This window comes from Hermetia illucens, chromosome 3, assembly GCF_905115235.1.
Source record: "Hermetia illucens chromosome 3, iHerIll2.2.curated.20191125, whole genome shotgun sequence".
Classification (NCBI taxonomy): Eukaryota; Metazoa; Arthropoda; class Insecta; order Diptera; family Stratiomyidae; genus Hermetia; species Hermetia illucens.
The window spans coordinates 150,652,349-151,796,803 of NC_051851.1; the positions used below are offsets into that span (position 1 = coordinate 150,652,349).

The window sequence follows — 1,144,455 nt, forward strand, 5'->3', positions numbered from 1 at the left end:
ATATAGAGAGAGCAGAAATATGATGGTTGTAATCTGAAATATCTTTTTTTTGGCATTCTAAAGATACATTCCTGGGAAATACCTTGGAAATAATCGGAGACGTGTTGGGGCTTTCCGCATTGCTAAGAATTTTGCTTATCTAAATAATTATAGAAGTAAAGTCGGGAAAATCGTTGAAATTATAGTTCCAAATAAGATAATAAATAGATAATTAAAAATATAGTCACAGATAAATTTAATTTTCGCGAATTTTCCCAATAAGAAAGCTCCAACCCAGATACTTCCCAACACCCTGTTTTCCAAGTCAAAATCACATGCGCATTCTCTAAATATCCGAATAAAAACTTATGTTTCCGGCGAAGAAAATTCGATTTTGGAAAAACTCATGTAGAAAGTAAGAAAGAAGCTTTCCCGACACGGTTTCGCTATTCCAGTTCGACTTATCGTGCGCAACGGTCGCCCATACCCAGTCCTGCTTTTCCTACAATTTTTCCCATAAAATATTTCTTTGTTTATAGAAATGATGATTTTGATGGATACCTGCTGAATCAGAATCTGATCAGTTGGAAAGTACCCACGATCTTTCCATGAGACATTTTCCTTTTGATGTTGGTGTTTTTGTAATGGGCCGAGATACAAGTGGTCCGGACGAATTATAAACAACCAAGTTGGTGTGTCGCGTGCCTTTCTAAATATAAATATGGTGAATTTTTGAGATTTTCATCGGTCGAGAAAAGAATTAATTACGTCATTGTGAAAATGTTGTGGAATTTGTGTAAATTGACGTCATCGTTGGGAGCGAGAGATGCATGCATAGTGAATTTGTCCCAAGTGATTGTAGCGAGTTTATCTTGTTTTTGGATTTTTTTGGTTGGATCTTATTTGCTGGTGAAGCATCGGAAGAGGTGAGTAAAAGCTAATAAAATAGATAAAATTAATAATACCTCTAGACATTTTCCCCATTCTCGTAAACTCAGTATCAACAGAAACAAGCCCAAATGACCCATAAATCATCCACAGAATAAATAGATATTGAAACATCGTCCGCCAAGCTTCCCACTGTTTTTCACTGGAAACCGTGATTAAGCTTGGCGAAAAGATATTACCATTTGTTTATGTCTATATATCCTTGTATATAATGAGCTTTGCTGAAATTCTAGTCCGCCATTAAGTCCGGTGAGTCAATTATGTCTGCTCTTCCAAATTTTCGATTTTTTTTTCCCAGGAAAACGATGAAAATATTTTTCTTTCTTTACTCGGGAAAAGTATCTTAGTCAAGCACAACTTCCAGGAAAGGATTGGAACATCGTCCATCTAAATTCTTTTGCATTGTTACTTCCGAGTTTGACTTAAATAATCTCAGCACCAAAAATCAGGAACTTCACAAAAACTTTCCAGATTCACCAATCCAAGTCCCTCCTCACTATTTAAATTTCAGGGATTTCGCCCACTATTTCACTTTTGATTGATGGAATGTATTGCTCCTGACTTTCATCACTATCCATTAGTTTTACTCCGCATCAAATCAAATCAGGAATAAATTCGTTTTGTTCAGTCAAGCTGATGCTAATGAAATTGTGCCTAAAATTGTCTGAACTGAAGTTTTTGAATTTCCCGCCGATTTCGTGCGAAATTTACAACTGTTAACCTGTCATGATTGATAAATGTCAAGTTTCAGTGGTTTTATTTTGAAAGTTGATTCATACAGGCGTGAAGCGTGTGGTGTTGAAATTCATTACAAAAATGGTAAAATTTTCTTTCAGGCGATTTAGAAATGGTGGCGAGATTTGAGGGAATTTGTAATGATTTTGTTAGCAAGTTTGTTGTCAATTTAAATGGAAAGTGTAAATGTCACGATTTGGGTGATGAATATCCTCTGTTTCCAAGGGCAAGGGTATTCGAATTCCACCTACCACGGCTGAATGAACAAAGATTGGTTTTTTCCTCCAATGTAAAGTATCTGGGTGTAATCTTGCGAATGAACAAAGAAAAGCGGGTTAAAAAGCCCTGCATAGCCTTCTATCCCTGCAATAGAGCCTTTGCAAAGAAATGGGATCTCCAACCGAAGATGGTTCTCTGGATGTACACAACTGTAGTGCATCCCATCCTGAAGTACGGCTCCATTGTATGGTAGTAGGCTTTGAGTGAAAAGCGCAACGATGCTTGATAGGATTTAAAAAACCGCATGTGCAGGTGCTACCGGGGCTCTACAGTCCTGCTTGGCAGATGTTCGTAATATGCTTCTGCTACTCCTCCCCCTAGATCATCACATTAAATTGGCTGCAGCGTGCAGTGCCGTCATACTACATGAGGCCGGATGCGGGACAGCGAAACCATCCGGCCATAGTAACATCCTAGACAAAGTACCTCGGGAAATTTGGGCATGCCTTCCGGACTACGCCACAAGTAAACTGAACTTTCCGAAAAACTTTCCTGGGAGCTTTTCAATCAGGGCAGAGTGGAAGACCGGCAGTGTGTTGCAAGGCTATGGCACAGTATTTTTCACACTTCAATGAGATGGCCTGTGCAGTCGGTGCGGGAGCTTTCTCTCGTCGTACGGTCTTCCAGGTTTCGCAAGTACGTTCCAAGTGAAATTATTGGCGATAGTGGATCCCTGTCGATGGCTGGTGCATGATCCCTAAGCATAAAACAGACTTTCTGACCAACAGCCAAGTGGCCATTAAGACCTTATACTCAACGACGACTTCCTCCAGGCTGGTGGGGTACTGCAGAAACGCGTTGAACAATCTGAGCGGCATGTGCAAGGTCATCCTCTAGGTCCCCGGTCATATGAACATAGAGAGGAATGACAGCTGACGGAGTCGCCAGACGGGGTTCTGCTCTTAGCAGTGCTTCGGCGGGTACCGTCTGTGTTTCGTTGACGACTGTTGAGGATGGAATCCGCTCGCACTACTTAGGAGCCGCGAACCTCAGATGACGAAGGCTCACCACCTGTTCCAAGCTAAGGAGGATTTGGCCCGCTTATTACTTCTTTCCTTTGTGAATGCTACGGGCTGGCTCTGGCTCCTTGCTCTCATAACAGCAGTTATGGTGTTAGGAGAGGAGACTGAAGATTCGGAGAAGGATACTTCCACGAAGCCTATCCCAGGTATGATATCAAAATCATACTTGGGGATTTTAACAGCCAAGTAGCGATGGAGCCCGTATTCAGGCGATTCGTTGGTTCCCATAGCTTACATCAAAATACAAATGCTAACGGTCTGCAGATTATTCAATTAGCAGTGTCACACGAAATGGTTGTTGGAAGTACCTGGTACAAACATGGGCCTCTTCAGACAGGACCACTTTCAACCAAATTGATCACGTGCTGATCGAACGCTGCCACCTCTCAGCCATGATGAATGTCAGAACATATAGGGGGCCAATATAGACTCGGATCACTATCTCGTTGGCATGGTGCTCCGAGTCTGAATAACAACACCACCCAAAATCCCCTCTGACAATCAGATGATGATCACTGAAGCCATCCACAATACAGCCCTCCGCAACACTTATAAGAGGGAAATGGATGCCGCAATAACCGCAGTCAGAGACTTATCACGAACTCCTTTGGGCAGAGAAGCGACTTGAAAGACGGAAGCCTGGGAGAACCAAGATAAAGGGATGCTCCATCATGCGTCCTCTTTAACTTGGCCCTGGAAAAAGTGATCCGTGATGCTGAGGTAATTGCGGGGGGTACGATTTTCATTAAGTTGACCCAACTACTGGCCTATGCTGACGACATCGACATCATGGGAAGAACAACCCGAGACGTACAAACTGCCTTCATACAGATCCAGCAGGTGGCCCGAGATCTTGGGCTGCACATCAATGAAGGCAAGACAAAATATCAAACATCAAACCGTACTGGTTAAACGGGAAGAATGATAGGAGACCGTTGATAATTTTTCCCGGCTAGAGTCGAAAATTACAACCGATAACAGCTACGACGATGAAATCTGTGCACGATTGTTAGTAGCTAACAGAGCCTATATCAGCTTACAAAAACTGGTCCGCTCGAAATGTCTCACCATAGCACCAAAGCTTCTACTGTACAAGACAAAAATCTTGTCAGTCCTCATGTATTCCTCGGAGACCTGGTTTCTCAACAAGAAAAATTTCTAACCCTTGGTCTCGTTCTAGAGGAGAATCCTCTAAAGAATTTTTGGTCTCTTACATGGGGATGAACGATTCCGTATTCTACATAAAGACGAAATCTATGAGCCATACCATGATCGTCAGGTTTTGGATAAAATCCGGGCCAATGGATTACGGTGGACGCTTACTTAATCCATATGGATGAGGATGATCCAGCTTGAAAAATTTATAAGGGTAATATCTATGGTAGAAAAAGAAAACAAGACAGCTTTTAGGTATATCGAATAGGTGCATCTTAGCGCCAACCCGGGATGTCTGGAGTTCCTTATTAAGGCAGAGCTAGAGCAGATACCGGTTGTTGCGCTATTGCTGATGACGATATGCAACAGTTTTATTATTGCAGAACTTAACCCTGTGATAAGCCTATATAATTAGGACAATCACAAGGCGAAATAAGAACGTTCTTGACCGTAACTAAGATTAGAAACTCAGGCGCAAAATTAAGAGACTGATTTTCAACCATCACGAGTATCATACCGTCATGATTTGGTAGAAAAATAGGAGTGAATATGTTTCCCACCTTGTTTTCCGTGATAATGGAAATTATTTCTCTCCCCTCGGACACCATCTTGTCCTTACTATAAAAGGAATGTCCAAAACATAGAATGGAAGTAAATGAATTTGAACTTTCCAGGTGGTAAGCAGTCACAGACTCCCAAGCCACAACAAATCTTTCACATTAGGTTCATGGTCCCTCACGAAAAAATCTGTGGAAGAAATGTTCACCATTTCAGTGGAAAACATGTACTTGGTGTCTACGACGCGGTCAGCCAGAAGGGATAATACAATAACTCCCATAGTAAGTTGAACTGGAAACCTGGCTATGGTTGGTGTGTCAGAAAACGGAAGAGGGAGGTTTGCTAGAAGCAAATTTTAGTTGCAAAGGAGAGGTGACAACAGGTTTGTCCACCAGAACCTAATTTTCCGCCGGTGCCAGGAAAAACGAAAGAAAGGGAAGATGGTGATGTGAATACAACGGGTCAAATGCTGGTATGTGGAAGCGGATATATATAGTTTAGACAAGTGGACCTGAGAAGGCTTCTAGTCGACGATAGCGGAATATACTGCGAAAGAAAGTGAAGCTTCTAATGAATGAGGAATTGGGTGTCTAGAAAAAGCGAAGTTTTCGGCGAATGGTGGGGCGGGCTAATAACCCTGGTGAGACCCCCCTTGGACGCAATAGACTCCTTAGTAGTTTTTACATTAGACTACACTTATGTCTGTCAACACAAAGGTTAGTGGATTTAACCTGCAACATGCTAAGGCTTCTATTGGCAGGAAACCTGGCAAAGCTGCAGTTCTGCCTTTATATTATTTCTGGTACAAGAACCCATCTGTGGTATTGGATCAGTAAAGGAAGCTAAGAGAGGTTGCGTCGTGATGTCAAAATTGCAACCAGTCAATTCTATTCCCAGGATATAATTACGGGTACCTTACAGTGTTAGGTAAACGGTAAGCGGAGAAATGTCGTAGTTACCTCTTCTTACTTGCCCTGTGATTCTTTGTGCTCTCTGATGACGAGCGCAGAACTAAGAGATCTACTCTTGTATCCAGTTTGTGATGTGAACATGTCTATTGGGGTAGTACCAAATGCAAACCTAGAGGAGAAAAGCTGTTTGATTTTATCACTTCAGCTTGTTTGATAACCGCGAATGTAGTGTCTGTAGTGTATGTCTGTGGGGCCAAAGGCTACCCTGAAAATTGCAGAAAGTCTGAAAGCCAATCAGGCGACATTTAAATCGTGCTTACAGAAGCAATAAGACTGAAGACTGGTTAAATTTCAAGAGCTCACAGCGTTAATATAAGAGGCTCGTAAAAATTTCGAAGTGAGACTCCTTCAGAGCATACTATGAAGAACTGAAAAACGAAAGCGAGACTTCAATGCAATGCCAAGTCCTTAAAAGGCAAGACGAGCAAGTTGAACTCTCTTAGAAAACCGGATGGAACTTTCACAAACTCTAGATTTGAGTCTGTTCATACTCCTACGTCCTTTACCATCCGGCTGAACGGGGGTGGAATTGGGAGGGAGAACAAACCGAACAAACCATGAAAGTTTTACGAAACCTTCCGCCAGAGAGCATGGTATCGATAGACCAAAAAGTACTCTGGAAGACGCATGCTGGAAACACTTGTTAGAAAGCAATCAGGGTTTGGACGACTCGAAGATCGATGGTAGGAAAAAATGGGGCTTCTCCCGAAGATACTACTTTGGATATACACTGCAATAGAGTTACGAGGCAGCAATCTGGGCATAAAGAATTGAACTCAACACAACAGCCAGAGAGTTACATAAACTCCAAAGACTGGCTTGCATGATTATCGGGGGGGGGGGGGGGGCGATGAGGACACTCCTAATGGCATCCCTGGAGGTCCGTCTGGGATTAACTCCTCTCCATCTGTACATTCTGATGCAGGCAAGGAGTGTCATGTCGCTGCTCCCAGTGCGAAAGTCAGATAATGTCTGATGATTTACCTATGGACCTTTATTGCAGCCTAATCATGAGTTTTTCGTTCAATATGCCCTTTTCCACTGCAGCGTTACAGATTCTATTGCATCATTTTGTTGCATACTTGTGTCTTCCTTCTTTTGGGTATGGTAGGTGAATATGGTTACGTACAGATTGTTAGACTCCCGCAACGGTACGTAGTCGAAGTATCAAGCCAGAAACCGTTCGACACATTATTGCGAGGTATCCCTCCCGCTGTACCAGCTTAGTGAGCCTTTAAGTCAGAAAATTTCTTGCACCAATGGGAGGGGAGAGGAGGAAAGGAGTTGTTGATTCAAAGAACCTCTTGTCATCCGGTTCCTCTACCGATGGAGCCAAATCTTGTTCGCAGCGTTTCTCGGCATCTCCCTGACTACGTTGTCTGGAGAGAACTCCGCTGTCTTTGTTTGCAGTTGCTGACGAAACCCATTTCACCTTCGATAAGAGGGGTGGTTCTAGTTCTGTTTAAGATGATTACTTTGGTTGTTTCTGTCCAAGGTTAATATCATGAGCAGCCATCCATCTGCTTACTCGTCGTAAAAATATGCCAAGTCTGCTTTGCGCCTGTTCAACAGTGTGTCCGGCAATAAGTCCCGCGACATTAGTTGCACAACCAATTAGACGAGTCTTAGCAGACTATTGCTCCACCAGTATATAGAGCGCTTGTGAGTCGACCAATTCGAACACAACGTATTGGCCTTCAAGAACCCGCGATCCGTCCGCCGACGGCGCTATGGATTCCTACGCAAAGATTACTCGAGGATGCTTCCTTCCCAGTCTGTTGACGTGGATTCTGTGTTTAGAACTACCAGCTCTTGTCGTTGTTTCCAGGATCCGTTTCCCTTTGGAGGCTGAATGAGGCATGTATGAAGTCGCTCTTTATAAGGATTCGCCCCTCCGTACCCAAAACGGTGTCTTCCAGATCCTGTGTGGAAAGTCCAACATGGTCTCATTTAGTATCAGATAAACGCTAAAAAATGTTATCACTAAACGCCAATCCAGAAAAACTCGGTCTTGAGCATGAATTCGAATTCGGGTGCCGTCCCTAACAAAGATGGCAGTGGTAGCTGATAAGTCGAGATGCCATGAAGCTGGGTTGTTGTTTCGGTAGTGCTCGCTGATTAGCACTAGATCATCTGTAACATCCGCAGCGAACTGCGTTAGCAATTCTTGCTTGCGCTGCCTCCTATCCATTTCAATTTCAGTCTTGCCCTGAACCGCTAGTACGTGCAACGCTCTCAACAGACCCGCCATGGTCCCTGAAAAGAACGTTGTAAGCTTCGTTTGGTGACCTACCTAACCGCATCTACCTCTGCTGTCTGCTGTCTTCCTGTTGAATCTCTGGGAAGTTGTAGACGTATGTCCATAGTCCAAGCACTTGTAACACTTGGTGGAGCTTTTCTGCATTCGTACCCTGCATACTACCCATCCAATTTTGATTTTCCCGCTTTTATGGAGTTTCGTCTTGCTCAGCGAAATCCATCACAGCAAGTTTTTGGCCTCGAGAAATTAGAGAAGTGATAAATATCCGGCATTGGTTGCCTCTGTGAATTGACTTTTGATGGCTTTCTCGACTTCGACTTTCTACAAGAAGTCAATATCTCAAATTTTAAGGAAGTACATAGGTTCTAGAGTAGAATTCGGAGCCTTCTCTCTCAGTAGCTCCTTGACTGCCTCAGAGAACGTACTCTTGTTTTTCGTCCTCGTGCCTATTCCCACGAGAACTCCGCTACCCTTTGTTTTTCATAAGGAAGACATTTCTACTCCACTCTCTTCGGGTTTGATCTTGCAGCGGATCTCGCTGAAAGCTTCCGCAAAAGTGTTGCTTGCGTCCCTTCAATGAGGAAAGTCGACGGTTTAGTCCTCCTTCGTTTCCTTGTCTTTTTTGTTGGTGATTTACCATTCGTGTCTGGCTTGATTTTGGGCAGATAGCGTGTTGTTTCCTTCTGTTTTGCCTTCTTCCCTTTGGCCCCGGAGACTACTTCAATGGAGTCTCCTACTAATGGCCCTTACAGTGTTCTTAAAGGGAAGTGCGGCTCTTTTTGCTGTTCGCACGTCTTTGACTGCCGCCCAGGAGTTCTTCCAGTTCGACTTTAGCAAGGAGAGTCGTCTGCGATCCCATTGGGCTTGTTTCTGAATTTCTTCCTTGTTATGGTTCTATCGGTATCCATAGAATGACCATAAGTCCAGATTGAATATTTTCTGTTGGCTTTACCTGGTGAAAGCAGGCAGATAGGAGAAGAGTGCAAGAAGGATTTGGGGGGGGGGGGGGGGGGAGAGCGAGGTAGAGAGAGAGAGAGAGGATGGAGTCAGAGGCGTTCTAGATAGATAGAAGTTTTTGTAGAATGGCATTCTCAGAGTGTCTTCAACAATATCCAAAATTGATTGAAATATTTAACTTTTTTGAGTATACAAAGCTAAACTATTTCAAATTTGTTTCAACAAAGATGTAGGTTGATCCAATGAACTTAAGCCAGCGAATCAATCAGAGATTAAGCAGGAACTGTGCTTGCGTACCCTTTTTCCTAAACTAATTTCTGCTAGTAAATCCTGGTCATAAGTAGCCAAACCTTTTATTGCTTGCTCTAGATCTGACAGCTTCCCTTTTGAAGGGGTCATATTCACTTGTATATACGTCAATGGGATCTAAGTTTGAACCTTAAAAATAACCTGTTTTGTAAGTCCTTCTGAAATTATTAGTAGTATCATCTGCCTCCAGTAAACCTTAGTTATCTTCGAAATAGCGTATATTATTTTCAGTGTCACTCTTTAACCTAGACAGGGGGATTTTTATTGATTGCCTCTTCCTTCATATCCTTATATTCATCCTTCTAAAAGAATCTCAGCACCTCTTCTACTCAAACGCCTTCGTAGTGATTATTTAACATCTTGTTTCCAGGTGTTCTACTAGTGTATTCCCATTTACATTCGTCATATAAGGACCAACATACCCTGGAGGCAATATAGAGCTCAAAAGCTTCCCCCCAGAAACAATTCCCAAAATTCCTCCGTATATTAAAAAACAACTACTCGCATTCAAAAACAATTTCCAATGAGCTCTACTTGTTTCCATACTTCATCCTGAATATTTAAATACTTTTCTAACAGCTCCTAACATTGCTATGCATTCATCATCAACCTCATCCTGTTCTGTATTTCTAGATCTTCCAGTGGGTTACATCGCTTCCACAACATTCGTTCGGCACTGGAATTGTTGCTATTCATTGTTGGTACCTTGGAGTTAGCCGCAGCACTTCTGCCTGTAGACATACAGGGTCGACAGGCCGATGCCAGACAAGGTAGAGCTGTTGGGGATGGGGGATCCGGACCACCCCCAAACAAGTATCATCAGCATGTGAAAATTCCATTTAGGACTGCAAGTGCTATTCTCTCCCTGATTGTTTCAGTTTCTATGGGAATTTATCACCATGTGGTGGAGTTGAAAAATTGTTCAGGTAAGTGAGCGGTTAGGATCGTAAGAGGATGAGGTGAAGTGTTTGGGAATTTTGAATATTTGTTTTTATTAGTGTTCGGTACTTTGCCGGAGACAATTGAAAAGGCCAATAAATGTAGAAGTGCTCATTGAGTTCGTTATGATTATTTAGATTTTGTTTTCAAAAAGTACTCGTTTAGGAAATATTCTCGATTGCCGTTTGTGCTTAGATAAGTGGAAAACAGCCATTTTTACAAAATATTAAGGGTGGATTAATTTTTTTAAAGAATAATTTGGTTATATACCCAATTTTGAAATTTTAGGAGTTTTCTCAGATATGCAAGTATGACACTTAGGAGTCTTCCCGTGAGCGCTTAGCGTAGGCTCGCCTTATTATTTGGGGGATAAAAACGTAGGCTGAATTGGTTTAAATACGGAAATTGGAGTTCCATGTTGCGAGCAATTCCTAACAGAGCTCTTAAACTGCCTGCCAAATGCAGGCCTAAATGCTTCGTCAGTACCTTGGATTCATACATGGTAGAAAGGGTGCTTCCCGCTAGGTAGAAAAAGCAGGAGTTGGCTTTGTTGCTAAAAACTCTGGAACAAACCCGAGGATGTCTTCGGTCCATCTATCTTTCAAACCCAATCAGACGATATATGATAGTAGTTGGTATAGTGGTTGAGGAGGATGTTTGATATCCCTAAGTAAGCAGTCAATCTATTATATCGGCAACTTGAGGTTTACTGGGGTCAATTTACGTCTGACGCAAAACCATGGTTGAAAAACTGGTGCTGTGTTGAGACGTTAGAGGGGAGAAGGGGACGAGGAGGTCTCTAATTTGGTGATGAAGCCAACTGTAAGCGATGATGGATCATCATCATCATGCATGGTATCGCTCATAGATTTCGTCATTGTGTAGGCTACGGAATTGTCCATCCTCATGTAGCGGGCCAAAAATTCTTCGGAGGATTCTTCTCTCGAACGCGGCCAAGAGTTCACAATTTTTCTTGCTAAGAACCCAAGTTTCCGATAAATACATGAGGACTGGTAAGATCATTGTCTTGTATAGTAAGAGCTTTGATCCTATGGTGAGGCGTTTCGAGCGGAACAGTTTTTGTAAGCTGAAATAGGCTCTGTTGGCTGCTAACTACCGTGCGCGGATTTCATCATCGTAGCTGTTATCGGTTGTGATTTTCGACCCTAGATAGGAGAAAATGTCAACGGTCTCAAAGTTGTATTCTTCCCGTTTGACCAGTGCGGTTTGATGTTGCTGGTTGGTTGGTTTTCGGTGCTGACGTTACCACCATATATTTTGTCTTGCCTTCATTGATGTGCAGCCCAAGATCTCGCGCCGCCTGCTCGATCTGGATGAAGGCAGTTTGTACGTCTCGGGTCGTTCGTCCCATGATGTCGATATCGTCAGTATAGGCCAATAGTTGGGTGAACTTAAAGAGGATCGTGCCCCTTGCATTTACCTCAGCATCACGGATCACTTTCTCGAGGGCCAGTTTAAAAAGGACGCATGATAGGGCATCCCCTTGTCGTAGACCGTTGTTGATGTTTAAATGGTCTTGAGAGTGATCCTGCTGCTTTTATCTGGCCTCGCACATTGGTCAGGGTCAGCCTAGTCAGTCTTATCAATTTCGTCGGGAAACCGAATTCTCTCATGGCCCTGTACAGTTTTACCCTGGCTATGCTATCATAGGGGGCTTTAAAGTCGATGGATAGATGGTGCAACTGTTGTCCATATTCCAACAGTTTTTTCATCGCTTGCCGCAGAGCGAAAATCTGATCTGTTGCTGATTTGCCTGGAGCGAAGCCTCTTTGGTATGGGCCAATGATGTTCTGGGCATATGGGGCTATCCATATAGCGGAGAATATCTTACAGATGGTAGTCAGCAACGTGGTAAGTTCAATGTTAATGTGTGAAACAGAGGAGAGTGATTTCAAAATTTAGTTTCGCTGAGAAAACACAAGTGACAGGTGAAGTCTTTCTTGGTGGATTTGATCCATGTTATTCGTTTAGAGAATGAAGCGGGCTATATACATAACAGGAAAGGATGATGAGGGCGCTAGTTGTTAGAGCGGGTTCCACGAAGACCATTATGAAGATGTTGAATACGAGATGCCAACAAGGATATAGGAGGGTTGTACTTTGGGTATTACGAAATGTATGTTCATGGAAAATCTGATTACGGAAAAAATCAAACACGATTCAGATATACGTATCTGGGCGTGTTTTTGCAGTGTTCTTGCTGTGGGGGTGCAATATTTCATGCAATTTTTAATCACCATTTTTCTGATTGGGAAAGCGGGTTTCTGATCATTTATATCCAACCGGTTTAGAGCATCAATAGTGGAATATTTGGCTGTTGTGATGTTCAGTTTGATAAGACTGTCTGATCTGCTTTGTAGATCTAACCGCGTCTAGCCTTTGTCTTGATCACAAGCGGGGTCACCTCGTCGTGATCGCTTGCGCCATTCTCTTTTACAAAAAGCCTGATCTGGATGCAATCTCCATCCAGTGTATCAAGCCACCGTTGTTTCGGCCGGCCTCTTGGTCGTTTACCATCGACTTCCATGTTCAGACTAATCTTGATGAGACAATTTTTATTAGTGCGAATTACGTGACAATACCATCGAAGACTCCTCTTTCGGAAAAGGAAAAAGGATTCCTCCTCCATGAAAATATAATAGGAGAAAGAATGGCTAACGCGACGAAGACCACATGGTGTTTGTCCATGGATGTCAACGGTCAAAGAAAAAGTAAGGAGACCAAGAAACCGGTAAAAAGAGCCCCCTCCTTCGGGTGATATGATGATAGAAATGGGGGGGGGGAGAGGGGAAGTATGCCAATTTGCCATGAGGCCACAAATATCAGATTAATTAATTGATGTCATAAAAATGGCCTTATATTAGAACTCATACAATCGCTGAAAAGCTGCTATGGAGAAGAAATTAGTTAGGTCATGAGTTAGCTGTGGTGCTGGTTTAACGTCAGTACCCGTCGAGTTGACTTAACCCGACGGTTTTCTTGAGACGCAGAGTGATTTTGTGACCACAATTAGAGCTCCGCTACAGCAAGTGAGGCAAACACAACGGTACCAGTCAATACTGATTGCATCGCTCAGCATTCATTTATACAGAACTAAGGAGTACGGCCCACGTGTTGAAACGTAACACTACCTTTAAGGCCCGAAAGTCTCTTTGTCTGCTTCGACCTAATCACATCCCCTATGGTACTCCCACTAGGGGGGCAATCGCTATAACCGAGCTGAATATATGTGAACCAGGACTGAAACATGTGAATTCAGCGGCTATCCCAGTTCCCATGGTGCCAGTATACCTCTGGTAAGATTCCATGACCTAAAGCCACTTCAGATGAGTTCCCGTGCAGAGTTTGATAGCCCTTATTAAGTCTTGGAGCATTCGCCTACTGCATCACGGCAAACGATAGTGTATACAGCCCACCAGGGGTCTGTCAGCGGTGTGGCCAAAACCAGAACTCTCCTGAAGCTCCTTCAAAGGGGTCAACCGCAAAAAATGTCGAAAACTCATGTTCCAGGGATTCTCCTGAGAATAAGAACTTGGAGGGCTACCGCGGTTCTAGCAGTACTATAATAGATAGTCTTTGGTAAGGCTTTGTGACTGAAGCCACTGTAGATAGGTCCCGTGCACACTCAGGTCTGATCGTCAAAGGTCTTGAAGCATTATCCTACTGCATCATGACCAGGAAATCAATGTGAATACAGCATTTCCCGATGTCATCACGTGGAGGATCTCCTTGGCCACTTGGTGTTAACTTGGTCGATAGGGTTACTGTTACGGTTTGTTATTAACACAGCTTCCGTTTCCTCATCCGCCAGGGTCAATCCGGCCAAGTCTTTAATATTCTCAGCGTCTTCGTCGGGTAGACTTCCACATCCCTTGGTAGCTTTGCTGTAATATTATAACTATAGGTCACCGACAAAGCCGGCAATTGTAGCCTGCTCTGGGACGGGAAGCATAAGCACTCCATTATACATGAAATTTCACAGCAGTTCGGTTTGAGAAAAAACATCTGCTTTTCCTACTGGGAAGGGAATGCTCCCTCTTTTAGCAACGCCTTGGAGGTTTTGGCGAAAATGTCAGGCCTAGTCTACATTGTCAGCTTCAAAACTTTGTGGGGGATGCCTTCCATATCTGGGGCCTGATTGTCACCGATCCTACTCGTATTTCATGCAGCCCCTCCACGGTAACCACCGTTTTGGCTTCTGTCTCTTTTTGGTGGTGAAAAAACAGACCCCGCAGTCGTCGGTGTTTCTTCTGTTGACCGCCGCTACCGGGTTTTCCCTTAAACCTTTGCCTTTCATGGCTGGGGATATATTTCCCTTGCCGCTGCCAACCCGGCACTCTGCGAGAGCTCTTTTTTAAGGTCGACTCGCATTTGATCTCTATGCAGATTGCCTGGTGGTCAGTGCGAGGGTAGTCTTCGCTAACTTGCTAAGTTAGCGTGTGTTGTTGACATTTTTCTAGTAAAATAGTTGAAAAGCTATTGAAACTACAATAGTCATTAATATCAACACATTTGTTCGAGCTGTCTCTAGGTCAAGAGAGGAGGGTATTGTTTCTCGATGACTTACCAAATGGTCATTGCATTGATAATGCTACAGCTTTTGACAAATCTGGTTTGGAACACCCACCGAATCGAATGGTAGCCGTGTTGTCTTGTCAATTAGAAAGGGCTCTCTCCTCCTCATTTATACGTCATTTATCACTAGGTGTTAAGGTAAACACAACGATGTTGTCGTATATTAAGGATGTTCTGAGTTCTCATTCCCTTGATGACAAACCGGATCAACTTTAATTCACGAAGTCTTTGTGTTGGGCAAATCTCCAATTTTTTAAAAGTATAGGTGACGATTTCGCCCAGAGCAGAGACAGCTCAACATTTGTGCTGAGAGCAGGTGGTTGGTGCTCCCTTTTGTGTATGCCTTTCGGTTACGTTATTCACTGGGCAAACTACGTTGTCGGAAAGATGCGGAGGAGGGTTCGCAGATGAGGTGGCGTTGCGCATTACGTTCGGGTTCTCCTTGTTACAAAGGAGATTGAGCTCGCCCGATATAGTGACCGTATGAGAAGAGGTTCCTTAACTAACTAACAACTCCCTTCCTCCTCTCCTCTCCCGCTGGTGATAGAAGACCTCTGACTTGTAGGCTCTCTATGCCGGAACAGCGGGAAGGCTAGCCCGCAGTAATATGTTAAATGGTTCCAGGCTAGTTTTCTGATGCTCCCTTTTTGCTTCTATACTAACATCTGTTCCAAATGGAGAAAGGGGGGATAGAGACGTACTTCAGCAATAAAGTGTAGTTTGAACTGGAAAGGAATAAAAACTAGGCAAAGCAATGTCACTCCCAATCGATTAAGAGCTCTGTATTGACTATTTCAATTACCATAAATTGGGAAAACCGGAACAATTTTCAATTAACCCCGAATGTCCCATCTGTAGGTGACAGACTTTGCTGTGGTTTTCCAGCTCCTCTTTGTGCTAAGTAAATTTTCGGTAGGCGAGTTTCTTTTCATTATAATATCCTTGTGACAAGTTAAGCTGGTTTGCGGTTTTATTTTTAAGGCTAAGTTTTTCCAAAGGGGAGTGAGATCTTCTAGAAAAGGGTGAATATGAGATTGATTGATTGATGTCAATTACATGGTAGCTATGTAGGACATATCTGTATGGTATTCAAAAGCAGTGCTTAGCTTCCTACCGTCTATCGATTATATAGCCCTAAGTTTAATCACGTAATATATTTGCACAATTTTCTGGTATCTAATTTTAATAGCGTTTTTCTATTTTCAGTATTTCTTTATCATAGTGCTGTCGCACTCTCAGCAGTATTGATTGCTCGTATATACCGAGTAGTAGATATCACACAGTATTACGACAGTTCACATTTAGAGGTTTTCATACATTCGAAAACTCTTTGCTTGTTATTGGGATTGGTATCAATCGACGCATATATTCTCTATAAAGAGGTAAGTGACCTATTTGTATTCAAATTTGTTGACTAAGTGCTACATAGCAATAGCATTATAATTTGGAAGAACTAGCATGACGTCCCATACTAGCATGAAGCTTTTTCGAATGGTGCCCTTTACTGTCAAAGGGTTTCGACGGAACGACTTATACAATTTCAGCAATAGTTCGAGATGATCCTGGTGGGAAAACATACTCTAAGGATTACTTTTTGCGAACCACACTCATTTTAAAGGTTTTGTGTAAAGCTTGTCTGTCCGCCTCTTCGTTTATTTGCCATGCACTATATGCGCTTTTCTCAGAAGCCGTTACTCCTATTGGCAGGAACTGTGAATCGTTCCAGGCTGAGCTTAAAGGAAGGTCCCCATATAGGCGAAAGAATCTTTTTTCCACGAAGCTGCCAGTAGACAGTGTCTACCCCTCAAAATGCCTTCCATATCGATATCTGCTCGAATAAGTTCAATAATAGTATACTACTTTATTTTTTTTAGAAATTGACTAGAAACCATCTCCCTTCCCCCCTCCTACTCATAAGTACATCCCAGAATCATAAAATTTCAGTAGCATAGATTATAATATCGAGTATAATACTGGTAAATTTGGTGGAAATTGCACTATTACTAATTAAGTTATAAGCTGCAGTCTAAGATTTTGAATGTCAGTATCACACTATAGTGAATGGTCTGACATACTAAATGCGGAAACATTATAGGCTAATTGCAAATGGGTTAAATGTCCAGTCAAATACATAAGCAATACATAAAATCTTTCATATCTAAAACGCCGTAACTTCCGGCACTAACAGTTACCTTCTGGGCTGTTTGAGTTCTCCAATGTTGGACATCATATTAGGTAATGCTGCTATAATTTTTCCGGCTCTCTCGCTCACGTAATTGAGGTATTCCTTGAAGTTCAATCGTTGATTTAGGTTTACGTTGAGGTATTTAGCATAGCGCATGTTGTGACACAAGAAAATTTAAGAGAGGCTAAAGTTGCAGATAGATATCTGCAACTCTGGGTTGTTGTTGTGGCTGTGGTATTTAACTGGGTAGGTATTATTTTTGGGCCTTGCCATCGGGCATCACTGACTATGATCCCGCTGTTGATAATTTGTCTAAATTTTTTTTTTTCGCCATACCTATTCGCCTTAGTGAATATTTCTTTAATGCGTTGCAAAGAGCCAAAACGGAACTGCATGGCTTACACAAATACTCACATAGCAGATACTCAGAGTACAAGAGAACCAGTTACGCATATCGCGGATAAGGTCTCCTTCTCCGAGAGCATCCAAAGGGGTGGGAGACCTCTATAGCAAGATTAAGACTGAAGCGTATCCAACTATGATCTGAAAAGGTACAACAGGTTGGCTTTCTTCTGCATGCGATGGTGGTCGTCAAATGTTGTAATTCTTCTTGCGGAGCTTATCCCTCCTAAGCCATTAAACCGAGGAGATATAAACGTTTTCCACTTTTGCCTGTTCCAGTTTGACCATGGTCAGGTCGCTGGAATTCACCTCCAGGCACAGAGAAGCTTGCACGGTCTTCCCGGCAAGGGTATATGCTCTAGTTCTGTCCCGATTAATGTTTCTTGTGCTGTGGAATAGATTGTAATACTTATTTTGGAGACTAAGAAAACCGTCATCGGTTCGGCCTCCTCCGATCCAGTATCAGTGCGATGTCGATGCCTTCCTCCCGGAAGAAGACAAGTAGATTAGCTGAGGCGCACTTTGAGTACCGCAGATTTATTGGCGCTGCCGTCGGCATGATTCGTCTTCGTCCCCGTCTCGATGAACACCTCTTACAACCCGGATTGTACACTGGGCCATTGCTGTTGCACTGCTGGTCGCTTGGTGTCCGAACTCTTGCACACTCTGCTCCTCTTGATTGGTTTCTTGGCCTAATCTCGGGATTGATTTCGCGTTTATTGTTGTGTTCTTCTAGAATCGTCTGATATTTAGGGGGTACTTTTCATCATCGGCGTTCTAATTCTTCGCAATACTACTCAAAATATTTATGGTCTTCTGGTATTGGCTTGAGTACGACTCCAGCGGACCTCCGTTTCTTCACTGGCTTCCGGTTGTCGGTATTCTTTTCGGATTTTATACCTCGAGGTATCAGTAATTCTTTCCCGGATGTTGCGCCTGGCGTCATCACCTCGTCTTCTTCTATAGTCGTCCGTTTTTTAATGCGGGGAAAATGCCAATCCAATGGTGTCAACCACAAAGGTGAGGATCTTGCTTGATATTGAAGGTGACCGACGCATGCAGAGGCTACATACTAGAAACTAAGTTGTCATTGGCCATGCAATCTTCCGTGCACCTTAGCTTGGAATCCTACACCTTTCCCAGTGCAGGGAGCGCGGTTTCCAGGCAGTAGTTTTGGTTGATTGACCAGCCAGATCCGCTTGCCCCAAAGAGAAACATGACTTCAATGACGCAGCCTGGCTTTACACACTCTTTACCCATTCGAAGGCTATTTCCAGTGGCTATCGGGGGAAGGCGGTGTGAGAACTGGCCGAATTAGCCAACCTGAAGCATAATCAAGCCAGTCCGCCAGGAAGGGCTGTCTACATGGAGAAAGTTCTTTTTGAAAAGCAGGAGTGAGAGTGCAACAGTCGTAGTTGCCGAAGAGAGACTAAATTATGGAGCATTTTGCTCTGGATGTTTCTAACAGGGGGGTTGAAAAGTGTTAAGGAGGGCTGGACCGAGGTAAATTCGGATGAGAAACATAGGATAGAACCAGAAATTTGTGGAAGCATGATTAATGATATCGATGAAGTGAGAATTGAAATGAAGTTTGTTGCCGAAGATTACATCCAGGTTTTGAAAGGAGCTCAGTAGGGATAAGGGTTTTCCACCAAGGGAGTAAGGAACGGGTGTTGGCGAGCATTTAATTTGGGTGATGCATATACTGGCAGTTTAGGATAGAGTGAAGGTTATTAATAAAAAGGGGGAATAGTTTGGGGCAATTATGGAGCTTTGGGGAACACCGCAGAAAAGAAAAGAAGGAACAAAATGAATAACCAGGAAAAGAAACTCTGAAGGAACGGTTTGATAGGTAGGAGAAGAAATATAAGATGATTGAGGAGGGGGAGTTTAGCAGAGGGAGTTCGGAGAGGAGAATATTGTGGCTAGCTTGTGGTTAATTAGAACTCTTAGATCATAACATTCCTTGGGATTCTACGAAAGCTCTGTATTTCCTATGCATTAGTGGTAGTCTAGATATTGGACCACTGCCTCGATGTAGCGGCGGACGCTGTGTCTCTGGCCTGTCAAACTCGGAAACTGAGGTCTGCTATCCATCTGTGAGGTGATTTGATTTCATTCTGGTTCGCTCTTTTCTCCTTATCATATATATAGTTATTAAGTGTGATGAACAGGTAATGTACCAATTCATCATGTCCTCAATGAATTTGTATTTTTGATACAGGCTTTTATCTGGATAATTGTCACAAATTTAGGCTTAAACTTGCGTTTGCAAATCGCCAGCAGTTTTTCGCTTCCGCTACAGAGGTGCTATTTATTTCAGCACTGGTCTGTGAGTTGGGGTTTTTGAATGCACTTAAATTCTTCCTTACTGGAGGCGACTAAAAGGGTTAGAAATTTGTGCACTAGCCACCTGCCAATTTTGAAACTTTACTGCTATCGAAACGTCCACAAAAATTGACTCCATGGTTATGGCCTTCGGCTATTGAAAACGAATTATGATTGGTTTGTGGAAGAGGCACACGCTCTTCGGCAACGGCAGCAAGGGTCCTCAGAATACTCGCTTAATCTAAATCGAGCGGGAATTCTAAGGAAATAAGCTGGACATTCTGGGTCTCAACGAGGTAAGATTGTGGGACTCTGGGGAGTTTTTCTCTACCTATGCGCTAATGAATTCTGAAAAACCGAGTGGTAGCAGACGCGAATCCGGTGTCGAGTTGTTTCTGATGGCTACCGCTAGGCGCCAGCTTGAACTGGGAGCCGGTTTTTGACAAGATTCTGACTGCGACATTCCAATCCAGGTTAAGGAATACGCAATTGTACAGTGTTATGAACCAACGAACAATTAGACGCAATTGGGGGGAAGCTCCCTAAAGGTGACATGGTGATCATGATGGGTGACTGTAACGATAATGTTGGAAAGTTTTTTTTTTTTGTTCAACCACAGAGCCTGGCATAAGGTCAGCTGGGTTTGGTGGTCGCTTACATTCGCTTGCGCGTTGTGTCCGCCACTTTTCCCAGGGTTACACTGCTCGGAAGTGGGAGAGCCATTTTGCTGACCGGGCAGCACACAGATTAACCCGACTGATAATATTGATGAGCATTGGGCCACAACAAAATATGTTTTCTTCTTGGGTGCTACGCAGGACGTCGACCGCGCCCAGAAAAGGGGTCATCATATCTGGCTGGCTGAGGAACCGTGACAGTGGATTGGTGAACGGAAGGGGTTGAAGATTCTACCGCTGCGGGTGATAGTAGAAGACGCCCTCGAATTACGATTCCGAGCGATATCCCTGGAAACTGGCCTTAGTGTACGTTGTGGTAAAGGAGAATTCGTTATTTGGCTGGTCGGGGAAGTGGATGCCGCAGGTCGCAGTGATATCAGAAGTATATATCGCATTACCAAAAAACTTGCATGTGGTGGTTTCGATGGTTCTGTGAAGGACGTTGACGGTCGACTCCTAATCTACGATGGCGAACAACTGATGAACAACTGTACCCAAACGGGGTAAAGCCGTTGAGCTTGACGGTCTCCTCGAGGAGTTATTGCCTGCTGCAACTGGCGAAACTACAGATCTGCTACTTCCAATCGTATGGAAATCTTGGGAATCCGAGATCTTTCCCAGAGAGTGGAAGAAAGGGAGAATCGTCAAGGTTCCAAAGAAGGGTAGAGCACCTGTTTTGGGTGTGACAATTGAAGGGTTATTTGCATGCTCCCTGCTCTGGATTTGGAAAGAGAAGCAAGTTGAGTTGGACTGAACGTAAATATCATTAATCCAAAGTTCTCAGTCTGACGGGTCATCGCACTCTCCCTATCTGTGTTAATGGGCAGAACATAGAAGGCGTTCATCAATTTGTATATCTAGAAAGCGTAGTTACTGCCGACGGCGACCCCGTACTGGATGTTAAACAACGCCATAACAGCGCTAGAAATTTGGAAATGCAGTTATTTTAACTCGAAGACCAAGCTGACTGTTATATGGTAGTGTTCCTTCTGTGTTGCTATGTGGGAGTAGCACATGGCAAAGGACCTCCACTATTACTCAATAGTTCCAATGCTTTGTCAATACTTGCCTGTGACATATTATCCGAGTATTTCGGTGCACAGGGCTGGCAACCGTGGGCAATGTGAACGGAGGGCAGAAGTGGTAGTGGATGGTAGTGCTAAGTTTGGTACCTAGGGGTAAATGGCAATCATTTATTACCAAGGTGCGCCGTTGTCTACTAAATAGCTGAAAATCATCCAAGGTTCCGTAGCCTCCAACAGGTAGTTCCTTCATTTTTAGTTAGCCGGTCTTATCCCCAGCTACACACCTGGGTTTACTCTTCCCGGGATTTCAGCCACGTGGTGTGTTGGATCCCTAAACTTACAGGGAACGTTCATCCCAGATGAGCAGCTACAGTATAATCCGGCTATGCATGTAGGGTATCAAATGCAAAGTCTTGATTGTTGCTTTTCTATGTAGCCAATTCTGACGTTGGTTGTAGAAGGCGAGATGAGTTAGTGTATCTTTCAATGTGTGACCAATTCTCAGATAAAACAGGATCAAAAAATCTAAAAAATTCAGGATGAGGTTCCTATGATACGTCATGCTGTCAGAATCTTGACATGGGTAGTAAGTTTTTTTGAAATCCACTGGGTTTCTCAAGGACTGTGTCATAACTTTCTTAACTTTGGAAGCCTCTACTCCTGTAAAAGTGGATACTTTATGCATACTTCTCTTATTGAGAAGGACTCGTGAATTCGAAATATCCATTTGGCTTGGAATAATATATTATTCAGGCTGTAATTGGATCATTAAGATAATTATTACAGAATTAATAATAGGTATCTTCCGAGAAGATCAGATATCTAGTCAACCATTCGTAGTTGTACATATGTTGAAGAGAACTCTTGTACAGTAAGCTTAAGAAAATCAGAGCCTTACAGCAAAATTATCGTCTTAAAATTGATCTGCTCCTTTGGAAATATGCTCGTGATAGTTACTGAGGTTTTACTTAATTTACATCCTTGTATCTGAATCTTAGAATTGTTTCCTTGAGCTGCTTAGGAATTGTGAAGCTTTCATCTGAGAATCTGGAAACTATTGAACATATCCCTCTCACCGTGGGCCAAGATTCATCCCCCTACATAGAAACATAATTCGAATTTCCTCTGAAATGCCATTCAATTTCCGCAAGGAAACATCTCTATCAACCCATCACTTCCATTTTGCATCTTTGCATGGGAAATTTATGGTTCCACTTTAAAGACGACACATTGCTATTCTGTGGGACGGTGTGTGGAAATATGAAAAATTAAACCGTTCATGTCATAGTCATCCTCTCAATTTCCACAAGCCCGTTTGGGAAAAAATTGAATTTACCAGTTTGTGTATGAAAGAGTGCGGTCGCCGACGGATAGACATCCATACCCTGAGGGTAAGTTGTGCATATGCTCGAAATATCACACATTTGACCTCCTCACACCATTTCCGACATTCTTGCTTCCAAAGGGATGGGAATGGATGGATACGGAAAGAAGGGAAAAAGTATTATATTATCTTTTAAGGATCCTAATAGGGAAATTTCCGATAGAATTTTGTTGTATTGTTGCGAAAGGATGAAGTGAGGAACTTACCTCGAGTGTTTAGGGGCAAATGCTTTTTTGTGTCTACGGAGGGGACTGAATTTGGGATAAATGAAGCTCTACAAAAATCTTATTTCCATGTTGGAATCCTTGCCGAGTAACAGTATTTGAGGTAAGAGAGACTTTCAATCTGCTTTATGGGTTTTCCTATTTAATGAGTCCTTGTGGTATGGTTTCGTAACACATTGTATGATTAGAGAACTCTTATAACTTCCGGGCACATGGGATGAAATCTGGTTGTCCGATGGTTTTGAAGAGCACGCAAAGGAAAGCACAACAGGCTTCCGGAGAACATGTTGTGTGTCCTTTGAAAATCGAAAGCGCCTGAACACTGAATTTATTTATGATATTCTAGTATTCTAAGGAAATCATCCATTTACAGGCATGCAGATAGCTAACCCACTTTCTAGGAAAAGGATGCTCCTTTGCAGAAATTCTCTTATTATATTCTGCATTGTCAGGTTTTGATTCGACAATTGTTCAATTCAAGGATCCCTTCCTCTTTTATTAGCATGAGTGGCTCAAAAAAGTAATCCTTCCAGTGAAGTGATGTCCATTCCCTTTGAATTGATCTGAGTAAGGGTGTTTTCCTGTTTTTCCTTTCTAGCTAAGGACATCTTGAAACCTTTTCCTTTTCCCTATCCCTAATCTGCCCTTAAAACGTCCCTTTAAGTTGTGACATCCTGAAGAGTTCTCCCTTAACTACTTATCCAATTTAGTCAACAGGATGAAAAAAAGGATTTACTATATTATTCACTTCAACCAGTTTAAGTATGTCTCAGCATAAACAGCTCTTCAGTTCGCTCCACGTCAGTTACAAACATACGCATAACAAACAGACATCATGCTAAATGGTATTCAGGACTAAAGTGCACTATTCGCTTTGAAGTTATTCCACTGCACAATTTTATATATATATATATATATTTTTTGCTCAGCTACTTGATGCTGGGCGCTGCGATTGGACCAATGTTGTGCTAAGAGTTAGTTTATAGCCGGAGATTTGTCATGACTTCCTCCATGTACTTCTTGTCCTGTGTTTATTTTTAAGTACAATTGAGAAAAGCGACGAAGCACAACAGAATCACATATAACAACACCTACAAACAACAATGCATTTTTGAAGGATGCAAGGACATGATTCTCCACCAGAAAAAGAATCAGCGGAACGTTCACATTTAAGAATCGTTTTGCCGTTTTAAGTAGCTCCTGTACATGGTACTCGTCGGAATGTTATAGTTTTTCGGTATGAAGGACTCCTTTGTTTCAGCAGACGACTTGATGGTTTCTGTGCAATTTGTCCAAGTGTTTTTGTTCAGGGTAAAACTGGGTTTATGTCAGGAGATTTAGATGAAAAATAGTAATGGTTTCTAGTGTGAAATTAATTGTGTTTGGAATAGTGTCTTTGTGGTCCTTAAAATTCAGCCACTTTAAGTTTATGAGGATGACTCATGAGGTAAATGGTACATCAAAGCCGATCGAAAGAAATGTCGTCTTATAAATAGGATTGTATGAAAAGGTCGACTTTGAAGGTTCGTTAAAGTTTTATGTTCTATTTTAAAGATAAGAATCCGAGCCTTTCTTGTATCCCATTTTCTATACGATCTTAAATAAATGGTAAGAGAGCTATTTTTAGTTTAGGAAGAGAGTCTCCATCAAGTCTTTATAACATTGGAATTCTCAATGTTGAGCACTAAGTAGTCACATGGAAAAAACTTTCTTTCTTTGTTTATGTGGAGCACAGCGGGTCAATCATCCCATCACTATCGGTTCCTGGCAATGTTCTTCAACTGTCTGCACGATTTTCCGAAAAGTTTGCATTTCTTCTCCATTGTTACATGCCAAGAATTTCTACGACGAGCCATCCCTCCGTCATCCTGAGGTAGTGGAACGAGACACGAAGTTTACGCATTTCCATAATGTATGACCCATCCACTGCTTCTTTCCATATATATAAGCACATAAGGAACACTGACGCGGAGCAACCTCACCTTGATGCTAGCTTTGAGATAGTTGAAATTCCAAATTTTATACAAAACCACGAAGCCAAACTTAGTGTTGTTAATGTGTCGATCGACCTCAAGTTCGATTCCGGAAGCAATAACGTTTCCTAGATACATAAATTGGTCACCGCCCTCAATGTTTTGCCCATTGACGCAAATAGGAAGGGTGCGATGACTCCCCAGTCTAGTTATCGCACCCTTCCTCCTTCCTCCTTGATTTAGTTGTTGTTTGTTATCAGTCCGAATTTGCTTAGCTCCTTTTCAAAATTCAGAACCATTTGGCCAAAATATATATCACTGTATGAAAGCACAGAGATGTCATTACGTTAGTCGAGGCTTTTGAAAAAAATTGACATCTCCATTCAACCTTTCCACCACCTCTAGCCAAGGCAGTATGGATAACGTCACCGTTATTGAGAAGAAAAAGAATCGATCGCAAGATGCAATCCGCGATGATGCAGCACTTAACGTTCTGTTCCCTCTTCAGGAGTCGCTGTATCATGAGCGATCAATATGGGGAGTGACGTCCCCGAAGCTCCCCAGTAAGTAGTATACCTGCGTCCTAAGTAATAGACCTTTGAAAGCTTCTCAGTGAAGAGTGAACTGTGAATGGCCGGTGTACGCCGCATACAGCTACGTAGATGGGGTTATACGAGCCTAGCTTCTATAAGGAGCTAGCCCTTTCGGGATTCTGGTCGGGTAATCTGCATTGAATTGGTATTAGAAAACCGCGTTTACCCGATTAAGCGCAGATCCGTCCGTGAGTTTCGGGATTAGTTAAGCATAGATCAGGCCTCAGGGAACTGGGGTGAAGTCTATATAAGACTATTCACAGATGAACAACTCTAGCGGCAAAGGAGTACCTTTCGGGTAGGGACGAAGTACGTAAGTGATATTGTTGTGTCGATGTCTTTTAGATGGTTTTCTTGTGTCTGTTTCTTCTTTTTATCCAGGTAGGAAACGAAAAATTGATCATGGATGCATCTGCTTATTTCCTCCTCTCTTCCTAAGAGAGCAATAACCGATCCATTGCCGAGAATGTTGCACGTGTTTGCTTCCATCAAGCTTCCCATAGAGGAATTTTGAAGCATTATTCGCGCAGTGACTCCATTAAGTTCCACTACCATTAATATCAAATGAATCTTTAAGGAAGCACTGCCTTTGGTTGTCATTGGGATGACAGATGCAGATGCCACGCGTTCGCAGCAACTCGCAGTCATGTGCTAGCAACCACGTGGGCGCACATCAACGCGCTGCGCCACATACACCGTACTAACACTAGCCCGTATCCGTATCCCGTGCCCGCGCAACTCCTGTCGCATTGGAATGTGCGCAAGACTTTTGCGTGTCCATAAAATTTCATAGAATATTGGGAGTTGAATCTTATCTAGTCTGGTCTAGTATAGTCTTTTTGGACTTTGTTTCCGATGGTACACCTGTTCCTAACCATTACGGCCCGCTCCCTTGCACACGATGTGCTGGTAAAAAACACCAAGGAGAAGAAAAATAAAACAAATCAAAAAGTTGATGTAATAAGAGGGAAGGAGGGAGAGTTGACTTCGTTTGTGTGTAGCACGAAAATACCCCGGTCACCGCAGGGTCCAGGAAAAGATGCAGCGAGGGTTGAAACATCCGATGTGATACGGGGACGCCCAAATGAAGAGCAAGCCTTATACAGTGACGCAGCTGCGGTCCGGAGGTCGCAACTTCAGTACCCTGCAGTGTCCCTGTTCCAGAAAAAACCTGAATTGGTAGTGGATTCGCGGAAGTCGGATGGAAGTGTACGTGACTGTCCTTTATGTGGTCGGCAATGTTCCTGCAGAAGAGCGTCAGCAGGCCTGGTAGAAATACAGGACTGGATTTCATTTTACAAGTGCGCGAAAAGCAGCAACAGACACTTCCCGCTGAAAACATTGTAAGCGCCAAAAAGATATCCGATAGCACACTGTAAAACAAACTGGGAAAAAAACGGTAAGAGGAAGACGCATCTCAAGGAGACTTTATTCAAGTAGTCTCCAGTGCCCAAAAAGGAAGGCGAAGGAGGACAAAGGACAAGAAAACAACACACTACATGACCAGAAGTTTGACTGTCCAAAGGGATAGTAAATTACTTAAAAGAAAGGAAGTTCTCTGTGAAAAAAGATGAAGGTTGTCTTCAAGGCGGAACTAAGAAGGGCTGGGATGTGGCTTCCATGATCCGCATCCTACAAATTAACATGCACCCTAGAGCAATCGCTCACTAGTTGCTAGAGCAATTGGCTGCGGAGGTTAAAGCTGATCTAGTGTTTGCAGTTTCATAGTATGTCGACTTATCGGGGACTGTTGCCATCTGGGTTCGGGACGGCATTGTACTTCGGATTTTATCCAAGGCCAATGGAATCACTTTGTGTGGATTCGTTGTTTAGGGATAAAGTTTTTTAGCTTTTATCTGAATCAGTAGATTTCGGATTTTCGACATAGGCTTGGGATGGACAGTCCCTGGAAATAGCGGCGAGAATCGAGCTCGTATTTCTAAAAACCGGATCCGCCCAGATTGCGAAAGAAGTATCCCTGACGTAATTTTTGCATCCGAATCACTGGCTTTGTCTTTGGATGAGTGGTTCTGAAGGACTTCTCGGCAAGTGTTGACACTATTTATTCACCAGCCTGACCCTCTCCGTGCGCGTGGAACCTTGCGAGGATGCACAGAGCGAGATTCGTCGAAGCTTTTACACTGGCCAAAGTAGCGCAAGAGGGCATTTCGGGGGTGGTGCAGTTGACACTGTCGTAAATTCAGTGATGAATCTAACAGTGAAGGAGGTGCTTCAGCCGTGGCTGTACCTTTGGATGGACGAAATTACGGACCTACGAAAAGGGTGTCATAAACTCTGCCATTTGGGACCAAATTTACTAGGTCTTGAGGAGGTATGCGTCACAAAAGGAGAATATAAATAAGCTAAAAGGAGACGCAGCACGATAAATAAAACTAGATCTCAAGATAAATGGGAACTATTGTTATAATGTGTCATCCAGAAAATCGTCCCTCTGCTCCTCAGGCGTTCAACGCTTGCCTGAAGGAGGGCATTTTTCCTTGTCGAGTGGACTCGTTGAAGCGAAATGCCTTTAATTCCGTAAGATGGAAAGATATGCTAAGCACCTTAGAAAACTCATTGCATGTGCTGTACTCTTGCCGATATTGTAGAATTATCCGAGAGAGGATGGAGATCACGTCAACAGTAGCACAGGGATCTATCGCACATCTTTGAAACATTTCTTACGATAGTCTGCCAAGACCCAACATACCAGAATAGTCGCGTTCCGTCGGGTATGCAGACGACGTTGCGGTGCTTATTGCCGGACATACTGTTGAGCAGAGGGAGAGCAGATAGCAGGATGACTACTCATGAGTTCCGCTTTGTGGTAAAAAGAACTATTGTAGTCATCTTGTCCAGTAAAAAAATGTGTGTCGATCGGCGAGTTGACAATAGAGTCGAAACCGGTGGTTAGATTCCTTGGTTTATGCTAGACTTGAAGATGATATTCTTAGAGCAAATTAAGGCAGAGACAGACAGCTTTGGGAGGGAAGTCTGCTTACTGCACTATCCAAGAACGATAAGTCGTGGTGATGATCTCGGTAGTGGTTACGTTGCTCTCCTTGCTAAGGAACGTAAAGTGATCTACAACCACGAGGGCGAAGAAGGGTGGTGATGTATGTGAACGCACACCTACCGAATAGCAACTCTCTTGGCAAAATGAGCCAAGATGCAGATGGATCGCGCGGTTCATCGAAAACTTAAATCCGTGGCTGAAGCGGAAGCATGCAAGAATGCCATCCTTGGCTAGACCCGCCACCAGGGCAAGAGTCTTATTTGAAACTGAAAGTGCCCAATGTATTCATAGTTCGCATATTAAAGACCAGGCTCCCCATTGGCCACGCAGCTCTCGACTTATGTTGTTCCACCTTGGGTTGGGGTCCTGTTTGCGCGTAGTCTCTTGGCAAAATAAGCCAAGACGTAAATGGACTTCGCGGTGCGTGGGCAATGTAGATCCATGGCTGAAAATATTCGGAGCTTCAAGATTTCCGGAACACCAGCTTATAATCCGTCGACTAGCTCCTTTTTGTAAGGAGCTTTGCTTTTATTTATCGCGTCACGGTGTTTCCTTTTAACTGATTTACACTCTGTCATTTTAGTGGATGGCTTCTCCTGGCTATTTGAACTTTGTGCCAGATGGCAGAACTTATGAAACTCTTTTCGCAGCTCGGAAATTTTGTCCATAATACATAGAAGGTCCGTCACGGCTATGTAGTTTCCAGGGCATATAAGGCTTACACTTTGTTATTATCCGGTTCATAACTAAATTTACGACAGTGTCAGCTGCCGTGCCACCAGCCGGTTCTATCTATTCCGAAAGCTTTAAAGAGTTTTCCGTGATGTTCCATGCACAGGGAGAGCCTGGGCGCACTAAGAGGCAGGCTTGAAAGATGATGTATTGATGATCGCTTGACGAAAAGTCTTCCAGAACTCGCTTGTCGACCAACGATGCCAGTGTTTTGTGCAAGGATATATCACTTGGGTGCCAAAACATTGATGTGGATCCGATGTTTTAATTTAAGAACACTGCTTCCGCCGCTACTTCCAGAATCGGTTCCGTTAAGAGTCTCTCGCTAAACTTAACCTTAACTAGGATCCATCCCAAGGATCCTAGTAGCGGCAGTGTGTCAGGACTGCGTCGGAAACCCGGCGTGGTCTCATCCAGGGGAACCCGTCCTTATGAGTTGCGCCCCGATGTATGTTGATTGTGGGGTGCATTTTGTTCGCGTTCCAGCTCTTTCAAAATTCGCCTTGAAGACTGGATACCGCTCCTAGCCTGCAGTATGTGCAATGCCCTCACCAGAGAACACAATTTTTTTTCACTGCTGGTCTTCGCTTTGTGATCAACCTAGTTGCATTACTGTATGTTGCTTTCCTGTTAAATCGTGATAGGTTTTAGAAGTATGTGCATAATATAAGCATCTTTAGTACTTGGTGATCAGATGATCAGAAACTGTATAAATGCTGATTTTCCCGTTATTAAAAAGTTTATTTGCGTGTTGCTCAGCATCTTAAACTACAGCGAATTTCCCATCTTCAGAATTGGCAGAAGTGATATCTATCCTCTTGGCATTCATGTTTGTTAAGTCTAATTTGACTTCGGTCCTTTTTGTAAGTCAGTGAAGATTTCGGATTTCTGGAGAGCACATAGGTTCTAGGCCCTTCTCTCTCAATAGTCCGTTGACCCTCCTCAAAGAGAGTGTTCCTGCTTGTTATCTTCGGATCTAATTCAACAAGGGCTTTGCCACTCTTCGTTTTTCGTATGGAAGATACTTCTGCTAAACTGTCTTAAGGATTCACCTTTTAGCGGATGTTGTTGAGGACAAATATCTTGCCTTCAGTTGGTTCAATGAATGGAGCTGGCTGGCTAGTTCTCTTTCGTTTTCTCAACTTTTCTTTTGGTGCTTCATCATTTGTATCCGCCTTGACTGTAGGCCAACGGTTTTTTAAAGGCGCGGGGTGCTGTTTTGTCTTTTTCGTCGTCATCTTCTTCTCTTAAAATTTGGATATTATCTGAGTGAAGTCCTCTTTAGAGGGCCCTTCTTCTTTTCGCTTTTTCCATAGTTTGCTCTGTAATAGACGATCTGTGTAGAAGGAAATGACATCAGGTTGCAGACCGCAGGCGCTTCACAACTGCCACAACTGGTGAGCTTTTTTTCATCGCCATTATCGAAGTATTAAAATTGATCTCCCCATTTTCAGCGATTTTCTCTGTGTCTCTTTTCGGAACAGAACGCATCAGCGTCGTTATTCTCCATGGAAACGATATCAGCGCGTTGTAAACAAGGGAGTGGGCCTTAATCAATAGGGAGTGTACCCTCGGGAATAAAGCCCTTATTTCAGTTTTTTGAGGTTCGATCGACGATTACTTGGTCCCGGGGCGACGTCGTCTACTAATACCGGTTCAATGTACACTATCCGTCCAAGGTCCTGGCTGTAATCGATCGGACGAAACACCTTCTATATTTATGCTTTAAAAGCATCAGTCGGATTTCCTGTTGGTAGTGAACTTGAGGGCTTTGTTTGGAATGTCACCTAACCCGGAGCTTAATTTTCGTCCATTTCAATCGTGGAATGGTGAAGATATCCAGAATTGTTTTATATTTTTTCCGGACTAGTTCATACGATGGAAAATACCACTTTGTTTTGAATGAAATGGGGATATATTGGCTGTGCTGTTTGTTTCCGCAGAGAGAGAGATTCAAATCTGCCTCTACTCAAGGTTCTCTGAAGTATTCCTTCCTGTTTTCTGGTGCATTCGGCTTGATCCAAAGATTTTGCATGTTTTCTGTTTCCTTCTGAGCTCTGGTCTCGGTCTAGCTTGGTGGCAAAGTCTTTTTGTTTGACAGCATTCAGTTCACAACTCTGTAATTTCATAGTTCTGTGAATAATTGATTGTCAATCTGTGGATACATATCTCCGTTATACTGCAGCGATGGTTTCGGAGTCAACTAGCTGCACCTCTGAGAACATATGTTTAATTGCCTGTACAAACCAGTCTTGGATTTCGGCACTTCTGGCCCTCTATCGCATGGCTTATTTTTAATTTGGAGGGCCATTGTCTGGTGCTTGTTATGGTTGAATTGCTAGTTAACACTCCAGACAACGCCCTTCGGGTCTCAGTTTACTACCCACATTTCAGCATAAATTGCAACTTTATTGGGCCACATCGTTGTCCTTCAGACGTTTTGAATTAAATTCCGTTGAAATAAGCATTCGCTGTGTGAAAATCTAGGATTTTATGGTGAATCCGTTTGCCGACACCCTTCGTAAATCATATTCAAAGCCCAAAACCAGTTTTATAACCACACAAGCCATTAATACTCTGGAAATTGTCCCTTCATTGAATTTCTTCACTAACGAAAATCCACAGGCTGCAATAAACATAAACAAATACATTGAGAAAGGACGAATATAATGTCCAAAGCTTTACCATAAAACCACAGTAATCATAAATATAATCGCATACTGCTTAGTCTCCACAAGAAAATCTGGGAAGCACTTTTTTATAAGGAATAATTATTGTTTCCATACCATAAACTTCATAAGCAATAATACAAATATGAAATAAACTCAGTACATGAGTGCATAGTCTACCAGGACAGGACATAGCAGGAGCAACCCAATTTCTTCTTGTTTTCTTGGGTGTTGTTTTTCCATTCATTCTCCAACTCGTTAGTTCGTTCATTCGCCTCAAAACGATTTTGAAATTTTCAACAAATCCTTGCGATACGTTTCATATCCTGCTGGAGTATTCAGTGCTGCAGGATCCTTAGTAAACGCCTCAATTTCGACTATAAAAATTTTATGATCATACATTTATTTCTAGGAGGACTATGGATTAGGAGGATAAGGGAGCAAAGAAAATGAAAGGAGGGGATGAAAATGAAAAAATAAACAAAAGTAAATATAAAGAATGGGAAAACCATGAAAATATGAGTCCTTTTTCTGACACAATATATTCGCAATGTCAAGCAGTTCGGCGCTTTTTACAATTCCAGCTCTATTTGATGAAATTTTACTACGTTACATCTATAGTAAAACTAAGAAGTTTTATTTCTGTATCCATTCGTATCATGCTGGCGTATGTATATCCTTGTGCAAATACATTTATTCAAAAATGTTTTATACGCATATCCTTGTTTTCTGTGGATTTCGTAGGGTGCAGTAATAAGAATGCTGGCGTGAGTCCAGTTTTCTGCATTTGGTATTCTATTGTTGCAATGGTTTCACCAACCGTCTTTCTGCTCGTCAGTTCCATTGCTCTTTCATAGAAAGGATATGCTTATTTGTTTACAGGATAATGGACAGATATGTGAGTAGCGGGTTGTAGATATTTGTGGAATGTGTAACAAAATATAACTTGTTTGCTTGCTTGTTTTCACATGGTTTTGGTAAAAATATTACAAGTTGTAAAAATAGATTTCGGTCAGATTGTAATGGTTGTCTGGCTCCTTTTAGTCCTTTACATATCAAAGAGATGTGGTTATGAGATACGGTTAAATCTCAGTTTCCAACTTGATCTTTCGTCGAAGGAAGGGCGTTAGATTAGTTTTGTTGATTTAGGTTATTTTGCTTGGTTGCTGTCGGTTAAGTTACAATATTGACTGGTATCCTGGGTTGCAAGGATACACGCTCCCGATCCTTCTCGTCTAGCATATGTTCAACATTCCCCTATGGCTAAAACTTCCCAATGCTCCATTTAATAGATATAAGGTAGGCATCAGTGGCCGCCCCGGCGAGACCAATTAGTGATGTGGTGGAGGAGGGACTCAGATTTTCAAAGCCAGCCTTTAGCATTCACGAAGGATTGTAGCTCTTCTACCCTATAACTAGAGATTTCCTTGAGGTCCTCAAAGTTTAGGTAGCGTACGTAGTATCCTTAATCTGGTTCTAGCTAGAACTTGGTAATCGCAAACGAAGTCCCTGAGAGTTTCTTCCTCCCCTTCGCAACTTGGGTAATGGGAATTGAAGGGTATGCTGAGTTTGGCGGCATAGTCACTTATGGGCTAGTGTGACGTGCAGGCCGCCGTATTCTTGTGTGCATTTGCACAGGTCAGGCCAAAAGGTTCTTCCGGGCCAAATTCTATTTGACTTGGCGGCCCAAATCCTATTTGACCTGGTCAGCGGCAGCTAAGTAGTGCGGGTAGATTCCACTCCTGACAGCCACCAGAGGGTCGAAGACTTTACCCATCGAGGGATTACCAGAAGCGGAACCCCGACTAGCCACTCCGTCAGCCGGCCTGTTACTCTTTATGTTTTTATGACCAGAAACACAAAGGATTTATGTCCAGTCCGCATCTCGCAGCCCACACATCTTTCCCAACTCTCTTTCTCCAAGATTTCACCCATAACTGTGAGAAATCCCTCTGAAGGTAATATCACTACGTTGAAAAGGGGTTCACTCTGCGTCGTACCTCTGCTTACAGCTTTGGTCAGATGACTAGTTCTATTTCTTAGTCTGGATATTATTTAATACGTAAGATACGCCTCCCTCCTGTGTTGACAATTTCTCGGCGGTGCTCATGTAAGCATTAGGAGATGTGCCCGAATCGGGATGTGTAAGGCCGAGTAAGTAAGTAAGCGCTCACCCCTGGATCAAAATAGGCTATGGCAACGATACCCAGAAATTAAACCAAATATGGAGGGCAAGAAAGGAGGTTTTACCGTGCAGGGCCTCGGAAGCTTAGTACCGGCGGTTTTTGAGAGTGGGTAAGCGGGCTCCCGGCCGTCGATATCCAGCAGCCGCAGTGCCTTAGCCGTAGAAAACTTGGCTACTTTGACATCTAATCTTACAAGGGATAGTAGTGGAGCGGAAGTGAGATTCACCCTGGACTATTTTCGCAAGAGCCCAGAGCTTTGAAAGTTATTACCAGGGGCAACGTTACCCGAGGCAGTCGAAACTCGTCGCGGGACTCGAAAAGGAGCACGGATAGTCTCCAGATCGACATTAATGCTGTTATTGTGAAAGATAAGCGTGGCAAACACTAAACTGTAACAGCGTTTTTATCGACTAGGAGAACGCGTAAATGAACTCTGTGGATTCATGAAGGAGAGGGGGATTGTGTAACAGAATATCAAGGGTCTGATACGGGGCAATCTTCTTCTTTTTCTTCAGCCTTTGTCCCGTTCACAAGCGGGGTCGGCTCGTCGTGATCGGCTTCGCCATTTGGCTCTATCGAATGCCTGATCTGGGTGCAATCTCGAGGCTTTCAAATCCCCATCCAGCGTATCAAGCCACCGTTGCTTAGGTCTGCCTTTTGGTCGTTTACCATCGACTTCGATGTTCAGACCAATCTTTGCAAGTGAATTCTCGTTTGCACGAATTGCGTGACCATACCATCGAAGACGCCTCTCTCGCAACTTTTCCACGATCGGTGCAACCCCATAACGATCGCGGATATCCTCATTTCGGATGTGATCTAAACGTGTGACGCCACTAGTCCAACGTAGCATCTTCGTCTCCATTACCGCGAGACGCCGTTCATTGTCTTTTATGGTCGGCCAACACTCAGAACCATAGAGAGCGACTGGACGGACAACATTGCGATAAATTTTAGATTTGAGACGTTCGTTGATACGTCGATCACAAAGGACACCAGTTGTGGAACGCCACTTCATCCAGGTTGCGTTAATGCGTGAAGCAATTTCATAACGCAGTTCTCCATTGGCTGATAGCGTTGACCCGAGGTATTTAAATCGCTCAGATCTGGGCAGATCACTGCCGCTGACAGTGATTGTGCCTGTTTCATGGGGATCGGTCGTCAAAAATTCAGTTTTGTTTAAATTCAATCTGAGACCGTGTTGCATGAGGCGATCATTCCATTTTTGAACAAGTTGCTCGAGATCATTTTTGCTATCAGATGCTAGAAAAACATCATCTGCATAAAGCAGTGTGTAGGGCGCTGGACGTTGGATATCCCGTGTGACGGTGTCCATAACAAGGACAAAAAGGAGTGGTGAGAGGGCACTTCCTTGATGAACTCCAACAGAGACACGAAGCGGTTTTGATACACCCGCCATACTTCGAACTTTACTTTTCGGATCGTGGTAGAGCAATTGAACCCAGCGCACGAGTTCTTCTGGCACGAAGTGTTGTCGTAAAGCATACCAGATGAGTTCGTGTGGTACACGGTCAAACGCTTTCTCTAGATCCAGAAAGGCAATGTAAAGAGGGCGATGCTTCTCACGGTGTTTCTCCATGAGTAACCGCGCAGCGTGTATTGCGTCAGTAGTTCCGCAGTTCTTGACAAATCCGGCTTGATTCACGGTTATTTCAACGATTTCGCGAATACGGTTGTCAAGAATGCGTTCAAAAATCTTCATGGTATGGGAAAGTAACCGGATCGGACGGTAATTTGAACATTCTGCTGGACTACCCTTCTTTTTCCATATTGGAACAGTGGTACTTTCTTGCCAGTCAGATGGTGTTCTTCCTTCCTGAATAACCCGGTTAAAGAATTCACTCAGCCACGGTGTTGGGTCCCAGCTCTTTGCTTTCCAGAGCTCAGATGCGATGTCGTCAGGTCCTGTTGCTTTCCCCGATTTCATTTGTTTTATTGCCTCCTCGACTTCAGTTGCGCTGACTGGTGGAACTGCTCCAAATGTCGGCAATGATTGTGGAAGTGGAGGATGAGCAAATTCTTCAGTTGAAATCTGCTCGAAGTATTCTCGCCATCTATCCGTCGCGGCTCGACGATCAGTAAGCAAAGTACCGTTCTTGTCATTAACACAACAGAAGTGTTCGATATCCTGTGTGCGTTCATCACGGCTTTTAGCAAGTCGGTACAGATCTCTCTCGCCATCCCGAGTGTCCAGTTTATCGTAAAGATTTTTGAAATGGTTCGCTCGGGTGACAGCGACCGCTTTCTTTGCTTCCCGGTTGGCATTCTTATAAATTTGCCAATTAGCAGGCGTTTTATCGTCGAGAAATTTGTGGTAGAGGCGTTTCTTTTCACGGACCTTCATTTCAACATCATCATTCCAAAGCCAAGTATCTCGGTTGATGTACCGCTTACCCGGCTTGGTGACCCCGAGGGTTGCAGAGGCCGCTTTGTGGACCGTGTCTTTCATTTGGTTCCATGATTCTTCCACATTCGTAATGGTTGGCAATCGCATGAGTGAGACCGCTTCTTCGTTCTTCTCACCAAATCGCCACCATTTAATGCGCGGCGGGCCAGTGCGTTCCTCACGCCGTTTTATCGGTGGCTTAATTCGCAGGACAGCAATCAACGGCCGATGTTGAGGTGCAATGGTCTCATAGGGAACGACTTTGCAATCAGTGACAGTGGTAAAATGTTGACGTCTTATGAGAATATAGTCGATTTGCGTTTTATTGTTCCCACTATAAAATGTGGGAAGATGAGACAATCGTTTGATGAACCATGTATTCATAAGTACAAGGTCATGGGTGTCCGCAAAATCAATTATACGCTCGCCACCTTCGTTGCGCGCTCCGAACCCCTTTCCCCCATGGCACCTGTTACCGTCTGCCTTTTCACCGACATGACCGTTAAGGTCGCCGGCAATGATTATGTAATCGTCAGCAGGCACGTGACAAGTCTTTTCATCGAGAAGTTGCCAGAAGGCATCTTTCTCGGCATCAGGTCGGCCTGTCTGTGGTGCATACGCGGTGAAGAAGTGAATAGTGCGATCAGCTGATATAATGGTGAGCTTCATCAGCCGATCATCAAATCGTTCGACTTCTTTAATGGCATCACGGAAACCCTCTGAGATGGCAATGCCAACACCATATTGAGTGTGTGGGTTACCAAAATAGAGAAGTTTGTAGCCATTTTTACCGCGTTCGCGTTCAATGTCGCAGCTTTTGGAACCAGACCATCGGGTTTCTTGCAGAGCGCAGATGTCAATGCACCTTTTCCGAAGGGCTCTTGCGAGTTCCTCGGTCTTTCCAGTTAGGGTTCCAACATTTATCGTGCAGACACGTATTTGTTTTGTTCGTTGTGTGCGGACTAACTTGCTTACGTCCTGACGCCGTCCATGCGTCAAGAACCCTTGCCCATTTCTCGACAGGACCGGGGCCCGTCCTGCCGCGTCGACTGAGGTGGACGCCCTAGCATTTCTCCGAGGCCAATGACTTAATCCGATCATCATGTTTGTAACGACGTTCTATGCATTTTCTTGGTCGACCTGTCGCGGGGCCTGTCACCAAGAGAGATCAGGTAGGATTTAGCATAGTGGAATAACTCCAACTATACTCTATTTATCTCTTTCCCTGATCTCAGCATTTTATTTTTGTTTTACTGAAGATAGTACAGAGTACGTTGCCTCAAACCCTCCTCCTTTACCTGGGCTTGGGACCAGCATACTATGTTAATAGCATGGCGGAGTTTGATACGGGGCAATCAGTTGTTGCATATTATATTATATAGTGAAGGAGAAAAGCGTGTCATGTGTCAAAGTCATATGAGAAATGCAGCTGACATCTCTCCAGCATAAAATAGGTGAGAACGTGGGGAAACGTAGTACGGACGGAATTGGTGAACTCCTTGCTACCCAGTAAGCTGCCAAGATGAAAAAAAGCTCTCCTTCGGAGAAAGCTAAGTCGGCGAAAGTTCCGGAAAAGATGGTAATTTATTGGTAACGGTCTCAACTTTCACAAACCGGGAACAATCTGCACTTCGTAAACCCGAGCAATGAGGTAAAGGTGGGCAGCAAAAATCTGCAAACGGGGAAAAGAAGATTCCCGAGAAATAATCACAATTTCCAAGAAAGGAGATATATCTTACGCCGATGTCCTTCGCAAAGTCAAGGCGTTTGATGGTATACAGACCGCTATTATTAGCTTGCCGGTAGAATCAACGGCTAAACTGACTACCTCGGGCAAGATAGGAGTAGGTTAGGTCCGGTGCGGCCTTGAGGAGCAAGTATCCCCCTATAGATTCTTCAGATGCTTCGATTTTGGTCAGTTTGTAGAATCATGTACTAGTGAGCAAGACAGGTCGAAAAAGGAGCTCATAGACTGCTCTCGCTAACGATTCGCTTGCTAAACTTGCCAAAATTACGGTAGTGCTACTTCGGTGAAAGACTCATCTGGAAACGCGGTGGCAGAAGGCAAGCCATAAGAGAAACAATGGCACTCCCGGGAGCCGCATTTGTAAGGGCAAAAGTCCACGGCGTCAATATATACATCTGTTATGTTCCTCCTAGTGTAATATCAGCACAATATAAGATGCTAGACAGTTTGGTTTTGAACGCTAGAGACCACTGCCCTAAAATTATTGCCGGTGATTTCAACGCATGGAGTGGTGAATACCAGTTGCGAACACCGGGGGCCAAATTATGCTTAAAACCTTCCCGGAGCTGACATCGTACTAACCAATGATCCAAGATTGGCGCCCACCTTCCGAGGCAGAAGGCTAGGCTCATTCGTCGATCTAATTTACTTCAGTACCTCGTTGGCGAGAGAGATGGTCTGGCGGGTGAGTGAATACTCTACCCATAGTGACTACCAGGCTATCTTTTTCGATATTAGAAACGGAAGATGCGACAGTCGAATGTGCAACAGAAGTGCAAAACTCAGAGTAGCTGGCGACTTTAGAAGGAGGTCAGGACCCGGAGGAAGCGGCGCTGGAAAAGGTGATCCAGCTAAGGCGACTCTACAATGCTGCGACGGCATTTCTACCACAGTAGGAAACCAAACTGCTGGTGAAACTAGAAAATCCTGCTGAGATCATGGTGTCTGTGATCGAGGAGACTTTGCCAAGAGACAAAAGGGCGGTCATAACATCGTCCGATTGACAAGATACGATACGCATACGATTTTCTAAGTAGTCTTATGGAGGCTATACGGGGAAGTAAGCGAAATTACTACAGCAGCTACGTCTTGGGACAAATCGAACCTGTGTGGCGCTGCAACAATGTTGTAATGAACAAGATTCGTTGGCAAAAATTACCCCAAGTGATGGGCCCGGGATTCTTCTTCAAACTGATCACAATTCTTTTTCCACAACAGGAAGAAAATGGATCTCAGCCAATTTTTCAATGGGAAGGTTAAACGACGCCCTCAGCGTAGTTATGGGACCCCATATTCTTATGGAGGAGGTGCTAAGGTTGAAAGCAGATTGGAGCGCGATTACGCAACAATAACTACGATACCTGAAAAATTGCATAAACTGGATCGAAACCGAAAAGTGCGACAGATGCATGACTCCATCGTGCTGATGTAGGCCGGATCCTTTTCCGCGAAGCAATAGTTCGCGGTGGTTTCGTGGGAAGTGGGGTGGTTCTATTGGGTGAGAATTTCACAATTTGCTGCGTCTACTCTCTTTCCCTTTCTATCCATAAAAGAAAGTACCCTCCAATTCCACTGTGGTTAGAGCTTCCTTGATGACTTTGGTACTACCGTTGTTGAGTGTTCGCTTTATATCCAGGAAGGTAGAGCATATTGCTTGTAGTGTAGGGACCCCTCAACTATGCTAATTACTTCGTGAAGAGTGGTTTCCACCTTTACGGTAGCCGTACTGAGACTTGGAGAAGGGTCTTCTCTTTATAACCGTCTTAAGTGGATGTCTAGAATGTGCTCTAGGGTCTGTAGCACGAAAGAGGCGAGTGTTTTTGAGGTTGGACGGATCTTCATTCCACCATGGTGACAATGTCTTCCTGCATTACTGATAGGGTATACTACTTTGAAGTTGGTTTCCAATACCTTTACCAGAGCCCCGATTTTTGACTCCAGCTCGTCTCTCGTGCCAATGTTGCCAATTTGTGCAAAGAAGAGCTTGTTCTAGATATATAATTTAAACAAACTTCCTCGCGTTGGTCCTTCTGGGGTCTCTGACAGGGTTGAAAACCTCTATAGTGAGATTTAGACTGAAAACCAACCGTTTCAAGGAGCAGAACACCTTCATCTCTGCATTGCTAACTCTGCTGCAAAATCCACCTTTTTTATTGCTTGCTGGCATTCTCCATTTATATGGAGCAGAAAAGGTTGGCTCTTCACCTATAACCGTCCAGTTGTTCAAGGGGAACCTTGAACTTTATGAGGAATCAAGGCAGGGGATTCACCTGTTCCACTTTGTATTACTGCTCGACTTCATCTTGAGATCGATTTTGCTTGAAGGCGGTTGTATTTGCCTTCTGCTGATTTCCTAGATTTTTGGTAGTGTATTCTTCGACAACTGGGTGGTCCTTTTCATCTCGCTCGTCGATAGTATGGGGCTTCTTATTCCTAGCGGTCTTGCTCGGAATTTACATGGACTTCTGATACCGGCTCTTGAGCGGGATTTTAGCGGATCTACACTTTGTTGTTGGCTTCTTGTGGCTGCCACTTTTATCAACCCTTACTTTTTGGGGAGACATCGCAAGGCGATGGTTTCTGGTTAGGAGTACCATGGCTGCACCCGCTATATTCAGTGTGATGACAACGGTTTGCTTGACGGCTGCTGCGTCCTGGATGCGAGTTGCTCCATCTCCGACGATGCGGCTGGTATCACTGCGTTTTCTGAGATTATGTCTTAGTATGATTTACGTTACGTTTCCTCTGTTGCTTCCCAATTTATTTGTTGAGCGCCTTATTCATCTAATTAATTAATGGAAGAGAGTTTATTGCGTCTTATGAAGACCTTAATGCATTAGAGGTTACTTTGGCACTCCGTTATGAACTCACACATTTTATCAATCCACTTGTTATTAAGAGAAATTCTGTCCCTCTTGAGTCCCTCCTTTTTATCGGTCTCAGTGGAGTCAACCCTCAGGAATTTCGTTTGCTTTAGATATAAATAATCTCGCCCTTTTTTCGTTCTTTTTTATGGTAACCTGATGAGTGAAATAATTTCTACGTGATTTTTACCTATAACTAAATAAGTTTAAATTCATTAATTTGATTTGATTACATATTTTTTCTCTTTATTTCAGCGACATAAAACCAGAGTGAAACCAATTAAGGATGACGGTCTTAAGGAAAAGATTGGGTACAAGCATTCCGTTGCGCCATTTATGTCGAAAGTATTGTTTTGTTGGCTTACTCCTCTTTTTTGGAGTGGCTATAGGAATCCTCTAGAACAAGAGGACATTGGAGTTTTACGTGAAGAGGATAGCGCTCGATCACACTACGACCAATTTCTTTTTATCTATAAGACGGAAAAGGTGAGTAGAAAATCACAATTATATTTTAGTGTTAAGTAGATTTTTTTACTATTTTAAAAAAGATGGTGGATAGTGCAAAGATTCATTGCTTTTGTAGTTAGTTGGAGGTCGGTTGAGGTCTTCTGACAAAACTGCCTCGTCAATTCCACAGATGTTCACCAATCCAACAGCTAATCAATATCTGAACCGTCCATCTGGTTGCCCATTATGCAGCAATAGCACGGGAATGATGTTAACTGAAGATATGTGAATACATATTTTTTTATAATAAATTGAGGATTAATGGCCCCAGGCCGACTATAACTGTAATGACTTCAGGGCGATCGTAATTAACTTAGAAAGAAGATTTGTAAATGTTAATTTCGCTAAGTAACAATTTGGGTGTGGATTTGGAGTAAATAATAATCGGGACTAAAAGGAATCAATAAAATGTCATGCTGTAAGAAAAAAAAGGAAAGAGAATAGCTAGATGTATTTTCTAGGTGACACAGATGCAGATGCAGTCCGATAGAATGACGGAGATCCTCAATGAATGCTTAGACTAGCAGGTAATACATACGAGAAAGACATTCTAAACTTGAGATATGTTTTTGGTGTTAGACACGTACATGGAAATCTGTTAATGTGTAAATGCAGGGTTCTTGCTTTAAGATAAATAATCGGCTAAAGAGCCCTTTGTGCTTTCTCGACTTTATCGTATAGGGTATAGAGGCAAATCATCAGATGCACATTTCCGGATTATATTGAGCCAAACTCCGGCAGTAGTTTAGGTTTAAGCTAGCTGAAGCAGAACTAATTTTTGTCTTTCGAGTCGATGGCAAATTGGAAAGAAATTCCAGGACCCTGGACGACTGCTTTAATTTGCCAAAAAGAGACAACTTATCACCCGTAAAACCAGGCAAATTCATTTACAACCTTCTCAAGATGCAGATAACAGTATAATCCACCTGTCGCTCGATAGTAGGAGAGCTATTTTGCTGATCGGACTACAGATATTTTGAGTAACTCGGCTGAGAATATCGAAAATCGCTTTTCGGGTGCTACTCAGGTCATCGGCTACGTCCCGCATGGGCGTTATAAAATCTAAGTTACTACGGAATCGTGGAAACGGATCGATGGGTGTGATGCGCTTGAACTCCGATAGCGAAATCTCGGTCAGTATAACGTAGTATGCGAAATGACAAAAGGGTCGGGGGTCAGGGAGATGGAAGACGCCTCAGAATACAATGATTTCAAAAGTGTAAACCGCATCACGAAAGAGCTTGCATGTGGTTGCAAATCTTTCGATGGTCCTGTGAAGGACGTAAACGATCGATTCTTCCGCAGATAAATGGTCAAAAAAAACACTTTATTACAGTTCGTAACCGTATGACATCCGGTGAAGTTCCTTCTCTTGTGGGTGCAATGGCTAGTCACCGTAGCATGCGAGTAGGGACTGCCCTTCTCAACTGAAGAGAAGTCCTCTTCAGGAATCGGATATCTTCCCCAGAGAGTGGAAGAAAGAAGGGTACCCGTTTTGAGTGTGACAATTGCAGGGGTATCTGCGTTCTCCCTTCTATGGGAAAGAGAATTAGGTAAAATATTTCTGGAACGCATCACCTCCAAACTTTGATCGACAGAGGACAGGCTGGTTTTTGCGATCGTGGTATGTTGCTCGATGCATTAACATATAGGTTTGCCTGCACTGCCCTGCTTAAAATCTAGAAATGCAATTATTTCAATACCAAGATTAAATTGAGGCTGTTCTGTTCTAATGTTCTTGCTGTGTTGCTATTTGAGAGTATGACGAACAGCGACCCTCACTGTCATAGTCGCTGATCAGACCGAACAAAGGACCTAGTCGCTGCACATGCCTGTGCCTCGCAGGCGATGTGATCCGAGGGGGTACATAAGGGAGGGGCGATAATTGGATTGCTGACTACACCATGTAGTGGAATCCACTATTGTAAGATGGCCGACGAATGGGTCGCCCCAACAGCACTTGGTGCAGAACAGAAGGGAAAGAGTTCGGGTGTTGTCACCTGATTTCTTTTTAGGGGCGGGTATCCAATTTCAAACGTGCTCTGGTCTGCTCAGCTCAGAGTGCGTGGTTGGGAACTTGCGCCGTCCACCAGATCTAATAGATAGGATTGAATGTTGGAGGCCCTTTAAGGTAACCTCATCCATGCAGTAAAAATGGAGGATCCCTCCGCATGGTGAGTTGCCTCTCTGACATTTTGCATTTTTCAGAAATGAGGCTGTTTCTTGCGTTTATTTTGGTATTTCTACGGTAGCTCCATTGAGCTCTCCTTCGCTGATTTGATCAGTTGACGCAGAAATAGTGCGTCTCCGTCCTAGTGCGAAGCATATCACCGCGTTACCCATCACAGATGTTTTAGTCTTACGCTTTTTGCGGGCATTACCGCTGAGCAAAGAATCTGCTGCATCCAGTGTGGGTATCACACTACTAGCTTGTCCCTACCTTTCGGTGGAGATTTCGCTTCCTTGCGTCCGTTCTCTCTGGACATAACCTTATGGTGCTGCAGCGCCTATGTTTGGCTTCGTATTCTTTCGCAGTGCTTTCTTCTGGCGTCGGCTGGGGCCTTCTTAGGTTTATTGTAGCCGGTCCGCTCGCATTCACTTTGACATAGCAGTATTAGGGGTTGAAGTATTCTTCTGCTGCGCCTTTCTATTCAGCTTTCTGGTCGCAGTAACAATAATGCCACGGATGGACCGGCCGTAGGCTATTTTTCAGTTTTTCTCATCATGAGAGTTTTTTTTACTGGAGATAGTTGACTCAAACCATTCCGCCTTACCGTGTACGCAAGATGGTCGAGTTACACCCTTCGCTAGCCATTAGAACTAAATTTCGTCTGTACGTGACGTACTTCTTTATTTCCACCTGTAACGGGGAAGATGGTATCAACCCGATGACGTCCGCTAGTCTACTGAGAAATCCTCCATCTGAGGGACAAGTTCCCTACGCAACATCCGATGCGCTACGAAGTTTTGGCGTTTATCCTACAGTCGCTGCATCAGCACCACCGCACGCTTCCTCCTGTGTATCATCGACACCCGCCACCGCTGAACCGCAGGCCTTTCCGACCTCATTTCGTCCAAGCGGCCCCAAATTGAACGTCGCCTCGCCACCGAAACAGCTGTTCGTGTCAAGGCTAGCGTACTCCACCACGCCCGAAGAAATTCTGGCCTATATCAGAAGCAAAACCAACTCAACTTTGTCACCTCTTTCCTGTGTGAAGCTGATGAAGGATGGCTCTCCTTCAAAGTGATGTATCCCCATGACTTCGATGCTATCGTCCAATCTTCCTTTTAGCCACAGGGGGTCTTCGTTGAGCCTTATCAGAGGTCTAAGCTTCGTGAAAATTTCCGGCCCGCTCGCCTGCCCCCCCCCCCCCCCCCGAACTTGAATGATTCCAATAACTATATGCTATTTTATCAAAATGTAAGGGGTCTAAGCACCAAGCTGTCGGAATTCAAACTGTTTGCCTTAGCATTCCAGCATCATGTCATTTGCATTTCTGAAACCTGGCTGGATGACGGGATTTTAGATTCTGAGCTCTTCGAAGGTTACTCTGCGTTGTGACTGAGACTGCGTTGCGCTTGGCAAGACAACTGGCGGAGGTGCCCTAATAGCTGTTAAGTCCCCTCTCCGTGCCGAAATCATCTTTTCCTCCTCCTCCTCCTCCTATGATTCTGTTACCATACGTGTCTTTCCGCCAAACGTATGTCCCTTTATCACATCGTGTGTATATTTTCCCTGCCTAAGTCCGCCTTCTCTGTACAAGGATTTCTTCGACAGATTATCAGAGGTCCTAATCGTTTTGTTTCCCTCACTTCCGTTCATCCTCTGTGGTGACTTCAATCTTCCTATGCTCTCCTGGCCCATTACTTCTGGCCTTCCCTCCCTCCCTAATAACTCGACCCACCCTTCCCTTTCTCTATCCACTTTCATGTACACCTGTGACGCCCTCCAATTTAACCTTTCTTGAAACCACTTAGATCGCACTCTTGACCTTGCCCTCTTTAACCTTGCTGTACGTTATCTATCCCAATCCCTTCATGCTTCGTCTTACGTTGCCCCTGACGCCATCCTGCTCTCGAGTTCGATGTTCAGATATCCCGACTCTACACTCCTATCGCTCGCAAGCCTACCAAGTTCAACTTTCGTAAGGCGAACTTCGAAGGTCTGAACTCAGCCCTGGCGTCAATCAACTGGGTCCCCCTGCTCTCTCCATCTACGTGTGACCAAGCACTCAACACTTTCTTTACCATTTTATCTGATCTTCTTCCTTGTTACGTTCCCTCCTCTCCTAAGTGTTCAGTTCACCACTGAAATTCACAAAAACTACGTCAAAAACAGACTGCAAGAAAGAAGTTCCTGTCTTCTAGAAACGTTGCTGACTTAGTTTTTTTCAAATCCCTTCGTTCCTCGGTCAAATCCTTAATACGTAAGTCCAGAAACGAATATTTGTCCAGCGTGGAAGACTCACTAAAGCGGCTAAATCTGAAACCTTTCTGGTCCCACATTCGCAACTCCCGTTGCCCTGCCCAGTTATCCCCTCCGTCCATTAAATTCTCTGGCTTCTCAGCTAACTCCCCCCAACCATCTTGTGATTTACTCTGCCGCTACTTTTCGTCAGTCTATGTTCCTTCCTCCGAATTCCTCCCGATAGTAGACATAGCCTGCCCCGCATCGCCTACCATTCCCCTTCTTACCGCTATCCTTGTCGAATACCTTATTGGCAAACTTGATGCCAATGTCGGACCTGGCTGCGATGGTCTTCCAAACCTCTTTTTGCTCAAAACTGGTAAGTCCATCTCCCTTCCCCTATCTCTTATTTTCAACAAACGCCTTGAAGAGAATCATTTTCCCAGCTTGTGGAAAGAGGCTCTCATTATCTCCATTCACAAAAGTGGCGATCGTTTGCTTGCCGAGAATAACCGTCCCATTTCTCTCCTCTCCTCCTGTTCCAAAATCCTGGAAAGAGATGTCAGTGACTGGTTGTCCGCCCACTTTGGACAACAAATAGTGAAAGAGCAACGCGGCTTCGTTAAATGTAGTCCACCCGCTTGACTTTGCCAACTTTGTCGCCAAATGTCTAAATTCACGGCATGAAGTGCATACCATTTACACTGACTTCGGGAAAGCCTTCGACACTGTAAATCACAAGATACTTCTATCCAAACTCTCGTCCCTAAACGTTCCCATACCACTTGTTTTATGGCTTGCCTCTTACCTTTCCAATCGATCCTGCCGCGTCTCTTTTGACGGCTGTACTTCTCGCTCCTTCTCCCCCTCTTCTGGCGTCCCACAGGGGTCTATTCTGGGTCCTTTGCTATTTTTATTTTTTATTAACGACCTTCCTCCCCTCCTTACTTGTCCCTGTTTGCGCTATGCAGACGACCTTAAGCTGTTTTCCGCTATGTCGTCGCCTATGGATTGTGTTTCTCTTCAGAATAACCTGGACATTCTGGTTCGTTGGTGCTCGACCAATGGTTTAGCGCTAAACGTCAGAAAGTGCCACTCTATGTGCTACTCCCTAAAATCCTCACCCACTTCTTTCTCCTACTCGCTTGGCGGACATTCCTTATCCTGCTTAAATTCCACTCAAGACCTCGGAGTCACTTTCGACAATAAACTCCGCTTTGACACCCATTGTCTCGATGTCATCAATCGAGCAGCAAAATTGTCAGGCTTTATTCTTCGCTTCTTCTCTGACTTTGACTCCATCCAACCCTCCTTAGTTTTCTTCAATTCCCTCGTGAGGAATACCCTCGAGTATTGCTCCGTGATCTGGTCACCCTCCCGTAACTGTGATTGTTTTGCCCTTGAAAATGTGCAACATAAATTCACCCGTTCCCTTTTCTTTAAGAAAAGCTTCCTTCGTGTGGATTACCCCTCCCGCCGCATCGCCTTGAAACCGTTTCCGATTCCATAGAAGGCGTCTGACTAGTTCGTCCGCTGCCTCGTTGCCTTCCAACCCAGCATGGCCTGGAACCTAAAGAATCCAGACCTTGTTGGACCCTTCTGTCGAATCGGAAACGGTTTCATGGCGATGACTCTAAGAAAAGAAGAGGAGCGGTTGACGGAACTATACTAGGCGGGCCTACCAGGGATGGAGCAGTCCAGGGTGCTTATTGGGGGATACGTTTATTACGGAGATGAAGACAAATTTAGCGTTATACTCAAAGTTTTTTGGGGACCATAGTATGTAGAATTTGAAACTTTTCTATGTTAATAGGTAAATGATTTCTGACCATATTTAGAGCTATATGCTCTCACTGTCGCCACTGGCATCACATCTCTTAGCTTTTGGCTTTGTCAAAGCATCATCTTATTGATGAACTAAGGATGCTATTCAAGCATAACTACAAATTAGGGGGTGTAAATTGCTTTGACTTGAAGACTGTCAATATTCCTGCCAATTAGTAGCTTTGGTCTTTACGTTCGAAACCTCGAAGGGAGAATTAACATTACCACATTTCACCACATGATTACCATTTCCAAAAGATAATCATAATAAACCCTGGGCATACCTTCAAGCCTACATAATGCAAATTTGCGTAACTCTCTTCTCCAGTGATAATTACACCCGCAGGCAACGAGTACAAACGTATGTGAACCATGAACAAATGTTTAATTGTAAACTTTGCAACCCTTAAACATTTTTAATGGAATTACTCTATCATTATATTGTATGTTTTTGGAAAATTCAATTATCAATATTAATTATTTTATCCGCGAGATGTACACGTGAGGGCATTGTAGTAACAATTGAAATAATAAAATTTTCAAGTGGCGTTTATGGTAATCAAATATTCATGAATTCATTGAATCCCTGTCATAACTACGCACTCATATCCATATTATCCTGCTCCCCAACCCCTGTCTGTTGGCTGACTGTCATTTATCATTAGTAGGGGTAATTATTGAATTAATAATTATGTGTAAATTGTTGGGCTTGGCTGATGAGCTCTTAATTTCCTTTGATAAATTTCTGATTCCAGTCGAGTGTCGGCTTGGCAAGGAGTCGACTTGCTTCATTTATGCGCAACCCTTTTCAAGATTTAATCATACTTGCTTAGCTGTTACCCGAGCGGGGAGTTTTATTTGTCTCTACTCTCGCAAGCATAACAAATGCTCATCCTTGCTTTCGTCGCGGCCATACCCCCATCGTCATCCCCAGCATTTCAGCCGTTTTGCTGACTAAACAAATTACGGAAGCATTACCTTCCGCACGAGTTTGCTGCTTCTTTTTTGGATACTTTATTAAAAGTTTCCCAGTGGCGAACTGAAAAGCTTGCCTTTCGTCCTGTCCTCATGCCCACTTGATTGTCCTGCGTCCTACACCCGCTTGCTGCGGCCAGGATTCAGGATTCAGACTGCATATAATTTTGAGGCTTTGCAACGGTACTAAGTAATTAGATGCAATTTAAATGGAATACGCGCGGAAGCTTTAAAACGTTCCGCGTATTCTGAAGTGCTCCGAAAGGACCAAGAAAACGAAGATAAAAGAGGGAGGGGAGGGAGAATGTAAATTTACTTTGTGGTATGGTAATTGCATAAAAAGTTTAAAGTGGAAATAATTATTGTGATGGTCCCAGCTCGGGGCTGGATTTATAACCTTGAGTGGATTTTGATTCCGTTTCTGCTTTGATGTTGCCGCAAAGAAATAAAGTTAATTTAATGCTTTTGCAACCGAATGGGGGTCAAGTGAGAAATATTTGATCAGCTTTACGAGTTTATTGTTTTTCCTTTGGGGTAGTAGGTCGTTGATTTAAATGTCAAGCCGCAATAGAGTGTCCTTCTTGATCTCATTGGGTTTTGAGACTTAATTGGGACAATTTGAGCTTTTGTTTCCTGGCCAATTCACATTTCTTAATAAAAGTTTGCGTTGACAATGATCCCAGAAATCTAGTCCAATATGCAATTGGTCGACCTTTTGTTTTAGGGAGTAGGGTAGGTGAATGCGTTTACGCACAGAGTGTTGGACTCCCGCAACAGCACGCTGGCGGACTACCAACTAAACACCTCCCTGTCATCAGAGAATTAGCCTGGAACCGTTTGACACATTACTTCGGACTAGCCCTCCCCCTCTCCCGGCTTTGGGAGCCTTCGAGTCAGGGAATTCCTTTCACCAACGGGAGGGGAGGGGAGGAAGGGAGTTGTTGCTAGTTCAGGGAACCCCTTGCCGTCTGATCTCTCTGCCGGTCGAGTTCAATCTTCTTCGTAGTAAGAAGAGCCCGAACATAATGCGCAATATGATTCCAGCTGCCAGCGCACTTCAGCATCTCTCTGACAATGTTGTCTGGAGAGAGCTCCCCTGTGTCTGCATAAAGCTGCTGGCGGAGGCCGTCCCACCTCTCGCAAGAGAAAAAGGTGTGTTCAGCGTCATCCGCCACTCTATTGCAGAACACACAACCAGGAGATCGCGCCTTCCCAATCCTGTGCAGGTAAGACTGAAAACCTCCATGCCCACTTAGAAGTTGGGTAAGGAAGTAATCAATCTCACCGTGCTTTCTGTTCAACCATGGGTCTAATTTGTCGATGAGCCGCCCAGTCCACTTCCCCTTGGCTCATTTTGCCAAGAAAGTTGCCACTCGCGGGGTGCTTTGACGTTCTTCACGGGCAACCACTTCTCTTAAGTTTTCGCCCTTACGGCGACAGATAGCTTTGCGCTCCTTGGCAGGGAGGGCAATGGAGATCACTCCCGCAATCACCATCACAGCCGGTTCGGAGACGGTGCGATAAGCAGACGCCACTCGCAAAGCTCCCCGCCTCTGCACTTGAGCGAGTCGTTTACGATGCACCTACTTGTCAAGGGCATCAGCCATACCTCCGCACCATAGAGAAGGACGGACTGCGTTGCTCCCATGAGGAGACGTCTCCTAGTTGATATAGGCCGCCGACATTCGCCATTAGCTGACTCAAGGCCGCGACTCCTGCTGCAGCCCTGCCCGCGGCTGCTTTGATTTGCTCGAAGAAGCTCATCTTCGAGTCGAGCATTAAACCAAGGTATTTAATCGCTGGTTTTTACTCTATAGTCAACTCGCCGATCGATATGGGACGCAAGGTCGGGATTCTCCTTCTGGTCAGGATGACTACTTCGGTTTTTTCCAGCGCAAGGTTGAAACCGTGAGCAGTCTTCCATCCGCTTACCCGTCGCATCAATATGCCAAGTCTGCTTTGCGCCTCTTCAACAGTGCGTCCGATAACAAGTGCCGCAACGGCGTCTGCATAACCGACCAGGCGCGACTCTTCGGGCATATCGAGTCTCAGCAGACTATCATAAGAAGCGTTCCAGAGGTCCGGCCCTAGGATGGATCCCTGCGCTACTCCCGACATGATTTCCATTCTCTTCTGGCCCTCTAGCGTCTCATAGAGCATAGAGCGGTCTTTCAGATAATCCCTCAATATCCGCAAGAGATAGCTTGGCACGTGAAAGGAGTTCTCTAGTGTGCCTAGCATATCTGTTCATCTTACGGAATTGAAGGCATTTCTGACATCAAGCGTTATGAGGAGCACTATCCGTCGAGATCGGCGGCTGTGTGTCCCGGCTCGATTAAACGCATCTACGACCTCCATAACAGCATCCACTGTAGATTTCCCTGTTCTAAACCCGAATTGCCTTGCGGATAAGTCCCCGGCAGCACGAATCGCTTCAGCGAATCTACCCCTGATGAGCTTCTCGAGCACTTTTCCGGCCGTGTCAAGCATACACAGCGGTCGGTATGCAGATGGGAGCTCCGGGTCTCCTTTACCCTTACCGATCAACGCGAGTCTGGCCACTTTCCAGCGATAAGGAAAAATGCCCTCCTTCAAGCACGCGTTGAACACTTCAATTAGCAATTCTGGCCGTTGGCGGAACACCAGTTTATAAACTTCCGCCGGGATGCCATCAGGACCTGGCGCCTTCCTGTTTTTCATAGTGAGGACCGCTTCTTCGAGTTCTCCCATTGTGAAAGGGGGGCAATCCACGACGCTTTCCGCGCTATTTACATCAACCCGTACAGGGTGTCTGGGGAACAATGCCCGCACAATGCGGTCCATCTGGTCGATGCTCAATATGCAAGGCTTCCGCAGAGCCCCGATTTTCCGAGTGACAAGCTTATAGCCAAGTCCCCACGAGTCATCATTCATCTCATTAACAAGATTTTGCCAGCCGCGAGCTTTGCTTTTATTTATAGCGCTGCGGAGTCTCCTTTTTGCTGATCTATATTGGGCCGATGTTCACCCTCGCGACATTTCACACGCAGGGGGAACGTCGTGTTGGTGCTCGCCGGCAAGTAGCGTCAAACACCTCGAACGCAATGTACTGATGATCACTTGCCGAGAAGTCTTCTAGGACTCGCCACCCGTCCACCGATGATGCCAGAGATTCCGTCGCAAAAGTGATGTCAGGAATGCTTTCTTCACAACCTTGACGCCGAAACGTTGGCGTGGATCCGGTGTTTAAAACTGCGAGCCCGGTTCTCGCCACCATTTCCAAAACCCGTTTCCCTCTGGAGTCTGGCTGAGGCATGCCTCATTCAAGAGCCCTGGCAATAAAATCACCGCCAACCAGGATTCGTCCCTCCGTGCTCGAAACTACGTCCCCCAGAGCATCAAGCCGGCGCCGAAAGTCCGGCATCGTCTCATTCGGCGTCAGGTAAACGCTAAAAAACGTTATCCCTAAACACCGGATCCGGACAAACTCGTTCCCCCGGCCTTCGGCAAGAACACGAAGTCGAACGTTGCCCCGAACCCAGATGGCAGCGGTGCCCGATAAGTCGAAATACCATGAGGACGTGTCCTTGTTTCGGTATTGCTCGCTAATTAGCACTAGATCAGCAGTGTTAGCAACTGGTGAGCGGTTGCACTCCGGTGCATTTTAATTTGCAAAATGCGGATCATGGCGTTCGCACCCTAGCCCTCTCCAATTCCGCCCTTAAGATCGGACACCGTCCCGAGCCCCCAGTGTGTGCGACGCTTTCACCAGACGCGCCACGATCCCTGCAAAGAACACAACTCTCGCTTTCCTTGCAAGTCTTCGTTTGATGACCCACTCGGCCGCATCTCCGGCATGCTGTCCTCCTGTCCGGACCCTTGCAAGCTGCTGACGTATGTCAATAGTCGAGACACCTGTAGCACTTGGTACATACCACCCATCCGATTTTGATTCTCCCGCTGTTAAGGAGTTTCCTCGTATATTGCTCGGGGACATCCACCACGGCAAGTTTTTGCCCTCGAGCATTTACAGAGGTAATACCTACCCGGGCATTGGTTACCTCTGTACATTCACGCTTTAGCGTCTCCTCTACTTCGAACTTTTCTGTGAGGCAGTCAAGATCCCGTATTTCTAGAGAGCACATGGGTTCTAGGCTGGGAACAAGAACCTTCTCCCCCAATAGCCCCTTGACCGCTTCGCAGAACGTGCTCTTGTTGGTCGTCTTTGGGCCCAGTTCGACGAGAACTCCATCACTCCTCGTTTTTCGTATCGAAGACACCTCTGCTCCGTTCTCCTCGGGTTTCATCTTGTAGCGGATTTCACTAAGGACTTCCGCAAATGTTTTGCCTTCCGTCGGCTTAATGAACAGAGCCGACGGTCTAGTCCTTCTTCGTTTCCTCGTTTTTTCCGCTACTGGCTTTTGGTTGGCAGCCTCCTTGTTTTTGGACAGACGTGTCTCTGTCGACGGAGTCCGTTGTTTCTTTTTCCCCTTTTTTGCCTTTTTTGGGGTCTTGGAGACTACTTCGATAAAGAGTCCTTCAGGCAAGTCGTCCTCTTTCCGCTTTTTCCCCAGTTCACTTTGTAGAGGGCTATCTGCGGTCCGTTTGACGCAAGCACCATTCTCAGCGGGGTGTGCGACTGTTTCTGCTCTACAATCGTCTTCCGCTGCTCTCCACTTTTGTCTATAAGAGGAAATGCGGTCCAATAGTTCCTCCAGTTCCATCAGCCCGTTTTTGGCGCCTTTGCTAACGTTCCTCTGAAGGAACGTTGCCAACCGCATACGTTTCACCACTGCTGCGCACTTTCTGATGAGCCTTTCCTCTTCGGCTCTAGCGAGGACGGTCGAATGCACTTCCACTCGATTTGTGTCCAAATCCATCTGCTCAGGACTAGCGTTTCTCACTGAGCTTACTTCCAGAGCAGGGGCACTGCACGGTCAGTCGCGCCACTTGATGAGGCTTCCTCTTTATTTGGGCGCCCCGGTGTCTCATCGGGTATGTCAGCCCTCGTTGCCTCTTTCACTGATCGCTGCGGTGAACGACGCATTTTGTGCTCCGCCCAAACGCACTCAGCTCTTCCTCCTTGTCTGTTGTTTCGTCGTTTTTAAAGGTTTTGTGTGAAACAAAACCTTATTAGAATCGTCTGTCTGTCCGTCTGTCTGTCTGTCTGTCTGTCTGTCACAGCCGATTTATTCGGAAACGGCTGGACCGATTGTTACGAAAATTGGTAGGAGTATGTGATCTGCTGTTCCCTTTACATGCAGCAACTGACACCACTTTATGTTAAGTTTAAGGGGGGGCTCCCCATACATGTGAATGGAGGGTGCAAATTTTTTTTTCACAGAATGTAGCCATGTGGGGTATCAAATGAAAGGTCTCAATTAGTACTTTTTGAAACTGGTTCCATATTTGATACTGGGTGAAACATAGGGGAATGAGGGCTCAAAATATGACCCCCGAAAAGTGTAACAGGTCTGGTTCTCAGAACCTATCCAACCGGAAAATCTGAAAAAAATCACAGTGATGCATCTCTACGAAATCTAGGCCTCAAAATATATCCGGTTCCGATATCTGCACAAATAAAGTTAATAATAGTATATTTCCACATTTCAATACGACAACCAAATGAGTTCTTATGAATTGGGTCGCAAAGAAATATTTTGTTTTAGTTTTTTTGGTTAATTGTCAACCAGACATGTGTGTATGAAGGTATATAATATATGCGTGCTAATGAATTTTGCGGGTAGTGCCTAATTCAAATAGATATAAGAAGTAAATGGGAAATATGGGTACGATCAGTTTATACACGTGCATATATGTGTACGGTATTCGGAAATAGGCAGTTTGTTTGTTTAGAGTGAGCGTAATATTTATGGCTCTAATATGTACGTATGTCTCGTAGTTTGGAAAAATATGAAGGATTATGTTGGATTTGTAGCTATATAGGGGTAGAAAAATGTGCGTTGAAATTTCTTACATAAGATGAACATAAAACCTTTATACCCGAAGCGCGAGCTTCCGGTATTCCGACTTGTTTAATATTTCGCTGGGCACTGAAAACTTTTCGAGCAGTCATAAAGTTTTCTTTTAAGTTTGAAAAAATATTTGCACAATTTCCAAATGTGTGGTCACATGAACTTTCTTATAATGAAATGGTGATCTGCACCGGTGTCAGCTGACAGGAAATGTCATATTTGGAATTTCAAATATGGCGGCTATTAATATATTTCACTTCTTGTAAACCTTTTAGAACATGTTTGGTATTTGGCAAATGGCCCAGCATTTTCCAGTCTCTTCACCCACTTTTTGCCGAAGACAAGAATCCTAACTAACTACTTCCCAATTTGCTTCCAATTTTTATCAGCATTTAATACCCCTCTTGGCCATTTTCTGAATTACCTTAGAAAATTCATTAGAATTTTCCACCATTCAGCATCACTTTATCTTCGGCGTACCCTAGCCAAAAAAAAGCATCCCTTAAAAAACTGCTCTCAGAATATTAATCTTTATGGGAAAATTCATTTATTCGCTTTATGCTTTTGTTAGCGAACTCATGATGGTGAATTATTACAACTGATAGGACGACGACATAGTAAAATTTGGCATTTATTACACTACATGACATTTATTTATTACTTTCACCGGTACTGGGTTGGGGCGAGACACTATGGCTATTGCTGGGTAGTGTAGAGTCAAGCGGAATATTTATGGTATATGCATACGCTTTTAATCCTTGTCCAAGTTGACTAAGTAAATTATGTTAAATTAAGCAGATTCTGTGCGATAGTCTAGGGGATATCGCTACTTTTTTATGGGGGGTAAATTGATCGAAATTATGTTGATGTTTGAATGTATTAGTGCAAGTGGGAAAATTGTTTACGATGCAAAATGATATAAAATTTGGTTCCTTTTTATATTTTCTCCCTCCATATAGTTGAGTCTGCCACCCCCTGGATGGTGAACCGGATCAATTGGGGCGCGGAAAACGCGGACAAAGAACCGAAGTCGAATGTCAAAATCACGCTTCTTCACTAGTTTCCCAGAGGATTTTCTTTACTGGACTTCCTTGTCACCGCGCAAGGTATATAAGCTCTTAAGTTCCCGGTGTAAAATCGCCCGTAGAAGTTCTCGTAAAGCTTCCTTCCTAGTTTTAGTTAGTGGAGTTAGTGGAGAAAGCCCCAGCTCCAAATACTCAGGCCTTTTGTTAGGCCCATTATACTATATCCGGGGATCGCTTATCCAATGGTCTCCCGCCTACAGCGTTTGCAGGCTTTTACGAATCTGAGAACATTCTCCTCTATCTGTGGAGTATAGTGCGTGGATTCCTCATTGAAGAAAACTTTACCGAGGTATCTTCGTCTGAGCTCTAGCGGCCTCCAAAGTAGAATTGGCAGTGGATGGCCGGACGCTGGACGCTGGCTCTGGTCTACCATTGTGCATTCTTACCCTTGGCAAGCCAATCTGATGGCTTCCTTATTACCAGCGATCTTTGGGAGACCTGGCACTCACATCAGGCATTTTTCATTCTATTGGCCAACTTCCACCAGCAGCTGGTGGCAACTCCACATCGACTGGCTTCATATAGCGTTGCTGTTTACTGCTGATAACGCTGTCTCACAGTCAGAACAGATTGGAATGGTGCGACCCCGCCATTTTTGTAGCAAACATTTTTCTGTCGCCAATGAAACGGGATATATCTCCGCCTGGAATACGGCGCGATTTTTACGAGAGGTCGGGCCAGTTCATTAATCGAGTTTCCGGAAAACACCCCTGCGCTCGATCCGTCTTCTATGACTAAAATGGATTTCATTGTGGATGTATACATCCAATCTGCCATAGGTCTTACCTATGGAAGTTCTACAGCCCTAGAACAATCTGCAGGATATATTGTCCCTGGATATTTAGGAGAAGTTTAATTAGGAGAAGTTTCTTGATAAATTGTTTGGATTGGCGTCATCATACAAGACCTATTCATCGGTCTCGATAGTCTTGGCTGCAAACGCAGACTTACGCGTTGCTGGCCGAGCCCTTTTTGCAGCCTTTTTGGTCCAAGAGTTATGATCGTCTGAATACCGCTGCCGCCTTGATTTCCCCTCAGCTGTAAGTGTCCCGAACGATCATCGGAGGTTGTTTTCTGCACGATTACAGGTACTTAACCTGTGAGCTATACTTTAGTCTCAGCAGGGAGAATACACTGGAGCTTCTGACAGCAATGGCTTCGGGTCGTTTGTTAAGGACTGGGTATCAATTGGATTGGTTCTAGACTCAGATTCTCCATCGATGAGCTCAAGGTTGAGTCGTCATGATCGAAATGTAATTTTGGCTTTGGTTTTGTTTTAGGTTCTAGGTTTTGAAGTTTGTCATAGCTGGCTGCCATGGCCTCTGTTTCATCGGGGAAAGTAAGGTGATCTCGGCAGAAACCCTTTTGCTGAGACAATACTAGTTGAAACACCACTTGTCACTGGGTACTTAGAGTTCACCGTTCACCGTTCACCTGTGATCATGCAACTCTCGCTACGGTAGTCACACCTTGTAATAATTGTAATATTGTCACGGGATGTTGTACTGGGTCCTAAACAGTATATTATAATTATAGTATACCTATACCTATAAAGTATAGTATGTTGTTTGAGCCTATAACCAACAGGAACTTTATTATGTTCTCTACCTCCAAGTGTTTCAACCTAGTATCTGCTAGTAAGTATTCTCTCAGGTGCGTCAACCTACTTTCGAAGTGCTGCTCATTGTCCTAGATTATGTGTGGAGATTTCATCACTCTCCTCACGGAGCTTCCCCATGTGGTAGTTGAGCTTTTCAGCGATCAGTGAGTATTTTTACTGTGATCCGCAGGCTGTTTTTGGTGAGGTTTTAACCATCTTTCGAGGACTTCGGTTTCGTATCTCCTCGTGGACACGCTGGACTGTTCCATTTCCGGTTTGCCCAGTACAGTTCCCTCAACGGTTTCTCTTCCTTTTTCAATGTCCTAGCCATGAATTGAATTCCGATTCCTGGTCGCTGCTCACATCTTGGCCAGCTCGTCCAGTGTCTCATTTCTTTTTAGCCCAATGTGGCGTGGAACTCAGGATATTCTATTTCGACACCGCTTACCTGTGGATGGGCCGTATTCTCATTCAGGTTGTCAGCTCCAGTCTGTTCTAGTGAGATTCCTTATTTTTCTAACTATGTTTCTGTTTGAAATTGAGGGTGCCTGAGTCCCCTATCCACTTGATGGTGGACCGGACCCCTGAATATAGTTCGCACCTATGATGTGTTTCCGAATTAATAAATGGGAGCGAACTGCATTCGCTAATCGCTTCGGTCACGCTGTTCCCAGAGCAGACGCAGAAAAAGCGTCTTATGAGTTGTCTCTTCCCGAAATCGCAGTCGTCTGCACAAATTTGTCTATGTACTTGCCAATCACTATCTATGTCGAATCTGATTATTCTGTGATCCGACATAGAAGGCCAATCCGATACCTTCCAATTCTTGACTAATCCGATTAACAGAGTGCTTCCTAAAATTATGTTTTATGTCCCTTTTTTGGTACTATGCCCTACATTACAGGATGAAGAATAAATTCTAGAAGGTATTCAACTTCTTCAAGACCTCGTGTCCCAGCTTCTCCAGACCTCGTGGTGGACTTTGGAATCGCAGCCGAGAAGAAGTGATAGCGCCTTCAATTCGGAGAACTTATTTCCTTATTTCCGGTAATTTCGGGAAAATATCGTGATGCCACGCCTGCCTGTCGAGTTCTTTCCCCGGCTTCCCGTGAGACTTGGACAGTCAGCAGCAGTTAGAGACTTTCAAAGACATATATAGTATAAGTTCCTTTTGAGAATGATGCAAGTTCTTGGTTTTTTTTGTTTGTTAGAGTTGATTACACACTGGCGAGTGCTAGACGAGGTCTCACTGTCAGATCACCGATATCTAGAATTCAATCTGACTATTGCGGGCGAACAGTCTGCAGTACAAAGACGGAACCCTAGGAAAACGGATTGGGCAAAGTTCAATGAACTTCTTGGCAATAAAGTACAGTTCCCTAGGCGACTAAGGACTCCTTTGGTGCTGGAAGATGAATTGAAAACTCTGAACTACACACTTTTAGAGTGTTATGAAGAGGCTTGTCCTATTTCCCGAGGCCAAAGCGGTAAAACAGTTCCTTGGTGGAACCGAGAACTGCAAAAACTCAGGGAATCAACCAGGCGACTTCTAAATCGTGCTTGCAAAAGTAACAAGAACGAAGACTGGTTAAATTTCAGGAACTCACAACGTGAATATAAGAGGCTCGTGAGGTGCTCGAAACGAGACTCCTTTAGAGCGTACTGTGAGGAACTGGAAGGCGAAAGGGAGACTTCAAGGCTGTGCAGAGTCCTCAAAAGGGATGAGTCGGCCAAGTTGGATTCTCTTAGAAAACCCGACGGTACTTTCACGAACTCCAGACTGGACTCAGTACAGACCCTCCTGGAAGTACACCACCCGGGGAAACGGGTGAGAGAAGTGGTAGGGGGAGAGTTGACGGTTCTTGCAACCCCTTCAACACGCAAGTGTTGCAAGAGGAACTGGAACACTGCGAAAGCGGTTGTTACCCTTGAAAAGGTGAGAGCTGCGATACTGTCCTTTGAACATTTCAAAGCACCTGGCATGGATGGCATCTATCCGGCAATGCTAAAGGAAGGTATGGAGCATTTAGAGCGACCTCTAACAAATATTTTTCGAGGATGTCTTGCTCTGGGCTACGTGCCTTCTTCTTGGCAACAGGTTAAAGTAGTTTTCATACCGAAACCTGGGAAAGATGACTATTCTAATCCAAAGAACTTCAGACAGATCAGCTTGACTTCATTCTTGCTGAAAGGTTTGGAGAGACTGGTGGAGCGTCACATTCGTGGAAAGGCACTTAGGTCACACCCACTTAGTGAAAACCAACATGCTTACCAACGTGGAAAGTCCTGTGAGTCTGCTCTTCATTCTTTGGTCACAAAGATAGAGGATGCAACTTTGAATGGTGAGTACGCGATGGGGGTGTTTGTGGACATTGAAGGGGCTTTTGACTGTGCGCCTTTTCAAAAACTTTGTGATGCCGCCAGAGCGCATGGTGTTGATGATGCTTTAATTAAGTGGATCCATGCTATGCTAACGCAAAGATTGCTGTGCGCTGAGGTAGGGGTCGATCGCTACCTGACTACGGAGGCAACGAAGGGCTGCCCCCAAGGAGGTGTGCTTTCGCCGCTTCTGTGGAGTATGCTGATCGACTCACTGCTATGTGAACTGCAAAATTTGCCAATACACGCTCAAGCTTATGCTGATGACGTGGCTGTACTTGCTGTTGATCGGGATCTTGGAACGGTGTGTAGGAATATACAGCGTGCCGTTGATTTGATAGACAGCTGGTGCCTTAGACATGGTTTGTCAGTTAATCCTAATAAAACCACAATGGTTTTATTCACAAAAAGGAGAAAACTGGATGGACTTTGCCTCCCTGAGATGAGGGGTACTACCCTTCAACTCTCCGAAGAAGTGAAATACCTGGGGGTTACTCTAGATAAAAAACTTCTTTGGAACAAACATGTAGAGGTAAAGATGAAACGAGCTCTCACAGCTTATGGGCTGTGCAGACGGACCTTTGCCTCGACATGGGGACTCAGACCTCATGTGGTAATGTGGATATACGTTGCCATCATTAGGCCGATGTTCGTATATGCATCCGTAGTGTGGTGGGTTAAAGTGAGACAAAAAGGTTTTTACCGTAAACTAGCTGCACTGCAAAGAACTGTTTGTCTGGGTATCACTGGTGCCATGAGCACGACATCCGGCGCAGCTCTGAATGCACTACTCAATTTGCAGCCCCTGGATATATTTATTCAAAGCACTGCAATGAGAGCAGCTCATAGGCTAATTCGATTAGATCTATGGGAAAACAACGGATGTGGGGGGCACAGAGCATTGGAAGAGTTACTGGGAGGACTGAATCCAGTTTTTACAATGCCTTCCGATTCTCGTGTCCCCATACATCTGTTTGGTAGAAGATATGTAGTTACCCTGAAGCGTAGAGAGGACTGGGAAGACCCAGAGGAATGCGTGGAGGGATATACGGAAGTCTTCTACATTGATGGCTCAAAAACAGAAGAGGGTTCTGGAGCCGGAGTCTACCTCTCGAATAAAAACGAGAAGTGGGCTTTTCCTTTGGGACAATTTGCAACGGTTTTTCAAGCCGAAGTTTATGCGATCCTAAGGGTGGCAAACTGGGTGATTGACGAGCGGTTGAAGGGCAGGCGCATCGCAATCTGCAGTGACAGTCAAGCTGCACTGAGGGCATTGAGCAGTCCTTTGATCACCTCGAAAATCGTTCAGGAATGCAGAAACCGTTTGAATTCTATGTCTAGATTCAATACGGTGGAACTACTCTGGGTACCTGGTCACTGTGGCATAGAAGGAAATGAAATCTCGGACGCTTTAGCGAAAGAGGGGTCAATCTCCCCTATGCCGGGACCGGAGCCAGCAATTGGGGTATCAGTAGCATTGGCTAAATCTGTTTTCAAAAACTGAGAACAAGTTTCCCATAATGACAGGTGGCAGAGCCTTAATGCTGCTCGACACACCAAACTTTTCCTGCCAGAACCCAACATACGTACCGCAAAGTTTATCCTGTCGAAAAGCAGGAGGACTTGCAGGTGTATTGTGGGCATTCTGACAGGCCATAATTCACTAGCTGGGCATATGTTCAGAATAGGAATTACCGAAGATGATACGTGTCCCTCCTGTAATGAGGAAGCGGAATCCACGGAGCATTTCCTATGTGAATGCCCCGCCTATGGACGCATCAGGCATCAAATCTTTGGTGCCGATGTTCTCCAATTACGACGGGTAGCATCACATCCACTAACGGAAATCCTACGATACGTTAACGAATCCGGAATATTCCGTTAGACGGGGGACGCGAGTACAATGGGCCAACACGGCCTGAGTGCTCAGAAGCTGTAGCTTCTCCCCACCACACACACACACTCTTGGTTTTTCAGGAATCCCAGATTATCTGCATACTTCCTTACAGACCGTGAACTTATCCCTGGTACATCCAGGGTCGTTGATCCAACACTATTTCAATGTTATTATTGAAACTTGCTCTTGCAATTTGTGAAAATGCAGCTTTTGCGTGGTGGAAGTTTACCTGGACTATTTAAGTGCTAGCCATCAGCTCCGTTAGTTCTTGGAGCTCTCTCCAATGTCAGAGTATTAGCCTCTCCCGGCATGACATTTTCTTTCGTTTCGCTGTCTGACTTGAACCCGAGAATGTATAATTCTAGGTTATCCAGCTTCTCTTATTGTCCAGCTCTACCTTTTCAATCTTTCCCGTTTTCCCTCGAGATTCCATCCGCTGTGTCTTCCGAAGTATCCTTTCTTTGTTTTTCCCTATCGACGTGTACAGGTATACCAAATCTGTAGTTAATGAGGTTGTTATGACATCTAATTGCCTCCAGGGATCGGTCGTCTACCTCGATCCTGAGGAGTTTGTCTTTGTCCTCCTCCCTACTTCCAAAAGCTCACCATAGCCTTGCATGGAGATGCATGTTTTGAGTGATGAGAAGGCGTAGAAATTTCCCCGTCTTAATTGCTGCGGCTTTGGGAAAGTAGACCGTCACCACGTGTGTCCCTGGTATATCATTTCCACCACTTGTCGACAGTTTCGTTGCCTTTCATCCTGGCAGTTTAGGGACTATAGTCCTAAGCCAGTTCGCCGTGACCCCCGTCGCGCAGTCTACTAGTATAAGAGCTGGTGGAAAACGTAAGCTCCTTGCTCCCTCCCTCTTCATAAGGAATAGGTCCTCAATTATTTCCTGCTACTCACGAGTGAGTATTTGCTCTGGAAATACTTTCGGCAGTATTTTTAGATTTCCCCTTTCTTGCGTTCGGATTTAGATTTCTTGGGAGAATTACCTACTTACAACCTGATTTCAGCTGCTTCTCGATTTCTAGGTTCTGATACAGAAGGCTTAGGTCTGTCCTGGGCTTTCTTAAGGGCCTTTTCTGATGGTAACTCCTTCATTAACATTCACCAAGAGCCGCAAGATTCCGCTGTTTGGTATTCTTTCTCGTGTCAATTTGCGTAAAGCCACGGATTCCTATCAAGGATCCTGAAGAACCATAAGACGTATACGGACCGATTCGGAGGAAATCCAGGCTTATCTTGGGAAAGTTAAGCGGACATCTCCTGGTCCAAATGTAGTTTCCACTAAAATTTTGCGTTCAATTCTGATGACAATGCTACTCGTCTTCTTTAATGGAATGCTTCTCATGAAATGAGTTCCTCCGGTACTGGGTCGTTGTTCGAGATGAGGCGTGCCTTAAGCTGTGTTTCTGATGTCTTGAACGTGTCTATATAGCGGGGATATGCAAAGGCGGCAATATGGGCCTGTGGAAATCAAGTCATTCAGTAAGTGATGGAATTTTCGGAAGCTGGATTCCTCATGGCGAAAATGCCATCTACTTATATAGTTGCTATGCCCGCTATGCTATGGCGCAATTCGAAGAAATGCTAGCTATGCTAGTCCCGGTTCCCAATGGCGAAACTCCAAAATCAATGCAGCTAATTTTAACGCGTTGGCTTTGGAATAGGGTAGGGGCCGTATTTTGCTTGTAGTTTTCGCGGAGTTAGTCTTGTTGCTTGTGAATACCGAAAATGTATCTAATGTTTTTGGAACAGGCTTAGGCTCAATACTCGATCTGACATATGTGAGTACCACACAGGCACTATATTCATAGCGACCACCAGCCAATTTTTCTCTTGATCGAAAATAGGCCAGGCGGTAAGTTGGGAATCAGGGCTGGTCCGTGAAAAAGTTAGAAGAAGATGCAGTCATAGATATGCTATTGAGAGGCCGCAATCTTGGTGGTGCGGCTTCAAAAAACATAGCACAGATGACGATATTGCTATGCTGCCATGCCGAGACGATGAATCTTCGCTAAAAGACGGTAAAGATATTAGTAGAACGAAGAAATCGCGGGGCTACATGCTTCCGAATAAGAAGATTTGGAGAAAAACGAGAAGTATATTCAAACTTTCGAGGCATACCTAACCAGGCTATATGCACCAAGCGTGGGGAAAACCTTGGAACTTTGGACGGAGACAGACTAAAATCCCTGAAATACAGCGTAAACGATTGTTATGAAGAATATGAGGGGAGAACACTACAACTGTCCTGACAGTATCTTTTGTTCGATGTGCGCTCTTCCCCCGTATAATGAGGAGCATAAAACAAAATAACAAAACAATGGGCGCCTCCACCATATCTGCGGAACCTGCGGAGAAATGCAGATTTGACGGATCATTGGTGACAACAAAGCTTTCGTTTTGGATTGGTTCCCAATAGGTTCCTTACACTCGCTTTTGAGACCAGACTCAAGTGGTTTGTCAGTGCATGTAAGGCTTGTATGGTAGATGGAGTTTCCGCTTGGTGGAAGAGCCAAACACTAGTTTTATTACCCAAGTCCAACGATCGACGCGGTAGATGGGGTTTTGGAGTTGGCTTGGGGCACGGTGTTGTCTTAAAATGCTGTGCTACTTTTGCACGTCAAGAATTCAGTGAAGGTGGATAAAAGGTTCGCTGGCTTAAACGGGTGTTCTTAGTTAGTCTCGAAATTTACTTGACACTTGGGTACGATTCGAATGCGAGACCTGTCACGGTAGGAGTACCTTGTTATTCCCGTTCCAAACGAGTCCTTGATAATTGGTTTCATAGCTGATTTTTCCGTGGTTGTCATCGCAAAGCAACCTGAAGATGTTGAAATGTTCGCTAATGGAACCATTAGCGCCATAAAAGCATGGCTGGAGATGGTTCAGCTTGACTTTGCGGATCAAAAGAAGGAAGCGGTCCTGATTACCAACGGTAGAAAAAGGAGTGCGATTAGTATTCGTGTTGGTGGCCAAACCCTGGGGGTGGTGATTGACGCGAAGATCAATTTCAAGGGACACGTGTACTATGCCTGTGAAAAAGTGCCAAATGTCAGCTTATCGTGAGCAGCTTGTGGCCGGAGTGGTTTGCTCTACATTATTGCACCCGGCATCGGTCTGGGAAAGAGTACTGGTGCGTGAGAGCAATGAGAGTAGGGTAAACAACACATACCCCTTGGTAGCGTTGAGGGTTTGCAGCACCTTCTGTACAATCTCAGGCGGAGGCACGTACGAGAAAAGGAGAGTGAATCTACTCGAAAAGAATACAGCATGCCGAAGGGCGACAAGGTGGGAGTTGCTGGGAGTAGCAGTGAGATGACAAGCAGAGGGGTTGTTGGACTTATACTCTGATTCCCCTTATTGAGGAATGGATTCAGGAACGGCACGACTGTGCATGGTGGTGATAGGAAATATTTGCACCAATTCAGGTTGGATGGTTTTCCCTTCTGTTCTGAATTTGGTTGCATATTAATAATTGTTGGCTCCCTACATGAGGATGGACGATTCCGTAGCCTATATAACGACGAAATCTATGAGCGGTACCATGACCGTCAGGTTGTGGATAAAATCCGGCTCAATAGGTTACGGTGGGCGGGTCATTTAATCCGTATGGATGAGGATGATCCAGTCCGGAAAGTCTATAAGGCCAATATCTAAGGTAGAAAAAGAAGACGAGGCAGACCCTGCCTAAGATGGAGCGATAGCATAGGCCAGGACGCCAGACAGTTTTTAGGGATATCGAACTGGTGGACCTCGGCGTAAAACCGAGATGTCTGGAGTTCCTTATTACGGCAGGCCTAGACCGGATATCAGTTGTTGCGCCGATGATGATGATTATGTTCTACTGTTACGATTTTACTCAGGGAAGAGGAGCCTGGAAAAAATAAGCATAAACCCGCAGACTATCATCGGAGAAGTGATTTAGGCGGAGCTAGGAAAAGCGGAGCGCGCAAGCAGGACGCGAAGAGTTGAATGCTTGGTCGCTTCAAGCGCAGTCCTCTCCCCGAAGTGATGATTTGCGTCGATTTCGTAGGGAAGGAAGATGTAGAAGTGGGGGTGGTGTTAGTTGGGGGAAACCGACACTGCTGCAACCTGGCGAGGCAGTGTCTTTCTAAGATTTCCACCTCCAGCAACAAAAAGACATTGAAACGAGACTAATCGGACGTCCAGTGGATTCGTCCAGGGCCTAGGGAAAGGTGGGACACATCTGATTAGTTGCCTGCAAATACCTCTACGGAATTTTCGTGCACCTTTCTTCTCAGGCTGAAAACTATAGATGTCGTAACCTCCGGCTAATGTTCATGGTATGATTCTCATACTTACGGTGCCACTAACAAATAAGTCGGCACATCCCTGTTGTTGAAAGAAATACGTTCTTCTGAAAGTTTCATAAACCATCTGTTACCAACTTTATAAGCTGTGACTGGAATCAATTTAAAACTCAACATTGCTACGAATTTACGATCAACATTGCAATTTTTCATCGTCCACCATTGCCATTTCCATAACCATTTAATAAGATTTATTCTAACACATATCCTTCTCAAGGATTGCATTCGCCGCACGCATTATTACACCAATTTACATACACAAATTCTTTTCCCAGCAGTCAAAGTACGCTCAACTCTGGTTCTGCTACTTAAAAAGCAGTTGGAAGCTGTTCATCCTTGGAGGATTATTGAAACTGCTCGGTGATTTATCAGCCCTGGTTGGACCATTATCGATTTACCACATTGTCGAGTACATTCAGTCACAACAACAGTATCGGAATCAGGAACGGTATGCGGAGCATAAATTGCATAAGGATATACACAAGGCGAATGGCAGCCACGTTAGTAATGGCAGCGTGTCAATAGGACACTGGGGATATGGAACTGGGGCGACTCATACAACAACGAGCATGCCGTCATCGTCGAATGATGTTGCCACTATTGCTACTACAATACAAGACGCCATTATTTACTATCCTGGATGGGGTGAATTGCTGTCAAACGGTTGGGTAATTGCCTGGCTTGTCCTTTTATCGTCGCTCGTACAAGGGGCCCTATCGCAGGCCGCCACACACATTGTAAATATGATTGGGATACGAATTAAGACGTCGCTGCAAGGACTCGTCTATCGAAAAACATTATTGCTGAGCTCGAGTTGCTTGTATAAACCGGCGGACGGGCCAGCAGCGTCAATACCGGAAGCGCCAGGACCAGGAGCACGGAAGGGCCGAAATGGTGGAGAATCGACCGAAACGGACTCATTAACACTTGCCATGAGTGCCAAGGATGTGGGAGCTATTACCAATTTAATGTCGGAGGATGCTCTAAATGTCATGACATTTTTCTGGATAGCACACTATGTTTGGAGTATTCCGTTGAAGGTAAGTCCCTCCGAGACTAGTCGTTAATCCTAAAATATACTTCGGTCGTATCCATGCCATTTGCTGTTGACTATATAAATCATTTCATTGTTTTTATACAAAAACCATTGACAACAAATGTCGGCTATTATGTGTCTTATCGCTGGAACCAATCGATAAATTGGTTAGAAAAAGGTATCATTCCAGCGGTGGAGGTGAGGATGAGATCCAGTCAAAGTGGGTACTTATTTTCGGTCCTTTCGTTTATTAAAATCCCGGACAAATCGGTGCCGTCGTATAAAGGATATGGGGTACGAAACGAACGCCATTAAAATCTGATGGCTCTTTTGATGGGCCAGTAGCTCCGGTTGAGGTCTCTAATTGCCTGGATTTTTTCCAGCATCAATTCAATGTTTTTCGGTCTTCGGCTGGTTAATTTCATTTCATTTTCTTTGTATTTTCCGAATATTTGATTAGCTGGAATTCTACCTCGTGTGCCGATCCATTAATTTTAATACCTTTCTCCTACGTTCGCCGTGAAAATTTCTCTCCGAACATTTGTTTTCGTATCGCACCCCCGACAATTTAGGACTTTAATTGCTCGCATAAACATTATTTCGGTCGTACGTAGAAATTTTTCTTGTCTCTTTTAGGTCGGCATCCTAATGTACTTGCTGTACCTTAAATTGGGGATGAGCGCCATTATTGGATCGCTCGTATGTATCCTGACAATGATTCCATTGCAATTTCTTATCGGCAAGGCCATGTCGAACAATGCAGAGCGAACGGCGGTAAGTAGCACTCGTCCTGGCAATTTATGCTTCTATGTAATATTTAGGTGGTGCTAGAGGGCACTTGCTGTAATAATTTAATGGGTTTTTGCTTTGCCTTTACAGGAATGTACGGATCAGCGCCTTAAGAAAACAAACGATATCTTTTTGGGTATAAAATTGATTAAATTGAACGCGTGGGAGAAAGTGTTCCAGGAGAAAATCACACAAACTCGTAATGAGGAGTTAAGACATTTGAATCGGGATTCCGTTTACTGGTTTTTAATGAGTGAGTATGGAATATATTTTCGATCCTTAATTTAGCCTTTCTAGAATACATGCCCTTTAGTTAGAGCCTTGAGATGGGATTGCCTGTTTAAGATTTTGTGTGAACCAAAACCTTATTAAAATCAATAAAATGTCTGTTTGTCCGTCTGTTCTTACTTTTTTTAAGGGGGTGGAAATCTTAAAAAAGACTCTGGTCCAGGCACGACAGAGTATGGGATTTTTATCGACTAAAACTTTCGCTCGAGTACAACACAGCATGTTCGAGATGGTTTGCGATCACAACCAGCGCTGTGTTGTTGGCGTCCGTCGGGTCCGAGTGCGGACTCCTGTGGGACACCCGCGGAGAGAACGTACTCCTTCATCGGAATCATACCAGAGCGTCCACTGTTGTAAGTAGCTATCGACAATAGTACCGATGTAGGTGGAAACAGAAAACGTCGTTATTGACTTCCGTATTCCAATTGGCCGAATTAAATGCATTCCTTACGTCCTGAGGCAACACTATGCAGTATTTGCTGGCAGAACACCTTCCTTCCAACGCAGGAACCATTTTGATGGCTTCAATGGTTGATTTGAAAGCTCTCGATAACCGGGGGTAGTTTATTGTAAATTACTCGTTTCAAAATGTTTCCTATAATGTCTGGAAGACATATGCGTCTATAGCAGAACTGTTCCCCTGGATGCTTACCAGCCCTAGACAGCAACACCTACTTCTGCCGCTTTCATCAGACATTTACGCTTCGAACATCTCCGCGCAAACCTCTTCAAGTCTTATTTGGTATGCCGTCCAGACCCGGGGCTTTTGCTGGGGAAATAACCCTTGGCACGTGATCTGGATTTTATAGGCGCTAGGCCACGGGTTTCTGCTCGTCTGCGAAGAGAGCTCCTTAAAACATGCCTTCTTGCTCCGTTGGATAGCGAGCTTGAGGTTTTTGCTGATTTTTTACGTTTTTTTTTACGTTTTTAAAATCATTTTTATTTTTAAGAAATAGGTAACAATAGTATATGGATTGGAAAAATGAACAATAAAAAACAATCTTTTAAAATAACAAAAATAACTTAAATCTAATGGCCACTGTGGGCTCTCAAAATTTTTGAATAACGATTTACAGACAGAGAAGAGAAACAGTAAGAAATGAAAATCTAATTTTACAATAAGTTGTCGGGAAATGGTCAAAAACCCGACAGAATTCACTTGGCCTTAGTGGCAAATAAAGAAATATAAAAAGGTAATAATAATTATTTAATCGCTTCAAAAGACACTTTTAACTTAAATTATTGTTCTTAAAACTATCATAATTATAGATTTTATATTACACATTTTTTCTTTTTTTTTAAAATAACATCCATACAAAAAAAACAAAGAATAATAACGTATGTATTTATAAGTTACAACTGGAGACAAAATCAGCACCCGTTCAATGTATACATATTTACAAAGCCCCACCAAGAAACAAATGGCAGGACTGAGCACGGCCACCGCTAACCGGCATCCCGCAGCCACCAGTACCAAGATTTCTCTTTTTCATCCCGCTTAATGTCAATTGCTTTCGCTCTGGAGTATCTCCAGTCGAATCCCGGAGCCCCAGCCAAATTCGGGGGGTATTCTATCCTTTTGTCCGTGGCCCGCCTATGTATATGATACATAACCGGATCACCGGCAGAATCAAGAATTAGACCATTCCTGTCAAGATACACGAACGCTTCGGGAGGAATGAAGCCTGTCGTGAGAGTTTTCTCGAAATACCCATCATTTGGGTAGAACGGCTGCGAAACCCAAGGGTTTTCACCATGCGAAGCAGATCGCACTATATGATTCCGAATCAATCTGACGATAACTGTATCGATTCTTGGCACAGCAGCAGCTGCATACATCACTTCATTAGTTACATAGTGCTCATAGTTTGACGAAGCAGTCCTATTAAGCCCCGTGCAAGCACGCAGACATTTCCTTTCAAAGATCCTTATTTTCTCCATTTGGCTAGCACTCAAATTAAACCAGATAGCACACCCGTAGGTAAGCACCGGTCTAACCAGAGTAAGATAGCAAATAATCTTAACCTTCCGGCTAAGATGTGGAGCATAAAAGAGTCTTCGAAGAGACATGAATGCCTTGCGCGCGACTTTAACGTGCCCCCCCCCCAGCTGCTCTTCTAGTTCGATTTCAGGTTGATCGAAGGCTGGCCAGCTTACCATTGCAACAGTAATTGGGTCTTGTTGTGAGAAATCAGCATCACGTAGGTATTGATGTTTCACATGCTTTAGCGAGGCATTGGGTGGCATGGAGAGCTCTATTCGTGGAGGTGCCTGCCTTGCCAGGCTGGTCTAGCCATGCCTCCATGAATGTTTGTTTATCCATCGTTTTTGCCAACCATTCTGGTGCTCTTTTGAATTCAGGATTTCAGCGTGTTGGTCTCCAGCCCTGTGGCTCCGTCCAAAGTTCAAAAGTGATTGTGTGGTGGTCCTGTACGTGAAGTCCCTGCTTACTTGCCAGGACATATTGCGTGCCAGCGCAGGAATGAAAAAAGTCAGATCTACAATTGAACCTGAATCCCCTCCTTTCCGACAGGCTCATGCTTCTAATAAGGACCCCCCGTGCGTTAGTCTTTTTGTTGCCCAACTCGATGAACCATGCATTAAAATCACCTGCTATTACTTTTGGACTTCGTATTCTTGCATTGAGAACAAGTTTGTCTAATAGGTCATAAAATTCAGACAATGTGTCTGACCCATGGCATATTCTACAGTTGGCGACAGCACGCCAACATTGTCGCTCCACCAGTCGAATCTTTTATGGGTCATCAGCGTTAGCGTTTCTGTAGGTTTCACTTATGATGGTAATTTCCAACGCTGATTCGTAAGTTGTCTGCGCAAGCAAATTCTGTGTGGCCCTGCAATGATTAGGGTTTATTTGTATTAACCTCATTTTTCCATTAAACTTATCGCCGTCCTTAATTACGGGCATTTACCACTTTCGGCAACATGCCAGTTATCCGATCCCTCTTTTCCTTCTCACAAAATTTGGGGTCCCAGTTGCACTTCTTGGCAGTAGAAGAAGACGAGGCAGACCCTGCCTGAGGTGGAGCGATGGCGTAGGTCAAGACTCATTAGGGATATCGAATTGGTCGACCTTTGCCAAAACCGGGATGTCTGACGTTCCTTACTAAGGCAGGCCATGACCAGATACCGGCCGTTGCTCCGTTGATGATGATGATTTACCACGTGGGTCAAACGTATCGAGTTCACCGAAACCGACACTATCGGATTCTCAATGAGTGAGTGTATATCCTTTCCTCCTGTGTAGAGTTGCCAAAACTTCCAGCAGGCGCATTCCTTCGTGTGGATAAGGGAATGCCCGCAGATGCGTGCATTCTCATGCTTCTTTTTCTTGTAAATGACCGAACCCATACTGGCTTTACATGTTCGCCTTACCGTTATTTGCAATTCCTGATTCCAAAGGCGCAAATATTTCCAGTAGCCTATAATCTCTGACGTTGGCAGGCTTGCTACCCTACGCGTGGGCGCATTGAGGTCACCATCGATAGTTAATCTAGTATTTGCGTCTGTCGTCAACTACGTCTTGAAAAGCAGCTGTAAAAGTTGTGCTGTTTATTTTAGCGCGGACGAAACACTCTAATCGCTCTTCAATTTCTAGGAACGCTTAATCCTCCCATTTCCACATAGCGGCCGGTTCGCTCTTGTCATGAATCTGGTATTTTGTATGGTTCGCTGATTAGAACCATATCCGCTCTCTCGTTTACTACAGTTTGTGCCATGAGATCCTGAGCCGCCTCGCAGTGATTGAGGTTTATCTGCATTTCCGTAGTATATTCCTGAACACCGAACATTTGTCTGGTCTTTTCTACAGAGCATACATCATGTATGATGTAGTAATTTCATCGATGGCTTTACATTCGATGGTAATACAATTGGTCAGGGTTCTAACTTCTGCTTGTACGTTCAGGGCTTCTCCGATGGTCCTTCTGAATTCAGCTGATTTGCCTCCCGTTTAAGCAATAGATCCCCGTTTCGAATCCTTCTAATTTTAATAATAATAATCATCCTTGGCGCAACAATCTATATTGGATCAAACCTTGAAGTTGTTAGAGTATTCATTCAAGACCGTAACGTAGTGTACAGCACACTGTAAGAGGCAATGCGGGCAGTATTGACCTCGCCCGAGATTATTACCCTGGTACAGGTACTTATTGACAGCTGAGTCGAGTAGTATCCGACATCCAGTCATGATAATACGCCCTCGGCCGCCAGTGAGATTTGAACCGTAACCTTCCGCTACGACATCTCAGTCCTCCAACCACGTGAGCCATCCGTACACCCTACTAATTTTAGACATCATTTTGCCTATGCCTTCCGATTTGGGGTCGGTTAACATATCAAGCCAGTTGGTGTGGAGTTGTCATCAGGTGCTGCTGAAACTTGGCCGACTGAACGAAACATTCCTGATGTGGGTGCCGGGGCACTCTAACATCGCCGGTAATGAGGAGGCTTATAGACTGGCTCGCCGAGGGTCTGGATCCACAATGGTGGGGCCAGAACCAGCTCTTGGAATCCGACCATTTACTGTCAAGTCTACTCTGAAAGGTGAAATTGCAAGGATTCACGCAACCGAGTGGAGAAATTTGGGCTCTTGCCGGCAAGCGAAAATCCTTGTGAAGGAGCCTAGGGCCACTAGAGCGGCTTTTTTGTTGTCCCTTAAGAAGTGGGACATGAAAACCCTAGTAGGGCTTTTGACGGGACACTGCCCCTTAAACTACCATATGGAAAAGATTGGAGTAGTGGTTTCGGCTGTGTGCAGCCAATGTGAGGAGGAGGAGGAGACAGCCCTGCACTTTTTATGCAGCTGCCCGGCATCCTCAGATCTCAGATGAAGACACCTTGGCAAGGTTTTCTTCAATGAAGAATCTGCACATTCTCTGCCTCTTGAGAATGTTCTCAGATTCGTTAAAGCCTGCGAACACCGTAGGCGGGAAGCCATTGAATAGGCAACTTACGGGGATAGTACAATGGGCCTAATAACGGCTGCCACTCCCCCAGTTAACTAAACTAACTAACTAACTGGGGTCGGTTTTGACGCTGTACAGTATTTTCGCATACGTCATTTCCCCCGTTTTCTTAATCAACATAGCGTCGGACTTCAGGGTTTTTGAGTTCTTTGTTTTTCTTTGCCACCCGTTTCTTGGTAACTTTTGTCGAAACTTATTCTCTATCATCCATCCGTTTCTGGTTTGTAACATTTTCATTCTCTATTCGTAGCTTCGGTTTAGTTTCCTGCTTCTGTCTCGGGTTCGGGATGTTCTTTGTCTTTACCACAGAGGCCGGGAGTTGTCTCACGTCATTCAATCTCCGTTAAATTATAGAGAGCTCTAATACTCTCAATTGCATCCCTCATTGGTTGATATTTGGAACGCTTTTTTCCGTCCTCCAGCATCCTGACCAATTTCCTAATTTTTTCACCAATGAATGAAAATTGCTTCACTTCACTTCCATATCCGCTTTCAGTGGCGTTTATGGATCGCATTCGCCGACGCTTCGTTGTGCGCTTGCGCTAAGTGATCTTGACATTTTAACATGGAGGAGCAGAATAGGAGGTTTTCCGAAATCCAGCACCGGCGGTTTTTGGGAGTGGGAAAACGGGCTACCGGCCCTTGACATCCAATGACCGCCGTGCCTCAGTAGTAGGAACCTTGACTACTTTGGTATCTAATGTTACTAGTGTTCAGGAGGAGCCAGAACTAACTGCATCAAGAATGCTTCAGAAGAAGCTCGATTCTTCGCAGATCTTCGCTCATACGGGTACAAGCTCCCGCCATCGAAAGCGTTATCCTCAGTTGGGGTTGCGTAGCGGGGGACACGAAAGGGAAGAAACCTTCACGCTAAATTACCTGAGCTATGTAAGATGCAGCAGCCAATCGGGAGCTGCTTTTATGGCACTGGGTAAGAAGAATTTATTAATAAGCGCTGGAATAATCAAAAGGTCATGATAAGAGGTATCTGGTGGGGCATCGAGCGAAAAATGATCCAGGCGACACAAATGCGGCCCTTTCAAAACATGAGAGAGGAGGAAGCGAGCAAGCAGCTGCGAGACAAAAGAGCTCAACTCGCAAAAAAGTGGAGCTCCTGAAGAGGAGGAAGTTTTTGATAAAACTTCCGTAGCCGCTATTCCGGGAAAAGGAAATTAATCTCTCACGGAGGATGTGGAAGCCTTGAGAAAGGTTGTACCCTCGCAAAAGGAATGATCGGAGAAAGACAAGGCCTGGGGTTCTCATTTTTACCATATGCGATGAAGGGCCATGCGTTGACATTCTTAGTAGACTGAAGGTACACCCCGAGCTCATCAGTTTGGGAGACAAGATTAGCTGTATTAGACTGTTTCAGAAAGGAGACCTTATGGTTGAGTTCAAGAAATCTAAGGATGTTACCGCGGAAAAATTCATCTTGAAAAGTCGTTAGGACAGGAAGCCAACACAAAGGTCAGCTGAGATTACCACGAAGGAGGAGGTTTGCGGACAACAAACCAGCATTATTAGCCTACAAGTGGAACCAGTATTCAAACTGACATTGATTTCATGTTGTGTAGGCATGCACGGATTCAATTGGTAGGTCGAAGCAGTGCAAGAGCGGACCAGAATGGGTTATCAGCAGGGAATATGGAGCTGGCCTGAATTGCTAACTGCGCAAGGAGAAAAAGGCTGGGAGCCATCGGCTCATTGTAGCCAACAAAATCGCCAATGAGGTTGATACAATTCAACCTTAGCCACTGCCAAGTGGCGCAGGACCTATTATTGTAAACCATCGGATGTGCTTATAATTAGTAAGTCATATTGAAATCACAGTAGTGAGATTTGGGTGAAAGACCAAACTGGCCAAGCAGCGCCATTGGCTTGCGGGGAGGAAGTTTTCCTGGAAATAATGGAAAATCCGGAGGATGAATCCGCGCTGTGCTTGTGATGCTGAGTGCTCTAATTCTGGGATCAAGTTGATGTTGGCCGAAAATTATAGTGTTGTTGTTCGATTTCATCTTGAGATCAATTGCCTGTGGAGGCAGTGAGCTTCGCCCTCTGCACGTTTCCCAGGCGTTTGCTGTTATATTCTTTGACAATTGCCCGGTATTTAGCGGGCTCCTTTTCATCCCGTGTGTTGACAATACGAGGCTCCTTATTATTTGCAATTTCGCATAAAATGTGTATGGCCTTCTGGTACTGGTTCCTGAGCTAGGCTTCGCTTCTTTGCTGGTTTTTGGAGACTGACATTCTTTTTAGCAGTTGCTTTTGATAGGATCCCTGACGTCAACGGTTTCGGGTAAGGAGTACTATGGCTATGCTACTGAATAAACTCTGCTAGTTGACAGCTGATTCAAACCTGTAGACCACCAGTCCGTCTTCTGTATTGCTCCCGGGAGTCCCTGTTGTTGGTTTCAGCACAACGGTGCTATGGCTGGCAATGACTATACTGTTCTCGCCAGCTACTGTCTCCTGGTAGAATGCCAGTAGCTTGTCTTCCAATGATGCGTCCGGCATCACTCACTCTTCTTTTATCGTCTGTCCGTCTCTATCGGTTCAATATCTATCTATTCCTCCGTCTGTCTGTCACTCTGTCACTTTTCTTAGAAACGGCTATACCGATTGACACGAAATTTGGTGAGAAAGTAGGCACTGTCAACGCCCAAATATGCGGTGAGTAACATCTTTCTACGTTGATATTAGGGGCAGTGGACCCATACATCCAAAAGGGGGTGTTAAATTTTTTTTCACCAAATATAGCTATGTGGAGTATCAAATGAAAGTAGCTTAACTAGCTCAAAGTTGTTTTTACCGTGTGAATTTACTGCAAATACTTACTTAATATAAATGTCACACTAAAGTGAGCAGTCTGACATGAAGGTTCCCAAGGCATTCATATACTGGGGACCAAGCTCCCCATTGGCGACGCAGCCGTCGGCGTATGCTGCCCCACCTTGGCTTGGGGTCCTGTTAGCATCCTTCCGTACAGGAAAGATGATCCCCGAGTTGTTGTTTCAGTTCATTCTCTTTTCTGCTTGCCCCTATCATATGACGACAGGTAAACAGATCCTCGTTAGTTAGATGAGCTTATTCCCAGCCTGATCATGGGGAGGGCGTGTGAAGACTTGCCGAATTATGCAAGCTTAACCTAATCAGACCAGTCCGCAGTATCAGGCAAATTATTCTGAAAAATTTAGAAGGAAAATGATTCTTTTTACCCGTTTTCCGAATGCAGACCATTTTGGTCTCCTATATGCTTGGGATATGAGTCACAAGGCCGTACTGCCCTTTTCTGTCTTCAAAATGGATCCTACAATTATTTCAAGACTCCTCTGAAGTAGTGATTTGACGTTACTATCCCCTTAGGATGACTTCAGTGGTTTACTGTCAATCTTATTCTAGTTCCTGATCACACATGTTTTGTTATTCTCCAATTTTCTTTTTCTTTTCTCCCTCTACCGGTTACTGGGGTGCCACAATTTTACATTCTTTCGGCGTGGGATAGGACCCAGAGGACTAAGTTTTGAGGAGCAGTTGTACTAATCCTCCTTGTTCAGGCTGAGAGACGAATTTTCGTTGTTTTTGGCTCCAACCTTGTATTGTATTGTATTGTATTGTTCTGTTCAGCCCCTTTATAGAATTTCCTGAAGCTATTTCGGTCTGCTTTTCATGTACCTCACTTTAGGCAGTCCTTAGTTTCTTCCGCGGAATTGAAGAGTTTTCGAATCTCCGTCCTCAGCCTGGCTAGATTTTTGGTCCACCAGGGTATGCCTTTAGACAATGTGACTCCTTTACCTGGGGAATTAATCCCATGCGGCTCAATTTTAACTCTGTTAAGGTCTTCTATCAGTGCTTTCAGTTCTAGTTCGTTTCTGGTATCACCTCTGGATGAATCATATTATTGCTCAGATGCCTTATAGAGGAATTTTAATCTGTTTTCCTGGGATTCCTTAATATTCTAGTTCAGAGTTTCCCTCAATGTCAAATTCCCTGCCTAGCTAGATCGAAAGTTATGGATATGTCTATTTTAGTGTTGCGAATTGGTTAAATTAATGCTTGAAGCTTTTACCCAGGGCGTAGTACCGTCGAGTTCCACCGAAATGGAACTTTCCTATGACTCACTGTCCATGTTAAGGCTCAGGGGAGTTAGGCATAGTTCGTCCAAGCTCTCCTTCTCGATAGGCGACAGGTCCTTTTCGCTACACCATCCGCACTTTTGGTCTAAATATTCCTCCGGAGATTTTAATAGACTTTCCACCTGATGTATCCTCCTTCGAAGTATCCTTCTTTGTTTTCTCCTCGTGAACATGTATCGGAATATAGCCGGCTCTATAGTTAATATGACCTTTGATTGTTTCCAGAGATCGAAGATTCGCTCCGATCGGGAAGATTTTGTCCTTGCTGTTCGTTTTGCTTCCGAATATCCTGTAGGACCGTGGGTGAGGATTCCCAGGCTTTGAGAAGGTAGACTCTCACCATGTGTGCTAATGGCATACCATCCTCAGTATATGTACTCAGTTCTGTTCAGTGTTCCAGTGTGACAATTTAGGGAATATGGTCCGGAGCCATTCTGCCATGTCTCCTGTCAGCTAGTCTATCTCTTGTGGGCTGATCTCTGCTGGTTCCCTAAATAGTTTCCCTGGAACTTCAGGTTGGTAGCGAAGAAATGGTCTCTAGTGACTGAGTTTTCTTAAGAGATTAACGTGGACACATTTTGTGTTGAGACCGCTTTTCGTCTAACATTTTTTCTGCCACTATAAGGAGGGCACTCTTTGGAGTGGCAGGCCAATAGGTCGGAGCCCCTGATCAATTCAATAAACCCATCCAAAAACGAAAATGTCAAGGAGTGGCCCTCTATGAATAAATATAATCAAAAATGCATTTTCCGGCCAATGGGTCTAAAAATGTAATAAAGTAATTATCAATCCCTCCTGAAATCTGATCCTGTATGAACCCACTATGGTGTTCTTTCTACTCTGATTACATTTCCATTTCAGGCTGACGGAAACTCATTTACGCTCCATTTTTCACATCAAAACTACAGTGAAATGTATACATGGGAAATGGCTTCCATCCAATGTTGACGTTATCCTTTGATTGTCCAAAATCCTTTGCAGTGTCAACGCTTCAAAATATATTGCCAACAGAATGATGAAAATCAGATGAATTTGTTGAGAGGAAATTCTCCTATTTTTTCCCGTATACATTTCAACAACGGATGGATGGATGCTGTCTATTACAAAATCAATTTAGGATATTCCATGTTTTTTCGATCCATCTAATTTGCTTGTCAGAGTACTACGGTATGGGGGCGGGTATCTGTCTATATGCAAACATTGCCAGGACGCATATCGTACGCAGTTCATTGAGTTTACGTTGAAGCACATTTTTTTTCTGCTGATGGAACTCTGGTTTCGCTGATATTTTGACGAATGAAAATAGTTACATTGTTTGACAGGCTCAATTGCTACTGTTTGGTGCCTTTGTGTGGGTGTTTGGAGCTCGGGAACGCACCCCCAGGACTACGAAATTCTAAAATTCATGTGGGTTAGGCTGATCAATGAACTTGTTCGGTGTTTCTGCAAATAGAAGTATCACGGAACGCGATTAGGATTGAATGCGGTCGCTGTAATGGAGCGCATTGGGTTTGGCTTCCATTGTGGTTGTCGGTCCTTTTGAGCTCGAGGCAGTACGCGCCGATTTTATGTTATTATTTCGATTTTATGTTAGTTGTTTCCTTTTGATTCACGTCAATTGTTAGTGAATTCAATTGGAAGCTGGAAATGATTTCCGGATCGTTTAATTAATACAAGTTGCAGCCATGGCTCCAGGGCAATAAGCAAGTTTGCAATAAAGCAGCGAAGGGGATTCGCAATAAACCACAGAAGTTTGAGGCTAACATTGTAGCCTTTGTCAATGACATGGTCTTATAATTGCGACCAGTTTATGGTTGTCTGTCTGTCACTTGATATCAAAATGAGGTCATCCTGCTAACGTCCGCTCCTCGCGAAAACTTCCCAGATATGCATGTTTTGCACTATAAAAACAATGGTATGCCAACATATTCACCACGTATTCCGTTCGTCCTTTTGGTCATAACTCATGTTCGAATCAAAAGGAAATACAGAGGCGATTCTCGTCCGCACCACAGCGCAACTCTCGAGTACGTTTAATATTCCACACATGAGTTGGACCGTTACCACTTTAAAGGACAAAGTTTAAATCTACACAACACTTTTCATTTTTGACCACACCCTTAATTACAGAAACATGGACCGACAAGCATTCTGAGAAAAAAATTTGCTCCGATTTCAATTTAATTTTCTCTATGAAAATGAAATAAATTTTCCACTGCATACATACAGACACAGACAGGATCATATAGTAGCCATTACGTTTAAAGTTTTTGGGATACAGCAGTTGAGTAAGTTTTATGGTTGTTGGTTTGCTGAGAGCAGGAGGATATATGCTGGCAAACAGTTCATAAGGGAGGATTTTATTTCGGATATTTTGGGAAGGAAGAAGGTTCTCAATTTGTTGGAACTTTGTAGATGTTCAGGGAATATTGGCTAATAATTGTTCTGGTCCTTTGTAGGCCTTAATGCATTTTGCAGTTGAACTTTTGAGAAAATTAAATCTTCGACTGCTTCCTTTTTGGGTATTGCGTGCCAATTGATTGTTTCCTTAATTGGTTTTGGGGTACTTGGCCTAATTGGTTGTTTGAGTTAACTGAGTCAGCATTTTGAAAGAATCCAAAGGTTTATGGGAAAATATTGCATAGGAAGCTGCAATATAGTCTGGAACGATACTTACTTTTCTCTTCTTAGTTTTATTGGTTTCAGGTTTTATTGCCTGCCGAGGAAAAGGCTTAAGCTCTATGTTGGCTAACATATCTGACTGCCGCATTAGTAGGAAAAATGATTTGGCACACCCACAGGAATCATTTGCTCTTTGCACTCACAAGGAACTTAAAAGAAGCCATAGATAGGAATAGCCCAGGACCATAATGAGAAGGTGGCAATATCAAAGATCATCACCGGTATCCTTTCTACTGGCTCCAAAAGGATAACAGCATCACTTCCTCCTCTTTGGAAGGAATTATATGGTAATGACGACGACGGTAAAATTTTAGGCTAGAATGGGTATTGCTTATAAACTGTTAAAATTAGGTGGGTGGAGTAGGTATCTGTGCCACAAACTCCTAAAACCATGACTGCTGTGGTAAGAGCAAGGAGTAAAGTTCAGCCGGCAAAATTTTCATTGCCAGTCCGTAGGATTCACGAAGGAAGGCAATTGTCCCACCTTGCAGCTAGAGACCTCTCTGAGGCTCCAGCTAGAGCTGGGCAATTATAAACGAAGTGTCAAAGGGTTTCTCCCTGTTCTCCGTAACTACAGCAACGGGAATTATGGAGAAATCTGAGCCTGGCGGCATGGTCCCCTATAGACCGGTGCCCCGTGCAAGCCGGTGTAATGTTGTTTGCATTTGCATATTCACGACCGGGTTTTGTTATAGACCTGCTAAATTCTCGTTGACTCGACGCTGGTGGTGCGCTTTCACCATCTGAACTCCGCTGCTGTTAAATAGTGCAAATATATTCCATCCTTAACAGTCGCTAGCGGGACACAGACTCTGCCCATCGAAGGACTGGCAGGGTTTCGCCTGGCCAGTCCATCGAACCGCCCATTCTCTTCTAAGTTCCTATTACCGGCAACCCAGAGAAGGTTGACTTTGAGCGTGCCGCCTAGATTGTTCAGTGCGTTTGGCTTAGTGCACTTACTTGACTCGTCCCATATGCTTTATGTACGACTCTAACCATGTCACCTTCCTACGTTGTATGTGTTACTCCATGTATCTTGCATGACACAGTAGACTCGTTTCTTTAGCCAGAATGTCGACTGGCATCATGCCCGCCACTACAGTTACTGCCTCATCTGATGTGATTGTGTGCTACAATCCCCGGAAACATCAGCCCTGCAAATTGAATTCATCTGCTTCCTTCTCTCAAAGTATGAAAGTGCCTTCGCACTTCTCCGACTGGAAGCAACTTTGGGCAGTGTTTTGGCTCTCTAATATTGTTCAGCATTTTTGGAAGTACCGTGGTGACACTAGCTGCTTTTTGATATGCATACTCTAGGTGTCCCCTAAAGCACAGTTTGGTAAGAATCACCACCCCTAGGTACTTGATAGTCAGCTTTGCGACAACCTTATGCTTCCACGTCCACAGTGCTCTCCTTTATTCAAACCACTTTATGGCATACATCTCCATATGAGGACGATAGTTAGATCATCCGCAGAACCGATAATCGTAGCCTACCTTACGGTGGGACCAGCGAAAATCCCAAGATACATGACATTCCACAGCAGGGGACCAAGGACCTGGCGCTGTGATACCCCCGCTGCTACGATATATTCTTTGGGACCCTTATCCGTCTCATATCGAGGAGTCTTTTCTGAGGCTCGCTAACTATCCGGGAACACCTATGTCGACTAACGCCTTTAATTTAGTTCAGGTTCGCAGAGTTTAATGCAAATTTGACACACAATGCCAGCACGTCACCACAGCTGCCAGAACATGTACATCATTTGGCAGACTTATCACCATGTTCATTGTATCTAACTTAGAGTGGCGCACCGAAGCCCATACTGGCGCTTATGGCTTCTCGGAGATGGCTAACAGTCCGTTGTAGATAGGTAAATGTGGAGATAAGATGCCGGATGCAGGCGGTTTATTGAGTTTGGGAAGCAACATCAACTTTTACTTTGAGTTGAGATGAACTGCGCAGCCTTTTCATTACTACTCTGTAGGTTCCACCCTGAGGATTTATATCATTAGCTTTTCATAATTCTCGAAGAGCAACTTTCAAAAAGGATGGTAGCTTTCCTAGTCGTCAACATGGTTGCCAAAAAATGTTTAGTTAATGTACACTGCTTTGTTCTAGCTAGAGCTATACAATCGCAAAATCCCCGAGGATGTCATTTGTAGGGTATGCCCATTCTGGTGGTATGGTCTTCTGAAGGTGATTGTACTGTGTAACTTGTAGTAATTTTGCGCGTGCTTTTGTTCCGTCCCGTTATTGGGCTTGCTTGTAAGAGGACCAGGTCCTCCTTCACTTATTGGAGGTGATAAGCCGTAGTCATCTTTTAAATAGTGTGAGTAGATTCCACCCCTTCCATCCCGGAGTTGGCTCATTGTGAGACTGACAAGAGCGAAACCCTCCCTGGCCAGTCCATAGGCCCACTTACTTTCGTCTACGTTCTCATAATCTGTAACTTAGGAGGGGGTGAATTTCGTCATGTTGCCCCGGTTGTTCAGTGAATCTCTGTACTGTCGAAACCTCTTCCGCTAAGAATCCGACCCCACTTTAATTCAGAGGTAAAGATGCCGTGTTGGTTGGAAAGCCGATAGAAAAATTCCTATTGAAGTTTTCTGCATTGCATACAAGTTTGTAATGGTCATTCAGTTGTCGGTCAAAACGAGTATGTTGTTTTGCGGCCGTGATAACTATATCATCGATAGGTAACCAGCGCCGCCAATAATTCAGATTGGAAGGTCGCACCACTCGGTTGCACTGTTCGTACGGGGATACTACTTCCTAGACGATCGCAAGAAGTGGATAGCCAAATTCCGTTTGAAGTTTGGCTTGCGTGCCGCGTAGTTCGTTGGCAATATCCAGAGTTCATGTGGTACATAATCTGAAATGTTCCTAAGGTTTAGGGTTTCACATTATGTTGATCATCATCAACGGTTTAACAACGAGTGTTCGGTCTAACTCTATCTAACCAAGGAAATCCAGGTATCTCGGTTTTGTGGCGGGGTTCACCAATTCGATATATCGGAAGCGACCCTTGACAATAGTCCATTTGTCTTGCAGATGTTACCATAGAGAGCACCGATAAGTTTTGTCTTGACCAAACTGACCGGCTGGACCTCCTGAGATCCTTGAAAGAGCAGGAAACCTCTAAACCAAGGTTAAAAGATTGTTGAAAAGTATCCAACTGCGATCGGAGAAGGATCTCTGATCAAATATTCTCCAGTTCTCCACCTTGACCAGGGTCAACGTCTCTTGTGCTATAGGATCAATTGCAATATTTGATTTGGAGCACATTTATGATTTGGCTCTCGTCGATATCTCCCTTTCGGATGAAGACTAGGTTGGCTGAAAAGGTCCGTACTGTGGTATCGTCACCTCCTCCGGACTGCCAACCCCAGTAAGACCGTCGAATTTCTCTCTTCTAACGATCTAACAATCTAATTCATAGAGAAGGCTAGTGTTCCTCCTACTTGATCACCATCCAATTGGCTACACGGAGTTGTTTTGGAAGAAAAACGATTGGACGAGCTTGTTTTATCTATGTGGGAACCTCGTCGGGACAATATTCCAGGTTTCCTGTGATTCTTGTTGCATGGGACAATTTTAGGTTTGACGCCCTCCTAGGTGTCGCTTATCTTTGCAATGCACAAAAGTTCCGGGAGAACTGGTAATTGCATGCTACGAAACATCTATGACGAATCAAAGTAGGGGGTATGCCCCTTCTGTTCCTCTTTCCGTCCGCTAGATGCTCGATTACTAATGCTCACTCGTGCCTCCGGTGTCAATTTACTTTTCTCGGAACTGCTATCTGTCATCTGTTGTTAGTGGCTCCTGGCTCCAACGCTGAAGGGATTCGCAGCGCTTCGTCCGTTTACCAGCTGTTGATGTTTGGCCCTTGTAAATTTTGCTCCTTTTGTTGTCCAATTGCCCCTCGTCGGGAGACCGGCTTCGTTTGAAGACGGTAGGTTTCCTTTTTGCTGATTTTCCTTATTCTTCGCAACTTTGTTTAGAATGCGGATGGCCTTTTATATTTCAGTGGAATTCCGGTTATTCGTTGGCTTCTACGAGCAGCTTGTCGTCGATGTCAATGGTACTAAAGGATGGCTGGTGCGCGTCACGTGAGGGTCGATTCCAGGCTAGAAATCGCTATTTCTTCCGTCGCTTTGCTACCGCGAGCCTCCGTTGTTAATTCCATCGTAGGTTTGATGCAAGGAGCGCGTCCTTCGATAGGCACTGGTGGGATTAGGCAACCTAGATGAGGGACTTTTATTTTTTGCAGATTCATTAATGAACGGTGCTGAAATTACAAATATCATTCAGAACTATAAAAGAAAATGAAAAATGGATTCTTCTTCAATCACCCAAGTTAAGCGTTGTTTTCAATAATTTCTATTGAGATGGGATACCATTTGTTGTTGTTGTCAGTAGGTTCGTTTGTCCTAGAACAAATAAAAATGGGACGTTTAGAACACTGTTCCGCCTATGTTATTTCCATTTGATGTAGGAAGGCTGCCTATAGATTTTATGTTTTCCTGTTCAAGTTTTCCAAGATGTTTTTGGGATCTTCTGTGCTACACAGAGATGATTAAAGAGTAAATATGTAACATTGAAATCAAATCAATCAGGCGGAATATTACGCGAAAGTCTGCAAAATTGAAGTCTCAAGAAGCACTCACCCTTCACCTTCCAGGATATCGAACATGAGTGGATTTTAAAAGCATATCCTAGTGAATGAGTTCAGATATTTCAAAGGAAGTTTCGGATTGCGAGAAAATTTCAAGCAAACAAAGATAGAACCTACAGAAGAAATAGGTTGTCGAAGTCCGCATCATACTGACACGAGCTTCAAATACTCCTGATGGAATTGAATCCTTTTACTTCCCTCAAGCCGTGCAAATATCGAAGGAATATTTTAAAATGATAGCAAGTCGGGATGAATTTGTTATCAAGAGATGGAAATAGAAACTTTTCAAAGGATATCCAGAAGACTATCGCAAATTCCTACATTGGGAATACATACTCCGGTTTCGATTCCTTTTTATATCTAGTCACCGAATGTCTACAGTTCGTCCTTAATCTTGTAATCTCTCAAGACGGAGGCTGTCACAGTGAAAATTGCAATAGCAAACAAGAAAATGACAAATATTTCTCTTTCAGAATTACTGTAAATTTCCGCACTCTTTCTAGGTTATTGCCCGACCATGATTTTCTATTTTTTCCCCCCAATACTCATCCCTCTGATTTCTAAGTTTCTATTTCATTTCTTGCGTCTTTCCAGCAACACTCGCTCACATCTCATCTGTCTTGATAACATTTGTCACGTTGGCAGTTTTTATCAAGCTAGAAACTGACGTCCCTTATGTAAATGCCGTGAGGAATGGCACAAGGATGAGTCCTTCACCGTCAGGAGGCCATTTGAATTTTCCAGATGACGCCAACATAGCAATGGACTCGGAGCGAGGAACCTTAGAATTCACTGCAAGTCGTCTGTTCTCGGCATTGGCACTTTTTAATCAGCTAACCGTCCCGCTGTTCATATTCCCCATAACGGTCCCCATTATAATATCGGCCATAGTGAGCACGCGGCGCCTGGAACGGTTCCTTCGTGAGCCTGAGGTCGAACGAGAGTTCGAAGGAATCCGGAATATGGCACGAATTTTAAGTAAAAGTGACGCCTCGTTAGATATGTATGAATCCTCGAACGAGCCATCGACCGTTGAAACTTTATCGACAATTTCGGCAGATCAACACATAGTAGTTACGCCCGCGGACCCAGAGACACCACCTCCGTCAACTCCGTCACCTATGCCTCAGTTCCAGACATTATCCAAGGAGCCTATTGCACGCCTCCTGCAGCGGGATTTCAACTCCTTGCCACGGAAGAAGACTGAACTTGTCCGTAATTCCCGTGTGGAGAGCGTTCGTCTCAGACAAAAGCCGGCAGCAAGCAGGGAGAGCATACGTTTCAGTGCATCCGAAAATACAGCCGTCTCAATTTCGAAAGCCTTGTTCTCGTGGGACCGTGGGAATTCACGTCTAACAGTGGATCATCTGGAAATACCAAAAGGTGAGTGTTGAGAATTCAGCTTCCTAGCATGCTCCTGTTTGTTGGGAATTCAGCCATTTATTCGGATCCTTTTGGCAGACAGCTAGTCGAGCGTTTATTCATCTCATTCATATGTACAATACAAATGTGAATGCGGTCCTGGTCCTGGATGCATGATTTTGTGTCATGAAAAATATTTTTCTTCTCGGTTTCAGGGAAGCTTACGGTTGTTGTCGGACGGAGTGGAAGCGGAAAAACATCTCTGATATCGGCTCTTCTGAAGGAAATGCATCAACTTTCCGGGGATGTTGTGTGGAATAAGTAAGTAGTCAAACATGATAGGATTTCGTGATTATCATATTTCTCAGATCCTTTTATTGATAGGATTTCCATAACGATTTGTATGAATTCTATTCAGGGATAGCCATGAGCTCGGGGCAACTGTAAGGACATGCAGTAATGCATTTGGTGAAAGTGTACATTTCCATGGGGTTTGTCCTTCTGGGAAATGTTTTTTTAGTGTGGATTCCATCCACGATGATTTATGTTTAGTAAAGGCCGGGATCCTTACACCGAAAATATCGGAATATGAAGAGAAAAGTTAGCTTTTGAATGTCCTGGAATGGCAAGGATAATATGATTCTACAACATTATATGAAGAAGACCCTTTGATGCCATGAATCCTTTGTAAGAGTCTGTGTGCTGAGCATATTGGAAGACTTAATGCAGATGTTACTGGCTTCTGCAGCTCTTTGTAATATCAGAGGATTTATGAACGTATTTGAAATGCTCAAAGGATGGGAAGTTGCAGCATCCTTAACTCTTTGAAGCTTGTATCGAAGCCTAGTATTGAACGTCTACTTTAACATTATTAAATGTAGTATCTTGGCAACATTGCATCCTTGTCAAACTGTCCTTTGGAAAATATTCATATATTGATTAACGGGAAACTAGGATGGTTCGCTGAAACTGTCCCTTGAATATCCTTCCAAATATAATAGTAGCCTCAGATATTCTCAAAGGAAGAAGCTGTACAATTCAGGACATGAGTGAAGCAGAAGCAAATTCTTAAGTTCCTGACTTTCTATTGACTTTGTGATCAGACCATATGGAAGGGAAAATGCAGTTGTGGTTGTCAAGTTTGCTTGTATTTGAATCGACCAGCTTCAAAGTGAAGGAACTCTGAATTGATATCAACTACTGCGGTACTTGTGACGAAATCCCATCCATGATATTTTGAAAATGCCAAATATCTTTGATCTATTAACACCTCCTTTTTAAAGGCTTTGTGTAAAACAAAACCTTATTAAAATCGGTTTATTATCTGTCCGGACATCTGGGAGTTGCATCAACAATTCTGAAACCAAACCCTATCTCCACTACTGTGGGGTGGTAGCTAGGAGTTCCCTCGTGCCTAAAGTCAAGTAGAACTGTGTCAACTCTTTTTTTTTAAATTTCAAAAGACACTGGCTTGGACACGCCAGGGTGTGTAGGGGTTTTACCCACTAAAACTCTCCCAAATCTTTGAGATGTTTTGGGACTACAACCGGCGCAATAGCGTAACCCAACTTCGTAGTTTCCTCTGGAACGGGAAAAGTAAAAACATCATTGTACATGATATTTCACAGTATGGAGCCCTGTGGGACACCCACAGAGACAACGTCCTTCTCGGATCAGTCATGGGTATCATACGAGATAGTCGAGAGTGCCAATCTTCAGTCAGAGATTCCTATATTAGGTTTCAGTTAGTTGAATTGAGTGCATTTCCCTCGACAAGGGTCACCACCATGCAATATTTGCTGATACTACCCGTTCCGTAAATTGCAGATGATATCAATGGTTGATCTGGCTTTAAAAAGGGCATACTGCTGGGTTGAAAGGCCCCTTTGGCTCTTCTCAAAAACTGGGGCTAATCTGTATTTAGATTACTCGTTTTCGTATCTGCTCTATTATGTTCAACAGACATGTAGGCTTGTATGAGTATGGCTCCCCTGGACGTTTACTAGCCTTAGGCAGTAGTACCAGCTTCTGCAGCTTCTACGCCGCAGGAAACGTCTTCTTCGGTCGTGCACGCTTTAAACAACTTAGCGAAGGTGTCCGGTATGGATGTCATGGCGAGCTATTAGATATGCCACTCAGGCTCGGAGCTTTGCTATCTCCTATTTTATTTCAGATCTCGAGCAGTTCGTCTCTGGTGTTTGATGGCTCGTCGTCACATTCAGAGGTCGCTGGTAGCTTTGAGTGCTTTTGCTGGGGGGAACAACCCCTAGATGATTTTGAACAATTGGGTAGGGCACGCGATTTGCGGAAATGAACGGCTTATGAATCGTCCCACCATAATTCTACAAGCGCTGCATCAAGGGCTTAAGTGCGTTTTTGGACAGAGCTCCTTAAAGCACTTCTTCTTGCTTCGTTGAAGGACGAGCGTAAGGGGTTTGCAGGCTTTCTTATAGGCGCACACTTTTTGGCTCTGATTGATCTTACCTGCCGCCTTCTGAGCCGTTCTTCTAGCTCGATGGTAGGTTTTCGGAGCCGTTGTTCTAGCTCGATGTTAGGCTTATGGAAGGCTGGCAGCTCACAATTTCACCACTAGTTTGGTCTTGTACCCGGGAATGAGCACCTCCTAGGCATGGACGCGTCATATGCTTTGCGATGCATTGCGCTACATGGACAATTCCTTCCGTAGAAGAACCTGCTTTGTTAGGTTTGTTTAACCACACCTCTATGAAGGTTTGCCCATAGAAAGTCCTTACGAACCAGTCTGAAGTATATTCAGGTTTTGATTACCTTGGTGCTGTTCTCGGTGAGTCCACCTATAGTTTGTGAAGAAGATTGATTGGTGATCGCTGTGTTTTTAGTCCTCGCTGATGCCCCAGGACATACTACTATCCAGTACAGGGTTGAACAAGGTTAGGGGTACGATTATGGCTGACCCCCCCGTACGCGTACGAGTGGTAGGTTTATTCGCCGAGCACTCCGATGACACCACGCAGACAGATATTGACGAAAGCTTGAAGCTTATGGGTAACAGTGGAGTTCGCTTTCCGTGTGCTACTCTCATATAGTAACAAAGAAAGAACACTAGCATAGAACAGTCTCAACTTGATCTTGGTGTTGAGATCACTGTATTTCCAGATTTTAGACAGGTCAGCGAAAGTGGATTTAGCGCTTTTAGTGCGTCGAGCAGTTCAGTACTACCGTCCGCAGAAACCACGCTTCCTAGATATACCAATTGATCGACACCTTCGATGCTCTTCTCATTAATGCAAATAAGGAGAGCACGATATTAAGGGGTTGAGAACCTTAGTTTTGTTGGTGTATATTTTCAGTTCAGTTGGTGGTCAAAGGGTAGTATAGGTCCCGGGGCGAAACGTGGATTGGTACCCACGATGGAGCATAAAACCTGGGAAATGCCTGCTGAACCAACACCAACAGCTCTACTACCAAACCCTATCTCCACCTCCACGTGGTGACCGCTGGGAGCTCTTTCTTGACGAAAAGCTGCAGACGGAGAAGGATGAAGGCGAGTCTCCCGCGCCTAAAAACGGGACAAATTGTACCAACTGGTCCTCCAGGTTGGGGGTTGGGTAGGGCTGACAACCCTACACGGAAAACAACCGTTACGAAGCCACAACAGGAGCCTCGGATAGGATGGATATCAAAACGACGGACCCGGCAACGACAAAGGAACAACGATTTGCGCATTTTCTCATGGAACGTGCGCTCCCTGTACAGAGATGAAGCTGATAAGCAGCTAGCCGATACCCTGTCCCAATATAGGGCTGATGTAACAGCGTTGCAAGAGATGCGATGGACAGGGACCGGTTTCCTGGAGAAGAGCCACTACACCATATATTATAGCGGCCATCCAGTAAACCATGTGCTCGGAGTAGGTTTCTTAGTCAGCCAAAAAATGAAACCTGCTGTTATCGGCTTTGAAAGTATAAGCGAACGGCTATGCACTCTGCGCTTGCGAGGCAAGTTTAGAAATATAAGCCTCATAAACGTTCACGCCCCTACAGAGGAGACTGCAGAGTCGGAGAAGGATACCTTCTACGAGGCAGTAGAAAGAACCCTCGAAGCCTGTCCCAGATATGATATCAAAATCATACTTGGGGATTTTAACAGCCAAGTAGGGAAGGAGCCCGTATTCAGGCGATACGTTGGCTCCCATAGCTTACACGAAAAAACAAATGATAACGGACTGCGGACTATTCAATTAGCAGGGTCACACGAAATGGTTGTTGGAAGTACCTGGTTTGCGCGGAAAGCGGTCCACAAACATACGTGGGCCTCTCCAGACGGGACCACTTTCAACCAAATTGACCACGTGTTGATCGAACGCCGCCACCTCTCAGCCTTGATGAATGTCAGAACATATAGGGGGGCCAATATAGACTCGGATCACTATCTCGTTGGCATGGTGCTCCGAGCTCGAATAACAATACCACCTAGAATCCCCTCTGACAATCAGGTGAGAGTGAACACTGAAGCCATCCACAATACAACCCTCCGCGACACCTATAAGAGGGAAATGGATGCCGCAATAACCGCAGTCAATAGAGGACCTGGAGATGAAGCATCAACTAATGATCTTCACAACCACCTGAAGAACGTTATCATGGATACGGCCACAAATATACTTGGCCCCAGCCGCAAAAGGAGTCGGAACGGCTGGTTTGACGATGAATGTAAGCTAGCAACGGAACGTAAGAATGCCGCATACCGAGTAATGTTGCATTCTCAAAGAACGCGGGCACGCGCAGAGACTTATCACGAACTCCGTCGAGCGGAGAAGCGACTTCACAGAGGGAAAAAGGAAGCCTGGGAGAACCAACAAGTCCGTGAACTAGAAAAGTACAGGGAGCAACCGCACCAGGCGCGGAAGTTTTACCAACAAGTCAGCAGGATGAAGCCTTATACACCTCGATGCTCATCCTGCCGAGACAAAGAGGGAAATCTGATTTCCGACAGAATGGGCATATTAGAGCGATGGGTTGAGTACTTTGATGAGCTACTGAACAACCAGAACATCGGCGAGTTGGAGGTCCCGCCAACTGAAGACGACGGACAAATACTGCCACCACCAAGTTTAGGAGAAACAGTCCGTGCAATTCATCGGCTAAAAAATCATAAGTCGCCAGGAGCCGATGGAATTACAGCCGAATTGGTTAAATATGGAGGCGACCAGTTACACCAAGTGGTTCATCAACTTGTGCTCAAGGTATGGGACAGCGAATCAATGCCTGACGATTGGCAGCGAGGCATAATCTGTCTCATACATAAAAAGGGAGATATCACACAGTGCAGCAATTATAGAGGTATCACGTTGCTGAGTACCATCTATAAGATATTCTCCACTATCTTGCTAGGCCGGATAGCCCCATACGCCCAGAACATCATTGGCCCATACCAAAGAGGCTTCACTCCAGGCAAATCAGCAACAGATCAGATTTTCTCTCTGCGGCAAGCGATGGAAAAACTGTTGGAATATGGACAACAGTTGCACCATCTGTTCATCGACTTTAAAGCCGCCTATGATAGCATAGCCAGGGTAAAACTGTACACGGCCATGAGGGAATTCGGTATCCCGACGAAATTAATAAGACTGACTAGGCTGACCCTGACCAATGTGCGAGGCCAGATAAAAGCAGCAGGATCACTCTCAAGACCATTCGACATCAACAACGGTCTACGACAAGGGGATGCGCTATCATGCGTCCTCTTTAACCTGGCCCTCGAGAAGGTGATCCGTGATGCTGAGGTGAATGCAAGAGGTACGATCCTCTTCAAGTCCACCCAACTACTGGCCTATGCTGACGATATCGACATCATGGGAAGAACCACCCGAGACGTTCAAACTGCCTTCATCCAGATCGAGCAGGCGGCGCGAGATCTTGGGCTGCACATCAATGAAGGCAAGACAAAATACATGGTGGCAACGTCAGCACCGAAGACGAATCAACCAACAACATCAAACCGCACTGGTCAAACACAAGCACGAACAAGAATAAGGATAGGGGAATACAACTTTGAGACCGTTGACAATTTCTCCTATCTAGGGTCGAAAATCACAACCGATAACAACTACGATGATGAAATCCGCGCACGGTTGCTGTCAGCCAACAGAGCCTACTTCAGCTTACAAAGACTGTTCCGCTCGAAACGTCTCACCATAGGGTCAAAGCTCTTACTGTACAAGACTATGATCTTGCCAGTCCTCATGTATTCCTCGGAAACTTGGGTTCTTAGCAAGAAAAATTGCGAACTCTTGGCCGCGTTCGAGAGAAGAATCCTCCGAAGAATTTTTGGCCCCCTACATGAGGATGGACGATTCCGTAGCCTACACAATGACGAAATCTATGAGCGATACCATGACCGTCCGGTTGTGGATAAAATCCGGCTCAATAGGTTACGGTGGGCGGGTCACTTAATCCGTATGGATGAAGATGATCCCACCCGGAAAGTCTATAAGGGCAATATCTATGGTAGGAAAAGAAGACGAGGCAGACCCTGCCTAAGATGGAGCGATGGCGTGGGCCAGGACGCCAGACAGCTTTTAGGGATATCGAATTGGTGGACCTCGGCGCAAAACCGGGATGTCTGGAGTTCCTTATTAAGGCAGGCCTAGACCGGATACCGGTTGTTGCGCCGTTGATGATGATGATGATGATGATATTTTCAGTTCAACTCTGCTCGCCTCTCTTTTCAAATCCAGAGTCATTTGGCTAAGATTAGGTAGATCCCCAGGTTATCAGCATAGTCGAGGTGTTTGAGCAAAGGTGTCATTATCCATTGAACTCATCCACGTCCTCCGGACAAGGCAGCGTGAAGAACGGCACCGATAACAAGAAGAATTAATATCGGTTTTTTTCCCTGACTTTCCTGACGGTTCAATGTCTGTCTGTCGGTCTTTTTTTGTTTAGGAGGTGAAAATCTTCAAAAGACACTGGTCTGGGCACACCAGTGTGTGGGATTTTTACCCACTCAAACCGCCCCCGACTCCTTCCTTGCCCCGCGGAACCACCCTAAGATGTTACATCACGGGGCGGAGTCATCTAATTCTAGCTTAATCCCGTTTCTTTTATACGCGGCGTACGTGACCGCGCTTTTCACCTCTCCTCTGCCTTTCGCAATGTATCTTGAATAGATGCGATCTTGCAGTTGGCCGCATCCCCCCCCACAAATCTCGGACAGTGGAAGAATATATGCTCTGGGTCCTCTGGGACTCCATCGCAATTTGGACAATCGGGTGAGGTCTCCAATTTAAACATGCCCTCCATGGAGACCTCACCATCCATCCATCCATCCTCCATGCCCCGTGAGAAACTCGGTGAGATTATAATTAATCTCATCGTGTCGTCCCTCCTCTCGTCAGCGTAACCCACCATTGTGGCTTCCTTCGGAACGGGAAGATTAAGTACATCGTTAATAATATTCTACAGTAGTGGGTCCAATATGGAGCCCTGCGGGACACCCGCGGAAACAACGTACTCCTGGGGTCCGCCATCGGTGTCATACCAGAGTTTCCTTTCAGTTAAGTAACTATCGATGATAGCAGAGAGATAGGCGGGAATACCAACCTTCGCCAGGGATTTGCGTATCAGATTCCAATTCACGTCCAGAGTTACTACCACGCAATATTTGCTAGTATTATCCTTTCCACGGATTGCATTTTCGACCAAGCCAGTAACCAATTTGATGGCATCAATGGTTGATCCGGCTTTACGGAACCCATACTGCCGATATGAAAGGCCGGCTTGGCTCTCAACAACTGGGAGTAATCTATTATAGATTACCCGCTCTAGCATTTTCCCCACCGTGTCCAAAAGACATATGGGTCTGTATAACGTTGGCTCACCTGGAGGTTTACCTGGCTTAGGCAGAAGTATCAACTTCTGTCACTTCCATGCCGGTGGAAATATTCCTTTGGACATGCACGCTTCGAACAACTCAGCGAACATGTCCGGCCTGGATTTCACGGCAAGCTTAAGGGCCTTATTCGGCCTTATTCCGTCCAGGCCCGGCGCTCTATTGTTTCCTATTCTACAGTAGATTTGCAGCAGCTCGTCTCTAGTGATTGGCGAGATTGCCGTTACATTCAGAGGTGGTTGGAATGTGTCGATGCTCTCCTCTTGGTGGGAGAATAACTCCTGGATGATTTTCAGCAAGAGGGTGGGACACGTGATCTGCGGAGATGAACGGCCTCTGAATCGTCCCATCACGATTCCATAAGCTCTCCCCACGGGTTTACGTCCGCTTATTAGCAGAGCTCCTTAAAGCATTTCCTCTTGCTTCGCTGGATGGCGAGCTTGAGGGTTTTGCGGGCTGCCTTATAGGCGCACTCTTTTTGCCCCTGATCGACTCTACCTACCGCCCTCTGAGCCGCTCTTCTGGCTCGGAGGCAGGCTGATCGAAGGCCGGTCAGTTCATCATTCCACCAGTAGTTTGGTCTTCTACTGGCGAATGAGCACCTCCTAGGCATGGACGCGTCACATGCTTTGGCGATGCATTGAGCCAAATGGACGGCTCTTTCCGTAGAGGAACCTGCTCTATCAGATTGATCTAACCAGACCTCTATGAAGGTCTGCTCATCCAAAGATTTTGCAGATCAGCCTGAAATCTTTTCCGGTTTCGGGCATGATAGCTCTTTATCCTGTGGCTCGACACATGTCTCAAAGAAGATTGCTTGGTGATCGCTGTGGGTGTAGCGTTCGCGGATGCACCAGGACATACCACGTGTCAGCGCAGAGCTGACAAATGTCAGGTCTACAACCGAGCCTGACCCTCCTTTCTGGAAGGTGTTTACAGCACCTTCGTTAGCCAAAACCATGTCTATCTGCGCAAAAGCTTCTAATAAACTGCGCCCCCTCGCATTTGATTCTCTGCTACCCCACTCTAGGTCCCAAGCATTGAAATCACCAGCAATCCCCTTTGCGTCAAGAACAAGATTATCAACCATTTGCTCGAATTCAGACAGTGTCAAACTCGGTCGGGAGTAGCAGCTGTATACATATACACCACTTATTTTTGCCCACACAAAGCCACTGGCTGCCTGACTTGCAGTACATTGTATGGCCTGTCGAATGCAAGCCCATATCGCCGCTCCACCAGTCGAATGTGTGACCCATATGCCACCGTGACGGTTTCTATACGTTTTGCCTATGCTGGATCTTTTCAGCTCGAACATGAGATCCCCTTTCCGGATTCTTCGGATTCGGTTTACATTTCCGCTCAGATCATTTAGGTTGGGATCAGGTTTGACCTTTTTAAGTATCTCCGCATAGGATAGATTGCCCTTACTGAAAATAACAATTCCATCTGGACGAGTTCGCAGTTTTGCTTTTCGTTCCGCTTTTCTGTTCCGCTTTTTTGTTGGTAACTTTATTCCATCCATCGTTTTCGTTCGTCTTGGGCTTCGCAACGCTGGTTGAGTTTCCTAGATTCGTTGTACGCTTTCCTCCTTCTGAGCTGTTGGTGTTGGTTTTCAGAATGTCCTGTCCGCCTTTTTTTCTTTTAGGCGCCTGCTGATTATTTAAAGGATCCCCCTCTTTTTCACGTACTCCTTTATTTCGCCGGGATTCGATGGTAGTTAGGCGTCACTTGAGTCGCTTGTGACACAGCGGGGTTCCGCGTATCCTTATTATTCTTTTCTTCCATCTGGGATCTATTATAGAGGACTTTAATAGCCCTCACCATATTCTTTATGGCTTGGTGCACGTTGTGCTTGTCCTTTATAAACTCGGACAGCTCAACTACTTTTGCCCCAAGCTGAGTGAAGGGTAATTCATCCGGATCGGGACTCTGCTCCCTATAAGTCCCGGCAGGGTTACTCCTTTTACGTGGTCCATCACTTTTGGCGTTTATTGATTTTGCCCGTACTTTATTCTTCATCGTCTTTGGCATTGGTGGAGATCTCAAAGTTGATGAGCTTCTTTTGAATGGATTCCTTCCTTGTTCCTGGAGCACCTCCTGCTGTCGAGCATCTTGAACATGTGCAGTGGGTCACGGTTTTTGTTGTCCAAAAATCTGGCTTCAGTTCATCTTTGTTGGGTCTTGTTATTGGTGTTCTCGGTAAGGTCGTACTTCGCTTGAACACTTCCTTCTCCAGACCTAAATCACTTTTTTCACAAACGGCTATACCGATTGACACGAAATTTGGTGAGAAAGTGGGAACTGTGGACCCCCAGACATGCAGTGACTGATATCCTTCTGGGACGCAATTATTTAAATTTTAAATAATGAATTCCTCTGAACAAACTATGGGCGCAACACATAAATGGAAACCCATTCAGGGAAACCCTTATTTCTCACTTTGAAAATGCCAAGCTTCAAAAAGTGTAAACAAAGTTAATTGCGTCTACTTACCATGGGGTCGAAAGATCCTTACCACACTGCGGTCTTTTTAATTTATTTAATAAAACCAGTCCCTACCATGAAATTTATTACACAACAATAAATACCGCATTTCCACACATTTAACGTTATCAAAGTAGACCGGGTGGCATAAAACAACAAATCATACAAGCACTATACACTACGGCAATTACCACGATAAAGGACAAACTAAATTTAAAGAAGGTTCCACTAAATTTCCCACTGAGTATGAAAGGAGAGTAAATTTGCCATATATAATTTAATATCCTTGGCAGGGAAGAAAACACACTCGGGTCTAATAAATCAACAGAGCCCCCGACTAGCTACGCAACCCACTCTATTTAGATAAATCAAATGTGATGCTGAGGTCCTGGGGTCTGCCAGCATCAAACATTTACTCCACATTATGAATAACGGCCGCCTCTCAATGAAGACAAACAGGCAGCCCTCGAACCTAACCCTTCCCTACTCCAGCCAGGTTGGCTTCAATAACAAAACCATTTTCTACGTACTCAAAGGAGGAAAATTTATGGAGAAGATCGAGTCAGTCAGCCCAGCCGGGGTTGTATTGATGTCCCCATATCTATCTAATTGACAACAATAGTGAACCATAACTATCTTATCGAGACATTCAAAAATGTTCCCAGACATAAATTCACATGTTGGGAGTTTCGCTAGGGCTTCTTTGCATCCCTGATGCTTCCCGCCCATCACATATGGAAGTCTAATGCGTGCACACCACAGCCCTGGAGGCACAACGGCATCTATCCATTTCCATTCAGTAGTTTAAGCAACACATTAACGTAAATCCTTTCCCGGGAAAACTGAAGAGGTTTTATGCTCGGTGGCTTGCCTGTTTTTTCCTACCCCCAAGTTCCTGGGTTAGTGGAGCTCCATGAACTCGGATATTTTGACCCGAAAACCTATCGACTCGACGAACAAACTGAACGAATAGTGAATAAAATTATCATAAAGATCAAATAAATATTCAAGATTCAATTTCGCTTATCCTACCGCATTCCGAACGTTCAAGGATAAATAGATATTCCCAGGCATATGTGGCGAGATAATAGATATGAAGAATAACAGGGAATACGGGGTCGGTGGTTGGCTTGTCTTGCTTCCACCTCGATTGCAGTTGAATCGGTTGATTTTGTCGTAAAACATTGGATACGAGTACCTTTGGGGTATGTTTCTGGATGTTTGTCGACGCAGGATGAGGATATTTGTTCGAATGTTTGAGTACGAGGCGACAGTTATTTGTTAAGGGGGAACGGAGCTAGTAAGATATCAATTAGATGTTTATCGAAGTAGTTGGATTTGTAACTTGGCTTGATGGTAAGAGCGTTTGCGGAGAGGTTTGTGGATACCCCGAGGTGGGGTGGTTTTCCCTCTGCAAGTAGGGACTGTGAATAATTTGAAGACCCAAATTGATTATAATCGGATTCACCTATGCATTGATAGTTGCGAGTAGTCCTCGTGAAGACAGACAAAATGTGAATAACCTTTGGGGATGCTTTTCAGATGGAAAGGAGTCATCCCCTATTGATTTAGTTTGGGCATATGTTCGCTAACTTACTCACCTGGGAAATCGTAATTTACCCTGGCCCTAAAATAGTATCAAATTCGTGCCCATCATAATTCAATTTTTCCGGAGCGGGGACGGAAAACTATGAAAAATGTGAATTTCAATCTTTAGGAGGGAAAATCTGGTTTTCTTCCTGGAATTTAATAAAGTAGCTGAATTTTAAAGCATGGAAAGGACCAGAAAGAATATTTTTTCACTTAAAAGAGAGAACGGGTACGTAGGATTCAGTGGCATAAACGAAGGAACCATTTAAGGCCCATAAAGGACCGGTCGACTGACTATTAATCATTCCAGTAGAAAGCTTCTTCACTACGGGCGACAGAATTTTTGTAAGCAGAAAGATCCTAGCAGTTGAGTCGTCTACTCGTGAAGGGTGGTGGATGGGCTTGATAAATTCATCTAAAAAATGCGAAAGTAAAATTTGCAGTCCTTCATAAGTGGCTCCCAGATGACTCTTCAGGCGATTGTTGTTAGACAATAGGAGCTTGAAAGAATTTTTTAGTAGCTTAAAGTTAAGTGGAGGGAGCGGGACTGGAAGCATATGTTTTTTTTCGGCACTGGTAAGTGCATTGTTCTTCGTGTTTGTAAAGGACTTGGAGACATGTGGAACTCAGAATCAGTACCAGAATTAATTGCAAGTAGAAACTTCACTCAGTTCTGTAGGTAGCGAAACGGGGTTAATACCCGAAAGTCGATGTTTCTTTAATGCATCGTACTATATCTGCGCATGGCAGTTGAATATTCAGGGTATGCGAATTTATCAAGTGTAAAACACGCACAAAATCCTTGAATTATAATTTTTAAGGTATTGTACAAAAAAAAATTTATTAAAATCGGTTCAATGTCTGTCCGTCTGCCTTTTTTTGACGAGTTGTAAATTTTTCAAAGACACTGGCTTAGACATGTCAGCGTATGTAATTACCTACTAAAACCACCGCCGACTCCTCCTATACTCTGTGGAGCCATTATAAAATATTACATCTCGGGGCGGAATCAGCATATTCCGGGGTTGTCACCATTCCTGTTTAACATCTCCTCTGCCTTTCGCAATTTACTCTGGATAGATGCGATCATGGAGTTGATCGCAACCCAATTCCCCGCACCAGATTTTTCTGTGCCTCTCCCAAAATCACTTCAAGGTTCTTCCTTTCTTCTACAAATCTTGGATAGTAGAAGAATCCTGCTCTGAGCCCTGTGAGATTTCATCGTAGTTCGGATAATGTAGAATACAGTTCAAACATGTACAGGTGCTTACAATATCTCCTATGCTTCGTGAGAAATTGGCTAAAGTTATAACTAATCTCACCGTGTCACCTTTTCACTACAAAGGGACAAAGGGAGCCTGTGTGTCCACCGACCCTTTGTCAAGCGTTCCCAACCCACTCGTCATCTATTTACGGACCTCTCCCTTTCGGCGTTCTTCATTTTGCGGTAAGGGAGAGGTAGACTTGATACTGTATACTCGTATGTTCGTCAACTCATCTGCCAGGATATCGATCGGCACCATTCCATCCATCCATTCATCATGACGAACGCAGTATCATTTGAGGCAGCCCTAAGGAAAGAGCACACTCTTACGACTGTCCTTCGGTAGACTGCATTTAGTTTCCCAAAACTGGAGCTGCATAAATCAAGATTGAGCACACCACCATAGCTACAAGCAACCTAGAAGTATGCGGTGACTTTCTTGCGTTGAGCATCATCCTTAATAGGGCCAGTGGATTCTTTGCCGCAAATATACTGCACGTGCTGTTTGTAACTGAGATTCACGTCAATCATTACTCTCAAGTATTTGATAGCAAGCTTGGAAGGGATTATATAATCCCCAATTCGAATGCCGACATAATTTCTCTTACGGCGATTGGTGATAAGCACCGCTCCCGTTTTTCCTCTGTTAGCGTTACACCAGAACTCAGCATCTTCAAGATGCTTTACGACCATAACCAGTGACTGCTAACCAGTCGGCGTAATCCACCACCGTGACTTCCTCCAGGACCATAAGATAAAGTATATCGTTGGGTCAAGCACGGAGCCCTGTGAGAGACTCGCGGAGACAACATATTCCTGGGGTTCGTCGTCTGTGTCATGTTCTAGTAAATATCTGCTGACAATAGCAGCAAAATATACAGGGATACCAATTTTTGCCACGCATTTCCATATTAGGTTCCAGTTGGCAGAATTGAATACATTTCATACTTCCAGGGTCACCTTCACGCAATATTTTTTGGTGCTGTGTTTTCATGAATTGCATCTTCGGCTAAGCCAGTGACCAATTCAATAGCATCAATGATTGATCTAGAGGTTTACCAGCTTTAGGCAGCGGTACCACTGCTCCATGTGGCAGGAAATATCCACTGGGAGATGCACGCCCCGAACAACTGAGTGAATATGTTCGGTCTGGAAGCTGCAGGCAAGTATAATCCAGGAGAATCTTTACCGTCATTTATTCTACCGGAGATCTCCAGTGGCTTCTTTCCAGTGACTGATGAAATCGATGTCACACTCAGAGGTAGCTGGAAGCTATCAGTGCCTCTCCCATGCTGGGGGAATAATCCCTGGATGATTTTCAACAAGAGGGTAGACCACGTGATAGGTAGTGAGGAATAACCTCTAAAACGTCCGCCTCGAATTGAATTTCTCCGCTGGAGAGCCTGCTTTAGGGTGTGATAAAACGCTTTAACTTTACTTTTGTTTAGGTATAATTGGCATTTAGTACTTAATTGAATGTATTCAAAATTAACAATTAATTGAGAAGAATCCTTCTCGCCTCGGACTCGCCTTGTCTCGAACTGAGACCGAAAAACAGTTTTCGCTGTCAAAAACTGTTTTTCGATGTCATGGCCGCCACGATGCATATTCGTGCCCGTCCGACAGGCAAGTTGCTCGTTCTGCCACAAGGGTTTAGTGGAGTTCTTGATAGGGGGGCTCTTTTCGCTTCCTATCGATCCTTCTTACCGCTCTCTGAACCATTCCTCTGACTGGGTAACAGGCTGTTCGTGGGTTGGTCCATCAGTTGTTGTTCTACTTTGGAATGAGCACTTCCTGGACAAGGACGCGTCACCTGCTTTGGCGATACATAGGGCTTCATGAACAGCTATTTCTGTAGTGGCACGTGCTTCATTCATTGTTCTAACAACACTTCTGTGGAGACCTGCCCATTCAAAGCTTTTGCAGCCTTGATTTCAATCATGACGATTTTTTTTGCCCTGAGGCACCCCTCATAGTCCAAAGAAGATTGCTGGTGATCGCTGTGTATCTAGTCCTCGCTGACGCACCAGGATATCCTACGTGCCAGTGATGGGCTGCCAAAAGTTTGAGGTTTCGCTCCTTTCGTAAGTTCTTCTAACCAGAATTATTCTTTCATTATTATTATTCCTGGAGATAATAGTGGCCATTTTTATTTTTCTTTTCGCCTTTTTGTTGGTAACTTTGATCCATTCACCGTTTTTGTTCCCTTTGGGTTTACCTGCAATGGTCAACATTTGTACTTTGACCATATGCTTTCTCCCATCTGAACTTTTAGTTCTGCTTTTCGGAACTGTCTTCACGTCGTTTTTTCTATTAGGGGAGTTTTTATTCTCCAGAGGATTTCTCTTCTTTTCCCGTAGTCTTTTATTCGACCGAAATTCGATGGCAATATGGTTAAACGTCACTTGACCTGTGACACAGCTGAGACAGTAGGTTTCGGCTTCTTCTTGAAATTTCTTTCGCTCCCTTGCAATTTATTATAAAGGACTCTGATAGCCGTTACCATATCCTTTATGGCTTGGTGCACGTTATGTTTGTCCTTGATAAACTTGAACAGCTCAACTATTTTTGCCCCAAGAGTTATTTCTCCGGATCAGGACTCTGCTCTGTATGGGTCTCCAAGGGCTTACTCGTTACCCTTTGATTTGTAAAGAGTTTTTCTGTATTCTTTTTTTACAATATTTAGACATGCGGAGATCTCTGAGTTGACGAACTCCTCCTGAATGGGTCCTCTGTTGTCGTCGATTCCGTAGCCTACATAACGACGAAATCTATAAAGGATACCATGACCGTCTGGTTCTGGATAAAATCCGGCTGAATAGGTTACGGTGGGCGGGTCACTTAATCCGTATGGATGAGGATGATCCCACCCGGAAAGTCTATAAGGGTAAATGGCTTCTACAGAGTCTCGCCCTTGACTTCTGTTCGTTTATCGCGCTTGCGTATCGGGGAGTTTGTTCTTTTTCCAGTTGACCCACCTGGCGTCTCCAAAAAGATTTGGAGGCCTCTGCAGCGAGATTTAGATTGAAAAGTATCCAATTGTGATCTGAGAAGGATCCACCCTATGGATCTAATTGTTGGTCTGTAGAATAAATTGTAGTATTTGCTTTGGAACCCTTTGATGGTACGCTCTTCTCCGATTCCGGGCTCCTGTGTTGGTATGACATCGATGTCTTCCTCTAGGAGGAAGACCAGCCAATTAATTGGGACGCATTTCGAGTGCTGCCAATTTATCTGTGCTACTCTCAGCATAATATTCTTGCCTAGGGGGTTCGTCAGTCCTCGTTGGATCGTTAATTTTCATCTTCTACAACAGCTCGTTCGGGGGCGCCGACTGGATGTAGGTAGTCCTCCTGTTGCTTTGCTTCCATGATCTCAAGACTTTCCATGACTGCCCCTGGTTGAAGTTCACTCATGGTACCATGGTCTATTTCCTGATGAGCCATATTTTTATTCAGTTGGCTTAGATAGAAATCTCAATCAAATCTCATGGAGTTCTTTAGAAGGCTTTTAAATTACCAGAAACACTCAACCCTATTTAATAATTATTCAGTTAGCATTACCCTTTTCTTTATGTTCCTTACAAATTGCCAGGGTGTGGAATTTTCCCTAGACATTAGCAGAAACCGCTGATTTGTACGAGCCGTGGACGTAAATCCGCGCCTACATAATAAACTACACCCGTGCAACCTTCTACCGTTCACCCCGCGACATTCTCTTTAGATATAACTTCATGGTGCTGTCGTGCCCGTATGGCTGTTGCTCGCCTTCGCCTTTCCACTATACGGAGTCCTTTTTGCACATTAGTTACCTGTGTACTAATTCCTGTCATTTGTCTTCCGACTGAAACATGCGCTCCATCAGAAGATGTCCGCTCGGATTGTTGGCCCTCCACGCGGCAAAGCGACTGTAATAGTATTCTATGCGTCTTCTTTCTCGCCTGGGCAGAGTGGCCATCCTGGCGAGTCTTCACGACCGAACTTGTCTTTATAGATATTTGAAGTAACTGACCATCAAAGTCCTGGGGGATTAACGTGAGTACCTGGCGTGTAGGCATCATGCTACGGTCCTCTTCGGATACGCATTGATTTTGGGACCACAATCAGAGCCCCACCATGACTGGCACAGCGGTACTGATTTATACTGAGTGCAGGCTCAGCATTCATACCAGTGGATGCAAGGTTTATCTAACACCTCTGCCGCAACTAAGGTGTATGGCACCCGAGTTGTACAGCGCAACTCCACCCTTGAGCTCCGAGGATCTCTGCCCGCGATGTAGGCATAACCACAACCACCATGAAACTCTACTCCACTAGGAGGCCAACCGCAAATAACCGGGTCGAGAACACATTTCCCAGGAATTCTCCTGGAGCATATGCTCTCAGAGGGCCATCCCGGTTCCCATGGTACCAGATAATTTCCGGTGAGGCTTCGTGGCAAGAGCCACTTCAAATGAGTCCCTTGCAGACTCGAGTCTGATCGCCCTCCTCGAGTACGTGGGGACGGCACTCCCCAATGGGTTAACTGGAATCAGCTCGAAGCGGATGGTAACTGACCAGATAGAAACTGCGTTAGCTGGTAACGGATGATCGGAATCAGCTTATCCGCCCGCCGGATTTCCATTGAGCTATCCCATCGGGTCTGCCATCTGGCCATTGGTGATGCCCTTTCCGCGCTATTGATCAATTGTTGGGTTGTTGTTTTCCTGATGTAGATTCATGGCATCTCTTCAGCCAAGATGTCTGCCGGTAACAGGCCGGCTATGGCTATAACTAATACTGCGTCATTTGATATCATTCGAAAGCCACAAATTATTCTCAGGGCAAATAATCTGTACGAGCGTTATAGGCTTCTCCTGATTTCGTTAGTCTTTAATGCTGCAGTTCTTAGCGGAGCGACATAGAGCAGGACTGGCCTAATGACTCGAGATAATAACACTCTACTGACTTATTTGGATCCACTAATATTTGGCAGCATTTGCGGGAGTGCTACCTTTTTTTTCGACCTACTCTGCCTGCACTTTGAATGGAGCTATTGTCGAGCATTGCACCTAAGTATTTAATCGTCTCCTTGCTTCGTATGGTCGGTAGGGTTTTTGACAGTTTCCAGTCAACTCTTGATCTTCCAGATCGCGTCATTGGCTGTTGCCTCAATCTCATGGATGTGCTTTGCAACTTCAACCAAAGCAATATGGTCGGCGAAACCTACTATCTTTACCCCTTCTGGTAAATGCAGGTGGAAGACTCCATCATACCCAATGTTCCACAACCTAGTACTGATTCCTGAGAAATTCCCGTTGAGACACGGTAGTAATTTCTGCCTTTGTCGCTTTCGTATTTAAGCGCCTTGTCTGTAAAATATGTTTCTCAGCAAGCGTGGAGTGTTCATTCGGATGAAGGATTTTTTAATGGTCGACCAGTTTACTGAGTTAAGTGCATTCTTCAGGTCCAACGTGACCACTGCGCAGTAATCTTTTGACCCCCATCGCCATCTCTCACCTTCGCTTGCTATAGCAATAGTTAAATTTAGACACCGCTACCACCACCTTTATTGCATCGACGGTGGAGCGACCTTTCCTGAATCCAAACTGCAGATTGGAAAGAGCCCTTTTAAATTCAGCTGTCTCGCACAATCTGTTGGCAATTATTCCCTCCAGTGTCTTCCCCAGCGTACCTTGAAGGCTTATTGGGCAATGTGATCACACACATCCCTTGCTCCAGGCGTTTTTGCGTTGCTGTATCAATATGTCTTGTTTCGCTTGGGTGGGTAGCTTTCACTGCTTTATTGGGAATACCATCAGGTCCCGGTGCTTTCTTCCCTTATATTTTTTTTTCATACCTGGAGCAATTCATCTTCGATATGCGGTATAGTCTCTAAGCTAGCTACACCGATTATTTCGATGGCTGTGTTCGCTCTTTGCGGGAACATATAGTACATGTGCCTATGTCGACTTGCTACCGGATGCGTCTTTGCCTAGCAGATTGGTTCAGGCAATTGCGAAACATTCATTTCAGAGTTGCTCTCAATGTATTTGGAATATCTAAATCAGAATTAAATTGGAAGGTTCAATATTTCGTTTAGCGAATGGATTGGGAAGGGGACGTCAGTTCGATGTTAAGGTGCGCATGGTATCATCTTTGTTATGTAAAAGGAGTCATCAAACAATGACCCCAATTTGTATTATATTCGGCTCTCATATAACGCATATCTTAGATTGGAATCGATTGATTTGCTTGTCCACAAGAAAAGATATCCAATATCCAATGATGTTGTCCTTGCTGAGTTGACATCTTTTGGCTATGAGTTTCGGTGTTTATAATTAGATATATTTAGCCTCGTGTAACTTGCTCATATTTTTCATCTTTCAGATATGCCACAATTGCCTACGTTCCGCAGATTCCCTGGCTCTTGAATTCCACCATACGTGAAAATATCCTTTTTGGAGAATCCTACCGACCGAAACGCTACGATAAAGTCCTGGATGCGTGTGCTCTGAAACCGGATCTGGAGCTGATGCCGGCAGGTGATATGACTGTGATAGATGAGCGTGGGATAAACTTATCTGGTGGACAGAAACAGCGAGTGGTCATCGCCCGGGCTCTGTACTCATCGGCTAATGTTATAATTATGGTAAATGCAGGCTTTGACAAATATGCAACCATCCATTTAGGAGTAGTTAAGGTTGAGTCCGTGACTTGGTATCGCATCCATGGACAGCAGGTGTACTGAAGTGACACTTATTATGTTAATTTGGTTTGTGGCGAAATTAATGACTATTTTGGCTGGATATGATTATTTGGTTTGCTTGTATTTGGACAGGAATATTTCCATATGTTGACAGGGGGAGAATCATTAGTGTCCCAATTAATCAATTATTAGTTTGAGATTATGACTAAATTATCGAAAATTAAGGAGTTAAAGCACTTCCACTCAAAAGTCCTTGCTAACAAAATTAAAACATTTTCAGTGTAGACCCAAGACAATAAGCTTTTTCGACCCCTAAATACCGGAATATTCTTTCCGCCGCCTTTTCCACTTGGATCTTTTATCTTTTCCACTTAAATCTTTTATCATAATTTCACCTTTTTTGTGCTTCCCATCAGGACGATCCACTTTCATCTTTAGATAATGAAGTTGCAAAGCACGTTTACGACAATAGCATTAAAAAGATGCTTCCAAGAGCGGGCAGGACGGCTATCATGGCGACTCAACGGTTGCAGTCAGTCTACGGTGCAGACTATGTAAGTATTCATATTCATAAAACAATTATCTGAAAGAGGGTACTTTGCGGCAGTTTACAAGTTTAGGGAATGCAATGAGGTACCATCCCCTGGTCCAGCGCCTACGTTAAGTAGGAATCTCAGCTCTGAAAACAGTGATAACCACTGCACTTAATAACGAGTAGTAGCAACAATTTTGCTGGGATTTCATGAAAATTATTATGTTAATTTGATATTATCGATTAACTGCAGATTATAGCCATGAAGGACTCGACTGTGGAGGCGGCAGGTACGTTCAGTGAGATAGAGCGGAAGCATCCGAAAGTTATGACGGAATGGAATGCAATAATGTCGAAAGGTAGTGCCGTGGAACAAATCAGGTAACTTGCCATGCACTAGGGTAGGTGTGGAGTTTTGTTGTTGTTGGTGAAAGTGAAAGAAAGTTGAAAAGAGGTAGGAGACAAGTTGGTTTCTAAAGGGTTTTTTTTTTTCGTTTTATATGGAATTCTGATAAGCATAGTAGCGGAAGAACGGCTAGGGAACGATGGAGACTGTTCAAGAATATTTCGAAATTGGGTTTGCAGAGATTGCAAAGCAACGAAGCGGAAAATATGTCATCGGTAAGTGGAGTGTTCTTTCATTTTTAAGATTTTACAGAAAATTCCATAGTTCATTGAAATCACTTTAATACTTTAAAAGGCATGAAGTCTGGTAACTTCTTATTTTGATGCAGTCCATCTATTTTTGTATCCCGATAAAGGCTTTTATTTACCGCCTAAACAACCTAGTTCAGTACTAGGATATGAAGCCTTTAGATACTACTGGTACAGTACCAGGATATACACCTAAGTTGTTTTTAATTCAGTCCCTTTGGCAGCCTCACCAGAAGAAAAAAAACGCAGGCTTGGTTCTGCAGAATGGCTCTGGCTTTGTAGAATTTCCATATAAGGAATACTAAACAGACCACGGCTATTTTTTTTGTAGTAGGTTAGGTGAATGCGTTTATGCACAGTGTTGGACTCCCGTAACAGTACGCTGTCCGAATACCAACTGAACACCTGCCTGTCATCAGAGAATTAGCCAGACTTTGGGAGCCTTCAAGTCAGGGTATCCCTTTCACCAACGGGAAGGGAGGGGAGGAAGGAAGTTGCCAGTTCAGGGAACCTCTTACCATCCGGTACCTCCGCCGGTCGAGTTCAATATTCTTCGCCATAAGAAGAGCCCGAAAATAATGCGCAACACGAAAGTGTGATAAGCAGACACCACTCGCAAAGCTCCCCGTCTCCGCACCTGAGGAAGGGCGCTTACGATGTACCTCCTTGTCAAGGGCATCAGCCCATACCTCCGCACATAGAGCAGAACCGTCGCTCCCATAAGGAGACGTCTCCTAGTAGGTACAAGGCCCCCCAACATTCGCCATTAGCCGACTCAAAGCCGCCACTCCTGCTGCAGCCCTGTCCGCTGCTGCTTTGATTTGCTCGAAGAAGCTCATCTTCGAGTTGATCATTAAACCAGTGATTTAACTGCCGGTTATGACTCTATAGTCAACTCGCGGATCGATATGGGACGCAGGGTCGGGATTCTCCTTCTGGTCAAGATAACTACTCCGGTTTTTTTCCAACGCAAGGCTGAAACCGTGAGCAGTCATCCATCCGCTTACCCGTCGCATCAATATGCCAACTCTGATTTGCGCCTGTTCAACAGTGCGTCCGGTAACAAGCGCGGACACCTCGTCTGCATAACCGACTAGGCGCGACTCTTCGGGCATATCGAGTCTCAGCAGATTATCGTAGGAAGTGTTGCAGTAGTCCGGCCCTAGGATGGATCCTTGTGCTACTTCCGACGTGATTTCTAACGTCCTCTGGCCCTCTAGCGTCTCATAGAGCAGGGAGCGGTCTTTCAGATAATCCCTCAATATCCGCAAGATATAGCTTGGTACGTGGAATGCGTTTTCTAATGTGCGTGGCATATCTCTCCATTTTATGAGTTGCAGGCCTTCTGACATCATGCATTATGAGGAGCAATATCCGTCGAGATCGGGGGTTGTGTGCCTCGGCTCGATGAATCGCGAGTATGGCCACTTTCCAGCGAGAAGGAAAAATACCATGCTTCAAGCAAGCGTTGAACGCCTCAAGCAGCAAATCTGGCCGTTGGTCGAACACCAGGTTATAAACTTCCGTCGGGATGCCATCAGGATCTGGTGCCTTCTTGTTTTTCATACTGAGAACTGCTTCTTCGAGTTCTGTCATTGTGAAAAGGGTTCAATCCTCGACGTTTTCTGCGCTATTGACATCAACCCATACAGGATGTCTGGGGAACAATGTCCACCGATGATGCCAGAGATTCCGACGCAAAACTGATATCAGGGATGCTTGCTTCATAGCCTGGGCGCTGAAACGTTAGCGTGGATCCGGTGTTTAAAACTACGAGTCCAGTTCTCACCGCCATTTTCAGAATCCGCTTTCCTGTGGAGTCTGACTGAGGCATGCCCCTGGCATTAAAATCACCGCTTACCAGAATTCGTCCCTCCGTGCTCAAAACGGTGTGCTCCAGAGCGTAAAGCTGGCGCCGAAAGTCCGGTATTGTGCCATTCGGTATCAGGTAAACGCTAAAAACGTTGTCACTAAACATTGGATCTCTCGGCTTGGGTAAGAACTCAGATGGCAGCGGTTCCCGACAAGTCGAGATGCCATGAAGTCGGGTCCCTGTTTTGGTATTTCTCACTAATTACCCCTAGATTACCATTTACTTACGCTGCGAAATGTGCTAGCAACTGGTGAGCGGTTGCACCCTGGTGCATGTTAATCTGTAAATTGTGGATCATTCCATTCGGACCCTAGCCCTTTCCAATTCCGCCCTGAAGATTGGACACCGTCCCCCGCAGTGTGTGCGACGCTTTCACCAGACGCGCCACGATCCTTGCAGAGAACGCAAATTTCATGATAGATTTTTGCTTGGTGACCTACTTGACCGCATCTCCGGCATGCTGTCCCCTTTTTCTGTATGGAAAATACCTCTGCTTCCATGTCTTCGGGTTTTCTCCTGTAACGGATTTCACTAAGGACTTCCGCAAATGTCTTGCCATCCGTCCTTAATGAGTAGAGCCGACGGTCTAGTCCTTCTTCGTTCTCTCGTCTTTTCTGCTCCTGTCTTTCGGTTTGCAGCCTCCTTGTCTTTCGCGTTCTTTTTTTGGGCCCTGGAAACTATTTTGAAGTCTCCTTCAGGCATGTCATCCTCTTTTCACTGTTTCCTCAGTTTGCTTTACAGTGGGCTATCTGCCTTTCGTTTGGCGCAAGCAGCATTCTCAGCGGGGAGTGCGGCTGTTTCTGCTCTTCAATCATCCTCCGCTGTTCTCCACGATCGCCTATAGAAGGAGATGCAGTCTAATAGTTTCTCCAGTTAATTCAGCCCGTTTTTAACGCTGTTGCTGACGTTCCTTCGGAGAAACGTTGCCGACCGCATACGGTCCACCATTGCTGCGCATTTCCTGATAAGCCTTTCTTCTTCGGCTCTAGTTAGGACGGTCGACTGCAATTGCTCTCGATTTGTGCCCGAATCTATCTGCTTAGGACTAGCAGATGGTCAATCGCGCAATTTTATAAGGCTAGCTTCAGGGATACATCCCCTATCCCAGTTCCCTGAGGTCTGACCTACGCTTAGCTGATCCCGGAATTCACGGAAGAATCAGCGCTCGCTCGGGGTAACGCGGTCTATTAACACCGATTCAATATGCACTATCCGATCAATACCTCGAAGGGGCTGGGTGATGATACACGCTACAACTACCACCTTTACAGAGCTAGGCTCACATCTCCCCATCGGCTCCGGAGACTCCCAGTGTGTCCCGACGTGCATCGGTTATTCGTGGTTTGCTATTCACCGAGGAGCTTTCACGAGGCTACTACCTAGGACGTAGGTATACTGCCAGCTAGGGGGTCAGAACTACTTTTTCGGGCACCGCGGGAACGTCACACTCCGTATCGTAAGCGACTCGTTAAAGGTCGCTAACGACGTCACTATTGACAAACCCATAATTCGATGGTGAAACGATGGACGAGATGGGACGTACTTGTCGGGAGTCCTCCTTCGGAAGCTCGCAGCTTGCAGATACTAGACTGAAGTCCTTTAATGTCGTCTTCGAGATTATCCTGGTGGGCAGTTGATTCGCGGACGATGTTTAAGGTATCAGTGAATTCCAGGAGGTCGGAGTGATTTCGAGAAGGAATGATCCTTGATACTGCATCCGCTAGCACTTGAGTGGAAATCGTAGCTTCACATATAATGTTTACGATGCTGACTTGCTTCACAACGTAAATCCGGTGATTTGGATTCAAGAGGTTAAATGGCTTTGCTTATCCACTATGGTATTGTTTTCAAGCGAGTCTAATTCTCGCAAAAAGTTCCGACGCTGAGCTTTCTTTATAAGTAGGGTCGTGGCTGATTCCATTTCTTCAACAGTTGGGAACGATGGGCGTTTGAACTCTTCACTGGTTCGAGTGTTGTTCGTGAATCGAAGAACATAAGCGGGGATCTGTCGTATGTGTTAAAATGAATTCCGGTGGTCGATTGTGAAAAGTATACCTCCTTCATTTGGAACTGAGAGGGCCACATTTGCTTGCTTAGTTTCTAAATTCGTTTCGAACTTTGGGTTGGTTGGCCACAAGCTTTCGCCGACATGTAGAAACCTCGGCCCTGATATTGTTTTTAAGGTTTTGCGTGGCGTTAATTGCAGTGGCTTCCCTTCTATGTCTCCGCTGCGGTTCTGCAAGTTGGCAAGTTTCAATATTGTCTGGTCATTCTCTGCCAGTTCGCCGATGTATTTTTGAAGCAGGTTGATTTTCAGTTCGTAGTATTCATTGGAATGTTCGCTAGCTTTCTTCTCAATGTCCTGAATAAAGCGCGTCAGGGTCCTCATTAGCCCTTTCTGCTTTCTAATCATCTTCTGAAACCCCTCCCTTGATTGAGATACTTCTCCATAACCACCCGTGAGTTCAAATTCTGCGTGACGTTCAAAGCCCTTCGGCCCGGCTGTAGTTTTAAACTTGATGATGTCGCCATGGTGTCAGCATCAGAAGTCGTTCCTTCCAATTTGCCCTTTCCGTCCTTCAATACGAGAATCAGCTTCTGGTAAACCTTCTGGACGTCTAGCAGTTTGCGTAGTAAGGATGTTCAGGTGCAGTTTCTTCGAGTGGACTTATCAATTAAGTGGGTTCAGACCAGTATACTTCCATCAATCCCAACCTCTTGTCAAAGTACTTCCTCGTCTTGCTGGCTCTGGATCCTCCTTAAAGTAACATCAGCAACTGTTCGAACTTGCACCCCAAGTCCGATTTTACAGCTGTCAGATTTTCCATTGTGGAAATTTGGCGAATACTACAAGTGTTGTAGCCTTCCAAATATCGGCTTACGTTAACCAATGATTGCCCTGAATCACATCGGGGTCAGCAATGATTGATCACAACCTAGTTCAGTAGTCTCCTCATTAAACGATGTTATGACCATCCTGTGAATCACTAAGTTGTATCCCGCCCAACGCCAAACTCCAAAGAAAGAAGATGGAAAGGATGACCATAGCACAAGGCATTAAGTCACTTTATACGAGGCTAGAATATAACATACTCCATGCTTACTTCGCACACTTGAAAATCAGCAAGAACGCCCATGAAAAAAAGGGCGACATGACCGATATATGGGAAAAAATCAATAGGGCCTACACTTGCGAAAAGACCAGAAAGAGGAGCATGCCGGGAAAGGCAGGAATTAAAGGCGTTCACCACAACACAAGCGGGCTAGGGTGCAATAGGGAAACCGAAGGAAGAATTCAGACCCAACTATGTGATCAACAGATCCAACGAACACTTTACCCAGGAATAGCTTTCACTTCTCAATACATTCTTGAACTTCGCCATAGGAGATGCCACTTTTCCCAAAGAGGACATTGTAATTGACATCGAGGCCGGAATCAAATGCTTCCCTAAAATACATAAAGAAGCCAACCGGGTCAGATAATAGCAGCAACGAATTCACCGACCCAAAATATTGCAAAGTAGCTCTTGGAAGAAATCAAACGGCTAGGCCTTAAAATCGGAAAACGGGCATTGGAAAACGGCAGGGAAGGGGCCGGATAATACAAAGTGATGAAATACTAGTATCCTACGACGTAAAAGCGCTGTACCGATGAAGGAAGCCCTTTACTTGTTTGAAGAATGGATCACGACACACGAAAATTCATCCGAGTGGAGGAAGAAAGCTAAACTGTATAAGAAACTGGCCTTCATGTGCATAAATGAATCTTATTTCACATTCAGGAATACGTTTTATAAAAGAACCCCCGGGGCAGCAATAGGCAACCCTCCATCACCGCTGCTATACGAGGTATTTATGGAGGACCTGAAGACTGAACCCGAGGAGGCTGGGCACTCCCGAGATTCTGGATCAGATGCGTAGACGATGTATTAGCATTCATCAAAAGGGAAGAAGGAACAATCTTAGAGAAACTCAACCGGGCACACAGAAACACCGAGTTCACCATGGAGGTCGAAAAGGATGAGGAGATACCGTTGCAAGACTTACAAATAATCCGAGGGAGAGGGGATTTTGAATTCAACATCTACAGGAAACGGCCCAGATACAACGAAAATACACCTCAAACCACGATTTCCACCATAAGATGGCGGCATACAACTTTATGATTCACAGGATGGTCTCAACACCGCCCATTGAGATGAGAAGAAATAATGAAATGAATTACATCCTGGAAAAAGCCAAGAAAAACGGATACAACAAGAACCTCATCGAAATCGGATCAAAAAGAAACTACTCCAGGCCTCAAGACAGCAACTTTCAACACTCCTCCAGGAAGTGAACACAGAACCTAGGCAATGGCCAACATTAAACTACTCGGGTTGGACGCAGAACATCAAAAGGCGGCTACATAAACGTGGATTCCGGGTCACCTCGACCAGCAGACGATACCTATTTAGGACCCGGTTACAATTATTCAAGGACAAAAGTAGTAGAGTGTACTGAAAAAGCGGGATTTTTAAGATCTCCTGCCCAGCCTGCGACAAGATTTACGTAGGGCAAACAAAACGGCTAGTCCACACCAGGGTGTTAGAACACATAAAAGAGGCCGAATCCGCTAAAAATAATAATAATCTGCACATAAGGTCCACGGTTGCCAGACATATAATAGAGCAGGGACACCATTTGTCGTTGGACAACGCCAAGACTTTGAAGGAAGTGAACGACAAAATCTTGACTGACGGTTTCGTCTAGGGCAGAGGGAACTCATCAGACGCTGCCGCACCTCTGCCCTGGGAGCAGCGTGACCGAAAGTGGCGACAGATGGTAATCGGTCCATTTATATATAATCGCAAACACGACATGAGTGAAATCCGTCCTAAGTTCGAAAATATCTTCAAAGGCAATCTTTGATTTTCCAATTCCAACCATTTTGATATACTCATGCATTAAAGCGTCAAGCCTACAACTTAACTTTTACTGTCTATACCCACCCGTTCCCATCTCACAATTCATTACCAATCGAATTATTCTATTCTCGTCAATCCGTCCTAAATCACATAAATAGCATCTCATCAAATAAACTCCAGATTTCACTTGAACTTTACCGTTCAACAAATCAATTCCTTTCGTACTTTTCAAATTCAATTTATTATCGCCATTTCTCAAATTTTCTTCTCAATTCAAGACGCCATCCCTCCTCCGCACTACCTCGATATCATCGAAACGACGACAAAGTATCTACGGTTCTCGTCATTTAACATATGAAATCCCATTGCCAATTGATGAGTGTCAAAACGATGATTTAATAATCCTGCGACGAGGAAGTAAACGAAATCGAAAATGTCATTCGTTAGAATTGGCAGCGGGAGCTAGTGGCGGCCGAAAAAGTGTCCTTAGAGTGAATTCACTTCAAACGCAACCCTTGCAAGGGGACCGACGATCCGTGTCAAGGATAGTTTCCTCGCCGACATCGTTGTACGATACAAGGATTAAGTAAGTTTGATTGATTTGGAATCGTGGATCTACTTGAATGTCAACACGTTTTTTTTTGCATTTTGAAGGATACCAGATAGTGAGCTAAAAACGAAATCTGGATTTAGACAGTTTTTGAATAGGATGTCCTCGAGGCGGTCAAATAATGACATGAGGAGTCACAAGCCGTTGAGGGTGTCAAACTCAATCCAGTAAGTTTATCGTAGGATTTAAAGATACAAGTTAAGTTGATTGAACTATTTAGGAGCATATCCGAAGAAGTTCATCTTCCTGTAACGAGACTGGTCTCCGATTCTTCAAACAGCAGTGGTCTAATTGATGACGAATCAGTAGCAGGTAAGTTGGTCAATGATATTTTTAAAATTCCAATTTTTCAAATTGAGCGCTTCCCACTTCCTGCACAACACCTATGCGCCATCGTTCGCGGTTACCTAAAGTGCCCTTCAGCATCCCCCACGACTTCCCGAGATGCTCGCACTCCTCCTCTACTGTTTTGCCCAATCGACCATCAAATGGTGATCCCTTTCGAGGTCGTTGTCAGCGCCTCTTTTGTTACGCACATCCAGGAGGCATTTCTTAAATCTGCTGCTGATCTGTTTGCTCGTACGACGTCCGCCAGTTGAAACCTAACTGACCTTATGGCTCTGTGCTCGAACAGTGTACCACCAATGACGAGGAGGTCGCGAAGACCGTGTTTTCCCATCACATGTCCCAGCAAGGTATTACCAGATCTCACCTTAGCATTCAGATCATCCATTACGATCACAACTTCACCTTTAGGAAACGTCTTCTCGTTGAAAGCATCTTTCTCCACTATATCGGAAGTCTCCTTTGGTGCATAGCATTGCCCAATTGTGATGCTCTTTAACCTGGATCGGAATCTTGTAGTTAGAAGTTTTTCGGTTCACAGGTCAAGAGAGCACACTTTGCGGTAGCTGTTAGAGGCAACCCGCCACCGAATTCGCGTCTTCCACCGCTTGGTTTTTCATAGCACAAAACCACATTGCCATAAGTGTAACAAGAGGGAGAGGAGTACTCTCCAGAGTCCCACGATCTTATTTTAGTTAGGCCCAGAATGTTCAACTTATATCGCTAGAATTCCTGCTAAAGTTGGAGAAAGCTGGCCTCCTGAGGACCCACCAATCGGTTTGCGAATGCCAAAGGTGTACCTCTCTTTACGGTGCATTACCTTACAAAGAGTGATTGGGAGGGCGCCTTCCAAGTATCGACAGCAAAAAGGTCGCTAAGCATCCAGAAGAAATCTAGTCCGAATACGAGGACACCTGAACAACGAACTTGATCATGACTACGCCTGTAGATGTTAAAAATGAAATAGTCTCCTCTAGGAAACAGAACGGGGGCCTACTGGACAAGTTAGATGAGGTCCTGTAGGGTAATCTGCAGTTTGCATTCGACGATTGCTTAGCTAGGGGTGGTGGACTTAACCCCAAGTAGACCTGTAGATCTGTTGGGGATGATGATCAATTCAGGCGGTAATCTTCTTTTCTTTGCCATTTTGTCTCTTTTTCGTTGAGGTAGCAATCTTCAAAAAACACTGGCCTGGACACGATAGTATGTGGGATCCTTCCCACTAATACCACCCCGACTTCCCCGTGGAACCACCTTTAGGTATTTACATAACAGGCCGGAGGGCGGTTTCCGAGATAATCCAGAAAGTCGAATTAGGTGGAGCGCTACTCGCTCGATGGACTGAATTCACGATGGCAGGATCACTCTGGCTATGCCGTACAGGACGGCAGGATGCTGCTCTGTTTTAGCATTAGGTGATCAGGACTTTCGTATTTGTTGAAGGCAGACCAGTATTTTCGCAAATTTGTTTACTTTCTTGGGCTTTCTTTTTTCTACAAGGTTCCAGAAAAATTGTTCGTTCTGCCGCTACTCCTCTTTTTGAATTTACCGCCTGTTGGTTTACTTCCGCTCCTTATTAACAATTAATAAGTCACATTAGTGTCTTCTGGTCTACCAGGAAAACTCGGGGATTCGAATTAATCGAGGGCTACTGCGGGATTGGGCTGACTTTGTTTAGTCTCCAAAAAGATTTTTGGAGCGCATTAGGACTCTCCTGTCCTAGGGACAATTGTGTCTGCCAAGGGTTATCTCTGTCTGGGTGAGGATAAGGTCGGCACAGATCTGTTGAAGTTCCGCTGGTTGCTCCTGGAAAGCACTCGCGCTATTTTGGTCTGCACGATCTCGGAGTCATAGGGGGTGTTGTCCGCCACGGGTGATAAAGCCCACGTAGTGTACGTACGTTCGGTTCGGTACGGCGAAGGCTGCTTCCCGAAATGGGCGTTCGGATAGTCGTACGCTTGGAAACTTATCGGTCTCGACGATTTGCTGGTAACACCATAAATATGGACCTCAAGCGACTAAATGTACCACTGAATCCATTTTCAAAGCAAGAAAAAAACTTTGGCTCGCTGGTTGCCTCAGCGACGGCTACCCGAATGGCGGTACCACGTGGCCTTACAAAGCCTTGATAAACCGCGCAACCTCTTTAAATTCGTAAGGAAACATTTCCATCTGCGCAAATGGCACTCTTTCCATTGTTCGAGGACATTGGCGACCATTGCATTCGCGCATTCCTCCGAAAATATCGCAACATCACTACTGAAGGTAGTTTCTCCCAGCTAGTTAAGCACGATGCGCAGCATCACATCAACACTACCGGCTCCCCGATCTTCTCAAATGTGTGTCCTGTATTACCACAGAGCTAGCTGTTGCAAGGAAAGAGTTTGACGATTTTATGAAAGAGGGTATTTGCAGACATTTCAATAGCTGTTGGTTATCTCCATTCCATTTGGTCCCTAAGTCAAACGGCGAATGGAGGTCCTGTGGAGATTATAGGCGTCTAAGTGCCCAGACACTTTCCGATCCTATTCCACTCATCCATGATTTTGCGCATTCACTGACAAACTACCATGTTTTCACGACCTTCTATCTACCAAGCCGTATCATCAAATCCCTCTTGCTCCCGAAGACATACCGAAAACGGCTATCTGGACATCTTTCGGACTCTTTGAGTTCACTAGGATGACTTTTGGCTTGTGTAACGCTTCGCAGACATTTCATAGATTTATCCACCCTCCTGTTCCTCCTGCGAAAATTATACTTCTGTTTCGTTTTCATGGATGATGTTTTGGTCGTCTCTTCTTCTGAATCTGAGCCTTTGAACCATCTTGCGTGCACTTTCCAACGTCGCCTTAAGACCAGGATCGTTTTAAACGTTGGAAAATGCAAATTCCTACAGAAGCAGGTGAAATTTCTCGGCCACATGATTACCCATGACGGAATTCAACCATACGCAGACAAGCTTGAAGTGTAAAAAACTTTGTCTTGCCAACCACAGTGAAGCTAAGGTTCGTGGACAAGTTAAATTTGTATCGTCGTTGCCTGCCCAAGGCCACTTATTACCAAGCGATCGTCAATGCTTACTTATCTGGGCTCAAAACCGAAGACTCCCGCGATGTTGCATGGTCTACTGAGGCCATTCAGGCATTTGAAAGGGTCAAACAGCAGCTTGTTAATGCCGTGTTCGTCGATGCCTCGTACACAGCGGTAGGCGCTGCTCCTTATCAGGAGGTGAATCAAATGAAACAACTCAGTAACTACAGCGCCCACGATTGTGAGCTACTTGCCGCGTACTTCTGCATTAAATACTTCCGCTTTTCCCTTGAGGGCAGGCCATTGACAGTGTTTACGGACCACAAGCCCCTTACTTTCGCCCGACAAAGCATCTCCTTGCCAACTTCGGCAACTGAGCTCCATCAGCCAGTTTATTTGCAACATCCAACACTAGTCTGGAAAAGACAGCGACATCGCAGACGCTTTATCTCGAATCTCGTAGGTCAGAGTCCTCGCCGCGATCGATTATAGGGCAATCACCGTGGCGCAGAAGGACGACGCGGAACTTCAAAGCTTGAAGGTAAACTCCAAATACAAGTTGAAGGAGTTTCTCATCTTCGGCTCAAACTCCTACTTATTCTGCTAGACCTCAGATAAGAGACCTAGGTCATTCATTTTGGCCGGTTTTCGCAAGGAAGTATTCCACGCAGTTCACAATCTTGCGCACCCAAGTATCAGGACGACGAACCAGTTAGTCACTGGAAAATACTTCTAGCCGCCCATGAACGAGGACGTAAATGTTTGGGCCAAACAGTGCATTGCATGCCAGAAGTTCAAAATCAACAAGCACGTAAAAAAGGAAGTAGGTGTATTCCCTAGGTCGACCAAGCGTTTGCACACCATCCACCTCGACATCATTGGCCGAGACTCGCACGGATATAGGTATTGCCTCAATATCATCGGCCGGTTTACGCGGTGGCCTGATGCAATACCTCTGGTTGATTTTACGGCACAATCATGTGTCGAGGCCCTCTGCCGAGAATGGGTCCGCGCTTTGGGACGGACCAGGGAATGCAGTTTGAGTCTACTCTTTTCTCGGAATCGGGACAGCTCTTTGGTTTCAAATGTCACAGGACTTCTGCATACCATCCGCAGTCCAATGGATCGCTGGAATGTATGCATCGGATACTTATGGGCGTCTTAATGGCTCGACTATCCGTCGTGGTTACAGTCCTTGCCGAGAGGAGTTTACGGCCAGCTCCGCGGATATAGTGTATGGGGAAAGTCTGCGACTCCCCGCAGACCCTGTGTTGTAAATCAGAGGGGGGCTAAGTGACTCTAGCATGCTGCGGATGCTCAGAGACACGGTGTCGCCCAATCAACTCCATTGGTGGGATCGCGCAGACGGTCTGCTTCGCTGAATCCGCGGGGTTACAGCACATCGGAGACATGAACCACGACTGCATTGCCGTGGTATCGCCGGCGCACTGCACTGCCAGCGCCGCTGCTGGCGGTTTTGCACGAGGCCCGCGTGCAAACTTCCGTTCTTCTGATTCAGACCGCCGGCGCGAACAGACGTAATTTTAAAGAAGGAAGGTGGCGATTTGATTGGCTCCAGGGACCCGCATATCCCAGCTATATACAAATGGAAGCATCCTTCACCCAAATTGCTACGAGCTTCCTGTTTCCAACTTGTTTTTTTCTTCCTTTCCTCCGCGTCTTCTCATTTCGCCCACATCTCCTTTTCCTTTCATTTTCCTCTCTCTCTTTATCCTGAAAATATGTGAAATAAATTAATATAAAATTTCATGATGCGCACATATGCCCTCCTGCACAGCATCTTTCATGAAATCATCTATCTTAGGCCAAGTTCGATCAGCAAAGTTGCTAGCAAGCAAGAGCAAAGGGCAAAGGTTTAAGAAATTGAAAATAATTCCAGGAAATACGTTATTAAGGCGCATCTAAAGATTAAGACTTATTTTAATAGATTTTTTCTTGAGCGGTAAAGATTGACGTCTTTTTCGTAATCTAAAAAATCGAATCATTTTAGAATGAGATTCTTCTAGATCCGTTCAAGCATCCATTCCTAATTTACTCATTTTTCACCGACGGAGCTTTGTCTGTTCACTTGACCTTTGCTTTCTAGATACGCGTATCGAATCTTGATTGGTGTATGAGGGGGCGAATTTTCTAGTGATTTGCTTTCATCCAAGCAAGGTGCTCTTATAGTCCAATTGACTCGGTCATCAACAACCACGCAAACGTGCAATTTCCCTGCTCCTTTCTTATCTATCACTTCATTAGACACAAGGTTCTTTCCTTCCATGCGGATTTATCTATCTATCCGTGCCTTTCTCAATAAAGATATTTTTAGTTTACATAATATCTGAGCATTTTCTTTCCAGATTTAGACGACGATGACTCAACCAAGTTCATTTACGACGAAGAGCGGAAATACGGCGAAATTCCTCTGAAAATTTATCTCTACTATCTCAGATCCTGTGGTATCCTTATAGCTTTATTTTATTTGCTTTCCACGCTCATTTGGCAGTGCATCAAAGTTTACACAGATATTTGGCTACGCTATTGGACCGACAAGGATCAAAATGCCGGCAACAACAATTCAATGTATTATTTCCAAATCTACGCTTTGATTTCGAATCTCTGCATAGTCATCGCCTTGCTATCAACGTCGGCAGGACAAGTTGCAGGATGTAAAGCAAGGAGAAGGTTACACAATCGCATGCTCGAGGCGGTTTTCTCGAAATCATTTTATTTTTTCCAAACCACACCGTTGGGAAGGATATTGAACCGTTTTAGTAATGATATGGCGATTGTTGATAAGGTGAGTGTTTCCTGGCCCGATTCCGGAGTTCTCTTACCCTTTCCCATTGCCGTGAAACTGAAGGGCAGGTTTTGATGTTCGTTCAAAGTTTGATTATCTTGAAATCTCATTCAAATTTTAAACGAGTCCAAAGTCCGGTCAATTTAACAAGCTTCAAGTGCTTGTCCGCTCCTGTGCAATCTGCGTTTGAGAGCTTCTTCATTAATTGAGTTTGTGCCTTGGGGTTGTGTTAAATTTACGTTACATTCCAGAAAATCGCCGCCACAATCCAGCGACTACTACAATTCCTGCTGCTCTGCTTGTTTGCTGTTTTAATAAACACCACCATCACGCCGTGGTTCATGATACTGACAATACCCATCTGTGCGGCATACTACTTCATACAGAAGTTCTACAGGTGCTCATCCAGGTACGTAACCACAATGAAGTCTTTGCCATAAGTTTCGTTCAGGGCTTGAAGTAGAATGTTTCCTTTCCTCATACATATTCGTACATGCTTCCCCATATGCCTGGTGCTATTCACTTAAAACTGCCATACCGAACGACTACTTGCTTGACAACGTCATTCTACGGTTATCCGTTTAAACATGACCGCAAACTTGCTTCCTGACAATTTCGGGGGGTGCCCTTTGGGACTGAATTTATCGGTGGATGTTTGGATGCATGGATTCCTGCAGGGAGCTGCAACGTATTGAGAGTATTACTAGCTCTCCGGTCCTTTCGCATTTCACGGAGACTGTTGAGGGGGTGACAACTATTCGAGCCTACAATCAGGAGTCCAGATTCACTGAGATGCTGTTCAAGAAATTGGAAGCCCATAATGCTGCTTTTATTGTCCTGAACACGAGCAACAGATGGCTTGGAATCGCATTGGTAAGTAGGAAGGACTTTTTACTCATGTTAGGATATGCTTGAGTGTGACCGAATTGTAGGAAAATGTGGTCTTGAAATTATCCTTTTGCTTGGACTATTGATGCAAAGTAAGTAGTTAAAAAAAAATTTTAAAGGGGAGATAAGAGGTTGTGTGATATAATAGTTTCTTCAGCTTCTGTTGTGATGAAAACCGAAAGGAGTCCTTCTATAATAATTCTAATAACCTACATAAATTTTTTGAAAATTTGGCGTCCATTGTGGGTGTATGTTCATTCAAATAGCCTACTAATAGGCCATTATCTTGGAAATAAAGTTGTTGACCCTAAAATTTAGTTAAGTAGCTCCCTTTATGCCCATCAAATTGAGCTTTAAATTTGCCTCCCTTTGTTTTGATATTTCCAATGACTCTGTCAGTGGAATATGCCAGAGGATGGCATTTGCAATGTCGGTTTTCTTCGATAAATCATGCCGGAGTTGATTCGTGGACTGTCAATAGCAGCTGCATGCTGTAACGTTTTTTGGCATCCAATTAATAAACTCTCTCTCTAAAACTTCTTCTAATATATGATTGGCTTTCACGTCAACCACTCGCGCTCCAACTCCCTCAAGAACTTCCGAGATGTCTGCACTCCTTCTCTACTGCTCTGTGCCAAGTGATCTCGAGGCTACCTACTCGTCGGCCATCTTGGGAGGGTAGGTTCCCTTGCATGGAGTAGGCAGTAATGGAATTTTCGTCTCCCCTTAAAGTGACTCATCCGTTGCGACTTATGCCTTCTGATCACATTGTTCACGGAAACAGACCTGTGCATTTGCTTGAAATAGTATCAGGACAGAATACCCCGATGATATAGACATCTATTAGTTAAGGCTTGGAGCTTCTGAGTAACAGTGGGGTTCCCTTTGTATGACCGCTGTCATATACCAACACAGAAAGAACATTAGCCCAAAATAATCTTGGGAAGTTGACGTAGCTTGCGCGTGACAGAAGGACACCGAAAAACAATTTTCACTGTCAAAAATTGTTTTTCTATGCCATGGCCACCACGACCGACACGCACGTTACTCGTTGCGCTACAACACTCTACCCCCACCTGAAACCAAAGCGGGGTGTCAGCGAGGAACCAGATGCGCGGCTCCCTTAACTCGATTTCCATAAGTCAAAACGGACGCATCTTGCGCCTCTCGTCTAGGTTGCGTTTTCTTGCTGCACAAAGGGCTTTAGTCGAGCCGAGGAGACACGTTTGACCCTGATCCAGCTTTGAGGTTATTATGATGTCCGCCTCGCTCGAGGACTTCGAAGGGGTCCTCATAAAGTGGCTACAGTGGCTTCCGAGATGCGTCTGTTCTAATTATGTCGATGTCGAGAACAGGATAGCTGGGGATTCCCTAAGCTCTTCCTGTATACCTGCTCCACGAATCTAGCAAATCCTTCTGGATTGGCTGTCCAGAATCCAAGTAGAACGAGTGGAAGGATCTGTGACCAAGAAGGGTTATCTTAGGCCATTATAGCGACCATTGTAGCGGTCAGCGTAATGGCCCACCTTTCGAGTATCCCACTGGACTGCCGGTGCCGTTTAAAGCTGAGGACTTTGTCCAACTTTGAGGAAAGAGAGGACTCAGACTGCATTCCGTGGTTGGTGAGTGTAATTACCGATACACCAAAGCGTGAAATCCATTCCCGATAGAGAGCCTCAACACAAAATTATGCCTTAATTCAGAGGTATCGACTCAGCCAACCGCGTGAACCTATCGGTGATTCTGAGGCAATACCTGAAACCGTGCGAGTATCGCAAACGGCCAATAATGTCGAGGTGGATTGGGTGGAAACGCTTGGTAGACCGAGGGAACACTCCTAGCTCTTTGCTCACATGCTTTGTAGTCTTGCGCTTCTGCTCTTCGATGGACTGTCTGGCCCAAGAATTTATGTCTTTGTTCATGTACGGCCAGCAATACTTCGTAGTGACTAGCCGATTCGTTGACCGAATATCTGGGTGTGCCTGATCGTGAATGGCGGAAATTGGTCGGAATATGTGGCCTTGGACCACAGACAAGGAGTCTGTGGTCTCGTAGTACATACTAGATCTTGAGCCAAAGATAGGAAACTCCCTAATTGCGTATGTGGAATTGGTCCTGGAGCTCTCTGCGTCGTCCTTCTGCGCCTTGGCAATTTCTGGAAAATCGATGATGGCGGGGATATTGACTTCTGCAACACCTGGCAAAGCCCCAGTAACCACGTTATTTTTTCCAGATACATGGTGAATGTGTGGTGAAGTCCAGATACATGGTGAAGGCTGATAAAGCTCAAGCGCCGAAATTGGCAAGGGGACGCTTTGTCGCGTTTTTGGTCTGAAGCAAGAGTGAGTGGCTTATGATCTGTGAACAATGTGAGCGGCCTGCCTTCGAAGGAAAACTAGAAGAATTTAATTGCGAGGTACGCGACTAAAACTCACGATCATAGGTGCTGTAGTCTCTTTGAGCAGGATTCAGTTGTTTGGAGAAGAAGCTCAACGGCTGCCAGATTTTATTCACTCTTTGGTGATGAGCACCAGCTACGGCAGGCAATGTCTGAGGCATCCACGAATACGGCTTGGGGTGCATCTTGCTGAGGGAGTGCCTGAAGTGTAACTTCTCCTAGCTGTTGCTTGGTAGTCTCAAACGTCTGGACAACCTCTGGGAAATACGCTATCAAACGGGAGTCTTTGGTCTTCGGCCAAGACGAGTAAGAGTTATGGATCAACTGATGGTGAGCGGCTTTGAACAGGAAACGTTGGTTGAAGTTTAGCATGCCCAAGAACTTTCTCAGATTCTTAATTATTTTTGGAAGTGGTAAGCTTGAAATCGCTCGCAGCAAGGGTCCGGTTGAATGGCTTTAGGGATTATGAGGTGGCCGAGGAATCTCACCTGCCGTTGCAAAAATTTGCATTTTTCCCCTTACGTGCTAGACCGCCCTGAAGGGGGTGTTGAAAAATGCACTTGAGGTGCTCTAAATGGTTTGACTCAGAAAAATGCGTGACCTGATCATCAACCAAATAAACGAAATAAAGCTGGAGATTGGAGAGTGGATGAATTTTTGAAAGATCTGCGTCGCATTGCACAGTCCAGAAGTCATCCAAGTCAACTCGAAGAGTCCAAAAGGTGCGAATATTGCCGTTTTTGGCGCCTTTCGGGAGCAACAGGGGCTAGGTTATATGTACTGATTAAATCCAAAGTCTAGAAGATACGGCAGTTTGCGATAGAATCCGCAAAATGATGATTGGAATCGTCTGGACATTAAAACGTCATTAATCGCCACAAGGTCTCCATTCGCCATTGGGTTTATGGACCATGTGAAGGGACAAGGTCAAGAGCTGTCTGAAAGTCTGGATAGCTGCCGTATCAGTGCAATGCAACCACTTCAAAATCGTAATTTCTTGAGGGGTCGGCAACTTTGCATGGTTTCCCCACTTCGTCTCAAGTTCTTGTGTCATTGGTTCATCCCAGTTTGTTTGGTGTAATCACAATTGCTAAATCATAATTTCCTCCGTGATGATATACGGTTGCAACTTTGCTGTTTCAGAAAACAGTTGTCACCTGTGGGAACGATACCTTACTTCCTCTGAAGTGATCTTAAAGAAGAAGCAATCCTTTGCTGGATGCTACCGTAATCCGAGCATCTTGATGTTCGACGATGGGTTCACCTCTCTGGCGGAACCAGGAATGAATTCCAGCAGACTATCGTGCTTTACTACCCGTTTCCCTCTTGAATTATTTGGATAAGGTCTTGCTGCGCTTCCTTGACCGTATCTTGGCCGGCTAGGACGTTATCTACATAGAAGTTGTCTTTAATACCTCGACACGCTTTTGGGTAGTACATTGTATTTGGCAGTTGATACAAAGTGCTGACCGTGCCATATGTCAGTTTCGTTAACTTAAAACGCCTAATCGGTTGTTAGGCTTGATAATGAGGATGCATCCTTACCTTTCTATATCAGGTGCCAGTATGTATCGATGCATTCTACATTTTATCAATACTCGAGTGATGCTATTCTGGACGCTGAGACGGACTAGCAGGTACGACCAGAGCAGGTAAATAAAATGTCTTCTTCTTAAATTTATCTGGGTCTGATATTTCCACCATGTGGCCTAGCTTAATGTACTCCTCGATAAACTCTACATATTGGTTTTCCCTGGTTCCATAACATGTTTAAACGGAAGTCGAACAGTCTAACTACCTGACTTGTCCGCCTGGTGGTCCGCTGATACCATTCCGTAGCTGCCTGGTCGTCCTTTGTTACTGGCTGCTTGGTTGGTACTTTGTTGATCTCCCGAAAAGGTTGTCTTCAATAGCGATTAATGATAACAGGTTTTCTTAATCGATTCGAGCTGAGGTCGGACTGCGTAAAATCCAACCGAATTTGGTATTCACTGCGTGCAGAGACCCTTTTTGTGAATGTTGCTAATACAACTTTATTGTAGGTGTTTGCTCCGCCTTCGTTGTTGTAGCAGTCAAAAACTCCGACTTCCGACGAATGTTCGACGTTCCAGTATCATGAACCGATTCGTCAGGAACTCCAAAAACGTGGCCTAAAGGGGTAATTCTGCATTAGCCCCAAGGATGTTTCTACAATCGTCGCGGCTGCTGGTCTAATTTTTGACTTTCTGGGTAGATGATCAACAAGTCCCAGTGCTGTGTTGACGCCGATATTTTTAATATTTGCAATGAATTATGCAGTGACGTCCATTATTCGTTTGATGGATGAATGGGAGTCCTTCTTTGTTACTGGCAAATTGTGCAGATAGTTCCACGCCAGGGCTCCTTTGTTATCGCACCATAATACTCTGCTGTCCGTGGGATGTGCAATGAGCTGGTATTCCACCAAGCTCGATTTGAAGTAAGTGAACAAATCTAAATACGTTCCTGGGATCCGATGAAAAGTCATCCAGGACCTCTCCATGTCGTTCTGGCACGCCTGTCACAATTCTTTTAGTCGCATTGATCTGACTTGGAAGTAGCCTTGTCCCTGCTATCCTTTCGGGTCAGCCTGTTCAGACTATCGAAATTATCATCCCTTCGGTCATATTCTGGCGGATATACAGAGATACTGCTACGTGGGTACTTTGAATTCTTTGGTATGTGATGTTGCGGTATTTTTGAAGAAGTGCGCGAATAGGTGGGTTGGTGACATTTTCAAAAATGGTGGAGGGAGAGTTGGGTAGGCTACAGTTTTAGCTTCTTCCCTATGACTTAAGAGAGATTGTGGGATCAATGGGGGATCTTTTGTGTAGATCAGCAAGAAATCCATAGCGTTATAGGAAATCTGCCCTTAAAATGGAGGTGCTGATATCCGCTCAAATGAAACGCCAAGAAAACGCGCGCCGAAGTCCTCATGTCTCTCTGTCTGTAGCTATGATTGCGCCTCGACGAGAAATTTGGTGACGCGAGTTTTGACAATTGCGATGATTCTGATTCGGGGATGCAGGCACCGTAAATTGTCAAGCGACTTGACCTGCGCACCATAGAACTTTTAAAACGTATTTTGCCCACTAGGGGATGCGATGGATCACGAGTATGGGGAGAGTCTGTAATGATAACAAACTTCTCCTCACCCATCCTCAAAGCCCTTGATGGTCTGAAGCACGGCAAAAAGTTCAGCTGCCAAGGAAAACCGGGAAACTTGCGTCCCATTCAGACGAACCACCGCATAGGCAGACCCACCACGCATAAACGCAGATTCAGACGCCAAGACCAGAAAACTCCTTGATTTGAGGCCCTTCACCGACCTGCGACACGCAGCCGCAACATGGGCTCTGCCACAGGTTGCGAGTTAAGCGACGTGGTGTTGCATTTCAGGTAGCTCCTGAAAAGTCTGTTTTTTTACGAGAAAGTGCAGTGGCTGCTACATTTAGTGGTCTTTTCGGCGAATCTACGGTGAGACTATCATGCCCCGGTACTTTTCGCGGGTCCTCATGACATACTACTCGATCGGTCTTTTCGGAAACTTGGTGCCGAATTTATCACCATCCAACTGCTTCATTTCGTGCGGTAGTTGGCTTGGCGTACGGTTACCAAGCGTCAGTAAGTGATTAAGTTTGGCCATTCCACTCACTGAGGGGCGTGAGGATAAATTTCATTAAAAGGTTAAGGCATGTTATGCATTAGCACCGCCTTAACGTATGCCAATGTCACATCTATTCGAGGCCTGCCTTTCCAGTACGCATTCACATTATTTTCTTTGGCTAGTGAGGTATTCAATTGCGCAACACTCAACAATGAGCCACGCTTTTTTGGGTTATTGTGAGTCTTCAGCAACATTCTCGAGATCTGCCAAAACGAGCGTTAGAGAACTGACTTGTCCAATTTTGTTTGTCCTGATTCATGCTGGATTTTTTTGATATACTGCTCGGTATAATTTGGATGAACATATTGAGGTGAAAGGAAGGAGGGCAAGGCGAAAAATAACGGATTGTGGTCTATAGGAATGCTGAAATTGGTTGCTTTAATCATATGTCAAACGTGTCTTATTGTTAGCTATTGGAGATTCTATGTTCCTCCTGGGCCTCCTTGTTTGAAAAACAACGCAATGGCCTGAATATATACTTAGTTAAAAGGCAAAATACTTAGCTGATTTATTTTACGGGGCAGCTCCCGAATCCCGAAGTCAGATGGATTCCTGAAGATGGGCAAGGCAGGGGCTAGTTTTGTATGCGCAAGCAGTGTAGCCTGTTCCAACAGCTGCGCGGTCGATTTACAGGTTCAGTGATTAGTGAATTTTATCTGTCGTATAGTGTGCGGTAGCTGACCTCGGGATACTCTAAGTATGGGTTTGACATATCCGAGAACCCTTTTGAACTGCTCTATGTCCATTGGTTGGGGCTATGAGTTGATCATTTTAACTTTGGCTGTCAAAGTACGTATTCCCTCCTTTGAGGACCGGTATCCTAAGAAGCTGAAGACGGGGGCATATTCATCGATCAAAAGATACAGATTGACCTCGATTAAATTTTCAATTTCAGATAAATTATGAATGGTAAAGGGAAGAATTGGCTCCCGAAATACTGTATTTGCTTAACCAGAAGTGCATTACCCGGAAAGGTACTTTTTAGCATTCAATCTTCAAAGAAATGGATCACTGGCCAATCTACTTATCGACTGAGATTAGTGTTGTCCAATATTAGATTTCAGTCAGAATTTACTATGCCTCATTTGACTAACACTCCTGACTTTTATAGAAATTTCGTCTCTTCTCTAAAAGACGGGGAGGAACGGCTTCTTGTTTTCCTTTGCTGATAATCTCTTGTGCCATTGTTCGTTCAAATATTATTTGAGAATTAATACTTGGCACAGTATCCTATTCCATTTGTCATCTGATTATGCTATTTTCCTCCCAAGTATTTCCAGAGAAATGTCTACAAAGTTCAATATTACCCAATCTACTGCGTAGTCCTAAAAACTTTCTGCCGCAAGGACATCCATCTCGAAGTGTAATATCTTCTTCTGCTCTCGGTTTTGAAAATCTCGACTATAACCACCCCATCATCCTTAAAGTTGTTACTAAGTATTTGCTCATCGATTTTGTTTAATTTGCTGTACGAATCCTTTCTACTTTTGCACGTCAAGAACTTACTCAATTTGGTTTCCAAGTTCACAGTAAGAAGTCCACCCAGTCTGTGTTATTCCATACGTACACGTACAAATAAATCCACCCTTAAAATAGATCGATCCCATAACCTTAGATTCGGTCGCACTGTCTTAACCGAACCCCAACAATAATTTCTCATCTATTTTTCACAGGATTGCTTGGGCGGCGTGATAGTATTCGTAGCCATTGTAACAGCGTTGATTGTTGCCTCTATTGGTAGCGGCCAGTCGAGCGAGGAAGACACTCCATTACCATTGTCTGCCTCCATGGTCGGGATGGCCATCAACTATACACTCTTTATCCCGATTTACCTGAATTGGGTCGTAAAATTGTTGGCCGATATGGAAATGTATATTGGAGCGGTGGAGCGGATAGCTTACTATAGCGAGCCCGATGATAACAGCAAGAACGAGGATACTGGAAAAGTGTGTAAGTAGTAGATTTTCAGAGGGACGAAAGCTCAGATATCATGTACCCGTATGTGTTGCTCCACCCCCGCGATCTCCACCAATTTAATTATGAACTGGAAGCAATGCGAAGTGTTCTGTCTATAGGTTTATGGCTCTGGACCTGTTCGGCCTGGTCGTCCTTTTTGCATTGGGCGATAAATTAATTAAGATTGTTGAGGGGCTCAGAGGAGCCTTACTTACAGACATTTATGGCAATGTTGGGATAAGGGTTCTCATATCACACATCAGCGGTGGAATGGAATCTCGGCAATATTTTCCTGGGGTCTTTTTTTCTGTATGATTTTTGGTTCTGCATGAGAAAATTGTGTGAAAGTTTGCCTTCGTCGGGTACTTTATCAAAAATATGATTTTCAGTAAGTCAGGACTTTGTGCCATTGTTGATAATGGTTTGGGTTGAGGGAAGGAGAGCGGGGAGATAGGAGGAATATCGATTTAAACTTACTCGTGACTAAGGGAAAAGAAGTTCGGAGGAGGTGAATAGATTTTAAATTAGTTTCGAGTCGTTCAGCAACATTGGTTAGGACGCTTAGTGCGGAGTTGAGTAACACTTGTCAGGTAAGTTGAGTGAAAAACTAAAAGCTTGATGATGTGAAGTGGTTAAAAGGTGGTGGTTTAAGTGGTTCTTAGTGGATCGTGTAAGATTTTAATGGTTGTCATGTGGAGTCTTAATTTTTGAAAGTGGAATGTTTTGTAGTTGGTATGGAATTATCTAAGTAAGTTGTCTATCTATTTACGTGCCAATATGTCTCTTTCTACGCTGAATAGAAATGGAACGTGTCAATGTTAAGATTGATGATGATTTCCATGAGGATTACAGGTTCACATACGTCAGAAAATGTTCCACCTCCATCTCTATATCAGTGGTCCTTCTAGAATATAATTAAGAATGTATCCATATTTCATTCCCATTCTTGTTACTATATTTGGCCGATGCGTGCCTATCATGACAAACAGTTTGCTTTTCTTAGCAGAATCATCAGGTCCACGAAGAACAACAAAATTGAGGTAGATTGGGGAATTCTTAGGAAGTTGTAGCGAAGACTAAAGGACGTTGTCAGGAGTATCATCAAGTATCATCTACACCATATTGTCTGGTGGCATCACAAAGCTTTTTTGACGACGCACATTTAAATGCCTTTTCAAAATTCATGAAAACACGGTCGCGTACTTACCTTAGAACCCTCAACCTTTGAAACAAAAAAGTCAAGAGCAAACTCACAGAATTTCACACGCTGATAAGCGTATTGGTTTTCATCTAGTGGGTGCAACTTAACCACCTTCTGGCGAATGTGACGCTCAACCTGTCTCTTCAGACATTTAAGCAAAAAATGTTGTTTAGCTGATTTGCCAGAAGTTCTTTGGATTTGAATTGCCATCTTTCCTAGGCTTAGGTATAAATACTACCTTAACTTTCTGCCAAGAGATATGCACGTAGCCCAGAGCAAGATATCCAGGAAAAATAGTTTTTAGAATCTACTCTAAGTTTTGTATGCCCTCCTTTAGCATCGCTGGATAGATGCCATCCATGTCAGGTGCTTTGAAGTGTTTATTGGTAACAACCACTTTCGCACTGTTCCAATTTACCTTACAACATTTACGTGTTGAACGGGTTGCAGCAATCGACAACCCTCCCTCTCCCACTTCCATCACCTGTTCTCCCGGATGGTGTACTGCCAAGAGAGTCTAAAAAGACTCCACTCTGGAGTTCGTTAAAGTTCCATCCATTTTTCTAAGAGCGTCCAACTTGGCCGACTCATCCCTTTTGACGACTCTGCACAGTCTAGAAGTCCCTCTTTCCCCTTACAGTTCCAGTAACACCTCTGCTTTGTGAAGCAGGACAAGCCTCTTAGCACTTTTAAAGTGTGCGATTCAGAGTTTGCAATTCAGGTCCTTAGTCATCTAGGGGGTGCACTTTATTGCCAAGAAGTTCATTGAACTTTGCCCAATTCGTTTTCCAGGGATTGCGTCTTTATTTTACGGACTATTCGTCTACACTAAGCAGATTAAATTTTAGGTATCCGTGATCTGACAGTGGGACTCAACCTAGCATCTGCCAGTCTGCAATCAACTGTAACACCTTTGAAGTGCAGATTGTTAGGTCAATTACTTCACTTCTTCCTGGGATACATCCTTCGTTGGCAGCCATGAGACCAGCTGAAGTGGTGAAATCAACTAGCTTCTCTTCTCTGGGATTGTATTTGGTACTCCTCCAACAAATATGGTGACCGATCCCATCACAACCTATTAAGAGTTCGATTGTATTTAACTTTGCACACATTTTCTTGGTTTTTGCGTCGGTGGAAGATACAACAAATTAGGGGCTAAGTAAACAGAGCCAACTATGACATTTTTCCGCTCTCAATTAAACTATTATTGTAAGCGGAAGTAATTAAGCCCTTAGAACAAAACTGTATCTGCAAATTGCCTCTCACATCTCTCTCTCTCCTTCTTATCTAAGTCCCCTTAATTGATGCAATGCCACAGATTTTATTAAATCGAACCTACGGCTCTTATGCCAGGAAAATATAAAGACAGTCTTGTAGCTTTATCAGTTTCGCTGCCAGCTTGGACATGGTGCAGGTTAATTTGACCATATTTTATACTTCTGGACATAAGCTACGCTATGATCGGTGCGTAACCAGGTTTCCCTCAAACTGTACCGTCAAAGACTCGATCCTTTCATGATTGACCTCTTTGCGAGTTGCCGCATTTGGAGGTGCTACAGTAGTAATGCCCGCATCTATAAAAGGTCTCATCTTTTCATCCAGAGAATGTCTCTGCTTTTACTTACTTACTTTGTGTAAACACAAAACTTTATTAAAATCGGTTTACTGTCTGTCTGTCTGTCTATCACACGCATTTTTCTCGGAGACGGTTGTAGTGATTGGCACCAAATTTGATAGAAAGATGGGAACTGTGAATGCACACGCATATAGTGAGTTACATCTTTTTACGTTGAATTTAAGGAGGGTCCCCATACATACAAAAGGGGGGGTGTAATTTTTTTTTCATCAAATATAGTCATGTATCAAATTAGAGGTCTCGGTTGGTACTTTTCGAAGCCAGTTAGTTTTGACATTTGTTGAAAAGGTGGGTAGTGTTTTAACGAACCCATTCTCAGAAACTACTCAGCCGAAAAATCTGAAAAAAATCAGGGGGCTGCCAATATATGGTGCCTAGGCTCCGAAATACTCTCCGTACCGATACCGAAAACCCACCTTAAGTTCACCCTAGAATCACATCAGAGATGTAGGCTACAGTATAGAGCATGATCCTACCAAATTTGGTGAAAAACTCACTATTAATAACAAAGTTATGCTAGGTCAAAACTGTCGCTTCTCTGTCAACATGATATCACTTGAAAGTGGAAATTTTCACATAATATATGCATATTTTACGTGCTACAAGCTAATGGGACAAATGCGCATTCAAATCTCTTTATAAAAGAAATACACAAAACCTTTCATACCTGAAGCGTCTAGCTTCCGGTTTCCCGACTTGTTTCCATTTGATGCGTTGAAGTTGTAGGGGAAGTTACTAACAGGTAGGATTTACCTTGTAGTAGTGTAGTTGTTATAGTTCCGTAGTGCGAATCGGCATGCCTTGCTTCCGTCACTGTTTTCAGTATCTTCCGCCGGTAGTTTCATTGTGGAGAAATGCACAGAAGTATGAGTACCGTGTTCTCTACAGGCTCCTGATCAATGGTCCCTTAGCACCTTCAGGCTCTTTTGGTGCAGCTCAAGCACCAAGCTGAAAAATACGATGTTTGTAGATGTCCTTCCTTCCTTGCCCTTCCGGAAATTTAATCTTCAGTGTCTGAAATCAATGACTGCGTTCTGTTCAGTTAGCATGCGCATAATGCCCCCTGCCTTCCTTCGAGGGTTAGGTATCCAATTTCCGACATGTACTGTCCTGCACAGCTCGGAATTCACCGTGGTATACCTGTTGTAGGAATTCAAAGTTGGAATTAACTGCTGGAGTAAGTTTAAAGCAGCCTCATCAATGCGCTCAAAATGGAAGAGTCATCACGAAAACCTTAACTGTTAAATCTTGATTTCGTTCTAGGCTTCAAAATTTTTGTCACAGACACTCGTGGTGGTGAGTTATCCTTCTGCCATTTTGCCTTCCTTGGAGGAAACAGAAAAGACGCTGCAATTCGCGCATATGTCCTCCTTTTCCCCGCCTTTGTGTTCGGATTCCTATGTGAAGGAAGAGCTATATTGATGTCTCTTTCGCTGATTTTATTACCTCCTGGTAAACCTTCTGGGAACAGGGGAAGTAGACTCTAGTGAGGAGCACAACAAAGTCCGACACAGATGTATTGATATCATGCTTTTTGCGCGCATTACCGCTGACCGAAGAGTCTACTCCGTCCACATTGGGATTACCAGTTTGCTTCCACCTTTCGCAGAAGATTCTGTTTTCTTGCGGCTGGACATTGCCATGTCCGTGTACTCATCACCAAGGAGCTTCACCTTCTCCCTAGTGTATTTCCCTGTCGTTGCCTGGGAGGCACTTCAAGTTCACTATGTCCGGGCCGCTTGGCTGGATTTTTTCACACCGGGGGTAAACCAGTACCGTCCACTTCATCAGCTTCGCTGCTTTTCGTTCCTCCTGATAAGGGTAAAGAAGAATATTATGACAGCTCTGTAACTTCTAACCACTTGAATAGCCATTCACATTAATGACAACCTTAGTGTAGTAGTAAAATACAAGAGGCTCTCCACCACGTCGAGGTGGTATCCGTAGAGGGATGCTGCTTGATGAAACTGGAGTACATCAGTATCAAAAATCTTATGACTAGTGCGTCTCCTGCATAATAAATGTTTCACGGATTCCGCTTTCACATTGTAGAAAAAGCGCGTATCATTTTGTTGAATTCCTTTACTTAACATATGTGTTCAGCTGGCGAATTATGACCATTTGGAATACACGCAATACTTCTACAAGTCCTTCTTGCTTTTCGACATGATAAATTTTCCAGTATATTTCCTTATTTCTGATAGAAGTAGTTTGTCCAGCGGAGTTAGGGCTCTGTCATTAGCTTTTGTGGCGATCTTAGCGTCTTATCCTGAATGTGACACTTAACCAGTCTCCCCAGACATTTGAAAGAGAATCATGTGATGCTGATTAATCTGAAGTTCTTTTGGTGTGAGTAATTTTTCCCCGGCTTCGATAATTCATGGAGATTAACCTCCTATCAAAATACGGGCGCAGAACAACACATGCTGCTCTAGGGGCTTTTTAGCATCGGTGGATAGATGGTATTCATACCCGGTGCAGATACGTTCCGATTCATCCTGTAACACTCTCACATCTGCGAGCCGCTTCGGTGACGCTGCTTCCAAGGTTTTTGACAGACTTCTGACTGAAAGATTCCCGTCCAAGTTAAGGAGCATTACAATTGGACAGTGCTATGCATCTACGGAAACTTCCGATATACTATAGGGGGGAATGATGCTTTCTACTATCACACTACCCGCAATTTAAAAGAGGTTTTCTGAAGGTGACATTGTGATCGCGATGGATGATCTGCATGTCAAGGTGGGCTTTGCCAACACCTTGCTCAGACATGTGATGGAGAGATACGATTTTGGCTTCACATGGTTCGTTGTGTACGGACCCTGCCATAGGGCCAGTTGGGATTCAGCTGACCTGGCTAATTTGCGTTCAGCAATAGATTTAGCATTTGTCTTCTGGATGTGCTTAAAAAAATAGCGCCTATATCTGCTTTGAAAGGAATCATCATCTGATGGCCATTTACGTCCGCTTGCGTGTTGCGTCCGTCACCTTCTCAGTGTTGGAAATCAGTAACCGATGCAGGTGTCGCTCGACATCGGAGATGATTGGACGGTAGTTTTATTGAGTAATCCGCTCAGAATATCGATGGGCATTGGCCTGCCATCAAAAATGCTGTTTTCTCGAGGCCACGCCCCGAAGCCGGTCAATGAACGGAAAGAGTTGAATGATGGCGAGCGTGGCGCGCTCGAACTCCGACATCGAGCGAAATCCTTAGAAGTTCAGCGTACTGCGCCCGTGATAAATTTTTCCTGTTGTGCTGGTCAGGGAAACGAAAGATGCCACAGACCGCAGACCGAAGTGTATACCACATCACGAAAGAACTTGCAAGTTGGTGGACATTTTTTGGTGGTTTTGTGAAGGACGTTAAGGGTCGACTTTCATCCACGATGACGAGCAACTGAAGAGCTGGAAAGAACACTCCGCCGCCGCTCTGAATCATATTAAATCCGGTGAGGCTCTTCCTCCTGTGGATGAAATGGTTAGTCATTGTAACAACCGGATTAGGGCCATTAATGCACTGAAACGGAGTAAAGTTGGTAGGCTTGACGGTCTACCCGCAAAGTTATTTATCACCCCACCTGCCGTTACTGCAGATCTGCCAATTTCCCACCGACATTTTGGAAATCCGATACCTTGCCTAGAGAAGGAATGGTCATTAAGATTCCAAAGAAGCGCACCCGTGTTGAATGTTACAATTGGAGGCGTTCTCGCCTCCTTCGCAAGGATGATAACTGAAATAAGCCTGGAATGCGTCAAGGAACATCTCCGGATACCCCTGCATTGACCACATCAACATCGTATGCATCATTGTTGAACAGTGCGTCGAGTTTAGATCTACGCTTCATTTGATCTTTATCGATTTCGAGCATATCGAAATATCTGAAAAAATCATGGTATATGGTGTACTTGGTATCTAGGCCTCAAAATATTATGATATTTTCACAAATAAAGCTAATAATAGTTTACTATTATATTTTGAAAATTTACTGAGAACGCCTCCTTAAGTTCATTCTAAACGGGAAAAAGTTTGCAGTGAGGTAAACTTTAGCAGGGAGCATCATATTGGAAAGGGGGAGGGAGGGGAGGGAGCATCATATTGGAAAGTTCAAATCATTCTATAATTAACAAAGTTATAGTAGGTCAAAGTTGTCCTTTTCACATCAAATTACTGCTCCTCACGAAATAAAGTGTGAGCTCCACATTGAATTGAATATCGGGTAATTGAGACAATCGTGTACCCAGATATTTTTACACGAAATATCTGCAAAACCTTTCATTCCTCAAAGCTCATTCAAGCTCCTCAAAGCAAGGAGTCATTGGCAAGGGGTTTGGACAGACGCTCGTTCCGGATACTATTTCATTGACCACATCAACATCCTATGGATCATTGTGGAACAGTGCGTGGAGTTCAGATCTTCGTTTCATCTGATCTCTGTCGATTTCGAGGAAGCGGTCGACAGCGTGAACTGGGAGTGTGTCTGGAGTTCTCTACGCATGGAGAGTTATTTCGGAGAAACTAATAGCTGTCATGTTTTGTTCCGTGGTAAAATCAGACGAGAGCGGAGTCCACGAGGGTTTATCCCCCATATTATCTCTCCCTATTATTGGTACCGTTCTTCATGCTGCCTTCTACGAAGGAAGTGGAGGAGTTCAATGGATGATGACATCTTTCATCAAATATCTATCATCAGACCATAGACTTTGGCCTAATGACTTTGGATTTGGAAAGAAAGGCAAGTTGAGTTGGACTTAAGATAAACACCAGCAAAACCAAGGTCCTAAGTCTGACGGGTCATCGTACTCTCCCTATTTATATTAGGGGTAGAAAATCGAGGGCGTTCATCAATTTGTACATCTAGGAAGCATGGTTTTCGTCGATGTTGGCATGCGCAGGCGAGCAGTGCATTGAATGACCCCCTTTTCTAGTCAACAGTTCCAAGCCTTCGTCAACATCTGTCTGCATCGTATCATTGGGCGACGTCTTCGAAAGGCGTTCGAGGGAGACAACGGCATGACAGAGAAATGGATCGCATCTAGGGTAGTAAAGAAGGAGTGCTGGCCTCTTCAGGTAATCGCAAACGATGGTGTATAAGTGTGGTTACCGCGCTATACCCCAGCAATGGCAACCATATATATCCCCTTTCAATGTTATGGCCTCCGGAAAGGTGCATGGGGATATAGTCAGCATAAAGTCTCATTTGCCAACCCCTTGGGCTGAGGGACTAGGAATGGCATACGGGAGAGGAAAGAAAGCTTTTTTTCGGCCTTCTTAAAGAATTGCAGCGGCCACCCGTTTTTGAAGGTAGTGACGCCCCAAAGAAAGAATTATTTTCATGCCATTACAGGGAATCAGGAACCAAACTTTCCTTTTCCACTTTTCCGCTTCCACTAGGAGCCGTAGTTTATAAGGGACGCCACTTTTAGAATTGTTAGCGAACCTGGAAAGACGGACCTTTCTCTTTCCATAGTTTGTCTATAGTTTGGCATAGTTTGGCAAAGCAAAGTTTAGCATAATGATATCTTAATACCCTCTTTGAAGTTCTATCTATGATGGAGTGACCGTCGCAACTTTTCAACGGGTTTGGAAAGATATGACTTCTCGCTTCTCTTCCCATACCCTTCCTATTTCCTTTGGGGGTAGGGTTCAAAATTGAAACATTTCGTTTTTACCTCAAAGTACTCCTTGCTTTCAACCGTCATGACTTTTGAAGCTATGGAGATCACGATAATTTTCCAATGTAGCTATAAAGAGGGGTTCATCTTTTTCTTCCTACGTATCCTTTCTTCCTTTTCGCTGCTTAGCCAGGGGTAAGGTTGAAAAGTCAAGTTTCATCATGGGGATATAAGAAGCTAGCACAACGTCATAAGGGGGTTGTCCTTCACGAATTTTCGTCCGGGTTGAAGAAGCGGGACGTGCGCTGTCCCCTCCATAATTGCCCTAACACGGTCGGAAATGCCGTTGAAAATTAAATCTTTAACTAAAGATTGATTAATGATATGGATCTATTGTGCTTAAGAGCAGAAAGAAATTTAATTTATTGTTAAAAAATTATGGGAGTTGGAATTCGAAGTGATGCGTGAGAAGGAGATTATATCCCAGAAGAAATTAAAATCATTCCTAACTGGAATCTTGTAATTTAAGCAAATTCCGCTTGAAAGATTACAAATGCGTGTATTTAAGTTAAATAATTTCTGTTGAAGTGGTGAAAAATTAATACATTTTCAGCTTAAAATATCGACAGAGACTTTGCAAAACTGGGACACATGAAAAAACAATGCACGAAAAATGAATTTTTAATTTGCTCCCCAGCGTCAATGGTTTCGGTCCATTGTTTATCCTCCCCTCCTTTTCTCAGAATTTTCCAAATATTCCATCCTTGATTTGTTGTAAATTAAATGTGTTCTATTAAATTTTCCTTCCAGACATGTCTGTGCCAATTTCTTGGCCTACACAAAGTGATATTACATTTCAAAATGTGAGCTTACGCTACGAAGGGAATCATCAAGATGTTATTCGAAATTTGACACTGAAAATTCCCACTGGACAGAGGGTGAGTAATAAGAATTTTCATTAGTTTTCTGCCTTTCCTTCTGAGTGGAAATTTGGGGAGAAAGTAAGTTGATTGGAGGGAATTGTTTTTAGTTTAAGTGGATGGCATTTTTCTTGAAATTCTTTTGCAAAATTTTAAAATTTTCGAGTTGTTTTCAAGCTTTTTGATTATTATGACTTTTTTCTTGCAGTGGTGGTTGTTTTGTTTCTACTTGATCCTTTTCAGTTTTCCTTGGGTCGAAACTAGCTTAGGAAGTCCAATTTAAGTTTGAAGGTATTGTTATTATTCTTTGAATTTATTTCGTGGTTAATCGAGGAAATTAGGAATATTATTTGAGTATCTAAGTTCAAAGGGAAAACCTATCTTATTATTTATTTAGCTCTTCCGAAACAATTTCTGATTGCACCGATTTCTTGTCTTTATCAATTAAGGTTGGGTTAGGAAATGAGTCAAAGCTAGATTTTTGAATCCCCTTGAACTATATATGGTTGCTATTCACTGCTTGCTGGGGTATACCGAGTCAACCACACTTATACGCCATTGTACACCACGCACGACATTGTCTACTGAAACGCGTTTCAATTCCAGGACTTCCTATGACACCCACACTCCTCCTTTACTGTCCTGCGCCAAGTGCTATTGGGGCGATCTAGTCGTTGGTTATCTTGGGATAGTGGCTTCCACTGCGTAGCGTAATCGGCAATCCAATTGTTGCTTCCGCTCAATGTCTGACCTATACCCTGTTACTTCTGCTTTTCGATCACATCCCGCACGAATAACTGGCCTCGACCAAGATTAGGTCGGCGTACTCTGATGAAACATTACATTATATTGACATCACTGCATTTCCAGATTGTAGACAGGCAGTGAAAGCGAATTTACCACCACCAGTTCGGTACCACTGACGGCGGAAACCACGCTTCCTAGATACATAAACTGATCGACATCTTCGGTGCTCCGCCCATTAATGCAGGTATGGGGAGTGGGAAAATCCATCAGAATGTAAATCTTGGTTTTGTTGGTATTCATCTTTAGTCTCTCTTTCCCACCCCCTCAAACCCAGAGTCATTTAGCCAAGGACCATGACCCGATGAGAGAGCAAACAGATATCATCATCGGAAAGATGTCATAGTCCATTGATTTTCCTCCAAGTTATCCACGCAAGGCAGAATGAAGAACATCACCGATAGGAAGAAAAAATAATATGGGTGACAAGATGCAACCCTGGTGGACTCCGTTATAAACTTCAAAATCCTCCGAGATTTTACCTCGGTGCAGCACATGGCATTTTGCACCACATATGCCTCTCTGATTATAGATATTACATTCTCCGGAATGCCCTTAATGCGTAGAGCACTCTATATGCACCCCTATACATCCCCCACCCTGAAGAGCAGGTGCGGCGGCGATCTAAACTCAGTGCGTTGTTCTGAAATGATCCGTAGCATGTGTGTGTGGTCAATGCAGGAGGCTTCGGAGTGGAAACCAGCCTGCTCTCTGTCGAGATTTCGAGATGTTCTTCGATGCGTTGCAGGATACTTCTAGTTATTGTCGGCAAGGAGTCCGCGTATACCCTTCCAATTGGATTTGGATTCTTGGAATTTGACGATCATCCCCTTTTTCACTCTCTGAGAAAGATTTTGGATACCCTGAGTGAAAGTAAGGGTCTGAAGAAACAAAAAGTGTAGCAATAAAAAGCTTTGTGGGGGGGAGACCGGCGATCTTGGCCGCAAGGCCCAATCTCAAGGTGCGTCCTCCACCATCCCAGGAGTTCGCTTTTGCGCGGAAAGAGTTTGAACAACTACTTAAATAGGGTATGTTGGTCCTCTTCTGAATGCTCAGACGATTCCTGACCGGCACCGTATTCCACTCATCCAGAACTTGTGCATTATTTGGCAAACTACTATGGACTTTTGTTTCGTCTACTTGGGTGATATTCTGATCGTTTCTTCCATCGATTCTGATTTGGCACATCTCAAGTGCATTTTTCAATGCCTCCTTGACAATCGCCTAATTCTGAAATGTTATGATTTCTACTGCAGTAGCGGAAATTTCTAGTCCACTCTAATATCCCTGACAGCATAGAACCTGACTCAGACAAGGTGCGGGCGATTGTGAGCTTTCTGCTGCCAAACACAGTCAAAGAACTAAGAAGATCCTTGGCTATCGTAAACTTCTATGAACCCTCGTTTCTTGCCAAAGCCGCGTACCATCAGTATTTACTAAACGTCTTTCTAACTGGTTCTAAGGGCGAAGAATCTCGGTAGGTTGTGTGGTCTCCAGAAGTCGTCCAAGCGATTGAAATCAAGTAAGAGCTACATTTTGGCATTCCCTAAGCAGGATGCACGCCTAACCGTGCTCGTCGATGTCTCAGACAGATGGTGGACCAAAATTGGCAACCGCTGGGTTTCTCCCAAAACAATTGAATCCCGCTCAACGTAATTACAGCGACTATGATCGTGAATTACTAACCGCATATCAGATCATCAACTACTTCCGTTTTTCTTTTTGAGGCAGGCCGTTCACTGTGTTTACGGATCATAAGTCTAAGTAATTTCGGCCTTAAGGTAGAAGCTCGCCGAAGTACCCCCTCACTAATTTCAGCACTTGATCTACATCAGCTAGTTTACAACGGACATTCGACGTGTGTCCGCTAAAGACAACTTAATCGCTGACGCTTTCTTTCAGATCTGCGAGATTCATATCCAGCCGTAGTCGATTTTTCGGCAATTTCTGTGGTTAAGAGGGATGACGCAGTTCTTCAGAGCTTGTAGTGGGACTCCAAATACAAAGCTAAGCAGTTTCCCATTTTCAGCTTATCTTCCTATATCTGTTGCAAGATCTCCGAAGAGGGACATTGGCCATATATTCTAGGCACTTTTCCTGCTTGGATCTGTGCATGATCTTGCGCACTTTGGTATTCGGGCAATCGACTAACTAGTCTCCAGAAAATACATATTTTTGGTCAGCCATGAACAAGGACGTGAATTCTTGGGTCATCGCATACCAGAAGTGTAAGTGTAATACATGTTAAGAAGGAAGTGGGAGTAGCATGGTCTAAGTTGAAAAAGTGCTTCCACACTATACACCTCGACATTGTAGGCTCTTTACGAGATTCACGAGTGGATTCCGCGCTTTGATTTTCCCGCTGTAATCATCGCAGATCAGGGAATGCAACTCGCATTAACTCTATTTTCGGAGCTCGTAAAGCTCGTTGGATTTAAATTCCAGCGGACATTGTACGTCGAATTCAGCCATTATAGCGTTTGGCGAGCTGTCCTGGTCGCGGGTCTTACCTTCCTTTCTGTTTGGCAGTCCGCGAGGAGATTGCTGTCAGCCCTGGTGATCTGGTGTACGGAGAGAACCCAAGATGTTCCGGTGGTCTGGTCTCTGGTAAGAGAGCCGGTGTTGGAGAGACCACTTGCTACGAGAGGCCGTTTTCAAATTAATGCTGTCTCTGCGATCTCGTGATGCGCAGCCAGTAGCCCCCCCCTAGTAGCTCCCTAGGGGTGCTTGGGAGCTGCACCCACGTTCTGGCGAGGACTGATGCCATCCGGAAGCTGCTGCAGCCACCATTCTAGGGTGTCTATAAAGTCCTCGTGTGTGGGGAGCGCTTGTTCAGCCTGGACGTCGATGGCAACCAAAAACGATCCTTGGGTAGGATGAAGCAAACACGGTTTCATGGGGCGCTGCCTAGTTGTAAAAGTTGTAAAAAATCTGTTAGTGGACAAAAATCACCCCAAGTGACGCGTCGGTGGCTCCTACTCAAAATAATTACCACTCTTTTTTCGCAGTAGGAGTAAAGTCGTCCTCAGCCGACTATTCGACAGGATGTCTTCTCGATCCCTTGTATTTGGAATAAAAAGGAATGGATGAAATTTAAAATTTGGTTATTAATATCAATCTAAACTGGTTTGTAAGAACATTTTAATCGTGCATGGTGGGTGTTTCGCGCTCAGTAGAAGAGACGGAAATTGGTTCTGCTACTGGAGTCCCAAAAACCATCTTTCTTGGCTCCCTCCCTGTACTGCCTTTTAGACAGTATGGTGCAAATGCTGGAGGAGGTAATATATAACGGGCTACTGCTGTCAATCGTGCTAACGGGTCTGTTCTAAGCCCTTTACGAGAACAATGGTCTTGGGTTTCGCTTAGGAGATGTTGGCGGTTGATAACTGCTGCCCATTGGTTTTGGCAGATTTCAGGAACGGTAGGGAGTAATGGCACCTTGGCTAAACTGTGTCTCCCTAGTTTCCTTACACTGTCAATTGAGAGTTACCTCCTGGAGAAGCTTCTCTGGTGCGAGCAGGTTGATGTGTCAAAAGAACACTTGTAATAGCAGGTGTCTCCCAAGATTCCGTATTGGGACGGCTGCTGTGGAACATAACGTATGCGTGCTTGGTCTGGGTTGTTGAATACATGGGAGTAATGGTGAATGCCAAGATCCGATTCCGCAAGGGAGATGAGCCAAGGTAGGTGGTTGCTCGCGAAGAACGGCAACACACTCTAGACGAGTGGCAGCTCTCTTGGCAAAATGAAACTAGAGGCAGATGGACTGCGCGGCTCATCGGCAACTTAGGTGCCTGGCTGAATCGGAAGCATGGTGAGACTGACTATTTCCTTACCCAATTTTTAAGCGGGCATGGAGGTTTTCAGTCTTACCTGCACCACATTGGAAAGGCGCGTTCTCCGGATTGTGTGTTTTGCAATGGAGTTGTGGACGATGCCCACCACACTTTTTTTTCTTGTGGAAGGTGGGATGGGGTTCGTCAGCAGCTCTATTTAAACACAGGGGACCTCTCTCCAGACAACATTGTGGAAGAGATGCTGAGGACTGCTGACAGGTGGAACCGTGTTGCCCATTACGTTCGGGCCCTTCTCGTTGCTAAGAAGATAGAACTCGACCGGTGGAGGGGCCGGATGGCAGAGGGTTCCTTGAACTGACAGTTCCCTTCCTCCTCTCCCCTCCCGTTGGTGAAAGGAATTCCCTGATTTGAAGGCTTCGCAAGGCGGGAGAGTTCGGGGACTAGCCCGAAGTAATGTGACAAACGGTTTCAGGCTAGCTCTCTGACGATGGGGAGGTGTTTAGTTGTAGGCCCAATATAGTAGCTGACTGCTAATCGCAGGAGGGGGACGGGTCAAGTCCATCCTACTATATATCAGTTCCTGTTTGGAAAGAGGAAGTGGGTGTGGTTTACCAGTTCGATCAATCGCACTGAAGGTGCGCACCGCGTAGGACAGCTTCCGGTAAGGGAACTTGTGTCATAATGGAATTGATTCCCTTTGATTTTCTAGTGAAAGATGCGAACTGTCGCTATTAGAGGAGGGGGTGAGTCCAACCGGGCTGATTGAGAGTTTCCGAAAACCTACTAGGAACGAGTTGTATAAGAGATAGCAGTAACGATGGAATAATTGCGGAAGGGTCTGCTGGATCACTACCCTGATCTTTTGTATTAAGAGATGAGTCAAACGAAGATACGGAGAACTGAGTTGTCAGCTGATGCAGTTCCTTACGGGAAACAATCGTTTTAGGAATTATTTGCAACGCTTCCGGCTGGACGAATCTACGGACATTTCGCCGCAACTAATGACCAAGGCCATGTTATGTTCCGTCATCTAGGATCCCTGGATGAAAGAAGGACGTTGAGTGGCGTCATCAACCTAGTTATCGAGCAACGTTGTCCCGGACGATCTTGTGGAGGTGATGTGGGGCAAACACAAAAATAATCGCAATACGTGGTATGCAGAATTTTAAAGTTAATATTTCCCTCTAGTTTCCCAGGAAACTTTCTCTACTGAGTGGCGTGAGCCACGGTAGCTTCTTAATTGAGAAGAATTCCATCATTTCACTTCCTTTTAATAATAAGTAAAACGCAATTTTTGACATATTTGATAACAAAAATGAGGCTTAAAATCCTGCAATAAGTTGAGGATCCTACGAAAGAATAATAGGGTCCATTTTATCGTCCTTGCTGCATTGCTGCTGCCATCTTTGTTTGCTACTGAAACCATTAGTGGTAACCGTGAATATCAACTGTCGTGTCGCGCCTGCCTTCTCTCCACGTGCTTCCAACGATTCCTTTAAACTTTTCGAACATTCAAGCTCTTTCGATTTTTTCCTGTTTTTGAAAGAAGTCCTTGGTGCAGAGAAGGTCTCTGAACGGTAACATTATATCCTTTGTTCTACGAAAAATAGGACGAATACATGCTGAATACACGTTGGGGCTTTCACCAGCAACTGTTCTACAACTTTCCAACTTGAAGGTATCGACATTGCAATTCGTCTATCCAATTCGACAAGTTACCTCGTGCCGACATTGTTGTAACTTTCCAACTACTGAATAGGAAAGTTTTGCAAGGAAACTTTCGTCATCGCACCCTGTATTCCAGTCTATCATTGTACATTCTCTTCCTGATTGTTAGGTGTACCGTCCCAGTTTTCCTTCTCGGATTCTTCCAATGTGACCGGCTACATCACGTTTATTCCCCTTCGGCAGATGTTGGTCCACGTCTAGTTTCGATCCTTGCCCTCCCCCTGATCAAACTTTTCTAATTAGTCCAAAAATAGGCAACTCAGAAAAAGTAATAACAATTGTCTCCCCCCTTTTCTTGTGTCTTAACAAACTTCTAGATTGGAATATGCGGTCGGACCGGGAGTGGAAAATCATCTCTGGTCCTATCACTTTTTGGTGTCCTGCGAGTGGTAGAAGGTCAAATCCTAATTGACAACGTTGATATCTCCACCGTGAGTCCAGATGAAATTCGCTCGAGATTATCAATAATTCCCCAAGATGTCCATTTGTTCAATGCAACCATCCGTGAGAATTTAGATCCACGTGGATATTACACGGACCTGCAGCTGTGGAATTGCTTGGAGCTGGCTCAACTTAAGGATGTCGTGAATAAACTGCCACTCGGACTAGGTGAGTAAAAGGAGACAAGGACGTGTCCATGATGCGAAATATATTTGTGTGTGATTCGATAGAGTTTAGTTGACTTGTTGAAAGTTTTACTTTGGTTTTTTGTTTTCGGTAGAATTGCGGAAACTTTATCGTCTTCCCTTTGTATCCTTGCTGTGCTCCGTTGATAATTTCTCGGTTTGTTTGGCTTTTTGCAGAGACCGAGATTGTGGACGGTGGCTCGAACTTGAGCGCTGGCCAGCGGCAGCTATTCTGTCTGGCTCGGGCGATATTACGGGGGTCGGTTTGTTTAATTCTGGATGAGGCTACCAGTTCGCTGGATAGCGAGACAGAAACGGCCCTCCTACAGGCGGCAGATAACGCGTTCAAAGGACGAACTATTATTACGATTGCGGTACTTGAAACTAACTCAGTCCTTATCATTTTGCTTTGTTTGAAATAATGTTTCGTTTTGTTTTTGCTTTGCTTTTCTTTTTGGTGCGGTTTTTCTTTACTGATGGATATCTTTCCAACTTTTCCTTTGCTTTCTACAGCATCGTCTTACAACGATATTAAACTATGACAGGATAATTGTGCTAGAAAATGGGGCTGTCGTTGAGGATGGATCGCCTAGTGATTTGCAGGAGATTCCGGATGGAAAGTTTGCAACTATGCTCAAGAGTGAAACTACTTAAGTTGTTTATAGAAATTTGTATCTTATTGTATATTTGATGTTGAATGTTTTTGTACGTAAGATTTATGTAAATAAGTGCATAATATAAACTGAATTTAATTGTAAATGGGACTCATTTTGTCAGACTAAATCCTCTTCAACATTTTACTAACGAATTGAATTTTCGGATTCCAACTTTAAATTTAACCGTTTACAGCTCCTTTCGTACTTTTAGGAATGACAGGAATCAGGAGTGGATGAAGTCCTGCTTTCAGTACATTTACAAAAAAAAAGAAAATTAATAGGTTCAGGTAGAAATCTGTTGAGCTAGGTTCAGTAGTTGAGCTAGGTTCAGTAGGGCACTGATTTCAGTATCTCATTAAACAAATTGCAGGTTCATAAGTCCAGATTTATGACGCTCTTCTACTTCCTCATCTCCCCTATGAACCTTGGATAATCATCATCATCATCAACGGGACAACAGCAGGAATTCGGTTCAAGGCTGCCTTAGTAGGAAACTCCAGACATTCAAGATTCTATTTGAGGCAGCGTCTACCATAGATATTGCTCTTGTAGGCTCTCTGGGCTTCATCCTCACCCATACGGTTTAAACGACCCGCCTTTGTTAACCTATTGAGCCAGATACCATCATGCATTTCGTGTTGGCTTCAAGATTACGCAGCCGAAGATCTCGTGCCAATCACTGCCTGCTGGATCTGGATGAAAGCAGCTTGTGCATCTCGGGTTGCTTTTCCGATTATGTGGATATCGTCAACATAGGCCAGCAGTTGAAGAGAATTATGCCCCTCGCATTTACGTGAGCATCATTGATCACTTTTTTCAGGGTCAAGTTACAAAGGATGCATGTTTAGGGTAGGTCTAAGGCCGCTGTTGATAATGAACGATCTCGAAAGTGACTTGGTCGATTTTATTTAGCGTTGCAAATAGCTCAGGGTCAGTCTAATTAGTCTCGTTAATCAAGTCGGGATACCAAATTCTCCGACGGCAGTGTCACAGTTTCGTCATGGCTATGCTATCATAGGCGGCTTTGAAGTCGATGAAGATATAGTGATGCTTGGTGGTGTCAGCATTTGTCCGTCGGCGTCAATTGGCGGGACCTTCAAATCACGTATATTCTGGTAGTTGGGTAGTTCTTCTCATCCACCCATCGTTTCAATGTACTCTTATGATCAGAAATCAGATTTTCCTCTTTGTCTCGGCACGATGAGCATGGAGGTGTCTATGGTTTTATCCTGCTGACTGGTTGGTAAAACTTGTGCGCCTGGTGCGTTTGCTTTCTGTACTTCTCCGCTTCTGCGGCCCATTTGGGTTATCATGCACATTCATTTCTCAAATTTGCTTCTCGATTCAAGACACAATCTCATCTCCGCATATACCTCGATATCATCGAACTGATGGCAAAGTATCTACGGTCCTCTTCATTTAGCACATGGTATGAAATCCCATTGCCAATTGATCAGTGTCAAAACTTCTTTCTCTTTAGCCTTTGTTTCGTTCACAAGCGGGATCGGCTTGTCGCGAACGGTTTCGCCATTTTAGTTTATCAAAGACCTAATCTGGGAGTAGTCGTAAAGCGGATGAGATCAAAACGTGTCACGCCACTATTCCAACGCAACATTTTCGTCGCCATTACCACAAGACGCCGTTCATTGTCTTTTATAGTTGGCCAACACTTAAAACTATAAAGGACGACAGGACGGACGACATTGCGATAAATTTTAGATTTGAGACTTTCGTTGATATGTTAATCAAAAAGAAAGGCCAGTTGTGAAATGTCACTTCATCTAGGTTGCACTAATGCCTTGGAGCACAATCCAATTCTCCATCATCTGATAGCGTTGACCCAAGATATCTAAATCGCTCAGTGCTGAGCAGGTTACTGTCATTGACAGTGATAGTGCTTGTTTCAAGGGATTCAGATTCATTCTGAGACCATGATGCATGAGGCGATCATTCCATTTTTGGTGCTCGAGATCATTTTTGCTATGAGACGCCAGGAAAACATCATCTGCATAAAGCAGTGTATAGGGCGCTGGACGTTGCATGTCCACAATAAGAACAAAGACGGGTGATGAGAGGGCGTTTCCTTGATGAACCCCAACAGGATAGTGGTAGAGCAATTGAACCTAGCGCACGAGTTTTTCTGGAACTAGATGTTGTCATTGAGCATACCAGATCAGATCATCTTTAAGATCACGAAATGTAATCTAAAGAGGACGATGTTTCGCACGGTTTTTCTTCATGAGTGACCGCGCAGCGTGTACTGCGTCAATAGTTCGGCCGTTCTTGACAAATGCGGCTTGATTCACGGTTTCCTGAACGATTTCTCGAATTCGGTTGTGAATAATGCTTTCAAAAATCTTTTTCATTTTTCTCTTCACTTGATTAGCTTTCCTTTTCCATATTGGGCCTGTAGTACCTTCCTGTTAGTTAGATAGTGCCCTACTTTCCTCAATAACCCGATTTAAGAATTCTCTAAGCCGCAGTGTTGGGTTCCAGCTCTTCGCTTTTCAGAACTCAGATGCAATGTCGTCAGGTCCTATTCCTTTCCCCAATTTTATTCCTTTTATTGATGAGTGTCAAAACCGTCAGTCGTTAGAATTGGCAAGAGGGCGAGTGCCGTTCGAAAAAGTGTCCTTACAGTGAATTCACCTCAAATGCAAACTTTGCAAGAGGACGGAGGACATGGCGAAGTCCGATGGACTATGACATTTCTCCTCGAACACTTCGGCTACGTTGATGACATCCGATTTGCTTTTTCATTAAGTCATGGACCTTGGTGAAATGGCTCTGGATTTGGAAAGAGAGGCAAGTAGAGTTGGACTCAAGATAAACACCATCAAACCCAAAGTTCTCAGTCTGACAGCTCATTGCACTATCCCGATCTGCATTGATGGACATCGAATGCGTCAGCCGACTTTTATATTTAGGAAGTGTGGTTGGCACTGGATATCGCTGGTCATTAGTAGCACTAAATCCGCTTTACTTGCCTTGTCTAAATTCTAGAAATTCAGTTATCTCAAGACCAAGATCGAGTTGAAACTTTTCTGTACTAGTGTGCTCCACCTCCTTGGCATGGACGCATCAGAAGCTTTGGCGATGCGTTGGGCCACTTGGACAACTCCTTCCATAGAGGCGTTTGTTTTATTAGGGTCACCTAACCACTCCTCTATGAAGGTCTGTTCATCCAAAGCTTTTGCAGACCAGCCTGACATCTTTGTTGATTTCGGGAGCAAAGGTCCTCTGCCTTGTGGCTCCACCCATAACTCAAATAAGATTGCCTGGGGATTTAACTATTTTTGCACCAAGCTGTATGAAAGGTAATTCCTCCGGATTAGGGCTCTGCTCTCCATGAGTCCTAACTGGATTGCTCTTTTTAAATAGTTCTTCATCTTTGATATTCTTCCCTCCGCTCTTCTCCTTTTTTTTGGTCCTAGAGAACCTCCTAACATCTTCCATAGTGATTTTATGTTCTGGATATCTTTCCCATGGCCATTTTGGACCGTGCACCAAAGATGAGCAAACACTAGTCCATGTATAGTCAGAAAAGAAAAGTGCATGAACACATATTTACACATCAATGGGTATGTCCCAATCCGTCAATTGGGGTTGCATTTCTCTATCTGTCCGTCTGTCTGTCTTTTTTTATGGGTGGAGGTGAAAATCTAAGAAAAACCTTGCTGCGCCTGTAACTACCATGACCTGATACGAGTTCCGTTAGATGGTAGTTAATTTCGCTGTGTCGTCGCTGGATTCACTCCTAAATACGGAGAATCAAAGTGTGGGTCCAGCGATCCCTCTGCGAGTCATCCCATCGTTGCTGCTACTTGTCCACTGACTTTCGCCTTGCCCTTTTTTCGTATTCTGTTTTCTTTTCAGGTGAATTCATTCTCCTTTTCTTGTACAGACAGCGTGCCTCATTTGCCAGAATGTCGACCGGGATCATTCCCGCAATAACACCCGCTGCCTCGCATGGTATTGTTCTGAAAACGTTGCACACCACTAAGCGGTAAGTCACCTTTATCCTCCTCCGATTACTCTCACATGCTAGTGCTTCCTCCCAAACTCATCATCATCATCAACAGCGCAACAACTGGTATCCGGTCTAGGCCTACCTTAATAAGGAACTCCAGACATCCCGGTTTTGCGCCGAGGTCCACCAATTCGATATCCCTAAAAGCTGTCTGGCGTCCTGACCTACACCATCGCTCCATCGTAGGCAGGGTCTGCCTCGTCTTCTTTTTCTACCATAGATATTGCCTTTATAGACTTTCCGGGTGGGATCATCCTTATCCATAAGGATTAAGTGACCCGCCCACCGTAACCTATTGAGCCGGATTTTATCCACAACCGGACGGTCATGGTATCGCTCATCGATTTCGTCATTGTGTAGGCTACGGAATCGTCCATCCTAATGTAGGGGGCCAAAAATTCTTCGGAGGATTCTTCTCTCGAACGCGGTCAAGAGTTCGCAATTTTTCGTGCTAAGAACCCAAGTTTCCGAGGAATACATGAGGACTGGCAAGATCATAGTCTTGTGCAGTAAGAGCTTTGACCCTATGGTGAGACGTTTCGAACGGAACAGTCTTTGTAAGCTGAAATAGGCTCTGTTGGCAGACAACAACCGTGCGCGGATTTCATCAGCGCAGCTGTTATCGGTTGTGATTTTCCACCCTAGATAGAAGAAATTGTCAACGGTCTCAAAGTTGTATTCTCCTATCCTTATTCTTCTTCGTGTTTGACCAGTGCGGTTTGATGTTGTTGGTTGATTCGTCTTCGGTGCTGACATTGCCACGATATATTTTGTCTTGCCTTCATTGATGTGCAGCCCAAGATCTCGCGCCAACTGCCGCCTGCTCGATCTGGATGAAGGCAGTTTGTACGTCTCGGGTGGTTCTTCCCATTATGTCGATATCGTCAGCATAGGCCTCCCAAACTGGTGCCGCATAAAATAGTTTGGAGCGAATCACTTCGGCCACAAGTAATTTGTGACTGCATCTTGGACCTCCAATGTTAGGTGTCATCGCGCTAATGATATGTATTTGCTACATTCTTACAGGCATAGTGCAGGTGTCCCTTGAAATTGATTGATGATCACCCCCAGGTATTTTATAACCAGGTTCAAAGTGACGATGTGCTCACCAGCGCGAATATCAACCACATTGTTGTTGTTTAGGATCTGCGGGATCCTAAGTCCCCATCCACTTGATGGTGGACCGGACTAAATGAGGAGCAACTTACTCCCTCGTTTTTTAGTCCATGGATCCCTAGTTTGAAGCGTAGCACCCCAAGCATTAAAAATCGAAAAAATCAAAAAATTTGACAGACGGTTTCATTCAGGGCAGAGGCAACTCATCAGACGCTGCCTCACCTCTGCCCGGGGAGCAGCGTGACCGAAAGTGCCAACAGGTGGAAAGGCTCCAAACTAGGGATCCATGGACTAAAAAACGAGGGAGTAAGTTGCTCCTCATTTAGTCCGGTCCACCATCAAGTGGATGGGGACTTAGGATCCCGCAGATCCTAAACAACAACCTAGCTTTAGTCTAGCTTAGACTACAACGAAAAGTAAAGTTCGAAGTATGGCGGGTGTATCAAAACCGCTTCGTGTCTCTGTTGGTGTTCATCAAGGAAGTGCCCTCTCACCACTCCTCTTATTCCTTGTTATGGACACCGTCACACGGGATATCCAACGTCCAGCGCCCTACACACTGCTTTATGCAGATGATGTTTTCCTAGCATCTGATAGCAAAAATGATCTCGAGTAACTTGTTCAAAAATGGAATGATCGCCTCATGCAACACGGTCTCAGATTGAATTTAAACAAAACTGAATTTTTGACGACCGATCCCCATGAAACAGGCATAATCACTCTCAGCGGCAGTGATCTGCTAAGAACTGAGAGATTTAAATACCTCAAGTCAGCGCTGTCAGCCAAAGAAGAACTGCGTTATGAAATTGCTTCACGCATTAACGCAACGTGGATGAAGTGGCGTTCCACAACTGGTGTCCTTTGTGATCGACGTATCAACGAACATCTCAAATCCAAAATTTACCGCAATGTCGTCCGTCCAGTCGCTCTCTATGGTTCTGAGTATTGGGCGACCATAAAAGACAATGAACGGCGTCTTGCGGTAATGGAGACGAAGATGCTACGTTGGACTAGTGGCGTCACACGTTTAGATCACGTCCGAAATGAGGATATCCGCGATCGTTATGGGGTTGGACCGATCGTGGAAAAGTTGCGAGAGAGGCGTCTTCGATGGTATGGTCACGCAATTCGTGCAAACGAGAATTTACTTGCCAAGATTGGTCTGAACATCGAAATCGATGGTAAACGACCAAAAGGCAGACCTAAGCAACGGTGGCTTGATGCGCTAGATGGGGATTTGAAAGCCTCGAGATTGCACCCAGATCAGGCATTCGATAGAGCCAAATGTCGAAGCTGATCACGACGAGCCGACCCCGCTTGTGAACGGGACAAAGGCTGAAGAAAAAAGAAGAAGAAATCCATTAGAAAGACCAGGCGATCTACATAATCGTCTTCAGTCACTTTAGGAGTTTTCACTTTTCCACTTATCTGAAAAAAAGTCCTTCAATCTGACAGCTTGGTCCTTAGACGCCTTATATTTTGATAAAACAGTGTAAAGTTGTCAGAATCATTTATGTTCGGCGAGACAGGCAAGCGGGTCGGAAATTTTCATTAAGCTTTATCCTCTGATAAGGCTTGACGATAGTATCGAAGTCGTGGGGATACGTCACTTTGAAGGAAGCTATCACTCGGTCAGGAGAACCATCCTTCGTCACCTTCACACATAAGAGAGGTGAAAAAATTGAGTTGGCTTGGCTGATATAGGCCAGAATTTCGTCGGACGTGTCAAGGCTAGCTGACACAAACTGTTGTTTCGGCGGCGAGGCGACGTTCAGTTGGGGAATGCTGGCACGGCATGAGGTTAGAAAGGCCTGCGCTTCAACGGCGGGTGTCGATAATGTACAGGAGGAAGTATGTGGTGGCGCTAGTGCAGCGACAGTAGGATAATCGCCAGATGTGCGTAGCGCAGCCGATCTTGAGTCAAGAACATATCCCTCGGGTGAAGGGCTATTTTTAAGTTGGCTAGCGAACGTCGTCGGGCTGATATTATCTTTTATAGACGCAGTGGAACAGTGCGTGACAGATAGAGGCAGACAATTAGTCGACCGGGGCGACTTAGGTATGGCGCAGTCGCCGGCAAGGTATAAGCAGAGTCTGGTGCTCGATGAAGTGACAGCTTGAGGGAGCAGAATTGGATCCTATCAATCAATAGATGAGTAACCGGCCTGTGCGTCGACCAAGTTCCTTGTTTGAAATAGTATCAAAGAAAGAAGTTGGTCAGTGCGCAGAGCTGTCACCTGTTGGTGATGTGACTAGAAGGTTACATATTAAGAAGGGGCGACGATTGCATTGTTGGCTATGCCATGCTGTGGACTCCACTTCCACAAGATGGTCTAAGAGAAGTTCAGTTTCGTTACTTTGACTTTACAAGGTAGCTTGTTCAGTGGCTTAGTCCTTAGATTTTAGTGCTCGATATAAACGCTCCATACTCTGGGCATTATATCAGCGCTATTTCTACATCAGATATGGCAGGTAGGGTAGACAGTAAGTGTGATTAGCCCTCAGAAGCGATATGAAATTTCCAGGAATCCATTAGAAAGACCAGTTGACCTACATAATCGTCTTCAGTCACTTCAGAAGTTTTCACTTTTCCACTTATCAAACTGAAGTCCTCCACCGTAACTTACTTCCCTTTCGAACTTTTAACAACAAACTCCAACTGCAGAAAATACGCTATCCAAACTGATTATAAGCAATCGAATACGTGTGTATGCGTGTATAACTCCAGCAAACAAATCGTAACCCACTTCCTTCCTCAATTTTCCTCAATTTCTCGCATCCAACCTGCCTCTCGTGTGCTTAAGGAAGAAAAAAATCCTTCGTTTCAGGAATAAAAAATTTCTTTTTTTCTGCAAACTCATGTAAGACGGCGAGGTGAGCAATTTCCTTTATTGCAGGGAAAAGACGAAAAAAAAACTTTTCCTGGTCACGTGGGTTTCGGTCAATGGGTCGGCTTTTCAGTGTTTTTCTTTTCTTTGCGGAATCTTTTACAAACAAAAAGAAAATTATAATATTCCCCCAGAATGATGATGATGTCTCAGGCATGAAGATGGAATGGAAAAGGCAGAGATGGGAGCCCATTCCTTTTGAAATGAAATTATTTCAATTCTTGGATGGAGAATCCGCACAATGCGTAAACTTCTCACCTGCTATGCTTTCACTTTTGTTGACCCGGATGTTTCGTTTCGTTGTAACCGCAGAAAGCATGCTGGAATTCGGAAGGCGAATGTCTGCTTTTTTTTGCATATACGGTAACGTTTCTGCTTCCCTTCCTTGCAGGGAAGTTTCGACAAGTTTTTGCTGTTTCCGATGTTTTTTTTCTCTTCGCTTCCTTTAATTTGAATTTCTTTGGCCCCGTGGCCTTTGGAGCTGATTCCCTGCTTCCAGCTAGCCGAATTTCCATTTATATGCCTTTATTAAATGTTTCAGGTTTTCGTCCTTGTATTTGTTTTCCTGTGAATTGGTTTCCACTTATTTTAGTTGCGTCTTGTTGGAGGCTTTGTCAATTCCATGCGTGTCTTGTTCACCGCAAAGTTTATGGAATGGCTGAAGGTAACGAGGCTTCCATTCCTACGGTGATGGACTTATGATGTTTTCCAGGTTTTCTCTGTTTGTTTTTATTTTTCCAGCTTACGTTTAAACTGTTCGTAAATTCTGAAAAGATAGCGTAAGCTGTACACAAGAGGATTTGAAAGTTGGGCGGATATTGATCGTTTTTTCGGGGAATAGACGATGAATTGCCCTTGTCGATTGATGTCTGAGAAGAGCAACTATTTTCAGGAGCTAAGAAGCTTATGTCATGAATTCGGAACTCGTATAGAGTCCTTTATTACTTAAGCTTATGTTATGTTGAAAAGTCTGCCAGGGATCTTAAACATGGCAGTAATTTTACTGGAAAAGTAACATAAGTACGAAACCGAGAACCTGTAATTCTACAAACGGTTCTAGCAACCCCTTAAATGAAACAAAGCCTTGTAATGACAAATGGGATTAGGCGATTTTCTAACGTTTACGTGGCCGCAGACGACCCCGAGGGGAGAGCTTTCCTGAAAACCTGAAAAGATGGAGAAGGTCAGCCCGCAAATATTGAAGTTCCATCGAAGTGCTCCGTTAATACGTGCTTGCATGCCTCTGCGCTTGCTAGGCTCGGGAAGATGTGAGAGGGGTCCTTTGAGAGCTTCGATCCTTCACGTGTCAATATATCAAAATTCACGCATCCTTTCAATTGATGTCAAGGTCTGCACTTTTTTCTTTTCCTTCAGTCTTTGACCCCTCCACAAGCGGGGTCGGCTTGTCGTGATTGGTTTCGCCTTTTGGCCCTATTAAATGTCTGATCTGGATGCAATCTCGAGGCTTTTGAATCCTCGTCTGGCGTATCAAGCCACTGTTGTTTTGGCCTGCCTTTTGGTCGTTTACCATCGACTTCGATGTTCATACCAATATTGGCAAATGAATTCTCGTTAGCACAAATTACGTGACCATACCATTGAAGACGCCTCTCTCGCAATTTTTCCACGATTGATGCAACTCACAATCGATCGTGGATATCCTAATTTCGGATGCGATCAAAACGTATCACGCCCCTAGCCCAACGCAACACCTTCGTCTCCATCACCGCAAGACGTCGTTCATTGTCTTTTATAGTCGGCCGACACCCAGAACCATAGAGAGCGACGGGACGGATGACATTGCGGTAAATTTTAGACTTGAAACGTTCGTTGATACGTCGATCACAAAGAACCCCAGTTGTGGAACGCCATTTATCCGGGTTGCGTTAATGCGTAAAGCAATTTGCTAGCTTGACCCGAGGTATTTAAATCGCTCAGTTCTGGGCAGGTCACTGCCGCTGACAGTGATTGTGCCTATTTCATGGGGATCGGTCGTCAAAAATTTCAATCTGCACCGGATCCTGAAAATTCAATAAACAGGGGGATTCGCGCGGGTCTACCGAAAGACCAACACTACTGTACGATCCCACGCGTGCAACCGTAAAATTTAGGACCCGAGTGCTGCTATCGAAAGGGACGACCCACTACGGATCGTGGAGTTGTAGCCTCTCCTTAATATATAACGTATCCATTGCCACTTTCGTCTTCACAGTAATCAACAATAATTTCACAGTAGCCTGTGCTCGAGTCATTTGTACTTAATTGTATCAAACCAGCTGACCGGATGATACATCTTAGACCAATTTTTGAGTAAAAGTGGTGGTCACTTTCTATGCGCTGCTTCCATATAGCAACACAGGAAAAGCAACACAACAAAACAGGAATGTTGGTGTTGAGATAGTTTTATTTCCAGATTGCTGAAAAAGGAGCCTACGCGAATCTAGCGCTATTGAAGTGTCGACTAACATCAAGTTCGGTGTCAGAAGATATATATGGTTGCCCTTCACCCTTTGGTGAGGTATAGCGCGCCACCACACTTACGTGCCACCATTCGCGAAATGCTCTTCAGTTCCGCTACGACCTCCTGAGATGCTCGCACTCGCCCTTTACTGTTCCCCGTCAAGTACCCTTGGGGCAACCCACCCGCCGGCGACCTTGGGAGAGTGGATTCTACTACAAGCCGTAGCCCGTAATGCAATCGTCGTTCCTCTTCAATGTGTGACCTACCCACTGCGCGGACCAAGTTTTTCGTTTGGGATAGGGTCAGGCCAGCGTACTCCAATGATACCATGCAGACAGGTATGGACAAAAACTTGGGGCTTTTTGGTAACATATAACACTATGTGTTACTCCCATATAGGAACACACAAAGAACAGTCTCAACTTGATCTTGGGTGTTTCGATAACTACATTCCCATATTTCAGGTAGAGCAGTGAGAAAGGAAAGATGTCATTATCCATTGAATTTATCCTCCAGACAAGGCAGCGTGAAGAACGTCACCGATAACAGGAAGGCAACATATCGGTGATTAGATGCAACCCTTGCGGACTTGGATTTTACCTCGGTACTGCAGGTGATATTTTGCGCTGTTATAAGTCGCTGTTTCCAGATAGCCGAGTGGTTAGAGTACAAGGCTGTCGTACGGAAGGTCGGCTTTCAAATCTCACTGCGGGGGGATGTACGATTAAACACCTTGGTGAAGTGTTCCAGTGTTCCATCTCTTCAGTTGTTCATCATCGTGGATGAGAAGTCGCCCATTGACGTTCCTTGCAGGACCATTGGGAAAGTACCTTCGTGATGAAATCATTGCGATTTGAGGTATCTTCCGTTTCACTGACGAGCGCAATAGAAAATTCTTTCTTGTCACGGCGTACATTACGTTGAACTGCTGGGAATTTTGCTGGGTATGGGAGTTCGGTAGTGCACTTCCACCATCACACTCAGCGGTCAGTAGAGCCGTCAATCCTTTCCTTTCACCCATCCGCTTCCACGATTCTGCAGTCAGCCAGATCTTATGAAACCCGCTCGGTCCGAGGACTAAGAATCGCCGGGAGAGAGCAAACATATGTCATCGTCCGTTCGAATAGTGCAACTGGAGGAACTTCATTGACAAGAAGAACTAATATGGGAGGTTCAACCCTTAAGAAATCAGTTTTCGACCGTTATCACAGCCTACTCTCTGTTCGTCAAGCTGTAATTAGACGTATGGCTCCCAAATGGAAGTGCTGTGTGCCCCACTTCCAGGACCAAAGTCCACTTGAGTATAGTTCTGACGTCGAGGATATCAAAGGATCCCCTCCAAGGTGGCTACAGCGGTCTCTGTGGGCCGTCCATCCTAATTCAGATGTGTGTGTAGGACTCGTTTTTCGGGTGGTGCTGGCTCCAGCTTCCCCACTACGTCTTTGAGCAGACGCAACAATTCAGCGTTGTTAAGGCCCCGAGCTAATGTCGAGTACGCGGTTGTTGGGGATTGTCAGGCTCACATCGTATTCTAACCCTGTGCGACCTGCAGCAAATTCTTCGTGATCTGCTGTCTGAGTTGCGACTAAGAAGGGTTGTCTTGCGCCATTATCGCGGTTTTTTACGTCGAGTATATTATTGTACTGCGGGTGGAAGACGGTTGTTTCTTTGTGGTTTGAAGCCGAGGGGTTTTCCGAATTGCGACCAAGAAGGATCGTCTTGCGCCATTATAGTGGTGCTTAACGTTCAGTTTACCATTGCACTACGTGTGGAACGCGGTTGTTTCTTTGGGATTTGAAACCCAGGAATTGCTTAACTCCAAGAAAAGACAAACCGTCCATTTTCGACCGTAGGTCTCTGCACAAGATTGTGCGGAAATGTTTTCCATAGGTATCGCCTCAGGTCACCGTATGAATCTATCGATGATCTTGATGTATGTTAATACGCGAAAATATGCGAGTCTCCCAAAAGTCCCATATGTTGAGACGGATTGTTGGGAAACGCTTGGTGGATGGAGAGGAGGTTTTTTTCTCACATGTTTTGTAGTTGTGTAGCTCTGTTTTGTCCAGCAACTTATACTTTTGTTTATGCAGGGTCAGAAATATTTTTTGATGACTAACCAATTCATTGTCCAGATGCCTGGGTGCGCTAGATCGTGAACGGCGTGAAAGACTACTTTGAGGAAATTTGGCTTGGTCCTTTGGGGGGGATCTTGACCCTTGCAACACATGACAAAATGTCCACAAATATGTTATTCCTTTCAGCCATGACACGGAACTGTTATGGCTGGTAAAACTTAGGTGCCGAAGTTGGAGAAGGGATACTTTGTTAGGCTTCCATTCAAAAGCAAAACTGAGTGGTTATAGTCCTTAAAGACTGTGGACGGCCTGCCTTTAAGAGAATATTTTATTGCAATGCACGCGGATAATAACTCACGTTACTTGGTGCTGTTGTTCCATTGGGCAGGGAGTTCAGCTGCTTGGAGAAGAAGCTCAATAGCTGCTAGATTTGGTTCACCTTTTTCATGAAGGGCAGTAACTAATACCAATAGGGGTGTATATTGCAGAAGAAATGCCAGCAGTGTAACTTCCAGCAGCTGGGTGGGTTCACACGCTTGGACCTTCCGAGGACCACCTAGTCTGGCGGGAGTCTTAGGTCTTCTGACCATTTGATAATAGGCGACCATGTAGATGTTAGAAGTTCAGTCAGTCCAATAACTCTCTAAGGCCTTAACGGCTTTTGGAAGCGGGAAGCTCAAAATCGCTTGCACTTTAGCTAGCCCCGGTGATCTAGAAATCTAACCTGCGACTGGAAGATTTTGCATTACTCAACGTTAAGTGTTAGAACGCCCTTAGCAAGACGTTGAAATATGAATTGGAGGCATTTTGATTGTCCAGTGCCAGAGGAATCCGCGGCCAGAATATCAGCCATAAAGGTTTAATAGTACGGAGTTGGTAAATCTCTAAAAGGTTTGCTCCGCATTGCAAAGTTAAAAAATCATCCTTGTGAATTCGGAATGTCTTTGGTGGTTCAAGGTCGAGAAAATAAGAGAGCCTGCGCATTCCGTATAGTAATGATTCTCGAATCGTCTGGGCATTCAGACATCCGTAATCACCAAAAGGTCTCCATTTGCCATTGAGTTTAGGGCCTATGTGAAGTGGTGAAGATAGAATGCTGTTTGAAAGCTGCAATACCCACCTTAAGAAGTTTTTCGAATTCTTTCCGCGTAATTTTGCGCTTCTACCGTGATAATGAATGCACCCTATGAAAAAAAGGGGAGGCGGCAGTGTTGACATGGTACTGAACATCATGCTTAACGGGCCTCGGTAGTGATATTGTGAAATTTTTGAAGAAAAATGCGAATACGTGAGTCGGCAACATCTTCGAGCAAGATCTAAAATATGGTCTTGTTGATTGAGATCCTTGCTGACGACGTAAGGGAGGTTGTGAGGTCAAAGAGGGATCTGTTGTGTAGTTCAATTAGCGAGGACACAGGAAGTCTGCATCTAAGATGGGAGTACTGATATCCGTTATAATGAAGTTAATACGTGCTAGGAATTCGCAGCCCCAAGTCTTAAGGTTTGCGGTGTTACTCGATGATTCTGGGATACGGGATTGTTGGGCTGGCACAAGGGATCATTAGTTGTTAGGGGACGCGGTGCTGCATTTCCGATGATGAAGCACCACTCTGTGTACCTTTGCCGAGATACAATCGGGTACTGGCGCCGTCATATAGGGAAGTCGTTCTTCCATTCCTTCGTAGGCAAGAATTCAGGTAGATTTGTTCAGCATTTTGGAAGGGATTTGATTTTTTTTGGGTGACAGGTATAAAACAAGCCTTAATGGATTCAACTTGTCGACTACTTCTTGCCAGGAGCGACCTCTGTTTTTCCACCAATACACAGAAGGTATTTGCTGCCAATGTCAGGTTTATTACTGTATTCATGACGGTATCAGCTGCAGCCCCTCCTACTTGCCGGAGAATCTTTCAGCATGGTTCTTCTTGTTCTGCGACGTTCTTAAGTGGAAGTACCGGCTGGTGTACGCGAGAGATAGCATCGACCATTTTCAAACCGATGTATTGCTGGTTGATTGCTGAAGAGTCTTCAAAAACTCGTCGCCCCTCCACTGAATCTGTTTGTTCTTGAGAATTCGCGGTGACGGTGACGTCTATCCGAGCTGGTGATGTAGTCTTTAATTTTTTTGATTTCTCTTTTGTTGCTTCGCCATTCATATTGCAAGCCGGCAGCTTTCTTTTGCCGTGATTGTTCCCTTTTGCTCACCTTCGTTTTCTTTTCTGCCCTGGTGATATGACCTCCTCCTTTCTCTTTCTTCCCAGTTCGTCCTGTGCTCTGTTTGGTACCCACCAGCTTCTGTTTTTTGTGTCCTCTGCCGCTGCTCATGTCTGCAAGTAGGCAGAAATCTAGTCTTGTGGCTTTTTTGAAAAAGCACATTCTCTTCAGGGGAAATTGGCTGTGATCAGTGTTTATAATAACTCACTCTGCAGTCTCCTCCTCCCTGGCTGTCGCATCACCTTGCGAGATTTCTTTTCTATTTGACGGTGCGCAACCTGAAATTTCACGGGGAATTTCAGCCTTTGATATCTCTTTGGAAACTCCTTGTCCCTACTATTTCCCCGGTCTATAATTTTCTGCTTTTCACGGACTTTACACCAGCGCATGGTGCGTAAGGGAGTAGGGCGCAATAGTCGGAAACACGTGAGACAAGCCCCACCCCAATTCCTCGTAGGTTTAGCTGATTCTGGAACCTACGGACAGTCTGGCGCTCATTGAGGAGGATGTGATCTATTAATATCCCTTCGATGTTCATTGCCCGACTAGGTTCCCGAAGGGGTTGACGCTTGACGCACATCACAATTACTACCGAGGGGAGGCAGGCTTATATCACGTCGTTATTTGCGGTGCATTCTTCGCGGATGGAGCTTCTGTAGGGCTCTACCTAGGATGCAGGTATAATGCTACCACCCTATACCATAAGCGGGCTATTAAGAAGCGCAAACTACCTAGTAAGGTGGTTAGTGGCACATAGGTTCTTTTAGCAGGACGAAAAGGCTGGTGCAAACAGTACATCAACACTGTTCTCGCCTATTCGTGGATTAAATGACTAATCAACATAAAAAATGCGTAAAATGCGAATATCGACTTCTCCAGCAAACCAAAGTTAAACTATCTCTGCTATCAATGCCGTCAAGTGGATTAGATTGGACCAGCCCGACCGTGTCCTCAAGCCAAATTATCCCTAACAATCGCTTTCATTGCGAGCGCAATGCTGACCACATCGCCTCCTACAGTGTACTGTAGTGTACCCTTACGGTCTTGAATGAGGTGCTCTAACACACTTCAAGGCGCTGATCCAGTATGGATTGTTGCGCCAAAGATTATTAATAATCACATTCGTTAGCCAAACTTCGAAGGTGTGATTTCAGCCCAGTTGACAATCACTTGGGTTCCACTCCTATTCTTTCCTGCTGCGTCCCGTCTTCTCCTAAGGCCTTGTGCTATTACCATGTCTGGTTCACCACCGAAGTCTACAAAAAGCTTCATCAAAAACTCAATGACAGGAAGAGGTCCCTGTCCTTTGGAACCTATGCTGACTTGGCTTTTTTTTCAAAAATCTTTGCTCCTCCGTCAAATACCGAATACTGGAAACTCCGGAAAGGAATATCTGGCCAATGCTGAAGACTCGCTTGAGCACGGGAGCCTCAAACCATTCTGGTCCCACATTCACAACTCCCGCAATCCCCTCCAACTATTCCCTCCTATCATTTAATTCTTTGCCTTCTCTGCTAACTCCCCTGCTGTTGTTTACTCTGTCGCTACTTTTCCTGAGCCTATATTCCTCCTCTTTCCCCTCTTGTCTCCCGCTAGTGGATGCAGCCTGCCCTGTATCGCCCACCATGCCTCTCCTTAAAACTCTTCTTGTTAAGTGTCTCATTGGCAAGTGTGACGTCAATATCGGCCTTCCTGGTAACGACGGTCTTCGAAATCTCTTTTTGCTTAAAACTGGTCGGACCATCTGCCTCCGGTTTCCGTTATCTTGTTGAAAAACCCCCAAAGACCCGCAAAAAGAACTATTTTTCTGGCTTGTGGAAATATGTTCTTATTATCCCCATTCACAAAAGTAGCAATAGCACTCTTGCTGAGAATTACCGCCCCATTTCGCTCCTCCTGTTCCAAAATCTTGGAAAGGCTATCCGCCTACTTTCGCTGCCTAATAGTGAAAGCTGTGGGCAAATGTCTAAATTCAGGAATACTGACTTTACTAAAGCCTTTGATGCTGAAACTACTGTCCAAACTCTTCGCTCTCAGCGTTCCCATATCACTTATTTCATGGTTTGCTTCCCCTCCCTCGTGTGGACTACCCTTTCCGCCTTTGCTTTCTGGACCTTCCCTTCCTACAACAGCGTGGAACCTATCTGAATCTATGCACTTTTTAAAACTTTCCTAGAGTCAGATGAATTCCGCCGCCTCTAACGAAATACCCCTGCGCTCCTGCGTCTTATACACGCAACTCAGACATTTTAACGTGTCCTTGACGGAGCTTGAAATCTATTTCCATGCCCCGATTCATAGACTTTGTTTGTCGTGCGTTAATAAGAAATAAAATGTGGGTGGCTTTACCACAGAAGTTAACAGTTTCCCCGCAGTCCTTGCAGTTTCTCGGGTATAGATATTTAGAGAACGCCAGCTATTGGCAGGGATCCAATCTTCCTGTATCGCCCGAAAACTTGAATTAAGCTGATTTTACTCCAACGTGAGATACGTACCTGCGAAAAAGCTCAATAGAAAGTCCTTATAGGGACGTGCCCTACGAGGACTAACGACTCTACGCTTACAATATTTCCATAAGGACCTAAAGGCACACTCCTATTAGTCAAAAATATGCCTTCTTGTAAAAACGTTCGAACATTTGTTATTCAAATTCATTAATTCGTCCTTCCAAGTTCTCAAATTCTGGGAGTCTGACTCGACGATTTACAATACAAATATTATGATATGGATAGGGTCCTGGAAGGAAAGCCTGCAAAATAGATTCGAGTATTTATGGCTTGCGGCAAATTTATGTACAATATTTAAGTATTTCGATACGTTTTAACCTACTTGTTTACGAGGGTGGAACGACGACATAATTCCCAGGAGTAGAACAAACATTCGAGAGGAGCACACAACGTTTAAGCCTTGAAAGCTATCAACAAGTCCTGCGATGTATTCTGTGTAAACACATAAAACGCCAGATATCAATTCAACAGCTAATATCATCCCTTTGAGGAGTAATAAATTGGGATAAAATTAAAGCTCGATTCGGCACGCAAAAACCGCCTGTAAGGTGGGATCGACGCGAATGAAAAAGGACGACAACCAATCATCTATTTATATATTCCCATAAAAATTTTCCAGCGCTATCGGAGGCAATGAAATACATGCCAGAATGCTCAGTGAAAGGGTGGAATTTTCTAAAGAATTTTTGCAGTCAATGAACTAGCGAACATCCTGCCACAACGTCCACCCTGTTTCAATTATATATACGAGCATATGTGGGGACGTGACACGTATCCAGAGCACATATAAGTTACGGAGGAAAGTGTCGAGAAGTTCACTCGATATTGGAAATGAAGCTCCACATGAAGAGCACTGAGGAGCGGCAAGGACGAAAAGAATTAAGCTTCAGACGCGCTTGGATTTAATTTTCCTTTCACCTTATCCTTGCTCGCCGAAAGCCATGGAATTGGTGTCTTCATTCATTGCGGATATTAAGTGTGCTCATATTTCGGTTCTGTTCTTTGGACTTTTTCTGTGCATGGAAGCTGCTTGGTGTATGCAATTAATAACTTTTACAATTTCCTCCTGTCTAAGTTATATGGAAGACAGTAGAGGGAATAATAAGCAAATGTGCTACTTTCTCCGAATGGGATAAGATGTAGCCAAAGTTTTTGACATGAATAAAGTGGTAAATGCTTTTACGTTTAGCCATTTGTATGTGGTGGGGGTTGATGAATTGGGGCAAATAATTAACTAATCGAAGTAATCAGCCTATTTCCATTCAGCATGAATGGTACAGACGCGGGTATTGTGTGGAGAAGGAAAATTCATCATTTTCCAAAGTCAGCAGAACAGTTAGTTTCAGTACCTTCGGATGCCTACGAATTTCTAATGAGAGGCGCCTTTCCTATGATATGGTCCGGGCACAACATTCGCATCTTTAATGAAAACTATGGAATTAGGTCAGCGATTCTTTCCCGCCCATGTCTGTGCGGACCACCATGAAATATTACTTTACGGTTCTCCGGGCCCGTCTCAGCTCTTGGAGCTTATTTTGGATCGCGATTATTGCGGTCTCAGCATTTTCTCAACGTGACTGTGGGATCTGACATCTACGTTGACGGTGTGGCTCAACTTCCTCCTCTCTACCATAAGCTTCATGCCATGCCCATTACTGGCTTTAGCTTCAACTACAGCATGCCGTTCAAGACTATATCAGACAGGAATTTTAATATATACCCTACTTCTAAGTGTTTGTAATGAACCTAGGGGAAATAGCCTCAGACGATCATCGTAAGTGGCCGAAGACGACCTAGAGGGAAGAGCTATCTTAGAAACCTAAAAAGTTGGCGAAATTGACCGTGTAGGTCAGCCCACAAAGACTGAAGTTCCATCAAAGTGCTCAGTTCTCACGTACTTGCACGCCTCTGTGGTAGCCAGGTTCGGGAATGTGGAGGGGGGGGGGGGTCTTTTGAGCGCTTTGATCCCTTACGTGTCATTAGTACAAAATTAACGTGTCTATACCGATGTCTGGGGTCGCACCGGATCCAAAAATAGACAACAAACAAAGAAATTCGCGACGGCCTAACGAAAAAGACCAGATGCATTCTGGTTCTGGGCTAAACCTGGAAAATAAAGAAAAACAGCTCGACCGCGCGTGTGGAGCCGTAAGTCTCTGGGCCCGAGTGCCGCGATCGAGAGGGAAGATCCACGACGCATCACAGTCCCGATCATTGTTCATTCTGTCTCAGATAGTTATTCAGACGCGGCCTCTGAGGTTCCCTTCCCTCCTTGACATCCTCAGGCCATTATTTATAGGATGTCCTTAATAAGGTTTTGGTGGTGGTCTCCTGCAGCTCAAAACTGAAACTTCAGCACAAAATCACTACATGATTGTTCCTGTGAGAAACTGAGGGAATTCACATTAGCGGCAGCGAAGCAAGCTTTTCTTTGACAACCGTTTTGTCGTTTGTTATTTACAGCCATGTTTTCTGTCGCTTTTCATCCTGCTGCCTCAGGCCCATTCAGAAATTTATCAAAACTTAACGTCGTTATAACATCCAAAACTTTGAACCGCTATCTCAGCAAAGCAATTCCCTGACCTTTCGACTAAGCCTCCACGACAATCGTTCCTTTTATCGTTATTCAATTCTCGTCTTATATAAATTACCTATTACGAGGATGGAATCATTCCTCATGGCAGGATATTGTTTATTCGAATTTTGGAAAAGGAAACTTATCTTCCTTAATGCCCAAAGCTGAAATTCGGGAGACCGCTAAATTACCTCCAGCTCCTCTCTATATGGCTCCGGCACAAACAATGAAATTTTGAAATCTCACCGGCTGTTGATTAGCTGTCCACCCACGAACCGGTCCCTATGCTGCTACACTCGCCTAAAACTCAACTAAACTCCGAGAGTTCATGTTGCAGCAACATGCGCGTGTGCCTACGTATGTCAAGATCAATTCGCCCGAATGCATTCAATAATGTGCAATCTGCGGCGAATATTAGAGTAATTGCATAATATGAAATGAATCATTGGAGCAAAATTATTCAGAAAAAGGCGAATGAGATTCCGCTCCCGTCGCGAAGCTGTGGTCACTACATTTTTCAGCCCGTGGCTTAATTATTTTCTCCACAGAACCTTTATTCGTACACGAAGGTGGAAAATCTTAGAAAACTACGTTCGCACCAGCCCTACTGCACAAACACCATAGGTAGAGCAGGCGTCTATAGGATTCACACTAAAAACCACTCCTTCTATCTGCACCCTCATTAAAGACTCGTCCTTTTGGTCCGTTTGGCTTTCCTCCTTCTTTACTCTTTCAGAAACTTCTGCTGTATTTTTAAAATTGCGGAGGAGACCGTAAGCCAGTTCCTCTCCGACATCAACTCTGCTGAAGTCACTCTCTAATGTTGCGGATTTTTTTTGGGGGGTAGGGTAGGTGAATAAATTTAAGCAGAAAGTGTTGGACTCCCGGTTCGGTACGTCGTCGGATTAACAACTAAACACCTCCCCTCAGAGAGCTAGCCTTGAACCGTTTGTCACATTACTTCGGGCTAGTCCCCGAACTCTCCCGCCTTGCGGAGCCTTCAAATCAGGAAATTCCTTTCACCAACGGGAGGGGAAGGGAGGAAGGGAACTGTCAGTTCAAGGAACCCCCTGTCATCCGGCTTCTCCGTCGGTCGAGCTCTATCTTCTTAGCAACGAGAAGGACCCGAACGTAATGGACAACACGGTTCCACTTGTCAGCACTGCTCAGCATCTCCTCGACAATGTTGTCTGGAGAGAGATCCCCTGTGTTTAAATAGAGCTGCTGACGAACCCCATCCCACCTTCCACAAGAGAAAAAAGTGAGATGGGCATCGTCAACAACTCCATTGCAAAACACACCATCCGGAGATCGCGCCTTTCCTATCTTGTGCAGGTAAGACTGAAATCCTCCCTGTCCACCTAAAAATTGGGTAAGGAAATAGTCAGTCTCACCATGCTTCCGATTCAGCCACGCACCTAAGTTTCCGATTAGTCGCGCAGTCCATCTGCCTCTAGTTTCAATTTGCCAAGAGAGCTGCCATTCGTCTAGAGTGCGTTGCCGTTCTTCACGAGCAACAGCCATCTCATCTCATCTCATCTCCTTTGCGCTTGTATATGGCTTCACGCTCCTTAGCAAGAAGAGCAACGGGGATCAATCCTGCGATCACCATCACGGCCGGTTCAAAAATAGTGCTTTACGCAGACGCCACCCGCAAAGCTTCCCGTCTCTGTACTTGCGCGAGACGGTTACGATATACCTTCTTGCCAAGAACGTCAGCCTATACCTCTGCGCCGTACAGCAGGATAGACTGCGTTGAACTCATCAGGAGACGTCGCCTGCTAGACGTAGGTCCCCCAATGTTTGCCATTAGCCTACGTAACGCCGAAACTCCAGCTGGAGTCTTGTTCGCTGCTGCTTTGATTTGCTCAAAAAAGCTAATTTTTGAGTCAAGAATCACTTACTTTACGTACTTTATCGCTGGTTTTGACTCGATTATCAACTCGCCGATCGGTGTGGATGCAGGGTCGGACTTCTCTTTTTAGTCTGGATGACTACTTCGGCTTTTTCGAGTACAAGGTTGAAACCATGAGTAGTCATCCCTTCGCTTACTCGTCGCATCAATATGGCGAGTCTGCTTTGTGCCAGTTCGATAGTGCGTCCACCAACATGTACCGCGACATCATCTGCATAGCCGTTCACGCTGGGCTGCTCCGGCATGTGGAGTTTAAGTAGACTATCATAGGTAGCCAACCCTCTAGCGTTTCATATAGCTGGGAGCGGTTTCTCAGATTGCCTCTCAATATCCGTAAGACGGCACGTGGAGAGTCTTGTTTAATGTGTTACGAAGAGTACTACTCGACGAGTTCGGGGGCTATGTGTCTCCGTTCGTCGAACGGCATCCACGACTTGCATAACAACTGTGGATCTCCCTGCTCTAAAACCAAACTGCCGGGGAGATAAATCTCCGCCAGCGCGTTTCGCTTCAGCAAGTCTACTTCTGATGAGCTCTTCGAGCACTTTTCCAGCAGTGCCAAGCATATGTCGTGGGCAGTATGAAGACGGCAACTCGGAGTCGCCTTTCCCTTTGTGGATCAGCGCAAGCCCCGCCACCTTCCAACGAGCAGGGAAAACGCCCTCTTTCAAGCAAGCGTTGAATGCGCTGAGCAGTAGGTCTGGCCGGTGTTGAAATACCAGTTTATATACCTCTGCTGGAATACCACCGGATCCTGGCGCCTTCTTGCTTTTCATAGAGAGCGCTGTCTGTTCCAATTCTTCTATAGAGAAAAGTGGAGAGACCTCCACGCCTCCGCGCCGATGTCATCATCCTGTACCGTCACTATGGTACATGCCTCCTTCCAGTCGCTTAGACGTTGTGTTAAGCGGTAGAGCTTGTGACACACCTTCCGGAGCACTGCAATTTCCATGGTCCACCAATACATAGAAGGTTTGTCAAGTCTCGATGCCCTACTGGGCATGGAGGCCTCGCAGGCAGTGGTTATCAGGTTCATAGCTGAATTCACATCAGTGTCGGCTGCAGCGACCACTCCCAGGAGTACCCTCTAGGGCGGCCCCACCTTTTCTAAGAGTTTCGACAAACTTCCCGGTGCTCACTTTTGCAACGTTCCATGCAGAGAAAGATCGCTGGGGTGGCGCATACCGAGAGTTTTTGTCCACCACTTCGAAAGCAATGTATTGGTGGTCACTTGCCGAGAAGTCTTCCAGAACTCGCCACCCGTCCACCAGCGACACCAGTGATTCCGACACGAAGGTTACGTCTGGAATGCATCGCTCGCAGTCCGGGCGCCGGAACGTTGGGGTGGATCCGGTGTTTTGAACTAGCAGTCCTGTTCTCGCCGCCATTTCCAGAATTCGTTTCCCTCTGGAATCTGTGTGAGGCATGCCCCATTCAAGTGCCTTAGCGTTGAAGTCACCCCCGACCAGGATCCGCCCATCCGTGCCTAAGATAGCGTCCTCCAAAGCATCAAGCCTCCGACGAAAGTCCGGCATCGTCACATTCGGCGTAAGATAGACACTAAAAAACGTTATCCCTGAACCCCGAATCCAGACAAAGCCGTCCCATCCGCCTTGGATAAGAACTCTAAGGAGGGTGCCGTCCCGAACCGAGATGGCAGCGATACCTGATATGTTAAGGTGCCATGAAACTGAGTCCTTGTTTTGTGACTGCTCACTAATGATTACTAAATCCACTTTGGTCCCCGCACCGAACTGCGCTAACAACTCGCGAGCGGTTGCATTCCGGTGCATATTGGTTTGTAGGATGCGAATCATGTTGGCCGCATCTCTGGCTTCTCTTCAGCTTTGAATAAATCTTTCGCCTTTTACTAATGTTGAGGATTAGCCTGTGCGTCCGCCGACCCTTCGTGGACTCGTCCAATCTGCATTGTCAGCGATCATTCGACTCTGATCATGCTGGATTCCTGCGTTCCCTTCCATACATCTTGCATTATACAGCACATTTATTTCTTCGGATCATGTCCACCACGATCAGTGCTCCGTCATCTGATGTCGTTCTGCACACATAGGTGACGATTAAAGCAGAATGAATCGAACCAATCCGGCGTTAAACAACCTCTGATAGCTTTTCGCCCTGCCAATATTTGACAACTCTTTTGCCAATGCGGCCGTTTGGCATGCATACTTCAGGTGCTCCTTAAAACTCAGTTTGGCGTTAATTATCATCCCCATTTATTTGATAGTCGTCTTTGATACGACCGTATATCCGCCGACTTTTACTTTCACAGTGTTCTCCTTTCTAAGATTTGTTATTAACATCGATTCTGTCTACTCGTTCGTCAAGATTAGTCCCGATCTTTCAAGCTAGTTGGTTTCAGTATTTCCGCCACGTAGACCTCCGCATCATGTGGTTACTTTGGTGAAACAACTACAGTTGGATCATAAGAAAAACCGGCACACGTAGTCCCTTCTTGGAAGAGGAAGCATCTTATTGTACATGACATCCCCCAACAGAGAACCCAGTACCGATTCTGATGGCGCTCCCGCTGTCCTTGACGAGGACTGTATGGGACGGGACGGATAAGTTCCCATGCCGCAGAGTCCTTTCTGAGAGGTAATTTTTCACTAGTCCCACTGAATACCCGGAAACAACTAGGTTAGCCAACGCACCTTTATTTCACTTTTAGTTGGCCAAATTGAATCTCTTTTTGACATCCAATGCGGGCGATATGATGCTGGGTCTCCAGGTGGCTTGTTGGTTTTGGGAAGCAACACCAACTTTTGTTTTTTCCAATGAGCAGGGAATATTCCTTCCTTTATGCGCCCCTCGATGTGTTAGCCAACACGTTGGCAAAGGCTTCACTATCAGCTTCAAAGCTCTTTTAGAGTTCCCTTGCTGTCGCCGATCCTACTATATATTTCCCGCAATTTACTTACGCAGTTACTGAAGGTATTATGCTCTCGTTATGCTGGACAACCGTTTGTCTTCCGTTATTTTCGTGGTGAGGAAACAAATTGGTAATAATCTCTTTTAGGTGGTGCCAAAAGGTCACCTGGAATAATTTTCTTAGCCTTTTGATGACCACCATGTACGCCTCACTTCAACAGTTTATATCGGCCTGGTCGCACAATTGTCTGAAGCAGTTCTTTTTACTCCTCCGATTGGATTCTTTCTCTTCAAAAGCTTCCGTCCTCCAGCCGCGGAAACCATCTGTCATTCTGCGAGAGCTTTTTTTCGAGCTCAATTCGTTCTTGATTCTTATTCAGATTGCTTGGTGGTTACTGTGAGTATAGGCCTCACTGACTTGCCAAGCGACTCTACTGGCTAAAGCGGTTCTTACGTATGTCAGGTCCACAGTAAACCCCCGGCCCCTTCCCTGAAACCGTATGAGGTTCCAGGTCTAGCTCTGCGAATGCTACGAGCAGAACACCTCCTCTCCTGCTTGTTGCCTGGCTACCCCATTCAAGATCCCACGCATTAAAATCACTGGCTATGCTAATCGGCCAACATCCTGTTGCATCAAAACCCAGAGCCGTTAGCATCGGCTCACACTCGTCAAGTGTAGTACTGGGTGGAGTATAGCAACTGTAAATGTCAACTCTTTTCACCTTCGCTGTGACGAAGCCTTCCTCCATCTGCTTCATTATTTCCTAAAGGGATTGTTCTCTGCAAGCCCATAGCGCTGCTTGGCTATCATCCATCCGCGGCCGAGGACCCTATTCTCTCAGGAAAATCTTCTTGGAGGAGTAGAAGACTATACAAGCCTTCTTAACCGTTAGTTATATATTTAGTCTCCAATTGAATAAAGCTCAACGCTCAACGCGTATATGACAATAAAGTATTTCTGATATTCCCTAGAAGGCAGGCCGTTTAGAGTGTTCACGACCACAAGCCCCGTACTTTCGCCCTTAAGCACAAACCCGACAAAGTGCCCATTGGCAACTCTGGCACCTGAGCTTCATAAGCCAGTTTACTTCGGTCATCCAGTACGTGTCCGGCAGAAGATAATATAGTTTCAGACGCTTTTTGATGTGTTTCAGAAGTTGAAATCCCTGCTATGGTCAATTTTCTGGCAATTGCACAGGGACAGAAGGATAGCGGAGTGCTTGAAAGCTTTAGGGACTACTCCAAATATAAATGTCGGGAGTTTCCTCCTTCATTTCAATCTCCGAAATACTCTGCGAAACCTCTGAAAAAGTCCTAGGCCATATATTTCCATCACTTTTCGGACAGAAATATTCTATGCGGTTCACGATCTTGCATACCTGGGTATTTGGACAACGAATCGGCTTGTCACTAACAAATGTTTCGGGCTCTGGATGAATAAGGACATTAACTTTTAGGCCAGGCAGTGTATCGCATGGCAGAAGTGTAAAGACATCAAATACGTACAGAGAGAAGTAGGTTCATTCTATCGGTCTGCAAAGCGTTTTCACACCGCCATCTCATGATTCTTCGGTGAAGGCAAGGACCTGTCTTGGTTCGTGCGGATGCTACAGGGAGGTCCTTGCAATCACCACATAAGGGGTCATATGAAGTGCTGAACAGAGGGGAGCACTTCTTTCGGCTTGACGACGGCAGGCCCAAGAACATCTTCGTGTCCAGGCTAAAGCCTCGGGGCTGAGGTCTCGAGGAAGAGATTTGATCTGTGCCCCTGAAATTGACGGGCCAGGAGTCGGGTTATGTTGCTGTAACTGGGGGTGGGGTAGTGTGGAGGTGCTGCAGGGTGGAGTCGATTAGTGGAGATTCGTCCGAATTCCACACCAAAGTAGCGCAACTCACAAAATCACCCGTTTGAGTACTCGCCTACCTGCTGGTAGTAGGATGACAGCCACAAGGCCGGAAGAGCAGCCAGGCAAAGAGTAGTCTGCCGTGAGGAGTAAAGAAATAAGAAAGACGGATTTCATTCTTTTCAGTTTTAATGTTTTGTTAATTAAACTAATTAAGAAGTAAAATAAAATATAAACGAATAAATGATTTTTTATTAAATACTTATTGATTTGATCCTAAACTAATAAGTTTTTGGCGGAAAGGCATCTTCCAGGTGGATTCGTCGAGTCGCCTTTTGTTTTGCATGGCAGTGAACCACTGGACATGGTTTTCCAATCAAGCACGCCTAGGCCTAGGCCTACGTGCTAACTGCGAGCAAGTTGAATGCTGGTACGGACGACCTCCATAGAAGTCTGTTGCGAATAGTAGACATGTACAGCCGTGATATTCAGATGGAGTTTGGATTAGACAAGTGTGGAATCCCAGCCATCAGCAAAGGTTATCACGAGCCGCATGCCGGGCATAGTATTGGTGATTTCTACATTGAAGTGATGACCGAGTACTGGACAGCTCTTTGCTGAGACGGAGGGATTCATGTGTGTCGTTCAGGGCAGCGTGCACCCCACCCGAGCTTATAAAAAGCTCATCATCAGCCGGTGGGGAACGACCAGTGCAGAATGTGTGGTTCGGCGTTAGAGACATTGGACCATCTCCTTCCTGGCTGCATTGTAATGGCACCGGTGCCCAATGGAATGGAAATGCCCAATGGAATGGAAATATATGGAGAAAAAGGTGAACTATGAGCCACTGGCGCGGGAAATTAAAGAAATTTGGCGTCTCTAGCGGATTGTTGTAGTTCCCATAATATTGTCAGCTACAAGTCAGCTAAATTCCTCACGGCTCCTCTTGATGTCCTGAGAGTTTAAACCATGCTGAAGTACACCATTTTGCATACGTGCTCGATGTTGCGGGGAGTTCTCGGCGGATTCTCCCGCTGACCTACCACCGGCTACCACCAGCAGCACCCGTTTATTTTCTAAGTAGGTAGGATCCGCCGAACCTAAATACTTGGGACTTAATGCTAACTTTCGTCGGTGTGATGAAGGACTTGGATGGACTGATCAATTGTGAACGATGTAAGCTGAGGATATTTACATGCTTTCCGCTCCTGTCTGCTTCAGTTTGTTGTTGCCTGATATTCATCCAGGCTCTTTCTGGCAAGAATATCTGCTCTGGATCTGCCCCGATCTTATGTGGTAGAATAAAACGAAAACATTTTGTTAGCTCCTATACAAAAGCGATGTTTCTTTTAAAAGGAAGACAAAGAGATTAGGAGAGTGGAATAATTCTAAAATGCATCGAATTTTTGGCTGATTAATTACTTTATATGCATTTGAAACGATACTTCACTTCACTCTGCTTCCTGAGTGAAAAAAAAAATCTAATTTGATAGGATAATTCTCGGAAGGATCACTTCAAATTACCATCATCCCTTGTTTAGCTCATGATTTCTAGCTTAAATTCCCACACAGAACTATTTACCACTGGAAAATTTTGAATAACAACGCCAACCATTAGCACTCTCGTGTAACCAACTAGACGTAATTTACCCGGAGCTGAAATTTAGATCCTTCACTCAGCACCCAACAAGAGCTGTGAAAATAATTGAATTTCCGCCACTAAAGCCATCACAATTACCCTAAATAAATGCAATATGTAAATACAAATGAAATGTCACTACTTGGAAACTTCTCAGTACTAACGTGATACGCCCTCGTATCCCTAAATTCCAGAATCTTTCAAAATATCATGCATAAGCCACTGAGCTTCTAGCCCGGGAACATCCTGGGGATTCAGGAACTTTAGACAATTTTATTTCTCACGGCTAATCCTCGACCCTTTTCTTTGTAGTCGCATAGCTGAGACCGCAGTTTATGTGTGTACATTGTGGTTGAGACTCCAATTTGCATACCTCGCTTCCTGTTATATCCTTGAATATAATTTTATAACGTTCCGTTGTAAAGTTCTTACGACGTTTGCTCGCTGTGATGACGGCGAAGGATGCAAGCAACTGCAAACGCAACTCTGCAGTACAGTAGCATACAAATATCTGGAAATGAGGGTGGAATGTTACGGGACGTGAGTGAAAAGTCGACTAGACAAAAGCTAACTTGCAGGATACTTTCCGTTTTGCGTGAAACTTCACTGTCTGGGAGAAAATGATATGTTTGTTTGCATTAAGCAGATCTAGACGGTTGGAAAGAAGTGAAAAAGTTGCTGCGCTTTGTCATAAATTTTTCATGTGCATAAATTTGTATAAAGTCCTGTAGATTGCCACAAGCAGTGAGAACTGCTCCTCCATATAATTAACATTCCTTCCTTTCTTCCTTGGGTAAGGATAAAAAACCTCTTGAGCCAACTATAAAATGGGAACAACGACAGAACATCAGAAGCCAAGGGTATCATACTTCCGGCAAATCGGTTAAATTCTCAGTGTCCTGTCTCCTCGACTCCTTGCTAATTTTCAGTGTTCCCCAGTTTAATGAACTCGCAATCTTTAAGTTTGAGCATCTCCAGAAGAACTTTAAATTTGCATGTAATCTTTACGTGAACTCAATTTATAAGGATCGTGGCGACACAATACCCCCAACCCCTATGATACCCTCATTATTTGTTCCTGTCATAACAATAAATTTCTCCTTAGGATTGGAATATTGTTGTATTGTGTTACTATATATTTCCGCCACCCCTCGCCCCATTGTATCTTGCTTTGTTCTTGTTGCTCCTCGACTTCTTGATTTCCTTCCATCCCCCTTACAACTTCGTAGATAAACGACTTTTGACATTTTTCGGGCCATTTAAAATTTGTCCTTTTTATCAAGAAAGTTTGCATACGTTTCGCTATACGTGATGGTAGAATAGAGCGAGGATGTGTATGCTTTCACCCATAAATGTTTTGATTTGATATTTTATAATCTTTCGGATAGTTTTTTTGAGAAAATATGTCTTTGTCCGTAATAGAAAAGAGTAAACTATGTGGGTTAGGAAGGATGTAGTGAAGATGGGATGCGGATCTGAGAAATTTGTTACTTAGTCGTTTGCAAATTATTCAAGGATTTTCTTTGTGCAATTTCTCCGCATAAATTAAGTGTTTCGGTTAGACTTTGTTGTTTATGGTGGACCTCAGGCTGAGTGTTTAAGACCACCCGTGGACTACTATTTTGATAAACGGCACTGGGGGTTAGTCTGATTGCAATTAGCGCAACTCTATAAATCACAAAAGCCCGGTTGCAAACAAAAATGAAACACCTTCTAATGAACGTAGAAATTAGGGTGGCCAAAGTGGGCTGGAAAGCGCTTCCTTCGTTCATACTCTACTCATCGTATCTTATTGTCCACCGGTTACAACCACCAGTCATTGCTTTTCCTTCTTAACCAGCTGCGTCCTATTTTTCCCTTTGATTTTGTTATTGGGCCAGTACTCACACATAATGCTCTTTCCGCTAGTTTTGCTGCGTCCTTTTACCCTTGAGGCGGGACGAGCAAACTTGCTTGTCGCAAGTGTGGATCATGGCGGCCATGACATTGCTGTCAAAAATTGTTTTTCGGGGTCAGTTGGAGTTTGAGAAGTCAAGGAGGAGGAGAGAGGTCACTCTTCTCATTTTAATCAAATAATGAAATAATATAATTTCAAATAAAAATAATTAAAGAACAAAAGTAATAAACTATTATTGGTGACCCCTGTGAAGGATTTCATCATCATCAACGGCGCAACAACCGGTATCCGGTCTAGGCCTGCCTTAATAAAGAACTCCAGACATCCCGGTTTGGCGCCGAGGCCCACCAATTCGATATCCTTAAAAGCTGTCTGGCGTCCTGACCTACGCCATCGCTGCAATTCAGGCAAGCTCTTCCTTGTCTTTTTTTCCTACCATAGATATTGCCCTTATAGACTTTCCGGGCTGGATCATCCTCATCCTTACGGATTAAGTGATCCGCCCACCGTAACCTATTGAGCCGGATTTTATTCACAACTTGACGATCGTGGTATCGCTCATAGATTTCGTTGATATGTAGGCTACGGAAACGTCCATCCTCATTTAGGGGAAAAACAATTCTTCGGAGGATTCTTCCCTCGAACGCGACCAAGAGTTCGCAATTTTTCTTGCTAAGAACCCAAGTCTCCGAGGAATACATGAGGACTGGCAAGATCATTGTTTTGTACACCTCATCATCATGGATCACTTTCTCGTGGACCAGGTTAAAGAGATGCATGATAGGGCATCCCCTTCTCGTCGACCGTTTTGATGTCGAATGGTCTTGAGAGTGATCCTGCTGCTTTTATCTGGCCTCGCACATTGGTCAGGGTCAGCCTAGTCAGTTTTGTCAATTTCGTCGGGATACCGAATTCTCTCATGGCCCTGTACAGTTTTACCCTGGCAATGTTATCATAGGCGGCTTTAAAGTCGATGAAGAGATGGTGCAGCTGATCTCCATATTCCAACAGTTTTTCCATCGCTTGCCGCAGATAGAAAATCTGATCTGTTGCTGATTTGTCTGGAGTGAAGCCTCTCTGGTATGTGCCAATGATGTTCTGGGCGTATGGGACTCCCCGGTCTAGCAAGATAGCGGAGAATATTTTATAGATGGTAGTCAGCAACGTGAAACCTCTATAATTGCTGCACTGTGTGATATCTCCCTTTTTATGTACGAGACATATAATGCCCCCTTGCCAATCGTCAGGTATTGATTCGCTGTCCCACACCTTGAACACAAGTTGATGGACCACTTGGTGTAATTGGTCGCCTCCATATTTAACCAATTCGGCTGTCATACCATCGGATCCTGGCGACTTATGATTTTTAAGCCGATGAATTGCACGGACTGTTTCTTCTATACTTGGTATACCTGGTGATTGGTTGGTAAAACTGCCTGGTGCGGTTGCTTCCTGAACTTTTCGAGTTCACAGACCTGTTGGTTCTCCCAGGCTTCCTTTTTCCGTCTGTGAAATCACTTCTCCGGTCGCTGGGGTTCCGACTCTTTCTGCGGCTGGGGCCAGGTATGTTTGTGCCCGTATTTATGATAACGTTTTTCAGGTGATTGTGAAGATCATCTGTTGATACTTCGTCTCCAGGATCTCTATTGACTGCGGTTATTGCGGCATCCATTTCCCTCTTATATGTGTTGCCGAGGGCTGTGTTGTCGATGGCTTCAGTGTTAACTCTCACCTGATTGTCACAGGAGATTTTGGGTGGTGTTGTTATACGAGCTCGGAGCACCGTGTCAACGAGATAGTGATCCAAGTTTATATTGGCCCCACTATATATTCTGATATTCATCAAAGCTGAGAGGTGCGGCGTTCGATCAACACGTGGTCAATTTGCTTGAAAGTGGTCCCGTCTGGAGAGGCCCACGTATGTTTGTGGACCGCTTTCCGCGCATACCAGGTACTTCCAAAAACCATTTCGTGTGACACTGCTAATTGAATAATCCGCAGTCCGTTATCATTTGTATTTTGCTATGGGAGCGAGCGTATTGCCTGAATAAGGGCTCCGTCCCTACTTGGCTGTTAAAATCCCCAAGTATGATTTTGATATCATATCTGGGACAGGCTTCGTGGGTTCGTTCTACTGCCTCGTAGAAGGTATCCTTCTCCGACTCTGGAGTCTCCTCTGTAGGGGCGTGAACGTTAATGAGGCTGATATTTCTAAACTTGGCTCGCAAGCGCAGAGTGTATAGCCGTTCGCTTATGTTTTCAAAGCTGATAACAGCAGGTTTAATTTTTTGGCCGACTAAGAAACCTACTCCGAGCACATGGTTTATTGGATGGCTACTATAATATATGGTGTAGCGATTCTTCTGCAGGATACCGGTCCAACGTATCTCTAAGGCCCCTGTTGTGCCTTCGCAACTTCGGTTTTCCGTGTAGGGTTGTCAGCCCTACTCAACCCCCAGGCGTGAAGGATCTCGCTTCGGTACAAAGTTAGCTCGTTAGCAGAAAGTGGAAGGAAAACAAAATTCTCAGATTCTATTACTTATGTGACCGAAAACAGTTCGTTTCCAGTGACCGAGGTCGCACAATAGGTAGTGCAAGCGAAAATTGAAAGTGTCGGCTATTCACACTGTCAGAACATTCCGCCACCGTTGTAGCAATTGTTGATCGCGGCAGTGCAAGTATTCGGGTGCACTTGGAGAACTGGTGCCCCCAGGAAATCGTACGAGCGCGACCACCTATCAACATTCTCAGCAGAATATGCCACAGGACAATGAACAGTAGTGGCGGTGCTACGCAGAACCTGGACGCTTCGGGTATAAAGGTTTTGTGCTCATCTTATGTGGGAAATTTCCTATTCACGTTTTCCCATTCGTACCATACCTAAAAGTTCAAAATATTGGAGAGATATCATCCAATTTCCAACTCCCCCGTTCATATGAGGTCGTTTATATACATGATGATGACGTCATACTCGTCTTAGAGTGCGATAAACTCATGTGAAATGTACAATTTTGACCTTCTACAACTTTATTAATAATGGTTTGATTTCAAAATTTAGGTTGGGATTTTTAGGTTGAGTAGGTTCTGAGAACGAGATCTATTAGACTTTTTAGGGCACAAATTTGGAGCCCTCATTTCCCTATGTTTCACCCGTTATACAAAATATATCAAAAAGTAGTATCAAAAAGTACTAATCGAGCCCTTTCATCTGGTACCCCACTCGGCTTTATTCTGTGAAAAAATATTTCACACATAGCCCTCCCCTCCAATTAGTTCAGCTGATTCCGAATAAATCGGGTGTGACAGACAGACGTGGAAGAAGAGAGAAGGAGGAAACTTAAGGTGCAGGGGTTCGGAATCCTACTAGCTGCGGTTTTTCCGCAGCTAGTAGGATTCCTCCGCTCCGCTGTAGTGCCTCGGTGGTGGACAACTTGGTCTCTGTGGCACCGGTTACGAGTGATTTAGAGTTGGAGAACGAGGTGCGAAGCAAGACCATGCCAACAACACCAATTACGAAGGTAAAAAATGATGGGTTGAAAGGAGATCGCTTCTCGACTAAGGCGGTTTCGACACCTACCGCATTTGACCAAGAGGGACGGCCACAGGGCTTACTCTGAGACCAAGAGATTGATCCATTCAGGAGAAACACCTCAATTCTTTGATTCGTATTAATGTCAAAGACGGACGAATTACCTTTCAAGTAGCTTGGTTCAAAAATAATTGAGCTGTCCTTGATGAACAGCCACAACGTGGACCAAGCTATTAAAAACATGGTGGGAGCTATTTGGGCCCTCTATAATAGGTCGGAGGAGGAGGAAGAAGATCCCAAGGGAGAGTCAAAACCTGGCATTCCAACAATGTCACAGGCAACCTAAGTGAAACCGTTGCGCAGTGTTAATGACCTGCCAGCAAAAAAGAGTTTAGAAGAAAGACGGACTAAGAGGAAAAAAGTATGTTCTGGAAAACGGAACTAAAAGCACGGAAGGTAAAAAACTTGCGCCCCAAGTACAAGCGTCAACAATCGAAGGGGAGCGAAAATAGTGGATGGACGTGGTCGATGGTCGTTAATGAAAAGGCGAAGAACAAAGGAAAAGTGCGACTCGCCCAGAGGCAATCGTTATCTCTAGTAAGGGCAATTTGTTTTACGTAGGGATTCAAAAAAAGGTGAAATCTGCCTCGACCTAAACGAACTGGGTGGAAATGTCAGAAGATCCGAAGGACCCAGAAAATCTATCTCATGTTTGAGCTAAAAAAAATCCAGCCTAAGCAAAACCGACGACTTTCGCACCCAAGTGAAGAACTCGATTGTGAAGAACGCCTCAAATCGGACCCAAAAGCATGACGTCTGCATACAGTGCAAGGATCTTGACGAAGTGACATCCAGAGAAGAAATATGCACTGTGTTAAAAGACCAATTTAAGTTGAAGAAACTGGAAGAAGAATCCATCGTCAACCCATGGTAATACTCCAACGACCACAATGCGGCGACCAGTGGACACAGTACAGAAATTATTGTCGGACGGAAAGGTGTGAATTGGGTGGGTTGTCTGCCGAAGGAAACGAAGTAAGGGATGACATCGGCCGTTGATTGCCGTCCTGCAAATCAAGCTATCGATAAAATAGCGCGCCGCGCATTAGATAGTGGTGATTTTGTGAGAAGAAAGAAGAAATGATCTCGCTTACGCGATTACCAATCATTACGAATGTGGTAGGATCGTGCAACCAAATGAACGACACGATCCACAAAGCGGTGTCTGCAACCCTCGTGGTCACCAAGCCAAGTAAGCGGTACATCAACCGAGATACTTGGCTTTGGAATGACGATGTTGAAATGAAGGTGTGTGATACGAAACGCCTCTACCACAAGTTTCTCGACGATAAAAACCTGGCCAATTGACATATTTATAAGAATACCAACCGGGAAGCAAAGAAAGCGATTGCTGTCACCAGAGCGGCCTATTACAAAAATCTTTACGATGAACTTGACAGTCGGGATGGCGAGAGAGATCTGTATCAACTTGTCACAAGCGGATACGAACGCATACAGGATATCGAACACTTCTGTTGCGTTAACGACAAGACTGGTACTTTGCTCACCAACCACTTTCACAATCATTGCCGACATTTGAATCAATTCCATTTGTCAGCGCAACTGGTGCTCAGAAGTGGCGGTGAAGAAGACGGGGCGGCAAATCTTATCGGCTGAACCAAAACCCAAGTGGCCTATGAGAACCTCTATTGGGGGGGGGGGGGGGGCACCGCGAGACACCGTATCACATTGGCTTCCTGGTCGTGATGCAGTAGGCGAATGCTCCAAAGGCCTAATTAGGGCAATCAGAACCGACTCTGCACGGGGACTTATCTGAAGTGGCAATAGGTCACGAAACCTTGCCAGGGGTATACTGGTACCATGGGAACCGAGATAGCCCCTGGACTCACATACTTCAAGAGAATTTCTGTTGTATGTGCATTCAACTCGGTTGTTTGCGGTTGATCCCCTAGTGGGAGCTTTATGGCTGTTGTTGGTTACGTTCAAGGGAACAAAAACCTTCGGGCCTCGACGTGGTCTTGCGTTTCAACACGGGAGCCGTACTTTTTAGTTCGGTAGAGATTTAGGTAGGTTTTACTTCCAACAGTATGAATTTTGAGCCATGCATTTGGTATAAACTGGTATCGTTGTTGCTTGCCACAACGGGGCTCCGATTGTGGTCACAAAACCAATCAGAGTCTCAAGACTACCGTGGGATTAAGTCCCTAAGACACGTACCCACGTAAATCTAGAGACACATAACTGTCAGCGCAACTGAAGTCGAGGAGGCAATAAAACGAATGAATTCGGGGAAAGCCACAGGACCTAACGACATCGTATCTGAGCTTCGGAAAGAGAAGAGGTTGGACCCACCACTGTAGCTCAGTGAATTCTTTAATCGGGATATTGAGGAAGGTAGAACACCATCCGACTGACAAGAAAGTACTACAGTTCCAATATGGCAAAAAAAGGTAATCCGGCAGAATGTTCAAATTACCGTCTGATCTGGTTACTGCCGAAGATTTTTGAACGCATTTCTGGCAAGTGTATCCGCGAAATCGTTGAAATAACCCTGAATCAAGCAGGATTTGTCTAGAACTGCGGAACTATTGACGCAATACACGCTGCACAGTTAATCATGGAGATTACATGATATGGAGGTAAAACAAGAAACAGAGGTCAAATTTTTGGGAATTCCGCTAGACCAAAAATTACTCTGGAAGACACATGTTGGTAACACTTGTTGGAAAGCCACGAGGGCTGTGATGACTTGTAGGTCCATAGCTGGAAAAAATGGGGTTGCAGCCCGAAGATACTACTTTGGATATATACCGCAATAGTTAGGCCAATGATTACCTATGGAGCGGTAATCTGATTGATATTCTTTCTAGGCGGTATCCGGAATTACTGATACCAAGAGATAACATGGCAAGGAGGTTTCACTTCGATAAGATATTTGAAATACGTTGGAGTAACAAAGCAAACTGGGAGAGCGTGGCTGTGAAATAGGGCTTAAAGCAGTAACTGATTGCAGACGGAGCGGGTGCCGGTGTCATTCGAGCCACTAGCATATTCCAGGCGGAAATATACGCCATAGGCCTCCTTTAATCTGCAAAGGAACTACGGGGGGGCAGAACATAGCTATTCTCACCGATAGGCAAGCAGCGATCAAGGCACTTAGGTCTAACCAGGTCAACTCTAAACTGGTATGAGAATGCTTTGAGAGACTGAATACACTCGGCTCGTCCAACAATATCTGGATACTCAGGGTTCCAGGCCATGCTGGGTTTGGAGGCAGCGGACGAACTGGCGAAGAAGGGAGCAGGGACACTTTTACACGGGCCAGAACCCTTCTGTGGAATCGGAAACGGTTTCATGGCTATGAATCTAAGAAATGAGGAGTAACGGTTGAGGAAGCTATACTACTGCCTACCAGGGATGGAGCAGTCCAGAGTGCTTATTGAGGGATACGAACCCATACGCACAAACTATTGCTTTAACCCCACCAAAAAAAAACCTCCGAATCATAGTGGGAATTCTCACTGGTCACTGTCGGCTAAACTATCACCCAGGGAAACTAGAGATATCTATGGACACTGCCTGCAGGTTTTGTGCGAAGTGTGATTAAACCTCTATATACGTCCTCGGGCCAGTGTCCGGCACTTGTGCAAAGTAGGTCGAGGTATCTGGGAGATCACTTAATGCCATATACAAAGTTGAAAGATCTGGAAGTAGAGAACATACTTAAGTTCCTGATGGTTATTGGGTTGCTTGAGATACTATGATCAATAGGTAGGGTTCTTTAAGGACGCGGTGCAACTTTCCCTTAACAGACGTTTGACCTTGTGCTACACGAACTCATCTGGTATGCTCTACGACAATATTTTGCGCGAGAAGAACTTGCGCGCTGGGTTCCATTGCTCTACCGCGATCCGAAAAGGAAGTTCGAAGTCTGGCGGGTATATCAAAACCGCTTCGTGTCTCTGTTGGTGTTCATCAAGGAAGCGTCCTCTCACCATTCCTTTTTGTTCTTGTTATGGACATCGCCACACGCGACATCCAGCGCTCAGCGCTCTACACACAACTTTATGCAGATGATGTTTTCCTAGGATTTAATAACAAAAATAATCTCGAGTAACTTGTCCAAAAATGGACTGATCACCTCATGTAACACGGCCGCAGATTGAAGTTGAATAAAACTGAATTTCTGATGACCGAGCCTCATGAAACATGCACAATCACTGTCAGCGACAGTGTCCTCCTCAGAATTGAGCGATTTAAATATCTCGGGTCAATGTTATCAGTCAATGGTGAACTGTGTTATGAAATTGCTTCACGCATTAACGCAACCTGGATGAAGTGGCGTTCCACAACTGGTATTCTTTGCGATCGACGTATCAATGAACGTCTCGAATCTAAAATTTACCGCAATGTCGTCCGTCCAGTAGCTGTCTATGGTTCTGAGTGTTGGCCGACTATAAAAGACAATGAACGATGGCTCGACATAATGGACACGATGAATCGTGACATGTTTTGATCACATCCGAAATGAGGATATCCGCGATTGATATGGGGTTGAACCGATGGTGGAAAAACTTCGAGCGAGACGTCTTCGATGGTATGGTCACGTATTTCGCGCTGGCCAAGATTGGTCTGAACATCGAAGTCGATGGTAAACGAGCAAAAGGCAGGCCGAAACAACGGTGGCTTGATACGCTGGATGGGGAATTAAAAGCCTCGATATTGCATCCTGATCAGGCATTTGATAGATCCAAATGGCGAAACCGGTCACGACGAGGCGACCCCGCTTGTGAACGGGACAAAGGTTGTAGAAAAAGAAGAGCCAAGCTGAGGCTCCTGAACCACGGGGTTGTATACCCACATTGGATCTGGTCTGAGGGTAATGTGTGTCTCAGATATAAGGGGGTGTTTAGCCGGTAGTTGTTTCTGATAGGAGTTCGGTACTTTGCGAGGTATTGCATTTCACCTTCTTATCCAGAAAACAAAGCCTTACGGGCGACGATGTTATTGGAGTTTTTGATGCATAAAGGCAATAGTGATAACTAAGAAGAAGGACTAATTTCTTTCGCACTTATTCTCTGAGACGCTGGCTTAAAGTTAGCCCTTTTATTCTTCTTTTGAAAAGTGCATCTAAATACATTCAAAACTGGTGCCAATTTGTCTAAAGGATGAAGTTGAAGACATACTAAAACAGCATTTATACCGGAAGATAGGTTATAGAACTTTTCTTCCGGGACAAGTTTCGAAAAGATCATTTGCAGATTGTAGGTTGAAGGACTTCTCTGCATTTTTCAATTTTGCTGACGCTTATTTATCCTAGACAAGTTTGTGTTTCAATCTTTTATCTTTTTTTACTTTCCGCAATTCTCCCTTTGTTGTTGTGTCCTAGTTTTCATTGTTTCCATAGTTCAAACTTACATTGAATTTCGACTTTATCGGAAAATATTTCACTTAAAGTGAGGTTTTAAGATACTTTTGATTATCTGATTTTCAGCCATTGCTATCTATTATCCAATATGTTTGAAAAGTGAACATTCTGAAGTTGTTTTGAAAATGCAACTATCGGTTTGACCGTGGCTATTGTGGGTGTCAAGATGTAAGTCCTGACTTACAAGTTGGGAATATTTATAGACGGGATGTGTCCTTGTTGGGAATCGTTTTGCAATTCCTTGGCATCTTGAGTTTTAAAACTTTGTTAGTTGGTTACGATCAGATATTTTCTTATTATACCTATGCCATAAGTTCTATAAAGTGAGTTCCCATTGTGTTTCCTTATCGAAATTGCAGTCGAGCTTTGTGAACATTCCAAGGATTTTTTGTTAATCTCTGAGAATCATTTCTTGGAAGCGTCGATTGACGGGAAGTCAATATCTGCTGACTTTCTGTCGTAGCAAGAGAGAGACATCCTTGCGTTTGTAGTGCATACCATTGGCTTTCGATGTGCTTATGAACGGAGTCCTTTGTTGGATACAAACGCGCTTCTCAATAGCGAGTATCTTTGCATCTTCCAAATCAATCTATGATGCTCACATCAAATCGATTTAACACTATATCTACAAAGCACCCATTTAAATAGTTTGCTTCCATGTCAACCCACATTTTCGAAGTAAGTTTAAGGAGGGTTCCGAGCTAGCCCACTCACATTTTAAGTATGCGGAAGGGACCCGTGTGTATTCTATGACTTACTGAGTAATAAATCATTTTGACATGGTCATGTAAGGAATAAATTTACTTTTATCTAAACTACATTTGCAAGTGATTTATTATCTCCCCATGACGAAGCAATTTTTAACGTCAACCATATGCATGTATTTATAGAGTAAATTTCATAATAAATGGTGTCTTCATTTTGGCAAAAAGGCAGGTATGGGACGCCAGTTATGATATGCGGGATGTGCCGGAAATTTGCGGAAGAGCTATGATTATTTTCATAGGACTTTATACGTTTTCATTCCTCTATATTTCAACCAGAGTCAGCTGAGCTACTGCAGGACATGTACCTAAGCCCACACCAGCGCGAATAGATTCCAAATCTACTACAGCCCCGAAATCCTGAACAGCCAGGTTCAAAGCGTTTAAAGATGAAAAATGACTCGTTGAAATCCTTTCACTTAGGGAAGCCGCAAATACCTCCCATATAGCATCGCTCCAGTATGTATAAAATATTTATCAACTTTCATAGCGTCCATGCAGTCGAAGTGCACTTGGGCAACTACACAGCCATAATAGTTTATCACAGGCACATAGCTACATACAATGGCGCTCGAAATGAAAATATATTACTCGAGTATAATATTGTGATTTCTATGCAAATTTTAATTCCAAACAGTCGGGCACGTGAGTAATGTCCTCCACATATCCTTCTTGCTTCCAAATACAAATTGTAATAATACGAGAGTGCGGAGGTTCAAAGAAAGCGATTCATACGATGCATTGCCTGCAATAAGGACTTTCTATGATTTGAACTCCACTGAAAAACTGAAATGGCTCCGTGAATTTCTCCCGCATTCAAGACTCTACATATATCCCTGCACACATATAGAACATCGAGGCGAGGATTCTACGTGAATGAAATCTTAAGAGCCCCTTCCATCCTCGTAATAGCATTTATAGCGGTCCCAGACTAAAATGGATCCATCGTGAGTGCAGATTTCTTCAAAGGATCTCAAGATACAGGCCAAGGCTACCATATACTGAAGAGATTGTGCGAAAACGCCAAGGCTTGTAAAGGGTCTATCTTCATCGGGCCGTACGTAGCCGTACGTAAAACTGCAATTGAAGTCAGTCAATGATAAATTTCAAAAGTCCCAAGTCCTTAAGAGGGAATTTATGTTGAAATGCACGTTTAAGAAATTCGTAGGTATAACTCATGAAACGTACGTGCAAATATGGGGAAATCAGAATCTACATAAAGTGTATTGATGTTCGACGTGCAATCTGAAATGAGACTCCATCAGGAAGGGCCGGGATGAAGATGGGATTAGGTATTCAGATCGCGGGGCACAAATTGCATCTTATGTGAAAACGGATTGAAAATATATGTGCCTATTATTACAGGATTGTTTTGAGGTAGATGACCATCTTTTGGAATGTTGGGCGAGGTAAAATATCCTGCGTCCATCAAACTTCCTGCTTTTTTAAGGTTTTGTGCAAAACAAAATCTTATTAAAATCGGTTTACTGTCTGTTTGTCTGTCCGTCTGTCTTTTTTTATGGATGGAGGTGCAAATTTTACAGAGACAATGCCGCGCCAGGTTGCAGCAGTGTGTGGGTTTTTCACCCACTAAAACCATCCCTATTTTTTCCTTCTTCCTTCCTCGCGGAACCGCCGCAAAGCAGTACTTCGCGGGTGGAGTACGTTTTACGCGACGGAATTGCGTCAGATGGTAGTTCAGCTCGCCGTGTCGTCGGTGGATCCACTCCTCAAAACGGGGAATCAGCGACCTCTCTGCGAGTCATCCCACCGCTTGGCCCTCATTCCTCCAGGGACTCTCGCCCTGCCACCTTTCGGTATTTTGCATCCTTTCCATTTGGATTCCTTTTCCTTTTCTCATACAGGCAGCGTGTCTCACTTGCAAAATGTCTATCGCGATCATTCCCGCAATGAAGCGGACGATTCCGGCTATAAGTGCGACTATATCTTCGGTCTCCAATGATGTTTGCCGCTTTCTCATAGGCATACTCCAGGTGTCCCTTGGAATCTGGTATTTGATAACCGATTTCCAAGTGATGATGTGACCACCAACACGAATATTAACTGTATTCCTCTTCCTAAAGACCGCCTCCGTCTTTTGTTCCGCAAGGTCAAGCTGAACCATCTCCAGCCACGCTTTTATGGCGCTAATGGTTTCGTTACCGTATACTTCGATGTCTTCAGGTTGTTTCGCGACGACAATTACGGTTAGATTATCTGCGAAACGGAACATCGTGGTCTCCTTTGGCACATAAAAGACAAGGACCCCATTGTACATCACGTTTCATAGGAGAGGACCTAACACTGAGGCCAGTGGTTCTCCTGCGGTGACGCTGTACTGCTTAAATCTTTCATCCCCGAAAGGTACCTTTCGAAGAGCTTAGTCAAATAACTACCCATTGTAGCCAGTGAGCTTTTTATCCACTCCCAGCTTGCGGAATTGAAGGCATTTTTCACGTCCAACGTGACCACGGCATAGCGTCTTGAACCAGCTTCAAAACAACGTCTACGGCGTCGATCGTTGAGTGGGCTTGTCGAAATGCAAATTGTCGCTCCGATAGTCCATCTTTATATTCAATGATAGGAACCAGTCTATTGTAGATGGCCCTTTGGGGCATCTTTCCTACCGTGTCGACGGGGCAAATCGGCTGGTGTAATGATAGATGTCCTGGGTGCATTTTCGGCTTCAAGAGTACAACTAGTTTTTTGCCTCTTCCACCGGTCGGGAAAAAATCCTTCTACCGGGATACGACCAGGATACGGATTTGATGTTAACAGCGACTTTAAGAGCTATATTGGGAACAGCATCTGGGCCGGGTGCTCTGTTATCTCCAATTCTCCGGCAAATTTGCAGAAGTTCCTCTTCCGTTATCGTGGGTATGGTGTAGACGTGCAATGCTTGCCTGTGTTGTTTACACCCCCCGTTTATCTAGGGAAAGGGCGCCATAACGATATCTAGCAGAAGATGCGGGCAGGTCAGTGGTGGTGTCCGCCCTCTCATCTTCTTCGTAACCACCCTGTACGCTGTTCCCCAGGGACTTTGGTCTGCCTCTGCGCAAAGTTCCTTAAAGAATTCTCGCTTGCTTGTCCGTATAGCCTGCTTAAGTCTACCTTGAAGGTTCACATATACTTGATGTTTCCTGTCGAAAGTCGGTCTTCTTCTAGATCGTTGGCAGATCCTTCTAGCTCGAAAACATGCATCCCGTAACTCCGCGATCTCTTCATTCCACCAATAGTTTGAGCGCCTTATTGCGAGGATTCGCTGCCTCGACATAGCCGCGTTGCATGCTCTCGTTATGCGTCCCACCATTTGCTCTATCTTTACTTTTACTTTTACCGGGTTTGTGCCCTTCCGATAGCACTTCTATGAAGGTATCCCTTTTCACGGACCAACCCGGGTTTTCTGCTTCGCGAGAGCGCACATCGCCGAATGGTCCACATTCGATCCGGAGGAAAATTGCCTAGTGATCGCTACGAGTATAATGCTCATTGACAAACCATGCCATTCTCCTTGCCAACGTGGTATTCACATATGTCAGATCGACTATTGAGCCACCCTGTCCCACGAAAAGTGGAAACATTTCCCGTATTGGCAAGCACCAAGTCTAGCTCCGCGAAAGCCTCGAGGAGGATACGGCCCCTGGTGTCCGTAGTGCGACTGCCTCAATTCACAGCCCACGCGTTGAAATCAGCCGCTATGATCTTGGGGTTTCGACTTCTTGCATTCTAGCATACCTAGGATTCCTTCGAATTCTGTTATCCTGGCGCTTGGTGGAGCATAGCAACTATATATGTTGATACCAGGTATTTTTGCCCTGACGAATCCAACTTCTGGAAATTCCATTACTTTTTGGATGATTTGATTTCCACACGCCTATATTGCCGCCTTGCCAGTTACATCTGCAATCCAGGTACCACTCTTATTATTACGATAAGGCTCGCTAATTATGGCAGCTTCGATTCCATTCTCATAGATGGTCTGCGAGAGGTCTTGCGCTGCCTCGCAGTGGTTGAGATTGGTTTTTATCAACCTAATTTCTAAACTTCTTCAGCTCCACCGTCAAATCTCCTTTTTGGGAGGGTCTGATTCAGCTGACGTTTTCTTCAAGGTCCATCAGTTCAGGATCGGATTTCACCACATCGGCATAAATCATATCATCCTTTTTGGAAATGATAATCAATTCGGGCCGTGATCTTCTTTTATGTGTCACATTTTTCTTTCCGCCAACCTTGGCCCATGCTTCCTTGGTTCCTATTTGGGGCATTACCTCCTTTGGGTCGATTGAAGCCGGCCTTCCCTTTAGCCAGGATCCGAAAGAATGGTTTGCGCGATGGGGTGTCACTTGTGTTGCCTGGGTGACGATTGATTTCTTCGAGGCATTTTTTCGTCCTTGGCACTTCCGTCTGTCAGTCCGTCACTCGCATTTTTCTCGGAGACAGTTATAGAGATTGACATCAAATTTGGTGGAAGGTGGCAACTGGAAAAGCTTATGTATACAGTGAGGTACTTTTTTTTATGTCAATTTTAAAGGGGGGGGTACCAAATGAAAGGTTTCGATTAAACAAAAAATCTGAAGAAAATCAGGAAGCTACCACTATATGGTGCCTATACACAAAACCTTTCATACCTGAAGCTAACTAGCTTCCGGTTTTCCGACTTGTTTGGGTCTACAAAATTCGATCTGCAGCTGTGGAACAAACTTTCTGTTGATTGGTAAAAAGGGTCGATTTCCACTAGTCGCATTTAATGAGTTTCAGAAATTTGTTATGCCTAAAAGGAGTTCCTTTATCATCAATTTGAGGGCTCTAGCATCATACTCCTCCCCATTCAACTTCAAGTTTGTGAGAAAAGGTAGGCGAAATTGTGATGAGGAGGTGAAATACGGGCTCCCATAGGCGGCTAGTATGGTGTTAGGAATGAATTCGAAGTGTTTGACTGCTTAGAGGTCTCATGTATTCTAGTTCCACTGCAGACGGGGGAATCAGTAAACAAAACACTATCCGAAATAAAGCTTTCAACAATTCGAATGCAACCGTATGCGACCGAAGAAAGAAACCTGGAGAATACAGCAGATTTTCCGTTTCCCCGCAAAGCAACTAAACTACGGTGTATGCAGTTAAGGAGTTGCTTCCCCTTTCAGCTTTTCAGAATCAAATGATACGACATTCAAGTACGAATAACCCCCTACAGCTGCATTTCAGCGGTATTCTTTTCATTTAAGCAGAATGCACTTAATTATCCGCCAGCATGGGCATACACATAGCACTGAGATGAAAATAGTAAGAAAAAAAGGTCAATGATCAGTTGTATTTCAATTCTGGAAGATATTTTAAGGTTGTTGGATAGAGGCGTGGTTGCGAAGCTAAAATGATCATTTAAAATAATTTTTTTCCATTTTCAATCACAAAATATTGCAAAGGAAATGACGAAACCTAACGCATTGATTGCTTTAGCATCATTAAATTTAATTAGAGCTGGAAGGGAGGAGACCCAGATAAAATACTTTGGTGGCTCTAATTTTATCCTCCCTGGTATATTCGATAGGGAAAAGAGGAAAGCGTCATAGTGACGTGAGGATAGCTTTCTTTTTTCTTTATTTTGATGTTTTTCTGAGCATCGTGGTATCAGTCAACATTTCATATCAGTGTATAAACATGTCAACACATGTAACTTTTATTACCACTTTTATGCGCCTCCACCGAACACTTCCCCATTAATACTGGCGGAAGGGATTCACAGTCAACGAATACATACACTCGAAGGTATCTTCTGAAATCACTCGGAAATCCTTCCCTCTAATTACACCATGGCAAATGTATTGTAAAATTCAATTAGCCAACAATAAAAATGCTAAAAGGCTTCATTCCACTTCCTGCGTTTACAGAATCAAACCCTTTCAGAGGCAACCACGCTTACAGAGAGTCCTTTAAAATGCACTCAAAATCAACGATTAGATAAAACTCATCTCATAATCGTAATCCCCCAGAGTGCGGATACCATCAGATGAAATGTGCTGGATGCCAACCATTAAAAGGAACATTTTTAGAGATATCATCTTAATTATATAGTCAAACGAGTTGATGATGATTCCTTATAAGCCTCTTTGCCCAGGCACCGTTTTCTTGCCTAACTCAATTTTTTTTCTTCAGCTGCTAAGCATCCGGAAGGAGCAGGTCCTTTTGTCTTTGAGCTCTTTAGACATTTCGTGTGTAACCATTAAAAAGTTTCATTTCATTTTTATGATGAAGTGATGACGGTGGAATGTAAGAGAAAGTTTTTTAATGGCGAATTTCTGAATTTACTTTTTTACATTTTTAGAACTAGTAAATGAAAAGATGAAAAGACTATTAACCATATCAGGGCTTTGGGGGTGGATTTTGTTCTCATCGTTTTTTTCTTTTGGCTGCGTTTAAATACTTTGAAGACAAAGTACTCCCATATTTTTTAGCTTTATGAAGGCATTTCTCCAATACCACTATATTGGTTAGCTAAAGGGTTTAGTGTAGGGTATAAAGCCACCAACGTCAAGACGGCCTGCTTTCAGAGTCTATCAGTGTTAATAATTGCAAAACGTGGGCGACAGTAGATAGGTAACACATTAAGAAAGGCTGTACGTGTCTTGATGGGGTATATCCTGGCCATACCCTGCCAATACCGAAACAAGGACCCGTCCTCATGGCATCTCGACTTATCGGGCACCGTTGCCATCCGGGTTCGGGACAACGTTCGACTTTGTGTTCTTGCCACAGGCTGGGGGAACGGGCATGTGATCATCAGTACATTGCATTCGAAGTGGTTGATGCTACCTGCCGGCGAGCATCGGGAAGTTCGTCGAAGCTCTTGGAGCAGGTAGTGCCGCGCTGGGGGGCACTCAGGGGGGTGGTAGTGTCGCAGCTGACACCGTCGTAAATTCAGTGATGGAGAGGCCCCAGGCGCGACAAGCCTTCCATGTACTGGTGGACGGCAGAAATTGCCGACCTACGGAAGGAGTGTCATAAGCTTCGCCGTTTGGCACAACGTTTGCACGGAAAGCATTTCACAATGAGAGAGCTCGAAGAAGCGGTTCTCACTATGAAAAACAGGAAGGCGCCAGATCCTGATGGCATCCCGGCGGAAGTTTACAAACTGGTATTCCGCCAACAGCCAGAATCTCTGCTTGAAGTGTTCAACGCCTGCTTGAAGGAGGACATTTTTCCTTGTCGCTCGAAAGTGGCCAGACTCAGCGTTGATCAGTAAGGGTAAAAGAGACCCGGAGCTCCCGTCTCCATACCGACCGCTGTGTATGCTTGACACGGCCAGAAAAGTGCTCGAGAAGCTCATCAGGGGTAGACTCGCTGAAACGATCCGTGCTGCCGGGGACTTATCCGCAAGGCAGTTCGGGTTAAGAACAGGGAAATTTACAGTGGACGCTGTTATGGAGGTCGTAGATGCGGTTAATCGTGCCGAGGCACACAGCCGTCGATCTCGACGGATAGTGCTCCTCATAACGCTTGATGTCAGAAACGCCTTCAATTCCGTAAGATGGACAGATATGCTAGGCACACTAGAGAACTCCGTTCACGTGCCAAGTTATCTCTGGCGGATATTCCGGGATTATCTGAAAGACCGCTCCATGCTCTATGAGATGCTAGAGGGCCAAAGGAGGATGAAAATCACGTCGGAAGTAGCACAGGGATCCATCCTAGTGGCGGATCTCTGGAACGCTTCCTACGATAATCTGCTGAGACTCGATATGCCCGGAGAGTCGCGCCTGGTCGGTTACGCGGATGACGTTGCGGCACTTGTTGCCGGGCGCACTTTTGCAAAGGCGCAAAGCAGACCTGGCATATTGATTCTCTTGCGAGAGGTGGGACGGCCTTCGCCAGCAGCTTTATGCAGACTCAGGGGAGCTCTCTCCAGACAAAGTTGTCAGAGAGATGCTGCAGAGCGCTGGCAGCTGGAATTGTATTGCGCATTATGTTCGGGCTCTTCTTATTGCGAAGAAGATTGAACTCGACCGGGAGAGGAATCGGACGGTAAGGTAAGGTTCCCTGAACTAACAACAACTCTCTTCCTCTCCTCCCCTCCCGTTGGTGAATTCCTTGACTTGAAGGCTCCCAAAGCCGGGAGAGCGGAAGGGCTAGCCCGAAGTAATGTGTCAAACGGTTCCAGGCTAGTTCTCTGATGACAGGGAGGTGTTTAGTTGGTAGACCGCTAACGTGCTGTTGCGGGAGTCCAACACTCTGTGCGGGGGGAAACGGCTTTCTGAGCATAGTAACACCGTATGTTTGCGTAACTCATTAATTAATTTGGGTGGCCTTTTATACAACTTACTATTCAAAGATACAATAAGCTCGATCGCTATCGAAAGCGGATCTTGCCGCATCCAGCCGAGTAGTCCACTTCAAATTCTCTGAGAGCTGCTTTTGGTGCTCGATTCCTATTTTATCTGCAGACAGATGGTGGTTACAATGAGTACAGTGTTCAGTAATATTCTAAGTGAATCCCCTGCCTAATGTGACGCTTACGTATGTTAGGTCCACTATACATCACCAGTCTCTTTCTCAAAAAGTGTATCACTTCTCGTCGCGACTATCATACCAAACTTTGAGAATACTTTAAACAGAATAACGCCTGGCCACCTTCTCCCTCTTTCACTACCAAAACGCTTAGCGTTTGTTCATATTCAGAAACTGTAGTGCCATTAGGAGCATAACAGCTATGCCATCTATATGAACTCCTTCCTTATTCACTTTCAAGAATCCTGCCCGTGGGTGTTCTCTATTTTCTCAAAAGGCCCGTTTTTTCACAAACCAGGAGGGCTGATCGGCTGACTCTCAAATGATTACACCGATCACATGTTCGGCAAAAGTAAGCCTGTTACTGTTCTACGCCAAGTGTTCTTGTTTCGATCCATTCGTCGGGCATCTTGGGAGAGTGGTTTTCACTACAAGGTGTAGCTAGCAATGCAATTGTCGCCTCTGCTTAATGTGTCACCCTATCCACTGCAACTTTCGTTTTCCAAACACATCGCATACTGGTGTCAAGCCTGTGCGGCGACTAAGTTCTTCGTTTGAAATAGTGTCAGTTCAGCTTCCATCTAAGGAAAATGGGTTCCACTTCATGGCGTACCTGGAAATGAAACTGGCTCCCCTCCTTAATGTGTCACCTATTCATTGTTAATTCCGCTTGCTGGTCATATCGCATACGGTTGACAGGCCTGTGCGGCGATCAAGTTCTTCGTTTCAAATAGTGTCAGACCAACGGACATCCATGCAATGGAATCTACTATCCTAGGACTTCCGGTGCATATTTATGCCTTAAAACATCGGAAAATTGCTGTAGGTAGATTTTTGAAAGCTTCTTAACAGGTATAAAAGAGTCACATCAATCAGATGCTGATAGAGGAGTCATGACTGAGTTATTAGGCGTTATCCACAATAGCTTCAACGTTTGAATGACCAAAAGGGCACCCAACCGCGACAAGTCGATTCTGTATGCCAACTAAGACCGTCAACTTATCAAGGAGTCCATACCAGGAACTACTTAGTAGCATTAACATGGGTCCTCAACGCCCAAAATCAAAACGTAAACAGTTAAAATAGTGGAAGTTGTACCCTCCTAATCAACGTTATCAAAGAGTAAGGACTGATGGTTACTTTTTACTGTAAACGAGCTAAAAGAGGTGGTCGAGTCTATGAAGGGCAGTGAAGCGGAAGACAAAGAGATCAGTGAGCTGCTGTCAGACACGCAAGAGTATTATACATTCGTTTAGGAAGTCCTCCAAATGGTTAGACGAGGTAAGTCACATAGCCATTACTGCCTAATAGTGATGCTCTTCATAACTTCAGATTTAGGGAGGGCCTTTTCTACTGCCAAGTGGACTGACATCCTTCGAACATTTCAAAATCGTTTCGACGCTCTACTTCACCACTGGTGAATATTGTGACTTTCATTTGACAATACCCGGAAAGGACAACGAAAAATAAAGATCACTTGGAACCGGGCGATTCAGAAATCTATCTTAATCCGATTCAAACATCCTCTCATATGATGATCGACCCGAAATTTCTCATGAACTGGAGCTGGTTGACTAGAAGGTGATGTTGCGGCATTATTCGCCGCACTTCCAGCTGAGGAAGCAAATCCATCCACTGGGAATTATGATGTGGGTAGTCGGTAGATGCATGACTGAGCCTGGATTCTCTTCTCGTGGAAAACGAACTAGTCATTATGATTAAGGAGAGGATTCCCATAGTTTCTTCAGATCATAGTCCCAGACGGACTAGCAATGGTAAAGTCGAAAATACACTTTTTCTTACAAATTCGAAGCACTGCAAACAAGCTCCAGCTGGAAGACGCTTAACCGACTGTCAGCCAATGTCTGAGATCCTGCATCCGTTGACGTCTTCCTCCTCCATGATTTCGAAGTGTGGGCTGGTACCTTTAGTAAGGACAGCGCTTGCCTAATATTGGTTAAACGATCAGAACTTTCGCGATTAGCGTCCGCCTACCGCACTGTCTCGAAGGTGCTGATATATTTGGTTTTACCTGAACAAAGTGGGAAATGCATCGTTGCTCGACTGTATTTACTTTCTTCTTCTGAAAACGCTAGGACTGTCATCGGCTCTCTGCTGGAGGGGGAGAAATGTTCGCCGACACTCTAACTTAGGTAAAAAGTAAGGACATACAGGGCCAGGCGGTACATTTCATTCAAAGCATTCCTAAGATTAAAAAAGTGCAAATGGATAGAAGAGAGGACAGGCTCCCTAAACGATATGTTACGTGTTCCTATCCTCAATAGGCTTTGCTAACGTAATGTATCAAATGTCACCAGGTTGATGCCTCTAAAGCCACAATTGTCAGTTTCTAAAGTGCGAAGCACGCTCTGTTTATATCGGTTCATTTCCCATGAGAAAGATGATCTACAATTACCTACCCCCATTTATAGGAGAAACTGGTCGTCTATCAGAGCAACAATGTCAGGTTTGACTGTCACTTTCTGTAACCCATGCGATAGCAGTATGGAAAGTAAAAAAAAAGCTCAACAATTGTCTACGTCGTTTTATCAGGATAGCTGGCCTGATACAGTTTCGGACGAAGAACTCCAATGGTGTATAGGCTAATCACTCGTGGACGTGTTGAAAGGGAAGCGAAATTGGCAGTCAATAGTGGAAATTCCATTCCTATCTATTCCGTCAGGTATATAGAATCCACTATCCCAATGTGGTCGATGAGTGGCCTGTCCCAAGGACTCATGGCACACAGAATTGGAGAAGGAGTGCAAGAACCTCGAGAAATCTTGGGAAATTGGGGTGTATTTTAGCAAACCTTGAAAGATAGCCAGTTGGCCCCATTAAGGTGCGAATGGCAACCATATATTGGACTAAGTCCTTGCTGAAATTTTAACAGAATTGGCACCATGGAGGCTCTGGTGAGATGGCGATTGCGTATCTATTGAGACATTGAGGTGCTCATTTATGCAAATATTATTTGGTTGTTATTGGCCCATGTGTCGGCTCTCCATCCCCAAACGTTATCATCCACACCCACACTTTTAACCGTTTTGGGTCATTTTGTTCATTAATTAAGTCCTTCCTTCACTTGACACAAGAGGAGGGTGCTTCGTTCGCTTCATTCAAAGCTAACTTCACATTGAAGTAGTTAGCTGAAAGGTGGATTTAGCTTACCTTTTACTTGACAAATTTCTCCATCAAGGGAAAGTGGGAAGATGGGGTCTTGTTTATCAAAGACGAAAAATGCTAGTATCAGCTTCAGTGGGTACGAATCACCCTAGTTTGCTACTGCACTCAGTTCCACTTGGAAAATGAGAAACGCCTTTTGATTCAGAATTGCAAGTGGAACTCCTTGTTTGCCAAGTAATGCTGTGTGCAATACATTGGAAAGTGATGGAAGAACTGGCAAGCACATGTGGCTTCGGACTACTTCTTGGTAGATAGGAACCTACCGGATTTAGTCATTAAACAGGTGAAGTTCAGCTGCATTGCCAATGTTCATCAGGAGGTCCGGAGAAGCAACGAGACCAATCGGAGAGGTGAGTACCTTCTTGGATTTGTCCTTAACAATAAGCTAGAAATATATATGGTTTAGAAAATACGTCAATATCCGTGACTAAAGTCCCGCAAGAGCTGCTAGAAATAACTCTAGGACGTACTGGTTAAGAATTGCAGGGTGTCAGATGAGCTTTCTATGTGAGATCATAGAATAATCAGACTCGACATTGATGGCTAACCTGAAGTAGAAAGAATAGTCAGAAATCCCAGGAGATCGAGGAAGCAGAAGGAAACAACTTCAGCGAATTATGTGAGGGGAGTGAACAAATCACAGAGGTATCCAGGCTATACAAAGCTATAGCCAAAGGTAGGGCAATATCTTCTGTCTGTCTGAATAAGGAAGATAAGACATTTATTAACAATGAGGGCGGCACAGAATATAGCAGCAGTCTGTCTGACACCCCAATAGAAGACAGAAGGGACAAAAGGAAGATTGGAAACTAGAAAAAAAGTGTGCTCGGAAGCTTATGGCTTTATGGCCCTTATGGACTTTTCGGGTTGGATCATCCTCTCCCATACGAATTAACCACAACCTATTGAGCCAGATTTTATCCACAACTAGACGGCCATGGTATCGATAATAGATTTCGTCGTTATGTAGGCTACGGAAACCATCCCATTGTAAGGACGGAGAATTCTTCTTCTGAATGCGGCTAAGAACCCAAGTCTTCGAGAAATACATGAGGACTGGCAAGATCATTGTCTCGTCTAGTAAGACCTTTGATCCTATGGCAAAAGTTTTCGAGTGGAACAGTTGCGTGCGCGACTTTGTTTTTTTTTTTTTTGGGTGCTGGCGTTGCCACCGTGTACCTCGTTTTGCCTTCATTAATGTGCAGCCCCAAATCTCGTGTCAGCTGCTAGATCTGGATGAAGGCAGTATATACACCTCTGATTGTTCTTCCCACGATTTTAAAATTGTTAGCATAGGCAAGCAGTTACATACACACAATTTATTTCAGCACTCCAGGAGCCCTAAAAGTTTCTCTGAAGTCCTCAAAAATGGTTTACTTAGTGTCCGTAGCTTGGCTTTAGTTAGATTTTCCGAAGCTCCGCCCTTTTTGGAAAGTCCACAGGAATGTTTCTCGTGAAATTCGGGTTGGGTGTGGCGTAGTCCGTGGGGGAATTTCCAGATTTCCTGAAGTACTTCTTCTAGGATGTTACTATGGTCGTAGGGCTTCGCTGTCCAGCATCCGGGCGTAGGAGTACATTGAGAGGTTATGCCGGTCAGAACTGCAGAGCCCCGGTAGTACCTGCACACGCGGTTCTTTGAATGCAATTAAGTTTCGTTCTACTGTACTTTCTGCACAGCGTTTGTCATAACACAATAGAACCATACGCTAGGATGGGATGTACAACGGCTGTGTACATCCGGAGAACCATTCTCGGCCAGCGACTCCATTTCCTTGCAAAGGTGTTCTTTCACGCATAGAAGTCTATAGAGGCCTTCTTAACCCAAAGTTCTATATTCAATCATCGCCAATTTAGCTTCGGATTCAGGGTTACATTCAGATAGTTTACATTGGAGGACAGAGGCATTCTTCGTAGATTTAGCCCCGATAGGATGAGTTCGGGTACCCTTGCCTTGGTGATGAATAGCATCAATTCCGTTTTGGTTGAATTTATACCTAGTCTGCATCTTGGGGCCAACTGGCACACTTTTCCAAACGCTTCTTCCAGTGTGCCATTCATAATGGAGGAAATCATCCAGGACACTAGTATCACCAGGTCGTCGGCATGCGCCACCACCAATCCAATCCTGGTCAAAGCTCCCTTGATGGCGTTGGTACTAACATTGCTCCCTCTATATCCAGGACGGCAGCTAAAGAATATTGCGTGTACTGTTATGGCCGCTCAACCGTGCCAACTACCTCGTTGAGAACGTTTTCCGTGGTTTGGCCTTTGGGGAAGATCTGCTGGGACTTTGAGAATGGTGTTTTTTCATAGTCGTTCTTAAGTGGATATCCAAAACGTGCTCTAGTGTCTTAAACTTGAAAGAGGTGAGATTGATTGGTTGAAAGTCCACCGCGGAGTACGGCAGTCAGGGAAGCTGGCCGTGCCTGCTCGCTTTTGGTTTGCTCGTCCTGAAGAAATATAGCTCCGGTGATTCTCGAGAACCAACTTGGCCTGGAAATTTATGTGTGGAGAAGCTGTTTATTGCTTAGCCGATTTTATCTTCAGTAATTACCAATTTGATAGTCTCGCACTATTGGGGTTGCATACTCTCTGGCAGTCATCTTTGCTGGTAGGGAAGATCGTCTAAACGAGTAATTGCAGAGTTTCTGTAGACGATTCCTTTTGAGGAGCCTTCCGATTTTTCAAATACCAATGGGCTTGACAGAATCTTACTGAGCCTTACAAATCCGCTGGCGCTTTCTATGTTTTGACAATGGACCAACTAGGACCGTCTCTTGGTAGTCCTGATGGCCGATTTGTATTTCTTCAGACTGCCCTTGTATGGGTGCGGATAGTTCTGCCTGTAGCATAAAATTTCAATGGTCAGCTTCCTGGACAGAACTTTCTTCCACCACGGTACCAATGTCTTTCAATTGTGATTTGTGAACCATCTCTGATCAGACCCTCTCCAGTTCTTCGCCCTAGGAATCCTATTCTCGCATAGTAAGGTGAGATCAAGGACCTCTTTATAACTGCCACAGTTCTCTGAGCTTAGATTTCTGTTAATACTAAAATCAAATAAAGACACAACTATTTCATTGATTTCCAAACTGTTCGAAAGCGTAACCCTGGCATTAACGACTTGGCCTATCAACAGGTTCACGTTCTTTGCTGCAATGGTGGGCATCAAATGTTACAGTTCCTCTGGTCGTTTATGATCCATGTAATCCGAGGAAATATACAAGTTCTTCTCTCCCGTCTGCTCCAGTTTGACCCGGACAAGATTGCTGCACTTAGGTTTGCACACAGAAAAGCGTGCAGACTCTTTCTGGCGAGGATACAAGCTCTGGGTATCTTCGGATCAGTGTTTTTTGTGTTGTGAAATAAATTACAATATTGGCTCTGGGGTTTCGAATGGTTCGGTTGTCCCCAATCCAGGGATCCAATATTAGTGCGACGTCGATGTTTTCCTCTGGAAGGAAGACCAGTAGATTAGCCACTATCCTTGGCATGATCTGTTTGCGTAAAGTGTTCATTAGTTCTAGCCCGACCTCCTCTCGTGCAATAGCCCTTTGGCGTTGCCGATTGGATCCAGGTCGTCGTTTGGTTTCGCGGAGCGGAACGCTTTCATTTTTGTGCTCCTGACTCCGCTTGAAACGTCTCACCATAGGGTCAAAGTTCTTACTGTACAAGACAATGATCTTGCCAGTCCTCATGTATTCATCGGAGACTTGGGTTCTTAGCAAGAAAAATTGCGAACTTTTGACCGCGTTCGAGAGAAGAATCCTCCGAAGAATTTTTGGCCCCCTACATGAGGATGGACGATTCCGTAGCCTACACAATGACGAAATCTATGAGCGTTACCATGACCGTCAGGTTGTGGATAAAATCCGGCTTAATAGGTTACGGTGGGCGGGTCACTTAATCCGTATGGATGAGGATGATCCCACCCGGAAAGTCTATAAGGGCAATATCTATGGTAGAAAAAGAAGACGAGGCAGACCCTGCCTGAGATGGAGCGATGGCGTAGGTCAGGATGCCAGACGGCTTTTAGGGATATCGATTTGGTGGACCTCGGCGCAAAACCGGGATGTCTGGAGTTCCTTATTAAGGCAGGCATAGACCGGATACCGGTTGTTGCGCTGTTGATGATGATGACTCCGAACCTCACTTTATAGTTTTCCTTTTCAGTGCCTACAAACACTCGTTACTTACGCCGAGCAGCAAAAGTTGGCTATTCACCAGGAGTTGCGCCTCCTTGATAACGATACAGTCATTCATGAGAAACCTGGGGTTTTGTCCTTATTCATGCGGCTCTTGGGCAACCAGATTCAAGCGGCCGGTCTTCTGGTGATCTCGTCATATAGCATCGTTGCTGATATTGGTGACAAAAGAACCGAGAAAGTCCCTGGAAAATTAATCCTTGTATGCTATAACGCGGAACCCACCGACAACCTGAAAGGAATTGAAGCAGGGGATGAATCCCGTGTGTTCGCCTTTGTCGCTCAGAAGATGCTCGAGAACCGTCTCCGACTGCCTGACATCAACAGTGGCTAGTGAAATTGCAACCCGTTAGGACCACACGTTTGTGACTCCTGGCCATGTCGCTGAAGGGTTTTGTAGTTCGTGGCTCGTCGTCCGGTTGTTGTTGCTTCTTTCTTTGCAGAGATTACTTGACGTCCGAGGCCTTGCAGACTTTAAACCGATTGTTGTGGTTCGACCTCGTTTTGAAATTGATTGCGTTTGAAGGCAGTGGTCTTCACTTGCCGCTCGCATCTCTGGTGTTTCCTGTTATATTCTTCAACAATCGCCTGGTTTCTAACAAGGTTGTGCGACAGTACCAGCCTTCTCATTTTTCGCAATCTTCCTGAAAATATATATGGCCTTCTGTTACTGGTTCTTGAGCAGAACTCCAGTACACGTTTCTTAGCCGGTTTAAGGTGACTAATATTTTTGTGAACTCTTGCTTGCGGTCGCCGACGTCGGTTGTTTCGTCGTCGGCTGGTACTCGCTGTACCTAGCTCGATGGCAGTGGATTTCAAACTGCAAACCACTAGTCCATCTGTCGCCTCGCTCCTGGAGTTCCTTGCGATTTTTTGCTGGAGCTGACTACATTGTCCTCGATAGCTACTGCTTCCTGGCTGGATGCCAGCAGCTCGTCCTCTGATGGTGCGCCAGTTATCACCACCTCTTCTTTTATCGCCTGTTTCATGTATTTTTTTGTTGAGTCATTGACTTGGCCCCAGAGTAGTTTGGCAAAAATGTTCACCCCGACTAGCTCCGCCAGTAGGGTAAGTTGGTTATTTGAAACTAAAGGTGGCCAAGGTATTCAGAGTTCGCATAGTAAAGACCAAGCTCCCATTGGCCATGCAGCCCTCGGCCTGTGTTGTTCCACCTTGGTTTGGAGTCCTGTTAGTACCTTCTCAAGTGCAGAGAGGACGATTCCCGGTCCGATGCGTCGGCTCATCCCCCCGTCAGACTCGCTTTTCACTAGCACATGACCAGCAGGTAACAAATTCTTGTCAGGTGGATGAGCCTACTCCCAGTCCGACCCTACACACTTTTCATCCGTCCCAAGACAGTTTCCAGGGGCCACCGCGAGAAGGTCGTGTGAGGTCTTGCCGAGTCATGCAACCTTAACCTGAAGCATAATCAGACCAGGTCGTTGAAGCACAACTATATCTACTGATATTGTACGTAGATTAATTACCTAGTGAAGTGCTCACTTTCCCAAACATGGAGATTGGGTGGTGTTCCAAATTGTCTATAAATATGCGTTTGTATTTGGCGAATTTAAGCAGAATTTGAGGTATTTTGCTAGTTCGCAAATTCGGAAAGTCCAAAATTTGAAATTAGATTTACATTAAATGGTATTTGAATGAGTCAATCCAGAAGTTTGTACTTTGCATTCTGGAAAACTAACTAACTAATGAGCATTCATTCAACCTTAACAGTTGCAAACGGCTTATACTATTGCTGACCGCTCCAAGCACTTGAGGACACTAAAAATGTTAAAATACCAACGCTGTACTAAAATTTAAACTTCCATCAAACATATTGAACCGCGGAAAACTCCACGGAGTGGATGGAAATGCAACCCAACGATCCCGCATTATTAATTTTTACGATCCCACAATCCTCCAAGTGCCTGGTACTCACAGTCTAAATTCCTCATATGCAGCCTCAAATCCACATGTCCATGAGCACTTCCGACCGAGAGATAAAATTGAATAAAACAATATTGATCTGGTATTACACGTTCATGAACTCATGCAAACTTCCGGAACTAGGCCATCAAGGACTCACCATTAGCTCGGAAGCAAACGCAAGCAGAAAACACCCAAAACTATCTGAATCAGAATACAGGACACAGGACACTAAATCAAACATTAAGTGCACCCCAGTCAGTAATAGGCCAACAACATTTGCACCCATCTCTCCAGTGAAATTAATTGCTAGCACACACAAAGGACGAGCGGAGGAATGAAGTCATAAAAGAGTCAGGAATGTGGAAACTGCAAATATCAGATCCTGTTGACTAGTTAAAAGCCAGAAAGTTTTCAAAGTTAACTGTGCCATAGTGTATCAAGCGAGGCTGGCAAGTCCCAGCTGGAGTTCCTGTGTGGCTTGAACGGGCAAACTTGACCCATATCCTTGCAATTGCGCTGTCGGATTCCGTTCTACATTCTCCTTCGTCCTCTTAAAGCGGGATCTGACTGACGTCGTGAGTCTACCATTTCTTCCCGGATGATTAGATACTGGTTGGTAGTCTTGGGTGCCAGACGGAGTTGTTCAGAAATCAGCATAGACAATCGGGATTCCATGCCAGCTGGTAGAGAGGTTTTGAGATCGAGCTGAAATCCGGCCCCGTTTTTTGATAGTCCTTAAACTTCGCTCGATGCTGGCGGACTGGCTCCTTTGTGGTCTTAGCTTTTCCTGCCAAGAAGTTTCCTGTAAGAATGGTCCTTGGCAAATTATCGTGTAGAGATTTCGGTCCTATTGTGCCGCGTGACATACAAAGGTGAAATCAGAGTTGGAGGTAAGCATGTTTGAATTGTAGTTCGGACAAATATGTAGTACCAAGGTCCGGGCATTGGAAGGGTTATTGTTTTCCTCCATTGTAAAAGTTTGTATTGTATTCGATCCTGTCGGGGTAGTTTCGCCATCTGAAAGATACACATTTGAAAGAGGCACTAATTTTCAGGTATTTAGCTTTAAGTTGCTGCTGATTCGAACCATTGCCTACGCTTCATGGGATTACAAATAAAAAGCCGAAGAACAATTAACTCAACTGCTAAGCGGATATTTATAAAAGATTAGCTTCCGGCTTCCTAAACTCTCAAGTCCGAAAAATATTATGCTGATGGAAAAGTTTGGAAAACTTCACTTCGCATTGTTACTAATCCGACTGATGAATGACTTTGCCTCTTGAAAGATGGGCTCCCAGGGGGGTGGGGCATGTAAAGTGGATAAAATTGTTGGTAGAGTTGATTTTCTCCTTACATACTATGACAAGATATGATGTCGATTCAACGTTAATACAGCCTCTGCTATCCAGGGTAAGGCATTAAGTGGTGGAATCACCATCGAAGTCTATCAAAGAAAAAGATAACATTGGAAAGTGTGTCGACGAATTCGAAAAAATGGGAAGGGATATCACAGCATTAGTGTCATATGGTGGATTTTGTCAGCTGGAATGGTGGCATTATCCTCAATAGAAAACGAAGCTAAATTGAATCTGTTTGAAACAGTCATGGGTGACGTTTCCTTTGATGATGGTGTAGCGTTGGAAACTACCAACAACCGGTTGGTTGCTCCTGATATATATATGACATTTATTGAGGAGATATAATAATAGAGGGTATTTCGGAGCCTGAATACCATTTGCATTGATCACTACATTGGATGGAATGGAATGGATCCTTGAAGTAACTGAGCCCTTTCGAACGTCAATACTCCCCGCCTTTGCAACTAATTTCCAAACTATATCTGCTTCGAAAAGTACTAATCGAGACCTTTAATTTGATACCCCACATTACTATATTTAGTAAAAAAAAGGTTTATGCCTCTTTTAGTAGTACGGGTACCCGCCCCCTTAAGGTCATCGTAGAACAATGTAGTTCACTCAATACGTCAGGGTTCTCAGTTCCTTCTACCAAATTTTGTGTCAATAAGTTTAACCGTTACTGAGAAAAGTGCGTGTGACAGACAGAAAGACAGATAGAAGCCCATAAAACCTCAACTTCGCCAGCCAATGAAGCAAGAGGGAATGCTTTAAGGACCTCTGCTCGGAGGCGGACGCAAACCCGTGTGGGAGTGCCTATAAAATCATGATGGGATGATTCAAAAGCCGTTTGTCTGTTTAGATCACGTGCCCTACCCTCTTGTTGAAAATTATCCAGGGGTTATTCCCCTGACAAGAGGGACTGCCAGCTTTCAGAGAGCTCTGAGTGTGACGGCAATTCGGGCAGTCACCAGAGACAAGAGATCATCGGTAGAATTGGCTGGATTATACCGAATAAGGTCCTGCAGCTCAAGGACGTGAAATCCAGACTGGATATGTTCCCTAAGTTATTCAAAACGTGCATGACCCAGGAGATATTTCCTGCAGTATGGAAGCGGTAGACGTTGATACTGCTGCCTAAGGCTGGTCAACCGCCGGTAAATCATTCTCATACTGAGCCATATGTCTTCTGGATACGGTAGGGAAACTGTTAGAGCGGGTAATCTATAGCAGATTATTCTCTGTTGTTGAAAGGCTGGTCCCTGGTCGGTCAATTGGAATCAAATACCGAAATCTCTGGAGAATATTCGTATTCTACCCCGTTGCTATTGCCGATAATTATTTACCCGAAAGAAAGTTCTGGTATGATACCGATGACAGACCCCAGTAATGCATTATCTACGTATTGGGCCCACTGCTGCTGAAAATGTGCAACGGTAGTATCACATAGGGTTGCGTATTGAGTCCACTGTTGTGAAACATGTACAGCGATGTGCTTACTGTTTCTCTGTCAGAGGAAACCACGGTGGTGGGTTACGCCAACGACACAGCACTGGTTTTGGTCGTAAGGCATCTCGAAAATGTTGTTAATGGTTCGCTAGAGGGTTTGGGCTTGACACTTAATAATAATAAAAATCTTTGATGCAGCAATCCATATTGGATCAAGACTTTGAAGTGTGTTAGAGCACTTCATTCAGTACCATAGCGGTACACAACAGAACACTGTAGGAGGCAATGTGGTCAGCATTGCGTTCGACCGAAATTATTACCCTGATTTGACCGAGGTATTAATTCACAGCTGAGTATTCAAATTGGAAAACATATTATCACTTCCAAGCCTGCCTTGGGAGTGATTTCATAGTTCAGTTATAGTCAGCACGTGCAGTTTTTTGGCCTCCTTTGCCTTTTTAGAGCGGTTCCTGGCAGTACCGATGCAGTGGTTGGTTTCTCGATCTGCTGAATTCGCGATCATCTTTATTGCATTTCAAATTTGCCTTGAGTGAAGCTTCTTTTGGTCCTCCAGGTTGGGTGGGGGTTGGGTAGGACTGACAATCTTACAAGGGAAACACAAGTTACGAAGCCACGGAAGGAGCCTGGGACTGGATGGAAAGTCGGACCACGTCCATAAAGAATTATTGTGCCCCATTTGCTGGTTATAGTGTACTACTAATCATAGTATCTCAAGCAAGCCTTAGTATATTCCCTATTTTCAGATTTTTCAACTTTACATTTGGTATTAAGTGTTCTCCCACATTTCTCGATCTACTTTGCGCAAGCGCCGGACACTGTGTCAGGATGTGTGTATAGGTTTGCAGGTAGTGCCCGTAGATATCCCTAACTTCCCTAGGTGATAGTTTAGCCGACAGTGACCAGTGAGAATTCCCACTATGATTCGGCGGTTCTTTTTGGTGAGGTTTAAGCAATCCTTTGTGCGCATGGCTTCGTATCCCCCAATAAATACCCTGGACTACTTCATTCTTGTTAGGCCCGCCCCGTATAGTTTCCCTCAAACGTTCCTCTTCATTTCTTAATGTCACAGTCATACAGTCATGAAACCGTTTCTGATTTCACTGAAGGGTCGTGTAAAGGCGTCCCTGCTCCCTTCTTGGCTACTTCGTCCCCTGCCTTATTGCCTTCTAGCCCAGCATGGCCTGGAACCCAGAGTATCCAGACCTTGTTGGACTAGCCGAGTGTTTTCAGTCTCTGAAGGAATTCCCCCATCCCATACCAGTTTAGAGTTCACTTGGTTGGACCTAAGTGCCTTAATCGCTGCTTGGCTGTTGGTGAGAACAGCAATGTTCTGTCCCCTGCAGTTCTTCTGGAGATTAAAGGAGGCACATCTGTCTACGCCATATATTTCCGCCTGGAATATGCTAGTCTACCTACCTATTGGCTTCAAGTACATTTTCCTTAGATTAATGACACCGGCACCCGCTCCCTCTCCGTCAAGCAATCAGTTGCTGGTTTAAGCCGTACGTCCCAGCCACGCTCTCCCAGTTTGCCTTGTTACTCCAACGTGTTTCAAACTTCTTATCAAAGTGAACCCTCGTTGCTATGTTATCTCTTGGTATCAGTAATTCGGGATACCGCCTAGAAAGAATATGAATCTCGCTGATACACCCGGTTATCCTCGATATTGCCCTCCTTGCCTGCATCTGTATGTGCAGATGGAGAGGGGTTAATCTCAGGAGGATCTCCAGGGATACTGTTGGGCATGTCCTCATTGCCCCACTGATACACACGCAAGCTAGTCTTTGGAGTTTGTGCAATCCCCTAGCTTGTGTGTTGAGTTCGGTTCTTTCCGCCCACATTACCGCCACGTAGGTTATCATTGGCCTTACTATTGCAGTATATATCTAAAGTAGTATCTTCGGGTTGCAACCCCATTTTTTTCCTGCTATGGACCTACAAGTCATCATTGCCTTCGTGGCTTTCCGACATGTGTCTTCCAGAGTAATTTTTGGTCTAACGTAATTCCCAAATATTTGACCTCTGCTTCTCGTTTCACCTCCATTTCATGTAACCTTATGACTCTCAGGTGATCAACCTTACGTATCCTAGTGAATGGTATTATGGTGGCCTTAGCTGGATTGAATTTCTGCGTGCGATGCGTTGTCGAATGCTCTGGATTAGTGGTGGGAAATTGCCATCTACTCGGATGATTTCAGTGGTTTAAAAGTTCCCGCTGCCCACCTTAGCCTAGCTTCTGAGCATACCTCTTTTGCTAGCATCCAGTTCTCCTTTCTTCCCGTTTTATTCGTTGTTGTGGTGTCAGGCAGAATATTGTCGCCTGCCACCGTGGGGTTGGACCCCGGGAAATGAGTTCTGAGTAGCACGTGTACCCTGTCCTGTTCGTTCTCGGTAAATGTCCCATCTTCCTTCTTCAAACAGACAGAGGATATTGCCCCATTTTTGGTTACAGCCTTCTAAAGACTGGTTGCTTCTGTGGTCTGTTCGATGCCTTCACAGAATTCCCTGAAGCTGTTCCGTTTTGCTTCCCTGATAGCGTTCCTATACGTAGCCACGGCATTTTTGAACGTCTACCAGTCCTCGGTTTTTTTTGCCCAGTTGAAGAGTTTTCGTACCTCTGTTCTCATTCTGGCCAGGTTCCTGTTTCACCATGGTCATCCTTTGATGACTAAACTGTCTTAGTTGAAGCTGGCCTCATAAGCGTCAATGATGACTGTGTTGATCAGACATAGAGGGCTCACCCGACATCCTCCAATTCCTGACCATCTCGTTCATTAGAGTATTTCCTAGAGTTATATCTAGTGCCTCCTGTTTAGTGCTAATCACAAATGTTGGAGTGTTCCCTAAGTTATATATTTCTAACTTATTGCTAAGAATAAATTCAAGAAGGTACTTGCTTCTTCGATTGGTGTCGCTGCATCCCCAGACATCGTGAAGGGGGTTGGCATCGCAGACGAGGAGAAGTGGTAACGCCCTCTTCTCACAGCACTTCATCATTTTTGCGACTTGTTCCGGTGGAGTCCAGATGTCGTACACCGATGCCACTCTCTCGAGTGCTTCTCCCGTCTTCCAATGAGACTTGGATAGCCCAGGTCAGGAACTCTGAAAGACATATATATTTTAAATTACGTTTAAGTATTATGCAAGCCCTTGGTTTTTCATAAGAGAAGTCATTCAAATTACCTGCATGTTTTCTCCTTGCAGATCGCGAATTTGCCGCCGGTATACTCAGGGCTCCTGAGCCAGCACAATCCCTATGTTCTCCTTGGAGCTTGCCCTTGCAATTACCGCAGATGCAGCTTTCGCATGGTGGAGGTTTATCTGGGCTATTTTAGTGCTGCCCATTGGCTCCGTTATTGCTTGGAACTTTTCTCCACTGTAGGAGTATCGCCCTCATCCTCCGACATGGCGCTTTCTTGCGCGTCGCTGTCCACACTGAGCCCTAGAAGTCCTAGGTCTAGGTCGTCCAGCTTCTCCTCTTCACTGGGCAGCAGGTCTACTTTCCTGGTTGAACCAGTCCTTTCCGCCTCTATGGTTTTCGGGACTTGAGGGACCTCGGACCCGGTGTCTCCTCCGAGGTGTCTTTCCTCCGCTTTCCCCTGCGCACATGCACAAGTATGTTGCCAAATCGGTAGTTGATATGGCAACTTCGACGTTTGATTGCCTCCAGGGATTGGTCATCTACCTCGATCGTAGGGGGTTTCCCTCCACCTTGCTTCTGAAGACTTTCCATAATCGCGTATGGAGATCCTCATTCTGAGCGATTAGGAGGCATATGAGATCTTCCGTCTCTATTGTCGCGGCTTTTGGGAGAGAAACTGTCACCATGTGTGCTCCTGGTATATCATCCTCAGCGCATGTTGACAGTTCTGCTCCTTCCCAACCTGGTAATTTAGGAACTATCGTCGTAAGTAAGCGTAGTCCACCAGTATATGACCTGGTCGAAAACGTATCCCGATGAACACAAGTTTCGCAGTCCATCCCTTGCACATCTTCCTGACGACCAGGTCTTCGATACTTTCCTGTTCCTTACGAGGGAGCCAGTCGAATGCCCTTGACCGCACTAGCATAGCTAATGGCGGCCTTCCTGAGTTCTGCCTTCACCCTTGATCTTCCCGGGTTTTCTCTCTTTGGGTTCAGGTTTGGATTTTTTGGGAGCAATCTCTTCATGCGAGCTAATCCCTGCTGCTCCCCGCTTTCTCGGCTCCGGTAGAGACGGCTTAGATGTATCCTGAGCCTTCTTAAGGGCATCTTCTGGTTTCAGGCCTTCTTTCAGGTAGCGCATTTTCCATTTAGAACCTGTGCCACTGAGACCTATCTCCTACCTGATGTCTGATATATTTATCTCAGACGTGCTTTTGCTATTCCTTGTCCTTGGTTCCACTGCTTGACCTTGGATCCACTGCTTGTCGTCCCAAATTCTCCCTTTTTGGTTGTAATCATCTGGCTTTCACTATTTCGGAGATGTGGCTCCGCCTGTTTATCCAGTTTGTGTGCGGTGCGGAGTCCCGCTTTATTGGTACTCATTTGATTCTCACGAATATGTGGGTTAGGAAGTCCGCCGTGCCATAGCCCCCGTAGCATGGTAAGGTCTAACTTACTCACTAAGGCGACCAGGTATCAGTGAGGCTCCGTTCGAATACAGTCAGTTACTCCCGACTGAAAACAATCTAATGGGCACGATTTGTATTACACCCTGGATTGGGGGAGGTGTTTTTCGACTCCCCCGTCTAAATTTGTAGCGTTTTGTTAATAGTCGGGTCACCTTGAACAGGGTGTGGCTATCACCACTCACTAACGGTGGTAGACGAGAGGCTTGGCCCCTGAAAAGCCACACATTGCTCTAGAGGAGAGACAGCTCACCCTTAGAGAGATATAGGGTGGCCGCAGGGAGCTATATTCCACGTCAGCCTATCCCGCTGTGCACTGCTTGACCCCGCCAGACAGCTTTTAGGGATATGGAATAGGTGGACCTCGGCATAAAACCGGGGTGTCTGTAGTTCCTTATTAAGGCAAGCCTAGACCGGATACCGGCTGTTGCGCCGTTACTTTATTGCAAAAGTATGCCCTCTAGCATCATTCAGCAGTCATGAAAGGGGGTTTAGTGCCATACAAAATCAAAGAGGATTCTAAGAACCCTCCTGGAAAACGCCCCTTCGTATACAGATGGATTTTGAAGTATTAACGCCCTCAGATGTACGCACTGATAAGGTGGTATGCCACCCTTCCATGACTGTCGCGAAAAACTTTAATAGTTTCAGATAAATGCGATACAGATGTAAGATATTGATTAGCCAGGTATGCGGGACGCTATCAAAAGCCTCGGCATAATCGATATAGCAACTAAAGAGGTTTCTTTGGCCTCTAGTTGCTTGTCCTTCACCTACCAAGTCGATCATGTATCCCTTGACCCAACTTGGCAGCCCTTCTGCTCCTCGGACGGAATGTTGCTGGTCTCGAGGTGCGCATTGACCCTTTCACTAATAATGAACGTACTGAATTTGTAGAGGCTTAGCGTATCCTTCTTAGAGATAAGGTAGGTAATCCCCACAGTGAGGAAGGGTGGAAATTCCTCTCGCCGACTCATGACCGGATTTGTACTGTGTGCCAACCGATAATGGTAAATTTATTATACCAGAAATTCTGTACCTGATCCAGACCAGGGCCCCTCCAGTTCTTCAAGCTGTTTATGGATCGGCGAACTACCTCTTCGGTAACATCCGCAAAGTTCATGCCAGACGTTGTGGCATAGCGGGTGCCTTCGGCGGTGATCCACTCAGCATACTGGGCAGGTAATCCCCAAAGTCCACCCCAGTATTCTTTCGCCGTTATCGAAAATTGCATTGTCTGGATGCTCTGTAGGGATTCTTTGAAAGATCTGAAAAAGCTCCGCTGGTTCCTCGCGTATATAGCATTCTGGACACGCCTGGAATGACTTTCACCATACCATTGCAACTGACTGTAAATGATGAATGATGAAAGTTTCTGCTTTAGCGTGTCCAGAATTTCAAGAGCAGGTGCCTCCCTGGGGATGGCATCGTTCCTGTAAACCCTCTGCACTTTATTTCTCACCCGTCTGCTGGGATTGCCAGTGCTGATCTGAATCAGCCTAGCAATGTCCTACCTTAGTGAATCCCGCCGACGTTCCAGACGAATTTTCCATGGTGGATCTCTTTGGTCACTTAAACCAGTTACAAGAAAGCGAATTTTCTGACTGTTAAATCTGACACCTGTAACTGCACGACAATACATAAGTGATAATAGTTGCAGCGGCGACATATCAGCCTATAGTCGAGAGGCAATCTAATCATTGATTTGAGATAGAATTATTGGAGTTGCTGCAGATGCATAGAAACGTGGGAATACCTGGTCTATGCAAAGGATCCATTTCCGAGAATTCTATACACGCTCTTTGGAATTCGTCCAAAACCTCAGCGGGAACCTCAGTTGGACGGTGTAAAAGAGTGCTTCGGCCGCCGCCGCCTCTGCCACACCGACTCTCGGTCCCCAGTTTCCTCGATGACCTCAAGGGGAACACTCTACCTGATGATGGCCGGGATTGTGTCGCTGCAAGTAATAAAGTGATACTGGTCTGCAACTCGCCGCACAGTCACGTGCGCGAATTGCGGGAAACGCTCGACGAATCTCTTTTGCAAGAAAGGGCGGTAAAATGTTTTACCCAACTCCGCAATTATTTCGTAGTAGGAGCGGATGATGAAGAGGTTCGCTTTCTCAGTCCCCTTCATCCGCTGCCTACGCGAACCTGTTGAAATGGTCGCCACAGATTGTGGCGAATCAGCTCGGTTGTCGTGATGCCTACACCTCGATACGCCCCACGATTAGCGGTTTCGACGCCGTGTTGTCCATTACCGAAGCCCGATCCAGTCACAAACTCAAACGACTCCCTCCAGACGGCTCATTAGATGGATTTGCATTTTATACCTAACTACAAGTGTGGTGGTATCTGCCTCAGTGAGGAATCTGCAAGACTTCAAAGTTCCTGCATTTTCCTCACCTAGCCCCTGAGACGCTGCAGCGGCGTACAGCCGCTATGAAGCTATCCATCCCTCCTCCTTTCACAACCGGGCTTGAGACATAAAAAATCACAAAACCTTTCATACTTAAAGCAACGAAATCCCAATTCTCGATTTGTTTTACTCTTTAAAGAAGTTATATATCAGGGCATCCTGTGCAAAGGAGTAGACCGCAATAGATAGCAACGGGTGTAGCATCGGAAACAGGGTTCCAATCCCAATTCGTTAAGGTCTGATTTACGCTTCGATGATACGCAGGGATCAGTACTCGTTTGGGGAGACATAGCCTACTAAGACCGGTTTACTGCACACTATGCGGTCAGGGTCCTGAAGGGGCTGTATTTTATCATAATATATGCCACAACTGCCACCTTGTCAGAGCCAGGCTCACATCAGTCACTCCGCGTCACCAGCAAACTGCTGACGAATGCCAGGAAGTAACCCCGGGCAACGCCAGAGGCAAACTCAGTGTTAAGTTATGTTATTCATTACAAGTGCGGGGGTTTCATAGTTCCAACAATACCATGTTTCCTATCAATCGGGGTGCAATGGATACCGTGAAAGTGCAAACAGTTTTGAAATGTAGGCTTGAATTCAAGTTGTCCTTTCTTTGTTTCCTGACTATCTTCATTACTACATTTTCTTTCGAATCAGCATTTAGGATAACAAAATACCTTTTTTATTAATCACAGAATCCTGGAAAATCTACATTCTTTTAACTAACCCAAGGAGGAGATCCATCCTAGTATTTGGCTACAGTTCAACAACATTTTACGAAAAGTTCCCAGGAATCCACTGCAGAAGGTACAATTGTAACGAAACCATCTCCTATCCGAGCATTCTGAAAGCTAAAATCAAAGATACTTTGCAGACATCACTGGGGATACCGAACAGCATCCAACACCCCAATATTTCCATCATCAGCACCAGCCGTTGATCCACAGTGGTGGATCCCAACCATCCTCCTCGTCAGCGTGAAATTTCGAGCCTCCGCACTCCAGCGAGGCTTTACACATTCAGTTCACATCTATCGGTCGCTAAAACCGGTAGTCGTTAGCTGGGAATCAGCCAGTTCTAGTCGTTCGCCTAGTCCAACGGATGTTGCGGCAGATATAGCTTCAGACACAAAACGAATTTAGAGGTCCTTGGATGTCCTTGCTTCCTGCTTTTGAGTAACTCATAGTACGGCTGTCGTGCAGACAGGTTGGTACAGTGCGGTATCGTGTATTAATCCCGGGGCGATTGTGAGAAAGGACACGTTGTCGACGCAACGTTCGAGTCTGTCGTCCGTTTTTGTGGTGGTTGCAGACCTGCCTGCTTCCTTGCCTGATTAATTCCGGCGTGTGTACTTCCGCGGAAACAGTGAAAGATTTCGGATTCGAGTTTAGATAGATAAATCGCGCGGTGACGACGACGCGACGGTGACGACATCATGATTTTGTGGTAGCGGAATTGTGTCTGAATGTCGAGCGCGGAGCAGAGATAAGGAATAGGATAAGGATACAACGGGCGTCCTTAACTCCATCTGGTCCGGTCCTGTCCTTAACGGCTTGATGCTAGCCGGTTTTAGGCGGCTTATCATAAAAACGGATGTTTGGTTGAAATATTTATGCGATTTCGAGCCCTTATCTAACCTCCGAATCAAAGTGGAAGCTGGCATCGAGACGGGGCTTCTGCAATGCTTGGATTTGTGAAGGACGCGTAACTCGGCCGACTACCTTGACAGTGTACATGTGAACATCCTAAAGCGGCAAGTATCCTTGCTGTGCCGTTCATCCTCCGGATAGTAATTTATTGCCTATTTGGAGAGGTTAGTGCCCGCAGGGATTTGGTTTTCGGGAAGGTACGCGCAAGGGGGGCTTACGTATCTTAAGGACGTGAAGTGCATCGTAGAGTGTGTGTATTTGTCCTGCTGCGGGGCACGGTGGACCGGAACCACCCTTCTTGCTTCAGTGGCTAATTCACGACAAATTGAAAAGTGATTGGTGGCAATATTTCTTTCATATATTTATTGTATGATATATCCTGTTCCTCGTGTCGGGGGTGCGTGTGTGGTGATACCATTAGGAGTTTGTTTGCGAACTATCAGCAGCAGTACGAGTTCTTTTGGGATCTAGTCCTGGTAAGTAAGCTGTGAATTTATGTTGCCAATAACTCGGATAGTTGGATTGTTATCTAGCCCGGGGGGTGTGGAGCGATCCAGGTCGAGATGGGACTGGGTGCCATGTCGCCGCCGGTGTTTCTCGAGAAGCATCTTGGCTGTATGAAATTGATATCTAATGTTTCTGTCTCAACATTCGTTTGCTATTGTTCCTATCAGTTTCGGGTGAATCGAAGGAATTGAATCCCGTCTAGCTACTCCGTCCCTTGTTATGTTTAGCCCCAGTTTCTATAAACATTGTCTGCCAAGACCCTGGACGGGATAGACTCGCCAACAATACACTATGTGAGCATAAAAATCGATTTTCGATTTTTTTCTCGTTGAATAAATTCCACGACCATACAAAGTAATTTGATACTGGGGCGCATATTTTTATATGTATGTGTGATAAATTTTTCAAGATATTGAACAAGAAGATAATGATAATGATTTTTTGTCTGAGGAAAGTATCTGGCATGGAAGGAATGTGACGTGAAGCCGGTGCGATATTGGATCGTTCTATGGAGGCTGTGGAGCAGACATAATGCTGACAAAATGGGATATAAAAAAATTACGAATGGTGTCATTTAGGGCAAAGTTATCTATAGGTTGATTTTCTTAATAAAATGTTCAGATATTGAGAGGGATTTTTTGATGGGTCCTTGCGTAAGGAACGCTGCACGTTTATGTGTGTTTATAGCAGCATCTGGAACATTTAGGCTCGTTTTCGGAAAGCTAAATTTGTTTCCATCTTATCTTCTGAAGCCGTTCACTACGGAATTTAAATTGAAATGTTGTTTCGTAAAGTTAGCACAGCTCGCCGACTTTCTAAAGGCACTGGTGTACATCCCTACGAATGTTTAAACAGGTGCGTTAATACGAATAGGTTCTACGTTGATGCCTTTATCTATATGCATTCATTGGAAACTGACCATTTTCGCAGTAGAGAACTCTGATCCGATCTGTTTCTGAAAGCCTATCGGCAGGAATTTCCGTATCCTTTTCATCTTCCTCTCTATGGATGAGCCAAATTCAAACCTTTCTATGCTTTGAGGATATATGTAACACTAAACGCATGGATGCAATTTCGGGTATAAATTCAAACGTAAATTTACAAAATCTGTATTCTGGGCTGAAATTTCCAAGAAAGACCGCAGGACATGCTTAGAGAATTTTGGATTTATGAGAAATACTCTCCATTGGTCCTGAAAAGCAAATGGTAACGGTTTCAAGATTTTCCCTGCTTAATGAGCATTGGATAGAATATCTAATGGATGGTGAGTTCATTCCAAGATTTGATGAAAGACCTGTATTCTAAACGGATTTGCCCCGAAGGTATACTCTAGTGTGGATGCTTCAGAGCTCATTCATTATCATTATCATCATCAACTGCGAAACAACCGGTATCTGGTCTCGACCTGCTTCAAAAAGGAACTCCAGACACCCGGGTTTTGCGCGGAGGTCCACCAATTTGATATCCCTAAAAGCTGTCTGGTGTCCTGACCTACGCCATTGCTCCATCTCAGGCAGGGTCTGCCTCGTCTTCTTTTTCTACCATAGATATTGCCCTTATAGACTTTCGGGGCTTGATCATCCTCATCCATACGGATTAAGTGACACGCCCACCGGAACCTATTGAGCGGGATCATGGTATTGCTCATAGATTTCGTCGTTATGTAGGCTACGAAATCGTCCATCCTCATGTAGGGGGCCAAACATTTTTCGGAGGATTCTTTTCTCGAACGCGGCCAAGAGTTCGCAATTTTTCTTGCTAAAAATCGAAGTCTCCGAGGAATATATGAGGACTGGCAAGATCATTGTCTTGTACAGTAGGAGCTTTGGCCCATTTGACATTTCGAGCGGAACAGTTTTTGTAAGCTGAAATAGGCTCTGTTGCCTGACAACAACCGTGCGCGGATTTCATCATCGTAGCTGCTATCGGTTGTGGTTTTCGACCCTAGATAGGAGAAATTATCAACGGTTTCAAAGTTGTCGTCTCATATCTTTATTCTTCCCGTTTGACCAATGCGGTTTGATGTTGTTGGTTGGTTGGTTTTTGGTGCTGACGTTGCCACCTTATACTTTATCTTGCCTTCATCGATGTGCATCCCAAGATCTCGCGACAACCGCCGCCTGCTCGATCTGGATGATGCCGATATCGCCAGCATAGGCCAGAAGTTGGATCGTACCCCTCGCATTTACCTCAGCATCACGGATTACTTTCTCCAGGGCCAGGTTGAAGTGGACGCATGATATGGCATCCCCTTGTCATAGAACGTTGTTGATGTCGAATGGTATTGAGAGTGATCCTGTTGTTTTTATCTGGCCTCCCACATTGGTGAGGGTCAGCTTAGTCAGTCTTATTAATTTTGTCAGGATACTGTCTCACGGTTGTGGACAGTTTTACCCAGGGTATGCCATCATAGGCGGCTCTAAAGTCGATGAATAGTTGGTGCAACTGATGTTCATATTCTAACAGTTTTCCCATCGCTTGCCGTCGAGAGAAAATATGATCTATTGCTGGTTTGCCTGGAGTGAAGCCTCTTTGGCATGGGCTAATGATGATGTATGGGGCTATCCGGCCTAGCAAGATAGAGGAGAATATCCTATAGATGGTACTCAGCAACATGATACCTCTATAATTGCTGCACTGTGTGATATCTTCCATTTCATGTATGCGACCGATAATGCCAGTCGTGTTGATGAACCACTTGGTGTAATTGGTCGCCTCCATATTCGGCTGTAATTCCATCGGCTCCTGGCTACTTACGATTTTTAAGCCGATGAATTGCACGGATTGGTGGTGGCAGTATTTGTCCGTCGTCTTCAGTTGGCGGGACCTCCAACTCGCCGATGTTCTGGTTGTTCAGTAGTTCATCAAAGTATATCGCTCCAATATGCCCATTCTGGCGGAAATCAGAATTCCCTCTTTGTCTCAGCAGGATGAACATCGAGGTGTATAAGGCTTCATCCTGCTGACTTGTTGGTAAAACTTGCGTGCCTGGTGCGGTTGCTCCCTGTAGTTTTCGAGTTCACAGACCTGTTGGTTCTCTCAGGCTTCCTTTTTCCGTCTGTGAAGTTGCTTCTCCGCTCGACGGAGTTGGTGATAAGTCTCTGCGTGTGCTCGCGTCCTTTGAGAATGCAACATTACTTAGTATGCGGCATTCTTCCGTTCCGTTGCTACATTGCTACATTCATCGTCAAACCAGACGTTCCGACTCTTTTTGCAGCTGAGGGCAAGGATGTTTGTGGTCGTATTTATGATAACGTTCTTCAGGTGATTGTGAAGATCATTTGTTGATGCTTCATCTCCAGGATCTCTGTTGATTGCGGTTATTGCGGCATGCATTTCCCTCTTATAGGTTGCGGAGGGCTGTGTTGGGGACGGATTCAGTTTTAAATCTCACCTGATTCCCAGAGGGGATTTTGTTGTTATTCGAGCTCGGAGCACCACGCCAACGAGATAGTGATCCGAGTCTATATTGGCCCCCCTATATGTTCTGACATTCATCAAGGCTGAGAAGTGGCGGCGTTCGATCAACACGTGGTCAATGTGGTTGAAAGTGGTCCCGTTTGGAGAGGCCCACGTATGTTTGTGGACCGCTTTCCTCGCAAACCAGCCTGTGACACTGCTAATTGAATAATCCGCAGTCCGTTATCATTTGCATTGTGATGTAAGCTATGGAAGCCAACGTATCGTCCCTAGTTGGCTGTTAAAATCCCTAAATATGGTTTTGATATCATATCTGGGACAGGTTTTGAGGGTTCGTTCTACTGCCTGGTAGAAGGTATGCTTCTCCGACTCTGCAGTCTCCTTTGTAGTGGCGTGAACGTTAATGAGGCTTATCTCCCTAAATTTGCCTCGCAAGCGCAGAGTGCATAGTCGTGCGCTTATGTTTTTAAAGTCGGTAAGAGCAGGCTCCTGTTGTGACTTCTTAACTTCGGTTTTCCGTGTAGGGTTGTTAACCTTACCCAACCTCCAACCTGGAGGACCAGTTGATACAATTTGTCCCGTTTTGATCGCGGGAGACTCGTCTTCATCCTTCTCTGTCTGCACCTTTTCTTTAAGAAAGGGCTCCCAGCGGCCACTACGTGGAGGTGGAGACAGGGTTTGGTAGTAGAGCTGTTGGTGTTGGTTCAGCAGGCGTTTCCCCAGGTTTTATGCTCCATCATGGGTACCAGTCCACCTTTCGCGCTGGAGACCTATATTACCCTTTGACCGCTGATTCACAATATGCAATGAGTCTGGCATTTCAAAAAAATTGCGGTGTTTGCATTCCGGATCGAATTCTCCAGTCTGTTCCTTCTCGAACTAAATTTTGTACATGACGGAATATTCGACTTCGAGGAGGGTTGAATAGTTTCAAAAGTAGGGGAAGAGCGAAGTATAAAGCCTGACAATTTTAATGCTTGATTGGTGACTTTGAGGCAATGGGAATCGAGGCGGTGCGTTTTCTCGAAAGTGACTCCGATGTATTGAGTGGAGTTCTGGTATGATAAGGAATGTCAGTTAACAGAGTAGAGGTAGGAAGTCTATAGGCGATAATATAGTGGAAAACAGCTTAAGGTCGTGGGCATACAGCAAAAAGGGTCAAGTAAGGAGGAGGGGCAGATCGTTGATGATAAATAAAAATAATAAAGTCCCCAGAATACATCATGTGGAACGCCAAAGGAAGGGGAGAAGGAACGGAATGTGCAGCCATCAAAAGAGACGCGGCAGGATCGGTTAGAAAGTTAAGAGGCAAGCCATAAAACAAGTGGTATGGGAACGCTTAGAGACGAGAGTTTGGACAGAAGTATCTTGTGATTTGTAGTGTATGCACTTCCTGACAAAGTTGGTAAAGCTGAGCAGGTTGGAGGTAGTCGAACTACGCTTAACAAAGCCGTGTTGCTCTTTCTCTATGTGGTGACCAAAGTTAGCGGACAACTAGTCGCTTACATATCTTTTCGAGATTTTGGAATAGAAGGAGCAGAGCGAAATGGGACGGTAAATCTCGGCAAGAGTAAGGTCGCCACTTCTGTGAATGGAGGTGGCCTCTTTTCACAGGCCAGAAAAATGATCCTCTTCGAGGCTTTTGCTGAAAATAGGGGAAGCACTGGCTAGATATTCCTGTCTGAACCTACGTATTATAGATTTAATAGAGGAGCGCAGAGTTTTGAAGAAAAACTGAGCGAGCATATATTTTTGAGGACAGGAATTTCTTTTTTGTTGTGTGTTTTTGACCAATTTTTTCATAGGCTTCAGTGGTGACAGACAAAGTAAGTGCGCAAGCACTTATAAGAAGCGGTATAGAAAGTATTGAGTGCTTGGTCACACGTCAATGGAGAGGGAGGGATCCTGTTGATTATCGGCAGGGCTGAGTTCAAAGCTTCGAAGTTCGTTAAGTGGTTTCTAGAAAGGTTAAATTGGAGAGCTACGCATGTGTTCATGAAAGTGATTACAGGAAATGAAGGGTTGGGTGGAGTTATTAAGGAGGGAGGAATGGCCGGGAGAGCATAGTAAGATTAAAGTCGCCACAGAAGATGAAACAAGTCGGGAACCGGAAGCTAGACGCTTCAGGTATGAAAGGTTTTGTGTATTTCTCTTACAAAGAGATTTGGGTGTGCATTTATCCCATTAGCATGTAGCACGTAAAATATGCATATATTATGTGAAAATAGCCACTTTCAAGTGATGTTGACATTCATAGTCTCGAATTTGCAGAGAAGCGACAGTTTTGACCTAGTGTTACTTTGTTAGTAATAGTGCGATTTTCACCAAATTTGGCAGGATCATGCCCTATGCTGTAGCCTATATTGTTGCAAAATTTTGTGATTCTAGGGTGAAGTTAAGGGGGGTTTTCCTGTTAATTACTAAAAATTATAGTAATGTACTATTATTAACTTTATTTGAACAGTTATCGGTATGGAGGGTATTTCGGAGCCTAGGCACCATATAGTGACAGCCCCCTGATTTTTTTCAGATTTTTCGGTTAAATAGTTTCTGAGAATGGGTTCGTTAAAAAATGACCACTTTCAACCCCCCGCACCCCCCACCTGTTCAACAAATGTCAAAACTAAGACTGGCTTCGAAAAGTACTAATCGAGACCTTTAATTTGATACCCCACATGACTATATTTGATGAAAAAAAAATTTACACCCTCCCTTTGCATGTATACCCCCCCTTAAATTCATCGTAAAAGGATGTAACTCACTATATGCGGGAGCGTTCACAGTTCCCACCTTTCTACCAAATTTGGTGCCAATCGCTACAACCGTCTCCGAGAAAAATGCGTGTGACGGACAGACAGACAGACAGACAGACAGACAGACAGACGGACAGACAGACAGACAGTAAACCGATTTTAATAAGGTTTTGTTTTACAAACAAAACCTTAAAAAAAGAGGGGGGAACAAAACGATTAGGCCTTCTGCTAACCTGTCGAAGTAATCTTCGTGCAGAGGGGTTTGGGCGTTTGGGTAATAACTCGTTCGGTAATAGATTCGGGGGTGGAGGAGAAGAAGTACGGAGAGAGGATTTAAAAGGTATTAGCGCACCTTCGCCGGTTGTCTTGCCAAGCGCAACGCCGCCTCTATCACAACGAAAGACAGAGTAACGTTCCAGGAGCTCGGAATCTAAAATCCTTTTATTCACATAACGTGCTGTTGGAATGATAAGGTAGATAGCTTGATCTTTAGACGCCACCCATTTTTGTAAAACAGTAAAATCATTTAAATTCGGCGAGGCAGGCGGCCAGCCGGAAATTTTCTCAAAGCTTAGTCCTCTGCTAAAGTTTAAGGAAGTTTGAACGATGGCATTGGCGTCGTGGGGATATCTCACTTTGAAGGAAGCTATCACTCGGTCAGAAGAGCCATGCTTCGTCAATTTATTACATGAGAGAGGTGACAGAGTTAAGTTGGCCTTGCTCTGATGTAAGCCATAATTTCGTCGGAAATGATAGAGTACGCTAGCCCCGACACGAACAATTATTTCGGTGGTGTGTGTTGTGTCCGTCACTTTTCGAAAAATTGGAGAACTGTAACCTCCCCAGTTGTAAGATTGACATGTCGCTCGACAAAGGGGGAGCCATGCTGCTGATTGAATGCAGATGCGCTAACAATCCTCAACTTGTGGTGTTGGGTGTAGATTCATGTATTGAGAATGATAACCTTTGGCTTCCTGCAAATGTTCAGCATTTCTTTTTCCTTCCCCAGAGTGAACTACACATTCCGATGTAGTCTACCGCGGGAACGATGGTATTTTGAGCCTCTTCTTTCTATCTTTCCTTCTCCAAAATGTTGGCGTTAGATCTACCGAAGCTACGTTTGCTTCCAGGGAGATGCTCAGTGAAGCTCCTTTCGGATGCTTATAATCATCATTATCAACGGCGCAACAATCAATATCCGAGCTACGTCTGCCTTACGAAAGAGCTCCACACATCCTTGTTCAGCGTCAAGTGGATATCCTTTAAATCTGTGCGTTGTCCTGGCCTACGCTATTGCTCCGTCTTAGGTACTATACGGAAAGTCCTTTTTTACCATATATATTGTCCTTATAATGTGGATTAAGTGGCCTACCTCAACTTAGTCGCATTTCATCCACAACTAGACCGTCGCGGTATGCTCATAATTTTTGTCGTTATATAGGAACCGTCCACCCTCAAGTGGAGTGTATCCTTATGTAGGCAGCTCCTCAATAGCTTCTTGCATTCTCTAATTTGATCTTTCCATTGTGCACCATTTGGTTCCTGGTGCGATCTTCTATTAAGATGGCCACTTCTTTGATTGGAATGCTTCGAAAAGAAGTTTTAATATCAATGGCTTCGTCTCCCTTGGGTTAGCTTTTTAACTGGAGGACCTGGTCGGAGCGGAGGGGGCGAAGGGACGGGATAAAAAGAAGACAAAAAAGAAAATAAAGTCTGATGCAAGCATCAAGCAAGAATGGATTCAATTGGGATTTTCACTCTTTTGATTGCGGAATTCGGATTAAAGATTTTATTGGTTCCTTGTATGTAATCGAGCTGTTATTTTTTCCCTTTTACTGTCAGCCTCTCTGCTTGTATGGATGGAGGTGGAATTCTTAGAAAGACGCTGCCACGCCAGGTTACAGAAATGCATGGGATTATCACTCACCAAAATTAGTAGTATTCCTTCGCGCAGAATCTCCACCGAGCATTACTTCGCGGAGGGGACTGTGCTTTAGGCGACCAAGCCTTCCATTCTTCGCCCCCTTTTTATGACTTCCGCTTCGTTTACCTGCAACTTCGGCGCTTCTCCGACGATACTCTGCGGCTTATGTTAATTTTCAGAGAGTCTCTGAGAAAAGTCGAAAGGGAGAATTATCAAGCCTAAATTGATGCAGATACTATCTGTAACCACCTTGCTCTGACGCGAGTAATCTGTGGCTGTATCTTGGGCCTCCAATATTATACATCATCCGTCCCTTGAAAGTGATCGAGTTAATCATCACCCCCAGGTATTTGATAACCGGCGTTAAGGTGATGATGTGGCTACCACCTTAATCTCAATCTTAATCTTAATCATTTTCCTTTTCCGAAGATTGGTAATGAAGACAGAGAGATCAAGCTAAACATCTCCAGTTACGGCGCTAATGGTCTCATTGGCGTACACTTTAACATCATCAGGTTCTTTTGCGAGGACAGCAATGGTTAGATCATCTGCGGAACCGATCATCACGGCCTCCACAGGCAAGTGCAGCATAACGACACTATTCTACATCACGTTCCACGGAGAGGACCGAACATTAAGCCCTGTGGCACTTCTGCTTTGACTGTGTACTGCTTTCCTTCTGTCATTTCCGATAGGTAACTTCAGTCATCCACTCCCAGCTGCCCGAATTGAGGGCAGTTGTGACGTCCCATGTAACCACGACGAAGCGTTTATTAGATCGTGTCCGGAGTTTGTGGGTGGGATTGCCGAAAACCAAACGGTTCCTCTGACAGGGCATCCTACATTCTGTGGTAGAGTGAAGTGTCTTGTAGATAACTCTCTCGAGAATCTTCCCTTTTTTTTTCTTAACACATTCAATTTATTTTGTTTGATTTTGTTACAGGTAGTTTATGACTAAAATTAATACTAGACTTATCTCTAACAGCTTAACTTTACCTAGAAATTAACATTTTGCTTAATACTAGACTTAATTTACGGTGGTATTAATTTATCCTATGGCTAATGCTATAGAGGGGAAAGTCAGGAAAAACCCCTCTTATGTTGTTGTTTGTTCGTTGGATAATTGTGTTGCATGAATGGATGGAGGAAGGATACATATAGGGGAAGGTGGTGTTATTGGGCGGTGGAGTAGACGAGGCCAGGGCGATGTCGATCGTATGGGCGGTTGAATATGATCATCTTCCCGCCGCGATAACTGCTGCTTTGGGAGGAAAGGGTTAGGAGGTCTGAAGGGAGGGGATGGTGGCGGTATGTGGGGTTAGTGTTATGGTTGCGTATGTGGGAGTAAAACTGGATGAGGTTGTTTTCATGGGCTTGACATTTGATGAGGGGGGAGCACTTTACCTCGTCGTAGACAGCATGGTTGGAGTGGATATTGGACTGGGAAAGGGAGAGGCGGAAGAACCTCCTTTCGCGTACCCGAAGGCGCTCCATTTGAGCTGAGGATACGTCACACCACGCGACGAATCCATATGTAATTAAGGGACGGATTAGCTGCTTATAGCAGTAGAGTTTCACTTTGGGGAGGATGGCGGAGTCTTTCTTAAGGATGGGCCGTAGGGTTTTTAGTCCTGTTAGGGTCTTTGAAATGATGGAATTTACCTGGGGTATGGGTGATAGACGGGTATTGAGGGTTATTCCCAGGTATTTAGTGGATTTGACGGAGGGAATGGTAGAAGGTCCGATCTTGATAGTGAGGTTGCGGGTGTCGGCCAGCATCTTGCGGGTAAAGGTGGCTCTACCGCGGAAGACGATGGCTTCGCATTTGCAAGGGTTGAGTAGGAGTTTCCAGGATTGGAGGAATTTGTTGAGGGTTTGGATTGAGGTATTGATGCGGTTTTGGGCGGATTTTATTTTCCGGGAAGAGGTGTAGAGGATCAAGTCGTCAGCGTATTGGATGGTTTTGACTGCTTGGGGGGAGTTGGTAGGGTACTGGAGTGGGATATCGGCGGTGTATAGGGAGAAGAGGGTTGCTGACAGAACTGAGCCTTGGGGGATGCCTGCGGGAGGACTGTAAGGGTCGGACAGGGTATCGTGGATACGGACTAAGGATTGGCGATCAGACAGGTAGTTAAGGATGAGTTTGCATAATTGTGGGTGGAATTTCAAAGTGTGGGAGAGTTTGTAGGTGAGGCCGTCGTGCCAGACCGCGTCGAAGGCTTTCTGGATATCGAGGAGGCAAGCTGTGGTGGGGATGTTGTTGTTTAGTTGGGATAGGATGTCGGTTTTGAGGACTAGGAGGGCATGTGAGGTGCCGTGGCCGCGCCTGTTGGCAAACTGGAAGGGGGGGATAATGGCGTGGTCGATGATGTGTTGGAGCATGATATCGTGGATGACGTGTTCGAAAATTTTCGATGTCACGTTGAGGAGGGAGATGGGGCGGTAGCTGCCCGGGGAAGCTGAAGGCTGGTCCTTTTTTAGGATTGGGACGATGTGGGCTCGTTTCCATGGGGTGGGAAAGTGTGCAGAGAGGAGGCATTGATTGAAGAGTTGGGCGAGAAAGGGGCTTAGGGTTTTGGCGCATTTTTTGAGGATGATGATGGGGATGTGGTCGGGTCCGGTAGATTTTTTATTATTTCGGGAGAGTATAATGGATTCAACTGTTTGGGGTGTGACGGCTTGTATTGGTAAGCAGTAGGGTGTTGTAGGTTCGGATGGTGGGATCGGGAATTCGGTGTGGATGGCTGGCGTGGTAGTGATGTTGTGTATGTGTTGGCGCACCGCTGTTTCTGTGGGTGGGTCGGACAAATGTTGGGTGGTGTGGTGGGCGGCTAGAAAGCTGTTAACAATCAGGTCGGCGTGGGCTTTGGGTGAGGTGTTGTGTGGGAGGACGCTGGCTGAGCGGGGTTTGGCTAGTCGGGGGCAGGTACCCCGGAGTTTATTGCATGCTTGCTGATTAAGCGAGATGTTCGCATGCTTTACCACGTAGTGATCAGCGTATAACGTCTGGATCTGGGATTGGATGCGTTGTGTGAGGGAGTGGATTTGTGACTTGAGGAAGTTAAATTGAGGAGCGTACCTGTGCCTGTGGAGTTGGCGTCGTAGGGTTGATTTTTGTTTGATGAGGTCTAGGATGTATGGTGGCAGGGTGATTAGGCCCTGGTAATTTAGTGGTCTGAGAGGGATGGTTTCGTCGCCTTTTGTGTGGATTCCGTGAGCTTTTCCACGGCTGAATCGATTTCGGTAGGAGACGGATTGGATGGGAGGCGGATGGTCGAGAGTTTGTCCGCTAGGTTGTAGTTGAGGCGTTGCCAGTTAGTGGCAGCGTAGTTGGGAAGGAATTTAGGCTGGGATTTGGGGAGGCGGTCGGTGATATTGAAGTGGAGAACCACTCCGTCATGGTCGCTCAAGCCGGGGATGGTGGGGAGGTCTTGGGGGGAGGTAAGCGTGCTGGGGTGTGCGAGAAGGTGGTTGCTTACCAGGAAGAGGTCGATGAAGGAGTGGGTATTTTGCCTGTGGTAGGTGGGTTGGTTGGTGGGGAGAAGGGTGAGCTGTAGAGGGTGGGAGTGTTGTGAGTACCAGTTGGCTAACCTATTGCCATTGGCATTTATAGTGGTGTTATACCAGGTGTTATGTTTGGCATTTAGGTCGCCCCCTAGTACAAGGGAGAAACGCTTGTTTCGGCTGACTGGGAGGGCTTTGAGGTGTTGTGTAAGGTTGGAGAGAATCTTCCCTACCATAGGCCAAATTGGCGGTATGATCGGTCCTAAGTGCTTATTGCGCTTTAGTGGCCAAACTGGTGTCTGCCTCTTCCACCGAGCAGGGGAAACTTCTACCATACATGTATCAAATGGGGACGGCTTTCGTAAAGCTTGATGTCTCCATGTTTTTATGGCAACTAGTTTCCTAATAACTTGGAACCGGAGAAACATATGGATCCTCGTTGCCTGCTTTCTTTTTCAAGTTTGAAGTTGCCTCTATTTGTGTTACGAGCGACCGGTGCATTCTCCAAAGCCTGCATGATGTCTGAAAACGAAAACCTCATATATCCTCCATGAAATTTTCAAGTAATCAAATGTTTAAAGAAGTGACTTCAACGTCTCCCCAAATACTAAATATTGAGTCATCCAATTAATCCTCAACTGAAACAGTCAAATCATGGGAGCTCAGTACAAATGTGTAAATATGCAAAAGCGGGTCGATAATTGATACGATAAGAAGGGACGAATAAATTGTCTTCGTTTGCGAAGTAATCGATAATACCAAAAGAACTTTAAATCTTAATCTAGGTCTCCCCCAGCTCCGTTTGAATTGTCAATTCAATCGATTTGCAGGAAGTACTTCGAATAATGAAATAAAACTTCACTTGATGGATTCAAACACACGCAAACAACGGCTGGAAGGACTTGCTTTCATAGTCGGTATTTGAAGTCGTCCTGAATAGAAGAGGCAAAGAAAATTAGTATGCGCGTGAAAATGTCCTTAACGACATAAGATTCCTGGTCGAATTGGAGCAAGATATATTTGCAGAAGTCATGATGACTTCGACATGGCATCACTTTATTCTGATGAAGAAAAGGATTTCCCATCCTTCAATACATCAGTATGCACGTAACGATGTGAATTTTATCCGATTTATTGTTCTGCAAAATTGATGAGATGATAATAAGGGATGTTAAAGAATTTCCATTTATGCGGGTAGTGTCCCCGTGAATGGCTGAGCGATCAAAAACGACTTTCAACTGAACTCGTAAAATTGTTTAATGTTTTAGATCTACGGTTATGCCTGCCTCAACTCATAAAACTGGCGGATTCATTGGAATGTCAATTTTTATATGAAAGGAAAGGGGTGGGGGGAGGGCGGAATAAAATGAACCTTATTATGACATTGTTGTCTCTAATGGGAGTCCGCAAGACGATATTGCCACGAAGTTAATTCATAATACGTTTTCATTAAATTTGAAGCTTTTCGAGTGCATAAGGGCTACTTGTTGTTGGTAGAGGTTTACTCCTAAGGAGTAATCAGTTAATGAGTTCGGGGTGAATTCAACTGTACGTGAAAGATGAAGAAAAACTTACACTAAGAAAATTTTATGTCCTTGTTTGAATACCTTTATAAAAATTTAAGTCTTCTTGCTAGAATGCTCTCAAGCACATAATGTTCTGTTGTTATGTTCAGTCTGACTGGCAGCTGACGTCTCGCTTTAAGGAAGTTTCGTCCTTCCTCCTTTACTCCTTTCGTTCCAAAAGTTACTGGGGTGTGGTATTGCTCAGTAGGTCTAATTTTCATTCTTCAATTGGAGGTTTACGCGGAAGGCGGAATATACATGGACCTCTCCAGACGGGACCACTTTTAACGCCAACTTATAGCCTCTATGAATGTCAGAGCAAATCGGGAGGCCAATATAGATTTGTGTTAAAATCTCATTGGTATGATGATCCGAGCTCGAATAACAATAACACCTCGAATCCACTGTAACAATCAGGTGAAAGTGAACACAGAATCCATCCCTAGGAGAGTCCGCCGTAACACCTATTAGAGGGAAATAGATGCCGCAATAACCACAGGTAACAGAGGTCCTGGAAAAGAGGCATTGACAAATGATTTTCAAAATCGCCTGAAGAATGTTATCGTTGATATGACCACAGACATACCTGGCCACAGTCGCAGGAAACGGGCGCCTGTGAGAACCGACAGGTCTGCGAACTAAAAGTACAGGAAGCAACAGCACCAAGTGCAAGTTTTACCAATAAGTTAGGAGGATGAAGCCTTATGTACTTCGAGGCTCAACCTGCTGATATAAAGAGGAAAACCTAATTTTCGACTGGGCATGTTTGAACGAAGGGATGAATACTTTAATGAACTGATCAACAGCCAAAACATCGGCGAGTTGGAGATCCCGCCAACTGAAGACGACAGACAAATGCTGTCAATGCTGCTACCAAGAATGGAAAAAACAGTCTGATGGATTCATCAGCCTAAAAATCATAAGTCGCAGGGAGCTGATGGATTTACATGCAATGGTTAAATATGGAGACGAACAAGTGCATGCTCAGCATTCATACTGGTGGATGGGTGGGTTGTCTAACACCTCCGCCGCAACTTGGTGTTACAGCGCGCAAATTTTATAGCGCAATTCTACGTTTGAGCCCAGAAGGACCTCTGATCACAATGTGAGTACAACCACCATGAAACTCTCACAAGGGGGCCGATCGCAAATAAACGGGCCGAGAACATATTCCCCAGGATTTCTCGCGGTTACAATGATATCAGATAACCTTTGGTGAGGTCGAGTAGGTGGGATGGATTTTGTGCTGTAATACAAAAACTGTTTGTTGTAGTATAGCCGTGCTGTCCAATTACGCAGGAAGGCCTACAGCATCCCGCTGTGGTCTGTAAGTGCGGCGTCTGACCAATACTCTATTTGACATTTTTAGGGACCGCTTCTGCTGTCGATTTCTCCGAATGATGTACTTCGCTTCAACAATCGAGACTAAGCAGCGCTGGCCGACACCATGTCTACTTTTGTAAAAGGATTGAGAAAGATTTTCCTCTTGGTTTGCCGTCAACAGAGTGTCTTACCCTGTGTTTGCGCTCTACAATCGATAACTTCTGCAAATATGGGGGCTGTGCAAAATTATTCAATATCGCTTCATACTAGGTTAGGCTGGGGGACTTCCAGGGTCTTTTCGGAAATTGGTCGGAATATACATATATATGCCCGTGGTCCCTTGTCTAAGGTCTCGCAGTGTATACTGCATGTTAAGCTGATGATAGGAAACTCCCTAAATGTGTATTTGGAGTTGGTCCTCAAGTTTTGACGAACTACGCCGCCCTTCTGCACCTCGGCGGTGGCGGGGATCTTGACTTCTGCAAAGCGTGACAAAGCGTCAGCAACCACTTCATCTTTTCCAGACACGTGTTGAATGTCGGAAGCGAAGTGGCTGATAAAGCTCAAGTGGCGAAGTTGGTGAGGGGACGCTTTGTCGGGCTTTTGTTTCAAAGCAGAAGTGAAGGGCTTATGGTCCGTTAACACTGTGAACGGCTTGCCTTTAAGGGAATACCGGAAATATTTAACTGCGAGCTACGCGGCTAATAACTCACGATCATAGGTGCGCTCGTTCCGTTGTGCGGGATTAAGCTGTTTAGATAAGAAGCTCAACGGCTGCCAGATTTAATTCACTTTTTGGTGAAGAGCAGCACCTATGGCCATATCTAAGGCATCGGCGAATACCGCTAGGGGTGGGTCTTGTTGAGGGAATGCCCAGAAGTATAACATTCACCAGCTGCTGCTTGTTAGCCTCAAATACCTGGACAACATCTGGGAACCACGCAATCAGATGGGAGTTTTTGGTTTTAGGCCCAGATAGGAAGGCGTTAAGGATCGATTGATGGTGGACAGCCTTGGGCAAGAAACGACTACTACGAGTTTAACATGCCCAAGAACCTTCTCGGATCCTTAACTGTTTTTGGTTTCTCACCTGCGACTATAGGAATTAGCACATTTCAAGGTTAAGTGCAAGACTAGCCTCAAGGGGACGTTGATAAATGCACTCGGGGTGTTCTAAATGCTCCGACTCAGAGGAGACGCGACCAGAACGTCATCCAAATATACGAAACAGAAGTGCAGGTTTCGCAGCACAGAATGAAAGCTTTGTGCCACGTTGCACATTCCAAAAGTCATTCTAGTGAATTTGAAGAGCCCGAAAGGTGTGTACTTGCCGAAGGTCCTGACGACCTACTACCCGATCGTCCATTTCGGGAGGCGGATCTAGACCTTGATCTAGCGCGTTAATCGCCGACGGCCTCCCCCAACTCAGAGACGGTGGCTGTTAATGAGCCATCTGGCTTCAGTGGTCGCGAAATACCTCACCATCTATGGATCGCGCGTAGACCTCACGAATTTTATCAGCGATGACGGCTAACGTGTCTACGGACCCCGAATCCATGTGTGCTTTCCGGGAGACCCTGCAGCCACAAAGATTATAGCAGCTCAGTACCGATTTCATCACCACTGTGTTTGCGCTCGTTTACTTCTACATATATACGGGCTGCGCAAAACTATTCAATGTTGCCTCTTATTAGCTTAGGCTGGGCGGCTTGCAATTCCAGGAATTCGCCCATTGTATGATACTATCCTCTAAGAACACATATTCAAAGGCCTGGGTATTAGGGTACAATTTTTTCAGGAGAAATGTAGCAGCCGTGGTTGTGAATGCTGTGGACTTTTGGCATTTACAAAACTGACTACTTTGCGTGACGTAGCTTGTCAAAAGCTTTTCTTTCGATAAGAACGTATTGCGGCGTTAGCTGGGGTATCCTGTGATTTCGGTGTTAACCGCGTCAGTTTTCGACCCTCGAATTGTCTAAGAAAACAGGTCTGGAGTATAGTTGGATGGGGACATTCCAGAAAGAGCTGCTTTCCTGTTTTATTTTATCAGGCTCCTTTGTCGTTTCTCATAGTTATGATCTATTAAGCGAGAGCTAGCTCCTTCGTTCTCCCGGTTTAGGGAAATTTCTTCCATCAATTGGTAGGAAAGAGGAGGAAGGGGGTCCTTATTACACGGAATCCTTTAGTCCCTCCACCCATCGGGCTAAAACTTTTGCGTGGAACATCCATCTGTCAGCGTTCTTCTGCGTCTCTCTGACTATGTTGTCAACTGTGTATGCATAAAGTTTCTGGCGAAATCCATTCCATCTTGCACAAGAAAAAAGTGCGGGATTGGCGTTGTTCGCCATTCCATTGTATTGTATTATGCTTTCCCAATCTTGTGTAGGGACGGTTGAAAACCCTGTCCCCACCTAGAAGTTGAGTAAAGAAATAGTCAATCTCACGGTTCCTACGATGAGCCACGTATTTCATTTGCCTTTTGCTTCATTTTGCCAAAGGAGTTGCCACTCGATAAGTGTGCGTTGCCGTTCTTCATGGGCACATCTTAGTTAGTTCCTTTGTCAGGAAGGCAACGGGGATCACTTCCGCGATCACCGTCATGGCTGGTTGTGAGATAGTGCGATAAGCAGATGCCACTTATGAAACTCCTTGCCTTTGCACTTGGGCAATGCGTTCACGATTCTCCTCCTTGCCAAGGACATTAGGTCACACCTTCGCGTCGTAGAACAGAACGGACTACGTTGCTGATATAAGAAGACATGTCATTGTAAATATATGGCTTCCAACATTCTCCACTGGCCGACGCAAAGCCGAAGCCTGAGCTGCAGCCTTACCCTCTGCTGCCGTAATAAAGGTATTCAACCGCTGCTTTTGACTCTATAGTTAATTCGTCTTTCGGTATGGGATGCAGGGTCAGAATTCTCTTTCTAGGCAAGATGACTACTTCAGTTTTTTCCATCGTAAGGCATTATTCATCCGCATAGGGTTCGCATTATTGTGCTTTGCGCCTGTTCAATAGTGCGTCCGGCAATAAATGCCACAACGTCGTCTGCATAATCGACTAAGTGCAACTTTTCTGGCCTTTTGAGTCTTAGCAGACTATCGTATCGATCTACGATGTGATCTACATCTCCTTCTAGTCCTCTAGCATCTCATAGAGCAGGAGGGGTATCTCAGATAATCCCTCAATATCCGCAAGAGATAGCTCGGCCTGTGGAATAAGTTTTGCAATGTGCCCAGCCTTCTATCCATCTTACGGAATTGACGGAACTTTTGATATAAAGTATTATGAGTAGCACTATCGAGGTCGGTCGAGGTCGAGGTCGGTCGGGTGTGCCTTGTTTCGATGAATTGCGTCTACGGCCACCATAACATCATCCACCGTGAATCCCTCTGCATTAAACCCAACCTGCTTTGGTGATAAGCCCCTGGTCGCTCGGATAGCTTGAGTGAGTCTACTCCTGATGAGTTTTGGGTGCACCTTTTCGGCCGTGTGAACGCGGTCGGAATGCAGACGGCCGCCAGCGACAAGGAAAAATGCTCTGTTGTTGGAACAGGAGTTTATATACTTCGACCAGGATGCCATCAGGACCTGGGGCCTCCTTATTTTTCATAGCGAGAACTGCCGACAAATAGTTTCAATCACTTCGAACGAGATGTGCTGGTGGTCTAGAACTTACTACCTGTCTACCGACGGTGCCAGTGGCTCCAATGCAAAGGTTACTTCAAGGATGTTCCCTCGCAGCTTGGGCGCCAGAAAGTTGTTATGGATCCGATGTTTAAAACTACCAGCCTGGTTCTCGAAATCATTTCCAGGATCCGATTCCCTTAAATGTCTGGGTGAAACAAAGTACTCAAAACGGCGTCGGATAAATGCAAAAAAACTACCCTAGAATCGAATCCAACCAATGCTATTTCCAAACCCAGATGACAGCGGAATCTGATAAGCCGAGATGCTCGCTGATTGGTACTAGATCGGCTTTTACTTCCGCTGTATGTTAGTTTGTAGGATACAGATCAAGCTAGCCGCGTCCGAATCGTTTCCAATCCCGTTCCGAAGACAGGACACCACCCCGAACCTGCAGTATGTGAAACGCTTTCACTGGATGCGCCACGATCGTTGCAGAGAACATAATTCACTTTTTCGTTGCACGTTGTTTACGCCATGCTGTTTTCCTGTTGAGTACCTGGCAAGTTGTAGACGTGTGTCCGTAGTCTGGGTACTTGCAACGCTTGGTGGGGATTATTGGCATCCGTACATTGATTGGATTATAACAATATAAGTATGCTGTGGACACCTTAAAGGGTACTGTAAACATAACATTGTGTTACGGAATCAAATGGATATTCTTGTTTGAGCCCTCCAAATGTCTATGGACAAATATCTTTCCCTCTGCCTTTGATTCTCTGGATCTCTGTTTGAGATCTTTGGAATATCTAACAAGAAATAGGGTCCCTCATTCTCCCAATCTATTATCACAAGTGACTTAGCAGGTATCAGAGGGACAGAGGATATTTCGTAATAGATATTTTGAGGCCTTCAAATAGAGATATCCATTCAACTTTGTCTATAATATTTTTGCGGTTAGCAGTCCTTTGGTAATTCGAAAACTGTTTCATCTGGTCTTTAGTAGTGCTCTGTCTACTGAGCTCTTCCAATGTCCGGAAATTCTTTCCAGCCCTACCTTCCAGCTTTTGCTTTGTACTATTCATTGATTATAAACTTTTTGTTTGTCCCTTGTCCGTTCACCTCAATCCCCACCACTGGTGAACCCATATCAACACGCTCGCTCCCTTTGAAATTCCTGGAATTCTAACATTTGCACTAACCCTTACTATTATTCCCGACTGCAAACTGCCGGTTCATGATTGTTTGGCAACAAATTGAAAAATCAACGAAATCCATTCCTTTCTCTCCACTTTCCGGCACGCATTCTTCCACCTGTGGGTGACAACCTTGCCAATATGTCCCATAAAATGTGCAGCTAGCGAACCCCCTCCCCCGCCTTGCAGACTGCAACGAGTTTTTTCCATAGGGAAAATGCCAGTGCAAACTCCCGGAATACCAGTACAACCCCTTTGGGAACTTATGCGGGTTGTGGTATCACCATACACTCACCTCGATTACGGAGCCCCCCTGATGCATCATTGTTGTCGACGATGGAGCACTCTCAAATATTTCATTAACTCTAAACCCTAAATAGGCCGTCCTAAAGTTTTCATTTTACACACTTGGTAGAGAGTCCCACTTGAAAATTACGTCCGCTCTCAACCCGGTAATTTAAAGTAGTTCGAACGAGAGCTTAAATAAAGATTTAAAATAATACAAGCGAGGAGAGGAAAGTCATGAATAACAAATCCTGCCCCGAGGCAGCACACCGTGTGTCCCTAATGAATAATTAAATAAAGTTGAAACTGATTAGCGTCGCTGCTGGCAATCAAAGCTAGTATTTATTCATATACACTTAGTCGGGAGCGCATTTCCACGGAAAGACCCTGGTCTGGGGAAGGGGCGGCAACAAGCACTCAGGAACTAACTGCTTAAGCCTTTATCCACAAACTGAAATGAGTTCAACATCACATTGTTTGCTCCACACTCGTACCTACACATGCAGCTCGCTCTTCATGCATAATTTCAAGATTCCTTCTTGCTGCCGGCTCATGCTATCAATCATAAATGAAAAACGAGGATGAAGTTCAGGAAAGAAGGCACATGAGGAATAAGTACACATGCACATGTCGGTACCTCGGCATGGGAGATATCCTGAGCTTCTTTTTCTTTGGTCCCAGGCCGTCAAATTCACGTAAGCAAATTCGTTGACTTCAACGTTGATTTTCCGGGAAAAATCAAGGACATACGTGGGAGTTAATATATTGTTATAGTATTATTGCCGTTTTGCAAATCACCACATTTTTGGCTAGAGCTGGCTTAAGTCTTCATATTACTAGTCCTTGTGCTTAGGTTGATATTTCATCTTAAGTCGTTCAAAATGGGTCGTTTCAGGATTTCCGGGAAATGTACGCAGAACAAGGTACTCCACAGCAGAACATCCTTGGAAATTTATGCTGTAGATTTGGAAAGGAAAATTCCAAGACACTTTGGAGTCTTCTCAGTGTATACGACAGTAAGCAGTTGGTAAACATTCAGACCGTATCCTGGTTATGACAGACTGGCCTTTTCACTACATCAATGAGCAGAGAAAATTTCTTGCAAAAGTTAAAGAAACTGAAAACTTTTGGAGTGAAATTCAGGATGTCAGCCACTTTAACAAATATTTCATAAAGCGTTTAACTAGGCAGACAAAGTAGCACTTGAATACAAAGTGAATTTTGAAGAACACGGTAATACTGTCTAATTTTCTTAGCTTGCAACTTGCAAAGGTAGTCTATAGCTGCCTCTATATACTATAAAGAGCTTTGCATCAAGTGATTCGTTTCCTTACGGCTCCGCTCAAACCGTTTCCTAATATTCGAAATGTATTAATATGGCCTTCGTCCTTTCGAAAATTTACCTTACGTGCCTTACCACCACCAGCCTCGGAATGTCAAACATTACTTTGGGCTAAATGTCTCGCTCCCCGTGTAAGGCGGTCTTTAAGTCAAGAAGCTTCTTTCGCAAACGGGAGGGGAGAGAATGAAAGGAAGCTGTTAGTTCAATGAACCCAGTACCATCCGGTCTCTAAGTCGAGTTCTATCTTCTTCGCGAGAAGAAGAACTGTTAATTAATGAGCAACCCTACTCCATTTGTCAGCGCTCCTGAGCATCTCTCTGCCAATGTCGTCCAGAGAGAGCTTCCTTGTGTCCTGATCGCGCAATTCATCTGCTTCTTGATTCGTATTCCATTCATTCAGTTTATACCGCTGCTCCTCGCTAGAGACCACCTTTTTTCAATTTTTCTCTCCTGCTTTTCTGGATAGTTTTGAATCTTTTCCCTTCCCCGTTTCTGCATCTGCTCAAGGCGTTTACGACCTTCTAAGAGCATAAGATCATACTTCCCCGTCGCAGAGAAGAACGAATTGTATTGCACCCATGATAAGGGATCTTCTGCAGGAGGTAGGGCCCCGTAGATTTGTCATTAACCGACTTAAGAAATTGTTGTTGGAGCCTTGCCCGCTGCTGTTTTGATTTGTTCGAAAAGCTCCTCTTTGTATCGAGCACCAGGGGTGCATGGACGAAAAACAGTGGGAGAAAATGTCTCTCCAATTGATCCGCCCTAACATCAGGTAAATGGCAGACTGAGAACTCCCTTCAAACCGAAAAAAGTGTAAGACCACTTCTGTTTCCTCCAACATAAAACTGAACCCTTGAATATGGTAAGTCCGTCAACAAGTGCCTGTGTAAGTGATTAATCGCGACTTTTCCAGCCTATCAGGTCTTAGCAGAAGTTTCGGTCCTAGGATGGACCCTTGTGATACCTCTGACATGAATGTTATCCTTCTTGGCCCTCTAGCATTCCAGCAGGAGCGGCAAGCTGTTTCTCAGGTAATCTTTCAATATCCGGAATCGGTAGCCCGGAGCCTAATTTGCCTAGCACATCTGCTCATTTTACGGAATTCAAAACATTTCGACTCTACGATATTTATGCTATCAATTTCAGCATCCACTCCCTTTTAAAAAATTGAGTTGCCTTGAGGATAACTTCTTGGCAGAAAGCATCACTTCGGGGTATCCACTCCTGATGAGCACCTTCGAGACTGTCTGAAGCATTCAGAGTTGCCACTATGCAGGTGGAAGCTCAGAGCTTCCCTTGCATTCGCTGATCAGCAGGAGGCTTCCCACATTTCAAAGACAAAGAAACATATCTTGCCGTAGGTAAATATTGAGTTCATCAAGCAGTATGGTGGGTGGTACCTGCCGGCTTTTAAATTTTGTTGCCTTTTATAGCTCTTTCATGGTAGCTACCCTAGTCACCTTTTACACTGTTAACATTAATTTAAACTAAATTCCCATGCAATGATGTGATTCGATCTGGTGAAGCTATTCAGCATTGAGTAAACTGTATTTCCCCAGGGCCTCAATTTTTCGAGTGACCAGTTTTCACGGATCCCTATCTACCCGATCAACTAACTGCTATAAGCAGCGAGATTTACTTTTGCTGCGGAGTTTCCTCTAAGCTAATCCATTCTCTGTACGTGGGTGCATGCATGGAGGGTTAATAACGTTCCTTCCGCTGTCCAGTAATTTCCACCATCGCCGAATACATAGGAAGGTAGGCACGGCCGAGTGTTCTCCAGGACTTGAGAGTCCTAAAACCTCTCCTTATCAAGTTCATATCTGGCTGCGTATCCAAAGGGCGTCGATGAACTTCCCGAGAGATAACATGGACAGCCTCGACCACGATGTATTGACGGTTGCTTGCTATCGGATTATGACGCGAAGGTTATGCCAGGAATGCTTTCTTTTTGATGACAAGATGGCATGAAGCTCAGGCCTTATTCTGGTAGTATTCGCCGACGAACATCGCTAGCAACTCGTGAGCGGTTGCCAACCGTGCATGTTGATATATAATATGCGGATTATGATAGCGACGCCCCTCCTAGTTTCACCCTTTCACCGACCTTTCACCCTATCATATATTATGTGCAACCTTCTCACAAGGCACTCCAAGATCCATGCGCAAAAGATGCCTTTTTTGTAAGAATTCGCTTAGCAACCTATCGTCCCGCATCTACGACATGCCCTCTTCCTGTCAGGTCTTTCGCAGGTTGTAGATGTGTATCCATAGTTCAAACATCTGTAACGGTACTAGTATCCAATACTTTCGTCAAGCAAATCTGTTTTCGGTTGTTAAGAAGCTTCCTTGCGTATTGTTCTGCAACTACGACCATAGCGAGTTTTTTATTCTCTAGAATTCGCGAAGATGATATTGATTGCCTTTGGGCATTCCAACTTGATGGTATCTTTCGCGCAAATAGGTGAGCTTAGGAAATATGATTATCGAAATGATTAAGTGCATGGTTGTGGGTAGGTATGACGGACGAGTTTTCAAGTCAAGGTGCTTCTGTTGTGTTTGTGTAAATCCGTCCTATTTTCTTTAGATCAGCGTCCGGATGCATTTTAACACCTGCAGCCACTTATATACATAACGGAAGAACCTACGATGAACCAGAGTACACCTTCGTCGAGGAAGTGGTACTGAAGAAAAAGATAGCTGGGAGATAGATATGAGTACATTCGGCTCGTCAGCTATCCCCTACGACAAAAACATAGGTGGAATCTTATCAACTCCGCTTGCGAACGGTCATGCACTAGGCTGTTGGTAAGCAGATGGGGTGGAAGTTAGTTTGCCAGGAATGAAATATCAACCGATGGCAAAGTGCATTCCGCGGTTTCAAGGCATGGAGAGGTTGGGATATGATGTCCTTTCGGGGGATCTCCCCAATAGACACTCAAAAGTAGATAGAGTTTGACAGGAAGGACAAAAAACAGTTATTATAAAAAAAATTATCGTGTGGTCAATTGGGGTAATAGTGGGCTACTTCCAACTTCACAACTTCTCCTATTCACTTCTTTATGGAGGATTGGGCATTTGGACAGTCTCTAATTTTTTATTGCCACTTTTAATTTCTCATTTCAAGGATACGATACCCCCAGTTTTATAGAAACTCGATTTGAGATAACTTAGCATTGGGAAATCGGTGAATAAGCCACCATCTGACGCTATTCAAATTGGGAGAGGTCAGTGGACGCATGGTTCAATCATCAAGCTGAACATCTAGAACTATTGCATTGTAGTCATCGATGTTAGCAACCGCTTTGGAGCATGGAGGTGGAATGATGACGGCCGAGCCAAAATGGGGTATATTTCGTGCACCCCATGATGACGTCTAAAATGAGGACATTCGTTGCCGGAAGACTTTGGATTCACGATATTGCTATCCGCACACATAGTAACTTACTCGATAAAATTGATTTAAACATTTGGGTTGATGGAAAACCGGACGAAGCAACAATAACATAATTTGCTAACGAATGGTGGAAGTGACGATCACGATCCAGATGAGCCGACTTAGGCGATATAATCGGAAGGTGGAAGCGGCAGTGTATAGGTAACACATTAGGAGGGGCAAATAGTAATCATTTGTATATCGGCGCTCCGTCCAGACACGAAGCTTTATTGCCTCCTACTTGGCGTTAGATTTCCAACAGCTTGTCAATGGTTTATGCAGGAATTTCTTTCACATTCAGAGTTTTCGAAAGGTATAAGCGCTCCTCTCTTGGTGGGTAAATAATCCCTGGATGATTTTCAATAAGAGGGTCGGGTACGCAATCTGGGGGGATGGTCTTCCTTTGAGTCGTGTGAAAGGCGCTCCTCTACAAGTTTACATCCGGCTCTAAGCAAAGGTCATTAAACACTTTCACTTCCACACTTCCCACCTGTTTCGCTAGAAGACCAGCTTGGGGTTTTTGCGGGCTCTCTTATGCGCATGCAATTTTTACCTTTGATCGCGCCAACTGCCATTTGAGCCATTCGCCTGAAGCGGTAGCAGGCTAATCCCAAGCTGAGGAGTTCATTTTTCCACAAATAGTTGATTCTTCAACTAGGGAATGTGCAACTCCTAGGCATAGACATGTCACATGCTTGAGCGAAGGATTATATCACATGGGCGTTCCTTCCCGTGAAGCTGGTTGCACTAGTAGGTTGGTGCAGCCATACCTCGATGAAATGCTTCTGTAGAGGGGATCTGGATATACTATTTTTTCCTGCCAGTTAGCTCTCTAGTTCGAGGATAGCTTAGTTATAGTCTCCGCTAACGTGTCAGGACATACCACCCATCAGTGCAGGGCAGGTTTTCAATGGAGGCAAGACATCTTTCCTAAAAGTGGTTATACTACTTTCATTGGCCAGAATCATATCCAACTGTACAAAAGCCTCTGATAGATATCGGGCCCTTGGGTTATTCCCTCTGCTTCCCTATTTGAGAGCTCAAGTGTTGAAGTCACTCGTACCACCTTTGGATTTCGTTTCCTTATGGCGAGGAAGAGGTTATCTATCATGTCTGGTAATATCAGACTGTGTAGCAGCTCTACGCGTAAGCAACCCAAGCACGCATCCACTCATGGCAATCTGTAAAGCCTGGCAATCGCGTGTCCATATCGTCGCTCTACGGATTAAGTCTGTGATCTGTACACCACCATTACTGCAGGGTTGGTTCACTTATTATGTCAATTTCCATCTTAGATTCATAAATGTTCTGCTCGAGTAAATTTTGAGTGACCCAGCGATGATTGAGGTATATTTGAATAAACCAAATGTTTTCATTGCAATCAACGCATTCCTATATGTCCGGTATTTACTACTTCCGGCAATATACCGCTTATCCTGTCTTTCCTTTCCTTCGCACAATATGCATTTCGGGTCCCTGCTGTATTCCGTGGCAATATGACCATTTCCCAACACCTTCTGAATCGATCGAAACTGTTAATTCTGTTGGTGAATACCACCGGAAAGTGACTAATCTTCTTTAATGGGACCTGCTTTCTCAGACGCCGGACAAGCTATCCGATTTGAGCTTTTCGTAGTCGGATTGTGGCCGCGTGAGTACTACTAGATACTTTTCTAAAACTCACAATTAGTTTTTCTCCAAGTTCCTACAACTTTGTTGTTCTTTCAACTGAGGCAGATTTATATTCTGGATGTCACTTCGTCGAGGTCTTTGGATTTTTAGGAGCGCGTTGTGACATTCTCCCGAAGTGAGTTCTTTTTCTTGGTTACGAAAGTCATCAGTTTTGCCGAAGTTGGCTTTTTAGCCTAAACATGAGATCACCTTTTTGGATCCCTTGGATTTTGCTGATATTTTTGTCTAGACCTTTTAGCTCGGGGTCAATTTTGAACTTTTTTAATATGGCCGCGTATAGCAGACAACCTGTAACAATTACTTCTGGGCAAATTCGCACTTTTGCTTCCTCCACCACTTTCACTCCTATTTTAGTTCACTTTGTTTGGCGATGTTGGCACTGAGTGTGAGTCTCTTTCCCGTAATTCTAGCTCGGTTTCTCCCAACTGCTAGTAGGCCTTTTCCCTCTTAGGCGCCTGGTGATTCTCTAGAGGATCTTGGTTTGGCGACAATATATTTCGGTAATCTGCGGTACTACTGGGATTGTAGGTTTCGATCGCTTTCTTTCGCGTCTATGCCCTCTTTCTACGGCCTATTACAGAGGACCCTAATGGCTCTTACCGGTGCACGCTGTGTTTGTCCTTGTTAGACAGTTATAGTATATATTTTTGTTCCAGCTGGATCACTTTTTATAGAAGCGTTTTCTCCTAAACATTTATTGTGCTTTGCTGGGTTTTCTGCTATTTTTGGCATTGATGGAGATTCAACGACTGAGGCGCTTCTCCTGCATAAGTCAATTTCTTCACTTTTAACGGCCACCAATCTCTTTTCAATTCATCATTCCTCGACTTCGTTATTGGTGTAAACTTCTTTCTTCAAATCTTAATCACTTCCAGCATTAGATGCCATATGGCCAAGGTATTCACTACCGAGACACTGGGCTGGAAAGATATCGACGGCCGGGAGTCCGCTTCCCCAATCTCAAAACCCGCCGATACTGGGGCTCAGAGTCCCTGTACCATAACTTTACTCCCCCCCCTTCTTTCATTGTCTACCTAGAACTAAATCTCGTCCTTCTTTCCAGTAACTATTAACCTGAACATCATTAGCCAATATGATGTCTAGCAACATGAAGGCCTTCAGGAAACCACGCACTCTTGTATTCTCAGTGGTATTTCCCATCAAAATCACCGATGATAACTTTTCCAGAACAGCCAGCCGAGAATGTTAGCGAATTAAGCCATTAGGAATTATGGAGGAACGGCATGTAACATCTATTTCTGACTATACGAAGCCATTCGCCTCGGTTATCCATAGATTATCCAAAGAGTTTCTGGGGGATTCGTTCATTACATCCAATTGCACCTTAGATTCATAGGTGATCCGACTAGTGATAAAAGTTCAGCTGGGTCAACCTTATCTTCTTATCGTAGCTAACGCCCTTTTAAACTCAAGGCATTTACCGCTTCTGGCAATATGCCCTCTATCCAAGCATAAGGCACTGCTTTAGGTGGTAGTCGGATGATTGTTATTTGGCTGTTTGAGGTTGACAATAGATGCCTTCTGTAAATCCTACAGCTTTAATTGTTTAGGTCCTTGCCCTGGGTGGAGTTTTCTCGGTTTTAGGACACACTCTAACACACTTCCTGAGGAAATTTTTAACTTGGCTGCAGAAGTCGTTGGCTTTTCGCTCGCCTGACTGTTTCAGTTCTAGGATAGGATCCCTTTTTGGTTCATCCAGATTATATTGACGCCCCCCGCAAGTCTACCAAATGGGAGTCAGTTTCGCCTTTCTTAATATATTTCCGTGGGAAATTGTGCCGTGGTGGGTGTTTCTCCTTCTTTTCCTGTACCCATATTTTTCTCCACGGAGCTGCGGAGATACCGTTGGGAGTACCTATGAAGCTTTCTATCGATTCTGCCATTTCTTTCTGCCTGGTTCGCATATTGCTTGTCTACAATAAATCCGAAGTCCTTGTCAATTTTAGCTGGAAGGAAAATCAAGGATATCTTCTAGGTCTTTTCTGTGCGAGTGCAACATCCATTCCTGCTCCTTACGAGCCTCCTGTGGTGCCATCCACTCTGGTGTTGTTGGTATTATTGCGACTATTAACACTGATCATTCCCCACTGGGCACATCGTCCTGTGTTTCTGTTATAGTTCTATTATGGTCTTTCCTGCCAGTCATATTAGATGTTCCAGTGACCAAGCTATCCAGGGACGAGGCACCACAGCCGAGGGATAGTGACAATCTGCTTGCTCAGTCCCGAAAGCCGCCGAATCCCTGCACTGTAAATTTCAATTTCGACCTTCTCTCTTCGTCCATGGTAGTGCTTACTGTGTTGAGTTACCTTCCCATAGTCATAGGCGAGTCTATGCACGCATATACGCATATTCATTCGCATCCCTAATCCGTAGGATGAGGCACGCCTGATGGCCTGATCTACCGCTACCTCCTTGTCTGTGTGCATGTTTGTCTGTCTAACACATGCGATTTATTCGGAAAGGGTTACAGCAATTGACACGAAATTTAGTGGTAAAGTTGGGACTGTAACCCTTCATGTTACGATGAGTTTAAGGGGATGTCCTTTTATATGCCTGGGGAGGAGGTGTAAAATTTGTATTCCCAAATATAGTCAAGTGGGGTATCAAACGAAAGGTTTCAATGAGTTCTTTACAACTCAAGTTTCGGAGCTGGTAGGAAAGAAAGGTGTAGTGTTACAATGCTGACAGTTTTGCGACTGTCACTAGATATCCTTTTCAGTGACTTTATTTGGATTATAAAAAGTTCTGTGTATCGAAAAGGCTCAGTACACGATAGCATTTTTCTGTAAACTTCTGAAGTAATTACAAACATCCTTGTCATTTTAGGACAGTGTGCCTGCTAACGGAAATATCATGACAACCTCCGGAGGGACGCTGAATTTTCTATCTGTCCAATTTCATCTGACCGAAATGGAAAAGTTTTCCTCTACAGGGGGTTTCACTTGCTCCTTTAAAGAAAAGTTTATAAATTGGTTTGTAAAATCTTAAAGAATGTTTTCTTTAAAGCAATTAATTCACCACCAAGCATTATTTAGTCGCCATAATATCAACAAAGTCTGCAATAGACTTGACAAGATACTTTCCCGTCCCCAATTGCGTCTTCATTCATTATCCTGGTTCTATGTGAATGTTTAACTTTAAGTTTAGAATTTTCGGAAATTTTCATCTTTTCCTTGATGTCCTTTTTGAAATTCGGTAATTGAATATTTTACAATCATTGTCACGTTTTGTACGGTATCTGGTAATTGTTTCATGAAATTTTGAGTCAGTTGAAATGTTTCGCTTTTTGTCAAATCAAATTGTTCACTTCAGACAATTCGCCTTGGGAGGATGGAAACCCAAGCAAGACATTACCGAGTCCTTTTAACGAAGTTTCCGCTTCCGAGAATATTTTCTTTGCTAAATTATGAAATAGACGAACATGGACGTAAAATTAGTTTGATCGATCACTGGACGATGTTTTAGGTTGTTAATAAAGGACTTTTCGTCATATTACCGTATTTTCTCGGAAGGAAAATATATTTGGGACTTTTTGTAGCTTTATGTTTTGTGTGGCTTTGTCCTTGTTAGAATGTGGTGGAGTTTGATATAGAACACGTGTTCTATCTATGAGGTCAACGGGCTGGAACTGGTGCCAGTTCAAGGGGTGAGTAATTAGATTCCTTATTGCTATTTATGAATACCCCTTTGAAAATTATGGTTTCTAATAATGCCGTTGTAAAAAGCATATTCTCTTTAAGACGTTCTTGAAGCTTCCGAATGACTTTCCTAATAGAAACTAATTGAAACTCAGCAAGGGTCGGTCATCAACTTAAGGCTAGTTGTATCCATGATATCCAGGTAGACTCGAAAGTTGGCTACAGAAGTTATTGGTTCCAAATACAATATATAAATGCGTATCCTTTACAACGATCTCCATCTACATGGCTTGGGTAAGAAGTGGGATGGCATGGGATTGGCACTTGGTGAGGAAGTTCAGGGCATCACGGACTAGGAGGACGTCACTGCGGGGATTTTGACAGGAGTCGTACAGGATCTTGTTGGAGATGTATTAGGACCGGTCTTCGTTTTTGAAGATGTCGCAAAGGACTTTACCGTCTTGACTCTGGAGTCGTTCCATTTGGAAATAGGAAGTGTCGGACCAAAAAATGATCCCGAAAATGAAGAGTGGGCAGATAAACTGCTTGCGGCAAAACAGCTTAACCTTCTAGGGAACTGGGTTGCAAAATTTGATGATAGGGCGTAATGATCTGAAGGCACCGGTTATACAGCCCAGTTTCTAGGTGATATGGAGTACGTGAGAAAGACGGGAGTTCATAATCATTCCATGATAGGTGACTTTTTGGTGGTTAGCATTGGAGTGTTGTGAATTTTGAGGGATACGGTAGAGATGTCTCTCCACATTTTCGGCGTCAAATGGGTGTTTCTGCCTAACAGGAAGCTTTCGCGTTTCTGGGTTTTCCACGATATTTTTGTGGAGGCATAGAAGATCAGGTCGTCAGCGTATTGAAGGACACGAATGGGGTTTAGATGTGGTGGTGGCTTAGGGAGTTTGGCGATGAAGAAGGAGAAGAGGGATTAGAAAGGATCGATCCTTCTTAAATGCAATAGAATTTGAGTAAATTTCCGAGAAGCGTGACTGCGTGCAGGCTTCGGATTTCCGTCAATCTATGAAGCTTTCAATGGTGCGAATGGAAGTTTTAAATCCCGTAAAGCTTAAGGGCGGGGCGGAAGTCTCTACTGTTGGAGTTGAAAGCCTTCCTTAGCTCAAGAAGGCAGGCGATTGGAGTTTTCCGACCTGTACCCAGACAAACGTCAAATTTCATGATGAGAAGGGCGTGCTCAATCGAGTGTTAAGGTCGGCTGGCGAATTATCGTTGATTGGGTGTTGATACCATAGTGCTTGTCTATTTGAGATTTTAAGGCAGGCCTGTAACTATCGGGATTGAGAAGGTTTTGATTTTCAGTGGGTATTGGGACAATGCGAGCACTACCAATCGGCGGAGAAGTGGGCGTTGTAGAGGCAGTGGTTGTTGATTGAGGATAGGATGACAGAAATGCTTGAGAGGCATTTCGTGAAGACGATTGGAGGCATTTATTCGAGTCCCACAGATTTTTTTTTCATTCCTTGTTTGTGGCAAGGCGGATGCGGAGCTGGGTGGTGTAGAAGGACAGAGCCCTCCTGAGGAACTGTCTTGGGATCAAATTCCATTTAGGAAGTGTGAAGATTGAGGAGAATATCTGTTTCTAAATAATCTTCCTTATATTTGATACCCTCCGGGATATCACTCCGAAGGGAGACTAAGTTGCAGTGATTGAGGGAACGTCGAATCTGCTAGGGCAATTATATCATTGGAGACTTGGCTGTTGGAGATGAATAAGAGATGCTGACATTTAGATTGGGGGACTGCATTTATACTTTTCCAAATAGCTTTCTGGAAGTCAGGGAATGCTGGCGATATGGAGTGTATGGCTCTGTCTGGGAGTTGGATGTCAAGGATTATGACAACGAGGTTATTGAAGCATGGGACGGTTTAAACAGAAGGGAAAGTGCTCGGGTTACGGATGACAGCGGTATTACCGCTCTTGAGGAAATAATTGACATAGGAGCGGGCGAATCTTTCGTTAAAGGCTGGGAGGTTTGGGTTCAATTAAGGGGCGGTTGGCGTTGGGGTGTGAATTGCTGCGAAATTGGTCGAAGCGGGACCCATTTCGACTCGCTGGTGCATTGAACCTGGAGGGGTGTCTAACGTTCAGGTCTCGCCAATTATCAGGGTTCAGGGTTTACCGAGAGCGCTGGGCTGGAACGCGCAGAAGAATTGAATTTTTGGCAGGTCGCTAGCTTCGAGGGGCTGATCATGACAATAAATTGATGCTATGAAGATCGTAAAGGACGGTGCTCGGAAGGAAATGAAGATGATTTCAATAGATTCGGGATTGTTGGGAAGTGGCGGAAGGTGAAAGGACAGAAATTTCTTAGAAAAGAGAATGACCGTTCCATTATCGGGGCTATCCGGTTGCCATTGTGGTGGTCGTTCCGCCGCAGCACTCCACGCTGAGTTGAAACCAAGGGGGTTTCAGCGAGGAACCAGACGCGTACACGTACGCCAAGGGGGTTTCAGCGAGGAACCAGACGCGTACACTTACGCATGCGTACAGTATTCCCTGAGCTCGTGAATCATGGTCACGTTGTTGGTGGGTGGTGGCGACTTCAGTTTTGGAATTGCGTTCGTGAGCAGACGCAACAGACCGGTCGCGTTGAGTCCCGACTTGATGTCGAGAGCAGGGTTGCTGGGGAGTCTCCCCGTATACTAACTCCGAGGGACTTACAGCAAATTCTTCGCGATTCGAAGGCCAAGAAGAACGAGTGGCAGGACCAGTGATCAAGAATGATTATCTTAGGCCATTATAGTGGCCTTCACCGTCCTTTAAAAATTATTTGTCGGTGTTGTGGCCAACTTGATTCGCACTTGCGACACGAAAGTAGTTCATTCCGCCACACCATCACAGAGGTTGCGGTCATGGGGGTTATGTTGGGGTCAGTCGGTTAAGAAAAGGTTAAAATTGGGAAAATAGTAGTTGTTTCTATAGTGTAGCCTGGTTTCACACAGGAGAACTGCTTTGGAAGTATGAACGCCCAGGAATAGTCCGAATTGGGGTTTGCGAGCACGATCGATAATGGAGTTGATGTTTAAATTGATTATCCTCAGGCTTTTTGTTGGAAGTCAGGATACAGATCAACGTGTTAAGCATCTGGAGAAATTCCTGGGATTTCCTGGCGAACACGAGGAAGTCAGAAGTGGAGATGGCGGTAGGGGATGCCGGACGGGTGTGAAGTGCGAGCTGCGAAGAACACAGATGATTGTTTGAATGAAGGGCTGGTATCGGGCGGCTTGTGGGTGGCCCACTTTTCTCCGGACTACAACACGGACGAAGCTCGGACAGCTGCTTATATAGTTACGTGTCTGTTCTGGGGTCTTCGGGCATTCGCCTGGCGCATGAATACTTACAGTGTTTGTTTATTTAGCAGTTTGTTGCTGCGTGGCGCACTTGCTGGTACTTTCTGCAGACAGAGGACAATTGTCTTCTGAAAAGATTTTATGAAACTGACCTGACCCTCGTAACAATCGAGGCCCCTTTAGTTTTCATCATCGACGATCTCCTGAGGAGATATCTGTTACAAGACGTCGAAGTATGAAGCTTACAGTTTTTTTTTGTGTGATTGCAGATGAAGAACTTGTTTGGGTTCTCCACTAGGACTTTTTGGCCGCCAAGTAGTCCTCCGCGGATTTATTCGGTATTTGGGGTATACTTCCTGAGTTTTTAATCAAATGACTGTTGGGAGTGCGTGAGTGATTTTGGACTTGACAAACTTTCTACTACAACGAGTGGAGGTATTTTAGGACTTACCTCCTTTTACTTTGTTGAATCAGGTTAATGCGGTTTTGCGTTTTGTTTAGATGGGCATGGAGCTGCGCCTTCAGATATCGTTGGGGAGTCGGGTGTGGTAGCGTTCGTGGCTGTAGCTGGTTTTGAGTCTTTTTCTTGTTAGACCTCCATATCCTCGTTCGGAACTGCGAATGCCGCAGTTGGCTGTTGATCGATTGCGTCAAACGCCCGTTTGATGGCTATGTCCAGCGATATGATAGTTGTTTTGAGTCCTCTGATACGGTCCCTTCCGATTTATTTTTAAAGAGCGTATTTCCGAGTTTTTTTCAGTTGGCGACTATTTTCTTTTTTGAGTGTAACTGCTTCCTACAGAAATCGGTACGCCTTCCACAGTCTCATCGAAACCGCAAGTCGTGTCGGAGTCACTCTCCGAAGACCTTTGGGACTCGGACGTGGTAGAATCGGTATCATCGAAAGGAGAATTGTCGGCGATCTTGCTGCGATTCTTGGGTGCTACGACCATGGAAGTGCCCTCCTTGGTTTTTTGTAGTCTTTTTAATTCCACCAAACTAAATTCGCGCGGGACAGTACTGCACTTTTATCATTGTGTTTTGTGGCGTTCATTCGCTGAAGCATACACCGTTTGAGTTGGAGTTCTTCGCGCGAACAATAAGGTACTTTTCGTTAACAACAAGGTACTGTCCGTTATGTATTTACGCGACTGTTCTCTTGAAGAGACCGGCTATATTGAGGGAACGAGAGGTGACATAGACCAGTGGTTCATTGCCGGCGCGCATATTCCTCGCTTTTTTACAGATTCTTTTAGAAACAACCTACTTTATTGGTTTGAAAGACAGCTTCTAATTTGGGCGTCTAGTTTAGGCCGGACTTTTATACTCTCTTGTCTACTGTAGTTCGCCCCTGCCCAGGACGCATTTGTCCGGGTTGGTGCACGCTTACGCAAGAAACAAGATGAAAATGAGCTGTGGTAGTCGCTTTAGGTGATAATCGTGGTTGTGCGATGCCACTAATATGTTGCCTAGATTCACAACGCGAATGAATAGTCTACCACAAGATGGTCTATATGTGAAGGACCATTGATGACCGGGTGTACTTGAAAAGATCAAATAGCGTTGTGATCACCATCTTTGGATTGTTCTTCTCTACGATCAGGGTTTGGTTCAACGCTTTGCGCTGATTGGGCAGAAGGTGTCGCGTAATTCTTATGATACGTTGGTAGGCCGGATGCTAATTTGCTGTGTTGTGGGGAGAGGAGACACCCTTAATTTCTTCTAGCAGAACTACTTAAGTTCTCCTGAAATTGTGGCAACTTCAAAAATGATAAAGGTGCTACGGGTGGAAATGGTTTCCACGTGGCTTTATGAGGCAAGCCGAGTTAATTAATCCCGAAACTTCTTGCTTCGGATGTCGAAGATTTCAACTGGCAAAAGCGCGCGTGCGTTCTCGTGCGCGCACCAAATATGGCGATCGGCAATGGCTGCGTGGAGAGCAAGAGACTGAGCTTGGATTTGCTTCCTCTTGACGACAGTCAGCAGAGGTGACAGAACCTGAGCCGATTAGGAAAGTCATTGGGGTGTTGCCGTCAAATACATGCGGGCGATTTTCTGGAGGAATAATAACGCTGACCTTTGCTGGCATGGCTGAAACCGGCTTTACCAGTTTCCCTGGTTTTTGTCTTCGAAGCAATAACCCGGCTGCATTTCTGAGCCTTACGACTGATCCAGCACCAGTGTGGTTCGAGTGTCAGAGACTTGCGGTGGATCAAGGGGAGACGGAGAGGGAGGGGGCGAGATGGACTCTGAATCAAGTGTCCAGAGTTGCAAATCAGAAAGAAGACAAAATGGACAGAATTGTGAGGTATCACCCGGTAGTTCGATCCTTTTAGACCAATGATACCCGCAACAGTAGTGGAGTAGTTGATACTCTAAAAGCTACAGAAGCCTGGCTAGAATTGTTAGGATATCTTAACGATCAATAACAATTACATGAAATCAAGGTATCAATTCTGAGGCAGGGTATCCAAAAATGTACCATTACGTGTACGTGTACCTGCGAGTAACTTACTTAGAGGGAAAGCTGGGCATGTGGCTTTTTTGGACAAAATCGAGAGTCGCTCCATTAAAGATTATTACTCTATCGTGATTGAAGTTTTGTAGGGTCAAACTTGCCGTGACCTTATCCAGCTATTGAAGCACGGTCTACCAGCACCAGACGAAGCATGCTTCTACTTGACATATTTAGAAATCGTCCTGAACTGATTCAACAGAAATCGTTCTGAACTGGTTGCATGCGGGGACATCATTGTTTTACACATTTATGGTAAATCCAGTTCGATCCATGCAGCAAATGCCCAACCCGTCTCAATTATGACATGTTGACTCCAAGCTTAATCCGGCAGAGCTGATATCTAGAGGAATCAGACCGAAAGTACTTAAAAACTGCAGTCACTAGTTTTATGAGCCAATAATTCATAATGTTATTCCAGATATGACAGCGGTGACACCGATTTACAGAAAAATGAAAGGGGTTGGTATTTCGCGTGGAGTCCAACCCAACCTTGTTCAATTTTCAGGTTTATGGCCTCTGCACTGCATTTCATCTAAAGTACTCATGTGTCTAAAATGGAATGCTGGGTAATCAGTTATTTAAGAAGAAGAATTAGAAGAAGGTTCATGCCGAAGCGATGATGTCACCACGGTTTTCCGCAGTTAAGCGGGTTTTACCCATGATGCAGTTTTTAGTCGTTTTTAGATGGGACTAGTCTTATAAAGAGCTAGGGAGGGAAACATGATAACTCTCAGCCGGTTTTTAATAGATGAATCTATCACCAGTATCATAGTAGATCTAAAAGAAAATTGACGTGAAAGGTGGAAGGAGAATGTCCGAGGAAACGACTCAACGGTAACTTAGTCCTCTTAATTTTGGCCATATCCCATCGATCTCGAAGCTTAGACCAATCTTAGTAAGTTAGCTCTTATCAGTGCGAATTATGTACCATTGAAGATGTCTCGCTCTCTATTTTTCGACCGCGGATGTCCTCATTTCGGATATGATCATGAGGGGTTACCACACAAATATTTGTTGAGGCGTTGTTCATTACCTTTAATTGTTGCTAACGTCCTTGGAGATTGATAGAACAGACGATGCTGTGGTAGAATTCTGGCGGTCATGGGTGTGTCGATCACAAAAAATGTCAGTTGTGGAGTACGACTTCATAAAGTTGCCCTTCATGGTAAGCTGATAGAATTGATCCGAGGTACTCAAATAGCTCAGTTCTCTTCAAGACGCTCTTCTTAACTGTGTCTGTAAACATTTGCACACTCTCTACCGAATTGGGTCACCGACCAGTCACTGTTAAAAAGGTTTCGTCGACGAAAACAAAATGGAAGTTCCTTAGTGTAGAACACCTACCAAAATAGATCCAACTTATGAAATGCACTGGGTATATTTCACGGAACTTGTAAGTGATATTAACATTGGATGTCACCTTACCATGAATCAGGTTCAGCTAGAAGGAAGTAGAATCGTCCTGTTATACGACAATGTACTATACGAAAGGCTTCCGTTATCATTCAAGCACATCGAATGTTTCCAAATGTCCTTAACGTCTCGTTCATATAATTCAGGAGGATTTCCAATTTTCTTCTCGGTGACCGTCCAACCGAATTAACTGGCGACTTGACCTCGAAGGATTTCCTCCTAAACTTAACATGGCGAAGTAAACGCTTCACTACACTAGTCCAGGAAAACTGGGGGTACCAGGGGTAGTTCTTCCCAGCTTAAATTGAATACCATTAACACTATGCACAATTTAAAATAATTAAAACAGGAAGAATCGCTTGCTTTTCACTGAAACGGATTCCGTTCATTCATATTTATTGTAATCCGGATTAAATGACGAAAGCTGAAAGTGCTCGAAACTCATTATCGGACCTGAACACGTTGTAAGCTTAAACCATTTTCCTGTTGCACGTGCATTGTTTTTCGAACTGTTTCCCTGGTGAGTCCTTTAATGAAGCTAATTAAAATTCACTGAGAATGGATCCGGAAATTCAAGTGTAGAACGGAGACCAATAGTGAACATTTTGGGCTTTAGGATTAATTTTGGGAAGGATTATTCTGTCAGATGTTCCAGAAATGAGATGTTAGAATATTACAGGACCTTCCTCGTTTAACTATGATAAATTAGTCTATTCCAGGTAGATAATTTGCCTTTTATAAAAGTTTATTTCATTTTTTTTTTCTAAAGTACAAATATACTCGTCCACTAAGTTCCCCCACCTTTTTTTGGGGTTTGGAGTCGTTTATCTGGCAGTGTATCCACTCGGGAATTGTTCTGTCGTCCATATGCTGCACATGGCTTGTCCATTAGAGGTTTCGAATTCCAATATGGATGAGGTTTTCTGGTTCCTCATGTAATGGGTACAACGCACTGTTGTATCACATTAGCAACCATGCGTCAACCCTAACTGGGCTTAAAATTCGACTGAGGACAGTTTATTACCCATATCTCGCTGCAGTAACACATGATTGGTCGAAAGTTTTATAAATTGTAAATTTTGTTTTCCTGTGCAGATTTATGTTTTTTAGAATTGACAGTACGAGATAGAAGGTGTTGTAGGCAAACATAATCCGTTCGTTGATTTTGTCTATTTCATTGTTGTCCTAAGTACACAAAACTGTCCGCTTGTTCAAAGTTATAATTGTTTAGTGTCGCGTTTTATCTGATTGGCGTCCGAAATTCCTTTGGTAATTCGCTATCTGCCTTTCCTCAACTCAGAAACCCAACTGCCCTATTGTATCCATGGTTTGGCAGCATACAGACCATTCCGTTTCGCCTGTGTAGTCTACCTAACTAGCTTGAAGATCCTACGATATCCTAGAGAGTGGTGAGTACAAGGAAGAACGAATGCCTATACAGTGTACTAATAAATGCATTTTGCATAGCGGATTATTTCAAGCTATCGTTATATATTCCTACGAAAAAGTTGAACACATGTGGCCTGGAGTTATTGTGGGAATAGGTTTCCTGTTTTTTTGTCTGTGTCTGTGGCGAGTAAGGAGTGAAAGTTAAAATCCGGACTCAGATTTTCGTTGCTTTTGGACTTTTATGAGTGCGATGCAAGCCAGTTTTTGGAATGTGTGGATATCAGCCGATTTTTTCGTTTTGGAGAAAAGGAAAGATTTAAAGACATCCTGGAAAGAGTTTTTCCGAAACATCGGTGAACATGCGTGGAGGGACGTGTCGACGCTTAGTAAAGTCGGTATTTTTTTTTTGTCTTTTAAGTTTTAAACTTAGTGTCCGCTGTTTTTCAACTTCGCGCGATATAACTTTCTGTATTTCAGGTTCGGATACGGTTTTTCATACAAATGGCTGAAGAACGCGCAAAAGTTTTGATTTTCCACTGAAGCGTTCTGAAAGACAGTCCCCCTTATACGTTCCGGAACTGGGCTAGCACAGAGGTATGAGGCACCTCAGTAGAGCTTGTCAATCCTAGGAATCTGAATTCCTTCTTCGAAACTTCAAATTTGACAGTTTGGGGGGAATTTTTGAGCTCCCTAAAATGAGCTTTTGAGCTTCCTAAAATCGTAAATATTGCTTAAATAATATTGAAATGCTCCGAGGAACAGCTTGAATGCCCCATTAACAAAAAACGCTTTACAACACCGACCGCATTAACACCTTGTCAATCATTGTGGAGCAGTGTTCGGATTCCAGATTTACGCTTCACTTGCTTCTAACGAACAAATCCAAATTCCAACAAAACTTATACAGGGTGCGGCAGCATAACTTCCTTTTTTAAAATGCGCGCCACTCAGTTAGTTGGTGTCATAGCGGAGCGCTAGTGGTCTCGTTCAAGAGGGGATACTGTAAAGTTTTGTCCCGGCACGGTTCAGTCGCCATCATGCGTTGGAATAGTGAGGAGCGTGTCTTTGCCGTTGAGGTTTACTTTTCAAGCGGATGTTCGGTTATTACAACACAGCATGCATTTCGGAATCGCTTTAATTTAACCCCGTTGGCTCTCGTCCCAGACCGCAAATCAATTGTTACATGGGTCACTACATTCAGACAAACTGTAAGTGCGACAAAAGGAAGAACTGGAGTCCCTCGGCCCGTTAAATCATCTGAGAACATTGAAGGAGTGAGAGCGTCAATGTTGCGATTGCCACGGCGTTCTAAGCGCAAACACGCATCTGCCCTTGGACTATCCGATCGTTCTGTGAGAAGAATTCTTTGTGATGATCTTCATGTTCATCCCTATAAGATGGCGATAGTGCAGGAACTTTCAGAACGTGACTTCAATTCTCGGATGAACGCGTGTGAGCTTCTTCTTGATGTCGTTCCCGAGGGTGCTATTGTTTTTTTTAGCGATGAAGCCCATTTTCATTTGTGTGGATCGGTTAACAAACAAAACATGCGCTACTGGGCTGACACCAACCCTCGAGAATTGCATCAAAAGCCTTTGCATTCACCCAAAGTCATAGTGTGGTGTGCAATTTCCTCGGCTGGAATTATTGTGTTAGCCTTAGAAACAAGTGCTGCAGAATACTTTGGAGGATCATGACATGAATCTGGTTGAAGACTGCTTATCGTAGGTGCAGTGAAATATATCTTGCTGTACGTGACTCTTGTCTTCGCGGCAATGGTATGTGAATCGAAGAAGTGCTAGTTCGGCTTGATTGACCCGATCGCGACTAGAGCTTGAAGTGCTTGTATGACAGTATCGGGAAATCTTTTAGCGAATGAGGCATACTACCTTCACCAGAAAAGAGCGTCCTTCCGAAATGACAGCAGACTTTCCAAACGCGAGAAGAAAGCTGATGGGCCCATGCATTGATCCCGTGTGTGTTACTTGGGGCAGTTCGCACTTCGGCTATATCAAGTACCTTCGGCATTTCGGATTGCGTTGCTACACCTGAGGATTCAGAGTTCGTTATATGTATACTATTACAAAAGGTGCAATGTATATAGTTATCAGGCGACATAACCCATAGGATGCTAAGGTCGGATGCAAGTGGGTCAGAGCAAACGCAACGATGTAAAAAATACGAAAGAACTGCAAACTACCCTACTATTAAGCCATTCTAGCATCATAGCAGTCCCACGGCATAATCTGCATACCTACATGCATATTGGTTTGAACCTAATTGGATACCACTCACTTGGATAGTGGAACCTTCGCTCGTTGGGAGTGCCGCCCCCGTGTTCTCGAGGGTGACTACAGTAGGACTCTTCTTAAATGGCCCTCGAAACTTCAGCAGAGGTCATTTGGCACCAAGGAAACCGCGATGGCCTTCTGAAAGCAGATGTTTCATGATAAATGTGCTAATATTGCGGGTAGAGCTCCTTGTAAGCTCAAGTGTGGAGTTGTGCTGTACAACTCGAGCGCCGCACCCCTTAGTTGCAGCAGAGGTGATAAATAGCTCTAGCAGTGACAGTCATGGCGGGTGATCTGACTGTGTTCCCTAAATTAATTCGTGTCTGAAGGAGACCGTAGAATTATACCAATACGCATCGTGCTCACCTTAAAACCGCCATGGCCTTCAGTACATTTGTGCTTCGGTCCTCTGTCGATTATAGTATTTGTTATAGAGTTGTTCGGGATATAAGGCCAGCTGTTTGCCGCGATCAACTACTTCCACTTTGTTTGTTGCTCACGCAGATGACATCTTGGGTTATTCGGACAGATCCACCATTGATGTCATCAAAATGGTTGCTGGCTTGGCGAAAATGGAATTCATGGAAGGGGAGGCATCATCAAGAACGCATCTAATTCGGCCAATTGGAATCTTTTATGAAAGTGCCTGGCCACGATTTGTGTTTAGACTTATCTCGTAGCTATTGTCGATAGTTACCTGCGAGAAAGGACGCTCTGGTATAATATCGATTATATACTCAAGGATTACGTTGTTTCCGGAGCTTTCCCAGGGGCCCGCTGCTGAGGAATATTATGCACAACTTTGCGGTTCCGGAAGAGGCCACAGAGGTCAGTTACGCCAATGATATAACATTGGTTGCAGTCGCAAAGCATCTTGAAGATGCTGAGTTTATACTCTTGCGATGCAATCAATGGTTTTAAGTCTTGGTTAGAGAGCCCTGGACTGTCACTTGCGGGGGGAAAAGACGGGAGCGATTCCATCACAAAAGGCCGGAAGGGAAATTACGCCTGACTTAGAATCGGCAATCACATCATCACTTCCAAGTCGGCCATCAAACACTTGGGAGTTTGAAAGTTTTAAGTTTTAAACAATACGTGCAATATGCTTGTGTCAAGGGATCCACGGTAAGTATGCCTCTGGCAAGGATAATGCCTACTTATTGCGAGGTTGATGATCTCGCTCTTGAGGTGGCATAAGCCCCTATTTGAGGAAACACATTTCGTATATCAAGGTAATGCTTATAAACTGAGTGTAGTCTATAGAAGGACAACCCTAAGGGTATGTTCTGCCTTCAGAACCGTCTCAGATGAGACTTCAATCGACATCTCCAGAATAATGCCAAGCCGAAAGGGAGAAATCTGTAGATGGATGGCAGGAGCGTTGGGTCCACTCGGGAAAGAGCCGATAGAGACACAGGCTGATCTCCACCATCAAGGAGTGGTTTTAGTGAGTAAAAAGCCCACACTTAGGCGTGTCCAGGCCAGAGTTTTTTGAACATTTCCACTTAATTACAAAAAAAAAAAGAGACTGGCAGACTGACATTGAACCCATGTTAATAAGATTTTGTTTTACACAAAAACTTTAAAAATAGCTTCTGGTATACGGAGTTGTTTGTATTGTGTTATGCTTTGTTACAAAAGTTAACAATCAGCTCCCTAGGTAGGCAGGTATTTTTAGTACAAGCCAATATACAATGACCGCGCAATTGGAGGAAAGAAATTAGGGTTCCATAAGAATATCCTTGGTTGATCAAATAATGTCCTTTTTATCAGGAATCTGTCTGTCTGAGCTTGTAGTGTCATTGGCATCTTGGCATTCACATCATTTAACTTTGGAGGGTTATTCCCCTCACCGCTGGAAGTTTCATTCAGATTCCTCCTTTTTGTAAATAACACCATTGTCGTTTTGTTTGGATTTACTGAAAGTCCATGCCCGAGGCGCCAACTGTCAATCATATTAACGGCGCGCTGTGTATTTCTACATACCGTTCCGAGACCTCGACCAACAATTAGCACAGCCACCTGTATTGGCAGAGATTCCAGTTCGCATTGTAGTAAGTTGACCAACACATTCCACAGAAGTAGCGATAGGACATCTCCTTGATGGCGATCAATCACCCACATCAATCAATCTGGGTGTCAGTACAGCATATATGTTTGCCTTTCATCCCTTGGTGAGGTATACTGCCGCCTACGCGGCTTCGCGGTTTCACAACTCCCGGAGACGCTCGCCATCGTCCTCTACTGTTCTGCGCCAAATGTCCTTAGGGGGACCCACTCCTCGTCTATCTTGGGGGATTCCGCTGCATAAAACAGCCCGCAATGTAATTGTCGCCCCTCATTAATGTGGTGCCGCCGTCGGTGAAAACCACGACCACTAGATATACAAATTGATCAACGTCTTCGATGCTCTGCTCCCTCATTGGGAGACTGCGATGACCAGTCAAACTGGCTTGATTTGGTTAAGTTAGCGTCTACCTTCAGTCCAACCCCACTTGCCTCTCTCTTTGCAGGGAGACCTTCAAACCCTGCGGCTTTTCTCCGTTTGAGTGTATTGATGGCGAAGTAATTTCTCTTCTGCTTGGAAGAACAGTCCGTATCCGTATATTACGGTGAATAGCTATTTCGTCCATAAGAAGAGGAACTTCACAACATGTAATACGGTTAAGAACCACGGTGAAGTATTTTTCCACCTCTTCAATTGTTCATCATCGTGGAGGATCCCTCAATAACGAATTCTCTCTTGTTACGGCGTACACTATGCTGAACTTCTCGAAATTTCGCCCGGTTTCGGAGTTCGAGCGCGTCACTTCCGACATTACTGATCCGCTTCCATGACTCTACAGTAGGCCATATCTCATGACACTCCTTTGGCACGGCCTTTGCAGCATATGATAAAAGAGTATTTTTGATGGCAGCCCAATGCTTATTGATATTTTCTAGATCTGCTGCACGATCTAGAATATAACTCTCCCAATCTCAAGCATGGTTTTATTTGGATTTACTGAAAGTCCATGTCTGAGATACCAACTATCAATCAGATAAACGGTGCGTTGTGTATTTCTACACACTTTTCCGAGATCGCGACCAATAGCCAGCACAGCCACTTCATCCGCATAAGCCTGAAAGGGAATTGACAGATTTTGCAGTTCACTTAGTAGTGAGTTGATCAGCAAACTTCACAGAAGTGGCAATAGCACACCTCCTTGAGAGCAGCCTTTCGCCACTTCCGTAGTTAATTAGCGATCAACTTCTACTTCAGCACACAACAATCTATGTTCTAAAAGATGAGCCTCTTATATTCAGGCTGTGAATTCCGGAAGTTTAGCCAGTCTTCGCCTTTTGCAAGCACGACTTAGAAGTCGTCTGGTTGATTTCCTGAGTCCTTGCAGTTCTCGGTACCACCATGGAATCGTTTTACCAGGTTGACCTCGCAAAATAGGACAAGCCTCTTCAAAGCACTCTAAAAGTTTGCGATTCAGAGTTTCCAATTGATCTTTTATCGCCAAAGGAGTCCTTAGTCACCTAGGGAGCTCGACTTTGTTGCCAAGAAGTTCATTGAACTTTGTCCAAGGATTCCGTCTTTGTATTACAGGCTGTTCGGCTGCAATAGTCGGACTGATTTCTAAGTAAAGGTGGTCTGAGAGTGAAATTTTATATAGCACTCGCCAGTTTCTAATCAACTTTCACAACTTTGAAGTGTAGATTGTTAGGCCAATAACTTTACTACTTCTTGGCGCCACGAACGGAGGGGTCGTTCGCGATCATCAGGCCAGCTGAAGCATTTGCTACTGACCCAACAAATATGCTGAGCATTCGCATGACAACCTTAAACGTTCAAGGCTACTTAATTCTGCATACACTATCAGATCCCTTAGTTCTTGCGTCGGTGGAGGACACAAAGAATAAGAGGGTAAGTAAGCAGAGGAAACTATGACGTTTCTCCTCTTACCAATAACCTGGTATTGTAAGTTGACCGCAACAAGGTCTTGCGAACAGAATTGTCTCAGCATGGTTGGTTTGGAGGATCTTTCATCAAAGGAGATCTTTATCACCTTGACTGATCCAAACTCACAGATTCTATTGAAACGAACCCATGGCTGTTGAACTAGAAATATATTAGGACAGTCCTGCAATTTTGCCAGCCTTGGTGCCAGTAGATAGGAAGAAGCTTTGACATGCTGCAGGTTGATTTGACTAACACTTATGTTTGTAGCCATAAGAGCAGTTTAATCTAAGAATCGTCGCTAAAAAAAGTCTGCTGCGTTCAGTGTGGATCTCACCGGGGTTACCAGCTTGTCCTCACCTTCCGCCGAAAGTTCCACTTTTTTGCGTCCGATTTCTCTGGATATCGCCACACTTGGTGGTGTAGCAACGTCCATGTCCTCATTTCCAGGAAACTTCGCCTTCTTTCGTAGTGCCTTCCATTGTCGCTGGCTAGAACCCTCCCAGCTTCCGGGCTGCATGGATGTGTTTTCACATAATGGCGTTAGACCGATGCGTCCACATTTCCAGCTTCGCTTTTTTCCGTTTCCAGGTACAGGTGGAGGAGAAGGTTCTGACAGGGAAGTCTGTAGTCCCTTCTCCTTTGCGGGAAAAGTTGCCTTTTTCCGAGCCTTCCTGGTATTTCGTATTTTACAAGAGTTAGGCGCCAGTGTCACCGGCAGGTCGGTCCTAGTTAGATTTCCAGTTCCTCTCATTAAGGTAGTTGCTGTACTATTCTTTCTTGCTAACCGCGCCGTAGACACCGGGTGTAGGTTTCCACTGAAGTGGAGAACCTGTCTTCCACAGATTTCTCCGTTGGGAACATGAATTTGGTGAGGCTTCCTTGCCTTGCCTTGATCACGACCTGATTTCACAAAGTCACGGGCAGATTCGAAGTCTGTGACTTCTTACCACTTGGATAGTTACAATCTTTTGTCTCCATCTTCAAGTGTTTTTGGACACCCTTAGTGTAGTAGTAAACTACCACAAGCTCCCCCACCATGATAAGGTGGTGTCCGAGGGGGAGCTATATTGTCTTAATTTAATCAATAATTAAATAAATAAATAAATACTGTCACCTATTCTCCCGAGTGGTTTACTTCCAAGAGAGACTGTACAGTCTCAACTCTGGAGTCCGTGAAAGCTCCGTCTGATTTTCTAAGAGAGTCCAACTTGGGCAGCTTATTCCCTTTAAGTCTTCTTTACGGCCTGGAAGTCTCCCTTTCTCCTCCCTTCTGCAAAGGAGTCTCACTTATCGAAAGTTTTACGAGCCTCTAAAACTCATCTCTCCTATGATTAGTATTATAGTAAGTGAGGTAAAATGTCGCGAGGACCTAATTGACTCGCTATGTCTTACTTTCATTTTTCCGCTAAAGGATCCTCAAATGCAGAATTACATCTGCGCATCTACTTTCGCTCTTAAATTGTGGATATAAATATCCCAACATTAAAAAAATTCCAGGATTTATTACGGAAAGTTACCACTTGTATTAATGAGCAATTATCCCTAGTTTCTTCACCCTCCGTTAAGCATGAAAACGAAAGAAAATCCGACGCCATCGCAGCAATTACTTTTATTTATTAGGCACTAGGTAATAAGCCCGGCCATTCGTCCTGGCAATCTGAATTTTCAGCACCTCCTGGCGCACACCATAAATCATGAATCTAAACATTTAGCTATTGGTTATCCACACCGGGATGTGATGTACTAAATCACGACATTCCTCATTGTCCTTTTAATAATAACAATTTATTGGAGGCTCGACATTGAAATATCTCGAAAATTCGTTTATTCCTTACCAGCACGTAAACGGGCTGACAGTGAAAAAACAAAAAACCTTCCAAAAAAACTGATATTCACCCCACGCAACCTCCCCCAGGGGAACCAGTAACTAAGTAAGTAACACGTTGTTAGTTAGTAGATTCTGATAAATGACTGATATTTATCAAAGTTTAATATTAATATCCAGTCGGAGCGTAATCAATCAGAACGGAGGACTCCGCTTAGTTCACATCACGCACCAGACACACATCCCCATAACATTTTCGCATTTTCCTTGCCGCGATAGTCCCGTATCTGAATGGAGTGGAAAGGATAAAAGAATTTTGATTGAATTCCATTCAATTATGAAAAAAATCCACTTCACAGGCATTTTTCGAGGAGAATTTATCATTTGGCTTTCAATCAGGTTTGCAGCGTGAGCTCGAATATCCTTTCGAGGTAAAAGTGGCAGCGTGGAATTATGAAGTGCTACGCCTCAAAAATTTCAATTTGTTACGTAATATAGATACGTGGGACAAGAGGATAACTGGGACACAACGTATGAATTTGATCACCTATGCAACGTGAGCCAGACTAAGGGGTCGCTTTAAAAGCGTCGGGATCATGCTGGAAATTTTTATATATCATCAATTAGTCCGAGTGCACTTTCCCACTTTTTTTAAAAAAAAGTTTAATTCGATATTTCACTCTCCATGGAAAATGGAACCCATTGGGGGTGGGCTCCAACTGTGTGCATCAACGGCCTAGTTGAGGTTACAAATTTTTGAACAAATAGAAGGATAATATCCTGAAATTTTAATTTCAAGGGGGAAGAGGGGAATGGAAAGTAATATCCGAGCAAAGTTAATACATCGGATGAAAAGATAAATATTATAGTGTGTAAATAGCGTGAGCACATAGTCATGCCAAAAAAATGTACGCTTTTAACCGAAATTGTATGCCTGAATCCGTCAATTGCCATTGAAGTTAACTCCACGGTTCAGTTGAACAAAAAACATTACGTTGATGTGAAATCAGATTATCCATTCATAATAAAAAATTCATAAGATAATAATTTCAAACAAATAGTAATCTGGTGATGAAAAGGGAGAACAGTTTGAGGTGGGGGCGGTCTTGTGTGAGAATACGTCAACAATATTGAAAATATCAGGTCAGAAGGACAGTTTCTTTTAAAAAATACCTGGGCTATGGCTATTATTATAAACCACAGATCTCACTTCAGTTCAAAAGGTAGCTCCTTAGAACTACAGCTGAAAAATCTGGGTCTGGTATGAAAGATTATTCAGCCCTCCTTAGATTATGATCCCGTCGAGGTCAATGTCAAACAGCAATGTGGACAAGCTAATTGTTCATACGATATAATTTCTTTATAAGAATTTAGTTAGGCGACCTTAAGGCTGCAAACTGGGTTCAATTTTTGGCATTATCTGAATGCCGGAATCCCAACCGAGACTTCAGTTCCGCACGCAGATATAGGTTACCTGATCTATCTTGATTCTGGCCATTGACTCTTCAGTGTTGCAAGTTCTTTTCTTATGTCTCGGTATGGTACACCTCTGGGCACAATAGTTCTTCAAGGACGCGGTGCGACTTTCCCTTAACAGAATGGTACACCTCTCCCGACATGACAAATTCCTGTGTCTCGCTTTCACCCTTGAGCCTCCTCAATAAGCTACGTTTACTATGCGATATGTTCTCCGAAGGATATGTTGCTTTCCCTTTGTGCACATTCATAGGATGTTACCTTATGCCTTTTGATTGCCTCTAGGGATCGTTCATCCTCTGCGATATTAAGGCGTCTGCCTTTGCCCTCTACTGAATACTCTCCACAATTAGGTGCGCAAAATCCTCATTTTGGACGATTACGCAGTTTAGACGCTCCTCCGTCTCACTCGTTGCGGTTGTGGCAAGGTAGACTGTCACCGTGAATGGGCCTTTTGTATTATCTACATCTCATTCTGAGAAATTTACTTCCTTTCAGCCCACCAATTTAGAGACCGTCTTTTTGAGCCATTCCGTCGTATTCTCTTTCGTGCAGTCTAATAACATCGTACTTTTTCGGAAGCGTATACCGGTGAACATGACCAGAGCGCTCAATTTTCTACACATCAGCGTAACGAAAAGGTCGTCAATGAGTTCATACTCCTCAGGAGTGAGTATTTGCTTCGAACTGTGCTAGCCTAGCAAACGCCGGTTCCTCATTGACTTGGCATAGCTTGTGAGCCTTTGGTATCTACGATTAGATTCCACCCTCAGAAGTCGTCAGCGGGACACAGACTGTACCCGCCGTAGGACTGCCAAGAGGAGAGCTCCGCCTGGTCAATCGACCAGACCGCTCATTTCCATCTATGTTCCTGTGACCGGGAACCCAGAGGAGGGTGACCTTCAGCGTGTTGCCCAGACTCTTCAGCGTGTTTCTGCACTGCCCCATCAGCCCGGAGGATGCCGTCACTGTGTGCATGCCACCTATGTTCGCTTGGCTATCGGTTAGAATGGGTATGTTACGCTTAGGGTTCGCATCGACTCCTCAGACCATCTTTGATCCATTGGTGAAAAATATTGTATTATAGCTTTGCAACACGCAGCCGGTCTTCCGCTCAACCGTAGTTGGAACGTCCACAGCAAAATTTTTCGTCTAATGTTATTCTGGCCATAGGGCTTTGCTATCCAGCATTCGAACTCACATAGTCTGACGGCACTGCACGCTAAAGCGTATTTAATGTGGATAACTAGCTGGAGGAGATGCAGGGGCATATTGAGAGCATCTGCCGGGCAGGACTGTAGAGTTCCAGTAGCACCTGTACACGTGGTTCTTTGAATCCTTAGGCTTGGTTCTATTGCACTTTTTGCTCAAAGCCTGTCATCATACAATAGAGCCGTAGGTTACGATTGGCGCACCACAGCTGTGTACATTCAGAGACCTCACCTCTTGCAGGCATGGAAGACTGTACAGCCCTTCCGAAATCTCAGCTCTATGTTCAATTTCCACTTTAGCTTTGGATCCAGGATTACGCCCAGCCACTTTACATTGGAGGAAAGAACCAGTCTTTGCTCATTCAGCCCCGGTAGGTGGAGGTACCCTTGTTCCGGTGGTGATTAGCGTCAGCTGCGGTTTTGTTGCGTTTATACCGAGTCCGCATTTTGCGGCCCACAGACACACCTTTCCTACCGCTCTTTCCATGGTGTTACTCATAATGAACGGAAACATCCGTGACACTAATTTCACTAAATCGTCCAATATTCGCAGAGCTTCGTCCATCATTATTAAGTAGGACACCGGAGATAAGGCGCCACCCTGGGGTCCTGCCTCTGTTCACAGTTCTAGTCAAGTGTTTGCCTCCTTGATCCGACCGTATTATCCTGGTGCTTTGCACGGATATAATCTAATGCATAAGATACCCCTCCAAACCAATACTGGTCATGGCGTTGGTAGTAACGTTGTTGAATGCTCCCTCTATATGTAAGAAGGCAGCTAGGATATATTGCTTGCATTGCAGTGACCGCTAACCATGCCAATTACCTCATGGTAAACGATTGCTGTGGATTTGCCTTTGAGGTAGGCATGCAGATACTTAGAGAAAGGTGTTCTCTCTATAATAATAAGTGAATGTCTAAGACACGCTCTACGGTATTTACCACAAAAGAGGAGAGACTGATTGGTCGAATGTCCTTTGCAGGCTCATGACCGCGCCTGTTCGCCTTCAATATAAAAACCAGTCATGCACGTCTTCAAGTCTGTGGTGCGTATCCTAAAGAGATACAGCCCGGTAAATCTCGATCAGCCACGGCACAACCCTTTCCTCCTGCTTCAATAGCATAACTGACATTATGCCATGTGGACCCGGAGATTTATATGCGAAGAAGCTATTTATAGCCCAGCCGAGCTTATCCTCGTTAATTACCGATTTGATAGTCTCACACAGCTGGGGTGGTTGCAAACCCTTCAAGCAAGGCTTTGATTCACAGCTCTCCTCGCTGGCGGAAAAGTGTGACTGAACCAGCAGCTCCAAGGCTTCACTAGAAGATTCCGTCCAGACACCCTCCGACGTTTCATGAAAGAATTAGCTCCTATGTTCCTTCAACAGAATTTTACTGAGCCCTACGGATTTACTGATGCTTTCAATGTTCTGACAATAGTCTAACTGAGACCGCCTCTTAGTGATCTTGATGGCCCACTTGTACTTCTTCAGGCAGTCCTTGTATGGCTGCCAATATTTATGCCTGTAGCAGATGTTGAAGATTTCCCTTGTCTGCTTCCTGAGGCTGGACAGATCTTCATTTCACCATGGTGGCAACATCTTGTTACTGGATTGAGCAGGGTACGAGACTTTAATGGCGATACCGAATGCCTTTTCCAGAGTCCCGACCTTTGACTGCAGTTCGTCCGTCGTTTCAATCTTGCCAGTTTGTACACCGGAGAGTTTGTTCTTGATTATTTGATCAAACTTCCTCCAGTCGATCTTCCAGTTCTCCACTCCGAGAATTCCATTATCGGTTAGTAGGGTGTTCATAGTACTCCGAGCTATGAAAATGGAAGTTTGGTGTACTGCCCCTGTCACACACTGATAGATTTATATTAATAATAGTATCAAAGAATAACTCATCTTCCTCGTTGATTTCCGAGCTGCCCCAAAACGTATGCCTTATATTGGCGTCGCAGCCTATCAACAGGTAAGCCTTCTTCGTTATAATGGTGGCCGTCAAATTTTATTCTTCTTCTAATGGAGCTGATCGGTCGTGAGCCATGTAAGCCGAGGAAATATATACGTTCTTTGTCCCCACTTGCTCCAGTTTCACCACGACTAAGTCGTTGGAATTTAGTTCCGGACAGAGAAAAGCGTGTAGACTCTTCTTCGCGAGGATACATGCTCTAGGTCTCTCCTGATCAGCGTCTTGTGTGCTGTCGAATAAATTATAATATTTGCTCTGGAGACCTTTTATGGCTGGGCCGCCTTCGACTCTGGGCTCCCGTATTAATGTGATGTTGATTCTCCTAGAGGAAGACTTGCGCGATTCGAATGCTGCAGATTTACCTGCGTTACCCTCTGCTTGCGTGGGGGTTCGTCAGTCCACGTCGGACCGTCGACCCTCGTCTCCTCCAAGGGCTCATTGGCGCCGACGATTACGTCCCGGTCATGGTTCAATTTTTCAGAACAAAACACTTTCACTTTTGCGTTCCTTACTCCGAACCATACTTTGTAGTCTTTTTTCGAGTTCCCCCAGGCATTATTCGTTTATACGGACCTGGCTGTTTGTCTGGGATTCCTCCTCTTGACCTTGACTATCAGAGACATCAGAGTTTGACGGAGGAGCAACCTTGTCGATCACCTCTATTTTGACAAACCCGAGTTCTATCATGGTCTTTCACTCCCCTTCGGCGTCTTGAGTGGTCAGCTTTCTTCGATAGCTGTTGGTTGTTATCATCTGGGTGGTTTCGTCAATGGATTTCATGCACTTTCTAGAGATCGTAACTCGGCCGTTCAGTTCAATTTTATTGTCGCCCCATCTATCCTCCACAGATTATTATAAAATCAAGAACAACAATTAGAGAGTGAGGTATCGTTTGATACTCTCCATTATCCGACAAGGGATGCGGCTAGAATGTCGATAACCTCTCACTAGACCACGTGCAAATAGATGGTATAATTACCCAAAGTGAGGGTCTGCAAATCGGTTCCCATTAGATGCTCTAATAGTTCCTAACAGCCCCCCCCCCCTCAAACTTGCGTTCATGTTGGAACTTCCCCAGCATATATGGTGGTTGGTGACATCACATCGTGCTATTAACCCCATACCTTTACTTCTAGCACATTAGATAGCTCTGATGAATGTTCTACTGTGAACTTCGTCTACATAAAAGGGAAAATAAGCAAGGTATCATTGGATCTCTTTATCTCCCTGTTGACTTTTTATTGTTAGTTTCACCGTTGTGGTGTCGGCATCACATCCATTTGACATTAACCATGTCAGCTTGGGTATTTTGAAAACACCATATTGGTGCAAGGCCTAGCATTTCTCTGGCATACAACAGGTCAGCACATCACAAGTTTAATCTCTTGATTTCCCCACCAACAATCTTCTTTTTCTATCAGTTGCAAAAATATACATTGTCTTGAACCATTGATCGGACGACTGATAAGTGCAGCTATACAATGCTGAAAAATTATTTGAGCAAGATGACACCTCATCTACCCCTTCACATGAGGATGCCTCGGGTTGCATGTCACTTTCAATGAGTTTAGGAGTCAACAGTTGTTACGTGACGGTCCTAAGCCTGTAGTAGAGGCGGCATCCGATCCGGAGCCTTTTTAATATCCGGTTCAGCAATGCCAGTCGTAAGGAAATTTTCCGGCCTATTGAGGCTCTCCTGCTTTGCTGCCTAGCGGCATCTAAGTGGAGTTGTTGGGGTTATTCTGGACACCAAAAACACCATTACATTTCTCTTCTGGTAACCAGATCATTTTTTGCACGATGGCAGCTGAGCGACTCTTTTGAAGGTTAGTCGTATCGCTTGGGGAGGAGTAGTACTATCTGAGCCACTAATTCGTGCTTTCTTCAGCAAAATTTAGCTGGAACATTTCACGTTATAGACTTACCGACTCAAACCGAAGCTGAACGCCCTGCGAGGATGTTATCCTTGGAGCTAGGAAGAGTTTCCTGTTTCCCTGTTTGTACTGCTCAGTATCGTCAGTGTATGGATTGGTGTGGTCATACAAGGCGGCACGATAGATGAGGGTGTAGAGCATCAGTCTTGCGCTGCTCTGGGTTCGAATTCCAGTCGTCATTGGTGTCTATGTTCACCTCGTTTGTGGTGATAGTGAAACTTAAGCATAATCTGACTGTGTGGATGCCCATACCCCACCAAGGAGTGAAGACGAAACGCTATACAAGGCTTATCTATCGGCTTCGGTAGCCTTAGGTGCAATTGAAGCTGTTGCCGGCCGACTCCTTTTTGCTGCCTTTTAGGGCTTCGGTTTGCCCTTAGCCGAGAGTGCCCCAAATGCTCCTTTCATTTCAACCTTATCTCTTGGGTTGTGGTTTGTCCGGAGGCCGCTTATCCGAAGGCGGTTTGTTCAAGCGCGGTTTGTCCAAAGGCACTTAGCGTCAAGGCGGTTTGCCGAAGGCTGTTTGCTGGGAGAGATGTTTACAAGTGGACAAGACAAGTTCAGAGTCAGGAGTGCTAACAGAATGGACTTGCTTCGGGTTGCCGTTTGGGTCTGATTCCCAATTGGATCGGTTTCCCTTTGAATAAAGGGAAAAATCTGAGTCTAGACTATCCTCAAATTTAGTTCTAGTTTTTGTTTTATTTTATGTTTTTTTTTTTGCGATTTTTCATAGTTGACTGCCATGGCCTCGGATTTATCGGAGAAAGTAAGTCAATTTCGGCAGAGCCCTTTTTGCCGAGACAAAGCTAGTTGAAGCTGGGGGTCGCCTGGTTCTTGGTGTTCACCATTGACATATTGATCGTTCACATGTAACCTTTCAGCCCTCGGCACGGTAGCCACACCCTGGCTCGTGATTTCGATTGCCGCTTGGTTTCAGGTGTCACCACTAGTTCGCTAGAGGATCTCCCTCCCTACCCCGCTTCCTCACTGCGTCAAGGCACATAGGTAATTGTCGAGGATAGTTTTTAATTGAATTATTATTCCGTCCGCTTAAATATATCAATAAATAAAAGTATCTTCAAAAGCCATCTATTGCAAAACGGGTGGATCCTAACCTTGAATAAATTTTCTCTATGGGATAAAGCATTCCCAGATTGGAATCTTTTATTTTTCTTTCTTTTTAACAATATGTAGCCCCAATGTAATGACGACGAATTTATATTTTCCAGCTTATAGCTCCCAGCTACAGACCTTCGACCCCTATTAAGTCCACATTCCACATTTTCCCATCATCACCTCAATATCAGAAAAATCAATTGAAATCAAAAACTTTTCCTACCTTACAAAATCTTTGTGCTGTTGATTAATAGCCGCCATAAAATTGAATACAAAGAAAGTTTCCCGAAGTGTCGCTAATTAACTGAACATCGTCACCGTCCAATTTGCACCGCCCAATGTGTTGAATGAATTATTTCCCGTCATTTGAAAAGTCCACCTTCACCGAAAATTAATACGAAACTCGAATTTGATTTCATTCCTCTTAATAGCCTATAGAAAATCATTGACCTGGATGGGTGGAAAATTGGAAATCCACTAAAGTGGCAGAGAGAAAAAAAAATAGCAACAAATCCCGTTCCTTCTAAAGAAAACTTCCCTCATCCCGGGGAGACGTTAATTGCTTACCGCCGCCACCTGTACTTATCGATTTCGGCGTAATTTTTCAAGTTGCCCGGCAGCCGAGCGTACTTTGTAATTACAGGCTTAAGGACTAGATGAAAAACCGAAAGTTTAGAGTGACGACAAGGGACTAACACCGAAGGACTCGAAAGCATAAGGTCGGATTTTTCTTTTCCTAGGACAAGAGGTGCTGGCGATCGCAATTTATTATAATCAGATGTTGAAAACGGGACCGGCACAAACCACCCTCCAATCAATTCAGCCCCTGATATATTTTCGACCGACAACCCAAAAGGTTACATTGCAAAATATCCAACCCCTTTAACGTAGCTGGAAAGGATGCAGGAATTTCTTAAGAAAAAGTCATTCCGTTTAATAAGATTGGCAAGCAGGCAGACGAATAGTTGTGTAAATACCCAGGAAAAAAATCATTGGATGGCGAAAATCAAAAAAAGGATATCTCCTTTGTCGGTAGGTTTCCGCCTTTCCTTATCGCCCCGCATCGATGCCAGTCGGAAAATTTCCCTTTAATAGGTTGAATGATGTGCTTTTGAAAAGTCCAGAGAATAAAAAAGATTTCCACGAAGTTTCTCTTTTTTCCATTTCATTCCTTTTTATGTGTAGCCGGAAAAACGGCAGCTAGTTGTCGGCCATATCCTTAAGTCTCTTTGGGCGTCATTGTCATTGTCGCCTTATAAAAACACTTGCGTTATTGTAAGTGACAGGATAAAAGGACAGGTAACTTTTCTTCCTTCCCCAATGCCAACAAAGTGCTTTGTTCAGCTATCTAGGCATGGGGAGATCCTTCGTAATGGTGCTATCTTTGGACCTAGATCAGGTGTGAAAATGGAAAGGGGAACAATTGCATCCTTCCCTGATTTTGGAATAGCGTCACCAATGGGTTACGTAATGTTTTTCCGAAGGAGCTTATGGGTGGGAAATATGATATAACTTGTGAGAGCATTGATAAAGAGCTACGGATACAAGCTCATGAATATTGGAAAGGGTTTTGTGTAATGCGATCCGGATATATGGAAATTATATGTTCAAAAGGAGAATTGCATGGGAAGTTGTTATCGCATCCTCGAACACGTGTTTGGATGTAATGTGCCGATATTTGCGAATCTGTGGAATTGCTGTAATTTTTAGGGACTGGGATTCAGAATTAAGTTGCCTAGAAAATCAGGAAGTTATACTCGTATGCACATTTGCAATATGAGCGCCGCCTATTTATTTATTTAATCGAGGTGAGAGTTTGGTGATGCGCTTCGTTTAATGTAAATAATAGGAAAGTTGCAAATCTGATCTGGACGAGCCAACCCTACCACGGTACGGTTCAAAGGGTGAACAAGGAAAAGAAAATTTGGCGATGGGTGGATAGAGGAGTTTGATAGGTAGACATCCCCATTATCTTCGTTCCAACTTAAGATGTCGATCTATGTCAAATGTACCCTTTGCAGTTATACCAATAGGTCCCCAATGAACATCGAATTATAGGCAAAAATGTATCAACTATGTGCGTCAAGACGAACAACTCATTACCTCAACTATATGACATCGCATTACACAACATTAACAATTACTGCTGAAACTATTACTAGTTGACTAACGGCAACTGCAAGAAAAAGCCATTTTTATCCAATCAATGAAGTTAAGTGTTGCTGGGAATTGTTAGTAATTCGATGGAGGACCGTTTCAAGTTTTAGCGTAAAACAAAACTTGGTTATAATGGGCTCTCTGCCTGCTTGTCCACTTTTTTGAATAGGGGTGGAAGACATCGAAAGATACGGGGTGGGAATTGAATTCACTAAAATTACTTCCCCTCACGCGCAGACAATATCTCGCGAGCAAATTTCGGGCACACTTCGAATTCAACTGGAAATTCATGACAAAAGCGGAAATCGCTACGTCCAAAGCAATATACTAGTAATTTACCGGCATCTACCATGCTCTGTCAAAAACTGCTTGAAGTGGTGATGCATATCTGCTGCTGCCACCTCTGAACTGCAAACCACATTGGCCGTCAGCCCGATATTTTGCCGCTGCAGCGGAACATTGCTTCGCCACTGAAACAACTATTTGTGTCAAGGCCAGCTTACTCCACCATTCTGGCCTGCACCAAGGAGGGCCAACTCAACTCCGTGACATCTCTCATGTGTGAAGCTGACTTCTCTACAGACCGAGTGATAGATTCCTTAATAGTGCCATATCCCCATGACGACGCTATGGCCAAATGTTCCTTTTAGCCATAAGGGGTCTTCATCAAACCCTATCAGAGAACCAAGCTTGAGGAAAATTTGCCGTCAATGCGCCTACCTCGGGGAACTTGAACGATTTTAAAAATTGTGACGTTTTTACCAAAATGTGAGGACCAAGCTGCCGGGCCTAAAATTATCTGCTTAAGCATTTCAACATCACATCATCTGCATTACTAAAACCTGATCGGATGGCAGGATTTTGGATTCCGAGTTCCATAAAGCTAATTGTTTCTTTTATTGTAGAAGAGTTTGCCCTGTCCTTGGAAAATTAATCGGCGGAGGTGCCCTGATAGCTGTTAAGTTCCCCATTCCTGTCGAAACTATCTTTTCTTCCTTCTCCGGCACCGATGATTCTGCCAGCGTACGAGTCATTCTGCCAAATTAATGTCCCATTATCCTATTGAGTGCATATTTACCCTGCCTCAACCCCCCTTCTTTATATAATAATAATAATAATCGTTGGCGCTGCAATCCATGTTGGATCAGGGCCTTGACGTGTGTTAGAGCACTTCATTCAAGACCGTTACGGTACACTAGGAGGAAATGTGGTCAGCATTGCGCTCGCCCGAGATTATTACCCTGATTTGACTCAGGTACTCATTCACAGCTGAGTCGACTGGTATCCGACGTCAAACCACGATACAAATTCCACTGTCACTAGTGAGATTTGGACCGCGACCTTCCGTACGACAGCCTTGCGCTCTAACCACTCAGCTATACCCTTCTTTGTAACAAGATTTCTTGGACCTTCATCAGAAGTCCAAATCGTATTGTTCCCCCTCTCCTCTTTCATCTTCGACTTTAACTGTCCTATGCTTTCTAGGCCTACTAATGCTGGGATTCCTCCCCCCCACATTAACTCCACCCACTCTTCTTCCCTTCCTTTGTCCACTTTATGAACATCTGTGCCGCCCACCAATTTAACCTTTCCAGAAACCACTTACATAGCACTCTTGATCTTGTCCTCTTTAACCTCCCTCTGCTTTACCTTTCCCAATCTCCTCATGTCCCCAGTTACGTTGCTCCTGACGTCGTGCTTTCCTGTTTGATTTTCAGATCTACCGACATCATTCCCCTGTCGTTCGCAATCCTGCCTAGTTTAACTTTCGTTAGGCAAACTTTAAAGGTTTGAATTTAACCCTGGCAATAATTAACTGTGCCCTTCTCCCTTCATTAATGTGTGGCCAGCAACCAGTACCTTCTATACCGTACTTTGTCATATTTTCTTCCCTCGTATACTCTCTCCTTCCCAAACCCGCTTTGCTCTTACCTTGTCTGTTTCACCACTGTAGTACACAAGAAACTTCCTGTTCCTGTTCTGACGTTTTTTCAAGACTTTGTGATTGCTGGTTAAATCTTCAATACTCAAGTCCAGAAAGGAAAAGCCAGGAATGGCCAGTGTTAAATTATAATATTATTATTAAATTCTCTCATTAGCCTGCTTCAACTTGCCTCAACTATCCTGTGGTAGTTCGGTCCCTACTTTTCTCAGTCGGTTTTTCCTTTTTTTTCCCTCTCCCATTCCCATTTTTACCCTTCTTCTTGTCGAGTACCCCTTTGGCAAGCTTGACGCCAATGTTGACTCTGGTTATGAATGTCTTTTAAACCTGTTTTACTTAAAACAAGGCAGTCCATTTACCTTCCCTTCACCATTATTTTCAAGAAGAGCCTCGAACCTTTTTCCTGACCTGGCCTTCCTCCATTCACAACAATGGACATCGCAGTTTTGCTTATTTCCTCTCTTCCTGTTCCAAAATTTGGATGTTTATAGTGAAGTAGCAGCATAGCTTTGTCAAGCGTAGGACCACTGCCTCCAACCTGCTCGTCTTCACCATATTTGTGGTCAAATGTATAAGTTCACGGTAGGAAATGTATATTAGTTACACTGACTTCGCTAAAGTCGTCAATACTGTAAATAACAAGGTGCTTCTGTCCTCTCTCAGTGCTCCCATGTCATTTATTTCATAGTTTGCCACATACCGTTTTAACCGATCCATACCTCGTCTCTTTTGATGGCACATTCCGTTGCTTCTCCCCTTCCTCTGGCGTTCCACAGGGATCCATTCTGGGCCCTTTATTACCTTTTCCCTTATCAACGACCTTCTCCTCACCTTAATTGCCCGTGTTTGCTCTATACTGACGACTTTAAAGTGTTTCTCACTACATCGCCGCCTATGGGCTGTGTCTTCCTCCAATCAAACCTAAGCACTCTGATTCGTTGGTTCTTCGCTAATGGTTTAGCGCTAAACATCAGAACGTATCATTCTATATGCTATTAGTCCGAAATCACACCCATTTCCTTTTCCTACTCTCTTGTTGGATATTCCTTATTATATCAGAAGTACACTCAAGACCTTGGAGTCTCTTTCAAAAATAAGTTCCGCTTCGGCCCTCACTGCCAATCAAGCAGTATTGTCGGGCTTTATTCTTCGCCCTTTTGCTGATTTGAACTCCATCCAACCCTCGTTACCTCTTTTCAGCTCGCTCATGAAAAGCACCCTCGAGTACTCCTCCGTGATCTGGTCACCCTCCCCCCCTCCCCGCCGTGACTCTGATTAGAAGGTTAAATCCACCTGTTCCCTGTTCTTTAAGAAAAACGTTCCTCGTCTGAACTACCTCCATTTCCTACAACCACATGGAACCTATTTAGATTTATGCACATTTTTCAAACTTTCCTTGGGCCTGAAGGACTGCTGCGTTTTCTATGACATTGCCTGCTGTCCTGTGTCTTAAAACAACCGCAGACTAGGGGACTATGAAGAATACTCCTCTCCCTCTTCTCGGAGCGGATCATTTTGGAACACTTGCTTCACCTACTCTTCACCGATTCCAAGAAATCTTTTGACAGTGTCTGGATGACGTGGAAGAGTTCAATGGACTACGATATCTTCTCGCAAACAGTTCGACAATGTGGATGACATCTGTTTGCTCTCTCAACGGATCATGGGTCTTGGCCAAATAGCTATGGATTTGGAAAGAGAGATAAGAAGAGTTGGATTGTAGATAGATATCTACAAAACCTAGGTTCTCGGTCTGACGGGCAAACGCACTCCTCCGTATCTGACTTAATGAGCTAATCACTGAAGGTATCGTTCAATTTATGTATCTAGGAAACGTCATTTTTTATTTAGTCACGGGGCGGAGCAGCCAAATAATTGGCCCGGGCTTTATTAGTGAGGGCTTTGATAGCTTGTAGAGAGTCCGTGGTGATTAGGGCTTTATCTGACTTTGCGGCGCCGGATAATTCAATAGTTTTTACAATAAATTGAAGCTCCGCTGAGAAGGTCGAGACAGTAGTTCTTTTAAACAGAGAACAGAAATGTTCGACCTTTGAGAAAACCATGCATCCGAAGTTTGAAGAATCAACGAATGAGTGAGGATCGTGAAACCATGGTTTCCCCATTTTTGAGCTTCGTCCTCACAACATGAAGCAAGGCCTACTTTGGTGAGTATGTCATCCTTTCCGGAGGTGACATGATTAGCTCCGAAGACAGACGGTCCGACGATTTCTCTCAATAATTTGAGATTTATTATGTTCAAGGTGGACGAAATTAATGTTCAGCCTAAATATATCCGTACTGGTAAGGGCAAATTGAATCGTGCAGAATTTTTCAAGATTAACAGACTGTTTGAGGGAGCTGCATTGGTTTATTAAGAGGTCGGTCTCGTGGCAGAGGGTATATTTTGCTTCCTTTCTGGAACCCTGGAGGTTATAATGAGAAAGACATAAGCATGTTGACAAATCGCCACTTTATTGAAGCATTTCATGTGGAAGGAGGCCGTGTAAATATTAAAAAGTACCTGACTTAGGAGGCACCCTTGGAGAAGGTCGTTGTTTATCGAGACATGATGGCTGAGTGAGGTTGTGATGATGATGATGTTCCACTTCCAAAGGATGATGTCAGAAGGAAGTCTCATGTCGGCCAATTCACCCATCAGGAGGGGCAGATCCCCCTTCTCATTGTTCGTGATCACGGATAAGCCAAGAACATGGTTCTTATGACTCTTTTTAATGGAGATGTGAAGAAGCAGGTAACTGAACAGGAGGCAGTGGACCTGTGTCTTCTGTAGGCAAAACTATTGTCAGGGAGAGAGTAGAGTTTCTGAAGCGATTGGATGATCTTGGTTTTTATCGTAGAGTGTGTTAACTTGGAGAAAACACTAAGAGTTCGGTCTAAAATTGTTTAGGTCATTTTGAACTTTTCCGTTCTTGAGGATCGTGACCAGTTTTACCTCACGCCGCTCATTACGCGGATTTTGGTTGAGCCATGCCTCATTTAACGCCTCCAGGAGAACATCACGGGCCGCCGAGTTTAGCCATTGAACGTAAGGGTGGATGATTCCGTCTGTGCCAAGGATCGAGTGTCGAAATTCAAGAGCAGGGAAAAGTTGAGAGGAGGAAGGAATTATTTGGGTCGGCGGAAAGGACTCACAAGATTTAGAAAACGGAGGCACTTTGCGTCATCCCAGGTGATCACAATAGTCCTGAAGGAATTTGAGGCGGTTAATCTGATTCCATAATTCTTCTGAGGATTTGCGGTCGGAAATAGTTATCCATGTTTATTTTAGCCTCCATCATGGATTGAAACCATTTGTTTGTTGCCTAAATGAAGAGTAAGAAATTATCATGCTTCGACAACTATGGTAAAAGGTAGGCAATCTTCGGCACGTTTCACGCTATTGACATTAACTTGAATGGGCTGCATGGGAACTAATGGCTATATGATGCGGCCTTCTCTTGGGTGTTAAGCAAGTAGAGTTTCCGCAGGGCTCCGATTTTTCGGGTAACCAGTTTATAACTAAGGCTTGTAACTGCTAGTGGGAAGCCCAGTAGACTGTCATTATCAGGTTCATAGCTGAACTAAAGTTAGTGTAATCTGCAGCACTCAACATCCTTCAGCTACCTACAATTACCCTCAACCTTTTAGGCCTGCGACGGCAACGTTCCAGTTTCCGACCTGGAGTCATATTTTTTCAAGTTTATTGGTAGCTTTCTTTCCAGTATCTGCAAATGAAATCAGATTTAATAATGCAGGGACACGTCATTTTACCCTCCTTCCCTTATTAGCTGCTAACCGTTTGGCGAAGATACTCATGGGACACACAATAGCGAGAGGGTAGACACTTTTATTGGCACGTCTGCCATTTTGGTGTCTTTCTACGAAATGTCACCAATGACACGTTCCACCATTTGATAATGCTGAATGTACAGTAAGCAATTGGAAAGCGTCTGTCCCAGAGGACGCTGAAAACAACCCTCGATTATAGCCACGATATCAATCCATTCCCGCGAAAGACTCTCGAGTTGGTCCTCCATGATAGACTCTCATGTTAATCCCTTTGAATTACTATCCAATATCCGATAAGTTGAAAATATGCACAATAACTGTACATTTTCTGAATCTGTTAACTCCATAGATACATCGGAAAAACGCGAACAAGCACTCCCAGATTTCGAACAAGCATGTTCCAATTTTGTTGATGGCGTACTTGAACAACTCGATGCGATGTTATTTGAACGTGGCTTCAATTTGAAAATTTGAAATGTGTGGTTTTCACTCTGCAATTCAAACAACGAAGGCACTTGGATGCCGATTTAAATGGGGCTATTTGCTGAGTTGCATTCGAGTAGGATTCGTTGGTTGCAAGCATTGAATGGAGCAATAAAGAAATACGCACTCTGACATGAAATACGAGTGGGTCCTGACAAATATGAACGCTTGCGATTTGGTAGTATGTCTTCCAGGACCTTCGGCGTCGTGGAATTTGTAATAAAGATAAAAGATTTAAAAAAATAATATAGACGACTCGCAGTGTCGTTCAGGGCAAGGGAAGGCAGGCCCAGAAAAAGGGGAGAAAGTTTCCTCCAAGTTGGTCCGGTCCGCTGTCAAGTGGATGGTGGACTCAGGGACCTTCATATCTTGAACAAAAAAGATAGATTAGAGATTTCCCATTGTAAGCTTTCAATCAAAGGATATTTTGCCAACATTGTCTGGAGTATCTTTCTTGAAATGTTTACATCTTTGGTCCAGCGTCTTTTTCTGGACCAAACAATTCATCACACCCCTAAAACTTTCATCCCATATCAGATTCAAACTTGAACGACCAAACAATATTTACATATAATTTGGCATTCTGTCACTAGTGAAAGTATCTGTTTCTATTTTGGTTACATAAGACATGTCTATACTTACCAAAATCCGCATATCAACGCATCACGTTTCCTTTAGGAAAAAAGTATCTTTTTTATTTGCCAATTCATATTCATTAGATTCTGTCTAGCGCGACCTTGTCGCCAATTTGCATGAAGTGTTTAGCACGGGTCTATGTTTGGAGGTCCTTTTGTGTATTCAATCAAACAGTGATGAATGGAATCACCTTGAAATTTGGAAGATTGGACACAATATCACCTCAATCGACAACGGAAATGCTATTGTTTCGGATTGAGTGGAATGAATGATGATATTTTCGGTCAATTTAGGTCAAGAACAGAAGTAATATGGGTACGACGGGGTGGTTGGATAAAAGCATATGCTAATGGGTATTTTCTTTCAATTTTCTGCGTTCCAGATAAACAAATCAATCGATGAGGTGGACGCAGATAATTGTTTGCGTTTGGCATGGAAAATCAGGAAGCCCCGATGGAGAACAAAGTACCGAGATTATTTTAGATTTTTCTTGAGTAGGACGATATCTGTATTGTTAAGGTGAAAAAGGTAATGGATGGTAGAGAGCATGAATGAAGGATTATTTTTTCCAACACGTTTCAAGCGTAGGAGTATCGAATCAACAAATTCAAGACAAATAAGGACGTGAACGAGGGTGACATCTTGACAAGGCATCTAGACCGGAGCTATTAGCGAAAATCCATTTATCTTTGAATTATCTTTAGCCCACAGGGTTACAAAAAAATATTGCTTCATGGTACGGTTCATACAAGGGAAGGTAAGGTAGGAGAGACTGGAGGAACATCTCGGATGTTCAGCATCAATCTTGGTAAGATCCTGTCATTCACTGACATCCAAAGACGATAGACTACCAAATTTTGCCTATCGTTTCACTGACGTCACCCATTTTCCTGAGGATACTCTTAATACGAGGAGCCGAATTGACACTGTGGTTTGCCGCTGTGATGCCACAAACCCAGAAGACCGTGGCTGCTTTTCCCAAAGCAAGGGGGCAGAGTCCAGCTTACTCAGTTCTTCAGAACCAGCCCGTAGCCTTCACGAAGGAAAGCAGCTCTTCCACCCTGCAACTAGAAATCTCTTTGAGGTCCTCAAAGAATAGTTTACCTACTGTGCGGAGCCTGGCTTTAGCTAGAACTAGGCAATCTCAGTGTCTAACTCTTCTCCATAGTTTCGGCAATGCGAGTTGTAGAATGTGCCGAGTCTGACCATAATCTTGTATGCATTTGCACGTGTCTGGCACAAGAGCCATTGCGATGGGATTTTGTTACAGGTGGGCCAAACCGTCCTTGAATTGGCGCAGGTAGTAGCAATTCGCCATCTAAAGTCAGCAGCTGTTAAGTAGTGCAAGAAGATGCCACCCCTAACAGTCGCCAGCAAAACGCAGACTGTGCCCGCAGAAGAGCTTTCAAGAGCAGAACCATGTCTGGCCAGTCTGTCAGTCCGTTCCGGATGAGGGCATGCTCAATATGCCGGCCAGACTGTCCAGCGCGCTCTTGCGCGGATATGACTCAGCCATCAACAACCTTCCAGCATCGCCAGTACTTCCGCTTGGAATACATTGGAAAATCCTAGGAAACCACACGAATCGTTACACTACTCCTATGTGCATCCGAGAAAACTGCGGCTCCGACCCCACGGGCCATCTTTGATCCGCGAGGGACGAATTCGTGCCACAGCCTTGCAGTTTCTGGTGAAGCTTGGCCATGTGGTGTAGTCCTTTGGAAATGCTCAGAATTCAGGAGAGGGAATTCGGGTCCTCTTGTCTTGGTGATGGAAAGCATCACTTCCATCCTTCCATAATTTCACTCATAACGCAGGAAAGCAACCCGACGTTATGAAGGCGGCTAGAATATAATACTGCTGTGGTGTCGCCTAGCCGTGGTAATTGCGTCGGAAACAGGAGTTTCTGTAGATTTACCTTTGAGTTAGGCGTGCTGGGATTTAGACATTGATTGATCGAAAGCCCTTCGCATGCTCATGAAGAGATGAAGCTCCTGTAAATCTTGACAAGCCACGGCACAACCCTTTATTGCGATTTCTATACATGATTGGAATTATGCCATCTGGACCGGGAGATTTATACATGGGAAAGCTGTTTATAGCCCAGACGATTTTATTCCCTATAATTGACGACTTGATAGTCTCGGAAGTTCGCCTGCATGAACCAGCACTAGAAGATTCCGTCCAGGAGCGTACTGACTTTTTAAGAAAAGATACGCTCCCACGTTCTTTGGAGAGAAGGATGTTTTCAATGTTCTGGCAATAGTCCAACCAGGACATTTGTTGTGCCAATTTTACCATTTTGCGCACCGGAGTGTTTGTTCTTGATAACTTACCCAACCGTCCTTCAGTCAATCCTCCTAGGGTTTCTGAAAAGGTTGGATACTTTTATAATAAGATCGAGACTAAAAAGTATTCAGCTCTGATCTGAGCAGAATCTCTGGTGGGACATTCTCCAGTTTTCAACTCTAAAAATCCTATTCTCTGTTAGTAGGGTGACATTGAGTTCCCCTTTCCAACCGTCACAGTTCTCCGAGTTGGGGAAATTGACGGTTGGTGTACTGCTCCTGTTACAATCCGATACGCTTGCATTAACAACGAAATCAAGAAAGGCCGCACCTTGATGTCCGAGCTGCTCCAAAGCCTTTGCTTAGAAAAGCATGTAGGCTCTTCCTGGTGAGGGTACACGTGCTAGGTCTCTTCCGATCATTGTCTTTTGCGCTGTGGAACGAATTGTAATATTTACTTGGCCGTCCTTTGGTGATTCGGTTTGGTAAGATCCAAGGCTCTGTTCTGATACGACGTTGATGTCCTGTAGCAGAGAGTCCAGCAGATTAGCTGAGACGCTAACGTCAGTATGGCGTGCTTGCGTTGAGGATTCCACACTTTTCATGGAGCTGCCGAACTGGTCAACTCAAAACCGCATATTATAATCTGCCCTTTTCAATGTCTTTATGCACTCTCCATTTATGTGGAGCTGTAAAAGTTGCGTATTCACCTTGCGTTCCTCTTCTTTAATAGCCCAGTTCTTCATGGAAATGCATGGGATTGTGAAGGTGCAAGGGTGCACGAGCTTGTCCTTGTCCATGTGGATATTCGCCAACCATCTGGAATCAAGTTGCATGGGATGCACTTCCCAGGCACTGTTGGCCTTAGCGACGGGAGAATTGTGAAAATCCCTCGTATGCTATGACATTGAACTCAGGAACCACCTGAGAGGAATCAAAGCAGGGAATAAATCCCCGCTGTTCTCCTGTCTGTCGCCTACGAGATGCTCCAAGACCATCTCCGGTAGCCTGGTCCACACCTCCGACGCGAATTTGCGGCTAGTATTGGTATTGGTATGTGGCACCTGGCCATGTCGCTGAAAAGTTTTGCAGTTCGCCCCTCGTCTGCTGGGTTTTTTTGCTTATTTGTTTATAGAGGTTACTTGGCATCCGAGCCTTTGCGCAATGTGCTCCGTTTATCTTGCTGTTCGACGTCATCTTAGGATTGGTTGTGGTTGAAAGCAGTGAGTTTCGCCTTCTGCTGGTCTCGTAGGTGCTTGTTGTTGTATTCTTCAACTAAAGCCTGGTATTTCTTTTTCATTCTGTTCCCTGACAATACCAGGCTCCTTATTCGTCGTAATCTCACTTCGAATATATACGGTCTTCAGGTACCGGCTGTTGAGTAGAACTCCAGCCGACTTCTGTTTCTTATCTGGTTTTCGGCTGCAGATATTCTTGTCAGCTCTTGCTTCTGGGGATGTCCGACGTCGCTTAGGAGCACTACGACTGGTATTTACCACCCTCAGTCGGATGACAGTGGTTTTGACAGTTACTGCCTCCTTGGTGGATGTCAGTTGCTCGTCCACCGAAGATGCGTCTGATATCACCATCCCTTCTTCCTTTATCGACTGCTTTATTTTTTGCTTTTTGAGTTCATGTCTTTGTCCCACGGGTTATCTGGGCAAAATCTTCCTCCTGAATAGCTCGGACACTAGAGAGGCAAAGCCTCTGAGCACTCGAACCTTATTAGTCTATTGTACTCGATTCCCCCGTCTAACGGAATATTCCGCTTTTGTTTATATATCACATGATTTCCGTTGCAGTTGAAACACATCGTCACCAAAAATCTAATGTTTGCGGCGTCTATAAGCGGACTATTCAGATACAAATTATTCCGTGGATCCCGCTTTCTCATGACACAATGAACCGGTATCATCTTGGGGAATTCCTATTCTTAACATGTGTTCAGCTAGTGAATTACGACCAGTCAGAATATCCAGAATACTTTTGTAAGTCTACCTGCTTGTGGATAGTATAAACTTTGCAGTATGTTTCTTTGACACAATGACCGGGTACCCAGAGTAGTTCCACCGTATTGAATCCAAACTTTTAGTTCAATAGATTTCTATATACTCTATAATATAGGATTGACTGTCGCTGCAGACTAAGAACCAGGACAACCACGTTATTCGCATAAGTTTAAGTGTTTATTGGCAGGTCGTTTAGTAGGAGTCGGCCACTATATTCCACAGAAGTGGCGATAGCGCAACTTTTTGAGGACAGCCTTTTGTCATTTCCGTTGATAGGTAGCGATTAACACCCGCTTAAGTATACAGCAATCGCTGCGTAGATCTAGCTCAATAAGGTTTCATTAACACCATGCTCTGGTGGCATCACACAGGTTTTGGAAGGGTGCACAGTTAAAAGCCTCTTCAATGTCCACGATGTCAACGCTAACTTGTCGAAGAGCCATGTTATCAACCGGGTATCTTATATAGGATTCCAAATCTGTTCTCCTGGGATTCCTTATTATTTTATTTACTTTACTTCTTATTTTGTCCAACATAGGGGGTTCATCCGACACCCTCTTATTCGACGGTTCCCTGCAATTCTGTCTTGTAACTTTTGTTGGTGATTTTAATGCCAGGACCTTTGAATGGGGTTGCAGTTGACACCATCCTAAATTCAGTGATGAACCTGATAACGACGGCGTGTGAGACTTCCATGCCCCTGAGTGGCCCCAGCCGAACCCAGCCCAACAAGTCTTCTATGTACTGGTGGACGGCAGAAATTGTCGACCTACGGAGGGAGTGTCATAAGCTTCACCGTTTGGCACAAAGTTTGTACGCCAACGAGAAGAGATGCGCCATAAAGGCACAGTGTAGATCAGAAAAAAGGAGACCCCGCAGTACTATAAATAAAAGCAAAGCTCGCGGTTGGCAGAACCTTGTCAACAAAGTGAATGAGGACCCGTGGGGACTTGGCGGAAAATTGCGGCTTTGCGGGAGCCCTGCATACGAAGTACCGACCAGATGGATCGCGTTGTACGCGCATTGTTCCCCAGACATCTTGTACGGGCTGATCTCAATAGCGCGGAAAGCGTCGATGATTGCCCCCTTTTCACAATGAGAGAGAGCTCGAAGAAGCGGCTTTCACTTCCCGGTGCAAGTTTACAAACTGGTGTTCCGCCAACGGCCAACCTTGCCGCTTGAGGCGTTCAACGCTTGCTTGAAGGAGGGCATTTTTCCTTGTCATTGGAAAGTAGCGAGACTCGCGCTGATCAGCAAGGGTAAAGGAGTCGCGGAGCTCCAGTCTGCTTACCGACCGCTGTGTAACTTCACACGGCGGGGAAAATGCTCGAGAAGCTCCTCAGGAGTAGACTCGTTGAAGCGAGAGCGCAAAGCAGACTAAGCATGCTGATGCGACGGGTAAGCAGACGGATGACTGCTCACGGTCTCAGCCTTGCGCTGAAAGAAAACCGAAGTGGTCATCTTGACCAGAAGGAGAATTCCGACCCTGCGACCCCATATCGATCGGCGAGTTTATTATAGAGTCAAAACCAGCGAATGAGCTTCCTCGAGCAAATCAAAGCAGCAGCGGACAGGGTTGCAGCTGCAGTCGCGGCCTTGAGTCGGCTAATGGCGAATGTTGAGGGCCCTATATCACTTAGGAGACGTCTCCTTATGAAAGCAATGTAGTCGGTTCTGCTCTATGGTGCGGAAGTATAGGCTAATGCCCTTGACAAGGAGATGCATCGTAAATGCCTTGTTCAAGTGCAGAGGTGGGGAGCTTTGCGGCAGTGAATTCCGTTGCCCGCCTTACAAAGGAGCGAAAAGGTTTCTACCGCCGTAAGGGCGAGAACTTAAGAGAGGTAGTTGCCCGTGAAGAACGTCAACGCACTCTTATCGAGTGGTAACTCTCTTGGCAAAATAAGGAAAGGGGCGGATGGACTGCGCGGTTCATCGACAATTTAGACTCGTGGCTGAACCGAACGCACGGTCAGATTGATTACTTTCTTACCAAACTTCTAAACGGGCATGGAGGTTTACAGTCTTAAATGCACAAAATTGGGAAGACGCGATCACCTGATTGTGTGTTCTGCAATGGAGTGGCGAACGACGCTGAACACCCTTTTTTCTCTTGCGAGAGGTGGGACGGCTTTTGTCAGCAGCCTTATGCAGACACAGGGGAGCTCTCTTCAGACAACATTGTCAGAGAGATGCTGAAGAACGTTGATAGCTGAAATCGCGTTGCGCATAATGTTCGGGCTCTTCTTATTGCGAAGAAGATTGAACTTGGCCGGCAGAGGAATCGGACCCTTCCCTCCGTCGTCTTTCCCTCCCCTCTCGTTGGTGAAAGGAATTCTCTGACTTGAAGGCTCCCAAAGTCGGGGGAGCAGGAGAGCTAGCCCGAAGTAATGTGTCAAACCGTTCTAGTCTAGTTCTCTGATGACAGTTAGGAGTTTAGTTAGTAGTCCGACAGCGAACTGTTCCGGGGGTGTAACGCTCTGTGTGTAAACGTATTAACCTACTCTACTCCAAAAAAAGTACTGCGGATGAATTCCATAAGCTACTGACCTCTTTGATTAATTTTGCTGCTTCCCCAGATCTAATGGTGGACCTTTTCATAGCGGTCATCAAGTAGTAGTAGCGCTTTCTTCTCATAGAGCTTCGCCAGTCTAACGATTAATTCCGATGGTATCCGGGTGTTGTCTCCACAAAATAGATCACCAATTACCTGGATACTTCCTCTTTGCAGACTGCGAATTTGCCTCCAGTACACCCAGGGTTCTTGAGCCAGCACTATTTTCATATTATCCTCTGTCCTGTCACTTGCCCTTACAACTACTGCAGATGCTTTTTCATGTTGGAGGTTTACCTGGGCTATTTTAGTGCTGGTCATTGGCTCCGTTAGTGCTTAAAGTTTTTCTTCAATGTCGGAGCATCACCTTCCTTCTCCGACATGGCGTTTCTCTCTCCGAGTTCTAGAAGGCCGCCTCGCCTCTAATACTGTTTACGACTTATGCCACCCATTCTATTGACGGGAGAATTTAGGATGACGGCTAGGCGTTCCTCTTTTGGGGCACACAGGACATGGTCAGTCAAACTCGCCATTTTTTCGATTTTTTTATAGTTTTGGTCCCCTTGTTGATAGTAATCGACTTCGATATTCATTATGAATACCCCCAACTTACATGGTCAAACTGTCCTCAGCTCAGTCTATGAGAACCGGGTAACAGTATTCCCTCCTTTAAATTCCGAACTAAATTTAAACTATATGCCATCAAGTGCAAAGTGTGCACCACCTTACAACTATGTAATGAAGGTTGGTCACTCACAGAATATCAGAACAAGGATCTCCGATAAATGTGAGTGACATAAACGACAAAATGGTTCCGATAAAGGAACAGTTCGTAGAATAGAAATTGGATCATATTCCAGCTCCTCATAGCATATTGCAAGACGTCTCCTGATACTTCCATTACAAACTTCCCAACAACCTTCAAGATTTCAAACTTTCTGAAAGTTATCCCAGCAAGATTATGTTATGTCATTTATACTTGTTGCATCCCTAAATTGTTCTTCTCGAAGGACTGCTGAAGCTGTTCTTCCAGGGACACGCGTTAATATAATATATACAATTTAGTAAATAGAAATATCTGACACTGAAAGAATTTATCCACTTATCGTTCGGGATTTCCTAGTAGTGACGGAAATTAGATTTCATCTTAAGGCTATGTGGTATTATCCTTTTAACCCACTGATTTTCTCTGGTTTTGAAAAAATCTCTCTTTTCCAAGGGAAGAGATATTTAAAATGTCGCTCTCTCTCCTCTCTCAAGATCCTTGAATACTTTCACGCAAATGGAGTCGCATTCCAAGGACAAAGTATGGCCTCATTACACAGTAACACTTTTACCAACGCACCCTCTAAAGTCTGCCGAAACTTTTTAATTAAAATGTATATAAAAAAGATACAATGCATGCCAGGACTTTCTCCTTCTCCTGTCTGCTATCACTTTGCTGCCTAACGAAACTTTTATGAGATTAATTCAATTTGTAGAAAGGTCAAAAAGCCATTACAGTACTGATGGAAAAATAAATGACCATATAAGCGTATCCTAAAGAACCTTCTACACATTTGACGCCACTTTCCCAATTTCCTCCGCCATGACGAATGGTCGAATGAACGATCAATAGTCTCGTGGTTTTCACCCTTTCTGCAATGAAAAATTGGTCAACTTACCGCCCGTTCTCCAGCATCCTTGGTCCAAATACCGCATTGGAAATTCCTTTCATTCTTGAATGGGTCTTGGAATGGAATTCTTTTTTCCGAGGAAAGAAATCAAATTTCCCTAAAGTTACAGGATTAAATAGGAAATAAGGTTTGACCACATACACTCACATGGCGACGTAAGGAGCTCAGGAGCGGTATGCGCTCTGGTATCGATTTTGAAATAAAAAAAGCTCTTTCTGTTATTTATTGCAAAAGTTAATAGAGTGGAATTAGACAATTCACACACAAGTTGAAATGGCTGGGAATGGAAGGACTGTAAGGACGCAGCGGTTTATGATACTGAACATGGGAATCTGTAAGTTTTGTTTGATTAAGCATGAAATGGAAGTGGATTGAAAGGATATCATAAAAAAGTCTGGATGCTTTTACTGGGCCGTGGTTGCTTGGTGAACTGGAGGACATTGGATTGCGGATAAACTATAAAAATTGTCAAGGAGTCATGAGATTGTTTAGGGTTATCGCTGTGGACGCTGTCTAGTCAGCATAAGTGTGTATGCGTTGTTATTATTATGAAGCTAACGTAAAGTGCGGAAGCATTCCTCTGGAAAAGAATTCGGATAAGGGTTGAGGCTCTCCACTTGTCCTTCTCGGCATTAAGTGACCTTCAAACGATTTTTTTTCTGGAAATGATGGCTATGATTTGTAACGCTATTACAATGAGAAATAATGTTCCCTACGGTATGAGCTGTGGAATTAATCGCAGCTGGTCTCGACAGGACATTCATCTCTCGACTGCAATTAGCTATATTTGCAGCATATGCAGTGTTAGATATAAAAGAGTGACGCGGTATGCTTTGTCATTTTGAGGCCACCAACTCTTATAACTGTCATTGCCGTGGAAAGAACATGGAGAGCAGAATCTAGTTCGCCTAGTTCTTCACGAAAGATTGGTGTACCTTCAGCCTACAACCGGAGACATCTTTAAGTTCCTCAAAGAATTGTCTACCTAGAGCTCACGGTCTGGTTCTAGCTAGACCTGGGTGATTGGAAAGAAGTGCCTCTCCGGAACATCGACAAGGCGAATTATAAGTTGAGTCTGACTCCATGGTCCCTTATAGGCCTTGTAGTCCCGACCAAACCGCCGTAATTCAGAATGCATTTGTGTGTGTCTAGAGTAAAAGCCTTCGTCACCAAGTTTTGTTGTAGTAACCTCAGACCTTCCTTGACTTAGCGTGGACGTAGAGCCCCTCGGGTGGTTGTCTCAGAAATTAGATTCAATTATTCTAGCTCTTCGCATGGATACTATTCATATGTATCTTTGGAACTTGCATCGCGTTTGACCTCCTGGAAATGTCATAGTTTACGATGATTTTGGTTCTCAAGTGTCGCTAACTTTGCGACGTATGAGAACTGATGGCTTCATGTGATAGCCATCTAAGAGACATTAAAGCAGGCGGCACATTCTTCATTGTCCATGACTAGTTCTGATAACCTGAAATTCTGAAAACTACTGGTGCATCTCCAGGAGTACAGTGCATATCCAGACGAAATGCAGCCCCGATAAATTTCCAGAAGCCACGGAGAAACACTTTCTTGTTGTTTCTGGATCGTGACTTACTGCAAATCTTCAATTTTTTAAGAAAGGAAGGGCTCTATGTTGTTTGATGCTTTCGATGTCCTGTGCGGGAACAACTTCTTGGCAGTCCTGACGCTCGACTCATACCTCTTCAGGTTTTCTTCAGTCTGGTTTTAGTCACTACTTGCTTGTTGAAGACCTCCTTGGTCCGCACCTGAAATTGAACAGGTCTTCATTCCATCACAGTGGCAAAATCCTTTTGCTGTGTTTCGCCAGGCATAAGGTTCTGAAGACGATTTCAAGTGTCTTCTCTACAGTGACCTGCCTTATGACTCTAGTTCGCTTGTCATGCGGACAATTGACAGCATCTGATTTTGATAATCTAACGAAACATTCTTTAGTCGATCCTTCTCAGATAGACAGACAGACACTCAGACTCAAACTGAAAAGTATGTGTTTGTGATTCGCGAAAGCTCTCTAATCAGTCACTCTCAAATGTTCCACTCTGAAAGTCCTGTTGTCAGTGAGTAGGATGATATCAAGGACTTCTACCCATCCATCACAATTACCCTAGCTGAGGAAGTAGAAATCGTGTGAAATACTCCTGTTACATAACACTAGGTTTCGTTAATAATAAAACTGAAGAGAGGCTTACCTTCTTCGGTGATTTCCGACCTGATCTAAACCCAAATTAGCAAACCAACCTTTTAACAGGCTGACTTTTCTCGATACCATGATAGACGTCAGATGTAATTTTTCCGGTAGTACTGAACGATTAGAGGTGAGCTAATCCGGGGAGATGTACACGTTCTGTACTGTTTCTTGCTTCAGTTTGACCACTGGCAAGACGCTAGAATTCAGTTCCTGAACCGGAAAAACCTGCACGTTGCTCTTGTATGTAAGTGACTATCCCGAGTCGTATACTATAAAATAAACTCCAATCTTTGTTTTGCAACTCGCAGGCCTCTGATCCAGGGCTCCTGTATTAGTGGGATTTTGCGTTTGTTGCGATATATCTTGAATGTTGCAGATTTGTCTTTGCGTTTCTAAGCATGGTTTGCTTGTGTAGGCGAATCGTCTGTTTCTGTCAGACCATCGATTTTCCTTTCGTCCAAAAGTTCGTTGGTTCCGTCGACTTAATCCAAGTCATCTGCCGTTTGTGTGGAGTGGAGCTGTTTCTAGTAGGACTAAGCACTCTCTATTCTTGTATAGCAGGAGGGGCCGGCAGTTGATCTGCGATTCTGGGGATCACCATCCAATCATCTATCAGGTCCCTTGGGCTTTGTAGATGCACGAATTAGAGGAGCTTGTCAATTTTTGAAAACCAGGTGCGAGCAACAGGCCTTCTGAGAATCTCGCTGTAAAGAACAGTCTTGAGATTTGTCTTTAAGGCGCTGCTGAGTTTAGCGACTCACAAATTAAGAAACTACCTTGAAACTGACTCTCGCATGCTGACCATCTGAGAGTTATTAGAACAGAGAATACGTTCTAACCGTTCCCTTTGCCGTCCGTTGATGCTCGTTTGTATTTGCTATATCCGTTTGCTACTAGCGGAGTTATAATCCGTCTACCACATTGATTGGCCTTTTACTCTTCCGTTCAACGTTGTCATGAGATCGGCTGCATTTATGAGCGGTTAGCTTCACCTTCTACTGATTTCCAAAGCGTTTGTTATAATATTTCCTAAAAATCGAAGTCCTTTTCATCCCGCTCGTCGACAGTACCAGTCTGCTTTGTCTTCATAATTTTCTGCTTTTTCGTTGGTTCCCAGCAACTGGCACTCCCATCGGTACCCGTTTCCCTGGGGACCCCCGGGTCGACAGTTTTTAGACAGTAGTATTATTGCTGGTACCCGCTATGTCCAGTTCGACAAAAGTAGTTCCCAGGCTGGAAACTGCTTATTCGTGTACCGTCTTTCTACTGAAGGTCGAGCCATTGGTTTCAGGGGAGGGAAGTTACAATTGGCACCGGCTTAACTGCCTATGATGGCTACTGTTTCTTGGCTGGAATGTGTTGCCAGTAGAAAACCGGGGGTTTCCAATTCCCTACTGGAAGCGATGAACAGATATGCAGATACTGAGTTGGATGGACAGACCGAAAATACCTGACGTTGTCAGACAGAATATAACAACATTACTATCGTCCATTGTGTGGTAAGACCCAGGCAATGAGTTTTGAGAAGTAAGTATACCCTACCTCCGTCAATTTTGGTAGCTGTTCCCTCGTCGCCAGATAGGAGAATTGTTCCGTTTTTGGCTACAACCTTGAATAACCTGCATACTTCCGTGGTTTGTTCAAATCGCTTTGCTGTACGTCACCAACGCGTTCTTATACCTTGGCTAATCCTAAGTTTTCTTTCCCTAATTGAAGAGTTAGCATATCACACCTCTATCACCATTCTGACTAGGGTTTATTAGGCTAGGAATTTTGATGAAGTGACTGTCTGGCCTCAGATGGACCAGTGATGACTCTGTTGAGGTCTTCCACTACTATTACTACTTCCAGCTCGTTCAAGATCTAATCTCTAGTCATTATTGCTCAGATGCCCTAAATATATTTTTAAATCTGTTCTCCTACGGATACAAAGCATTCTCTTTATTTCAAAGTTGCCCTCAACGTCCAATCTTATCATTCTGTAGTACAATTCGGAGGGTTAGTCTCAAACTCTCCAGTTTGTGACTAGCCCAGTCATTGGAGTATTCTCTATGGGTAAAGATACCCTATGTGGTAGAATCCAAACTGGATTAAGGGTTACTAGTGCCTGGTGCAGGAAGGTGGGACTGCGGATCAACCCGACCAAAACCACCATAGTACCATTCACTAGGAGGCGTAAGCTGGAACACCTGAGAGCCATAACATTACATGATATGGAGGTGAAACGAGAAACAGAGGTCAAATATTTGGGAATCACGCTGGACCAAAAATTACTCTGGAAAACACTTGTCGGAAAGCCACGAGGGCTCTGATGACTTGCAGATCCATAGCAGGAAAAAAATGGGGTTGCAGTCCGAAGATACTACTTTAGATATATACTGCAATAGTAAGGCCAATGATTACCTATGGAGTGGTAATCTGGGCAGAAAGAACCGAACTCAGCACACAAGCCAGGGAATTACATAAGCTCCAAAGGCTGGCTTGCATGTGTATCAGTGGGGCAATGAGGACATGTCCAACGGCATCCCTGGAGGTCCTTCTGAGATTAACCCCTCTCCATCTGCACATACAGATGCAGGCACGGAGATCAATATTCAGGATGGCCGGTAGTATGGGTGAGGCGGGGAGCTGCCTAAATCAAAGTAAGATTGATATCCTTTCTAGGCGGTATCCCGAATTACTGATACCGAGGGATAACATGACAACGAGGTTTCACTTCCATAAGAAGTTTGAAACATGTTGGAGTAACAAGGCAAACTGGGAGAGCGTGGCTGCGACATACGGCTTAAACCAGCAACTAATTACTTGGTACACTGACGGATCTCTCAGAGCAGAGAGAGCGGATGCCGGAGTCATTGGTCCAAGGAAAATATACTTGGAGCTAATGGGCAGGTACACTAGCATATTCCAGGCGGAAATATACGCCATATACAAATGTGCCTCCTTTAATCTGCAAAGGAACATAGCTATTCTCACCGATAGCCAAGTAGCGATCAAGGCACTTAAGTCCAACACTCGGTTCGTCCAACAAGGTCTGGATACTTTGGGTCCCAGGCCATGCTGGGTTTGAAGACAACGAGCAGCGGACGAACTAGCCAAGAAGGGAGCAGGAATGCCTTTACATGGGCCAGAACCCTTCTGTGGAATCGGAAACGGTTTCATGGCTATGAATCTAAAAAACGGAGAGAAACGGTTGAGGGAACTATATTGGGCGGGCCTGCCAGGGATGGAGCAGTCCAGGGTGCTTATTGGGGGATACGAACCCATGCGCACAAAGGATTGCTTAAACCTCACCAGAAAGAACCTCCGAATCATAGTGGGAATTCTCACTGGTCATTGTCGGCTGAACTATCACCTAGGGAAGCTAGGGATATCTACGGACACTGCCTGCAGGTTTTGTGAGGAGGAGGACGAAATCTCTATACACGTCCTGGGACAGTGTCCGGCACTTGTGCAAAGTAGGTCGATACATCTCGGAGAACACTTAATACCAGATGCAAAGCTGAAACATCTGGAAGTGGGGAACATACTAAAGTTCCTAACGGTTTCAGGCCTGCATGAGATATTATGATCAATAGGTACACCATAACCAGTAAAAGGGGCGCAATAGTTCTTCAAGGACGCGGTGCGACTTTCCCTTAACAGAATAATAATAATAATGGGTAAATCTAGTAGATTTTACCTGGCGCTAGTCAAGATTGTGTTCACCTCTTTAGTTAGCGACGATGCTTTGCCTGATCTCGTTTCGTGGGCTCGGATCGCAGGCTAGCAGAAGGGGTATTGCTTTCCCCAAGCACAATCTTACGGTGGTTTATCCGGATGGGTCCAGGGTTTTGTTTCTTGGAGAGTAGCCCGCCATTCCATTTTCTATCGAATTTTTGCGCAGACTTCTAAAGGAAATTGAGCAGCCTAATATTCCTCTGGATTTAAGAATGATGCAAGTTCTTTTTCTTCACAAGAGGAGTTCCAAATTGTCAGTATACCTCTTCCCCGGTACATCTGCCTGATCCTTTCAGTGATCTTGGTAGATTCGCTCTCTTCTCCGAATTATCCGCTTCCGGTTTCACTTTGCGTGTATGTGCACTGGGGTATTACCAAATCTGCAACTGATACGGGACTACGTTCTTTTATTTGCTTTCAGAGGTCGGTCCTTCGCCCAAATGGCGAGGATATGGCTTTTGCTTTCTATCTTGCTAAATGTTGTGTGAAGACTCTCGTTTTGGGCGATCACCTTGTTTACAAATTTCACTGTCTTCATCGTTGTTGCCTTGGGGAAGTAATTGGCGACCATGAGCTTACAAAGCTTATTACCCTAACACGGTTCTATTCTTCCAGACTGGCAATTTAGGTCTGAGGCAGTGCGTCATGTCCTTTGGCGCAGGGTATATTAGTATCGAATCTAATCGAAGGCGTTCTCAACCGAGAATAAGTTATAAACTTGGTACTCCATCCCTTCCGCATCTTCCAGATGGTGAACTTCTTAATTATTGTCTGGTTCTCAAGAGTGAATATTTGCTCTGGAAATTATCTGTGTAGAATAGCCTGGCGGTGCCCCTGCACTAACAAGCGTACCTAGCTAAGTGCTAGCTGCTTACCTTTCCCTGCAACTAAACCGACTCGTTGGGTTTGGGTCGCTTGGAAGCATCTCCCTCTTTGGGCTTATTTCCATTGCTCCACTGTTCTTTGGTTGAACCGTGAGGATCTGTTTCGGTCCCATACCCTTCGAAGATATGCGTCCAGCTAATATACCACGGCATAGGGTCCAGCTTGAAAGTTGTTGTTTTTCTTGTTTTTTCGGTACCCGAGGCAGCCACGAGTATGGCGGCTAAAAGGTCCGCTGTGTCATAGCCTCGCAAACCACGTTTAGGTCAACCTTTCTCCTTGGGGCGAGCAAATGTTAATGAAGTTTCTTTCAAATAGAGTGAGTTAGCCCTGACTGTAAACTATCCAAGGATGACCTCTACTTTACCCAAAAGCAGAAATGATTCAGGGCACGAACGTCGGCTAGCAAATCAAAACCCAACGGTGGATTGACCAAGGTTATGAAAAAGTGAAAAAGAAACTAGAGACGCAAATTCGCTCAGAGGCAGTTGTCCATTTAAAATGCTCGCAGATACTGAAGAAGGTCAAAGCTGAACCCGAACTAAGAGACCCAGGCGGAAACGTTAGCAAGATCCGAAGTATAAGTAAGTAAATGCGATATGATGTTTAAGCCAAAATTTCTGAGTGAAAAAAACTTACGCCTTCGCAACGAGAAGTCTGGTAGCGCAGAAGTTGTCTCTGTTTTTTTTCTTCTCTTCCGTGTTTACTTCCTTGACCACTGCCCCCTCAGCGCCTCATCTATATGCAGATGGCTCCGAATCTTTGGCCATTCTTCGCCTTATGTCTTGTTTAGCTGAGTTGATCATTGGTAATCTTGACACCAATGTCGCCTTGGTCTCGATGGACTTCTTAACTTTTTCCTTGTTAACTGTAATTGATACATTTACCTCCTCTGTGTATAATCTTCAGTAAAAGACTCCAATAATGGTAATTTCCTCGTTTTTGAAAAGAGACCCTTATCATCCCTGGTTCCAGAAGGGGAGACTTTTCCTTAGCTGTGTATGCCCATCCCATCTCATCCTCGAAAGATACGTAAACGAGTTGCTGGCCGCGCACTTCGGTCACCTCATTGTGAAAGAGCAGCATGGTTGATATGCGGCTTCAAACTTTCTGGTCTTTATCAACTTCGTTGTTAAATGTCTTAATTCATGGTACCGTTGACCGTTCAAAATCATCTCTCGGCTTTCTTCCTACCCATCACTTCGTTCCTGCAGAGCTTCTTTTCATGGCTGCTCGTCCCATTCTTTCATTCCTTCCTCTAGTGTTCCTCAAGGCTCTATACTTGGCTCACTACTATTCTTGTTTCCCATCAATGATCTCCCCTCCATCTTCATCTACCGGTGTTTGCTTTACGCTGATAACCTTAAATTATTTCCCTTCGCTGGACTGTGATATTTTATAGTCCAACCTTGGTTTTCTGGTCCGTTGGCGTTCGGTTAACACGTTGACACTGTCAGTAAACGGATGTATTATTCGTATAAAACCTCCGCAAGATCCTTTTCCCACTCTTTTGATGGACACCCTCTTCCACTACTAACATATTTTCAAGACTTGGGTGTAACCTTCGATGGCAAACTTTGTTTCAATTCCCACTTCGTTGGCATCATCAATTGCCGTTCCAAAATGTCTGATTTTATCCTTCATTCCTCATCTGATTTTAATTTTTTCCTTAACACTTTTTAACTTCCTTGCCAGAAACATGCTTGAATGCTGCTGTGTGGTCTGATCCCCTTCCGAAACCGTGACTGTCGCGCTCTTGAAGTTGTACAACGTAAATTCACCCGGACCATCTTTTCCAGAAAGAACCATCTCCGTGCGTACTATCCTCCACGGATTCACATCTTCAATCTCCCTTCTCTGCAACAATACTGCATCTTCCTTCATATGTGTACCCTATGTGTGTAAACTACATAATTGCCTGATAGACTGCTCCGTCAATTCCAATATTATTTTCCACATTGCCTCTCCTAGAACATGTAGTGCAGACATTTTTGAAAGCCCTTTCTCAGAGTTCGACATCTACTTTTACTCCCCCTCCCCTTTACATGCCCTATTTTTTCGGGAATGTATCCAGGTCCTACTCAGTCAGGAGGGGCACTGAAGATGTGCGGGGATCCTTGGATGTGAATGAAATTCCCGTAGACATCATAGATAGGCCACCAGAAATTTGCAATACTTTGGGCGATAATAAAGCTTGGGACTGGGCAACTGGAACGAACCTGTTGACTCAGCTGTTCGAGGCGTTTTCCACGCATCATGGAAGAGGCAGAGGCCAGTACTGCCATTTAACTGCCATTAACCTCCAGATGAGCCATTCTCCTGTTGCTACTTAAAGATACCTTTTGCCTTCAGATTGATTACTGGTTTGGCGGAAGGAGCAATTCACGAAAAGGGTAGTATGAGCAAATTTTGTGTAGTGGTGACCTTGAACCATTGCTATTGTTGATAGGATAGGACCACTGGTTTAAATGCGATTATGGACCCCGAGAGTACGTGGTTTCCGCGGATGTCCCCCAGAGCTCCATACTCGGTTCCCTACTGTAGAAAACCATGTATCATGATGAACCTTTCGCCAACGGAGTAGCACTGGTTGTGTTTGAAAAGTATCTCGAAGATGCTGATCTGTACTCATGAGATCCAATCAGCACTGGTAAGGCCTGGTTCGAAAGTACTGGACCTGCGATGCAGAGCAAAAGGGAAATTGGTCCTTGTCTCCAAGCGTCGTAATAGAAATCGCACTTCTATTTGAACTGGGAGTGATATCATTATCACTATCAAATGCTTACGAGTGATGAAAGATGCAGAGCTCAATTAAGGAGCACATGGAGTACATTTGTAATGGGGCAAAGCGTCGTGTGATACATAGGTTGATCGCCGATATCAGTGGGTGTCTAGAGCTACCACAGCTGATCATTCCAAAGGATTGTTCAACCTTTCGTCGCAGGAGCCACCGTTTTCTCGTCCTTTTCATCCGTGGTCCTAGTTTTAAAACAGAATTTGTTTTACGGAGATGGGATCTTGGCACTTCACCCCATTCTGGGGTACCGGAGTTCATTCTATTTTGATCGTTTCTTCTTTATTTGGATTCGGATCAGTCTTCAATCAGAGTTGACAGCTGTACCATGTAGCGACTGGTGGTGGTATGCTTCATCGCGGTACATCTGCAATTAGGTTGAACAAGGTCCCCGTAGGTGGACCTCATGGTTCGATTTAGCCGATAATAAGGATTATTTTCTACGCATCACTGTTTTATTTTCTTTCTCTACCCAAAATGGCAGATTTCTGCTTCGTTTATCTACCTCAGCATCTATTTTTATTGACAATTTCCAACTATTTCCATTGTCTAGAAAATGCTTTCTGATGTCTCCGCCGAGAGTTTTTTGAACCCATTACTTGGCTAATTGGGATTCAGGTTTACATTGTGTTAGTGTCTTTGCTTCTCTGCATCCTTTGTCAGTATCATCGGTACAGATAGACGATATCTGAAAGCGATTTCCATTTATCTATTACGTGTGCTTGGGATTAGCTAAAAGGATCTACGGTGCATTTTTTGCCAGACGTAATGGCTTGAACATTCATCCCCAATAAGCTTTGTGGTTTCCACTTTCTGCAAGCATTTTCCCCATAAACTGAGCACTTTTAGAAACAGCCAAAGGAATGTATTTTCCACATGTACTTGTCGCATTTTCCTGCAGTGCTTTCCCACAGGAGGTCCTTCCACTGGTTTTTTTTTTGTGTCCTTATTATTTCAGTCATCTTTTTTCTCTACCCTGCGCGGATTCCTTCCTATAACAAAAGCTTGGAATCATGTATTTTCTGTGCCATCACCTGCAAAAATTCTAATTTCATAGAATCATCCACATTTGCCTGTGTGTGCCTCATAGCTTCAGATATGTTTGTATCCTTACAACTCTCCTATTCCCATTGCTATAATTTCGCCCGATTCCAGTGGAAAATATGTGCGGCTATGTGTAAATTTTTATTCAAGTCGATGGTCCTTCACACATTTTAAACACACGCTACACTATAACGTGAAGCAGCACAAGGCTCCATTTGAGCGTGACGAGCGCTAGGCGGAAATAGTTTCAGCATTTTCCACGTGGGTTTTGGAAGGGAGGGGGGCCGGGCGGGGGTTGATGGTCCTGGTTTCTGCCTACCAGATTTTTGAACCTTGTCTCTGCTTCCCTTAAGATCAAAGCATAATCATCAAGCTCGCACATTTCACCAAGATACAGAGACACAAACAGATAGATGCACATGGGGCTGCAAAAAGTACCTTTTCTCCACACGAGTCTATCCTTATGGCGTCATGCTGCCATACTTGTCGCAATTTTTTTCCTGCTTTTTATATCGAAGGATATCAACAGCAGAAGTGGGAGTGTGACTTCTAGCGTTTGCCACCAATTGAAGCATCTTTTTTCATAGATCGTGAATGGGAAAGGAGCAAAAACTGCAGGCGAATATGTGTATGCATAATTGATGTTTGTAGTGTGAAGGTCCTTTATATTGCTGGCTATATTGTCATCCAGATTCCCATTGAATTCGAATGATATATTGTTCAGAAATGTATCTGAAAGGAAAGAAATTCGTGATAATGAATAATGTTATTCACTGGAATTAATTGTGTCAACGTTGCAACTTTATTGGTGTTTCCTTCGCCACTTTTGGTGTCTGTGTCTCATAATTGCGAGTGGGGGATCCTTTGCGAGGAAAATCCTGTGAACCTGCTTTTTTGGGATGCTATTAGTGGAAATTGTTTTGAAATGAGGTAACTAGGGATTTGGAGATAATTCAGATCTTGACTCAAAGTGAGTTTTGGAATGACAGGAACAAGGATGAACTGGATTTTGATAAGCAGTTCAAAGTGAGAGTGATAAACTGTTTTTAAATCCTTTTAGATAAATTAGCATCTTTCATTACAAAGTAGAATACTTATAGCCTGATTCTATCGGTTGAAAGCTAATTTGAAAGAGATTTTAAATGCTCTTGGGAAGTACTAGTTTTTTACAAAGCACAAAGTCGATCCTGACCTCAATTTGCGCGACCTACATTAGCTCCACGCAGGAATCCATTTACGAACGCATTTTTTTTAGTTAAGGTTACTGTAGTTGCCTTTCCTTTTCGGAGTTGACAGACTCTCCATTATGTCCCCCGCTTCGTATAGATAAGAAGTTGTGCCGATAAGCCTGCATGGATCTGCTGATACTTTGACGAAAGTAGCTATAGGACGAAGAGTGAGGTACTATTTTCTTACTATTCAGGGGAAAATTAAATGCTGTGGGGCTTTAACAAGTGGGTATTCGGGTTTCCGGCTGATGAACTTCTATTTTAGGAGTGGAAAATTTAGTTACTGACCTCCCTTTCATTCCAAAATTCCGTGCATTAGAAAATGGGACTAGCTTCAGTAGCAGACTCATTCTGAAAGAGCTTAGTGAATCAGAGACACCTCGCCATTCAGGAGAAGTCCTCTTCCCGGATTTTATTAATTGGAAGAAAAAGACCAAAATATTCAGATCATGAGCCTGGCCACGCAGATCACATAGCATGAAAACCAAATGGATCCGAATACTTGAAAAGAGGCTTGAAAGGATGTAGCCATCCTACCAGAAGAACGATATGACAAATTGAGAATTACCTCCAAATCAGAAAGAGAACATTTTCAAAAGAAAATTTATACACGCAACTTGTAAACCTTGAGGAAAACAGAAATTTGGGGGCTACCAACCTACAGATTGCAAAACGTGTTATTTACATGTCATCATTCCCTCGAATAAGGAGGGTAGGTAGGTATCAGTGGCCGCTCCGAGGAGCCCAATAAAAGCTGTGGTGCGCCGTTTTCATGACACAAACTCCTAAGACCGTGACTGGTGTTAAGAGATCAAGGAGCCAGCCAGCCGGCTCAGATCTTCAGAGCCAGCCCGTAGCATTCACGAAGGAAAGCAGCTCTCCTATCCTGCAGCTAGAAATCTCTTTGAGGCCCTAAACCATTTACCTCGTGCCCGTAACCTGGCTCTAGCGAGAACTGGTTAATCGCAAAGAAAGTGCCTGAGGGCTTCCCCGTATTCTCAGTAACTTCGGAAATGCGAATTTTTGGGTATGTCGAGTCTGGTGGCATGGTCCTGTGGGCCAATTCCCCTTTGCAGACCGCCGTAATATTGAATACGTCTGGTGCAAGAGCTCCCGCGATCGAGTTTTGTTATAAGCGCGCCAAATCCTTCTTGACTTGTGTCACAGGTGGTAAGCCTTCGCCACCTTAGGTTCGCGGCTGTTAGGTAGTTCAAGCCGATTAGCCCGCTCATTCGCCTCTATGTTCCTTTCGCCGGGAACCCAGAGGACGGTGACCTTAAGCGTCTCGGCCAAAATGTTCAACGCGTTTCTGCTCCATCAACCCGCAAGATGCCGCGGCTAAGTAAAACGCTTCAATGGTCGCTTGGTCGGTCAGAATGGCTATGTTACGCTTGGGGCTCAGACCATGCGCCAGCTATCGACAGGCTTCCAGCATCGTCTGCACTTCTGCTTGGAATACACCGGCGATTCCGGTGGACCATATCATTTGGAAACACTGTGTATTCGAAAAAACTTCCGCACCACGATCTTTAATCCGTTAGTGAAGAATGATTTGTCATAACCTTGTAGCGCGCCGCCGGTCTTCCACTCTGCACTGCTTGGAAAGTTCACAGCAAATTTTCTCGTTAAGTTCAGCTTGCGTGTGGCATAGTCCATGGGGAATGCCCAGATTTTCCGAGGTACTTTGTCTATAATGTTACCATGGCCGTAGGGTTTTGTTATCCTGCATCCGGACTCATATGGTCTGACGGCGCTGCATGCCACAACGTATTTAATGTGGAGGTCTAGGGGTAGAAAGTGCAGGAATACATTGACAACATCTGCCGGGCAGGATTGCAGAGACGCAGTAGTACCTGCACACGTGGTTCTTTGAATCCTATTAAGCTTCGTTCTATTGCACTTTTTGCTCAAAGCATGCTAGTACACAATAGAGCCGTACGTTAGGATTGGGCAGACCACAGCTAGATACATCCAGAGAATCATCCTCCGTCATGGACCCCATTTCTTTGTAAAGGTTCTCTTGCAGGCATAGGAGGCTGTACATGCTTTCATAACCCGTAGTTCTGTCTCCAATTTAGCCTTAGATCCAAGATGATACCCAGATACCACACATTGGTGGAAAGAAACAATCTTTGTTCAACCAGTCGCTGTACATGGAATTCAGGTATCTTTTTTTTTTGATAGTGAATAACATCAGTTTTGTTTTGGTTTGGTTGTTCAACGCCCCTTCCATGATGTCACTCATGATGGAAGGAAACATCCCTGACACTAATATCACCAAGTCATCGACATACACCACTACCTTCATCCTGTTCCTGTCCAATATCCGCAAAATTTTTTCCATCACTATCAATCAGAGCACCGGCGAGATGGCGCAACCCGGGGTCTACCTCTGTTCACAGCTCTGGTTAAGCGGCTGCTTGTCAGAATCGACTGGATTATCGTAAGATACCGTTCCAATCCAATCTATTCAAGGCTTCCTTGATGGCGTTAGGACTAACATATTCAAGAAGGCGGCTAAAGTATACCGCTTGTACTGCAGTGACTGCTCAATCATGCTAACTACCTCATGGAGAGCGGTTTCTGTTGATTTGCCTTTGAGATTGGCGTACTGGGAGTTAGAGAAAGGTATTCTCTCCATAATCGCCCTTAAGTGGATGTCCAGGGTGCGCTCTAGGGTCTTCAACACGAAAAGAGGCTGATTGGCATCACGGCATGAAAACACGTCTTCGAGGCTGTAGTAAGTCTCCCAAAGAGGTACAGCTCCGGTAAATCTCGACAAGGCGTGGCATAACCCTTTCCTGCTGTTTCTGTAGCATGGCTGGCGTAATGCCATTTGGACTCGGAGATTTATTTGGGGAGAAGCTGTTTATATATAGCCAGGCGATCTTATCCTCAGTAAGTAGTGATTTTATAGTCCCGCGTGACTGGGGCGGCTGCATATCCTCCTAGCAAGGCTTTGACTCATAGTCCTACCCGCTGGTACTGAAGTCTTGCAGATTCGCTGGTATTTTCAGTGTTCCAATAATGGTCCAACCAGAATCGCCTCCAAAAGTCTGGAAACGATCTCTGGTCAGATACTTTACAGTTCTCTACCCTAAGATTCCTATCAAGGACCTCCTCCCAACCGTCACAGTTCTCCGAGCTATGAAAATGAAAGTTTTGTGTACAGACCTTGTTATACATAGATAGATTTGTATTAATAATAAAATCAAAGAATGACTTTCTTCCTTCGTTGATTTCCGAGCAGCTTCAAAGTGTTTGTATATGCCTTGCATTGACGTCGCTCTTTATCGACTGGATGGCCTTCTTTGTTGCTATGGTGCCCGTCAAATGTTGTTGTCCTTCTAGCGAGCTATGTAAGCCTGAAAAAATATTCACGTTCTCTGTCCCCGCCTGCTCCAGTTTGACTACGACTAAGTCACTGGAACACTGAAAAGCGTGCAGACGCTTCCTCGGGAGGACACATGTTCTGGGTCTGTCAATTATAACATTTGGTTTAGAGCCCTTTGATGGTTCGGTCGCGTCCGACCCAAGGCTCCTCTACTAGTGTGATGTCTGCCTCTAGGAGGAAGACAAGCAGATTAGCCAAGGCGCACTTTGAATGCTGCAGATTTATTTGCGCTACACTCAGTATGATCTGCTTGCGAGCAGGGCTGGCTTGTCCCGTCGGATGTCGATCTCCCCCAACAGCTCGTTGCAACGTTGACTCAATGCAGGTTGTCGTCCGGTTTTGCTGAACGGAACACTTTCACCTTTGTACTCCTGACTCCGCACCGCACTTCTTAGTCTCCTTTTCCAGTGCCTTCAGACACTCCCCGTTTATACAGAACAGGAAAGGTTGGCTGCTCATCTGGAGTTCCTACTCCTTGATAACTACCCAGTGGTCCATGGAAATTCTGGGGTTTTGACGGCGTAGCGATTATACAAACTTGTTTTTATCCATGCGGATCTTCGGCAATTAGATGCGAACGACTGATCGGAAGCACCAACCGAGAAAGTACCTTGAGAATTGATCCTCGCAAGCTATAACTTGAAATCACGGACCACCAGGAATCAGAAATCAAAGCAAGAGATGAATCCCATGTGTTCGCTTTTATGGTCTATGAGATGCTCGATAACCATCTCCTACAGCCTCGCCTAAACGGTGATGCATACCTGCGCTAGCGGAATTGCATCCAATCTCTTGAACACTCTGCTCCGCTTGTGTTTTTGTTCGACCTCGTCTTAAGATCAATTGCATTTGAGGACGATGGGCTTCATCTTCTGCATGTCTGCCTGGTGTTTGCTGTTATATTCTTCAACAACCGGCTAGTATTTAATGAAGTTCTTTTCATCCGGCTCGCCAAAAGTACCCTCCTCCTTATTCTTCGCAATTTTGCTTAGAATATGCTTGCATATGCGCCTCTTAGCTGGTTTCTGGTGGCCGACATTCTTGTTGATCTTTGTTTTTGAGGGGGCCTCCGACGTTTGTGGTTGCACTCAGCTTGACATCAGTGGGTTCCAAGCTGGAAACAACTAGTCTAACTGCCGCCTCGCTCCAGGAGGTCTTTGCGGTCGGTTCAAGCACGGCAAACGACTGGCACATATCACACTGCCTCGATGGTTACTGTCTAATGGCTGGATGGCAACAGCTAGACTTCCGATGATGCGAATTGCATTACCACCTCTTCTTCTATCGTCGGTTTTTTGTTTTTATTAATTGAGTCCACGTTTTGTTCCCACAAGTATTATCGGAAGAATGTCCATCCTGGATAGCCCGGCCTCCTGGGTAAGGGTCTTATGTGAAACTGAAGGTGCCCAAGATATTCAAGTTCGCATACTAAAGACCAAGTCCCCCAATGTTCGCTTGAGGTCCTGTACACACCTTCTCCAGGGCAGGGCAGGCGGGAAAGTTCCCGGGGTTGTTACTTCCCTAGCTTTACACACTCTTGGCCTCTCCGAAGACGGTTTCCAGAAGCCACTGCGAGGAGGTCGTGTGAGGATTTGCGAATTGTGCCACTTTCACTTGGAAAATCATCTTATCAGGCTGCCAATAAGGAGGGAATAACCGGTAACGGCCGTTTGTTTTCGTATCAAGCTATTTGCTTTTTGTGGAATGTATGGCCATTGAGAACCATATCGAAAGCCCCAGAGTGTTCGCTATTTCCAGCTTATGTAAGAGCTCCAGCGTTACAGGCTGGATATTCTGTAGACATTCTCTTTATCGATGCTGTTAAGTGAAGTTAGATATTGGGATCCTGCAGACCACTGCACTTCTCCTTGGAGCAATGTGCCTTTGTGGTCAAGAAAACCTGACGGAAGTAACCGTGAACTTGGACAAATGCTTACGACCTCAATGCTTTTGTGTCCATTCGGACAGGGTCCTGACTGCGATATTCCAGTCATGTAGTGAGTTCGCCAACAAAGGAGATTTTAAGCAAAAGCTCTGCAAATGCAGCAGGAAAGAAAGAACCTACCACCAAAGCGTTCCACCTCAAACCACCAGAAGATAAGAAAATACTCGAGAAAGTTTTGCAGCAAGTCGGAATCGCATGCTGTGCCGCTGAACCATATGGATCGAAAAGACATAAGAAAAATTGTACATGCACTCCCAAAACTCTCAGCGAAGCGCAAATCAAACTTAGTATTCTCAAAGGAATCCGACAGAGATTCGAGCAGGGCCAAAGTTAGGTTTGTTACCTTATTGAACCGAAAGAAAAAGTTGCCATCAATATAGAACCAAATGGTGCAACCAAAGTTTAAGAAGATACCGAAACTTTGAAATAATACTTCGATCGAATACTGGAACATATCAACGAAGTAAGAGAGGTGCTGACAAACCGTGTCGCATCATTTGGAATTACCCCTGCCTGATCACCATCCAGTGGTCGGTGGAGACCTTGGGGTTTTTAATGCGCTGGGATTCGGTAACTCCAGATGAGTAATAGGCCTCCAGGAAATTTCATCGTATAAAAAAAACCTGAGTTTTACGCTTTTTCAGGCATTGCTGATCTTAGTTCTCCAAAGACCTTGTCCTCGTATGCTATTTTATGATATCCACAGATAAATTACTTTGAAAGAACCGGTACGGGAGATACATCCTACGGTTCCTCGTTGCCGTCGAAGAAGTACTCATCGAATAGTTCAGATAGCTTACTTCCAACGCTGATCCACACCCCCGGATCCAGTTTGAAGCTAGCCGAGTTAGCAACTGACAATACCGCCTGTAAGTGACTGCTGGTCACATTTCTGAAGGGTTTCACAGTGTCCATACCGTCAACTGGCTATTGTTGTTTCGCTTCCTGAGAAGGAACCTTAGCGTCCAGCCCCTTATATACTCAGTTCCACTTACTCTTCTGCTGGATTTCATTCTGAGTTCGGTTGTTCTCGAAAGCGGTCGTTCTTGCCTGTTCCTAGTTTTCCAAGCATGTGTTGTTATATTCCTCAAAATTGCTTAGTACTTAACGTCCATTTTATTGTACTCGTGTAGTACCAGCTCAATGATAATTCGCAAATTTGTTCAGAAGGTCGCCGACCTTTTGATACTGGTTCACGATTCTAGTGGACTTCGCTGACATTTTTGTCGGTCTTCGTTCTTTGGGAGACTATGTACGTTGACACTTATGGGGTAAAAGCACTGTGCCGGGCACTCGCTAGGAGTAGTAACGACAGTAGTTGCCTCATTGTCGAGGATCCCTGCTCTTGGTATCAACACAGCGCCTCCGTACCCCACTGAAGGCTGCTGTCTCCTGGCTAGAAGTGAGCAATTCATTCCCCAATGATGTATTTGGCATTAACACCTCTCTTTCTTCTATCAACTCCCGCAAATTTAAAATTTAAGCCCATATCCTGGTTCAACGAATAATCCGGAAAATGTTCTCCCTGGAGAACACGGTGTGTGCTATTCCGCTTTGGCTTGGCGGCCTTTAGTACACGGAGGACAGCCATCGTTCTGTTTGTTCCCCACCAAATTCGCTAACGCTTAAAACATGGCCCGCATGTTGTATGAACCTACTCCTGTCCAAAAACCGTTTCCAGCGCCCTAACGGGGGAGGCCGTATGAGGATTTTTATTCGATACGGTCCTTAAAAATATTGCATTTTATCACTTACTTCAAGCACGTGATCTGCTTCAAAGGCACTAGCGTAAAAGTGACACCCTAATAAAAAAAGGTTCGTAAGAGCTAAGTTAAGCTGTTTTAAGTTAAAAGGAGCATGTACGAGCTCCCTTATTAGCATTCCGGGCACTGAATAAATAACAAATTAATTTGCAGAAGGCGAAAGCTCTCAACGCAAACACAATTAACCTCTCCTCCAACTTTGCTAATCTGATTTTATAGAAAATAAAAATGCCCATAAAAAATCGCAAATTACCGAGTATCGGGTCAAGGACGTGAGGTAAATCCCAAGAAAAACAACTCATCAATTAATTCCAACACTATCTTCATCCAGCGTTCCCAACCCCCATATACAACATGTACATGTATATCATTGCACTTAAGTCCTGAAAGCTCCTGAAATCCCGTTGAAAATCAATAGCTACTTAAATATTTACCAGGAAACAAAAATATTTTTTCAAGGCAACATTTCCAGGATCTTGCCCCTTCTCGTAAGATGGGCATTGCGGCCTGCTCCTTGTGCGATCCACTCGTCTGTTCGTAAATATCTTGCCAATTATTAAAATCGTATTACCGCGTATAAAATCCCCATTTCCACGGCAGTTCCTCCGATGCGAGTGGGCAGGACCCGAGAGTATTAAGAATTAAGGACGGCCCGACTACGTAAAGGATAAGGACTACTGCACTAAGTGGTTGTCGGTGAAATAGTGGGTCTCCCGGCAAAGGAGTAAGGAGTGTACTTGCGGTAGTTGTGATTTTTGACTACATCAGATCTGTAGTCCGGCAATGGACAGGACGACCAGGCTCCTGGAGACATACAGCGCGCAATCGACCGGACGACCAGGGAGACATGGGTGCTGATGCGGTAATGAAATTAAGTGTTAAATTTTCAAGCACGTCACGGTAGCGACCTTGCTAATCGTGTTAGCTTATCCTTGAGTGTGAAATGAGGACAAAGTGCCTGCTCAAACTTTAATTTGTGATTAAGTGGACCTAAGGCCCGATAATGAGTTGTAATCAGTATCGAGCCGCGAGCAGTCGTGCTCAACAAGCGAGATGCAAAACTTCCTGGACCTCTTCAAAACTAACTAATCCTCCATCAATCCTTTAATCCCTCTTCTGAAATATCTACAATCCGGCCATCCTTGGTGCTAACGTTTTCGCAAGAACAAGTCCTGCTTTAAAATTCAGCGAACGTTACGTGGTTTCTTTCTCAGCATTGGAAATTGCCGCAAAAGTGAATGGGAATTTTGCTCCTGGGGTTCGTGCTCGAGGGTATACTTTCATGCAGGGTGGATGTTCACGTTTGTAGGTAGATAAATTCAGGATTCGACTATGAATGAAATGGCGTAGTTCTAATTTTAGGCGACAAATGTACACGGTAAAGTGAGTTTTTTGATTGATTGATTGATTGGTGATTTGATAGCGATCGATCGAATGATTTTTGAGGCGAAGTAAGTTTCCGTTTGGAAAGTTTAAGTCCTTGAAGTGACAACTTGAGATTTGTCTAGATTGAGTAGGGATCTGACATTGGACATTTATAGATGGGACGAACTGAAAGCCATATGGAATTATGACTTTTGAAATGGATTAGGGAGTCTTTCTATGACAATTCCCTATGGGATTAAGTAGACCAATTGCCCTATATTCAGTGGTATTGTTGTCAGTTTAGGGTGGAAACGGTAAAGCTGTTGGGTGTCTTTCACATTCTAGCTGCGTTTTTTATCTATATAACCCAAGAGCCTTCATATTCACAATAATCCAGTCAGGTGTGCATGAACAATGGCTTTAAAATATGTAACTTTAGGTAAACTATCGGATTAGCTTAAAACCTTGACCATTAAGCCCTTCCACAGATAGAGCTCACCGGCGCAATGCGTTGCCAAAGCATCTGCCGCATCGATGCCTAGGAGATGCTCATTTGGCAGTAGAAGTCCAAACTACTGGGGAAATAGCGAACTGACCAGCCTTCGATCGACGTGCCACAGAGCCAGTTGGCTCAGAGGACAGCAGGCAGAATTAAGCAGGGGCAAAAAGAGCACAGATATAATGAAGCTCTCAATACCCTCAAACTTCAGCGGAGCAAGAATGAGTGTTTTGAGGAACTCCACTCTAAGGCGGATGTAAACCGGTGGGTGAACGCCTATAAAATTGTGATGTGGTGACTCATGCATCAGTCATCTCCACAAATTACGTACCCTACACTTTTGAAAAAATTCAGAAGTTATTCCCACAGAAAGGGATCTCTGAATGTGTCGGCAAATCCTGCAGTAACTAGAGACGAGTTGTTGGAGATCTAACTACCTCGGGTTGCCTTGCACTCATGATCTCGTCCTTTTTCCTCGGTCTTCCGTCCTTCGCTAGTTCGTTCCGTATTTGTACGATTGCGGAGGAAAGCCAGTTTTCCTTTGACCTCAGCATCTCCGCAACTATTCTCTCCGGGGTCACGTTCCTTCCTAGCGCTTGTTTCAGGCATTTTCTCTATCGCGAACCTTGCACAACGAAAAGCCATATGCTCTGCATCCTTCGGGGTGATACTGCATACAGGACAAAATAATTCGGCGAATCATCCCGCGCAAAGTGATGTAAATACTGTCAGCAAAAACCAACGGAAATCTTGCGAGGATCTCCCGAGGCAACCGAAATTCCCCCATTATTAGAGATAAGCTACTAGAAATCAAAAGTAGGTGGGGCGACGGAAAAGTTTCGAGACTGGGCGGAGTTTGCGCTGTTCCTGTTCGCTTTGCTCTTCAAGGCGTACATGTTCAAGCAGGTATTCACCGAATTAGAGAATCAGTAAAGGCTGGTGTTGGTACTTAAGACTAGTAAATCATCTGACAAGCTATTCTCCTGTAGACCCACTTGTCTGCCTCTTTGACACTGCAGAAAAATGTTGGAGCCCATTGTTGAGAGTGATGGAGGCGTTTCTGATCGTCAGTATAGATTCTAGTCTGACGCGACTAGATCGATCGGTGTGTTGGCCGAAGATGCAATCCACGGAAAAAATAATACCGGAAGATACTGCAGCACTGACCGTGGACGTGAAGAATGCATTCAATTCCATTCAAGGCTCCAATTGGCCAAGCCATATACGAACGTCTCTGGTGACAATTGGTACTCCAACCTATCTCGCTGCTATTTTCGATAGGCGCTTGCGAGAAGAGGGGCTCGCGTATGACATTGATGATTGACGCAAGGAGTACGTGTTCTCCGCAGGTGTTACCCAGGGCCCGCACTGAGACTACAATCATGTAACTTTTTTTTTATGGGTCGAGGTAGAAATCTTAAAAGGACGCTGCTGCGCCAGGTTGCAGCAGTGTCTGGGATTTCAACCCATTAAAACCACCCCCACTTCTCTGCCCATATCCTCGCTGGACCACGTGACGTATTACTTCGCGAAAAGAGCTCTGGTTTACACTAGTCACGCGTCCATCGCGCTTTCCTAGCTCGATACAATTCCTTCAGCTTCTCCTGTATCGTAGTTACTGTTCCGTTTATCGCACCATGACCATGCTTGCTCTTGATCCATCTCTCAATACATGGGGTCAGTATATGGGTTCAGTGGCCCTTTCCGCAATTATCCCATCTTTGCTGCCATCTCCTGTGCAGCTCCTTCCTAGCGACTTTTAGGAAGCCCGCAGTCTGGCTGGATTCACTCTCCTTCTCCGGTAGAGACAGTATGTCTTATTCGCCAGAAGATCCAAGGAAATTATTCCCGTGATGGCACACACTGCCTCACCTAATATCGTCCTATATACACTGCATACCCTCAGCACGATTAACCGGTATGCCGAACTTATCCTTCTCTAGTTCGCTGTGCTATCCAGTGCGCACGCCCAGACAGCAGCTGCGTATAACAGGATGGATTTCAGCACCCCTGCGATAAGCAACTGGCAACTAGATTTCGGCCCTCCAATATTCGGCATCAACCTTGCTAGCAATGAACTAGCCTTTGCTGCTTTTCGCGCGCATACTCCAAGTGCCCCTTGAAGCTCAATTTGGCATCGATCATTATCCCCAGGTATCTAATGATCGGTTTTGAAACGACCTCGTTATTACAAACGCGGATTTTGACAGTGTTGTTTTTCCTGCGATTGCTAATAAGGACCGCCTCCGTCTTATCTTCTGCTAGGTCCAATTTCACTATTTAAAGCCATGTTTTGATGGCATGAATGGTTTCACTTGCATACGGTTCCACGTCCTATTGGTCTTTCGCAACTACTACCACTGGCAGGTCCTTTTCAAAACCAATCAATGTTGTCTCCCTTGGCACGAGAAGGCCGAGCACTCCGTCCCTTCATCCAACCGCAGTACTGCCGTTCCAATAGACCACCCGCTAGCTTGACGAACGGGCGCAGTCTGTTGTATATCACTCTCCCCAACATCTTCCCCATGGTGTCTAAAAGACAGATTGGGAGATATGAAGAAGGTGTGCTAGGTGGTTTTTGGAGCCACTTCCAATGAACGGGAGACACTCCTTCAACCATGCATGATTCAAATGTACTTATGAACCATGCGGGCCTGATTTTAGCAACCAACTTCAGGGCTGTTTAGAATCCCGTCCAATCCCGGAGCCTTATTGTCTCCAATTCGTCCACAACTCTCCCGTAGTTCTTTTTCGGTCACCCTGGGAATTGTGAAGATGTCCTCTTAAACCATTTTTGCTTGTTGTGGAAAAAGAATTGCGATTATTTTCAACAAGAGTCGCGGGTATGTCACTTGGGGTGATTTTTGTCCACGAATCTTGCTCATTACAACTTTGTAAGCAGCACCGCACGGGCTCGTATTTGTTTCAAGGCACAACTGCTTGTAGCAATTCCTCTTACTTTCCCATATAGCTTTCTTAAGGCTACTTCGAAGATTACAGTATTCTTTTCCCGGCTGCTGATGATCTGGCTTCCCTCTGGTCCTTTGGCAAAGCCTTCTCGCTCGTAGACACGATGCTCCCAACAGCGCGAGCCCGCGTCATAACCTCCTTCTAAAGCCGCCAGGAATGTTCCTTCCTCGAAAGCTCCAGTGGACCACTCAGCTATTCCAGTTTTCCGCTTTTCATCGACTTGACTGTCGCCTCTTCCGTTCTTGATGCCGAGAGAGATGGCCTGATGGTCACTGTGGGTATAGTTCTCACTTACCCGCCAGACCATCCATCTCGCCAACAAGGTACTGAGGTAGGTTAGATCGACGATTGAGCCTAGTCCTCTGCCTCGGAAGGTAGCCACGCATCCAACGCTGACGAGTACGGTGTCCAGCTCCGCGAAGGTTTCAAGCAAGATTTGGTCCCTGGCGCTCGTCGCCCGAATTCCCCAGTTTAAAGCCCACGCATTGAAATTGCCAGGAATGAGTTTGGGGCCGTGGTCTCTAGCGTCCAGAACCAAGCTGTCTAGCATTTCCTCATATTGCGCTAATGTTGCACTAGGAGGAGCATAGCAGCTGTAGATATGGTTGATGTTGATTTGTATCAACCTCATTAGCCTTACGATTCAGCTCTTCCAATATACCGGGTATTTGCCACCACCTGCAACGTACCGGTCAGCTACTTCCGTTCTCCCTTTGCACAACATGCATTACGGATCTCCAGTGCAGTCTTTGATAAGGTGACCCTCTTCTCCACACTTCTTGCACCTTCTCGACCTATCGTACTCGCTAGTACATGCTGCTACAAAGTGACCGAAATCGGGGCATCTGAAGCATCCCTTGAGAGATATTGGCTCTCTGAGTCGACACATGACCCAACCTATTCTTACCTTGCCCGCGGTAATCAGTTTAGTACCTGATTCCACCGGCATGCCAATAATAGCGGTCTGTGTACCTTCATAAGCCTTCTTCATCCTTTTGATGGCACTGTCTTCTAGGTCGCTAAGGTTGAATTGTTCTCTTAGCGCATCACAGATATTCTCTGGTGATGTGACCTCGCTTAGGTATTTGCACTCGAATACTATTTGTTGCTTTCGTGCTTTCCAGTTTGCTTGCTCATCTAGCATCTTCTCCACCTGGCAGCGAAAGCTATCCACTATCGTCTCGCTAGATTTACTTAATTCCAACAACAGATCCCCCTTTTGCGTACGCCTGGTACGGCTCACACTGCCATCCAGGTCTATTAGTTCGGATCGGCTTTGACTTTCCGAAGGATGTCTGCGTAGGATATATCTCTTTTCTTGGAAATGATAATTACTTCCGGACGAGTCTTCTTTTTCTCCTTGGGCCGCTTTTTGCCGCCCCCTTTTTCCATTCTTCGGGCTTATGAGCTGTAGGCTGTTCCTCTTTTATCAAAGTTGGACCCGTAATCGAGGAACAACCCGGAACTTTCACCGGCGCAGTTTTCTTTGGCAATGAGGCTTTTTTCTTCTTGGCCACTTGTTGGACACCAAGGGATTCACTTATCCCATCCCTACTCCGTTTGCCCGCGTTCTCACCTATCTTACGTTGAGTGGCGTCACCTGCATCTCTCGTGTGACATGACGCTTGGGCGTTTTTCTCCTCCGCCCTAATATAGGACAACTTAATACCTCGTATCAGAGTCCTGATATTTTGGTGTATTTATGTGTTCCCCCAATAAAACAAACGCTCTTGCAGTTTGCTGCCTTCCACGATCGCATTTTACAGCATTGATAGTTACATCAGTCCAGGGCCTCTCCAAATTATTTTCCAAATCCCTCGACGAACCTCGACTGCTAGGGGTGAAGTTGCCTTCAGTGGTGAGCTCCCGAGAGTTGAACTTTTTCGAAAAGGATCTGGTGTAAATCTTATTTTTACTCCACTAAGATCTCTTGTAGCATTAGATGCCAAAGTAGCCAAGTTTGCCACTACTGAGGCACTACGGTCGTTGGATATGGACGGCCGGAAGCCTGCTTGCCTATTCCCAAAAACCGCCGGTACTGGGTTTTCAAAGCCCTGCACCGTAAAACAAACTACCCCGGCGATGCTCTACCCTCTCAGCCATCGCGCAATCTCACTGATTGACCCGTCAAAGACTCCTGGATATGTGTCGATCATTCCTCCTTCTTGGTAATCACGATGGAATATGTCTCAAAGACAAATCTGGAAACCATGGACTGGCTAGCATCAACCTGATTTTTGCCAACCTGGTATTTGTCAAGGAATTTAAATCTAATTGGTCGCCTTCCTACCAGCAGCCAGATCGTCAGGAAGGAAAACTCTATTCCACCATGTGAAGAATAAAACTGATGAATTGTGGACCGGTTCCAAGTTGGTTTGCCGCGTCACAAATCGCTGTGATTGGGGGATGATTAAAGGCACCTTCAATATCCATGAGTGCGCCTAAGGCGTATTCCTATTCGGACATCCCCTTCTCAACTTTTTCCATAAGCTTCTAGAGTGCTGCCTCCGTGGATATGTCTTTCTGGTAGACATGTTGCCTACAGTGAAGTGGCGACCTTGGGATGTATGTATCCCTTATGAACCCATCTTAGTCCTTCTAGTTTGTTTTATAGGAAGGAAGCTAGCCTGGTTGGTCCATCTCCTTTTGGGTTCATACAGGCATGCATGGTGTAGATTCGGAATGTGTTGATCTTGCGGAGCCATTTCCTCTATTACTAGAGAAAGTATGATGCCATCCGAGCCCGCTGACTTAGAGAATATGAAATGTTCATTCGATTCGCTGTGTCCGGATAGCTGAGTGGTTAGAGCACAAGGCTGTCGTACGGAGGGTCGCGGTTCAAATCTCACTGGTGGCAGTGGGATTTGTATCGTGATTTTACGTCGGATATCAGTGAATGAGTACCTGAGTCAAATCAGGGTAATAATCTCGGGCGAGCGCAATGCTGACCACATTGCCTCCTAGTGTACCGTTACGGTTTTGAATGAAGTGCTCTAACACACTTCAAGGCCCTGATCCAATATGGATTGTTACACCAACGATTATTATTATTCGATTCGCTCAAATGATACTATTTTGTATGCCAGAGTTCAGAGTCTCGGTTGAGGTTCATATGCACCTGTCAGCCCTAATCCATGAATTTAAATGCTTCGTGAGAAGTGTGCCTCAAGCAGATGTTTTACCCGCTCTACAAACGTAGGTTAACCAGCTGCTGGCTACGTTCTTTGACAAGGACTGGCTTCAATTTTTAGATCGCCTCCAGATACATTTGACTCTCTTCGCAAAGCTGGGCCAATGAGCGTCTTTGTACTGAAGTTACGCAGCAGCCGAATCTGACTTTAGAGCTCGGTTGAGGAGAACCCTTGTCATTCCCCTCTGTTTTGCTGGATGTTCCACCATGGTGTTTTGCTTTTTTTTAAAAGCTTCTCTTACATTTGATGGGTTTCCCAGTGATCGCAACTCAGGCGCTCAGTTCTATTTTCTAAGACGCCCAAACGCACCTGTGATTCGGGAAGGTGATATCATTTACTAGTCCCCATCGGTAAGAGCTGTCATTTCAGGGGATGCCACCGTGATGTCGGTAACTTGTTGTCTGATCAAAATGGAAAAAGTGGGTTCATTACTTAAGTTTCTAGCAATTTGGCAGTTATCAGAAACTCGAATAGCCTAGATCCTTTTGTGTCCATGTATAGCTTCTGCAACGGGTGAGGTGGGCGCTAACATCACATCCTCCTATTAACTCCATGCCTTTAATTTTAGCGTATTAAAAAGCTCTTACGAACGTTCAACTGAGATCTTTGTCCTCCTCAAAAAATCTCCTCATCTCCCTGTGGATTTTATGCCTTATTGACCGTTAAAGTAAGTAACTCAGCACAGGTTGTTAACCAAGATAGACTGGAGGTTTTTTGAAGCCACCATGAGAAAGCGTGGTCTAGTATTTCCACTGGTGTAAAACAAGTCAGCATGTTAGGAGCTTAAGCCATCAGCAGCCCATGGTTTTTGTATGAAGTATATAAATGTCTTGCAGGAAATTCGACGACTATTTTGCAGTGCTTTACAATTTATTGGGAAACGTAGCACCTTAGCTGCCTTTCAAATGAGGATTGCCTGCACCTTCACTGGTCTTAGCAGGCAACACTGGTAACGTGAAGGCCAAAAGCCAATAGTAGGGCCGGCAGCCCGATTGTCTCCATACTTTCTTAACATCCGGTTCACGAACGTGGATAGTATGTGAAGTTCCCGCCCTATCGGCTCTCTCTCTTATTTTGTTGGCTAGTAGCATCCAGGAAGTGTTGGAGTTATTCCCGATACCAAGTTGTTCCAGAATGTCAGTGCATTACACTGCTCATCTGGAAGCCAAAGAAAGCAGTTTTCAAACGATGGGAGCTCAGAGGCTCCTTTCATGGTTGGTCGCGCAACCTCATACACATTAATGAGAGAAAGTCGGCACTACCTGAAACGGAACAGTACTGCCTTCTAACTCAAGACGACGCTTGATGCTATGCAAATAGGAAGAGTTCCCTCTTCAGTTGTTCGCACTGTGTATCGTAACCGAATGGATTGTCATACAATAGCCATCTATCGGCTTCGATAGCCTTGGCTGCAGTTACGCAGTCTGAGCCGCTGCCGGGCTCCTCTTTGCTGCCCCTTAGGCTGAGGAGTTGGGACCATCAGAAGATCGCCACTGCTTCGGTCTGTTCTTAGCCTAAATTGTGCCCTGGATGATCCTTCCTTCTTAGCCCGGGGGTTGCGGTTTTCCCGAAGTTTGTTTGCCCGAATGGGAAGCATTGATTTATCTAGAGGCTATATTCTGACCGAAGACACATACTTATCCCTCTGTGAGACTTCAATCTTATCGAATCGAAAACTGGTGCCGGGGTCAGGAATGTTGATAGAAGAGGTGTGATTCGGTTCGTGCGTTGAGGGCTGGTCCCCAATCAGATCAGTTCCCAATTGAATGAGTGGAGAATCTGAGTCTAGATACAGGGTCTCCATTGATATGCTTACGGTTGCCTCCTCACTCAGGGTTGGATTACCACGGTCTAAATTTAATTTTGATTTTTGTTTTGCTTTACCTTCTAGTTTGATATTTTGAGATGACTTTAGGTTTCATATTTATTTCCGTAGAGGATCTTTCTTACTGAGCTCCCTCATAATGATAAGGCATAAGGGAGTCATTCAGATATACTAAGACTTACTTGGGGAGGAAAAATGTCTATGCCAAAATCCTGTTTGTATTTGACTTACCACCCTATAGCACCTGCAATAAATAATGAGGGCGAAGAAAGGATTCATATCATTCAACCCTAAATTGGTCGCAGATACTCACCTTCTCAAAGTGTCACATCTCTCGCAAATAATGCATCTTTGATCAATTATTACTGAATTTTAATGTAGAGACGATTCATGTACATTTGCGCATAATTTTCATCTTCAATCCCCTAACATGAATTTAACATGGACCTGCAAAGCACATCCAAATTGGAACATCGCAGCTGGAACGTATCCATTTCAAGGCTTTTTACGTTTATCAGAATCAACTTATTTTTCCCTGATACAAAGAGGATTTCAATACCCATCTAAGGACACGCACCTACTCTCACGGCATAAATATTCTTTTTGATATTCGAAAATTTCCAATTTATTCGGAGAAAATCACACCAAATAAACAAATTGACAAGTCATGAGCCCCTTTCGGGCTGAGGGAGGTTTGGCAGCTTCGTAGATGGTCTCTGCGATGAGTATTTGAAATTCGATGGAGTCGAGGCAATGGAGCTAATTATTGATCATTGAATGAGAAATTATTCAAGGGGCGTGGGATTTGATTCGTTGCTTTTTAAACCTACACTAGGTAAGTAGGCCAAGGCCAAAATTTGCTTAAAAAGCAGCTCCCTATCTACTGAACAGGACGAAGGATGAGCCATCCACAGTGTGGTCGCTTCATCACTGGAATAGACACAGTCATAAGTTGACTACAGAATCTGAAGACGAAACGTCATTACGATGGATAAGAAAATAGAAGCGTAGCGTATGGGGATGTTTTTCTGCCTCAATTTTCCAGACACACGAATAGTAGCTTCGTCACCAATTTTATGCTGTTAGCTTTGCGAAAGTCACATGGTGCATTTGGAATGGAAACATGTTATTTCGCTTCAATAAATGGAGATTTTCAGATGAATTTTCTTTACTGAATGACCGAAAATCTTTTTTCTCAATTGTGATATTTTTAAGAAGATTTTTTCTTTGAATTTATCTTAAATTTAGTCGGAACATGCTATCATTCTGATAATTTTAAAGTCCTATCAGTCAATTCATGAGTTTCAAGTTAAAGTTGCCTAAAGAGGGATTTTTGTCCTGTTTTCCAGATTTGGTTGGTGTTACTTGTCGCCGCGTCCAGTTCAGTGATTCAGAAACGAAAAAGCTTATCAAGGTTAGTATCTTTCACAACTTGTTTATTTGTGTAGTCGATGAAATCTAAAAATTTGACTTGTTGCATATACATATGTTACGTATTTGTTTCATACCTTAAGAGGATTACCCTGGTCAACTTTTAAACGTCTGGTTATTGGGAGTCCATCCGCCTATTAGGCTTACTCTAAAAAACAGGTTCTTTGCATAGCATGGTACATATGCACACAGGACTCCCAGCATCCCCAACAAAAAAAACATATGCACGCCCCGAAGGAAATTTTATTTTAGTCTAAAGCCGCCATTTTTCAGGCGGTTCTGGGATATCAAGCTGGAATGTGGTATCAGCGGTTTCGATGCATGTAGATAATTCGCCTTTGTTCTGCAACGAGCTGACGAGAAGACTCTTTGTTTTTATACACCATCTCCTCTTCTAGAATCTACCATCCTCCCACCGTCCCAGGACGTGTATGAAGGTTTCGTCACACTCAGTACAGATCCTGCCGGCAGTGTCCGTAGATATCCCTAGCTTTCCCAGATGATATTTAGCCTACCATGACAAGTCAGTGTTCATTCCTACTATGACCCGGAAGCTCTTCGTGGTGTGCTTTAAACAATCTTCACATAGCAGTTTAAAGTTAACCTGGTTCGCCCTCCTTGCATCTGTATGTGCAGATGGAGAGGAGTTAATTCTAGGAAGACCTCCAGGTATGCCATTGGACATGCCCTCATTACCCCACTGATACACACACAATGGCTTGTTTTTGTTCTTGGAGTTTGTGCAACTCCCAGGCTGTTGTACTGGTAGGTAGGTAGGCATAAGTGGCCGCTCCGAGGAGCGCTACAAGTCACAAACTCTTAGGAGTTGTGACTGCTGTTACGGGAGTAGGGAGGCAGAGTCTATACGGCTCGGATCTTCAGAGCCAGCCCGTAGCGTTCACGAAGGAAACCAGCTCTTCCACCCTGCAGGTAGAAATCTCTCTCCCAAAGTATGGTTTACCCAGTGTCCGTAGCCTGACTCTAGCTAGAGCTGGGCAATCGCAGAGAAAGTGCATTCTTTCTCCGCAGTTTCGGGTTACCAGTTTGTAACCGAGCCCTTACGGGTCCCCATTCACCTCGTCGACCAGATCTTGCCAGGAGCGAGTTTTGCTCTTGTTTATTGCGCTGCGGAGTTTCCATTTGGCGGATTTGTATTCCGTCACCATGGTACATGCCTCCTCCCGGTCGCTTAGACGTTGTGTTAAGCGGCGGAGCCTGTGACACTCATTCCGGAGCTCTGCGATTTCCACTGTCCACCAATACATAGAAGGTTTGCCACGTCTCGATGACCTCCCGGGCATGGAGGCTCCGCAAGCCGTCGCCATCAGGTTCATAACTGAATTTACGACAGTGTCGGCTGCAGCGCCACCGCCCCAGGAGTACCCCCCAGCGTGGCCCCAACTGTTCCAAGAGTTTCAACAAACCTCCCCCCCCCCCTTTTGGCAACGTTCCATGCGCAGAAAGAGAGCCGGGGTGGCGCACATCGAGAGTTTGTGTCAACCATTTTGAAGACAATGTATTAATGGTCGCTTGCCGAGAAGTCTTCCAGAACTCGCCACCCGTCCACCAGCGGCACCAGTGACTCTGACGGAAAGGTTACGTCTGGAATGCTTCCCTCACAGTCCGGCGCCGGAACATTGGGGTGAATCCGGTGTTTAGAACTACCAGCCTTGCTCTCGCCGCCATTTCCAGAATTCATTTCCCTCTGGAGTCTGTGTAAGGTATTTCCCATTCAAATGCCCTGACATTGAAGAAACCACCGACCAGGATTCGCCCATCTGTGCTTAAGATAGCGTCCTCCAAAGAATCAAACCTGCATCGAAAGTCCGGCATTGTCTCATTCGGCGTAAGATAGGCACTAAAACACGTTACCCCTGAACACTGAATCCAGACAAAGCCGTCCCCTTTGCCTTGGCTAAGAACCCTAGATGAAACTGGGGGAACCCCTTGAAACTGGGTCCTTGTTTTGATGAGTACTAAATCAGCTTCGGTCTCCGCAGCGAACTGCACTAGCAACTCGTGGCCGGTTGCACTCCGGTGCATATTGATTTGTAGGATGCGAATCAGGTTGACCGTGTCCTAGCTCTTTCCAATTCTGCTCTGAAGACTGGACACCGCCCCGAGCCCGCAGTGTGCGCAACGTTCTCATCAGTCGCGCCACGATCCCTGCATAGGACGCAGCTTTCCTTTTCATTGCAGGTGTTCGGCCTGACTGGCCGCATTTACGGCATGTTGCCCTTCTGTCAGGTCCCCGACAGGTTGCAGATGTGTGCCCATAATCGAAACATCTGCAACATTTGATTGGGGCAGCCCGGATTCGTATCCTACATACTATTCAACCAATTCTTATTTTCCCACCGCAGCGAGTTTTTGGCCTCGGAGTTCACAGAGGTGATACCAATCCGGGCATTAGTTACCTCCGGAAATTTGCGTCTGATGGCCTCTTCAAGGTGTGGGATTTGCAGAGAACACGTGGGTTCCAGGCTGGAAACCAAAGCTTTTCTCCAAGAAGCTCCTTGACTGCTTCACAGAACGTAACTTTGCTTATTGTCCTCGGGTCTAGTCCGACTAGGACTCCACCACAATTCGTTTTACGAATGGAAGACACTCCTGCTCCGTTATCGTCGGGTTTGATCTTGTAGCGGATTTCACTGAGGACTTTCGCAAAAGTTTTGCCTTCCGTCGAGTTAATAAGTATAGTTGACGGTCTAGTCCTCCTTCGTCTCCCCACCTTTTGTTTTCGTGCTTCGTCCTTCGTGTCCGCCTTAATTTTAGGCAGAGGTTTTTCTAATGGCACAACGTGTTGTTGTCTCTTGTTCCTCTTCGCCTTCTTCTTTTGAGCCTTCTTGAGTGAAGTCAGATGTCCCCTCCTCCTTTCGTTTTTCGCCCAGTTCGGACTGTCTGCGATCCGTTTGTTACTCGTAGTGTTCCCGTCGGGGGGCGCGGTTGTTTCTGCTTTCCGCGGATTTTCTCTTACTCTCCATGTCCGCCTATAGTATGAAGGAGGAGAATATGCAGGAGCTTCTCCAGTTCTATTAGCCCGTTTTTCACCCCTTTGCTGATGTATTTCTGGAGGAACGTCGCAGATCGCATGCGCTTCAGAACTGCCGCGCACATCTTAATAAGTCTTTCCTTTTCAGCTTGCGCCAGAGTAGTCGATAGCTTTGCCACTTGGCTTATATTTGAAACCACTTGGTTAGTTTCGCAGTTTCCACTGTGCCTCTTTCCACAATTATAGCACTACGTGGTAAGGTCTGGGTTCCTGTCCCCGTTGCAGGTGCTGCATCACTTTTCAAGTCCTTCTCCCCGTCTGTGTGTCCCGATGTCTCGTCCGATATTTCGGTCTTTGTTGCGTATTTCATTGGGCGCTGGGGCGAGCGACGTATTTTCGTGCTGCGTATAAACCATTTAAGTCGTTTACCAGCGCATCGTGTGCAAGGGAGTGGACCGCAGTAGTCAGGAACGGATATACCCTCGGGGATAAAGCTCCTACCCCAGTTCCCTGAAGCCTATCCTGCTATTAATTGATCCCGGGACTCACGGACAGATCAGCGCTCGCCCGAAGCAACGCGATCTACGAATACCGGTTCAATGCACACTACCCGACCAGGGTCCCGAAGGGGCTGGCTCCCTATATACGCCACAACTACCACCTTGGCAGAGCTAGGCTCACATCACTCCATTGGTCGTGTGTCCCGGCGTGTATCGGTCATTAGCAGTTCGCTCTTCATCGAAAAACTTTCTCGAGGCTACTACCTAGGACGCAGGTATTATGCCAGCTAGGGGGTCAGAATTACTTGCTCGGGCACTTCGGGGACGCCACCCCCCGTATCGTAAGCGACCCGTTAAGGATCGTTGACGACCTCTGAGGATACATATTAGGGCGTTAGTTCTAATATTGTTATCCTCCTTCATCGTTTTAAGTACGCAAATAGGTTTGAGGGGTTTAGGATGAAAAGTATCCCTTCTACCTACATTTGGAATAATGACCACTTTTGCCAGCCTCCATGCTTTTGGTAATACCCCAAGGCAATGCTGCCCTTATCACCATTAGAGGAGACTCTTAGATGATTTCTAGGCCTCTCGGCGGTGGTGTTGTGAAGATATAATCTAATCCGGGTGAGCTTCAAAAAATGCCTTTTTTACTATATTTTGTTTGAGATACGGGGAATCTTAAGTTCACATCTACTTACTGTTCGACCGGACCAGATGAAGAGCAGCTTTCTTTCACTGAACCAAAAAGGTTCATGTACCCCTCGCTTTGGACATAACACCCGAATTTTTAAAAAGTAGAAAGAATGGCTCACGGTTTCGCCCGGGCAAAGTAAACTCATCAGACGCTGCCTTACCTCGGCCCTGGGAGCAGCGTGACCGAAAGGGGCAACCAATGGTACACGCTCGTTTTTATATAATCGCAAAACGACAATGATATAATAATTCACACGCTTGTCCTCTTGAAGCGATTTCCATGTGTTGCCAGTTTCGATCACGATGGGACGGACATGTCTGATGGACCATGTATTCACAAAAACAAAGTCATGACTGTCCGCAAAGTCGACCCTTTCCCCCGTGGCACTTGTTATCGTCTACCTTTTCATTCACATCTTCTTTTTCTTCAGCCTGTGTAACGTTCACAAGCGGGCAGTAACGATGCAGTCATCAGCAGCCCCGTTACCGGTCTTTGTATTGATAAGTTGCGAGATGGCATCCTCCTCCGGCATCAGATCGACCTGTCTGTGATGCATATGTGGTGAAGAAGTAAATTGTATGATCGACTGATATAATAGTGAGCTTCATCACCGAGTGGTCAAATTGGTCGACTTATTTACTGGCATCATGCAAACCCTCAGAAATGACAATTCCAATACCATATTGAGTATGTAGGCTACCAAAACAGAGAAGTTTATATCGGCTCTATTGGCACCAGATCACCTGGTTTCTTGCTATTAATGAACCTTTTCCGAATTGCTCCTGCAAGTTTCTTTGTATTTCCAGTAAGGGTGCCTCGCTTTGCTCGGACTAATTTACATACTTCCTGATATCATCTATGCGTCAAGAACCCTTGTCCATTTCTCGACAGGACCGCGTCGATTATGCTGAACACCCTAGCATTTCTCCGAAGTTTAGGATTTCTGAACACGATCATTTTTTGTTTAACCACATCTTTGTCGGCCTTTCGTGGGACCTATCACCAAGAAAGATCAGATAGGATTTATAATAGTGAAATAACTCCAACTATACTTTATTTCTGTGTCCGGATAGCTCAGTGGTTAGAGCACTGGGTTGTCATACGGAAGGCCGCGGTTCAAATCTCGCTGGTGGCAGTGGGATTTGTATCGTGACTTGACGTCGGATGCCAGTCGACTCAGCTGTGAATGAGTACCTGAGTCAAATCAGGGTAATAATCTCGGGCGAGCGCAATGCTGACCACATTGCCTCCTACAGTATACTGTAGTGTACCGTTACGGTCTTGAATGAAGTGCTCTAACACACTTCAAGGCCCTGATCCAATATGGATTGTTGCGCCAACGATTATTATTATTTCCGAGTTATCACAATCTCGGCAGATGCCGGATTTTACCTAATACTAGCACTAAGTGCCAAGCATTTAGGCTCGGACGATCCTACCTACTTAAAAACTAAAGGGGCACTGGTGGTGGTGGCCGGTGGTAGGTCAGTGGGAGAATCCGTCGAGTACTCCCCGCAACATCGAGCACGTATGCAGAATGGTGTACTTCTGCATGGTTTGAACCAGACTGTGCGAAAGTCCCAGGACATCAAGGGAAGCCGTGAGGGATTTAGGTACAATACCTGTAGCTGACAATATTATGGGAACTACAACCACCCGCTCGAGACGCCAAATTTCTTTGATTTCCCGAGCCAATGGCTCATAGTTCACCTTCTTCTCCACGTATTTCCGTTCAATGTTGCTATTATGGGGGATAGCAACATCAATAATATACGCGGAGCGACCCGTCTTGTCAACTAGCAGTACGTCAGGCTTGTTGTGTGCGGTATGGCGATCAGTCAGAACTTGCCGGTCCCAATACATGCTGTAAGCAGAACTATCAAGTACTGCTTGCGGCTCATATCGGTAAACCGGACATGTTCCCGTGATCAGCCCATGCTTATATGCAAGGTTTTGATGGATAACCTTACATACAGCATTATGCCTGGTGATGTATTGCACCGGTGCCATAACAGTACAGCCAGAAATGAGATGGTCCAACGTCTCTAACGCTGAACCACACATTCTGCACTGGTCGTTCTCCACCCGTTCTTTCATGATGAGCTTTTTATAAGCTCGGGTGGCGACCACGCCATCCTGAATGGCACACATGAACCCCTCTGTCTCAGCAAAGAGCTCCCCAGCACACAGCCACCTGTTCGACAGATGCAAATCGACAAATGGCTGCCAAAGACAATTCACGTGTTTACCGTGCATTGCCTTCGACTTCCATTCATCGATCCGCTCCTGGTCCGACTTCACCCCACTCAGAGGATTGAAAGGTCGATCCTTCAAGTTAAGTGGAGTCAGTCCACAGTCTGCCTTACAGACAGCCGCATGCAAGGGGCTCGCCTGCTCTTTACTGTAAAAATAAGCGCGCAGCGAGTCGACTTGGCGATGATGTTGTGCCGCCACGTCAACCACGCCCCTACCTCCGATGTCACGAGACAGGTTCATCCGCTCCACGGCAGACTTTGGGTGATGCATTCGGAATTTGGACATAGTAGTCCGTATCCGCCGCTGCACGTTTTCCAGGTCGGTCTTCGTCCACGGCAATATTCCGAATGCATAAGCCAGTGAAGGGATAGCGAATACATTCAACGCGCTTATTTTATTCTTCCCCGAGAGATGCGATTTCAGCACCAGCTTTACACGTCGCAGGAATTCGGACAGCAGAGCTTCCTTCAGATCACCAACTCGAGCATGGGTTCCTTGCAGAATTCCTAGGTACTTGTAGAAGTCTGTCTCGGTCATAGCTTCGATGTGGAGGTCACCAATGCTATGTCCGGCATGTGGCTCGCGATGACCTTTGCGAATGGCTTGGATTCGACATTTGTCTAATCCAAACTCCATCCGAATATCACGGCTGAACATGTCTATTATTCGCAACAGACTTCTAAGATGGTTGTCAGTACCAGCATACAGCTTGATGTCATCTAAGTACATCAAGTGTGTCAGTTCGCACTTAGCACGTAGGCCATATTTTATTGCAAAACCATGCCCTCTAGCACCATTCAGTAGCCATGAAAGGGGGTTCAGTGCCATACAAAACCAAAGAGGACTCAATGAATCCCCCTGGAAGATGCCCCTCCGAATACGGATGGGCTCTGAGGTATTAGCACCCTCAGATGTACGGACTGACAAGGTGGTATGCCACCCTTCCATGACTGTCGCCAAAAACTTTATTAGTTTCGGATCAATGCGATACAGATGTAGGATGTCGATTAGCCAGGTATGCGGAACGCTATCAAAAGCCTTGGCATAATCGATATAGCAACTGAAGAGGTTTCTCTGGCCTTTAGTTGCTTGTCCTACAACTACCGAGTCGATAATGAGTTGCTCTTTGCAACCCCTTGACCCAACTCGGCAGCCCTTCTGCTCCTCGGACAGAATGTTGTTGGTCTCGAGGTGCGCATTGATCCTTCCACTAATAATGGACGTGATGAATTTGTAGAGAGTTGGTAAGCAAATGATCGGTCTTGTGTCTGCGGGGTCCTGCACCGTGTCCTTCTTAGGGATAAGGTAGGTAATCCCCGCAGTGAGGAAAGGTGGAAATTCCTCCGGCCGACTCATGACCTCATTTATACTGCGTGCCAACCGACTGTGTACGCTGGTAAATTTCTTATACCAGAAATTCTGCACCCGATCCAGACCTGGGCCCCTCCAGTTCTTCGAGATGTTTATAGCTCGTCGAACTTCCTCTTCGGTAACATCCGCGAAATTCATGCCAGGTGTATTGGCATGGCGGGTGGCTTCGGCGGTGATCCACTCAGCATGTTCAGCATGCTGGGCAGGTAACCCCCAAAGTCCACCCCAATACTCTTTCGCTTCCGTCACCGAGAACTGTATTGTCTGGGCGCTCTGTTGGGATTCGTTGAGAGATCTGAAAAAGCTCCGCTGGTTCCTCGCGTATGTTGCATTCTGGACACGTCTGGAATAACTTTCGCCATACCGTCGTAACCGACTGCATATGACAGAAAGTTTCTGTTTTAGTGTGTCCAGAATTTCAACTACGGGTGTCTCACAGGGGATGGCATAGTTCCGGTAAACCCTCTGCACTTTATTTCTCACCCGTCGGCTGGCATTGCCAGTGCTGATCTGAATCAGTCTAGCAATGTCCTGCCTTAGTGAGTCCCGCCGACGTTCCAGACGAATTTTCCATGGTGGATCTCTTTTGTCACTCAAACCAATAACGCGAAAGCGAATCTTCTGACCGTGCAATCTGATAGCCGCAACTGCACCACAATACACAAGTGATTGTAGTTGCAGCAGCGACATATCAGCACACAGTCGAGATGCAATCTCATCATTGATTTGAGATAGAATTCCCGGAGTTGCTGGAGATGCATAGAGCCTGGGAATACCTGGTCTATGCAAAGGATCCATATCCGAGAATTCTATACACGCTCTTTGGAATTCGTCCCGAACTTCAGCGGAAACCTCAGCTGGACGGTGGAGAAGAGTGCTTCGGCGAGTACTGAACCTGTTGCCTGCAGTGCGGCGTGGTGTTGTTGATGCCGCCGCCTCTGCCCCCATCGACTCTCGGTCACCAGTTTCCCCGATGACTTCAAGTAGAACACGTTCCCTGATGGTGGCCGGGATTGTGTCACTGCGAGTGATGAAGCGGTACTGGTCTGCGACTCGCTGCACAGTCACGTGCGCGAATTGCGGGAAACGCTCGACGAATCTCTGGTGCAACAAGGGGCGGTAAGATGTTATACCCGCCCCCGCCGTTATTTCGTAGTAGGAGCGGATGATGAAGAGGTTCATTTCTTCAGTCCATTTCATCCGCTTCCTACGCGAACCTGCTGAAGTGGTCGCCACAGATTGTGGCGAAACAGCTGCAGCAGGCGGAGCTGTGCTCCTGGTCGTCGTGGCGCCTAGACGTCGAACCGCCCCACGACTAGCGGTTTCGACGCCGTGCTGTCCATTACGAGAGCCCGACCCAGTCACCAAGTCAGACGACTCCCGCCGGTTATCCGTACCGGACCTTAAATTTCTCCTTCTTCTCATTTTTTGGTGGTGCATTTTATCCCTAGCTGCCAGGTGTGTAGATAGCTTCCTTAGTGAGTAATCTGCAAGACTGCAAAGTTCCTGCACTTTCCTCACCTACCCCCTGAGACGCTGCGGTGGCGTACAGCCATTCAGACTGAAGCTATCCATCCCTCCTCCTTTCACAACCGGGCTTGGGACCGGCTTCGGCGGAGTTATTATTATTATTATACTTTATTTCCCTGATTTCAGCATTTTATGTTTGCTTTTCTTAGAGCATTGCAAAGAACGTTGCCTCGAAAACTCCTTCATTCTCTGGGCTTGAAACCTTTTTGTTACGTTTTATAATTCTACAGTTTTTTCTCTTCCGACAACATTGGACATTACATTAACTCAACTGGCGAAGCAGTGATCGCCCAGTCACAAAGGTTAAGCGGCGTTAGGTGTTGTTTGTATTTAGTAGGGGGACCTGGCAAAAGTTTTGATTTCAATTCCTATTCCTTTTTTTAGTTAATTATAAAATATAGTTATAATATAGGATGGGTACGTCGAACCTGGTCGAAGAACGGATTGTCCCAAAAACACGTGGCGTAGAATAGTGATGGAAGGCTTGTTTGCTCTTATAGTAGTTTTGCAGTATTTAGTTAGAAATCTTTTCTTGAGGTCCTGCCCCTGTAAGTTCATTTCGCCATATACCTTTTACATGATCCTTACCGAGATATTATTTATAATTAATTGGGCTTTGGGTTAATCTTTAATCAATCTTTCCTGCGCCTAACATTACGAAGATGTTTCTCTAGTGCTGATTTTTAGCAACTACTTTCATGTCTGTCATCTGAATTTCATCAACTTTTATTCTATATACAGGGTGCGGTAGCATAACATCCTTTTTTTCAAAACTCAATAAAAACTATTGTATGCATCGGAAAATATTTATTTATTTTTTATAATGTAGGTACATGTCTAAAGTTTTTATTTACATTGTTTTGAAGATCAAATCTGTTAGGTGACGTCCCCCATTCTCCATACATTGCGTAAACCGATTTCTGGCGTTTGTCATGACTCTTGTTAGCATAGCAGGTGTTATGTTGGCAATTTCTTCTTGGATGTTGGTCTTCAAATCTTGTAGGGTTCTTGGACGGTTCACATAATCACGGCATTTCAAAAAACCCCATAGAAAAAAATCACAAGGAGACAGATCGGGAGAGCGTGCCGGCCATTCCAAATCGCCTCTAATTGAGATAAGGCGCTCTGGAAAGTGTTCCCTCAAAACAGCCATCGATGCTCTTGAAGTATGTGCTGTTGCACCGTCTTGTTGGAACCAAGTGTCCCTCAAATCCAAATTTTATAGCCGTGGGAAAAAAAATTCTGTAGCATGTTTACATACCGGTCCGAATTCACTGTCACTGTAACCTCATTTTCCTCAAAAAACCAGGGACCAATAATTCCAGCTGAGGAAATTGCACACCACACTGTGACTTTGGGTGAATGCAAAGGCTTTTGATGCACTTCTCGAGGGTTGGTGTCAGCCCAGTAGCGCATGTTTTGTTTGTTAACCGACCCACACAAATGAAAATGGGCTTAATCGCTAAAAAAAACAATAGCACCCTCGGGAACGACATTAAGAAGAAGCTCATACGCGTTCATCCGAGAATTGAAGTCACGTTCTGAAAGTTCCTGCACTATCGCCATCTTATAGGGATGAAAATGAAGATCATCACGAAGAATTCTTCTCACAGAACGATCGGATAGTCCAAGGGCAGATGCGTGTTTGCGCGCAGAACGCCGTGGCGATCGCAACATTGACGCTCTCACTGCTTCAATGTTCTCAGGTAATCTAACGGGCCGAGGGACTCCAGTTCTTCCTTTTGTCGCACTTGCAGTTTGTCTGAATGTAGTGACCCATGTAACAATTGATTTGCGGTCTGGGACGGTAGCCAACGGGGCTAAATTAAAGCGACTCCGAAATGCACGCTGTGTTGCAATAACCGAACATCCGCTTGAAAAGTAAACCTCAACGACAAACTGAGTGGCGCGCATTTTAAAAAAGGAAGTTATGCTGCCGCACCCTGTATTACTGAGAAAAATGTAATAATTATCATAAAAGATATAGCTCCATATTATTCATAAAGGGAAGCATGCCAAAAAGTTTTATCCTAAGTAGCGAAATAGTCGAAACATTTTTTTTGCTTTGTAAACTATCTAAGGATCTTATTAATTCTTTCTGAACTCAGTTTCTTCCATCTTTATTTCTTATATCTTCAGAAAATGCAAGCATAGTTTCTTATCGAGTCAAAGAGAAAATTATCTTTTTATTTTTTAGTTTGCGAATCACAGAGAAACTTTGTGAATTTTAACTAGAATAAGCGGAAAGTCTTCTGCTTTCAATGCTTTCATGTTTTCTTGGTAGTAAGAGTGAAATTAATCGGTAAATTAATGAAAGATATTTACTCTGAGCTAGAAAGTTTGCTATCAATAAGCCTTTCATCTGCCCGAAATAAGTTTTAAGAAAATCTGATGGAAAATTGAATTAAGAAGATTGTAAGGAAGTTGGTCGTTTGCAAAGCGTGGGAGGCATCCGTTTAAGGAAAACTTAAAGGAAAGCGGTTCTTTCCGTTTTATATTTATAGTATGCCAAATCCCACGTTAATTATGTCATAGATAAAGAAAACTATTCTTAGTAAAGCATACAGTAAAAGATATTTTGAACTAAAGATACTGGGGCATATGTACATAATGTAGATTAGAGCTTTCGATTATTGTTTTTTGAGCTACTGATTTCCCTGAACAGAATGTATGATAATGAAAAATAGATGAGTTTGTGTATGGGATGAACTGGAGTAGACAAGTTTGTCTTGATAGTCCCAATTCTTACCAAATCCGACTTACTAGAATGACCGTGAAACACCTGAGTGCAAGTAGAGTCGTCTTACCCTTCAGGATGACAATATCGCTAATTTGCAGGTTTCTTTGTGGAAACTGCCTTTTATTCGTTGCGATTAATTGATGGAACACCTCCACTTGCCCTTTTTCGTATTTCCAAGAAAGTGTTTCTCATCATAGAGATTTGACCTCAAAATGATTTACGGGGTGGAGAGGGTGGTAGGGAAAGGTCCCAACAGTATTTATGCTAATGGCGCACAATGAAGCAGAGTTCCATTTGTGAAGCCAATGCCGAGAGCTCCTTAAAAGTAGCCAATAGTTCACAACACACTCTCTTCAAAATACGACCAAAACCAGAATCAGGAAGAGGTGAAAATTGCCATGAAACTCTAAGGTTATCTACAATCCTCCTCCTCTTACCTAAATTTGGTAAATGTTCTATCAAATAATCATCTTATCCCTCTCTCCACTTCTTGGAACGTTGTCCCATTCAAAATCATCACCGGCGCAACAACCGGTCTAGGCCTGCCTTTATAAGGAATTCCAGACATCCCGGTTTTGCGGAAATTCGATATCCCTAAAAGCTGTCTGGCGTCCTGACCTACGCCATCGCTCCATATCAGGCAGGGTCTGCTTCGTCTTCTTTTTCTACCATAGATATTGCGCTTATAGACTTTCCGAGCTGGATCATCCTCATCCATACGGATTAAGCGATCCGCCCACTGTAACCTATTGAGCCGGATTTCACCCACAACCTTACCATAGATTTCGTCATTATGTAAGCTACGGAATCGTCCATCCTTATCCAGGGGGCCAAAAATTCTTCGGAGGATTCTTCTCTCGAACGCGGCCAAGAGTTCGCAATTTTTCTTCCTAAGAACCCAAGTCTATGAGGATCTGCGAGGAATACATGAGGGCTGGCAAGATCAGTGTCTTGTACAGTAAGAGTTTTGACCCTACGAGACGTTTCGAGCGGAACAGTTTTTGTAAGCTGAAATAGGCTGCCAACAACCGTGCGCGGATTTCACCATCGTAGCTGTTATCGGTTGTGATTTTCGACCCTAGATAGGAGAAATTGTCAACGGTCTCAAAGTTGTATTCTCCTATTTTTGTTCTTCCCATTTGACCAGTGCGGTTTGATGTTGTTGGTTGGTCGGGTTTATATATTTTGTCTTGCGTTCATTGATGTGCAGCCCAAGATCTCGCGCCGCCTGCTCGATCTGGATGAAGGCAGTTTCTAGGTCTCGGGTCGTTCTTCCCATGATGTCGATATCGTCAGCATAGACCAGTAGTTGGGTGGACTTAAAGAGGATCGTACCCCTCGCATTTACCTCAGCATCACGGATCACTTTCTCTAGGATCAGGTTAAAGAGGACGCATTGTCGTTGATGGTTGTTGATGTCGAATGGTCTTGAGAGTGATCCTGCTGCTTTTATCTGACCTCGCACATTGGTCAGGGTCAGCCTAGTCAGCCTTATCAATTTCGTCGGGATACTGAATTCTCTCATGGCCGTGTACAATTTGACCCTGGCTATGCTATCATAGGCCATTTTAAAGTCGATGAATAGATGGTGCAACTGATGGCCATCGCTTGCCGCAGAGAGAAAATTTGATGTGTTGCTGAATTGCCTGTACTGAAGTCTCTTTGGTATGGGCCATTGACGTTCTGGGCAAATGGGGCTATTCAGCCTAGCAAGATAGCGAAGAATATCTTATAGATGGTGCTCAGCAACGAGATACCTCTACATTTGCTGCACTACGTGATATCCCCCTTTTTATGTATGGGACGGATATAGCCTTGTTTCCAGTTGTCAGGCATTGATTCGCTGTCCCATACCTTCAGCACAACTTGATGATCCACTTGGTGCCATTGGTCGCCTCCATATTTAATTAATTCGGCTGTAATTCTTGGTGGTGGCAGTACTTGTCCGTCATCTTCAGTTGACGGGACCTCAAACTCACCGATGTTCTTGTTGTTCAGTACCTCATCAAAGTACTCAACCCACCGATCTAATATGCCCATTCTGTCGGAAATCAGATTTCCCTCTTTGTCTCGGCAGGATGAGCATCGAGGTCTATAAGGCTTCATCCTGCTGACTTGTTAGTAAAACTTGCGCGCCAGGTGCGGTTGCTTCCTGTACTTTTCTAGTTCACAGACTTGTTGGTTCTCCCAGGCTTCCATTTTCCGTCTGTGAAGTCGCTTATCCGCTCGGCGGAGTTAGTGATAAGTCTTTACGTCTGGAGAGGCCTACGTACCGCGCAAACCAGGTACTTCCAACAACCGTTTCTTGCGATATTGCTAATTGAATAATCCGCAATCCGTTATCATTGGTATTTCTGTGTAAGCTATGGGAGCCGATGTATCGCCTGAATACCGGCTCCGTCCCTCCTTGACTGTTGAAATCTCCAAGTATGATTTTGATATCATACTTGGAACTGGCTTCGGGCGTCCGCTTTACTGATTCGTAGAAGGTATCCTTCTCCGACTCTGGAGTCTCCTCCGTAGGGGCGTGAAAGTTTATGAGGCTTATATTTCTAAACTTGCCCACAAACGCAGAGTGCATAGCCTTTCGCTTATATTTTCAAAGCCGATAATAGCAGGTTTCATTTTTTGGCTGACTAAGAAACCTACTCCGAGCACATGGTTTACTGCCGGGTTCGTCGTTCTGAAATCCATCGTGCTCGAGGCTCCTTCTGTGGCTTCATAACATCGATTTTCCGTGTGGGTTTCTTAATCTTACCCAACCTGGAGGACCAGTTGATACATTTTGTCCTGTTTTTAGGCGTGGGAGACTCGCCTTCATCCTTCTCCGTCTGCAGCTTTCATGAAGAAGGAACTCCCAGCAATCACCACGTGGAGGTGGAGATTGGGTTTGGTATTAGAGCTGTTGGTTCAGCAGGCATTTCCCAGGTTTTGTGCTCCATCGTGAGTACCAATCCACGTTTCGCCCTGGAAGCTATACTACCCTTTAATCGCCGTTGTCCCATTAATATAATAATAATCGTTGGCGCAACAATCCATATTGGATCTAGGCCTTGAAGTGTGTTAGAGCACTTCATTCAAGACCGTAACAGTACACTACAGTATACTGTAGGAGGCAATGTGGTTAGCATTGCGCTCGCCCGAGATTATTACCCTGATTTGACTCAGGTACTCATTCACACCTGAGTCGACTGGTATCCGACGTCAAATTACGATACAAATTGCACTGTCACCAGTGAGATTTGAACCGCGACCTTCCGTACGACAGCCTTGTGCTCTAACCACTCAGCTATCCGGACACTTGTTGTCCCATTACCCCTAGATATTATGCGATGAAGGTTAGGTTCATTATAAAACCTTCCAAAAGTTGCTGAAAATAATAATAATAATCGTTGGCGCAACAATCCATATTGGATCAGGACCTTGAAGTATATTAGAGAACTTCATTCAAGACCGTAACGATACACTGCAGTACACTGTAGGAGGCACTGTGGTCAGGTACTTATTCACAGCTGAGTCGACTGGTATCCGACGTCAAATCACGACACAATTTCCACATGAATTGCCCTCAAAGTTGAGGCTGTCTGATTGTCATGCTGACTTTTGGTGATTAGGCACCTCCCGGAGTGACTGCGTTTACGCACGGAAAGTACCAATTAAATGCCACCTAGTCATCAAAGAGCAAGAACCTTTTGACACATTTGCTAACACTTCCGCTCTCCCACCTTAGGGAGCCTTCACAACAGGGATATTCCCTTGGTGAATGGAAGAGAGAGGAGCGTTAATCCAAGATTCCCATCCAGTGCCGCGACAGGTCCAGGTTAATCTTCCATCTGTCAGCGCTCCTCAGGGTTTTTCTGCAACTGTTTCTCGGAATGAGTTTCTTTGTGTCCGCATAAAGTTGTTAACGAATCCCACCATATCTTCCGTCACACAAAAGATTGTGATCGGCGTGTTACTTTCCCAAATCCCCATGCCTGCTTAGAGGCTAGATAGGGAAATATTCGATCTCACCACGTTCCCACGTTCAGCCCATAGTTTAGCCATGAATTTAAGTTGCCGATTAGTGTATCTGTCTTTTATTATAATTTTTTCAAAAGAGTTTCCTCTCATTTAGTGAATATAGCCGTTCTTCACGAACAACTATCTCCTCGTACCTTGTTCCTTGCGTTTTACATTCCTCAGAAAGGGGGGCAATAGAGATTGCCTCCACGATTCTGACTTAGTGCGATAGGCAAACGTCTTCGCACTTGCACACAGCACTTACGATACACCTTTTTCGCCGAGAGTATCAATCCATACTTCTACCTCATAGGGCTGAACGGACTTCGTTGCACTCCTCAGAAGGCATCTTTCGGTAGGGTGAGGGACGGCAACGTATCTCATTTATGCATATGAAGCTGAAACACCAGTTGCAGCTATGTGCACTGCTGCCTTAGGCTGCTCGAAAAACCTTATCTTCGAGCCGAACATGCTTAATCATTCCTGATGACTAGTTTTGTTCTCTTCCACCTCAAGCCTATAACCACAGGGAGGCATCCATCCACTTACCGATCGCAAATCTGCTTTGGGCCTGTTCAACAGTGCATCCGACAATGAGTGTCGTAACATCAATCGAATAACCGATCAGGCACTAACCTTCTTCTACGACGAGTCTCAGAAGACTACCATAGGCAGCGTTCCAGAAGTCCGGTTTCTTAGATAATCCCCAAATCCCCCCCCCCCCCCCCCCCCCCCCAAAAAGATAGCTCGCACGTGTATAAAACTTCCCTTGGGCCTAGAATTTTTTCCAATGTTACAGAATTCAAGGCGTTTTTTATATCAAGCGTTATGAGGGTTAGTGTTAGTGTCCATTGAGATCGGTGACTATGTGCCTTAGTTCGGTAAATCGCATTCACGACTGGCATGACACCACCCACAGTGGACCTTCCTGTTCTGAAACAAGATGTTTAGGAAATAATTCCCAAACAATTATTGGGAATTATTTCCCAAACAATGCGGTCCATCCCTTTAGTATTAAGTGAACAAGGTTTGGGAGAGGGGTTTCTGACTTCTCGGTTTCGGTCGATAATGTTGTGTTAAGAGTAAAGTTACCCCGTACAGGGTGTGACTATCAGCACCCACTAATGGTCTTGGTAGGCAAGAGGCATGTATTCCGGAGGGCCACATATCAACCCCAGTGAGAGATATGTTGGCTCCCAGAAAGTTGAATTCCGCATCTGTTTATCCTGCAGTCCTGATTGACCCTCTTTGAGGTAGGATTAGGGTTTTTTTGTTTGGTTGGTTGGGCCATCTGAGGACAATTTTTTTTTCCTTTGGATTTCTCAGAGTGTGCAGATATCGAGGTTAGGAGGCGTTTGCAGAGGTAGTCGGTAGATATGTTTAGAAGGACGGGAAAGGGTCGCCTATAAAAATAAAGCTAAATTTTTTTATTAATATTGAAATGAGTATTCGCTGGCTAGACGAAGATCCGTGAGAGAGATTTCAAAGGAAGTATTCCCCTTATCCTCTTCTCGTTGTCGTCGGGGGATACTTCAGAGTTACTTAATCGCTGTACGAGGGAACGAATCCTCATTTCAGGGATTCGTTAACAGAGAGACCAACCGACCGCAAAGGCAAATCACGTTTCGTGTATTTGTTTCCGGCATAAAACTGGAATCACCGCCACCCCTTCTCCAGTGTTGGTCGTTAGCTGTGGACAGAACGATACCCGTCTCTTTTGTAGTTTTGAGATGAGCAGCATTGGTTGCGAGACCAATGGTGATGACGCTCCTGATTCTGGTGTTGTGGTTGCCGGCGAAAGGTGAATATAATCGATGGGGCGTTCACGCTGAAGGGGATCTGGGATGAGAAAAATTAACCTGGAACTTGGAACCTCGTTCCAAATATCATCTCGGCTGGTGAAGCTTAAAAGTTCTTCTTGAGAACCCTCGAAGGCGTTCCGCGACACGAACGAGGTTGTTATTGCCTAAGTGAGTGCTGCTTTTCTGTTTCGGAAGGCGGACTTTAATTCTTGTTCCTGGTTTCGAACGAGAGTAGTCAAGAAATAACTTGAACTTGTGGCTGCGAGCTCGGCCGATAACGAAGTTGATGTTTCACTCATTGGCACTCATGTCCTAAAGTCAGGTGGTTGGCATCAATGCGTTGAGTATCTCCAGGAATTCTTGCAGTTTCTTGGATAGTTTGAGCAAATCGAAATTAATCATTTATTGGGTTGGATTAGAAGAATGTTGTGCAAACACTTCGCGCGACGTTTGCGAGTGACATGGATGAACCGGTTGGTCCTATTGGACGTTCGAGTGTTTTCAGTGGAGTCACACTTCCATTGAAACCACCCGAACGTCCTATTACGGGAGGGTGTTTACTTTTGAGAATTCCTGATCATCACCATCCTAACGAAACTTGTGCAGTTTCGGTAGTTTGCCGATTGTTCATTGCGCCCCTTCTGCCTATTCCGGTGTTTTGGAGTATTTATCTGAACCAAGAACCTGGTAAGACTGGACATAGCGGTAGGTTCAGTCACAGTTTGTTGCAGCGTGACCCACATACTGCAATTTCTTCCTGATACCTACTTATTTTCAATTTGTTCAAAGTGGACAATGGAGCCTTCAATATGTTCTTCTGAGAACTTCAAGTCCAAAGTAAACGGTCATTGAATACTTATTGGCTTTGCTAAGGTCTTGACGAAGGTCCTATCACTGATGACTCTGGATGCTTCAGTTCTTCAATGATTTTTTGAGCCAAGAAAGATAAATTAAGGCGAAAGAGGATAAGATTGCCCTTTCGGAATGAAGGGTTTAAATGGAAAACTTATTAGTGTTTTCAACCAGGATTTTTTTGGCGGTAAAAATAGTCTTCGGTGGATTTAGTAGTGACTTGTTAACTTCTCAATTAAGTAACTATCGGAAAGATCACGGAAAATGTTCTGCTTGATTTAATTCCAATAATTAAAGATACTATTACAACGAGTGGTAGGATTCTCCGATTTACCTTCTTGCTTTTCAGTCGCTGGCGGTTGTGTTGCAGAGGATTTGTAGCTTTGCTTGCTTGTCCATCTTAGTTTGGGTTGTAAATGGTTTAGCTGGAGATAGTTTTGCCTGTTTCGGCACTCTTGCTTTCACTGGGAGCCCTTACGCAGGGTGCTTCCTCAATAATTTCCGGTTTTTGTTGTATTGGTGGTCAAAGGGTAGTATAGGTCCCGGGGCGAAACGTGGATTGGTACCCACGATGGAGCATAAAACCTGGGAAATGCCTGCTGAACCAACACCAACAGCTCTACTACCAAACCCTATCTCCACCTCCACGTGGTGACCGCTGGGAGCTCTTTCTTGACGAAAAGCTGCAGACGGAGAAGGATGAAGGCGAGTCTCCCGCGCCTAAAAACGGGACAAATTGTACCAACTGGTCCTCCAGGTTGGGGTTTGGGTAGGGCTGACAACCCTACATGGAAAACAACCTGTTACGAAGCCACAACAGGAGCCTCGGATAGGACGGATGTTAAAACGACGGACCCGGCAACGACAAAGGAACAACGATTTGCGCATTTTCTCATGGAACGTGCGCTCCCTGTACAGAGATGAAGCTGATAAGCAGCTAGCCGATACCCTGTCCCAATATAGGGCTGATGTAACAGCGTTGCAAGAGATGCGATGGACAGGGACCGGTTTCCTGGAGAAGAGCCACTACACCATATATTATAGCGGCCATCCAGTAAACCATGTACTCGGAGCAGGTTTCTTAGTCAGCCAAAAAATGAAACCTGCTGTTATCGGCTTTGAAAGTATAAGCGAACGGCTATGCACTCTGCGCTTGCGAGGCAAGTTTAGAAATATAAGCCTCATAAACGTTCACGCCCCTACAGAGGAGACTGCAGAGTCGGAGAAGGATACCTTCTACGAGGCAGTAGAAAGAGCCCTCGAAGCCTGTCCCAGATATGATATCAAAATCATACTTGGGGATTTTAACAGCCAAGTAGGGAAGGAGCCCGTATTCAGGCGATACGTCGGCTCCCATAGCTTACACGAAAAAACAAATGATAACCGACCGCGGACTATTCAATTAGCAGGGTCACACGAAATGGTTGTTGGAAGTACCTGGTTTGCGCGGAAAGCGGTCCACAAACATACGTGGGCCTCTCCAGATGGGACCACTTTCAACCAAATTGACCACGTGTTGATCGAACGCCGCCACCTCTCAGCCTTGATGAATGTCAGAACATATAGGGGGGCCAATATAGACTCGGATCACTATCTCGTTGGCATGGTGCTCCGAGCTCGAATAACAATACCACCTAGAATCCCCTCTGACAATCAGGTGAGAGTGAACACTGAAGCCATCCACAACACAACCCTCCGCGACACCTATAAGAGGGAAATGGATGCCGCAATAACCGCAGTCAATAGAGGACCTGGAGATGAAGCATCAACTAATGATCTTCACAACCACCTGAAGAACGTTATCATGGATACGGCCACAAATATACTTGGCCCCAGCCGCAAAAGGAGTCGGAACGGCTGGTTTGACGATGAATGTAAGCTAGCAACGGAACGGAAGAATGCCGCATACCGAGTAATGTTGCATTCTCAAAGAACGCGGGCACGCGCAGAGACTTATCACGAACTCCGTCGAGCGGAGAAGCGACTTCACAGACGGAAAAAGGAAGCCTGGGAGAACCAACAAGTCTGTGAACTAGAAAAGTACAGGGAGCAACCGCACCAGGCGCGGAAGTTTTACCAACAAGTCAGCAGGATGAAGCCTTATACACCTCGATGCTCATCCTGCCGAGACAAAGAGGGAAATCTGATTTCCGACAGAATGGGCATATTAGAGCGATGGGTTGAGTACTTTGATGAGCTACTGAACAACCAGAACATCGGCGAGTTGGAGGTCGCGCCAACTGAAGACGACGGACAAATACTGCCACCACCAAGTTTAGGAGAAACAGTCCGTGCAATTCATCGGCTAAAAAATCATAAGTCGCCAGGAGCCGATGGAATTACAGCCGAATTAGTTAAATATGGAGGCGACCAGTTACACCAAGTGGTTCATCAACTTGTGCTCAAGGTATGGGACAGCGAATCAATGCCTGACGATTGGCAGCGAGGCATAATCTGTCTCATACACAAAAAGGGAGATATCACACAGTGCAGCAATTATAGAGGTATCACGTTGCTGAGTACCATCTATAAGATATTCTCCACTATCCTGCTAGGCCGGATAGCCCCATACGCCCAGAACATCATTGGCCCATACCAAAGAGGCTTCACTCCAGGCAAATCAGCGACAGATCAGATTTTCTCTCTGCGGCAGGCGATGGAAAACCTGTTGGAATATGGACAACAGTTGCACCATCTGTTCATCGACTTTAAAGCCGCCTATGATAGCATAGCCAGGGTAAAACTGTACACGGCCATGAGAGAATTCGGTATCCCGACGAAATTAACAAGACTGACTAGGCTGACCCTGACCAATGTGCGAGGCCAGATAAAAGCAGCAGGATCACTCTCAAGACCATTCGACATCAACAACGGTCTACGACAAGGGGATGCGCTATCATGCGTCCTCTTTAACCTGGCCCTCGAGAAGGTGATCCGTGATGCTGAGGTGAATGCAAGAGGTACGATCCTCTTCAAGTCCACCCAACTACTGGCCTATGCTGACGATATCGACATCATGGGAAGAACCACCCAAGACGTTCAAACTGCCTTCATCCAGATCGAGCAGGCAGCGCGAGATCTTGGGCTGCACATCAATGAAGGCAAGACAAAATACATGGTGGCAACGTCAGCACCGAAGACGAATCAACCAACAACATCAAACCGCACTGGTCAAACACAAGCACGAACAAGAATAAGGATAGGGGAATACAACTTTGAGACCGTTGACAATTTCTCCTATCTAGGGTCGAAAATCACAACCGATAACAACTACAATGATGAAATCCGCGCACGGTTGTTGTCAGCCAACAGAGCCTACTTCAGCTTACAAAGACTGTTCCGCTCGAAACGTCTCACCATAGGGTCAAAGCTCTTACTGTACAAGACTATGATCTTGCCAGTCCTCATGTATTCCTCGGAAACTTGGGTTCTTAGCAAGAAAAATTGCGAACTCTTGGCCGCGTTCGAGAGAAGAATCCTCCGAAGAATTTTTGGCCCCCTACATGAGGATGGACGATTCCGTAGCCTACACAATGACGAAATCTATGAGCGATACCATGACCGTCCGGTTGTGGATAAAATCCGGCTCAATAGGTTACGGTGGGCGGGTCACTTAATCCGTATGGATGAAGATGATCCCACCCGGAAAGTCTATAAGGGCAATATCTATGGTAGGAAAAGAAGACGAGGCAGACCCTGCCTAATGGAACGATGGCGTGGGCCAGGACGCCAGACAGCTTTTAGGGATATCGAATTGGTGGACCTCGGCGCAAAACCGGGATGTCTGGAGTTCCTTATTAAGGCAGGCCTAGACCGGATACCGGTTGTTGCGCCGTTGATGATGATGATGATTTTGTTGTATTGCTAACATTGCCTGAGTGTTGGGCCTTTCAATGTCTGTTTAATCATCGCTTCATGAGAAAAAATGGCACTTGGTGCCCCCGAAGTAGGACTTCAGGGGACTTGTTTCTCAAGAGTGTTCTAACGAGTCGCGAGATCTACTCTTTCAATATAGCTAGCTTCTTCTCAACCACTAGTGGAGTCTCATGGTGACTCGGACTCATTGTTCGCTACAACGATTGACCCCAATGCTCGGGTTCAAGTGTTGCAGTGAAGAGGGGAGGGGAGGTATTCTAGTAAGATTATAAATTGCACCTCTGACGTTTTGCCATCCATGTAGGAAACTCTCACGGCAGCCTTCATAAAGAATTCGTACTCGTTTTCTTCCTTTCCGCTTTCATGTTGGTATTTCTATGGAGGGGGAGAAGAACTTGATTGCGATTTTTCGGGGATTTGATCACCTCTCAATACACCGGTCCTAGTTTCAATGAAAAACTTGAAAGCATGCTCTAGTCCGGAGCACATAAATGAAGTATTGATCATTACATCAATGTGTTAATGGGGTTGTGTTAATCTTAGGCTTGCTCGCATTAGCGCTGACCAAAGAGTCTACTGTTCTTAGTGTGGGTGACAGCGGGGTTACCAGCGAGCCCTCCTTTTCGCTGAAGATTTTACTTGTTACCGTCGGCTTTTTCTACATATTTCTACACCTGATGGAAATGCTCTCTCTTTCTCGATGATCTCCGCCTTTTCTGTCATCAGCTGAGATGTCCCCAGCTCCCAGGTCTTCCCAGGCTCTAGCTGGCTCCTTTTAACTTAATAATAATAATCGTTGGCGCAACAATCCATATTGGATCAGGGCCTCGAAGTGTGTTAGAGCACTTCATTCAAAACCGTTACGGTACACTACAGTACACTGTAGGAGGCAATATGGTCAGCATTGCACTCGCCCGAGATTATTACCCTGGTATGTCTCAGGTACTCATTCATAGCTGAGACGACTGGTATCCGACGTCAAGTCACGATACAATTCCCACTGCCACCAGCGAGATTTGAACCGCGGCCTCCCGTATGACAACCCAGCGCTCTAAGCACTGAGCTATCCGGACTTTTAACTTACCGGCATTAAATCAGTTCTGTCTATATCACCAGCATCTCATTCTTCCGGTCTTCCTCATAAAGATGGAGGAGTAAGCTATGACAGGTTACATTTAGTCGCTAGTCCTCCCGCCTTAGTGGATGATGTTTTCTTCTGTGCAGACTTCTTCCTCCACTTCCTGGTCGATTTAGGCATTCGCGCCGCACATCTCATAGTCGGATGTCCAGTTTTTTCATGATGAAAGTTGGTGCACTTTTCTGTCTGGATAACTGGGTCATAGACACTATGTACAGGCTTTTGATTGAAGTAGAAAGTATGCTTTCTACAGACTGCCCCGAACGAGAACACGAATCTGATGAAGCCTCCAAAATCCATGTCTCGGCAGAGATGTGATTAACTACGGTCGCAAGTGGATTTCAATATTTAGGTTTCTGACTGCTTACCACTTGAAGAGTCAATACCTTTAGATTCCAGCTTCATATTGAACAGTTTAAATGAAGTCACATTGTAAATATGTGTGCAATCTCGCGCTCTTTGGGTCTCCCGCATTACTTCGTACGCTTGGTATTATTCCATTCCATTGCTAGCTTACAGTCGTCATCGAAGAAATCATCTCCACTTTGTTGTGACTGCGGCCAGGTACATTTGTGGCCGTACCAATGTTTACATTCAATCATGCAATCAATACTTCACCTCCAGGACATTTTGTCATGGTGCATTTGCATCATTTATGGTATAACAGCTCTTCTCCAGGGAACCGGGCTTAATTCAGCGTATCCCTTGAAACCCTGCGACATCAGCCTGATATTGGGACAAGGTATCGGCTTACTCCTTATAGGCTCCTATTTTATACAGGGGCTATCCATGAGATAATGCCGAAATCATTGGGCCTTTTTCAGCCTAGTGCGAGGTTCCTTCCGTGGTTCCTCACATGGGGACCAATTGGTAAGTTTATCCCGTTTTTTGGGAGTGAGAGACTCTTTCGCTTTCTTCCTGGGACCTATGACCACTGACTCACGATGCATAGGTAGATTTAGTCCCCAAGCACATTGGGTGGGTTTTGAATCTGTCACTGAAGTAAAGACGGTTAAAAGGTGGAATGTGAGATCCTAAATTCAAATAAAAAATCCCATGGCTTTCCAGGCAAAGTAGGACTTTTACGCAGTTATTGCGGAGCTATTTCGTCATTCAACACTTCTTGGAAAGAAGCCTTGCCTTGCGTCGTACATCTCATATTTATAGCCAATCTTAGTAAGTGTTAACTTGAATATTAAGTGGACCATGACAACCTGGCATGAAGGAAATAACCTTGGAAGCGACTAAGAGTCCTTTTGTTACATTTTGCTTTTCTTATTCCCAATTTCCCGGAAAACCCACATCGAGTTATACCGACCTGCCTGGTCTTATGAACATATTTACGTTAACAAATAAAATGCTTTCAGACCAGAATGAATTGCCGTTCATAATACTTTTTTCAATAACGGAAAAAGCCAAGTGAAGATGTAATATTTTCCCAGTTCCATGGTACCCGCTCTTTGCTTCTGCTTATTCCAGAAAGGAGCCTAGTCGACGAGTCCTGTGCAATGAGGAGGCTCCTATGTAACAAAGGCATATGTGCTGAGGGTCTTTAGCTAAATCGAATGGAAAAGCGATTACCTTTTGATCACATACGCATACATCTAGCTGTATCAACCTACTCATACGTAACTCCGGCTGCTGAAGTAAATCAAAACAGGGAGAACGTCTAGAGCAACGTCAGATATAATACATGTGATGGAGGTGATATGACTTGGACTTCGGGAAAAGTTAATACAATTTTCTCTTCGGCTTTTTTCCTCTTTTGTTGTAGCTGTTTGGCAACATATGCTTGGCAGACATGCTGATAAAAAGGACATACTAACGTACTTGTAGCAAAAGATAACGGATAAGAATCAATCACTTTGATTCACGTGATTTGGCGAAATTACACGCTTGAATAGTTCACTCCCCCTCCTTTCTCCATCGAAATTTAATTTAATTTTCATTCAAAATATTTGAATTTATGGAGAAGTTTTCCGTGCTTCCTTTTTTCACAGATGAGAATCCCTTGTGGAAGTTGTGAAATTTAGTGAAATTACTTTCACTTGAATTCACTTGTTAAGCTTCAGTCGAGTCTATTGGGTGCTGATTTGGTTATCTATAAAAGGAGGCCGGAATGCTAATATGAAAATTGAAAGAAATGATGGTCGTAATCAAGGTCGAGGGGATATGAGCGTCCTCCTTGCAAAAATTCATTTAGGTTTTTTTACTACAAAAAGCAAGACAGAATCCCCATGCAATTATGCCGAATGCAGTAAAAAGGGCTGAGTGAAAAACCAGATTCCATTACTTCGCATTGAATATTAATCCTTCAGGCGTCCATTCTACAGCTGCAATGAGATTTGGCAGATATTCCTCTCTCTATTGAAATCAGCAAAAAAAATACAGAAATGGATAATTAAATGAAAATAGCTTCTACCCTCTAACCCTGCAGCTTCGTTGTTAATTATGCTTTCCCAGTGAAAATTGCGGAGGGAGAAAATACACTTTTCCATGAGACCGTACTATCTGCAGATCGATTTAGGAAATTTACATATCCACTTACTATTGAGAACTTTTCTACCCATTTGCGCTCATGGATGCAGTAATGCTCCTCATGACTCAGACATACTTACAGTATTGTCAGCGAGCGTGGGTTATATTATTTATTCTTTTCCCTTCGTGGGTATAATAATAATTTAGTTTGGTGTCTACTTATCGGGGCTTGAAGCAGCTTAAACCACTAATCCCTATCCGGTACTCCAAGGGAACTATCGTTAAACATTACAACACTGTGAACGAGCTAAAAAAAACTCCAGCCAACCTAAATTTTGACCCAGCTATCCGTATTAATTTTTAGGATAAAGGAAAGCACCCTATCAATCCGCTCCGAGGGGTCTCCTAAAGCACATCCTTTTTCATTGTGTTAGGTTCTCAGTTGCTTACTCTTGTAAGGTCTCACACAGAAGATTTTAATCAAATCAAAAAAATTTGCGCCCATGATTTCCAGGGCATCTTTTCCTTTCGATTGCTAGGCAACACCTTTGTTTCGCTGGTTATTTTATGCGTTCTTGGTTATCCTCTTTTTTTGGGAAGGTTAGGTGAATGGGTCTATGCAGAGAGTGTTGGAATCCCGCAGTGCTATACGGTCAGACTGCCAACTAAACACCTCCGTTTGACACATTACTTCTCGGTAGTCCTACCGCGGCTTAGGGTGATGTTTCCCTCAGCGAATTCCTTTCAACAACGGGAGGGGAGAGGAGGAAGGAAGTTGTTAGTTTAAGGAATCTCTTCTCATTCGCAGCAAAAACAACACGAAAGTAATGACAATACGACTCCATCTGCCCGGGCTAGTTAAGATCTCTTTGACAATATTATCTGGAGAGAGCTCTCCTGTGCCTACATAAAGCTGCTGAGGAAAAGCATCGAACCTTCCCCAAGAGAAAAAGTTATGATCGGCAGTGTGCAGATAAGACTGGAAGCCTCCACGTCCACTTAGAAATTGGGTAAGGAGATAAGCAATCTCGCCATTCTTTCGATTTAGCCACAAATGTAAATTGACCATCGATAGGATCTATGTTCTCTTTTCGGTTGGCATGACTGAAACAAGAGCAGCAGAGCACCATCGGCTTATCCGTCGCATCAATATGACAAGTCTACTTTGAGTCTGTTCAATAGTGCCTCTGGCAGCAAGTGCCACAAGTGCCGCTACGTTTCTGTGGTTTTACGTTGTTTAATTGACTTCACCCCCACTGTCTTCTTCAGACATGGATTGATTTTGTTACCACAATCAGATCCCAATGAGACAAGTACAGCGGTGCTAGTCTATACTGAGTACAAGGCTCAGTTTATTTACACTGGTGGATGCATGAACGTAATCTCTACCGAACTAAAGACTAAGGCACACTTGTTGAAACGCAGCATCATATCGAGGCCTGAAGGTCTCTGTTCGCTTGAACGTAACCACAACCCCCATAAAACTTCTACTAGGGAACCAGCTGCTATAAGCGAGCTGAACGCACATGAAAAAGGAATTTTTCTAACATATGTGGATTTAGGGGCTATAGCGGTTGCCGTGGTGCCAGTATACCCCTGTCACTTTTTCTTGACCTATTACCACTTGAGATGCGTCCCCACACAGGCTCAGGTCTGACCGTCCTAATTAGGCTTTTAGAGCATTCATCTACTGCACCACGGGCGGCAAACCATAGTCAATACAGCGAATTCCGGTGTCACCACGTGCAAGTGCTCCTCGGCCACTTGGGTTTGGTCTGGACGAAAGGGTTGCTGTCCTGTCGAACGAGTGACATCTGCATAACCGATCTGGCGCAACTCTTCTGGCCTGTTGACTCTCAGTAAAATATCGAAGAAAGCATTCCAGAGGTTCGGCCCTATGATGGATCCCTGTGCTACTTCCGTTGTAATTTCTACCCTTGTCTGGCCCTGTAGCGTCTCATAGCGCTCATAAATCGCACTAGTCAAACGAAAACAATAAAGATTGGAGACTGTAACTTTGAGATCGTTGAAAATTTCTCCAGTCTGGTGTCGAAAATCACAACCGATAACAGCTATGACGATGAAATTGGCGCACGGTTGTTGATTACCAACAGAGCCTATTTCAGCTTACAGAAACTGTTCCCTCGAAACTTCTCTTACTATACAAGACAATGATCTTGCCAGTCTTTATGTACTCCTCGGAGACTTTGGTTTTTAGCAAAAAAATTGCAAACTCTTGGCCGCATTCGCGAGAAGAATCCTTCGAAAAGTTTTTGGCCCCCTACATGAGGATGGACGATTCGATCACCTACATAACGAAGAAATCTATGACCGATACCACGACCGTCTGGTTGTGGATAAAATCCGGCTCAATAGGTTACGGTGGACGGGTCACTTAATCCGTATGGATGAGAATGATCCAAGTCTATGAGGGCACTATCTATGGTAGAAAAAAAAAGACGAGCAGACCTTGACTGAGATGGAGCGATGGCGTAGGTCAGGACGCCAGATAGCTTTTAGGGATATCGAATTGTTGGACTTCGGCGCAAAACAGGGGTGTTTGTAGTTCCTTGTTAATGTAGGCCTAGACCGAATACCGGTTGTTGCGTCATTGGTGATGATGATTAGTGCGGGCCTTGCCACCTTCCTGCAACAAGAAAAATGCTCGGCGGCAGGCGTTAAGCACTCCGGCCAGCAGTTCTGGCTGTTTTTGAGGGACTATCTGAGGAACCGCTCCCTGCTCTATGAAACACTAGAGGGTCAAAGGTGGATGGAGGTCACATTGGGGATAGCACAGGGATCCATCCTAGGGCCGGACCTCTGGAACGCTACCTATGACAGTCTGCTTAAACTCGACATGCCAGAAGAGTCGCGCCTGGTCGGCTACGCAGATGATGTCGCAGCGCTTGTTGCTGGACGCACTGTCGAACAGGCGCAAAGCAGACTCGGCATATTGATGCGACGGGTAAGCGGATGGATGACTACTCACGGTTTCAACCTTGCACTGGAAAAAACCGAAGTAGTTATCCTGACTAAAAAGAGAATTCCGACCCTGCGTCCCATATCGTTCGGCGAGTCGATAATCGGGTCAAAATCAGCGGTAAAGTACCTCGGGTTGACTCTTGACTCAAAGATGAGCTTTTCTAAGCAAATCCAAGCAGAAGCGAACAAGGCTGCGGTTGGAGTTTCGGCGTTAAGTAGGCTAATGGCAAACATTGGGGGTCCTACGTCTAGTAGGCAACGTCTCCTGATGAGCTCAACGCAGTCTGTCCTGCTCTACGGCACAGAAGTATGGACTGGCGCTTTTAAAAAGCAGGTATATCGTAAATGCCTCGCGCAAGTACAGAAACGGGGAGCTTTACGGGTGGCGTCTGCGTACCGCACTGTCTCTGAACCGGCCGTAATGGTGATCGCGGGAGTGATCCCCGTTGCCCTTCTTGCTGGGGAGCGTCAGGCCATATACAAGCGCAAGGGAGATGAGCCAAGGGAGGTGGTTGCTCGCGAAGAACGGCAACACACTCTAAACGAGTGGCAGCTCTCTTGGCAAAATGAAACTAGAGGCAGATGGACTGCGCGGCTCATCGGCAACTTAGGTGCGTGGCTGAATCGGCAGCATGGTGAGACTGACTATTTCCTTACCCAATTTTTAAGTAGGCATGGTGGTTTTCAGTCTTACCTGCACAAGATTGGAAAGGCGCGTTCTCCGGATTGTGTGTTTTGCAATGGAGTTGTGGACGACGCCCACCACACTTTTTTTCTTGTGAAAGGTGGGATGGGGTTGTCAGCAGCTCTATTTAAACATAGGGAATCTCTCTCCAGACAACATTGTCAAAGAGATGCTGAGGACTGCTGACAGGTGGAACCGTGTTGTCCATTACCTTCGGACCCTTCTCGTTGCTGAGAAGATAGAACTTGATCGGTGGAGGAGCCGGATGGCAGGGGGTTTCTTGAACTGACAGTTCCCTTCCTCCTCTCCCCTCCCGCTGGTGAAAAGAATCCCCTGATTTGAAGGCTCTGCAAGGCGGAAGAGTTCGGGGACTAGCCCGAAGTAATGTGACAAATGGTTCCAGGCTGGCTCTCTGACGATGGGGAGGTGTTTAGTTGGTAGTCCGACGACGTACCGAATCGGGAGTCCAACACTGTGTGGGTAAATGCATTCACCAACCCTACTCCAAAAAAAAAAAAAAGTTCTGGCTGTTGGCGAAACACCAGTTTGTTTTTTTAAAGTTGTTTGTTTTTGTAAACTTCGACGCCTTCCTCGCTGTTGACATCAACCCGTACGGGATGTCTGGGGAATGAAGCCCGTACAATGCGGTCTATGTGGCCTGTAATAGTCTGGCCCTCGAGAGTTCTCATTTACCTCGTTTATTCATTGCACTGTGTTACCTTCTTTTCTTTATCCCACTGAATCTCCTTTTTGCTGACATATACTCTGCTTTTATGGCGCATTCTTCCTCGGGAGGGAGGAGGGGGGGGGGGTGTAAACGTTGTGCCAAACCGAGGAGCTTATTTTTGCTGTCCACCAGTATATAGAAGGCTTGTCACGGCCGGGACATGGAAGCCTCACACCCTGTCGTCATCAGATTCATAACTGAATTGACGAGAATGAAACGTTCTACCATAAACGTCCTCCACCGCGACTCTGCCTATTTCAAAAGCTTCGAAGAATTTCTTTATGTTCACCCTCGCGACATTCCACACGTCAAGAGAGACGCGATGTACTGATGATCACTTACCAAGAAGTCTTGCCCCTCACGTCCACCGACGGTGTCAGAGATTCCAATGCAAAGTTAAATCAGGGACACTTCCTTCGCAGCTTGGGTAAAGGAATATTGGCGTGGATTCGATATTTAAAACTACGAGCCCAGTTCTCGCCGCCATTTCGAGAATCCGTTTCCCTCGGAAGTCTGGCTGAGGCATGCTCAATTCAAGGGCTCTAGCTTTAAAGCCACTTCTTACCAGGATTCACTCCTCTGTGCTCAAAACGGCGCCCTCCCGAGCCACAAGCCGACGCCGAAAGTTCGACGTCGTTTCATTCGGCATGGGCTAAACGCTAATAAACGTTATTCCGAAACGATGAATCCAAACAAAGCCATTACCTTCGTCTTGGGCAAGAACACGAAGTCGAACGTCCTCCGGAAGCTGATGGCAACGGGACACAATGAGTTGAGATGCCATGAAGCCAGGCCCCTGTTTCGATATTGCTCGTTGATTAGCACTAGATCAGTGCTACGATCCCTGCAAAGAACGCAGATTTCGTTTTCGTTGTAGGTTTTAGCTTATTGAGCTATCTGGCCTCATCTGCACCATGGTGTTCTTCTTTTCCGGTCCCTTGCAAGTTGCAGATGTGTGTCCATAGTCAAGACATCTGTAGCGCTTGGTGGGGTTATCCTCATTTGTACCCTGCGTACTACCCATCCAATTTTGATTTTTCCGCTGTTAAGGAGCTTCTTCACATATTGTTCGACTACTACCACCACAGTGAGTTTGCAGCCTCGAGCCTTCGTTACCTCTGGACATTCACGCTTTATTGCTTCTTCCACTTTGACCCTTTCTATCAGATAATCAAAATTTCCGATATTTAGAGGCCACATAGGCTCTAGACTAGAAACGAAAGGCTTCTCCTCCAGTAGCCACTTAACCGCAGAACGTATTCTTGCTAGTCGCCTTCGAGCCTAGTTCGGCGCACCTCGTTTTCTGTATAGAAGGCACTTTGTCTTTGGGTTTCATCTTGTAGCGGATTTCACTAAGTGAAAGTGAAGTCAAAAGCACTGCTTGCCGTCGGCTTAATGAGCTGAGACGACGGTTTAGCCTATCTTCGCTCTTCGTCTCTTCTGCTACTGTCTTTCGGTTCGTAGCCTCCTTATCTTTGGACAGAGGTGTCTCTGGTGGCAAGGCGAGTTTTTTTCTTTTTGCCTTCTTTGCTTTCTTTTTTTGGGCCCTGGAAACTACTTGGATGAAGACTGTCTTCTTCTTTCCGCTTTTCCCCCAGTTCACTTTGCGGTGAGTTATCTGCAATCCCTTTGACGCTTATAGTGTTCTCAGTGAAAGTACGGCTATTTCAGTTTCCCGCGCGCCTTGCACTAATGTCAACGTTAGTCTGTAGAAGGAGATGCGGTTCAATAGTTCGTCCAGTTCCAAAAACCCAGTTTTCACGCCTTTGCTGACGTTGTTTTGGAGGAACGTTGCCGACTGCATACGCTTTGTCATTGTCGCGCATTTCCTGATCAGCTTTTCTTCTTCAACTCTAGCTAGGACGGTCGGCCGCACTTCTACTCGGTTTATGTCCGAATCCACCTTTTCTAAGCTGGCGATTTTGGCTGGGCTTTTTCCGGAACAGGGAAACTACAGGATATTGGAGTATATTACTGTCAGTCATGTCACTTTGTAATGTTTCCTGTGTATTTGGGGGTCCCGGTGTCACTCAGGAGCGATCGGTCCCGGTGTCGCTCCCGACCCCTAAGTGAAGCGCCTTGATTGCCTAGCAGAACGTAACTATTTTGACCCTCCGACCCACTTCAAGTATCAGTCATTCTTCTTTTTCGTATGCAAGACACTTCTGCTCTTCTGTCTTCAAGTGAATTTTTATAGCTATCTATTGAGTAGCGCCTATTCTGCGCAGGAAACACACGTTCCACAAGAAAATATTCAATTTGGTTGACCTTTCTTCGGGGTTCGTTGTTGTTTTGCCAGTCCAGTCCTCAGTCCTCAGTCTTACCAAATTTCGTCCGCTCTATTTGCAAGGATTGAATAAAGGCTAGAGGATAAGTTGGTACCACAAGGAAAGACACGGAGACCACCACAACTTTTTTATCTACAAAACTCATGAAAATACTGTAGTGATAACTGTTACCCTTCCTGACAAATTCCGGAAATAGACCGAGCCAAGCGCTTTTTCGCAGTAATTCCCATGTCACATACGCAGAGCTACAAAAATGCGCCATAAAGCATACCTAATGTAAGTACAAACAGTTGTCTGTCTTACAGCGTATCTATTTCGACAGATAAACTTCTAGTATTACATCTGTTTGAATGTTCAAGGGTTTCCGCTTCCCATCCCCCCACCGCCTCAAGGGAGTCTGTACTCTACACTATATAACGCGATGGCACTTGACCGTTTCAAATGAAGCTCAACAACATCTAGAACCATCACAAGCTGTGAACACCCCCGAATTGCAAAAACAACAACATAAAAATCCTCTTCCCAGCTGTAAGCTGAATATCGTAAACACTTAAACTTACCCTCACTTTTATCCTTTTTCACCCAGGCGTCCCCGGAAAAAAGGTTGTCTTTTATGTTTATTCCGGATCGTAAAGGGAGAACTGTGAATACGAAATTAACACAAAATCACAAAACATCTTATCTCCGTCTCTGAACCTACTAAGAGTACGCCAATCCGGCATTTTATGAGTCCGGGATCCTCGACAATCGGGGCCAGTTACAGGCCGATATCACATCAAAATTAAAAAGCGACTATCAGAGGGTTATTAAAAGAGGGAGAGTGAGTTGTCCGGAGAAGTTTCCGGCCCGGGGGTGGACCATTCTGAGCGTATAATTGCCGGAGTTCTATTCATGGCCAAATATCCGTGGACACATGTTTAGTATGTTGTTTGCTGGAATCTCGAATGATTTTTCCGGGCAAATTAACTTGAGAAATGGACACGATTTCCGGGCGACAGGGCCGACCCCTTTTCATATTCACATTATGCAAATTCATGGTTAAGCGAGGGAGGATAATGGTCGATAAAGGGCCATGTCACGTAGGGTATATTACGTTTAATGATCGGACATTGGGGCGCAACGCTATCTATCTAATTAATTTCATACGTTTTTATCAACTTCTGTTGGAAATTGTCCCCGGCAATTGTACCGTTTGATCGGAATCGCAATTTAATCTTCCGTTTCCAGATAACCCCCAAAAATAATGGAGCTGTCCTGGTCTGTGTTCAAATGGGAAACAGTTTTATCTTTTGGAAGTCTTCATTGCCATGGAAAAATCTTTCAAGACTCACTGATTCCTCCCCATGGAGCCTTGCATGTGTACACCATCTTTGGATGAATATTTAAACATTTAAGGTCGTATTTCGTCTTATATTGACTGAGTTATCACGGCGAACATCGTCAGGGTGAGCTAGCAAAGCATGGTCCCATTCAATAAATTAAATTTGTACCTCGTGCTTTTCGCCAGGCATCGTAAAAAGAAAACTCGTGTCATCTCAACGCACATAAATATCAGGGCGAATGGTTTGTATGCGTAAGTCAAACAAATTCCCTACGCCACCCTATCTAGCCTTTTAAAGCCCCCGCAGACAAAGGTTATACAGTGCGGGTATGTACGCCGGGGAGGTTCACACCCCCCATTTGCTGGGTTCACTCGTTCACCCGGCCGTCGCTACTAACGCTTTAATGACGCACGGAACGAAGGCAAAACAAATTACATGTCCCACTATAAATTAAAATTTTCCCGCAATCCTAAATATATTTTAGCTGGAAGTACCTCGTACGGTTGATACCATCCACCAGTCTCGTTACAGTCGGGGGTTGTCAGTGTGAAAACCTCTTGTTTCGCGTACATCTTTTTTTATTTCTTTCGTTTTTTTTCGACCCCATGGGAGACAGGTCTTTTCAGCGCGCTCGTACAACATTCACTTGCTTTGGAACACATCCTTTCCGATACACGTCCTTTTCACGAGTATGGAATTTGTAATGCGCTCGGGTGCAAATCAAAGTACTGAACACACTACCAGAGCGTGTATGGAGCGTATGCGATGAAATCGGATAGAATGAATGGAGCAGAGGGTGCAGCAGGAAACATTGTTTGAATAATCAGATTTCGTCCTTGATCCTGTGAGCTGAAAGAATGAGTGTAAAGCCACGTAAAATTCAAATATAAGGGAGTGATTCTAGTGCCTGATAACTTATTTGACACGTTTGGGCTGCGAACATATTACTGTGTCCCTCCAAGCGTGAGCACAGTTGAATTCTTGCGGTATGTATAGTCTTGGAGCAAGGACGGGGGTGATATTAATTGATATCGAATTTGGCTCCTAAGGGTTTTATTTTTGGAAAAGCGCCGATTCGGGTGATGTGCTTGGATGACGTGAGCGTGACTTCTGGGATGTGCTACTTGACAGCCCGTCACGGGTGAAGAAGCCGAAAAAGGAGGCTGTTGATGACTGGTGGCGAAAATGGATCGTCTAGTCTAAAGTGCCCTTCCCATTGTTGGTATTACACTCCTGGTGGCCTAAGATGTCTCTGGGGTGGGGAAAAAATAGTGCTGCAGCTCCTACTTATGAGGCTCGTTTTATCACAGAAGAGAACTTGTCCTTTGTTACGATTTCATTCCAGTAGCCAATATGTTGTTGGAGAACGATAGTCGCAGGTAACAGAGCTTGCCCTACCATGAAGCTGAAAGTAAAGAGCCACGAGGTTGAACTGATGGAGACTATTATAGGAAACTCAGCTACAACACTAGGTCCTCTCTCAGTTCAAAGGAGCTGCGCGCCTTGATTACTGCAATTGATGCAAACGACTAAAAAGTAATTGCCATTTTTTAAGGTTCCACGTCAGTCTTTCGACCTTAAGACTTAAGGATCGGCTTTTCACCTTTTGGAACCCAGCGTTGTCAGGTAATGATTATCCTTGATCTATAGATTCACTGGGAACAACTAGGCTGAAGAGAACCTTTAACTGGGTAACACGATCTCAGATTGAATCTGAACAAAATTTAACTTTAACTGAAATATGCACAATCTCTGCCAATGACAGTGATCTGTTGAACAATTTAAATATCTCGGGTCAATGTTATTAGTCAATGGAGAACTACGTTGTGAAATTGGTGTTCTTTGTGATCGACGTATCAGCGAACGTTTCAAATCAAAAATTTACCGCAGTATCGTCAGCTTTGCTACCCTGTATAGTTCTGAGTGTTGGCCAAACATAAAAGTCTATCAATGGCGCCTTGCGGTAATGGAGACGAAGATTTTGCAGCGGATAAGTGGCGTGACACATCCGGAATAAGCGATCAATATGGGGTTGCACCGATTGTGGAAAAATTGCGAGAGTGGCGTCTTCTGTGGTATGGTTAGGTAATTCACCCTAGTGAGAATTCACTTGCCAAGATTGGTTTGAACATCGAAGTCGCTGATAAGCGACCAAAACGCCAATCGAAACAACGGTGGTTTGATAGCCTGGATGGCGATTTGAAAGCCTCGCGATTGCATCCAGATCAGGAATTTGATAGAACCAAATGGCGAAACGGTTCACGAACTGATCCCGCCTGTAAGCGAGACAAAGGCTGAAGAAAAAGCTAAAAGAAGAAGATGAGATCATACTCAATTCATTTGATTGTAATTTTGGGCGGTGCCCATTGAAAGAGGTGGATTTCCCCTTCAACAGTAATATTCACGAAATTTCCAAAAATTGTTGTCTTTCAAATATGTGGGTTGTTTCTTTAATGTGATGATATACCAAAGCGAGAATATAGGTCAGTTAATACTAATTTGACCGAGCTTATTTGGAAGTTGATGGAGTTGAAATTGTCATTGGAAAACAATGGATTTCATCAAAGCTTGACCGACATTAAGAGCGCTTTGGAAGAACCAGATTAGCCACAGTTATAGAAAATTAATTCTCGAAATCTGGTTTCTGTGCGGGATAAACTGATGGACAAAAGATTACTAGATAGGTTCAGGAGGAACATCCATGCCATATCAAGGTTAACCAAAAAGGTATTCCGGGGTGGGCACAGCTCCAGCCACCTCTCATTTCGATCATCGATTGCGCGCCTTATCTGCTCTTTCAGACTATATTTAATCCCTATCATGTTGTTCGCTGCATTCAAGTTTTTCTGGCATTTCCATATTTTGGCTTTCCGTTACTGCTATCTCTCTCAATGTCCCTTCAGAATTTTTCCTTTTCCTTGTGTGTCTCGGATAATGGAAGAAGATATGTTCTGAGTTCTGTGGGATACCACTGCAATTATGACAGTTAGGTGAACTGTCCAGGTGAAATCTATACCTATACATTTTCTGTGGCCAGACCTTGATGTTGGGGCTCTTTCCATCATGGTTACCACCAACTCAACAATTCTTTCCTTTTAGCGTTTTTCTAATGCCGATCAGAGGAAGAATCAACCCATCAGAGATGCGAGCCATTTCATAGGCCAGCCTATCTATCGGCATTATTTTTTTTATCCCATATCCTGCATCATCTGAGATGGGCCTGAAGCCACAAAAAAAATTCCGATCATCTTTTGAAAATAGGAACATGAAACAGTGCCTGGTTCCCACTCTAGCTGTAAATGGCTTACAGTTGCTTTGTCAGCATCCCTGTTGGGGTCATGCGGACATTGGGCACTTTAATGCAAGACGTATGGTTGCTATTTGCCCCTTCGTGGGGTGTACCATGTCCGAAACACAATCTGAAATGTATTTCAGCCCCCCCCCTCCTCCAGAGAGGCCGCCACTCCTTTTGCTGCTGTTCTTGGGCATAGTCAGCAATGAGATTTTCCTTCCTTAAGTGACCTTTCCACTGTCTGTTTCGCCTTCCGATCGCATTGCGTATGGGTGACAGGCCTGTGCGCCGACCCAGTTCTTCATTTGAAATAGTATCAACCCAGCGTAGTCTGACAATACGACTCATTCAGTTGTTTACAAAGGTTTGGATTTTTGAGTAACAGTTGATGTCACTAGCCAAGTGCTGCTCCCATCGAGCAAACAGACAAACCACTAGTACAGAACACTCTCAACTTGATCTTGATTAATTTTTGACAATGGAACGGAAACAAAGCTAGCATGGCTAATACGTCAGGCAACATTCAGTTCGGTGCCACAGTTCGCAGAAATTGCGGTCTCTTGATATACAAATTGATGGACGTCTCTGATGCGCTCCCCATTAACGCAGGAGAGGGTGATGACCCGCCAGACTGACAAGTCTATCCTCAGTCCAACTCCTTGCAAATCCATGAACCAACGCCGATTCCCCGGTGAGAGAGAAAACAGATGTCATCAGCATAGTCGAGGTGTTTGAAGAAATATTTTCGAGTCCAACACATGACATTTTGGGCCACCATATGTCACCCTGATAATAGCTATTCGTTTTCTCCAAATCGATGAAGCACCTGAAGGGAAGATAGTACTAACCTATATTTTTTGTTATGTACGAGAGTCTGAACTAGAGCGGGTGCGTGTGCGATTCGCACACACTTGAAACCACACCCGGTTTAACCAACCCCAGTGCTGGGAGACTGCCATTCAGTTATTATGTCCCGGAGTGGGTCTGCCTTTAGCTACTCGTGCTTCTGCACCTTTGGGTTTTCCTTCTCCTTACTTTATTCAGCATATCGCAGTTTAACTCGTATCTTTACAAATACAGAGGAAACCCTAAATCAGTTCCTCTTCGACCCCAGTGCTCACTTAATCTATATCCTTAGGTATGCCACTGCATTCAGGGCAATTCAGTAAATAATCCAACTAAAAACGATGCGGATGGTAGGTAGGTAGGTAGGTATCAGTGGCCGCTTCGAGGAGCCCAATTAGCGCATTGGTGCGCCATTTTGATGCCACAAACTCCTAAGACCATGACTGTTGTTATAGGAACAGGGAAGCAGAGTCCAGCTGGCTCGGATCTTCAGAGCCAGCCCGTAGCATTCACGAAGGAAATCAGCTCTCCGACCCTGTAGCTAGAAATCTCACTGAGGTCCCCAAAGAATGGTTTACTCAGTGTCCGCAGCCTGACTCGAGTCAGAGCTGGGCAATCGCAGAGAAAGTGCATGAGGGTTTCCCTTCCTTCTCCGCAGCTTCGGCAATGCGAGTTGTAGGGTAAGCCGAGCCTAGCGGCAAGGTCCCCTATGGGCCAGTGCTCCGTGCAGACCGCCGTAATCTTGAATGCATTTGCACGCGTCTGGCACAGGAGCTCTCGTGATCGGGCTATGTTATAAGCGAGCCAAATTCTCCTTGATTTGGCACAGCTTGTAAGCCTTCGCCATCTCAGGCCCGCGGCTGCTAGGCAGTGCGAGTAGACTCGGCCCTCGACAGCCGCCAGCGGAACACCGACTGTATTCGCCGAGGGACTGCCAAGAGCAGAGCCTTGCCTGGCCAATCCGTCAGCCCGCTCATTCCCCTCTATGTTCCTATGCCCGGGAACCCAAAGGAGAGTGATCTTGAGCGTGCCGCCCAGATGGTTGAGCGTGTCTCTGCACTGCCCCACCAACCGCGAAGATGTCGTCGTTAAGTACAAGGCCTTGATGGCCGCTTGGCTGTCGGTCAGAATGGCTATGTTACGCTTGGGGCTCGAATCACGCTCCAGCCGTCGACAGCCTTCCAATATCGCCAGTATTTCCGCCTGGAATACACTGGTGAAACCTGGGAGACCATACGACTTGGATACACCGTGTGTATTCGAGAAAACCCCCGCGCCGACTCCATAGGCCATCTTTGATCCGTCCGTAAAGAATACCGTGTCATAGTCTTGCAACACGCCGCCGGTTTTCTACTTTGCCCTGGTTGGAAGGTCCACAGCAAAGTTTCTCGTGAAGTTCAGCTTGCGTGTGACATAGTCCGTGGGGGATGCCCAGATTTCTCCAGGTATTTCATCTAGAATGTTGCTGTGGCCGTAGGACTTCGCTGCCCAGCATCCGGACTCACATAGTCATGCACACACAGTCACATGCTCATTGAGAGCATCTGCCGGGCAGGACTGCAGAGCCCCCGTAGCACCTGCACACGCGGTTCTTTGAATCCTATTAAACTTCGTTCTATTGTATTTCTTCTTCAAGCCTGCCACCATACAATAGATCCGTACGTCAGGATCGGACGCACTACAGCGGTGTACATCCAGAGAACCATTCTCGGCCGGAGACCCCATTTCTTTGCAAAGGTTCTCTTACAGGCATAGAAGGCTATACAGGCCTTCTTAACCCTCAGTTCTATGTTCAACCTCCAATTTAGCTTAGGATCCAGGATTACACTCAGATACTTTACATTAGAGGAAAGAACCAATCTTTGCTCATTCAGCCGTGGTAGATGGAATTCAGGTATCCTTGTCTTGGTGGTGAATAGCATCAGTTGCGTTTTGGTTGGGTTTATGCTGAGTCCGCATCTTGCGGCCCACAGGCACACCTTTCGCAACGCTCCTTCCATGATGTCGCTCATAATGGACAGAAACATCCCTGATACTAATATCACCAAGTCGTCAGCATACGCCACCACCTTCACCCCGCTGCTGTCCAATGTCCGTAAAATTTTATCCATTACTATTAACCAGAGCACCGGTGAGATAGCACTACCCTGGGGCGTGCCTTTGTTCACAGCTCTGGTCAAGTGGTTGCCTCCCAGATCGGACTGGATTATCCTGGTACTCAGCATGGATATAATCCAATGCGTGAGATACCCCTCCAATCCAATACCGGTCAAGGCTTCCTTGATGGCGTTGGTACTGACGTTGTTGAAAGCTCCTTCTATATCCAAGAAGGCAGCAAGGGTATACTTCTTGTACTGCAGCGACCGCTCAATCTTGCCAACTACCTCGTGGAGGGCGGTTTCTGTGGATTTTCCTTTGAGGTAGGCATGCTGGGACTAAGAGAAAGGCGTTCTCTCCATAATCGTCCTTAAGTGAATGTCCAGGACGCGTTCTAGGGTCTTCAGCACGAAAGAGGTCAGGCTGATTGGCCGAAAGTCCTTCGCGGACTCATGACCTCGCCTGCCGGCTTTCGGTATGAAAACCACCCGTGCGTGCCTCCAGGACTGCGGTACGTATCCTAAAGTGATGCAGCTCCGGTAAATCTCAACAAGCCACGGCACAATCCTTTCCTGCTGCTTCTGTAGCATTACTGGCATTATGCCATCTGGGCCTGGAGATTTGTATGCGGAGAAGCTGTTTATAGCCCAGCCGATCCTATCCCCGGTAATTACCGATTTGATAGTCTCGCACAGCTGGGGTTGCCGCCAACCCTCCAAGCGAGGTTCTGATTCACAGTCCTCCTCGCTGGAGGGAAAGTGCGTTTGCACCAGCAGCTCCAAGGTTTCACTAGAAGATTCCGTCCAGGAGCCTTCCGATTTTTTAAGGAAGGATGGACTCTTATGTTTCTTGGACTGAATCTTATTGAGCCTAGCGGATTTACTAGTGCTTTCAATGTTCTGACAATAGTCTAGCCAAAACCGCCTCTTGTACTTCTTTAGGCAGTCCTTATATGGCTGCCAGTATTTTTGCCTGTAGCATATGTTGAAGATTTCTCTGGTCAGCTTCCTGAGACTAGAGAGACCTTCGTTCCACCACGGTGGCAGGGTCTTTTTGCTGTACTTAGCAGGGCACGAGACTTTGAAGGCGGTATCAAAAGCCTTCTCCAGAGCCCCGACCTTTGACTCCAGTTCGTCTGCCGTGCCAATCCTACCAATTTGCGCACCGGAGAGTTTGTTCTTAATTATCTGACCAAACTTTCTCCAGTCGATCCTCCGGGGGTCTCTAAAGGGCTTGGAAACCTCTGCGGCGAGACCTAGACTGAAGAGTATCCAACTGTGGTCAGAGAAGGATCTCTGGTCAGACACTCTCCAGTCCTCCACCCTAAGAATCCCGTTGTCTGTTATTAGGGTGATATCAAGGACCTCCTCCCAACCGTCACAGTTCTCCGAGCAGGGGAAATGAAAGGTTGGTGTACTGCGCCTGTTACACACCGATAGATTTGAAGTAATAATAAAATCAAAGAATGACTCACCTCTTTCGTTGATTTCGGAGCTGCCTCAAAGCGTATACCTTGCATTTGCGTCGCAGCCTATCAGCAGGTTGGCTTTCTTTGCTGTTATGGTGTTCGTCAGATGTTGTAGTTCTTCTGGCGGAGCTGATCGGTCATGAGCCATGTACGCCGAAGAAATATACACGTTCTCTGCCCCCACCTGCTCCAGCTTGACCACAACAAGGTTACTGGAACTCAGGTCCGGGCACAGGAAAGCGTGCAGACTCTTCCTCGCAAGAATACATGCTCTAGGTCTATCCTGATCAGCGTCTCCTGTGCTGTGGAATAAATTAAAATATTTGCTTTGGAGCCCTTTGATGGTTCGGTCGCTTCCGACCCAGGGCTCCTGTATTAATGCGATTTCGATGTCTTCCTCTAAGAGGAAGACGAGCAGATTAGCCGAGGCGCACTTCGAGTGCTGCAGATTTATCTGCGTTACCCTCAGAATGATCTGCTTGCGTGGGGGGTTTGTCAGCCCCCGTCGGACCGTCGATCGTCGGGTCAAGGTCGTCGTCCGGTTTCGCAGAACGGAACACTTTTACTTTGGCATTCCTGACTCCGAACCACACTTTATAATCAGCTTTTTTCAGTGCCTCCAGGCACTCCTCGTTTATGCGGAGTAGTACGGGCTGGCTGTTTATCTGAGGTTCCTCCTCCTTTATAACAACCCAGTCGTCCATGGGAATCCCGGGGTTGTGAAGGCGCCGGAAATGGACGAGCTTGTCCTTCTCCATGCGGATCTTCGGCAACCAGATGCGAGCGACCGGTCTCCTGGGAATCTCGTCGTAAGGGATAATCTTGACCTTAATGCCCTCCTAGGCGGGTGCTTGCCTCCGGTCTCTACGAGATGTTCATAGACCATGCCCGACAGCCTAGCCTCCACACTGGTCCACACCTCCAGCGTTAGTTTGCCGCTAGCAGAATTGCCATCCGCCAGCGCCACACGTAAGTGACTCCTGGCCACGTCGCTGAAGGGCTTCGCAGTACGTGGCCCGCCGGCTGACGGTTGCTGTACAATTTCTTCCGTATGTTGCTTGGCGTCTGCGCTCTTGCCCACTCTGCTCCGCTTCTTATCTTGTTCGACCTCGTCTTGAGATCGGTTGCGTTTTAGAGCGATGGGCTTCGCCTTCTGCTCGTCAGCCCGGCGTTTGCTGTTGTATTCATCAACAATCGCCTGGTATTTAGCGAGGTCTTTTTCATCCCGTTCGTCGACAGTATTTAGTTTGGGAAGCAACAGCAACTTTTGCTTTTAACATTGAGCAGGAAATATTCCCCCCTTTAAGCACGCCTCGAAAGTGTTGACGATAAGTTTGGGTCTAGTCTTCACTGTCAAATTCGAAGCTCTCTTGGGGATGCCATTCAAACCTGGGGTCTTGCTGTTGCCGATCTTACCAGTTATTCCTCACAGTTCCTCCTCGATAAGGAGGGCGCCAGCTAATCGTTGAACTAGGCTACAAAATGCCCTTCACTGGTCAGATAGTGCGGAAAGCGAGTGGTAGAGGTTCATTTGATTTTTGTAGCTTTTTCATTACCATCCTGTAAACCTCATCCAAAGAGTTTGTGACGGCATCTTCGTTCAGCTATTTCAATCAGTTTCTCTTTCTTTTTTGAATGCCCTCTTTTAAGTCGCCCCGCAGATGACCCTGTGCCTCCTGCCGATCGAGGTCTTCCTGCGATGAACCCCCTTTGCGCAGAAATATGCGGCTCAGAAAGTTGCGGTTTTGTTATTCGAGCAGTAGTTGGATTGCCTACTGGGGCATAGTAGTATCGCATGATTTCGTCAGTCATTGGGTGGTCTTGGTTACTTTTTCTCAGGCGGTCCATAACATCCGGGGTTATGTCAGGCTTAACTGCCGCGAAATATCTCCGCCACGAAAGCTCTTTTTCAAGCTCGACTTGTCCTGGATCTCCATGCAAATTACTTGGTCGTCACTATAAGTATAGTTCTCATTAACTTGCTTGATGACTCTTCTGACTAAAGTGGCGCTCACGTATGTCAGGTCCACTATTGACCTGAAAAGCAAGACCTTTCCTTCTGAAAATGCAAACAATCCCAACATGCGCGAGTACTACGTCCAGCTATGCGTATTCAGTGTCCGGCTGCCCCATTCGAGAGTCCACGCATAAAAATCCCCCAGTATAATTATCGGCCCACGTCGTCTCGTGAGCAAATCTAGAGCGCTCAATATCTACCGACATCTAATAAGTGAAGTGCTAGGTAGAACATAGCAGCTAATTACATGAACACCTTTCTCCTTGGCTCTGATGAATTCCTCCTCTCGGAACTTTATTTTTTCCTGAAAAACTTGAACCAACTTTTCGTGGCGTCTTTACCGCTGACTTTTCAAGTCCGATACCGTCAAATGGCTTTTCTAAGTTCTTGCAGATCTCCTCCTTTACAGTAATCTCATCTATGTCCCTGCAAACGGCGATGATCTCCAGCCTACTGGCCCTTTTGTCGGCTTCCTTTCCTAATAACTTTTCGATTTGGTTCAACAATTTTTTTTAGTTCTGACGTAAGGTCTCCTTTCTGGAGCCGCCCGGTTAACGTTATTTCCCAAAATTAGAGAGTTCTGGATTGGCTTTCTTTGAGAATGCTAGCTTTTAACTATTCATCTGATTTGGAGATGATAATTATCTCCCGCTTTATCCTTCTTCGATCTCTCTTTTTCTAAAGCGCCGCCTTTTCCCACACATCTAGTTTCCCGCACCTATTTATGGGATTCACCCCTTCTCTCTGGTATTCCGGTTATGTTCGCTTTTCACCTGTTGGGAGTGGGGCCCTGGTTTTCTTGAGAATCCTTTTGATTCATTTAAAAGTTTACGGCGCTATTTCCCAGGTTTCTTCTCCACTCCGAGAAACCACTGGTACTGGGTTTTTTAAACCCTACACAGTAACTCGCACTCTCTCCTATTCTCCTCCAGGTTCCGTTTTATTTTTGGGTATTTTTCCCATAGTTAATTTTTATCTACGAGTGAGCCTTTAGTTCTCATCTTCCCAGCCTGCGTGAAAGCAAGTCCATATACATCTCTGGATGCGTCCTTATTCACACCATGGCACGCACCTGATGGCAAATTTGGAAATGGAAATTTCCAGTACAGGATAGAGGGAAAATTAGTTTGTAAGTGTAAACATAAGCATACCCTATGTGAAAACTGATATTTACTAGTAACTGATGCAGGAAGTCGGGGTTAGAAATCAATTATGTCAGGACTACTGTAGTTACATAAGCTTGAACACTTCAGAGCCATTAGACTACATAGGATAGAAGTTAAACAGGGAGGGCTGTTTGAGAATTCCACTCGACTAAAAGCTGTTCAGGAAGAACGGATCCCGGAAATATACCTATGGGCGGTACAAGAGTTTTGCGGATGTGCCGGTCCATCCATCTAGCAGAAAAGAAAGAGATGCACCCTGAAAATATCACATTAGTATACACTGCCAGAAGGAAGTCAGTGATTACCCATGAGGCGCTAATCTAGGATGATCAGAGACAAACTTAGCGCAACCATCCGAGAGTTACGCAAACTTCAGAGATTGGCTTATGTAATGTGTGGGCGGAGACGTCCAACTGCATCCCTAAAGGTCCTTTTAGTATTGGCTCCTCTCATCCTCTAATATAAATGCAGGTGTAATAATAATGGCAACGAAAATCATCGAAGTAATTATCTGACTAAATTGAGAGAAAGCTGGAATTCTTTCCAGGACGCATTTCGAATTACTGATGCCAAGAGTTTAGGATATTTGAAACACAACCCAGAATGGGGAGGATTGTGGTACCATAGCAGTAACCTACTGATTCAACCAGCAACCGATTACCTTTTAAAACATTGGGCCCAAACGTGGGTGTAGTTTTTTTAACCTTACCCAAAGGATCTATATGTGGCACAATATTGCGATCCAAGGTGATAGTCATGCGGCTATTAAGGTATCCAGATCTTACCAGGTGAACTTTAGTCTGCTTTGAGAAAGGCTTAGTGCATTGAATAAAACACAAGAAAAGGACAATAACGTCTGGATGCTCTAAGTCCCAGGCCACAGAAATCATAAGGCAGTGGATGCGCCGGCCAGAAAAGGGGCATAAAGGCCCTGGAGATTTAATGTAAATACCAGCCGTGTAGATATAATTTCAAGCTCCTCTTCGGATTGGAAACCACAATCAGCGCCCCAGAGTCCCGCCGTGATAGCCCCGCGGTATCGGTTTATACCGAATGCCACTTAGGATATGACGTTAAGTTTTATAGCGTGACTCCACGCCTGAGCACACAAGGTGCTCTGCCCCCGATATGTGTACAATCATAGTCACCGTGTACAAGACTATGATCTTGCCAGTCCTTATGTAAATCCTCCGAAACCTGGGTTCTTAGCAAAAAAAAAATTGCGGACTCTTGGTCGCGTTCGAGAGAAGAATTCTTGATCCCTTACGTGACGATAGACGATTCCGTGGCCTACATATCAACGAAATCGATGGGCGATACCACGACCATCTGGTTGTGGATAAAATACGGCTCAACAGGCTGAGGTGGGCGGGCCACCTAGCCCGTATGGATGTGGATGATCCAGCTTGAAAAGTCTCTAAGGGCAATATCTTTGGTAGAAAAAGAAGACGAGGCAGACCCTGTCTGAGATAGAGCGATGGCGTAGGTCAGGACGCCAGATAGCTTTTAGGGATATCGAATTGTTGGACCTCGGCGGCCAACGGGGGTGTCTAGAGTTCTTTATTAAGGCAGGCCTAGACCGGATACCGGTTGCTACCCCGGTGGTGATAATGATGGTCACCGTGAAATTCCCACAAGAGGCTAACCTCCAATAACAAGGTTGAAAGCACATCCCTTACAATACTCCTGGAGTATATGCTTTTGGAGAACTCTCCTCGTCCTGTGGTACCAGCATCAATACCGGTGAGGCTTCGCGACTTCTGATAAGTCCCATTGTGGACTCAGGTCTGATCCCCTCATCGGCTACGTGGAGCGTGTCTCCTTAACGGCGAAACCTTTCCACCAGTCTCCAGAAATGCAACAGAAATCTTGCTCCGTGGAGCACAGGACTTCCCTTTTCAATCGAGAGGGGTTCACGGCCATGATGCTCAAGGAAGTAGATGACTGGCTGAGGGAGCTATACTAGGTGAAGGTGTTATCTGTTTCGAAAAGAACTACCCTATTGGGGAGCCTTTAAACGACAGAAAATTATCTGCTTCAAACGATTGGTTTATTTTCCCGGAATTCCTTTAAGATTATTATTGACTTTAAGGAGCCAGACGGAGGCGGTACTCTGCCATATTGAAATATTCACAGTCCATGAAACACTTATTTTAATTTATAAAGCTGGAAAATTTTCCCCATGGGCTGGTTGGAGGCTCATTATTTGTTTTAATTTTCACAATATAGTTACGTAGACATTTTCATAATATTCCCTACACCAAAGAGTGCGTGTTTGAACCAACATAAATCCAGACAAGGACAAAAGATTAATCTGATTCCAGAGGACCATTACAAAGGCGAACAGGCAAATAGGATGAGAATAAACTTAAGATAAATTAAACTCTTTCACAAATACGAAAAGGGAAACTCCTCTAAGGCAAATATCGCAAAATCCAGAAAGGCAAGAAAACAAAATGATGGATAGGTATATTAGCCGATAAAATTCTCAACTTCCAAGGATTAGCATCACAAATTTACGGTTTTCGCTCGTGTCGTTGTTTTTGTTGGTGATATCCCTAGAAAGGGACCGTATTAATAGCTCCCAGACAGCTTTAGTAATTTTGATATCTTCAAACTACTTTACGAACGTATGATCTCTCACAATTCGTGTTTTAATCTAGCACAAAAAGGACCAGGGTATTAATGGCACACACTTGCTGGGGGTTTTAGACACAAAAACAAACATTCACTTTGCAGGACTCTGGATCAAGGGAAGGACACAAACACGTAGAGAGATTAGACCAGCATAGCTAGGCTCCTTTGTTTGGACTTATTGCCAGATTGTTTGGTCTTTAGGGAAGAAAAGTTATGGCAAGTATGAAGCCTTTGGTATATCAGGATATCTTGACATTGAAGGTGTTTTATCACGCAGAAGCCTTCAGTTGTTGAAATTAGCAAGTCCTTAGACAAAAGGTAGAAACCTCTTCACCGCACTGAGTTCACGACACCTCTCTGCCGGTTCAGCGTACCTAATTTCCATATACGGTAAAGGTGAGCTCCTACATGAACCCGTAATGTATAATTAATGAGCTCAAATTAATGGTCACTCCATCATGCAGGCAATTCATCATCCCGACACATGAAAGTTCAACCTAGTCTATAATACATATGTATGAGCAGATGTTCACTTGTGTATATCCTTATGAACGTGGTGTATTAGGTCTTGTCTTATACTCGCTCGCTTGCTATATTGTTTGTATCCTTAATTGAAATTAGAAAGACATCCCACTAATCCTTACGTGTTGAGCACATCGCTGCTCGTTTTACGCATGATGGTGCGGCAATCAGATGAGTGGATTATTTTCAAGCTAATTAGGTTGATTGAAGTGTGGTTGGAATATGCTTCAAGGATCAAGTTTAAAAGCTTGGAACACAATAGTGTGAGATTTCAATTGTAAGGAAGTTGACTCCTTTCTTGATTATATAGACAAATCATGAAACGAAATTAGTGACCTGGAAGCTTGTCATTACCAGTTTAACCAATTCTACTTCAACAAATGGAAAATGGAAAATATAAATCAACTGAAAATGCGAAGACTTTAGCTTTTTGGCTAAACAAATTTTGCAGCACCGCATATCTATATTTCGGGAACCATTTGTTCCTTTTTTCAGTGTAAGATACGAACTCCGGAACCACTTCATAGGAGGCATGCAGATACGGCAGCAAGTCGTATGCCTTCTAAAAATGCCAAAGGACTACATGGAACTAGGGCTGCCTCTGATAGGGAGGGTCTACGTCTTCTTTGAAGGCTGTTTGCAGTTCGAGTGGACCCGTTGGCAGCACGTTGGGCACGCGCCATATTGGTTGAACACGGAGCACGGCCTTAAAGAATAGACGAAATCTTTGTCTTTTCCGTTTAATTGAGCCTGATACGACATTCTGCGAATCCAGTGCCTCGAGTTGCGTACAAACTCAAAATTTTGATGACAATCGAAGTTCGTTCATTAGACAGTGGGATGGTGGGAAATCACCTGAAAAATTTGCCAAAGCCTGTAAGTATTGTGGATCCTTGATCGATGGTAGCTCCATCCAGATATTATGTCACTAAATTGGGCATTTGGAACATTAAAGTCTCCGAAGTGCAGCGGATTAGCTACTGAGCTGTGAAACATTAACATGATTGGCATTGTCTTTTTCGTTGCCCAATTTCTTTTCCTATTTCCCAGAAATGGGTCAGGTTGTGGATTGCATGGAAAGCTGCCTTATATATCGTTGCTCGTATGTAAGGCTTAACGGATAGAGCGGAAAAATCTAGCCAATGAAGGACCAGTTTAGAGTCTTAGAAAAGGTGAGGTACATGCCAATGCTCGCTTGTTTAACCTTCGATGACGACTTGAATGTTGATGATGGAAGGCGTAGCGACGGTATACATGTGTGAAAGCGTATTTGGTACTAAGTTGTTCAATCCCTGCTTATATGGGGTAGACAATTACCTAGCACCAAGGGTTTATGGTCGGCAAAACTATGAAAAACTTGAGATATAAGGGATCCTAAAAAGCTGTGAAAAAGCTGAAAACGGCAACTAGCTGTCCTGTCGGAAAGTTTCCCGGAAAAGGGGTCTTCGCGTCAGGTGCTTCAAGGCAACTCTCCTAGTAAACAGCGGTGTCTCTTTTTAGGATTAGCCTACCATTTGGCTTAGGGAAAGAAGTTGTTACAGTGTCGGCAATCACTAATTTACGGCTTTAGAGTAAAGTCTATGCTTTCTACATCCTTGGGAACTCGATCCTCTTGTGGTTGGTGGACAAGTCTTTGCGAAAAGGCGTTACGCCTTTTTAAAACTATGGCAACAGAAGTTAAGTACCTCTAAAAGATTTTCCCGAGAGTCTCGGTTTTGAGCAGTTATAGATTGCCTAGACTTACTTACTGGAGGTTTGATAACTTCTGTCAAATACCCAAGTTGCTCTTCCTCGTTCCTGCGAAGATACATATGTTTTTTTCTTAGTAGGGTAGGTGAATGTGTTAATGCACAGAGTGTTGGACTCCCACAGCAGTACGCTGTCGGACTACCAAATAATTACCTCGTCGTGATCAGACAACTAGACTGGAACCGTTCCGCACATTACTTCGGGTAGTCCTCATGCTCCCCTGGTTTAGTAAGCCTTGAAAAGAGGAAATTTTTTGCCTCAACTAGAGAGGATAGAAGGAAGGATATTCTCAAATTCAAGTAGTCCCTTTCCATCCGGTACGTCTACCAGTCGGGCGCAACCTTCGTTGCAACAAGACGAACCAAACGTAACGCACAACGTGACACTATCTCTCTTTTCCACAAGAGAAAGAGAAGAGGTGTGTTCAGCCTGCCTTTGTTAAGGTAATAACTTTATTATCATTATCAATAACTTTATTATGAATTATTAAAGAGAACTTAACTCACATATTCCTCTTGACTTCCTTCATCTCGTACTCTTTATATTGCACTGACACCGGGAAACAGTTTTCGCTCGCAAACATTGTTTCCCGATATTATGACCGCCGTAATTTGCACTCCGAAATGCAAGTTGCTTGCTCTGCTACACCTGAACCTGAAATCCTCCGTGTCGGCTTAGAAGTGAGGTAAGGAAATAGCCAATGTTGACCCAGCTACGGATTCAAATTACCAATGAGCAATTTGCCTCTTTTCTCATTTTGCTAAGAGAGTTTGCACTCGATTAGTGTGCGTTGCTGTTCTTCACGAGGAACTGCTTCTCTTAAGTCTTTGCACTTGCACCTGTATAAGGCTCTACGTTCTTTAGCAAGGAGCGTAAACCTTACCGTCTTTGCACTTGCACAAGGCGCTTACCAAACACCTCCTTGCCAAGGAAATCAGCCAACAGCTCCGCACTGTAAAGCAGAACGGACTAGGTTGCATTCATAAGATAACGTCTCCTAGTAGACATACAGTCCTCTTCTTGCTTCGGTTTACTCGAAGAAGCTTATCTTCGGGTCGAGCATCAAACCAAGGTAATTAACAACTGGTTTTGAGTTATCCATCCGGTTACCCGTGGCATCAAAATACCAAGTCTGCTTTGCACCTGTTCAATAGCGCGTCCGTAAGCAAATGCGGCAACATCATATGCATAACCAACCTGGCGTAATCCTTCTGGCATGTCGAGTTTTAGCGGACTATCCTAGGAAGCGATCCAGAGCTGCCTAGGATGGATCTCTATGCTACCTCGACGTAATCCCTATTCTCCTCTGCCCTTCTAGCTTCTCATGGAGTAGCGCACGGTCTCTCAGTTAATCCCTCCACATCCGCAAACTCACCACGGAATGGGTTTTCAAATGGGCCAAGCATATCTATCTATTGAATTGAACGAATTTCTTACTATCTGTTGAGATCGGCAGCTGTCTTCGTCCAATGAACTCCATTCACAATCTCGATAATAGCATCCACCGTGGATCCCCATGCTTCGAACTAGAACTGACTTTGGGGATAAGTCCCCGTCAGCATGGATCGCTTCAGTGAGGCGACCGCTGATCAGATTTTCGAGTATTTTCCCAACCGTGTTTAGCATACACAGTGGTGTCTGAAGCTCAGATTCTCCAGCGACAGGCAAAATACCCTTCTTCAGGTAAGCGTTGAACGCCCCGAGCAGCAAGCCTGACCAATGGTGGAACGCCAGTTTATAAACTTCTGTCGGGACATCATCAGAATCTGGTGCCTTCTTATTTTCCATGGTGAGAACTGCCTTCTCGAGTTCGGTTATGGTGAAAAGAGGGCTGTCCTCGACGCCTTTTGCGCGGTTATTATCAACCCGTGCGAGATGTCTCGGGAGCAATGCCCATATAATACGATCTGGTTGGCACTAAGTTCGCAGTGTTTCCGCTGAGCCTCAATTTTCCTGGTGATAAAGTTATAACCAAGTCCCCACGGGTCCCGTTTACCTGACTGACTAGGTCTGCCAGCCACGAGCTTTGCTTATATTTATCGCGCTAGGGAGTTTCCTTTTAGTTTATCTGCACTCTGCCTTTAAGGCGCATATCTCCTCGATGGGTGTGTATTTTACCAAACGGCGTAGCTTCTGACACTCCTTCGGTAGGTCGGCAGCTTCCTGCGTCCGTCAGTATATGGATGGCTTGTCACGGATGATCTCTTTCCGGGGCATGGAAAGCATGTTCACCACTATGTTAAGGACAGTATTAGTTGCAACGCCACCACCCTCCGTCACGACTTTGCCTGTTCCAACAGCTTCGACTTTCACGAGGAGCGTTCGGTTTGTGCAAATAGCGTCAACCATTTCGAGCCCGATGTATTTGTCGCTACTATCGCTAGACGCGCAGATTTCTTGAACTTGCCCACCGACAATGATTGGGTTAGAGTTGCTTCCTTCGGTGCTTGGGTGTCAGAATGTTAGCGTGGATCTGGTGTTTAAAATTGCGAGCCCAGTTATCGCCGCTATTTCCAAGATCGCATTGAAGTCACCCCCTCCCAACATTCGTCATTCTGTGCCCAAAACGACGTCGCCCAGATCATCAAGGCTGCGTCGCAAGTCCGGCACTGTTTCGTTCAGCTGGTAAACGCTAGGAAATACTACTGCTAAACTTACCGAATACAAATAAAGTCACTGTCTTGGCCTTGGCCAAAAACGCTAAGGCGGGTGTCGTCCCAAACGGTACCCGATAAGTCGAGATGCCATGAAACCGGGTCCGTATTTCGAAATCGCTTGCTGATTAGCATTTGAATAGCTTTCATGTTTCCCGCGAAACGCCCTAGGAATTCGTCGGCAGTCGCACTCCGGTGGATGCCAATTTGTAGGTCCTAACGTTCTGCCCAGAAGACTATATACAGCTCCGAGTTTGCAGTGCGTGCAATTTTTTCGTCAGACGCAACTACCGTATGCTGTTGGGTACCTTGCAAGCTGCACACATGAGTTCGTAGCTCAGGCACAAGTAACACTGGGTGGGGGTATCCCTATTCATACCCTACATACAACTCATCGAATTTTGATTTACCCGCTGTTAAGGAGTTTCCTCGGGAAGTGATATCTAGCCGGGCAGATCTCGGATCTCTAGAGAGTACATAGGGAGAAACAAGAACCTTCTCCTCGTTTAACCGTTTCGCAGAATGCACTCTTGCTATTTGTCTTGTTTTGACCTAATTCAATGAGGACTCTACCGCCCTTCGTTTTGCGAATGGAAGATGTTCCACTGTCTTCGGACTTCACTGACACTTCCACAAATGTGTTGCCTTCGGTTGGTCAAGTAAGCAGAGACAATGGTTTAGTCCTTCTTCACTTTCTCGTCTCTTCTGTTAATGATTTATAAGCCCGCCTTATCTTTGGACTGACTTTTCTGATGGGGTGGTGTTGTTTCATTTCGTCCTTCTTACCTTTTTTCTTTAGGGCCTTGAAGACAACTTGGATGAAATCTTCTTCAGATGCGTCTTCTTCTTTCCGTTTTCTCAACAGTTCGCTTTGCGGTGGGCTATCTATGATCCGTTTGGGATTTAAAGTGTTCTCATCGGGAAGTATGGCTATTTTTACTTTTCGCGCGTCTGTCCCTGCGGCCTGTTGAAAGAAATGGAGTCCAGGAGTTCTTCCACCTTCAATGCTCGTTTTTCACGCTTTTATTGACGCTCTTCTAGGGGAAAATTAGCGACCGTAAACGCTTCCCCACTGTCACACATTTTCTGATAAGCCTTTCCTCTTCGGCTCTATCTAGTACGGTCGACTGCGTTTCCATTACAGCGTACTGGGATTCCCGTCTCCGCACCAGTAGCTGCAAGGCTTCCTATTTATTTGTACGACTTTGCGTTTTATCGGGTGGTTCAGCCCTCGCTGACGGAAAACAACATATTTTCATGCTGCGACTAAGCATAGTTATTTCTTTTTCTTTCCCTGCTATTTCATTGATTATTTTGAACGCAGTCGGACCAGTCAGGACAGGTATGCCCTCGGGGACAAAACCTCTACACCAGCTCTCTGTGGCCTGACCTGCGCTTAGCTGGTAAATTCAGAGAAGGTTCCTTGAGCTCGAATCCTTCCTCATTTGCCGTCCCGTTAATAGTAAGGAGTTCCTGACATGAAGGCTCCTTAAAATGCGATGTAGAAAGGCTACCCTCAACTAGTATATTGAACGGTTCCAGGCTAGTTCTGTGAGTCGCCAAAGGGATGACTCATGGTTTGTTGAAGTGACAGGGCCGCATTACATTGACCCATTGCCGAGTGAGTGATCGGGAAAAGGTTGAAAAGTGTTTTAATGCCTACAGGATGTCTGTATGAAAGTTGCTTGCAGAGTTTTTTGGTCATCGATGATTGGCAGTGGCCAATCCTGAAGAGCTGTACAGTTTTCTGAGTGGTTGTAGTTATGAGTGAGATGCAATGTTATATCTGTATTCAAAACGAGGTGCTCCTTTATTCTTCGAAATTGCTTCTCAGCAGCTTCGGTGGAAGAATCGAAGAATCTGGTTAATTTTTTGAAGACAGAAAGTCTATTAGTGGTGTACTAGCAGGTTTGGCATCGATATGGAGACCAGACCAGTGAATGAGCCAGCTACCTCGACAGAAAGCCTACTTCGATAAACTGGTAATGAAATCCCGTTACTTGGTTTAATTTCAGTTAATGAGCGAGATGACAAGTTTCGAGTCGATTAGAATAGTGACGGGCATTCATCCGCTTTACTGGTTTACTTGTGTTGGATATTAACGATGTCCTCCAGATTTACTCTTGCAAGAGCGTCGACCTCTGAACTCAATGTGTACGAGAAAATTTCCGGCGGCGTAAACAATGCATATTCGAAACAACCTGGCGAGAATATTGGTGCGGACTGCCTGTCATCACAAGGCCTTTTTCCACTGGTGTGGATGGAGTTGTTGGCTACGTCCCAAAAGGACCTGGTTGGATGCAGAATTAGTGCAAACATGGAGACGGATCGACGAATCGAAGGGGATGAGGGTTCTGTTTATGATTGTGAGCGAGAGTGGGGGTGGATCGCTGGAGCTTTATTATCATAGAAATCTGCCAAAAGTACAGCGCAGGGTACGCCCGACAAAAGGGATTCCACAATTACATTGGTAAGGAAAGAATAAACTACCGCAAGTACTTCATCACAAACGAGCTTGCAGGTGAGCCAGAGCGTTTTGATGGTCCTGAAAGGAACATACAGACAAACTTCTCATCCTCGATGAAGAAAAGGTGAAGAGGTGGAACGAGCACTTCACGACTATTCTGGATTGTATAATCTGGTGAAGTTCCATTTCTTTAGGATGAAATGGCAGATCACCCTAACGCGCGAATACGGGATGTGCTTCCAAAAAAGCGGAATTATCTGTGTCATCATTACTCTCAAATATAATAAAGTAACTGGTTTTGATGGCCTTTCTATGGAACTTTTCATGCAGCACTACGGTCCCTGCGGAATTGCTGCTTCCCATTCCCTTTCGTAAACCATGGAAATCTGAGATCTTTCCCAGTGAATGAAATCAGGGAATGATCGTCAATATCCTGGAGAAGGGACCTGTCTTGAGAAAAACAATTGGAGTGATTTTGCGCCTTTCCTACTGGCACGAAGATATTGGTTAAAATCATCAGGGATAGACTGATCGATAGGTACCAGGCTAGGTTCCGCTCTGAATTGTCCTGTATAGGCCATAAATGCTTTCTCTGCGGGCTTTAGAGCACCATTCTATTTGTTTTTTATTGCTTTCGAGCGACTTCAAAGCGCTCTAGAGTTAGGGATTTACCGACTCTGCCCTAGATGACCTTTCTTTGGTAGTGTTTCTGCTGCCATTGTTCCAGTTTTCTGAGTGGTTTTTCGTCAACCTTGAACTTTCTGAACATATCCTTTCTTTACCTAGAAACTAAGTTCGGTTTACACTTAGCAAGTGATAGGCCAGAATTCTCTTATTAACACTTAATTTCTCGAACTGTCCGTTGGCAGAAATTGCCAGCTCTTCGAGAATTCAGGCAGCATCTCTCATCCTTAAATTTGTTAACTACTGGTGCTCACCCATCTAGTCCTTTTTTATTAGGACACTATATTATGCGAGTTTTCAGAGATGATACGGCCAAAGTTCAAGGTAAAGCATTCTATCACGCGGTTTCCAAAAGGGTATGACAGAAGTGCTTGGAAGAACCACTGCCTGATGAATTTTACAACTTTGGCTGCACTATCTACGATTTCAATGGTTTCCCAACTCTGGTTTTGCTGAACTGTAGGGGAAAGATTGGACACGGAAACTGCTCCAGTCGACCGGCTTAACTCATCGCGCTCCTTTCTCCTCCAAGTCATTGTCGTTAATTGGTAATCTTCGCATGGAAAATTTCTATTATTCAGAGAATCCCTAAATGGCGGCAAACGCGAACTGGATTAACCTCCTTTGCTCTCCCCAGAGGATTTCGGCTTATTGTCCAAAGGGGACTTACCATAGCTATCAGGGTGCCATAGGTGGGATTTACCGGGCGTGATTTTCATTCACGTTTATCCTTACTATAATACAATGTTGAATGGAATTGGATGTACTAAAAATAGATAGAACCTCAGGCAAGTACAAATAAGAATAAAACGAAGCAAAAGCTTCATTTGAGTCCTTTTCCCTAAAAACCGAGGGAATAATCCTCTTGCACGCTACTTCTTGACATTAACGAAATGTGTGCCCACGTTATTTTGCATGCTTCAGATCGTGGATGTGTCTCTCCCATACTTTTCCATTATCTGCGCGAAAGGAATTGCTTACCCCCCAGGAAATTGGGGGAATCATCGACTCAATTTAAGGAAAATTTCATTATATCAGCATCCCGTCAAGAATATATTGATAACGAGATCATTTCAAATTCATCTCTGACTCAATTGTCAACTCATTAAATTTTCTTTTCAATTTAAAATTTAAATTTACATTTGCCTTGCGTTCCCAGAATGTTGAGCGGAGAACAGGAAAAAAGCAAAGGAAATTAGAGGACATTTTCCGGAACTTTTTGTCCTTTCAACCCACCCGCGGAATAAATTAGTTACTTGGTCCAGCCAAAAGTGAGCAAGGAACGTTAATTAAATATTTTCGAGAAAAGAATAGAAGATGAGCTGTGCATAGTGGATGGGGGTCGAGTTTCAACAAATTACAAAGTTTTTTCGGGTTGTATTCAACAATGTGCCAGGAACAGTATGTATGGACGCGGACATTGCGTGCTGCGTTTCCAGGGAATGGCTAAGGAGGAAAGTTTTGGCTGAGCGAGTCCAAGGAGTAAATTTGCTTACTGTGCATATTTCATGAGCATTGTATCGGAGGACGATTATTCACAGAGGAATTAACAAGCACTTTTCCTGAATATTTTTGTTTTCGATTAGATTTTCCAGCAGAACAATTTTTTCATAGAGTGAGAAGGGGACCCAAAATTTTGCATGGAGGACACAAAACTTAAATAAATATGTGTTGCCGGATAGCATGCGATTCAGCTATGTCAACCGATAAATAAGTTCTTCAAGGAAGACCAATAATTTGTTTAGACAGGTATGATGAAAATTCAACCGCTGTATGACCATAAGGAAAAGGAAACGGTCCTCTGATAACTTTCCTACCTATAGCAAATTATGCGCGATTTTTCAGGATCATACTTTCATAAAAGGATCAATCACTAATTCAAACCAGGAACACTTCAGCAGCTATTATGCTGGAGTCCTTGGAATCATCGTGCTAATGTAGTTCTCCAGGACTTAATTTAATGTGCCTAGAACAAAGAACATCATACAAATTGATTTAAACGATCAAAGGTGAAAAAAAATCCTTTTGATCTGTTTTCGCATGAAAGGGAATCTTTTCCAATGCGGGATCCTGAAGAGTTTCTAGACTTCTTGGAAGTAGCGCTAGCAGGGTAAGTATTTATCTGTATCTTACCCGTGAAAATCCCCTGGCGTTTTTTCACTAATTCAAATCAGGCCAGCATGCATAGAAGTAGCAAGAATTTTCACCAATTTGAAAGTGTCCATACGTTCTCTGCATGTATTGAGCCGGTGGTCCGTTCTAATATACATAATTTTCCAGGATGTTATCTAATGTGCTCAGTACGAAGGATGCGGACAAATTAATTTTGACGATCTAAGGCAAAATTGATCCATTTAACTTTCTTTCTTAAAATTTGACTAGAAAAATGTCGTTTACACCGGCCGATCTCTTAGTACTCTTGGCTATTTGCCTGTATCCATCTGTATCTCCCTAACCGACACCAACGTATTGTTCAGGCTGTTTTATTTCACAGTTCAATCTAGGACTCCAGGAAGTAAGTGTAGAGATGCCTCTACCCTCATTTCAGTGAGCTTCTTATCTCTTTATTTCTGATATATAGAAAAAGCTGTTTTGTCCTAGCACAGCAATTTGGATGAATTGGCTGCTTATGTACTTCGCTCAAAGCACTCACAAAAGGATCTGGAGTTTTACTATTTTGGTTCCGTAATCGTTTTTATACTATGAACAAATCGCAGCTTATACTATCGCCGGATAATATTCTTTCTCAGCTTGGCTTAGTGTTTAGTTTAGACTATTGGAGGAAGCCGCAGCTTCGAGCGCTCAGTCCTTTTTTAGGCACGTTGTACCATCATCGTTAATCGCTTATTCAATGGCTTCCCGCCTACAGCGTTCGCAGTCTTTAGCGAATCTGAACATTCTGCATGCAGAGTGTGCGGATTTTTCATTAAAGAAAACCTTCCCAAGGTGTGTACGTCAGAGATCTAAGGAGGACGGCAGCTGCATATGAAGTGCCTCTTCCTTCTCCTCACATTGGTTACATATACATAGCCGAAACCACCATCGCGATCTTTTCCATGTGGCAGTTTAAGGAACAGTATCCCACTTCTTGAGGGACAACAAAAATGCCGCTCTAGCGCCCCCAGGTTCTCTCACAACGATTTTCGTCTGCCGGCAAAAATTCAAATAACTCCACTCGGTTGCGTGAATCCTCACAATTTTACCGTTCAGCGTAAACTTGGCAGCGGATGGCCGGATGCCCCATCATTGTGGTTTCAGAACTTTGACGAGTCAGTCTGGCAGGCTCTTCACAAATGCTTCGTCCAGTCGGCCTAGTTTTAGCAGCACCTGAAGACAACTTCACACCAACAGGTTTGATATGTCGTTTAATACTGATAATGCTGCACGACTGTCGGAACAAAGCCGAATAATGCGATCCCTCCGTTTTTGTCGCAGACCTTCTTCTGCTGCCAATGAAATGGCATATAAATCCGCCTAGAATATGATCGTCATTTTTCCGAGAGGTCGGGCCAGTTCCATAATCGGATCACTCGAGAACACCCATACATCCGATCCGTCTTCCATGACTGGCTCATCGGTGAAGATGTTCAAGTCTTCAATCTGAAAAGACTCATCGTTATTTATTGACCATTCTTCACTTTTGGTGATTACGGCAGGGTATGTCTTTTCAATGACCAATCCGGAAACCATATGATCGGCCGACATCAGAACTAGCGGATGCTTGTCCAGGAATTTCCAGATTTCCAGTGATTGACCGCCTTGCTCCATTATAACCTCCAAATGAATGGGGGGGAATAGGATGGCTTCGAATGCCGCAGTCGGCGTAGTGTTCATCGCCCCAGTAATACCTTGGGAACTGATCCTTTGAATTTCCGTTAGGAGTTTCTTGCTGTAAGCAGAATTAAGTCTTGGCCACCAGACGATCAAATGGGTTTTATTATGGATGCATAGATCCAATGAATCTATTTTTATGAAAGTTCCCAGATCTTAACTATCGCAGTTCTATAGTACCACAGCAATCTCCAGGATTTCTGATATTGTTCCTGGATATGATGCTTCCACATTAGCTTACCAGCTAGAATTCCACCCCTGTTAAGGTGAGTAGTGTATAGTTGCTCCACCTGACATTCTTAGTGAACATGACTAGTTCAGTTTTCCTAGTGTTCACTGTGAGTCCATTGCAGAAGCACTAACTGTGGATTTCATTCAGAGTTGAATGAGATGCTTGCGCGAGGACTTTTTGTCCTGCTGGGCCGTAGCAGCCATAACAGACGAAAGAAAACTTCTCCTTGTGGCTAGCCTCTAATAAATCTTGCCTTTATACACTTCTGTCTGACCAATATGTAGATTTTTCTCCACCTCAACTACTGACGGATCCAACTGATTACTAGCAGTTCGATTCCATTCTGTCTTGCCGCGTCGCAAAATATCGTGAATGAGGCATAATTTAAGGCACCTTTGATTTCCACGAATGCGCCTAAGACGTATTCTTTATTGGACATCGCCTTTTCAGTTTTTACCGTGAGCTCATGCCTCCATGAGTTTGCCTTTCTGGTAGGCGCGCTAGCTACGATGAGGTGGCCACTTAGGAATGTATGTATCCCTTATGAACTGATCTACTAGTCTTCCGACTCCTTTTAATAGTGTAAAGGTGGATTTCCCTGGTTTGGGAATCGCACCAGTTAATTGGAATATAAGTGTGTGCTAGGTATGCACGATTCATTCGATGACATTCCGAAGAACCCAGGGAATCCATTCCCTCTATTACCAGCGCAGGAATGATGCCATCTGCACCCGCAGACTTGTATCTATGGAATGAGTTAAATACCCATTTTACTCGGTCAAGTGATACTATTCTGCATTTCAATACAGTTTTTCGATTGAGGAAAACAGGTGTTTTCCCCCGAGATGAGATTTCGGATGCTGCCTAGGAAGTGCATTTCCAGCAAATGGTTTGCCGTTTTTTCACCGCTTTCTGTATACCTCCCGCTCTGTAAACGCGGATAACCCAGCTTCTGCCTACGTTCTTTAACAAGGATCTGCTTCAGCTTTGTGGTTGCCTCAAGAGGGTTAGTGTCTTCGCAAAAGCGTTTCCTTGATAATCGTTTAGCAGATCTTATATTCTTCTTTAGAGCCTTCTGTGCCTCTTTATACCGATTCCGGCCAGCAGCAGCCAGCAGGTGGATCCCTGCCCATTATGAAATCAATGCGCCAGTGTTCCGAGAGGGTGATATCGTTTGATACTCTCCACTCTCCGACCAGCGCCGCAATGCCAGGGGATGCAACTGTGGTGTCGATTACCTCTTGCCTGACCTTGTTGAAGAAAGTGGGTTAATTTTCTAAATTGAGGATCTGCAGATGGGCTAGATACTCTAATACTCTCACTCCACTTGCATTGATGTTTGAGCTTCCCCAGCATATATGGTGGGCGTTGACATCACATCCTGCTATTACCCCCATGCCCCTACTTTTGATATATTGGATAGCTCTGATGGATGTTCCACTGGGAACTTCTTGTGCATCATACGGTAAATACGCAGAGTACCATAAAATCAGTTTATCTTTATCAGTTTGCCGTATTCCGCTTGCACTTTGGGGGTGAAGATGCGGCAAGGGAAGAGCAATCCTTTCCCCGCTCCTCTTCGCCACGTTAATTGCTTTACCAATTTATTGTGTCCGGATAGCTGAGTGGTTAGAGCACAAGGCTATCGTACGGAAGGTCGTGGTTCAAATCTCACTGCTAGCAGTGAAATTTGTATCGTGATTTGGCGTCGGATACCAGTCGACTCAGCTGTAAATGAGTCTCTGAGTCAAATCAGGGTAATAATTGACACTATACCGTGATGATCTTATGAAGTTCCTACATTGAGATGCAATAGTTTTTCGACCAGGAGAAGGTGCAATTTTTTAACACAGTAGAATAGGCAGGTCTTCCTTTTTCCCCTATTCATATTCATAAATGGGGTTACACCTGTAAAATGTGTTTCAGCTTCCTCTGTGTCCTGAATGTCCGGTTTGTATCGCTGGAATTTTTGGGAAGCCTTGTTGCCGTCATCGGGGAGCACATTCAGAATACAAACATAAAACGTTGACGTAACCAAAAGTGTCTTGCCAAAAAGTCGATCAATATCCAAATTTTGGCAGTCTTAAGACTCTTAAATAAGATTCTTAATTTCCAGGTTACTAACCGACAAGTCTCTATTCCTTTTAGTAACCTACAAGCAGGGACAAGCCGGGAATCCTTTGGCTGAAGTCCTTATTTTCAATTTGCAAAAGACTTACTACATACATATATTTATATGTCTGCCGTTTACCGTTGGTGGGGTGCCCGTCAACAACACTTATGCGCCATCGTTCGCAATTACCTGAAATGCCCTTCGGCTCCCCCATGACTAGCCGAGATGACCACCCTCCTCCTACATCATTCTGCCCAAGTGGGGTGACCCACTCGCCGACTATCTCAGGATATTGTATTCCAGTCCATGGTATAGGCAGCAATGCTACCACTTCCGATCACTTTGAGTACTAGTGGCAGGTATGGGCGCCGACCGAGTTCTTTGTCTGTAACAGTATCAGGCCAGCGTACTCTGATGATACGGCGCAGACTAGTGTTGATGAAGGCTTGAAGCTTTCGAGTAACAGCGGGGTTCACGTTCCATGTGCTACTTCTGTATAGTAACACAGAAAAAACCCTAGCACGGAAGGATCTCAATTTTAGATTATCGTTTGGTTACCAACATTACAACGACAAAGGTTGTTAAGCTGGCCTACGGTGCAGTTCCCAAAGTTATTCATCTCAGCATCTTACTTCATCGAACAATAAAGATATGCACAGCAGGACTTTACTATTATGGGTGTTTCAACAAAAGAGTAGAAAAATTGAAGTGTTGAGTGACGCAAGCGCTCCATTACCATGAGTGCACCGATGTGTTACGGACATCATTGGAAACTGCCATCTCTCGAATGATATACTAGTCACAGAGATCCTCGAAATGCTAAGGTAGAAACTTGCAGTATATTACAAACGCATCCGTATGTATCAAAAGAGCTTTCAGCAAAAGACAGACAATACCTTGTTCTTCCAAAAACAAATGAGGATCGCAGTAACTCAGGTCGGGCAAGTAACCCCGATCGGGATCAGACAGAAGACTTCTGGAGTAATGTTTTGGGCCACCCCAGCCTTTGTAATTTAGAAGCAGTATGGCTATATGACCTATATGGGCTAATGTAACTGAAGTTGGCGTTGAAGCAGCCCTTAAAAAAGCAGATAATTTTTCAACAAGGGGATCCTTTTCTCATCTCTAAAGAACAGGGTACTTCTGGTCCTCTACTTAATATCTTTGGGTTCGAGAAAGGCATACTTAAGTAAATCATCACTATATATCGACACTCTTTCGGCAAAGTATGATGGCTTACAAGATGGATTCCGCCAGTAAGAATGAACTTAATTACTTCCACCAGCTTCTGAATACATGGTACCCAAAGGAACAAACAGCGATTTCAATATTCACGGACCCAAATGCATTTGCTTTCTACTACCTCCGCACAAATCTCGGCCCCATTCATACGCTTTCTATTTAGAGGTAAATTCTTGGTAATTCTCTAAATATGTTCACTGAATCGGAAGATTGACATCCTTTCGAAATGTACAACTCGGACTGCCTGCAAGTTGCGGCTGTCTGGATGCAGGATATAGACTACAAAATTGGAGCCTTCCTGTTACAGGTTAAGTAACAGCAGTCTGCGCTTCCACTAGACGATTCCACCATTCAAATTCATGTGTGTTTTTGTGAATAGTTGCGAACATGTAAATATAAATTATGTGCATCCTGTTATCGGTTGCTACCCGTTCTCCTGGGAGCTGCAAATATTAACAAAAACATTATCCTGGAATCCATGGAAAATGAAATGTAAGCGTTTTATGCGAATTCAGATTGTGCATTCAGAGTTATAATGTTAGCACATTTTGAATGAACAAATGCCAAGTCCTGAAGCGCGTACAATTCCAATTAAATCATGAGATTTATTGCAACAAGTTATTAGTACATCAAAGGCTCCTACAATGAGCAAGCCGTGATTAATTACTTCATACAAATAGGCTTAAATGGAATATTTGCTGTTAATGCATTTTCAGGCTGAGCTACTGAACTTAGTCGTACGTATCAAACACGTTTCGTTTGCAGAAAGTTTACAAGGTGTGTGGGGGGCTTTACTACATATAATAAGTGTAAATCGTTGCCTGAATTTGCGTTCATTTGGTTACAGATTTCAGGGAAATATTTTGAATAAAGTTGGATTATGTTTGCATATCAACTTGTCAGCAGCAGGCCAAATTTCCAGTTTCGTATATCGCCGAAGGTGTTGTACGATGGTTGCAAATTTTTGATTCATTTCTGTTATCTCCGAAACATGGAAAACATCTGTGAAGTCAAGGAAACATTAAAGAATGAAATTTAAGTATCTATTGAAATACAACTTCGAGATGGACTGTGGTGCTGATTATGAATTTAAGATCATCTCAGTTTTAATCCTTGAAATTTGATTCGACAATTATAGTTAACACATTGCTGGTTGATTGACAAGTATCGTCTTACTAATGGTACTGTTTCCTCGAGGTCAACTCACCAAGCTCATTCTATTCTGTCCTCATTTCACTCCTCCCCAAGTGACCAGGCTAGGGGCACGAAGGTGTCCTCGCTTAAGCATCGACTATTGCTGCAAAAGCTTCTTTAATTGCCTTCGTGCCCGGAAGTGCCTTTCCTGGCAGGCTTGCGGGAACTCAACTCTGCTCGAAAGAATAGGTGCGAAGAGGCCGTCGGTGTCGGATGTAGGAGTCTCTTTTTCGTTTAGAACTCTTCTCGGAACTGTTCAGGATTTAATAGTGCGTCCTTCGCCAACAAACATTTTCTTGGCACCCGCAGCGGAGTTTCGTAGACAAATTCTATCGATGATATCCCTAGATCCTTCTTAATGGTGTTCTTGGAGTCTTGAGAAGGATACTGGACAAGTGATGACACCTAATTTGGTAAATTATCGCTGTTTTCAGCGGCCTGTGCCAGAGCTCCCAAGCACCGTTCGAAGCCGTTTGGTAGGCCGCAGTCCGGGGCATACAACTAACCCCATGGACACCTTAAACAACGCTTCTTCGTTCTGCTACTCTTGCTCGCTGGTAATCGTTGTTGAGGCTCGAACCTAGAGACCTAAGCAGCGAAAAAAGTAGCTGCTACGCGTCTCTGTCGATATGGCGTCAACCTATCCATATCAGTGCGATGTCAATTTGAACATGATCAAACTTACTGTTTGACATTTTAATACGCTGATATGGTAGCTTGGTGTCCCTGCGCGTTTAATTCAACTTACTCTGTGTCAATTGTTCATATCCTTTGACAATTGCATTGAACATCTGCTTTCTCAGGCAGTCGTGAACATAAGAGGTGTCTGCGTGTCACAGCAGACAAAAACGGAGGAGGATGTTGGACTTGAATAACTCCAACTTCTTGGTCTCCAACACTCCCGGAAGCTCCGAATTTTTGCGTTTGACTGCCGCCAAATCCAGCTGTTAATAGTGCACAGCAGATAGCGTGACAGTGGATCGGACACCACATCTTCACCACCGGGCACGTAGCGCAACTCGATAGAAAACTGCGCAATGAGATCTAGTTTAATGGTCCTGTATCATATGAACTGCATCTAGTCTGGAATTTGCTGAATTTCTTTGCAAATCGCATTAATTTCCAGTCCTGTTCTTATTTCTGACTGACTCCGACAAAAAGGTTGTGTAACGTGGATGCAACGATGCTGAGTTTAGTAGGTCACACTTATAGAAGATTATAATGCATCGGTTTCCTGAAATTCTGTTTTGCCGCTACTTTAGCTGGCTGTTGTCTGAAACGCTGTCTGTCAATTTGGTATACCAAACTTATTATAGCTGCTTTTTGAAAATGCATTGGCTCACATCAGCAATCTGAAGTACCAAAGACTTTTGCACAGCGGATGTAGGTCCTGCTCTTGTTCTTCCGGCGTTTTTGAGGCTATCAGGATAACGTCAATATACGTAAAACAACACTGCAGTTTTTTAAAAGTGTTGCCCATATGTTGCTGTTCTTCACCCCAAAAGTTTTCATCTTCAATTCAAATAAGCCGAAAGGAGTGATCACGGCTTCGGGGGTCACTGGTGTCTGGTAAAAGGCTCAGGCTGAATCGAACTTCGTGAAAATTTTATACTCATGTAGCTCGTGAAATCCTGTAGATTCACGATTGGAAATTGGCCCGGAACAGTGATTTCGTTCAATCGGCTATATTCGGCGCAACGTTGCTAGAAGCCGTCTTTCGTGTGAGCAAGACGTAAGGGCGAGAGATTCGTTGTTTTTGGTGATATCTGGTGCTTAACGCGATGCTCAGCTTTTCTCAAAGGTTGTTTTCTTCCCGGCTAGTCGACCAACAAGCCAGAATACTTTATAAAACCACCAAGAGTAAGTTTTTCCACTTCAGCGATGGAAGTCTTACCTTAAGCCAAGATTGAGAACTAGAGGCTTCCACACGCACCCCGTCGATCACAATCGCGTTGATTGAGTAATGTTTTAAATCCAATTGCGATGGTGGTGTCCTTGCAGAGTAGCGCGAAATAAGTGACATGCTTGCGCCAGTGTCTACTGTTTTCATTTCCTGCCACTAGCTATTAAGTGAGTTTCCCAAGATAGGCCTTCCCTGATCGCCTTAGCCTTGGGCGACTTTCCTAGTTTGCCTGTTGGCATCTATTCGTTCACTCACAGGGAGCTCCATATTTGCTTGCCTTTGCTCTCAATCTCTGATGGTAGAAGCACAGGGGGTTTCCTTTCTGGTGACTCCATGACTGGGAGCTAACATCATCGACTTCCAAGCTTCATATAATAGCGTAGCCAGGGTAAAACTGTACACGGTGATGGAAGAATTCGATATCCCGACATACCGACTAAGTTGGTGAGACTGATTAGGTTGACTCTGACTAATGTATGAGGTCAGATAAAAGCAGCAGGCATAAGGGAATTCTTTATTATGCATTCTTTTTAAAGTTGCTCTTGAAGAACAACTGGAGACATACAAACTGACCTCATCCGTATCCAGCAGGTGGCTTGAGGTGTTGGTAACGTCTCTACCAAATCCAACTGAGAACGACAATGATGGGAGAGTACAACTTTGAAACCATTGATAATTTCTCATAGAGCAGCTGTCCTTCAAGCACTGCTTTAGATGCCTTCAATTTGGTCATAGAGGGGCGAAATTCATCGGTGATTGTGACAGGCCAAAGTGGTGCAGATAATGTTGGGCAGAAAATCATATAATATATTCAAGAAATGTGGGGGAGAGCATATTCATATATTACAAAGGGCGTCGACTGTCGGCACGTCGTAGCAGCAACAGCTGTCCAATGTTTAGGAGAGCCTTGGATGCACTGAATAAATGCGTTTGATATAAATCAATCTTAGCAACTGCGAGACAGCGCAAGACTTACTTTCACGGACCAGCTATGAGAAGGTGAAAGCGGTCATAAAAAGCAAGCCTTATCGCTATAAAAACAGTAGCACCTGGGCTGCAGTTGTAACTAACAAGGCGGCAATATGGACATGTGGAAATTAAGTTATCCAAGAAGTGAATTAGTTTCAAGAAATTGAATTCATCAGGGCAACCTATTTTCGCCCTCCAGCTGCATATGTAGTGATTATGCACCACCAACACGCGTCGAGAGCCCACTTCGAGGAACGCTGGTCTGCGATGGAAGAAGTCGAGACCACAAAATCATAGCGGGTGATTTCAAAGTTTGGCTGTGGACTGAGGAAATCGATCAACTAACACAAGGGGAAGTATTTACAATAGAGTTCTTCCTATCAATATAAGGATGATCTGTTGGAGCGACAATTTCATTTTCGTCATGATCTTTCAACGATCGGCACAGTAGCCGTCCTTTTGAAGCTCACTCAAGATGCGATGTCGTCTAATAAATATATGCCGTGGTTGCATTGGACGTCAAAGATACATTTAGCTCAGTCAGCTGGTGCTGGAGATCGTTGATCTAAACGGGTATCCCTAGGGGCTTGACTAGTCTCTTGGAAAGCTTCTTATCGCAAAGGACACTTTGGTACGATATGGAGGAGGTACCTAAGCAGTACATCGGTTCAGCAGGGCTCAGTGTTAGGTCTTTTCCTCTGGAACGTAATGTACTATGGGCTCCTTCTCTTAACAAAGGAGGGAAAAGGATAATCGGTTGTCTATTAAAGATGATGAAGTGTACGTGAGCGAAACCAGTAGCTTCACCGTGCGGAATAAAAGACAGAGAGTATCTTGATTACCAAGCGTAGGAAAAGGAATACGATTAGTATTCGTGTTGGTGCCACATCATCACTTTATCATTTATCAAATATCTGTTGATGGTAATTGACGCGAAGTTCAAGGGACGTTTGCACTATGCCTGCAAGAAAGCTGCGAATACCAGCGATATAGTGGCAGATTACTTGTGATCGCAGTGGTTCGCTCTACACTATTGTAAGCACTAATGTGTGAGGGCAATCGGAGGAGAGTAAAGAAACCTTTGTGACGATCTCAGGCGAGGGAACGATAGACATTCTGGCAAGTAAGGCACGTTGTCTGTCGAGATAGGGAGGAACACAAGTCGGCGGCAGGGACTTCTGCATACGGCAGAATTGAATGCATTTTTCACCCAATATCTCCTGGTATTACCTTTTCCATGAATTGACCAAGCCCGTTACCAATTTGATAAGATCAATGGTTAATCTAACTTTACGGAACCTATGCTGTCGGCATCAATCTGTTATAGATTGGCCATTTTAGCATTTTCCCCATAGTGTCTAGAAGATATATGGGTCTATAGGAGGTTGGCTTATCCGGAGGTTTGCCAACGTTAGGCAACAGTACCAATTTCTGCCGCTTCCATGCTATAGGCAATATTCTCTCGGATATCTATCGTTCGAACAACTCGGCGAATATGGGTGGTCTAAATTTTACGGCGAGCTAAAGGGCCCAATTCAGTATTCGTTTCAGGCCAGAAGTGTTGTTGTCGCTGATTCGGCTGCAGATCTCCAACGTCTGTGGTTACTGACGGAATTGTCGTCACATTCGGAGATCCCCAAAGATATCCCCCTTTTGATGAATGGATAACCCCTGGATGATTTTAAACAAGACGATGGGGCACGTGATCTGCGGGTATGATCGGTCATTAAATCATTCTGTCACAACTCATTTGGCGCTCCCCACTGGATTACATACGCCTCAGAGCAAAGTTCCATAAAGCATTCCGTTTGGCACTACTGAATCGCTTGAAATTCTTGCAACCTTCCTTGCATTCATGCTCTTTCCAGCATCTGATTGATCCTACCTACAACCCTCTGGACCGTTCGTCTGGCTTGGTGTCAAGTTGGCCAGTTCACTATTCCACAAGTAGTTGGGTCTTCTATTGGAGAATGTGCATCTCTTAGCCATGGACGCGTCACTTAACTTGAAGGTGCATTGTGTGACATGGAGAGCGTTTCTCATGGAACTATTAGCTTTAGTAGGTTGGTCTAGTCAGACCTCCTTGAAGATCTGCTCATCCGGTTCTTTTGCGGACCGGCGGGTTATGTCATTTACCTATCGTGCGACCGCCTCCTTAGTAAGAAGATAATTGCCTGGTAATTGTTGTAGGTATAGTCTTCGCTAACGTGTCAGGACATAGAGCGCGTTAGTGCAGGGCTAACAAAGATTAGGTCTTCGATTGAAGCAGACTCGCCTTTTGAAAAGGTACTTACATTACCTTTATTGGCCAAAAACCTCTAATAGAGTTCGGCCCTTATTCTTTTCAGGGCTCATACATTAAAATCATTTCGGGGATCAATTGTAACCTTTATCTGTGTTTTTATCTTCTCCTTTTTTTTTCAATGCAGTCAACTCCTTCCTCAGTTCCCGTCATTTAATACTTCCGTTAATATCCCGGTTATCCCATCCCTTCTTTTCTTTGCACAATAGGCATATGTGGTCCTTATTGCTTTGTTTGTCTCATACGGCAGACAACCCATTTGGTTCGAACTTCTCCTGCCTCTAATAGCTTCCGCTGTGTTTCCGCAGATAGTTGCATTGTGCCCTTTCGAGTACTATCATAGGCTTTCCTCAGACCCACAATGGATTCTTTACGTAATTTCTCGTCCTTAAATTGATCTTTCAACGCAGTGCGAATTTCTCCTCTGGATTTTACTACGCCAAGATCCTTGCACTACATATTCAATTCGTGTTTTTGGCCCCATACTGACATTCTACCCAAGTGTCTTTTCAACTTGGCTACGAAAGCCGTCAGCATTGCCTAAGCTAAATTTCTTCAATTCAAACATAAAATAGCTCTTTTGGGCTGACGGGATTAGCTTTGACCTTTTTTAGTACACGGAGGGCTCCTTTTATACTTTTATTTCCGCTCTTCGGGACTACTGTTGTGCCTTTTCTGCTCTTAGGTGCCTGCTGATTGCTCAGAGGATCATCGTTCCCCGCGTGGTTGGGTTCTCTTTCATCTTCTTGCGTCATATTATATAGGACCCTAATGGCTCATCAACCTTTTTAAACACTCCGTCACTCTTAGCATTTAATGTGCTTTCCATACTTTTTGCTGTCTTTAGCGTTGATGGAGATCAGAGAATTGAAGAGCTTCTGCTGAGTAATTTTGGAGTATCTCCAGCGGTCGTCCCTCTTGAACTGAGCAATTTCCTTTCAGCCCAAAGTTTGTTGCCTTCGTTATTATTGTCGGTCTGTCCATCTGTCTGTCTGTTACACGCACTTTTCTTAGTAACGGTTACACTGATTGACCCGAAATTCGATACAAAGGTTAGAATTGTGAACCACTATGCATGTAGTGAACTTCATCGCTTCATGTTGAATTTAAGGGGGCTTCCCATACATTCAAAAAAAGAACGCAAAATTATATCCCAAATACTCTCCTTACGAAATCTGCTCAAATAAAGTTAATAATAGTACATTATTATATTTTGAAAATTTACTAGGATTTCCCCTTTGAGTTCATCCTAAATTTATACAATTGCAGTAATGTAGCTTTTAATATTAGTAGAATACTGGAAAGTTTGGTGGAAATCCTACTATCATTAACGAAGTTATAGTAGGTAAAGTTTGGCCCTTTTCCGTCAAATTACTACTCACTAAGGGGTCAAATGTTAGTGCCACATCGGTATATTCAACTAGGACCTGTTTGTAAGTGGAACTATTCTGTTCCCAAATATTCTTACATAAAAAATTAATAAAAGTTTTCTTACCTTAAACACCAAACTCTCGATTTCCGACACGTTTCTAGTACAGTCACTCTGTGATCTTTTATGTCCGCAACTTCCATGTCTTTTTTGCGCTCCTTGCCACCATGTTCTTGAGGGTTCTTGAAGGAGACTGCCCACTACATTTTCAGATCCGAAACCATTTTTGGTTGTTGTGTATCGGCTATTATGCGAGCATTCAGGATGCTTTTGATTTTCCGACGCTTTTACCGATAAACCACCCTCGGAATTTCCATGCAACCAGAGAACTCTGCACATATTAGATTTACTCAAATTGAAATTATGATCAGTCAATAGTTTCCACCCAGGACGTATTTCCTCGCTTATTGGGTTCACTCTTCACGTCAATTTCCCGCTTTTATTGCATTTCGACTTGATCGATCAGCATATATTAAAATTAAATCTATTTTCGTTCATCCCGCTCGTTCGTTCCCATCCGGATTCAGCACAATTGGGAAACTGCTTGGCTGGTCGAAATTATGTTTTATTCATGTCCACCCCGGAATGCGAGCTTGGCTTCACGTTTCGCGTCTTCTAAACTCCGCACAGCGTATAGCCTTCCATATTATGCACGCCCGAATATTTCCAACGAGATGACCGAAAAGAGGAGCAATTTCTTGGTCCCGCTCCTTGCAGCACTATCCGATTACTTTCCGGCTCGTTTGATTCCCATGTTTGTCAATTACCTAGCTGGTCTTCATCCATTCTACAGTTTTCCACATTTTCCCACATTTCCACACGAAGGACGCGACGACGTATCTGTGGAAACTCTTGGGCTTTTTTCCTAACCGCTCGACCTTCCGATTTTCCTTGCTAGTCGGGTGCCTGTGCACTGTCCGCACGTTTACATTAAATGGATGCTGTCTGAAAGTTGGAATTATACGATTCAGTTGCTTTTTGTGGGAAGATTTATCTGTTGTCATTCATTATTCCGCAAGAAAAGTGTTATTGTATGGACTGTTATAAATAAAGTTAGTGAATGAAAAGATAGGCCCGTCCGGATGGGGTCTAATTTTTGATTTTGCCATTCTCTCTTCTGGTGAAATATTTTGCCATTTTCTTGACGTTAAGTAAGGAAATAATATCATGAAATGTTGAAAGGAATGAAGGATGCTTGGTAATGCGAATTGGGCGTCTTGGAAGGGTGAAATCCTTGAGCGGATTGAAACATGGAAGAATTCATGGAATTGGCCTGAAATATTTGGTTTTCCTTGGAGGTCGACGAAGAAGATGTAGAAAACTTGTCAGTCTTATTTATGTTCCTTCACCCGTCAAGGAAAAATCTTGTCTAAAATATCTAAAATAAGGGATATCAGATAAATCCAATTGCCCGTCCTCGCATGAACTTAATCTTTTGGAGCACTTTCGGAATTCCATTACTGCGAAGTATCTTAAACTGCGATTCAAATCCCTCATACATGTGCCGGTCTTTTAGTTTTCCTATAGTCAGTAAAAGAGGAGTCACTTTAACGATTTACATGTAGCGATAAGGAGCAATTGGTCCTTTCCTTTGGCATTGTTGTCTTCATCGTTATTAGAAGTCTATGACGGCTCTCCGCAGGATGGGTTTTGGGCCGTGAAAAGAGCTCACTTAATCCATAGAAATCAAAAGTCGTTGGAAGATGTCCACTGCCGATTTCTAACAATTACCACCAAGATTTCGAGTCAAAGACCTCACAAACAAAAAACCAAAAGGAAGGCCGAAAAATGACTGTATAAATGATGGTCTTAAATGCAAGCGTTTTTTGATGAGGGTCCAGGACCGCCAATAATTTCGCTGACTGAGATCACGTGCTGGGACTTACTCTCCTACTGAGGGCAAAAATAGGCATTCCATCTAAATTTGAAAGAGCCGGGACTTAAATTCCTATTACTCATCGTCACTAATTACAATGGGTGAATTCGATAATAATATTCTCGAGGCGTCCTAGACTTGACTAGTGGATTGATGCCTCTTCAGTCGAAGTGAGCCGTTTCAATATGCTGCGGAGGAACAAATTGTCACGTACATTGTAATTACATCCAAAAGTATTAGCTAGAGAGAATGATTCCCATCGTTACAAAAAAAAGATGAAAGATTGCCACTTTAATTAGCGGAAAAGGCATGGTGAAGAACAGAAAATTGCGTCATTGGTGAACAGGGCATCATTTGAGAGTGGAATGCTAGTACATCTATTTATAGAAATATCTGATAACATATACGTTGCAGTCAGATCTCTGTAGATATTAAAAGGACGCAGTTTATAACGAGGAAGCTTTCAAGTGTCAGAGAGACTGATAAACTTACATTATTGGGTCACTGACTGGAGAGTAGCAACCCTGACCCTGAGCCAAGAATTCCAGGCATCCTAAAGAATTCTTGTGCTTCTCAGGCTTTCTGTTAGGTATCTCCCAGGTGTTTTTTCCTACTTAAAATGCTAATCAATAGCTTAGCTTGCCCGTTTGATGATTCACCTATGATTCTAAGGGTTTTCGTGGTGAGGTCCAAACAGAGTTTCGAGCGCTTTGCTTCATATTTTCCAATAAGGATATCCCATTCCTGTTAGCTAGGCAGTTCTCAGTGGCCGCTCCGAGGAGCCCAATTAGCGCTGTGGAGCGCCGTTGCTACAAACCCCTAAGACCATGTCTGTTTGATAAAAGAAAAGAGGTAGAACCCAGCCGAATCAGATCTCCAGGGCCAAGTAGCTCTCCCATCCTGCAGCTAGAGATCGCTCTGAGGTCCTCAAAGAATACGTGCGTAGTTTTGCCCTAGCTAGAGTTAAGCAATCACAAAGGAAGTGCCTGAGGGTGTCTCCCTCTTCTCCACAGCTTCGCCGAATCTAGAGCACGCTCCTCTACAGACCAGTACCTCATGCAGACCGACGTAATTTTGGATGCAATTGCACTTGTTTGGGACAAGAGCTTTCGCGAGTGCGTTTTGTTATAGGTGGCCAAATACTCCTTGACTTGGTACACGTAGTGAGCCTTCGGCATTTGAGATCCGGGGCTGCTAAGTAGTGGAAGTAAATTCCCCTCTAACTGCGCCCATCGAAGGACTGCCAAGAAAACCCCGCCTTGCCCTTTGCCCTCCGTATTCCTATGACGGGAACCCATAAAAAGGCTGACTTTGAGAGTGCGGCCCTGGTTATACTAGCCTACCAGTCTGGAGGACATCGTCGCTGACTACAACATCTTTGTGGTCGCTTGGCTGTCTTTTGTTGTGGTTATGCTTGGGACTAAGATCATGTTGCGGTCATTGATAGGCTTCTGTTTGGAAGCAGTATTAAAACCTGGGAGGCCAGACGACTACGATATACACAGTGAAAACCCCCGCACTAACTCCACAGATTATCCTTGATTCGTCGGTGAAGAACGACACAGTACTCTATATAGCCCTGCAATACACCCCCGGTCTTATTTCGCACTGCCCTGGTGGGGAAGTGCACAGCAAAATTTCTCGTTTCGCCTTGCATGTGGCGTAGTCCGTGATCAAAACTCCCGAGTTACTTCGTACGGGATGCCACTATGGCCGTAGGGTTTCGCTGGCCAGTGTTCGGGCTCATGTAGTCTAGCAGCAGCGTATTTAACGTTGAGGTCTAGGGGCTGGATGTGTACGGGTACGTTTAGAAAATCCGCCAGGCAGGACTGCAGAGCCCCCGTTGCAGCTGCACACGCAATTATGTGAATCCTATTAAGCTTGGTTCTATTGTACTCAAAGCTTGTCGCCATAACACAGAGTCGCACCTTAGTATGCGACGCACCACAACTGTGTACATCCAGAGAACCATTCGTGGCCGGAAACCCAATTTCTTTGGAAAAGTTCTCTTGCAGGCATAAAAGGCTATACAGGCCTTCTTAATCTGTAGTTTTATTCAATTTAGCTTTGAATCCGGGATTACACCTAGCTCTGACCCAATGGCTGCCTCCCAAGGACGATTATCCTGGTTCTTTGTATAGATGTTATCCAATGGGTATGATACCCTTCTAATCCAATACTGGTCAAAGCTTCATTGATAGTGTTGGTACTAATATTCTTGAATGCTACTTTTATACCCAGGAAGGCAGCTGGAGTATACTGCTTGTACTGCAGTGACCGCTCAACCGTGCAATTACCCCGTGCAGAGCGGTTTATGTGGATTTGCCTATGAAGTAGGCATGCTCAGACCTGGGGAAAGGCATTCCCTTGATAATCGCCCTTAAGCGGGTGTCCCAGATGCGCTAGGTTCTTCAAGACGATAGGGGTGAGGCTGATTGATCGAAAGTCCTTCGTGGACTCATGACGGCGCCTCCCTCTTTCGATATGAACACCCCTCATGCAACACCTCAAGTGTGGTACGTATCCCAAAGAGATACAACTCCGGTAAATCTCGCAAAGCAATGGCACAACCAATTCTTACCATCTGGACCGAGAGATTTAGATGCGGAGAAGCTGTTTGTAGCTCAGGCGATCTTATCCTCGCTAATTACCGATTTAATAGTCTCGCACGATTGACCAGTGCGTCTGAACCAGTAGTTCTAGGGCTTCACTCGAAGGATGAACTCTTATATTCCTTGGACAGAATCTTACTGAACCTTGCGGATTCGCTGATGCTCTTAAGGTTTCGACAATAGTCCAACCAGGGCCGCCTCTTGGCAGTCTTGATGGCCGACTTGTACTTCTTCAGGCAGTCCTTGCATGGCTACCAATATTTATGCCTGTAGCAGATGTTGAAGGTCTCGCTGGTACTTCTTAATACTGGACAGATTTTCATTCCATGACGGTGTTGGAGTCTTCTTGCTGTGTTTAGCAGAGGACACGAGACTTTAAAGGCGATATCGAATGCCTTTCCAGAGTTCTGACACTTGACTCCAGTTCGTCTATCATGTAAATTAACAAGATTGATAAGCGAGTTTGTTCTTGATAACTTCACCGAACTGCCTAGAGCCGGGAGGCGAAATTTAGACTAGTGTCCAACTCCAGGATGTCTAATCAAACACTCTCCAGTTCTCCCCCCAAGAATCCCATTGTCGGTTAGCAACGTGATTTCAACGACCCCCAATCGTTACAGTTCTCCGAGCTGGGTGTACATCGATAGCTTCGTATTTATAATAAAAACAAAGAAAGACTCACCTCTAAATTTTTGTGGTGCGCCGAAACGTGTGCCTTGCCACAGCCTATCAACAGTTGGTGGCCGCCAAATACCGTCGTTCTTCTGGCGTAGCTGATCGGTCATGAACCATTTAAGCCAAGAAAATATACACATTCTCTGCACCCGCCTGCTCGAGCTTGGCCACGACTATGCCGCTAGAGCACAGAAAACTGTGCAGACTTTTCCGCACGAGGATACATGCTATGAGCCTGTCCTGATCAGCGTCTACTGTGCTGCCGAATAAATTATAATATTTGTTTGGAGCCTTTTGGTGGTTCGGTCGCCTCCGATCCTGGGCCTCTGTACTAGTTCTCTAAGAGGAAGACAAGCAGATTAGTCGAGGTGCACGTGGTGCAGACATGATTTGCTGGTGTGGGGAGGTTCGCCTGTCCTGGTCGGACCGTCGTTCCTCATCTCTACCACCAGCTCGTTCGCGGCGCCGGCTAGATCCGGATAGTTGTCCGGATTTGCAGAGCAGAACACTTTCACCTTTGCGTTCTTGACTTTGAACCGCACTTGATAGTCTCCCTTTTCCAGTGCCTCCAGGAACTCTCCGTATATACGGAGCGGGGTTTGTCTGTGGTTCGCCCTTCTTGATAATACCCATTTGTCAATGGAAATCCTGGGGTTTTGAAGGGACAGGGATTGGAGAAGATTATCGTTATCCATGAGAATTTACGGCATCCAGATGCGAGCGCCCGATCTCCTGGGAATCTTATCGTAGGGAATGACTTTATGCTTTACTGCCTCCCAGGTGTCGCTGATTTTGGGACGCACGAATCAAGAAAATCCCTTGAGAATTAGTCCTCATATGCTATAATGTGGAATCTATGGACTTCCTGAAAGGAATAAAATGAGGGGATGGATTCCGCATCTTCGCCTTTAGGGTCCAGGAGATGTTCGATGACCATCTCCAACAGTCTGGTCTCAACGCTGATCCACATTTCCTAGTTTGCCGCCGGCTCTTGTTTCTTACCTGTCTGGAGAGGTTGCTTAGCGTGCGAGCCCTTGCACACTCGGTTCCGCTTTCGTTTTTGTTTGACCTCGTCTTGAGACCGACTGCTTTTGAGAACGGCGGGCTTCACATTCTGCTCATCTGCCAGGTGTTTGCTATTACATTCCTCAACAATCGTATGAGTATTAGTATTTAACGAAGTCCTTTTCATCCCGCTTATCGGCAGAACTGTCCTCCTTATTCTTCGCAATCTTGCTGAGAATATGCATGGTCTTCTCATACTGGCTTTTGAAAAGCACTGCTGTAAACCTTCGCTTCTTAGCTAGTTCCCGAGAAGCTATGAGGGACCCCCAACAGCACGATTTCTGATTAGCAGTGCTATGGCTGGTACTCGCTACACCCAGTGTCTCAGCATTCTCCTAAACGGCCTCTTCCAGTGAACTACCCTGCTTGGGCGTTGGCCAAGCTCGCGCACTAGATCCTGGATGTTTAATTAGAGGACCGTGGTTGCTCTCGTTCCGGGTTGCCGAAACTTAACTTCGGAACGATGGGGTAATCAAACACTACTGAAACAGAAAACGCTAAAAGGTTAGGAATAATACTTACTTGATTGGCTTGGATTAAGTTAAAGAAAACACTCGCGACTCCACTTCAACAAACCTTTTATTTCTAAGCACAATATTCTATTTTTTTTTCTTTTTAATAATTTTTACTAATTAATTTCCTAAGCGAGTTAAAGTAATTACCGCGCGAAATAAAGTGTTCCCGGTAGAACACTTTAGCTCTGTTCAGAGGCTTTTTGACTACTACAAAATTTAAAGTAATGCTATTCTTAAAGTCACCTATGTTTGACCCTTCCGTGTTTACACATTGCTTTGAAAGTGTTCTTGTACACAACACAATAACACTTGTTTATTATTATAAATTTGGTTGTTGGCGGCAAATCGACACCTGCTGTTGCGCTGCGAATTGCTGACACGGAAGAAAGTCATGTCGAGGCCAAATATACCATTTGGTAAGTAACACGCTGATGCAATGGCGGAAAAGAATCTCGTGATGTCCAAACAGGCCATTTGCATAGCATGTGATGTAACGACGGAAGAGGTTAAATGCGCAGGCAGACTGGGTTTCATGGGGCTAGCTCCAAAGATGCGGCTGCTGGAGAAAATCCGGTGAAATCGCTTAAACACCCAGATTGAAGGCCGTGGATTGCAAGCTAGAAACCACTAGTCCGTCTGTCGCCTCGCTCCGGGAGATATCGCGATTGCCCCGCGGCTCCCTGCTTAGATTGTTCCACCTTAGCTTGGGATCCTGTTAGCACCTTCTCCAGTGCTGGGAGGATGACCCCCGGGCCGTTGCTTCAGTTAATCTCCCCCCTCAGATCCCCTTGCTACTGACACATGATCAGTAGGTAAACAGATCCTCGTCCATTGGACGAGTCTACTCCCAGCACAGCTCTACACACTCTTGGCCGATTTCCAGTGGTCACGACGAGGAGGCAATACTTTCGAATTATGCAGCATTAAGCTGAAGTGCAGTCAGACCAGGCCGTCGGCGTAGCCTAGTAATTGTTGGTATAGATGTCGTTTTTAGCCCGTTTTTTATTTTTTTTCCTTTTGCTCACCTTTATCCCTTGCTTCGGCTTCAGAGTGTTGAATTCCTTTATTTTGGAAAGAGTTGATGTTATAATTGCGGGACTCCCGACTTTCGCGGCTGTTGTCATCGAGCTAGTTCTCCTAGGTGAAGCGATTTTCTATTTTTGGTAACTTGCTATAATCCGGAAGGTTAACCCATACTGATCTTCCTTTCTTCCTTCGCTTTCTCATCTACCTTATTTTGGGTGCTGCCTGCATTTCCGGTTGTTATTCATTCATGTGATTCTCAAGTAAAAGAAAAGCTGTTCCGATCATACAGAGATCAAGGAAGCATTCAAGGCAATTTTATACTTGTTGGAATTCATCCGTGTGCTTGGGGAAGCCACACGTAGTTTGTCGTGAGTCCTGTCCAGGTTATAAGGGAATGTCCTCCGAAATTGCGACATGAAAAGTTCGTTAGACTTTACGTCAGTCAAGCTCATAATCGCTGATACTAGTCAATCTATTTTCTATTTTTATTAAATTATGGAGTAACTTGTATGGGGGGCGCCATTTAAATTGAAGGGATGTTTTTTTAAAAAAAATATAAATAAAAGACCAAATATTTTCAATTTTTTTACGTAGTCATTTATTTTGCTTCAAGGAGATTTGTTTTAACTACTTTTTGAAGATGATATCGCGTAAATGTTGGCCTTTGGACTTGATGGACAAATTGGTCCTTTTTTCGGCGTTTTGCATCACTTTGGCCAACGTTTCAGGCGTAATGGCGGCGATTTCGTTTCGAATGTTGTCCTTAAGTTGAGCCAGAGTCTCAGGCTTTCCAGCGTATACTTTGGATTTTAAATAGCCCCACAAATAAAAGTCCGGTGGCGTTAAATCTGGAGAGCGCGGTGGCCAGTCAAAATCACCATTTTTCGATATTATGCAACCAGGAAACAATGGGCGCAATAAATCCATTGTAGCACGAGATGTATGGCATGTGGCGCCATCTTGTTGGAACCAGAAGTCCTCCAGATCATTTTCACGAACAATCGGCATCATAAAATCGTGTGTGCCATTTGAATTTTGTACGGAAATAACTTCAAATCTATACGAATAATGCGTCTCAAAGTGGTTTCCGGGATGTTCAATTCCTTAGAACGGTGTTTGGTCGAAGTTGTTGGAGTGGCATCAACACTGGCTTGAACGAGCGCGATGTTTTCATCGGAGCGTGATGTGCGCATTCTGGACGCGTGGCTGGCATCATTAAGATTGCCGTGATCAATAAACTTCGCGTAAAAACGTCGTATGGTAACGTCAGTCGGTGCAGTTTTCACTTTCTTTATTTTTCGATATTCACGTTGTGTTTGCACAATTGAGAAGTTATTTTGAATGTATAGCTGCACAATTTCAGCACGTTCTTTTGGAGTGTATCTGTCCATGGCGAAAAATCTCCTAAGACTGACGTTTGTAACGCGGTATTTGATTAGTCGATTTGACAGTTCTGTCAAAAGTTATAGTGTTGCCAGATGCCTTCAATTTAAATGGCGCCCCCTGTAGTTTCAATCCTCGCTGACCTTATAATACTGGGATAGTTGGATGGATGGTTGCTTTCCATATGAATGTCCAGATCTTGATAAAGTGGAGTTTCATTTAGATAATCTCATTTTCTGATTTAAGGACCTTCCGCTTTTCCTCTCTATGCTGATTTCCAGTGGGATTTTCAAAACTAGCGAACACCCATTTGCCATCCTATCGATTGGCAGAACGGGATGACCGTTTCACCATCTTCAAACTTCGATGAGTTGAAAACCATTTTCACTAACATTTAGGTACTTCCTTCAGGGAAATAAGATTTCAGTTCATATTGAAGTCTTCTCTGCATGGTTACATGTGCAATTATAATAATTGGCAGCGTATCCTGGAACATTTATGGATATCTGATAGATTTATTCGCATGCTCCAACCAAGCAACGACCATACATGCTACCATATCCCTTACCTGAAGAGAATTTATTTTAAACAATTATTTCACTCAGGTGTTTTCCCCGGGAATCCAATTAACGGAACGGATTTCGACACGAAATCGGGCCAATAATGAAGAACGTTCAGGGGTGAGGCTTTCACATTGCTCTTTTGAAATAAGCATTTTATACGTCCAATTAGGGCTGAATACAATTTTCGTATTCAACTGAAAATTAACCAGCGAAATCAGGTGCTGTTACTACAGATCCCCTACTCCATTTGGATATTTTCACCTTTTTACTTTTGCCCTTCATTTTATTAACTTTTGAAGAGCTGAACTTGAAGTGTACGTTTCATTCAACGCCACTAAACTGTAGGCACTTAGGGAGCCCTTCATAGTAAGTAGTAAACATTTATAGTTCAATTTTTTTCTCCGCGGGACTGCCATTTTGGTATTACATCTCGGGACAGGATCAGTTACAAACTGCGGCTCATATTTGTACTTATCATATTACTACGATGTTCCTCTTTCCTTAGCGTATTGTATTTTTTCATCGCCCTCCAAAATGTTTCAGGGACTAGCATGTAGTCCACGATATTTCTGCCTCCACCCTGTGTGCCGCGGAATCTCAGACAGTTAGAAACAACGTGTTCCACATCCTCCTAAATCATGTTACATGTTGGGCAATACGGGGTGTTGTCACGGTCAAAGCGGTAAAGATATGCGCAATACCTTAGGAATTGGATCATGCCGCAGCTAATTTGTCCATGGCGTTGTTTAATTCATTTTGCGACATCTGAGATAATTGTATAAGTCCAGTGTCCTTTAAGAGAATCGTTCCTTCTCTTTTGTCACTCCAGTGTAATTTTAGTTCGTACCAACTGTCAACCATGAGTGTAGGATGCGCCGATTCTGTATCTTCCCAGCCCCAGATAGGAGCTGCATAAAACGAAATCGAGCCGACGGCTTTGCGTGGGGCCGCCTATATTCGGAAACATTTTCGTCATCGGTGTACCACCCCTTTGGGAAGATGCAGCTTCAAAATTCCATCCTACATTATTATCCATAGAATAGGACCGAGGAACGATTCTTGTGGAACTCCACAAGTTGTCCAATGTGCCTTAGGTCTCGCGGAGAAACTCTATGGCGATTCGCACTAGGTATTTTAGAATGGCTAATTTGGCTAAAGCCTCTATTACTTTACCCCAGTTTGCTGAATTGAAAGCATTCTTCACGTGGAGAGTAACTACCGCGTAGAATTTATTGCTCACAAATGCTGCTTCCGCAACCTACGTGTATTGATCACGTCTTTCGGAATCCGAACTGCCAGTCGGAGAAGCCATTCTTCCTTTCAGTGATCGGTACAAACCTATTGTAGATGAACCTTGCATAAAGCTTGCCAATGCCGTTTAATAAGCCTATAAGATGAAAGATCGCCGAAAGGCTTATTTGACTTCGAAATTAACACTAGCTTCTATTGCTTCCACTTTTCCGGGGAAATTCGAATGGTTGCGCGAACCAGTTTGGGACTGTATTGAATCTCACTAGCAGCGCCTTATTCGGGATACCGTCTAAGCCTGGAATTTTATTTTCGCCAATCTTCTTCGAGGGATCAAGAAGCTCTTATATGTTTACCTCGGGATCTACCTGTACAGAGGATAAGTTCGATCCACTTGGGGCCTTTGAGAAAAACAGCATTAACAATATCTCGCAATAAATCAGGGTTCGTGATCGAGCGGGTTCAGCTTGCAGCCTTGCACGTACCGCCCCATGGATTGGAGTCTGCTTCGTTCCATAACTGTTGAAGTTTTCGGTTTTACTTCTACACAGTAATAGCTGACTGCAGCTCAACTTTTCTCACCTTCTACATCCATTGTGAAACTCTTCAGGCTCCGATCGATTTCTACGTTGACTGTGTTTCCTGGCTTTAAGACAGTCTACATAACTTTCTCCAATTTCGGAATGAGTTCACACTTTGATGCTGGGGATCAACCTGTGGGTGCATCGACCTTTTTTCCAACGTTCTCACCTAAGTTGCCACCTGCTTAACAATTCCTCCCTCTCAGGGTTTTTAACGTGTTGATCAGAGAAAGAATCACGTCCATCATAGATGCGCGTCACCTTGTCGGCCAAAATGTCGATCGGTAACATTCCGGCTAGCACGTAAGCCGCTTTGTCTGAGATGGTTGTAAAACCACAACACACCCTTAACGCGGTTTTTCTAAAAACTGTGCTCATCTTTTGGACATTGCATGTGGTATAATATCCAGTTGCTCAAAGTGACGATGCGTAGAACAGTATACAGCTTGCCACTCTAGCTATTAGCAGCCTACAGCTTTATCGCGGGCCCGCAACCTTTGGAATCTATCATCACTCCAAGGTATTTGATTGCTGGTTTTGAACCGAAAATATTTTTTCCCATTATGGTACGAACAGTGGTTCCCTTACGCCGCTTCCTGATATGTACCGCCTCTGTTTTATCCTCCGCGAGTGCAATACCTGCATCTTTCAGCCACTTTTTTATAGCAGTGTGTCCTCCGGCTGTAACCGCTCGAACTCTCCTTAGAAAATAAACCCTCAACAATTTTCAGTAGAAGAACAGGACATGTTATTTTCGGAGCTGCCTGACCTTTGAATCTCCCCATCACAATCCTTTAGGTGTTTTCTTACGGGTCTATATCCCCCTGTTGGCAGAGTTATTTCAAGCAGTCCCTCTTTATTCTATATATAGCTAGCTTCCTTGTAAATACACTGCTTCATCTTCTGATCAATACCACCCATTGCTCTGTGGGCCGCTCGTCTGGCCCAATGATACGCCGACCAAAGATCAGTTAAATAATGATTCCACCAGCAGTTGAGCCTTCTATTGGAGCAAGTATAGCGTCCCGGCATCGTTGATTCGTATGTCGTCTTCACACACTCCGGGAATGGAGGGCTCTCACCGAGGGTGGGTATGGTATAATATCCTAGTCCAACCATCCAGCAACACCCAGTATCCGGTCTAGGCCTGCCCTAATAAAGAACTTTAGACAGCCTGGTTTTCCGCCGAGGTCCACCAATTCGATATCCCTAAAAGCTGTCTGGCGTCCTGACCTACCCCATTGCTCCATCTTAGGGGTCTGCCTCGTTTTCTTTTTCTACCATTGATATTGCCCTTATAGACTTTCTGGGCTAGATCATCCCCATCCATAAGGATTAAGTGACCCGCCCATTGCAACCTGTTGAGCCGGATTTTATCCACAACCAGACGATCATGGTATCGCTCATAGATTTCGTCGTTATGAAGGCTTCGCAATCATCCACCTTCATGTAGGGGACCAAAAATTCTTCAGAGGATTCTTCTCTCGAACACGGCCAAGAGTTCGCAATTTTTCTTACTAAGAACGCAAGTCTACGAGGAATACATGAGGACTGGCAACAGCATTGTCTTGTACAGTAAGAGCTTTGACCCTATGGTGAGACGTTTCGAGCGGAACAGTTTTTGTAAGCTGAAATAGGCTTTGCTGGCTGCCAACAACCGTGCGCGGATTTCTTCGTCGTAGCTGTTATCAGTTGTGATTTTCGACCCTTGATAGGAGAAATTTTCAACGGTTTCAAAGTTGTAGTCTCTTATCTTCATTGTTTTCGTTTGACCAATGCGATTCGATGTTGTTCCTTCTCTTGGTTTTGGTGCTGACGTTACCACCATGTACTTCGTCTTGCCTTCATTAATATGCAGCCTAAGATCTTGCGCCCCCTGACCGATCTGGATGAAGGTAGACTGTAGATCTCATGTTATTCTTCCCATAATGTCAATATCGTCAGGGTGCATCACTGTTGGGTGGACTTGAAGAGGGTGGTGCTTCTGACACTTACGTCTGTATCGCGAATCACTTTCTCGAGGGCCAGGTTAAAGAGGACGCATGATAGGGCATCCCCTTGTCTTAGAACGTTGTTGATGTTGAATGGTCTCGAAAGTAATCCTGCTACTTTTGTCTGGCCCCGAACATTGGTCAGGGTCAGCCTAGATGGTGCAACTGATGTCCATATTCCAACAGTTTTTCCATCGCTTGCCGCAAAGGGAAAATTCTGATCTGTTGCTGATTTGCCTGAACTGAAACCTCTTTGGTATGGGCCAATGATGTCCTGGGCGTATGAGGCTATCAGGTCTAGCAAGATAGAGGAGAATATCTTATAGATGATCCTCAGCAACATGATACCTTTATAATTGCTGCACTGCGTGATATCCCCCTTATAACGCCTCGTTGCCAGTTGGCAGGATGAACATCGAGGTATATTAGGCTTCATCCTGCTGACTTCTTGGTAAAAGTTCCACGCCTGGAGCAGTTGCTCCTTGTACTTTTCGAGTTGACATATCTGTTGGTTCTCCTAAGCTTCTTTTTTCCGTCTGTGAAGTTGCTTTTTCTTTCTTCTTTTGACGGAGTTGTTGCTAGGTCTCTGCGCGTGCCCGCGCTCTTTGATTTGGTTGAAAGTGGTTCCATCTGGATAGACCCATGCATGTTTGTGGATCGCTTTCCGCAGGAAGTTTCATTTTTTGGCTGACTAAAAAACCTACTCCGAGCACATGGTTTACTGGGTGGCCACTATAATATATGGTGTAGTGGCTCTTCTCCAAGAAAGAGGTCCATGTCCAACGCATTTCCTGCAACGCTGTTACATCGGCTCTATATTGGAACAGGGTACCGGCTAGCTACTTGGCAGCTTTATCTCTGTACACGTAGCGCACGTTCCATGAGAAAATGCGCAAATCATGATTCCGTTGTCGTTGGCGGTTTCGTCGTTGTAAACTCCATCCTGTCCGAGGTTCTTTCTGTAGCTTCGTAACGTTGGTTTTCCATGTAGGGTTGTCAGTCGTACCCAACCCCTAACCTGGAGTACCAGTTGGTACAATTTGTCCCATTTTTAGGCGCGGGAGAATTGTCTTCTTCCTTCTCCATCTGCAGCTTTTCGTTAAGAAAGAGCTCCCAGCGGTCCCCACTTGGAGGTGGAGATAGTGTTTGGTGGTAGAGCTGTTGGTATTGGTTCAACAGGCGTTTCCCAGGTTTTATGCTCCATCGTGGGTACGAATCCACGTTTCGCCCTGGGACCTATACTACCCTTTGACTGCCACCGGTCAACCTATGAATATTTGCCCGTCAACTGTTTACGCGGACCAATCTGACATCCTCCTTACTCTTGAATGGGCAGGTTTCCATCCCCTTAGCTTTTTCTTCATGTCAAAAAATATTGGCTGGTCATCACTATTGGTGTAGTGCTCACCGACGTTCCAGAACATATCGCGAGATAGTGAAGAAAGTCAGATCCATAACTGAAATGGACCCCTTTTTCCTGGAAGTACTAACCTGATCGTTGTTAGTCAATGTTACGCATTTGGGATCCTTATTACATTCCTCGGCAATGTGATTAGTTTCCCTGCGTTGTCTGCATCGATCAGACTGATTAACCGTCTATGTGCCTCTATACGCCTTTCTGAGGTTTTCAATGGATACTTCCTGCAAGCCGTTCAACTTGAACTGTACCGCTAAGGCAGTATAGATTTTGACCTTAGAAGTCACCTGATCTAGGCCCTTGCACTGTATTCCGATCTCATGTTTTTGAGCACCCACGGTAGCATTTTCCCCAATTATATTTTTTGCTTGGCTGCGGAAGCCTTCGGTTTTGCTCTTTTCGGATCTCTTCAGCTGCAGCATGAGATCATCCTTTTGGTTTTTTTTTCACCCTTCCAAGTATGTTTTCTTAGGACATATTACCCATGCTTAAGGTGATGATCGCCTCAGGATGGCTCCTCATTCGCTCCTTCTTCTTTTAGGCTTGTTTGGCCCAACCAAACATCGCATACCTTTTCACATACATCGATTCCCGTGGCGGCGTTAATATTGTAAGTACTATTCTCCCACCTACCAAAGTTTTAGGCCCCTTTCTCAAAGTGGTCGATCTGCTTTTTTGCTTTTTGGGAACTTGCTGATTTCCTGGGTGTTTCTCTTTCTTCTCCTAGCCTTCTTTTCTCTATGCCCATCGACGATTATACGGTTGTGTGTCACCGCCTTGGATATTGGAAGAGACCTCATAATCGTTGAAGTTCTCCTAAACGGGTCCGGCTCTCGATCCCTAGGAGCCTTCCCTAACCCCTTTCGCTCGAATGCGGTTCGTGTTACTATTGTTTATTATGCCCACCGTTCTCCCTTGGACACATCCTTCTGCACTTTTGCTATGGCTGTTCTAGGGAGCGACGTGCTCGGTTTAAAGACCTCCTTGTCTAAGCTGCTTGTAGTATTAGATGCCAAGTAATTGACCTAACAATCTATACCCCTAAATTGTTAGAGTTGATTACACACTGGCGAGTGCTAGACGAGGTCTCACTGTCAGATCACCGATATCTAGAATTCAATCTGACTATTGCGGGCGAACAGTCTGCAGTAAAAAGACGGAACCCTAGGAAAACGGATTGGGCAAAGTTCAATGAACTTCTTGGCAATAAAGTACAGTTCCCTAGGCGACTAAGGACTCCTTTGGTGCTGGAAGATGAATTGAAAACTCTGAACGGCACACTTTTAGAGTGCTATGAAGAGGCTTGTCCTATTTCCCGAGGCCAAAGCGGTAAAACGGTTCCTTGGTGGAACCGAGAACTGCAAAAACTCAGGAAATCAATCAGGCGACTTCTAAATCGTGCTTGCAAAAGTAACAAGGACGAAGACTGGTTAAATTTCAGGAACTCACAAGGTGAATATAAGAGGCTCATGAGGTGCTCGAAACGAGACTCCTTTAGAGCGTACTGTGAGGAACTGGAAGGCGAAAGGGAGACTTCAAGGCTGTGCAGAGTCCTCAAAAGGGATGAGTCGGCCAAGTTGGATTCTCTTAGAAAACCCGACGGTACTTTCACGAACTCCAGACTGGACTTAATACAGATCCTTCTGGAAGTACACCACCCGGGGGAACGGGTGAGAGAAGTGGGGGGAGAGTTGACGGTTCTTGCAACCCCTTCAACATGCAAGTGTTGCAAGAGGAACTGGAACACTGCGAAAGCGGTTGTTACCCATGAAAAGGTGAGAGCTGCGATACTGTCCTTTGAACATTTCAAAGCACCTGGCATGGATGGCATCTATCCGGCAATGCTAAAGGAGGGTATGGAGCATTTAGAGCGACCTCTAACAAATATTTTTCGAGGATGTCTTACTCTGGGCTACGTGCCTTCTTCTTGGCAATAGGTTAAAGTAGTTTTCATACCGAAACCTGGGAAAGATGACTATTCTAATCCAAAGAACTTCAGACAGATCAGCTTGACTTTATTCTTGCTGAAAGGTTTGGAGAGACTGGTGGAGCGTCACATTCGTGGAAAGGCACTTAGGTCACACCCACTTAGTGAAAATCAACATGCTTACCAACGTGGAAAGTCCTGTGAGTCTGCTCTTCATTCTTTGGTCACAAAGATAGAGGATGCAACTTTGAATGGTGAGTACGCGATGGGGGTGTTTGTGGACATTGAAGGGGCTTTTGACTGTGCGCCTTTTCAAAAACTTTGTGATGCCGCCAGAGCGCATGGTGTTGACGATGCTTTAATTAAGTGGATCCATGCTATGCTAACGCAAAGATTGCTGTGCGCTGAGGTAGGGGTCGATCGCTACCTGACTACGGAGGCAACGAAGGGCTGCCCCCAAGGAGGTGTGCTTTCGCCGCTTCTGTGGAGTATGCTGATCGACTCACTGCTATGCGAACTGAAAAATTTGCCAATACATGCTCAAGCTTATGCTGATGACGTGGCTGTACTTGCTGTTGATCGGGATCTTGGAACGGTGTGTAGGAATATACAGCGTGCCGTTGATTTGATAGACAGCTGGTGCCTTAGACATGGTTTGTCAGTTAATCCAAATAAAACCACAATGGTTTTATTCACAAAAAGGAGAAAACTGGATGGACTTTGCCTCCCTGAGATGAGGGGTACTACCCTTGAACTCTCCGAAGAAGTGAAATACCTGGGGGTTACTCTAGATAAAAAACTTCTTTGGAACAAACATGTAGAGGTAAAGATGAAACGAGCTCTCACAGCTTATGGGCTATGCAGACGGACCTTTGCCTCGACATGGGGACTCAGGCCTCATGTGGTAATGTGGATATACGTTGCCATCATTAGGCCGATGTTGGTATCCGTAGTGTGGTGGGTTAAAGTGAGACAAAAAGGTTTTCACCGTAAACTAGCTGCACTGCAAAGAGCTGTTTGTCTGGGTATCACTGGTGCCATGAACACGACATCCGGCGCAGCTCTGAATGCACTACCCAATTTGCAGCCCCTGGATATATTTATTCAAAGCACTGCAATGAAAGCAGCTCATAGGCTAATTCGATTAGATCTATGGGAAACAACGGATGTGGGGGGCACAGAGCATTAGAAGAGTTACTGGGAGGACTGAATCCAGTTCTTACAATGCCTTCCGATTCTCGTGTCCCCATACATCTGTTTGGTAGAAGATATGTAGTTACCCTGAAGCGTAGAGAGGACTGGGAAGACCCAGAGGAATGCGTGGCGGGATATACGGAAGTCTTCTACGCCGATGGCTCAAAAACAGAAGAGGGTTCTGGAGCCGGAGTCTACCTCTCGAATAAAAACGAGAAGTGGGCTTTTCCTTTGGGACAATATGCAACGGTTTTTCAAGCCGAAGTTTATGCGATCCTAAGGGTGGCAAACTGGGTGATTGACGAGCGGTTGAAGGGCAGGCGCATCGCAATCTGCAGTGACAGTCAAGCTGCACTGAGGGCATTGAGCAGTCCTTTGATCACCTCGAAAATCGTTCAGGAATGCAGAAACCGTTTGAATTCTATGTCTAGATTCAATACGGTGGAACTACTCTGGGTACCTGGTCACTGTGGCATAGAGGGAAATGAAATCTCGGACGCTTTAGCGAAAGAGGGGTCAATCTCCCCTATGCCGGGACCGGAGCCAGCAATAGGGGTATCAGTAGCATTGGCTAAATCTGTTTTCAAAAACTGGAAACAAGTTTCCCATAATAACAGGTGGCAGAGCCTAAATGCTGCTCGACACACCAAACTTTTGCTGCCAGAACCCAACATACGTACCGCAAAGTTTATCCTGTCGAAAAGCAGGAGGATTTGCAGGTGTATTGTGGGCATTTTGACAGGCCATAATTCACTAGCTGGGCATATGTTCAGAATAGGAATTACCGAAGATGATACGTGTAATGAGGAAGCGGAATCCACGGAGCATTTCCTATGTGAATGCCCCGCCTATGGACGCATCAGGCATCAAATCTTTGGTGCCGATGTTCTCCAATTACGACGGGTAGCATCACATCCACTAACGGAAATCCTACGATACGTTAACGAATCTGGAATATTCCGTTAGACGGGGGACGCGAGTACAATGGGCCAACACGGCCTGAGTGCTCAGAAGCTGTAGCTTCTCCCCACCACACACACACACACACACATTAGATGCCACGGTGGCCAAGTTGTCCACCACCGAAGTACTGAAGTTGAGGGATAGCGACGACCATGCCTGCCTACTCGTAAAAGCCAGCGGTACTGGGATTCCGAGCCCATGCACCGTAAGTTTATACACCTTCTCTTTGCCTATCTCTAGCCATTTTTGTCCACAGGTGGGCGTTTCCCTCCCACCTTCCTGACCTGCACATAGACGTGCCCCTGCACGCAAACTTCCAAAGTGCAAGTACGAGTGCATATTCATGTGCATCCGGCAAGCATTCTCCTATTCGCACGATGGCAGGCGCCTGATGGGAGATCTGGCAACTCCTCACAGGATGGCTGTCTGTCTCTGTGTCCGTAACACATTCTATCTTAGAAACGGTCACTCCTATTAATACGAAATTTGGTAAAAAGGTGGAAACTGCGTATCCCACTGCATGCAGTGAGTAACATAGTATTATATAATAGAAAAGAAGAAGATGAAGAACGCATTAGAGGTGTATTAACAATTTCTCATCTTCATTTCAGGTAACTATCAAAATATCCTTTGTGATGTTCTTCCTTTTCTATTGAAAGTTTTGCGCATCAACCGCCATGAGTAAGTGAGTAAATTACAGCTTATTTTAGCAATTTTAACAATAAATTGATGTGTAAAAGATGAACAAATATTTATTCCAACTTCATTTAGGATGTGATAATAAGTATCAAGTAATGGTTAACTGTTTTAAAAATTGCTTACCTGCAAGACTCCTTTACCCCTATAAGTACCACAAGTTCTTTCTTCTTAAAAATCATTACATTAAAGTACCATAAAAAAATTTCAATATCAAAAAACCAAAAAGGAAAACAACCTTTGACGCAAAATAAACAAGTATTAAGTCCTTTTTTCAATTGGAATTCAACGCGCGTTTCCAGGATTATTATTCATCCAGGAAGAATTTCAAAGGAGAACTTTAGCAAGGTTGTGTGATTTATACTGAAATCTTTTTACAAGAATAACCGAACAAGCTTCTGTATTCCTTCGCAGGATAACCTTATGGATGGAAGTCATGGCTTCCTTAGAACTCTTGATGGTACTACTTTTGATGAATATCATAACGATTAGCATTTTTGTACAAAGTACCACGCCATAAGCTAAAAAACGAACTCTTGTGGCATAATTCTGTCAGGAATCTCCACACAAAAGGAGATTTATAAATAAAAGTTTTCAGTAAGGATCAGGAAATGTTGACATTTTTTATCTTGGTATTAAGCAGGGATGGATCTGTCAAGACCCAATTAATATGTTTGCGTAGTCCTTCAGTTGTGCTTGAGTACATTAGCCAGAAAAGAAAGCTGTTCCCTAACTCGTAAATCTTCAGAATTGCAGGATTAGATTCCGAGACTGGCAGATTTCAGTAAAAGATGTACTCGAATAAAGGAAAGATTGACACCGCATTTCACCGCTCATTCAATTGTGGAAATCTTTAGTAGATTTTTATTGTATTTAATAATCACTTGGTAACGGGAACAGAAGCTAATTACGATTTTAATGTTAAGCTGTGCTGTATGAATGGTTGTCATGGACTGCCGTATTTTCATAGTACCTACAGGATAATCTGAAAGAAATAGCGTCGAACTACAGATAAATTTTGTTATACCCGCTCTGTAGCTTAGAAAACAACGCAGGAGACTGAAAATGACAGAACGGATGAATTTTCACCGACCTTTTCTACTGTTTGGGGGGGGGGGGGTCACCGAGCGAATTTGACGTTTCGCGGGCGTTTTTTCGGAGCGGTCACCAATTCAACGAAGGACTTCTGCTTCGATGAGGACATTCAATTGGGCCCGCCTCGGACGTTGAACTGGAACGAGTGCTCGCCTCGTTCTAGCACTCTAAAGGGGTTTCATATGGTGGTTGCAGTGGCCTCTGAGGGGCATCCACGCTAATGACGACCTGGCCACACGTCTCAAGATCCCTGGGGGTGTTGGCCTCCGATGTCGCCTGTCGGGACCGTGCAGTCGCATCATCCTCGAAACCGTACAGGGTCGCCGGGGAGGCGTAGATTCTCCCCATGAACTCCTCTCGGTGGGCTGTGCGGATGCGGAGGAGGATAGAAGGCAAGGACCGTATCCACAACGAGCCATTAGAGCGGCCTTCAGTGTCCGGGGCCAACATTCCAGCATATCATTGAACTGCGGATGATATGCAGTAGTCGTATGCCATTTGAAGCCAAGGATTTTCATAACTCCGCGAAAAGAGCACATTTGAATTGCATCCCCTGGTTCATGATGATAATGGCTGGAACACCGAAGCGCGGAATCCATTCTCGCCAGCCGGCCTCGGCAAATGATTACGCCGTAATGTCAGATAGAGGTATTGCTTGAGGCCACCGTATAAATCTGGTAAATCTGTCGATGATTGTGAGGCAATACTTGAATCCGCGGGAATCTCGCAAAGGGCCGATGATGTCGAGATGGATTGTGTGAAAGCGCTTGGTTGACCAAGGGAATACACCTACTTGCTTTCGAACGTGCTTGTTGACCTTGCACCTCTGCCACCCGATGCACTTGGTCATGGACAGCCGGAAATATTTATCAATGACTAACCGGTTCGTCGTCCTGATGCCTGTGTGCGCGGGATCGTGAATGGCGTGAAATACTTCCCTGAGAAAATCGACCGGAATGAATGGCCTGGGTCCCTTATCTGAGGTCCCGTAAAGTAAATAAGAGTTTGAACCGAAAACAGGAAACTCCTCTGAAGCTTTGTGTCATCTTCTTGTGCCTCGGCGATTGCCGTATAATCGACCGCGTCGGGGACTGTGACCTCCGAGATTCGGAACAAAGTGTCAGCAACCACACTGTCTTTTCCAGACACGTGTTGGATATCAGAAGTAAGCTGGCTAATATAACTCGAGTGCCGAAGTTGGCGAGAGGATGCTTTGTCGGGCTTTTTTCTAAGCGCGAAAGTCAGGGGTTTGTGGTCCGTGAACACAATCAACGGCTTGCCCTCAAGGGGGAAACAGAAGTATTTAATTGTAAGATACGCTGTGAGTAGTTCACGATCGTAGGCGTGGTAATTGGCTCAATGGTTGCCAGATTTGACTCATCCGTTGGTGAAGAGCGGTACCTGTAAAATCATGAATGAGTGAAATGGGATATCAGTCTGGAACTGTCTGAGCATTCAGACGCCTATAATCCACATGGCCGCCATTCACCGTTTGGTTTAGGGACAAAATGAACTGGAGAGGACCAACAGCTATTAGATGATCTGCATATATCCTGTTTCATCAAGTTTTCGAACTCTTTCTTCGCAACAACAAGTTTCTGTGGTGAAAGTGGGCGCAACTTTGAGAAGATTGGAGGAACCAGCATTGTTGATGTGGTGCTGCACATCATGCTTAACCGGTTTTAAGAAACTACTTTCAGTTGTAATGTTACTGTACTTTCGGAGGAGTGCGCGAATGCGGTGGTCGGCAACGTCTTCGAAAATTATAGAAAATTCTGGCAGGTAGACATTTTCCCTGACGTATGTAACGAGATTGTGGGGTCTATGAACGTCCTGTTCTGCGAGTTCATCAGCAGCCTTTAGTGATGTAGGAAATTTGCGCTTAATATGGAGATGCTAATGTGCGCCAGAATGAAAAGCCATGAAAGTTTTCGGCATAGTCTCCGACTCACGTCCACTTGTCTGTAGCCAAAGGTGCTGATAGGAGATAAGTTCGTGACCGCCAGACGTAAATTTTGTGAAAATAGGGTGTTCGGACAGGTACAGGGAGAACCGACACCTCAGCGCCCGTGTTGACCGGGAAGCAACGTCTGCTTAGGGGGCTGAAGATTTTAAGTCATCATGGTACTGCATTTCGGGTAGCCGTCGCCGAAGCACCCAGCGAGCCTAGGTTTTTGTTGCGCTAAACGTGCATCCGGTGGTACATTTAGTCGCATGAGCTCCGCATTTCCGTTGGTACCAACCGTCGAGGCCGATGAGGGTCCCTGCGAGCGACTACCAGAATGCCCCTTTCACTTTTTTTATTACTTTACAATGTATGAGCAGGTGGTCAAACTGAGAGAGTCCTGACTTTTGCCATTGGATGCAGCGGTGGAAGCGAATCAATAATAGCGCCAAGGTTTACGCCTCCGATGCACCACCACAGTATACTTGCCAACCATCTTCTTTAAGGTCGATCCTCAATTATTTCTACCCAGAAAATTGCTGGATACAACACTGTTTTATCTAGCATGAACCTTTTTGGTTGCTTGGGCCCAGTAATTGCCTCTTCTCCCTCCTGCCGCACAAGGAAACAGCTTTTGATTGCTAGCTTTTCGTTTATTACTACCCGAGGGTAATTTACTGGCGTTGTCAGACTCAACTTTGATTGAGAGGATTCCCTTATCCATACTGATAAGTGATCCCTCTGTGTTATGGTGCGATAGTTCGAACCGAGTTTCTGTTCTTTGAGAATTCCGAGAGATTCGTTTCGTGCTCATTTGACGTTCTGGAGAATCCCAGGAAATTTCAAGTGAAGCGCGGCGTCATATTCAATGCCCTACAATAAAGTTCCTACCAATTCAGGCGCCGTATCTCCGTGTTCTTTAATTTTCTAGTGCTTCCATTTCCTAGTGTTCCTTAGGTGAGATTTTCGGGGGATATCCTTGCATCGACAATAGACTCTGCTACTTTGGATTTATATTAATATTCTTGCACTGGTATAGTATTACGAATAACTCGTTTCACTATTGTGTTCAGCCAGGATATTAGTCTATAGATAGATACATATGATTTACACAATGGTTTGCCACTTCTGAAAACAAGATAAGCAAGTGTTATTTCCACTGTTCATATCTCTCTTTTAGGAAGGCAATGAGAGCGTTGATACCGGTTTCCTTTTCTACTTAACCACTTTATTGCGAACTCCATCCAAACCTGATTCAACCGAATGTGCAAAAGGTTATCGGGTAAACTTCCCCTACAAAGGATACATCTTATCTCAGGACAGCATCCTTTGGTCGTTCTTCCCACAACGACAGCATACTGCTAATTTGTAAGGACCTTTCCCTTGAGTTTGGCTACAACCATTCTACAGGTTCTTCCATTTGTTTCTAGATTCGCTTAGCTCTCTCCTCGAAGCTTTACATGCATTCGTTGCTCTTGAGACTTTTCCGTCCTATTGCTGTCCTGTAACAACACTGCTGGCAAATGTGTTTTAGTTCCATTGGCTTTTTTTGGCTACGATTTTCATCGCGACTCTAATTTTGTCAAGGATGTTTGTGGAGGATCGTCTGGTGTTATCAAGCAAAATGTTGATTTGCTCCAATACATCTAGTTTTCCGTCCCCACGTACTCGAGGATCAGACCCGAGTCTGCAAGGGACTCATCTGAAATGGCTGCGGCCACGAAGCCTCACCGGAGGTGGTACCATGGGAACCGGGACGGCCCTCTGGGAGCATTTGCTCATTCCTGGAGGATGTGTTCTCGGCCCGGTTATTTGCAGTTGGTCCCCTAGTGGGTTTCATGGTGGTTGTGGTTATGCCTACATCGCGGGCAGAGCTCCTCGGAGCTCAAGCGTGGAGTTGCGCTGTACAACTCGGGTGCCGTACCCCTTAGTTGCGATAGACAGGCCTCGCATCCACTGGTATGAATGCTGAGCCTGCACTCAGTATAAACCAGGACCGCTGTATTTGCATGGCGGCGTTCTGATTGTGGTCCCAAAATCAATCCGTGTCCGAAGAGGACCGTGGGATTATGCTTACACGGCAGGTACTCACGTTAAACCCCCAGGACTTTCATACATCTAGTTGCCCTGATTCTCCGCCATTTGCCACTTTATTAATACTTTCAGTAAAGCAAGCATTTGTCATTAGCAAGTCGCCAACAATAATCGATGGCGGTTGACTTCCGAACTACTTGCTCTGACATTAACGCATATTCCCTAATTGCCGAGCCATCACCCCATACCTCCGCACCGTAGAGCAGAACAGACTGCCTTACACCCATAAGGAGACGTCTGCTGATATAAATAAGGCATCCAACATTCGTCATTATTCGACTAAAAGCCGAGACTCCAGTTGAAGTCTTATCCGCGACTGCTTCGATTTGCTCCAACAAGTCCATCTTCGATTCAAACGGTAAACCAACCACGGTTGGTTTTGATTCGGCTACTTCGGATTTTTTCCAGCACAAGACTAAAACCATCCTCTTACCCATTGCGTTAATATGCCAAGTCCGCTGTACCCCCGTTAGGCAGTGCCTTCGGGAATGCAATGTCATCTACACAACCTACCAGGTGCAACTCTTCTAGCATACTGAGTCGTAGGAGACTATCGTAGGAAGCGTTCGAGAGGTCGATAATTTGCGCCGCCCACCAACATATTTCGCCTGATAGAAGAGTTTTCGCACCCCTTTTCTTTCTGGCTGAGTTTTCTGTTCCACCAAGGTGCGTCTCTTCATGACTTGACTGTCTTGGCCGGACAGTTGACTTCATATACATCAGCGGCACCTCTGTTAAGAGCTTACACCACTGTTTTTATCGCAATTTCGATCCTGAAGTCACCGCTCACCTATAGATGAACCATATTATGACTCTGTGTCCGGATAGCTGAGTGGTTAGAGCGCAAGGCTATCGTACGGAAGGTCGCGGTTCAAATCTCACTGGTGGCAGTGGAATTTGTATCGTGATTTGACGTCGGATACCAGTCGACTCAGCTGTGAATGAGTACCTGAGTCAAATCAGGGTAATAATCTCGGGCGAGCGCAATGCTGACCACATTGCCTCCTAGTGTACCGTTACGGTCTTGAATGAAGTGCTCTAACACACTTCAAGGCCCTGATCCAACATGGATTGTTGCGCCAACGATTATTATTATCATATTATGACTCAGGTGCCTTTTGTAGGATCCCCAGTCTGTTCTCCTGGGATTCCTTATTATTCTATCTACTTCCGAGTTACGTTCAATGTCGAATGTGATTATTTTGTGACACGACATAGAAGGCTTATCCGACACAGAAATGTGTATCTTAAGTTTGATGTAAGGCCTTTTTTCACAAGAAGAATATCAGATTACGGATTATGGCGATCTGCACGTGTCGTTAGTTTATAGGGGACCCTTTTGCCAGACTAGATGTACTCTTACATATAATTCGCATTGTCGAAACACAATATGATGCCTGAAACGCGAGATATTGCGACAAATCTGGCACCAGAAAGGCTTCCCCTCTTGAAATCCAAGAAAATTGAAAATTTTCACAACCCTTTGGTCGACAAAATTACCCAAAAAGGCAAATCGTCGGATTCCCATGAGCAGGAGACGGCCCAGTTTTCGGAAATTCAAGAATTTTCACGATACGATGTCGGTAGCGCAAGATATCATATTTCTTCGAAGACCTTGAAAGGCTTCTACCCGATGTGACTTTTAAAAAATCCCTGCTTGGTTTCTTCCTGTGCATGTTACGCAGGTATGCTACCAAATTTGTTATTGATGAAGCAGTTGCAAAGTTTGATTAGCTCCAGGGATCGAGAAGGAAGGGGTTTCCCTTCGACCTCTTCCTTGCTTTTAAAAACTCTCCACAACGGCGTTTGAAGATGCATATTTTGAAAAATGAGGAGCCGTAGAAATTTCTCCATCTCGATTGCTGCGTCCTTGGGAAGATAATCCGTCACCATGAGTGCTGCTGATACATAGTCCTCAGAGCATGTCGACAATTCCGTTCCCTTCTCGCCTGCCAGGTGAGGAACTATATTCCTAAGCCAGTCTGCCTTGCCTACCATCGCGCAGTGTACCAGTATAAGACGTGGTCGAAAGCGTATGCTGGTAAACCCGAGCCTCTCATCCGATCCTTCACACATCTCCATGACGATCAGGTTCCTGCTCCTCACGAATGAGTATTTGCTGCGGAAATACTTTTTGCAGTGTGGACAGTAGAATACTCTTTACAACGTTAGCATACCTAACAGTGTTTCTCTTGGCTCCTGCCTTCATCGCTGATTGCTTCGAGATTTGCCCTTGAACTCGGGTCTAGGTTTTTTGGGAGCATTTTGTGGGCTAATTTCCGCTGTTCCGCGCTTTCTTAACTTGATACTGAAAACTTAGATCTGTGCTGATGCTTCTTAAGGGCCCCCTTCAAAGGCCCCTCTCCTTTCTGACGTCGGATATGTAGCCTCAGACGTATCCTTGCTCGTCCCTGCCTTTTAAGGGGCAAAACCTTTTTTATCTGAAACACCGAACTTCGTACTTCGTACTTTTCTATTTGAACGAACCCGTTTTCCTAAGAATTTAGATGAGATTGCTTGACGCTATCTTGGGAGCAAATGCCTATAAGTATACTTCAAAGTACTGACAAGATATTCACCTCACCTAAATTCTCAACTTATCCTTAAAGCTTCCATAAATAACAATGGTATTGGGCGATACCTTAAAATTATCACATTCAAAAGTGTCTCCTCTCCTGATATTTCAGAATTTACCCCCTTTTTGTGTTAAATAAGTTCCCAATATTTCTGGAGAACTCTTCCTCTAATCCCAGTTCCTACTCTAGGGATTGTTTTAGAAATCTTTTGCACGCTTTATTGCCTAATTAAATTTCATGCGATTTGCAGACATAATAGATCCGAGACAAAGCACTATTTTGGGAGTCCACGCAGCTCCTTCGGTTCATATTGTGCTAAGCCGCTTTATGTAATATTATGAAATGTAACTTCCATTTAAATGCACACACACACTCCAGACTAGATGTTTATGTAATTATTCAATTGATTTTATTCAAAGAGCATTAATGTCCCCGAATAGCTGAGAGGGTGAATGCAGGTCCATTCCTCGGTACCAGCTCCAAATAATCGATACCGTGGAAGATGATTAATTACAAATTTAATTGAAATAAGAGGCTTATGGACCCCTTTCCCCAACCAGGTTCCAAGGATGGTACTGGAAACTGTAGAGGGAGTTATCTCGACGTATAACAACAAACGCTATTTATAGATTCTATCAGGGAAATTTCGAACCAGCGAAAGGAGTGGGACACCAATGAAGTACTAAGACTCAAAAATTATTTAGGATGCGATAGGGGTGAGGCACCTAATGGAAAGCCGAAACTAGAAAGCTGAAATATTTTTAAATTGGTACTTGGTGGGAGGTTTCAGGTTCACCAAATAGTGACTAGACGTGGTTCTGCATTTCGAATATGAGCTAGTTTCGGGTGGGTTTATGCAATTGGTAATTTGTGTGGGAGAAATTTGATTCTAGTCTATGTAAAGTAGGAGGTGCCAGGTAGTCTCTGAGTTCTGGCTAATGGATTACATTCCTTTAAACAGTTCAGACTACGCCTCCAGTCATGTTATGACAGTTTTTTTTTTTCGTGGAATGTTCATAAATGCAGGAACGATTTCTTGGATTACTTGTGTATTAGCTTATCTTGGATTACATGGTAGCTACCGTTGGGGTCGTAAGAAGACCCGAAAATGTAAATTTTTAGTCATTTGGAAATTCAAGTCAATAATTGAAGACTACGTGTCAAATGCATCGATGCATTATAATGGTGGAATCCACGGTTTCCACTCTGAACTTTGAGGTACAATTCCTTGATTCCTTGGACGACTTGATTATATGATCTCTGGATGCACACATCACCTTATAATTCAAAAAAGAAAGCAACTAAGACTTACCACTAGTCCGATTTCAATAAGTCATTTCCGGTTGCAACCGGAGTGGAAGTTTCACTGGCAAACCAAAGATTTGCCTTTTGTAGATTTGGTGTGTTTTCTCGCATGGTTCGAGAACGAAATCTGAGAAAGATTGCGCTGTAGATGAAAAGACATCCTGCCTGCAGAACCTTCTCCGTCACCCCTACCGGGAAGAGCCGAAGAAAGGGAAGCTGGTGACGTGGGCGCTACTGGGTTGATGCCGGTATGTGGAAATGGATCTAAGCAGCCCGGATACAGTGAACCTGGAAAGGCCCCAAGGAGGCGGCAGAAGAAGGCACTGCGAAGGAAGATGAAGCACCTAGGGGCTGAGGACATGGACGTGGCTATACCACTAGGTGCGGTAACGTCCAGAGAAATCGGACGCGCAGGAAGCGGAATCTTCGGCGGAAGGTGAGGATAAACTGTAAACCCCGGTGAGATCCACATTGGACACACCAGACTCTTCTGTCAGCGGTAATACGCCCAAGAAGCCTAAGACCGACACATCTTTTGTGGCCAACGCTTTATTGTGCTCCGCACCAGGGCTTACATCCACGTGTCCCGCTAGGATTAGGACGGAGGTGCCGGGAGGTGATCAAATCAGCGAGAGAGATCTCAATGAAGCTTGTCCCCATAGGAATACGGACACGAAGGGGAGAAGGAAGAGGACGTATGCGCAAGCTGCATCCTCTGTTCTGACTGCTGCCGTGGAAGTTGCCCCCAAGAAGAACAAAATGTCAGCGGGACAATTTACCATCTTCCAGGAATGCCTATGGAAAAAAATGCTGGAGCCTGGAACGAAGCCATGATTTAACAATCAAGGTTTTCGCGATGCGCTTCTCCATCTAGAGTGCACTGACGAGGCTGCCTTAAAGTGGCTCCAGCAGGCAATCCCGGTATTGAGTTCCGGCGGTCGGCGCAAGTTCACTATTACGAACGCTGAGTTACGCAGGACAGAACATGCCAGATGTTGTTTACTGGGCTCTCGAACGAAGGCAGAGGACATCGTCCGCATGCTGGGTGAACAGAATCCGGGCATGGGACACTGAAGGATAAAGTTCATGAATGCCAGGAAAGACCAAGCTACAAACGTGAAGGGTTTCAACTTGGTATTTGGACTGGACCAAAAGAGTCTGATTGTACTCGACTTTTTCCTAGATAGATTGAAATTGAGTCATATCAGGAAACTGTAGAGCATCATCTCCATTTTGAGAGCGAAGAACAATGATGGTCTTCGACTCACACAATATAGAGCAAATTGCAGCATCTTCGGTACGCTATCCCACAATGGAGCTACGCGCGGAGGATAGTGCATACAGGGGAAGAACTCCCGTGTGGGGGTTCGGACTAGTGAAGGGATTACAGGGGACTACAGAGTGAAACCTATCTGCTAGCAATTTCTCCTATACCTTCCAAGGAACAGGCGGAAGAAAGGGAAATCAGATACATTAACGGAACTGACTTGATGGCAGTTCGAGTGATCGAATCTATGCAAACCGGACACCGCAAAACAGTCAAGGTGCTAAGTAGAAAACAGACGAATCCTCTGCGGGATGAGATTTTCCATGGATGAGGACATGGGAACTGCGGTACCTCGAATTGCGGCTTTTCTTAGAGAAATCAAACACGAGGGGATCGAGTCTCTGGCGGTACGGTGTGGGGGAAAGTGCGTCACACGCGGACTCCGGCATAAGCTTCTGTTTTCCACAACACATTAGACTAAGTTTATGTCGAAAAACATAAACCCGTAGCATGCCAAAAACCTCCTTCTATCTGCTGGCAGCGAGGCTGGGAAAGCTGCAGGACTTCCCCTAGATTTTTCTGGTGCAAAAACCCTGGGTTCGATTTAACACAATCTGTGGCATTGGATCAGTAATGGGGCTAGGATCTTCTACGATGAAAGATCTATATGAGCGAGAGTTTATGTCCTGATGTCAAGACGGTTAGAGGTAACCATGCTGTGACAGTTCTGTTCCCAGGACGTAGTTACGGTCATCGTACAATATCAGATAAATGGCGAGAGGAAAAACATCATAGTTGCCTCCGCTTATTTACCCTATGATTCTTTGTATCCTCCAGCGACGCAAGAGCTTAGGGATCTGCTAACGTATGCAGAATCAAGTGGTCTTCAACTCTTAATAGGGCGCGATACGAATGCTCAAGATATTTGTTGCGGTAGGAGAAAACTGGGTGGACTTTGCCTCCCTAAGATGAGGGGTACTACCCTTCAACTCTCCGAAGAAGTGAAATATCTGGGAGTCACTCTAGATTACAAACTTCCTTGGAACAAACATGTACAGGTAAAGATGAAACGAGCTCTCACAGCTTATGGGCTGCGCAGACGGACCTTTTTCTCGACATGGGGACTCAAGCCTCATGTGGTAATGTGTATATATATTGCTATCATTAGGCCGATGTTCGTTTATGCATCCGTGATGTGGTGGGCTAAGGTGAGACAAAAAGGTGTTCGCCATAAACTAGCCACACTGCAAAGAACTGGGCGTCTGGGTGTCACTAGTGCTATGAGCACGACATCCGGTGCAACTCTAAATGCATTACTCAATTTGCAGCCACTTCATAGCACTGCAATGAAAACAGCTCATAGACTAATTCGATTAGATCTATGCGGAAACAACGGATGTGGGGGCACAGAGCATGTTACTGGGAGTACTGAATCCAGTTCTTATAATGCCTTCCAATTCTCGTGTTCCTATACATATGTTTGGTAGAAGATAAACTTGTACTTAACAGGGTACACGAAATATCATGCCCGATCGCACGTCCACCCAGGAATCCTCTATGGGTCTGAGTGTTGATCGACTATAAAAGGCAATGAAATCCGTCTCGCGGTAATGGAGACGAAGATGTTGCGTTGGACTAGCGTCGCAACAGACCACGGCTTGATACGCTGGACGGGGATTTGAAAGCCTGGCGACAGTATCCAAACCATGCCTTTGATTGAAAAAATGGCGTAACCGATCACGACGACCCGACTCCGTTTGTGAACGGGGCAAAGACTTAAGAAAAAGAAGAAGTCACGTCTATTGGCTTGTCTGCGATTTGAGCTTCCGCCAATTCACGTTTACGTTATGTCATTGGGGTACGGTAGTCTGAGACAATAGCTAATCAAGAGTAGGACGGGGTGTGACCTAGATACTTGTCGATACGTTTCCCACTTGCAGTGAATGGGTCACAGATTGAGAAAGAGCGAGAACTCTTTTTCGGGTTATGCAATGCAATGGAAACCAGTATCCTAGGATGGGCGAAGAGTTGCATGCTTCGTAACTACGGCGTTAAACAGTGAAAAAGGGCAATCTGCTCCGAAAGTCATAGTGAAGTTGAAGTATATTACCAGGAATCGTAGATGTGGTTTACGCACTATGTCCCGCATAGGGGATTACGACTACTTCCCTGCGTGTGCTGCCGACTACTCTACCACGTCAAAGTAATGTCTATTCGGGGATAGAAATTTAATGTATAGAAATTCGCCTGTTTTGGTGCTATTTCCCCGGAAACGATCTGCCACTCCGCTGAAGTTTTGCGACCTTCAGGCACACCAAGAAGTTTACGCGCCTGACAAATATTTGCTGTCAGCCCTCTCATATATGCTGTGCGGATGCGTTGCATAAGTTAATCAGGTGCGAAATAACCCATGCCACTCGGATTTTGTCGCTAATCAGAAACATAAAAAGGGACCTTCCGATTTCGATAGCTTCATAAGCAAGTCAGTAGTCGTAATTCAGTCTATTTTATTAATTTTTTTATTAAATAGCTTTTAATCATTCAAATTATCTGCTAAATCGGTGAGTGAAATAATTTAAAAATAAAAAGGTAATTAAAAAAAAATGAAAAGAAAACTGAGAAGTTGGATTTAGTTAGCTTAAAAATCCTTGTCCCACCCTGACAGCTCGTCTGGTGGAGAATCCAAGGCTTCGTCATTTGGCGTAAAGTATCGTAAGTCGGTGTTATTCCGAATCGGCCGCTTTATGGGAGCAGGCATCGTTTTATTTTGCAGCTTATGCCAGTCAAAACCGTCAAACCAGCTGAAATTATAGTTTCATAGGATTACAATTTTTTTTTTCAAGTTTAATAGCAGGATCACATACCTATGCCTTTTTATATCCATAATCCCCCGCTTCTGATATCCCAATCTTTCAGCCGGCATTTGCTTACACAAATTCTTTATTAGATTCTGTGCAGGCTTTGGTATCTTAGCGGACATTTTGACAACCTCAATTCCACCTAAAATCTGCTGATAGATCTTCATCTCATCTCGTCCACGGAATGGTGGTCGTCCTGTGAGTAATTCATGAATTAGAATTCCTAATTCCCAGTAATCAACTGCCCGATCGTGTCCTCGATCGAGTATGATTTCTGGAGCTACGTAGACAGGAGTTCCAGCGAAAGTGTTGGTCTTCCCATTCGGCGCGATACGTTTGGCAAAGCCAAAGTCAACCTGAAATTATCATAGATAAATGGACATAATTAATGATTTCAAAAGAAACCTTACAAAAGTAAGTAGATACATATCATAATGAGTTTTGGGAATTTCTGGAAAATTTCTTTCGCATGGTGGCCACGCAACACCAGGACAGAGAACATCTTTTCCAGGTGACTGCCTGAGCGGGAAAAATTTTCATTTGTCTAACGTTCTCAATTTCCCTTTCTACGGATTTTTCGCCTAAAATGGAATATCTTCTCTCAAGAATTCACAGTAACGTGACATTGTCTAATTCTTATTAAGTAGAAATTTTATTTGGAACGGTATGCGAGCATTTTGCGTCCCTAGGCTGTGCCGACTCTATGTCAAGTTCAGCCTGTATTTTTCTCAGCTTTGTTAATATTACGCAAGGCATGACTTCAAAGGCTGTCAGGAACACGTTCAAGCCAAGGAAAAAAATCACTTTTAATTAGCTCATATATAAGCAGAATTATTCCCGCTCATAATGACTCCAACGCACCTGCGCCTCCAAGTCACAGGCGACCCTCGTGAGTACTACGTGTGTATTCCGGCTCTTCCGTCTCCAGGATATTAATGCGAACACAAATGTTTTAGAATGAAGAAAATTTCTCTTGTTGGGTCACGTCCTTTTTTCACTCCATCCATTAGGGGATAAAATGAAAAACCACAAGGACTGGAGCTGTTCTGCAATGGAGCCGAGAATGAGCTCTCGTACTCTTTTTTGAACGACCAAGGTAAAATTACGCGTAGATTAATTCTTAGGTGACTAAGATCCTTGCACTTACCAACTTACAATATCCATCTGGTGTGAGCATTAGGTTTTCCGGCTTCAAATCGCGGTAGATGATGTTCCTTTCGTGCAGGAACTCAAAGGCTTCCACAACACATGCTACTATGAATTTAGCTGTTCGCTCGTCGAAATATTGACGTTGATGCATTATGGTCCACACATCCCCGCCTAGACATGCTTCCATTAGGAAGTAGACGCATTTATTATCGCGGAACGTAGTATATAGTCTAGAAAGAAAATTAATTTAGGCACATGTCGCTGGAAGGCAGGATAACGGCAGAGAGATGACTTACTCGACGATGAATGGGCTGTGACACATTTGCATGACCATCTTCTCGCTGTAGACGTGATCGATTTGCTCCTGTTTGATGATATCGATTTTACGTAATACTTTTAAGGCGAATGTTTGGGTTCCTTTGTAACTAACTAGGTCCACTCGACCGAAACCTCCTACTCCCAGGACTGCAACTCTTTCCAGTTCGTGTAATTGTATGTGGCTGTAAATGTTAGAGATATTTGATGCCCGTCGCTCCTCACTGGGTACGTGTCGGTCAATCGGTCTTTCCTTAAGTTCAGGTATCGTTCCCAGATAGCTTATGAAGGAGCTGTGAAGAGAGACAAGGTGAAGAGTTCAATGCTCCGAAATTTTGTATCATTGACCAAGGGTGCATGAATTTGAACATGTAGTATTTGCTACGAGAAGAGTAAATATTTAGTTAGGGGTTGAAAATTGGTATCCTTGTGAATTTGAGAGAGCCCTTTTTCTTAAATATGTTAGGTATTTATGCCCGTTTTGAACTTCTAATTTTCCAATTTTCTATATTTTTTCAATCTCTCTGGCGAACATTCGATTTCAGTGGGACTCATTGAATTTTCAAATAAACACATTTCGACTTTTCTCAGACGTATTTTAAGCAGAATCCTAGGACAAAAAGGAAATACCGCCTTTCAATGATCTAGTTATGCCATCCTATAGAACCTACTGTCCCAGAATGGTCGGCGTGTGGATTGTTGTTGTGCTACGTGGCGTACAGCTACAGAGGAAGAGTGCATGCTTCTTGGAAAATCGGGGGTCTGAAAATTTGCAGTGATAACGCTTTATGGCAACCAATATTATAGAGATGATGGTCCAGCCTTAAACACGGACTAATTTTGCTATGATGACTTTTCATTACCATTGAAAAGTTCATCTTGAAGACCATCATATTTCCCGAGGCCATCATTACCTTCTTATACATTCGTGGAGTTTAATTTCCCAGGATTTGGACAACATTTGGTACAAAGGGGTGAGTTTCTAACCGTCTATGTTTGACGCTAAGCGCACAATCCTAGCCATTATACTATCCCCCAAAATCGCATATTCAAGGCCTTCGCCTGCTTTGTTCGCTGGCTTTGATGAATCTGAAAATATTCTCCCCGGACAGAGGGTGTGCAAATGCTTCTTTGAAAAACACCTTTTAGGGATATGTTTGTCTGAGATCTCATCAGGCCCAGCAGCTGCATATGAAACTCAGGGCCGTCTTCTCCTCCTCTTCACATTCATCATCATCATCAACGGTGCAACAACCGGTATCCGCTCTAGGCCAGCCTTAATAAGGAACTCCAGACATCCTGGTTTTGGCGCCGAGGTCCACCAATTCGATATCCCTAAAAGCTGCCTGGCGTCCTGACCTACGCCATCGCTCCATCTCAGGCAGGGTCTGCCCCGTCTTCTTTTTCTACCATAGATATTGCCCTTATAGACTTTCCGGGTGGAATCATCCTAATCCATACGGATTAAGTAACCAGCCCACCGTAACCTGTTCAGCCAGATTTTATCCACAACCGGACGGTCATGGTATCGCCCATAGATTTCCTCGTTATGTAGGCTACGGAATCGTCCATCCTCATGTAGGGGGTCAAAGATTCTTCGGAAGATTTTTCTCTCGAACGCGGCCAAGAATTCGCAGTTTTTTTGCTAAGAACCCAGGTCTCCGAGGAATAGATAAGGACTGGCAAGATCATAGTCGTGTACAATAAGAGCTTTGACCCTATGGTGAGACGTTTCGAGCGGAACAGTTTTTGTAAGCTAAAATAGGCTCTGTTGGCTGCCAACAACCGCGCGCAGATTTCATCGTTATAGCTGTTATCGGTTGTAATTTTCAATCCTAAATAGGAGAAATTGTCAACGGTCTCAGAGTTGTAGTCTTCCATTTTCATTGTTTTCGTTTGGCCAGTGGGACTCGATGTTGTTCGCTCTTTTGGTTTTGAAACTGATGTTGCCACCATATACTTGGTCTTGCTTTTATTAATGTACAGCCTAAGATCTTGGGCCACCTGGCTGTGCTGTCATAAGCAGCTTTAAAGTCTCTTCATATTACCGGGGCCAATGTCCTAATTTTGTCTGCCTTAGTTTAGGGGTGGTCATAGGTAGCGATGAGAAAGACGGGGCGGCAACCCTGTTCGCCAAACCAAAACCAAGTGGTCAAGGAGAACCTCCATAGTGGTGGCATCAGGAGACGCTGTTCTCATTTTGGCTTGTCAATCAGGGCGATCAGACCCGAGTCTGCACGGGGACTCATCTGAAGTGGAAAATTGGTCACAAAACCTCACCATGGGTATACTGGTACCATGGGAACCGAGATAGTCCCTGGGCTCTCATACTTCGGGTGAACTCCCATTGTATGTGAGCTCGGTTATTTGCGGTTGGCCCCCTAGTGCGAGCTTCATGGGGGTTGTTGGTTATGCTCAAGCGAGAAGAGACCTTCGGGCCTCGGCGTGGTGTTACGTTTCAACACGGGTGCCGTACTCCTTAGTTCGGTAGAGATTTAGGTAGGTCTTGCACCACCAGTATGAATGCTAAGCTATGCACTTGGTATAGACTGGTACCGTTGTTGCTTGTCACAGCGGGGCTCTGATTGTGGTCATAAAATCAATCCGTGTCTTAAGAAGACCGAGGAATTAAGACATCTAGACAGGTGGGGGGTTTTACGTGAACCCTCAAAGAGTCACTGTCTTAGTTTAGGGAGGAATGGCTTGACCTACTTGGGCGTTTTTGTCCCACTTCTACCGACCTCTTGTCCCATTCCTTAAGAGACACCAATAATGTCACTCTAGTGGTGCTAGCCAAAGATTTTCGTCTGTCGGAAAGAACATAAATTTCTTTATTTGGCTACGTGAATCATTATTATTCTTTTCTTCCAAGTAGACTTGACAATGAATGACCGGATGCACCGAAGTCAGACCTTGCCATTGTGGACCCAGATTCTTGGCGAGCCAGTCTTTGAGATTCCTAATTACTAGCGAAGTCTAAGTGCTCTGCCACCACATCAAGAATGTTTCGTTCGGTCGTCAGATGCAACAGCAACTGTTGGCACCAGAACACCAGAGCAATCAGTAGAATTTCTGATATTGTCCCTCAATGCTGGCTTACCACCGCTGATAAACATAACCAGCCCAGCCTTCCTAGCACTCAGCGTGCGTCCGTTATATACGTTATATACCAGGAGCCATAACGGAATAGAGAAAACCCCTCCTATGAAAGCCCACCGGACATGCTAGAATAGTCTTCCAATCGACCAATATGTGGATCCTTCTTCGTTCAAGCTCCGCTTTCTAACATCTTTGACAATCTGGATAGGTTTCTGGCCCTTAGGAGACTATTCCATATAAGGCGATGGTTGGTCCCGATAATTCGAACCCCGTTGCTCTACACTAGTGTCCAGTTTGCCTGTACTTCCCCCGTGAAACAAGTGCATTCACTATCCAACTTTTTTAATCGCAGTCTGGCCTACCATAACTAAGACTGCTTCGCTTGATATTACTCTAAAGGTACGGAGAACTATAAGAGACTCGGTACATCCTTCAATATAGTTCACAACATTTCAACTTCGAACGCTCTCCGCCTCCGCCTTAGCCCACAGACTATAATATTTTTGCAAGTGCCGTGGTAACATTGGTCCTTTTTCATGAATGTACTTTCTCTAATATTTCGGGTTTAGGCGTCACTTCCAGTTTCTGTGAATAAATTATGCCATCCAACCTACGTCTACAAATATTCTCTCGAGTTCCTCTGCGGCAAATGAAGGTATTCAAAGAGGTACGTCACCCTCTGCCTCCCGGACTTTTCGTGGTGGAAGAGCTGATGGATATGGTTTCTTTCAAAAGGCACAGACACCTTGCCTGTGGCATCTTTACGCTTACCATTCGTAAACTTCTAGTAATCCGTAGCTCAGTTGCTTAAAACTTAAAACTCTGCTTCTGATTCAGTATTAGAGTCGTTTTTCGCAGAAGTTGCCACAGCAGTATTATGTTGTTGTCTAATCGTTACCTCCCCAAATAGTTTCTGTCTGCTACATTGTCGGTTAGGGGCATTCGCTTTCTGTCATGGCCATCTCTTTCCTGCATACCCACAACTGAGTGCGTTCTTCACACAAATTAGTCACTCCACCACAGTAGCCCCCAGCTGAAATCAAAGGAACTGGCTCCTTCACGTCAAATGAAACAAGTCAAAATGGGCTTTCTGCCTGTAGAAAGGGTTTAGTCGGGCCAGGAATACCCTCTTGATTGTGTCCTTAACGTTGACGTTAAAATGGGGTGAGCCGCGCTCGAGGACCTCGAAAGAGCATTCAGGAGGCGTCCTTCCTAATTAAACTTTGCGTGCAGGTGTCGAGATCCCCGGGCATGTCGTCACGATTCTCGCATGGTTGGTGGGTGGTGACGGCTTCCGCTTTCACAATGCAACAATCTGGTAGTGTTAAGGTGCGTGCTATGTCGAGAACAGCTTCGATGTGGGGTCTCAGGTTTTCCCCGTATATCAGCTCGAATTTTTGGTGTCGGGACCAAAAAGGGTCATTTTGGACTACTTTAGCGGCTTCCAGCGTCTTGTTCGCGGTTGTTTGCCAGCGCTTCAAGATGAGGAGTGTGCCTACCTCTGAAAAAAGGGAGACTACATTTCCTGACCGGGTAATGATAACTGTCGGCGCACAAAGCATGCAATCCAATCTCGAGGGAGCCTCGGAACAAGACTGCGAAGGAATGTCCTTCAGAAGTACCGCCTCAAACCACCGCATGAACCTGTCGATGTTTTTTGCACAATACCTTATACCGTGCGAATTTTGCAAAAGCCCAATTACTTGAAGCCACCGCATGAGCCCATCTATGATTTTAAGGCAATACCTGATATCATGCGAACCTTGCAAAGGACTAATTAAGGCAAGATGGATTGTGTCGAAGCACTTGGTAGGCCGAGGGAGCACCCCTACGGTTTTCCTCACATGCTTTCTAGTTTTGCATTTGCGCCTTGCGCTGAACTGTCTGGTATACGACGACTTGAAATATTTTGCGGGGACCAACCGATTCACTAAATCGTAAACGCATTAAACAGTTTGCTGTGGAAGTCGAAGATAGGAGGCTTATTAAACGTATATTTGGAGTTGGTGCTGAGGTCCTGAAGAAGTATATCTGCTTTCTACTCCTCCTCAGGCTCAGATGCCGAAGTTGCTGAAGGGACGCTTTGTCGGGTTTCTATCACAAAGCATCTTGGGTGACTTATGGCCCATGAAATTTGTGAAGCATCTGCCTTGAAGAGAATAGTGGAAGCTTTTTGTTGTAAGGCATGCGGTTAATAACTCACGATCGTAGGTGTTGTAATCCTGTTGGGCGGGAATCAGTTGCTTGCTCAGCGGCCTCAAGGGAATATTGGGGAATGCTACCCGGGCTTAGAGTAGGACGTGACAAAAACTTTATCCAAGTAAACGAAACAAAAGTGGAGTTTTCGTAATACAGAGTGGATGAATCTCTGAAAAGTTTGTGCCGTATTGCATAGGCCAAAAGTTTCGGTATAAACTCGAAGAGTCCAAAAGGCGTTCAAATTACTGTCTTTGGAATATCTTCAGGATATATAGGGATTAGATGATGTGCTTCGCCAAAGTCTATGGTCAAGAAAATATCGCAGTCTGCGATAGACTGCGAAAACATTGTCAGTGAGTAGAATGGAGTATGGGTCTGGAATCGTTTGAACATTTAGACGTCTGTAATCGTCGCAAAGTCCTCATTCGCTATTGGGTTTAGGACCAATGTTAAGTGACGAAGCCTAATAGCTGACGTCTTTTTCTTCAGCCTTTGTGCCGTTCGCAAGCGGGTTCGGTTCGTCATGATCGGTTTCGCCTTTGGTCCTATCAAATGCCTGATCTTGAGGCTCTTAAATCCCCATCCAGCGTATCAAGCCGTTCACCATCCACTTTGATGTTCAGACCAATTTTGGCAAGTGAATTCTCGTTAGCGTGAATAACGTGACCATACCATCGAAGACGCCTTTCTCGCAATTGTTCCACGATCAGTGCAATCCCATATCAATCACGGAAATCCTCATTTCGGATGTCATCAAAGCGTGTCACGCCAATAGTCCAACGCAACATCTTCGTCCCCATTACCTCAAGACGCCGTTCATTGCCTTTTATAGTCGGTCAGAACTTAGAACCATCGAAAGCGACAGGACGGACGACATTTCGGTAAATTTTGGATGTGAGACGTTCGTTGAAACGTCGATCACAAAGTTGCGGAACGCCACTTCATGCAAGTTACGCTAATGCGTTAAGTAATTTCATAACGCAGTTCTCCATTGGCGCTTAGTTCTGGGCTGGGGTTTCATGGGGATCGGTCGTCAAAAATTCAGTTTTATTCAGATTCAATCTGAGGCCGTGTTGCATGGGGCGATCATTCCATTTTAGGACAAGTTTCTCGAGATCGTTTTTGCTATTAGATGCTAGGAAAACATCATCTGCATAAAGCAGTTTATAGGGTGCTGGACGTTGGATGTCCCGTGTAACAGTGTCCGTAACAAAAACAAAAAGGAGTGATGTGCTCAACAGCTGCCTGGGGAAGTCTTACGAACACTTTCCGTGCAACCGCAGAAGTTTGAACTTCTGGTGATAAAGGGCGGATTTCAGAAAGGTAGGGGAACCAGTAGTGTTGATGTGGTGCTGAACATCATGCATAACGAACTCAAGGAGACCACGTTCGGTAGCGATATTGCGGTATTTTTGAAAAAGACGCGAATATGTGGGTTAGTAACATCTTCGAAAATAATGGAAATCTATGTAGGTAGGGATTCTTCCTGATGATCTAGGGAGTTGTCGTGTCATTTAGGGATCTGTTGCGCAAATCCATTAGAAATCTGTATTGGCATAGGAAATCTGCGAATAACACTGGCGTCACTATATATCTTATAATTTGCTCTTGAAATGTCGGGTCCGGATGATTTTTTGCTAATTGTCTCCGCCCGGTGCCTACCCAGCACTTTAGTTAGAGTCGAGGCTCGCCCAAAAAATTGTCTTGCGTGGGCACTTTCGAGGAGCACTCCACCATCGAGGATTCTCTTCCACTTCCTGGGCATAGGTGGAGAATTCATGAATTTTCTTTGTAGGCCAAAAGACAACCCCTTTCGAATCGTTGTAAAGCCTCCAGGCTAGCATACAACAATAATTTGATTCACGATTCATTATGAAATCACACAAAAGTCAACCCAACCTAAAACTTGCGACACCTTCACACACATCATAAACCTCCTATGATTGGCTTCTGGAATTTGTACGACAGTATCGTAATAATCGTTGGCGGAACAATTCATATTGGATCAGGGCCTTGAAGTGTGTTAGAGTACTTCATTCAAGACGTTACGGGACACTACAGTACACTGTAGGAGGCAATGTGGTCAGCATTGCGCTCGCCCGATATTATTACCCTGGTTTGATTCAGGTACTCATTCACAGCTGAGTCGACTGGTATGCGACGTCAAATCACGATAACCAGTGAGATTTGAATCGCGACCTTTCATACGACAGCCTTTTACTCTAACCACTCAGCTATCCGGACACTCAGTTCACTCAACCGCTGAAAAGGTGGAATGAATACTAGACCACGGTCCTTAACCGTTTAACACCCCGCCTCTTGTGGATGAAATGGCTGGTCAACAAAACATGCATATCCGGGCTGCTCCTTCAAGCAGGAGAGAAGTCATTTCGTAAAGAAGCCCCGAGCCTTTGTCAACAATTGTCTGGATCGTATCGTCGAGTTGCGCTGGTCTGATACAATTGCAAACGAGGAACTTGGTTGGGGCACAGCCCTGGCACCCGTACGCACTATGATCGGAAGGCGAAAGTGTCGGTGGATAGGTGATACATTAAGGAGAGGCGGCAATTGGGTTCCTAGCTATGCCATGCAGTGCAATCCACTCCCCGAAGATGGTCGACAGGTGGGTCGTGTCAAGTTCAGTTAGCGCGGAACTGTAGAGAAGGAGTGCAGGCGTTCCAGGAGCTGAAGCAAGTAATTGCGTGGTTTATATACCTCACCAACGGGTAAATAACAGCGATAGTTTTTCTAGGACAAGGCACAAGGCAGTCACTGTAATGGAAGGGTGACCACATAACGAAGCAGTACTAAAAGATACCTCTAACGAAGGAGGTGAAATCAGGGAAAAAACATATAAACTCTGAAAATTTGGCTTTGCGATTGGTGACTTGCAGGCAGTGGGTGTTGAAATGTCAAGCTTCAAATGTTACCCCGAGGTCTTGGATTGAATTCTGATATAAAAAGGAATATCCATCAAGAGAGTAGGGGAAGCAAGTGGGTTGGGATTTCAGCGAGTAGGACATCCAGTGAACCTGGCTGATGTTTTGCGTTAACTCATTAACAAAGCACCAGCGAGCCTGAGTATCCAGGTTTGATTGTAGGGGGGAAATAGTTTATAGGCAACGATATAGTAAGAAACAACTGCAGCTAATAAGGAATGAAGGTAATAGCGGGCCCAGAATAAAGCCTTTGGAGATACCAGAGAGGAAATGGTTACCGCTTCTTTTTCTCTCTTTCTCATTGAAAAAGCCGCACTTCGTTGGACTCCTGAAGTAGAAAGGGCTTTTTACAAGATGACCTCGCGCACGCTACCTTGCTTGTGTATCTTTAGGTTGGAGTTCCACTTGTGCTACTCACAGACCCTTCTGATTTCAGTGCTGACGCGATCCTTCAGTAACAAGTTAATGGAGTGTGGGAGCCGTTAGAGTTCTTTTCAAAGAAGTTTAGCCCTGCTCAGACACACTTCAGCACCTTTGACCAAGAGCTGTTCGCTGTCTAACTGGTTGTCAAACAGTGCAGAATCAGTTGGAATCGCACCTGTCCAAACTACTTAGCCAGTTGACAGTTGCGACGTATCTCCTCAGAACGCTTTACCATGCTTAAGCCAACTCACTTTTCCATCAGCAGCTTGAATCGTGGCGGGATGATTCAGAAGCCACCGCGCTGACTTTGTGTAGGGCCCACCTCTCCGGTTTCCTGACGAATTGCGTATGCCGTCAAATATGAACAACTATGATCCGGCTTTGTTCATCACCGAGTTACGTCAACATTTCCAGCAGCTCAGACCAACGAACAGGCAACGACAAGGTGAACACAAAGTGCTCATCTTCAAGAACTTTGCTTGCACGAAACATGGCTTCGTAATACATGACGCCGTCAAAGGTATAAACCAAATGCCGCACGATGATCCTTTCCCGATCATCCGCTGCTCAGAGAAGATTTTTCTGGGCAAAACTCACGGCAGGTAGTTAATATCTCTATCGACCGTTTGAAGCCTACCTATATACTTGGGGAGAAGATGCATGATGAAGGACGACCCATTCCCACCGATGATACACGACCTCAACAACAGCAGCAATCAGCTTTGCAGGACGACTAACAGCCAACGACTCATCCAAGAATATCTTCGAGTTTTGCCGATCGCTATCATGCCGGTTTGGTGTGCCTTGAAATCCTTTTCACCCTCAGTTTGTATCATAACTTCATCACTGGTAGAGGAGTACTGTGGCGCCTAGTGTTATCTGTTGATGGGTTTCGCGCAACACTTCGAAGTTTCGGAAGGCTTGCTCCTGCAACGGTCCGTTCACCGCTATGCAGCAACCCTCGATGCATCCTTCGAGTAGTACACGGCCCACGCTTCTTTCCTTCTTTTTGGACGAACAATGAGCGAGGACGGCTATCGACAACAACGGCTACTGAGAGCCTCCCCGAATTTCGACGCCGTGGACCTGAAAGCAACGATTTCTTCTAGGGACTGAATTTAGCGGGGACATACAAGTATTATCTCAAAAGTGGAACGCGTCATTTTAATTGTCTCTCTCCCTAAACTTCCAATGTGACGGTTCCTTTCAGGTCAGGTTAAACGTTTTTGGTACTGATGGTGGTTACAGTGGGTAGTCCCACACGCCCTGTCAGAAATCCTGCGATATTTGTGGGGTATTCCATTAAACAGTGTCTTCGATTTGAAAGGACCATAAAACTGGTGGTGCTCCAAAGCTAACCGCATCTTTCATCCTGTATACACGTAGAAATACAAATGGGTCGGTCTATAGATTTCAATGAAAAGCTGGACGCATATCTGTTCTGATATATTGGAAGGGCTTTATTTAGTCAGATAAGGTCCTGATTTCAATATGAGTCCACATTTTTGTCTGGTAGTTTTCTTTTAAGACTAAACAATAATGAAACCGAAATGATGAACAAGGAAAAGGACTTGGTTAGTGCTTTATATCCCACAAAGGATAAGCTCCTCAACAGATTATCTCTCGGTAATAAGCACACAAAAAGGAAATCAATAATTCCAAAATTCTGAGAGAAGAATCATTATCGATAGGTATTCATGAGTCATTTTAAATTCATGTCATAATCCTTTGTACTTACACTCGATCCAGCTTCAAGCATTCTGCTCCTGGTGCATCTGCATAGACGCTAGCCATCCTTCGGTCCTCGTTCAACAACGCCTGTTCACCAAAGTACTCTCCACGTTTCCGTCTACCAACGACCCTCTCGCCTCCACCTTCCACGTTTTTCTTGATTGTCACGCTACCTCCTCGAATTATGAAGAAATCATTTCCCACGTTTCCCTGCCGCACAATGCACGTGTTTGTCGGGAAGAACACCTGAAAATTTCAATTAACCATTTTCAGCATAAATAACTATAATTCGATGACATTATGCGACCCGTACCCGCTTCAGTAGATCCACGACGCGCAGTAAAATCTCTTCTGGAAGGTCTTTGAGGAGCGGGACCGACCTTAAAAAATTCAAATTCTCCTCTCGTTCTCTGCTACCCAAATTGACCATAATTGTGCGAAATTTGGTACGCTCGATCTTCCACACTTTCGCCTGGGAAGAAGCTGAAACAAGGACACAAAAAAAGGAACAAAATTAATTCGAAATTAATTAAAGCTTCGGACAATGGACGGCAAATTGACGAAATTCGAAGCTAAACGAAATTCTTTTAATGTCGACCTTAAAAATGGGAGACAAGTGGAGCAGTGGCTCGAAATCGGGATGAGTAAGGTCGAACAAGCTCTTGCCAAATTATATGATTATCGATCTCTCTTCTGAAACTTTTATATCAAAGTAACGTTTCCATCCCTCCTTACTAGTGGGGAGGGGAAGCCAGTTCAGACGCAATTGCATTTTTATTTCTGTGAAGCAGGAGATCTGCGACTCACGAAATCGATTATTTTCCTTTCCATGACGTATTTTCAGTCCCGAAACGTTTCAAATGCGGCTATTGTAGGTTTTCCACCCCCAATACAAATGAGAAAATTAATTACAATTTGGAAACCTCCAGTGCACGTTGTTGCCTCAAGTCCAATTTATATTTAAATTTAAGATCAATGAATGTTGCGAGAAGAAAAAATTGTTGGAATTGGGATGCTTTCATGGAAATTGTTGCTTGTTTGGAAGCAAAAAATTATGCAATTTGCACAAATTTTAAACTTTTCAGAAGGAAGGATATACACGTAACGAAGTTGGGCGAGGAAGATATTCTTCCCAATTTAATTTCTCCGGGAAATAGTTAAAGAGCTTCAATTTCGTATCTTTTGGAGCACTCCCACTTTATTCTTAAAAAGTATCTTTTTCAAACTAAAACGTCCTCGCACTTTTCGCATTTCAGTGTCGTCGTGTCAAAAAATGTTGCTCGTCCAAGAGACATACTTTCAGCAATTAAAGTGATTTTTCCGAGTGTACACTTGCTAATCATTCCGTCCGTGTGACTTTTCCATTTCCTTGCTATTCCTGCTCGTCTGTAAATTCATCTAAATGTTATTTTGCTATCAAATAGCTGAAAGGATGTCAAAGAATATGAAATACACGATGCCTCTGCTGGAAAACTGGCAGGACTTGAGGGATGGAGGGCACAGAAAAAAAAAGTCACGAAGAAAGGCAAAGAAAGTGGAAGATATGATGTACAACTTCAGACTTTCCTCTTGAATGAAGAGTCAAACAAAGGAGGATACACGTTCCTTATACACATTCCTTGCAGCCCTTGAGCGTATTTTCTTTGACTCGAGGGGAAGAATGGTTCTTTTTCGCTGTAGACACAGAAGTTCACAAGGCGCTAACAAACTTGCCGATGCTGTTAACGACGCCGTTCTTTCCTACTCCTTTTCTTTCCAGCCTTCGAACGGGACCCTGTATGGGTTCACTTATACATATACATGTGTAAATCAACAGATTCTGGGTTATTAAGCTTTATTCCAAAGTAAACGAACGGCACCAGTGAAAATAGCGTAGAAGAAATTGTTGCGCTGACTACATTTTTGCAAGGAGAAAAAGGATGTTTTTCGTTTTGAAAGTTGAAAGGCATTTGTTGGCAGCAGAACTGCATTCTTATATTTTTTTTTTTCGTACTGAGAAGGACTAATAGAACTGAAACTAGCGAAATGTTGCAAAAAAGGAAGTTAGTTTGATGGAAGATGCTAGAAAGTTGAATTCCTTGTTTTAGGAATTGAAAATATAAGGAAAACACTTCCCCTAAGCCAGCTTCCGATTTTGCTTCCTCTCAGCTCTTACCTAGGAAAGTTTTCTTTAGACCGGGTCGTTGGCCTTAACTTTTTCTATTCACCTTTACGAATGTACCGAATCCTTTGCTTCCAACTTCGAATTCATATTCTTTGAACCCCAGCAGGCATTGAACCCTCGATGTATTCATGCTCTTAGTTCCTTTAATCATTGGTACTGCTTCATCATATCTTTGAATGGAATGGGTGGGGAATATTTGCTGAATACCCTTGCAACTGAGTCAGTTTTATCTGAATGTTTGGGAAGGATTCAGGGATCATCTACCTTCTTGTGGACAAGATTAGCTTAATTGCAATGCATCCCTTAATCCATCCGGTTTTACACACGCAGGAAATGCTGAGAATAGGGCAGATCAAGCTAGAGCACTCAAAACACACAGTACACCTCAGCTAACCTACTAGTCCTTTTCAGGAAGGAAAACCTCACAGTTCCATTAACACAGAAGCTCAATAAACAAACAATAAAATTTATTCTGCAATCCCGATATATCGGTCAAGGTCTATTCAAAACCTGTTCCTTTGTCGGGAAGAGTAGACACGCTCCTCTGTGTCCTAAGTGTGGTTTCAGCGATCTTACCATGGTTAAACTGGAGTTTGTGTGAACCAAAACCAAAATCTCGTTGACTGACACCGCCAGTGGGGTAACCGCATTCAGCGTTTGCCATTCCATTAAAGAGAGGTAACCTTTTGATCTGGTTCAGTGATAACTCAAGTCACAACTGTTATGGCAACTGGAAATTTTCATATCAATGCCAATTTGCTGGTGCCTTACAACCGCAGGGCACCAAAAAATCGACTTTGTCAAAGATTGTCCCAAGCCCATTCAAGAAAGGAAGAGGGACGGGTTAGTTAGTTAAAATGTCCGTGAATTACCGAGACATGTTATCCACTGTACGCTTATCACAACTTTATCACACTAAAATAGTCACTCCCTTTGAATTCCCCCTCTGCCACCATCGACTCTCGGTCACCAGTTTCCCCGATGACCTCAAGTCGAACACGCTTCCTGGTGGTGGCCGGGATTTTGTCGCTGTGAATAATAAAGCGGAACTGGTCTGCGACTCGCTGCATAGTCACGTGCGCGAATTGCGGGAAACGCTCAACGAATCTCTGGTGCAACAAGGGACGGTAAGATGCTATTATTACAAGATTATTATTGCAAATAAAAATAATTGCTTTCTTCGCAAGGACTTTCCCAGAAAAGGAGACGGCCATCGACTTCATTTCAATTATAGCGCCTGTCAATTTTCGACCCTATGTTCATGCGTTGCTTCCTGATCGACTCGAACGGGTAGGTGTCGGTTCTCCCCGTACCCCGCCCAAACACGTTGATACAAAAGAACCTACGACTGGCTGCCGCGAACGCCTCTCTCACAGGGCTGCAGGCAGGCAAACGTGAGTCTCGGATTGCGCTGAAAGTTTTCGTGGCGATTCGTCTTGATGGACATTAGCACCCCCATTTTAGGCGCAGACATCCTGTGTCACTATAGGCTGATGGTGGATTTACAAGACAAAGCCTTAATCGACCCCGAAACCTCTTTAAAATTGTCAGCAAAAATTTTCACCTGCGCAAATGACACCCTTTCCATTGTTTTCGAAGGTATAGCTGTTGGCTGTCGCCACTCCATATGGTCCCTAAGCCAGACAGGGAATGAAGGCATTGCGGAGATTACAGGCGTCTGAATGCTCAGCCAATTCCCGACCGATACCCTATTCCACTCATCCATGACTGTGTGCATTCACTGACAAACGGCTGCGTTTTCGCGACCTTGGATTTGGCCAGGGCGTATCACCAAATCTCTGTTGTTCACGAAGATATAGCCAAAACGGCTATCTGTACACCTTTCGGACTCTTCGAGTTCACCAGGACGACATTTGGCTTGTGCAACACCACGCAGACATCTAAGAGATTCATTCACTCTGTCTTACGAAATTTAAACTTCTATTTCGTTTGGATGGATGAAGTGTGGTCACCTCTTCGTCGCATTTAGACCATTTCAAGTGCACTTTAAACGTATACTTGAGTCCCTGCTCTCTCTTGGCATGTTAAACTTCTATCGTCGTTTCCTGCCCAAGGCCGTTCATCACCGAGCGGTCCTCAACGCTTACTTGTTTGGGCCCAAAACGAGAGATTCCCACGAGGATGCGTGGTCTAGTGAGGCCTTCAAAGCGTTTGAAGCAAGAGCTAGTTGATGCTACATTACTGGCAGTTCCTCAACCAGAGGCACACCAAGCCGTTTCTGTCAATGCCTCAGACACAACGGTAGGCGCCGCTCTTCGCCAACGGGCGAACTAAATCTGGCAACCGCTTCTTTTCGAAAGAACTCCACCCAGCTCAACGTAACTACAGCGCCTACGATCATAAGTAAATCACCGCCTACAATTCCATTAAATACTTCCGCTTCTCTCATGAGAGCAGGCTGTTCACCGTGTTAATGGACCACAAACCCCTTAATTTCGGGCTTTGGCACTAACTTTGGCAACTAAGCTTCATCAGCCAGTTTACTTCGGACATCCAGCACATGTTTGGAAAAGACAACGTCGTTCGGGACGCTTTGTCGCAAATCTCGGAGGTCACAGTCCCCGCCGCGGTCGATTATACGGCAATTACCGAGGCGCAGAGCTTCAGAGACTGGGGACGAACTCCAAATATAAGTTCAGGTAGTTTCCTAGACCTCAGACAGAGGCAAAGAAGGATTTCACGCAGTACACGATTTTGCATACCCAAGTATTAGGATGACGAACGGGTTATTCACTATAAAATTCTTCTGACCGTCCGTGAACAAGGACGTAAACTCTTGGACTAGACAGTGTAAGATCAGCACTTAAAAAAGGAAGTAGGCCCTCTGTCGAGAAGGGGCCGCGCTGTTTGGTGTTTTAGTCGTAATCATTATGGACTGGGGAATACAGTTTGAGTCTATTTTTTTCTCAGACTTAGGCAAGCTCCTGGGTTTCAAACGGCCCAGGAGCACTGCATACTATCCGCAGTCCAATAGGATGCTGAAACGTTGGCACCGGATACTAACAGTCGCTTTAATGGATCTTGGTCGTCCATCGTGGTCACAGTTATTGCCTTTCGTCCTCCGCGGCTTTCGCACAGCTCATCGTGAGGAATTTACGGTACGGTATGGGGGGACTTATATGGCAGTATTCACCACTTTTCTGTATTGCTCTGCCTTCTTTGCTGATAGCATCCAATTCGGAGTTGATTTTCATCACCACCAGACATTGGTATGTGACAACACATGTGTACGACTCCAAAGATTTCGCCAATTAAAGCATTGAGTTGCAAGCGGGGAAAGAATTTCCTCCACATACGGGAAACTGTTTAGGGTGAACCAAACCATAACAAAGGAATCTAGAGGAACTCCTTTGGCGTCACCTCTCGTTAGGCATTGTCAAATTCTTTAGAAGAAATCCGTTTTGGAATTCAAATTTGTTCGAAATTTTTTTTAACGCTGCATGTGGTATTCTGGAATATTGAATACCACTCTGATAAAAACTAATAATTTCTCCCAAATCCGCTCCATCCCCCTGCCTATAGCACTTCAGATGCATTCTTTGCTGATGCCACTGTTGTTGGTTTGGCGAAATGTGTTTCTGCTCTGTCCATGTCTTTTGGAGAGATCTTCAGTCGTCCTGTTCTATTTTACTGGAGCTACACCGAAATGGCCCGCTAGTATAGGGTTGGATGGTCAGATAGCAATGGAATTGCAGCCTGTCCTTAATATGTCATCTATGCACTGCCACTTTTGCCTCTTTAATCAATACACCTTGCGGTACCAGGTCTGTACACTGACGCGAAATTGCATCTGACCAGAATATTGTGGTAAAAATTTTGCATATGAGAAGTATCGCATTCGGACTGGCTCTCAAAGGCCTGAATTTCATTCTATAAAGGAGCTACGATGATGAAATCCGCGCACGGTTGTTGTCAGCCAGCAGAGCCTATTTCAGCTTACAAAAACTGTTCTCCTCGAAACGTCTCACCATAGGGTCAAAGCTCTTACTGTACAAGACTATGATCTTGCCAGTTCACATGTATTCTTCGGGAACTTGGGTTCTTGGGGAACTTGCGAACTCTTGGCGCATTCGAGAGAAGAATCCTCCAAAGAACTTTTGGCTCCCTACATGATGATGGACGATTCCGTAGCCTACACAATGACGAAATCTATGAGCGATACCATGACCGACCGGTTGTGGATAAAATACGGCTCAATAGGTTACGGTGGGCGGGTCACTTAATCCGTATGGATGAGGCTGATCCAGCCCGGAAAGTCTATAAGGGCAATATCTATGATAGAAAAAGAAGACGAGGCAGACTCTGCCTAAGATGAAGCGATGGCGTGGGTCAGGACGCCAGACAGCTTTTAGGGATATCGAATTGATGGACCTCGGCGCAAAACCGGGATGTCTGGAGTTTCTTAGTAAGGCAGGCCTGGACAGGATACCGGTTGTTGCGCCGTTGATGATGATCATGATGAAAGGAAATCAAAAGACGGTTGCTGAGGACATGATGATTTTAAAGTGAATAATGAAACGCATAAGTACTGGTGATGAGACGTGGGACTACGAGTCTGACATGGAGTCACTAATCGTTCGAGTGGCGCTTGGAAGACGAGCCAAAGCCGAAAAAACAGAATACGAAGAAAGAGCGTATGGCGATCTTTTTGGCGCCCTACCAGCGGTGCATGGACGAGTGGGTGAAAATTCCCGGTTCTTCAAAACAACCCTGCATACGTCTTTGTTGCCAGGAGCAGCGTCACCCCGCTAGAAAAGTTAGTCAGCACTTTCTAAAGTCTGCATAATAAGTAAAGTCCAGCGACCCAACAGGCCAACAAGCTAAGGACCTTGGACCTTGCTATTTATCTTCTATCCGACTTTACCTTTTTCTACAAATCAAAAGCCATTTGGACACGAACCTTTGTCAAAAGTTTTGTCTAAATCGATAAGAACGGGCATCCAAACTCTTCATACTGCTTCATAATGAAAGGAAACCAGCTTGATCTTTTTCGATCGGGTTTTCGAGGCCGAAGGGGCAGTTAAATACCCCCTTATTCCCCGATTGCCCAAAGTGGTATGAGTATCTTTCTTTGGAAATTTAGTAACAAAACCAAACATTTATGGATAAGTAGCAGAAGTAAGTAAGAATAAGTAACAACTGCAGAGATGCGAATTTCCGCTCGAGAACGTTGAGGACGACGATTTTCTCGACTAACACGCATTGGTGTCATAGGCTGTCTCGCTACGGTTGGGGAAGAGTAGGCGGAAGGATTGTTCTCTCGAACGCAGTCGAGAGTTTATAGTTTTTCTTGGTAAGAACCTAGATTTCTGAGGAATACATGACGCCAAACCGTTATCTTGAACAGTGAAATTTTTGAGCCCATAGGGAGACGTTTAGAGCGGAATAGTTTTTACTTGACTGATTCAGGAGACTACTTGGTGTCACAGGGGCACTATTTGAAGAAAAAAGTTATATGTTGTAAGTTTCGCTTTTCTCGACTATCCATAAGGTGCATCGTCAACTTTCAAAACCATCTAGAAGCTATCAAAGGGATCTTATTTATGGTTCAAAGTTTTCCCATTTAAGCATTCAAAAAGCTACTAGCAAGGATTATAACCTCATGGGCAAACATGAACAGATACACTACTCACCTAAATATATTCTTCCCAGACTTTCCCTCACTAAACATGCTTCCCTTCTCCTTTGTATCTTTGAATATGCATCTCATAGTTTCTTTTCGATCTCCCCAAAAATCTTAGTTGAATATCGTGTTATTCACATCAGGATTCATTCAAAGTTTCTAATGTAAACCTCCCTCTTTGAAATTGAAGACGACCATGTCATCAGTGTCGGCACTTGCCTTCTACACTATCATAACATCGAATTAAACCCTAACAGATTCTGGTTCTGAAGTTTTTCCAAGTTTTCCTAGGTATACTTCGTCTATCAAGGACTATCTTCCTCTCATAAGATTTTTTACAATCTCCACTTGAGCGGCCGGAGACTTTTAACAGACACTTGAGTAGTTAACTTCCAGTAACGAGATTGCAAGGATATAATTTTCCACCTTGCAATCTTTATGCAGTTTCACATTCACTGCATTGTTCAACAATTAATCCTTTGAAATTTATCTTCTGCCGTGAGGAGAGCTTCTTTATATTTGCACTTGTGGCTCAATTTTATGGAACGTAATTCAGTCCCTGCATCTACGTTTATGATGATTCTTGTGTGTGAAAGCAGTTTGGGGTCTGGTGCTATGCGGTAAAGACCAATTTTGTATTAAAACAGCTGCGGTTGACGTTGGCTTAGATGCACTTTGGATTTTAAGGACTTTATTTTAATGACTATGATATGAATGTGAGCGTTATTGCTTGGGGTGAATTTTACTGATGTTAGCAGCTCTTATATTAACCATCATTTTTAAAATCCTGTGCAAAAGCAAAATCTTATTAAAATTGGTTAACTGTCGATTTACACTTGAATTAAGGGGTCATCTTCAGAAACTATCAGTGCAAGGATTTGAAAAAGTCTCAGTGATACATCTATATAGAATTTGGTCCTCAAAATACTCTCCAGCCGATATTTGCTTGAACAAGGTAATTTGGAAACGTCCCACAAGCTCATCCTGCAGTAACCTAAGTCAAAATATAGAGCTCCATACTGGAAAGTTCAGTGCGAAAGCTATCATTGTTAGCAAAGTTGTAGTAGGTCAAATTTGCCTGGTTTTGTAGAACTTTATTGGGCCCTACGACATTACTTTCTTGGTCGAGATTTAAAGGAGCGAATGCTAGTGACAGATTAGCAGCCTACAGTAATTTTCGTCATCTGGTTATGGGTATCAAATTCTTTAAACGCAGTTGCGTTATAGCTAATCACATTACAATGAATAGTAGATATGAAGTTCTCGGACAATTGAAAGCGTTGTGGTCAGTACTTTTCAAAAAAGGTTTTGAACTGAACTCTCGGGTGTGCTGAGCTTCAGACAATCGTTTTCAGGATTATTATTACTTCCCAGTGATCCACAGCTGTTGTCAAAAATATACAATGGACCATGAGCTGTTTCCAGTAGTGTTTATTATTCTTCAGAAAATCAATTTGGGGGCCGACCAATATTCTGTTGATACTCCGTTGGTCAAAGCAAGAATTACCTTGGATGATATTTTTCCTTTTTTTGGCTAAAAGTAACTAATTTAAACAAATACGGGGACCAACTGTCATCTTCTTCAGTGTTTTATCATCTGTGCAGTGGCCGTCATGGACAAAGGAGCGTACGACGACTCAGCACGCCAAAAATTAGAAGAAGGTAAGTCTCACGTCATCATAAAGGACCCTCTGCCAGACTCCGTTGAAAGAGTGGAAAAGGCGCTGGCTGAATACGAGCCCACTATTAAGAAAGCAGCCGAATTGAGAATGCCTAACCCATCCCTGCTCAGAATCGAATGCCTTCCCAAAATATATAAAGTAGGCAGCGGGGTCAGAGACATAATCGCAGCAACGAATTCACCGACCCAAAATATTGGAAAATGGATGCAGAAAGTAGTCAAAAGGTTAGGCCTCAAAATAGGAAAAGAAGCAATGGGAAACAGCCAAGAAGCCATTGCCAGATTAGTTAGGCCGGGGGCATAGAAAGTGATAAAATATTACTATCCTTCCACGTAAAAGCGCTGTTCCAAGCGTACCGAAGAAGGAAGCTCTACACTTGTTCCAGGAATGGATCTCACGAGAACTCATCCGAATGGAAGAAGAAGGCTAAATTGTATAAGAAACTGGCCTTCATGTGCATGAGTGAATCCTATTTTACATTCAGGAATAAATTTGATAAAACAACCTCCGGCGCAGGAATGGGCAACCCCTTTTCAACGCTGCAATGCGAGGTTTTTATGGAAAACCTGTGGGATGAACTCGAGGAAGCTGGGGCGCTCCCGAGATTCTGGATCAGATACGTGGATGATGTATTAGCAATTATCAAAAAGGAACAAGCAGGAACGAGAAACTCAACCGGTCACACAGGAACATCGCTTTCACCATCGGTATCGATAAGGAAGGGGAGAACCGTTCCTAGACTTAAAAATAATTCGGGAAAGAGGGAATTCGACATCTACAGGAAACCTACCCACATACAACGAACCATCACATACACCTTAAACCACGGCTTCCACCATGAGATGGCGACTTAAAACTTTATGATTCACAGGATGGTCACAACACCGCTCAATGAGGGGAGAAGAAATAATGAAATGAATTACATCCTGGAAACAGCTAAGAAAAACGGATACAACAGGTATCTCATCGAAAATAAGGATCAAAAAGAAACTACTCCAGACTTCAAGACAGCAACTTTCAACACTCTTCCAGAAGATGAACACAGAACCTAGGCAATGGATAACACTAACCTACTCGGGTCGGACGCAGAACATCAAAAGGTGGCTACATAAACGTGGATTCCGGGTTACCTCGACCAGCAGACGATGCCTGCTTAGGACCCGGTTACAATCAGTCAAGGACAAAAAAGAGTTTACTGAAAAAGGTGGCATTTATAAGATCTCCTGCCCAGACTGCGACAAAATTTATGTAGGCCAAAAAAAAAACGGCTAGTCCACACCAGGGTGTTAGTACACTTACAGGAGGCCGAATCCACTAAAAATAAGAATAACCCACACATAAGGTCCGCGGTTGCCCTACATATAATAGAGCAGGGACACTATATGTCGTTGGACAACGCTAATATCTTGAAAAAAGTGGACGGCGTTAGGAGACTAGATTCCTAGGATAGTCTCAACTATAGTTTTGCGCATGATTTTATTCCGGAAAGCGGGTTATGAACGCATCATGGAGTGGATGTCGGTACCCCACTGGATTCCGTTCCAAATCTGTCCGGTAATAGGCGCGGACGATACATTTGTTCACTCGGTTCGCCCAAACCATACGACACCTAGGTCTTCCGTTCTTGGTGGTTAACGACAATAGTACCAAAAACGCCAATGGCGAAGAGCCGCTCTGCTGTTGTTGAGCGACTCTCGACCATGTTGGGTACTGTCTTTGTGTCCCTGGGCTCCCATTTATAGAATTTAAATTGCTCTTCTTTTTCTTCATCTTTTGTCCCGTTCATAAACGAGGTCGGCTCGAATACAAATTAAATTGTTGTAGTCCCTAAATTCTTCCCATGAATAATGGGGAAGCAGTAAAACTTGCAACAGAACCTGAATGCTCCAGTATCGCATAATTACCTCTAAATCGCTGAAGTACTGTGTAACCTCACTGCGTTCGATAAGCGTGTCGATTCCTTAATCCTTTCCTAGAAAGAAGGAATGAATTTTGAAAGACGAACAAAAACGCTGCCCATGACACGCGCCTGATTGCATGTAGCTCTGCGTTTGCAACTCAGTTACATATATATGTTTACCATTTGCCCCTTGGTAGGGTAGATTGCGTAAACCCCGCCTACGCGACGTTGTTCGCGGTCACCTGAGATACCCTTTAGCACCCCCCACAATATCTCGAGATGCTCGCATTCCTCCTCTACTGTTCTGCGCCAAGTGCCCTTGCGGTGACCCACTCGTCGTCGGTCATTTTGGGAGAGTGGATTGTACTGCATGGCGTAGTCAGCACTGGAGTTGCTGCCCTTCCTTGATTTGTTAGCTCTCCACTGCTACTTCCGCCTTTCGATCACAGGCCTGCCAGTGCGCCATTCCAATTCTTCGTTTGCGATATTATCAGCCCAGCGTGCACAGATGATAGGACGCGGACAGATTTTGATGAAGGTTTGAAGCTTTTGAGTAACATCGGGGTTCACTTTCCATGTGCTACTGCCATATAGAAACACAGAAGGAACACTAGCACAGAACAGTCTCAACTTGATCTTGTTGTTGATCTAACTGCTTTTAAAGATTTTAGACAATGCAGCGAAATAGGGTCTAGCCCTGTTAATACGTTGGACAACATTGATTTCAACGCCACTGTCAGAAGAAACTAAGCTTCCAAGATATACAAATTGATCATAACCTTCGATGTTCTGCATATTAATGCAGATAGACAGGGCGCAATGACCTGTCAGACTGGGAACCTTGGTTCTGTTCGTGTTTATCTTCAGTCCAACTCTACTTACGTCTCCTTCTAAATCTAGAGATATTTGGCCATGGTCTATGACCCGGTGAGAGAGTAAGCAGATGTCATCAGTGTAGATGACGTGTTTGAGGAAAGATGTCATGGTCCATTGAATTCCCCATATTCCCCAGACAAAGCAGTGTAAAGGGCATCAGACAAAAAGAAAGTAATATTATGGAAAGAAAGCAACCCTGGCGGATTCCGCTTTTGACCTCCAAATCCGAGATTTTAACCCAGCGCAGCACCTGACACTTTACGCTATCATATGTTGCTCTGAAAATAGCTAGCTCTATTTCTCCGGAATGCCTGTCCTGAATAGAGCACACCAGATATATCCCCTGCTAACTCCATCGAAAGCCTTCTGGTAATCGATGAAGGAAAGGTGAAAGGAAGATGTAAAATCCGTGCACTGTTCCAAAATGATCTATTGGGTTTTGATGTGGTGATTGCAAGAGGATCCGAAGCAGTGACCAGCTTGCTTTCTACGTTTGGGCATACGAGATCTTCGTTGATGGACTCCAACATTATTTTATCATAACTATGATCTTTGCGACGGCAGGGGATTGCCACACCCAAAACGAGTCCTCTTCTTTGGGATCTTGACGATTACCATTTTCTTGTACTCCTTGGGAAAGATCTCGTATTCCCAAGATTTCCGTAGTACTGGAAGCATCGGATCTCCAGTAACTGCAGGTGCAGCGATAAATAACTCTATGGGGAGACCTTCAAGCCCAGCGGCTTTACTCCGTTTGAGTTTATTGATGCCGAAATGAAGTCTCTTTTACTTGAAGAACAGCCCATATCTGCATGTTACGGTGACTAACCATTTTAACCGCAAGAAAGGGAACCTCACAGGATTTAATATGATTAAAACCATGGCGAAGTGTTTTTTCCACCTCTTCAGTTGCTCGTTATCGTGGATGAGAAGTCGACCGCAGATACCCATCACAGGACCATCAAAAGATTTGCGACCACTTGCAACTTCGTTCCTGATGTGGTATACACTTCTGAAATTATTGCGTTTTGCGCCATCTTTCGCTTGTCCCACCCATGCAATACCAAATTCCCTCCTGTCCCGGCGCAAACTGCGCTGAATTTCTCTGAATTTCGCACAGTATTGGAGTTTGACCGCATCACGCCCACAATTATTTGCAACGGTCAATAGAGCCCCTGACACCTTTTGTTCATCAATCTGCTCCCACGATTCCGCATTCATCCAGATTTTATGGCGGCCCTTCAGGACGTGGCCAACGATCTGCGTAGTGCGTGAGAGAAGAGCATTTTTGACGGCGGCCCAAAGCTCATTGATATTTTCAGGAAGGTTACTCAGTATATATGCAGCCTGATCAGCGAGATATCTCTCCCAATGTTGAGCGATAGTTGGATCAAGCGGTTAACGTTAAACTTGGAGGTTGCAGCTCCCCGATTCTGTGAGAAGTGGCGGAACCAACTCGCAAGCGAATATAAGCAACCATCAGATGGTGATCATTTTCGAACTCGATGTCAGCACGTCTCTTGTTACCGATATCCACAAGTTTAATCCTAAATAACGGCAGATCGCAAAGTATTCAATTTGACTGTTCATTTGGTGTGGGTTAGTTGAAATGCAACTGACCTTATGGCAGATTCTCTGCTCAGAGAATGTGCCACCAATGACGTGCAGAGATCAACAAACCTACCAGCATTATCGTTTCGGTCACCAGGACTATGTTTCTCCTGTACCTGTCTGAGCAAGATATCCTCTGGAAACCCCCCCCCCCCGCCCCGCTCCCCATAATCACAATGTCATCTTTAGGAAGCCACTCCTTAACTGCGTGTAATTGCTGATAGAGAACATCTTTCTCCATCATATCGGAGGTCAATTGCGATGCTCCTTAATCTGGACTAAATTCCGGTCCAGATTCCAGTCAGAAGGTTATCAGAGACTGGCTTCCAGATCAAGAGAGCACACTTTGCGGTAGCCGCGAGAAGCAACCCGACACCGGATTTGCATCTGCTACCCCTTAGCATTCCAGTGTACAAAAGCAAAACGGAGAGGGGACGATAGCCAAAGGTCGCAACTGTGCAGTCAGCCTCTATCCAAGGTGTTGTTGACGTTTCGGTAGCAATAAAGTTTCTAAATTTGCAGGTTACTGGTATATAAATTTCTATCCCTTTTTGTCGCCTCTTATGACAAGCATGGAGGACTTTGAACTTGGTGAAAACAACAGGACCTGACTGTATCGCAACTGAGATCTGGGAAACAAAGCGCTTGGACCCAATATTGAGACTCAGTGAGTTCTTCAATCGCGTTTTTGAGCGCGGCCTTTACAGGCAGCCCGACAGAATGCTCAAATTACTGTCCATTTCGGTTACTACCTCATAACATGACGACTTTTGAACTCATTTTGAACAACCGTATTCGTAATATCATTCAAGTAACTGTGACCCAAGCCGGGTCTATCAAGAACTGCGGAACCACTGACGCAACACACTCTGCACAGTTATTCGTAGACGACTAACGTGTGAAGCATCTAGTATCAGAAGAAGCAGTAAACGGGGTTAAATTACTCTACTGCGGTCCAAAGAGTAAAAAGTAAAGTTCGAAGTGTTGCAGGTATACCAAAACAACTTCGTGCATCTGTCAGTGTTCATCAAGGAAGCGTCGCCATCCCCCTTTGTTTTCGTTGTGAACACTGTACAGTGCCTATACACTGGTATAAGCAGATGATATTTCCAAGTGTCTCATGCCAGAGTTAGTCGCCAACAAATTGTCCAAAAGTGGAGTGATCGCCTCTTGCAACACAGTCTAAGACTGAATCTGAATAGAACAGGATCGACTTCAATGAAGCTGGAACCATCACTGTTAGTGACAGCGACCGGGCCAGAACTGAGCGATTTAAACTTCTTGCATCAATAAGATCAGCCAATTGTGAAATATGTTATGAAATTTCTTTACGCATTAAAGTTGCTTGGATGAAGTGGCGTTCAACAGCTAGCATTCTTTCTGAACGACGCATAAATGGACGTCTCAAATCCAAAATCGACAGCATTGTCGTCTGCCCGATCGCCCTCTGTGGTTCTCTCTGCTGGTCGACTATCGTGAGGCAATGAACGGCTCTTCGCAGTAATGGGGATAAAGATGTTTCGTTGGGTCAGTGGGATAACATTCTATGATCACATTCAAAATTAGAACATCCACCATAGATATGAGGTTCCACCGATCGTGGAAAAATTGCGGGAGAAACGGTTTCATTAGTATGAACATATAATTCACGCTGTTGAGATGTCACTTGCCAAGATTGGTCCGAACACCAAGTTCGACGAGAAACGACCAAAAAGGCGGACCAAAGCAACGTTGGCTTGATAAGCTAGATAATGATTTGGGAGCCCCTCGGCTCCATTCTGTTCGCGGCTGTGATTGAGCAAAATGTCACAACTGATCAAAACAAGCCGACCATGCTTTTATATGTCACAAAGGCTGAAGAAGCACAAAGGCTAGGAGCAGGAATATTTGCTCTACTTGGCTTTTTGAGACTTCTTAGTTGCTCCAACCGGGCGCTAGTTGCTTTCCCTTTTTCTTCTCTGTCCTTTATATGCAGTTAAAATTTTATCACAATTCGCACATATAAAATGCATTTAATGACCCACTTCTCATGAGAGTCCTTTTCAAGTAGTGCATATGCAAGTAGCGATAAAATTGCAACCAACGACGGGCGACGCGAAATCTGGTTTCAAAAGAAATTGCCTCGAGATGAATTGTAGTCCTGATACAGAGGAAGCTTGTCGTTTCTTAGATTAAGTTCCAAGTGGAGGTACCATATTCCTATAATATATGTCAGATCCTTCCTTGCAATTAACGTGGAAGACTATTATGACTGTGCAAGTGATGAACACCTAAACCGAAGCTCCTCTGTCAGTCTCTTTAAAGCTGAATTTCCATCTCTTTACTTTATATCGAATATTTCATTACAGCGAAGGGCTATAAACTTCTTCTAGTTCTCATATATGCATACACATGGTTCACTATCCTTGCAGACGCCGTATTTTACTTACCTTTTATAGATGCAGCTCTCTTTGCGGTGTATAAAATTGCAAGTTCGCCGAAAACATTACCCGCCCCGAATGTGTTAATGATTTCGTTATTTTTAATGACGTCGAACACTCCCTCATCCGATACGTAAATCTCAGATCCTTCTTCATTTTCGCGAATTATGAAACTATCCTTTTCATAGACGGCTGGCTCCATAGCGTCTATAACTAATTCCTTACACTCGTTGTTCATGTAGTTGTTGAGAAATTCATTTGCTTCGATGGCGCTTCTTAAAAGATTTCGCGTTCTGGCGTTGGTTTATTCCGCAAAGTCATCATTAGCGAATGAGAAAGGAAAAAGGAAAGATTATTATTGTTAAAGGCCATCGCTTCCTTCAAGCATAATAAAAGACGGGAAAATGCATAGTAAATTACTTTTCGTCCTTCTCGAATACTTTAATAATCTTCTCTCGTTCCTTTGAGATTTTCGGTCGAGTAAATATGAGTCCTTCTTTGCGTCGTCCTTGAACGCGAGATGGCGGAATCAAATCTGTAGATTCTCGAGTGCTGCTGGTTCTTTCTGTTTCTGCATCGTCATTATTATTGTTGTTGTTGAGACCATTTTCCTAGATGGGGAGAAAGAAAGGACTCAATGTAATGCGTCCTGTGACGTTTAATATACAATTACGGAAAGAAATATCCGATTATACTATGCTAGTGGCGATGGGGGTGTCTGCCTTTAGTCAACTTTCGACTTTAAAATTGCAAAGAAAAGTCCTGCGAGCAAATAGAAGCAAGGAGTCCTTTGACTTGCACCGCATCTCATAAAACACATATGTAGCCAGACATGGAAAGGAAGTGAGCGTAAGTAACTAATTGTCAGCCTCCGTGCGCTAGTAGGAATCCTGGCACATATCACTGAAAACACCAGACAAGTCCACCACCGATGATTCGCAGTCTGTTTGCTTCTAGGATGTAATTCAGTTAAAATGCAGCTTTTTACTCACCCCCACGTGCACTCCAGAGTCTCTATCCAATTGCTTCACTTTGCTGACTTTAGCCACGCCGGCTTCATTCAGGGATTGCTAGAATTTCACAAGGATAAACTTTAAAATTAGGAAAATTAAAAAAAGTTTAAGTTTTTGGCACTGGATGACTGTGGTTAACATACAGATACATTCATCTTATATCTAGCAGAAACATTCAAAATTTCAGCTTGCCTTGTGGTAGGACTTTGACGACGAAGAGCTTTTCTGACCCTTCCCGGTCCCTTTTGAGCCACCACCCGTTACAACACTCTTGTTGCCTCCGCTGCCAATTCCGAATTTCAACTCTTCGTAATTTCCGGCATATTTATGGTCGCGACTAGCCAATTCAGCTTTGGATCGCTTTTTTTCCCGAAGGACATTTTGCTTTTCTTTTAGTTCGTCTAAATATGTCGGCGTCTGTATGTGAAGGAGGATACTTTTACGCTCGATTGTAACCGAATGAGATGGCCTCGGGGATCTTTCATGGGGTTGTTTAGTTATGGGTGTTATGTCAGTTGAGGTTTCATTATTATTTGTGTTCTTATTGATTTCTGAGATGTTACGCGGATCATCTTTGGGATGTTTGGGTGCAGGACGTTTAACATGAGTCGTGTTTTGGTTGTGTGGTGTTGGTGATTTATTTCTGAGCTTAGGTTTTGCGTTTGATGAAAATGTGGGTGTTTCCTCAGCCTGGAAGTGTTCATTGTGATTAAAATGTGCCTTATGGTTGGATGTTTTCATGTGAACAAATTATGCCCTTTAAACCAGGACCCCTTTTGAAGTGTACTCAGAAATGGCCAAGCTTATCTACAGAATACCCTATTGTAGCCAAAGCTCAATTGCACTATTACAAAGCGGACACACAAAGCGGTTTACTTACAAATTTTAGTGTCTTGATGTTGCCGTTGGTGCTAGAATCTGCAAATTTAGGTCTCACATTTTCGAAGTCGATCACCGTATACCGTCTCGCCCTCTAGCAAAGAAGAAGGAAAATTTAATATACGAGTGTACTAAGCCAATATGGGACGATCAACTTAACAGAAAAATGGGAACATGCAAAAAATATAAAACACACTATTCACTAACTTCTGACAAAGGCGGCCTAAACGAAAAACTTCATAACATTTCCAGGTCTTTCAGGTTTGGGATACATTCTAAGAATGTAGCCTGATACAGTTTATGAGAGTGCTTCGAGCCCTCACTCTCTTAACTTGTAAGTGATTTTTTGTTTAAGGATTGAGTAATCCTAAGTCCGCTTCGGATTGATGTCGGACTATAACAAACAGAAAGCAGTCTGCTCCCATTTTTGTGGTCCACCGAGTTCTTCTTTTGGGCTTAGCAACCAAACAATAAACAAATGAAAAATGAAAATGGCTACGGGTTTCATCCAGAGGAAATTTAATGAAAGCTACCTCACCTCTGCCCTGGAAGCAGCGTGACGAAGCTAAGAATTCTTAATCCTTAAACAAAAACTCTAGCTCAAATTTTAGCCTAAATATGGCGTTTTTGCATTCGATATAATTGCTTCTCATATTGTCTTTTGCGAAGTATAAAATGGAGCGAACCATTCCGGGTACAGTGCTCCCAGGGCAGAAGTAAAGCAGCGTCTGGTAAGTTTCCTCTGCCTCGGAAATTTTTTGCAAATGATGCTAACCGCGAAGCTAGTTCCGAAAGGTACTATTTAGCGCCTTTCTTTGATGCCCTAAATGAACACTTTGTGGGAGACAACGTTACCCTGGTCTTTGTATGTATGGAAGAACTGGCATTGCACAATTAGCGTTCTTTGTGCTCAACGTATCAACGAACGACTCATATCCAAAATATCGGCCCCTCGCCGACTATAAACGACAGTGAACGACGCTTCAAGACAATAGAGACCAAGATGTTGCATTGAAATAGTGGCGTAACATCCGAAATGGAGATATCCGCGATTAATATGGGAATGCAACCAATTGTGTCACATAATTTGCACTAATGAGAACTCAGTTGCTAAAATCGGTCTGAACATCGAAGGGGAGGAAGCTCCTTTCAATATATATTTGGCTACGATCCACCTCCTGGTGGATATATAAATACATAAATACGAGTGATAAATATATAAATACGAGCCATCGATCGCGTGTAGCTGAAATGCGCTTCACCTCCCCCAACGACTTCCCGAGACGCTCCTGTACTGTTCCACGCCAAGCGCTGCGCCCCCCCCCCCCCCCCTCATCGGCTATCTTGGGAGAGTGGATTCCACTGTATAGCATAGCCCGCAATGAAATTGTCATCCCTCCTTAATGTGTGACGTATTCACTGCCGCTTCCATTCTCGGATCTTTGGATCACATCGCGCACAAGCGAGAGGACAGTGCACTCCGTGGATTTCACTATGTGCTGCCTCCCCTAGACTAGGCACACCGTTCCAAAATTATCCGTAGGGTGTTGCCAATGAAGAAGGATCCAAAACGGAAACTCTTTCTCTCTCTCTTTGCCAATCAAGTTTTCGAAACGTTCTTTGATGCGTTCCAGGACTATTTTAAAAATTATTGTTACACCGGCAAGGAGCGCGCAGATACCCCTCCAATTGTCACACTCAAAGCAAGTCCCCTTTTTTGGGATCGTACCGATCATCCCCTTCTTCCACTCATTGTGAAAGGCCTCGGATTCCCAAGATTTTTTTACAAGTGGAAGTAGCAAATCTACAGTAACTGCAGATACAGTGATAAATAACTCTGCGGGGAGACTGACAAGCGCAGCGGCTCTACTACGTTTGAGTGCATTAATGGCCGTAATAGTTTCTCTTCTGCTTGGAAGAACATTCCGTATCCGCAACGCTACGGTGGCTTGCCATTTTATTTACAAGAGGAGGAACCTCACCGGATGTGATGCGGTTAAGAACCATAGTGAAATGCTCTTTCCACCTCTTCCGCCGTTCACCATCGTGGATACGAAGTTGATCGTTGACGCCCTTCACAGGACCGTCGAAAAATTTGCTACCACATGCACCCTTTCGTAATGCAGTATACATTCCTGAAATCATTGCGATCTGCGGCATCTTCTGCTATCCTCATCAGCGCAATAGAAAATTCTTTCTTGTCATGGTATACACTACGATAAACTTCTCGGGATTTCGTTCGGTATCGGAATTTGAGCGTGTAACGCTCGTCATCACTTGGAGCTGACAGTAGGGCCTTTAACCAACTCCGTTCATCTATCCGCTTCCACGATTCCACAGTCAATCAATTTTATGATGCGCCTTTGAGACCTTGAGAAAAAAGTATTTTTATGGCGGTTCAGTGTTCATCAATATTTCCAGGAGGGTGGCTCAATATATTTACCCCACTCACCGACAGTTATGTCATTCAAGCGGTCGATGTTGAACTTGGGGGGTCGCAGCTCCCCAATCTTATGATAAGTGTCGGATGCAACACGAAAGCGAACGTAAGCGACCATCACATAGTAATCCTTTTCGAGGTCGATTTCAGCGCCTATCTTGCTACTGACACCCAGGAGACAACTCCTAAATCCACTGCTGATCGCGAAATGATCATTCTGATTAGTCGTATGATGTCGGTCACTTGAAACATAATGGACCCTATGGCAGGCTCTGTGTTCGCACATTGTGGCACTAACGATGAGGCGGTGGAAGTTGGAGAGATCCACAAACCTCCAACTACTACCGCCAAGACTCTGTTTCCCCATCACCTGTCCAAGGAAAGCGTTTTCAGCCGCCACCTTGACGTTCAGATCACCCATCATGATCACTATATTACCTTTAGGAAGCCTCCATGTAATTGCTCGTAGCAAGCATCCTTCTCTACTATATCGGAAGTGCCCTTTGATGCGTAGCATTGAACAATTGTGATGTTCCTTAGCCTAGACCACAATTTCACAGTTAAAGTCTGTTAGAAACCGGCTTTCAGGTAAAGAGTGCGCGTCTCGCAGTAACTGTCAGAAACAATCTCATTCGCGTCTAGATTGCTGGAAGAGGGAGAGCAGTACTCTTCAAGGCCCCCCATCTTACTTCGCTCAGGCCTAAAATGTCCTGCTTATGTCGAAGGAATTCCCACTCTAGTTGGAAGAGCGAGAATTCTGATGACCCTCGCTAATGTTGTCGAGGAACTTGCATACATTCCAGAAAACAATCATAATCCGTTTTCGATAGCCAAAAGTCGTGGTTCTGAATTCAGTCTCTACCCTTAGCGTTGTTGAAGTTTCGGCAGTAATAAGATTTCAGAATTTAAATGTTACTAGCCAAAACATTTCTATCCCTTTTAATCGACCTTTACGACGAGCAGGGAAGGCTTTGAGTTTATTCGTAAGCAACCCACAGGGAACGAGGGGTCTATATTTGAAGTTCGATAAACTCAAAAAGTGGATCTTCGTTTTATATTGATGTGGTCCTGAGTTCTTGTTGGTTTCACAACAAAATGGATTAATTAATAAAGGCTATAACCATTTTTCCTAGAAACCTAGTGGTTGCGGGTGAAATGAAGGAGTATCCGATGAATAGACTCTGTTTTCGATGAAATCTTCTGTGAGCATGCTTTTGAAAAATGTGTCCTTTGCCCAAAACCAGAGGTCCGTAGACAAAAGTCGTCCAAGATTTGTTCTTCTCAATTAATTCGGTCAGTCAACAAATGGACTCTAAGGTCTTCAACAATTCATAAACGAAAAATTTTCTGCTTAGCTCTCGATCATGCTGTTTTCAGAGGGGTAGGTGGTACTTCTATTTTTTGTGCTCTTCCTCACCACCAGGAGGGGAGCGATCAGTTTAGAATAGAATAGACTGCAATCAGACGTGTCTTAGTAGATGCAGCGCATCAAACATTCGCCATTAGTCAACTTAAAGCCCAGACTCTAGTCACAGCTTCGTTCATTTCTGCTTTGATTTGATCCCCGGTAGCACAGAACACTTCAATGAGTTGACTCTTTTTGACCATTTTCCCGCCCGTGTCAAGCATACAGAGTGGCCATAATGCAGCTCAGAGCCTCCTTCCGTCACCTTCTGATCGAGTACAAAACCCTACCCCAGTTTCCTGAGATCTGCCCTATACATAGCTTGTCCCAGAACTCACGGCCGGATCAGCTCGGGGCAACGAAGTCTACTAATACCACTATAGACTATGGCCCCAAGAGGCTTACTTCTGATACACACCACAACTGCTAATTTGGCACCCAATCAACGACGGCTTCTTCCAGTCTGCCCTGACGCAAGTATACTGCCAGTTACGGGACAAAACTACTTATTCGGGCACCTCGTGGATACTAATCTTCGTATATGAGCGATCCATTAAAGATCGCAGATGACGCAGCTTTCTAGCCCTTCTTCAGGTAAGCGTTGAACACACCGAGCAGTAAGCCTGGCCACTGGTAAAACACCAGTTTATATACTTCTACCGAGATACCATCAAGACTTGGGGTTTCTGCCGATAAAGAGCATTCTGCACTGTTCCCATCAACCCGTTTGAAATTTCTGGGGAATGATGCCCATACAATGCAGTCTATCTAGTTGGTACTGAGCATGCAGTGTTTCCGATGTTGTCCCACTCTCCGAGTGACAAGTTTGTAACCGACTTCCCGTGAATCTCCATTTACCTCGTCGGCCAGGCTCTGGCAAAAGCTAGCTTTGCTTTTGCTTCCCGTGCTTCGGAGTTTCCGTTCAGCTGATCTCTACTCAGCCTATGTGGGGCATTCCTCCTCCCACGTGGAAACGCTGTGCCAAACGACGAGCTTATGAAACTTTTTCTGTAGGTCGCCAATTTCCTCCGTCTGACAGTTCATAAAATGCTTGTCAGGGCAAGGACACGGAAGCTTCACAGCCCGTCGTTATCCACTTCGCCAATGAATTTATGGAACTGTCAGCAGTAACGCCACCGCCCCCGATAGTACTCTACAGCGCAATTCTGCATGTTCCAAAAGCTTCATCGAACCAAAATGTTTGTCCGTGCGGCGTTTGACGCGCGGCGGGCGCCGGGCTGTGGCATGCCACCAATAGAGTCAACCACTTCCAGAACTCGCCATCCTTCTGCCAACGTGACGGCGCCAGTCATTCTAAAGTTGATTCGAAGCCTGGGCGTCGGAACGTTAACACGGATCTAACAAGTGCAGAATCCGTTTTCCTCTGAAGCCAGGGTGAAAGTGAACCATTTAAGGGTCCTGGTGTTGACGTCACTCCCACCAGGACATGCCCAAGACGACAAACTCCTGCATATCTAGCCTGTCAAAAAAAGGACATCGTCTCATTCGCCGTTAGATAACTGCTAGGAAACGTTATCCCTAAAAATCGAATCTTGACAAAACCATTCGCTCGGGCTTGGGCAAGAACTCGAAGATGAATGCCTTTCCAAACCCAAATAGTATCGGCACCCAATAAGTCAAGATGCCATCAAGTCGGGTATTTGTCCCAGTATTGCTCGCTAATTAGCACTAGATCAGCTTTCATCTTCTCGGCGAACCACACTAGGAACTCGTGTGCGGTTGCACTCGGTTGCATGTTAATTTCAAGGATACGGATCATGCTGGCTTCGTCCTAGCCATTTCCAGTTTCATTCTAACGACTGCATCCCGCCTCGGTACCCCAATGTAGACAACGCTCTCACCGCTCTGGGGACCTACCAGACCGCATCTACGCAAAGTGTCTTTTTGTTGGATCGCCGCAAGCTGAAGACGTGTGCCCACTACCAATTTTGATTTTTCAGTTGTCAAGGATTTTCCTCGCGTATTACTTCGCGATCATAACGAATTTTTGGCCTCTACAATTCACAGAAGTAATACCCATCCTGGCGTTGCTTACATCTGGATATACGCGGTTCATCACCTCTTCCACTTCGACTTTTCTGTGAGCCAGTCAAAATTTTGGATTTCTAGAGAGTACATAGGTTTTGTAGAGTAGAAACGAGGATTTTCTCTCCCATTACCCTCTTGACTGCCTCGCAGAACGTACTCTTGTTAGTCCTCGTTCGTTTTCCATATGAAAGACACTTCTGTTCCAGTGTTTTCTGACTCCATTTTATAGCTGGTTTCTCGCCTTCCGTCTCCTTAATGGGTAAGGTTGGCGTTCTAGTGCTTGGTTAATTCTTCATCTTTTCCGTAAGTTATTTAACATTTATCTCCACCTTAGCTTTATATGGACGGTTTTCTGACGGTGTGGCTGTTGTCCCGTTGTGCACTTTCTTTACCTTGTTTTTTTTTTCTAGGGCCTGCAATCTTCTTGACGTACGTCTTCCACTTTCTGCCTTTTTCCCAGTAGGTTTGCTTTGGCGTATGTGTAATTCATTAATAGTGTTCTCAGCGTAAATCGCGGGTATTTCTTCCTTTCCTACTTCTTTTCCTGCTCTCCATGTTTGTTCGTTTTTCACGCGTTTGTTTACGCTTTTCTTGAAGAACTTTATCGACCGCATGCGTTTAACCACCGCCACGTATTTTCTGATAACCCCTCCCTCTTCAGCTTTCCCAAGGACAATCGACAGCGCTCCTACTCGACTGGTGCCCGAATTCACCTGCTTAGGTCTTATTTTTTTCCGAACGAGAACATTGCAAGGTACTTTAGTTGTCATACCCTCACCGCCAGTCGCTTCACTTTGCAAGGTTTTCTCTTTATTTGGGCGACCCGCCATTTCGTCAGGTATTTTCAAACTGGGACGCATTTTCATGCTACACCCAAACGCAGTCAACTCTTCCTCTTTAGGTTCTCTATGGAAATTTTACCAGTGCGATGTGTGCAAGGGAATAGAACGGGAGAGTCAGGACCAGGTGTATCATCTGGGACAAAACCCCTACCCCAGTTTCCTGAGATCTGACCTACACTTAGCTTATCCAGGAACTCACGGCCGGATCAGCTTGGGGCAACGAGATCTACTGATACCAGTTCAATGCACACTACCGGTCACAGTGACAAGGGATGATCCTGATTATGAACGGGACAAAGGCCTCAAGGGACTTGCTTCTGATATACGCTACTAACGTCAATTTGGCACCCAATCAACGACGGCTTCTGCCAGTGTGTCCAGACGCAGGTATACTGCCAATTAGGGGACAAAACTACTTACTCAGGCTCCTCGGGGATACTACTCTCCTTATTTGAGCGATCCATTAAAGGTTGCAGATTACCCTTGAGGGAGATGAAAAGAAAGACCACCAGTGTTTTTCAGTAAGCCAGACTGCAGGATCATATTTGTGGTAAATCCAGAGAATACTTACTAAAGGGCAAAGCCAGAATACTCTGGAAAAGTTTGACTTTACTGGACTACTCTACTCTTCTGTCTTAAATCTATAATGCTACTTAGTTTACCAGTCACATGGAAGAAGAAATTAAGCAGTTTCCCCAAATTATTAGTCCCACATTCCTATCGAGGAAAATTGGAGTCCTCTTTCCGATCTGTATAATGGATAGCCCTCTGGCTAGAGAGGACATAGCACTGCAAAAAAGGCAAACTTACAACATCAAACTCGAAAGTTAACTTTCCTTTTTCACTCTTAGCAACCTCACAAAAGAATATACTTCTATCCATATCCCATTAGTCATCCCACTTCCCAGTTTGCCACTTTTTCATCTCCTGGCTTGGGGCGCATTTACTCAATTGAAAAGCGTACGTATAGCCCTGAATCCATTTCCTCACATACCCACAATCCCTTAACGTCAAACTTGGAATTTCGCTGCATGCCATAAATTAATCAGCTTTCGCTATCTATCAAACAGTCAGTCCTACTTTTATATTCTCCCCGGGAAGACGTTTACTGAGAAACGACCTAGGAGAAGATGAGAATAGCAAAAAGTAGGATATAATCTTGATAATAAGACAAGTCGTTAAAGAGCTTATTGTTGGTGCGTATCTGAGGATTCCCGAGGGAATCTGCCCGGGGAATATTGAATCCTAGATAATTAAGTGTATCAAATGATTTTGGTTTGAATTTAATGGTCATTCGGAATGTAGATATGTTGGTATATTCACTCGTTTGTTCGGGTGATGTGAGTCTATTCAGCCGAAATAAGGCCCTGGCTTCCAGGATATATCCAGCCTCAATATAGGTCTATCATCTTTATATGCTGCCATCCTAGATTAGAAGACCAACTGGCGGAAACTAGCAATGGAGCAAGGAACTCGTAATAGAATGTCTTCTTTACGACTTTGAATATTGCTTTCAGCATCTTACGATAGACGAACGAGATCCATTTTCAATTAGTTTTATGCAAATGAAGCCTTTTAATATGTTTATATTGATTTGAAGGCTCTTCATTTTTCAAGATTTTGTTGTCCAGCCATCTTATCTCCTTTCGCTCTGTCTGCTCTTCACACCCAATTCGCGCAAAAACTCCGACACAGACTCGAAGTAAGATGGAGATGCGATAAGTATTGAATGCAGCCCCCATTTTAGTACTTTGAATAGGAATAATCTAATTTATGGAGCTTAACCGAGCATATTCCGAAATCCTTGCAAATCCTTGGAATTAAATGTTCTTGGTTTATACGGAAAGGATTATGTTGGAATGACAAGGACGAGACCCTAAAGCAGAAAATTGAATTTAGACTTATGTCAAGGCACATGCTTCCAGGATGTGTAGTCTGGGAAATCAATAGAGTCATATTGTCCTAGCCATTGACTGTGGACATCTCATGTGGTCCCTCTGCACAGAGTTTAAGATATGCCCGGTAAACAGAATTAAGTGTGAGAAAACTCTAATTCGTGAATGCTATCTGGCTTATGTAGACTTTGGTCACTCCTTTGTTTCGTAGGACATTCACTTTTTCGAGGACATACGAGTAATTTGCATATACCACAAAGACTAGGCTGACCGAAGAAAAAATCACATAAAGTCGGTGGAGAAGACAAAAAAGATATCATAGAAATTCCACATGCCTCTCTTTTCATCGAATTTGGGATTGACTGAGTTGAGAGCGCACAGAGCAAATATTCAAGTTGGCTATTGTCAACCGGGAAGAGAGCTGTCAAATAAATTTAAATAAAAGCATATTTTGACCGTTTAGGGAAGGGGGGAAGCGAGCCAACTTACTCCCCACGTAGTAGGCCATAACAGCAGGCCAACTTGGGATGAGAACTCATGACCTTAGAGTTGAAAGCCTCTCTCAGAGACAGGAAGACGTAGGTGGCTTATTCTATATTTAAAATAGGAAGAGAGACAGAGTAAAACGTACCAAGCCGTGGGGTTTTGTAAGACCGGCATAATCTCGGGATCGGGGAGTAAAAGTAGTTGTTGAACTCCACTAAGGGAAGCTTGGAAATCTGTAAGCTACACGTGCTGCTGAAGGCGATGCGGAAGCTAATATCTGAGAAAGCAGAACAATTCATTAGGTAATCACGGCGCTCAAAAAGAGTGTCCAGCTTGAAGAATAAGGCAGTAACCATTACGGAAGGGTGTCGAAATTACAGACTAATATTCAAGGATGGTTCTAACGAGGGAGTCAAATAATGTTTAGGCTTGCTTTAAAGTCGGAAAGCAAATGTAGGATAAAACCAAACATTCTGGAAGGGCGATTGACAATATTGAGGAAACGTGAATTCAAACAAAGCTTATCGCCGAGGGTTATAGCCAGATCTTGAAAGGAGCTCCGAAGTGATAGAGGTTGTTAATTAAGAGAGTAGAAAAGGGAAGATTTAAGCAAGTTACATATCCAGTTGCATTTGCTGATATTTAGTGTAGTTACCGAGTACCAACGCATAAGAAAACATAAGTTGGATTGAAAGAGAGAATAGTCTAACGGAGACGAAACCAAGGCACATAATTTAATGTTGTTTCTGTTACTTTTTGGGCACCGGTAGATGCGAAAAGACGGGAAGTCGTTAATAAAGTATAAGAAAAATAGGAGGTCTAGTGTAGAGTCCTAAGGAACTTCAAAGTGAAGAGGAGAGGAACATCATAGAAACCCTTCAGATTTGGCTATAATCATGGGGGAGGGAATTGAGCAGATAGACTTTGGAGAGGTATATGTGGTAGAAGACGGAATTGAAAGTTTTAGATCCGTATGACTGGCGTGTGTTTCTTACAGTCAAAGAAGACATTTAACAACGGAGCTGGTAAAGTCGAGAAGGCAACGAGCGTCAACCAGCGTGGGGGTATCTCTTGATTATTTTAAATAAGAGGAGAGGAGATAAATGAGGCCGTAGTTGTGAGATAGAGGGGGTTAGGTGGGTAGATATCAACAGCGATATGCTGTTTTGACGTCATAAACTCCTATTACCCTGACTACTAGTGAAATTCCAAAAGGAACAGAACCCAGGCCTTAGCGTTTTCGAAGGAAGTTCGCTCATTCTACAATTAGAGATATTTTTGAGGTCTCCAAAGTTTTAATCACCTAATGTCTGTAGCCTAGCCCTAGAGAGAGCTGAACAATCGGAGAGGAAGAACCTAAGGGTTTCTCTCTCCTATTTCAAATTATAAGATGTACCGAACTTAACGGCCTGATCACCAATAAGTCAACGCCCCGTGCAAAACAACAACAATCTTGCACAAATTTGTGCGCGTCTGGTCCAATAACTTCCATGACTAGGTTTTGATATAAAAGGACCAAATCTTCCCTGACTTAGCGCAGATAATGGTCATTGAGCAACTCTTAAGTATTGCGAGTAGGCTCCACGCTTCACATTACACAATGCGGACTCTAAATTGGGCCGTCTATCGGCCCGACCGTTCCCCGTTATGTTCCCCTGACCAGAAATCCAGAGGAACGTGACTCTGGGCATGTTAACCAAACGCCCTTGCTCCAACAACCAGGAGGATGTCGCCATTGAGTACAAAGCTTTATTGGTACTTGTATATCGGTAAATGACTATGTTAAGCTTGGGATCGAATCATACCAGAGCCACTGGCAGGCTCCCAACATTGTTTGTGCCCGCGTTTGAAATGGTAGGTAGGTAACAGTGGCCGCTCAGAGGAGTCCAATTAGCGTTGTGGTAGACCGTGTTGCTGGAACAAACTCCTAAGACCAGGACTGCTGTGATAAGGACAAGGAGTCCAACCAGCTCAAATTTTCAGAGCCAGCCCATGGCATTCATGAAAGAAAGCAACTAGAGATCTCATTGAGGTCTTCAAAGAATGGTTTACCTAGTGTCCGCAACCTAGCTCTAGTTAAAGACTAAAGAAATTGCCTGAGGGTTGCTCCTCTTTCTCCTCAGCTTCCGAAATATTAATTGTTCAGTAAGCGGAGTCCGGCGACATGGTCGATTATGGGCCAGTGCCCCCTCGGACCATCGCAATCTTGTATGCATTTGAATGTGTCTGGCATAGAAGCTCCCGCAATCCGGTTTTGTTAGAGACATGCCAAATGTTTGATAAGTAGTGCGAATAAATTCCACACTTGACAGTCGGCAGCGGAACACAGACTACACCCGCCAAAGGACTGCCAAGATGACATCCCCGGCTGGCCAGTCCGCGAGCCCGTCCATTCCCCCTGTTTATATGACCGGGAACTCAGAGAAGGCACGCTACGACGTATTCAATGTCGAGGTCTAGAACAAAAACACGCAGGAAGACATTACGAGCATCTGCCGATGAGGACTGCAGAAACTCGGTAGTACCGGCACGAGTTTCTTTGAATCCTATTAAGCTCCGTTCTATTGTGCTTTTTGCCCAGAACCTGCCATCACACAATAGAGCTGTACGTTAAGATGGGACGTAGCATATGACGAAATCCTCGGCCAGCAACCCCATTTCTTTGGAAAGGTCATCTTGTAGGCGTAGAGGGTTATACTGGCCTTCTTAACTCGTAGTTCTATGTTCAATCCCCGATCTGGCTTCGGATCCTGGATTACATTCAGATACTACACATTAGAGGATAGAAATAATCTTTGTTCATTCAGCCGCGGAAGATGGAACTAGGGTACCCTTCTTGTGGTGATAAATAGGATAGGTTCCCTTTTGGTTGGATTTATGCTGAGTCCACATCTTGCGGCTCGCATGCACACCTTTACCATCTTCACCCCGCTCCTGCCTAATATGCGTAAAATTTCCTTCATTATTTTTAACCAGAACACCGGAGAGATGATGCCACCCAGGGATATGCCTCTACTCTCTATTCTGGTCAAGTGGCTACCTTCCAGATCTGACTGGATTATTCTAGTATTTAGCATGGATATTATCCAATGGGTAAGATATTCCTGCAATCCAATATTGGTTTTGGTGACGTTGATACTAACATTATTGAATACTCTCTCTATATCCTGGAAGGCTGTTAGAGTATACTGCAGGGACCACTCAAATACTTTGTGGAAAGCGGCTTCTGTGGATTTGTCTTTGAGGTCAGCGTGCTGCGGCTTAAAGGAAGACGTTCTGTCAATAATCATTCTTAAGTGGATGTTCAGGACGCGATGTAGGGTCTTCATTACGAAAGAGGTGAAGCGGATTGATGGAGAGTCCTTCGCGCATATGAAAACCACTCGTACGCATTTCCAAGAATGGCGTACGTATCCCAAGGAGATACAGCTTCCGCAAATTACGATAAGCCACGGTACAACCCTTTTTGCTGCTTCATGACTGGCATTATACCATCTGTGCCTGGATGTTTGTATACGGTGAAGCTGTTTATAGCCCAGCTGATTTTATGCTCGGCAAGTACCGATTTCATAATCTCGCATGACTAGGATTGCACACTCTCCAAGCAAGGCTTTTACTCAAAGTCCTCCCGTCCGTCTGAACTAACAGCTCTAGGGTTTCCCTGGAAGATTCCGTCCACACTTGAAACACATTGCCGAACCCTGGAATATCGTGAAAATCGACTGTTCTGTCTATATTCGCGGAAACTTCTACACTTACTCCTCATGTCATGCTTGATGCCTCGGTAAGGAATGTTGTGTCATTCTCTCATATTAAAATGAGGGCCCTCCAGTCTGCTCTCAGTCTGCTGGTTAATATTTACCATCAACTTCATTTCGACAGGACTACCAACAACGCCTCGGATAAAGGTACGTCCTTTAGCTATCGAAAACTGACTATGATTGGTTTCTGGAATATATACAAGCTCCTCCATAATGGTAGCGAGGGTCCTCAGAATGCTCGGTCTCTACGAACAACCATACGCAGTCCAGGGAAGGCTTCCTAAAGGTAACATTGTGATCATGATGTGTGATCTGAACGCCAAGATGGGATCTGACAACACGTAGTCCATACATGTTATGGGAAAATACGGTCTTGGCGATCACAAAGGTAAAGGTGAGCGGTTCGTGGATTTCTGCAACTTTTACCGACTGTCATTGGTGGCACATTGTTCCGGCGCAACAAGGTCAGTTGGGTTTCAACTGAGCGACATCTTATAAACAATCAAATTGACCGCTTCGTGATCAACGGTAGATTTAGGAGGTGTTTTCTGGATATGCCTAACAAGAGAGGCTCTGAAATTGCCTCGAAAGGGATCGGCGTCAGATGGTCTTTTACGTTCGCTTTTGTTTTGTGGCCGCCGTTTGTCGCAGTGGTGGCGAGCTAAAACATCAGCCGCTTATATGATTGAGCTGCCGCTCGACAGTGAGATAGCCCACTTCCTAACCGGACGACAGATATACTGAGCAACCTTGGGTGCTACACAGGTTGTCGGCAAAGCTCCAAAGGGATGTCATAAGATCTAGCTGACTCCAGAATCGGGGAAACGGATTGACGAAAGGGCGGCGATGAAGGTACAATTGACCGGGGATGGCGGGCGGGACCCGCTCAAACTCTGATACTAGGCGAAATTCCGAGAAGTGAAAAGAGAGAATTAGTTATTGCGCTGGTCATGGAAGCAGAAGGGGACGCAAAACGCAACGATTTCAGGAGTGTATAGTGCATCACGAAAGAGCTTGCATGTAGTTGGAAAGCTTTCGATGGTCTTGTGAAGGGGGTCAATGGTCGACTTCTCATCCACGATGACGAGAAACAGAAAAGCTGGAAACAACACTCCGTATCACATCCGTTGAGGCTGCACCCCTTGCGGATAAAACAGCTAGTCACCGTAATATGTGGACACGGACTATTCTTCCAAGGGGAAGAAAAATTATTCCAGTCATCAATGGATTCAAAGGAAGTAAAATCGATGGGTCTGACGGTTTCTCCGCAGAGTTATTTACTGCACCTGCAGTTATTGCAAGTTTGCTACTTCCACTTGTATGAGAATCTCGCGAATCCGAGGCCTTTGCTCGAGAATGGACGAAGGGGACCAATGTTGATGATTGTCTAATGAAGAGAACCCGTCTTGAATGTGACAATTATGGGGATATCTGTGTGCCCCCTGTCGTTGCAGCGATAATATCTAAAATAATCCTGCAATGCATCAAGGAAAGCTTGATCGACAGAGAATAGGCTGGTTCCCGCTCCGGAAGTGCTTTACGCATTATCTAAGCGACATATGATGACGGAAAATGTCACGTGCTATTAAAGTAAAATTTTGGAGGATTTTGTAATCGAAAGCATTGCTCGCCAAGATTATATCTTCTCACCGATATTATTTATTCTTGTTATCTTTGAAGTGGAGGAAATTAATGGACCTTGACATCTTTCCTCATATACCTCGCCTACGCTGCAAGTAAAGTTGGACTGAAGATAAACACCAACAAAACCAATATTCTAAGTCTGACGTGTCTGCATTAATAGATAGATCATCGAAGGTATCAATTAATTTGTATTTCTAAGCAGCGTCGTTTCCGTGACGGCGGAACCAAACTGAATATTGCCCGACGCATTAATAGCGCTAGATCCGTCTCGGCTGCCTTATCAAAATCTAGGAATACAGTTATCTCAACATTAAGATCAAGTTGGGACTGTCTTGTCAGTGAACTCCACTGTTACTCAAAAGCACCAAGCCTTTGCCAATATCTGTCTGCCCTGTATCATCGGATTTCACTGGCCTGATGCAACCTCTGATGAAGAACTAGGTCGACATATAGGCCTGGCACTCGTACACACTGTGATTGGAAGGCAGACGTGATAGTGGATAGATCGCACGTTAATGAGGGGCGAAAATTCCATTGTTGGCTACGCGATACAGTAGAATCCAGTCTCAAAAGATGGCCAACTAGTGGGTCGCCCCGAGGGAACTTGGCACAGAACAGTAGGGGTGTAGGAATCTCAGGAAATCGAGGGGTTAGCTGAAGCGCATTTCAGGAAACGCGAACAATGGCGCGTTGATGTTGTTTACGCTAACAACTTCTTTCCTCTAGGATTGCATTTGCTACTGCCCCACCAAATATGCTAAGTGATCGCATCACAACCTATTAAAAATTCAAGGCCACTTGATTCTGCATACACTGCCAGATCCCTTAGTTCTTGCATCGGCGGGGGGCACAAATAATCGTAGGGAAAGTGAGCAGATGCAACTATAACGTTTCTATTCTAACCATTAACCTGGTATTGTAAGTTGACCCCAAAAGGACCTGAAAGCAGAGTTGTCTTAGCATGGTTGCCTCTAACAATTTTGACATCAGAACGCAGGCCCTCGGTCTCGAGGATCTTTCATTGAAGAAGATCCTAATTCCCTTGACTGATCCAATACCACAGATTCTGTTAACACAAGGCTCTTGAACCAGAAATATATAAGGACAGTTCTGCAAATTTTCCAGCTTTGTCGCCAGTAGATAGGAAGAAACTTTGGCATGCTGCAGGTTGATGTGACTAACTCTTATGTTTGTAGCCATCAGTGCAGTCTAATATGAAAACTGCCGGTAACTGAAAAGTCTGCTGCGTTCACTGTAGATCTCACTGGGGTTACCAGCTTATCCTCACCTTCCGCCGAAAGTTCCGTTTTCTTGCGTCCGATTTCTCTGGATATCGCCACACTTGATGGTGTAGCAACGTCCATGTCCTCATTCCCAAGAAAGTTCGCCTTCTTTCGCAGTGCCTTCCGTTGGCGTCGGCGAGAAGCCCTCCCAGGTTCACGGAGTTCGGGCTGCATGGATCTGTTTTCACATACCTGCCTAAGACCAGTTGGGTCCACATTACCAGCTTCCCTTTCTACCGTCTTTCCTAGTACAGGCGAAGGAGAAGGTTCTGACAGACAAGTTTGTAGTCCCTTCTCCTGTGCGGCTAAAGTTTCCTTCTGTCGACCCTTCTTATCCCGTATTTTAGAAGAGTTAGGCAACAGTGTCATCGACAGTACTCAAATTTCCAGTTCCTCTCATTAAGGAAGTTGCTGTACTCTCCTTTTTGGCTGACCGCGCCGTAGACACCGGGTGTAGGTTTTCCATTGAAGTGGAGAGCGTGTCTTCCACAGATTTCTCCGTGGGGAGCATCAATTAGGTTAGGTCTCCAAAATCCGTGCCTCGGCAACGACCTGTATTCTCAGAATCACGGGTGGATTCGAAGTCTGTGACTTCTTACCACTTGGAGACTTACAATCCTTTGTTTCCATTTTCATGTGTTTTTGGATACCCTTATTATTATTCTGTTAAGGGAAAGTCGCATCGCGTCCTTGAAGAACTATTGTGCCCCTTTTACTGGTTATAGTGTACCTATTGATCATAGTATCTCATGTGTAGAGGTTTCGTCCTCCTCCTCACAAAACCTGCAGGCAGTGTCCGTAGATATCCCTAGCTCCCCTAGGTGGTAGTTCAGCCGACAATGACCAGTGAGAATTCCCACTATGATTCGGAGGTCCTTTTTGGTGAGGTTTAAGCAATCCTTTGTACGCATGGGTTCGTATCCCCCAATAAGCACCCTGGACTGCTCCATCCCTGGCAGGCCCGCCCAATATAGTTCCCTCAACCGTTTCTCTTCGTTCCTTAGATTCATAGCCATGAAACCGTTTCCGATTCCACAGAAGGGTTCTGACCCGTGTAGAGGCATCCCTGCTCCCTTCTTGGCTAGTTCATCCGCTGCCTCGTTGCCTTCCAACCCAGCATGGCCTGGAACCCAAAGTATCCAGACCTCGTTGGACGAGCCGAGTGTATTCAGTCTCTCAAGGCATTCCCATACCAGTTTAGAGTTCACCTGGTTGGACCTAAGTGCCTTGATCGCTGCTTGGCTATCGGTGAGAATAGCTATGTTTGGACACCCTTAGTGTAGTAGTAAACTACCACCAGCTTCCCCACCATGGCAAGGTGGTGGCCGAGGGGGAACCCACAATCCATTAGTCATTACAGTGTTTGTCTCGTTCAGGTGGGGTTGATTGACTTAGGGCCTTTAACTGGTTTCATTGGAGACTGTATTAAAATTGTTCGACAGACTTGAACCTTTCTCTTTATATGCATTTTTGCACTGGGAACCTAACCTGGGACTCATTAATAAAAAAATAAATTATGTAGGCCATTGCTGTTCATCACCCACAACATATGAATAGCATGCATTCCATAAAGGATAATGACAATCAATTTCATAAAAAATACATTCCGCAAATGGAAAGTAAACATCGCAGACCTTCTTTGTTGTCCCTAATTAATTTCCATTCCATTCAAAATCGATAAAACTGAAAAATGCGGAAATGCGTTTTTCATTTTCATATCAAACTTTCCAGTTTTTTCGATGACTATGATAATTTCTATTTGATTACATTTGATTACGTTCTACAATGGAAACTTTCATTTAATATCATTCAATAAAGCCTTAAAAGTACTGTTATGTTCATCCAAGTGGTGACACCTACTCTACATTGCATTTATCTTATCTGCGAAAACGAATCGGCCATTAACGATTTTAATTGAAATTAATGGGACAATTTATATTTATGTACGTTTGTCTATATGTACATTGCATCCAACATACCATAATAGATAAACATGGCGCGGCCACCTCTAATTGCTCTTTGATTGTGTTTGTTGTGTTCCTTGGGTTGTACTTTTGTAGTCATAATTATGTAGGGTGGAAAGCATCAAACAATTTGAATTGAAAACAAACTCTCATTTGCTGAGTGCTGCCTTGTAAACAAAGCACTCGAAGATACATTATGTAGATCAACGGACGTATCTCGAATGTATCTTTCATGTCTATCTAATCGTATTTTGGAAGTGAGTAGACGCACTTAGCCTTTTGGGAAAAAATCCAACAAACTGCCTACTGACAGCATCCTTTGCTTGCTCTAAAGATACTCAATTCATTCAGACTTTCCATTTAAATGTCGAACAGGACTCCTGTTCAGATAGGACGAGTATCTGTTTGAAGTTTGCATATTTGGATGTACAAATTCCGAGAGTGAAATAGTTGATTTAGTAGGTCATGGGCATCTGAACTTTTTTAATAGAAGTTCTCTGGTATTTTCTGTTCATTTCGAACTGTACGATGTTCCGCTTTCTGTTCTGCATTTCGCTTATTGCGAATTACAGATATCCTAGTTTGCGGTTTGCATTAATTTTCAAGTTTCCTCCATAACATCTCTTGTTGGGTTGTTTTCGCGTTTTCAGTTTTACATTTTTGGTATTTAAAATATTGATTCTAACATCACCCATGCCCCCATGTCCAGAACTTTATCTGAATAGTCAAGGTTAGAACAACCTAAGTTCTATTTGGTCGTTTCCACTACGCCATCTGAAATTGGATAGTTCGATGAAACTTTCAGGTTTTCATAGGTTGACTTCATACGTTACGGATTAATCTCAATTAAATTATCACGCTTCAATTGACTTGATCTCGGGTAATTACATGGGTGTCAGCGACCCCTTTATGGGGCCCAGCATGTCATTAAGACCCCATTCAGCTAGGACGTATCTGACTCGACATTTGTTTAATAATTGAGATACAATGGCGATATACGAGTATGGTCTGCATTTACCAGAGAGGTAGGTTCCCCATACAGAGCATAAAAGTAACTACTTTAAAGCATTGAGACGACATCCGATAAGATCAATCATAGTTAGGCGCATTGCTTTCATATCCTGGCTATAAGACTAGGTTTTCACGGAATTAACACTGCTGCTCTGCTGGAATTGTCTTGTAGGATGACCACTAGTTGGAAAGGATTTGCTCAAGGTTATACTGGGATCAGTATACTGTTGACCAAAACCTTGGCACTGTTCTGTCACTTCAGGGTTGCAAGAAACTTGGTTTTGGTCATACGAATTCTTCATTTTGCAAGACACTTCTCAATTGAGTCGGAGAAGATGCAACCGAAGGATCAGAGTGGGTACTTAAAATGGAAGAATCATCATCACCATCAACGGCGCAACAACCCGTATCAGGTCTAGGCCCGCTTTAGTAAGGAACTCCAGAGACCTCGGTTTTACGCCGAGGTACACCAATTCGATATTCCTGTTTGGCGTTCGGACTTACGCCATCGCTTGATCTCAGGCAGAGTCTGCCACGTCTAATAAGATCATAGTCTTGTACAGTAAGGCCTTTGACTTTATGGAGAGACATTTCGAGCGAAACAGTTTTTGTAAGCTGAAATAGGCTCTGTTGGGAGCAAATAATCGTGCACGGATTTGATCGTCATAGCTGATTTTGGACCTTAGATGGGAGAAATTTTCAACGGTCCTAATGTTGTAGTCTCCTATCTTCATTGTCTTCGTTTGACAAGTACGATTCGATGTTGCTGGTTTTTTGTTCTTTGACGCTGCCATGTACTTCTTCTTGCATTTTCTAATGTGTAGCCCGTGATCTCGTGCTGTCTGCTCGATCTGGTTGAATGTAGACTGCTCATCTCGGGCTGTTCATTACATAATGTCGGCATCGTCAGCGTTGATTAGTATTTGGGTGGACTTGACAAGGATGGTGCCTGTTGCATTGACATCTGTATCGCGAATAATTCTCTTCAGGTGGTCAAAGGGCAGTGTACGTCTCAGGGCGAAACGTGGATTGGTACCCACGATGGAACATAAAACCTGGGAAACACCCGCTGAAGCAGCACCAACAGCTCTACTAGCAAACCCTATCTCCACCTCCACGTGATAACCGCTACGAGCTCTCTTAACAGAAAGCTGCATACAGAGAAGGATGAAGAGGAGTCTCCCGCGCCTAAAAAAGGGACCAATTTTACCAACTGGTCCTCCAAGTTGCGGGTTGGGTAGTGCTGACAACCCTACACAGAAATCCAACATTACGAAGCCACAGAAGGAGCCTCGGACAGGATGCATTTTACAATGACGAACCCGGTAACGAGAAGGGAATAACAATTTTCTTATTATCTCATGGAACGTGCACTCCCTGTACAGAGATGCTGCCAAGTAGCTAGCCGATACCCTGTCCCAATAAAGGGCTAATGTAACAGCGTTGCAAGAGATCCGTTCGACAGGGGCCGGTTTCCGCAACACCTATAAGGGGAAATTGATGGAGTTAAAGCATCAATAAATGATCTCCATAATCAACTAAAGAACGTTATCATAAATACGACCACAAACATACTTGGTACCAGCCGCAAAAGTAGTTGGAACGGCTAGTTAGACGATGAATGTGAGCTAGCGACGAAGCGGAAGAATGCTGCATACCGAGTAATGTTGCATTCTCAAAGAAGTCGGGCACGCGCGGAGACTTATCACGAACTCCAACGAGCGAAAAAGCGACTTCATAGACGGAAAAGGAAGCGTGGGAGTCAACAAGTCGGCAGGATGAAGCCTTACACACCCTCGATTTTCATCCTGCCGAGGCAAAGAGGGAAATCTCCGAAGAATTTTTGGCACCCTACATGAGGATAGACGATTCCGTAGTCTACATAATGACGAAATCTATGAGCGATACCATGACCATCAGGTTGTGGATAAAATCCGGCTCAATAAGTTGCGGTGGGCGGGTCACCTAATCCGTATGTATGAGGATGATCCAGCCCGAAAAGTATATAAGGGTCATATTTATGGTAGAAAAATAAGACCGTGCCTGAGATGGAACGATGGCGTAGGCCAGGACGCCAGACAGCTTTTTGGGATACAGAATTGGTGAACCTCGGCGCAAAACCGGGATGTCTGGAGTTCCTTATTAAGGCAGGCCTATACCATTAGTCAGAGTCAACCTAGTCAGTCTTATCAATTGCGTTGGGATACGGAATTCTCTCATGGACGTATAGAGGTTTACCCTGGCTATGCTGTCATAGGAGGCTTTAAAGTCAACGAAAAGATGATGCAAATGATGTACACATTCCAGCAGTTTTCCCATCACTTTCCGCAGACAGAAAATCTCATAAAAAAATCAATAATGCTGATGAACCATTTGATGTAGTTGGTCGCCTCCGTATTTAACCAATTCGGCTGTAATTCCATCCCCTTCTGGTGACTTATGGTTTTTAAGCCGGTGGATTGCACGAACTGTTTCTTCGATGCTTGGTGTTGGCGGAATTGGTCCGTCGTCTTCAGTTGCCGAGATCTCCAGCTCGCCGATATTTTGATTGTTAGCAGTTCATCAATATACTCATCCCGTTGCTCCAATATGCCCATTCTCGGAAATCAGATTTCCCTCTCTGTCTCGGCAGGATGAGCATCGAGGTGTATAAAGCTTCATCCCACTGACTTGTTGATAAATCTTCCACGCCTGGTGCGGTTACTCCCTGCATTTTTCGACACACATTTCACAGACCGGTTGTTTCTCCTAGACTTTCTTCCTTTTTCCGTCGGTGAAGTCATTTCTCTGTTCATCTCTGTGTATGCCCGCGTCCTTTGATAATGCAATATTACTCGTTATGCATCATTCTTCCGTTCCGTTGCTAGCTTCATCGTCGAAACAGTGGACTTGGCTGGGGCCAAGTATGTTTGTGACCGTATAAATGATAGCGCTCTTCACGTGGTTGTGAAGAGTATTTGTTTCCCCCTTATCGGTCTTACGGAGGGCTTTGTTGTGGATGGCTATAATATTCACTCTCACCTGATTGTCAGAGGGGATTGTAGGCAATATTATAATTCGAGCCCGGCTACTATACCAATGAAATAGTGATCTGAGTCTATATTGGCTCCCCAGGCAGCTGGTAGATCCGAAGTGTAGATGAGGTAGAGCTACTTCGGAGAACTCAAGGTTAGATATTATAAGAACGAAACATGACGTTTTTGTATTTCAACTGCTCCAAGCAAACGGATTTTACAACTACTTGCTACATTATTGGAAGCAACTTCTTCCACACTTTGTCAAAGGCTTGCACCACATCCAAGTAAATCGTTTAGCTATATTTTCTACCCCCCAGCGCACTCTTTATCTCAGTGACGGTCCTGTGAACTCGTTCGATTGTAACGTGTTTCCCTCGAAAGTCAATGTGGTGCTACAGTTGGCTGTTTTTCGAACACTATTGGGAGGATGGGAGGTATGTAGGATGTAACCTAGGTACAATCCTTTTCATATTTAGGCACCCCTGCATTTTCTGAAATTTTCAAAGCCTTGAAGTGTTTGCCGGTGCGTAGGATTGCATTGAATGCTTAGACTATGTGTTGTTTGCGATCCCCTTAAGCTGTTTCAACATTTTTGCCGAAATGTCGTCATGACTTGGAGCGTTCTATAGATCCGCTTGCACGTTCGTATCTCGAGCGACTTGTTTGATTAGAAAAGAGAACGTATTCATAAATACTTTTGGACGCCTCATATCCAACTGTGATAAGTATGAGAGAAATAACTTTTCCTTATGTTTTTCAAATGCCGCCACCGCCAACTCTATTACTTTTTTTTGACTCTCCAGCAAAGACTATGTCAGATATAGTGTCTGTGTGAGATTCCGAAATCTCTAATCAGGTAGGTCTCTTCGCGCGAATAAGGCAACTCTCAGCGAATTATTTCCTGCTTGTTATAGCTAACAAAAAAGGAAGTGTTTTCTACGGGGCTGTGTTTCGAAACCCACTAGCGACAGTTTTTGGGAATGCATGGGGAAGGGGGTTGTATATTTCCGGCGATCGTAGTAACTTACCAGTTAAAAACTTAGCTAATGTAGCATCTAATGCTACAAGAGATAATAGTGGCATAGAAATGGAATTTACATCAGATCCTTTTTCATAATACTTCGAAATTTCAAAGGTCACCTCCGAGTAAAACGGTGCCCCATGGAAAGGTGTTCGGATAGTTCCCAAATCGATATAAACGTCTTTGATACAAAAGATAAACCTGGAAGAGGAGCACACGTACTACCTATTTTAGGATGTCAACTGTGAAGTGGCAAAGACTCAAGGAAAATACAAGAATAAAGGGGAATGGAGAAGGGAGTCGGTGCTTAGCAAGCGATCAAAAAGAAAATTGTCCCTTCAAACAGTAAAGCTTAGTCATCGAAAATTCCCAGAAAAGTAAGGAACTTAGGGCGAGTTAAGGAATTAACATGTCGGAGGATATCTATAATATAATAATAATAACCGTTGGCGCAACAATCCATATTGGATCAGGGCCTTGAAGTGTATTAGAGCACTTCATTCAAGACCGTAACGGTACACTACAGGATTAAAGGACCTTATACGAGGCAATGTGATCAGCATTGCGCTCGACCCAGATTATTACCCTGATTTGACTCAGGTAGTCATTCACAGCTGATTCGACTGGTATCACGATATAAATTCCACTGTCACCAGTTAGATTTGAACCGCGACCTTCCGTACGATAGCCTTGTGATATCTGCGTTATGTTAAATGAACAATTTAATCTTAGTGGAACAGAACTGAGTGCCGCAACGAGAATACGGAAGGCGCGGGGAGGAGTTGCCCAGACCGCTATTGTCATTTGTTATGGAAGCTAAAAGAAGAAGTGGACGACAGGCCCGCTGCAGGTAGTGAAAGGCCTCCAGCATATTGGCTGAATCGGATCGCTAAATGAATATATATGGTTACCATTCATCCCTTGGTGGGGCACAGAGCGTCAACCACTCTTATGCGAAATCGTTCCCGGTTACCTGAAATACAATTCAAGATTCCTTCTCTACTCTACTGTACCCCTACTCGTCGACCGTTTTGAGAGAGTCGAATTCACGGCATGGAATAGCCCGCAATGCAATTGCCACCCCTCTTTAATGCCTCACCTATCCACTACCACTTCCGTCTTGTGATCACAGTGTGTACGAGTTCCAAGCCTGCTCGTGGGCCAAGTTTCTCATTTGAGATAGTAGCACGCCAGTGTACTCTAATGATATACTCAGACAGCTATTGATGAAAACCTGGAGCTTTTGATTAGCAGCTCGTCCCATATAGCAACACACAAAAAACACTAGCACAGAACAGTCTCAGCTTGATCTTGGTGTTGAGATAATTGCATTTCTAGATTTTAAAGAAGGCAGCGGAAGCGGATCTAGCGCTGTTAATACGTCGGACAACAACAGTTCGATGTGACCGAAACCATCGTTCCTAGATGTACAAATTGATCGACGCCTTCGATGCTCTGCCCTTTAATGTACATTGGGAGAGCGTGGTGACCCGTCAAATTGAAAACCTTGACGTTGTTGTTGTTTACCCCCGGGCCAACTTTACTTGCTGCTCCTTCCAAATCCAGCGCAGTACAAATGAAAAAACCAGGAGGGTTGGTGGAACTACCAAAGTTTTAGCGGTAGAGGAGACATTCTTGGCGGCAGTAGAAGCAAGTCACGACTCAAAAAGAATCGCGTGTAACTGACGCATGCCATGCTATAATGACTTGGTAGTAGCAAACCCATTCAAAATAACCGCAACCCTTTTTTCACAATAGGAGGCAAGTGGACCTTATCCAACGGTTTAACAAAACGTCTTCTGAATCTACGCGGTCAACGAAGAGGAACTACCAGAGATATATGAAAGTATTGGGCATAAGATGTCTCCGAGACTCGATGGCGCTACTACCCGCTTTGAAGAAGGGGCCTAAAACCCCGGTAGGCGGGAAAATAGTACCTAAAACACCAAGGCAGCCGATGTCTCAAAAGGTACACCTCGATCAGAGCAGATCTTACGACCCTACAGTGCGCAAGATCTGCTCTCACCGACTACCCATAAATCAGAGGTGCAAGTGACTATAATGAGCGAACCCTATCGAAATACAATAATGTATGGGTAGTCGATCCAACAGGTGGGGCGGCCTTGTTGGCATGCGGGGACCAAGTCATATAGGAATGTATGAGGTAGTCCACAAGTGGGTTCGTATGAGCAGAAATAGACGCATATACGTCTGCAGCTGCTATGCTTCTCCAAGCCTGATGTTAGCCGAGTTCTAACGGCACAGAATACGGAAGTTCACTGACGAATGCAAGAGGGCGTTGTCTCTCGGAGACTTTCGCGCAATTAGGAGGATCTGACTTTCATTAGTCCTTCACTAGCTCACGATATGTCCTGGAATGTCAATGAACAGTACACCGATAGTCTTTGACCTGAAGACCAAGTCAAGCGGTTGGAAACCTGCTCATCCAAAAATGAGAAGAACGTCAGTCTGGTCTGTGAACTCAATTGACGGGCAGACATTCGTAGCTGTGTAGTTGGACCAGTACGCTATACAAATGTATAGCGGAGGCATGTGACTCATCGACACCAAAACGTTATACTTTCCCCAATTGAAGGCCCAACTGCTGGTGGAATAGTGAATTTTCAGATTTTCGGTCAGCATGCCATCGGACCAGACAAACACCTCAGAGAGCTTATAAGGAAGCTCGAAGAAACTGAAGGTGGCTAGGCAGCGGCGCAAGAGGGTTTGCTTCAAGCAACTCTGCGCAGAAGCGGATATAAAACCACGGGGAAGCGCCTATAGGGTTGTGATGGGGAGATTTAGAGTTCAGGCAGCTCCGCAAATTACATGTCCCGATCGTTCAAGATTTGTTTCCTCAGGAAAGTATGAACGGTTACAGTGTACAGCCATCTGTAGGCTGTAATACTCCCAGCAACGAAAAAGGAAGCACTGAAGATTTGCGGTAGGCTGGCAGATAACAAAGCCCCCAGCCTCGAGGGTGTACTAAGCAAAGCCCTTAAGCTGGCCGTTAAGTCGAGGCCAAATATGTTCGTAGAGTTCTTTGAATCATGCTTGGCAGGTGGGGGCCTTTCCTAGGACATGGAAAAAGCAAAGGTTACTGTTGATACCTAAAACTTGTAAGCCTCCTCGTGAACCTCCCTACAAGTCTATATGTCTATTGAAGACTATGGGGAAAATATTAGAGCGAATAATCTACGACAGATTGCTCGCGGCTGTTAGTATGGCCCTGGGAAGCATGATGCGAAATGTTGGGGGCCCGCAATACACTCATAGACTGCTTATAGCTAGAATGGTGAGCTCTATACTGCTTTGCGCAGCGCCAATTTGGCCAGCTGAGTTGCATATCGCATGCAATGCCGAAAAGATAAGCGCGGTGTATAGAAAGACCGCCCTAAGAGTGTGTTGTAGTTATAGAACCATCACGGACGAAGCGGCCTATACAGTAGTCGAAATGATGTCGATCGGTATTTTGGCCCAAGAGATAGTACGTATCTATGGTGGACCCAATTCTTCCTCTGATCGACAAATGAAAAATGTCGAAAGGGAGGAATCCTTAAGAAGGTGGCAGCAACGGTGGGAACAAGCGAAAAAGGGTCGATGGACCCATAGATTGATTCGCAGCATTAAGGTGTGGACGCAGAGAATGCATGATGAGATAAACTATGATCTCACACATTTTCTCACTGCGACGGTATTCAGGAGAACCAGCCTATTTTCTTTCATTGTCCTAGATGTTCTGAGGAAAGAAAGAATCTAAAGGAGACATTGGGAGGAACAGTAGCACCGGAAAATATAATTGGGAAAATGTTTGCATGCCAGGAGATCTGAAATGAAGTAAGCGTAGTAGGGTGGATTAAATGCAGATTAAGAGAGGCAGAGGAGGCGAGAAAAGCACAGTTCCGAATACAATCGATGGGCGAAGGGAGAGGCTAGAGCCAGGTCCACTCCACGACGAAACACTTTGTGGTAGTTCCATGGGGAAGAGGACAGTAGTTACGAGGTGGTTTTAGTGGGTAAAAATCCCTCACGCTGGAACATGTGTATCAGTGTCTTTGGAAGATTTCCACCCCCGGAAAAAAAGGACGAGGAGGATATAGATCGATTTGAATAAAGTTTTGTTTTACACAAAACCTTAAAAAGGTAGAGAAAAATCGGATGACATCGTAGGTTATATTATAAACTCCTCAAGCACAGTTTCTCCTTAAAACCTTCGAATTAGGTCTCCAAGAAAAATTCAAGGAACTACACACTTCCTTGAAATTATATCATGAATTTACGAGATCCTAACATGAATTCGTCATGCTTGGAGAAATATTAAATTCAATTTGGTTTCTGAACTTTTAATTGTAGAGCGTGCACCTGCAATCTTACATCTTCTCTTCCAGTATCTTGAGAAATTCTTAGATATCCTCTTCTACTTCCGTGTACAGACCGCTATGGTCGATAACACATTACATACATGCTTACGTAGGGTTTATAATATAGATATTGTAGTCATTATCGGAAGAGCAATTAGTCAGTAATTGATCCGATTATTAAAGCTTCCAAGAAGATTAAATGACGGCAGCTACTGATATTACGCGAAATAATGACGTCCAATTATCAAAACAATTCAAATCAAAATGATTATAGCGAAAAACTTTGAAGCGCTATCGGATAACAAGGGATGGCGAAACGTGGAACATCTTGTGGATTTCTGTTTGAAGAATTCTTTTGGTGTTCCCTGGTAGCGCCAATAGTAGAATGAGGTTCTGTCGTTCTCGCTTTGCTGTTTGATTTATTGCCAGTGGCTTGAATCTTCAACATGAATAGCAAGATTCCCAATCTTATGTGCAGAAATTCGACTAGAAGGTCGTTGTCCTTTACCCTAAATTTGGCCAATTTATGTGATTCACAGGATAGCTTGATATAACAATGAATAATAGCCTGAGTAATTGAGCCCTTTCTGGTTGTATGAAGCTGGGAGGCAAAATATCTTAATACACATAGTTGCATCTACTCATCTGTTTGAAGGAGCGTTGAATTTCACAAGGAATCGATTCCCTCGCTACGTCGTAGATGATTTATCTGAAGATGAAGGGTTGATCCTGACGAATAAGAAGGGTGCATGTGGAGAAACACGTAGTCAGTTCTCTGATGACCTAGAACTCCTCAGTCCATTCACATGTAATGCTATCATTACCAAACAAGCAATGCACAATCACTACCTCTATCTTGAAATCAGCGTAGCACAGGAATTTCCTGATAATCCATTTACCCTACAAATGATAATAATTCCCTCCGAGGGGATTGTATTTCTGTTTATCAGTCACTTCACCTTCGCTGACCACGATAAGGCACACTAAGCCGGTGAGTAAACTTAGTACGTAATCACCTTCCATGCACTTACTTCATTAGATAATCCCGGCTCGATCGAGGCAGGCGTCCATGACCCATGATCCTTCAGGAAGAACTTTCTGATACATGCCATATCCACTGAAACGAAACTCTAAGCCACTGCTTCTATCTTTATCTTCGCCAATCTATCTGAATTCGGATCTGAATGTTGGAGGATTAGAACCCGCGACCGGCCGGGCTTAATTAATCTCGCGACACTCTCGAGTCTACCAAATTTTCTGGGTGACACACGCGATAAGAACGTAATCGCGGTAAAACGAGTGGCATGCGTAGACGCAGAATGATACACCTGAACACACGACGTTCATTAAAACATGCGAATGGATAGATACTCGGCAACGGAGCCAAACACGCTGTTTTCGGACGTTTGCCAAATTACCGACTAAAAGCTGGCTGTGAAGAAAGGTAACGATTGGACAGTAAGTATGGTAGATAATGATAATTGTTATTATTACTGCTTTTATTGTCATCTCATCTTGGAAATGCTTTCCTATCAACTCACACACGCACGCACTATCTTTATCTGAAGCGCGCCGACCGCCAATATGTGAGCTTGGGTGTTCGAGCACTTGAAGGCAGCAATATCGAAGTTTGCTTTGCAAATTGTTATCAATTGTATGATTTCTTAATGGATGTGTCGATACTGATAACATCCTCTTTAAGTTTATTTCTGTTTGTTCTGACATTTACTCTTCCTCAATTGACTCCATTTTTTTGTGGGGAGGCAGGTACAACAGGTGAGTTTCTGGGGAATAATAAATTGCCTTTTGCTTGTGATAATGACGAATCAAACAATGCGGAAACATAAAAATTTTATTATGCAGCGCATTATCCGTCACGCTTTCTGGGAACCCCAAATTAGAATATGAGGTGGATGATAAAAATAGAGACATGGATGGGGATCATCTGAGTCATCAAACCCAGCTCCAGTGTGATGCTGACAGGTAGTCCTCTTCTGACAATTTTCTTATCTGAGTATGCCACATGCAAATATTGGGATTGGAAATTCGTCTGGAATGTCGGCAAAAGGAAGGACATTCCTAGACTGACTCAAATCCGCACTGGCAACCCCAGCAGATGGGGGAGAAATAAAGTTCAGAAGGTTCCCCGGAACTATGCCATCCTCAGTGGGACACCCATAGTTGTAATTCTAGATACTCTAAACCAGAAAATTTACTCCAGACGTGTTCAGAATGCAACCTACACGAGAAACTTAGGGAGTCCAGTCCGTCCAGAACGAACGGAAGCAAAGAACGGAAGCAAAAGAATTTTGAGGCTGACCTTGGGAGTTACTTGACCAGCATGATACTCATGGCTTACCGCCGAAGGTACCGCATACCACTTTGTCTGGCATGAATTTTGCGGAAGTTATCAAAAAAGGAGGTTCGATGCGCCATAAACAGCTCCTAGAACTGGAGGAGCCCTGGTCTGAATCGGGTGCAGAATTTCTGGTACAAAAATTTCACCAGTATGCATGGTCGTTCGGTACATAGCATAAACCAGGTCATTAGTCGGCAAGAGCACTCCTCTGTACTATCGGGATATACTACTTTATCCCTAAAAAGTACTCGGTGAAGAACCCACAGACAAAGGACTGATTACTTACGCGAGAGCAACGACGTCAGAGTTCGGAAAAGGGGGGGCGGAGGGGATTTGCATTCACTAACCACCCTAACCACCCTCGACATCTTCAGCTCAAGGCCTGCGAGACTACCATTTAAATATTACTTTCGCGAGGTGGATTTGCGTTCAGGTAATTGTGTTTCTGTCCCTTTCTGCTTTCTGTCTGCATTCTTCCTTCAACAACTTCTTCTGTGCTTTCACGATTGCGAAGGAAACCGTACACCAGTTCTCTTCCGATTTCAGCATGTTCGCTACTATGTTCTCCAGGCTCACGCTCCTGTCGAGTATTTGGTTCAAATTCCTCCTCTACAGTGCGAATTTCAGGAAGTGGAACATTACACGCTTTGGATTGTAGGATATAACACCGCATCTAGGACAGTCGACCAAGCAAATGCATAGAATGTCGTTACAAACATGATGATCGGATTAAGTCACAGGCCTCGGAGAAATGCTAGGGCGTCCACCTCAGTCGACGCGGCAGGACGGGCCCCGGTCCTGTCGAGAAATGGGCAAGGGTTCTTGACGCATGGACGGCGTCAGGACGTAAGCAAGTTAGTCCGCACACAACGAACAAAACAAATACGTGTCTGCACGCTAAATGTTGGTACCCTAACTGGAAAGACCGAGGAACTCGCAAGAGCCCTTCGGAAAAGGTGCATTGACATCTGCGCTCTGCAAGAAACCCGATGGTCTGGTTCCAAAAGCTGCGACATTGAACGCGAACGCGGTAGAAATGGCTACAAACTTCTCTATTTTGGTAACCCACACACTCAATATGGTGTTGGCATTGCCATCTCAGAGGGTTTCCGTGATGCCATTAAAGAAGTCGAACGATTTGATGATCGGCTGATGAAGCTCACCATTATATCAGCTGATCGCACTATTCACTTCTTCATCGCGTATGCACCACAGACAGGCCGACCAGATGCCGAGAAAGATGCCTTCTGGCAACTTCTCGATGAAAAGACTTGTCACGTGCCTGCTGACGATTACATAATCATTGCTGGCGACCTTAATGGTCATGTGGGTGAAAAGGCAGACGGTAACAGGTGCCATGGGGGAAAGGGGTTCGGAGCGCGCAATGAGGGTGGCGAGCGTATAATCGATTTTGCGGACACCCATGACCTTGTACTTATGAATACATGGTTCATCAAACGATTGTCTCATCTTCCCACATTTTATAGTGGGAACAATAAAACGCAAATCGACTATATTCTCATAAGACGACAACATTTTACCACTGTCACTGATTGCAAAGTCGTTCCCTATGAGACCATCGCACCTCAACATCGGCCGTTGATTGCTGTCCTGCGAATTAAGCCACCGATAAAACGGCGTGAGGAACGCACTGGCCCGCCGCGCATTAAATGGTGGCGATTTGGTGAGAAGAATGAAGAAACGGTCTCACTCATACGATTGCCAACCATTACGAATGTGGAAGAATCATGGAACCAAATGAAAGACATGATCCACAAAGCGGCCTCTGCAACCCTCGGGGTTACCAAGCCGGGTAAGCGGTACATCAAACGAGATACTTGGCTTTGGAATGATGATGTTGAAATGAAGGTCCGTGAAAAGAAACGCCTCTACCACAAATTTCTCGACGATAAAACGCCTGCTAATTGGCAAACTTATAAGAATGCCAACCGGGAAGCAAAGAAAGCGGTCGCTGTCACCCGAGCGAACCATTTCAAAAATCTTTACGATAAACTGGACACTCGGGATGGCGAGAGAGATCTGTACCGACTTGCTAAAAGCCGTGATGAACGCACACAGGATATCGAACACTTCTGTTGTGTTAATGACAAGAACGGTACTTTGCTTACTGATCGTCGAGCCGCGACGGATAGATGGCGAGAATACTTCGAGCAGATTTCAACTGAAGAATTTGCTCATCCTCCACTTCCACAATCATTGCTGACATTTGGAGCAGTTCCACCAGTCAGCGCAACTGAAGTCGAGGAGGCAATAAAACAAATGAAATCGGGGAAAGCAACAGGACCTGACGACATCGCATCTGAGCTCTGGAAAGCAAAGAGCTGGGACCCAACACCGTGGCTGAGTGAACTCTTTAACCGGGTTATTCAGGAAGGAAGAACACCATCTGACTGGCAAGAAAGTACCACTGTTCCAATATGGAAAAAGAAAGGTACCCAAGCAGAATGTTCAAATTACCGTCCGATCCGGTTACTTTCCCATACCATGAAGATTTTTGAACGCATTCTTGACAACCGTATTCGCGAAATCGTTGAAATAACCGTGAATCAAGCCGGATTTGTCAAGAACTGCGGAACTACTGACGCAATACACGCTGCGCGGTTACTCATGGAGAAACACCGTGAGAAGCATCGCCCTCTTTACATTGCCTTTCTGGATCTAGAGAAAGCGTTTGACCGTGTACCACACGAACTCATCTGGTATGCTTTACGACAACACTTCGTGCCAGAAGAACTCGTGCGCTGGGTTCAATTGCTCTACCACGATCCGAAAAGTAAAGTTCGAAGTATGGCGGGTGTATCAAAACCGCTTCGTGTCTCTGTTGGAGTTCATCAAGGAAGTTCCCTCTCACCACTCCTCTTTGTCCTTGTTATGGACACCGTCACACGGGATATTCAACGTCCAGCGCCCTACACACTGCTTTATGCAGATGATATTTTCCTAGCATCTGATAGCAAAAATGATCTCAAACAACTTGTTCAAAAATGGAATGATCGCCTCATGCAACACGGTCTCAGATTGAATTTAAACAAAACTGAATTTTTGATGACCGATCCCCATGAAACAGGCACAATCACTGTCAGCGGCAGTGATCTGCCCAGATCTGAGCGATTTAAATACCTCGGGTCAACGCTATCAGCCAATTGAGAGCTGCGCTATGAAATTGCTTCACGCATTAACGCAACCTGGATGAAGTGGCGTTCCACAACTGGTGTCCTTTGTGATCGACGTATCAACGAACGTCTCAAATCCAAAATTTACCGCAATGTTGTCCGTCCAGTCGCTCTCTATGGTTCTGAGTGTTGGCCGACCATAAAAGACAATGAACGGCGTCTCGCGGTAATGGAGACGAAGATGCTACGTTGGACTAGTGGCGTCACACGTTTAGATCACATCCGAAATGAGGATATCCGCGATCGTTATGGGGTTGCACCGAGCGTGGAAAAGTTGCGAGAGAGGCGTCTTCGATGGTATGGTCACGCAATTCGTGCAAACGAGAATTCACTTGCAAAGATTGGTCTGAACATCGAAGTCGATGGTAAACGACCAAAAGGCAGACCTAAGCAACGGTGGCTTGATACGCTGGATGGGGATTTGAAAGCCTCGAGATTGCACCCAGATCAGGCATTCGATAGAGCCAAATGGCGAAGCCGATCACGACGAGCCGACCCCGCTTGTGAACGGGACAAAGGCTGAAGAAAAAGAAGATCTAGGACAATTCGATGAATCGTCCAACCCAAATGGATGGAGATACTGCCTGTAGCAACCGCTGTGTCCCGTAAGGTACTGGGTAATATGGTGGCTGGTCTCCCATTTTTCCGCTGAAGCCATGCTCTAATGTTGGGAATGAAGATGTGTTTACCAGCAGCCTTTTGTATACTCATCCCATTTGCCTTGCCAGAGATCACTTAACTCTGATCTTGCCGCATTCCTACGTTCTCTTGCATACGTCTGGCATTGTCAAGCACAAATGTCTCGGTGACACGAGCTGTCTTTTGCATACTCTAGGTGTTTTCTAAAGCTCAGTTTGACATTAATCATTAAGCCTAGGTCAGGGCGGCTCTTTCTAGGTAAAACTTTATCGCTCTCCTTGTTTTCATCGTATAGAATAACTAACGCATACTGTTCCAATTGCAGCCAGATCATCGGAAAAGCCGGGAATCGTAGCCTCTAATCGAATGGGGTAATTTAATAATCCATTACCTTCACTCCGCGCCAAGTGGTGCCCCCGCTGGGGCCCTTATCTGTCTCGTACCAGAGAGTCCTCTCTGAGAGGTAATTTCCAACCAGAATCGCTAAATATCCGGAAGCACTTACGTCAGTCAGTGTTCCTATAATTCGGTTTCAGTTGGCAAAATTGAGTGCATTTTGATTTCCAATGACAACACGGTACGTAGCTACTAGGATCCAGCGCCTTTTGCCCGATTTAACACCAAGTTCATTATATCCATAAAAAAACCATACTGCGTTCAGACAATGGCTGCTTTCAACAATGGGTAGCAGTCTTTTGTAGATGACTCTGACCATCATCTTCACCATTATATCCAACAGGCAGATTGACCGACTCCAGGTTGCTGCTCCTTCTTTTAGACACCCCTGTTAGTGATGCCACTAAAACCTGGGGACTTGTTCTCGCCGATCTTGCGAAATATTTCTCGTACCTTCCCCTCAGTTACTGAAGGTATCACGTACATGTTAAGCTTCCGCAGTTTCGGTGGTAAGAAAACAGAGTGGTAATAATCTCTTTCAGGAGGTTAACTGACGCGATCTTGACAGCCTTTTCATTACTACCCTGGAGGTGCCACCTCAAGGATTTATATCGAAATAGTTGCCAAGCGTTTTGAAGCAGTTCTTTGAATTCTTTTGAGTGGCTACTTTTAAGCGGACACTCAGTTGTCTGCATGGTTCTGCTCGACCTCAAGGGCTCGCAAACAGTTGTTGAATTACCTAGTGGAGAACAGTTGAATTCTGGGCATAGTTGTATCGCCCGTTTCCACCGCCCTCTGAATAATTTTGGCAACTTTTTCTCTGACCGTATCACCAGGAATAAGTTGAGGTTGGTTGGCGCGGAAAACTTTCTTTCAAGCTCGATTCGCCCTGGACTTCTATGCAGATTGCATGGATGTAAGTAAGGCCCCCACTGACTTGTCAAGCGATTCTACTAACTAAAGTGGCGCTCACGTATGTCAGGTCCATTATAGACCCTAGACCTAGAATGTAAGAAGCTCCATTGGCAGGTACCACTTCTAGCCCTGGGAATGCTTCGGGCAGAACGTGTTCTCTCGCATTCGTTGTTCGGCTGCCTTATTTGCCCACACGTTAAATTCCCTTGTTATAACTTTTGGTCAACGTCCCTTCAGAACAAAAGCGTACAGCATCTGCTCGTGCAAGTGCAGATGGATGTATGCTGGGGAGCTCTTTGCTGAGAGGGAGGTATTTTTGTGATTACACTGTAATGACGTCTGAGCAATATTTTTTTTTTAGGTCGCGTAGGTGAATGCATTTTTGCATAAGGTTTTTGGACTCTCGCAACAGTATACAAATACCAACTAAATACTATCTCCGATGTCAGAGAACTAGCTTGGAACCATTTGTCACTTTACCTTGGGCTAGATTTCCCATTTCAGGGAGAGGGAGAAAGGAAGAGGAGGAGGAAGAGAACTATTAACTGTGGCTATCCGCTAACTTCTTCGCGACAAAAAGAATCTGAACGTAACGTGCAAGATGGTTTTATCTGTCAAGGATCCTCACCATCTCTCTAAAAATGTTGTCTGGAGAGAGCTCAACTGGGTCTGCATAAAGCTATTCACGAATCCTATCCCACTTTCCATAAGAGGAAAAGTTGTTATCGGGGTCACCTACAACCCCAAAGCAAAACGCATATTCAGGAGATCGTGCCTACCCTATATTAATTGGGTAAGAGTGAAGATCTCCGAGGTCACTTAGAGGTTGGGTAAAGAAATAGTCAATCTCACCATGCTTTCAAATTAGCCACTTACCTAAGTTTCCAATGAGCCGTCTGTGTCTTGTTTCGTTTTGCCAAGGGCACTGCTACTCATTTAGTGTTCGTTCCCGTTCTTCGCGAGCAACAGCCTGCCTTGAGTCTTCTCCGTTACGCTAGTACATGGCTTTATCCTCCTTAGCAAGAAGGGCAACGAGAATCACTTCCCCAATCACCGTCACGGCTGTGCGATCGGCAGACGCTGTCTGTAAAGTTCTTTTTTTCTAGAGAGAGCAAAAAACACTTTGCTACACTCATTAGAAAATGTCGCCAGCTATACGTGGGACTCCCAATATTTGCCATTAGTAGACTTAATGCCGAAACTCCAGTTGCAATTTTGTCGGCTTCTGCTTTGATTTGCAAGAAGAAGCTTATCTTTGAGTCGAATTTACTTAGCCGTTTTAACTCTCGAATCAACATGCCAATCGATGTTGAACGGAGGGACGAGATTCTCTTTCAAGATGATTTCTTCGGTTTTTTCCCAGCACAAAGCCCGTCGCAACAACATACCGGGTCTGCTTCACACCTGTTACAAGCGTTACAAGGAGCACCACTTGTCAAGATCCGCGACTGGCGTGACAGCATCCATTGTGAATCCACTTTTCTACTTTAAAACTGCCTTCGGGATAAGTCTACGGCGGATCATTTCAATGATATTATTCTTGATGAGATTTTCGAGCGCTTTCTTCTCCTTATCAAGCATAGAAAGTGGTTGGTATGCAAACTGCCGCTCAGAGTCACCTTTCCTTTTACTGATCAGTGCTAGCCTTGCTACCTTGCTGCAGGAAGGAAAAATGCCCTCTTTCAGGCAAGCGTTCAATGCTCCCTGGCGATGTAGGAACACCAGTTTGTGTACCTCACCGGGATACCATCGTGCCCAGATACCTTCTTGATTTTCATAGAGAGGACTGCCTCTTGCAACTCCCTAATAGACAACGGTGGGTAATTCTCGTCGCCTTCCACGCTGCTCTCAGCAACCTGTACCTGTAGATATGCAAGGAATAGTGCAGTGTGTGCAGTGAGTAGGGTTTTCACCGAGCCCCGACTTTTCAAGTTATCAGCTTATAACCGAGTCCTCACGGGTTCCCATTCACCTCGTCGACTAGGTACTGCAAGCCGCAGGCTTTGCATTTGTTCATCGCTCTGCAGAATTTCCTTTTGAATTATTATTCATTACAGAATTCACTTCAATGTCAGGTGTAGCGCCATGACCCTGTGGAGTACCCTCCACCTGGCGTAAGAGCATCTACAAATCTCGCAATGTTCATCTTCGCTACGTTCCACCATAGGAAGAGCGCTTTGATGGTGCACAAGGAGAGATGGTATCCACTACTTCGAACAAGATGTGTTAATTGTCACTTTCTGAAAAGTTTTTCAAAACTCGATACCCGCTCGCTAGCGACATCATTGATTCCGATGTGAAAGTAACGCCGGGAATGCTTCATTTGCAACCTAAGCACCAAAGCGTTGGTGAGGATCCGGTTGTTAAAACTACGAGTCCGGTTATCGCGCACATTTCGAGAATTCGTTTTCCTCTGGAGGCTGGGTAAGGCACGCCGTATTCCAGTGCCTGGCATTGTTCACTCACTCCCAAGATCCGCCCTTGAGTGCCCAAGACAGGAATCTCTAGGACATAAAACCTGCGCCGATAAAACGGAAGCGGTGATTATGGGTAACGTCTTTTAGCGTCTATCTAACACTGAATGAGACGACCTCGACGAAGGTATCATGTCCTAGAGAGTCTTAGACACAGAAGGGCGGATCCTGGAAGTGAGTGACCAATGCCAGGGCACTTGAATGTGGCATGCCTTACCCAAGGCATACCCTTGGCCTTGGGCAAGATCGCTAAGGTGGGTGCCGTCCGGATCCAAGATGACCGGTATGCAGTACCTGATCAGGAGCGATTACACTTCTATGCATATTGATCTGTAGGATGTGAACCATGCTAGCCGCTTCCTAGTTCTTTCCAATTCTGCTCTGAAGACAATCTCGCTGGGGACTTCCGCAAACGCGGCCTTACCTTTCATTTGCTTAATAATCAGAGCGGGCGGTCTAGTCCTTCATCTTTTCAAGCTTCGAGACCACCTGGGTAAAGTCTCCTTCAGATGTGCTTTCCACCTTTAGCGTTTTTCCCAGAGGTCTTTGCTTCGATGCGATTGTTTCTCTTTTTCGTGAATATTCTGTTGCCTTCTGTTGTGATCCAGGAGTTCCTTCAGCTCCATCAGTTCGTTTTTTTACACCTTACCGTTTTTCTGGAGGCACGTTGCAGACCGCATACGAGCATTTTCTGATAGGCCTGTCCTCTTTGGCTTTCGCAAGATCATTCGAATGCTTTCCCACACGGCCTATATTGGAAGCGGCTTTTTGTGGATCTCTTTCTGTAACAACAGCACTGCCATTGCCGTCCCCGCCCCGGGTACCCCGTTGCTTTGCGCGTTTTCTTCTTTTTTTAGCTATGCGCATCCCGGTGCATTGTCAGGTATTTCAGCCCTAGTTGCCTCCTTCACAGGGCGCTACGTCGAGTGACACATTTTCATGCTTGGCACTTTTTCCCATCCTTACTATCTTCTCCATTTTGCAACCTTTGTTTCCATGTCCGAGGCCGCAATAGGTATACCCTCGAGAGCAAAGCCCCTATCCCAGTTCTCTAAAGTCTATATCACATTGCCATCGAGGTCGGCGAAGGGTTGTCGATGATACCAAAGACTCCCTGTATGTCCCGGGGTGTATTGATCATTAGCATGCCGCTCTTTACCAAGAAACTTTCTCGAGGCTACTGTCTAAGTCATAGATATTCTGCCAGCTAGGGAACCAGAACTAATTGTTCGGACAAAGGATAGGTGGCAACCCCTCAAGTGGAAAAGAGAGGGTAGTCGGACTGGCTAATTGATGACCGCAAGACCGAAGCGTTGGTCAAGCATGTGGAGGTAGTGATGGTTCTTCACGAAATGGTTAGCAAGGACTTTTGCTTTTTCGGGAGGAGATATGTTTTGTAGAAGGATTTTGTTACAGCTGGTAGTTTTGCCAAGCCGCGGGGATATTGGATAGGCGATTGTTCAGCTGATACAGGGTCGAGATTCTCTCATGAATGGAGCTCCATAAGGAAGGAGTACTGCGGAGAGTATCTTTTCCTAAATAGTCTCTCCCGTACTACTTTCTTGTAGTGGAGTGGGAGTCTTGAAGCATATCGTTCGGGAGAGAGACAAGATTACGGAAGTTGAGATAGCACGTTCGTATTCGTTTTATATCAACTAGACTGCTTCAGTATATGGTGAACCGCACGGTTAGTGGTATAGTAGGAAACACTCTGGTTCAATAGTGGTTAAGCTGGGACAGGCTTTGAGTCGACAATTGACGTTTCTGAAAGCCGGAGCTCTAAGCAGCGGTGGGAGAAAAGATCCATCGAGAAGTTATATGTGAAGGATGATGCCATCGTGGCGTCTGGTGCCAGGTATAGGGCTGTTAATCAGGAAGGGTTTGAGGTTGCGAGTAGCAGATCCTCACATTGTAACTAAGGAGTGTCGGGTTGAAATATGGTGTAGCTTGTGACCATTGTTATTAATCTAGGAGTGCGATTTGCAAGTTTAGCGGGATTAGTCTGCGCAAAAGTATTTGATAATGCGTAGGTAGTTCGGATCAAAAAGTTTACTGCGAGAATAGAGACAAGCGATGTATATATAGCGGTTTTGTTTGAGGTGACCTATAAGGATATGAGTGGGCAAAGAAATAGTTGTATTGCAAAGAGCTTATCGGACACCAGTAATGTGGTGCCTCCGGCAAGGTATGAGATAGTTCGGAGGAGGTTAGGATAGTGTCTGTCTGTGCGGAAAAGGTTAAAATTTGGATTTGTGGTTTTGTATCGGAAATACAATCTAGTTTCACGCAGGAGCACTATTCCTGGGTTGTGTTCGAACTTGCACGTGGGGGGCTCGACCAGTTGTAGACTTTATAGTGGTAGATAGAGATTGGTTTGTATCTTTAGAGCAAGTTAGTTTTACACACGAGCTTGTTCAACTCAATGATCCTTACATTTATGGTTCGATGGCATAAGGAGGACGATCGTATCATTATGAACCGCCCAGATTACTCAGCAAAATATCGGAGATTCGTTAGAAGGTACATGTTGGAGGGGTTGTCGCTGCGTAATGCATCGGCGAAAAGCAAGTATGGCGTTAAAATCACAGGTAGTCTAATGGGTGGCGTCGGATTATTGCGGGAAAGAGGGGCCCGTTTTTGGACATTTGTTCTCGCCTTTCACTGTGAATCTATCTGGGGTGTTATCTTCTATTTCGAGGGGGCTGACTAAAAAGGTGCTCAGCCTGCTGCCCTCTTGCTTCATCTTCGAGGTGACGAAGGATCTGACTGACAACACAATGGAGATAAAACACAAAATATTGGCTGACGGTTTTGTCCTGGGTGAAGGCAAGTCATCAGATGCTGCCTCACCTGCCTGGGAACAGCGTGACCGAAAGTGGTGACAGGTGGTAATCCCTCTATTTGTATATAATCGTGAACACGACTTGAGTACGAATTATATTGAAGTGAAATCCGTCGTGTGTTCAGACCTAAACTAGGCCAAAGCGAATTTTTTGTTGATGGTGAAGGGAGTTCTGAGTCCACATCAACTTGATGACGAACCTGACCACCTGGGAAGCAACTTATTTTACCTCTTGTGGTCCATGGGCCCCTCGTTATGAGCTAAACACCCAAGTTTTTTTTAGAAAACAAAAGGTTGACAGACGGTTTCATTCAGGGCAAAGGCAACCCATTAGACGGTCACGCTGCTCCCAATGCAGAGGTGGGAGGACGACGACAAGAGGGGAAGTAAGTTCCTTCCCAAGTAGTCCGGTCCGTGGACTCAGGACTCCCTGCATCCTCAACAAAAAGCAATGGAGATACCTCGATAGAGTGATTAAGGTTTGGGGTACAAATTACGAGGGACGTTATTTTCTCCAATGGGAGGGCGTACCTAAAGAACCTATCCTTGTTCTTCACTAGAACATTCTTTGCCGCTTTGTAGTCCTCTTTAGATTTGAAGGAATTTGGTGATTGGAATTTCCCGAGTTCTTCATCAGGAAGTCCTTGATTGCGTCATTGGAGATGGTATTCTCCATCATGCTGAAATTGTTCGCGGGTTTCGCACTAACAATAGCAGGAATTTCAATATTAACCTGCTTTCTCCGAGGGACCTAAGGCGGTTGTTGCTGAGGCTTGGATGCTATTGAGGTTCACTTTTTGGTACTAGGTTTGACTCTAGAAGTAGTACGAGATGGCGTTGATGCTAAGTAGTTCACCCTAAATTGCTTTGATAGTCGCTTTTAGCGAGGCGGTTTCTGTGACACCCAATTAACGATTAAGCCGTCCAGGGCCTGGGGATGGGGATGGTTCTCAGATGATGACAGCTTTAACTTGATCAATCGACCCTGGTTTTGTTTGCTTAGTGCAACTATCTCATCGTTCACGTTGGCCTGCTCGCCCTAAATCGATGAACTGAAGTTGCCGCCTGTATCGAGTTCAGCGTGTTCAGTTACGGTCGAGTTTATCCCTGACATGTTCTCGTACTTGGACTCCAATTCGGAGCCGGTTTGCCATTGTTTTTCCGGCGTTTCTTTGCCCTCAATATGGGGTTGTTTTCTGCGGAATTTTCAAATTTATCTGAGGTGGATGTATTAGTCTCGTATGAGCTATATTTAGATGGTACCCATCCTGTCGATCCTCTTTTTTCATTAGTTCGTTTTAATGCTTGGCCTTCCCGATTAAGTTAATTAACTCCTCCAGTGAATCTTTCATTAGCGTTAGTATCTCTCTCTCTCTCTGTATCTCAACACCAAGAAAAAATACATAATGGGCATTGAGTGGGTGTCACCGTCCTGTAGATCTACCATCGAATTGTGAATCACTCTCTAGATAATTTTGGATTCCCATGTCTAAGTCATATCTTTGCTGTTTAGTCACTATCTTATGAAGTAGTTACCAGGATTTTGGGCGATATTAGCTATTTACTAATCCTCTCCTTTCGGTCAATATCTGTCGTAACTCTACTCGTATTTGCAGAGTACATGCACCATCAGGGTTAACCAGTATCCTGCAAAATCTGTAATAATATTATACAAGCAAGTATTGCTGCTGCGGTAAAATTTACACTTCATTTTCGGACTATTGCATTATTTATTGAGTAAGTCTGCATAGTGTACGTGTACATTGCGACCAGCGTGGTTTCACCACGTTACCGATAGCAGAGGTACATATTAATCAATCACTACGGCAACAAACATCCCTGAGTACTATCGACTCCCAACTACTTACGCCACTCACCACCCAACCCAATCAATCCGCACATTCGAGTAGCGTTCGATGCAAAAATATTTTCATTCACTGGGAACGCTGTGTCATCATATTCCTTTTATATCCGCTTTAGTGCTATAACCCCTGGGGAAGCACTTGGACGACCCGCCCCCGAAAAGGCTATCCGCTAAATTGATGGTAAACACATAATATGTATACACATACAAGAGCACTTAGCAGCACGCTTCAATCAGATCGTGACGAATTGCAATCTGGAGAAGGGTGCGAATGCTATCTGTCCCAGGGAGTGGACGAAGCAATGATACTCGTACGTGACAGCAATTTGAAGCTTGTTTGAGTGGCAATGCTCCTTGCAATCACCATCATGCCGGAAACCCACTCATTCAGTGTCCTCTGATTACAAGGGTTCGAAATCCGAAATTAACATTTCGGGGGTGGTTTCCAATTTTGATTTGAGTTCTCCGAATTTATGTTTCGTCGGCGGTAAAATTGGATCCGACCAAGTGAGGCCTTAAAGGAATCTTGGAATTTTAATAAGACTTCAAGGATAAGTGGCAAATTAAGGATAATTTTTCATCTTTTGATCTGAAGGCTTTGGAAAGACGGTTAAGTTGGCAAAGAGGTGGAACAGATTATGCAGATTTCAAATTGGTCTTTGAGAAAAAGGTCAAATTTGTTAACCCACCAAATTCATCAAAGATAGCGCGTTGCTCGTTATGATGTCGGGATTTTTTCGCGTATAAGGATTCGTATCTTATTGATTTTCCTGAGAAGCGAAAATATTTATGTTTGGGCTTTGACCAAGTCAACTATCATTGAAAGGAGTGCTCCGAATCAATCGGTCTCCCTTAAGAGACAAGTTGGGATTCGAGATGATGTGGAAAGCAAGTTGTAAGGACTCAAAGATTGTAAATTCAGGAGTTTTTGTTTATAAAGACATGAATACCGAACCAAATACGTGGTCGTGGTATACCAATATTTTGAACTTCAATCAATTCCTCAATTTGCTAATTGAAGTTTATGAAGGATAACATATCTGACAAGAGAGTGCAGATGAAAGCATCCTTTTGAACATTTTAAATTAACAAGGGGTGAGAGGCGATTAGAATCAGATACACTTTACTGAAAGTACGTTGGATATTTCATGGCAAGGATACTAGACCGAAGTTGAGTGGTTTACATTTCTTTAGCAAATGACTTGCCTTCGTCAATTGAAAACGATTCAACAAATTCGAATGAACACGTAATCGAACCGGATCGATGGTTGGCCGGAGAAACAAAGTGGTCCGGAACGAATGAGATTTTCAACTCAGCAACTCGCCTTTGCCTAGTCCGAAAGAAAGCAAAAGTCACTTAACTTTCTCGCCAAATCAAATTAAAATTCGTCCAATTGAAGAGACTAATCTGTTATCAATTTCTCAACAACAAAAATTTAAGAGGAAAACGCTAAACTTTATTCAGTCACGAGCGATGTGACGTTACGTGTGTCTCGCGCCGCGGTTGGAACAGAAGAGACCGACTTATTTCCATGCGGTCCTTACTGTCCCAACCAACGGCATTTTTTTACCGCTGGTTCTCCACTGCCCTGGTACGTTCAGAAAACGAGTGAGTGGAGAGTTTCGGAGTTCAGCGCCATCTACCCGTCCGCATCCGCAACATCCGAAATAAATTTCGAATGCTGCAGATCCTGCCGCGCCACATTTCTAAGGACACCAACGTGTTGACTCTCCCATGCAGATTTGAGAAGTGTTACAGGGGCGTCTGTTTTTGCTCCCAACAGTTTGATTCGAAATGTGTGGGAAAGGGAACTGTAGTACAAATTTCTGTGGTGTCCTTCTTACGCTATCGAAACTCCATGTTTATTTATTCATTTAAAGGCAATAAACGGAGATAATACAATTTGATATTGTATCCAGAAGGAGGAGATAGTAAAGAACTTAGCCTACACTTGCAACTTGCCTGCAAACATGAAAGATTTACTGTTGCCTGAAGGGGACCCAATCACGGACTAATACTCATTGTCGTTTCTAATGAAAGATCTAAAGAGTGTTAAGGGGGCTTGGGGAGAACCAAAGTCGGAAGAAATACATAATATTAAGCAGGACCTTCGGGATATGGGATTCCCAATATCAAGACCCTATCTGTCGTAACGTAGGTTATCACCGAAGATTACACTGAAGTCGTGGATGGGATTCAGGAGTGATGAAGAGTGAATGCCAAGAAATCAACATAAGTCGGGAGCCGGAATCGCGGCGCTATGAATGATAGGTTTTGTTGGTCTTCCATGTAATTATATTTGGGTACATGATGGTTTCATTTATATATAACTCGTAGTGTATATACGTTGAAAGGACTCGAAATTCGATGTGTTACAGGCATTTGATCTCTTAGAGAATATCAATTTGACCTACTGTGACTTTGTTAATAATAATAGGATTTCCACCAAACTTTCCAGTAGCCTACTTTATATTAAAGCCAATGTTAATTTCGTGGGTCTAGGATGAACTTAAGGGAGGTTTACAGTAAATTTTAAAAATATAATAAATATTTTTATTAACTTTATTTTAGTGGATATCGATATGGCGTGTATTTCGGAGACTATATACCATACAGGGCCATCCTCATTATTTTTGTCAGATTTTTCTGGTACGTAGTTCCTAAAAATAGCCCCTTAATTTAAGTGACTTCTTTATGAACCCCTCAGACCTCCGTTTCGCAATCAAAGCTAAGATCTGACCGCGAAAGTATTGATCGAAACCTTTCATTTAATACTCCACATAACTATATTCGGTGAAAAAAAATATTACACCTCCCGGATATTTTCACAAAAAGACGGAGATTACGTGTTAAAAAAGTTTTTATCAACTTTTTAGTACGTGCGGATAAGAAATTAAAAATTAATTCCAACAGATATATGCGTGGTTGTGAAAAACTAGAAAAATAATTTGGTCAATTTTTTCACGCCAACTGTTGAAGCTTTTCTCCTGGCCTCTTGGAAGCCGCTCTCTTTCCGGCCAGTAGCGCGCATGGCTCCGTCACAGCATTCCGTCCGTATGCAACGCTTTCGCTTGCTTCCCGTATCGTCCAGGAAGAAAGGCTTCCGTCTGTCTAAAGAGACCGTTTTAGGCTTGCCACTAACGTGCAAACTAAACACGTGCTCCGCACGCTCGAGGTGATACCTGCAGTCCGCATCAGAACGTGTGTGTTCAATTCAAGCTCCCTAGGGGTGTGAACTGCTGACTGCGCATGACGAGATGACTGAGGTGGTTTCAATTTGAGAAAGGTCTCCCCCAGCAGGTGCAGGAACCCGGTCTCTCTTGTTGAGGACTAGGTAAGTTCTCTTCCTACACTAGATCAGCGGAGTTAGCAGCACGACACGGACGACTATACGGAAGCCAAGCAGAACGCAAAGTAAGACCCGCAGCCTGGACGGCCCCTCGCGCGAGATTAGGGTCCGCTGTCAACGTTACACCCTGCTATTGGACCGCGGACGATATGCGGTTGTCCGCTGGTGGTCCAAAGAGATTTTCAAGCTGCTAGAAGAAAATAGATTTTAATTGTCTGTGATGGTTATGGCGGCGACACCATAACGCGGAATTCACCCTCGACAGAGAGGTAGCACATGATTATGGTGTTACGTCCTTCAGAGGTATCGCGTTAGGCAACCGCGTAAACAGGTCAATAATGCTAAGGCGATATTAGCAAGGCGAACCTCGCAAAGGTCATACGATAGTTTGGATGTGCTTTTTTGACTTAGGGAATACACCCACTTCATTCTTAGCATGTCCCTAACCTTACGCTTTTGGCATGCGAGGCACTCTCTGGTCTAAGAATTAACGTCCCCGTTCATGGACGGCCAAAAATATTTGCTGAAGATTAGGCGATTCGTTGTCCGAATGCCGGGGTGCGCAAGATCGTCCACCGAGGGAAACACTTCCTTACGGAAAGCGGCCAGAAAATATGGCCTCGGTCACGTTTCGGAGATCTCGCAGTGGAGGAAGGTGGATCGAATATCCTTAACCTTTTATTTAGAGTCTGACTGCATGTTTTGAAGTAGTCATCCTTCTGAGCCACAGGGACTACCGAAATATCGATTGCAGCTGTGGTGATGATCTCGGAGATACGATACAGAGCGTCAGCGACTAAGTTGTCTTTACCGGACACATGTTGAATATCCGATGTAAATTGGCTGATGTAGGCTAAGTGGCGAGGAGACGCTTTGTCGAGCTTTTGCGTTATGGTACGTAAACAAAGTGAACGCCCTGCCTTCACGGGAAAAACGACTATAGTTTATTCTCAGATACGCAGATACCGAACGGCATTCAACTGTTTTGAGAAGAAATCTAGCGATACCCATTTTGGTTCACCATCTGGCGAAGAGCAGGGCCTATGCGAGGCATCGACGAACACGGGCAGGGGTGTATCCTGCTGCGGGAATGCCTAAAGTCGGAGTTGTTGCTTGTTTGTTTCAAACCCTTGGCCGGCTGCTGGAGATGGACAACCTACTGCGATTGTTTAGCCTGAGGATGGGGGAGGAAAGCGTTAAGTAAAACCGGGTGGCGAGTGACTTTGAGCACGAAGCGGCGGTACAAGTTTACCATACCCAAGGGCATTCTACAGTCCTTGACGATTTTTACCTGGATTGAGATTGAGAACATCCTCAGAAATAATGGAAATAGTGTTGTTTGCGTACACTGAAATTCCTTGACGACCTGAGAGAAGTTACGAGTTCTACCGCAGCCCATAGTGACAAAATATGGAGATACTAATGTCAGCCAAAATGAGGCGCCACGAATAAGTTCTACGTAAGCCGAGACTTATGTCTACATGTAGTGGATGTCGGGTTTTCCGCCGATAATTTAAGGAGCCAAGAAAAAAGCTTGTTGGGTCCGGGAATCGAGGTCCCTGCACTCGTAGCTATGACAACGTGATGCTGCAGTTTGGGTAGACGTCGATTCACGAAAAAAGTGTATGGACTCGTACATTCAGTGGCCTGATCTGGTACCAGCACACGCTACCAAACGCCCATTTCTCAAGGCATGTCTAGACTAGGTACAACATCACCATCAAGGTTGCCAATGGGGTAGTCCACTAAGAAAGAGGTACGTAAGCATATTTCAGATGATATCAGGTAGGCTGCACCCATTCAGGGGAGAGAATTAGAAGAACAGAAGGAGAATTAGAAGTGGAAGGAGTCATACACTTACGGAGTAAGTGAAATAATAATTGAGAAAAATTACAAAGGAGGAAAAGTATAATATTGAAGAATTCCGCGTACAGCTGAAAGGGATTAACATAGGTCAACATGCGCAGAACTGAGCGATTAAATTTTCTCGGCTCAATGCTATCAGTCAGTGGAGAACTGCATTATGATATCACTTCTCACATTAACGCAATCTGGATGAAGTGCGTCCCACAACTGGTGTTATTTGTGATAGACGTATCAACGAACGTCCCAAATCTAAAAAAAAATGTTGTCGGTTCTGTCGCTTTCTTTGGTTCTAAGTGTTGACCGACTATAAAAAACAAGGAACGGCACCTTGCGGTAATGGAGGTGAGGATGTCGCGTTGGACTAATGGCGTGACATGTTTTGATCACATCCGAAATGAGGCTATCCGCGATGGCGCCGAGAATAACCAGGTTTTGCTCTTGATGTCATTGGAACAATTAGTATGAGCCAGCTGGGATACGAAAGCGGTAAAGTTATTTCCAGCAGTGAACCTTTACAAGAAGTAGAAAAGGAGTTCACCAGAATAGCAGGGAGCTTGCGGTGCTGCTGCGATTGTCATCGTTGAAGGTGCTGTTATATTGACCGAGACCTGATATGTTCATGGACTCTTTCTCGCTCCTTTGGACATTTGCCTAGCAGCCTGAATGTAGATTTTTTTATGGACAGTTTGCTGTTTGAAGAATTTGAAGGGGATAGATCGGGAAAGTGGAATTCGTTTACTCCGCACAATCATGACGCTGGTAGTTTTAATCATGGTTAAGATTTAGGACATATTTGGGACAGCGGCAAGTCAGGTGGGTGTCAATTATTCTATGTTGCACTCGCTGGTTGTTCTTCCATTGCAACATTTGTTCGTTATGAATTTAATTCTTGGCTTTGTTTTTAGTGCATCACTATGTGAATATTAGTAATAAAGGTGACGTTAAGAGTACCCAGCTAGGCATACAGCTGAATGACCACAACTCTATTTCCACAGGAGCGACAGGTATTTCTTTAGAGACTCGTAATTCTGCTCATTTCTGCTTCCCTTCTTCATTCTTCCTTCCGCAACTTCTGCTGTATTTTTATGATTAGCGATTACGATTTCCATTAGCTAGTTCTCTCTTGACTTTAGCATCTTCGGGCTCATACTCGTTCTCAGCGTTTGGTTTAGATTCTTCGGGTTCATTCCGAACTTTTGGTAGTGAAACATTACATGCTTTGGATGCTCCGGTACGCCAGCGCATCTAAAATAAATCTTCACATTTTCTGGGTGCTTTACTGTAATAACTGCCACCAGGTCGTCCGCAAACCCACCAATCATAGCCTCATCTATGATGGGCGGAATAAAAATCTAACTCTGCATGACACTCAACTACAGGAAACCCGGTACCGAAATTTACAATACCTCCACTGTGACGATGTACTCTTTGGGTGGCTCATTCGTCCAGTGCCAGAAAATCTTTTCTGAGAGGTAATTTTCGACCAGACGCGCTAAATATCTAGGAACACCTATGTCAACCTACGTTCTTTTAACTCGGTTTCAGCTGGCAGAGTTGAATACATTTTTGACATCTGATGTGAGCACGGCACAATAGCCTCTAGAAACCAGTGGGCTTTTTCCCAGATTCACCACCGTACTTATTGCATCCACTGTAGAGCGCCTGTTGCAGGTGATTCTGTCCATCATCTCTCCCATTGTGTCCATAAAACTATATCCTCCATAGCAATCTCATGTATATTCTCGCCGACTATTGTGATCCTCAGCCTTGCATCAGGTTTCTGTCCTAACTACTTTCCAATTTAGTTCAAGAATTCGTCCGCGGTTAAATGCTTCAATTTCTTGAGCTTCAACGTAAGGCCTTTTTTCTGTGACGTCTAATGCGTGACAACATCAGGGAGGTTATCATGATTTTCAAAAGAGAGGAAGGATCTCTTTTGAAAATCATGATTACCTCCGGTTTTATCTTCCTCTAATCGCTCCTTTTCAAAGTGCCACCTTTTTCTAGGTTTCCACATTCTGCTTGGGAAGTCCACACGCAGTCCCGGAATTTCCTCATATCCTCCCGCTTCAGATTCCCTACTGGAGGTAGCGCTTTCGATCATTGGAATTTGTACCCGTATGATCTGATCTGCGAAGAATTGAGCTCCTTTTGAACGGGTCCGCCGGTGGAGCCAGATCTAGTCCCTCCCGCACACTTGTGGTATTGGGTGCCATAGTATCTAGGATTCCCGGTACACTAGGCAATGCAGCCGTTGTATATCGACGGCCGGGAGAATGCTTGCCCACTCCCAAAACCTGCTAATACTGAGTTTCCGAAGCCCTGTCCCATAACTTTATTTCTCTTCTGTTTCTCCATGTTTGGCTTTGTTTCTGGGTACTCTTCCTGTAATTAACTTTTATCCATAGGTGGGTGTTTTGTTTCCATCTACTTGGTCTGCGTATAAGCTTACACATCACCACACATCCGCTGAGCCTTAGCTTCTCTGTACGAAGGACGCAGCTGAAGGGGGCGTTGGCAATGCTACACAGGCGTCTAAGAAGCCCAGATGACGGTATCCATGGAGAAGGTGATAGATTTAACCAAAAGCTTGAGCAACATCCCAAGGGGGGCATTGGCGTCGAGTCATAGGAACAGGGGTGAACCGAAATCGCTGTCTTGATGACACATCGATTATAAACGCACAATACGACTTCAGCTTCTACGCCGAAAGAAATTTTCACTTCGAATTTAGGTTTTTCAACGGGAGTTCGGTATTAATCAAATAAAGGAGGAATTTAGCAATGATTGTATCTTAAAGAAAGAACCCCAACTAGACTCCATTACCTTAGGTATTAGGTGATGATAGCTATTGCGAGTAATAAGATAAAAATACGATTAAAGCGCAAATCCTAAAGGCTTCCTTCAAGGATATTTGGTATGCCTTCATTATCAACAACGAAAGAAATATCCTTCAATTGCCTGAGAAAGGATCATAGTACAGATAATCGATGACGTCCTTTCTCGCATGCAGTGGAACAGGAATAACAATTCGGAAGGTAGCGTAGCACACCTGGAGAGACTGGCCCCATTTAGAAAACCAAGCAGAAACCAACGATGGTTACTCGAGAGGAAATACCTTTTGTCAGTATAAATAGTAGGCAGTAATGAAAGTTAGCAAGGATGTATGTATTCTATAAGAGCAGGGCGAACATTTAGTCAGGATATTTGACCATAGATGGTTAAATACCAATAAAAGCTTCAAAAACGGAAGTACTCTATGAGGGTTTGAGATCCGCCCTCAGATATCTTTGGCAAGAATACATCTTTCTATCATGCACTGATAGAAGTTCCCGAGAGTGCAAGCTTTATCAGCGTTACCTAGTCAAGGAATCACAGTTTCGATGAAAACTTGTTCTGAAAGGGAAACAGGATGCAGAGTAAATTCAAGTGAAATATCTTTAAGGCTTATGAAAAGTGGTCGGAAGTTATGCAAGTGAGATATTAATTGTAATTCTCTGAAATGACCGACATGTTTGATAAGTTGAGCCTAATTGGAATACAATTCGCACTAATGGACATTCTGGGCCACTATGTACACCATACGATGTCAATACAGGACATAATTGCCTACAAATTTGATGGACGTCGTTGAACCATTCCTGACAGGCTCATTATAGATCAAACTGCTCCTTTTAATTCAATATCGAAATTGAAACTCCTTTCGTTCGTCCTTTCGTGAGTTCTCGTATTTACACTGAGGTCGACAGCTGGCTTTTCGACACATCCACACAAAACCAATGATGCTCGTTTTGCAATTTTGTATTCAGAAAGCGTTTGTCGTTTTCAATTCATATTAATTCTGACCACACGAAATGCCCCGACAAATACACAACCCCTATCCACATGCAAAGCAATTTTCATGGTTGCAATAAAATGTACACCCAATGTGGATCGTTTCATTCAAATAAAAGAGAACATTTCTGAGCATGTGATTTGATTTCGAAAACATTCATTTCGAGAAATATTTACAGAAGCCTTCAAGGACTTGTGAAATAGAAAATTTGCAGGAAATCGAGGAAGGTGGGTTGAAGTTTTCAAGGATGGTTTTTGCTGAGAAAGGTCATTTTTCCGAGGTTACTTAAATTTTGACTTATTTTTAGAAAATTGACGTAGATATATTCCACCTATTTGAACCTCAAGGTTTTCCTTTGTGCCTAATAAGCAGAAACTTTTCAAGTTACCTTAGAAGTCAAGGGCAGGTTATAAACGTATCAAGTGGCTCGTGTTGAAACATATTAGATAGGAGCAGCGCCTAATAGCAAACATCCGGACGATAGGTGAATGCAAGCTTCACTATTTTATGAAAGAAGTTCAATCTGTCCCCAGAAAATTCTTGACTTGGAGGGAATCGCCCAGCTGGCTCCGATCTTTAGAACCGCCCCATAGCATTTACGAAAGATAGTACAACCTTCTAAAGATTTTTTTAAGATTCCCGACCTCTAGACCTAAACGATCGACAAGGAAATGCTTGATAATATCTTCGTTATTTCCACAACTTCTCGAGTCCCTATAGGCGAATGCCCCATAGACACCGTCGTAATCCTGCAACCATTTACAAGCGTCTGATCAAAAAGCTCTCTCCATCGGGCCTTGTTATGGGAGGGACGAATTTTCCTCGCATCTTGCAGCCCAAATGCACACTTTTTCCAACGCGTTCTCCTTAATTTCAATCATAACGTTGGGAAACATCTCTGATACAAATATCAACCAAGTCGTCAATTTACGCCATCATCTTCACTACACCCATGTCCAATATCCGTGAAATCTTATAACTTATTATGAACCAGAACACCGCAGAGATCGCACCACATTGTGCCATTCCTGGTCAGATTTGGGGAAGAGTGTCCACTACATGATCGTCCTTAATTGAATACCCAGGACGCGCTCTAAGGTCTTCAACACGAAAGAGGTTAAGCTTCTTCACAAATTCAGAGCTCCGTTTGCCCGCTTTTAGCAGTAGTGCCTTACATATTCAAACGAAATACGACTTCGGCAAATCTCTACAAGCCACAACTTTCTGTTGCGATTAGCCTGGTAGGCCTGCTAGGCCTGGCGATTTATATAAGGGGAACCTATCTACACCTCCGTTACATACTCTCATAACAAGGCTCTCATGATCACACCGGAAGATCCTATTCAGGAGCCTTTTGACTTTTAAAAAAAAGGGTGGGTTTCTATGTTCCTTGCGCAAAATCTTATTGATTCTGTTAGACTCGCTAGTACTGTCAATGTTCAATCAGGACCGCCTCCTGGCAAGTATGATAGCGGAGTTAGAGACGATCCTTGTATGACTGCCAACATTGTGCCTGTTGCAAATGTTAAATACCTCCCTTGTCAGCTTCCTGAAGTTGAGCGGATTTCATGTCACAACGGTAGCCATTTCCTTTTACTGTATTTGGCAGGACATGATAATTTAGGGGCGCTCGAGTGTTTTTCCAAGAATCCCGACCTTTAGCTCAAGTTTGTCTGTCTGTCGAGCAGATAAACATGTTTTTCCCACTCGCCTGTTCTAATTTTAACACCATTAGATCGCTGAAACTCAGGTCCAGGAACAAAAGGGCATGGAGGCTTTTGCTCTCTTTCGTGTGAGTATAGTGGACCATTAGGTTCTGAGTGATCAGAGTATTTGCTCTCCCGCACTTCATACACACATGCTGTGGAATAAGTTGTAATATTTGCTTTGGAGCCCGTTGAAAGTTTGGTTTTCTCAATCCAGGGATCCGTACTCATGCCATGTCGATGTCTTCCTCTTGTGGGAACACCAGCAGACAGAGGCGCACTTTGATTGTTGCAGATTTATTTGTACTACTCTCAACATGATCTGTTTGCGTAGGAGCGTTTCAGTCTAAGTCGAATGGGGGTCCTCTTTTCCTCAGCTAGTTCGTTAGTATCGATTGGGTCAAGGTTGTCATCCGGTTTCATTAAACGCCATGCTTTTCACTTTTGCGTACCTGACTTCAAACCATACTTAACTTTTCATTTATGCGGAATAGAAAAGGTTGGCTGTTCACCTGTAATTTATTCTCCTTTATATAGATTGGACAAGCTAGTGTTTATCTAATCATTGGTAACCATATACGAGCCAGGAATATCGTAGCATCAAACAATCTTCAGTTTTATGCCTTCCAAGACATCGTTGATTTTAGCAAACAATGAATAGATAAAGTTCTTAGAAAATTAATCCTCGCATGTTATATGATGTGGTTCCCAAGCGCCGCCTCAGAGGAATCAAAAAAGGGGTTACAGCCTACCTATTCCCTCTACCGTCTAGGAGAAGCTATTACTATCCTGCAGCCTGCTTTCTGTCGATCAACTTTTCTAGTTGTTCTTCTGCTTCACACCCGCTACAATTCGAAGCGGTCAGTAGAGCTTCTGTTCATAGATCCGCTTCTGCGATTCCGCAGCCAGCCGGATCTTCTAACGCCCCTTCAGGACGCGGCCGATGACCTGTGTAGCACCCGAGAAATGAGTACTTTGGCTGGCGTCCCAATGCTCAACGATACTCCCAGGCGGGTTACTCAGTATATCTGCCGTTCGATCAGCAAGATGGCTCTCCAACTCTCGAGCAACAGCTGGGTCATTCAAAAAGTTGATGTTTAACTTGAGGGTCGCAGCTTCCTAACCCTGCGAGAAATGTCAGACGCAACATGCAAGCGAGCAGTTGTTACGCAGATCCAGAAGACAACTCCTAAATCTACTACTTATCACGAAGTCGTTGGTATGATTGCTTGTAACGCGCCGGTTAGTTGAAACCCAACTAGGTTAATGGCAGGCTCTCTGCTCGAACGATGTGCTGCTAATCATGAAGCGGTGGAAGTTACAGAGATCCACAAGCCTCCCACTATTATCGCTGCGGTCCCCGAAACCGTGTTTCCCCATCACATGTCCGAACTGGGCGTTATCAGATCCTAGCTCGGCATTCACGGCAATCACAATGTCACCTTTAGGGAACATCGTCTGAACTACGATCAATTGCTCGTAGTAAGGATCCCTCTCTACTATATCGGAAGTCTTTTTTGATGTGTATTAGTATTGTACAATTGTGATTCTCCTTAACTCGCACCGAAATCTTGTAGTTAAAAATCTGTCAGAATCCGGCTAACAGGTCAAAAGAGCGCACCTTGCGGTAGCCGTCAGAAGCACTCAGACACCGAAGACCTGTCTGATACCATTTGGGTTTCCACAGTACAAAAGCACATTGGCGCAAAAGGGAAAGGGGTACCCTCCAGAGTACCATCATTTTACTTCGCTTAGCCCCAGAATGCCAAGCTTATATCGCTTTAATTCCCGCTCAAGTTGGAGAAAGCGAGCATTCTGTGGACCCTCGCCAGAAACTAATCATAGTCAGTTTTCGCTAGCCAAACGTCGTTGCCGTAAGGTCAGTCTTTATCCGAGGCGCTGTTGACGCAGCAGTAAAGTTTCAAAATTTGCAGGTTGCTAGCGCACAAATTTCTATCCCTTTTGGTCGCCTCTTACGACAAGCGGGGAATACTTTGATTGTATTCTTAAACCCCAACCCGTGAGGAAAAATAATTACCGGCGGTAAGGTGGATGTCGGACACCATGGATCAAATCCTTAACAAAAGATATACGAAGCTGAACATTGTGCTAGTCAACATTCGATTTATACCCATCTTCCGCAGTATATACTCGTACTTAGGTACGACCGTTGGCCTGGCATACCTCGGTTCCTTGTTGGCGAGACGATGAGTGAACACTACACCCATATTGGTCACCAAACGCAAGGCGCATTGCAGGAGGGAAAACTAGGATAACTGACTAATCCACTGGGGCTTTCTAGGAAGAGACATTCCTAACGGATCTAGATGGATGTCATGGAGGTATGGTAAAGCCGCTACAAAAGTCAAATCAGTTGTTTCAACGCGCATCTGAGGCATGAAACGCTAGAACGTCGCCATATCCTTTGCACCACCATAGGAAAGCAATCGGTTTGTGGACACGGGAAATTTCGACGTTATGATCATCTTATCTGCGAGCGAAGAATTTTTGTCAGAGGGCAAAGGAAAAATCGGAACATCTGGAGAAACTGTAACGTGAACGCCGTAGTAACCTAATGAGGATTACCCGAAAAACCTAATAGAATTACTACCGGAAGTTGTGCTTTGAGACAACCTATCTGCACTACGTACAACGTTGTAAAGAACAGGCACCAGTGAAAATCACTCAGTGGTGAAGTATCTGCGGTACTTACTCAAAATAATTACAACCCTCTTCCACAATTCGAGGAAAGTGGACGGTCAACGATTCGACAGGACATCTTCTCGATTCTCGGGGCTGTCAAGAGGGAACTACGAGCGGCTCGCCAAGTAATGAGGATAAAAGGGTCCTGCACAAAGCCCTGAAGTTGGCTACTATGATTTGCTTGCTTGGTGGAAGCAGCGGTTCTGTCTGCTACGGAAGCTCTGACTAGGGTGGTCTCTCGGGACGGCTGTATGCCTTTCGTTAAGCCCGTTCTATGGCCGATGCGATAGCATTGATCATGAATTTAACTTGGTATGGCTTGATCCGCTGCATGGTGATTTGTCGGCTGCATTCAGATCGGGCGTTTGACAGAGCAAAATCGCGCAACCGATCACGGCAAACTTACTCCGCTTGTGAACGGGGCGCAGGCTGCAGAATAAGGAAAAGAAAAAAAGGATGGATTTGGCTTAGGAGGCGTTGGTTATTGGCAATTGCAGCGCGGTGGTGACGCTAGCTGTCACGAATTCGACCAGCTGAATTTTTACTAAGAGCATTTTGGTTAAAGTAGGTGTCTGTGATGACTCATCTCGTCGGTGTTTCGTTACCTAAACACGAGATTTGTTTCTTCTTCTTCTTTTTCTTCAGCCTTTGTCCCGTTCACAAGCGGGGTCGGCTCGTCGTGATCGGCTTCGCCATTTGGCTCTATCGAATGCCTGATCTGGGTGCAATCTCGAGGCTTTCAAATCCCCATCCAGCGTATCAGGTATTAGAAAGTTAAGCTTGGAGCGGCACTTAGACAATGCGAAATAAAAAGCCACAAAGGCTAGGTAATTTCTAGGAGAATAATGCCTAGCCTCTGCGGTTAGTGGGGCAATATAGTGCCAGGCTACTTTTAGAGGGGGGGTGCTAAGTGCCATTCCATTGTATTCAGCTCCTATCTGGGTACGATTTTGGATACCTGCTAATCGAGTGAAGCACGGGGGACACCGTCTGTGTCATCATTGGATTTATCCTCTGGGATCTGTCTCCCTCAAAGAAGAACAGCTAATCCGTCCAAGGTGACTGTGGACTTCGCTACCAAGGAGCTCTTAAAGAGATGACAGCAATGATGGGATAATTCCTAAAAAAAGAATGGGGCTATGCACGGATCACGTGAATTGAGCGATGAATCAAAGGAAGGTACGAAGAACTGCATCACCACTTGTCACAAGCCCTTACTAAGAGTGGTGGTTATAGCAAGTATGCATACCTTCAAATTGGGCGAGTTTCTTGACTGTCCTGAATGCGTGGCTACATCCCAGGAGCAAGATTCGTGGATGAAAGAAAGATGTTGAACCACGCGTGGTGTCGCAGAACTTTCTTAAGATTTATACCACCATCCATAAAAAAATAATTATTGGTCCAGTCATTGTTGAACGACATTCCGTTGCATCTAAATCAGAAAGGGGAAGTTGGTGACCTGCATTCTATGGCAGCTTACTAACTAATTCCTTGTTCTACAATGAATTAATGATTTGGGCTCGTTAAATTTCTATAAAAATATGATGGCATTACAGATCCCTCCGTAAAATCTCCTTTCCATTTATAAGACAAGCCATTATGCAGTAAAATTCCCTTGGCACCAATCTTTGAAACAAAACGGGCAACCTTATAATTTGCCTTGGCGCAAGTAGACGATGGCGAATTTCTCTTTTTTACGATGAACGTGCTAATAATCAAAAAGGATCTAAAAACAAACGTAAAACAGGCAATAAGAGCAAAAATTCCATGTTGAGTGTGAAAGTTTCCACTAGACCATGATATTTTGCTCTAGGCAAGTTGGAGGGTTCTCAGTCACGTTGCATATGTCCCGATTCGTTTGGCTTAGCTAAGGTGGATTTCAACATCATAATATGTGCCCTAGTCACCACACGTGCTCATATTCGTCCTGCATTCTTCCTTCCAGCCCCTCCCATTACATATAGCAATCATTTTTATGCCGAACATTTTATGTACTTACACTCACTTAGATAATGCCTTCTATTGCGCCCATAAATGGGACAGCACAAAAGGACTGGTCTTAATGCCCATCTCTTCTTGTTTTTCAGGTCCTGTAGTGTGGGAACGTGTATACATTTCGGATGCCAACTTATTCCGCTACAATATTTTCTACGAAATCCTTCTGCAATGGCGTCATCATCAGGACGAGCCTTGGACGCCACGCTATCACCATCGCCAGCGTATAACAATAAATTGTTTGTTATCCAGAAGAGATTGTTATCGAGATTGCCAGCCATAGCCTGTAACAATACGAGCAGCAACGACAACGGCAAGAGGACGCTGACACATTGACGACACCGCTCGTCCCTGCTGTACCACAATAAAGAATTCATTCATTCATAATCATTTTCGAAGAGTCCTTTTTGTTTGGGACAAACGCGACGATAAAGCAAACGTCAATCGGGCATCAAAGGACTTTTGTGTGGTCGCGGACATAAAACAGGAAAAAGGAAAGGAACATTTCCGAATGAAGCTAATGAAAAGCTCTCCATTGTATTAATGGCCTAGCCTTGGGCACATGCACGAACATCGCCATTGAATACCGGAACAAAAGGTGCTATAAACACTCGACAGCATATCAAAAATCGTCGCTTGGGACCATCTGCACAGAACGGGGTGAAAACAATAGTCGATGACACCAATTGCGCGCTCCTACTTTCTCTATATGTTGGCTACACTCACGGCCACATGCTGCATCGACTGCCTGCACCCCGCCCAAGACAATATCAGTGACGACGACGATGTCCAGCTCCCAAGGACTCCCCGTCACCTGAAGCCCGAGAATCAATTCCAGTCGGATAGTGGGTCAAGCGACGGGGCCGTCCCGTGCGGGGGCAAGCTGACCGCTCGCCATGGCATCATCCAGACTCCCAGCTTTCCCAACAAATTCCCGGTGCCCATTACATGTGTTTGGATAATTGATGCCTCCGAGCTAACCACCGGCCCGAATGTATCAATCGTCATCTACCCCACCCAACTCTATGTCCTTGGCGGACTCAGATTCACCGAATACATGTACTACGGCGATGATTACAAAGTACGCAGTCAGCGGGTGTTTCAATTTAGCGAACATAACGTTACGAAAGTTGCGTGGATCCAGTTTAATAGTCAATACCTGGAGATAAGTTTTACGATGAGAACGCTTGATGGGACGCACCTGAGGGCGCTGGATCAATTGCTGGATGTGTACGGATTCAATATCACATACGAGGTGGGCCCGCTCAAGCCATATCAGTGTAATGCGCTGAAATGCCGGTTCCTGGGACATTGCTATGCCAGGGAGGATTTCTCGTAAGTATTACAGTTTGTTGCTACTCAGATGTGTGCATGTGGATGTAAGGATTTCAGTAATGGCCTTTGATTTCTGCCCTTGATGTTTTCTGGGAGCTGAACAGTCATGCGGAAACAAGGGACAGAAGGAACAATGGCAGCCAGGCGAGATTTGTTTTCATTTGACGGGGCTATTTTTAACATCAGAAGGAGCGGAAAATTAGCAGGGACATTTTCATATCGGGTTTCCACAATGCGGTTCTGCCGTGGGTGTGTTTTTATGGTCCTGAAATAGCTACAGGCTTTCATTAAGCGGTGACAGTCTTTCTGTACTTACAGAGCACTTAAAAAAGCATGAAAATAACTGACTTATGTAGGCTGAAGATATACTCCTTCATAAGCATTCAATGTCCTAACATTAAAGTCTAATTTTGGAATCAGAATGAAAGTTCCTCCCAAAATGGTGAGAATCTTTTATATTGGAGTGACAGGTTCACTTTTGGTAAAACAATGGTGTTAGTGACGGATTCTAGCAGATCCGAAGTGTCAAAGTTGTGTTGTGTATTACTCCAAAGGAAACTTCTGATGAAATCATCGAGGGAAGGCAGGCGCGTGTGCTTCATGGGCTTAATATTCAAAACAAAATAATATTTCCGCTATAGACTGTATTCCCAACTCTTTCATAATACTAAATACTCACTAGCGTTTTGGTGGCTTAAGACCCTCTTCAGTAGGATACAATTGGAAGGATTAATTGAGGGAGGGGGCCTGTGTATGTCTCCTACCGACTGACCAAATGATTGTGCTCCAAGCCTCACATGGTCCCCACAACTGCGACTGATTCCAAGTGCAGCTTCTCATTCTACAGGTGGTGTTGCAGATTCTTTCTCTCAAAGTTTTCAACCCCTTTGGTATTGCTCAACGATCTTAGATGGAGACAAGAAAAAGGTCCTAAGGAGAGGGCCAATGCAATTCATAAGGGTTACACTGCCTGTAGCGAAAAGTAGCAAGATGATGAGAGATTGTTTATTTATGACCAGACTTACGAAATTCTAAAATGTATCCAGTTCGAGGCTCTTTTCCGAGCTTCGTAACTTCGGTTTTCCGTCTAGAGCTGACAGCCCTACCCAACCCACAACAGACGGGAAACTCGCCTCATCCTTCTTCGTCTGCAGTTTCTCATTGAGAAAGAACCCTTAGCGATCACCACGTAGAGGTGGGGATAGGGTTTGGGTTACGCCTTGGGACCTATACTACCCTTTGGCAAAAAAAGAAACGTAGCAAACCCTATCTCAGATGGAGCGATGAGTTTTCTAATGTATTTACCATATTCGTCCATTTGACAAAATAGCGTTATGAGGACCACTATCCATCGACTGACGGAGCTCCCTGTTCTGAATCCGAACTGCCTTGGGGATAAGTCCCCGGTAGCGCGGATCGCTTCAGAGAGTCTATTTCTGATGAGCTTTACGAGCATTTTCCCGGTCGAGTCAAGCATACAGAGCGGTCGATATGAAAATCGCAGCTCTAGGTCTCCTTTTCCCTTACTGATCAACGCGAGTCTGGCCACCTTCCAGTGACTAGGATGGAGTAGTTGAGAATCGATGATCCGAGGGGGACTAACAAACTACCTTTGTTGGGAATCAACGAAAGAGAGGAAACATTCTTTGATCTGATTATTATAATAATACAAATTTATTTGTATGCAACAAGGGCAGTAAACTACATGAGGATGGACGATTCCGTAGCCTATACAATGACGAAATCTATGAGCGTCCGGTTGTGGATAAAATCCGGCTCATTAGGTTACGGTAGGCGGGTCACTTAATCCGTATGGATGAGGATAATCCCACCCGGAAAGTCTATAAGGGCAATATCTATGGTAGAAAAAAAAGACGAGGCAGACCCTGCCTGAGATGGAGCGATGGCGTAGGCCAGGATGCCAGACAGCTTTTAGGGATATCGAATTGGTGGACCTCGGCGCAAAACCGGTATGTCTGGAGTTCCTTATTAAGGCAGGCCTAGACCGGATACCGGTTGTTGCGCCGTTGATGATGATAAAGGGCAGTAGTCCAACTTTCCATTTTTCCCGCTCGAAAACTGTGACGGTTAGGAGGACCTACTTGATATCATCCTTTTTATCAACAATAGAATTCTTAGATGATGGTGTTATACCTTCAGACTAAATCACGCTGCAGAGGTCACCCTTTCAAGGACCCCAAGAAGATCGACTGAACGAAGTTTGGTCAACTTATTAAAAACACACTTACCAATGAGCAAGTTGCTATGATTGGCATGATAGACAAATTATAGTCGAAGGTCAGAGATCTCGAAAAGGCATTCGAACCCGCCTTTAAAGTGTCCTACTTTGCTAAATACAATAAGAAAACATTGTCATTATACCGAAAGCGGGCAGGCGCGGCCATGAGTCCTTAAAGGAAACCCTAGAGTGCATCCTGGATGGCTTAGTTAAGGGCGGTTATTGAGATAACGCGTTCGTCTAAGCAGCACGCCTCAAAGGCAAATCGACAGAAACAACGAAATAATTGGCATGATTGAGCGTGACAGGATACCCTTGTTTTATTCCTGATATAGAAGGAGCATTCAGCAACGTTAGTCCCAACGTCATCAAAGAAGCTTTAGCCAGTATTGAATCGGAGGGGTACTTGCGGATTCCACCTCAGGCTGTTAAATGAATAAAGATTGGCTCTTTTCTACAATGTAAAGTATTCGAGTGTAATCCTGGACCTGAAGCTAAATTGAATATTAAACATAGAATTGATGGCCAAGTAGGTCTGCATCGTTTTTACCGCTGCAATGGTGCCTTTCCAACGAAATGGGGACCCCGGACGGGGATGGATATGCTCAGCTATGATATAGCCTCTTGGCAGTCATTCGATGGGCGTTGTCTGTGTACCGCTCCCCAACTTTGTTAAATCAAAGAAGATCTTGCCTGCCTATCACAAGACCCGATCACGGGAGCTTTTGTACCAGACCAGTGTAACTGCATACAAGGTTACCGCTGTCTGTACGGGGCACTGATCTATAGGGAACTCTGCCACCAGACTCGGCATGCCCTACTACCATATTCGCATTGCCGAAGCCTCGGAGAAGGGGAACTTCCTTTGCGATTGCCTAGCCCTAGCTAAAGCCATTCTACGGACACCACGTAAAACATTCTTTACGGACCTCAGAGAAATCTCTAGTTGCAATATCGGAGGGCTCCTTTCCAAAATGCTACGGGCTGGCTCTGAAGATCTGATCTGGCTGGACACTACTTCCTTGCTCTTACCACAGCAGTCGTGGTCTTTGGAGTTTTTAGCATCAATACGGCGAAACACAGCGCTAGCTGGGCTCCTCGGAGCGGGCACTAATATCTGCTTTCCATAACTAACTTCAGGCCTCGGAAAACCGTTTTATTCCTACCTTTCCGAGCATTCCATTAGCCACAAGATGAGACGGAAGTTGTAAGTGTAGGTGTGGCTTCCGGTTCAATTGTAGGTAGAGTTGTGTGAACGTTGGAGAAAAAGGGTCCTTTGATCCGTAATTTCGCCAGAAAGCCCTCTTTTCATTCTCTAAAGCAGTTTTCCTGAATTGTTTTAAAAACGTTCCCAGGGAAAGGTTCAACCATTCTGGTAGGTTCAGACCCCAAAACCTTACGCGCCTCAACATGGGCATCATCGGATTTTCAGTGACTTACAAAGTGGGTCAGAAGCAAGGGCATGTATTTTACCCACTAGGTGATGCAGCAGCACAGTTTGTTCGAGTAAGTTACAGGTATTAAGAGACCTTAGAGTAATTATAGTAACTCACTCCGCAACTACTCTGAAGGCCACATTGATGACCTGAAAAAATAGCAAAAAGCTACTTTTAACGAAAAACGTGAGACATGCGTCCCTTCAGGGAAAACTAGGCTCCACTAAAAGTGTCACCCATGTGATAGGACAGGATAACCTGATGTTGTGATTTCGGGAATAACATTGGGAATTGTAGTATCGAACAAGTTTTGGAAAGGTTACTAAATCGAGGACAGACCATTGTCAGCATCTGGGTTTTGCACCACCAATTGATAGGCTTTAGGATTTCTTTCCTCTAATTTTCGAAGGCCCTTGGCCCCCAAAGGAGGCCTCCTGGAATGGAGTGGTAGCTCTTTAGTCAGCGCAACGACCTGATGTAAAGGGGTGGTTTTGGTTCATAGCACCTTTTGGTTACATTTCGCTTTCGCATTTTCTGAGAATGTCATTGAACGGCCGTTTGGAGAGGACCACCATGATCTTCTACCTATCCTTCCCCAGTTGACTAGACGTCCTCCCATGCAATTAGATATCTTGCACCCCAAACAGATCGAACATTTAGTAAAGTCACGGGATATACTAATATAATGGTTTTTCCTTAGACTAATTTATGGGATTTTCTAGGAGAAGGGTTCATCAAGCTTTTCCCACTAACCTGCGACTTTCAACGTTCATTATCATCACCAACGGCGCAACAACCGGTATCCAGTATAGGTCTGCCTTAATAAGAAACTCCAGATATTCCGGTTTTACGCCGAGGTCACCAGTTCGATATCCCTAAAAGCTGTTTGGCGCCTTGACCTACGCCATCGCTCCATCTCACGTAGGGTCTGCCTCATCTTCTTTTTCCACCATAGATATTGCCATTATAGACTTTCCGGGCTGAATCCTCCTCATCCATAACAGGCAACATAACATCCGTAACTTATTGAACCTGATTTTATCCACAACCTGACGGTCATGGTATCACTCATAGATTTCGTCGTTATGTATGTTCCAAAAATTCTCCGGAGGATTCTTCTCTCGAAAGCGGCCAGGAATTCCTAATTTTTCTTGCTTAGAACCCAGGTCTCCGAGGAATACCTGAGGACTGGCAAGATCATTATCTTGTACAGTAAGAGCTTTGACCCTATGGTGAGACGTTTCGAACAGAACAGTTTCTGTAAGCTGAAATAGGCTCTGTCGGCTGCCAACAACCGTGCGCGGATTTCACCGTCGTAGTTGTAATCGGTTGTGATTTTCGATCCTAGATAGGAGAAATTATCAACGGTCTCAAAGTTGTAGATAGGAGAATCTTTATTCTTCCCGTTTGACCAGTGCGGTTTGATGTTGTTGGTTGGTTGGTTTTCGGCGCTGACGTTGTCACCATATATTTTGTCTTGCCTTAATTGACGTGCAGCCCAAGATTTCGCGCAAATCGCCACCTGCTCGATCTGGATGAAGGCAGTTTGTACGTCTCGGGTCGTTCTGCCTATGATGTCGATATCGTCCGCATAGGCCGGTAGTTGGGTGGACTTAAAGAGAATCGTCAGTCTTATCAACTTCATTGGGATACCGAATTCTCTCATGGCCGTGTACAGTTTTACCCTGGCTATGGCATCATCGATCATCACGCGGAGGCTCTGCATGCGGGGGCCCTGTATACTAAGTACCGACCAGATGGACCGCATTGTGGCGGCACTACGCTCCACACACCCTGTATAGGTTGATGTAAATAGCGCGGAATTGCAGTCTTTTTACAATGAGAGAGCTCGAAGAATCGGTTCTCACTATGAAAAAAAGAAGGCGCCAGGCCCTGATGGCATCCTGGCGGAAGTTTACAAATTTATGTTCCGCCAACAAACGGAGTTGCTGCTTGAAGTGTTCAATGCTTGCTTGAAGGTGGGCATTTTTCCTTGGAGCCGGAAAGTGGCCAGACTCGCGTTGATCAGTAAGGGTAAGGAGACCCGGAGGTCCCGTCTGCATACTGACTTCTGCGTATGCTGGATACGGCTGGAAAAGTGTCGAGGAGCTCATCAGGAGTACACTCGCTGAAGCGATCCGCGCTTCCGGGGAGTTATCCCCAAGGCGGTACGGGTTCAGAACAGGGAGATCTGCTGTTATGTAGGTCGTAGATGCAGTTCATCGAGCCGAGGCACACAGCCGCCGATTTCGACGGATGGTGCTCCTTATACCGGTTGCTGATCGAAATGCCTTCAATTCCGTAAGATGGACAGATATGCTAGGCACACTAGAAAACTCATTTCACGTGCCAAGCTATCTCTTGCGGATATTGACTGAATATTGTACAGACGTCTAGCGTCTCTCTTGCCAAGGAGCACAAAGCTATCTATAGTCGCAAAGACCCAAACTTAAGACAGGTGGTTGCCCGTGAAGAACGTCAAGGCACCCTTACCGAGTGGCAACTTTCTTGGCAAAATGAGCCAAGGGGCAAATGGACTGCGTGACCCATCGAAAAAATTAGACCCGTGGTTGAACAGGATGCACGGTGAGATTGACTACTTCCTTACCCAACCTCTAAGGGGGCATGGAGGTTTTCAGTCTTATCTGCACAAGACCGGGAAGGCGCGATCTCCTGATTGTGTGTTCTGCAATGGAGTGGCGGACGACACTGAACACACATTTTTCCCTTGCGAAAGATGGGATGGCTTTCGTCAGCAGCTTTATGCAGACACAGGGGAGCTCTCCCCAGACAACAGTGTCAGAAAGATTCTGAAGAGCGCAGGCAGCTGGAATCCTATTGCTCATTGCGTTCGAGCTCTTTTTATTGCGAAGAAAATTGAACTCGACCGGCGGAGGGATCGGACGGTAAGGGGTTCTCTGAACTAACAACTCCCTTCCTCCCCTCCTCTTCCGTTAGTGAAAGGAATTCCATGACTTGAAGGCTTCCAAAGCTGGAAGAGCGGGAGGGCTAGCCCGAACTAATGTGGCAAACGTTTCCAGGCTAGTTCTCTGGTGGCAGGGAGGTGTTTAGTTGGTAGCCCGACAGCGTGCTGTTGCGGGAGCCCAACACTCTGTGCGCATGCATTTACCTACCTTACTCCAAAAAAAAAAAATGCTGTCAGCGGCGACTTTAAAGTCGATGAAAAGATGGTGCAAATGATATTCATATTCTAACAGTTTTTCCATCGCTTGCCACAGAGAGAAAATCTGATCTGTTGCTGGTTTGCTTGGAGTGAAGCCTCCAATGATGTTCTGGGCGTATGGGACTATCCGGCCTAGCAAAATAGAGGAGAATATCTTATAGATGGTACTCAGCAATGTGATACTCTACAATTACTGCACTGCGTGACTTATGATTTTTAAGCCGATGAATTGTGGTGGTGGTAGTGTTTGTCCGTCGTCTTCAGCTGGCAGGACTTCTAACTCGCCGATGTTCTGGTTATTCAGTAGTTCACTGAAGTTTTCAACCCAACGCTCCAATGTGCCCATTCTGTCGGAAATCAGATTTCCCTCTTTGTCTCGGTAGGATGAACATCGAGGTGTGTAAGGCTTCATCCTGCTGACTTGTTGGTAAAACTTGCGCGCCTGGTGCGGGTGCTCCCTGTATTTTTTGAGTTCACAGACCTGTTGGTTCTCCCAGGCTTCCTTTTTCCGTTTGTGAAGTCGCTTCTCCGCTCGCCGGAGTTCGTGATAAGTCTCCGCGCGTGCCCGCGTCCTTTAAGAATGCAACATTACCCGGTAGGCAGCATTCTTCCGTTCCGTTGCTAGCTTACATTCATCATCAAACCAAACGTTCCGATTTTTTTTTGCGGCGGGGGCCAAGTATCTTTGAGGCCGTATTAATGATAACGTTCTGCAGGTGGTTATAAAGATCATTTGTTGATGCTTCATCTCCAGGATCTCTTTTGACTGCGGTTATTGCGGCAGCTTCACTGTTCACTTTCACCTGATTGTCAGAGCAGATTCTGGGTGGTGCTGTTATTCGAGCTCGGAGCGCCATGCCAAGGAGATAGTGATCCGAGTCTATATTGACCCCCCTATATGTTCTGGCATTCATCAATGCTGAGAGGTGGCGACGTTCGATCAATACGTGGTCAACTTAGTCGAAAGTGGTCCCGTCTGGAGAGGCCCACGTATGTTTGTGGACCGCTTTCCGCGCAAACCAGGTACTTCCAACAACCATTTCGTGTGACACTGTTAATTGGATAATCCCCAGTCCGTTATCTTTTGTATTTTGATGTAAGTTGTGGAAGGCAGCGAATCGCCTGAATATAGGCTCCTTCCCTACTTGGCCAACGATGATTTTGATATCATATCTGGGGCAGGCTTCGAGGATTCGTTCTACTGCCTCGTAGAAGGTATCCTTCTCCGACTCTGCAGTCTCCTCTGTAGAGGCGTGAACGTTAATGAGGCTTGTATATTCCTAAACTTGCCTCGCAAACGCAGAGTGCATAGCCGTTCGCTTATGTTTTCAAAGCCGATAAGAGCAGGTTTGATTTTTTGGCTGACTAAGAAACCTACTCGGAGTACATGGTACATGGAATTTTTAAACCTAGTATAAATCTTTGTTTCTCGCTTCACACGCATACTATGTAACCTTATGGCTCTCAGGTGATAGAGCTTGGGCTTCTTAGTGAATCGTGGCTTTGTCGAGATTGATCCGCAGCCCCGCTTTCCCGCAGCAAACAATAATCATTCTTAGTCCAGTTTGGATTCTATCAGATGGGGCATCCTCATATTTACCCCAACAAACCAAAACAATTTCAACTCTGGACTTGTATTTCAGTATTTGTTACCTCGGCCAGTAGTTCAACCTCAATCATAATCCATAAAAGCGCTAATAAGACCCCAATCTGTACCAATATGTATAGAGATGTGGCTAAACCAACCTAATAAAGGAGCTACCCATTCGGCCCAATGCATCATCAAAGCATGTGACGTGCCTATGCCTAGGAGGTCCTCGTTTCCCCGTCGAAGGCCCAACTGCTGCGCGCCTATAAGGAAGCCAGCGTAACCCTCAAGCTCGCCATCCAATGGAGCAAGAGGAAGTGCTTTAAAGAGTTCTGCTCGAAAGCGGACGTGAAACCGTAAGGGGGGGGGGGGAATCAGAGATCGTTCCTCTCCACGGATCACAAGTCCTGCCCTCTTGTTAAACATCATCCAGGAATTATTCGTCCAACAAGATGTGGGCACCGACACTTTCCAGCAACCTTGTGAATGTGGCGACAATTCCACCAGTCCCCGGAGACGAGCTGCTGGAGATCTGCGGTTGAATAGACAACAAGTTTAGACCGGGTATGATCACTGAATTATTCAAAGGGTGCATGTCGGAAGGGTCCCACCTAAAGCGGGTAAACCTCCAGGTGGGGCAACCTCCAACAGACCTACATGTCTTTTGGACATGGACGTGGAAAATGCTACATCGAGTAATCTACCCCCGGTTGTTAGGAGCCAGAGAGGTCACTCAGATCGGAAATTTGGTTTTCGCAAAGCCAGATCAACCATTGATGCCATCAAACTGGTTACTGCAGGGTGCGGCAGCATAACTTCCCTTTTTAAAATGCGCGCCACTCAGTTAGTTGATGTGATAGCGGAGCGCTAGTGGTCTCGTTCAAGGGGGGATCCTGTAAAGTTTTGTCCCGACACGGTTCAGTCGCCATCATGCGTTGGAATAGTGAGGAGCGTACCTTTGCCGTTGAGATTTACTTTTCAAGCAGATGTTCGGTTATTGCAACACAGCGGCATTTCGGAATCGCTTTAATTTAGCCCCGTTGGTTCCCGTTCCTGACCGCAAATCAATTGTTACATGGGTCACTACATTCAGACAAACTGCAAGTGCGACAAAACTAAGAACTGGAGTCCCTCGGCCCGTTAGATCACCTGAGAACATTGAAGCAGTGAGAGCGTCAATGTTGCGATTGCCACAGCGTTCTGCGCGCAAACACGCATCTGCCCTTGGACTATCCGATCGTTCTGTGAGAAGAATTCACGAAGAATGATCATTTTCATCCCTATAAGATGGCGATAGTGCAGGAACATTCAGAACGTGACTTCAATTCTCGGATGAACGCGTGTGAGCTTCTTCTTGATGTCGTTCCCGAGGGTGCTATTGTTTTTTTAGCGATGAAGCCCATTTTCATTTGTGTGGGTCGGTTAACAAACAAATCATGCGCTACTGGGCTGACACCAACCCTCGAGGATTGCATCAAAAGCCTTTGCATTCACCCAAAGTCACAGTGTGGTGTGCAATTTCCTCAGCTGGAATTATTGGTCCCTGGTTTTTTGAGGAAAATGAGGTTACAGTGACAGTGAATTCGGACCGGTATGTAAACATGCTACAGAATTTTTTTTCCCACGGCTAGAAAATTTGGATTTGGGGGACACTTGGTTCCAACAAGACGGTGCAACAGCACACACTTCAAGAGCATCGATGACTGTTTTGAGGGAACACTTTCCAGAGCGCCTTATCTCAGTTAGATGCGATTTGGAATGGCCGGCACGCTCTCTCGATCTGTCCCCTTGTGATTTTTTTCTATGGGGTTTTTTGAAATGCCGTGTTTATGTGAACCGTCCAAGAACCCTACAAGATTTGAAGACCAACATCCAAGAAGAAATTGCCAACATAACACCTGCTATGCTAACAAGAGTCATGACAAACGCCAGAAATCGGTTTACGCAATGTATGGAGAATGGGGGACGTCCCCGACGTAAATATTTTCCGATGCATACAATAGTTTTTATTGAGTTTTGAAAAAAGGAAGTTATGCTGCCGCATCCTGTATATGGTGTAGTGACCCTTCTTCAGGAAAACGGTCCCTGTCCAACGCATTTCCTGCAATGCTGTTACATCAGCCTTATATTGGGACAGGGTATCGGCTAGCTGCTTGACAGCTCTATCTCTGTACAGGGAGGGCACCTTCCATAAGAAAATGCGCAAATGGTTATTCCTTTGTCATTGCCGGTTTCGTAGTTATGTTATCCGTCCAGTCCGAGGCTCCTGTTATGGCGTCGTAACATCGATTTTCCGTGTAGGGTTGTCAGCCCTACCCAACCCTCAACCTGGAGGACCAGTTAGTACAATTTGTCCCGTTTTTAGGCGTGTGAGACTCGCCTTCAACCTTCTCTGTCTGCAGCTTTTCGTTAAGAACGAGTTCCCAGCGGTCACCACGTGCAGGTGGAGATAGGGTTTAGTAGTAGAGCTGTTGGTGATGGTTCAGCAGACGTTTCCCAGGTTTTATGCTCCATCGTGGGTACCAATCTCCGTTTCGTTCTGGGACCTATACTACCTTTTGACCGCGCTTTCTACATTCGCAGACTATAATTATGGCCTATGGTATACATCTTAAAAATTATGATTTTAATATTTCTCCTTTACTCCAGGACGGTTGTTACCACTCAACCGTGTAGTCTTCGCTCATGCCTGCTTCATTCCTATTAAGCTTTATCAAAGGTGCTCCCCAATTTCCAATTAAATGGCTCTATTCTATCCTTTATTACGGCAAGCTTACAAAATCTATAATCCTTGCAAACTTCTCATGCCATAAAGGAGATTTGCTTACATGAACTTGTGCGTCGCTCCCACTTATCTTAAATGCCTTTGCATTCAAACTATTTCGAGAATTATGAGAGATAGGAGAGTTAATTTGATCAGAAGTTCAGCCCCATTGAGTATCTAAACCTTAACGAGTGGCTTGAATTTTAGTTTGATTTATTTGACTTCTGTTTTGATTTAATTATTAATTCAGATTCTTGCTTAACTGTGAAATGGAGAGCTATCACTCCAGGGATTTATTAGGGTTCTCAATGAGGTATGAATGAAAGCGTTGAAGTATCTTTTCAGACATCCTTTAACACTAGGAGTTTCAGACGCTTGAAAGTGGTGAGTAAATTGATTATTTCAGTGGAAACAATGTGCTTGCGACCATAAAAATAATCTAACCGAGAGAGGAACCCCATTTATAGTGCATGAATTCGTTAAAAAAGGCTGACTGGCCAATCCTGGATGCTGTTTTTTATTGGGCCATTGCATTAATGAGATGTGACCTAGCTTTTTGCCGCAAATCAGTTCGAATATCTCCATTCGTTCAGCGACTGTGAAATTTGTGGAAATGTTTGTGTCCTTTCGATATATTTGGACGTACTGTAGCACCCGAAGGGCACAGTGGTTGTGGCTTCTCCTCCCTCGCGCTCATGTTTAATTCAAGGTTTATAGCCCCCAAAGTAGCATCGCACTCTCTTCATTCGGAAAATTTATCAAGCGTTCATCCGAACTGTAAAGCTGTTTCCTCTCGATAAAATTCGTAACAACAATCAGATACAGTCAATAGGACGAAATTGTACACTGCGTACATAATTTATTGGAATTATTCGCGTTTTTGCACAACACCTGGGCAACAAGTTGAAGCACTTTCTTGATTTACCTGATACACCGTAGTTTTCCCTCCCACAGCTCCTATATCCGTTAAAAGCAGGGAATCCTGCGAAGCGTCTGAGCCGTTCAAAGCTCAATTCCCACCAGGCGAGTCAATTACAAAAGGAATTCGTCATCCAATCCATCTGTTTATTACCCTCGTCGTGTAGCGAGTACTCGCTGAATAATTGCCTGAATTATTTATATAGCGAATCATGATTAAACGCCAGTCGACGCGAGTACATCTCGAGGAACATCATCCTTTTAAATCACTCAACGACATTCAGAGCTCAACGATCCAAATGATTGCCCATTTCAGCGACTAGGAGAGGTCCTTGCCAGCCCGGTCCCCTTGCAGCCTAGACCGATGGGAGCGTCCTGAACTAGTCCTATCTCGGCAGTTAATTACTCAGTCCTGGGTGTTTATGGCCATAACGAATGTAAATACCAGATCTCAGGACTTTATGTGTATTTAATTACTTTTGAGACTGCGATAAAACAAAGACGAGGGGAAATTAAAAGTGTACAGCACAAGTAAAAAGTACAATTTCGGTTCTAATTACGCTTAGTCCTCGCTTAGGCATTCATACCATCATTGGTGCCATTACTCCTGGCAAACTGTTGTTCAAGTTGAACTGCAGAAACATGAGGTTATCATCAAATTTAATGGGTCCTGGAGGAGGGACGCGGTCGCGGAGATGGTGCCGCGCCTGCCAGCTTATTTTGCAATAAACCAGTCTAGTAATGCACAAGTTTTTAATATTTTTTCTCTCCGACTCCGGGAAAAGTTTCGCAATTTTTTTTCGAGCACTTTTCTCTGTATTTCCTTCCTTTTTTTCTGGCTCCTTAAAATTAAACGTGGATCCATAAAGACAAATTTCCGAATAATTTTGTCTCGAGTCATGGATCCACGGCGAGGTAATGAGTAGGCATAAATAAGATAAAACTTTCCTTCCGGCAAATTTCTTCGTCATTACTTTGTCCTTTGCCTAGTAAATTGCCTATTTTTCGAGGTTTGCTGCAGACTCGCGGCGTGGGATTTGCTTGAGCCTGGCGGAAGTTTAACGCTGGAGAATTTTTCGAGCTTAATTAATGAGAAAGTTAAATGAAGAGTTCATGCCACTCGCGTTTTGAGTAATGTCCAATTAGGAACAAATATCAATTGCACTCACACCAAGTGCTTACGCGGAAATCTAGATTTTCCGGATTAGCGCTAATCCGGCTTTGCAGAATGGAAAAAGTTGCAAATTCAGTTTTTAAAGACGCACAGAGAGTCGTGGAAACGAACTTCCATTAGTTTGAGGAAATTGACTTTCTAATGCATACGCGGATTGAAAATATTCCGAGATATAATGAGGTCATCGGTTGAACTTTCCAGACCAGATACTTTTCCGTTGGGGAGGTAAGTTTCAGCTACCCATTAAAAGTTTAATAGATGATGGAATGAACTTTCCACGTTAAAACAAGTCGGAAACCGGGAGGCTCCGCGCTTCAGGTATGAAAGGTTTTGTTAACTTTTTGTGTAAGAAAATTATTATAAGTCATACTGTGAGTATACCCGATAATAAAGAATATATGGTTGCCATTCATCTCTTGGTGGGGTATAGCAACCACATCTACGTGAGATCGCTTCCACGACTTTTCCAGACGCTCGCAATCCTCCTCGACTGTTCTGCCTGTGCGGCAAACCACCCGTCGGACACCTAGGGAAAGTGGATTCCACGCATGACGTAGCCCGCAATAAAATTGTCACCCCTCCTTAAAGTATGACCTATCAACTGCCACTTGCGTATGTGCCAAGCATGTACGCCGAGCAAGTTCTTCATTTAAGATAGTGTCAGTATAACAACACAAAAACAAGTCGGGAAACCGGAAGCTGGGCGCTTCAGGTATGAAAGGTTTTGTTTGCTTTTCTGTGAGTATATTTGAGTGTCTAACTATCCCATTTGGACGTAGCCCGTTATGTATATGCATTTAGCATGTCTGACTACCCACTTTAGTGTGATGTTGATATTTAGTTGTAGTAAATTTACACGGGAAAGCCATGTAGTTTCTGAGAATGGGTCCATTAGAGAAATCGTCACTTTCCACCGCTCCCACTCCCCACCTTTCTAACAAATCTCAAAACTTTGCTTCGAAAGTACTAATCAAGACCTTTCTTTTGATACCCCACATGACTATATTCGGTGAAAAATTGTTATACCCCCCTTTTACATGTATGGCGCCTAAATCTCAAGGTAGAAGGATATCACTCATTGCATGTGTGGGCACTTCCCACTTTCTCACCAAATTTCGTGTCAATCGGAATAACCGTTTCTGAGAAAAGTGCGTGTGACAGACAGACAAACAGACAGAGGAGAGGGGAGCGCACACAACACAAGCAAGCATTGGACGTCTACACCATACCTGCGGTAACTGAGGAAGAATTTGCCGGAGAATTGGTGATAACAAAGCACCCGGTCTGGATGCTGTTCCCAGTAGAGCACTTAAACTCGCTGTTAACACCAGACCCGACTGGTTTATCAGCGTGTTTGAAACATGCATGGTAGAAGGAGTTTCCTCGACCGGCAAAAACAAATTTTGCTCCCGAAGCCGAATAAGCACTCAAGACACCCATCATCATACCGACCGATTTGCCTTCTCGACACGGCAGAAAAGATGTTCGAAAGGGTCATCTACAACAGACTGCTCCCTATCATTGAATATAAGGATGGACTATCGGAACGACAATTTGGATTTCGTCAAGCCCACACAACGATTGACGCCGTAGACGTTGTTTTGAAGCTGGCTCGAGACGCAATGTCGTCTAAAAAATGTTGTGCCGTGGTGACGTTGGACATAAAAAATGCGGTCAATTCCGCAAGTTGGGAGTGAATAAAAAGTTCACTGGCTAAAACGGGTGTCCCTAGTTATTTGACAAGGCTCCTCGACAGTTCCTTTTCGGAGAGGACACTTTGGTACGATACAGATGAGGAATCCAACCAGTACACCGTCACCGCAGGAGTACCATAGGGCTCAGTGTTGGGTCCTCTCCTGTAGATGTACAATGGGGTCCTTGTGCTTCTCGTGCCAAAGGAGGCCACGATAATCAGTTTCGCCGATAATATAGCTGTGGTTGTCGTCGCGAAACAACCTGAAGACGTTGAAATGTACGCTAACGAAACCATTAGCACCATAAAAGCGTGACTGGAGATGGTTCAGCTTGATCTTGTGGAACAAAAGACGGAGACGGTCTTGGTTACCAATCATCGGAAGACGAAAACGGCTAATATTTGTGTTGGTGGTCACGCCATCACTTCGAAATCGGTTATCAAATACATAGGGGTGGTGATTGACGCTAAAATCAATTTAAAGGACATCTGGACTATGCCTGTGAGAAAGCGGCACATGCCAGTGAATCATTAGCGCGGATGATGCCTAACATTGAAGGCCTAAGATACAGTCACAGATTACTTGTGGCCGGAGTGGTTTGCTCTACATTATTATACACGGCACCAGTTTGGGAGGAAGCACTAGCGTGTGAGAGTAATCGGAGGAGGGTAAATATGACTTACCGCTTAGTGGCGCTAAGGGTGTGCAGCGCCTTCAGAACAATATCAGGCGAGGCAGCAACGGTGGGACGACTCGCAGAGGGATCGCTGGACCCACACTTTGATTCCTCGAATGGAGGAGTGGATCCAACGACGACACGGCGAGATTAACTACCATCTGACGCAATTCCTGTCAGGATATGGTGGTTACAAGAAGTACCTGTACCAATTCAGGCTGGATGATTCTCCCTTTTGTCTTGAATGTGGTTGCACACCTAAAGACCCGGAACATGTTATGTTCCACTGTGTGTCGTCTAAGAAAGGAGGAGTCTGGAAGACTCCCTGAAAAGCAACCTGAGCCCGCAAAACATCATCGGGGAAATGTTGTAGTCGGAGGGTGTGCGGTGAACTCCGCAATCAAAAGAATACAGGAGGAACTTGAAAGAGCGGAGCGCGCAAGAAGGACGCGAAGAAGGGAAGGTTTGGTCGCTTAAAGCGCAGTCCACTCCGTTTTGCAAACAAAACCTTAAAAACGCTAGCACAGAACAGTCTCAACTTAATCTTGATGTTGAGATCACTACATTTCCAGATTTAAGACAAGCTAGCGATAGCGGAGCTAGCTGTTTGGGCCGGGATGTTTGGAGTTCTAGCTTTCGCTCCACCTCAGGCAGGGTCTGCATTGTCTTCATTTTCTACCATAGATATTTCCCTTTGCTCATAGACTTCGTCGTTATACAGGCTGCGGAATCGTCAATTCTCATGTAGGGGGCCAAAATTTCTTGGGAGGATTCTTCTTTCGAACGCGACCAAGAGTTTGCAATTTATGTTATTAAGAACGTCTCCGAGGAATTGGCAAGATCATTGTCTTGTGAAACGTTTCGAGCGGAACAGTTTTTGTAAGCTGAAATAGGTTCTGTTGGCAGCCAACAACTATGCACAGATTTCATCGTCGTGGCTGTTATCGGTTGTGATTTTCGATCCTAGATAGGAGAAGTTATCAACGATCCCAAAGTTATAGTATTCTAGGTCAGTTGTTGGCTGGACTAGAAGAGGATCGTACTCCTCGCATTTATCTCAGCATCATAGATCACTTTTGGTATGACCAGGTTAAAGAGGACGAATGATAGGACATCTCCTTGTCTTAGATCGTTGTTGATGTTGAAAGGTTTCGAAAGTAATTTTGCTACTTTTATCTGGTCTCACACATTGGTCAGGGTCAGCCTAGTCAGTCCCGGGATACCGAATTCTCTCATAACCGTATACAGTTTTACCTTGGCTATGCTATCACAGGCAGCCTTAAAGTCGATGAAAAGATGGTGCAACTGATGTCCGTATTCCAACAATCTTTCCATCGCTTGCCGCAGAAACAAAATTTGATCTGTTGCTGATTTGTCTGGAGTGAAGCCTCTTTGGTAGGGGCCAACGATGTTCTGGGCGTTTGAGCTATCCAGTTGCCAGATTGCGGCGAGTATCTTATAGATGGTACTCAGCAACCTGGTACCTCTATGATTGCTGCACTGCATGATATGATATGCCACTCGTCAGGCATTGATTCGCTGTCCCACACCTTGAGCATAAGTAGGTGAACCACTTGGTGTAATTTGTCGCCTCCATATTTAACCAATTCAGCTGTAATTCCATCGGCTCCTGGTGACTTATGATTTTTAAGCCGATGAATTACACCGACTGTTTCTTCTCTACTTGGTGGTGGCATTATTTGTCCGTTGTCTTCAATGGCGGGACCTCCAACTCGCCGGCGTTCTGATTGTTAAGCAGTTCATCAAAAGACTCAACCCATCGCGCCAATATGCTAAAAATATAAGATACCATCGTCTATTGAATTCCGCCACATCCTCTGCACAAGGAAACGTTAAGAACGTCACCGATAATGAGAAGAAATAATATCGGTGACAGGATGTACCCCCAGCGGACTCCGCTTTGGAGCTCAAAATCCTCTGACAGTTTGCCCTGGTGCAGCAAGTGACATTTTACGTCATCAAATGTCGTTCTAATGATAGCTATTAGTTTCTCAAGAATGCTGTTTCTGCGTAGAGCACTCCAGATACACTCCCCGTTCACGCCATCGCAAGCTTTCTCGGAATCGATGAAGAGCAGATGAAGCGAAGATCTAAATTGCGCGCAATGTTTTAAAATGGCCCGCAGGGTGTCTGCGTGATTAACGCAGGGGAATAGGGAGCGGAAACCGTCGATCAAGCTTTTGGGATGTTCTTTGATGTGTTCCAGAATTATTTTAGACATCATCCATGCGACGGTAGAGAACACACAAATATCCCTCCAATCGTCATACTCAAACCGGGTGACCCTTTTTGCAGTCTTAACGATCATTCTACTTCTTCCACTCTCAGGGAAAGGTCTCGCATTCCCAAGATTTCCGTACAAGTGGAAGCAGCAGATCAGCAGTAACTGCAACTGCATCCCTGATCAGCGGAACAGTAAATTTTCCTTTGTCACCGCGCACACTACGCGAATTTTCTTGGGATTTCGTCTTGTATCGGAGTTTGAGCGCGATACACCCACCATCATTCCTAGCGGTCAATGGAGCCTTCAACACATTCTGTTCATCGATCTTATGCCGCCCTTCGAAACTTGGTCGACGACCTGCGTAACACTCGAGAAAACAACATTTTTAATTGCGGCCCAATGCTCATCGATATTCTCAGGCGGGTTATCCAGTATATCTGCTGTCTGATCAGGATGATAACTCTTCAACTATCGAGCGACAGCTGCGTAATACAAGCGGTCAGTGTTGAACGTAGGGAGTCACAGCTTCCCAACCCTGCAAAAAGTGCGAACACAGCACGCATGCGAACGTCACCGAATGTCAGATGGTAATCCCGAGACCGATATCAACGTCTTTCTTGCTACGCACATACAGAAGACAACTCCTAAATCTACTGCTGATCCCGAAGTGGTTGATATGATTACTCGTATGGAGTTGGTCAGTTCAAACACAGTTGATCATATGGCATTTTCTGTACTCGAACAATGTGTCAAAAATGACGAGGCGGTGCCAGTCGCAGAGATCTACGAACCTCCCACCGTTACCGTTGGTTGGTTCGTTCGTAGAAAGCATCCTTCTCCACCATATCGAAAGTCTCCGTTGATGCGTAGCATTCTACAATTGTGATGCTCTTTAACCTGGACTGAAATCTTGCAGTTAGAAATCTGTCAAAAACTAGCTCTCCAGGGTAGAGAGCGTGGTTTACTGTAGCCGTAGGAAACAACCCGACACCGGGTCTTGACTTTCCAGAGTAAAAAACATATTGCCTCAAGAGGGGGGAGAGCACTCTCCATAGTTACACCAACACAATCGCTTAGTCCCAGACTATCCAGCTTATATCGTTGGAATTCTCGCTCAAGTTGGGGAAAGCGAACATTCTGAGGACCCTGGCTATCGTTGCCGGGGAACATGGACACGTTTTCGATAGCCAAGGGTTGTTACCGTAGAGCCAGTCCCTACCCCAGGCGTTGTTCACGTTTCGGTAGCACTAAAGTTTCAAAATTTTCAGGTTGCTGGGCCACAAATTTGTATCCTTTCTGTCACCTCTTACGACAAGCAGGGAAGACTTTGAGTGCATTCTATAGCTCGAAGTCACAGGGCGAAAATTAGATATTCACACTGTTAATGAAGTTTTGTATTTTAATTAAAGTTAGTAGTTCTTATATGAGGTAGTCGCTAATTTCATAATTAAGTAATAATTCACAAGACGTTCAGTCCTTGTGATTTCGAAAAACAATTTTTCCGATGGCCAAAGCAATTCTTAAGGCACAATAACTCTTTCTCCCACAGCACTCCGCCCCCAGTTGAAATCGAGGGGTTTCTGCGAGAGATCCCACTTCAGGTTACTCAGCCGCGGCCGATTGGTGGACCTCAAAACATTCCCGGCGTTTGGGCTTCCTTCCAGTGCCGTCTGCCTCATAGAAGAGTTCCTGCAGTTTGACTAAGGAGACCGTCTCGGGCTTGCCACTGACTTCCAAACTAACGCGTTCTTCCCACGGTCCACGACCTTATAAGGACCCTTGTACGGTGGCTGCAGTGGTTTCCAAGTGGGATCAGCCCTCATTAGAACATAGGTGCAGACTTCAAGATCTCTTCGGGTGTAGACCGGTAGCCACGCCTGACGAGATAGCGGCAACGGCTTGAACCTGAGAAGGGCCTTACGTAGCGGGCGCAACAATCCGATTTCTTTTGTCCTGGACCGGTAGATTTTACCTGTACATCAGATCAGCAGGGTTGGCAGCAAACTCTTTGCGGGCGACTGTACGGAGGTCAAGTAGAGTCAAAAGCAAAACCTGCGGCCAAGACGGCTCGTCGTGCATTATAATGGCTGCCTTCTGTGTCCGCTGCCAACATTCCAGCATCCCATTCAACTGCGGATGGTATGAAGTTGTCCGCTGATGTTTGAAACCAAGGAGATTTCTGAGCTCCGAGAAGAGAGTAGATTCGAATTGCATTGCCTGGTCTGTGATGATTACGGCGGGAATACCTGAGCGATTCCGTGCACTCACGATAGGGGGTGTCAGCACATGATTGTGCTGTAATGTCCTTCAGAGGTATTGCCTCAAGGATCAATGATCGGGAGACAATAATGGTATGGTGTGGAAGTGCTTTCTTGACTAAGAGAATACACCTAATTTCGTCTTAGCGTGCATAGTGACCTTAGACTTTTGGCATGTGATGCGGACGGTCAGAAATACTTACTGTAGACTAGCCGGTTTGGTGTAAGAATACCGGAGTGCACAAGATCGTGCACCGAGCCAAACACTTCCTTACGGAGATCTCGCAGTAGATAGAGGAAAGTGTGCTGAAGATAGGGAATACTTACACTTGTATTTCCACGTCATCCTTCCGGACTATAGCGAATGCCGAAAAATCGACTACGGCAGGGATGTTGATATCAAAGCATCAGCGATTAAGTTGTCTTTACCGGAAACATGTTGACTTCCCGATGTAAACTGGCTGATACAGGCTAAGTGCCGTAATTGACAAGGGAACGCTTTGTAGGGTTTCTGCCTTCAGGCAAAAGTCAGAGGCTTATGGTGCGCGAACAAGATGAAAGCCCTGTCTTTGCGGGAAGATTGGAAGTGCTTAATACGCAGATACGTGGCTAGTAATTCACGATCATAGGCGCTTTCATTCCGTTGAGCCGAACTGATTAGAGAAGAAACCCAGCGATCGCCAGCTTTGATTCACCCTTTAGTGAAGAGCAGCGCCCACTGCAGTGTCTGAGCCATCATCGATCATGGCTTGAAGTGCATCTTGTTGAGGCAATGCCAAAAGAGCAGCGTCTACTAGCTGTCACTTGGTTGTTCCAAATGCTTTGACGGTTTCTGGAGACCACCCAGCCACTTGCGAAGCCTTGGTCTTAGGACAGATAGGAAGGCATTAAGTAAAATCTCGTTGTAGGCAGCTTTGGGCAGGAACCGTCTTTCACCGTCTTTGGCATCGGAAGCTCGCAATCCCTTGCACCTTTCTGGGTCGGGTTGAGTGCCCTCAGGGATGATGGAATGACATAGAAATTTCAACTGCTGCTGGATTAATTTGCATTTTTCAACGTTGAGAATTAGGCCATTTTCAAGGAGGCGTTGAAAAAAGCACTCCTACCAAATGTTCTGACTCGGTGGAAGATGCGACCAGAATAACATCCAAGTCGACGTAAAAGAAGTCCAAGTTTCCTAGTACAGAATGGGTGAATCTCTAGAAGGTTTGCGCCACATTGGATACAGAAATCATCTGTGCAAACTCAAAGAGTCCAGAAAGTGTGCAAATTGCTGTCTTTGGAATATCTCCGGAAACTACAACGATTTGATGGTAGGCCTTGACGAGATCCAAAGTCGAGGAAATACGACAGTTTCCCAAATAATGCATAAAGTTCTTTGATAAGTGAAATGGTGTACCAGTCCAGAATCATCTGACCATTCAAGCATCCATAATCTCCGCAAGGTCGCCACCGGACTTGGGGGCCAACTAGAATGGATATGATCCACCTTAAACCTGCTACTACCCTTCTTAAGTAGTTGTTTAAACTCTTTTTGGGTAACAGTGAGCTTCTGGGGTGATAGGGGACACACTCCTCGGAGGTGTGGGGTAATATAGTAGTGTTGATCTGGTGCTGGATGTCGTGCTTCTGGCTAAGAGAGACTACATTCGGTAGTAATATTGCGATATAGGAGTGCACGAATGGGTGGATCGGTAACGTCCTCAAAAGTGTTGTTGTTGTTCAAGCAGGTTGAAATTTTCCCTGATGACCAAAGAGAGGCTGTGGGGTCTATTAGTGCAGCATATCTACCAGTAGCCCATAGCTATACAGAAAATCTGGACGTTGGAAAACACTCCTACTACTTCGGACCATCGTTACGGATGAAGACATGGCTTCTTGTTGCCAAGTCTTTGAATATGAAGACCCTTTTACTGTCTGTTTACTGTTGTCTGCCATTGACTGCACATAACATTTGGAAACGCTGTTTAAACACTTTAGCGAAATTAGACGCGTATACCTGCTCGTTGTCAGACTATAAGTCGAAAAATTCGCCAGGGAAGTATAATGGCTGTCCATACACCATTTCTGCTGCAGTTACGCCAAGATCTCCATTCCAAGCTGTTCGAATGCCTTGTAGAACAACAGTTGATGCTACCATCCGGCGCCTATTCTGACATCTTATTGCTGCTTTGAGTTCACGGTGAAAATGCTCGACCATGCCATTAGCCGATGTGGGTTGCACCGATCAGGTTACTGAGTTCTTGAAAAAACCTCGATTCAAGCTGTCTTCCACGATCTGTGTTGATCCGAAGTAGTATGCTGAGCCTGGTCTACCGAAGTGGTCTACCATAGTCAGACAGTAGCGTTGTTTTGTGTAGTCGATAATTGATGGCATGCGGGATAATGCAACCGCGACAACCATTGTGGCTTTCGCTGAATTGATGCGTAGCCCCGACCTGTGGCACTAGTACCAGTAATAAATTCATAGTCCAGCTTTGATTCTATCACATAGGGTATACTCAAGTTTGCCTTTTCTAGAAAAAAACAATGTCTTCAGTTTAACCCTGGACTGGTATTCTAGTATTTCTTAGTTCCCCTAGGAGTTCACCCACTACCTTACTCCACATGAGCGGTGATAGTACCCCCGACAAATTTGAGTAGTGTCCATAACAGAATTTGTACCTATTGTACTTTTATTTACCCACTCTCTAGTATTCTGCCCATCCAGAAGGGCAGAGTGTTTCCCACTCCCTTGCGGATCAGGGTATCTCGTATCTCTGTGTGCGATGTCGAAACCTCGTTTGATGTTCAGAAACGCATACAGTGCTATGTCTTTAATTTCTGTAGTATCCCGTAATACATCCATCAGTTGAGGCAGTTGACTCTCCTGCCTGGAAAGCGCGTTGACATGGTTGTAGAAAATTCCGAATTAGATTTTTATTTGCCATTGACCTTCTCCACCGTTTTGAGTACAAACGATGTCAAACAAATTGGTCAGAATATCCCAAGATTAAGCTGCTCCTCAGATGATTTCTAGGCCTCTTTGAAGGACTGCTAGTATAAAGGTTTCCACTTCCTCTAGCTTCCGAGCATACATTTTTTGCTAATTTTTAATTCTCATGTTTTCCCTTCTTTTTGTTATTGGGGTGTCAGGCAAAATCCTGTTGCCCTTCCCCGTGGGGTAGGAATTCTGGGGAGTACGTGTATCCTCTCTTCCTCATTCTCGATTAAAATTCCATCTTCCTTCTTCAGACAAACGGAAAATAGTAACCTATCTTTGGCTACAGCTTTATTTACCCTGGATACTTCTCTGGCTCTCTGGCTTGTTCGATCCCTTCACAGAATTCCCTGAATCTGTTTTATTCTGCTTCCATTATCGCGTTGTTAGTGCGTCAGTTCCCGATTTGTTTTGTCCGGTTGAAGAGTTTTCGACCTCTGTTCTCATTCTAGTTAGCTTTCTGTTCTACCAGGGTACACTGCTTGTATAGGAGTTTCAATCTGATTTCCTGGGATTCCTTTCTATTTAGAGTTGCCCTTAGTGTTGAATCTGATTATTTTGAGGGTTCGTCTGGGACCCTCCAATTTTTGACTAGCACGTTCATCAGAGTATTCGTAGATTTATGTCTGCTACCTCTCGCCTGGGGCTGGTCACGAATGGTGGCGTGTTGCTTATATTACACTCTTCCCGATTAGTGAGGACGTTGATATTGATGAGAATAGGTTTTCCTCTTTTAAAGGATTCTCATTATTTAATTTCAGCTGATTGTGGTACGACTTAACTCTAGAAAATCACCGCCATTATGTTTCGTGTTCGAAACTTCATGACGCGGTAATCCTACACCTTTCCTTGAGGCGATGGGAATACCATTCCATTTCCACTAGAGACTAAACGGACGAATACAATATCTGAGATCTAATATTCCGCAACGGTTCCTTCTGGGTATGCCATTAGCGAGCGAAATCAAATCGTTCGTAGTACCATGTACACGCCACTATATTAATTTATGATCTGTAGCAAAAAGGTTGCCATCTGCCTGCCTCCAATTTCCCTTAAAATTAGCTTCCTCTCTCGGCTCGGTGAATAGACAAACGATGACGACGACAGAAATATCATTTCCATGGCTTCATTTTCTCTCATGTCGAGTGTTTCTAATGGGAAGTGTCACAAATTGCAAGACGACAACAGCAAGGACTCCTAAGATGCTAAGAGCAAACATTTACTATAAAAACACAGAGATACCACCTGGGGTTGTGGAATGAGGGGCTATGGTGGGTCACGACAATTTTTGCAAGCTTGCACTAAATCTGTGGAATGTCTTCATCCGAAGGAAATAATTTCAGCTCAAACAACCACTACAACTGTGGCTGAACAATGTCCTTAACATCCTAAGAAGATTTCGTTAGGGATAAGCAAAGTTGGTGGTTGTTGGTGTTCTTGCTGTTGTTTCCAGCGTAGCGTAATGAAAACTCCCCAGACCGTGAAATATACAGTCTTGGGAAATTCTGCGTGTGCTTGTTTGTCCTTCGGAAAGTTCCTTAAGTTTCGTTAGAATTTGGATGTAGACTTATGTGCGCATATATTAAAATGCAAATTCGTGGCCAAAATTAAGAAAAAAACCTCCAAGGAAGAAATGAATTACGTCCTTTATGAATATTTCTACCTTGGATGTACCTACGCCCATTTATGGGTCCGTTGACCCCTATGTGCGGCATAGCGTGTCAATCTTTCATACGCTCCTCAAGTTTATCTAAATTTCGAATCTTCTGTTAATGCTATATATCCTTTTTAGGTATTGCCTTCCCAGAAATTTTCTAAGCAATCTAAACTTAAAACTGATCATTAAAGCAAAGCGATTTCATTCACCAGAACGTACCATCAGTTTGGGACTTAAGGGATTTGAGGCAATTCAACTTATCAGATCTTTTAATCCGACATAAAAAGTTACCTCAATTTAATCTAATTGTCTCACTTCTATCTCAGACTATTGAGGATATCATTAAATCACTTTATTCTGTCCCACTTACAGACTCCCACCTTAATTTCATCTAATTCTAACTTAGCCCGAAACTGGTACTAGTTAAAACTCCCCCGGAACCTTTCTCTTTTTCATGTGAGTTTTTGATTAAACTGCAGCTATTCGAACAATTGGGGTGAAACACAAGAAAGGAGTAGTGTTTTTGAATACATCACCCAGACTGTAAAATGAAAGAGCAGTCCTGGGGGAACTAAAAAACATCAGCAGAAATCGTTAACGATGCCACGTAGGCATAGTTAACGCGTTATGCCCTACATAGGGAAAGAGTTAAAAAAATATTCCTTTTACGTTCTTCCTTATTTATTTACAAATGGGATTGCACTGGATTGCAGGTACGTGGAGGGTTCGGGTTCGCACTTACTGAAATTACCTCTATCCCTTCCCGTGTAACTGCAGTGAATTCCCGCAAAGTATTCATTTTTTCAAGGACACTTATTTTCTTTTAGGCTTTAAAGTTTGGAAATCGGGTTACTTCGTCAGTTTGTCTTTCTTTTTCCGAAGGTAAAAATCAGGCACACTGCACATATCCTTCTAACGTATGGGGTGTTACCCAGCAAAACTAACCTCTGAATTTTGTATTCTTCCCGGCGGAAGCAAAGCAAAATATTACGCCTTAGGAAAGGCATAGCCCTTGCACGGCACACTAGCAGTTCCCCAGTCAGGTTTTCCTGATTGGGGAAGGACGCTTCCCAATGACTCTTTCTTTTCTGTGTTAATTTAGGAGAAGGCATGCCCTGAGCCCTCAGAGATCGGGGCATCGGTCGCCGTTGGGATAGTCAGATGAGCTATTGTTTAAACCTATACAGGAAAATGCGGTATCCACCAAGTCCTTTTGAAAATTGCGTGAGGTTTCTTTTTATCTCTCGCGGCCTTCTATGCGTTGGGGCTACAATCATATCTTTAGCAACTGGAGCTTTGCGAATATTATCACAGAGGAAGTTCCACAAAAGTGGTTCTGCCACAGAGCCCTGTGGAACACTCGGGTAGACAATGTACATCCTTATGTTAGTTTTCCCTGTCATGCCAAATCCGCCTTCCTGTTAGATAGCTGTCGATAAGTGCGGCCAAGTAAGTGGGTATACAAATCGTCAGCAGAGACGGCCTTACTAGATTCCAATTAACCGAATTAATAGCATTTTGCAATGTCTAATACTTTACCTATTAGCCTTTCTGTGCATTACCATTTTAATTTAGCCTGTAAATGCTCGAGGCCAAAAACTCACCGTGTTGGAAGTCCTCGAGTAATATGCGAGGAAACTACTTAACAGCGGTAAAATCAAAATCGGATAGGCAGTATGCGGGATACGAATGCGGATAGTTCCCACCAACTGTTACAGGTGTCTATGGACATACGTCAGGGACCAGACATGAGAACAGCATGTCAGAAATGCGGCCAGGTAGGTCACTAAGCGAAGACCTGCAATGAAAGGGAAAGTTGCGTTCTTTGTAGTGATCGTGGCCCATCTAGTGAAAGCGTCTCACACACTGCGGGCTCGGGACGGTGTCCAATCTTTAGGGCGAATCTGGAAAGGACTCGGCCGCGAATGGCATGTTCCGCATTTTATAAATTAACATGGATCGGAGTGCAACCGCTCACCTATTGCTGGCGCAGTTCGCTGCGGAGCTAAATACTGATCTAGTGCTAATCAGCGAGCAATACCGAAACAGGAACCCAGCTTCATGGCATCTCAACTTATCGGACACCGCCGCCATACGTGTTTGACACGACGTTCGACTTCGTGTTCTTGCCCAACGCCGAGAGAATGGGTTTGCCTGGATTCAGTATTTAGGGATAGGTTTTTCAGCGTTTAGCTGAAGCCGAATGAGACGATGTCGAGCTTTCGGCGGCGACTTCATGCTCTGGAGGCCGCAGTTTCGAGCACGGAAGGGCGAATCTTGTAGGGGGTAAAATTGGGTATGCCTTAGCCGAACTCCAGAAGGAAACGGATTTTGGAAATGGGTCAAGAACTGGCCTCGTAATTTAAACACCGGATCCACGCTAACATTTCGGTGCCCTGGTTACGAAGGAAACAATCCTGACATAACTTTCGCGTGGGAATCTCTGGCATCATCGGTGGACGGGAGGCGAGTCCTGGAAGACTTCTCGGCAAGTGACCACCAGTACATCACGTTCGAAGTGGCTGACGCTACTTGCCGGCCGGCACCAACGCGACGCTCCCCCTGCCTGTGGAATGTCGCGAGGGTGAACACCGAGAAGTTCGTCGAAGCTCTTGGAGCTAGCAGAGCCGCGCTGGAGGGCGCTCCGGAGGGTGATAGCGTCGCAGTTGACATCGTCGCAAATTCAGTAATGAACCTGATAACGACGTCGTGTGAGGCTTTCATGCCCCCGGAGAGGCCTCAGCCGCGACAAGCCTTCTATGTACTGGTGGAAGTCAGAAATTGCCGACCAACGGAGGGAGTGTCTTAAGCTCCGCTGTTTGGCACAACCTTTACAGGCCAACGAGGAGGCATGCGCCATAAAGGCCGAGTATAGATCAGCAAAAAGGAAACTTCGCAGTGCGATAAATAAAAACGAAGCTCACGGCTGGCAGAACCTGGTCAACGAGATGAATGAGAACCCGTGAGGACTTGACTATAAGCTAGTTGCCCGGAAAATCGGGGCTCTGCGGAAGCCTTGCATACTAAATACCGATCAGATAGACCGCATTGCACGGTCATTATTTCCCCGACATCCTGTACGGGTTGATGACAACAGTGTCCTGGATTGCCCCCTTTTCACAATGAGAGAGCTTGAAGAGGCGACCCTGCGTCCTATATCGATTGGTGAGTTGATTATAGAGCCAAAACCAGTGGCGAAATTCCTTGGTGTAATGCTGACTGGAAGGTGAGCTTCTTCAAGCAAATCAAAGCGGTAGTGGACAGGGCTGCAGCTGCCTTGAGTCGGCTAATGGCGAATGTTGCGGGGCCTATATCAACTAGGAGACATTTCCTTATGGGGCAAGCGCAGTCAGTTCTGCTCTATGGCGCAGAGGTATGGGCTGATGCCCTTGACAAGGACCGCAAGCGCCTTGCTCAAGTGCAGAGACGGGGAGCGTTGCGAGTGGGATCTGCTTATCGCACTGTCTCCGAACCGACTGTGATGGTGATCGCGGAAGTGATCACGGTTGCCCTTCTTGCCAAGGAGCGTAAAACTATCTACCGCCGTTGCCCATGAAGAATATCAACGCACCCTTATCAAGTGGCAACTCTCTTGGCAAAATGAGCCACGGGGCAGATGAACAGCGCGGCTCATCGACAATTTAGATGCGTAACTTAAACGGACGCACAGTGTGATTGATCACTTTCTTACCCAACTTCTAAGCGGGCATGGACCTACCGCAATCTTCTAATTCTGTGTTGTGCAATGGAGTGGCGGACGACGCTGAACACACCTGTTTATCTTGCGAAAGGCAGGAGGGCTTTCTTCAACAACATTATGCAGACGCCGCTCTCTGCAGACAAGATTGTCAGATAGATGCTGAAGAGCGCTTGCAGCTGGAATTTTGTTGCGCATGATGTTCAGGCTCTTCTTATTGATGTGATTGAATTTCAACCTATCTAGGAAAAAAGGGTACCACCATATGATAACTTCCCTCGAATATCACGCTGAAACCCTCCACGTTTGTAGATTTGTTCTTCGTGGCATTCATGTACGTTAACTTCCAGTGTACGAAGTCAATGCTCGCCTTCTGTTTACCCGGCATGCGGATGATGTCTTCTGCCTTCCTTGGAGGGCCCGGTAACCGACACCCGACATGTTCTCTCCTGCGCAACTCAGTGTTCATAATAAGGAACTTGAGCTGACCACCAGAACGCAAAGCCGGGATCACCTGCTGGAGCCACATTAAGGAAGCGTCATCAGTTCACTCCAATGAAAAAGCCATCGCGAAAACCTTGATTGTTCAAATTTGGCTTCGTTCCAGGCTGTAGCATTTTTTTCCACAGCCATTCCCGGAGGATGGCAATTGTCCCTCTGACATTTCGCTATTCTTGGAGGAAACTCTCACGACAGGAGTTAGAACTGAGGACGCCCTCTTTCTTCCCGCCTTTGTGTCCCTATTCCTAAAGGAGCGATCAACTTCATTGAGATCTTTTTCGCTGATTTGATCGCCTCCCGCAACATCAGTCCTAATCCCCGCCGAACGCGTGGATGTAAGCCCTGGTAAAGTGTCGGTCACGACAAATGTGTCGGTTTTACGCATCTTGTGCGCATTACCGCTGGCGGAAGACTCTGATGCGTCCAGTGTGGATCTCACTGGAGGTACCAATTTATCCCCTTGCGTCCCGTTTCCCTAGACATTACCTCACCTAGTGGTACAGTCACATCCAAATCCTACTTCCCAAGGTGCTTCATCTTCCTCCGCAGTGCCCCGCTCTGCCACCGGCTTAGGCGTTTCCAGGCTCACGGTGTCCGGACTACTTGCGTCCATTTCTGTCTACCGGCGTTAAACCATTAGCGTCCAGAACCTTCCCTTTCTTCCCTTTCCTCCGCTCCTCCCGGTAAGGGTGAAGAAGAAAGTTCTGACAGGCACCATTTTGCCTGCAGTTCCCCCTCCTTAGTGACCAAAGTTCCCTTCTGCCGAGCCTTCCTCTTCCGTTTGCGCGTAGATTCGGGTTATAGTGCACCCTCAGGACACCCTTAGCGTACGAGCAAACTACTATAGGCTCCCCCACCACGACAAGGTGGTGTTCAAGAGGGAAAATCAACATACTAGACACCAAGCTCTCCTCAAGTCATGCAACCCTCAGCGTGCGCATGAAGGACTGTCAGAGGACCGTTATTTCAGTGCATCACCACCCAAATTCGCTTGACACTAAAATGTAACAAGCGCCCCCCGGATGGAACCTAGGTGAACCACGTGGAACACTTCCTTGCGAAAGGTGGCCGGAATATATGGCCGAGAGAGGTTCGAGCCGAAGATGGGCAACTCCCGAAATTTGTATTTGGGGTTGGATTTCAGGCTCTGAAATACTGCGTCATCCTCCTGCGCCTTGGCTATAGCCGAGAAGTCGAGTGAAGTAGGGATGTTAGCCTCGGAAACACGTGACAAAGCGTCAGCAACTACGGTGTCCTTGCCGGACACGTGCTGTATGTGGGACCTATAAAGCTCAGGTGTCCAAGCTGACGAGAGGACGTTTTGTCGGGCTTTTGCTTCAAAGGATATGTGAGAGGCTTATGGTCCGCGACGAGCAGCTCTCGATCGTAGGTGCTGTAGTTCCGTTGAGCGGAGTTTAACTGTCCAGAGAAGAAGACTTGATTCACCTTTTGGTGAAGAGCAGCTCCTACTGCGATGTCAGAAGCATTAACAAAAACGGCTAGGGGTGCATCTTGGAGAGGAAATGCCAAGAGTGTAGCGTCACCCAGTTGTTGATGGGATTTATCAATGCGCAGACAGCCTCTTTAGACCACACAATCTCTCGTGTGCCTTTTGCTCTGGGACCAGACAAGTACGCGTTCAAAATGGACTGGTGATGGGCGGCCTTGGGCAGGAAACGACGGTAGAAGTTTAGCATGCCCAAGAACCGCCTCAACTCCTTCACTGTCTTTGGACACGGGAAGCTTGTTATCGCTTGCACCTTGTCTGGGTCGGGCTGTATTCCTTCAGGGGAAATGAAATGGCCGAGGAATCTCACCTGTTTTCGGAGAAATTTGCATTTCTCAACGTTTAGGACTAAACCGGCCTGAAGGGGACGTTGAAAAATGCACTGGAGTTGGGCTAAGTGCTCAGACTCAGTGGAAGAAGTGACCAAAACATAATCCAAATATACGAAACAGAAATCGAGGTTTCGCAGGACTGAGTGAATGAACCTTTGAAAGGTTTGCACCGCATTGCACGACCCGAAAGTTGCCGTCTTTGGGATGTCTTCTGGAGCTACAGGGATTTAGTGATAGGCCTTGGTTAAATCCAAGGTCGAAAAGATGCAGCAATTTGCGAGATGATGCGCAAAGTCATGGCTGAACGGAATAGGATATCGGTCAGGAACAGTCTGTGCATTTAGCCTTCTATCATCCCCACAGGGACGCCATTCGCCGTTTGGCTTAGGGACCATATGTAGTGGGAAGACCAACAGCTGTTTGAAGGTCTACAGATACCCTGTTGAACAAGTTGTTGAAATTCTTTCCGCGCAATAGCCAGCTTCTGCGGTGGTAGAGGACGCACCTTCGAAAAGATAGGGGAACCAGTAGTGTTAATGTGGTGCTGCATATTGTGCTTCACTGGTTTGAGTAGTTGGCAGTAATCTGGCTGAACTTTTGGAGGAGTGTCCGAACACGAAAGTCGGTAATGCCCTCCAAAAGTACGGAAAGATTGTCATTTGGGTGAGATGCAATTTGGCCCGACGAATTAGGACTGGTCATGGGATCTATAAGACACTTGTTCTGCAAGTCCACCAACAACCCAAAGTGACACAAGAAGTCTGCGCCTAGTATGGGGAAGCTGATATCCGCCAGGATGAATCGTCACGGGAACGTCCTACGCAAGGCAACACTCACATCCACTTGCCTGTAACCGTAAGTGTTAATACGCGAGGAATTTGCCGTCACAAGTTTTAAAGGTTGTGGTAATAGCCGGTGGTGCAGAGCTACGGGAAGAACCGAAACCTTCGCACCAGTTTCAACGAGATAACTGCGCCCGCTGAGAGGCTCATAAATTGTTAGGCGACGTGGCGCTGCGTTCTGAGTGGTCGTCGCCAGGACCACCTGCGGACCTAGTTTTTTGAGGTAGGCGCGAATTTGCACTAGAGCGTATATCTGGTAGCTTTTTCACCGAATCTACGATGGTACCAATAAATGCTTGGGTCCGTAGGTTGTCCAGACGACCTGCTACTCGATCGCCCTTTTCGAGCGGCAGACTGCGAGCGATCTTGCGACCTGCTGCCCGAACACAAGAGGGTGCTCTCCGCAAGTCGTCGAAGCCAGAGCGACTTCGGCAAGTCGTCGTCGATCTTGCTCGCACCCAATTGCCTCATTTCGCGAGGCAATTGGCTGGGAGTTCGACGGCCTAACGTCTAACCAGGAAGTGATCCAGCTTAGCCGACTCACTTACCGACAGGCGCTTGATCCGTGTGAGGACAGTTCCCAGCGCCACTACAGGTAGGTCGTGTGAAGACATGCCCAATTATGCAACGCTAACTTGAAGCATAATCGGGTCAGGCCCCTTTACCTTCTTTAAGCATACAATAAGATTTTTGTGTTAGGCAAACTACTAAGTTCTACTTCGTAGCTGGTTGGTACTCTAGAGGTTCGTTGTAGTTCTACTTCAAAGTTCTCTACATCGAAGGAACGAACTTTCACCTCTTTCTAATTGAAGCTGACTTTTCTCAAGTTCCTTCAAGTGAAAAATAATTTGCTTGCTTTTCATTTCTCATTTCTTACTCAAAACTCTACCCAAAGGTTTCAGCGGGAGGGGACATCGAAACTGTCGCCCTAATAACGCCCACTTGAACATTACAGCTGTCGTCACACAAATTTAAAAAAAACTACAAAATTGCGTTCCGGCACCTTCTTGAGGATTGAATTATTTCCATTTCGAGGCTAATATAACATTTGCATAAAGGCCAAGTAGACAACACAAAAAGCAGGTAACGACCCTTATACCTGGAAGCGCTACTTCTTGGAAGCTATCAGAAATTACAAGGAGCCGCCTAAATACAAGTCCAACGGTCCGAAAATAATCCGTCCCGCTTCATATACCACTTTGCAATGAAAAAATGGAAAAAAAATTAATTTCACTTCACTCTCAAATATATTTTTCACACCTAATGGATTTTCCAAAGAGGCATGAAAATGAGATCATGAAAATTTTAAAGGAGGAAGGAAAAAACGCCGGAGAAGGCGCCCTTTTCGAACATTCCTTTCATTTGAATATTGGCGGAATGAAGCTGGCGGCAAATCCCCTCTCACATGAATAAACGAGAATCTACTAAATAATATCATTGTTTGGAGAGTTACAAAAATTGAAAAAGGATATTGCTCATATGCACATATGTAATAAAATTGTCCCCTTTCATCACGGCCTTGGGCAACAAAAAAAACGAGAAATTCTTTCCCGGATCCGATTCACTGGAGAAATTCAAAATTCAACCTCCGCATACGAGGCACAGTGGCGAAAACGGAACGAGAGAAAGCAAAACAAATAAAGAAGATTTCCACATCCATATTACCATCCCCTTGGGGCCATAAATAAATCGATATCGGCATCATCAAGGAGCGTAGGAATAAAAAATAACGCCAAATGGAAAGGAATTCCTCAACCTTTTGCCGTTGTTCACCTTCTTGACTTTTCCTCACACACAAACGCATTAGGGAAGATAAAGCTGACAAATGGATGTAGAGCATTTACCAAATTATCCAACGTAAAAAGGGTGAAAACAGCAGTAGTTGAATCTTCGACTCGAGGGTGGGAAATTTTCAGATCCTTGGGACCGAAAGCAATGTATGCATGAGTTTCCTCACATTCGACCTCCATCTACACATGTAGTTGCCGGCGGGAGTGTATACTACAAAGGAGGTTTGCAAAAAAATATCCTTTTCGGGTGAACTGTTGTCTTCCTGAACCGTATGAATAATGATGCCCTAATCAGGGCTTCTCTTTGGGGAAAATTATTGCAGAAACATATTCTTTTTGGCATTTTGAAGAGTGAGGGAAGCGCTATTAAAATGCATATGAGGCTCGAATTTATTATTTTGATTCCTTTTGTTTCTGATTCGGGTTTGGAGAATGCAGAGCCTTCCTTTTTGTTGCTTTATGCGCGTTCAGGGTGCCATAAATCTACAGCAGTTACGGGTATATGAGTGCAAGCCACGTTCGACTCTTTTCAAATGGAATGACAATTTTCTCAACTTCAGGACTCCCTTGCATATGAAGATGGTTATCCAGTCGCTGGAGATATCTTCGTCGTTGCCAGGTTTTCTTCCAGGTTGTCATGCAGTCACATATGCGAGTCTGTCAATTGACGACAAATTTAGTTCCCTTCCATCCACGCCCCCACGATAGGGGGATAGGTTCACCACGTTACCTGCTTCCCTGCCATCCTTGTGCCAACTTCACGGAGCATCTACCTCAGGACATCGGTTTTCGACTATTATTGTGCTAAAACACCAGGAATATTTCTGTACTCGTCCCTAGAGCCATGTTCGCTCAACTGCAATCCAAATAGTTACCACGAGTAGTCGAGAGTCGGGTGGAAATACCAACAGACAAGCAGAAAAGAATGCAAAGTGAATTCAGCTAAGCTGACGGAAATGCAACGAAATCCTCTTTAAACAAAATTTCATGTCCTGAACAAAACGCTGCAATATAATTTACTTCTCGGCTTTGGCACAACTTGCATTGAAGCAGGCATCCATTGTAGCTGCATCCACCGCACATATCTCTTTGTTAGCTTTGTCGCAGCGAAAAGTTTTTCTTTCACTCAGCAATAACGGTGGGAATGTGCACGAAATACGACAGATACATGCGGAACCATCAGCCCAATGTGGATATCGACATCCTCCACTGAAATGGAATCCTTCTCGAAACAAGCAGAACTCTAAGTGCACTCAGACCAACGGAACTAGAAACTGTAGTACAAATGTTAACTTAGAATGCTACCTTCCATTAAAGCACTATGACTTCGCAAGGATATCATATTTTTAGTGAGTTTATTGCACAAGTTTTGTATTCTTTCTGGGAAACTCGATAGACTTTCACCTGAACAAACTCGAGTTCACCTAGTAGGTTGAGTATTGCAAGAATACTGACCTGATTCCCGAATGCTCTCCAAATTTTGCTCAAAAGGAATCTGAAGTTGAAACTCTTTGTAATTAGGCTGCAATCTATGTATACAGAAGTACCTCTCTTCGCTCTCTGGCTCTGTAAAAAAAGAAACAAGAGGGATAACCAAAAAGCAAACGGATTAGAAGAACTAAAGGCCAAGGTCAGCTAGCAGCTGACAACAATTCCCTACAATTGAGAATTTGGCAGGGTGGGGTTGGCAAGAACTGTCTGCTGGTTAGTTTCGCCTAGAGCTCCCCAGAGTCAATTAACAGTCACCAGGCTCAGATCCAGTTTAGTTCAGGCAAAAAATGGGCTACCAATTAGGGATTTGAGGGAGCTTCACCATAGTACGGTTTTCGTAGTACACACTTCCTGGTTCTCTCTAGAACTAGTCACTCGCAAACCAAGTGCAAATTTCGACACAGTGTCCGTAGACTGACTCTAGCTAGAACTGGCCAATCGCAAAAGGAGTGTCTGAGGGCCCCCGCCCCTTCTCCGCAGCTTCGGCAATACAAATTGTAGGGTATACTGAACCTGGCAGCATGGTCCTCTATGAGCCAGTGCAGACCGTCGTAATCTTGAATGTGTTTGTATGCGTCTGGCACAGAGGCTCCCGTGATCGGGCTATGTTATAAGCAACCAAATCCTTCTTGACTTGGCACGGCCCGCCAGCCTAGAGGATACCGTCGCTGAGTACAAGGCCTTAATAACCGTTTGGCTGTCAGTCAGAATGGCTATATTACGCTTGGGGCTCGGATCTTTCTGCAGCCACTGAAAGACTTCTAGTATTGCCAGTACTTCCGCTTGGAATACACTGACGAAACCTTGGAGACCATACTACTCGGATACAGTGTGTGCACTCGTGAAAACACCTGTGCCGACTCCACAGACTATCTTTGACCCATCGGTGAAGAATTCAGTATCTTAACCGCCGATCTTCCACTCTTCCCTGGTTGGAAAGTCCACAGCAAAGTTTCTCTTGAAGTTCAACTTGTGTGTGGCGTAGTCCGTTTGGAAGACCCAGATTTTCCGAGGTCTAGGATGTTACTGTGCCCATGTGGCTTCGGTGTTTAGTATTTGGACTCACGTAATCTGACGGCACTGCGCGCTGCAATGTATTTAACATGGTGATCTGGGGGGGGGGGGGGGGGGGGAGGGGGAGAGATGCAGGAGTACATTGAGAGCATCTGCCGGGCACGGCTGCAAAGCATCAGTAGCGTTTGCACACGCGGTTCTTTGAATCCTATTAAGCTTCATCCTATTGTATTTTTTGCTCATTTTTTTGAGCCTGCCACCAAAAAATGGAACCGTACCTTAGAATTCAACACACAACAACGGTGAATATCTAGAGAACCATCCACGGGTGGAGTTTTGCGAAGGTAGCATAGAAGCTTATACAGGCCTTCTTAATCCTCAGTTCCACGTTCAATCTCGTTCTGGATCCAAGATAACACTCATATAATTTACATTGGAGGAAGGAACCAATCTGTTTTCAAATAGCCGTGGTAGGTGGAATTCAGGTATCCTTGTCTTGGTGGTGAATAGCATCAGCTCCTTCCATGATGTCACACATAATGGACGGAAACATACCTGACACTAATATCATTAAGCCGTCGGCATACGCCATTACCTTCACCCCACTGCTGTCCAATATTCGAAAAATTTCGTCTATCACTATCAACCAGAGCATCGACACCATGCCTCTGTTCACAGCTCTGGTCAAGGGGTTTCCTACCAGATCCGACTGGATTATCCTGGTACTTAGCATGAATATAATCTAATGCGAAAGGTACCCCTCCAATCCAATACTAGTCAAGGGTTCCTTGATGGGTTTAGTACTAACATTGTTGAATGCTCCCTCTATATCTAAAAAACCAGCTAGGGTATACTGATTGTACTGCAATGATCGCTCAACCGTGCCAATTTCCTCATGGAGAGCGGTTTCTGTGGATCTACCTTTGCGGTAATTGCCCTTAAGTGGATGTCCAGGACGCACTCTAGGATCTTCAGCACGAAAGATACCAGGCTGATTGGTCGCAAGTCCTTCGCGGTTTCATGGCCACGTCTGCCCATTTTCCGTAAGAAAACTATTCTTGTGCGTCTCCAGGATTGTGGTACGTATCCGAAAGAGATACTGATGATTTGGATATAGTATGTGTTTCTGAGGAGACTCGCACTTCAGCCCTGCCCTTTGGGTAAGGAAGTGAAGCACATTTATACATAAACTGCCTGACTCCTACCTCGGACAGACAGACGGCTAAAAAGCGCCTTAAGACGCTAACCTCGAACCGTTTGACACATTACCTCCGGCTAGACCTATTTAGTGGAGGAGTATGATTCTGGATTCTGTCGCCACGCCCATCGACTTCACTTTTTTCCCTTAAGTGTAATTTGCCACTCTCCTCCGCATGTCCTCGCTCTGTAACGTGGTTTCAGTTATGTGCCCGGAGACCCTTACCACTCTTCTGCCAAAAAACGGCGGTGATCGCACTTCTGCAGCATCGTCCACCACATGCTTAAAGCAAATGGAGTGGGGCGGCGCTAATTTTCTGACTTCTTCAACTTCACCGTACATTCCATTGAACTGTGGTCGCACGTCTCTCATTAGATCGACTGCGTATCTACTTCCCTACTTGGGTTGGTCCTCTCTTCACAAGTCACGGCTTCCTGATTTCCCTCCGCTTTTCCGAGATATATGAATTTCAGCACTGTAGCATGGGGAGCGATTGGAATAACTCTTGCTATAACCTCCTTACTGTAGATAGAACCATCGAAAAGGAGGAATTGAACCGTACTCAACCGGAAACAGCCCCTACTGAATAACAGACTTATAAAACATATATTCTAGCTGTTGGCTTGACTGTAGTGTTACGAATCTGCTCGATGATGTTCATCTTCGCATCTATTACGATACTGAGGAATTTCGTCAAGACCATGATTTCACCAAGCTGTCCATTGTCAAAAATCCGTTGAACGCATTTGGTAGGAAGTCTGCCTTGTACTTGAATACAAGTTTCAGCACTTCGTTGGGAATACCATTCGAGCTCGGCCCTTTTTTCTTCATCACGGATGTGGTCGGATTTCCAATTTCTTCAAAGTGAAGTGCTAGCTTTCCTGAGTGTTCCTCTCAATGACAACATCAGCTACGATGGAGTGAGCAGGAAAAAGTAATTGCGCGATTTCTTCCTCCTACACTGTTTTCATAGAACAGAGTGATCGAAGTGTACCGAGTTTTTTTTAAAATCGACTTTTATCCGAGGCCCCATGAGTCCCTGTAAATGTCGCTGATCGTTGATTACGTGGCGGAGTTTTTAATCTCTCTCATCATACCCTCTTGCACATTATAGAATCCGTCGAAGTCTGACACAGTTCAATGGTAGTCTCACAATTTACTTGCTTCTTCATATGTTGGAGTGGAGAAAGGTCCACATACTGATCGGACGGAAGTCTATTGAGGCAGAATGTCTTAGGAGTTGTCCACAGGGAGGGGTCCTTTCGCATTTGGTTTAACCCCTGGTAATGGACACCTTGTCATGGCTCCCGGAGAACATAAAGGTCTTCTCGCGAGCTTTTGCGAACGATCTGGTCGCAAAAATTATCGGCAACTTGGTATATCCGTTATGGACTCCTAGTGAACGTTAGGAAGGCTGGGCTAGATATGTGCACTAGGAACATTAAGTGGATCAGCTACACGCTATCCACCTTATCAGGGGCGGAAATCCACCTATTCAAAGTATTGAGGAGTACATCGCGACTCCGAATTAACGTCGGAGCGCCACATCCGGGAACAGTATCAGAAATCCTGCAATTTGCTCCAGTTCTGTAAATAAGACCTGAGGACTTTCACTACAAACGATTCACTGGATATATGTATCAATAATAAAACCCCCGATGCATAGTGGCCGAGACTTACCTTTGCGAACTGCAAGAAACTGTTGGCATAAATTCAAAAGCTCGGTTGCCAGTAGTACGCCGGTCGTGGCACTTAAGCTATCTACCCGGAACAAGAAACTGACCTTTCCTCTCGGAAATCGAGTATCATATTCCAGATGGGGATATATGTTATTTCATTGACAGCAGAAGAATGTTTGTGATAAAAATGGCAGAGTCGCACCATTCTGTTCCGAAAATCAGGCAGTGTTATCACTACTAAACAGCGACGACATACCAAGCCAGTTGGTCTGGAGTTGCCACCAATTGCTCGTGAAACTTGGCTGAATAAACGAAGCATTATTAACGTACCTCGCTGGTAATTAGGAACGTCACTGATTAGCCTGGATCTACAATGGTATTTTTTGGTATCTCGCCATCGACTGTCAAAGCACTCTCAAGGGTGAAATTACAAGGATTCACGTAACCAACTGGAGGCATTTTAACTCCTGTCGACCGGTGAAGATCTTTATGAGAGCTTCGAACTCCCGAGTTCAACAAAGCACCCTTTATGCGATCCAGCTGTCGCTTAAGAATATAAAATCTACCTCACTGATCGGACCTCAGATCCTTAGAAGAGCCCTTCGAAAACATTGATAAATATTAGGTTGCTTTTCTCGAGAGCCACTCAGCTCGTTGGCAACGTTCCGAAGGGGCACCACAAAATCTGCCTGTCAGAATAATGGAACACAGATTGCAACAGATCGTCCCCGGAAGTAGAACGTAGTATGCCCCCTGACAGAAGGGTCGATAATGTGCACCTGCGCTGGTCGAAAAAGCAGAAGTCGGCATAGGTAGCAATGATTTCCGAAGTGTATATTGCGTTATGAAAGGTCTTGTGGGGGACATTAGCGATGACGAACAGATGAAGAAGTGGGGGGGGGGGACACTTCAGCATGGTCCTTAACCGACCTTAACCGACATGGCATAATATCCGGTAAAGTTCTACCTCTTGTGGATGAGATGGCGAGTCACCACAAGATGCGTATGTGGACTGCCCTTCCAAGCCGAAGAGAAGAGAAATCTCGGCCATCAATGGGCCCAAACTAAATACAGCCGCTGGGCTTGCCTATGGTATTCATCACACCTCCTGAAATTTCTGCAGATCTGCTGCTTCCACTGGCACCAATATGTTAGGAATCCTAGATCTTTCCCAATGAGTGAAAGAAAACAACGATCGTGGACATTCCGAAGAATTCCATCTGGAATGTGGCAGTTGGAGGGATAGTTTTGAGCTCCTTGCCGGCGCAGAGGTAATGGCTAAAGTTATCCTGGAGCATATTAAAGAACATCTTTAACGCTAAATCACCTGAAAGTATGTCAGTTTTCGTTCAGGATCCTCCTACAATGACCACAATAACAACCAATGGATCAATTTCGAAACATGTGTGGAGTTTAGATTTGCACATGATTCTAACAACTAGAGCAGAAAGTGTGTCTGGAATACTTTACGTAGGGGGACCATTTCGACATAAAATGGTATAAAGTGCCACGTACTTCATCGAGGTAAAATTACAGAGGAATCCGTCAGGGTTGCATTTTGTCAAAGATGCTATTTCTTCTTGTTATCGCGACGTCCTCTATTCTCCCCTGGCATATTTCCTCAACTAACTCGATTATCCTGACCATATCTGCTTATTCTTAACGACTCATGAGTCTTGGCTAAATGGAATAATAAATTTTGGAAAGAGAGGCAAATATAATTGGACTGAAGACGAACACCAACAACACTACGGGCCATCCACTCCTCTTATCTGCATTGGCGGGCGAAACATCAAAGGCATCGATCAATTTGTCTACCTTAGCAGTGGTGTTTCAACAAACGGCGAGACCGAGCTCTATGTTATTCTGCCAAATACAGCGCTAAATATCATTGCCGCTGATATTGCTGGTTATGTCACGCAATAGAATTCACTTTCCTAGAGTGGAGTTACGGGGGATAGATCGGGTGCAGGTGTGTTCTCGGAGAATCCGATTATAGAACTGGCCTGACCCCTCGGAAAAATGACGATCATATTCCAGGCAGAGATATATGCCATTTCTTTGGCAGCAGAAGAATGTCTGCGACAAAAATGGAGGGGTCGCACTATTCGAATCTGTTCCGACAGTCGGGCGGCATTATCAGCACTAGATGGCAACAACATATCAAGCCAGTTGGTGTGGGGTTGTCGTCAGGTGCTGCTGAAACTTGGCCGACTGAACGAAACATTCCTGATGTGGGTGCCGGGGCACTCTAACATCGCCGGTAGTGAGGAGGCTGATAGACTGGCTCGCCGAGGGTCTGGATCCACAATGGTGGGGCCAGAACCAGCTCTTGGAATCCGACCATCTACTGTCAAGTCTACTCTGAAGGGTGAAATTGCAAGGATTCACGCAACCGAGTGGAGAAATTTGGACTCTTGCCGGCAAGCGAAAATCCTTGTGAAGGAGCCTAGGGCCACTAGAGCGGCTTTTTTGTTGTCCCTTAAGAAGTGGGACATGAAAACCCTGGTAGGGCTTTTGACGGGACACTGCCCTTTAAACTACCATATGGAAAAGATTGGGGTAATGGTTTCGGCTGTGTGCAGCCAATGTGAGGAGGAGGAGGAGACAGCCGTGCATTTTTTATGCAGCTGCCCGGCATCCTCAGATCTCAGACGAAGACACCTTGGCAAGGTTTTCTTCAATGAAGAATCTGCACACTCTCTGCCTCTTGAGAATGTTCTCAGATTCGCTAAAGCCTGCGAACACCGTAGGCGGGAAGCCATTGAATAGGCAACTTACGGGGATAGTACAATGGGCCTAATAATGGCCTGAGTGCTCGGAGCTGCGGCTCCCCCCAGTTAACTAAACTAACTAACTTCCTAGAGTGGTCGATGTTGGTCCTAGAAATATGCGGCACAGAACAGTAAGGAAGGGAGGTAGGTTTCTCGGGAAGACCTGGAGAATCTAAAGGGAACTTTTCTTTCTTCTGGGAAACTGATCGCTGAGCAAAATCCACTTCCAACCATGACTTCAAAAGGCCCTCTTCCTCCAACTCAGTATTTAGTCAGCCATTTTACTACCAGATCAGTAACCGACCCAGTTTGGGAGAGCCAGAGTTATTATGCAGGGTGAGTGAAGAAAATACCTCAAGGTAAGGCTGACGCATTTTTCCAAGGTAGCCATGAAATGGGTGTCATTTTCATCGAGAGGAATCACGCCGAAAAATAAGTCTAAAAACAATATCTGACCATTTCAATCTTTTAAATTAGATATTCTTGTTTGACCCAACCCCTATTCCAAAATAACTTTATAGGAAAGGGACTTATTTCGAATAAATTGATATGACAGACGCAAAGAAACATCATTAAAAAGGACACAAATTCACATAAACCAATAACAAATCAATAAATTTGCCAGAAAATGTCAAGGTCACGTACTCGTACAGGTTTTCATGAGTTTCATAAGAACCTTCAAACAAATTCCGAATTCCCCCGAAAACTTTCTCATAATTGGACCGAATATATGAGTGTATGCCTGAAGTCTCCTGAATGGATCAGTACGCTCCCTAGCAACAACACGCGTTTCCTAGTTTCGTCCTCATTAAAAGGCCACCAAATCATATTCAGTACTAATTGCATCATCAACTAAAAACAGCCTCAATTCAGTGTATACAGATTTATTTGCTTTCCTCCTAATAATTCACGTATCTTTATGCCATCTCTTTACATAGTCGCAAGAACCCTGAATAACAGAACTGGGTTACCTCATTATTTTTGAACCTACGCCACACATGCATTCATTATTTGAACTTCACTAGCCTTTGATGCATTCAACCGCTTTGCTCCTGCACATTAAACGTGAAGAAGGTCGCACCTTATTCATATTGTATGAGGACAGAATCCACTGAAAGGACAAGATTAGGAACAACTTGAAAAATGTTTATCCTTATCATATTTTTCCTTCATCGCGTAGATCCTTGCCACGACGTTGCTTTCCCAGGAGAGATTTATTCTTCTTTATTTTCTGCTTTTTTCTGAGCGCGTCAACCGCACATTCGTCAATTCTATGGTTCCTCGAGTATTATGCAAAAGGATGTCAAGTCGGAGCTAAGTACTCGCTAGCAGGGAGCAAGGATACAAAAGCCCAAGCTCGAATGATGTCACATTTCTGAACTAAAACACTGAGCACGACTTGCATGGAGGAAGGCAAGGACCTGACGTGTAGGGATGAAGTCCAACCAAATCTACACATGCTGGAGTTCCTACTTCTAGGGTTTGGATAGTTTATCTGTAGTGTATTCGTTAATCCGCTAGTCGAAGGCTGACGTGCTGGTGTTTCCCTTGTTATTGAATTCAGCTCAGCGGGACTTGTGTGTATATATCGCAGCCACATCGCCTAGCCGAGATGAGCCAAGCCGCACTGTGCAGCAGCTGCTACAGCCAGAAGTACCGTTTATTGGAGGACTTCCAGCACATTGTATTCGCCTCTGTTCGCAGGACACAGTCTGCCTGAATAAAATGTGTCTGACTGAGCTCCTGCACTGAATTCATCCTGGAAGTGGATTTACCCAGATCGACAAGTGGATTGTTTTGTTGCTTTCAAATATAAGTAATGCTCGCTTGGGGTACTACTGTAGATGGCAGGATTGATGAAAACTGCTAGCGCTCCAGCGGCTTTTTGTTTATCTGGATTTTTCAAAGTGGATTAAGCAACAGGAAGTTGTTACGAATTCCTGCTATTGCAGGACGTTGGTGCATTCATTGTTGTCAGCAACAGAATCTATTTCAAGGAGGCCAGTGTCCATTTGTTAGAATATAATTTCCACTGTTGGGCTAGAAATAGTCAAAGGCAAAGCCATGGTGATGCTAATTTCAATATCTGCATGGATCCAGCATTTAATACTCTTTTTGTTATATTTTAGACATGTGTCACCTGTTTTTGTAATGCAACGTGCTTTAACTAAAACGGCGTCCAATGTGGGTCAATATCGTTCACAACCCACATTGGCCGCCTTTTTGTATCTATTTGTCGATTTATCCTTTTTAAAAATTGAAAATAAAAATTGAAAAAAGCCGCACCGGAAAGCCTTCTTCTCTCCAAATGAAGCCACCTGGAAGCATTATTTCGAGGAGACCATCACGTTTTCCTTCTGTTTGCAGTCTGCGGTCCTTCTTTTGAAGTGCAGCCTGTGTCCTCATTATTGTAAAGATGTTTACTTCTGTTCGGGTTAGTTACATATAGTATATCGTAGACAGTGTAATCTTCAGCAGTTCGTTGGTAGACCGGCTCTTTGACTTGTTCAATGTTAACTCTAAAAGCCCCAGTTTCGATGAGGTTACGTACGTCCCAGGTACTAAGCTCGCAATTCTTCTGCGATCTTGCAACAATCTTTACATTTCCAATCTGACCCGAGGTTCAGACTCGGGTTATGTAAGAGAATATTATACTGTGAAAAAGATGGCAGCCTGTTCAACAACTCCCATACTGGTTGACCGCATCCCTGTTTTATTAGGTACCCTTCATCATCCGGGTTTGCGAGCCTGAAACTGACAGTAGGAAGGAGAAAAAAAGTTATAGGTACTAAATGAAGGTGTGTTACCGAGGTTTTCGTTGAGAAACGCCGTACCGAATCTACGAAAACCCCTGTGGCACATAATAGACGTTATCCACTGTCTTAGAATATGCACTACGCCCACGTCACTCCAAAATGTCCCTTTATGTCACAGCTTGCTTAGGTAGAAGACTTATCCAAGACATTCCAGACGTGTGAGTGTTTGTCCCCCCTGATCAAACGAAGGTGGTGCTACTCTATATAGTGGACCGAGAATAAAGTAGTCGCAACACTCAGGAAGAAGAAGACCTCAGTAATCAGGAATTTCGCCACATCTTGAATGGTTGGGAAGCTACGACCCCCTAAATTCAACATCGACCCAGCTGTTGCTCAACAGTGGGAGAGCTATTTTGCTACGGGCGGATACACCGGGTAACCTGCCTAGAAATATCGACGAACATTGGGCCACCATCAGAAAAGCTATTTTCTCCGGCACTACACACGTAATCGGCCACGTCCAGAAGGGGCATCATAACATCTGGCTGACTGCGGGGTAGTCAAATCGTATCGATGAACGGAAAGAATTGAAGGCTCTGTTGACCGCTGCGAACGATGGTGGGAACGACGGAAGGAAGGGAATTTATTTATGCGCTAGTCAGGGAAGCGGAAAATTTCGGAGAACGCAGTGATTTTAGCAGTGTACATCGCATCACGTAAAAATTTTTATGCGGTGGCAAACCTTTCAATGGTCCTGTAAAGGAAGCTAATGGTGGACCCCTTATTTATGATGAGGAGCAGTTGTAGAGGTGGAAGGCACACTTCATCACGATACTCAACCGTACTACATCCGGTGAAGTTCCGCCTCCTATGAAATGCCTAGTTACAGTAACAACTTGGAAATCAATGCTATCAAACGGAGTAAATCCGGCGTTCTCCTCGCAGCTTCTCCTGCATTTTATCTTGATTTTCTACTTCCACTTACATGGAAATCATAGAAAGGCCAAACCCTTCCCAGAGAGTGGAAGAAGAGGATAATCGATAAGAGTCCAAAAGAGGACACCTATTTTGAATGTGACAATTAGAAGGGCATCTGCGACGTCTGCGTCTGACGAGTCATCGCACTCCCCCAAAGCAACGGTGCCGTTGATCAATTCAAGGAACGTAGTTTCTGCCGACGGTGACACCGAGCTGACTGTCGCCCGATGCATTAATAGAGCTAGATCACCCTTCGCTGGCTTGTTTAAAATGGGAAAATGCAGTTATCCTAACGTCAAAATTAAGTTGCTGCTGCATGAGATTAGTGCATTGAAAGTGAATACTCTTGTCACTCTATAGCTCCAAGTTTTCGTAGAAACTTATTTGCGGAGTACGCTGGCCTGGTACTATTGCAAATGAAGAACTTGGTCGGTGAGCAGACCTGTCACCCCTAGACAATCAGATCGGAAGGCGGAAATGGCAGTGGATATATCACATGTCAGGGAAAATTATTTTTGATGCGCCAAAATCAAGAAAAAATGTATAATCCAAAGGCTCTTGCTCTGCCCGAATACATTTGGGCGAGACCGTGTCTAAAGTGGTGACCTCGACGACCAAAAGCGGACAATCCGGAGCTGCTGGCTTCACCGCCCAAATCATCGTGATCAACTCCGGGTCAAACATCGAACGGCTCAGTATTCAGTATATGACGCGCTCAGTACTGGATTGTCACACCGCCCACGTTTACTGCAGATTCTCCGAATTCAAAGGGAAGATCGATCTTTGTTGCGGCAAGACAACCTAGGCTCTGAACGGCGGAAATACGGTACACAGTGGAAGGTACACAGGAAGTGATGAAGTAACGAAAAACCATTTGTTTGAAGTGCACTTCCCAGGTAGCACCCGAAATTTCATCTCGGGGCCGACACATACATACAGCCCTCAACTAGATCCGGGCTGCGCTGCACTGGGTCTACACATTCGGAATATATACTGTGCTTGCCTAGCACACGCGTTGGAATATATCCAACTAGCTGTAAAGGTTGTATTTATTTCTAAACTAGGGAAACCAACCGACACCGACGAGAAAAGCTTTCGACCGATCAGTCTAACTTCCTTTCTGCTAAAAGGACTGGGAAGAATAGGAGATCGGTTCATAAGGGATACATATGTCCCTAAATGGTCACTTCATTGTGCAAGTTTGCAGGCATAGTATGTGACCGCCTGAATGCAATACTGCACCTAATCCACAGTTGGTGCCTCCATAATTGACTCATTGTGAACGCTAGGAGTAGGAACGTCAAATGGGGCGGCTACATGCTACCCATCTTTGCAGGGGCGAAAATGCAAACAATCAAATATTTAGGAATACATCTCTCCAAGTTAACGTGGAAGATATGATACTTCTAGGAACCATACAAGAAATCGTGCAGATTGCTCTGGTACTGCAGGACTACGAAAGGTAAGACCTGGGGACTTTCTCCAAAATGGATTCATCGGATCTATGCATCCATAATAAAATTCATTTTGATGTATACAAGTATCGTCTGATGGCCGAGACTGAACAGGGAAGCTGCAGACGCAGATTCAGGGGTTCGGTTGCCTAAGTATTACTAGAGCTGGAGTACTCGAAGCTATTCTAGACTTACCCCCATTCATTTGAAGATGGAAAAGAAAGCAACTAACGACACATATGGGGTTGATACTATTGGCGCCTAGAAAGGTGGCCAATCATAAGGTCATGCGTCCATCGGAAAATTTCTTGGCAAACTGCAGGTGCCTCTAATGCCCACCATATGGTTTTCAGATTCGTCTTCGAAAAGACACAATCCGTCGGAATCATCAAAATCGAAGAATGGACGATAAATGGCCACGAGTCTTTTCAGATTACGAAATTCATCACCTTCACCGACGAGTCAGTCATGAAGAGCGCATCGAGCGCAAGGTGTTCTCCAGAAATCCGATTATGAAACTGGCTCGACCTCTCGGAAAAATGATAAACATATTCTAGTCGGAGATATATGCCATTTCATTGGTAGCAGAAGAATGTCTGCGACAAAAATGGAGGGGTTGCACCATTCGAATCTGTGCAGCAATATTAACACTAAACAACAACGATATATCAAGCCAGTTGGTGTGGAGTTGATATCAGGGGCTGTTGACACTTTGCCGACTAAACGAAACATTCTTGATGTGGGTGCCAGGGCACTCAAATATCACTGGTAATGAGGAAACTGACAGACTGGTTCGCCAAGGTTCTGGATCTGAAGAAATTTGAACTTCTGCCAGGCGGCGAAAATCCTTTTGAAGGAACCCAAGGAACAAATCGGAGTGGTGATCTCGGCCATATGCAGCCAATGTAAGGAGGAGGAAGGGACAGCCCTGCACTTCGTTATCAGCTGCCCGGCCTCCTTAGAGCTCAGACGAAGATACCTTCTTAAGGTTTTCTTCAACGAAGAGCGTGCACCTTCTCTGTCTTTGAAATCTGCTCGTACTACATAACAGCAGTTGACCTCATATAGCAAAGGTTCAATATCTACGTCATCTGATATACTTCATGAGACTATACGGTCCCTTACAATTCACAGGTGGAGGTTTAGAATGATTGCTGGGTAGGGAAGGTACCATCCATTCCGCGTGATATCAATTGGTTAAAAGTTCCAGCTTTCGAGCTGCTTTTTGATACTCCTGTTTTCCGTTTTCCTGCCTCTCTACATCATGTGCCATCAGACAGAATTTATTATCCTCCACCGTGAGATAGAACTCCGAAGAATAAGCACTTCTCCTATACTTCTACTTCGGACAGGGATTGATCTGGAGACCAAAACCAGCACCCTGCCGTGGCAAGCATAGCAGTAAGGATTTGTACTGAGTGCAGACTCGAGGCTTTAAGCCTTTCTAATACCTATGCTGAAATTAAGGTGTATGGCGCCCCAGCTGTACAGTGGAACTTCACCCCTGAGCCAACGAGGAGTTGTGCCCGTAATATGGGCACAACCATATGGTTTTCTCAATCACTTCACAAAAGTTACATCCTAAGAAAGAAGGACGAGCTAAATGCCAGATAGGGGTATCTGCACAGAGACCTGAAAGTACCGCAAAACGACTTTCTAACATAAATGATACCTAAAGATATAACCTACTGAAGAACAGATAGTCTCTCATCGAAGGTAGCCAAAGCGCTAAGGTAGATCACAGCGGCTTCTCCCAATAAAAACGAAACCCAATAAAAACGAAACTAAATATGCCAAAAAAATCTGCTGGATGGGAACAACTCAATCGTAGCTTGGCGAGTCTCTCACCTCCCCGAGGTTAGTTTTTTAAAGATTTCCACCTCTTTACAAATAAAAAAAACTTCACAGAATTTCCTGAGGCTGTTTCGCTTTGCTTTTCTGATCACATTTTTGAACACTGTTATTGCACTTTCATACCTTGGCTGGTCCCCGATTGTCGCCTTATTGAACATTTTTCAAATCTCTGTCCTCATTTTAGCCAGGTTGCCGTTCTACCACTCCCTTGATAGGGACTATCTTCACTGGACAAGTGACCTCATACGTGCTAATGATGACTCCATCGAAGTATCCAATTATTGTCCTCAATTTAAGTTTGTTCCTGACATCACTGCCGACTTATAATGAGATGAATCATTGCTTCGATACCTTACATAGGACTCCTATTCTATCCACCTAGGATTCCTTCCTTCTTTCCTTAATGTTTTCTATTTCCAAGTTCTCTTCAATGTCGAATCTGTTTACTCTGTGATGTGACCAAGAGGGTTACTTCGAAATACCCTATTACCTGGTACTAGTTGCGAATTTTGATGTGTTTTCTACATTGTAAACTTGTAATTTGTTGCCAAAGATAAATTCAATATTTGTGGTAGCTGAGAAGAGGTGGAAGCCCTTTCCTCTCCCAGTATTGCGGGTGCCATCTCTTGAGCAGTGATGCCATATTATAATACTTATAAGCAGGTTGAACTTTTACGAGATCTCCGGTCAGAAACTCCGAAATACCTACGCATTGTTTGGGTTTGAAATGGTCCAAGCTCTTAGTATTCCACAGGAGGAGTCCCAGATATTAACTTCTCTGCATGCCTACCTCCAATACACCAAATGTTCCTAAACCAGTCTGCCTTGAAAAATCACCCTTGCAAATACTTCATATGCAGCTTTTGCATGGTGGAGGAATACCGGGGGTAGTGCTGATCATTGTCTCTATTAATAGTTGGCCCTCCTCTCATATGTCGGCGTATAGTCCTTGCGTTCTAATGTGGCACTTGTTTGCGGCTCGCTCCCACCTTGAGCCTTAATAGATACATGTTTAGCTCGCCTAGCCTATCCTTTTCTATAACCACCGGGTTTACTTCCTTCCTCGCTTCTACTCTTTCTCTAGGAATCTCGGTAAATTCTCCCCCTGATATGTCCTATGAAGTAACTTTGATCGGTTTCTTATTGAGCACATGTACCAGTCAAGCCCCTAAGGTTTTAGTTAATTTATAACTCTACTTCCTATGCCCAATAATTGTGCTTCTTGATTTGAGGATGGTTCGCGGACTCTTTTAGGGTACTGGTACTCTCTTTGTGTATACAGTAAGGTGGAACGTAGTAACCGGTATGAACAGGCTTGGGCTGTGTCCTGTTTCACCTTTGTTTTGCTTTAAAATCCAGCGTTGCATCGATCATATGCTTTGGTAGCTACGTTATTATACTTTGGTAGTCGCGAGATAGTTAGTGTCTTCCGATAGTATCTTCCGTTGTGCGCGGGATGCTCAACCATAAACAATGTTCCAGTTAATACGATATGGTTCTTTCAGGACTGGGACCATACTCCCAGTACTTCTACTGATCTCTACTAGTTGCTACGGTGCGAATATGTGTATCATGGATGCATCTAGTGATGTTTGAAACTAGGTGCTGTTTTTCTAAGAGGAGGAAAGATTTCGATTAAAAGTCCTGAATTGGTAACGTTGGGGAGTCATTGTTCTCTTAGTGACTTAGTGCCTCCACTATATACGTGGTTTTTATGGTTTGAGGCCCGTTCTAGATATGGTTGCTTCAAGAACTCTCTCCTACTTCACTCTCTGGTGCGTTTAAGCCCACCTTGCAACTATTTACCCTACTATCCCAGTTCCCGATGATTCGCTTTTCGTTCGTCTAACAAAGTCGAACCTTTGCCTTTTCGAGACATGCAGATCGGAATTTTTTCTCGCCTCTCTAGTAGCGTACCTTTCAGATCCTGCCCACTTGGCAACATCTCTATCGAAGGTTCTCTTGGTCTAATCGCAGCTCCTTAACCTCCTCTATCTTCTCCCTCTCCACTTCCTTTCTGATCTATAGTTTGAGTAACATACTAATCTATATATCTGCTTTCTTCTTCTGGTGCTCTTGTCCCGTTCGGAAGCGGGATCGGCTCGTCTAGACCAGTTACTCCATTTTGCACAATAAAAGAGCTAATCTGAATGAACTCAGAAGGCTCTGGCCACTAGCCCAACGTAACATCTTCGTTATCATTATCACAAGACGCCGTTCATTGTCTTTTATTGTCGGCCAACACTCAGAACTATAGAGAGCGGCAGACGGACGACACTGCGGTAAATTTTAGATTTGGAACATTCAATCACGTTACGCTGCTGCATGGATCAAGTTCATCACGCAGTTCATCACTAACCAAAGGCCCATCAGTATTAGTTTATACTGAGTGCTGGCTGAGCAATCATATTGAAGAATGCAAGATTTATCTAAAGCTTCTATGGAACTCAGGAGTATGGCACCTAAGTTGTACAGCCCAACAATACGCTTGACAGCCGTCACCTTAGAGTATCAGTAGTACTCTTTCTCCAGGAACCTCGATAAATTCTCCCCCTGATATATCGTCTGAAGTATCCTTGATCGGTTTCTTATTGAGCACATGCATCTGAATATTATCGACTTTTTAGTTGTTGCCGTTTTTGCTGCTTGTGATATTTTCAAGAGGTTGGTCGTCCACGATGAGCTCAAAAGACCTTGAGCTTGAACTTAATGTCCCCCGGAACATCATAGAATGGTAGTTCCACATTAAAGTGACTATCCTGGCACCAGAAAATTGCGTCTCTAAAGTATCTTACATGGGCAACCACAAAACGTCTCATACCTGAAACACATACCTTACGACATACGTCAACTATCCCAGCAAAATAGAATCGACATCGAAAAGACTAAATCTGGACTGTCGTTTAGTATGGTCACATGTCCTTTCCACATGTATCCCTTCTGTGTAGGCTGAATGAACTCATAATATTTGGTACACACGTGGCATTATCTTATCAAATTTCGTGATATTACCATTCTCGAGAAAATTAACTGTGACAGGCAAACACACATCACAGATAGATACACAGGGAATAGATTGTAATAAGGTTTTGTTGTCATAAAGCGTTAAATACGCAATTTTGGCTGGTTCGAATCCTACGTCTGTCGACAATACAATTGACTTGATAATTGTCCTGTAATTAAAGTAAAAGCCTACACTATTCAGACGGTCCTAGCCCCATCTCTTTGAACCAGAATCTCATAGCTCCCCATTATATAGGTTCAGCTAGAGCAGTTCCTAAGATATGTTGACAATATCCTTCCTTAAACTCCTCGTTCAGGTAATTGAAATTGCCTTTAATTGCACACTTCCCTTAATACTTAATGATCAGTCGCAATACAATTTACCTCCCGGGAGCCACCCCTATTCTCCTTGGGAACAATCTATAATTACTTTCAATGGATTAAATTGTGCCAGGACGATCATAATGAATGCTTGCACATTCCACCGACTGCTCATAGGAAGCTCGAGGAAATGAAACGGGGCAAGTTTAATGCTTTGTTAACGGCAAGATAAGAACGAGGACGAAATTTATCCCTTCGAGTGTAAAGGTAAATTGATTACAAGGCACCACTTGCAGGGAGGCTTTGATTTTTCCTTGCACCATAAAACCGAAGCTAAAATCTTGGACACGTCGACGATAAGAGAGTGGCACGTTAAAATCCGTAAAAGGAATATGGAAAATTGCCATACTCGCATGAGCACACATGCCTGCAAGGCAAGCATTTTATATCTTTCTTGAGCCACTTAGGGTTCGTGAGATGTGCCAAAAACTAAACTAGGAATCGAGCAAAGTTGTCAGGAACATTAGAAACACTTCGCTCCACTTTGCAAATGGAGTTTAAATTTAAAAGTAAAAGTTTTTCTGTGGTGTCAGGACGAACGCCTCCAGGAAAATATGGCAAGGGTTTGTCATGCTTTTCATATCTAGCACTTATTGCACGCTGCATCGTTGCACTTTGCTTATATCTCCCGAAATGAATGCCATCTCTGGGACAGATACTTGCTTTTCGATTTATGTACATGCAGAAAGGGACATGACTTCGGCAACTCATTTTCCACTCGAAACCCACTCAGAAAGTCACGTTAATTATCAATTTAGGTGGCTTTGACGGATAAAAAGGATGCACGGTACATTGCATGCGAATATGGCGAGGTGGAAGAAACGCACATATGCAGTCTCTGCCCAACTTGCGAAATTGGAGCACGGCAACATCAAGGGTTGAATGGTTTCAACAATGTTTCGGAACAATCTACCCCTTTGAACACAATACCATGAAAAGGGACGTATTCTGAGCTTTGAGCCGGGGGCGGATTTTGAAGGATAATTAGAGATCCATTTGGTTGAGAGTTATCTCCAAAAGCAAAAACCTTTTCCCCTAATTGGTTTTAATGCGGATTGGGGATGTGAACGTTACATGTATACTAACGACGTTTTACGTTGAGAATTTCGAATGAGATCGATAATGAAGTGATGGGTATGAGTGGGGTTTACATCAAGTTTCCGATAACATTGGATGTACATACTTATTAGGAGAAATTGGCTTTGAGTTTCAATAAATCCACCCTTTCGGACCATTTCCCGGGAATCAAATCGATCCAACGTTGCTAAAGAGAAACATGAAATTGTAAGAGGAGAACTGGTACGAAATTCAACACTTTCATTGTTGTTAATTGAAATTAGCTCAAGTAAAGGGCGGAGGGTTTGAGGAAACATACCATGTACTATGCTCAGTAAAACAAAAGTAAAACGCTTAAATCGATAAATAAAGTATAGTTTAAGCTACCCCACTACGACGGAGCCTTCATGCCAAAAAGGGGATTGAGACGTGGCAAATCTTCCATGGATTGGTGGACAGTGGAAGTCGCGGAGCTCCGGAAGGAGTGTCACAGGTTCCGCTGCTTAACACACCGTCTAAGCGACCAGGAGGAGGCATGTGCCATAATGACGGAGTACAAATCAGCCGAAAGGAGAGCGCAGAGCATGCATGGAACATGCAATCCTCTCTATGAAAAACAAAAAGGCGCCAGGACCCGATGGTATTCCAGCAGAGGTATACAAACTGGTATTCCAACACCGGCCAGACCTACTACTTGCTTGAAAGAGGGCACCTTCCCTGCTCGTTGGAAAGCGGCGAGGCGTGCACTGATCCACAAAGAGAAGAGCGACCCCCATTTGTCGTCTTCATACCACCCACTATGTCTGCTTGACACTGCTTTAAAAGTGCTCGAAAAGCTCATCAGAAGTGCTCGACAAGCTCATCAGAAGTGCTCGACAAGCTCATCAGAAGTACACTTGCGGAAGCGATACGCGCTGCCAAAGATTTATCTTCTTTCTTCGTGGATGCTGTTCGACGAGCGGAGGCCCACAGCCGTCGAACTCGACGGGTGGTGTTTCTCGTAACGCTTAACATCAGAAACGCCTCTAATTCCGTAATATGGAAAGACATTCTAGGCACACTAGACAATACTTTCCACGTGCCGAACTATCTCTTACGGATATTGAGGGACTATCTGAGGAATCGCTCCCTGCTCTATGAAACGTTAGAGGGTCAGAACAGGATGGAGGTCACGTCGGGGATAACACAGGAATCCATGCTAGGGCCGGACCTCTGGAACGCTACTTATGATAGTCTACCTAAACTTGACATGCCAAAAGAGTCACGCCTGGTCGGTTATGCAGATGATGTCACACTCTTAACAAGGAGGTATATCGTAAACATCTTGCGCAAGTACAGAGACGGAGACCTTTGCGGGTGCCATCTGCGTACCGCACTGTCTCTGAACCGGCTGTGATGGTGATCGCGGGAGGGATCCCCATTGCCCTTCTTGCTAAGGAGCGTCAAGCTATATACAAGCGCAAGGGAGATGAGCCAAGGGAGGTGGTTGCTCGCGAAGAACGGCAACGCACTCTAGACGAGTGACAGCTCTCGTGGCAAAATGAAACTAGAGGCAGATTGACTGCGCGACTCATCGCCAATTTAGGTGCGTGGCTGAATAGAAAGCATGGTGAGAATATTTCCTTACCCAATTTTTAAGTGGGCATGGAAATTTTCAGTCCTACCTGCACAAGATTGAAAAGGCGCGATCTCGGGATTGTGTGTTTTGCAATGGAGTTGTGGACGAAGCCCACTACACTTTTTTTTCTTGTGGAAGGTGTGATGGGGTTTGTCAGCAGCTCTGTTTAAACCCAGGGGATCTCTCTCCAGACAACATTGTCTTAAAGATGCTGAGGAGTACTGACAAGTGGAGCCGTGCTGCCTATTAGGTTCGGGCCTTTCTCGTTGCTAAGAAAATAGGGCTCAACCGTTCGAGGAGCCGGATGACAGAGGGTTCCTTGAATTGACAGTTCCCTTCCTCCTCTCCCTTCCCGCTGGTGAAGGCTCCGCAAGGCAGGAGAGTTCGGGGACTAGACCGAAGTAATGAGACAAACGGTTCTCTGACGATGGGGAGGTGTTTAGTTGGTAGTCCGACGACATACCGAACCGGGAGTCCAACACTGTGTGCGTAAATGGATTCACCTACCCTACCACCCAAAAAAAAGCTATCGCACTACGTCAAATCCTACCTTTTCTCTCCTGGTGATAGGCGCCATGACGGGTCGGCAAGGAAGGTGCACTCGATATCGTAAAAACAAAAATATATAATCCACTTGCAGCCTTCGGAAAGGCCCGCCCTCCTCTGCTGTTATGTGCCAAATGCTCTTGAAGTGAATCGGTCGTTGTATATTTTAAGAGAATGGGTTTCACTGCATAGCGTAACCAACAATGCAATTGTCGCCCCTTTTTGATTTGCGAACAATAGTCTACCACTTCCGCCTTCCAATCAGACCTGTGTGCCAACCAATTTCCTTGGGATCAAGCCAGCGCACTCCGATGATACGTCGCTGACAGATGTTCACGGAGTCATGGAGCATTTGAATGACAGAACGGGTCACTTCCCATGCACTACTCGCTTATAGTAACATTGAAAGGAAACTAGCACAGAACAATCTCAACTCGATCTTGGCATTGAGGTAGCTGAGATAGCATTTCCAAATTTTATCCAAAGCAACGAACACGGATCTAACGCTGTTTTGGTGCCACTCCCTGCAGAAACTACACATCTCGGATATAATTGATCTACCGCTTCAACACTTTGAACGTTAATGCAGATAGGGGAGAGTTCGATGACTTTTCAGACTAGAAACCTTGGCTTTGTTGGTGTTTATCCTCAGCCCAACTCTACTCGGTTTTTGCCGCTTACCTTGCCACCATCTACTTCGTCTAATGTGCAGCCCAAGACCTTAGGCCGCCTGCTCGGATTGGAGGAGGTGGATTGTTCATTTCGGGTTGTTCTTCTCAATATATCAATATCGTCAGCGTAGACCAGTAGTTGGTTGGAATTGTGATATCAGCATCGCGGATCACTTTCTTCAGGGCCAAGTTGAAAACGACGCATAATAGGGGATCCCCTTGAATGCTTTCGAAAGTGATCCTGCAGCTTTCACCTGGTTTCACACATTGATCAGGGTCATACTAGTCAGTCTTATCAATTTCGTCGGGATACCGAATTATCTCCTGGCCATATCCAGTTTAACCCTGGCTATGCTATCATGCGGCACATGCCTCAGAAGACATGTGAATTCGGAAGGCTATCTCGGATCGCATGGTGCTTGTATACCTCTGCTGAGGTTTCGTTGCCGAACCACTTCAGGTGAGCCCCCGTAAAGACCTGGGGCTAACCTCCTATCTAATCCTCGAATCAACAGCATCAATAGATTCTTCAACCTCTTTCAGTCATCAATCCGCTTCCGGAAGACAGCCGAATATTATACCCCTCCTTCAGCACGTGGAGGGCGACCTGTTACACCATCTCTTCATCGACTCTAAAGCGGCCTATGATAGCATAGCTAGGGTAAAACTGTACACGGCCATGAGAGAATTCGGTATCCCGACGAAATTAATAAAACTGACTACGCTGACGCTGACCAATGTGCGAGGCCAGATAAAAGCAGCAAGATCACTCTCAAGTCCATTCGACATCAACAACGGTCTACGACAAGGGGATGCCCTATCATGCGTCCTCTTTAACCTGGCCCTCGAGAAAGTGATCCGTGATGCTGAGGTAAATGCAAGAGGTACGATCCTCTTTAATTCCACCCAACTACTGGCCTATGCTGACGATATCGACATCATGGGAAGAACCACCCGAAACGTGCAAACTGCCTTCATCCAGACCAAGCAGGCGGCGCGAGATCTTGGGCTGCACATAAATGAAGGCAAGACGAAATATATGAATATATGGTGGCAACGTCAGCACCGAAGACGAATCAACCAACAACATCAAACCGCACTGGTCAAACGGGAAGAATAAGGATAGGAGAATACAACTTTGAGACCGTTGACAATTTCTCCTATCTAGGGTCGAAAATCACAACCGATAACAGCTACGATGATGAAATCCGCGCACGGTTATTGTCAGCCAACAGAGCTTATTTCAGTTTACAAAGACTGTTCCGCTCGAAACGTCTCACCATAGGGTCAAAGCTCTTACTGTACAAGACTATGATCTCAATCTGAATCCTCTTATATTCCTCGGAAACTTGGGGCTCTTAGCAAGAAAAATTGCGAACTCTTGGCGCGTTCGAGAGAAGAATCCTCCGGAATTTCTGGCCCCCTACATGAGGATGGACGATTCCGTAGCCTACATAATGACGAAATCTATGAGCGATACCATGACCGTCCGGTTGTGGATAAAATCCGGCTGAATAGGTTACGGTGAGCGGGTCACTTAATTCGTGTGGATGAGGATGATCGTGCCCGGAAAGTCTGTAAGGGCAATATCTATGGTAGAAAAAGAAGACGAGGCAGACCCTGCCTAAGATGGAGCGATGGCGTAGGTCAGGACGTCAGTCAATCTGGTTAAAAATGGGCTCGTCTGTAGAGGCTCACGTATGTTTGTGAACCGCTTTCCGCTCAAACCAGGTACTTCCAACAACCATTTCGTGTGACCCTCCTAATTGAATAATCCGCAGTTCGTTATCCTTGGTATCCCTATGTAAGCTATGGGAGCGAACGTATCGCCTGAATACAGGCTCCTTCCCTACTTGGCTGTTAAAACCCCAAGTACGATTTTTATATCATATCTGGGACATTTTTCGAGGGTCCATTCTACTGCCTCGTAGAAGGTATCCTTCTCCGACTCTGCAGTCTCCTCTGTAAGGGCGTGAATGTTAATGAGGCTTATATTTCTAAATTTTCCTCGCAGGCGTAGAGTGCATAGCCGTTCGCTTATGTTTTCAAAGCCGATAACAGCAGGTTTAATTTTTTGGCTGACTAAGAAACCTACCCCGAGCACATGGTTTACTGGATGGCCATTATAATATATGGTGTAGCGAATCTTCTCCAGGAAACCGGTCCCTGTCCAACGCATCTCCTGTAACGCTGTTACATCAACCTTATATTGGGACAGGGTATCGGTTAGCTGCTCAGCAGCTTCATTTCTGTACAGGGAGCGCACGTTCCATGAGAAAGTGCGAAAATCGTTATTACTTTGTCGTTGCCGGGTGTTATCCGTCCAATCCGAGGCTCCTGTTGTGGCTTCGTAACGTCGGTTTTCCGTGTAGGATGGTCAGCCCTACCCAACCCCCAACCTGGAGGATCAGTTGGTACATTTTGTCACTTTTTTAGGCGCGGGAGACTCGCCTGCATCCTTCTCCGTCTGCAGTTTTTCATGAAGAAAGAACTCCCAGCGATCACCACGTGAAAGTGGAGGTAGGGTTTGGTAGTAGAGCTGTTGGTGTTGGTTCAGCAGGCGTTTCCAGGTTTTATGCTCCATCGTGGGTACCAATCCGCGTTTCGTCCTGGGACCTATACTACCCTTTGACCGTTGTGGATCATTTATTGAATCAAAAGTCCATACCATTCTGGGTCCAAATCGCCGGTCACGTTAGTTCATCGCTAGACTAAATGGTGGTTATCTGGGGCCACCGGCTTGGAGTTGGGGGTCGATTTGGTTCATAAATAAATAAGGATGCTTCCTATCCAGCAAATTTTGCCCTGTCTTTCCGAGCTCATTTCCCCCCTCCCTCCTGGTGACAGTACCAATTCGGAATCCAGCGACGATTCATTCGCTTTTAATGGTAATCATGCCTTCAGCTAGGCTAGGACTAACAAAGAAGACATATTACATATGTAAAGCATCTGTCCTAATTTAGTAACAAACTTTCTAACGTGTCTGGATAAAAAAATCAAGCTCCTCAATCCATCTTAAATATTCGTCATCAGTTACCTTCACAAGTTTGAAATACCTGCGTGGCCCTTGTACTGAGGGTCGACATGTGTTTATTAGGGGTCGGATACAATCATAAGCACTTTGAAAATAGCCCCGAGATGAACGCTAAGAGCAATAACGGAATGTCCCAAAAAGTTTCTAGACCGTCATTTAAATATTTCTTCTTATCCTCAGAGAATTAAGGATTACAATCCCCACTCTATCTTACGAATGGAACCAGCTTATTTACCCAAAATATTGAAAGTCAGTCAAAACATTGCAAAAACTCCTTAGGCGGGGCCGACTTCCAAAGGGTGAAACACAATCAATTTCGCACAATATCAACTTGACATATCTTAACCGCAAAAATTCCAAAATTCCCCATTTATAACATGGTCCCGAACTGAAAGGGGATGGAAATCGAACTAGCAGTTTAACCACAAACACCCTTCCGCCTGCTCCGTCATTGATTTAAATTGCAAATTCAAGGCGACGAGATGGAGACATGGAAAACTTTAAGGCAATTGAAAAACTTTTCCAGTTCTTGTTTTCATCTCCTCTTTTTCGGAAATTCGACTTCTTCGACTTGGAAATAGATAGAAAAATAAAAAGTTTTCAATTAGCCAATCGTTCAGGTTGAATGCCTGATAGCGGACCCTCAGCCGGTGTGGTGGTGACAAAGCTTTATTTCCTCCACGTTCCTTTTCTCGTTTATTGAGGATTTAAATTAAATATTGTAAGAGAATTGATTTCACTCACATCACGTTAGACCAAGGTCCGGTTCCGCTAACACGGGACAAGGTTCGGATGAACAGCACAAAAAACCTAGATCCTCAGGAAAGGCACGGGAAAAGCATCGGAGAATTTCCATAATCATTCTGTCAATGAAACGGAAATGGTAGAAATTGAGATTTATGTATTGATTGAATGGCGTTTCCTTGAGAATAAAATATAATTTATTCAGGAAAGTCACGGTCGAAAGTCGTGGTCAGGAGCGAGGATAGTGGGCATATGGGAGCGAATGGGCCTGACGATGACGGGGCGCCTGATGCTGCGTTGTTTTGAAAGAAATGGAATTAAAAAGTGATTGAAATTGGGATGGAAAAGTCCCTGATGTTGATATTTGCTATAGGCAGACTTCCTTAAACTTGATTATAACTCTTCCGTTTTATTGTTCTCCTTTCAGGTCCTACTACTGCTCCTGCTTCCCTGGATACAGCGGCGCAGATTGCGGTCAAGGACCCTTGTGTGAAGACCTACTACAGAACGTTTGCGAAAATGGAGGAACATGCAAGTAAGTACTTTCCCCCCAAACATTCCAATTACAAGAGTTTAGCACAAACACGCAATTAAGGACATGCGGAAAATCCCCTCATTTAGTTATACAAAATGCCATTATCGCAACCGAGACCTGTCCACGCTGGATAGTTAAATGCTCTTGGCTAGAACTCGCCCCCGGCCCAGATACATATCAGGACGAATATACAGTTGAATGTGGATAATTTATCTTTTACTTACCATCGCTTCCTTCCCCTTGACTAGCTCAAACTTGTAAATTAGGATCTTTTCAAGAGTTTTCTGGGTGTGATAATAAGCGCGTACACGATAAAGTCATCAAAAACTTTCTCGTGCGGAAAAAAAGCCCTTAGAGCTGAATACAATTCCATAGTGTGTCGTTGTGTGTGTGTGCATGGGTAAGGGTGGTCATAGCCAGCCACAGAAAGGGGGCAATGGAAATTTAAGGGAGCCGCTGAAGGGGATTAGAGTTCAATGAATGGAAGATTACAGCCAGAGAAACAGCGGCTAAGGCTTAATGCGGGGGGTTGTAATATTTTGTGTTTTCCCACTGAAATTATGCCGGACTTACTCCATTTATTGTTTGTTTCCCTTAGATTCGGGCTGTTTTCGTTTTCGTTTCGTATGCAAAACAAATGGTAATGATGAATATTTGGCGACCATTCAGGACATCGGAGAACAATGGTGGGAGTTGTAAGCTATGCTAATATCCTCGTTTGGTTATCTTGTTGTTTCTTGGTTTGTCCGTTTGTAGTCTAGCCGAGCGGAAAAGTTGTCTTAAACTCTGTACTGAACATTTTATTTAAAATACATAATATCGCAATAATGCTCCTTAAAGTGAATTAAGGACTCCTTCCCTTGTGAATTGTGCTCCAAAACAAGCTGAAGTTGAGTAAAATTTGAAGCAAAACTTTTCCGTTTTTGGACAGATCTATCAGAAACCAACTGCAACTATGGTAAAGGTTGAATTTCCAACCCCATTTTCGGAGGGAGTGAGGAGCTTCTAAAGGGGAAGGTGTCTTCAAAACTCATGCCGGTCGTCGTCCTTGATGGCCTTCACCATTAAAGGATTGCAGTGGCCACCAGCCCTTCCTCTTTAAAAAGCCACGGAGCTTCAAAGTGGGGCTACTTTCTCGTAAAGACGTTAAGATTTAATTTTGAACTATCCTCTCTCTATCTAAGGGGGAAGCAAAAAGTCCTCTCTTTCAAATCCCGTCCAAAAATCATCAATCAATCACCACCTCTTTAAAAGTTGTGGCGCTTCAAATGGGGGTATTTTAATATCATCATGGTAAAGTTGGGTCCGACACGATCCCCACCCTGTGGAGAGAGAGTGTAAAGAGAATATGTAACAACTCGGGAAACAGGAAGCTGGACACTTCAGGTACGGAAGGTTTTGTGTGTTTCGCAGTACGTAGCACGTAATATATCCATATATTATGGGAGAGTATCCACTTTCGGATGATATTGACATTCATAGGCTTCAATTTTCAAAGAAGTAACAACTTTGACGTATTATAACTTTGTTAGTAATAGTGCGATTTCCACCAAACTTAAGGTAAGATCAGGCTCTACATTATAGCCTACATCACTGCAAAATTTCGTGGTGCTAGGATGAGTTTAAGGGGGGGGGGGGTCTCCAGCCAATTACAAAAACTTATAGTAATATACTATTATTAACTTTATTTGAACAGATATCGGTATGGAAGGTATTTCGGAGCCCAGGCATCATATAGTGGCAGCCTCCTGATTTTTTTTCAGATTTTTCGGTTGGGTAGTTTCTGAGAATGGCCCCCTAACAGGAATGATCACTTTCAACTTCCCGTACTCCCCACCTTTCCAACAAATGTCAAAACTAACACCGGCTTCGAAAAGTACTAACCGGGACCTTCAATTTGATACCCCACATGATTATATTTGAGGGAAAAAATTTTACACCCTCCTTTTGCATGTATGGGGACCCCCTTCCATTCAATGCAACTCACTGTATGTGTAAGCATTCACAGTTCCCACCTTTCAACCAAATTTGGTGTCAATCGCTATAATCGTCTCCGAGAAAAATACATGTGATAGACAGACAGACAAACAGACGGACAGACAGACATACAGTAAATCGATTTTAATAAGGTTTTGTGTTTATAAAAAACCTTAAGAAGAAGAAGAAGATCCCCCTTTCCAGAAGTATCGAACAATTGTGGCGGCAGCTATGGTTAGAAGGTCATTGTGCTTCGAGAAGGGGCTAGTATCATATCATCAATTAGCTTATTGCTAGGATAATTATCGCTCCCTCCTTTACTCCTCTCGCACACCTATTCGGTTGGAGCGCACTTTTCGGGGCGCTGTAATATTTTAGGAGTATTGACCGCTTTGGGCTTTGGGCAGACGTCGGAAGGAGAGACCTTTTTCGTCCTCCCACATGTCCTCTCTACTCTCTTCTTTTCAGAGGTCGAAGTGGCAAACCCAACTTTACCATAATGATATCAAAATACCCCTCATTTTCAGAGCCATGGCTTTTCAAGGAGGGGTGACAATCACCATTTTCCAACGGGATTTAATAGTTAGGACCTCCCGCTACCCTCTTCATACTATCCCTATCATCTGCGGTGCTAGAGTTCAAAATTAAACTTTACCTTTTTGACAAGAAAACAGCCCCATTTTAAGGCACCGTAGGGAAGGGGGAGTAACTGTTGCAATTCTTTCAGGGGTTTAGAAAGGGAGACCTTTTCCTTTTTCTTCTACGTGTTCTCCTCATCCTGCCTCCCTGACGAGGTACTGTTGTAAATTCTAATTTTAACATGCTGGTATAAAAAACACTTGCAGGGCCATAACTTTTTAAAGAGGGCCACCGCCATGAGCTTTCATCACCTCCGACGTGGGAGCACCTCACCCCTTCCTCTCTATAACATAAACTACTCACTCCCAATGGGCATAGAAACTCTAGGTCTGCACACGCTGCTCCACAATTACCCATAGGTTGTTAATGTAATCAGCGTAAGAGAGTATAGAGCGGTGTTCTTCATTACATTCCAGGTCAACTTTTAACTATTGTCTTTTCGACGGCTTCTTGCTCTCTTCCGGATTCATTGATCTTGGCCAAATGAATCTGGATTTGTAGTAGGGGGCTAGTAAAATCGGACTGATGGTTTCGCGGAGCTTTAAAAGCACCCACTTGATAGGCTTGTTTGGAACAAGCCATCGGCCGAAAAGGTTGAAGGTTCTTGGGCACGGTAAACTTCTATCGTCGTTTTCTACCCAAAGCTACTCACCACCTGGTATTACTTCACACCTTCCTTCCTTGTCCTACGACCAAAGATTCGCGGGAGGTTGTGCGGTCTGTAAAAACTGTCCAAGCAACCGCTGGCATACGTTATACTTTTAGCATTTCTTCAATAGAATGCAGTCTATGTTCATCTATGCCTCAAATATCGCGATAGTTGCTGCTCATAACCAGAGGGCAACCGTTGAGTTTCTTCTCAAAAAAGTTGAATCCCGCCCAAAAGAATTACAGCGCCTATGATCGTGAATTTCTAGCCGCGTATCTGAGCATCACGCACTTTCAATTTCCTTTGAAGTGAAGCCTCACTTCAAAGCAACCGTTTTCACGGACCACAAGTCTGACAAGACGACACGGTAAAGACAACCTAGTTGCTGTCGCGGATCTCCGAAATCAACATTCAAGCCGCAGTTGCTTTTTGGGCGATTGCTGTGACCCATAAAGAAGACACAGTTCTTCAGAGCCTGCAGTCGGACTTCAAATACAAGTTCAATGAGTTCCCCATCTTTGGCTCACATTCCGACCGTTATTTGTAAGTAAGTATTTCGATCAGTGCACGATCTTGGGCATCCTGGCAATCGGAGAACGAACCCGCTTGGAAGGACGCACGGCTACAAGTGTTGGCTTACGATCATTAATCGATTTATGTGGTTGACTGAGGCGATACCTCTGAAGGGCATAACAGCACAATAATATGCGGAAGCTGTCTGTCGAGAGCGGATTCCACGTTATAGAGTTTCCACCGGAATCATCTCAGACGAGGGAATGCAATTTGGATCTACTCTCTTCTGGAAGCTCCAAGAGCTAATGGGATTCAAATGCCGGCGGACAACAGCACAAAACCCGCAGTCCAGTAGAATGCTAGAATGTTTGCATCGGGCACTGAAAGCAGCCATTATAGGGTGTAGCGAGCGATCCCGGTTGCAGGTCGTGCCTTTCGTTCAGCTTGGCTTCCATACAGTCGTCTACGAAAAGTTTGCTGCCAGCCCTGCTAAACTGGTATTCGGGGAGAACCTAGAACTCCCCGGCGGCTTGATCCTCGAAGGAGAGACCGGATTGTTGTGGCCTCTATGAGAGGCGTTCCCAAATTAAAGCCACCTTCGCCATCTCGTCACACCCAGCCAACGGTCCATACCTTTAAGGAACTCGAAATTTTGTTTATGGTGAGGACTGATTCCATAGAGAAGTCACTGCAGTCACCACGCAAGGGCCCCTAGAAGGTCCTCAAACATGGGAAGCACGCGTCTGGACGCCATTTTGAACAGGCTGAAGCCTTTCTTCCAGGAAACTGACGGCACTGGAAACAAGCGAGAGCACCGGGTTCGTTTTAACGTCCTCAAGTCGACCGTGGCCGATTAGCCCCGCCACGGGTTCTCCCCCCGAAAGTCCCTGGTTCCAGCTGGGGGCGGAGTGTGTTCCGAAAAGGGTTCTGCTTCCAGTTCGATTCATTTCGAAATCATCATCATTTCCACAAAGGTAAAAACTAGTAAGATCAAGATTCTCAGTCTGACAGGTCATCGCTCTATCCCCTTTTTCTAATAACGGAAGACTGGCGGTTTCGAAGAATTTATATTTTAAAGTTACGCTGTTTCTACCGATGGTTGTGATTATCGTGCCCCAATATTCTCTCTATGCTATTATGTAAGAGCAGTTCGCAGAAAATGGCCACCATTTTGATTCGGAAGGTACAAAACTTTATCACCTCAGGTCTGCATGGTGTAACTGGGGTACTCTTACCTGAGACAGTAGGAAATGAAGATGTTCGTCGGAGAACAGACTAGATGTCTGCAGACGTGTTGATCAGAAGGCGAAAGTGGTAGTGGATAGATCCTATAATAGGAGAGGGCGACAACGACATCCAGTGGGATCCGATGGCCAATGAATGGGTCACCCTGGAGCTACATGACGTAGAATAGTGGAAGAAGAGTGCCATTTTCTCGAAAAAACGTTAGAGAAGACCTAGACCCTAATTTGGAAGCACATTGATTGCTCATGGGTTTGGTCCGGGTGGAATCGAACGAAAAGAGTTAAAGCTAAGAAAATAAAGGAACATTTAGAGCATATTGCCAAGAACCGGCAGCAATGGCTCGTCGGCGTAATTTCCCGCTGTGCCCCACATAGAGATTTATGTCAACCATGTCTCTAATTCTCTAATAAGTATCCATTCAAATCCTCTCATAAACTTTATATATTTTAATCTTAAGTTTTACAATATAAAAATGCAACTTTCTTGGTACTGCCGGCATCCTGGTAGCGTATACACCCAAATCCAGAACAGTTCACGAACACTTGATTCCCCAGCATGTGAACCTCCTTCAGGACGATAGAAACAACAATTGCGGCCTATCGACTTCGCTTAATTTTGTAGGGGCTATCAGATTCTGAATAATTTCCTTTACTTATTGGTTATTGGTAATTTTTAAATTTCTGCATATTCTGGCACACCCCGTTTCACATGACTGTCGCAAACCTTTCCAAATTTGCCCATCTCCTCCAGCTAGCGGTTTCCACTAGTTCCTCCTTCAAAAAGTGACCTCCTTTAAACCATTGTCTGAAGTTGTGTTGTAGTTACCCGCATATGATGTGTTACGGATAGAGCGACAACCATCGGAATAATCGAAATGCTTTATGACCTTACTCTCAATCTCGTTTCGAACTTTATTCTCAATATCCTTCTGACTCCATATATAGGTAGATTTTAAGTAAGCTGCACCTTTTTTAGGAGTTGCTCACACAAACCTTGCGTAATGTCTCTCCACTACACCCCGTCCATTTAGAAACTCGGACCTGATTCGGATCCTCCAAGGAAGAGAATATCTTTGTGATCTGTTCTTCGATAGGCTTCCGGTTCTTTTCGCCCCAATTATAAGCTATAACGACGGGTAGTAACTAGCCAATGGTGCCAGACAGAGATGCGCTAGCGCCGAGGTGACCTTATTTGGTGCATAAAGAACACTAACTTGTTTTAATACTGCACTGAAACCAATCTTTTTGAGGGTTTAATAGCTCTCAGCTAATACTCACCCTTTCGGGTTAGACAAACTCCGCAAGCTTAACTGATCCTTTGGTGCTAGCAAAATCTGGCGGTACATCTTGGTAATGTCACTGGAGATCCCGAAATGAAATGTTGTATGTTGATTAACATATCGAAAGCGCGGGTTTGTAGCTTTAGTCCAAGAAGAATTCCATCGTTATGATCTCGTAAAACTTGTGACTTGAGCCCTTGAAGATATTTCTGAGCTTTATTATCTTTACAAACAAGTAGAATATATAACAAACTACTCCACTGGTATTTCCTCGAATGAATCGAACCTGCAACTGCATCTACTACCCCTTGGACTGCAAAATCGGCTTCCTACAGATGACTTAAGTCCCGATGCTCCATCATAAACTCATTCGATTTAGTTTTGAGTTTGGCGTTCTTCAGCTACCCTTTCACCTACTTAAGAGAATGGTGAATTGCCTTGTTAAAGAGTTGCAAAAGGGCCGTCTTTCTGCCGAGATTGATGGGGTAGGTATCATACATCAATCATCTTCAACTAGATAGTGCTTTGTTTGGAATAGTCATCGTTAATATTGTTTTTCTTTAGAATTAATTCCTTTACATTTGCTAACCAGTTTGTTCCAAAAAGATCTTAAAATCTGATTAAGTTTCTGCCGAGGTCCTTTGAATCGAGCGCCCCCACAGAGCCAGATACAACTCAAGTAAGTCCCGTGTTCGCTCTTTTCCTTCGTTCGCAAGCAGGGTGGGCTCGCCCTGAGCCGCTTCACTATTTGCTTTTATCAAATGTCTAATCTGGATGCAATCGCGAGGCTGTTAAATCCACATCCAGCGTACCAAACCAACGTTGTTTCGAGCGGCCTTTCGGTCGTTTAGCATCGACTTCCATGTTCAGACTAACCTTGACACAAATTACATAACCATACCATCGAAGACGCCTCTCTTGCAGTTTCTCCACGAACGGTACAGCCTCATATCGACCGCAGATATCCTCATCAAACTATCGCGCCACTAGTCCAACACAACATCTTCGTCTTCATTACCACAAGACACCGGTCATTGTCTTTTATAGTCGGCCAACACTCAGAACCATAGAGAACGACAGGACGGACGATATTGCTGCAAATTTGTATTATCTAGAAATATAGTTCTAGCCCAAAGTTGACTGATTCATATTTATTTTTGTTACAGACAAATTGGAGCATCCTCGGTCACTTGCTTATGTAAAGAAGGTTACAAAGGAAATAAATGCGAGAGTCCAGAAGTGAGCGATGATCTGGGTAAGTAGAATAATATTAAGAAATCTGCTGAGTAGAAATCACTCCCTTTATGAGAAGAACTTCAAGAGAGCTGACAATATGTTTCACATCCAACTAGGCTTATATTCTTGTGCAATTTTTCAATATCACGATCCATACACATCCTTGTATTTCCGGGAAGAGGGGAGTAAGCGGAGGACTACCATGGAAAGCAGTAAAAACTCCTTTCATTTCAATATGTTATATTGCTCTGTTTAGATTGGGTCCATGTGGGATTACAACCCTCCCACTGCACCGCTCCGATCCTGCCTCTTTGGGAACACCATTATATTCTCATTCATCGGGTGGACTACTGGTATATTCTCATGATTCGTCGGTACAGCGACACGTGCCACTGGCTGATGCCCCATTCAAGTAGCTTACGGAATAGTCGTTACCTGTCAAGGTACAATCGCGTCTACGCTACGCAGTACGACACTACATTCAGCTATACTGCTACATGCCTATATTTGACTAACGCGGTAATAATCATAATAATCGTTGGCCCAACAATCCAATTGGATCAGGACCATGAAGTGAGTTAGAACACTTCATTCAAGACCGTAACAGTGAAATACAGCGTTACAGTACCATATAGAAGGCAATGTGGTCAGCAATGCGCTCGCCCGACATTATTACCCTGATTTGACTCACAGTTGAATCAACTGGTATCCGACGTCAAATCACAATGCAAATTCCACCACCACCAGCGAAATCTGAACCGCAACCTTCCGCACGACAGCCTTGTGCTCTAACCGCTCAGCTATCTGGACACAACGCGGTTGGTAACTGCAAATAAGGGCTGGTGAATACAGACCAAAACTGACAAAATCACAAAAGCCAACTGAGTCCTCCAGCTACCCCTTCTCCTTACGTAGTATTATTCGCTCTTGTGGGACCGATTATCATCATGGTTTTGTAGAGTTTCCTTTAACACCGTCCAGTCCGTACACGGTTAAAACAACCCTGTTGTAATCTATATTCATATTCTCGTAGAAATCCACGACTTTCTGATAGGTGGACCCTACCTCAAACTTCCTATGTCGGATTTAGTGAACCAGTTGCTCATCTGACCAACTGGTTACGGTATTCAACTTTCCGATGAACTCCCTCAAGTGCAAGTAGATCGCAGAATGATAGGCCCTTTTTTCTCGAAGTCATCTCAATTCCTTGCCTCATTCCAAAATAATTGACGTGGCCAATGCCAGAGGATCAGCCCACTATCTGTCGATAAAGCATTCGAGATGTCCTTGATGGGTTCCAGGATTATTTTAGATGCTACCTTTGCGATGGCACGAAGAAATCCCTCTAATTGTCATACTCGAAACGGGTACCCTTCCTTTGAAACCTAGCGATCATCTCTTTCTTCCACTCTTTGAGAAAGATCGATTCCCAAGGTTTCCATACGAGTGAAAGCAGCAGGTCTACAGTCATTGCAGGAGCGGTAGTAACTAACTCTGAAGATCATCCAGCTAAGTGGCTTTACTCCGTTTGAGTGCATTTATGACCGACATGATTTCTCTTCCGTTAGAACGAATAGTCTGTATAGTAGTGAGTAGCTATTCCATCTGCAAAGAGAAGAATCTCCACCTCTTCATATGCTCGTCATCGTGGATGACTGTTAACGTCCTTCAAAGGACCATCCGAAGATTTGCGACCACATGTAATCTCTTTCTTAATGAGGTATACATTTTTGAAATCATTGCGTTCTGCGGCAATTAAAATTCCCAGGCCAGCGCAGTAGCACTGTTACGGCACACCCCACGCTGAACTTCTCGGGATTTCGCTCGGCATCTGAGTTCGAAGGCGTCGAGCCCACCATCACAGGCAGCGGTCAGTAGAGCCTTCTACCCCCTCCATTTATCGACCCACTTGGTCGATTCCGCAGTCAGCCTCATCTTATGACGCCCCTTCGAGACGTGGCCGATGACATGCGTAGCAACCGTGAAAAGGGCGTTTTTGATGGCAGCACAACGCTCGTCGATATTCCCAGGCGGGTTACTAAGTAGTATATCCGCTGTTCGATCAGCAAAGTAGCGCACCCACTGTCGAATGACAGTTGAATCATCAAAACGGTCGGTATTGAACGGGGGAACGCATCCCTCTCACCCCGCATCGCACAGTGAACATGAGTGATCATCAGGTGATGATCCCTTTCAAAGCCCCCTCTTGTTATTCACATCCAGAAGACAACACCTATACCTCCTGCTGGTCGCGAAGTGGTTGATCTGATTGTCCGCACGGTGCTGAGTAGTTGAAACCCAAATGACCTTATGGCAGGCTCTTTGGTCGAAGAATGTGCTACCAATGACAAGGTGCTAGAATTTACAGAAACCTCCCAGACCATTGTTTACTCATTACATGTCCGAGTAAAGTGTTGTCAGAACCCATCTTGACACTCGCACATATCACGATCACAATGTCACCTTTAGGAAGACTCCTGAACTACGTGCAATTGCTCGCATCAAGCATCCTTTTTCACTATGTCGGAAGTCTCAGTTGGTGCGTAGCAATCTGGACCGAAATCTAATAGCTAGAAATCTTGTTAGCAATCGGGGAGCGCCCCAATCCGACACCGGATTCACATCTGCTACCAGCTGGCTTCCCTGAGTACAAAAGAACATCGGCATTAGTGTAGCAAGAGGAAGAGGAGTACTCTCTGGAGACCGACGGTCTTACTTCGCCTAGGTCCAGAATGTCCAGTTTATATCGTTGGAATTGCCGCTCGAACGAGCATTCTGAGGAGCGCTGCTACCGTTCTCGAGAAGCGTGTGCACATTCCAGAAACCAATCATACTCCGTTTTCATTAGCCAAAGGTCGTTGCCATGAGGTCATTCCCTATCCGAACCGTTGTTGATGATGTTTGGATAGGAATAAAACTCTAAAATTTGCAGGCTACTAGTCCACAAATTTCAATTGCCTCTTGCAACAAGCACAGTAGATTTTGGGGGTATTCTTAAGCCCCAACGCACAGGTTGATACTATCTTTTATCCTTCTCAGGATCGGGACTAACAGCACTATCGGGGGACCTTAATAGGCAAAGAACGCAAATTCAGCGCAGCAACCTGCTTTTTCGTACCATGGTATCGGATAATAACAGCTATAATTCGCCCATCACTTCCAGAGAGGATGTCCTGGTCAAATTTTATCTTCGGGCCGTCCTTGTCGTATCTTGATAGAACCCTTAAGTTTTCTAAACATTCTTGGGATCATCTCCTCAAAATTGTCTGGTTTAGCTCCTTCAATTGTTGTCACCAGTCATGTAAGTCTCGCTGAAGTTGGTCTGCTTGGGGTTGTACGTTGTATTACTAAGATGGGAGACGTCAACGCTTCCGTGCCCTCAGGGCCAGGGGACTTTCTGGCTCGAATTAATTGCTCATTAGTAAATAACTCCTTATCTACATACCTTACAATAACACTGAAGCTTATCTCATATTACCTTCTGGTCATTCAGGATCTGGTGTCACAACCGCACGAATAATACCGCTGTCGTGCATGGGGTAGTTCTAAATAGGTCTCGAATTATTAATCGGGGGACGCAGTGATCTGGTGGTATAAAGATCGCGTGCTCGATAGATATATCAGCATGACCACTGTCCGAATCTGAATAGGCCTGCGTTGTTTCTTTTGAAATTGATGACAAATTCAGCACTATGCCCATGCCCCAAGAATTCTCCTGAGAGATATCTCAGAGAGATATCCCGGTTTCTATGATATTAGATAACCTCTGATGAGGTTTCGAGGCCGAAGTCACTTTAGATTAGTCCCCGTGCAGACTCGGGTCTAATCGCTTTCACCTACTCCATCGAATGTCGAATCTGATTATTCTGTAATGCAACGTAGAGCGCACATCCGACTCCCTTCAATTCCTAACGAAGGCGCTCATCAGAAAGTTGAGTCGCTTGAGTTTTGTCAGGTACCTCGTGCCTGGTGCTGGTCACAAATGTTGGCGCGTTCTCCATATTATGTATTTCAAACTTATTATTGATGATGAATTTAAGGAGGTATTCACCTCACTGGATTGATGTCGTTGCTACCTCAGATTTCATGGTGGACGTTGGTATAGCAGTTGAGGAGATGTGGTAGCGCCTTCATCTCGCAGAACTTTTCCAGTCTTGCGACTAATTTCATCTCACGAGAAATATTCTGATCCCACGACCGCCTCTCAAGTGAGACTTGGACAGCCACGAGATCTGCAGTTAGATGCTCTGAATATAGATACACCTGGCGTACCAGATTAATCCCGACCTGAGTTTTGTTAACGCAGAGCATGCAAGCAGGCGCGTGTCATGGGTTGCAGATAATGGCATGATCCATTGGGTCAGCAACGAATATTGCGAGATGATCTTGTAAATAAGTACCTGCGGACAAGTTGAATGTTCCCATGTGTTGGTTTTCCCTAACCTTCCCTTTCCCTTTCTGGGAGAGTAAACCTCCTTAACAAATCTGTAATCCGGGGGGGAGGAATCGACGCGTATATCGGATAACTTGTAGTGACGTTACACTGTATTTCCCCGGCTCCCCTCCAAATACCATCCCCACCTTTTGAAGTATAGACACCGACTTCATGATGCGTTCAGAACCCGCTTTCCGGAACTAAGTCATGTTCCGGAGCAAAACATCGTCAATCACAAATCCACGAAGTTTCACTGGAGCTGGAGTCATCAACTTACCGGACTAAATAAAGGAGTAATTCGAATACTCTACATATAAGGCACTCCATGAAGCTAGTAACCAGTAGAAGCTTAGTGACTGGGAATGTCGACCCAATTTATAATGGTGTTTTGACCGAGTGTCCGGATGGCTCAAGTGGTTAGAGCGGTGGGCTGCTGTAGCGGAAGGTCGTGGTTTAAATCTCGCTGGTGGCAGTGGGATTTGTATCGTGACTGGATGTCGGATACCAGTCAACCTAGCTGTGAATGAGTACCTGAGTCAAATCAAGGTAATAACCTCGGGTGAGCGCAATGCTATTATTTGCCCGCCTTCCAGGTCGCATTCACAGAATATGTTGAAATTCTCCTATACGCTAGGCCAAAGATCCCAAAACTAAAGTTTACTTCGACAACTACAAACATCATTGCTGCCGTTGACAGAATTTTGGCGTTACCGTTTTGGGTATTTCGACTCAACAAAAGGGTCGACAAGTTGAGAAAGAAGATTAGCCATGCCAAATACTTCTTGGAAATCCATCACCACGAGTGCACAGATGCATTGGGAACATCATTAAAAACTACCATCTGTCCAATGACAGACTTATCGAAGAAATCTTCGAAATGCTGTAGCAAAAACTTGCGGTATACTCCAAACACATCCGTAGGTATCAAAAAAGCTTTCAGCGAAGGACAGACAACACCTTATTTCAGCAAAACCAAAAATCTCACTAACTCAGGTCGAAAAAGTAACCTCGATCTGGATCAGGCAGAAGACTGTTGGAAAAGTGTTTGGAGTGAACCAACCCGTTGCAATGTAGAAGCAACGTGGCTCCAACACCTTATCGGCTCATACTAGGACCCCGCCGAAGTGAACATGCCTGACGTAACTGAAGTCGACGTAGAAACATCCCTTGGAAAAAGAAGGTAATTGGAAGGCGCCGGAGGTTGATCAAATTCACTACTTCTTCCTACCATCTACAAGGTCTTCACTTCAGTTCTGTGTGCGGACATCTCAAAACATCTTGATGTTCATAAATTGAGAGCTGAGGAGCAAAAGGGATGCGCAAAAGGCTCTCGAGGCTGTAAGGAACAGCTTATAATCGGTACGGTAGCTGTAAAGCAGGTTGTCCATCAAAATCGAAATATCTCGACAGCCCACATCATCATCACCCTTTGAGTCCATATCGCATTCGTGGCAACTAGAAACTTAACCCGAATGTGGTTCTCCTGAGAAGAGTGATAAAGAACTGGAGCACGAAGGTATCGGTATCCTCACAAACGTCAGGAAATATATCAATTAAATGTGGCTTCTTCCAAGGCGGCTCTCTAAGTCCGTTGTGGTTTTATTTGGCTTTGAATCCACTATCCTATCCTCTGCTTATGTCTATTCTGATCCTTCTTAAGGGTCCCTTCTGGTTTCAGGTTTTCCTGCAGGTAGGCCAGATACTATTTACTACTTGCGTCACTGAAGCGTGTCTCCTTCTGAACGTCTGATATGATGATCTTAGACGTCCCCTTCCTAGTTCCTGCTTCCTGAGTGAGGACCTTTGCTGATTGTTGTCTTCGCAGTACACCAACGTCGAAATCTGTTCCAATGCTTGACTTACCAAATTCTTTCTTTTTGGGTGTGGTCACCCAATTCTCACTGTTGCACGGTACGCATTTCGATTACTTTATTAGGAGGTACTCCGTGCTATAGTCCACACGAAAGCCAGGCCCAGCTATTAGCGAGACAGCGTTCGAATACAGTCAGTTCTAATGTTCATGGTTACCATAGAACCCTGGATTGACGGAGGTATTTTTTAACTTCTCAGGCAAAACCCGTAGCGTTTTGTTAACAGTACGGTCCCATAGTGTGGTTATCACAATCCATTGATGGTCCTGGTAAACAGAGAGGCACATATCAACAAATATCAAGTTATCTCCCACAAGGCTGTATTTCACATGAGTCCATCCTTTAGTCCACTTCTTGATCTCGCACCGAACCTTAGGTTTCTCCTTCCCCTCATTCAATGGATCTTCATTTTGTACCTAACTGCCAGGTATGGTGATAGCTTCCTCAGTGAGTAATCTGCAAGACTATAAAGTTCTCGCACTTTCGTCGCTAAGCCCCTGAGACTCTGCGATGACCTATAGCCATTCAGACACTTTTGCAGCCAATGCATGTCAATACTCAATAACCATCAAATATAACTGACAAATCCCGTCAAACCAAAAAACAGGTAATCTTCATCGAGGAAGACTTCAAAAGCCATTTTCAGAACTGACAAGCACAAACGATATCTGCTGTAATTTATGATCCGTTTGGTACAGAAGTCGCCGGGTTTCAAACTAGTTACAAGAGAAGACCGCATATAATTCTTTATTGAATAAATTGAAGGTGGAACACCATTAGTTTCACCTGTCAAATTATGAAGAAACTCCCCTTTCAACTGCAACTACCCTCAATGGAGATCACTTAACAGCACAGCGCTGTGGCAAAACAATCCGTTTTTCTCCGGTTTCATTCTATAAAAAACTAAAGTACATACTCCCCCTCTTCACCTTATTAACTGTCCGAATCACAATATTCTCCTCGGCTACTTGGTGATGATTATGTCGACAGAGTTGCAGTCCGGTCTACCTCCTCGCCACCTCGGAGCACCCCTCGCTTAGTATAGGAAAATTTGCCGTATATACCTCAGATCGATGTACCCTTGAAAGCCTTATAATATGCCTGTTGAAGATCTGAATTTCGAACAAGTCGTCCTATCTGCTGCAAGTCAGCTCTTTGTTCCTAGAGTTTCCCAGTGGCGCAATACTGGAGTGGCCTTTGAACTTGTTTAGGATATGGGGGATCGAAGGTCCATATCCACATGATGACCGGACCGAATGGAGAGCAACTTGCTACCACATTTTTTGCTCCACGGATCCTTAGTTTGGGGCATAGTAGTCCATAGTAGTTTTATCCAGGGCAAAGGCAACTCTTCAGACACTGCCTCACATCCGCTCTGGGAGCAAAGTGGCCGAAAGTGGCAACAGGTGAAAAAACGCTCCTTTATATAATCACAAAAATACGACAAGGTTGCGAATTATATAGAAGTTAAACCGCCCCAGGGCAGAGGTGAGGCAGCGTCTGAAGAGTAGTCTCTGCCCTGGATGAAACGGTTAGTCCTTTTTAGTCCCCTTTGAACGTTAACGTGACGGCATACCATCTGCATCTTTTACTATGGTAAAAGACCCTTCATTCCTTCGTTGCTAGCTGGTCAACCTTTGTATCGTTGATCCTGAAAAATATTTGACGCCAAATTTCTGTCCTTAGAGGACTGAAGCGACACTTTGCCAGACAGTACCCGGCCCAGGCCCAGTTTTTAACACTCACCCAGCGACCTACCCATGGACATGTTTTATTTGAAAACTTTTTAAAATCCTTTTACCCATTAATATCCAAATTTGATAAATATTACCAAGCATTCTAAATACGTACCTTCCAACAGCGAGTGACCCATTTCCCAACGAAAATAAGAGGCAACAGGTCCTGAAGCATATAATTCACGCGACGCCATAACTTCATTACCCGCACACGTTGTAGCCCAGCAGCAATTCAGTGATATAAACAAATACCGCTTCCAACTGCAGAGCAAGAATGCCGTCATCATCTCTGTTTATATTTAATCAAAAATTATATCAAAGCTTTCCAATGTCCGCGGGGAGTACAACCAAAGAGGACAACTTCCATACATACTAAAAATAAGCGAATACCCCAAGGAAATCCCCAGGATTTTTTTTCGTGTTCGTAAACAACTTAAACCACAATTTTATGTGTAAAATTTATCGAGCTAATTTTTTCTGTACGCACAGAAACCAGGACGAATAAAAACCTCCTTGTCAGCGACATTAAGGCTAGTTTAATGCCGTAGTGGAGATATACAGCCCAAGGCTACAGGAGCAATTTAAAAGAGGAAACCAACAATATCACCGGGAATCGCTCACCTCCCGAAAAACAACAAAAGAGGAAATTACCCGGTCGACTATGGACTGTGGAAGGGGAGATTTGAAATATCTGACAGAAAAAAAGAAACATTTCAAGTGCCTGACGGAGGTTCGTCAGGTTAGCGCTGAAGTCATCTTGGGGTTGGGAAACATTGGGATGATTTAAAAGGAGCAACGCAAGGCACGTGTTGACGCTTGAATCAAGAGACACTTTTGAATTAATTGAATCGCAGTTATGTGTTTAAGAGTAATGAGGGTAGTTGAAATACGGTGGAGGCGTTATTGCCTATTCGTCTTTGGCACCATTCAGAACAAGATAAAGCGAATTAAGCTGATTCGCTGCAAATTAAAAGAATGTTATTGACGGAATTCTACTTGACGTGCTTCTGCAATAGGACTAATAGCACCCAATCTGTGCTTCATGTTGTCATTGTTCTATTTTAGGCATCTATCTTACAAGTTTGTTGCTTTCTCTCCCACGTCAGTATCAGTCACTCATGATCCTGAATTCTTCATCATATCAAATACTATACCCAATACCTAGGAACGTACGCCATTGCAAGTCTCCCCTCCATCGAAACGTTTAGTTGCTCTGGAAAATAATAATTGAGACCTTTCATTTGAAACCACACATGACCATTTCAGGAGAAAAATTGCATACCCCCCTTCGCATGTGTATAAATTACCCCCAGCCCTCCCAAACTCGACGTAACCAGATGCCATTCACTGCATGCATGTGTGCATTGTATGTAGCTCATAGTTCCAACCTTCCACCAACATTTATGTCAATAGATATAAAATCGCGTGTGACAGATGCATCGACGGCCTGCGAGCAGTTGCCAGAGCTCTAATTATTATACGTGCGACCCCAAGGGACGGAAAGAGGCATACCTATTGAACTGCAAGGATGTGTTCATGAAATATATTTCCAAATTGTGCCCGTGTTTGCTCACCTCTAGTGCGTAGATCAAAATGGTTATCACATAAACACCAGACCCAGCGCTTCTTGGGAGTAATCAAACGAGCTGACGTCTGTATTCAAACGAAGCACAACTCTAATAAGGACACCAATAACAAAGACAAAAGATGATGGGTTAAAAGAAGATCGTTATAGCAGACGAAGGCAATTTCGACACGCACCTCATCTATCTATTCAGGAAGTTCGTCAGGGCTAAGAACAGAATTCACTCGTGAGAGGTCCACCAATGTTCAGATCACCTCTAGTGTCAAAAACGGCAAAAGGGTAAGAATATTTCACGGGCAAGGACAAGATACACGAGGCCAAACATGGGGGAAGCTGTGAGGGTCCTCCCTAATAGGAGGTCAAAGGGTAGTAAAGATCCCAGGGCGAAACGAAGATTAGTATCCATGATGGGGCACAAGATCTGGGAAATACTTACTAAACTGACATCAACTACTCTTCTACTAAACCCTATCTCCACTGTCACGTGGTGGTCGCTAGGAGTTCTTCCTTAACGGCAAGCTGCAGACGGAGAGTGATGAACGCGAGTCTTCTTATGGAACACTCGTTCTTGTACGGAACAGGAGCTGCTAAGTAGTTTGCATATACCCCATCCCAATATAAGGCTGGTGTCACAAATGTTACAAGAGATGCGTTGAACAAGGGCTGGTTTCATGGACTATACTAAACTCCATGCTCGGGGTACGTTTCCTAGTCAGATAAAAACGAAACCTGCCCTGGGCGTGTTTCTAAAGCCGAGCAGGGCGGGCTTCGAATCGAGAACCTATAGACTCTGTGCTCTGGGGACGAATTTCGAAATATAAGCCTCAGACTGCGGAGTTGGGGGAGGACACCTTCTACTGGAACGGACCCTCGAAGGTGTGATATCAAAATCATACCTACACAAAACTCATAGCGTACATAAAGACAGTATTGGTAAGAGACTACGGAAGTACCTGTTTTGCGCGGAAAATGGTCTTCAAACAAACATGGATCTTTCCAGACGGGGCCACTTTCACCCAAATAGACCTCGTACTAATCGAATGCCACCACATATATCTAGTTTCCCCAGGTGATAGCTTCTGTGTGCAGTGATCAGTGAGTGTTGCCACTGTGATCCGGAGGCTTGGTTAGGTTTAAACAATCTTTCGAATGTTTGGGTTTGAATCTCAATCAACACCCTGGACTGTTCCATTACTGCTTCGCTACTGCTTTTCCGCCGAACTCGCCTGCCACCTCAATGCTTTCTAACCTAACAAGGTCTATAGCCCAGAGTATCTACAGTTTATTGAGCGAGCCAAGGGTGTTCATTCTGCTAAGGCATTCCCATACTAATTTGGAGTTCACTTACACAATGCTGTGCCCCTTTGCAGCGTAAAGGAGACAAACCTGTCTGTGGCGTATATTTCCACCTGGAATATATCAGTGTGCTTACCCGTTGTTTGAAAGTACCAATGACCCCGGGGCCCGCTCACTATGCGGTGGGGAATCCGTCAGTGGACCAGGTAATCAATTGCTGGCCTAGGCCGCATGTCGTAGCAACATTCTTCCTGTTTGCTCTGTTGCTCCAGCATATTTCAAACTTCTTATCGAAATGAAATCTCGTTGTCATGTTATCCATTATTATCTGTAATTCTGGATACCGGACAGAAAGTATATCAACCTGCCTTCGCTTTGGACCGATTCCCACTTTGCCGGTACTCCCGGATATTCAGAATATCGCCCTTCTTGCCTGCGGATGCAGAGGAGTTAATCTCAGAAGGATCTTCAGGACCTCATAACCAGACTGGTAAACCAGGAAGCCAGTCTTTGCAGTGTCCACCCTGGCTGTTGTGCTGAGCTCAGTTCTGTCTGCTCAGATTGCCGCCCCTTAAATAATCGTTTATCCAAAGTAGTATCTTTGGAAGACAACCCCATTTTTCCGCTACTACGAAGTAAGTCATCAAAGCCCTTGTAGCTCTCCGACATGTATTCCTAACTTGCGTCGTCCAAAGAATTTTTTGACCTAGTATTAATCTCTGTTTCTCGCTTCACACACATGCCATGTAACCTTATGGATCTCAGGTGATAGAGCTTGGACTTCCTAATGAATCGTACTACAGTAGCTTTGTCGGGATTGATCCGCAGCCCCGCTTTCCCGCAGCAAACAATAATCATTCTTAGTCCAGTTTGGATTCTATCAGATGGGGCATCCTCATATTTACCCCAACAAATCAAAACAACACCAGCGTAACTCTGGATTTGTATTCCAGTATTTGTTACCTCGGCCAGTAGTTGAACCTCTATCATAATCCATAAAAGCGCTAATAAGACCCCAATCTGTACCAATATGTATAGAAGTGTGACTAAACCAACCTACTAAAGGAGCTACCCATTCAGCCCAATGCATCATCAAAGCATATGACGTGCCTATGCCTAGGAGGTCCTCGTTTCCCCGTAGAAGACCCAACTACTGCGTGCCTATAAGGAAGCCACCGTAACCCTGAAGTTCGCCATCCAATGGAGCAAGAGGGGCAACAGGGAGAGTTCTGCTCGAAAACGGACGTAAAACGGTGGGGGGGGGGGGGGGGGCGGGGACTTTAAAATTGTGATGAGGCGATTCAGAGATCGTTCCTCTCCACGGATCACAAGTCCTCCCCTCTTGTTAAACATCATCCAGGAATTATTCGTCCAACAAGATGTGAGCACCGACGCTTTACAGCAACCTTGTGAATGTGACGACAATTCCACCAGTCACCAGAGGCGAGCTGCTGGAGATCTGCGGTTGAATAGACAACAAATTTAGACCGGATATGATCACTGAATTATTCAAAGGGTGCATGTCGGAAGGGTCCCACCTAAATCGGGTAAACCTCCAACAGACCTACATGTCTTTTGGACAGTGTGGAAAATGCTACATCGAGTAATCTACCCCCGGTTGTTAGGAGCCAGAGAGATCACTCAGATCGGAAGTTTGGGTTTCGCAAAGCCAGAACAACCATTGAAGCATCAAATTGGTTACTAGTTTTGTGAAAATGCAATTCCAGAAAAGAAAAGTAGCAGCAAATATTGTGTGGTGGTGATCCAACTGGAACCTAATACGGGAGTCTCTGAAGAAGAGTGGCATTCCCCAATATATCGCAGCTATTGTCAAGAGCTATTTACAGAAAAGTAAGCTCTATATCATCACGAAGCGCCATAAAAGAAACTATGCCCATAATTCGGATTCGCATGATAACTTCCAAGCCTGTATCACAAATAGTCGGGAGTGATGATAGACGGGAAACTCGGGAATGATGCCAATTGATAGTTGACGAACATATACAACGGCAAGTTTGTCTTTCCTTTATCGCAGACGAGGAAAACCAGTGTCTTTTGAAGATTTTCACTTCCTCAAAAAAAAGTACCCCACCCTTTGGACAGGGTTAGTATTCAAGACAATAGAATTTTCCCTGCCTACCTGTTGCCTACCCTTTTCTGATATAGTTGTCTCTACTATTATGAGCACGAACGATGTCAGGCAAGGTGATCTGAAAGATTTGATGTGCGCTTTCGGAATAAAGGCACTTTTGCCCACCTCACATGCTTTTGGTATATATTCCAAGGCTATGCTGCCCAATACCACTTTTAGAAGAGATTCTAAGATGGTTTCTAGGTCTCTCTGGAGTAGTGCGGGGAAGGTGCCCTCTACTCCGGCTTATTTCAGAGGTTTAAGGTTAGGTTTTATTCCTTGCTGCGGTTTCAGGCAGAATGTTGTTGCCTTCAGCCTTGTGTAGGATCCTGAGAAGCAGATGTACTCTGTCCTCCTCATTCTGTGTAAATATCCTATCTTTCTTGTTCAGACACTTTGCCCAGTCTTTGACAATAGCTTTGTATAACCTGGATGCCTCTGTGGTTTGTTCTCTTCTTTCACTAAATTTCCTGAAGCTGTTCCGCCTTGCTTCGCAGATCGCGTTGCTATACGTCGTTACGCTCTTTTGTACCTCTCCAAGTCTCCGCCCTAGAATTATGTTTTATACCTCTTGCCTGGTGTAATCCCTACATTATGTATTTTATTATTATTAGGGATGAATTACAGAAGATATTCACCTCTCAGATTGATGTCGCTGTTTCCCCAGATCTTATGGTGGGCGTTGGTATCGCAGTCGAGAAGAAGTGGTTACGCTTTCCGCTTGCAAAACTTCGTCAGTTCCGAAATCCAGCTGCAGTGTCTTGGGAAGCATCCTGATGCCACGACTGCCTCTCAAGTTCCTCCCCCGGTTTCCAGTGGGATTTGGACAGCTGCAAGGTTTCCAATTAGGAACTCTGAAAGACATATATATTTAGTTTTGTTTGAAAATGATGAATGTTCTTGCTTCACAAGCGGAATCTCAAATTATCTGCATGCTTCCTCCTTGCAGACCGAGAATACTTGCATGCTTCCTCCTTCCAGACTGAGAATCTGCCCCCGGTACACCCAGAGTTCTTAAGTCAGCACTATTCTAATGTTGTCCTTGGAATTTGCCGTTGAAATCACTATAGATGCAGTCCTTGTGAAGTGGAGGTTTACCTGGGTTATTTTAGTGTTGGCCATTGGCTCCGTTAGTGCTTGGAGCTCTTCTCTAATGTCACCCTCCTCCTCCAACTTAGAAATTACTTGCGTTTTGCTCTCCGGCTTGAGCCGTGGTAGGTTTAAGTCTAGGTCGCAAAGCTTCTCCTCTTCTATGGGCACTAAGTTTGCTTCTCTGCTCGGAACTGTGCTTTCAGCCTCTAGGGCCTCCGCGATTCTCTCGGGGAACTCAGTAGGCTCCCGACTCAGTGTATCTCTGAATTATCTTGCCTTTGTTTCTCCCTGGTATGTTGTTCCGCAGTGTCCTTCGCCGTGCAGTCCACCAGTATATGACCAGGTCGAAAGTGTATCCCAGTGAATATGACTTCATGAATATGAAGTCTTCGATAATTTCCTGCTCCTCAGGACTGAGAATTTGCCCCGGAAATGTTTTCAGCAGTATGGTTAGTCCAATACCCTTGACTACACTAACATAGCTAATAGCAGGCCTTCTGACTCCTGGCCACCCTCTTGACCTAACCGGGATTTCTCCCTCCTGAGTTCATGCTTTTGTTATTTGGGAGCATTTCACTTATGCGGACTAATCTCCACTGCAGCCCACTTTCCTGGCTCCTCCGATAATGAAGGTTTAATTATACCCTAAGCATCATTAAGGGCCTCTTCTGGTTTTAGGCCTTTTTCAGATAATGCACTTACCAACTTTTTCCAAAAAACAACATTTTTTATTTTTATTTCAATAAAATCTTGTAGCTAACTTAGGGACCACCTTAACAGTTAACAAAGTCGAAAAACCTCCACTTGAGCATAATTAAAAAAAGGTGGGACGGTGGAAAAAGGAGAAGAGGGAGTAGGATGAGTGGACTGCGGGGGAGAGATGGGGATTAGAGGCTAGGAGGGGCGCTGAGGATGGGAAAGTTTAGAAATTAGGAGTGGAAGCAATTGTCAGTGTAGAAGACTACTCTACCTTGGGTCTTGTGGTTGGAGAGGCAACAGGATCTGGGCAAATGAGTCCTAAGAAGATTAGCTTCAACGATCTCGATCTGCATTGCCTTGGAGACAATAGGATTGGGCTGGGATTGACATTTGACCTGGAAGTTAAGGATGAGCTTTACCACGGGAAATGTCTTTGGTGGAAGCATAAAGGATGAAGTCATCCGGCTACTGAAAGATTCGTATAGGAAAAGAAGGTGGAGTTGGTTTGGAGATCAGTGGTCAACAGGGAGAAAAGCGTTGCAGAAAGAACTGAACTCTGAGGAATGCCAGTGGAGCAAATCAAGGAGGAAGAGTATATCGTCGAATATTGGCCGCCCGTCTAAAAAGTTTAAAATTAACTTGCAGAGGGGCGGATATAAATATAAATTGAGGATCTCGGAAAGCTTAAAAGTGATTCCGTATGGAGTTGAAAGTTTTTCTCAGGTCTAGGAGACATGCTATGGTGGGTGATTGATTGATACCGGGAAGGATATTGGTCTAGAGGACACGCAACGCGTGCTCAACCGAGTGTTGAGTTCAGTTGACAATTGCGAAGAGGATTGCGGAGAGTATCAATTCCTAAATAGTCTCCGCTTTAGAGTACGTTTGTATTTGATATCTTCAAGACTATCATTTTGGCGAGGAATTAGATTTGGGTAGTTAAGGGAACGGGATGGTATCAGTTCATCGCATACTTGCTGAATTGCTTCAGTGTGTCCATAAACTCTCTTATCTACGGTGTCGTTGGAAACTGTTTTTGTTTTTTGGAAGGAGGAGAGGTTCAAGTTTAGATTTAACGATTCCGTAGACGAGTTTCCAGTTTATCTTATGGAAGTCGGGAGCTAAAGTTGAGGAAGGACGGATGACTCCGTCGGGAAGCGTGATTTCAAAAACCATGGGATCATGGTCATTGATACCGGCGACTGTTTCTACGAAGGGATAGGTATTAGGATTGGGTTTGAAGGCTAGATTGCTGTTGATTTGGAAGCAGTCAAGGTAGGAAAGGTAACATCCTTCATTAAACGTGGGAATTGCAAGACAAGACTGATACTTAGAAATTGGATATTGGGAGAAGAGGTGGTGAGAAAAATATAGCGAGTTTCCCTGTTCTTGTTCGTCCGCTCATCGAAATAGGGCGGATGCCTGAATTTGAGGTCTCCACTTATTATTTGGAACCAGGACTTGCCCGCTCTCGGTTGTACGGCGCAGAAAGATAGGATATGATGGATGCCATGAGCATCAGAGGATTGTTCGGTGCAGCAGCAACGGAGACCAAGGAAGATTGGGTTTCGAAACATATAAGGGTAACTTCAGTAGACTTGAAGCTGGTGGTGAGAACTGTTGTCTGGAAAGAAGTTTGACAGAGGTGAGGATGCCGTTGGTTGATGTTCGAATCAATAATACTAACGTCCATCGTTGGACGTCAGGATAACAACCGTCATATTGAAGATCTACAGGAATTCTGGGGATTTCTTGGCGAACTTAATGAAATCGAGATTGGAGATGTTGAAATGAAATGAAATTCATCTTTTGAGTGAAACTTACTCAGGTGATGTAGTTGTATGTTCATAGCCTTGCCCCAACCTGCGACGAAGGGTTTGACGTTGGTGACGCTGACAGCTCCTCGAGCCTTCTGGTCTTCTGTGGTTTCAGTTGGCGAGAAAGAAGCGTTGAAACCCCTGAGAATGAGGTTTGTCGTCTTCTTAGAGGGTAGGATGTATGTGAAGAACTTGTTCTCGTTCTCTACCGTGATTTTTTTGGCCGTATATTAGTTTTCTACCATTTTTGTGTGGATTTAATCTGATTTTCTTATCAGGTAATTGTTAGAGAAGGTATGGGAAATATTGCACTTAATTGATTAGAAGTTATTGAGGGTCTGGGCAACAGTTGCGGTCCTCAAAGTGGACCATTGTTGATCTTATCTCCACTGCCTAATTTCCCAACTTCCCCCTTTATGGGTGTAATCACTTGGCTCTCTATATTTCAAAGATCTACCCCCACCTAGTGGGCATTTTTGTGTGCGGTACAGAATTCCGCTTGGTTATTATTGTTTTTCTTGCTGTGTTTAAATTGCTCGTTTGTTTGGTTCCCAACGGTTTGCGGGTTAGGCGGTCCGCTGTGAGGCAGCCTCTATCAGCAACGGTCTATTCGAATATAGTCAGTTACCCCCAAACACAACCTGTCCATTGGGCACGTTTCGCATGATACCCTGTATTGGGGGAGATATTTTTCGACTCTTCAGTTTAGATCCGTAGCCTTTTTGTAAATATTAGGGTCACTTCGTACAGGGTGAGGTTACCGTCACCCATTTATTAACTTGGAAGATGAGGGACTTGGCGACTGGAGAACCACGTATCACTTTCGAAGAGAAATAGGCTGGCTACCAGCCACATATTGCCCTAAGAAAGGGATAGGTTGGCTCCCAGGGAGTTATGTTCCTCATCAGTCTATCCTTCAATCCAGAGGTTGACCCTTTCAGACATATGATAAACCATCTTCTTTCTCTTTTATCAAGAATTCTTGTCATTTAACTGGACTTTTATTTTCCTAAGTGTTGCAAGCAAGCTCTTATTATAAATAAATAAACCAACTTTGAGAGTTCCTGGCTCCCTGCAATTCGTCACGGCAATTTCGATATCCTTTCGTAACAATTCAGTCGTTTTGATTCTATCCAGAGTCAGCATTCACAATTGTGTAATAAGGACTTCCTACACTACTTTGTCTTTTCCAATTAACATCCAGGTCCTTTCTTTCAATACCCAAATCCCCTTTCTTGACCTCGAACATAATCAATTGCTTTCTTTTGTAAGCCCTTCGTGAATCGTAAAAGGACAATCCGATAGGGCAAGTGGACTAGGTTAGCTAAGTTTAATGGGAAATTCATACCCAAGGGAATTCCCCCCTTGCAACTTTTCTGCATCTTGAGAGTAGTCTTTACCTACATTTCTAATCTTACTTAAGGAGGAGCTGATTGGATTAAGAGAACACATGTTCGTCGCGCCGTAGCGTCTGGTCTGAAATGGGCTAGGTCGGAAATCATTCCTTTCTGCAAACTGTTGATTCTCCTCATCCTCCTTCTCCTTCTAATAACCACCCCCGTAGAGAATATAGCATAGCCTATCTATTAAATTGCGCGAGAAACTCCCAGCATATTAAGGATTGGGCGTATTTCATTCTTTATTCATGAAAATGTCCTCCGGCTTCCCTGATTTAAACTCTAATCCAACCAAATGCATCCGAAAGTATATACGACCGTGTTCCACATCTCGCATGGATTTCGGTAATTTAATATTCTCTGCATGTCCTTGCTTCCTCTCCTAAATCTCCCTACTCTTTTAAGTGATACTTAATCCAAAAAACCCTCATTTTTTTCTATCGGATTTCATCTCCACTTGAACCCACAAAAGACAGGAATTATGATTATGATGACTTTATATTTTCAAGCCTTTTTTCATATTCAAAGGATATTCGTCGTTGAGAAAAAGTTAGGGACCGGAAAACGAGCCAGACAGGAAATGGGGGAAATGAGGGAAATGAGGGAAATGCTCATTTTCCAAACAGTATACAATATTTTGATGGTATGATTTTAATACTTTATGCATGTGTGCGCGCATTATGTAACCTTTCGTGTGACTTGACTCCTCCAATCGCCTATAAGGAGGACTTAGCAAGACGAAATAAATGGGTCGTTATTAAGCGAGGCAACGAAGCGTGATTGTACTTAATGAGGGGAATTATAAGTTGAACAGGCTCCTTCTTTCGTGACTTCTGGGGGGAGGGATCTGGGGAGGGTGAGCTCCTGACACCTTCTGAAAATCTTTGAATCTCGTTTTGAATGGCGGCCAGGGGGTCTAATCCTTGCGCTTGAATGTTTCCGAAATGGCAATCGGTTCCTGTTTGTCCCTCATCGCAAAGGACTTGAAGTGAATAATGCTCACATTGTGGATCCTGAATTTGTCCTTTCCGCCTTCGCTGTCCGGCTGTTCATTTAGGAGCACAGATGGTGGGTGTAGACAGTAATGACAGTTATTTGGCAAGCAGGAAAAGAGGTTGTTGTGCTCCGTTTATTTAATAATTTTATTAGCTTTGGGATGAAGGTAAATATTTGATATCATTTAAGCACTTTAGGGGAATTTCCTCTTAAGTTCGAAACGGTAAATAAAGCCTCCTGCAGTTTGGTAAAGTCTGGGAAGTTGGTCCTTTGAACAGAAGAAATGTCACTAAATTAGGATCTAAGATATATTATACCCCGGTGTTGACCTGGAAACCGAGGGAAATGGGCCTGTGAACCTTAACCCCAATCCATTTCAGCAATAATCCTGCATAAATATGTGCCCACAAACAAGGCTAAGAAATCGAATCCGAAATGAGGAAAATGTATCTAAATTATGTTTGAACATCAAACATGTATCTGCCTACATATGTCCGTATCTATGTCAAACTCAAACAAAACACAGAGCAGGACTTAAATTTCAACTGTCGAGCAACTGAAGGATAAAGCTCCAAGGATAAACAAGAAGCAAAGGCAAAAGGAAGGTCATCGGTCACAGCAAATAGAATGAACTTCCGTATCCTTTCTTGGAAGTAGGAGCCGCTAAACATCTCGGCATGATAACATACTGTCAGCTTTGTTAGACAACAGAAATTCTATCTTGAATCTGAGAGAAAATATTACATATCGAGCGCCGTGTGCGAAGCTACCATAAATTGAATATGAACATTATTCAGGTAGGCTTTCCAGTTATTTGTTATTATAATGATTCTTACATTTCAGGTTGTTTTGTGGACTCATCCCCGGAGTGTCAGAAACATTGTTTGTCCCGGGAGGAGCCATTACGTTCCAGGAGAGTGTGTAGGTGCAACAGTTTGCGAAAAGGCTTTACGGGAGATAAGTCATCGAGTAAGTACATCATTATTTCTATATTTAAGGTCAATCAATTTTGGAAGACAAATTGTTTAGATTACTTAACTTTCCCCATCACCGACAAAATATGGGGCTCTTTTCAGTAAGTTGGCGATGCTGGTTCTCATACTTCTATCTCTAAATTGTGATTGGTTGCTGAATATCATTTTGAAATCGATGGAAATTACTCATTCCTTGGTGAATTTAGTCATCGAAGGAGTCTTAAGTCCTCTCCTGTTGAACCCATTTGACCCTTTTTGTGCCAATAATCCTGGTCATTTGATAACAATGACTCAATGAATCATGTATCCACTTTTAATATTTTCAAATAATTATGATGGTGATGGTGCCTAGCAACTGGAATTCCAATTTGCCTTTGGTTCGAGGGAGCTGGCTAATTCTCGAGTTCGTCGGGAAGCGTAGAGCAGTGATATTACCCAGATAACTTCGCCACTTGTGAGGGTGGTTTCCCTCCGTAAAATCCTCAACATCTGTTACTCCAGGTGTCATGTCATCAAGTTGCATCAGGCAGTCATTCTTAGCGTGGAGTTTACCTTGCATCTCCAGCGATAACCCGGTGCTTTCGCGATCTCAGGTCACCAAAACAGCAATTGATTTGTTGACAACATACAACCAACTATTCGGTGCTATTAACTACTTCCACTTGGTCAAGTTAGTAGTAAGTAGCAGACCCTAATAAGGTTCAATGTGTTAGAATGAGACAGCATGATAGAGTTTTAAAGCTTTTCAGCTATCTTGCGCGCTTCTTTGTCTCTCACTTCTGAGCTTTCGTGTTTGCACCTTGTGCTTTGCATTCGCGAATGGTGTCTTGGGATATCGAGCTTTTTGTGCCACCAGCATATTTGTGTTCACTGTTTAAGGGGCCCGAAGGTAGAAATTTCTCCTCCTCCGTTCGTAGGGATATGAGCCTTTGAAGGTCCAAGCGTTAATGTTATGCACCTTGGGATCTCTCTCTTAAATTCAGCAGTACATTTAAGGTTTTGTAGCTTCTCTAGTTTATATGCTTGTGCAGGTCGCCCTCAGTCTCGTCTGGGCTTACTCTGTACGGTGTGGCTACCCTTAGGTCAAATAAAAGAATGATATATGTATTATTTTTTTTCTGTAGTTTTTTATTTCAGTAGAGCTCTGATTGCTAGATTTGCTTTGTATAGGCTCTCGGTATCCAGAGGCGTCACGTGCGACTTCTATGAGCCCTCGGCACCAGTTAGATTCGGATACCGTGATAGGTACGCTGCTCGTTCAGCTCGTCGCTCCGCTTTTTCAAACTTCCAGCTCCGCTTCAACACCCGAAGGTCCCACGTGATTTGCTGTTTGACTTTCGGATTCGCCGTGTTGTTCCAAAGCAAATGCAGCATGTGTCTTTCTGGCCGTTGTTGCACCATTCGATGTCCCCTGGATCACTACTCCTTTTTTTCACTTACTGATGCATTTTCCGCGAATGTGGCATGGCGGACCCGGTACTGGGCTAAAGTTATGGTTGTCCTTGGACAAGGTCCGGCCGCTGGCTGCTGAAGGGCTCTAGTCTTCGGCTTAGTAGGCGTCAGTTCTGGTCTTGAAGGGGCTGACAGCTGTCCATATATGTAGACCTTGACAGAATATATCGTCAACCGCTCCTGTAACCACAGAACGAGTTTGGGGACCACTCTAGATGGCTAGATGGATAGTTTTCTTTGATGGAAACCCTGGTGACGCTGATACCGGCTGGAATTCTTTACAGAAATGATTGAATCTGGATGCCGCTAGAAAGACTTTGTTAAGTCAATGAAATACTTGGAAGTTGATTCCAAAAATTGAATGTAATGAAAAATGCTCGTTAATATAATCTACTAAATCCCTGGGAATATACGTCCCCATTAGAGTAGCGGGATTAACTAATTACTAGTGTCCTATAATCCCACTACTGCTACGTATCAAAAGTGTCTGAAGCTTTTGCCCTGAATCTTTTATATGATAATAGGAGAATAGAATAGAATAGAAACAAAGAGGGGTTGATTTTCGACAGTGCTTGGGGGATGGTGCCCACTAGTGCCTCCACCCCTACCAAGTGTAAAACAATCCAATGGCTATGTACTCTGTATGTAAATTTTAGAAAAGACACGTTCGCAAAGTGTACAATTCACGCCCACTAAAAGTTACCCTCCGTCTTTTCACCCTCAATCCCGCGGGACTTCTTAGGTATTACGTAGCGGAGTGCCTTTAGACACTCGTACTTCTGGTCCTTTGAGATACTCTCCTCCTTAATTTCTTCAGCAATTGACCCTGTATTTTTACAGTTACAGAGGAAACCGTATGATAGTCCCCCTTCAATCTCAGCAATCCCGCATCTAAATTTTTTAAATTCATGACCGCTCCCAACGCTTGGTTCAGATTTCCTGTTTCCATCATGAACATTTTGCAGTAAAATACCAAAGGCCCTATATGCCAATTCGGTTAATAATCAATACGCAACCAGATACAGCCTGTAGAGACCAATGTTTGCTGTGAGGGTTATGCAGTAATTGGTCTCCACGTGAGCCCGCCCGAACCCTAACATTCGGAATGAGCCTTTGAATTCACCGACTGACTCGGACTTTGCCGTCTCCCCCATTCTGCACGCCTCCCGCACCCATCCCCTACGTCTCCCACAATACAGCACATTCATTTCTTTTGCTAAAATATCGACTAAGGTCATGCCAGCCATCACCAATACTACCTTATCTAATGTACTTCTAAAAGGGCTGCCAAACAACCGAAGCCATCAGCCAGTAAACCGAATTCACCTGCCTCTTCCTCGGTGGGGCTGCTAGCGTCTCCATCCATACAGGCGACGCATAAAGCAGAACCAACCAAACCACTCCGGCTAGAAACAATCTTCTGCAACGTTTCGTCTCGTTCACTTTCGGCAAGATTTTTGCAAGTGCCGCAGAGCACTAGTTGATTCTCGTCACATATACTCCCAGTGCTCCCTAAAATTCACTTTATATTTTTGTCATTCATCCCTTAGTGGATCATAGCCCATAAACCATGCTTAAGCGCCATTGTACATGGTCCGGCGAAATGAGCTTCAACTCTTTGTAAGACTTCCCGAGACGCCCACACTCCTTCTCCACTGTTCTGCGTCAAGTCCTCCTGGCGTGTCCCGTTCGTCGGTCATCCATAGAGAGTTGGTGGCCTATCCACTGGCACTTCCGCCTTTCGATCACATACCAGGCCTGGGGAGATCTTTATTGGAGATAGTATCAGCTCAACGTACCCCGATGACACACCGTAAACAAGTGCTGACGAAGGGTTGATGGTGGTCACTTTCCACATGCCTTGGATGCTCTAGCCATCAGCGCAGATTGGCAGAGTGAGGTGTCCCATCAGGCGGAGAATATTGATTTTGCTGTTGTTTATCTTGAATCCAACTCTACTACCCTCTCCTTCTAAATCCAGAGCCATTTAGCCAAGATCCATGACTCCGTGAGAGAGTAAATGGGTGTCATCAGCGTAATCGAGGTGTTTCAGGGGAGACGCCATGGTCGATTTAAGCCATCCACATCCTCCGATCAAGGCAACATAAAGAACGTTATCGGTAACAGAAAGGAATAATATCGAAGACAGGATGCAACCCTGGAGGACCCGAAGCGCTAAAGGTGTGCACGGTACCCTCCGTGTCCGCTTATGAATTGAGTTAGGTCGCAGCTGATTTCATCGTGCTTTCGTTTGATCTATTTGGAGGTTTCTGGGATAATTCCGTGAGTCCAGGGTCCTTTAGAGGAGTCATCCTATCTTTTTTTGCCACTCAAAAATAGCTCCATTTTGTGGTAATTTCCGACGATAGGTACAGGACTCCCCGGTTGCATACGTAGGGTCGACCCTCGTTCGCCAAAGTGTCGATGGGGATCATGCCCTACTATCACACACATTGCTTTATCTGATGTTGTACGGTAAGCGCACGATATGGGGCTGCGGTTTTTCTCCTATTTGCTTTATACTTCAATACCGATGCACAGACTGGGACTGCATAAAGCAAGGTGGAGCGGGCAACTCTCGAGATAAGGAACCGACGACTTGGTCTAGGGCATTTTTGTCAACAATGTAGCAACTCGTTTTTTGCTAAATTCTTGAGATGCGGCTTGAATTTCACTTTTTGGTCAATCATGACTGACTGGTATTTAATGTTGATTGCGTATGTATGATGTCTTCGCCAATTCTGATCTTTACCGACATTTAATCCCTTCGCTTGATGAACACAACTAACTCGCTTTTATGTTCTATGAACGCTAGACCAGCGGCTTCTAACCAAAATAAGATTTCCAAAAAACTCCCTCCTTTGTGGGGATCTCGATCTCCTTAATGTCTCCGATGTCGTCTGTAAAGCCAATCAGAGTTACTCCTTTGAGCTGCTGCAACTTCGAAATTCCACCACATATTATTACCGACCGAGGAGCGACTCTTGTGGAACCCCTCTAGTTGTCTTATATGCCTTAGGTCCATCTTGCGAATCGCAAATCAATAGTCTCCCCAGCTAAAAGAGTGCGCACCAGGGGCTCCCACCTAATTTGGCTAAATGCCGCAATTATTCTGCTCCATTTTGCAGTATTGAAGGGATTCTTCACTTCGGGATTAACTACCAAGCACCCATTACTTTATCCGCACTTTTCGGCATCATACTGATCGCATTGACAGTAGATCTTGCCTTTAGGAATCATATCTGAGGGACCACCCGCCCTAAAAGCCTATTAATCTGTTCGAACATTTTTCCAATGCCGTGCTTGTCATTAAAGAAAGTCGTGAATGTTTCAGTAAACCACTGTGGAATTGCTATGACGTCCACTACCAGAGCGTTATTCGGAATTCCATCAAAGCCTGGTCCTTTGTTTTCCAGAGTCTTCTTAGTTGCTTCTAGGATTTCCTTTGTGATTACCTTGAAAATTCCTTCGGGATCTATCTGAAAAATGGATAGGTCTAATTCACCTGACACTTGTGGCAAGAGTGTATTAAGGAGAAGGGAAAGGAAGAGTGAAATACATTTATGCACGAAGGTCCGGACTCCTATATCAGATAGATTACACCCCCTGGAGCGTCTATGACTCTAACCCAGAACCGTTTGAAACAATCCCTCGGGCCAGACCTATTCAGTATAGGACCAATGCCTCGTAGCCTCAGGGAGCACAACTACCCTGGCATGTCTCCTAGCCACCTCCCTCTTTTTGGCCTTAAGAATGCCTTCAGCGCAACGTGCCACTTGGCTTCACGTGTCTTCGCTCTGTAGCATGACCTCAATTATAGTGTCCGTGGTCGCAAGACACCCTTTCATCGAGAATTGATGGCAATGGCGATTCCACCTTCTGCAAAAGAGAAAGGTTCGGTAGACATCATCTATCACATTTTTGTAATAAACGCTGTCGGGTGACCATGATTTCCCGATTGTGTGCAGGCAAGATTGAAAATACAAATGGCATGAGCACCTGGGTAAGGTAATAGTCAATCTGACAATCTCACCGTTCTTTCGATTGAACCACGGCACGTCTGTTATGAGATGCGCAGTCCATCTAGCTGTCAACTTTGTTTCCCACGATCGCTGCGATGAGCAGAGAGTACGGGCTCATGGGCATGGAGAGCAATCGAAACAACTCCTGCTATCACCATTAGAGCCGACTCCAAGACGGTACGATAGGCGGACTCAACTCGGAGAATCGCTCGTCGTTGTATTTTCGCTAGGCGTTTACGGTACATTTCCTTATTAAGGGAGTCAGCCCATATATCGGAACTGTAAAGGATGACGGAATGAACCGCGCTCATCAACAAACGACACCCACTGCATAAGGGACCTCCGATACTAACCTTGTCTACGGTGTTGCGAATCTGCTCGAAGAAGTTCACCCTCGGGTCTATCATGAGGAAGAGGAGGAGGAAACCATGATTTCACCAACCTGAGTAGGGAGGACTGTCAGAAGCCTCTCCTTGGTCAGCACAACGACTTCGGTTTTCTCCAGGGCTAAGAAGAATCCATGCTTAACCATCCGCTTACTGGCTGCAACACCATTTCCAATTTGCGCTGAGCTTGCTCAACCATGCGTACAGTAACCAACGCCGCATCATTGTCCGCGTATCCGAGCAGATACGTTTCATCAGGTATCTCGAGTCTTAGAAGGCTATTGTATAACGCGTTCCAAAGGTCCGCACCAAGGTTAGATCCTTGAGCCGCACCCGATGTTACCTTCATTCTGGGCTATCCTTCCTGGGTCTCGTACAATAGGGCACGGTCCTTTAAATAATCCCTCAACATCCGCAATAGGTAGCCACCTCGCCGAATTAAAGGCGTTTCTTACGTCAAGGGTCCCTTGATGTATTAAAATCACTTAATTCACCTTCGCTATTTTGTCCAAAATCTGCACAACATCAAATTAAGGCTACCCCACGCCCATGTTCTCTGTGTGCTTCTACATTGGCACCTTCTATTCTAGGATGGACGTCGAGGGTATCGTCCTAAAAGCCCGTGACTCGGAATAGTGGAAAAAAAGTTCCTTCGTAAAGGACGTTGTATCCCAAATAGTGGTTTATGGCAACCATATATGATGATTGGAACCACCGAAGCGTTGCGGCGGGTGCGAGTCGTGGATGTCGCACAACTGTAGGCTCACTTCCGCAGCCTTAATTATGGTGACACTACAATTGATGGTGTCGTGGTTAGACAACTAATCTGTCGTAATGAAACTTGTGGAGACTAGAACCCCACCATTCCATTCAGCGGTAAATGAGTGCCTGAGTGAAATAAGGGTAATAATCCCGGGCAAACGCTATGCGACAATGATCTTGTCAGTCCTCATTTAATCCGCGTTTTTAGCAAGAAAAACTGCAAACCATTTGCCACGTTCAAGAGAAAAATGTTTGGCTCCTTACAGAAGAAGGGACGACTTCAGAACCTATATAATGAAGAAATTTATGAGCGTCTGTGGTGGATAAAATTCTGTCAACAGGTTGCGGTAGACGGGTCACTTAATCGGTTCCGATGAGAATATTAAGAAAAAGAAGGATGTGACTGAAATTCCTTTTTAGAATAGGCCTAGACCGGACACTGGTTGTCCCGGTCTGGATTATGAATATGAGCAAAATGCTGTGTTTTCTTGCACTTCACGCACGCGTAGCAGCTTCCAATGATTGGCTTGAAAATTGACCACCAATTCTTTGAATCTCAGAAATTTGGTAACCGTCGGTTTTCTTTCGATCCCCAGATTTATGTCAGTTGTGTCTGAGTAGTGGGTTTAGAAGTGGTCGCTGTTCTTGCTTTAACATGAGCCCATTTTCAAGGTGGTCTTTACGACAAACAGCGTGTCTAATCATCCTCATTTCTCAAGCCAAATCTTGGTGTCAGGCCGCTTTCAGCTAACTTCGAGATTTCGCTAAGGAACCGGGGGGGAGGAGGAGGCTTTATCCTTCGAAGTTCATTTTAGTTCTTCTTGTTATTAGTGTTGGTGACCAGCTTCCTTACTATCATATTCATTTAAAGGATTTCAGTCTGTGATTTCCTAAGGTTGGTTGACGGTCTTTGAAGACTTTGTCTTGATTCGTCTTAACCTTTTTGAAGGGTTATTTTCGAACTCTATACCTCTATGTCATATATTCGAGCTTCTTTATGAATTGCTAATACAAACGCTTATTTTGAATCGTCGCTCATTTCTCTGGTCATCTAAATCATATCTTTCTTCAGGTGCTACGTCAGATGGCATCTCTTCCTACAGATTTTGGTATCTACATATACCTTTATCTGTATACAGACACGAAACTCTTTATCACATATGATTTCCAGAAAATATATCGGAATAATGGATAAGCATAAGAAACATCCATTTCCATTTATCGAAATCATCAATTTTCGAAGCCTGAAAACAGGAAAAAGGATTTGATTCAATTTCGCCGGCACGTGCTCTTTCATCACAATCATGTCATTTAATTTTGCTAAATAAGACTCCAAAATTCATAATACGAACCACTTTATAGCACTCAAATATAAATATTTTAAAAGCTTTTCAGGACTCGATAAACACCCCGAAAGGATGGATGAAGCTTCAGCCTTCCATCGGGAGACCTTTCGAGTTTGCCGCTCCACTTCCCTATTTCCATTCGTGAATACGAAAATCAATGCAAGGGCATGAACCCGCTGAATGTGTACCTTTGCCGATTGAAAACAGGATACACAATTTCTGTTTGGAGATAGATGCAGGATGCACAATGTCCTGAGATTTTAAGCTATTCTACCGTTGATTGATGGCTGATGGCTACATTCTGAAATAAACAACAATTATTCGGCGAAAACAACATTTTCCAGGAACTGAAGCTTTCCAGCTCTTGATAAGATTCCTAATTATTTTCGGGATTAAACGAAGCGTAAATAGTTGGCGCCATTATCCGCCATTTCAACTATTTCCAACAAAAGCGTTGTCTCGAAGCTGCGACAACGAATAAATTTTCCCGAAACACTGACTTGCTTGGAATTAATTTTGCATTTTTTCCCGCATGACTTCACCACTAACTTCCACTTTGCAATTGACTTAAAGAGTACGCTCTTGGGGGTAGTCCTTCGCCTTTCAGAGGATAGAATCCCTTCCCATCAATCCTCGTCTCCTTCCGACATTTGTTAGGATAATTCCACCAACCAAAGAATAACTGAAAAATGTTGAAAATTATTTATTTCAAGGTTTTTTGCCGAAATGTAATTTTCCGAATGCCTCGAAATTAAATTCTTTGAAGGAAAAGAGGAAGTTCTTCTGCTCATTTTATCTATATATTTGCACAAATTACAACTGAAACTTTCAAAAACTGGCGCATTTTCGCCCTCCTCCTCATGCATCCCTAATAGGATTACATCGAAGTCTTTCCCTTGGATTTTGCGGGGGTTGCCTTCGTAAATAGATGTCGGAGATGAGCTAAAAATCTGCTAGAAGTGGGAGGAAAGGATAACTGGAAGAGTATTTTCAAATCGCATAACGTGCAGCGAATTTAAAATTTCCAATGGGATTTAATTTGCAAAAATTAAGGAGGAAAGGGAAATGATGATGTTGGATTGATGTTCGTTGAGTGCTGAAAAATTTGCAGAAAAGTTTGTCTTTTTTGGTAGCTGGTTGCAACCTTCCAAGAACTCCGCGAGGGGCTTTGTTTTAAAAGAGGAATGAATTCCAGAATTTCAACAGAGGTTTTAGTTAGCAATAGAACCGATGTTAACGAAAATTGCTGCTACGATTCAGAAGAGAGTAAGGTTTTAACCAGAATGAGATACATCAAAACCCCAAACCTCAAAATACAATATAAAGCTACTTCTGAAGCGCCACTCATCAGGTTTGCAAAGAAGCTGCCTTCCTTGGTAACTAAAAATAGCTTCAATTTGGAAGTCCTAAATATATTTAGTTGCTATTTACCCTTTGTGGTTTATAGTGCGTCGCTCACACCAACGCAACATTCGGCGCGATTTGCTGAAATAGGCTTTAACTCCCACCAGGACTTTGCGAGACACAGTTCTCCTCTATTGCTCTGCATCTAGCGACGATCTTGGGGCGACCTACTTGTGCGTCACCTTGAGAGGGTGTCTAGGTCAGTGCTGTGGGGGAGAAGCTACAGCTTCAGAGCACCCAGGCCGTGTTTGCCCATTATACTCGCCACCCCCATCTAACGGAATATTCCGGATTCGTTAACATATCGCAGGATTTCCGTTAGCGGATGTGATGCTACCCATCGCAAGTGGAGAACATTGGCAAACAAAGATCTTATGCCTGATGTGTCCATAGGCCGGGCATTCACATAGGAAATGCTCCTTGGATTCCGCTTCCTCACTACAGGAGGGACACGTCCTCTGACGGTGGGAAGGTGTTCCGTTGAGGCAGTCTACCAGTCTGTGCTTAACACATAGAAAATGCTCCGTGGATTCCGCTTCCTCATTACAGGAGGGACACGTATCACCTTGAGTAATTGCTATTCTGAACATATGCCCAGCTAGTGAATTATGGCCTGTCAGAATGCCCACAATACACCTGCAAGTCCTCTTGCTTTTCGACAGGATAAACTTTGCGGCACGTATGTTCGGTTCTGACAGGAAAAGTTTAGTGTGTCGAGCAAAATGCAGGCTCCTGTCATTGTGGGAAGCTTTTTCCCAGTTTTTGAAATCAGACTTAGCGAATGTTACTGATACTCCATATGCTGGTTTCGGTCCCGGCATAGGGGAGATTGACCCCTTTTTCGCTAAAGCGTCCGAGATTTCATTTCGCTCTACGCCACAGTGACCAGGTACCCAGAGTAGTTCTATCGCATTGAATCTAGAAATAGAGTTTAAACGGTTTCTGCATTCCTGAACGATTTTCGTGGTGATCAAAGGACTCTCAATGCAGCTTGGCTATCACTGCAGATTGCGATGCGCCTGCCCTTCAACCGCTCGTCAATTACCCAGTTTGCCGCCATTAGGATCATATAAACTTCGGCTTGAAAAACCGTTGCATATTGCCCCAAGGAAAAGCCCACTTCTCGTTTTTATTCGAGAGTTTGACTCCGGCTCCAGAACCATCTTCTGTTTTTAAGCCATCGGTGTAGAAAACTTCCTTTTATTCCGCCAGGCATTCCTGTGGGACTTTCCAGTTTTCGCTATGCTTCAGGATAACTTCATATCTTCTGCCAAACAGATGTATGGGGACAAGCATTGTAAAAACTGGATTCAGTAACCGGTATCCAGTACCAGTAACCAGATACCAGTAGTATCCCAGTAAACCTTCCAATGCTCTGTGTCCCCCACATATGTACATTGTTTCCACATAGATCTAATCGAATTAGTCTATGAGCTGCTCTCATTGCAGTGCTTTGAAGCCAAATTGAGTAGTGAGATATCGTGCTCATGGCACCAGTGATACCCAGACACACAGTTCTTTGCAGTGCGACTATTTTACGGTGAAAACCTTTTTGTCTCACCTTAACACACCGCAATACGAATGCATAAACGATGATCGGCCTAATGATAGCAACGTATATCCACATTACGCCATGAGGCCTACATAACCCATAAGCTGTGAGAGCTCGTTTGATTTTTACCTCTACATGTTTGTTCCAAAGAAATTTTTTATCTAGAGTGACCCCCAGATATTTCACTTCTTCGGAGAGTTAAAGGATAGTACCCCTCATCTCAGGGAGGCAAAGTCCATCCAGTCCCCCCCCCCCTTGGTGAATGATACCATTGTGGTTTTATTTGGATTAACTGAAAGACCATGTCTGAGGCACCAGCTGTTTATCAAATCAACGGCACGTTGTATATTCCTGCACACCGTTCCAAGATCCCGATCAACAGCAAGCACAGCCACGTCATCAGCATAAACGTGAGCGTGTATTGGCAAATTTTGCAGTTTGCATAGTAGTAAGTCGATCAGCATACTCCACTGAAGTGGCGAAAGCATACTTCCTTAGGGGCAGCCCTTCGTTGATTTTGCAGTCAGGTAGCGATGGACACCCACCTCAGCGCACAACAATCTCTGCGTTAGCATAGCATGGATCCACTTAATTAAAGCATCATTAACACCATGCGCTCTGGCAGCATCACAAAGTTTTTGAAAAGGTGCACAGTGAAAGCCCCTTCAATTTCCACGAACACCCCCATCGCGTACTCACCATTCAAAATTGCAGCCTTATCTTTGTAACCAAAGAATGAAGAGCAGACTCACAAGGCTTTCCACGCTGGTAAGCATAATGGCTTTCATTAAGTGGGTACGACCTAATTGCGTTTTCACGAATGTAACGCTCCACCAGTCTCTCCAAACCTTTCAGCAAAAATGAAGTCAAGCTGATCTGTCTGAAGTTCTTTAAATTAGAATAATCATCTTTCCGAGGTTTCGGTATGAAGCCTACCTTAACCTTTTGCTAAAAGGAAGACACGTAGCTCAGAGCAAGACATCCTCGAAAAATATTTCTTAAAAGTTGCTCTAAGTCCTCCATACCGTCCTTTAGCATTGCCGGATAAATGCCATCCATGTCAGGTGCTTTGAAATGTTCAAAGGACAGTATGGCAGCTCTCACCTTTTCATGGATAACAACCGCTTTCGCGAGAGGGTAGTTTCACTGCACTACGTAGCCAGCAACGAAAGTGTGACCTCTCCCCACTATATGACCTATCCATTGGCGTTCCCGCCTCTCGATGACATCGTCCTGGATCTGGCGCAATCAGCGCCTTTCTTGTTGCGCACATCCTAAATACAACTCCTAAATCTACTGCTGACAGCAAAGTTGTAAATCTAATTGTTCGTACAGTGTTCGTCAGTTCAAACCCAAGTAACCTGATGGCAAACTCTGTACTCGAAAAATGTACCATCAATACCGATTCGGTACAAGCTGTAGAAATTCACAACCCCCCCATCATTATCGTTATGTTCGCCGCGACCCCGTTCCTAATCGCATGTCCGACCAATGTGTTGTCAGATCCCATCTTAGTATTGACTCCGTTTTCGATGACCAAAAGTCTTCGGCATGTGGGCAGTTCCAGCCAGGAAATTTTAATCCCTTTGAATCGCCTTTTACGACAAGCAGGGAAGACCTACTCTTAAACCGAAACAACCAGGCTAGCGTTCTAAATGCAAAACAGATTTTTACACCCTATTAAGCTAGAATTTAGGAATTCACTGAAAGCATGTCGTAAAAGGGGCCTAAAGGAATGGAAATTTATGGGTTGACATCGCTGAACTCTGGGGGGTACTTTTTGTCCTCCGAGGGGACCCTGCTTTTCTACTCTACTCTCTCTCCCTCTCTTGTGCTTGGATTGATTATGCTTCAATTTAAGGTTGCATAATGAGACAAGTCGTCACACGGCTTTACCATGTTGGCCGCTGAAAACGGTCTTCGGACGGGCCAAGAGTATATATGGCTTGGCGGAAAGAGTCCAACCGACAAAGATCTGTTTACTGACCGCTAATATTTTAGGGGATCCGGCGAAGGATGAAGAGCAATCACTATTAAAGGTACTAAAAGGAGCTCAAGCTGAAGTGGAAGAGCACACGACGAGCTGCGTGACTAACGAAAATAGACGAAGAGCATGAACAGGCGGTCGACAGAATATGCACTGCGCAACCCTTCAGCGACGTGCCCAAAAGCTAATTATAGATGGCGGATAGTAATTCCCCTTGCGTTTGCTTTTGGCGTTGGTTATAGAAGTCTCAGGACCTGTGGTTACTTCCATAGTTCAAAACTGATTGCCTGGTGGTCGCCGCAACTCGGTAACTTGCCCGGATATATTGCGTGTCAGCAAGGCTAACAAAAGTCTACAATTGAAGGCTACCGTAACTTTTATTGAATAGTACCATTTCCGCCATCTTGCGCCGGTTTCTTAGCACCACGAATTTAAGTCACCAGCAATCACCTTTGGACTTTGTTTACTTGTGTCAAAAACAAGATTGCCTAGTAAGTCCTCAAATTCAGATAATGTGAGGCTTGGGGAGGCGAAAGAACTGTACACGCACATATACTTCCATATACTGACCCGAGGGATATTGTCTGGCTTCGCAGCCTATATCGCCACACCGCGAGTCAAATCTGTGACCTATATACAATAGTCAAGGCGCGTGTGGCGTTCACTTATGATTGCATTTCCGATAGCAATATTATCTTCAGTTTAACTCTACTTGCTTTTCCAAATCTAGAGCCATTTGACCAAGTTCTATGACCCGGTGAAAGAACAGATACCATTAGCGTAGTCAAGATATTTGAGAAAATATGTCGCCTACTGCTTTAAGTTAAAAATTGAGAGGGTTTCGAGGTCCAAAGCGAAGCCCGGCAGATTTGCACCTTGTTATCGGTGACGTTCTTCATGTTGCTTTTCCGGAGGATGAAGAGTGGACTATGAGATCCTTCCTCAAACACCTACACTGATGGCATCTATTTGCTCTCTCACAGGGTCGTGAACTTTGGCCAATGGCTCCAGGTTTGCAAGAAGGGGAAAATAGAATTGGACTGACCAAAGGCACCAACAAAACCAAGGTTCTTAGACTGACTAGTCATTGCACTCTTCCTATCTGCGTCAATTGACAGAGCATTGAAAGTGTCGATTAATTTTTATATCTAGTAAGCGTGGTTTCTGCCGAAAGTGGAACTGGATATTGCTCGATGCTTTAAAAGCGTCAGATCTGCCTTCGTTGCCATGTTTAAAAAGTTGAGACAGTTCTGTGTTAACGTTCTTTCTGTCTTGCTATATGGGTACAAGTGAGCACTGACAGTTACTTAAAAGACCCAAGTCTTAGCCATGTATGCAACTTATCATTGGATTATGCTGGTTTGGTACAATGTCAAACAAAGAACTTAGTCGGCGCACAGGCAAGTCCTTGTGTATGAGCTGATATAAGGCGAAAGTGGCCGTGATAGGTCGCACATTGAGCAAGAGCAATAGCTCCATTGCTAGCTAGGATCGAGGTGTGGGCCGCCCGAAGAGCAAATAGTGCAAAACAGGGCAGAGGTGCAAGTGTTTCAGAAAGTCCTGGAAGAGTGAAGTGTGTTTCAGCGGCCTTCAACCGATGCCACATAGACGTGGTTGATACGCTAGGTCCCATTAAGGGGTGAATGGCAAACATATAATATACGGAAACTATTGCAGTGGTGCTACCGCAATATATCATTGAACTTCTCGACATAATTGCGCGACAGTTTGCAGAACTACGAACGAAATTACACATGGTCAAAAAATAATCCCGAAGGAAGGCAACAGATGTACATTATCCACCATGAGCACAATTAGTGAAGGAACCCCATATTGTGGTATCCAGACTATGAGTTGTTCTAAAACATTGACGATTAGTTCCGAACAAGTTAAGAAACTTGGACTATGCAAATGTTGATGGCATATTAGCTGCTTAATTTGCCTGTGATGGGCACGCTCACTATATCTATAACCAACCAACGTGAAGCAGCTTCTGAAGTATGCTAAAATTTTACAGAAATTTCGTCATCATCATCATCAACGGGGCCCAGGAACTCCAGACAACCCAGGTTTAGTGTCGAGGTTCACCAATTCGATATCCCCAAAAGCTTTCTGGCCTGGCCTACGCCATCGCCTCGTCTTTTTTGTCTATCATAGATGCCCTTATAGACTTACTGGGCTGGATCATCCTCATCCATACGGATTAGGTGATGCGCTCACCGCAACCTGTTGAACCGGATTTTATCCACGATCAGATGGTCATAGTAACGCTCACAGATTTTGTCGTTGTATAGGCTACGGAATCGTCCATCCTCATGTAGGGGACCAAACATTCTTCGGAGGATTTTTCTCTCGAACGCGGCCAAGAGTTCGCAACTTATTTTGCTAAGAACCCAGGAATACACAAGAACTTCAGAGACAGTTTTCTTTGGACCAATAACCCCAGCGCCTCCTGCCTCCCTCTGTAAGCCTGGTTTAAGCCATAGATCACTGACAGGTTGAGAAAAGTCAATCCCAGGAGGACCACAGGAATGTCCTTGGGAATGTCACTTCCTGGCTATTGTGCAGAGTTCAGTTCTTCAGCATTTTCGGGGTGCATCCCCAGTTTTTCCCTGATATGGATCTGCAAGTCATCAGAACCCTTCATGCTATCCGACAAATACATCTGTATTACCTATATGTGCCATTTTAATTTTTGATCTAGTATGAACGCCAATATTTGACCTCTTTCACTCGTTTCACCTCCAAGCCATATAATCCAATGGCTTTCAGGTGATCAAACTCGCTCTTCCCAGTGAATAGTGCTATATTGACCTTGGGTGGATTGACACGCCTTTCTACATCAGATACTAGTGATTCGCCGTCCAGTTTGGATTCTGTCACGGAGCCCCTGCGGACTAAAACTATGTCACCAACATAACCCTGGACCAGTATTCCCGTGTTTGTTAGCTCTCCTAAGAGTTTATCAACTACCATGCTCCATAACGCCTAACAGTGATAATGCACCACCTTCTATACAATCTAGAGTAGTGTTCATATCAATCATATACCTATTAGTACTTCTATTTGTCTACTGCCTAACATTCTGCCTATCTAGAAAGCCAGGATGCTTCCTTCTCCCTTACGGATCAAGATATCTCATATCACTTTGTGCAATGTGTTATTCAACACTCCTTCGTTGTCTAAAAACGCACACAGTGCTATTTCTTTTGTTCCAATGGTATCCCATACTAGAGTCGTTAGTTGATACAGGGAAGTTTCGGTTGACTGTCTTGCTTTAGGACCACTATTGTCCGCCTCCATGCCCTTGGTATATATCCCACAGCTACTTTGGCTTTTAAAACTCTTAGGAAAAATTCCTAAGATGCTTTCTAACTTATTACTACGGACGAAGTCCAGTTGTTGCTTCCCCAGACCTCATTGTGGGTATTGACATCGTAGCCGAGTAGAAGTAGTAACGCCTTCCTCTCGCAGAACTTTGCCAGTCTAACAAATAATTCCGGTGAAATCAGGGCATCACCTTTTAGGAAATATGTTGATGACACGACTAGCTATCGAGTTCTTTTCCCGGCTGCCAGTTAGATTTAGACAACCGCGTGATATCTAGTTAAAAACTCTGAAAGACATAAGAAGGATGGAAGTTCATGATTTTTCTCAAAAGAAATCCCAAATTACCTGCATACTTCTTCTTTGCAGACTCTTCCAATATTATCCATGAAAGTTGGTTTGGCAAGTACTGCATTTACAGCTTTGCATGTTGGAGACTTACCAGCTCTATTTTCGTGCTAGCCATCGGCTTCATTAATGCTTGGAGCTTTTCTCCAATGCTGAAGTATTATCCTCCTCCCTCAACATGGCATTTCCAAGTCCTGAGTCACAGGAGATCAATGTCTACGTCGTCTTGCTTCTCCTCTTCTGTCGGTAGAAGCCTCTACCTCTTAAGCCTCTATTCCTTCGGATATATCGGTAGACTTTCCACCAGGTGAGTCCTCCGAAGTATTCTTCTTCAATTTCTCCCTGTGTAAAACTACCTATTTGTTTTTTTTTATGAGTGGAGGTGGAAATCTTAAAAAGACCCTGCTGCGCCAAGTTCCAGCAGTGTGTGCGATTCTCACCCACTAAAGCCGCCCCCACTTCCCCGCCCATAACTTCGCGGGACCACCGTGAAGTCTTACTTCGCTAGGAGGACTCTGATTTACACCAGCGCAACTAAATTACGCGTCCGTCGCCCTTTCCGACCTCATTCCAGTTCCTTCAGCTTCTTGTGTATCGCAGTTACTATTCCGCTTATCGCATTCCAGTTCGCTGCGGACCTCAGCATCTTCTCCATAAAATTATGGGGTCCGATAACTGCGTTTAGGACATCGTTTTTATTTCATTCGCGAACCTCGGATAGTGAAACATAGCATGCCCCGGGTCCTCGGGCGGACCTCGGCTTTCGGTCGACTCATCTCTCAATACACGGGATCAATGTATGGGTCCAGCGGTCCTTTTCGGAATTATCCCACGGTTGCTGCATCTCCTGTACAGCTCCTTTCTAGTAGCTTTTCGGAAGCCCACAGGCGAAAGCCGAGCACTTCGTCATACAGTATGTTCCAGAGCAGGGGCCCCAGTACGGAGCCTTGGGCAACACCTGCTATCACAATATATTCCTTCGGTTCGTCGTCCGCCTCGTATCAAAGAAGTTTCTTCGAAAGGGTAGCTCTCGATTATCCGAGTCAAGTAACCAGGGACACGCCCCGCTTGTAGCAATTCCTCTTAATTTCCCATATAGCCTTCTTTAGGCTTCTTCGAAGATCGCGGTAATCTTTCTCCGACTGCTGATGTTCTGGTTTCCTTCTGGTCCTTTGGCAAAGTCTCCTCGCTCGCAGATACGATGCTCTCAACAGCGCAATTTCTTGGTTCCACCAGTGGTTTGGTTTCCTACTGTGGTGGAAGTTGTGTCGCGACATGGTAAAGTCGCAGGCCTCAGTTAACCGTTGACATAACTGGCTCACTTTTTCCAGCGCCGTCCCATTTGGGTGAGAACCTCCTTCCAAAGCCGCCAGAAATGTCTCTTCCTCGAAAGCTCCAGTAGACCACCCAGCTGGTTTTTCCGCTTTTGATGATCACTCGACTGTCGCCTTCCCCATTCCTGATGTCGAGAATGATGGCCTGATAGTCACTGTGGGTATAGTACTCACTCACCCGCCAGACCATCCCTCTCGCCAACGAGGTGCTGAGGTAAGTTAGATCGACGATTGATCCTAGTCTTTTGCCTCGAAAGATGGGCACGCATCCAATGTTAGCGAATACGATGTCCAGCTCCGCGAAGGTTTCAAGCAAGATTTGGCCCCTGGTGTTCGTCACTCGACTTCCCCAGTCTAAAGCCCACACGATGAAATCGCCGGCAATGATTGTGGGGCTGTAGTCTCTAGTGTCCAACACCAGGCTCCTCATATTGTGTGAATGTTGCACTAAGAGGAGCATAGCAGCAGATATGCACGCCGTTGACTTTCGCCTGTACAAAGCCGGCTCCCGGGAATGCCATTGTTTCTTGAATGGCTTGTCGGTCACATGCCTATATCGCCTCGTTTCCCGATAAGTTTTTCACCCACGTAACACTAACGTGATTTTGACACAGTTCACATATTACCGGCATGTCCACATTCAACTATCGAATGGTTTGCTAGAGCAAGTCTTGAGCTACTTCGCAATGGTTGAGGTTGATTTGTATCAACCTCATTTAGACTTACGATCCAGCTCCCTCTTATATGCCGGGCACCTGCCACCACCTGCAACTTGCCGGTCATCTACTCCCGTTCTCCCTTTGCACAACATGCATCGTGGATCTCCAGTGCAGTCTTTGATAAGGTAGCCCTCTTCACCATACTTCCTGCACCTGCTTGATGTATCGTACTTGAGGCATCTGAAGCATGTCTTTAGAGATATTTGCTCCCTGAGTCGGCACACAACCCAACTTATTCTTACCTTGCCCGAGGCAATCAGTTTAATTTCTGATTCCACCGGTAAGCTAGTAATAGCGCTCTGTGTACCTCCATATGCCTTCTTCATCCTTTTGGTGACACTGTCATCTAGGTCGCTAAGGTTGAATTGTTCCCTTAGCGCAGATACCCTCTGCTGATGTGACCTCGTCTAGGTCTTCGCACTCGATCACCACTTGTTGCTTCCGAGCTTTCACGTCAGCTTGCTCACCTCCACCTGGCCGCGAAAGCTCGCCACTATCTTCCCGCAAGATTTGCTTAGTTCCAGCAACAGATCCCCCTTTTGCGTACGCCTGATACGGTTCACACAGCCACCCAGTTCTGTCAGTCCCGGATCGGTTTTGACTTTCCGAAGAATGTCGGCGTAGGACATATCTCCTTTCTTAGAAATAATGATTACTTCCGGACGAGTCTTCTTTTTCTTCTTGAGCCGCTTTTTACCGCCCATTTTTATCCTTTCTTCATGAGCTACAGTTGAACCCGTAATCGAAGAACTACCCGGAACTTTCGCCGGCGAAGCTTTCTTTGGCGAGGAGACTTTTTTTTCTTGACCGCTTTTTGGGGACCAAGGAATTCATTTATTCCATCTCTACTCCGTTTGCCCGCGTTCTCACCTATCCACTTGGGCCTTTTTCTCCTCTACCGCCCTAATACATATATGACAACTTAATACCTCGTATTAGAGCCCTGACATTTTGGTGGACATTCCGCCTCTTTTTAATGAACTCACTAAGTTCATTTATGCGTTCCCCCAATGAAACAAACGCTGTTGCAGTTTACTGCCTTTCACGATCGCATTTCACAGCAACAATAGTTATGTCAGTCCGGGGACTCTCCAAGTTCCTTTCCGAATCCCTCGATGAATCTCGACTGCCTAAAGGTAAAGTGGCCTTCAGTGGTGACCTCCCAAGTTTTAAGCTTTTTCGAAAAGGATCCGGTGTAGATTTCATTTCCACTCGACTAAGATCCCTTGTAGCATTACATGCCAAAGTAGCCAAGTTTCCCGCTAGTAAGGTACTGCGGTAGTTGGATATCGACGGTCGGGAGCCCGCTTGCTCACTCTCAAAAACCGCCGGTACTCGATTTCCGAAGCCCTGCACCGCAAAAAAAATACACTCCTCGTCTTCCATATTTGGTTTGATTCCTGGGTGTCCTTCCAATAACCAATTTTTATCCATGGCTGGGCGTTTACTTCCCACCTACCGGGCATGCACATACGCATGCCCATGTACGCACATCTCCTGATGACGGAGCGTTCCCTTATCCGCACGAAGGGACGCACCTGATGCGAAATTTGGCGACTCCACACAAGTCTGCATATTTAATGGCAAATTGTAAGTGATGAGGCAATAACTTCTTGTTTCTAAAAACTCTCGAAGCGTATGTTTTGAGTGATGAGAAGGCATTCTCCATTTCAATCGCTGCGGTTTTGGGAAGGTAGACTATCTTCATGTGTGCCCCTGGTATATCATCTCCAGTACATGTCGACGGTTCCCTTCCCTCCCATCCTAGCTATTTGGGGAATATAGTCATAAGCTAGTCCGCCGTGTCTACCACTCCCTTCTTTCTTGGCTCTCATGTTGAAGACTTAGATCTACCCTGAGCTTTATTAGAGACTTCTTCTGGTTTCAGGCGTGCTTCTAGATAGCGCAGATACCATTTAGCAGCAGCGCCACCGAGGCCTGTCTCCTGTCCCTCCAGACGTCTGACGTGCTCTCCTAAGACGTACCCTTGTTCCTTCTTGCTTTTTGAGCAAGAACCTTTGTTGGTTGCTGTCCTCGCAGTAGACCAATGTCGAAATTGGCTCCACTGTTTGACCGTTGCGGAGATATTCCTCCGCTTGATGGAGCAGTTTGTGTGTTGTGGATCTCGACTGTTTGTTGTTATGTTAAGAGGTGCGCCGCGCTATAGCCTCCTGTAGCACGGTAAGGTAAAGTTTACTGACGGAGGATCAGGTATCAGCGAGGCTGCATTCGAATAAAATCAGTTCTAATGGGCACGGTTCGCATAATTCCCTAGATGCGATGAGGTATTTTCCGACTCCTCAGTCAAGACCCGTAGCGTTTTGTTATTAGTACGGTCACCTCGTACAGAGTGTGGCTATTACCATTTACTAACGGTCCTGGTTGACGACAAGCCTCATACCAACCCCAGTGCCCCCCCCCCCCCAAAAAACACATGAAGGTGGAAACAAAGGATTGTAACTTTCCAAGTGGTAAGAAGTCACAGACTTCGAATCCACCCGGGACTCTGAGAAATCAGGTCGTGGCCAAGGCACGGAGTTTGGAGGCCTCATCTAATTCATGTTCCCCCACTGAGAAATCTGTGGAAAACAGGGTCTCCACTTCAGTGGAAAACCTACACCCGTTGTCTACGGCGCGGTCAGCCAAAAAAGATAGATAGTAGGCTTCTCCCTATCTACTGGCGGGAAAGCTGGCAAAGTTGCAGGACTGTCCTTATATATTTCTGGTTCAAGAGCCATGGATTCGTTTTAACAGAATCTGTGGTATTGAATCAGTCATGGGGACTAGGATCTATTTCGATGAAAGAGCCTCGAGACCGAGGACCCGCGTTCTGATGTCGAAACTGTTAGAAGCAATCATGCTGAGACAATTCTGTTCCCAGGACCTTGTTGCGGTCAACTTACAATACCAGGTTAATGGTAAGAGGAGAAACGTTATAGTTGCCTCTGCCTAATTACCCTAAGAACTAAGGGATCAGGTAGTGAATACAGAATCAAGTTGTTAGAGTTGATTGGAAACTGGCGAGTACTAGGTGAAATCTCACTCTCAGATCTCCGTTACTTAGAATTTAGTCTAACTATTGCAGGCGAAGAGCCTGTAATACAAAGACGGAATCCTAGATGAAGTTAGATGAACTTCTTGGCGACAAAGTTGAGCTTCCTAGGCGACTAAGGGCTCTTTTGGTGATAGAAGATCAATCGAAAACTCTGAATCGCATACTTTTAGAGCGCTTTGAAGAGGCTTTTCCTATTTCCCGAGGCCAACGTGGTAAAACGATTCCATGGTGGAACCGAGAACTGCAAAGACTCAGGAAATCAACCAGACGACTTCTAAATCGTGCTTGCAAAAGCAATAAAAATGAAGACTGGGTAAACTTCCGGAACTCGCAGCGTGAATATAAGAGGCTCGAAAACGTTCGAAACGAGGCTCTTTTAGAGCGTACTGTGAGGAACTGGAAGGTGAAAGGGAGACTTCCAGGTTGTGCTGAGCCCTTAATAAAGATGAGTCCGCCAAGCTGGACTCTCTGAGAAAGCCTGATGGTACTTTCACGAACTCCAGGGTTGAGTCTCTGTGTCTCAGAAGTGGGAAGAAGAGAATTGGCGGTTTCTGCAAACCCTTCAACACGAGGGTGTTGCAAGGGGAATTGGAACACTGCGAGAGCGATTGTTACCAATGAAAAGGCGAGAACTGCTATACTATCATTTGAACACTTCAAAGCACCTGTTATGGATAGCATCTACCCAGTGACGCTAAAGTAGGGTATAGAGCACTTTGAGCAACTGCTAAGAAATATTTTTCGAGGACGTCTTGCTCTGGGCTACGTACCTTCTTCTTGTCAGAAGCTGAAGGTAGTCTTCATACTAAAGCCTGAGAAAGATGACTATCCTAATCAAAAGAACTTCAAGCAAATCAGCCTAACATCATTTTCGCTGAAATGTCTGGAGAGACTGGCTGAGCGTCACATTCGCGAGAAGGTGCTGTAGTCGCACCCTCTAAATGAAAACCAACATGCTTACCAACGTGGAAAGTCCTGTGAGGCTGCTCTTCTTTCTTTGGTTTCAAAGATAAAGGATGCAACTCTGAAGGGTGAGTATGCGATGGGGGTCTTCGTGGACATTGAGGCGGCTTTTGACTGCGCGCTCTTTCAAAAGCTCTGTGATGAGGCCAGAGAGTATGGTGTCGACCAAACTTTAATAAAGTGTATCTAAGCTATGTTAACGTAAAGATTGTTATGTGCTGAAGTGGGTGTTGGTCGCTACCTAACAACGGTAGCGACGAAAGGCTGCCCTCAACGAGGTGTGCTATCGTCACTTCTGTGGAGTATGCTGATCAACTGAAAACCACAATGGTATTATTTACAAAAAGGAGGAAACTGAGTGGTCTTTGCCTTCCAGAGATGAGGGGTACAACCCTTCGACTCTCCGAAGAAGTAAAATATTTTGGAGTTATCCTAGACAAAAAGCGGTAGCGATAAAGATCAAACTAGCTCTCACTGTTTATGGGCTGTGTAGGCGGAACTTTGCCTCGACATAGGGACTTAGGCCTCAGGTAGTAATGTGGATATACGTTGCGATCATTAGGCCAATGTTCGCTTATGCATCCGTAGTGTGGTGGGTTAAGACGAAACAAAAGGGCTCTCGCTGTAAAGAACTGTGTGTCTGGGTGGGGGAGCCGGTGCCATGAGTACCACATCCAGTGCAGCTTTGAAAGCATTACTCAATTTGCAACCCCTGGATTCGTTTATTCAAAGCACTGCAATCAGAGCAGCTCATAGAATAATGCGATTAGATCTATGGAAAGACAATGGACGTGGGGGGCGTAAAGCATTGGAAGAGTCATTGGGAGAACTGAATCTAGTTTTCACAATGCCTTCCGATTTTCAGATCCCCATACATCTGTTTGGTAAAAGATATGATGTTATCTTGAAACGGAGAGAAAACTGGGACGAACCAGAAGAATGCGTGTCAGGATATATTGACGTCCTCTACACGGATGGCTCAAAGACAGAAAATGGTCCTGGACAAGAGTCTACCCATGGGCTTTTCTTTTGGGACAATACACAACGGTCTTTCAGGCTAAAACGTTTGCGATCATAAGGGCGAGAACCTGGGTGATTGACGAGCGGTTGAAGGGCAGGCGTATCGCAATCTGTAGCGATAGCCAAGCTGCATTTAGGGCGTTGAACAGTACTTTGCTTTCTTCAAAAATCGTTTAGGAATGTAGAAACCGATTGAATTCTGTTTCTAGATTTAATAGGGCGGATTTACTCTGGGTACCTGGTCATTGTGGCGTAGAGCGAAATGAAATCTCGCGTTAGCAAAAGAGGCTTCAACTTTCCCCATGCCCGGATCGAAACCAGCAATTCGGGTGTCGGTAGCATTGGCTGATGCTGCTATCAACAACTGGGAACAAGCTTCCCATAATGACAGGTGGCGAAGATTTAATGCTGCTAGACAGACCAAACTCTTTCTGTCAGAGCCAAACAAAAATACTGCATCCATTAACGGACATCCTGCAATACATAAACGAATTCTGGATATTCTGTTAGACGGGGGAATCGAGTATAATGGACAACTAAGGTCTGAGTGCTCAGAGGCTTTACCTCTCCCCCACCTCAAACACACACACAACCCCAGTGCGATATAGATTGGCTCGCAGAAGGCTGTACTTCACATCAGTCTATCCTGTAGTCCACTGCTTGATCTCGTACCGGATCCCAGGTTTCTCCTTCACCTAGTGTAGTGATAGCTTCCTCAGTGAGAATCTGCAAGACTTCTAAGTTCTCGCACGTTCCTCGACCACTCCTCCCCGCTAAGACGCTACGATGGCATGCAGCCATTCAGACTAAATTAATCCACCCCCACTCCTTATAATTAGGGAAAGAAAAGCATATTTTTAAAGCCAATGCATATCAGTACTCAATAACTAACAGATATAATTAAAAAAAATCTCGTCAAACCAAGAGGGAGGTAATCTTCACCGATATCTGCAGTAATTTATCGTCCTGTTGGGGCACCTTTCCAACTAGCTACGAGAGGAGAGTGTCCATAACACTTTATTGAATAAATTGAAAATGGAACATCAATATTTGTGACTATTGGTATGTCCTTCAAACTGTGTAGAAATTCCATTTTCCAACTGCAACTGGCCTCAATGGGGGTCTTCCAACAGCACAACGCTGTGGCAAAACAATCCGTTCTTCTCTGATTTCATTCTATAACAAACTAGCGTAGATACTCCCCCTCTTCACCTTATCAACTGTCTGAATCACAGTATCTACCATCTCAGATCTTAAACCCATCAGTGGAAACGCCTCCAGTGTATCCGTTATCCTGGGAACCTGATTACACAGTGCAACCAGTAGCAGAAGTTACCATTCTTTGCAAATAGCCGTTGGCAATTTCCATTTCTATCAATTTTTCGTTTCATTTAGCGCGGGAGTATCATCTCATTTTGAAAAGGAAAGAAAAAAGTCCTGAAATGAATGTCACTTCAGATGTTATCATCATATCTTGTTCTCCTTTTCATTGGATTATATCTGGCGGAAAAAAGGCCTTTATCGATGAGATTGGCATAATTGCAAGAGAGACCGAATTCGAAAGGAGCAGAGAAAGCACAAAGAGACGCCCCCGAAAGCGTGTGTACTTAGGGAACCAATTCTGCAGAAATTTTTCAAAGGACACGAAAGAAAAACAGTAGGAATCCTTGGAAACTGCGAAACTCCAATCCCAGCGCAGAGGCAAACGTACTTTTTACTATCTGGAAGCGTACGCAAGGTGGGTAAGTGGCACCATTGTGTAAACATTCTCCTGTTCAGGTGGAAAGTTGGTATTTACTTGCAAACTTGTGATTGCAAACAGCATTTTGAAGCGTTTCCATTCTTTCCATATTTACTTAAATAACCAGAAAGGGAATAACGCAAACAGCAGCGAAGCAAAACAATAAGTTGGAATGAATAAAAATATTGAGTTCCGACGGTATTGCTTTCGGTTGAAACGCGGCTCCTCCAGCAAATGCGAGTACTCAACGGTCTGCGATGCCCGGGAGGCCTGGCGGTAATGGGTGGGATCTGAAAGGTTTTTTTAAAAGCAAACGCTATACTTGCACGAGCTATAAATCTTTCCAGGCAAACTTCCATCCCGACTTGCAAACACGTTGAAAAAAAAAATCCTGAATTCATCTCCCACCCCCATTTGTCAGCCCCAGTCCGCCTCGAATTCGTCTCGATAAATCTGCAGAGATTGGATTGCGCTCAATCCGAATTTACTATTGTAAAATTTTTCTAGCGCTAAAATCCCACCACATGACAGAAAACACAGGAAAATAATTAGGTCCTGTACCGGGGTTTCTACACTTCCCACGAACGAATGCGTCCCATCCGCTTTTCACTTTCGCTCTCTCACGTTTTCTTATCTATCTTTTTTCCAGGTCGTAGCGGAAAATGGAGGTATCAAGTCACAATGCGGTTTAGCAGTAATCTTACAACTCTTTATCGCACCTCCGCCGACGAGGGTGGTGGCGGTATTATCAGCGATGCCATCGAGAAACGCTCCAAGGAACATTTGAAAGCGACGGTGGAAAGACATGTAAGTCCTAAGATTTTCTCAGATTATTTTTCAGCATTTCTCGTCTTCTGCATTGGGTTAAGGATTTTCCACTTTTCCTGCTACTTACTGTTCGTTCTCGTTTACTACGATGAGTTGTCTAGAAACAATTACATACTCTCCAAGGATCGCAAAAAGGAAAGCATTTCGGGGAAGTTTTCCGATTGTTGAGCAAGGGATGGGAAGAGGTGAAGTTTTCTTAAGTGGATAGAAAATGCATGAGATATGGACCGTTGGAAGTAATGGGGTGATGATGCAAGCAAATGGATTTTCATCCCTTTAAACAGTTTTCTATGTGGAACTCATGAAATTTTCAAAATTCAAGTAAATGGATCCTTATCGTTTTGGAATCTGGCGTAAAAGCTTCTTTTAATTCAATAAGGACTAAAGTGTAATGAAAAACTCACGAAATAGATTAATGAAGAACGTCTAAGGACTTACCTTAAACTATCATTTGTCGTCCGACCTAAGACAAGGCCTGACTGGGAACCCATTCAGTAATTCAGTAATTTGAGGAGAGAGACTGTATTTACTTTCTCACAATGTAAATGTAGATTTACAATTAGATGTTGATGCCTGATCCGCTTATTTAGGCAGCCTTTCTAGACTAAACTGAACTTTCCTGAGAATATGAATATGCAAATAGCATAAACCAGGGGTCATATACAAATAATGGAGATGAAATCCAGGAAATGATCGCTACGTCCACCTTTAGAAGCCTGCTCCACTCGTGCGCGCCGGCCTCGTGCCTCCGGTGTGCCGCCACATCACTCCGCCCCCACTCCTCCCAACTGAAACCGCGCGGGTTCTTCGGAGGAACCCGAGACGTGATCCTCCCAAAGGGGTTACCGGGGAAAGCTGACGCTTCGCGGGCCTTGTTTGAAGATTGCCTGGCACCTCGCGGGCATTTGTTTGCAGTGTCCCTCGACGAGGATACCCAGTTGAGTCTGTCCTGGATGTTGAATTTGAAGCAGTGCTCCTGTCCCTACAGGACTTTACAGGGGCCCTCGTATGGTGGGTGCAGCAGCGTCCGAGGAACGTCCACCCTAATGGGGATTTGTGAGCATGTTTCGAGGTCCTTGACGGTGTCGACCTCGGACGTCGTGTGTCGGGAAGGTGGAGGCCGCAGTTTCGAAACCGCGTCTCTGACTAGACGCAGCATGCTGGAGTCACTTAACCCTGCTTCAAAGTACAGCGCAGTTTCGGTGGGAGTCGCAAATTCTTCCCGTACACCATTTCCGCGGGGCGGGCCATGAACTCCTCTTGATGGGATGTGTGGAAACTGAGGAGGACAAAAAGCAAGGACCGCAACCACGACGGATCGTCACAAGCCATTTAGCCGACCTTTAGTATCCGCTGTCAACATTTCAGCATCTCATTAGAGTGCGGACGGTATGCAATGGTTGTTAAAAGTGACGTTTGACACCAAGGAGCTTGCCTAACTCCAGGGAAAGACTAGACTCAAACTGCATTCCCTGGTCCGTGATGATTACGGCTAGCACACCAAAGCGCAGGATCCACTCTCAACAGACGGGCTCGGGGCATGATTGTGGCCTAATGTCAGTCAGGGGTATTGTTGCAACCCACCGCGTAAATCAATCGATGACTGTGAGGCAATACTTGTATCTGTGCGAGTCTCTCGAAGGACCAATGATGTGGAGGTGGATGGTGGCGAAGCGCTTGGTCAACCGAGGGAATACGCATACTTCCTATGATACGTGTTCGCTGATTTTACACTTCTGGCACGTGATGCACTATCTGCCCCAAAAGTTTATGTCCTTGTTCATGGACGGCCAGAAGTATTTTTCAGTGACTAACCGATTTGTCGTTGGCAACTCCTTGAATTTGTATTTGCATTTTGCTCTCTGGCTCTGAAGTTCTGCGTCGTCTTTCTACGCCTCGGAGATTGCCGTATAATCGACCGCGGCGGGGACTGTAACCTACGGAATTTGAGAGAAAGCGTCCTCAACGACGTTGTCTTTTCCAAACACGTGTTGGATGACGGAAGGGAACTAACTCATGAAGCTCAGTTGCCGAAGTTTGCGAGGAAATACTTTGCCGGAATTTGTTTAAGCACGAAAGTAAGGGGCTTGTGATCCGGGAAGACCGTTAACGGCCTGCCGTCTAGGGAGAAGCGGAAGTATTTCATAGAGAGGTATGCGGCGAGTAGCTGACGATCGTTGGCGCTGTATTTACATTGAGCTGGGTTGAGTTGTTTTGAAAACAAGTTCAACGGTTGCAGTTTTGATTCACCCGTTGGTAAAGACCGGCGCCTACCGCTGTGTCTGAAGCTTCGAGGGACACAGCTAGGAAATTTCAGTAGTGTAGCATCGGCAAGCTGTTGTTTGACCGTTTCAAACGTCTGAACGGGTTCAGTAGACCCCGCAACCTCGCTGAAGTCCTTGGTTTTAAGCTTACACAACTAAGCGTTCAGGATCCCTTGGTGATGACCAGCCTGGGGCGAGAAACGACGATAGAAGTTTAACATGCCTAAGGACATCCGCAGATCCTTCACCGTGGTTGTTAGGGGAAAGCTTTTTCAACCTTGCCTGGGTCTGCTTGAATTCCGTCAGAGGTGATTGTGTGGCCGAAAAATTTCACATATTTCTTGGGAATTTGCATTTTTCAACGTTTAGATACGAGCGCGGCCTCAATGAGACATTGAAAAATACACTCGAGACGCTCTAAATGCTCAGATTCGAAGGAAGAGGCGACCAAAACATCAACCCCAAACATCCAAGTTTCCTAGTACAGAGTGCACAAGCTAAATGTCATCCTGGTAAACTCGAAGAGTCCAAAAGCTGTGCAGATACGCCTTGGCCAGATCCAAGGTTGTGAAAAGACGTCAGTGAATGCGCGAAATCATGGATGAATGGAATAGGGTGCCGGTCGGGAATTTTTTGAGCATCCAGACGCATGTAAGCTCCGCCAGGCCTCCATGCATCATTTGGTTTAGGGACCAAATGTAATAGAGATGACCAGCAACTATTAGAAAGTCTGTAAATACTGCAAATACGATCTGCAATGTTTCATGAGATCATCGAAATTTTTGTAGCTTTTGGGATGATAGGGGACACACCTTTCAGAAGATCCGGGAGCCGGTAGTGTTGATGTGGTGCTGCACATCGTGTTTAACTGGCTGGGAGAAACTACTTTCATTAGTGATGTTGTGATATTTTCTCCTCCTCGAAAACAATGGAAAGAGGATCGTTTGCGCAGGTGGAAATTTTTCCCGACTACTTTGAAGAGATTGCGGGGTCTACTAAGGCTTTGTTCTGCAAACTCAGCAATAGCCACCAGTGAACCTGCGCCTAAAATCGGGGTGCTAATGTCTGCCAGGCCGAATTGCACGAAAACGATCGGCGCAGTCCAAGCCTCACGTACACCTACCTGTAGCCGTAAGTGCAGATGGGAGAGGTGTTTGCGGCAGCAATCACAAGGTTTGCGGTATCAACATGTTTGGATGGGGTACCGGGAGAATCGCCACCTCCTCGTCCGTGTCGACCAGAAAGCAACGCCTCCTCAGAGAGTCGAATATTGTAAGGCGACTTTGAATATTGTATTGTAAGGTAGTAATGTGTAATTGTATTGTAAGGTAGTCCTTTTCCCAGACGCATCATATGACGGTAGAGGGCTCCTTTAAAATAAGTATTTCCGAGAAACTAGTTTAAACGACAAAATCTTATTAAAAGCAATTTACTCTCCCTCCTACCTCTTTTTACCAAAGATTTAAAAGGATACGTTTTGAATAAAAAGTTTCTAGTGACTAATCTCATCGAACGGGGCAATGGTCGACGAAAAGAAAAGAAATCGCCTATTGAAAAGCGAGAGACGCTCGCAGGTTTTTTCATATCTGAAATATGTTTCTAGAGGCAGATTCATCGTCGAGCAATCTTCGTGCCAGGTCAAATGATAGCGGGTCGTCATCTAAGAATTACATCAACGTCCAGTGAGTCCTTGAGGGGTTTAGGTGAGTACCTGTCTGAACGACTTAATCCCACGGTTTTCTTAAGACACGGATTGATTTTGTGACCACAATCAGAGCCCTGCTGTGACAAGCAACAACAGTACCAGTCTATATCAAATGCATGGCTTAGCATTCATACTGGTGGATGCAAGACCTACCTAAATCTGTACCGAACTAAGGAGTACGGCACCCATGTTGAAACGTAACACCACGCCGAGGTCCGAAGGTCTCTTGTCGCTTGAACATCACCACAATGCCCATGAAGCTCCCACTAGGGGGCCAACCGCAAACAACCGAGCTGTACTCACATACAACGGGAGTTCACCCGAAGTATGAGAGTCCAGGGGCTATCCCAATTCCCATGGTACAAGTATACCCCTGGTAAGGTTTCGTGACGAATTCCCACTGCAATTCACTGACTGTGACCAGTCCCCGTGCAGACTCGGGTCTGATCGCCCTGATTAGGCCTTTGGAGCATTCGCCTACTACACCACGGTCGGCAAGCCAAAGTGAGTACAACGTCTCCCGGTGCCACCACTATGGAGGTTCTCCTCGGCCACTTAGTTTCGGTTTGGCCGACAGGGTTGGCGCCCGATCTTTCTCACCGCCACCTCCATCAACGTCCAGTTACAAGCGCTGCCCGAGCTTTCATATCCCTCCTAAAAGGAGAGAGAAGCAGTAAAAATGCCACTCCAGAGGGTGCTAAGGGTGGCCTAAGCGAAGTAAGGTGGTGGCACTCTGGAGAGTACTCGTCTTTCTTTTGCTACACTAACGGCAATGCGTTTTCTCACTCTGGGAAGCCAGGTAGTAGCAGACGTGAATCTGGTGTTGGATCGTTTCTGACAGCTACCGCAAGGTGCACTCTCAGCACCTGGGAGCCGGTTTAAGACAAAGGAGCATCATAATTGTAAATGCTATGCACTAACGGAGACTTGCAATGTTGTGGAGATGGATGCTTTCTTCGAGCCATTAAACGCAGTTCAGGGGAGGCTTCCTAAAAATTCATTGTAATAGTGGCGGGTATTCTGAACACCAAGGTGGGTTTTGACAACACCTTCCTCGGATATATAATAGGAGACAAGGTCTCGGCGATCGTAGGGATTATGGTGGGAGGTTTATGAATTTCTGTTGCTTCCACCGCCTAATCATTAGCGGCACATTGTTTGAACATAGAGCCTGCCATGGTTTTGTCAGTCAGTTAGTTCGGTTTCAACTGACTGACAACACCCGAGCAATCAGATCGGCCACTTCGCGATCAGCAACAGATTTAGAAGTCGTTTCCTGGATGTGCGTAACAAGAGAGGCGCTAACTACGCCCTCGCAAGGGATTACCATCGGCCGCCACAGGGTTGGAGATCTGCAACCTCCCAAGTTCAGTGTCGACCGCTTGTATGCTTCAAATGTAGCTCAACAATGGGAGAACTAGCTGATCGAAAAGCAAGTATTCCGAATAACCCGCCTAAGAATATCGATATATATTGGGATGCCATCAAATTGCTCTTATCGACAGTGCTAGAAAGGTCGCCTGCCAAGCTTTATCGATCGCTGCGAGCGATTGCAGTCATAATAAGCTGGAACTTTGATACCGAGTCAAGTCGCGAGAAGTTCAGCGTAGTGAACGCCGTGACAAGAGAGAATTTGCTTATACGGTGGTCAGAGAAGCGGAAAACCCCGCAAAAAGCAATGACTTTAGAAATATATACCGCATCAAAAAAGAGCTTGGTGGTGGCGAATCTTTCGATGGGCCTGTGAAACGTATCAACGGTCGACTTTTCTTCCACGATGATGAGCAAGCAAAGAGGTGGAAAGAACACTTCACCAAGGTTCTTAACGGTATCACATCCCGTGAAGTTCCTCATCTTGTTAATGAAGTGGCTAGCCACTGTAAAATGCGGATACGTACTGCTCGTCCAAGCATGCAAGCACTGTCGTCGAGGACAGTAGAGCCGGTGTCAGCCATAGCACTGTGAGGAAACCAAACGTACTAAACCCAAACCAAACCGCTTGGAATCCACTGCCGCTTAGCTGGGTGTAGCTAGTAGCAGCCATAGTATTCCTAACCCAAAAACGTCGACGTCGGGTCCCATTTAAGAACAAAAACTGACAAGAGCCACTTACGTGTGCCGCTACCGGATGGCAATTCCGTTAGCGATAAACTAGCGCTGGAAGTGTGGACCAGTGTTGAGGCCAGGCTGTCGCAGATGGTCATCGAGCATTTCATGGACGACAAAGGCACATACCGGATTCATTTCCTACTTTGATTCCTCTCAGGTGGTCCGTGGATCCCACCCTAGAAAATACCAGGACCAATTCTCCAGGAACTTTCTCGGTTTGTGCGTCTCTAAGATCAGCGACGACAGGCACGTCATGCCCAAAGTTATATCCTATGACGAGATCCCCAGCAGACCGGTTGCTTGCATCTGGCTACCGAAAATCCACATGGATAAAACCAAGCTCGTCCAAACCCTGCGCCTTCAGAACGCCAGGATTCCCATGGACAACTGGGCACTTATCATGGAGGTGAAACTCGAAGCGAACAGCTAACCTTTTCTTCTCCATGAAACGGTGAGTGCCTGGAGACACTGGAAAAGGTAGACTACAAGGTGCGTTTCGGAGTCAGGAACGCAAAGGTAAAAGTCTTCCACTCCACAAAACCCGACGCCGCTAACGAGCTGTTGGGGGAGAAAAATTGGCACGACAATTGAAAAAATTGGCACTACAAGCGAAAACGTCTTCAAAGTCTCGTGTCCTGCTAAATACAGCAAGAAGACACTACCACCGTGGTGAAATGAAGATATTTCCGGCGTCAGGGAGCTGACAAGGGAGATCTTCAATATCTGCTATAGTCACAAATATAGGCAGATATACAAAGACTGTCTGGAAAGGTACAAATGAGAAGATTGCCAAAAGCGATCTCAGTTGGACTCCAGCGACTCCACGACTCAAGCGAACAAGATTCTGCCCAAGGAACACAGGTGCCCATTCTTCGCCACCTCTATGGTGCTCTGGTTAATAGTGATGGACGATATTTTGGGAATACTGGACAACAACGGGTTGAAGGTGGTAGCATATGTCGACTACTTGGTGATATAAGTGTCCGGGATGTTTCCCTGCATTTAGAGTGATATCATGGGAGAAGCATTGGGAAGGGTGCGCCTGTGGGTCGCACGATGCGGACTCGGCATGAATCTAACCAAAACGGAACTGATACTATTCACCATTAAGACGAGGTTACACAAACATAGAACTGTGAAGGCCTGCATCGCTTTTCATGCTTGCAAAAGGACTTTTGCAAAGAAATGGGGTCTCCAACCGAGGATGGTTCTCTGGATATACAATGCGTCCAATCTCATGTACGACTCTGTTGCAAGGTGGCAGAATTTGAGCATAAAATACAATAGAATGAAACAGAATATGACTCAGAGAACCGCGTTTGTTAGTGCTACCGGGGGGGTCTGCAGTCCTGTCCAGCAGATGCTGTACTCCTATACCGCCTCCCCTTTGACCTCCACATTAAGCATGGAGTGCTGTCAGACTACGTAAGTTCGGTTGCTGGGCAGCCAAAAACCTGCGGCTATATTAACATCCTAGATGAAGTACTGAAGTCTAGGCAATCCCCACGGACTACGCGACACGCAAGCTGAACTTGACGAGAAACTTTATTGTGAACTTTCCAACCAGGGCAAAGTGGAGAACCGGCGGCGCGTTGTAAGGCCATGACACACCGACGGATGAAAGATCTGTAGAGTCGGTGCGATCGTTTTCTCGAATACACACGGTGTATCTAAGTCGTAGGATCTCTCAGGTTTCGCCAGTGTTTTCCAAGCAGAAGTGCTAGCGATACGGGTAACCTGACGATCGCTGAGGCATGATCCAAGGCCCAAGCGTAACATAGCCTCTTCTCTTCTGACCAATAGCCAAGTGGAAATTAACGGCTTCTACTCAAACAATATCCTCCTGGCTGGTGAAGAAACGCGCTGAACAGTTCAGCTGAACTCTGCCTCCTTGCTCTCATACCAACAGTAATAGTCTTAGGAGCTTGTGACACTAAAATGGCGCACCACAGCGATAAAAATCGGCCCCCGATACCTACCTACCAACCAGAAGAGAAATCATTTCAGCCTTTAATAAGATCAAACAGAGTAAAACCGCTGGGTTTGACGGGGTCCTCGCAGAGTTATTTATCACTGCACCTGTGGTTACTGCAGATCTCCTTCTCCCACTCGTACGGAAATCTTGGGAATCCAAGAGACCTTTCAGAGAGAAGGGGATCGTTAATTTTCCAAATAAGAGCACCCGTTATGAGGGTAACAAGTGGAAGGGTATCTGTGTGCTCCCTCCCGTTGCACAGATAATAGGAACTTATCAAAAAACATCTCGAAAGCTTGATTGACAGAGAGCAGATAGGTTTCATTTTGGAAAAGTACGCAGAGATTAGATATGCGCTGCACTCTCTCTTAATCGATTTCGAGAAAGCCTTCGACAGCGTGAATAGGGAGTGTATCTGTGGTGTTCTAGGCATAAGGAGCATTCCGGAGAAACTAATGACTATTATCGGAGAAACATATGATGGTACTAAATTCTCCCAAGGTAAAATCTCGGAGGATTTTGAGTCAAAAGCGGAGTTTGCCAGGGTTGCAACTTGACTCCGATACTGTTGCCTCTCGTTATCGGTGACGGTCTTCATACTGCTTTGTTCAGAGGACAGTGAGTCCTTGAGTGTTTGACGTGAGCACCTGTCAGGGAGACATAATCCCACGATCTTCTTAAGACACGGATTGATTTTATGACCACAATCAGAGCCCCGCTGTGACAAGCAACAACGGTACCAGTCTATACCAAATGCATGGCTTAGCATTCATACTGGTGGATGCAAGAATTACCTAAATCTCTACCGAACTAAGGAGTACGGCACCCGTGTTGAAACGCAACACCACGCTGAAGTCCGAAGGTCTCTTCTCGCTTGAGCATAACCACAAACCGCAAACAACTGAGCTGTACTCACAACAGGAATTCTCCCGAAATATATGAGTCCCATGGTACCAGTATACCCCTGGTAAGGTTTCATGGCCAATTGCCACTTCAGATGAGTCCCCGTGCAGACTCGGGTCTGATTGCCCTGATTAGGCCTTTAGAGCATTCGCCTACTGCATCACGGCCGGCAAGCTAAAGTGAATACAGTGTCTCCCTGTGCCACCGCTATGGAGGTTCTCCTCGGCCACTTGGTTTTGGTTCAGCCGACAGGGTTGGCGCCCCGTCTTCCTCACCGCCACCTCTGAGCACCTATCCAGAGGACATGAAAGTCCTGGGGGGTTTAATGTGAGTACCTGCCGTGAAGGCATAATCCCACGGTCCTCTTCGGACACGGATTGATTTTGGGACCACAATCAGAGCCCCGCCATGCAAGCACAGCGGTCCTGGTTTATACAGAGTGCAGGCTCAACATTCATACCAGTGGATGCGAGGCCTATCTAACACCTCTGCCGCAACTAAGGAGTACGGCACCCGAGTTGTACAGCGCAACTCCACGCTTGAGCTCCGAGGAGCTCTGCCGCGATGTAGGCATAACCACAACCACCATGAAACTCCCACTAGGGGGCCAATCGCAAATAACCGGGCCGAGAACACATCCTCCAGGAATTCTCCTGGAGCATATGCTCTCAGAGGGCCATCCGATAACCTCCGGTGAGGCTTCGTGGCAGAGCCATTTCAGATGAGTCCCTTGCAGACTCGGGTCTGATCGCCCTCCTAGAGTACGTGGGGACGGAACTCCCCAACGGGTTCACTGTCCAGAAGACATGAAGGAATTCAGTGGACTAAAGCATCTTCATTCAAACACCTCGAATATGCTGATGACTTTTGTTTGCTCGGGTCATGGACCTTGGCCAAAGGGCTTTGAAAAGAGAGGCAAGTAGAGTTAGACTGAAAATAAACATCAATAAAACCAAGGTTCCTAGTCTGACGGGTCTTCTCGCTCTCTCTATCTGCCTTAATGAGCAGAGCGTCGAAGGTATCGATCAATTTCTATATCTAGGAAGCATGGTTATTGCTGTCTTTGGCGCCGAACTGAATGTTAGTCAACGTATGAACAATTTCAATTATCTCTGTTTCTCGTAAATCTACTGCATTCTTTGACATTACATGTACATAAGTTGTCAATATTATATTAAAGTGAATGGTTTTACCTACTTAATTTGCATCTACTAAGACTGTACAAGGATGCGGTTTCCGACTTGTTTACTTTTTATTTGGGCCACCGTTTGGCCTCCCAGCTTTCGCTGACAACGTAATCAAAACCTCACACAAAAACGGCAAATTATGCTGATAGTTTAAGACTCAACTTGGAACCTGGCAACTGTTAACAGCCGAAGTATCCCCTTGAGTTTCCCATGCCCTTATTAGCAAGTTTCGCAGCATCCGTATCCAAACAAACTAGCCAGTAGCCTTTCAATAAAAGATAACAGCGGAAAAACCCTTAATGAAATGTCAATAGAAACCAACTGAGGCTGCCGATCCAACTTCCTCGAAAACTTACTATAAACATAAAATTATTCCCGAACCATTGGCCCCCATGCTCAGTCAAACTTAATCCAACAAAACACCACAAACTCTGGCAAACGATAGAAAGTTTAATTCATTTAATCGAACACCAAAAACTTTTCCGCACCCATCACGGTTGGGTGATAATGAGTTCGGCAGAAGGCGGGTATTGCTTCCATTTGGCCAGGACCAAGTCATACCCGAAGTAATTCGCAGGAAGGAGTGCAATTATTAACGTCCTTTTACGCCAGTGTTTAATTCATGTTGAATCATTAACTTCTTCCGGGCTGCTGCCACAGCCGCTTCCAGGTCCACGACTAATCAATTTCATTTCATTTTATAGTTTTTCGAAGACGTCGCCGTCCTGGCAGGACGAGAAGCGAAATAGCGTCGAGAACATCTTCAGTAATTGCGGAAATTGGTACCTTAGCAGAAGTTTCTGGAATTTAATTCAATCAAAAAGTCATTGAAATACATTTTCTATGGAGGCCAGCTAATCTGAGGCTCAAGAGCGTCTCCTTTGTTCTGCACCGGAATCATGTGCCGGCGAAACCAGAGGAAGGCTTTGAGCGTGTAATGTTTCCTCGACTGACCGACCCTTGTCACTAAACTTTATTTGCTCGTTTCGCTCATTAATTTCAACAAATAGACCGCAATAAATTTGCTATAATTATGATAAGCTTTCTTATCACAAGTCTAGCATCGGACGAGGACCATCGCGAAAGGGCTTTCGCCTACTCACAAACTTGTTATCTTAATTGAAAATCCTTCGGGGACAGCAAAAAGGTGTTTCTACTTTTCTAAATAAATGACATAAAAAAAAACTGACTGGCGGCAGGTCAGGACCTTTTTGGAGCGGACACCGTACAAAAACCAAAACGAAAATTATTTCTCCTTTTTGCCGCCGATCCTCTCAAGGAAAATATCCTTCCGAGACCATGGGAGGACCGTCCACCTGGGAACTTTTTATATCCGTTCAAGGATTCATTCAAGAGCGATTTGTGTGTTGGTCGCTTTTCGCCTGCTTGAACGGCACTTTCCTCTCGAATTTCATCGTTACTGTGTTGAAAACTTACATCCTTGCAGGGACGAGGAAATAGTGCTTTTACTGGAGAGAAAGTTGCGAAATCAGATTGAAGTGGGCCAGTCTGGTCGTTTGTTGGAACTTCTCAACTCTTCCGAGTACAATCAAATCCTTTCAGAGAGTTGATGGATTTATAATTTATTCCGTCGCATATTTTAGCGGTTAATTATGTTTGGCATGTTTGGATAAGCTTCTCCAGAGGAAAAAAATTAATTAGCTCGGAAAATGCTTGGGGTTCAATGGTCGCTCATCAAGTGGGCAATTAAGTCCGTGGTTGGTTTCCAGTGAAAAGAAGAGACATTCCCTTCGTCTGAACACCGACAGCAGCGTAAAATGGGTCATACCACGTCAATTTGAAAATTATGGGAAACAAAGGGATAAGAAAGCAGTTAAGGGAAGCACTCAAAGTGAATGCAACTCGGTAATTTTATTCACTTTAAATTGGATACTAATAGTATTTACTAAGGACTCCATATTCACTGTTCACTGCAAAATATTCTCCGCCAAGTTGGCTTTCTCCTCATCGTTGCTGGATAAATTTTGGCTTAGTCTCTGAGCCGACATTCCAATCGAATTCAGGACACTTTTAAAAGATGAATTCCGTGAGCCTCTATCGACCCGGGATGGTTTCGCTGGGGGTTGATTTTGCTCCATAATTGTCGGCATGAACGAAGTAAGTTGAATTCCGCTGTTGTGCAGATCGTTTGGTGTCACCAGATTTTGTGGAAGGGTTTTACTGGAACGCCCCAATACATTTGAGAAAGACCTTGACAAAGTTCGACGCCGGCTAAGACGACCCGATGGTGTCCTGATGATCTTTTCCGGGTTATTGCGCTCAAGAAGTAGCGTGGATACCAGCTTGTCCAGCAGTTTAGGATCTGCGTTGTAAATGGATGTTTGAGGAGTGGCATGCCCACTATGTGAAGTGTGCTGGTCTGCCGAGGTTTCGGAGAAAGGAAGACGGCGTGTAATCTGTGTGTGAAGAAAAGATAAATTATCATCAATTTCACTTAAACACTAGAGTGAAAGCATAACAACTTCTCTCGTTTTGAATATGCATCTAGGATCCTAAATATGGCAGCTGTATGCCTTAGACAAGTAGTACTGCTCAGGATGACAACTGAGGCAGAGCAAACCAGCCAAAAAATGGGAGAATTTTTCCAGGAAGCTATCCTCAAAGAAAAGTGATCACTTTGGTCGTAGTACGTACGCGTAGTACCTCTGTATCTCATCCATATTGCAAATTTAAGGAGAATTCTTTTTACATTTTAGTCCCTATCGCAATAATAATAATTAATAGGTTCACACTCAAATAGAGTTGTAGTCCCAGCATAGGGCTCCCCTTCGGATACCACCTTGTCGTGGTGAGGAGCCTATGGTAGTTTACTACTACACTAAGGGTATTGAAAAACACATGGAGATGGAGGCTTCAAATCCACCCGCGACTCTGAGAAATCAGGTCGTGGCCGAGGCACGGATTTTGGAGGCCTCACCTAATTCATGTTCCCCCACGGCGAAATCTGTGGAAGACCGGGTCTCCACTTCAGTGGAAAACCTGCACCCGGTGTCTCTTAATGAGAGGAACTGAAAACCTGATTATGGCCGGCCTGTTGGTGACACCGTGTATAACCTGCCTAACTCTTCCAAAAATCCAAAAAGGAAGACTCGGCAGAATGAGACTTCAATCGCAGGCTTTTTCTTCTGCCTCTACCAGGAAAAACGGAAGAAAGTGGTGATCTGGGTGGAACTGGTCTAATTAGGGTATATGGAAACAGATCCATGCAGCCCGGACACGGTGAACCTAGGAAGGCTCCTAGCCAACGACAACGGAGGGCACTGCGATAAAAGGCAAAGTTTCCTGGGAATGAGGACATGAGCGTTTCTATACCACCAAGTGTGGCAATATCCAGAAAAACTGGACGCAAGAAAGTGGAACTTTCTACGAAAGGTGAGGACAAACTGGTATCCCCAGTGAGATCCACAAGGCTGGCAAACTTGCTGGAGTGTCCTTATATATTTCTGATGTAGGAGCCATGAGTTCGTTTTAACAAAATCTATGGTATTGGATCAGTGAAGAGGATTAGGATCTTCTTTAATGGGAGATTTTCGAGACCGAGGGCCAGCGTTCTGATGTCAAAATTGTTAGAGGCAACCATGTTGAGACAATTCTGTTCCCAAAATCATGTTGCGGTGAACTTACAATACCAGGTTAATGATAAGAGGAGAAACGTTATAGTTGCCTCTGCTAACTTGCCCTATGATTCTTTGTGTCCTCCGCCGACGCAAGAACTACGGGATCTGGTAGTGTTTGCAGAATCAAGTGTCCTTGAACTCTTAATAGGTTGTAATGCGAAAGCTCAGCATATTTTTTGGGGCAGTAGCAGTAGCAGTGCAATCGTAAAGGGGAAAAGCTGCAAAGGCTTAGGAAATAAAAAAAAACTCTCACAGCTTATGAGCTGTGTAGGCGGACTTTTGCCTCGACATGGGGACTTAGGTCTCAGGTTGTAATAGGGATTTATTTTGCTAGCATTGCGGTCAAAGCTCTAACTATACAAGACCATGATCTTGCCAGTCCTCATGTATTCCTCGGAGACTTGGGTTCTTAGCAAAATCCAAAGAATTTTTGGCCCCTTACATGAGGACAATTCCGTAGTCTACATAACGACGAAATCTATGAGTGACTACGACCGACTGGTTGTGGATAAAATCCGGCTCAATAGGTGACGGTGGGCGGGTCACTTAATCCGTATGGATGAGGATGATCCAGCCCGCCACCACCTTCACCAATGTACGTAAATTTTGTCCATTACTATTAACCAGAGCACCGGTGAAATGATTCACAGTTCTGATCAAGCGGTTGCCTCCCAGATCCGGCCGGATTATCCTGGTACTTAGCATTGATGTAATCCGATGCGTGAGATACCCTTCCAATCCAGTACCGGTCACCACCTCCTTGATGGCTTTGGTACTAACGTTCTTAAAAGCTCCCTCTGTATCCAAGAAAACAGCTGCTAGGGTATATTGCTTGTTCTGCAGCGACCGCTCAACCGTGCCAATTACCTCGTGGAGGGCGGTTTCTGTGGAGTTTCCTTTGAGGTAGACATGCTGGGACTTAGAGAAAGGCGTTCTCTCCATAATCATCCTTAAGTGAATGTCCAGCACGCGCTTTAGGATCTTCAGCACGAAAAAGGTTAGGCTGATTGGTCGAAAGTCCTTCGTAGACCCATGATCGCGCCTGCCCGCTTTTGGTATGAAAACCACTCGTGCACACATGCAAGACTGTGGTACGTATCCTAAAGAGATGCAGCTCCGGTAAATCTCAACAAGCCACGGCACAGACTTTTCCTGCTGCTCTGTAGCATGACTTTGATTTATATGCGGAGAAGCTGTTTATAGCCCAGCCGATCTTATCCTCGATAATTGCCGATTTGATAGTCTCGCACAGCTGGGGTGGCCGCAAACCCTCTGAACAAGGTTCTGACTCACAGTCCTCCTCGCTGGCGAGAAATCAGCAGCTCCAAGGTTCCGCTAAAAGATTCCGTCCAGAAACCTTCTGACTTTTTAAGAAAGGATAGGCTTTTATGTTCCTTGATCAGGATCTTACTGAGCCTCGCGGGCTTACTGATGCTTTCGATATTTTGACAATAGTCTAACCAAGACCGCCTCTTGGCGGTCCTGATCGCCCACTTGTACTTCTTCAGGCAGTCCTTGTATGGCTGCAAATATTTTTGTTTGTAGCAGACGTTGAAGATTTCTCTGGTCAGCTTCCTAAGGCTGGAGAGATCTTCATTTCACCACGGTGAAATTACTGTACTTAGTAGGGCATGAGACTTTAAAGGCGGTATCGAATGCCTTTTTCAGAGCCCAGTTCGTCTCTGGTAGCAATCTTACCAATTTGCGCACCGGACAGTTTGTTCTTAATTACTTGACCAAAAATTTCTCCAGTCGATCCGCCTGGAGTCTCTGAAGGGTTTGGAGACCTCTGTGGTGAGATCTTGACTGAAAAGTATTCAACTGTGATCAAAGAAGGATCCCTGGTCAGACACTCTCCAGTCCTCCACCCTGAGAATCCCATTGTCGGTTATTAGGGTGATATCAAGGACCTCTTGCCAACCATCACAGAGGAAATGGAAGGTTGGTGTACTGCCCCTGTTACACATCGATAGGTTTGAAGTAATAACAAAATCAAAGAATAACTCGCTTCTCTCGTTTATTTCCGAACTGCTCCAAAGCGCATGCCTTGCATTGGCGTCGCAGCCTATCAACAAGGTGGCTTTCTTTGTTACTATGGTTTTCGTAAGATATTGTAGTTCTTCTGGCGGAGCTGACCGATCGTGAGCTATGTAATAATAATAATCGTTGGCGCAACAATCCATATTGGATCTAGGCCGTGAAGTGTGTTAGAGCACTTCATTCAAGACCGTAACGGTACACTACAGTATACTGTAGGAGGCAATGTGGTCAGCATTACGCTCGCCCGAGATTATTACCCTGATTTGACTCAGGTACTCATTCACAGCTGAGTCGACTGGTATCCGACGTCAAATCACGATACAAATTCCACTGTCACCAGTGAGATTTGAACCGCGACCTTCCGCACGACAGCCTTGTGCTCTAACCACTCAGCTATCCGGACACTAGCTATGTAAGCCGAGGAAATATACACGTTCTCTGCCCCCGCTTGCTCCAGCGTGACCACGACTAGGTCGCTGGAACTCAGGTCCGGACACCGAAAAGCGTGCAGACTCCTCCTCACAAGAATACATGCTTTAAGTCTATCCTGATCAGCGTTTCCTATGCTGTGGAATAAATTAAAATATTTCCTTTGGAGCTCTTTGATAGTTCGGTCGCCTCCGACCCAGGATTCCTGTATTAGCGCGATGTCGACATCTTCTTCTAAGAGAAGGCAAGCAGATAGGCTGAGGCGCACTTCGAGTGCTGCAGATTTATCTACGCTATCCTCAGCATCTGCTTGGGTGTTGGGTTCGTCAGTTTCCGTCGGACCGTCGATCAACAGCTCCTCCAAAAGCTCGTTGGTGGCGTCGATTGGATTTAGGTCGTCGTCCGGTTTTGCAGAGCGGAACACTTTTGCTTCTACATTCCATATTGCGAACCGCATTTTATAGTCGGCCTTTTTCAGTGCTTCCAGGCACTCTGCGTTTATACGGAGTAGTAAAGGTTGGCTGTATGTCTGAGGTTCCTTCTCCTTGATAACAAGCCAATCATCCACGGGAATCCCCAGTTTTTGAAGGCGCAGAAATTGGACGAGCTTGTCCCTATTCATGCAGACCTTCGATAACCAGATGCGAGCAACCGGTTTCCTGGGAATCTCGTCGTAAGGGATGACCTTGAGATTTACGCTGATCTTAGCGACGCACGAACCGAGAAAGTCCCTAGAGAACTGGTCCACGCAAGCTATAACGTGGAATCAACGGACCACCTGAGAGGAATCACAGCTGGAGATGAGTCCCGCGTGTTTGCCTTCGGTGTCCAAGAAATGCTCAAAGGCCATCCCCGACAGCCTGGCCTCAACACTGGTCCACATCTCCGGAGCTAGTTTGCCGCTACCAGAATTGCCACCCGGCAGCGCCGGCGAAGGGTTTCGCAGCTCGTGGCCCATCGGCTGACTGTTGCTGTCTAACATTCTGTCTAACTTTTCGTTAATTTTCCAAGCGAGATACATTGAACCTTTCCAACGAAAGAAAACCTTTTTGCATCAAAGAATTCCCTAGCCTTTTTGCAATTGATTACAAAAGACCATTTTGTGGTCTGATCTCAGCCAAGGACTCACACAGGAGTAGGTTCTGGCCGCATGTTGTAGGCTTTTTTTCAACTTTTCAAAAGTTAGGCATGTTCAAAGGCGGTGGAAAGTGTCATTAAAATGTGAAAGTTGTTGACTTCCTTCTTCCTAGAATATCTCGAGCATGCTGAGCCTACGCAATATCCTAACGAGTCAATTCCCTTTGATTTCTGATGTGCAAAATGTGCATATTAATATAAAAAAAATCATCTAATAATTCAAATTAATTGTGTTGAAAAATGTTTACCCTAGAAAAGAAGCTCCTTGAATTCCAGCGTCGCCATCTTAAATTTTCCGCGTGAAAAGCCTCATAATCATAACTTTTCAGTACGCACATCATCGCATATTAAATTTAATTAAAAATCCAGAAATCATTGGGAATTATTAAAAAAATATTTCAGGCATAGACATAACCAGGACGAATATGAAGGACGTGACCCGTAAACATTATTGAAAATCGACGGCAGAGAAATAATTCCCAACAATATTTTTACGAGTATTTTACAGTTGACTGAATGAATGTAGTAAAAAGGAAGCCTCGGTTCATGCCAGCACGCCTGAACACACACACATACACAAACATACCTCGCCGACAGCGTTGCTGGAATAGCTCATTCTTTTAACTTTCCGGAATGTTTCGTCGTGGGATGCCTCCTTGAAAGCCTGCTCTAGGGCGGCTTTCATCTCAGCCGTTTTCGGTTCATTAAGTGCCGAGTATCTGAATGGGAGATGCGGTAGCAGATATCAGAAGATGCGTGTGTGTGTCATGCAAAAATACAGAAAAAGGACATTAGATTAAGGATGCTAATACATCCGTTTTGTTCCAGACAATTTACCCCGAGTGACTCGGAGGCAATTACTTACGCAAGTGTTGATGCCCGCTTGCCACGAATCGTGGACCGATTGGTCTCCCTTGCGGTCCGGATGTCGGTCTCCCAAAACCTGAAAGTAAATTTACATACACATAAATCAAAAGGAGTCGGCAAGGTATGCCAAACTATAAATCACGAGGAGTCTATGAACTTAAACGGGCTATCCTGGACAAACTTTCAAGCCAGCGCTTCGTGTCGGAAGCAAGGTCACTTCCCGACCTGCCTCTCGATTAAACAATGCTCAGAAAACTCCTTAACTTTGGCCGAACTACTCCTTTGCTGCATCATTTTGGTTTTCCTGTTCCACAAATGTTTCCGCTGTACACACATTCGCACAAGGATATGTGCTTATTTTCAATTATGTGATTGTCGTGCAGCTCAAATAAATTTCCCTCATTTCTCCCCCGACCAATAAGGAAGGAAGTGCTCCAAGGACCCCAATATATTGCAACTCGTGCATTTGTACAAATATTTGCTCAGTTGCACCGAAGAAGCAGAAAAACTATTCATTGTGGGACATCTTTTGTTATCAATGTCGCTATTGGTTCTATGAGGAGTCCTGGAAAAACTGTAAGGAGAAAAATGACTTTCAAAACGATGATTCAATCAAGGAAAGCGGAAGGAAGGCGAAGAATGACAAGATGCCATCGGCAAGGATACAGATGCATTGTTGCGTGAAGACAGTGCACGGAGTTCGGGGAATCGTTGCATTTATATCTTGATTGGTGTATTGTTTTGCAATTGTACCTTCTGTCGCTTGTTTCAGCACAAAAGGATGATGTTCCAAGAAATGCCTGATGTATCCATACAATGGATCTGTAGGTAGTCCCACTAGGATATGATGGATTTTCAAAGAACAACAGAATCTGTAAACCTCAACACTGTAGCATTGTCCTTGATTCATGTACGATTGGTTTCATTATTACTTTGCCTGGAGCGAGATTCTTCTTCTGCTTGTGTGACTCCTGTTTAGTCAATACATTGGTAATTTGGGATTGGAATCATTTGCAGTTATCTTGTGTCGATTTATCTATTTTCGGTCAACTGCTGCCCATGAGCAATTACCGATTTAGATCTGTAGAATTCAACTTGGACATAGTTTTATGGCTATACGATGCAGGCAATTGAGGGAGCATTTATGGATGGGAGTAAGTAAATGCACAGCATTTTAGATGCAAGTATCTCCTATTGTTTGCTTTGATTTCATGTATAGAAAGTGTGACAGTGTCCGGGCTTCGTACCCAATGAAATCCTCTTCCATTGGGAGCCTATCTCTGTTACCGTGGAAATAATATCTAGTTGCTGACCATGTTTCTCGTCCCTTACGCTTTTCATGCCTGATCACCACATTAAAGCTCCTTTCGTATCTCACTCATGTCAACTTTTCCTGTATTGTATTTTGGGAGTCTTCGTTCACTAGAAGAACGCCTCTCCAGCTCCTCCTTATCATTCCAAATTTGGGACAATGAGTATTACGTGACCCGAATTCTCAGGTACCACTCTGCACTCCGAATAGTCGAAAGGGTTACCTAGTATATATTTATGTCTATCTGCTGGTTCAATACTTCCTGTTCGACCCACTCTTCACCGCAAAAGAGCGATACAGAAGTCCAAGGGCTATCCTTGAAGGCATTTCATTATTTTTATTACTGCTTCCTTTCAAGTTGCTCTTCAGTAATCGGTATTCATAATTAAGGAACTAGTCGTTTTTCTACCCCGTCCCTGATGGAGGGGGGGGGGGGAATGCACACCCATATGGACAGCACACCGACGGTTGCTCAAACTCACTGCCTCGTTCCCTCAAGAACGCAGCCTCAACGTCGTCGATCAGTACCAACATCAACGGAGCACCAACCGGTACCAGGTCTGCCTTAATAATGAACTCCAGATATCCCGGTTTTGCGCCGAGATTCACCAATTTGATACCCCTAAAAACTGTTTGGCGTCCTGACCTACGCCATCTCAGTTAGGATCTGCCTCGTGTTCTTTTTCTACCATAGATATTCTCCTTATAGACTTTCGGGGCTGGATCATCCTCATCCATACGAATTAAGTGACCCGCCCACCGCAACCTGTTGAGCCGGATTTTATCCACAACCCGACGCTTGTGGTATTGCTCATAGATTTCGTCGTTTTGCAGGCTACGAAATCGTCCCTCCTCATACACGGGGCCAAAATTCTTGGGAAGATTCTTCTCTCGAACGCGGCCAAGAGTTCTCAATTTTTTTTGGTATGAACCCAGGGCTCGATCTGGATGAAAGTAGACTGTACATCTCTGGTTGCTCTACCCATAATGTCAATATCATCAGCGTAGACCAGCAGTAGGATGGACTTGAAAAGAATGGCGCATCTTGCAATGACATTTGCATTGCGAATCACTTTCTCCAGGACCAAGTTGAAGAGGACCCATGATAGGGCATACCCGTTATCTTAGAACGCTGTTGATGTTGAATGGTATTAAGAGTGATCCTGCTGCTTTTATCTGGCCTCGCACATTGGTCAGGGTCAGCCTAGTCAGTCTTATCAAATTCGTCGGGATACTGAATTCCCTCTTGACCGTGTACAGTTTTACCCTAAGCTGTCATAGTCGATGAAACGATGGTGCAACTGATGTCCATATTCCAACAGTTTTTCCATCGCTTGCCGCAGGGAGAAAATCTGACCCGTTGCTCATTTGCCTGAAGTGAAGCCTCGATCTAGCAAGATAGAGGATAATATCTTATAGATTGTATTCAGCAACACAGGACAGATAATGCCTCTTTGCCAGTTGTCAGGCATTGATTCGCTGTCCTACACCTTGAGCATCAGTTGGTGTAGTTGGTGACCGCCATATTTTACCAATTCGGTCATAATTCCATCGGCTACTGGCGACTTATGGTTTTTAAGCCGATGAATTGCACGGACTGTTTCTTCTATACTTGGTGGTGGCAGTATTTGTCCGTCGTCTTCAGTTGGCGAGACCTCCAACTCGCCGATAGTTCATGAAAATACTCAACCGATCGCTCCAATATGCCCAATCTGTCGGAAATCAGATTTCCCTCTTCGTCTCGGCAGGATGAACATCGAGGTGTGTATGGCTTCATCCTGCTGATTTGTTGGTAAAACTTCCGCGCCTGGTGCGGTTGCTCTCTGTACTTTCCGAGTTCACAGACCTGTTGGTTCTCCCAGGCTTCCTTTTTCCGTCTGTGAAATCGCTTCTTTGTTCGACGGGCTTCGTGCACGCGTTCTTTGAGAATACAATATTACTCAGTATGCAGCATTCATCCGTTCCATTGCTAGCTTACATTCATCGTCAAAGCAGCCGCTCCGACTCTTTTTGAGGCTGGCGCCAAGTATCTTTGTGGCCGTATTAATGATAACGTTCTTCAGGTGGTTGTGAAGATCATTTGTTGATACTCCATCTCCAGGATCTCTGTTGACTGCGACTATTGCGGCATCCATTTCGTCCTTATATGTATTACGGAGTTCCGTGTTGTGGATGGCTTCAGTATTCACTCTCACCTGATTGTCAGAGGGGATTGTAGGTGGTGTTGTAATTCGAGCCAGGTGCACTTTGCCAACGAGATGGTGGTCCGAGCCTTTATTGACCCCCATATATGTTCTGACATTCATCAAGGCTGAGAGGTGGCGACGTTCAATCAGCACGTGGTCAATTTGGTTGAAAGTGGCTCCGTCTGAAGAGGTCCATGTTTGTTTGTGGAGCGTTTTCCGCGCAAACCAAGTATTTCTAACAATCACTGAGCGCACTACTGCTATCTGAATAATTCGCAGTTCGTTATCATGAATACGAGCTCCTTCTCCATCTATCTTCAAGCATGATTTTAATATCATACTTGGACAGGTTTGGAGGGTCTCTTCAACTGTCTCGTAGAAGGTATCCTTCTCTCTGATTCTGCAGTCTCGTTTGTAGAGGCCTGAACGCAAAAGCAGAGTGCACAGCTTTTCATTTATATTTTCAAAGCCGATAACAGCAGGTTCCACTTTCTGGCTGACTAAGAAACCTACTCCAAGCACATGGTTTACTGGATGGCCGCTATAATATATGATGTAGCGGCTCTTCTCCAGGAAACCGCGTCCATCGCATCACCTGCAACACTGTTACATCACCTTTATGTTGCGAAAGGGTATCGGCTAGCTGCTCAGCAGGATTCGGTTTGTACAGGGAGCGCATGTTCCATGAGAAGATGCGCAAATCGTTAATCCATTGTCGTTGCCGGGTTCGTCGTTGTAAAATCCATCCTGTCCGAGGCTCCTATTGTGGCTTCGTAACAAGTTGTTTTCCGTGTAGGATTGTCAGCCCTACTCAACCCCCAACCTGGGGGACCAGTTGATACAATTTGTCCCGGTTTTACGCGTGGAACACTCGCCTTCATCTTTCTGCGTCTACAGTTATTCATTAAGAAAGAACTCCCAGCGATCAGCACGTGGAGGTGGAGATAGGGTTCGGTATAAAGCTGCTGATTTTGGTTCAGCAGGCGATTCCCACATTTTATGCTCCATTGTGGGTATCAAACCATATTTCGCCTCGGGATCTGTACTACCCTTTGACCGCCAACATTATCAACAATAGCGCTACTAAAACACTCCTTAATGTGTGTGACCTATCCACTGTCATTTCCGCCTTCCGATCAAAACGCGTATGATTCCCAGGCCTGTGCGTCGACCACGTTCTTCGTTTGCAAAAATATCAGACCTGCGTACTCAGGTAAAATGGAGCTTTTGAGTGACAGTGGTGGTCATTTTCCATGTGAAACTCCTACATAGCAACACAAAGAGAACACTAGCGCAGAACAGTCTCAACTTGATTTTAGTGTTGAGATAATATATATAGATTGTACACAAGGCAGGTAAAAGCGCATCTAACGCTGTTAATGCGCCGGGCAAGATCCAGTTCGGCAGAAACCACGCTTCTTGGATAAAAAATTGATCGATGCTTTCGATGCAGAGAGGAAAAGTGCGATGACCGATCAGACTGAGAGCCATGGTTTTATTGGTGTTTATCTTCAATCCAACTCCGTTTGCCCCTCTTTCCAAATTCAAAGCAACACCTACGCCCCGTTCAAGAGTAATCAATTATCATCACTGTAGGCGAGGTCGTTGAGGAAGGATGAAGCAGCATGAACGTCACCAATAATAGGAAGCAATAATTTTGGTGACAAGATGAAACCTAGGCGCACTCCGCTTTGGACCTCAAAATCCTCTGAGATTTCACCTCGGTGCAGCACATGACATTTCGCCCCTTCATATATGGTATATCTCCAAAAATGGCTTTTAGTTCCTCCGGGACCCCCTCCTGCCTAGAGCACGCCAGATGCTTTCCTGCTCACACTATCAGAGGCCTTCATGAAATCGTATCCCTGTTTCAAAATGATTCACAGGGTGTTGATATAGTCAATGTCAATGTAGTAGGATCTGGAACGGTAACCAACCTGATCTCAGCCTATCAAGCTTCCCTGACATTCTTTCATGAGTTGCAGGATAATTTTAGCTATTATCTTTGCGATGGCAAAAAGCACGCTGATACCCTTCGGGTGCCTTTTCATCCCCCTTTTCCATTCTCTGGAAAAGATTTCGGATTCCCAAGATTTCCGTACGAGTGGAAGTAGCAGATCTACAGTAGTTTCATGTGCAACAATAAATAACGCTGCGGAGAAACCGTCATGCCCAATAGCTTTACTCTGTTTGAGTTCATTTATCGCCGAAATGATTTCTTTTCTCCCTGGAAGAGCAGTCGGTATCCGTATGTTTCGGTGACTCGGCATTTCTTCCAAAGGGGAAACCTCACCAGGCATGATACGGTTAAGAGCCGTGGTGAAGTGTCCTTTCCATCTCGTCAGCTACACATCATCGAGGTTAAGATATCAACCATTAACGTCCTTCACAGGACCATAGAATGATTTATGACCACATGGAAGCTGTTTCGTGATGTCGTATACGTTAATGAAATCATTGCGTTTAGTGACACCTTCAGCTTCCCTGACTAGCCCAATAGCAAATTCTCTCTCGTTACATTACAAACTACGTTGATTTTCCCGCGATCCCGCTCAGTATCAGAGTTTGAGCACACCACGCCCACCGGCACTCGCAACGGTCAATAGAGCCTCGAACCCCTCCCGTTAGACGATCCGTTCCACGTTTCGGCAGTCAGGCAGATCTTATTATGCCCGTTGTTGAAGTTGGGGGTTGGATCCGTCCAAACCTGCAAGAAGTGGCGGACGCAACGCGCAAGCCAAGACAAATGACCATCATGATCATGATCATGATCTCCTTCGAGGTCGGTGTATTTACCTTTCTTGTTAGGCACATCGGGGAGACAACTCGTAAATGAACTGCTGACCGCAAAGTGGTCAATCTGATTGCTAGTATGGCGTTTGTCAGTTATGGCACGGATGTCGATTTAGTGGAAGCTGCAAAAATTAACAAACCTCCCGTCGCCAAAACCATGCTTCCGTGTCCGACCAAGGTGTTTTTGGGGATAACCTTGGCATTTAGCTACCATCGGCTTTCCTACCAAGCGGGAGAAACAAGCATGCCCAAAAATACGTGTTAATAGTTTTATAGGAAATAAATCCCTTACACTGGTTGTCTGTAGAAGAAAATACATTGTTACTTTATCGAGCAAAAATTGCGGGTAAATTGACTGTGGTCTTCCTAGTTACCAGCAAAGGTATATGGGTTGCTTATCATTACTCCATCCCTGATTTGTAATGTCCCATAAGTCTTGTTGTTGGTGATATCTTTTCCGTAGGTATGCTTTATAAGCCTTCTATCAGCTCCTAAATCTTCCAGATTAATTTGACTAACATCATTCGTACTTAAAACGGTCGTTAAGGTCGCAGACAACTATATTAGAAGTAACGTCCTAATACACACTCCTCTACATCAGTGTCAATACTCTTACCGAAACTGCCCTATATTAGCTGACAGATGTAGTAGGCAATGCCATTTTTGGCCACTGAGCGAATGTTCAATAACACATCGCACACCGAGATATGAGATGCCCTAGTCCACAAGGGAGTAGGAAACACCCAGGTCTTCTGGATTGGCAGAATGTTAAAGAGTAACTAAATAAAAGGACGACAGGTACAAATTCTATTGTGATGAACACTAGTCACGGTTGTCCATAAGGTGGGTTATTATCAACATTATGTGGTGCATGGTAGTTGAGGAACTCTTAGAAGAACAGACACTGGAATACAAGACCAGGGCTACGCTGATGACATTCTTCTAACCTGTAGCGACGAATATGAGGATACTCTATGTGACAGAGTCAAAACTGAACTACGAACCACTAGCAACTGGTGCATGCAGGCGATGCTGTGCGTAAATGCAGTCAAGACCAATATAGTTCCATTCACTAGCAAGAACAAGCTTGATCACCTGAGAGCCACTAGCTTACATGGCATGGAATCACACAAGACCAAAAACTTCTCTGGAAGATACATGTTGAAAACATATATTGGAAAGCTACAAGGACTCTGATGATTTGCAGGCCCATAGCGGGGAGAAATAGGGATACAATCCGAGGATATTATTTTGGATATTCACTGCAATCGGAGTTTGAACCCAAGCGCTCAAAAGATTGTTTAAAGCTCACCAAGGAGAACCTCCAGACCGTAGTGAAAATACTCACTGGTCACTGCAGGCTAAACTATCATCTGGCGAAGCTAGGGATATCTACGGAGTCTGTAAATTTTGTGAGGACAGTGATGAAACCTTCTCTGGGGCAGTACCTGGCACTTCTGTAAAGCAGGCTGAGGCAACTGGCAAAATGCTTAATACCAGATGCCAAGGTGAAACACTAGAGGACATAAAAAAAATTCTGTTAGTTGTAGACTTCAAAATATTATTCTTCGAATTCACACAATCTCAGCAGATGCCGGATTTTACCTAATACTACCACTAAGTGCCAAGCATTTAGACTCGGACAATCCTACCTTCTTAAAAGGTAAAGGGGCTACCAGGGGGGCAGATACTTTCACTAGCCTACCAGCTTAGTGAGAGTATCTACCGAGAACTTCTCGAAACATCGAACATGTATGCAGAATGGTGTACTTCTGCGTGTTTTAAACCAGGCTGTATGAAAGTCCCGGGACACCAAGGGAAGCCAATATTATGACAATTGCAAACATATGGTTACACTCAGATGCTTCTGTCCCATGTGTTTAAACAAACAGCACGTCCCGTTTGTTGTGTGGTGTCTGGCGATCAGTTACAACTTGCCGGTCCCAGTACACGCTGTAAGCAGATCCATCGAAGCACCACTTGTGACTGATATCGGTAAACCGGAAATTTTTTCTTGGTCAGTCCATACTTGTATGCAAAGTTTCGATGGACCACCTTATATACAGCATTATGCCTGTTCGTTTCTTGCACCGGCGCTATAACAATGCCGCTAAAAATGAGATGGTCCAACGTCTCAAACGCCGAACTACACATTCTGCACTGGTCGTTCTCCACCTGTTCTTTCATTAGGAGCTTTTTATAAACTCGGTTGGCGACCACTCCATCTTGCATGGCACACATAAATCCTTCCGAGAGCTCCCCAGCACATAGCCATCTATTCGACAGATGCATATGGACAAATGGAATGGAATGGAATGGAATGAGAGATCGATCCTCCAAATTAAGGGGAGCCAGCCTAGAGTTTGCCTTACAAACTGCCGCCTGAGAGGGGCTCGCCTGCACTTTGCTGTAAAAATAAGCGCGCAGCAAGTCGGCTTGGTAGTGATGTTGTGTCGCAGTGTCAACCACGCGACTGTCTCCGATGCCGCGAGGCAGGTTCATCCGCTCCACGACAGAATTTCGATGATGCACTCGAATATAATATTGCGTATCCGCCGTTAGATGTTTTCCAGATCGGTCTCCGTCCACGAAAATATTCCAAACGCATACGTCAATAAAGGAATAGCCAATGCATTTAATGCCCTTATTTTACTCTTCCCTGAAAGATGCGATTTCAGTACCAGTTCCACCGGTAGCAGAAATTCAAACAGCAGGACTTCCTTCAGATCAGCAACTCGAGGATAGATTCCTTACATAATTCCTAGGTATTTGTCGAACTCTACGTCGGTCAAAGCCTGGATGTAGAGATCACCAATGCTTTTCCCAGCATGGGGCTTGTGATGACCTTTGCGGATGCACTGTCAAGGTGGTATGCCACCCTTTCGTGACTGTCGCTAATTTATTACGTTGGGATCAATGCGTTACAGCTGGGTACATCAATTAGCCAGGTATGTGGGACGCTCTCAAAAACTTTGGCGTAATCGATATAGCAACTAAAGAGATTTCTTTGGCCTCTAGTTGTCTGTCCTACAACTACCGAGTCGATAATGAGTTACTATTAGCGACCCATTAATACAACGCAGTAGCCCTTCTGTTCCTTGGACTAAAAGCTGTTCTTCTAGAGGTCCTCATTCATTCTTCCACTAATAATGAAGGTTATAAATTTGTAGAGGGTCGGTAAGCAAATAATCGATATTTGGGCTACAGGGTACTGTGTCTTTTTTAGAGACAACTGACTCCATACGACAGAAAATTTTTTGTTAATATCTCCAGAATTATAACTACGGGTATTTCACTGGGGATAGTATAGCGCCGATAAACCCTCTGCACTTTGTTCTTCAGCAATCTGCTGACATTGCCATTGTTGACTTGAGTCAGCCTAGCAAAAACTTGCTTCAGTGAGTCATGTCGATGTTCCAGGCGATCTTTCCATGGTAGATCTCTTTGATCACTCAAGGCAACGCCAATCTTCTGGCTGGGCAGTTTGACAGCCGTAACTGTAAAACAATACACAGTAGCGCGGTAACGACATATCGACCACAGTCGATCTATTTCTGAGAATTATATATACGCTCTTTGGAATTCGTCCCGAAACCTAAGCGGAGACTTTGGCCGACGGTGAAGAAGAGTCCTTCGGCGAATACTGAAACTGATACCCTCAGTGCTGCGTAACTTATGCCGCCACCTCTACCCCCATTGACTCTTGGTGCAGGTTGCCACTATAAACTCAAGTCGAACACGCTCCCTGATGATGGTGAGATTTTGTCGATGCGAGAAATGAAGCGACACTGCTCTGCAACCCACGGAACAGTCACGTGCGCGTATTGCAGGAAGCGCTCGACGAAACTCTGGTACAACAGGAGGCGATAAAAGGCTTTATCTGCCCCGCCGTTGTTATTTCGTAGTGAGAACGGATGATAACAAGGTTCATTTCCCCAGTCCACTTCATCCACAGCCTGCGCGGACTTGCTGAAGTGGTCGCAACAGACTGTGGGGACACAACTGCGGTCGAACTGCCCCATAATTAGCGGTTTCGATACCGTGCTGTCCATTACGGGTACCCGCCCCGGCCACCAAATCAGACGACCTTATTATTATTATCAGGCCCTTTCCAGACACGACCGATCCCCATGAAACATTCACTACTACTGTCAGTAATAGTGATCTGCCCAGGGCTGAACAATTTAAATATCTCGGGTCAATGATCAGCCAATGGTAAACTACCTTATGAAATTGCTTCACGAATTAGCGTAACCTGGACGAAGCGGCGTTACAGAACTGGTGTCCTTTGTGATCGACGTATCAATGAGCATCTCAAATCTAAAATTTACCGGAGTGTCATCCGCTCTGTCGCCCTCTGTGGTTCTGAGTGTTGATCGACTATAAAAGACAATGAACGGTGTCTCGCACTGACGGAGACAAAGTCGCGTAATACGCTTTGATCGAAGGTCGAAATTGAGCCTTTTCGGATGAAAATGCATATCTAAACGTTTTTAGTATAGTGTCAGGTTCTGCGAAAATAATGAACAAGACACATTGCCTTAATGTTTGTAGGTTGACCAAGCGTCAAAATCGCTGGCTTTGGTTGGATTGATGGAGCTCCAACTTATAACATCAGAAGCAAAGGTGCCTATCATCTCCTAATATGAAGCTATCGCTTCTTTGTTAGTAGGATGATAACTAACATTTTTGTGCGACGAATCTGAACCCCGGTAAGCTCATTTGTATCAGCTTCATTTCCTCTTCTTGCCTCGTGTCTCATTGGTGACTTTTAACTTTTCATTATATCCATCTATGCGGTCTCGACTCGAATCGCAGAATTAAGTTGATAAGGAACAAGCAAACTACAAAAGTCCTATTTCTTGGATGAGCAACAAGGCAGGCTGGCACGTCTCACCTGCCGAGTCCATTGTTGCCCTCTTTAAACTTTTTGAGTATTTTCGTAGCTGAGTTCTCTTTAATAGACCCATTTACTCCTGATTTTGTCCTTGCGCTCCATTTCGCAAATTAAATTTATGTCACTGCGTTTTGTTTCTCTGAGGGCACCAAAGTTTGAATTTCCAAGTAATTTTAGGCCCCTAACCGTACCTAAGATCCCTGAGCTCAGTGAGTCAAGGATATGCAAATAAATGTCATTGGATCTCCAAGCTACTTAGCAGATATGGTGCATATGCTTCATCATAACACTCCTCAAGTAGTTGTCAACGGAGAAGGATATAATTGCCATAAGGAAGGAGTGACTCCTTCAGGGAAATGGTTTAGATTTCTTCCGGTCACATCATTTTACAAGAGCTGTCATGTGCATACTAAAATTCGGTGATATTAAATTCAACCGTAGGAATGTAATTATATGAAACCAACGCAAACAGGAGACAGGAAGAAATTGTGCCCGACGGTTTCTGTCCCGTAAAGTTTCCCCAAAATTGTGGTAGTTGAGGGGAAGATTGCTTTCTTGCATATCATCTCAGGTCCTCCTTGAGATGTTTGCTTACCATAAACGAATATCCATTACTCCATGAAATGTGTCAACCTTTTATGGTTTTCCAGGACGTCATATACTCACTCGTCTAAGCTTCCTCTTGATTTACGGAGTATTTAAAAGCATTAGCCATTATACCCGAAAAGTTTCATATATAATAAATTTAATGTCACATAATAAAGGAATTTACGGCACCTCGCACTAGAAAACTTATTGAATTAAGGTAAGGTCTGGAGCCGCAGTAATGTTTTAATGCCTTAAATATAAGCAGTCGGAGTGCGACGCAAACACATCAAGAAACCGTCCCGGGCACCAACCCTTCCGCTTGACAGTATTATGCTCATTTAACTAAATGCGAGTACACAAATCTCCTAAATTATATGAACGAGTATATTCACGAAATGAGCTCCTTCCAAGGATATACCAAGCTAATGCCAGTGAAAATACATTTGCAGTCATAAAATCTTCAATAATTAAAGTAACCAGAGCCAGAACGAGAGCAGGCGGGGATTCGCATCCGAAAATCGATAAACTGTTCATTTTAAGGAGCGCAAGGATATTAGAATACAAACACATTCGAGCCCCCAATGGGGACATCTTAAACAAAAATGCCTATCTCCGAACATTCCCGGCAAAACTACACATTTCTATTTCTAGGACCAACTTACCTTCTTAGATCTGGACTCGATGTGTACGGCGCGGCAACCTCCTTGATTTTAAGGACTATAATGGCTGTAATAAAAATACAAATCACATTCACGACTGTTAGAACTCCTGAAACGATTCCATTTATGAAGAACTCAGTTGGTACGTAATTGGTGTAGAGGAATTTATACGATGAATTCCCGGTATACGGCTCTCCCTGCAGATGTGGCATTTTTATGCCAGGATAAATAAGCCATATGCATGCAAGTCCCCAGAATAGACCCTGTATGAATGGCAAATGGGATGAAGGACAATTTTTGAATTTTCTTCTCCTTATTTGGTACCAAAGATGTGTTCAAACATGAGATGGGAGAAAGAGTTACATAATGAATGTGAATGTGTGATTTTTGGGGTATCAAGGTTTAAAGAGGGAAACTGAAGGATTCTTGAGGTACGGGCGAAAACCTTTGGGGTTGGGGAGTCTTGCACGTGGCGGTGATTCATGAGATGTAAGTCATTGTGATAGCCTTGAACTTTCCAAGGATGTTAACAGGCTCTCATGGAGTGAATTAATGCCAAGATTCGAGTGGAAGGAAAGTGATACATTCTGAGCCTTTTTGCTGACGCGGATGTTTGCTGTACCGTACCTTACAATGGAAAATGCTGAAGTAGTACTTTGCGTCTAGAAACGTGCTAGTGGGTGTTGAAATTAAACACTATGAAAATGGTAATATGCGAATATTGTACGTAATTAAATATTGAATTCACTTTTGAGGCATTGGATATAATGGAATTCTGGACAAGTAATTTATTCAATCAAATTACGAAGTTGTCCCCCTTCTAAGTACTAAGCACTAATACCAACGCTTAACTTTCGTGACAGAACAAGAGCTAATAGTTTTTTCCAGTATGGCTAATTTGTGTTATCTTTAATTGTTAATGTAATGTTCGTCTCTAATATTGCAATTCGCAATTTTGACAGTAAAAAATTTATTTTAAGTCGAAAGCCGGAAACTAGCCAAAAATAAAAGATTTCGTGAGCCTTTAAAATGTTTGAATTTCCCACATTAATAATCTATACTGTCTAGTGTAGAAGCTTCACAACAAAACCATAATTTTCCACATTCCGACAGCATGGCCAATATTATGGTTGCGTGTTGTGTAAAGAGAAGGGCCACATCATCAATGGCGCAACAACCGGTATCCGGTCTAGGCCTGCCGTAATAAGGAACTCTAGACATCTCTGTTTTTCGCCGAGGTCCACCAATTCGATATCCCTTAAAGCTGTCTGGTGTCCTGACCTACGCCATCGTTCGATCTCAGACAAGATCTGCTTCGTCTTCTCTTTCTACCGTAGATATTGCTCTTATAGACTTTCCGGGCTGGATCATCCTCATCCATACGAATTAAGTGACCCGCCCACCGTAACATATTGAGCCGGATTTTATTCACAACCTGACGGTCATGGTATCGCTCATAGATTTCGTCGTTATATGGGCTACGGAATCGTCCATACGCATGTAGGGGTCCAAACATTCTTCGGAAGATTTTTCTCTCGAACGCGGCCAAGAGTTCGCAATTCTTCTTACTAAGAACCCAAGTCTCCGAAGAATACATGAGGACTGGCAAGATCATAGTCTTGCACAGTAAGAGCTTTGACCCTATGGTGAGACGTTTCGAGTGGAACAGTTTTTGTAAGCTGAAATAGGCTCTGTTGGCTGCCAACAACGGTGCACGGATTTCATCATCGTAGCTGTTATCGGTTGTGGTTTTCGACCTTAGATCGAAGAAATTATCAACGGTCTCAAAGCTGCAGTCTCCTATCCTTATTCTTCCTGTTTGACCAGTGCGGTTTGATGTTGTTGGTTGATTCGTCTTCGGTGCTGACGTTACCACCATATGTTTTGTCTCGCCTTCACTGATGTGCAGCCCAAGATCTCGGGCCGCCTGCTCGATCTGGATGAAGGCAGTTTGTACGTCTCGGGTGGTTCTTCGCATTATGTCGATATCGCCAGCATAGGCCAGTAGTTGGGTGGTCTTAAAGAGGATCGTACCTCTTGCATTTACCTCAACATCATGGATCACTTTCTCGAGGGCCAGGTTAAAGAGGACGCATGATAGGGCATCCCCTTGTCGTAGACCGTTGTTGATGTTGAATGGTCTTGAGAGTGATCCTGCTGCTTTTATCTGGCCTCGCACATTGGTGAGGGTCAGCCTAGTCAGTCTTATCAATTTCGTCGGGATACCAAATTCTCTAATGGCCGTACAGTTTTACCCTGGCTATGCTATCATAGGCGGCTTTAAAGTCGTGATAAGTCTCTGTACGTGCCCGCGTTCTTTGAGAATGCAACATTACTCGCTATGCGGCATTCTTCCGTTCCGTTGCTAGCTTACTCTTATCGTCAAACCAGCCGTTCCGACTTTTTTTGCGGCTGTGGCCAAGTATCTTTCTGGCCGTATCAATGATAACGTTTTTCAGGTGGTTGTGAAGATCATTTGTTGATGCTTCATCTCCAAGATGTTGTCCTCTGTTGCCTGCGGTTATTGCGGCATCCATTTCCCTCTTATAGGTGTTGCGGAGGGATGTGTTGTGGATGGCTTCAGTGTTAACTCTCACCTGATTGTTAGAGTGGATTCTGTGTGGTGTTGTTATTCGAGCTCAGAGCACCATGCCAACGAGGTAGTGATCCGAGTCTATATTTGCCCCCCCCTATATGTTCTGACATTCCTCAAGGCTGAGAAGGGGCGGCGTTCAATCAACTCGTGGTCAACTTGGTTGAAAGTGGTCCCGTCTGGAGAGGCCCACGTATGTTTGTGGACCGCTTTCCGCGCAAACCAGGTACTTCCAACAACCATTTCTTATGACACCGCTAATTGAATAATCCGCAGTCCATTATCATTTGTATTTTGATATAAGCAATGGGAGCCAACGTTTCACCTGAATACAGGCTCCGTCCCTATTTGGCTGTTAAAATCCCCAAGAATGATTTTGATATCATATCGGGGGCAGGCTTCTAAATTTCTAAATTTGTCTAGGAAGCGCACAGTGCATAGCCTTTCGCTTATATTTTCAAAACCGATAACAGCAGGTTTCATTTTCTGGCTGACTAAAAAACCTACTTCGTGCACTTGGTTTACTGGATGACCGCTATAATATATGGTGTAGCGACTCTTCTCCTGGAAACCAATCCCTGTCCATCGCATCTCTTGTAACGCTGTTATATCAGCCCTATATTGGGACAGGGTATCGGCTAGCTGCTCAGCAGCTTCATCTCTGTATAGGGAGCGCACGTTCCATGAGATAATGCGCAAATCGTTATTCCCTTGTCGTTGCCGGGTTCGTCGTTATGGTGTCCGTTCAGTCCAAGGCTCCTGTTGTGGCTTCAAAACAAGTTGTTTTCCATGTAGGGTTGTTAACCCTACCCAATCCGCAACCTGGAGGACCAGTTGGTACATTTTGTCCCGTTTTTAGGCGCGGGAGACTCGTCTTCATCCTTCTCCGTCTGCAGCTTTTCCTTAAGAAAGAGCTCCCAGCGGTCACCACATGGGGGTAGAGATAGGATTTGGTAGGAGAGCTGTTGGTGTTGGTTCAGCAGGCGTTTCCCAGGTTTTATGCTTCATGGTGGGTACCAATCCACATTTCGCCCTAGGATCTATACTACCCTTTGACCACCAGACTAGTTTTTGCAGAAATTTAATTCCCGAAATTACTTCTAAACCACCACCAATTACAACACACGCCCCCAAAGAGGTGACTCTGACATTAGCTGCACATCTTCCTACTATGTGTGTGTGATTGAACTGCTAAATACCTCAAATTGTCCAAATTTATGACGTCCAATTAGCTCTGTGACTTTCTGTATGCCCAAATTAGGTATTAAAGTGAATTACGTGAGAAAGCAAAACGCGACGATTAAGTGACCTTCTGAGCGAGGGCTCCTATGCTTGCCTCAAAGATTACTCGCAAAACTTCGACTAGCGTCTATGCTGACGGCGCTTGTGAATACTTTACGTTCGAGAGCAAAAACTCTTTCGGCGACCATCTCAAGAAAAGGCCAGTCGGGCAGCCGCACGCAGTTTTGCATCGACGTGTACTGCTACCATCGCAGGTTTGCAAATAGAGCCACAAATATACTAGCCAATACGTGTTTCTCGCGACACCAAAAAAACTAACTTCGCTGGGGAATGCGGAGACAACTACCCAAAGCGCTGCAGCATGACGCTTAAAGGTGCATGACCCCCTTAACAGGTACAATTTTCTGGTAGAGCTAAGTCCTCCACGGCTCTAGACCCTAAAAATTGTCGGGAAAAAATTCAACCTACGCAAATGACACACACCTCTCTATTATTTTTGAGAAAGTTGCCGATCGCCACATGTACAAACTCCTCCAAAATATTACAACATTACTACTGTATGTAATATCTTTCAGCCAATTAAACGTGATGTTCCACACCACATCATCGTTACTGGGTCCACAATCTTCTCGAAGGTGCGTCCCCCCCCCCCCCCCCCCCCCCATTATTGTGTTCTGTCGGTCTTAGATCTCGCCAAATTTCACTACTAAACCCCCGTCGCTCCCGAAGATATTCCAAGGATAGCAATTTTGACACCTTTCATACTCTTCGAGTTCACAAGGATAACTTTCGGCCTGGGCAATGCGGCACAAACGTCCCAGAGATTCGTCCACTCTGTTCTACGTAGCCAAGACATCTGCTTGGATAATGTTCTGATCGCCCTTTCCACCAAGTCCGACCATTTGGCTTAGTTTGCGAAGTTGAAACTGTAGATTTTCCTAGTAGGAGGTGACTCTTCTAGGCCAGATAAGATTGTCGCTGCCGCTGGTAAACTACCATCGTCATTACCTGCCAAGAGCCTTTCACCACCTGGCCTTACTTAACGCGGAGACATCCAGCATGTGTCCGGTAAAGACAATTTAGTCGCTGACGCTCTGCCGCGGACCTCTGGGTTCGACGTCCCAGGCACACTCAATTTTTCGGCAATCGCTCGTACTTCAGAGTCTTCAATCGGATTCCAAATATACATATGCCGCGAAATCTCCGAAAAGCAACCTGGACCATATATTTCGGTCATTTTTCAGTGAAAGATCTTACGCACTCCAACACTCCGGTAACGAACCAGCTAATCACTAGCAAGTATTTCTGGCCGTCCATGAATAGAGAAGTGATTTTTTGGGCCAGAGACTGCACCGCATTCCAGAAGTGTAAGGTCATTAGGCGTGCAAGGAAGGAGGTAGTAGTATTCCTTAAGTCGACAAATGGCTTCCATATCATGCACCTTAACATGGTGGGCCCTTTGCGAGACTCGTGCGGCTACAGGTGTTACCTGAAGATTATTGATCAGTTTACGCTATGGCTTACAGTAATACCTCTGAAGGACATTACATCACTGTCATGTACTGAAGCCCTCTGTCGGGAATGGATTTCCGCTTTGGTACCCTCGCCGTAAAAATACATACTGAGGAATCCATTCCGAATCCGCCCTCTTCGCGGACCTCGAAAAGCTCGTAGGATTTAGAAGCCAGAGTGACGAGCTCGATACCCGTCTACATTCTGGCGAAAGAAGTCAGTGTGTGGTATCATGCAGGACAAATGGAAGGGCACACAGGACGTAGGAATATAAGAAAGTCAAAGTCGTATGATCTCTAGCAACGTAGATGGAACTAGTATACGATGGGTTGCCGAGCGCTTGAGCATGTAGCAGGCCAGGTTTTGGATTGAACGATTCGCCGAAATTTTCTTGATGCAATGGCATTCCGAAGGGTCGAACGAGCGGCTAAAGGAAGTACGAAAGGGGAAAAGCAGAAAAGAATAGAACCCCGAGTATCTCAACACAAACTCACCCTGCAAAGTAATACCTAAATGGTGGTTTCGCCGGTCTGGGACTTGAGAGGCCGAGTGTGCCTTTGAGCAATCATGTGTACGCTATAAGTACGACGGTCGCGCGACTGAGCTAGGTGTGTCTTTCTAAGATTTTTACATTCGCACCTCGCTTAGATTCACAGCATTTTTCTTCCTTCACTAGAATCCTCGTTCAAGTTGAAGAAGGTTAACTAGAAAATGCGGCTCAGATATTTTTAACGCTACCTCTATGATGGCCTAGAAGACCTTTATTTCTGCTTCGCTTGGATAGGCAACATTGAGACGAAGCCATCGATCTATGGTCGACTGAAGAGACCGCAGTCCACAGCAGAAGCTACAAATGAAAAACCTTTAGACCTTTAGCGCAAAATAAACAAGGGTTCGTGAGGATATTGGGAAAGTCGTTGATGAAGAACACAAATAGTAGTAGACCCAGACCGAAATTGTGTTATACATCAAAGTAGGCGTAAAAGGAACAGGGTATACACTTACTTTCTTTCAGTGTGGTACGGTGAACTAAGTAACTATAAATGTAATATCACTCGAACACTGCGATACTTCCACTAGGACTATCCGTCCATACACGGCAAGCCTTCATGAAAGTGAATTTTTGACGAGGTTCATCGTCTTCCTACCCTTTGCACACAAGTCACCTTAAAAACGATCCAATCATCAATTCGTTAGGTTAAGTATGTCAAAGCAGTATAATGGATACAATCCTGTGTCAGTTGCTGAATGAAAAAATACATGGGGCACCACAAACCACCAGTTTCACATCCTTTTCAGCATTTTTGGCTCGTTGCAAACCACGAAAAAGTGCTCTGTCTTAACTGAGGTAATGACCATCCCATAACCGGATATCCCTTTGAAGAACCCGGCAATGGTCTCTAAAGACTTGAATTTCTTGTTATCGCATGTCTGACAGCCAAGGAAGGTCCATGCTTTAAGGCTTCATTGGTTCATCTTAACGGGGCCACGAATTTTCATTCGACCAATATCAACTCTGGCTCTACTTACAGGGGACAGGAGCTTTCGAATGAGAAAAATGCTAAGAACAGTTCCTGTGCTTCAAAATTTACCCGACTAGATGCAGCAACCAGTCTTTAGCTCCCATTTTACTTAAATTTTGTCTTGGTCCACCAAACTTTCCAATATTCTGTAGTATACAGTGATTTTGTCTCCTGAACGTGAGGCCTTTATAACTTCAAGTTTATACCTTCTCTTGTAAGCATATAGTACTAACCAATACCTATATTCAGAATAGAAACATTTTACACCCTCCCCTTGCTTATATCGGGATCGCCCTTTCAATTTCCTATAAAATACCAGTCTCTGAGCGAGGCTCAGTAAGATTCTGTCCAAGGAACATAAGAGCCCATCCTTTCTTAAAAAGTGGGAAGGCTCCTGGACGGAATCTAGTGAAACCTTGGAGGTGGTGGTTCAAACGCCAGCGAGAAGGACTATGAGTCAGAACCTTGCTTGGAGGGTTTGCGGCCACTCAAGCGGTGCGAGACTATCAAATCCGTAATTACCGAGGATAAGATCCCCTGGACTATGAACAGCTTCTCCGCATATAAATATCCAGGCCCAGGTGGCATAATGCCAGTCATGTTGCAGAAGCAGTAGGAAAGGGTTGTGCCGTAGCTTGTTGAGATTTACCGGAGCTGCATCTCTTTAGGATACGTACCATAGTCCTGGAGGCGCACACAAGTGGTTTTCATACTGAAAGAGAGCAGGCGTGGTCATGAGTCTGAGGACTTTCGACCAATCAGCCTGACCTCTTTCGTGCTGAAGACCGTAGAACGCGTCCTGCACATTCACTTAAGGACGATTATGGAGAGAATGCCTTTCTCTAACTCGCAGCATCTCTACCTCAAAGGAAAATCCACAGAAACCGCCCTCCACGAGGTAGTTGGCACGGTTGAGCGGTCGGTGCAGTACAACCAGTATACCCTAGCTGCCATCTTGGATATAGAGGGAGCTTTTAACGACGTTAATGCCAACGCCATCAAGGAAGACTTGACCGGTATTGGATTGGAGGGGTATCTCACGCATTGGATTACATCCATGCTAAGTACCAGGATAATCCAGTCGGATCTGGGAGGCAACCACTTGGCCAGAGCTGTGAACAGAGACACGCCAGGGTGGCGTCATCTCACCAGTGCTCCGGTTAACACTATTGGACGAAATTTTACGTACATTGGACAGCAGCGGGGTGGTGGTATATGACTTCGCGATATTAGTATCAGGGGTGTTTCTGTCCATTACGAGCGACATCATGGAAGGAGCGTTGCGAAAGGTGTGCCTGTGGGACGCAAGATGCGGACTCGGCATAAACCCAACCAAAACGCAACTGATTCTATTCACCACCAAGACAAGGATACCTGAATTCCATCTACCACGGCTGAATGAACAAAGATTGGTTCTTTCCTCTAATGTGAAGTGTTTGGATGTAATCCTGGATCCAAAGCTAAATTGGAGATTGAATATAGAACTAGGGTTAAGAAGGCCTTTATAACCTTCTATACCTGCAAGAGAACCTTTGCAAAGCAATGGGGTCTCCGGCTGAGGATGGTTCTCTGGATGTACACCGCTGTAGTGCGTCCGATCCTTACGTACAGCTCTATTGTATGGTGGCAGGCTTTGAGGAAAAAATGCAATAGGACGAAGCTTAAGAGGATTTAAAAAAACCCGTATGCAGGTGTTACTGGGGCTTTGCAGTCCTGCCCGGCAGATGTTCCTCCTCCACAATCAATACGTTGCAGCGTGCAGTGTCGTCAGACTACGTGAGTCCGAATGCTGGGCAGCGAAGTCCTACGGCCACAGCAACATCTTAGACGAAGTACCCTGGGAAATCTGGGCATACCCCACGGACTATGCCACACGCAAGCTGAACTTCACGAGAAACTTTGCTGACTTTTCAACCAGGGCGAAGTGGAAGACCGGCGGTGTGCAAGGTTATGACTCAGTATTCTTCACCGACGGATCAAAGATGGCCTATGGAGTCGATGAGATGGTTTCCCTGAATAGACACAGTGTATCCAAATCGTATGGTCTCCCAGGTTCGCCAGTGTATTCCAGGTGGAAGTACTGGCGATATTGGTAGTCTGTCGATGGCTGGGGCGAGATTTGAGCCCCAAGCCTAACATAGCATTCTGACTGACAGCCAAGCAGCCATCAAGGCCTTGTACTCAGCGACGACATCTTCCTGGATGGTCGGGCAGTGCAGAGACGCACTGAACTGTCTGGGCGGCACGCTCAAGGTCACCTCCTCTGGGTTCCCGGGCATAGGAACATAAAGGGGAATGAGCAGGCTGACGGATTGGCCAGGCGAGGCTCTGCTCTTTGCAGTGCTTTAATGAATACAGTCGGTGACCTGCTGGCGGCTGTCATGGGCGCAGTCTACTCGCACTACCAAGCAGCCGCGGGCCTAAGATGGCGAAGGCTTACGAGCTGTGCCAAGTCAAGGAGAGTTTGGCCCGATTATAACATAGCCCGATCACGAGAGCTCCTGTGCCAGACGCGTGCAAATGCATTCAAGATTACGGCGGTCTGCACGGGGCACTGGCCCATAGGGGACCATGCCGCTAGGCTCGGCATACCCCATAATTCGCATTGCCAAGAAGGAAGGGAAACCCTCATGCACTTCCTTTGCGATTGCCCAACTCTAGTTAGAGTCAGGCTACGGACACTTGATAAACCATTCTTTGGGGACCTCAGAGAGATTTCTAGCTGCAGGGTGGGAGAGCTGCTTTCTTTCGTGAATGCTACGGGCTGGCTCTGAAGATCCGAGCCGACTAGACTTTGCCTCCCTTATCCCATAACATCAGTCACGATCTTCGGAGTTTGTGGCATCAAAACTACGCACCATAGCGCTAAATGGGCTCCTCGACTCCTACCTATCAGTCTCTGTATGCGTGCGATTTCACAACCTTCACATGTCCTTCAAACCTAATGTCAATAGGTGTAGAAGTCTTTGACAAAAGTGCATGTGACAGACATAAAAGTCCTAGGGGTCTAACATGAATTAACGCCTTGCAGGCATCATCCAACAGAAATCACAGTAGGTGCAGAATTTATACCAGTGTATGCGAGCCTGTTCCAACATATCTGTAGCAACTAAAAGGTACGGCGTCCGAGTTCTATCGCGCAACTCCAGGCTTGGCCCCAGAAGAAGGTCTACTCGCGTTATGGGCACAACCACATGAAACTCTCACAAAGGGACCAATCGCAACTAACTGGGCCCAGATTATATCCCCCTGGTATTCTCCGCAAACATAGGCTCTCAGCGGGTTATCCCTGTCCCCATGGTACCAGGTGACTTACGGTGGAACTTCGTGGAAAAAGCCCTTGCGGACTCGGGTCTGATTGCCTTCCTCGAGTACGTTGGGAAGACGCTTTCCAGCAGGTTGACTGGAAGCAGCTCAATACATGTGACAGACAGTTAAGCCCTTTGGTGATTAACGTAGGTACCTGTCATGGAGACTTAATCCTACGGTCCTCTTCAGACAGGGATTGATTTTGTGACCACAATTAGAGCCCCGCTGAGACAAGCAACAACGGTGCCAGTCTATACCAAGTGCATGGCTTAGCATTCATACTAGTAGATGCAAGAATTACCTCAATCTCTACCGAACTAAAGAGTACGGTACCCGTGTTGAAACGCAACACCACGCCGACGCCCGAAGGTCTCTTCTCGCTTGAGCACAACCACAACCACCATGAAACTCCCACTAGGGGGGCCGACCGCAAACAACTGAGCTGCACACATACAACGGGAGTTCATCCGAAGTATGAGAGCCCAGGGGCTATCCCGGTTCCCATGGTATCAGTATACCCCTGGTAAGGTTTCGTGACCAATTTGCCACTTCAGATGAGTCCCCGTGCAGACTCGGGTCCGATCGCCCTAATTAGGCCTTTATAGCATCGGCCACCTGCATCACGGCCGGCAAGCCAATGCGATACAGGGTCTCCCAGTGCCACCACTGTGGAGGTTCTCCTCGGCCACTTGGTTTTGGTTCAGCCGACAGGGTTTTGCCCGTCTTCCTCACCGTCACCTCTGAGCACCACATGTGACAGACAGGCGAACGACCCCACAGACAGACAGAGAGTCAAAAAATAAACTGATTATAATAAAATTTTGTTTTTACACAAACTCCTACAAATCGCCAATATTCTGAAACTGAACTCACCTACTACCCTTCAACAAATGCAGAAAGTTGTGTTATTGTAAATCTCAGGTTAAAGACCGCACCCTCTCTCTTCAAAGGCTGGTTTCAACCAATCGTATGAGGAACTTAACAGAAAACTCCTAAAACGCTTAACCATTCGGTAATAGTTGAACTGAATTTTAAAAGAACTCCCTTTATTCCAACTTTGCGCTCGCCTCAGTTGGGGCTCTACTATTAAATATCCAAAGTTCGCACTTAATCCCATAACACATTGCATAATGGCATCCTTCTGATAAGAAGTCCATTAGAGAAGGTCACAGTTAGTCAGCACAAACCCGCCTGGATCACATGCCCATCTGCCTGTTTATCCGTACATTTGTGTTATGATTAATGATCGGGCGCCGGCACCCTCCCGAGGTTCTCCTCCATAATTATGAGTTAAGAACAGAATATGGAAGTCCACGTACGAAGCATCCATAAAAAAGAAGCAGAATATATCGAATACAGCAAGTTCCTATCTATTCCTACTCAAAAATCCTTCTCGGAATCTGTGAATCCCTGAAATCATGGGAGAGAAGCGAAATGATTTCGAAAGGACGATATAAATCTTTTCTCACTTGCCTAGGAAAATAGCATTGAGTCTGGCAAAAGGATATTCGCATCCGCTTAATATATATATTTTCATTTTACATCCATTTGTTATATGTGCGAAATTTGATAAATGATTTGCATTCTGTTCCATTCTATCAAGAAATGGATGTATCCTTGCTCATAAAATGAAAATGAAGAGGGTAATAATGTAAGGAGTCGACAACATTAAGCCTGTAAATGTCCATGCGATTTGACTGCAATGAAAAATTATCTCGAGAAGTTGAAATGACGAAGATTTCAGGCCACAGGATTTGTTATGCAGATTATGTTGTAACATTTTGTGGATGATGTCAAGGTCGTTAGAGATTTTGTGAAGATATGAAGGACGCATTGGGGTCATGCCGTCATATATCATGCTCAATGAAAGAACCACAAGAACGCAGCTTGTACTTGGGAGCTACCAGGAAAACCATAGTGTCACTCGAGAGATCGAAAGTCCATAGAATAAATGACAACTGCTCCTTCCTCTCTATCCGTTTTAGTATCAACATATTTCCTGGACACGGTATGCGAACCTGCACCATACTCTCAGACTCATCTTTGTATCCTGAAAAGTTACCAGAGTTCAACGTGTGTAAACTGCTTTTCTGAGTTATCTACTCTTTTATAATTCTTGGTCAAGCTAGTCAAATTATATTTGATCCTTGTTTAGCTCCCACTTTTATTTAAAATGCCTTTTATGTAGTAAATCCCGTATTTCAGGAATTAGTTGCTTGTGCTTCTGGGACTCAGAATTCTTATTCTCTTAAAGTGATTCGCACTAATTAAAGAAACAACTGGTGTCCGAATTGCAATATTTTAGAAGCAACCCTCAGCTATACTCAATTAAAAAGCTAGGGCTTCTAACCACTCTTTTAACTTTTTTGATAACCATGTCTATATGATCCTTGATGGTTAGAAACGAAGTCATAACCTTCCCAAGCAAAGGTGATCGACTTCCTTGTTTCAGAATGTAGATTGAAAGGGGAGACTCCGCTTTTCTTGAAGGTTATGATTTCGGATTTTTCCAGGTTCAAGGACTTCTCTGCCTCCTCCCCCTCTGGCAATGATCAGAAAGGCAATTAACCCACTAGTGAGCACTGATGTTGCTTAAGGAGCAGACTTAATGCTGTCCCCGTTTATCATCAGGATTCTTTGTCCCAAAAAGCCTGAAGATCCAGGTGATACATTTGATTTGCTAGTTTGCACTCTAGAATTTGGAGGTCTACACGCTCATATACGTTTTCTACATCCAAGTTCATAGCTATCAGGTGTTTCCTCTTGTTCTTAGCAACCAAAATATCAAGGAGTATGTTATGAATTCCTTAGCCTTGCGGCCGAACTTCCCCTCCCCACCTCGAGTCCAACTCCATCGTTGAACGCATAAGAAGCATGCCTAGACCGGTGCTCAATACCGAGGTATGCGTTTTGCTATAAACATCCTTTAAGTCGATGCAATTGTCACATCAATTCCTTCTGGGACTTATTGGATCCCGAACGCACTCCAACTCCAACAGCTTGCTGTCTACCGGCAAACTAATGAACCGTCCTCCGATAACTTCCTCACGAACCGCCAATTATAATCACGGAGACGTTCTTGAGCCTGCCGTTTATGTTAAGCCTAAAGGAGGGCTTCTTCCTGTTTAATATTTCATATGGGCCCGCATATGGTATTTGCAAGGACTTCCGGGATGCATCCACGCGAACCACGATGTGTGTGCAGACGTCCAGGTCCTTGGGGGTGTTAGCCTTTGTCGAAAAATGGGGTGATTTTATTTTGGCCACGGCGTCCCGGAGCAAGCACAAAATCCCAGTGGTGGAAAGGACTGACCTATTATCGAAGACAGGATCGGTAAGAAATCTCAAACTATTCCCGTATGCTAGCTCGGTGGAGCTGACGGTAAACTCTTCACTCTCAAGTAGAACGAAAGGCAAAACTTGTAACCAGGAAGATTAATTGGGCTTCAGCACCAGCGTTCCAGCATCCCATGGTATTGGGGTCGGTACGCAGTCGTCTGATGGCATTTGAAGCCTAGAAGTATGCCTAACTCTGAGAACAAGGTAACCTTGAACTGCATCCCCTGGTCAGTAATAACTTCTGCTGGAACTCCAAAGCGTGGAATCCATTCCCTACAAAGGGCCTCGGGGCACGATTGTGCAGAAATGGATATTAATGTGGATCAATTGAAAACACCTCGTAGACCGTGGTAATGGGCCTACTATTTTGTGTACGTGTTTAGTGACTTTACACTTCTGGCACACGATGCACTGTCTGACCCAAGACTTAACATCCCTTTTCATTGAGGGACAGAAATATTTGCTAGTAACCAGCCGATTTGTTGTCCGTATGCCTGCGCAAGATCTTGTACTGCAGGGAATACTTTTTTTTGTTTGTAGAGGTTCACAGAGTATTTCCAAGGTTGAGCAGAAGGGGGAAAATTCCCAAAATCTGTATTTGGGGTTGTCATTGAGGCTCTGAAGCACCGCGTCATTCTTTATTGGGCTTCTATTTAAAAGCGAAGGTAAGAGACTTGTGGTCCGTGAACACTGTGAACGACCTGCTTCCTAGGGAATATCGTAAGTATTTGATTGTCATGTACGCGACTAAGAGCTCACGATCGTAGCTGCTGTATTTCCGTTGAGCTGTAGTCAATTTCCTGGAAATGAAGCTGAATGACTGCCAGCTTGGGTTCACCTTTTGGTTAAGGACTAAGGCTACTGCTTGTGTGAGGCATCGACTAATACAGCTAAGGGTACATCTGGATGTGGGAATGCCAGGAGTCTAGGGTCCGTCAACTGTCACTTGGCTAGCTCAAATGTCGCAATCACGCTTGAGTCTTTGGTCTTGGCAATGAGGATTGGTTGATGTTATGCGGCTTTGTTCAAGAACATGCCCGGAAACCTAGACTGTTTTTTTAGTTCTGTGATGTCTGCGTTGGCCTAAACCTTGTCTGGATCCGCGTTGAGTCCATCAGGGGAAATCGTGAATTTACATTTTTCAACATTAAACACGAAACCGACCGCAAGGAGGAATTGAAAAGTGTATTCAAGATGTTCCAAATGCTCAGACACACAGGAAGGGGCAACCAAAACATCATCACCCACGAAACAAAAGTTAACATTTCGCAGGACAGAGTGGAACTCGAAGAGTCCGAAAGGTGTGCATAGTGCCGTTTTTGAAATGTCATCTGGAGCTACTGGGATTTGATGGTACGCCTTGGCTACGTCCAAGGTCGTAAGAACACGACAGTCAGCGAAGTTGTGCGGGAAGTCGTGGATGAGTGGTCTGGGGTAGCGGTTTGGAATAGTCTGGTTATTTAAACGGCTGTAATCACCACTGGTCTCCAATCGCCGTTGGGCATTGGGACCATATGTAGTGAAGAAAACCAGCAGCTATTTGATGGTCTACCCTGCTTTAAAAGTGTGTCGAATTCTTTCTTAGCAACAGCGAGCTTCTGGGATGGTAATGGATGCACCTCCGAGAAGATATGAGAGCCCGTAGTGAGCGGATGTGGTGCTGTACCTCATGCTTAGCTGACTGCGAGAGATTACTTTCAGTAGTTATGTTGCTGTAAGAGCGTGAGAATGCAAGGATCAGCTCCTTCTTCAAAAATGAAAGAAAGGTGGTAAGTTTTCCTGAGGACCTAAGCGAGGTTACGAGGTCCATAAAAGACCTACTCTGTAGATACACTAGTAATCCATAGTGGCATGGTGCACTTAATATGGGACTGCTGATGTCCGCTATAACAAAACGCCATGAAAACGTTCGTCCAAGTCCTAGACTTACGTTCACTAGCCTGTAGTCGTAAGTGTGTATGGTTTAGGAGTTTCCCGCCGCTAGTTTGAGTAGTTGCGGGATCAATCAATCAATAGACTGTTAGGCAACGTAGAGCAGCGTTCTGAGCTCCCAACGAGTTTAGTTTTTTGATGCCGTGAATGTTCATGGCTGGCACACTTCTTTGCCTTGTCGGCCTCCTCAACACCTTTGAGCACCCATTGTTAAGGATAATCGATTGACAACTCCTTGGGTAGTTCAGGTATTTTTCCTTTTTAGGGATAGGGAAGACCCTTAATTCCACTCGTTCTTTGGCCGGCGTTGGTACGACCTAAGTCCATTTGAGAGACGAGGAGGAAAAAGACACTACAGTTTGAATGGCAGTTTATGTCCTTCACCTCTCAAAGGATAAAAGGGGGGTCAGTTTCACCCAGACTAATTATATTTACTATTAATGCCAGGCTGAGTTATTGAGCTGGGGGTTTAGAATTCATCATTTGCTGTTTGTCTTAAAGGCAATAAAAATGAATAGGTTTCTAGGCTGCAATTCCTTTTGCTTTAGAAATGGCCATGACCCTTCGGTATGCGATTGATCTGTGGTCTACGACCCATTGTTTTTGTGTGCAATTCCGAAATATGCAAACCCCGGCGATGCTACCGAAGCTACTCAAAAAACTCACTTGCTCCAACTTCAGCGAAAATTACAGAAATATAGGGTGGACGTTCTGGGTTTGTGTGGGGGTAAAACCGTGAGATTCTGGGGAGTACTCCTCTTCCTCTTGTGTCACTATGCTCTTGTATACTGGCTTGCCTGCCCAAAGTAAACGTGAATCCGATGTTGAATTAATGTCCACCGCATTCGCCGAACGTGCTGTCATATTTTGGGAATCGGTATCAGACCCAACATTTACTACGGTCCAGGCTAGGAAAGGGCACCTGTCATGGGTGGTACAATTTTAATTGTATTTACGAGCACACGGCCATTGCAAAGATAATGGCGAAAATTATGCTGGAACACATCAAGGATTACATTGAAAGCTTTGTTGACAGAGCGGACTGGATTCTGTTCTTGATCATCTTCCACTTTGCGCTCCAAAACGGTCTTCGAAGTTCAGCTCTCCACACAACAGAGCTCAACAAGGTTGCATTCTGTCACTAACACTATTCCTCCTTGTTCGGTGATATCCTTCAGGACTTCAATGGACCATGATATCTTTCCGCAAATACGTCGATTACTCTTAAGGTATGGGTTTTCTCCTTCATCGTGTTATGGACCTCGGTCGAATTGTTCTGAATTTTGGAAAGGAAACAAGCAGAGTCACTAACATCACGAAAACCAAGGTTAACAGTCTGGCGGTCATAGTACTCGATCAATTTGTTTATATTGAATGCTTTTTTTTGCCGACGGTGGCGTCGAACTGGATGTTATCCAACGGATTACCATGTTTGATCTGAGATATCTGAGAATGGAAGTATTTTAACATTAGGATCAAGTTAAGATTGTTCTGTAATATATGGAAAGGAACCACCACTATTACTCAAAGGCCACAAGCATTCGTTAAAACCTGTCTTCGCCGTGTCATCAGCGTACTTTGGCTCCGGACAATTTTAAATGAAGAACTGAATTGGCATACGGATCAGGTTCCTGTATATGTGCGAATTAGAGGGCGAAAGTAGCTGTGGATAGGTACAAAAGAAAGAGCGTCAACAGCATTGCTAGTAATACCATACAATAGAATCCACTATCATAGAGGGGCTAACGATTGGTTCGCCCTAGGAACACATGAAGCAGAACAATACAGGAGGAGTGCAGGCTTCTCAGGAAGACCTGAGGAGGGCTTAATCGGATATCTTCAAACCTGAGTTGATGAGTGTAGTCGTGGTGAACACGCTATGTTCCGTTAGAAGATATTGTTTGTTCAGCTTGAGCTGCACCTGAAGCTTGAGCCAGTAGTTGTGTTAGAAGGTGATATTATCCATATCTGGAAGTGGTTGAAATCTCTCTCCCTCTCAACACCAAAAATTCATGGAGACTGTAAAGCTTGAATACATTCAGTGTTGCTATATAGTGTTTGGATACTCGTATACTTCTTCTCCTGGAAGAAACGTGACTTTGTTTTTGCCTCTTTCATTGCCTTTATCCAGAGCAAAAAAATGAGGTCACCATCCAACCACTCCTTATGGGATAGTTTTTGTCATTAAGGTAGGGCTAGAAATCTCGTTTCAGGTGAACCCTCTATCCAGAATAGCCGATGAAGATGTCGCGAATTCTGATGTTGGGCACAAGATTCAAGTCGTGATTAGTTAGTTAGTCTACAGAGAGGCCAAGTTTTATTACGTTATGAATTCACAGACGCATCGCACAATAGCACTGACCTCCTTCCACGTGCGAATGATAATTTTCTCAATATATCTGAAACTTCCTTCGGGAGGGCAAATCCTTTAACTTTTGTTCTAAGGGTTAACACTTGGTAATCTGGAAAATGGAGATATTTGTACGATCACTAAAAGTGAAAGTTCAGATCGATAGAATTGGTCAGGTACACATATGAGGACCTAGTGCTGTGAAGGGTGTAGATCACCAAACTCATCAACTCCAAAACTACTTTCGGCATGCTTTCGCTCGAAATAAAAATCATTCAAAGAAGGCCCTATTATAGTCAAGGATGATTGACAATACTTGACCTCTCTGAATGATTTTTATTTTAAGTGTTCGAGAGCACAAACAGTAACCTCACGTGGAAGGAACTACCTGGCGGGGGAAAAGAGACTCTCTTGTATACTTGAATGAGAATGTCGATGGGCTCTTTCGAAGTATCGCTACTTCTCTTCACAACGAAACGTGAGAAAACAAACCAAAGGACGAAGAAACTACAAAATTTTTGGTTTGGATGACTTTCCCACCGAAATTTACTGATGAAGCTATCTCCTCTCCGCGGTGTTCAAACGGGCCAGAATGTTCAGAATAGGCTAGCTGGGGCGGAGAGTGTAATATATGCAAAGCCAAGTTGGAACAGCACACGTCCAGGATAACGTGGCCAAGGAAGAGCTTAGTCTCTAATATGGGAACTGCTGGACACGTTTAGTTGGATTTAAGGCACTAGTGACCGAACTAGATAAAATGGACTTTCTTTCCCCAGTTTAATCGTGGGGCAAAAAATGGCCTTCTATAGGTTTCTAGCTTAGAGACCACTATGATTGAACTGGAAGCAGCTTCGCGATAAGACTTACCCGGAAAACATTGAGTGTTAAGAATGCCTGCCAATGATGAAGTAGAATTCAGCTGGAATCTGGATGTCGGTAGGCAAGCGAGGCAGATAGAACCTTGCCAAATCTTGGGCAATTACTAAGAAATATAACAACGAACGCTTGGAAAACAAATAAAAGGTGAAACTTACCATTTCCAAATGGAACTAATTTCATGAAGAGATCGAGCAGTTCTCAAGCTGAAAATGATCATATTCAACGAAATTCCCAGAAGACCTGTTCCTGGAATCTGATTGCCGACAATGCACATAGATAACGATAAGCTCATCCAGCCCTTCCGCTTCTAAAGTTTCAGATTCTCCGTGGATGACTGGGTGATGATTAAGAAGGAGTGGTCCCAGATGAACTGAAAGTCTGCAAAGGTCAAAGTGTTCCACTCTGCGAAACTGGACCAAAGCTTGGACCCAATCAACGACACCAACGAGCTGTTTGGGCATATAAAGATCGACCGGCCGCCAAGGACTGACGCTGATTTTAGCCAGGATAAATTCGCAGCACTTGAAATGCATCTGCGTTAAGCTTGTAAGCTTCCTCTGGGAGAAAAGATCAACATTGCATCAATACAGGAGACCTGAATCAGAGAAACTCGAATTATCAAAGGGCTCTAATATATCCCGCTCCGCAAGGGACTTTGGTCGAAACAAACAAGCATGTATCTTCTCCAGGAAAAGCCCGCACATTTCTGTATCCAAACCTACGTTTCCCCTCAGGATAGGAGACCCAGGTTGATTAAATAGGAATCCTTCTCGCATCACAGCTATCCACGTCTCAGTCTGGATCTTGGTGTAGAGGTGTTCTATCTTTTCAGAAACCAGAAGAGGACCAATTGGAGGAACCTCGGTTAGATTAGCTTACCGATGCTCCCAACGGTACCATTCGCAAGACAGACGAACTGCAGTCATGGATCGGTAATATGCACAAGGCTTTCGAAATCATCTTCACAGTTTCTTTCCCCTCAAAATTCAGCAAAAATACATTAATGTCGTGATGGAAGGAAGACTTGTTCAATCTCAGAGAAATAACCAGAGAGATCTTCAACATATGGTGCAAGTGTAAGTATTGGTAGCCATGTAAGGACTTCAAGACAGACCTTAGGAGTTCAAGAAGCAGGCCGGTCTGAATTGCTGTTAGAGCATAAGAAGCATCACCAATTCTGCGAGACTCAGCAGGATTCTGGCCAAGGAACATGGAAAATCACCCTTTTTTGCAAATTTGGGTGCTTTGGACCGAATTTTCTAGCGAAACCTTAGAGCTGTTAGTCCAGACGGTTGAAAATATTTAATTGATTATCACCGACGATTAACACAGCTAGACTCTAAAAAGCTTTCCCGCATATAAATCTGCAGACCCAGATAGCAAAGTGTTAGCTATGTTACTAGAACAGCAAAACAAGGTTGCTTTGTGGTTTTTAAAAATTTATCGGAATTACCTTCCACTCAGATAAATACCACACTCTAAGAGATAAGGCAAACTGGCGCGTCATGAATGTGTAAAAAAATTTAAAAATGTCAAATGAGCCTGAAGTCTTTCGTGCTGAATGCCCTAGAGTGCGTCGTGAATATTCGTTTTTAACGAAGGATAAGTCGCCTTTCTCCAAATTTCAGCACACCTACCTCAAAACCCTGGGTCCACAGGGATCATTTTTCACGAACAAAATATCCTGAGTACCAAAGCCATCAAGAAGACTACCAGGGAAATGGGGTGATTGTACCCATGTTTTAAATCAGGCCAATCCAATTTGATATATTGGATAACTAATTGACCACTGTGAGTGAAGGGGCGCTCCAATTTGGCATCGTCTCTCCGGTATCTTATCGATAGTGATAGATAAAATTCTAGGAATACTACACACGAGTGGGTGAAGTTGGTGGTGCGCGCCAAGGACTTGATAATATTTGTGTCCCCAATTTTTTCCTTCATTATCAGCCAAAATAAGGTTGGATACGCCTGTAAGCTGTGGAATGCGGACTCTGCCTAAACTTATACAAAACGGAGATGACGCTATTTACCAAAATAAGGAGACCTAAATTCAACCTGACTGCGCAGTGGTTGAGGGGGTAGAGCGTCAGCCTCCCTATCTGCTCTGGGTCCCAATCCCAGTTGTTTTCATCTTGTGTTTGTCTCGCTGCTGTTAGCTTATCACTTGCACAGCCTTAAGTGTGATAATAATGAAACTGAATTGCAATCTGATTGTGTGGATGCCCTATACTCCACCAAGGAATGAACAGGAAACACTAAATTCTACCTCCCGCGGCTAAATGAACCAAGGTTAACATTTTCCTCCAGATTAAATTATCTGGAGTTGATCCTGGATTCTAACTTAAATTGGAGCGCAATAGAACTGAGTGTAAAGCCGGCATATATAGCCTCCCACATCTGCATGAAATTAAGTCTCTCGCCAAGGCTGGCTCCTTAGATATACCGCGGTCTGTCGCATCCTTCTAGCTTAATAGGTTCCAAGGAACACATCCTCCCCTCAACCTTCATATTAAATACGGCTTATCGTGCCCAGCTATCAGACTCCATGAGTATTGATTAGCCATAGTAACATTTGAGATGAAGTATCACGGGAACTTGGGTATTCTCAATGGACTGCGTTACACACAAGCTGTGCAAAAGGAATTTCGCTGTGGTTTTTCTAAACTAGGCAGCGCGGAAAAGCGGCGATGTGACACAGAATTCTTTATCGGAAGGGTAAATGGTCCGCGAAATCGAAGCGGGAGTATTATCAGATCCGCACAGTATAACCCTGTCGTCCGGTTTCCAAGAAGGGGTATCATCTAAACCTAGTGTGACATTGTCATTCTGACGGGCAGCCGCTTTTAAGGCCTTGTATTCAGTGGCGATAGTGATTTGTGGGTGGCATGCTCAAAGTCATCCACTTCTGGGTTCCCAGGAGAAACATAAAAGGGAATAAATGGGCGATCTACTCACCAGGCGGGAGTCTCTTCTTGACAGTCCCTCAGTGGATGGAAATCGCAACCCACGGTTTGCATAGGGCACTTATCGATAGGAGACCATGTGACCAGAATCATCGTACCCTACCATTTGCAACGCAGAAATGGCGGAGAAGGAGAAGGGACCCACATTTCCATTGCAAAGCACCTCAGAGGGGTTATTTAACGTCAAATTTTTGAAAGGACAAGTTGGAAAGGTGTATGGGTCCGGTAGACGAAGATCTGAACGGATCCGAAAAAGGGGGAATGAACATCCGAGGAGAACTTCTAACGAAGTACTGCTCCGAAAATTATTACTAGGTGAAGTCTCAGCTATATATAAACCCATGCAAGGAAAGGAAAGACGCAATTCTGCCCTTCATATACAGCTATACGGCTTCCTTAAACTTCAGACGAGCATGTCTTTCGAAGATTCTCCATTGGAAGAAATCTGTATACCCTCTACTATTGAGTGACTTCAAAAGCTTGCAAATTACGCAGAACGGAATCGATTGTACAATGGACCTCATACGTGAGGATTGAGTCCTTGAAGCTGTGGCTGGTATTTACTCTTACTCAACTTTGACCGTTGCTCCAATATTAGCAAGGTTCATCAGTTTATGGCCAGCATCCTTTTAGTCAACTTCTCTCTTTAGGCTCTCTTTAAGCTCTCATAATTCCTGTATTCCGAGAGCTTCTCAAGCTTCAAGTTGACACCGGTAGCGTTTAATACTGTGAGTTACTCAGTAGAGCAGTTAGGTTCTAGCAATCCCTTGAGCGAAGGAGAGTAGTTGAAAGTAGTTATTTTGTGAAACTACCGTGAATTCGGAGGTACCAGCACTACTTGTAGAACCAATTGTGAAACCAAATCATACCATTTCACATGAGTCATTTGAAGAAGTTGTAGTGGTTTTTCCCCCCATTTTCCAGTAAATCCTTTTTCCAATTTTCAAACATTTAGGAGAACATCATTTTGAATGGTTAACTGGTATTGTTGAGAAGGTCTTAGTATCTGCAGGATACACAATGCCGAATGGATTGCGAAAGGAGCACTCTTTTCAGAACGAACGAACACTTTACATATCCTTTATCATCTTTTATCCAATCCTAGATTCATCTAAGTCAAAATAATTTTGCATGTAAATTCATATTCCTTGAGTTGTTCGCTTTTCATTGCCTTACCTTAGCGGTATACCCCAAAAAATCCAAAGTATAATTTCGGCATCATGACCCTCATACCCTCCAGCTAATCTCCATGGACAGAATGGTTTCAAGAAATTACCAAGGTGAAAGCCACATGTGGGTAAGATAAATATTTTACATAGAATAATGACGGCGGCCCAACCACCCTTAACAATCCACAATCAAAGGCGTCTGCTTTTCTTTGAAGAAGTTTGGAATGACGTAGCCTAACAGCTTCCCAAGGATGCTGAGCTCCATCCCACTTGCATATGAATACCATAAGCGTATAATTACTACTTACAAAAAACTTCCATTCAACCACCAGGATAATTCGTTCGGATGAATCAGCCGCACGGGGAGAGTTTGCAATTAATTCCTGAAAATTCCCAGCTTCTGTGGTTGTAAATTACCGACAGCTAGGAAGGGAGAGGAAACGCCTGGCATATTTCACGGTCTGACTGAAATAAACGATGGCGGTGCTGGTCATAAACTCATTAAACAATGAATAATTGGGAATTTTCACCTTGCCACCATCCACCATTGGCGTCGTAAATGATGATGATGTGCAAAGTCCTTCTCAACCCCGGACCTGCATTGTGTTCATTGTTGCATAGTCTGATATGCAAATGCTACTTGTGCAGGTTTTTGTTTAATTTGTAAATGGCCGGGAATAATATGATTAATAAGTTTTGAGGTTCACCATGCAAACACCAGACATGCAAGGCAGCAAAGGTGAAGGAAGCTGGAGAGTGCGTTTACTGCCCAGGTTTCATCCTTTCCATCGGTGAATCTGGCGTTTGTAATGGAGCCTCCTGCAGGCAGTAGCTAAATAAATTCGATTACATGCGCGATCGGCCTCCTTTTATGGAATTCTCAGTACTTTAAATCGTATGGAAATTAACCTCCCGAAAATTTCATTTTGAGGTGAAAAGCAATGATGTTGCGGTTAGGTCTGTTAATCGGTTGGAATATCTGGTTCCTGTTTGAATGGTAAATGGGGCTGATAATTTGGTTTGCATCTGATTTTGTTAAATAACTCCAAAACCCACAAATGGCATTCCGATATTCAGTTAAATAGGATACAGCATTTGGCTCAAAGGTGAAAGTCTTCGACAAGAGGTTGGCTTGGATTTCCAACTACCACCTCGTAGTTTCTCCATATTCATATTATATAAGCAATCTATCCAGCTCTGGACGCCAAAATACATTGACCAGCCTGGGAGGAGATAGTTTCAACCGACAAAACTTTTCTTACACTGACCATGTCTTATGGAAGTAGATTTGACGGTGAGATTTTCCAACGACTCAAAGCTTTTCCTTCTGCAAAACGAAACAAGTCGAGGAACCGGGAGCTGGGCGCTTCAGGTATGAAAGGTTTTGTTTGCTTTTTATTAACTCAATTTGAACAGATATCGATATGGAAAGTGTTTTGAGCCCTGGGCACCATATAGGGGCAGCTTCATGAATTTTTTTCAGATTTTTCGGTTGGGTAGTTTCTGAGAATGTGTCCGTTAAAGAAATCATCACTCTGCACTCCTCCCACTCCCCGTCTTTCTAACAAATATCAAAACTAAGATTAGCTTCGACAAGTACTAATCGTGACCTTTCATTTAATACCCCACATGATTATATTCGATGAAAAAATGTTGTACACGCCCCTTTTACATATATAGGGACCCCCACCCCCCAAATCTCAACGTAGAAGGATATTACGCACTGCATGTCTGAGCGTTCGCAGTTCCCACTTTCTCACGAAATTTCGTGTCAATTGATATAGCCGTTTCTGAGAAAGTGCGTGTGACAGACAGACAGACAAACCGACAGACGGACAGATAGACAGAAAGACAGAGAGCAGAACATCTACGAATCCGAGGTGGAAATTGCCATCATTGGCAAATCATATAGAAACCGTCACTGTGGTGTATGGGTTACAGATTCGACTGGTGGAGCAGCGATATGAGCATGCGGTCGACAAGCCATACAATGTGCTGTGGGTCAGACATACAGCGACTTTGTGTGGGCAAAAATAAACAGGGTATCTGTGTACAGTTGTTACGCCTAATCAAGCCTGACACTATCCGAATTCGAAAAAATGCTTGACAGTCTTGTTCTCGACGCAAGGGGTCGTAGTCCAAGGGTGATTGCTGGTGACTTCAATGCTTTGGCCCGTGAGTGGGGTAGCGAAGAGACAAATGCAAGGGGCCGCAGTCTATTAGACGTATTCGCACAGTTGGATATCATTCTGGCCAACGAAGGATAAGTAAACACATTTCAGAAAGGGGGATCTGCCTCAATCATAGACCTAACTTTTGTCAGCCCTACACTGGCACGTGGTATGGCTTGGTGCGTCAGCAAGGACTACACCCACAGCGATCACCAGGCAATCTTCTTTGGGCTATGGGTGGAGTCACCGGGCAGAAGACCATCATGCCCGAAACCGAGAAAGATGTCAGGCTGGTCCGCTAAAGCTCTGGATGAGGAGACCTTCATAGAAGTGTGGTTAGACCAACCTAATAAAGCAAGTGCCTCTACGGAACGAGCTGTCCATGTGGCCCTGCATCGCCAAAGCGGGTGACGCACCCTTGCCTAGGAGGTGCTCATTCCCCAGTAGAAGACCAAACTACTGGTGGAATGCTGAACTGGCCAGCCTTCAATCAGCCTGTCGCCGAGACTCAGAGAGCGGTAGGCAGAATCGACCAAGGGCAAAAAGAGCGCGCCTATAAGGAAGCCCACAAAACCCTCAAGCTCGCCATCCAACGGAGCAAGAGGGACTGCTTTAAGGAGCTCTGTCCACAAGTGGACATAAACCTGTGTCGTGATGGGGGGATTCAGAGGCCGATCATCTCCGCAGATCACATCCCTTCACTCTTGTTAAAAATTATTCCCCCAGCACCAGTGATGAACTGTTGGAGATCTGCGCTAGGATAGGAGATAGGCTTGCCGAATAGGGCCCTTAAGCTTGCCGGGAAATCCAGATTGGACATGTTCGCTGAGTTATTCGAAGCGTTCATGCCCGAGGGGATATTTCTTGCATCATGGAAACGACAGAAGTTGGTGCTACTGCCTAAGGCTGGCAAACCTCAGGTGAGCCAACCTCCTACAGACCTATTTGTCTTTTGGATAATGTGGGCGAAATGGAAGAGCAAGTAATCTATAATAGATTACTCCCGGTTGTTGAGAGCCAGAGAGGTCTCTCAGATCGGCAGTATGGGTTCCGTAAAACCAGATCAACCATAGATGTCATCAAAATGGTTACTGGCTTGGCCGAAGATGCAATCCACGGAAAGAGCAGCACTAGAAAATATTGCATGGTAGTGACCCTGGATATGAAAAATGCATTCAATTCAGCCAATTGGAACCTAATACGGGAATCTCTGGCAAAGATTGGTATTCCCGCTTATCTTGGAGCTATTGTCAACAGCTAGGCTTTGATATGACACTCATGATGGAGTTGGAGTACGTTATCTCTGCGGGTGTCCCACAGGGCTCCATACTGGGCCCACTGCTGGGGAACATCAGCTACGACGATGTACTTAATCTTCCCCTTCCGGAGCAAGCCACGGTGGTGGGCTACGTCGACGATATAGCGCTGGTTGTGGTCGCAAAGCACCTCGAAGATGCTGAGTTATACGCATGCGAAGCGATCAGTGCTGTTAAGGGTTGGCTAGAGAGTTCTAGTCTGACACTTGCGGAGGAAAAAGCGGAAGTGGTCCTCATTACCAAGCGCCGTAAAAGAAATTTTGCCCGTATTCAAATTGGGAATCATATCATCACTTCTAAGCCTGCCAACTACTTTGGAGTGATGATAGACAGGAAGCTTAGCTATAAGCAACACGTGCAGTATGTTTGTGACAAAGCATCCACTGCAAGTTTGGCCCTGGCAAGAATAATGCCGAAAGTGGGAGGGCGACGGCATACTTCCAGGTCGCTTATAGCTAGGGTGGTGAATTCGATCCTGCTCTATGCAGGTCCAGTTTGGGGAAAGGCATTACAGGTTACATTTAACGCTAACAAACTGATTTCAATCTACAGTCGAACTCTGTCCCGAACTCATATGGCAGTGGTACCCGATAAGTCGAGACGCCATGAAGCCGGGTTTTTGTTCCGGTGTTGCTCTCTGATTAGCACTAGATTAGCTTATATCTCCGCAGCAAACTGCACTAGCAACTGGTGAGCGGTTGCACTTAGGCGCATGTTAATTAGTAGGATGCGGATCATGTCAGTCGCACCCAGGCCGTTTCTAGATCCACCCAAAAGATTGGACACCATCCCAAACCCGCAGTGTGTGCAATGCTGTCACCAGACGTGCCAATGTAACTTTCGCTTTCATTGCAGGTTTTCGCTTGGTGACCTACCTGACCGGATTTGCGGCATGCTGTCCTCCTGTCAGGTCCTTGCAAGTTGCTGATGTGTGTCTATAATTCAGATACCGTTTTTCCGCACTCATACCCTGCAAACTTCCCATCCAATTTTAATTTTTTCGCTGCTAAGGAGTTTACTCGCATATTGTTCGGGGACCCACCACAGCGAGTGTTTGGCCTCGAGCATTTCCAGAGGTGATGCCTATGTAGGCATTGATTGCATTTGGACATTTATATTTTGTGGCCTCCTCCACTTCGATCTTTTCTGTGAGACAATTAAGATCTTGGATTTCTAGAAAGCACATAGGCTGTCGATTGGAAACAAGAACCTTCTCCTCCAATAATTCCTTGACCGCTTCGCAGAACGTACTCTTGCTAGTCATCTCCGGGCCTAGTTGGACGAGGACTCCGCTATGCTTTGTTTTCCATATGGAAGGCACTTCTGTCGCGTTATCTTCAAGTTTCATCTTGTAGAGGATTTCGCTAAGAACTTCTACAAATGTCTTGTCTTCCGTCGGCTTAATGAGCAGTGCCGAGGGTCTAGTCCTCCTTCACTTCCTTCTATGACTGGCTTTTCTATGACTGGCTTTTGGTTTGAAGCCTCCTTGTCTTTGAACAAAGGGGTCTCGGGCAGCGTAGCCAATTATTTCCTTTTACCCTTTGTTGCCTTCTTTTTTGGGCCCTAAAAACTACTTGGATAAAGTCTCCTTCAGCCACATTTTCCTCTTACCGCTTCTTCCCTAGTTCACTTGGCACTCACTGGAGTTTAGAAGTACTAGTTCGGCCACCTAAGGAACGCCACTCCGCCTATCGTGAGGGATATTTCAAAGATCGCAGACGACTCCTAAGGAAGTGCCCGCCTAATGTGCTTACATGCCACGTCAGTGGGTAGTTCAAGAGTTCCTTGATAATGAGCGTTGATCCTTCTCCCTCATTCCATGAGTATAATTCTAGCCCATTCTGCTGAGGGGACTTGTAGAAAACCTAACATAACCCACCTTGCAGGGAATTTTTTGTAGACATGCTTGTCAGCGGAGAGAGTAAGGCTTGATATTGGATGTGTATGTACTCGTATGAATGACCCGAACTGGAGCAAGTTCTCAAAGAACAGGTCCGTGGTTGCTTGTTAGATTTGGACTTGCCGTAACGTATTCATCGCTGAGTTAATCCATCCCTCGTTCACACTTCACTGCACTCCTGATGATTAAACTTCATGGAGCGAACAGAACATTGCCTCAAGAAGCAAAGGATTATTCCCAGAATTTCGACCATCTTCATCGAGACAATGAACATTTCAATGACCACCTTTACCAACAGTGTGCATGAGTCTCCAAAGCTAATCTTCTTCCTTATACAATAACCAAATGCCCTATCCAGAAAGCTCTATCTTTCTCGAAGCATGGATTACGTTTCCTTAGCAAACTAATTTTAAATGTTTATGGTTTCTGGCTACAAATTTCAATTCCCAAATACCAACTTTAATAATAAACGAGGAATGCAATGGGTGAATTTCGACCCCCATCTCGAAGAGTCGTTATGTCAACGGGGGAGATCCTTAGCTAAGAGAGTCATTATGTCAATAGGGTGTTAGATGCATCAATATTAATTGCATGAGGATTGTCCTGATGGCCTGAGATGCCTGACGGCTGAAATGACCCTCCCACTCTCCTTTCTTGACCGGATTTTGGGGTGTTTCCTACTGATATTAAAAGCCATTCCTCAATCTATGTATTTGCCCTCATTCCTCATCTGCGAGACGTAATCCTAGAATTAATCATTCCAAGAAGCATCAGCGTAAGAGAATGCTTGATTATAATTCTCTCTCAATACATTTTATTTGCTTAGCGACAACGACGATTGACGCGGCTGACCTTATTTTACTTTCATATTTTGCCCGTAGTCATGAAATATGGAAATAAGTCCCACCATCAAAACACGACTAAGCAGAAAATGTGTATTTCTACTCTCATCCTCACCCCACTCCTTGTTGCTAGGTGTATCTTATTCTTCAACTTCAATAGTGACCAAAAAACTCCCTTGGTAAACTATCCGGAAAAATGGCACCTAAACCCCCTCGGCTCCCTTCCTCCAAGGTCATTGTCCTGCGAAAGAAATGGCTCATTGTCATCCTAAAAACTAACCGAAACCTTTCCGCAACATTACGTATTCAATTAGCATAATTAGAAAGGAGCTTTTGTCCTTCACCCCCAAGGATAAGGTTACAAATCAGTAACCTAAAACTAGAGTCAAAAAATTGATCCGGCCATGATCTTAGCATCAGGAAGCAAAGCAAGGAGTCCATTAATAGAAAAATCCCTGGCACTTCACCTCCACTCGTGTGTACAACATCCAACGAGCACACAAATGAAAATTAGCCACCTGGAATACTTAATGAACGAACCAGGAATCGAAATTAGCTCCTGATGATGAAATAGGACGAAAATGAAAATTCAATAAGGACTCTCGCCCCCCGCCCCCATGCCCTCTTCTCTCAAGCATCTTCCAAGTGTTGTTACAGCATGTTATCTTGTTGTTGCACTTACCGCCGTCCCCGTCATCATTGTTACTAACAATCAGGATAATGAGGTGTAAGAAGTTCAGGCCATGTTGATGTTTCTTGCTCTGTTGCTACACTACAAGACGACGAGGATGCTTGTTGGTTCCGCAGATACGGAGTAATACGGGCATGTGATATGATGATGATGATGGTTGTCGGAAATGGGATTAAGTCAAACAGTATCAAACGATTGGGGAGCGAGGGAAATGGGAACATATTGACGTGATGGGAAATGGAGAGCCATTCGGATTAGGGTGGATACGGAGCTTAAGAGAAGGGGGTTGGATTGCTGGAGAATGGAGGATACACTAAGGGAAATGACACTGGTAGGTGTTTAGTGCAACGGCATACTCGCACATTCAGCTGAATATGTTAGCGATGTTATCGTACATGACTGCAAATTTGAAATTAATTCAATGATATTATGGGGTGGATGGGGATGATAAAGGATCTAATTCGATCAGTGGCACCGTGATGGGATGATAACGTAATAATTACTTACACAGTTAACAACAGGTGGTAGAAGAGATGCCGAGATTGCAACGCCAATTAATGGGCCAGTTGCGCCCAGTAGTAATGCAACAGCCACTCCTGTCCCTGATGTCAACGCCCAACATACTCCCATCCAAAGGGATCGCACGTTGCCTCTGTAATGATTGGAATAGAATTTGCAAATTAGATTATTTGCTAGTAGTTTTCTTAACCAAATAGTTCCCAAGGGTATTTATCAACTAAAACCGTAATATTTAAGGATTCACCCCATGCCTATAAGAAAATCATCCCTTGGTAGCGAGCTAAATTGACCCTAGAGACCCCCCGCCCCTCCCCTGATATACAAAAACATTAGGGAAATCCTTGAGGATAATAGAAAAGAGCACCAAAAGCTTCATGTAACTAGTTTCGCGGTTACGCTTTCCTTTCCTTTCGTTAGAACGGCTAAGATATCAAAAAGAAAGAGTTCAATTTTTGAGGAATTAAAGGGAGAAAGAAGCTCGCCGTATTATTGGAAATGGATAATCCCACATTTTTCTCTAAATGCTGACTACCTGCTTCCTAACCTCTAAGCCATAATTCGGATCTCGCTGTCTTCCTATGAACGGATTGACGCTCTATCCTGGCGGTTACTTGCACTACTAAGTATTCCAGGGGTCCGTACAACACCACGAATTCACAAGTGGAATGGATTTGGCTCGTTACAAGATTCAAAGTTACTCCAAGATAAGATACTCGGTAGAAAGTGCAAACGAGAACATAATCCTTCCAACCCATCAGATATTGAAAATCCGTGGTTGACCTCACCCACGTCAGTCAATTGGGAAATTGTATAATTGGAATGGAAGCTCAAATCACACGACTATCATTCCAAAGGTATACACTCCCTTTAAATAAGCCTAGAAGGACAAAATCCTCCCTGTCATAATCAGCAACGGGAGACCATCCTATTGGATTGGTCACCAACTTTTAACAATACAAAATTAGGTTTCTGGACTCCCACCTTGTCAGGGATCGTTGTTTGTATGATTGATTGATTTGTTGATTTGTATCAACCTGAATTCCGGGCACCTGATCCTGCCTACAATGAGCTGATAGGTCACACTCTCCTTGCATGGCAAGCAATTTGGAACAACTTCACAGTCCTTGCTGATATCGTTTTCCGTTCCGCATCTTCTGCGTTGCTTTGACCTGTCATTTGGACTGGTGCATGCCTGCATGTGACCGCAGCCAACGGAACTAAAGCATCGCTTCCATGCCACCTGCCTCCAGCCTATTCTTACTCCCCATATTGCCAACATCTTGAGTACCGCCTCCATTAATTGGCTGATGATGGTGGTTTGCGTTTCACCTTAGACTTTCCTTTCCATTTTCACCACGGATCCTTGCAGTCCAATGAAATCGAATTACTTTTACAAGGCCCTGTGAAGTTCCCCCTTCGTGGTGATTTCATCTGTATCCTTGCGGTCTATCGTGATCTCTGGCCTGCTATCCCTTATGTCGGCTCTGGATTTGGTTCAAGAATATATCCCTAGATTTCTTGCGCTCCAACAACAACATGATTTCCGTTCTGAGACCGTCCAATGCGGCTGACATTGTCTTCCAAATTGGTGAGTTTGGGGACTGCCTTCAGTTTCGTGAAAATATCAGCGAATGACCCTTCACGTCTTTCGGAGATGATGATCACTTTCGGCCTTATCTTCCTCCGATCATTTCTCCTTCGCAATGCCACCTTTCTCCAAGCTTGCACATCCACATTGAGAGATCCACTCTATTCTCCAGAAGTCGCGGTTACTAGAGTTTCACCGGCTGCTTCTGTCGCGTTTCTCACGTAAACCACTTTTTTGCTGCTGAGTCTTTTGGTCTGCTAACCAGCCTCGTCCCTCTTTCCTGTTCTGAACAGGCGTTAGTTATGTACTTGGCTCAGTTCCTCACTTGATACCCCCATTTTGGACCTTGTCGTAAACCGACCACCGTGATGAATTCTCAAAGTTTCATGATATTTTTACAGTATCCGGAGTGGTTGCTGCCTCCAACGAACCTCAGGTGACAAATACACTTCACCATTATCAACGGCGCAACAACCGGTATCCGGTCTAGTCCCGCCCAAATATGGACCTCCAGACATCCCGGTTTTGCGCCGAGACCAACCAATTATTCCGTCTGACGTCCTGGCCCACTTTTTGTTCTACCATAGATATTGCTCTTTCCTTTCCGGACTGGATCGTCCTCATCTATACGGACCCGCCCACCGTAACCTGTTGAACTTCATTTTATCCACAACTTAACGGTCATGATATCGCTCATAGATTTCGTCGTTATGTAGGTTACGGAATCGTCCATCCTCATGTAGGCCAAAAATTCTTCGGAGAATTCTTCCCGGAACGCGGCCTAGAGTTCACAATTTTTCTTGCTAAAAGCCTAAGTGTCCGAGGAATACATGAGGACTGGCAAGATCATTGTCTTGTACAGTAAGAGCTTTGACCCTATGGTGAGACGTTTCGAGCGGAACAGTTTTTGTAAGCTGAAATACGCCCTGTTGGCTGCCAACAACCGTGGGCTGATTTAATCGTCATAGCTGTAATCGGTTGTGATTTTCGGCCCTCGATAGAAGAAATTATCAACGGTGTCAAAGTTGTAGTCCCCTATCTTGATTCCTCCCGTTTGAGTAGCGCGATTTGATGTTGTTGGTTGGTTGGTTTTTGCCTTCATTAATGTGTCTGGATGGCTTGAGTGGGTAAAGCGCTGGGCTGTTGTAGGGGAAGGTCGCGGTTTGAATCTCACTGGTGGCAGAGGATTTGTTATCATGACTCGATGTCGGATACCAGTCGACTCACCCGTGAATGAGTACCTGAGTCAAATCAGGGTAATAATCTGGAGCGAGCGCAATACTGACCACGTTACCTTCTACAGTGTACTGTAGTGTACTGCTACGGTCTTGAATGAAGTGCTCTAACACATCTCAAGGCCCTGATCTAATATAGATTGTTGCGCCAAGATCCAGCACCGCCGAATCGATCTGAATGAAGGCAGTTTGTACATCTCGGGTTGTTCTTCCCATAATGTCAATATCGTCAACGTAGGCCAGTAGTTGGGTGGACTTAAAGAGGATCGTGCCCCTCGCATTTACCTCAGCACCACGCATCACTTTTTCCAAGGCAAGGTATTATTCCGTTAAGGGAAAGTCGCACTGCGTCCTTACAAACTATTGTGCCCGATTTACTGGTTACAGTGTACTTATTGATCATAGTATCTCAAGCAACCGTCAGGAACTTTAGTATTTCCCCACTTCCAGATCTTCCAACTTTGCATCTGGTATTAAGTGTTCTCCCAGATGCCTCGACCTTCTTTGCACAAGTGCCAGATACTGTTCCAGGGCGTGTATAGAAGTTTTGTCAAACTCCTCACAAAGCCTGCAGGCAGTGTCCGCAGATATCCCTAGCGTCCCTAGGTGATAGTTCAGCCGACAGTGACCAGTGAGAATTCCCACTATGATTCGGAGGTTTCTTTTGGTGAGGTTTAAGCATGGGTTCGCATCCCCCAATAAGCACCCTGGACTTCTCCATGCGGGGTTGCCCCGTCCAGTATAGTTTCCTCAATCGTTCCTCTTCATTTCTTGGAGTCATAGCCATGAAACTGTTTCCGATTCCACAGAAGGGTTCTGGCCCGTGTAAAGGCGTCTCTGCTCCCTTCTTGGCTAGTTCATCCGCTGCCTCGTTGCCTTCCAACCCAGCATGGCCTGGAACGCAAAGTATACAGACCTTGTTGGACGAGCCGAGTGTATTCAATCTCTCTTCTGGCATTCCCATTCCAGGTCAGGTAAAAGATGGCGCATGATAAGACATCCCCTTCTCCGTTGTTGATGTTGAACAGCATCAATAGTGATCCTGCTTCTTTTATCTAGCCTCGTACATTGGTCAGAGTCAGTCTGGTCAACCTTGTCAATTTCGTCGGAATACCGAACTCTCTTATGGCTCTGTACAGTTTTACTCCGGCTATGTTGTCATAGGGGGCCTTAAAATCATTGAAAAGATGTAATGAGTGATGGCCATATTCCAACAGTTTTTCGATCGCTTGGTGTAATTGCCTCCATATCTAACCAATTCGATTGTAACTCCATCGGTTCCTGGCGACTTATACCACTGGATTGCTTGGACTGTTTCCGCTATACTTGGTGATGGCAGTATTTGTCCGTCGTCTTCAGTTGGCGGTACCTCCAACTCGCCCATGTTCTGGTTGTTCAGCAATACTTCAAAATACTCAATCCATCGCTCCAAACCGGAAATCAGATTTCCCTCTTTGTCTCGGCAGAATGAGCATCGAGGAGTGTAAGGCTTCATCCTGCTAATTTATTGGTAGAACTTCCGTACCTGGTGGGGTTAAGGTTACTTCCTCATGATATACTCCTGCTACACGGTTCTCACTGGGAGCATAGAGCCGGAGAACTACGAAGATTCGAGCTTGTTATGAACGATTCCGTTGTTGAAGCCAGCTCGAGTCCGTCCCGTGCGCTTATAATATTAGTTGCCACAACATCCAATACTCCCACTACTAAGGCACTGTGGTCGTTGGATATCGACGGGAACTTTGGGAACCAACTATCCAAATACAAAAGGTCACCGGAAAGCATAAGATACCAGGCAAGACAGGGCTTCATATTTCATATATGTTAGACATGTGTTTATCCCACGCTCTGTCCTTCTAACACTCGAGGATGGAGGGATGAACTGGTTCCTGAGATATGTATTAGAAAAATTAATACTCAAGGTTTATGAAAACATAAGTAAGCTTCGCACCATTTACTCCACGGGAAAATTATACTATCCAATAGCCAACAAACTGGCTGTCCTTCATGTAAGGACATCTTTTCTTGGAGAAATAAGGAACGTTTGTCTGCTGGTTTCAAAGTCTTCAAACCACGGGAAGAAATTTCGAGATAGCTTGCTTGCTCACAGGTATGAAAATAAATAGGACTTACCTATGTAAGCCTGCTATCATTTTGTTGTATGCCCGTCTTTTGGATTCATTAATCGAGTAAAAACAAAAATTCTGTCCATTCAAACACTAAAGTAGGTCTTTCGTTGGTTTATATATGGTTGTCATTCACCCCTTCGTGGGATATAGGACGTTAATCGCACTTATACGCCATCGTGCTTCCTATCAGGACTTGCCGAGATGGCCGCACTCACCCTCTACTGTTTTGCGCCAAGTTTCTTTGGAACGACCCACTCGTCGATCATTTTGAAAGAGTGGGTTGCACTGCATGGCGTAACCAGCAATAAAAATATGTCCCTTCCTTAATGTGATACCTACCCACTGCCACTTCCGCATAGCAACCACATCATCTACGGATGACTAGCATGTACGCTGACCAAGTTTTTTGTTCAGAATAGTATCAAGCCAGCGTACTCCGGTAATAAGTTCCAGACAATTTCTCCACGTCCTTTATATAGACAAGGCAACGTGAAGAAGGTCATTGTTAGCAAAAAGAAATAATATCGGTGACAGGATGCAACCCTGAAGAACTTGGTTCTTAAATTCTTATGACATTTTATCTCGGTTCAGCATGTGACATTTTGCTCCAATATGCATATGAGTGAAATGCGCTGTACTCCACCAAAGATACCAATGTTTGCTCGAATTCAATATCTCAAGTAACAACTTTTTCACGTCTCAAAAATGTAAGCTGAGTCGAATTCGAAGTCCTTTTTCTTTTTCAGGTCCCATCAGTTGAAGTAGAAGTCCAGCCATTATGTTTTTATATCTGACATATCTGCCATCTCTTCATGGCACTCTGCTCTCCACACCTGTGGCGAGGTCTAAACTGAGTGGAGACCGCCGGTGGTGTCACCTGTCCGCACGCATTCGCCGCGAATCCAGCCGCGCCACAATCCGCAGGGTGTTGTTGTGGGCAAAGCAAAAGGATCCAGAGGAAAAGCCAGCCTGCTTTATGTTCATCAAACTTTCCAAGTGTTCTGTGATGCGTTCCAGAATTATTTTTAAGTATTATCTTGAAGATAGCAGCGTTGTTAAGCACGTAGATACCCCTCTAATTATTGTACTCAAGACGAGTGCCCTTCCTAGAAAGCTTAACGATCATCCCTTCATCCTTTGTCTGTGAAAGGTGTAGGATTCATATGAGTCCCGTACGAGCGGAAGTAGAAGATCTGCAGAAACTGCAAGTGCAGCGATAAACTGAGTGGGAAAACCGTAAAACCCAGCGGCTTTACTCCGTTTTCGGTGCGTTCATGGCCGAAATTATTTCCGTTCTGCTTGAGAGAACAGTCCGTATTCACATGTTTCAATGAAGCGGGGTACAGTTCTGAAATCATTTTGATATACGGCAGCTTCCGGTTCCTTGACCAGCGAAACAACCAATTCCATTTACTATGGTTTGAGAACTGATTGGTCGGGAGTCGCTTTCAGTCACGGCATTCCGTCAGTCAGGAGTGAAGTAACTACCTTTATCCTGATTACGCAACTGCCAGCTATTTTGTAAAATGGTTGAGGAGCTAGAGCTCCAGCCTACCGGATGTGTGACCGTCTTTGTGTTTGTCTTACTGCTCTTAGCAGCATTAAGTGTGATGATCATCATCCACTCATCCATCATCATCCACTCTGTCCTACGAAACTTAACTTTCTGTTTCGATTACATGGATGATGTTTCGGTCGCCTCTTCTTCCGAATCTTAGAATTTGGACCATCTCGAGTGCATTTTTTAATGCCGTTACCTGCGCAAGACCGCTCAACACCAAGCGATCCCCAACACTTACTTGTCTAGGCCCAAAAAGAAAGACTCTCGCGAGGTTCCGTGGTCTACTGAGGTCGTCCGGGTATTTATAACCGTCAATCAACAGCTTGTTGATGCTACACTAATAGCATTCTCTTGAGCGGATACACTCCTCGCCATATTTGTTGATGCCTCAGACACAGCGATAATCGCCGTTCTTCACTAACAGGTGAACCAAACCTGGTAACCGTTCAGCTTCTTTTCGAAAAAACCCAACCTAGCTCACTGCGCCTAGGACCGTAAGCTGCTCCCCGCATACCTCTCCATTTAATACTTCCCCTTCTCCCTTGAGGGTAAGCCATTCCCAGTATCCACGGACCGCAAGCCCCTTACTTTCGTCAACTTCGGCAACTAAACTTCATCAGCCTGTGTACATCCGACATTCAATACATGTCTGGAAAAGAAAACGTCTTTGTGGACGCTTTGTCACGAATCTCAAAAGTCACAGTTCCTACAGCGGATGATTATACGGCAATTGCTGAGGCGCAGAAAGACGACGCGGAGCTTAAGAGCTTAAGAGCAAAGTTCAAATACAAGTTGAAGAAGTTTCCTATCTGCGGTTCAAACTCCTACTTGCTCTGCGAGACCTCAGACAAGGGACCTAGACCATTTATTCCAGCCGATTCTCGCAAGGAAGTATTTCACGCAATAGACGATCTTGGGCACCCACGCAGCAGAACGACGAACCGGTTATTCACCGGAAAATATTTCTAGCCCTCCATGGACAAGGACGTAAACTCTTGGGACAGACAGTGCATCGCGTGCCAAAAATGTAAAATCAAACAGCCACGTAAAGTTGGCGTATTCCTTCGGTCGACCAAGCGTTTCCACACTATCCATTTCGACATCATTAGCCCTTTGCAAGACTCGCACGGATACAAGTAGTGCCTCACAATCATCGACATCGACGCGGTGGCCTAAAACAATACCTCTGACTGATATTACGGCACAATCATATGCCGAAGCTCTCTGTGGAGAATGGATCTCGCGCTTTGGTGTATCAGTCGTAATTATCACCGACCAAGGAATGCAATTTCCGTCTACTCTTTTCTCGGAGTTAGGTAAGCTCCTGGATTTCAAACGCCACAGGACCACTGCATACCATCTGCAGTCCAATGAAAGACCGCCTTAATGGCTCCTAGCGATCCGTAGTGGTCGCAGTCCTTGCCTTTCGTCCTTCTCCGCCCAGGCACAACTCATCGAGAGGAGTTCGTGGCCAGCCCCGCTAAGATGGGGTACGGGAAGAATCTGCGATCCCCCGTCGACCCTGTGATGAATATTAAAGCAGGGTTAAGTGACTCCAGCAGGCTGCATCTGCTGAGGGACGCGTTTTCGAAACTGCGGCCGGCGACTTCTTCACCACATACGACGTCGGAGATCGACCCCCCAGAGACCTTGAAACATGATCGCAGGACCTCATTAGAGTGGACGCTTCTCAGAGGCCGCTGCTCCCACCATACGAGGACCTCCTTAAAGTCCTAGAGCGACGAAAGCATTACTTCAAACTCAACTTTGGAGGCGGGCCGAAGTGAGTCTTATTGTCGAAGCTAAAGGCGCCGAACCAGGGAACGCTCCCCGTTCGCGGATCACGTCCTGGGTAACTCCGCTGAACACGTGTGGTTTCAGCTGGCTTCGCTTTCGAAAGGGACAAAGCCTAAAGAAACAGAAAAAGAAGAACACCAAAGATGCTTATACTCCACAAAGAGGCGAAGAGGAGATATACAACCAGAATTCAGGATAACGAATATTAAACTCACCATTTCACGCTACATATAACACCAATCGAGCTTAAAATCCACAAAGACACAACATTTCAATGAAAAATTCAATTTCCTCTCATAAAATCTAAGCTTTGACTACTGTTTTCCTCCCCTTCCTACCTCCTTAAAAATCACACAATTTCAATGTGGAATATCAAAAGCATTTTCATCCTAGTTCATCTCTCTCAAAATTCGGTTAGTAAGCAAAGTCACCACAAACACAAGGTAAGGATGCAAGAATAACCGGATGTTCTACTCGTCCTAGGCGGATATGAGTCCTGGTCGTTAATCCTTTTGCATCAAACAAGAGGGAACTACATTCACACGCTTTACAGGGTCGATTGACCTACTATCAACAATGGATTGCCTATGCAATGACATCGACTATGAAAACCTACTGCATAATGCCAGCAGACAAACAACCCCCGAAGCTTGCCCCCAACGGAGATATTCTAATAGGATCCTTTCAGTGAGCATTGTAATAATTGTAACCAGACCTCACCGCGGATGGGACACTACGTAGGGAGACGGGATATTCGATTCAAATTCTGCTTGCATCATTCAAACACTGAGGCTGTTCCCGATATTGAATGAACCCTCTTCAGTGAAAGAGGTTGCTAATTGCAAAATGAAAGGTCGCTGTCTATCCTTTATTTCACCGCCGTAAGCAAAATGGTGGTTCAGCGAGCTTCAGTGGGGGTTATTCTGTTATAACTGCAATTTCGGATTTCATTTTCGTCCTTTCCAATGGAACTGGAGGCTATTCATGGTAGAGTAACCTCTTGATTTTGTGTACTCAAAAGAGAGACATTTAGTCATATTTTCGGGATCAAGGTTAAAAGATGCAATTTTGCCTACTGAATTTGGAAGCTTTTCACTGGACTGTAAGGTAAACTAAGGGTTTCGGTTGGATTATTTGGGAATATCCTGTTAACGACAGGTGGAGAGGTACAATTTTGAAGAAGTTCTTTCTGCATGATATATATTTACATTAATTGGGGAAAGAAGAAAGATTTATTAATGCAGTGAAAGCTGTTGACATAGTTTACAACATCCAGGGTATAGCTCTGGAGCTACTTAATGCTGTACACTCCTGGCTATAAGGCAAACATTCTTGCCTTAAATGGTGTTGAAAGGAAAGAACACTTTGATTTTTTGATTTTAAATTTCACATTGAGAACCCTTTTCATAAAAACGAAAACTTATTAAAATTGGTTTAGTGTCGGTGCTGCTCTTTCGTAACGTAAGGTACCTTCGAATCGTACAGTCTTCTCATCTCCTTAGCCAAAATGTCAACCAATATCATTTCCGTAGCTACGAATACTACTACGTTTAACATTATACGGAATGTGTTAGAAATCCTCAATGGACTCAGACGAAATCCTGCCTATAATTTCCTCTTGTACGCCTTAACACTAAGAGCCTTCGTCCAAACCGGTGCAGCGTAACACGTTGGCCAACAGGAGCTGCCTTTGTGGTTTCGGACCTCCAAAGTTAGCATTATGCCAGAAGCTTCAACTTTCCTCATTTTCACGCTAGTGCAATTCAGGTATTCCTTGAAAGTTAACTGATCATCCAACATAACACAGGGGTGGTTGATGTACGACTTGGTCTCAACCACCTGCTGTTACGCAGGAAATCTTAAAGGTATACTCTTTAGCATTCATAAACTGAAGCATAAACTTACGATTACTAATTAGTAGAGCTTCTGTCTTGTCTTGAGACAACTCTTGCCCATGCCTTACCAGTCGTTCTTGGATCAAGTTGAGCAAAGTCTTCCGTGCAAAGGCAACACCCTTAACATTTTTATCTACTTCACCCGCGATGTTATGAACATAACCAATCACTGTAGATTCTCATGCGAGTTTGATCTCTAACACAGGATCGTACTTCAAATACCATAGTCATGCGTCTAGTACCGATCCTTGCGACATTCCGCCAGGTACCAAATATTAAACTAGTCCCATGTCAGTATCGTAGAGAAGCTTCCTATTCGAGAAAAAACCCTGGCAATTTGCTGAATATACTTGAACACATCCAGCTTCATTATGCGGAGCTAAAAACATTCGTCACATCAGAGAAAATCATGGTCTCAAACTGTTTCCTGCAATCCTGTCAAATTGTGCGAATGATTGCCACTGCCAAACTTATCACTGAGTTGGTGGCATCCATTGTTGATCGGCCAACTCAAAAATCATACTGTTGCTACGACATAACCCCCGCTTCCTGAAGGAGGCTCCTGCATATAACGTTCTCCAACAGCTTTCCCATACTGTCCCGTGAACAAATTATGCGATACAACGTGGCTGAGTGGCCGGAGACGACCGACAGGGAAGAGCTATCCCAAAATCCAAAAAAATGGCAAAACTAGCCGTGAAGGTCTACCTGGAAGTTTTGAAGCTCCATCGGCACGTGCTTGCATACCTCTGTGCCAGCCAGAATCGGAAATGTGATGCGTGGGGGGGAGGGGGTCCTTGAAGCACTTCACGTGTCCTTACCGTTGCCTGGGTCCGCACCGGATTCTGGAAAATTCTCAAACACGGAGAATTGCGTGCATCTAACGAAATAAACACACGCGGGCTAAACCTCAAAATAAAAAAACGGCTTAAACGCGCGAATCACTGCTTGTACTGTCCTGGTCGTGGACGACCCAAAGGCGGATGGTCCAGGACACGGAACAGCATAGCAAACACAAGCCACAACAGCAAAAACGCAACTTTTCCCGCTGCACACTCTCGAGTGTGGAAAGTTAAGCGAATCGGTCTTTTTGATTTCCGCTAAATTCCGTGCGTAGAGCTTTTTCCGCGACCAGAAAAATCGAATAAAATCAATCAGTCAATATCAACGCCTTAAATCGCAGCGCACGCAATCCTCTACAATGGCCTCCCTCGGATTACATCTGATATTCAAATTCATGTTCATCAGAAATGATTCCTCAGACCTTGGCTTCAATCTGGTTTCTGCGTTAGCTGACTTGAATATGAACGTTTTCTCCCCTTTTGGCTCGGAGATTTATTTGCACGAAATTACAAATTTTCAAACCACGCACGCTCTTTCTCTAAAGACACAACCTCTCGATCCGAGACTCGCTTACAAATTGACTCTAGTCTAGTTCATCAGCTGTCCTTCTAATCAGCCGGTCTCCGGATCCGCTAATCTCTACAACGAAAATGCATCCTCCCTCGCCTCAACCAGACCAACCGTTGGGGCCTACATTTCGAAACATATGAACCGTCATGGTTAAATGCAAAGTCGATGTTCCCTGTTCACCGGTTATGCAATATTCGATCATTGGTGTTATTTAAAAATTGACGATTTGTATTTAAATATATATTATTATTTTGTTAAGGGAAAGTCGCACCGCGTCCTTGAAGAACTATTGTGCCCCTTTTACTGGTTATAGTGTACCTGTTGATCATAGTATCTCAAGCAGGCCAGTAACCGTTAGGAACTTTAGTATGTTCCCCACTTCCAGAAGTTTCAACTTTGCATCTGGTATTAAGTGTTCTCCCAGATGTATCGACCTACTTTGCACAAGTGCTGGACACTGTCCCAGGACGTGCATAGAGGTTTCGTCCTCCTCCTCACAGAACCTGCAGGCAGTGTCCGTAGATATCCCTAGCTTCCCTAGGTGGTAGTTCAGCCGACAATGACCAGTGAGAATTCCCACTATGATTCGGAGGTTCTTTTTGGTGAGGTTTAAGCAATCCTTTGTGCGCATGGGTTCGTATCCCCCAATAAGCACCCTGGACTGCTCCATCCCTGGTAGGCCCGCCCAATATAGTTCCCTCAACCGTTTTTCTTCGTTTCTTAGATTCATAACCATGAAACCGTTTCCGATTCCACAGAAGGGTTCTGGCCCGTATAAAGGCATCCCTGGTCCCTTCTTGGCTAGTTCATCCGCTGCCTCATTGCCTTCCAGCCCAGCATGGCCTGGAACCCAAAGTATCCAGACCTTGTTGGACGAACCGAGTGTATTCAGTCTCTCAAGGCATTCCCATACCAGTTTAGAGTTCACCTCGTTGGACCTAAGTGCCTTGATCGCTGCTTGGCTATCGGTGAGAATAGCTATGTTCTGCCCCCTGTAGTTCCTTTGCAGATTAAAGGAGGCACATTTGTCTATGGCGTAAATTTCCGCCTGGAATATGCTAGTGTACCTGCCCATTGGCTCAAAGTACATTTTCCTTGGACCAATGACACCGACACCCGCTCCCTCTGCTGTGAGGGATCCGTCAGTGTACCAAGTAATCAGTTGCTGGTTTAAGCCGTATGTCACAGCCACGCTTTCCCAGTTTGCCTTGTTACTCCAACGTGTTTCAAACTTATTATCGAAGTGAAACCTCGTTGTCATGTTGTCCCTCGGTATCAGTAATTCGGGATACCGCCTAGAAAGGATATCAATCTTCCTTCGATTTAGGCAGCTCCCCGCCTCACTCATGCTACCGGCCATCCTGAATATTGATCTCCTTGCCTGCATCTGTATGTGCAGATGGAGAGGGGTTAATCCCAGAAGGACCTCCAGGGATGCCGTTGGGCATGTCCTCATTGCCCCACTGATACACACGCAAGCCAGCCTTTGGAGCTTATGTAATTCCCTGGCTTGTGTGCTGAGTTGGGTTCTTTCTGCCCAGATTACCGCTCCATAGGTAATCATTGGTCTTACTATTGCAGTATATATCCAAAGTAGTATCTTCGGGCTACAACCCCATTTTTTTCCTGCTATGGATCTGCAAGTCATCAGAGCCCTCGTGGCTTTCCGACAAGTGTTTCCGACATGTGTCTTCCAGAGTAATTTTTGGTCTAGCGTGATTCCCAAGTATTTGACCTCTGTTTCTCGTTTCACCTCCATATCATGTAATGTTATGGCTTTCAGGTGATCCAGCTTACGCCTCCTAGTGAATGGTACTATGGTGGTTTTGGTTGGGTTGATCCGCAGTCCCACCTTCCTGCACCAGGCACTAGTAACCCTTAATCCAGTTTGGATTCTATCACATAGGGTATCTTCATATTTGCCCCTACAGATTAGAACAATGTCGTCCGCGTAGCCCTGGACTTGTATTCCAGTATTAGTTAACACGTCCAGGAGTTCATCCACTACCATACTCCACATCAGCGGCGAGAGTACTCCACCCTGTGGACAGCCTTGAGTGGTGTTCATGATAATAGAATTTGTACCTGTTTGTACCTCTATTTGTCTGCTTTCTAGCATTTTGCCCATCCAGAGTGCCAGGGTGTTTCCCACTCCTTTGCGGCTCAGGGCATCCTGTATCTCTGTGTGCGATGTGTTGTCGAATGCTCCTTCGATATCCAAAAACGCGCACAGTGCAATTTCTTTTGTTTCAATGGCGTCCCGTAGTACCTTTGTCAGCTGATACAGAGCAGTTTCAGTTGACCTTCCTGCCCGGTAAGCGTGTTGACAGTGATGTAAGGGATTACGCTTTAGAACGTTAGTTCTAATATAGTTGTCTATGACCTTCTCCACCGTTTTGAGTACGAACGATGTTAGGCAGATTGGTCTGAAAGATTTAGGGTGAAAAGGATCCTTTTTACCCGCCTTCGGAATAAAGACCACTTTTGCCCGTCTCCATGCCCTTGGTATGTAACCCAGTGCTATGCTCCCCCTTACCACCCTCAGAAGAGACTCTAGGATAATTCCTAGGCCCCTCTGGATAAGTGCAGGGAAAATGCCATCTGCTCCGGGAGATTTCATTGGTTGAAAGGTTCCCACTGCCCATCTTAGCCTAGCTTCTGAGCATACCTCTTTTGCTAGTTTCCAGCTCTCTTTCCTTCCCCATTTAAATATATAAATGAGTTTCATAATTTTTAGGGAGGGGTAACAGGTGGTAGGTTTTGATAAATTAAATAATGAAATGATTCATTTTAAAATTTTTAAATGGTTTATATAAATGTCGTGGAAGGGAAAGAGGAAATTGGGGTGTTAAAAAATCGAAGAAAAGGGGAGAATATTGCATGTTAGTAGATGCTTTCCCTTTTTAATTGTCTCTGAACAAGGTGAACGAAGGATTAAACCGTTCGCACAGACGCAGATACTGCGCAGCACCAGAATTTGTTTTTTCCATTTACTCGGGAGACGCCCTCCTCTCAACAGACATTAAAACTCGAAAAAGACCACTGTCTTATCTCTAGCGCCACGTTAAGTGTAATATCCAATCCACGCGCGGCATGACCTCGTCACTAGTGATGTAGGTATTTTCACTGGATGTCCAGCAGCGAAAACGCTTCCAACAACAGCAGTCCCCTGTCGTATAAGAGCTTGACGGTAGACCATGCGGTGAAGTTTCCAGCGATGATAATGGAGAACCATCCCCGTGCATCTAATACTCCGTTTGGTAGAATATGACAGCTATAAATTTGAAGCCTATTCATTTTGGCTCTTGCAAATCCATTGGTAGATCTTACGATTATTTCCATGTCGTCCAAATTGAGAACGTTTGACTTAGCCCATATTGCACACCTCATTTCCGCTGTATGCCTCACGTCCGCATCATGCCCTTTGAAAGACCTTTCACGCAGGTTAATTGCCTCACCATAACCACCATTTCTAAAGATATACCTACCAAGTTCGCGTCATTCTGTATCTACCGCTTTTCCAGGAGATGTTCTCTTCCTTGCGTTCTCCTTATTATGAGAGAGGTCAACTTTGCGTTCGATAAGAATCGTGCACGAGAGTTCTTTCGTTTCAGCAATTTCTCTGGCTTCACAAATGTTCAAGCCCTTGGTCCAAATTAACGGGATTTCGTTTGTGAAACCGATTTTAATTTCCGACGTTACGTTCCGGCCTCCACCCTTACTGAGCTTTGGAAGCTTCTGCAATTATTTGGTGTTGAAGCATTTGCTCCTTCAATATCATCTCTATCCTCCAATCTTGATTATAATTCGTTTCTTACATTCATATTTTTTGGTGCTCCTCTACATAAGGTCTTGTTCGGCGGGCCTTTTCTCTCGTTTAACTGCCCACCTACCAAAGAGCAGACAGTCGTTAAAAGTTCCGTGGGCTTTCAAAGGTTTTCACCCTGAACATCTCTAGAGCCAGCTGGATTAACCTTGGAGTTCTCCTTAATTCAAGGCATACCACCTCAATTATCTTTAATTCAAGATATACTACCTCAACTAAGTCACGGTTCAACCACTTGGTCTCCTATCCTCCCCTTTTGACTAGATAACCCTATAAATTTGTGCATTCACTTGCTGTTTCTTGTGTATACCATATATTTCCTGCCTTAGCCTCTCTCCATGTACGAGAAATTTTTGAACAGATTATCGGATATCGCAACCGTACTTTTCCCCTCCCTGCTCTACATCGGTTGTGAGGACTTCCAATGCTCACCTGCCCTATTGCTTTTGACACTGTCCTCTTCAACCTGCCGGTGCGTTGTTTTTCCAAATCACTTGATATTCTTCCTCAGGTCGCTTCTAATGCTGTTAACCAACATATTGTGCGCAAGCCTGCTAAGTTCAACTTTCAAAGGCCTGAGTTCAACCCTATCGAGTAACAGGTAGGATCTTATCCTCAACGCTTTAATATGCGACTAAGTCTTCGAGATCCCTTATGCTATTCTAACTAACCCCGTTCGCCGTTACGTCTGTCTGACCCTCCCTCCCTCGGTCCATGCACTCTCAGCCATTCTGGGGAACCATTGAGAGACCATTGAGACCAAGCAAATAAAAAATAGAGATTTTACGGAAATCACCCTAATTCACTTTCTTTAGAACTCTGCAAACTTCAGTAAACCAGGAAGGAACACCTGGAGAAGGAGGAGCATCACAGATCCGCAACATCTGCAGCCCGCATTCTCCTACTTTTTTCAAGTACGCTCACTTTTCTCTTGATTCGCCTCAATTACTCAATTTCCCTGGAGAATAACTCCTCACCTCGTCCATCCTCCCTCAAACGGTTGATTGCAATCAACCCCTCATCTTCCTCTCTTTACCCCTTTCTTATTCAAGCACCTCATTGACAGCCGCGATGCCAATGTTAGTCCCGGTCCTGACAGTCTTCCTAACCTCTTTTTACTAAAAGGGAAATAACACAACAACGCTTCTTTTGCTGCTCCCAAATGCAACCAACTCATCCTCTTTCCCTACTATCTCCGCAGTTTTATTATTGGGGGAACAATAAGAGGAGTAAGTTTGGGCTAAAAAACCGCGTAATTAGCGGAGCTATAAAGTGACCAAAGTGAACAGTCAACCAATCGTTGATATATCCCTGAAAGATTTTGGAACAGGAGGAGGAAAGAGAAATAGGACAGTAACTTGAGAGTGTACGATCACCAAGTTTGTGTTTAGAGATGATGCCGTCATCTTTCCACGGTCTTGGAAAATGACATTTTTGGAGACTTTTGTCAAAAATAAGGGGTGGGGGACGGCAACTCTACAAAGCTTCTGCTCCACGAAGAGGCTCCGGATGGGCAGAGAAATTTTGATATAAGCATGGGAGCGCAGCCGAGTGTCCTAGAGAACCGAAGAAAAAAGGCTTGGACAGGAACAGAAGATGCATAAAAAGCAGAAGCAACCGCACTTTCCGCTGAGAAGATCGTAAGTGCCAACCAGCTCGCAGATAGTCCTTTGCAGAGCGAGCTGGGAAAAAAACGATAAGAAGAAAATGCATTTGAAGGAGACTTCACTCAGTTAGGAAGTAGGCGAAGAGGGGTAAGAAAATAAAGCCCGCCGCGCCATAAGAAACCCTTCTGCTTAAAGTCAACACGAATACGAATTTTGGGTAACCAAAGGAAAAAGTGACAAGGCGATAGAGTACTAGACCACCAGCTCTGCTCATTAAACCGACGGAAGGTGAAACCTTTGCGGAGGTCGTCCGGAAGATTTACTATAAGGTCATCCCCGAAGGTTCACTGCCACCTGAAGTGTCTTCCATTGGGAAAAATAAGGGTAGAATTCTCGTTGAACTAGTTCTGAAGACAATAAACAACGATACGTTTTATAAGGCCACTCGAGCAAAAGGCTCTGGTTTCCAGGAGGAACAAAATAGGAGAGGCTATTATGCGAATGACTAGAGGTAGCCAAAGTCCGGATAAGTATCAACCGTGAAGTTTGCTGCGGAGATAAAAGCTGATCTAGTGCTAATCAGCGACCAATTCTGGCACGCGAACCCAGTTTCATGCATCTTGAATTATCAGGTACCTCGCTATCTGGATTGGTGAAACAACCAAGACCAGGGACGATGCCGGACATTCAACACAAGGTTGATGTCTTCGAGAACGCTGTCTTCGGCAATGGAGGGGCGGATGTTGGTAAGGAGGGACTTCAACGCCAGAGTACTTGAGTGGAGCATGCCTCACCTTGATTTCAGAAGGAAACTGATCTTTGAAATGAGGGCAAAAACGGGGTTGATAGTTATAAAGACGGGATTCCCACCAACGTTCGGGCATTCAGACTGCGAAGGAAGCATTCCCAGTGGAGGGATGGTGAGTTTTGAAAAACTTCTCGTCAATCAAATGTCAGTTCATTTTTTCGAAGTGGTTGCCGCTATTTCTCTATGTGTACCAGCCGGACGCTCTCCCCGTGCGTGGCACGTCGGGAAGGTGAATATCGAGAGATCCGGCAGAGCTCTTTGAGCAATGGAGAGCGCTGACAATCCACAGTGCTTCCACACCATAGCAGACACTCAGACGTGATGAACCATCTATGTATTGGTACATGGTCGAAATTGCGAACTGCGGATGATCATAATCTCCGCCGTTTGGTACCAAGCTTTATCTCACGGAAGAAACCATGCTTCACAATGACAAATAACAAATAACAAATCGGCTAAAAAGAGGCGGCCCATCGTTATATAGAAGCAAAGCTCGCTACTGACAGAACTTAATCGACGCAAATGGGAAGGTAAATCGGGATCGGTGAGGACTCGGTTATATATGTTCACCCGCACTGTGTATCCCATACGGAATAACGACAACTGCGTGGCAAGCGCTGAGGATTGTTCACTTTTCACCATGAAACACTACCAAGACGCCTGGATCCAATGGTATCCCTAGAAAATTATATAAACTGATATTCCATCATCGACTACTGATCGGCCCATTCAACACTGGCATGAAAGAGGGCATTTTTCCCTTCTGCTCGCGCTAATTAACAAAGGATAAGACAACCCTGAGCTACTGTCCACTTACCGTCCGCTTTGTTCTCTTGGTATAAACGGGAAAATAGCGACACAATCTACGGGCGGCTTTTCCCCACGATGATGGATGCTAGCATAGGGATCGTAGATAAGCTTCATCGACGTACATAGCCGTCGATGTAGAAGCTTAAATTAGAAAAGCCTTTAATTCCATGTGCTAAGCACACACGCTAGAAAAACATACCACGGGCCGGGCTATAACTCCGAATATGGAGAACTTATCTGCAAGACCGAGTTTTGCTCTATAGGATGTTCGGATAGATCATACCGGGGGTAGCTGGGGAACCCTAAGGCCGAAGACTTAGCAAACCAGAAGGGTCGCATATGGTCTCAACAAATCAGAAGACTCAAAGCAAACTTAGCTTACTACTGTGACGATGATGGATAACCGCTCATGGCATCAGCCTGTCGCTGCAAAAAGTCGAAGAAGTCACCCAGACTAAAAGGGAATCGGTACCCTGCGTCCAAATCGATCGGCGAGTAGATAATAGATTCCAAACAAACAGTTAAGTTTCATGGATTGACACCCACTTCTGATGATCAATGTTCTGAGTCCAACATCTAGTAGCAGACATCTTTTAGTGAGTGCATTGTAGTCGGTCCTCTTCTATGGCGCAGAGATATGAGCTGATGGTCTCGGAAAGGAAGTGTATCGTAAGCTCCTAGTATAATAGAAGACGGAGTTCATTGCTGGTGGCATCTGCCTATCGAGCTGTCTCAAAACTAGCTTCCGTGATCACCATGGAAGTGATTTCCGTTACCCTTTTTGTTAAGAAGCGTAAATGGTGAGATGGACTACTTCTTTACCCAACTTCTAAACGGGCATGGAGGTCTTCGGTCTTGCTTGCAAAGATTGGAAAGGCGCAATAAACCTGATTGTGTATTCTCCATGAGGATTGAAGAATTATGTCCTCATGGAAGGAAGGTTCATAAACCAATTTATGCAGACCAATTATGCGGAGCCGTCACTGAACGACACTCTCAGAGAGATGCTGAGGAATGGTGACAAGTGAAACCATTTTGCTCATTACTTTCGAGTTCTTCTTGTTGCGAAGAAAATGGGACTTGATCGAAGAGAAACCGGATTGCAGGAGATATCTTAAACTAACAAACCAATTCTTCCCCCTCACATTGGTGAAAGGAATTCGCTGAATTGAAGGCTCCATAAAGTGGGCTAGCGAAAGGACTAGCCCAAAGAAATGCTTCAAATAATTCCAGGCTAGTTCTCTGACGATAAGCAGGTGTTGAGTTGGTAGTCCAATGGGCGAGTGTAGCTGGAGTCCAATACTCTATGTACAAACGCATTCATTTGCCCTACTCACAAAAAACATTTCCTTGCCACTCAGTACATAGCTCATCTTCTAGCTGTGCAACCATTCCTGCAACGTTTTTTTGATCCTTCCCTTCTTTCCTTTCGGGTGCGTAGATTTGCGTATTTATGCGCCCTGCCAAAAGCTTCTTTTTGGACACGAAGGGACTTGCTTGATCAAAATTCTGGCAACTACTTGCAAGCGTGTATCTATCTATCACACACAATTTTCTCAAAAACAGTGACACGAAATTTGGGAAAAAATTCGGGACTGTGGGCTCATAGGCATACAGTGAATGAAGTTATTCAACGTTGAATTTAAAGGGACTTCCCCTTCCTGTCCTCATGCATTCAAAAGGGGGCCGTATATTTTTTCCAAATATAGTTATGTGGGGTATCAAATGAAAGATCTCAATGAGTATCTTCCGGAACAATTAATTTGGTTAGTTTTAACACAGTCAAAGTGGGGGAGTGGGTCTAGGCCTAAAAGTACCCCCATATTGATGTGAGCTTAAATAAAGTTGACAGTGTGTACTTATAAATTTTAGAAAGTCACTGGAAACCCCCTTAAGTTCATCTTAGTAAATAAGTAAGTAAGTAAAAAGGGAATATAAGCCAGCATGTGAGACACAGGAAAAATTAGAAAATTTGGTGGAAGTCCTACTATTATCAGCAAAATTATGGTAGGTTAAAATCAAGTCTTTTTTGGTCCTGGCTCCTAACATATCTGTCAGAATTACATTCAAATGAATGCTCTCGCTATCGTGCACCAAATTTTTCTTACATAAGAAATCTACGAAACTTTGTGTACTTCAAGTGCCTAATTTCTGTTTTCCGACTTGTTTACAAACTCTGGTCGACCTCCGGAAAAGAGACTCCTTCCGAATTATTCCTACTTAACTGAATGCCATTCTATGACTACTTACCTGAACCTGATTTGAAAAGTTGCAAAGTCAGCTGAAAAGGATCTATTTTCTGGCTGCTTTCATTGCACCACAAAACTCCGCAAATTCGCATACTTAAAACCCACCAAACTTCCGCCAATCAAACAAAGTACCCCAGTTAAAAATTACGACACTCATAACATAATTACATCGAAAACTTTGCACACTCACTTACCTCCCCTTCATTTCCTCGGTCGGCCAATCGGTCCATCCCCAAGGCATATCCGTTGTTCCAACAATTAGGCCAAAAATGAAACCAAAAAGAAGCGAAATGAACATTCCTAATGCCAAAGTCATGAAGCCAACTTTCTGTAATAACAACGAGCACAAAATTTTATGTTTCTTAGCAAAAAATAGACTCTTAAAAATGGCTAATGACATGAAAGCAAGGACGAGGACCGAGCCAGCAATCAACAGCAGGAAAGGAGTATAAAATAACTTCGACGGGATTTCAAGTGGGACGAAAACTCAAAGACAAGTACACCCCATCCAATCCGCGCAAATCCTTCATCTCCATCTCGAACCCGAAACTTTTACCGCTTAAATTTTATTACCGTCCCATTTCTGATGACTCCTCAGATTTCTCGGAATAAAGTCGTCCTTCCGCTGCAAATTCCTTGCAGTCACTCAATGAGATCTGAACAAGAATCCCCCAAAAATGTTGGGACTTTATGGAACATCGATTTCTGATTTCATTTTCCTGTGAATGACGAAATCCCGACCCGAATGTCCTGTCGTTCAAAGCTGCATCGGCGGCTATTAAAAGTTTTGCCCTTTTACCATGGAATTGCATTAGAAATACACACAAATCGGAAAACTCGCATTATTGCCTCCCTTTGTATGTACTTGGAAGCGAGTTTTTAAGTCCTGCACGGAAAGGAAATTCCCGGGAGAACCGAAGCAGTTTTCTCTTTCCTCTGAGAAAATTTTAAAACTATCGGAAGTTGTTCGAATGTTTCAGCGGGGAATATGGAAGCTGGCTCGCGGAATCCTTGCTGCAATTTGTAGTTGAGGAAACATGAAATGTAAATTCCAACTTTTCACTTACTATGAGTTTGTAGTCGGAAATTATCGTACCGAAAGTAATAGACATGACCGGACCCATGAGAGGTGAGACAAGCATGGCTGCAACGATGTTTGGAGCATTGTTTTCGATAAGTCCCAAAGCCGCTAAGGAGCTGAAAGTTCAATGCGAAAAAGTTGCACCTTCGACACTGTGTTCGGTTAGTAATACTTACTCGGCGGTTACTATAAGGAGAATATAATCGAAGGAAATTGATCCTCCAGCCCGTACACCATCCACCACTTGCTTAACAGTTAGTTTCGATTTAATAGATTCCACGAACTGGTTCCATTTTGAACGAACCTCCGGGTCGTTTTCACTGATGGGAAAGAATAACTTTGTTACAGATAAAATGTTCCTGAAACCAGCAAAAGTTGAAAGAAGTTTTAAATTTTTTATAAACCCTTACTACACCATAGATATGCTTGCCATTCTTCCCTTGGTGGAGTATAGTGCGTTAACCACACCAACATGCCCTCGTTCACGATTACCTGAAATACGATTCAGCTCCCCCACGACTGTCCGAGACGCCCGCAAGTGTTCTGCGCCAAGCACACCTGGGGCAGCCCACTCGTCGGCCATTTGGGGAGAGTGGATTCCACTGCATGGCGTAACCAACAATGAAATTGTTGCCCCGTCTTGAGGTAAGACCTATCCACTGCCACTTCCGTCTTCCAATAACAGTGCGTACTAGAGGCAGGCCTGAGCGCGACCAAGTTCTTTGTTTGAGGTAGTGTTAGACCAGCTTTTGGGTATAACTAGTAAACATCAACAAAACCAGGTATAATAAATTCTAATATTACGACAAACTCTAAGACTAGCTCCTAGCCATCCCCAGAACTAAAGACCAACGTTGTAATGGTTTACTTGCTCAAAGCACCATCGAAGAACTATCCCAGAAACCTAAAGAGGTCGCGAAATTTACCATAAAGGTCATCCCGCAAAGACCGCAGCTCCACCGAAGTGTCACGGCGCACTTGCATGTCTCTGCCCTAATTAAACCCAAGAATATGTGTAGTCCTTTTGGACACTGCAGTTCCTCTCACCTCATTTACGTGTCCCTAACCCAAGGCGGGAGATCGGCTCGACGGCACGCGTAGTACTGAGTACCACGATCGAAAGTGAAGATCTAAAATAATTAATGCCTCTGTTAGGATTCTCACTATTACTTCGCAATAAAAAATGGCGGTCGTCGTTGTAGCTGACTTCGGTCATCTCGGGTGACCTTTTGGGCATCGCCGAACCACTAAGCCATTACAACGTCCTTTGTAATCATTTCTGCCAAACCAGCCTGGACTCGGAAAAACTCTTGATGATCTCATGGAGGAAGGAAAGACGATTCACTGCAGATCACATCTTGCTTAACGCCTCCCGTGCCTCAGTTATAAGTGAGGCACTTCGTTTAGGATTGGCTTCCTTCTTCGGCATCTCTTGGCCAGGAACTTTATAGACTTGCAGATTACTCACTACCGAAGAAACCACCACTTCTTGCAGTTAGGCATAACATTCAAGTTCATTGGATTAGGAGAAGAAAAAATTTCAGGTCCTGTACGGATAACCGGGAGGTGTTATCTAACTTGGTAACTCGCAGTGCTCCTGAAATGGATAGCCTCTTCTCCTTCAGCCTTTGTCCCGTTCACGGTCGGCTCATCGTGATCGGTTTCGCCATTTGGGCTGATCTGGATGCAATCGCAATGTTTACAAATCCCCGTCCAGCGTATCAAGCCACCGTTGTTTCGACCGGCCTTTTTTAGTCGCTTACCATCGACTTCGATGTTCAGACCAATCTTGGCGAGTGAATTCTCGTTGGCGCGAATTAAATGACTATACCATCGAAGACCTCTCTCATGCAGTTTTTCCACAATGGGTGCAACCCCATATCGATCACGGATTTGTGGTCTAAACGTGTCGTCTCCATTACGTAAGAGGCCATTCATTGTCGTTCATAGCCGGCCAACACTTAGAATCATAGAGGGCGACAGGACGGACGTCATTGCGATCACAAAGAACACTAGTTGTGGAACGTCACTTAATCCGGGTTGCACTAATGCGTGAAACAATTTCATAACGCAGTTCTCCATTGGTTGATAGCGGTGACCCGAGGTATTTAAATCGCTCAGTTCTGGGCAGATCACTGCCGCTGACAGTGATTGTGTCTGTTTCATGGGGATCGGTTGTCAAAACTTCAGTTTTGTTTAGATTCAATCCGAGACCGTGTTGCATTTTCGACAAGTTGCTCGAGATCATTTTGACTATCAGATGCTAGGAAAGCATCATCTGCATAAAGCAGTGTGTATGGCGCTGGACGTTGGGTATCCCGTGTGCCGGTGTCCATAAAAAGAACAAAGAGGAGTGGTAAGAGAGCGCTTCCTTGCTGAACACCGACAAAGATACGAAGCGGTTTTCATCAACCCGCCATACTTGGAACTTTACTTTTCGGATCGTGGTAGAGCATGTGTTGTAAAGAGACTAAGATGTAAAGAGGACGAGGCTTCTCACGGTGTTTCTCCATGACTAACCGCGCAGCGTGTATTGCGTTAGTAGTTCCGCAGTTCTTGACCACCCCGGCTTGATTCACGCTTATTTCAATGATTTCGGGAATAGGATTGTCAACAATGCGTTCAGAAATCTTCGTGGTATAGGAAAGTAGCTGGACTACCTTTCTTTTCCATTTTGGAACTGTGGTACATTCTTGCCCGTCAGATGGTGTTTTACCTTCCTGAATGACCCGATTAAAGAATTCACTGAGGCACGTTTCAGAGCTCAGAAGCGATGTCGTCAGGTCCTGTTGTTTTCCTTGATTTCATTTGCTTTATTGCTTCCTCGACTTCAGTGGCGCTGACAGGTGGAATAGCTCCAAATGTCAGCAATGGTTGTGGAACTGAAGGATGAACAACTTCTTCAGTTCAAATCTGCTCAAAATTTTCTCGTAATCTATCTGTCACGGCTCGTCCGTCGGTAAGCAAAATAACGTTCTTGTCATGAACAAAACAGAAGTATTTGATATCTTTCTCCAGAGGCAAAGAAAACCTTGCCAAGGTGTCCTCGTCTGAGATCTGAGGAGGCCGGGCAGCTGCATAAAAAGTGCAGAGCCGTCTCCTCCATCTCCTCACATTGGTTGCACATAGCCGAAACCACCACCCCAATCTTTTCCATATGGCCCTAGGCTCTTTCACAAGGATTTTCGCCTGCCGACAAGAGTGCAAATTTCTCCACTCGCCTGCGTGAATCCTATCCAAGTCGATACAAATCTCTCTCGCTATGCCGTGTATCCAGTATATAAAGATATTTGTAATAGACCGCTCAAGTGACAGCGATCGCTTTCTTTGCTTCCCGATTGGCATAACTATAAATTTGCTAATTTACCAGCGTTTTATCATCGAGAAACTTTCGGTGGAGGCGTTTCTTTTCATGGATCTTCATTTCAACATCGTCATTCCAAAACTAAGTATCTCGGTTTTTGTACCGCTTGGTGACCCCGAGGATAGCAGAGGCCGCGTGTCTTTCATTTGGTTCCACGATTCTTCCACATTCGTAATGGTTGGTAATCGCGTAAGTGAGATCATTTCTTCTTTCTTCTCACGAAATCGCCACCATTTAATGCTCGGCGGACCAGTGCATTCCTCATGTTGTTTTATCGGTGGCCTCATTCGCAGGACGACAATCAACGGCCGATGTTGAGGTGTGACTGTCTCATAGGAAACAGCTTTGCAATCAGTGACGGTGGTGAAATATCGGCGTCTTATGAGAATATAGTCGATTTGGGTTTTACTGTTCCCACTATAAAATGTAGGGACATGAAACAATCGTTTGACGAACCTTGTATTCATAAGTACAAGTTCATGGGTGTCCGCAAAATCGATTATACACTCGCTACCCTCATTGCGCGCTCCAAACCCCTTTCCCCCATGGCACCCAATGATTATGTAGTCGTCAACAGACACGTGATAAGTCTTTTATCTAGAAATTGCCAGCATCAGGTCGACTTGTCTGTGGCACGTATCCGGTGAAGATGTGAATAGTGCGATCACCGGATATAATGGTGAGCTTCATCCAACAGTCGTCAGATCATTCGACTTCTTTCATGACGTCTCGGAAACCCTCTGATATGGCAATGCCAACACCATATTAGATGTGTGGGTTACCAAACTAAAAAAATTTATTACCAATTTTACCATGTTCGCGTTTTATGTCGCAGCTTTTAGCACCAGACCATCCGGTTTCTTGTAGAGCGCAGATATCGATGCGCCTTCTCCGAAGGGCTCTTGCGAGTTCATCGGTCTTTCCTGTGAGGGTGTCAATATTTAACGTTGAAACACGTATTTGATTTGCTCGGACTAATTTGCTTGCGTCTTGACGCTGTCCATGCGCCAAGAACCTTTGCCCATTTCTCAACATAAACGTAACTAGGACTGATGTGAACGCCCTAGCGTTTTTAACGATATCGGAAGCATTTGATTGGTCGGCCTGCCACGGAACTTGTCGCCAAGGGAAATCAGGTAGGATTTAACTGGAATAATTGACCATACTTTAATTATCTCCTTTCATGATCTCAACACTTTATTTTTGTTTTACTGAGGATAGTACAAGGTGCTTTGTCTCAAACTCTCCTCCGTTACCTAGTTATTTTATAATAAAATCAAATATTGACCTAAGCACTAACAATGCTTCCTTTAAACCATCCCCACAGCTTTACGTCAATATTGTATTAGCTTACGTGATTGAGCGATTGTTAAAACCATTCGAACCGGTCAAAGTCGACCAAGAGAGCAGAATCATCCTGTAAAGATCCCTTGCACTCTTTTTCGCTATCCAGTCTCGAGAGTATGGGAAAGTCCTTTTAGACATTACTGTCCCGCTCACATCATTGGCAAAATTTTAAGCGGTGGGCGGGACCGGCTTCATCGATCATTTGGTGCCAGAAAAACTCGAGACCAGAATGCCGCCACCAAGAATGAAAATTTAAAATGGATCACATCCTCAATCGATGTTTCAACTACTCATATTTTTAGGCCGCACCTGCTTTGAGATTCTCACCCTTTCTTAGCATTATCGGACCGTAAAAATTGAGGATCCGCTTGTGGTCGACTGCGTCAGAACCTAAGTCCTGGTCTACTGAAATGTCTCATCGATACGCATTTCCAAACCTTTACGCGGGCTAGGTTTGGCGACGAGGAGAGGAGTTTTCCTGGACACTTCATTCCCTTTGAAGTGATTTGCAAAATTTTCCACGAGTCCTTAACCCGGCTCTCTGACCTATGAATGGGGCTTGAAAATACACTTCCCGCCCTGCCTTCCCTGCTTGCCGCAAGAAACGACTAAAAGGGATAGAAATGTGTGGATTAGCAACCGGTAAATTTTGAAACTTTATAGCTACCGAAACGTCAACAACGGCTTGAATAGGGACTGACCTCACGACTAAGCGAAGTAAGATGGTGGGACTCTGGAGTGTACTCCTCTGCCTCTTGCCACATTAATGGCAATCTGCTTTTGTACTGTAGAAAGCCAAGTTGGGCTATTTCTGAGGGCTACCGCAAGGTACGCTCTTTTGACCTGGAAGCCCGTTTCTGACAGACTTCTAACTGCAAGATTCCGGCCCAGGTTAAGGGGTATCACAACTGTACAGTGCTATGCACCAACGAAGACTTCCGATACAGTAGTGAAGGATGATTTCTACAGCTAATTAAATGCACTTCGGAAGAGACTTCCTAAAGGTAACATTGTGATCATAATGGGTGATCTGAATACCAACTTGGCCTCTAACCACACGCTGCCCCGACATGTGATAGGGAAGGCAACCGTAGTGATAATGGTTTGAGATTCATGGATTTCTGCAATTTCCACCGCCTGATCATTGGTAGCACATTGTTCGAGCACAGAGCCTGCCATAAGGTCAGTTGGGCTTCAACTGATCGACGCCACATGAGCAATCAAATTGATCAGTTCGCGATCAGCAGTAGATTTGGGAGTTGACTCCTTGCTGTGCGTAACAAGATAGGCGCTAACATCGGCCTCGGAAGGGATCACCATTTGATGGTCAATTACGTTCGCTTGTGTGTTGCGTCCGCCAATTTCTCGAGGGGTTAGGGAGCTGCGACCCTTCAAACTCAACATCAATTGCTTATATAATGCCATCGCTTGGCAATGGGAGAGCTATCTCGGTAATCGGACAGCATGAAATACCTGCCATGAAATAACGATGAGCCTTGTTCTGCCATAAAAAATGCCCTTCTCTAGGGTGCTACACAGGTTATCGGCCACGTTCCGAAGCGGCATCACAAGATCTGGCTGACAGCAGAATCGTGGAAGCAGACCGATGAATGGACGGGGTTGAAGACTCTATTAGGAGTGATGGTGGACGTGGCACACGCGAACTCCGATACTGAACGAAATCCTCAGAAGTTCAACATAGTGTGCGCCGTAAAAAGGGAAATTTGCTATTGTGTTGGTAGGGGGAAGCGAAAGTTGGCGCCGAACGCAATGATTTCGGAAATGAATACCGTATTACGAAAGAGCTTGCATGCAGTCACTGTAGATCTGCTACTTCCACTTGTACGGAAACCTTGGGAATCCAAGACCTTTTCCAGAGGTTGAAAGAAGGCGAAAGAAGGGTATGATTCCTACGAACTGTACAATTGGAGGCGTATTTGCCGCTGCAAACATAATAGCTAAAATAATCCTAGAAGGTATCAAAGAACATCTCAATAGCTTAATCGACAGAGAGCAGACCGGTTTCCGCTCCAGATGCTTATACATTGACCATATCAAGACCCTACGGATCATTTTGAAACAGAGCGTGAAGTTTAGATCTTCGCTGAACCTGCTCTACATCAACTTCGAGAAAGTTTTCGATTCTTTAAACGGAGTGTGTCTGGCGTGCTCTACGCAGAAGGGGCAAAAGCTATTATCAGAGTGACATATGATGGAGAAAAATGGCACGTGCTGCACCGCGGGTAAAATTTCGGATTTTGAGGTCAAGGCAGAGTGCGCTTTGGTGTAGCCACCGCATCCACTATCACTTGACTAACTCTGAAAATTATATTTTGGCAAGAGACAGAAGAGGACTCTTCAGAGTCCCACTATTTTACTTCGCTTAGGCCCAGAATGTCCAGCTTATATCGTTAGAATTCCCGGTCGAGATGGAGAAAGCGAACATTGTAAAGACTACTTTCGCAACAGTTGTCAAGGAGCGTGGACAAATTTCAGAAACCAATCATAGTTCGTTTTCGATAAACTCAGGTCTGTGGCGCGATGTCCTTATCAGAGGCACTATTTTTGAACTGCAGGTTCCTGGCCCACAAATTTCTTTCCTTTTTATTTGCCTTTTACGACAAGCAGGGCGGACTTTGAGTGTATTCTTAAGCCCCACCTCACAGGGTGTGATCCTTTTTGTATTCTTACTTTCTCTATTTAATATTCAATGAGACTGCTGCAGTTTCTTCATCATCGTGTGCATGCTGTGCAGGTGACACGCCTGGAAATAGCATAAAGATTAACATGACCAAACGGGATTCAAAGCGAGCAAAACGAAATCGATATGCTGACATTCAACCAACTCGGACATCACACCATCATTTTTGTGGGGTAATAAATTCCATGGAGATTTTTTTGTGGGAACGTGTGATAATATACTTTTTTGAATATACAGAACATTCATCTTATTTTAAAAATTACTTTCACTTCAAGACCAATTTTATTCCCCTGGTCAAGCTTTCCAAAGTCCAAACTTTGCATTCATTAGGGATCCTTATCAGTGCGTAGGTTAGGCCCATTTCTCAGGTTGGTAACATCATCCGAACATACACGTGCATCCGTTTTACCAGTGAATACCTTCTTGACCTTAAAATTTTCAGCGTGAATTTCCACAAGGACCCAAGTGCAAAAACACTTGAATAATCTTGAATAATTCGCAGGCATTTTCATTAGTGAATCTCTCTAGAGAACCACCAAGGTCACCGTCAGAACATTTACAGAAAAAATGCGAGGAGTTCACCCGCAGAACTTACAAAATTTTAAATCTGAATACATACATTAAGGCAGCCTGCACAGATTTTATGAAAATATTTACATGTGGATCCTGGATGGCTCCAACAGATGTACTTACTCATCCTCCAGCATTTCATTAGCTGTTAGTGCATCATAGCTCACTGAGCACGGCAAAACACTGAAAAGGAATAACGAAAAGGTGCTTTTATAACGATTTCAGATTCCTTAATGTATTCACATTGAAATTCATCACTTTCAAGGACAGAACTTCAGACAGGCAAAAAGTAAGTCCTTAAGATATTCTGGATATTTATCAAGTATTTATGCGTCTGGATACACTCACCTGACACTGGAGTTCCATCTGATACCTATACCCAACTCCGTCAAGCAATGGAGGGTGGTTTCACATGGCTCACCGGATGGAATCGGGAAAATGACGTGGTGATAATATCCTTTTCGATCTGTTGTCCAGGTTACGTGCTCGATTTCGAGTTTGGATAGGAGTTCTTCTAGTATCTGTAAAGAGGTGGTGAGTGTTTGACACAAGGACGCATCCAAACTGAATGTTTGAAAATATGTGAATGTGCAAGAATAAATTTAGAGGCATTTATAGCTGATGACTTCTAGAATTGGTCCTTTTACTATGTTCCATGGAAAAAAGATAAGACAAGCTTTCACTTATTTTTCGAAAATGAATTTGTCACTTATTTTAGGGATAGCCCTTCGTGGTGACATTACTTTTCGATTCTATAACAGAAGCAAACGTTCAGATAAGGATGACTAGAAAAAGGGGAATCAAAAGGTGGTCAGAAAAAACGCATTCTCATTTCATTGCTTCTCTCTGGCGACTACCATCATTGTTCACCATCATTTTGCTATTCGTGTCCTATTATTATTAAGTTAAGGGGAAATCGCACCGCGTCCTTGAAGAACTATTGTACCCCATTTGCTGGTTATAATGTACCTATTAATCATAGTATCTCGAGTCTATAACCGTTAGGAATTTTAGTACATTCACTACTTCCAGATCTTTCAACTTTGGTATTAAGTGTTCCCTCAGATGCCTCGACCAACTTTGCACAAGTGCCGGACACTGTCTCAGAACGTATCTAAAGGTTTCACCACACTCCGCACAGAACCTGCAGTTAGCGTCTGTAGATATACTAGCTTGCCTAGATGATATTTTAACCGACAGTGGCTAGTGAGAATTTCCACTATGATTCGGAAGTTAAAGTGAGCTTTAAGAAATCCTTTGTGCGCTTGGGTTCGTATCCCCCAGTAAGCACCCTGGACTGCTCCATTCCGGGTAGGCCCGCCCAGTACAGTTCCCTCAACCGTTCCTCTTCATCCTTTGATGTCATAGTCATGAACCCATTTCCAACTCCACAGAAGGGTTCTAACCCGTGTAAAGGCTCCCCTTCTTGGCTAGTTCGTCCACTGCCTCATTGCCTTCTAATCCAAGATGGACTGGAACATAGAGTATCCAGACCTTGTTGAACGAGCCGAGCGTGTCTCTCAATGCATTCCCATGCTAGTTTAGAGCGGAGATTAAAGACACATCTGTCTATGGCGTATATTACTGCCTGGAGTGGCTCCAAGTACACCTTCCTTGGACCAATGACACTGGCACCCGCTCCCTCTGCTGTGAAGGATCTATCAGTGTGCCAAGTAATCAGTTGCTGGTTTAAGCACAGCCACGCTCTCCCAGGTTGCCTTGTTACTTCAATGTGTTTCAAATTTCTTATGGAAGTGAAACCTCATTGTCATGTTACCCCCTAGTAATAATAATTGGGTATACCGCCTAGAAATAATACCAATCTTTCTTCGATTTAAGCAGCTCCCAGCTTCAATGATACTCTCGGTCATCCTGAATATTGCCCTCCTTGCCGGTTTCAGTATGTGTAGATAAAGAGGGGTTAATCCCAGAAGGACTTCCAAGGATGCCGTTGGGTATATCCTCATTGCCCCACTGATACACACGCAAGCCAGTCTTTGGAGTTCATGTAACTCCCTGGCTGGTGCTGAGTTCAGTTCATTCTTCCCTGATTACCATAGGTAATCAATGACCTTACTATTTCAGTGTATGTCCAAAGTAGTATTTTCGAGCTGCAAACGCATTTTTTTCCTGCTATGGACCTATAAGTCACCAAAGTCATAGCTTTCCGACATGCGTCTTTCAGAGTAAATTTTGGTCTAGCGTAGTTCCTAAATATTTGACTTCTGTTTCTCGTTTCACCTCAATATCATATAACCTACAGGTGATCAAGCTTACGTATCCTAGAGAATGGTACTATGGTGGTTTTGGCTGGATATTTCGGCAGTCCCACATTCCAAGCACTAGTAACTATTAATCCAGTTTGAATTTTATCACATAGGGTGTCCTCATATTTGCCTCTACAGATTAAACCAATGTCATCTGCGTAATCCTGGATCTGTATTCCAATATTTGTTAGCACGTCCAGGAGTTCGCCCACTACCATACCCCACAGAAGCGACATTAGTACCCTCCCTGTGTTCCGTAGTACATCCGTCAGCTAATACAGAGCAGTTTCAGTTGACCATCCTGCCCGGTAAGCGTGTTGTCACTGATGTAGGAGGATTACGCTTTAGAACGTTAGTTCTAAGATACTTGTCTATGACCTTCTCCACCGTTTTGAGTACGAACGATGTTAGGCAAATTGGTCTTTTTACCCGTTTTCAAAAGATAGGCCACTTTTGTCTGTCTCCATGCCCTTGGCATATATCCCAGGGCTATGCTGCCCCTTACCACCCTCAGAAGAGACTCTAAGATGATTTCTCTGCCTCTCTGAATTCTCACTGCCCACCTTAGCCTAGCTTCTGAGCATACCCCTTTTGCTAGTTTCCAGTTCCCCTTTCTTCCCCTTTCATTCGTTGTTGGGGTGTCAGGCAGAATGTTGTGCTCTGCCGGCGTGGGGTACGATTCACTTCAAATGGTTGCAAGAGCTTTGAAAACAAAATTGATTACGAACAGAAAGTTTCTTTCCAATTCCAATCAAGTTGATGGGGGATCCAGGATCCCCTCAATTTTAAAAGCAAATAACTGATTTAGTTTTGAACCGCAATGCGATTTTTTGGATGTAATTCGCGATCATGGCATGTTTGCGGATTAATATAAATGAGCAAGCAACATCCCTGAATCACTTTGGTCACGCTGCTCCGAAGGCAGAAGTGAGGCAGCGTTTGATGAGTCGCTTCCGCCCGAACGACCACTTTGCGAGTAGATTTAGGAGTTGTTTTCTGGATGTGCGTAACAAGAGAGGCACTGACATCGGCCTAAAAATGGATCACTATTTTATGGTTAGTTACTTGCACCCTTGTGTGTTAACTCCGCCACTGCTCGCAGGGCTGGTGAGTTGTGATCCCCTAAGTTCAACATTGACCGCTTGTATTATCCATCTGTCGCTCAACCGTGGGAAAGCAATCTTCCAGATGGGATGCCAGATATACTGAGGAACCCGCCTGAGAATACTAATAACAATTGGGCACCATCAAAAATGTTCCTTTCTCTCGGGATTTTCGAAGTGTATACCGCATCACGAAAGAGCTTAGAGTTAGTCGCAAAACTTTCGATGGTCCTACGAAGAACAACGGTCAAGTTTTCATCCACGATGTAGAGCAACTGAAGAGGTGGAAAAACATTCAACTATGGTACTGAACCGTACCACAGCCATCGAAGTTCCTCCACTTGTGGATAAAATGGCTAGTCACCATAGCATTCATCCCACTGCGTACAGAAATCCTTGGAATCCGGGGCTTTTCCCAGAGAGTGAAAGAAGGGGATGATCGGGCAGATTCCAAAAAAGGATCCCCGTTTTGAATGTGACTAGTGGTGGGGTGAAGGGGTATTAGCATGTTCCCACTCTTTGCAAAGATAATAACTAAAATAATCTTAGAAAGCATCAAAGAACATCTCGGAAGTTTGATCGACAGGTAGCAGGGTGATTTCCGCTCCAGGTTCTCTTGTGTTGACCACACCAACACCTTATGGATCATTTTGGAACAGCGCTGGAGTTTAGATCTTGGCTTCACCCGCTCTTAAGCAATTTCGAGAGAGCTTTCAATAGTGTGAACAGGGAGTGTATCTGTCATGCTCTAAGCTTTAGGGTCATCCTGCAGCAAACTTGTTCGGCGCACAGCCATGGAACTCTACGCTCTATAATCGGAAGGCGTGGATAGGCAGTGGATAGGTTACACACTGAGGAGGGGCGACCATTGCATTGCGGGCAATGCCGGGCAGTGGAATCCACTATTTGGGATAGTGGCCGACGAATACATCATCCCAACGGCACTTGGCGCAGAGCGATAGAGGAGCAGTGCGGTGCGTGTCGTAGGAGGGAGCTGGGGGCCATTTCAGGTAACCACGAACGATGGCATCTGGGTGCATCTGACGCGCTATACCCCACCAATGGGTGAATGGCAAACATATAACATTTTATAAGGCTTTTCCCACGAATTGGAAATCCATTCCGCTATATAGAAATATTTCCTTCCTTCCTGTCCTTCTTACTTTTGGATATCCAAGGTCCCAACACTGTAGCCTATCTGCTAGTTTGGGTACTGTTTATACTGGCAATAAGTGTAATCCCAACTTCATTTTATTTTATACCCACGTCAGCCTCCTCCTCCCTTTAGAAGGGCATCTGCTTGCCCTTTACTCCCTTCTTAATTTGAATCTATGGTCGGGTGGCCCCGGTAGAAATAATACAGGCTCCCATTGCACGCATCCGTACATTTTCACAATCTAGCCCTACAACTATCCAATTTTTGTACGTACAGGTTTCTTATTCTCGGGCACCCTTCCCAATTCTGAGCCAAGAATTCACTCAAAGTACTCCGTGTTTCTTGGCAAAAAAGAGAAATTTATGGGATCGCAACTTGCTTATTTCGAAATTTTCTCGCTAACGTTGTCTACATCGCGAATAAGGACGGAATTATCGGTTATGACCTTTGGCTATTATACGCTACCAATTGATTTTTGGAATGTATGTGCACTCTTCGACAATGGCATCGAATGCCTCTTCTATAATTTAAGCGAGAGTTCCAGCATTACAGACTGCGGGCTCTGAGGATAAGTGGAGTTCAATTGTGGGACTCTGGAGAGCACTCCTTTCTCTTTCTTGCGAGAGTATAGTGTTGTCCTGCGAAAAGCCTGACGGAAGCAAGCGTTAATATAGTGTAGAATTAAAGCCTACGGTACCCAGAAGGCGTGTCATTATTACCTAAGGAGCGCTTTCGACGTAAGGTTCATCTCAAGGGTATAGTGCTCAGCCACAACGGATACATAGGGGGAGGGATACATAGGGGAAGGAGACATTTAATGAGCAATTGAATCAGTCCAGGAGAGGCTGGCAATCAAGATGGGTGAATTGAATGCAAATATGGGCGGTACTGGTGAGGGGTTTGTAGAGCACAGATTCTACCAAAATTTTGGTTGAGTTTCAACTGAATGATCATATTTCGATCAGCATTAGATTTCTCGTTCTGATTAACAAGAAGTGGACTGATACGAGCTTCGAAAAAGACCATCCACGGATGACTGGTTACCCTCACGTGCGTATCGCGTCGATTGCTTCTCCCAGGACTGTGGAGCCTATAGCCTCTCAACAGTGTTATCTTATTGATCGCCTAATAAGCGGCAACCAAGGACACTAGAAATGCCCTTGTTTCAGTCGTTTTTCAGATCGTCATGAAACGTAATCGACTACAGAAAAATGGCAGCAGATCGAAGACGGGATAGATGCGCTGCGAATGGTGGCGAACGCGATGCGCTAGAGCTCCCTTCCTCTTCGGCAGGTCCAGACAAAATCAGCTGTAAATAATAACAATTGCAAAACCGCTTTCTGCACCACTAAAGAAATTACAGGTGATCACGAATAATTCGCTGATCTGATCAGGGATATTAACGGTGAAGGATACCTGAAGAATTTGAAAGCAACCCCATCAAGGTTCACCGTATGAGACCCGGTGAAATTCTACCTCTCTTTGCTAATCACCGTAGCATATAGGTTCGTGTCTAGATGTTATGGTGTCTAGCAACTTCAAATAAAAGTAAAGTCACCTTGGCCGCCGGGCTTCACTGTTCTCCTGATAAATTGTTCATCAGAACTCTGGTCTCTTAAGAGCTGCTACTTCCACTTATTCGAAAATCTTGGATATTCCAGGTATGCGGGAAAGACTCAAAAAGGGAATAATGGCTTTTAAAGGGAGGCAATTGGATCATACTTCGCATCATTTTGGAACAGTAGGCGGAGTTCAAATTTATGCTCCATCGAGACGGCGGTGCACAATGTAAACAGGTAGTATAGCTAATGTGCTTTACACAGAAGGGACCTTCCGGAGAAACTAATGGGTATTATGGGAACTCTTTGTGAAGGCTGAATTGAAATCCAGAGCCGAATGAGGCTATGCTAGAGGAAGCTTCTTGGAATGTCCTAGATAGGGTTGAAACACATTTCATCAAATACGGCAACGGCACGTAAGCATGACTGATACACTGTGCCCCATTTTGGGAGAGCCAGTGTGAACCATGAATCAAAATGGAACAACTTATTCCAAGGTAGCTATGTTCTGAACGGAAGTTGCATCTACCTGTCTCTCGTGGGCGAGTATCATACATATCTGTTCCGAACGTGACTTCTGCCCTCACTCCCCTCATACCTCAGATACTACAAAGGACTTCATTGGCCAGGAGCCGATTTGTTCACTTTCAAAGGAGTCCCGACGAGCCAACCGCCCTCGTGAGTTACTTACTTCTCTCCTTCTCCTAGGTTTTATCATCCCTTACGTGTTCTGAGTCGCTTTCTTTTAATCCTTTTGATCCAGTGATGTGCAAGCGTCTACTAATAAACATTCCACAAGAGGGTGAATGAGTGTATATCATATTGTATTTATACATCAACAGGGAAACTCCTGAATCTGCCACCTGGGTGCTCGTTTGTTGGATGACTCGGTCATTCCTCATTTCGATTATCTCACTCCTATTGTTGCAATTGTTCACCAAGTTATCATGTCTAATATCGACAATGTGATGGGTAAGTTGGTTGAGCGTCAGCCTCTTGGTCTCTTATCAAGCTTATTACTTGCCAACATTAAGTGTCTCATTGAAAATCAAATAGAAACAAAATGACAATATAACAAGTCGGGAAACCGGAAGCTAGCCGCTTCAGGTGTTAAAGGTTTTGTTAGTAGCATTTTGTAGGCCTGGGCACCATATAGAGGCAGCTTCATGATTTTTTTCAGATTTTGCGGTTGGGTAGTTTCTGAGAACGGGTCCGTTAAAGAAACCATCACTTTCCACCCCTTCCACTCACCGCCTTTTAAACAAATCTCAAAACTAAGACCGGCTTCGAAAAGTACTAATTAAGATCTTTCATTTGATACCCCACATGACTATAATTGGTGAAAAAAATTGCAAACCCCCTTTTACATGTATGGGGACCTCCCCCTAAATCTCAAGGTAGAAGGATACCACTCACTGCATGTCTGGGGGTCCACAGATACCACCTTCTCACCAAATTTCTTGTCAATCGATATAGCCGTTTCTGAGGAAAGTGCCTGTGAAAGACAGACTGACAGACAGACAGACAATCATAGAGATGGTATTGGGAGGCCAAAATCCCGGTGGTGCGGGTACGGAAAAGGTAGAGCAAATGATGGGACGCATGACGAGAGCATGCGACGCTGCTATGCTGAGGTGACGAGTTCTCGCAAAAAGGCGCTCAAACTATTGGTGGAATGAAAGGATCGCGGTGTTACGGGATGCATGTTTTCGTGCTACAAGGATCTGCCAACTATCTAAAGGAAGACCGGACTTCGATGAGAAACGGCTAGTATATGTAAACCTTCGAGGTAGGCTTAAGCAGGCTATACGAACCAGCAAGCGAGAATGCTTCAAGGAACTTTGCGCAGAGACAGACCAAAGCCACTGGGGAAGAGCGTACAGAATAGTTATGAAGAAGATGATAGGGCGAACACCACAACTGACCTGCCCGCATCTTCTGCTCGATATCGTGATGGCGCTCTTCTCCACGGATAAAAGGGAGCGCAAACAATACAAGGAAGCATTGGACGTCTACACCATACCTGCGGTAACTGAGGAGGAACTTACGCAAATTTGCTGGAGAATTGGTGATAATAAAGCACCCGGTCTGGATTTTGTTCCCAATAGAGCTCTTAAACTCGCTGTTAAGATCAGACCCGACTGGTTTATCAGCGTGTTTGAAACATGCATGGTAGAAGGAGTTTTCCCCGACCGGTGGAAGAGGCAAAAACTAGTTTTGCTTCCGAAGCTGAATAAACACCCATCATCATACCGACCGATTTGCCTCATCGACACGGCAGGAAAGCTGCTCGAAAGGGTCATCTACAACAGACTGCTCCCTGTCATTGAATATAAGGATGGACTGTCGGAGCGACAATTTGGACTTTGTCAAGTCCACTCAACTATCACCACCGTTGACGTTGTTTTGAAGCTGGCTCGAGACACGATGTCGTCTAAAAAATGCTGTGCCGTGGTGACATTGGATATCAAAAATGCGCAAGCTGGGAGTGGATAAAAAGTTCACTGGCTAAAACGGGTGTCCCTAGTTACTTGACTAAGCTCCTCAACAGTTACCTTTCGGAGAGGACACTGTGGTACGACATGGATGAGGGATCCAAGCAGTACACCGTCACCGCAATAGTACCACAGGGCTCTATCATCTCCTGTGGCACGTCATGTACAATGGGGTCCTTTCCGTGCCAAACGAGGCCACAATAATAGGTTTCGCAGATGATATCTAGCTATGGTTGTCGTCGCGAAACAATCTGAAGACGTTGAAGTGTACGCTAACGAAACCAATAGACCCTAAAAGCATGGTTGGAGATGATTCAGCTCGATCTTGCGGAACAAAAGACGGAGGCGGTCTTGGTTACCAATCGTAGGAAGAGGAATACGGTTAGTATTCGTATTGGTGGTCACGTCATCACTTCGAAACAGGTTATCAAATACCTAGGGGTGATAATTGACGTTAAAATCAATTTCAAGGGACATCTGGACTATGCCTGTGAGAAAGCGGCAAATACCAGCGTATCATTAGCGCGGATTACCTGTGGCCGGAGGGGTTCGCTCCACACTATTATACGCGGCACCAGTTTAGGAGGAAGCACTAGCGTATGAGAGTAATGAGAGAAGGGTAAATATGACTTACCGCTTAGTGGCACTAAGGGTGTGCAGCGCCTTCAGAAGAATATCAGCCGAGGCAGCGTGTATTATTGCGGGAATGATCCCGATAGACATTCTGGCAAGTGAAACACGCTGCCTGTACGAGACAAGGAAAATGAATTCTCCTGAAAAGGATGCAGAATACCGAAAGACGGCAAGACGAGTGTCGCTGGAGAAGTGGCAGAAACGGTGGGACGACTCGCAGAGGGGTCGCTGGACCCACACTTTGATTCCCCGTATTGAGGAGTGGATCCAGCGACGACACGACGAGATTAACTACCATCTGACACAATTCCTGTCAGGACATGGTGGTTATAGGAAGTACCTGCACCAATTCAGGCTGGATGATTCTCCCTTGTGTCCTGAATGTGGTTACACATCTAAGGACCCGGAGCATATTATGTTCCACTGTCCACGATTTCTCTCAGAAAGGAGGAGTCTGGAAGACTCCCTGAAAACCAACCTAAGCCCGCAGAACATCGTTGGGGAAATGTTGAAGTCGGAGGGAAACTGGTGTGCGGTGAACTCCGCAATCAAAAGAAAACAGGAGGAGATTGGAAGAGCAGAGCGCGCAAGGAGGACGCGAAGAACAGAAGGCTTGGTCGCTTAAAGCGCAATCCACCCCGCGAAGTAATGCTTTGCGGCGGTCCCGCGGGGAAGGAAAAAGGAGAAAGTGGGGGTGGTTTTAGTGGGTGAGAATCCAACACGCTGCTGCAACCTAGCGCGGCAGTGTCTTTCTAAAATTTCCACCTCCATCCATAAAAAAAAGGCAGACGGACAGACAGACAGACAGAGAGACATTAGACCGATTTGTTTGTAAAACAAACCCTTAAAAATTGACAATGTTGATGCCTTCCACTTCACAAGGGAGCGAAAAGGAGACATAATTCAAAGCAATGATGAAGTGAAAATCCCCGAAAATCTGCAAAATTTTATATCACCCGGGATCCGTTCCCGCATATATCAAATATGATGTTCTAAATCTGGCAGCGACATATTTCCAAGAACTTTATTGTACACGGGTTGCCACTTCCAAATAATTATATTCCCCCTCCCCCTCTAATTTATAGCAGCTATCGGAAGTCCTTTAAAATCTAGTTATACACCCACTACACAGTCTCCCAAAATACAACCGAATGAAACAAACTCACCAACTCCACAAGTCATAATACAAATTTTCCTCCAGGACTAATTGAATTATCCTTATTTGCTCTTCCAGCCAGACAAATTTCAAATAAAGCTAATTGAATTTCCCCTTTTGCCGGGCGGACTGAACACTTACTAGTGCTTGAAATTACGCACCAACTCAACTATTCGCACAAATTATAATTTATGCAAATGAATTTGCGACTCCCCAGGACCTGTGGGGCAGGAGCAAAGTCAAAGGCATGTCACTTGACTTCCAGACCCTTTAAATTTAATGACGAGACAAAATTAATAATGCTTCATTTCTCACGGGATTTTTTTATGGAAATTCCGCCAAGGATGATGGGCGAACATATAAATATGCGTAGAAAACAGGAGAATGATAAATTATTTTTCGGGGGTTGTGATGGAAATATGTGAAACCTGATGCGAAAAGAAAGGTCACTGGGAAATATTTACAAGAGTCGTGAAAACAATCAATCTCGCCGGATTGGGCCGGTGGTCATGGAAGCAGACAGTATTGTTGATGATGTACCTGAAATCTTCTAGGCAAGGGAGGTGTCTCTCAAAACATGAAGATATCTCTTTGTTAAGAAAGAAAAAAAGCCCACACAATGCCTTGATGCCTATTTGATTCCATAGAAATCAGAATCGAACGAATATTCCTCCCAAAATAGGATTAGGACCTGTTGTATTCGCTCTAAAATTTGAGAGGAGAGGGACAGGAAGGGGAAGATTTGTGTTTATTGCGAATAGATATTTATTTCAAGGAAACCTGCGATGAAGTATGAATGCAACTAACCAATTGTTTTTACATACTTTGTCTCAATTCATCACTAGACTATCCTAATTAATCCCATCTTTGAAAGAGGCAAAGATAGGAAAGGGTGGAGCCCCTGAGTGTCAGATTCTATCTATCTCAAGCGCATCTTTCATCTTCTTTGCCCTGTCGATAACCCCTCTTGGTATCCTAAATCAATATTAACCGCAGACAGCAGTGAACTGACGCAAAAAAAACCGACCACAAGTAGGTCGGTAGGTATAGGTATATTTGGCCACTTCGAGAAACCCAAATAACGCTGAGGTGGTCCCACGAACTCCTAAGACCATTACTGTTCTCCTACCCCGCAACTAGAGAGAGGTCCTCAAAGAACACTTTACCTTTGGAGTGTTCGCAATCTAGCTCTAGTTGAAATGCCTGAGGGTCCTTCCTCTAGGCAGGTTAAGCAATGTGAACAGTATGTTATGCGTATTTTGAATGTATATGAACGCATCTGAGCAAGAGTTCTTCCGATCGGGTTTTACTATAGGCGGACGAAATTCTCCTTGATTGGCGCAGGTGGTAAGTCTTCGCCATCATTATGTTCCCCCTTTTTTTTGAGGAGGTGGAAATCTTCAAAAGACACTGGCCTGGACACGCCAGCGTGTGCGATTCTTAAAACCACCCCCGACTCCTCCCAAGCCCCGTGGATCCACCGTACGGTATTACATCACGGGGCGAAGTCAGTTCATTTTACCTTGGTCCCCTTTCGTCTTTACGCGGTGAACGTAACCGCGCTTTTCTAGTCTCCTCTGCCTTTCGCAGTTTGCTCTGGATAGATACGACCATGGAGTTGATCGCATCCCAGTCTTCCTGACATGCTAACATTCTTCGCACCAGATTTTCTGGTGCGAGCACCTCTCCTAGCGTCTCCTCTAGGTTCTTCCTTTCCTCCACAAACCTTGGACAGTAGAACAATACATGCTCTGGGTCCTCTAGGACTCCATCGTAGTTTGGACAATCGGGTGAGGTATCTAGTTTAAACCTACAGAGGTACTGGTGATATCCTCCATGCCCCGTGAGAAACTGACTAAGATTATAATTAATCTCACCGTACCGTCTCTCCAGCACTCCTTGATGGCAGGAATGAGCCTGTGTGTCTACCGACTCTTTCCTGAGCGTTCCCAACGCTCTTTTAGAGATCTCTCTCTTTCGGCGTTCTTCGTCTGCGATAAAGGAGGGATAGACTTCGCATTATACATATTCATCATCTCATCTGTCAAGATGTCAATGAGCATCATTCCAGAGATGACGAATGCTGCATCATCTGAGACAGTCCTGAATTATTAAATTTTTTGAATAAACCTCATTTTTTCATTGAAGTTGGCGCCTTCCTCAATTCCGGGCATTTACCACTTCCGGCAATATGCCGGTAAACCCGTCCCTCACTCCCTTCACAAAATAACCATTTGAGGTCTCTATTGCACACTTTGGCAATATGGCTTTTTTCCCCACACCTTCTGCATCGATCGGATCGATCAATGCCCCTGGTGCATGCCTTCACGAAATGACCAAACGCAAGGCACTTGAAGCACCTCTTTAGAGAAACCTGCTCTCTCCGACGGCAAACAATCCATCCGATTCGAACCTTCCCGGTTGCCTATAGCTTCTGCGCTACGCCCACTGGTAATTGCAATGTGGCCGTTTGAGTGCTGCCATAGGCTTTCCGCAAACTCACAATGGACTCTTCGGCAAGTTCCTCCAACTTGAACTGTTCCATCAAGGCAGTGCTAATTTCTCCTTTGAATGTCACTTCATCAAGATCTTTGCATACGTTCTCTTGGCCGAGAAGACAGAAGAGGATGACTCTAGGAGTGCCACTCATACTGTTCAGCGCATCGATGCATCCCCACCAGCTTGGAGGATGTAGCCCGACCGGCTATGTGACGATTGGAGCTCGGATTCCGCGCTAGTCGTCGACAAGCTTCCATTATCGCTAGTACCTCCGTTCGATACAGAATATCGTGCATGACCTTGTAATACCAGTTCAGTAAAGTTCCTCGTTAAGCCCTGAGTTCTCTAGGTGTTTTATCCACAATACAATGGCCATAGGGCTTCGCTTTTGCCATAAGATCAGTTGGGTTTCAACTGACCGACGCCGTATGAGCAATCAGATCGGCCACTTTGCGGTGAGCAGTCGATTTAATAGTTGTCTTCTGGATCTGTGTAACAGGAGAGGCGCTAACATTGACCTCGAAAGAGATCATCATTTGATGGTCACTTACGTTCACTTGCATGTTGCGGGAGCTGCGACTCCCCAACTTCAACATTGACCGCTTGTGTGACCCACCTGTCGCTCAACAGTGGGATAGCTATCTTGCTGATCGAACGGCAGATCTACTGAGTAAGGTACCTGAGAATATCGATGATCATTGAGCTACCGTCAAAAATGCTTTTTTCTCATATGCTGCACCCGTCGTCAGCCACATCCCGAAGAGGTGTCTAAAATCTAGCTAACTGCGGGGTCATGGAAGCGGTTTGATGAACGGAAGTGGTTGAAGGCTCCACTGGCTGTTGTGGGTGATAGCGGACGTGACGCGCTCGAAATCCAATACCGAGCGAAATCCCGAGAATTTCAGGGTAGTAGGTGACAAGAGATAATTTGGAATTGCGCTGGGCAGAGAAGCGGAAGATGCCGCAGATCTCAATGATTTCAGAATTATATATCGCGTCATGAAAGAGCATTCATGTGGTGGCAAATCTTTCTATGGTCCTGTAAAGGACGTCACTGGTCGATATCTCGCCCATGTTGATGAACAACTGAAGAGGTGGAAAGAACACTCCACCTCAGTTTTTAACCGTATTACATCCGGTGAGGTTCCTCCTCTTTTGGATGAATGGACTCTCTCCTCGCAGAGTTATTTATCGCTGCACCTACAATTACTGCAGACCTGCTGCTTTCACTCGTATGGAAATTTGAGGAATTCGAGATCTTTCCGAGAGAATGGGAGAAGGGAATGATCGTTAAGATTCCGAAAATGAGTGTGACATTGGGAAAGGTATCTACGAGCCGCTTGCCGTAGCTAAAATATTCGTGGAGCACATCAAAGAACATCTCGAAAGTTTGATTGTCAAAGAGCAGACTGGTTTCCGGATCCTCCTGCATTGACCACATCAACACCCTACGGATTATTTTGGAACAGTGCGCGGAATATAGATTTTCATTGCAACTGCTCTTCCTCGATTTCGAGAAAGGTTTCAGTACCGTGAACAAGGAGTGTATCTGGAGGGTTCTGCACAAGAAGGGCATTCCGGAGAAACTATCATAATAGCTATTATCAGAGCGACATATCATGCGCAAAATGTCACAAGGTAAAACCTTGGAGGATTTTGAAATTCAAAGCGGAATCTGCCAGGGTTACATCCTGTCACCGATATTATTTCTTCTTGTTATCGGTGCCGCTCTTCATTCAGTTCAGTCTGAATGGCTGTAAGCCACCGCAGCGTCTCAGGGGGTAGGTGAGGAAAGTGCAGGAACTTTGAAGTCTTGTATATTACTCACTGAGGAAGCTATCACCACACCTGGCAGTTAGGTATAAAATGCAAATCCATCTAATGAGAAGAACGAGAAACTTAAGGTCCGGTACGGATAACCGGCGGAAGTCGTCTGACTTGGTGACTGGGTCGGACTCCCGTAATGGACAGCACGGCGTCGAAACCGCTAGTCATGATGCTGTTCAACGTCTACCCGCAACGACGACCAGGAGCATAGCTCCGCCTGCTCCAGCTGTTTCGCCACAATCTGTGACGACCACTTCAACAGGTTTGCGTAGGCAGCGGATGAAGTGGACTGAAGAAATGACCCTCTTCAGCATCCGCTCTTACTACGAACTAACGGCGGGGGCGGGTACAATATCTTACCGCCTCCTGTCGCACCAGAGGTTCGTCGAGCGTTTTCCACAATTCGCGCATGTAACTGTGCATCGAGTCGCAGACCAGCACCGCTTTATTACTCGCAGCGACACAACCCCTGCCACCATCAAGGAGCGTATTCGACTTGAGACCATCGCAGAAACTGGTGGCCAGGAGTCGATTGGGGCAGAGGCGGCGGCATCAACTACACTACGCCGCACTGCAGGCAACGGTTTCAGTACTCGCCGAAGCACTCTTCTCCACCGTCAAACTGAGTATCATTTGCATAGACCAGGTATTCCCAGGCTCTATGGATCTCCAGCAACTCTGAGAATTCTATCTCAAATCAATGATGAGATTGCATCTCGGCTATGTGCTGATATGTCGCTGCTGCAACTACAATCACTTGTGTGTTGCGGTGCAGTTGCGGCTGTCAGATTGCATGTTTTGAGTGTCCAAAGAGATCCACCACGGAAAATTCGTCAGGAACATCAACGGGACCAACTAAGGCAGGACATTGCTAGACTGATTCAGATCAGCACTGGCAATGCCAGCAGACGGGTGAGAAATAAAGTGCAGAGGGTTTACCGGAATATGCCATCCCCAGTGAGACGCCCGTAGTTGAAGTTCTGGACACACTAAAGCAGAAACTTTCTATCATATGCAGTCGGTTACGACGATATGACGAAAGTCACTCCAGACGTATCCAGAATGCAACATACGCGAGGAACTAGCGGAGCTTTTTCAGATCTCTCAACGAATTCCAATAGAGCGTCCAGACAGCGCAGTTTTCGGTGTCGGAAGTAAAATAGTATTGGAGTGGACTTTGGGGGTTACCATGCATGCTGAGTGGATCACCGCCGAAGGCACCCGCCATGCCAATATGCCTGGCATGAATTTTGCGTATGTTACCGAAGGGGAAATTCGACGAGCCATAAACAACTCGAAGAACTGGAGGGGTCCAGGTCTGAATCCGGTGCAGAATTTCTGGTATAAGAAATTTACTAGCGTCACAGTCACAGTCGGTTGGCAGACAGCCTAAATCAGGTCATGAGCGGGCGGAGGAATTTCCACCTTTCCTCACTACGGGCATTACCAATTCTATCCCTAAGAAGAACACGGCGCGGGATCCCGCAGACACAACATCGATTATTTGCTTACCAACCTTTTACAAATTCATAACGTCCATTATTAGTGGAAGGGTCAATGCGCACCTCGAGACCAACAACATTCTGTCCGAGGAGCAGGAAGGCTGCCGAGTTGGGTCACAGGGGTTGCAAAGATCAACTCATTATCGACTCGGTAGTTGTAGGACAGGCAACTATTGGCCAAGGAAACTGCTTTAGGTGCTATATCGATTATGTCAAGGCTTTTGATAGTGTGCAGCATACCTGGCTAATCGATATCCTACATCTGTATGGCATTGATCCGAAACTAATAAAGTTTCTGGTGACAGTTATGGAAGGGTAGCATACCACCTCATCAGTGCGTACATCTGAGGGTGCTAATACCTCAGAACCCATCCGTATACGCGGGACATCTTCCAGGAGATTCTATGAGTCCCCTTTGGTTTTGTATGGCACTGAACCCCTTTCATGGCTACTGAGTGGTGCTAAAAGGCATGGTTTTGCAATAAGGTATGGCCAACGTGCTAAGTGCGAACTGACACACTTGGTGTACTTAAATGACATCAAGTTGCATGCTGGTACTGACAACCATCTTAGAAGTCTGTTGCGAATAATAGACATGTACAGCCGTGATATTCGGATGGAGTTTGAATTAAACAAGTGTCGAATCCAAGCCATCCGCAAAGGTCGTCGCGAGCCGCATGCCGGACATAGCATTGGTGACCTTCACATCGAAGCTATGAGACAGACTTCTACAAGTACCTAGGAATTCTACAAGGAACCCATGCTCGAGTTGATGATCTGAAGGATGCTCTGCTGTCCGAATTCCTGCGACGTATAAAGCTGGTACTGAAATCGCATCTTTCGGGGAAGAATAAGATAAGCGGGTTGAATGTATTCGCTATCCCTTATGCATTCAGAATATTGCGTGGAGGAAGACCGATCTGGAAAAGATCCAGCGGCGGATACGGACAACTATGTTCAAATTCCCAATGCATCATCCAAACTCTGCCGAGGAGCGGATGAATCTGCTTCGTGACATCGGAGCTAGGAGCGTGGTTGACGTGGCGGCCCAACATCATCGCCAAGTCGACTCGCTGTGCGCTTATTTTTACAGCAAAGAGCAGTCCCTTGCATGCGGCTGTCTGTAAGGCAGACTGTGGGCTGACTCCATTTAAATTGAAGGATGGATCTTTCCATCCTCTGAGTGGGGTGAAGTCGGATCAAGAGCGGATCGATGAATGGAAGTCGAAGGTAATATATGGTAAACACATGGATTGTCTTCGGCAGCCATTTGTCGATTTACATTTGTCAAACAGATGGCTGTGTGCTGGGGTGCTCTTTGCTGAGCCGGAGGGGTTCATGTGTGCCATTCAGGATGGTGTGGTCGCCACCCGAGCTTATAAAATGTTCATCAGGAAGGAACGGGTGGAGAACGACCAGTGCAGAATGTGTGATTCATCGTTAGAGACGTTGGACCATCTCATTTCTGGTTGTACTGTTATGGCACCGATGCAATACAACCCCAGACATAATGCGGTATGAAGAATGATCCATAAAAACCTTGCAGATGAGCATGGGCTGATCACGGGAACATGTCCGGTTTACTGATATGAGCCGCAAATAATACTTGATAGTTTTGATTACACCATGTATTGGGACCGGCAAGTTCTGACTCATAGCCATATTCCACATAGCAAGTCTCACCTACTGGTGAACTCTGAGCCACTAGCTCGAGAAATCAAAGAAATTTGGCGTCACGAGCGGGTGGTTGTAGTTCCTATAATATTGTCAGCTACAGGTATTATACCTACTAAATCCCTCACGGTTTGCCTTGCTGTCCTGGGACTTTCGCACAGTCTGGTTCAAATCATTCAGAAGTACACCATTTTGCATACGTGCTCGATGTTGCGGGGAGTTCTTCACGGATTCTCCCATTGATCTACCACCGGCCACTACCACCAGCGGTCCTTTAGTTTTTAAGTAGGTAGGATCGTCCGTGCCTAAATGCTTGGCACTAAGTGTTAGTATTAGGTATCTACGGAGATTGCACCAACTTGGAAATAATTATAATCGTTGGCGCAACAATCCATATTGGATCAGGGCCTTGGAGTGTGTTAGAGCACTTCATTCAAGACCGTAACGGTACACTACAGTACAGTGTAGGAAGCAATGTGGTCAGCATTACCCTCGTCCGAGATTATTACCCTGATTTGACGCAGGTACTCATTCACAGCTGAGTTGACTGGTATCCGACGTCAAATTACGATACAGATCCCAATACCACCAGTGAAATTTGAACCGCGATCTTGCGTACGACAGCCTTGGGCTCTAACCACTCAATTATCTAGTCAAAGGAGAACAATAAAGATGGAGAACTACAACTTTGAGACTTCGACAACCTGTCCTATCTAGAGTCGAAAATCAAAACCGACAAAAGCTATGACGATGAAGTTCGCAGCACAGTTATTGGCCGTCAAGAGAACTTATTTCAGCTTACGAAACGTCTCACCATAGGGGCAAAGCTCTTACTGTACAAGACAGTGATCTTAGAAGTCCTCATGTTGTTGGGTTCTTAACAAGGAAAATTGCAAACTCTTAGCCGCGTCGGAGAGAAGAATCCTCCGAAAAACCGTAGCCTATATAACGACCGCGGTAGATCCTGCTTGAAATTGAGTGATGGCGTAGCTCAGGACGCCAGATAGCTTTTAAGTATTTCGAATTCGTGGACCTCAACGCAGAACCGGACGTCTGAAGCTCCTCATTAAGGCAAACCTGGACCAGATACCCGTTGTTGCGCATTCGATGGCGATGATGACCCCGGGCCAGCAGATCCCAAGGTTCATAATACAGTGAGATAAAATTTGAGACCATGGTCGAGCCCAGACAGGAGGAGCTTTAAAAAAGGAAAAAGAAGAGAGCAGCGCCACCCCAAAATGCCATATGGAGCGACAATTCCGTTGGGAGACTGATACGAGTAGGAGGTGGGTTTTCTGGTCATGAATATCACATAACCATATCAAAGGATCCCAATGGTAACTTTTGAAGCTTCTCCTCTTTCAATGTCAATATAAAGGAAGGACAGAGAGACATTGATACAATTTTAATAAAGGCGGTCACTTTGTCTGGTTTTGCATAAGGCCTTAAAAAGGATACAAAATCTGAGCCCTGAAATCAGGAAAATCCATCTAATAATTAGGTGCAAACTTTCCAACTTTAAGGCGTCATAAAATTGTTGTTTAAAAGCCACTCGTCATGTCAACATTTATTTTCAACAACAATTCAACTTTGTTTCCCATTTTCCCAGTGAGTACGCTTGAAAAATCTTTTCATTTCTTTCAACACATCAAAGATCACGTACGTCTAAAGTTTAACGGATTTCACGGAATTTTCCCTCGTCTTTTTCTCATTTCTGTTCTTATTGTTGTTTATCTGCCATTAAAAGTTCCAGAAGTCTGTGCACTTCTCTTCATTGAGACAGATGCCAATGTATCCATCAAATATTCCATTGTCCCTAGTTCAGGGAGATTGGAGAAAGGAGCAATTTCAGAAAAAGGAAAAAAAAACCACACATTATGCTAGGAAGATGCTCAGCAAATGTTTATTGTCTGCTATTTCGTTTAGTACAGTCTATTGTCTCTTGGTGGCATTTTTCTTGAGAATCCTTTACCGCATAGTCAGAATAAAGGACATGTGTTGGGGGGATTTAGCTTTAAAGCACATTATATAAGGCTGTTCTGAATAGCAGACAATGAGAAGGAAGAGGGAGACACGAAAACATCCTGAGTCTTTTATTTGTGCATTCATATGTGTGCAGAAATCATCCACTCGCAAGAATAAGGTCCTTTCAGGATACTCACGCCTAACATGTTTGTCATACATGCTATCTTGTCGACTAAGTTCGGATTCATAAGGATAAAGTTTCTTTCCCTTCAGGATTTAATGACTACTGTTAACAAAAGGAGCACTTGCTGCCGCACGCAGGCAACGCAAACGAATCCTGGCAAAAGGAATTAAAATTAACAAAAGACAATTGTAAGGAGACAAACGTGAAAGAATCGAGAAGGCGTGCTGCTCTCGGGGAAGTTTTTCGTTTTGACTAAATTCGCAATTAAAAGTCATGTTTCCACTCCACTTAACTTGGAAAACAGGACGAAAACAGAGGATTCAACCTCGTATGTTCCGTTTTGCTACGTACAATGGTTGATTGTTACAAAACGCATGCAGAGGTGTCTGCGAATTAGTCTCAAAAGCTGTCGAGCTTGTCTGGGGAATAATTATTGTCTTTATTGTATCCTTTCTAGCAGCTGCTGTGGAGGGAAGATGTATTCAACAGATTGCAGTAAAGTGGGTTGAGAGTTGTTTATTGGGCCTTTCCTCCGTTTATAATCCCCGTTGCGCTGGTAAGAGTTCATTCATTAGGGAAACCTCCCTCTCTTCTGGCTGTAATACATCCTAGAACCCAGGAAATAGCTCCTGGACAACGAGTCCCCAATTTTTTCAGCACAGAATCGATTTTCCTTGGTTGATAGAACCCCGGAATCTACTTCCATTTCCATGGAAACCTACGTTGGCCGGATCGTGGTTAATCACACATATAAACACCACTCATAGATACAAGATAACCAATTTCGGGTCTATTCCATTCCAATCCTTCCGTCCTACAAAGAAAAATCCTTGATAATCCGATAAACATCCGGTTTGTGTACTTGATAAGTATTTAAGGTTAGTTTACCATAATTTAAACACACACGATCCAGATGCAAAGGACCCCAGAAGATAGATTTTCAACTACGAGTACTACCCGGAAAAGATACTTCCATTCATCTTTAATCTTCTCCTTGTAAACATTTTGTGGTTTTGCCTGTACGGAAATGATAGTAGTCGTGGTGGATGATGATGAAACTTTTAGGCTCGAAGGATACAACCCATCTCCCACATATTTAACACACACAAGCAAACACGCATACATACTTTTCTAAGCTCATTTATAATTCTTAGGAATCTTTCTTGGGATTGGAATGATATCAAATCTGTATCGTTTTAATTCGCAAAAAAAAAAGGAGATGGTTCAAAATAATCCCTTCTTTTGTGGTAGTTCAACGGATGTGAAGAAGGATGATGACGATCTTTGTTCTGAACATTGAAGACAATTGCGTTATTTATGGGGGATGGGATGAATTCATTTAATTTGGCGGAAGGTCGGCTTTTGATTTACTTAGAGGAAATAGATTCTGAACGATTTTGATATTGATGAGCATGAATTCTTGTGAAAATTTAATCTGATTTTGTCCTTTTTCTCCTGAATAATGATAAAAAGGACTGAAAGTCGGTCAAGGGGAACCAATCTTTTCTAATAATAAATTTTAATGAGTTTTCCGCAAGGAACTTAAAGACAAGGTACGGGTAATATTTCTGGGAAAGTCTGGAAATGTTTTCGTGCCTTTGGCGATTGTCTACCTTGGCCTGGTGAGGCATCTCAGAAAGAAAAATCCTCTAAAGAACCAAAGGAGAAATCTGAAGGCACTCGGTAATCAAACCTGAAGGCAAAGTATGACTAGCTCTCCGGGGGCTGAATAGTCAGCCACAGCGGTTAAAATGCAGCCGCGAATAATGAACTTTGGGAACCGGGAGATCCCCATTTCAACTAGCTTCGCTTAAAAGAAAAGGCCCCGCTGAGACCGATTTACGGTCTCCAACAGCCGCAATCTGCAAAAATCCTTTCCGACCACGAGATTTTAGACATTCGTTCCTAGCGGCCATCAGATGGTGACCCTTTTCGAGGTTAGTTAGTTTAGTCTACTAGTGGGAGCCGTAGCTCCGAGCACTCAGGCCGTTGTTAGACCTATCGAATATTCAATGGCTTCCCACCTAAGGCATTCGCAGGCTTTAGCGAATCTGAGAAGATTCTCCAGAGGGAGGGAGTGTAGAGATTCTTCATTGAAGAAAACCTTACCAAGGTGTCTTCGCTGGCCAACTGTATAAAAAGTGCAGAGCCGTCTCCTCCTCCTCTTTACATTGACTGCACCACCCCACTTTTTCATATGGTAGTTTAAGGAGCAGCGTCCCATTAAAAGCCCCACTAGTGTTTTCACTTCCCACTCCTTAAGGGACAACAAAAATGTTGTTGTTAAGGGTTGGCTAGAGAGCTTTAGTCTGACACTTGCAGAGGGAAAAACGGAAGCGGTCCTCATCATTAAGTGTCAGAAGAGAAATTTGGTGATGTGGTATGGTGATAGACTCAGTTATAGGCAATATGCGCGGTATGTTTGCGACAAATCCTCCACTGCTAGTAACGCCCTGTCAAGGATGGGCGAACATGGGATGGCCACGGTATACCTCAATCATGCTGTATGCGACCCCAGTTTGGAGGGAGCCGTTGCGGATGTCAGTGAGCGCTAACAAACTGAGTTCAGTCTGCAGGAGGACAACCTGCCTTCTTAGCTATCACAGATGGTGTCATTCGTCATCTCGAGAATGATGCCGATTGACATCTTGGCAGATGAGATGGCAAACATATACAATACAATGAGATGGCGAACATATACAATGCGGATCTCTCCCTTATCGCAGACGAAGAACGCTAAGAGAGAGAGTGTTCCGTTAATAGATGGTAAGAATGGTGGGGACGCTCGGGAAAGGATCGGCGGACTCACAAGCTCCTCCCTGCCATATAGGAGTGGTTGGATAGATTAATTATAATCTCACCCAGTTTTTCATGGGGCATATCGCCTGTACCTGCATAAGTTTAAACTGGACACCTCACCCGTCTGTCCAAAATGCGATGGAATCCCAGAAGACCCAGAACATGTATTCTTCAACTGTACAACATTTGTGGAAGAAAGGAGGAATCTAGAAGAGAACATCTGATGCCGAAAATGGTAGCACGTCAAAAGGATTGGGATGCGTTCAACTTCATGATTACATCTATCCAGAATAAACTGCGAAAGGCAGAGTCAAGGAGAAAAGCGCGGTTAGAAGAAAGAAGTTAAAGTGAGCTGACTCCGCCCCGCGATGTAATACCTTATGGTGGTTCCGGGGAAAAGGGGTGCGTCAGAGGTGATTTTAGTAGGTAAAACTCCAACACACTGGTGTGTACATACCCGTGTCTTTTGAAGATTTCCACCCCTTCAAAAAGCAAGGACAAACAGACAGACAGAAAGGCAATTTTAATAAGGTTTTGTTTTACACAAAACTTTAAAAGCGGCAGTTGTCAAGGACCCTGAGGGGATAATTGCCACCAAACCAAGCTTTGGAGTATGCTTGTCAAAAGACAGCTAGAGCCAGCGTAAACCTTTCAACAATGTTGGCGAATGTCAGTGGGCAGAGACACTGCTTTAGGCATCACCTGTGTTGTCGGAGACGCTTGCAAGCTCTCGAACTGAATCCGGAATGTGGCGCCATGTTAAAGCACTCGCGCCGTTGGTTAGGAGTTGTGTCAGATAAGAAGACCGTTTTTGGGTGGCCTCCGATTTCAAGCTGGAAAAGAATACTTTCCTCGTTCGCAGACACGATATGGGCCCTCATAAGGCGGTTGCAGCGGCTTCCGGACCGCATCCGTTCTGACCAGGACGTGTGTACATTTGTCGAGCTCTCTGAGTGCGCTGGCTACCGCAGAAGCGTGATGAGTGGGTGGTGTCGGTTTGATTCTTTCTTAGGTTTTCTCTCAGCAGACGCAACAATCCTGAGTCTGTAAGACTCGATTTCTATCAAAGATCGGGTCCCTCGGGTGCCTAAGACTCTCCCCATATTCCAGCTCCGCGGGGCTGGCAGCAAACTCTTCCCGGTTGGTCGCGAAGCCAAGGAGGCCAAATACGAGAGGCAAGACCTGCGTCCAGGACAGATCGTCGCGAGCCATGATGTCGGATTTGAGCGTCCAGTGCCAACGTTCTTGCTTCCCATTGGATTGCGGGTGGTATGCAGTAGTCCCATGGCGTTTGATTCCCATTCATTCCCTGATCAGTGATTATCACTGCCAGGACTCCGAAGCTCAGGATCCACTCTCGACAAAGAGCTTTGACACAAGATTTTGTTGTAATATCAGCCAGAGGTATTGCTTCTGGTCACCGCGTGAAACTGTCGATGATTATGAGGCAATACTTGACGCCGTGCGAATCTCGCAAATGGCCTATGAGGTCGAGATGGATCGTGTGGAACCGCTTGGTCGTTCGAGAGAATGAGCCCACTTCTTTTCTTACATGGTTGGTGACCTTACAATTTTTGCACGCGATGCACTCTCTAGCCCAGGCGTTGATGTCCTTATATATAGCGGGCCAAAAGTATTTTCCGGTAACTAGCCGATTTGTTGTCCTGATGCTTGGGTGCGCCAAATCATGAACAACATGGAACATTTCCTTGCGAAAAATGGCTGGAATGTATCACCGAGGTCCCTCCTCCGAGTCTTCGCAGAAAATAGTGAGGTTTGAGCCGAAGATAGGCAACTCCCGAAATTTATATTTAGGGTTGGATTTGAGGTTCTGAAGTACTGCGTCATTTTCTTGTGCCTTGGCGATAGCCGGAAAGACGACTGAAGCGGGGATGTTTACTTCGCAGATACGTGACAAAGCGTCAGTAACTATGTTGCTCTTGCTGAACATGTGCTGCATGTCAGAAGTATACTGGTTTATGAAGCTCAGGTGTCGAAGCTGACGAGGGGACGCTTTGTCGGGCTTTTGTTTTAAAGCATACACTGTGAACGGCCTGCCTTCTAGGGAGTAACAGAAGTATTTGATGTTCAAGTACGCGGCGAGCAGTTCTCGATCGTAGGTGCTGTAGTTCCGTTGAGCGGAGTTCAGCTGCTTAAAGAAGAAACTCAACGGTTGCCAGACTTGATTCACCTTTTGGTGAAGAGCAGCACCTACTGCGACGTCAAAGGCGTCAACTAATACGACTAGGGGTCCATCTTCTTGAGGGAATGACAAGTGTGTAGCATCAACCAGCTGCTGTGGGGATTTTTCAAACGCCTGGACAACCTCCTCAGACCACCAATCACGCGTGTATCCTTGGTTTTTGGGCCAGACAAGTACGTGTTCAAAACAGGCTGGTGGTGGGCGGATTTGGACAGGAAACGACAATAGAAGATTAACATACCCAAGAATCTCTGCAGCTCTTTGACTGTCTTAGGACGCGCGAAGTTTGAAATTGCTTGCGCCTTGTCTGGGTCGGGTTGGATTCTCTCAGGGTTAATGGAATGGTCGAGAAATCTCGCCTGATTCTGGAAAAACTTGCATTTATCCACGTTTAGGACTAATCCAGCCACAAGGAAAATGCAAGCCAAATTTCCACACTCTGAGGAAGAAACGACCAGAACTTCATACACGAATACGAGACAGAAATCAAGGTTTCGGAGGACCGAGTGGATAAACCTTTGGTATATCTTCGGGAGCTATTGGGATTTGGTGATAGGTCTTGGCTAAGTCCTAGGTCTAAAAGATGCGGTGCGCAAAGTCGTGGATAAGTGATATGAGGTATCGGTCTGGAATGATTTGGGCGTTTAGCATTCGGTAGTCCCCACAGGAGCGCCATTCGCCGTTTAGCTTAGGGACAAACAGTTATCTGAAGGTCGGCATATACCCTATTGAATTAGTTGCACGAAGTCCTTCCGTGCTATAGCCAACTTCTGGGGTGGTAGGGGGCGCACCTTCGAGATGATTGGCGAACCAGTGGTCTTGATGTGGTGTAGAATATTGTGTTTCACTGGTTTCGAAAGGCTACATTTCTTAGTAATCTGGCTGAACTTTTGGAAGAGTGCCCGATCACGAGCGTCGGTAATGCCCTCCAAGAGTACGGAAGGGATGTTACTTGGCTGGGTTGAGATTCTCCCTGACGAAATGAGGCTGGTTGACCTGTTCCGCAGGTCCACTAGCAACCCATAGTAGTGACGCAAGATGTCTGCGCCTGAAATGGGGAAGCCGACATCCGCTAGGATGAACCGCCACGAAGACGTTCTACGCAGACCAAGACTCACGTCCACTTGCCTGTACCGGTTAGGTATTTATTTATGAGGAGTTCGCTGCTGCGAGTTTCAAATTTTGTGATATTACTCGGTGGTGCCGAGGCACGGAAAGAACCGAAATCTCCGCGCCGGTATCCACAAGGTAGCTGCGCCTGCTGGGTTCTGGGTGGTCATCGCCCGGATCCCCCGCGGACCTAGTTTTTTGAAGGGGTCGCAAAGTTATATGGTAGTGTACATTTTGTACCATAATCTCCGAATCTACGATTGTACCAACATATACCTGGGTCCGTAGGTTGTCCAGATGACAATTGTGGCCATGCTTGCAACAAGAGCGGCCATTTCGAGTTTTAATGACGGTTTCCTCTGAAATTGTAAGAAAAGCAGAACGAGTCGGTGAAGGAAATAAAGAGGAGATCCCAAAAAACGTGTGTGACAAGTGACTAAAGACAAGGTCCAGCGGAGCAGGTATGGTCGCGTCTAAGATTTAAGATTTTCCACCTCCATTTACATTTCGATTTGGATACATGAGTGCTAAGAGCCCTACCTACTATCGATAAGACCCCCCTTCACCAGCAAGTCTTCTCCCACCTCCTGTTTCACCAGAGTCTATTTTCGATAGAAATCAGTGGAAAATCTACCAATTCCACTCAATTTGTCACATTAATATCTTCAATAATAATGTCATCACTGCTGAAACACGAAAAGGCTCATCAATAAAGGAACGACTTTGGGTGAAATATTGACACCGTCCACTTTCGTTCATGCAAGGCATCCCCCATTTATACAAGCAATTTACTGAAAAATATAACTGCAACGACAGCGACATGAGCAATATTAATGACCATCAATGATTCCGAACGACTATGTCCTCCGTTTCTCCTATTGGAAGTTCATAAATCGAATTACTGCTTCCAATAAAATATAAAATGTTGAACTTTTCCCAGGAGCAATAAAATTCACAGCATGACTGCATTTAGAGAGTAATTTAGAGGTAGATTGGTCTCTTTCTCAAAGTAAACCATGACTGGGCAATGCATCACAAGAACTCTAATTAATACTGGCTCGAATTTAAGACCACTTGACGCTCCAGCTAGCAGACACCCTGCTTGCAGTCTGGGCCCATAATTCCTTCCGTCTAAGTTTCTCTATTGCTTTTGTTCTAAAATGGGTCTTCAAAAACCCAATTTTACATACTTAAGAGTCCTGCATGATTCTCTGTCGGTCGATGAAGTCTCCCTGCGGAAATTGCATTCACCATAATAATCAGGAAAGTTGGTCATCTTTAAATAACCAAGCAACCACCGAAGCGGGTATGCATAACCTCTGTAAGTTCCATAATTTCCACTCCTGCCTAACCAAAATGGATGGGTGGAAGGGTTCGGGAAAAAACGCCAAGTGGAGTCAAGCCGCCCTTTCACACAGCGAACACAGAAAATAATCGTGACAGTCCTTTAATGAAACTTTAATATATTCCGACCACGAAAAGGCATTGTGTACTCTGGCGATAGATAATTCCCTGGTACTTTGGTACTCGGCGTTTGTTTTGTACAGAGCTTGGAGCTGCGTAAACATAGTCCTTCGATAGGAAAGCTGTCCCTACTCTTGGCGGAAACAAATGGAAAGCATGACCCAATTGTGACAGAGCCGAGGATGGGGACCTGAATCGAGCAACTCTTCCTTGTGTGCTTCACTGAAAATGCAATCGTTCGCCACTTTTACCTCCGTTTTTCAAATCAAATAAATACCGAGTTAGGTTAATGTGCGGAGCAAAGTGACAACAGTCCAATATCGGAAAGGACCACTTTTTCCGAACAAGGTAAACGGCGCGGAGTGCAGTCAGGCAGAATGAAATTCGGACACCAGAGAGGAAATACCTTCGGTCTCCAGTCATCCATAGAGAAATATCCTCCAATCGTCCAATCAATAACCCGCCATTCCTGCCCATATTGATCGATATACGGCACAAAAGGATGCCCTCTATAAAAATGCATTTCATTCTAATCCAGGAATAGCATCCAAAATCATACACGGTCATAAGCATTTACAATATAGCCATGGACGCCAACAAGACAGAAATTCATTTTTCAGCTCCAGATTGAACATTGAATGGAATTTGTTACTAGTGAGCGCAGGGATATGAACCCCAGATAAAAATTGAGAATTCTAGAATTTGATTTTCAGAACTTATCCGTGCGTTATGAGAACAGGCTGATCCTGCATATAATAAATTGGAAGGTATTCTGTTTTCAAGGATGATAGGGGCTGGTATTTTGTTGACCGAATCACTCTTTGAATTAGGTCTGAACTCTCAGAGTCAGGTTCAAAAAACACCCGGGGGTGCATAGTAAAAGGATACACAAAAAAATGCTTCGGTAAGGAATTAATTACTTTCAGGAATGACGGAATCGGGTTCAAAATGAAATTTACTGTTCCACAAAAACCAACAATAAGTGAGTCTCCAGCTGATGATAGAAATTCTAGTGAGTTGAGGTCCTTTTTCACCAAGTGAAGTCGGCTCACATCAGCAACAATTTTAGTAATCCTTGGTGGATAGCGATATCAATGGATCTGATATGAATATCAACCGGGGCTGGAGGATTGTGTTTTGATTTATGAAGAGCTGAGCAGTTACTAAAATTGTCCTTCTTTCTGATAAGATGATTTTTAAAAGACCTTTCAGGATCCTTAAGGATCTACCGATAATAGCCACACCAGTATGAAGTCTGTTTCAACCTTAATTTTTCTTTTCGTGTAAAGTGGGGAAAATGCTCTATAATCAACCAGGTGATCATCTATCCGTGATTTCAGACTCCTTCCAAAAGGTTACCGGTTACCGTTGTTGAAATTTCCTGGTCGTTGTGGTATACCCATATCGCCGCAAGAGCTCTTTGTGAATTGAGCACTCGAGGCTGCACTTTACAATATGGAGTCATATGCCTTCGTTGTGACAGAGGTTAAACAGGCCTCGCATCAACTGATATTAATGCTGAGTCTGCACGCATTATAAACCAGTACTCCTAAGCTAAATACTTCGAGGTTCTCATCGTGTTTATCAAATCATACCGCGTCCGAAGAGGATTGTTGGTTTAATTATTTTTTCTCAAAACTTTGCAAAATGTCGCAATGGGCAGAGTAATCTTATGTCATAGGATTACTCTATGTGAAGTAGTCCCGCTTTCTCTCTCCGGGTGCTCGGTATCGCTTCGTCACAACACCCCCCGCTAAAACCTGGGGTTTCGGTGAGAGAACCCGTGGCGAAGCTACTCGGCTGCGACTGGCGGACGTCGAAACAAATGCAGCGGTCTCGCTTCCATCTAGTGTCGTCTACTTCCTGAAATAAAAGCTTCAGCCTAGCCGAGGAGATCCTCTTATGCTTGCTACCGACGTCCTGAAAGAGTGCTCCCCACGTTCGAGGATTTTGTAGGAGCCCTGATATGGTGACTGCAGCGGCTTCTGGAGTGCATCAGCTTTAACTTCCTCAGGGATGTGGATTCCAGGCTGCGTGTGATGAGATGGCGGAGGTAAATTTAATCTACGAACGGCCTCACGTAGTAGACGGAACAATCCAGTCTCGCCAAGGCCATCTCTCCTATCGGGGAGCAGGTCACCTGGGAGTCGAAGCTTCTCTTCGTATACCAGCTCCGCAACGCTTGCAGAAAACTCTTCGCGGACGGCTGAAGGGACGCCCAGCAGAACGAAAGGCAAGACCTACGACCAGCACGGCATTCTAGTATTCCATTGGACTACGAGTGGTATGCAGTTGTCCGCTGACGTTTGAGCTCCGAGAGGAGAGTGGATTCAAATTGCATTCCCTCGTCTATGATTATGACGTCGGGAACACCAAAGCGCGGAATCCACTCTCGACAGGGATTGTGATATGATCCCCTTTAGAATATTGCCTCAAGCCACGGTGATAATGAGGCAAAATACTTCTACCCGTGCAAATTTCGCAAAAGGCCTATAATATCGACTTGTATAATGTGGAAGCACCTTGTCAACCTAGGCAATACACCTACTTCCTTCTTTGTATGGCTTGTAACGTTAGATTTTCGGAATGCGATGCACGCTCTGGTCCAAGAATTTGCGTCCTTATTCATGGACGGCCAGAAATACTCGCTGGAGACTAGCCGTTCGTTTTCCAAATCTCAGGGTGCACAACATCCTACACCAAGCGAATCACCTCTTTACCAAAAACCGGCCGGAATATATGGCCCTGGTCCCTGTTCAGAAATCTCGCAGTAGACAGAGAAATGTGAGCCGAAAATAGGGAACTCCTTGAACTTGTATTTGAAGCCCGATTGCAGGATCTGAAGCACTACGTCGTCATTCTGGGCTACTGGAATTACCGAAAAATAGACTGCGGGTGGGATGTTGATCTCGGAGATCCGGGACAAAGCGTCTGCAACTAAGTTGTCTTTACTGGACACATGTTGACTGTCTGATGTGAACTGTCTGATGTGCTGAAATTGGCTGAACTTTGCCGTAAGGTAAAATTTAGAGGCTTATGCTCCGTAGACAAGGTGAATACTCAGATACGCGGCTAGTAATTCACGATCACGATCTTTGTAATTCCGTTGAGCGGGATTCAACTGTTTTGAGAAGAAACCCAATGTTTGCCAGCTTTGTTTCACCCTTTGGTTAAAAGCAGCACCTACTCCTGTATCTAAGGCATCGACGAACATGGCTACAAGTGCATCTTGTTGAGAGAAGGTTAAAAGAGTAGAGTCTACCAACTGATGCTTTGTAGTTTCAAATGCTTGGACGATTTCTGGAGACCACACAAACCTCCGTGAATCTTTGTTCTTAGGACCAAAGAGGAAATCGTTAAGTAATGCCTCGTGATGAGCGCTGTTGGGCAGAAAACGGCGGTTGAAGTTTAGCATGCTCAAGAATCGTCTAAGGGGTTTGACCGACCTTGGCAACGGAAAGCTCGCTATTGCTTGCACCTTCTCTGGGTCAGGTTGAATGCCGTCAGGGTAATGGAATGGCCTCGAAATGTTACTTACTGCTTTTGAAATTTGCATTTACCAACGTTGAGAATTAGGTCATTTGCAAGAAGGGGTTAAAAATGAATTCCAGATGGGCCAAATTCTCAGACTCTGTGGAAAATGCGACCAGAACAGAATCCAAGTAGAAGAGACAGAAGTCTAAGTTTCGTAGTATAGAGTAGATGAATCTCTGAAAGGTTTGCGCCGTATTGCACAAGTCAAAAGTCATCCTTGGGAAGTCGGAAAGGCGGAAGGTGTAGAAATTGGAATATCGTCGGAAACTATAGGGAGCACGCAGTTTGACAAATAATGCACAAAGTGTTGAATGAATGAAATGGGGTACCAGTCAGGAATCATCTGAGCAATCAGCCGTCTATACACCATTCGCTATTAGGTTTGAGGACCAAAAGGAGTGGAGACCATTCTTAAGAAATTGTCCAAACTCTTTCCATCCAACAGGGAGCTGCTGGGGTGATAGAGGGCGCACCTTCGAAAAGATTGTGGAACTAGTAGTGTTGATGTGGACAGACCTGGATGTGGACATCATGCTTAACTGACTAAGAGAGACTACATTTGGTGGTAATGTTGCGATATTTTTGGAGGAGTCGACGAATGCGTGGATCGGCAACGTCCTCAAAAATAATAGAAAAAGTGTTATTGTTCGAGCGGGTTAAAATTTTCCCTGGCTTGGATGAAGTAGAGTTGCACATCTGGTGCTCTTTGTGATTCGTATCAACGAATATCTCAAATCCAAAATTTACTGCGATGTCGTCCGCCCTGTGCCCTCTATGATTCTGAGTGTAAGCCGACTATAAAAACAATGAACGCGTCTCGTGGAAACGGAGTAGAGAATATTGCGTTGGAAGAGTGGCGTAACAGGCCATGGCCACATTGAAATGAGGATTTCCGCGATCATTATGTAGTTGCACCGATTGTAGAAAAATTGCCGGAGAGGTATCTTTGATTTTGTAGACATACAGTTTGCACTTATGAGAATTTACTTACTAACATTGGTTTGAACATCGAAGTCAATGGGGGACGACCAAAAGGGCGAGCGAAACAATGATGACATGATACGTTGGATGGTGACTTGAAAGCTTCGCCACTGCGCCCAGACCAGGCCTTCTAAATGGGGCATAGGCTGAAGAAGAAAAAAAATTTGCAACTTGAATATGTTAGAGCTCTTTACAGACTGGCAGGTGCTAGACGAGGTCGCACTGTCAGATCACCGATACCTAGAATTCAATCTGACTATTGCAGGCAACAGTCTGTAATACTCAGACGGAATCATAGGAAAATAGATTGGACAAAGTTCGAAGAACTTCATGGCAACCTGATTAAGGACTCCTTTGACGATAAACGATCAATTCGGAACTTAGAACAGCACACTTCTAGAGTGCTATGCGTTTGCCCTATTTCCCAAGGCACACGCAATAAAACTGCTTGTTTGTGGAACCGTGAATTGCAAAATCTAAGGAAATCAACCATACCACATATAAATCGTTTTTATAAAAGCGATAAGGATGAAAGCTAATTAAACTTCTGGTACTCACAGCGTGAATGTAAGAAACTCGTCAAGTCGTCGATAAAAATAGACTCCTGTGGAAGACACGAGTACTGCGAGAAACTGGAAAGCAAAAGAGAGAGAGAGAGAAGAAGGCTGTGGAGAGTCTTTAAAGGGATGAGTTGACGAAGTCTTTTAGAAAATTGGATGGTACTGTCATATCTTCCAGAATTAAATCAGTATAGGCTCTCTTGGAAGTACAACATTCGGGAGAATAGGTGATAGAAGTTGAAGGAGAGAGTTGCCGGCTCCTGCAATCCTTTCAGCATGAATGGATTCCAAAGGGAATTGGAACACTACAAGAGTCGTTGTTACTAATGAAAAAGTGAAAGCTCCAATACTGTCTTTTGAATACTTTAAAGCACCTGCCCTGGATGGCATATGTCTAGCGATGGTTAGAGAGGATACAGGGCACCTCGAGCGACTGCTAAGAAATACTTTCCTAACATATTTTGCCTGTGCTACTTGCCCATATCTCGCCAGGAGTTTAAGGTAGATTCCATACCGAAGCCTAGGAAAGATAACGAACATATGGCTGCATGCTGAAGTCGATGTCAATCGCTGCCTAACAGCAGAAGCCAACGAAAGGCTGCTCCCAAAGAGGTGTGCTATTGCCACTTTTGTGGAGGATGATAATCGGTATGTTGATCGACCCGCTACAATGCGAACTGCAAAAATTGCCAATCAACGCCCAGCTTATGCTGATGACATGGCTGTGTTAGCAGCTGATCGAGATCTCGGAACGTTGTATAGAAATGTACAATGCGCCGTTGTTGTGATTGACAGTTGGTGTCTCAGGCATGGACTTTCAGTAAATCTGAAAAGATCATAATGGTATTATTTACAAAAAAGAGGGAATTGGACGATCTGATCGCCAGCTTTCCACTACCTAAGGCCGTTAAATGCCTTGGAAGGTTCTTGGGCATTGTAAGCTTCTACTGTCGTTTTCTCGAAAAGCCGCTCACCACGAGGCCTTCGTTAATGCCTTCATATTAGGTCCTAAAACAAATGGTCGTGGGAGATTGTGAGGTTTCCAGTAGCTTATAGATGCTACACTTTTAGCATTCCCTCAACCGAATGCACCTCCAGCCTAGTGTTCTTCGATGCATCTGACATCGCCTTAGGCTACCGCTCTTCTTTTCGAAGCAGTTAAATCCCTCTCAACAAAACTGAAGCACCTAAGACAGTATACTATTACTTACGTATCCTCCCAATTTGCCTTACGGTAGAAGCCCCACAAAACCTCCCTCGCCAACTTCGGACATCCAACATATGTCTGGTAAAGACAGTTTAGTCGCTAACACTTTGTCCCTCTTTGAGATCAACTTCCCAGCCGCAGTCGATATTTTGAGAATCGCTGCAACACAGTCGGACTTCAAATGCGCGTTCAAGGAGTTTCCTATCTTTCGCACCTTCCTCGCCAAATCTCCGCAAATAGACTTAGGCCATATATACTGGCCCCTCCTCATATGAAAGTATTTAGCTTAGTGCCCGATCTTGTGCTAACTTGCATTCAGTCTAGTCACTAACAAGTACTTCGGGTCGTCCGTGAACAAGGGCGTTATTTCTTGGACCAGAGAGTGCATCGCAAACCAGAGGTGAAAGGTCATTACGAATCTCAAAAAGGCGGTAAGAGTATTCACTAGATCGACCAAGCATTTCCACATCATACAACGCGACGTTATAGGCATTTTGCGAGACTCGTACGGCTTCAATTATTGCGACTGTATATTCCCTTAGGCGAAAGCGGAGGCTCTCTGTGAAGAGTGAATTTCGCGCTTTGGTTTCGAATGCAGTTCCAATTTGCTCTCTTTTCGGGAAGCTTCTCGATTTCAAACAACTGCATACAATGCACAGTCCAATGGTTCCAAATTCCAGGTCTTCCCTTCGGTTTCACTTAGCCCCCAACGAAAAGTTTGCTAAAAGCCCTACTGGCATGGTGTACGGGTGAACCTGCGACCCTCCGGCGACTTGATCCTCGTCAAAACAGTTTCGGAGAGATCGCAAGGCCGTCTCCAAATTGAAGCAACATCCGCCTTCATATCACACGCAGCCAGTTGTCAGCACACCAAAGGAATTCTACATCCACATCCTAGTGGGGACTGTTGCCACTTGGAGATTGTTGCAGCCACCATACAAGGATCCCGATAAGGTCCTCGAGCGTGAAGGGCAATTATTGAGTTTGGACGTTGGAGGCAAGCTCAGAGGCTTTTCTTAGCAAGACTGAAGTCGCCACGTCAAACGTCACTGGAAGGAAGTGTTAAGGAACGTGGGTTTTGATTCCGCAAGTCAATATTTGCGACTGAGTTACCTCACAACTGGTTGTCTCGCCAAAACCCCTTGGTTTTGGCTGGAGGCGGAGTGCTGTAGTAAAACGATAGTTGGGATCCGCTTCAGATATCTAACTACTTCATACAAAGAGCGTGCCGGACATGTCAGCAACTAAGACCGCGTGCTCCGCGCCCTTCGGACACGCTGACAACCGAAAAAAGGCGCAAGCGGCCATGAGGTCAACCAGAAGCTAATCGGCGCGGTCGAACAGATTCTCTCGGAAAGTAACATTGAAACAAGAGTTTCCAGATTATAGAGTGGAATCAAATCGGGGTGCATTTTGTTCACGACTTGTCGCGAAAAGTGGCAAATGAGTAACACCACAAGATCCTCACTTAACACACAAGTCGGGAAGAGCACCCCCCAGAAGCTCGGATGGCAATAGTTTTCGGCATGTAGCCGGAAAGGCCCAGATATCCAAAAATTTCTGGTAATCATCGACGAGATTAAGTCTTATAACGAACCTAAAAATAACGATTGGACTCCCGCAACAGCACGCTGTCGGACTACCAACGAAACACCTCCCTATCATCAGAGAACTAGCCTGGAACCGTTTGACACATTACTTCAGGTTACCCCTCCCGCTCTCCCAGCTTTAGGAGCCTTCAAGTCAAGGAATTCCTTTCACCATCGGAAGTGGAGGAGAGGAGGGGAGTTGTGAGCTCAGGGGACTCCTTACCGTCCGATCTCTCCGCCGGTCGAGTTCAATCTTTTTCGCAATAAGAAGAGCCCGAACATAATGCGCAATACGATTCCAGCTGCCAGCGTTCCTCAGCATCTCTCTGACAATGTTGTCTGGAGAGACCTCCCCTGTGTCTGCATAAAGCTGCTGACGAAAGCCGTCCCACCTCTCGCAAGAAGAAAAGGTCTGTTCAGCGTCGTCCGCCAGTCCATTGCAAAACACACAATCAGGTCGCGCCTTCCTGATGCTGTGCAGGTAAAACTGAAAACCCCATGCCCACTTAGAAGTTGAGAATGAAAGTAATCAAACTCACCGTGCGTTCGGTTCAACTACGGTTCTAATTTGTCGATGAGGCTCGCAGTCCACCTGCCCCTTGGCTCATTTTGTCAAGAAAATTACCACTCGGTAAGGGTGCGTTGGCGTTCTTCACGGGCAACCACTTCTCTTAAGTTCTCACCCTTACGGCGGTAGATAGCTTTACGCTCCTTGGCAAGGAGGGCAACGGGCATCCCTCCCGCGATCACCATCACATCCGGTTCGGAGACACTGCGATAAGCAGACGCCACTCGCAAAGCAAGGCGTTTGCGATGCACCTCCTTGCCAAGGGCATCAGCCATACCTCCGCACCATAGAACAGAAGCGACTGCGTTGCTCTTATAAGGAGATATCCCCTAGTTGATTTAGGGCCCCCGACATCTGCCATCAGCCGGCTCCGCCTGCAGCCCTGTCCGCTGCTGCTTTAATTTGCTCGAAGAAGCATAGAACCAAGGTATTTAACCGCTGGTTTTGACTCTATAGTCGCCGATCGATATGGGACGCAGAGTCGGGATTCTCTTTCTGATCAAGATGACTACTTCGGTTTTTTCCAGCGCAGGGTTGAAACCATGAGCAGTTATCCATCCGCATACCCGTCGCATCAATATGCCAAGTCTGCTTTGCGCCTGTTCAACAGTGCTTCCGGCAACAAATGCCGCAGCGGCGTCTGCATAACCGACCAGGCGTGACTCTTCAGCAGACTATCGTAGGAAGCGTTTCAGAGGTCCGGCCCTAGGATGGATCCCAGTGCTACTCCCGACGTGATTTCCATCCTCCTTTGGCCCTCTAGCGTCTCATAGAGCAGAGACCGGTCTTTCAGATAATCCCTCAATATCCACAAGAGATAGCTTAGCACATGAAAAGAGTTTTCTAATGTGCCAAGCATATCTGTCCATCTTACGGAATTGAAAGCGTTTCTGACATCAAACGTTATGAGGAGCACTGTTGGTCGAGACCGGCGGCTATGTGCCTCGGCTCGATGAACCGCATCTATGACCTCCATAACAGCATCCACTATAGATTTCCCTGTTCTAAACCCGAACTGCCTTGCGGATAAGTCCCGGGCAGCGCGGATTACTTTAGCAAGTCTACTCCTGATGAGCTGCTCGAGCACTTTTCCGACCGCGTCAAGCATACACAGTGGCCGGTATGCAGTAGCGAGCTCCGTGTCCCCTTTACCCTTACTGATCAATGCGAATCTGGCCACTTTCCAGCGACAAGGAAAAATGTCCTCCTTCAAGCAAGCGTTGAACATTTCAAACAGCAATTCTGGCCGTTGGCGGCACACCAGTTTGTAAACTTCATCCGGGATGTCATCAGGGCCTGGAGCCTTCTTATTTTTCATAGTGAAAACCGCCTCTTCGATCTCTCTCACTGTGAAAAGGGGGCAATCCTCGACGCTTTCCGCGCTATTTACATCAACCTATACAGGGTGTCTGAGGAACAATGTCCGCACAATGCGGTCCATCCTGTCGGTACTTAGTATGGTGGGCTTCCACAAAGCCCCTATTTTCTGGGTGACAAGCTTATAGCTAAGTTCGCATCCTCATTCACCTTATTAACAAGGTTCTGCCAGTCGCGAGCTTTGCTTTTATTTATAGCACTGCGGAGTCTCCTTTTTGCTGATCTATATTATGCCTTTATTGCATAGGCCTCCTCGTTGGTATGTAAACGTTGTGCCAAACGGCGGAGCTTATGACACTCTCTCCGTAAGTCGACAATTTATGGTGTCCACCAGTACATAGAAGGCTTGTCACGGCTGAGGCCCCTCCCTGGACATGGAAGCCTCACATGCCGTCGTTATCAGGTTCATCATTGAATTTACGACGGTGTCAGCCGAAAATCCACGGACCTCTGGAAAGCAACCGGAAAGACTTCGAATCCCTAAAGAAACATAAAAATAACGACCTCTTGAGGCAAACTAACAAACGGACAGGAAGAAATACTCTACTCTACCAGATAGAGCAGAAATGAGGCTTAAGAACCCATAATCGCGCAAACCAAAACTAAGGAAATAAGATATAGATGTATCTCTGTGTAATACATTAAAATCAAATTGGTAGTCGGAAAAGACTATCTTCCATATGTTCACCTGGTTGGACCCCACGTTGGGCGCTATTTGTAATCAACTAATAAAACTGCGTTTAGCTGCAAAACTCATCACTCCAAGGGCCTGTCCTCATTATGAATTGAGGCAGGAGGGACATCGGATGAGAATGCTATCTTCCTTACCGATTGCGGCATCAGGCGTTCCGACTTCTCATACCCGATCGAAGTGGTACAGTCCCAACGCACCAGACACATGAGATGTTTGGTAATGACAGCTTGACGAGCACAGAGACGTACGTGTGTTGACAGGACACTTCAATAGAGATGCACTTAGTTGTGGATGGTCAACTGTCGCTAATTTTTCTTTAGGTTTTGGTGGAGCTCTTTACTCGAAGTTAACCATGGTCAACCCCGATGAGTACTTCGGTTACCCCTCGATTTCAAAAGCGTCTGGCACCATTGTCAATCCAAGGAAGGTAACTGAAAGAAAGACCTAAACTTTCGATATGTGTACCTACGATAAAATCATGGAATATATAGTTCAAGTGGTCCTCTTTTATGAGATCGTAGTATCTCTAAGATGTTAGGTCGCAGGTTGCAGGTTCTATGGACTCACTCAGAAAGTGAATTGCATTCAAATTTTGACTAGTGTTCAACTTGTCTGTCACCCTACTGTCAAGCAAACTAACTTGCTTCCTTCCCACCTCACCTGCATACATAACCAAATAGTTGTATCTATTAAACCCCCAGTTGAGCATCATCACCATAGTCATCTGCAGCACAAGAATCCTTACCTTTTCCATTGGAATCAACACGTCCGCACTACTGCTCTTTTGTTCGTTATTCGGAGTCCGAGTGGCTTTGACACGTCCTCCACCACGACCAGCTTGACCTACTCCCCCACGTCCATAGCCACGTCCTGCTCCACGTTTTTGCTTTCCGGCATTCTTGTCACGTAGCTCGACCTCAAGACGAAGGACACCATTGTTATCAGGAAGATTGATGTTCAAGTTGTTGCCTCCACCACCGCCACCGCCATGACCGTGCACCCCATTGACACCCCCGATTCGTTGTCTAAATGGCGAAAGTTCATTGTTATCCCATTGTTGCCCCAGCTCCTGCTGCCTTTGCTGACCTGTTTAAAATTTTAATCAAATTAAGCCCAGGGTTGTTATTTGAGGAAATAAGTGAGGTCTTTTTTTCGTTTTAACTCTAAATTCTCATCTAGGATTCTCCGTGGTCGTATGGCTTGTGTCCTTGCTCGTGTTCGGGGCTGAAAGTCGAGTTAAGTTTTTGAAAATATTACGCAGATGATTATCGTGTACTTTGTACCCATTGAAACAATCTTACGTGACGACAGAACGTTGGGAGTTTGGTGTGAAAGTTTCCTTGTGGAAAGGATCCACTTAGGAGGGTCAGTAATTATGGACAAAAGAAATTTTGAAAGAAGACTCGAGTGTACACGTCCTGACTCTGAATAGAAAGAGTTCATTCCTTGAAATTTCATCGCATTTTTTTGCTATTTTGTGGTCAGAATGATGCACCGACACGGGCGAGTCCTAATTGAGTTTACCAGTATTCCAGTGTACATACCCTTTGCCAGCTCAGTCTCAAAATTTGATGTCGGCACCACTATCAGGAACACAACTCCGGGCATCTTTCGCAGATAATTATTGGAGGAGCAGAGAAATGCACATGCAGCAACTGCAACCACTTAATTAAATGCGAATTTATCTTTGCAATTGTTGTTCCGAACAGCACCTCAGATACTGATGCAACCGATGACCGATGCAAGTGAGCAAATGCAATTAAAAAACGATACGATCTGCACTTATTGCTCCTCGTAAGCTAATTAATGTGGGGCTGCTAAAAAGACGGCGGACGTCTCACACTGCAAGCGTCTTCGCTTGTTAGATAGATTGTGTGATTTAGGTTTTTTCTAAGCCACAGAACATATCTTCTACTGGGAATTCTAGCGCGAAAATCAGCCCACCGTATCCGGATCTGGGCGAACGAGTTGAAAATAAACAAGAAGTGAACAGCACCAAGAAGTATCTTAACTCCAACTCCAAAGCAATTGGAATACAATAGATTCCACACGGAAGACGAGTTGTTGCTGACCATACCACAAAGATCCTGGGAAAAAAGCAACCACAAAACTTGGTCCCATCCAAACTTCAACCATATAAATGTAACCAGGTCAAGGGAAAAACACCGAAGGTCCTTTTCCCTTGAAAATTATTTCCCAGCGGTTTCGAGAATCAAATACTGGAAAAGAGTCCGCTTGATCCCACCGGAGTCCCAGGCACCTGCTATTTGCCCATGAGGTTGGCCAGAGTAAAAACAAAATACAGGAAACCCAACAAACTACCGTCAAAGATGCGTGAAAGTGCCCAAAAAACAACAATCAAAGTTTCATGAGAGTCTCGATGATTATCCTGGAAGCATAGCAAATAAAAAAGGATTCATTGAAACTTTTCCTGTCTCAGCCCCGGTATTGAAGCAACGCACAGACACCCTCTTTATGAATAGCTTGCATGATACCTGGATGATCCCAGCGTCAAGAGGACACTCACATAAAATTGAAAGGGCTCGAAACAAACCACCAGGACTAACTTGACCATAATTTATGATCCTAACCTTTTACTTTTGATGAAAGAGCAATACAGACACATGTAGTGCCATTAATTACACAAGTACAAGTTAAACAAAAGGATTTCCCATGCTGAGAAGTTTTTTTGTGGGAATGGCCAAAGCCTGAAATATATTCAAGGAAGTTTTTGGTCAGGACGCACAACATACACCCAAGTTTTCATGTGAAAATTGAAATATGTTGTGGTTTGCCCATTCCTTGCTCCCAGGATGGATTCAGGAAGTGTATGCGGATGTGAGCATTGGCTAAAGTATATGAATTAACACCTGATGACTGACCATTCGAACTTTGCTGCAACCACAAGGATATTTTCACGTATGTTGTAGCTCGGATAATAAACTTCCATCCAGCTGGATGATTGTAAGTGGATAGGGGTGCGAAGCATTGAGTTTTTCTGGCACTCAATGAAATCTGAGAACTATGACTTCTTGATTACCAATGAATGCCAGTAGCTTCGAGCCTTGAGGAATCAGTACCTCCAAGGAGATGGAGGAATCTAATTATATATCGTAGCTCAATATCCATTCACGCTATCCTTATAAAATGTTCGATTCTAAGGAGCAAAGGGAGATGGTCAAAGTAATGGACAAATCGAACCACGGCAAAGTTTCCAGGCGTATGAAAAGCCCAATAAATACTGCACTATTTCTAAGGCTTCCTTCCGTTGAAGGATTCAATTTAGGAGCAGGATTCAAAAACACGATGAGCTCGCATATCATTGACTGAAAGGATAATGCAGCCGAAAGTTAATCTTATTAACCTTCGAGGGAACTCAGCTATTATGTTTGTTATGAATACCTATTAAGGCTTTGTAGCTGGAAAGGTGGCAACTGTGAATACCCACGCATACATGGAATTCTACATGGAATATAAGGGGAGTCTATATACACGCAAAAGGGGGTCTAATTTTTCTTCACCGAATATGGTCATGCGCGGTATCAAATGAAAGGTCTCGATTAGTACTTTGCATAGCTGGTCTCACATTCGACATTGAATGCGCGACAAGGGAGGGCTAAGAAATGGTCCTTTATTTTACTTCAGTGCAAAGGCTTTAAGTGTCAGTAGCACGCGAAAGTGACTTGACTGCTCAAATATTTTCATATTCGGAATACACAAAACATTTCATACTTGAAGCCTCTAGCTTCCGGTTCAGACAGGCTCCTTCGTCAAATATTGTTCGGTAAGCACAATAACTCCACAAACAAAACATTATTAAAAGTGGTTCACTGCCTGCCTAACTCTCTTTTTCCTTTTTTCCGGAGATAGAAAACGTCAAAAGACACTTGCACTTATCTTCCAGTGAGTGTGATTTTTATTCATTGAAACTATCCCTGACTTCTGTCCTCTACCCCACGGAGGCGGTAGCTAACTGGCAGTGGCCGCTACATAATTATTATGGTGAGATCAAAGAGGCAGAGTCCAGCTGACCTAGATCCGTGCAGCTAGAGTCGGTAGCCTGGTTTTAACTAGAAATGGGCAATCGGAAAGGTAGCGCCTGAGAGTTTCTCCCTCTTCTCTTCAGCTTCAGGAATGCAAATTCTAGAGTACGCCGAGTCTGCACCATGGCCCCCTTATAGGTCAGTGTCTGAAGATGCAACCCTTGACTTTCGCCACTGGGACACAGACTGTGTCCACCGAAGGGCTACCAACCTGGAGGATGTCGCCATTGAATACAAGGCCTTAGCGATCGCTTGGCCGTCGTTCAGAATGGCTTTGCCACGCCTAGGGCTCAGATCATCCCCCAGCCAAGGACAGACTTCCTCTATCGCCTGTACTTTTGCGTGCAATACACTGGCGAATCCAATATGTATCCCGGAAGACTCCTGCAGCCACTACACAAACATTTTCTATCCGTCAGTGAAGAATACCTTGTCATAGCCTTGCAATACTTCGCTAGTCTTCTACTTTCCCTGGTTGGAAAGTCCACAGCAAAGTTTCTTGTGAAGTACTTTGCGTGTGGCATAGTCCATGGGGAATACCCACATTACCCAAAGTACAAAGTCTAGGATGTTATTATGGTCGTAGGGCCTCGCTGTTCAGTATGCAGACTGACGTAGTCTGACAGCACTGCACCCTACAGCTTATTAAATGTGAAGGTATAGCGAAAAGAGTTGTGGAAGTACATTGAGAGCATCCGCCGGGCAGGACTGGCTAACTAATAGCACCTGAACAGGCTGTTCTTTGAATTCCATTAAGCCCCATTCTATTATACTTTTTTGTCAACGTCTGTCACCATATGCTAGAACCGTACGTTAAAATGGGACGTACCACTGATGTGCACATCCTGAGAAACACACTAAGCCAACACCATTTCCTTGCAAAGATCCTCTTGCAGACATAGAAAACTATACAATCCTTCTTAACCCTCAGTTCTATGTTGGATCTCTAATTTAACTTCAGATCCAGGATTATACCGAGATACTTTACATTAGAGGAAAGAACCATTCTTTGTTCACTTAGCCGGGAGAGGCGGACTGCAGGTACCTTTGGTTTGGTGGTGAATAAGAGGGAAACATCCCTGGCACCAATATCATACGCACCACTTTTATCCCGTTCCTGTCCAATATTCGCAAAATTTCATCCTTCACTGTTAACCAGTGTACGGGAAAGGTAGCGCCTCTGTTAACAGCCCTAGTCAAGTGGTTGCCTCCCAAATCCGACTGGATTATCCTGGTTCCTAGCCTACTCCTCCAATCCAATACTGGTTAAAGCTTCCTTGATAGCGTTGGTACTAACGTTGCTGAATGCACCCTCTATATCCAGGAAGGACGCTAGACTACACCGCTTGCATTGTAGTGACTACTCAATGGTCCTAATTACCACGTGAAGACGGTTTCTGTGGATTTTCTTTTGAGGTAGGCGGGACGGAACTTAGACAAAAGCATTCTCTCCATAACCATCCTTAAATGGATGTCCAGGATGCACTCTTGGGCCTTCAACAGGAAAGAGGTGAGGCTGATTGGTCGGAAGTCCTTTGCAGAAGCATGGCCGCAACTGCCCGCTTTCCATATGTAAACCACGCGGACGTGCGTCCAAGACTGTGGTACGTATCCGACTTAGAAAATGGCGCTGTCTACATAATCGTCCTTAAGTGGATGTCCAGGAAGCTTCAAAATGAAACAGATACGCCTAATTGGTCGTAAGTCCTTCGCGGACTCTTGATCGCACCTGCCCGCTTTCGGTATGAAAACCACTCGTGCATCCCAAAGAGCTGCAGCTCCAATAACTCTTGGCAAGCCACAGCACAATCCTTTCTTGCAGATTCTGTAGCATGACTGGGATTGTGCCTTTTGGCTCCGAAAATTTATATACGGAGAAACTGTTTATAGCCAAGCCAATTTTACATTCCAATCCAGGCTCTGGCTTGCATTCTCCCCACTGGCGAAGAAGTACGTCTGCACTTGCAACTAGAAGGTTTCACCAGAACATTCCGTTCAGGTACCGTCTGACTTTTTAAGAAAGGATGGGCTCCTATGTTCCTTTGAAAGAATCTTACTGAACCTGTTGCCAGAATTGGTGCTTTCAATGTTCTGACAGTAATCCAACCAGGATCGACTCTTGGCAGTCTCGATGGCCGACTTACACTTCTTCAGGCAGTTATTGTATGGCTGCCTATATTTGTGTCTGTAGCATATATTGAAGATGCCCTGGTCAGGTTCCTGAGGCTGGACATCTTCATTCCACCAGGGTGGTAATGTCCTCTAGATGTATTTAGTAGGGTACGGAACTTTGAAAGCGGTTTCCAATACCTTTTCCAAAGCCCCGATTTTTTACTCCAGTTCGTCAGTCATGCCAATCCCACCAATTTGCGCACCGGAGAATTTGTTCTTAATAAATTTCTTCCAGTCGATCATCCGGTTTCTGAAAGGATATCTGACCCCTGAAAAGCGCGCAAAATCCTCCTGGCTAGGAGACATATACTAAGTCATGATCAGTGCCTCTTCTATTGTTTAATACATTTGCTTTGGAGCCCTTTAAAGATTCAGCTTACTTCGATCAAGGGCTCCTGCATTAGTGCCTCGTCGATGTCTTCCTCTAGGAAGAAGACCGGCAGATTAGCTGAAGCTCACTTCGAGTATTCCAGATTTATCTGCACATGATTTGCTTGCGTAAGGGGGTTCGTCAGTCCCCGTCGGACCATCGATCTTTATCTCCCTCAACAGCTCGTTAGCGGCTTCGAGTGGATCCAGGCCATCGCCCATTTTCGCGGAACGTTCCCTAATGCGAGCCGCGTTTTGTAATCCATCTTTTCCAATGTCACTGAACAGTCTCGATTTATACATAGGAGAAAAGGTTGCTCGCCTGGGGTTTCTCCTCCTTGGTAACCATACAGCCGTCCATACAATCCAGGGGTTTTGAAAGACCAAGGATTGGAAGAGCGTGTCTCTATCTATACGGATCTTGAGAAATCAGGTATGAGCGACCATTCTCTCGAAGATTTCGTCGTATGGGATGACTTTGAGCTTTACGCTCTCCCAAGCTGATCTCAACGACACACGAACCGATGAAGTTCCTGGTGAATTGATCCTCGTATCCAATAACATGGAATCCGTGGACCACTTGAGAGGAATCGAAGCAACGGATAAACCGCCCCCCCCTCAACACGCCTTCTGCTCGTTTACAGACGAGATCTTGACTGCCTAACAGAAAAGAACGAAGTAGAAGAGGCATCAAGAGCTATTGTCCGGAGGTAAAGAATGCCCGATTGGTATCACCTCTGCAAACTTCCAAGGCCAAAAAATCGCTGTGGTGGAAGTTTCCGAGCAATATGTGAAAATGCTTCTTAAAAGCGGACCCACGACAACATTCTGGCGCCCAGGCTGCGAGTGAAGCATCCCCGACGAAACCTTTACGTCAAAATCACTGGTGTCGCTGGTGGACAGGTGGTGGAGGTGGAATTCAGTTAGGAAATCATCTAGATAACGACGACCTGCGGAGATGCAAGCCTTCTATGTGGACGGTGGAAATTGCCGATCTCCGGGTGGAGTATAACAAACTCCGCCGTTTGACACAACATTGAAACGACCAAAAAAAGTATTTGCCACAATAACAAAATATAGATCAACTAAAAGGAGACTCCGCAACACTGGTACCAGGACCTGGCCGACGAAGTGAAGTGGGATCCGTAGGCACTCGGTTACATACTGGTAACCCGAAAAATCAGGGCTTTTCCGAAACACTGTTCACTTAAGGCCGAGAGGTTGACTGCAATGCTCGGGCACTCTTCCCTGCGCATGCCGTAAGATATGATAACAGCAGTTCGGAGAGCGCCAAAGACCGCCCACTTTTCCCTATACAGCAGTTGGAACAGGCAGTCCTCTCTATGAAAAGCAAGAAAGCGCCAGGGCCCCATGGTATCCCGGCACAGGTGTACAAACTGATGCTCCAACATCGGCCAGATCTACTGGTCGGCACATTCAACACTTGCCTGAAAGGAGACATTTTTCATTCTCAGTGGAACGTGGCGAGATTTACGCTGAGCAGCAAAGGGAAAATCAATCCTAAACTGTCGTCTGCATATCGACCACTTGGTGCTCTTGACACTGCCCTCACGGCACTTCAACTTCAGAGCAGAGAGATCCACAGTGAATGCTGTCATACAAATTGTGGATGCCATTCATCAAGCTGAAAGATACCACTCCCGAGCTGGACGGGGGCGCTCCTCGTAACGCTTGATGTCGGAAATACCTTTAATTTCGTAAGATGGGGAGATATTCTAGGCACATTAGACAATACTTTCCACTTGTCAAGCTATTTCTTAGGAAGATTGAGGGACTAGCTGAGGAACCACTCCTTTCTCTATGAGACACTAGAGGCTCAAAGGAAGATAGAGGTCACATCGAAGGTAGCACAGCGATCCATCCTAGGGCAGGACCTATGGCAAACACTGGGGGTCATACGTCTAGAAGGTGACGTCTTTTAATGAGTATAACGCAGTCTGTTCTGCTTTATGTCGCTGGGGCATATACAAGCGCAAGAGAGAAGAGCCAATGGAGATTGTTGCTTGTGAAGAACGGCAACGTATATTAAACGAGTGGTAACTCTCTTGGCAAAATGAGGCTAAACGCGGATGGCCTGCGCAGCTCATTGGCAACTTACGAGCGTGGCTGAATCAGGAGCATGATGAGACCTCACCCGTCAACTAAGGGGGCATGAATGTTTTCAGTCTTACCTGCACAACATTATGTGTTTTGCAATAGGGCTGCTCTGCATCAACTGACAGAGGTACTACGGAATGCCATAGAAACAAAAGAAATTGCACTGTGCGCGCTTTTTTGGATATCGAAGGAGCATTTGACAACACATCGCACACAGAGATATAAGATGCCCTGAGCCGCAAAGGAGTGGGAAACACTCTGGCATTCTGGATGGGCACAATTCTAGAAAGCAGGCAAATAGCGGTACCGACATGTACAAATTTTATTATCACTACTCAAGACTGTTCACAAGGGGTACTATCGCTTATGTGGAGTATGGTAGTGGGTGAGCTCCTGGACGTGTTAACAAATACTGAAATACAAGTCCAAGGGTACGCGGACGACATTGTTTTAATCTGTAGGGGCAAATATGAAGATATCCTATGTGATAGAATCCAAACTGGACTGAGGGTTACTAGGTGGGACTGCGGATCAACCCCGCCAAAACCACCATAGTACCATTCACTAGGAGGCGTAAGCTTGATCACCTGAGTGCCATAACATTACATGATATGGAGGTGAAACGAGAGACAGAGGTCAAATATTTGGGAATTACCCTAGATCCAAAAATTACTCTGGAAGACACATGTCGGAAACACTTGTCGAAAAGCCACGAGGGCTCTGATGACTTGCAGATCCCTAGCAGGGAAAAAATGGGGTTGCAGCCCGAAGATGCTACTTTGGATATATACTGCAATAGTAAGGCCAATGATTACCTATGGAGCGGTAATCTGGGCAGAAAGAACCGAACTCAGCACACAAGCCAGGGAATTACATAAGCTCCAAAGGCTGGCATGGGCGTGTATCAAGGGGGCAATGAGGACATACCCAACGGCATCCCTGGAGGTCCTTCTGGGATTAACCCCTCTCCATCTGAACATACAGATGCAGGCAAAGAGGGCAATATTCAGGATAGCCGGTAGTATGAGTGAGGCGAGGAGCTGCCTATATCGAAGTAAAATTGATATTCTTTCAAGGCGGTATCCCGAATTACTGATACCAAGGGATAACATGACAACGAGGTTTCACTTCAAACACGTTGGAGTAACATGGCAAACTGGGAGAGCGTGGCTGCGACATACGGCTTGAACCAGCAACTGATTACTTGGTACACTGACGGATCCCTCAGAGCAGAGAGAGCGGATGCCGGAGTCATTGGTCGAAGGAAAATGTACTTGGAGCCAATGGGCAAGTACACTAGCATATTCCAGACGGAAATATACCCCATAGACAAATATGCCTCCTTCAATCTGCTAAGGAACTATAGGGGGCTGAACATAGCTATTCTCACTGATAGCCAAGCAGCGATCAAGGCAATTTGGTCCAACCGGGTGAACTCTAAACTGGTATGGGAATGCCTTGAGAGACTGAATACACTCGGCTCGTCCAACAAGGTCTGGATACTTTGGGTTCCAGGCCATGCTGGGTTGGAAGGCAACGAGGCAGCGGACGAACTAGCCAAGAAGGGAGCAGGGACGCATTTACACGGGCCAGAATCCTTCTGTGGATTCGGAAACGGTTTCATGGCTATGAATCTAAGAAATGAAGACGAACGCTTGAGGGAACTATACTGGGCGGGCCTACCAGGGATGGAGCAATCCAGGGTGCTTATTGGGGGATACGAACCCATACGCACGAAGGATTACTTAAACCACACCAAAAAGAACCTCCGAATCATAGTGAGAATTCTCACTGGTCATTGTCGGCTGAATTATTTCCTAGGGAAGCCAGGGATATCTACGGACACTGCCTGCAGGTTTTGTGAGGAGCATGACGAAACCTCTATACACGTCCTGGGACAGTGTTACGTACGACTTCTTCTCATTGCAAAGAAGATAGAGTTCGACTAGCAGAGGGGCCGGATATCAGGGGATTCCTTGAATTAACAGTTCCCTTTCTCCTCTCCTCTGCTGTTGGCGAAAGGAATTGCCTGATCTGAAGGCGCACGAAAACTGGAGATCTCGAAGTCATGTAACTAAGTAAGGGTTACAGGTTACCGCACCTCGTCAACGAAGGATTAATTACTTGCATAGCTTACATATGATGTGATGATAATGAAACTCAAACAAAGTCTCATCAAAAATTAAATTACAAAACGGTCATTAAATTGTGTGGATGTCCTGTGCTCCACAAAGATAAAATAAAATGTCCTTATCCTATGGAAAACCAACAAATTGATAACTGACGAGTTTACGAGCAGATATCAAGTGAGTAAACATCACAACACACCCCCAAAAACGTATTTCCTAAAAAGTCATCTTTCACAAACTGCAGATTGTATCGATTACCGGAAACTCATTTGAAGTGTAACGTGGAACACCAAAAATAAAAAGCCAATCCTGAGTGTATTCCATCACTGAATGGTGACACCATAATCTTTTTATCAGTTGCTTCCAGTAAAAGTTACACACGCGCTACACAGGCACACATGTCGTCCTATCGAATATCCTTTCTGCCTCAATTCAATTAAATCACGTTACCAAGCCAGAATTTTTCCCATATTCATATTCGAGCAAGGACCTCACGCTAACCAAAAATTTCTCTTATTTCTTTGCAGGTGGCACGTTTTCTAAGGAATTCAAACGTTTCCAGCTTCTCTGATTTGGAGCTGATAAATAATTTGTGAGTATTTTATGTTCAGATTGTGTCAAAAAGTAGTTTCGAGATCAAATAATCTGTATTTTCCGCGGAATCAGTAAAACGCCTTTTAACGGCTGACAGCAATTTCAAAATTTCCAGTTCAGCACGTGGATCAATAAATGCACGTTCCAGGAAGCTGTTTGGTGCCAGTTGTGCAAAAAATTGTTAATATTAATATCAACACATATAAAGCCGGCCACAAACATTTGCCTGATTGAAAATACTCCTGTTTTCCAGTTCATGATTTTCCATCAGCAAAATTCAGTTGCCTATCCATTTTCCGAGCACCATAGCTACCTGGATCGTTATTCCTTTTTCCGTGTTTTTATTTTAATCCAGAAATGCTCCCACCCACCCCGACGCATGTGTACTTGCTCCCTAAACATGCAAAACACATGAATTGCAACCCTGCTACCCTTATCCACGCTCTGCTCTGTATATTTACTTTAAACATTTTTTTTATTTGTTTGTTATTCACAGAACGGACGGACATGATGTATCCTTTCACCTTTACGGATACAAAGGCGACTCCAACAGGATACACGAAGCTATATCACGATTGATTGAGCGCGGTCGATTGGGAAATTATACGCTAGTTTCTAACTTTTTAATATTCACGGAGAATCCACCTTTTGAATTAGAGGTAATTAAAATCAGAGAAATAATTGAATGTACAGCATCCTGGAGAGTTTCAATAGTGCCTGATGTGTAGAAGGACTTTGTACAGTTTACAGGAATAAGCGATTCATGTTATTCAATACCGCATGCATTTTGCTTATATAAATGGAAATTTTAATTACAAAATTTCAAAGAAGTCAGTGATTAAAGTACTTTTAATTACGTGGATTATTTGCCGCTTTTGATCCTGATCTTTGTAGGATCACTTTCTAGAAATGGACTCAATAGCGTATAACGTATGAATAGCGATTTTGATACCATTAGTAGCATTAGTTCGAGTAGGAACTTATCAAACTCATAAATTGTTAGGTGTTTCGTTATCTACCAGAAACTAGGACCCAATCCTTGTTCCACCGACTATTAGTGAGTGCTGTCCGTTGAGTCCAAATCCCTATATCCGAAACCCGATTATATAGACTTTTGTTTCTTGGGATTCTTCGGTTAAAACTCTATTGCTCTTGTGAGCCATCCGTCGTAGTCCTTTTTAAAGTTTTCTTGAAAACAAAGCCTTATTTAAATCGGTTCACTGTCGCATCTGGAATCCTAGGACACGCATGCCAGACTCTTACCGACTAAAGCCTCCCATATTTTGTCCACAATCTCCCCGTGGGACCACCGTTTCGATATTGCTTCGCGGGGCTGGTCAGCTCTTAGCTGATAACTTTAAACAAGCTGCTACCGCTTTACGTGGTGTTAATTGCAGTAGCTTCCCTTCTATGTCTCCGCTGTACTTTTGTTGCTTTTAGTTGCTAGTGGATCCGTTTCACCATTCCAACTACCGCGTCCCATCTTGTATTTGATTGCACCATGTACCTTATCAGATTTTCCACCATTAAACGGATATTTAGCTCTGTCCCAAGCTTTCTCCTGGAGCTTTTAAATCTGGGGCAGGCGAAGAAAACGTCTTCCGCATTTTCGGCTGTACCTTCACACGTAGAACAATCGGGTGATTCATCTAGACCGAACCTATAAAGGTAACTCCTGTATCCACCGTGTCCGGTTAAGAACTGAGTCAGATCGTAACTCGCTTCACTGTGGTTCCGCATAGTCCACATGCTTATGTCTGGGATAAGCCTGGGTGTCCACCGGCCATTCTCCGCCTGGTTCCATGCTGTTTGCCATGCAGGCAATGACCGCAAACGCTCACTTTGCTTAATTAGGATCGCTTCCTGATTTTCGTACTGACGCCTTGCCTCATCGCTTAGAATATCTACCGGGATCATCCCCACAATCGCAATCTGTCTGCCTGTCTGTCTTTTTTTTGAGGGGGTGGAAATCTTCAAAAGACACTGGCCCGGACATGCCAGCGTGTGGGATTCTTATCCACTAAAACCACCCCCGACTCCCCCAAAGCCCCGTGGAACCACCATACGGATTATATCAGGGGCAGAGTCAGCTCATTTTAGCTTGATCCCCTTTCGTCTCTACGCGGCGTATGTAACCGCGCTTTTCTAGTCTCCTCTGCCTTTCGCAGTTTTCTCTGGATAGATACGACCATGGAGTTGATCGCATCCCAGTCTTCCTGACATGCTAACATTCTTCGCACCAGATTCTCCGGTACGAGCACCTCTCCTAGAGTCTCCTCTAGGTTCTTCCTTTCCTCCACAAACCTTGGAAAGTGAAAGAATACATGCTCTGGGTCTTCTGGGACTCTATCGCAGTTTCGACAATGGGGAGATAGATACCTCAGTTTAAACTTGAGCAGGTACTTGCGATATTCTCCATGCCTCGTGAGAAACTGAGTAAGATTATAATTAATCTCACCGTGCCGTCTCTCCAAAAACTCCTTGATAGCAGGGATGAGCCTGTGTGTCCACCGACCCTTTCCCGAGCGTTCCCAACGCTCTTGCCATCTACTTAGATATCTCTCCCTTTCAGCGTTCTTCGTCTGCGATAAAGGAGAGATAGATTTGGCGTTATATATATGGGCATCATTCCAGAGACGACGAATGCTGCATCATCTGAGACAGTCCTGAATGCCGAGCCACCCTTAGGGCTGTTTTTCTATAGACTGAACTTAGTTTGTTAGCGTTAAATGTAACCTGCAATGCCTTTCCCCAAACTGGAACTACATAGAGCAGGATCTAACTCACTACTCTAGCTCTAAGCAACCTGGAAGCATGCCGTGGCCCTCCCACGTTCGGCATCATCCTTACCAGGGTCACACTTGCAGTAGATGCTTTATCATAAACATACTGCACGTGTTGCTTATAGCTAAGCTTCCCGTCTATCATCACTGCCAAGTATTTGATGGCAGACTTAGAAGTGATGATATGATTCCCAATTTGAATACCGGCGCTTGGTGATGGGGACTGCTTCCGCTTTCCCTCCGCAAGTATCACACCATAACTCTCTAGCCAACCCTTAACAGGACTGATCGCTTCGCATGAGTATAACTCAGCACCTTCGAGGTGCTTTGCGACCACAATCAGCGCTATATCGTCGACGTAGCCCACCACCGTGGCTTCCTCCGGAAGGGGAAGATTAAGTACATTGGTGTACATGATGTTCCACAGCAGTGGGCCCAATACGGAATCCTGTGGGACACCCGCGGAGACAACATTCTCCTGGGGTTCCTCATTACTGTCATACCAAAGCCTTCGTTCTTCTAAATAGCTGCAAGATAAGCGGGAATACCAATCTTCGCCAGAGATTCCCGTATTAGGTTCCAGTTGGCCGAATTGAATGCATTTCTCACACCCAGGATCATTACTATGCAATATTTGCTAGTTCTGCCCTTTCCGTGGATTGTATCTTCGGCCAAACCAGTAACCATTTTTATGGCATCAATGGTTGATCTGGTTTTACGGAATCCATACTGCCGATCTGAGAGACCTCCCTGGCTCTCAACAACCGGGAGTAATCTATTATAGATTACTCACTCTAGCATTTTGCCCACAGTGTCCAAAAGACAAATAGGTCTGTAGGAGGTTGGCTCACCTGGAGGTTTACCAGCCTTAGGCAGTAATACTAACTTCTGTCGCTTCCATGATGCAGGAAATATCCCTTCGGACATGCACGCTTCGAACCACTCAGCGAACATGTCCGGTCTGGATTTGACAGCAAGCTTCAGGGCCCTATTCGGAACGCCATCCAAACCCGGAGCTCTGTTATCTCCTATCCTAGCGCGGATCTCCAGCAGCTCGTCACTGGTGACTGGCGATATTGCCGTGTTGTTCAGAGGTCGCTAGAAGCTGTCTATGCCCTCCTCTTGCTGTGGGAATAACCCCTGGATAAGTTTTAATAAAAATGAAGGACACGTGATCTGCGGAGATAATCGGCCTCTGAATCGCTCCATCATGATTCTATAGGCGCTCCCCCGCGGATTTACGTCGGCTTCCGAACAGAGCTCCTTAAATTTTCCCTCTTCCTCCGTTGGATGTCGAACTTGAGGGTTCTGCGGGCTTCCTTATAGGCGTGCTCTTTTTGCCTTGGTCGATTCTGCCTACCGATCTCTGAGCCGCTCTTCTGCCTCGGTGACAGGCTGATTGAAGGCTGTCCAGTTCAGTATTCCACCAGTAGTTTGGTCTTCTATTGGGGAATGAGCACCTCCTAAGCATGGACACGTCACACGCTTTGACGATACATTGGGCCACATGGACAGCTCTTTCCGTAGAGGCGCCTGCTTTATGAGGTTGATCTAACCACACCTCTATAAAGGTCTCCTCATCCAGAGCTTTAGCGGACCAGCCTGACATCTTTCTCGGTTTCGGGCATGATGGTCTTCTGCCCGGTGGCTCCACCCATAGCCCAAAAAAGATTGCCTGGTGATCCCTGTGGGTGTAGTCCTTGCTGACGCACCAGGATATACCACGTGCCAGTGCAGGGATGAGAAAAGTTAGGTCTACGATTGAGGTGGGAACACCAATCGTCGCCAGAGACTTTCGTATAAGGTTGCAATTGGCCGAGTTGAATGCATTCCTCCCATTCACCAAGGTCACCACCACACAATATTTGCTGGTACAACCGCTTCCGTGAATAGCATTTTCGGCCAAAATAGTAACCATTTTGATGGCATCACTGGTTGATCTGGCTTTACGGAACCCATACTGAAAGGCCCCCTTGGCTCTCGACAAGGGAGCGCCCTCTCACCACTCCTCTTTGTTCTTGTTATGAACACCGTCACACGGGATATCCAACGTCCAGCGCCCTATGCACTGCTTTACGCAGATGATGTTTTCCTAGCATCTAATAGCAAAAATGATCTCAAGCAACTTGTCCAAAAATGGAATGATCGTCTCATGCAACATGGTCTCAATTTGAATCTGGATAAAACTGAATTTTTGACGACCGATTTTCATGAAACAAGCACAATCAGGAATTCCAGACATCCCGGTTTGCTCATAGGTCCACCAATTCTATATCCCTAAAAGCGGTCTGGCGTCCTGACATACGCCAACACTCCATCTCAGGCTGGGTCTGCCTCGTTTTTTTTTCTACCATGGATATTGCCCTTATCGGCTTTCTGGGCTGGATCATCCTCATCCATACGGATTAAATGACCCGCCCACTGCAACCTATTGTGCCGGATTTGATCCACAACTTGACGGTGATGGTATCGTTCATAGATTTCGTTGTTATATAGGCTACGGTATCGTCCATCCTTATGTAGGGAGTCAAAAATTCTTCGGAGGATTCTTCTCTTGAACGCGGTTGTGTTCGCAATTTTTCTTGCTAAGAACAGAAGTTTCCGAGGAATACATAAGGACTGGCAAGATCATTTTCTTGTATAGTAAGAGCTTTGGCCCTATGGTGAGACGTTTCGAGCAAAACAGTTTTTGCAAGCTGAAATAGGCTTGGTTGGCTGCCAACAACTGCGGATTTCATCATCGTAGCTGTTATCGGTTGTAATTTTTGACCTTAGATAGGAGAAATTATCAACGACCTCAAAGTTGTAGTCTCCCATCTTTATTCTGCCCGTTTGACCGCTGTGGTCTGATGTCATTGGTTGGCTGGTTTTTGGTGCTGACGTTGCCACCATATACTTTGTCTTACCTTCATTGATGTGCAGCCCAAGATTTCGTGCCGCCTGCTCGATCTGGATGAAGACAGATTGTACGTCCCGATTCGTTCTTCCCATGATGTCGATATTGTCAGCGTAGGTCAGTAGTTGAGTGGACTTTACGAGGATCGTACCCCTCGCATTTACCTCAGCATTACGGATCACTTTCTCGAGGGCCAGGTTAAAGAGGACGCATGATAGGGCATCCCTTTGTCGTAGACCATTGTTGATATCGAATGGTCTTGAGAGTGATCCTGCTGCTTTTATCTGTCCTCGCACTTTGGTCAGGGTCAGCTTAGTCAGTCTTGTTAGTTTCGTCGGGATACCGAATTCTCTCATGGCCGTGTACAGTTTTACCCTGGCAATGCTATCATAGGTGGCTTTAAAGTCGATGGTGCAATTGTTGTCCATATTCCAACAGTTTTTCCATCGCTTACTGCACAAAGAAAATCTGATCAGTTGCTGATTTGCCTGGAGTGAAGCCTCTTTGGTATGGGCCAATGATGTTCTGGGCGTATGGGGCTATCCGGCCTAGCAATATAGCGGAGAATATCTTATAGATGGTACTCAGCAACGTGATACCTCTATAATTGCTGCACTGTGTGATATCTCCCTTTTTATGTATGAGACAGATAATGCCGCTTTGCCAGTCGTCAGACATTGATTCGCTGTCCCACACATTGAGCACAAGTTGATGAACCACTTAGTGTAATTGGCCGCCTCCATATCTAACCAATTCGGCTGTAAATCCATCGGCTCCTGGCGACTTATGATTTTTAAACCGATGAATTGCACGGACTGTTTCTCCAATACTTGGTGGTGGCAGTATCTGTCCACCGTCTTCAGTTGAGATAGACCTCCAACTCGCCGATGTTCTGGTTGTTCAGTAGGTCATCAAAGTGCTCAACCCATTGCTCCAATATGCCGATTCTGTCGGAAATCAGATTTCCCTCTTTGTCTCGGCAGGATGAACATCGAGGTGTGTAAGGCTTCATCCTACTGACTTGTTGGTAAAACTTGCGCACCTGTTGCGGTTGCTCCCTGTACTTTTTGAGTTCACAGACCTGTTGGCCCTCCTAGGCTTTAAATACCTCTGGTCAATGCTATCAGGCAATAAAATTGCTTCACGCATCAATGCAATCTGCATAAAGTGGCGTTCCACAACTGGGGTTCTTTGTGATCGACGTATCAACGAACGTCTAAAGCTAAAATCTACCGCAACGTCGTCCGTCCTGTCGCTCTCTATAATTTTGAGTGTTGGCCGACTCTAAAAGACACTGAACGGCGTCTTGCGGTAATGAAGCTGAAAATGTTATGTTGGGCGGAAACGTTATGGGGTTGCACCGATCGTGGAAAAATTGCAAGAGAGGCGCCTCCGATGGTATGGTCACGTAATTCGCGCTAACGAGAATTCACTTGCCAAGATTGGTCTGAACATTGAAGTCGATGGTAAACAAGCAAAAGGCAGGCCGAAACAACGTTGGCTGGATACGCTGGATAGGGATTTAAAAGCCTCAAGATTGCATCCAGATCAGGCATTTGATAGATCAGGCTTCAGACATCGAACCCCATTGCGTTCTTTCTCTTCAATAGTGGGTTCAGTTTTCCATATTCATAAGTTGAACTAGCTTCCACCTCCGACCTCAATAGAGTACTGTAATGCGCATCAATGAAATGCAAAGCACACTGACCCCATTCCCAAAAAATTTGGCCGCCTACTAGTCTCCGCATGGGCCATTTCCATATCATACATACCTTACCGACCCAAAGCGACAATTCCAATCCACAGAGTTTTGCCTACGAATACCAATCAGGATCAACCATTTGACGTAGTATTCATAAAAAAGTCCCGCGTAACATATGCCGGTGCTCCAACTTGATTATGCCTACATCCCTGGAGGGCAAGGTAAACAAGCTATGCCAGAATTCAATCAATTACATCCGTATCCCAGCTTACATGCGTTATTATACACCTACATACGTAGAAACTCCATAAAAGCCATCATTAACCATCTAAATAACAACCATAAAAATAGCAACTGAAATCTACGCTAACTTCTTTTATTTCATTTCATCCATTCCATCTGCAAAACTTTCACAACAACGCCAACAACACCAACAACGCATATCGTACCGTATCCATATCACTTCGTTAATTATCTTCCGCAAGATTAATTGCATTATGTCCTGGTTCTTATATGAAATTCAGTTCACTCTCCTTTTTCCTTATTAGGCCTTTGCCGGCTCCTGCCTATATCCTTTAGTCAGAGAAGGATCTCTAATCCGTAGTTCATCTTTTCGAGGGGGTGTGCAAATACGCTTTGTTGTGTAATATCTATCCCCGCGTGGATGAGACGTGGAACAAGATGGATACAACAATAACTAGTGAATCCTATGAAAATTTTCACCAAACGTCGGAGATGCCTATAATATCTACGTATCCACATGCTTGGATATATGAAGGAACAGGCGTGGATGTATCCATCCGTGGATTCATGGGAAGCATACGCAAACAAAGAGGCATCGTCTAAATTGTCGGAATTAACTTTCTTACCGTCTTTTATAGTAAGATTAGTTAATATCCGTTTTATAATGAAGAAATTCAGCTGGAAATACGCAGGGAATGAGCATAGCAAAAGTATTCAATAAATTCTTTAATTAAAATTCGGAAATGAAGGAAATGATGCGCTGATGGAATGATTCGCTGTAATGCTCTCCAGAAATATCTATTTCGCCTTGAACGGAAAGTGGCGGTTTTTGTTCGTGGAATTAAACTTTTCCCATCGATTGTACTCATTCCTCAATTTGAATTAATGAACGTTGATCAATCCATCGCGAAAGATTTATTATTATTCTGTTAAGGGAAAGTGGCACCGCGCCCTTAAAGAACTATTGTGCTCTTTTACTGGCTATAGTGTACCTATTGATCATTGTATCTCAAGCAGGCCTGTAACCGTTAGGAACTTTAGTACGTTCCCTACTTCCAGATCTTTCAGCTTTACATCTGGTATTAAGTGTTCTCTCAGATGCCCCGACCTACTTTGCACAAGTGCCGGACACTCTCCCAGGACGTGTATAGAGGTTTCGTCATTCTCCTCACAAAACCTGCAAGCAGTGTTCGTAGATATCCCTAGCTTCCCTAGGTGATAGTTCAGCCGACAGTGACCAGTGAGAATTTCCACTATAATTCGGAAGTTCTGTTTGTGAGGTTTAAGCAATCCTTTATGCGCATGGGTTTGTATCCCCCAATAAGGACCCTGGACTACTCCATCCTTGGTAGGCCCGCTCAGTATAGCTCCCTCAACCGTCTCTCTTCATTTCTTAGAGTCATAGCCATGAAACCATTTCCGATTCTACAGAAGGTTTCTGACCCGTGTAAAGGCGTCCCTGCTCCCTTCTTGGCTAGTTCGTCCGCTGGCTCGTTGCCTTCCAATCCAACATGGCCTGGAACCCAAAGTATCCAGACCTTGTTTAACAAGAGTTCACCTGGTTGGACCTATGTGAGTTCACCCAGTTGGACCTAAGTGCCTTGATCGCTGCTTGGTTATCGGTGAGAATAGCTATGTTCTGCCACATCACTCCATCCGCAGATGAAACCTAGGGGTTTAACTGCCTGGAGAAGAAGCTCAACGGCTGCCACACTTGGTTCACCTTTTGATAAAGAATAGCACCTACTGCGATGAGAGAGGAATCAACAGAAACGGCTAGGGGTGCATCTTGTAGAGGAAATGCCAAGAGTAGAGGGTACTGTCGGCCAGTTGTTGAGGGGATGTGTCACACGCGCGGACAGCCAATCTCTCGTGTGCCCTTTATTTTGGGGCCAGACAAGTATGCGTTCAAAACGAACTGGTTTTGGGCGGTCTTGGGCGGGAAACGGCGATAGAAGTTTAACATGCCCAAGAACCTCCGCAAGTCCTTCACAGTTTTCGGACGCGGGAAGCTTGTGATTGCTTGTGCCTGCATTGCGCCAGGAGAGATAAATTCGCCGAGGAATCTCACCTGTGTCTGGAGGAACTTGCATTTCTCAATGTTTAGGAATAAACCGGCCTCAAGGAGACGTTGAAAAATGCACTCAAGATGAGCTTAGTGCTCCGACTCTGAGGAAGAAATGCCCAAAATATCATCCAAATATATGAAACAGAAGTCGAGGTTTCACAGGACCGAGTGGATGAACCTTTGAAAGGTTTGCGCCGCATTGCACAACCCGAAAGTCATCCGTGTGAACTCGAAGAGTCCAAAGCTGGAGCTACAGGGATTTGGTGATAGGCCTTGGTTAAATACGAAGTCGAAAAATGCGGCAGTTTGCGCAAAGTCGTGGATAAGCGGAATAGGATATCGGTCTGGAACAGTCTGCGCATTTAGCCTTCTGTAATCCCCATAAGGGCGCCATTCGCCGTTTGGCTTAGGAACCATATGGAGTGGGGAAGACCAACAGCTGTCCGAAGGTCTGCAGATACCCTGTTGCATAAGTTGTTCAAACTCTTACCGTGCAATAGCCAGCTTCTGGGGTGGTAGGGGGCGCACCTTCGAGAAGATAGGAGAACCAGTAGTGTTAATGTAGTGCTCCACATTGTGCTCCACTGGTATTGAGAGACTACACTCGGTAGTAATCTGACTGAACTTTTGAAGGAGTGCCTGAACACGAGAGTCGGTAATGTCCTCTAAAAGTACGAAAAGATTATTACTTGGGTGAGATGCCATTTCGCCCGACGAATTAAGTTTGGTCGTGGGATCTATAAGAGACTTGTTTTGCAAGTCCACCAGCAACCCATAGTAACACAAGAAGTCTGCGGCTAGTATGAGGAAGCTGACATCCGCCAGGATGAATCGCCACGAAAACATCCTAAGCAAGCCAAAACTCACGTCCCCTTGCCTATACCCGTATGTCTTAATTCGGGAGGAATTTGCTGCCGCAGTTTTAACGATTGACGAAATAGTCGATGGTGCCGGGGTACGGGAAAAACCGAAACCTCCGCACCAATATCTACGAGATAACTGCGCCTACTGAGAGGCTCATAAATTGTTAGACGACGTGGCGCTGCGTTCTGGGTCGCAGTCGCCAACACCTCCCGCGGAGCTAGTTTTTTGAGGTAGGCGCGAATTTACACGGGTTCGTACATTTGGTGGATTTCTCGCCGAATCTGCGATGGTACCAACAAATACTTCGGTCCGTAGGTTGTACTGACGCCCTTTTCGAGTAGAAGACCGCGAGCGAGCTCGCCACCTGGCGCCGGAATGCTGAGCGTCCAGCGTCGCCCTGATTTCAGCCATACTGGTCACTAGTGCGCTCTGGGAGCCGTCGCAGCCAGAGTAATTTTAACAAGTCGTCGTCGATCTTGCTCCCACCCAATTACCTCATTTCGCGAAGCAATTGGCTGGGAGTTCGATCACCCAGCGACAAAAATGCCAGCAAGTAATCCAGCTTAGCTGACTCACTTACCGACAGGCGTTTGATTAACTCGGTCTTCAACAGTGTGTAGGAGGCCGATTTCACAATGTCGGCTTTCAGGGGGATGGACCCCTCATTCAAACCTACAATCGCGTGGTCAAATTTGGCTGCGTCCGCCATTATTCCGGAAATGTGGAACTACGCCTCCAAATGAACGAACCACGATTCCGGATTCCGTCGCCAAAATGAAGGGATGCGGACAGCGAGGGCGGTTACCTGAGGGTCTGATGGGCCTGCGGCGTCTTGATTGTCAAACGACATAACTCAAACTAAGTTAACGACGCGAGTGTTGTCGAATACGCGGAGGTACCGGATTCTAACAAAGCCCTGCACTGACTACGGCAGGCCGTAACCACAAATGCCCGCACGAGCGAAACGCAGACAGCAGCAACGCACCCCGAAGCGGATGCGTAGACCAAAGTGAAAAGAACTCGCCAGATTCCTGCTCATTGGCTCAAAGTACATTTTCCTTGGACCAATGAGACCAGCACCCGCTCCCTCTGCTGTGAGGGATCCGTCAGTGTACCAAGTAATCAGTTGCTGGTTTAAGCCGTATATCACAGCCACGCTCTCCCAGTTTGTCTTGTTACTCCAACGTGTTTCAAACTTCTTATCGCAGTGAAACCTCGTTGTCATGTTATCCCTTGGTATCAGTAATTCGGGATACCGCCTAGAAAGGATATCAATCTTCCTTCAGTTAAGGCAGCTCCCCGTCTCGCTGATACTACCGGCCATCCTGAATATTGTCCTCTTCGTCTGCATCTGTATGTGCAGATGAAGAGGGGTTAATCCCGGAAGGATGCCAGTGGCCGTGTCCTCATTGCCCCACTGATACACACGCAAGCCAGTCTTTGGAGTTTATGCGCTGAGTTCGGTTCTTGCTGCCCAGATTACCGCTCCATAGGTAACCATTGGCCTTTCTATTGCAGTATATATCAAAAATAGTGTCTTCGGGCTGCAACTCCATGTTTTTCCTACCTCGTGGCGATAAGTGTTTCCGATATGTGTCTTCCAGAGCGATTTTTGGTCTAACGTAATTCCCAAATATTTGACCTCTGTTTCTCGTTTCACCTCCATATCATGTAATCTTATGGCTCACAGGTAATGAAGCTTACGCCTCCTAGTGAATGGTACTGTGGAGGTTTTGGCTGGGTTGATCCGCAGTCCCACCTTCCTGCACCAGGCACTAGTAACCCTTAGTCCAGTTTGGATTCTATCACATAGGGTATCTTCATATTTGCCCCTACAGATTAAAACAATGTCGTCCGCGCAACCCTGGAATTGTATTCCAGGAGGTCGTCCACTACCATATTCCACATGAGCGGCAATAGTACCCCGCCCTGTGGACAGCCTTGAGTAGTATTCATGACAATAGAATTTATACCTGTCGATACTTTTATTCGCCTGCTTTCTGGCATTTTGGCCATCCAGAATGCCTGGGTGTTTCCCACTCCCTTGCGGCTCAGGGCATCTTGTATCTCTGTGTGCGATGTGCTGTCAAATGCTCCTTCGATATCCAAAAACACGTGCAGTGCGATTTCTTTTGTTTCTGTGGCATCCCGTAGTATCTCTGTCAGCTGATACAGAGCAATTTCAGTTGACCGTCCTGCCCGGCAAGCGTGTTGACAGTGATGTAAGGGATTACGCTTTAGAACGTAAGTTCTAGTATAGTTGCCTATGACCTTCTCCACCGTTTTGTGTACAGACGATGTTAGGCAAATTGGTCTGAAAAGGATCCTTTTTACCCGCTTTCGGAATAAAGACCACTTTTGGCCGTCTCCATGCCAGTGTATCCCAGTGCTAAATTCCCCCTCACCACCCTCAAAAGAGACTCTAAGAAAATTCCTAGGCCTCTCTGGATTAGTACTGGGAAAATGTCATCTACTCCGGGAGATTTCAGTGGTTTAGAAGTTCCCACTGCTAACCGTAGCCTAGCTTCTCAGCATATCTCTTTTGCTGGTTTCCAGTTCTCCTTTCTTCTCGTTTTTATTCGTTGTTGGGGTGTCAGGCAGAATATTGTCGCTTGCCACCGTGGGGTAGAACCCCAAGAAATGAGTTCTGTGAAGCAAGTGTACCCTGTCCTCCTCATTCTTGGTAAAACAGACAGAGGATGTTCTCCAGTCTTTGGCTGGAGCTTTGCAAAATCTGGTTGCTTCTGTGATCTGTTCGATCCCTTCACAGAATTCCCCGCAGTCAGTGCATTTTTTTACCTCTAACAGTCCCCGGTTTGTTTTGCCTGATTGAAGAGTTTTCGCGCCTCTGTTCTCATTCTAGCCAGGTTCCTATTCCACCATGGTACATCCCTTGATGACTTAAGCCTTAGCCGGAAAGCTGGCCTCATATGCGTCAATGACGACTGTGTTGAGGTTTTCCACACCATCGTGAAAGATACTTTGTATTTCAAAACGTGCACCCGGGCGTCTGTCGAGATATTTAGATCTATCTTAGCGTCAAAATACTAAGCATTAGTCAAGAATTTTCAACCCCAGCGAAAGAAGAGTTTAGTAATGCAGATTTCGACTAAGTTTTCGTCTATATTTTTGAGCAATATGATACTGTGAAACAGTAACGTATTAACAGATATTCCCATTTATCTTTTATGTATCTTTTTAATTTTTTTTTTTCAATTTTTTTTAAATTAAATAAAATTTCTTTTCCAGTCGGTTGTGACGAATCAACCTAGCCCAGTACGGGAAGGATCGGAATTCATACTTTCTTGCATAGCACGTGGATCACCTGATATGACATTCAGATGGTATAAAGATGGATTCTCTGTGAACATCTCGTTGGCAACAAGGTAAGCAATCTCTTCTCCCTTACCTTACTTTTTGACTTAATATTGATTGCCTTCTTTCCCTGTGTTGTGAACAGGGTAAAAATAATAAATCCTATTAAGGGAAGTTGCACTGCGTCCTAGACGAAATACTGAGCCCCTTTTACTGCTAACGGGTGCCTATTAACTATAGTATACCAAACAAGCATACCCAGAAATTTTAATATCTTCCCTATTAACAAGTATTTCAACTTATTGTTTCCTGTTCACTTCTTGGGGGAGTTTAGGAAATCCACACAGTGGGATTATGCTTCATTTTCACTATTATCAGATTTAAACGCTGTGCAAGTGATAGGCTGATAGCAGCGAAACAAAGAAACGAAAACAGAAACCCATGACGACTGAGATGCGAACACAAAACAGCGAGATTGGGAGGCTGACGCTCTGCCCCCTCAACCATCGCACCGTCAAGTATTTCCACTTGGCATCTAGTATTAAGTATCTTGAAGAAAAATCTCAACCTACTTTGCACAGGTGCCGGACATTGTCCCAAAATATGTATAGAAGTTTTGTCATTATCCGTACGGAACTTGCAGCTAGGGGTCAGTGAGTATCCACACTGCAATTCGAAGGCTCTTCTCGATGATATTCCAGCAATTCTTTCCCCACATGAAAGCCTGGACTGCCCTATTTCTGGCAGGTTAGCCCAGTGAAGTTCCCCAGAAGTTCCTGCTGATTTTTCAATACCGTAAAACTGTTTCAGATTCCACAGGAGGGTTCTGATCCTTAAAGAGGCATGTCTACTCTTTTCCTCGCCAGTTCTTCCGCTGCCTAATCGCATTCTAACCCAATAAAGCCTAGAACCCAGAGTATCCAAAGCTCAAATGCACGAGTCAAGCGTGTTCAGACTCTCAAGGGGTTCCCATACCAGTTTGGAGTTCATCTAATTGAACCTGAAAAGCAATGTTCTGGCCCCCATTGTTCCTTTCAGGGCTGAAGGAGGCACATCTGTCTGTGACGTATATCTTCGCCGAAATATAAAAACGAGCTAACCCATTGGTTCAAAGTACGTTTTCCTTGGACGAATGATCCAGGCGCCCGCTCCATTTGTTGTGAGGGACCCATCAATGTTCCAGCTAATCTGTTCTCCCAGTTTGCCTTATTACTCCATCGAGTTTCAAACTCCTAATTAAAGTGAAACCCCGTCTCCGTCAGTAATTCAAGATACCTGGAAAAATACCAATTTTTCTTCGATTTAGGCAGCTTGCCGCCTTACGGATTCCAGTCATTCTGAAGATCGCTCGCCTTGCCTGCATCTATATGTGCAGAAAGAGAAGAGTTAATCTTTCAAGTTTATGTAACTCCTTGGTCGTTATTCTGAGTTCAGCTCTTTCTTCCCAGATTATTAGGTAATCATTGACCTTATTATTTGCGGGGTGCATCCTCCCCCCCCCCCTTCCACCTGCCAATTTCTAGTTCTTCCTTACTCCCCTTCCGTTCGTAATTGGGGTGTCATGCAGAATGTTGTCACCTTTCGCGATGGTGTAGGATCCCGGAAATGAATTCTTAGAAGCAGAAGTACTCTGTCCTCCTCATTCTCGGTCAATGTCTCATCTTCCTTGTTATGACAGAAAAAAGATATTGCCCTGTCTTTGGTTATAGCTTCGTATGCCCTGGATGCATCTGTGGTTTCTTCTATCCATTCACAGAATTCGGTAAAATTATTGCGTTTTGGCCAGTTTCTAGTTTCTTTTATCCGATTGAAGAGTTTTCTGACGTTTTTCTCATTCTAGCTAGATTCCTGTTTTACGAGGGTACATTCTTTAATGACTTAGCTGTCTTAGGCGGACAGCAGGCTTCATATGCGTCAGTGACGACTCTGTTGAGGTCTACCACCACTCTTTCCAGTTCCAGGTTGCTACTCATATCACCGCTGGTTTCTGAATGAGCTTCATTGTTGCTCAGCTACTTTGCGTTGGAGTCATAATCCATTCTCCTGGGATTCCTTACAATTCTTTTTATTTCAGAGTTGACCTCAATGTCGAATATGATTATTCTGGATCTCACATAGAAGACGAGTCCGTTCATTAGATTATTCCCTAGAGTTATGTCTAGTACCTCTTGTCTAGTGCTTATCACGAATTTTGGAGAGTTCCCAATGCTTATTGCAAAGAATAAATTCAAGAAGGTACTCACCTCCTTGATTAGTTTCGCTGCTTTCCCAGAATTCCTGATGGGCATTGACATTGCAGCCGAAGAGAGATAGTACCACCTTCTTCTTGTAAAACTTCACCAGTCTAGCGACTAATTCCGGTGGGATTCGGGTGTCCTCTCCTAGCGCTGTGGCTTTAAGAAGAAATACTGTCACCATTTAGATTCCTGGTATGTCAACCCCCACGCATATCGACTATTTGGCTCCTTTCCAGCCATTCCGCAGAACCCTCCGTCGCGCAGCCCACCAGTATATGACCTGGTCGAACGTGTATGTCGCTGAACACGAGCTTCGAACTACATCCCTGGTACATCTGCTCTCGCTGAGGCCGCCAAGAACTAATGAGTCTCCGTTCGAATACAGTCAGCTATCCCTGACTACAAACTATCCAATGGGCACGGTTCACATGTCACCTTGGATTAGGGGTAGTATTTTCTGACTCCTCAATCTAGATCCCTAACATTTAGTTAATAATAGGGCCACCTCGTGCAGTATGACCATCACCTCGTGCAGTTCACTGTATGGCCTCTTGAACAGGATAAGACATCAGTAGAGAATCTCTCAATTGTTAAAAAACGCCAGGAAATGAGGGCTTAACGGTTTCTTACCAGGGCAGAGGCAAATCGTCAGACGCTGCCTCACCTCTGCCCTGGGAGCAGCGTGGCTGAAGCGACTCGCAGATGTTCAATGCTCCTTTATATAATTCGCAGAATACAGCATGACTATGAATTATATTGAGCACAAATTCGCCTGCATTAAGTTGATGCGGACTTGGGACCCCACAATTTTCAAAAAAAAAAAACATTTTCAGCTCTGTCCAAGCTCTGATCAATAAGGAAAGGACAAGGGGAATCTAAGATCTTCAAGGCAGTCCGTGGGTCTCATCGAAGATTTCGTTGAGGTCGCCAAGGAATTGCTTACGCACGCCTGGCCTAGAAACTTTCGTGGCCGAATTTGTTGTGTGTTTAGACTCAATGGATACTATGCAGAACGAGCAGACTATGCCGCCGAGGGACTGTCAAGGACGGAATTCCACCTGACTAGTTCGTCACCCTGCTCATTCCACTCTTTGACCGTGTACTCAGGAGGGTAACTGTAAGCGAGTCTTCCTGACTATTCAGCGCATCTGTGTCTTGCCAAACCAGCTTAAAAGATGTCGTCATCAAGTAGGCGGCCCTAACGGCCATTAACCGACTGAAGGGTGAGACCCCAGTTGCAGCTTTGTCGACTGCTACTTTGATTTTCTCGAAGAAATTAATCTTTGAATGGGGCATTTAAACCAAGGTATTTAACCACTAGTTGTGACTGTATAGTCGACTCTCCTGGTCAAGATGACAACAATGAGCGGTTGTGCATCCGCTTATCCGCCACACCAATATGTTAAGTCTACTTTGCGTCTGTTCCATGGAGCCTCTGCCAAGAAGTGCGCAACGTCATTTGCATAACCGATGAGAAGTGCGGCTCTAGGAAGTATCGTTGCGCTAGTCCCGACGTATTCTCCATTGCCTCTAGCCCTTTTACATCTTATAGAGCAGCGGTCTCTCAAATAATCCGTCAATATCCACAAGAAATTGCTCGGGACACAAGTTTTCTAAAACTCGCCACCCGTCCAACGACGGTGCCAGAGATTCCGACGTAAAAGTTACATCTGGGATGCTTCTTTCGCAACCTGGTTATCGAAATGTTAGTCCACGTATTTTCATGGATGGGTTTCTATATGAGGCATGCCCATTCAAAGGCCCGAACATTAAAGTCACTCCCTATTAGGACTCATCCAATCGTGTCCAAAACAGCGTGCGCATTGAGCCTGTGTTCTGTGAAAGTCCCGCATCATCTCATTATCCCACATCTCGAAAAAACCATTCGGTCTTGGAAAAGCACCCGAATTTGAATCTAGTCCCGAACCCACATGGCAGTAGTACCCGATAAGTCAAGATGCCATAAAGCCGAGTCCCTGTTCCAGTATTGCTCGTTGAATAACAGTAAATCAACTCTTACATTCGCAGCGAATTCCACCAGCAACTCGTGAGCGGTTGCACTCCGATGCATGTTAATTTGTAGGATACGGATCATGCTGGCGCGTCCTAGCCCTTTCCAATTCTGCCCTGAAGGCTAAACACCGCCCCGAAACGACAGTGTGTGCAACGCTTTCACCAGACACGACACAATTCTTTAGGAAAACGCAACTCGCTTTTTCCTTCCGAGTCTTCGCTTGGTGACCTACCTTACCACATCTTGGGCATACTGTACTCCTTCGGATCCCTGGCAAATTACCGACGTGTGTTCATAGTTCAGACAGATGTAGCACTTGGCGGGGTTATCTACACTGGTACTCTGCATACTATCCATTCAATTTTCATTTTCCCACTGTTAGGGAGTTTCCTCGCGTGTAGCTCGTCGACCTCAACCACAGCAAGTTTTTGGCCCCCCGCATTCACAGAAGTGATACCTGCCAGGGTATTGGTTACCTCTTGATATTCACGCTTTATGACCTCCTTCCACAGACTGTTGGCTTATTAATAAAAGGGTTTATATTTAAAATTACGTCTTGATTGCAAAGTCCAGAGACATTCCAGCAGCATCAGCTCCACTTTGGAAACATCCCTGACACCATTAACACTAAGTCATGGGCATACACCGCCACCTTCACAACTCTTCTCTCCCTTATGCGTAGAATGGCCCCCATCACTATCAACCAATGCACCGCAGAGATCGCAGCGCCGCGGCTACATCCTGGATCAAACTTGATTATCCCAGTTCTGCGTAAGATACCCTTCAAACCCAATTATGGTTAAGGCTTCCTTGATGGTGTTCGTGATAACGTTGTTTAATGCTCCCTCTATACCCAGGAAGGCAGCAATAATATACGCTTGTATTGTAGCAACCCCTCAACTGTGCTTATTACCCGTGAAGAGGGCTTTCTGCGCATTTACCTATGGGTGTCCTGAGACTTAGATTTAGAAGCTCTCCCCACAATCGTCCTTAAATTGAAGTCGAAGACGCACTCTGTGATCTTCAACACACACTCTGAAGTCTTCAACAAAAAGTGAGGCCGATTGGTTGAGAGTCCTTGGCGGACCCATTGTCTCACCTGCCGGCTTTCGGCATAAAAACTACGTACGCGCGTCTACACAAATGTGGTACATATTGGTAAATCTCGACAAGCCACGACACACCCGTTCCTTGCTGCTTCTGTACCATGACGGACATTTGTCATCTAGGCCTGGAGTTTTAAATGTGGGAAAGCTGTTTATAGCCCAACCGATTTTATCTTCTGCAATTACAGATTTGATAATCTTACACGACCGGGGCTGCATACCCTCCAAATTTGACTTTGACTCTCAGTCCTCCTCACTGGTGGGGAAGTGCATCTGTCTGAACCAGTAGCTCCAGGGTTCCACCCAAAGATTCATTCCAGAAGCCCTCCGACTTTTTTAGAAAGGATGGGCTCCTAAAGTCCTTGGACAGAATCTGACTGAGTCTCGCATATTCGCTGGTTCTTTCAATGTTCTAACAATACCGCTTCTTGGCAGTCTTGACGGCTGACTTGTAATTTTTCACGCAGTCCTTGTATGACTGCCAATGCTCGTGTCAATAACAGATATTGAGGCTGAACCAATCTCCATTCCAACACGGAAGCAATGTCTTCTTGCTGTATTCAGCACGGACACACAAGACTTTGAAGATGATTTTGAAAGCCTTTTCCAGAGCTCTACCTCTAACTCCAGTTCTTGACCAAACTTCATCCGGTCAATCCTCAGGGGGCCTCCGAAAGGGTTAGAGACCTCTGCAGCCCGACATATACTGAAGAACATCCAACTATGAACTGAGAAGAATTTCTGGTCAGACACTCTCTAGTATTCCAGCCGTCACACGTTCGAGCTGGGGAAAGGGAAGGATGGTGCCCTGTCCCTGTTACACACCAATAGATTTGTGTTAATAGTAAAATGAAAGATTGACTCACTTGTTTCGTTGATTTCTGGGATTCACCAACGGATATGCCTAGCATTGGCGACGGGGCCTATCAACAAGTTGGCCTTTTTTACTGCAATACTGCACGCCAAGTATTGTAGTTTTGCTGGTGGACCTGATCAGTAATCAACCATGTAAGCGGAGGAAATATACACGTTCTTCACTCCTGGCTGTCACAACTTGACCACGATTAGGTCCCTGGAACTTAGACGCACAGAAACGTGCAGGGACTTCCTTTCGGCAAAAGGGTAAGTATTTGAAACTGAAGGTACCCAAGGTATTCAGAGTCCGCATTCCAGAGACCAAGCTTCCCATTAGCCACGCGGCGCTTGGTATACGCTGTTCCCCTCTGGCTTGGGGTCCTATTATCACCTTCTCCAGTGGAGGGAGGACCACCCCTGCCCGATCCGCTTGCCCCTAATACATGACCAGTAGGCAAACTGACCCTCGTCTGTTGGCTGAACTTACTCCCAACTCAGCGCTCCATACTCTTGGTCCATCCGAAGACGGTTTCTAGTGGCTACCAGGGGAAAGTCATGTGAGGATTTATCGAATTATGCTACCTTAACCTGAAGCATAATCAAACCAGGTCAACGAGAGTGGCATTTGTGATATTTGCCCTAAATTTTTATGTTTATCCTTTATATTTTTTAAGTTTCTAGAAATTTCTTTGAATTTTCCAGAGACATTTGGACTATGATGTTGCCACCGGAACACAAGAATGTCTATACTTCATTACTGGGAGTTCGCTCAGCTAACAGATTCGACGATGGACTCTACACCTGCGAAGTAAGTCTCACTGTCTAGAAGAGCCAACTAATACCATTCTCTGACGAAACATCTTTTCTCACCCTGTCAGGTTACCGATTGGGGAGCACGCCAATGTCGCTCAATTGTGATTCGCGTGAAATCACCGCCACAACTCCGAATTGAACCACCCAGCGTGACAGTATACCGTGGAGACTCCCTCAATATACGCTGTCTCTCCCCAGAAAATGATCACCAACGTTACGGCCAACTAGGATACAGCTGGACACGTAATGGTTTCCTCTTTCAATCGAATCCAAGTAATATCACTTGGGAAGACTTATATCCTGATGGGAGTATTTTGAGGATAAAAAGCATACAAGTGAGTAGATTGTAGGTGAAACTAGGATTATTTGGATGACCAAGACACTAAGGCATAAGCCTTTCACTTAAGTGGGATGGAATTGACGGAGCTAACGACTTAATTTAGCAAAAAAATCAAGGTGGTGACCTTCTCACTTACAACTTACCAGCGCTTGCTTTACATCATTTTCATTAGCCTCTCATATTCTTAATCTGGACCACCATAACTCCAGCATTCAATGTAAACGAGAACAGCCAGCCCACAGGCATCTGAAAGCCAATACTTACTCTGAAGATATTGTTTTTTGGTTGCCAATATAAATTACCGCCATTACCGGGCCAAGCATCGTCCCAACGATTTCATCAGGCTCAACGGCAAGCTGTAGCCACTCTCAGTTGGCCACAATCTTCGCACAACAGCAAATTCGTCCTTATTTATTCAATAATTAATTGGATAATCAGAAATTACGTGAAGGTGTACTAAAAGATTAGATGAGCCTCATCAGACATCTAATCCAGGAGGCAATAAATAAAGGCTGTGCAGGACCTTTGGTAATAGGCGAAGAGAGAACTACAGAAAGGAAGAAAAAATGTATGCAAAACAGAGGGAACACTAAGCGTAATTAAATTTGGTGGTAATGTTTCGTCATTATTCTTTGGGTTCCCTTGTCTAGTCTGTCACTGGCTTATTGCCTTCGGTGTTTGTTTAAATTGGATACAAGCAGGAGTCATGATAATTGATTGTAATGTCTGGCAGTTTCGGTGAGAATTGCTGGTCATTTTTTTTGCGACGATTCGGATTTCAATCCTTTCTCTTGCCCAACTCACTCATCCTTTCTCGTCCTTGCAGAAATCCGCCGAGTTCACATGTATTGTGTCCAACAGTGTAGCCCCCAGCTCCAAAAGCGTCCATGTAATCGCCATCGATCGCGGGACCATCGAACTGTGTCCTACAAATTCCGCATTCGGAATCAATTGGCCATCGAGTGCACCAGGACCTCCAATTGTTGTAAATTGCCCGAAGCGCTACGAAGGACTCGCCAGGCGTACATGCGAACAACACGATATCGGGAAGGCTGGCTGGCTGGTCCCGGACTTCTCGGGCTGCGTGGCAAATGAGGTGGCCGACGTGTATAATGAGGTAAGTGGAGAAGGACCGCTCGAAAGTGGTGATAAATGGTGCGAAATTTAAAATTCTAATATACACTTTTCTGACATCATCCACCCGCCTGGTGAAACCACCCGACCTGACGAAAAAAACGTTACAGTTCCAGGCATTGACTTCAGGATACCAGAACACAAATTGTTTAAACATTTTGCAAGCGTGCCTCGAATATGTTATGCGTCGCCATTTGAATTTCTACCCGGGCGAAGGGAATTTTTTGCTGGATCTACTACAAGAGGTAAGAGACTCTGCATATTTACACTCCCCTTGAGAAGGGATATGTATTCACCGCCGCCACCCCATCTCAATCCTGCCACTACGTGATAGAGTTGAATGAATAATTTCCAACTCGCACCCATTCTGGTCTCCTGCCTACACCTTTATGTACAAATAGCATCCCTGGCTGGAGCTATTTCGCAATCAAAAGGTAGAAGCCGAGCCTGATGGAGCCCTAAATGGCACGAATTCAAATTCACGCGTTGTCCCGTACTAAAGGACTAAAAGGTGGCGGTGGTGAATCGAAACGAATTTGATTTGTATTCGTTTTATGAGCCCTTTTAAGCCATTTCCCTGCATTCAACACATCCTCTTTGGTGTGATAGGATCTCGTTACTTACGAAACCTTTTTCTCATCTTATTTGTTTTCTTCATCTTCGTCTTTCAGGTGGAAAAGTATCTTCAACTAAAGGGAACTCCTCTGGAGAGGGAAATGGCATCGGAGATTATGTTACATATTCTGGATAAGATTATTCAAAGTGTTCATGCGTTGAACAGTTTACAGGTATTTGTGTCTATTACTAGCATTTATTCTATGAGAAATTGAAGATTTTTGTATCTTGTTAATGCGCGAGAAAAACAGATTTAAAGCCGAGTGGTGCTGCTGAGATTTTCCAAGGAAAATAAAGTGAAATCGATTGCGGAATTGCTTATCCGTTGGAAAAAGCTTTTAGTATTCTGCATGAAGGAGTTTTGTTGCTCCAAGTAGAATTCCACAAAGAGATGAAGGTCCGGAGAGTCTAGCATTAGTACCTGCCATGCAGGGACCCTTCTAGGGGCCAACTACGAATTACTGGGTTGAGAAGAAATACTCCCAGCCCCCTTTGGCGCATATACTCTTGGAGGCCCTCTCAGTTCTCATGGTAGCAAATAACCTCTGATGATGCTTCATGGTAAGAGCCACTTTAGATGTAGACTCGAGTCTGATCCCCCTCGTTGTGGGGGTACACTCCCCACCGCGTTGATTGAAATCAGCTCGAAACCTTTCCACCAATCAACCTCCGCTCAGCGTGCAATACAAAACGTCGGACATCACCACACCACACTGATACAAAAGACAAGGAACTGGTGGTTGCCCACCACGACCACTGTGGCCATTCGCCCATCATCCAGTAGATGAAGCAGCGTCGAGGAACTGCCTTTCCAGCACGCATTAGCGCATCCAAGCGTATCACTACCAGCAAGGCACTAACTAAAATCTACGATACCGTCCATGTCAAAGTGCGCTGGACAGACACATAGGACAGGAAACCAGTCCACCCCCGACTCCCTCCCTGCCCCGCGGTACCACCATAAAGTATTATATCACGGGGCGGAGTCAGCTCATTCTAGCTTAGTCACCTTTCTTCTATACGCGGCGCATGTGACCGCGCTTTTCTCCTCTCCTCTGCCTTTCGCAGTTTGCTCTGAATAGATACGACCATGGAATTGATCGCATCCCAATTTTCTTGTGGTGCTACCATTTTCGACACCAGATTTTTTGCTATCAGCACCTCTCCTAGAGTCTCCTATAGATTCCTCCTTTCTTCCACAAATCTCGGACAGTGGATTTCACGGCAAGCTTAGGCCTTATTCGGTACTCCGTCCAGGCCCGGCACTTTACTGTCTCCTATTCTACGGTAGATCTCCAGCAGCTCGTCTCTGGTGACTGGCGGAATTTCCATCATATCCAGAGGCGGTTGAAATGTGTTGATGCTCTCCTCTTGCTGGGGGATCACCCCTGGATGACTTTCTGCAAGAGAGTGGGGCAGGTGATCTGTGGAGATGAACGGCCTCTGAATCGTCCCATCACGATTCTATAAGCACTCCCCTACGAGTTTACATCCGCTTCCGAACAGAGCTCCTTAAAGCATTTCCTCTTGCTTGAGGGTTTTGCGGGCTGCCTTATAGGCGCACTCTTACTGCCCCTGATCGACTCTACCTACTGCCCTCTGAGCCGCTCTTCTGGCTCGGTGGCAGGCTGATCGAAGGCCGGTCAGTTCATCATTCCACGAGTAGTTTGGTCTTCTACTGGGGAATGAGCACCTCCTGGGCATGGAAGCGTCACATGCTTTGGCAATGCATTGAGCCAGTTGGACGGCTCTTTCCGTGGAGGCGCCTGCTTTATCAGGTTGATCTAACCACACCTCTATGAAGGCCTCCTCATCCAAAGATTTTGCAGACCAGCCTGAAATCTTTTTCGATTTTGGGCATGATAGCTCTTTGCCCTGTGGCTCCACACATGTCTCGAAGAAGATTGCCTGATGATCACTGTGGGTGTAGCGTTCGCTGACGTACCAGAACATACCACGCGCCAACGGAGGGCTGACAAAAGTCAGGTCTACAACCGAGCCTTTCTGAAAGGAGTTTACAGCACCTTCGTTAGCCAAAACTGCTTATATGCCATCATGACGGTCTCTATATGGTTCACTTATGATAGCAATTTCCATCTCAGATTCGAACGTGGTCTGCTCAAGTAAATCCTGAACGACCTTACAATGATTCAGATTTATTTGAATAAACCTAATTTTCTCATTGCAGTGAGCGTCTTCCTAAATTCCGGACATTTACCACTTCCGGCAATATGCCAGTTATCCTGTCCCTCTTTTACTTTGCACAATAGGCATTTGGGGTCCCTATTGCACTCTATGGCAATATGGCCTTTCTCCTCACACCTTCTCCATCGATCACATCGATCAATGCTGCTGGTGCATGCCTTCACGAAATTCTCAAACATGAGGCATTTAAAGCACCTCTTTAGTGAAGCCTGCTCTCTTAAACGGCAGAGAGCCCATCCAATCCGAACGTTTCCGGCAGCTAACATCTTCACTACTTCCGCTGGTACTCGTACTGTGGCCGTTTGAGTACCACTGTAGGCTTTTCGTAAGCTCACAACAGCCTCCTCGGTAAGTTCTTTGAACTTGAATTGCTCCTTCAGAGCAATACTAATTTCTCCTTTCGATGTCACCCCCGACAGGGTTATTCCTTTTATACGTTCCTTCATTGTTGGCGTTTATTGACCTTGCCTGCGCTTTATTATTCATCGTCTTTGGCAACGATAGAGATCTCAAAGTTGACGAGCTTCTTTTGAAAGGATCCCTTCCTTGTTCCTGGAGCATCTCCTGCTATAGCGCATCTTGAACATATGTGGTGGGTGTTATCACGACTTTTGTTCTCCAACTATCTGCCTTCAGTTCATCTTTGTTTGGTCTTGTTACTGGTGTTCTCGGTAAGGTCGTACTTCGCTTGAACACCTCCGTCTCCAGATCCAAATCACTTGTAACATTATATGCCAAGGTGCCCAAGTTGTCCACCACCGAGGCACTCCGGTCGAGGGATATCGACGACCGAGAGCCTCACTCCCAAAAGCCCCCGTTACTGGGGCTCGGAGCCCCTGGACCGTAAGTTTACTCTTTCTCTCGTCTTCCATAGTGGTTTTATGTTCTGGGTATCCTTCCCATAGACATTCTGGTCCACGCACCAGAGATGAGCAAACACTAGCCCATGCACAGTCAGAAGTGAAAAGTGCATGAACATTTATTTACACAGTCAGCTGGGGTCGCACCTGATGGGAGATTTGTCCACTCCTCACAGGAGGCCTTTGAGTCTGCCCCACACAGAACACAACCCTGACTAGATTCATTCAAGCTGCCATTCCTCATCAGGAGCGAGTCCATTTCAAACCCAAGGAATTTCCTTTGGCAGCCACACTTTTGATGTTCTGATATATCTGCCCCAACGTTTCCCACATGCGTTCCATCTGATCTGCCGCTTAGGTATAACACTCTTGTTGTAATCGAAATGGGCGTATTAGGTGCACGATAGGTAGTAGCTGTGGGCTCCGCAGAAGCTTCACGTACCACATATTCATTCCACTCATCATTTCAAGCTTCTATAATCCTTTACTAGTCGTTGAGGTACTTTACTTCCCCCTTTCAGGGAAGTATTTCAACAAACATATTGGGTGACGGTGTATAAGCTCTACCCCATTCGAAGACTGCGGTTTTATTCTTCTTTTGCTTCTAATCAAGATATTTCTAACAAAGTGTACCTCCAACCTGCTCAACTTTACCAACTTTGTCGCTAAATGTCTAAATTCACGGCACAAAGTGCGTACTATCTACCCCGACTTTGTGGAAGCTTTCGACATTGTAAATCACAAGATACTTCTGTCGAAACTCTTGTCTCTAAGCGTCCACATTCCGCTTGTTCCAAGGCTTGCCTCTTGCTTTTCCAACCGATCCTGCTGTGTCCCCCCCCTCTCATCTGGCATCCCACAAGGATCTATTTTGCGTCTTTTTAAGGTTTTGTTTGCAAAACGTGGCCCACTGCAACTTTTTTCGCGGCTGTTTATATTCGAGGTAGGAGATAGGTAGGTAAGCATATTTATATTCGAGGTAGGAGGAGTATGAACAAACTGTGGCATGTTTCTTCGGCGTTGACTCCGCCTTCTGGCGTTCAAGCATTCCGTACGACACTTCGCTATTTCAGCGTTCCACCAGTAGTTAGGGCAACGCTTCCGAGAATGTGCACGTCTTGGCATGGAAGCGTCACGTGCTCGGTATATCTGTTGGGACAACTGCGATGCTTTTTCTACGGCCGTTCCAGTAAACTCGGTGTTCCACTGCAATACCTCGAGAAATGTATCCTCAACAAGTGCTATTGATGACCAACCTGTTTCTGGTTTCTTCAGGTGAAGATGCATTGTTCTGGGTCCCTTTTCAATAGTAATATATATCGCCTGGTGGTCCCTAGGCATATATTCTTCGCTAACATGCCAGTGTAGATGCTTGACCAGCGAATTACTTACAAAAGTAAGGTGTACAACGGAGGCTAGCTCTCCACGCCTAAAGGTGTTTACGCTTCCGATGTTAGCCAGGGTCACGTTTAGGCAGGAGAAAACCTCGAGTAAGATTCTTCCCCTTTCATTTGTTTTCTGGCTTCCTCACTTCATTGCCCAAGCGTTGAAGTCGTTAGCAATAACTTTGGGGTTGCGATCTTTGGCGTCTCCCACCAGTCTATCTAGCATGTTGCAATACTCTGGTGTTGTCATACTTGGGGCGGCATAACAGCTGTATATGTAGAGGTCATCGATCTTAACCCTTAGAAAATCGTGTTCGCGATGCTTCATTGCTTAGTGTAAGGCTCGATTGCCGCAAGCTCACACCGCAACCATTCCACCTGTATCTGCTTCCCAGACGCCGTGATGAAGGCTTCTGTATTGCTCGCAGACAATAACAACATTGATTTCCTCTTCATATACTTTCTGTGCTAGCAGGTCCTGGGAGGCTTGGTAGTGATTTAGATTCAGCTGAATGACTCTCATTTACGTAGGGTACTTAAAGCTATCCTGGTGCTACCCGTTATGTCGTTACAATCGTGATTTTTGGTTTCCCTGCATAGAAGGCGATGAGAGTTTTCACTGCTGTCCTTCGCCAAATGAATTTCCTCTCCACATCTTCGACACAGTTTAGATCTATCAATGGTGCTAGTGCAATCCTTCGCGATATGACCGAATCCGAGGCATTTAAAACACTTTTTTCGTGGAAATTGCTCACGTAGCCTACACACGGCCCAACCGATGCGGATTTTACCCGCAGACAGTGCTTTTATAGCTGGGGTCATACACATAGTTAGGGTCGCTGTCTGCGTTCCACCGTACGCTCTCCTTAGGCTCTTGATGTCCGTTTTCTGCACGTCCTCCAGTTTCAGTTGGTGTTTGAGCGCTGCACAAATTTCCTCCTTGGTAGTGACCTCGTCAAGATCTTTACATTCTATCGCTACCATTAGCCGACTTACGTGGACGGTCACTTACTTGCCCAGTGAAGCCTCTATATTCCTTTGTAGGTCAGCGTGGTCCTTCTTTTCGTTCGATAGTTCGAACAGCAATCCTCCTTTTCGTATTCGCCTTATTTGTGTTACATTGTCGCTAAGCTCCTTCAGCGTAGGATCAGCCTTAACCCTTCGTAAAATATCAGCATAGGACATACCCTCTTTTGCTGTTATTATCACCGCTTCTTCACGGTTATGTTTTGTGATCATTTTTCCTGCTTTACCCCGCTCCTTCCTTGGTTTAACCAAAGTCCAACTTGGGCTCGGATCCCTTTGGTTGTTGGCTCCTTTTACTTCAGCATTGTCCATTTTTTTTTGGCGGGGAATCCTACCTTTTTAAGGTTTTGTTTGCAAAACACCTCCCTGCCGATCGCCTGGTAGTCAAGGTGAGTGTAGTCCTGACTAACATACCAAGAAACGCTCCTTATCAAAACGGTGCTCACGTATGTCAAGTTCAATATAGATCCCAGGCCTCTTCATCTGAAAGTGTAAAATGGCCCAATATTCGTTCCTGGAAGGTTTGTTATACGTAGGCCTATAGTGACGTTTGGACCGTTTGATCCTTGACTCAAGTATCACCATCTTGGCTCATCAATTATGACCACGTCGATATCTTTCTTGCGGATGTTATACGAGAGAAAGTCCTACGCCGCCTGGCAGTGGTTGGGATGAATTTGTATGAATCTCATCTGAAATTCGCATTCAGCGCTCTTCTGTATTCCGGGCACCCGCTGCTACCAGCAACGTGCCGGCAGTCCACATCCTCCTTCTCTTTACACAGTCAGCTATTAGGGTCAGCTCCACAGTCCTTGCTAATATAGTCATTCTATCAAATCTCCTGCATTGCATAGAGGTATCAACCGCTCTGGTAAATGCCTTCGACCTAGGACCAAACCAAGTTATTTAAAACACCTGCTAGCCTCTAAAACGGCTTCCTGCCATAGGGACTTTCAATTTGGCTCAAGAATTTGTTTGCTGTTACATCCCTGAATTTCTTGAGCTGAACCTCCTTTCTGGGAACGTCTAATTCGGTTAACATTATCTCCCAAATTGGTGAGTTCTGGGCCTGCCTTCATGAATATTAGCATTCCGCTCTTCCAGCTTTCCCTCGTTTGGAGATGATGATAATCTCTGGTCGTACCCTCGTTTGATCTCTTTTTCCGAAGTGCCACCCTGCTTCAGGTTTCGATATCCCCCTTATGAAGTCCACTCACTATTTCTGGTATTGCTTCGGCAGCATCAGCCACCCTTCTCAGCTGCTCCACTTTCGTGGAAGTTGAGCCCTCTTTTTCTTGAGGTTTTTTTGCCGTAGTGATTTGATCAACCATTCTTAAAGCTTCTACGATTGTTTCTCCGCTCCTGTGTTATTAATTGGCTTCACTTGTATTCCCTGGTTTACTTTTTCGCATGACGCCTTCACTCGTTTTTCATCCTTGGCCTAGGCGATAAATACGACCCCCTATTGATAGCTGCATAGAACTCACTCTGGTAGTTAGACGTTATAGTCTCCTCCTTTCGGTATCCTCCCGCTACGCTCTCCATAACAGGGGTAGCACTTTCAATCGCGAAAACTTCTACCCATAATGCTGGAGATATACCAATAGTTGAGCTTCTTCTGAAGGGGTCCGCCGATGGAACCAGTTCTACTACCTCCGATATGCTTGTAACATTTGCAGCCAAGGTTCTCCTCTACTGAGATACTAGGCCGTTGAATTTAGATACCCATGAGCATCATGTGCTGACGTGTATTCAAGAAATCATTAGACATTACTTCGGAGATAGGAAACTCCTTGGCCATCTGGAGAGAGTTTAGTCTACTGCATGGCGTAGCCAGCAATGCATTTGTCGCTCCTCCTTAATGTGCGACCTATCCACTGCCCATTCCGCCTTCCAATCAAAGTGTGTACGAGTGTCAAACCTGTACACCGACCAATTTTTGAAATAGGGTCAGACCAGCGCACTTCGATGATAGGACGCAAAGAATTATTCAGGAATGATCAGAGCCTTTGAGTAACAATGGGGTTCACTTTCCATATGCTACTCCCATATAATAACACCGAAAAAAACACTAGCACAGAACAGTCTTAACATGATCTTTATGTTGAGATAACTGCATTTCCAGATTTTAGACAGGGCAGCGAAAGCAGATCTCGGTGTCGCCATCTGCAGGAACCACGTTTCCTAGATATGCAAATTGATCGACGTCTTCGATGCTCTGCCCATTAATGCATGATGACGCGTCAGACTGAGAACCACGGTTTTCTCGGTGTTTGTCTTCACTCCATCTCTATCTCTCTTTCCAAATCCAGAGCCATTTCGCCAAGGCGCATGACTCGATAGGAGACCGAGCAGATGTCATAAACGTAATCGAGGTGTTTGAAGAAAGATGTCATCATCCATTGAATCCCTGCACGTCCTTTGGACAAGGCAGCATGGAGAACGACACCGATAACAAAAAGGCAGGATACAACTCTGGCAAACTCCGCTGCGACTTCAAAATCCTCTGACATTCTACCTCGGTGAAGCACGTGACATTTTGCGGCACCATATGTCAATCGGAATGCCCCTCCTACGTGGGCTACTCCAGTTGCACTCCTTGTTCACACCGTCGAAAGCTCTCTCGGTGAAGAGCAGATGCAATAAAGATCTAAACTCTGAGCAATATTTCAAAATGATCCGTAGGGCAATGATGTAGTCAGTGCAGAAAGAGCCGGAGCGGAAATCAGTCTGCTCTCTCTCTATCAAGCTTTCGAGATGTTCTTTAATGCGTTCTAGAAATATTTTAGCTAATAACTTTGCAGCTGGTCCCTCAATTGTCACAGGCAATTATTGAACTCGAAACGGGTTGCCTGTTTCGTTCTGGGAACGCAATTCCCAAGATTCCCGTATGAATATCAGAAGCAGATCTGCAGTAACTGCAGGTGCAGCGACAAATAACTCTGTCAAGCCCAGCGGCTTTACTCCGATTGAATGCATTGAAGTGATTTCTCCTCTGCTTGGTCGATATCCGCATGCTCACCGGATGTGATACCGCTAAGAACTATGGTGAAGTATCCCTTCCACCTCTTCAGTTCAGTCAATTATCGTGGATATCAGTCAGTCAACCGTTGACGTCTTTCACAGGACATCGAAAGATTTGCGTCCACGTCGAATCTTTCTAGTAATGCGATATACACTTCTGAAATTATCGCGTTCTGGAACATCTTCCGCTTCCCTAACTAGTGCAATAGCAATTTCTATCTTTTCACGGCGTATACTAGGCTGAACTTCTCGGGATTTTCCTCGCACCGGAATCGGAGCGCAACACGCCCGCCATCGCTCGCAGCGATGACTAGGACTTTCAACCCCTTCCATTTATCGATCCGCTTCCACGATTTTGGAGTCAGCCAAATCTTACGGCGCCCCTTGAGAACGTAGTCGACTAACTGTGTAGTACCCGAGAAAAGAGCATTTTTGATGGCAGAACAATGATCATTGAAATTCTAAGGCAGGTTACTCAATATATCTGCCATCCGATCAGCAAGATAGCTCCAAATAAATGTAAAGTCGCGGAGTGCATTTAGGCACACAGTGTTGGACTCCCGGTTTGGCACGAAGTCGGACTACTAACGAAACGCCTCTCCATCGTCCGAGAGCAAACCTCAAACCGTTTGTTACATTACTTCAGGCTAGTTCCCGAACTCTTCCGCCTTGCTGAGCCTTCAAACCAGGGAATTCCTTTCACTAACGGGAGGAAGGAGAAGAGAAGCGTAAGTTCGAAGAACCCTTTGCCATGCGCCTCCTCCACCGGTCGAGCTCTATCTTATTAGCAACGAGGAGGACCCGAACGTAATCGGCACTACGGCTCCACCTATCAGTACTCCTCAGCATCTCCTCGACAATGCAGTCTGGAAAGAGATCTCCTTTACTTAAATAGAGGTACTGACGAGTCCCATCCTACCTTCTACAAGAAAAAAAAGTGTGGTGGGCGTCGTCCACAACTCTATTGCAAAACACAAAATCCGGAGATCGTGTCTTTCCAATCTTGTGCAGGTAAGACTGAAAACCTCCATGCCCACTTAAAAACTGGATAAAAAAATAGTCAATCTCACCATGCTTCCGATTCAGCCACGCACCTAAGTTGCCAATGAGCCGCGCAGTCCATCTGCCTCTAGTTTCATTTTGCCAACCGAGTTGCCACTCTCCTACGTAGCATTGCCGTTCTTTACGAATAACAACCTCCCTTGACTCATCTCTCGTGCGTTTGTATATGGCTTGACACACTTTAGCAAGAATGGCAACGGGGATCACTCACGCGATCACAATCACGGCCGGTTCAGAGACAGTGAGGTAGGCAGACGCCACCCGCAAAGCTTCCCGTCTCTATACTTGCGAGAAACGTTTACGATATACCTCCTTGCCAAGAGCGTCAGCCCATACCTCTGCGCCGTAGAGCAGGACAGACTGCATTAAACTCATCAGGAGACTTCGCTTTTTTCAGTGCAAGATTGAAACCATGAGTAGCCATGCATCCTCCTACACGTTGCACCAATATGCCAAGTCTGCTTTGCGCCTGTTCGACAGTGCATCCAGGATAGCCGACCAACCGCGACTCTTCTGGCATGTCGAGTTTAAGTAGACTATCATAGGAAGCGTTCCAAAGATCAGGCTCTAGGTTGGATCCCTGTGCTACCCCCGACGTGAGCTCCATCCTCCTCTTAGCCTCTAGTGTTTCATAGAGCAGGGAGCATTTCCTCAGATAGTCCCTCAATATCCGTAAGAGATAGTTCGGCACGTGAAAAGTATTGTCTAGTGTGCCTAGAATGTCTTTCCAACTTACGGAATTAAAGGCGTTTCCGACGTCAAGCGTTACAAGGAGCACCACCCGTCGAGTGCGGCAGCTATGTGCTTCCGCTCATCGAACGGCATCCACAACTTGCATGACAGCATCAACTATGGATCTCCCTGCTCTAAAGCCAACCTGCCGGGGAGATAAATCTCCAGCAGTACGTATCGCTTCAGCGAGTCTACTTCTGATGGGCTGTTTGAGCACTTTTCCAGCAGTGCCAAGCATACATAGTGGGCGATATAAAGAAGGCAACTCAGAGTCGCCTTTCCCTTTGTGGATCAGTGTAAGCCTCACCGAATGCGCCGAGTAGCAGTTGGAGTACTAATTTGTATACCTCTGCTGACGAATGCTGGCGCCTTCTTGCTTTTCATAGAGAGGACTGCCTATTCCAACTCTTTTATAGAGAAAAGCGGATCCTCTGTGCTCATCACGTCACCATCCCAGAGGGGGTTGCGCAAGGAATAATGCCCTTACTATGCGGTCCATCTGCTCGGCCTTAAGTGAACAGGGTTTCCGTAGAGCCCCGATTTTTCAGGTTACCAGTTTGTAACCCAATTCCCACAATAACCAAACGTATGGAATGCAATAGGCTGCATTCAAGAGAAGCTACGAAAGAATGACAGAGAGGTAACAATTCTGAGTGTAGGGTGGCTTTAATTGGCTATAGCCCTCAATTCTGGTTTTCAATGCTTTCTTCCTCTACAAAAAAGGATAATAGACATAAACAGTGACTATACAGGCACCATTTATTCCTCTCAAAACCCAAAGTACAATTTCACACCTTCAACTATGGTATTCCCCTAGTAATTGCCCTTTCTTGTATAACGACTTTCTTATAGACCGGCATTTCCCAGGTAACATTACTTCCAGAAAATCTAATATTTTCAATGTAACGAACTTAATTAATCCTTCTGGTAATTTTCGGCATTTCGGTTGGCAAATTCTGTGGCAAAACCTTCAACTCAGCTAAACATCGAAAGGAAATATTATCATCATGCCATGATAAGGAATGCGATGTAAGCGATGACAAGGACATCCTGTGAGCAATCGGAGTCAGTCAACTCCAAGCCAATTATTCCACGATGCTGCCTTCAGAAATTTCTCAGCAGACAATAAACCCTAAAATCTGTTTCAACGTAAAATTCAAGAATATTTCGTAGAATAGAAGATTTCTCTGGAAAACTGAAAGAAGCTTTGCATGATAGGATTTTATTCGGGTCCAAAAGTGGAAGCAATTCATCCTTTAAAGTGAGAATTGGCAGAGCAAATTCTTAAAGTCTGGCCCGAGTTGTAACAATGGAGTGGAGTGCCCCTTCCTCCATGGAACCCTGTGCAATTTCACAGATGCGAAATAAAACTTAAAATAAACTTATTTCTAGCAAATACAACATTTACTCTGCTCTCAGCACTGCTGGTCCTTACACAACCATATTTGCTTTCATATCTCTTGCAGCAAGTGAAAAAGTTCCAACTATCGACGCAAGCTGCCGCATTCAGTTATGAAACTATCTCTGCGTCACAATTAGCAACGTCCACCATGTCCGAATCGTCAGCCATGTCTTCCTCTTCCTCATCACAGTCCCAGCCGGGTTTATCTCCAGGATCCCAGCCGACAGCACCGAGGGATGCGAGTAGTAATAAAGTTCAACCCCGCACATCTCATGACGAAACCAACTCCTTCGTTTCGCCGGTCACTATGCCGCTGGATCAAATTAGTTCGTTTAGAATATTTAAGTCTACAGTGAAAAATCTACCATTTAATATGGAAATTTATAGGTAAGGATGAAGGTTCTTTTTATTGGCAATCAGAGCAAAGGGGGATGTAGTTCCCTTAATAGGGTAATATTACCTCGACACCTTTTGGGACCGTTTTCTTATTACTTACTTTAGTGCACTACAAGATAGTGGCAAGGTGGCATTACTCCTTAAGTTCTCAGCGCTAATTTTAAAACAGGAGTCACGCTAAATTAATTTTCTTTTTCAGCCATGACATGTTCTCGGATGTGGTGAACGTAAAAATCGGCGCATCAAGTCAAATGCTGAACATCTTATCGTCAAACACCACCGTGCACGCTTCGGTGATTGCATACAAAAACTTGACTAACTTTCTCCCAAGAAGATACTTCGCCCGTGGAAGGTTAGTAAATTTATCCATAACATTGCCCCATTTAACCTCCTCTCTGAGGTGAATCTTTTCCCCGGAGTCTAACTCTACAGACTATCTTTACTCCACATAATGGCAGCCTTCCGATTTTTTTCAGATTTTTCGGTTGGGTAGTTTCTGAGAATGACCACTTTCGACTCCCCGCACTCCCCACCTTTCCAACAAATGTCAAAACTAAGACCGGCTTCAAAAAGTAGTAATCGGGGCCTTTCATTTGATACCCCGCATGACCATATTTGATGAAAAAGAAAATTACATCCCACTTTTGCATGTATGGAGACCCCTCCCCTTTAAATTCAACGTAAAAGGATGTAACTCAACTGTGAGCGTCCATAGTTCCCACCTTTCTACCAAATTTGGTGTCTCTTGCTACAACCGTCTCCGAGAAAAATGCGTGTGACGGAAAAACTGACAGTCCTGTGAAGAGTTCCCTGATCTCCCATCAAGCGCGAGCCCAGCTGGCGGATTAGAACATACCTATTGATGTGTAAATATGTGTTCATGCACTTTTCCTTTCTGACTGTGCATGGGCTAGTGTTTGCCCATCTCTGGTGCGCGGACCAAAATGGCTATGGGAAGGACACCCAGAAAACAAAACCAAGATGGACGAATTCAGAAGGAGTAAAGTTACGGTGCAGGGGCTCGGAACCCCAGTACCGGCGGCTTTTGCGAATGAGCAAGCGGGCTCCCGGCCGTCGATATCCCTCGACCGCAATGCCTCGGTGGTGGACAACTTGGCCACCGTTGCATTTAATACTACAAGTGTTTTAGATTTGGAGAAGGAGGTGTTCAAACGAAGCACAACTCTGCCAAGAACAGCAATTGCAAAGGCAAAGAATAATGGGCCAAAAGGAGATTTCGACACCCATCGGATTTGATCAATAGGTACTCCAGCAGCAGTAAATAGATCCATTCAGGAGAAGCTCATCAATTTTAAGATCGCCTTCAATACCAAAGACGGCAAAGTAGAAAGTCCATGGGAGCTCAGTGATTGAAAAAGGCGAAGGAGTCAGTAAAAGGAGCAAGGACTACATCCACAGCGATCACCAGCAATCTTCTTTGGACTGTGGGTGGAGTCACCGGGCAGAAGACCATCATAACCGAAACCGAGAAAGATGTCACGCTGGTCCGCTAAAGCTCTGGATGAGCAGGCCTTCATAGAAGTGTAGTTAGACCAACCTAACAAAGCAGGCGCCTCTACCGGAAGAGCTGCCCATGTGACCCAATGCATCGCAAAAGCGTGTGATGCGTCCATGCCTAGGAGGTGCTCATTCCCCAGTAGAAGACCAAACTACTGATGGAATACTGAACTGGCCAGCCTTCGACCAGCCTGTCACTGAAGCAGAAGAACGGCTCAGAGATCGGTAGGCAGAATCGACCAAGGGCAAAAAGAGCGCGCCTATAAGGAAGCCCGCAAAATCTTGAAGCTCGTCATCCAACGGAGCAAAAGGGAAAGCTTTAAGGAGCTCTGTTCGGAAGCGGACGTAAATCTGTGGGGGAGCGCCTAAAGAATCATGATGGGGCGATTCAGAGATCGATCATCTCCGCAGATCACGTGCCCCCAGCAAGAGGAGGGCATAGACAACTTCCAACGACCTCTGAACAACACGACAATACCGCCAGTCACCAGTGACGAACTGCTGGAGATCTGTGGATAGAAGATAACAGAGCTCCGGGTCTGGATGGCGTTCCGAGCTTGCTGTGAAATTCAGATCGAATATGTTCGCTGAGTTGTTCGAGGCGTGCATGTCCGAGGGGATATTTCCTGCATCATGGAAACGACAGAAGTTGGTGCTACTGCCTAAGGCTGGCAAGCCCCCAGGGGAGCTAACCTCCCACAGGCCTATTTGCCTTTTGGACACTGTGGGCAAAATGCTAGAGCGAGTAATCTAAATTAGATTCCTCCCAGTTGTTGAGAGCCAGGGAGGTCTCTCAGATCGGCAGTATGGATTCCGGAAAGCCAGATCAACCATTGATGCAATCAAAGTGGTTACTGGCTTGGCCGAAGATACAATCCACGGAAAAGGCAGAACTAGCAAATATTGCATACTAGTGACCCTGGATGTGAGAAATGCATTCAATTCGGCCAATTTGAAATTAATACGGAAATCTCTGGAGAAGATTGCTATTCCCGCTTATCCTGCAAGAACGGAGGCTTTGGTATGAGAACGATGACGGACTCCAGAAGTACGTTGGGGTGTCCCACAGGGCTCTGTACTGGGCCCACTGCTGTGGAACATCATGTACGACGATATAGCGCTGATAGTGGTCGCAAAGCACCTCGAAGAGTTATACTCATGCGAAGCGATCAGTGCTGTTGGGGGTTGACTAGAGAGTTCTGGACTGACACTTGCGGAGGGAAAAACGGAAGCGATCCTCATCACAAAGCGCCGTAAAAGAAATTTCACCCGTATTCAAATTGGGAATCATATCATCACTTCTAAGCCTGCCAAATTCTTGGAAGATGATAGACGGGAAGCTTAGCTATAAGCAACACATGCAGTATGATTATGACAAAGCATCCACTGCAAGTGTGGCCCTGGCAAGGATGATGATGAACGTAAGAGGGCCACGGCATGCTTCCAGGTTGCTTATAGCTAGGGTAGTGAGTTCGATCCTGCTCTATGCAGCTCCAGTTTGGGAAAAGGCATTGCAGGTTGCATTTAACGCTAACAAACTGAGTTCAGTCTACAGAAGAACAGCCCTAAGGGTGTGCTTGGCATTCAGGACTGTCTCAGATGATGCAGCATTCGTCATTTCTAGAACGATACCCATTGACATCTTGGCAGATGAGATGACGCATGTATATAATGCGAAGTCTATCTCTCCTTTATCGCAGACGAAGCACGCCGAAAGGGAGAGATCTGTAAATAGATGGCAAGAGCGTTGGGAACGCTCGAGAAAGGGTCGGTGGACACACACGCTCATCCCTGGCATCAAGGAGTGGTTGGAGAAACGGCACGGTGAAATTAATTATAATCTTACTCAGTTTCTCACGAGGTATGGATGATATCGCCACTACCTGTTCAGGCTTAAACTAGATACCTCACCCAATTGTCCAAACTGCGATGGAATCCCAGAGGACCCAGAGCATATATTCTTCTACTATCCAAGGTTTGTGGTGAAGGAGGTGTTCGTACCAGAGAAGCGGGTGCGAAAACCGTTAGCATGTCAGGAAGACTGGGATGTGATCAACTCCATGGTCATATCTATCCAGAGCAAACTGCGACAGGCAGAGAAGACTAGAAAAGCGCGGTTACGTACGCCGCGTAGAGACGAAAGGAGACTAAGCTAAAATGAGCTGACTCGTGATGTAACACCGTACGGTGGTTCCACGGGGCTTGGGAGGAGTCGGGTTCGTTTTAGTGGATAAGAATTTCACACGCTGGCGTGTCCAAGCCAGTGTCTTTTGAGAATTTCCACCTCCTAAAAAAAAAGACAGATAATAAACCGATTTTAATAAGGTTTTGTTTTACACAAAACAATGTTATCTCCCTGCAATCACCCTACCCTGATTGGAAATCCCACTGTACAATTTCTCTAAAACCTCGAATCGCCGGTGACGCAGCCCCTTGAGAATGCATGGAATTCCCGAGGTAGTTCGTCTTAGATGCTACTATGTTCGCAGAGCTACAGGACGCTGCGAATTTATCATAAAAATCTAAGGCATGAGGGGAAAGAGTAGCATGAAGTATCTATCAAGCAGGACTGTAGAGTACCATTAGCACGGCATTTAAAATTGTTTGGATCCTATTTATTTTAGTCCCCCCCCCTACTTTTCGGGGTTGGCTTGTCTTTAGTTACTCGTCCTTCAGCTCGTTTCTGCTTTCTTCTTCAGGTACGTTCATCCAGTACAGTTCTCTCAGCCGCTCCTTTTGGCTTTTCTGTATAATCGCCATGAAAACATTTCCGAGTCCACAAAATAGCTCTGATCCATATAGTGGCATCTATGTCCCTTTAGTGGCCAGCTGGTCCGCTGCCTCATTGCCTTCTAGCCCAATGTGGTTTGGAACACGGAATGTCCAGACCTTATTGGGCGGGCCGAACATGTTCAGTCTGTGAAGGCATTTCCATACCAGTTTCGAATCCACCTGGTAAGGCTTTACTGTCTAAATAACCGATTAGCTGTCGCTTAGAATAAGTTCTTGGACCTCTGCTGCAAGGATTCGTCATTGTAACATGTAATCAGTTGCTCCTTTAAGCCGTACGTCATTGCCACCCCCTCCCAGTTTGTCCTGTTACTCCAAAGTCTTTCATACTTCTTATCAAATTAAAACCTCGTGTCATACCGCTTAGACCAAATATCAATCCTTCTTGGATTTAGGTACCTCCACGCCCCGCTGTTACTTGTGAACCTTCTGTAGATCACGATAGGAGTCAATCACAACAGGACCAGCAGGGATACCTCTGGGGATGTTCTCATGCAGGCCAGCTTTTAAAGTATGTGTAACTCCCTGGTTTTTATGCGTTCAATCATACTAACTACTTCAATCACAGTTGATTTGCCAATGAGTTAAAAGCATTGAAATTGAGAAAGAGACGACCTCTCCATGATCGTTCTTCAAAGGGCCGATCGTCCAAAAATCTTTCACAGTTTTGGTGGCCATGCCTGTTCGCTTTTGATATGAAAACAATGCGCCCGCACTTCCAGGACTATGGTACATGCTTGATCGAAATACAGCTCCAATAAATCTCTCCGAGCAACATTATGCCATCTTGGCTCAAAGATTTATTTGCGGAGAAGCTATTTGTTACTCCCAGGATCGATAATACTTTCAATGCCCTGAAAGTACACTAGCCAGAACCGCTGCTAGTGTTGGCAGAGAAATCTTCTAGCAGTCCTTATATAGCTGCCCAACCAAATGTTGTGAAACCTCCCTGATCACTCCCACCAATAATCTTGTAATTTACTCTGCCACTGCTTTTCCTCGGTCTATGTTCCCCCGCCTTCCTCCGAATACCTCCTAGTGGATGTAGACTTCCCCGCATCGCCTATCATTCCTCTTCTTACTCCTATCCTTGTCGAGTACCTCATTGGACCCGGCTACGATGGTCCTCCAAACCTCTTTTTGCTCAAAACTGGTAAGTCCATCTCCCTTCCCCTATCTCTTATTTTCAATAAAAGCCTCTAAGAGAATCAGATTCCCGGCTTGTAGAAAGTGGCTCTCATCATCCCCATACACAAAAGTGGCGATCGTACGCTTGCCGAGAATTACCGTCCCATTTCCTTCCTCTCCTCTTGTTCCAAAATCCAGAAAAGATATGTCAGCGACTGATTGTCAGCCCACTTTGGCCACCACATAGTGAACGAGCAACACGGTTTCGTTAAGCGTAGGTCCACTGCCTCCAACCTACTTGACTTTACCAACTTTGTCACTAAATGCCTTCGATACTGTAAACTGCAAGATACTTCTATCCAAACTCTCATCTCTAAACGTTTCCATACCACTTGTTTTATGGCTTGCCTCTTACCTTTCCAACCGATTCTGCCGCGTCTCTTTTGACGGCTGTACTGCTCGCTCCTTCTCCCCCTCCTCTGGCATCTCACAGGGATCTATTTTGAGTCCTTTGTTGTTTTTATTTTTTAATTAACGACCTTCCTCCCCCTCCTTACTTGTCCCTGTTTGCTCTATGCAGACGACCTTAAGCAGTTTCCCGCTATATCGTCGCTTATGAACTGTGTTTCCCTTTAATCTAACCTAGACACTCTGGTTCGTTGATGCTCGACTAAGGGTTTAGTGCTAAACGTCAGAAAATATCACTCTATTTGCTACTCCCTAAAATCCTCACCCACTTCTCTCTCCTACTCTCTTAACGAACATTCCTTATCCTGCTTAAATTCCACTCAAGACCTCGGAGTCACTTTCGACCAAAAGTTCCGCTTTGACACCCGTTGCCTCGAAGTCACGAATCAAGCAGCAAAATTGTCAGGCTTTATACTTCGCTCCTTCTCTGATTTTGACTCCATCCCACCGTCCTTAACTCTCTTCAACTCACTCGTGAGGAATACCCTCGAGTACTGCTCGGTGATTTGGTCACCCTCCCGTAACTCTGATTGTGTAGTAAATTCACCCGTTCCCTCCTCTTTAAAAAAAGCTTCCCTCGTGTGGACTACCCCTCCCGCCTTTGCTTTCTGAACCTTTTCTTCTTACAACAGCATCCTATCTGGATCTATGCACATTTTTTAAATTTTCCTCGGGTCTGATGGACTGCTCCGCCGCTGGTAACATCACCTGCAGTCCTGCGCTTCATAACACGCGTAGCACAGACATTTGCAAAGCTCGAATTCTACTTCATTCCCCGATTCCTAGGCTTTGCCGAAATTACAACGCACAACAACTTGGTCCTTTTAACTTCTCTACTTTAAGTAGTTTTAAGCATAGGATAAGATCATTACTTTCTCCTCCTCCTGAGAACAATAAGTAATTGGAGGTTACTCTGTTTGTTGTCTGTTCAAATCTCCCGCTTCTCATCAAAGTCAAAATGGATCTCAAGCGGCAATTCACCTGGACATTTTACAGCGATTTTCTTTCTACATCTCCGCTTGACGTCTATCATATCATTTTTGAGGCGCAATTCGCTGTTTACTGTTTTCTCTTTTTCGTTTCGTTTTCGTTTTCTTTCTTCTCATCCTGCTTTGTGCGGGCAATAAAATTAATCAAAATTAAACTTTCGTTTTGTTGTTGATATCATTTCGTTCTCACCCAACAGTGAGTTTGGTTGAGTGTCGAAAGAATTCCGGTCCCAGTATTTCCTAAGAACGCGTTTTTCAGACATTGTTTTTGAAGCGTTTCTCGAACATTGTCCCTTAAATTAAATAAATAAACTCTTTTCGTCCTCTCGACTGATTACCACGGATTTCCGTCTATTATATCCAATTTAAATTTAAATTGTTTGAAATAATTTTCAACCCCTAACTGATATACCGCTTTGTGGCTGTTTAAATTGATTTATGACCACTACCATCTGACACCAACTTGACGAACGACAACGAAATTAAAACCCCATTCCCGTCACTTAAAAATTCACCCCCTGAAACGATATCATCACTATCACTTTTAATTATTTTATTGCAGTGACGGTGACGACATCGATTACATACCAGCATCGCGGATAATTGCGTCGCATCTCTTTCAATCAAACCACAGCAACGACTCATATCCTCGATTATTGAATCTACCCCTGGACGTGGGCCATATTGAAATCATATTCCAACACGAAAATAATAAACCACTTATGGACACGGACTGGTTCCCGATATGCGGGTAATGAAATTTCCCACATGTGCTGCCATCCCTTGCAGGGACGAAAAAATTCAATTGAGAATTGAAACTTTTATGCATGCAATTTCTGTGGTTAAACCGTTTAAAGTTTAATTGACCATCGGAACTTTTACCTTTTGCTCTTTCAGCCATGATTTAAAATCAACAGAGGACACAATCTGGCAAACGGACAGCTGCATCACCAAGAATTTAATGGAGAATATTACCCGATGTATCTGCCCGTTATCGGGTACTTTTGTCGTATTGTTGGCACGGAAAAATAATAATGTGAGTATTTGGATATTTTTTGGGGGTGAGAATATTATAGCAATTAAGTGCTCCTTTGATCTGAAATTAACATTTGTGTAACATATGCTGGGCTGGTAAGTATTGGAAGAGCTGCTTCCAGCTCCTGCTGGCAGATGCTCGTGTAATTGTACCAACCCTTTGCATCCCTTCTATTGGTCTATGAAAGATCTAGATCTTTGGTAGTTTGTCATAATTTAAGGTTACCTATAAGATGTTATATCACAGATTTACGTCACTAGAAAACAGTCCTATTTGGAGGGATTTAGAAAACAGCCCTATTTTGAGGGATCCCTGGGTCAAAGTAAGAATGAATTTTTGGCTGGAGTCTATCTTTAAACGTAATTATATCTTTATGCTTAGCAAGGAGTTTTTCATCCCCCATTTGTCGGATTGACAGTTCGTTATGCCTTTTTGTGTTTATCTCCGTGCTTGTCCTCCTACTGTAGACAGTTGAGCGCAAAATAAGATGTTAATGAAACTAAAGCATGAAATAGGGGCGAACATTTTGAATAATAACGAGAGGATGGCATGGTTACCACATGCTCCACAAAAGACTGAATAGCGATCGACTTTCCTGCTATTGGTTTCAACCAGCAAGTGGTTACGGAGACAGTGAAAGCAAGCAACTGATGGGAATCAGATAGTAGAAGGTTCTGAATGCTTGCTTTGGCCTAGTATATCTTTTTTTTTTGTGCGTACACGGAGGTGGAAAATCTTAGAAAGACACGTCCCCTGCAGCTCCGCCGCCCGAACGCCGGAACTACAGCGGGGGCGTGTGGGATTCACACCCACTAAAAACCACCCTCGGTCTCTCCAGCCGCAGCCCCGCGGGACCACCATTAGGGTATTACTCCGCATCCTTCTCCTATTTGCGGCTTTCCTCCTTCTTTGTTCCTTCAGCAACTCCTCCTACATTTAGATGATTCCGGAGCCAACCGCAAGCCACTTTTCCTCGGACTCCAGCATCTCAGTAACCAAGCTCTCCGGGGTCACGCTCCTGTCCAGCACCTGCTTTAAGCTCCTTCTCTCCATCGCAAATCGTGGGCAGTAAAACATCAAATGCTCTGGATCCTCCGGTATGCCATCACATCTGGGATAGTTCGGAGAATCATCGAACTCAAAGCGGTATAGATACTGCCTGTAGCAACCACCGTGTCCCGTGGGGAACTGGGTAATGTGATAGTTGGTCTCCCCATGTTTTCGCTCAAGCCACACCCTAATGTTGGGAATGAGCCTGTGCGTCCACCGACCTTTCGTAGACTCGTCCCATCTGCGTTGCCTGAAATCATGCGACTCTGACCTTGCCGCATTTCTACGCTGTGCATGCCCCTCCTTACGTCTTGCATGGTACAGGACACCCATTTCTTTGACCAGAATGTCAACCGGGATCATGCCTGCCACCAACAATACTGCCTCATCTGATCTGGTTCTAAAAGCACTGCAAACCCTCAAAGCCATCCGCCGGTAAACCGAGTTCACCTGCTTCCGTCTCTGAGAGTTTGCAAGCGCCTCTGTCCACACAGGCGACGAGTAGAGCAAGATGAAGCGCACCACTCCAGCTAGCACCAACCTCCGGAAATGTTTCGGTCCACCAATATTTGGTAACATTTTTGCAAGTGCCGTGGTGGCACTGGCTGCCTTTTGGCATGCATACTCTAGATGTTCCCTAAAACTCAATTTGGTGTCAATTATTACCCCCAGGTATTTAATAGCCGGCTTTGATACGACCATATGTCCACCGACCTCCACTTTCACAGTGTTATTTTTTCTGCGGTTCGTTATTAAGACCGCTTCCGTTTTCGCGTCCGCCAAGGTCAGCCCGGCCTTTTCTAGCCAGGACTTTACCGCTCTCACTGTTTCCGTTGCGTAAACCTCCACATCTTCTGGGTGTTTTGCTGCAACAACCACAGCTAGGTCATCAGCAAAGCCGACAATCCTAGTCCCCTCTGGGACGGGAAGAGCAAGTACCCCATTATACATGATATTCCATAACAGGGGACCAATTACCGATCCCTGTGATACCCCGGCCGTGACAATGTACTCTTTGGGGCCCTCATCCGTCCCGTACCAGAGAGTCCTCTCTCAGAGATAATTTTCCACAAAACTCCCTAAGTATCCGGGGACACCTATGTCAGCCAACGCCCGTTTAATTCTATTCCAGTTGGCCGAGTTGAATGCGTTTTTCACATCCAACGCCACCACGGCAGAGCAGCCGCCAGAAATCAGTGCACATTTTGCCAGGTTTACCACCATGCCAATTGCGTCCACCGTAGAGTGGGCGCGTCGGAAACCAAACTGGCCTTCCATTGCTGGCTTCGACAATGGGCAGGAGTCTGTTGTCGATGACTCTCTCCATCATCTTCCCCATTGTATCCAACAGGCAGATAGGACGGTACGACGATAAGTTTCCAGATGGCTTGCCAGGCCTCGGAAGCAACACCAACTTTTCCGTTTTCCACTGGGCAGGGTATATTCCTTCTTTTAGGTACGCCTCGAAGGTGTTGACGAAAAGGTCGGGCCTAGTCTTCACTGCCAGTTTCAAAGCTCGGTGGAGAATGCCATCCAAACCTGGGGCCTTGTTGTCACCGAACCTACCACATATTTCCCGCAACTCCTCCATAGTTACAGGCGGTATTATGTCGTCATTTAGCTGGACAAAAATTTGCCTTCCCCTATTTTCATGGTAAGGGAACAGAGCGGTAACAATCTGTTTTAGAAGGCGCGGACAGGTCACCTGGGGTGATTTCCGCAGCCTTTTCATCACCACTCTGTACGCCTCGCCCCAACGGTTTATGTCGGCATGGTCGCACAGCTGTTTAAAGCAGTTCTGTTTGCTCCTCCGAATGGCTTCCTTTAGGCGGCCACGCAATTGCTTGTGTGCCTCCTCTCGACCGTCGCCACCGGGTTTTCCCCTGAGCCTCTGGCAAAGCCTCCTTGCCCGAAAACATGCGGCTCGCAAACTTGCGATTTCGTTGTTCCACCAGTAGTTGGGTTGCCTACTGGGGAGCAATCGCCTTCTGGGCATAGTAGCATCGCATGCTTCCGTCACCCATCGAGTGATCTGAGTGGCTTTCTCTCCAGCCGTACCATTCAGGGATATGTCGGATTTGAGCACCGTGGAAAACGTGTCCCCCTCGAAAGCTTTTACTGTCCAGCCAAGCATACCATCCGGAATTCTGCGAAAACTCTTTTTCGAGCTCGATCCGCCCTTGATCTCTATGCAGATTGCCTGGTGGTCGCTGTGAGTATAGTCCTCACTGACATGCCAAGCGATTCTACTGGCTAAAGTGGCACTCACGTATGTCAGGTCCACTATAGACCCCAGGCCCCTTCCCCGGAAAATGTACGAAGACTCAACATTCGCCAGTACCACGTCTAGCTTCGAGGAGAACACGTCCCCTCTCATTAGTTATCCTATTATGATCGGCCAACGTCCTCTTGCATCCAAAACAAGAGCGGCAAGCATCCGCTCATACTCGACGAGTGTAGCGCTGGGTGGAGCATAGCAGCTGTAGATGTGGGTGCCCTTCACCTTCGCTCCGCCCTCCTCCGGGTGCTCCATTATTTCTTCGAAGGCTTGTTCTCCACAAGTCCACAGCGCTGCTTGGCATGTTTGGTATTTAACCGAAACACTACCACCGTGGTTTCGGTATGGTTCACTTAGTATGGCCACATCGATGTTTTTCTCGCGGATGGTTTGCGCGAGTAGATCCTGCGCCGCCTCGCAGTGGTTGAGGTTGATTTGTATCAACCTCATCTGCGATTTGTGCTAAGGGCTCTCCTGTATTCCGGGCACCTGCTGCTGCCTGCAATGTGCCGATGATCCACACCCTCCTTTCCTTTGCACAATAGACAATTTGGGTCAGCTCCGCAGTCCTTGCTGATATGGCCTTCCACTCCGCATCTCCTGCATTGCTTTGACCTGTCATTTGGACTAGTGCATGCCTTCGCAATGTGACCAAAGCCAAGGCATCTAAAGCACCGTTTTAACGCCACCTGTTCCCTAAGGCGACACATAACCGAGCCTATTCTCACTCTCCCTGCTGCTAACAGTTTGAGTGCGTTCTCCACTGGTAGGCTGATGATGGCGGTTTGTGTTCCCCATAGGCTTTCCTTAGCGTTTTCACCACTGACTCTTGTAGTCCGGCAAGATCGAACTGTTTCTCCAACGCTTCGCGAACTTCCTCCTTCGTCGTGATTTCATCTATATCTTTGCAGATTATAGTCATCTCCGGCCTGCTAGCTCTTATATCGGCTTCCTGCCCTAAAGTCTTCCCGATTTGGCTTAAGAATTTGTCCGCGGTTACATCCTTGGATTTCTTAAGCGCCAACATAAGATCTCCCTTCTGGGACCGTCTAATGCGGCTGACGTTGGCTCCCAAATTGGTGAGTAAGTGGTCTGCCTTCACTTTTCGAGAACGTCGGCGTATGACCCTTCGCCTCGTTTGGAAATGAAAATCACCTCCGGTCTTATCTTCCTCCGATAATTTCCTTTCCGCGGTTCTACCTTCCTCCAAGCTTCCGCATCCGCCTTTGAAGTTTCGATCCCTTTTCTCGAGGTAGCCACTGCAATAATGCGGTGAGGTACATGAGGTGCCATAGAATGGCCTCGCCATAGTTTCCGCTTACGTTTCTTTGACTGAGATAGCTTTTGCCCAATGTGTGCATCTATCGATCATGGTCAGGCAGAACCTTTTTTCCTCGGACGTAGGTAAAGGAGCTATGGTGTCGAGGTGGACGTGCTCAGAACGACCTGGTGGAAAAGCTCCTCTGAGTGCGAAGGTGTGCTTGTGGATCCTCTTTTGTTAGCAAGCTCGCGACCATTCTCCAATACCGTGATTAATGTTTGACGAGAAGTAGCATTGAAAACCCATGAAGGATGTCAAAGATGCTTCTTCTGATGTCGGCTGGCAGGTAGGACCGTGGTTTTGAAGTTGTTTCACACAGAACAGAGGTCTCCGTTCCTGGGATGTCCATCCGATGGACTCGAAGGTTCGGATTAGCCTGTAAGTCTCGTAAGCATGAATCGTCTCTCTGTGCACTTCCTAGTCTAGTTGCATCTCTAGGTAGACTTATTTCTTCCACCCTGAAGAGTGCATCGGCGACTGTGCTGTTCATTCCGCTCTGCTACCTTATGTCGGTGGTGAACTGGCCAATACAGATGAATTGCCTGGTTCTTCTTTGTTCGGTGTTTATCTTCTGGTTGAAAGCGAACACGAAAGGTTTGTGGTCTGTGCGGATGGTAAATTGCCTGCCTTCAAGCAATTGCTTTGAATAGAACCCAAGCGGTTGCCAAGCTCCGTTGAATCATTGGTGAAGTACAGCTCCCATACCGTGATCTCAAGCGTCACAGTCTGATGATATTTCTACTTCTGAGTCTGGATAACCTAGTAGTGTAGTCCTCTTAAGGGCTGATATCCATTTTTCGAAAGCAGCTACTACAAAGTCGGTCTAGAGGATCAGAGACTCGTCGTTCTTCTTTGATATGTGTAGAAATGCGTTCTACGCCTTCTGTGTAGTGGCTGCATGTGGAAGGCATCTTCGGTAGAAGTTCAGCATCCCGAAGAATCTTCGTAGCTGCATTTCCGTTCCCGGGCGGGTGTACTCCTGGATTGCTTATACATTGCTTGGTAGTGGTAAAACCCCCTGTAATGTTACCTTGTAGGCTAGGAAGTCGATTTCTAGCTAACCATGATCACATTTCGCAAGGTTGAGATTGATTCCGTGCTCTGAGAGTCTCTTGAAGACTATCCTGAGGTGCTGCTCGTGCTCCAAGTCGGCTTTTGAGGCAATAAGCAAATCATGCAGGTACACGAAGACGAAGGGCAGATCTCGGAAAATAGAATCAATGAATCTTTGGAAGGTCTGTGTTGCATTTAAGAGACTAAAACACATTCGAGTGAATTGGAACAACCCAAAAGGCGTTATAATTGCTGTTTTGGGTATGTCAGAAGCTGCTATTGGAATCTGGAAATAAACTGGTTTCAGATCGAGCCTAGAGAAAATATGTTTGCCGTGTAGTCTCACGTTGAAGTCCGCTATATTGGGCACACCGTACCTGCGTTGAGCCGGCGGTAGTCACCCCAGGGACGAATAGAGCCGTTCGCCTTTTCTACAATGTGCAAGGGCTGCTGGATGGTCGGCAGATTCCATGACCCATCCTCCACTGGAATTCTTGTTTTCCCACTTGATACTTTGCCCGGGGGAGTCTTTTAGCCTTAGCGGCCACAGGCTGACCTGTAGTTTCTATGATGTGTGCCATAACGGGCTTGGTCGTTCCTTAGGCTGCGCAGGTCTTGTTAGTTCAAGAACTGGATGAAGAAATGCTGGAAACGATTGCCTTGTGGAACCATCGAGACGTCGGTAGATTGCTTTGCATCACTCTTCCTTTTGTAATGAGCCCAGTTTTGCTTTCCATTAGTTGCCGACGCTGGAAATTTACTAGAAGACCGTGGGTAGCCAAAAAGTCGGCTCCTATCATGGGACCCTCTGTTTGTGCGATGACGATTGAAGTCCAGTACCTTGTCAGTTCTGCCGAAAGTCTTGATAGTTGTCCCGATGGCTGCGTAGAAAGTGTAGGACTCTGAGGCCGGCGTAGAGTTTTTAAGTAGCGACAGGACTGAGACAGCAGTCGCCGTGTCGATGAGGTGTGTCTCGGTTGTCCGCGTTAATGAAAAGGCGGAATGGTGTGCCGTCCTCGGAGCTGTAGTTGGGTGATTTCCCGGCTATTTCCATCTCCCAAGCTGACACAACCGGTGTGGGTTGTACTGCACAGAATATGGTGGCTTCGGCTATTTTATCCAAATTCGTTTGTTCTGGGGCTTAAAGGATCTCCTGTGTACCCTTAAGGAGCGCTCGCAACCAGAGGATGCGATTCCTCTGGTCGTCAGTCATAAGGGAACCCGCGAAGAAATTGAAAAGGTTTCTCACCTCCAATTTACCGGTCTTCCAAAAGCCGTCTAATCTGCTTGCCTTCAAAGTCCGTGTAGATTTCGATCAATCTATTCTTGAGTGCTACAACGCACTTGGTGAAGACTTTCTACTAAGTCGGAGACCTGTTGTAGTATCTAGTTACCCGTGAAGAATGTCAACGCACACTTACCGAGTGGCAACTCATCGATAATTCAGATCCATGGTTGATCCGAACACATGGTGAGATTGGTTACTTCCTTACCCAACCTTTAAGTAGGCATGAAAGTTTTCAGTCTTACCTGCACAAAATTGGAAAGGCACGATCCGCTGATTGTGTGTCCTGCAATGGAGTGCGGACGACGACAAACACACCTTTTTCTCTTGTGAAGGATGGGATGGCTTCATCAGCAGCTTTATGGAGACATTGGGCAGCACTCTATAGACAACATGGTTGAAGAGAGCGCTGGCAAATCCAGTCGTCTTCTGTATTACGTTCGGGCTATTCTTGCTACGAAGAAGATTTAGCTCAACCGGCGAAGGGACCGAATGACAAGTAGCTTGCTGAATTAACAGCTCCTTACCTCTCCCATTGGCAAAAGGAATTCCCTGACTTGAAGGGCTAACCCAAAGTAATATATCAGACGCTTCCAGGTTAGTTCCCTGATGACAATGAGGTGTTTAGTTGGTAGTCTGATGGCGTACTGTTGCGGGAGTCCAACAGTTCACACCCGCCCTACTGTTAAAACATAAAAAAATTCTAGGTACCCGGACCCATTCTAAGCCATTCGCTTTCTATTATGGGTTGACCTGATGTGAGGGTGTCTTTTTATGATACTTGCGCCACCAAGTTCGCATAAATACACCCTAATTATTTGAGTAGTGTTTCTTAGGATACAGCATGTGATCCCTTATCTAGTCTCCCTAGATTACACTGGTGTATCACCAGATTGCATCTTCTCATTCCAAACACGAGGCTCACATTGGGACTGATTTTCTACCTTCCCTGTTTTTTCTACACGTTCTCAGGAGCGACGATACTTTTGTTCGAGAGTCTGACTGTTTTCACCGTCTACAGAGCCTTTGGCATCCTTCCTTGGTAGGACCTTTTGGCTTTCAGATACTTGCCGGTTGTTTCCAAGTTTCTTCTCATTATCACTTCTTTCCTAACATCTACCCTAAATTACGGCGCTACCACAGTCAATAGGGCTACTTAATTCGGTATAATTCGGTAACTTTACAAATTGCAGTATTTAGGTAATCACTTGTCTCCTCATTAAGCTCAAAATCAGAAGTTTATTCAATGAATAGAATCTCAAAGAGCAACTGAGAACTTTTCATTTATTCTAAGTATGAATCTCGTTGAACAAGGGTGAGTACATTTATTAGTTTTCCTTCTCTCATAAACTTAAAGACAACTCTTGCCAGATAGATATTAAACGTCCCAACTTCGCTGTGCCTGGTCTCCCGCTGGAACCCGAAACAAGCACTTAACTACTTCCAAACCAACTGAGTAGCTATCACGTAGGAAGCAACCTTTTAGAATCAAAATGAAAGCATGTCTGGTGGACCAAAACTACATACGTAGAAACAAGAATACCACCAATAACCGACAATGAGAGAAAATTCATAACTACAGAACTTCCTCGCTGATCCCGAATTCCAGTGGAATGACGGAAACTTTTCAGAAGTTTACTCTTGTTCTTCTATTTTAATGAAATTCCTAATAATCACTGAAAGGCCTGAACAAAGGAAGCAAACTGAGTATGATTCGGTCCGTGCCCCGGTACCGCCAGACTGGAGACTTGAAGACTAGGACCGAACATCCTCAAGGGAACCCACTCGGGTGCTGACCTATACCGACACCAATTGTTATCCTGCAAACATAAAATCTCCTAATTTGCAATACCAACTGAAACTATCATCCAAGACCGTAAAAGTAAAACTAATAAATCTTTTCCTCTCTCCACATCTCTTTCCAGAATTCCACAGTTCGAACCTCATCACGTCCAGTGTTCGTTGTAATAAGTTGTGGATGCTGCTTCCTCCAGTCGTGCACGGCATTCGTGGTACTAATTCCGATCCTATACAACCGTAAATGCTGCATAACATTTCTCAAGATGCAATTCTGCACATCCACATCAACTGTAATGGCGATATTTATCCTTGGTTTCTTGAAATTGTTGCCACAAGTAAGTTGAAAAGTTGCCTCCATAAAGTGTGGTACAGAGTTGCAGTGAGAGCGGAAGGATATGTATCATGCGAGGATGATTTGTGTGGGTGTCTGTATCATATGTGGAAAATATATTAAGGGACCGAGGAATCGATATGGAAAAATAGTTGGTGGAGGAGTCAAGACAATGGAAACGAAGACGTTCCCATTATTCGTCGAAGTGAACTTTATTAAGGACGCAATTTTCCCGACAGGGTTGATACTCCAGCAGCAGATGAGCAGGAGCTCGTCTTACTTTTTGCTCCCATCAGTCTCAATTCGAATCAAGACCAGATGGTCCTCCCTCCTATGAAATGTAACGTGAAACTCTCTTCTCTATTTTCAGGACTGGCACGGGATCATAAGTTCAACATTGGCCTCGCTAATGCTCCTGGGACTATCCTCCCTCGTGGCCATAGCTCTTGTGGTCCAGTCGGATTTGGTCCCGAAAAAAGCCCAAATGGCAAATCTATCGTCTGGAATCCGAGGTGCAATTTGTGTGAGTTGGCTGCTACCAATCCTCTTCGCAATCTGCTCCCCACTCATTTACACAATTATCGGAAAATGGCCTCTTAATTGGTGGCTTGAGAGTGGAAGCTCTGGGTTCATACTTTTCGCAATGGTTGAGACGCTGTTTGTTCTTTTGTTTGTTATGCTTTTTGGAATTTTGGTAAAGAAACTTTTGTATCTAGTGAAAAAGTATGATAAGCAGAATTTATCCTTGTGGAGAAGGTAAGAGTTTTAAGGCGGGATTGCTTCGGTAGAATGTATCGGATTCGTTTTTCCAGGATCGGTCTTCTATACAGAACAGGAGTCCTGGTAGTTTTGAAAACAACAACAGACGTCCTGTTTCTGGCACTCCCTAGTCAAGCTAGCAGCGGTACCATCAGCCATGTGTTTGGCGCATTCTGTATTTTGCTGGTAAGTATGTTTTTTTTGTTAATTATGTACTTACAGTTATCCAGTTCCTCCAAAGCGTCTTTTTTGTCGTCACATATTTTAAAATTTTTCAAAATTTAAAAAAATAAAATATATTCGGTCGCAGCTTTCACCTCGCTTCAATGCCAAACATATACCCTAATTTACCTATCTATTCCCAGTAAAGCAACAGATACAGATACAGTCCCTGGTATCACCAGGAAAGCCACAAGGAAATGTATCCTGCTTCATCTGAAATTGTTCCATGTCTGAGCGCAGTCAATATTGTTGGGCAAACCTAACAAGCGGATGTTTTTTAGGCCTACATTTCATTTAAATACACCACTATGATGTTCTTCAGATTTTTGAGAACGAGACGTGTTACACCTTTTGTGGGTCACTCCCCTACCTTTCACCCTACATCAAATGTGCGACCAAATTCGAAAAGTACTAATTGAGCCCTTTCATTGGTTACCCCACATGGCCATATTTTGTGGAAAAAATTGTGCATCCTCCATTCACATATATGAGGAGCCCAAACTTAAAGTTAACGCAAAATGGCGCCACTTGCTGCATGTAAAGGGAACAACAGATCACACAATCACAATTTTCGTGGCAATCGGTCACGCCGTTTCCGAATAAATCGGGTGCGACAGACAGACAGACGGACACCTTGGAGAAAACGTCAGCCGAATCAGACGCTCCCAAAAAGGAGATTTGATGCTGGAGCTGAAGAACTCTCCGGGCAAAACGGTAGAAAATTTCCTCGGCAAGGTGGAGAAGTCCTTAGGAAAAGAAGCACAAGTACGGACCAGAAAGCAGGAGATTGTTATACAATGTAAGGACATTGATGAAATCACGATCAAGGAGGATATGGGCGACGGCTTAGAAAAGCAATTCGAACTGCTGGCGGTTGGAAAAGTAAAAATAGGTTGGGTCGTTTGCCGACTCAGAGAGCAGGTGTCCCTCAAGAGCTATTTTAGATGCCTGGAATTTGGCCACATAGCGGCGAAATGCACCGGTGACCTTGACAGGTCAAGTCGCAGATGTGTGGGGGAGAAGTTCATATGTTCAGGGAGTGCAAGGCTGAGCCTGAATGTATGCTCTGCAAGGAAAAAAAGAGCGTCGACTGTCGGCGCTTTGCAGGCAGCAGCAGATGCCCAGTGTTTAGGAGAGCCTTGAATGCAGTAAAGAAGTAAGGTTGATACAAATCAACCTCAACATCAAGACCTTTTCTCGCAGACTATCTATGAGAAGGGAATCGAAGCTGCCATAATCAGCGAGCCTTATCGCAATAAAGAGAGCGGTGCCTGGGCTGCAGATATAACTGGCAAGGCGGGCAATATGAGCGTGTGAAAATCAAGCCATCCAAGAAGTGATGGAGTTTCCAGAAGTTGGATTCGTCAGGCGAAAGTAGCTGGTATCTATATATATAGTTGCGCCACCAATCAAACGCGACGATAGCAGAATTCGAAGGAATGCTAGGTATGCTAGTCTAGGATGCAAAAAGTCGAAACCCCAAGATCATAGCGGATGATTTCAACGTGTGGGCCATGGATTGGGGCAGTCGCACTACGAACACCACGGGCAATATCCTGCTCGAGGCTTTCGCGGAGCTAAACTTGGTGCTTGCCAATACGGCGAGAAGAATGACATGGTTTGTCAGCGATCATCATACTCACAGCGACCACCAGGCAATTTTTCTGCAGATCGAATATGGGTATGCAGCGATGCATTCATAAAGATACTATTGGGAGGCCAAAATCCCGGTGGTGCTACTTCAAAAAAAAGTACAGCAAATGATGGGACTCACAACGAGAGCATGCAACGCTGCTATGCCGAGGTGGCGAGTTCTCGCAAAAAGGCGCTCAAACTGTTGGTGGAATGAAAAGGTCGCAGTGTTACGGGATCCATGTTTTCGAGTTATAAGGATCTGCCAACGATCTAGGGGAAAACCGGACTTCGACGAGAAACGGCAAGAACATATGGACCTTCGAGGTAGGCAGGCTATACGGGCAGCAAGCGAGAATGCTTCAAGAAACTTTCCACAGAGGCAGACCAAAGCCCCAGGGGAACAGCATACAGGATGGTTAAGAAGAAGATGAGAGGGCGAACACCACAACTGACCTGCCCGCATCTTCTGCTCGATATCGTGATGGCGCTCTTCCCCCCGGATACAAGGAGGAAACGACACAAGCACGGTAACTAAGGAGGAACTTGCGCAAATTTGCCACCCGGTTAGGATGCTGTTCCCAATAGAGCTCTTAAACTCGCTGTTAAGACCAGACCCTACTGGTTTATCAGCGTTTTGAAACATGCATGGTGGAAGGAGCTTTCCCCGATGGAAGAGGCAAAAACTAGTTTTGCCCCCGAAGCCGAATAAGCTCCCAGGACACCCATCATCATACCGACCGATTTGCCTCATCGACACGGCAAGAAAGATGCTCGAAAGGGTCATCTACAACAGACTGTTCCCTATCATTGAATATAAGGATGGACTATCGGAGCGACAACACTTTGGTAAGACACGGATGAAGGATCCAAACAGTACACCGTCACCGCAGGAATGCGACAGGGCTCAGTGTTGAGTCCTCTCCAGTGGAACATCATTTACAATGGGGTCCTTGTTCTTCCCGTGCCAAAGGAGGCCATGATATTCGGTTTCGCAGATGATCTAGCTGTGGTGGTCGTCGCGAAACAACCTGAAGACGTTGAAATGTACTCTAACGAAACCATTAGCACCATAAAAGCGTGGCTGGAGATGGTTCAGCTTGACCTTGCGGAACAAAAAACGGAGGCGGTTTTTATTACCAATCGTAGGAAGAGGAATACGATTAATATTTGTATTGGTGGTCACGTCATCACTTCGAAACCGGTTATCAAATACCTAAACCGCCAAAATCAATTTCAAGGGACATCTGGACTATGCCTGTGAGAAAGCAGCAAATACCAGCGTTTCATTAGCGCGGATGATGCAAACATTGGAGGTCCAAGATACAGTCGTAGATTACCTGTGGCTGGAGTGATTCGCTTCACACTATTATACGCGGCACCAGTTTAGGAGGAAGCACTAGCGTGTGAGAGTAATCGAAGGAGGGTAAATATGGCTTACCGCCTAGTGGCGCTAAGGGTGTGCAGCGCCTTCAGAACAATATCAAGCGACGCAGGGTGTGTTATTGCAGGAATGATCCCGATAGACATTCTGGAAAGTGAGACACGCTTCCTGTAGGAGAAAAGGAAAATGAATCCTTTTGAAAAGGATGCAGAATACCGAAAGGCGGCAAGGCGAGAGTCGCTGGAGAAGTGTCAGCAACGGTGGGACGACTCGCAGACGGATCGCTGGACTCACACTTTGATTCCCGGTATTGAGGAGTGGATCCAGCGACGACACGATTAACTACCATCTGACGCAATTTCTTTCAGGACATGGTGGTTACAGGAAGTACCTGCACCAATTCAGGCTGGATAATTCTCCCTTTTGACCTAAATGTGGTTACACATTGGCACGATTTTTCTCAGAAAGGAGGAGTCTGGAAACTTCCTGAAAACAAACCTAAGCCCACAGAACATTGTCGGGGAAATGTTGAAGTTGGAGGGAAACTGGTGTGCGGTGAACTCCAATCCAATGCGCAATCCACCCCGCAAAGTAATGGTTTGCGGCGATTCCGCGGTGGAAGAAAGTGGGGGTGGTATTAGCGGGTGAGAATCCCACACGCTGCTTCAACCTGGCGTGGCAGTGTCATTGTAAGATTTCCATCCATAAAAAAAGACAGACGGCCAAAAAGGGAGAAAGCAGGTCTCCCAAGTGCGAGCTCTGGCAATCGAATCGGCAAAATCCAAGGAGAATGAAAACGGTGGATGGACCAAGGTTGTTAACAAAAAGTCTAAGAAAAAGGCAAAAGTATGAGTTCGCCCAGAATCAATTGTGATCTCCAGCAATGGAAGTTTATCCTATGCGGACATACTGAAAAAGGTCAAAGCTGACCCCAACCTAAAAGATCTAGGCAGAAATGTTAGCAAGATTCGAAGGACTCAGAAGGGTGACCTCATGTTTGAACTGAAAAAAACCAGCTTGGGGAAAAGTCATGGCTTCCGAACTCAGATTAAGAGCTCACTTGGGGAGAATGTCACAGCACGGACCCAAAAACATGAGGTCTATATACAATGCAAGGATCTCGATGAAGTGACATCCAAAGAAGAAATTTGCACTGCCTTGATAAAACAGTTCAAGTTGGAGGAACTTGCCAAGGAATCCATTGGAGTTTGCGGAAAGCCTATGGCAATAGTCAAACGATCAAATTGCGATTACCAGTGAACGTAGTGCAGAAGTTATTAGCGGCGGAAAGGTTAGAATCAGATGGGTTGTTTGCCGTCTGAGAGAGCAGATTTCTCTAAAGAGGTGCTTCAAGTGCCTCGCGTTTGGTCATTTCGCGAAGGCATGCACCAGCGCCCTTGATCGGTCCGATCGATTGAGAAGGTGTGGGGAGAAAGGCTACATTGCCAAAGCGTGCAATAGGAACCCCAAATGCTTATTGTGCGAAGGAAGTGAGAGACAGGATTACAGGCATTGGCGAACCCTATAGAAACCGTCACGATGACGAATGGGTTACAGCTTCGACTAGTGGAGCGGCGATATGGGCATGCAGCCGACAAGCCATACAATATAGCATGGGTCAGGCAGCTAGTCGCTTTGTGTGGGCAAAAATAAGCGGTATATTCGTATACAGCTGCTACGCCCCATCGAGCCTCATGCAGCCTGAGTTTGAAGACCTGTTCGACCACCTTGTTCACGACGCAAGGGGCCGAGATTCAAAGGTAATAGCCGATAAATTTAATATGTGGACTATCGAGTGGGGCAGCAAAGAGACTAACCCAAGGGGGCGGTACTTATTAGAAGCATTCGCCCAGTTGGATGTGGTTCTGACCAACGAAGGCCATGTAAACACTTATCGGAAAGGGAGACCTCGTTCAATTGTAGATCGGACTTTTATCAGCCCTGCGCTAGCACGTGACATGCCCTGACAAGTTAGCAAGGACTTCACGTACAGCAACTACCAGGCAATCACCTTTGAACTAAGGACGGAGCCACAAAGCAGGAGGCCCGCACCCCGGAAGCCGAAAACCAAAATAACACCAGGATGGTCTGCAAAAGCGATGGATGACCAAACATTCATGGAAGTATGGCTAGACCTGCCTAACAAAGCAGGCACCTCCACGGATAGAGCTCCCCATGTTACAAAAAGCATCCCTAAAGCATATGACGGGTCGATGCCTAGGAGGTGCTCATTCCGCACTAGAAGACCCAATTATTGGTGGAATAGTGAGCTTATCAACGTTCGATCGATTTGCCACAGAGCCAGACGAACGGCTCAGATCGATCAGGATCGATCAAGCTCGCCATCCACCAGAGTAAGAGGCAATGTTTTAAGGAGCTCTTCAACTTCAACTTGCCTCGGTGCGCAAAATCGTGTATCGCGTGGAATACTTCCCTGCGCAGATCGGCCGGAATGAATGCCCTGGGTCCCTTATTTGAGGTCTCGCTGAATAAGTAACAGTTTGGGCCGAAAATAGGAAACTCCTTGAATTTATGTTTTGAATTTGACTTCAAGCTCTGAAGCTACGCGTCGTATTTTGTGCCTCGTGATTACCGTATAATCGACCGAGACTGAGACTGTGACCTCAGAAATAAGAGACAAAGCGTCTGCAAAAACATTGTCTTTTTCAGACTCGTGTTGGATATTATAAGTAAACTGGCTAATAGACCTCAAGTGTCTAAGGTGACGAAGGAACGCTTTCATCATCATCATCAACGGCACAACAACCGGTATCTAGTCTAGGCCTGCCTTAATAAGGAACTCCAGACAACCCGGTATTGCGCCAAGGTCCACCAATTCAATATCCCTGAAAGTTGTCTGGCGTTCTGACCTACGCCATCGCTCCATCTCAGGCAGGGTCTACCTCATCTTCTTTTTCTATCATTGATATTGCCCTTATGGACTTTTCGGACTGAATCATCCTCATCCATACGGATTAAGTGACCCGCATACCGTCACCTATTGAGCTGCCAACAACCGTGCGCGGATTTCATCATCGTAGCTGTTATCGGTTGTGATATTCGACCCTAGATAGGAGAAATTATCAACGGTCTCAAAGTTGTAGTCTCCTATCTTTATCCTTTCCGTTGGACCAGCGCGGTTTGGTGTTGTTAGTTGATTAGTTTTCGGTGCTGACGTTGTCATCATATACTTGCCTTCATTGATATGCAGCCCAAGATCTCGCGCCGCCTGCTCGATCTGGATGAAGGTAGTTTGTACGTCTCGGGTCGTTCTTCCCATGATGTCGATATCGTCAGCATAGGCTAGTAGTTGGGTGGACTTCCTCGCATTTACCTCAGCATCATGGATCACTTTCTCCAGGGTCAGGTTAAAGAGGGTGCGTGATCCCCTTATCGTTGACGGTTGTTGATGTCGAATGTTCTTGAGAGTGATCCTCCTGCTTTTATCTAGTCTCGCACATTGGTCAGGGTCAGCGTAGTCAGTCTTATCAATTTTGTCGGGATACCGAATTCTCTCATGGCCGTGTACAGTTTTACCCTGGTTACGCTATCATAGGCGGCTTTCTTGTCGACGAAAAGGTGGTGCAACTGATGTCCATATTCCAACAGTTTTTCTATTGCTTGCCGCAGAGAGAAAATTTGATCTGTTGCTGATTTGCCTGGAGTGAAGCCACTTTAGTATGGGCCAATGACGTTCTGGACGTATGGGGCTATCCAGCCTAGCAAGATAGTGGAGAATATCTTATAGATGGTACTCAGCAACGTGATACCTCTATAATTGCTGCACGGCATGATATCTCCCTTTTTATGTATGAGACAGATAATGCGTCTTTGACAGTCGTCAGGCATTGATTCGCTATTCCACACCTTGAGCACAAGTTGATGAACCACTTGGTCTAATTGGTCGCCTCTATATTTAACCAATTTGGCTATAATTCCATTGGCTTGGCGGTTGCTCCCTGTACTCTTCGAGTTACAGACCTGTTTGCTCTCCCAGGCTTCCTTTGTCCGTCTGTGAAGTCGCTTCTCCGCTCGCCAGAGTTCGTGATAAGACACAGAGGGGATTCTGGGTGTTGTTATTCGAGCTCAGAGCACCATCTCAACGAGATAGTGATCCGAGTCTCTATTGACCCCCCTATATGCTCTGACATTCACAAGGCTGAGAGGTGGCGGCGTTCGATCAACACGTGGTCAATTTGGTTGAAAGTGGTCCCATCTGGAGAAGCCCACTCATGTTTGTGGACCGCTTTCCAAGCAAACCTTCCAACGACCATTTCGTACGACCTTGCTAATTGAATAATCCGCAGTCCGTTATCATTTGTATTTTGATGCAAGCTATGGGAGCCAACGTATCACCTGTCCCTACTTGGCTGTTAAAGTCCACAAGTATGATTTTGATATCATATCTGGGGCAGGCTTCAAGGATTCGTTCTACTGCCTCGTAAAGTAACTTCGGTTTTCCGTGTAGGGTTGTCATCCTTACCCTACTTCCAACCTGGAGGACCAGTTAGTACAAAGCAGTTTTTAGACGCGAGAGACTCGCCTTCATCCTTCTCCATTTGCAGCTTTTCGTTAAGAAAGAGCCCCCAGCGGTCACCACGTAGAGGTCTGAAGTAGTTTGGTAGTAGAACTGTTGTTGTTGATTCAGCAGGCGTTTCCCAGATTTTACGCTCCATCGTGGGTACCAATCCACGTTTCGGCCTGGGACCTATACTACCCCTTGCTGTCTCTGAGTGAAAAAAAACTATAATATACTATACCTCGGTGCTGACATCTCGAGCTGAAGAGAAAAGGAGCCGGTCTGGATCTCATTGAACTCCACTGTTATCTCTTGTAACATTTGATTCCATAGTAGCCAAGCAGTTTGGTGGCATGGCATCACTTCTCCTCTTTCAAAAACCACCGCTTTCCAAAGCTGAGCACTGCAAAAATGCTTCCTCCTTCTTCCGAGTATCCTTCCCTTAGCCAAATTTTATCTACGAGTAGACTTTTCGCTCCCACGTAACCTGCGTTTCCAGAGTCACCGCTGTTTCAACGTCAAAGGCCGGAGAAAACTTGAAACTAAGGTCAGCGCGACAGAACGAAGTAAGGAACCAAACCAAATACACCATTAAAAAGGACTTTTGAAAATATTGTAGGAATGACTTGGGTTCAAATTTGAATCATCTGAAAGTCCGGCACTCGTCTATGTACTTCTGCTTTCCTTTGTCATCCATTGCAACTACCGTTCTCCGAGTGATGTAAATCGAATTTGATTGTCTCTTTAGAATGCGTGTTTGCTACAAATCCTTTTAAGATATAGCTAGAAATCCATACATAATCTGGAAGCAAGTCTAAAGTTACGAAATCGATTAACACAGTTACATCATTTATAACTCCCTGGAAACCTCTTTCGATCCTTTGTCTAACATGATAATCCTCTTAATTTCCACAGGGATTCGCCATCATGATCTGCTTTGTTGTAAAAGCAGAATCAAGCACGAAATCAGGTAGCCTAAGTAAGCGTAACTCCAAAGGAATAATGAGCGATGTCTTCTGTTCAGCATCGCCAAACACTCACCTCGGATGTAAGTATCCATAGACAAGTTGCAGCCATAAACTCATTTCGTATGCAATTTCCTCATCCTCTATCCGCACTTGCAGTTTACACCAGCCACGAGCTCGACAGGAGCTTTGAGAAGCTACCACCATCCTCTCTAACCGCCACCAAATTACCAATAACCACCCCTTCGGCAGCATTGAAGGAGATCCCAAGGAAGTCCGTGGAATCATTTATAAATGCTGTTGTTGGTTGCGAAGGCGGTGACGGTGGTAAAAACATGACAACGATTGCAACAACAGCCACCGGCATCGTCACCGTCGGAGATAATGAAAATCGCGGACAGGACATTGCTTTATACGAACTGGAACAACCGCCAAGCTGCAGCGGGTCGGAACAAAGTTGCTCCAAATCGAGATGCTGCAATATCCTGGGGAAAGGAAACAATCATGCAAAACAATATCAAGTGAAAATTATTGAATCGCAAACGTTCTTTGACGGCAGCGGAAATCCTGTCGAGAGTAAGGGCGGTAAATGTGGGATGATGTTGCCGCTGGAGAATCGTGAGATTCTTGGCGTTGAGACACTTGATATCCTGAAGGGCGTATCGCAAGGTAAGGAACTATTTGCTATGCTGCACATTGTAAATACACAGCTCCGTCGCAGGATAGAATCAACATCCCATCTAAGATAGTAGATAGATACAGATACTCCCCCCGCAGGCTCACTGAACCGAAGAAAACATTTCAATCCTTGTAGACAATCAAATCATGTCATCCCCCTTTTCATTTTCTGAACAGGACAATGAAATTAACTCGCTCATTTCCCTTTCAGACAGCATAATTGGAATACGGAGCTGTCTATCAACAAGTGGGATATCGGACGGTGGTAGTCATGTAGTTAGTCAATCAACCAGCAACGTTATCCCTCCCCATCCCGTGCAAATATTCCAGCCCTGCAGCAGTAGCAACAGCTCAACCCAAACCCCAAAGTCCCAGAAACGTGTAACAATCGAGGAGCCGAAAGTAGCAGCACCGTCAATAATTCCCGCCGGCCAGTCACTTCATCATTATCACATACCGCCCCCAATTATAACAATCAGTCCCATAAATGAAGAGGAATCAGGCGTGCAGACCACATCAATCATTCAACTTCAGCAACAACAAATACCGGATCGACCAGGCTGCTCCCATAAGGGCAACACCCCGCCACTGCCGCCCCCAACGAGCATGGCCGATGTCAATAGTCCTGGGAACGGTGAAGATGATGACCCCATCGATGGAATGCTACATAGAATTTCTCATGATTTGGACTTTTTGCTGAATCGTGCCGTTGAATTGCCTACAAAGTGTCAGCCAGGATGCTCATCAGCCTCGGATACCGGCATGTCCTCATCCTCCTCCTCGTCCTCGTCTAATACAATTGAAAAGCCAAATATCAAAATGACAGCCTCAAGTCAGAAGTCCTTGTGCACGAATATCCAAGAAGTTATTATTGAGGAGCCCGAAATGGAATGAGACCATTCGACCTGAAATTTGAGGAAAACAGGGTTGTGTTCCAGAGTATTACTTGTGAGGGGAACACGCTCAGTGTAAATTATGCTGAAATTCATTCGCTGTAAGAAGACTTGAATAGAATTTAGATAGTAAATTTGTAAATTTACCTCGAGATGTGAACAATGAAACAAAGAAAAAAAAACTCTTTTCCAATTTAAGATTGAGGGTTTTATTGAAGAGTAGCGTATTTTAGGGTTGAAAAGCTGACACCGGTAAGTTTACCACTGAAACCACCGAGTACGATTGTCTAATCATGCTAGCAAATTAAGCAATTAAGGATGCAAGACAAGGATCTCGATTTGTTGATTTAACGTCAAACAACTGGCGTGGAACTTTGCAAAGCCGTTTCCTATGAGACCATCGCACCTCAACATCGGCCATTGATTGCCGTCCTGCAAATTAAACCACCGATAAAACAGCATGAGGAACGCACTGACCCGCGGCGCAAGAAGAAATGATCTCACCCACACGATTACCAACCATTACGAATGTGGAAGACTCGTGGAACCAAATGAAAAACACGATCCACAAAGCGGCCTCTGCAACCCTCAGGGTCACCAAACCGGGTAAGCGGTACATCAACCGAGATACTTGGCTTTGGAATGATGATGTTGAAATGAAAGTTCGTGAAAAGAAACGCCTCTACCACCAATTTCTCGACGATAAAACGCTTGCTAATTGGCAAATTTATAAAAATGCCAACCCGAAGCAAAGAAAGCGATCGCTGTCACCCGAGCGGACCATTACAAAAATCTTTACGATAAGCTTGACACTCGGGATGGTGAGAGAGATCGGTATCTACTTTCTTTTTTTTTGGGTAGGGTAGATGAATGCATTCACGCACACAGTGTTGGACTCCCGATTCGGTACGTGGTCGGACTACCAACTAAACACCTCCCCATCTTTAGCCTGGAACCATTTGTCACATTACTTCGGGCTAGTCCCGGAACTCTCCCGCCTTGCGAAGCATTCAAATCAGGGAATTCCTTTCACCAACGGAAGGGGAAAGGAGGCTCCTCCACCGGTCGAGTTCTATCTTCTTAGCAGCGAGAAGGGCTCGAACGTAATGGGCAACACCGCTCCACCTGTCAGCAGTCCTCAGCATCTCTTCGACAATGTTGTCTGGAGAGAGATCCCCTGTGTTTAAATAGAGTTGCTGACGAACCCCATCCCACCTTCCACAAGAAAAAAAAAAGTATGGTGGGCATCGTCCACAACTCCATTGCAAAACACACAATCCGGAGAACGCGCCTTCCCAATCTTGTGCAGGTAAGACTGAAAACTTCCATGCCCACTTAAAAATTAGGTAAGGAAATAGTCAGTCTCACCATGCTTCCGATTCAGTCACGCAAATAAGTTGCCGATGAGCCGCGCAGTCCATCTGCTTCTAGTTTCATTTTGCCACGAGAGCGGCCACTAGTCGAGAGTGCGTTGCCGTTCTTCGCGAGCAACCACCTCCCTTGGCTCATCTCCCTTGCGCTTGTATATAGCTTGACGCTCCCTAGCAACAAGGGCAACGGGGATCACTCCCGCGATCACCATCACGGCCGGTTCAGAGACAATGCGGTACGCAGACGCCACCTGAAAAGCTCCCCATCTCTGTACCTGTACGAGGCGTTTACCATATACCTCCTTGCCAAGAACGCCAGCCCATACATCTGCGCCGTAGAGCAGGACAGACTGCGTTGAACTCATTAGTAGACGTCGCCTGGTAGACGTAGGACTCCGAATGTTTGCCATTAGCCTACTTAACGCCGAAACTCCAGCAGCCTTGTTCGCTGCTGCTTTGATTTGCTCAAAAAAGCTCATCTTTGAGTCAAGAGTCAACCCATGATACTTTACCGCTGATTTTGACTCGATTATCGACTCGCCGAACGATATGGGACGCAGGGTCGGAATTCTCTTTTTAGTCAGGATGACTACTTCGGTTTTTTCCAGTGCAAGATTGAAACCATGAGTAGTCATCCATCCGCTTACCCGTCGCATCAATATGCCGAGTCTGCTTTGCGCCTGTTCGACAGTGCGTCCAGCAACAAACGCTGCGACATCATCTGCATAGCCGACCAGGCGTGACTCTTCTGGCATGTGGACTTTAAGTAGACTGTCGTAGGTAGCGTTCCAGAGGTCCGGTCCTAGGAAGCCCGACGTGACCTCCATCCTCCTTTGACCCCATTGTGTTTCATAGCGCAGGGAGCGGTTCCTTAGATAGTCCCTCAATATCCGTAAGAGATAGTTCGGCACGTTGAAAGTATTGTCTAGTGTGCCTAAAATATATTTCCATGTTACGGAATTAAAGACGTTTCTGACGTCAAGTGTTACGAGCAGCACCACCCGCCGAGTTCGGTGGCTATATGCCTCTGCCCATCGAACGTCGTCGACGACTTGCATGACAGCATCAATTGTCGATCTCCCTGCTCTAAAACCAAACTGCCGGGGAGGTAAATCTCCGGCAGCGCGTATCGCTTCAGCGAGTCTACTTCTGATGAATTTTTCGAGCAACGAACGCAAAGAGAATATCAAACACTTCTATTGCGTTAATGACAAGAACGGTACTTTGCTTACCAACCATCGAGCCGCAAGAATACTTCGAGCAGATTTCAACTGAAGAATTTGCTCATCCTCCACTTCCACAATCATTGCCGACATTTGGACCAGTTCCACCTGTCAGCGCAACTATGATCCAAAGGCCTAATTAGGGCGATCAGACCCGAGTCTGCACGGGGACTCATCTGAAGTGGCAAATTGGTCACAAAACCTTACCAGGGGTATACTGGTACCATGGCAACCGGGATAGCCCCTGGACTCTCATACTTCGGGTGAATTCCCGTTGTATGTAAGTACAGCTCGGTTGCTTGCGGTTGGCCCCCTAGTGGGCGTTTCATGGTGGTTGTGGTTGTGCTCAAGCGAGAAGAGACTTTCGGGCCGCGGCGTCATGTTGCGTTTCAACACGGGTGCCGTACTCCTTAGTTCGGTAGAGATTTAGGTAATTCTTGCATCCACCAGTACGAATGCTAAGTCATGCACTTGGTACAGACTGATACCGTTGTTGCTTGTCTCAGCGGGGCTCTAATTGTAGTCTCGAAATCAATCCGTGTCTGAAGAGGACTGTAGGATTAAGTCTCCACCACAGGTACCTACGTTAAAACCCCAAGAACTTAACTGTCACCGCAACTGGTGCTCAAAGGTGGCGGCGAGGAAGACGGAGCAGCAACCCTGTCGGCTGAACCAAAACCAAGTGGCCGAGGAGAACCTCCATAGTGATGACACCGGGAAGCGCTGTATCGCATTGGCCTGCCAGCCGTGATTCAGTAGGCGAATGCTCCAAAGGCCTAATCAGGGCTATCAGACCCGAGTCTGCACAGGGACTCATCTGAAGTGGCAAGTGCATCACGAAACCTTACCAGGAGTATACGGGTACCATGGGAACCGGGATAGCTCCTGGACTCTCATACTTCAGGAGAACTCTTGTTGTATGTGCGTTCAGCTCGATTTTTTGCGGTTGGCCCCCTAATGGGAGCTTCATGGGGGTTGTGGTTGCGTTCAAACGAACAGAGACGGCGGGTCTCAGCGCGGTTTTGCGTTTCAACACGGGTGCCGCACTCCTTAGTTGGGTAAAGATTTTGGTAGATCTTACATCCATCAGTATGAATGCTGAGCCATGTACTCGGCATAGACAGGTACCGTCGTAGCTTGCAGCGGCGGGGCTCTGATTGTGGTCACAAAATCAATCCGTGTCTTAAGAAGACCGTGGGATTAAGTCTGCGAGGCAGGTCCTCACGTCAAACTCCCCGGACTGACTGTCAGCGCAACTAATGTCGAGGAAGCAATAAAACGAATGAAATCGGGGAAAGCCACAGGTCCTGACGACATCGCATCTGAGCTTTGGAAAGCGAAGAGCTGGGACCCAACACGGTGGCTCAGTCAATTCTTTAATCGGGTTATTCAGGAAGGAAGAACACCATCTGACTGGCAAGAAAGTACCACTGTTCCAATATGGAAAAAGAAAGGTAGCCCAGGAGAATATTTAAATTACCGTCCGATCCGGTTACTTTCCCATACCATGAAGATTTTTCAACGCATTCTTGACAACCGTATTCGCGAAATCGTTGAAATAACCGTGAATCAAACCGGATTTGTCAAAAACTGCGGAACTACTTACGCAATACACACTGGGCGGCTAATCACGGAGAAACACTGTGAGAAGCATCGCCCTCTTAACATTCCATTTCTGGGTCTAGAGAAAGGGTTTGACCATGGGCCACACGAACTCATCTGGTATGCTTTACAACAACACTTAGTGACAGAGGAACTCGTGCGCTTGGTTTGAACCAAGCGCACGAGTTCCTGATTGATTGATTGATTGCTCTACCACGATCCGAAAAGTAAAGTTCCAAGTATGGCGGATGCATCAAAACCCCTTTGGTCTCTGTTGGTGTTCATCAAGGAAACGCCCTCTCACCACTCCTCTTTGTTCTTGTTATGGACACCAACACTCAGGACATTCAACGGCCAGTGACCTATACACTGCTTTATGCAGATGGTGTTTTCCTAGCATCCAATAGCAAAAATGATCTCCAGCAATTTGTCCAAAAATGAAATGATCGCCTCATGCAACACGGTCTAAAACTGAATTTTTGACGACCGATCCCCATGAAACAGACACAATAGCTGTCAGCTACAGTGATCTGCCCAGAACTGAACGATTTAAATACCACGGGTTAACGCTATCAGCCAATAGGGAACTGCGTTATGAAATTGCTTCACGCATTAACGCAACCTGGATGAAGTGGCATTCCCCAACTGGTGTTCTTTGTGATCGTCGTATCAACGAATGTCTTAAATCGAAAATTTACCGCAATGTCGTCCGTCCTGTCACTCTCTATGGTTCTGAGTATTAGCCGACTATAAAAGACAATGAAGAGCGTCTTACGGTAATGGAGACGAAGATGTTGCGTTGGACTAGTGGCGTGACACGTTTTGACCACATCCAAAATGAGGATATCCGCTATCGTTACGGGGTTGCATCGATCGTGGAAAAATTGCGAGAGAAGCGTCTTCGATGGTATGGTCACGCAATTCGTGCCAACGAGAATTCACTTGCCAAGATTGGTCTAAACATCGAAGTCGATGGTAAACGACCAAAAGGCAGGCCAAAACAACGATGGCTTGATACGCTAGATGGAGATTTAAAAGCCTCGAGATTGCACCCAGATCAGGCATTTAATAGAGCCAAATGGCGAAAGCAATCACGACGAGCCGACCCCGCTTGTGAACGGGACAAAGGCTGAAGAAAAGAAGAACTGGCGTGAAACATTAAGGTGGACTATCATTCAAAAAACCATCTTTTTGAGAGGAAAAAAGAGTGCTTTTCAGCAAGAGGGAGTCCACTAAGGTAATAGTTTATAAGGAGATATGGGACCTCCATAAATCCAGGCTTGCGAAGGGGAGAGGGTGAAGATTCCCCTCAGGCGCGTCCGTTTTTAGAAGGCCCGGAAAGTAAATTCCAATGAAGAAAGGGTTATGCGGAGCCGGCATAATTTTCACCACAGACTTGTATAATTTTAACCCCGAATTCGATTTTTCGCCTAACTATCACCCCGGGCTTGAATTTTCTCTCTGTGGTCTTGCCTACATCACAGCTAGAATCAAAGAATATCTAAACCTCCACCATGTTGTGTACACGGTGATCCTGCTGGAAGTCGCAACAGAACTTATTTGCCACGTGGACATGCATAGACGACCTCTTTCGATTTTGTTTCAGATTAAGACTACATAATTCGGTAAGTCCTTACATGACCTACCCTCGAAGTCCGCCAAAAACCGTCTTTGGGGAGATGAACAGAATCGGGCAAGAAGTATGTTCATCCAATCGACAAGGATCTGTTTCAAGAAAACTATACACAAGAGGGGAACTCCCGCAGCATAGGGGCACGGAATCCTATTGTGCACCCTTCCAGTAGGGATGAGGTAAGTAAATGGTATTGGCGTGTCGATGTAACCTAGAGGATGTGTGTGTCTCTTCATTTTATCTGAACAGGAAACAGATGCATCCGAAGATTGATTTTGGATGCAGCGACTTATTTGCTCCTCACTTCCTAGGAGAGGAAACGATCTATTGCCGAAAATGATGTCCATGTTTGCTTCCACCAAGCTTCCCATAAAGGAATTTTGAAGGATCATTCGCTCAGTGATTCCATTGAGATCCATTACCATCAATCCGAAATGAATCTTTAAGGAAACTCCGTCCTTGGTTCCCGCTGGGCCATAAACTGTCTGTTGTTATGAGACATGTGCTCGTAACCACGTGGACGCACACCAATGCACAGGATCACATACACCGCACTAAAATCAGCCTTAATGCGCGGAATTTTGTTAGTCAAAGGGTACTATAGGTCCCAGGGCGAAACGTGGATTGGTGCCCACGATGGAGCATAAAACCTGGGAAACGTAGGTTTCTGAGTTAGCCAAAAAATGAAACCTGCTGTTATCGGCTTTGAAAACATAACCGAAAGGTTATGCACCCTGCGTTTGTGAGGCAAGTTTAGAAATATAAGCTTCATTAACGTTCACGCCCCTACAGAGGAGACTGCAGAGTCGGAGAAGGATACCTTCTACAAGGCAGTAGAACGAACCCTCGAAGCCTGTCCCAGATATGATATCAAAATCATACTTGGGGATTTTAACAGCCAAGTAGGGAAGGAGCCCGTATTCAGGCGATACGTTGGCTCTCATAGCTTATATCAAAATACAAATGATAACGGACTGCAGATTATCCAATTAGCAGTGTCATACGAAATGGTTGTTGAAAGCACCTGGTTTGCGCGGAAAACGGTCCACAGACATACCTGGGCTTCTCCAGACGGGACCACTTTCAATCAAATTGACCACGTGTTAATCAAATGCCGCCACCTCTCAGCGTTGATGAATGTCAAAACATATAGGAGGGCCAATATAGACTCGGACCACTATCTCGTTGGCATGGTGGAACACCACCCACAATCCCTTCTGACAATCAGGTAAGACTTAACATTGAAGCCATCCACAACACAGCCCTCCGTAACACCTATAATCGCGAAATAGATGCCACAATAACCGCTGTCAACAGAGACCCTGGAGATGAAGCATCAACAAATGATCTTCACAGTCACCTGCAGAACGTTATCATAAATACGGCCTCAAACATACTTGTAAGCTAGCAATGGAACGGAAGAATGCTGCATACTGAGTAATATTGCATTCTCCGCGCACGCGCGGAGATTTATCACAAACTCCGGCGAGCGGAGAAGCAACTTGACAGACGGAACAAGGAACCCTGGGAGAACCAACAGGTCTGTGAACTCGAAAAATACAGGCAGTAACCGCATCAGGCACGGAAATTTTACCAACAAGTCAATAGGATGAAGCCACACACACCTCGATGCTCATCCTGCCGAAAATAAGAGGGAAATCTGATTTCCGACAGAATGGGCATATTGGAGCGATGGGTTGAGTAGGTAGGCGCTTTGGTGCGCCGTTTTGATGCCACAAACTCCTAACACCGTGACTGTTGTTATGGGAGCAGGGAGGCCGAGTCGAGCCGGCTCGGATCTTCAGAGCCAGCCCATAGCATTCACGAAGGAAAGCAGCTTTCCGACCCTGCAGCTAGAAATCTCTCTGAGGTCCCCAAAGAATGGTTTATCCAGAGTCCGCAGCCTGGCTCTAGCCAGAGCTGGGCAGTCGCAGAGAAAGTGCATGAGGGTTTCCCTTCCTTCTCTGCAGCTTTGGCAATGCGAGTTGTAAGGTATGCCGAGCCTAGCGGCATGGTCCCTTATGGGCCAATGCCCCCTGCATACCCCCGTAATCTTGAATGCATTTGCACGCGTCTGGCACAGCAGCTCTCGTGATCGGGCTATGTTATAAGCGGGCCAAATTCTCCTTGACTTGGAACAGCTTGTAAGCCTTCGCCATCTCATGGCCGCGGCATTATGCCATCTGGGCCTGCTGACTTGTATACGGCGAAGCTATTTATAGCCCAGCCGATCCTATCCTCGGTAATAACCGATTTGATAGTCTCGCACGGCTGGGGTTGCCGCAAACCCTCCAAGCAAGGTTCGGACTCACAGTCCTCCTCGCTGGAGGGAAAATGCATTTGAGCCAGCAGCTCCAAGGTTTCGCTAGAAGATTCCATCCAGGAGCCTTCCAACTTTTTAAGGAAGAATGGGTTCTTATGTTCCTTGGACAGAATCTTACTGAGCCTCGCGGATTCACTAGTGCTTTCGATGTTCTGACAATAGTCCATCCAAGACCGCCTCTTGGCGGTCTGATGGCCGAATTGTACTTCTTCAGGCAGTCCTTGTATGGCTGCTAGTATTTTTGCCTGTAGCATACGTTGAAGATTTTTCTAGTCAGCTGGCAGGGTATTTTTGCTGTACTTATTAGGGCACGAGACTTTAAAGGCGGTATCAAATGCCTTCTCCAGAGCCCCGACCTTTGACTCCAGTTCGCCTGTCGTGCCAATCCTACCAATTTGCGCACCGGAGAGTTTGTTCTTAATTACCTGACCAAACTTTCTCCAGTCGATCCTCCTGGGGTCTCTAAAGGTCTTGGAGACCTCTGCGGCGAGATCTAGACTGAAGAGTATCCAACTGAAGAGAAGGATCTCTGGTCAGACACTCTCCAGTCCTCCACCCTAAGAATCCCATTGTCGGTTATTAGGGTGATATCAAGGACCTCCTCCCAAGCGTCACAGTTCTCCGAGCAGGGGAAATGGAAGGTTGGTGTACTGCCCCTGTTATACACCGATAGATTCGAAGTAATAATAAAATCAAAGAATGACTCACTTCTTTCGTTGATTTCGGAGCTGCCCCAAAGCGTATGCCTTGTATTCGCGTCGCAGCCTATCAGCAGATTGGCTTTCTTTGTTGTTATAGTGTTCGTCAGATGTTGTAGTTCTTCTGGCGGAGCTGATCGGTCATCAGCCATGGAAGCCGAGGAAATATACACGTTCTCTGCCCCCACCTGCTCCAGCTTGACCACAACTAGGTCACTGGAACTCAAGTCCGGGCACAGGAAAACGTGCAGACTCTTCCTCGCAAGAATACATGCTCTAGGTCTATCCTGATCAGCATCTCCTGTGCTGTGGAATAAATTAAAATATTTGCTTTGGAGCCCTTTGATGGTTCGGTCGTTTCCGACCCAAGGCTCCTGTATTAATGCGATGTCGATGTCTTCCTCTAAGAGGAAGACGAGCAGATTAGCCGAGGCGCACTTCGAGTGCTGCAGATTTATGTGCATTACCATCAGCATGATCTGCTTGCGTGGGGGGTTTGTCAGCCCCCGTCGGACCGTCGATCGTCATCTCCTCCAACAGCGGCGGCGTTGATTGGGTCTAGGTTGTCGGTTTTGCAGAGCGGAACACTTTTACTTTGGTAATCCTGACTCCGAACCACATTTTATAATCGGCCTTTTTCACTGCCTCCTGGACCTGGGCGCAAAACCGGGATGTTTGGTGTTCCTTATTAAAGCGGGCCTAGACCGGATACCGGTTGTTGCGCCGTTAATGATAATGATAATGACCCCCAGTAAATATTGTGCAATAGTACTTCTGGCAACATGCGCCACAAGGAATGCTGGTGTAAAACTTACATTTATTAAGAAAATGCCAAAACCCTTCAGTCCTGACACTCCTATCTTCCGATTTCCACCTTCCTTTCTTAATGAAAATTTCCATAAACTTATTTATGAACCGAATATATATAGAAGTGATAGAGGTTATCTCTCAGTACCCATAAACCTTGTTCAATGCCAAACAAACGCCAGATTCAGATAACAGAATACCCGCGGAAAATACGTAACTATAATATCTGCAATCGAATTGTTTAATGAGTGAATTAGCAAAAAAAGATTAAAAATATTAATTCCATCTCTTTTATTAAGTGCATTCACTGGACTCCCCTCTCATTTCGAGATAAACGACTGGCATTAGATTAGCAACGCCAACCAACCAAAGTAGCCACCATGATTTCGTCGGCATGCGCTGCTCAGCTGCTCCCGAACGATGATATGATAATCAAGAAAACGTCTTCCAAACGAGCCAACTAAGTCATCACAATCACCGTCTTAGGGAAACCAGTTTGCTCTGAATAGTCAAAAAGACTGGGTGACATCAAACTCGAAACTCGCGTGGAAAATCTCCTCAACTGGAACTAGCCAAGTGCGGATTCCACTAGAAAAATGTCCAACGTATCGTTCAACTTCAAGGGCCTCATGGCCCCCGTTTTCACTGGATTCAACAATGACGAGTGAGTCTTATCGAAAAAGATAATTGTATCTTTTGCTGTGTTTTGACGGGAAAAGCTGATCAAAATATTTACTTTAGCGTGCGAAGCTTAAATGTTGACAACATCGACGAGTATGCCGCATTTCTGAAGGAGAGACATGTCGATGGGGTACTGGGTAAGCAAAGTATTTTTATTTATAGTTTAGAGAAAGTATCTTTAGTACGTCTTGCTCTGCACAAGAGTCAGAACTTTCGTTTTAATTCCTGTCGTATCGCTCCGAACAATTCGCTCCTATGGCTGCACAGTTGAACAAAAAGATTGAAAAATCTTGTCGACCAGATAATGTGCACTTAAAATTATGATAACGCATATATCACTGATAACAGCTCAGTAATTATCTGTAGAGTAGATAGAATTGCTAAACCGTGTAGGATGTTTCGCGCACTTTTATTAAATTCTTGACAAGAGCCAAGCGTCCAGGGTGAGTGTTCCCACCGGAATGGCATAGAAACAATATACTTGGCGGTGAAACGGGGGCTCGTTTGCCAAAAAAGATTAGAATGGAAAATTTTCTGCTTGATGGCTAGACATGCCAAGATATAGATAGTGTTCCATTTATTATTTAGCAACTTTATCTAAATATTGAGTCCAGTAACCAAGGCGAATACTGTGAATAATTTTGAAAATCCAGTCCTGACGATTCCTTAGACATTTTCGAGTTTAATTCTAGAAGAAATCATGGCTGCAAAAAACCGAGGGGGCCTGACTTGCCTAACAAATAAAATATCATCAATTCGTGTAAGAAAATTGCAATATTTACCAAAATATTCTAACCATAAAAACGACATTGGGCAGAAAATTACATGAATAAGGATAGGATAATCTTTAAACAGATAACAGGGCATATGGGGGCTTTCCCTCCAGTGAAGTCTTCCCCAAGCAAATCGTTCGCATCAATCATATCCTTCTAACTGTCCTCAGTTGGCCTGGTGGGCGCTCTCCTGAACTCTTTTAGGCAGCCACGCAGTTGGCTGTGTATCTTCTCGAAGCCCCTAGTAAAGGCTCCTTCGCCGGAAGCATGCGATCTCGTTGTTCCACCAGTAGTTGAATTGCTTACTAGAGAGCACAATACGGCCTTCCGCTCCGCATCTCCTGTATTACTTGAACTTATCATTTGAACTGGTGCTCACCTTCACAATATGACCGAAGCCAAAGCAGCTAAAAAATCGCTAAAGTATTCCTTGTCCCCCAAGCCAACACATAACCCGACCTATTCTTACTATCCCTGCTAGGTAGGCTCACGATGGCGATTTATGTTCCTCCTTCGTGGTAATATCATTTATGTCCTTGCAGACTATAATGATCCCCGGATTCCTGTTGTAATGACTTCCGATTTTGGCTGAATGTCTCCTTTCTGAAACCGTTTAATGCGGCTACATTATCTGCCAAATTGGTAAGTTCAGGGTCTAGCTCCACTCTCCCGAGAATAGCAGCCTGTGATCCTTCAACTCGTTTAGAAATGATGATAACCTCCAGTCATATCTTCCTTCGAAAAAGGAAATTTTTCGTGATCCCACCTTTCTCCTAAAAGGTTCACTCCCTCCTGGAACCGCAGCTAAGTAAGTTTCATTGAGAGCTTCAGTGGTTCTCCTCACCTCCCCCACTTTTTTGGGAGTCGAGCCCTTTCTCTTCGGGGTTTGCTAGCCTGCTGATTTGTTCAACCATTTAACTTATTACTCTTACTGTAGATGGATTGCATAATGCATCTATGTCGATCTTCACGTAATTCTTCCTCTGGCCTAATTAAGATTATCGCAAAGACGTATCCGAGTTGAAGGGTTCAGATATACCTACTACTTCAGGCACTGCTTTATTGCGGAGGCACAAATGGATACCTGCTACTTTTCAACTGATACGTATGTCACCTCTATATCCTCTATTTGCTTCAGAACCATTGGCGAAGTTAATGACAACTAATATAACCACTGTCGAAAATATCATTCCCATCTTTCTCTTATATTGTTGTCATGGATCCAAGAAGACTTCAATTCTCTGTAGCTCTGTAGTCCTCTTCCAAACATATTACTCTCTTGTTTCCAGCTCACAATGCAATGAATTCGTGTTCCATCTTACAATTATAAATATAAGTGCTACACCCACTCGTTGAGAAATCCTGAAAATCCCACTTTTCCTGAGAATGGGGAAGTGGACGAACTTTAAAATTCCAAAGAAGGGCACCTGTTTTGAATGCAACAATTAGGGGGGGGGGGGGCTGTGTGCTCCCTACCGTCGCAAGGAGAATATCTAAAATAATCCTGCAACGCATAAAGGGACATATCGAAGGCTTGATCGGCAGAGAGGAGACATTATCCCTATCTTTGAATTATAAGCCTGGTGACATCTGAAGCATAGCTTCATTGCCATGCTCTCTAAACCGATGCTTAATCCAGCCTATTCTTACTCTTCCTGGTAGGCTAATGATGGCGATTTGTGTTCCACCGGAAGCGATAAGGTCAAATTGCTTCTCCAAGGCATTGCGAACCTTCTCCTTCATGGTGATCTCATCTACATATATCTTTCTTACCTATCGTGATCTTCGGCTTTCTAGTCCTTATGTCAGTTTCTTCCAAATTGGTGAGTTAGGTGTCTACCTTCACTCTCCTGAGAATGATTCTTTGCTTCGTTTGGAGGTGGTAATAACTTCGGTCGTATCATCCTCCTGGATAGCTGCCACATATCCAGGCTTCATACAACCTCCTTGAGTTCCACACCCTCTCTCCAGAGTTACGTTTACGTAAATTTCGCCGGCTGCTCCACCCATCCTCAATACCTGCTCTACATTTTGAGAGTTAAGCCTTTTTTCTATTCGGGGTTGGCTTGCCTGTTGACTCGTTATACCCTCGCCCCTGGGGAGAGACAAGTACACAACTCGTGAAGGCGGCTATCATCGACCGCTTCAAGAAATCACCGCACGCGCAGCTGCACAAGCTGTTATGAATGTCAAGCTCGAGGACAAATGCCCCAATCAGCGTGGTATGGGTTCTTTGGCTGGCACCCGCGTCAGTGATGTCCTACGCATTAAGTTGCTCAATTTACTGCCGTAGCAGAGAAGTTGCTCATAAAAAATCAGACTTTGGTGGAGCTCACATCAGCAAGTGTACACACAACTATCAACAGGCTATGTCTCACCAAGTTCGTTACCAGATCAAACCATTGTAGAGTTCGCTGCTCTTCGTGTGGCCATCGCGCAAGCCTACGAGTTTGACACGCGAGCTATTACAAAAACGCTGCTCACAATAACGCCAAACATGAGTGCCTCCGTTCTGTAAAGTCTAGCGCGGATCCAAGGACTAGTTATTGGCATCATATAAAATTCAGGCACCTCGGAAACCTAAAGCCGCCGGCGTTGTACTCGGCGACCAAGGCCGACACTTCCCCGGAGAGCCGTCTATACGTGTCCGATCAGAGCACAGCAGCCCGTTTCCTGGGACCTTGCTCCATGCTTTTCAACATTCCAAAGTAACTCGTCACCAGGCCACATAATAAACAAAGTCTCGTTCTGCAGGCAGCCAATGGGATGTCCACCTTCGCAACTCAGCGTCTTACTTTGGACATCGACCTACGCCAAACATTCAACTAGCCATTTATGACTTACAACACCGTCGCCTCGTCGACAGCCTCATCAGCCTTTCCACAATCTACATGCTCGACCCGGCTCCACAAGTTGATACCATCAGCACCGTCTCATCTAGATCGAAACCTTGCGACCTTTCGAAGGAAAAATATAGACAAATTATCGGCAAGTCCTCCCAGGCTGTTGTTCTGCCAGAAGAAATAGCAACCTTTCCTGATCTGCCCATTCCCCACCAGATCATCACCAACGAACTATCGATTTTTAGACGGCCTCGACAGCTTGCGACTTCCTATTCAATTACAGACAACTAAATTTGATCACCCGCCGGAGCGTACCCACTAAATATAAAAGAGGATCTGCTCAAGGAAAGGGGCTTGATATTATTGGTCATCAACCTGTAACCAACCTTCTGCCAAATTCCGGCCGCACCCGAGGGCGTTTATTAAACAACCAAGAGGACTAAGGAACGCAGTTAAAACACTGCAGTTAACTTTAAACTACCTCTTCAAAAGAATAGATTTCGTCCACAGCTATCAAGATGACATGCTGGTTCCCTCCAACAATCAAAAGGAAAATCATCATTACCTCGAGGAACTTATTTCGCTCCTATAGGCAACCAAGCTCAAGGTCAACTGGGAATTCTTGAGGTATCAACGAGGCCCAGTCGAAAGATGAAGACCTACCGCGCCTTAGCGCCAGCCCTCGCCTCAAGTTTCACCGACTCGAATTGGACGACCACGCAGCCTATTACACGGACTTCAACAGCACGATCAAGCCATTTTTATCGGTTTCACTTCGACGCCAGGCCGGACCACCAAGTTCCCTAGAAAATATTTACGCTGGGTCACGCGATGAGTGCTACGCCGACTCTCAAAGATACTCCACTACAACAAAACAGAGTTTGGTAATTTCAATGCATCAATGCCATCAAGAAACTGTTGGAGCAGCCGAATACCATCCCACATCGACGGATAAGACAATTCGACGCCCGCACGTCTGTCATAAATGATAACTAAGTCGGAAGGACTTTCTCTACGGACCACTTGAAGCGTGCTTATCATGACTGGACAGACGCCCCATTCTCGCAGGTTCCATCATCTCAGCCGCCACTAATCTGTAGCCCTTGGATCTACAGTTCACAACGTCGCGAGCCCCAAGAGGAGAGTCGCATGTTGACTCCCTTCGCTCTAAGCGAAGGTCGTTCAGGAGGGAATAGCTGTAGCGCCGCCAACACTCCCACCGCCAACTCAGTAAGCATTGGACCCGCACCAGATTTTCGCTTGCAATTCAATGGTAGCGACCCTCGAAACTAATCACCTATCCTTTCACTCCTTAAGAAAATGCATTTTCTGGACCACTTTTTCCAAGAATTAATATGACCACAAGGATATCGCTACAGCGACTCTAGAAAATATACATCTTCTCTTGGGGAGTAAGATAAAGTAACTAGCCATAGGTAAGCCAACTATCGAATTCCGTTGGCTGACTTTCCTAATAAACCTTCACAAGCACTCGTGGGTCTAAGGACGAAACTCCACCTAAACTTAGACTCAAATATCAAATACCAAAAAAACCAAGATAAAACTTTCAATATTTCTCTCTTATTTTTCTATTGCAGTCAACGGAACAACCGGCGAAGGTACCGTCATGTCAGTAGCCGAACGAAAGAAAGTTGCCGAAGCATGGTCCGTCGCATCCAAGAAACACAACCTCACCCTCATGGTTCAAGTGGGAGGAGCTCCACTTTGTGATGTTTATGAACTCGCTGCACATGCCGAAAGCCTTAAAGTTGATGCCATTCTCTGCCTTCCCGAGCTATACTTCAAACCAAGGACTGCCCAGGACCTAGTCAATTACCTGAAACAAGTGGGCCGTTATTGCAGTAACACTCCGTTGCTATATTACCACATCCCCATGTTTTCAGGTGTCCAAAGTAAGTTTTATTATCTTTTTTATTGTCCTTAAGCTTCTCAACTCAATCAGGATCTTTCCTTTTCAGTCTACATGCCAGTTTTCTGCGACCTTGCCGAAAGTGAAATTCCAAACTTCGTCGGAATCAAATACACTTCAGGGGACCTGGCTGAAGGTGTGGATTGTCTGAAGCAAGGAAGGAGTATCTTCCTAGGCGCTGACACAATCCTCGTAGGAGCGGTAGCCCTTGGGTTCGATTCAGCCATTATGACTAGCTTGAACATATGCCCAGAATTGGCTATAGAAATTATGGATCATATGAAGAAAAGTGAAGTCTCCCAGGCTGCCATTGTCCAAGCTAAACTTTCAGCAAAAGTCAAGGAGATTTTGGCAGTTGGAGGTAGGATTTATCCCTTTGGTATGAGTGCTTTATTTCTCGGCATAACCATGACCATTTCTTTTTCAGGAGGAGACTGGGTACCATCAATGAAACTCGCGTTCAATAAAAAACTGAGTTCAAATATAAATGTTGGACCCGTTCGTTTCCCATCGGGTCAATGAAGTGATAGCAAAGGTCCTTAAGGCGATGATTGATTGCCAATCAAACCGAGAGAAATCAAAGCCGAAAATCACTGAAATTTCCTGTATTGAGTTTTGAAGTTGAAATCGTGAATAAATTCGAATCGTGCAAATAATAAAGCTTGTAAACAATCCTCATCACAATTCCCGGCCTATCCCCAGCCGTACGTTCCTGATTCCGTATCTGATTTACAATTGAGGGAAATATGATTATTCAACGGTCATTCCCTTCGGATATCGAGCGAAATGGACACTGGGATCATTTTCAATCATAAATGATGCTCGCTTCAAGGTGTCCATTATTATCCACTCGCATGAAGTGAACTAACATTGCATGCGTTCCTATTGCATGATTGGACACTCAATTTGAATACCAAGTTAGGTGACTACGTATGGGCCATGGGGGCCATTGTGCTTATATTACTCGGATACCATCACCTTATCTGGAGCTGAAATGGGGATACAAACTCAGGATATTGGCAATGGAGCTGTAAACACGCTCCTCTGATTGATTCATGGCAATGTAATATGCGATGCTTTGGTGAGCTGTAATTGGGATGTTGCCCCCGGAGTAGAAAACAGGACGAAAGGATATTGAACTGGATTCCGCTGAACATCCAGAGATTGACAAAGTTAGAATTAATGAAATTGGGTTCATCTGAACTCGATAATTTTATCGTATTTACACAATTCTTCACTTCATAAATTAAGTCTTTGAACCAGAAATAGGTGATCATTTTTGGGACATGTGAAGTGAAGAGCTAGGAACCCAAATGATCAAATTCGACGCTGGACCACGTAGAGAATGCCTCGGCTACCTTCACCCTTCCTTGGCATTCTTTGGCCTTAAAATGGGGGAAGCCTCTTACTGAAATCGAACCACTCGTTTCATGACAAATCATTTATTAAGCTTCCAATAACACCCCCGTCGCATCTACCCACCTTCTATTCGGTAAACTTCCAAAAAAAGATTTATCCATTTAGATTTTCCTCCAGATATCTCACAACAACAAAAAGGTAAGGTTAATGATCATTTTTGAAATAATCGAAACTTTACTAGTTATTGTTGAAAATATTTAAATGGATTTCAGTGTTTCAGGAGGAGAGAGGGTTCTCTGATTAGCATTGTCAGAAAAGAATAAAACTGATCTTTTGAAAATTAATATTTTATAATAAGGAATGTTTGGATGGAAAGTTGGAAATTGAAAGAATCGTAATGCAAATGTTGAAGAAAGCTATCCAGGAGGAAAATTAAATTTGCTGCATACAAGCAAATGAATCTTCTCGTCAGCTTTTCCAAGGACAAAGCAAACGAAGTAATACACAGGTTGCGAAGCCACAGACACTACAGGGCAGCTGGCTTTCCGAGATCTACTCGAGCAAAGACAGCTTAAGACCAAGCTAGTGATTCAGGCCCTGACGTCTTTTGTGTGATCAAAACCCAGATTACGGCCGACTATGTCTTCCAACTCGTATTGAACTATTACAACTCTAACGACGACTTTTGTTTTCATGACCTTGCGTACCACCTAGCCGTGCTACTTAGATTGAAAAGCAATTAAATTGGGTCCAGAAATGGAAACTTCGAAAGGGAATCAAGGACAACTATTTCACTAATTTTTCGGGCGCGGGACCTACGATGTGAGCCCATCAGATCGACATACAAGCGCTGAAAGCCGGATGGCTTGAGTAAGAGCTTCTGATATCTTACGCGTTTGCAGTCATAGATGTAGTCCTAAATTACCCTACCCCTCAAAATCCTCCCTGCTTGTCGTAAGAGGAGACTAGAAGGGATAGAAATTTGTGGGCTAGCAACCTGCAAACTTTGAAACTTTATTGCTATGGAAAAGTCAACAACGTCTCTAATAGGGACTGACGTCATGACTACGACCTTTTGCTATCGTAGACCGCTTATGATTAGTTTCTGAAATGTACGCACGCTCTTCGCCAATTAAAATGAGGGTCCTTAAAATGCTCGTACTACCAAAATTGAGCGGGAATTCCAACGACATAAGCTGGATATGCTGGGATCAAGCGAAGTAAGATGTTGGGATTCAGAAGAGTACTCCTCCCCTCGTGCAGCAATGTGCTTCTGTGCTCTGGAAAGCTGTGCAAGTGGTAGCAGACGTGAATCTGGTGTCGAGTTACTGCTGACGGCTACAGCAAGGCGCGTTCTTTTGACCTGGAAGCTGGTTTCGGACAAAGCTGTAACTACACGATTCCCATCGACGTTAAGGAGCATCGCAATTGCAAATAGATCATCAACTTCACGATCAGCAGTAGATTTAAGAACTGTGTTCTGGATGTTCCTAACAAGAGAGGCGCTAACATCGGCCTCGAAAAGGATCAACATCTTACGTTCGCTTGCATGTTGCGTATGCGCTTCTCGCAGGGTTGGGGAGCTGCGACCCCATAAGTTCAACATCCACCGTTTATATGACCCAACTGTGGGAGAGCCATCTTGCAAATCGGACGGCAAATATACTGAGTAACCCACCTGAGAATATCGATGAGTAATTTGGCCGTCATTAAAAGTGCTCTTTTCTAAGGTGCTACACAGGTCACTAGCCACGTCCCGAAAGAATTTCACAAGATCTGGCTGATTTCAGAATCGTGAAAACGGGTTATCAAAAAACATCTCGAAAGCTTGATTGACAGAGAGCTGGCCGTATTGCACTCCAGATCCTGCTGCATTGACCACACTGCGGATCATTTGGAGCACCTGCTCTTCATAGATTTCGAGAAAGCTTTCGATAGCGTAAACAGAGAGTGTAACACAGTGAATTCCACTGTAACTCAAAATATTCAAGCCTTCGTCAGCACCTGTCTACCTCGAAAGAAGAACTCAGTCGACGCACAGGCACTGTGGTCTGCACTCAAATGCACTGTGATCGGAAGGTGGAAGTAGTATTGGATAGGTCACACATAAAGGGGAGACGACAATGGCATCGCGGGCTATGGACTCCACTCTCCCAAGATGAGTGGGTCACCCCAAGGGCGCGTAGGGGTGGTTGGCGCGCTATAGCCCACCAACGGGGGGGGGGGGGGGGGGAATGGCACTTAAAGGATGATCGTGGGCGTTCAAATCCTAGAAAATCCAAAGCTTTCAAGCCTGTTACTCATATAACTCACCTCCTGAAACATGATTAGTTCATTGGTATACCAACCCACCACATACCTGCAGATCACGGAGTTTGTTGGAATTCTCCTTAATGCGCTCAATCAATTGCAAACCGTCCGCAATCTGAAAATGAGAAACGGATCAAAGTTCACCTTCCCGTTTCTCTACATAACTTCCACCTCCGCTGGTGAGCACATGCGAAATAGAGAATCCATCACTGGATATGAACCCTTAATCCCTAAAGCCTCAATGCACATCTGGCCAGTCCACCGTTTCAGGCTGACAAATTCAACAACCATTTGAACGTAGCATGGTCAGTTACCACTTTGAAAATTGTGTCTTCTATATACGCCCAAAACATCCTTGTTCATCCTTGTTGAGCCATCCGAACACTGAGCCATCATGGAGTTGCTGGAGAGAAAACATGGAAAGATCAATTATAATCGAACCCAGTTCCTCACCGGCCATCTAGGAAACCGTGAATGCCTATATAGGTTTAAATTAGAAACCCCATCTGATTGTCCAAACTGCTATAGGGGATGAGGAGCACGCAGTGCAAGTATTCTTCCAATGCCCAGGTTCATAGAAGAAAGGAGGAACTTAGAGGAAACTCTAGGTGAAATGCTATCACCGGAAAATTTTGCCCGGGGGATGGTAGCTTACAAATTTGCAACAAAACTTTAAAAACGATAAAACCAAAAATTTCATGACTTTTGGCTTTGCATGGGCTACCTGGTGTATATTTTTAAAGATGGTATGTCCGCTGAGCTGGGTAGTATAGGTCCCAGGGCGAAACGTGGATTGGTACCCACGATGGAGCATAAAACCTAGGAAATGCCTGCTGAACCAACACCAACAGCTCTACTACCAAACCCTATATCCACCTCCACGTGATGACCGCTGGGAGCTCTTTCGTAACGAAAAGCTGTAGACGGAGAAAGATGAAGGCGAGTCTCCCGCGCCTAAAAACGGGACAAATTGTACCAACTGGTCCTCCAGGTTGGGGGTTGGGTAGGGCTAACAACCCTACACGGAAAACAACTTGTTACAAAGCCACAACAGGAGCCTCGGACTGGACGGATAACACAACGACGAACCCGACAACGACAACGGATCAACGATTTTCTCATGGAACGTGCGCTCCCTGTACAGAGATGAAGCTGATGAGCAGCTAGCCGATACCCTGTCCCAATATAGGGCTGATATAACAGCGTTACAAGAGATGCGATGGACAGGGACCGGTTTCCTGGAGAAGAGCCGCTACACCATATATTATAGCGGTCATGCAGTAAACCATGTGCTCGGAGTAGGTTTCTTAGTCAGCCAAAAAATTAAACCTGCTGTTATCGGCTTTGAAAACATAAGTGAACGGCTATGCACTCTGCGATTGCGAGGCAAGTTTAGAAATATAAGCCTCATAAACGTTCACGCCTCTACAGAGGAGACTGCAGTCCTTCTACGAGGCAGTAGAACGAACCCTCGAAGCCTGTCCCAGAGATGATATTAAAATCATACTTGGGGATTTTAACAGCCAAGTAGGGAAGGAGCCCGTATTCAGGTGATACGTTGGCTCCCATAGCTTACACGAAAAAACAAATGATAACGGACTGCGGATTATTCAATTAGCAGGCTCACACGAAATGGTTGTTGGAAGTACCTAGTTTGCGCGGAAAGCGGTTCACAAACATACGTGGGCCTCTCCAGACGGGGCCACTTTCAACCAAATTGACCACGTTTTGATCGAACGTCGCCACTTCTCAGCCTTGATGAATGTCAGAACATATAGGGGCCAACATAGACTCGGATCACTATCTCGTTGGTATGGTGCTCCGAGCGCGAATAACAATACCACCTAGAATCCCCTCTGACAATCAGGTGAGAGTGAACACTGAAACCATCCACAACACAACCCTCGGCGACACCTATAAGAGGGAAATGGATGCCGCAATAACCGCAGTCAACAGAGGACCTGGAGATGAAGCATCAACAATTGATCTTCACAATCACCTGAAGAACGTTATCATGAATACGGCCACAAATATACTTGGCCCCAGCCGCAAAAGGAGTCGGAACGGCTGGTTTGACGATAAATGTAAGCTAGCAACGGAACGGAAGAATGCTGCATACCGAGTAATGTTGCACGCGCAGAGACTTATCACGAACTTCGTCGAACGGAGAAGCGACTTCACAGACGGAAAAAGGAAGCCTGGGAGAACCACAAGTCTGTCAACTAGAAAAGTACAGGGAGCAACCGCACCAGGCGCGAAAGTTTTACCAACAAGTCAGCAGAATGAAGCCTTATACACCTCGATGCTCATCCTGCCGAGACAAAGAGGGAAATCTGATTTCCGACAGAATGGGCATATTAGAGCGATGGGTTGAGTACTTTGATGAGCTACTGAACAACCAGAACATCGGCGAGTTGGAGGTCCGGCCAAGTGAAGACGATGGACAAATACCGCCACCACCAACTTTAGGAGAAACAGTCCGTGCAATTCATCGGCTAAAAAATCATAAGTCGCCAGGAGCCGATGGAATTACAGCTGAACTGGTTAAATATGGAGGCGACCAGTTACACCAAGTGGTTCATCAACTTGTGCTGAAGGTATGGGACAGCGAATCAATGCCTAACGATTGGCAACGAAGCATTATCTGTCTCATACATAAAAAGGGAAATATCACACAGTGCAGCAATTATCGAGGTATCACGCTGCTGAGTACCATCTATAAGATATTCTCTACTATCTTGCTAGGCCGGATAGCCCCATACTCCCAGAACATCATTAGCGTATACCAAAGAGGCTTCACTCCAGGCAAATCAGTAACAGATCAGATTTTCTCTCCGCGGCAAGCGATGGAAAAACTGTTGGAATATGGACAACAGTTGCACCATCGACTTTAAAGCCGCCTATGATAGCATAGCCAGGGTAAAACTGTACAGACTGACTAGGCTGACCCTGACCAATGTGCGAGGTCAGATAAAAGCAGCAGGATCACTCTCAAGAACATTCGACATCAACAACGCTCTACGACAAGGGGATGCCCTATCATGCGTCCCCTTTAACCTGGCCCTCGAGAAAGTGATCCGTGATGCTGAGGTAAATGCAAGAGGTACGATCCTCTTCAAGTCCACCCAACTACTGGCCTATGCTGACGATATCGACATCATGGGAAGAACCACCCGAGATGTACAAACTGCCTTCATCCAGATCGAGCAGGCGGCGATTGGCGCGAGATCTTGGGCTACGCATCAATGAAGGCAAGACAAAATATATGGTGGAAATGTCAGCATCGAAGACGAATCAACCAACAACATTAAACTGCACTGGTCAAACACAAACACGAAGAAGAATAAGGATAGGAGAATACAACTTTGAGACCGTTGACAATTTCTCCTATCTAGGGTCGAAAATCACAACCGATAACAGCTACGATGATGAAATTCGCGCACGGTTGTTGGTAGCCAACAGAGCCTATTTCAGCTTACAAAGACTGTTCCGCTCGAAACGTCTCACCATAGGGTCAAAGCTCTTACTGTACAAGACTATGATCTTGTCAGTCCTCATGTATTCCTCGCAAACTTGGGTTGCGAACTCTTGGCCGCGTTCGAGAGAACAATCCTTCGAAGAATTTTTGGCCCCCTACATGAGGATGGACGATACCGTAGCCTACACAATGACGAAATCTATGAGCGATACCATGGCCGTCCGATTGTGGATAAAATCCGGCTCAATAGGTTACGGTGGGCGGGTCACTTAATCCGTATGGATGAGGATGATCCCACCCGGAAAGTCTATAAGGGCAATATCTATGGTAGAAAAAGAAGACGAGGCAGACTCCGCCTGAGATGGAGCAATGGCGTAGGTCAGGACGCCAGACAGCTTTTGGGGATATCGAATTGGTGGACCTCGGCGCAAAACCGGGATGTGTGGAGTTCCTTATTAAGGCAGGCCTAGACCGGATACCGGTTGTTGCGCCGTTGATGATGATGATGTCCGCTGAGCCTCAAAGCATCGAATTAGAGAAAATGCTTAACCACTTGCTTCCACGTACCTAACACGGAAAAGACAACACGTGGGTTCGCAAATATAATGGATAGATTGCAACTGCATAGACTGGCTAGATATGTCAAACATATCATGATGAAGGCTCATCCTGCAAAATAATGTACTGTGAAACATCCTGGAAAAAATCCATCTGCTGGTGGAACAGTAATCTTCCTCATGTTTGATCCACTTATCACCAAGCCAGGGAGATAAAAAGTGGGACTGATCAGACAGGAACACATTGACCCCAACGAAGCTTGAATAAACTTAAAGTTGACTATCCAACAAAACAGGGCAGGTAAGTAGATAAAAGGGGTCGTTCCGCGAACCAAATAACCATTAACGCAGTAGTGAGCCGCTTTGATCCTTAACTCTTTGAGGTCTACATCTCTCAACTCTTCGAAGCCACCGAAAAAGATCTAGTTTTAGCTATAGGTGACCTTAAAAAAGGTGGGTCACCGGAAATTCAGAAGCTTGTGTTATAAGCGAAGCTGAGTCTGGCGGTATATGCATAATATTATCAACAAATAGGATCAATTCGAAGATGGTCCAAAGGCGGATGCTGGATTATTTAATTATTTGATCTCATGATTAGCAAATCACCTGTCGTTTGACTTGTGCTTCAGAGTTGATTACGGCGAAAAGTCCGTTAAACAACTATGTCCATTGTTGATGCGGGCTACATAGGCACTTTTACATTCACTCCTACACTCTAATCTCTTAAGAATTGTTAGACCCTCTCACGCTGTTCCCCCATCCCCTAATGGAATAGGACGGAGATTTTTCGATTGGAAGGAACTCTTCTGCACAATCTAAAGTTCACCGCCAGTAACTTGTTGCTAGAGGTTAAGAATTTACTGACATTAACGAATATCATTCGATTATGAATTATGCATAAATTATATATGGTTGTGAAGGTATCCAGCAACGGTGTCTTACCCACCACAATTCCCAACTTTACAACACTCTCTTCCCATATCGCCCCAATCCGGCAAATCACTATGGAAGACTACCTTTAGCATTTCCAGATACTTCATGACTTATTGGTAATTAAGAATAGTTGAGGTGCTCGTACAGGTTTGCATACCTGCGCGGTACGAGCACGCAAACCGACTTCTGTGTGGAAATTATTGAATTGCCCTTGAAATTGGTGGCAACTTGATTTCTTGTCTTACACTGGAAAAAATAATCCGCCATCGGCGCCGCACTCATAAACCACTTCTGCATTCAAGTCGTCGGCGGTCTAGATGGTTACTCACTTACTTAAGTCTATTAACTTCAAGGTGGAGAATAATTTCCTTAAGGCCTCCCAGGTGAGTAGGAAAATAAGAAGCAAGAAAGTCGCCAAGTTAATGCGGATTGAGCTTGACATGACACCAGTTTGGACACGCGGGCTCAACTAGCGGCTAAACCGGTTACCATCTCTCCCAGATTTTATATCTTGATTAAAAGGCAAAAGTTTAAACAAAGCCATGAGCACATAATATCTACCCACATAAGATTACGTTCAGGTGCTGCGGTTGAATAGATACAAAATAATGCATGGCGAAAGTTAGGTAACATTGGGTTAGCTGGAACCGTAGTCGCGAATTTTAGATGTACTCGTACGTAATTGTCGTCAAACTGAAGACGAAATTTAATTTGCAAGTTAGGATGTGAGTCTCAAGAATTTTAGTGGCGTGTTGCATCGAGAAGATACTTTCATTTTAGGAAGGTCCTTGACCCTAAATAATTCAAGAGATACCGAATACAAACATAGACAGACCAGTCAAAAGGCTAATTTTTTAAATCTCTATAAACTGGAGAGTCTTTACCCTTTCATTTTTCGTTAGTGCCAAAAAGGACCGATGAGCATTGGCCTATTGGGAGCTGAATCCTGAAATTCGGTCTTGCATCCACAAAACTCACTGCTCTGGATGCCAGAGTTTCCTTCACTAGTTGATGGCCCATATTGCAGTTTGCTTGCTTATTGTATATCCTTCCAAAGTTTGCTAGGCTTAGGAGTTATTCAACTGGGTGCACCTGGTCGAATCCCTTTTGAAGGTTTATTTTACCCCAAGTCAACAGGGAGATAAAGAGATACTATGGGGCTCTGCATATTTTCCCTATGACGCAGAAGACGTTCCCAGTGGAACATTCATCGGAGCTATCCAATATGCCAAAAGTAAAGGCATGGGGATAATGGCAGGATGTGATGTCAACGCTTACCACATATGCTGGGGAAGTTCGAACAGCAATGCAAGATGATCGAGACTACTGGAGTATCTAGTAAGAACCGATTTGCAGATCCTAAATGTGGGTAATGAACCCACTTTCTTCAACGTGGTCAAGCGCGAGGTCATAGACATCACGGTGACATCTCCTGACATTGCGGCTCTGATTGGAGAGTGGACAGTATCAAACGATATCACACTCTCGGATCACAGACGCATTGATTTTGTTATGGGCGCGAATCCACATCCACCAACTCCATTTCGGAATCCGAGGAAGACAGATTGGGTAATGTATCAAATAGAATTGAGCGCCCGAGTCACGATCCCTGGGAAGCGCATCAAATCTATTGCTGGAATTGAGAAGACAACCCAGATGATCAGAACTAACATGAGAGAAGCTTTCGAAGAAAGCTGTCCACTCAAGATGCCAAAGAAGGGTAAAACAACATGATGGAACTCGGATTTGGCAAAACAGAGGAGAACAACAAGGATGCTCCTCAATCGTGCTCTGAAGGGTGAATCAGGCACTAGCTGGAATCGCTATAAAGAGGCACAGAAGGCTCTAAAGAAGAGAATAAGATTGGCTAAACGATCATCTTGGAGAAGCTTCTGCGAAGAGACTAACTCTCTTGAGGCAACCTCAAAGCGGAAACCGATTCTGGTCAAAGAACGTAGCCAGAAACTGGGTTATTTACGTTTACAGAATGGGAAGTACACAGAAAGCGATGAAGAAACGGCAAACCATTTGCTTGAAGTGCACTTCCCAGGCAGCATCCAAAATCTAGTCTCGGGGCCAACAGGTGCATACAGCCCTCAACCGAGAGACTGGAATCTGGCATGCAAAGTAGTATCACTGGAGCGAGTGAAATGGGCATTTAACTCGTTCCATAGATACAAGTCTGCAGGTCCGGATGGCATCATTCCTGCGCTAGTAATAGAGGAAATGGATGCCCTAGATCTACACATTCGGAACATATGTCGTGCATGCCTAGCGCACGCTTATATTCCAATTAAATGGCGAAATGTGAAGGTGTTATTCATTCACAAACCAGGAAAACCCACCTACACAGACGCAAAAAGCTTTCGACCGATCAGCCTAACATCCTTTCTGGACTAGAAAGACTAATAGATCGGTTCATAAGAGATACACACATTCCTAAGTGGCCACGTCACCATAGGCAGCACGCCTACCAGAAAGACAAATCCACGGAGACAGCACTCCATGAACTTACGGCAAAAATTGAAAAGGCAATGTCCGAAAAAGAATACGCCTTAGGCGCATTCATGGACATCGAAGGTGCTTTTAATTATGCCTCATTCACGGCAATTTGTGATACGGCAAGACAGCATGGAATCGAACCGCTGCTAATCAGTTGGATGCTTCACATGCTAGAATGGAGAAAAATATATACATATCGGTCGGCCAGAAGTCTATTAAAGCAGGATGTCTCTGGGGCTGCCCACAGGGAGGGGTTCTCTCTCCACTGCTATGGCCCTTGGTAATGGATACCCTGCTGTGACTCTTGGAGAACAAAAAAGTCTTCGCCCAAGCATTTGCGGACGACCTAGCCGTAATAATTACCGGCAAGTTCGCGGACACAGTATGTGACCGCTTGAATGCAACTCTGCATGAAATCCACAGCTGGTGCCTCCGCAATGGACTCACGGTGAACGCTAGGAAGACTGGACTAGTTACCTATACGCTACCCACCTTAGCAGAGGCAAAAATCCAACTAGCACAAACAGTCAAGTAAGGTACATTTCGACTCCCAGTTATCGTGGAAGCACCGTATCCAGGAACAATATCAGAAATCCTGCAGATTACTCTGGTGCTGTTGGAATGCGATAGGTGAGACCTGGGGACTTTCAGCCAAACGGATATATTGGATGTATACATTACTGAACTTTGCTAACAGCAGGAAGCTTCTAACGCAGATTCAAAGACTTGGTTGCCTAAGTATTACTGGAGCAATGAATACTACTCCGACTGCGGCACTTGAAGCTATCCTAAATTTACCCCCCATTCACTTGGAAGTGAAACGGAAAGCAGCCAATGACGCATATAGGCTCGATACCATTGGGGTGTGGAAAGGCAACCAATCAAACGGTCATGCGTCTATCTGGAAATTCCCTGAAAAACATCCGGTAGCCCTGATGCCGACCGATCATATGGTTTCCAGATTCGTCTTTGAAAAAACATACACTGTCGTAATCATCGAAAGAGAAGAATGGTCCACAAGTGGCCATGAGTCTTTTCAGATTACAGACCTAATAATCTTCACCACCGGGTCAGTCATGGAGAATCCGATAATAAAACTGGCTCGATCCCTCGGAAAAATGACGACAACTTTCCAGGTGGAGATATATGCCACTTCATTGGCATTTTGGCATTTTCATTTTGTCTGCGACAAAAATGGAGGGTTCACACCATTCGAATCTGTTCTGTCCGGACACTGCTCCTTAAACTACCATATGGAAAACATTGGGGTAGTGGTTTCGGCTATGTGCAGCCAATGTGAGGAGGAGGAGGAGACGGCCCTGGACTTTTTATGCAGCTATCCTCAGATCTCAGACGAATACACCTTGGCAAGGTTTTCTTCAATGTAGTATCTGCACACTCTCTGCCTCTGGAAAATGTTCTAAGATTCCCTAAAGCCCGCGAAAACCGTAGGCGGGAAGCCATTGAATAGGCAATTTACGGGGATAGTACAATGGGCCTAACAATGGCATGAATGCTCGGAGCTGCGACTCCCCCCAGTAAACTAAACTAACTAACTATACCCCAAGTAGTGTACCTTCGTGCACACGTATATCGCAGTCTAATATGATTTGAATAACCCTCTCATCCTCATTACAAAGTCCGCATATTAGGAGTCCCGAATAGAGACCCCCCGTGTATTCTTTTGTAAAGGACAGTGATCCGTTATCGCAAAAATTGCTGCCTGATCGACATACTAAAGTTAATAGATACATTATAACAATCAAAAAAGCACATTAGATCTGTAAGATGCAGTGCAACTTTCCTTAATACTTATCTTATCACAATTTGATAAATCCAGTATGGATGTGTGGAGTTGCCAAATCTACCGTCAGGCGCGTGCTTTCCTGCGGATAGGTGAACGCTCAGCGGATGTATAATTTGCATGGACATGCTCATATTCGCAGATGAACGTGGAAAAACATGCTTATGGCCGGGTCTAGTAGATAGAAACAAAATGCCCACCCGTAGATAAAAATTGGCTACGCTTGAAGTTACGGTGAAGGTCCTTAGCAAATATAGTACCAGAAGTTTTTGAAAATGAACGAGGAGGCCCTCAAGTGACTATATACAACAAGCGTAGTGCCTTGGCTACTGTAGTACGGTTCCATTGACGGACCCATTCAGAAGAAACTCATTTCTTCGAAGATCGCCACCCATACGACCACAATTCCTCGCGATAAAAAGCGCTACCTCCAGTCGGGAGTATAGGTAGTAACGGAAGGATTCGAAAAGGACAACGCTTTAACGTATAAACACTCAAGTAATGTGAGATGAAGTAAACAGTCAGAAGCTGCCTTTATCATGCTGCTTAACAAGATCCTACAGTATATTCATCAAAATATAAGGGCAGCCAAAGCAGGACCAGGATGAAAAAGGATTAAAGACATCGGGCCAAAAAGTGGGCCTGGCAACACAAGTGACGCCAATTCAAAGCATCAGAGAGGAGAAGCCGAGAAAGAGCCTGGATAAACAGTTAAAGGAATCAACAAGGCAATAAATCCCCCGAAAGACAAATGATTTATAAAAATAGAAGGAACTACTTTAAACAGTTGTGCGAAGATGTCGACATAAACCCCCGAGATAAGCCTACAGGATGGTAACGGAAAGGCTACGAAGATCACCCCAGGTGACCTGCCCGCGGCTTCTGCAAAAATATCGTTGCGACTCTGTCTCCTCACACTAATACAGCGGAACGCAAACAGTGGTTAAAAGAAAGAGCATTCCCTGCTCAAAAGAAAGAAAAAGCATTCCCTGCTCAATGGAAAAGCGAAAATGCTGAAATGAAGTTGCTCTCCGAACCCAATAAGCCTATTGACGAACCAGCACCATATTGCTGATCTGCCTCTTGGATACAATGGGGAAAATAATGGTGAAAACCATTTACAACAAACTATTACCCATCGTCGAAAGCAGTAATGGTTTTTCGGAGCGCTAAAAATGGGTTTCGGTGCGCCAACCCAACCAAAGACGTCCTGAGTTCCAGCGGTGCTATACTATGCTGGCATTGAATATCAAACAATGATTCAACTCCGCCGACTAGGACCGAATTAAAGTGGAGTTTACGTTACAGTGTGGGTACCACAAGAGTCGGTGTTGTTTCCCCTGCCCTAGAATTTCATATAAATTCATGGAGTGCTTGTTCTTCCTGTCGAGGAAAAGGCTACGATTGTTGGTTTTACCGATAACCTGGCTATAGTCGTTAAAGCAAAACACCGAGAGGATGTGGAAGTCTTTACGACAGAGACAATGAGAGCAGTGAAGACCTGGCTAGAAAGAGCTGGGCTGACCCTGGTGAGAAAACGCAAGCGGTCTTAAATAGCGTGCCGTAGAAAAAAATCATTGCAAAAGTGAAAGTCGGACGAAATACAGTCATCTCAAAGCCAGCTCTGACGAAAGAAGTGAATGTGCTGTGTCATGAAAAACATCCACAGAAGGACAATCAGAACTAAAGAATCTGAAGAAGCTCTTGGCACAAAGCCTCACCAGAGGTAATCTGATGCCATGAGAATCGTGATGGCCCTCTGAGAGCCTACGGTCCAGGGGAATTCCTGGAGGATATGTTCTCACCCCGGTTATTTACGCTAAGCTACTGTGTGAGGATTTCATTGTGGTTATGGCCATATCGCGGGCAGAGCTCCTTGTGGGATCATGATGCCCTATAGTGTTAGATAAGCTTTGCATCCACTAGTATGAATACTGACCCTGTATTCAGTATAAACCAGTACCGCTGTGAAAGTCACGAATTATGCCTGCACGACAGGTACTCACGTTAAATTGCTAAGACCTCCATGTACCATGAAAGACGAATGGAGGAGCAAAGAGAAATGTCAGAATCACATTGTCTTTGGCAATCCAGATGTACGCGTAGACTTTTTCCTAACTTTAGGACATGGCTCTAGCGGAAACACTCATTGACTGCTTCAGATAGTATCTACACTGCTTTGTTCTAAATGATTAGGGGGGATACTGAAGGACCCAGAGCATCTAATGGTTCGCTACCCAAACTTTGCGATGTAAAGAATCTGAACGTGAGCCCAGAAAATATAGTTGTTGAGATGCTGAAGTCGAAACAGAATTAGCACACGGCCGTTTCTTTTTTATATTTTTGCACACCCATGTACAAAAAATATCCAGTGTACCGTACATGGTTTTCATCCCCATGTATTGTCTGCGGCTCTTCTTATGGCAAAGGGTGGCCCCGTTTCCTTTTACTTACCACATACTTTGGATGTTTGTTACAATTGAATTTTGTATCCAGTATCACTCCCAGATACTTAGCTCCATTCCATAGCTAAAGCCATTTACCAAAAAGTAGAAACTGGTCAATTCGATATAGTCGTGAGATTTCCATGATCACACCAGCCTTCAACTAACTGCGGAGCCTGCGCTGAAGAAGCTCCAAAAATGTTTACAGAAATTTTCCCGTAACAAAGATGCTACGTATTCGTCTTCATAATATCCTAGCTATCTTTCAGCAGTCATCATAGTAATCACCATACCTACATAGATATAATCTTTCCGACAACGCCCCTTTTCTGAATTGACATTGATGGATAGTTATTAAAACTCGTGGTATGTTCATAAAAATTACAATTGCTGCTTCTTTGTTATTAAAGCCGATTTCATTTCTTGATATCATCATCAACGGCGCAACAACCAGTATCCGGTCTAGGCCTGCCTTTATGGAACTCCAGACATCCCGGTTTTGCGCCGAGGTCCACCAATTCGATGTCCCTAAAAGATATCAGATAATGCAAATTTATTTCGCGAAACTTTCCCGATTTCTAAGAATACTGATTGTTCCTCAAACAACTTTGACAAGAAAAGAAGCCAGACTACTTGGCCTGCAAGCTTTAGCCTGGGTTTGTTCCCGTGCTTGCGTTACTAAACAGCTCAATCTCATCTGCTATTCCATAAGTAGGATCCCCAGCTGTTAGATAACAGGATAGATTCGGCCTAGGTCAGTTGATTTCCAGGGTTCAAAGGAGTCTACCTTGCATCTACGATTGGTTTCATCAATTTTCAAACGTTCTTGTTAGTCCCTATGCCGAAGGAGCATTATATACACATAAAAAGGGATGATTCACCCCAGACTCGAAGTTCTATCAAAGAGCCCGCAATATGGACCCTAATAATATCAAATTTATTTTGCATTTAAGGAAAGGTACTTGCTTCATTTTCACCCGAGATTCCGATAATTTTCCAGCACTACCATCAGGAGAAGAGGGAGGAGTGTGCAGAAAAAAAATATTTCCTCTTTACAGCCCCCTTAAAAAAGAGAGAGGGGTGAACCCCCTTAAAGAGTTACGGCGTTCCAACGCAGGGCTTTTTTATTTTACTCATAAGGTTATCAGCAAGACAACTTTCGCCGCGATTTCCAAGAATTGTTGGGGAAAGGGACTGCCTCCTTTTAGTTGGTTGATTGCCGAAAAAGCACATCCCGCTTCTTCTCCCCTACTTTTTTTGTTCCCTCCGAGAGTGAGATTCAAAATTAAACCTTTCACAGAAATAGCTTCAAGGCAAGTGACGCTTCATTTCTTCGACGAGGTTAAAGAGAGGAGATCATCTCCCTTCTTTTGGATGACCTCCCCATTTCTTTCCTTCGGAGATAGTAGCCCCATTTCACTAAGCAGTAACTTTTTAAAAGAGGTGACCGCTACGAATTTTCATCAAGGGTGTGTCCTCATTTCATCGCATACCCACCCCCTCAAGGATGTGATTGCAAATTAAATTTTTGCCGAAAATTGGCATATAAAAGGCGAAATAGGACAATGACGATGAATTCGAAAACCAATTCACGCTCGCGCGCTACTCAGGTCATCGACCTCGTCCGAAAGAGGCCCCATAAAATTTATTTTGGGCTAGTCAGGGAAGCAGAACCTGCTGCAAACATTTCACCACCGTTTACAATAACACCAAACAACTTGCAGATTTTTTGATGGTCCGATGAAATATGTTAACGCCTCAGAGCACTTCACGACGGTTCTTAACAGTAATATAATTTGAGTCACACACTACTCTCCAGGTGGAATAATTTGTCGGAGCCCCTGCAGTTTCTCCAGAGCTGCTACTTCCATCTATCCTGGGAATCCGGTCCTTCCGACAGAGTGGAGGTTATTATGATCGTTAAGATTCCGAAAATAGGTCATCATTAGTGCGACAATTGAAAGACTATTTAGGCACTCTCTGCTGTCGCAAAGATAATGGCTAAAATTATACCGAAACATATCGAAAATCGCCTCGACATTTGACAGAAAGCAGGCTGTTGCCAATGCTCTATCTGTGCTTTTTAATGCGAGTAGCACATGGAAAGTGGCCACTATTGTCAAAACCTTCATCAACGACCAACACGGTACTCTGGGTCGGCACAATCTCGAAAGAAGAACGTCATTAGTGTAGCGACCAGGTGCCGGCGGACATGTTGATAAGTAAACAAAAATGGCAGTGGAAACGCGATCACGGGCTACATCATGCAATGAAATGCACTATCCCAGGATAGTCAAGGAGTAGGTGCCCCTAGAAACAGATGGTGCCGAAGGCGTATCTGATCTTTAAGCCCCACGCTCCATTTAAGGGACAACTTTTTATCTAAGAAAGGGAGTTGTTTTTAGGTGAGGGTATTCTTGAAGCTGTTGTTGTTGCCATCAATTTGGGCCCTTTTATCACTTCCCGTTATTCGAGATAAGTAACTCTGGTAACATATACTTAATCCTCCACATGCGTCCTTTAAAAGTTCAATCACTCGCGTGTCATTCAACAAAAACTTCACAGATCTTTATAATGCTGCGTGGGTCTGCACCGGAACCTGAAAATTAAACAAACGTTGGGATATCACGCCTACTTATCGGAATATAACAGACGAGTTAAAATTAGAAATAAAAACAGAACAACCTATCCGAATCCGAGTGCCGCGATCAAGAGGGAAGATCCACCACGATTGATATCCTTAATCGATGATTTTCCTAGCTTAAATATTCACGAGTCTCAGCATTTGGAGCTGCACCCTGCCTTGGCATCCTCAGGTCATAACATTAGAGGGTGGGCCCTGTTACATTGTAAATTTCGTGGGTTAAATAGGAAGAAGGAAAAAGGAGTCCTCAAATTAAAAAACTTCATTTATCCACATCTTGCTGTGGTTCAATAAAAAATCTAAACAGTAAATAATGGCAAAATATAGAAAAAAAAGTCGAAAAAATCAAAGAATAATGTAAAAATAACAAAAATACGATAGAAATAAAACAATGGTTAATAAAATAAATGAGAATAAATTAATGCAAAAGCATTGATCCCTCTCCCAGAGCTCTAATGTTGGTTAATCCACAAGAGCAATACAGATTAGATTCTAGAATCTTAGTTACGTAGAATTCATTTCACCTTCGATAGTGCCTAACCTTTGGACTAATTGGTTTTATCAACTCTACAACATAAAAGTCTTCACGAAACCCCAAAGGATATAGCTTACGACTACCACTAGTTAGATTGCTAATTTAAAGATTGCACGATATCCACCAATATCACCACCACCGCCGCGGTGCAAATCCAATGGCGATGGGGATTCTGATTTCTCCGGAAATTATTCAGAAGATTATTAGCCAGAGCCCATACCTAGTCCTTCCAAACTTGATCGCCGCCGCCACTGCTTTTTTACTTAATTTTACACAAAAATATATTAACTCAATTTTCCTTAAAATTGCGCACTACTTAATGCTTGTCTAACACAGAAACTGATCAGAAAGAAAAGAAAGTAAATGCCAACAAATCACATTAATGATTTAACTCAACTCAACTCAACTGCTCAACACCGGCTCAGCCAACCTTCCTCGAGCCAATATCCACCCAAAAGCGGTCCTACTGGCTCCCAGCATTCGCAACCACAATATTTCGCTTTAGCCAGAAACAAGGGTTAGAAATTAATTTTGTAGTATGCAACATTATTAAATCTATGTGCAAACAACAACAAAAAAGGTTTATGATCGTTATCGAAATGTTAGAAAATTTATATATCTTGAGATATTTAAATGAATTTTATAGTTTTGTGGTAAAAAAGAGAAAGAGAGAGTTTTATAAATAGAATTGAAAATAAAAGTTATAATTTGAAAGTCAATATTTTAAAATAAATTGAAGGGAGTTAAGTAGGTGAAAAGGTAATATGCTGTGTACTATGAAGTGAATCTATCATGTGCTCGTTACAGGAAAAAGAGGACAAAATAATGCGGATGCAAGGAAGCCAAGGACACTACAAAATTTTGCAAAAATAGAACTCTTATAATAAAGCTGCATATAAAACCTGCTATAATTAACAATATTATAATGGCTCAGAGTGATGCTCTTGTGTACTCGCGTTGAAATACTAATGAAATGTTTGCCTTAAGTAGTAAAATTATAACCTGCTTATGCTGTCGCGTTATTTATTGTTCTATGTTTTTATATAAAATAAAAGTAGAACATCGAATTGTTTCTGTAAATAACAGCATTTTCAATCTCTATAATTCTACCGGGAAATAAACCCGTTCTGCAGAAGCATTGACATCTATCTAACACTACATTAGTAAGATTCAAGGTAAAGCTACAATTGCAACTTACAGACTAGTTACTCCCCTCATTAAAATTCATTCTGACCGGCATAATAAACAGCTCCAATAGTACTTAATCTAAAAAAAGCTCCTCGTAGAACGCAATGCAGTCGACAATTAAAAACAATACGTGTCAGCATACTAATACGGCTAACTGTACATAGCTAAAATATTCATTATGCTGCATGTCACATAACATTGGTACGAATAGTTGAATGGTAGGTGGAAGGAATGAAAGCCAGTTAAAAATTACGAAAGTAGGCAAGATCATTTTAGTTGCAGACATCAACCATCAGACAGCAAACCAACATCACCGCCAACAATTACAATTCCATCACAATGTCGCCGTTTGTTCTGCGGATTCTAAGTGTGTGCTTGGTTTTAAGTAAGTTTTCGTTTGATATTTCATTCTAGATAAATTATTTTAAATAAATTGGATTTTATATCAATGAATATCAATGAGTCTAAATAAAATTAATTTGTGGTGAATTGCACTATTAGAGCTCTTTAAGAAAGCATTTCAAGCCTTCATCAAGTGATTGACCATCTTCTGTAGATTTTTCTGTGCCACGTTAAAAGTGAAAGTGAAATTATACTCATCTCGTAAGTGTGCTAATGGCCGTATGTAAATAACAAAAGATCGTGCTTTAAGTTCAGAAGAAAGCATTGGAAGAGTGATGGAGTATAATTCGATTAAATAATAGATTGAGTAATCGTAACTTTATATGGTAGTGAAATGACACTGAAATTATCGAATATTGGTAGCTTCAAACGAGGGTAATGTGAGTCTCAGCAAATTAAGATATACAAATCCTATCTAATTCAGTGGAAAGTTATATACATACCTATTTTACTACAACATTAAAGCTTAAAGCAATTGTCTTTTAAAGGTGACGTTAATTATGCTCTATTTATAAAATTGCCACTAATCCAATGACGTTGATCTAAAAAAAACAATAAATAATAGATAAAAAGTAAATGAGAATAAATTTTTTTTATCCAAATATAGTATGAAAAATATGTAATAAACAATAAATAAAATAAATATTGAAATAAATGAAACTATTAAAAAAAAACAAAAGCAGTGCTAAAAACTATCTGAAAGTACGAAATATAATAAAAATATAAGAAATAATTGCGCCTATTTAATGGGAGCAAAGTAAAATAAATTTTGCCTAACATATATTATTAATACCAATTAACAATTTACAGCCATAAATAAAATTAAAAAATATAAATATCATAAATAGAAAGCAAAATAATGTTGAAAAAAGGGAGTTAATAAAATTCTTTATAAAATTAGTAATTTTTACTGAATTATAGAAATATAAATATATAATATAATATAAAAATATGATAAAATGCAGAAAAAAATTTAAAAACACAATGAATATCACTAAAAATCTAGAAAATCAAAATAAAAGAAATTTAATAGAATAAAGTTCGTTCTGCTGTGAAGGTATGCAAATAATACTTATTTAATCACATATAAACGAAAAAGAGGGCAATGAAAAATAGAATAAATTTCATGGGAACAAAATTACAAAAAAAAAATTGTAAATTAAAATTTTAAATTTTGCTACTCACGATAACAACAGTTCAATTCGAACCAGACCCTCTTTAAAAGATTGATGAGAATTAACATCATTTATTCTCTATTCTCTTATTCGGTATTCTCAAAAGCTCTACACTATTTGCGTCGATTGTGTCCTGTTAACATTTTAGGTACCCTCACAGTGCCTTTCGTTCGACCTGAAAAGTACATTTGGATTTCTGGGCCTTAATTGAGCTGATGCTCATTGCTCAACTAAAAGATCCCATTCTCCAGGCACCTCCTTGCTTTATTAGGCCTATTTTCTTTCGAAGAACCCATCCTTTAAACGCGTCAATTTATTTTGCCAACACTTTGGTCCTTTATAGGTGGATAGGCCTAATCAAAGAACTGAAAAGTATATTCGCTTCGTTATAGTAATTATCTGCTGCATTTCCTCCTTTTTTTTTATTTTGGTCCTTAGCAAACCAGAGAACTATTTGCTTATTCGAGCAATCGTTCATTGTAATATCCTGTCAGATCAAAATCTGCTTTTGTATAGATCATGGGTCTTTTTTTGTTTTCATTGACCTTTAGCCTAATTCCATTTTCCAGAATCTGTTTGAGTAAAATATCTGATCAACGGAGGATCGCCCAGTTGTCGAATCGCTAAGATGTTCTCAAATAATTCGGTCTGCGTAAATTTTCACACTCCACTTCATCCGATGATCTTTGTCAAAATTTCGTAGAATATTTCTCGACAACCTCTGCCAACTTGCCAAACTCCTTTTTAAGGTGTTGCCTTTCTATCTTCCTTTTTTATGGATCCACTCCCCCTGCACCCCCTTCCACCCTCGCTGGAAAACATTGCTCCGCAAGAAGGACTGCGCTCCAAACGACCATGCCAACCAACCTTTCGTAATCATCATCAACATTTGGTATCCGGTCTAGGCCTGCCTTAGTAAGAGACTCCAGATATCCCAGTTTTGTGCTGAGGCCCCCAATTCGACATCTCTAAAAGCTGTCTGGTATCCTGACAAAATCTGCCACGTCATCTCGTCCTACCAGAAAAATTTCCCTCTTAGACTCTTCGCGCTGGATAATCCTCATCCATATGGATTAAGTGACCCGTCCACTTTATTGAGCCGAATTTTGTCTATAACCAGACAGTCGTGGTATGGCTCATAAATTTTGTCGTTATATATATTTGTTAACGAATCGTCCATTCTCATGTGGGAGGCCAAAAATTCTTCGAAGGATTCTTCTCTCGAACACGACTAAGAAATACATGAGAACTAGCAAGATCATTGTCTTGAACAGTAAGACCATTCAGCCGTTGACAGCTTTTGTAAGCTGAAGTAGGCTCACCTGGCTACCAACAATCGTGCGCGGATTTCGTGGTCGTTGCTATTATCGGTTGTGTTTTTCGACCCTAGATAGGAGAAATTTTCAAAGGTCTCAAAGTTGCCGTCTCGTATCCTTATTATTCTTATTTGACCAATGCCATTCGATGTTGTTGTTTCTTTATTTTTTTATGCTAACTTCGCCACCTGGTACTTCGTTTTGCCTTCATTAATGTGCACCCCAAGATTTCGCACCAACCGCCGCCTGCTCGATCTGGATGAAGGCAGAATGCACATCTCGGGTTTTTCTTCACATAATGTCAACATTGTCAGCATAGACCAGTAGTTGGATAGACTTGAAGAAAATAGTGCCTCTTGCATTTACTTCAGCATCGTGGATCACTTTCTCCAAGGCCAATATCTTATAGATGGTACTCAGCAACGTCATGATCTATGGATTGCACGAACTATTTCTCCTATTCTTGGTGGTGGCAGCAGTTAGCAGGACCTACAGCTCGCAGATATTTTGGTTATTGAGCAATCCATCAAAGTACTCAGCCCATCGCTTCAATATGCCCCCCTGTCGTCAGTCTCTGCTGTCTCCGCCTTCTTTGAGGGTACAGCATTGCCCGATATTCAGCATTTCCCTCTCCGTTGGAGGCTAAGTATGTTTGTGACCTTATCAATGATAACATTCCTCAGGTGGTTGTGGAGATAATTTATTAATGCTCCATCTCCACGACCTCTATGAGCTGCAATTATTACGGCAGACTCCTCTTTGCCTTTGCATTATATACTCTGCTTTTCCAAGCTCGTCTGAACCTTTGTTATTACGGAATTCACTTTTCCTTTAACTTCAACATTTCCCCGATAATTGGGGTCCAATGTTAACTTTCAGAGAATCTTTCGAGATCCTCCTGCTAAACAAAATGGGGGACCGTAGAATATGTCATGCTTTATTTCTTCAAGTGTACAACTCCATTCAGACTAAAACGGAGAATTATTCAGCCTAAATCGGTACAGATACTTCCTGTACTCCCTGCCAGAAATGATACCTTTTGGTAATTAATTCTGTCGTGTTGTCATTGAATCCACTCCTAACTACGGGGAATTAGTCTGTGGGTCCAGCGACCCTTTTGAGAACCATCCAACCCTAGCCACCAATTTCTTAATGATTTTTGTTTCACCAACCTTTGGTGTTCTATATTTTTTCAGATAGGTTAATTTTACTTCTTTCGTACAGAAAATATGCCTCACTTACAAGGAGATTTACCAACGCTATTCCTGCAATCGTTCACGTTGCATCGCCTGAGGTTATCCTGCAGATGCTGCATATATTTACCGTCTCTAAACAGTGAACCATATTCACCCTCCTCCGATCTGTATCATGCGCTTGTGCCTCCTCCGCTGATCCCGAGGATAGTAGGGTGGAGTAAATCACTTCAGCTACAAATAATAGTGTATTCCGGGGCTCCAATGTTGTCCATCATCTATACTAGAGATACGCGACTATTTGCCGGTTTTGATCTTCCTGGCAATCATTACCCTTAGGTACTGGATAGTCGGCTTTGAAATGATCCAGTTGCCACTAATCCGAATCATATTCATTTTCCTGCCTTTGTCTATCAAGACCTCTACTTTCTGAAGCCTCGTTTTTAAGACGTATATCACATCTTCAGATTTTTTTGCATCGACAAGCACAGGCAAATCATTTTGATTATCGTAACCTCCTTCGGCAAGGGAGGACGAGAATCTCATTGCATATTAGGTTTTAAAGGGGAAATCACAGTATTGAGGCATGAGGCACTCTCGCTTTGACGGCTCTTTATCTATTCCCAGATGACTTTGCTTTTTTGACGTTAACCACGACTCAATATTTTTTAGAGTGCACGTCCCAAACTAGCGTCAATACCACCTCTCATAGAGCTAGGCCGTCGTTAATCGTAGAATAAGCAAGCATTATTTTGCAATATTAAAAAGTCTGTTATAAATGAGTCTCCCTAACATTCCCCTATTGTGTCTATAAGGCAGATTGGGTTACATGGTAATGGGTCCCTCGAATGCTTATTGATCTTCGCTAGCAAAATAAGCATCTGCTTCTACCGAGTTGAGAAAACTCCTTCAGTCACGCATGCCTCGAATACGTTAATAAATCAATCGGGTATAGCCTAAACACCGATCTTATTGAATCTAGAAAGAATTCCATCCAAACTGGCCACTATAGTATCTTCAATTCGCTTCAAATCTCCACAATTTCCTTCTCAGCTACCTCAGAATTGGTAAAGGTATCCAATGCTAGTTTACATAGCGCTGAAACTATATTAAGAATAAGATGCGGGCAGGTCAAGTGTTGTGAACTTCTTCATATTAATCCTGGACGCTATTTCTCAAAGATCCAGATCTGCCTCCTGACAAAATTGACCAAAGAATTCCCACCGGCTAGTAAGAACAGCCTGCTTAAGTTTACTTCGAAGGTTCCCGTATGTTTCCTATTTTGCCTGCTGGGGCACTGTCTCCCTTTCATTCGTTGAAACCCGTATCACTGCCAGTTTGGCTATTTTGTTTTTTTTTTTGGTGAACACTTCTTTGCCTTTTAGCGCCCTGCGAGTGCCCAAAGGAATCATTCGCTTACAAGTTACTCCTACTGCTTCACCACAGTAGCCAGCCAAAATTGATGGCGCGATGGTTGAGAAGGTATTTCGTTGATCTGGGTTTGAATCCGTCCTCATGGATGTTTGTGTTTGTTTCGCTGTGAGCTTATCACTTGGACAGCACTGCATATAATGATAATAATCCGAGACTGTGCGAATACCCTATATCCTAAGGGTGCGGGAAACACTAAGAAATTCTCAACCTTCGTATATCAATCAGGCGAACTGATTAATCTTGCAGATGACTGACGGTGGTTACAGGACCAAACAAATTGCAAACTACTCGTTGCTGAGATGGGGCGGTGCCATGAAACATCGGGCATGCTACCTAATTGCCAATTTGCATCGCTTTGGCATTTAATCAGCCATCAGCATGTCCTGAATGCACCAACATACCAGAGGACCCGGATCATTTTTCGTCATACAAGGTTTTTGGTCGGTGCAATAGCCAGTATTCATCCTACCTTGATGAAGAACTCCAAACATTCCCTTTATGCCCTGAAATACACCAATCCCTATTCCCCGAGAACCCGGATCATCTTTTACTATGCAAAGTTGGTCGTCACTAACGGCGCAACAACCGCTGTCTATCTTAGACCCGCCTTATTAGGGACCGATATGCCGGTTTTTCTAACAGCTACCTGGCGTCCTGATCTACATAATTTCTTCATCGCAGGCACCTTATGCCACGTCTTCTTTTTCTGCCATGGTTATTGTCCCTATACACTTTCCAGCCTGACTTACCTTTTCCCGTACGGATTTTGTAATCTGCTCACCACAGCTCGCATTTTAGATTTTTTCGTTGTTTTAGTTATAAAATCGTCCACCCTCCTGCAGAGGGCATAAACAATTCCTGGGAGAGTCGTCGTCTCGAACATGACTAATAGTTCGCAATTTTGCTTACTAGGAATCCAAGTCTCCGGAAAATACATGAAGACTGGCAAAGTCATCTGTACAATAGGAGTTCCAACCCTATGTTTCGGGCGAAACAATGATTGTAACCTTAATAGGCTCTGTTGGCTGCAGTCATATCAGCCTTATATTGGGATAGGGTGCCTGATAGCTTAATCCGTATGGATGAGAATGATCCCACCCGGAAAGTCTATAAGAACAGTATCTATGGTAGAAAAAGAAGACGAGGCAGACCCCGCCTACGATGGAGCGATGGCGTTGGCCAGGACGCCAGACAGCTTTTAGGGATATCGAATTTGTGGACCTCGGCGCAAAACCGGGATGTCTGGAGTTCCTTATTAAGGCAGGCCTAGACCGGATACCGGTTGTTGCGCCGTTGATGATGATGATGTCTGATAGCTGCTGAACTATGTAAAGAGAGCGCATGTTCTATGAGGTTTCCTTCTTTTTCGGGCAGCCCTACACCTACCCCAACCTGAAGAACCAGTTGGCATAGTTTTTCTTCACTTTTGGTATGGAGAACTCACCCCTCACCACCTTTCACCGTTTGCAGTTATTCGTAGAGAAAGAACTCCCAGCGATCACCGTTTAAAAGCGGAGTAACAATTTGGTAGCACAGCTAGTGTTGGTTCAGCAGACGTTTCCCAGATTTACGCTACAACATAGATCCTAATCCACGATTCCGTCCTGGGATCTGTACTGCAGTTTGAACGGACGGGGGTGGTTGCACTAAATTCAAATCTCATACTTTGCTGCAAAGTCAGACAAAAACTGTAAATGTTTTTCCTTCTTAAAGTAGTCAATCAGGAAAATCTTACATAACTTGCCTTGCTCGATAATTGAATTCCTCAACTTTTTCGCTTTAAATTGTAAACTAACAAAAGAGTTTTACATAAACAACAACTAAGACCTTTTGGTATTTCTGATTCTTCTCAAGAAAGATAAATTTATTATTTGATTATTGACAGGAAGTGATAAAGCGAAGAAATAATCATTATTCACATCCAAACAACCCTGAAGAAAACTTTCGTGAAATTCCTGTAAAATTCTTTCATTTCAGATGAATTAATTGAATAGCCGCCGGTTAAGATATTAATAAAAGTTGGATATGTGGCGTCTCGTCTTGTTTATTCCGAAATTCCGAATAAAAATGTAAACCAGCTTCAGTAGCAAACAGGTGACCTTCTGTTTATTGGAAAAAGATAAATTTAATAAGAAATTTAAAAGATAGTTGAGTAGAAAGGTCATGACGATCTCACTTCACAAGGCTATCAAAAGTTTATCATATGTGACTTTCTTGGAAAAGTAAAACTTTCACCATTTGTCCATGGAATAAAAATAAAAGAGGAACCAGTGCACCTGGTGGTTTTAAATTGTTGACTTTAAATACCACCTGAGTTGGTTCAAACGATCTTATTCCCGATGTGTGGACAACCATACCTAGTTTCAAATAATAAGATTGAACCTCAGAGTCACTGGAGTAAGTTACATATAGTGAAAAGTGCTTCAAATGAAGAGCCAATGAGGTTCCAAGGTTATGAAGCTTTAAATGTCAAATTTCGGTTGAAGAATCACTAAAGTTCACTAGTTCAAAAAAGGTCATCACTAATGAGTGACTAAGATAATCAGATTCTAAATATCAAGACTCGATAAGTTTTGAAGCAATTCCACATAGATGGAGTCCTGTCACTCTCCGAATAACTTACTTTTCTGAAAGTAGACCAAATCTTCTGGTGCATTACGCCGGGGAGGGCTGTTATGAACAGTGAGGAACTCCTGATATAACTCATGCCCCCCTTCGCCGCTGCCTTGAATCGCTAGTGTATCCCCTTTCCTCGTCTGCTTTTGAATAAGCTCTTCCTTAAATTCTCAATTTAATCGACCCTTTCTTATTAGGCGTTGATAATATCCTAAACCTCCATCGGAGCGGTAATTTTGACGCAACACCAGAAAATTAAGTTCTAGATGACATAAACACCACTTACATGGTGATTATAGCAATCCAATGCCTCTTTGATTCGCGACATCATCCTCTTCTCTCATTTTAACTCTATGAACCTTAGGCATTAGGTTACAATAATTTCAGCTTGCTCCAGCAATTAGGCTATTCGTTTCGCTGCTGATACCACTATGATCGACGCAATTTCTAATCTAAACACTACACACAACAATATACACTATAAATCGGGATTCCAATTTCATGTCAAGGCTCTCCTTAATCTTGCAAACTTCAGGAAGATAAAGGAAACGTATTTCACATCTTACTCAAATTAAATCAGAGAAAGTAGTTTCTACACCTTCTATGTCCACTGACCTAACAAAAGTTAGGTCATAGGGCGCTCTGCTTATTTTGGGACCAGTAAAACTCTACAAAGTCCATTCTTTGCCTTCAACCATGCTCCTTGCCAAGCATTTATAAGCCCCATTCGCTCGACTTTTAGGTTTCGGTCCTTCTATCATAGTATACCGTACAATTGATAGACGGTAACGCATATTACCTTATCGGATATCATTTGATAGGCACAGCTGGTTTATAGTACGCTTAGCCGCTACTGACAGTGTCCGCAGATACCTCTAGCTTCCCCAAGTGACAATTTCCCCAATTTGACTGCAATGACCAGTGAGTATTCCTGCTATGATTTAAAGGTTTTGTCTTGATGAGGTTTAAACAATCTTTCGAACCCTTGGGTTCGTATCACCGCATGAGCACTCTGGATTGTTCCATTCCTGGTAAGTTCACCCAGTATAATTCCATTCGCCCCCATGAACCCATTTTCAATGCCACAGAAGCGCTCTAGCCCGTGTAGAGGCGTCCCTGCTCCGGTCCTAGCCAGTTGGAACGCTGCTTCATTGTCTTCTGACTCAATATCGTTTGGAAGCCAGACTGTGCAAACCTTAATGGGTTAGTCGAACATGTTTAGTCTGGTAATTCCCAAACCAGTTTAAAATTTACCTGGTTAGACATAATAATAGCCGCTTGGCTTTCGGCCAGAATAATAATGTTCTCCCCCTGCAGTTTCTTTGGCGGTTGAAGGAACCACAGCTGCCTACGACGTGTTTTTCTGCGTCGAATATACTGGTATGCTTACCCATTAGTTCAAAGTGCGATCACTTTGGGCCAATTTCCCCAGCGCCCGCTCCTCCTGCTGTCAGTATGCCAGGTAATCAGTTGCTGGTTTAAACCGCATATCACTATTACGCTCTCCCAGTTTGCAATGCTAGTTCAAAACTTCTTATCGAAATGAAACCCCGTCATCATACCCTTGATATCAGTAGTTCAACCTTGCTTCGATTTACGACATCCTGAAAACCACCCTCCTTGCATGCATCTGTATGTGCAGATGATGAAAATTCAATCCCAGAGGGGCCACTAGGGATGCCGTTGAGCATGTTCTTATTGACCACTAATACACAAGCTAACCAGTCTGTGTTACTACCAGGTTGTTGTGCTAAGTTGAGTTCTGTTTGTCCAGATTACCGACCCCATTGGTCCTACTATTGTATTGTATATCCAGTGCAGTATTTTCGGGGTACATCCCCATTTTTTCCCTGCTATAGACCTCCAAATCATCAAAGCCCCATATGTTTTTAACACCCGTCGTCCAGAGTAGTGGCTAGGTATATAAAATCTACTCCGGATGATTTCAGTGATTTTAAGGTACCCACTGCCCACCTTACTCTAGCTTCCAAGCATACCTCATGTCCCGGGAATTTGAGGAGCAGATGTACTCTGACCGTGTCATTTTCGGTGAATGTCCCATCTTCCTTCATTAGACAGACAGAAGGTATTGCCATTTCTTTGGTTATAGCTTTATATAGCCCGGATGGTTCTGTCGTTTCTTCGATCTCGTCACAGAATTCCCTGAAACTGTTCGATTTTGTTTCCCTGATCGTATTTTTATAGGTCGTCTGTGCGCTTTTGTGTCTTTGCCAGTACCCAGTCTGTTTAGCCCAGTCGAATAGTTTTGTCCGTCCCTTGATGACTTGCCTATCTTAGCCGCACGCATGACCTCATATCATACCGACTCTATTAAGATCTTCCACCACTATTCGAGCTCTATTTCGCTCCTAATGTTGTTGCCACTTAGGTACCTTGTGTAGGAGCCTCCTGGGATTCCTTATTATTCTTTCTACTTCTGAGTTGCCCTTAATGTTGAATCGGATTATTCTGTGATCCGACATAGAGGACTCATCCGATACCCTCCATTGATCAAACCGGTGATCAGAGTGTTGCCCAGACTTATGCCCAGTACCTCTTGTGAAGTGCTGGTCACGAATGCTGATTTGTTCCCTACGTTATGTATATGTAACTGATTGCTAAGAATGAATTCTAGAAGCTATTCATTTCTGCGATCGATGTGGCTGTTTCTTTAGATTTCATGATGGGCATTGGCGTCACAACTGAGGAAAAGTGGTAGCGCCCCTCTCTTTCGTCTCCTGGGAAATAGCCCGATGCCACTACAGTCGAGTTCTCCCGTCGGCTTCCCATAGAACTTCGATCATCACAAGATCTCCAATGGGAATGATGCAAGCTGCTGGTTTTTCACAAAAGGAATCCCAAATTACCTGCCGCGAACCTGTCCCTGATACACCCATGCTACACAGATGCCTCAAAGTTTTGGAAATATATGTAAATCCATTTCAGCGCGATCACCTAAGTGAGATGCTTGAATCAAAATGGAGCCATGTAGGATTGCCCACCAATAAAAACCACTCCGGATACTTCAAACCTACCCCCATGTTGCCGACATTTAGACAGAGCTAGAAACCGATCTTCACAATTTTATAAACACAGAACGAGACTGAAGAAAGAAGACTTCTCACCTTCAGTCTCGTTCTGTATTTCTAAAATTATGAAGATAAGTTTCTACCTCTTTTCCTCTGGTTGGACAAAAGCTTAACTCTAGCTTCAGCTCCTTGGTAACTATCTTTATATATCGTTTGAGCACTAAGATGAAAGATGTTCTGAGTTTTTCAGTATGCTTCCACATCATCCAGTGCAAAGCATGTCTATCTTATAAGCAATACGCAAAATGGCATTTTTGTGTGACTCCGCTCAAGGCATTCACTGATATTAAAGATGAGTTTGTGCATCTCGATAGGGGCTGACATCATATACGAGTTCCACCCATCTACATTCTCAGTGATGACACGATATAACAAATGAACTTCAAAAAAGCGTATTGATTGGGATCACGATGTCGCTCCGGATGTGCTACCAGCTCTCGACGTAAAATAAATTTACCTTCTTTCAACTCTGTGACTTTGTCAGCATCTCCATCCACACAGGTGACGCAATTAGTAAATTGTTTCACACTATCCCTATCTGGCAATACCCTCAACACTTCGATGAATCAGGTGTTTGCTTGAGGGGTCTATTATCATAGCCGTCATCCGTCTTTTCATCAACCAAATTGGACACTGTCCCTCCAGAAGTTCACAATTTTTTCTGTTCGTCATACATTACAATTCTACTATACCCATCACATTAACCACTACATCCACCGAGTACTCTACGGAGACAGGTGATCCAGAATGGCGAAAGTCATGCCTCATTTTGGGATAGGAAACCCTTCACTATCTACATAAAAATAGCTAGCACGAAGCCTTGTTGTGACTACCATGACCATCTGTTAAGCTAACAACCATGACCTCATTTGTAGATGTAGATGGGAAGCAGGAGCATCAGAGTCCTTAGCAAGGGACCTAGTGTCCCACCTTGTGGTATTCCCGCTGTAGATACATCTCATGCCCATTTTTTCTAACAAATTTATCAAGATCTATCATTATCCTTAGCCTTGTGAGTTGGGATTTAAGAATACACTCAACGTCTTCCCTGCTTATCGTAAAAGGCAACTAAAAGGAATCGAAAGGGCAAGCAACCTGCACATTTCGGAAATTCACTGCTACCAACAACGCTTCGGACACAACTATGAACTTGACTATCGAATGGTTTATTATTTGACAGGCATGGTTTGCTCCTGGAATATGCACATGCTCCTCAACAACGGTAGCGAGTCTCGCGAGATTGCTTGATGCTGCTTGCTTTTACTTGCAAGATTCCCGTCCAAGTTAAGGAACATCACAATTGTGGAGGAGACTGCTTAAAGGTGACGTTGTAAGCGTGGAAGGTGATTTCAGTGCGCAGGTTGGCTCTGACAATACTTCCCAAGGATATGTGGTGGGGAATTCCGCACCTTCTATCATGTCGACATTGGTTGCACATTGTTCGAACAGAAAACTTGCCATAACACCACTTGGGTTTGAATAGGCCGACACCGTAAGACCATTCAGATTGACCACTTCACGATCAGTATTAGATTTATGAGTTGTCTCCTAGATGTGGGTAACAAGAGAGATGCTGACAAAGGCCTGGAAAGGGATCACAATCTAATCGTCGCTTACCTTCGCTTGCATGTAGACTCCGCCTCTATTTGCAGGGTTAGGAGACCTGAAACCCGCAAATTCAATTTCAGCCGCTTGTATTATCCAGCTGTCGCTCGCCAGTAGGAGAGCCATCTTGCTGATCGGGCGGCAGATTTACTGAGCAACCCATATAAGAATACCGATGAGCATTTCTCGGGGGGATTTATTATTGTGCTTCTCAGGGAAGCTGAAGATACCGCAGAACCCAATGATTTCAGAAATGTGTACTTCATCACGAAAGAGCTTTTATGTGGTCGCAAATCTTTCAATGTTCCTATGAAAGATGTTGAGGGTCGACTTCTGATCCACGATAACGACCAACTGAACAGCTGGAAAGAACACTTCACTAGAGTTCTTAACCGTATCACACCCGGTGAAGCTCCTCCTCTTGTGGATGAAAGGGTTAGTCACCGTAGTATCCGAATACGAAATGTTCCTCCAAACAGAAGAAACATAATTACGGCCATCAATGCACTCAAACGAAGTAAAGCTGTTGGGCTTGACGGTCTAACCGCAGATTTATTTATTACTGTAACTGTAGTTACTGCAGATCTGTTCGCCCGGAAATCTTGGAAAACTAAGAGCTTTCCCAAGGAGTGGAAGAAGCGGATGATTGTTAAGATTTCCAAGAAAGGCACCTGTCCTGAGTGTGACATGTGACAATGTGCAGAGATATCTACACGTTCACTGCCGTCGCAAAGATAGTATCTAAAATAATACTGGACCTCATCAAAGAACATATAGAAAGCTTTATCGACAGAGAGGCAGGCTGATTTACGTTTCGGGTTCTCCATTGCAATTGCATTGACCTCCGCAAGGCTAGGATTCTTAATCTAACAGGTCGTCGACCTCCCAATCCACATTCATGTTGTTGTTCGACCTCCCAATCCGCATTAATTACTGTCCTCTGCTAACGTTCTTTCTGTGTGACTATATGGGAGTAGCATATGAAAAGTGACCCCCAATGCTGCTCGAAAGCTACAAAACTTCATCAACATTTTTCTGCGACTTATGGTTGGGATACGCTGGAATGACACTATTTCGAACGAAGAACTTAGTTGGCGCACAGACCAGTTACACGTGGGCAAGGTGCAGCTCAAAAAGCGAAAATGACAGTGTATAGGTCACACATTGAGGTGGAACGACAAATCCATTTCTGGCTGCGCCACGCTGACCTCAAGATGGCCGACGAATGGGTCGTCACAAGAACACTTGGCACCGAACAGTGCAGGAGGAGTGCCGGCGTCTCGAAAAGTCCTGGGGGAGTTGAGGGTTGGACCGTGTGCGGTGGCACGTAGGTTTGGGTTGGCAATATACCCAAACCACGCCCCCGCCATACAAGGAGTGAATAGCAACCACAAATATATCCTTCTCTTGAGTGTTGTTCAGAGAAACCCGCATACCTTGATATTCCTCAGCAGCACAAGAGATTTCTAGGTGTCAGCTGTCAATGCCGACTCTCTCGTAACACTCAATCCTTGATTTGACAGCGGATTACTAGAGAAATCTTTTGAATGACGGATAATCTGACTTCTGTGAAAGAACTTTCAGATCCAGCAAGTTCAAGAAGACGAGGCCTTTCTACCATATCTACCTTCATTCGATTTCCAGATTCCTTCCAGCTTTTGGAAAATAATAACATTCTATGTCGAAATTCAACCATACCTGCAGTATGAAACGCTTACAAGGAAGCAGACGAAACCGTAAGGTAGCTTCCAAGGAGGTTACTTCAAGGAGTATAAACTTCTCATGCAACTAAAAAACTAAACTTCAAGTTGTGTCCCAATTTATCCCACGTTATCCGACACCAGAAACCATCTATCCATACAACTCCTTGATGTATCTGGTTTGCAATTGTCCACCCTCCTTTATCGAACTTCAAGTTCATTTAAGTTTTCACCGTTCCAAGGTATTGACTGTCAGATTTCCGACCTTATTCCTTGTGCTAGTCTTCCCCCACAGCACAGAGTTAAAAGAGTCAAAATCATCTAAGTTATTACCTCTATTCTCCGGTATGTGTTTACTTGGGGAAGGCAAAATATTTTGGTAGGGCTGTTAGTATTAAGTCAGCATGTTTGACTTTTATTGCGGAGTACCATTTCGGTTTTAACATGAAACATACCCTACCCTAATCCCACTTATAAAATCGAAAAAAAGGTCATGTACCTAACTGACTTTTCATAACCCATATATAGTAATATCAATGCCATGTCCTGTTATTGAACGTGGTAACGAAAAATTTCCTTATAAAGGAAAAGGAAAAAGGAGCATTATCCAACTAATCAGTCTAATTTCTTTCTTCATAACCAGATTTAGCAACAGCAGCGTCGAAAAAACCTCAACAAGAACCTGAAGATGACACTACAGAGGATTGTCCAGAACCTAATGGATTTTTTGCAGATGCTGAACAATGCGATAAATACTACGCTTGTGTGTAAGTGCCACCAATGAGAGAATGAAGGGTTCAAACTAGAGTACTCCTAAAACTATACCTTTTCAGAGATGGCGTTGCAACTGAGAAACTCTGCCCTGACGGAATGGTGTTCAATGACTACAGTCCAGACCAAGAAAAATGTGATTTGCCATACAACATTGACTGTTCCAAGAGGTCCAAATTGCGTAAGTACAAAGAGTAGGACAAAAATCCGCTCCATGAGACGTGATTGGTTCTCTTTTTACAGAAGAGCCAATTCCCACCCTCCACTGTCCCCGTCTAAACGGTTACTTTGGTCATGCGGATAAAGGAGTCTGTGATAAATTCTACTATTGTGTCGATGGTAAATTCAACATGATCACCTGCCCATCGGGTCTTGTTTTCAATCCTAAAACTGGCATTTGCACTTGGCCTGACGAAGCCCAAAAACTTGGTTGCACATCAGAAGACGTCTTCCAATTCTCATGCCCTAAAGTGAATGAATCAGAGGCACAAACTCACCCCCGATATGCCGATCCTGATGATTGTCAATTCTTCTATGTTTGTATTAACGGAGAAGTTCCAAGGAGGAATGGCTGCAAACTAGGACAAGTGTTCGATGATGTTCACAAGAAATGCGAATGGGCAAGGAAAGTCCCAGAATGGTGAGATAACCTTCTATGCAATGTCAGGAGAAAGTTATGTAACCTAATTTATTTTCAGCGCCGACTGGTACAAAGATCGTCTGACCGATGCCGAATTGGATGAGTTGGAACACCCTAAGCCAAAGGTAAAACAACATCGCACCAAGGGTCCATCAAGGAGGAAGCCATCAAGGAAGGTAGAGGAAGTCAGAGATGAGGAAGAATAAAATCATTACAAATGATTACAGTGTTTAAGAATACATTTAAATGTGTCTATTTTGTTAGTAGTTTTTTTACTATTAAAATCTGAAAAATAAATTTGCGGAACATTTTCATTTCACTGGAAAGCAGGATAATTCGAAAGAAATGGCTTTGACAAGGAAATTTCACATTGTGAGTGAAGCAAAATAAACGTGAGTTTCACACCGTCTAGGCTCTAATCTTTCTGACTCAGAGGGAGTTTCAATCTTCCCGGTAAATAAAAAGATCCTGTGCTTTCACTCAATAAAGTATAACTGCATCCAACTGAAATTGAACTCCTCTCTGATCAAGGAGAGCTTCTTTCTGGAACAATGCGTCATCATGGATGTTTGACCTCTCCATTTGTATTTCTTGAAAACAATTCAAATCCTGAAGTGCATTTCCTTCGCAACAACCTGTAATCGTCAAAAAAAAATGTATCAATTTACGCGACTTCAAAAATGACGAAATGGACTACCTTTTTCTTACTCCTCAACACCACTTTCTTTGTCCTTTTTTTCGATCCCAGAAGACTCCAAGACATGCAACAAACGCGCAGAGTAAAAAAGTAGATTACTTCCACTGCACCCAAAACACTGAAGCCCAGAAAAAGAGCAGCCGTGCCACCAATAGATACTGTGACCCAAAGAATAAGAAAGGATCCTTTAATACATAAATATATATCCTTATATAATATGGATACCTAGTAAATCTGTCATAGTGAACAGAATCTGCCTCTTGAACCTGTTGAGTGGATACCTCTTGAAGACAACAGAAGCTCCGAAACTACTTACCAATTCCTCTGAAGCAAGTCTAACCTGCAATTTGACATTCCAGGGAGTATTTAAGATATTTATTTTAAAATCTTTAGATAGAAAATCTTTGAATATTTTTACTTCTTTGTCATCTACAACCACTTCCATATCCTGGCAATTTTGAAGGCAATTGCAATTTATTATAACTTTGCTGCCATTCAGAAACGTAAGCAAAATATCTGGAACGAGATACAATTTCATAAAATCTTCGATAAAATAAACCCCATTGAGCACAAGGAATATTCAATATATCCCCAAATTTTGTAACTAACCCTTATACTTGGGAAAGCATGACTTCAATGTCTTATAGTGACAGACAGGTACCTTCGCATCTGAAATTAAATTGAAAATTCCTAATAATACCAAAATGTAGAAGGATTCAAACTTGTAGCGGAATTACAACTTGGAGACATAACCTAATAAAAAATTGGGGCGTACCAGCTGAGTAAGACCAACGATAAGTGAGAAGGTAAAAGTGTCGCTGTAGGGTGCCGTTCTGATGCCACAATTCCCAAGGCGATGATCATTATAAAGTGAAGAACTACAAACTAGCGGGCTTTGAGGTAACTGGCCAATAGTACGTGTAGATTCTTCCCCCCCCCCCCTTCCCCCCTGGCAGACAATTAAGGGCGAAACGCCTTCTGACTAGCTCAGGGGCTCACTCATTTCGCTCTATATTTGTAAGTTTGAAAACCTAGAGGAAACAAACTTTAAGACTCAACAGCTCGCGTTGAACTGACTCATCAATTTAGATCACTGACCATGGCTGACCCTAAGGCTTCGATGGTGATATAACTGTCGGTCCAAATAGTTGCATTTCGCTCAGGCACCGAGTCATATCTCATCGGTGAGTAACAGCCTAAAAGACTGTGCTATTCAGGTATATTATGTATATCCAAGAAACTTCCACCTCACCTCGACAAACCATTTTTGATCCGTCCGTGAGAAACCCGATGTCGAAACATCACAACACATGCCTGCCTTCCATTTTGACCCCGTTGAAAATCGCGTACCAAAGTTTCTCCTGAAGTCTTACCTGAATGAAGATACCCAAACTCCTCCGTGTGACAGATCCAATATGTCGTTCAGTAACCTTATACCCGCAGCCTGACAGCATTCCACGCTACAGTGTATTTGATATGGAAGTTAAGGTTGCCATTTACCACTTAGTGGGGTATAGCGCGTCAACCAAACCTACTCACCATCGTTCGAGGTTACCTGAAATGTCCTTCAGCTCCCCCACCAACTTCCTAAAACTTTCGCACTCTTTTTCTACTGTTCTCAGCCAAGTGTCCTTGGGGCGACCCACTTGTCGGCCATCTTGGAAGAATGGATTCCACTGCATAGCGTAACCCCCAATGTTATTGTCACCTTTCCTTAATGTGTGACCTATCCATTGCCACTTCCGTGTTCCGATCACAGTGCGTATGGGTGCTAGACCAGTGCGCCGAGCAGGTTCTTCATTTGTAATTGAATCAGGCAAGCCTACTCCGATGATACTACGCAGACAGGTGTTAACGAAGGCTTGGAGCTTTTGAGTAACAGTGGAGTTTACCTTCTATGCGCTATTAACGTATAGCAACCCAAAAAGAGCACTAGCACAGAACAGTCTCAAGTTGATGTTGGTGTTGAGATTACTGCATTTCCAGATTTTAGACAGAGCAGCGAAAGCGGATCTAGCGCTATTAATGCGTCAGACAACATCCAGTTGGATGCCACCGTAGACAGAAACAACGCTTCCTAGATGTTCAAATAAATCGACGCCTTCGATGCTCTGCCCATTAATGCAGATAGAGCGAGTACGTTGACCCATCAGACTGAGAGCCTTGGTTTATTGGTGTTTGTCTTCAGTCCAACTCTACTGTCGCTCTGAAAATGGGTACTAGCTTCTCTGGAATGCCCCCCCCCCCTTAGAGCACACTCCAGATGCACTCCCTGTTCATCCTGTCGAAAGCTTTCTCGAAATCGATGTAAAACAGGTGCAGCAAACATTTCCATTCCGCGCACCGTTCCCAAATGCTCCGTTGGGTGTTGATGTGGTCAATACAGGAGGATCCGGAGCGTACTTCAGCCTGCTCTCTGTCGATCAACTCGAATCATGAATTCTTTGATGTGTTCCAGGATTATTTCAGCTATTATCTTGGCTACGACAGGGAGCAGACAGATACCACTCCAATAGTCACACTCAAAACGGAGCCCTTCTTTAGAATCTTAACGATCATCCCCTTCTTCAACTGCACAACTTCACTGGATGTGATATTTTTAAGAACCGTGGTGGGGTCTTCTTTCCACCTCGTCAGTTGCTTATTATCATGGATAAATAGTCGACCGTTAACGTCCTGCACAAAACCATCGAAAGAATTGCCACCACATGCAAGCTCTTTCGTGATGTGAGATCTGAAATCATTGCGTTCTGCAGTATCTTCGGCTTCCCTGACCAACACAATATTCAATTCTCTCTTGCCACGGCGTACACTACCCTGAATTTCTCGGGATTTCGCTCGGTACCGGAGTTCGAGCACTTCCTTTCCTTTCATCGATCCGCTTCCACTATTCCACAATCTACCAGATCTTATGACGCCCCTTTGGGACGTGGTCGATGATCTGCGTAGCACCCGAGAAGAGAGCGTTTCTAAAAGTAGCCCAATGCTCATCGATATTCTTAGGCAGGTTACTCAGTAAATCTGCCGTCCGATCAGCAAGATAGCTCTTCCACTATCAAGCGACAGTTGGATCATACAAGTGGTCGATGTTGAACTTGGGAGGTCGCAACTCCTGAACCCTGCGAGAAGTAGCGAATGTAACCCGCAAGCGAACGCGAGCGACTATCAGATAGTGATCCCTTTCCAGGTCAATGTCATCGTCTCTCCTGTTACCCACATCCAGGAGACAACTCCTAAATCTACCACTAATCGCGAAGTGGTCGATCTGATTATTCATACGGTATTAGTCAGTTAAAGCCCAAGTGGCTTTATTGTGCTCACTTTGCGGTGGTAACCTAACACCGGTGTCCACACCCTTGTTTCTTTGGAACCTGTTATCGTATTCCCTGCTCAGCGAAAACCATTATGCAATAGAACTGTGTTCATCTACAAAATATTTTCCGTAAGCGGCGCCGTTTTATTGAGGAAGATCTTTTTGCGAGCCAAGTCCGCTCTAGCGGTTCATAAACCCGCGTCTTTCACCGCTCGCTGATAACAGCAGGAAACATTTCTGATACTAATATCACCATTTCATCGACATACCACCATCTTCATTCTACCCCTGTCGGGTACTCTTAGGATTTTGTTAATGATTATCACCCAGATCATCAAAGAGATGGCACCCGCCTAGGTGTCCGTTTATTGATGGTCCTGGATAAGCAATTGCGTGCCAGATCTAATTGAATTATCCCGATTTTGAACATAGATACTACCCGATGCGTAAAACCTCCCTTCAATCCTGTTCTGATTAGGGCCTCTTAGATAACTTTGGCGCACTGTTGAATGCTCTTTCCATGGAAGGCAATTAAGGTGTACTGCTTGTGTTGTAATATTCGGCTAAGCATCGTACCAATTACTTCGCAAAGAACAGTCTCCATAAATTTGACGTGGAGGTAAGCATCCTGAAATCTGGAAAGAGGATACCTTATCATAATCGTCCTTGAATAGATGTCTAAGAGACACTCTATAGTCTTCAACGCAACGAGCTTATCACGCTGCGGAGTCTGCTTTCGACTGATCTCAGCTCCGTCAATGTACTAGAAGCCTGCTGGTCGTTCAGAAGTTGTCAAACGGCAAAGTTTGAGACATTCCTTCTGTCTGGGTACCCTCCTGGGAATACATCTCCACAGCTACTCGTTATTAGGTTCATAACTGAATTTAGCCCCATCACCCCAGGAGTGCCCTTCAGGCTACAGCGCGGTTCAAGGTACTCAAAGAGCTTCGAAAAATCTCCCTGTGTTCACCTTCGCGGCGTCGTACGCACCGGGAGAACGTTAACCACTTCAAATGCGATATATTGATGGTTACATCCGGAGATGTCTTCCAGAACTCGTCCAGCAGCACACCGCTGATTCAGAAGGAAAAAGTTACGTCGGTAATGCTTCCTTCTCAGCCTGGGCGCTGGAACTTTAGGGTGAATCGGGTGTTTAAAACCACTAGTCCTGTTCTTTCTGCGTCATCCGGAGCATCAAGCAAACGTCAAAAGTCCAGCATCGTCTAATTCAGTGTTATATAAACGTTAAAAAATGTTATCCCTAAACACCGAATGCAAACAAGCCTCTTGACCGCCTCGCAGACCGTTCTCTTGCTAGTTGTCTTCGGGCCTAATTCAACGAGGAGTTCGCCCTTCGACTGTTACCGATAATAAAAGTGTCCTCAACCCTTCTCCACGAGAGTTCAGTTTAATCCACTCATTACCACAATCTTTCCACATCTTCTTTAAACGGACTGTTCGAAAAATCCGGGATAACATGGAAATACTTAATAGCCCAATTCTCTGAACTTCTCCTTGAACACATGGCAAGATTTCTTCCCTCCTCCCCGGCCACCACCCTAGGTATTGCTTAGACTGCTAGATTATTTTCAACTGCCCACTATCTCTGGTGTTCGGAGGCGACGGAAGGGCAGACGTGGTAGGAACTCTGTCGGCCGAATCAACATCAAGTGACCGAGGAGTGGCCCCAAGAAACACTATATTCACACTGGCTTTCTGGTCATTATTGCTTACGCGAATGCTCCAACACTTCGATCATACTCGAGTTTGCACAAGGACTCATCTGAATTGATCACAAAGCTATAGCGCAGGAAGTTATTTGGTACCATGGGAACGGGAATAACCCACTTCGTTCAGATGATGTCTCAGATGAATTCCTGGGGGAGTATTTTCGACCCTGTTATTTGCGGTTGGTTACCTTGCGGGAGTTTCCTGAAAGTTGTGGTTATCTCCACATCGCGGAAAGAGCCTTTCGGCGCTCAAGCGTGAAGTCGCGCTGTACAATTCGGGGGCCATGCCTTTTAATAGCGGTAGAGGTCTTCTTTGGCTAAACACAGTTGCAGTTCAATCGAAGGCTATGTCACTTGTCTGCTCCTGACCAACCCTAACGAACTAGGTGTTATATAGACTCGCAGGTTTTGGTATACACGCTGATCCTGCACTCAGTATAAGCCAATACCGCTTTGCTACTCATGACAGGGCTGCCTATCCAAGGAGCACCGTGAGATTATGACTATTATCAAACCTACAACAACTGTTTCAAGCTCACCTCTGTTCGGATAAAAATGTGGGATACATTTACATTTCTCCAAAGCAAATCCTATCCGACATTCTTGATTGCACAAATTCTTAGTGTAAACTCGTTTAAAGTAAGTCAAATTGGACTCTTGATGGAACCGGCAACCACGTTGCTCTATAGTAGTCCTCCTGCAATTTCAGAAAAGCAACTCCTAGAAAACCTGACGAAACCATTAATTACTACAATACCTTCTAAATGCGTCCGACGCAAGCAGTTCCGTTGGTGCAGTGTTGTATTCAATCATTTCCGTAGTATAACCATAATTCCGAGCAATGTCCATGGTTTCGTAGGGCCCATGGATAAAAATCTAAAAAAAATTAAATTCAACCCTTACTAGGCTCTAAACTATCAACAGAAAACCTTATACCGAAATCGCTCCTTTGAAACCGATGAAATTATAGGCGACTTCTCCATCAAACATATTTGCATGGCGAACCCGATGGATAATCCCCATCTCAGCCTCGACTTCATTCACATCAGGACCCTTTCCCGTGATAAGATACTGCGCCGAAAGTCCTTCGGATAAATAACTGTTCGTTAAGTAACATATTCCGTATTCAGTAAGGATCTGCTCAACGTGAATGTGGTCCTCATTGTTCATATTGCGAACTCGTGAGTATATGTCTGGAGTTCGAGTGAGATCCTGCGTTAAGTTGTAGATAAGCATCATATAATCCTCGGGATCAATGTTCATTTGCTAATATGAATGGAAAAAGAGTTCATACTTCCCACTTTAAATATATATAACGTAGAATACCTCAATACTTTTAAATTCCTTAATATCCTCAAAATTTTCATATGTTGAATTAGCAAGTGATTCTAAAAACTGGAACAGTTCTGTCTTCAGTTGTCCTGAAATGTTTCTGGCACTGAAAAGATAAATAGCTTTGCATAAGATACTATAATATTTATCAAATAAACGCAAAATGATGTATGTAAGCTGCTAGTACAAATGGAACGAGAGGACTACACCTGATCTACTAATGCTACGTCACGGTAGTCAGTGCGATATCCGAGTTGGTTGAGTTTGAGCACCTCGATCTCGTTACCATGGGTTCAAACTTTGGTTCGTCATGCAAGTTTATAAAAATACTAATATAAAGAGGAAGATGTGCAGATGTACTATACCTAAAAAGGGACGAACAGGACCCATATACAGAGCTATAAAACAATTAACCGTAAGAGCCGAAAATGAATCAAAATCAAAAGTCTTAGAAAAGAGAACAAATACCGATCCCAATGATCAAAAAAGAGTGACAACCGTATGGAGAGTCTGAGTCTAAACGTCCATTCTTCATACATTCAATACCAGGATCAATTTTATAAGGACCACTTCCTTAACGGAACATCCAAAGCAGGCTCTTTTTGCCACTGATGCAAAACTCTAATCGGCTTCACTTGGTGTGATCAAAGTCGTCCCTACAAGTAAGTATTTGTTCCCAGAAAAAAACCCCTCTAGACGAAATGAAACCTGCAAGCGGAAACTTCAGACAAACCGGAGCAGATGCAACCAATCTCGGAAACTCTGCCCTGGAAGTAGCGTGACCGAAACTGACAACAGATGGTAATCCCTACATTTATATATAAACGCAAACACGCAAATCCATCGTATGTTTCTACCTAAACTAGGACGAAGTAATTTTTTTATTAGGATGCAGGGAGTCCTGGATCCTAAATCCACTTGGGACCACTTGGGAAGCAACTTACTTCCTCTCAGCCGTTTCCTCAAAACGAGGGGCCCGTGGCCGTCGTTTGCTTATCTATTGGTTCCTCGCTATATAGCCACCCTATCACAGCGAAAGTTCTCTGGGAACACGAATTGGGTCGGCGAGATTTATTTTCCTGACCTCTTGCAGCACTGGCCCTTGCCTACCCTTTGCATTATCTTTTAGCCCGTTAGCGACATTAGCCCACGCCAACCGTGAATACCGTTATATAAAGCTGTTGAATCTAGGAAAAACTGAACAGCTTTTTAAGGTCCTCTGCAAGTCCACACACTGAAAGGCACTCTATCAAAAGAGATCAAATAATATTCTTGGGATCTAGCGAGCTTCAAGTCTTCGCCACACATCATAGGCTTTCCACGTCTGCAGATATACATCAAGCATCGCCGCTACATATACGTATATCCAATACATGGTTGTCATTTACCCCTTACTGGGGTGGTGATCTGAGGTGGCGGGGAGGAAGACGGGGCGGCAACCCTGTCGGCTGAACCAAAACCAAGTGGCCGAGGAGAACCTCCACGTGGTGGCACCGGGAAACGCTGCATCGCATTGGCTTGGCGGCCGAGATGCAGTAGGAGAATGCTCCAAGGCCTAATTAGGGCGATCAGACCCGAGTCTCAACGGGGTTTCATCTGAAGTGGCTTCGGCCACGAAACCTTACCAGGGGTATACTGGTACCATGGGAACCGGGGTAGTCCCTGGACTCATATACTTCCGGAGAATTCCTGTCGTATATGAGTACAGCTCGGTTGTTTTCGGTTGGCCCCCTAGTGGGAGCTTGATGGGGGCTGTTGATAATGCTCAAGCGAGAAGAGACCTTCGGGCCCCGGCGTGGTGTTGCGTTTCAACACGGGTGCCGTACTTCTTAGTTCGGTAGAGATTTAGGTAGGGCTTGCATCCACCAGTATGAATGTTAAGCCATGTACTTGCATAGAATTGTACCGTTGTGGCTTGTCACAGCGGGGCTCTGATTGTGGTCCCAAAATCAATCCGTGTCTTAAGAAGACCATAGGATTAAGTCTCCACGACAGGTACCTACGTTAAAACCCCAAGGACTTAACCCCTTACTGGGGTATAACGCGTCAAGCACACCTAAACCTAATCGTTCACGGTTCCCATAAATGCGCTTCAGCTCACCCCATATTTCCTGAGATCGCTGCACTCCTTCCTTAATGTTCTACGACAAATGCCTATGGGGCGACCGAAACGTCGAATATCTTAAGAAAGTGGGTTCTACTTCATGGCGTTATCAGCAATGCAATTGTCGTTCCTCCCTAATATGTGACCTATCTAGTAAAACTTCTGCCAACTTGCCTCTCTTTCCAAATTCAGACCCAATTCGCCAAGGTCCATGACCCAGTGAGGGATCAAATAGATGTTATCAGCGTAGTTGAAGTATTTGAGGAAAGATGTCATCGCCGATTGAACTCCTCCACGTCCTCCGGAGTACGTAACTGATAACAAGAAGAAATAGTATTAGTGACAATCCTGGAAAGCTCCGTTTTGGACCTCAGAATATTCTGAAATTTTACCCCGATACAACATATAACATCCAGCGCCATTATATGTCGCTCTCATCATAGCTACACACAGATACAATCACTGTTCACGCTGTCAAAAGCTTTCTCGGCGAAGCGGAGATCCAAACTCCGCATACTGCTTCAAAATGATCGGTAAGGTGTTGATGTGGTGAATGAAAGAGAATCCGGAGCGGAAACCAGCCTCATATCTGTCGATCAATCTTTCGACGTGTTGCAGGATTATTTTGACCATTCATTAACCTTTCGATGGCAAAGAGCACGCATATACCCCTCCCATTGTCACGCTCGCAGCGGATGCCCTTCTGTGGAATCGCCTATCCCCTTCTTCTACTGTCTGTGAAAGGTCTTAGATTCCCAAGATCTCCATGCGAGTGGAAGTAGAAGATCTACAGTAACGTCAAGCCCAGCGGCTTCACTTCATTTAAATACACTGATACCCCAAATTATTCTCTTCTGCTTGGAGGAACAGTCCGCAACCGCATGGTAACGTGACAAGCCATTTCGTCCACAAGAACCACGGTGAAGCATTCCCTCCACCACCACCACGGCTGCTCGTCATCATGGATAGGAAGTCAATCGTTATCATCATTCATAAGACCGTCGAAAGATTTACCACCATATGCTAGCTGTTCCGCGGTGAGATATTCAGTTATAAAATCGCGGTGTTCTGTGGCATTTTCTGCTTCCCTGACGAGCGCAACGGCAAGACTCTCCAAAACTTCGTGTAATTGCTTGTAGAAAGCATCCAATTTCAGTAAATTGAAAATTTCCGCTGTACGATTGTCATACTCCTTAATCTGGATCGGAATCTAACCGTCAGCATTCCGTCAGACACCAGCTCTGAAGCCAAGAAGCCTTGGGGTAGCGGTATCAATCCGTCACCGGATTCACGTCTGCTATTACTTGACTTTCTAGAGTACAACAACACATTGCCGCAATAGGGAGAGGAGTACTCTCCAGACTTACACCGTTCTGCTTCGCTCAGGCCCAGAATGTCCAGCTTATACTCGTATCATTGAAATTCTTGTTCGAGTTGAAGAAAGCGCACATTCTGGGAACCCTCGAAAGGAGGTGCACATTCCAGGAACCAATCATAGCCGTGAGGTCAGTTCCTAACCGAAACCTTGTTAATGTTTCGGTAGCAGTAAAGTTTCACCTTTCACGGCAAGCAGATAAGACTATGAAGGTAATATTAAGCTCTTAAACGCTCATTTTCGTACTGTCACTGATAGCAACCAGCACCGTTAATTTTCACACGCGCACATCAAACAACCATCGAAACAACCCTAGGAGACCATTGGTCAAAACCCCGCCAAAAAGAAAGCAAAATTTCGTTACTCATTGAATCAGAGAAGAAGGTATACCAGAAGCACCAGTAAAAAAGGCGAAGAAAAGTAAGCTCAAAACAAATCGCTGGCCTAAGAAGAGGTAGTTCAGGACCAAGGGACAAATCCATTCGAAGGAGGCTCGCCAATTTTGTGGTCTCCCTCAATGCCACGATGAATGCCTCGAAAGGTGATGGTGTAAAAAAAGAAAAACCCAGGCAAAACTCAAAGAACAATGCCAATGACAAAAATAAGTGAACTTTCTAATTTTTTCAAGGCAAACACAACCTGCATCAGTCTATAAAAACATGGCGAGAAACATTAAGGTCCTCTATAACATCACGTGAGAAAAACAGAGCTCCCAGGAAACCAAAGAGGACAGCAATCCCCAAAAAGAAAATATCTACTGATATTTCTAAGAGACGAAACTTAGGGTTCAGAAAGTAGAAACCAAATGTTCCAACTACAAGTGCCGGGAAGTGAAATGAGGCCCAGGGAAACGATAACAGTCAATCGACTAAGGTCACAAACAAAAAGACGAAGAAAAAAGAAATTCAGCCAGAGGCGATACTGAAGAAGGTTAAGGTTGATCTCCATCTAAAAGACCTACCCAAATATGTCAGCAACATCGGCAAAACCCAAAAAAGCGATTCCAACTTGGAGTTGACAAAAATCCCAAACATGCAAATTAACGGTTTTTGCAACCAAGTTAAAAATTCACTTGGGTAGAATGACACGATAAGGTAAACATCTTTCCTGACAATCGGCTCAAATGACGGTAGGTAGAACAGATGAGGGGCAAAAAGAGAACATCTATAAGGAAGCTCCCAGGAACTTCAAGCTGGCTATCCAGCAATGAAATCGACAATGTCTTAAAAAACTTCGCTCAGAGGAGGTGGTAAACCCATGAGGAAGCGCCTATAGTTTATGACCGGATGACTCAAATGGCGTTCATCTCCGCAAATGACACATCCTATTTCCTTGTTAAATTTTATTCAGGGTTTATTCCTTCAGTATGAGACGGGCACTGACGGTTTTCAGAACCTCTGGTTCAAGAAATAGGAACTGATGGCTCCTGTAACGCAGTTTACGAAAAGGTAATACCAGGAAAAATGCGGACAATCAGAACTAATGTGGATGAGAAATTGCAGCTTTGAATACATTTCACCCACGAAAAGGCGGCGCAAGGAAAGGCATTAGCTACTTGCCGTCGCTAGTGTTCGCCCGGGACCTTCTCCGGAGTTCATCTCAAACTACCATTGGGACGAAAGACATTCTGAGCAACTAGGTTAAAAAATGGGGTATTTTACGCAAGATCTCTTGAGAGAACGGAAGTGCCTTATGAATTGCGACGGTTTTCTGTCTCCTATGACTTTTCGTTCTTCGTTTCTCTTTCTTAAGATTTTTCAAAACTACTTCCAATTTCAGTGAAGTCAAATGATATCATACAGAGGTCAGAAAAATAGTTAGCCCAGCCACCACCTCCACCTACGATGCTCTCTTAAGAAGGGTGGAACTCTATTTGATTGGCAAAACAGCACAACTGCTTCATATATCCGTCAATGTTCATCAAAACAGCAAATCTCGAATCGGTCAAACCACCCACTGGTGAACTGGGCTCCACAATTGGCATTCTTTGCAATCAGCGCCTCGAATCCAAAACCTATCACACTGTCACTCGCACTATCGCAGGATCTGAGTACTAGGTAGCGAACAAAGGCAATGAACGCTGCTTCACAATTATGGAGGCGAAGATTTATCGTTGCATCACTGGCGTAACTCGGTATGATCATCTTCGAAATGAGAATATTCATGATCGATACGCGCCAAGCCCATGGTCGAGAGGTTGCGAGAAAAGTACCTTCTATGACATATTGACCTATAGAAATGACCGAAATGTTAACCGAAGTAACGATGACTTAATAAGTTAGACGACGATTCAAAAATCTCCCAGCCCAGATGTGGGCTGATACCCTTGGCAAAAAGGTGTATGGTTATCGCCTGACCCAAAATTGATTATTTTCTTGCCTAACTTATAAATGGGCACGGAGTTTTTAGTCTTACCTGCACAAGATTGGGAGGGCACGATCCCCTGATTGCGTGTTCTGCAATGGAGTGTTGGGCGACACCGATCGCACGTTTTTCCTTTGTGGAAAATCGGATGGGTTTCGTGAACAACTCTATGCAGATAGTGCCAAACGGTTAGGGCTAGTTTTATGAAGACGGGCAGGTGGTACGAAATTGGTAGCCCGACGATATACCTTTGCGGGAGTCCAACACACCCTGTGTAAACCCATTCGCTCGAATATCATGGCGAAGGAAACGAGAGGAGAGAATCGTTAGAACCCTAGCAATGGCTTCATGTCACTATACTGGGTGCTACCTCAGCCAACCAACCAGTCCAAGCAAACAATTGCCAACTCAGAAATTATTGGGAAGTTAAGAGCCCAACGTTACAAACTGTCCTTCCTTCCAATAACGCAGAAAATACCACACATACGTACCTGCAATAATCATTATATTTCTGCTCATCCAAACGGGTCATTGGGCATATCGTCATACTAGGGAGGGTTGTATTCCATATGTTGAAGTCCTTCTCTAACGTAATAACCGTGCTCTTGTGGTAATACCGATTCAAGGACTGCAAGGATATTATGATGCAACCACAAATCGCTGCTATTTCCAGGATGAACCAAACACATCTGAAATAAGGATGGAGACAAATGGATATTGAATAAAATCCGACTATGTGGAGGTCCTGTACATCCCAAGAGGGAATAAGGAAGCGACAGGAGCCATATGTTTGTGAATACTTAACATAACTTAACTTGGAGCAAGCAACAGAAATCTTATCCTCAAAAATATAAACCCCTTAAACTAAATTACTTCAAAACACAAACCTCTCAAGGATAACAATGGAAGGCTTAACAAAATAAGCTAATCCATGAATAACTGAATTTTCGAAGAATTCCCGGAAAATCTTTTTTGCGGAGAGCATGCTTCCCGCTTATCACACCCACTGAAGTTGCTTTATGACTTTCTGAAGTCCTTCGTTCCTGACTCGCACATTTGATTTGGATAGATTTCAACCCCGAAACCAAGACGATTTCGTGTTTGCATATTTCACTGGAACATTTTCTCATTAAAATTTCAAATCGCAGAGTGGATAATAATGCAAACATATTCATGCCATACACAGGAAATTAACATTTCATGAGTAGCTCTGTGTACACGCACACATGATAGGACTCCAGGACGAGAGTTTATGCAATTGCATTGGGTCCTTGTTATTTACAAGTAATTAAGTTTGAACTTCGACTGACGACCCAAGAGTCGAAAGTTTCTCTTAATTATTTTAACTCAGAATGACGAGGGTTAAATTTTGATTTTGAAATTGTCCAGGACCTCATTTATGCAGTGGATACCAGGAGATATTCTACCAAATTCATGAAACCTTCCAACTCTTCTGCCAAATATTTGTATCTTCCACGGGAAGTAAATCCGCGATTGCAATTCCTACTAAGATGGAACTCAACATACAGAAAGTATCTACTTGGCAGCAATGCAGATGCAGCTATGCTTCTGTAACTGATAAACCCATGACCCCCCTTTCGAGCAATAACAAAAATATTTTCTGCGGTTGGGATGGAACTCATGTTTATTGTAAGGTGGTTGTGTTATGACGAAAATGTGGCAAGAAATTGGTCATTGTTTTTGATTTGATTGGGAGATAGTATTACCACTAATCAAAAGCTCCCCAACAGGCTATTGTTTATGTGGCTATAAATAATACTTGCTAAGATGATGCTAATGGCTCCAGAGAACATGGAAATAAGAATATTTTTCCAGACTCACTACTTATTCTTACAGAAATTATTTGGCGCTGCGATCAGACCAAAAGAACACTCTTGGCCACCTCAGCTTATCTCACTAAATATATCATACTTATTAATGATCCTAAGTTGAAGTTACGAAAAATATCGGCCGTTTCAGTCTGATCCTCCCAGAAACCCTTCTGATCTACCCCACCACCTATCAGCCACTGATAAGTGCAAATATCCCACTGTTGGAGCACTACCCTTTTTCAACCTCCTTCCGGAACTATGTAAACGATAGCCTAGTTGAAGATATAACCATTGTAATGAACTTAAGGAAACAGGAGGATCAGACGATCATCCTGATTGGCCGAGAGCGACCTAGAGGGAAGAGCTATCCCAGAAACCGCATCCTTGACATCCTCAAGCCAGTATTTCAGAGGATGTCCCTAAGAAGATTGGGAGGGAACTTCAGGGGCCGCGCCTCAATTACGATCTGAGGCAGAAGAAACGATGATCGGGATTGTGATCCGTCGTGGATCTTCCCTCTCGATCGCGCCACTCGGGTCCGGAGAGTTACGGCTCCACGCGCGCAGTCGAACCATTTTTTTTTTATTTATTTATTTTTATTCACGTTAGAATTGCGTTTCGTTTTTTGACTTCCTTTTGGTCGTTTCCAATTTTATTTAATTAACGACATGTCACATCATCGAGGTAACATGGTAACTTGGAGCTCTGCGGAGCTTGACCTGCCAGCACGCCGTGACGACCGACGGTGGCATGAGTCGGCGAGGAGAGATCCTATGGGTTGGGTTAATCCTTCCACGCGGGATGCTAGGGCGACAGACACTTCCCGAACACGCACTCAGTGCATCAGGCAGCCCAACATCAGCCTGCTTCAGCACGTGCAGTACATTTTGAGGACTTCCCCCCTCTCTCTCTCTTCCTCCTTGATCCCGCAAACACTTCTTAGGGACATCCTCTAAAATACTGGCCTGAGGATGTCAAGGAAGGGAGGGAACCTCAAGGGCCGCGTCTCAATCACGATCTGAGGCAGAAGAAGCCATGATCGGGATTGCGATCCATCGTGGATCTTCCCTCTCGATCGCGGCACTCGGGTCCGGAGACTTACAGCTTCACGCGCGCGGTCGAGCCGTTTTTTTTTTTGTTTTTCAATTTTAACTCGCGTTCTGGTTTTCATCATTAGTGCGTCGCGAATTCCTTCGTTTTTGTCTATTTTGAAATCCGGTGCGGACCCATGCATCGGTATAGACACGTTGATTTTGTATTAATGAAACGTGAGGGATCAAAACACTCAAAGGATTCACATTCCCGAGTCTGGCTAGCACAGAGGCGTGCAAGAACGTGTCGACCGAGCACTTTGATGGAGCTTCAATCTATGCGGGCGGACCTTCACGGTCAATTTCGCCATTTTTTTGAGGTTTTTGGAATAGCTCTTCCCTGTAGGTCGTTTTCGGCCAGTTAGGATGATCGTATGATCCCCCTACTACTCTTAGCATTTGTAATGAACTTAAAGGGACCGGAGAATCAGACGATCATCCGAAACCTTTAAGTTCATTACACCATAGCCACCATAAGTCCAATCGGAAGCTTCATGCAATAAAAACAATTATCTCCTAGATTCTGGTATATTGTACCTATTTCGTCATTTCAGATTTCGTCACTTTAGATTAGGTTGTCTCTAGTCTCATGTCTGCGCCAAGTGTTTCGTCCGAACATATACAAATTGTGTCCGCTTAGGGTATATCAGCTTGAAGGAGACGCACCCAAGCCTTTTATTACGATCATTGTATTATCCCTAAAATCGCCTGGGAACCTCTTCCAGAGGAACAAAGTGCTGCTTCCCATTGAAGAAAGAAATTCCAAGGTATCTTCGTCTGAGATCTGAAGAGGACATAATGCTACATCTGAAACGCAGACCGGTCAACTTTTCTCCCTCAAATTGGGTACATAAAGTCAACACCCCAATTTTCTCCATGTGATAGTTTAAGCAACAGTGTCCCGTTAAAAACCTTACCCGGATTTTTATATCCCACTCCTTAGGGGACAATAAAAGTACCACTCCAAAGACTCCGGGTTCTTGAACAAAGACTTTCGCCTGCCGGCACTAATTCAAATATCTACGTTCGGCTGCATGAACCCTTGCTACTTCACTCTTCAGAGTAGGCTTAACAGTGCGTAACATGTCACAAAATACTGGCTTTCGTCCCACTATTGCGGACCCAACTCCCGGCGAACCAGTGTGTCAGCCTCCAGCAATAACTGGCTACGTATGATGTGGCTATTTAATACTGATAACTCCACCGGACTGTCAGAACAAATTCGAATAGTGTGTCCCTGTCAGTTTGGTGCTAATATCTTTTGCAGCCAATCAAGTGGCATATATCTCAGCCTGGAATATGCGGTTGCCATTTACCCCTAGATGGTTTATAGCGCGTCAACCACACCCACACACCATCATATTTGCGGTTTACTAAAATGTACCTTATCTTCCGCCGAACTTCCTGAGATTCTCGTACTCCCTCTCTACTGTTCTATGCCAAGTGCTCTTAAAACGACCTGCTCGTCGGGCCTCTTGGAAGAATAGATTTCACTGCCTGACCTACCCAGCAATGCAACTGTCACCCCTCCTTAATGTGTAACCTATCCACTGTCAATTCCACCTTCCGATCAAACTACGAATGGGTGCCAGGCCTCTGAGTCGACAAACTTCTTCGTATCAGGCTAACGTACTCCTATGATACGACGCAGACAGGTGTTTAGGTAGGCTTACACCTTTTGAGTAACAGTGGAGTTCACTTTCTCTGAACTACTCCCATATAGCAACACAAAAATACCCCTAGTACAGAAAAATTTCAACTTGATTTTGGTGTTGAGATAATCACATTTCGAGATTTTAGCCACGTTAATGCATGGGGCAACGTCCAGGTGCCAGAGTCACACCTTCGACGCTCTGCCCATTGCTTCTGATAAGGAGTATGCAATGATCCGCCAGACTGAGAACCTTGATTTTGTTGGTGTTTACCTTCAGTCCAACTCTCCTTGCCTCCCTTTCCAAGTCCGGAACCACTTGGCCAAGGTCCATGACCCGATGAAAGCAAGCAGATGTCAGCGTAGTCGAGGTGTTTGAGGAAAGATATCATGGTCCATTAAACTCCTCCCCGACTGCCGGAGAAGGCAGCATAAAGAACGACACCGATAAAGAGAAGAACAAATATCAATGACAGGATGCAACCTTGGCGGACTTCGTTTTAGACCTCAAAATCCTCTGATACTTTACCTCGATGCAGCATGTTGCTCTGATAATAGCTATTAGCTTCTCTGGAATGCCTTTCCTGCGTAGAGCACTCCGGATGCACCCTGTTGACGCTATCGAAAGCTTATTTGAAATCGATGAAACGCGCACTATTCCAAAATAATCAGTAGGTTGTTAATGAGCTCGATGTGGAGCGGAAACCAGCGGTCTCTATCGATGAAGCTTTCGAGATGTTCTTTAATGCGTTCCATCATTATTTTAGCATACAGACATCCCAATGATTGTCACACTCAAAACTGGTGCACTCCCTTGCATTCTTCAACATCATCCCCTTCTTCCACTCTTTGGGAAAAGTCTTGGATTCCCAAGATTTTCGTACGAGAAGAAGTAGCAAATCTACGGGTACTACAGGGGTTCCGATAAATAACTCTACGGGGGTCCGTCAAAACCAACGGCTTTACTCCATTTGAGTGCATTGATGTCCCAAATGAGTTCTATTCTACTTAGAGGAATAGTCCGCATCCGCATATTACGGTGTCTACCCATTTCATCTACAAAAGGCTGAACCTCATCGAGCGTGATATGGTTAACAACCATCCTTTCAGCTTTTCAGCTGCTTGTCATCGTGGATGAAGAATCGACAGCTAACGTCCTTCACAGGACCGTCGAAAGTTTTGCGTTCTTTCATTATGCCAAATCATTGCGTTCTGCGGCATTTCCCACTTCCCAAACCAGCGTAATAACAAATTCTCTCTTGTTACGGTGTGCACTACGCTGAACTTCTTCGAATTTCACTCGGTGTCGGAGTTCGAACGCGACACACCCGCCATCACTCGCAGCGGCGAAGGGAGCCTTCCATCCCTTCCAATTATCGATCCGCTTCCACGATTCCGCAGTGAGCCAAATCTTATGACGCCCCTTTTGGACATGGTTGGCAATCCGCGTACCACCGGAATGAAAGAGCATTTCCGAGCCTTTGTTACGCGCATCCAAGAGGCAACTCCTAAATCTTCTTCTGACCGCGATTGTGGTCAACTGCGAGTAATTGCCCGTAGAAAGTATCCTTCTCCACTATATCGAATATACCAAGTACAATTGGGATAGTTCTTAACCTGGTCCGGAATCTTCCAGTCGGAATTCTATCAAAAATCGGCTGGCAGGTCAAGATACCGGACCTTGCAGTGGCCGTCACCAGATTCGCGTTTGCTACCACTCTGCTTTCCAGAGTACAAAAGGACATTGTCAATACTGTGGTAATAGGGAGAGGAGTTCTCTCCAGAAATCCACCATCTTACTTCGATTAGGCCCAGAATGTTCAGCTTATATCGTCGGAATTTCTGCTCGTGTTGGAGATAGCGAGCATTCTGAGGACCTTCGCTACCATTGTCAAGAAGTGTGCGCAAATTCCAGAAACCAATCATAATCCGTCTTCGATAGCCAGAGATCTTCTGCATGAAATCAGGATTTGTTATTAACGTTTAAGTAGTAATAAAGTTTCACAATTTGCAGGTTGTTAGCTCACAAATTTCTATCCCTTTTAGCGCCATTTACAACAAGGACGGAAAACTTTGAATGCTTTCTTAAGCCCCAACTCATAGGGCTACAACTCTTGGCCTTCATGATGTCCTCCTCCCAACCATCTCAATCCATCGATCGCATCTTCTAATTTGGAAATCCAAGCAGGGAACAAGTTCGTCATATATTTGGAACAACTCATGGTTATTATTGGCACTGTTGAGCAGTCACTGCTATACAAACAGCATACTCCAACTGTTTTCCAGGATATAGCGGGAACACTCAACAACGTTGGTACCAACGCCATCAAGGAAGCCTTGACCAGTTTTAGATTAATAGGGTATCTTACGCATTGGATAGTATCCATGCTAAGAACCAGGATTACCCACTCGGATCTAGAAAGAAGCCACTTGACCAGAGCTGTGAATGAAGGTACGTCCCAGCGTAGCGCCATCTCTCCGGTGCTCTGCTTAATAGTGATGGACGAATACGGATATTGCACAGGAGCCGGGTGAAGGCAGTGACGTATGCGGCCGATTTGATGATAAAAAAAAATTGTTTAGGGATTGAAGAGTCCTAAATCCGCATCCACTTAATGTCAGAAAGGACCAAATTCAGAGCAACTAACCTCCCTCTTTTTGGTCCAGGAACTCCTCTTTTGAGTACACCGCCCGAGGTTCAAAAATTAAACGGGGACGAAGACGGCTTGCGGTTTCAGGACTCCCAATTCCTAAACAAAAAAACTGTCTACCTTCGGCCAAGCTTTACTTTAAAGTTTGAGCGATTTCCGTTCGATATAATTCGCACCCATGTTCTCTTTTGCAATTATGAAAAGGAGCGTAAAACACTTGCTAACCGCCTTGCTACGGAAGCGTAAGCCGTCTTCGTCCTCTTTAGACTTGGTGATATTGGTGTCAACGATGTTTCCATCCATTATAAGTAGCATAATGGAAGCAGCATTGAGAAAGGTGTGCCTGTGGGCCGCAAGATGTGGAGTCGGCGTAAATCGAACCAAAACGAAAAGACAAGGGTAGCCGAATTTCCTCCCGCGGATGAGGGGACAAAAATTGGTTCTTTCCTCGAATGTAAATTATCTGGGTGTTATCCTGGATCCGAAGCTAAATTGGAGGTTTAACATGTGGGTTAAAAAAGAAGTCTGTCAATGACTAATTCATGATCCGAGCCGCAAGCGTAACATAGCCATTCTGTCCGACAACCAGGTGCCCATTAAGGCATGATACTCAGCGGCGACATCCTCCTGACTGGTAGGCCAGTGCATAAAACCACTGAACAATCTATGTCCCGATGGCGACTGTCAAGGATGGAATCTACTCGCACTATTTAGCAGCCGCGGACCTTAGATGGCGAAGGTTCACCACCTGTGGTCTGCACGGGGCACTGAACTATAGGGGACCATGATGTCAGCTGCTCGTAGCAGATTTTGATCATTTTCTCTCCTTTTCCTTGTGTTTCGTTCTGGATATTGTCCATACACCTGGGTATTTTTTGTCAAGCGGTCCCTGGCATTCATCGGCAAACCAAATTATATTCAACCACTTCTTCCGCTGTTGCTTTGATAGCGCGATTTAGGTCATATCAGGTATCATCTATAGACTTCCCCGTGATATTCTATGGAATATGACTTAATCGTTCTTCCAGTTATGCCTTGTACTTTCCGCAATTAAATCATTTTGTTAAGTTTCCAACTTCAAATCTTCGAAGTGGGTAAGTTTTTTTTCCACAGTTCTTAAAAATTTGGCACCTGTAGACGATTTTTACCATGCGGTGGTCGGAGTCATAGATTGCTCCTCGGCATTATCTCAAGTTGAGGATGCGAAATGAAGGTAATGCCATCTGAGGATGCCCATATCCTGCTCCTTCCAATGTCTGTGAGGCGTTTGTCGTTGTTATTTAGTATATCAAGAAGACTGTTCCCCTGTCTTTCCTTTATGTATTTCTTCATTCCCAACCTTAGCGTTGAAATTCCCGAGCAATATCTTGACGATATTCGGAGGCTATGAATCGTATAGTCTACATTTTGGGAGAGAGTCACTCTCTTCCTGAATACATCTGTTACTTACAATTTCATTGCTTTAACGAAGACCTAAATCAAAGGTTTCCCCGCGTTAAAAAATAACCGTATATTTTTTAGCCCGAAATGGTGGTCTCACGGAGGTCACCAGTTTTCCCCTACCTTCCGCCAAAAATTCCTCCATCCATTCAGCAGAACTCCAAAACGGGGACTCGAACAGGGGAAGGGACTACAGAGTAAATCCTATCTATTAGCAACTTGTCCTACACCATTTACGGAACAGACGGAAGAAAGGGAAGCCAGAGACTTGAACGGAACTGATTTGATGCCAGTTTACGTGATCGGATCCACCAAACCGAACACTGCAAACCAGTGAAAGTGTTGGTGTACCACCAATTGCGACTATTCTCAGAGAAATCAAACACGAGGGGATCAATTCTCTGGCGGTATGGTGTGAGGGAAACCCAGACACACACCGACCATGGCATATGCTTCTAACTCTTTTCCATTAACATTAGACTAAGCTTCAGATTAACCTGGAGCATGCCAAGGTTTCCTCCTATCTGCTGGCAGCAAGGCTGACAAAGCTGCAGTACTGCCCCTTGGATCAGGGGAGGGGCCTTGGATCTTTTAGGATGAAAGATCCATAAGACTGAGAGCTTGGATCCTGATACCAAAACGATTATAGGCACCCTGTTGAGACAATTCTGTATCCAGGACCTAGTTACGGTCATCTTACAATACCAGATTAATGGCGAGAGTAAAAACATCATAGTTGCCTCTGCTTTTTGTGTCCTCCACCGACGCAAGAACAAAGGTCATGACTGCAAACTTAGGGTGCACTCAAACATTCATGGGACCGAGAAGTGAAGTATTTGACCTAACAATTTGTACTTCAAAGGTGTTATAGTTGATTAGACGCTGGCAGATGCTAGACGAAGTCTGACTACCGGATCACAGATACCCAGAATTCAATCTGACTATTGCGGATGAACAGTTTGTAATACAAAGACGGAATCCTAGAAAAACGGATTAGACACAGTTCAATGAATTTCTTGGCAAGAAAGTGCCGCTCCCTAGGCGACTAAGGACTCCTTTGGTGATAAAAGATGAATTAGAAACTCTGAATTACACACTAGAAGCTTCTCCTAATTTCCGAGACCAAAACAGGAAAACGGTTCCTTTTCCATGGAAGTCGAAACTGCAAAAACTCAAGAAATCAACCACTCGACTTCTGAACCGTACTTGTAAACACAATAAAAATAAAGACTGATTAAACTTTAGAACCTCACAACGTGAATATAAGAGGCTGTGTTAAGTATTTGAAAGGAGAATCCTTTAGGGCGTGCTGTGAGGAACTGGAAGACGAAAGAGAGACTTCAAAGCTGTGTAGAGTCTTTAAAAGAGAAAAGCCAGCCAAGTTGAATTCTGTTAAAAACCCAATGGTACTTTCACAAACTCTGGAATGGAATCAGTACTTACTCTCTTGGAAGTACACCATCCGGAAGAAATGGTGAGAGAAGTGGAAGAGGGAGAGTTGACGGTTCTTGCAACCCCTTCAACACGTAAGTATTGCAAGGTGAATTGGAACACTGCGAAATCGGTTGTAACCAATGAAAAGGTGTAAGCTTCCATACTGTCCTTTGAGCACATCAAAGTACCTGACATGGACCGCGTCTATCCAGCAATGCTAAAGGAGGGTATAAAGCATTTGGAGCGACTGCTAAGAAATATTTTTCTAGCGTAGCTTGCTTTGGGCTATGTGCCTACCTCTTGACAGAAAGTTAAGGTAATTGTCATACCGAAGCCAAGCCTAGGAAAGATGACTATTCAAATCGAGACAGATCAGATTGAATCATTCTTACTGAAAGGTGTGGAAAGACTGGTCGACCATCACATTCGTGGGAAAGCGCTTAAGTCGCATGCACTAAATGAAAACAAACATGCTTACCAACGGGGAAAGTCCTGTGAGTCTGCTCTTCATTCGTTGGTTTCAAAAATAGAGGATGCAACTCTGGATTGTAAGTTCGCGAGTTACCCTGAAATATAGAGAGAACTGCAAAGTCCCAGAGGAATGTGTGGTGAGATGTACGGAGATCTCCTACACCGATGGCTCAAAAACAAAACCGGCTTCTGGTGCAGGAACCTGCCTCTCAAATGGAAACGAGAACTGGGGCTATCCTTTGGGACAATATATAACGGTTTTTCAAACTGAAGTATATGCGATCCTAAGGGCGGCAAACTGGGCGACTGAAGAGCGATTGAAGGGCGGACGCATCGCAATTTGAAGTGATAGCCAGGATCCGCAGAGGGCGTTGAGTATCTAGTGACTGTGATGTAAGGCAAAATTAACTCTCTGATGCCTTAACAAAAGCGGAATTGAGCAATCGGAGTATCGGTAGCATTGGCTAAGTTTGTTGTTTGTTGTTTGATGCACATTAATTATGCTTTTAGAGTAAAAGTGTTGTAATGTTGACGCGAATATCTGTCTCCACCGATGGCTTCAAAAATATTTTCTATTTTATATATGTGAGAAGTTTAATGCAAATCTTTGTGATAGCTCTACATAACTGATTTGCAGGTCCAAGTGTAAAAGTTATGGAGACAATGCAGTGGGTGGAGTGCAATTAATGCGCAAGGACAATGCTTGTGCTATTTGAATTAGGCTCGTTTATCTCCTACAAAATTCTTACGAAGATACGCTCCCCTTGCAATTTGGCAGCTGCTAGTGACACAAATTTCTAACGCAGTCATATATTATTAATTAAGATTAAGAGTTCAGGTTTATAAAATGCTACTCCATTAGAGAAGCTGGTTTGCTTTGAAACGTCAAATGATCTATTCTAAGTCGCTAATTTGTGGTTGCGCTCCGAAACTGTTTGAATGGTGTAGTTTACAGTAAGCTACTGGTCTATCAATTTTAGACTTAACTACAAATAGAAGACAATATCCAAACTCTTTGAATTGAGAAATTATCAAAATTATATACATATATATGTATAAAACTAAAGAAAAATTATTCACATATTTCGCGTTTTTCATTCGAAGCCGGGCTTAAACCGCCTACACTGAAAGCAACGCAAATCGACGAGAGAAGTTGTTTCCCCTCGCGTGGCTCTCATATAAAATGAGCTAATATGAATTTTGGAGCCTACTTTTGGCTCCCTCCGGAGCTTTTCTCTACTGCTCCAGAGGGACCCTTCCTACCCCTGCCTTCAGTCCAAAGTGGTCTTACAAAAAGCCCGATTGGGTTCACAACCGGTTCAGTATGATACTATAGTGTGCCTAGGTATCGCGTTCGCTCACTTGGTATTCAGAAGTGATGTTCTAGCGTTCTGGGTGCACGTGTTATACAGATTGTTTAGTCAGTACGGTCTAGACCGAGAAATTTCACTCCTCAACTAGAAAGTGTATCTTTATCTTCGATAAGAGTCGATTCATCGCCTCTATTGAAGAATTAGTGGAAAAAAATACTTGGATTAACTAGGATAGGAAGTGACCCTAAATTAGTGGAAAATGAAGGTGGTTGTTGTTGGTAGTGGCGGCCGAGAGCACGCAATCTGCTGGAAATTATGCCAAAGCCCAAAAGTTCAGAAAGTCTACGCACTCCCGGGTAGCGATGCAATCAAACAGCTACAAAAATTAGAGGTTGTGCCCGGTGTTAATGTCAATAATATACAGGTATGTACTATAGTGGGTTTCATGGAGGTCACAGGAGGTAGGTCATTGAGCAATCCTCCATTTCTTCCATTCTAAAGTTGAATCGTTACCCAATTGTGGTAAAAACAGAAGACTATAATGAGTACTTTCACCGAAATTTCGCATATTTTATTCTTACTGATCTAACACATGTTTTATCTAAATAGAGAGAGAGACCGGCGAAAAAAAGTTCATACAAAAAATCTGTCTCTGCCGTTTGTGAGAGTAATTGGAATTTGACAGTTTATTAAGGTTTTGTAAGTGACTGCGTTAGAGAAAAATAAAAGTAATTTTCGAGGAGTTCAACCCGGCAGATCTGTGAAAATGGCAAAATACATATTTCAAAAGTTACATATCACTAAACAGAGGGTACGCTTCAGGTATGAAAAATTCAACGGCTTTCCTGCATAAAGTCCGAAATTTAATGCAAACTCATGTCAGTTCCATGCCCTAGTCGCGCTGTCAGTGTTGCCTTTTCATTAGAAAAGGTAGTAAATTTATTACCTCATCAAGTACTTCATTACATTTTTCAATACCTTCTTTACACGGAAGGTTCTTTACATCGCTTTTGAATTTTAAATGCAACAAAATTAATATTTGACGATTTCACCCTACCGGGTACCGACATAAGTATGAAAAAAGTTTGTAGTTATTCTACGATTTTTTTTAATGAGCACGGGATTCATGATCGAATTTGTTCAAAACAGCCAATAGGACTTCTATTGATCCCTTAGCATCGTGTCGGTTTTTTCTAACAATTTTTTTTTTCGAGCTAAGTATTACACTTACAGCCTTTCTGTCTATTCTTTTGGTCCCAACAACACTGGATATTGATATGCAAGTTTAATGCTGGAAGGGTTCTCAGTATAAATCAGTCAGCCTATTATAACTTTGTTAGTAGTATTGCGATTTCCACCAAAGTTAATAGACTATTATTAACCTAATTTGATAGCGCCGCGGAAGGTATTTCGTAGCCTATACACCATTTAGTGTAATTTTTTGCAGATTTTTCGGTTGGATAACTTCTGAGAATGGGTCCACGAAGATATGATCGGTCTCGAGGCCCTATCCTCCCTCTTTTGCATTAAATGATAGAACTAAATAAAGCTTTAAAGAAATACTAATCGAGACCTTATATTTGATACCCCTCTCGGCCCCATTTCCTACATTATATACTTTTAATCTATTGCCAGAGGCAAATTTAAGAAGGTACTTAGTTGTTTCACTCACAAATTTCATAGTGTACTTTGTCATTGTGGTCGAGGAGGTGTCTCTCACATTATCTTACCAGTCTAGCGACTTTTTTCCGGCGGGATTTAAGGGTTATCTTCAGGGAAGTAGCCCGCTGCCCTGAGTTTCCTCTTTCGACTTGGGATGCCACGAGATTTCCAGTTGGAAACCCCGAAAGACATATGTATTCGAATTTGGATTAAAAATGAGCTCGAAATTACGACATCCAGGATTCTTGAACCAGCACTCTATTTCACCGTCACCCTTGGAAATTGCCCTTAGAATTTCTATAGACGCAGCTTTTGCTTGGTGGAGGTTTACCTATGCTATCTCATTAGTGGTTATATTTATGGTTGAAGCTCGTCTTCAGTATCAGGACATACTCCTCCTTTCACATGGTACTTGTTATCACAGTCACAGGAGAAGATCCAGGTCTAGATCTTCCACCCCCTCCCCCAAAACAGGCAGCAAGTTTAACACTTTACTCGATTTTGCTCCTTGGACTATCATAATTTTCATGGTTCTGTCAGGGACCATGGTAGATTTTCCATTAAATGTGTCTTGTGAGGTATCCTTTTTCTGTTAAAAGCTTGTGTAGAGATCCTAATTTTTGGCCGATTACAACGTTCATAGGCACCTCAGTCTTCATCATTGCGGGTCTAAAAAGGTAGTCGTATTTAGCTTGGTATATCACCTCCAGCACATAACAATTCTGCTCCCTTCCAGCCTGGGAATTTAGGAACCTCCTGAGGAATTCCATCGAGCCTTCCGTTACGCAACCTACCATTATCAAATATGATCGAAAACGTACGCCGTCCGTCATAAGCTTGGTGCTCCATCTCTTACCAATCTGATCTACCCGCAAGTGTTTACTCCGGAAATGACCTAAAAGGGCCAGTAGGATATGCTTCACTAGGATAACATACCTATCGTCACAACGCCTACTCCGTGCTTTCTCCCCTTACCTACGCTAAGGTTCCTCCTTCTTGAGTCCGAGTTTCGGGTTTTTTTAGCATTCCCTCTTGTCGACAGATCTCTGCTTGAATCTTCTTCTTCGTTGAAGGCTTAGCCATCTCCTGCCTATAAAGGTGTATAGGGTTCTCCAGTTGACAAGCATGCTAATTGAGATACAAAGGGTAGAATATCACTTTCTCTTTCATGTATTCCTCAACCCTCTTCTCCAAAGTTTTGATAAGGAAAAAGGTCACACTGATGACCTTAAGCCTTGCCGTTACTAGGAAGGACACTCTAACCTACATCGATATCATGCAGATTGTAGCCAAGGGCACCATTGGCTCTACATATTTATACTTTGCTTTAAGAGCACAGGAAAGATACCATCTGACTCAGATAATTTCTAAGGTTTTTATTGCAGAAGTTGAGATGTGGATTTCTAGAAGATTTTCCAGAGTTTCTTTCCTAATTCTTGTGTGTGGTCCTTCGGGTTTCCGCAGAACTCCAAGGGGGCTAGGGTCTTTTGGGGGAATATTCTTTATGGTACGCTCGATATAAAGACATCCGCGGCCGGCATGATATCGTCGTAGAAACTGCGAAAGAAACGCTGGTGACTAAATCAGGCCAGATGGCAATCAACTGTGAAAAATTGGTTTGACCTAGCAACTCGAGTGAACATTACACACACTAAACAATGATTCAAAAACCTCTCAGCTTCATCTAGACTAAGCTTATGTCCCAAAGAAATAGCAAACCCGACCCAGACACGCCGACCCCGATAACGAACAGGGCAAAGACTGGAACAGGCAAGTTTCAATAATCAACTTTAGTCCACTTCAAAGTTAAAGTTATTCGTCTTCATATCTCTTATAAGGAAAGCCTGGTACCAACCTTCATCCAATGTCCTTCAGTATATTTTTTGCTAGTACATCCGGTACCATAAGCCTTTATCGTAGTTTACATTGTGATTTTGCAATAATCATCATGATTTAGACAGCATGGAAACGACCCGATCCTCCACATGCTGGAGTGGAGGAGAATCTACATATTCGTCAGAAGGAAGTCTATTGAGATAGGACGTCTTTAAGGTTTTCCATAGGAAGAGGTTGTCTCTTCCATGTTATAGCTCCTGGCTTTGGACACTTCGCCATGGCTCCTGAAGGGCACAAAGGTTTTTGTTCAAGTATTTGCGGCTGATCTAGTCGTAATAAATATTGACAAATTTTGTGGACACAGTATGTGATCGCTTGAATCCAACTATGCAGATAATCTACAGTTGGTACATCCAAACAGTCTCACGATGAACGCTAGGAAAACTGAACTAGTTATGCTAACTAGGGAAGCCATGTGGAGCAGTTACACACCTTAGTGGGACTGAAAATGCAGCTGAGGACTTTCACCACATTGAATGTACAGTCAGCCCTAGGGGTTTTACGTAAGCACCTGTCATGGAGACTTAATCCCATGGTCTTCTTAAGACACGGATTGATTTTGTGACCAAAATCAGAGCGCCGCCGAAGCAAGCTACGACGGTACCAGTCTATACCAAGTTCATGGCTCAGCATTCATACTGGTGGATGCACGTATCTAAATCTCTACCGAACTAAGGAGTACGGCACCCGTGTTAAAACGCAACACTACGCTGAGGCCCGAAGGTCTCTGTTCGCTTGAACACGACCACAACCCCCATGAAGCTCCCACTAGGGAGCCAACCGTAAACAACCGAGCTGTACTCACATACAACAGGAATTCTCCCGAAGTATGTGAGTCCAGGGGCTATCCCGGTTCCCATGGTACCAGTATACCCTTGGTAAGGTTTCGTGACCAATTTACCACTTCAGATGAGTCCCCGTGCAGACTCGGGTCTGATCGCCCTGATTAGGCCTTTGACGCATTCGCCTACTGCACCATGGCGGGCAAGCCAATGCGATACAGCGTTTCTCGGTGCCACCACTATGGGGGATTTGCTCGGCCACTTGGTTTTGGTTCAGCCGACAGCCGACACCTCTGAGCACCACATTGAATGTACAACATCCACAATAAAACCCATATTGATGTATGCATGCATCGTCTAGGACCGATACTGAATTTTGAGTCGTCGTATCGGCTCTTTGCCTCTGGAAGATGTGTTCAGATTCGCAAAAGCTTGCAAAAGTCGCAGGCAGAAGACCATTGAATAGTCGATTTTAGAGGACAATACAATGGGCCTAACAAAAGCCTGCGACCACAAAAAATCTTTTTTAAATAGGACATTTTTTACCTTTCCAGGAAATCTCAGAATGGTGTAAAAAGTGTAATCCAGACATGGTTGTCGTAGGACCCGAGGATCCCTTAGCAAATGGTCTGGCAGACCGGCTCAACTCAATTGGAATCAAATGTTTCGGACCCTCTAGCCAAGGCGCACGGATTGAATCTGATAAAAATTGGTCTAAGGAATTCATGATTCGTCATGGAATTCCAACCGCTCGATTCAGAAGCTTCACTGATTCATCTGAAGCTAAGAAATTTCTGAAGAGGTAATTATTGTTAGGTCCTTTATTACCACAATATATTTCTTTATTACGATAGTAATCTTGTAATCCAAATCCATATCCTTTATTCTTATATTCCTTTCAGTGCCGACTTCAATGCTTTAGTAGTGAAAGCAAGCGGTTTAGCAGCTGGCAAAGGAGTAATCGTTGCCAATACAATTGCCGAAGCCTCCTCAGCCATTGACGAAATGTTAGATGCTAAGAAATTTGGACGCGCTGGTGAGCAAATCGTGGTTGAAGAAAAACTTTCGGGAGAGGAAGTTTCCGTGCTTGCCTTTGTCGACTCACATACAGTTCGAGTGATGCTTCCCTCACAAGACCACAAACGGTTGCGAGACAACGATGAAGGACCTAACACTGGTGGCATGGGCGCCTATTGTCCTTGCCCGCTAATTTCTGAACAAGATTTGAAAATGGTTGAGACTGAAGTACTCCAACGAGCTGTAGATGGATTGCGACAGGAGGGAATCAAGTATTCTGGAGTATTATATGCCGGGATGATGTTGACTGAGGAAGGCCCAAAGGTATTGGAATTCAACTGCAGGTTTGGTGATCCAGAAACACAAGTTGTGCTACCACTTTTAAAAACGGATTTGTTCGATGTCATGTTCGCCTGCTGTAATGATAAACTGAATGAAATACAACTGGATTGGGAGAAGAGCCTTTATGCAGTGGGAGTGGTTATGGCGAGCGCGAAGTACCCAGAAAGTTCAACGAAAGGTTGTTTGATTACAGGTAAATTGTCTGCTCTTTATCCCAGCTTTGAGTCTGTGTTTTCACTTTTCTATTTTCCAGGCATACCTAAAAATTCTGACAACCTCATAGTGTTCCACAGCGGTACCAAGATAGATCCCTCCGGCCAATATGTAACAAACGGTGGACGAGTTCTCATAACAGTTCAACTGGCCCAAGACCTGAAAAAGGCTGCTGCAGAAGCGACTGCCATTTGCGAGAAAATCTCATTCGCTGATTTCCCGGCACAATTCAGAAGAGACATAGCCAAGAAGGCCTTCAAAATGTAATTATTCCTCCAACACTTGGTTCCTTCGGGTTCCTCTACTTAATAAAGTATTTCGAGAGAAAAAGGACTTCATATTTTTACTTTGTCTCGTATTGCAGGATATCTCTTTCATATAAAGACAGTGGGGTTGATATTGATGCAGGTGATGATCTCGTGCAGAGAATTAAGCCTCTCGCAAGGGGTACCCATCGTAAAGGGGTTGTTGGTGGTATTGGTGGTTTTGGCGGACTTTTAAGTTTGAAAGAGGTTCGTTTTTTATGGCTTACTCAACTCATATTTGAAGAGACATCTGGAACAATCTTACCTAAAATTCATACGAGATACTAGAATTGACATAGTAACATCTCCATGTTTCTAAATGGTCTCACCTCCTTCTATTCTAGCTAGCCTACACCAATCCTGTCCTATGCGAAGTCACGAGAGGTGTAAATACTAAAGTGAAGATGGCCATTGAATGCAACTGCTATGAAAATATTGGCTATGACCTGGTGGCAATGTGTGTTAATGATGTTCTGGAGTCTGGTGCGGAGCCAGTTGCTTTTCTGGATTATATAGCCTGCGGGAAACTGCAGGTACCAGTTGCAGCACAAATTATCAAAGGAATATCTGAAGCTTGCCGGGAGTCAAATTGTGCCCTGTTAGGTAATTAGAGTCTAATTTATTTATTTAAATTATTTTTTGTCCCAAGGACCAAAGGTTACATGCCTAGCAGCATTTCGTTTCATAGATCACATCCCTATCCAGATGTGGTGCCATTTCAGCCCATAAACTCCATCTAATATTTTCTCTTCGCAAGATTCCTCTGCAAAAATCCCCGCTAACTTGAAGGAAGTTTTACTTATCGAAAATTGAACCTTTATAGATGTTTGTCTTTCTTCTTCATTTTTATTCTCACCAGAGCGATCTTCAAACAGCTACAACAGTAAAGAGTCTCCTTTATCTTTGTCGAAAGTAGGAGAAACTTCGCAGGTCCTATGCAGTTTCACAATTGCTAAGGCTTCTATTCAAGCAGCATTGTTCTAAATACTGAATGGCGTTGAGCACTCCTCGACCGCGCTCGTGCAGCCGGAAAACTAGAATACCCGGAGCTGTTATCGGGTGGGAAATCCATGACAGATGCATCCTCGGTCTCATTCCTCTTTACGAGATGCGTCATGTGGAGTTCCCACTTATCCTTGACGTATCTTAGTCGCCGTAAATAATATTTACAATGAATTGCGGTCGCGACCTCTGCCACGGCATGAAATTTTCAGAAGAGGAATTGTGCCCGGGGTCTGGTGAGCCGCTTCATATACCTTTGAAAGTTTATGGCAGGATAACTCCAAAGGAGGTTTTGTCTCAACACCATCCCCGTTGCGAAATTTAAAACGGGACCGATATCTTCTGCCCGCTAGGGCATAATTCGCAGTAATAGTTTGTCCACTCTAGACATTGCCGGGATACACCACCCCGACTTGACGCCTCGGCTGCTATTTCATGTGTCTCCACCGGCTGAATCTATAAGAGTGTACTTAGGAACACCAGCGCAAGAAGGACTGCATAAAGAGTTGACAAAGCTCAAGTTTTCCAATTGCTCTCTATCGCAAGCGACGAAAGATGAGTCCAGTCTTTATACTTCCTGCTCTTCCGTATCAATCGGTCAGATGCTATTCCTATCCAGCGATTCCGAAACCCTCGCTCAACCAACCTGTTAGCCAATTTCGACATATTATACCATCATCCAAATAGGCTATGCAAATGGCTCTTGACTGGTACTGAAGAACTACAAGCCTGTTAGCATTCTTAACGGAGAGGAACTGAAGGTCCCTCTACCAATGTGGTTTAAACATTTAACAAAACAGGCATCTTCAGAAGACTTCAAAGATATTATGCCGCACTATAATCGACATTTTGCACTGAGTTATAATCAAAAATAAAAAGTTCTTGGTTCCTTAAGATCGAAACCGCCGAATAAGGTAACAAGTGGCTGACCTAAATACGTATCGGGAAAAAAAATTCATCGTCTTTAAGGAAACAAGAAATTTCTATTTTTTGATTATGGCTCCAAGGAGTTTTACGAGCGGATGCAGAAAATGTTGGAGCGTCTGGGACACTTACCTGGAGAAGTGGATCTCGCACAAGCGATACGGTGCGAAACGACGCAACAGGTCATTCTCCACTTCCTTACAATCACCTTATGCAAGCTAAAACCACTCGTGCAACGTCAAGTAACACTAGAAGGGCAGTTGTTATTTGCTTCATACACCTCTCCTGAAAGTCCTCAAAAACCTTTAGAAGAGCCAGGTTTAGGGACTGACACCGAATTCCCAGAAAAGAAGAGAGTGGAAAACAGAACTGCAGCGAAGCAGGGCTTAAGTGACAAGGCTGTTTCGGGGAGAAGCCCCAATCTACATGTTTCGACCTACTAAAGAAACTGAAGGATATGACCGCCAGGAAGCGAGGGTCAGAAATTCCAGCAACCGCCACACCTAAGTCCATTACAACTACTCATGGGCATGCAATCAGTGTAAAGTTTCTAAAAATAACATTGTATCATCATTCGAAGAACCAAATGCCAAAAAGAGGTACCAAAAACATGTTTTTTATCCAAGTGAAAAATACAGAATGTTCATGAACACTAACAGAATGGCACTAACAGAATTTCTAGAAATTTTCCCAGTCAATATTCACAGTATGAATAAGGTCAATCACTTCAGTTCGATGTAAATTGATGCGTTTAGTTCCGAAAGTCACATATCCAAAAAACGTAGTGTGACGGCTGATTTTAAAGCCGACTTTGAAGACCAATTTTACCCTGCTGGTTTTATACATTTATATATTGAATTTAGGGGGCGCAGCTCCCCAACTCCTTCGAGAAGTGGCGGACGCAACACGCATATGGTGACCCGTTTCGAGGTGCGGCCATCTCCCAGGTCAAGAAGGTGCGCCTTGCGGTCTGACGACTACACGACACCGGGTTCCCGTCTATTACTACTTGGCTTTCCAGAGTACAAACGCACATTGCCGTAGGAGGGAGAGAAGTACTATCCAGGGTCCCACCATTTTACTTCGCTTAGGCCCAAAATGTCAAGCTTATATCATTGGAATTCCCGCTCGAGTTGGAAAAAGCGAGCATTCTGAGGACCCTGGCTACGATTGTCGAAGAACATTCGCACATTCAATCACAATCCGTTTTTGGTAGCCAAAGGCCGTGAAGTCAGTCCCTACCTGAGGCGTTGTTAACGTTCTGATAGCAATAAAGTTTCGAAATTTACAGGTTGCTAGCCTACAAATATCTAACCCTTTTAATCGCCTCTTACGACGAGCAGCGAAGACTTTGAGTGTCGTTCCGAAGGAGCATCATAACATCTGGCTGAATGAGGAATCGTAGAAGCGGATCGAAGAATGGAAGGGGTTGAAGGTTCTATTGCCCGCTGCGAGTGATCGCGGGCGTAACGTGCTCAAACTCCGATACCGAGCGAAATCCTGAAAAATTCAAGGTAGTGTACGCCGTGAAAAGAGAGAATTTGCTATTCAAAATATATGGCGATGACGGCTTTACGATTTCTTACCAGGGCAGAGGCAAATCGTCAGCGTAACCGAAGCGACTGGCAGATGTACGAATTATGGTATATTGAGCATAAATCCACCTTATAGACCAGAGCTTGGCCAGAGACTTAGGACCCCGCAATTCTCAAAAAAATATTTTCAGCTCTGGCCAAGCTCTGGTCACTAAGGTGGATTTACGCTCAATATAATTCATGTTGTGTTCTGCGAATTATATAAAGGAGCATTTAACATCTGCGAGTCGCTTCGGTCACGCTGCTCCCAGGGCAGAGGTGAGGCAGCGTCTGACGATTTGCCTCTGCTCTGGTAAGAAACCGTAAAGCCGTCATCGCCATATATTTTGAAAGTTTGGGTACTAAGCCCTAAACGAGGGGTCCGTGGACCAAAAAGGGGGGAGTAAATTGCTCTCCATTTGGTCCGGTCCGGCATCAATTGATGCGGACTTAGGATACCGCAGAACATAATGATTTCAGAAGTTTATATCGCATCACGAAAAACCTTGCATGTGATCGCAAATCTTTCGATGGTCCTGTGAAGACGTCAACGGTCGACTTCTCACCCACGAAGACGAGCAACGGAAGAGGTGGAGAGAAAACTTCACCACGGTTCTTAACGGTATCACATCCGATGAACTTCCTCCTCTTGTGGATGAAATAGCTACTCGCCGTAGAATGCGGATACGAACTCTTCCTCCAAGCAGAAGAGAAATCTTTATGGCCGTCAATGTACATAAACGGAGTAACACCCTATGAATCATTTTGGAATAGTGAACGGAGTTTAAATCTTCGCTGCTCGTACCTTTCATCGATTTCCAGAAAGCTTTTGATAGCGTGAACAGAGAATGTATCTGGTGTGCTCTATCCAGGAGGAGCATTCGGGTGAAACTAATAACCCTTATCAGAGCGACATATGATGGCGTAAAGCGTCACGTGCGGCACCGAGATAAAATCTCAGAAGATTTTAAGATCCAAAGCGAAGTCCGCCAAGGTTGCATTCTGTTACAGATAGTATTTCTTCTTGTTATCGGTGACGTTCTTCAGGGTGCCTTGTCCAGAGGATGTGGAGGAGTTCAATGGACTATGACATCTTTCCTCAAATACCCTAACTACACTGACGACATCTGTTTCCTCTCCTATCGAGTCATGGATCTTGGCCAAGTGGCTTTAAATTTGTAAATAGAGGCAGACAGAATTGGAATGAAGATAAAAACAAAAGTAAACAAGGTTCTCAGTCTCTCTCTATCTCCATCAATGGACGGAGCATCGAAGACATCGATCAATTTGTATATCCAGAATGAATGTTGCCCGATGCATTAACAGCGCTAGATCCATTTTCGCTGCCCTGTAGAACATCTGGAAATGCAGTTATCTCAACACCAAGATCAAGTTGAGACTGTTCTGTGCTAGTCCGCTTACTGCGTTACTATATAGAAGTAGCATATGGATAGTGAACTCCACTGTTACCCAAAAGTTCCAAGCTTTCGTCAATGCCTCTCTGCGTTGTGTCATCAGAGTGCACGGAATTGACATTATCTCAAACGAAGAAATTGGTCGGCCTACAAGTCTGACAGTCGTACGCACTTCGATCGGAAGACGGAAGTGGCAGTGGATATGTTACACAGTAAGGATGGGCGACAACTGCTTTGCTAGTTACGTCATGCAGTGGAATCCACTCTCTCAGGATGGCCGACGAGTAGGTCGCCCCAAAGACACTTGGCGCAGAACAGTAGGGGAAGAATGTGAGTGTCTCGGGAAATCGTGGGAAGTACTGAAGGGTATTTTGGGTAACCCCGAGTAATGGCGCATAGGGGTGGAAGTGCAATGGAGCGACGGATATTGCAAAATATGTTAATTTCACACTGACTCAGAGGGTTTAATGCAAATAACTGTCGTGTAGGCTTAATCCTAGGTTCCTCCTCAGATACGAATTGATTTGGTGAACACAACCAGAGTCCCGCCAAGATTGACACATTGATACTGATTTATACTGAAAGCATGAGAGCTCTATCTAATACCTCTGCCGCAGCTAAGAATTGTACAGCGTAACTCCACACTAGAGCCCACAAGGAGCTCTGCTCGCGATGTGGTCACAACCACCTTAACTGCAAATATTCGAGTCGGGAGCAAATCCCCCAAGTATTCTTCTGGACCATATGATTTAGACGGCCATCCCGGTTCCATGGTACCGGTACCGGTACCGGTAAGCTTCGTGGCAATAGATGGGTCCCATTACAGACGATTTCATGGTACCGGTACCGATAAGCTTCGTGGCAATAGATGGGTCCCATTACAGACTTGCATCTAATCGCCTTCCTCAAGTACGTGTAGACGAATGTAAGCGCAAGTGTATCATTTGATTTGTTTACTTCTTCCAGTACACGAAGAAAATCCGCAGTTTTTGCAAATATCCTTAGGCAGAACTACGTCTGCCGGGTCCAGCAAGTTTTTTTTATGTTTGCCTTTATATATCCTGACAATAATTAACAGCGACATATATTTTCCCCCACAGGTGGAGAAACTGCTGAAATGCCAACAATTTATAAAGTCGGAGAATATGATCTTGCTGGATACTGCTTGGGCGTTCTAGAATATGGATCGGAACTACCACGATTCAATGACTACCATAAAGGCGATGTCATAATTGCTCTCCCGGCAAATGGTCTTCATTGCGCTGGGCTAGAAATAGTATACGAAATACTACAAAAGCTTAATATAAGCATGGATTCCAAAATCAATATGTTGGGAAACCGCACACTAGGTAAAGTTTAAGAGAAACATTAATCTTCCGGAGTATTGTTGTAATAATGATTTCAAAACTTTGCAGCGCAAGAAATTCTCAAGCCGTCTACCATCTACATGCGATCAATCTTTCCTCTTATTCAAAAAGGAATGATCAAATCAATTTCTCATGTGAGCTCAGGGCTTAAGCCAGCCATTGAAAAACTCCTTCCAGAAGATTATGAAGCGACAATCGATGCCAAAGACATGCCAATCCAGAAGCTTCAAGCCTGGATCGCTACAAGAGGAGGACTCACACAAGAGGCGCTGGTCACAAACTTCAACTGCGGAATAGGACTCTTATTTGTTACTTCCAAAGAGGATGCAAAGATAATCAACATCCCTGGAGCTAAAATTATATCCGAAATCCGACACAAAAGTGGAGCAGATAAACTAGTGATAACTGGATTGGACACTCAGATTAGCAAACTAGCGAAAGAGTTTAGTATACCTTCCGGTCAAGGTAAAGCAGGTTCAACTTCAGGCACGGGTCATCCCTGCTTTCAGTCTCTGCATAGTCACATCGATAGAAAAATCGATGAAACAAAGCGACAGGAAGTGTATCTAACGCAAACTGCGAAGCTTCTAACACGCATTCCAGCAACATACCAAGATCCGATACTGGTTATTGGAACAGACGGGGTAGGGACTAAAATCAAAATCGCTCAAGGATACAATATACATTCAACTGTGGGCATCGATTTGGTTGCAATGTGTGTCAATGATATTCTCTGTAACGGGGCCGAACCACTAACCTACTTGGGCTATTGCGTATGCGGTCAATTATCTACAACAGCTTCCGACATTGTATCAGGCATAGCTAATGGATGCCAGCAAGCAAGAAGTACCCTCATTGGTAAGGGCACTTGTCTGTAACTAACATCAGAAATCAATTACTTGTTTACATTTCAGAGATGCAATGCAAAGAACTTCCACTAGTTTACGGTCCGAAATCATATGACCTGGCAGGATTCGCATTAGGCATTGCAGAAAGGGAGCATATATTACCAAAAACAAGCAGCATACAACCCAATGATATAGTAATAGCACTTCCATCAAGCGGTGTTCACAGTAATGGATTCAGTCTGGTACACAAAATCATGGATGTTGCAGGCGTTACACTGGAAACGAAAACTTCATTTGGAAAATCATTCGGTACGAGTCACATAGAATACATCCAACAGTTCATAAATTAATTTATCCCACGACTAGGTGAGGAGCTTCTAACACCTACCCGGATCTATGTTGATGCGATAGAACCTCTCCTGAAACTTGGATGCATCAAAGCCCTCGCCCACATCACAGGCGGAGGATTGCTCGAAAATATTCCTCGCGTTCTAACGAAAAACCTTTCAGTGGAGCTTGATGCACGTCAATTTAATATTCCTCCGATATTTGCCTGGCTCTCAAACGCGGGTAACGTAACCGCCAATGAGATGCTACGCACATATAATTGCGGAGTTGGACTCGTTTTAATAATTTCCCCCGAACTCAAGGACCAAGTAATGGAGCATTTGGAAATTCAGCACAAAGCATCTGTAATTGGCATTGTTAGAGATAGGCAAAAGGATACCGCTCCCCAAGTGACTGTTAATTATTTCGAACAATGTCTGAAATTGGTTAAAACGTCAATTGCAGCCCCCAAAAAACGTATTGGCGTCCTGATATCCGGCTCAGGTACTAATTTACAGGCAATCATCGATGCTGCAAAGGACTCAACATGGTACATGGGGGGCGAGGTTGCGCTTGTGATTTCAAACAAGTCCGATGCATTCGGACTGACACGAGCAACAAATGCTAATATACCTAATTGCGTTATCTCGCATCGGGAGTTTCCCTCCCGTGAAGACTTCGATGATGCCATGACACAAGCGTTGGAATCTCATGGTGTTGATATTGTATGTTTGGCGGGATTCATGAGGATTCTCTCAGCGAAATTCGTGAGGCATTGGAAAGGGCGGCTCATGAATATTCATCCTTCACTGCTGCCGAAATATCCCGGATTAGGAGTGCAGCAGAAAGCATTGGATGCAGGCGATAGGGAATCAGGATGCACAATTCATTTCGTAGATGAGGTGCGTTTAACGATGATTTAATATTCTCTTCGTGGAAATTATTGGCTTTAAATATTCACTTGGTTCTTTGTTTCGTTCAGGGTGTTGATACCGGGGCTGTGATAAAGCAAACCAGGGTACCCATACTGCCGACGGACGATTGCAATGCACTCACAGAGCGAATTCATAAAGCGGAACATTTTTGTTACCCAATAGCCCTTAAGTATGTATGCACGGGAATGGTGCAGTTGAGTGACGATGGGAAAGCTATTTGGATTAGTTAGATTAAGGAAGGACCTTCACTGAAGTAATCAAAGGATATTTTAGTTTTAGCCAAACACATACACTGAAACTGTTGAATAAAAGTTACTTTTTATATTAAAAGACAAATAAAATTAATATAAACTAATTGGCTCCCTCGACAATTACCTACCTTGTCGTGGTGAGGGAGCTCAGTAAGGAAGATCCTCCAGGAAACGGGAGGTGACACCTGAAGCCAAGCGGTAATCAAAACCCTAAGCCAAGGTGTGACTACCGTGCCGAGGGCTGAATGGTCACAGCGGTTAAGATGTGGCCGTAAACGGTGAACTCTGGGTACTAGGCGATCCCCAGTTTCAACTAGCCTTGTCTCGGCAAAAAGGGGCTCCGCCGAAATCGACCTACTTCCCCCGATAAAACTGAGGCCATGGCAGCCAATTATGAAAAAAACAAAAACATAAACCTGTTAAGCAAACACAATTAAACCTCGATCGTGACGATCCAACCCCGAGTGAAAGGGCAACCCTGAGCTCATCGATGGAGAACCTGAGTCTAGACTCAGATTCTCTACTTACTCAGGTGGGAACCAATCCAATTGGGACCCAGTCCTTAACGGACGAGCCGAAGCAGGCTCCTTCTGTCAGTACTCCTGACCCCAGGCTCCAATCGGCGCCACCTGCTGAGACTAAAGTTTTGCCCATGAGTAAGCACCTGTCCACGGACAGCAAACAGTCTTCGGGCAAACCGCCTCCGGGCAACGCACAACCCAAGAGCTGTGCCAAAGGTGAGGGAAAAGAGACGTTCGGGGCACCTGCGGCTAACGGGACACCGAAGCAGCAGCGGTTCTCGGACGATCCTAACTCTTTGACACAAAAGGCAGCAAAGAGGACTCGGCCAGCAACGGCTAGGCCTTCATTGGCAGCCAAGGCTATCGAAGCCAATGGATGGGTCCTGTATGACAACCCTAATCCATCCGGCTACGATACCGAGCAGTACAAACAGCTTAGGAGGAAACTGCTCCTAGCTGCAAGAACTGCATCCGCGCAAGGCATTAAGCTTTGCTTTGAATGGGTAGGTGTATACCATAAAATGTTTCGGCTGAACTTTGCCAACGAACGAGTGGCTCAGGCAGTACTGCTCCTCCAACAACGATGTATGTGAGGGTGCGCGACTAACCTTGAAAAGGGTTTCTGAGCTTCCATCGATCAAAAAGTGCTTCCTCTGGCTTCCAGAAGAAAAGCGAAATGGTGCAGGGGTTCTGGAACAACTTGGTGTGCAGAACAACCTCAACAAAAAATTGAAAAGGCGATGTTCGAAAAAAAATACGCATTAGGCGCATTCATGAACATCGAAGGTGCGTTAAATTATGGAACGTCAGGTGGGCCAGCTATACGCTACCCACCTTAGCAGGGGAGGAAATCCAGCTGGCACAAACAGTCAAGTACTTAGGAGTACATTTCGACTCCAAGTTAACGTGGAAGCACCATATCTAGGAACAATATCAGAAACCTGGTGCTGTAGGAATTCGATAGGTAAAACCTGGGGACTTTCACCAAAACGGATATACTGGATGTATACATCCATAATAAAATCCATTTTGATGTACGCATACATAGTCTGGTGGCCAAGACTGAACTTTGCTAACAACAGGAAGCTGCTAACGCAGATTCAGAGACTTGGTTGCCTAAGTATTACTGGAGCAATGAGTACTACTGCGACTGCGACACTTGAAGCTATCCTAAATTTACCCCCCATTCACTTGGAGGTGAAAAAGAAAGCAGGTGATGTTGTTAGAGGCGGAGCAATCATCACACCTGAAGAAAGTTTAAAAAATGTGTATAGATCCAGATAGGATCTACGCTGATGTAGGAAGGGAAGGCTCAAAAAGCGGAGACGGGAGGGGTAGTCCACACGAAGGAAATTTTTCTTAAAAAATAGGGACCGGATGAATTTACATTGCACATTTTCAATAGCAAGACAATCACAGTTACGGGAAGGTGACCAGATCACGGAGCAGTACTCGAGGGTACTCCTTATGAGGGAAGGAGGGTTGGATGGGATGAAATATAAAGCCTGATAACTTTACTGCTCGATTGGTGACTTCGAAGCAAGGTCGTTGATAAAAAATAAATATAATAAAAGACCAAAATAGATCCCTGTGGGTGGACAAACCGTTGCTTACATACCTTTCCAAGAGTTTGGAACAGAAGGAGAGGAGCCAAATGGAACGGTAATTCTCGACAAGCGTACGATCGCCACTTTTATGAATGGGGATGATGAGAACCTCTTTTCACAGCCGGGAAAATGATTCTCTTCGAGAGTTTTGTTGAAAATAAAGGATAAGGAAGGGAGATGGACTGATCAGTTTTAAGCAAAAAGAGGTTTGGAAGACCGTCGGCTTTAACATAAAGTTTGCCAATAAGGAATAAGGAGGCGATGAGGCGCAGGCTACATCCACTAGCGGGAGGGAAGGAGAGAGAACATAGACTGATGAAAAGTAGCGGTCAAGCAAATCACAATATGGTGTTAGGGAGTTAGCTAAGGAACCATAGAATTTAATGGACGGAGGGGATAGCTACGCAGGACAGTGGGAGTTGTGAATGTGGGACCAGAAAAGGTTGAGTTTTCCGCGCTTCAGTGAAACTTCAGCACTGGTCAGATATTCTTCTGTAGACTTACGTACTAAAGATTTAACTGAGAAACGCAGTTTTAAAAGAAAACTAAGTCAGCAAAGGTTCTAAATGACAGGAACTTCGTCCTCGCGGTGTATTTTTAACGAAGTTTTCTGTGGGCTTCAGTGGTTAACCAGGGTAAGAGCGCAAGCACTTACCAGAGGAAGGGACTTAATAGGGGAGTAGATCAGATAAGGCGGTATAGAAGGTGTTGAGTGCTTGGTCACACGTTAACGAAGAGAGGAGGAGAGCTCAGTTGATTGTCGCCAGGACTGAACTCAGACCTTCGAATTTCACGTTACAAAAATTAAACCTGGTAGACTTGCGGGCGACAGGGGAGTGGAGTCGAGATATCTGAGCATCAAACTCAAGAGCAGGATGATGGGTGTCAGAGACAACATAAGGAAGGAAGGCTAGAGAGGACAAGATCAAGAGTACGATCTAAGTGATTTCTAAGAAGGTTAAATTGGAGGGCGGCACAGGTGTATCCACCCTTCCTTTCCTTTATCCATGAAAGAAGAAGAAAGGAAAAGGTGGGTGGAGGCCGGGAGTAGTGGAAAGGAAGATTAAAACGATTAGGATTTCTGATAATCTATGGAAGAAATCCTTGTACAGAGAAGGAGGGGAAACAGGATATGACTTTCCGCATCTTCGACCGCCGACGGTAACTGCGGGAAAAAAATTCCACGAAAAAGGTCTGGTGTTAGTGCCGTGTATATGATGCAGTACGTTGGTGTGCGCTGACGTGATTGTGGGCATGTGGCATTGCATAGCTGTTTATGACTGATCACACAAAAAGATACCTACTATGAAGAACTACCATCGACACACCAATACATTAACTACATGGGTCACGGGCCCATTAGATACCTCATCCATATCCCAAGGATACAGAATGACATTCTGTGCCCCTTTGTCGCTGGATTTGCTCCTCCTGTATACAGTTTTCTTGCATCGAAATAAAATTTCAGAGGATTTGAAATCCAAAGGAAAGTTTGCCAAGATTGCATTACCTACAGTAAAGAATAACCGTCATTATGTTGCGGTTTTTCTATGTCAATGTTCTCACTGCGCTTTTATATGGTGCAGCATATGGATAGTGAACTCAACTATTAATCGAAAACCTTAACATCGGTATATTCTGGCCTGACACAATCTCAAATGAAAAACTACATCAGCGTTAATGTCATGTACCGGTAGATATATTGATTAGAAGGCGGAAGTTTTAGCGGAAAGGTCCACTTTAAGGAGGTCTCCTTTAATCTCAAAAGGAACTACAGAGTCAGAACATTGCTATTCAGACTGATAGCCAAGCAGCGATGAAAATACTTAGGTCCAACCAGGTGAACGCTAAACTGGCATGGAAATGCCTTGAGAGACTAAATACGTTCGGCTCGCACAATAAGATCTGAATACTCTGCGTTCCAGGCCATGTTGGGTTGGAAGGTAATGAGACGGTGAAAACGGGTTCATGTTTATGACATTAAAGAATGAAAATGAACGGTTGAGGGAACTACACTGGGCGAGCCTATCAGGAAGGACAGTAAGGATTTAAACCTCACCAGGGGTCGTCAACGATCCTTAACAGGCTGTTTACAACTCCTAGCTTGTCAAGGTAGTAGTTGTTGCATGTATCAGGAGGCAGCCCCTTCAGGACCCTGATCGAGTAGTGTGCATTGAACCGGTCTTGGTAGACCACGTTGCCCCGAGCTAGCACTGATCCGTTCGTGAGTTCTAAGATTATTTGATAGTTGGTCAGGCCCCAGGGGTAAGGGCTTCGTCCCTGAGGGTATACCCGTTCCTGACTATTGTGGCCCGCTCCCTTGCACAGGATGCGCTGGTAAAAACTTAAATGGCAAATACAATCAATACGAACGAGGAGATAGTGAGAATGGAGAATGAGTTGGCTGCGTTTATACACAGCACGAAAATGCGTTGCTCGCCCTAGCGCCCGCAGAAGAACGCAGAAAAGGCTACCCAACGAGACATTGGGATGCGCAAACAGAGAAAAAGACTTCCAAAGTGATGCGGCACCTGCGACAACCTAGACAGTACCACGCAGTGCTGTTGTTGCGAAAAGAAACACAGTGGAAACTGACCAAATGGTTTCGAATATAAGCTGAGGGGGAACGTTGGCGACTACTCTGGCGAAAGCTGAAGCGGAAAGGCTTGTTAAGAAATGCACGGCAGCTGTGAAGCACATGCGATCTGCGATTTTTCTCCAGAAAATCCTACAAATCAATATGCACCGGAGTGCAAACGTTCACGAGTTGCTAGTGCAGTTCACTGCGGAGACCAAAGCTGATTTAGTGCTCATCAGTGAGCAGTACCGAAACAAGGACCCAGCTTCATGGCACCCTGACATACCAGGTACCACTGCCATCCTATCTCGTGACGGCATCAACCTTTGGGTTCTCGTCCTAGGCTGAGGGGGCGGCTTTGTCTGGATTCGGTGTTTATGGGTAACGTTTTTCAGTGTCTATCTAACACCAAATGAGTTGATGCCGGACGTTCGACGCAAGCTTGATGCTCTGGAGGACGCTATCTTGGATACATAGGATCTGATCCTGGTTGGGGAAGACTTCAATGCCAGGCACATTAGTAGTAGTGTTTCGTTATTTTTCAAAAAGTGCGCAAATGCGTGGATCGGCAACTTCTTTAAAAACGATGGATAGAGCGTTAGGCGTGCAGGCTGAGAAATTTCCTGATGACCTAAAGGACTTGCTGGGGTCAATGGTCGATAGTCACACATGAAGTCTTCCATATGTGCGGATCAACGAGGAATTGCCTGTCGCTCATTTTAGCGATTAAGCTGTTAATTCATGATTCCGCGGCGCGAGCGGAACGGGAACTTCAGCACGTGTTTCGACCAGGTAGTGACCCCGGCTTAAGGGGTCTTAAATAGTCAGGAGACGTGGTGCTGCATTTCGGGTAATCGCTGCCCGAGCTCCCCGGTGACGGACAACGAGTCCAGAGACCCCGAATTCGCATATGCCAGGATGGCCTATATGGCCTCCCGAAGTCTCTGCAGCCACAAAAACCGCAACAGCTTGATGACGACTTTGTCATCACTCTAATGCTTCATTTTGCGCAACAGTCGGCTTGGCGCACGATCACCAATCGTTAGCTCTGTCAGTAAATGATTAAGTTTGGCCGGCACTTAATCAGCTACTCCTTCCGCCTTTTGTAAGAGCTGCTCTCGAGTACGCCAGAGACAAGCCCCATTGTTTCATTTAGTCCGACATGTGCTTGTTTAAATCGTTAGCGTCCTTTGTAATACCGGCTAGAGCGAAGCGCTTCTAGCTCGGATAACAGGTGGCATCCGTACTGCCATGACAGTTATTGGGGGATCTGCTTCCATTCTTTCCACGAACATCCTAAGGCGAAGCGAAGCTACCCGCAAGAGTAAGCGGCAGAAGAGAGAAAGGAGGACTGGAAAGAAAATAACTCACCCCAGAAAATAATTTGATTTAATATGAATATGAGCGTCTTCAATCGACTCAAATCGTCCACATCACAGAGAAATGCTTCGAAGACTTACCACCATTTAGTATCTGATGTCCCTTACGGATCTCAACTTTTCTTTTCACCAACAGCAGTTTTTTGACGTGAAACTTGTGCTGGTCTTCAATTATTTTCGTTACTGTTGCAGGTGACGGTGTAGGTTCAAATTGTTTTTTTTTTATCTTGGAATGCCAGCTGTCGAAAAATTCTATTTCAAGTTAATGGTTGACTTTTTCTAAAGTGTTCACATTTGCCTGCGTTCCTCAGGCAAATTGTTCGCTCCGCCAAAACAAGATGAATTTCGAAAATAAGCTCAGATCTGAACAAGAGCTTGGGAGTTCGATTCACAAGGGCAATACCATAAATAACTAGATTTGGCGACTAAAATGACGTTCCCAGTTGAGACTCTGAAAATAAGTCCGCCCTCCTCTATTGATAGCCTTACTACCAACATAGTCAAATAAGCTGGGAGGGATACTATCAATAAGTCTCCTTATCAAAGGGTAAAATTGTCTGGGCCGCTAATATTAGAATTTTAGCGAACTATATTAAGACTTTCATCCAGGGTCTACTCTACTGTATAGGTAAACCATACAACTGCCTAGGATATAAGTCCTGAAATATGCAGGTGACATAGGACTACCCAGTTCCTACAGTTATAGTCTTGAATAAAATTATGCTCATCGGGACGCCATAGCCAAATAGTTCAAAATCAACAGCCACTATATACCTGCTAGTAATGTTATGTTGTATTCAAGTCAATTTCCTATGGCGTCATGGTTGCCATGTGGTCATGGTGTACCCAATTCCTAGCGGCGGAAAGGCTTAGAAGCCTAGGCGGCGCTCTAAGGAAGATTTGGTCGGAGCAGCGTAGATTGCTTAACTCCTGACTCAACCCCAAGGGGCAGCCACTGCTTAACTTCACTGGAAAGAAAGTTAGGAAGAGATTTGGTCGGAGCAACGAAAAAGGCTTAAATCCAGAAGCAAACTAAAGGGAGCAGCGATCGCTTAACTCCGCTAATGAAGGACTTGTTGCGAGTTCAAGTTCAGAACTGTTTATTAACAAATTATTTAGGTTAATTTATATTTTAAAAAATGCTTACTAATGATTTGGCGCTAAATCTAATTTTCCCATTGTGCTATCCGCAATTCGTACATTAATTCATTCCGAGGCGGCATGTAGATCAAGTTTCGTCTGTGCATACGTAGAATGCTTACAAGTAGCAAAAAGCCAACTTTGGAGAACTAAGCCTATCATGCACCATCGACAAAACTTAGAAGCATCAACTACTCCCTAGTTATATACATACAAATTGGAAAGGGTCAAGACTTTAATAGAAAAGGCCAACAAAACTATATAAATAGACTTTTATCTTCCAAATCAACAAACGTTTAAAACAATGACCAGAAAAACGTTAGAAAATTTGTTTGCGGATTCTCCTTTATCACAGTCTTATCATCACTCACCCTCTCCTTACTATGTGGGATCGTATCATCATTCAAAATATCATTTGCGACGTCATTCAATTTAATCCTAAACATTTGTTTGTTCATTAACGGAACAATCAAGTTGAACTTATCAATCATTTTATTTATCTTCTCGACGTCATCCTTAAAACTTGCTACTATCAACTCCCATTTGCTTCGATCCGTATCACAAAGTGGCGTTGCACCAAGATATTGCCGATGGTCAATGAGACTGTCTCGTAATTTATCAGCTTCGTTGCGTATGTCGCGCTGCAACATTATCCACTCTGGGGTGAATCCATTGTCTATTAAGATTTTGTTAAGTTTATGCGTGGTAAAGTCTAAATAAGGGTTTTGGGCCTGCGCGTCAGAAAGAGGCTTTCCAGCTCCAGAAAGATTGTTGAAGTCACCCTTCGACATAGCCTCTTGTATTAAGTCCTCAACAACTCGATCGAAACCGTATTTCGTTTTGATATTATGCTGCGAAGTTTTCTTCATGATATCCCCACTTTTGGCTTGTACTTTTTGTACACGATGCTCTAAAATTCGCTCCTGCACCTTTAGGACTTTGAACTGTTCGTATTGTCGTTGACGCTGTGATGGTGTCCCAAAACCAATACCTTCAAACGATAGATATTGACGATGTTGCGGTGCTGTGTGCTTGATATCGAATATTTTAGCCTCTTCCTCTTCATCATATATTCCGCGACGATTTTTGGCGAACTTCCCTTGTAGAATTTTGAAAGCGTTATCGACTTCCTGAAATCTTTCCTGTGAAGCTTCGGGAGAACCGCTGTCTGGATGAACTTTTTTAACGAGTTCGATATATCTTCGGCGAACTGTATTTTGGTCAGCATTTTCTTGAAGGCCAAGGACAGTGAAGCATTTCTGAAAAAAAGACGATTTAGGTCGAAATGTCTAGTTGAACATTGAAAAGAAATGTTCATAGTTACCTTATAAATTTCAGCCTTTTTCATATACATAAATCTCGTTTGGCACCACTGAAACCACAGTAGTTTCATTGGTTTATGAGCGCAGTAGAGCAGTGCCATTTTGCGAATTCTGAAACAAAAAATAATAAATGCGATCATAGTAATGAAGAAGCAACAAAAGATAGGTCTAATTCCTCTTCCTATACTTTTTCAATAGAAGATCCGCTTTATATGACACTAACACTAGCAGTTGGAATTGTTTCGGTCAAAGACCAAGTATGTCGTTGCCTAAGTGATGTCGTTACCTATGCCTACTGCTGCATTACAGCGGTCCTACATTTAATAAGTTACTCCGAAACAGAAGAGCTGACCACCATCGTTGGGGGCATTGTTATGGACTCCAGTGTATGTAAATAGTTGCTATCCTCCCCTCGGCGTGTCGACCACACCCACGCGCCATCTCTTCACAGATCTTAAGGCGACGCTTTTTTTCGAAAAAATGAAGTTGCTTTGGCACTAGCCGAGACCTTATACGTTTCAGGCGAAAATATATTTCAAAATGGTATTGACAGATCCTTTAGACATACCAACAGCATCAGCAAGGTCTATAGCAGTCATTCGACGATTGGCAAGCAGAATCTCTTCGATTTTCTTGACGTCCTGTTCATCGGTAGAATTTGATGGTCGTCCGCAACGCTCTTTTCACTCTAGATACAATATCGAAAGCAGGTGAAGTGAAGATCCAAATTCCGGGCACTGTTTCAAAATGATCCGCAGGATGTGCTCTATGCAGGAGGATCCAAAGCGGAATCCAGCCTACTCTCTTTCGATCAAGCTTTCGGGGTGTTCCTTGATGTGTTCCACAATTACCGTTACCATTACCAGATACTCGCTATCACTCGCAGCGGTCAATAGAGCTTTCAACCCTTCCTTTGATCGATCCGCTTCCATGATTTCACCATCAATCACATCTTATGATGACCCTTCGGGAAGTGGTCGACGACCTACGTAGCACCCGAAAAAGGAGCATTTTTGATGGTGGCACAATGCTTGTCGTTGTTCTCAGCAAGATAACTCTTCCACTTTCGAGCGACGGCTGGGTCAAATAAGCGGTCGATATTGAACTTTGGGGATCGGAGCTCTCGAACTCTGAGAAATCGAGAAACCACCCACCATTATCATTACGGTCGCGAAGGTCGAGTTTCCCCACTAAATGTCCAAGCAAGATATTGTCAGGCATTCAGATCACCCATCACAAACACAATGTCATCTCCTGAACTGCGGGTAATTGTTCATAAAAATTACCCTTCTCCACTATATTGAAAATCTCCGCTGGCATATAGCACTGTACAATTGTAATGCTCCTTAACCTGGACCTGGTGATGGCGGATTCAGTGTTATTAATACGTCGGTGGGTATAATGTTCGATGCTGAGTCAGAGTGAGTGTTTATCTTTAGCCCGTGACTCCATTAGAGAGGAAGCAGATATTATCAACTAAATCGAGGTAGTTCAGGAATTACATAGAACAACGTCTTCCAGCCAAGGCAGCATAACGGACATCACCCATAACAACATATATAGTTGTCCTTTGGGGTATACCGTATACAGTCGAAAAACATTTCCCCCAATCCAGGGTGTTATGCGAAGCAAGCCCATTCAATAGTTTGCAATCTAAAGTAACTGACGGTATTCGAACGAAAGGTCACTTATCGTACTACGGGGCTATGGTATGATAGACCTCCTAGCCCCGGTATTCGTGAACATATTAGTATTCAGTGCAAAAGATAAAAAAACAAACATACAATAAACAAGTGGAACCCCGTACAGCATACAAGGTGGCCTTACAGACGGAGGCACATCTTCGCAACATTGAGAGCCAGATGACTACGCCCAAGAAGTGAGAAGTTAGGAAGTCAAGCAGTGCAGCTCAGCTCAACCATTGAATCACTGCGAACACCGCAACCAACATAGATCCCTGCTCAAAAACCAGCTCTCAAGAAACCTAGCCCCGAGCCCATAAAGGGGAAAAAGCGTGGAAGTCAGGGGTGAAGGTAGGAGCCAGAAAACCCGCCGCTAGCTGTGCCATTGCGATAAAAAGTATTCGACTGACCATATTGGCGAAAGTATTTCCAGATCAAATACTCACTCGTAAGAAGCAGGAAATAATTGAGGACGTCATCATGATCAAGATGCCAAGCTGGAAGGTAACGGAACTGTCACCGTGTGCTAGGGATGATACATATATCAGAAGGACATATGGTACAGTCTACCATCCTAAAGCCGCGGCGTTTGAGATCGGAAAGTTTCTTCACCTTCTCAAAACCCAAACCATAGATTTCCACCTGCGATCATGGAAAGCTTTTAGAAGCAAGGAGAAACTTAAGATACACATGTCTTAAACTCTGAAAGACTGGAGACCTCGTGGCTATCCAAATTTCACTGGAAGCCAGGGGAAAAAGGATCCCTTCCAAGCTAGATCTTTCACACCAATCTGCTTGATGTCGTTCATACTTAAAACGACGGGAAGGACTAACGTTCTAATACCTGATTCTCTACATCCCTATCAACGCGCTTACCGGGCAGGACCGTCAACCAAAACTACCCTGTATCAGCGGACGGATATAGTACAGGATGCCATAGAAACAAAATAAATAGTAATGTATGCGTTTTTGGACATGTGTGTGCGATATATTATCGCACACAGAGGTAGGAGATGCCTAGATGCACAAGGGACGAATGGGCAGATTGTTAAAGACTATATAAATATAAGTGCTGACAGATACAAATTTTATTGTCATGAACACTACTGAAGGTGAGTTATTATCACCATCAATGTGGCGTATGATAGTTGAAGAACCCCTAGGAGAGCTAATAAACACTGGAATACAGGCCAGGGTTACCTGATACCATTGCTTTAATCTGTAACGATAAAAATGAGGAAAACCCATGTGACAGAATCCAAACTGGACAATGAGTCACTAGTAACTGGTGCAGGAAGGCGGGGCTGTGCATAAATCAAGCCAAGGCCAATGTATAATAGTCCCATTCATTAGGGAACGCAAGCTTAATCGCCTGAGAGCCATTAGATTACATGGCATCGAGGTGAAACAACTAACAAAGGTGAAATATTTGGGAATCACACTAGACCAAAAACTATTCTGGAAGACACATGTTAAAAACATATGACAGAAAGTTACAAATCGATAGCAGGGGAAAAGTGGAGATGCACCCCGAAAACGCTACGCTTGATATGCACTGCAATAGTATGGGCAATGATAACCCATGCGGCGGTAATCTGAGCAGACAGATGTGAATTCAGTACAATTGGTAGGGAGTTACACAAACTTCAAAGACTGGCTTGCGCGTGTTTCAGTGAGGCAATAAGGACATCCCCAACGAAATACAAATGCCGACAAGGAGGGCTATATTCAGAATGTCCGGGAGTTCCAACGAGGTGGAAAGCTGCCTAAATCGAAGGAACATTGATATTTTTTCTAGGCGATATCTCAGATTACTGGTACCAAGCGATAACATGAGAACGAAGTTCCTTTTCGATAAGAAGTTTGAAGTATATTTGAGCGGGGAAAAGCGACGCAGTAGCATACAACCTAAACCAGCAACTGACTACCTGGTGCACTAACGCATCCTTTACAAGAGAAGGAGCAGTCAAGGGGTTTTTGGTCCGAAGAAAACGTACTTCGAACCAATGGGTAAGCATACTGGCATATTCTAGACGGAAATATACGCCAAAAATACTTAAATGTGTAACAGATTGAACACCCTCGACCCGCTCAACAAGGTCTGGCTACTCTAGGTTCTAAACCACATTCGGTTAGAAGACGCGCGTTAGGAGACGCGCTTGCCAAGATTGGAGCAGGATCCATGATATGGAGTCGAAAATGGGTTCATGGTTACCACACTGAGCAACAGCTAAAGGAACTGTACTAGGCGAACTTACCACGAATGGAATAGTTCAGGGTGCTCACGGGGGATACAAACGCAGGCGCTCGAAAGATGATTTAAACTTCGCCAAGAGGAGCCTCCGATTAATAGTGGGAATACTCTCTGCTTGCTGCAAGTTGAATTATCACCGATTGCAGATTCTATGAGGAAAGTGATGAAACTTCCACACATGTTCTGGGAAGGGTCCGGCACTTGTGTACAGTAGACTACGGCAGCTGGGAAACACTTGGAAGTAGGAAACATAATAAAGTCCCTGCCGGTTATAGGCTTCAACGACATTATAGTTAATAGGTATACTATGAATGAAATGAAACCTATTGTTATCGCCTTTGAAAACATAAGCGAACGGCTATGCATTCTGCGCTTGCTAGGCAAATTTAGAAATATAAGCCTCATTAACGTTCATGCTCCTACAGACTGCAGAGTCGGAGAAGGATACCTTCTACGTGGCAGTAGAACGAACCCTCGAAGCCTGTCCCAGATATGATATCAAAATCATACTTGGGGATTTTAACAGCCAAGTAGGGACGGAGCCCGTATTCAGGCGATATGTTGGCTCCCATAGCGTACGTCAAAATACAAATAATATCCAATTAGCAGTATCACACGAAATGATTATTGGAAGTACCTGGTTTGTGCGGAAAGTGGTCCACAGACAATCGTGGACCTCTCCAGACGGGACCACTTTCAACCAAATTGACAACGTGTTGATTGAACGTCGCCACCTCTCAGCCTTGATGAATGTAAAAGAACAGATCACTATCTCGTTGGCATGGTGCTCCAAGCTCGAATAACAAACCGCCCAGAATTCCCTCTAACAATCAGGTGAGAGTTAACACTAAAGCCATCCACAACACAGCCCTCCACACCACCTATAAGGGGGAAATGCATGACGCAATAACCGCAGTCAACAGAGATCCTAGAAATGAAGCATCAACAAATGGTCTTCACAACCACCTGAAGACGGCCACAAACATACTTAGCCCCGCCGGAAAAGGAGTCGGAACGGCTGGTTCGACGATGAAGGTAAGCTAGCAACGGAGCGGAAGAATATTGCCAACCGAGTAATGTTGCATTCCCAAAGAATGCGAACACGCGCAGAGACCTATTACGAACTCCGGCGAGCGGAGAAGCGACTTCACAAACGGAAAAAGGAAGCCGGGGAGAACGAACAGGTCTGTAAACTCGAAAAGTAAAGGGAGCAACGGGACCAGGCGCGGAAATTTTACCAACAAGTCAGCAGAATGAAGCCTTACACACTTCGATGCTCATCTTGCCGAGACAAAGAGGGAAATCTGATTTCCGACAGTACGGGTAACGAGCGATAGTTTGAGTACTTTGATCAACTGCTCAACAACCAGAATATCGGCGAGTTGGAGGTCCCGCCAACTGAAGACGACGGACAAATACTGCCTGCACCAAGTATAGAAGAAACAGTCCGTGCAATTCATCAACTTAAAAATCATAAGTCGCCAGGAGCCTATAGATTTACAGCCGAATTGGTTAAATATGGAGGCGACCAATTATACCAAGCGGTTCATCAACTTTTGCTCAAGGTAGGGAACAGCGAATCAATGTCTGACGACTGGCAAAGAAGCATTATCTGTCCCATACATAAAAAGAGAGATATTACGCAGTGCAGCAATTATAGAGGTATCACGTTGCTGTGTACCATTAATAAGATATCCTCCGCTATTTTGCTAGGTCGGATAGCCCCATGAGTTCAGAACATCATTGGCCCATACCAAAGAGGCTTCACTCCAGGCAAATTAACAACAGATCAGATTTTCTCTCTGCGGCAAGCGATGGAAAAACTGTTAGAATATGAACAACAGTAGCACCATCTAATCATCGACTTTAAAGCCGCCTATGATAGCATAGCCAGGGTAAAACTGTACACGGCCATGAGAGAATTCGATATCCCGACGAAACTAATAAGATTGATTAGGCTGACCCTGACCAATGTGCGAGGCCAGATAAAAGCATCAGGATCACTCTCAAGACCATTCGACATCAACAACGGTCTACGACAAGGGCATGCCCTATCACGCGTCCTCTTTAACTTGGCTCTCGAGAAAGTGATCCGTGATGCTGAGGTAAATGCAAGAAGCACGATCCTCTTTAAGTGCACCCAACTACTGGCCTATGGTGACGATCTCGACATCATGGGAAGAACCACCCAAGACGTACAAGGATTGAAAGGTCGATCCTTCAACTTTACTGGCGTCAGCTCATAATTTGCCTTAGAATCAGACGCAAGCAAGGGAGTCGCCTGCTCTTTGCTGTTAAAAGAAACGCGGACATTCTGTCGGAATGTCAATCACTCCCATGCCTTCGATGTTCCGAAGCAAGTTCGTCCACTCCACGGCGGAATTTGGATGATACCTTCGAAATTAGGACATAGGAGTCCATATCTGCCGCTGGACATTTCCCACAACAGTTTTCATGCACGGCATTATTCTGAATGCATATCCCAGTGAAGAGATATCTCACTTTTTTCTTCCCCGAGAGATGCAATTCCAGCACCAGCAGAGCATAGTTCAGATCAACTCGAGCATAGGTTCTTTACAGAATCCCTAGGTATTTGTAGAAGTTTGTTTCGGTCATAGCTAGGATCTAGAGGGGACGAATGTCATGTCTGGAATGCGGCTCGTGATGACTTTTATGGATGACTTGGATTCGACACTTGTCTACTCCAAATTCCATCTGAATATCATGGCTAAACATGTCTACTATTGGTAACACACTTCTAAGGTGGTGAACCAATGATTGCACTGAAAGTATTTAGACTTTCTTGGAATCTTAACGATCATCTCCTTTTTCCACTCTCTGGTAAAGACTTCAAATTCCCAGGATTTACGAATAAGTGCATAAACTGCGAATTTTCCAACGAACATTCCGCAGGGTGATCTACAAACCCGACAACATCGCAGCATAATTATTACATAATTAGCTCGAGCTCAAAACAGATCCTCAAGAAAACAAAACGAAATCCAACTGGGAATTGCATTAGATGGTAGATGTTTGTAACTAGTTACTTCTATGCTACTTTTAGCTACATATCCGGAATGAAGTGTCGACCCAATTTTATCAATGGACTTCAGCTTCTGCTGGAAAATATCTTTTTGAACTTTCCCGCGACACAGATACCATAGACGGACAAATGTGCAATTGCTACCACGCTACAAACTTACCGGCCTCGAAAAGAATCAACTCCAGTTACGGCAAGTCGATTAACCGTGGTGGATCTCGAATGGAGTAAAACCCAAAATACCTCATGAACCTAACATAATTGTCAACAACTTTTTATATTTATTATCAGCTGTTGGACGTCCGCATACGCAAGTAGAATCGAAGTCAGCTGGCTTCCAGAAGTCTTATATTTTAAACGAACTCTTATACGAAATTCCTGTGGGGTATGTGAGGCCAAATCGTTAACAAACCAATCATAAACAGCCCCTCGAAGAGTAAACTTACATAAAGTTGTATGTGTTTAGTTAATTCGCTTGATAAAAAGCAGATGAAATTGGTAGGGAAATGTTAAATTCGATAAAAAGCCATACACTGTACACTGGCCTCCTGTTCAACCCAAACATCTTTACACTGAACGTACCCATCATTCAGAACATGACCATTGAACGCTCCTCGCTTGCAAATCGGTGAAATTTTCGCCGTCTACAACTTTATACGTTCGTCGCGCAAAGTAGGCCTGAAACGGAGAAGCAAAACAAGGAATCCGAGTGTTGTTGGCGAGAAGTATGTCCGAGAAAAAGAGATCAAGACGTCGAAAAGAAGTAAGTTTTCCTAGTTTTCATTCAACTTTTTCAATATTTGATAGTTCCTCCATGAAATCAAAGGGAATCAGTTCCAGTGAAAAGTGTCTTCGTGTGATTTGTTCAGTGAAATTTCTCCTCGAGATGGTACATAACATGGAAAACTAATGACGTTGACAGCTGTACTGGGTACATCCCCGTGTTTTTGCACATAAACTGGAAGAGGCAGAAAAAATGCCGATAAAATATGATCCACCGACTTTCCCCTAGGCGCGTCGTGACATACTTGCCGCAGTTTAGCTGAAATAATTGCGAAAAGAAGTTTGTTTGCGGGCGAGAATCTGGGACGGGTTCAACTGCGGACTGAGTGCACCAGTTGACATGTTTGGTTGGGGCCTTATCGGTGAATCGAATTTTACTCTCTCAACGGTGGCTGATAGCGCCGGATGCCGAGTTCTTGTTTTCTCAGCTGTGGGAAATGTGTTTTGCGGTAGCTGCCGCGTTGGGTTCACGGGGGAATGGTCGTGGCAAATGCGGTCCACGAGTGACGAAATTCAAACTTGATTATGATTTGTATGAGGTGTTGGTGCTCGTAACAGGAGACCTTGCGGCGACCAAATCCTCAGAAAGGTTAATTATTAAAACCGTTGGGGTTTAGGATTGAAATTCTGGGGACAAGCGAGGGTTACATAATTCCTAATTAATGAATCGGAATTCATTGTCTCCTTGACCCTGAACTTCAGACATTCGCGTCTGATTGCCAAGGTCACGCCTGGGGTTTCCCAGCCATTTAGAATTCCCTGAGAGACACCCATTTTTTGTGTTTAAAATCAAATTGAACCCCGCATGGGCATCTGTTTTTTCTGATCTTTCGTTAGTTCAGGTGAAGCTATTCAACCCTAATAAAAAAACTCCACGGGAAACCTTCATATGACCAAAATATAACACTCAAATAATTCTTGTTTTTTCCGGACTGTTGAGACCAATAATCCCAGACAGCAAATCGAAGCCGATTTGCTCATTTAATGTACCCATTTTGGTTATCAAAAGATTTGTTTAGCGCGTAAAAAAGTGACGTCGGTTCCAACAACTAAAATCATTATCAAATGCTCTTAGAACGATGAACTACTACCAATTTGTAACGAAGGTCACGCCGAATGGAGTAAAGATTTTTTATTTTATTGCGTTGTAAAATTACGGGCACCGAAAATTGTGTAGGCTTCCTCATATTAACGCAGATAACACATTAGGTGATGTCAGTATTTCGTAGTTAGCCTTCAAAAACGTTTGTATAAAGAGAGTCGTCGGGTAAACGCAATGACTGAAGAATTCATGAAAGAAGCTAAAGAAAAATTTCCATTTTCCACGAAATGACGTGTCCTTAGCATAGTTGGCCCCAGGCACAGAAGGCTTGGGCATTGTACTTAGTACTATCCTCAGCAAAAAAAGAGAGATCAATGAAAGGAATAAAGAATAGTTACAGTTACTTCACTAGGTAGGTAGGTATCAGTGGCCGCTCCGAGGAGCCAAATTAGCGCTTTGCGCCCCCGACAGCCGCCAGCGGAATACCGACTGTATTCGCCGAGTGACTGTCAAGAGCAGAGCCTCGTCTGGCCAATCCGTCAGCCCGTTCATTTCCCTCTATGTTCCTATGCCCGGGAACCCAGAGGAGAGTGACCTTGAGCGTGCCGCCCAGATGGTTGAGCGCGTTTCTACACTGCCCCACCAGCCGGGAAGATGTCGTCGTTGAGTACAAGGCCTTGATGGCTGCTTGGCTATCGGTTAGAATGGCTATGTAACGCTTGGGGCTCGAATCATGCTCCAGCCATCGACAGACTTCCAATATCGCCAGTACTTCCGCCTGGAATATACTGGCGAAACCTCGGAGACCATGCGACTTGGATACACCGTGCGTATTCGAGCAAACCCCCGCGCCTACTTCATAGGCCATCTTTGATCCGTCCGTAAAGAATACCATGTCATAGTCTTGCAATACGCCGCCGGTCTTTCACTTTGCCCTAGTTGGAAGGTCCACAGCAAACTTTCTCGTGAAGTTCAGCTTGCGTGTGACATAGTCCGTGGGGGATGCCCAGATTTCTCGAGGCATTTCATCTAGGATGTTGCTGTGGCCGTAGGACTTCGCTGTCCAGCATCCGGACTCACGTAGTCTGACGGCACTGCACCCTGCAACATATTTGATGTGGAGGTCTAGGGGGAGGAGATGCAGGAGCACATTGAGAGCATCTGCCGGCAGAGTCCCCGTAGCACCTGCACACGCGGTTCTTTGAATCCTACTAAGCTTCGTTCTATTGTATTTCTTCTTCAAAGCCTGCCACCATAAATAGAGCCGGACGTCAGGATCGGACGCACTACAGCGGTGTACATCCAAAGAACCATCCTCGGCCGGAGACCCCATTTCTTTGCAAAGGTTCTCTTACAAGCATAGAAGGCTATAGAGGCCTTCGTAACCCTCAGTTCTATGTTCAACCTCCAATTTAGTTTGGATCCAGGATTACACCCAGATACTTTACATTAGAGGAAAGAACCAATCTTTGTTCATTCAGCCGTGGTAGATGGAATTCAGGTATCCTTGTCTTGATGGTGAATAGCATCAGTTGCGTTTTGGTTGGGTTTATGCTGAGTCCGCATCTTGCGGTCCACAGGCACACCTTTCGCAACGCTCCTACCATGATGTCGCTCATAATGGACAGAAATATGATACTAATAACACCAAGTCGTCGGCATACGCCACCACCTTGAACCCGCTGCTGTCCAATGTTCATAAAATTTCGTCCATTACTATTAACCAGAGCACCGGTGAGATGGCGCCACCCTGGGGCGTGCCTCTGTTCACAGCTCTGGTCAAGTGGTTGCCTCCCAGATCGGACTGGATTATCCTGGTACTTAGCATGGACATAATCCAATGCGTGAGATACCCCTCCAATCCAATACCGGTCAAGGCTTCCTTGATGGCGTTGGTACTGACGTTGTTGAAAGTTCACTCTATATCCAAGAAGGCAGCAACGGTATACTGCTTGTACTGCAGCGACCGCTCAACCGTGCCAATTACCTCGTGGAGGGCAGTTTCTGTGGATTTTCCTTTGAGGTAGGCATGCTGGGACTTAGATAAAGGTGTTCTCTCCATAATCGTCCTTAAGTGAATGCCCAGGACGCGTTCTAGGGTCTTTAGCACGAAAGAGGTCAGGCTGATTGGTCGGAAGTCCTTCGCGGACTCATGACCGCGCCTGCCCGCTTTCGGTATGAAAACCACTCGTGCGCGCCTCCAGGACTGCGGTACTTATCCTAAAGTGATGCAGCTCCGGTAAATCTCAACAAGCCACGGCACAACCCTTTCCTGCTGCTTCTGTAGCATGACTGGCATTATGCCATCTGGGCCTGGAGATTTGTATGCGGAGAAGCTGTTTATAGCCCAGCCGATCCTATCCTCGGTAATTACCGATTTGATAACCTCGCAAAGCTGGGGTTGCCGCAAACCCTCCAAGGACGGTTCTGACTCACAGTCCTCCTCGCTGGAGGGAGAGTGCGTTTGAACCCGCAACTCCAAGGTTTCGCTAGAAGATTCCGTCCGAAGCCTTCCGACTTTTTATGGAAGGATGGGCTCTTATGTTCCTTGGACATAATCTTACTGAGCTTCGCGGATTCACTAGTGCTTTCGATGTTCTGACAATAGTCCAGGCAAGGCCACCTCTTGGCGGTCTTGTACTTCTTCAGCCAGTAAGGACTGGACCTTGTATGGCTGCCAGTATTTTTGCCTGTAGCAGATGTTGAAGATTTCTCTGGTCAGCTTCCTGAGACTAGACGAGATCTTCGTTCCACCACGGTGGCAGGGTCTTTTTGCTGTACTTAGCAGAGCACGAGACTTTAAAGGGGGTGACTCCAGTTCGTCTGTCGTGCCAATCCTACCAATTTGCGCATCGGAGAGTTTGTTCTTAATTACCTGACCAAACTTTCTCCAGTCGATCCTCCTGGGGTCTCTAAAGGGCTTCGAGACCTGCGGCGAGATCTAGACTGAAGAGTATCCAACTGTGGTCAGAGAAGGATCTCTGGTCAGACACTCTCCAGTCTTCCACCCTAAGAATCCCTTTGTCGGTTATTAAGGTGATATTAAGGACCTCCTCCCAACCGTCACAGTTCTCCGAGCAGGGGAAATGGAAGGTTGGTGTACTGGCCTTGTTACACACCGATAGATTTGAAATAATAATAAATCAAAGAATGACTCACTTCTTTCGTTAATTTCGGATCTGCCCCAAAGCGTGTGCCTTGCATTAGCGCCGCAGCCTATCAGCAGGTTGGCTTTCTTTGTTATGGTGTTCGTCAGATGCTGTAGTTCTTCTGGCGGAGCTGATCGGTCATGAGCCATGTAAGCCGAGGAAATATACAGGTTCTTTGCCCCCGCCTGCTCCAGCTTGACCACAACTAGGTCACCGGAACTCAGGTCCGGGCACAGCAAAGCGTGCAGACTCTTCCTCGCAAGAATACATGCTCTAGGTCTATCCTGATCAGCGTCTCCTGTGCTGTGGAATAAATTAAAATATTTGTTTTGGAGCCCTTTGATGGTTCCGTCGCTTCCGACCCACGGCTCCTGTATTAATGCGACGACAAAGGAAGGCATTGCGAAAGAAGGCGAAGTTTATTGGAAATAGGCGTTGCTACACCATCAATTGTGGCGATATCCAGAGTTATTGGACGCAAGAAAGCAGAACTTTCGGCGGAAGGAGGACAAGTTGGTAACGCCGATGAGATCCACACTGAACGCAACGGACTTTTCAGTTAATGCCGGTTTTCATATTAGACTACCCTTATGTCTACAAACATAAGAGTTGATCAAATTAAAATGCAACACGACAAAGCTCTTTCCTATCAACTGGCGGAAAGGCTGGCATATATTTCTCGTTCAAGAGGCAAGGGTTCGTTTTAACAAAATCTACGGTAATTTTTTTTTTGAGTAGGGTAGATGATTGCGACCACCAATTAAACACTTCCCTGTCATCAGAGAACTAGCCTGGAACCGTACGACACATTACTTCGGGCTAGCCCTTCTGCTCTCCCGGCTTTGGGAGCCTTCAAGTCAGGGAATTCCTTTCGCCAACGGAAGGAGAAGGGAGGAAGGGAGTTGTCAGTTCAGGGAGCCCCTTACCGTCCGATCCCTCCGCCGGTCGAGTTCAATCTTCTTCGAAATAAGAAGAGCCCGAACATAATGTACAATAACATTCCAGCTACCAGCGCTCTTCAGCATCTCTCTGACAATGTCGTCTGAAGAGAGCTCCCCTGTGTTTGCATAAAGCTGCTGACGAAAGCCGTCCCACCTATCGCAAGAGAAAAAGTGTGTTCAGCGTCGTCCGTCACTCAATTGCAGAACACACAATCAGGAGATTGCGCCTTCCCATTCCTGTGCAGGTAAGACTGAAAACCTCCATGCCCGCTTAGAAGTTCGGTAAGGAAGTAATCAATCTCACCGTGCGTTCGGTTCAACCACGGGTCAAAATTGTCGATGGATCGCGCAGTCCATTTGCCCCTTGGCTTATTTTGCCAAGAAAGTTGCCACTCGGGAAGGGTGCGTTGACGTTCTTCACGGGCGACCACCTCTCTTAAGTTTTCACCCTTACAGCGGTAGCTTTGTTTCTGCTCCTTGACAAGGAGGACAAAGGGCATAAGCCCATGCCTCCTCATAGAGCGGAGCCGACTACGTTGCTCCCATAAGAATTCATCTCCTAGTAGATTTAGGACCTCCGACATTCGCCATTAGCCGACTCCAGTAGCAGCCTTGTCCGCTGCTGCTTTGGTTGGCGCTGGTTTGACTCTATAGTCAACTCGCCGATCGATATGGGAGGTAGGGTCGGGATTCTCCTTCTGGTCAAGATGACTAATTCGGTTTTTCCAGCGCAACGTTGAGACCGTGAGCAGTCATCCATCCGCTTACCCGTCGCATCCATATGCCAAGTCTGCAGTGCGTACGGCAAAAACGCCCCTCCGTGCTCGAAACGGCGTCCTTCAGAGCAGTAAGCCGGCGCCGAAAGTCCGGCATCGTCTCGTTCGGCATCAGGTAAACGCTAAAAAACATTAGCCCTAAACACCGGATCCAGGCAAACCCGTTCCCTTGGTCTTCGGCAAGAACACGAAGTCTAACGTCGTCCCGAACCCAGATGGCAGCCGTGCCCGATAAGTCGAGATGCCATGAAAACGGGTCCTTATTTCGGTATTGCTCGCTAATTACCACTAGACCAATAATTCCTCCAGTTCCATCAGCCATTTTTGACGCCTTTACTGACGTTCCTCTGGAGGAACGTTGCCAACCGCATGCGCTTTACCATTGCTGCGCATTTCCTGATGAGCCTTCCAAACGCATTCAGCTCTTCCTCTTTCCCTGTTGTTTCGTCGATTTGCTTTTTTATTAATTTATGTTTATTCTCCATGAAAAACTAACCAGCGCAGCGTGTAAAAGGGAGCGGGCCGCAATAGTCAGGAACGGGTGGGGGACACAGTCCCTACCCCAGTTCCCTGAGGCCTGACCTACGCTTAGTTGATCCCGGAATTCACGGACGAATTAGTGCTCACTCGGGGCAACGCGCTCTACTAACACCGGTTCACTCGGGCACCTCGGGGACGTCACATCTCCTATCCTAAGCGACTGTTAAAGGGCAACGACCCCTGAGGGTATAATCTGTGGTATTGGATCAGTCAACGGGACTAGGATCTTCTTCGATGACAAACCCTCGAGGGCCTACGTCTTGATGACAAAATTGTTAGAGGCAACCATGCTGAGAAAATTCTGTTCCCAGAACCTTGCTGCGGCCAACTTTCAATACCAGGTTAATGGTAAGCGGAGAAACATCATAGTTGCCTCTGTTTACTTATCATATGATTCCTTTGTATCCTCCGCTGATGTAAGAACTAAGGAGCCTGGTAGCGTATGCAGAATCAAGTGGCCCTGAATTTTTAATAGGTTGAGATGCGGACGCACAACATAGTTGTTGGGACACTAGCAAATGCAATCCTAGAGGAGAGAGAAAGAGGTTGTTTGATTTTATCACTTCAGCAGAACTGATGAGTGCGAAAGTAGGGAGCGCCCCTACGTTCGTGGGGCCAAGAAGAACTGAAGCAATTGACCTAACAATCTTCACTTCAAACTTGTTAGGCTTGACTACAAACTGGCGATTGCTAGATGAAGTCTCTCTCTCAGATCACCGTTACTTGGAATTTAGTCTGACTATTGCAGCCGAACAGATGGAATCCTCAGAAAGCAGATTGGACTTCTTGGTGGCAAAGTGGAGCTCCCTAGGCATCTAAGGACCCCTTTGGCGATAGAAGATCAATTGGAAACTCTAAATCGCACACTTTTAGAGTGCTTTGAAGAGGCTTGTCCTATTTCCCGAACTCAACTTAACAAAACGGTTCCATGGTGGAACCGAGAACTGCAAAAACTGAGGAAATCAGCCACACAACTTCTAAATCATGTTTGCAAAAGCAATAGGGGTTAAACTTCCAGATTTCACAGCGTGAAAATGAGAGGCTTGTAAAACGTTTGTTACGGATGCAACAACTGTGGCTCCACATTGGGCGCCAACTCTGTTACGATGAGAGTCCAGCGTTGCATCACCTTGGCACTAACACGGTCACCAAGGCTGTCAACCAACTAAGTTCCTCGAACAGGTTTGCCAGTCGTGAACACCGACTGCGCGAGATAATATACATAGTATAGACATAAATTCTGTCAGTCAAGCAAATCTTTATTTCTCACAAAGTAATAAACCAAATTAATCGAAAGGTACACCATTAGAAAAGGGAAATATAGAGCTTTCAAACGAAAAAAAAATATTCAAAATGGCCGCCGCTGGGCTATACAGGCACGAAGTCTGTAAGGCCATGCATCGATCGCTTCACGCACCGTATGAAGCGCCATCATCATCATCAACGGCGCAACAACCGGTATCCGGTCTAGGCCTGCCTTAATAAAGAACTCCAGACATCCCAGTTTTGTAGGCTGAAAAAGGCTCTGTTAGGTGCCAACAAGTGTGCGCGATGAACGTCATAGCTGTTCTCGATTGTGATTTTCGACCCTAGATAGGAGAAATTTGCAACGGTCTCAAAGTTGTAGTTTCCAATCTTCATTGTTTTCATTTGACCAGTGCGAGTTGATGTTTTTCGTTCTTTTGGTTTTGGCGCTGACGTTGCCACCATGTACTTCGCCTTGCCTTCATTAATGTGCAGCTCAAGATCTCGCGCTGACTGCTCGATCGGAATGAAGGTAGACTGTACATCTCGGGTTGTTCTTCCCATGATGTCAATATCGTCAGCGTAGGCCAGTAGTTAGGTGAACTTGAAGAGGATGGTGCCTCTCGCATTTACATCGGCATCGCGAAGCATTTTCTCAAGGGCCAGGTTGAAGAGGACGCATGATAAGGCATCCCCTTGTCTTAAACCGTTGTTGATGTTGAATGGTCACGAGATTGATCCTGCTGCTTTTATCTGGCCTCGCACATTGGTCAGGGTCAGCCTAGTCAGTCTTATCAATTTCGTTGGGATACCAAATTCTCTCATGACCGTGTACAATTTTACCCTGGCTATGCTGTCATAGAAGGCTTTAAAGTCGATGAAAAGATAGTGCAACTGATGTCCATATTCCAACAGTTTTTCCATCAGAGAGAAAATCTGATCTGTTGCTGATTTGCCTGGAGTGAATGTATGTATGAACCAATGATATTCCGAGCGTATGGGGCTATCCGGGCTAGCAAGATGGAGGAGAATATCTTATAGATGGTACTCAGCAACGTGATACCTCTAAAATTGCTGCACTTTTTATGTATAAGACAGATAATGCCCCGTTGCCAGTCGTCCGGCATTGATTCGCTGTCCCATACTTTTAGCATCAGTTGATGAACCACTTGGTGTAATTGGTCGCCTCCATATTCAACCAATTCGGCTGTAATTCCATCGGCTCCTGGCGACTTATAATTTTTAAGCCGATGAATTGCACGGACTGTTTCTTCTATACTTGGTGCTCAGTTCACCAAAATACTCAACCCATCGCTCCAATATGCCCATTCTGTCGGAAATCAGATTTCCCTCTTTGTCTCGGCAGGATGAGCATTGAGGTGTGTAAGGCTTCATCCTGCTGATTCGTTGGTAAAACTTCCGCGCCTGGTGCGGTTGCTCCCTGTACTTTTCTAGTTCACAGACTTATAGATTCTCCCAGGCTTCTTTCTTCAAAGTATCATTATCAATCAAAGTGGCAGTGGATAGGTCACACATCGAGGACAAACAATAATTGGGTTGCTGGCTTTGCGATACAGTGGAATCCGCTCTCCCAAGATGGGTTGCCCCAAGTACATTTGACGAAGAACTGTACAGAAGCAGTGCGGGCGGCACCCAAGACTATATTTTATATGTATAGCCATCAGTGTCATCATAAAGTGATTATGAGATCAAAATTCACAAAACAATTATTTGATTTTTGATTCTATTTTTCGCAGTTAGATAGTGGCATTATTCTTACCTCATAATGAAAAAAACCCACTAATGGAAACCGTAGATGACCAACACACTTAAACACTATGCAAGTGATAAGCTCACAGCAGCGAGAAAAACACAATATCAACACAGGGACCCTTGACGACTGGTATTCGAAACCAGAGCATCGAGATTGAGAGGCTGACGCTCTACTCCATCAACCATTGCGCCAATAATGACAACCGTGATTCACTTATAAAAACTGCTAAGATACAAAATCGTCGGCCCTAAGCCTCTAATAATAAGATGATATATGAAATCCATAATTCACTTCTATACTTGTTTAAAGATCGCGTGGTTGTCATTTGACTATTTTCCTCATTACTACTATCACTATATCACCACGTAAGAAAAACAGTAACTGAGCTTTAAGGGAAATTCTCTCAGTGTTCATTCGCTGCACCGACGTGAAAAATCTGTTTTATTTGAGCACAGATTATTATCAATATTCAATTCATTTGATGTGGTCGTAAATATAATTGCCATTCACCGGTCACTCATTCCTAATATTCCAAAGAAGCGAAAACTTCTATTGTTACCTGGCATTGGTATAGGTGTTAAGGTGTTGTCAATGAATCCATTCAGTGGTCCGTATCAGTATGAGGATGATACTACGGTGCGTATAATTTAGGTGTCCTTAAAGTAGTAAATCGTTAATATCTTTTGGAATGAATGGCATAAGGATCTACCCACCTTATGTCTTTCCGAGAAATCTGCTTGCACATTTTAATTACCTTTGGTGTAGTGCAGTTCAACATGTCTCGAACGTCTTATATCCAACGTTTTTTGTGATAGGGAAGTATAAGTTGCAAAGTGAAGACAATAAGGAACGAAAATATGTGATTTGAGGTGTTTTCATAAGGCCTCCTTATGGAAATAAACTCTTTCTATGACTGGACTTAGTGTGGTTTTATATAGAAACGTCTGTTGATCATACGTGGCGTTAGGTGCGTTTGTTTTCTCGAATTAAAAGTTAATGTGGTGCGAGTGATCATTGACCACGCTCTGTGCTGCTGTTCAGAGAAGATGCCTTATTTAATCGAGTACAATATGCAAAGTAATATGGGTTTTGTGGCAATAATTTTTCAATAGGTGGCAAGGATCCCGAGAAAAGTTGAGAGTACAGCATTGGATTCATTACTAAAGAAGTGGTCTCAGAGTTTTCCAACTCTTTAAAAATTAATGATCAGAGGTTATAAAATAACAAACAACAAGGGTTATAAAACAATAGGCAACAGGGCTAAACAACATTATCGGCGGGGCTCTTGTCATCAAATTATCGTTAAGAGAGCCGGTCCTGATCAGTACTACCCTAAATTAACCATTTGATCAGCGCTTAGATTTCGTTTTCTGTAAACAAGTCAAGAAATGGCTGTTTGGCAAGATTCCCTCAAAAATGGTTGACTCGATGAGTAGCACTTCAAAAAACCGCAATTTATCGTCTTTAAAAAAAACTGAGCCCTGTCTTGCCTTATATTTTTTTATGTTTGCACTTTCAAAATCAGCAATGATAGTGTTGAAGTTTCCATTTGTAATGATCGAAAGATGGCATTAAAGATAAAATAGAACAAGACAATGGCTTAGCATGTCAAATGTCAGCAGATTAGTTATCGATTTTCTGCTCAATTATCACATTCAGTGTGCACATGATAGAGTTTTTGCTAGTGGTCTGCCCCAAAAATTATAGAAGCATGAAATATTTGATATAATTTGATTATCTTCTCTATTGCCGCATGAATCTTGAATTCAATGCAATGTTTGCTTTAAAGTGTTATTAACTTGGGGACAAGTTAAATCCAGAATTCAATATCAGCTCCAATCACAGAAATATAATTCATTGCCGCCGCGACATCGGGACCTCGCAAAAGATCCCCACACTGGGGCAAGGGCACTGAAAATCTTAATAGGCAATTTGACCGATAATAGAAAATATCAATAAATATGGCCAGACATTCGAAACCATAATCATCGGTGCAACAATCAAATCGGATCTGGACCTTGAAACTTGTTAGAGCACTTCATTCATCATGATTCCCGACATCTTGGAAGATTATAGTAAAGGGATTGTGAATACTTTGAAGAGCTTTGAAGCTTCATTAATGGACAATTCCATTCCAGTTACCGAGATACGCATGGCTACACCAGGGGCACAATAGTTCTTCAAGGACGCGGTGCGACTTTCCCTTAACAAAATAATAATGGCTACACCAGGAAGAATTCAATAAGATGTATAATCTACGTTCCCAGATAGCCTACTCTCGAATGACTTTAATTTTAATAGCTTCCACACAAAGCATATCTGAACTCCACGGCCTAGGAGAAATTTTCCACCAAAAAGCATACCCAGCGCAAAGGGTCAAGCGCTACACCATTATGTAGAGAACAGTTTTAAATCCAAGGGGAAACTCACCAAGCTTATATGCGACTATCATACTTCATAGTTTCCATAGTTCTAAAAACAATGACAACTAAACATTTCGATTACATAAACACCATCTATGGTGATGGGTCGGAGGAAAACGGGAAGATGAATCAAATGAAGATACAACATTAAGGGACTTAAAAATTTCTCTCCTCCTTTCTACATTGATCTACAGAAAGTGTTGGTTTTGCTTACGGTGACATCAAGTTCGATTCAGAAATCGCCATTAATTTGCCTTGATTATTTTGCCTTAAGAAGAAAGCCGACTTTATGAGCTTTTAAGAAGGCGTTTTTAAGGCTTTGTTTGAAGAAAAACTTTATTAAAATCGGTTCAATGTCTGTCTGTCCATCTGACACGTGAGATTTACTCCGAAACGGCTGGAGCTATTGTCACGAAATTTAGTGAGAATATATCACCTCTGTACCACTACACAGGCAACGAATTGCATCATTCTGTTCACTTTAAGGAGGGTTCATCATATATGTTATGCGAAAGGGAGAGCAAAATATTTTGAACAGAATATGGACATGTGGGGCATCAAATGAAAGGGCTCAATTATTACTTCTCGAAAATAATCTTCTTTCTGACATTGAGGTAGGCGCAGAGTAGTGATAACCCAAAATGTATGCCACAAAAAGTGAAGCAGGTTTCATTCTCAGAACCTATCCAACAGAAATATCTGAAAAAAGAAATCACAGTGATGAACCTTTACAAAATCTAGACCTCAAAATAGTTGGGTGCACTCAAAGAGGATCGTACCTCTTGCATTTACCTCAACATCACGGATCACTTTCTCCAGGGCCAGATTAAAGAGGACGCATGATAGGACATCCCCTTGCCTTAGACCGTTGTTGATGTCGAATGGTCTCAAGAGTAATCCTGCTGTTTTTATCTGGCCTCGTGCATTGGTCAGGGTCAGCCTAGTCAGTCTTATCAATTTCGTCGGGATACCGAATTCTCTGAAACTCGTGTACAGTTTTACCCTGGATATGCTATCATAGGAGGCTGTAAAGTCGATGAAAAGATGAAGCAACTGATGTCCATATTCCAATAGCTTTTCCATCGCTTGCCGCAGAGAGAAAATCTGATCTGTTGCTGATTTACCTGGAGTCAAGCCTCTTTGGTATGGACCAATGATGTTCTGGGCGTATGGGGCTATCCGGCCAAGCAAGATAGCTGAGAATATCTCATAGATGATACTCAGCAACGTACTACCTCTATAATTGCTGCACTTTGTGATATCTCGCTTTTTATGTATGGGACGGATAATGCCTCTTTGCCAGTCGACAGACATTGATTCGCTGTCCCACACCTTGAGTACAAGTTGATGAACCACTTGATGCAATTGGTTGCCTCCATATTTAACCAATTCGGCTGTAATTCGATCGGCTCCTGGCGACTTACGAGTATGATTTTTAAGCCGATGAATTGCACGGTCTGTTTCTTCTATACTTAGTGGTGGCAGTATTTGTCCATCGTCTTCTCCAACTCGTCGATGTTCTGGTTGTTCGGTAGTTCATCAAAGTACTCAACCCATGGCTCCAATATGCCCATTCTGTCGGAAATCAGATTTCCCTCTTTATCTCGGCAGGATGGGCATCGAGGTGTGCTGCTGCTGACTTGTTGATAAAACTTCCGCGCTTGGTGCGGTTGCTCCCTGTACTTTTTGAGTTCACAGACCCTCCGGTTCTCTCAGGCTTCTTTTTTCCGTCTTTGAAGTTGCCTATCCGCTCGCCGTAGTTCGTGACAAGTCAAACCACCCGTTCCGACTCTTTTTGCAGCTGGGGCCAAGTATGTTTGTGGCCGTATTTATGATATGATTTATGATTCAAGTGATTGTGAAGATCATTTGTTGATGCTTCATCTCCAGGATCTCTGTTGGCTGTGGTTATTGTCGCATCCATTTCCCTCTTATAAGTGTTGCGGAGGGCTGTGTTGTGAATGGGTTCAGTATTCACTCTCACCTGAGCTGCCAACGAGATAGTGATCCGAGTCTATATTGGCCCCTCTATATATTCTCATCAAGGCTGAGAGATGGCGGCGTTCAATCAGCACGTGGTCTATTTGGTTAAAAGTGGTCCCATCTGGAGAGGCTCATGTATGTTTGTGGATCGCTTTTCGCGCAAACCAGGTACTTCCAACAACCATTTCGTGCGATACTGCTATCCATTGTATTTTGATGTTAACTATGGGAGCCAACGTATTGCCCGAATACGAGCTCCGTCCTTACTTGGCTGTTAAAATCCCCAAGTATGACTGTGATATCATATCTGGGATAGGCTTCGAGAGTTCATTCTACTGCCTCGTAGAAGGTATCCTTCTCCGACTCAGCAGTCTCGTCTGTAGGGTCGTGGACGTTACTGAGGCTTATATTTCTAAATTTTTCTCGCAAGCGCAGAGCGCATAGCCGTTCGCTATATGTTTTCAAAATCTACTCCGAGCACATGGTTTACTAGATGGCCACTATAATATAATATACGGTGTAGCGACTCTTCTCCAGGAAACCGGTCCCTGTCCAACGCATCTCCGGTAACGCTGTTACATGAGCCGATGCGCTGTAAATTTCATCATGTAATCCGGGCCCTATAGTATTGTACAATTTATTGGAAAAATCTTCTCTGTTTTATGTCAATCTCGCGTCCTAGCCTATATAATTACTTTTATCTTTTTGCGATGCAAAAAACACGTCCACAAGGTAAATGCAGTGTGTCTTGACGGTTGTATAGAATAACTTTTTCGAGATGTTGGCAACACTGCTGCGTAGTTTGACTTTTCCACTTCAAAACAAGACCAATTCAATTGGTATGTTGAAAACTCTTGACCCAGAAGCACCTCGGAAAATGTCAACCAAGAATGCGGTTCGTGGTGATCGCAGATTGATGTTGGGTAAACTTTCTAGGAAGTTTCCACAAGTCTTCAGATCTTTGCTGTACGAAATAATCACAAAAACCTTTGAATATCCAATTGGTGGACCTCGACGCAAAGCCGGAGTGTCTGGAGTTCCTTATTAAGGCAGGCCTAGATCGGATACCGGTTGTTGCGCCGATGATTATGATGATCAGATCAGCAAGATGGTCCCCTAAACAAATAACAGGACAACAAAAGTTGAATCGACTGCCTGAAACCAAAAGATATTTTCACTTTTCACCTTCCACCAAAAAACCATCACAATTTCAGTCGACAAAATCATGCCATTCGTGTTTTGGGATTATAAAAACATAATTTTGATTGAATATCTGAATCAAACAGCAAGCTACTGTGAGTCTCCAAGGGCCGATTCGAAGAGGGGCGTGCTGCCAAAAGGAGCCTACTTGCTACCACAGTCTACACGGCCAACGTCACAAAACAACTTTTGGAGTCGTTTTGAATCTGTATTCCGCTAGCCTGGCGCCTTCCAAGTCACTGTTTGTTCACTTCCCTGGAGGTATACATGGGTGAAAGAAGGTCTTCAACGAACGTGGATGTGAAACGGAAGATGGAAAAGTGGATGAATACTTAGAAATGCGGGAGACTTTTTTGAGGCAAACATAAAAAAATCGTTTCAACACATGCATCGAGAGAGATGTCGACCGAATTGAATAATAGGTTGCATATGGACATTAAGTGAGAGAGATTTGCATCCACTTCCCAAAAGCCGACACCAATGCACACAAGATTTCATTTCTATTGCGTTAATGACAAGAATGGTACTTTGCTTACAGATTGGCAAACAGCAACGGATAGAAACAGATTTCAACGGAAGAATTTGTTCAGCCCTTCACTTCCACAAGCACTGCCAACATACAAAGCAATTCCATCTGTCAGCACCACTGAAGTGGTGGAGAAAGTAATAAAACCTATGAAATCATGGAAAACAATAGGACACCACATCGGAGGATAGAACAACTTTTGACTGGCAAGAAACCTCGACCGTTCCAATATGGAAAAAGGAGGGCTACCAGCCGATTCGATTACTGTTCCATATCGTGAAGATTTTTTAACGCTCTTGACAAGCGTATTCGCTACATCGTTCAAATGACAGTGAATCAAGCCGGACTTGTCCAGAACTGCGGAACTGCTATCGCAAACACCGTGAGAAGCATGGCGTTCTTTACATTGCATTTCTGGATCTAGAAAAGGCGTTCGACTGTGTGCCACTTGAACTCATCTGGAATGCTCTGCGACAACACCTAGTGGTAGAAAAACGCGCTGGGTTAAACTGCTTTACCACGATCCAAAAAGTAAAGGCGGGCATATCAAAACCGCCTCGTATCTCTGTTGGTGTTCATCAAGGGTGCGCCCTCTATGACATGGGACATACAATGTCCAGTGCATATGCACCGCTCTATGCAAATTGATGTTTCTCTGGCATATTGCAAAGTTGATCCTAAGCAATTTGTTCGAAAAGTGAATGATAGCCTCATACAACATAGATTGAATCTGCGTTTCTGTATTTGGCGAGCGATCCTAATGAAACAGGCAATATCACTGTCAGTAGCATTGACCTGCCCAAAACTGAGCGATTTAGATACCTCAGATCAATGTTATCAGCCAATGGTAAACTGCGTTATGAAATGACTTCACACATTAGGGCAACCTGGATGAAGTAGAGTTCCACAACTGGCGTTCTTTGTGATCGACGTATTAAGGAACGTCTGAAGTCGAAAACTTATCGCACTATCATCCGCCCTGATCTATGATTCGGAGTGTTGGCCGACTATAAAAGACAATTAACGGCGTCTTGCGGTAACAGAGACGAAGATGTTACGTTGAACTAGTGGCATGACACGCCAGTACACCGATCGTAAAAAATTGGTGAGAGACATCTTCTAGCTTATGGTCACGAATTTCGCACTAACACAGAATTCACTGCGAAGATTGGTCTGAACATCGGAGCCAATGCGAAAAGACTGGCCGAAGTAGCGGTGACTTGATACGCTGGATAGTGATCTGAAAGCGTCGTGGCTGCATATAGATCAGGACTTTGACAGTACAAAAGGGCGCAACCGTTCAAGACGAGCCGATCCCGCTTCTGAAAAAGATATGTGCAATAAGTGTATATGATTCTTTTTTTAATAAATTTATTTGGAACTTACGCAAATCGAGTACACTTTCTGGTCATTCATCGTATTCCGGTGGAACACAAAACTAACCTGAAATCGCATCGTGCTGATAGTGGCTAATATAGCCCTACGTTCGTCTATGAAAATTTCAATCAATTAAGCACGCGCATTTTCAGCATTTGGCGAACGTTAAAGTTCCACTCAAACGATGGGAAGTAAAGTTGTTCTGAGAACATTTCTAGAATTTCCGCTGATCTAAGTTCTTATTTTCTTCTAATTTAGCCTGTGAGTTTCTTGGTTATCATTTGCTCTCAGCTCTGAAATTGAAAACTCTTGATCCCATTCATCTTCTGGCACAACTGCTCCCTTCTCGTTGTCTCTGACATTAAACTTTGATTTAATCTTCAAATTGTCAGCATCCCCAGAGAAGCTTCGAAAATGTTGGGCTTTCTCCTTCGTTTTTTCTACCGATTCAAATCCGCACTATTTTTAAGTATGTTTCCTTATCATAATTGAGATTGTCATATAATTTAATCAATGCATCAGAATATGTTTCAGTAACACGACCCCAAGTTGGGCAATGGATTACGTTTGATTTTTTGTTCGTTTTAATTTAAAAGGATCACACTCAAATAGAAAAAGAAGACGAGGCAGATCCTACCTGAGATGGAACGATGGCGTAGGCCAGGACGCCAGACAGCTTTTAGGGATATCGAATTGGTGGACCTCGGCGCAAAACCGGGATGTCTGGAGTTCCTTATTAAGGCAGGCCTAGACCGGATACCGTTGATGATGATGACACTCAAATATTTATTTTTGTTTTGTTCATTTTTCTGTGTGCTCGTTACGGAAACACCATTTTCCCCTAATTAGAAAGCCGCTAATGTCCGTTCTCCTTCGTTTCTACAATAAGGCCATTTTCAGTTCTTTTTTAAGAAGAATAAGAAAAGAGACAGTTTAAAATGCTTAAATATTTAAGAATATAAAGATTGAAAATTCTAAATATACTTAACGATGTTTAATTTTTCTTCAGGAATACACTGGACCGGGAGGTGTACAAAAAGAGGTTGAAAAACCAAGCAAAGAGGAGTATGCCATAGCAAAATGGATGAAAAAGAACGTTCGAACGAAGAAAACTAAATTTCTTAGTCATAATGTGGAATACTTTACAGGTAAGAACAATAATAGTTATATTTTGATCACCTACAATTAACCTCGCCCTCTTCACATCACCTCAGCATCGAAAGCCCTCGATGCCCTTATGAAATCTCATTTCGCCGAAGGCGACAATTGCCTATTCCCATCTCGTGAGAGTGCAGTTGAATACTTGGATGTTATGTTGGAGCATAAATTTTTCCATCGTGCAAAGAAAGTTCCTGTCTACTTAGACGAGCTTAAAAGTGGTGGCAACAGCAATAGTGGCGGAGCAGGCGGTAAGGTATCTACGAAAAAGAACGGTGAAAAACAAGAGGCTGGATCTAAAAAGGAAAAAGAAACAAAAGATGAAAAAGACGATGAGAAGGAAAAGGAAAAAGAGAAATTAACCGATCATGATAGTCATGTTGAGGGAACTTCGGATGATGTTGTAAGTTTTGTATTTTTCACCGCAATACCGTTTTGTTGACTACGTATTTTTATGAATTAGGCTTCCAAAGAAAAACGAAAGCGGAAAATCCGTCTTGAAATGCATCCAGAGCAATTGTTCGTTGATGGTTCAGAAGCTTATGTATGGATATATGATCCCGTACCAATCCACTATTGGATCTATGGAACCATTCTCGTATTGGGGGCAATCGTCATCTGCATGTTCCCATTGTGGCCGCCAATTTTAAGGTAAGCGAACTTCTTTTGTTCGAATTAAGGGACCTCGAATGACTTCCCGAGAGACCTGCCGCAGTCGACCCGTCTGCATCAAATCGATGGGGGCTCTCTCAGTGACCAAGGGAAATTCCTTCATAATATTCGCCCTCTTCATTTTCAGGAAAGGCGTATACTATCTAAGTATAGCGGCTGCAGGATTTTTAGTATTTATTTTCGCACTTACCATATTGCGATTAATAATTTTCGTAATTCTATGGCTACTGAGTAGAGGCAAATTGTATTTCTGGATATTCCCAAATCTAACAGAGGATGTAGGATTCTTTGCATCATTCTGGCCGCTGTATGAGGTATGTCCTCCTAGAAATTGCTAGACTACGTCCTTTGTTTACCTAAATATAATTTTCTTTATAAACGCAGTATGAATATAGAACCAAAGAGCAAAAAGGAAAGAGCAGTAAAAAGCAGAAAAAGAAGAAGAAAGACAAAGACAGCGATGCAGAAGACGAAACTACAACAGCAGGCGGACTCCAGCCAGAAATTATTGAGAATATTAAAGAGCATGATACAGCCGACGATGTGGTACAAGATCTGCACGGGGAAAATGACAGTGTCGAGAGCGGCGAAAATAATAAGGTTGATAATTCTGCCGATTACAAGGAGTATGCGTGAGTTGTCTGAACCCCAGTTCTTGTATTTATGTTTTCATTTAATTTTTCAGGACAAATACCATTTCGGAAAGTGAATCGGAAGGATCAAGATCGTCGACCGGTAAAGATTTTGAAATGGTTGATCCAACAGAAGTTGACACATCATAAGGATATACACATAAAGAAAATATATGAAGAAACTTGTTTTATAGATGTTTTTAATTTTTATTATGTACCACTTAATAAATAAAATTATAATAAATCAAATTATAAACGAAAATTAAATGAGCTTTTCCTCTTTTCCGGGCACTGTGTCCGGATAGCTGAGTGGTTAGAGCACAAGGCTGTCGTACGGGAGGTCGCGGTTCAAATCTCACTGGTGGTAGTGGAATTTGTATCGTGATTTAACGTCGGATACCAGTGGACTCAGCTGTTAATGAGTACCTGAGTCAAATCAGGGTAATAATCTCCGGCGAGCGCAATGCTGACCACATTGCCTCCTACAGGCTATTCTGTAGTGTACCGTTACGGTCTTGAATGAAGTGCTCTAACACACTTCAAGGCCCTGATCCAATATGGATTGTTGAGCCAACGATTATTATTATTATTATTTCCTCTTTTACGTGATGTGTTCAGTTGGGTCAATTTTTACATAGTACCAAGGGTGGATGCTTTAATCTGGGATTTGAAACAGGAGTGCGATTTTTTAGGTATGTGTCAGTAGTGTTCGCATGAATATGGGTTTATCGTTTGCACAGCATTATGGGGAATGACTGAATTATTAGAGGCAATCAATGATAAATTTGAGTTAATAGCAACGTCTAGCGTCACAGTTTTAAGTTAATATGAACCGTTTGACATAAACATTATATTACTTCGGTTGTGTGTGTCGTCCTTTCGGCTTATTTTATAATGAATAGAAAAAAGACAAATTTTGTCTTTTAATGCCGAATACTGAGTTTTTATTCCTCATATACCGGTATTTCGAGGACCGGTTGTCCTCTTCCTCAGTGAGTTTTTTGTCTGAGCTGCTAATGGTCCAGCTTGTCCTTAAATACATAAATCCAGACCTTAATTACTAGTTAATTTTATTCCTAATTAATCCAAAAAGCCAACTGTTGACATTTCCTAAATCACTCTCAATTCTTTTTTCCTCCCGCATCTTGTGCATAATGAAACTCTCTAATGCATCCAATTTGCGGAAGTCATTAACCTCCTTAATTACCCTTAGGTTATCCTCCGTTATTGTATGTTTCTCCTCGATGATATGTCTGGCTACCAATTTGAGGGCATATGTTGGTCTGCTTTTTGCTTTCGCAAAATTTGCTTCCCTTATATGTTCGTGGAACCTCGTTGTTATTAAACTTCTAGTTAGCCCTATATGCGATTTTTCACAATCGGTGCAGGTTATCTAATACATTCCCCTTTTCTCGCTATCTTCCTTGGGGTCCTTTCTAATCGTGTCTTCAGTTAGTGTGGTCTGCTGGTAAATACCACTTGATGTCATGGGGTAGGTAGATGTCAGTGGCCGCTCCGAGGAGCCAAATTAGCGCTTTGGTGCACCGTTTTGATGCCACAAACTCCTAAGACCGTGACTGTTGTTATGGGAGCAGGGAGGCAGAGTCCAGCCGGTTCGGATCTTCAGCCCGTAGCATTCACGAAGGAAAACAACTCTCCCACCCTGCAGCTAGAAATCTCTCTGAGGTCCCCAAACAATGGTTTACCCAATGTTCGCAGCCTGACTAGCCAGAGCTGGACAATCGCAGAGAAAGTGCATGAGGGTTTTCCTTCCTTCCCCGCAGCTTCGACAATGCGAGTTGTAGGGTATACCGAGCCTAGCGGCATGCTCCCCTATGGGCCAGTGTCCCGTGCAGACCGCCGTAAGCTTGAATACATTTGCACGCGTCTGACACAGGAGCTCTCGTGATCGGGCTATGTTATAAACGGGCCAAATTCACTTTGACTTGGCACAGCTTGTAAGCCTTCGCCATCTCAAGGCTACGGCTGCTAGGTAGCGCGAGTAGACTCGGTCCCCGACAACCGCCAGCGGAGCACCGACTGCATTCGCCGAAGGACTGCCAAGAGCAGAGCCTTGCCTAGCCAATCCGTCAGCCCGCTCATTCCCCTCTATGTTCCTATGCCCGGGAACCCAGAGGAGAGTGACTTGAGCGTGCCAGCCAGAGCATCTCTGCACTGCCCCACCAGCCTGGAAGATGTCGCTGAGTACAAGGCCTTGATGGCCGCTTGGCTCTCGGTCAGAATGGCTATGTTACGCTTGGAACTCGAATCACGCTCCAGCCATCGACAGACTTCCAATATCGCCAGTACTTTCGCCTGGAATACACTGGCGTAACCTGGGAGACCGTACGACTTAGACACAGTGTGTATTCGAGAAAACCCCCACACCGGCTCCACAGGCCATCGTTGATCCGTCCGTAAAGAATACTGTACTATTATTTACTAACGTCATATTTTCTTAGGATGTTTTTCACCTGGTAGCTAATTTGGGAAAGGATGATAGAAACTCGACGTTTTTTAGATGGTCCCGCTTGTGCAAAAAATGTCGTCAGGTTATTCTTTTCCAAGGACGTCAAGGACCCCAAGGAAGATATCAAGAAAAGCGGAATCTATCAGATAGCCTGCACTGCAACTGGCCCTCGAATACAGGTATTCGGCATTAAAAAAATAAAATTTGTCTTTTTTTTAGATTCACGATAGTTTTACCTGACACGATAGGTCAAGCCTTCCTATCTTCACATTGCCTTTCCTCTCTTCGTTTCCTTATGGTTCAATGATTTTCAAAAACAGCTAGCCCTATCGAGAGTAATCATTTTACTTGCCGCTTCTGGTCTTCCTTGACTTCTGCCAACTTCTTAAGCTTTCTACCTTAACTACCTCTTAAAATTATTTGGTTATTTGATTTTTTTTTACTTTGAGCTGCCCGTTTGCTATTGTGGATTACTGCACCCGAAATATATTGTTTCGCGATTTTCATGGTGATAATTCAATTATTTATCGCTTACATAATTACATAATGGGGTCGGAAACCTCTTTTGAGCCTTTGTCTGGTTGGCTCATATAACTCGGATTCACCACATTTTTTAGTAATAGTCTTGGTCCACATTCACAAATCACTTCGGATCAATCCATTGAGTCCTTGTTAACGCGAATAAAATGATGCATACATTACTGTAAGGCGCTGCTTGCAGCTTTCAATGGTCGGTTAGCAGTAAGAACCATAGAGGGCGGCAGAGCACACGACGTTGCGATAAATTTTAAATTTGAGACATTTGTTGATGCGTCGATCGAAAATTTCATCCAAATTGCGTTGACGCGTGAACAATTTATTCCATAACGCAGTTCACAATTGATAGCATTGATCCGAATTTTCGACAGGTCGCTGCCACTGGCAAAGATAGTGCCACGATCGTCGAAAAATCTATTTCATTTAGATTCAGTCGAAGATCGTGCTACGATCACCTTTGGACGAACAACCTGGCTTAGTTCACAGCCTTTTCAATGATGTCCTGAATGCTGATGAATTGGCCAGCATTTTGCCGGCGTGGTTTGATTTCACGTTTTTTAATGCTCCTAATGGTCTCCAGTCACGTAAATGAGATCATCTCTTCTCATTTTCCTGAAGTTGCCGCTATTTAGTTCGTAGCGGGCCAGTATGGTCCTAACGTTGTTTCAACGGTGACTCGACTCGTAGAACAGTAATCAATGGCCAATGTGGAGGAGCGATGATCTCATAGAGAACGACTTCGGTGTCAGTGGTGATGAGGAAATTTGTTTCCCAATATTCGCAATATAAAATGTAAAAAGATAAGACGACCGTTTGATAAACCATGGGTCGACAAATACAAATTCGTGTCAGCGGAAAATGAAAGTGGTTGATAGAGGTAATTGGTGTGTCAGTGTGCAGCTGCGTCAGTAACCTTCAGAAAGCCATATCTGTTTGAACGTTTGTTTACGAGATTCATATTTTTTTCATGTTGTTGATCCTGTTCAATCATGGAAAGAATGCAAGTGAAAACCATAGGATGCTCTCAGCGAACTACGGCGACGTTCGACGTCGACTATCAAACCATATTCGACCGTCTATGTTCCATGAAGAAAATCCACGATGCAGGGAAATGAGTGCCCCCATTAACGAAAAGCAGATGGAGAAAAGGAACATGGTGTATGAGTTGTGTCTCCCGCTTCCGTTCGTTGAGCTAGCAGGTGATCTATCGGAGCAGCAGAATGGGATTCACAGAGCGAAACAATAGCAGCAGTCATGGACCTGGGACGGAACACTTCGGCCGCTGGTAAGTGCTGCGCTGTGGTGACGATGGATATCAGGAGAGCTACTTCTTTTTTAACAGGACGGACGACCAGCCGAAGGAATATGTCGTGACAACAGGCTCCGTATTGAGGCCCTTGCTGTAGAATATAATGTATGACGTAGTGCTCGACGTTCATGTGCCAAAAGAGACAACGTTGGTTAGTTTTGCAGACGACCTTGCGGTGGTAGTAGTTAAATCCAGCAAGGTGGATGGGTTCTTTTCTGGGCGGGAGCACTAGACAACACGACGAACCAAAGAAGGATGATTTCGGTATACTGGCCAATCGTGCTGAGGGTGTGCAGCGCATATAGTTCGGTATCCGGTGAGGCAGTTTGTCATCGCGGGGATGGTTCCCTTGGATCTTCTCGCGGTTCAGACACACTGTCTCTAGCGGAGACGGAGAGAGAATCCGGTCAAAGTAATTGCGGGCTTCCGAAAATCGACTAGAATGGAGCTCAACAGGAGATGGCAGCAACGGTGCGGTAATTCCGAAAAAGGACGCTGATCCCATACACTGACCCCTTGTATTGAGAAGTTGAGATACAATGGGGTCGGAGAGCCGGTGTCGATGAAGGAGTTACTATTGTTGATGAGAATATAGTTGATCTGCGTCTTAATGTTGTCGCTATTAAAACCTAAAAGGTGCAGCCACCGTTTAATACGTCAAGTATTTGTGGGTGTAAGGTTTTGTGTAATACTAAAATCAAGGATATGCATGCTTGCTTTTGTAAGCCGAACGGGGCGGGCTATTAATGTGGAGGGGTCTATAGCAGTTTTTATCACATTTGCTCTCCATGCCCCAACTCTTCTCATCACCCTATTCTAATGTAGACTTTGATGTTCCCGTTCCCCAGGACCTTCACAAGTTTCTCCATATGACCGGTGTATGCATCAATATTGAGTGTATAGAAGCGAATTTGCGTCTCGTGGTTCACATATTGACTTCCTTCCTGATGTTATTACTACAACAAGCTGCCCACTTTTCGGCAGAACCGGAATCAACCTTGGCAAATGCATTCCTTTGAATGGAGGCATTTGCCTCTATATGAACAAGTATGCGCTCTTATATATTACATTTTCTTCGCTTGCAAAGGGATATAATTCCCATGAGTGACCACTTTTGGTCCCATATAAAAGGATATGTTACTTTGAATATCTCCATGTCAAAAGATACATTTCTCCGAATAGCGTGGTTTACTCATCAGAAGATGAATGTGTTCACCTGAATTGCTTTCTGATTCTCACCCAATACATTTTACCTCTGACGAAGAAAGTGATTGTTCTTTAACAGAAAAGTGGCATGTTTTGCGTGATAAATGATATGACAGTTTACTTCCCGACGTAGACAGGTGTTGACAAAAACTTAGAGCTTTAAAGTAGCAGTGGGGGTCACTTTGTGCTACTCTCACAGGAGCCTAGAAAGACTAGTGTTCACAGAAGTCTCATCTTGATCTAGCGTCGAGATAACTGCACTTTCAGATTTTCGAAAGGGTAGCGAAAGCCAAGCTATTGCTGTTAATGCATCAGGCAACATCCATTTCGGAGCTACCACGCTTTCTAGATATACAAATTGATCGATGCCCTCGATGCTTCGCCCATTAATGCAGATCGGAAGAGTACGAAAATCCGTTAGGCCGAAAAGCTTGGTTTAGTTGGTGTTTATCTTCAATCCAACTCTATTTGCCTCTCTTTCCAAATCCAGGGCGATTTGAACAAGCTCTAGAATCCTATGAAAGATCAAACAGATGTCATCAACGCAGTCGAGGTGTTTGAGAAACGATATCATAATCCATTAAACTCCTCCACGTCCTCCGGGAAAGGCAGCATGAAGAACGTCATCAATAATATCGGTGATAAGCTGCGACGTTGGCGAACTCCGCTTTGTGCCTCAAAATCCTCTGAGATTTTACCTCGGACCAGCAAGTGACATTTTGCCCCTTCATATGTTGGTCCGACAATAGCTATTAGTTTCTCCGGAATGCCCCTCCTGCGTAAAGCACGACAGATACACTATGGAAAGTTTTCTTGAAATCAATGAAGAGAAGGTGAAGTGAAGATCTAGCTTTTGAGATAATATGCTATCGATTATCTTTGTAATGGCAGGAAGGATGTAGACCCCCCTCCAATTGTTACATTCAGAACGGGTGCCCTTCTTGGGAATCTTAAAAAATCATGCCCTTCTTCCACCCTCTGGACGATCTCGGATTCGCAAGATTTCCGTACGAGGGGAAGTAACAGATCTGCAGTAATTGCAGCGATAAATAACTTTGGTCATTTAACCCACGAGCAATAGGGCTGGCTTTACTCAATATGTTAGTCGCTTCAGCTATCGTTTAGTAGTGGGAAAATTTTCTTCTTGTTTCCCCGTCCCATGTGGCAGCCGGGAGACGAATCTCATGTGTGTAGTTCTCTTGTCTTCCGAAAAGGGCATGATTTTCCTTGCCAAACCAAAAAGAAAAGTTAGTAAACGGTCCAGTTCTCAATGGACTAATTGAAATAAGGGTTTAAAGTTCAATTTGGGTAGGCAGACTCTATTACACCATACTACTGCACGACAATTCTAGATTTCAATCACGGCGATCTTCCTAGAATTCCACTCCGACGACAATATTTCGTGAAACCTTGGCTTAGTCTACTTCATCAACAATCAGTGTGCAACCACCGGGATAGATGCCATATATTCGGATACCGGTGGAATATTCGTATGGCAAGTAGAAGAAAGTAAATATTGTAAAGAGTTGCTGCGTAATTAATCCGCCTTTTACTCAAGAAAGACGAAAACACATATTTGGGGTCCAAATTATTTTATTTTTTTACATTCAGGTCTATGAAAATTGTGACATCTTATAAAATAAGTCTTAATTGTTTGAGATAAGCACAATCCGTCTCTAGCAAAAAGGGACATCCGCACTTGGCACATGTATCCAAGCACCGACCCTAGAAACAAATTGTCATTACATATGTAAATGAGGCTCTCTGTCAATATATGGCAGGAATGAGAGAGCGAATATACAACATCATGATCATCCTAAATCTAAACATAAATAACAGTCTAAAAAAAATAAAAGTTTCTAAAATTCAAACACCTGCTTCACCTCTCCGGTGAACTCGTACTCACCGCCCGCTTGTTTCGGGGCCAGATTTTCATCTTCTTGCGCCACAAAGTACGTGTCCACCAAGGTGAAGGCTTGATTGTAAATTTCTTCGTTTTGGTGATTTTGTAGCGCTTCGAGTTTATCTAGCGCTCCAATTTCTTCCATAAGCAAACATAGAGACGATGTACCACCCAATTTTTCGGCAAGATTGAAAACATTTGATATACCGGTCAGAACAACTTTAACGGTCCGGGCGTCGTTTGAATTCAACAGATCACAGAATGGTTTTAGAAGATCGAATTTTTCAATGAGGGAAACCACTTGTTCGGGCGTGCCGCTCGTCGTGGCATTTGTTACGACCCATGCAGCTTCTTTCTGGCATTTGAAGTCGCCGGTGACTAAGACTTTGCGGAGTCTAGGGAAAACGTCTGGAAATTGAATGAAAAATTGTTTGTAAGACAGGAAGCAGGGGAAATTCAATAAGTTGGGTTTCTTTTTGATTTGTATTTCTTTGATTTAAACTTACCTGCGTCAATCACATCCTGAATTTGACGTTGATTTCCCGCCGTGATATTACTTAAAGTCCATGCGGCCTCTTTTACAATGTTGTTCTTGTTATGTTCCAGAAGTTTGGCTAATCGTGGTAATCCGCCAGCGTTAATAACAGTATCGGTCTGTCAAAAAAGAGAACGTTTGTTATTGAACAGATTCTCAACCCTTAATAAGGTAGATACAATTTAAAATACTCTTCTTAGGACACACAATTGCCTTAAGAATAATAGTGAAGCTTCGCAATGTAACGGCTGGAAGGAAATTCTTCCAGAAATGCCGCATTCTACTCCATACATTGCCTCATTACAAATTTTGTACATGAATTTATATTCTGGAATGTTATCATGTGGAGAAATGTATATACCTCGCCCTGAAAAAAGACTTGTAACCATTTGTCTCCAAAAGACTCGTAGCCATTTGTCTATAATTCTCCTTTTCTAGTGATTACGATAGTGCACGACTTCCCAAGGACAAATCTGATCGGGAGGCGTTAAGATCACCTTGTGTTCGCCAAGGAAATTTCAGATAGAAGCATGATCATTTGATTGGTCGCCTTTCCACGGGCCAATGGTATCAAGCCTATATAGGTCATTAGCTGCTTCCATTTTCACCTCCAAATGATTGAAAACAACTTCGACTGCCGTGGTCGGCGGTCCAGCAACCTGTCCCAGCAACTTTCTGCTCTCTCGGCCACCAGACGATGCAAACCGGTACTCTTGCACGTTTATGCGCCCTATTAGGCAATGTGCCAGAATTTCATACAAATCTTCAGTATTAGTAAACATTTTGAGTGCACACCCAGGTTGACGGTATGCGAATGATGTTTCTAGTCCAATAGGCGGTTGTATGGACTGTGGGCTGTTCAGGCGTAACGACAGACCTGTCAGATCGTGGATACCTGGCTTAAAGTTTCGTGCTTCAATCGAAGCAAACAATCTCCCTTATCTCTCTGTTGACTTTTTATTATTATCGTTTTGTTTAAGAACTGATGCGCTGGACCAGCATGTAGTGAGTTGTCTCAGTCAGATTTGCCTTCACTGGTTGTTTCCCCATCTTCACTATTGTTTTGAGTTGCATCGAATATTTCTGGTAGCACTAGATCTAGGATCTGTTTGGACAGAGATTTCCTTTTTTCCACGATTTTCTTTCTTACACTGCTCAGCAAGGGATCATAAGTCTGTTTAACATCAGCTCTCCCACGAAAACTTTATTGCAAAATTTTGCCAGTAAACGCGAAAGTTTTTATTTCGGCCCCAGCCGCCTTACCTAGACAACTTTCTAGTTGCATCCGCAAAAGAGGAGCAGCTTGAACATTTACGAAAAATTTTTGAACGACTGCCAACGTTTATTAAATTAAAGTAATTCCGTCGAAATGTGTTTGGAATTAAGAAGATAAGAGCACCTAGATTAATCGATCAAAACGGAACCAAACCAATCCCAACACAAGTGGAAACAATCAAAAGTTTTAAACGCCCGACAAATTTAGTCAAATTGCGAAGATACCTGGGAATCGGAAATTTCTGCCGCTGCGATATTAGCGCCTTTAAACTCACTTACAAAAGGCTACCGAAAAACGATCAAAGATCCGTTGAGTGGAGAGAAGAAGCTCAAGCTGCTTTCGAATTGAGCAAAATTTAATCGCGAATGTGACACTTTTAGCGCATTCAAAGCCTGGAGCACCACTAATCATCACATCGAAGACTGACATTGGCGCAATGCTGGAGCCAAGACCGAAATTGGAAGCCACTAGAGATTTTCTCCCAGAAGCTATGCGAAAAACAAAATGAAATACTTACGATAAGGAACTCCTTGCAATTTACGAAGGAATCAAACATTTTCGCAACATGTTTGAGCGCATGAGTTTTATGTTCCGAACAGATAACAAACAAACGACTTACTTTCACCGTCAATCAGCATGCAGACAAAGCTGCCCCAAGCAAGGGGCAACTATTACGATTTTTTCAGTTGACATCGCCGAGAAACAATACATCGAACGGGAATTACAAGAAACTCTTCGACAATAACCGTCTCTGCATTTACATCCAATAAATATCGAAGAGAGCAAGATAATTTATTTGGATATTGAATCAGGCAGTATCAGACCGTATATCCCTTCTGTACTTAGTCGCAAAATTTTCAACAATTTCACGAACTGTCACACCCAAGCGGAGCACAACAGAAATACGTGTGGCCTGCATCAGAAAAGATATTACAAGATGGTCAAGAATTTGCATAGCATGCGTCTAAGGTCAGCAGACACGTTAAAAACACCTCTCAACAGTTCTTAAAACCTGACACACGTTTCCAACTTATACATCTTGATATTGTGGGACCCCTCCCTTCTTCCCATGGATTTATCTACGCGCTCACTATCATAGACCAGTTCACACGTTGGCCAGAAGCCCCCAGATCCCCACTGACACCGTAATTCCTGGTTCCGATCCGGGCATGGGGGATATTGAACCCTCGTTTGCTAAAGCATCCGAGATTTCATTTCCCTTTACACCACAATAACCAGGTACCCAGAGTAGTTTCACCGTATTAAATCTAGAAACAGCGTTCCATCGATTTCTACATTCCTGAACAATTTTTGAAGTGATCAAGTGTCTGTGTCTTCTTACCACTCGGAGAGTTAGCGAGTTACAATCCTCTGTTACCATCTTTATACGTTTTTGGACATTCTTAGTGTAGTGGTAAACTACCACAGGCTTTCCCACCACGACAAGGTAGTGTCTGAGGGGGAGTTCCACGGTATTACTTGGCTTTCAAACTACAGTCAAGGAAGACCTCAATTGTTTAGCAACTGAGTTGGTCTACCAGAGGAATTCTTCATCAGCAATGGCATCCCAACCGGCTGCCAAATAGCCGCCGAAACTGAACTTGAGAGAATGCAGAAATTTCGACCCACAATAGTCAATCGCTTACACACCAACATCTCATTCGTGTGCAACGTCAGCGTTCAGGAAAAAAAAATGCATATACACCTGCATCTGGAGGAATCATCAAAACATACTCCGGTCCACGAACGAGGAAAACTTCACAGAAATCAGTGTCAGTCGACAGGCCGAGCGTCACTTAGGGGGTATTATGGGACACCGACTCCAACGAGGACTTTTGAGTTTAAGCACAGCATCTTTGCAGCACTGCACCAGTCGACTAAACAGAATGATAAGCAAAACACGTGTACCTTTTCCGTTAATTTGAATTTTGTTCTAATAAACTGGTTCGTTGAAAAATCATGATTTTTTTATAAGTGATGAGAATAACGAATTAGTGGAGTGCGCTATGACCCCTCCACATCTTCAATCAAACATAACAAGAAGAAAAAGATTTGCCAAATCAGCATGGGTTTGCACCAGATCCTTCATATTCCCACCTACAAGTTTAAGTACGTGACGAACTTCTGTGGTCAAAGGGTAGTATAGGTCCCAGGGCAAAACGTGGATGGAAGCATAAACCTGGGAAACCTGCTGAAGCAACACCAACAACTCTACTACCAAATCCTATCTCTACCTCCACCTGATAACCGCTGGGAACTGTTCCTAAACGAAAAGCTGCAGACGGAGAAGGACGAAGGCGAGTCTCCCACACCTAAAAACGCGACAAATTGTCCCAACTGGTCCTCCAGGTTGGGGGTTGAGTAGGGCTGACAACGCTATACGGAAAACTGAAGTTACGAAGCCACAACAGGAGCCTCGAACTGGATAATACAATGACGAAACCAGCAACGACAAAGGTATAACGATTTGCGCATTTTCTCATGGAACGTGCGCTCCTTGTACAGAGATTTAGCTTGCAAGCAGCTAGCCGATACCCTGTTCCAATATAGGACTGATGTAACAGCGTTACAGGAGATGCGTTGGGCAGGGAGCGGTTCCCTGGAGAAGAGTCGCTACACCATATATTATAGTGGCCATCCAGTACTGCTTCTTAGTCAGCCAAAAAATGAAACCTGTTGTTGTCGCTTTTGAAAATATAAGCGAAACGCTATGCACTCTGCGTATGCGAGGCAAGATTGGAAATATAAGCCTCATAAACGTTCACGCCCCAACAGAGGAGACTGCAGAGTCGGAGAAGAATACAAAATTATACTTGGGGATTTTAACAGCCAAGTAGGGAAGGAGCCCGTATTCAGGGGTTGCGTTGGCTCCCATAGCTTACATCAAAATAGAAATGATAACGGACTACGGATTATCCAATAAGCAGTGTCACACGAAATGTTTGTTGGAAGTACCTGGTTTGCGCGGAAAGCGGTCCACCAACATACGTGGGCTTCTCCAGACGGGACCACTTTCAACCAAATTGACCACGTGTTGGATCGAACGCCGCTACCTCTCAGCCTTGATGAATGTCAGAAAATATAGGGGGGCCAATATAGACTCGGATCACTATCACATTGGCATAGTGCCCGGGCTCGAATGACAACACCACCCAGAATCCCCTCTGACGATCAGGTAAGAGTTAACACTAAAGCCATCCACAACACAGCCCTTCGCAACACCTATAAGAGGGAAATGGATGCCGCAATAACCGCGGTAAACAGAGGACCTGGAAATGAAACATCAACAAATGATCTTCACAATCACCTGAAGACCGTTATCATAAATACGGCCATAAACATACTTAGCCCCAGCCGCAAAAAGAGTCAGAACCGCTGGTTTGACGATGAATGTAAACTAGCAACGGAACGGAAGAATGCTGCATACCGAGTAATGTTGCATTGTCAAAGGACGCGAGCACACGCGGAGACTTATCACGAATTCCGGCGAGCGGAGAAGCGACTTCACAGACGGAAAAAAGAGAACCAATAGGTCTGTGAACTCGAAAAGTGCAGGGAGCAACCGCACCAAGCGCGGAAGTTTTACCAACAAGTCAGCAGGATGACGCCTTACACACCTCAATCCTCATCCTGCCGAGACAAAGAGGGAAATCTGATTTCCGGCAGAATGGGCATATTGTGGCGATGAGTTGAGTACTTTGATAAACTATTGAACAACCAGAACGTCGACGAGTTGAAGGTCCCGTCAACTGAAGACGACGGACAAATACTGTCACAACCAAGTGTAGAAGAAAAACGTCGTGCAATTCATCGACTTAAAAATCAAAAGTCGCTAGGAGCCGAAGGAATTACAGCAAGTGGTTCATCAACTTGTGCTTAAGGTGTGGGACAGCGAATCAACGCCTGAAGACTGGCAACGAGGCATTATCTGTCTCATGCATAAAAAAGGGGATATCACGCAGTGCAGCAATTATAAAGGTATCGCGTTGCTGAGTACCATCTGTAAGATATTCTCCGCTATCTTGCTAAGCCGGATAGCCCCATACGCCCAGCATATCATTGGCCCATACCAAAGAGGCTTCACTCCAGCCAAAACAGGTCAGGTTTTCTCTCTGCGGAAAGCGATGGAAAAACTGTTGGAATATGGGCATCAGTTGCAACATCTTTTCATCGACTTTAAAGCCGGCTATGATAGCATAGCCTGGATAAAATTGTACACGGCCATGAGAGAATTCGATATCCGTACGAAATTGCCCTATCATGCGTCCTTTTCAACCTGATTCACCTTTTCAAAGTGATTCGCGATGCCGATGTAAATGCGAGAGGCACCATCCTCTTCAAGTCCACCCAACTAGTGACTTACGCTGACAATATCGATCTCATGGGAAAAACAACCCGAAATTTACAGTCTACCTTCATCTAGATCGAGCAGGCGGCGCGAGATCCTGGGCTGCACATTAATGAAGGCAAAACGAAGTATATGGTGGTAATAGAACGAACAACATCGAATCGCACTGGTCAAACGAAAACAATGAAGATAAGAGACTACAACTTTAGACCGTTGAAAATTTCTCCTAAGGTCGAAAATCACAACCGATAACAGCTACGATGATGAAATCCGCCCACGGTTGTTGGCAGCCAACAGAGCCTATTTCAACTTACAAAAACTGTTCCACTCGAAACGTCTCACCATAGGGTCAAAGCTCTTACTGTACAAGACAATGACCTTGCCAGTCCTCATGTATGCCTCGGAGACTTGGGTTCTTAGCAAGAAGAATAGCGAACTATTGGCCGCGTTCAAGAAAAGAATCCTCCGAAGAATTTTTGGCCCCCTACATGAGGATTGACGATTCCGTAGCCTACACAATGACGAAATCTATGAGCGATACCATGACCATCCGGTTGTGGATAAAATTCGGCTCAATAGGTTACGGTGGGCGGGTCAGTTAATCCGTATGGACGAGGATGATCCAGCCCGGAAAGTCTATAAGGGCAATATCTATGGTAGAAAAAGAAGACGAGGCAGACCCTGCCTAAGATGGAGCGATGACGTAGGTCAGGACGCCAGACAGCTTTTAGGGATATCGAATTGGTGGACCTCGGCGCAAAACCGGGATGTTTGGAGTTCCTTATTAAGGCAGGGCTCGACCGGATACCGGTTGTTGCACAGTTGATGATGATGATGATGACGAGCTCCAAAAGGAATTGAATGAGGGCAACGAAAGATAAATCTTTCACACGCGTCTATGAAGACAGACCTCAGAGCCTTGATATTATCCCACGTTGAATGTAAAAATTAATGACTTTGTCATATAACGAATCATACCTGGTGCTAATTGGAGCAACATAGTCTGCGGACTGTGTCTGCTGTGGAGTGAAGACAAACGACCACAAAATTTTCTATTGTAAAAACACACAAAACATAGGGACAAATATAGAGTAAGATTTTTGGTTCCTTCCCTCTCCCTTAACTCTTACAGGACCTGGCGCTTTTTTTTTCTTTTTCCTTATTCACTCACCAAACTCCACAGCAGTAATAAAAAACACAAAGGAAAAGAACAACATAGGACATAGGAAATGTTTCTCTTCTGAACGAGCTCTAGAAACTAAATATCGATACCGCTGACTTCATAGGTAACAATTTGCCGGCGGTCCCATCAGGAACCATCGTGATCCGTTGCCGCCACATTTTTAACTTCATGGGGCTCTGATAAACAACACTCAAATACACGTATTTGATCCATCTCCTAGCGTCCCTGACCTATTTGATTTTACATCAACGAAACTGTCTTAATTTCTATTGTGAATCCTAAATCATGGAACTGACCTTCACCTAATAACAATTGAACGTAAGAACAAGTCACTTACCTGCACATCTGTGCCTGTAACAATATTCCCAACACTCCTCAGCGCAGGCACAATAATGGACGGTTCGTCAATATCCAGCAGCGAGACCAATCGACTCACAAGTCCCGTGTCAATGATCGCCTGAATTCTTTTATTCTCGTCGTCAGTCACATAGGAAATAGCCCAGCATGCATCGGCCAACACCTGAGTATCATTAACATGCAGCAACCTTGCTAGCAGCGGCAGAATCGGTTGAATCTTTTCGAACGGCGGCGACGGGTTCTTATTCCTGCACAAGTTCGACATGAGCCACACAATATTCCGCAGGAAAGACAACGGGGTCGTCTCGCTCACAAGCCGGAGCAGGGGCTCAATTGCATTGTTGTTGAGTACAATATCGCGAGCAACCGGCCCATCGCCTGCAATATTTCCCAGCGCCCAGACCGATTGTTCGGCTACGGTCATGGTAGGTGATTCCAAGAGTGCAACGAAATACCGTACCGCATCTGCGTCTATCACAGTTCGAGTCTGTTCTGAGTTGCCGGAGGCTACGTTGGTCAGGGCCCAGGCGGCTTCGAACTGTAGTGGCGGGCTGTGAATGGAAGTTTAAAAAAGTTAGTCCTGAAAGTAAGGAATGCAAAAGAGGAGGTCGTACTTTTCGAATCGCTTCAGGAAGGAAACACACAGGGGGACGATGCCGTGCGAGATCATCAGATCAATTGGAGGATTCTGCTCGCGGCTCAACATTTTCCTGGCCGCTTGGACGCCCATGAACTGGCGGGCGGGATCACTAGACTTCATTGCTAGGATCATGTCCTCTACTTTCATAGCAACCGGCGACTGGCCATTTGCATCTTTTAGTGGCGACGTCAGTTCATCTTCGTTGATGTTTCTGCGCTTGAGCATTTGATCCTCTTTCTTTGATTTGCGAAGCTCCACGGTGATTTCATGTCGTTTCACACGCATGGTCTGGAAAGTAGCCATATTACAATCTAATCAGTCTTGGATATGTAGAAATTCCCAATTACCTCTGTGTTCTTTGCATGGTTTTTGTATGAACCGAGACGAGCTGTAGCGTTTTCCATTTTTTTCTGTTTTCGGTGGGACGCGCACGTTTAAAATGAGTTTAGTCGTGATTTTTGTCAAAATTTGTTCGATATTTCAATGTCGATGATAGAAAATAGTCAAGAAAACCACGTGAACGAACCAGGACTGCACAACACCTGCACAAAGGCTAAATTGAAATTCAAATTAGACAACGGTCGACAGATGAAACCGTTCAACTGATCTGGCGGGGATCGAGGCTCGCGAAGTTGGCAGTGTTTATACGTGGATTGATGGCCAGGGGGCAGTAGGATCGTTTTGGCGGTTACATTGGACGGCTTTTGCCGCTACTTAAGGGGGCCATCCCGTGTGTCGGGTTGAGAAATCGATTTTTTTTTTTGCATGAATTGTATCTATATATATTGGAGAATATGTGGGCAAAGGGATATTCCGAGTCGTTTAGAAATTACAGTGTTAAACAGATAAAGAGTTTGCAGAGTACTCACTCTAGCCGCGGCTGCAAACTCGAATCTTTTTTTACCTGAGCCTTATAAACTCGAACACAGGTATAAATATAAAAATAAATAATAAATTGTCTAAACTGATTTGCTGTTTGGAATAAAAAGGATAATCCAGTCTAGAGTGAGCACTGAAAGGCTTTCAAGCTATACTCAGTTATACTTTGTTATAAGTATTGTGCTGTTTGTGTGTTCAGTGATTTTTTTAAATGGATCGTACGAAGGGAGATCGCTTGAACGTTCAACGTCATGCTCGCACTAAAAAACGAGTATTTCATGGGAATCGATACTTATCAGAGAAGAAAAAGGACTTCGTATCAACATCAGCAAAGAAACTTTTAGCAAGCATGAAAATGGATGTTCCAATTGCAACAAGTATTGTATATCTGTATTGGATTTTGCTGGAGTTTTCTTCAGTATTTCTGCAAATAATAAAATATACGTAGTAGTAAACAAGGAATGCGTAGTATATGTCGAGAAAAGAATGGGAACGCGGCTTAGAAATGCAAAGGAGAATCACCAAGGCATTGGTGGAAAAGGGGCTGGAAAACTTACTAATAAGGTTATTAACGACCTCACAACATTTTTGGGCTAGCTATTCGTCGACACGCAAATCCGATAGAAGGAATGAAGCAAGAAATTTGGGCAACTTTCTTCCATAAATGTTCTACAGACGAAAATCCTCAGCATCAAAATTGTCCAACAGGCGAGGACAGTTGGTGCAAATGGCGTAAATCGGAAGCTAAAGGAGAACTGGATAGTTTCCACCACGAGAAGGCACCTTTGACTGAAGAAATTCAAACAGTCATCAAACCAATCTACGAAGATTTGTCACGAGATAATCTCTTAAACAGATGTTTAGGAGCAGAGACCCAGAATAACAATGAGTCGTTAAATGCATTGATCTGGACTTTCGCTCCTAAACACCTTCATTCTGGGGCCAAGGTCGTGAAAATAGCCACTTTTCTGGCTGTAATTATTTTCATTGAAGTATTCAATGGCATTTTCAAAATACTAGTGACAATGGGATGTCAAGTTGGTCACATATGTCAGGTTTATGACGACCGCCGCAATGAAGCGCGAATTTGGCGGTCCGAACGACGATCGACTGGCCTCGCTAAAAGAGCCAGAATTGAAACCAGAGAGCAACAATCGGCCTTACAAGACTTTTTTGAAGAAACAGAGGGTGCTCCCTATGGACCAGGTATAGCAGATTAATGGTGAGTTAACATTTTACTGATGACAATCACATTTAAATTTTCAAATACGTTTTTCTCGAAACTGCATCTTGAAAATCGCCTGCCACCATAGCTCAAAATCTATCCAACCAAATTCTTTGAAATTTTCACGACTTCTTTAATACATATTTCTACGGTCCGCCAACTAGGATAATTGCAATCCGATGGGTAATTTTTTTTTTATTCATAAAAAAGCCGTAAAAATTATTAAAAATTAAATTAAGTTTAAAAGCCCACCAAAAATTTACCTTTTAATATTTTCTGATTATCAGAGTTTGCGGATCTTGGAATATTGTCCACATTAAAATGCTGCTTAGTTTTTTTTCTCAGATGAACACAGCGCCCTCCAGCGTGGCAGCAGAAAAACACCTTTTTTTGGAGATGGGTGCATAAATTGACACGTGTTCCGAAAACTAGCTACGATATCAAGCTGAAAAATTTATCACATATACGAGAGATATCAATAAACATATGGTGAAAAAATCACGTTTCTATCTTTATCCAGTCCTCCAAAATAATTTTTCCAAAAAAGGCAAAAAACGGCCTTCACACGGGATAACCCCCTTAAGGGTTTGCCCTTAATTGTTGCCTGTTTGTGTCGGCGATTTTGGTAGCTCAACTTCAATGAACTTCCGTAATTGCTGAAAAGCCGGTGTCCTAATTATATTCAAAGTTTCTATTGTTTGTATTTTATCTAGTTTACCATTTAGATATTTGTATTCCAAGACCAGTCGCTTTATATCTTAAGGTTGTATCCTTACGTTTGTATCAATTATTTCAAATTATACTTTTCTGGTAAAGAGAAGATAAAAGATAAACCTTAACCTGCCGAAGCTAAAACAGTTTGGATTCAATGTTCCTTACCCTTCCACAGCAGCTTCCATTTCAAAAGCAATGTTTTGACGTCCAACCAAGTGATGTCGGCACCATCCCCTATTTTCCGGCGCTTTTGTTTGCTGGTCGGCACCGTTAAACGTCTGGCATGTGGTGCTGATCGTTCTTACGGGTTGTGTCGTTTGAATGTTGGTCCGTGAATGCGAAGTAGTTGAATGTCATAAAGAAATTGTGTTCGGCAGTGAATTTCGCTGTTTAGTTAGATTTTAGCCAATCAATTTCGTTCAGTGCAATCTGGAGACCTCCTTGTCCGCGACATGTCACAGGAACAGGTTGTTGATACGCAAAGGGCGACCGAGAGCCAGTGCTCGATCTGGAGCACTATGGAAAGTCAGCCGATCGAGCCCATCGTGTGGGGCCGCTTGTACGGGAAAAATGTGCACATCAAGTCATTGGGTACGAGGTTTCAAGTTATACATTCAAGTCCGTCCTCTGAGAATTTCGGTAACATAATTTCGAATTTGTTACAAAAGTCACTGTTCAGCCGATCGCAGGTTGGGGATGATTTCGTAATTTCTCTTTGCGTTTCAGATTTATGCGTTGAGAATTTCACAGTGGGACGGGCGGAGGACAACAACTTGACCCTGAATGAAGGCAATGTTCCGCACAAGATCTGGTGTCGGGTCTCCAACAAACATTTCGAGATATCGCGCGAGCGGGGAGACCTTTCGAAACCTGTTTACATCCAGGTAAGTGAGGATCCGATTTTAAGATTAATTTGCGTTGTAGCATGAATTTTAATTGGCGAGGACAGGTTGCGGTGATTAAAAGTGAAGCACGGACCTGCCTGCATCTTTGAAAAAATGCTCATTGTAATAATGTACGGAATAAAACGAAGACTGCGGCATTAGTAGAACTAAGTTTAGTTAAACTATTTCTAATATTGCCAGGATAAGTCCATTTGGGGCTTGATAATTACTTTTAACTGCTAAAAGTGATTGAAAAACTGCAATTTTCATTGTTATCTTAATTACAAATTAACCTTATTACTTCGTTAATGATGTTTTTCGACATGCGCCCCCATCCCTGCGAGATCACCGTAAAGTATGACTTCGCAAAGAAGGGCTTCGTCTGCATCGACACGTTCAAAATACCCTTCTCTTCTGCTTTTCGGGTTTGAGCCTTTTTCTTATTGCAGCAATTGTTGCGTTTATGGTGCACCAATTTACTTCCGACCGCTGCATCCCCTCCACAAGGGGATCCCTCGAGCCCATCCACCCTCTACACCTCTCATAACTGCAGACTGCTCCGAATCTCTGGCCATTCCTCTCCTTACGCCTTCCTTGGTTGAGTTCCTTATTGGTAATCTTGACCCTAATGTCGGACCTGGCCCCGATGCGCTTCCTAACCTCTTCCTCCTTAACTGTAGGAAACACATTTCCCTCCCCTTGAGTATAATCTACAACAAAAGTCTAGATGAATGCTACATTCCCCGTCTCTGGAAAGAAGCCTATCATCCCCATCCTCAAGAGCGGAGACCCTTCTCTTGCTGTGAACTACAATCCATCTGTCTTCTTTCCTCTTGCTCTAAAATCCTGAAAAAATACGTCAACGACTGGTTGACCGCGCACTTCGGTCACCTCATTGTCAAAAAGCAGCATGGTTTCGTGAAGCATAGATCTACGGCTTCAAAGCTTCTGGTCTTTACCAACTTTGTTGCTAAATGCTTTAATTCACGACAGGAGGTACATGTTATTTATACCCATTTCTCCAAAGCCTTGGATACCGTTGACTATAACATTCTCCTCGCTAAACTTTCATTACTCAACTTCCCTCCCTCAGTCATCTCCTGGCTTCCTTCCTATCTCTCATACCGTTCCTGCAAAGTTTCTTTTCATGGTTACTCATCTCGTTCCTTCTCTCCTTCGTCTGGTGCTTCCCAAGGCTCTATACTTGGCCCGCTACTCTTCCTGTTTTTAAGGTTTTGTGTGAAACAAAACCTTATTAGAATCGAGTTTGTCCATCTGTCTGTCTGTCTGTCTATCACACCCGATTTATTCGGAAACGGCTAGACCGATTGTCACGAAAATTAGTGAGAGTATGTAATCTGGTGTTCCCTTTACATGCAGTAAGTGGCGCCATGTTGTGTTAAGTTGAGGGGGACATGTGAATTTCCGGGTGCAAATTTTTTTTTTTCACAGAATGTGAGGTATCAACTGAAATCTCAATTAGTACTTTTCAAAACTGGTTCAATATTTGATATTGGGTGAAACATAGGGGAGTGAGGGCTCAAAATATAACCCCCAAAAAGTGTAACAGGTCTCGTTCTCAGAATCTATCCAACCAAAAAATCTGACAAAAATCACAGTGGTTTATCTCTACGAAATCTAGGCCTCAAAATATCCGGTTCCGATATCTGCACAAATAAAGTTAATAATAGTATATTCCCACATTTTTTTAAATTTACCTGGCATCCTTTGCGTACGTTGAAATTTCAACAACCTTTTCCTATTCTCTCAGTGGACAACCTCTTTCACTACTGACCTCCTTCAAAGACCTGGGTGTAATATTCGACGATAAACTTCGTTTCAATTCCCACTTCGTTGACATCATCAATAGAGCTTCCAAAATGTCTGGTTTTATTCTACGTTCCTTCGCTCTTCAATTACCTTGTTAGAAACATCCTTGAATATTGCTGTGTAGTCTGGTCCCCCTTCCGCATTGGGGACTGCCGCGCTCTTGAAGTTGTACAACGCAAATTCACCCGGACCCTCTTTTACAAAAAGAACCTTCCACGGGTAGATTATCCATCACGACTCCGCACCCTCAATCTCCCCTCCCTACAGCAACGCCATATTGAATTTTGTTTTCTGTGCATTGTCCTCATTAAATAAATAAATTAAAAAGATTATGGAATCCGACAGCTACTTTGAGGGTGCCCCTGAACCTTCTTTCCAGACAAACACACCATCATATATATTGTTCCACAGGAGGGGTCCCGATACGGCATCTTGGGGAACATCTGTCGTCGCACGGTATTCGTTCGACCTTTGCCCGTGTCGTACCAGACAAGCGATTTCGGCTGACAGAACTAAGTAACCAGAGACAGTCAGTTTAGTTAAAATGAATTTAATTCATCAACCGTATTTATCGTGTTGCCATCTAGCGTCACCAGTGCGCAGCACTTACCAACGGACTCACCGAAGACCATACTATCGCTCTGATAGGAGGTGGTCTGTGTTAGCTCGATAAATAGAAGCAACCTATGGCACAGATTGTCCCGTTGACGATGGTAGGTTTTCCTATGTGACGGCTGTAGTTTTTTTATTTATTTTTATTTACATTCTGGGCCTAAGCGAATTTAGATGGTGGGACTCCTGAGAGTACTCCTCTCCCTCTTGCCACATTTATGGCAATGTGCTTTCGTACTCTGGGAAATCTACCGTATGATCCAGTTGTCGCTCGACAGTGGGGGAGCTATCTTGCTGATCGAACGGTAGATAGACTGAGTAACCCGCCCAGAAATATTGATGAGCATTGGTGGACCGACATCACAAATGCTCTTTTCTCGGGTGTTATAGAGGTCGTCGGCCACGTCCCAAAGAGACGTCATAAAATCTGGCTAACTGAAGAAATGTGGAAGTGGGTCGATGAACGGAAGGGGTTGAAGGCTCTACTGACCGCTGCGGATAATAGCGGGCGTAACACGCTCAAACTCCGATACCGAGCAAAATCCGGAGAAATTCGTGGCAAGAGAGAATTTACTATTGCACTGGTCAGGGGGGCAGAAGATGCAGCGGATCGCAATAATTTCAGAACTAAACCGCCTCACGAAATTATTTCAATGCCTTCAAACCGAGTAAGTTCGTTGGGCTTGACGGTCTCCCCGCAAAGTTATTTATCGCTACAGATTTGCTACTTCCACTCGTACGAAAGTTTTGGAAATCTTAGACCGTTCCCAGAGAATAGAAGAAGGGGATGATCGTTAAGATCTCAAAGAAGGGGATCCGCTTTGAATGGCAATTGAAGGGTTATCTGCGTGAACCCTCTTGTCGATAATAAAAAAATAATCCTGAAACGCATCAAAGAACACCTCGAAAGCTTGGTGGACAGAGAGCAGACTGGATTCCGCTTGAGATCCTCCTGTATTGACCACATCAACATCCCGTGGATCATTTTAAAACACTTCGACTACGCTGATGGCATTTGTTTACTCTTTCTCTGATTCTGGATTTGGAAAGAAAGGGGAGTTGGACTCAAGACAAACACCAATGAAAGCAAGGTTCTTAGTCTGACAGATTATAGTGCTCCCTCTCTTAATGGGCAGAGCATCGAGGGCGTTGATCAAATTGTATATCTAGGAAGTGTGGTTTCTGCGGACGGTGCCACCGAACTGGATGTTTTCCGACGCATTAACAGCGCTAGATCCGCTTTCGTTGCCCCGTCTAAAATCTGCAAATGCAGTTATCTCAATACCAAGCTCAAGTAAAGACTCTTTTGTGCTAGTGTCCTTTCTGTGTTGCTATATGGGAATAGTACATGGTAAGTGAACTCCACTGTTAACCAAAAGCTCCCAGCTATCATGGAAGTATCCTGGCCTGACAATATCTCAAACGAAGAACTTGGTCAGCGCGCAGGTCTGGCACTCGTACGCACTGTGATCGGGCGTATCAGTGAATAGGTCACACATTAAAGAGGGGCGCCAATTGCTGCTGGCTACGCCATGCAGTACAATCCACTCTCCCAAGATCACTGAGGAGTGTGTCGCCCCAAAGGCACTTGGCGCAGTCGTGGGAGGTGGTGGAGGATATTTCAGGTAACCGTCAGCGATGGCGAGTAGGTGTGGTTGACGCGCTATACCCCACGAAGGGGAGAAGGGCAACCATATTAGCAGTGCCCCGTGAGTGGTGGCTGATTCCTGAATGCACTCAAGGGCTTTCTTGTTTGTCGTAAAAAGCGACTAAGAGGGATAGAAATTGGTGGGCTAGCAAGCTATGATTTTTTAGACTTTACTTCTTCTGAAATGTTAATAATGCCTTCAACAGGAACTCACCTTCACCGCAACGACCTTTGGTTATTGAAAACGGCTTATGGAATTTGAAATGTGCGCGTGCTCCTTCGACAACGGTAACTAGGATCCTCAGAATCTTTGCTTTCTCCAATCCGAGTTAAAATTCCAACGATCTAAGCTGAAAATTCTGAGCCTAGACAAATTGAAATGGTGAGACTCTGAAGAGTGATCTTCTTCCCCATGCGGTAATGTGCTTTTGTACTCTAGAAAGCCAGGTGGCAGCAGATGCCAATCCAGATTCGGATTTTTACTAACAGCTATCCGCATGTGCACTCTCCTGACCTGGGAATCGACTGCTGATGCTCCATTCCAGGTTAAAGAACATGACAACTACTTCCGCATAGTGGAGAAAGATGCTTTCTGTGAGCAATTACATGCAGTTTAGAAGAGGCCAAGGTAGCAGGTAGACTAAAAAGTTTAGGCTAACATAAAACAAATTTTTTTTTATAACATTTGATTTGATTCTTCGAGAGGGATTAACGATGGTAGCGGTCATGCAATTTTTAGATACCATTATTATAAAAAGATTTGCCTTTAGCTTCAAAATAGGCCTCAGTTTCGGTCATAACCTATTCATCGGGGCTAAATTTCTAGCCATAGTTTTCATTGATTTGTAACACTGTGCATTGTCTTGACCAACAGGGTTTTCCCAAAATTTCATCTTTCAAACGCTCTAAAAACGCTAAGGGATAGTCGCTGTTGATGGTTTTTCCCTTCTCAAGATAATAATAGTAATCGCTGGTGCAAAAATCCAATTGGATCAGAGCCATGAAGTGTGTTAGAGCACTTCATTCAAGACCGTAACGGCACACTACAGGATTACAGTCCCCTTTAGGAGGCAATGTGGTTAGCATTGCGCTCGCCCGATATTATTGCTCTGGTTTGACTTAGGTACTCATGAGCCGACTGGTATCCGGTAGATTTTACAGTTCGCATAGTAAATTGAAGCACCCCCACTTGTCCGTCTATATACATGCGGGATCACCATGAAGTATTACTTTGCAGAGAGAGGTCTGGTCTTCACTAAAACGTCAAATCACGCGTCCGTCTCGCTTTTCGAGCTTGATAATATGCTTCGGGTTATTGTGTGTGAAGCAGCACATCCTTCGTAAGAAACTTGTGACACCAAACCTTAAAAAAGATTATCTCTTGCTTACCAATCCGGAAGTTGAAAGCATCGTTTTGGCTGCAATTGGCCGCTTCTGTTTTTTTGTCCGCAGGTTTCAGTCCAATCATTTTTAACAATGGTTTGATGGCATGAATGGTTCCACAAATATCCATCCAGGGCCAAGTCGTCCGTAAAACTAATCAACATTGCTTTTTCCACCACGCGAAGACCAAGCACTCCATCATACATATTTCTTCATAGAAACGGAACACTGCTGCCGCAACGTATTCTTTCTGCCCGTTTACTGTTTGATACCAGAGAAGCCTATTCGAACATTTTGGGCCTAGGTGAACTAAAATGGAACCCTAGAAAGTGTTTTGTATTATGAGTTTTTTGCGGATTTTGACTGCAAGATTCCGGCCCAGATTAAGGAGCATCACATCGGAATATTGCTATGCACCATGGGGGACTTTTCACTGGAGAAGGATGCATCTATGAGCAATTATACGCAGTTCAGGAGCGGCTTTCTAAAGGTGATATTGTGATCGTGATGGAGGAGCTGAATGCCAAAGTGGACTCTGGCAGCACCTTGCTCGGACATGCGTTAGGAAGATACGGTCTTGACGGCCGTGAAGATAATGGTGGGATTTCAGCTGACTGACGCCGTACAAGCAATCAGATTTGCCACTTTGCGATTAGCAGTTCAATATCGACCGCTTATATGTTCCAACTGTTTTGATCGCCTGAGAACATTGGGCAATCATAAAAAATACTCTTTTCTCGGGTAATACGCAGGTCGTCGGCCACGTTGCGAAAAACCATCATAAGATTTGGCTAACTAACTAACTAGTATGCGCACGGCAAAAGGGAATTTTTTATTGTGTTCGCCAGGGAAGCGCAATGGTATCTGAACCGTGTACCGCACCACAAGAGAAATTTCATGTGGTCGCAAACCTTGGAAACCTGATGGTCCTGTAGAGTTCCTTAGATCGGTGACGAATATACGAAAATCCTGGGAATTCGATACTTTTAGCAAAAAGCGGAAGGAGGTAATGATCGTTAAGATTCCAAGGGTGCCAATGTTCCCGCATCCCTGGTCTGTGATTACAACGGCTGGAACATCAATGTGCGGAATCCAGAGGGCCTCAGCACATGATTCTGCTGTAATTTCCTTCAATTTTATTGCTTTACGCAAAGGAGCTACAATGTCGAAGTGTAACAGTGGAAAATTTTTGTCAACATAGCTGCTTACACTTTTGGCCTGCGATGTACCTTCACCTTTTCGGAGATCTTGCAGCAGACAGTGCAGTGCAACTGCATGCTCTGAAGAACTATCACCTTTCTGGGCGGCATGTTGATCTCTGAGTCAACGATTAAATTATCTTTACCGGACAGATGTTGGATGTCCGAAGTGAAATGGTTGATATGGGTATCGGTCAAAGTTGGCGAGGGGATGCTTTGTCAGGCTTTTGCCGTAAGTCAAAAGTGAAAGGATATCAGGCGGCGGGGGGGGGCGGGGGGAGGGGGGGTGTATTTGATGTTCAAAAACGCGATTAATAGTTCCATTCAGCGGGATTCAACTGCTTCGAGAAAAAATTCAATCGCTGCCAGCTTTGGGTCGACAATATTGTCAAAAATATTGGAAAAAGAATTGTTGTTCGTTGAAACGATGATGAGGTTGAAATTTTCCCTGGCGGTTTAAGAGAAGTTGTGAGGCTTATCAGGGACCTATGCTGTGTATTCTGCATAATGCAGACAAAAAAGAGTGTGCAGAGCTGGATTTTGTTCCTTTTCATCTTCAGTCAACAATTACGAAAAAAGTGTCCATGACAAAAAGCCAAAAGTCAAATTCCACTTTGGGCTTAAAATTTTTCTGAAATTTTACACATGGCTTCTTGGACCATCATATGTCGCCCTGATAATAGCTATCCATTTTTCCGGGATGCCTCTCCAGCGTAGAGTATTCCAAATATACTTCTTGTTGACGTCGCGAATGCTTTTCCGAAATCAATGAAAAACAGATGGAGTAGTGATTTAAGTTCACCGTGGTCTATTTATTTTAAATTTGGGTACTCAATCCAAAAATGGGTCCCAAGACCAAAAAAGGATAAGAAAGTGTCTCTCCATTGGTCGGATGGATTAGGTGGAGATTCGGGACTCCTCAATCTTTACAATAAAATTCCTTTAGTCAAGCCTAAAATGGTTTTCACTCTGGTCATAATTCTGACGTATGATTGCGAATTGATATAAAGGAACGATCAACATCTGGGAATCACTTCGGTCATGTTGCTCCCAGGGCAGAGGTGACGCAATATATCTACGTTGTTTCAGACCCCGACCAACGAAGAACAGGTGTATTTCCATTTTCATAATCGTCGCGTTTTCTTCTTTCAGGAGAAATTTGTTGTGACGAAGGAAGTGATCAATTTAATTTTCAACGCTATTTCTAGATGGTCATATAGAAACAAATCATTTCTTGTATGTACAGGGACTTCAGTGTTTTTAGGTTGTGTGTATTCATTCTTCGGAAATGTTGAGTACAATATTGTGAGATTAGGACCGTCTTATACACACCCTTTGATCAAAAAGTCCCGGAAATTTTTACTGAAACAAAAGCAACTTAATTTTCCGGCAAATTACTTTATCTTCTTCAAAAAAACATCCATCTGAAGTAGCACACGTGTGCCAGCCTTTCACGCCTCCCCCGGCTGGTAGGCCGCCAAATTAATGGCCTTTAGCTACTTTGTCACATTCTGCTTTTTTGGGTTTCAGTTCGTTTGATTAGTCGCTTCAGAAATCATGCCCTCAACAACCATCTTTCGATGCTGGTTTTGCTGATAATTCAAACCTTTTGGATCAAGTCAGAACGTCTCATACGCAAAATTTTCACCACTATGTGCTGAGCGCCGTGGATGGGTGACTGGAATAAGGTAATTCTCCTACTGTACGGCCACTTTTAAGTTGACCGATTCAAACAGATGCCCGGCAGATAATAATGTTTTCTAGTCTTACCTCTCGACAATGATTGCTCACAACTTGAAATTCACAGTTTGCGCACTATCATCTGTTGATTAAAGTTTTATAAATAAATACAACCCCCTTACTTACAGGACTTCTCGCGCAATGGGACTTTTTTAAATGGTGAAATTATTGGGAAGAATAAGAAACGTATACTTCAGGACGACGACGTCATATCAATAATACGGGCAGATTGCAAAGGTTTGAACCATCAATTTATACCTACAAACCGTTGACATTCATCTCCTTTGTATTTTTCTGATTCTATCATTTGCAGCCTTCGTCTTCAAAGATTTAGGTCCGAATAATTCATCTGGCATTCCTGACGAAATTTGCAATAACTATTTCATAAGTGCCAAGTTGGGGTCGGGTGCATGTGGCGTTGTACGCTTGGTGTACAACAGACGTACATGCATCAAGTATGCAATGAAGCAAGTGAAGAAGAATATATTGAGCGAATGTGCTACTATTACCAATGCCAAAAATTCATCGAAAGTCCTAAATGAAGCGCTAATCATGAAGGAGTTAGAACATGTAAGTTTTTGGGAGAGAGAAAAAATCTTTTACGTTTTCTTTTTTTTTTTATGAAAAATTAATTCACTACATTTTCCGCTTCTTCTACTTTTTCGAGCGATATTTCGTATTTACTTCAATTTGCCATTTTATTTGTGTTAATCAATTAGTCTCCTTTCCCTACATTTCTTCCCAACTCAGCCATGCGTTATTAAAATGCATGACATTGTCGATAAGCCAGACTCAGTGTACATGATTTTGGAATTCATGAAAGGCGGCGACTTACTTACACGCATCGTTTCCAAAAAAAGATTGTCTGAACGAATCTCCAAATTATTTTTCTACCAAATGTGCCATGCCGTTAAATATTTGCATGATAAAGGTATTTTTTGTGTGCTTTTTTTCGCAATCGTATTATTGCTTACATTTGCTCCTCTTTTCGAAAGGAATAACTCATCGCGACCTAAAACCTGATAATGTACTGCTTGACACTCACGATGACGAAACTTTATTGAAAGTTTCAGATTTTGGATTAAGTAAATTTGTCAACAATGATTCGGTGTTGAAAACGCTTTGTGGAACTCCACTCTATGTCGCTCCAGAGATTTTGTTGAACAGTGGAAGGGGATCGTATACCAAAAAGGTGGATATTTGGAGCTTGGGTGTTGTACTTTTCACATGGTAAGTTGAAGAATTCTTATCTTTCTTATCATTAGTATCTGATGTATTAATAGATTCTGTTAGCTCTTGAACTTTTCACTCATCTTTGAGATAGAATGGTCGAACCATCCTATCATGTTAGCTTGTTTTTGTATTTAGTACTTTTCGCATGACTGAAGTGTACATTTTATAGACGAATATTATCCATTCGCTATTCCAGTCTAAGTGGCACTCTGCCATTCTCCGAAGACTACGGCACTCCTGTAGCGGAGCAAATAAAGAAAGGTGATTTTAGCTTCACGCACTCAGCATGGCGCTCGGTATCTCAAGTCGCAAAGACGCTAATCATGGAAATGCTAACAGTAAACTATAATCAGCGTCCAAACATTGACTACATTCTCAGGCACAAGTGGCTAAAAGATCCCGAAGTTGTTCGACTCGGACGCAATCTCATGAAGGAGCAAATGACAAAGTCTGCCGCACCAGAACCAAATTCGGACAATGAGAATTTTCTGGAACCGCCAGTAAAACGACGTAGATGCTGAAATCCAAATGAAACAAGTGTTCAAATCAAGTTAGAAGGATTAGAAGGGACGTTTAAGTTTCGAAATTTTGTTAGGTGTCCTTTGAATTTGTTTAACCAAATCTCAATTGTTCAGTTTGTTGAAAAGTTGTTTATGTTTGAATTGTGATGATGACCCAAGTCTGCCATTGAAATAGTGATTGAAATTCAAAGCAAAGTTCCTCTTCCTTCAGTTGTTTATCGAAAGTATTTCCTTTGTTTTGTTTCATGTGGTCAGCGTCGCGTTACCTATTTTGACTGTGACTATATTTGTTAGAATTCGAGTACAAAAAATTATATTTTGATATTAAGTGAATGTATTTTTATATTCTTATAAGAAATGTAGTGCCATGAATCGATTAAGTTCATGGAAAATATGTAGTTATGCAATGAATAAAGTTCTATTCTGAAGTAAGTCAAATTGTTCCCCTTTTATGCAGATGTATGGGTATATCTAGCGTCCCTTTAGAATAGATTTTATTCCAATTTAAGCGAAGCGTAGACGATAGCATAGATACGTCCCTTAATGTTTCATCGAAGATGCGGCACCCCGTCTAGTTTTAGTTTAGTTTTTCTATAACTGAAAGAGCTAAAATTCAGCATAACTTATGAAATGGTTCCAAAGAGGTTCAGCGTAAACTGTCCTTAGGTAAGACCACATGGTTAACTGAGGCCAATTTCAAGTCTGAGGTAGTAATAAATTCGGAGCGCTATTTCGTGGTGTCCAATATGTGTGGTTTGCCTGTTCGCTGACCACTTTTCTCACATCCGTCGTCGTGCTCGGCCGTTTCTAACGTAGCGAGCTCTCTTGGTTTTATACAGTGTGTCTATCGGTTCGTGCTGGTGTGTTCCTGTGTATTTACGTGTTTTTCTGTTGCCAAGCAGAATTAGTGGATTATAATGCGACGCTTGAGTACATGTGTGCATATGGCGTCCTGCTGAAGAACCTGCAAGCTTGAGTCTGCAGACACTTTCCTTTCAGCTTTTGTGTCAGATCCAAGGTTTTTTTGCCAAGCCAAGGAGTGCGCCTTTACAGTTTGCTCATTGCTCCATCCTCCTGTTCACACTTCTGTAGTGGGTGTTGCTGGGAGAAATCGGTGCTGATGGGGATACCGGTCTTTCCTATCGCTATCTCCGCTAGATCGCTTTTCTCCTTCCGTCAGAACGTGCCTTTCTGCTTTGAGTTTCATCACGTGCTTTTAGCTCGGTGGTGTCTGTCAGTTTTAACCCGGCGACATGGAGGCGAAGGAAGCATTCCTAGTGAAGAGCGATATGACATGCAAAACGAGCAAGCTGGACTGAGTCTTTTCTCGCAAGCATCTGACTGTGTAAGTCCAAAAATAATATGCCCAAGAAGAAGGATCGTAGATCAATCAGGAATAGATTCACATCTCCCACCCCAAACAGCTGAATCTCAACCCCACCTTGGTTCAAAAAGAGAATACCCACTGTTGAATGGAGACTTTCTGAAGTTACCGGGAACATTTGCAATCGAATGAGTCGCTTTATGATTTCAAAACACCAAAATACTCTGTGCTAGTTGATAGAGTCACACTCGAGGATGGCAGAAGAATGAGCCTGGGCGGATTCAAATTTTTAGAATTAACTAGGAGCCTCAGGATAAAAGGCAATCAATATCAAAGAGACAAATATGCAAATCGTTTCGTCCAGAATTTATTTTAAAGTCAAAGCCCTTCTTACCACAAAGCTTCATCTATCGCTTTGGAATTATCAAAAGAATTACCCTCGTCTTCACGAAGGATGAGATCCTCAGGGATGCTCTCTCGAACGTCTCGTCTTCGAGTACAGGCATCATCCCGAAACTAAATCAATTCTATAAATGTGGGTGTCTGGGCCACAAAAATCTTCAAGTCTAATAGCGAAAGAGGTTCAAGATGCGGCAAGGAGGGAGTTGTGAGGAGGCCTGCCAAGCAAAGTCTTGTCTCTCGTGCTAGAGCCCTGAACACAATGTTAGGGATCACGCATGCTCGAAGTAGCAAGAATGTTTAATATTGGTGCAACTAGCGGCGATTTAAAACACCACCTTAGGAGATGCCAGCAAAACTTTCTATAACTTTCAAGAGCCTTAATCGGGTCAATCCTTAGACTCCAATATCCGCATCCTCAGGCCCGTAACGGAAACATTTGAAGTGCTGCGCGGCGCAAAAACCTTTTCCTAAGTCGTGGCGATGTAAATACCCAAAACAACACTAGGCGAGGCAGGGTAGACCCGACATACACGTCCAAGCCACACTTTCTACTCCCGTTTTCAACAGCTCTTCTTACTCTATCGTATTCGAATATCAAAAAATTATATCGATAATCTTTAGCAGTCTAAAACAGCTCCTGAAGCCAACATATTCTAGACGCCTATGATAACCTCAAAAGTACTGCGGACAGTCTAAAGATCAACAGCGACTTCATTAAGCTAGCAAATGGTGCGGGTCCTATAATACAACTTACACTCCCCCTCATAACAGGATTTGAGGATGCAACATAATGGGCACGTCCAAAATGAGGTATGGTGGAGGCGCTATTGCTTCCAGTAAAATATCCGCATTCGCAAAATCAAATGCCACACTGATTTGGGCATAATCGTTGCAGAAACAGCAAATCTAAATTCTAACCTGACAATGGTTGCGGCCTATTTCCCTCCATTCACTGACAGGAATATTTTTACCGTCAAACTCAATATACTAACCAAATTCTTAGATATCAGACAAAATATCCTCCCAGCAAGGCATCTGAATGCCCGCGCTAAATTCACTGGGGACTCCCATCAACTACCCCTAAGGACGCTCCCTCCAGCAAACGGTTGCAGCTCCAAATTCCGCCTTCTAAGCAATGGTAAACCTATCTTCTTCAAATCCCTACCTGGACCGAACCCAGTCGACTTTATCCCTGGCAAAACTATCTCTCCCGAACCCAGTCGACTTTATCCCTGGCAAAATAATTTCTAATTCTGTCTTAAGCAACTAGCTCTGGGACGCTCTACAGAAAATGAACTTAAATAGCGGCTACGGCCAGCCAATCTTCCTCCCAAAGTAACAAGATCTGGAAACAGAGATTGCGAGCCTGGCAACTTCCTAGCCTTCGTCGTGGCAAACGACAACTTTCAATATTTCCAAATATAACACCTCTAAAAAGTTTTGGGACCAAATTAACCGACTTTAATCGCTTCAGGATCATAAGGAGCACTTAAATACCTGGAACAACACAAAGTGTCTCCACCTTCTAAACTTCGTGAAAACATTACATTCCGACGTTTTCCCTCTTATGTCATCCAACTTTTCTCCACCGATGAGTTTTCTGATATGTTTTTGAAGCACAAAAAAAAAACGGTTTGCTCCAGGAACGGATAGAATTATATACCCATTCATTATCTTAGCCCTGCGGCGCGGAAGGTTACCCTTGAAGCGTTGAATGAGATCTGGCCAACCAGACCTCCCTGGTCAAACTAGCCCTGATTCTGAAGAAAGGACAGACTCAGAACAATTTAAACAACTTCAAACCGATCCCGCTCGTAAATGTGTTTTCTAAGCTTGCAAACTCCATGGTAAAAGCCGGCCTGAACGGGAACTTCATGTGAAACTTTGCTCTGGGATTTTTAAACAAGGCAGAGTGGAAGTGTTTCAAGGCTATGATACAGTATTTTTACCGATGATTCAAATATGGTGTCTGGAATCGGTGCGGGAGTTTTCTTGGATAAAAACGGCGTAGCCAAGTCGTACGCTTTCCTACCATTCGCCAGCGTATTCCAAGCGTAGCAGTACAGGCGATGATCCGAGCCCCAAGCGTAACATAAACATTCTGACCGACAGCCAAGTGGCCATTGTGGCTTTGTACTCTATTGCGACGTCCTTCAGGCTGGTGGGGCAGTGCAGGAACGCGCTGAACAGTCTAGACGGTAAGTTCAAACTCACCCTCCTCTGGGTTTCCGTTATAGGAATGTAGAAGGGAATAAGCGGGCTGATGGACTGGCCAGGCGAGGCTACGCTCTTGGCAGTCTTTGGCTTGCACAGTCAGGAATCTACTTGCATTATTTAGCATCCGCGAAATTCAGATGGGAAAGGCTTACCACCTGCGCCAAGCCAAAGAAGATTTGGTCCAACTATAACAAGACCCGATCACAAGAGTTCGTCTACCATACGCTCGCAAATGCGTACAAGATTACGGCGATTTACACGGGATAACGGCCTATATGTAATCAAGCCGCCAGATTCGGTATATCCTACAATTTGCATTGGCAAAGCTACTTACAAGAGAGAAACCCTCAAGCACTTCATTTGCTGGAGCTAGGCTACGGACATTAGGAAAACCATTTTTTGAGGACCTCAGGGACTCTCCCCCTTGCTCTTACTATAGCAGTCATGGTCTTAGAACTTTGTGGCAACAAAATGTAGCACCACAGCTCCTTTGAGCAGCCACTGATACCTACCTCACAATAGATCGGTCCTTTATGCAGTGGAATCCGCTCTCTCAGGATGGCCGACGATTGTGTCGCCTCAAGGGCAGTTGGCGCAGAACAGTCGAGAAGGAGTGCCGGCGTCTTAGGAAGTCATGGGGGAGCTGAAGTATATTTCTGGTAACCGCAAACAATCGCGCGTAGGTGTGGTTGACTAAGGGGTAAATGGCAATCAAATACATGAAACAGTATCTTCAGAGAAACTAAGAATATATGAAAATATCAGTTAAAAAATAGCTTAACATATAATATCTACATGAGGCCAAGTTAACAAAACACAGGCACAAATACATCTACATTACACAAATTTCAGCTTAGTATCTTTTATTTGATAATTCGCCGTAGTCAAATACTTTTCAACCATCGTTATATCACGTTGCAAATTATTCATGGCTGTTTGCAACTGTTTCCTCTCATATCGACTGATGGACGTTGGCAATCCGTACACATTAGCTACACCCTCTTCAGTTAAATCAATTAACGAGGTCGTATATTTCAATGGTGGATTCGCAGATGATGCCACAAAGGCGCACTCCACAATGTCCTTTTCGCCATTCAACGCTCGAACCAGTGACTCAATGAAACAGTAAATAGCAAAGGCAGAGGATAGTTCGGAAACACCCTCTTGGCTTTTAGACTCTAGAAAAAGACTTGTTAGCTTTTCGGCTTCTTCGCGACTGAAAGTTTTATGTGGCGCTGGACGACTTTGGGAAAATAAGGGCAGGATGGTATCAACTGAAATGAACGACTGAATGAGCTTAGGCTTGTAAGGAAATGATCGGGATCTTACCAGTTGTTCCTCCAGTAATGGGGACAAAAACATCATTGGGGTCCAGCGAATACATATCGGCGTATACTGAACATGCCTGCATGCTATCTGCCGCTGTGATTCCAATGATCTTATTCGCATACCAGATGTCGAAATTTTTATATATTTCCTCCACAGCTGGGATGACGCAGTTCAAAGGATTTGTTCCGATAGCAAGAATGGCCTGCGATAGAACGGGTTAGAAAGATGTTAGTCCGATCTCGAAATCTTACTTGAGGGCTGACTTCTATGCAAGTTTTAACGATTGTTGCTATAATCGGAAAATTTTGCTCAAATGAATCACTGTTGGAAGTCTTGGAATAATGCCTTGCTCGTACAAGTACAATAACTATATCGGCATCCTTGAATTAAAGCAAGATCAATTATCAAATCTTTTTTATCTGAGAAATTTTCTGAGGACACCAGCACATCTACCTTCAGCGCTGCTCTCATTCGCATTGGTCCCAAGAATCCCTCCACAGTATTTCGGGTACTTATACAATTCAATTGTCGTGTTATGTTCGATAAATTTGGGGATATGTCGTGCAATGCTAGCTCCATTGGATACGCCGATTGTTTTAAAAACAATGAAACGATTTGGCCAATTTTCCCAGCTGCTCCACAAACAGCAATTTTCAATTTGGTTGCATCCTTTACTGTGCAAAAATGTCGGATGGCTGTTAGGACTGGTCTATTGCTTCTATTTAATAAAGAGCGAAACATACTATAATATTAAAAGGTAAGAAAACAGATGTAACTGTAATATATTTTGACATGTAACATGAAATTTATTAGGGGGAAGCTCTAAAGGTTGTTTAATCAAGTAGTCGTGAATGAATAAGTTTTATTGAAGTAGATTTGATGCACACAAGCATAACTGCATGGGTGTCAGGCTCAGGATCAAATTAAATGGAATATTAGCAGGTTGTTTGAGCATGCATCAGAATACGATATATTTTGAGGCCTAGATTTCATAAAGCGCAAAACCCTGATTTTCTTCAGATTTTTGGAATGGGTAGTTGCCGAAAAAGAGTCCTGCCTCGCGCATGTTGACTGCTTATTCACGCATTTTACAATTTACATCAAAATTAATATCAGTTTCGGAAAGAACTAATTAAGACGTTTCGTTTGATACGCTGGATGGGGATTTGAAAGCCTCGAGATTGCACCCAGATCAGGCATTCAATAGAGCCAAATGGCGAAGCCGATCACGACGATCCAACCCCGCTTGTGAACGGGACAAAGGCTGAAGAAAAAAAAAAAAAAATTTGATACCCACATGACTATATTCGGCGAAAAATTATGACATTCCCCTTTTGCATGTAAACTCCACATACATTTATGTGAATCACTATATGCGTGAATTTTTATAGTTCCCATATATCTACCAAATTTCGTTTGGATCGGTGCAGTCGATTTGGAGAAAAGTGCATCTGACAGACAGGTTTTACACAAAACCTTAAAAAGTCTACTTCCATTAAAGTCTCTAATCTGGACCATCAAGAAAAAATCCAGATATAAGGAAACCACCCCTCTTGAAACCGGATTACGGTGGGACACATTAAAAGATGTCATGGTTTGAAACGGCCTCCAAAACGCTCCAATAAGACATTCTTTGGTGAGAAAAAATTTGGGAATGTTTTCAATAATTTTAATGGGACACGAAGACAGTACTCAACATGGTTAAGAGTCGCTCAAAAACATCAGAGCGGCTCTTCGCCCTTGCATGTTTTGGTGGTTATGACCAGAGTGCTTCAGTTCTCGCGTCCGTCAAGGTCAGCCCGGCCCTTTCTAGCTAAGACTTTATCGCTCTTACCGTTTCCGCCGCGTAGACCTCCACATCTTGTGGGTGTTTTGTTGTAACAACCACAGCTTGGTCATCAGCGAAGCCGACTCTCGTTCCCTCTGGGACGGGAAGAGCAAGCACCCTATTATACATTGCTGGCTTCGACGATGGGTAGGAGTCTGTTATAGATGACGCTCTCCATCATCTTCTCCGTTGTATCCAGCAGGCAGATACAATACGATGCTGGGTTTCAACTTTTGTTTTTTCCACTGGACAGGGAATATTCTTTCTTTTAGGCGGGCCTCGAATGTGTTGGCGAAAAGGTCGGGCCTAGTCCTCACTGCCAGTTTCAAAACTCGGTTGGAGATACCATCCAATCCTGGGGCCTTCTTATTATAGACACTACGACATATTTCCCGTAGTTCCCCCATACCCACTGGAGGTATTATGCCCTCATTTAGTTGGACAACCATTTGCCTTCCCCTATTTTCGTGGTGAGGGAACAAAGTGGTAACAATCTGTTTCAGGAGGAGCGGACAGGTCACCTGAGTTGATCTCCGCAGCCTTTTCATTACCACTCTGTAGGAATCGCCCCAAGGGTTTATGTCGGCACGGTCGATTTTTGGGAACGAGCGAACTGGTTCCCGACCGACGATGACCGGCGACCGTACTGCCTCGGTTGCATCCGAGAGACAGAAATGACGTTGCCATTATTTGCGAACCCTATCGCAACTACGGTGGTTGTTCCTGGGCCAGGGACCATACCGGTAAAGCAGCGATATGGGCATGCGGTGACCAGGCCATTCTGGAAGTTATGCAACTTCCAGAAGGTAGTTTTGTGAGAGAAAAGATGAGTAGGAATCATGTCTGCAGCTGTTATGCTCCTCCTAGCGCAACACGTGCGCAGTACGAGGAGATGCTGCACCATTTGGTGCTGGACGTAAGGAGACATACCCCGGAAATCATAGCGGGTGACTTCAATGAGTGGGTCCTCACGTACGTGAGCACCGCATTGGCGAGGGGAACCACCTGGTATGCCAGTGAGCATTATATCCATAGCAATCACCAGGCGATCTTCATTAAAGTCGCTGATGGGCCAAGTGGCGAGTTGAGTGCTCGCAGAAAGTAGGTAGGGATGCCGGGTTGGACGAAAATGGCGTTCGAGCAGAATACATTCTCTAAAGCTCTGGCGGGTCATGACGAACTGAATGCCACGACGACCTAAATGGCATCGAGGATCACGCGATGGGTGATCGAGGCATGCGACGCTACTATGCCTCGGAGGCGAGAGTGTGCAAGCAAACAGCCAAACTAATGATGGAATAGCGAAATCGTGGAGCTAAGTTCCAGTGGGCGGACCGAGAAGAGAAAAGAGATTGCTTTAGGCGACTGTGTGTGGATGCCAACATAAATCCCTGGAGCATGGTTTACAGAGTGATTATGAAGAAATTGCAGTGGCAAAGGTCACTCCAGGTGATTCTATGCGGACTTTTTTTCGGGTAGTGGAAAGGGTGGACTAATCTGTTCATACACTTGTTCTTGCACTGCTGCTCTGGGGCGGCGGCGGGGAAGGCCCGGCAGCAACCTTGTCAACCAAATCAAATGGCCAAGGAGAGCCTCCACGAGGTGGCACCGGGAAACACTGAACTCACTTTGGCCTACTGGCCGTGATACAGTACGCGAATGCGAAAATGCTTAGTTAAGGCCATCAGACCCGAGTCTGCACGGGGATTCATCTGAAGTGGCTTTGGTCACGAAACCTTAAATGGGGTATACTGGTACCATGGGAACCGGGATGGCCCTCTCAATTTACATGTCTCAGGAGACTTCCTGGGTTATGTACTTCAGTTATTCATTAATTCGCTAGAGATTGCGTAGATCTTGCAACCATCAGTATGGATGCTGAGCCATGAACCTAGTATAAACTGGTACCGCTGTTGCTTATCATAGCAGGGCTCTGATTGTAGTCAAAAATCAATTCGTGTCTTAAAAAGGCCATGGGGTTAAGTTAACTCGACAGGTAATCACGTTAAACCACCAAGGACCTAACTGTCCTTGCAGCGTTGGTGATGAGAAATTGACTTTGTCAGTGCAAAATCACATACCATGCATTTCTTTTGGAAATACGACAATGTAAGCACAACGTGGCCATTAAACCAATGGAAACATTTCGATGCATTTTTTAATCTTACTCTTTATGGTAATTGTATGTTACTTAATTGAGATAAGTGTTCATTCTTGATCGAGTCTGCCGTGAGGTTTCAGTTTCCGGTCGTGTGCCTCGCTCTTCAGGTGTTTCAACAACTCTGAAAGTAGCAGCAAGTCAAATCGTGCATCTCGCCTTTTTTAATGTTTTTTTTGAAACAGAAGCACTGACCCGGGTATATTTCTGGTGTGTACCTCACTCTTCTGATTCGTTCTCTTTCCAGCGGGAGTCTCATTTTTCAGATATTTCAGCAGCTGTACTGGTTAACAGTTGTGATGTTTGGCTGATCTTTAGGTGTCATTCTAAATAATTTTCTGAATGTCTGTAAGCCAGCCTGTCAATGTCTGTAAGCGTTTTATCATTTGTATTTGTACAACAACAATACATAAAATTAGAACAGAACTAACTAATCACCAATAAAGCCAATAATTAATTATAAGATATGCGGTTTCGTCCAGGAAAAAGGCAACTCATTAGACGCTGCCTCACCTCTGCCCTGGTAGCAGCGTGATCGAAGTGGTTACACATAACTGGCTCACTTTTTCCAGCGCCATTCCCTTCGGATCGTAACCTCCATCTAAAGCCGCCAGGAATGTCTCTTCTCAGAAAGCTCCAATGGACCACCCAGCTATCTTGGTTTTTCCGTTTTTGTTGCTCACTTGACTGTAGCCTCTTCCGTTCCTGATATCGAGAAAGATGGCCTGGTGGTCACTGTGGGTGTGTGTTCACTCACCCGCCACACCAACCCTCTCGCCAACGAGGTACTGAGGTAGGATAGATTGACGATTGAGCCTAGCCCTCTACTTCAGAGGGTGGGGACGCATCAAACGTTGGCTAGTACGATGTCCAGCTCCGCGAAGGTTTCAAGTAAGATTTGGCCTCAGGTGTTTGTTACTCGATTTCGCCAGTCTAAGGCCCACGTGTTGAAATCGCCGGAAATGATTTTGGGGCTGTGGTTCCTAGCGTCCAACACCAAGCTGTCTAGCATCTCCTCATATCAGCTGTAGATATGGACGCCATTGAGTTTTGTCCTTACAAAGCCGGCCCATATCGCGGCGTTTCCCGATGATACTTCGCGGTTCACATATCACCGCCATGTCCACATTCGACTCTCGAATGGTTTGCGAGAGCAAGTCTTGAGCTGGCTCGCAATGGTTGAGGTTGATTTTTATCAACCTCATTTGACCCTACGATTCAGCTCTCTCCTGTATGTCGGGCACCTGCCACCACTTGCAACATGCCGGTCGTCCACTCCCTTTTTCCCTTTGCACAACATGCACTGTGTATCTCCCGTGCAGTCTTTGATAAGGTGGCCCTCTTCTCCACACCGTCTCGACCTATCACGCTCACTAGTACATGCTGCTGCAAAGTGATCGAAATCGAGGCAACTGGAGCATCTCTTAAAACTTGCTCCCTAAGTCGGCACACGACCCAACCTATACTTACCTTGCCCAAAGTAATCAATGCCCTGATTCCCTGAGCTAATGATAACGGTCTGTGTACCTCCATATGTCTTCATCTTTTTGATAGCACTTTCTTCTAGGTCGTTAAGGTTGAATTGTTCCCTTAGCGCAGCACAGATATCCACTCGTAATGTGACCTCGTCTAGGTCTTTGCACTTGATTACTGTCTGTTGCTTTCGAGCTTTCACATCTGCTTGCTCACCTAGAACCTTCTCCACCTGACCGGGAAAACTATCCACTGTCTTCTCGCTAGTTTTGTTTAGTTCTAGCATCAAATCCCCCTTTTCCGTACGCCTGACAATACTTACACTGCCGCCGCCGCGTAGGACATATCTCCTTTTTTGGAAATAATGATTATTTCCACACGAATCTTCTTTTTCTCCTTCTGTCGTCCACCTTTGTCTACTTTTCGGGTTTTCGGGCTCTAGGCTCTTCCCCTTTTTTTCAAAGTTGGGGCTGTAATCGAAAAACTACCCGAAACTTTCTCCGGCGCAGCTTTCTTCAGCGAAGAGGACTTTTTTCTTCTTGGCTGCTTGTTGAACACCAAGGGATTCACTTATTCCATCCCTACTCCGTTTGCCCGCGTTCTCACCAACCTTATGTTGGGGAGGTGTCACCTGCGTCTCCCGTGTGAGTTTGTCACATGACGCTTGGGCGTTTTTCTTCTCCACCGCCCTAATATAGGACAACTTAATGCCTCGTATCAGAGCCCTGATGTGTTGGTGGTGGTCCTTAATAAAATCATAGAGTTCATTGATGCGTTCCCAAAATGAAATAAACGCTGTTGTAGTTTGCTGCCTTCCACAATTGCCTTTTATAGCATCGACAATTATGTCAGTCCGGGGACTTTCCGAATTCCTTTCACAGTTCCGTGACGAATCTCGACTACTTAGGGGTAATGTTGCCTTCAGTGGTGACCTACCAAGTTTTGAGCTTTTTCGAAAAGGATCCGGTGTAGATCTCATTTCCACTTCACTAAGATTTCTTGTAGCATTAGATGCCAAAGTAGCCATGTTTGCCAATGCGGTCGCTGGATATTGACGGCCGGGAGCCCGCTTGCCCACTCCCAAAAACCGCCGGTACTAGGTTTCCGAAGCCCTGCACCGTAAAAAAACTACCTTTCTCGTCCTCCATATTTGGTTTGATTCCTGGGTGTCCTTCACATAGCCAATTTGTATCCACGGGCGGGCGTTTACTTTCCACCTTCCCAGCCTGCGTCCCCTTATCTGAACGAAGGGACGCGCCTGATGGGAGATTTGGCAACACATACCTCAACACAGCTGACATAAGCCCAATGCGGGGGACTCCTACCACTTAGGTTGGTTACGACATTAGGCAATCATATTTCACCAACTTGCAGTCTTTATTACTAAATTCGATTAGTGCCAAAATCACCATTCAATCAAAGCGTATTATTTTCCACATTATCATTTTACTTTATTTGAATTTTCCACAATGATATTTATGATTATGATTACTTATGTGAACATAGTATGTTAGTCGAATGATCTTACACTGGAGATACGTGACGTGTACAGAAAAAAAAAAGTATCAAACATATATAGCGACATGTACTGATATCCAAGCATATTTATGTATTGTTGACGAAAATTCAGAATTAAATGTTTAACGCAAGATAATATTTCATTGCATTTTAGTCTCAATCTGATAAGTTTGATGAATTGTTTTAATGGGACTAAGTGAATTGGTTTTATCACTAAATGTTTGTAAAAATTCCAAATAAATTACTGTGTAATGTGCTTGCTCGAATCGTAATGTATGAATCCAAGCTTTTTGTTTTTCTATTTCATCTTGAGGGGAGGTTTTTAAGTAATTTGATTACTTGTTTGTGTTTCCATAAGTCTATTTTTTTCTGTTGTGAGTCAGCTTCGACATGATCTTTACAAAAGAAAAGAAGGTAAGAACCGATTTATGTGCAATATCTGTTTATTCACTAATTCTAATCAATTTGATAAAACCACGTCTTCAAGTGATTACTACTCAGGTTTCTTTAACAATTGTATAAGAATATAAATAGAAAATGGTTTGGTAAATTCGCCTTTTGACTGCAATCCAATAAAATTTGCGGAAATATCCGCATTGCTTGTTAGTAATATATTTTTTTATTTTCACAAAACTTTTTTTTTTTTCTCTTAACTAAAACGAGAAGAATAAAATTATAATAATTACAACCTCTGTACTTTGCATTAAAATAATGTTACTTCCTCTATCGTTTCTCTTTGAATATTTGTTAAGGATCAAAAGCAAAAATTAAGCAAATTACAATCACATCGCGCATGTGATCATATCAAGTGTACACATACCTATATGTCTACATATGAAATATTCAAAAGAAAAATAATCGAAAATAATATATGGACACGACCTTATTTCTATGCAAAGTATAGCTTGTACAGAATGCCTGGCTGCTGCACGCCTGCAAGGACCTTCGGTTTATATGTTGCAAGCCGTCTTCATATTTGCCGGTATGCATAATTCTCTCCTTTCAATATGAATTCCCAACAAACATACTCGCAAATATTCTACAACTATGTCAGCAGTGGCCCGGTTCGCTTTTCCAACGTCTCCTTAATTATCTATGTATGATGTTGTCTTTAATTAGATTTTCAACATTATCCAGAGTTTACAGAGATTTGCATTATCCAAACTTAATTTATGTACTCGGAAACAATTTTCATTGTACGTACGTAGAGCTAGCCTGATCTACTTTGCATTACAAGTTTCATGTGTATGTAGTTATGTTTGCATTCATTGCTACTTAGTAATCGCAGTTTAGTGTTTATTCAAGACATGCATTTGACGCAGTAGAAATACGTGAGTTTCGAAATTACTTTCACAATTCTTCCTAAATTACTAGAGCTAAATTTCGAGATATTCCGTTGTGAAAATGTTTGATATTTAGAAACCTAATCTTGGGACTCATTAAAACAAATCAATAACGTTTAATTCGGCTGAGAATGCAGTCTGGATTCCACTAAAATTTCATAATTTCTCTCTTTCATAAAACAATTACTGTAACTTTTGGGATGTTTTCAAACAGATTTCAACACGTCCAACTGCATTTCATGAATATAACTTAAAGAAAATCGTGGAGACGCCCTAACAGATCCAATAAAACTCTGGTGATTTTAAATTATGTACGAGAAATATTGACGAGTTTACTGTATTTTTGCTGTATCTCTCTCAATATTTTTTTTGTTCATTTTCAAGGAAAAAATTGCAATTATTATCAGCATCATACATTTGCTTTCCTCTCAATACACATTAGTTGTTACGTTCATTTTATTGTCATTATTTTTAAATACTCGAGAGCATTTCGTGCAGCACTCGATTGGGCTTCCTTTGATGTAGCCCCCGATCCATGGCATACAGCCACTGGTAATGTTGATAATTGGACAAGACATTGGAAACGACCGGAATACGTTTTCTCTTCAATATCAACGTATGTCACTTCAAAATGATGTTCAGCAGCAATTTCTTCGAGGAATTGAACGAAATTGACATCTTTATTATTGAGACATGTTGTCTGAAAGTAGAAAAAAATATAGGGAATTTAGTTTAATCGAAATTTGTTTGTATTTGAGATAAAATTATTTTCAGGTTGATGTATTCTAAGCAATTAAACTAACTAAATGTTCGAAATTTCACTTTTTAACAGAATATCTGGAGAAAATCGAGACCCTCCTCCTGAATTTGACCCAAAGCCTTTTCTTTATTCCCCGCACCATATACCAACGTCTCACAAATTTTCACCCTACACCCTACAACAGAAAGTGGAGGGAGATTTGCTTCATTGTTTTTCATTTGATTTTCATTCATAAGAATTTTTACTTGACGATTTCACGGCGGCCCGACATACCAATCGCCTGAATGAATTCCGTCACACCCGATTTACTCGGAAACGGTTGAACCAATTGTCACGAAATTTGATGAGAAGGTGTGATCCGTGAACCCGTTTACATGTGGCAAGTGCCGTCATTTTGTGTTGAGTGTGGGGGAGAGCTCTCCATACATGCGAAGGAGGCGTGTACATTTTTTTTCATAGAATATGGTCATGTGGGGTATCAAATGAAAGGAATCGATTAGTACTACTACGGAACTGATCTTATTTCCTATATTGGGTGAAAAACAGGGGAGTAAGGGCTCAAAATGTATGCCCAAAAAAAAAACTCGTTCTCAGAACAAATCCAGTCGAACAATCTGAAAAAATTACATGCATCTATACGAAATCTAGGCCCCAAAATACGACCCAAATAACGTTGATAATAGCACATTACTATATTTTAAAAAATTTACGCGAAAACTCCCCTTAATTTCATCCTAGAAATACAAGATTTGGGATTGAAATAAGGGATTACATGGAGCCAAGCAGTACACTGCAGGATAGGCTGACGCGGAACATAGCTCCCTGAGGCCAACCTATCTCTCTCTGAGAATGAGCTATCTCTCCTCTGGGGCGGTGCGTGCCTTTTCAGGGACCAAGCCTGACGTCTATCAAGACCGTTAGTGAGTGATAATAGCCACACCCTGTACGAGGCGATCCTACTATTAACAAAACGCTACGGATCTAGACTGGGGAGTCCAAAAACACCTCCCCCAATCCAGGGTGTTATGCGAACTGTGCCCATTGGATAGTTTGCAGTCGGGGGTAACTGACTGTAGTCGAACGGAGCCTCTCTGATACCTGGTCGCCTCAGTAAGTAAGTTAGACCTTACCGTGCTACAGGGGCCTATGGCACGGCGGACCTCCTAACCCCCATACTCGTGGGAATCAAATGAGTACAAACAAAAAAGAAAAGAAAACGAAAACCAACAAAGCGAGGCCAGTACCGCACAAAAACCGGTTAATCGAGCGGAGGCACATCTCCGAATTACTGACAGCCAGGTGATTACACCCAAGAAGGGAGAGTTGGAATGTCAACCAGTGGATCCAAGGTTAATATTGGTATACTACGTGGACAACAACCAACGAACGCCACTGCTCAAAGAGCAGGGACCAGAAAAAGCACGTCTGAAATAAATATAACAGACATCAGGAAGGAGACAGGTCTCAGTGACGCCGGTGTTAAATGGTACCTGCGCTATCTGAAGGAAGGCCTGAATCCAGAAGAGACCGTTAAGAAGGTTCAGGACAGACCTAAGCCATCTCTACCGAAGCCGAGAAAGCGCGGAGCAGCAGAGATCCGCCCGCATGAGATGAGGAGATAACCTGGGCAGGTCAGGAGTGAAGGCAGGACTCAGGAAGCCTGCTATTAGCTATGCTAGTGCGATCAAGGGCATTCGACTGGTCATACTGCCAAAAATGTTTCCCGAGCAAATACTCACTCGTGAGGAGCAGGAACCATTGAGGACCTTGTCGTCAGGCAGATGTGCAAGGGGTGGACTTTGAAATTTGTGCTCACAGGGATACGCTTTCGATCAGGCCTTATACTGGTGGACTGCGCGACGGAGGACACTGCAGAATGGTTTAGAATCATAGTTCTTAGATTGCCAGGCTGGGAAGGGGTGGAACTGTCAGCATGTGCTGGGGATAATACACTAGAAGCCCATATGGTGACAGTTTTTCTGTCAAAAGCCGCAACAATAGAAACGGAGGACCTTATGGGCCTCCTAATCGCCCATAATGAAGATCTCCATACACGACTATGAAGAGTCTTCAGGAGCCAGGTGGAGGAAAAGGGGGGGACTCCTCTTGTGAAAAACCAAGAGCTTGCATAATTCTTAAATGTAATTTAAAATACATATATCTTTCAAAGTTCTTAACCGGGGATTTGTGACTATCCAAGTCTCATTGGAAGCCGGGAGGAGCACTCGAGAGGCAGTCGTGGCATCGGGATACTTCCTAGGAGAAGAAATCCGGGCTCCACCGAAACAAGTAGCAAAACTGACGAAGTATTGTCAGAAGAGGGCGTTACCACTTCTCCTTGGCTGCGATGCCAACGCCCACCACGAAGTCTGGGGAAGCAGTGACACGAATCGTAGAGGTGAGTTCCTTCTTGAATTTATTCTTAGCAATAAGTTAGAAATATATAACTTAGGGAACACTCCAATATCTGTGACCAACACTAGACAGGGGGTACTAGACATAACTCTAGGAAATACTTTAATGAACGGAATGATCAGGAATTGGAGGGTATCGGATGAACACAGGATAATCAGATTCGACATTGAGGGATTGGGATTGGGCAACAACATTGCCCACCTTCAAGGGGGTGGTGACATCAAGAGTAAACTGGAACTAGAAACAGTGGTGGAAAACCTCAACACAGTCGTCATTGACGCATATGAGGCCAGCTGTCTGGCTAAGACAGTTAAGTCATCAAGGTATGTACCATGGTGGAACAGGAACCTGGCCAGACTGAGAACAAAGGTACGAAACCTCTTCAACCAGGCAAAACAAACCGGGGACTGGCAGAGGTACAAAAATTCACTGACTGTTTATAGCAACGCGATTAGGGAAGCAAAACGGAACAGCTTCAGAGAATTCTGTGAAGAGATCGAATAGAGCACAGAAGCAACCCGGCTGTACAAGGCTGTAGCCAAAAACAAAGGAATATCCTGTGTCTGTTTGAAGAAGGAAAATGGGACATTTACCGAGAATGAGGAGGACAGGGTACACGTGCTTCTCAGAACTCATTTCCCGGTGTCCTACCCCACGGTGGCAGGCGACAACATTCTACCTGACACCCCAACAATGAATAAAAGGAGAAGAAACGAGAACTGGAAACTAGCAAAAGAAGTATGCTCAGAAGCTAGGCTAAGGTGGACAGTGGAAACTTTTAAATCACTGAAATCTCCCGGAGTAGATGGCATTTTCCCAGCATTAATCTAGAGAGGCCTAGGAATTATCTTAGAGTCTCTTCTGAGGGTGGTTAGGGGGAACATAGCAGTGGGATACATACCAAGGGCATGGAGACGGGCAAAAGTGGTCTTTATTTCGAAAGCGGATAAAAAGGATCTTTTCACCCTAAATCTTTCAGACCAATTTGCCTAACATCGTTCGTACTCAAAACGGTGGAGAAGGTCATAGACAACTATATTAGAACTAACGTTCTAAAGCGTAATTCCCTGCATCACTGTCAACACGCTTACCGGGCAGGATGGTCAACTGAAATTGCTCTGTATCAGCTGACAGAGGTACTACGGGATGCCATAGAAACCAAAGAAATTGCACTGTGCGCGTTTTTGGATATCGAAGGAGCATTCCACAACACATCCCACACAGAGATACAAGATGCCTTGAGCCGCAAGGGAGTGGGAAACACCCTAGATGGGCAAAATGCTAGAAAGCAGGCAAATAGAAGTACCGACATGTACAAATTCTATTGTCATCAACACTACTCAAGGCTGTCCGCAGGGTGGGGTACTATCGCCGCTGATATGGAGTATGGTAGTGGATGAACTCTTAGATATGTTAACAAATACTGGAATACAAGTCCAGGGTTACGCGGACGACATTGTTTTAATCTGTAAGGGCAAATATGAAGATACCTTATGTGATAGAATCCAAACTGGACTAAGGGTTACTAGTGCCTGGTGCAGGAAGGTGGGACTACGGTTCAACCCAGCCAAAACCTCCATAGTACCATTCACTAGGAGGCGTAAGCTTGATCACCTGAGTGCCATAACATTACATGATACGGGGATGAAACGAGAAACAGAGGTCAAATATTTGGGAATTACGGTATACCAAAAATTACTCTGGAAGATAGATGTCGGAAAGCCACGAGAGCTCTGATGACTTGTAGATCTATAGCAGGAAAAAATGGGTTTGCAGCCCGAAGATACTACTTTTGATATATACTGCAATAGTAAGGCCAATGATTACCTATGGAGCGGTAATCTGGGCAGAAAGAATCGAATTCAGCACACAAGCCAGGGAATTACATAAGCTCCAAAGGCTGGCTTGCGTGTGTATCAGTGGGGCAATGAGGACATGTCCAACGGCATCCCTGGAGGTCCTTCTGGGGTTAACTCTTCTCCATCTGCATATACAGATGCAGGCAAGGAGGGCAATATTCAGGATGGCCGATAGTATCAGTGAGGCGGGGAGCTGCCTAAATCGAAGGAAGATTGATATTCTTTCTAGGCGGTATCCCGAATTACTGATACCAAGGGATAACATGATAACGAGGTTTCACTTCGATAAGAAGTTTGAAACACGTTGGAGTAACAAGGCAAACCGGAAGAGCGTGGCTGCGACATATGGCTTAACCCAGCAACTGATTACTTGGTACACTGACGGATCCCAACGGAAGGCAACGAGGCAGCGGACGAACCAGCCAAGAAGGGAGCAGGGACGCCTTTACACGGGCCAGAACTCCTCTGTGGAATCGGAAAAGGTTTCATGGCTATGACTCTAAAAAATGAAGAGGAACGGTTGAGGGAACTATACTGGGCGGGCCTACCAGGGATGGAGCAGTCCAGGGTGCTTATTGGAGGATACGAACCAATGCGCACAAAGGATTGCCTAAACCTCACCAAAAAGAACCTCCGAATCATAGTGGGAATTTTCACTGGTCATTATCGGCTGAACTATCACCTAGGGAAGCTAGGGATATCTACGGACCCTGCCTGCTGGTTTTGAGAGGAGTATGATAAAACCTCTATAGACGTCCTGGGAGAGTGTCCGGCACTTGTGCAAAGTAGGTCGAGGCATCTGAGAGAACACTTATTACCAGATGCAAAGCTGAAAGATCTGGAAGTAGGGAACGTACTAAAGTTCCTAACGGTTATAGGTCTGCTTGAGATACTATGATCAATAGGTACACTATAACCAGTAAAAGGGGTACAATAGTTCTTTAAGGACGCGGTGCGATTTTCCTTTACAAAATGATAATAAAGGGATTATGTAGATGCGTCAGTATTTTAGTGCTGATGTGCTCGAACTGTAGCGGGTAGCATCACATCCACTAACGGAAATTCTACGATACATAAACGAATCCGGTATATTTCGTTAGACGAGAGAATCGAGTAAAATGGACCACTAGGGCCTGAGTGCTCAGAGGCTTTCCCTCTCCATCACCTCAAACACACACACAAGGCAGGCCTAGACCGTATACCGATTGTTGTTGACAAGGAATTTATAAATACAGAAGAAGAAAAAACTGTAAGCATTAAGACTTCAGCATTCATAAATAACTCTGAGGACGACTATAACTGGAAACATATTAATCGGTTTTCCATCTTTCAACTAAGCTGAAGTATCCCCTTGTGAATATAAATATCTCATGAGAGATTCGAAAATACATTTGTTAGCAGAAACTTTGTCGACTTTTCGATTAAACACACAAAAGAATGACTAAGAACTCACAAGCTTTCTTAGTTTTCCTAACTACTTGAAACGAACTAAGCAAATACTTCATTGCATCCACAAAAATACAGAATAAGAATAAAAACATCACTTTACCTGCAATTTCGATAATTTCTCTCCGGTTGAAGCTTTCAGCGTCTTATGGAATTGCGCTACTTTATGACTGTATGCATCTGTTAAGACTTGTATATGAGCCTCTTTAAGATCCGCATATCGATTCAAGACAACACGATTCTACAAAGACACACAATTTTTTTATTAGCGTTTTGAAGCAAATTTGAAAAAGATTTTATGTTTTATATTGGATTCAACTACTGTAAGATATAGGATACGACAAATTGTGTGTTTCTGTATAGGGAAGGATCAGCTACAAGGTTTTTGATTTTCCAACTATCTTCTATTGTCTGTAGAGGTTTTCAGGCATACCCTGAGTATGTAATTGAAAACAAAGTAGTCAATAAAGTGTTGATTGTTGTGGAGAATCCCATTCAATGAAAATGGTCGCTCCAAACTATTTACATCGAAAGCAAAGAATTCAAACGTAGACTGCTGTGTAGCTGTAGAATTCACAACGTAGAGCAAATAAAACGATTCATTACTTAAGACAAAGCAGACCATTTTTAATTCAAAATAGTAACTACAAAGTATCTGCTCGGTCGTTTTCGAGTTTTGAGATTAGAATAATAATTAAAGATGCGGTTGGCATATTTATACCACCAATCAGTGGCTCTACTTCTCAATGAGACCAAAGTCCTTCATCCTTATGCTATGCTTATTACGAGGACTGTAGAAATAATGAAAATACTTCTTCTATTACAGTATTTCGAGGTTCTGCACTGCTTCAATTAGCGGCTGAACTGTTTTCAACTTAAACGAAAAGTGGCATTTATTATAACATCGCAATCTTTTAATCAGGATACGTTTTATTAGAAATCGGTCTCCGAGTCTAGCTAAACTTGAATGTTTAGAGGACATGGGGAAGGGCACACACTATTTCACGAGGATATTTGTATACAGTTTACAAATGGATGTTAGAAAAGGACTCTTAAGCGTGAGTGAGTACATACATAGTGAGTACTTACTTCTTCATTGACATTTTCATCTACGATTTGATTAATTTGATTTGGATCCAGGGGATTTTCCTGCAATCGCGTCCACATCTTGTGCGCTGCCATCCTTTTAGCGATTTTTTTACTTTTTCCTTTTCCAGTTTCACGATACTTCAATATCGTACATGCAATAGTGAACTGTCGTTCATGGGGCAATCCTACTTCCATTTCCGTTTCATACGTCGGTGGGGGCCAACGTCGTGCCATGCACATCTCCTGGAGTAGGCCGATTGGATTGCCTAGAACCTCATCATAACTAGAGGAAAAATAATATTGAAGTATTTATACCAATTGCTGGCTAACACAAAAATCAGCTCCAAATAGAGAATACTCACTTGTTCCCTCCAATTGGGGTACTTTCTCCATCACCATTTGCGCTCACGGTTTGTGTCATATTTCCACTTGAATGATCTGGTACCACAACACCTGTCATTTTATCAATTAATGCCTTAGCAGCGGCATGCTTAGCTTCCTTCTTGGAACGACCAGCGCCCATAGCGGTAAAAGGTACATCTTTATCGTTAAAAGAAACACGATAACGAAATGTTGGTTCATGTATTGCTCCTTCGATTTGAACTAATTCGTAACTTGGTGTAATACCACGTCGACTTAATAACTCTTGTAGAATAGAAACTGGCGTTTTCATAGCCATACTTGGTATTTCCTGTTGTGGGTATTGCTGATATATTTCTTAGTTTTAGTAAAAAATATGAAAACGCAAAACGTACGAAGAGAAAAAAATTGTGTGTTGAAACTAAAACAAAATCAAATACTTTTGTAGCCACGTTACAAATGAATGTGCACAGAGCGTGAAATGTTGAAAGCATAAAAGTACTTGCTGTTATCTACCAGGTATTGTTATAAAAAGCGAAAGTGAAATAATGGAGAGAACAGTTACTAGCAATTATATTTAATGATCTTTGAGCCTTTGACAAAGAATCTAATGTGATTCATACACTTCATATTTCTAAATGAAAGAAATAGTCCAGCTAATCGACAAAAAACACGAACAAAGGTCAAAAACTAGGCAAACAACAATGCTGGCTGAGTCATATGGGATTGAGCTAGAAATTTACAAGTTCTAAAATAACTGAGTAATAATGTGTATGCCTTGGAAGGACTCTTTGTTTGGGAGTTTCGACCATCGTAGTCGACGACGCTTAACTAAAATATACGATTTATCGCGCGGTAACATAAAAGTCAAAGGGTAGTAAAGGTTCCAGGGCGAAACGTGGATTGGTACCCACAATGGAGCATAAAATCTAGGAAACGTCTGCTGAACCAACATCAACAGCTCAACTACCAAACCCTATCTCTACCTTCACGTGGTGACCGCAGAGAGCTCCTTCTTAACGAAAAGCTACAGACGGAGAAGCATGAAGGCGAATCACCCAAAAAGGGGACAAATTGTGCTAACTGGTCCTCCAGGTTGGGGGTTGGGTAGGGTACATAGAAAACAACTTGTTCCCAAAACGAATAACTTGTTACGAAGCCAAAATACGAACCCGGCAACGACAACGGAATAACGGTTTGTGCATTTTCTTATAGAATGTACGCTCCCTGTACAGAGATGAAGCTGCCAAGTAGCTAGCCGATATTCTGTCCCAATAAAGGGCTGATGTAACAGTGTTGCAGGACAGAGATCGATTTCCTGGAGGAAAGTCGCTACACCATATATTATAGCGGCCATCCAGTAAACCCTGTGTTTCTTAGTCAGCCAAAAAATGAAACCTGCTGTTATCGGCTTTGAAAATAGAAGCGAAAGGCTATGCACTCTGCGTTTGCAAGGTAAATTTAAAAATTTAAACGTTCACGACCCTACAGAGGAGACTGCAGTGTCGGAGAAGGATACTTTCTACAAGGCAGTTGAACGGACCCTTCAAGCCTGTCCCAAGTATGATATCAAAATCATACTTGGAGATTTCAACAGGCAAGTAGGGACGGAGCCCCTATTCAGACGACACGTCGACTCCCACAGCTTACATAGGGATCCCAATGTCAACGGACTGCGGATTTTTCAGTTAGCAATATCGCATGAAATGATTGTTGGAAGTACCTGCTTTGCGCGGTAAGCGGTCCACAAACACACGTGAGCCTCTCCAAGCGGGACCACTTTTAACCTCCAACCAACCACGTGCTGATTGAAAGCCGTCACCTATCAGCCTTAATGAATGTCAGAACATATAGAGGGGCCAATATAGACTCGGACCACTATCTCGTTGGCATGGTGCTCCGTGCTCGAATTACAACACCATCCAGAATCCCCTCTGACAATCAGGTGAGAGTTAACACTGACGCCATCCACAACACAGCCCTTCGCGACACCGATAAGAGGGAAATGGATGCCGCAATAACCGCAGGCAACAGATGTCCTGGAGATGAAGCATCAACAAATGACCTTCACAACCACCTGAAGAGCGTTATTATTGATACGGCCCAATTACACCAAGCAGTTCATCAACTGATGCTCAAGGTGTGGGACAGCGAATCAATGCCTGACGACTGTCAACGAATCATTATCTGTCCCAAACATAAATAGGAGGATATCAGGCAGTGCAACAATTATAGAGGTATCACATTGCTGAGTACCATCTATAAGATGTTATCCGCTATCTTGCTAGGCCGGATAGTCCCATACGCCCAAAACATCATCGGCCAGGCAAATCAGCAATAGATCAGATTTTCTCTCTGCGGCAAGCGATCGAAAAACTGTTGGAATGTGGAAATCAGTTGCATCATATTTTCATCGACTTTAAAGCCGCCTATGACAGCATAGCCAAAGTAAAACTGTACACGGCCATGAGAGAATTCGATATCCCGACGAAATTGATAAGATTGACTATACTAACCCTGACCAATGTGCGGGGCCAAATAAAAGCGGCAGGATCACTCTGGAGACCATTCAGCATCAATAAAAGTCTAAGACCCTGGAGAAACTGATTCGCGATGCAGGTGTAAATGCGGGAGGTACCATCCTCTTCAAGTGCACACAACTACTGGCCTATGCTGACGATATTGACGTTATGGGAAGAGGGAGGAACCCGAGATGTACAGTCTACCTTCATCTAGATCAAGCAGGCGGCACCAGATCTCAGGCTGCAGATTAATGAAGACAAGACAAAGTACATGGCGGTAATGTCAGCACCACCAAAAACCAAAGAACCAACAGCATCAAATGGCAATAGTCAAACGAGAAGAATAAAGATAGGAGACTACAACTTTGAGACAGCTGAAAACTTCTCCTACGTAGGGTTGATAACCACAACCGAAAACAGCTGACAACATGACTATAAAACTCGTGCACATTTGTTAAGCTTATTTCAGCTTACAAAACTGTTTCGGGTTAAAGCTCTTACTGTGCAAGCCTATCATCTTGCCAGTCCTAATGTACTCCTCGGAGGCCTGGGTTCTTTATAAAAAAATTGCGAACTCTTGACTGCATTCGAGAGAAGAATCCTCCAAAGAACAGGCCCCCTACATGAGGATGGACGATTCCTTAGCCTACATAACGACGAAATCTATGAGCGATACCACGGCCGTCTGGCTGTGTATAAAGTCCGGCTCAACAGCTTGCGATGCGGGTTACGTAATCCGCATGGATGAGGATGATCCTGTCTGGAAGGTGTATAAGGGGATTATCTATGGTAGAAAAAAAAGACGAGGCAGACCCTGCCTGAGATGAAGCGATGGCGTTGGTCCGGACGCCAGACAGCTCTTAGGGATATCGAATTAATGGACCTCCGCGCAAAACCGGGGTGTCTGGTGTTCCTTACTAACGCAGGCCTAGACTGGATACCGGTTGTTGCGCCATTGGTGATGATGATAAATGCTAGAGATATTTGCAAGGGACGTTCTCTTGACCTGGAAATTGCTTAAAAGATGCTTCCGAATCCAGGGTTTCGGTCCAGACTGAAGCATTGCAATATAGGGTGATCCAACTGTCGGTTAATTTTTGATCCAGGGAATGTTATGTTGTCAAATGTGGTGAGTCGGTCGCCGAGGCCACACGTATACGTTGCTTTGATCAGAGAAGTTGTCGGAGATAAGAATGTGTTCATATTATGAACGAATTTGTTAGGTCGTCGTTACTCACTAAGCTTACCTCAACGCCACTAAAGTCGAGGAAGCAATAAAACGAATGTAATCGGAAAAGCAACATTGCAGCTGAGCTTTGAAAAACGAAGAACTGGTAGTCGAAATTGTGGCTCAATGAGTTTTTCAACCGGGTTATTGAAAATTGTAGAACACACACTGGCACGACCGTTCCAATTTGGAAAAGGAAAGACAGTTCATCAGAATATTGAAATTCCAATCTGGTTGCTGTTCCTTACCATAAAGATTTTTGAACGCATTCTTGGGAAACGCAATGGCGACATCGTTCAAATAACCGTGAACCAAGACCTGCGGAACTATTGATGCAATACACGCAGCGCGGTTGCTAATGGAGATATTCTGCATCAACCTCTCTAACGTTGGGTTTCGTAGGCTAACAAACAGATAGCGCTATCAGTATTAAATCCATATAATTTAAGCTGAGACTCTAAAGATATCAAAGAAACATGTTGGACATATTGTGCATTAATGTTTGGGTATGCGAAAGCTCTGTCCAAAGTGGATGCCGCACAAGCTCACCATCGACCAAAAACAACGAGTTGACGATTCTGAGTTGTGTTTCAGGCTCTTCCTCCATAAAAAACCGAATTTATGCATCGATATGTGACAATGGATGAAACATGGCTTCATTATTTTACACCAAAATCAAAACGATCGCTATATGAGTAGACTGCATGTGGCGAACCGACTCTAAAGCGTGCAAAGACGCAATAATCGGCTGGCAAGGTTATGGCATCAGTATTTTGGGATACGAATGGTATAATTTCCGTCGACTATTTTGAGAAGGGGAAAAACCATCAACAGGGACTATTACATAGCGTTATCGGATGAAATCGCAGAAAAACCGCTCAATTTAAAGAAATAGAAAGTGCACAAATCAATGAAGACGATGGCAAAATTCAATGAATTCGGCTTCGAATTGCTTCCGCATCTACCGTATTCTCCTGATCTAGCTTCCAACGACTTTTTCCTGTTCTCGGACCTCAAATTTAGCGACGATGAAGAGGTCCATTTTGAGGCTAAAAGGTATTATAGGTCTTATATAAAAATGGTATTGAAAAATTGTATGACCACTATAAACGTTGTATCGCCCCCGAAGGCAACTATATTGATAAATAAAATCAAATTTTATCAAAAAATATTCTTTTCTATGTTAGCCTACGAACTTTTCAGTCCAACCCTGTCATTCTGGATGGGCAAAATGCTAGAAAACAAGCAAATAGAAGTACCGACAGGTACAGGTTCTATTGTCATGAACACTACTCAAGGTTGTCCACAGGGCGGGGTACTATCGCCGCTTATGTGGAGTATGGTAGTGGATGAACTCCTGGACGTGCTAACAAATACTAGAATACAAGTCCAGGGTTACACGGACGACATTGTTTTAATCTGTAGGGGCAAATATGAAGATACCCTATGTCATAGAATCCAAACTGGACTAAGGGTTACTAGTGCCTGGTGCGGGAAGCTAGCACTGCGGATCAATCCAGCCAAAACCCCCATAGTACCATTCACTAGGAGATGTAAGCTTGATCACCTGAGAGCCATAAGGTTACATCATATGGAGGTGAAACGAGAAGCAGAGGTCAAATATTTGGGAATTACGCTAGACCAAAAATTATTCTGTCGGAAACACTTGTCGGAAAGCCGCCAGGGCTCTGATGACCTGTAGGTCCATAGCAGAAAAAAATGGGGTTGCAGCCCGAATAAATACTGCAATAGTAAGACCAATGATTACCTATGGAGCGGCAATCTGGGCAGAAAGAACTGAACTCAGCACACAAGCCAGGGAGTTAAACAAACTCCAAAGCCTGGGTTGCGTGTGCAGCAGTGGGGCAATGAGAACATGGCCAACGACATCCCTGGGGGTCCTTCTGGGATTAACCCTTCTTCATCTGCACATACAGATGCAGGCAAGGAGGGCAATATTCAGGATGGCCGGGAGTATCAATGAGGCGGAGAGCAGTCTAAACGGAAGGAAGATTGATATTATTTCTCAGTGGTATCCCGAATTACTGATACCAATGGACATACCATAACGTTTCACTTTGTTAAAAAGTTTGAAATACGTTGGAGTAACAAGGCAACTGGGAGAGCGTGGCTGGGACATACGGCTTAAATCAGCAACTGATTACTTGATACACTGACGGATGCCTCACAGCAGGAGTGGGTCCGGTGTCATTGGTTCAAGGAAAATGTACTTCGAGCCAATGGGCAGCATTGAATATTCCAGGCGGAAATATACGCCATAGACAGATGTGCCTCCTTTAATATCTAAGGGAACTACAGGGGGTAGAACAATGCTACTCTCACCGATAGCCAAGCAGCAATCAAGGCACTTAGGTCCAACCAGGTGAACTCTAAACTGGTATGGGAATTCCTTGAGAGACTGAATACACTCGGTTCGTCCAAGAAGGTCTGTATACTTTGGGTTTCAGGCCATACTGGGTGTAAGGAAAGAGGCAGTAGATGAACTAGCCAAGGAGAGGGCAGAAACGCTTTTACACGGGCCAGAATCCTTCTGTGGAATCGGAAACACACTAAGAAATGAAGATGGACGGTTGAGGGAACTATACTGGGCGGGCCTACCAGGGATGGAGCAGTCCAGGGTGCTTATTGATAGATACGAATTTTTACTGCTCACTGTCGGCTAAACTATCACCTAGGGAAGCTAGGGATATCTACGGAAACTGCCTGCAGCTTTTGTGCGGAGTAAAACCTCTGCATACGTCCTGGGACCGTTTCCGGCACTTGTGCAAAGTAGGTCGAGGCATCTGGGAGAACACTTAATACCAGATGCAACGATGAAAGATCTGGAAGTAGGGAATATACTAAAGTTCCTCCTGGTTGTTTTTTGTGTCAGTTATAAAGAACTTCCTTAGCTACAAACTCAGAAAACTCTAAAGTACTGCGCCATTTATTGATTAAACCTTAATAGTGTTTAGTTGGGATATTAGTCTCCCTTTCACAACACGACATCTTTTACGGGGAAACTGTTTCCTTTTTTCCCTAAATATAGTCAAAATGACGCGAGATCCAAGGGACAATTCCTTTATTGGTTTCACTAGTTCAAAATTGACAAGTTTCCTTCTGTCCTCTCGCACTGTTTGAGATGCTTTGACCAATTAGTAACTGGAAAAACAGGGTAACGTAGTAAAATTTAGCTAGTTGGGCGAAATTCAGGAAGAAATCTAGTGTGCAAGTGATAAGACGAATTCAACACTACAGGCACGCATGCTTCGAAGAAACAGAAACTACCGCAAATAATATAGAAACGATTTTAATTTTTTACAACGTATTGCAGAGAAATCCTGTTAAAGATATCCCTTAATTACCTTAAATTAGTGAAACTCCATACCCTAGGAATTAGATGGTTGTTTATTATAATGTGTGAGTTCGGATTGTATGTCTCTAACAAAAAAGGAATCATCTCGACTGATATTACCCTCAACCGGAGTGAAACAATCAGATTTGACGATTTCTACACTTTCACCCACCAAATTATTTCAATATTTCAGGAAACTGCCATTTTTCCATAGAATGGAAAGAAGAGATTATTGCTCACAGGATCGAATAAAGGGCTCGTTTCAAACGTAGCAATTTGAATAATATTGAGGTAGATGGAAAACTTCTTGGGGGCTGTATTATCACTATTCACTGCACCTTTCACTCTTAGCTAGTTGAAATTTTGATTTGGGTGGACAAGCAGATGAATTTAAAAAGGATTTGCTTTAAAAATGATCAAAATTTAGTTGTATATTCGTTCATCAGGAATAGTTACACTTTAAGTCCCCTAAAGGGACAGGAAAACTACTCATAAAGCATAAAGCAATTGGCACATTTTTAAAGTGAAAACTGTTGAATCAATAGATGCCTATAATCGACACTCACTATTTACGAACTTTTATTACTCCCAACCAGGGTTCAAACTAGCACACAATGTTATGAAATTCGTACGCCAGGCGAATTCGTACACTCATCCATCTGAAATTTTTCTGAATCTTAAGGTAAGCAATACGCAATGATGTTTTAAGTGTGGTGAATTCTGATTCAAGAGTCTATTTTTGATGAGTAACGTAATGTGAGAGGAAGAAACTTTTTTTTCGAATCAATTTAATGACACATCACATGAAATCGAACCAATTGAAAAACAACTGAGGGAGGATGGATCACTTTCACCTAATCAAAATATTTATTCCGTCTTGAACAATCGTATTTAATCTTGATAATTATAAAAGGAAAGATTATGTTCAAGTTTCTAACGAAGAAAGTGTCTTGAATGCATTTCAAGAGACTCTTACGTTCAATATGGTTGTTTTTACCTTTTATTGAAAATATTTCCTTCGACTTTCTTCCTAAAACGTTTTCTGGTGGGAAGTTAGAAATATATTTTCATATATCAGAAAAGTATTTCTTACAAGCGAATGAGGAGACTCATATTATTATACTCATTACAAGTGAAGATCTTGGATGGATTGGATGTGGATTAACTTAAAAGTATTCAGAGTAATTAATGAAGAATCGAAAATTAGCTAAATATTCGACAAAGTGCGCCGCGGAATCTGAATCGAAAGAAACCACCCAGGTAAGGCACCCTAAAAATCAGATAAAGTGAGCGATTTTAAGATAAAAATGTATTTTATCTATTGTCGGGATTGTTGTTGAATTCGCGAGATTTTATGAATCAAGATACTTCGAACGCCTAAATAGTGTAACGGAATTATAATCTACAGTTGTTTGTCAAGAGCAGGGATACAGCCATAGAGTTCTCTCCGTCCTGTGTTTCAGATTAGGCTCATTTAGGAGACAAGTTTTCACGCCAACTGTAGTCTGCCTGCATTGTAGCTATCGACATATTCATAGGGTGGTGAAAGGTAAAGAATATCAAAGCGTTTCGGAGGGAAGAAAATTAAAATTTTTTGAAGGTTTGATCAAAAGCCAATATATCAACAGGTTACCTACAGTCTTACAACAATAAATTGCTAGGATACCTAGGAAAAACAGGCTGATTTGGAAACCTTGGGTCAAAAATTACGGAGCATACTTCCAATCATTATTACTCACACGAGTCGCCTCTCCATGAATTTCCGGCAATAAACGAATGGGAAATCCATTACAAACCGTGCGCTCTAGTTATTTTGCTCATTATCTTCGTTAAAAAGGCAAAGAAAACACCACGAAGGGGAACTATTCTTAATATATTTTTGTTGTAAATTAAAATAAAGGGTATTTCGATAAAATTGGAGGAGCAAATGAAATTTGAAAACCTTTTGAGAAACAATTGGTATTTTGCTTTTCAACTACGGAGTGAAGATGTACCCCCCATTTTATATTTTTAATAGAATTCGAAAGTTTTTTTTTCAGGTATAATAAGTTTTGTGTCTCCATTGGCTCATAGCATTGACTCGAGGTATTTAAATCGCTCAGTTCTGTCATGGCAAATGGCATGTCCAGAACTGAGCCGTCAATGCTATCAGCCAATGGAGAACTGCGTAATGAAATTGCTTCACGCATCAACGCAACCTGGATGAAGTGATTTTTCAGTAAATTTCTAAAAGTTGGCAATATATTATTAGTAAGTTTATTTGAGCAGATATCGGAATGGGGTATATTTTGCAGTCTAGATTTCATCTAAGCGCACTTTCCTGATTTTTTTCGGATTTTTGGATTTTCGAAAATAAGTTAAACTGCACCTAAATTGGTGTCACTCACTGTATGCATGGGATTTCATAGTACCCACCTGTCCACCAAATTTCGTTCGGAACGGGACAAACTCTACCAACTAGACCTCCAGGTTGGTGTTTTTTTTTGGGGGTAGGTGAATGCATTTACGCACAGAGTGTTGGAATCCCGCAACGGTACATCGTCGGACTACCAACTAAACACCTTCTCATCATCAGAGACCTAGCCTGGAACCGATTGTTACATTACTTCGGACTAGTCCCTGAATTCTACCGCCCTGCGGAGCATTCAAATCAGCGAATTCCTTTCACCAACTGGAGGGGGAGGAGGAAGGGAACTGTCAGTTCAAGGAACCCCGTGCCATCTGGCTTCTCCACCGGACGAGCTCTACCTTTTTTGCAACGAGAAGGACCCGAACGTAATGGGCAACATTGTTCTACCTGTCAGCGCTCCTCAGCATCTCCTCGACAATGTTATCTGGAGAGAGATCCCCTATGTTTAAATAGAACTGTTCGAACCCCGTCCTACCTCCTACAAGAAAAAACAAGTCGGAATACCGGAAGCTCGCGCTTCGGGTATAAAGGTTTTGTGTTCATCTTATGTAAGAGACGCACATTTTTCTGTCCGTATATAGTTACAAATCCAACATAATCCTTCATATTTTTCCAAACTACGAGACATACGTACATATTAGAGCCATAGATATCACGCTCACCCTAAATAAACAAACTGCCTATTACCTACTGTACACATATATGCACGTATCTAAATTTATCGTACCCATATTTCCGATTTACGTCTTATATCTAACTGAATTAGGCACTACCCGCAAAGTTCATTAGCACGCATATATTATATACCTACATACAGACATGTCTGGTTGACAAATAACTAAAAAACTAAAAATAATTGTCTGCGACCCAATTCATAAGAATTCATTTCGTTGTGGTATTAACGAATTGATATGTGATGATGACGTCATGCGGGTTGTAGAGTGCACGAAATTCACAAAAAATTGTAAAGTTTCACCCCCTATAACTTTGTTAATAATAGTTGGATTTTATTCAAACTTGACCAAACTGTGTATTATATTCTTCATTACACACATGCCAAATTTTGTACTTCTGGGATGAACATAAGGGGGGTGCCGGGTAAATTTCTAAAATGTGGAAATATACTATTATTAACTTTATTTGTGCAGATATCGGAACCGGATATATTTTGAGGCCTAGATTTCGTAGAGATGCACCACTGTGATTTTTTTCAGATTTTTCGGTTTGATAGGTTCTGAGGACGAGACCTGTTACACTTTTTGTGGGTCATATTTTGAACCCTCACTCCCCTATGTTTCATATAATATCAAATATTGGACCAGATTCGAAAAGTACTAACTGAGACCTTTCATTTGATACCCTACATGGCTACATTCAGTGAAAAAAAAATTTGCACCCTCCATTCACATGTACGGGGAGCCCCCCTTAAACTTAACACAAGATGGCGCCACTTATTGCATGTAAAGGGATCACCAGATTACATAATCTCACCAATTTTCGTGACAATCGGTCTAGCCGTTTCGGAATAAATCGGGTGTGACAGACAGACAGACAGACAGACGGACAGACAGACACCGTCTCGATTCTAATAAGGTTTTGTTTCACACAAAACCTTAAAAATGTGATGGCCGTCGTCCACAACTTGTGCAGGCAAGACTGAAAACTTCCATGCCTTCTTAAGAACTGGGTAAGGAAATAGTTCCGATTCAGCCACGCACCTAAGTTTCCAATGAGCCGCGCAGCCCATCTGCCTCTAGTTTCACTTTGCCAAGTGAGTTGCCACTTTTCTAGGGCGCGTTGTCGTTCTTCACGGGCAACCACCTCCCCTGGGTCTTCTCCTTTGCGCTTGTATATGGCTTGACGCTCCTTAGCAGGAAGGGCAACGGGGATCACTCCATCACTCCACTCGCCATCACGTCCGCTTCAGAGACAGTGTGGTACGCAGACGCCACCTGCAAAACTCCCCGTCTCTGTACTTGCGGCAGACGCTTATGATATACCTCCTTGCCAACAGCGTCAGCCCACACTTCTGCGCCGTAGAGCAGGACTGACTGCGTTGAACTCATCAGGAGACGTAGGACCCCAATGTTTACCATTAGCCTACTTAACGCCGAAACTCCAGCTGCAGCCTTGTTCCATAGGTCCGATACATTTCTTTTTCCCCAATTTAATATATCGTGTCAATGCTATCAGCCAATGGAGAACTGCGTTATGAAATTGCTTCACGCATTAATACAATCTGGATGAAGTGGCGTTCCACAACTGTGATCGACGTCTCTTTAATCTAAAATTTACTGCAATGTCGTCCGTCCTGTCGTTCTCTATAGTTCTGAGCGTTGGCCGATTATATACGAAGATGTTGCGTTGGACTAATGGCGCGACACGTTTTCATCACATCCGAAATGAGAGTATCCGCGAGAGGAGTTGGACCGATGGTGGAGAAATTGTGTGAGAGGCGTCTTCGTCTGAACATCGTAGTCGATAGTAAGCGACCAAAAGGCCGGCCGAAACAGCGGTGGCTTGATATGCTGGATGGGGATTTAAAAACCTCGCAATTGCATCCAGATCAGGCACTTGATATAACCAAATGGCGAAACCAATCACGACGAGCCCATCCCGCTTGTGAACGGAACACAAGCTGAAGAAGAAGAAGACAACCTCCACTCCAGTATAGGCACAGGAAAGTTATTCTGACAGTGGTCGAAGGCACTCTAACATCACCCGGGTCAGGAGTTTTTTGAGATAGAGATAGAATTCTGGAGAGCCAGGAACTGGTTGTAGAATTAACAGAGATTATAGAAACATTATTAATAATAACTATGACACCTTCCGGGCGGTTGACCGATCCATCATCCGCGCCTACAGAATTCACCACGGCCGGACGCCACCTCCGAACAAACCCTCGAAGCCTGTCCCAGATCTGATATCAAAATCATACTTGGAGATTTTAACAGCCAAGTAGAGAAGGAGCCCGTATTCAGGTGATACGTCGGCTCCCATAGCTTACATAGGGATACCAATGATAACGGACTGCGCGTTATTCAGTTAGCAGTATCGCACGAAATGGTTATTGGAAGTACCTGGTTTGCGCGGAAAGCGGTTCACAAACATACGTGGGCCTCTCCAGACGGGACCACTTTCAACCAAATTGAAAATTGTCGCCACCTCTCAGCCTTGATGAATGTCAGAACATATAGGGGCGCCAATATAGTCTCGGACCACTCTCTTTGGCAGGGTGCTCCGAGCTCGAATTACGACACCAGCTACAATCTCCTTTGACAATCAGGTGAGAGTAAATACTGAAACCATCCACAACACAGCTTTCCGCAACACCTTTAAGAGGGAAATGGATGCCGCAAAAAAAGTCGAAACGGCTGGTCTGACGTTGAATGCAAGCTAGCTACGGAACGGAAGAATGCCACATACCGAGTAATGTCGCATTCTCAAAGAACGTAGTCACACGCAGAGGCTTATCACGAACTCTGACTTCACAGACAGAAAAAAGTAGCCTGGGAACCAACAAGTCTGTAAACTAGAAAAGTACAAGGAGCACCCGTACCAGGCGCGGAAGTTTACCAATGAGTCAGCCGGATGAAGCCTTATACACCTCGTTGCTCATCCTGCCGAGATAAAGAGGGAAATCGAGTTGGAGGTCCCGCCAACTGAAAACGACGGGCAAATACTGCCACCACCAAGTTTAGGAGAAACAGTCTGTGCAATTCATCGGCTTAAAAATCATAAGCCGCCAGGAGTCGATGGAATTACAGCAGAATTGGTTAAATATGGAGGCGACCAGTTACACCAAGTGATTCATCAACTTGTGCTCAAGGTGTGGGACAACGAATCAATGTCTGACGATTGGCAACGAGGCATTATCTGTCTCATACACAAAAGGGGGATATCACGCAGTGCAGCAATTATAGAGGTATCTGCTGCTGAGTACCATCTATAAGATATTCTCCGCTATCTTGCTAGGCCGGATAGTCCCGTACGCCCAAAACATCATTGGCTCCAGGCAAATCAGCAATAGATCAGATTATCTCTCTGCAGCAAGCGATCGAAAAACTGTTAGAATAAGGACACCAGTTGCACCATCTATTCATCAACTTTAAAGCCGCCTATGATAGCATAGCCAGGGTAAAACTGTACACGGCCATGAAAGAATTCGGTATCCCAACGAAATTGGTAAGACTGACTAGGCTGACCCTGACCAATGTGCGAGGCCAGATAAAAGCAGCAGGATCACTCTCAAGATCATTCGACATCAACGACGGTCTACGACAAGAGGATGCTCTATCATGCGTCCTCTTCAACCTGGCCCTAGAGAAAGTGATTCGCGATGCTGAGGTAAATGCAAAAGGTACGATCCTCTTCAAGTCCATCCAACTACTGGTCTATGCTGACGATATCGACATCATGGAAAGAACCACCCGAGACGTGCAAACTGCCTTCTTCCAGATCGAGCAGGCACATCAATGAAGGCAAGACAAAATATATGGTGGCAACGTCAGCACCAAAAACCAACCAACCAACAACATCAAATCGCACTGGTAAAAAGGTAAGAATAAAGATAGGAGCCTACAACTTTGGGACCATTGATAACTTTTCCTATCTAGGGTCGAAAATCACAACCGATAACAGCTACGATGATGAAATCCGCGTACGGTTGTTGGCAGCCAACAGAGTCTATTTCAGCTTACAAAAATTGTTCCGCTCGAAACGTCTCACCATAGGGTCAAAGCTCTTACTGTACAAGACTATGATCTTGCCAGTCCTCATGTATTCCTCGGAAACTTGGGTTCTTAGCAAGAGAAATTGCGAACTCTTGGCCGCGTTCGAGAGAAGAATCCTCTGAAGACTTTTTGGTCCCCTACATGAGGATGGACGATTCTGTAGCGATATTATGACCTTCCGATTGTGGATAAAATCCGGCTCAATAGGTTACGGTGGGCGGGTCACTTAATCCGTATAGACGAGGATGATCCCATCCGGGAAGTCTATAAAGGCAATATCTATGGTAGAAAAAGGCGAGGCAGACCCTGCCTAAGATGGAGCGCTGGCCTGGGCCAGGACGCCAGACAGCTTTTAGGGATATCAAATTGGTGGACTTCGGCGCAAAATCGGTGTGTCTGGAGTTCCTTATTAAGACAGACCTAGACCGGATACCGGTTGTTGCGCCGCTGATGATGCTTTCTTTTGCGGAAGCGTAAGAGTTGCCTCCGTAGCTCTCCTAGTTTTAGGGGCATTAGCCAACGGTTTTGTTTAACCACCTTCTTTTCCCTTCTAGGTTCCTTGACGCAAAAACAGCAACTAAGAAATCAGCTGTTTGTAGATATTTTTGATTGCTTGGTGAAGGGTGCGGAAGCTCCGGTTGTCTTTACGTTAATACTACAATGCAAACATTCGTTATCGGACACTCGGAACAGTGAATATTCATATCTTCGGCTAGGGAACCCAATATACAGGTTTGAAAGCACATGAGGACAAAAAAGGGGACCTGCCGCAACGAAAGAGTGTCTAAACTTGGTTTCCTCCGATGTTATTTCTACTCTGAGGGCTGGTGCTGCAACGTGAAAGTCAGTTTTCAATACTGCTTCGCAGATGCTACAAGGGTTAAGGGATTTGATTTGTTCTAGGTACTCCCAATAGCGACTACAACAAACGAAGCTGACTGGATTCTAACAATTGCCAAGCAATGTGTTGTCTATCACTGTGCCATATGTTAAATTTAGTAAGGCTGTAACTGAAAATAAACGTGCACGAAAAGCATTTGAAAAAACCATAAAAATGTGGCAAACGTGATAAATAAAACTTGCATAAAAGCTAAAATAAATGCACTACGGGCATACGCACAATTTTCATAGCATCCTCCAAAGATAACTCCTCAAATGATAAATTTTGCGTTTTGCTCCTTCCACTTCTGCGTCGCGGGGCGAAGCCTCCAATTTGCTCCTCCGTATGAGGTTTCTCCATAATTAGGGTTATAACACACGCACACTGTCTTATTTACAATTAAGCCAACTAAAATATATAATGATATTCAATAAGTTAGTAAAAGTTCCATAGATTGACTGTCTACTGGAAAAATATCAACAAGAGAAAACTGCTAAAATATGTGCCAAGATTTGTAGGAATTATCGATCGCTTTTTCACGGCCTATTCCATTCAGTCGGATTTTTTTCTGTACCCGGCGTCGTCGTCGTCGGTCGCCGTTGTCTGTCACCTTGCGACGGGCGGATCGTCCGGGGCACCATATTGCACGTCGATCGAGCACGGGTAGGTTCCTGCGGATAGACACTAGACGGGACGTACAGTTGGCAAACTACTTACGAGATTCTATAAACAATCAATGCCGGTCGGGATCAACCGAGTGAAATCTTTCGATTCGAAAGGTGGAGTTACTGAATCGGTTCACGAGAGGTGTTGGCGACACAGGAGCGGAATTCACAATCGCAGCCGCTAGTACTAAAGTTGACAGGTCCAGACGGCATGGAGTGACGTCTGTCAGGGGTGGTTGCGATGAACTGCTGTAGGTTGCGTGCAGGGTTCTGACAATCGATTTTGACTAAAATTTCCAAAAGGTCCAGGTAGTCAGATTTCAAGAAAATTCTCCTGAAGTCATAATAAATCCATTAAGTCTAGATCTCCGTTCTCCGAATACCTGCTGATGAAGATCTACCCCTCACGCACAGTCTCCGACAAAGTTTGGATCGTACGATTTTAGCACACAATTTAGCACAAATGTCCATCATCTGTCAATCGGGTGAGAGCTGTGAATATCGCTCTGCGTGTGCTGTTTGTTAAATTTGATTGTTGGTGGCGGCGGCTTGCAATTCTTTTCCCTCTTTTGAATGCATTTACGACGGGAAGCATCACTGTAAGAAGAAAATTCGGAAAGGCACGCGTATCACCCGAATCGTGTGTTTGTGGTCTATCGAGTTAACATGTCAAACGGCGACGATGTTCTGGACAATTGGGAAGAAATTGATGACACCAGGGTAAGAATATTGAAATGTTTGTCTGGCCCCGTCGCGGACACATCGGTCGATTTATTTTATTAGTTTTCGCTGCCATATGGCTTTAAGTTGTTGCAAGTGGAGTGTTTGGTCTGGATCTTTTCAAGGGATCAACGTCAATTCTTTTCTTGGAAATTTCTTATCCGTGTGCGGCGATTAGTTGAGTTTTCCTTTATTTGTCGAATCCGACATTTAACCTCGCGCTAGCAAATTACTCGGAAGATCGAATTAGTGAACACCTGCGCTTAGTGGCGACAAGCAAATCACATTTCGGTGTTGAGTTTTCTTTGATTTATTACTTAACCTACAAAACTCGCTCTTTCGCAAGCAGCCTCCGGTGAGACGAGTTACAGTTACGGGTTCCTCGGTCGTGTTTCGTGGTACAAATGGTTTTGTGATTTTTGCAGCTGCGAGAGAGTGAAAAGACGGTAAAATGCAGAATCCCCGTTTTGCCAGCTTCCCCTTGAATCCTCGCACTCACATTGGAGCCTACGGCGCCCGGACGGTATTTTGTCGTGTTTCTTACAAATCTTGAATAATCAGGTTCTTTCCCCAAGTATTGCCTTCCTGAATATCATATTTCAGTGTTAAATCCGCACTTTTACATGAGACGGTTCAGGTATTGAGACGGGAGGTGTGCTTTAGGCTTTATATACTTTCTTGCTTCAGTAGTAGCTCGTAACAGGTTTTAGCGCGTTATTCCGTTTCAGTTTCTGTAAATTCTTATTTTTCATGAATCATATTAAGAGTGTGTCGTCCCTTCTTATCAAAAGCTGGATAGCTGGCTAGAAGGAATCCCGCTCACTCTGTTCACAGTGGTATTGGCACAAGTGGCCAGAACTAAGGCGGAATCGGAAACAATGCATATCTTCCTAGTTTTCGATAGAATCATCTTTGTGTATTTATCTCGTTCTAACAGGAAAAGTTTCGTGTTTCAAGTGACATTTAGGCTCTGCAAGATGTCCCTATGTAAAGCTTGTTCGAAGTGTAATAGCAGTCCCGTCTCGGTGTGAAAGAAGGAAAAATTGAACCCTCTTTTGTAGGGCCCACGAGATTCTATTTCCCTCTACCCTGTCGCCAGGTATCCAGAGAAGTTCCACCGTATTCTTCCTTCTTTTCAGAATTTATCCTATTCGGGAGCAGGAACGAATCGTCTTCATCATCAACGACGCAACAACCGGTATCTGGTCTAGGCCTGCCTTAATAAGCAACTCCAGACATTCCGGTTTTGCGCCGAGATCCACCAATTCCGTATCCCTAAAGACTGTCTGGGGTCCTGACCTACGCCATCGCTCCATCTTAGGCAGGGTCTGCCTCGTCTTCTTTTTCTACCATAGATATTGCCGTTATAGACTTTCCGGGCTGGATCATCCTAATCCATACGGATTAAGTGATTCGCCCACGCCAACCTGTTGAGCCGGATTTTATCCACAATCAGACGGTCGTGGTATCGCGTATAGATTTCGTCGTTATGTAGGCTACGGAATCGTCCATCCTCATGTAGGGGGCCAAAAATTCTTCTCTCGAACGTCTTATGAGGATATAGTCGATTTGGTTTTTACTATTCCCACTATAAAATATAGGAAGATGGGACAATCGCTTGATGAACCATGTATTCACAAGCGCATGTTTATGGATGTCCGCAAAATCGACTATACGCACGCCACCCTAATTGCGTGCTCCACTCTCTTTTCCCCCATGGCACGTGCTGCCGTCTGCCCTTTCACCTACATGAATATTAAGGTCTTTGCATCGAGAGACCACGTTGGCGTTCTTGTCGAGCGCAATTATAAATCCCCATTTTTCGAAGAGATCTTTCGGGATTCCTCGGTCTTTCCAGATAGGGTGCCAATATTCAACGTGCAGGCACGTATTTGTTTTGATCGGACTAACTAACTTACGTCCTGACGCCGTCCATACATCAAGAACCCTTGCTCATTTTTTCACAGGGCCGAGGTAGACGCCCTAAAATTTTTCCAAAGCTTGATACTCATGTTGTTCCTAACGACATTGGATGCATTTTCTTTTTCGACCTGTCGCGGGACCAAGAGAGGTCAGGTAGGATTTAACATAGTGGAGTAACTCCGACTATATTTTATTTATTTCTTTTCCTGATCTCAGTACTTTATTTTTGTTTTACTGAGTATAATACAAACTACGCTTCCTAAAACCCTCCTCCTTTACCTGGGCTTGGGACCAGCATGCTAGGTAATAGCATGGCGGGGTTGTAAAAGCAATTATAATGAAGACTGGTTAAACTTTCGGAACTCACAGCGTGAGTATGAGGGGCTCGTCAAACGTTTCAAACGGGAGTCTTTTAGAAGACACTGTGAGGAACTGGAACGCGAAAGAGAGACTTCAAGGTTGTGTAGAAACCTTAAAAGGGATAAATCGGCTAAGTTGGACTCTGATGGAAAATCGGATGTAACTTTCAGAAACTCAAGGGTCAGCGATGACGGCTTTACGATTTCTTACCAAGACAGAGGCAAATCGTCAGACACTGCTTCACCTCTGCTCTGGGAAGTGCTCCTTTATATAATTCGCAGAACACAACATTACTACGAATTACATTGAGCGCAAATCCGCCCATACTATTGACCAAAGCTTGACCAGAGCTGAAATATTTTTTTGAAAATTGCAGGGTCCTAGGTCTTGATTGTTGATGCGGACTTAGGACACGCAATTCTCAAAAAATTACCTCTAAGGTCGGATCTGTAAAAACTCTGTTTGTAGTACATCATCCGGGAGAATAGACAACAGAAGTAGAAGATAAAAGTTTGCGGCTCCTGCAAATCTTTCAACTCCAAAGGGCTGGAAGGAGAATTGAGGCATTACGAAAGCGGTGGATACCAATGAAAAAAGGGAAGCTGCTATGTTCTATTGTCCTTTGAGTACCTCAAACCATCTGGCATGGATGGCATCTATCCAGCTAAAGGAGGATATCGAACACTAAGAGCAACTTCTAAGAAATATTTTTCGAAGATGTCTTGTTCTGGGCTACGTGCCTTCCTCTTGACAGAAAGTTAAAGTTATCTTCGTAAGCCTGGGAAAAGTGGCTATTTAAATTCAAAGAACTTCAAACAAATCAGCTTAATATCATGGGTAGGTAAGGTAGGTTTCAGTGGCCGTTCCGAGGGGCCCAATTAGCGCTTTGGTGCGCCGTTTTGATGTCACAAAGTCCTAAGACCGTGACTGCTATTATGGGAGCAGGAAGGCAATCACGAAGGAAAGCAACTGTCCCACCCTGCAGCTGGAAATCTCTCTGAGGTCCCCAAAGAGTGGTTTACCCAGTGTCCGTAGCCTGACTTTCCCTGGTTTCCCTTCCTTCTCCGCAGCTTCGGCAGTGTGCATTATAGGGTATGCTGAGCCTGGCGGCATGGCCCCCATTGGGCCAGTGCCCCGTGCATACCGCCGTAATCTTGAATGCATTTGCACGCGTCTGGTACAATAGCTCTCGTGATCGGGCTATGTTATAAGCCCAGGCTTATAATATCGCCAGTACTTCCGCCTGGAATACCCTGGCGAAACCTGGGAGACCATACGACTTGGATACACTGTGTATATTCGAGAAAACCACAGCGCCGACTCCACAGGCAATCTTTGATCCGTCGATAAAGAATACTGAGTCATAACCTTGCAACACGCCGCCGGTCTTCCACTTTGTTCTGGTTGGCAGGTCCACAGCAAAGTTTCTCGTGAAGTTCAGCTTGCGTGTGTCATAGTCCGTGGGGGATGCCCAGATTTCCCGAGGTAGTTCGTCTAGGATGCTGCTATGGCCGTAGGATTTCGCTGCCCAGAATCCGGACTCACGTAGTCTGAGGGCACTGCACGCTGCAACGTATTTAATGTGGAGGTCTAGGGGGAGGAGATGCAGGAGTACATTGAGAGCATTTGCCGAGCAGGACTGCAGAGCCCCAGCACCCAGTAGCACCTGCAAACGCGGTTCTTTGAATCCTATTAAGCTTCATCCTATTGTATTTTTTCCTCAAAGACCGCCACCATACAATAGCCGCAGTAGATGGAGCTCAGTTATCCTTGTCTTGGTGGTGAATAGCACCAGTTGCGTTTTGGTTGGGTTTATGCTGAGTCTGCATCTTGCGGCCCAGAGGCACACTTTTCGCAACGCTCCTACCATGATGTCGCTCATAATAATAACCGTTGGCATAACAATCCATATTGGATCAGGGCTTTGAAGTGTGTTAGAGCACTTCATTCAAGACCGGAACGGTACACTACAGAACACTGTAGGAGGCAATGTGGCCAGCATTACGCTCGCCCGAGATTATTATTAGTACTTATTCACAGCTGAGTCGACTGGTATCCGACGTCAAATCAAGATACAAATCCCACTGCCGCCAGTAAGATTTGAACCGCGACCTTCCGTACGACAGCCTTGTGCTCTAACTACTCAGCTATCCGGACACGACGGATGTGGATCATAATGAACAGAAACATCCCTGATACTAATATCACCAAGTCGTCGGCATACGCCACCTCCTTCACTCCGCTGCTGTCCAATGTACGTAACATTTTGTCCATTACTATTAACCAGAGCACCGGTGAGATGGTGCCACCCTGGACAGCTGTGGTCAAGTGGTTACCTCCCAGATCCGATTGGATTATCCTGCTAGTTAGCATGGATATAATCCAAGGCGTGAGATACCTCTCCAATCTAATACCGGTCAAGGCTTCGTTGATGGCGTTGGTACTAACGTTGTTAAAAGCTCCCTCCATATCTAAGAAGGCAGCAAGGGTACACTGCTTGTACTGCAGCGACCGCTCAACCGTGCCAATTACCTCGTGGAGGGCGGTTTCTGTGGATTTTCCTTTGAGGTAGGCATCCAGGGACTTAGAGAAAGGCGTTTCCTCCAAAAGTGAATGTCCAGGACGCGCTCTAGGGTTTTCAGCACGAAAGAGGTAGGCTGATTGATCGAAAGTCCTTCGCGGACTCATGACCGTGCCTGCCCGCTTTGGGTATGAAAACCACTCGTGCGCGCCTCCAGGACTTTGGCACGTATTCTAAAGAGATGCAGCTCCGGTAAATCTCAAAAGCCACGGCACAACCCTTTCCTGCTGCTTCTGAAGTATGATTGGCATTATGCCATCTGGGCCTGGAGATTTATATGCGAAGATGTTTATAGCTCAGCCGATCTTATCCTCGGTATTTACCGATTTGATAGTCTCGCACAGCTGGGGTGGCCACAAACCCTCCAAGCAAGGTTCTGACTCACAGTCCTTCTCGCTGGAGGGGCAGTGCTTTTGCACCAGCAGCTGCAAGGTTTCGCTAAAAGATTCCGTTCAGGAGCCTTCCGACTTTTTAAGAAAGGATGGGCTCTTATGTTACTTGGACATAATCTTACTGAGACTCGCGGGTTCACTTGTGCTTTCGATGTTCTGACAATAGTCCAACCAAGACCGCCTCTTAGCGATCCTGATGGCCGACTTGTACTTCTTCAGGCAGTCCTTGTATGGCTGCCAGTATTTTTGCCTGTAGCAGATGTTGAAGATTTCTCTGGCCACCTTCCTGAGACTAGAGAGATCTTTATTCCACCACGGCGGCAGGGTCTTTTTGCTGTATTTAGTAGAGCACGGAACTTTAAAGGCGGTATCGAATACCTTTTCCAGAGCCCCGACCTTTGACTCCAGTTCGTCTGTCGTGTTAATCTTACCAATTTGCGCACCGGAGAGTTTGTTCTTAATTACCTGACCAAACCTTCTTCAGTCGATCCTCCTGGGGTCTCTAAAGGGCTTGGAGACCTCTGCAGCGAGATCTAGACTGAAAAGTGTCCAACTGTGATCAGAGAAGGATCTCTGGTCAGACACTCTCCAGTCCTCCACCCTACGAATCCCATTGTCGGTTATCAGGGTGATATCAAGGACCTCCTCCCAACCGTCACAGTTTTCCGAGCAGGGGAAATGGAAGGTTGGTGTACTGCCCCTGTTACACACCGATAGATTTGAAGTAATAATAAAATCAAAGAATGACTCACCTCTTTCGTTGATTTCCGCCGCAGCCTATCAGCAGGTTGGCTTTCTTTGTTGCTATGGTGTTCGTCAGATGTTGTAGTTCTTCTGGCGGGACTGATCGGTCGTGAGCCATGTAAGCTGAGGAAATATACACGCTCTCTTCCTCCGCCTGCTCCAGCTTGACCACGACTAGGTCGCTGGAACTGAGGTCCGGGCATAGGAAAGCGTGCAGACTCTTCTTCGCAAGAATACATGCTCCAGGTCCATTCTGATCAGCGTCTCCTGTGCTGTGGAATGAATTAAAATATTTGCTTTGGAGCCCTTTGATGGTTCGGTCGCTTCTGACCCAGGGCTCCTCTGTTAGTGCGATGTCGATATCTTCCTCTAAGAGGAGGACAAGCAGATTAGCTGAGGCGCACTTCGAGTGCTGCAGATTTATCTGCGTTACCCTCAGCATGATCTACTTGCGTGGGGGTTCTTCAGTCCCCGTCGATCGTCATCTCCAACAGCTCGTTGGTGGCGTCGTTTGGATCTAGGTCGCACTTCGAGTCCTGCAGATTTATCTGCGTTACCCTCAGCATGATCTACTTGCGTGGGGGTTCTTCAGTCCCCGTCGATTGTCATCTCCAACAGCTCGTTGGTGGCGTCGTTTGGATCTAGGTCGTCGTCCGGTTTTGCAGAGCGGAACACTTTTACCTTTGCATTCCTGAATCCGAACTAGACTTTGTAATCGGCCTTTTTTAGTGCCTCCAGGCACTCCTCGTCTATATGGAGTAGTACAGACTGGCTATTTGTCTGAGGTTGTTGCTCCTTGATAACAACCCAGTCGTCCATGGGAATCCGGGGTTGTGAAGGCGCAGGAATTGGACGAGCTTGTCGTTATCCATGCGGTTCTTCGACAACCAGATGCGAGCGACCGGTCTTCTGGGAACCTCGTCGTAAGGGATGATCTTGAGCTTTACGTCCTCCCAGGTTTCGCTGATCTTAGCGACGCACGAACCGAAAAAGTCCTTAGAGAACTGGGCTATGCAAGCTGTTACGTGGAACCCACGGTCCACCCGAAGGGAATCAAAGTGGGGGATAAGTCCTGGGTGTTTGCCTCCGGTGTTCAGGAGAACACTGGTTAACACCTCCAGCGCTAGTTTGCCGCTAGCAGAATTGCCATCCGCCAGCGCCACACGTAAGTGGCTCCTGGCCACGTCGCTGAAGGGCAATTTCCTTCGGATAATGCTTATTCCCCACTCTGCTCCGCTTCTTATCTTGCTCGACCTCGTCTTGAGATCGATTGCGTTTCAGAGCGATGGGCTTTGCCTTCTGCTCGTCAGCCAGGCGTTTGCTATTGTATTGATCAACAATCGCCTGGTATTTAGCGAGGTCTTTTTCATCCCGCTCGTCGACAGTACCGGCCTCCTTATTCTTAGCAATCTTGCTGAGAATATGCATGGCCTTTGGTACTGGCTCTTGAGCAGGACACCAGTGGATCTTCGTTTCTTAGCCGGTTTCCGGCGACCGACATTCTTGTCGGTTTTCGCTTTGGATGGATCCCTCGACGCTGAGGGTTTCAGGTTCACCCAGTTTGACCAGAGTGGATTCCAGGCTGGAAGCCACTAGTCCATCTGCCGCCTCGCTCCGGGAGGTCCCTGCGGTTGGTTTCAGCACAACGGTGCTACGGCTGGCACCTAGTGTACTGCTCTCAACGGCTATTGTCTCCTGGCTGGAGGCCAGCAGCTCTTTCTCCGATGATGCGCTTGGTATCACCCCCTCTTCTTCTATCGTCGTTTTTCGTTTTTGTTTTCTGAGAATTGAGTCCATGTCTTGGTCCCACGAGTAGTCCAGGAAGAATGCCCACCCTGACTGGCCCGGCCACCAGGGCCTGAAGGTGCCCAAGGTATTCAAAGTTCGCATACTAAACACCAAGCTCGCCATTGGCCACGCAGTCCTCGGCGTATGCTGTTCCACCTTAGCTTGGGGTCCTATTAGCACCTTCTCCGATGCAGGGAGGGCGATCGCCGGGCTGTTGCTTCGGTCCATCCCCTCATCGAGGATATCCTTCTAGTAATTTTTCTACGATATGTACAACCACATGTCGATCGTAGACGAACTCAATTCGGATGCGATCCTAATGTGTTATGCCACGTCTTCTCCCCCATTATCGGAAGACGATATACATTGTCTTAGATATTCGAGCCAGCACCCCGAAGAAGCGCAATTCACTGTTGGCTGATAACAACAAGGATCCCAAATTTTTAAATTCCTCAATTTAGTCTTCAAAACGCGCCATATGCTCTTTCTCTTCTCTTTATTGGGTCGGTCGTAAGACTCTCTATGAGATTCTTGAAAAAGATGTAATTTTTAGGACCTGAAAATTGGATGTTCAGCGTGGCGGGTTCCATGACGAAAACAAACCGGAATTGTGAGATTGTCCTTCCTTGATTTTTACCGACATAAATAGGAAGGGTTTCACTTCGAATGGCGATAGAAGAATTTAACCCAAGGTACGAGCTTCTCTGCCACTAGGTTTCGCTATCGAGAGTTTGGATCATGACAACGAGTAGTCTATACGGATTTGGACTTTAAGTTAGCCCTCTAAAGCCGTCGGTTTCTTCAGGAAGATAAGAAGTCTCTCTTGAAATAGTTTTCCTTGACGACATTCAATGTCCTAGTTCAGAGAATAGGAAGAACAATTGTTTTATTTTTGTACATCATCTGAAATGAGAAAATCCTAAGTAATTTCCTTTCATTTTACAGCTGAACAATCAGATTCATCAGATACGACGAGAAATTGACATCTCAACAGTAGTACCACTTCCGAATGGTTTACAACGAATGGTTATTCCGCCTGATGATTTCTACGGCAACAGCTACACACAGCCGCCGAAACCGGCCGTTACGATCCTACGTAGGCCAACACAGCAATCAAACGATGCAAAATCGAGCGAAGTTAAACCTAAAGCTCCCATAAAGACTCTACAGCAACGCGAACAGGAATACGCAAAAGCAAGACTGAGAATCTTAGGATCCGCTAAGAATCCTGAAGATGAGCTAGAGTAAGTCTTTCTTTTTACGTACGGCAAAATATCACATTTATCTTTCCTCTTCGCCCAGGAGTGCGATATCGCAGGTCATGGTCAACTCAGTACGATCTCCTTCGTCTAGCGAGATCATAGATCCGAACAGCGATCGGACAGCAGCACCAACAATTAGCGATAAACTCCTACAGCCTAGCACAAACCTGAATAATCATCAAATACGAAATTCTGAAGGTATTATACGAATGCCGCGCGGGCCGGATGGCACCTCAGGTTTCACCTTTCGACGGTAATGTTGATGTTGTGCGAAATATCTTCCAGAACAAGATGAATAAAACCAACCATCAAAATAGTTTTCATTTGTATAAAACGAATAAAAAACGGAGAAGAAAACAGCGAACTGTCTAAAGAGTTTGTACATGTGTAAAGATAAATTGAAGAAAAACAAATGTTGAGGTGTTTCTTTTCGGCTTCCGAGTAGCTTTTACCCCGGTTACACAAATAATATGGAAATAAAATGGAATGCTTATTTACCGACCTCGAGTCGCATATACATATATTAGAATATTATTTATTTATAACATAGTTCAAAATTGCGTGCTAATGATTTCAATGCATTACTCCATATTTTTCTCTCATTGATTTTTGATTTTTATATCTGCATACAAGCCAACGTCTACACATACGATCTGTTGAACCTTTTTCGTTCTTTTTCCCCCTTTCACTCGCTATTGTTATTTTGTAGGTTTTAAGAATTTCAATTTTAAAATTTTAATTGAAAAGAAAAGCGGAAAAATATTATTGTGTAGTAATGCGGACGATCAGAGAGCACGACGCACTCTTTATTTAAGTTAGAAAATGAGAACAATCTAAAGTGTTTTTGTAGTTGTTTTCATCATGAAAATATGTACCCATAGATAGGAATTTTACGAAAATAAACTAATTTTTTATATAAAAGCACTTGCGCATTGATTTAGTTTTGGTAGATTGGGAGAGGGGTGTCAACGCACCCGAATTGTACATATTTTAGCTTGTGTTGCGTTTGCATGGTAGAGCGTAGAGTTCTGAAATTGAGTTGAATGAGCATTTACAATATTTAAGGCTCATACAACGGAATGGGTTCTCGTTTTTTACTTATCCAAATTCCCAAAAAAAAAGTAGTGTCGTTCTCCTCCTATCGGCCGCCCTGTAAAATTTTGTACAGAAAAGTTCTTACTAACATAAAATTTTAAAGTAATTGTAATGTTCTATTTACAGCACATAAATCTCCTCGTCTACGTTGGGAGTTATTGTAACCATTCGCATATAACACGCCCACATTCGAATAGAAGAATTTTCAAGACTAAATCAGAAGACATACCTTGTTCATGCTATCAACTTACAACTGGGTTTAGAGATGACTGATCACATCTGAAATGAGGATATCTGCGATTGATATGGGGTTTCACCCATCATGGAAAAATTATGAGGGAGGCGTCTTCGACGGTATGGGTAGGTAGCTATCCGTGGCCGCTCCGAGGAGCCCAATTAGTGCTGTGGTGCGTCATTTTGAAAGCCACAAACTCCTAAATTCATGACTGCTGTTGTGAGAGCAAAGAGGCAGAGTCCAGCCGTCTCAGTTCTTCAGAGCCAGCCCGGAGCATTCACGAAAGAAAGCAGTTCTTCCACTCTGCAGCTAGAAATTTCTCTGGAGGTCCTCAAAGAATGGTTTACGTAGTGTCCGTAATCGGGCTCTAGCTAGACTTGGACAATCCCAAAAGATATGTGCAGTTTGACAGCATGGCCCGCTATAGGCCAAGTACCCGTGTTATAGGCGTTCCAAATTCTCCTTGACTTGGCACAAATGATGAGCCTTTGCCATGCACCACCTCTTGGCGATCTTGATGGCCGACTTGCACTTTCTCAAATACTCCTTATGTGGCCAATATTTATGCCTGTAGTAAATGTTGTACAGCTTCCCGAGCCTGGACAATCTTCATTCCATTACGGTGGTAGTGTCCTCTTGCTATATTTAGTAGGACACAAGCCTTGAAAGTGCTTTTCCAGAGCTGCGACTCTTGACTCCAGTTCGTCTGCCGTGCCAATCTTCCCAATTTGTGCACCAGTGAGCTTGTTCTTGATAACTTGACCAAATTTCCTCCAGTCGATCCTTCTGGGGTCTCTGAGGGATTTGGAAACCTCTGCGGCAAGTATTAGACTGCAAAGTATCTAAATATGATCTGAGAAGGATCTCTGATCAGACCCTTTCAGTTCTCCGCCCTGACAATCCCATTATCGGTTAATAGGGTGATAACAAAGACCTTCCAACCGTCAAAATTGGTGTATTCTCCCTGTTACACACCGATAGATTGGTATTAATAATGAAATCAAAGGATGACGCATCTCTTTCACTGATTTTCGAGTTGCCCCAAGTGTATGCCTTGCATTAGTGTCGCAGCCGATCAACAGGTTGGCCTTCTGGTAATGGTGGTCGTCAAATGGTATAGTTCTTCTGGTGGAGCTGATCGGTCGTGCTCGCGAGGACACATGCTCTAGGTCTGACTTGATCAGTGTCTCTTATGGTGTGGAATAAATTATAATGTTTGCTTCGGAGCCCTTTGATAGTACGGTAGCCTCCTGTGCTAGTGCGATATCAACATCTTTCTCTAGGAGGAAGACAAACAGCTTAGTCAGGGGGCACTTCAAGTGTTGCAGATTCAACTGCGTTACCCTCAGCATGATCTGTTTGCTTGGGGGAGCTCGTCAGTGCCCGTCGGAACGTCAATCCTCATCTCCTCCAACAGCTCGTCCGGTTTTGCGGAGCGAAACATTTTCACTTTTGCGTTCCTGACCCCGAACCGCACTTTGTAGTCTACCTTTCCCAGTGCCTACAGGCACTCTCCATTTATACGGCGCAAGGGATGTTGGTTGTTCGTCTGGGGTTCCTCCTTCTTGATAACTACTCACACATTCGTAGGAACAAACGGAGAATGTCCATGGAGAATTGGTCCTCGCAAGCTATAACGTGGAACCCACGGACCACCTGAAAAGAAAGCAGAGACGTCCAGGAGATGCTCAGTGACCACATCCGACAGCCTGGCCAACGCTAGTCCACACCTCCGGCGCAAGTCGCTAACGAAATTTTCATCTGCCAACGCCACACATAAGTGGCTCCTGGCCACGACGAAGGATTTCGCAATTCGTGGCTTGTTGGCCATCTATTGCTGCTTACTTTTCTGCAGAAATTACTTAGGGTCCGCCCTCTTGCACACTTTACTCCGCTTGTGTTTTTCTTCGAACTTGTCGAGCTTCGCCTTTTGCTCATCTGTTAGGCGTTTGCTATTATATTTTTCAACAATATATCATCAAAGAAAGGGAAAAGTAGGTAGGTCCGCATAAGTCTACCCCCGGGCTTCGCAGGTTTTCCACATAATTTCCCCCCAGAATTTCTGTCGACAGATGATTCATATGAATTTCATCTAGTTCATTGTGGTTATTAGTTACCACTGAATCTAGGTAGACAGAGAATGCTTGGTTAAAGATTTAGTCTTCCATTCCCGTTTGTTTTACCCTCTAGATTGTATCATTGTTTGGTCTCCTCTATAATGGAGGGTCATTATCCTATTCATGGCCTAAGCGAAATAAGATGGTGGGACTATGGAGAATAGTCTTCTCCCTTTTAATGTTGTACTCTGAAAAGCCAAGTGGTGGCAGACGCGAATGTTTAACCTGGGAGCCGGTTTCGGGCAGGATTTTGACAGCATGATTTCTGTTCAGGTTAAGGAGTATCACAAATGTTCCGTGTATAGTGAAGAAAGCTGCTATCTATGAGGAATTATGCGCAGTTCAAAAGTGTTTTCCTAAAGAAGACATTGTGACCTTGGGTTCGCTTGCATGTTGCGTCCACCACCTCTGCAGAAATCATCTAGACCATCAATGCATTCAAACGGGGCAAAACCGCTAAACTTGACGGTCCCCACGTATCGTTATCTAAGTTTTACCTGCTAATAGCTAAAATAATCCTGGAACGCAACAAAGAGCACCTCGAAGACTTGGTCGACAAAGAGCAGGTTGGCTTCCGCTCTGGATCCTCTTGGCATTGACCACATCAACATCCTACGGATCCTTTTGGAACAGTGCGCGGAGTTTAGGTCTTCGCTTTGATTTTGACAGCGTGAACAGGGATTGTATCTGATATGCTCTATGCAGGAGGACATTCCAGAGAAACTAACAGGTATTATCAAAGCGATATATGATGGCGCAAAATATCCAAAACGAAACCCGCCAGAATTACATCTTGTCATCGATATTATTTCGTTTTGTTATCTGTGACGTTCTCCATGTTGCATTGTCCGGAGGACTTCAACAGAGACTGACATCTTTCCTTAAATACCTACCTCGAGTTATAGACCTTGGACAAACGGCTCAGGAGTTGGAAAGAGAGGCAAGTAGAGTCGGCCAGAAGATGAACACCAACAAAACCAAGGTTTTACGAGTCATTGCGGTCTCCCAATCTGCATGAACGGGCTGAGTCGCGAAGGCGTCGATCGGCACCGAACTTGATGTCGCTTGGCCCCGCCACTTTGTACAATGGCAGACTCTAACGATAATTTTACCCTCAGTGTAGGAAGAACTATTTACGTAGTCCTTTTGTTGTCGAATGTTTAGTGTATAATGATACCTTCCTTCACAAACCTTGATTACGGAAGCTATACCTGTCAAAAGTCTCTCATTCAGAAAGTCAGTACGGACGGAATTGAGGTTTTCTGGTTGATTATATCCTATCGACACTAAATGCATCAAATAAATTGTATATCATGTAAACCTTCAGTTTAAAACAATTTATCCATACAACGAAAAGAATTTTCTGGCGTAACTTTAAATATATTTGAAAATATCCTAAAAATAATAAAGAAAATTGAAGCATTTACAATTTTACGTTTGCATATTCCAAAGTAACATATAATTGTCTAAAAGCTGCAATCGACTTATTAGTTTGATGAATCCATACAATGGTGCCTCAACTTCTTATCCCAAGCCACAGTGTAAAATGAGTTATCACTATCCCAATAGACATCACGGACAAAATTGTGTGCTTCTTCGTTATTATATATCGGTGAGTCCTCTAAATTTTTATACACAAGGACAGCATTTGTATTTCCAATGACTGCAGTTTTCGAGCTGAAAATCGAAAGGATTTTTTGTTGTCATAGGAACTATTCCCGATAGTACTTTGAAAAGACAAACCTTCTGCATGAGATTTTTCTAATTGGTCTGTTGAACACTTTCAACTGTGTTACAAATTTATCAGGTACTTTGGGATCAATTTCGTAAATACTTCCAGTGTCATCGCCGAGTAGAACATGTCCATCGTGTTCGTTTTCATTGCACCAACTGATTGTTGAGAAGGCAAACTTATGTTTGTTGTAGAGAGCTGAAAAATAGAGTACAGATTTGTAGATAGCCGGATGTCAGCTCTAGTTGTTTGAAGTACCTTTTGCCGGACGTGGTAGTCTGTAGTCCCAAATAAGAGCGCTTTTGTCTCTAGAACAAGTAGCAAATATTTCATCCATGGATGGACACGAGCTAACTCCTGTTATATCATCGGAATGGGCAAAGCGCATCGTGGAAATACATTGCAAATCAGCTGCACCGGCATCCCAGACCTGAAAATTAATGTAATGGTCAAAATATGCAGATCATAAAGATCTCACTCGTAGAAATGAAAAACTGAAAATTGCTGCATTTTTTAAGAGATTGTGACGGCCCCAGTTGCTTTCAAAAGTGTAAACGAAAATGCACCTGCCGTTGAAACAAGCGCAAAGGATCGAAACATGATGTCGTTTCTTCTTTCAAGTTGTATGCAGATTGATACAATTGGGCAACTAATGCTTGGCTATCGCTTATCGTTTTGCTGCTCCTAGGGCAGAGGTAAAGAATCGTCTGATGATTCACCATCGTCCTCAATGCATCGTGAAGGGCAGGTAGGTAGGTATCAGTGATCGCTCTGAGGTGCCCAATTAGCTCTGTGGCACGCCGTTTTGATGCTACAAACTCCTAAGACCATGATCGCTGTTGTAAGAGCAAGGAAAGCAGAGTCTAGCTAGCTCAGATTTTCAGAATCAGCCCGCAGAGTCACCAAGGAAGGTTCGGCGTTGTTGCGGCTAAGGGTGATTGAGAATCCGAGAGAGCTGAGACGAACAGTTCTCACGCGGAAATTTCTTTCTATACAAGAGGGGCGGAACGAATTTGTGATTTACAGTTTCAAATCAAGGTGGTCACAATTGCGGAATGGCTACAAAATTACATAGCAACATTAAAAAATGAATCTAACGAGGGAGTTGAAAAGTTTAAGGAGGGTTGGATTGGGATTAAGACGGTATGTAGGATAAAACCAGGCAGTTTGGAAATACGATTGACGATGTCGACGAAGTGAAAATTGAAACGAAGCTCATCACCAAAGAAAGCACTCAGATCTTGAAATGATAGAAGTCGTCCGTCAAGGGAGTAAGGAATGGATGCTGAGGACAAGGCTTAGGCCTAGGGCTGGGACCTGAATTTTTAAAAGTAAAGTGTGTAAAGTAAGCACGGGCAGGCAGTCATTAATAAAAAGTAGAATAGAAGGGACCTAGTATAGAGCCTTGGGGAATACTAGAGGAAGGAGAGAATGAATGGGATAAGCAACCATTAAAAGAGACTAAGCAGGATCGCTTAAAAAAGGTAGGAGGCAAACCGTGTAATCATTAATGGGGGAAAGCTGAGTAAGATAATCGGTATAAATGATGTAGACTTTTTGTTGTTAATTAAGACATTTAGCAACAAAGTTAGTAAAGTCGAGAAGGAAAATGTCAGAAAGCCCATCGGAACCAAGTTCGATATATGTTGGTATCAAGTTTATTAACGATGAATTCAACTGAAGAAGGAGTAAAGAGGGCAACAGCGAGCAACTAGAAAGAGAATAGAAAAGACCGGCAGGAGGGCTAGTACTGAATAAGTCACAGGATTGTTGTTGGAGATTGGGAATGGAGTCAGCAAATTTGCGAATGTGGGACCAACAAAAGAAAATGAAATCACCAAGGGCTAGGACAATTCATTAATTATTGGTTATATGCTGCTGTCATCATTGAAAGAACGCATAGCTTCAAACTGATCAGGGTAAGTGACGTGACATTTTTGGAAGACAGAAACATCTTCCGTAGTGAGTGTTTCGACTGAATGTTTTTATAAATCCCCATGTTGAACCAAGGATGATAGAAGCGAAGATGCATGGAAAAAGAAAAAACGTGACTGGGAGGAGAGCTTGGTGAGCGATCCTAAAATTGAGTTGAGAGCGTCGAACTTAGCTGATTTTCGCACAGTATTGGACCAAAAGAGTTTGACTTCGAATTCAAGCGATGGATAGTCAATGTCGAGTTTGATATGCATAGATGTGCATGGAAACATGGAGAGGTAACGTTCCGGTTGCAGAGGAAAAGGTGGAGTGTGCGGTCCAAGGAGTTCTTGGTGGTGTTGAATGCAAGGTAGAACAAATATTAATGGAAGAAGTGAGCAGTAAGAAAAAGTGGGAAGGGTTATTGGAAAAGATTGAAAAGCTAGCATAATTAGTTCGTTTGATCATAATTACCGTAGAAGAAGAAAGGGAGAGAGGGGAACGCGACTAAAATTCCAAACGAATTGCTAAACGATTGTGTTGTGAGGGGCAAGTTCAAGGGAAATACAAGAAACAATGGACGTAACAGATTTGGACAACGGAACAAGGGGAGGCAACACAATCATCATGTGAGCCCGGGAAGAACAAGATAAGTGCGGCGCGAATACAGAAATTTCAACTTGATTTTGTTGTTGAGATGACTATATTTCCAGATTTTAGACAAGGTAGCGAAGGCGGATTTAGTGCTGTTGATGCATTGAGCAATATTGAGTCCGGCGCCACCGTCGGCAGAAACGACGCTTCCTAGATATAAAAATTGATTAACGCCTTTGGTGTTCTGCCTATTAATGTAGAAAGGAAGAGCAGGATAACCTGTTATTTATCTTCAATCTGGCTCTTCTTCTCTTTCTTTCCAAATTCAGAGCAATTAGAGCAAGTTCCATGACCTGGGAAGAGCAAACGGATGTCGCAGCAAAGACATCATAGTCCATGGAACTCCTCCACATCCTCCGGACAAGGCAGCGTGAAGAACGTCACCGATAACAAGCAGCAATAATATCGGTGACAGAATGCAACCCTGCTGGACTCCTCCGAGAGTTTACCTCGGTCCAACACGTGACATTTGCACCATCCTATGCCACTCTGATAATGCCCTTCTGTGTAGAGCATTCCCTGTTCACACTTTTGAAAGCATTCTCGAAATCGACGAAGTGCAGGTGCAGCGAAGAACTAAATTCCGTGCACTGTTCCAAAATGATCCATAGTAGAGTGTTGATGTGGTCAATCAGGATGATCTGGAGCGGAAACCAGCCTGCTTTCTGTAGATTAAACTTTCGAGCTGTTCTTTGATGCGTTCCAGAATTATTTTATCTTTGCGACGACAGAGGGCACATAGATACCCAGATTGTCACACTCATAACGGATGCCCTTCTTTGGAATATTAACGATCACCACTTACTTCCACTCTTTGGGAAAGGTCTCGGATTTCCAAGATTTCCGTACGTGGGATGGGATGATTGGCGAGGTGTACGAAGCTATCTAACAGGCTGTCCCTTCTCATGCCCATTGTCTTAATGAGTGTTGCTGTTGTTGGAACGGACGACCCTTTGTCCTGAAGAGGTTTGCGGTCCAGCGACAAGGGGTGAAAACATCCTATTCAATATCAGAGAGGCAATACGACGGCGCCTTAATACACGTGAAAATTTTTTATTTTCCTTGGAATCATCGTAGATTCCAAAGATGCATCTGATTGCCTGAGTTAATCATCTGGTTTGTCAGAACTTGGTGAGTGTTGCTGTCAGGAATTAGGTCTGTAGAAGAGCTAATTCCATGGTTAGAAAGCATTTGTCCAAACAGTCAATGAGTGTGTTTGGGTGAATGTGGACCGCGGGTTGCAGGTCGATTAAATGGAACCTGACGATGGATAAGCTATTGGGTGGTTTTAAGTTGATGGTTGATTGCGTTGCTTACGCGAATTATCTCCTCACTCTTCTTGAGAGGAACAGCCGAATTTAGTTCGAGTAACGGGGTACTGATTGCCTTCGCGTCGTAAACGAGTGGTTACTTGTCGGTGTCGCGATCTCAATGGAAAAAACCGTTGCGATGTTGCTGAAACGCAACCTACGTCGTCCGCCTTTACTTGAGCTGAACATAGCAAATTTAAAATAACAGAAGAAAGTGACATACTTGGGCGTCATAATCACGGAAAACATGCGCTTGTGCCTGCAGATGATCGAGCTTAGGACGTCTTTAACAAAATTGGTATGTATGTTGGGGCGTGTGATGAAGTGTGAATGAGGTATAAGCAGGAGACTTGATATATGTGTGACTTTATCTTGCTTGTTGTGTGATTTTGTGATGACAGTGCAGGGCAGAAAACTGCTGTACGCTTGTCAGCGAGCGGCATTGGCAGCGTGTCCTCTTGTATGTCGCGCGTTTTTGACCGATGCCTAGGCCTACAGGATCCGGAGGAACATACCTTTGTTGCAAATCGATTTAGTTAATGCTGATCAGGTGGTGGGGTTAAGATCAGTTGCTGCCAAAAGGCTATTAGATGAGAGTGTAAGATCTAAGTGGCAGTTTAGACGTCGGGTCGGGTCTATGGTGGAGATTAGACTTGAAAAGGGCTTCATCCTGACGAGTAGCGCCAGTTAGGGTTGTTTTCTGTGTAAAGCAGATTGAATGGGCTAGTTTTATGTTCTCTGTGTGTATCAAGTGCATTGCTAGCAGTGATACGCTTGGGTGCGGTAATGATTACGCATGCTACCTTCTGGCGAGAGTTCCTCGATGCTGTTTCCTGTGTAGTATGCTGGGCGAATGGCCATAGTGGCCATGATGTGTCGTCTTGTAATGTTTTATGTATTGTAGTTGTTTAGGATATGCGGGATCCTATGTCCACATCCACATGATGATGGACCGGACCAAATGAGCAGCAACTTATTCCCACGTTTTATAGTCCATGGATCCCTAGTTTGAGGTATAGCACCCAAGCATTCAAAATTTAAAAAACCAAAAAAATGACTGACGGTTTCGTCCAGGGCAGAGGAAATTCATCATTCATCTGCCCTGGACGAAACCGTCAGTCATTTTTTTTCGGTTTTCTAAATTTTTTATATATTGTGTTGTACGCAGAAAAGTAGTTGAGTGAAGGAGGTTTCGTTGTGGTTCTCTGCGCCGGGCTGATTCCAGTCAAGCCGTCCCGACGTACTCGATGAGTCTCACTGGAGGTTATCTGATACCATGGGAATCGGGATGGCAGAGTTCCTTGTAGGCCAAGCATGGAGTTGCGCTGCACAACTCGGGCACCGTACGCCTTAGATCCGGCAGAGGTGTTAAATAAGCCTCGCATCCCTGTTCTCAGTATAAACCAGTACCGCTGTACCAGTCACGGTGGGAATCTGATCGTGGTTTCGAAATCAATCCGTGTCCGAAGAGCGCGTCGGATTATGCCTACACCAAGGTATCAACGTTAAACCCTCCACGGCCTTTTACTATATCGGAAGGATCCCTTGGTGCATAGCATTGTTTAATTATGATGCTCCTTAACCTATACCGGAAGCTTACAGACGGAGTCCTGTCAGTTAGCGCCTTCCAGGTCACGACAACGGCGACGTCGGCAACAATTCGACACGGGAATCGCTTCCGCTACTACTCGGCTTTCCAAAGTTCAAGGCACAGTGCTGCAAGGGGAGAATAACTACGGACCTACATACATATAAACGTTACCACCTGGAGGCAGTGGCGTTCTTTGTGACTGACATATCAACGAACGTTTCAAATTCAAAATTTATCGCTGTGTCGTCCGCCCTGTCGCCCTCTTTGGTTCTGAGTGTTGACCGACTATAAAAGATAATGAACCGTGACTCGGGGTAGTGGAAATGAAAATGTTGCACTCGACCAGTGACGTAGAATGTCATGATCATATCCGAATTGTGGATATCCGCGATCCACATGGGTTGCAGCAATCATGGAAAAAATGCAAATGATGGTATCGTCACGTAATTCGCGCTAATGAGGGTCCACTTGCCAAGATTGATTTTAAGATCGAAGTCGATGGAAAACGAACAAAAGGCCGGCCAAAGCAAGGATGGTTTGATATGCTGGACGGTGCTCAGGCCCTTAACGAAGCAAAATGGGGTAACCGATCAAAACGTATAAACCCCACTTTTGAACGGGAGAAAGGATGAAGAAGAAGAACAAGCAAAGCGAGAGGAGATGGGGTTGGATCAAGGTTGCCTGGAAGCACAGACCGAACTCGCAAGGTAATATAAAAATTGTTAATTGAATTTCTCCGCAGTACTAGCATCTGCCTCTCATCATTTTTGCGCAAACATTAATTGTGAGTCAATTTTTTGAACCAAATTTTTTAGGTCCTCACCTTTAGACAGCAATCAGTTGACCCAGTCGCAGCCTTTGTCTTAGCCGGAAACAAGATGTCCATGTCCAGGATCAATCCCAGATGCTCAGTTGCTCCACCAACCATGAACAGGCAGTAATTGTTGGCGTCTCTGGCTTCAGACCGCGTAGACCACACCTTCAAGGCTCCATTTGACTGACTTGCAAGAAACTGAAAATGATCTGTTTAGAGCAATTTTGCCGCCTTCCTAAATCCCCAATAGTTACTTACAATCTTCTCCTGCAGGAACTTGAGCTTAGTAACCGGCGAATCACAATACAGTTTAAAACTTGCTGATTTTTCGCTGAAATCCGCCAAATTCTCGTACCCCCAAATGTTTCCATTCCAAATTCTGCCTCTGATGTCGTTTGTCGCCAAAACGGCGAGTCCTTCCTCATTAACGTCGAGAGTTTCGAAAAACTGATTATGTTTTAGGGTTCTGTCCGGTCGTCTTTTGCGGTAATCTCGCGAATTCAAATTAGGATAGCGAGTGTCATCGCGAAGGTCCTTATCTTCCGGCGGCTGGTATGTTGCCGGCACGGAGTAAAGTTGAACGTAGTCGGCGCGATCCATTTTGGTATTTTTGAAGTAAATTTGAAGCTTTCAGGGACAAAACTTGTTGAATATGTTGTGAGCGATCAGTTTTAAAGCTTGGATTAAGAAATACGCATTGACTTTAACTAGAAAATCTAAACTAGTTGTTTCTAGCGCGAAGCGAGTCAAATAAAACACGCGTTTCGCCGCTGTCTGAGATGCTTGCTTGACAGCTGCAATAAAGGTGTCGAGACACCTTCGCAAAACTTCACCGGATTATTTCGAATTCAACAAAACTTTGCCCAACCCTCACCACCTGCAAACTTCAACGAACCATCCAGTCAACTGTCAAACTGTCACTTTCAATCAAATATCCAATTGGATACGTGGGGTGCGTTCAATTCCTGTTTACGTATGGAAAGGAAAGGTTCTTTTCGCTCCTCTCCTTGGCTCGGAAGTGATGGTCAGGAAGTTGTTCAACTTTCTCCAGTCTCGACTCGTCTTCAATTTCGTGTCATCAAAATATTCCGGGGAAGCAGCGTTTTCGGGACAAAATAGTCGAGTTTCAGTTATATTCTCGGCACCTTGTAGTGGATTTAGTAGTTCGTGGGGTTCGAAGAAGAAATATCGTGACGTTAACCTTAAATATCAGACTCACATCATGCTCACGCCAGAGATGGAAGCAATTTTGGAGCCATTGAGACGAAATGTTCAGGAACAGGTGAGGGTTTTGTGTGAAGTGAATGGTGAGATTTAGCGTTTGATGTGCTTCTCAGCATCTTGAGTGATATGTTAGGAAAGGCCTGGATTGCATCAACCCTTTCCCCGGCATGATTCATAAGTGTCTAGTTCCATACCAGCAGGTTCCTATCCAACATCGAAGTAAACTAAATTTCTCATAAATCATAACTTCGTGATTGCTCTACGTTACTGCTTCGTTCCATGGCTATAATTGCTGATGAAATTCGCTAATTGGGCAATGTCAGGAAAATACGAAAAGGATACTGTCTAGGACGTGGAACTTTGTGTCGAGTATGAAGCTTAGCAATCGGCAATTCGCTTTGAACCATGAATTGGCTGCCAATATCTCAGTCATGGTATTAAACCACAATCCGTGATTAAAGACGATCCATTGTTTACGTGGCTGCGTGGCTATTGTGCTGGTTTTTGCTGCGTTAATGACTCCAGCCTTGAAGACACGTTTGGTAGTTCCACTCGTCATTTGACGTTGCCTAAGATATCGTCGATAAATTCGGCTAATGTTCAGCTTATGTGGTCATTTTTTTTGCAAATCAAAGTTAAAGCTTTTAGGAACCGATTAATATTGCAGAAAATGATGCCCCACACAGAAAAACATCTGAAAGAAAGACGATAAAAGGGGGGATGTCACGTCTGGTCACGAGCATATTTTCCACGGGCAAGTATCATTGGGATGCTGTAGAAAGCGGTCCTTTTAAACCTCAAGGTCAACCCTTTCCAGAGTGTCGCCAGTAAGTAAGCCCGTTTTCTATGCAAATTGCTCGCTCCACCACAGGATGCCACTCTCAGCTAAAATCAAATAGACGGAAAGCCGGCCACATTAAAATCTACATCACACCATTGCCAACAACTCTACTACCAAACCCTATCTCCATCTTCACGTGGTGACCTTTGGGAGCTCTTTAACAAAAAGCTGCAGACAAAGAAGGGTGAAGGCGAGTCTCCCGCGCCTAAAACGCGGACAATTTGTACCAACTAGTCCTCCAGTTGGAGGTTGGGTAGGGCTAACAACCCTACACGGAAAACCGAATTTACGAAGCCACAAAAGGAGCCGAAAACAGAATAACGATTTGTGCATTTTCTCATGGACCGTGCGCTCCATATACAGCGAAGGAGTTACCAAGCGGTTAGTCGATACCTTGTCCCAATATAGGGCTGATGTAATAGCGTTGCAGGAGATGCGTCGAACAGGGACCGGTTTCTTGGAGAAATGTAAGTCTCATTAACTTTTACGGCCCTACAGAGGAGACTGCAGAGTCGGAGAAGTATACCTTCTGCGAGGCATTACAATAAACCTTCGAAGTCTATTCCAGGTATGATATCAAAATCATACTTGGGGATTTTAACAGCCAAGCAGGGACGGAGTCCGAATTCAGGCGACACGTTGGCTCCCATAGCTTACATCAAATGCGCTGAAAACACTCGATCTTAGGGCTGGACTGTACATGGAGATGCATAAAACGGTCATCTCTGCAGCCTGTGCTGTAGGCCGAAAATCCTTCCCGGTAACAGTCTGGCCTAGTAGGCACTGCCTTTGTTTCCATGTGTTTAGGTTACCCCATTAGGCTTTAAACGGCAGGGGCGAACAATTAAAATGGGATGGGCAGCCACAGAGTCGCCATGTCATCGGCCCTCCATGAATAAGGAATAAAGACGGAGGCCACTCGTCGCGAGGGGCTAATCCTTCTTCGTCGCTCCCATTGCGCATTAGTTTTTTTTAGTTAATCCCCTCCATTGTTAGGCCGTTAAGCAGTTTATCTCAATTTTCAGTGGTACCAACCCGCTTAAAAATTTCTCGTCTCTAGTAGAGTAGCTTACTCCGAATGAGTTTAGGGGTTTGTCAATTGAATCAAGGCCCGTGAGGAAGTCTCTGCGTCCTGACAGGGAGATAATATAGTTGAATCAAAAACCCCGGATCTCATTTTGCCGAGCTGCTAGTATTCGGGTTAGTTCTAGCACGTGACGTTCGCTTCAAAATATTATCTCGCACAGTCACTGTTAATGACTGGCAAACCTGTCATTGTGCATTGTCATATGAAATGGTTGTTGGAGGTACCTGGTTTGCGCGGAAAGCGGTCCACAAACAAACATGGGCCTCTTCAGACGGGACCACTTTCAACCAAATTAACCACGTGCTGATCGAACGCCGCTACCTATCAGGCTTGATGAGTGGAGCGGCCAATATAAACTCGGATCACCATCTCGTTGGCATGGTACTCCGAGCTCGAATATCAACACCGCCCAGAATCCCCTCTGACAATCAAGTGAGAGTTAACACTGAAACCATCCACGGTACAGCCCCCCGTAACACCTATGAGGAGGAAATGGATGACCACCTGAAGAACGTTATCATAAATATGGCCACAAACATACTTGGCCCCAGCCGCAAAAAGAGTTGGAACGGCTGGTTCACGATGAATGTAAGCTAGCAACGGAACGGAAGAATGCCGCATACCGAGTAATGATGCATTCTCGCGGGCACACGGGACTTATGACGAACTCAGGCAAGCCGAGTAGCGACTTCACAGACGGAAAAAGAAAGCCAAGGAGAACCAAAACGTCTGTGAACTCGAAAAGTACAGGGAGCAGCCGCACCAGGCGCGGAAATTTTACTAACCGGTCAGCAGTCTCCAGATATTTTAGCGAAAATGATATTAAGGAAGGTCGAAGGACTTTCGACCAATCAGCCTGACCTCTTTCGTTCTGAAGATCCTAGAACGCGTGCTGGACATTCACTTAAGAGAGAGAGAGAACGCCGCCCCAGCATGCCTACCCCAAACGAAAATCCACTGAAACCGCCTTTCACGAGGTAATTGGCACGGTTGAGTGTTCGCTGCAGTACAAGCAGTACACCCTTGCTGCCTTCTTGGATATAGAGGGAGCTTTTAACAACGTCAGTACCAACGCCATGAAGGAAGCCTTGACCGATATTAGATTGGGGGGTATCTCACGCATTGGATTATATCCATGCTAAGTACCAGGACAATCCAGTCCCAGGATCTGGGAGGCTTGACCAGAGCTGTGAACAGAGGCACGCCCCAGGGTGGCGCCATCTCAACGGTGCTCTGGTTAATAGTTATGGACAAAATTTGGACAGCAGCGGGGTGAAGGTGGTGGCATACGCCGACGACTTGGGGATATTAGTATCACGGATGTTTCTGTCCATTATGAGCGACATCATGGAAGGAGCGTTGCGAAAAGTGTGCCTGTGGGCCGCAAGATGCGGACTCAGCATAAACCCAACCAAAACGCAACTGACGCTGTTCACCACCAAGACAAGGATATCTGAATTCCATCTACCACGGTTGAATGAATAAAGATTGGTTCTTTCCTCTAATGTAAAGTATCTGGGTGTAATCCTGGATTCTAAGCTAAATTGGAGATTGAACATAGAACTGAGGGTTAAGAAGGCCTGTATAGCCTTCTATGTCTGGAAGAGAACCTTTGCAAATAAATGGGGTCTCCGGCGGAGGATGGTTCTCTGGATGTACACCGCTGTGATGCGTCCGATCCTAACTCTATTGCATGGTGGCAGGCTTTGAAGAAAAAATACAATAGAACGAAGCTTAATAGGATTCAAAGAACCGCGCGTGCAGGTACTACTGGGGCTCTGCAGCCCTGCCCGGCAGATGCTCTCAATGTACTCCTGCATCTCCTCCCCCTAGACCTCCACATTAAATATGTTGAAGCGTGCAGTGCCGTCACACTACGTGAGTCCGGATGCTGGGCAGCGAATAATTGCGGCCACAGCAACATCCTAGATGAAATACCTCGGGAAATTTGGGCATCCCCCCATGGACTATGCCACACGAAAGCTGAACTTCACGAAAAACTTTGCTGTGGGCCTTCCAACCAGGGTAAAGTGGAAGACCGGCGGCGTGTTGCAAGACTATGATGTAGTATTCTTTACGGACGGATCAAAGATGGCCTGTGGAGCCGGCGCGGGGGTTTTCTCGAATACACACGGTGTATCTAAGTCGTATCGTCTCCCAGGTTTCGGCAGGGTATTCCAGGCGGAAGTACTGGCGATATTCGAAGTCTGTCAATGGCTGGAGCGAGATTCGAGCCCCAAGCGTAACATAGCCATTCTGACCGACAACTAAGCGGCCATCAAGGCCTTGTACTCAGCGACGAAATCTTCCAGGCTGGTGGGGCAGTGCAGAGACGCGCTGAACCGTCTGGGCGGCACGTCCAAAGTCACTATCCTCTGGGTTCCCGTGCATAGGATCATAGAGGGGAATGAGCGGGCGGATGGATTGGCCAGGAAAGGCTCTGCTCTTGGCAGTCCTTCGGCGAATACAGTCGGTATTCCGCTGGCGGCTTTCGGGGACCGAGTCTACTTGCACTACCTAGCAGCCGTGGGCCTAAGATGGCAAAGACTTACGAGCTGTACCAAGTTAAGGAGAATTTGGTCCGCTTATAACATAGTCCGATCACGAGAGCTGCTGTGCCAGATGCGTGCAAATGCATTCAAGATTACGGCGGTCTGAACGGGGCACTGGCCCATAGGGCACCATGCCGCTAGGTTCGGCATACCCTACAATTCGCAATGCTGAATTTGCGGAGAAGGAAGGAAAAACCCTCATGCACTTTTTCTGCGATTACCCAGCTCTAGCTAGACTCAGGCTACGGACACTGGGTAAACAATTCTTTGGGGACCTCAGAGAGATTTCTAGCTGCAGGGTGGGAGAGCTGTTTTCTCTCGTGAATGCTACGGGCTGACTCTGATGATCCGAGCCGGCTGGACTCTGCCTCCCTGCTCCCATAACAACGAGAGTCACGGTCTTAGGAGTTTGTGGCATCACAACGGCGCAACAAAGCGCTCCTCGGAGCAGCCACTGATAACTACCCTACCTACCCATGATATAAAGCTGATTTGTTTGAAGTTTTTTGGATTTAAATACACTTTTCCCAGGCTTACGAAGACAACTTTAAATTTCTGCGAAGAGGAAGGCACGTAGCCCAGAGCAAGATATCCTCGAAAAATGTTTCATAGAAGTTGCTCTAAGTGTTTGATATCTTCCTTTAGTTGGATAGATGCCATCTATGCCCGATGGTTTGAAGTGTTCAAAGGACAGTATAAGATAGTAGCTTTCGCTTTTTTATTGGTAACCATTGCTTTCGTAATGCCCCAATTGCCCGAGTTCGAGTTGAAAGATTTGCAGGAGCCGCCAACTTTTATCTTCTACTTCTGTCGTCTGCTCTCTCGGATGGTGTACTCCAAACAGAGTTTTTACAGACCCAGCTCTGGAGATATTTTTTTGCGAATTGTGGAGTCGTAAGTCCGCATCAACAATGAAGACCTAGCGCCCCGGAATTCTCAAAAAAGTATTTGCGAGCCGTCTCGGTCACGCTGCGGTGAGGCAGTGTCTGACGATTTACCGCTGCCCTGGTAAGAAACCGTAAAGCCGTCATCGCTGACTCTGGAGTTCCTGAAAGTTACATCCGATTTTACACGAGACTCCAAATTAGCCAACTCATCCCTTTTAAGGATCCTACACAACCTTCAAGTCTTTCTTTCGCGTTCCAGTTCCTCACAGTGTCTTTTAAAAGATTAACGTTGGTAACGTAGCCCCTCATACTCACGCTGTGAGTTCCGGAAGTTTAACCAGTCTTCTTCTAATTGCTTTTACAACCCCACCATGCTAGTACCCAGCATGCTGGTCCCAAGCCCAGGTACAGCTCTCGGGGTCACCAAGCCAAGTAAGCGGTTCATTAACCGAGATACTTGACTTTGGAATGACGATGCGGAAATGAAGGTTCGTCAAAAGAATCGCCTCCACCATAATTTTCTCGACGATAAAGCACTTAGAAATTGGCAAATTTACAAAAATTCTAATCGGGAAGTAAAGAAAGCGATCACTATTACCCGAACGATCCAATACAAAAATCTTTACGATAAACTGGACATTCGGGATGATGAGTGATCTGTATCGACTTGTGAAAAGCCGACACGGACGCACACAGGATATCAAGCACTTTGAGCAGAGGTATCACGTTGCTTAGTACCATCTGTAAGATATTCTCCGCTATCTTGCTAGGCCGGATAGCCCCATATGCCCAGAAAATCATTGGCCCATACCAAAGAGGCTTCACTCCAGGCAAATCAGGAACAAATTACACTAACGGAAATCCTACGATACGTCAACGAATCCGGAATATTCCGTTAAGTGGAGGTGGCGAGTACAAGGGGCCAACACGGCCTGAGTTCTCAGAAGCTGTAGCTTCTCCCCCACCACACACACACATTGATACCTCTGGCCGACATTTCCGCACAATCAAGTACCGAGGCGCTTTGTCGTGAATGCACGCTTTAGAGTTTCGGCCATTACTGCCCAGGGAATATAGTTTGCATCTACCCTATTCTCGGACTTGGGCTTCAAACGCCACTGGACCCGCAATCCATTGGGATGCTGAAACGCTGGCTTAGGATAGTGAAGGCCGCTATAATGGCACACGATGACTCCTCATGGGCGCAAGTCCTGCCTTTTGTTTTACTTTACCTACGTACAGCCCATCGCGAGGAGTTTGCCGTCAGTTCCGCCGAGTTGGTATACGGGGAGAATTTAAGACTCTTCAGCGATCCTGTGTTCGATACCAGATGGACCCTTTTCACCACTGGGTTTTTGCGTTTGCTCCGGGATACCGTAGCAAGATTTAATTCACCCCCTCAGTGACCTGGATTTCATCTCGGTTAGCGTGAATGCTTCTCGGAAGCCCTTGCAGCCACCATATGAGGGCCCATATGAAGTGCTGAACAGAGGGGAGTACTTTTTTAGGCTTGACCTCGGCGGCAGACCCAAGAATGTCTCTGTGTCCAGGTTAAAGCCTTTTGTCTCCGGAGCTGAGTTTTCGAGGTGCACGGAGCGTGAGATTTGATCTGCTCCCCCAAAAGTTGGCGGGCCAGGAGTCCGGTTTGTCGCTGAAGCACGGTATCAGCTGGGGGTGGGGTTGTGTGGAGACACAGGCTAATTAACACGGATTCGTCCAGGCAGTGAGGTTTTCTTTTGGTCCCAGGGAGTGGGTTCAGGGCTGTAGAGTTGAGAGTAGTGTGGCATCGTTAGAACTCTAGGTTCGCAAAAAACTCGTCGCATTGCAAACTCGCAGCTACCTGCCTACGTTTGGGAGGCAGCTCTTCCCCTGTTGGCACAGCCCGCCAATAAGTTGATGCGTACAAGACTAGTTCAATCTTCAAACACCAAACAGCTCGTGGGACTTTCTAGGAATGTATTATTTCCTGTTTTGCTTGGTGCTTGGGTACCGTTCAAGTCTTGTGATAGTGCAAGTCGCAATATCATCTGGAAATATAGAGATAGAAATAGTGTACAATATGCAAGTTTATCAACAAATACTATGTCATTTCAGGGTAATTTGGTGCGTAAACTCAAAGCAGATGGAGCACCCGAATTGGATGTTAAACGAGCTGTTGCTGAGCTCAAAGTGCGCAAGAAGGTTCTAGAGGACAAAGAGCTCGAATTGACACCTACGGTAAACTAGAAATTAATTGAGTTGTTAATTTAAAGTAACCAGAAGAATATTTCAGTCTGCAGTATTCGATCGTTCCAAGATGGAAGATTTGATCAAGCGGCGATTCTTCTATGATCAAAGTTTTGCGATCTACGGTGGAATTACAGGTGCTTCCATGATAACATTTTTTAAAAGTTCTTAGTTTAAAGCTGTCTTCTTGTTCAGGACAATTTGACTTTGGTCCAATGGGCTGTGCTCTGAAAACCAATATGTTGAACTTGTGGCGACAATTTTTCGTAATGGAGGAACAAATGCTTGAAGTAGATTGCTCTATTCTTACCCCAGAGCCGGTTTTGAAGTAAGTAAACATATTCAAATGTTCCGAATTTGGTTTGTATTCATTTCATTCGTTTTATAGAGCTTCCGGTCACGTTGATCGATTCGCAGATTTCATGGTGAAAGACACAAAAACCGGAGAATGCTTCCGATTAGATCATTTGATTAAAAATCATTTGGAGAAACTTGGGTCCGACGGCGCAGCCACACCTGAATTGAAAAAAGAATGCCAAGATACCATCACCAGAGTGAGTTCTCGTTTATCGTACATCATTATTCTGTGTGTGACTCAAACGAATAAAATTCTCTATGTAGCTTGATGGTATGACAAAAGACGAAATGGGTGCGATCCTCCGGAAATATGATATGACAGCGCCACTTTCAGGAAACGATTTAAGTGATCCAATGGAGTTCAATTTGATGTTCGGAACACAAATTGGTCCAACTGGTCTGATTAAAGGATTCTTACGTCCTGAAACAGCTCAAGGCATATTCGTCAATTTCAAGAGGCTATTGGAGTTTAATCATGGAAAACTCCCATTCGCAGCAGCACAAATAGGTTAGTAGCGGTAATTATGGTTTGATATTTTGATTGTTGTGAATTTTGTGGATTATCCCAAAACGCTCTATATTTCCTTTTACTAGGCAATGCATTCCGTAATGAAATATCACCACGAACTGGTTTAATTCGTGTTCGTGAATTCACCATGGCCGAAATTGAGCATTTCTGTGATCCAAACGAGAAGAGCCATAAAAAGTTCAGTACCGTGAAAGATATTAAAATCCTTTTGTACTCTGCATGTGATCAGATGGATGGAAAGAGTCCAAAAGAAGTCCAGTTGGGTGAGGCGGTTGCAACTGTAAGTGTTAAATATTTATAGCTTCCATGCTCCTGTGCTTATAAAATTATTTGCTTTTAGGGTTTAGTCGCAAACGAAACTTTGGGATATTTCATTGGAAGAATATACTCGTACTTAACTTGGATTGGTATTGATCCGAAACGATTACGGTTCAGACAACATATGAACAATGAAATGGCTCATTATGCAACTGATTGTTGGGATGCTGAGATTCTGACCAGTTATGTAAGTAGAGATATACTTGTATTTCCTTGTTATTGCTGAGAAAAGAAGTTGAAGCAAAGCGGTGGGAACCGTTAATGGGAGAGCAAAAAGTTGATATTCAAATTTCGGTACAAAAAAATAATTATTTTTAATGTTTTATTTATTTAACTTAACGAACAACAAACAGAGTAAACTCCAATTAATTATTGTCCTCAAGAGGGGGGGAAAGCAAAAATCTACGTTTAAAACTATTTAAAGTAGGACCAAGCTGTTCGGTGTTGTAATTTCGGCAAAGCCTAGGAATCGGGGAATGAAAGTAGACTTCGAGCTCTGCGAAGAGCACGTTGAAAATGTCTGTGCTACATATGTTATAGGACGCAGGACGGCAGGTGATGTCGTCAGCGGCGGAGCAGTCCAACAGACCTGAGGAAAGTTTAAAAATCTGCATAGATCCAGATAGGATTTACGCTGTTGTAGGAAGGTTCAGAAAGCGGTGGCAGGAGGGGTAGTCCACACGAGCGAAGCCTTTCTTAAGGAAGAGCGAACGGGTGAATTTATGTTGCACATATTCAAGGGCAAGATAATCACAGTTACGGGAAGGTGACAGAAGGTATTCCTCACGACGGAATTGAAGGGAGCTAAGGAGGGTTGGATGGAGTCAAAATCAGAGGAGGAGCGAAGTATAAAGCCTGACAATTTTGCTGCTCGATTGATGACATCGAAGTAATGGGTGTCAAAGCGGAGCTTATCGTCAAAAATGACTCCGAGGTCTTGAGTGGAATTTAAGCAGAGTAAGGAATGCCCGTTAAGAGAGTAGGAGAAAGAAGTGGGTGAGGATTTTAGGGAGTAGCAAATAGAGTGATACTTTCTGGCATTTAGCGCTAAACCATTAGTCGAGCACCAACGAACCAGAGTGTCAAGGTTAGATTGAAGGGAAATACAGTCCATAGGCGACGATATAGCGGAAAACAGCTTAAGGTCGTCTGCATAGACCAAACAGGGACAAGTAAGGAGGGGGGAAGCTCGTTAATAAAAATAACAAAGGACCCAGAATAGATCCCTGTGGTACGCCAGAGGAGGAGGAGAAGGAGCGGGAAGTACAACTGTCAAAAGAGGCGCGGCAGGATCGGTTGGAAAGGTAAGAGGCAAGCCATAAAACAAATGGTATGGAAACGTTTAGAGACGAGAGTTTGGATAGAAGTATCTTGTGATTTACAGTGTCGAAGGCTTCAGCGAATTCAGTGTAAATGGTGTGCACTTCTTGCCGTGAATTTAGACATTTGGCGACAAAGTTGGTAAAGTCAAGCAGGTTGGAGGCAGTGGACCTACGTTTAACAAAGCCGTGTTGCTCTTTCACTATGTGTTGACCAAAATGGGCGGGCAAATATTCGCTGACATATCTTTCCAGGATTTTGGAACAGTGAGTCCTTGAGGGTTTTACGTGAGCACCTGACTTAATCCCACGGTCTTCTTAAGACACGGATTGATTTTGTGACCACAATCAGAGCCCCGCCGAAGCAAGCTACTACGGTACCAGTCTATACCAAGTGCATGGCTCAGTATTCATACTGGTGGATGCAAGACCTACCTAAATCTCTACCGAACTAAGGAGTACGACACCTGTTTTGAAACGCAACACCACGCTGAGACCCGAAAGTCTCTGTTCGCTTGAACGCAACCACAACCCCCATGAAGCTCCCACTAGGGTGCCAACCGCAAACAACCGAGCTGTACTCACATACAACAAGAATTCTCCCAAAGTATGTGAGTCCAGGGGCTATCCCGGTTACGAGCTGTACTCACATACAACAAGAATTCTCCCAAAGTATGTGAGTCCAGGGGCTATCCCGGTTCCGATGGTACCAGTATACCCCTAGTGAGGTTTTGTGACCAATTTGCCACTTCAGATGAGTCCCCGTGCAGACTCGGGTCTCATCGCCCTGATTAGGCCTTTGGAGCATTCGCCTACTGCATCACGGCCGGCAAGCCAAAGTAAGGACAGCGTCTCCCGGAACTAGGGGGGAGCTAGGGCGGTTCTCCTCGGCCACTTGGTTTTGGTTGGGCCGACAGGGTTGCCGCCCCGTCTTTCTGACCGCCACCTCTGAGCACCAGGATTTTGGAACAGGAGGAGAGGAAGGAAATGAGACGGTAATTCTCGGCAAGCGTACGATCGCCACTTTTGTGTATGAGGATGATGGCAGTATCTTCAGCCTCTTTCCACAAGCCGGGAAAATGATTCTCTTTGAGGCTTTTGTTGAAAATAACAGACAGGGGAAGGGGGTTGGATTTACCAATTTTGAGCAAAAAGAGATTTGAAAGACCATCGTAGCCAGGTCCGACATTGGCATCAAGTTTGCCAATGAGGTATTCGAGAAGGATAGGGGTAAGAAGGGGAATGGTAGGCGATGCGGGGCAGGCTACATTCACTATCGAGAGGAATTCGGAGGAAGGAGGGGGAACATAGACTGACGAAAAGTAGCGGCAGAGTAAATCACAAGATAGTTGTGGGGAGTTAGCTGAAAAGCCAGAGAATTTAATGGACGGAGGGGATAACTGGACCAGAAAAGGTTTCCGCGCTTTAGTGAGTCTTCCACACTGGTCAAATATTCGTTTCAGGACTTACGTATTAAGGATTTGACCGAGGAACGTAGAGATTTGAAAAAAGCTAAGTCAGAATCGTTTCTAGAAGACAAGAACTTCTTCCTCGCAGTCTGTTTTTGACGTAGTTTTTTGTGAACTTCAGTGGTGAACCAGACGGGGTAAGAGCGTAAGCACTTAGGAGAGGAGGGAACGTAACAAGGAAGAAGATCAGATAAAATGGTCTAGAAAGTGTTGAGTGCTTGTTCACACGTAAATGGAGAGAGGCGGGGGACCCAGTTGATTGACGCCAGGGCTGAGTTCAAACCTTCGAAGTTCGCTTTACGAAAGTTGAAGTTGGTAGGCTTACGAGCGACGGGAGAGTGGAGTCGGGATATCTGAACATCGAACTCGAGAGCAGTATGATGGGCGTCAGGGGCAACGTAAGATGGAGCATGAAGGCATTGGGAAAGAAAGGAAGGGTAGAGAGGACAAGGTGAAGAGTGCGTTTTAAGTGGTTTCTAGAAAGGTTAAACTGGAGGGCGCGACAGGTGTATATGAAAGTGAATAGAGGAAGGGAAGGGTGAGTCGAGTTATTAGGGAGGAAGGGAAGGCCAGTAGAGCATAGCAAGATTAAAATCGCCACAGAGGATGAGGGAAACAAAACGATTAGGATCTCTGATAATCGATCAAAGAAATCCTCGCTTAGGCAGGGAAAATATACACACGATATGATAAAGGCTCATACGTTTGGCGGAAAGACACGTATGGTGACAGAATCGTAGGAGAATGAGGAGAAAAAGATGACTTCGGCACGGAGAGGGGACTTAACTTGAAATGCTGTAACTTTTAAGAAAATACTCAAGACTTATACGATAGCAATTATTTCACTTGTTTCAAACTTACTTCAGGGTTGGATTGAATGTGTTGGATGTGCCGATCGTTCAGCATATGATCTTACGCAACATTCTGAAGCGACTGGACTCAAACTTGTAGCTGAAAAGCGTCTACCAAGTCCAAAGACAGTTAACACGGTCGAGGCGGTGCCTAACAAACCAATTTTAGGAAAAGCATTTAAAAAAGAAGCAAAAATTATCACAGACAAACTTTCTGCCTTAAGTCTGGATGAAGTGAGCAAATTGGCCGATTCGTTGGATAAGGAAGGGTAAGTAATCTCAACCGATAAACCGAATGGACTCTTTGAAATATTATTCCCAACACTTTTACCTTTGTTCTTGCAGCGAGTTCACTGTCAACGCGCAGGGTATTGACTTCAAACTTACAAAGGAAATGGTCTCGGTAAAATCCGGCTCGAAGGTAGTACATGTTGAGGAAATAACTCCATGTGTTATAGAGCCTTCATTTGGTATAAACCTCCATTTGTGATCATCTGTATATAATTGTAATGTGTAACTGCCCTCCAGGAATCGGAAGAATTATGTATTCGCTTCTGGAGCATGTGTTCAATGTGCGAGAGGCTGACGAGCAAAGATGTTACTTCTCATTCCCAGCTAGCATAGCCCCGATTAAATGTTCTGTTCTGCCTTTAAGCAATAAACCAGATTTCGTTCCATTTTTATCGAAAATAGGTAAGTGTCCAAAGTCCTTTCGATGGACGAAAAACACTTATTAAATCCATTCCAGGTTCAAGTTTAACCCAAATGGGCATTTCCTACAAAGTGGATGACTCAAGTGGATCAATTGGTAATGATTAAACTAATTTAATTCAAATTGATAATTTATAAGAAACCCTTTCCTACGAACAGGTCGACGTTATGCACGTACTGATGAAATCGGTGTTCCATTTGGCATCACAGTTGATTTCGATACTTTGAAAACGCCACACACAGTAACACTGCGCGAAAGGGACTCCATGAAACAAGTTCGAATGCCGGTGAGTGCATTTTATTTTCTACCAAACTAAACTTGAAGTCATTTAAATTTTTTGCTATTAAATGTTTTTCAGATTGAAGATGTGGCTGGCGTTATCAACGATCTTTCAATTCGACGTGTGACATGGGACGATGTCCTTTCAAAATATCCAATTTTCGAACAGCAGGAGCAGTAGGAGAAAATGCCTGGATCATGTAGAACTTGCCGAGTGAAGTTTTAGCTTTATTTCGTTTAAGGCAAAGAAAACGGAAGAAATTGTGTTATAATCTAATTTATTAAAAGCTTTTGATACGGCATTCATTTGTTTTATTTAAATAAGGAAAGTTGTCGTAGTCGTTGAAGCTCTGCACTACACGTTTCGGGACGTTGCCTTCAGGATGTACTGTCTCCAAGTATCGACTCTTCGATCGCCCCATAATTTGTGAATTGGCCCAGTGTTTCGTTGGTTTTCCAACCGGTCTTTGCTCTTCAAGTTTTTCCTCAAATATATAATAAGACCTTGGATGTGGTCGTAAGTCTTTCGATGGTCTTGTAAAGGACGTTATCGGTCGACTTCTCATCCACAATGATGAGCAACTGAAAAGATGGAAAGAACACTTTACCACAGTTCTTAACCGTATCGCATCCGGTGAGGTTCCTCCTTTTGTGGATGAAATGGCTAGTCACCGTAGCATGGGGATATGAAATGTTCCTTCAAGCATTTTGGCCATCAATGCCCCCAAACGGAGTAAAGCCGCTAGGCTTAACGATCTCCGTGTAGAGCTATTTATTATTATTCCCGCAGTTACTGCAGATTCGCTACTTTTACTCATGGAAATCTTGGGGGAATCCGAGATCTTTCCCAGAGAATGGAAGAAGGGGATGATCGTTAAGACTTCAAAGAAGGGTACTCGTTTTAAGTACGAGAATTTGGAGTGTATCCGTGTGCTCCCTGTCGTCACAAAAATAATGGCTGAAATAATACTGGAACACATTAAAGAACATCTCGAAAGCTTGATCGACAGAGAGCAGGCTGGTTTCGGCTCCGAGTCCTCCTGCATCGACCACATGAACAGCCTAAAGATCATTTTGGAACAGTGCGCGGACTTAAGATCTTCGCTTCACCTGCCCCTAAAATCGGTAAGATTTGGAGATAGTGTGAACAGGGAATGTATCTGGCGTAGTCTACTTAAGAGAGGCATTCCGGAGAAACTAATAGCCATTATCAGAGCGACATATGATGGCGCAAAGTGTCATATGCTGCATCAAGGTAAAATCTCGGAGGATTTTGAGATCCAAAGCTGGGTCCGCGAGGGTTGCATCCTGTCACAGATATTATGACATGACTACGACATGTTCCCTTAAACACCTCGACTACGCTGATAACATCTGTTTGCTTTCTCACCGGTCATGGACCTTGGCCAGAACTGGAACCAATTTGTATTTCTAGGAAGCGTATGGAAGACAGATGTTGCGTTGGACTAGTGGCGTGACATGGTTTGATCACATCCGAAATGAGAATATCCGCTATCGATATTAGGTTGCACCGATCGTGGATGGTATGGTCACTTGCCAAGATTGGTCTGAACATCGAAGTCGGTGATAAAGGACTAAAAAGCCGTTCGAAACAACGGTGTCTTGATACGCTGGATGGGAATTTAAAAACCTCGCCATTACATCTAGATCAAGCATTTGATAGAACCAAATGACGAACCGACCCCGCTTGTGAACGGGACAAAGGCTGAAGAAAAAGAAGAAGGGAATCGTAGTTTCTGCCGACGGTGGCACTGAACTGAGTGTTCTCTGACGCATTAACAGCGCTAAATCCGCTTTTGCTGCACTGTCTAAAATCTTTAAATGCAGTAATTTCGACACCAACATCAAGTTGAAGAATTTACTCGGCACATGCTTGATACTCGTACGTACCATGATCAAAAGTCGGACGAATGGTTCGCCCCACGGAAACTTGGCGCAGAATAGTAGAGGAGGAGTGAAGGGCATTTCATATGATCACGCACCATAGCGCGTAGGTGTGGTTGACGCGCTATACCCACAAATGGGTAAGTGGAAACCATATATATCTTTTTATGTATCCAAGTGTTGCTCATACGTTGAACGTGGCTAGTCAGTCGCAGTGTTTAAATCTTAATGCTTCCAGAAACTCTCCGCAAATATGTCGCACCTGTAGCCCAATGCGAGGTGCTTTCCGCCGTAATCTTTGCGCGCGCCTGACTCAAAAGATTTCACGATCGGGTTTTTATTTATAGGCGGGCCAAATCCTTTTTGATCTGGCTAGCTAGTGAGACTTCCTCATCTAAAGCAACAATCACTAACGGGATGTAGAATACGCCAACCAAGGAACTGCCAAGAGCAGATCTAGTTCGTCAGCTCACCCATCTATATTTCTTTGAACACTGCCCCATCAGCCTGGAGGATTTCGCCGCTGTGTACAAAGCCTTAATGGCCGCCTAGCTGTCGGTCAAAATAGCTATGTTATGTTTGGGGCTGGGATTATGACCCAGCCATCGACAGTCTTCCAGTATCGCCAACGCTTCCGCCTGGACGAGTCTGAGATCGTACGACTTGTCTACAATGTGTGCATATGAGAAAACCCTCGCTCCGATTTCACAAACCATCTATGATCCGTCGGCAAGGAATACTGTGACATAGTCTTGCTACAAGCCGCCGCTCTTCCGCTCTGTCCTGGTTGGAAAGTTCACAGCACAATTTCTGCTGAAATTTCGGCTTGCGTGGGCCCGCTCAGAGGTAACGAGGTACTTCGTCTAGGATGTTGATATGGCTATAGAGCGTCGCTTCCCAACATTTTGACTCACGTAATCTGATAGCGCTGCACGATTCGGTGTATTTAATACCGAGGTCCAGAAGGAATATTTGGAGCAGTACATTTAGGGCATCTGCCGGGCTGTACTACAGAGCCACGGTAGTACCTGTGCGCGTGGGCCTTCGTTTCCAATTAAGCTTCGTTCTATTGTGCTTTTAGCTCAGCGCCTGCCATCATACAATAGAACCGTACGTTAGGATGGGACGTACCACGGTTGTGTACATCCAGGGAACCATCCTCGGTCGGCGATCCGATTTCCTTGTAAATGTTCTCTTGCAGGCATAGAAGGGTATACGAGTCTTCAGTTCCCCCAATTCCATGTTCAATCTCCAATTTAACTTCAGATTCAGGATTTCACTCAGATACATTACATAGGAGGAAGGAATAAATTTACGTTCATTTAGCCGTGGGAGGTGGAATTCGGGTACCCTTGTTTTGGTGATGAATAGCATCAGTTCTGTTTGGTTGGATTTATGGCGAGCCCCCATCTTGCGACCCATAGGCACAATTTTCCCAACGCTCTTTCCGTGATGTCACTGATAATCTAACGCTCCTTCCGTGATGTCACTGAGGAACATCTCCGACATTAATATCACCGTCGGGATACGCCACCACCTTCACCTCGCTTCTGTCCAGTATCCGAAAAATTTCATTCACCACAATTAACCAGAGCACCGGAGAGATTACAATTCTGGCTAAGCGGCTACCTCCTAGATCAGGCTGGATTCCACTAGTTCTTAACATGGATATTATCCAATACGTAAGATACGCCTCCAATTCAATACTAGTTAAGGCTTCCTTGATGGTGTTGTTACTAACGTTGGTGAATGCTCTATCTATATCCAGGAAGCCAACTAAAGTATACTCCTTGTACTGCTTCGACGTTGAGGTAGACATGCTGACACTTAGAAAAAGGTGTTTTTTTCTATAATCGTCCTTAAGTGGATGTCTTCAAAATGAAAGAGGTAAGGCTGATTCGCTGTAAATCCTTCGCGAGCTGATAGCCGCGCCTGCTCGCTTTCGGCATGAAAACCATGCGTGCGCATCTCCAGATGTTATAATCAGTTTTTGCTGTTCTTGGAACGTACCTGCCATTATCCATCTGGATCTATATGCGGAGAAGCTGTTTATAGTTCAGCTGATTTGATCCTCTGTAATTAACGATTTCATCATTCCACAAGACGGGGGCTGTATACACTCCCATTAAGGATCTGAATCACAGTTTCCTCGCTGGTCGAGAGAGCTGCAGGATCTTACCAGAAGATTTCGTCCAGGAACCTTCCGACTTTTTAAGAAAGGACGGACTCGTATGCTCCTTGGCCAGAATCTTACTAAGTCCCGCAGACTCGCTGGTGCTTTCAATGTTCTGACAATAGTCTAGCCAGGAGAGGTTGGCTTTTTTTTGCGATGGTGGCCGTCAAATGTTGCAGTAGTTCTAGTGGAACTGATTGGTCGTGAGCCATCTAAGTCGAGGGGATATATACATATCCCGCTCTCGCTTGCTCCAGTTTGACCATGGTCAAGTCAATGGAACTCAAGTGCAGACACAGAAAAGCGTGCAGGATCTTCCTGGCGAGGATATATGCTCTAGGTCTTTCCCGATCAGTGTCCCTTGTACTGTGAATAAATTGTAATATTTACGTTGGAGCCTTTTGATGTTTTGGCTTTTTCCGATTGAATGGTTCCTATATTGGCACAACGCGACTGTTTTCCTCTAGGGCTAAGACTAGCGGATTCGCTGGGGCACAATTCGAGTGTTGTAGATTTATCTGCGCTACCCTCAATATAATCTGCTTGTATAGGGTCTTCATCAGACCGACGATTCGTATCTTCTCCAACAGCTCGTTGGTGGTGTCGACTGGATTCGTTGAGCAGAACACTTTCACCTTTGCGTTCATGACCCCAAATTGCACTTTATAGTCTGCCTTTCCCAGGGTTCTAGGCCAGCTTGTCCTTATCCATTTGGATCTTCGGTAAAAAGATGCAAGCAACCGGTCTCTCGGAAATCTGGACGTATGAGACGATCTTTAATTTTACGCCCTTGCAGGACTTCGGTGATCTTAACAACGCATGAACCCAAAAAGTCCATGGAGAATTGATCCTCGCATATTATAACATGCAAAATCTTGGCCGCGTTCGAGAGAAGAATTCTCAGAAGAATTTTTGGCCCCCTACATGAAGATGGAAGACTCCGTAGCCTACGTAACGACGAAATCTATGAGCGATACCATGACCGTCCGGTTGTGGATAAAATCCGGCTCAATAGGTTACGGTGGGCGGGTCACTTAATCCGTATGGATGAAGATGATCTCACCCGGAAAGTCTATAAGGGCAATATCTATGGTAGGAAAAGAAGACGAGGCAGACCCTGCCTAAGATGGAGCGATGGCGTGGGCCAGGACGCCAGACAGCTTTTAGGAATATCGAATTGGTGGACCTCGGCGCAAAACCGGGATGTCTGGAGTTCCTTATTAAGGCAGGCCTAGACCGGATACCGGTTGTTGCGCCGTTGATGATGATATTATAACATGGAACTACCTGGGAGGAATCAAATCAGGGTCTCTTTCTGTGCGTCTTTACCGTTCAGGAGATGTTCGCCTTACCTCAACAGAAAGTCTATAAGGGCAATATCTATGGTAGAAAAAAAAGACGAGGCAGACCCTGGCGATGGTGTAGGTCAGGACGCCAGACAGCTTTTTGGGATATCGAGTTGGTGGACCTCGACGCAAAACCGGGATGTCTGGAGTTCCTTACTAACGCGGGCCTAGACCGGATACCGGTTGCTGCGCTATTGATGATGCTGAAACAACAGCGCATACTAACAGCGAAAGTTGAAAAGCGACCGTAGTTACCCCATGATGGCAGAGTTGATAGCTACATTCGGAATTGAGATAGGTGTTAACTGGAGCAGACAAATCAAATTACTTCGACATCAACTTTTGAAAAGTTGCCCATGGTTTGGATTCTTAGACCATATCCAAAGTGAACACTTTAGAAATCTTTGCAAAGATGTATGGATTAGACTCGCGGAGCGGGAGTGGGAGAGTAGCACTTTAATTAAAAATATCCCTACAGTAGTCAACAGGTAATTCTATTCAACTAGGGGTGGATCGCTGTCAAGCCGGCTAATAGTCAATTGTAAATGATGCTATTCACCATCAAGACAAGAATACCTGAGTTCCAACATCCCCATGGACTATGCCACATGCAAGCTGCACTTCGAGAGAAACTTTGTTGTGGACTCCAACCAGGGCAAACCAGACTGGCGGCGTGTTGCAAGGTTATGAGTCATCGACGGATCAAAGATGGCCTGTGGAGTCGGCGTGGGGGTTTTCTCGAATACACACAGTGTATCCAAGTCGTATGGTCTCCCAGGTTTCGCCAGTATATTCCAAGCGGAAGTACTGGCGATATTGGAAGTCTGTCGATGGCTGGAGTGAGATTCGAGCGCCAAGCGTAACATAGCCATTTTGACCGACAACCAAGGGGCTGTCGGGGGCCGAGTGCACTCGCACTACCTAGCAGCCGTGGGCCTAAGGAGTCTTACGAGCTGTGTCAAGTCAAGGAGAATTTGGCCCACTTATAACATAGTCCGATCATGAGAGCTTCTGTGCCAGACGCGTGCAAATGCATTCAAGATTACGGCGGTCTGCACGGGGATTGGCCCATAGGGGGCCATGCCTACAACCGGGCCATACCCTACAATTCGCATTGCCGAAGCGGCAGAGAAGGAAGGGAAACCCTCATGAACTTTCTCTGCGATTGCCCAGCTCTAGCTAGAGTCAGGCTACGGACACTGGATAGACCATTCTTTGGGGACCTCAAAGGCTTGTTGGATGATAGTAGTACCCACAGTAATTAGAGAAAAGCTACTGGAGAAAGGGGGGGTGGGTGTTAAGGCGCATAGAATGGTGAATTGCAAGCGATCCATCTAGTTTTCCGCTATTCGGGAGTACTAGATTGGAACACTTCCTCTGCTGTGGGATAAGGTAAGGCTAACTAACCGATCACGGGTAGTTTCTTTGGATCAGCAAACGTCAATTTTTCGGTTGAATTCGACAGTCCATTCTTTCCCAGTAGCCAATCTACATCATCCTTAGCTTCTGTGATATCCCTTCGGTGGTGACCTTGGCATTTATTCATTTTAGGCTCCTTGTGGTCTGTATAACTCGGGAATTGTCGGCCCGATTTGTGTAGTTTGACTAGGCTTGATTCGCCGAACTTTTTTTGCGCTCACTATTGGTATTTGATTTGGGTGAACTTGGATAACCCGATAGCCTAATCAACATTTTTGAAGTAGTGTTTAATGCAAATTTCACCGAAGAGTCGATACTCCAAAGTTTGGTGGTTTGCCATTGTGGTGTCCCGAACCATCTAGTACTGCTACCATCGGATGCGGGGCAATTGGAGGGAAGATGGTTTCGTCTAGCTTCATTCATCGCGCATTTTTCAGTGTGTGCTTTTCAGAGTGAGCTCGGCATCCTAGAGGTTGAAATCCGAAATAAGGAAGATAGGGTCAGGATGGTAGGGTTGTTAATCTTCTCCAAAGATTGGGGGATCGAAAAGTGGCAAAATTGACAAAAAATGGGAGAGGTGTTTTGGAAAACTTTAAATACCCTCCCAAAATATTATAGAATATGTTACTTTTATTTACACATAAATTTATACAAATTGTTCACAATTTTAGATTATTTCGTCGATGGATAGTAATACAAAACCGTATTACCAGGTAGTTGCCATCGCGACGCCTGTAGTTCAATGAGTTGAAGGAGAGTTCGTCGTATAGTGGGTGCACTAGAGTTGAGAAAAGCATCACGCACAGACGAAAGTAAGGCTTCCAGTTGCTGGGGGAGGTGGGTTTCCAAATCACGTCCAATACATGTCAACACGAAAAATAGGCATTCAATCTGGAATGGAGCAATTAAAAATTAAGCATTGATAGTAAGTCATGACTGGATTCCTAAATCCTAATTTGGTTGATCACAGAAAAACAAGGAAAATTTTTTCTTTCCATGGAGAAGGTCATAGTATTTGTAGGAAAACTCTGGAAATCTGTGGCAGAGGACATAGGTCAACTGGATATTTACCTCTGATAACGAACGAACTGGTGGTTTCACACAATCTTCACAACACTTTGAAAGCAGCGACAGTAGGATGAGCGCGGGGGATTCCCGTTTATTATGACTGTGGATTTGTAGTTGACGACGCTTGAGTTGACAAAACATTTCAGTTAAAAAGGACATGAAAGATGTAAATCGCGTCCTTGATGGTGATTTCATTCCCTGTATTGAGTAGAGTACCTGAAAGACAAAAGTAATGTTATTAAAGCTGCACGAAGTAGATCAAAAACCTGGTGAGCTATTATGCAATTGTTACATATCGGCGGGGCTCGTCCAAATGTGTATTAACATGGGGTTTGCCGCATGCTACATCCCTTGTGGTGATGTAGACAATGAGGTCGTCGGTATATTGTAGGATCGTAATTCGACTAGGAGTGTGGATGGGCTTAAAAATATCTGAGGTAAAAAGTGAGATAAGGGTAGCGGAAAGAACGGAGTCTTGTGAGGTGCTAGTTGGATTAGTGTAGGGTGAGGACAGCTAGTGTTGAATCTTTACTTGGGATACTTGGCATTGCCGCTCTTGTAGAAAGCTAAGAATTAGCTTGCAGAGGTGCGGGAGGGTAAATGACATTTTCTAGTTTATAAATCAGTTTGTATTGCCATATGGGGTCCAACGCATTCTTCATGGCAAAGACGAGGGCTATTGCAGATGGCTTGCCACTAATCGAGCAAGACGTCAGTTTTTATTATTAGGAGGACGTGTTCAACAGAGTGCCCTAGTCGATCAGCAAACTGGAAGTGGGGAATAGTATGCATGGATTGGATGGTCGGCTCGAAAGCTTTGGCGGTTGAGAGGATGAAAATAGGCCTATAGTTATCAGGAAGGAGAGGATTTTCATTCTTCCTAGGAGCAGATGTGATCTGAGCACCTTTCCAGCACGCGTTGAAGTAGACGTTCAGCAAGCAGTGGTGGGACAACTCAGTCTGGCTAGCTGTTTGGGATGCGCGGATTATTACTGCGGATCTGAGAGACATTAAAAGGTAATGAATTTGAATTTTCTGCAGAAACTAGTGCAGAGCTAACATATTGATCGTACGATTTTTCCCTTGCATAATAAACGCATATGCAACTGTTTTGTGGGCGCTAATAACTGGTCATGCAGTTACAAACTGGACAACTTTTAAATATCTGAGTTACCTTTCTAAAGAGGCTCGCTCTCTTATAGCATATACTTCATTCAATCTATTGTAACCTTAACTGTATGAATTAGCTTAATTGCGCCTTCCAACAATTGAGGCACATTATCTGTTACATCAGAAAATCAGTCGAAGTGACTGTCCACTAGGGCACTTAGTAGTGGGTAGTCGCTTCGGCGGATGGATGCTATAATAGATCATTTAAAAAACTTCGAGGAGGCTTTGTTTGCGTGAAGTTTCATCATCATCATCATCAACGCGCAACAAACGGTATCCGGTCTAGGCCTGCCTTAATAAGGAACTCCAGACATCCCGGTTTTGCGCCGAGGTCCACCAATTCGATATCCCTAAAAGCTGTCTGGCGTCCTGACCTACGCCATCGCTCCATCTTAGGCAGGGTCTGCCTCGTCTTCTTTTTCTACTATAGATATTGCCCTTATAGACTTTCCGGGTGGGATTATCCTCATCCATACGGATCCGCCCACCGTAAGCTATTGAGCCGGATTTTATCCACAACCTGGCGGTCATGGTATCGCTCATAGATTTCGTCATTGTGTAGGCTACGGAATCGTCCATCCTCATGTAGGGGGCCAAAAATTTTTCAGAGGATTCTTCTCTCGAACGCGGTCAAGAGTTCGCATGCGTGAAGTTTGCGCCTGGAAAACGAGATGAGTGGCTAAAAGGTATTTGATGTTGTAAACCAGAGCCTCCCTTGTCTATTAATACTTCACATTGGTTCCAGAGAGATAAGGATGGGACCATTAACAGTTTTTCAAAATTTCATGAAAGTCGGGATAACCGTTAGAATAAAGCGCCTTTGGCAAGCCGGAGAGGGATGGTCAGTGGCCATATCTCTCATTAGGGGCATTCCTAGTGGCAGATAAGGAAATTCATTCATTGGTGTGTATATCCTTCGGCGACGCAGTTGTGGCAGGTCCGTTGAGGTAAACGTTTCCTATGGATCCCCCTGCCGCTTTACTGCAATTCCAAAACAGGTAAACCTCGTTTCAATGGTTCCCGATTTAGTCGAATTAGCTGATGATTATCGTTTAGGGATATGTGCAGGGAAGGGGGCGGGAACAACCACTGAAAGCCTACAGGAGTTTCGGCGGCTATCTGCCGCTTGGGAGATATCTTGTTTAGCGATATGGGAAGCGCGGTTTGAAAAAAGGACTTTCTGTGAGGTATACCATATGAGTAGCGAGAGACAAAGTGCTAGCAACTGCTACGGTTGTGATTTGTGAAAGCAAAGCTGTTCTCGAATTTGGGGCAAGTAACAATACGAAAAGATAAAGAATTCCATTGGAACACGGCGAGGATATTGACTTTCGTTTGGTATGTCATTTGTCTCTAAATGACTAGGAGGAAAACGCGAGCATGGATCCGTTCATGTGGAGTGACTGAATGCTACATTCTTTGCTTTTTCTTGATCAGTCTGATTGTGAAAGCTGCTGTATTGAGCAGAGAAGAGAGAAAGTAACGCACACCAATAATAAGAAGTTTGATACGTTGCTAGGGTAGTCGGAATGTGATGGGCAATACCCTGAATATGCACCGTGAGTTTGTCAACTTGAAGCACAAGATTCATTGATACATTAAGGCAGTAGTCCGAAATCTTAAAACCATGAATGCGTTGAGTAGAACGCCTGAATGCGCAGCGAATGCAGAACTGTCGCAAATTCCCGAGGCGGCCTACTCGCAACAAGTGCCTATTATCATCGAAACCACGGAGCAAGTTGTTCAAACAAGCCAAAAGTATCAAGTTTCAAATGGTGTAAAATGAAACAGAGAAGTGACGGAAGATATCGGAGTAAAGCTGGCATCACCAAATAAGTGCAGAAACTCCAAATAAGCATATTTTGTTTGAGGATTGAGGGATCATAAGGCTGCATCCACTTGATGTCGGACCGGACCAAATGATGAGCAACTTTTTGTGGTCCACGGACCTTTCGTTTGGGCTTAGCAACCAAAGTTTCAAAAATAAAAAGCGAAGACGGCTTCACGGTTTCGTACCAAGGCAGAAGCTGCCTCACCTCTGCCCTGGGGGCAGCATGACCGAAGCGGTTCACAGATATAAAATGCTTACTTTAAATAATTAGCAGAACATGGCATGATTACGAATTACGAGGGAGTAAGTCGCTCCGCATTTGGTCTGGTCCGACATCAAGTGGATACAAATTTAGGATCTCTCAATCCTCAAACAAAATTTTTTGAACTCTGGCCAAGCTTTGGCCCAAATATTGATCAATTTACGCTCAATATAATTCGAAGTGATGTCATGTTCTGCGAGTTATATAAAACCGAACCGAACCCCTTCGGTCACACTGCTCCCAGGGCAGAGGTGAGGCAGCGTCTGACGAGTTGCCTCTGCTCTGGTACGAAACCATGAAGCAGGCACAATTATTATCGTTTGAAAGGGTAGTTTTTCTACGCCAAGGTTCTGTAGAACATTGGTAGAGATCTGGTTTAAGTAGCCTGGTTGACACAAAAATCAAGACAACGCAGAAATCAGAACCCTTTTTGGAAATCTAGAAGACGTAGGATGAATTGCTGAATCGGATAGGTAGGGCCTTAGGAAAGAAGGTCAAGACGAGGTAACCGACCTATGATATCGTTTAAGGTCTACAGGACTCTCCCAGATCACGACATCATCATCATCATCATCAACGGCGCAACAACCGGTATCCGGTCTACGCCTGCCTTAATAAGGAACTCCAGACATCCCGGTTTTGCGCCGATCACGATCACGACAAAGGAGGATATATCGGCTTCTTCTGAAAGGAACCAGCGAAAAGCATAGGGTAGTATACACCGGTAATTATCAAAGTGTCAGTTGGAAGATGGCAAAGTGAGATATCGAAAAAAACAGCTATGCTATTAAAAAGTGATACCAGCTGGTGTGCCTTAAGCCCAAGTGAATATTTGGCAACCGGTATCTTAAGGGCCGACTCTCTGTCGATGGGGTTATTGCCTGGGCAGATAAGATATCCGTCAAGCTGATCTAGGAATGGCTCGTATTATTTGGGATGGAGCTAGCGGAACGCAAGATTGAGGCCGTACTAATTAGTAACCGCAGCTTGAAGGAGCCCTTTAAAGTTTTGCGCAGATCAGCAGGTTACAGGGTCCGTTTCAGTAAATACCTCGGCCTAATATTAGATTACCTGTTGAGCTTGAAGGAACACCTATAGTACGTGAGCGGGAAAGCGGGGAATTCTGTAGCGATGCTAACTAGCATCATGCAAAACTTTGAAGGACAAAAATCATCAGAGAGATGACTGCTTACGCGAGTGTGAACATCATTCTACTATGCGTAGTGCCAGTGCATAAAAAGGCCTTTAGGGTAAAGATATCGTGTGAGCCTGGTAGAAGTTGCAACCGTATTTCAAGCAACGTTAGACAATTATGCTTGTCATCGCCATTGTTCAAGGAGATGCGAAGGTTGTAAGATGGTGACTATAATGCATAGGAAAGCGATGGGAGGGAAGAACATGCAGAATCAGGAGTAGTGGGTTCATATTACGTAGAATAATGTTCACCGAAGGAGGTGGACAACTTTATCTTTGGATGGACATGTCCATTACCACTTGATACATTTCCCGGTTGGGAATCGTCGGAACCCTCGGTGGTTATATCGTTTTGGATATGACAACGGTTCTTATTTATGCTGAATGTTCAATTGAATATGAAGATCCAGAGCATGAATGACTAAGTAGGTCCTTATGAGAAGGAATGATTATTTCGCGGTTCTTAGAAAGTATGGAATGCGGTACGTGGCATCATAGCTCGAAGGATAAACTGCTTTTTAATCAGCTCAGTCAGAAAAATTTGACCTATAAACTTACGTGATCCTTTAGTAAAAATTGCGCTGGGCAAGAAAACCTTGCCTTATTGTAGTGTCAAGTGGAAGTGCCTACTCTGTGGCCTTAAATTTCCAAATTTTGGGTTTCGCATATATTGTAGATATCTTTCGATATCTTTGTAGCGGGGAATCAAGGACTGACATTCAGGTGTCTTTTGCGATCGACGTATCAAATCTAAAATTTACCGCAGTGTCATCCGCCCTGTCGCCCTCTACGGTTCTGAGTGTTGGCCGACTATAAAAGATAATTAATGGCGACGAAGATGTTGCGTTGGACTAAGAGCGTGATTTCATCTAAAATGAGGATATTTGCGATCGATATGGGGTTGCATCGATCGTGGGAAAGTGCGAGAGAGGCGTCTTCGATAGTGTGGTCACGTAATTCGCGCTAATGAGAATTCACTCGCCAAGATTGGTCTGAACATCGAAGTCGATGGTAAGCGACCAAAACGGCCGAAAAACGGTGGCTTGGCGAAACCGATCACGACGAGCCGGGCCCGCTTATGAACAGGACAATAGCAGAAAAAAAAGAAGAAGGGGAGAGTTCGGTTCGGAACTTGAGAAGCTTTGTATAGTGGTTGATAATAGAGCTCCTGAATACGTTTGTATAGATTACTAATCATTATGAGAGTCTAATAGAGGAAATCCTGTTCTTGATGGCGCTTTTGATGGGTGCATGAGAGCAAAGTTTCTGCCAGGCCATTTGGAAGAGATAAATGTCCAAGATGCCAAGAGGTAAGCTGCTCTTTTTGGTACTGGAATAGACAATGTTTGACGCTGTTGGGTATTCAAAAGAAAGGACCAAATCATGGTCGTCTCATGTGCAATGATGCCCTTAGTTTTCTAGTTTTTGAATTCTCTGTAAGGTAAAAGTTTTTGAATTCTCTTAAGGATGAGTGATGATTAAACACGGTCGTGGTAGAAAATCTATCTCGATTCGTATAACAAATCTCAGTTTATCTCAGAAACCTTATTTTACAGATAAAAATTAAACATAAATTAATGAAAATACCTACCTTCTCCCTTTCTTGATACCACTGGCGGCATGTATTCAACAACGCCTCCAAAAATGTCTCCTTAATTTCCTTTGCAATTATAGCTATACACAGTCTCGACATCGGTAAAGCATATCGTCTACCCTCAACAGCCCTTTGCATGATTTGATGTGTAAGTTCCATCAGGCACCTGGCATTCAGTTCATTTGGATTGTTCATTGCCTTATCTATTAGTCCTTGTACGTCCGGAGGGAACTTGCCGATATCGGTTGCATCATTGCCGAGCGCCAATCCTAATCCAGCACTACCTCGAGCAAGGACATCCGCTGACGAGAGTGACTTAGAACGCTGTATAGGAAGTTGTATGCTATTCGGGCTGCCGGGGCCATTGTGATTCTGCAGGATTTGTTGGTTATTCACCGAATTCGAATTCTGGGGCATGTGGAATTCATGTGAGAATTTGACGCGATGTGAAGATTGCTGGAAGGAGGAATCAAAGAGGTTTAATATTTTGCGAATACGTTTTGCTCTGGGTTTAAAACGGAACACGTACATGCAGTATATTTCCGGATGACGGTGAGTTGACTAGCGGTAGCTGGGACGATTGTATCGTAACACCAACCCCGAGTTGATTCACATGGATTGGATGTGAGACTAGTATCGCTCGGTGGCCGCCCATGTTGGGTATAGCTACGCCATGTCTGCCCAGGACTTGCATTTGCGGGATATTAGCTGTAGATTTCGAATTTTGTAAAATATTACCCGGAGCTGGGAATAATATTGATGAGCTAGTTGAGTGATGGACATTATAATTCAATTCTGAAAAAAATGGCATTAAGCGTTTAATGATGGAAGAAATATTGGGTGGAGGGAGAGGGATTTAGAAGTTCATTTTTTCAAGACGTTGGTTCTTGAGATTGAATAGCGTTCAATAATTTTTTGGTGTGGAAGGTAGAGCAAGGGGATTTTTGGAGATGTTTTATGCGTGCCATTTGGTTTGGGTGCTCTTCTATGAGGATATTTGGATATTTTACCGGAATTGAGCTTAAAATTTCTTAGGATCGAAAGTATCTTGAAGCGTAATTTTAATATTGTGTTTGTTCTCAACTTAAGTAAAATTTTTTTTCAGAGCCCCTAGAAGTCCTTTAATCCTAAGTTCTAGAGCTTATGAAAGCAACCTATATATAAACGAAAATTTGTAAAGTTTAGCGACATATAGTACGTCCCTAAAGGTAATAACATGATAGCTCTGCTATAGATAATGGTGATTACCTAGCAGGAAGTCTGAAGTCCCTTAAAGGGGGACAAGAAGACGTATGGCAGGGAAATAGTGCAGAATAAGAAGAGACAAGTTGGGAGTTTCTAAACGGCAGAAGGGACACCTCAAAACCGACAAAAAATAAATCATCGCAGAAATTGAAACCAGGATTACCATTCGCCGACAATGGAACATAGAAGGATGTGAACTTTGTCTTACAAAGCTGCCCCATCATAATTGTCAGCTCTACGATTTTCAAGACATAACTTATGGAATAACTATTGAGTATGGTTCTAGGGTAATTCTGACTAGCAGATCCGACAATTTGTGACGGATTGTTATGGTCTCTGACGTATTTTGAGTTAGTCGTCTGGGAGGAACCACCAATCTTAGATGTTGATTTACCGTATGACCAGGACGTTCTCGCTGATTAACATGGGGAATAATAAATAATATCGACAGAAGTCAAATTTATTTACTTATGGTACTTTAGCGGATAAGCCATACCCAAGAATCTCTACGCTCTCACAATGAATTGGCTTTTATGATTTTTTAAGGTTTTGTTTGCAAAACAAGGTTGATGTAACAGCGTTGCAAGAGATGCTATGGATAGGGACCGGTTTCCTAGAGAAGAGCCGCTACACCATATATTATAGTGGCCATCCAGTAAATCATGTGCTCGGAGTAGGTTTCTTAGTCAGCCAAAAAATGAAACCTGCTGTTATCGGCTTTGAAAATATAAGCGAACGGCTATGCACTCTGTGTTTGCGAGGCAAGTTTAGAAATATAAGCCTCATTAACGTTCACGCCCCTACAGAGAAGACTGAAGAGTTGGTGGAGGATACCTTTTACGAGGCAGTTGAGCGGACTCTCGAAGCCGGTCCCAAGTATGATATCAAAATCATACTTGGCCAAGTAGGGAAGGAGCCTATTATTCAGGCGATACGTTGGCTCCAACAACTCACATCAAAATACAAATGATAACGGACTGTGGATTATCCAATAAGCAGTGTCACATGAAATTGTTGTTGGAAGTACCTGGTTTGCGCGGATAGCGATCCACAAACATACGTGGGCCTCTCCAGACGGGACCACTTTCAACCAAATTGACCACGTGTTGATTGAACGCCGTCACCTCTTAGCCTTGATGAATGTCAGAACATATAGGGGGGCCAATATAGACTCGGATCACTATCTCGTTGCCATGGTGCTCCGAGCTCGAATTACGACACCAACTACAATCCCCTCTGACAATCAGGTGAGAGTGAATACTGAAGTCATCCACAACACAGTTCTCCGCGACACCTATAAGAGGGAAATTAATGCCGCAATAACTGCAGTCACCAGAGGTCCTGGAGATGAAGCATCAACAAATGATCTTTACAACCATCTGAAGAGCGTTATCATTGATACGGCCACAAACATACTTGGCCCCAGCCGCAAAAAAAGTCGGAAAGACTGGTTTGACGATGAATGAAAGCTGGCAACGGAACGGAAGAATGCTGCATACCGAATAATGTTGCATTCTCAAAGAACGCGGGCACGCGCAGAGACTTATTACGAACTCAGGCTAGTGGAGAAGCGACTTCACAGACGGAAAAAGGAAGCCTGGGAGAACCAATAAGTCTGTGAACTAGAAAAGTACAGAAAGCAACCGCACCAGGCGCGCAAGTTTTACCAACAAGTCAGCAGGATGAAGCCTTATAAACCACGATGCTCATCCTGCCGAAACAAAGAGGGAAATCTGATTTCCGACAGAATAGGCATATTGGAGCGATGGGTTGAGTACTTTGATGAACTACTGAACAATCAAAATATTGGCAAGTTGGAAGAAGAAGACGACGGACACATGCTGCCACCACCAAGCATACAAGAAAAAATCCAGGCAATTTACCGGCTTAAAAACGATAATCGCCAGGAGTCCATGGAATTAAAACAAAATTGCTAGGCCAGATAGCCCATGCGCTCAGAACAACCATACCAAAAAATGATAAGACTGCCTAGGCTGACCCTGACCAATGTGCAAGGCCAGATAAAAGCAGCAAGATCAGTCTCGAGACCATTCAACATCAACAACCTGGTCCTAGAGAAAGTGATTTGCGATGCAGATGTAAATGTTAGAGGCACCATCCTCTTCAAGTGCACACAACTACTGGCCTATATGCTGACGATATTGACATTATGGGAAGAACAACCCGAGATGTACAGTCTACCTTCATCTAGATCAAGCAGGCGGCGCGAGATCTCAGGCTGCATATTGATCAAGGCAAGACGAAGTACATCGTGGTAACGTCAGCATCACTAAAAACCAAAGAACCAACAGCATCAAATGGCAATGGTTAAACGAGAAGAATAAAGATAGAAGACTACAACTTTGAGACCGTTGAAAATTTTTCCTATCTAGGGTCGAAAATCACAACCGATAACAGCTATGACAATGAAAAATCCGTGGACAGTTGTTGAACCTATTTCAGCTTACAAAAACTGTTTCGCTCAAAATGGAATGTGTCACCATAGGAGCAAAGCTCTTACTGTGCAAGACTATCATCTTACCAGTCCTTCTGTATTCCTCGGAGACTTGGGTTCTTAGCAAAAAAAATTGCGAACTCTTGGCTCTTCAAGAGAATTATCCCCAAAAGAATGTTTGGCCCCCTACATGAGGATGGACGATTCCGTAGCCTACATACCGACGAAATCGTCTGGCTGTGGATAAAATTGATGGGCGGGTCACTTAATCCGCATGGATGAGGATGATTCTGCCCGGAAGGTGTATAAGGGCATTATCTACGGTAGAAAAAGAAGACGAGGCAGACCCTGCCTGAGATAGAGCGAGCGTAGATCAGGACGTCAGACAGTTTTTAGGGATATCGAATTAGTGGATCTCGCCGCAAAACCGGGGTGTCTGGAGTTGCTTACTAACGCAGGCCTAGACTGGATACCGGTTGTTACGCCATTGATGATGATGATGAATGGTAGAGATATTTGCAAGGGGCGTTCTCTTGACCTGAAAATTGCTTAAAAGATGCTTCCGGATCCAGGGTTTCGGTCCAGACTGAAGCATTACAATATAGGGTGATCCAACTCTCGGCTCATATTTGATCCAAATGTATTGAGTCTGTCGCCGAAACTATATGTGTACGTTGTTTTGATCAGAGAAGTTGTCGGAGATAAGAATGTGTTCATATTAATCACTCCAGGAAAATCAGCAACAGATCAGATTTTCTTTCTGCGGCAAGCGATGGAAAAACTGTTGGAAGATGGCCCCCATTGCACCATTTATTCATCGACTTTAAAGCCGCCTATGATAGCATAGCCAGGGAAAACTGTACACGGCCTTGAGAGAATTCGATATCCCGACGAAATTGATAAGACCGCCCAACTACTGGCCTATGCTGACGATATCGACATCATGGGAAGAACCACCCGATACGTACAAACTACCTTCATCCAGATCGAACAGGCGGCGATTGAGGCGAGATCTGGAGCTGCACATCAATGAAGGCAAGACAAAATATATTGTGGCAACGTCAGCACCAAAAACCAACCAACCAACAACATCAAACCACACTGGTCAAACGGGAAGAATAAAGATAGGAGAATACAACTTTGAGACCGTTGACAATTTCTCCTATCTAGGGTCAAAAATCACAACCGATAACAGCTACGATGATGAAATCCGCGCACGTTTGTTGTCAGCCAACAGAGCCTATTTCAGCTTACAAAGACTGTTCCCCTCGAAACGTCTCACCATAGGGTCAAAGCTCTTACTGTGCAAGACTATGATCATGCCAGTCCTCATGTATTCCTCGGAAACTTGGGTTCTTAGCAAGAGAAATTGCGAACTCTTGCCCGCGTTCGAGAAAAGAATCCCCCGAAGAATTTTTGGCCCCCTACATGAGGGTGGACGATTCCGTAGCCTACACAATGACGAAATCTATGAGCGATACCATGACCGTCCGGTTGTGGATAAAATCCGGCTCAATAGGTTACGGTGGGCGGGTCACTTAATCCGTATGGATGAGGATGATCCCACCCGGAAACTCTATAAGGGCAATATCTTTGGTAGAAATGGAGCGATGGAGTAGGTCAGGATGCCAGACAGCTTTTGGGGATATCGAATTGGCGGACCTTAACGCAAAACCAGGAAGTCTGGAGTTCCTTATTAAGGCAGGTCTAGACCGAATACCGGTTGTTGCGCCGTTGATGATGATGATGATCGGAGTCCGACACGTTACGCTGGCCATCACTCGCAGAGGTCAACAACCTTCAAACCCTCCCCTTCATCGATCCGCTTCCACTATTCCGCAATCAGATCTTATGACGCCCCTTCTGAACGGGGCCGACGACGGTGCTCTGAGACTTGGGGCTTAAGAATACACTCAAAGTTTCTCATGCTTGCCATAAGAGGCGATTAAAAGGGATAGGAATATGTGAGCTAGTAATCTTCAAGTTTCGAAACTTTAGTGTTACTGGAACGTCAAGAACGCCTTAGATAGGGACTGACTGTACGACCTTTGGCTACCAAAAACGGACTGTGATTGTGATGTGCGCATGCTCTTCGACGACCGTAGCGAGGATCCTCGGAATGCTCCCTTTTTCCAATTCGAGCGGAAATTCCAAGCTTGACATTCTGGGCCTAAACGAAGTAAAATCATGGGACCCTGGATAGTACTCCTCTCCCTCTCTCCTTCAACCCCAAACCCATACATCATTTTCCAGCTATTCTTCCTTTCCTCTGGCGAAAGGTAAATACAATGATTTTGGAAAAGATATGTATAATTGACAACAAAATAAGTGGGAAACCGAAAGTTTGGTGTTAAAGATCTGGAGGATTTTGTGGATATAGAACGATTTGAGTGCAAGGTGATACCATTGCAGATAGCTCATAGTGTATATATGTATGCACATATGCCGATTATGTCTGTCTATTCACTTCAATGTAATCCTGATAATTTTTTCCTAGAAAGGGTAGTAATTTGGCGCTAAAAAAGTAATTTTAACCTATTATAAATTTCTGAGTAGTGGTAGGATTCCCACCAAACTTTTTAGTATTGCGCTTCGTATATGATGTAACTTAAGGAGGAGAAGTGGTGTATAGTAAATTGTCAAAAGTCAATATCGGTATGGATGGAATATTTATAGGCTTAGATGTCACATACAGACACCACCAAGATGCTTTTCATATTTTTCTTTTGCTGTGTAGATACTTAAAATGGGCCCGTGAAGTAAGTGACTACTTTTTAATCCAGAACTCGCTTTCCAATTGATGTCGAAACTAAGGCCTTTTAATCGAAAACTTCCATTTGATACCCCAAATCTCATATCTGCATTATTTCTATTTTAGATATCCTTTAAGATATCTTCCAGCTTTTATTGCTGATGTGACACATAATTAAAACGAGTCCTGGCCAACAAAAATCAAATTAATTGGGAGCTTCCTAGAGTTTAGTATTTCTTCCACAAGTGTAAGATGTTTTTTTTAAATTTTATATTGTTCTTCAGGCATTTTGGTCAAAGGAGGTTGTTTGCTTAAAATGGGCACTAAACGTTTAGTTTAAAAAACAGAGAACAAACAATTTTTTTTAAAAAATATTTAGATGTTCTACGAGGTCACGCTTTTGAATAAAATGTCCTCAAGCAAGCACACTTTATCGGGTTTAGATACTGACAAGCAATCAACATCTTGAATAAAAACTAATTCAGATACTGAAAAAGCTCAGTAAAAGGAGCTTCAGGTTCAGGTGCTGAAGGAGGTCTCCAGCGAGCCTCGCCATTATCTAAAAACAGCCAGAATAATAGCTCTTTGTGAATAACCAAGAACATAAGAAATTCTACTTGTTTTTACTGAATTCAGTAGAGACTTCTGTATTTATTCTTCCAAAAATTTTTCAATGAATGAGCGAGTGAGAATTGAATTATGTCATTTCACACAAGTACACGAACTTACTTGGAGGACGATAGAGCTCCATTGCCGGTTTTCCCCTTATTGGATTGGAATATTGTTGTGCTGATATTTGTTGATTCAATGCCAAACTCCGTCGTTTGATGTTGTTCTGTTTAGAAATTGAAATTTCGAAAATTAGTTTAAATTTTCTAAAGAGAAACGGAAGAAAATTGCAGATTTTAGGTAACGCCTTCAAATCACATGCTTTCGATTTTAGTGCTCCATTTATTCGTTTTAATTTTATTTTTATTTTGAATTTATGTTCAAATAATTTGATGTCATCATAAATGTTTTCCCAATATTTCCGTAGTAAAAGAACACAAAATTTTTAAAAAAAAAGATACAAATAGAAAAAAGATTGTATTCGCTCGTGTGAGCTATTTTTTGTCCAAACCGTATATAAATAACTAATTCAATTTGATTTTCAGGATTGCCTTCATTTCTTTTTTAAACCGATTTCACACTCAAATAGAAGAAAGGAAAATTTATTATAAAAATAAATTAAAGAAAATGGTATTCACCTGATTATTTGATGTTCGAATGAAACTCCTTTCCCGGGTCATAACTGGAATTTGTGTATCAGGCGTCGTTTTTAGGGCATTTTTAACTTCGGGCGATTGTGCAACAACACTATCACCTTGACTAGCTGGTTCTGCCATATTTTTTTTTTTGTTTTTTGTTCAACTATATTTAACTAAAACTTATATTTATCGGTACGATCCTCAATACAACAGAAAAATGTCTTTCCAATATGAAAATATTATCTAAACATAGCAAATGAACGACAGTCTTTATGTTAGCTGAAAATAGAAATTGAGGAAAATTATTGCTAATTTCATTCATCGAGTCCATTTCTTATATTAAAAAAAAATTAGTCGCAGTTTTATCAAAAGATGGCTGAATAATTTCGTAACTGAAAAGCCATTGATCGCATCGGGCGAATAAACATTTGTATGGCTGCTTGAAGGATGACACGTCAAATCAAAAATGTGGGTTGTCAAGGATTTCAGCAGGCATGAATAAAACATCAATTTGGAAACGGAAAATTACTTGGATGAAAATCATTTTGGAAAAATATGTGTGACATCAGTTACAATTTGTAATAATGGTAATTAGCAAGGACATGGTACTAAGCAGGGCGAATATTTAGTTAGAAAGCTTGGTAACAATATCACTATCTCGTTGGCATGGTGTTCTGACAATCAGGTGAAAGTTAGCAGTGAAGCCATTCACAACACAGGGAAAATGGATACCGCAATAATCGCAGTCAACAGAGGTCCTGGAGGTGAAGTATTAACAAATGACCTTTGCAGCTACCTAACGAATGTCAGCATTGGTATGGTCACACACATACTTGTCTGTAGTTGCAAAAAAAGTCGGAACGGCTGGTTCGACGATGAATGTAAGCTAGCAACGGAAGCAACAGAGAATGCAGCATACCGACTAATGTTGCATTCTCAAAGAGCGCGGACACGCGTAAAGACTTATCACGAACTCAAAATCAAATATCAAATATCACGTACTCAAAAAGTGCAGAGAGCAACTGTATCAGGCGCCGGAGTTTTACCGACAAGTCAGCAAGATGAAGCCTTATACACCTCGATGCTCAGCCTGCAGAGACAAACAGGAAAATTTGATTTCGAATCATATTGGCATTTTGGAGAGATGGGTTGAGTATTTTGATGAACTGCCTAACAACTACAATATCGCCAAGTTAGAGGTCCTGCCAACTGAAGACGACGGACAAATACTGCGACCACCAAGTCTAGAAGAAATAGTCCGTGCAATTCATCGGCCTAAATAAAATAAGTCGGCAGGAGCCGATAGAATTGCAGCCGAACTGGTTAAATATGGAGGCGACCAACTACACCAAGCGGTTCATCAACTTATGCGTATGGTATGGGACAGCGAATATATGCCTGACAACTGGCAACGGGGCATTATCTGTCACATACATAAAAAGAGGGAAATCGCGCAGTGTAGCAATTATAGAGGTATCACGTTGCTGAGTACAATCTATAAGATATTCTCCGCTATCTTACTAGGCCGAATAGCCCGATACGTCCAGAACATCATGGGCTCTTACCAAAGAGGCTTCACTCCAGGAAAATCAGTAACAGATCAGATTTTCTCTGTGCGGCAAGGGATGGAAAAATTGTTGGAACATAGCCATAAGTTGCACCATTTTTTCATCGGCCGTCTATGATAGCATAGCCAGGGTAAAACTGTACACGGACATGAGAGAATTCAGGCTGATCCTGATCAATGTGCGAGGCCAGATAAAAGCAGCGGGATCACTCTCAAGACCATTCAACAGCAACGCCTTATCATGCGTCCTCTTTAACCTGGCCCTGGAGAAAGTGATCCGTGATGCTGAGGTAAATGCGACAGGCACGATTCTCTTGAAGTCCACCTAACTACTGGCCTATGCTGACGATATCGACATCATGGGAAAAAATACCCGAGACGCCTTCGTGCAGATCGAGCAGGCGGCAGTTGGTGCGAGATCTTGGGCTGCACCTTCATTGATGACGGTTTACGCAATGTATGGAGAATGGGGGGCGTCACCTAACAGATTTGATCTTCAAAACAATGTAAATAAAAACTTTAGACATGTACCTACATTATAACAAATAAATAAATATTTTCCCATGCATACAATAGTTTTTATTGAGTTTTGAAAAAAGGAAGTTATGCTGCCGCACCCTGTATTATATTGAAGACAATATACACAACTAGAGTTAACAAAGTCCAATATAACGACCCTCACAAAAGAGCTCAGATAATTTTATAAAAAATGGAAAGACAACTTTTTAAAAGTGTGCTACCGAGCATTAATGGCTGACTCCGCTTGTGAACGGGATAAAGGTTGAAGAAAAAGAAGAAGAAAACGAAAGATGATTACAAAGTCATGATAAGGATAAAAGTCGGGTTTCAACCAAAAATAAATACTAAGTATATCAAAATGGTTTGAGACCCACGGAGGTTTATACTGAAATGGTAAATGTCTTAGGTGATTCTGCTCCTTCAAAAATAATGGTTTACAAGTATTGAAGACGATCCACTTGCACGATGCCGAAAAAATTCAAAAAATAAAAGAAAAATAGAGGATATGGTTTTAGAAAATCATCGAGTGACACACAATGAATTAATAGAATCATTACGCATTTCAGTGAGCAGTGTAAGCTATATTTTTAGTGAAATTTTGGAGTTTCAGAAAGCCGTGCGTGACGGATTCTTAAAGAATGGAACAAACGCATCTCAGTAACATTTAGAGCGTTTTAAGGAAAATAACAAAGATTTCGTGCGTCAATTCATCACCACGGATGAGATCTGAGGGAATCAATGGTATAGCCGCGAAGCTTTTAAAATGGTTCGGAAATGGCACGATAAGGCCCCAATTGAATAAATCTGGAGAGGAGGAAATTCTGGCAGAAACTGTTCCTTCTGTGAAAAAAATGGTAAATTAACATGCGATATCGGCGGGGGTATTTCAGTATTTTGTTTGGATAACAGGATGTTTACCAAAATCAAAGAAAATAATCCCAAGCCCTATGTGTTAAATCGGGGAGAACCTAGGCTGCTCAAGAGTTGAACTCTCGGCAATGGATAGATTTCAGCTGCACTGTTAAATATATTCTCGAGAAGTTTTTGGTTAAGGATTGAGGGATCCTAAATTCACATCCACTTGATGATGGACTGGACCAAATGGAGAGCCAAATTGCCCCCACTTTCGTGGTCTACCGATACCTCTTTTTATGCTTAGCGCCCAAACAATAAAAAAAATAAAAGACAACTAACGGTTTCGTTCAGAGCAGAGGCAACTCATCCGACGCTGCTCACCTCTGCCCTGGGAGCAGCATGACCGAAGCGGTTCGCAGGTATGTTCTTTGGGTGCTAAGGCCAAAAAGGGCTTGGTGGAATATAAAAATCGCCCCACCATTTGGTCAAGAAGCCGGGGAAAGGGTGGAAGGATTCAGTCGACAACATCAGCGCTTTACTATAAGGTAGAAGAAACTAGCGGACGCATCTGTTATGTCGAGGTGGTTGAAGGCAACGCTATGATAAAGAAGACGGAAGAAGAAATACCCTGCAGGATTGATTAGACAGGTACGTTTTACTAGTTCAAAGCTATAAAACTAAAAATAATAATAATCGTTGGCGCGACAATCCATTTTGGATCAGGGCCTGGAAGTGTGTTAGAGCATTTTATTCAAGACCTTAAGGATACACTACAGTAGACTGTAGGAGGCAATGTGGCCAGCATTGCGCTCGTCCGAGATTATTACCCTGATTTGAGTCAGGTACTCATTCACAGCTGAGTCGACTGGTATCCGACGTCAAATTACGACACAAATCCCACTGCCACTAGTGAGATTTGAACCGCGACCTTCCGTACGACAGCCTTGCGCTTTAACCACTCAGCTATCCGGACAAAAAAGCTGATTTTAAACTGAAAATTAGCCGCAATGACGAGTTCCTCCCTTAAACTACACATCAAGTCATATCCTCACTATATTCATAGGATTTAGCGGTTTCCATACGCCCACCGCATATGTCCCTTTTGAAAAGTACGTGTGACCGAGGGATAAGCTTGTGAGGAATGGGTAGATTTCCTTTTAGGTGTGTCCTCTGGTAGCTGATAGGTGTATTCAGTGCCCAAACGCCAAGAGTGTAAACTTAGTAAGCGAACCGATGCCCAAACCAAAAGTGCATGACGATTGAACTATGGTTGAACCTAAAAATTTTAAGCAAAGAAAAAAAAATATAGTGCGCCCCAAGGTAATTGCCATCTTAAGCACGGGAAATATGCCTTACGCGGGCATGCTAGAGAAGGTGACAGCAGATCATGATCCTAAAGGACTAGGGGAAACGTCAATAGGATCTGATGTGACCAAAAGGGAGATCTCATGTTGGAGCTGAAGAGATTCTGAAAAAGCAGCGGATTCTCCCTCTCAGCAGTGGCACACCGACTATGATAATTCGACCATCACCAGAGGCAGTGTGGCAGCTTCTGGATTTGATGAAAATTTGTGTTGGATGGGTAGGGTACCGCTTCAGAGGGTAGACTTCTTTGATTAGAAGCTTCAAGTGCCTCTTGTCAGGTCATTTGTGATGTCAATTATCGATTTGACATGCGAAAGCTGCAGATAAAGGATAGCAAGCACGTTGTCGGAAGCAACAAGTGCAGCTGCATTGAGACAACTAAGTACATAGAAATAAATTTTAGTCACTGTGGGATCGCTCAAAATTTATTCTTGTTGGGGTACCTGCTAATCGGAGGTGAAAGTGGCAATAATAAGCGTACGCAGATTTGTCGAAGGAAGGGGAAAGGAAGTGATGATGGGTCCAGAATCAAGACTTGAACAGAATTGGGCTGAGTGTGATTTCGAAGGAAGCGGGAGGGGCGTACAATTTGCATTTCGGACCTGGATTTTCTCCATACAACCTTGAGTTAATCTCAAAAAAACCTATGGACAATCTACGAGTGGCCGATTTGAGTGAGTGTGAGTGAAGTAAGGTTGTAGAGGTGCATAACTACCCCACGCGGTAGTAATACCTGCTGTAACGGAACAAAAACTGCTAAAGATATGCAGCAGGCTGGTGTACAACCAAACACCTCACTTCGGCGGTATTCCTTTAAGTTAACTGTTACGGCGAGGTCGGAGTTGTTCAATGATGGAATATTTCCTGCGTCACTGAAACATCAAAATTTAGTGTTGCCCAAACTCGACATGCATCCTATATGCTTTTTGTACACTATGATGGAATCTTGAAGAGAGGAGTCTATAACGGCCGAGAACGAATCTTCAGGAAATCTCCTAGACCAAAGGCTCATGAAGGGCTATCCCGGTTCCCATGGTACAAAATAACTTCCAGTGAGGTTTTATGGTAAGAGGCACTTCAGATGAGTATCTTGAACGCTGGGGCCTGATTGCCTTCCTCGAGTATGGGGGGAGGGGGGCGACAAAAGTGGAGATGGATTCTTAGGGTTCTGTAGATCTCGATTCTATGGATTAATTAGCGTGAGCAGTGATTGTTTGTAATAAATGCCGCAAAAGGGTGGCGCTATACGTGAAGAATGCCTTCAATTCAGCTAAATGCGAGTAGATTGAGGGCGCGCAAGGAAAGATAGTGTAGCGGGCTATTTAACTAAACCCGTATAGCGCCACCTTTTGAAAAGAATTCTGTGTTATGATACGGACAATAGACCTAAGAAGCGTTTGAATACGCAGAAGTGTTACAGGGTTGTGTGCGCTGAAGTCCTTTTTGTAGACTATTATTTATAATGACATACTTGCCTATCTGTCCCAAACTTGCATACTACAGTGGAATTCGTCGACAACTTAGTCTTGGCCGTGGTTATGGAGGAACCCGAGGACGTTGATTGATATGTAACCGTAAACGAAAGAGAGATAAAGGGAAGTAATGGAAGGATGCAGGTGAATTTGATCACTATTGAAGGAAGAACAAAAACGTGAATATTCCAATTGTTATTCATAGAATCACCTCGGCTTGGTCATCAAATATCTCAATTTTATGGGCGATATAAAGTTGAAGTTCGGCACACCCATTGTACGCTTGTGACAAAGCAAGAAATGCAATTACATTGCTGGTATGGATAACGTCTGACATCATTTAACTGCGGTGAAAGTTTTCAGTCAGCCTGTAAACCATGTCACTCTACATTATAGCAACTATGTAACCAATCGATTTTCTCGTGAAGCCAATGCACCACTTACATAAAATCAGAGGAGAAGCTACAGAATATGACCATCTCTTTTGACATCGGAAACTGAGGAAGGGGAGGCGTTCTGCAAGTGAACAAAAAAGTAGGATGATTTCAGGAAATTTTGACGTAGAGATTATTTTATCTCTGAGCGAGGATATTTTGCGAAACGGCAAGAGGAGGGGGGGGGGACCTGGAGGAAGAGACGAGGAATTTCCAAGTAGTCTTAAGAAGCCAATATAATGGAGCAAGCGAGAATGCTGTAGAAAATTGTATTATACATTGAGGCTAATATGAACCAGCGGAATGGCATACCCGTGCTCGCGTTGAAAATAAGGAAGAACGTAGATCAGGGCTAACGATTAAGCACAAGGTTTCGTCGATCTCGGGAGTTACCCAGGGAGAACTGACATACGGACGTATTGATGATAAGAAAACTTCAGAAAAGTAATGAGTGTTGCACTCGGCTCGTTTGCATTCACTGAACTCATGCTAAAAAATAAACAAACTTCAATTTTCTTTAAGTCAATTAGTTTTTATTATTCGCCGTGGAATTCCGCTGAATTCTGAAATTCAGTGAATAATAAAAACTCATTAACTTAAAGGAAGTTTAAATTTGATTATTTTTGGGCATGAATTGGAGAGAATTCCGAGTTAAGCTCTTAAGTTGGCCGTTAAGACCAGACAGGAGTGGTTCATTAGCATGTTTTCATCGAGCCTAAAGAAAGAAGTATTTTCCGCCCAGTGGAAGAGATAGAAGCTACCTGACTACCAAAGTCTTAAATAATATTCGGTGAGTCCTCTTCATATTGCTCTAAATATATGAAAGGATAACTTCGAATTCGACATATACAGGAAGCCAATAAGTATACAATGCACCATTGTTAAGACGTCTAACCACTCACACCAGCAAAGGGAAGGTGCAGGATACGAAAGAATGGAATCACATGAAAATCCCGTTCGAACAAGACAGGATGAAGAAGAACACACAACACCCCAGCATAACTTACTCGACTGACACGTTTCCAGCTGAATCTTAGTCAAAGAAGGAATCGAGGCGGTAGGATTAAGTAAGGCTGACACGCTCAATGGGCTATTTGACAATGAAAAAGACCGTAAGGACCAGGTGGAAAAAACGGCATCTACAGGATGCAAAAGCTGCCCATGCGTGATGCTCACATAAGGCAAACCACACGCTTAGTCAGCGCTCGGGTGAAGGGACATTTAAAGGAGGTTGAGCTAGTAAAACGGGGCAGAAAAACACACATAACTGTGCTCAAAGAGGACCTCTACGAGAGTTTGACAGTGAGGAAAGTGTGCGGGAAGTTTATCGCAGGAATTTTTAGCGATGACTGAAAGGTGAATTGTTTGTAAATTCAGCAGCGTGATTATTGAAGACGAACCCTGGTGTTTTCAGTACGACTCGGAACAGAAACGCTGAAATTCGGAATGGCACACAATAAGTCCAAGTTAAAAGCCATGTTTCTGGTCTTTTTTGATCATCGTTTTGTCAAAGAGTTGTGACTTTCTAGGCAAACCCTCGACAGTCAAACGGGTGCGGCCAGACATCGCCAGTTCGTGGAAGCTTCTTAGGACAATGTGCCGTCCCACCATGCCATGTTCTGTGGGATTAGCTGGCTCGATATGGCGTTGTGACGTTACTTCATCCCCTTATATCCGAGACACTATTCCAATAGACTTTTTCCCTTGCTTTCCAGGAAGCATGTAGGGACGACAATTTGAATTCATAGAAAACTTACAAGGATTCTCGGCAGCTTTCCGATAAACGACTTCCAGAAGGCATTTAATAACTGTCAAACACGTTATATACGGTGTCTTGAAGTATAAGGATCCTACTTTAAAAACGATTAAGGTTTTCTAATAATATAATAAACTAATTATTTTTATACTTCTTATTGATCACACAATGTAGCACGACAAATCAAATGCTACCTTTTGGTGAGATTTCTCTCCGGGACGATTCCCGGACGGAGAGCGGGCTGATAGAATGCATTCTAAGTGGTATTATAGGTGTTCCTCAAGAAGCGATGGAGGTAGTCCTTTTACCAACGGACTGTCGGAGTACATAATGTTCCATTGTACAAGGTTTATGAATGAAAGACGGAGGTTGAGCGACATCTTCAAGATTTTTGATTTTACAATTTCGTTGAGGCGAAGTTTAGGTCAGAGGCGAATTGAGCCACGATAAATGCTAGTGTGCACTAGTGCTCTCTCTAGGCAAAAGAGTGGGGGTATTTTCAGAGGGTCTGAACTCCACATACTGTTACAACTTAAATTTTTTTCATGCGGTGATAGAACCTAAAGTAGTGACATCTATTCGAGGTTCTATTTATTCTTTCCCGCATTTTTGTCGACTTCTTAGGGGTTCGACTTTTGCGCAATAGAGGTCGTTGATAACGGCCACTGGATGGCGCACTCGAGTATATATATCTCTTGGTGGGGTGTCGCCTGTGAACCACACCTACGTGCCATCCTTCACGGTTTGCTGAAATGCACTTCAGTTTTCCCCAGGACTTCCCGAGACCCCTGCGTTCCTCCTTTAATGTTCTGCGCCAAGTGCTTTAGGGGCGACTCACTCGGGGAGAAGCACAACTGTGACTTGATTCGCGTCTGTTACCACTTGGTTTTCTAGAGTAAACAAGCACGTTGGGGTCATGGGGTCCTAACATCTTTCTTCATTTAGGCCCAGAATTTAGAGCTTATATCATTGGAATTCTCGCCCAAGTTGGAGAAACTAGCATTCTCGAGAACACTTGCCACCGTTGTAAAGGAACGTGCGCACATTCCAAACACCAATCATAAGCCGTTTTCGATAGCCAAAAGTCTTCAGCATCAGGTCAGTCCCTATCCGACGTTTTTTGCAATAGTATAGTAGGAACTCATCACTACACTAAGAGTGTCCAGGAGCTAGATCCAACCTGGAAATCGTGGGAAAGGTGTGTTGTGAGCGTGCTGATGTTGGCCAGAGCTCCCATCGCGAAGTAGCACCTCATTGTGAACCCGGTCCGATCGTGTTTAGTGCAATTTCCAAAGAGGAAATAAATCTAGGTGTTTGCAGGCTAAATACCTTTGGATGTGTGGATTATAACACGGAAACGGGGATATGCCATCTATCAAGAAGAGGAGACTATTCTATTCATGGTCTTTCTTTTGCAATTTGAGTACACAATTTTCCGGACATCCTGGGGAGAGCACTATATGTAGTGGTTGAAGATGGGAGATAGATTTCCAATTAGGGATATGGATTGGTACCCACGATGGAACATAGAATCTGGGAAACGCTTGGTGAATCAACACCAACAGCTCTACTACCAAACCCTGTCTCCACCTCCACGTGGTGACTGCTGGGAGCTCTTTCTTAACGAAAAGCTGCAGACGGAGAAGGATGAAGGCGAGTCTCCTGCGCCTAAAAACGGGACAAATTGTACCAACTGGTCTTCCAGGTTGGGGGATGAGTAGGGCTGACAACCCTACATGGAAAACCGAAGTTACGAAGCTACAACAGGAGCCTCGAACTGGACGGATAATAAAACGACGAACTCGGCAACGGCAACGGATTAACGATTTGCGCATTTTCTCATGGAACGTGGGCTCCCTGTGCAGACTGAATACTGATGAGCAGCTAGCCGATACCCTGTCCCAATATAAGGCTGATGTAACAGCGTTACAAGAGATGCGATGGACAGGGACCGGTTTCCTGGAGAAGAGCCGCTAAATCATATATTATAACGGTCATCCAGAAAACAATGTGCTCGGAGTAGGTTTCTTAGTCAGCCAAAAAATGGAACCTGCCGTTATTTGCTATTATTGAAAATATAAGCGAAAGGCTATACACTTTGTGTTTGCGAGGCTAATTTAAAAATATAAGCTTCATAAACGTCCACACCCCTACAGAGGAAACTGCAGAGTCGGAGAAAGGATACCTTCTATGAGGCAGTAGAACGAACCCTCGAAGCCTGCCCAAGACATGATATCAAAATCATTATCATCATCATCAACGGCGCAACAACCGGTATCCGGTCTAGGCCTGCCTTAATAAGGAACTCCAGACATCCCGGTTTTGCGCCGAGTTCCGCCAATTTGATATCCCTAAAAGCTGTCTGGCGTCCTGACCTACGCCATCGCTCCATCTTAGGCAGGGTCTGCCTCGTCTTCTTTTTCTACCATAGATATTGCCCTTATAGACTTTCCGGGTGGGATCATAGAGATTTTAACAGCCCGTATTCAGGCGATACGTTGGCTTCCATAGCTTACATTAAAATACAAATGATAGCGGACTGCGGATTATTCAATTAGCAGTGTCACACGAAATGATTGTTGGAAGCACCTGGTTTGCGCGTAACGTGGTCCAGAAACATACATAGACCTCTCCAGACGGGACTATTTTCAACCAAATTGACCACGTATTGATCGAACGCCGCCACATCTCAGCTTTGATGAATGTCAGAACATACAGGGGGACCAATATAGACTCGGATCACTATCTCGTTGGTATGGTGCTCCGAGCTCGAATAACAACATCACCCAGAATCCCCTCTGACAATCAGGTGAGAGTTAACACTGAAGCCATCCACAACACAGCCCTCCGCAACACCTATAAGGGGGAAATGGATGCAATAACCGCAGTCAACAGAGATCCTGGAGATGAACCATCAACAAATTATCTTCACAATCACCTGAAGAACGTCATCATAAATACGGCCACAAACATACTTGGCTCCAGCCGCAAAAAAAGTCGGAACGGCTGGTTTGACGATGAATGCTAACAACGGAACGGAAGAATGCTGCTTACTCAAAGGACGCGGGCACGCGTGGAGACTTATCACAAACTCCGTCGAGCGGAGAAGCGACTTCACAGACGGAAAGGAAGTCTGTGAACTAGAAAAGTACAGGGAGAAACCGCACCAGGCGCGCAAGTTTTACCAAAAAGTCAGCAGGATGAAGCTTTATACACCTCGATATTCATCGTGCCGAGACAAAGAGGGAAATCTGATTTCCGACAGAATGGGCATATTGGAGCGATGGGTTGAGTACTTTGATGAACTACTGAACAACCAGAACATCGGCGAGTTGGAGGTCCCGCCAACTGAAAACGATGGACAAATACTGTCACCACCAAGTATAGAAGAAACAATCCGTGCAATTCATCGGCTTAAAAATCATAAGTCGGCAGGAGCCGATGGAATTACAACCGAATTGGTTAAATATGGAGGCGACCAGTTACACCAAGTGGTTCATCAACTTGTGCTCAAGGTATGGAACAGCGAATCAATGCCTGACGATTGGCATTATCTGTCTCATACATGAAAAGGGAGATATCACACAGTGCAGTAATTATAGAGGTATCACGTTGCTGAGTACCATCTATAAGATATTCGCAGCTATCTCGCTAGGCGGAATACCCCTATACGCCCAGAACATCAGTGGCCTATACTAAGGAGGCTTCACTCCAGGCAAATCAGCAACAGATCAGAATTTCTCTCTGCGGCAAGTGATGGAAAAACTGTTGAAATATGGCCATAAGTTGCACCATCTCTTGCTTGATCCAGCCCGGAAAGTCTATAAGGGCAATATCTATGGTAGGAAAAGAAGACGAAGCAGACCCTGCCTAAGATGGAGCGATGGCGTAGGTCAGCACGCCAGACAGCTTTTAGGGATATCGGATTGGTGGAGTTCGGCGCGAAACTGGAATGTCTGGAGTTCCTTATTAAGGCAGGCCTAGACCGGATATCGGTTGTTGCGCCGTTCATGATGATGATCAGATATTTTTTCGTTGTACGTTCACATAATATATGTATACTGGTCCTAGGAATTGAAAACGTGGGTGAACGCTACATGGCCGGTAACTTGCTGACCATTCACCGAAATGACTTCGTATTAGGTGGAATTTCCGGTGTCAGCATGTTGAACGGTTTGTAAGATTATTGTTACCCACAAAACAAATAGTCTTTATTGCTCTTCATATAAAGCATGCAGCAAGGGTTAAATCCGCCTATTGAGGAATACCAGAATGCATTACTAATGCTCAATCTTTCGTAACACTACGCCCAGCTGGTTCATAAATTTGCAAATTGCGTTCATCTTGCAAGCATGGAGGAGTGAACTCGTGTAGCTCAGAGATTAGTCACTGAAAATATGACTCGTCTTAGAGGAAGAATATAAACAGAAATGATCTTAGCATCTTAGCTGTCTCCGTTAACCTTCAAATATTTATTTGTATCGATTTGCGGAAAGATGACGAATTTATCTTTTCCCGCATTAGAATTAGGCTTTTCCCCGGATAAATCTTGTGTAGTTCAAAATACGGAACTAGGTGTTACGACACAGCGCTTTCCGCGCCAAATTCTCCACTCGGAAGGTCAATTTGAAATTCTGCGTCTCTAAATAGCCGTTACAGCGGATTATCTGCGTCAGTTCTATCTGAAATATTCCAACTGGCTACTGGGAAGGTTCCCAATTGAAGCTCATAGCGGAAGAGCCGACACCCCGTGCGACATGCCATTACTTGCGCGGCTCTTCAGGCCTTTTCCAAAAGCAGTGCTGCATTATGAATTCAATGATAATAATAATATCTTGAAGCAGCTCCATACCAGCGTCTGTATATGGAAGGTACCGATGATATCATGGCTGAATGGATACCCAGATATAAATACAAATAACTAAAATCTATACTCGTGCACAGTCTACGCGAATGCCGTAGCGGCGATGGCGATCATCTAATAGCGAATTCGAGAAGCGAAAACTGAAGAATGGCAGATACAGATACTATCATTGTTGTGGACGGCGCAGTGTTCCGAGGGTACATGGGTACATGCACACAGTCACCCCCTTGGATCACGCTGTGGTAGCTATTAAATCCAAAAATAAAGTGGAAAACGACCAGCAGACATAGGATGTGGCTGCGAGCTTTCAGATTGCGCTATTTCAGATGCACATTGTTCACGCCAGATTCGCGAGCGGTCCTTACCTGCAGAACGGAAATGCATGTGGAAGAGTGCAATGCAACTGCACTCTCCTCCCTACGAGTACGGTTCGGCTGAGTATCTCGGATTTTCACTAGTGCGTATGGATCTGGCTGTCTGTCTGTATCTTTCGGATACGCATTTAAGTACGTGCATGCGTGCTCAGATAATCTTTCTCTCGATCTACACTACCAGGTGATGGATGATTTCGTTAAGATACGCGTTTTTCCTTCATCACTAAATTTAGTAGCAGTTGCGCTTAAAAATAAATTCATTAGTCATTATTCGTATGTGTACAAGTAGCGAGTGGAGCTTAGGAGTTGCGTTTGATTATCATTCGCGGACCGAAACCGCGCACATATCATGAGCACAACACAACATCACGTAGGGAACACTTTTCCGGGCACTGCCTTTTTCATTGATTATGTAAAATTAATAGCAATTATCTAAGATTAGTACTAAATATCTTTTTTGGACACTTTAGATTTTTCGATTTTTTTTCGGGTTTTTCAATTTTTCCACTACTTCGGTTCGCATTCGATACGCCTAAGTATTTCGGAGTAACTAAAATTGGTTGAGTTGAGAAGATTTGAGAAACAGCTGCATGCGCTTCGGGAAAGGCTGAATCAGCGGCAGCAAGCAAGAAGCAGGCAGCGCTCTAAAATCGCTACATACATAAGTGACGACAAGAATATAGCATCCGCACGGCTGGTGCGCAGGCGTTACTAACCGAAATGACGCACCGACGTTCTATTCTGCGGCTTAGTAGAGTATCTTTAGTATCTCTAGCTGTGCTAGACTATCGATAGCTAACGATATTTTAGGTGACGATACTCGCATGCGATGGGGAGCTATCGTAGTGCGGAATAAAGCTTGAAAGGGTGTTGAGCTATCTTTCTGGCTACTTTACATATAGTAGGATTAGTGGCTTTTGAGGAAGCCATGTAGAAGGTTTACAGAATCTCACCTGTTAAAATTGTACACTGGAAGGACCATATTTGCCAGGATTAATTTTCCGGGACTTCTATACATGTATCTTCCCAGAATAACTTCGGGTGGATATCCCAGTATCTTTTCTAAAAGGATTGAAGTAGAAAGTTGGAAGCTGTATCTAATAACGTCTATTGGCATCTTATAACGGAAATTAAAGTTCATACTCCCAGCAAGCTGAACGCCATTAGAAGAATGTTTATATATTCAACAAGTCGGGAAACCGGAAGCTTGACGCTTCAGGTATAAAAGGTTGTGTAATTCCCTATGTGAAGAGCATAACGCAGTTCTCCATTGGCTGATAGCATTGAGCCGAAATATTTAAATCGTCTAGTTCTGGACAGGTTATTGCCATTGTCAGAACTGAGCGATTTAAATATCTCGAGTCGATGCTATCAGCCAATGGAGAACAGCGCAATGAAATTGCTTCACACATTAACGCAACCTGGATGAAGTGGTATTCCTCAACTGGTGCTCTTTGTGATCGACGTATCAGCGCACGTCTCAAATCTCAAATTTACTGCAATGTAGTCCGTCTGCCACTTTCTATAGTTTTGAGTGTTGGCCGACTATGAAAGACAATGAACGGCGTCTTGCGGTTATGGGGACGAAGATGTTGCATTATACTGGCGGCGTGACACGTTTTGATCACGTCTGAAATGAGAGAAATGAGTAATCACGTAATTCACACCAACGAGAATTCACTTACCAATATTGGTGTGAATATCGAAGTCAATGGTAAGCAACCAAAAAGCCGCCCGGTGGTTGATACGCTGGATGGGGATTTAAAGGCCTCGCGATTACATCCTGATCAGGCATTTGATAAAATAAAATGACGAAACCGATCACGACGAGCCAACCCCGCTTGTGAATGGGACAAAGGCTGAAGAAAAGGATGTGAGGAACGACGAGTGCACGACAGCTCCGTGTCACATAGCTAAAAATTCCATTGGCCTCTATTTTTTAGGAAGCGATTTAAATAAATCATTTGATGGAAAACCCTGTATTGATAATACCCAACCTCATACGCTTCACACTCTGAGTTTAATATTATTAGCAAATGCCAAGAATTTAACCAACATCAAATATAAACAAGTTGGGAAACCGGAAGCTGGGCGCTTCAAGTATGAAAGGTTTTGTTTGGTCCTTCTGTGAGTATATTTGAGTGTAGAACTATCCCATTTGTACGTAGCCCGTTATGTATATGCATTCAGCATGCCTGATTACCCATTTTAGTATGATTGTAGTAAATTTACACGGTAGGCAGCTTCATGATTTTTTTTTGAGATTTTTCGGTTAGGTAGTTTCTGAGAATGAGTCCGTTAAAGAAATCATCACTTACCATCCGTCCCACTCCCCGCCTTTCTAACAAATCTCAAAACTAATACCGAGACCTTTCATTTGATACGCCACATTACTATATACGGTGAAAAAAAATTTTACACCCCCCTTTTAGATGTATGGGGACCCCTCCCTAAATCTCAACGTAGAAGGATATCACTCACTGCATGTCTGGGCGTTCACAGTTCCCACTTTCTCACCAAATTTCGGTATAGCCGTTTCTGAGAAAAGTGCGTGTGACTGTCTGCCTGACAGACAGACAGACGGACAGATAAACAACAAAAACAAGTGAACTTACATACGCTGATATTCTGCGCAAGGTCAAAACAGACACCTCGTTGATAGAGCTGGGTGAAAGTGTAAATCGCATAAGACGAACGCAGAAGGGCGACCTATTGCTGTAATTTAAACCAGGCGAAAACAAGTCAGAAGACTTGCAGAAAAGAATCGAGTCGTCACTGGGTGAGGCAACAGAAGTGAAGCTCAGTCAAAATCGTGTGGTTATTGAGTGTAAAGACTTAGACGAGATTACAACAAAGGAAGAAATTTGTCAAACCCTACGATCCAAGCTGGGAATACAGTCGGTCCAGGGGCGAGATATTCTACGGCTAAGGAAGGCATATGGCGGCACACAAACTGCGTCCATAGGTCTAACACTTGAAGCGGCTAAAAAGGCTATCACGGCCAGTAAAGTTCGGATTGGCTGGGTTGTCTTCCGGCTACGAGAGCAGATAACTCTGAAAAGATCCTTCAGGTGTTTGGAATTTGAGTAAGCGGCGAAAAATGTACTAGCGTTCACGATAGGTCCGACCTGTGTCGTAAATGCGGGAAAAAAGGCCACATTGCAAAAGTGTGCGAAGAAAATCCCAATTGTCTGCTCTGCAGGCAAGTAAACGACATTGACAGCGCCCATATCACAGGTAGCAGCACATGTCCGGTGTATAGGAAGGCGATTGACCCTATGCGCAAATGAGGTTCCTACAGCTAAACCTGAACCATTGCCAAGCGGCTCAGGACCTGCTCTCCCAGCCGATATTTGAAAACAAAATCGACGTTGCTATTATCTGCCAGCAGTACAAGAACCTAGACAGTGGAGTTTGGGTCGCGGAAAAGAAGCGATATGGACATGCGGAAATCGGGCTATAGAAGGAACCACGAAGATTCTCGAGAGTGGCTTCACTAGAGCAAAAATAGGCGGAATATCTAGCTGTTATGCGGCTCCAAGCCTAACGAGAGAGGAGTTCCATTTTCTGGTGGAGAGGTTAGCAACGGATGCAAACAACCATAGTCCTAAGATAGTGGCTGGCGATTTCAACGCATGGGCTGAAGAATGGAGCAGCCGAGAAACGAACTCAAGAGGACGTATATTACTCGAAGCTATTTCTCATCTGAATCTTGTAGTTGCTAACACTGGATGCGTGAACACTTTCCAAAAGAGAGAAATGGGGTACGTGATAGATGTCACTTTCGTTAGCGATGTTTTAGCTAAGGATCTGGAGTGGTATGTTAGTGAAGAATATACACATAGCGACCACCAGGCTATCTTTTTTGAAATCAGGCATGGTAAACGAATGAAATGGTCTCGGACGAGAACTGAAAGGTGCACAGCTAATAAGTTTGACCAGGAGATTTTTGAAGAAGTTCTACAGAAAAATACAGCGGCGAAAAGTTGCGGCGAGCATATTCCGAATTTTAGGTGGGATTCTGAAATCGGAGAATGCCGCAAGGCCTGCCTCAAGGCCAGAAGGCGCAGTCAGCGAAATAGAAACCGACCTGGATACGAGCAATTATTAGGTTGCTGCAAATGAAATGGCCGTTCTGGTACTAAAATTTGAAACGACTGTAAAGCTTACAAAAATTTATTTATTTAATCAAAATAGGTGCCAGTTGATTCAAAACACTTCTCCCAGCGAGATTCAAGAGCATGTATGCCAGTTTCCTAGAAGTCCAACTGTCGGGTGTTGATAAATTCGTGGAAAGCAATTTTGACAGCCTCTTCTTTCCTAAATTGTTTTTCCGGCAAAAAATGATCCAAATGCTTAAAAAAGTGGTAGTACGTTGGCGAAAGGACCGGTGAATATGATGGATGAGGCAGAGCCTCATACTGCAATTCGTTCAACTTTTGAACCGTTGTTCTGGAAACATGAGGTCGTGCATTGTCGTGAAGGAGTATCACACCATCCCTGTTGACCAATCTCGGCCGTTGAATACTCAATTTTTCGTGCATTTCCTCGAGTTGCGCACAGTATTTCTGTGCATTTATCGTTTCTCCAGGTGTCAAAAAAAGAATAGTGCATAACTCCAGTTGTAGACCACCAAACAGTCACCGTTACTTTCTTCGGATGGAGGCTCGGTTTCGGCATATGCTTCGGTGGCTCATCAGCATCTAGCCATTGTGCTGATTGACGACGATTGTCGTATAATATCCACTATTCTGTGCAAAAAGGGATCGCTTCTGTTGCGGGTGAGTAAGGAAATTTCCATTCGAAGCGCCAGGTTTTGCTCCGTAAGGGCATGCGGAACCCATTTGTTGAGCTTTTTCACCTTTCCAAGTTGTTGCAATCGCCGGGAAACTGTTGAATAGTGTACGCCCAGTTTCTCTGCAATGTCTCTCACAGACTGACGTGTGTCGGATTCGCCTAGCACACGCAACTCGTCGTTATCAATCGATGGTCCTGGATGTCCACGTGGCTCACTTTGATGGTTTAAGTCGCCTGACCGTGTGGTTCGTTCGTTGGGATATCCAGAAATGGGTCCAGTGACTCCACGCCGATTTAGGTTTCGACCTAATTCAATTCTTGAGCGGACACGGAGGCTATCGAGCATATCTGTATCGATTTGGGCATGATGATTCGCCATATTGCCCAATGTGACCAAATATTGCAGAGGACGGAAAACATGTCTTGTTTCATTGCCCCAGATTCGAAGTCCAAAGGGCTACATTAGAAGCTACAACTGGGGGGCACTTTACACCCGAAAATATAATGGAACTTATGGTGAAAGCAAAGGGGATATGGACCGAAGTCGAAAAGGTGGTTGCAGCCATCGGAAAGAAGTTTAGGCAGGAAGAAGTCATCCGAAAGAATGAACGCGAGCGAAACATGAATAGTAACATGAGCGCAGAATAAATTCTGATCTAGCCCCGGGAGGCAATACTAAATGGGAGTCCCGAGGGGAGAGCGGAAGGAGAGGGAGGTGGTTTTAGTGGGTAAGAGTCCCATATAACCGTGCGGTAGCTTTTGAAGCTTTCCACCTTCCATCGGCTAAAAAATAAAAGACAGACATTGAACCGATTTTAATAAGGTTTAGTTTTGCAAAGGCCTAGATTTTATCTAAGTGTACCAACCTGATTTTTTTTCGGATTTTTAAGTTGTGTAGTTTCCGAAAATGAGTCCTGTCTCACTTTAAGTGAGTACATTTTGATTCTTCAATCGCGCACTTTGCAATGCACGACTAAACTAATATTAGTTTTGAAAAGTACTAATCGAGACTTTTCATTTGATATCCTACACGACTATATCCGGTGAGGTTCCCCCTCTAAACTCTACCTAAATTTATGCCACCCACTGTATCCGTGGGATTTTATAGTTCCCATCTGTCCACCAAATTTTGTTCGGATCGGATTAGCTATTTTGGACAAAAGTGCGTGCGACAGACAGACAGACAGTGAATCGATTTTAAAAAACATAAATAACGCGATATGTGTTATCAGTAATGAGAAGAAAGATCTTCTTCCTGAGAGCTAACAATTTTTACCGGATATATCTGCAAATTATCTAATAAAATTCGATAGTATCTTTACCTTCAGAAAAACAGAATCGAAACTGCAACCGATACTCCACATTTCCTCCCCTACATTGCTTACTCATTGGCTTGTCCGGGGTCGGAAACGGCTTGGAAAGTATTTAATTTGCTTTTGAGTCGCTGCTACTCATCTAAGATATATAATAATTATTCTTGTGTCTTTCAGGCCAGTACGAGCCGAATCTTCTCATTTAAATTCTCCAAACGTTCCAATATTTAATTTTCCATTCTGTTTTCTTTTCGTTTCTTTTCCGGACTAAGCACAAGATTGAGTTTGCCGCGGAAAGAATCCCAACGATTTGTAGGTGGGTGGACTTGTCTTATAAAATGTCTGTACATATGAAAAGATGAATTGATGAGTTTGGGTATTGTTTTTGGTGGATGGAAGGAAAAATATAGGAAATTCGTTTCTCTGCGATTTCATTGATTGAAAAAAATCGGATTTTCATTATTAGTTCAAGGTTAGGGAAGGTGGGATTCAAATGTGCTTTGATGGAACCAGGTGGGACCAGATAATCTGCTGAATGGAATTAGTGCCTATGGCGCAGATTATGCAAGATTATGGGTGAATTTCATCGGAAATACTCTTGTACAGTCAGATCAGCTTTCATTTTCATATCGGATGCTTTTGGTGGTGAATATTTCGAAAATGTTGACGAGAATTTATTTAGCTAACATCAACGAAAGTAGATAATGGCTCAAGAGCAAGTGCAGCACCTTTACCCGTGTTTTCCATAATGAATCAGAGCCAAGGCGGCCAGAGAGAAAAACCGGCCGGGGGTGAAAATTATGTGGGCTCCTCCTTTTATCCCTTTTTTCGCTGAAATTTCCACTTTGGTTCCGGACAAAGGGATAGGTAGATATCAGCGGCCGCTTGGGGGAGTCCAATTAGTACTGTGGTGCGCCGTTTTGATGCCACAAACTCCTAAGACCATGACTGCTGTAATAAGGGTAAGCAGGCAAAGTCCAGCCGGTTCAGATCTTCAGAGCTAGCCCATAGCATTGACGAAGGAAAACAGTTCTTCCGCTCTGCAGCTAGAGGACTCTCTGAGGTCCTTAAAAAATGATTTACTTAGTATAACGTAGCTTGGCTCTAGGTAGAGCTGGGCAATTGCCTGAGAGTTTCCCCGTTTCTCCGCAGCTTCGATAAAGTGTGAATTGTAGGGTATGCCAACTCTAGCGGCTTAACGGAGATTCACGCAAGCTCCACACCAAATTAAGCGCAGCACAACTTACCACGACTGAGTAATTCAAAACACACCTGCCTGAGCACCTCGTCTACTTGCCGGTATCAGGACGAAAGCTGCAAGGACGGCGTAGGAGCCGGGCTCGAGAAGGTCTGCAGCCAGTCCGTAGTAGTTTACTATTACACTAAGGGTGTTCAAAATCTCATTAAGATGGAATCAGTGGATTGTAACTCTCTCGCCACTTTAAGGAATCAGGTCGTGGCCGAGGCGGGAATTTTGGAAGCCTTACCAGATTCATGTTCACTCACGGATACATCTGAGGAAGACACGCTTTCCATTTCAGTGAAAAACTCGACTACGATCGGCCTGTGGGTGACACTGTTACCTAGGTAGGTAGGTAGGTATCAGTGGCTACTCCGCGGAGCCCAATTAGCACGGTAGTGCCCCGTTTTGATACCACAAACTCCTAAGACCATGACTGTTGTAATAAGAGTAAGGAGGCAGAGTTCAGCCGGTCCAGGTCTTCAGAGCTAGCCCATAGCATTCACGAAGGAAAGCAGTTCTTCCACTTTGCAGCTAGAGGACTCTCTGAGGCCCTCAAAGAATGGTTTACTTAGTGTATCGTAGCCTGGCTCTAGCTAGAGCTAAGTAGTCGCAAAGAAAGTGTATCAGGGTTTCCCTTCTTTCTCCGCAGCTTCGGCAGTGCCAATTTTAGGGTATGCCGCGCCTGGCAGCATGGTCCCCTATGGTCCAGTGCTTCATGGAGACCGCCGTAATCTTGAATGTATTTGCACGCCTCTGGCACAGCAGTTCTGGTGATCGGGCTATATTATAAGCGGGCCAAATTTTTCTCAACCTGGCACAGCTAATAAGTCTTCGCTATCTAAGGCCGACGCCTGCTAGGTAGTGCGAGTAGACAACGCCCCTGCCAAGAGCAGAGCTTCGCATGGCCAATCCGTCAGCCCTCTCATTCCCATCTATGTTTCTATGCCCGGGAATTCAGAGGAGGGTGACCTTGAGCCTGCCGCCCAGACGATTCAGCGCGTTTCCACACTGCCCCACCAGCCTAAAAAATGTCGTCGCTGAGCACAAGGCCTTCATGACCACTTGGCTGTCGGTCAGAATGGCTAGAAACCTACTTCTCGAATACAAACGAGAATCGGGACAATATACAATGGTTTAACAAGCTTAAGGGTAGGCGCTCCTAAGGGCGGCAACCTGGATGATTGACGAGTGGTTGAAGGGTAGGCGCATCGAAGTATTGTAGGCATTCTAAACGGCCATAATTAACTAACTGGCCATAATTCACTAGTTGAACATTAATGATTAAGCGGTGTCCATGAAATATTTTCTATGAGAGTGTCCACCTATGGACGCATCGGACATCAGATTTTTTTAGTACAAATATAACCTTAATGTCTACAGATGAGCAAACTTGTTAGCACTGATGAAGAGAACAAGTGGTTCCCGAAATATCGGTATTTGCAGCGGGTAGCAACACATTCATTAACGGAAATCCTGCTATACACTAGCGAATCCGGGATATTCCGTTAGACGGGAGAATGTAATACAATGGGCCACTGGGGTCTGGGTGCCGAGGGGCTTTGCCTTTCCCCACACACACACGCTTCATGCAGACCATTGTAAGCCTGTATGCATTTTAACGCGTCTGGCAAAAAGTTTTCACGACCGGGTTTTGTTATAGGCGTACCAAATAATTCTTGATTCAGTACAGTTGGTAAGCCTTCGCCCTTTGAGGTCCGCGACTGCTAAGTAGTGCGAACACCTTTGAGAGTTACCAGTGAGACAAGAGCAGAGCGCCTCCTTTCAATCTGTCAGCCTGCCGCTGAGTACAAGGCCTTAATGGCTATGTTGCGCTTGGGGTTCGGATCATGCGCCAGTCACCAGTATTGCTAGTATTGCTAGTACTTCCACTTGGAATCCACTGGCGAAATCTGGAAGACGGTACAACTCGCTTTATACTAGCTTAGACTCAAACTAATGGCGGTTTAAACTTGGATATAATTCGCACCCTTTTAATGTTTTTGCGATTATATTAAGAACCGTTTTCCACTTGTTGTAACTTTCGGTCATGCTGTTCCTAGGGCAGAGCTGCAATGGCCTCTGCCCTGGTGATGAGTTGCCTCTGCCCTAGATGAAACCGTCAGTCCTTTTTGCTTTTTGTATGTTTGGGTGCTATATTCCAAACGAGGGGTCCGTGGATCAAAGAACGTGGGAGTAAGTTGCTCTCCATTTGGTCCGGTCCAACATCAAGTGCCTGTGGGCTTAGGATCCCTTATATCTCAAACAACAATCCTTAACACTAATGTCACCAAGTCAACCAGAACACCAGAGAGATGGCGCCATCCTGGGCCTCTGCTCACATATCTGAACTGGATTATCCCGGTTTTTCGCATGGATATTATCCAGTGGGTAAGATAACCCTCCAATCTAATATTGGTCAAGGCTACCTTGATGGCGTTGGTACTAAAGTTGTTGAATGATATCCAGGAAGGTAGCTAGAGTATACTGAGCACTCGCCCGTGCCAATTACCTCGTGGAGAGTGATTACTGTGCATTTGCCTCTGAGGTAGGCGTGTTGGGACTTAGAGAATGGCGTTCTGTCCATAGTCATCGATAAGTGCAAGACTAGGAAGCACTAGGATCCTCAACACGAAAGACCTGATTAGTCGAAAGTCCTTCGCGCCTACCTGGTTTCGGTATGAAAACCACTCGTGCGTATCTCCAAGTCTGTGCTCCCAGAGAAAAACAGTTCTGGCAAATCTCAACAAGCCACGGCACTACCCTTTCTTACTATTTCTGTAGCATGACTGAAATTATTAAGCCCGGATATTTATAAACAGAGAAGCTGTTTCTAGCCCAGCCGATCTTATCCACGGTAATTATCGATTTGATTGTCTCACACGACTGGAACTAAATACCCTCCAAACAAGACTCACAGGGGGGCGGGAAAGTGCTTTCGAACCAGTAGCTCTAGCGTTTCGGAAGAAGGTTCCGTCCAGGACCCTTCTGACTTTCTAAAAAAGTGTGGGCTCCTATGTTTCTTGGACAGAATCTTACTGAGCCTCACATATTCGCTAGTGCTTTCAATGTTCTGACAATAATCTAACCAAGACCCCCTCTTGGTAGTTTTCATGAGCGACATGTAGTTCTTCATGCAGTCCTTGTATGGCTGCCAATATTTTTGTGCCTGTAGCAGATGATGAATATCTCTCTAGTCAGCTTCCTGAGGCTGGACAGATTCATTCATTTCTTCCCGGTGGCAATGTCTTCTTGTATTTAGCCGGGGCGGGAAACTTTAAAGGCGGTTTCGAAAGCCTTTTCCAGAGCCCCGACCTTTGACTCCAGTTCGTCTCTTGTGCCAAACTTACCAATTTGCGTACTGGAGAGTTTGTTCTTGATAACTTGATCTAACTTCTTGCAATCAATCCTCTCGAGGTCTCTGCTGCAAATAAATTATATGAAGACAGATGTCTGGAATATTTCGAAATAAAACTCTATTCTTCCCGACAAATGATTTTGGGAATTACCAGGTGAAGTGGATGAGTGCTTAAAGAAGATCCATTTTTTTAGCTGAGCGTTCGCTTCACTTAACCCTAGGGAGAAAACCGGGGCCCGAGGTGAAAGTTATGCAGGAACATGAAGCCTTGGAAGAAGATGAAGATTTTACGAGCCTGGGATGAAAATTATAGGGACCGTCCTATTATCCTTTTTTTATTGAAATTTCTGTTCTGGGCCCTCGAGAAAACTCCGGGCTCGGGGGGAATACGTCTTTCCACCCTCTTTCGTGAGGCCTGACGTTCGACCATAACAGCGGCTGCAGAATGGTACTTGAAACAACCTCCACTCAAACTAACAAACTGCGGTGATTCGTAGTGGTATGGCGAATCTGGAGGTCCTTATATTTCTACTTTGGACTAAGTTAAAATGGGAAAAACAGTTCTGCTTTCATTGATGAACTGCCTTTTAGGCCTGGTTGAAAAACATGAAGGAAATTATTGACATAAGCGCTTCAAGAAATAGATGATAGCTCTAGCTGCGTTCCGGGCTCTCTTGTTCGATAAGGGATAGAATTTTATTGAAAGTCTACAAGACAGAATAGAAATTTGTGGACTGACAACCTTCAAGATTGGCTTATCATTGTATCGAGGGTCTGTGGTATGTCCACTTTCCCCAAGCAGGAGTTTCTGCGAAATTGGATCCATTCATATCATATCTGGCACGGGAAGCAGTTTCATATAGAATACAAACTGCGAAGATCTGGTCATGATCAAGGATTTCATCTGGGTGTATACAGTAAACAAAGCATTAATATTGGCCTTGAAAGAGAAATGATGGTGCCATATCTTTGATTATGTGTTGCGTTTGCACTTAGTCACATGGGGTTTAACTCTAAGACTTCTGTAAAGAGCGATCGGGGATGGGAGCCCTGTGTGAATACCATTTGACGGCCTCTTTAAAGACCAATGTTAACGATTTTTTTGCTGTCCTGATTTAGACATTGGAGTCACCGCGTTCATAAAAAATATGGGGGCGTTGGTAGATAGCTCGAGGTGGGCACATATATAGGTAAGAAATACAGCTTGGGTGAAAATTATGCGGGCCTTCTGTCCCAAATTGAATAATCAACAAATTTTTTAAAGCCTCTATTTTAAGTTACCGAGAAAACTCCGAGCTTGAGGGAATCAACCCTTCGCCTAGACACACTACACTAGAAGAGCAAATGATCACAATTGGACGTTTTACAGGGTACGTCAGTCTGTCAAGCAAAACTGAACCCTTCCCCAATTAGTATGAGTGCAGTTAGTTACGCCTCGTCAAGTCTCGACTCTCAGAATCTTCTTTGGTCCATATACAAGCTTGAGAGTTTATTCATTGAAGTGTGTTCACTGAAATAACTATATCTAGAGTGGTCAAGGATGTACGTGTTCTCTGCTTTCATATTCATTTATGCGAACAAGGTATTGTACCAGGACTAGTCTTACTGGCAACAGGGGGTAGAACTCGAGAGGTAGTCGCGGTACAATATACTTCCCAGGAGATGACGGATCCCACCGGAATTAGTTGTTGAATTGGCGGAGTTCTGAGAAAAATGCAAAGAAAGCTGTTACCACTCCTCCTTGGCTGTGATGCCAACGCCTACCGTGAGATCTGGGGAAGCAGCGACAACATTCGAAGAGGTCGGTACCTTCTCGAATTATCCTTAGCAATAAGCTAGAAATACATTATGTAGGGTACACCCCAATATTCGTGACTAGTATCAGGCAGGAAGTACTAGATATAACTTTAGGAACACTCTGACGGACGATTTGGTGTAGAATTGGACGGTTTCGGATGAGTACTCTATATCGGATCAAAGAATAATCAGATTCGACATAAGGAAGTAGAAACAATAATAAGGAATCCCAGGGGAACAGCCTCCTATTCAAGGCACTTGAATGACAATAAGGCTTATCTACACGTGGGTGGTGATATCAGTAACGAAATAAAGTTGGAAACAGTGGTGGAACACCTCAACATAGTTGTCATTAACGTATATGAGGTTAACTGTCCGACTAAGACAGTCAAGCCATCAAGTTGGAACAGGAACCTAGTCAAAATGAGAGATGAAACAGGAAATTCTGTGAGGGGATTGCACAAACCACAGAAACATCCACTTTATACGAAACTATATCCAAAAACAGGGCAATATCTTCTGTTTCTGAAGAAGGAAAATGGGACACTTACCGAGAATAAGGAGGATAGTTTACGTACATCTGCTTCTCATAATTAATTTTCCGGGATCCTACCTCGCGGCGGAAGCCAACAACATCTGCCTGACACCCGAACAAAGGACAGAAGGGGAAAAAAGGTGAATTGCAAACTGAGGAAACCTCTAAACCATTAAAATTACCTGGGATAGATATAGCATTTTCTTAGCACTACTTCAGAGAGACAAAGAAATCTTTTTAGGTTTTCTCCTAAGGCTGATAAGGGGCAGCATAGCCTTGGGATATATACTAAGGGCATAAAGCGGGAAAAAGTGGTATCTATTCCGAAAGCGGGTTAAAATGATCTTTTTCACCCTAAATCTTTCGGTTCAATCTGCCTGGCATCGTTTGTACTCAAACTGTTGAAATTAATGTTCCAATGCGTAATCCTCTATAATCCTGTTACCCCCATACCGGGTAGGGCTGTCAACTGAAACTGCATTGTATCAGTTGACGCATATATTATGGGATGCCATAGAAAGAAAGGAAATCGCTCTATGTGTGTTTTTGGACATCGAAGCAGAGTTCAACCACACATCGTACACAGAGATTCGACATGTCCTGATCCGCCAGGGAGTAAGAAGCACGCTGGTCTTCTGGATAAACAGGATGCTAGAGCGTAGTTAAATTGGAGTTCCGATAGGTGCACACTTAAGGGTTATCCATCGGACGGAGTTCTGTTACTGTTAATGTGGAGTATGGTAGTTGACGGACACCTAGGAGAGCTAACAAACACTGGAATATAGGTCCAAGGTTACGCTGATGAACTTGTTTTAATCTATAGAAGCAAATATGAGGATATTCGATGTGACAGAATCCAAACTGGACTACGAACCACTAATGCTTGGTGGTGGAAGGCGGGCTACGCATAAATTCAGCCAAGGTCAATATAGTACCAATCACAAGGGAGCGTAAACTTGATTACTTGAGAACCATTACGTTACATGGCATGGAGGTGAAATGATAAACAGAGGTCTAATAATTGGAAATCATACTAGGAAGCTAGCTCTGGAAGACTCATGTTGAAAGCATATCTTGGAAAACCACAAGGGTTCTGCTGATTTGGAGGCCTATAGCAAAATGGGAATGCACCACGAAAATACTGCACTGGAGCACAGCTACACTGCAATAATAAGGTCAAAGATTACCTATAGAATGGTAATGTGAACAGGAAGAACTGAACTCAGCAGAACAGGGGAGTTGCACAAACTTCAAAGATTGGCTTGTGCGTGTATCAGTGGGGCAATGTACGGCATCCCTAGACGTCCTTCTGGAGTTAATTCTGGTCGATCTTCACATACAGATGCAGGCAGGGGAGGGGCTACCTAAATCGAAGAAAGATTGATTTTCCTTTTAGGCGGAACCCCGATTTACTATTAACAAGAGATAATATGACAACGAATTTTCATGTCAATAAGAAGTTTGAAACATGTTGGAGTAATAGAACAGACTGGGAGACCGTGACCTATGGCTTAAACCAGTAAATGATAACTTGGCCTTGGCCTGGCATTGGCCTATGGAAAACGTACTTTGAACCAATAGATGAACACACTAGTATATTCGAGGTGGAAATATACATCATAGATGGGTGTGCTTCCTTCAACGGCAAAGGAAGCTATAGGGCGCAGGATATCGCTATTCTAACTGACAGCCAGGTTTAACTAGATGAACTTAGGCTCAACTAGACGAATTTCAAATTGGGATGGGGATGCCTTGTCAAACTGAACACGTTCGCCCGATAATATCTGGATACTCTCGGTTCCAGCCCACATTAATTTAGAATGTAACGAGGCAGCAGACGAGCTTGCCGGGAAAGGAGCATCGATGCTTCTACACGGACCTGAACTTTTCTGTCGAATCGGAAATGGGTTTATGGCGACTACGCTGGGAAAAAAGAGGATCGAAAGATTGTTTACGTCTCACCAAGAAGGGCCTTCGAATCATCGTATCAGTATCATCTGAGAAAGCTGGGGATATCTGTGAGCTGAGTCACAAAACCTCCAAAAATGTTTCGGAAGAGTATCCACTAATTGTGAAGAATGGGGAAGGGATGGAGAATACTTAATACCAGATACCAGGTATAATATGAGTAGTAATGGGGACTCAGTGAGATTTCCTTTGACATTATTATTTTCAAGGTGTTGTAAGAAGAAGAGTAGATAGGATAATCCAAAGAGTGCGAGCTGGTACTATTCCACTAAGCTTTGTATTTCATAAATTTTCGACACGTTTTCTTGAATAATAACCTCCTAAATACGCAGTCAATAAATAATAAATTTAATTATAGACAATAATAAAAACGAATACATTAATAATTAAGATACATCGAATAAATAAAACTATTATTTTAAAACAACTGGTTTTGATTTTATCAACTAGACTTGTGAATAACGCTCTCATAACTCTCCTTCTTTGTTGAATTTCATTCATTTATCACAAAATACATCATCGTTGCTGTTCATCTCACGTTATAATGAATTTATCATGTCAGATTGTCCAGGTACCACTACAGTCTACCAATTTCCCACTTCTGCGGTTCGTTCAAGGGGTGGTTTTCTGAAACAAAAAGCATTAAGATATTTTTAGACTTTCTGTTCTGAGAAAGATTGAAAAATTGGTGCCAATTTTAGGACCATCTGTAACTTACGGCAAAATTCTCGACAAGGCTTGTTTATGCATAGGGGCTATCTGCACTGCGGATGCTATGCTAGAGGTGGAATCCTGTGAGATAGTTCGTTGCAGTGGATGTGGTAGATTTTGCACTCTACGGAATGGGTATCGCCAAGGGCTTTTGGGAACGTCACTTTGATATCCCTTATTGTCGACACCACTAGGTCCACCGGTCGTATCCTTAGTTTTTGATGATAATCGTCTTAAGATCCTTGATCCCAAACTAGTTGGATCTTCAAGTCCTTTACTGTTTCGTTTGCGGTAGCGAACATCACGTGATTCTTCTAATATAACGTGTCTGTCGTATGGTGTGTCATAGTACACCTCTAAAACTGTGGAGAACGTATGAGGGTAGACTAGATCAATGGCTGATATTACGAGCCCCACGAATAAACACAAAACGCCTGAAAGGATAATGTTGGTTAGTGGAGAACAGTTTGGAATAACAAGGTCCGAAATACAACCTGCTACCAAAAGCAACCAATAACACCAGCCAAAACTGAATTCCAGTTTACCACCTTCAATATGTATCACCAAGGGCCGTTTGGGAAGCATAAAGAAGTAACCAACGTTTGTACACACTAAAAGCGCGCCAGTCAGGCATTTCATGTATGCTCCATAGCGTGGCACAGCGATCAACAGAAGGTTCATAAGGAACCATGAAGCCAGTGATGACCAAAGTAGAATACTCGCATAATAACCTGCAGCGCGATACTGTCCACCCCAAGAGAAACCCTCTCGTCCTAGACTGAAGTATTCGGCTACCGTGAGGATAGGGTAGGGCAGACCTCGTTTCAGGGCGCTTTTGTAGGAGTTCTTCATGTCTGTGGCTGCATCCCAGGTGAAGCGTTCGTTGAAGTCAATGTCGCGGTCGGTGTGGTTGAGCACGGGTAATGCTGAAATGAGATTTGGAAATAGTTTTTCTGGGGAAGGATGTATATAATATCTTAAAGTGGACAACAGGAATATATCTTTCAGTCATCTTAGGAAGATCACTGTAGCAAAAGTTATCAAATACAGGAAAAAGATAAGTTTTTCATTTAAATTACGACACTTACCTGTTAATGTAACATTAACATGCATTAATCCAATATTGGCGCTGATTCGGGCTGGTAGCTTCTCCCGTGAGAAAGCTTTGTATGGAGCCATTATTGTGGTACTAGCCACATGCCATGCTGACCCAAGACGAGTTACTATAAAAAATATTTTTGTTTTTTTTCAACTATAAAAACTTTTTTGATTAAAACTGGAATTTTTAACGACCATCATTGCTGGATGTCGCAAAACGATTAAACTACCAAAATTGAAAAACTGGCTCCATGTCTACTCACTCAATATGACTAGTCCAACGAATAAACTTAACGTCACAGTTGAAAATGTGGTGAATTTCTGAAAATATAGAAAGTGAAGAAAGTCGAGGGGGTTCCTTTGGACTAGTTGAATTTCAACTCACCTGTTTTCTCACTCCCGGGAATATAACTAGAAATGCTACGTAGACGGTAGCGAATAATACTGATACTGCCACAATTGACACATCTCCTGTTACAGGGGTTCGATTTGAGAATGAATATAGCGTTGGACCACCGTCGTCCCGAAATGCGTCAAACCATCCTTTCATATTGATAGGAGTGAATGATTTCGGTTTTCAACCTATAAAATGGAGGATACACTATCAGTTTAGATTAAACATTTTTTTTTTCATTTCAGTTAAAAGCAGGGTAGAGTAGCGCGTCAGCAAATCACAGTAAACAGAAAATTGGTCACCATTACTTTGTATGGTTGCCACGGTAACTTAAGGGCGACCACTAGTCAGCCATCCTGAGATAGTCGATTTTTATAATATTCTTTCAATTATCATATATAGCCAGTAATGGGATTTACATATTGAATCGCACAATAACCTATCTACTGCCATTTCCGCCTTCTAAGAAACTTCCCCAGGAAAATCTGTTCCATACTCTACCACCAGTTTTTCGTTTAATATTATCTCATACCAGAGTTCCTCGGTGACTTTCTGGGGACAAGATTTCATATAAGCTTAGAGGAATAGTGGTGGTGAGAAAACATTGGCGTGGGACAACCTCAACTTGATGTTGGTTCAAAATAGGTAGTGACAATTTGAATCACGTCCAAGTATTTGAATTTCTGGATAACTAGAGTAAAACTGATAAAATTAAATTTTTAGATGCGAGAGGGGAGTTGGTTGACTGTCAGCCTGGTCTTGCTGCCCAACTGCTAATTAGCAGATTGACAGAGTGTTTCTATCGGTGGGAAACCTTGGCTAGGGTTCTAGCAATACTACGTAGTTTGAAATTGCAGCAAGGGTCACTCAACTCGAATCCGTGCATATACTTTCACTCTACCCCCCAATATAGGGAATTAAACCTCTCTTTCCTAAGTAATTTGTTCGCAGAAATGCAAGGGGTTCATCATCCACGACCAATTGTCCAAGGCACATCTGTTAGCTTATGATGGACCAAGCTTTGAAAAGTGTTTTGCCAACTACATTTAGGCCCGTCAATCAGCAATTAAAATTTGGCTGAAAAAGGTAAACTCAGGGTATCAGACGGCCCGCAGTTTCAACTAGTCTCACCTCAACAAAAGTTTCTTTGCTAACCTACTTTTCCAGGGCCAACCTAACAAATGATGAAATCTCCGGCCGAGATAATACTTCTCTAAACAATGGGAAAACTCTTAGCTCATCGATAAAGAACCACAGTTTAGGGACACTTATTCAAGATATATTCAAGACAAGCCGAAGCAGGCCCCTTTTGTCAACACCTCTGAGACTGGGCTCAAATCAACACTATTTGGTGAAGCCGAAGGCTTGTCCAGGGGTAAACAATGTCCCCGGGGAAAATGCCTTCAGACAAACCGCTTCTGGATCAACCAAAATTTTCGGGTTGTACCAAGCTCAAGGGAAAGGTTTCCGGTGGATAGGTTAAATATCACGACACCAATGCAATCGAATTGCGATTGTAAGTGGCGCGGACTTCTAAATCTAAATATTGCTAAGTTTATGCTCCAAAATGGTATGCTAAACGCTCTCACAGAGGCGTAGGAGGGTTCACGACTAATCCTGAAGAGAGCTGCTACTGGTATTTCACGTTCGTCAAAGCAACTACGATACCACCACCTGGTTGCTGCTAGGTAGCAGAGCGGGTGAAAATGCTGATAGGTTAGGAATCTTCCTTGCTATCGTTGTTTCTAGAGCGAATCTATAAAAAAAGTTTGGAAACAAGCACGCTGCCAGATATTCTATGGGCTTTGAATCATTACGGTGCAAGTGTTGGCTGTTCAACTGAGTGGTGGGGGACGCCCAGCATGCGGCATACTCGGCTAAAGAATAGGTGAAGCAGAGTATTTCTCAAATAAATTTGCCACTGCACTAATTGTGGTTGAATCAAAGGACTGGAAAGACTAATTTATGCAGATAGCACATTGCGAGCCTACCTCAAAAATTAAGAAAAGGATATCCAAAGTGGAATGAACCTTAAACACATTCACGGACATTGAAGCTGTCTTGAATTATGACGTTTACAATGAATTAGGAGGAGGCAAAAAATCATGCAATCGGTCCAATTTTAATCAGCCCCATTTCTCCCATGTTGCTGGCAATGGACACCTTGCTGTGGTTCAAGGATCTTTGGTTGTGGACGATCTATATTGTTGCCATTTATCCCTTGGTGAAGTATATCAACCACACCTACCCACCAACGCTTGTGGATACCCCTAATTTGCTTCAGTTCCCCACAGGATTGCCCGAGATGCCCGCACTCTTCCTCTACTGTTTTGCGCCAAGTGTCAGTCAACTTGGGTTAATGGGTCCTTCAGCATGACGTAACCAGCAACCACTGCCACTTCCGATCACATCGCCCACGGGTGACAGGCTTGTGGGCCGACCAAGTCCTTTGTTCGAAATAGCTAGCATCAGGCCAGCGTACTCTGATGGTATGATGCAGACAGGCGTTGACGAAAGCTTAAAGACTTCGAGTGACAAAGGGAGTCACTTTATACTATATATACTACTCCCATATTGCAACACAGAAAGAACACTAGCAAGGAGCAGTATCAACTTGATCTTGGTGTTGAGCTAACTGAATATTCTGAGTATAGACAAGGCAGGAGAAGCGGATCGAGCGCTGTGCCGAACAACCTCCAGTTCGGTGCCAAAATCGACAGGAATCACGCTTCCTAGATTTACAAATTCATCGCCGCCTTCGATGCTCTGCTGATTAATGCAGATAGGGAGTAGGTGATGACCTGTCAGACTGAAGACCTTGTGTTGGTACTTCTCTTTAACTCTTATCTTGTGATGTTTGTCTTTTCTAACTCTACTCGCCTCTACTTAAAAATTCAGAGGCATTTGGCCAAGGTCCATAACCCGATGAGAGAGTAAACAAATGTCGCGTAGTCGAGGTGCTTGACGAAGGATGTCATGATCCATTGAAGTCCTCCATGTCTTCTGGACAAAAGATCATGAAGACCGCCACGGATAAGAAGAAGAAATAATATCGGTGACAAAGTGCAATCCTGGCGCAATATGCTTTAAGTGTTTGGTGTTCACTCCTTAGTAAATTGTAGGGCATCCGCACAATCAGACTATGCTTCAACTTCACTATCACCACACTTAACGCTGGGTAAGTGATAAGCTCACAGCAGTCGCAGGACTACGCTTTACATCTGAAATTTCTCTGAGATCGCTGAAAAAATGTAGCATGTGACATTTTAAACAATCATATGTCGCTTTGATAATAACTTTCAATTTCTCCGAAATGCCTTTGATTGTAGAGCACGCCAGATGCACTCACTGTTCACTCTTTCGAAAGCAATAAAGAGCAAGTGAAACAAAGATCTGACTCATTTTTCGAAAATTATCTGTAGAGTATTGATGTGGTCAATGCCGGAGGATCCAGCGGGGAAACCAACCTCCTCTCTATCGATAAAGATGTTATTTAATATGTTCCAGGATTAGCCTTCCAACTGTCACACTCAAAACGCATATTCTTCTTTGGAATCCTAACGATCATCCTCTTTTTCCATCTTTGAGAAAGGTCATCGAGCTTAATTGGTCTACTTTGTTTGAGGTTAATCAATGTATCTGTGTCTGGTCAGCAACATAGCTCTCCCACTGTTGAGCCACAACTGAATTATGCAAACATTCGACGTTGAACATGGGAGGTCGCAGCTTTCCAACCTTGCCAAAAGTGGCGGACGCAATTCCGAATGTCAGCGCTTCTCTTGTTACACATATCTAGGAAACAACTCCTCAATCTACTGTTGATCGTGAAGCGGTCAATCTGATTGCCCGTACCATGTCAGTCAGTTGAAACACAGCTGACCTTGTGGTAGACTCTGTGTTTGAACAGTGTACCACCAATGAAGAGGCGGTGGCATTCACAAACCATTACCGTTACTGCCGCCAAGGCCGTGTTTTCCCATCATATGTCCAAGCAAGGTGTTGTTAGAGTCTACCTTGATATTCAGATCACCCATCATGATCATAATGTCCCGTTAGGAAGCCTTCATGTAATTGTTCGTAAAAAACATCCTTCTCCCTTATATCGAAAGTCTCCGTTGGTGCATAGCGCTGTACAATTGTGATGCTCCTTAATCTGAAAAGAAAACTTGCAGCGAGAATTCTGTCAGAAATCAGCTTTGCAGTCAAGAGAGCTGTTTCGCGTATGCTACCACTAGGCTTTCCAGGGTAGAAAGCACATTGCCAAGAGTGTGACAAGAGGGAGGTCCAGCTTACATTATTGGAAATCTTGTTCGAGTTGGACCAAGCGAGCATTTTGGGGACCTTCGCAATCGTTTGCAAGGAGCGTCCGCATATTCCATAAACCAATCATAGCCCATTTTAAATAGTCAAAAGACTTTGGTATGAGGTCAGTCCTTACCCGAGGTGTTGTTGACGTTTCGGCAGCAAGGAAGTTTTGAAATTTGTAGGTTGCTCGCTCCCAAATGTGTATCCCTTTTAGTTGCCTCTTACAGGAAACACTTTGAGTGCGTTCTTAAACACCAACTCACGACCTAGTGGTAGTAATTATCAGCAAGTTGGTGGATACAATATGTTACCGCTTGAATACAATTTTGCTAATAATGAATACCGGGCCCCTCGCTGTAGGCTTGACTATATGTAGCCAATGTGGCAAAAGAAAAGTGGATCCTCTAGAATATAGTCCAACATAATCCTATCTAAAATTAGGCCGTTGAGTGGATGAATTTAAGGGATGGTACAATAGATCTAATAAAAGGCCTGAGTGCTTCAAGCTGTTGACTCTACCTGCATCCAATTTTCTCGTTTCTGTGTTCTTATATCTCAGTACCTGGAGATGAAGAACCGAAGGTACCGATCTCTACTCTCCCTGGGGACGTAACACATATTATTATCTATATCGAGTGTTGTAACTGAACTTATCGACAAGTATTGCTTGGTAGAATGCCCATTCAATGACTCAAAATACTACTAATGCTAATAAGAATGGCATTCCTTCGAACTTTTCTTTTTTCACTTCTTGTAACTTCGGAAGCAAAGGTCTAAGAATTAGTAGTGGAAATAAGTCTTATTCGGTGAGAATTAAGAAGAAAGAAGCCAAGGCCTGGAATAGGCTGTAATGCTGCAAAAAAGAATAGTCTGGAAGAGAACAGGAACAAGTCGGGAAACCAGAAGCTGTACGCTTCCTGTATGAAAGGTTTTGTTCATTATTTATATAAAAACATTCGAATAGACATTTGTCCCAGTAGTACCAAGTACGTAATGTAACATATATGTTATGCCTATATTATGTCAGAATATCCACTTTCGCGTGCAACGACATTCAAAACCTTAGAATTTGTACTGGCGTGACATTTTTGACCTATTATAACTCTGTAATTATAGTGCGATTTCCACCAAACTTGGCAGTATTATGCTTTATATTATAACCCATATTACTGCTTCCTCATGATTGTAGGATGAACCTAAGGGGGTTTTGTAGTCAATTACTAAAAATTATTGTTATTAACTTTATTTGAACAGATTAGTATGTGGGTCTTTCGGAGCCTAGGCAGGGTATAGCGGCAGCTTCGTGATTTTTCCCAGATTTTTCGGTTGGGTAGGTTCTGAGAATGGGCTAGTGAAAGATATGACCACTTTCCTGCTCTCGGACTCGCTCCTTCTACATTGAATGTCAGAACTGAGACCAGTTTTAGGAAGCACTTATTTATCAGACCAGTTTTAAGAAGCACTCATGGATTTGGTAAAAAAAAATTTACGTAGAATGAGGTAACTTACTGTATGCGTGGGTGTTCACAGATAGACAGACAGTAAACCCGTTTTTAATAAGGTTTTTTTTTACGCAAAACCTTAAAAATGAGGAGGCACTGTATTCCCCATGGAAGTAAACGAGAAGCGCGTCCCTAGTATTTTCTTACTGTTTTCTAAGTACTTTTAAATCGAAAAATGAGTTTCATGAGATTTAATTTCATTTCTAAAATCGACTTCTATCTTTTCATTTTGGATGGGGGACTCCCCACAAATTTTATCTGAAATTTATCTCTAAATGATAAGTAAGTAAGTAAGTGTGAAATCTGTTAAATGTAATGGATACGTTTTTAATGACAATTCCAATAAATTTATGTTTAATGAGCACTTAGTAGGACACGTCATTCAGATATTAATTAGTGAAGGAAGGGTCTTCTCTGCAATTAAGCCTACTTAGATACTTAGTCATAAATTAAGGGTAAGCACCATTCACCACACGTGGCTGGATATTTACAGGTATTATTTTTTTTTTTGTTAATCCAAGTTCAAAGATTTTCATTTCCCTGGTAAGTATTTTGAAATAAGAGTTGAATTTACATGAAACATTTGCAGATACATTGAATAAATGGGAAAAAATATTGTAATCAATTATAGGTATTCCGACTTAAACTCAGATTTTATTGAAAATATTCTAATTAGTAATTCAATGAAATCTATTAAAATTTCTCCAGAACATACATAATTAAAACGCAGAACGAACATATGTATCTGTGCGTGTATATCAAAGAAGGCGATGCCAGTGATTGATATATTTTTACCTTTTCTATATTTAATTGATTGAAATTGTTTCACGCATAAGCGCAACTTGGATGAAATGGCTTTCTTTGTGATAAACGCATTAACGCATCCTCAAATCCAAAATTTATCGAAGTGTCATTCGCTCTATTGCTCTCTATGGTTCTCAGTGTTGATCGACTATAAAAGATAATGAACGGCGCCTGGCGGTAATGGACACGGAGATGTTGCGTTGACCCAGTAGGGTAACACGTCATGATCACATCCAAAATGAGGATACCCGTGATCATCTTCGATGGTATGGACATGTAATTTGCGCTGACGAGAGCTCACTGGTCCGGACATCCGGGAAACGATCAAAAGGCCATCCGAAGCAGCGTTGGCTTGATACGTTAGATGGGGATTTCAAAGCCTTTTGACTCAATCCAAATGAGGCCCATGGTCCGTGGCAGATGCTGCTCGATTTCATTAAGTAGGACGGGGTTGTTCGACCGAGAAAAATTAAGGCAAGGTCTTCCAGAGATCAAGGATGACTTCGAAATTTAGATCTGTAAAAGATTGAGCAGAATATGGAATTGATTCGTGGGAAGTCAGGATATGAACGCGTTTAACGATTATACAATAGGGTTGATCCTCAATCGGAAGGTAAAATCACTGTCTAGTGATATTAGCCCCCAGCTGTTTAGGTTAACTAGAAGCCGCAGTTTTTCTATCGTTTAAGAGAGCCACATTTGTTTAAAGTGGTGGTTCAGGTGTCACATATGAAGATAAACTTAAACAGTATTCATCGGTTCGACCGAAAAAGAAGAAATAGGGAAAATGATATATAGTCAAATGGAAAGAAAGTAAGAAGGAGGAAGCAGGTGATCGTCAAAACTCCAAAGAAGGACACCCGTTTTGACTGTGACAATTGCCCCCTGCCATCGCAAAGGTAGTGGAACGCATTAAAGAACATCTCGAAATTTCGATCGACAGAGAGCAGGCTGGGTTTCGCTCTGTATCTTCCTGCATTCACCACATTAACACCCTGCAGATCATTTTGGAACAATGCCTGGAGTTTAGATTTTCACTACTCTTGCTTTTAATCGATTTAGAGAAGAAAACAGGAGAGACATTCTGGAGAAACTAATAGCTCTTATCAGAGCGACATATAACGGTGCAAAATTTCACATGCTCCATTGGAGTAAAATCTCAGAGGTATTTGAGGTAGAAAACGGTGTTCGCCAGGGTTGGGTCTTCTCACTGATATTGTTTCTACTTGTTATCGTTGACGTTGTTCATGCAGTCTTGTACGCGAGGCGTGGCGGGGTTGGATGACACACGGATGACATTTGCTTGCTGGGTCTGGATTTATAAAGAGAGACAATTAGAGTTGGACTTAAAATAAACACGAACAAAACCAAGGTTCTCAGTCTGATGGAACATGCGACTTTTCCTATCTGCATTTATCTTAGAACTGTGATCAAGTTAAAATATTTCGTGCTATCTGTTTTAGATATGTGGAATATAGTCATTTAGTCAGATCTTGCGGAAGTAAGCACAATAGATCTGATCAATGCCGGCGGTATGATGAAAAACACTATCTGGCAAGGAAGTACGAGAAAGATCCTGAATGCATGTTGTGCAAAGATGCTGGTTTTGATAATAACGGCCACGCCTCAGGAATGGGGAAAGGGCCAAACCACCATAAACCACTGCGCGGCCTTATACGATCATTTTGGCCACTCAGTCCAAGAACTCATTGCGAAAAGTACGCTCAGACATTTAATCAAGTTCCACGTCAACAGGTACAGCGAAATAAAAATGTGAGGAAAAAATACAAAGCTTGCCGGAAATGGAATCCGATATCAACCCCTAGTTAAGCCCCGGTTATGGCTAAGCTGAATGGAAGCCGGGCCCCGCAGATCAAGGGCTAAGTTCTATTGCGAAGAATACAAGCCACTGTCCACTATGGACAGCAAAGTAATTCTTCGCATGTGTGGGGTTCACAGTTCCGACCTTTATAACGAATTTCGTGTCAATATGTATGACCGCTCTTTAAGAAACCAATATGGAGGAAGAAAGGGTAGTAAAAGTTGCGGTGCAGTGGCTTGGCGATCCTGAGATCTACCCGAAGTTAATGTCGCTGAAGGTTGGAAATCAAGGAAACTCCCGGAAAACCAATAAATGCGGAAGTCCACAGGGGGGAAATTAACCGGAGAAACAGTGTCTAAAAACAGATGAACCATCGTTCATTCTACTTGGATGGAAAATAATAGAGTTGTCCGAATTCAGAAAGGAAAAAGACAATGTGAACCAGGCCATCAAAAGCAGAGCCATTCGTGTTCAGTACAATAATGTCATCATCGTTCATCATCATTAACGGCGCAACACCCGGTATCCGGTCTAGGCCTGCCTTAATAAGGAACTCCAGACATTCCCTCCCCCCCCGCATGTCAAGGACGATAAGAATGCCTCGAAGAAATCAATCATCTCTCAGGAAAGAAAAGCGCCGCTTGTTAAAAATTCAAAGAGTGGTAAACTTGAAAATAGGAGTAGAGAGGGAGCCAACGATTCTTTTGGATTATCATCAGCAAGAAGACCTCTCACCAAGACCAAGGGAACAAAGTAACCTAAATTATGGAAATAGCGGCGCCAGAAAGCTTGCAGAAAGCGTCACTTGGATCAGCCGCTATCTGAAAATTTAATGTTGGAGCTGAAGAAGTATCCATGTAAGACGGCTGAAAGGTGGAGAATTTTTCAAGGGAAGAAGCGCAAGTACGGGCTAAAAAGCAGGAGATACAATGTAAAGACAATGATGAAGTCACTTCTAAGACCATCCGGTTTGCATGAGTCCACAATCAGAGGAGGAAGGCGTATGAAGGCACGCAAACCTACTACTACCTACCAAGACCTACTCTCACACACCATTTACGAGAAGGGAGTCGAAATGACCATAATCAGCGAGTTGAGGGCTGGTCCGCGAAAATTTCTGAAGGGGATGGATTTTCATAGATGCGTGAACCTCAGAGGTAAGACTATGTAGACCAGTAAGCGAGAATGCTTCAAGGGAACAGCATACAGGGTTTTTATGAAGATGATAAGAGGGAAAACACCATAACTAACCTGCTCCCATCTTCTTTTTGAGATAGTGGCGTTCTTCCCCGCACCACCGCATAAAGGGGAGCGCGCAAAAAAATCTTCTGGAAAATCTCAGACGAGGCAGTGTGTGTAATTGCGGGAATAGTTCTGATGGACATTCTGGTAACTGAGACAAGAAAAGAAGAATGAATCTACCTGAAAAGGATACAGAATACCGAAAAACGACAAGGCGGGAGTCTCTGGAAAAATCGTAAAAACGGTGGGATAACTCGTAGAGGGGAGATTCAGCGATGACACGGCGAGATTACTTGCCATCTGATCCAATTTTTGTCTGGGGGTGTTCTTCTTTTTCTTCAGCCTTTGTCCCGTTCACAAGTGAGGTCGGCTCGTCGTGATCGGTTTCACCATTTGGCTGTACCGAATGCCTGATCTGGGTGCAATCTCGAGGCTTTTAACAGGAAATATCTGCATCGATTCAGATTGGATGATTCCCTATTTTTCCCTGTGGGGGTTGCAGACCTGAGGGCCCAGAGCATATCATGTTCTACTGTCCACAATTGAGCTCAGAGAGGAGGAGCCTGGAAGACTTTTTTAAAATCAGCATAAGCTCTCAGAACATCGTCAGAGAAATGGTAAAAGCGGAGGCAAACTGGTGCGTGGTGAATTCCGCAATCAAAAGGATGCAGGCGGAAGCAGAGTGCACAAGGAGGGCGCGAAGAGCGGAAGGTTTGGTCGCTTAAAGCGCGTTGGGGGATGGTTTTAGTGGGTGAGGGTGTGTTTTTAATAAAACGTTAGAAATTGAACGGGGGGTGCCTATTGATATTTCGGTTGAGGGGATACAAAAATGTATAACTATACGCGGTGACCACAATGCCAAAGAGCAATGGCGGGAGAAGAGAACGTACACAACCTGAATGTGGTAGGAACGTTGCGATCTTCTTCTTTTTCTTTACCTTTTGCTCCGTTCACAAGCGGAGTCGTCATGATCGGTTGTGCCATTTTATTTGATCAAAGGCCTGATTTGGATGTAGTTGTGAGGCATTGAAATCACTATCCAGTGTATCAAGTCACCGTTGTTTTGACCGATCTTTTGGTCGCTTATCATCGGCTTCGATATTTAGACCAATGTTGGTAAGTGAATTCTCTTTAGCACGAATTACATGACCACACCGGGAAGTTTGGGATGATTCTCATGTAGGGAAATGACGCACATGCTGATTCTAAATATCCAGGATTGGATTATGCGTAGCCATGGGGATGTCCACTATCATTCCGCCCTTCGATGATTTTGCAAATGCTCGAATCCCACGACGGCAATCGCGCCAGTCACCAGAGACGAGCTGCTGGAGATCTGCGGTAGAATAGGAGACAATAAAGCGCCGGGTCTGGACGGAGTACCAAATAAGGCCCTTAAGCTTGCCGTGAAATCCAGGCCGCACACGTTCGCTGAGTTGTTTGAAACGTGCATGTCCGAAGGAATATTTCCAGCGGCATGGAAGCGACAGAAGTTGGTACTTCTGCCTAAGCCTGGTAAACCTCCAGGTGAACCATCCTCATACCGACCCATATGTCTTTTGGACACGGTGGGGAAAATGTTAGGGTGGGTAATCTATAATATATTACTCCCGGTAGTTGAGTGCCAAGGCGGCCTTTCAGACCGGCAGTATGGGTTCTGAAAAGCCAGATCAACCATTGATGCCATCAAATTGGTTACTGGCTTGGCCGAAGATGCAATCCACGGAAAGGGTAGTACCAGCAAATATAGCGTTGTGGTAATCCTCGACGTGAAAAATGCATTCAATTCGGCCGATTGGAATCTAATACGCAAATCCCTAGCGAAGGTTGGTATTCCCGTCTATCTCGCTGCTATCGTCGGCAGTTACTTAACTGAAAGGAGGCTCTGGTATGACACCGATGACGGACCCCAGGAGTTCGTTGTTTCCGCGGGTGTCTCTCAGGGCTCTGTATTGGGCTACTACTGTGGAACATCATGTACAACGATGTACTTAATCTTCCCCTTCCGGAGGAAGCCACAGTGGTGGGTTACGCTGACGACATAGCACTCAAGTGAGGCAATCAGTACTGTCAAATGCTGGTTAGAGAGCTCTGGTCAGACGCTTGCGGTCTTCATCACGAAGCACCGGAAGAAAAATCACGCTTGTGTTAGAATCGGGAATCATATCATTCACTTCTAAGCCGATCATCAAATACTTGGGGGTGGTGGTAGACAGGAAGCTCAGCTATAAGCAACACGTACAGTATGTTTGTGATAAATCATCCACTGTATGGCCCTGGCGAGGATGATGCCGAACGTGGGAGGGCCACGGCATACTTCTAGGTTGCTTATAGTCAGGGTGGTGACCTCAATCATGTTCTATGCGACCCCAGTTTGGAGCGAGGCTTTGTGGATATCAGTTAACACTAGCAAACTGAATGCAGTCTACAGGAGGACAGCTCTGAGGGTATGCTTTGCCTTCAGGACTGTCTCAGATGATGCAGTATTCGTCATCTCTGGAATGATGCCGATTGACATCTTGGCAGATGAGATGACGAATATATACCATGCGAAGCCAATCTCTGCCTTATTGCAGACGAAGAACGCTGAGAAGGAGGGATCCATAAATAGATGGCAAGAACGGTGGGAATGCTCGGGAAAGGGTTGTTGGACTCACAGGCTCATTCCTGCCATCACGGAGTGGTTGGAGGGACGGTGAGATTAATTATAATCTCACTCAGTTTCTCACGGGACATGGAGGATATCTCCAATACCTTCACAGGTTTAAATTGGAGACCTCACCCGACTGTCCAAATTGTGATGGAGTCCCAGAGTACCCAGAGCATGTATTCTTCCATTGTCTGAGATTTGTGGAAGAAAGGAGGAATCTAGAGGAGACTCCAGGAGAGGTGCTGGTACCAGAAAGTGCTAGCACACCAAGAGAATTGGGAAGCGGTCAATTCCATGATCGCATCCATTTAAGATAAATTACGAAAGGCAGAGGAAAGGAGAAAAGTGCGGTCACGTGCGCCGCGTACAGAAGAAATGGGATTAAGCTAGAGTGAGCTGACTCCGCCCCGTGATGTAATACCCTATTGTGGTTCCGCGGGGCAGGGAGGGATTCGGGGATGGTTTTAGTGGGTAAAAATCCCACACGCTGGTGTGTCCAGACCAGTGCCTTTTGAAGATTTCCACCTTCTCAAAAAAAAAAAAAAGACAGACGGACAGCCAGACACCGTCTCGATTCTAATAAGGTTTTGTTTCACACAATAATTTACATAAAGCCTTAAAAAAGTCGTAACACTTACAGAAGTGCTTCAAAACAATCTATATTAGGAAATCGAAGATACTTCCTGCCAATTGTACGCGTACTTAGTGATCACTCAGTTAAGAAATCTGTTTATAAATTAACTATTCCATCACACTTTTGTAACACATCAAAATTGTGTATAATCCACGTTCACAAACAAATGACCGGCCAGTATTATCAAATTTGTATTTACTCTTCCACGAAATTTCAAATAAATGTCAGAAAATTTCAATATCATTGCAAATGACCCGGGGGCCGAAAAGCGTACAAAAATAAAATAATGGCCTCATAATTACTTGGTTTTCTATTATTGGATAACTATTCGGTTTACATCAGCGTTTACCTGGTTAATATCTGCTTAAGGCGAGAAAAGCTCTTTTTGAAATTTGCCTCCAAAATTTAACGATATCCAGTTTTTTGCGGTTCTACCCGAGTTTTTCGTTATTCAGAAATAAAATTAAAAATTTTTATAACTTTTCTGATTATCTATTTGCATATCCAGTAAACGCTGAATAGCTCGACAACCTTTTAGTAAAGTGGGGCAACCTTGCTCAGGGCCCAGAATCCGAGTGAATCTATGTCTGACACATACTCACAATACGATTAACGTTCTTTATTTGCAAAACTCCTCATTTCACTTTTTTTAACTTTTTTTTATGGCAGAATATCTTTGAGGAGTTAAATCTTTTAATTCGTGTGGTCATCTATCCTCACAACAGTTAGATTGCTTCTATTCAAGCACCTCATCATCGCGTGGAATGGAATATTTTTCAATAGAACTTGAAACCTATTTTTTCATATCTTGACCTGCAGACTCAGATAAAAAGATAAATAATTCAGCGTCGAGAGACAAGTGGGTATCCGTTTCGACTATGTTATTGACCCCTCATCTCCCAAAAAACAGTTTAACATCCCAAATTCTGAAAGGTAGTTTCGTCAAGAAGTTATCGCACCAGCAGGTGTACTTCGGTATGTAAAATAAGTTCTGTCCGAAATCGCACGTCATAAAGTTCAAAGTGAACAAACCGGCTTTTATCACAACAAAAAACAGCGTCAGCCATTTAGATACAAGTTTACGATATTTTTCGCCCGCAAGCCAGATAATGCCGCGATTATCGAATGGGTCTATCTTGTAAGTTGCTTTTAATAACGCCCGAGACTAATCATGATTCAATGTTACTTCTTGGAGAGGAAACCATGTATCTTGGGCACTGCCTACGTAAAAAATGGTGGAATGGGAGGAATGCGGATTTCAGATAATCTGAGAACCTAATGTGCATCCGTTGTAATTGGGAAGACCAAATTGCGCAGGTAAATTTATGTGGATCAGAACACGGATGTGATTTTCAAGGGGACTTTGGGAGCTGCATTCCGAACTCGATAAGTTGAAGGCCTTCCTGATGTTGGCGTTTGGTTATTTGAAGTGCGTCAGATACTGGATTTGTTGTGTTGTAGCTTTTTAGGCACTCTTTTCCGGGATGTATGCTATTTGAATACGACTTACTAAGGGGATGACGCTAAAGCTTTTTACGTCAAATAGGAACATTTCCTTTTCTTTTAGTTGTTTCTCCTTTACATTATCTAATTCTTTACAAATAATTCAGGTGGCGGGTTTGCATCCTATGCATTTAGCGCCGATGCCGATGGCGAATGGTATGGAAGAGAAAATTTTGATTTGAGGATTGGGAAAGGGTACCGATTTATATTTTGGAGCCTCCTGTCCTAATGATGAAGGGTCCTACAGCCCCGCATATAAACCTGATAATGCACTTCCAGAGAGTCGAGACCCTTAACCAAAAGGGTAACCAAAGAACCGAAGGTCTTACTCAAATTATATTTGTTCCTTCTTCGGCGAAAGATAGGGACAAGCTGGTAATCCCACTGAGAGCCACACTGTACGTAGCAAATTGTTCAATAAGCCGCTCTGTGTAGATAAGTCTAGATTTATGTCTAAAACATAATATATGGGTGCACGTACCCGATCCACTGAAATGCGTTTCAAATCCTTCCAGGACTTTCCGAGATGACCGCACTTCTCTAATGTTCTGCGTCAGGTGCTCTTGGTATGACCTACTCGACGGTCATTTTGGGAGAATGGGTTCCACTGACAACCAGGTGAGAGTGAATACTGAAGTCATTCACAACACAGCCTCCGTAACACCTATAAGGGGGAAATGGATGCCGCAATAACCATAGCTAAGAGATTCCCTGGCTCATCAACTGATGCTCAAGGTGTGGGACAGCGAATCAATGCCTGACGACTGGCAAAAAGGCATTATCAGTCTCATACATAAAAAGGCAGATATCACACAGTCAGCAATTATAGAGGTATCACGTTGCTGAGAAGGATGGAAACCACGTCGGGAGTAGCACAGGGATCCATCCTAGGGGACCTCTGGAACGCTTCTTATGATAGTCCACTGAGACTTGATATGCCCGAAGAGTCGCGCCTGGTCGGTTATGCAGATGACGTTGCGACACTTTTTGGCGGACGCACTTTTGAACAGGCGTAAAGCAGACTTGGCATATTGATACGACGGGTAAGCGGATGGAAGACTGCTCACGATTTCAGCCTTGCGCTGGAAAAAAACCGAAGTAGTCATCTTGAGCAGAAGGAGAATCCCGACCGCACGTCCCATATCGATCGGCGAGTTGATTATAGAGTCAAAACCAGCGGTTTAATACCTTGGCTTAATGCTCGACTCGAAGATGAGCTTCTTCGACCAAATCAAATCTGCAGCTGGAGTCGCCGCCTTGAGTCGGCTAATGGCGAAGGTTGGGGGCTCTATATCTACTAGCAGACGTCTCCTTGTGGGAGCAACGCGGTCGATTCTGCTCTACGGCACGGGGGTATTGGCTGATGCCCTTGACAAGGAGGTGAATCATTGCTCAAGCTCAGAGACGGGGCGTTTTGCTAGTGGCGTCTGCTTATCGCACCGTCTCCGAACCGGCCGTGATGGTGATCGCGGGAGTGATCCCCGTTGCCCTCCTTGTAAATGAGCGCAAAGCAATCTATCGCCGTAAGGGCGAGAATTTAATGGAGGTAATTACCCGTGAAGAACGTCAATGCATCCTTACCAAGTGGCAACTTTCTTGGCAAAATGAGATAAGGGGTAGATGGACTTGGCGGCTCATCGACGATTTAGAACCTTGATTGAACCGAACGAACGGTGAGATTGATTACTTCCTTACCCGAGTCCTAAGTGGGCATGGAGGCTTTCAGGCGCGATCTCTTGATTGTGTGTTCTGTAATTGAGTGGCGGATGACGCTGAGAACACCTTTTTCTCTTGCGAGAGGTGGGACGGCTTTCATCAGCAGGTTTATGCAGACACAGAGAAGCTCCCTCCAGACAACATTGTCAGAGAGATGCTAAAGAGCGCTGGCAGCTGGAATCATATTGCGCATTATGTTCGGGATCTTCTTAATGCGGAGAAGATTGAACTCGAACGGCGGAGGGATCGGATGGTAAGGGGTTCCCTTAACTGACAACTTCCTTTCTCCCTTCCCTTCCCGTTGGTGAAAGGAATTTCCTGACTTGAATGCTCCCAAAGCCGGGAGAGCGGGAGAGCTAGCCCGAGGTAATGTGTTAAAGGGTTCCAGGCTAATTCTCTGATGACAAGAAGGTGTATAGTTGCTAGTCCGTACTGTTGAGGGAGTTCAACACCCTGTGCGCAAACGCATTCACCTACCCTATTAAACAAAAAAAATGAAAATCACGTTGCTGAGTACCATCTATAAGCCCCATATGCTGAGAATATTATTGACCCATACGAAAGAGGCTTCACTCCTGGCAAATCAGCAACAGATCAGATTTTCTCCCTGTGGCAAGCAATGGAAAAACTGTGGGAATATGGACATCAGTTGCACCATCTTTTCATACTTTAAACCCGCCTATGACAGCATAGACAGGATAAAAGTGTACACGGCCTTGAGAGAATTCGGTATCCCGACGAAATTGATAAGACTAGGGTGACCTCGACCAATGTGCGGGGCCAGATAAAAGCAACAGGATCACTCTTGAGACCGTTTGAAATCAACAACGGTCTAAGCCTAAGGAGTCTAAAGAGATGCCCTATTATGCGTCCTCTTCAACTTGGCCCTGGAGAAACTGATCTGCGAAGTAGACATAAATCCGAGAGGCACCATCCTTTTCAAGTCCACTCAACTACTGGCCTATGCTGACGATATCGACATTATGGGAAGAACAACCTAAGATGTACTCAATTAGTGGGCTTTACCTTTAGGACAATATGCAACGGTTTTTCAAGCCGAAGTTTATGCGATCCTAAGGGCGGCAAACTGGGTGATTGACGAGCGGTTGAAGGGCAGGCGCATCACAATCTGCAGTGATAGCCAGGCTGCATTGAGGGCGTTGAGTAGTACTTTGATCACCTCGAAAATCGTTCAGGAATGCAAAAACGGTTTGAACTCTATCTCTAGATTCAATACGGTGAAACTACTCTGGGTACCTGGTCACTGTGGCGTAGCGGAGAATGAAATCTGAGATGCTTTAGCGAAAGAGGGGTCAATCTCCCCTATGCCGGGACCGGAACCAGCAATTGGAGTATCAGTAACATCGGCTAAGTCTTTTTTCAAAAGCTGGAAACAAGGTTCCCATAATGACAGGTGGCAGAGCCTAAATGCAGCTCGTCACACCAAACTTTTCCTGCCAGAACCGAACATGCGTATCGCAAAGTTTATCCTGTCGAAAAGCAGGAGGACTTGGAGGTGTCTTGTGGGCATTCTGACAGGCCATAATTCACTAGCTGGGCATGTGTTCAGAATAGGAATTACTCAAGATGATACGTGTCCCTCCTGTAATGAGGAAGTGGAATTCACGGAGCATTTCCTATGTGAATGTCCTGCCTATGGACGCATCAGACATCAGATCTTTGATGTCGATGTTCTCCAGTTGCGACGGGTAGCATCACATCAACTAACGGAAATCCTGCGATACGTTAACGAATCCGGAATATTGTGTTAGACGGGGTTGGCGAGTACAATGGGCCAACACTGCCTAAGTGCTCAGAAGCTGTAGCTTCTCCCCCACCACACACACACATATACACACAATACACCCTAGTGGTATTGACATTTTATCTCATGTGGGCTAGTAATTTGAAGCTGAAGGGGCAACTTCCACTCTCTATAATTTTGTTATTAACAGCTGGATTTCCACTAAACTTTCCAGTATGATTCTTTCAATTAAAGTCTATTTTCCTGCAACATTTTACGACCTCCTGTGTTCCTCGGAGACTTGGGTTCCTAGCAAGAAAAATTGCGAACTCTTAGGCCGCATTCCAGAGAAGAATCCTCTGAAGAATTTTTGGCCAACTACATGAGGATGAACGATTCCGTAGCCAACATAATGACGAAATCTATGAGCGATACTATGACCGTCAAGTTATGAAGAAAATCCGGCTCAATAGGTTACGATGGGCGGGTCACTTAATCCGTATGGGTGAGGATGATCCAGTCCGGAAAGTCTCTAAGGTCAATATCTATGGTAGAAAAAGAAGACGTGGCAGACTCTGATTGAGATGGAACGATGGCGTAGGCCAGAACGCCAGGCAGGTCTTTGGGATATCGAATTGGTGGAACCAGGATGTCTGGAGTTCCTTATTAAGGCAGGCCTAGTCCGGGAACGGGTTATTGCGCCATTGATGATGATGACAACGAGAGTGATGTAAACACATATCAGAAAGGGGGTTCTGGTGAATTTGTGCATTTGACTTTTGTCAGCCTTGCGCTGGCGCGTAATATGTTCTGGGAACTCAGCGAGAACGTTATGTACCGTGACCACCAGGCAATCATATTTCAACCATGGAGGGAACCACAGGGCAGGTAGGTCGAAAGTTAAAATCGAAAAGAACATGAGAATGGTGTGCAAAAGTAAAGGTTGAGCAAACGTATATATAGGTGTGGCTAGACCAGACTAACAAAGCAGGCACCTCTACGGATAGAGTTCTTCAGCAAGTGACACGTCCATGTCTAAGAGATGCTTATTCCCCACTAGAAGATTCAATTACCGGCGGAATAGTGAACTAGACAGCTTTCGATAGACTTATTTCCCTCGAAAAAGGGGTATTGACACCTTCCAGCGGTAGAATAGGCCACAGTAAAGCCAAGTATCTGGATGGCATTCCAAATAAGTTCCTTAAGTTTGCCGTAGAATGAAAATCGAACCTATTCGCTATGTTGTCCGAAGTGTGCATGTTCGAGGTTTCCTGCACAAAGGAAGCGACAGAAGTTGGTAGTGATGCCTAAGGCTGGGAAACCTCCAGGTGAATCATTCTCCCCCATCCCACATTCTGGCGTGTCCAGGGCAGGGTCTTTTGAAGATTTCCACCTTTTTATAAAAGAAGGTAGACTAATAGGCAGATACGCAGACAATGAATCGATTTTAAATCAGGTTTTCTTTTGCACAAAGTGTTGTATAAGTAAAGTGGGGGTGTTGGTGGTACAGGAGGCTTCTTGGCTTATGAAGTGCAACCCGGCTTCGAAATATAGCTTGCAAAGCCGCCAAACTCGTATAGTCGGCGATTACATCCTTTAAGCTGATAAATTAGTACAGGGATAAACTCAATAGCTCGGGCGGTTCCTTTAAATTTCTCCAAGTTCTGATGGGCTGGATGTAGCAGTATAGATGGACCGACTGCCCATTCTAGCCAGTCGTTCGATGGTTCTTAATGGTTCAATTATTTTAATGTATCTACTCGTAATACCGCAACTACCTCTCGCACCTTCGGATTATTTAAATAATCGTGTCGGGTCATTGTTGGTCCAGTGATAATCATCTAGGGATCCTTAAGCCTTGTAACAAGACTCGACTCTTGAATAACTCCCAATTTATTTTTTGAATGAATCAGAAACTCTTCTTGATCTCTTGCTGCATCAGAAGGTACAATATCTAAGATTCTCAAAAGGCATTACGGTCGTTGGTTATCAGCGACTTGTTCGACCTACCAAGAAGTCTTATAACAAACAAAACCAAATCATTTGCCTTCAAAGCCTCATATAATATCGGTAACAAGGTTTATGGTTAAGTTGAACTGCCTCCAGCTCAATAAAAACACAAGGTTTGTGAAAGTTCTTAGAAGTGACTGCATCTTATTTTTAGTCATGAGAACACATGATAGTTGTTGCAGATCACCCAATATACAAGAAAAAAGGTAAATCCATCCCATGACATCAACAATTTAGGGGTCTGATTCGGTGATCATTAAAGACCATTGAAGAGGTACCGCTTTAATTAAGAGAGTCCCTTAGTAAAGGTTCCGCTGGACACCCCCTCAATTACTATCTACTTAGGAGCCTTATCAGCCTTCGTTGTATAACAACAATTTTCCGATTATCTCATTCAATTCCATCTAACGAGAGAAAATTCCCTTGCATTAGCTTACATAATTGCGGGCCCACGCTTGTCTGCAGTCTCCACCTTCTTCGCGGGCCTGGTGCGTACCGAAGTTAACACAAGAAATTTCCATATCAGTTCCTCAAAACAAAGTAACTCCATTGCGATATGTGTGCAGCCTTTGGATTAACAAATTTTAGCATCACCGATTTCGACACAACACTCCGGCGGCTTAGGAAAGATAGTTTCGTTATTAGATCAGAACAAGCTGGCGGTTATGTTCAAGACCAACCGCGGGCCCCAGCTTCGTTCTTCTAATTAAAATCTTTGTGAGGTAAACTGCATAATTAAAAGTAACTTTTGCAGTGTCATTTAGAGGTGAAGTGACTAACGCTCGCGTGAGGTAAACGGACGAGGGATTGGAGGATGTTGACTGTCTTCCGGGTGGCGGCTTAAGCAACCAGAATTAGAGGCTGTCCAGTATCCGCGGCTGGACCCCAGGCTTTGTTATGGGAGCCTTGCAAAAAAGTTAAGTCACGACTTTTAATATACATCTAGCGTGTGGCTATGCACATATACACCGTTCCTACCGAATTTGGCCTTGATGTTGCTCAGGTGTGCTGGGCTCCATGCATCCATACACACGTAAAAGGCTGTGATTAGAGCAGGTAGGCACTGGTGTTTGTGTGATTTAATAAAAATGACCAGCAGTAAACTTACCGAAACCGTCGAAATGTAACCGAAAACCTTGATCACTCTCAGCAACACAAGTCAAGCAGCACGTCAAGCTAGTTTAGCTGACAAACAGTCCGACAGGCGGGCAGACAGTTCAAGATGATATTGTTGCAATGGCCGTAGACCCCTGGGAACCGATCCTCCGCCTCCTTCGATCCTCCGCTTCTTTGCTACTTCATTTATCTTGCACAAAACACAACCGCTCCCTTCTCACTGCACCGAAATTGAGCAAATTAAAAGAAAAACCATCAGAAAGAAAGAAAATAAAAGCGACCCCGAGGTCGGTATTCACAGCACGTTGGAGCACATATTGTTTGTGGTTTATATTGAAAAGGAAAGTTAAATTCACTCCTCCGTGAACGAATGTGCGGACAGACCGAGCAAATCAAACAACAAAGCACAACACGCCGTGGAGGTGATGAGATGATGAGCCAACATACCCAGGAAAGATGCCTGCTGAAGACTCTGGGACACCTGAGATGTTACTTTTTAATCACTTGCTGTGGAGCAGAACGAGAGTAAAACTGTGAGCTTTTGCGACCGTTGTTGTTAAGCGTTAGCGCAATTCGTACTGAAAATTAGTTACTACTACTAGTCGGGGACAAGTGTCGTGACGAACAGCGGAGCTAGCATTGTGTGCCTCCCCCTCCGGTAGATCGACTGCTGCTCATAGTCACGAAGCTTATGGTGAGCGCATAGTGGTTGCTACCCAATGTTTTTCTTCTGAAATTTCGAAATGTAAAAAAATGCCCTTCCTGTACTGATTTGCAATTTGTTTCACGTCTAGATTTAAAAAAGCAGCGGCAATAACTAAAAACAAGTCTAATCCTAACCAAAAATCCAAAATACTTTCGTCTATTCTTCATAAAGAAAACTCATATTTTTTAAACGAGTTTCTCGCTTAAATCTTTCGTTTCACCGCAGATACCATCGCCTTGAATCATCTGAACTGTTACTAAAAATGCTGTTATGTTGAAGTACCAGATACGTTGGCTGCAAAAACTTGCAGATTCCCAATTCACCAAACTTTTTCTCAGTATACTCTGCCCCTTAGGCTGCTTGGAGCCCGCTCGGTTTCACCTTGCTACCTGGCCAGCAAGGTGAATTTCCTAGAGTCGCTCGCTGCTCTTGTACGTACGCAAACAACGCAAAACTCCTCTCCTACACCTGAGCCGCTGCTCTTGTTGATTGCATGAGTAAAATGTTCGCTCAACAAAATATTTAAATTTTAAGTTATTGTACATTAACACCATCACGTTCCAAACAAGCGTTCCAGGTAGTGTGCAATAAGGTAAATGCCCCAATGATGGTCGACGGCGTAATCCATCAATTTGGGCTCTTAATTTGGGAAAAGACCTTGTACTGTACAGAGTTTTCGGTCGTTGTACGTATTCATTTGGACGTAGACAGTATCCTTGAGGAAATTCCGTTTCCGGATCATTAGGTGATAGGAAGACAGAGGCTGATTTGCAATAGAGTTCTGCACGCTTGCAAGATTTCAGATGGTAATCGAAAAACTTTTTATTAACTGAAAATTGTAAAATGTATTATTATTCTGTTAAGGGAAAGTCGCACCGCGTCCTTGAAGAACCATTGTGCCCCTTTTACTGGTTATAGTGTACCTATTGATCATAGTATCTCAAGCAGGCCTATAACCGTTAGGAACTTCAGTATGTTCCCTACTTCTAGATCTTTCAGCTTTGCGTCTGGTAGTAAGTGTTCTCCCAGATGACTCGACCTACTTTGCACAAGTGCCGGGCACTGTCCCAGGACGTGTATAGAGGTTTCTTCCTCCTCCTCACAAAACCTGCAGGCAGTGGTCGTAGATAGCTTCCTTAGGTGATAGTTTAGCCAACAATGACCAGTGAGAATTCCCACTATGATTCGGAGGTTCTTTTTGGTGAGGTTTAAGCAATCCTTTGTGCGTATGGGTTGCTATCCCCCAATAAGCACCCTGGACTGTTCCATCCCCGGTAGGTCCGCCCAATATAGTTCCCTCAACCGATCCTATTCATTTCTTAGATTCATAGCCATGAAACCGTTTTCGATTCCACAGAAGGGTTCTGGCCCGTGTAAAGGCGTCCTTGCTCCCTTCTTGGCTAGTTCATCCGCTGCCTCGTTGCCTTCCAACCCAGCATGGCCTGGAACCCAAAGTATCCAGACCTTCCTGGACGAGCCGAGTGTATTCAGTCTCTCAAGGCATTCCCATACCAGTTTAGAGTTCACCTGGTTGGACCTAAGTGCCTTGATCGCTGCTTGTCTATCAGTGAGAATAGCTGTGTTCTGTCCCCCGCTTCACTCATACTACCGGCCATTCTGAGTATTGCCCTCCTTGCCTGCATCTGTATGTGCAGATGGAGAGGGGTTAATCCCCGAAGGACTTCCAGGGATGCCGTTGGGCATGTCCTCATTGCCCCACTGATACACACGCAAGCCAGCCTTTGGAGGTTATGTAATTCCCTGGCTTGTGTGCTGAGTTGGGTTCTTTCTGCCCAGATTACCGCTCCATAGGTAATCATTGGCCTTACTATTGCAGTATATATCCAAAGTAGTATCTTCGAGCTGCAACCCCATTTTTTTCCTGCTATGGATCTGCAAGTCATCAGAGCCCTCGTGGCATTCCGGAAGTGTTTCCGACATGTGTCTTCCAGAGTAATTTTTGGTCTAGCGTAATTCCCAAATATTTGACCTTTGTTTCTCGTTTCACCTTCATATCATGTAATGTTATGGCTCTCAGGTAATCCAGCTTACGCCTCCTAGTGAATGGTACTATGGTGGTTTTGGTTGGATTGAGCCGCAGTCCCACCTTCCTGCACCAGGCACTAGTAATCCTTAGTCCAGTTTGAATTCTATCACATAGGGTATCTTCATATTTGCCCCTACAGATTGAAACCGTCGTCCGCGTAACCCTGGACTTGTATTCCAGTATTTGTTAACACGTCCAGGAGTTCGTCCACTACGATACTCCACATAAGCGGCGATAGTGCCCCGACCTGTGGGCAACATTGAGCAGTGTTCATGACAATAGAATTTGTACCTATCGGTACCTCTATTTGCCTGCTTTCTAGCATTTTGCCCATCCAGAATGCCAGCGTGTTTCCCACTCATTTGCGTTGTGTTGTCGAATGCTCCTTCGATATCCAAAAACGCAAACAGTTATATTTCTTTTGTTTCTATGGTACCCCGTGGTACCTCTGTCAGCTGATACAGAGCAGTTTCAGTTGACCGTCCTGCCCGGTAAGCATGTTGACAGTGATGTAGGGGATTACGCTTTAGAACGTTAGTTCTAATATAGTTGTCTATGACCTTCTCCACCGTTTTGAGTACGAACGATGTTAGGAAAATTGGTCTGAAAGATTTAGGGTGAAAGGGATCCTTTTTACCAGCTTTCGGTATAAAGACCACTTTTGCCCGTCTCCATGCCCTTGGTATGTATCCCAGTGCTATGCTCCGCCTTACCACCCTCAGAAGAGATTCTAAGATAATTCCTAGGCCTCTCTGGATAACTGGTGGGAAAATGCCATCTACGCCGGGAGATTTCAGTAGTTTAAAAGTTCCTACTGCCCATCTTAGCCTAGCTTCTGAGCATACCTCTTTTGCTAGTTTCCAGTTCTCCTTCCATCCCCTTCCATTCGTTGTTGGCGTGTCAGGCAGAATGTTGTCGCCTGCCACCGTGGGGTAGAACCCCGGGAAATGAGTTCTAAGAAGCAGGTGTACTCTGCCCTTCTCATTCTCGGTAAATGTCCCATCTTCCTTTTCAAGCAGACAGAGGATATTCCTCCGTCTTTAGCTACAGCCTGGTTGCTTCTGTGATTGATCTGTTCGATCTCGTCACGAAATTCCCCGAAGCTGTTCCATTTCGCTTTCCTGATCGCGTTGCTATACGCAGTCAGTGCATTTTTATATCTCCGCCAGTCCCCGGTTTGTTTTGCCCGGTTAAATAGTTTTCGTAGCTCTGTTCTCATTCTGGCTAGGTTCTTGTTCCACCATGGTATATCGCTTGATGACTTGACTGTCTTGGCCGGACAGCTGGCTTCATATGCGTCAATGACGATTGTGTTGAGGTTTTCCACCACCGTTTCTAATTCCAGTTCGCTCCTGATGTCACCGCCCCCTTCCGTTCTCCTGGGATTCCTTATAATTTTTTCTATTTCGGAGTTACCCTCAATATCGAATCTGATTATCCTGATTATCTGACACCCTCCAATTCCTGACCATTCCGTTCATTAGGGTATTTCCTAGAGTTATATCTAGTACCTCTTGTCTGGTGATGGTCACAAATGTTGGAGTGTTCCCTACGTTGTATATTTCTAACTTATTGCTAAGAATAAATTCGAGAAGGTACTCACCTCTACGATTGGTGTCGCTGCTTCCCCAGACTTCGTGGTGGGCGTTGGCATCGCAGCCGAGAAGAAGTGGTAACGCCCTCTTCTCGCAACACTTCGCCAGTTTTGCAACTTGTTCCGGTGGAGCCGGGATTTCGTCTCCTAGGCAGTACCCCGATGCCACAACTGCCTCTCGAGTGCTCCTCCCGGCTTCCAATGAGACTTGGATAGCCACAAGGTCCCCGGTTAAGAACTCTGAAAGACATATGTATTTTAAATTACGTTTAAGAATGTAAAAAAATGTAAAATGTAATTTTCTGATAAAATAAATTTGTTTTGGTGACCAATTACTACTCCGCGAAACTGTCTTCAAATGTCGGACATGCTAGCTCAAGTTTTGAAAGCTGAAAAAGGATTTACGTTTGCTGATCCTGCACAGTGAAATCTACTTTAGATCGCACAAGTTACTTTAGTTTAAGGTATAATGAAGGACCTACGTCTTCTGCAGAATTGAAAGAAGCACTAAATTTCTCCAAAGAGGCATCGTGAAGGAAAGAATCCTCACAGTGGCCTATTGCTAAGGGCATACCGAGAGAGGGTTTTTTTGGGGCAGAGTGGGTGAATGCGTGCATGAATTAAGTGTTATATTCCAGCAACGCTAAACTGTTGAGCTGCAAAGTAAACATTTCCCAGTCATCAGAGAACTGGCCCGGAAACTTTTGACATATTAGTTCAGGTTACCCTCCTGCTCTTTCGAATACAATGTGCAGCACGTCCTAACCTGGACTATGTTGGGCGGCGAGAGATCTTCTGTATCTGGATAGAGCTATGCACTTTCTTCGGCATGCTCCCTCTGGCCTTCCAATGTCACATAGAGAAGGTTGGCATCTCTCTGATAATTCCTTAAAGAGGTAGGCCCGAACGTGGATAGAATTTTCAAGTGTGTCTAGCATATGTACCTATCTTCCTGAATTGAAGTAATTTTTTTAGGTGTTACTAGGAACACTACCCCCGTGTGGAGTTGCCAAATCTTCCATCAAGTGCGTTCCTTCCTGTGGATAAGGAAATGCTCAGCGGATTTGTTGTGGTCATGCACATGTACGCATCAGGAAATGCGTAAGTCGGGTGACATGGGAGCAAACGCCCTCCCGTAACTTTAGGAGTCGTCAGCGGGGAGTGGCTCCCCGAGGTGTCCGAGTAAGTACTTCTGACCCCTAGTTGGCATAATACCTGTTTCGTAGGTAGTAGCCTTGAGAAAGTTTCTCGGTGAAGAGCAAACTGCTTATGACCGATACACTCTGGAACACACTGGAAGTCCTCGGAGCCGTCGCAACTCCTTGTCGATGTCGATGGGATAATGGGAGCCTCGTTCTGCCGGGGTGATAGTTGTGGGGTGTATCAGGAGCCAGCTCCTTCGGGATACTGGTTGGGCAGTGCGAACTGAACCATTGCTAGTAGACTGCGTTGTCCTGAGCCAACGGCAATCCGTCCGTGAGTTTCGGCATCAGCTAGGCGTAGGTCAGGCCTCAGCAAACTAGAGTGGGGACTTTGGCCCTGAGGATACATCCGTTCCTGATTATTACGGCCTACTTTCTTGCACATGATTGGCTGGTAAAAAGTTAAATGGGGTCAAGCAGTGCACTGCAGGATAGACTAACGCGGAGTTTAGCTCCCTGAGCCCAACCTATCTCTTTCTGAGGGTGAGCTGTCTCTCCTCTAGGGCGATGTGTGGCTTTTCAAGGACTAAGCCTTTCGTCTGCCAAGACCGTTAGTGAGTGGTGATAGCCACACCATGTACGAGGTGACTCTACTATTAACAAAACGGTACGGATCTAGACTGGGGAGTCGAAAAACACCTCCCCCAATCTAGGATGTCATGTGAACCGTGCCCATTAGATAATTTGCAGTCGACAGTCACTGACTGTTTTCGAACGGAGCCCCACTGATACCTGGTCGCCTCTGTGAGTAAGTTAGACCTTACTGTGCTACGGGGGGCTATGTCACGGCGGACCTCCTAACTCCCATACTCGTGGGAATCAAATGAGTACCAGCAATAAAAATAAAAAAACTAAAACCAATAAGGCGGGATCCCGTACCGCACACAAACTGGTGAATCAGGCGGAGACACATCTCCAAAATACTGAGAGCCAGGTTATTATACCCAAGAAGGGAGAAGTTGGGATGTCAAGCAGTGGATCCAAAGTCAACATTGGTATACTGCGTGGACAACAACCAACAAACACCACTGCCCACAAAGCAGGGGCTAGCAAAAGCACGTCTGAGATAAATATATCAGACGTCAGGAAGGAGACAGTTCTCAGTGGCACAGGTGCTAAATAGTACATGCGCTACGTGAAGGAAGGCCCTGAAACCAGAAGAGGCCCTTAAGAAAGCTCAGGATAGACCTAAGCCACCTTCACCGGAGCCGCGAAGGCAGGGAGCAGCAGAGATTAGCCTGCATGAAGGGAATGCTCCCAAAAAATCCAAAACTGAACTCAAGGGGAGAGAAAATCCGAGCAGATTAAGGGTGAACGCAGGACTCAGGAAACCCGCTATTAGCTATGCTAGTGCGGTCAAGGCCATTCGACTGGCCATACTGCCAAAAATGTTTCTCACTCATGAAGAGCAGGAAACCATTGAAGACCTTGTCGTCAGGCAGATGTGCAAAGGATGGACTTGGAAACTTGTATTCAGCAGGATTCGCAGGTCTTACGGTGGACTGCACCACGGAAGGCGCTAGTAGAGTGGATTAGAACCATAGTTTTTAAATTGGCAGGCTGGGAAGGAGCAGAACTGTCAACATGTGCTGGGGATGATATACCAGGAGCATACATGCTGATAGTTTTTCTCCCAAAAGCCGCGACAATAGAGACGGAAGTTCTCATGGGCCTCCTAGTCCCTCAGAATGAGGATTTCCATACGCGATTATGGAGAGTCTTTAGAAGCAAGGTGGAGGGGAAGGGTAAACTCCTCATGATCGGGGTAGATAACTGATTCTTGGAGGCAATCAAAAGTTGGAGTTGCCATATCAACAATCGATTTGGCAACATACCTGTGCATGTGCACAAGGAAAAGCCGAGGAAGGACACCTCGGAGGAGACACCGGGTGAAAAGCAAACCGAGGTCCGCGAAGAAGTTTCGAAAGCCATAGAGGCGGAAAGAACTGGACCAACCAGAGAAGTAGACGTGCTGCCCAGTGAAAAGCAGAAGCTGAACCTAGGAATTCTAGGGTACAACGTGGACAGCGACGCGCAGGAAAGCGCCATGCCAAAAGGGGAAGGCGATATTCCGACAGTGAAGAACAGTTCCAAACAATAACTAAGCCAATGGCCAGCACTAAGATAGCCCAGATAAACCTCTACCATGCGAAAGCTGCATCTGCAGTAATTGCAAGGCAAGTTCGAAGGAGAACATTGAAATAATGCTGGCTCAGGATCCCTGGGTGTACCAGGGGCAGAAACAGTCCACAGGAGACAGGTATAAATAAGCTGCCAGGATAGTTCAATTAGCGCTATTACGCACCATTTTGATGTGTAAAACGCTTACGGCCGTGATTACGGTGGGAACTACCATGAGAGCAGACTCTACCTGGTTAACACCAGTGTTAATCTAGCGTCCCTAGCCTAACTCTCTCCATAACTTCGACAATGGGTAGGATATGCCACCTTTCTATGCATGGTCCCGTATAAGCCAATGCACCGTGTAAACTATCGCAATTACATACATGCTTACACACGTCTGCCTCAAAACTCCCGTGACCGAATTTCATTGTAGAAGGCCCATACCTTTCCTGACTTGGTCCAGGTACAAATCCTACGCCATTTAAAATCAGTGGCTGTTCAGTAGCGCGAGCAGACTGTCCGTCGGGGAACTCTTAAAAATAGAAGCCCATCTGACTAGCCTGTCTTTCTGCTTATTCCTCCCTATGACCAAGAATTCAGAAAAGGGTGATTGTGAGCGGATCTCCCAAACTATTCAGCTACACCAGCTCAGATCATGTCGTTCCTGATTATAAGGCTATAATGGGTGCTTGGTCCTCGGGTCATGCCAGAATACCGTATAGGAACTACAACTCATCATCGTTCTTCAAGACTGCTCTGGTTTCAAGGCCCACCAAAAACTTGCTCTTGAAACGCACCTATCAAACGGTGTAGTAATTTTTGGGTGCCCCCAAAGTTTCCATGATACTTCACTGCCTAGCATACTCTACACGATGTAGAATATTTAATATACGAGTAAAGATCCAGATGTAGCAGCTCTATAAGTACATTAAGGGCATCTGACGGCAGAAATACTCTGAGTCTAGTAGCGCCTGTACATCTAATTAAGTGGGTTCCTTTCGTATTTTCTGTCGAGCACTTTCTTTTTTATCAACAGGAGGTCATAGGAAGAAGCCAGTTGTTATTTCAAGGAACTGCTTACCATACGGTCCCTCCACTGGTCGAGCTCAATCTTCTTCGTAACAACAAAAAACCAAACGTAATGGGCAACACGACTGCCAGCCCTCCTCAGTATCTCACTGTAAAATGTTGTTTGGATAGAGCTCATCTCTGTCTGAAGGAAGTTGTTGAAGAAATCCATACCACCTTTCACAGCAGAAAATATAATGTGCTCGGTATCGTTCGCAGCAAATACCCAAGTCGTTTGCATAACAAGTGCGACCCTCCTGATATATCCACTCTTAGCGGATTACAAATTATCGTAGGAAGCGTTCCACTCCCAACATGATCACTATCCTTCTCTGATCATCTAACGTCACATATAGTAGTGAGCGGCCTCTCAGATAATCCCTCAATATCCACAAGGAGCAGTGCGGTTGTTACGGAAAGGGGCACAGTGGAAACGGCTAATGCTGGCTAGATGGCTTCGAATTTGACCCGGCTGAGAGCGCACTCAACTACTCTTGCGAAAGCCAAAGGGGGTAGGCTTATCAAGAAATACGCGGCAGCACCAGAAAAACGTCAGCAAAGTGGTCGAAAAATGAGCTGATGGCGCTGGAGGAACTCATGGATCGAATTTCGTATTACAGGTGGACATTGAGAGCAACAGAAGATGCGCGAAAATCAGAAGCAACCGCGTCCCCGCTGAATACATCGCAAGTGCCAAACAGGTTGCGGACAGCCCATTGCAAAGCGTACTTGAGAAAAAATGAAAGGATGAAGGGGTATTTGATGGAGATTTCAGTCAGGTACTCTCCAGGGCTCAAAAGAAGAAGGCTTAGGGGGACAATAGGCACCAACACGTCGCGTCATCAGAAAAACTTTTGCCTAAAATTAAGGCAGCATCGCAGGGGGCAATACCAAAAGAAAAGGCGGGGAGGCAAAGGAGGACTAGATCGCCAGCTCTGCTTATTAAGCCGACGGAAGACAAGGCCTTTACGGAAGTTCTCAGTGGATGTGGTGGAAGTTGCCGAGCAATAAGCGAGGAGGAAAAAATTAGAACTGGGGGGGGGGCCATGCCAACCAAATGTTACAGATGGTTGGATTATGGGCACATGTCTGCAACCTGCCGGGGATCTGACGGAGCACAACATGCCGCAGATGTGGCCGGGTAGGCAATAAAGCGAATGCTTGCAATGGTTGTGTGGTTCGGGGTAATGTTTTTAGTGTCTACCTAACACTGAATGAGATGATGCCGGACTTCCGACGCAGGTTTGATGCTCTGGAGGACGCTATCTTGGGCACAGAGATGGATCTTGGGTGACTTCAATGCCAGGACACTTAATTGGGGCATGCCTCATCCAGACTTCTCGAAATGGTGACGAGAACAGAATTTGAAGTTTTGAATACCGGGTCCACCCCAACGTTCCAGCGCCCAAGTTGTTAGGGAAGCATTTCCGAGGTAACTTTCTCGTCGGAATTACGAATGGCGAGTTCTGGAAGGCTTCTCGGCAAGTGACCATCAATTCATTACCTTCGAAATGGTTGGCACAAACTTTCGATGTACGCCCCACGGCACTGTTTCTGTGCGTGGAACGTTTTAGGAGGTGCGGAGTTTCCATGCCAAGGAGGGCATCGAGACGTGGCAAACCTTCTATGTATTGGTGGGCGGCGGAAATTGGAGAGCTCCGAAAAGAGTGTCACATACTCCGTGCTTGACAAAACGTTTAAACAACCGGGAGGAGGCATGTACCAAAATGACAGAGTACTGACCAGCTAAAAGGAGACTCCGTAGTGCAATAAACAAGAGCAAATCTCACTGCTGGCAAGTCCTGGTCGACGAGGTAAATGGGGACCCGTGGAAATTCGGTTATAAACTGATAACCTGAAAAATTAGGGCTATCGGACTTAAGGCCGACTAGATAGATCATATTATAAGGGTATTCTTCCCCCGTACAAAATGATAACGGCAGCGGGAGAACTTCGCGGCAGTCCTTTCTATGAAAAACAAAAAGGTGCTAGAATTCAATGGAACATTTGAAAGGGTATACAAATTGCGGCTATTGGCCAGACCTACTGCTCGGCGCATTCAACGCTTGTCTGAAAGAGGGCATTTTCCCTTCTGCCATGCAAGCCCTGAATGCCCTTCATCGAGCAGAAGCACACAGCCACCCACTTGATGCGTGGTGCTTTCCTTAGCGCTTGACGTCAGAAATGCCTTTAATTCGGTAAGATGGAAAGACATTCTAGGCACGTTAGACAATACTTTCCGATTTTATGGATATTGAGAGATTATCTGTAGAAGAAGATGGAGATGATGTTGGGGGTAGTGCCGGGCCTAGGGCTGGATCTATGATGATAGTCTGCTTCGACTCATGTTGGTAATTCTGACTGAATGGCAACTCCCTTAGCAAACTGAGACTAGAGGCAGATGGACTGAGCAGCTCATTGGCAACTTAGGTGCGTGACTGAATCAAAAATATAGTGAGGCTGACTATTTCCTTACCCAATTCCCAAGTGGGCATGGAGGTGTTCACCCTTACCTGCATAAGATATGGAAAGACGATCTCCTGATTAGGTGTTTTGCAATAGGGTTTTGGATGATGCTCATCGCCCTTTTTTTGTTGTGAAACGTAGGATGGGATTCGTCAACAATTCTATTTAAACATAGGGGACCTCCCTCCAAACAACATTGTCGGCGAGATGCTAAAGAGCGTTGATTGGTGGAGATGTGTTACGCATTACATTCGGGTTTTTCTCGTTTCAAACCGACCGGTTAAGGGGCCGGATGGTATAGGGTCCTTCAACTCATGGTTCACTTCTTTTTCTTCACTTCAGTTGGTGGAAGGAATTTGAAAGCTCGGAGAGCTCGGGGGTTGGCCCGAAGTAATGTGGCAAACAGTTTCAGGCGAGCTCTCTGATATTGGGGGGATGTTTAGTTGATAGTCTGATGGCGTACCATTCCGGAATCCCAACACTCGGTACGTTACACCTTTCGCTATTATTAGCTTACCGGTGGAATAAGCGATTAAACTGATTACTGCGGGCATAGTAGAAGTGCAAACTTAGGAGCGGGAGAGTCGAATGTGGATGTGGCGGAAATCTGCGAACCTTACCGAAATTACGATAGTACTACGTGGGTGAAAAACTCATCTGGAAACACAGCGATATGAGCAAGCAGAATGCAAGCCATGCAAGAAATACTGACACTCCTGGGACCCAGCTTTGTATGGGTATAAGTCAATGGTGTCCTTACGTATATATATTATACTTCTCCTTGTGTAACATTAGCGAAATATGAGGAGATGCTAGACAGCAGATGTTGAATACTAGAGATCACAACCCTTAAATTATTGCCGGCGATTTCAAGGTAATTTTGGCATACCAACCATCCGCTCTGAGGGTATTCAGCGCATATAAAACAGTATCGGGTGTGTATCATCTCGGGAAGAACTACCAGAGAAGGAGGGGGAATCCGCCGATGTGACTGCGGACTTCCGAAAAGCCACTAGAAAGGGGTTGTCCAGGAGATGGCAGCAACGGTGAGATGATTCCGGAAAGTCTGCTGGACCTATTCACTGATCCTGCGCATTGAGAGATGGGTCGAGCGAAAACACAGGGAATTGAATTATCACCTGACACAGTCCCTTACAGGACACTGTGTCTACCGAAAATACTTGTATCGCCTCAGATTGGACGATTTGCGCCGCCACACCCCAAGGCGCGGAGCCTGTTATATTATATTGTCTGAGATTCTAGATGAAAAAGGGGGTCAAACGACGCCCTCAAGGCAGTTATCGGACCCCATCATTTCGTGGATGAGATGCTGCGGTCAGAAGCAAACTTCAGCGCGGTAAACGAAATAATATTCGAAAAGCATCTAGCTAGGAAAGCGTGGACGCGTGACTTAATCGTGCTGGTGTAAACCAGAGCCCTCCCCACAAGGTAATACTTCACGCTGGTGCCGCGGAGATATGTTGGTCGTTTTATTGACTGGGAATTGTCCAAGTTTATAGCAACTTGGGGCGATCGAAGGTTGCACACATCAACTTTCCCGGCCGTGTAAATTATACTGGGTGGTAGGTATGCTGGCGTCGGCTTAGAAATTCCTTTGTATTTACCCATCAGCGTGAGCCTTGCCAAGGAAAATACCCTTCTTCGGGCAGTAGGTTAGACCAATGGTGTAATACCAGCTTTTGTGCTTCTATGAGGATACCATTGTGCATGGCCGTACAATGCAGTCCATCTGTTCGGCATTAAGTGAACAAGGGTTCAGCACGTTTTTTGGTTGACTTTTT

The 1,144,455-nt window shown here is 44.5% G+C and overlaps 19 protein-coding genes and 1 long non-coding RNA gene across 33 annotated transcripts; 9 read left to right on the forward strand and 11 right to left on the reverse strand.

Annotated features, from left to right (window-relative positions):
* The first annotated feature begins 251 nt into the window (after window positions 1-251).
* Window positions 252-146,682, forward strand: LOC119653036 (ATP-binding cassette sub-family C member Sur). The gene is made up of 24 exons (XM_038057487.1): window positions 252-905; window positions 9,807-10,099; window positions 15,915-16,090; window positions 41,376-41,606; window positions 66,369-67,130; window positions 67,763-67,900; window positions 68,006-68,168; window positions 85,280-86,068; window positions 86,263-86,368; window positions 105,629-105,890; window positions 106,364-106,501; window positions 106,733-106,860; window positions 107,001-107,100; window positions 114,192-114,499; window positions 114,568-114,690; window positions 114,744-114,835; window positions 120,268-120,707; window positions 120,959-121,116; window positions 121,385-121,580; window positions 129,352-129,628; window positions 138,895-139,022; window positions 145,651-145,942; window positions 146,137-146,333; window positions 146,473-146,682. The coding sequence occupies exons 1-24, from the start codon at window positions 760-762 to the stop codon at window positions 146,611-146,613; spliced, it is 5,784 nt and encodes a 1,927-aa protein (XP_037913415.1). The 5' UTR covers window positions 252-759; the 3' UTR covers window positions 146,614-146,682.
* A 68,544-nt stretch (window positions 146,683-215,226) lies between these two features.
* On the forward strand, window positions 215,227-828,684 carry LOC119651725. The gene is made up of 25 exons (XM_038055449.1): window positions 215,227-216,207; window positions 318,099-318,163; window positions 509,558-510,800; window positions 570,961-571,068; window positions 578,537-578,625; window positions 598,505-598,630; window positions 624,703-624,860; window positions 765,269-765,333; window positions 765,832-765,994; window positions 779,141-779,277; window positions 786,121-786,226; window positions 786,297-786,566; window positions 787,398-787,688; window positions 787,816-787,950; window positions 788,377-788,493; window positions 800,081-800,403; window positions 800,612-800,764; window positions 807,868-808,056; window positions 808,203-808,341; window positions 817,254-817,463; window positions 817,830-818,215; window positions 818,272-818,404; window positions 826,891-827,023; window positions 827,100-827,609; window positions 827,830-828,684. The coding sequence occupies exons 3-25, from the start codon at window positions 510,142-510,144 to the stop codon at window positions 828,510-828,512; spliced, it is 5,283 nt and encodes a 1,760-aa protein (XP_037911377.1). The 5' UTR covers window positions 215,227-216,207; window positions 318,099-318,163; window positions 509,558-510,141; the 3' UTR covers window positions 828,513-828,684.
* LOC119651726 (cGMP-dependent protein kinase, isozyme 1) lies at window positions 421,844-480,874 on the reverse strand. 3 transcript variants are annotated; one of them, XM_038055450.1, is made up of 12 exons: window positions 480,359-480,874; window positions 452,150-452,242; window positions 451,462-451,959; window positions 451,249-451,326; window positions 450,677-450,867; window positions 450,266-450,549; window positions 434,273-434,442; window positions 433,967-434,205; window positions 423,550-423,861; window positions 423,252-423,483; window positions 422,111-422,460; window positions 421,844-422,047 (listed from the first exon to the last, which is right to left on the reverse strand). In XM_038055450.1, the coding sequence occupies exons 1-12, from the start codon at window positions 480,437-480,439 to the stop codon at window positions 421,885-421,887; spliced, it is 2,691 nt and encodes an 896-aa protein (XP_037911378.1). In that variant the 5' UTR covers window positions 480,440-480,874; the 3' UTR covers window positions 421,844-421,884. The 3 variants fall into 3 exon arrangements, with proteins under 3 accessions (XP_037911378.1, XP_037911380.1, XP_037911381.1); XM_038055452.1 differs by lacking the exon at window positions 451,462-451,959 and having other exon boundaries at window positions 421,845-422,047; XM_038055453.1 differs by lacking the exons at window positions 451,462-451,959; window positions 452,150-452,242 and having other exon boundaries at window positions 421,845-422,047.
* On the reverse strand, window positions 636,878-755,640 carry LOC119651727. The gene is made up of 12 exons (XM_038055454.1): window positions 755,455-755,640; window positions 754,656-754,996; window positions 716,153-716,325; window positions 715,928-715,987; window positions 707,999-708,142; window positions 707,809-707,938; window positions 706,936-707,069; window positions 685,812-685,956; window positions 655,574-655,833; window positions 643,134-643,211; window positions 642,855-642,987; window positions 636,878-637,441 (listed from the first exon to the last, which is right to left on the reverse strand). Exons 1-12 carry the CDS (start codon window positions 755,516-755,518, stop codon window positions 636,953-636,955), a joined length of 2,151 nt encoding a protein of 716 aa, XP_037911382.1. The 5' UTR covers window positions 755,519-755,640; the 3' UTR covers window positions 636,878-636,952.
* A 9,883-nt stretch (window positions 828,685-838,567) lies between the features above and the next one.
* On the forward strand, window positions 838,568-845,054 carry LOC119652887 (N-acetylneuraminate lyase-like). Its single transcript, XM_038057254.1, has 5 exons — window positions 838,568-838,831; window positions 838,909-838,985; window positions 844,063-844,377; window positions 844,444-844,755; window positions 844,822-845,054. The coding sequence occupies exons 1-5, from the start codon at window positions 838,764-838,766 to the stop codon at window positions 844,914-844,916; spliced, it is 867 nt and encodes a 288-aa protein (XP_037913182.1). The 5' UTR covers window positions 838,568-838,763; the 3' UTR covers window positions 844,917-845,054.
* A 19,337-nt stretch (window positions 845,055-864,391) lies between these two features.
* LOC119653084 (protein obstructor-E) lies at window positions 864,392-880,386 on the forward strand. Its single transcript, XM_038057577.1, has 5 exons — window positions 864,392-864,533; window positions 879,322-879,445; window positions 879,512-879,630; window positions 879,693-880,089; window positions 880,148-880,386. Exons 1-5 carry the CDS (start codon window positions 864,488-864,490, stop codon window positions 880,293-880,295), a joined length of 834 nt encoding a protein of 277 aa, XP_037913505.1. The 5' UTR covers window positions 864,392-864,487; the 3' UTR covers window positions 880,296-880,386.
* LOC119653083 (pickpocket protein 28) lies at window positions 880,311-894,036 on the reverse strand. 2 transcript variants are annotated; one of them, XM_038057576.1, is made up of 11 exons: window positions 893,892-894,036; window positions 893,496-893,693; window positions 887,156-887,267; window positions 886,766-887,095; window positions 886,587-886,705; window positions 886,369-886,526; window positions 881,396-881,455; window positions 881,205-881,302; window positions 881,012-881,126; window positions 880,787-880,944; window positions 880,311-880,724 (listed from the first exon to the last, which is right to left on the reverse strand). In XM_038057576.1, the coding sequence occupies exons 1-11, from the start codon at window positions 893,987-893,989 to the stop codon at window positions 880,692-880,694; spliced, it is 1,479 nt and encodes a 492-aa protein (XP_037913504.1). In that variant the 5' UTR covers window positions 893,990-894,036; the 3' UTR covers window positions 880,311-880,691. The 2 variants fall into 2 exon arrangements, with proteins under 2 accessions (XP_037913504.1, XP_037913503.1); XM_038057575.1 differs by having other exon boundaries at window positions 881,012-881,302.
* Window positions 894,037-904,882: 10,846 nt separating this feature from the next.
* LOC119651584 (trifunctional purine biosynthetic protein adenosine-3) lies at window positions 904,883-919,826 on the forward strand. Of its 2 annotated transcripts, XM_038055225.1 has the most exons (11): window positions 904,883-905,311; window positions 909,782-910,029; window positions 910,130-910,779; window positions 910,840-911,062; window positions 911,164-911,311; window positions 911,449-911,707; window positions 917,120-917,368; window positions 917,435-918,244; window positions 918,301-918,543; window positions 918,601-919,463; window positions 919,544-919,826. In XM_038055225.1, exons 1-11 carry the CDS (start codon window positions 905,147-905,149, stop codon window positions 919,724-919,726), a joined length of 4,041 nt encoding a protein of 1,346 aa, XP_037911153.1. In that variant the 5' UTR covers window positions 904,883-905,146; the 3' UTR covers window positions 919,727-919,826. The 2 variants fall into 2 exon arrangements, with proteins under 2 accessions (XP_037911153.1, XP_037911152.1); XM_038055224.1 differs by having other exon boundaries at window positions 910,130-911,062.
* Window positions 919,827-927,227: 7,401 nt separating this feature from the next.
* LOC119651409 (dnaJ homolog subfamily C member 28) lies at window positions 927,228-935,577 on the reverse strand. Its single transcript, XM_038055001.1, has 3 exons — window positions 935,434-935,577; window positions 928,297-928,405; window positions 927,228-928,231 (listed from the first exon to the last, which is right to left on the reverse strand). The coding sequence occupies exons 2-3, from the start codon at window positions 928,393-928,395 to the stop codon at window positions 927,269-927,271; spliced, it is 1,062 nt and encodes a 353-aa protein (XP_037910929.1). The 5' UTR covers window positions 928,396-928,405; window positions 935,434-935,577; the 3' UTR covers window positions 927,228-927,268.
* A 304-nt stretch (window positions 935,578-935,881) lies between these two features.
* On the forward strand, window positions 935,882-955,656 carry LOC119652642 (translocation protein SEC62). Of its 2 annotated transcripts, none has more exons than XM_038056889.1 (7): window positions 935,882-936,033; window positions 954,039-954,177; window positions 954,244-954,590; window positions 954,651-954,838; window positions 954,987-955,173; window positions 955,244-955,485; window positions 955,545-955,656. In XM_038056889.1, the coding sequence occupies exons 1-7, from the start codon at window positions 935,998-936,000 to the stop codon at window positions 955,639-955,641; spliced, it is 1,236 nt and encodes a 411-aa protein (XP_037912817.1). In that variant the 5' UTR covers window positions 935,882-935,997; the 3' UTR covers window positions 955,642-955,656. The 2 variants fall into 2 exon arrangements, with proteins under 2 accessions (XP_037912817.1, XP_037912816.1); XM_038056888.1 differs by lacking the exon at window positions 935,882-936,033 and adding an exon at window positions 946,029-946,156.
* Window positions 955,657-962,588: 6,932 nt separating this feature from the next.
* LOC119652815 (importin subunit alpha) lies at window positions 962,589-971,875 on the reverse strand. The gene is made up of 5 exons (XM_038057139.1): window positions 971,603-971,875; window positions 971,230-971,543; window positions 970,596-971,166; window positions 963,423-963,570; window positions 962,589-963,324 (listed from the first exon to the last, which is right to left on the reverse strand). Exons 1-5 carry the CDS (start codon window positions 971,657-971,659, stop codon window positions 962,873-962,875), a joined length of 1,542 nt encoding a protein of 513 aa, XP_037913067.1. The 5' UTR covers window positions 971,660-971,875; the 3' UTR covers window positions 962,589-962,872.
* Window positions 971,876-973,756: 1,881 nt separating this feature from the next.
* LOC119653023 lies at window positions 973,757-974,225 on the reverse strand. The gene is made up of 3 exons (XR_005249631.1): window positions 974,078-974,225; window positions 973,862-974,015; window positions 973,757-973,804 (listed from the first exon to the last, which is right to left on the reverse strand). It is a non-coding gene; the product is annotated as an uncharacterized LOC119653023 (long non-coding RNA).
* A 138-nt stretch (window positions 974,226-974,363) lies between these two features.
* Window positions 974,364-985,555, forward strand: LOC119653022 (ovarian-specific serine/threonine-protein kinase Lok). Of its 2 annotated transcripts, none has more exons than XM_038057465.1 (7): window positions 974,364-974,712; window positions 974,800-974,957; window positions 983,498-983,606; window positions 983,683-983,939; window positions 984,120-984,300; window positions 984,365-984,599; window positions 984,799-985,555. In XM_038057465.1, exons 1-7 carry the CDS (start codon window positions 974,526-974,528, stop codon window positions 985,121-985,123), a joined length of 1,452 nt encoding a protein of 483 aa, XP_037913393.1. In that variant the 5' UTR covers window positions 974,364-974,525; the 3' UTR covers window positions 985,124-985,555. The 2 variants fall into 2 exon arrangements, with proteins under 2 accessions (XP_037913393.1, XP_037913394.1); XM_038057466.1 differs by having other exon boundaries at window positions 974,364-974,664.
* A 4,306-nt stretch (window positions 985,556-989,861) lies between these two features.
* On the reverse strand, window positions 989,862-991,221 carry LOC119652230 (malate dehydrogenase, mitochondrial-like). The gene is made up of 4 exons (XM_038056188.1): window positions 990,849-991,221; window positions 990,647-990,775; window positions 990,396-990,597; window positions 989,862-990,340 (listed from the first exon to the last, which is right to left on the reverse strand). The coding sequence occupies exons 1-4, from the start codon at window positions 991,134-991,136 to the stop codon at window positions 989,904-989,906; spliced, it is 1,056 nt and encodes a 351-aa protein (XP_037912116.1). The 5' UTR covers window positions 991,137-991,221; the 3' UTR covers window positions 989,862-989,903.
* A 6,062-nt stretch (window positions 991,222-997,283) lies between these two features.
* Window positions 997,284-1,022,628, reverse strand: LOC119650749 (interferon-inducible double-stranded RNA-dependent protein kinase activator A homolog). 4 transcript variants are annotated; one of them, XM_038053836.1, is made up of 6 exons: window positions 1,022,490-1,022,626; window positions 1,022,013-1,022,180; window positions 1,006,647-1,006,990; window positions 1,006,285-1,006,567; window positions 1,005,299-1,005,436; window positions 997,284-999,415 (listed from the first exon to the last, which is right to left on the reverse strand). In XM_038053836.1, the coding sequence occupies exons 2-6, from the start codon at window positions 1,022,130-1,022,132 to the stop codon at window positions 999,167-999,169; spliced, it is 1,134 nt and encodes a 377-aa protein (XP_037909764.1). In that variant the 5' UTR covers window positions 1,022,133-1,022,180; window positions 1,022,490-1,022,626; the 3' UTR covers window positions 997,284-999,166. The 4 variants fall into 4 exon arrangements, with proteins under 4 accessions (XP_037909764.1, XP_037909766.1, XP_037909767.1 ...); XM_038053838.1 differs by having other exon boundaries at window positions 1,006,647-1,006,975; window positions 1,022,490-1,022,625; XM_038053839.1 differs by lacking the exon at window positions 1,005,299-1,005,436 and having other exon boundaries at window positions 1,022,490-1,022,628.
* On the forward strand, window positions 1,022,607-1,033,131 carry LOC119650750 (SUZ domain-containing protein 1). Of its 2 annotated transcripts, XM_038053841.1 has the most exons (4): window positions 1,022,607-1,022,746; window positions 1,022,802-1,023,157; window positions 1,031,891-1,032,189; window positions 1,032,248-1,033,131. In XM_038053841.1, exons 2-4 carry the CDS (start codon window positions 1,023,104-1,023,106, stop codon window positions 1,032,462-1,032,464), a joined length of 570 nt encoding a protein of 189 aa, XP_037909769.1. In that variant the 5' UTR covers window positions 1,022,607-1,022,746; window positions 1,022,802-1,023,103; the 3' UTR covers window positions 1,032,465-1,033,131. The 2 variants fall into 2 exon arrangements, with proteins under 2 accessions (XP_037909769.1, XP_037909768.1); XM_038053840.1 differs by lacking the exons at window positions 1,022,607-1,022,746; window positions 1,022,802-1,023,157 and adding an exon at window positions 1,023,240-1,023,680.
* Window positions 1,033,132-1,037,014: 3,883 nt separating this feature from the next.
* LOC119651658 (protein valois) lies at window positions 1,037,015-1,044,496 on the reverse strand. The gene is made up of 5 exons (XM_038055345.1): window positions 1,043,928-1,044,496; window positions 1,043,679-1,043,867; window positions 1,037,645-1,037,816; window positions 1,037,398-1,037,584; window positions 1,037,015-1,037,331 (listed from the first exon to the last, which is right to left on the reverse strand). Exons 1-5 carry the CDS (start codon window positions 1,044,267-1,044,269, stop codon window positions 1,037,142-1,037,144), a joined length of 1,080 nt encoding a protein of 359 aa, XP_037911273.1. The 5' UTR covers window positions 1,044,270-1,044,496; the 3' UTR covers window positions 1,037,015-1,037,141.
* Window positions 1,044,497-1,044,608: 112 nt separating this feature from the next.
* LOC119651657 (glycine--tRNA ligase) lies at window positions 1,044,609-1,058,622 on the forward strand. The gene is made up of 14 exons (XM_038055344.1): window positions 1,044,609-1,044,951; window positions 1,052,355-1,052,477; window positions 1,052,533-1,052,623; window positions 1,052,682-1,052,814; window positions 1,052,875-1,053,040; window positions 1,053,108-1,053,351; window positions 1,053,438-1,053,652; window positions 1,053,713-1,053,877; window positions 1,057,345-1,057,598; window positions 1,057,675-1,057,799; window positions 1,057,858-1,058,022; window positions 1,058,078-1,058,137; window positions 1,058,200-1,058,327; window positions 1,058,400-1,058,622. Exons 1-14 carry the CDS (start codon window positions 1,044,691-1,044,693, stop codon window positions 1,058,499-1,058,501), a joined length of 2,232 nt encoding a protein of 743 aa, XP_037911272.1. The 5' UTR covers window positions 1,044,609-1,044,690; the 3' UTR covers window positions 1,058,502-1,058,622.
* A 7,151-nt stretch (window positions 1,058,623-1,065,773) lies between these two features.
* Window positions 1,065,774-1,093,828, reverse strand: LOC119652601. Of its 3 annotated transcripts, none has more exons than XM_038056831.1 (7): window positions 1,093,179-1,093,828; window positions 1,079,982-1,080,260; window positions 1,079,464-1,079,569; window positions 1,072,812-1,073,026; window positions 1,072,280-1,072,738; window positions 1,066,235-1,066,447; window positions 1,065,774-1,066,054 (listed from the first exon to the last, which is right to left on the reverse strand). In XM_038056831.1, exons 2-7 carry the CDS (start codon window positions 1,080,117-1,080,119, stop codon window positions 1,065,836-1,065,838), a joined length of 1,350 nt encoding a protein of 449 aa, XP_037912759.1. In that variant the 5' UTR covers window positions 1,080,120-1,080,260; window positions 1,093,179-1,093,828; the 3' UTR covers window positions 1,065,774-1,065,835. The 3 variants fall into 3 exon arrangements, with proteins under 3 accessions (XP_037912759.1, XP_037912760.1, XP_037912758.1); XM_038056832.1 differs by having other exon boundaries at window positions 1,072,812-1,072,990; window positions 1,093,179-1,093,826; XM_038056830.1 differs by having other exon boundaries at window positions 1,072,812-1,073,077; window positions 1,093,179-1,093,826.
* A 14,692-nt stretch (window positions 1,093,829-1,108,520) lies between these two features.
* LOC119652508 (dual oxidase maturation factor 1) lies at window positions 1,108,521-1,132,054 on the reverse strand. Of its 2 annotated transcripts, XM_038056698.1 has the most exons (8): window positions 1,131,894-1,132,054; window positions 1,131,439-1,131,666; window positions 1,110,390-1,110,586; window positions 1,110,268-1,110,325; window positions 1,109,995-1,110,129; window positions 1,109,401-1,109,832; window positions 1,108,914-1,109,340; window positions 1,108,521-1,108,822 (listed from the first exon to the last, which is right to left on the reverse strand). In XM_038056698.1, the coding sequence occupies exons 3-8, from the start codon at window positions 1,110,552-1,110,554 to the stop codon at window positions 1,108,780-1,108,782; spliced, it is 1,260 nt and encodes a 419-aa protein (XP_037912626.1). In that variant the 5' UTR covers window positions 1,110,555-1,110,586; window positions 1,131,439-1,131,666; window positions 1,131,894-1,132,054; the 3' UTR covers window positions 1,108,521-1,108,779. The 2 variants fall into 2 exon arrangements, with proteins under 2 accessions (XP_037912626.1, XP_037912624.1); XM_038056696.1 differs by having other exon boundaries at window positions 1,131,439-1,132,052.
* Window positions 1,132,055-1,144,455: the final 12,401 nt, after the last annotated feature.

Bases quoted from the DNA above. Each gene is read 5' to 3' on its own strand.
- LOC119651657 (XM_038055344.1), top strand. From the start codon at position 1,044,691: ATGGTCAGGAAGTTGTTCAACTTTCTCCAGTCTCGACTCGTCTTCAAT. The intron at 1,053,653-1,053,712 runs GTAAGTGTTAAA...ATTTGCTTTTAG, and splicing joins TGGGTGAGGCGGTTGCAACT to GGTTTAGTCGCAAACGAAAC. The intron at 1,053,878-1,057,344 runs GTAAGTAGAGAT...AACTTACTTCAG, and splicing joins CTGAGATTCTGACCAGTTAT to GGTTGGATTGAATGTGTTGG.
- LOC119652815 (XM_038057139.1), bottom strand. From the start codon at position 971,659: ATGGAAAACGCTACAGCTCGTCTCGGTTCATACAAAAACCATGCAAAG. The intron at 971,544-971,602 runs GTAATTGGGAAT...GCTACTTTCCAG, and splicing joins ACCATGCAAAGAACACAGAG to ACCATGCGTGTGAAACGACA. The intron at 963,571-970,595 runs GTAAGTGACTTG...CTTTTTTGACAG, and splicing joins TTACAGGCACAGATGTGCAG to ACCGATACTGTTATTAACGC.
- LOC119651727 (XM_038055454.1), bottom strand. From the start codon at position 755,518: ATGCCCGGAGTTGTGTTCCTGATAGTGGTGCCGACATCAAATTTTGAG. The intron at 754,997-755,454 runs GTATGTACACTG...AATTTTAAACAG, and splicing joins TGAGACTGAGCTGGCAAAGG to GTCAGCAAAGGCAGCAGGAG. The intron at 707,070-707,808 runs GTAAGTGAAAAG...TTGTTATTACAG, and splicing joins TTTCCGACTACAAACTCATA to AAAGTTGGCTTCATGACTTT.
- LOC119652601 (XM_038056830.1), bottom strand. From the start codon at position 1,080,119: ATGGCAGAACCAGCTAGTCAAGGTGATAGTGTTGTTGCACAATCGCCC. The intron at 1,073,078-1,079,463 runs GTAAGTTCGTGT...CATTTTTTTCAG, and splicing joins GGAGCTCTATCGTCCTCCAA to AATTGAATTATAATGTCCAT. The intron at 1,066,448-1,072,279 runs GTAGGTATTTTC...TTTGTCTTTCAG, and splicing joins GGTATCAAGAAAGGGAGAAG to GTACTCTACTCAATACAGGG.
- LOC119652230 (XM_038056188.1), bottom strand. From the start codon at position 991,136: ATGTTTCGCTCTTTATTAAATAGAAGCAATAGACCAGTCCTAACAGCC. The intron at 990,776-990,848 runs GTAGATGTGCTG...CTTTAATTCAAG, and splicing joins GAATGAGAGCAGCGCTGAAG to GATGCCGATATAGTTATTGT. The intron at 990,341-990,395 runs GTAAGATCCCGA...CGTTCATTTCAG, and splicing joins CATTACTGGAGGAACAACTG to TTGATACCATCCTGCCCTTA.
- LOC119651658 (XM_038055345.1), bottom strand. From the start codon at position 1,044,269: ATGGATCGCGCCGACTACGTTCAACTTTACTCCGTGCCGGCAACATAC. The intron at 1,043,868-1,043,927 runs GTAAGTAACTAT...GATCATTTTCAG, and splicing joins AGTTCCTGCAGGAGAAGATT to TTTCTTGCAAGTCAGTCAAA. The intron at 1,037,332-1,037,397 runs GTTTGTCTTTTC...TTCGATTTTCAG, and splicing joins AGAAAAATCTCATGCAGAAG to CTCGAAAACTGCAGTCATTG.
- LOC119650750 (XM_038053840.1), top strand. From the start codon at position 1,023,609: ATGCAGAATCCCCGTTTTGCCAGCTTCCCCTTGAATCCTCGCACTCAC. The intron at 1,023,681-1,031,890 runs GTATTTTGTCGT...TTCATTTTACAG, and splicing joins GAGCCTACGGCGCCCGGACG to CTGAACAATCAGATTCATCA. The intron at 1,032,190-1,032,247 runs GTAAGTCTTTCT...CTCTTCGCCCAG, and splicing joins AATCCTGAAGATGAGCTAGA to GAGTGCGATATCGCAGGTCA.
- LOC119651584 (XM_038055224.1), top strand. From the start codon at position 905,147: ATGAAGGTGGTTGTTGTTGGTAGTGGCGGCCGAGAGCACGCAATCTGC. The intron at 911,063-911,163 runs GTAATTATTCCT...CTCGTATTGCAG, and splicing joins GCCAAGAAGGCCTTCAAAAT to GATATCTCTTTCATATAAAG. The intron at 917,369-917,434 runs GTAAAGTTTAAG...AAAACTTTGCAG, and splicing joins GTTGGGAAACCGCACACTAG to CGCAAGAAATTCTCAAGCCG.
- LOC119653036 (XM_038057487.1), top strand. From the start codon at position 760: ATGTTGTGGAATTTGTGTAAATTGACGTCATCGTTGGGAGCGAGAGAT. The intron at 114,836-120,267 runs GTAAGTTGGTCA...TTTTCTTTCCAG, and splicing joins TGATGACGAATCAGTAGCAG to ATTTAGACGACGATGACTCA. The intron at 139,023-145,650 runs GTGAGTAATAAG...ACAAACTTCTAG, and splicing joins AAATTCCCACTGGACAGAGG to ATTGGAATATGCGGTCGGAC.
- LOC119653084 (XM_038057577.1), top strand. From the start codon at position 864,488: ATGTCGCCGTTTGTTCTGCGGATTCTAAGTGTGTGCTTGGTTTTAA. The intron at 864,534-879,321 runs GTAAGTTTTCGT...CTTCATAACCAG, and splicing joins AAGTGTGTGCTTGGTTTTAA to ATTTAGCAACAGCAGCGTCG. The intron at 879,631-879,692 runs GTAAGTACAAAG...CTCTTTTTACAG, and splicing joins TTCCAAGAGGTCCAAATTGC to AAGAGCCAATTCCCACCCTC.
- LOC119652642 (XM_038056888.1), top strand. From the start codon at position 946,112: ATGAATCCATTCAGTGGTCCGTATCAGTATGAGGATGATACTACG. The intron at 946,157-954,038 runs GTGCGTATAATT...ATTTTTCTTCAG, and splicing joins AGTATGAGGATGATACTACG to GAATACACTGGACCGGGAGG. The intron at 955,486-955,544 runs GTATGCGTGAGT...TTAATTTTTCAG, and splicing joins AATTCTGCCGATTACAAGGA to GACAAATACCATTTCGGAAA.
- LOC119650749 (XM_038053836.1), bottom strand. From the start codon at position 1,022,132: ATGGAGAAACCTCATACGGAGGAGCAAATTGGAGGCTTCGCCCCGCGA. The intron at 1,006,568-1,006,646 runs GTGAGTATTCTC...TTTTTCCTCTAG, and splicing joins ACCCCAATTGGAGGGAACAA to TTATGATGAGGTTCTAGGCA. The intron at 999,416-1,005,298 runs GTAAAGTGATGT...TTCTACTTTCAG, and splicing joins AGAAATTATCGAAATTGCAG to ACAACATGTCTCAATAATAA.
- LOC119653022 (XM_038057465.1), top strand. From the start codon at position 974,526: ATGTCACAGGAACAGGTTGTTGATACGCAAAGGGCGACCGAGAGCCAG. The intron at 974,713-974,799 runs GTAACATAATTT...TTTGCGTTTCAG, and splicing joins TCCGTCCTCTGAGAATTTCG to ATTTATGCGTTGAGAATTTC. The intron at 983,940-984,119 runs GTAAGTTTTTGG...TTCCCAACTCAG, and splicing joins TCATGAAGGAGTTAGAACAT to CCATGCGTTATTAAAATGCA.
- LOC119653083 (XM_038057575.1), bottom strand. From the start codon at position 893,989: ATGCTCTCCGCAAAAAAGATTTTCCGGGAATTCTTCGAAAATTCAGTT. The intron at 886,527-886,586 runs GTATTGTAGTAA...CTGAAATTGCAG, and splicing joins GCGTCGGACGCATTTAGAAG to GAGGACTACTATAGAGCAAC. The intron at 880,945-881,011 runs GTATCCATATTA...TTTGGGTCACAG, and splicing joins CACTATGACAGATTTACTAG to TATCTATTGGTGGCACGGCT.
- LOC119652887 (XM_038057254.1), top strand. From the start codon at position 838,764: ATGTCCAACGTATCGTTCAACTTCAAGGGCCTCATGGCCCCCGTTTTC. The intron at 844,378-844,443 runs GTAAGTTTTATT...TTTCCTTTTCAG, and splicing joins CATGTTTTCAGGTGTCCAAA to TCTACATGCCAGTTTTCTGC. The intron at 844,756-844,821 runs GTAGGATTTATC...TTTCTTTTTCAG, and splicing joins GGAGATTTTGGCAGTTGGAG to GAGGAGACTGGGTACCATCA.
- LOC119651726 (XM_038055450.1), bottom strand. From the start codon at position 480,439: ATGGCATGTATCAGAAAGTTCTTCCTGAAGGATCATGGGTCATGGACG. The intron at 451,960-452,149 runs GTAAGTAAACCG...GAACACTTCCAG, and splicing joins ACATCAAGACACTAAAATTT to GCTGAGGAAACACCCACATT. The intron at 450,868-451,248 runs GTGAGTAAAAAG...CTCCCCATCTAG, and splicing joins ACTCTGGAGTGCACGTGGGG to GAAAATGGTCTCAACAACAA.
- LOC119651409 (XM_038055001.1), bottom strand. From the start codon at position 928,395: ATGGCACTGCTCTACTGCGCTCATAAACCAATGAAACTACTGTGGTTT. The intron at 928,232-928,296 runs GTAACTATGAAC...TCTTTTTTTCAG, and splicing joins AAAAGGCTGAAATTTATAAG to AAATGCTTCACTGTCCTTGG.
- LOC119651725 (XM_038055449.1), top strand. From the start codon at position 510,142: ATGACACCAATTGCGCGCTCCTACTTTCTCTATATGTTGGCTACACTC. The intron at 571,069-578,536 runs GTAAGTACTTTC...TTTTTGTTACAG, and splicing joins GAAAATGGAGGAACATGCAA to ACAAATTGGAGCATCCTCGG. The intron at 827,024-827,099 runs GTAAGTATCCAT...CCGCACTTGCAG, and splicing joins GCCAAACACTCACCTCGGAT to TTTACACCAGCCACGAGCTC.
- LOC119652508 (XM_038056698.1), bottom strand. From the start codon at position 1,110,554: ATGAAAGGATGGTTTGACGCATTTCGGGACGACGGTGGTCCAACGCTA. The intron at 1,109,833-1,109,994 runs GTAAGTGTCGTA...ATCTCATTTCAG, and splicing joins TGTTAATGTTACATTAACAG to CATTACCCGTGCTCAACCAC. The intron at 1,109,341-1,109,400 runs GTTGTATTTCGG...TTATCCTTTCAG, and splicing joins TTGGTTGCTTTTGGTAGCAG to GCGTTTTGTGTTTATTCGTG.